Source organism: Ochotona princeps, chromosome 16, assembly GCF_030435755.1.
Source record: "Ochotona princeps isolate mOchPri1 chromosome 16, mOchPri1.hap1, whole genome shotgun sequence".
Lineage (NCBI taxonomy): Eukaryota > Metazoa > Chordata > Mammalia > Lagomorpha > Ochotonidae > Ochotona > Ochotona princeps.
Window position 1 is genome coordinate 7,883,654 of NC_080847.1, and position 1,153,433 is coordinate 9,037,086.

General features: G+C 41.4%; 9 protein-coding genes and 1 long non-coding RNA gene across 20 annotated transcripts in view; 6 read left to right on the forward strand and 4 right to left on the reverse strand.

Annotated features, from left to right (window-relative positions):
- Positions 1-112,867: 112,867 nt before the first annotated feature.
- LOC131482242 (uncharacterized) lies at positions 112,868-117,478 on the reverse strand. 2 transcript variants are annotated; one of them, XR_009246831.1, is made up of 3 exons: positions 117,035-117,478; positions 113,750-113,845; positions 112,868-113,075 (listed from the first exon to the last, which is right to left on the reverse strand). It is a non-coding gene; the product is annotated as an uncharacterized LOC131482242 (long non-coding RNA). The 2 variants fall into 2 exon arrangements; XR_009246830.1 differs by having other exon boundaries at positions 113,750-113,848.
- A 219,538-nt stretch (positions 117,479-337,016) lies between these two features.
- On the reverse strand, positions 337,017-894,017 carry CNTNAP4 (contactin associated protein family member 4). Of its 3 annotated transcripts, XM_058674664.1 has the most exons (26): positions 893,970-894,017; positions 764,139-764,218; positions 687,160-687,203; positions 550,888-550,998; positions 515,394-515,587; positions 458,734-458,881; positions 440,417-440,620; positions 439,688-439,872; positions 438,784-438,927; positions 436,214-436,475; positions 428,458-428,607; positions 423,223-423,394; positions 416,357-416,463; positions 413,658-413,777; positions 404,668-404,865; positions 397,597-397,753; positions 394,379-394,506; positions 377,766-377,936; positions 376,337-376,555; positions 363,572-363,811; positions 361,502-361,726; positions 359,939-360,072; positions 358,688-358,775; positions 344,223-344,441; positions 343,542-343,613; positions 340,184-340,599 (listed from the first exon to the last, which is right to left on the reverse strand). In XM_058674664.1, exons 3-26 carry the CDS (start codon positions 687,173-687,175, stop codon positions 340,406-340,408), a joined length of 3,858 nt encoding a protein of 1,285 aa, XP_058530647.1. In that variant the 5' UTR covers positions 687,176-687,203; positions 764,139-764,218; positions 893,970-894,017; the 3' UTR covers positions 340,184-340,405. The 3 variants fall into 3 exon arrangements, with proteins under 3 accessions (XP_058530646.1, XP_058530647.1, XP_058530645.1); XM_058674663.1 differs by lacking the exons at positions 687,160-687,203; positions 764,139-764,218; positions 893,970-894,017 and adding exons at positions 337,017-337,084; positions 593,378-593,542 and having other exon boundaries at positions 340,500-340,599; XM_058674662.1 differs by lacking the exons at positions 687,160-687,203; positions 764,139-764,218; positions 893,970-894,017 and adding an exon at positions 593,378-593,542.
- LOC101523276 (small ribosomal subunit protein eS10-like) lies at positions 825,328-825,831 on the forward strand. The gene has a single exon (XM_036492770.2). It carries the CDS (start codon positions 825,328-825,330, stop codon positions 825,829-825,831), a length of 504 nt encoding a protein of 167 aa, XP_036348663.2.
- A 138,321-nt stretch (positions 894,018-1,032,338) lies between the features above and the next one.
- TERF2IP (TERF2 interacting protein) lies at positions 1,032,339-1,041,752 on the reverse strand. Its single transcript, XM_012926574.2, has 3 exons — positions 1,041,020-1,041,752; positions 1,037,204-1,037,328; positions 1,032,339-1,032,921 (listed from the first exon to the last, which is right to left on the reverse strand). The coding sequence occupies exons 1-3, from the start codon at positions 1,041,690-1,041,692 to the stop codon at positions 1,032,526-1,032,528; spliced, it is 1,194 nt and encodes a 397-aa protein (XP_012782028.2). The 5' UTR covers positions 1,041,693-1,041,752; the 3' UTR covers positions 1,032,339-1,032,525.
- A 68-nt stretch (positions 1,041,753-1,041,820) lies between these two features.
- KARS1 (lysyl-tRNA synthetase 1) lies at positions 1,041,821-1,057,658 on the forward strand. 2 transcript variants are annotated; one of them, XM_058674076.1, is made up of 15 exons: positions 1,041,855-1,041,974; positions 1,044,424-1,044,603; positions 1,046,130-1,046,289; positions 1,047,269-1,047,434; positions 1,049,925-1,050,018; positions 1,050,377-1,050,563; positions 1,050,663-1,050,788; positions 1,051,691-1,051,810; positions 1,053,750-1,053,912; positions 1,054,007-1,054,180; positions 1,054,335-1,054,420; positions 1,054,707-1,054,792; positions 1,055,622-1,055,748; positions 1,056,693-1,056,836; positions 1,057,385-1,057,658. In XM_058674076.1, the coding sequence occupies exons 2-15, from the start codon at positions 1,044,458-1,044,460 to the stop codon at positions 1,057,481-1,057,483; spliced, it is 1,878 nt and encodes a 625-aa protein (XP_058530059.1). In that variant the 5' UTR covers positions 1,041,855-1,041,974; positions 1,044,424-1,044,457; the 3' UTR covers positions 1,057,484-1,057,658. The 2 variants fall into 2 exon arrangements, with proteins under 2 accessions (XP_058530060.1, XP_058530059.1); XM_058674077.1 differs by lacking the exon at positions 1,044,424-1,044,603 and having other exon boundaries at positions 1,041,821-1,041,974.
- Positions 1,057,659-1,062,347: 4,689 nt separating this feature from the next.
- ADAT1 (adenosine deaminase tRNA specific 1) lies at positions 1,062,348-1,077,670 on the forward strand. 3 transcript variants are annotated; one of them, XM_004584041.2, is made up of 10 exons: positions 1,062,348-1,062,405; positions 1,063,691-1,063,873; positions 1,064,081-1,064,149; positions 1,065,111-1,065,165; positions 1,065,560-1,065,690; positions 1,068,336-1,068,933; positions 1,071,382-1,071,527; positions 1,071,973-1,072,072; positions 1,074,686-1,074,772; positions 1,076,907-1,077,670. In XM_004584041.2, the coding sequence occupies exons 2-10, from the start codon at positions 1,063,726-1,063,728 to the stop codon at positions 1,077,037-1,077,039; spliced, it is 1,467 nt and encodes a 488-aa protein (XP_004584098.2). In that variant the 5' UTR covers positions 1,062,348-1,062,405; positions 1,063,691-1,063,725; the 3' UTR covers positions 1,077,040-1,077,670. The 3 variants fall into 3 exon arrangements, with proteins under 3 accessions (XP_004584098.2, XP_058530775.1, XP_058530776.1); XM_058674792.1 differs by lacking the exons at positions 1,062,348-1,062,405; positions 1,076,907-1,077,670 and adding an exon at positions 1,075,824-1,076,001 and having other exon boundaries at positions 1,063,544-1,063,873; XM_058674793.1 differs by lacking the exons at positions 1,062,348-1,062,405; positions 1,063,691-1,063,873; positions 1,065,560-1,065,690 and having other exon boundaries at positions 1,064,078-1,064,149.
- A 10,361-nt stretch (positions 1,077,671-1,088,031) lies between these two features.
- On the reverse strand, positions 1,088,032-1,098,491 carry GABARAPL2 (GABA type A receptor associated protein like 2). The gene is made up of 4 exons (XM_004584040.3): positions 1,098,336-1,098,491; positions 1,097,943-1,097,998; positions 1,096,816-1,096,988; positions 1,088,032-1,088,639 (listed from the first exon to the last, which is right to left on the reverse strand). The coding sequence occupies exons 1-4, from the start codon at positions 1,098,367-1,098,369 to the stop codon at positions 1,088,549-1,088,551; spliced, it is 354 nt and encodes a 117-aa protein (XP_004584097.1). The 5' UTR covers positions 1,098,370-1,098,491; the 3' UTR covers positions 1,088,032-1,088,548.
- Positions 1,098,492-1,103,938: 5,447 nt separating this feature from the next.
- On the forward strand, positions 1,103,939-1,118,624 carry TMEM231 (transmembrane protein 231). 3 transcript variants are annotated; one of them, XM_058674673.1, is made up of 7 exons: positions 1,103,941-1,104,227; positions 1,104,308-1,104,477; positions 1,111,474-1,111,602; positions 1,111,892-1,112,035; positions 1,113,468-1,113,549; positions 1,114,464-1,114,568; positions 1,114,908-1,115,392. In XM_058674673.1, the coding sequence occupies exons 1-7, from the start codon at positions 1,104,089-1,104,091 to the stop codon at positions 1,115,087-1,115,089; spliced, it is 951 nt and encodes a 316-aa protein (XP_058530656.1). In that variant the 5' UTR covers positions 1,103,941-1,104,088; the 3' UTR covers positions 1,115,090-1,115,392. The 3 variants fall into 3 exon arrangements, with proteins under 3 accessions (XP_004584096.2, XP_058530657.1, XP_058530656.1); XM_004584039.2 differs by lacking the exon at positions 1,114,908-1,115,392 and having other exon boundaries at positions 1,103,939-1,104,227; positions 1,114,464-1,114,873; XM_058674674.1 differs by lacking the exons at positions 1,114,464-1,114,568; positions 1,114,908-1,115,392 and adding an exon at positions 1,118,378-1,118,624 and having other exon boundaries at positions 1,103,940-1,104,227.
- Positions 1,118,511-1,131,580, forward strand: CHST6 (carbohydrate sulfotransferase 6). 2 transcript variants are annotated; one of them, XM_058674672.1, is made up of 2 exons: positions 1,118,511-1,118,623; positions 1,129,972-1,131,580. In XM_058674672.1, exon 2 carries the CDS (start codon positions 1,129,995-1,129,997, stop codon positions 1,131,186-1,131,188), a length of 1,194 nt encoding a protein of 397 aa, XP_058530655.1. In that variant the 5' UTR covers positions 1,118,511-1,118,623; positions 1,129,972-1,129,994; the 3' UTR covers positions 1,131,189-1,131,580. The 2 variants fall into 2 exon arrangements, with proteins under 2 accessions (XP_058530655.1, XP_004584255.2); XM_004584198.2 differs by having other exon boundaries at positions 1,118,574-1,118,667.
- A 9,760-nt stretch (positions 1,131,581-1,141,340) lies between these two features.
- The window catches only part of TMEM170A (transmembrane protein 170A), a 13,958-nt gene continuing 1,865 nt past the window's right edge, over positions 1,141,341-1,153,433 (forward strand). The window contains exons 1-2 of one of the 2 annotated variants that reach the window (XM_004584037.4): positions 1,141,341-1,141,613; positions 1,151,545-1,151,715. In XM_004584037.4, coding sequence (XP_004584094.1) covers positions 1,141,478-1,141,613; positions 1,151,545-1,151,715 — 307 coding nt within the window. In that variant the 5' untranslated portion in view covers positions 1,141,341-1,141,477. The remainder of the gene's footprint in view (positions 1,141,614-1,151,544; positions 1,151,716-1,153,433) is intronic. The other variant, XM_004584038.4, reaches the window with a different exon arrangement.

The window sequence follows — 1,153,433 nt, forward strand, 5'->3', positions numbered from 1 at the left end:
AACTTGACAAACCAGGGGTGGTCATAATTCATAGAATATCAATGAGATTACCTACGTCCTGAGACTAGGATAGATGAGGTACATGATGGCATGTCATCATGTCCCTTCTGACTTTATTAAAATATGGTTTATGTGGTTTTAATTATATTCACTAGCCACTTGCTGAGCATGCAACATGAAGAGCCAGCCGAGTTCTGCAACCTGGAATATTGACATTTGTTCTATGGATGGCACCACCCGGAGTACAACTGTGTGAATGAGGTTGCTTTGAAGCGACAGCAGAGGATTACCAGTGCTGTGCACTTGGCTCTGTACTTGAAACACAAATTAATAAAACATATCTTCTTACTACAAAGCGTTGATCAAAGTGAGAGGATCATTTTGCTGAAAGAGAAGATAGAAGAGAATAACAAAGGGGCATAATCATGGCTCCAAGTTTGTATTCAGCCACTGATATGATTAATTCTAAGGTGGTAGAAAATGATATTTTTAGCTAAAGAAGATGAGCATGCTTGGCAGTTGAAAATAATGAGGGAAGATATACAGTAGGGGTAGCACAGCACAGAGTGAATGAAGTAGGATGATGTGGCTTCCACTCAGCCTGTCTGAAGCATCAATGAATAACAAAGTTAATTTGAAATCAGAATTTGATTTGTAAGAGAGTAAATGACTTGCTAACTAGAAATCATGGCTTTCTGGCAATGATACTGAGAATTTTATTATTTGGGGTGAAATTGGATATTACCATCATTGTGATTTTTAGAGGGGCAAATTAGTCACTGTGAAATACATACTGGAGAGGTGAGAGTTTGCACGAAGAATGATGAAGTAGGAGGTTTCTAAAAGCATGCTGGCAAGAGAAATGGAACAGACTATAATGTCAGGAATATAATGGAATTGAGGGAGAAAGGCTCTCCTTTTTAAATCAGGAAAATGAAAAAAAAATAAAGAAAGATTGTATGGGAAGGCCTATATTCATTCAACAAATATCCTATGAATTCCTACTGTGTTCAAGGTATTATGTAATTAGCCATAAAAACGGGGTCCATCTATCATTGCTTCACGGGAGAATTGGGAATGAAAAGCCTACGAATGACTGCTAGCAATGGTAAAGTAGCTTGCATTAGACTCACCCTCCAGCAGATAGCAATTATAACTCTGAACCAACACAAGAAAGTAATATTTGAATGTGCTGGAAAATGACCAAAAGCAGCCGGTAACTGCAGAGTAAATGATCTTTGAAAAAAAAGAGAAGTGCCCTGGGTATGATTTGCTCTACCTATTACATTTTGCATGGAATCAAGACACTTCAAGCAGGAAACCATAGTCTTTCTAGCCTATAAATCAGAAAAATGAAGTTGAGGGTTTTCTGAGGGGCTAGAATGTAAGGTAAGAAAACCTAGGGAAAACAAAAAGAAAATAAGAAGACACAAAATCTGTGTCAGATCTCCACACCCCTGACTGGCCCTTGAACACTGTTGTTCAGGCAAGGGAGAATTCAAAGTTGTGAAAAAAAAAAAAGAAAGAAAAGAAAAGAAAGAAACCCAGATGGAAAAAATGAGTAGATTTTAACTCAGGAGAACTCAGATTCAAATTTAAGACCTCCCATCCCCACACAAATTATGTATTTGCTAAGACAAAAATGTAACGCTTCAGGAAAAGATAAGACATTTGAGAATCTCTGTAATCACATGCTAGATAAGAGAAAACTGGCAAAATGTAATCATACAGCAAGGGGAAGACCAGGGCACACAGACCCATCCTAAAATGATGCAGATACTTCAATCAGCAAATTAAAACGTTATAATACTGATTATCATGAGTACATTCTGAAGAACATAAAGGAAATTGGGACCACAGCGAAGGACTGGATGAACTGAAGCAGAGCATCATAAACCATGTTACGTGGTAATCCCATAGCATGGAAAACAGAGACAGGTAAGATGAAAAACTCAGCTGACTGAGTTAGCTGACCAGAGGGGCACAACAACAGGTCACCAAATTGGGAGTCCTCACAGCAAAGAGCAGCAAGATTAGATGCACAAGGAGAAATATGACATGCCTGTAATTTGAGAGCTTGGGAGGGAAGAAAAAGTGGAACAAAAATCACATGTTGGTGAAAAACACAAAAGAATAAATCTATTCTGCCCAGCAGAACCCACAGCAGGTGAATGGAAGGAGAACCTCAACTAAGCACAAAAGGGTAACGACCAAGAGGAAGAGGAAATGGCGCAGACAGTGAAAGCGCAGTGACACGTCACACGAGAGGAACAACTTCTCACCCAAATAGCCAGAGCTCCAAGTGACATTTTAAAACTGTTTCACTACACCTTGATCGCATATACCCTTAAGTTCTTTAAAAAAAAAAATCAAGGTGAAAGGAAGACATTTTCAGACAAGCTAAAAACGCAAAGTATTTGTTGCAGTTAGATTGGCGGCATAAGGAATACCAAAATTCTTCTGGGTAAATGAATCTAACAGCAGATGGGAGATAATAACCCCAGGAAGGAAAGAAAAGCATGAGACATTGTAAATAAGGGCAAATATTCCTATAAAATATTCTCTTCCTCTTAATTTACAAAAGAAACATAAATGTTGAAACAAGTAATGACATCTTTTGAGGAGGCAACACATTTGGAGTGAAATACGTGTCACTGACACCAATGACGGCGTAAAGGCAATGCTCTCGGCGCGTGTCGGCACTCCACACGAGGAGCACACTGTGACCAGTTAAGGAGAAATACGGCAACTCCAAAGGGAGCCTCTGCTAACCAAATTTCCACGCGGGAAGGGAACACTGCATAAAATGAATGCCAGGACTATTTTCTCAATTGCCTCATTGCTCCAAGACCTCATATCATTAGAATGCTTGATGATAAGTCAATTTATTATATTCAAGGAGTATCCCAATGCCTCAATTTGCTAATGGAAATGGAATGTATGACAGGATCGAGGATAAAAGAAGAGACTGCTACAGACTGAAAAAGATAACAAGGAACCACTATGAATATTTCAATGCCAATAAATTTGATTACCTTACTTAAATAAACACATTGATAAACCAAAGCTTATCTAACTAATACAAAAAGAGATGGAAACCCTGAGCAAATGGGCACATACAGTAAGTGAAGAAGCACACATGTATTCTAAAACCAGACAGTCTTACCAATTCAATATGATCAGATTTGCAAGAGGCATGACAATTATGCAAATTATCTTTAAGAAAGCAGAGGCGGAATTATTTTCTAACTTGATTATCAGACCAGTACTAACCAACAATCAAAGACATCACACCAAAATTGCAGACTTCTACCTTTTTTTTTTATTATTGGAAAGGCGGATATAGAGAGGAGGAGAGACAGAGAGGAAGATCTTCTGTCCGATGGTTCACTCTCCAAGCAGCCACAATGGCTGGAGCTGAACCAATCCGAAGCCAGGAGCCAGGAGCTCTTCCAGGTCTCCCAAGCGGGTGCAGGGTCCCAAGGCTTTGGGCCGTCCTCAACTGCTTTCCCAGGCCACACGTAGGGAGCTGGAGGGGAAACATGGCTGCCAGGATTAGAACCGGTGCCCATATGAGATCCTGGCCCATGCAAGGCTAGGACTTTAACCACTACGCTATTATGCCAGGAGACTTCTACCTCTCAAAAACATAGCTGCAAAAAGGTTTGATAAGAAATTAATCTTTGAATCCAGGACTATATCAAAATGATGATGCATGACAAAGAGAAGGGCAGATCCCTGGAACATAAGCCTGACTTGACACTTAATGAATGCACCATTTACCACTTGAGCAGACTGGAAAGGATTTTTTTCAAGTCACCCATCCTGTCTTGGGACAAGTAAGAATCTTCAAAGAACAGTTCCTAACCTGTTCACAGCTAGGTAGGAATCCTTCTGAAGACGGCTGTGTTGAATTCAGGCAGCATGTGCGGGGTCTGCTGTGCTTTCTCAGTCGAGGCTGAGAACTAGACACCCAAGACAGCTGCTGAGTCTATTGGAAGTCAAAGACCACAGCTTGTGATTTGAAGAAACAACTTCATTAAACAGGCTTTCTGAAAATATTCCACGAGATTTCAGCTTTGTTACAGGCCTGTCACCAACTGTCCCTAACCCCTCTGCATCTCATCTTGGTCTTCCACTGTCAGCACACACATGAATTTCAGTGTTAGTCAACACTGTTTTCCAAATGACTCCAACACTTTGCTTGTATGTTTCCTGTGCCAGGAAAAGCCTTTCCTTGCCCATTTAATATTGTTTACCAGTTCCTCAACATATCACTCAATTTCTCCTTTTCTACAATCTCAGGGGGCTAATATTCCAGCCATTTATAATCCCACTTGTAGGATTTATGTCTGAATTATATAATCATATTTATATAATTTTTATTACAAATACATAACTATGTATTGTAAAGTGAAAGAATTATGAAAATATTTTTATGTAATTGATCATTTCACTTGACCAGGAATTAGCAAAATAAATTGGCCTTTAACCTGCTTTTGTAAATAAAGTTTCATGGACAAACAACCATGCCCAATTATCCCTGTCCATTTAGTTCTATATTGTCTCTGGTAATTTCACACCATAAATGCAACAAAATTAGTAGCAAACAAGATTGTATTGGACCATAAAAGACTGTCTTCAATCTCAAAGCCTGAAATACTGTATGGGCCTTGAAAGTAAAAGTTAGCTTAACTGTATGACCTTCAGGAGAACAAAAACAGAGACAACTGACACTACCACCAGTTCTAGATTTGTTTAACCAACCATGACTAGGTATGTTACATCATTAAGAATACATTCTCTGACCCCAGTTGTAGGCAACTGCCTAGGTTGCCTTGTACTAGGCTGAAATTATACTAATGGGAGAAAAGCAGCCAACAGTTGACAGGCATTCTAGGTTTGGTTAATACCAAATCTGTGTTGATTAAATCAGTGTGCCAGCATAGGTGCTTATTCTAATTTTTTTAAGATATGTGAGAAATGTGGGGAGCACCAGGCTGGCACATGCCACTCTGGCCCCAGGCCCTGTGTGCTGCAAACTGCAGGTGGAAGGGCATCTGGGGACATGTTGGTGAGGGCACGCTTGACAGGGGAGTAATAACTTTTGGGGCCTTCCACGGACCACACTATTGCACTCATAGGCAGGCAAAGGAGCTGAGATAAAGCTGAGATGAAGTGGTTTAGAGAGGGGAAACCAGAGAGTGTGTCTGAGGGGACCTTCCCACTTGGGAGATTTGGGCTGGGCTAAGTAGCATCACTTGCCACACACTGTCACATGCAAAGGCTGAGGTTGAGGATCATACCTGACCAGGCTGACTTTAATACCTCCCTGTGTGTGTTGGAGCAAGGGGTGGGTTACATCAAGCTGGGCAACAGTACCCACCAGAATGCACAAGAACTGGATCTGGGGCAGATTCTATAGGGGACTTATGGGTTCACCTTTGTGGGATTGCAGCACCTACAATTTGGCACGAGAACCTAGGGTGGTGACAGGCTGAGTCAGGCTGCACCATTGAACTCACTTGACACAGGAGCTAGGTTTTGGAGGAGGCTAGACTGGGCCAGGCTATAGCACCTGCCAGTACACTAAAAGGCTAGGACTGAGAAGACCATGCCAAGTAGAGCCATGGTACCTTCTGGCATAAATGAGATGGGCTCGGAGCCCATGAGCTGCATAGCTGAACTTGGAAGAACTCTCCTGCTAGGCCCCAGCTCCTGCTGGAAAGCACAATAGTTGCGGTTGGAGGCAAGCCACAGGTAAAACCAGAGGATGTGTGGTCAGATCTTGGAATATAAGTATTGGTACTGGGCCTCCTCAGTTGCCTGTGCAGTGATAAGCACACACAGATGTGCATGGGGGACATGACAGCAGCTCACATAGGCCAGCAGAGGAGGCCAAGTGTCTCATCAGACTATGGAAAGCAGAACAGGTTTGACAATCCTCCTGGCCAAGCCTTGTACCATGTTTGTGGGTGCATGGGTGCACTAAGGTGGACTTAGTCAACCAACAGACATTGGAAATATTTCTCTTAACCCTGATGCAATGAACCAATGATGTCTCAGAATGATCAAATCCACTCTCACAACACCCTCAGAACACTCTTCTCCACATTGGGGTTTCTAAGGTAGCATCAAATGACCACTCTATCCCCAGGTGCTGATGTAGTTTGACAATATGGAACAGCCCCCTCCCTTTACCCTGCTGGGGATACAGAAGAAAAAAAAATTGAAACATTTGTCCCACCCACCTTCAGAAAGCACACACACACACACACACAGATATCAGACATAAGTTCTTATCTTTCTGTGTTCTAGGTGGTGATTACACTATTCATTTGTGTCTCAGTCATTTTTGTGGAAAATAAGAATGGTAATAAAGCCTGTTTCTCATGACTAATGTGAGAGTTGTGTCGTCACATCCATAAGTTAGTGACATGTTTATCAAATTCCCAATACCTACCATTGTTATTAATATGCAGAGTGTTGACCTGCTGTAACGATTTCATAATCGATTTAAGAACTGCAGGCTCCATTTTTTTCTTTGTTTTCCCCATTAAAGAGTTAACTAATCAGGCTCCCCTAAACCACTACAACTTTATGGTTATGTGGTTCCATATATGAGTCTCAGGGCTGCCCTGAGCTTCAACAGAATTTCATGTGGAGCAAATGAGAGTAAGAAATAGATCAACACATAGCAGTTGACTGCTCTACCAGGACTCATTAGGAAGTCTGTGGATGATGTATATTATGAAACCTCTACTAATGAATTTTAGAACCTTTCTGCACTAAAATTAATTTATCTTTTTAAAAATCTTTTTAAAAATTTTATTTCTTGAAAGGCAGAAAGACAATGACAGAAACAGAAATCGTCCATTTACTGATTGGTTCTCTAAAAGTTCATGGCAGCCAAGCCTGGGCTAAGCCAAAGATACTACTCAGCCAGTAAGCAGAGTGCCAGTGTACCATCCGCAACCAAATGGTCCCAGCTAGGGACCACCATGCTCAGTGAAACAAGTCAATCCAAAAGGAAAAATATTGTATGTTTCTTCTAATGTGAGGCAATCTTCCTGCAAAACATGAGATCAATAGCCTTTTCAATACTGTTTTTGCTGCATACATGGGTTTTGATCATTTGTTTTTATTTTCATTTCTACAAAACAGTCTTTCACTTTTTAATTCTTTACAAGCTTGTAGGTTATACAGTAACATCATTTTTTCCCAAGAAAGTTTAACTTTTTTCATTTCTTCAGCAACACATTGGTCATTCAATAGCATATTGTCTAACTTCATGGCTTTGTAAATTTTTAACTTTCTTCTTATTGCTGATTTTGTTTTATAGTTTTTCATTTAAGGGAATGTTTGTAACTGCATAACAGAGATTACCATATTGAGATGTGAAGATACAATTCAATGTGCATCTCTACTTCCAGATTAAAGATGGAATTCCAATGAAACTGTTAAATATATCTTGACAATACGCTGGACTCTCTGCCATTGTCCATACCTACAATGTCAGGATACACTTAAATAGCAGAATGATGGACTTATGATTGCTTATGAAGGGCTACTGCAACAATACAGGGGAAATCAGTGAGGGGGTGGGTATTTCGGGAGGGAGTAACGAAAATTCCAGAGCTTATAGAATTATATAAAATAAAATTTTAAAAAAGTATTTAATAAAACCAGGAAAATGGGTCTGAATTCAGGTCTCCCACATGCATGTCAATGACACAATGTGCCATGATCTGCTCTCTCCCAGGGAGAGCATTAGCAGGAAGTTGATATATGAAGTGGAGTCATGACTTAAACCAAACACCTTAACCACAACTGCCTGTCCCAAACTTATCCTTTACTTCCATTTTTCTTTATCTTTTTGAAATGCCTTAATACTTGACATGCAAATATAGACTTCTTGGCTATTGCTCATTAAAGCAGGATTGAAGAGTCAGCCACAACACTGGAAAGATTCCAACCAGACAGAAATGGCCTTGCTGAAGTTTTCTCAAGAAATCCAAGAAATGTCTAGATGAGTCATTCTGATGTGATTATAACCCTAAGGCCAGCTTTATTTGATTATTGCTGAGCATGATAATTTTGTTAATTCCAGTTTAAAGCAACTATTCTGAACCACTTGATGGGTTATACACAGGAAGGCTTTCATTTAAGACTATACACGTAAAACTTAAACATCAACAAGTGACATAATTATATCTTACTACATTTCTGAAAAGTTTCATTTCCAGCTTTTAGTTATCAAAGAAGACACATAACCCAGCTCCAGGGCCTTTCAAACAATGGACTAAATCTGTCTGAGGTGCAAGGAGCAAGAAAAGCAAATATGCTCTGAGACCTTGGAGAAATTGGGTTGTCAATCAAAATCAGTGACCTGATATTTAACTCAAACCAGAAGTGGACTCCTTTCTCTTGGTAACAAAGAGGATATTGCATGCCAAACATGGCAGGGAGCCCTGAAAATAGATTTCTGAAGGGTTATCTCATATACAAAGACAATTGATATCTATGATAAGGACCAACAAGGACAACTGGCTTAAATACAGACCCTTCACAGCAAGAGGAGGGCTGAATAAAAAGCAACATTGGAAAATACACTGGGGTAGATGGACTGGTAAGCCTGAGACTGTCTACCTAAAATACACTGGGGTAGATGGACTGGTAAGCCTGAGACTGTCTACCTAAAATACACTGGGGTAGATGGACTGGTAAGCCTGAGACTGTCTACCTAAAATACACTGGGGTAGATGGACTGGTAAGCCTGAGACTGTCTACCTAAAATACACTGGGGTAGATGGACTGGTAAGCCTGAGACTGTCTACCTAAAATACACTGGGGTAGATGGACTGGTAAGCCTGAGACTGTCTACCTAAAATACACTGGGGTAGATGGACTGGTAAGCCTGAGACTGTCTACCTAAAATACACTGGGGTAGATGGACTGGTAAGCCTGAGACTGTCTACCTAAAATACACTGGGGTAGATGGACTGGTAAGCCTGAGACTGTCTACCTAAAATACACTGGGGTAGATGGACTGGTAAGCCTGAGACTGTCTACCTAAAATACACTGGGGTAGATGGACTGGTAAGCCTGAGACTGTCTACCTAAAATACACTGGGGTAGATGGACTGGTAAGCCTGAGACTGTCTACCTAAAATACACTGGGGTAGATGGACTGGTAAGCCTGAGACTGTCTACCTAAAATACACTGGGGTAGATGGACTGGTAAGCCTGAGACTGTCTACCTAAAATGCTCGTCGTGATGAGTGACCCTTTGTGGACCACTGGCCACAAGATATCCACCACCTTTTGTTTCTCGACCATGAGGTTATCCATGCTCACCTTTCCCAATCAATAAGGTTAGTTTTAAAAGCAGACATTATGCTCTTACTTTATATCTCAATATAATAACTTTGTATTTCTTTGAGATTTATTCATCACATACTACTTAGATAGAAAAAGCCATACCTAAAAAGCCTTTAATTTTAATTTTTGTAAGTGCATTTGCAGAAAAGGGCACTTATCCATGCTTCTAGAAAAAGAACATACAGGCATTATAAGATTTACAAGAATTTTCTGAATGCTTTAATTAAGCAGAAATAAATGGGTTGGATAATTTGAAAAACCCGAAGAACTTTATAAATTACAAACAGACAAACACCAATACATCATTTTACTCTCCTCTGCTGGCAGATAATAATTACATGTTTTGTCTGTTCTTTTTTTTTTTTTTTTAGGGCTGTGAATTTTAAACGATAACACTCCTCTCACCTCAGTGTGAGAAATTGAGTCTCTATAATCAGCTCAAGTTATTCCTGCTTTACTTGTATCCCATTATTTAAGGCACACTCTTTTTTAGTAGTTAATTATTATATATTATCTTCCCTATAATTATTTTTTTCTTTTTCTGCATCACTTATTTTTAGATGTCACAATTGCACTTAGTTGAATACCAGATAAAAATACACTTAGTCATTGCAATCTGCCCTCATTACTCTGCCCTTCCACTGCTCTGAATCCTTTATTTTGTTTAACTTCTTGGAACTCCTTTCCATCTGTCTCCTTCTCGGTGTCATTTCATTGAGCTACACTCAGACAGGGGCGGCCTCTGCAAGCGAAGGCAGGAACTTCCCTGCCTGAGAAGGGAGATCTCAGTTGTAGCAGGAGTCACTGGTGGCACCCACTTCCTGGCTGACGCCTTCTCTTACACAAAAGTGCGCGGAAAATGGAAGTCAAAGACCAGTTTATTCCACTGCACACATTTTTAATTTCATGGGTTTGTAAGGTAAGTTCATGGAAAATTCATACCATGGAAAAACTATGCATGGATTTCTCAATTTGTGTACCCTTCCATCAACCTGGGCTTACCTTCATGATCCGCACAAGTTTTGTCAAGTACTTTCACATCTTTAAAGTCTCAGAGGCAGAATTCATGAATTTGTCAGCCTGGTTTCCTTATGCACTAACAAGCTCACTTTCTGCAGCTTTAACTATGATTGTTCCAGTCAGGAGTTGAAAACAAAACGCCCTCTGTGTTTCTAGATCTTACTTGACACCCACTGTCATGAAACCAAACTTTCTTCTACAACCTAATCTTTTATTATTTTCGATCAGCATGTTGTGTGCCACTGCCTAAGACAATACCTGACATGGAGAGAATTCCCTGGCTAGCAATAAATGAGTGAATGACATCTTTTTGCAGGGTTTGATGTAGACATTAGCATTGGGTCAAGCAGGGTCCAAATAGAAGTCAGAAGTTCAAATAGAAGAAAACTTGATTTTAAGAATGAGTTCTTTTCTAAAAAATATTTAAGGAATCCCTGAATAGGTGTTACAAATTATTTACTAGCTAACTCATGAACTGATCTGGAATGCCAAGCTATCACAGGCAATAATGTAAGCCAGCAGTTGTCACCACTGGATTGAGTTCGGCATTACTTTCTTGGAAGCCAGGAGGACCAAGGAGTGCTGCTGACACTTGTTCCAAAGATGCTGATGTTTTTGCTATCACAGGAGTCACAAATGCTATGAACTTTGAGGCCAGGTATCACCTGTTCATGCAGGTGTTTCTGTTGGAATGGCTGTGAAGAAACTGGTCCTGGAACACTGGAACAACTCTGAACTGATGAAGTCAGTGCTGTAGGCATGGACTGTTGCTTCCAGAGTGTAGAAGCAAGGGTGGGGTAGGGTTCATGGGCACAAGAAGGAGAAAGGCTTGTCTGGAGAAACAAAAGGAAATAAGCAGAAATGTGTAGATGTCTCCTTCCTCTGGTTGTGCAGTCTCCTCCAGAATCTGCTATTGGCAAAGTCTTAACAGCTTAAGGGAAATGTGGCTCACAGACACGGCTCTACAGGACAGAGTATGGCTGCTCTTATTTAGATATAAGATGCTGACCAGAGAAGGTACATAACATAGCCATCCTTTTCCATATCCACAGAATTCTTAGAGAAGGAGGATAAGAGCCTGGATGAGTGTTGTTCCCAGCAAGCCAATTAAATTGGTCTGGAGGTTCTGGTAAACAGGCAAGAATTACTTTTGTTGTATTATAAACACAGAGGTGCTTAAAAAACCTTGAGAAGTAGAAAGAAAAGATATATTTTCATACAAAAGTTTTCATAGGGTTTTATAATATATATTTTTCATAACATGCATTCATGAAGACCATACATCTGCATGGATTTCAAAAGTTTTTCATCAATAAGCTTATCTTAATTCCATTTTCCATGAACTTTTTCAAGTATACTCACATTTTACTGAAATAAAATATAAGAAGTAATTTCATGTTTCATCATAAAGCTCAAAAGAAAACATATCAGAAAAATATTTTCTTTTCAGCTTTATGTAAAAAACATTTCCCAAATAAGGAACACTCCTAGGAAGAAATAGCACTCAATTTTGTTAATAAAATAACTACTTATTTTATGTTTACATTATGGTATCTTCAGACAACATGTTTTCTCATGTGAGTCTGCATTTTATTTTAGGGCTATGTTTTTAAACAGTTGTAATTACTTCACTTAAGAAAAACTATTAAACTCAAGAACAGAACAGTTATTCTGCAGCATCTGCCATCACTGAGTTACAAATCTGTCAACAGGTGTTTATAATTGTAAAATATCCTCCTTTGTGTAAAACACAGCATACAAGGTAATTGCACAGAAGCAATGTTCTGCTACTAAATACTTTTTGTTTATATCAGTGTGGCCATTTTTAGCCCAGACTCTCATTAGTCTATTCTGTTGTGTAGCATCTTCCTTTGGGAAATATTTGCTAAAGTGGAAACAAGAGAGCAGTGTTCAATGGCATTTGTACGAACACATAGGGAGACACTTGTGCCCATCATTTGTGAGTCAGGATGTATATATTTTACCAACTTAGTATCAATCATGATGTTTCTCATTGGCACAGAGGCTGCAACGACACAACAGTCTCAGGGAGAAACTGGCTCTCTCAGAGTCTCCACCATGCAAAAGACTATTGCTGGTAGGTTTGGATGATGATCTAGAGTTATGTGTCTTCGATGATAGCAATAATTCAAATGTGTCTAAAGAAACATTAAAATGATAAATGAGCCTAGCAAGCAATATGCAAGTAACGCCCATTTCCACAGATCCTCTTGTGTCAGGATAAAGCAGTAGTCGACATTTCCAAAATATTAACAAACATTATTTTTAAAAAATGATCCAATCACTCATATAATGAAAATTTATTAATTAATTTCCTGCTCCATAGTATTGTAAAACACAGAGGAGGTGCGAAAAAAAATGACCAAGACCATCACTATTCCCCTGGAGATAATCATTCATCACAGAAACAACACTTCTACCCAGAAAGCAAGTTGGGAACAGTTTAGGGCACTAATTAATTATAGCTAACTTTTCACAGTGACCAGAGAAATCAAACACCTTGGGACTGGATCTGAATGCTTACTTCTCTATGTTTTTTTGGAGGTCGGGGGTGGCAGTGGAGGTAGGAGACTAACTGGGATGGAGTGGCTCTCAATCTTCACCTTGGAAATAACTCTTCTTTCAGAGTGACTTTCCTCACTCTGCCTTCCTTTCCACTTGCCCACTCCCCTGAGATGTATATACAGTGTCCTTCTTTTGATCTTCTATACAGTTCCCATTATGCCCTCACACAGACTTTCTGACACAGCAAGCACACTTGTGTTTTGTATTCTGTCTTTGCAACCACAGAGTCTATTTGGTTCTCTGGGCCTCCCTGTGCCTCATTTAGTTCCGACTCAGAGAAGAGTCAGCTGACTCAGCAGGACTGGTTCTGCTTCTTTTGTCTACTCCATGTCCTCTGTAGATGCTATTCTGGCTGCTCAGTTTTCAGCAGCATCCTGATTTTTGACAAGAGAACTTGCTCCTCCGGCAATTTCGTGAGAAACAATGGTATATATCACTTAAAGGTCGACACTTCTCAGGAGAGGAAATTGGACTGCCATACACTGTCAGCAAAGTCTCCTTCTAGACTCTAGTAGAGGTTATGCCATGAAGTAAATTAAAATCATGCATTTGGAAGGATGGGTGAGGTCAGGAAAAGTGCATTTATTGACCAGACTTTCAACTTCCACACTACCGCACGGATATGCGGATGGACAGCAGTAAACACTGGCTTACTCAATGGGTAGGGAAAGTTCAAGACCTGGGCCAGGGTCAGTGAGCCTTCCACAAGCCCATGGTGCAGTCCTCAGAGTCATTTGCACTCTCCTGAATGCTCAAGACCTTTACCCCAAAATTCGAAGGCATCTGGTGCCCCCTTCAGAGACTCACTTGGCTCCCACATTGGTCATTCCACAAGAGATATTCTAGAAGATACTTGAATCATCAAGAAGCCTACTTATGGCTTCTGAACATTGCTCATAGTGATCTCCTTCCTACTGTTCCACAACTTTTAAATGTTTAAGTATTATACATGAGGCACAAAGTGCTAACCATAAGAGTAACATATAATTCTAATTAGTGAGGAAGAAGAAATGCCATTGTACAAGTACAAATAGTAAAATTAAAATACATGGTATGATATCAAACTGAAAAGCTATAACCAGCAACTTAAACAATTGACAGAGTGAAGTGAGAAGACAGAATGTGCCAAATAATACTCACAAGGGGTTAATATCCAAAATATGTAAGGAACTCCTATAACTAGCAAAACAAATAATCAACAGCAAAAAACAAACTAATAAACCAGTTAAAATGGGCTAGGGGTTTGAACAGACATATCTCCAAATCAGACAAGCTTCTACTGCATTTATGGAAAAACAGTCAATGTCCCTCACCATTAAAGATATGCAAGTCGAAACCATGAAATTCTCACCTGAAATCTGTTAGGATGACTATTTTAAAAGAAAGAAAGTAAGCAAGTTTCAGTGAAGATCTGAAGAATTTTACACACTAACCCACTGGATAGACTGTGAAATAGTGCAACAGCTCTGGAAAAGTTCACAGAGTATTATAAAAAGCAGGGGTACCATCGGTTCCAACAATCCTATTTCCCATGGTTTACCCAAAATAACTACAATCAGGACCTCAAAGAGATATTAGCATGCTTACACTCATTATTCATAATGGCCAAGATGTGAAAACAACCAACTATCCATCAATAGACAAATGGATACAGAAAATGTGCTATAAACATACAACGGAACGCTATTAATAGCCTTAAAATGAAAGAATGTGACAATATGGATGAAACTTGAAGATACCATGACAAGTGAAGTGAACCAATCAAATTTGAAATAGTCAAATCAATAGAACAAAAAAAATGTAACAGTGCTGTCCAGGGCTGGAGAAGGTACAAATGGGAGAGTCATAAGTTGACAACATCAAGTATCGGTTAGGCAAGATGAGCAAGCCCCAGTTCTTCAAAGCATAGTGGATCTCAGCCAATAAGAAAGTTCTGTATATTTGAACATTTGTTTACAGGGTAGATCCTACATTAAACATTCTTATCAATGAAAAATAAAATTTATAAGTTATTACAGGATATAAGGAACTGGAACCCTAGGATATTTGGACTCTACAATATGAATATGCATTTGGAACCCAAGGAATAAAAGGATCTTCCAGAGTAACCTCTTAAACACAGGTGTTATTCTAAATCTTACCATTTACTTTGTCTATGGAATATGGGATTAATAATACATAGTGCATATATTCATTAAAAATCAGAGTATAGTTTTATACAATACGCTCTTAAGAGCTTTTTGCATTGGCACAAGCTAAACATGAGCGACTAAAGATGTTTATTATTTGACTAGGAAAAAAGTAGGAAACTATCTATTTATATGCATTACCCATTATCCATTCACTGAAATGTATATATAATAAACTTCCTGAAATGTTGGGAAAACTGTTGAAGAGTACTGCTTACCTTTAATGTCTGACAAATGAATCCATAAGTAGTAATTTTGAGTAAAAAAATACCAAAATATAACACACTTTTATTGTAACTTTGAATCTTGTCAATTTGTATCAATGGACATCTTGCATTTTCAGAAATAAGAAGACAAAACCAAAGTGGAAATAAACCGGAAATCGCTGGTTTATATTAACTGAACAGTTGTAAAGAAAAGTGTAAAAGGTTTAAATAAACCACAATATTTTGTATGTCTGTATCCTTAATCTTGATTTGCGTGGAATTCTTATATTAGTGCTACAAAACAGTCAAAACACATTTTTAATGGAGAGACTCAGAGGCCCTTTGATGCAGGATAAAGTGAGTGTGGTTCAAACCTAGCTTTATATGTCTTGTGAGTATTTTGGAAAGTTTTCTCCTAACTGTTCTAATGTACTGATAGCTCTTTCGGCATCAAATCTGATTTAAGCAGTGCCTTATCAAAGTGTTATTGCACATACAGGGTGGAAATAGTTGGTCTGTATATTTCCTCAGAAAAAAAACCTGCATACTGCCCGCCATAATGGATTATCCATAAATTCCCACCAACAGTATATTAGGGTAACTTTTCCTGCACATCTTCACCTGCATTTATTATTTTTGATGTTTGAATACTAGCCAATCTACATGGGACAAGGTGAAAGTTCCTTGTGGTTCTTATTTGCATTTTCCTGACGGCTGGTTAATCCTGAGGACTTATTCGTGTGCATGTTGACCACGTGTATTTCATCCTTTGAAAAATGTCTGTTCATATAGGATTGGGAAAAGTTGGAAGTATTTCTGCTAAGATCTGGATTCCAACAAGGATGCTGACTTTCACCTGCACCGTTCAATGTAATTCTGCAAAAATTAAGGCAGAGCCATTACGCAAGAGAAAGAAATCAAAGGGAAGCAAAATGGAAACGACAAAGTCAAATTATCCCTGTTTGTAGATGACATGATTCTTTATATAGGAGAACCAAAAGACTCCACTAAGAGACTACTGGAACTCACAAGAATTTGGCAAAGTTGCAGACAATAAGATCAATATAGAAAATCAATTGTCTCTTATGTTCTCATATATAAACAAAGAAAGGGCTAAGAACATGTAAGATCAATACTATTTACAATAGCTACACAAAATATTAAACAACCTGGGAATCATTTAACCAAGGGTGTGAAAGATCTCAACAATGAAAATTATGAAACATTAAAGAACACACAAAAATGAAAAAACCTCCATGTTTGTAGACTAAATAATTAAAATAATCAAAAATTCCATATTACTGACAACAATGTAGAGACTCACTGTGATCCCTGTGAAACTATAAGAATATTTTTCTGTTATCTAGAAAAAATAAAGATGCTAGAATTCACATGGAAACATGAGAGACTCCGAATAGCTAAAGCAATCTTGAATCACAAAATCAAAGACAGAGGCATAACAATGCCAGATTTCAAGATGCAATTCAGGGAAGTAATAGTCAAAACAGTCTGGGACTGGCACAGAATTGGTTTTCCAGTGGCCATTATCACTGCTGTGTGAGAACAGAGATGTGTACAGGTAAATTCCTAAATTCCAGATGCAGCTAGCCTTGCCTGTTTTCAGCAACCCCCAAACGGTAGTCTGAATCAATCACTCCAGCCAGTGATGTAATCTCCTCTTACGCCTATATGCTCAGTTACTTGAGGAGCCTAAAGTGTACAGGTAGCAACGTCACTTTTCTGATTTCATGGACTCACGGTTGAGTTGTTTGAGGAATTATTTTTCTTTTGCTCTCCCCCCTCCACATCTCCACTTCTCCAGTCATTCATAGCTCATATTTTGGGGGGTAAGAAACAAAAGGTCCACATCAGAGGGTGACTGGTCTAAGAGTGAGATTCCATATTCCTATGTAAACTCTTTGTTCCCACCCTGTAAATTTGTTTTAAAATGAGTTTACATCCTATAGGACAACCACTTACCCTAGTAGGTTATTGTCATTTATTGCACTGAGGCTGAGTCTTCAATAGTCATTACATTATTTTATTGCTACAACTGTCTCAAGCTGATGAAACACAAAGTAAGACGAATGTATGCCACAGGGTTGTACCCACTGCTTCATTTCTATAAGTATAAGACAAGTTCCTTAGGCAAAGGCATTATCACTTGGGATACTGTGGTGCTAAATAAGGCACATTCTGGTTGTAGCAGATGTTTTGTGAACGGGGAGGAAAACCCTATGTCTAGACTACATACGTAGTCTCTTGAGAAGAAAGTTGCATTTTCTCATGATTAAAAAAGCCCCGTATAATCAACCTGCCACTGAGCAAATGGCTAGCACATTTGGAGAACGATGCCACATCAGGCTTTAATGTTGGCTTTTGCTGTTGGAAGATTGGCACTCAGCATCAGCAATAGCCTGAGCAGATGTGGAGAGCAATTCATGCGACTAAACAGATGTACAGCCTCCATTTGTGCTATTATGGCCATTTTATATCCGGGATCATTGAGCATGGGAGTAGCCTGTATTTACAGAGGTCACCTGTTTACGTGATTTCTCAGGATATCCTCAGAGGAACTCTTAATGCATAGTGCAATCTACCTCAATAGGGAATACTGTGAAAATTATAGCCTCTACTTCCAGAATTACAACCAGGGGTGCTGAATGATGCTCCAGGGTTCCTAAGCATTTGGGCTCACACATTCATAATGTACCTTGAGACTTCCTCATTGCAATCTTAAAAAAAATAAAACAGTGGGTGCCCAATCACAAGGGAATTAATCCATCACGAATATTGTTCTTTCCCAGTTACCTAAGTCAGCTCAACAAACTCCAAATCTAAAGGGAGTATGCTTATACATATAGATTCAACCCTGATATACTATGTACCTCCAATCAAATGTTTCTCATGGAAATGGAAAGAGATGGAGACTCTGGGCTCTCAAGTCTGCTTCACTTCATTCCCTATATCAAGAGTTAGGATTGCACATCTTCTTGAGCAAGATTTCCTGTGGGCATGGGAGATCTGCAAGTTACATACTCACTAAGGATGAACATAGTTCTGTCAGACTATAAGGCTTTCAAGGTTACTAACATCAATACACTACATGCTTTAGATACATCTTTCCTTTTCCAAAACATTATGTATTTTATTGGAAAAGCACCAATATATGGAGAGAAACACACACACAATCTCCCTTCTGTTAGTTCACTACTACAATGCCACAACAGTCATGGCAGGGCTGAGCCAAGCTGACGCTCAGAACTGAAAACTCAGTCTATGTCTGTCTTGTGACATGGACCCAACTGTTTGGATCATCACCTGATCCTTCTCACAATGAACATGAATAGGAGGCTGGAATTAGTGTACTGGCCATACAACCCAGGAGCAGGAGGCCCAAGTAATGTCTTCAAGGTGCTGCTCAATGCCTGGTTCCCGACACATCCTTCCTCTTAGAGACATTCTCCAAGGCACTCAGGAACTACTGTTCCGCCATGTAATGCTGGAGAACACCATAGTTGCTTTGCTATCAGTCAATCTTGACTTCTACCTGACCTTCACCCCACACTACCAACAGTGGAGATTGAAGCACTAGTGAAGCCACTGTTGGCTGCATATTCCCAAGGTCCATTTTCCCCTTCAACTCTGCACTAATGAAACATGTGAGCAACCCTACCCTGCTATCCTATGTGGAGGGTGTGCTTTGGGACCATGGCTGATACCCATTACTTCAGAAGCCAGGGGTTCCTGCAGGAGACAGTTGTCACAATCAGAGAGCCATCTGAAGGGAGTTTAATGATGTGCTGTTGAATCACCAAGGGACTGGTAACTGCAGAAAGCTGTTACCTCCGTCAAGCCTGAAGGACTGTGGAGAGGAAGCTGTTTGTGGAATGAGAGAGAAACTGTAGGCGAGGGAGAGCAGCCCCATGACAGGAGCTGTAGATAAAAGAGCGCAGCCACTGTAAGGCCGTAATCTGGTGGGCGAGGAGCAGCAATAAAGATGGCTCGACTTCTTCCACTTCCTACACGTCACGTGCCTGTGCTTCTCACCGCCTACATCTAACCGGTAGCCAGAGGATCAAAAGGTGGGAAATGGAAGCCTGGAGATTTTAGCCCTGCAGGGCACAGCACAGAGCAGAAGGAAGGAGAGAAAAAAGTGTAATTTAACCAGAATGCTGTATTTATTCTTTCAGAAAGCAGAAGAAGGTTGGCCATTCTGGCGCAGCAGGATAAGCCACCTCCTGGGATTCTTTTTTCCCAGACTGGAGCAAGCGCTGAGTTGAGTCCCAACCACACTGCTTCTGATCCAGCCCCTGGCACAGGCAGCTAGGTGGTAGCAGAAGATAGCTCAGATGCTTGAGTTCCTGCCACCCATTTGGGAGATCCGCCTGGAGTGCCTAGTCACTGCCTTCTAGATTCCGGAGTGCGACAAGGGAGTCTGTCTCTGGCCCTTTTCCTTGGCACTCTGCCTTTCAAACAAGCAAATGCATAAATCCTTAAACATGAGAAAATTATTTTACATATTCCTGACACAAGATCTTTGTAAAATGAGACAACTACTGTAGAATTAAGATTCTCTGATTTTTTGTCATTATTTTTCTGAGTTCTATAAAGAACTGAAATCAGGGCATTAAAACCATTGTGCTTTGGTTTTTTTCTTAAGTATTCATGACGTTTTCTCTCCTGATACTGTGGGGATAGCTGGGTTATAAAACACAAAACATAGAAGTCACTGTTCAAAACACGCTGTGTCAAACAGATTTCAGTGCGTCACTTATGCTAAAGAGTCAGCTCTGTAGAAAGAGATCTCTGGGTCTTCAACCAGTCTCCTGGCAGACCAGGCGCTGAGGACTAACAGCAAAGCACAGAGCACTAATCCATAGGGGCCAGTTCTTTGAGCGCTGGCTTTGCCAATTGCTATGTGAATTGGGGAAGTGATTTAAATTTCAAAACATAGTCAGCTTACCCATGAAATGACAATAAAATGACAATCCTCTTACTGATAGGGAATATGCAGGAAAGAAACCACTTTGCAAAGTGTCTAGCTTAGCACCTGGAATGCGGTGGTATGTGAGCTATAGTGGTTTATTTTTTTTCTTCCCTCCCATTTGTATTCTTATTTTCAGAGCTGCCTCAGAAGCTTGTGGGAGCTGGAAGGGGTATCTTTCTGGTAACTAAATGAAGCATAACATAAGCAGGACATATTTAGTGTTTCAATGCAGTGTCCTCCAGAGTGGAATGGAAAGGAAAAGAACGGCAGAGAACAGCCTGCCTCTCCTAAGAAGATATTTAGGGCAAGAGGACACAGTGCCTTATTATTTCCCACTCCTATTGCATGACTGGCAACCAGAGATTCAGAATCAATAATCAAGAAATATCTCTTACGTGCGAGGGCTTTGGAATGCACTATAAAGGAGACACGGTCAATTTTTCATGCAGATAGGCATGTAATGTTCCCTTGCTAGCAGTTACATTTAAAGTTAGTACGAACCAAATGAGAACATAGAATTTTGATGTCAGATTACAAAGGACTAGAGAGGCAACTTAAATTCCCCCTTTTTTTTTTGCTGCATTTTTTTGAGACCACATTCCAAGGTGCTGAGATGAGTGAAAGGGTGCGGGGGAAGGGAGAGGGAGGGAAGAGAGAATGAGGGAAAATTCTGTAAATGTTAGTGTTTAGCTCATGAAACACTTCATAAGTTTTGGTAGACTGATAAATCTTGCTTCCTGAATGGGCTTTTCTCCAGATCTTACATGGATTAAAACTATCATGTAGACATTTCTGTCATATCACCAAGGAACTCTATAGAATTCCATCTAATTACTTACTAGAAGGTTAAATAAATTCACCCTAAGACCTCTAGCTCAGTTTCTATAATGATATTTTCCAAAGTGTATATTATTGAAAAATTTATTTTTTCAGGTTCAGACTAGTGGATTTTTTCTGATCACACTGTACTACTCTGGGGGTTCTGTGTAACACAGAAAAGATAAGGTAATGTTTCAGGGTAGTAACTTATTCCTGACCAAACTATATAATGAATGTGTGTCTTACACCAGGAGAGTGAAAGTTTCATGCATATGATACAGATTTATATATAATATATATATAAAATATAACAGAAATATGATAGACAACTATAGTGTTGTTACACTCCAGTATAAATCTGCCACCCCTTTTAGAATTTATTAAGTAAAAATATACTGATTGCTTACAAGTTTGTATGTAAAGCTGCCTAAACACAGTTCAATAAACTAATACCCTTCTTCATAAAAGAGACTCATTCGAACATTTTTGATTAGTATGAATTTGAACCTGTTTAATAACCCTGTTAAATAATTTATTTCAGAATGTAAACAAAGTTTAAAGTGGATAACTATTCTTTGGGAGTACAAAATTTTGTTATTGTTTTTGCAAGCATGAGTTATAAACTCAGCCTCAACATAAACTCAAAAATTAATGTAGATATCATGAAACATACATGGATATTCCTTTGATATCCCAGATGTGGTACAGGTTTTATCTGGCCTGGCAACGTAGGCTGAATAGCAGTCTTCAATACCCTGAAATGTTAGTGCAGCAAAAGCTAAAATCAACTTTAAGGTGCATCCAAAAGCAGAGTCACACTTAGTATAGAATTTCATGTTGGGAATAAATCTTCTTTCAGCTCTCACAAGTCATTTCTAGAGCAACTTCTTCCTCGGTTGTTTCGAGAAGCCTGATGTCATGTTGATGTTCAATCTTCTCAAAGATTAAAGTTCTGACCTGCTGGACACTGGAAATATTTGTGTGTGACTGCCTGTCTGGTGTGGTTAATACTTTGTGCTGGGTGGTGGGGAGTCATTTCATTGTGAAAGTTTATGTCCATTCTGGACAAACTTACTCAGTGCATCTTTTATATTAAAATGTATATTTACAGTGGTTCAAAATATTTTCAAACGTGTAGATTTTCATGTTTTACACTTTTGCTGATTTTTTGAGATTAATGTATTATTAATAGAACAGATTCAATATAGCTCATAGATAGAAGTCTAATATAATGATATTCCCGTACTCCTTCTCACCCCTACCCCCCCTTTCACCTTACCTCCACCCCTTGCTCATTTTTCCTTCCTTCCTCCATTCCTCTCTGCCTCCCCCCTGCTCCCTCCTTTCCTTCCTTGTTCCTTTAAACAATTTCCTTTTCCCTTGCTTTGGGTTTGTCTGTGTTTTTGGTTGTAAGGATTTTCTGGATGCTGCTGGCCGTGCCTATCATAATTGTAGAAGCTCAAGAGGGGGACTGGCCTGAAACTGTCTTCTTAATGACCCACAAAGCTACCTCACCAGGGACCCCAACTGTCTGCTTCTTGGCTTGGTGCATCTGCCTACGCAGCTGCTAATTCCTTCAACTTGGTTGATGCAAAGCTCCCCTCTTCCGGAGGGAGGTTTCTCACCCATTCCCTTTGTTTCTGGTGTGAGACTTGCAGCCTGCATTTCTAGCTCCTGCCCGTATCTAACAAGTGGCCAGATGCATGGTGTCATGGAGGGAATATGGGCCTCTGGCTGTCATTCCTCGTTACAATGCTGTTTCAACACTTTTAATCTCAGGTGTTCCTGGTGCTTCCCTTAGCTAGAAAGCTAAGGCAGTTATGTACACTAGGACCAAAGCCCACGATTCTCTGAGCAGGCTGGGAGCCCTTCTGCTGCAAGTACTTCCTGGAAGGTGGACTGGCTGAGTTGTGTGCCTTTCCCTCTGTCCCCATCTGGTCGTTCATGTCCCAAGAGTCTGAACTTGTCTCATGCGGTGAGAACCTCATCCCCACAGGGCCTGGGAGACCAGCACTTCCTGAGCTTTTGTTCATTTCACTTGATGATGACCCAGTGGCCAAGACAGACCCATGACCACACTGAGAGTAACTGGGAGCCAGGAGGGCAACAGTGTCCAAGCTCGGCTGCACAAACCTAGATCAGAGGGTCAGGAGCAGAGTTTTCTTGTTGTTCCATAACTTCCTTGTTTTATACTTCTCACTTTCAGTGATCACCGTTTTTAGCAAGATGTGCATGGCTATATCATTTCCCCATGGTGATTCAATTTTAGTTCAATACCAACATTAGCTTTATTGTTTTTCTATTGAGATAAATAAATACACATATATTTGTGTATGTGTGATATATATCTGACAGTTCTGAAGGTCAGAATCTCTAAACATCAAGGTGTTGGCAGCACTGTGTCATATCTGGAAGCCCCAGGATAAATCTGTTTGTCTTTTCCAGTTTCAAGTGGTGGCTCTTGGCTTACACCTTCACCATCAAAGCCAACAGCCCAGAATTTTCTAGTCACTACCTTTTTGAACTCTGTTGCCACCATCATCATCATCATTTTACTTTCTCTCATTCTGTGTCTTTCTACTTCTTAAAGACTCTTGTATTGGGCAGGGGAGTGAAGCAGGTGACGGGAAATTTCTCTCCATCTGCCTACCTGCCTGCCTGTATCTCTCTCATTCTGGCTGCCCGTGAAATAAAAATTAATGAACAGAAATAAAATTAAACTATTTTCATGAACCCTTGTGATCACAGGCCTGAGCAGAAAATCCTGCCTGATGTTCCTATCTTAAGGCTCCTTCCTTAATCATTTCCATAAATTCTCTTTACTACATATAAGACTCTACACCTGGGTGATGAGGATCAGGGTTCAGTCACCTTTTTCAAACACTACACTGACGGTCGTTTTGAAATCCTCATTCATGAATGATGTTGGATTTGTCTGTTTAAATTAATAAAAGTTACTTTGAAAATGTTTGCACAGGCCACATATTTTAATACAAAATGTTAATATATTTTTTACCATGTCCATGTAGAATCAAAAATTTAATCTCAACCTTGGGATGACAGCAGTGTCAGGAAAAGGAAATTTCAATGACAAAATGAGTTACTTAAAGTCTTTACTGAAGACGTTGAGCCAGCTTGCCAGCACTTTCTCTATGACTTTCCTCCTAAAATAGCCTGAACGTGTAGATAGTGGAACTGCTCGTATCACTCATTCATCAGTGCATACGTTCGTTTTCCCCAGCAGAAATAAAATACACACGTAAGGAAGAAAGATGGAATGACCTGGATCTGTCTTAGCCGCTCTTCCTGGAGAAGAGGATCAATGATTACTTGCTGACTGAATGGATGAATGGCTAAAAATATTGGTGCTATTTTCTGCTTCAACACCTGGCTATCTTTCGTGTGGTTTGGTTTTTAAAATTCAGTCTCTTCTTTCTCAGATGAAGGGAAGGATTCCTCTGTTTTAACTATGTCTTACCAATCCATGTCTAGGTCGATCTGTAACTCTGATTTCTGGTCATATAGATTCTCATCACATATAAGCTTAATTTTTAAGAGTTCAGATATATATTCTCAAAACCAAATTCAAGGACATTGGAATGTATTCCTCACCCTTGGACGGGAGATATCGAGAGCACTGCAGAACTATCAAAACCACAAGGGCTGAATCCTCAGAGCGTGTGCCACACTGGGACCCTGGGTTGAGATCAGATGGCCGTTCCCCACCCCGGCCACTGGGGCGGTTGGAAGGCTGGCTTCCCCCTTCTCTCCCCATTCCCCCCAGAAACAAGTACAACAGACAACTCGGGAGCAATGATCACACGCACTTTTCCATTACCCTTGACTTTGCTCCTTCCCACATTGATCCACTACCTAAAATCAAAAATAAAAAGATTAATAATTTTAAGTATCTTGGAAAGTGGATTTCTAACTGTTTTGCATACTGTACTACCCTTAATTACATCCTTGTTCATTTGTTAGAAGCAACATTTGTTGCACGTATATATTTGTGTCCATCCATGCAAACATCCATTTCGCCTTCCTTCTTCCATTTTATTCTCTTTCTGTCCTTGCAGGAATGATGTATTTCTGCTGTATCCAACTTTTAAAAAATTACTTTTATAACAAGAAAAAGCTGATTCTAAGATCATCCATTTTTGATAATTTCTTGGAAAATCTTTCATGACAGTTTTAGTGGTGAGCTGAGCCAAAGGATAGGGGCTTGGGGTTGCACTCCTTTTGACATAAATTCTACTGTAGGCAGGCATCAACGACTGTGGGCAGAGTGTCCTAAGTGCTGCCACTGCATCATTTGCATTAATGTATGAAAATCCTCTAATGATCACATTTGTATCAAGCTGCTTGGGATTTGTGGGAAACTATACGACAGAGCGGGAGGAAGCAATGACAGCTGGGCAGAGAGGCTCTGTTATTGGAAAGGAACATCTTTTCTCATAGATGTCACTTTCTATTGAATTTCATGTTGTCATTCAAAGACCCCAATGTATTCATTGAAAGAAAAGCCTTGTAGGGAATGACATCTGGTAGAGATCCAACGTGGGACACAACCTGAGGCTGCAAATGCAGGTCTAGTTGGCAGCTGCTCTGAGAACAACTGTTTGGCAACCGATTACTTGGTGGAAAGCCTCTAGAATCAGCAGAGGATTAAAAATAGAAAGAGCCAGTGATTTCTTTGTGTGTGTATCTTCTGAGAGGGAAAATGCAATTCTCCGTGCTGCAGGGACAGATCCACAATACCAGAACCTTCCCTGGAGTTTATATGCTACAGTGTGAGATGGCAACCAGGGATGGTCACAGTCAAAGATGGAGTTAATTCTGCTCTAAATCACTCTGCCAGTCATGCTCCATGACCTTGCATATTACTTAATTAAACCATATCTGAATTGGCTCATTGCATAATAATGCTGTTCCTCCCTCACTGGACACATTTCAAGGCTGTTTAACTCTAAGATGTGGGACTGGTACTCTCAACTTGATTTTCTCGAAATCCAAGGGTGATCTTATTTAAACATTTTTGGTTGGCTTGCTATCTTCTTGGCACATTTCTGCAGCTAGTGCTTCAGGGTGTCCTCCTTTGTGAGCAGACATGTATTCTACTATCAGAGAGCCAAGCTGACGATCCTCTTCACCTTGTTCTTCTGAGTGCTCAACAGGAAATTGCCAATGAATCATAGAGTCATGCTTCCCAAAATTTAATTTGCAGGTGAACCATCTGTGATCTTGTTAAAAGGCAGGCTCAGATTCCACAGGCCTGGTGTGAGAGGCTCCTTCATGGTTTGTTTTTTTAAAAAGATCAAGGAGTGTCAATCGTCAGCTTCCCAGACTTCTCAATGTGGGGTCTCTCAGTACACAGACTCAGGAATAGCAGAGTCTACAAGAGGGCTTCCTTGTGCATTTTGGTTTCCCTACATTCTGGTGGCCAACCTGTTAGATGATCCATTTGGGCCTGAGAACACAGTAGAGGCTTGAGTCAAATTCGAAGCAGTTCATTATTCAGGAGGATGTGACATGTAGTATGCCTGGCATAGGACCCAGCTTTATTAACATGACAATGCTATTCTCTTCCTGTAAATCAACAGCAAAGCCAACTTCTCCCTAGCTCCCAATTCCATTACACCTTGTTTATTTCCAAATAATCATTAGAAACAGGAACCTGTGTCCTGTGGGCTGCACTGCTGACCTAACTTAATGAGGGAACATTTTGTGATTTCATGACAGAAATTACTTTGGTAGCCCCAGATTCATGATCAACACATGCTGAGTTCATATTAAGGCTTTCTCAGGATAATGTTTATATTATAAAATTACAGGTCATAATTTGCTGTCTCCTCTCACCATTCAAAGTTTAATGTTCACATGCAGAATTATAAAGCAATTCAGTACATAGGTTAGCACTTTTTACACGTGCTATTCAAGTTTTGCAGACATACTTTCATTCAATAATCATCAATAAATGAGGGTACTTCAAAAGGCCCATGAAATTAAAAGATGGACTTATGCTGGTGCAAAAACTTTGGAAATGCATGTGTATTATTCACAGTATGTATTTCCATGTGTTTTTTGAATGCCCCTCTTATCATGGATTTCAATGTTTTCTGCACCAATAAAAACTGAACTCTTAACTCCATTTTCCCATGAATATTTGAGGTTACATTTTATGATATGAGAATCCAAATCCAGAATAAAGTAGGCTTCTATAGATGTCTTTCTTTGAAAACAACATTAAAATCTGGTACAATGCACCAATCTTCTTTATCCAGATAACATGACTTATTTGGGCAGCCAAAATTTTTTTTCCCATTAAAACACATTTAATGCATTGAGATTGAAACACAAATGTCTGTTTTCACTTTATGTGAGGCACACAATGGAGAGTACTTAATTCAGTAGCATGTGTGCCACTTCAGTTATCTGCACCAGAAAGGGAGTTATCCAAGATCTGACATTGAAAACACTGGGAAGGCTGCTGATGACATAAGGGGTGAAGTCCGCTTTTAAGCTTATCCCTTCAAATCTGCTCCAGAGAGGGAGGAACGCATTGGTCCTCCCCAGATAAGGGAACCACAGGAAGGCCCCACTAATGACCCTTCAACTCAATGGACGAGGGCACCAAGCCTTTGAATGCCAACCCTCATATCTGCCACAGCAAGCCTGTTGCTCATCACATCTAAAGGAAGAATCATATGACATCTGTCAGCACTGCATTTTCAAAATCCTAGGGGAGTAAATCTCACTGGAATAAAATGAACTGGATATACACACTTGGAACCAAGGGACTCTGAGAAATAGAGTTCTCAGACGACACAGCCAAGAGCAAAATAATAGAGTCAAATAGACACGAGTTGTCAAAGCAGCATTCATTACACTGAGGATGATAAGTTTACTTGTAGAAGGGCCTACAATTGTAGGATACTTTGTGTGATGGTTCACGGGTCCTAAGAAATTACAGCTATTTTCTGATTATGTAAGCTAATCTGTTTTCATGGAAGTAAATCTTGGTTAGTAAGTGCTTAGAAATTCTACATTAAGTCTTTAGAAAAAAAAAGCTTGCTTCTCATGAGGGCCTATACAGTACAGGTTGGTTTTTGAGAGTTTCGGGTATGGGGCATTGCTTACTGATGCTGTCTGCTGGTTCAGGATACCCTCCCTCACACACACACTACTACAATTACTACTACTACTACTACTACTACTGGTGCTGCTGCTACTACTACTACATCATCATCATCTTAGGGGAAATGCTGCAAGTATGTCTGCCCCCTGGCCAGAATAACTGCTCTCCAATGGCAGAAGGCTTCTGAGATGAGTTCATTGCTGCTGCTGCTGCTCAAATTTTTTTTCCTCCAGGCCATGGGGTTCATGAATTTTTTCTTTATCAGTTTGATAAAACAGAACTCTTAATCACAGCCACCAGAAATAGCAGGAGAGAAAGGATAATACAGTTCAGACACTATCAGTAGAGAAAGCTGGCAACAGCATGGGCTGACTTGATATTAACTTCTTATCATCTACCACTCTTCCTTCATTTTCTTCTCTCTCCACCCCATGTCTAGTTAATAACAGGAAAAAAATGACCTTGCTTATTATACCAGGTCAAATTCCTTCAGGAAAGGATATTCAGATGTTGGCACCCATTGGCAGCAACATAAATGTTCATGCTCCCTGAACACAATGATTCTATTACTTATTTATTTATTATCTGTTGGATGGAGAATAACAGTTAAATATTTTCTTCTGCTCTAGAGGACTTAATTAGGTAATAAACTTATGTTCCAGATAAGTTAGGGGAATCAGATATTGGCCAAATCTCATGCAGGACTAACTCTGCCATTATGTCCAAGGTCTTTTTCAAATTGGGCACAACAAGACGGTCCAGGAGGCTACAAAGTAAGAATAAATAGCCATTCTGGATGTACTAGGGGTGTTTTCTACATATTGCTGAGATTTTTCAGGAGTGTCTCTTCCTCTTAAGAACCAAGGGTATTGCCCTTGATCAAAGGTAGATCAGAAGTGACATCCAGGTCCTTGGCAAGAGGAGACCCAAGGTTTTCTTTTCATGTTGTCTGTGTACGTATGAACGCCAAGTGCTTCTGCAGACTGTGTAAAACATGGGTTTTAAGTAACTGCAGTGTTTCTGTCTCTCAGCTAGTTTGGGTTAACCAGCAGTACTTAGAACACTACTTTCATTTAAGAAGAAGCTCAAATCCAAGGTTGCAACTCTTTCCATTTGAACAGCCACAAACTGTAGGGTTCAGAGACACATGAAAGTGTGAGTGAAAGGCTTGGCCCTGCTGGGAGCAAGTGTTTGTGAAATCTGCCTCCTCGTTTCTTTACAAAATTATAAACAACTCATGAACTGATACCATGGACATCTCCTGTACACAAGAATGATATTTTTTAAGAAAATCATTAAGTTTTGGCATCTGGCCAAAGATATTATCTGGAGAGCTCTTAAAGGTAAACACTAATTTCCAGTTGCTGAACTCTACATGGCTTTGTGTTTTATACACTTTATTCTAAACGTGTTGGTGAAATAGGAAGAAAGGGAGTGAGAGAGGAGGAGGAGGCAAAGGAAATGAATGATGAAAGGCACGGAAGGAGAGGCAAGACAGGGAAAGTGATTGTAAGAGAAGGAAGGAGGAAAAGGGGAGAGGAAAAGGAGGAATGATGGGAAAAATCTTGTATTCTGGGTACCAAACGAAGACTTGTTTGGTAAGCAATGAGGTTACCATGTAGACCATGAAGTAGTTCTGGAATGACCCAATTTTATGATTGCATTCAGCTATTCTGAGTGACGGAAGGACAGAAGGATGGGAGAATGGGAGAATGTAACTTTTGTAACTTTGTAACCAAGCAAAGCAGGTTCTGAAAGGTAGCCTGAGCTGAGCTCTTGTAAAGGAACTGCAAAAGAGGGGTGATCAAAATGTCAGCGTAAATTTGAGAAGTAGTGGAGTTCAGTTACTACATTACCTCACACTATAACATGTATGTTAGTGGAGTATTTTTAGACATGAAGATCTCATTAACTTCTTAAAATCACACTGTGAAACAGTGAGCTGCAGCAGAGACCTTGAGATTTCCCTTGTCACAGGATAAATTCTAAGAGAAACTGCAGCGACACAGGTCCTTCCATGATCCACTTCTTGGACTGTGAAAGGACCCTACAAACAGGGGGACACAGCACTCCATGATTAGACTATGCTTTAGAGTATGGTGGACTTGCAGAAAGGCCCAGATCCAGACAAGTGAGCCCTTCAGAGGGACTAGGCTTGTCTCAAGGACAGAGTTTCAAGACCTAAGAAGGACTCAGCACAAGGAACTGTCTCCTTGTTGGCGTTAGGTGCCATGGGACAAGAAACCAGGCACTTCTGAGAGTGGTGGGTGACACATGCCGACAGCCAGCACAGAAAATGTTCAGTCTACCTCACTATAGTTGCATTAGGTTCACAGAGCATTTCTTGCAAAAGGCCTGCTAATAAACTTTTCAGGCTTTGTAGTCACATCTGGTCTGTCTCCTTGACATAGTCTCTGTCTTTGTCTCCTCTCCCTGCCCAGCTCCATTTTCTTTTGCTTGCTTTCAAAAATGCCTTAATTAAAAAAAAATACATTACTCAGGATTGAACCCAGCCATATTCCAGAATGGTTTGCCAGCTCCTAGCCTAGACAACTAAACAATAAAGCAAGCCCTGCCTAGCACCCTGTCGAATTTTGTGATGCCAGTACACAGACCATAACTGACTCAAAGCTATCAACACAAAATGTCTTTACTGTCACAGACATTCAATATAATACAGTTATAGAGTGTTTCTGTGGATCTGCAACAGAATGTGTGCAAGAGTCACAGAAGTTATTGGTATCTGCAACAGAAATATAGGCACGCAAGGACAACGACAGGCACAGTGATCTAATCGGGAAGGATGGAGAATGGAGGATGTGGATACCTCTACAGCTAACCTTTCCCAGCATTACATGGCTGTCTTATGCTTAGCACTTTAATGTTATTTATTTGCTTTCATTTCACTTGAGAAATGCAGAACAAGATCTTCTATCCACTTGCTCAGCCCCTAAAGGCTGGCTCAGGCTGAGGTAGAAGCCCAGAACCACATCCGAGTCTCCCACACTGGGGGGTAGAGACTCAGTATTTCAAGTCACCACTGTCAGCAGGCTACACACTGTCATGCCTAGCGCTTTAAACCACAGCTTCTAACCCCCAACCCAATATGTTTTCCGTTCCATCATGTGCAATATCAAAACAATCCTTCATCCACTCCTTCTTGAATTCAGGCTTCTAGTTTGGGGGCTCAGCATGGAGCTAAGCCTGCTGTTGACCAACAATGGTTCTATATATCAAGATGTTCTATGATTATGTTGTTCTTAATTATACTATAATCATTGAATTAATTTTTCTGTAAGTGTTAAAAATAATCTGGGTAAGGCAAGTCCTTGAGGGGTAAGGGGAAGCAGAGGTCCTTCCTGGAGAGGGAGAGAAGGTGACAGAGGCTGCCATAGGACAACCTCCTATCCAAAACGGTGCTTAACCCAGAGGACTCTTAGCTGTGTGAGATGCCACAAGTATTACAGAAATGCAGATGGCAAAGCAATCAGATACGTTCGCCAACACCACATGTATTAACTTTAATTTTCTCCAGTTAAAATGCTTTGGGACTGTTTTGGATGATAAGTCATGCAAGATCATGGGAGCCCAAGGGACCTGACTCATTCCCAACCCAGAGTTTAACACATGACATGTTTTGTAATCACTGTTGACTCAAAATGCTCTGGGTTCCTGTAAAATGAATATATATATTAATTGAAATAACAACATTAGTGTTTTCTTCTACAGTTAGTACTTCTTGCTCACACCATCATTGCCTTCTCAATGAAAACAAACACAGCTAAAAACCGTGTGGTTTCTCATTCAGCAGGGCTTTGGCTTGTATTAGCACTCTTTCTTTGTTCTGTGTGCAGAAAGTTATTTATACATCAAAAGCAATATTGACTGTTTCCTTCAAAATGATTGCTTTTAGGCATAAAACCATGTTTTATGTTTTCTTTATATTTTTAGTGCTACCTAGCCTAACTCAAATCCTTATTTCAGGGAGCAGATTTTCACTATTGTTCCTCTATACCCACACTGGGGACCACGGTTGGGGTGGGGTTGGGGTTACCATTATTAAATGCCATGACTATTCTGCTCACCCTTTTGGGAGAAGAGATGGCTGCTTATTCCAATAACATAAATTTTGTGACATGCAAGCGTCCCTTCCTACTTTTGATAGAATTTATGCATTTGTGTATTCTTTCCAACTCGCTTTATTGCATTTGCCACTGCCTTCCCTTGTTCAACTGGGACACGTTTCTTGGCCTCACTATTGCTTGGGCATTGGGTTACTTGTTCATAGAGACAGGCTCAGCTTTCACTGTGGGCCCCAAACTGCTGCTGCTATCACATCATCTAAAGGTAATATGGGCTGCCTGGTGCCTCCGCCTGTGAGAAATGGCATCTGTAGACCTTCCTTATAAGGGAGGGGTGGAACACAGACCCACTGGGAGTATGAACCCTCCTATCATTTCTGAGCAAGAATTAGTATCAAGCCATAGTCTGTGCTACATGACATCTCCAGTGGATGCCTGGAAGGCTCAGAGCATGACCAGCAAGAGGAAGAAAGAGAAGTGGGATCTTAGTGGTACAAGTCTTTCACTCATTCATCACCACCACCACCTGCCACACAGACACGTTGAGTTCTGTGTCCTGATCTCAAATAGGGAGTTCTGGACAGATTCCAGGGACGGCCCATGTGGCTGAGGGACTCCTTGCTTTTCTTGGTGAAGCCACCCACACAGCACTTCGCTTCAGCCTCCCTCTAGGCATCCGTTGTTTACTTCTCCTTCTCTCCACTCCCTTCCCCTGGGATTGTTCATTTTCTTTTAATATGCTGCCACTTCTTGCTTATTTACTTTAAAGCTTCTATATGTACACTGTAAATAATCTAGGCAATGCCAAGAGAGGAACTCTCTGGGAAAAAAGAAATCCTGAGTTTTCCTTTTGCAAGACACAAACCAAAACAGGAGGCAGTTATTCTGATTTGCATTTGGTTTTTGTCCCTGAACCCACTCCTGAGTGAAACCCCCCAAATCATAAGTTAATGATACTAGAGGGGTTAGATCTCAATCCAATTATGATGTTTATAGGTGAAGACTTTGGGAAATGGTAAAGATTGGATAGGAAGAGAGAGGAAGAGTAGGATAGGAAGAAGATGGGGGGAAGACAGAGAGAAAAGGAGAAAGGGAGATGCACAGGGAAACTGACTATAGATTGCAAACACACGTTATGTGTTCCCTGTTCCTGGCCGTGTTATACTCCGTGCTAGGTCAGGATTCTGCCAGCAAGAGCACCACCAACAGAGGCCAAACAGGTGCACAACTTCTGATCTTGACCTGTGAAGCTCTCGAGCCATTAGACAAAGAGGATTTTTGTTTTGTTTTTCTTTATAGCTAGCGGCTGGAGGCTTTCCTTTATAGTAATAAAATATTAAAGCAGAAATCAATCATCACATGATTGCTATTCATAGCACACTGGTAGCTGTGCTAAGTTGGTCACCATGTGTGTGAAACACTTCAAGGCACTGACATTGCCCTGAGACCCCAAAAGTATAGTCAGCAAAAGCCAAGTTAGACAAATGAGATTGTCTCAAAATAAGAAGGTTCTGATGCGCAAAGGAAGCATTCAACAGGGTCAAGAGACAAGGAACAGAATGGGGAAAATATCTGCAAACTGTTCAACTGGCAAAGAAATACTATCCAGAATATACAAGAAACTCAAATTTAACAGCAAAAAACAAACAACAAAAAACCCCCAAAACACCAAATTAAATTAAGAAATGAGAAAAGGATCTGAGTGGACATTTCTCAAAGAAAAAAAGAAATATAAATAGGTAATAAATACATAAAAAATGCTCTGTATCACACACTAGCCATCAGGAAATGAGAATCAAACCACAATGAGGTATCATTTCACTGCGGTTAGGATGGTTATTACCCAGAAGATTGAAAAAAAAAAGTCAACTGTTGGTAAAGGCAGGGAATCCTTACACATTTTTGGTGAGAATGTAAGTAACCAGTCATTATGGAGAACAGAATAGATGTTCCTCAAAACACTAAGCATCCATTTCCCAACCAAACCAGCTGTGCCTCATCTGGTAACACATCCAAAGGAAAGGAATTCAGTATATGTAAGCTATACTTTACACCCATGCTCATTGCAACCCATGCTCATTGCAGCACTAATAACCAAGAGCCAAGACAGGACTCCAACCTACGTGTCTACTGAAAGATGGAATTTTTTTAAAGGGATACATTTACACAATGGGATATTATCATGCCATAAAAGGAATGAGATTTGGGCATGTGCAGCAGAATGGACGACGTTCACATTAAGCAAAGTAAGCCAAATCAATATCCTTCGCCCTCTCTCCTGAGGCTATGATACACAGAAATAATTACAGACATACATACTCATTCTGAAGCTGGAAACATTCATGGAGGGGGATGAAAGAAGATAGGATACTGAGGACCACAATGCAAAGAGGTGAGCATAATGGGTCTCGGTGTTCCACAGCAAGGGTGGTGATTACAGTTCAAGATTGCATGTTTTTTTTTTTCTGCATTAAGAACTGGAGGCAAGGAACAGGCAAGTTCCAAACACAAAGAAAAGTTAAGGAAATGGAAAAGTTCATAGCACAAACTGGTCATATCAGGCAGCGTAGATGTATTGAAATACTGCACTCTACTCCATTAAAATGTACACATACTATATTTTAACCAATTTTATTATTTTTAAGCCATATTTTTAAGTGCTGTTGAAGAAGAAACCACTGTAGAAGTAAATGAGTATTATTCTATGAGAACAACTAGCACAATCTAGCTGTTTAGAGCTTGGGAGTAAGCCACTATTGTTTGTATTTAGCCAGGATTCAAGAGCAGGCAGGAGGCAGAGTGAAGTGTTATAGTCCTATGCACACGGGGAATTTATCTAGCCTATCTAGACCACGGGCACAGCCCACCTTGTATAACTTCTTGGGGCTTTTTCTGATGACACAGAATAAGCTTTTCCTCATAAGTTCATAAGAATGTGGAAACTAAGGGAATCTGAATTATTCTTGAAGTCCTGGCCTTCTAAGGGTGTCACTTGGGTTCCTGGACTGTATCCTACAACGTGTGGATGGTCAGTTACTGCAGATGGTAGCCCAGAGTTCTCTGGTCACGCATGTTCTGGCTGTGGTCCATTTCCATGTTTACCAACTGTCCATCCCAAACACAACAAAGTGATTAGAAAGAACTGAACTTAAGTACTACACAAATGAACTTGAATTTCAATCACAACCTATTCTTAATTATTATTTCTCTGGAGAGGTATGTCCTAGATTTTTGTAAGAAGTTAGTTTCAGAAAAAAAGTAATCGTGATATTATTTTAAATAAAAAAAGGCAGGGGGAGTGATTTTGAGAGGTTAAATAATAAATTAGAAGATTGCCAGGGATAAATTCCATCTTTTCATACTATACTAGCTATATGACAAGCTCAAATCAAAAACGTTTAAGTCATGGGGTGGTTTAAGCTGACAGCAGTGGCATTATATTCAATATTTTAGATTTTAAATAAGTTACTGTTATTTTTCTCTTTCACAGCTCTAGAAAAGGTTCTCTTCCTAGTTATACGAGGCTCAAAAAATTAATGCAGTAAGTCAAATAATAATCACTTCAGGTGTATGCTTTGTTGTAAAGATATTAAATGGTATCTCAAAGACTCAATTCAACAGGTAACTGTTTACAGTCATGTACCTAATAATGAAATTTCCATCAAGCAGGGGTCAAATGGTTCATACACAGAAGCGTCGCCTTAAAAGATTATGCTAGGACTGAAAGATCCCTCTCACCTAGCAATGTCACCGCCACCTGAGCATTGTGAAGTAGCCCATTATTCCTGCGCTAGTGATCACGTGGCTCTGAACCAGCCCACTGCTGTACCAGTCATGGAAAGTATGAGCTAGCAGCCAGTGATGTGATATGGTAAGTTAAGCCACTGCCTCCCACGCTGACGCCTCATATCAGAGTGCTGGCCCTCGTACCAAAAGCTCAGCACCCCATGCAGCTCCCTGCGGATGTGCCTGGGACAACGATGGAGGGTAATTCAAGTCCATGGACCTCTAGCACCCAGGTGAGAGGCCCAGTTAAAATTCCAAGTTCCTGGCTTTGGTGTGAACCAGACCTGACCATTCTGGTCATTTGAGGGAGTGTTCCAGTGGACAAAAAAAAAAAATCTTTCCGTCTCCACTTGTCACTCTTTCAAATAATTAATTAAAATTATAACCCATATAATTATATACAGTACATACTTTATGGTAATGATTATGTATTTATACACTATACTTAGTTTGTACAGTATTCACCTAATAGCAAATTTTGTTTTTACTCTAAAACAGTGTGGCATGTCACACTGCCAGCAGCTTCACACAGCTGTTGACTACATCAGGGGTCAAGTCAGGTAAGTGATGTGTACTACACAGGGTCATGGATCTGCACTCTCATGATGTCTGCACAGCGCCAAAAGCGCCTAATGATGTATTTCTCAGAAGGTACATGAAAGCACACAGCCATGATGCTGCATTCAGTGCATCTATAATTCCACCACTTTGACAATGGAAAGCACTTAGATAAAAATTACAAGACAACCAATTGAAGTCTGGGGAAAAATTAAGAACTCCTGTACTTCAAATAAAAGCAAACACAACAGTCCTATCATTTCAAACTGAAAATGAGAAGTGATGATTTAAGTCTGTGAGTTTTCAGAAATTCCATATTTCATCATAAAAATGTCTACATTACATACTTGAAGAGAAACGCCAGCTCAAGGGTGGCTTTGGCTTCAAGAAGAAAATGCCTTGCATTAGTGGAAAGCCTTTTGTACCTGTAATGGGCATTCATTTTCTCTGGGTGTTCTAACAAAGCAGCCCAAATCAGAATGCTTAAAACAACAGAAATTCATTGTATCATGGTTCTGGAGATTCAAAGAGTATGGTCCGATGTCAACAGGGTTGCTAGGTACTCCGTGGAAGAAGTTACCTCAAGCAACGCTAATACCTTCAGGCGGCTGTAGACAGACATCAATACATTATTTTTTCAAATATATGCATCGGTGCATCCCCTGCTTTCAAACTATGTGTCCTTCCTCTCCGTATTTCTGAGTCCTGGGCTCCTTCTCATAAGGCTCATCTAACGGGACTTAGAGCTCATTCTAATCTAGGTCAGTCTCACATTAATCCTTAACTAATCACATATGAAAACACCTGGTCTTCAAATCAGGCCACAATTCCAAGGCTCTTTGCAGATCTGATTTTTGGGGAGATGCAACTGAATGTCCCACTGATGGAATCTGATAATTAATGATCATTACATGGATACCCAACAAGACACATCAAGCTTCCAGTTTTCTCAATTCTTAAGAATATGATCCTAACAAAGCAATATTGCAAAACTCTGTCTCAGTTTATCTATCTGTAAAATATATATAGCATTAATTTGCTTATCCAAAAAAGTGTGGTCATGAACTTCAAGTGATATATTAATTATAAAAATTTTTCTGATCACCTAGAATGCAATTCAAAGGAACAATGAATTTAATTACACTATTACCATTGTTAATTTTATTCTTTCCTTCTCGGAGCTATAAAATACAGTCTCAAAAAACTACTGGATATACTAACTAGAGAAATATTTTATAAGAAGAACATGTGCATATAAAACTTTTTGCTATTCAGAAGTTGTCTTCTAGTTTGTTACCTGCCAAATTTCAAATATCATCAGTACTCTCTACTCTAAGGAACAATCTGTAGCATACCCAGGAGAGACAACGGTAATCCCCTTTTAGGAACTGGGGTAGAGGGTTTAGAAAACCCCTATGTGGACTAAATGATATTTCCCTGTTCGTTTTAGATGCATCACTAATGTTGTGTTCACCAGCAGACATAGGTGTAACCTAACTGCATCTGTACCTACACCCCTCCTTATCTCTGTGGCTCCTGTACACACATGTGGCTATCAAAGCTCTCTATCTAGCCCACTGAGCAGCAGACACAAACACAGCCAACCATCCACTTAGCACTTTGTGTTTGATATCTCAAAAATACCTCAAGCACATCTTGTCTGCACCAGGATCCCATTTGGACACCGATTCTAATCCTGACAGCTTCACTTTTCATCTAGCCTCCTGCTTGTGACCTGGGAAAGCAGTCAAGGACGGCCCAAAGCCTTGGGGCCCTGCACCCGCATGGGAGACCTGGAGGAGGCACCTGGCTCGTGGCTTCAACTCAGCTCCGCTCTAGCCATTGTGCCCAATTGTGGAGTGAACCAGCAGACGGAAGATTTCTCTGTCTCTGTAAATCTGATTTTCCAATAAAAATATATAAATCTTTAAAACAAAAGAAAATGTTTTTAATGTTTGTATGCTATCAACTCTGCATTTTGCGTACCAATAAATGCAAGGATTCTTCAAATTGTACCTGCAATTCTATCATCAAAACTGAAATATTAGTGGCAGTTCCTTAATGTTGTCAAACATTCAGTAAGTATTTAAATTCACCAATGATTTCCTTTTGACTCATAAACTTTGATGTGTTTGTGTTAGGATATGCCCCAGTCAATGATCCCATCGACCACTGGATTGATGTTCACCATTCATGATGTCTCACTGGGCTCAGGGGTGGGCTATCATCGCCTTGGGCCGCAGGACCATGGGTATTTAGACCAGTGCAAACCTGCATCCTTACCCTGGTCTCTCTTTCTGCTTCATACAGACTCCAATGATGTCAGCACAACATTTGCCTAGTGCTTATTTCCACAAAAAGGTTTGAACTATTCCTGGACTGCAGAACCACCTTTGCTCCATTGATATGCACCAGTGAGCTTTCAACTATCACACTACATACCACTCCTTTGTCCTGTTGATCACAAGCTGTGCAAAGAACAATACACCTGTCAAATTTCATTGTGTCCTTTCAACCCGTTCTACTTTTAAGATGGTTTGTCATTTCAGAACAGGGTGTTTTCTCAAAAGTTTAAACTTATCCTGAAATTTATATAGCTGTGTTGGGAATTGCCAATGGTCACTGAATAAGTAAAAAATTATTTTTAAAAAAACTACTGTAAAGACTAAAATACCAACAAGTTTCACAAATCCTCTTGATGATATTAGGTCAAAGTTTTATTTGGGGACAACGAAATACAGTCATCTACCCTCCAGATTAAAAAAAATATGTATGTATGCTAACAAAATCAGCAGCTCTTATCTAGCGTGTAGTATTATGCTATGTCAAGATTACCCATAGTTCATAACATTCCAGATACCATAAGTGAGGAACTAAATTAATTGGGCATTTTTATCTTTGAATCATTCAAAAGTTTTCTATAGAATAAAACAATAAAGAAAAATTTATACTAAAATAGCAAAATGACAGACATTTTGCAGCAACAATCCATTAGCTCTGCGTTTATAATAAAACACCACCAAGACATCAGAATTGTCCTAACAGAATTTGGTTTGTATAGAAATAAACCCACAGGCAAGCAAATAACTTGGGGAAAGTTTTGTTTCATACCAAGCAAGGCAAAATGAATACATAAATATTATTGTCAAGGAAAACACCTTAGTTCCTTTTTTTAAAAAGTAAAACAAATTTTTTTTTACATAATACTATCACAAGGGAATTGAAGGGGTGCTGATAGGTGTTTTGAGCCACACATAAACACTATCTCCTGTACACACATTTGCTTTCCATGTGGCAAGACACACTGACTGGGAAAACAGGCAGTTACAATCTCAGCCTGAAAGTAAGTACATCGCAGATCCACAAGCCTGCATTTTTTAGAGCCTTAACATTCACTTTCACTTTAAGATTTACTTATTTTTACTGGAAAGGCAGATCAGAATTACAGAGAAAAGGAGATACAGACAGGAAGATCTTCCATCCACTGGATCACTCCCAAATGGCTGCAAAGGCCAGAGCCAAGCTGATTCGAAGTCAGGAGCCAAGGGCTTCATCCGGGTCTACCACACGGGTGCAGGGTCCCAAGGCTTTGGGCCGTCCTCGACTGCTTTCCCAGTCCACAAGCAGGGAGCTGGATGGGAAGCGGAGCTGCCAGAACATAAACCAGCATCTATATGGGATCCTGGCTCCTGCAAGGCAAGGATTTAACCAGGCTGGGCTCCATATTCACTTTTCAAAGATCATTTATTTGAATAGAAGGGTTGCGGAGCGAGGGTGAGACAAAAAGAGACACAAAGACAGAGAGAGCCACACCAAAGCAAGGGGCCTACCTTCCAGCTAACTGCCCCATGTAGGTGGCACGGTCCCAAGCACTTGGGCCACCTTCCATTGCTTTCTATGGAACTTAATCAAAACTGGAAGAGCCAGGACCCAAACTGGCACTCATATGGACTACCCATGTCAGCAGTTTACTCCACGGGGTGACAGGACCAGTCCTACATTCATTGCTTTAAAGTAAAAACTGCAGGCCATAAAAAAAATACACTGTAATAAGAAATAATGCTAAGTATTAAGAAAAACAGAGCTTAGAAAATATCTCTTCCTAGAACATAGCCTCATCAATGGTAACCAACTGCCATGCACATCATCACAGTAGCTCTGCAGCCACCAAATGAGCCAAGCACAGTAGCACCTGCTCAGTCCTAACGTTAGTATTTTGGAGTGTGTCTCTTCATATCTTGGACAATTTCTTCAATTTTTTCATTGGAAACAGTCTGAACCCTTTGTTTGCTCTGGAAGCAAACCACGGACACTCAAAAGAGATGACAATGGTTAAACATTTCTCTGTGACAACAGAGCATCTTCTATGGAGGTGAGTGGGACAGAGATAGCATAAAAGGGTGACGAAGGACGCTAGCCAAGATAAGATGCATAGCTGTGTCATCAGCTCCTAGCACAGTGCCCGCCACGGAGCGAGCGCATTTCAGTTACAACTAGAATAAATGCCTGATTAAAACAGGACTTTATTCCAGAGAACACCCGTGACCAAGGATGACGATAAATGGAGACTCGGCAGCCAGATGGCTGGCCAGATGAGTGCCACTGCCTTCAAATGTACTGTGAAGATTCTCAGGAACAAAACCTTCAGAAATTCTGAAATTTATTTTAGGATCTGACAGTCATTGTTTAAAATATTCCCAATTATGGCATCATCGTTGCTTTTTTCCTCTTAAAATGGAAGTCTGATGTTTTGCAAGAAGCTGAAGAATCACTTAACGACTAAAAAGGGGGAAAATTGACTATATTACTCCAAAGTAGGACTACAGTGCAATGAATCATTTATATCTCTGAATGAAAGTAGAAAAAAGAGTATGAAATGCATTGATTCACAAAAATAAGGGTCTGGTCTTTACAAGCTTCTTAGGAAGTTCTGCTCAGAGTCCTTTTCCTTCAATGGAGTAATTGCTCGCAATATTCTGTGGAGAGGTCTTACGTGATTTTATAATCCATGGATGACTATATTTTCATGTATTATGATTCTGTAAATACCTACATCTTATTATTTATTTTCACTGCATTTAGATAGAAATAAACTGTTTCCTTTTTTCTTCATTCAAATGAATTTGCTAAATTCAGATATCCATTTAATACCTTACATTTGCTTTTTGGGGGATATTTTATATACTTTACCAATTCATTTAGCAATGAGGCCCTCTTTCTTCATTTGTAGTTTGCCTTATGGCAACAGTTAGGACTTTGAGTAAATTTCAGACAGAATTGGGGATAGCAGTCATTTTTTTTCTTAATCTCCAGGGAAAGTTTTCAACTCTTCACAAGGAAGTGTGAGATATCCTGGAAGACTTTCATAGATTTTCTTTATCAGATTAATGAAGTTCCCTTTTATTACAAGTTCACCAAGACAATTTTCATTAGCAGAGACTGGATTTTATAAATTACTTTTTCTGCATCAATGGTGATGATTTTATTTTCTCTATTGTTTTTTTAATGTGATGAATATAATTGATTGTTTTCCTTCTCTTTTGGAATTTGTTATGGAAGTACAACATGCATTTTGAAAAGTGTAAAATGTTAACTGCATAGCCTACTGAATTTTGATGAACTGAGAGCCTTCATCTCTCAGCTTAAGAAACGACAATTATCAGATTTCTTTACTCTCGCTGCTAGATGTCCTACACTTGATCTTAGCCAAAAGGCCGAGAAGCGATAGAAGATGTCCTGTTAGAATACTTGTGCGCTCTCTTCTCTTGAGTTTGCATATTTACTTTTGTTCTTATGATTAGTTCCTTTGAACACATAAACCCATACACACACATAACTCACCCGAAAGAACAAAATTTCTGGATTAGAGGTTATGGATACATTGAGATTGAACAGATACTGTCTGACAGTTTCCCAAAGTGATTATGCCAATTAACATTTGTACAGTACTATGTGAGAATTCCCATTAAATTTTCACTAAAAATTGGCTGTTATTTTTTATAGAGATTATCCTGTACTCTTACAGAGATGACAAAGGACACTGAAATGGAGTAGGCTATGTGGTGTGTGGTACCTTTGTTTTCCTTCTACAATGTTGAACAGATGGCCTTGCACACAAAGTAGCGATGAAATAAACCTCAAGCCATGGCTAGGGTGTTACTAAAACCTTCACGAGATGTGGCTTGTGCGCTGGCCAGCGCTGTCCATCAGTGCTCAGTGAAAGCCTGCAGGCATCATCACGGACATAAGTCACAGAAAATTGAGAGAGAAGACTAGAAAAGCAGACTCTGTGAGGATCTCAAATGGGTGTTTCCTACCTCAGATATTCCCTTAGAAGTAAACATCTTCACGGAGAATAGTCAGTGCCCATTCATTCCATATTATCTTTATCTAGGAACACTGTCTTTACACTAGAATCATTGTGTGAAAAACTTGATTGTGTTGATTTACAAGCAGAGACCCAGAGAGGAAAGTGATTTTCTACATACCACTGCCAGGGATGGCTCAGGCAGAATCCATGAGCCTGCCAGGCCCCCAGGGTGGCAGGGATCCAAGCACACTTGAGCCTTCATCTGCTGCCTCCCACAGGTACACTAGCAGGATGACAGAATCAGGAGTGGAGCCAAAACCCAGGTCCAGGAAGTCCTACAGAGGACTGCTGGTGCCTCCAGCTGCATCCTAACTGCTAACCCAAATGTTTGCCCCAGGCCCTGTTTAAAACACATAAACTCTCATAAAATTTCCAGGAATCAGTTCTAAGTGGTACACATGGGTTCACGAGCACTTTGCCAAAAACAATTCTAATAACTGGAGGTGAGAATAACTCATTGAAAAGTTATTTGTATTTTAAACATATGGGAAAAAATCAAATACAGTCATGGACCATTTCCCTCAAGTTATATTTTTCTACTCAACAGTGTCTTTTAACTCATATTAAATAATAATGGTATAATAACTTCACATAATTTATCATTTTTAACTTGCATACAAACATCTATAAAATTTCCTACCTTGCAATTCTTTTCCCTTTTTTTTAAGATTTATTTGTTTTTATTGCAAAGTCAGATATACAGAGAGAAGCAGAGACAGAGAGGAAGATCTTCCATCTGATGATTCACTCCCCCAAGTGACCACAATGGCTGGTGCTGTGCCGATCTGAAGCCAGGAACCAGGAACTTCCTCCAGGTCTCCCATGCGGGTTCAGGGTCCCAAGGCTTTGGACCATCCTCGAGTGCCTTCCCAGGCCACAAGCAGGGAGCTGGATGGGAAGTGAAGCCTCCGGGACCAGAACCGGCGCCATATGGGATCCCGGCTTGCCCAAGGCTAGGACTTTAGCTGCTAGGCCGCTGCGCTGGGCCCTCCTACCTTACAATTCTTATGGATATTTTCTTTGCCCAGTACAGCACATACTTTCATAACATTGGGAAGAGCCTTCTTATGCTTAAAATGAAGGGACCAGCAGGCAGGTGTTCCTGGATACTCAAACACTGACACCAAGATCCCAGCAGTCATTTGGCAGCCATGTGATTGAAAAGTTGAACCATGTTTTCAAATCATCAGCCATTTTCTTCTGCAGCAGCATGGTATTTGTACATTTTTTTCCAGAAAAGAGATGGATACTATCTACACACATGCAGTAGTTTCTGAATGATTGTTTTCTTATTCACTCACTGTAGAGGAAGCCCACACCGCATGTCATGAAGGGCTGAGTTCTTAGGGTCTGGAGCAGTTTGTCTCCTGATCAGGAGAGCTGTTGGTGCAGTCATGAAAATGTGAGTGCATGCTCATCCCAGTCAGCATGCAGGGATGGCTAAGATACCGTGGTGTCCCAGGCATCTGGCCAGATGATGACAGGTGGGGAGGGCCTTCAGAACACTGAGATGATGGAGAAGATAAGGGGGTGAGGGAGGGCGAGGATAGCAACTTAGTCTAGCGATTGGAGAGCCTGGGTTTGATTCTCAGCTCTGGCTGCTGACTCAGTGGTGATGGCTTGAGTCATTAGGTTCTGCTCATCCAGCTAAGAGACCTAGATTGAGCTCTTAACTCTCAGTTTTAAAGTTTAGAAATTTTGTTTAAAAACGAACACCATTTGTACACAGAACCCACAACACAAAACACAAAAAACAGTGTATAGCCCAGCATTTTGCTTCCATAGTTCTTCCCACACTGTGTTCACCAAAAAACTATTTGGAATCACTTTTATAAATTTTGACTTCCTATTTGGCTTTCTACTTTTGTTGAGTTTGGCGTTGTGATCTCCGGATGCTTTCTGATTCATTTTATTTAATAGACTTCTGTTGAGTAATGCACAGGCCCCGGAACCTTCAAATGTATCAAAATGGAGTTTCCTTCGGACATCCTTAAGGTATTTTAACAAATTCAGTATTTTTCCTTTCATGGAGATGCTCAAATTTTTACTCTACCACCTCCTTGAAAATACTTATTTGACTTCATTACATCTTTTTGCACATCATTAATTGATTGCACATTTTAGTAATTGATTTAGTGATTTTCTGTGCACCACTTAAGCATGCCATTTATTTGTTTATTTTAAATATGCTTATTTTTATTTTAAAACCAGTTGTTTGCGGGAGAGAAGGAGTGAAGGAAAGGTCTCCCACCCACTGCTTCACTACCCACCCAAACAGTCGTAACAGCCGGAGCTGACCCGATCTGAAGCCAAGAGCATGAGCTATTTCCGAGTCCCCCACATGGGTGCAGAGGCCCAAGAACTTGAGCCATCCTCTGCTGCTTTCCAAGGGCACAAACAGGTGGCTGGTTTGGAAGTGCAGCAGTGAGGAAATGAACTGGAGCCTGTTTGAGATGCCAGCATCTCAGGCAGAGGATTAACTTGCTGCATCACCACACCAGTCCCATAGGCATGTCATTTTTAAGATGAGTTTGCCACAGCAGGTGTTGTGTCCAGCAGGTTAGACCATTCCCTGGATGCAGCATAAATCATTCCACATGCCAGTTTGAGTCTCAGGGCTCTGTTTCCAACCCAGCTCCCTGCCCGTGTGCCCAGGAAGCAGCAGATAACAGCTCAAGTCATTGAATTTCTATCACCCATGCGGGATACCCAAAGGGATTTCCTGGATCTTCGCTTTGGCATGGTCCAGCCCTGGCTACTGTGGCCATTTGTTGAATGTACCGGCAGACGGAGGATGCCTTTATCTGCCCTCCCCCCATTTATATCTGTATCTATATTTGAAAAGTGATTTTGTCATCAGCATAGTATTCCATTTAATGTTTGTAAGATGTTCCTGTCTTACAAAAATCTTGTATTCATCTTGTCTCAGAGAGAACATTGCCAAAGCAGACCCTAGGTTTGTATTTCAAATGGCACAGCTTGCCATCCAGTCCCTCTGGCCACCTCTCGGTATTTCCACTCACCCCTAGAGTACCTGTCCTCCATTAACACTGTCCCACTCAGGCATCTGCTCTCCAGGGACACCGAGCTCCTTTCACAGTCAACACTCCCCTCCTGTGAGCACTCTTCTCTGTACACAGTGTAGACCCCACTGCCCGAGGTTATTCTTAGTGCCCATACGAATGCTCCTGCATCTCTCTAAACTCTACCCTTTCCACCTTCATTGTTGTTACTGGGAACATCCTTTCTTGCTGACGGCAAATGTTCTACCTGTCCTGAGTCTGTAACTCAGAAACTCCTTATGACAGAGGGCAAAGATCAGGACCATAGCATGTGGTGTTTCTTTAATGAATGGCCACCGTCCTCAAGTAGAGTACTACTACTCTTTAGAGACACAACTGCATTTCCCTTTCACTTGATTGATCAAAGTTTCCCTGATCATGATATTCACAGAAAACTCAAGTAGAGCTGTAACGTTGCTCGCCAGTGAGAAGAGACCAGACAGCAATTTTAATAGACTATTTTTTTTATCAAAGAATGAAAGATTCCCCAAGTAATTTATAACCAGTAAGAATTCACATAATGCTACCACTATGGCCTGTGCCTTCAACTTCCATTATTGATTATTTCAGTGGAGCTTCAAAATTAAAACAAATAGACATTAATTAAAAATGACTCAAAGGTTTAAAAATATATGACTTGCCGTTTCAACTATCTAAAATTAACATCTAGGCCATTACACTCAGGAACAATTATGAATGTGAGAGTGTGGAGTGCACACAAGGCAGTCTGGATTTATTTTTAAATCAACTTAATTGTTGCCAATAAAACAAAGTGAGAAGGGAAGGCGTTTATCTTCCACACATACAGTAATGTTAGCGTTTTGGGTCCCTCCTGTTGCAGCAAATAATTATAGCTTCATCTCAAGGCGGAAGGTATCACCCGCCTCCTACCTAGCCAGCACTTGTCTACTCCATTGGATCAGTTGTGCCCAGAACTAGTAGGAAACAGAGAAATGTTAATTACTTAGAAGACGCTGGAGCGTATGAAAATGGACACACCTATAATGGTGTCACAGACCTCTGACACACTGGCTAGTCACCTCTTGGGAGGCGAGGGCCTAGTTCAAGCCCCTTGACACTCTGGCTCTGATTCCGGTGGTTACTAATGTATGCCCTGGGAGGTGGCACATAAAGGTTCAAGTCCATGGGCCCTGGTGACCCACCCAGAGGAAAGCCCCAGATGGAATTCCAGAGTCTTGGCTTCAACCTGGCCCAGTCCGAGCATCTGAATGAACTCATGGATCTCTTTTGCTCGCCCCCCGTCTTTCAAATTAAATAAAAAGTAAATTTTAAAAATTGAAATTAAATAAAAGCACTAAAAACATTTCCAGCTATTTCTTAGAATCCAGGGCTCTGTCAGAGACTACCGCAGATCTGAGGACACGGAAACCAGTAATTTAGTTTCATTTGTACAGCGTAGTTCTCTAAAGATTTAGATGACAGAACTTTAAACTTAGTAATTTTCTGGGATATAACACCAAATGTGAAAGCAGAAACTGGTAGGTGAAGCAAAAGAAAGAAAATCCAGATGAAGAAAAAATCACAGGATCAGGAGAGAAAATGAAGAGATGTGAGACCATTAACCCCACAACTTCATTGTCAACATCCAAGTGCACTCAGATGAATAAACTACATCAATGATTTCACTGCAGAGTATTTTGGGTTCATCCAATGCCTAGCACGGTCCTGTTATTTCCTGTGGGCTAGCACACTGAGCTCCGGCTAAGACCCTCTGAGGTAATTGCAATAATTATCCCTATTACCAATATTTGATAAAAACAAAGCAAAAAAACATGATTAGAGGGGGCATGGGGCCTCTGTAACTGATCATGGAAAGCATAACAAATATTTTGGAAGGCACATCAGCATGGGTAAGAAGAAGATTAATAGTTGACCCACCAATTTCTAGTTAAATCAACTCTCCTGAGGAAGCAATTTTGTCTATAATAGAGTTTTCAGAATTTTAAAATGTTTAAATTAGTACAGTAAGCTAGAATGTTATGGATTTTAAGAATCATAGTGCTCAAGAAAAAAGGGAGCTTGCGATACATGTGTAGTCTAACAAGTGAAAAAATGGAAATACACAGAATTATAGAAAAATACAGAAAAAATAGAGCAGGATGCTTTTTTTTTTCCTAGAAACCAAAACATGCTGAATATACACCTTTCAGAATATTCGAAGTTCCACAATTCAGCATTAAACAAACAAACAAACAAACAAACACCCCAAAAACAAAACAGGTGTAGTACACTGCTTGCCTCAGTGGTCTCAATTAGTCATATTTCTATGTACACAAATCTCCCTTTATAATTTCCTATACTTTCTTTGGCTTCAAATGACTGCCTTCAGCCAGTGAGGCAGTAAGTACATTGGATGCAGGCAGAGACTTGAGAATTTCAAGTGCAGTTTTGTACGCTCTTAGGCTCATCTGTGACTGCCAGGAAAACATTTTACAAGAAAGGAGGAGCAGAGGGCCCCGTATGTTAGCCTAGTGGCTGGCGTCCTAGCTTCACATGTGCCAGAATCAATTATGGGCGCTGGTTCATGTCCTGGCTGCTCCACTTCTCATCCAGCTCCTGTCACCCGCTGTCTCACTCCAGGGAGCTGGCACCTGCACCTCAGGGGAATCTCAACCTCAGGACTGACATTTTTCTTAGCCCCTGCTACTGCCCCTGCCCACTGGGTGGCTTTTTAAAACACGGCCCGGTTCTGAGACTCCATTCCCAGCTGTCCTCACTGTGGCTCCTATTGAATCCTACATCAAGCTTCTATCTCACCTTCTCGACTATTTTTGGACTTCTGCAATTCTGGCCAACTACCTGCTTTAATATTCAATTCCACACCATTCATTTATTTGTCATACACATAAGAAATATTCCTATTGGTGTTGCATGTGCTGAACATTTCCTCATTCTAAAATAACTGTAAAACTTTTGAATAGCAACAGGAACATGAGCATCTTATTTTGGAGCAACGTGTTAGGAATGCTCAAGTCAAAGACATGGATAAAATGCTATTTGTGTCTTTCAGCTCTATTGTCTGTCCACCCCTCACTCCACTGACTCTGTGTGTGTGTGTAAGGCATGCATATACGGTGGCAGATTACTTCTGCTGCGGCAAAGAGCCTCACCACTCTGCTGTCTTTTGCTGTGTACCAAGGCTATCTGGTCTTGGGCTGAGACAGGTGTGCCACTGCAACAAGGCTATTTGCAGAGGTGGAAGCAGTGGTGGATATAGATATCAAAGCCCAAGCAACTAGGCCAAAGAACAATCAGTATGCAGCTGTGAGAAGAGAGAACGGGCTCAACAAACACATGCAGACATACTGGAGGATGCACACAAGTGAGAGCGTAAGAAGGCTGCATCGCCTCGCTCTACCACCTCAGTCTCCAAGCCCAGAGCACACTGCAGAACCACTGAGCATCCTGCTTATGCCAGAATGATTATCAACTCTGTGCAGGAAAAAAAAGTTGCTCAAGTTAAATAAGTCTCCCCCACAAAGCACTGTTTAGAACAACCATGAGGCACCCTGGGTCTAAGAGGAGAAAACAGCTCCCAAGGACATTTAAAAAAAAAAAAAAGCTTTCATAGGAGAATAATGCTCCTCGTTACCACCCCATCAACAAGAGAATCTCCAGCTGTTCAGGACCCCCTCTGTTCAGATCAGTTGGCACCCTGAATTTTGTGTGCTTGCAGACCCATCCTGGAGCACACTGAGGTGTGCAGGGTAGAGTCTGGTCTCTTCCCACAGAACTGCCTTCACGTGCTGAGCGGTGACTGTCTTCCAGTGGACTTTTATGCTCAACATGCTCCCAGGGATATGTGGGAATGCTGGAATGTTCCTCACTACTCAGAACTCTCTGAGAATTAACGCAGTCATCAGCTTGCACAACGCAGGTTCTCAAAGATTAGAGCTTAACTATACACTTAGTACCCTATGCCAGTTCAAATAAGATTCAGATATCCTTAAAATGGACATAAATGTAAAAATATCAAGAATTGCAGTAGTTCTAAGTGCAAGACCCCAGTAGCAGCATCAGGGTCGACACAGAAGACATGAAAAATGCACATCCAAGTCCCAGTTCCCTGAGAACCAAAACCTATGAGAACTGCAGTTTTGTAAGCTTCTCAAATTTGAGCCTCCCCCATTTGATTGATTAGAATCTATTCTCAACAGTTACAAAATTACTTTAACATTAGCTTTTGTCACTTTTCAAACAGAGAATGCATAATCAGTCAAAATTGTACTAGAAATGGAAAAAAAAAGTAGCTGTAATTCTCAGATCCTGTATCCATGACTTACTTGTTCAAATATGTTAGGATATATTTTTCACATCTCAACACAGTTAAAACCCAGTTTTAAAAGATGTATCGGGTCAAATATGCCTAGTTCCGCTTGGTTTCGATTAGTTACTAGAGAATATGAAAGTATGATTGCTCTTATTTGTGATAAAGGTAGCACAGATGAAGAGATGTGTTCGGACAATACAAACATTTTCATAACTACCATAAATACTATACTATATACTACAAATACTCTCAAATTGGACAAAACACAAACAACTTCATAGACTTTAAATGTAATACAAAAACAGAGGCATAGGAGCGAATCTAGGGCACAGTAGCCATGACACCACATTGGATGCTCCAACAGCACAGGTGAGTGTCTGCATCTGAGTCCCTACTCCTGGGTAGCCTAGCAAGCAGCAGGCCATGGTTCAAGTAGTTCAGGTTGCTACAACTCTCGCAGGAGTCACCGACTGAGTGCTTGACTCCCAGCCTTGGCTCAATACAGACCTGTCAATTTGAGGACTGAATCAGTAAACTGAAAGTCTCTCTTTAAGGTAAATAAACATTCAAAAATTAAAGTTAAGAAAGAAGATAAAATTTTTAAATAGTGCCAGAAATACAATTTTCAAACAGTATATTTCACACAAATAGTGCAAATCAAATTATAGCAATCCTTTAGGGTCCTAGAGCAGACTTTAAGAGTACCAAATTAGAAGTCAGGGTGATGATTCAATTGGTGAATCCTCCACCTGCATCCCATATGGGTGTGGTTTGTGTCCTGTTGCCTCCCTTCTGGCCCAGCTACCTGTTTACAGCATGGAAGAGCAGCACAGAGTGGCCCAAAGGCTTGGGACACTGTACCCATGTGGGAAACCAAGAAGAGCCACTGTGGCTGTCTAAGGAGTGAACCAGCAGATGGAAGAGCTTTCTTTTTGTCTTTCTCTTTGGAAATCTGCTTTCCCAACAAAAATAAATTAGCCCTAAAAAAAGAGTACCAAATTAAAATACAAAAAGGATATAAGTAAATGTTAAATACTATATTCAGGTACAGTACTAATAGCATTCACTAATGTCTGTCTACCAAATACTATTCTCAACTTCACTTTGGAATATGCACCTGATCTTCCTCTTATTTTTGAGATAACCATGGATAGAATTTATAATGACTCAATTGGCTAATCCTCTTCCTACAAGTGCTGGCATCCCATATGGGTACAGGTGCGTGTTCCAGCTGCTCCACTTTCCACCCAGCTCCATGCCTATGGCGTGGGGAATAGGGGAGAATGGCCAAAGCCTTGGAACCCTGCAACTGCACAGGAGACCCAGAAGCAGCTCCAGCTTCCTGGATCTGAATCAGCTCAGCTCCACCAGTTGTGGTTATTTGGGGAATGAACCAGCAGACAGAAAATCTTAAGTCTCTCCTTCTGTCTATAAATCTGCCTTTCCAATAAAAATAAATATATTTTAAGAAAGTAATTTGCAACTACTAGACTTCATATATGGTAAGAAAGATGCACAGTGCAAGACACTTGTTCAAAATCTTCTGTCCAGGGCTCAGTGCATTAGCCTAGTGGCTAAAGTCCTCACCTTGCACATGCTGAGATCCCATATAGGCATCTGTTCTAATCCCAGTAGCCCTGCTTCCCATCCAGCAACCTGCTTATGGCCTGGGACAGCAGTCGAGGACAACCCAAAGCCTTGGGACCCTTCACCCATGTGGGAGACCCAGAAGAGGCTCTGGGCTCCTGGCTTTGGATCAGTTCAGCTCTGGACGTTGCAGCCATTTGGGGAGTGAATCATCCAACAGAAGATCTTCCCCTCTGTCTCTCCTCCTCTCTGTAGATCTTCCTTTCCAATGAAAATAACTAAAAATCTTTTTAAAAAATCTTCTGCCCAATAAGGAATTTTCTTCATTCCAAACATGTCTTCTAAACATTTTCTTAGTCATTCCCCTCTCTTGAGATTTCAGAATAACAATCATAGGCAGCAGATTCCTTCTACCTACCAGGCTTGTCAGAGCAGCTGCTTTATGATCTGAAGTCACACTGCTGTTAAGAGCTATTGTGGATACACAAACGTACACATGCACACACAGTTTACAAGGCTGGTGCTGGCAGAAGAATTGGGGAAGATGCAGAACAAGTCCTCATGAATATGAGATCTAAACTGCCACAGAACGAGCGGACACTAACACAGAATCTGGCCACAATTACCATTGGGAAAATGCTACACAGTTTGCAAAGTGACCATCTTTGTCCACTTCTGTTTTTTGTTTGTTTGTTTGTTTGTTTGGGTCTTTTTTTTTTTTTTTTTGTAACTGCATGCCATCAGCTAGATAATTGAACAGGAAAACAGGTTTATTTCTGCTTGTGGTTAGGAAGTCAGGCACCAGGATCCACTGAGTTCCTAAGGAGGGTCCATGCTGTGTCCCCTCCTGTCAGAGAAGCAGAAAGGAAGAAAGTGGCCCTACTGGGAAGAAGCCACATTGGGAGAGAGGAAGCAGAGATGAGCGGGAATCCTTGCTTAGTAACAAACTCACGTTAGTGGGGACTCCGTTCTTCTCCTCATGAGCATGCTGCCACCCGGCCTCACTCCCCTGGAAGCACCTCACTGGAGCTCAGAGCCATTTGCATTGGCAATTAAATTTCAACCTGAGTTTTGGTGGGACAAATCAAGGACAAACTATATCATCAAAACCTTAACAACGGGGCAGATACTTTTCCCAATAAACAGGGAATTATTTTTTTCTATCATATGCTACTGAGTGTAGTAGAAAATTTTCTGCCAGTGAAGACAAAAAGGGAAATAAAATGAATCATATATTTCGTAATTAGTCAATAAAAGGAAGCATACCATTTTATAAATACAGAGAATTTTTTTCTGCTGCTAAACTAATGAATTACAAAAATCTTTATGTGAGGGTTGTTAAACTACATAGCAGACAATGTTTTGTACCACAGCTCCAACAAAAAAAAAAAGGCAAAAGCATGTTCATTCAGCTGCCTGCTTAATCGACCTTCCACAGCCAAGTTTTGTACTTGCCTTTGTGTGATAGACAAAGGCTTCCCAATACACAAATATGCTTATGCAACATATCAGCAACATAGCTTAGAAATATAAAGCAGATCTTAAAATACGATTTGACTTGTCCAAATAATATTTGCATATGAAATATGAGGGTTGATTAAATGGGCTATCTCTCCAGAATTTACGTACATCTAAACAGAACCTCACAATGTAATATTAATTGGAAATAAGGTCTTTGAACTTACAGTTCATTAGGATCAAGTTGGACAGAGGGTGAGCTCTAAACTCAACATGACCTGTGATTGCGCGCGCGCGCGCACACACACACACACACACACACACACACACACACACAGAGCGAGAGGCATGGTTTGCAGAGTGCTATGGATTGCAGTGACACCCTCAGGGCGGAGGACAGCGAGCACAGAGCACTGAGAGCTGCAGTACCACAGGACAGGCAGGCAACACATGCGGCCTCAGAACCTCTAAGACCTCACAGTTTGCCAGCACTTGCCTTTTGTTGTCTGCCCTCACAAAGAACATTTCTATCATTTGGGCCACATGGCTTGTGGTGATGGACTAGGGCAGCCCTGGAAAATGAACGCAATGACACAACAGAAACCCCAGAAGACTGGAGGAACTGCTCCCCTCCTCTCCAGGTCCTCAGACGGACACCATCTTCATGTCTTTGTTTCCAGATACAACAGCCATTCTAAACGTGCCTGTGAGCAGATTTTGAGCACCCAACCATGTAAGATGAGGACATTGGTGTTCCCGGGACTCCCTCTACAGCTCCTCCCACCTATTTCCATCCTCTCTTGATAAGAATTCTGTGGTGGACAATATTTCAAATTTGGCAACATCAATATTTCATTCTATATTTCATCCATCAGCATACTCTAAACATTATAAACCAGTAAGCATCATCAACACTATTAAGACTGCGCAAATATTCAAGACAAGCTAATTAAAGTCCACACAGCTACTCTTCCTCTCCAAGAACCCAATTCATGACCCCTGGACACGGACAGTGAACCCTGAAGATCAATCAGATGTTCTATCAGTTCTAAACATTCACAATGCACTTTGTCAGCTGTGTATTTGAACATGCTTGAAACCTTGCTATCTCCCTTCACAGCAATTCTGACTTTTCTTTGCATTCTTCTGTCTTCTCATCCCTCTGTCTACTGGACCAACATGTTCCCTTGTTCTCACACTCGTTACTTTCCTCTGCCTCTCTGTTGTGCTGTATTGAGGGGAATGTCTTGTTCTAACGTCCCTTCAATGAAATTTGAGGGCAACTTCCTGGCTTCTTAGTGGCAACACTTTTCTCCTGTGTGTGTATTTAGCCACACAATGTCTAAGGGTGGGGATAAGAAGGTCAATTTTCTGAGTTCTTATGTGTCTAAAAATACCTTCTTCTATTTCACCGCCTGGGTGCCCTGTTGTCAGGGTACAGAATTCCATTTCTGAAAAGCACTTTGCTTGACAGCATTAAAGCAATACATCCATTGTCTTTTAATAGCCAGGAGTCTAACATCACTGTGATGTCCAGCTCCTTGGGCACGTGCTGGTTTGACTGTGACAGCTTTTTCTTTCTTTCTTTCTTTCTTTCTTTTTTAAGCACCTTTGCTTTCTGTCTGAACTTTGACAAGATGCTGTCAACACAGAGATGCTTTTTCATTTTTAATAGGCCCTTTCAATCTGAATATTCATTTCTCTCCATCTGATATACTGTGATAATCTTTATAACCTTTATTTCCTCACTGTCTTTGTTCTATCTTTCTAGAACTTTCTAGAACTATTAGTAGATATTTGAACCATTTGAAATAATTTTCCAGGTTTCTCATGATTTCCCTCACATTGTTTTACATGAAAACTCTTCTTTGAATTGTATAATTTTTCTATGCAATTTTTTTTCTAAACTCATTTTTATTTCCTTTTTTAAATGAGGTCTTTAATTTGAGAGGATTCTCTCTTTACAATAGTGCTTTATTTCACTATCTTTTTTTTCTAAACATAAAGACGATTTTTTTAATATGGCATTTTTATTCTCTGTATTTAACCTGCTTAAATTCAAGATTGGGTTGTGTATTCATTTATATTAGTTTCTTTCATTTACATAATTTTACTCATTTTTCATGGAAGTTGGTATTTTTTTTTTTTACTTAATCTAACAATCTGGTAAGAGCCGCATGCCATTGTGCTTGGGGCTTTGAAGTTGAGTTCTCACTTTATTGAGCCTAAACTGCCTCCTTACGTGAAAAGCCTAGATTAAAATTTATGTTTCCATAATTGTGGTAGGATGAAACATTATAATGACTGGATATTGTCTATGGTTTGAACATGAGACAATGACATAATCTCTTCATGTTTTTTTCCTCTGTTCATAATTGTCTTTTGTCTTTTATAATGCCCTCGTGTTTTAATTTTCCAGTGAACAGAATTCAGTGACTAACATGCTCTAATTAATTCTAATAACCTTCCAGGGTTATCACTAATAATCCACTAAACATTCTCCAACTGTATCCTACAGACTTCTTGTCGAATTTGCTAATAGGTACTTCATATAAAAGTGTTTGGTGTTTAAATAATTTTCGGAAAGGGCTGTATGTTGCAAACCACTCTTGGCAGACAGCTGTTTCCTAAAGGCTCTGAAAAACACCAGAGTAAAGAAACTGTTTAAAATGTTTTTCAAATACCCTTTTATCATGACAACCAGCCTCCCCCACCCCTAACAAATCCCAAGTATTTTTTATTGTCTTCAGTTTGGGGCATGTAATACTTGGATCAACTAGACAGCCCCTGGCTACGAGAAGCTGCACAGAACTATTCAAACCTCATGTTTTTCCCCCTAGGGATATGGAAGGTTGTGTTTCTTCTGCCACACATGCCAAACAGTTCATTTCTCTTTTGTTCATTATAGGTGGATTATTTATTATGAAAACCTTGGAAACCATATCAAAGTCAGGTGACTAGATAACTGAGGTTCTGGAAACAGTCATCTTCAGAGTTGTTATCTCAGTTCCGATTCGGCTTGACATTCACAATGTAAAGGTTCAAGTTCTGCGTCAAGCACCTGCAATTCTGATTCCTTATCTCATGGATTACGGAAAGGATTAACAAGCCAGATGAGCTGCTGAGCTGCTGTCCCAGTCAGTCTGCTTCAGCACCCCTTGAGGACTCTGAAGGGTGTATTGTGAGAAGACAAAGTGTCCACTCTTGAATCAAGCAGACAAGTGTGGAGTACCCTTGCGTATGGTGCTGGCACATTCCAGAAATGTGATTTGTTAAACATCCAAAGAAAACATGCACATGGTCTTCCTAAAATGCATACTTAGGCCTCCAAATACGCATTAAGCCAGAATAAAATTGTATTTCTTAGGGTATCAAACAGATTTGAACTGAAGTTTAAAATTTGAGCTATTCCAAACTGCAAGTGTATAACTTGTCAATTTTGGATGATGTTTATGCCACTGGAACTATCACAATAATAAAGATGAGAAATTAGTCATCTCCCTTTCAGTGTCCATACACCCCTTTACATTCCCCCCACATCTTCCCTCAACTCCCCCAAACATCTGTCTCTGGGAAAATTTCAACTCGAGCCATGTAAGCATAAACCACATTTTCCAGAACTTTATGTAAGAGGACTCACACAGTGTGTTCTATTTGGTTGTGCCTAAATTCCAGGAGTCTCTGGCTCTCTCAGCTCAACACGGTTATTTTGGGATTCATCCATGTTTTTGTGTATGTCAATAGCTCATTTTATTTATTGCTGAGTAATAACCTTTGTGCAGATATTCTGAATTAGCTGATCCTATGGCCATGTGAAAAAAGCTGGAATCAACACCAGGTAGTCTATTTCACTTGAATATTTTGAATATTCATGTACAAGTATTGGTGTGAAATTACACTTTCACTTCTGGGGGATAAATCCATGAAGCTAGAATGTTTAGGTGCACATTTACCTTTTCTAGAAGGTTCCTGTTTCTCCGAGTAATGCAGTCTTGGACATGATCACAAGCTGTATGACAGAGTTCCTGGGGCTCCACACCAGTGCTTGTCATGCCTGATGTTTTTAAGACGCTACATACTCTAACAAATGTACTGGAGGATATACTAATTTTAATTTGCAACTAATGTATTGTTTTTCAATTTTATTCTCATTTTTATGTGATTATAAGTGTTATTTATGGTTTCTTAATTTCTCCATGTTAGCTCCCTTGTAAGTACCTAGAAATACATTTTGACATTATACATTGATCTTTGCCAGCTTTGTTGAACCCACCTGCAGTTTTTGAAACTGTGCTGTGATTTCACGCAACTTTGTATATGAACAAGTGTCTCTGTGACTAAAGTGTACTTTCTGCTGCATTTGGGGCTGTGTTCTGCAAATGTCTGCTAGGTAAAGTTGGTTGATAATGTTGTTTGGATCTTCTATGTTCTTTTTCTGTCCCTTTAAATCATTTCTATCAATCCTGAGAGAAGAATACTTCAGTTTCACTGTATTGGTGCATTTCTCGGTTTCTCTTGGATTTCTGTTAGTGCTGTTTTAATACAGTTAAAAGATCTGCTGGCCTCTGCAGAGTCTTAGGGTTTGTGTGCTCCTGGTGAGCTTTTCATGATTACATTATCAGCATAAAATGACTCTCTTCAAATATTCTTTTCGCTGAAATCTACTTTCTGTAATAACTTTTCCTAAATGTTATCTTAGCTGTATCTTTATATTTACTGGGCACAGGCTGCACGCACCCTAAAGTCACACTCTGCCTTCTCTGTACTGTTTAGTGATCTCTGTCTTCAGCAGCATGTTACACGACCAACAGTTTAGTGATTATTCTTGTGGCTGCACATAAATACGTCTACTTATTCTAGGTTTTTTTAAATTCATCCACTCTATTGTTAATTTTTGCCTCTTTTGTGAATTCTCTTGGATTGATTGCATACTTATTTATCTTTATTGCCAGTTTATTATTTACTTGTTATTTTTAGGGGTTGCTTAGATAAATAAGGCATGTTTTTAAATCACTGCAATCTATTTGATGGTGCTTTACGTACTTTATCTTGCTTTATATCACAGACATACTTTAATCACTCTGTTCAAGTCACAAGTCACAAAGCTGAGTGTCGGGGTTGTGAAGTAACCAATTATCCTGGCTGAGAGCTAAAACAGCAATACTAGTCTACTGACTCAAGATCAGGTGCTTTCCTCATGGGAGATGAATACTGCCAAGTATAAATGTCTGACCTGTCTTTGGAGAATATCAAGATGCCATACTTGCAGATTATAATCACCAGCAGGGAAATCGTTGCTGCTTCTTTTTTTAAGGAAAATGTGTGAAGCACTCAATCAAAACGTCCTAAAGCTGGTCGGCAGGCCACTTGAACAGGCATCACACTTGACACCTGTTAGATTAACAGTGAGAGAGAAATCTGTGGGCCAGCACTGCAGTCGAGACCCTGGAGCAGCATGTGGATTCCTTTGGCTCTTCACATTAGTCACTCTAGAAGAGTAATTCACATCCCATAAATCACATTCAGACTGTGACTCATAGTGTTGTCTGAAAGTGTAGTTACTCATCTCATTGTATGTGCCAGAATTAAAGAAAATGTGACAGTTTTAGCAAAATGAGGTATGTCTATCTGGACCTGGTCATGTAAACATTGAATGCAAAATGCAGATTTGTCTCTTGCATTTTTAACACCAGGATTGTGCCATTAATCTATTAACATGCTCCATTTAGGCTGATCGGACTTTTGTCATAGAGACCACAGATCAAATAAAGAGCCTATTAATAATAAAAAAGGAATATGTCTGTGTTACCCTTAAACACAGGCATGACATAAATAAGAAACAATGCTTAAGATTCAAAATAAATTTTTGAATTCTTTCAGTTTTTTAGAGGCATTTTTCTACAGTATAATTGCATTTACGTCTAGTATTGCTGCAAGTGTTACATATTTATATAAGATTAAAATGAAATGTCCTTCTGGCTATTTACACACTTATCATTTTTGTCATTATTATCCATGAGCTCCCAGTAGTAAATATTTAATCTTGGAGCCTGAAAGACGGGTCATAAATACAATCAGTTTTTACACTCATCTGTTTTTCTCTGCCCAGAGGAAATCAAAGGTTGGCTTTTCAGATGAAAACAAGTTTTACTAGACCTATAATTAATTAACTGTTAAATTTTCCTGATAACACTTTCTAAAGAATATCAATGATACCAGAATCCTTGGATTTCTTTCTTGCATTTACACAACATTTTGTGCAATGAAACTACACCATAGCTTCCAAATATCACTCTTTGTGTATTTTAGGTAATCAGGAGAACTATTTCACTTAGGTCTACTGCCCGGGACAGTAGCCAAATGTATTCTCTCAGGAGATTACAGTGTATTGGGAGAAAGAAAATGGAACAACTGCTGTTCATGGTTTTTCAACCTATATGCTCATTACTGGTTGTGTGCGTATGCAGGCAAGCTATTTCACAAACTTAATCCACCAAAGACACTGGCAAAAAGAGTTTTGGTGATGAGTATAGGATAAAAGAAAGAGGGAAGGTAAGGAGTGAAAATAAGGACAGGAAACAAGGACACTTAGCCTAGTCCAATCACTTCTACTATAGAGCTGTGTAAACTCTTCCTGACTTACGGTTCTTTACAGCCTTCTCCATATGGTTTAATAAAAACAAGAAATATCTTGAGCACTCCAGCAGCAGTTGTCTATTGAAATAGATGTTTAGCTGGCAGTTTCACTCTTTGATTTCTCTAAAAGAGAGATAAATTTTTGTGCTTTTTGCATTTCGATTTCAGGAAATTGCTTTACAAGTATTTCAGCGCAGCGGCTGCTTGCCATGCCAGGCCTGATGATGACATGTTATTTTGCTGTGTGTCCTCTGAAGGTAAATACAATGAATTCATCCTGGAGACTGACTGCATTTCCCAAGATGTGCTTTGGACGTGCTGATCACATATTTAAGTTTAAAGTCTCTACTCTGAAAAGTGAGGATGGAGGATAGAGTTTTTTAGGGGAATGTAGTAAAGTCCTGGTGTTCATTAATGAGGTGTTCACTTATTTACTGAAAATATTTCTAACTGCCCCATATTCTGGGTATTTTTGCTGGGTTATAAATTGGGGAATGAAGTAGATAGAACCGTTGCTCCCAGAACACAAAATACAACCTGAGTCAGTCAGTGATCAGGTATACAAATAAAATTTTGAATTATTACTCATGGTATGGCTTTAATTTGTTGAGTGCTATGATAGAGAATAACTTAGCTGGATTCTTATTCAACACACAGCCATGAAGGTCCCTGAAGGAACCGGCCTCTAAGCTAAGATTCAGTGACAGGATTAGGCTACCACATGGAAATCTAACAGTATCATTCCAGGCAAAGAAAATTCTATAAGCAAAAGTTTAGAGACACCACAATTTAGCACACGTAAGAAGTGCAAAAGGCATGCTATGCAAAACTGAAGTTGGAAAAGCTATAATCTCAGCTATTTAGGGGCTTATAAGTCATAGCAAGGTATCTGGAATTTCTACAAGAACTTCATGAATATGAAAATTCCCTTATTTTCTTTACTAAGTGATACTGCCTCTATTACTCAATGTAAATTATTGGATAACATATCTTCCTTGCCCCAATACAAACTAATAGGGGTCTACTTTCATACTGAAAAAGAGTAATTTTGGCACAAACAATGGAAAAGAATAGGCACGGACCCATGGCTAAAATGCTGAAGGAATGGGCAATGACTCTGAAATGACATAGACTAAGATTAAGGGGGCAGAAACAGAGTTAGATCTCAATTTGTGTTTACCCTTTAACATTATTCTGTTGAACTCCAATGGGCAAATTCTGGATTTATTGATGTCTCATGATATAATGTGACATTGTTTGCTGTAGGATAAAACAGTGTGACAAGCAGGATTCAGGAATGGATAGTGTAATGGACATGAAAGACTTTTCCAATTTGATTCTCTAGACTTTCAAAGGAAGATGGAAATGAGCAGAAACTTAAAATATTATGAAGTATAGAGTACAACCCACACGTGTCCAGATGGTTCAAATTAAGAGCTATCTCCTGAAACGATTCCAATGATGCAAAGCATTTGCTTTACTAGAGTAAGTGGGGATTAAGGACTGTAGAACAAGTCAAAACCACAGATAAATAAGAGCTGCAATCAAAAGCATTTTTCGTATTTGTTTGCCCTACTTTCTATCTTAAATATATATTTCTCTTTACCAGTTATCCTTCACATCTGCTCATCCCTCAGGCGCTGCTTTGCCTCTGAGTTCTTCCAACGCCGCTCTGCCTAACACGTTCCCCTCCACACAGTGATTGTTTGTGCTTAGATTGCAAGAACACTCACATACACATACACAAGAAAGACACAACTTTCACTCGGAAAACACTTAAACTTGATCAAGATGAAAAACTATTTAAAATCAAAAACTATGACGCAGGAAAGAAAATTCTATAATTTGTTTGACAGATTAAAGGCATGTGGGGGTGCAATCCAGATGAGAGTGACAATGGTTGGTCATCCCAAAGGGAGGATGAACACCTGTACTGGAGCTGTAACCTCGTACCCGAGGCTTGCGGAGTATGTGGCATTTTGCAGGTTGGATCAGAAGACCAGGTGACAGAATCTTAGCAACAAAAGAGAGGTGCTGACACCTCCACATTAAAGACTCTACATTGATGGCTGTAAACTGACAGCCCTGACACCAACTAGTATCTCCCAGTTAGCTTATTCACTCTACTCATCCTACTTGGCAGTAGAGGATTACTGGATATCGCCAGAAATAGTTCCACCTAGTAGGACAAGCTATTCTGTCTGACATGGCTCATTTATTTTACTGTGATACACAGTCTCTGAGTAACAATGTCAGGTAGTCTACTCCTGTGTTATCCCAAGGCTGATCTCTGAGGCCAATAAGGATGGTGTATCACTTCTGACACTGGTCCAACTGCAGCTTCTGTCTTGGTTGTCTGCCTGCCCCTTTCTGGTATCCACCACTTAGTCTGTCGCACGGATAGTCCCTCGTTGGAGGTGATGTAGTGAGGAAGTGATAGTGCCAGCCAGATCACAAGAGCGACCTTGTCAGGAGGTTGCCAACTCTCAATAAAACCTTTAGATGGCCACCATTCTGATCACCATCGTGATGGTCACCTTATGCACAACACTGAGTCACAATAATCTGGATAAACTGTTACTAGATTCTTGACTCTCAGAAACTGCATTAATGTTGAATGTTTCAAATTGTTAATCTGGAATACTTTTAAAAAATTTATTTATTTGTGGGGCGCAGTAGCTTAGTGGCTAAAGTCCTTGCTTTACACCCGCCAGGATCCCGTATGGGCGACTGCTCATGTCCCCATGGCCCAGCTTCCCTTCCAGCTCCCTGCCTGAGGCCTGGAAATGGCCCAAAGCCTTGGGACCCTGCACCCACGTGGGAGACCCAGAAGAAGCTCCTGGCTCCTAGCTTCAGATCAGCTCAGCTCTGGCTGTTGCAGTCACTTGGGGAGTAAATCAGCAGATGGAAGATCTTCCACTCTATCTCTCCTCCTCTCTGTATAACTATCTTTCCAATAAAAATAAGTAAACCTCTTAAAATTTGTATTTATTTTTATTGGAAGCAAAGATCAGATTTACAGAGAGGAGACACAGACAAAAAAAACCCTTAAGCATTCAGTTTCTGTAAGTTTAGGTTAACAGAAATCTTAATTTGCCATCATTCAATCAATAACCTATTATTCATTTTCTAGGGATGTTGATCGTGCAATAATTAGGCTTCTGATCAAGTCTAGCTCTGTGACATGAAGAAGAATATCACATTCTTTTGATTTATCACATGTGGTTTTATTTTATTCTCCAGAAGGATGCCAGAAAAAAAATGGGTCATGAAAATATTGACTCTTAAATAGAAACAGTTTAAGTAAATATGGAAATGTAATTGCAAACTGAAGGTTGTTTTGTTTTTAATCTCTCTCTTTACCTTCCATTATATTAAAAGTTCCCTGCAAAAGAGCTCATATGACTTGAGCCCTTGAATGACATGTGTACATAGTGTTAATAGATTCTCCATGTGTTCTTCATTAATCCTTTTTTAGTATTAAATATCAGCATGTACAAATGCATGTCTACAATTTATTTGCATAACTCTAAGTTGATCTTTATGATATCCACCCCTGGATGTTTGTGCCCGTGTTTAACCTCCTCTGCTTACAGGCAGCCAGGATCTGTAAGGTGTTTCTACTAGCAGCAGAGAGGCAGTGTGTAGGGCTGCAGTTTGTGGGGTGACTTGCACATGGCCAGGGCTAGAGTCACCCTGTGTGGCACTGGTGAGCTAAGACGCCGCGTGAGAGGACCCTGAGGACACCGCTCACACATTCACTCTCAGAGCCGCCAGGCACGGAACTCCACTAGCAACCGATGTGAGCATAGAGGGAAATTCTTCCTCAGTCAAGCCTCTGATCAGAACACAGCCCAGCAGATACCTCAATTGCAGCTTTGTGACACAAAGACCGAGGGTTGGTTAAGCTGAGACTGCTGAGAGGAACAAGTACTCCTGGAAGCTTCTGGGTATGCAGCAATTTGGTATACAGGATAGAAAATTAAAGATGCATTACAATTGGAATCTGTTGTTATTTAAGGTACTTAACCCTTTTCAATCTTTTTGTCTTTGGTGATTAAGTATGGTGTATTTATAGTTTTGTTTTTTTCTGCCATTTCAAAATACAACCATCTGTCTTTGAATCTATATGGAAAGGTAGACAGCATAATCTATTATGCTTATTTGAAGGGCAGAGTGAGACTGAGGGTGTTAGAGTGAGAGAGGGAGGGACAGTTAAGGCACAAACAAGATGGAGGGAGGAAGAGTGGGAGAGAGAGGGAGAAAGAGGGAGAGAGAGAGGGAGGGAGGAGGGAGGGGGGAGGGAGGGGAGAGGGAGAGAGAGAGGAAGAGAGAGAGAAAGAGAGAGAGAGAGGGAGAGAGAGAGGGGGGAGAGAGAGAGAGAGGGAGAGAGAGAGGGAGGGGAGAGGGAGGGGAGAGGGAGAGAGAGAGGAAGAGAGAGAGAAAGAGAGAGAGAGAGGGAGAGAGAGAGGGGGGAGAGAGAGAGAGAGGGAGAGAGAGAGGGAGGGGAGAGGGAGGGGAGAGGGAGGGAGATCTTTGTTCTGCTGGGTCAGTTCCCAAACAGCTGCAGCAGCCAGGGCTGGATCAGGCCTCGCCCGTGGGGGGCAGAGGCCTAGGTATGGTCCTATATCATCTGAGCTCTCCCAGAAACAAGAGCAGAGAGCTAGATGGAAGCAGAGTGACTGCGATGAGGACTGAACTCTGATGTGGGACAAAGCCATTCCAAACAGCAGGTTAACCTTCTCCACCACACACTCCCTCCCCCTGCATTCTCTATTTTTATGACATTATCTGCACGAACGATTCCTCTTGACACTGATAGCTAATGCTGCAACACATGGACACCTGCTCAACTGATTTATGCAGAGGAAAAAAAGAAAGAAATCAAAGGAAAGGCAGGATCGTCTACTGTTGGTGGATGCACATGCATCTTACAAAAGGATGCCATCCCAGGGACGGTAAGTCAACCCTGAAATGAATAACTGGATTCCATCTCCACGTGGTACGGCCAACTCACATCTGTTTGGCAGAAATGATCCACTTTTATCCATTCATCAGCTCTCCTCCCATTTCAGCTTCGTCCTCAATAGATGCAACCAGAAGACAGCTGCCTTGAACAGAGTCCTCATGTAGGACCCATCTTCCTCAGTAAGAGTCATACTGTTATCTGAACCTCAATCTTTTTATTCTACTTTCCTGAGTATTTCTTTTTAAGATTATAAAAAGATTTCATTCACTGATTGGCTATGGCAAAAGTAAAGCAGAAATAGTTTCAGATGCTGAAACATCCAACTAGAATTTATCTCTAATTTAAAGACTGTTTCAACTTACCACATTTCTCTCATAATGTTTTCTGTGTTTTATTATTTTCTGGCTACCAATTTCTCTGCTCTAACACAATAATATCTTTGAAGGCAGAAATTTATTTACCTTTATATTCCTTGCCTAGGGCTTCCTTTTTTTTTTTTAAATTTTCTTTCCTTATCAGCTACTCAGGCACAACTGCCAATTATTCAAGTTTTCAATGTATTATTTAATTTCCGCCCCCCCAAATAATCATCTTCAATATACAGAAGAAGAAACTGAGACTTAGTAGATTAAATGTTGTAAGCATTTGTTATTAGAAAGTGTATTAGAAAGCTATTTTCAAAAGGATAAAAAAGAAAAGAAATGAAAGACAGGTTGGTCATAAAAAATATATATCTAGAGAGACATAACTCCAGAGAGTTTTGAGGGGGAAATATTGATAGAGAACACAGTTTTAGAATTGAGGCTCTGAAAAGATTGCAAATATACTGAATGTGGTCTAACTGTAAAGCAAACGCATTGCTTTCCAAAATACCGCTTAGCAACAGACATACAGAGAGAACATGCAGAGTTATGGGACCTCACAGAGCAGAACCATCATTTTACAGAGGGAAGGATCACATGCTGAGCTTTGATTGGGTTTATGTGACAACATTTTAACAGGTTGGGACAGGCAGAGAGGAAGAATCAACCCATAGTGTGGAAGTGAAATTATATATTGGGTAGAAATCTGAATAATAAAAAAGCAAAGCAGAAGTAAAGGCAGGATAGAGGAGAAGATGTTGCCATGAGTTTCTGAAGTGCTGAGATTGGCATCATGACCCTAAACTCACTCAGTAGCATTTTCACATCAACAATGCTGTCTGTCTCAGTTGTGGAGAAGGCTAAATAGCTGAGCCATGCTTCTAAACAGTTAAGAGAACATCCCCTAAGTTTCATGCATTTTTCTGAGCTATTTTATTTTAAAAAGGTAGGAACACAGCTTACCTAATTACTATTCAACATCTGCTACTCAAAAGCTGGATCAGTAGCTTATGTTTATGTTCAGCAAAGTACCTGCACAAACCCACTACCCATGGCAAATGCTAAGTCTATGTTGAATAGTCTTGGGGATAGAACAGGGTGGGAAATTACCTGGAAATGGTTAAAATAGAAGTTCTCTTTTAATGGGAGAATGCCGGAAGTGTTGGGACCACAGATGGGGACCAACCACATGTCACGACTATAAAGCACAGAGCAGTAGAGTGGGAACGAATGGGAGCACTCTGAGAAATTGGATGCCTTGCTTGGTTCCAACTTTGGGTCCGCATCCTCTCTGGCAATGGCCATCAGGATCACTCCGGAAACCCCTCAAAACAAACAAACAAACAAACAAAATCTAGAATAGATAGACAGAAAACAACAAGGAAAGCTTAGAATCAGACAGGAAATGGACAGCGTGGATTCACTTATACCTTACTAGTGGGACACAAAGATTAGTTACTCCTCAATAGGGTATTGAAGATTTCTCTGCACAACCCTCCTAAAATGGTTCTGCACCTAAACTGTTGACATATGTCTTGTTAGAGTTATAAGCCAGTCTAGACTACCTGAAAAAAAAAAAGCCAGGTTCAGTAAAATTATGCTTCAATGCTATAAAATGCTAAATACTATAATGAAAATAGACACGAGACAGCTGAATAGTAATCTGTAGCCATTTTAAGGTGTATAGAACCCAGTTGTATATAAATTAAAATTGAAATGTCAATGAAGAAGTCACAGGATGTGGTTAAGAACTTGCATTTTTTAAAAACATAATGGTTACTCAATACTATGTCCACTAATCCCATAACGTTATAAATTGTTGCTGATGTTATGTTGGGGCTTTTAATTGATCGGGATGATACTCTGCTGGCTCTACCTTCAGACCAGAGATGGTCTCCCCAACAAGCAGCTGAACTTATCTGGACAATAAGATGCTGGACTCTATGCTTGGTATATGCTCGCAATGAAAGAATCTCAACTGAACTTGAACGGTGGTAATGCAACAAGGTGGAGGAATCCACCATGGGGTGAGGGTTTGGGGAGGGGTGGAGAAATCCCAGTACTTATAAAACTGTCACATAATGCAATGCAATTAATAATAAATAAATAAATAAATAAATAAATAAATAAATAAATAAAACCTACTGCAAATTAAAAAAAAAAATTGGATGGAACAGAAGGTTAAGGCTGGAAAGGTGATACAATGGCTTAGAAGCTAGACCAGGTAGTGGAATCGGTAGAAAAACACAATATTGATAATGTGAAGAACTGAAAGGAAGTAGGAAGCTATGTCCTTCCTGAGCAGCTTTCCAGCATGAGGAGCTGTTTTCACTGTTGATGATCAGAAAGGAGCATCAGATTGCTCTGCTTATTGTTTTTGTTTTTGTTTGTTTGTTAAGCGGAAAACACGTTGAGTTACAATCCATTGATGAATAGTATTGATTATATCTGGTTTTTCAAAGTCTCTGATATCTACTCTACCAGAGTAGTGAACAACACGGAAAAATGCTCAAGTTCCAGCCAGACATTCTAAGTGGAAATCTAGCTTTTCCCCTGTGTGACTTGGTGTTAACCAGCTATTGCTGCTGGCCAATGACGACTTGCAAGAACATAAACTTGGTACATATTCTGAGTAACTATAATCACTGTGAAGATAAAGGGTTATCCGTAAAGCACTGAGTTTGTGCCCACTAAATACTATACAAGCTGTTACCAAGATTTATTTTCTAAATCTCCAAGCATCACATTCTGGGACAAACCCAGAACACAATCACCTGCTTGTATGTGTCAGCTTCTTAAGTATTAGACTTGCAATTACTTTTACAATGGGATGGATAACATTTATTTTCCTGAGAACCAAAATGGCATGTATTGCTCATTTTTTTGGCGATCCAAATTAAAGATTCATTTTCGAACTTTCTTTTGAATAAGAGAAAATTTCCACACAATAGAACTATAAATTTAAGTGAAAGAATACTTTAGAATTCACAATAGATGGCAGACTGCATTCTTAGTCTTCCTGAAGGTGTGAAATTGTAGTTAATTGCTTTGTTCTCAATTTGAAAGAGCAAAGAGTTCATAAATAATAAGCTCCAGTGGCAGTTTGCAAAGACTCCAAACCTCTCAATGTATTTTCCATTGCCAAAGATGTAATTCTTCTGGGTGCTGACTATTCCCATGAATTTTAAAATATTTTAAAATTGCTCAACAGAGACTGAACTGCAGACAAAAATTATCTCCAAATTCTACTTTAATAGAGCTCTGCGTGTCAACGCGTTCCCCTTACATTTCTGACACATGCATCCTTGAACTAGGTATACCATTACTACATCGAGTCCTAAAAGGAAATATACACTAGAGAACTGCTGTTTCCTACAGAAGGGTCAACAATCATAAAAAAAAATTAATGGTTAGGTGTTCACACTATCTTTATTTGTATATACAAATATGTCTATGTTTTAAAGTCTTTTGGTACCCAAATTATAATTTCATTTTCCATGAGATTTCTGAAGCCTGCTTCAATATGTCCATATATAGATTTTCTATTGTGTCCATGTGTGTATAAGTATTTGGCAACTACTTTTGCCCTGAAAATACCAACCATTAAGTGTCAGAGTGTTCTTCTCATTGTGAATTACAGATTTTACTAAGAAATGCGAAGCACATGTTCTTTGGCTATATACCCATGGGTGGGATAGCCAGGCCACATGATAGATCTATTTTAAGTGCTTTAAGGAGCGCTTTTCTGTTCTTCATAATAGCTGTACTAATTTGCACTCCCATCAACAGTGTACAAGGATTCTCTTTTCTCTATATCCCCACCAGAATTTGTTGCTGCCTGAGTTAAAAAAAAAAAAACTGTAATTTTTAACTGGAATGGCATGATATCTCACAGTGGCTTTGATTGCATTTCCGTGGAAAGCAGTGATATCAAGCATTTTTTCATGTTATTTGTTGGCCATTTAATTTCTTTTGAGGAATATCTGCTCAGATCCTTTATCCATTTCTTAACGGGGGACTGTCAGATAGAAGTAACCAGCTATGATATTCCACAGCACAGTAGGGTGAGCATGGTTCACAATAAAGGATTGTATTCTACAAAAAAGATCTGAAAAGAGGAATTCATAGGCTCCAAACACAAGGAAAAGAAGAAAATACAAAGCCTGTTGCCTGGTTTGATAGATTTACTCTGTGTATACGTGTTGAAATACTATGCTGGATCCCATAAAAATGGACAATCATTTTTTAAAATGTTGCATGTATGCTTAATATTACATTATCCTTAATATACTGATGTAATAAATTTGCATATTTGGCCTGGTCCCACCAAAAATGAGTACAACTTCATAAAAAAACAGACCCATCAGAATTACTTAAGGCAAATAATAATTCTTTGGGCAAACCCCAGCATCCTAAGATTAATTAACTTCCCAGAGCATTAACTCTTCCTGAACATCATGTATCTCTGTTTTTCTTTTGTTTGGTTGTCTGGGAAGGTTTTGTTCACAGGGAACTCCCATATCCAAGGCCAACAGAACCCTCTTGCCAGTGGTCCCCTGAAAAGCAGACAGAGTAGCAGCAGCAAGTAAACACGGTAGCAAAGTAACCGAACCAAGGCATGGGCAGGGCAGCTACTCTACAAACAACACCTCGCTCCCTGAGTCTCCAGGGGGTATTAACATCCGTTATTCCTTAACATTGAAATTACTAACAATCTCATTTTCCACTGGGTTCTTCACAACAGTTCAAAATCAGACCAGAAAACATGGTTTCAAAAGATTGAACAAATCATAAATTCCTTAACTGGTTTCCAAAGATAATTTAATCCTAGTATCTGTCTTCTGGGAACCACACAAGGAGAAAAATCAATATTAGATATTATGAAACATAGCATTGCCTGTGCTGTGGCAATCAGGATTTTGTACTGGAAAGTGGTCAACACTGGGATTCTAAATGTGACCTGTGACTCCACTTACAAATCCATGCAATGGAACACACTGCCTTCTTCTGCTTCCAGTGCCTGCATAAATTCCCATGAACTGGGACCTTTTCACTTTTCATAAGCTGAAATCCCTTTTATTTTTATTTCTGGTGGAGCATAAGTCCTTGACTGTAACGTGAATTAAATACGTGCTTTTCAAAAGCCAGAAAGAGAAGTATAGGGAGGGAAGGAGGAAGGGAGAGAGAGAGAAGGAGGAAGCAAGAAAAAAGGAAAGACAGGGAGTTGAACAGGGAGAATCAGAAGGAGGCAGACAGGGAAGAATGAGGGAGAGAAGCGAAGGAAATATCAAAACAGAAAAAATTAAATCCCTCTCTTTTAAAATGTTTATTTATTTTATTATTGAAATGCGGGAACAACAGAGAGAAACAGTGAACGGGAGAACAACCTTTTATCTACCTCTTCACTCCCTAACTAAATATAGGGGCCAAGAACATCCAGGCTTCCCTCATGGGTGAAAACTATAGGGGCACAAGTACTTGAACCATCTTCTGCTACCTGTCAGGACCCATTATCAGGAAGCTGAATCAGAAGTGGAGTCGACTGGGTCTTGAACGGGCACTCCAATACGGAGATGCAGATATCCCAGGAGGTAGCTTAAACCCGCCATCCCACAAAGTCCAGCCCAGTATCTTCCTTTAGTAAGCTCATTATTTTTTTTTTTCTGGCAAGTAGAATGTTTGAGAAAACAGTTTGCAAATTTAGAACGCTAGGCAAAGACACAATCACTATTATTAATTCCCTCATTTCAAATATTTTAAAGAGCTATCTTGTAAGCTCAAACCAAGTATGATACATCCTCATTCAAGATTTAAACACTGGGACAATTTAAAATGTATTAATAACGCCATGGTGTAGTGTTAAAAATAGCACTCATGTCAAGAGCAGCAAGCGTGTTTAAAATTACAGTGATGAGTCATCACAGTCTCATCAGCTCCTTTGTAGAAACCAGGCTGAAAAACAGCTAATTTTCTTTTCATTCCCATCACTTCTTTCGCGTGGTGTAGTTTAAATGACTACTTGCAAGGAGCGCTGTGGAGTGTACTGGAAAATTCCAAGAAGCTGGTACCATGGAATCACTCAAGCGTTCATGAAACAGCATGCTCCCAATTCATGGGAGGTTCTCTAACGGCAACTGGCTGTGGAGACGCTACGCGAATTAATTTTAGAGAACATGACCATGTCATTTAAGTCCTTTCGGGGGGGGGGGGGAGGGATTTGCATCATCTGACATTTTGCCTTCAAAACCATCGATGTACTTGCAGGAAAGGAATGAACAAAATGAGATCCATCCTCCTCTGATTTTCATCAGATTCTCATGCACACATTTTGATTTTTCTTCCTTTCCAAATTAGCTCCTTTCAGTCACCATTCATCAAATACGACTTAAATGAGAACCACACTCAATGTTTTATGTTTGGGCAAATGTTGTGATGCAGTGGGTTAAGTGAAACTTGGGGTTTCTCACACCCCATCTTGGTGTTGCAGGTTCATATTCCAGACATTTCGCTTTTGAATCAGCTTTCTGATAATGCATCCTGGGAAGCAGCAGGTAATAGCTGAAGAGTGAGTCCCTACAATTCACAGGGGAGACCTGAATGAGTGTCTGTGCTTATAGCTTTGGGCTGGCCCAGCCCTGGCTTTTGTGAATATTTCAGAAGTGAACCAGCAGATCTCTCTCACCACCCCTGCCCTGTTGCTCTGCCTCTCAAGATGGAAAAAAACACATTAAAATTATAACTTAGAGGGACAGAATTCAACTCAGGCCTTCCACATGATCAACAAGGGCCCAAGTACTGAGCATCCCCCCCAGCTCTGTACACTAATAGGAACCTGTGATGGCAAAGGGAGCAAGATTCCAACCAGCTACTGTGATGTGAAGCGTGAATGGCCGACAACCTAACCACTCCACCAGAGGCCTTGGCTGTGCTTATACGGCTTTCCCTCTTTTACTGAAAACCACATCATTTTCCCAAATCATAACATACGGTACAAATGAAACTTAAGGTCTAGAAGAGAGAAAACATGTGTGCAGTGAATAGGACATCCCCCAGTTTCCCTGGAACCAGAGAAACCATTTGACATTCTGATTGACACAGGTGGACTTGTTCTGGCTCAGCCTTCTACTCTGTGCAGGAGTAGCTGCTTAGAATGATTCTTCCAAGGAAAAAGAATCGGGGCACACTGTGGGATTCAGTATAAAAAGAAGCTTTACCTATACTTTCAACAAGACCAGGATAATTAGTGGCATGTGGACTTGCCCCCTCCTGCTGTGTACGCCATTATGTGTAACCTTGTAAGCACAAAGGAAATTGTAATTTTAAAGGTGAAGTAGAGTTTAATGCACGTTTCATATACAGCCACCTATTCATAAACTTGTAACGTAAAAAAAATGAGAGAACTCAGCATTATTTGTTGGCATTTCCCTATTTTAGTCAAGTATTTTTTCTCACTCAAAATATCTGGTTAGCTATTAGTGTGTGTGTGTGCGCGCACATGTGTTCACACACACAATTGTGTGCTCTGGCTTGTAAAAGTACATAGAATACATTCAACCTGAGAGCTAGGCGATCTGGCCCAGACACTGGCGAGGGGCATGCTAACATATACTTGGTGTATAGCTTCATTCGAATCACCTCCAATCTTCTTCCCCAATTAGGACCATTCCAGCTGGAAGTAAGACAGTAAACACCTTGACTCTGACGCCCACTGCAGCGGGGAGAATACATATTTTTTGTGTAAAGTTCAGTCCAGCTGTTGCTTGGCTCTGGGCCTGGGTGGTGTAGCCTGCCACTAACCTTCTCAAAGACTCCAGGGCTTTGCTTCAGACCTCTCCGTCCTCCACTTTCCAACAAAGCCTCTCCTCACGTTAGGCGGTAGTGACGGAGACCCTGTAACAATTAGCACAATGGCAAGTCTTTCCTTAAATCTTACATCTGAACGTTGAAATGACCTCCAAGTTGGCCTGTGCAGCTCCTGGCCTGGCAGCCTGCACTGCCTCCTCGGACACCTGAGAGATTACATTTCCACCTGTACTGTTCAGCACCTGCCTCCTTCTCCTGAGCACAGAGTCGCCTGAGTTCCCAACAACTGTTAATATCTTCTGTGGCCACCTCAGACTGTCTGCCTGCGTAAGCTTGAAAGCGTACAGCTACAGGAGGCCAGTGCATTTGTGTGGGGCTCTGGCAACAGGGTTATAGCCATATGGGAACCTTCTTTCTCCCAGAAGCTCTAAGTTTTGTAACTTAACTTAAAAATCATAAAGATTATGGTAATGATTATTATAAACAATAACCTTTGCTGTAGGCAAAATTGATTGAATTATTAAAATTAGTGGGTAAAAGTTCAAGGACAAATAGGCTACTTGCAAAATTTCAAAATCTCTCTCTCCTGGGCCTGGCACAGTAGCCTAGTGGTAAAAGTCCTTATCTTACAGGCGCCGGGATCCCATATGGGTGCTGGTTTTAATCCCAGCTGCCCTGCTTCCCATCCAGCTCCCTGCTTGTGGCCTGGGGAAGCAGTTGAGGACGGCCTGAGGCCTTGGGACCCTGCACCCGTGTGGGAGACCTGGAGGAAGTTCCTGGTTCCTGGCTTCAGATTGGTGCAGCTTCAGCCATTGCAGTCACTTCAGGAGTGAATCAATGGACAAAAGATCTTTCCACCTGTCCTCTCTGTATATCTGACTTTCCAATAATAAAATAAAATAAAATAAATTTTAAAAAAAGAAAAATCTCTCTTCCAAGTTATTTCTTTACTCTATAACTGCAAAACTGACAACTTTCCTTGTAGAAGAATTCACCTTAAGGCAATGAGCCAAGTTGGCATTTTTAGGCTTCGAAGGGGCTATATTCCCACTCAGTCCCCACTGCTGACATGAATACACAACTATACTGTATTCCTGCCAAATATGTTTAACTGCAATCTAATCACGTGAAATCATCATGCTGATTCAATTGAGATTACAGCCCACTAAATACTGGCCAGAAATCTTCAAATATGCCAAGGTCATGGAAGATAATGAAAGAATGAGAAAATGTCACACATCAGAGAACTTAACAACTATATTGGCCATGGAATCAAAAATTAGATCCTAGAACAAAAAAAAAGTATACTAGTGGAAAAGCTGGTGAAATTTAAATAAGAGTTGTTGTTTAATTCTACTGTAAAATTCGAAGAAATTATACAGTGAATACTGTTGTGCTGATATTGTCTGATACGGCTCATACTGCTTATAGTAAAATATCAATAAGGGGGGAAATGGGTGGAAGGTGGACAGTCTGTTCATTTCAGCGCTTGTGAGTTCTAGAAAACATATTCCATTAGGTCCACCAACTTTAGCCTGTATATCAAATCCTCAGACTTAACCTGAAATTCAGCTTGGCTGGAATACAGCTGAGTGCCTTGTGTGCTTACTGTCTGAGGCTGCTTCTGTGTCATAACCACAGAGCTGAATATTTGCAACAAGGGCTGAATGTGGTAGACCCCAAAATATTTAATATTTAGAGAGCAATTTGGGTAACCCCTGTACCCCACCCGGCACAATGCCTGTGCTTTTTCCCTGGCCGTGCTTAAGTGAGAGGCGGCCAAGGTCACAGGGGAGATGCAGATGACTACCAAGTGTGACCTGCAAGGCCCTACTCATGTTCCTTAAGCCTGATGCTCCTTATGGCTGAGCCGCTCCGAGTGCAGCTCAAGGTCACAGGCCTGCCCCTGACCTTGCAGTTGCTCTTCCCAGGATTCCTGGCAGCATTTTCTCCCGGTGCATGCTCTTCAAGGTCAGGCCCTCTCCGGTCTCTCGTCAAGGCCCTGTACTTGATTCCAGCCTGCATGTGACTTCTTACAGGGAGCGTTATCATAACCAGGGCCAGAGTCTGCCACGGCTATCTACAAATCCCCAGCAGACCTCAAGCCTGTATCCCATTTCCCCACCCTCAATGACTCAACTCCGCAGCTACCCATTGTGTCTTAAATCAACACATTAAGCACGCAGTTTATCAGCAACCTTAGACACTTGCTTTCCTTCGTGTGTCCCCTTCCACAACAGTACCTTTAAGAACCCGCTAAGTGCCCCAAGTCTGGCATTCATTCTCTAATCCAGTACACACAGCCTCTCCGCTCCCAATTACCCTGGCTGTCAATTTATTCCAGGCCACTCTCGTCTCTTTTTCAGTTCTGCAAAAGTCTCTGCAAGTGTTCTCCTGGTTTCCAATTTATGTTTTACGTGGGTTTCATGGAAAACTTTTTTGTTTTAATTTCTATCGCATGTGTGACCCCTCTGTCCATGACCTTGTGTGGAGTACAGTCCAGGAGCCTGAAAGCAGTTCCGAGTGGTCTGGAAGCTGGCAAGGGCCGGTTAACCAGCCCCTGCTCCCCTCTCCCGGCTCTTCCCTGCCCTCCCTTCCTCTCCCAAGAGTCTAAACCTCACACAGGCGCCATGCACATTCAGCTGTGCTCACTCTCCAGCGCGCAATGGATCATTTCCTCCCTGAGTCTTTATCCCTTTCACTTGTTCTGATTCCTCAGTTCCGGCTAGGATGCCCTGCTCTCGGAGGTTCTCCCTCACCCCTGCAGGGAGCACCCTTCACTCCTCACTCTGCAGCAGAGTCTCGTGCTCCATCGTATCTATTCCCCGCTTCCCATAAGCTCCATGCAGGCCTCCCTTCAGCATCTGTACGCCAAAGGGAGATAAGAAAGCAATGGAAAGGCTCTGTTCTTCATCACTCTCTCTCTGTGCACTGCTTATTCTCAGCTCCACTTCCAGTACTTTTTAATAAGCACCTTCTGTTCAGTCCCATCAAGGAACTTACATTTCTATCAGCTACACTTGAGGGCCAAAAGCTGTTGAGTAACATCCTGACGGACCTCCCAGTGAAACCCAGGCCTTGATCAATTACCTATTAACACAGGAAATCTTGATCCATTTCCCTCAGAATGTAATCCCCAGTTAGCCACCTGTTTGTAAGGCCATATCTGAAACAGTGCTTATTCTTTTTTTTTCTAAAATATAAATAATACAGTTTGGGAAATATTATTTAATGCTATCAAACAATTTAATAATTCCCTATTTGCAATCAATTTACTCTGTGTTACACATTTGATGGTTGTATACTAGCAGAATCAGACTTCGGCCTGAAGAAGTTAACAAGGTACTGAAATGATGAATACACGAAGAAAAATTCCAATACAGCCCAATAATTGCTACAATGGATCACTGCTCAAAGCACAGGGGGAGCATATGGTGGCTGCATCTGGGAGAGGTCCAGGAAGAGAACAGAACTCCATGCATATTAAATCGTGGAACTATCAATTGTTGAGGCTGGGTAAGTATTTGAGGTCATCTACTTTATCCTTTGTACATCAGATTCACACTTTTCTTAATTAGCGAAAAACATGTGACTAGGGAGACTATGTGGCTTGCCCAACATTGCCAAGAAGTGTCAAAATGATAATTACAACCTAGGTTACCTACAAAGAAATCAAACTTTAAATAAAAAAAAGAAGAAAACCTTCAAACTTCATGATCTTTAATTTGTCTTGGGACTCATGTCTTTGCAAACTGTCAAACTTAAAAAATCTTCCATTTGTGCTCATAAAAAAAAGTGCCAGGAGTATTTGTATAGTCAAGGGCAATTTACTCTTCCATTCTACAAGCTAGTTAACAGGTCAGATGAACTGGCAGTATGACCTGGGCAAAAAGAAGAAAATGTTAGAATTTCAGGCCAGTGTACCAGAGATGTAAAACACACTCACACGGGGAGAGAGAGAGAGAGAGAGAGAGAGAGAGACAGAGAGAGACAGAGACAGAGAGAGAGAGATTGGATACTTTGGTTACATGTATCAGAATGATGTCCATGTAGCCAAGAGGCTGGTTTGAAAACCGTATTTCTTACATAGAATCTGTAATTGCCAGTAATTACATATTATGTGTAATTATGTGTCACATTAATATACAACTAAGATGGGTCTTTTTTTGCTAATTAAAGTGTAGCAGTTAATCTTAATCCAGATCCCTTTTGTAGTGACTCAATGTATGGTATCTGAAGAAAACACAGAATGAAAAAGCAACACAGCACAACCACACATTTTGTATAGGTCAGGACACTAGCACTTGGGAAGAAATTGCACAGAGTCCATTTGTCACTTTAGGACCGAGTGTCCTGCACATATTAATGTGACCTCCCTCCATATATCTGAAGTGCTGACTTGCTCCATGAAGGACTTCTAACAAGAAAAGTCATTCATTTTTCTTACATCAATTTTCAATTTTGCACCAAGTAAAGTGAGAACCAGCATATATCTTGAGAACATAAATATCTACAGTATTATTTCACAGAATTCAGAAATTCTGGCATCTCAGTAGAAAGGTCCCAGGGTTCAGGGAGCGCTAGCCTTTGATTTGGAATGAGGGTTCTTCTGACAGTCATGGGCAATGTGCATCACGGAAAAACTCACGCATAGATTTCCAAAGGGATGTGCATCCAAATAAACGTATGTTTACATTTCATTTTGCATTAACTCTCTGAAGTCCTCTTATCCATTTAAACCTTCTAGAGCTTGCCACCTCATTCATTCACAGTTTAAATGTCTGGAACATTTCAGAGATCTGGCCTTCTCCTGCCATCTTCCCTCCCACAAGTCCAAGAAGGAGAAAAAGTGGGACCTCCATGGCTGATCTCAGGCAGAGGTGGCACACGGTGAGAAGAGGGTCGCCAGGAGATCTCCCCTCCATGGTCCCCTTCCCCTGGCAGAGTTCTGCTATTAGCTGCAGTTGCTGCATGTGATGGTTTTGCCTTTTCTGGTCTCACCATGCTTGGGGACAGAGACTCTGCCACATCCCCTCTGAAAACTCTCCTTCATTGTGACTCACTCAGGGGACTGTGAGAGGCTGAGACCAGGAAGCCCTCTGTGGAGAAGATGTAGCTGGTGCGGAGCTGGTCTGCGGAAGTAGTTCTGGCAGAAACAGAGAAGGGGATGTGGAAGGAAGGCTAAATGTACAAAATGGAGTTGGCTTGTGTCACAGCATTTCCCAGAACTGCCACTCACTGCAGTTACGTCAAAAGCCGCTCAAATGATTTCTCTGAGTCACGGTATGATTAGTTCCTACAATTCGGTAAACATCCAGTGTGAGCTCTTTTGAAAGAGCATCTGTCCCTTGAATGGAAAGCCCTCTATGTATAAAGGAAGCGATGCCAATTCCTCTTTTGCATTTCTCACTGCATTCAGAGTGTTTGTACTCTTAGCTTTGGAAAGCTGACCAAGAGACCCAGAGAAGCAAAACGAGAATTTTCTCTTGGGCAATCATGGAGTCAGATGTCACCTTTGCCACCTACCGGAACTACATCCAAGGGTGGGCTCATTGAGCCTGTGGGTTCTCTATTCTAACAGTTCTATTGATGTGTAATTCCTCCATCATGAATTTTATCCATTTAATAATCCGAAGGTTGCATATGATTGTGCTAATTTGGGTCTTACAATCACCCAGCACAATGGTACTGGCCTTTGACAGTGCACCAAGCTTGCATCCTGAAGAGAACTTGAAAGACTGGTCCTCCTGACCTTTCTTAGCTGGACTCATTAGTATTCTACCTCCTGTATGGTTTATTAGTCCCTGCTCCCAGTAAAGTCACCTCACCAAATTTCACATAGACAAAGGGAACATGAAGTACAATAAGAGATTCTTGTCAAGTCTGTTAAACCTTCACACAAAAACATTCAAGTTACATGAAGTGAGGCTGTCCCATATATGCAATACATTCTGATGCAGCATATCAATTGGTATAGGTCCCTGGCCAACCTAAAGAAACTGCTAATCAAATTTCATCTGATAGGACTGACACAGCCACCCAAATGGGGTAAGGATGGGGGTTCAACTCTGCGTCTACCACACAAGAATCCACTCATCTCTCTACATCAGAAACTTCCACCTAGTTAGAGAGGATGGGAAAGAGGAAAGGAAACAGCCCCTGGAGGAGGGATGTTGCAAGGAGGCCAAGCCACCAATACACAAGGCATCGAAGCATAGGTGTCGTCACTGCGTCGGTCACAAGGAGAAGAGCAGGTGAGTCCTGGGCAACTCCCAAGAGGAGCACGGGCAAGCACAAGGTGCAGAGTCTACTGTACAACAGATGCAGATCACGTGTCAGCACCACTGTGTAAAGATGACTTGTCATTCATATGGTGCTCTTCTATTGGTGCTGTGCTTTACTTGTGAGCCTTGTCATGTTCTCAGGCAAGGCAGACTCCCTTCAGGATGATCAAAGATTTCACGCATGGCAACAAAAGCTAATGCTCCCAAAAGCCCTTGAAAGAAAAAGTTTTGATGTGCGAGTTAAGAACAGGTGCATCTTTCCCTTTATTCAATAAAAAAAAAAGAAGTGGCAGCAAAAGAAAAGCTTTCAGCTTGTTGGCATTTAAAAATGACTGAAATTGTTTTATTCTACTAGAGAGGGGTGTGTGTGTGTGTGTGTGTGTGTGCACGCGCGCATCCATACGAAGTACTGCAATATAATTACATAAGCAAGTACTTCAAAAACTTAATGGAAATGGAAGGAAGGTAGGTTTACTTTACTATAAAAGAAAATGCTGAAATTCACACATAGTTTTTCATAATGTGTATTTTCCATGAACTTTCTGAAGACTAGTTCTTGGGGTATGACCCCATATAGATATGCTGTTCTACACATAGGATATTATTTGATATGTGATGTTACATATAAATATATGTATGATGTGAGGGATGTTATTTACAACTCTCTCAGAGACAATTATGCTGAGGGGCTTTTGAAGAATGTCTTTCTTCTTCACACCATCAGAAAGAGAAAAGGCACAAACTTGAATCAAGCCATTGTGTTTAAAAAGAGAAAAAAAATTATTCTCCCCAAGCATTATGTTGTACATAATAGAGCAACTACGTTGCCAGGAAAGCAAAACTAAATACCTATAAAAATTCTACTAGTAACCAAAAATTAGAAAGTTTGTGCAGATTTCATTCATTGAGCAAGCTTTATCCACAGATAAAAGAGATTCAGTAAAATAGTAATACAGTTAAAGTTCTCAGTGCTTCTGAGTACTTTAAATGTGTGCTGAGTGCTCACGTTTTTGGTGGCGTGTGTGTGTGTGTGTATGTGCGTGTGTAAACGTGAGCTGAGCATATGGTGCAGTGCAAGGTTTATGGTGTCTGTGAGGGATCCTGGGCAGGACTGAAACCACCTCCCTCAGGGGGTCTCCAGGATCACCCCAGGGCCTGGGACTCGGAACACGTGGAGCAAGGCAGGCAGCTTCTTTGAGCAGATTTGTAGAATCAGTCTACTTGGCTGCCCTCCTCAACCTTGCCTGTCTCTCGCGGGGAAGGTGTTTCTGAGGAAGGAGGCAGCTGTCCATGGCAGCACAATTTCTGAGTTTCAACGACTCTTCAGCTGGTGGCAGAATTCCACCAAAAAGCGACAACACACCCAGCAACCTTGGCTCTTATTTAAGATTAGGCAGCGATCATCAAGGCGCTGCTCTCCTGCACACAGTGAAACTGCAGAAAATTAGCGATTATTCATCAGGGCACGCCGGTTTCTGGACACCTCCTGGTGCACGCTCCGTCCATGTTGCGGGTTGTGTGTCTGACGAGGCCCTAGGAGGAGCTTCCTAAGGACACTGTGGCTTGGCTTGTGCTTCCCAGAGCTCCCAGCCTTGCTTTTGACTCCCTCACGCTATTGACAAAGCACAGGCTCTGTGATGAATTTCTTCCTTCAGCATTTATCAATATTAATGAGTACTGTGTGTGTTTATTGGCTCAGCACCTGCATAAGTTGAAACAGTACACGTGGTACCTGACTTAGTAGCAAGGTGGGGTAGACCTTGATGAGAGAGAGATCTGCTTCAATCAACTTAATGAGATAACGGACACAGAAAGTGATCTGCTTCCCACATACACAGCCTTCTTGACATCAGGAAATAGGGTAGTTCACACAGTACTATCAGGATTTATTTTTTATTGTTATCTGATTATAAAGTATGTACTCACTAATCATTTTAAGCCATGCAAAACTGCACTGTCCATCTTGGAGTCCCTGACCTTTGACATGTGCCTGATCCAACTGCACAGAAGTGTAAAATACACAATAAAGTTCAAATTTTGAGGGAGCGGGGTGGAAACCATGTGCAATGTCTGAACATAATGGGATATTGATTCTGTGTTCAGGTGATAATATTGTTGCTACATTAAGTTAATTAATATGCTTTATTTACATAAAAAGAGAGAGAATGCCCATTTGCTAGCTCACGCCCAGAAAACTTAAAAAGCTGGAGCTGGGATGGAACTAGGAATTCAGCTCGGACCTCCGAAGTGCGTGGCAGAAACCCCACGTCCTGAGCCATCAGCTAGCTCCCTGCTTCTGCACAGCTGGGACTGCAGCTCAGACACTCGGCGAGGAAAAGAACATAAAAAATAATACACATTTGAAAGGCAAATTGTACATTTTTTTCAATGTGATTGCTACAAAGGTTAAATCACAGTTGTGGCTCATACATGGTTCACATGATGTCTCTGTTCTGGAATGTTTTCGATCATTGCATTAAATCAGTAATAAGACATAAAAAAATAATGTGGAAAAAAAGATTTCATTTCCTCATCTCCCTTCAACCCATAGCCCTCTTCTGCAAGTAAGGATAGTTCTTCTGCATTTAAGCATGCAAACATATATGTCACTATCTTATTTTTTGATACACAATGAAATAAAAATATAGAAGTCTGCAACTTGCCTTTTATATTTAAGTAAATGGAAATCTTGTCACAAATAAATAATTAAATTTTTAAGCAAACATATTAAGAAATCAGCAGATTCGAAAAAAAAAAAAAAAAAAAAAAAGATGACTATTCAGAGCTTCCCAGTGGCCCCTTAGATAGCTAGCTGTAGACTAGTGCGCTGTGGGTCCACTTTGTACTGTACTGCTCAGCCCCTCAGGTTTCTCGGGAGCCTGGCCTGCTCCACACTCCTGCAGTTCCCAAGGCTCCTTCTACCCCATCAGTCCTCGCTTCTGATGAGCAGCTGCGTGTATGAAGCCGCTGTGTGCAGCACAGGTTGTGTGTGGAGCAGGGCTCAGGCCTCCACAGGATCCTGCTGTACCCCCCCAAGGAGGAGTCCAGGAAGTGATTATATTTACTCTCTGCATCTCAGCATCCATGTGGACGAAACCCAATAGACCGTAGTGCAGGAGTCACTGGGGAAGTGGTTGCAAACACCACGGTGCCCGGCACAGGCTCCATCAGCTCCCCCGTGAACGCCTCCTGACTGCATAATTTTTATAGCATCTAGAGAATGCATAGATTCACTAATATCACACAAATGGATCTGAGGAGTAGCGATTTTAATAAGCACAGAATTTCTCAAAACTTGCTAACTGCATGTGAAGGGACCTTGGCTCTCACCTCCTGCTTAGCAGGCAGGGTGTCAGATTCGTGCCCCCCTCTGCCTGCCCACCTCCTGCCAGGGATTACTATGTGAGAAATTAAGCATTATTTAACAAATGGGAAGAGGATTCAAAGTAATGCAAGGGTGGCATTCTGAAACCTCAGAGGTTAATAACCCCTGCATCCTGGGGCTTCAATTCACATTGACAATATGATACCACATGGTGAATTTAGGACAATGCTTGATCTCAATCGATTAAAAAAAATAATAGTAATGGTTCTGTTAGAGAGGTGAGACCTAGTGATGAAAACATTTCCTTGTGATGACACCGGCTGAAGACTCGAACCCGTGTCTTGGCTTTGGACTCGCCCTCGCTGATGTGGGTTTTGTCTAAGATAAAACATGTCAGAGTGTTTGCTTCAGTCCCCAAGGCAAATATTCAAGGGCATTAAGTAATAAAACTTAATATAGGAACAATTAAAATATGGAATATAATTTATGAAATACTGGAAACCAAGTTGAATGTTTATTATCACAAACGTTAATAAAAAGTTAATTGTGCCCTTTAGCAATTAATTTATGCACAATTATCTCAAAGTGTTACTGGGCCTTCTGAACTAATTATAATTATATTGCAGTATTAAAAAAAAACTCTCAAGTATCTACAAAATAGCTTCATAAAAATCTGTATGCTTGGCCTGACATGGAAGCCCTTAGCTATGTAAGTAATATTAAGTGAGTTAAGACTATATCCCAATTACTCAGTGAGAGTTGATCATTTAAGATTAGTGTGCTGTGGTTGGAGCATTTAAGGAGCTCTCAAGGCACGCAAGGCATTCCCAACAGTTACTATCCATTGTTCCCTCCTTCAAAGTCTCAGTCTTCTGAGTTCAGTTTAATGGATGTTAACCTGATACACTAGAACAATGTAAAATTCTGCAGTATTGTCTTCATAGCTGATAGGCAATTAGGCAGGTGCTTTCAATTGAATTCATTGTAATATTACAGAACACAACGTCATTAGACTCTATCAGCTTCTTATATTTTTGGAATAAAAAGATAAACAAAAATGAACATTTAAAAAAATTATTTCAAAGATGGAGTAAGAACTTCCATCCACTGGTTCACTTCTCAAGAGCCTGAAACAGCCAGGCCTAGGTCCAGCCAGGAGTTCCAGCCAGGTCTCTCCTTTCCATGACAGGGACCTAATCACTACACCTTTAGGATGTACAATTTATAGCAAGCTCGAGTTGAGAAGCAGAGCTGCTACTTAAACTAGACATGCCAGTGTGGGATGCAAGTCCCATACAGCTTCCCAGCTTCTGTATCAAACACCTGCCCCGAGAACTGCTTATGTATGGGTGTGTGTGTAAAGCGGTATTTACTTCTCATCAATCTCACTTCCATTTTACTGATGAGCATGATTGCCTCTGTCCATGTGGTGGCCTAAGCAAGTAGGAGCCGCAGCTGGGACCTTGGGGGCAGGATAGGCCCTGTGGCCCTTCCAAGGGAGGTGCCAAGGAGACAGAAGGCATCACCTTGCGGCCAGAGTGTGACCTCAGGCTGGGTAGCAGCTGGAGCCAGCCATTCTCTGAAAGTCTCCTTGGCTGTAGCAGGAGCCTGTTCTTCCCTCGCAGTTCCCTTGGGAGCTCTGCACAGGTAGAAATCACACATGGCTTCCCACAGGTGTCACAGAAAATTATGCCCACAGCAGATCAGCATCATCTACACTGCCAGACCCCCTGGGAGGATTCCTCCCCCACACCCGCCAAAGAACAGCAGCCAGAAGAGTCACCTTAAGACATCTCTGAGTGTGGCTGGTGCTCACCTCTGGGATCAGTAACCACCCAAGGCTGCCTGCATCCTGCATTCTGAATCTGGAGGATCAAAGTTACAGGCATTCAACAGGCAGCAGGTGCCAGGGCTCCAGCAGCAGGAGCTGGCCAGAGTTCCTGCAGGATCAGACCCTGAGCCAGCAGGGTTTCCAATGATAACGCCGACATGGGCTGCCAGCAGAAGCAGTTCCTGGGCACATCTCATTCGGAAGCCAAGGTTGGTATCACTTAATTGGGTTCCTGCTGCAAGGAATTTGAGTTCACTGTCCTCCTTCCTTTGGAGGATGTGATGTACTCCAGACATTGGAAAGGTTTCCCTTTAGATTATGGCCAGAATCAGAAACAGCACCACGTGGACTGCTCTCTGGGCCGCTGACCACAGGAGCCTCTTCGGCACATCACCTTATATGGTCTAAGAGCTTATTTTAAGTCTACTTTTCTTACCTTTCATTCTCTTTCCCTATCCTCACAGCACATATTCATCTTTTTTTCCTGCAGCATTTGGCTGTTTAGAGAGTAAATTGGAGAGATTGCATTCTTTTATCTGTAAATACCTCCATGTCTATTTCCTAACTATAAGCATACCCAGCCAAAATAAGCTGAGTGTACTTATCACAATCAGAAATTTAATATTGCTTTGGTATTATTATTCACATCTCAGTCCATAATCAAATTTCACCAATTGCCCTCAAGATGTCCTCTATGACTATTTTTATTTTCAGCCTAGGATCTAATTCAGGCTCACACATTTCATTTAGTTGTCATGTCTATTTATTATCCTTTAATCTGCAACAATTGCTCAGCTGCTCTTTGTTTTTCATGACTTTGAAATTTTGCAAGTGCATAGGCCAGTTATTTTGAATGTGTCTGATCATGTCTTGATTGGATTCCTATCATGCATTCTGGCAGTCACGTCACAGATGTGACACTTTTTCTGTGGCTTCTGTAAGAACGGAATGATATCCATGTTTCCTTGTTGGTGACATTCCCTTTGACCACCTGGCTAGAGCATTGTCCGCCAAGTACCCCCAACACAGTGCTACTATTTTCCCTTCTGTAATCTATATGGAACCCCTTTTGAGACTGTAGGACGAGATAATGCCTCCCTAAATCTCTTTTATGAAGCAGTACATATTTCAAAGCTCTATTTATAAACAGACAAATGAATAAGTATGAAGGCAAAACAGGTCTGTTATGCCTAGTTTATCTAACATTAATGTAATATTCAAGACTTCTATATACAAAAAACATGCCTACTACATATATGGCGATGTGTGATGGATTGCAGGGCATAATTACAATTTTCACCTGCGGACAGGTTAAGAAAAGTAAGACTGGGAAAAATGGACAGGGAAAGAGAATTTTCCAATGGAGCTACCCTAGTTGAACACGAGGGAGAGGACACCAGGGCTGTTCGACTATGCACCCCTTCTGCTATATTTTCATTTGCTCATTTTTTGGTATGTTTCAATTCATGTGTAAAAGAAACTATTCTGTATATTCCATGTGCTGAAGACTCCTGCAGTGCTGTACGCATGTAGGCTCAGGTCGCTATGAGAGCCTATACGGAGAGTAAAGATGATGCCATCAGCAACCTTATCTTATGGATGCAAAAATCAAGACTCAGAAATGAGCTGAGACAGTTGGCCACAGAATATTGAGAACTGTAACTGTGGTTTGGGACTCCTGAGCTGGTGTTTCAAATATGAGACGACCTTGGTTCTTAAAGACATTCTGCTTTATTACAACTGAAGATTAAAAAGAAAAAAATTCCCAGGCTGAATTTATGGTGGTGGTAAAGTATTCCTTCAAGTGCATATTTTAAATAGTATGTGACCTTGCCCTTCCACTATAATAGCTTCTCTACTGGGATTAAGGGGCACAGGTGAGACTCTTGTGACAGATTCTTAATGCTTGTATTAACTGTATTGTTTTCCTTTTCTGTAGCGTACTGCATGATGCTGGGAATACACACACACACACACACACACACACATATATATAAAAATCAATTGCCCCGTCCTTTTACCCCCTTCGCCTGTCACATGTAATCCTAATAAATGTCTCACTATACACATAGGTTATCTTAACTTGTAATGTTGGGGAAATCTCTAATATAATATTAATTTTAAAAATATTGTTTGGCTCATAACCAGAGAGTTTGAGAATCCGTTTGGAGTACGAGTTTCTCCAGGCTCCCCAAGTCGCCACAGAGCATCCTTTCTTCCTGGCATTGTACCAACAAATCCATTTAAATTCTATCTTCTATTAAAGCAGCATTATTCCTATCACCTGTCTTATACTAAATCTATTTGGAAAATGGAGAGCCCAGAACACAGTCTGGTTGTAGCTTCTAGCTCTTCTACTTTTCATGTTGGCTGAGACACCTATAAATGCCCAAGCACCATTACCAGTAAGGATTTGTCATCCACTGTCGTAGTAGTCATGCATAATTTTTATACGGAAGTTGAGCTTTAGATTTACTTCCATGTCCCCCACCCCCTCAACTGCCTTTGGCTTCACTCGCTTAATGTTCTAACCTCTATGGTTATTATACTATACCTTCAAGTACCCTTTCTAAAGCCATCAATAATGTTGCAATCTTATTCTGCAAAAGAGATGATTAGTCAATGCCTGTGTATTAACCATTCAAAAACAATAAAAAATAAAATCGAGGGCAGAAAACTAGTTGCCTTGAAATACTGAATCAGTAGACTCAGAGATTTATCATCAGGATTTACAATTATTTTTGCTGAAGATATTGAGCTTTGTCTTTTAGAATTAAAATGAAGATCACCTTTCCTGAGCCCTAGATTCATGAAAACACAGTTTTGGTGAGCATATATGGAATGGAACAGGAACTACCTTTTTAGTGGGATTTTTTTTTTTTTTGGCTTGCTTGGTCAGTAAGATAGACCATATATTCTTTATAAATAAAGTTGCACAAATAATTTAAGTTGACTATAGTCTGGAAAACTCAGATGTGCTGCATCATGAAAATCATCCTACAAAGAATTTCACTGAGATAATAATTATTTCAACGCTACAAATCATATCCTTTTTTAAAGGTACAGGCCGTCCTACTTACAGATAGCAGGTGTGCAGGTTTCTATAGACAAAAGAAACCAGATTAATGTGGACCAGGAGTGGAGAAAAGGTAGTTTCTGGTTCACATCACTGATGGACAGATCTGGCTTTAGCAATATTGGGATCCAGGAGTTCAGACCCCGTAAGTCTGTCTTCATGTCTTTAATTGCACAATTAATCTTTGCTTCTAGATTGTTGCCTGAATCCTTGAGGGAGCTCCAGGCTTACATGTTTATTGGTCTCAGGGAGTTTAGAAGAGGCACCTCCTCATAAAATCTCTCAAAGTTTCATAAGTGTTCTGGTTGGTCTCATGTTCATCCTTCCAGTTAGTAACTGTGTGGCTCAGAAGTTGAGAAAGCATAGTGGATCAGTTTCAGATTAGAGGCCAGGCTTACGCAGCGTACAGAATATGACTGTGTTTGACAATTTCACCTGAATCACACAAGATAAAGAAGCATCTAGGGGAAAGAGACACTGAACAGAAAATATCAAGGTGCCTATTGTATCATGCACATGAACCCTCAAACAAAGCTGTAGAAGAATTATATCTTGTCTACCTCTCAAGGTCTCTAGTAGATGCTCCTACAATGAGACACTGTAATAACACGGCATGAGAAGGAGCCACCCCTTGCTGAAGCAGCTAGAATAAAGCTCTTCATTATAATTGTGCTAAACCACAGAAAGGAAGCAGAGGGCAGCTCCTCCTGTAAGTACACAGATCACCAGAAGCAGCAGGGGTCTCTCTTCCTTGGAACAACATAACTGAATATGTCTACCGTCCTTGCTTTAGAGTCCCTGCCTTCCGAATGCATGAGGGTGAGGCATGGGCTGTCTACTGCTTTTGACAGCTGTTCCTCCTCAGGGTTTTAAACTATCCTTCATAAGAGTTAAGAAATAAAAACAGTTCAAAGCTCAGGAATGGCTAATTGGATGAAGACTACATATTTTCCTTTCTTTCTTGCCTTTTATCTTCTAGTTGATAGGTTCTAACTGGTTTCGTGTGTGAGTACAAGGAGTCAGCATCCCACTCCGTAAACTATAGTGAGTGCTCCACTCCAAAGCTGGCATCTGAAAATAAGGTTGGGGCAACTAGACCACTAAATGAAAAGCAAATAACTTTTCTTATTTTATTATATATTACATACTTAAATTTTCTTCAGCATTAAATATCTGAACTATGTTGCAAATTAAATTCTATATACACATAAGCATATATCTCTATCAGAAAGTGTAAATACTAAATAACATTTTATAATATTGAGAAAATGCCCTTTCTAGTATGACCCAGAGTTCAGAAGCCATATAAGAAACACTTGATGATTTGTTTATTTGGTTATATAAAACAATTAACCTTTCCAAATAGCCAAAAATAGCTCAGAGGGAAATTACATGAACCACAGCTAAAACTTAACAATATGGGAAAAAATAACTGGTTACCCTCTACAGTAAGTAGGCAAGATGAGTGATTAGGTAGACAAATCAATGAAAATGATCAACAAAAGAGTTCTTGAGGAATACAAATGGAAAGTGGACATGGCTTTGTTTAAACCACTGCTTCTTGCTTTGTGGGAATGAAGCTGTGTATTTAGGAGCAGAAAACTTGGTTAAGAAATTTTGAATATATGTATGTGTGTGTTTATATATATTATACGTCTTTTCCTCTTATTTTTCAATAAGAGCAAATAGTGTAGAAATAGCACCTATTTCAATTAGTTTTATACTGCATACTGTGAGTGAAAGAAAAATGGCAAAATGATATATATTGAAATATCAACAGTGGTTGCTTCTTAATACTTGGAATATAGCCGGTTCTGCTTCTTTCATTATTTTAATTTTATTCATTTTTTAACATTCAATATAGCTTGTAAGTACAATTCTAAGGATATAAAGCAGTTAAAAGCTCAGGAATGGTTGACTGAGCCAAGACACCATTTGTTCCCTTCTTTCTCCTAGTTCAGAGAAGTTCTGTACCACTGCATCTCATGTGTATGCTCACACAGACCAAGAAACGTTCAAAACGCCTGTCCACTCTACCTCACTTAGCACAATATCTACCAGTTCCATTCACATCATCACAAGCTGACCAAAAATTCCTCCCAATTATAAAAGGGGAGGATGCAGATCTAAATGGTCACAGGGAACTGAGAAATGACCGAAGGATGCTCAATTTTCTTTCTTAGTAGCAAACCCACCATACAAACCCCATGAGTCTGTGATTTCACAGCTGTGAAACAATATGTAAGTTATCATCTCAAGAGTACTTGAACTATCCAGGTATATGACAGAAATAAAATAACTCACAAAAAATAAAAACTTTAGTCTTGCAAAATTTTCATCCTAGTGTGGGAGACTAGCAGTAATTAACAAGCAAACAAATAAGATAATTTCAGTACTCTTAAGTGCTATGAAGAAAATGAAACAGTAATGTGAGAACAAATGACTGACAAGGGAGTAGTGAGGACTACTTAAACGGGATAGTGAGAAAGGTCTCTTGAACATAAATTAGAGCAAAGACCTCACTGATGAACATTAAGTGGTCACATGAATTTTGAGAAAGAGGATATTCTAATCCAAATGAAAGAAAATGTAAACCCACCAGGTTGAGGAGCAGTTGAGCTTTTTCAAGCATTAGTGGGAAAGCCCACCTGTCAAAAGCATCGTGAACACAAAGGAAGAGCTGGGAGGGAGTTTTGGGATGCTGATGGCAGCCAGTATGGCAGCAGAGAACTCAAAAAATAGCTTTTTGGCATGGGGATGGTATGATCCAACTTACACTTTCAAAACATCTTTAGAGCTAACTTATTTGGGGAATGGAAATGGATATGATGTGACACATTAAAGAGATAGGATGTGCTGGTGGCTTGACAGAGGTAGGCTCTTTGGGGTGAAGCTGGTAATAAATGGGTATATCTAAGAAACTCGTTCCCAGGGTTTCACCCAGAGCTCTTAGATTTAGAGTCTGTGTTAAATGATGTGAGGGAAACTGAAGGAGGCAATTCTAGGATTTGTCCTCGTAGATACAAAGGGCCATGATTCTGAAACTCATTTGGAACTTGCAATGTGTTCTGTGCAACTATGGGCAGGCTCACCTAGGCCAGCTCTCCCTCACGTCACTCCAGAAACAATGAGATGAAATCAATATCCGCCAGCCTTCAAGAGCACTCAGAGGCCAGTGCACTGGAGAAGCTTTTTGAAGACATTACAACAAATATGTGAGTAGCAGATATTCTTTTTGGTTTACTGCCAAATTTTTTTTTAAATTCCTGTCTTTGATTGCTTCTGTTCCCAAATTTGTACGCAGTCGCGAAGTTGGCAGTTGCTATAGAAATGGGAAAATGGTAAGACATGCTGAACTGCTCAATGACTAGATTTATCTTTGAAATGTATTTCCTCTACATTCTTTCCTCCTAATTAATTACAACTTCGAACATTTGGATAGCAGATAAATTGACAGAAGGCTTTGCCCCCTCTGGCTGAAATGATCATAATATGGAGAATAGTTCTTCAAAATTATGTGACCTCAGACTGTGATAAGTAGTACTAAGCTTTTTATAGTGGAATAGTAAAAGCATTTTCAAATGCTGGTAATATTTGAGACTGTAAGGGTTGCATGACGTTAATGAAGATAATTAACAGCAAAGATTTCTGTTGGGTAGAAAACATACAGAAGTATCTTGACAAAGTTAGAAGTTGGTCTTCTGGAGAGCTTATAATTGATCACCTTAGGCAATATTGAGTTTCATGTTGTTTTTGCAATTAAGCCCTTAGGACTGGAAAATTCAGGTGTAAGGTAGAAGAGATGAATTCTCTGAAGCATTAAAATAGTTAGTGCACCAGTGGATGCCTTCCTTCATCTATGTCTCTGTCTACATGCAGGTTCCTGAGAGCAACACACGAAATTGAGCATTGGGAGGTAGATAGCAAAGAAAACAATGAATCCTGCCATTCAATTTGTTTTGACCTTTGGGAATTTATTTTATGCACAGAAAAACTGATTCAAAGCTTTTAGGGATTATAATAAGCAATGTCTTGGCAGTGGAGTGGACTTTCTAAACTTGAGTTTTAAAGACGTTTGGCAGTAAGAGCACACAGTTAAGACAGTGGGACGAACTGAGATGAATGCCATCCAGGGATGCGGGGCATTACCTGTTCTTCAGTGGATCAGTCCAAGGAGCCTAAATCTGCATCACAATTGTCTCATTCCCAAGCCCTGCTTGCCATTCAAACTCAATATATTCCCAGGTTTATGAACATTTTAAGTTTATTTTTCAAATTAAGGCTTCACGTACTTGACCCTGCTTTTTACTCACTCTTCATAAGTTCAAGACCCTTTAATACTTGAAAATATTTGTCACTTGTCTAATTCAAGTCACCAACACCTTTCAGCTTCATAGTGATTATTTTCATGTATTTTCAGTTTTTGCAAAGTCAAAGAGCTCAATCTTTCTCCTACATTTTTCCCCTCAAGTGTACACATGTTTATCTGAAGGAGTGACAAAGACATATAAAGAGGCAGAAAGAGGCCTTCTAACTACAGCTTCACTCCCCGAGTGAGTGCAGGAGCTACATCAAGCCCAGGCCGAAGCCTGGAGCCCATAACTGCGCCCAAGTCTCACACGTGGGTGCAAGGGGTCAAAGTTATGGGCCATCCTCTGCTGCCTTCCAGGCACAAGAGCAGGACGCTGGACGAGAAGCTGGGCTTCCAGCACTGTAATCAGAGACAACATGACATGTGGGATTCATAAGCCACGAATCAACCTGCTGTACCACAGTGCTTGTCCCAGTCCCAGTTTTAAATTTGAGTCACATTTTGAAAGCCTACCACCAGTCTGGATTCAAAAAACAGTCAACTTACTGCAGTCTACATCAATTTTTGCTTTCAGAAAATTATTTCAGTATTTCATGATTGATCTTAATGCAAGGAAGCAGATACTAATTAGAGCTTATGTATGAGTATTTTTTTAAAACCTCATGAAAAATTAAATTATCAGGTAAGTTTATCTGTGTATAAAAATAATTAACTCTGTGCAAGGTTTTTGGTAACTTGAACTTTGTATTTTTCCACATAATTTAATGGCACAATGTACAAGCAGACTGTGTCTAAAGCATAAGAAGTATGAATTTTATAGTCCCCTTTTTAGATTATTTTTATTGGAAAGGCAGATCAGATTTAGAGAGGAGAGACAAATATCTTCTATCTGCTGGTTCAATCACAAACGTCTGCAACAGCCGGAGTCTGGAGTTTCTTCCCGGTCTCCCACACGGGTGCAGGCTCCCAGTGCTTTGGGCCGTCCTCCACTGCTTTCCCAGGCCACCCGCAGGGAGCTGAAAGGCAAGTGGAGCAGCCAGGATAGGAAACAATGCCCATGTGGGATCCTGGTACTTGCCAAGTGAGGATTTAATTAGTTGAGTCATGGTGCCAGGCCCAGTCCTTTTTTCTTTTTCTTTTCTTTACTTTTTTTTTTTAAGAAACACTATGACCATTGTAACCAAATGAGAGAAAGCATGGAAATGTGAAAAACTTGCAAATTAGAATCAAATTTGACTTTGACATAATTCCTTGTCTTGTGATCCAGGCTTTGTTATCAATCTTGCAGACACTTTTTAAAAAATGTTTAATGTAATAATAAAGATTGTCGGTGAGAAACATTAGAATCAGAGCGTTAACAGGGAACTGCATCTAACCCAGTGCTGACCAGGTCACACACTGTACTGGGGCTGTCATGTGGTATAAGAGGTAAGACACCATTCAGGATATTTGCATTGGTTGTTAATGGGAGTACTTTTTAAAAATTAATGATATCTCTTTTTTATGAGAGTTGATTAGGGTGACAAGGGTCAAGGGCTACAGGAAGGTGGGTGAGATCACCATTTCCACATTCTCTTTTTTTCCTTCCTGTATCTGTGGGAAGGCGGGGGGACAAGTATTTGGGAGGTTGGGTGTGACAAAATTTTTTAATTCTGCATGTGCTTTTCTTTCTGGCTTCCTAGGAAGGCACATACCTGCAGGTGGCAGGTAACAGCTCAGGGAGTTGGGTCCCTGTCTCCAAAGTCGGGGAGCTAGCTTCAGCTTCTCCAAGTCTCAGCAACTGCAAGCATTTAGGGAATGTCCTGGTGAGTGAGGAATCTATTGCGTTCAAATGAGTAATTTTTTAAAAAATCAAATATGCATCATAATAATTCTACTTGTCCTTTCCAATCTGCCTCTTTGGATATATCCTTCATTCTCTGCAGTGCTCAGGATCTGACAGCTCTGGCCTTGTATGTCAGCCTGTAAGTTTCAAAACCTGTGTTTTTTGGCTACACTTTGATCTGTACATCATCTTCTATCAACGTGTTTACTACCATCTAATCCGGATGTCATGCATAGTTTCAAATGAAACACAATTTTCAGAGTGTCAGGTGATCCACAATTAAACGCATGTTTTTTTAAATGGCCACATGACAGATGCTGCACCTCACCGTCCTGCTCCAGACACCGAAATACGTAAGAGGATGCCCCAATTCCCGGATGTCTGGGTAGCAAATTAGGGCATTTAGCTATGATTAAACCTGGCTTGTGAACTGTCTTTTTTTCTTCTTCAATGAGGCAGTTACATGTTCACATGTTCACATAAACTGAATTAAAGGGCTCACATGATATTCTATTGCCCAGGGAGAAAGCCAAGTGAATTGCTTAATGATCCAAAGTCTAACAAAAATCAAGAGAAACCAATCACGCGTCTGCTGGAGAGCAGTGATGCGGTCGCTGCTGAGCGCACGAGCCAAAGAAGTAAATCACACACTCCAGGCATTTCTCTTGCTGCATGCCACAGACAGACGGACCGGTTTATATCCTCCTATAAAAAGCATATTGTGATGGGAGCCAACAATATTCTCACATACTCTCCCTAAAAGGCTCAGCATGGCTCTTCTTTCTATAAAACAGATTCCTCTCCAGCAAGCTAATGAAATATGGTGAAAAGAGATGAATAACAGGAGTAAAATAAATGCTGAGTGAATTTCTGTCACTCTGACTGCTTGTACATGTCCAATGTGCAATTCTCAAAAGGAAACTTGACAAGATTAAATACTGCCAGAAATAATTCAGGCCAGCCAATCTGGGCTTCTGCACATCTCACCAAAACATACACTCCCAAGTATAATGCTGAGCCGGAGTGGGCTCACCTCTGCCACTTCCTTCCTTGCAACAATACTGCTGGCCTTTCCTCACAAAGGCATTGCCTTTGCCTGGTTCCTTTGCTTACACGTCATAATTTATTCTGCTTGGCATTAAAATAAACACTTCCACCAAAAAGCTTCATGAATTTGTCTTTTCTTTTTAATTAAAAATATTTTCAACTTATCTTAAAGACTAACCCCAACTGCTAGAAAACTAATAATGAAGAAGTTGAATATATTTTTTGTTATTTCTTATTTCCACTGGAAGGAAATAACAGAAAATTCTAAAAATATCCTTTATTTGAAACATACTAACTTTACTCATTATTAAGGACTACGATTTTGTTTTTAATAGTCCTAATTATATGAACAAATTAAAATATGAATTGTGACATGAAAATAAATATATATTTATTTGCCATATGTATTCACAGATTTTCTTTCTGTTTCAATTATTTAGTTCATAGTCACTTTAAGATTCAACTACCTATTTAACTGGGATGATATTTTTGGTCTCAAGTTAAAGTACTACAAGTTTCCAACTGTATTAGCTGCAGGGAATGATTGCACATAATTGGAAGAATGCTTAAAGAAGGTACCCTATAAGTTAACGGTGTTCATAGCGTGAGATCATACTATAGTCCTTGGAGTCTTTGCATTAGCATAGAACTAAAGTTTATGTGCAGAATTTCTAGACAGAGAATTTGTTTTTTAACTTTGCATTTGCATCTCTTACAATTATCAGCATCTTACACATAACAGGGCAGCTATAAATGACTTACTGGATGAGGAAACATCACAGACCTCGTCAGTCCAATGCTTGTTGCTCCAAGATAACTTATGTGATGTTCAATAATGGTCTATTATCCTATCCTTTATCATTTGATAACTTTATATTTACCGGTGTAGCCAATTTGCCAATCAGGTTCAACTGCCAGCATGTAATCTAATATTCATATAAGTAATATAAAAATTTTTTCATTAAAAATTATTGGGCCCGGCGCAGTGGCTTAGCGGCTAAAGTCCTCACCTTGAATCCGCCAGGATCCCATACAGGCACCGGCTCTAATCCCGGCCGCCCTGCTTCCCATCCAGCTCCCTTCTTGTGGCCTGGGAAAGCAGTCAAGGGTGGCCCAAAGCCTTGGGACCCTGCACCCGCATGGGAGACCTGGAGGAAGTTCCTTGCTCCTGGCTTCAGATCAGCTTGGCTCTGGCCTTTGTAGCCATTTGGGGAGTAATCCAGTGGATGGAAGATCTTCCTCTCTGTCTCTGCTCCTCTGTGTATATCTGACTTTCCAATTAAAAATAAATGAATCTTTAAAAAAATTACTAACAAAAATCCTCTCTGCCTCTCCTCCTCTCTGTATATCCGGCTTTCCAAGAACAATAAAATATTTAAAAAAAAATTACTAACAAAAAGTCACAACTATGAGTGAAACCAACATTTTGAGATTTGATTAGTATTTTTAGCCCTTGCCTAGACCCCTGAAGCATAAGGCTTTCTCTACTTGGTGCTTGTCAAATTTTTAAATCAGTGGAATCAGTCATTACAAATTGAAAGTATATCATTGCAAAAATTACAAGTAAAATAGGAAAGAAGAAGGAGGACAGTGAGAGGGAGGAAGGGAGGAAAAGCAGGGAAGAAAGTATCATGTTCTTAAAACTGTATTTATAAGATGCAGAAGAACTGCTTCCTTTAAAATTCTTAGATTGTAATTTAGCTAAAATTACTACATGTAACATTCTTCCAACACTAATTCGGCTTTTGTTGTGCCCAACCTTTTAAGCCTAAACCCAACTTTTGAAAATTCTTTCTTTATAGTCATTTGGCATAGAGATGAACACACTTAAATCCATGTTCCAGTTTGGAAAAAAAAAGTGGGTTTGCATCCCGGGTCCAGTTACCTACTGCGGTATCCTGCCAAAACACACTGCACCCCGGAGGCAGGGGAGACAAAGCAGGCCAATGGATTTCTACTGCCAATAGAAGAGACTGGTATAGAGCTCCTGGCTGCAGTTTAACCCCAGCCCAACCCCAGCCACTGCAGAAATTTGGGAGGAGAGTCAGCAAATGTGCATTGTCTTTGTCTCTCAAATGATTTAAGTTTATTCGCTTCTGCAATAGAGTAAAAACTGAGGTGTAACTAATGAAATGAACATCCATTTCCATTTGAAGAGTTAGTAAAATAAAAGAGAAATATTAGTGACTAAAATTAAAGCATGCTTGTCTACACTGTAGGCAGACATGGCCATAAGCATTACTTCCGAGTCAAAGGTTCTCACCAAATCCAGTAAAGTACACTTGCATTGAGACATTGCATCCCTTGTTGTTTTCTTCACCAGGAGTCTGTAAGAATTACGAGATGTCTGTTGCTGGCATTATGGAGCAATGGGCTAAAATGATGCCTGTGATGCTGGCATCCCATTTCAGAGCATCATTTCAGGTCCCAACTGCTCCATTTCTGATTGAGTTCCCCACTAATGCAGCGGGTTGGCAGTGGAAGATGGCCCAGATTCTTGGCAATTGCCACTCATGTGAGAAATCTAGATGGAGCTCTGAGCTCTTAGCTTCACCCTGGATTAGGCCTGGCCATGCAGCTACTGGGGAATACATCAGCAGACGGGAGATTCTCTCTCCCCCTCCCTTCTGTTCTTTTTCTTTCCTTTCCCACTCCCTCTCTGTCTCCTATTCAGTCTTTCCCTCTTCTTCTCTTCACTATTTCAATTAATAAACAAACCTTTCCTTAAAAAAAAAAGGAAGGAAGAAAGAAGCAACAATTGCCCTGCCTTTGGCTCCCTATGTGCAATAGCAGAGGAGCTTGGGGGGAAGCCGGTACTGAAGCTCCAAGAGGCAGCACGAGGTTCCTGGGAGTTCTACGGTTCACGCAGACTGTGACTTGTGATCTGCACAACATGGAGTCGGGCGTCTCTGGTCTCAGCTGCCTTCCTCCACTGTTTTAGTTCTTACTGTGCTAAGCACAACATGGATGGCATCTGTGGTTTTGATAGCACAGCAGCTTCCAGCAAAAATGTCCTTCCCTGTCACTGGATTCTTTAGAACCTTCACAGCAGCAGTCATGTGTGTTGTAACTCTAGTAGTTCAAGGCCAAATAGACAGCCACCCACTCTCTCCAGACAGGAACCTTTTCTCATCTTTGATCCACCCATTTATACACAATCAAGCACACTGAAAATCAGGACAGAAACTTGCAAATGGAAATGTCCCTTTAAAACAATAAAATGCAAATTTTATTTGAATGTCAACTACAGTTAAGCATGTGCCATTTGTTTTTCTTACTCAGGTTTTGTAATTTGATGGAATGTTTTTATCACAATTTAATAAATGTTTGCTTTATTTAAAAAAAATAAAGGTAACTCTTGTTAAAAAAAAAACAATAAAATGATTTACGAACTCAATCACCTCCACCCCTCAACAACTGACCTGGTCCCACCAAGCCTTGATGCTGCAAATTTATTGGAAACACATATGATGTGGATTCTTATGCCCTTGGATAGGAAGTCCTCGGATGTGGCTTCTGGAGGGTTCTTTCTTTGTCCTCACAGGTAGACTCTATAAACACAGTTGCTCATGACAGAGTCCACGATGATGGTCTAAGAGGTTCTAGTCCTGGGACTGCCAAAGAGAAATGGGCAGAGTACAAACCTGTTTGAAAACTCAGAGGCGCTCTGCTCAGCAATAAGAAGGACTTGCTTCCTTCAGAGGGGCAACTATGCTTCTGAATCTGCTCTGCGGACTGAAGGCCATCCCTGCAACAACAGGGAGCCAGAAACTGGAATACCTTCAGTTATCAAGTTACCTTGAGGAAGATACCTCCTTCAAGGCCAACTTGGTCTAAATTCAAACTCACTTTGGGAAGAATCTATAGAACTGTAAGACTTTGTCACTTCTGTGTGCTGCCTGAAAAGTTCTTAGAACTGAAAGCCAGGTCTGATGCCCTTCTTGTTCCTGCTCTAGGACCGACCAACCCAAATGAGGGATGGAACCTACAGGGGAGGTGGGACAATTCTGAGATCCTTGTAGCCAGGATCAGGCTTCGAAGTAGCAGAAGACAACTTTAAGCCAAAAGAAGGTGCCTCAGCCAGGATAAACACCTGGGGTTCTGTGTTGCAATCTATCCATGATTTTTCTCAGACACACTCAGATATGGATAGCAGATAATGGTTTTGTCTTGATCCATTATGATTCTTGGAAAGCCAGGTAAGACTTAGAGTGGTTTAAAGTTACAGATAGGTCTCCACCTGTAGTTAGCGGGCCCTATTTCCACAGTCCAGCGATCATTTGGCCAATGATCAACCAAGGCAAAGTTAAAGAATTGCTGCTTGACTGAACCTGACCTTCCAGCTGTTAGCTGAGGCTCTTCCTGAGCATCACTCCTGGTTTAAAAGAGTTGTCCTATCCAAAGTGACGCACCCCTCTGAGGGCATCCAACAACTGCTCTGTGAATTCACACAAAGGCCGAGTCCACAACCCCAGGCAGCAACACACAGAACAAGGTTCCTGTCATCTTCCAACATGATCCATTTTTGTAAGTGGAACTCAGATCTTCCCTTACCCTGCCCACCTCCTTGTCCTTACCCACAGAGACTGTGAGCAAGATCCCACCCCAATAAATGTTACACTGGCATAGCTCAGTCTCACACATGCATTGTAGGGGATGACTAAGATACGCAGGAAACAGAGAAGGAAGGAAGCAGGGGTTGAAATGCAGCAGCTGACATCCAGACTATGTGATTTATCACACCTTGCAAAATTCAGTTGAAAAAAAAAAGTTCTGATGGCCTTGTCAGTTAGTAGCTGTGTAATTTTTAGCCAGGTTACTTAACCTTCATGAACCTCAATTTCCACGGTTGTAAATAATAAGCATCCATGATGTCAACATGTAAGGAAGGTTATATGAATTTACTTTAAAGGAATCTGTAGATTTCCTGGCCCATGGCAAGAAGTACAATTGCTTGTTTCAGTAAATTAATGAAATAGAGTGGAAGGAATCTGATTGTCGTGTCCGACGTTGTCCCATTTACCATCTCTTTCTGCCTCGGGAGAATTAATTTTTCTATTTATACTTTGTTGTGACTGGCCCTTGATATTCAGCTAACATCTTCAGGTGATACTTCCTTTGATTAGCAGGAAAGTGAAACAATAGGGAAAGCAGCCTGCTATTGAACTACTCCTATTCACAAACACAATAGAAAACACTCAATTTTGCTGAGTTGAGAATACCAGGGTTTACACATTATTCCTTTATAATTTCCTTCTTCCGTAGATACATAGACACTGTCTCTGTGCTAAGGAGAAAAATCAACATATATCTTTTGTCTGCTCTTGAAAGTACCTCTACAATATGTCACTGCTGTGGCCCAGTACCTCCGGGGGTTCTTTGTGCTGGACGCCTGATCCCCAGTGTGATGACGTGAGAGGCAGTGAAACCTCCAAGGCATAAAATCTAGCAGAGGATGCTGGAGTTCTCACACAAGAGCAAGGCTGCTCTCTGAGTCACTCTCTGGCTGCCTGTCACACATGCTTATACCGTACCCCTCCCACAGTCAGGGGGCCGTTGTTATGCTGTTTGGACCTTGAGCCTCAAAAGTGTAGTGCTAAATGAACCTCTCTCTACCAAATTCTCCCTCTCACATATTTCCATGTTAGCCATGAAAAACTGGCTCCTAGCAACTCAGCGAGAAAACATCCATGTCTTCCCTGTGCTTTACTAATTCTCTAAAGCAACTTGGCCACCCATGCTGCCCAATGAAATGCGGCAATGCCTGGAGAATTGTGTGGTTGCCCTGACTAGTGAAAAGAAGTTATCAGCATCTAAATGTATATAGGCCAGTCATGCTAAATATGCTATAGCGCACAGGACAACCCCCTCACGAGACAGAACAATCCTCTCCCCATTGTAATAGCACCAACAGCAGCAAATTGACCTACATGTAGGGTTTATATAACTTATGTTGCCTCCTGTAAATTGTGAACAGATTTACCCATTTCTGATAATCATGTTGATGGCTCTGGTCTGGACACTGGTGTTGTGCTACCTTTCGTGCAGTGCAACTTAACAGCTGGAGTTTTGTGCAGGTGGAGAAGTGAGTTGCTTTGAATCCTAGGGATACACATGGTCAAGTGGACCTGTTTGAGTTGGTGGTGTTGTGTGTGCAGTCTGAAACACTGTCAACAAATCTGAATCAGCAAGATGGTGCAGGTGTTAGCAACACAAGCATCCACAGTCTCCTCACTCTTTCACTAATCACTCCTTGTTACATTTGAGTTGTTCTGAAGTCAGGTGGATGAACAGAAGGTCAACCTGGTCAGAGGTCATCTGGAAAATCTCACTGGTCCTTATAGAATCAGACTTAACACAGAAGCATCCTGCTTCCATGGTGACCTCAGACATTAAGATCTACTCAATTATGCTAAGATTCAATAGCCCTATTGATCTGTTATAACCCAGACATCAAGGATTCAGGAAGTATTTCCTAGTAGAGAGTTAGAGCATTCTAGTGTCCGGAGCACAAGGTACCATTGATAGTAGAATTTGTGTAGATTAAATAGTTCTTAGAACTTATCTCATGGAACCCTACTTCTTTTTTGTCAAGTGGGGGGAGGTTGAGGTCCACTTATCCTCTTATTTTAATCAAAGTTTGATCTTGAAATATTTTCGAAGCCTATTAGAAGCCAAAGAACTTAGGCCAAAAATGGAGATAGGTAATATAACAAGATTTTTGTTTTTACATGATTACAAATCATATACAAATTGGAAGGGGTGATGACTGAAAGCAGAGCAATACCTTATAAGTACCTGAGAGCTGAGCTATCTAGAGATGAAGTAATAGAACCCCAAACTCAAGCAAGTGCAATGAAAATTTTAAAAAAAGAAGTAGACTGAAAAACGAATACAAAATTAGAATGCACAGATCTTGGCTGTCAAGCAAATGTAGAAAGGGGAACATAGGGCTGGAGATGGAAAGTGAGAAGGGGATAAACTGAGCATTTCAACAGGCTGAGATTTGCTGAAGAAGTAAATGATTATCTCACTCATTAAACACTTGCCACTCGGGTCAGTCTAAGGACCTATGGGACAAGGACAAGCTGAATGGAGGGTTGCTTGTAGAGCTGATTATGGAACTCCCAGGAAAGATACTGGGGAAATCAGCTCTATAAACAGCAAACCTGAAGCCTAAATGTCTGGCATGGAAAATCATCAAATCATGAGAATATATAGCGGGGAGTAAAACTACAAGATTTTAATGGACTTTGTCAAGTTCCCAAAGCTTGTATGATTAGGACTTCATGTTTTAGACTAGACTGTTGCCCTGCATAGAAGGTAGCTACCATGATACATTCTTAAAATTATTTTACTTAAGCTTATCATTGCGGTAATTCATTATTGTACAGAAACAATATTAGAGAAAGCTGCTCAATAGAAATGAACAGGAACATTGTTGAGTGTAAACTTCAGTCACTGACAAGAATGGAAATTAATGGGACTGATCTTTTAGGGACTTGCTCCTTCAATGCCATTTCAGAACTCAATACCAAGTAATGTTCTAGAATTAGGTCATTATCAAGATTCATCAGAATAAAAGTTTTACTAGATGTAAGGAGATTATGCATTTCTAAAATTTAATTATTTAAACTTTCAGTGAAATTTGAAGTCTTTTTTTAAATTTAGTTACCTGAAATACTTACAGAAAGAGGCTTAAAGATAGACACAGATCAGATACACACACAAGGCGGCGGGGAGGCAGGGAGGTAGGGAGAGAGGGAGGAAGAGAGAGACAGACAGACAGACCAACCAACCAACTGACCAACTGACCACTGGTTCACTCCCCAAATGATTACAAGTTAGGGCTGGGACTGAAGCCTGGAGCTTCGTGCATGTCTCCCATGCAGGTGCAGAAACCCAAGCAAGTGGGCTATCCTCTGCTGCTTTCCAGGGAGAAGTAGCAGAGAGCTGGATTAGAAGTGAAGCAGCTGGGATTCAAAACACATCTGGGATGCCAGTGATGCAAGCAGAAGCTTAACACACTCTTCTATGACAGCAGCCCCCAAAGGTTCAATATAAAGGCAAATCAATAACATGCAAGCAGTCTTGTGCTTTCAGTGCTGTGAAACCTATGCTTGCCCCGACGGATGGAGGTCTGCAGTGGCCGGCAGCTCAGAACCCCGGTGGGTGGGTGCTGCCTTCCTCACGCCTCAGCAGTGCACATTGGTGTTTAGCCACAAGGCTGAGGAGTGCTATGGAGGACATTTAAGAATTAGATATTAAAATTCTACTAAATCGTGATGCCAACAGGATACAAAGTCTGCAGTATACATACTCCCTGAATAATGAGCAACAATACAACATTTTAAACTAAAAGGAAAAACCAGCAACTCAAATTTGTATGTAGAGTTTTCATAAGTTTCTTTTTTCATAAGCAATGGCATTTTTAAGTCAGTTAACATTCATTACGTGGTACTTGTAACAATCTCAGGCTTATGTTATTTTTAGATACAATTGTTTTATGATTTATACATTTGTATACTATAAATATATAAACATGTATATGTATATGTTCAGTTAACAAAAATTAAAAAGTAAATAAAGAAGTTTTATTCAAAATCTGGCATAGTAGGTTAAGTTTTCGCTGGTGGTGCTGGCATCCCATATGAGTGCCAGTTTGCATGCCCAACTGCTCCATTTCCAACCCAGTTCCCTGGTAATGGACTAAGAAATCAGAGGAAACTGAACTGAGTAACTGGGCCCCTGCCACCCCATGGGAGATCCAGAAGAAACTCCTGGCTCCTGCCCTCAGCCTGGCCAGCCCTGGCATCTGCAACCAGGTCGGACATAAAGCAGGAGCTGGAAAATCTCTTCCTCTTCCTCTTACTCTGCCCTTCCTATACATAATAAATAGTTCTTAAAAAGAATTATCACCCGACCATTTCTACATAGAACAGCAACACCGATTTCACGTCAGGATAAATTCAAACACCCAAGGACAGACTCATACAAAAGGATATTGTCATTTATAACTCTATAGGAATATATCCCCTTCAAATTTCCCTGGAATACCGACTTCAAGTCACCTCTGTGGAAAATACAGTTCGTGGCTCCAAAGCTACCACTGCTGGGCTGGACAGTGCAAAAGCCAGATGTGTAGAAGAGCAGACTGACACACGGCCTGGCACTACGGCCCTTCACGGAGACACAATCCTTCCGCAGCTTCAAGCCTCTCTGCAAATCAACATCTGGATAAAGTTCACTCACTAAATCACAAGGGTGGTATAACTGACCCCAAGGGTCCCTCATCCCAAGATCCATGAAGTTATCCATTGCTTTTGTAGGAAGCATCTTCGTGCCTTGGGACTTGAAGAAGGCTTCTAGAACACTGAGTTCTGAGAAAGAATAACTACCAACTGCTTTGCTACTTCCCAGTGCTGGCCCCCATCTCAGAGCTTACAATATGACTGCTGCATGACCCACTCTTACTATTGCTCCAGGATGAAGAATCGGGTCCCTTGTCTTTCCCGTTCTTGCTTAAGAACATGCTCTCTTCCTGAGAAAGATGCGATTCTCCTCTTCATCAGACAACCTTCAAGGAAGCTGGCCAGCACATCCCCGGCTAGCAGGACGTACCGCTTTTTCTCATTTCTAGAGTTCGATCTATTCATCTAATACCTGTTTCCTTCCACCAAAGCAGGACTGAGAAGTACAGTAAGGGAAGGAAGAGAAACATATCAAAAATACTAAAAAAAAATCCTAGATGGGGAGCCAGCAGTGTGCAAGTGTACAACCCATTAATCTTCATAAAATTTTAGTGACATGAGCATCGTTTCCACTTTATACCTGATAAAAACCATCAAAGTAAAGTGGCATATCCTGTCTGGATAGCTCAGACCAGAGTCAGGAGAAATGCAAACCCTAGGCCATAGGCCCATTTTACTTTGGATTTTAGAATTACATTTATTATAACTCAGTTGTATCAAGAGTAACTTAAAACAGATTAGAGATGTGTCTGTACATTGTTACAGATATTGTTGGTTTTTAATGTTTTGATTTCTCAGTATTTGGGGAAACATTTTTCTTTTTAGTCCCAAAGCTGTTACAGAGATATATGACCAAAACTTGCCAGGCTGAGCTTAAAGCTCTAATTTCCCCAAGCATGAAGCCACAGCGTCGCTAATAAGTGATTAGCATGGCAGACAGTTCCACCTGTCAGCAGTGAGTGGCTTAAGATAAACCACTCATTTTCGTCTTAGGACATCCTCATCTTTGAGGGAAGTTCCTTCCATCTCTTAGCCAGAGATTCTGACTTTCGACTTCCAAGTCATTTGCATTGATTTTTGCCTCTTTTGTCAGTTTACACAGGACTTGGACCTAAGCTTTGCTCTTGATGAACTCTATAATGACAGCAACAAGCCTTTGACGCTGCCCTTTCTTTGGGTTTATCGGGGAATCTTTTTCTCTGATTGCCTCTAAGACTCTTGAGGGTTGTTTCAAGGCAGGCTATGGGTGAGGGCATCCTGATGCCCACTGCACTGTAATACTTACTTGCTACATGAAATGCATGCCTTCTCCTATTGTCTGCCACCTGAAATTCTACATGGAATTTTTCTTTCATTAATCTACTGATATTTATGAACCCTGATTATGTTCAAATGACAATTTTAAGCTGGTCTAATCCTCAATTTCTAGATTGTCATTAATCATTATGTATCTTAGATGACTTGGAGATAATTTGCTTTTAATAGGGGAGAAATGGCAACATCAAAAACAAAAACAGCTGTTTACCTAAAAACCAAGATATACCTTGAGTTATTTTACCAAAAGCAAGAACTTGTGAACAATCCTACCAGAACAGAACCCCTAAGGAACAGCTTACATAGGCAGGCATCCTATGGAGGGAATCATACTACAATAATTTTAACTCAGAGGTCTGAGATATATGCCACAACAGTTTTCTTTTTTTTTTTTAAAGATTTATTCATTTTATTACAGCCAGATATACACAGAGGAGGAGAGACAGAGAGGAAGATCTTCCATCCGATGATTCACTCCCCAAGTGAGCCGCAACGGGCCAATGCGCGCTGATCCGATGCCGGGAACCTGGAACCTCTTCCGGGTCTCCCACGCGGGTGCAGGGTCCCAATGCATTGGGCCATCCTCGACTGCTTTCCCAGGCCACAAGCAGGGAGCTGGATGGGAAGTGGAGCTGCCGGGATTAGAACCAGCGCCCATATGGGATCCCGGGGCTTTCAAGGCGAGGACTTTAGCCGCTAGGCCATGCCGCAGGGCCCCACAACAGTTTTCTAAGAAAAATGTATTATTGACTTCCTGCAGGAAAAACAATTTTATGAAACTTGTGTATCAGAACATTGTAAGCCAGCGGTTTAAGCCTGGTATGAGGAGGTCTGTATCCTTTGAGGACTTGTGAATGCAACAGGAGAAAGGTCGTCGTGTGAATCAAATGAAGTATCAGATGTTCGTGTCTGAGCACCAAAGTGAGAAATGACAAAGACATCAGTTACAGGGACACAATTGCGACAGACAGAAAGAGCAGCGGGAGCCCCGCACTGCAGGCAATCTCCAGACAGAAAAGCAGTGCCGCCTCTTCTCAACTTGTTGCTATCAGACTGCCCAACAAACTGCATTCTCAGGAAACATGGTGACGCCATGTCGACCTGGCTGATTCCAAGCCCTCCCATCAGCACTCCGCCTGCCAGTGTTCCTGCCTGCCAGCTCCCGCCTACCTAATCTGCAGGAGCCTCTCCAACTCCCTCCAACAGCCCCATGAAGGGAGTCTGGTTTGAGCCTGACCCTTTCCAGACCACCTTGCAATAGTCTTGCTTTCCTAGAGGAGACCTCCTTCCCTGTGTTTCAGTGACTGGCCCTCTGACGCGTGCTCCCTGGACTCACTGTTCATTTCCGTGACTCTGGGAGGTTTTTCACCGCCTGCAGAGGCAGCACAGTTCAGGGACTGCAGTTTAGTGGCCCTTGTTTCAGACTCCCAATCTCTACCACTGTGGGACAATTCATGTTTGGTGCTGAAGTAACTAAGTTTATGCAGAAAGGAACCTAGGGTATTTCCCTGAATTGTAGAAAATCCATCCCATCCTTAAGGGTTAGATAACTGAACCCTCCTAGATTTTTCTTTGTCCTCCTCTTATCCCATCTTCTTGTGAGATTTTCTTATAAGGGAGTGATTTATTGTTGATCTCCAAAAGAATTTAATTTAGACTGGTATTTTTAGCATTGTTGCAAACACAGCCTTGCAACTCCTAGCTTGTTGTATGATTTCTTAAAGCAGGACTCTGCCTTCTTTTCTTTCTGTAAGGCGCCCTCCAGGTGGGCCAGGCAGCAAAGCAGCCATTCCCCATCCCCCACATCCCAGCATCTGCTGCAAAACTGTGCTGGAAAACACAGGTGTGGAAAAAAGGGGTTGGGGGTGGGAGCCTTTGTTAGGATTAACCAGATACAAAGCGAGGCCTATTAGTCACTTAATAAAACTTGATGTCACAGCACTTTTGTGCACATATTGAAGTCCTACCGAACACACTGCTGGAGACACTCTGTTCTCAATATGCAAACAACATGGATATCTGCAAATTGTCTTGTGATTTGCATGACTCAGACGCCAGGCACTATTTCTACAAAAGGTTCCACCAGTTATGACATAACTTCATTACCCAAATTATGTGAACAAAGCAATTTTGTATCTTCCCCAAAGATTTGGGAGATAGATTCTGTGTACTGAAGAATTTTTCTTTTCTTTCTTCAGTAACATGTTAAAATAAATCATTCCATTGAGTTCTGCTGCATTATGTGTGTCTTACTTAGCTTTTTACTTTTCTCCCCTCAAGCTATGGCTAGACAGATGCTTACTGGAGATTTTATCAGTTGAAAAGGGTACAGAGTGGAACTGCAAAGGAGCGCTTGCTCTCCTCTGTGAAGCTGCCAACATGACGCTGGGCTATGTGAGGAGCAAAGCAAAACAAAAACCTTTATTAAGTAGGCAACCAATTCCCTTCTTTCTCTGCCTGTTTGTTTTTTTACTCAAGATTATGCTCAATATTTTAGTGCAACAGTTGCAAATGTGGGTCTTGAGTTCATACTACCAAGATGATGATTAAGAAAGACCAATGACTAATATTTCTGACTGGATTGGCCACTCAGAAAGCAAAATTTACCTTGCTAACCCAGCAGTGAAAGATGTTGTGGGAGAGCTTTATTCGATTTTAATGTTGGGCGTACATTTCTCTCTGTTCTTACGGTCCTTTTGTGCATGAGTTATCAGTAAGTAATAAGATCAATTTTTAAAATTTTATTATTTTCTGAATAAGGCAAAGCTTGCACAGTACTTTAAGATAATCTGACAACTGCCTTAACCTATCCTACTTTCCTGAGTGCTCTCCATATAATTATAGCTTTTTATTTTCTGCAATTAGAAAGTATTGAACCCTTTTAATAAATACTGGAGAATATCTAATGAAAATTCATAAAAGAGTTGTGAGAAACATTAGAATATATCTTTTATAATTTCCAATAAATAGCCACATCATCAAATCAGGTCCTAAGAGTATTTTTTCAGAGTTTTAATTAGATTTAATAAGTTTCTTGCTCCTGGAATTCCACATATCATGTAAAACATAAATTCTTTGAAAAAAACAATTCAGTATTAACATGAAACACACACCAGAAGAGAGATTTAGAACTGTTGGGATTTTACAAAGCCTCTGACCTCAGCTCATTATACACATAGGGCAGAAATTCAGAGTGGAAAAGAACATTCCTGCTGGTTTCTCCCTCCAGCCTTGGTGCGCCTGTCCTGCCACGGCAGAGCAGCGAGCGACTGATCTCTGTAGGCACTGACTGGCCAGGGAGGAGCAATGGGATGCAGTGTGTGTCCATTTCCCAGTCCAGAGGAACTACTGTGTGCCCACACTCGTGTGTGGCCTTAACAACTGACACAAAAACCAAGAGAAAGAGAATGTCTTGTTCTAAGGTCTCAATCTGCATTGACAGAATGGAAACTGAAATCCATCCTTCTAGTCTGAATGTTGGTCCCCCACCAAGATCTGTCTGCTGAGGCTACAACCCCCCATGTGATGACACTGGACAATCAGGCCACTGGGAAGTCATCAGAGTCTCATCAGGTCACGGAAGCATGCCCTGGTCTCTCTGATTCTCATAAAGGTCTCTTTCAACTCCCACTTATCTCTACAAAGCAGGAGCAGCATGGAAGTCTGCCATTCCTGCCCAGAACCCAAACATGCCGGCGCTTCCCCGGGGACTTCCGGCTCCCAGGACTCTGAGCAAATGCATTTTTGTTGAGGAAGTTACCCAGTTTATGCTATTTTGTTATGGTAGCTAGAGCTGATGGATACATCTGTCAAATTTAAGTTTCCCAGAGCTACAAAGCTAATAAGTGCCGAGCTGAGCTCTCAAGACAGAGGATTTCTGTACAATATGCCAGTGGGTGCCTCGGGACCTAGAGGTCATGCTGTGTAAGGCTGCTTAACACGGGCTGTGGCTCCCTCGGCAACCGAAACTATTAGCATGTCACTACAAAAATAACAAATAAGGAGGGCTCCCATGCATGGAATATTTACTACTGCCAGACGCTGCTTAATATTTTATAAAAATGGTCTCATTTAAGCTAATGTCCTGCTTTTCTTGCTTAAAATCTCTGTTTTCCTCATCCTGAAATACAGCACCTTACTCCTATCTTTTTTAATAATGTGGACTGTCTAACTCAAGGGGGAGGGGAGGGGCAGGTCCACAGGAAAGAAAACGATTTATTCGAAGGCTATAACTAAGTATCTTTATGATTTCCTTATAAAAACACCCTGTGTAGGTTATATAATTGGCTCCATATTAAAAAATAATATATACACTCTCCTCTCTGGAACATTTTGGTGTTTACTAAGAGCCCTAACCAAGGGAAATGAGACAGGTTCACATGACTATAGAGTAATCACTATTTCTATGTACAATCTTGAGTCAGTAATTTCATTTCTTGATCGTCCCCAATTCTGCCATCCATCCATGACTGCTCCTTATGAGAGATGACATACAGGAGTAAAATAATGCATAAAAATGTTTAGTTAGGTTCCTTAAATGGGTGTAAAATTGCCTCTAGGAATTCATCAGTGAAGGAAGTTCTCCCATGCAAAAGAGCTGAGTCCCATGCTAAGCCACCCCCCTTCTCTTCTCTCTCCTCTGCCGGTGCTCCAGCTTAGCAGAGATACCTTAGGGCAGCCCTAGGCAGCTCAGAAAATAGAACTTGCCTGGCAAAGCAGCCGTTCAACAAGTTCCCAACGAGTGCCTACGGAGATATGAGGCTGATTAATGAAAATGAGACGGTAGAAGAAATTTGACTAGGGTTCCTAAGCAAAGGAACTGTAATCCATGGAGGAGATTACAGATTTCATCCATATATTCAGCAAACACGCAGGAGTGCTGTGAGAGGAGCTTTGCAGGTGGGTAATCGAAGCAGCAGGGAAAACAGACCTTCCCATGTGGGACCCAAGCAGGCTACCAACACTCTGGAACCCATTGTGTTCTCAGTGTAGACTCATGTGCTATCTCTTAATATGGTTCCTGTGGACTGCACTGCACTCAAGCCTACACACTGAGAGGGCAGCTGCAAAGCAGCCCTTGGTGCACCAAGGAGAGCATGGGTTTTAGATTCAAGAGAACTCTTGAGAAAGATTTGTAACATCTCTAAAATCCCGGCTTTCTTGTCCACACCGTTGGGGCAATCCAATCCTAACTTGTTTTATTCAAAAATGTTTATCTCAATTCAGATGATTTAAAATGCTTTTGACACTGAAGGTAGGTCATGCCTTCTTGAAAAAAAAATGTTGTCACTATATATATTCTTATAGCTAGCAGTTGATTTATTCCTCCAAAATAGGTAAGATCAGGCCACTCTGGAAATAAACCCCGAGACTCTAAGTTAACTGCAAGGGGGTTGTTTGGAAATTGATTCCAAGCAATAACAAGAGTTCAAGGTGATGAGAGGCAGACAGAAAGGAAGCCAAGGCCATGGTAGTTATCAGGCCAGTGCAGCTGAGCTCTGGCAGAAAACACTGGGCAAACTTGAAAAACACATGCCTCGAGGTTCCATCGCGGACAGGACAAGGGAACTGGGGCGTCTACCCACCACCTCTCCTAAACCGTCAATTCCACTGCACTTCTGGCATTCAGCCTCTTTTTTTTAATTTCTTTTATTATTATTATTATATTTTTGACATTCTTTACATAGCTAATTACGGTAAAAAAGTTCAAGGGCTATAGGGAAGTGGGTAAGACTATTATTTCCATATTGTTTCCTTCATGTATCTGAGGTAAAGGGGGTTATTGAGGGAGAAGCCCCACTTAGGACAGAGTGGAATTTGGAAGCCTGAGAAAGCCTTTCAGAAAATAAACATTCTACCACCAAATGGAGGTAGCCAAGTGCATGACATAAGTCCTTGGAAAATGAGAAAATCCAAAAAAGTTTACATCCATGCAAAACATTTTGAAACTCATGCCCAGGAGGGGACCTTTGGGAAGTTCACGGAAACACACACTTCATGGGTTTCAATTTTTCCAACCTAAAGCAATAGCTTTCCATCGCATTTTTTCATGAACTTCACGTAGCACCCTCATATTATCTTCCTAAGAGAAATCATCACCAATGCCATAGTGGGAAACCACAGTATCTTATCTCACAGTTTTGTGAGCCTATTCGGGGGACAGTGTAGCTCAGCTGATCTTTCACTGAGACACTCTCAAAGCCAAAATCAATTCTTCCGTTTGGTAGCACTGCTTCCTGCAAGCTCCAGGGATAAATCTGTCTCCGTGTTCACTCAAATTGTCGACTACGTCACTTCCTTGTATTACCGGCCTGAGGGTCGCATTTGTTCCTGTTCACATTTCTTCCCAGGCTTCACTTATAGCTCCCCACCAGACTTGGGAGGCTACCTTTCTTTCGTGCTTTAAAGCACTGTTTTTAAAGGCCCCTGTGATTAGACTGAGACCACTCAGACAACCCAGAATAGTCCTGCTAGTTTAAGGTCTTTAACCTCAGTTACCCATGCAAAATTCTTTTTTTCCCTGTAACAATATATTCACTGCTTCTATGAATAAACATGTGGGCATGTGCAAGCCCCACACAGTGTGGCACACACTGCAAGGATAAGGCCTGGGCATTCCCGGATGTGCAACCCACAGATAGCACCTATCAGTGTTCTCCATAATATTGTTGAATCATCTGTTGGTGCCCAAGTTTTGAAGTATCAAGGAAGAGTCTAAACCTGCATTTTGACAGGGACAATGCATGACAAAATGTGGCCCTTCATTCTAATGGAAACAACATGAAGACGAGAACCTGTATCATAACCGTCTCTTTAACATAAGAGGGCAAGAGCCTAGAAAATATAGACACATACTTTATGCATTGTTTGTGGCCAGGAAGCAGCTATTGAAATGTCAAAACTGATATGGGAATGAAGAGAATTGATTTCAAGATATTTTCATTATGGAATCTTGGATGTGATTTATTGAAAAGCACTTTTGTGACTTCTGACAGATATTTCCAGAATAGATGTCTACCAAATGCTCTTCCAAGCAGAAAATAGCAGAAACACTTGTGTCAACTCTGGTTTATATTGTCTCCATGAATGTGTATGTCATCAGCTGAAGGTAACTCATCCAAAGTCATCAGTGATAAGAATAAGGCACAATAAAGCTCCATCCCTCACTGTGGAGGAGAAATGAGTACAAATTTTCCATTTGATCTTTAAAGTTTGCTCATATCTTACATTCAAACAGTGAGTTAAGCATTTCTTATGATTTCCCCCCACTTGTCATGTTAAGAGGGTAGTTTAAAATGTTCATAGGCTGGGGAGTTGGTAACCTGGTGCTTACGACGCTGGTTAGGACATGCTCCCCATCCATGCAGCACCTGAGTTTAGTTCTCTGTTTTACTGCTGATCTGAGCCTTGCAACCCACATGAAGCAGTAAATGTTGGCTCAAGTGTTTGGATCCTGGCACTCACAGGAACTTCTGGATTGGCTGCTTGGCTCCTGGCTTCAACCCGGTCATTGTGGATATCTACGGAGGGAACAGTACATGGGAGTTTCCTTTATCTGTCTCTGCTTCCTTTTTCTCTCCAATAAATTTTTAAGACTTATTTTTATTTGAGATGCAGAGGAAGAATGAGAGAGAGAGAGAGACAGTTTCTATCTGCTTCATTCACCAACTGATTCTACCATCACGGAGCCCAGGCAGAAGCCAGAAGCCTGGAATTCCACCCAAGAATGCTGGGTGAGGGCCAGGGTCCAAGGACTTGGGCCGTCAGCCCCTGCTGTCCTTCACAATTCTGGAGGGAACTGGATCCAAAGAGAAGCAGCCAAGTCTTCAGCCAGTGCTCATAGGAGATGCCAGTATTACAAGTGGCAGAATAACCTATTTCCCTACAAAACCAGCCCCTCAAATAAAATTTAAAAGTTTGTGGGAAAATGCTAATAAGATTAGATTTATTTTTGGTGCACATTCTGAAATTTACGCTTATTTGTTACATAATATGTATTCCCCCATGAGCTTTTTGAAGACCTCCGATACTCTGCTCAAAACAATACTGAAACACCACATAGTCCCAAGGACATCAGAGTTCTAGCATTTAAACTGAATATTGATCATTCAAAAGGGTGAAAAACAAGCTTTGAGGGCTACAGGAATACCTCCTGATATGCTCTCTCTTGCCCTAGACCCTCTGGGTTACTCACGTCATCTGAAACGGAGTCCATGCAAAGCTGCCTTCATATTCTCTAGGGCATGGTTTTCACCACTGTGCTGGCTCACATTCCATTCTTCAGCATCAACTACTAGCAAGAAAAGGTAAAGCTGTGGCTTTAATTGCCTGCTTGAACTTTTTTTTCATTGCATAGCATCAATTCTGTCAATCTTGTATTTGCTTCCAGGAGTATACCACGGAAGATGTCAATCATTTTTAACAGGGGCCCCCTATGGTTTACGTTCACTGGAAACTCAGTCTCATCATAATGAGTGTGCTCCACGTGCTCCCTGATCCTTAATTATGTCTCTGATGCCTACTTATTGACCAGCTTGCTTAGTTCCCTGTCTCATATCCCCCAATAGGAGAAAGGTTTGCAATGACCCACCACCACATTAGCAAGCGCAAACACTAAACAGAGCTAAAGCTTTAAACCACAAAAACAATGCCCCATTCCCAGCTGGATTGATCCCAAAGAGGGGATATAAAAACAAAACAAGGTTATCCTTAGTCAGAATTTACTCCAATGCTAGAATGAACTGGAGTCTGTTTAAATATTTGCTTACTGTCCCACAAGCTTTGAGCTCACGTTTGTGAAAGAATGTTAGTAGGCAACAACTCTATTGGAAAATATCTATCCTCTAGTACAATGAATCTTTTTTTTAATTATTCTTTATTATTTTAATTCATTAATTACATTGTATTATGTGACACAGTTTCATAGGTGCTTGGGTTCTCCCTACCCCTCCCCAAACCCTCCCACCATGGTGGATTCCTCCACCTTGTTGCATAACCACAGTTCAAGTTCAGTTGAGATTCCCCCATTGCAAGCATATACCAAACATAGAGTCCAGCATCTTGTTGTCCAGTCAAGTTCAACGGCTTCTTAGGTATCCCAGTCAATTAAAAGCTCCAACATACCATCAGCAAAAATTTACATCATTATGGAATTAAGTACAATGAATCTTAAATTTCTTTTGGGGTAGCAGTGGCTGACCCAAGATGGATATGAAATATCTTACGCTGGGATTTTTTTGGTTCTTATTTTTTTATATACTATCATAAGTAGGTATGTCTTAGACCCTCAGACAATGTCTAACCTACAATAATATATTGCCTATATTACAAGCAGACTTCTGGGAAAATAATGAAAATACTCATTCCAATTACCTAGGCTGTCTTAAGGAAGTGAACTTAGTTTAGAGAATATGCAAACTGATTACAGGGGGCCAAACTACATGGACGAAGTCTACAACATCATGCATATGCCCTCCTGTGGTGTGCTTCTCTTTCATTACACAACTTTCCTGGGCAGCCTTATCGTGTCTATTAGAAGTTAATGGGAAGACTACAAGCAACAGTACTTACACATATGTTCGTACACTGTGACCCATTCAAAGGAGTATCCCTAGACATGAACTTGAAGAAGTTAAGAACTTGCTGTATTTTTATGTCACTAACTGTACAGTAGTGATTAGTCTATACGTCTTGCTTTCATGTTTTGTGATTGATTTTTTTGTATTACCAAGTTTTCAATCATTCATGATCCCTTAAGGGGGAAAAAAAAGGACATTCTACAGGGGTTCCTTAGTGAGGAGTAAAAGTAAAATCACAAAACCCTCTGGCTATACTTGTTCTTTTTAACTTTTTGAGTTACTCAGAACCAAACTTTCTCATATGCATATTATTGTAGATTCATCATGGCATATTTGTGTGCAAGTCGATGCTGAAGGAGCACTGTTTGAATAATACAATGAGCCCTCCATCACTGGAGAACTATGGTCTTGGGGTCAGTGTTGTGGTGTAGCTGCTGCTTGAAGTGCCAGCATCCCATATGGATGCCAACTGAAGTCCTGGCTGTGTCACTTCTGATTTAGCTGCTTGCTTATGGTCTGGGAAAGCAGGCAGCACGGCATGAGTCCTTGGACCTCTGCATCCATGTGGAAGATAGGAAGAAACTCCTGGCCCCTGGCTTCAGATTAGCTCAGTTCCAGTCACTGTGGCTATGTGGAAAGTGGGCCTGTGGATGGAAGACCTCTCTCTCCCTCCCTGCCTCTGTTACCCCCTCTCTCTCGTCCCCTCTATCGGTAATTCCTTCAACTAAATAAATCTAAAAAAGAAAGTAACTAAGGTCTCCCTCTCTCCGAGGTTCCCGTTATCAGCTGTCTTCTCTCCTCTGTAATTGTACATACAAGAAGCTGAGGTCACTGCAGGACTTCTACATGGGATTAGCCTAAAGTTTAGTAACAGACAATGTGTCCTTCCTCAAGAGCTGCCGTGATTTATCCCATTACACAGGATTAGGCCTCCTGAGAGAATGCATGTATTTATTTATTTATTTATTGGTGGAGACAAGCAGAGACTCTTCTATCCACTCTTTCACTCCTGCAATGGCTGCAGCAGCTGAGCTTAGCACAGGCCAAAGCCAGGAGCCTGATACTCCTCCCTGAGCCCCACACTGATGACAGGGTCCCAAATACCTGGGCTACCCTCCGCTGTTCTCACAGGCACATTAGCAGGGCACTAGACTGGAAACAGAGCAGCCGGGACTTGAATCCCTGTTCTGATACGGGATGCTGACATAACAAGCAGTAGCTTAATGTGTTAGGGTGCAACACTGGCCCTGAAGAAATTTACTTATTCATGAATATTATTATATGGTTTTTAGATTCACCAATTCTAACAGTTGTGGCCACTTGGGGAGTGAACGAGGGGACAGAAGATCTTTGTCTCTTCTTCTCTATGTATAATCTGACTTCCCAATAAAATAAACAAATCTTTTAAAATTATATGAGACCAGAATTTTCTGTTTTTATTCTCATACTTATGTAAGACACTGCAACTACTTAAAGTTAAGTCTTCTGTCGTGTTTCTCTTTTCTGCTTCCCATCCAACAGTGCTTTACAGGGAGTCAGGAATCTCCCTAAGCTGAGCCTGCACTGAGCTCCTGAACCCAGAGGGCAAAATCCAATGAGAAATTGTGTGCATCCACGTGCATTCCCAGTGGACCCTTGTGCAATTTCAGACATGAGACAGTATAAACGCATGGTGTGGTGTGGAACACTGCCTGTTTTCATTCAGTCATTCACACTCTGGCCAGCCTCTGTCGAGGAAACATGGACATCAAGGGGATTCTGATACCTGGGCAAACAAGAAGGCAGTGCCAGCACACTGGGAACCACTGCTTATGGCCACCAACTAGAGGAAAATCTGTATGACCTTCAGAAGACCTTCAACAGCATCGTAATTTCATTCCCATGCTATATGACACACTCACTGGGATCAGGACAGCTGACAATCACCATGGCAACCAGCAGAAGAGACAATGAAAGGACAAAACGGTGGTGACTCCCTGATGCTGGGTAACTACGAATACCTCCTCAGCTCCCTGTATCATACTCCCTTTCATTTCTGTTGTCTGATGTCTACGCGTGCCCAGGAGGCTGAGAAGGTGACTGAGAGCCAGGCTCCTGTTTCTCCATTTTCCAATCACTGAATAAAGCCTGTGTAGTTCATGCGCAGCTTCCACGTCCTTAGTGGCTTCTGTGGCCATGAACACACCAAGGCCCCTATTTTGAGAGCTGTCCTAAAAGGAGGGACATTACAACCAAACATTGTTGGGTCTTCTCTGCCCCTATTTGTCTGAAATTTTTAATTACTTTAGCTGGAAAATTCATCAGCTATCTAGTGATGATATAATCTCCCTTTTCTTCAAAGCAACAACCTTAAAGGACTCTCAGGTGCTTCCTTGAGTCTTCTGTGATAATGCTAACTGTGACATAGCAGCTCCTGCTGACAAGGATTCTAGAATAATCATCAGGGTGATGAAGCCCTCAGAAACTGCTCATGAGATCCACTCGCATGGTTTTCACTAAGGGAATACATTTAAAATAAGTTAAACATGACTTTCAAGGTTGATGAAATAGTTTGCCCAAGGCTATCACATCAGACTTACAAGAAACTGACAGAATCTAGTAGATTCGTATTTTTTCATCGCATGTCTACATTGTCCTAGAATAAAATTACATAGCATCAAACCTTCCCCATGTGTTACCAGACAAAATTCTACTTTCTGTGTTCTTCAAAATTCTGAAAAGTCTGCTAGGACTCAAGAGAGCCAGTCTGTGCACATGGCTTCCCTTTATCTCTCCCAGAACTGCCACTCGGATTTCCATGTTAAATTATGTGGGGTACACAGATTCTGTTCTTTCTGCACTATCATTTCTTAGAGACGTAAAATAGCTCTCATCACAGTTCCAAAAATAGAACTCCAGAAACAGAACTAATAAAACCATGGGCATTTTTAAATTAGGGAAAAGAGACAAGATGGCTTATTTTCTTCTTAAAATAAGAAGGGTTATTTAGAATGTTTCCTAAGAGACTGGGAACAGTTAGTTAAGTAGCTTTACCCTGTGTGCTTTTCCTGATTTTTTAAAAATTTTGGTACATATGAATATAAAGATTTGGCTTTCATTTTCTCAAATATTCATCATCATTTATTTTTTCACATTTCAGTTGAAGAAATCAGATTATTTTTCAATAATAAATGATTGTCATATACTGCTCAGAAGCATTTTTGTGATTCATAACGTGGTGAGTAAAAGAGATCATAGATATCAGACTTTCAAAACAAATGATGACACATTCTATCTATATTCTAAGCAAGAATCTGCAAGGAGAGGAAACATTAAAATCTATGAACATAGGCAGGTTTGTGGATTTAACCATTTAGAGAAAAATGCACCTGCACTGGCGTCCGATCCAGAAAGCTCCTTTAGGCACTTACTCTACAGCTTCCCTTCGTTCCCCATTTGTCACCAGCCCTGAAGACTCAAGGAGAGGAGAAGAAAAAGAAAGTAATATGGAGGGATTATGGAGATACTTAAAAGTAGGAGCCTGTATTTTAACTTGGGTGCAAGGAGGTTTAAGCGGAGGGCTAAGAAAATTAAATCCATCGAGTAAATGAAAAGGGATTTTCACCCGTCCTATCTAACGTCAAACGCTAAGGAAGGAAGCTCACTGTACGTGCAAGGTCCACGAACATACTTCGTGGAACTTGATGGACAATGAATTATTTGGGAATAAACTAACATTGCAGCAATGAGATGCACATCCTGGCACAGCAGGTCAAGCTGCCAAATCTCATTTCACAGTGTGACAGTTGGATGGGCTAACAGGTAGTTAGGGTCACATCCTTGCGGCAGTGAGAAAAGGAGGATGCTTCTTTACAAGTGTACAGAATGTTTCCTTCTGCTCAGAAGGCAGAAGAGCAAGACCAAAGCGCCTTCCCACCCTTCTAAGTCTTTAGCTTATTAGGAGAAATCACCAGTCACACCCTTCAAGTGGCTTTTTGCTTTATCCTGAGCAAGCTAGACAGGATTAGTTTGGGTCTTTTGTTAGGCTCTGTCCCCGCCCTCTTGCTGACTGTTAGCTGCTGTGCTTACCAGAATTGTGCTTAAAGCACACCATTTCCATCACTCCCTTGAATCTGTCTCTCTGCAAAACCCCCTTCTGCTGCTGTGGATTTCTACCTTTAATAAATCTTGCTTTGCTCGTTCAAATTGTCCACATGAAAAATCTTTCCTTCATGCGTCATGAACAAAGGTTACTTTTGTCTTTCCTGTTGAATACCTGGCAACAACAGCGCAGGTTCAAGTCCCAGCTGCTCCACTTGTGATCCAGCTCCCTGCCAAAGTGCCTGGAAAAGCAGCAGGAGATAGCCTCAATTCTCAGACCTTGTCACCCAGGAGGCAAGGCTCCTGGCTTCTGTCTGTTGTGAACTAGCAGATGAAAGATCACTTTCTCTTCTACACGCCATTCAAATAACAAGTAAATCTTACAGAATACTAATGTTAAAGTGGTTGGACAAATTTGTTCAGACCTCACTGGAGCTTGAATCTGCTTTTCACAGAAATATCAACACAGTTCAATGTGTATGAGAGGACAGAAGTTTCCAGCAGGAAAATGCTTGACATAAAAGGTTTCTTTTTAAGTTGCATAATGGAAAAAAGGATTAGCAAAGTAAATTTGCATTTTAATAGTGCTTGGTTTGCCAGGAAGTAAGTTAAGGACAAGATCTGATACTTCCCTTTCTGATGCAAGCACCCAACACCTCTAATGTCAGGGGCTGCTTTGACCAGAGACAAGAGGGAGATGATTGAGGCTTTGCAGAGAGCAAGCTCTCAAAATAGGAACTTTACTCTTGGTATCACTGTTCATGTTAGTGATTTTAAATAAAGTGTCACTTCTTGCTAAGTATCTTTTACATCTCATTTTCATAATAAAATGAAATACATCTTTGTGTGTGATAAAGTTCTTATTTTAGAGAATATGCTTTTTAAGTCACCAGAAGCTCCTGCAGTCCAAGCCAAAATAAACAAATGGACTTACATCGAACTAAGAAGCTTTATACAGCCAAGGAAATGTCAACAAAGTGAAGAGGCCAACAGAATGGGAGAAGATCTTTGCACACTACACAACAGATAGGGGATAGGGGACTAACAGCCAGGATTAACAAAGAACTACAGAAATACAATAGCAGGAAAACAAACGAACTACTTAAAAATGGATGAAGGAAATAAGGAAAAACTTTACAAAATAATAAATTCAAATGGTTAATAGACATATGAAAAAGTGCTCAGGCCCCCCAGCAACAAGGGAAATACAAATAAAAACCACATTGAGGTTCCACTTAACTCTAGTGAGTGGTCTATAAACAGGAATCTTAAAACAATCCCTACTGGTGAGGATGTGGGGGGAAAAGATATCCTACACCACTGCTGGTGGAACTGTAGGCTTGTACAGCCACTATGCAAGTCAACCTGGAGGGTGCTCACACAACTGGAAATTGATCTACCATATGACCCAGAAATCTCACTCCTGGGAATATATCCAAAAGAAGTGAAACTGACATATGAGAAAGCAACATGTATTCCTACATTCATAGCACCACCATGCATAATAGCAAATACATGGAAACCTCCCAAATGCCCATCAGTAGAAAAGTGGATAAAATATTGTGGTATATCTACTCCATGGAATACTTCTCATCCATTAAAAAGAATGAAATTCTACTATTTGCAACAAAGTGGTCCCAACTAGAGATATTATGCTTCTGAAATAAACCAAACCCAAAAGGACAAATATCATGTTTTCTCTGTTTATAAGGCAACTTTCATGCAATATATATATATGTAAGTCTATACCTACAATGTCATGGCAGACATAAATAGCAAACTGCTGGAGCCCTGACTACTGCTTCAGGACTCTATTATTGTAAAACACTGGGAGGAAAGGGGAGATGCTTAAGGGGAGGAAGGAAAAGAAAGGATCGGGGAAGCCATATATCTACAAGCTGTATAATGGAAAATAGTAATAGTAATAATAGAATTTACTTTGTCTAGTGGAAAAAAAGCATTATCGGTCTGAAGGTCAAATAGTTAAATGTTCAGAGTTGTGAGGCCCTGAACACATTTCTTGATACAGAGTATTGGAATGGATACATTCCTTATCCTGTGTACTCATGGGTTTTCATACAGTGATAACAGATTGCGCATATCACCATTTGATCTAGTGCCTGCTCATCTGTAGGAGTAAGAGCATTAAGAGTTGATGGATTACAGATAGGGCCAGTTCTTTGGTGAAATGAGAGAAAGGGTGGTCCCTTAAAAATGTGTAAGATCTTGCTTCTCCTCTATTTTGCTCTTTGGACTGACAAAATACCAAATTCCTCCTTGTTGCTTGTTTTATTGTAAGAATGTCAACTGTTAGGTGGAGCCCTTCTTGGAATATGAAACCCATTGCTGAGTTTCTAGCATTGTAAGAATGACAAGGAGGCAGTGGGATTCCACTCTTCCAAGATTCAAGCTTAGAAGAATTAAAAGAATTCACCAATCATAGCCTTCCGACAGCTTCTTGTTCTCAACAAGCCACAAAAGATGACCAATTCCAGCCTTTTAATGAGTTTTCCCCTCACCTTCTAATTAATCCATTTTTTTCTTCCCAAAATTATGTTTTAAAAACTTGACCCTCACAAACATTTGGGTTTTCTTCTCTGGCAGCACACCAGCCTTAATGTTGCAACAGGAGATTTCTTTGATGCATCTCTGTTCAATGGAATTGTCCACATGAAAGTTCTTTCACGTCAGACAAGGACCAAGATTACTTCAATTCCTTGTATCAATTTCCCCTTAACAAAAGCATTACCAAACTATGTGAAAGGAAAAATCTTACACCAAAAATGAAAATCCATCAATCCCACAATGGGAGTGAACCACCATGCCAAGCATCAAAGATAAAACTTGTAAGATGTATCTGAAAGTTATTCTTTGAAAGAAAAAAATTGTTTAGTTATTTAAGAGTATGAGTTTCAGAAATAAAGGGAAAGACAGAAAAAATTTCCATCTCTGGTTCACTCCTCTGGTAATGTCAACAACCAGCACTGGGGCAGGCTGAAATCCACAGCTGCACCCAAGCTTCCCACATGGGTGGCAGGGGTCCAAACACCTGCGGCCATCCTCTGCTACTTTTTCCTGGGCCACTGCAGGAGAGTTGGACGGGAAGTAGAGCAGCTGGAGCATGAACCAGCTCCCGTGTGGCATGCTGGCATTTTAAGTGGCAGCTTTATCCATTTGCAACCTCACTGGGCTTTCCAAAGCTGCTCTTACCAGAACACATTACAGTTAGGAGAACAATAGGAAGGGGCAACCTGGGGACTTTAATTGTGTCACACTCTGAAAGTGGCTCTATTTCTTTTTTTTTTAATAAATTGCTTTGTGTGTGTGATAGCAACAACCAGAGAACTTTGAATAACTATTTACAATGTGCTCAGTTTTACTCCTTTTGCCCGACAGCTACACGTGTTAATGTTTTCCCAAATCGTAACTGGTCTTTATTAGAAGAGTGTTCCAAACTAAGAGTATTCTGGAACAAATGATGTTGTTTCTCTAGTTACTTCAAAAAATATCTCTGATCCTCCATGCCAGGATTCCTCTAACTGAAATCTCAAGCATATTTTGAGTCCCTGTGTTATGGATTTCCTGGGAACCTTTCTGAGAAAAAGCATGGGCTATGCCTGTGGTCAGTTGGTGGGTGTGACTTTGAGACAAAATCTGAAATGGCAATGTTACATAGCATTAGCCCAGCTCCTACAGTGTTAAAATACGTATTTAATATAGAAATCATGGTACTCACAATCTATTTCTCCCTTCATTGAATGTTTATTATCATGTTCAGAAAAGTGCTGAGCCAGAAGATGTATGCATAGTTACATTCATTCACAAACCCATCTCATTACAACTCAAATGTGTTGCCACAGGTGAAGCCATCATTAAAAAATTCACCCAAAGGTTACTGTCTAGGAAACCAACTAGCTTGAACAATGACCTATACAATCTGGTGTTCAACTCAGGCACACGCACCTATCACACTTTCTTGGTTTTCTGCATACTGGATCGTATTCAGGGTGTTTACATATGACTTGCAGACATAAGAACAGGTGAAAGGAAATTCTTACAGGTAGATGACGGTGCCTCCAGTGTGGAAGATTCAATAAGGGGACTGAAGAGGTAAAATATGTATCTCCATGGATAAGGCAGGTGTCTGCCACATTTCACAGCACCTGGCACTCTTCTTTGCTTCTGGTAGAAATGCAAACCAACAGCACATATATCCTCGACAGCAAGGAGCCAGATTTGAGTGTTGGCATCATAGGATGGAGTTTCTAGATTAGAAAGGCAGAACGTACACAAAGCACTCCAAAGTTGTGCTTCTCTCCCTCAGGGACTTCCTCCTGCCATTTTCTGGGTGCTCTTCCCAAGAATGAACCCCAACAGTGGGAATTCCAGATGGCCAATAGTCAATGCAACCTAAGCTCACCTGGGGAGCCTGAATCCTCAAATGTCTGCAGTGTTTGTGCACTCTCTTCCAACAGTGAGTTAGGACAGGATAAGATAGGGCAAGATACTAGGCCACTGCATGAATATCCACTTTGGAGACCTTGCACATTGAGATCAAGTGATCTAAAAACAAACAAATGTAGCTGACTCTGTAAAAAGTTAGTAAATATACTTAAGCAAAGAATAGTGGAAGAGATTAAATTAGGCATTTAACATAATTCCTAGGAACACACTAAGTGCTCATTAAACAAGAGCAATGCCTAGCTATTTAAGAGATCATTCGGGCTGTTAGGAAAGTCACATTGGTGCTCAATTGAATTAGGAATTACCTGGCTAGTGTAGCACTGTGTTGAATAATTAAAATTACATAAATTTTCTATAGGACTTTAGAGACTCAGCATAAATGAGTTTTGCCAATTAGTTTCAGTAAAGAACACTATGAATACATCATCAATGCAAACATTTACTCTTTAAAATAATGGCACATCTTGCAAAGATATTTGATTTGTATTTTATGATATACATTTACTGCAGGAAAGGGTGATAAATTGTGAAGGGAAAAACACACAGGAAATAGGATGTAATGAAGACATGGAACTCGTTTTCAGCATCAAGGTGAAAGGGGGATTATTAAGCTCTTTAATTACATTCTGTCAAAAATGATATATTATCCTGTATCAAAGCATCAGACTCCTAAACTTTGTGCAAGCAAACACTATAAAATATCAAATAAATAGTCCTTCAAATTGTCTTACACTATTTGCCTTCAATGGGAAACTTATCTTCTGTGGTTACATGTAGTTTGAAAGATATTCTTGTCTTCATTGTCATCCAAAGAAAATAAGAACTCCAAAATCAAGAAGTATTTTTTATCCAGTGGGTTTATTCTTTGTGCAGCTATTTCTGATTCACATGTTAGAATAGAAATTAATCAGGATTCATTAACCATATATGATATTAAATGACCTTAATTCAAATTCAAGCCAATACCTACCTTTAAATATAATGCAATGCTCATCAGTTAATTCATTAACTAGCCACTGTTAATACTATTAACTGCTACCTCTTCAGACAATTTACTGAGGTAAAGGTGTGCTTGTTATGAGAAATCAGGATAGCTAATGTGAGCACAATGTTGTGTACCTCACTTTTTAAGATAAGATCACCTAATTTTTAAAGGACAGTTCTGAGTTACTGTATAATCATTTCATGCAACATTTTCCTCTGATTGACCTAGTATCCTACAGTTCTGTACTCCCCAGAAGCTCATGGAACCTATTCAGGGTCCATATTCTCCCACAGTTAGGTTTTATTTTGTACTACTGCTGTGTGATTTTTGACACATAACTATACGCATTTACAGGATTCAACATGACCTTTTAATAAATGTATACAGGGCATAATGATCACATTTGGGTAATTGGCTGCTTCAAGTATAGAGTCTTTTTCTTTGTGAAATGATTAATCCCACACACCTATAATGTGTGTGCCATGACTCTCCGGTGATTGAATAGCTATGGCTTCATAGCAGCGACATGAGTTTGTTTTCATTTAATTTGATCAGCAAATATCACCAGTCAGGAAAGATTAAGCTGACCTGCTGTGTTGAAAAGCAACTGTCCTGCATGTGACCCGGTCATTTCTAATTTCTGTTCCTTGTTTATTATCATGGCTCTATTCTCCTAAACTCAGGAGGAATATAATGTCATAGGACATGCATATTTCTTTTGTGAATTGATCGTATCAATTACAACTCAGTTATTTGAAATTCACAAACTGATAATGACTGGGGCTAGGTAAGTATACAACTATACAGGGAAATGGTCAACTTGCACCTAGGTGGGATGTAACACATTAGTTACTTTTAGATAATAGCTTGGTAGTTCCTGACCAGATTAAATGTAGTTATACACATCAGAAATTCTGCTCATAACAATCATAGTGTAAATGAAAAGGTATTCCTCGTAAACTTATATGTAAATGTTTGTAGTAGCATAATTATTCATACCTAAACAGAAATAGTCTATCCATCAACTGAATGGAAAATTAAATTTATACAATAGGGCACTACTACGTAAAGAAAAGGAATATGCTACAATATGAATGAGCCACAGAAACACTATATTAAAACAATGAGATGCAAAAGAAAAAAACATAATTTTTTTTGGGGGGGGTGATTCCAGAAATATATTCCAGCTAGAAAGATGATACATTAGATACAACAGAATGCAGAAAGTAAGAATTGTGGCTAGCTTCTGAAATGCGGCTGGTAGGAAGGAGGTAGCCATTGCATGCATGCATTGACAGGGAGAAGGCTGTGAGGGGTGGGGGTGCACATGGCAGTGCGGGCTGAGCCAGCAACCACAAACGCAACTGGATGTAAGCGTCTCCAGCTGTGAGCAGTGCCCAAGGTTCACCATGTGCGCACTGTACGGAAACCTGGGACCTGATTAATTTTTAAAGGAAATGTGCCAACGGAGAGGCAAAACGATTTCAGAACCTCAGGACAGATGAGCATACCGAAGTCCTAGAAAGAGAAGTCCCTGAAATGAATGGGCAGGAAGGCAAAAACAGGAAGCCATGGTGAGTTAAAAACAAAACATTGAATACCACAATAAAAGATACTGCTACGTTAATTGATTAAGCTGTATTTATTTTCTACTAGTAGATATATTCTGCTAATTAAGCTTTGCATCTCGATGTCTTTTAATTGAACAGAAGCATGTTCTCTGCATTCATAATGATGCTGCCATGAAGTTTCATCTTCAGGAAATTAATTATATAGTGGGACATGCTGGAGATGAGTACATTTCCAGACAAATAGCCCCTGTTTCAGAAATATATCATCATATGCAATGATCATTACTGCCAGAATTTGAAAATTCCTGGTGGCTATATTCAAACATTTTCACCCATGTAAACTTCCACAACAAATTATCCGCCTCCTTATTTACATAATATATTCAAGAGAAGGTGCTAGCCATTCCTAGAGAGAGGGCAAAGAACAGGTGAGAGTTTTAAATCAATTGTGAAGTTTCTTATTGGAAAATTTTTTTATCTTGAATGCTCATTAACTTTGGCTGTATTAAACTTGGTTCAAAAGTGAAATCACTGGAATTTGTGTCTTTCCAAGCGTGGCTTTCCCATTAGCTACAGTCTGATCATGTGATCCAATTTTTAGCATGGGTCAAACAAGCCTGTAAGCCAACGACAGTCCTTCTCCTCCGGTCCTTTACTTAGCACTGGGACCAAGAAGCACCCGGGCCTTTCTTAAGCCCCTTCAGAGACAAGGACTGGTCTCTGCGTATCAGGGATGAGCCACCTGATGTCCAGCCCACCCCATCTCCCTTGTCAGTTCCTCAAGTGCAAACCACTTGGTTTCCTATTGAATGATCCTGATGACGGTATTACATCCTTCTCAATTTTAACTTCCTGAACTGCTACCAAAACTGGTAGCAAGAGGGGAGCAAAATTAATTATGATACCAGCTTAGAAACTAATCGCCTGTATTTGGAAGATAAAAGCACTCCTGAATATGTCTATGTCACCACTGAGAACAAGCACAAAGAGGGCTGAGAAAGAACATTGTGCACCAGAAAGTGTTATTTTCTTAAGCATTGTGTATTTCAGAAACTCATTGCAAATAAGCTTATTCTATTTCAATTTCTAGGATACATTTAAAACTGACCCTTACACCTTCCTGGAGAAATGTCTGCTTTAGGTCAGGAAGAGGATATGTAAGTCAGCCCACAGCATTAATATTGCCAGATAATAAGGAATTGTTAAAGAAAAAAAAAAATCGAAGCTCATCAAAAAGACAGAGGCATCAACTCAAGCAAGTTCCCTGCAATCAAAGCTAGGTAGTTTTAAGAAAAAGCCAATAACAGTATCTTTTTATAACTCAAAGAGTAAAATAAAACATTAGAGTTAATAGTGATGTAAATTAATGATTAAAAATAAATGTGAAAGAAGAGATGAGAAAATCTGACTCTTCTTTAAGAGAAGAATTCTAAATAATATATGTAGTTATTGAGGATTACCTACCCCACAGGTGTAATATTGCAATATAATATTACAATAATATATGTAGATAATATCCTCAGGGAAGAGTAACTTAATTCCCTCACTGATCAATGTGGCATGGATTTAATCACTAGCTTTCAGAAAAGAGAATATGGAAAAGAAAAAAAAAAGGACATGAAAGCAAAGAAGCAAAGACAGGTGGCAGAGATTCACACGGCTGATGAGAAGTCACACTGACGCCAGGTACTCCCGAGACGATGCAGGGAGGCGGCCACTTCTCTTCTGTCATATTTTCCCTTCAAACCTGTAGCTTCAGACAATGCGGGGCAAAATGCCAGAAAGTTTAAACCAAAGCTATCCTAGAAATTGTTGCCCAACAGTTTTTTAAGTTATGAAGTCATGGAAAACAAGGAGAATCTGGGAATCGGGGAGAGCCATTATAGAGGAGGGCATTGGGTACAATGCAGAGGCCCATGTCCCGTATTGGGGTGGCCAGTTTAGAGGTGGCCATCTGGTACAATGCGGAGGACCATGTCCCATATTGGGGTGCCCAGTTCAAGTCCCAGCTACACTCCCAATGCCAGCTTCCTGCTTAGGTACACCCTGGGAAGCAGCAGGGAATGGCTCCAGTGCATCTGTCGCTGCCTTCCAGAGGGGAAACGCAGGCTGAGTTCTCAGCCGAGCTCTGACTTGGCCTAGACCTAGGCGACAAGGGGCATTTGGAGAGTGAACCAGAGAATGGGCTACATCTCTGCCTCTCAAATGGAGTTACCATCAATAACTGTTCTTTAAAAGGACAGTAGAATACTACACAGCCATTAAAAGGAATGAAGTTCTATCAACTGCAACAAAATGGTCCCAATTAGAGAGCATTACTTGCAGTGAAATAAATCAACCTCTTAAAGGGCAAATATCTTATGTTCTCTCTAAAATAAGGCAAAACTTTGTCATGGAGACTAGTGTACCAGGAAGTGAAGATACATTGCAGGAGGCAGCTACTCCTGAATAGAAGCAGGATTCCTGCTGAAACAGTTAAACATACGTTGACAATATTAGATTTTCTACCTTGTCTATACCCGCAATGCCATGATACACTTAAATAGCAGTATGTTGGACTTACAACTGTTACCAATATGAGGGAAAATGGTGGGAGGGGAAAATGAGAAGGGAGAAATCAGAGGAGAATTAAGGAATCCCTGTACCTACAAGACTGTATCATGAAAAATAATAAAAATAATTCTAAAATAGACTGTAAAGGATTGACCCGACTTTCAAAGGCACTTTTTTTTTTAAAGAGACAGAGACGCAGAGAGGGAGAGGGTGAGAATGAGACCATGGTAAATAGATATAGTGCCATATTTGGGTGAAATCCTAAAATAGAAAAAGGATATTTAATTAGAAAAACTGTAAAATCCAACTAAGATGCATTGTCTAGCTAAAGGACTGTACCAAGGGTAATTTCTAAGACTTAACAAAAGTACTATGACTATGTGTTGTCATATAATTCCAGGAAAATGGATAAAGACTTTATGGCAACTTTTTATACTCTATTGGCAACTTTTATGTAAATTTAAGCTTTCTCCAAATTTTTACAGAAAACCTTATTGAAAGAATTAACCCTTACAAATTTATATTATCAAAAATAGGTACTTGTTGAGAAAAGCATACCCAACATACCTGATTTTTTAATTTCCTCAACATGAAGCTGAGTGCAGTGACAACAGCAGAAGGGGAACTTACAAATAGCCAAGCAATGCAAACTCACTGCTCTAGTCACATAGCTCACAAGCCTGAATCATCCCCACATCACTGTCCCTGCTTGAAGATTAGAGATCTGTCCTCTCATTCATCTCCTATGAGATGAGCAGCCATTGGCTACTGGCCCACCTGTCGCCAAGGTGATGAGGGAGCTCAGCCCTCCACCAGCTCCCTCCATCAGTGGCCTGCACCTCTGCGCTCCTAGCTGGCCGCAATGCTTGTGGCATGCACACTCACAAGAGTTGTGCAGACAAAATGGCTCCCGTTGCTAGAGGTGACTGTGAAGCCTCAACTGATCCTCATCACCTTCCCACATCAGGTAGCTTTTCCTCACTCCACTAGCATTGCTGCTGGTGTAGGTAGTTTGTGCACTCGAGTGAGCCAAGTCACAACCCTGGAGAGGACTGAATCCTCAGTGGCAGTTCCTTGGAAGCCACTTGTTCTGGTGATATCCACTTAGGATTAAAACCAGATATAGGAAATAGGTTCTCAGCAGTTTATTTTGTTCAACAGATGAAGATGACACCCTAAACGGGCCAGAGCGATGTTGGGCAGAATATCCTTGACAAGACTGCATTGTATGCAGAGCAAGATGATTAACCACATGACAGAGTCAGCGTCCAGGAACTGATGGCCATTGGCAAACTGTGGGCGGGCACCAAGGAGGCTTGGGTGGCCACAGTCTAGAGTGTTGGGAGGGGTGTGTGCATGGGGATTCAGTGGAACACCAATTAAACCTACAATGGATACCACACCACATCACCAACAAAGAGACACAGGAGCAAAAACAATCAATCACCCATGAACTAAAACAGAGAAGATACTTTTAGGCAAATGACAGACAATTAATTTGTTATAATACCAAGAACGAAGCCACTTACTTATGGTTCAATGAGCCATGATAACTTTCATGAGACTTCATTTTTGTTTACACTTGTAGAACGTGTATTGCATTTGACACCGTTTTCATGCAAATAACTAAACATAAAAACTCAGAGCTGGGACACAAAGTCAATCTGTGAAGGCAGCTCAGTTTTCTCACTGCAGGTGCTTCCTCTTTTGAGAATCTTTTTTCAAAGATAAATACACGGTCAGACCACATCTTAAAGACCCTAATGCTCAAATAAAAAAAAGTTTTAAATAATTATATAGCAAATACAAGGCTGAAAATTCTGGATAACTTACATTGTTGTTTTGCACGCTCTTTTGGAAACCTCAGTGATTGAACAAAAAGGCTCAGCTCTATTTGTTCTAAATACTCATTAATGAGGATACCAGACTAATTGACAGTAGAACTGAAGATTTATGCAATACTTTGCAGGCTATGTTAGTGAGCCTCATTTGATAATAAAAAAGTACCTCAAAATGTTCATAGGAAAGTGAAATTAAAGGCTTATTTTGGAGCCACAAGTTTAAATTCACACACATGAAGGATTTTCAAAAAGTTGATTCAAAATGAATATCCCGAAAAAGTAATTCATGGATGTTCAAAGTTTTCTCCATTATAATAAACTTAGCTTTTCGTTGCATTTTCCACAAATTTTGAAGTATCCTTATATGTAGATGCTCTGGTGAAACAGCTGGGCTTTTCACTCAAAGATTTAGATGGGCAGGCAGTGGCTTGGTGGTTGATGTGCCAGGTAAGATGCCTGTTTGCCATACCTGAGAGTGTGGGTCCCTACTCCGATCCATCCCGACTCCAACGCCCTTCCACTGCAGACCCCGAGAAGCAGTGCTAATGGTTCGAGACATTGGGCCCCCGTCACCCCTGTGGGACACCCGGGTTGATTTCTCAGCTCGTAGTTACAGCCCTGAATAAGGTGTCTGGGAAGTGAACCAGCAATTACAAGTTTAACTCAGTCTGTTTGTCCCCCATCCTTTCTTTCAGCCTCTTCCTCTTAAATAGCTGGAAAAAATAAAATAAATCAAAATTTTGTGCAGGAGCTGGGCTCAAGTTAATGCTTTGGTTTAACGCATGTTGGCAGAATGAGACTGTAACTCAAGTTCAGGGCTGAAGGACTCTCCTGTATTTCAACCTGTCCCTTTTGGTGACTGCCTTGGCCAGAACAGAAATGCATGCAGGTTATTGTCATAAAGAAGGAGGGAGGAAATATGGAGCGGAGCCATGCCTGTCATAGCCGGCATCAGAGCTGCTGACCCGGACCTAGCCAGGATCAGCTAAAGCCCACCCGACCTCCCGATCCATGTTTATCCTGATGTGACCCTGAGTTACAGCGCTCGTTTTTCACATTAGGAACACTAAAGACAGTTGATTTTTCCTGTGTCTTTTCTCAACCCAGGTTTCTGCTATGGGGTATAGATTTCCTTGGTCATTTCTGTCCCTAGGTTGCGTCTGCTTAGCTTGCAGGGATACAGTTGGGAACCCCACCCTCTCAGATCATCATCTTTTCTGACCACCTAAGGCATGGACCTCAAACTTCTATACACTACATCTGTAAGTCTCCACAGGTATCACAGATTGAGCAACTGATCCAACTAAAATGAGGCTAACTAACAATTTTCCTGTCCCTTTTGTGTGTTTAGACGGAGAAACACATAAGTTCCTGCTATGTATGTGTCAAACACTTTCCTGTGGGTTACAGTATCTATCACCTCACTTAGGTTTTATAATAAATGTTCTCAGTACTCTTACCAGCCTCCAAAGAGGTGTGGATATCTTGTTACTTTCTGTTGTCTAGCCTGTCTGTGAACAGGTAGCGGCAGAGTAACAGACCCGGGATAAACTGTTGCTCAAGTCCGAACTTTCTCCAGTGTCTCAGTGTGCAATTGCCAATGACACTGCAATGACTCCACTGACTTGACAAACTCTCATGAGACATAGGGCTAAAGGTATTCATACTTCTTTTTCCTCTAAAGTGCTATAATTGTTAATTCTAACATGTAATCGCTAACTGGTAGCTACAATAAGGGTTGGCCCTGCTCACCACAGCAATAAACATGTTTCGTACAAGTGAGAACATGTCAGCCCCAGGTCATCTATCTTGGCTGTTACTTGCCTGGACATGAATCCTTTACTACATGCTAAGTGCATGTCCTAGTGACTCTACCTGACATTCTGCTGGAAGGAATTACATTTTGTTCACAAAATAGTCAACATACCCCCTGGGAAGGAAGAAGAGAACCGAAGAGCTAGTTGTCAACAGACTAGCAAGTATGCATGGTAAGCATTAAATGACACAGAAACAGCATACACCAGCAACTGACACCAGCACTGTCCAAGCTCCAGAAGATAAACTGTGTGTGTAATGTGTTAGTAGCTCATTAAATACTCAAGTGGCTGATGCACTATACCCACTTGTACTAGCTCACGACTCAATGTAAGACAACTAGGCATGGGAGTTCATATAACTCAGTTACCCACAGCTACAAGTGGTGGAATTAGGTATGAGGGACCACCAGCTTCAGGGTCTACTACTTTATTAACTGTTCTTTAATGCTTCCCTCTTCATTGTCACTTTCTGCAAAATACTAGTGAAAAGAATAGAGATTGGTTGAAACTGTTTTCAAAACTGAGTTTTTTTCACAGAAAAAAAATATCAGAGTATCACTAGAAGAAAAGTCAGTAGGAAAAATGTAGCGGTTGAATGGATTTTATAAAGTAAAATACAAGGCCCCATTGATGGCTCAACTGTTTAACTCTCCACCTCCAAGTGCCGGGATCCCATATGAGCACTGGTTTCTGTCCCAGCTGCTCCACTTCCCATCCAGCTCCCTGCTTGTGGCCTGGGAAAGCAGTGGAGGACAGCCCAAAGCCTTGGGACCCTGCACCCACATGGGAGACACGGAAGAGGCTCCTGTCTCCTAGGTTCAGATCAGCTCAGCTCTGGCCATTGCGGCCATTTGGGAAAGTGGACCAGCAACTGGAAAATCTTTCTGCCTCTCCTTCTCTCCATAAATCTGCCTTTCAATAAAAATAGATAATTTTTTTAAAAAAGAAAGTAAAATGGGGCCCCGCGGCGTGGCTTAGCGGCTAAAGTCCTCGCCTTGGATCCCATATGGGCGCCGGTTCTAATCCTGACAGCTCCACTTCCCATCCAGCTCCCTGCTTGTGGCCTGGGAAAGCAGTCGAGGACGGCCCAAAGCTTTGGGACCCTGCACCTGCGTGGGAGACCTGGAAGAGGTTCCTGGTTCCTGGCTTCGGATTGGCACAGCACCGGCCGTTGCAGTTACTTGGGGAGTGAATCATCGGACAGAAGATCTTCCTCTCTGTCTCTCCTCCTCTCTGTATATCTGACTTTGTAATATAAATAAATAAATCTTTAAAAAAAAAGAGTGAAATGGAGAAAAAACTATATCTTGACACTAAAATGCTGGACGCTCTACCATTCTCTATACCTACAATGTCAAGACACACTTAATTAGCAGAATGAGGGACTTTGACTGCTCATGAGGAACTAAACTATTATTACAATACAGGAGAAAACAGTGTGGAGTGGGGAGAGAAAATCTCGGAGCCTAAGGAATTATATGAAAAACAAAGAATTTTTTAAAAAAAACTATACAATGGAAATCAATGACTAATATCGTGTATTTGCTCTGAAACATGATACCTAAAACCTTGGCACATCTGACTGTCCACACAGCTGCTGCTTTGAAAAAGGGTTGTGCTTATGAAGAAAGTTACTGGGAAGATGCTCAATTTCCACAGAGGTCACACAGCGCATGTATGTAGGTCTATTCCCTCCATGCCATCAGACACCTTCATAAAATCACATGAGGTGAAGGAGAGGTGGAACAGCAGGCTAAGTCACTGATGGGGCAACTCACATTCCACACTGGAGTGTCTGGTTCAAGTCCCAGCTACTCAGACCTCTGCTAACGCTACTGAGAGGCAGTGGGCGTGACACCCATAGGGCAGTTCCAGATGGAATTCCTGGTTCCTGACTTCAGCCAGGCCTACCCTTTCTATTGTGGGCATTTGGGGAGTGAGTCAGTACATGACAACTCTCTCCTTATCTTCCATTCTGCCTTTCAAATAAATAAATCTAGTAGTCAGCATGGTGGCTCAATTGGCTAATTCTTCACCTGCAAGTGCCAGTTCATGTACTGCCTGCTCCACTTCCCATCCAGCACCCTGCTGTGGCCTGGGAAAGCAGTAGAGCATTGCCCAGGGCCTTGGGACCCTGCACCCACAAGGGATAGATGAAAGAAGTTCCTGGCTCCTGGCTTTGGATTGGCTCAGCTCCAATAAGTGTAGACATATGGGGAGTGAATCAAGGGATGGAAGATCTTTCTGTCTCTCCTTCTCTCTGTAAATCTGCCTTTCCAATAAAAATAGACACATCTTCAAAATAATAAATAAATCCTTTAAAAATAATAGGAAACTAGCAAAAATTCTGGTATTAAAAGAGGAACTTTACATGAAATGTATGCAAACCCAATGAAACACTTCTCAGTATCATCTCACAAATCTCCTATATAACAGATTATTAGTTGAAATAGTTTTCCTATTTGAAACGTAAGCATGTTTTAGGAAATGGCTGTTTTCTATCCTCACAGAGATAGATGAAGTTACTACCCAAAGGGATTTTCCTAAAACTGGAGAAGAAAAGAAGGGGTAAAAAAGGATACTACTAGGAATTCCCGCCAGACGGTGCGCAGTGCAGCGGCAGGAAGCCGCACGGCACACGCCGGGGCTCAAGGGTCTGCTTGGTATTCTCCACCAGCCATCCTCCACTTCTCAAGGAAGAATCTCTGCTAACAAGGAGTTTCAAAGTTGCTGCAGCTTTCACAGAGATTGGCAGTGGCAAAGGCTATCAATTATTCTTTCTCAGAACTTTAGGAAGGGCTGGCACAATTCTACTTTGTGTGTGAGACAGCCTTTCCCAGGGCACGTCTGTGACCAGAGGAGGGGAGAAAGTTCAGCTCTGCTGCCACATCAAAACACACAGCTGCTTCACCGGGAGAAACCCCTCACTAAACGGTCACAGAGGAAGGCCAGAAGAGCGTAACTCCATGGAGCTGGCTCATTCCTTCCTGAGTTCAAGAGAGCCAAGTGAGAACTCTGCCCAAGCTGCACCTTACGCCTCATTCCAAGATGAAAGGAGCAGACTCACCTCAAGTGAGATTTCCCATTTTTGGATTCCTAACGCTTCAGTTTACCCAATTTTGCTAATATGGTTACTCATTAGAGACAAAGCTTATCCTGCTATTAAGAGAGCAAAATAAATGAAATCCTCACCATCAAGTGTTGCTCTGTATTTTGATAATGTTGTTACAATCGGCCATTCATTAAAATTGGATTCCATATAGAAAGCAAACAGAATAATCCAAAGCCTTTATATAATTCCATTATTGTGGGAACATAAAAATTTCTATCGCTTTTACTCTACAGCAAGTCAAGAGGCTTATGCTTGATTTCAAGTTTTCTCTTTTGTCAGCTCTGCTATAAAACTCTACTTGAATAAATGAAAAGGACAATGCCACACACAGAGAAAACAAGGGGCAACTGGAACTCTCATATGCTGCTGATTTCAATGATGTCGAGCGATGCGGCTGCTTTGAAACGACTTTGGTTTACAGTCAACATAACACCCATCAATGCTAGGTATTTACTCAGGGAGAAAGAAAAATAAGTTGTATTACCATACCAGAATCTTGTAGGAACTCCCACCTCAGTTTAATTCATAGGCTGAAAACAATCCCCAAATTGGAAACATGTAACTCCACTAAACACTAGAGTGCAGTACATAGAACTGCTTGGATACACACAACCAGTTTAGGTCAATCTCAACATTTTGGTGCAACAAGCCAGACTTTATCCCGGATGGTTTGTACTATGTAATGTCCCAGAAAAGGGAAAATTACAGAGACAGAGATCAGACAGGTATCAGCCAGAGCCTGGGGAATATGGAAAAACCTCCAGGGCAGTCTAGTCTACATCTTGACTGTCATGATGCTGCAAAACTACAAGCATCTGTCAAATTCATAGAACTGTATGTGTAAATTTTATTATATATCCATCATGCTATCAAACATAATAAACAAAGCAATCTGTAATTCCTAGATAAATTGCCACCGTAAATGTTTTTTCTTTCCATAGGGGAAGATGTTTGAGGTCTTTTAAGCTTTAGTTTCTTCCTCAGTTTACTCACGGATCTTATGGGGTGTCACAGCAAGCACTGCAACTAACCAGTAAACTCCACACAGAATCCACTGCGCGGGCATCCAGGCTCAAGGAGCATCGGTCCTTCCCCAGATGCTGTTCTTTACTCGCCCATCACATCTTAGAGCTAAACTCTCTGTTTAAACCAAGCAACAACTGTGTCAAGGAAGTATTTTTTTTTATTCCTGTGTCTTTTTTCTCTATCCTATGCAGTAAAAAACAAAACAAAACAAACAAAAAAAAAAAAACACACAAAACTGTGTATGCTTAGTTGTAAATGTTTCTACATCAAAAACAAACTCTCATTTAAAGTCTAGTTCCAATCACTACAGGCGTTCTCATGCACCCTTGTGTCATCCCATACGTGCAGAAATTCTCACCTCTGATAAGAACACCCTTCTTCAGTTTTATGTGAGGATGTTTCCCCTCACCTCTGTGCAAAGAACACATATCATCAATTGCTTCCTCTTGCTACATTTCTAAGGGCTCAACATAGTGTTGTAAACTGTAAGTACGGGGTTGTACGGCATAATTCTAGAACTTACATGTACGTTTATTATGTCCGACAGCATGATGGATACATAACATGCTTAATTCAAGCTACATACCCCTTGAAAGGCAATTCCCACTTCTCCTTCCTATAGATTCTAAAACGTAACACCCTACTTTCCATTTCTGAAAGTTTGGCTGTTTTACATATTTCATCAATGTTTGTCATTTTAGGACTGGCTTACTTTACTGAGCATAGTATCAAACAGGTTCATTCTATCATACTACATCAAGGATTTTCTTCTTTTCTCAAAGCTAAACAACACTCCAGTCTGTGTGCCCACCAATCTGCCGATGGTCATTAATGCTTCTGCTGTTATTTATTGTGAGTAGTGCCACTATCAACATGGAGATTGGGTACTTCTTCAAGACACCAGCCTCAGTGCAAGAAGAATTACTGAGTAACGCAGTAACTCTGGCTTACAACCTGAAAAATCACCAGGCTCTCTTTGTTCAAGGTAGCTCAGCCAGTATATACTCCCACCAGAGTACAAAGGTTTTGCAATGATTTCTTGGATATGACAATAAACACAACAAAAGCAAAATTTGACAAGTAGGACTACACCCAAGTTAAAAAAAAAACTCCTTCAAAGGATTTAGCCAATAGATGGAAATATGATCTGCAGAGTAAAATATTTTAAATTTTATAACCTGATGATTCCCTAAATAAAAACCGTAAAGTACTCTAAGAAGTCAGCAACAAAACAAAAAAGCCTGATTATCTTTATTATGGACTAAAGACTAGCTGTTTCTCAAAGACGACATACAAATGATCAACAAACTCAGAAAGATACTCAACCTCAATACAAACAGGAAAACACACATCACAATCAATGAGACATGTTTCTGGGGAAGACGTCTAAGCTGGTGGTTAAGCCACCTGCATGGCACTCCGGAATGTTCCACCTCTCCACTGTGGCTTCCTGTCAACGTAGACCCCAGGAGGCACTGACAGGTGGCATAAACAGTTGAGTCACTGCCATTCAGATCAAAGACCTAGTTTGAGTCTCATATCCTGACTTCTGCCCCAGCTGTCACATCACAACAAATCACATCTAATCTCTTCTTTCAGTTTCAATTAAATATTAGTTACTGGGTTCCAGCACAGTAGCCTAGTGGTAAAGTCCTCGCCTTGCATGTACAGGGATCCCATATGGGCACAGGTTTGTGCCCCAGCTGCTCCACTCTCCATCCAGCTTGTGGCCTGGGAAAGCAGTAGAGGACGGCCCAAAGCCTTGGGACCCTACACCCACGTGGAAGACCCAGAAGAAGCTCCTGGCTCCTGGCTTTGGATTGGCTCATCTCTGGCTGTTGTGGCCACTTGGGGAGTGAATCAGTGGATGGAAGATCTTTCTCTCTGTAAAATCTAACTTTTCACTATAAATAAACAAACAAATAAATAAATAAATAAATAAAATGTTGGTTAGGACGCAAAGAATTTGGGAGGCTTTGCTCTTAGTTTTCCAGTAGATTGGCTCAAAGAATGATCTGCTGCTCCATGATGTTCTATTTAGAAGCGAAAAGAATTTCTGCGCTGAGGCCTAGAACATGTATTCCAGAACCTGCATGAAACAAAGCCCTCTGTCTCAGGGAAAAAGGCAGGGGAGGGAAGGAAAGCAGTTAGAGTTGCCAATGGCGATGTGAATCCTGTGGATCCCAGTTCTGCCCTCACTGTCCTGCTCTTAGCGGGGCTGAAGCACCAGTGGGCACCACCAGTGGGCACCCTCTCCAGCACAGTTCCAGTTTATCATGTAAGTTTTGAAGTGAGGTTGTTTTTTTTCCTTAAATAAATGAGCCTTGACTAATAGTCCATAGATCCATATTAACAAACACAGACAAGTCAGTCAAGAACACTTATGCTGAAAGATATTTTATGCAATGCCTTTACAATGATTTTAAGGAACTGAGGTCTACAGAGTTAGGCTGGACTCCCATCATCACATGATGTAAATGTCATAACCGTGATTTAAATCAATGGCTTTTCCCTACAATCCCTCTGGTGCCCGTATGCAAGGAGCAACACATCATATTACCTCTGAGGCCTCAACAGCAGGTGACAACATCAGTCTGGGCTTAATGTCTTGTCTCTTGTCACCAATAAAGTTGTTTTCTTACTTAAGAACGGGAAATAGAGTTCCACATAATCTGGCTACCCTGTACTGCATGACTCCCATTCTACTTCTCTCCCCTCGAGCCAGGCTATCTTTTCACTTAGGAAGCTTTTCTTCACCTAGGATCCTTTGCCTTTCTTTCCCTTCCTGAGTTCTCTCGCTCAACTCCTTAGTGCGACTTCATCACATTAAATCCTCCAAATATCACAGGTGCCTCTCCTCTCTACTCTCTCCAGCCCTGCACCTTGTTTTACTTCTAATCTTTAGAAAATATTAGCACCCTTTACTCCTCATTCTCATTTATCACCCGGTGCCTCCTTACAGGCGTGGAAATTTTGTGATAAGGCTATTTAGCCATTCTGTTCATCACTTTATATGCAGACCCTCAAAAAAAATGCCTAGAACATATGAATGATTCATCAAAATACATCAAGTGAAGTGATGAATTGAAGGTTTTCTTTCATAATTGATTGTTGTGCACCAAACATGGAATCCTACTGTAAATAATTTGAGGATTTCATTTTAGTTCTAGTAAAATGACCACAATACCAAAATTCTATGCAGTGAAGAAATTACGCATAGTAAGGAGCCCCGTGGCAGCGAAGGACAGGCTGCTGAGCTTCTTGCCAGCCTTGGGTGGTCTGCCTGGGGCGCCAGAACTACACTGGGGGCTGAGGCAGCTCTGTTCCCAGGCCTGATCACCTGAGCACCAGTGTTCATCCTCCACGGCCCTGTGTGCTCCACTCTCAGCTCCGCTGCAAGAGGGCTTGCTCTGGTCCCTCTGCAGCAAGTTCACAGAGCCCTCCCACCCCCCAAAAAAGGCACAGAGCTGGCAGAGGACACATTCTAATATGTCTTATGGCTCCAAAGACTCGGAGTAACTCACATTCTCTACAAATGATGCTGGGCAAGTCTGACAAGGCAAATTTCAAGGTGCAGGTAGTCACCGATACAGTTATGTGATTGACAGAAGTAGAAGACACAACACCAGAGGACCCATATGCTTTCCTGCTTCATTTTACATCCTAGAGGATTCTAACCCAGTGGGGCTGTGAGCTTAATCAGCTTTCTCACGTTACCTGACTTGGGCATCCAATCAAATCCACCTAAGAACTCTTGGGTCTCAGTTTTATTAGTGAAATAGTATCAGCTATACATGTTTGAATGATGGTATTTGACTTGAAATAAAAATTCGCCAATAATTTTCTTTACTATGTTTCTGCTATTCCTCTCTGTTGAACATGGCTTTTTTTCTTTTTCTCCATAATTTAAATGAGTCTTAGCTTCTTAATTGGGGAAGAATCTAAGGAACAGAAGAAAAATAATTCCCCAAAGGTAATTCTTAATCGGGAGACGGCAGGCACGACAACTTCACACAAATGAAACGCAAGTTTGTGAACAGCATGTGTATAATCAGCATGGAGACACAGATATATTCATACCACAACATCATTCTTGGCAAAGAAAACGCTTTGAATATCTACAAACCTTCATTTTGATTTATTTACAAAGAACGGAAAATAAATGTTTTGTGTAATCCTTGAGAGGTATCTATTTATTTTCATTCATATTTGCATACTTTGCTATGTTTAATTCCCTTTTTGGCAGATATTTAGTCTTACACACATCTTAGCAATCTCAGCAAGGAAAAAGATACTAAAATAATGTGTAATGCATAGTCTTTAACAAAACTAAACTTTCAAGAATAATATAATGGAAAGAGAATAAAGACAAAAAAAAAAACCCTGGAAATGAATGTCACAGCTCTATCTGAAGACTGATTTGTCTGAAAAAAACACAGAAGCTAAAATAAGTCCTACAGCCACTGCTGCAATTGTAGATATCTTTGTGAAATCACCAGGGTATTTCTTTGCCAAATGGAATTATATTTCTGGGAACTATAACATGTTACTGAACACTGAGATTATAAACAAACATTTTATTTTATAGAGTTTGCAACCCAGAAACAGATGCATGTTGACATCTTAAATACATGGGTTAATATCATTAAGAAGGATAAAATGTGACTACATAATTTCATGTATTTGTCAACTATCTAAAAGGTTACATATGTGAAAATTTGTTTTTTTTGAGTGATGTTGCATATGTTAACTTAGCTCCATGAACCCCAAGTAACTCACTTGCAAAAAAAAAAATCATAATTTAAAGACTTACTGAAAGACATCAGTACATTCCTGACTTAAGAGGAATGAGCTCATAGACTGGCAGTTAGTAAAGCCATCCATGTTATTTTCTATTAATACTATGTTTACTGCAGCATGTGGTTATTACCATTCAATCAAATGGTCTCCAGCAGTCCATATTTCAGAAGAATATCATTTCAGAATATATTTCAAAAACTTATAAAAAGATCTTGTTTTTGTACTTGGCATTAAGAACATATATATATATATACATATATTCATTTATTTTATATAAATATATCTATATAAATAATGCAATGTACTTTTATAAATAATATATAATATATAAGTAAATCTTTATGTGCATCTTGGGGTTACAAAGACGCTGCCACATTCCGTGTCTGAGAAGCACGCCCTGTGAGTAATGCTGCAGGGACACCCCGGAGACGACAAGGCTGAATTTCTGCCAAGTGACTAAACATGTCCACAGCCAGTGATCTGTACACTGTCTGAGACACAGCCTGGATGAACTCCCTTTGGTAAAGTGGTAGTTCACATCACTTAAGAAACTTGACCGTGGAAGATACTCTTCCTATAGCTCATTTCATTCTTGTAATAGACAAAACTCTGAGTGCACACCTCTAAAATGTAACCTTTTGCTTGTTCTGCATTCTGTAAGGAGCTTAGGATGTGCATAGTTAGAAGAGAAAAATAATGTCAAAATAAGGTACTACATAATCTCTTCCTTCCCATCTATTTTCTCATCACATCTTTGACATGAGTAGTAATTTCCTTCAAACCTTCATCAAAATAGAGTGGCCAACTGAGCGTCAGCGAGGGGGCAGGGTCTATGTTCATTATACAAGTTAACAGGCACCTCCATGGACTGCAATAGGATTTGTTCATTTCTGGACCATCCATGCCCCTTCTCAATCACTATTTTTATACCACATATATACAGTATGATCTATTAAGATATCAGATAAGGATGGCTAATATAGACATGAATTCTACACAATGGAACTTTCATCTTTGGGGAAAATGAGAAAAAGGAAACCAGAAAAAAAATCTAACTAAAAATTATCCGATGATTGCAGAAAAATATCTTTATTTACCTTTGTTGATAGAACCAAACTGAACTCAGATGGTGATTTAAAAAACAAAAAGATAAATTACCTTTATACCCCACATGGTAAGGTGATACCACATAGTGGGGTTACATTTTGGCAAGATGTGCTATTTTTAATTCTCATCCCAGTTTTATAATATATGAGAAGTACTTCCTCCAAGCAAAATAAATGCAGCACATTCCATTAAGTTGAGACTTTATACCAACATGAGTGTCTCCACATAAGAATGTCTAGCTTTAACGTTAAAAGGAAAATTCCTTAGTCCCATTGAGTTTAGCAGAGCTAACTTCAGGAAGTAAAACAAAATCAATTTCAAAACGGTTTAGCTGCTCAGAATCAGAAAAGCTTTGAGTGTATCAGCCACAGACACAGTCAGCCAGCATTTGAAAAAGAGATGAGACAGAAAACAACTTGACTAACTGCAGCTTAGTCCACGAACCAGTCAATGGCTCATGGGTTAGCTTGCCACTTGTTCACAGCTTGATTAGTTAATTGGCTACAGAATCTTCTGTAGGCAACTAGCTTTCAGTTGTTACCGTGATAAAATTGATGCCACCTGATGAATCCTATCCAGGTGCCCAGCCCAAATCCAGACTTCTGACAAAACATAATATACCGAGGGGTGGGGGAGGAGGCAACTAATGTAATCATGTATGATATGTAATCATTTCATTGTCATGAAAATTTTATAAAACTGGAAAATTTCAAAGCATTGTAAATCAAAGCATTTAAAAGATATGCACAGATTTTAAACATTTTGCGGATGAACATTCAAAATACAGTTACTGGACCAAGCTGGAAAAAGAAATCTGGTGGCTCACTGGCTGAGAAAAGGTGTCATCTTTTCTGAGTAGCCTCCAACATGACCAGAGACATGAAAGCATGTTTCCACCACAGCACACAGACTAAGATTTCCCTGCTCCTTGGCATGTCTGGCCTATTATTACCCCATCACACAAATAACTTAAGAGCTGACATGCACTGAAGCCCATGTGACAATCACATGTGTACCTAGAAACAGGAAAGATTCTGTAGCAACAAACACTCAAGTAAACTGTGCTTGGCACAGACTCTTGTGCCAAACTTCCCATATAAACTAGCATCAAATACAATGGGTGTTTGACTAACAAAAACACTGCTCGCCACTTCGTGCAAAATGGTTCTTTCACGCACTCTCACAATTTCATACCAACCAATCAGTGGGAGGAGAGGAAAGTTTGTTCTTTGACTAGAATGTCATTTCCAACAACACAGAAGGAATATAGAAAAACCACCAATTTAAAACCAGCATAAACACAAGTAGCTGCAGTCTTGAAATCTCTCACCACAGCGCACCCTTAATGACAAAGAAACCTAACCTGTTCACACAAGAAATTTGGTCGACACCAGCTTAACCAAGTGATGGAGGTTAGCATTACCGTTAACGAGCCAAGGTGTTGCCAGGTGTCTCCTGAGTAATACACCTAGACAAAACATCACAAGCATAGAATTCTACCACAAAATGACTAACATGAATTGAAACACAAAGGAAAACTCAGCTAAACTCTGATAGACTACCATGCAGCCAGCCAATTCTTTAACATTTTCAACGTCTTAAAAAAAAAATCTACAGCATTCTTTTGAAAATAGCAGCCGAGAAAGCATAGCAATAAAATGTAAGGCCTGACCTGGGTGGGCTCTTGGGTTAGAGACAAACAACTGTTCTATAAGATAACATGGGATCACTGACAACAGTGTAACATGGAATTCTACTGATAACAGTGCTGAATCAATATTAAACTGAAACCTTGATAATTTTACTGTGATTATGTAAAAAACTATTCCCGTTCTTCACAGAAATCCAACTGCATTATCTACTGGTCAAATATGATCTCAGTAAGGATTAAAACACAAGAGTAACACTAAGACACAACGGAAAACACAAACATGACAAAATGCTCAACTTGCATGATCTGGATATTGGGGGATTTGCAAGTCGAAAAAAAAGAACCCTTGTGAAATTTTCTCCAGGTCTGATTTATTTCTAAAACAAAATATTCTTTATAGCAAAACAAGCAATAAAAAGCAGCAGAAAAGGGTTGAAATGATGAAACCACTTGAACATAAATGCAAACATCTCTTTCTATACTCTGCCAATGGGAGGACTCTGAATAGAAGTTCCCCACACACCAAAAATAGTACTAACCTGTCACGGTTATTCTGAAATGGGTCACACAATTTCAACCTCAACAGTAATTTCTGGGGCTGGTGAGTGTGAATGAGTGAAACACAGAAACCAAAGTAAGAATCTATTTCTCAGAATCTGCTTCAGACGGACAGACAACAGGCCGACTGCCAGAACTGTACAAACGCGGGGTGGGGAGGCGGCTTACCTTGGGGCAGTTTTCTGTACCAGCCAGCTCGGAGAAGGGGCAGGGACATGTGTGGTAGGCGTCTTCCGGAGCGGCTTGTCTGCAATGGAACGTCACTGTCAATTCTCCACTCCGCTCGGCACCGCTTCCCTCCCGCCCAGGCCAGGTGTGACTCAGGGTCCTAACTGTCTGCCAATAATCGTTTCAAGAAACCAGTCTGCAGACCAGCGGAATGAGTATCACCTGGGAACTTGGACCTTGTCCCAAGAGCCCATTTTCAGGCTGCCCTGGGCTTTCCGAGTAACTGGGAGCATCACCCACAAACCTGTGCTACAACTCTTCATGGATTCAGGCACAAATTTGACTTGTCTCATGTCCAGGGCTGTTATACACTGTTCTACAACTGATTAAAAAAAAAAAAGACCCAATCTAGAATCTAAAACCTAAAAACTCCTCTGCTGAACTTGCAAACTTCACAAAATTCCTGTACTGCATCTATTTTGTGCGCAGTGTTTCAGAAAATCAATCAATGAATCAAACATGTTACCACTCTGCTCAGAGCAACTGTGTGAAGTCAACACCATCAAGGAGTTTCATAGCAATGACTTGGAATTTGCTGAACATGTCAGTGTAAGCCTGGACTTGATTGACAGCCTAATGTCTTAAAATTTTAACTTAGTTGATCAAAAGCCTAGAGAGCACTGTTAAACCTTTGTGTCTTCAACTTGAATTTATGCCCAATCATCTTAGAAACTAACACACAGCGGAGGTAGACTGAAGGGTAAGAATACATCAGACGAATACACAGAACGATCCAGGGAAAGCACTGTGCCTGAGCTCCGGCAGGTCCTCACTTAGCTGGGTTCACCGCAAAGACTACTAAGAGAGTATGGGAACAACAGAAGACAATCTAGTACCTGACATCCAAAGTGGGTAAATATTTCTCTCATGACTGCATATTCCTAGAAGTAATCTGTCTTTTCATAAGCAAAATACATTGTGAATATATTAAAGAACCATTACTTTGAGCCTGGCACTGTAACCTTGCGGCTAAAGTCCTCCTCACCTTGCATGTGCCAGGATCCCAAATGGGCACCAGTTTGTGTCCTGACTACTCCACTTCCCATCCAGCTCCCTGCTTGTGGCCTGGGAAAGCAGCTGAGGACAGCTCAAAACCTTGGGACCCTGCACCTGCATGGGAGACCTGAAGATGCTCCTGACTCCTGGTTTCAGATTGGCTCAGCTCTAGCTGTTGAATTATTACTTTTTCTTTCAAAAATATTTTTATTGGAAAGTCAGACATATAGAGGAGATGCAGAGAGAAAATCTTCCGTCCACTGATTCACTCCCCAAGTGGCCACAACAGCTGGAGCTGCACAATCCAAAACCAGGAGCAGGAGCCTCTTTCGGGTCTCCCACATGGGTGCAGAGTCCCAAGGCTTTGGGCCATCCTCGACTGCTTCCCAGGCCATTAGCAGGCAGCTGGAGGGGAAACATGGCTGCCAGGATTATAACTATCACCAAAATGGAATCCCAGCGCATGCAAGGCGAGGAGGACTTTAGCCACTAGGCTATCACGTTGGGCCCATTTTCCTACTTTATGCTCTAACACTTTCTAAAAAAAAAAAAGCAACAAACTAATATAACTGAGAGTGGTGCTACTGCTGTGGTCTAGGTCTGGGCCTACTATTTATTTTCTAGGTTCTTGCCTCTTAAAAAGCATTTAAGCACAAGCACCAAACAGCTCAAGTGGGAAGGTTTATTCAGAAAGTGAGGAAACAGACACGCGTGTGCAGGAAGAGTGAAGCAGGAAGTGAAAGAGAGACTGCTACCTTCCATCTTTGGATCGCTCCACTGGAAGCAAGCAAGCAAGCTGGTACCCTAGGGGCCAAGAGTGAGTGTGTGAGGGAAGGCAGGAAGCACGGGACGAGGAGCAGGGACAGGAGCGAGGCAGACAGAGAAGCCAAGCCCCAGTGAACATGGGCTTTTGAAGGGGCCGGAGAAGGGCATGATTGTGCAACAGCATCCCCTTCAGTTCCAGGTGATGCCAGGTAAGCATCCTTTGACGCCCGGTAGGTAGAGGAGGAGTGGCCTCCGAACTTGGGCCTTTGAAGTGGCTGCCTGCCTAAAGGCCATATCGCTACAGTTACTCTGGGATTACTTTCAATTGTTTTCCACAAATTATCTCTCAGTATCCTTTAAAAACATCCATTGCTAAAATATTGGAAAATGAAAAATATGTGTATGAGGTGAAATGCAGAATTCTAAAACTTGCTAAAAGTGCTTTTCTGGAACAATAAGCCAGAAAGAAAGACGGGAACTGAAACTTGTTCACTTAGACCAGCGAGCACTCTCTGGAAAGGGTAGTGCATGCTTTTCAAGTCCTTACACACCCCCACTCTTCTGCCTCTTCAAAAGAGCCTGACACAAACTGGAGGCAGACACTAGCAATGGAGTGACTCAATACTTCACGAGTTAACACATTAACAGCTGAAGTGAGCTCAGCAGAGTACAGAGTATTACAAGGAACTCCTCGAATGTTTTCTGGTCATCGGGGTAATGTGTGCCATCTTTGGCTACATTCAGCCCAGCCTCTGTGGTTTCCAGTACGCAGTCCCATGAGTCTTTGCTTAGCATGGGCCAGAAGAGACTCTTCACATTCATTCTAGAAGGCCTTCCATGGGCACAGTCCGTGTAAATGATGGCAGACAATGATATAATAAACCTCAGCACACATGTTCTGACCTTGAATCCAAACACTTCCCTGGAAGGGCAGGAGAAAAGCGGAGGTCCTTCTATCTGCTGTGTGTTCCCACATATCAGCCTGATTTCAATTCTTCCATTAATTAGGTATATCACAGTGTGGGTCCTCTCCTGCAGACAACTCATTTGTATTGCAAATTGCTCATAACATCCTAAAGTCCAACAATATGATCATCACCGGGGCCTCCACCGCCTTCACAGTCACTTCCATGTTATTGCACTAATGATACACAGCCAGTTGCTGCTCCCGGGGAAGCTTATGTCATCAGGGCCGACTTTCCCAGTGCGGCCTCCAACAAATCAGAGATTCTCACAGATCAGGAGATTCTGAGGAGTAGAGGTGAAAGCACTTGCTTGCTTGTCAGTTTTCTTGGTGTTTCCATGTGTCAGGGACATTAGTGTTTCCATGTGGCTTGGGTACACAGGAACACTCCGAGTATATTTACTGACATATTTGAGTTTACACCCATGCACGGTATTTTCTCTGCAGTGCTACCTTAGGCTGTTTTTATTGACTAGTATTATGAACAGCAGACATACCTCTGAGCTTTGGAATCAAATACACTTGAATTGGAATTTGACTTCTCTGGTTGCCACAGTGTGCCTTAAACAAGCATTGTCTCCCCCTTTGCTGGTTTCCTCATCTCAAGAAAAATATAGAAATAGCAGGAACCCTTTTGTGTATTTAATGAGTTGCATTTAAAGAGAATCGGATTACAGCGCTTGTGTACAATAAATGCCAGCTGTTTCTGGAGCAGACCGCGAAGGCACTTTCTGTGATTTAAAAAAAAAGTGCCGTTTTTTTAAATTGTCATTGAAATTAAAATATCATGCATTTAATTGTATTAAATATATACTAATTCCTTCCAAATGACATCTTACACATTAGAATCTTGGAAAGCCAAATGAGTGTCACTCCATGAATCATTTGAGTTATCAAATCATGGAGTAATTTCATTTGAAAAATGATCATGCATTTACTTAAATATTTTAGATTGATGGCTATTCCTTTTTATCCATCTTGGCTTTTCATTTTTAGGGCTGTGTTTTCAGAGACAAAAGCACGGTAATGGAGGATTTCTGTTTGTGGCTATGATGGATTAGCGTGCAGGAGATTAAAGTCTATGCCAAGAACACTGGAAGTGGTAAACACAATAAAAAACAGCACGCCTGTGTGAAGGTATCGGAGAGTGAGCATTACAGTCAGAACTCAGGGAGCCGAGATCCCAGGGAGAAGGCACACACCCGGGAGGTGAGCCGAATGCTGCACATTTGCAGATTGTTAAACAGTGTGGGGTGCAATGTAGCAAAGCAGAGGCATAAAACAGCAGCTAAGTGGTGTTTCTGACAGTATCCCAGGTAAGAGAACCAAAGACTGGGGATCAAGTCTGTTCAAGCATGCAGGACCTGATGTGCCAAAGCCTGCAGGTAGGCGCCAAGAACAAATGAAGCTGACTGATCCAATTTTCATCGCAAAGAAGTCTGTCGGTGGCAAAGGGTCTTTGGATGATAGGCTAAGTAAAAAACTGGTTCTTAAGTGTCTAAGTTAACAATCAGATTTTTTTTCCAGTTGCAAACTACAGGAAAGTAAAAAGGCAGAATCTAGTTTCCAGAAAGAAAAGAAGAGATTCTGATAAAGTTGGAGAACCCAGAAAATAGACTAGGTCTCTGAGAAACCTAGATCCACCCCTGCGTCTGAGCAGCACCCGCTTGCATAGGGCAACACTCTGCATCGCCTTATATATTTCTGCATGCAGAAATTTAAAAACTTCTTTCCCTAGACGAATAAAACATCATCTAGAGCCTATAAATTTTTATGCACAATGGACAGCATTTAGTTTAAAAAGAGGTAAATAAATAGGTGTAAGAAAACAACAGCTTCAGTTGTAGAAACATCTATGTATTAGAATGAGCAGAAAAGAAGTTTAAGATTAATTTGCATCAAGAGGATAGATGGTGAGAGGAATTCCTCAGAGACCTGGAATCCATAAAACATTTCTTTGTGATTGTAGAACAGGCAAAGCTTTCTTAAACCACATACAAAATGCAGTAATCCTATTGGAAAAAAAAACTTAGAATTTCATGAACCTAAAGAATGTGTTTTCATTAAAACACACCCAGAATGTCTGGTGCGGCAGCCTAGTGCTAAAGTCCTCGCCTTGCATGCGCCACTGATCTCAGCAGTCCCGCTTCCCATCCAGCTCCCTGCTTGTGCCCTGGTTAAGCAGTAGAGGACATCCCAAAGCTTTGGGACCCTGAATCCACATGGGAGACCCAGAAGAGGCTCTGGGCTCCTGGCTTTGGATTGGCTCATTTCTGTCTGTTGCAGTCACTTGGGGAGTGAACCAGCAGACAGAAGATCTTCCTGTCTGTCTCTCCTCCTCTCTGTGTATCTGACTTTCCAATAAAAATAAATAAATCTTGAAAAAAAAAGACACCCAGAAAATATTATGAAGCCAAAGTAGAGGCAGAGAGAAGTGTGCAATATAGTAAAGAGCTGATATCCAGCAGAAATCAACAACTTCAACAAATCTCTCTTCAAGAATAAGAACACCCTTGGGCCCGGCGGCGTGGCCTAGCGGCTAAAGTCCTCGCCTTGAACGCCCCGGGATCCCATATGGGCGCCGGTTCTAATCCCGGCAGCTCCGCTTCCCATCCAGCTCCCTGCTTGTGGCCTGGGAAAGCAGTTGAGGACGGCCCAATGCATTGGGACCCTGCACCCGCGTGGGAGACCTGGAAGAAGAGGTTCCAGGTTCCCGGCACCGGATCGGCGCGCACCGGCCTGTTGCGGCTCACTTGGGGAGTGAATCATCGGAGGGAAGATCTTCCTCTCTGTCTCTCCTCCTCTGTGTATATCTGGCTGTAATAAAATGAATAAATCTTTAAAAAAAAAAAAAAGAATAAGAACACCCAAATAAAGCAATCAGCAAATAGAAAGAAACTACTCCACGTTACATGGCAGAGTGTGTAACATTGAAAAGACAGTGGCATGTTGGGAAGGAGGTGAATAAAATTTACTGGTATTTTCCTGGATTAAGAGAAACGGTTACTAAATCATGGGTAGTCCTTTGGCCTATATGCTTAGTGTAAACCTAAGAATATTACGTAACCCAGAAATCCAACTACCGATGCACATTCAATACCACTGCAAGGATCTGGTACATTGAAAGACATACAAAAGCTCCCATGGGGGTAGTATTTGCATGATTTGAAATTTCAAACGCCCACAAATTGTAGAATGGACATGTAACATACAGTATATTCACACAGTGGGGTGGTATGCACAAACAGAAGTCATTTAGCAAACACTTCCATACACAAGCATCAGTAATCTCATGAACGTAACCATGAGCAGCAGAAATTAGAGTCAACTATGAGTAGGAAGTGTTGGTACCTTGACAAAAAGTTCAGGTCAAGTGAAAGCAAATTCATGGGCTGGGAAGTCGGAATAATGATGACCACAAGGAGCCAAGCTGGGATTTCTCCAACACTGGCAATAGTCTAACATTTCTTAAGAAAAAGAATCATTAAAATGGTATACCCATTTTATACACACCAGCTTATACCGATGCTTTTAACATTCAACAAAAGAATTCATTTCTTGGGAGTCCCCAAAATTTGCATTTTATACTGGTTAAGTTATAATCAATCAAATTGACCCGCCAGTGTTTGCAGCCTGTCTTTGCATATGAAATGCATTTGAATTCTATCTGTTTGAGAGTTATCTTTCTCAGCCTCCATAAAAACTGCTTTATCATCTTCATGAACAGAACACAATGGAAGTTACTATTTCACCACTTCTTAAGTGTTTCAGTTATCTGTTTCTATTAAATGAAACAATTAGTGCATAACATAGGCTTGTAGATGTGATATGAGTTGGATTGTGGCATCCTGTCTGGTTGCCTTTTTGTCTTCATTTGCTAGTCTGGTTAGTCCTCTGACTATGGACACCTAGGGGAGGGGCCAGCCCTGTGGTGGAGCAGGTAAAGCCACCGCCTGCAACAGTGGCACTCCATGTGGGGTGAGGCTCTGGTTGCAGCTGTTCTATTTCCGATCCACAGCCTGGGAAAGCAGTTGAAGTTGGTATAACTGTCTGGGCACCTGCCAGCCACATGGGAGAGCCTGGTTCCTGGGTTTAACCGGGCTCAGCCTAGACCATGGAGGCCATTTAGGGACTGAATCAGTGGATGGACAGGTTTCTTTATCTTCCTCCCACCCTTCCTTCCTCTGACAACAAAATAAATACATCTTTCTTTAAAAAATAGGAAATAAAGCCTAGGGAAGAGAAATACAGGTGGAGGAGTATACAATGGTGTCAGACTATTCATTAACTCTGCAACCTGCCACCACAATTTAAGCAAAGGAGATCTTCTGGAATTTTAGTTATTGCTTTTTCCCATTAAAGATTCGCTATCACTCATTAACAAAGTTGATCTGTGCCAAAACATCATCACATCACATCAGTGTGGCTTTGGTTTGGTTTTGCTGTGTTTTTCACTTATTTATCTATTTGTCTAGACATTAGGATTGGCAACTTTAGTTCTATGCACTAATGCTATTCCCAAATAAAAGCCAATGTGCTCTATGAAAATATTACTCTTACTATATTTACCCCTTTTCAGCTCTTTCAATAATCTCATAATGTTTTATTTTGTAGCTTCATGAGTTCTTATTGTAAATTGTTGCTATCTTATCATCCACATTTCCTCTAACATTTGGAAGAAAAATGCTTTCTCTCTACACAAACAATGTTTAATTGTCAGCAAACAATACCTGCCAAATAGAAGATCTTGTCATGGGGCTGATCAGTGAGTCAATATCCCTAGGCCTTTCAGTCCCAGTCCAGGGAGCGGCAGCCAGGTGCTCTGCCTTCAGGGAGCTGCTGAAGCCTGCCCCTGACCTGTCCCTCTCACACTTCTTCCAGCCTTTAAGGCCTGAGCAGGGCAGTTCAGTTTTTGATGACAACACATCAGATCATGTCAGACCTAACTTCTACCTGGAGAACTACTGGAGGACTCGAAGAAAGTGGGTCAAAAAAACCCCACTAACCATCCAGTCAGTAGCACTGTATACACTAGAAATCTACTTTAAAGGGTAAGTGCTGGGCAAAGGGAAGAGCAAGGAGATAGGATTCTGACTTTTGGCCCCATTCTCCATTTGAGGAAAAGCCAGTTCTCAAAGTAACTGTGAAAAGTAAGATGATCAGAAATTTTCACGTCACTGTGAGATGGGGAAAGCAGGTGAAACCAACATTTCTATTCACTCAGGAGGGAGGATTTTAGTCAACTAAACAGGAGCCAACGACAAAAAAGTTAAATTTTAAAAAAAGAGTTAATGGACATAACATGTGTAAACACAATGCCAGGTAAAAAGAGAAAAAAATTCAAAATTAATGAAATACATTAAACTATAAACTTAACCCAAAACCATAAAGTATAAACCAAACCCAACGACTAGAAGCCCACAACTAAACACTAGAAAAAGCCAAAAGAAATGGAAAACTTAAACAGCCAGAAGAAAATAATCTATATTACTTTCACAGTAAAATAAAAAATAACTGGTTTTTCAAATTAAAGCTATGAGAGCCAAATGCAAATACTAAATAAGATAATCAATATAGCATTTTACACCTAATAAAAACAGTCAAAGGCAAATGGGGACAAAGCATTGAAAACAAAAACTTAAGAGTATTTGTCATCACAGTCCTTGGCAGAGAGGAATACTAAAAAGCATTTTCATCATAAGGAAAATAATTTTAAGAGTAGAAGATCAGTAAGTAAAACTAAACAGGTAGATGTGAGGACTGGTAAGTGGTTGATGATTACACACAATATAACCCAGTTTATTGTTATGGACAGAGAGAGAGGTCATGCCAGACACAAGTGTAGAATGTATGATGGAGCCATTACTAGCCAAGCTTGGCAATGGCCATGCCCACTACACTCTAAGAACCACCACCATGCTTGGAGTCCACACCTCCTAGCTGCACCTTCTAGCAACCATTCATCTGGTAATAACAGAAATCAGCAAATGATCAAAACCTTGAGACAAGCAAAGGTCATCAGCATGAAATCTGTTAAACTGAAGATCTATGTTCCAGCTTCCCCTAAGAGATGCAGAACAAATGACCTGGACACGCTCATCAAAAACCGCAAACATTCAAAAATTAATTCATTTTTTCTTTGCTTCTCTGCCCACAGTCCATCAATGCTAGTAGTAGCATAGGCCTCATCTCTCCTGAAATTCTTGAAATTAGAAATACAAAACATCTTAGCATTTGCATCTTCACTGACTGGCCCAAGCAGTGAACAGAAGGTGAGGAATACAGATATACCTGGGCCATGTTCGGGGTCTACCTCCGTCCTCAGAACCAAGAGCCTGAGCAGTGAAGCATGCATCCGGGCATGAAAGTGAGAGAGCAAGTGAGGTTCGCATTCTTTGACGCACAGGTGAGCTAAAAGCATTACACAGAAGAGGGAGATGTGCCTTCCAAACGCATGATCCTGAACCAGCTGCCTAACAGCATATCATTGTGGGATTTAAAATGAGAAATCTTGAATATCTTCATGGGACATGTATGTTATGAAAAGAAAATTTCTTTGTACCAAAATAAAATTATCTTTTAATTCCATTTTTCAAAAAATGCTTTGGAAATATGAGATTATTCAACATCAACCGGCCATGAGCTGGGAAGAAAGACAGTTCTTTAAGGCTGATGCACTAACTGGGATGTGGTAAAAGCAGCAACCAATTACATTTTGATGAATCCAGAACGCATCCTGCAGTCTCTAGAGAGGAACTTGCAAAAATAATAAGAGAATTCACAAACCTGCCAGCTAACACTCATAGAATGGTAAGTGGAAAAGGAAATAGTACATTGAGTAATTTCATCATCTGTCCTACCAAAAGAAAAGAAAAGGAAGAAAGACTGATCAGCTGGCAGATTGGGGTTAGGGGACAGGAAGTCAAAGAGCAAGGGGGACAAGCTGGGGTTTAAAATCAGAAGAAAAAGTTAGCTAAAAGCATGATATGTACTCACTAACCTATGCGAGGGCTACGATGGCTAATTCCTACCAGGACTATCTAGAGAATTTTTATGAAAATGAGTACCAGCTACGGATCTGTACACGGAATGGAAGAGTACTGCTCCAACCTCTGCCAGTGGCCAAGCGTGGCTCCTAACCCTGAGCTCACCTGCACTACGGGGTTCCTGAAACTGTGCCAACCTGCAGCCTCAGGGAAGCTACTTCTCTGGCCCTGAGAGGCAGTCTGTGCAAGAAGCTCAAGGCCAGTCCACAGGCTGACAGCACCTGCAGAAGGCTGGCCACATTCTTCACTGAACTGTCCCTGGAGGCACTGCTCAGAAAGGGCAGCAGGGCCAATCAGGCTGTGATCAGAAAAGCACAAGCTTTGCTTTAAGACTCAAGTGGTATGCCCAAAGTGCCCCTAAAGCACTGCTCTTAAGGCTGTGGATATTCCATAAGCTACTCAATTTTTAAAATATTCCTTATTTTTCTTAAACAATCCAAAGTAGGTGCATTCTTACGTGCAAGTCAAAATCTGGGAGGACAGGAATGAGAACACTATGAATATTCAGGCACAGCCTTGACATCAAAGAACCAAATATTTGAAGGCATATCTCCAAGAAATAATTAAGATTCCCTAGAAGAGATTTACAACAGAATGTAGCTTTAGAAGTGATGCTTGGATCTCACGTTGAGCGTCTGGAGAATTACAAGTACTTGGAGTATGGTAAGAATAAATTCTGGCGCAAGTAGTGTTTCAAATCAGAGAGCCAGACATTAAAAGAGCAGCCTGTAGCTGCGGAAACGAACACACAGTAAAGCATTACTAAAGGAAGGTATTTCCAACTATAGCAACAATATCTCAGAACTTCCAGCAGGACATAACTGGACTTACACATCAAATCTAAATTTTTTTTAAAAAAAAGTTTAAAGCTGTTCCACAGAAGAAAATCAACATGAAAAATAAAGTCTTGATTCAGGCTTAGAGGTAAGAGAAAATTCATGAAATTATATAACCTTATTTGGATTTTCCTCTACATTAACTATAAATACACTTTGAAAGGAAAAAAATGAAAATATTTAAGCAGAACTGGGAAGCATAGCAGATATGTAACAATCCCCTTGTTATTGAATGATAATTTAAATTTCCAGATTCATAAAATAGCAATCCTTGGTGCTATCCTGAAACAACGATCAACATCATAATCATGGCACAGGGGGAGACTGTTTTCTGGCAGAAAGACTTTGTCTAGCATCTCCTAGAAGTGACCGTTCATGCAGGACCACAAGTAAGATGTAAAATTAAAAATTTTAAGGAGCAACTGGGAGAACTGGCCAAGTTCAGGTGACACATACAGGCCAGAGAGCAGGAAACACTTGCTAGCCACCTTGAACCACGTGCAGGATTGCCAGGTTGCAGAACAAAGTGTTCATCCTTTACCACTATGTGACAGAAGTCTCAGTTTTCTCTAGGTTTCTCAGTTATTTTAGTGTCTGTCTCATATATTTGTATACTCTTCTATCTCATACCTAAACATCTACTATTCATAGAAAACACACCATGCTCAAAAATTTCTTCCAATATTCTCAGAGCGTTGATATTGACAAGGGGCAAGGCCTCCATGTATGATCCTTGAGAATGCTTCTGAACTTGCCTTCACACAATGACCCTGAAGTTTATGACATCCTGTGTACCTGCTCCCAAAGAAAAATCTTGGAAACATTTTGTAACTGATTAGACCCTCACGTCTTGGAGACACTTCAACCCACCACTCCCATTCACTCTTCTCTTTGGCATGCACTGCCAAATACACACATGCCCTCTAAGTCTTCGACCCAGAAGGCAAGCTGAGTGTGAGAACTGGGCACCTTGCATGGGCCTCCTGTGGTTTTCTCAGCTGTGCTGTTCTGGAATCCTGTGTCACATATACTGTGCTGGGTGCTCCCCTGTAATGATCCCATCAGCTTCTGATTCATGCACCATGCTAATTTACTGAACTGCATGCAGAGCTCACTGTAGGAATCTGTCAATGGATGGTTTAGTTTAATTATCCAGAGAACTGAATCCATGACAAGGGACTAATCCCTCTAACCTAATCATAAGAAGAACAATTCCACTCCTGTGAAATTGTCATTCCTACCACTCTGAGTCGAGCTGTTTGGGCAATTGTGAATGGTTTTGATCTCTAGATGATTGATTTTATAAACAGTTGAGCTCACTTTGCTCCAGAAATAACTTAAAGCAGAAATATATGAGTTAACAAACTATATAGAATATTTGCTTTCTTTTAACTAAATTATTTATGTACATTTGTTCACTTAATACAATGGATGGGTGACTTCTGGGTGTCACTGTTTCTTCTTTTATAACATTAAAAATATATTAACAATAATTATACATATTATGGAAAAAAGTATGACTATTTTTTCCCTTGTGCTCCCAAATGCATTTTAAATTTTAAGATTTATCAATTGAGCCCATCAGAATGACTCAATTAGCTTATCCTTCTTCTCCTTCAAGCACTGGGATCCCTTCTTGGCACTGGTTCATGTGCCAGCTGCTCCACTTCCCATCCAGCTTCCTGCTAATATCCTAGGAAAGCAGTGGAGGATGGTCCAAAGCCTAAAGACCCTGTACCAGCACAGAAGACTGATGAGGCTCCTGGCTTTGGATCAGCTCCAGCTCTTGTAGCCACTTGGGGACAGAAACAGCAGATGGAAGATCTTTTCTCTGTCTCTCCTCTCTATAGATTAGCCTTTCCAGAAATAAGTTTAAAAATATGTCATATACATTTCATATGTGCATATATACATATAAACATCTATTACTTTTCTTGAAAACATGGATGTCAATTCAACATAGTATGTAATTAATGAAAATTATCATGAAGCAAGGAAAGCATGGCCTTATAGTCACATAAAAGGCATAATTCAGTGAAGATAATATTTATTCTGTGTCTAAACCAAATAACACAACATATGTATCATTTTACACTCTCCTTTTTCTCTACAGTTGAAGTGTAATTATGTTCATGAATTTCTTAGAGTAAATTATTCTACTTCTGGGTATGTGTTCACCAAAATTAAAAGAACCTGGACAGGTATTTATATACCCATATTCATAGTACCATCATGCATACCAGATGGCTAACAGATGGAAACACTGCCCATTGACAAATGAATCAACAAAATTAATATAAAGAGATCTTTAAAGATTCATGGAAATGCAAACTATGAAAAAACTATGCATGGACTTCAGAAATCTTTAGCATTAAAAATACAGTTATTTTTAAATTTAATTTTCCCAAAAGATTTCTGGCTCACTCTCATATACTCACAGTGGAATATTTCTCCATGTTTAAGAGAAATGAAATTCAGCTGCACTCCACAACATGTAGGTGAGCACTTGAGGACAACAGAGTGATGAATTCTATGGCAAGAGAGGGGAAAAAATGGACAGGTATTGATGAGTGTGTATGGAATTTCGATGTCTTGAATGAAAAATTCTGTACAGGGATAGTTGTGGAGGCTTCATAACCATGCCAAGGCAGCCAATTTTGCTGAGATATACACTCAGAATCAGCTACAATGGGAAACTCTGAAGTATAGGTATACATATTTTACCAAAACTTAAAAAAAATGCTTATAAACAATGCTGAGAGCAGTGGTCCTCAATATGGCATTTAAACTGTGGATTTGGGGGTGCAAGGCTGGGTGGCAGGGATTTACTCTTACCAACAACAGTGATAAGGGAGTCTCTTAACTGTTAGCATAACCGCTACGTTTGGCTTCTGTAATCCTTGCTTGGCTTTGCTGCATAAAGAACAGGACCGACACCATGATGCGCCTAAGGTCAGAGAGCAGGCCTCAGTCTCACTTAGTTGGAGTTGGCAGGGGTGATCGACCTTGGAGATGGGCAAATCAGAGGCATCTACGTGTCCGCAAATGGAACGTGGCCTACACCAGTACCAAGATAAGAACTGCTTGCTGGAGACGTGTTGTACATGACTAGGAGGGAATAAAAACAGTCTCAAGAGACGAGCGGGATCCTTATCAAGACTCCACTGTGACGGATGAGACATAGACACTAGCTCGAGCTAGCAATAAAGTTGCTTTTGCATTGTTGTATGTGGAACCTGTCTGTCCGTGGTTTGGGGATCTTTTGGACCTAACAAAACCAGCAGCATCACTATCACTTGAGACTTATTAAGAAAGGAAATCCACACACCCCATCACTGCAGATACGCTCATGTGCAGCCTGAGCAGTGGTTGCAGCCTGCTGTTTTATGTTCCCCAAGTGATGGAAACACAAGAAAGCTAAAACTAAAATCGCAAGAAGTGAAGCACAAGTGAAGCAGGTGCTTGCTGGATAAGTAAAACGGCCCGAGGGCTCCAGCTCCTGACTGCACCTTCCTGCAAGAGCAGACCTGGGAAGCGGCAGAGCTGACTCAGAGAATTAGGGACACTGCCACCCTTACAGGAGATATGGATCAAGTGCCTGGCTCCTGGCTCCGCTTGCAACCCACACTTGGGTAATGAGCCCAAGGATGGAGGGTCTCCTTTTCTTGGTTTTGTCTTTCTCTCCACTTCCCAGATAAACAAATAAACAAATAACTTTTTACAATTAGCACAGGAAGACACTATAAGTGATCCGGAAATGCTAGCTACAATGAGCTGTGATTCGTTTCCTTTTCTATGTTACTATTTCGGTTCTCTGTTCCGCTTTCCAGAAACTGCGTTTTCCCTTAATCCTTTGTTTGCCACCTTTTCAACACCCACTCTAAATTTCTCACTGCCAAAATGCAGAAGAGAGGAAGAAAATACCTGAGAACAAAGACTAGGGCAAGTTATTGCTGGTGGAGGTGTATCCCACACTGCTCTCTCACGCGCTTGATTCAAAGAGCAAAGGCTGTTTCCACAGGAGCACACATTCCACAATTTATAAATTGCAAAGTAGAGGAAAAGAAATTTATGGAAAAAGCCTAGGGAAACTGTGAAGTTTTTTAGAAGAATGTTTGTAAAACCTAAAATTGGCAGGTTCCTCTCTTGATAAACATAGAGGTTATGGGTTATTTAAATGGCCCCGTAAGCATCTGGGGGCCATTGTAATCCTCATTAAACTTCCACTAACCATAAAGACCTCTTTATTCTTAAAATGAACATGCTGTGAAGGAAGTCATTGCAGAACACCCAGACTGTGACAGACATTAACCTCCTACATCAAAAGCATCTACTTTCACTGAACTCCAATAAAACCTGGGAATTCTCTACTGGAAGCACTTTTTCCTCTTGCAATAAAGTATGCTTTTTGTGAAACTATAAATCAAATCACCTTCCCCTTCCAGAACACAACAAAACAAGATTTCTTCCTTTCATTTTGATCGGACCCGCCCAAATTGAGTAAATTTTTTACTCCTTTCTTGATAACTGATAATTGTTTCCTTGGGGAGTCAAGTACTCAGAAAATGTGGCTAACTCTGCTCAAAATATATATTTTTTTCTGTAGGGTGCTTAGTGTTTGTAATGACTCTAGAACAGCTGTGGCTATCAAAGAAGGGCTGGCCTCACCCGGTAGGGGGTCTGTCTTGGTGCATTTTTAGACCTCTTCCATTAAAGTCTATGAGGGTACTTCAAAAAATTCAAGGGGAAAATGAGATTACAAAGATGAGTCTCAGATATACATTTCACATTGTGATTAAGGCAAGGCTTGTAATGCCAACACATCATATCAAAGTGTTTGAGTCACAGTCTGGCTTGGCTTCCAATGCCAGCTTCCTGGAATTGGGCACTCCAGGACAATGGCTCAAGTAGTGGAGTCCTTGATAGGCACATGGGATCCTGGCTTCTGTCTGGTTCCTCCCTGGCTATTGCGGGAATTTTGAGAGTGAACCAGCTGATGGGAGTTTGAGTGTGTACATGCCCCCTCTCACACATACTGTCTCTCTCTGCTGCTACCTCTCAATTTTTTTTTTTAAATAAACAATTGCATATTTAGGGTCCAGCACAATGGCTCAGTGGCTAAATCCTCCCCTTACAAGCTCTGAGATCCTATATGGGTGCTGATTTGTGACCCAGCTGCCCTACTTCCCATCCAGCAAAGCAGTCAAGGATGGCTCAAAGCCTTGGGACCCTACACCCGTGTGGGAGACCCATAAGAAGCTCCTTTCTCCTGGCTTCACATAGGCTCAGCTCCAGTCACTGCAGTCACTTGAGGGGTGAACCAGCAGATGGCAGATCTTTCTGTCTCTCCTTCTCTCTGTCAATCTGCCTTTCCAATAAAAATTATCTTTTAAAAAAATCTTTAGAAAAATTCCATTTTTGAAGATAAATATATCATTCTACAAAATGACTTTTGAAATCCATGCATAGCTTTTCACAAGATAAAATTCCACAAATTCCTTGACGTACCTGTATATATCAACATAACAGCATATGAGGGAGTGTATCCACACATGTATGTGTTTGTGTAGTAAAGGATTAAGTGTTTACTCAGGTATTCTCATGCCTTTAAAGAGACCTCCATTACAAGCTTGCGTGATAAGCCAAACAGAAGCTGCTTGGGTTGAACTGGGAAAGAATGAAGTGACGTTTGGGATGTCCAGAGGAAAAGGAGAGGAAAGCTTGGTCCAATATACATCCTCTGAGCAACTCTACTAAACTAAAAATTTTCACAGAAGTCAGTTCAAAACTCCTTTCCCCGTGGGGAGCCTCCTTGTTAGGGAAACATCCTCCAGAATGTTTCTGCCGAAATCAGGCTCCCGGACTCATCTGGGTCACAAACCATCCACGCCGTCCGGCTTCGGGTGAAGAGCCTGGTTGTGAACACTCGAGAAGCGGGCTGCCTTCTCATTCCACTTGACTCCCCCACTCCCTCAGGGGACTTTTGAAAACAGAGTTCCAAGTAGATGGCAATGGCCTCTTTCTCCCAGGGCCGCTGTGTTAGCCAGCTGTGATGAGCGTATTATGTTGTAACAGGAAGTGTTTTTCAAGTCACCATAGATTAAATCCCTTTTCCCCATGAAATTTATGACGCCTGAGAGCCTTTCTGTGCCTGTTCTTGAACTGTATTACCTCTCTGATCAGCCTGAAATGAAAACCGGGCTGTCATGCCTGATACTTTCAGCCACAAGTCTGTGAGGGCAGTGGCTGTCTTCCTCATCAAGCTGTCTCCGGCACTTTGTACATTCCCTGAGACTTAGCAAACACTCAGCCCAAGTTTCCTTATGTTATTCAGTAATTCCTGGCACAAGCTTAGGCTCTTATCAATGGAGTCACATGCCAGTACATTCATGTACATATGAAGAAACAGATGTGATCTTCCCAGCTTAACTTCTAAGAAGAAACTTAATGATTACTACAGATTTTGTTTCCATGTCATAAGAAAAACCATGGATATTGTATGAGTTGGTCAACTCTGGGACTATTTGTTCTGCCCATTGTCAAGTACTCTCTCTGTTGTCCAGTTGGTTCAACACACATTTGGCAGCTCTGACAATATATGCTACATTTTATATAACAGATCGGGGCAGGCATTGAGGCTCAGCGGGTTAGAATTTTGCTCAGGATGCCCACAAGCCATCCTGGAGCACCTGACTGAGTCCTGGCTGCTCTGCCTCCAGTCGAGCTTGGGACACCTGTTGACGGCTCGAATAATTGGGCTTCTGCCAACCACATGAGAGACCTGGATGTTACAAATTCTCTCTTTCTCTCTTCCTTTAAATTAAAAAAAAAAAGCAGGGTAACTCATCTTCAATTATAAACAAGGGACTTAAAACCATTCAGGCTGATAGTAGAAATTTAACACACTTAGAATATGTATCCCAACCATACAAACAACTTCAAAGCTAATTTATGCCTTTGGAATTATTCAAGTTTTCCATGCTTAACAACATAGTTCCCTACTTTGTTGTCTGTTATTATAATCACTAGTGATATTATGACAAGCTTTTGCTAGACCCAGTGGAAAATGTGGAGATTCTCATTAAACTCACACAACCAGGTACAGTTCTCTTCAAAGAAAAAATGTAAGTATTCTATTATTTGTATGGTGACTAGTTATTTAAAAAACAAGTTTGTGACTTAAACAATCTTTTTTTTTTCTAAGAGAAAAAGCACTCAACCTCATCATAATATGGATGTCATCTCAGCGCTCAAGTGACTTCAAAAGACCAAAATGCTAAAGGCAAGAAACCAAGTTATGAGTTTGAAACCATGTTCAATTTTCCTATACCCTAATCTATAACTTGTCTTATCATCTGCACTGTATCTGGATCAATGTTTTCAAGAACAATTAAGGGCATTAAAACAATGGGACATCTGCTCCTCATCATTGTTTTCGTGGCAGCCTTACCCCAAGTAGAAACATCACTCTGAGCGGAAACACCATCTCTTTCATGACAATATCTCTATGACACAATGATCATGTCATGGCTTGCTTCCTACTTTTTAATGCAATTTGTCCAACAATATTCAGTTGTTGAATAACAACCAGGTGCTAGCCACAGCAACTCAATGCAATGTTCCCCCAAACTGGTCAGGTCAAAGAGCAAGCAGAAGGCCAGGCAAGAGTCAAAATCATACTGTTTAGATCCCAATGCCCACGTTTGTTTCTCTTTGCCACTTTGCTTCAACACGCAAATTGCTAAGTCACTGCTTGTTGTAATCATGTCACAGGTAGGCTGCACGTTGTATAAACACTAGATAGATTCCTCAATTTACCACACAGATCATTCTACACTCTGTATATCACTAATTCCCTATTGTGTTAATTTTTTTCTGCAGTCATTTAATTACCACCCTTGAGAAAGACACAATCTTGTATATGAACACCATGGAATCGGGGATGTCCTTGCTCTCCAAAATAAATTTCCATTAGGAAAAAAAATAGAAGATTGACCACCAAAAAAACTCATCACCTGTTTTCGGTTAGCTTAATCTCTTCACGAAAAATGCTAGGAATCCTCATTTGCAATTTAAAACATCTTTCCAAAAGGCCACAATTCATTGAAATGCCACACGTTCAGAGATGCTGGCTTTCTTTCATCCTGAGGACCTTTAATAAGCAAACCCAGACACTGCCACAGTTCTAAATGTGCATGGAGATGCCAACAAATAATCTGCCTGAATGGGTGTGTAGGTGTCAGGGATACTCTGAGGTCTGACCTCTGCGAGGAGGCAAATGTCCCTACCACACTCACTCCACCTCACTCCACACTCACTCCACCTCTCAGAGAGCAGGGTCACATTTCTCAGTTTTACACCATTAATTGTATTCATCAGCAACTGTCATCATTAGCTTCTTCACAGAGCCTTACCTAAGCCAAGAACTTAGACACGACACCAATACTTACAATACATGGTAAACAGAACTCTCCCTACCTAGAGAGCAGCTGCCATATAATGGAAAGATATCACATTTTTCTCCACTGACAGCAAGCAAGCTCCTTGCAGGAAGCTCATGCCCATACATCCCCTTCACCGCAGGCATTCTAATGTCCCGCCTCCTCTAGGTCTTTCTCCGTTCTTGTCTAGATCCTCTGCTGTGCTGTGAGCCATGCGAAGAGTGCTGCCCTGCCCATGTTCCTCTGGCTTCTCCAACATCATCATGTCACAGCAACAGACCCATAAGGAATGAAACAAACTTGAACTCCATCCCATTATTTAGATCTAATTTTTGTAAAGATTTACTTATCTTTTTTTTTTGTTTGTTTGTTTGTTTTGGAAAGGCAGATCTATAGAGAGAAGGAGAAACAGATGGAAAGATCTTCCATCTGCTGGTTCACTCCCTGAGTGGTAGCAATGAACATAGCTCAGCTAATCTGAAGCCAGGAGCCAAGAGCCTCTTCCATGTCTTCACGTGGGTACAGGGTCCCAAGGTCTTCTATTGCTTTCCCAGGCCAGAAGCAGAGATCTAGATGAGAAGTGGAGGACCTGGGACATGAACCAGCAAACACATGGGATCCTGGTGATTGCAAGGCAAGGATCCAGTCATCACATCAGGCCCCATAGTTCAGATCTTAATGAGGATGTATTTGACTACTGCAGGAGTCCCCAACCTCTGCACACTTACATTCACACATAAATACCCCCTGGGAGTGTATAAATACATGTGTATGTGTGTGGACAGACGGGGGTATTACATTCATCATAGGATGTTTAACAGCATCTCTTCACATCAGCGAAACGTCTTCCCACGCCTGATGGTCAAAACTGTTTCTAGATGCTGCTGAATGTGTCTTGGGTATTAATGCTGTTCCTCTGAGAACTTGGAGACTAAGCCAATAATATATTTATCTTCCTCCTCTCAGTACCTGTCACATTGCCAGTGACGAAATCCTTCTAGAATAAAAATTCCAGTGGTATCTCCACCCTGTCTACCTTCTACTGAGTTACCATGTCTGCAGAATTTGTAATCTCAACAGTAAATAATGACATTGGTGAACACAGACAGCTCCGAGATACTAGCTCTGTGCTGTCTCCAAAGTGACCTGCCACGCTAACCTTCGCCAGGGTTCACTGACCTCCCTGGAATCCAGTGGCCTCGTTTCAAAGCCAGGCTAAATGATTTATCACATTCTTCTCGCTCGAAGATTCCTCAGCTTCTTCATGTAATTTATCCACCCAGGCAAACTGGCAAACACCTTCTTATTTATTTAGCATTATATTCAGAAAAAAAGCCCATTTTAAAGGAATTTAAACAATCACATCCATGTGGGCTGGGATGCTTTCTCAGAACCTAAGAGTTTTATTTAAATGTCCTTGTCTTGCAGTACCAAGAAATCCTATGCAAAGCTTTACACATCCTATTCTATTGAAAATAAAGTTTGCTTTTTTTCTAATACACACTAAGTAGTAGAGTGCTGTGTTGTTAAAAGATGAATCTCCCAATGTTAGCAACTTACTGCTGCATGAATTTAAAGGAGTGATCTAACTTCTTTAAACCTAATATACAAAATTTGTGGATTCTGAATCGTATATGTTATAGTGTCAGGCTTAGAGTTTGGCACAATGCCAGATGCAAGGCAGGTTTTCAATACATATCAGTAATTTCTCTAATTTTTTCTTGGTATTACATTTTTTAAAATTATGTTTCATTTACTTCAGACTCAGTTACAGATGGAGAGAGGGAGACAGAGAGAGAGAGATCTTTGATCTGTTTGCTCACTCCCAACACAGTCTAAATAGGGCTGGGCCACACTGAAGCCAGGAGCTTTTTCTGGGTCTCCCACATGGCTGCAGGAACTTAAGAACTTGCACCATCACCACCACTTTCTCAGGTGTGTTAGCAGGGAGCTAGACACAAAGTAGAGAAGCCAGGATATGAATTGGCACCGATGTGGAGCGCTGGCACCACAGGTAGAGGATAAACATGCTAAACCCTAGCACTTTCCCTGTATTCTCTAATTCTAACCACTTTTTTTTTTAAAGATTTTATTATTATTGGAAAGCCGGATATACAGAGAAGAGGAGAGACAGAGAGGAAGATCTTCCATCCGATGATTCACTCCCCAAGTGAGCCGCAACGGCCGGTGCGCACCAATTCGATGCCGGGAACCAGGAACCTCTTCCAGGTCTCCCACACAGGTGCAGGGTCCCAAAGTTTTGGGCCGTCCTCAACTGCTTTCCCAGGCCACAAGCAGGGAGCTGGATGGGAAGTGAAGCTGCTGGGATTAGAACCAGCACCCATATGGGATCCCGGGGCGTTCAAGGCGAGGATTTTTAGCCGCTAGGCAACACCGCCAGGCCCTCTAACCACTTTTTATCAATGTCAAGTGTAATTAAATCAGCTGATTTCTCCCCCTATTAATCGCATATGCAAAACTGTATGCTCTGCACTGGCACCCTAAATCAGAGGAATTGTAGAATTAATGAAATTCTCAGTGCACATACCACATGAGCTCATAGTGCCACTGAATAAAGGATTCATCTAAGTCACTGGTGAGTGACTTAGAATTGGTGTCATGTGTGTTTCAGCAATCTGTGGACACATTTCAATAAAAAGCACAGATTGACTGACCTACATGGAAATAATCCCAAATTCCCTCCTGTTTATCAGCAAAATGACAGGCTAAAAATTATATCATACTTCCCCTAATTTGCATAGGAAGTCCTTTAGTTGTAGCATTCAATTAATATTGTAATTCACCAAAGGTGCTGAATAATAATATATGTCAATATCCAATTTGGCCAATCCCAAAGGTACATACATTTTTTTCAGATTTCCCAAATAAGACTAATTAAAGTCTACAGATGCTACATTAGAACCCAGAGCTATCTTTGTTTATTTCCCCTCCAGTTTGCTAATTAGTGTCTGAAGCCATGAGGGGCTGCAGCAACCTGGATGTGGACATACACTATCATATACGGTCTTCATGTCTCGGTCATAGGGCTGCTCACCTCAAGTAACCTCTTAGTCCATTAACACCAGAGGAAACCTGCACACACACACGACAGTGAAGGGAATGTTGATTCAGAATATGCCACTGCCTTCAGCATCAAAATTAATGTTATTAAAAAGTTACGTACAATTTAAGCAGAGTATTATTCATTGCAAGATGAGTAGTACTTCCACAGTCACGTCAAACAACAGAATCAGCCAAAGATCACAGCAAAACAAAGCAACGGTCTCACCTTACACCAATTAAGTCACAATATCTAAAAGAAAATCCCAGCATCCACAGACACCCCAGTGATGCTAACATGGAGCCAGGATTCCAAACTAATGAGCTACAATTGTTGGAACAGCATTTTCAAGGATCTTCTAAAAAAATGCATATCAAAATGTGTAAAATGGCTCAATTTCTAAAGTACCTCTGAGGGGTCAGACATCGAGACAGACAAGTTGGAGTCATGTTTGTATAGCACGGTTGTGTATAAGTCAATTTTGGACAATCTTGAAAGAGATGAAGTCTTGTTTCCCCCAAGATGATGCAACTGAAAGCTTTGTCTGATGAATCCTTTGTAGCTATATTCCCAATAGCTTTTTACATTAATAAAGATATCACATTCACGCCAATACCCAAAATACAAGTAGGATCGCAAAGCGGGATGTGGCCAGTAGAAAGATCTAAAAAAAAAGGCAGCATGAGGAGACAGCTGAAGAAGTGATGAGGAAAGTGGAAGCCAGAGTGGGGTGACAGCAGTGGTGGTAAAAACATGGTTGGCAAAACTGAGAAAAGGGCTGCCAAAAGTTTATCGGATGCTGGAAAATCGGAGAAGGGCATTTTAGACTTACAAAGCCACCACCAAAATTGTCACTGGAGGTAAGCAGAAAATAGGAACAAGAAACTCAATGAAATGTTGGTCTTGGAGAAATACTGTGCACTAGAAAATTTATGAAGTCTGCTGTTTTTGTTGAATATAATAAGGTGCCAAGAGAAGGAATGACACTGAGGGTATATTACACACATGCGAATGAAAAATCAAGCCCTATGGATAGATCTAGCACTGACCAATCACAGCTAACACACTTCGTGAGGGCGTCCAATCATCACACTGACTGCACCTGCTTTCATGTCAGTGTCTCATCAATCAGTTGTCAACCGAAAAATGAAAGCAATCACTTCAGCTTACATCCAAGCATTTTAATCGTCATCCATAAACAGGCACATTTGTTTCGTGTGCTTTTTTTATTTTTACACACACTTGTTACCCTTTAATGTTTATCCCCTAAAAGTTAATTTATCAATTTATATCAGTTTATTTCATGTGGTTTCTTTATTCCACAATGTTTGGTGGTTTTGTTTGGTTGTTAATGTTTTATATATTTAATAAGTGATTTCAATTTCTGGATGAAAGCTGTACTATACAAAGCAAATGAACTTTTACTTTGGTGTAAATCTATGCCAAATTCAGGGCTGGTGCAAATGGCTCAACTGGCTAATCCTCCACCTGCAAGTGCCGGGATCCCATATGGGAATCCCATGATTCGTGTCCCAGCTGCTCCGCTTCCCTTCCAACTTCCTGCTTGTGGCCTAGGAAGGCAGTAGAGGATATTCCAAAGCTTCAGAACCCTGCACCCATGTGGGAGAACCAAAAAGGCTGCTAGTTCCTGGCTTCGGATCAGCCTGTTCCGGATGTTGTGGCCACTTGGAGAGTGAACCAATGGATAAAAGATCTTTTTTCTTTATCTCTTCTTTTTTAAAATTTATTTATATTTATTGCAAAGTCAGATATATGTATAGAAGGAAAGACAGAAAGGAGTTTCTTCCAGGTCTTCCACGCGGATGAAGTCCCAGGCTCCCAGTTGTGGTCTGTCTCAGCTCCCAACACGGGTGGGAAGTTCCCAGGTACATGAGCCAACTTCTACTATTCTCAAGCAAATTGGCAAGGGAGCTGGTCCAGACAGAAGTGAAGCAGTCAGGACTAGAATCACGCCAGTGTTGCAAGCAGCGAGCTAACCCACTGCAGCATAATGCTAGTCCCAGGTTCCAGATTTTAATTATGCAATCTTCAAACTCAACTCATTTTCAAAGTATTCAGGTTCCTCTCCTGAGCATCAGTTTTCTTAGCTAATTTTAACATGAAAGTATTTTATTCTACAAGCAACAATTTTTAACATGAAACTATTATTTTTGATATAATGCACCTCCTTATAAACATGACTTCAAGATTTGATGTTAAACTTCAGCAATCCTAATGATGTGTTTCCTTTTCTTTTTTCTATTTACTTCCTTCACTAGTGCAGTCTTTGGTTTATTGGGAAGATTCTGAGCGGAGAGCAGTGCTTTTCATATAACATCATGATCGTTATTTATGTCTGGAAGAAATCATGCAGTTAACACTCCATCTATCTGATTTACATCAGAGCGGCAACTCTGACACATAGCGTGTATTTCTCAAGGGTTGACATGGGAAAGTCAATATTCCTGGTATCCTAATTTGCCACAAAGGGTGAACTGTTTCCATTCCTCTCTACTGGATCAACAAACCTAAATTTGTGATTTAGGATTTAATTCACACCATGTCTTCTTCGGTCTCATCATTGGCAGTTATCTTTTGCAACGGCCACATGCAATGCCCTTTAGTCAGCAATTACCAACTGAGCCGGCAGAGTAAAACTCAAAAGCAGGGACGGTTAACAAGGTTCTGCTTGGTGAAAAAATATTTCAAAAACTTAAAGCAGTGATCACCAAGAGAGGATTCTCACTAGGTAAAAACAAAACAAAACAACTTTTTCAGCATCTGAACTTTACCACCCAAGTGGTATTAAGATGGCCTTAGCCTAACCAAAACACATTACTAAATTATTCATTTGGGGATAATAGACATGAAGGAAAGCAAATAGAAAAATAAAGGTTTCTCACGAGCTCTCTCTGGACCACACAAATCTGACTGTTCCATAGCGATACGGATCCAAGTCCAAGCAATGCATCTGCTTAATGTATCATATTCGGTGCATCTGTCACCAGGACAGAAAGAGCTGGCTGTTTCAAACCTAGAATCTTAGCAGTGGTGTTTATTTTTGTGAATTCACATCTCATCATGATGGGGAATTCTACTTTATTCTCTAATTATGAGCTGATTCTGTCAAAGAAAATGATGAGCAGCAGTTGGTAGGAGATGTTCTTTGCCACACTTGGTAGATCTTTCTACATGCTACTTTCTGATTACAAGTGGAGACACACACAATTACGGGGCCAGCAACAGGAATTCCAGCAGAATAAATAGCCAGAACCCATCTACAATATGGGAACATTCAAAAACCCATCTCATTTTCCAACTAGAAATGTCCTATTCTCATTGGAATCAGATTGGAAGTAAACAATAACTGAAATATTATGAGTTTTGTGCTTGAAAATAATTTTGACTTAAAATAACCCCTGTGTTTTGCTATTAAATGAGAAGTCCCACATTTATATACTTCAGTTCAATAAGAAGCAATAAGCCATTCACCAATTTGATCATAAGTGATTCACATTTGCATCACTGTTACCACACAAAGTAGAAGATAATGGTGAATACCAGTTAAAAGTGGATATTCAGATCAAAGTTTGGTTTTGCTGATAAACCCAATCACTAACTAACTTAACTAACTTATGATCACCTGAAATCTTTAGTTACATGTCTTGGATCATTTCCTCCCCCTCTTGCTTGAGCTGACATTATTCTCTGCGCTCTGACAGTAACTGCACTCAGTGCTTTGGCTGCTAATTATGCAAGGCCATTAGCAGGACAGACTGCTAGTACCTGAAGGACTCTTTCCACTCTTCTAATGTAACATCCTTGACTAAGAGGAATATGTCCCAGAAACAGTGGTTATTGCAATGCCATGCATCCAGTGTACAGTAACCTGAACCCAGGGTCCAAGTTCACTGCTTGGATGCCCAGGAGTCTGTCGTCTTTCACAGTGTGGTCCTCTTGTCTCCCTGAAGCACACTGTAAGATCCTTGAGGAGCTGAGAGAAAACTGCACCTAAATCACGTATCCAATGAAAACTTTGTCTAAAAAGATGTGAAACTTGAGAACAGGTAGAAATGGCCACTTCAAAAAAATTCACTCTTGCAATAAAATCCTGTTGTAATAGGTTGTTATAATACTTAAATAAGAATTCTAAGCATGATTTTAACTGATAATAAATAATTATATATATTTATGAGTCCTCACGGAACGCATCAAAAGATGAATTCATTGAGTAATGTCCAGTCAAAATAACCTTTAATGTCTACACTTAATGTTAATACTGGGTTATCATTATTTATTCATGGTCGCCCTGCTGGGCAACAGAACACCAGAACTCCTTTCTGATATCTGCCTACAGCTTGGAGGTTATTGTTAATCAATGTTTTCCCAATCATCTCTCCTCTAGTGACGCCCAGAACATTCTTAACTTTATGATTCTTTAGATCCTACACGTGGTTGCAACCATACGATACTTGTTTGTCTCTTCTTGGCTTATTTCCCTTAACACTGTAACTTCTGGTACCATCTAGGATGCTGCAACTGACAAGTGTAATTCCTTTAATAAGGTTTAGCCCAAGTCATCACATATAATTCATCCCATATTAAAACAAAAGCAACAACTTAACAAAGAGATGAATTCGGTTATCATGCTTTCAAAAATGATTTTATGAAGAACATTTGCTAGATCCACTTCAAAGTTCATAAGGATTCCCAAGTGTCTACATTTCCTTAGCTCCTCTTTTAATGTATGTAGAATACTTCCAAAAGTTCACTAAAAATGTATAAAAAGGTATGTTAATCTTTTTGGATAAAATTGAAATGCATGTAGAAAAATGTCTTCAAAAATCTCATAGCAGAGCCTGGCACAGTAACACAGTGGTTAAATCCTTGCCTTGCATGCCTGGGATCTCATATGGGAACTGGTTCATGTCCCAGCTGCTCCACTTCCTTCCTGGCTTCTTGCTTATGTCCTGGGAAAGCAGCAGAAGATCACCCAGAACTTTTGGACCCTGCACCTGTGTGGGAGACCTGGAAGAAGCTCCAGGCTCCTGGCTTCAGATTGGCTGAGGTCCGGCTATTGCAGCCACTTAGGGAGTTAATCTTTGGATGGAAGATCTTCCTCTCTGTCTCTCCTTCTCTCTGTATATCTGCCTTTCCAATAAAAATTTTTTTTAAAAAAATCTTAAAAAGAATTTTACATCTCATAGATTATGGGAAAAAAGACACATGCATTTTGAAATTTTTGTACCAAAATAATAATACATTTAAACGTCACTTCCCACAAGCTTTTTGAAATCTCACTGTACACTTCAAAATCATTTTATCTATAGTTAAGCAGAATCCACATTCAAGCCTTTCTCAGCCAGAAGAAAAGCATGTCAGAAATCATGGACTTCACTTACTAATTAATTAAATATTCACTTAGATGCTAAATAGGAATTTAGAAACTGTTTTCACTTTCATGGCATGGAACAAGTTGCCAGATCCATGGATTCTTCAAAACTAATAAATCAAAGTCATTTTCCCTTTGGTACTTAGCTCTAATAATTATTGCTTCTGAAACTAACCATCTGCTTTCCTTGAAAATTTCTCACAAGAAAGGATAAAGCAAAAATCTTCTTGCAAATCTTGCAATTAAGAAGACAATCTTATGGGCCCAGCACTGTGAGTTAGTGGTTGCAACCTCGCTTAGCATGCTAGGGATCCCATATGGGCACTGGTTGGTGTCCCAGCTGCTCCACTTCCCATCCAGCTCCCTGCTGTGGCCTGGGAAAGCAGCGGATGACAGCCCAAAGCCTTGGGACCATGCACCCATGTGGGGGACCCAGAAAAAACTCCTGGCTCCTGACTTCAGATCAGCTCAGCTCCAGCCATTGTGGCCACTTGGGGAGTGAACTAGAGATCTTTCTCTGTTTCTGCTTCTCTCTTTTAATTTGTGTTTCCAATAAAAAAGTAAAAATAAATAAATAAAAACTTTTTTTTAAAAAAGGCAATCTTTTACTTCTGTGTCTGAGAAACCTGGAATCATCTTTCTCTTGAGATGCACTGGTGAAGCCAGAGAGAATAAAAAATGATTTTGAGTGGCATCGAAGGAGAGTGAGGACAGCCAGGGTCTCAGTAGTGGGAGCTGAAGAGATGGAAGGCCAAGAGATGAATGCTACACTCCCCATGCTGTGGGACTCCATGGTCTCATTTTCTCATTCCCAGGTGAGAGAATGTAGGCCCAACAGCAACCAGTGGGCCGGGACCTGTTGTACTGCCTTGGGTTCAGAAGAAGAGGTGACAGTTTTCCACTTCCTCTGTGGCTATACCCTGAGGGAATATGGCCTAGAGTTAAGAAACCATCTGCATGGCAAGCGATGGACTCTTGGAAAACATTTACTGACACCAAAGCTGGGCATATTTAACATGAATATCAAGTAAAATCTAGGGTATAATGAGCAAGAATCCAAAGAGCAGGAAAACCCAGTGGTGTCAAGCACACAGAGTATAAACTTTTAGGCTTGCCAGAAGGGAAAGGCCCTTGGAATTAGCATAGTCTGGAAAAAAAGAGAAAAGCACCCAGATCAGGTGTTAGCAGTAGTGTTTAAGATGTCATGTGCACTCAGTGTCAAGATGTCTGGGATCAAATAGAAGGTACACTCCTGTATTCTAGCTTCCCGCTAATGTGCACCTGCTACATAACAGGTGGTGGCTCCAATGGTTGGATTCAGGCCACCCAGGTGGGAGACCTAGATAGAAGAACTGGCTCCGAGCTTCCCTGACCCAGTCCTGGCTATTTCAGGCATCTAGGGGAATGATCCAGAGGAAGGGAACTCGGTTCCTCTGTCTCTCAGGTAAATCCAAATAAGTACAACATCTACTCTATAATGTTGAACAAATAATATACAGCATTCTATTAAACTTAGTACAGATGCCAGATATGACAACATCAACACAAAGAAAACTTCTCACATAATATCAGTTATAAAAGGAAGTAAAAGTAGCTTTGTATGTACATATTTACATTTCTAATGTAACGTATTATGTATCATACACCTTTACATAATTATATAGTAGGAGTGATATCAATAAATTATTATACAATATGTATCTTTTCTCTGTTCATGTATATATGTATAAATGTGTATATACATGTAAATATGTAATATATACACATGAGTAGAGAAAAAGTTAAGAATTTTAGCATAGAAGTGAAACTGAAAAGCCTAAAAGTTAAATATATTTTATGAAATTGAAGAATAAAAAAATTGCATTAAATTGTTATTTCAACAAATTTGTTGTATAATATATTAGGCATGACTCAAAAGGAGGGACTATAATAAGATGTACAAATCAAAAACCAAGTCACCGAACATAAAGCAAGAGAAAATGTGAAATACGCTGTAGTAGCCACAGAACGCTATTCAAGACCTAACATGCACACAGTTGGAGTCCCTCAAAAGAAACTGCAATACATAAGCAATGTGCTCGGGTGGATAATAAGTTAGTTCCCAAGCCACTGCCACTGCATGCTGGGACTGATGAATTAAACAAGTGGCGAACAGATGATGAAAGTCAGATTTCCCCAATTGACTGGAGGCTTCAAAACAGGCTAAAAAGTTCTTTGTGTCAACGAGTTAAGAGTTAAGAGATATTAGTAGGAATCCCTGTTTAGCTTAAGAGCAATATAGATGGTTGTATACAGAAATGTATGGATATACATGGTCTGTTATTATGAATATATCTGGATTTTCATCTTTTTTCAGCTCACAGGGCCAAATGCTTACCACCAAGCACATAGGATGTGTCCAAATCCTGGTTTCCAACTCCATTCTTCAATCTAAGGACATAAGGGTCTCTGGAGAAAAGAAAATTACAGGACTGAGCAAAAAACAAATAAATAACATATAAAACACATCGAAACATGCATATTTTATATATTATATATAAGTATATTGCTACATAGAACATATATTACAATATATATCATACTGATGCAAATATAATATATCTATATATGTGTGCATATATGTAAATATAAGGCACGCCTGGTATAACTTGCTGTGGCAGAGATTAAGGCAGCTCTGGCTGGATGCATGTACATAGCATGCATCTGGTTTCCTGGACGTAGTAGTCAGCATTCAAGAAATTAAATTCCCAGCATGCACATGGTAACACAGATTGTACTTCTAGTTCTGGCACAAACTTTAGCAATTGTTTCGGGGTTATGAAAAGTTAAGCACTGAACAGGGTAACTCTCTCTCACTCTCAAAATTATATATGGAGAAATCGGCAAACTATTTGAACAGGTAGCTTAACAAATGAAATACACACTTTAATTCAAAGACATGCTCAATCCCGTTCGTCATCAAGGATTTGCAAACTAATAGCACCCTGCCATACAACCGCACCTGACAACAGACACACATTGTGTCTGCTCCAATTAGAATGCAAAAGTGCAAAGCCACTCAGAAAAACATCTTAAAAATTTCTTAAGAAACTTGCTCTTCCTGTGACCCAGCAACTCAACTCCTTGATGTTCACACACAGAGACATACAGATGCTTACGGCAGCTTTGCTTGCAAGAACCCTACTGTAGGCGTCACAAAGACGTTTCTTGTGAATAAATAGTGTTTGATAATGAAATGATTATTCCATATTTTCCAGTAATTTTTCTATATGTAATGTCTCTTGAATAGCAAGATCAATGCTATATAAACACAAAGATGATAGCCTCATGTTTTATTTAGGCTTGTTATCATTTATTCATACATGTTCAAGGATAACCAGTCTAGTTCCAAATCATTTCTGCTTGTAGATTTCCACTCCAGGTCTAATTACCCAGTCATGCTCAATCCCAGCCAGGTGACTTCATCCAAATCACAGAACGTACGACTCCTTCCCAGTGAGCTCTTCCAGCTGGAGGTGGCTCGCATCAGATCGACTTCAAAGGGAAGGCTTGTGATTTTTCTTTCATGTGGGACATTTGGACGACTTTCAAAGTCAGAGACTCCTCTGCACTAATGGAAAATGGTTAGATGCCTGGTGGTACATTATTTGTATTTATCATCTTCTGAATAAGATCAAACATTTCTGATTCCTTTGATATACTTTAAACCAGAGTGCAAAATTAACATCTTATATTTAATGTCTACTAATGATATAATATGTTCTAATTGTGGCTGTTTTAGAATAGCACATATTTACATGACAGCATTTCAAAACCTCATGGGAGGATAGAAATGAAAGGTAAGTTTATTTTGACATTTTGAAGATTCTTTATATACATGAATTTCAAAATATTTTTGTACCAAAATAGACACATTTTTAATTCCAATTTCGGCAATTTTGGTGAGGCATGTTTGTATAGAAAGTAGAAACAATTACAACTATTCAGATATTTTGGACCTGTTTAATGAAAAAATCTGAGTAATAATTTCACAATTCAAATCAGATTGTTGCCTTATACACATGTGTTGTCATGTTTGAATAAGACATAATGATTATAGTCAAACTCATTAGCAATTTTTAATTTATTTTTTAAAGATTTATTTATTTTTATTACAAAGTCAGATATACAGAGAGAAGGAGAGACAGAGAGGAAGATCTTCCATCCGAAGATTCACTCCCCAAGTGAGTGCAACGGCCAGTGCTTCACTGATCTGAAGCCGGGAACCTGGAACCTCTTCCCTGTCTCCCATGCGGGTGCAGGGTCCCAAAGTTTTGGGCCGTCCTTGACTGCTTTCCCAGGACAAAGGAAGCAGGGAGCTGGATGGGAAGTGGAGCTGCTGGGATTAGAACTAGCGCCCATATGGGATCCTGGCGCATTCAAGGTGAGGACCTTAGCTGCTAGGCCACGCCACCGGGCCCAGCAATTTTTAATTTAAAATACATTTATTGACTTGAAAGCTAAGAAACAGAGAGAAAACAGGAGTCACAGAAGGAAATCTTCCATCTACTGGCTCACTTCCCAGAGGGACACCGTGGCTGATGCTGGGCTACTCTGAAACCAGAAGCCAGGAACTTCTTCCAGGTCTCCAGGTGGTTGCCAGGGCACCCATGGCACCATCCTCTGCTGCTTTCACAGTTGCATTAGCAGGGAGCTGGATTGGAAGTGGAACAGATGGGAATGGAACCAGCACCCATATGGGTTGCTGGTGTTTCAGGCAGCAGCTTTACCCACCATACCACAGTGCTAGTGCCATATACATACATATATATATACATATAATTTTTAATTAAATAGGATGCTTTACTGAGTTTCTTGTTCTCATTTCTTTAAACACACGGATGGACGCTTAAAATGGGATGGAGGCTTAAAATGAGCCCAAGGATTTCAGTCTCAAGTAGCCTCTATGAAATTAAATGCCGAGGCATCCCCAAGTTTCTTCTACTGATCCAATATTTCCAAGGCTACACTTTCACTTCTGATTCAGGGCTCTGGTTATTGACAATGTAGATAATCCTTGAGACATACTTCTTTTAGAAAACTGTTCCTAGAAGACTCATCACTTTATTACTCACACATTATTTATTGTATATTTCAACCTTCAGATTGTTTGCAGACAAGAATCGCTTTTTAAAATATCTTTTGGTTCACACTCTCCCACCTTGTCCTGCAGCAAGCACAACTAAATCACTGCCGAGCAGCAGGCAGAGGGAAAACAGAGGTCGGAGGGACGTGAAGGCGCCTGCCAGGCACTGGGCTACGGCGCAGCTATAGGCCCTCACACCAACGAACATCGTCTTCATACGAGCAGCTTCCGTATTTACGTAGTACTCTTAGGTTGGAGGTCAAGGTAGCCTTATGGAAAATAACCAATTTCTAATCAGGAAAAATCAAGGGAAAAGCATTTGAATCCCAAGTCATGAATTCTCATCTTCTTTCTTCTCTCCACATCAGGCAATAAAACCACTCTGCTCACATTTGATAACTCAGCCATCCGATCCACTTGCTTCAAACTGCACTAACTGCCCGATTGACCAACGGACAGTAAACACATTTTTTGTCAAGGTCTGCATGGCTTTTCATGATTGCTTCATAATCCCAGACTTGACTGCTTTCCCATTTCTGTGCTCGATGCACACAGTAGGCTTTATTAGTCACATGACCAGGTCTTGCTCTCTTGCCCCAGGGCCTTTGCAGTTGATGCACAACCTGAAATGCTCATCCCATAGAACTTCTTGCATAGATACGCACACACAGTCCCCCTGAGTAGACCAAGGCTTTGTGTATACAGTCCTTCTTTTTAATATCAATCTACCTGTTTCCTATTACATGTTTTTTTGATTTGTCAAATGCATGTACATCTGGCTAAGCAGTTTAGTCCAAGCAAAAAACATAGTGAAACCGTAATTGCCAGTGAATGAGCACTACAGAGACTGCAGAAAGCACCCCCTTGGTTCCTGGCAGTGAGAGGACGTCTGTGGGAACAGCCACAAGTTGTGTGGAGAAAAGACTTAATAGATACCTAGCATGGAATGTCAGGTATTTGTAGATATACCACTGTGAACAGTACCATGGGCAAGACTAAAGCACATTAAAACAGCTGGAGAGAGAGCAAGCAGGTGGACACGGTGTAGGTTGTTGCCCTGGGTAGAAAAAGACTCTCCGAAGCACTGACACGGGAGAAAAGTCTAAACAACCTAAGCTCGCACAGGTGGCTCCCTGGAGTAGATTTCACTATGGAAAAGGCAGATGTGTGCACACCAGCAGGCAGTGTACTGCAAATGTGTAAGAAGGAGATGCTTGGGTACTGGTATATCCTGAAGGCACAGCTTCCAGGGTGTGCTGCAGGAGTCCACAGGATTTGTGGGGGACAAAAAGGGGACGGAGGCTTAAAATGAGTCCAAGGATTTCAGTCTCAGATATTCTAAGAGGAGAGCAGGCATTTACTTGAGATGTGAACCAGGTTTGGGGTGGGTAGGTTTGATGAAGAATCAAGAATTAGAAGTTCTGGGAAGAAAAGTTAGTTTTCTTCATGTATGAAAGCTTTTTCAACTTACAGCCTTAGGAATTCATAACCTAGAAATCAATGCTCAGGAAATCTTGACAGGTTGCTGTGAAGAAATTTTTAAAAATATTTATAAAGTGGTGATTCATTTTTAAGACATTTTAGAATTGACTTATAAAAACCTGGTAAGAATCCCTCCGTATGCCTTACAAGTTACGATGTGAAGTGGCTATAACCAAAGCAATGTGCAATTCACTAACTCCAGATTGCAGATTCATCCTTACTAGTGGCTGTTTCCTGACAGTATCGCCACATTATATCTTAACTAAATTATTATAATGCATCCACGGTGCTCTCTCCGCTTCACTCCTGTTAGCTGCTCTTTCTTATCACATGTAATAAAATGGTAAGTTTACCTATCTGATGATTTTGCTATAAAAAAGAGTCCACACTTTTAAGTCACTAATGACCCAACACCATGAGATTCATTTTTTTTCGTAGTGGTTCAATTGTTTTGTTTTGTTTTACTTCTCTCTCTTAGAGTTGCACAGACGATGGTCCCAGCATGCCAGGCACAATAACCCCAGGAGGTTCTGCCAGCATCACCCGCGGCCCGTGCCTCCGGAGTATCATCTTTTACTTTGCATCTGTATAACCACAGCCTAACCTTCAAACTTCAGGCCCTGATTCTCAATGAGGCCTTCTCAACTCTGTAGCACTGTTGTTCTATGACATACACACAGTACAAGCTAGCTCCAGGGAAAAGACAGGGAGCTCACATTTACACATGTTGAATTTGAAATGCTTGGGGATGTACAAGCAAGTATTTCCAATTATTACCCTTTTAGTACAGGAGGAACCAGGGGACTTTGCCATTTTAGTCTGGGCTGCAGATGGAAAAAATAATCTCCTAAATATTTATAAGCAGAGGCATATCCTCATATGTCCTAGGGGTTTCAATTCACAACACTGTTGTAATTGGGAAAAAACAGACTAAGAAATGAATTTAAAATTGCCCATAGTTGATATTACACCTGCTTTCTGGCAGAAGTTAATAGTATATTTATAAAAGAAGCACCCTATCATTCCAAGAAGTTGATTTTTATAGACAGATCCACTAAGAATGACCGTAAACTTCAGAATTAAAAAATAAAATGGTGACTGGGTGGGGGTTGGGGGTTTGCATTAGCAAGAATTTCCAGGGAAACAAATAAATGACAAAACTAGAATCTAAGGTTTATAAATTATGATATTATTGGAAACAGAGAATATGTCATTTTTAACCAACTAACGAGTAGATCAACACAGGAGAAAAGAACACAGGAAGATAAAACAGCCACACGTAGGTTTATGTGGCTAAGGTAAGGAGCCATCTCAAAATCTTGAGCCACAAAAACACAGAGAATCACAATGAACCCTAAATGGAAAAGGCCCCTTAAGCTATAAACTAGTCTGCTCTAATGTCAAATAAATGCACAGAAATGCAAAAAGAGAAGGCAACATAAACAGACACGACAACCCTAAGAGACAAAGAGAAATGCTAGGAGACCAAATCACTAAGGTAAATGAAGAAGGCCTTTGATGATTTCATGGGTTGTGTGGATGCAACCAAAGAAAGTAATCAGTGACTTTGACTCCCAAAATGAAAAAGAAAAAAAGAATACTACACTCCCAACAAGAGAAGATTCAAAAACAGGGAATGGGGGGAGCATTTTCAGGGTCTCATTCGAGCTATAGGGATAACAAAGAAGAGAGAACGAGACAGAATAAATTCCTGATATAAACCTACCCAAGGCATTTCCAAAGTAAATGAGACAACACACCAACAACTCAGGATACAATGCTTACAAAAAGTATCAATCTAGAACCAGGCATGTCAGGGTCTAGCTGCAGCAGATCAAAGGCAAAATAATTTCAAAATAAGCTTCGGAGACAGAAGAAATAATTTTGCATCTAGAGAAACAAGGACAGGAATTGCAATGGACTTTCATCATAAACCAAGCAGCCAAGGAAAGAATAGATCATAAAACGTTTAGTGTTGAGAGAAAAATGACAACAACACACACCAATACAGCGTTTTATATCTGGTAACATTATCCCCCAGGTGTGAAAGAAAAAAGGACTTACTAAGACAAACCAAAAGAGACAAATGCATTGCTTGCAAATATATCTTGCCAAGAGAGCTTAAAAGAAAATTTCCTGAAAGAAGAAACACAAACCTATGTCTAAATAAAACAAAAGCATTGGAGAAAAAAAAGGGAATGAGTGAACATATCATATTCTTGTTTGACCAAAGACATCAATAGGGACAAGTGAAATAAACAATCTTTTTATTAGTCACATGGTCATTCTGTTCCTTCAGAGGAGAAAACAGGTTGAAAAGACAGACCTAGTCATTCGCAGAACTTTGGAGATCCTAATGATATGGACAAATTACCTTTGCTAGTTAGCTTATTTTGCTACCTTTTAAAATGCTTTTAATTTTATTTATTTGAAAGGGATGCAGGGTCTAATGGTGGGGAACACAGAGAGATAAAAAGAGATCGTCTACCTGCTGGTTCACTCTCCAAATACCTGCAAGAGCCCGGGTTTATATTTAGTCAGCAGAAATTGGGAGCTGAGGCGGACTGAACCCAGACGCCTCAAGGTAGGACGCGGTTGACCAAGTATTGTGGTCAACCGAGCCGAATGGCCACCCTCCCTTTCTTTCTTTTTCTTCTTTTATTTTTTAACATACCACTTATAATTACATTTGAATATTTAAAGAAATTATATTCCCCCCAAATAATACTAGAAATCTACATCATATAGACTATGGAAAACATATCCTGGTTATTGCATAATTTCTATCATAATACTCTATAGCCGGCAGAATTAAACATTATTTTGTGTCTGATTTTTAAAGTACGCGTTCACTTAAAGGAAATACTACAAGAGTGAATGCTGATTTCAAACAAATATTTCCTCCATGAAATTTCTGTAAAGCTATTCCTTATTAAAAGGAATAGTGACTGTTTTCACGGACACCTTGGTTACCTAAAAAATGTCTAGGAGATACTGATGGAAAAAAATTAAAACAGCTATTTTAATTATGTTTTTTAGTAAATATATATGCACTTCTGATTTCTACAGTTTTATCAACTGTAGTAGATTGTGAATCTAACATATAGACAGGTAAGACATATCAAGGTAATCCAAGAATGCACAGTCAATGAAAACAACATACTAAAATCAGGTTGGGAAGATTGAGTCTGGAAATAGTATGGGATACAATTGGCATATAAGTGGTAAATCATCGGCACAGTGGATTGCATTTTTGGAAAAGAAATATTCTTTTGAAAATTTTTTTCTGAGATAGCTTTTTGTATTATAAGACCAAAAAGGATATACGACTAATGACAATTGGAGAAAAAAAAATTACATGTTGAGGCAGTGAAGCATACATATTTTTGAAATCATGTGTTGAAAAATATCTTTCTGAATTTATCCTTCTGAATTTAATTCCATTTTTTTTCATTGACCAATTAGATCGAAAGTTCTAAAGATGAAATGAGGTTCATGACTGATAAGTACATGGATATTGGAAAAGCAAACATCCAGGTTACACTGCTCTCCTGCAACCCCACACCTGGCTGAGTCATGACAGACTGAAGATGAATCCTCAAACAAAAGCCAGCACTGTTTTAACAGATTTGGTTCAGTGTGTTCAGGAAACATTGTGGGGTCATACTCTGTCCCTAAAGGACACAGATTCCCCTTACTGGTGTTAATCCATATTAAATAAGTAAAAATAAATGCAGTGAAATCTAGAGTCTGTGTCTATGAGAGAGACCCCACCCCCTCAAAACAGGCTCGAATGCAAATAAAACCTGTTCAAAGTTACTAAGAGTTTTACAAGCAGAACTAGCATGATCTAGACTACAAGTCTCTGATTTTAATTCTTTTTTTCTACCCCTAGATGTGTATACAAAGAAATGCTGGTAATTGCGGGAAGGAATAACTCAAAGGCAACAGTCTATAAAGTTGTTGATTGGGTCACTCAGCCTTTGCTATCTTTCTAACCTGTTTCCTAAGCTTGTGAACCCTAAGAACAATTTGTGAAGCTTTCACTGACTCAGTAAATTTAATGCAATAGCCTTGTCATGAATTGGAAATCAATAAAGCATTATACATGCAAATATATTCTTGTTAATATGATATAATTGTGAAGAACTTTTAGACATTCAATTACCATTTAACACAAAAGCCTGTAACGATTTAATTAGGAATCCTTCACCTAATTGAGGTCAAGATTGTTAGCAGTGGATGTCTAATTAGCTTGCTTACAGCAGCTATCTTCTTTGAAAACTTCTTCAAGAAAATACTTCTTCAACAGACATCCTTCCACCATCACCACAAAGCACACATGTGAACACACACACACACACACACACACACACAGAGTGCACGAAAAACTTGGAGAAATCCAAATACAGTCTTCATTAGAGTAAATACGGTTGACAATGTATTAATGGATGTATGTTATCACATACATGCATGAAGGACTTTTTAAAACTCTACTTTTGTGATTTATGTTAGAGATTTTCTTTTTCAATTTTTATCCATATAAAGGGTACAGATCTCATATATTTCATAGGTCCAGTTATCAGGTTATCAAAAATGCAGCCATGTATTTCAGAACTACAATAGAACTATCCACTTTTTCTCTTGTGGATATCGTGATTATTCTAGACAATAATTGGTCCCATGAAATCAGGCCAAATTAATATGACATTTGATAAAGTTCAAGTAAATACCAGGTTGGTCAATCCAAAATTAATTAAGATGACCTCAGATCACGCCAACACTTTCAATGGTTGTTGAGGAAGATTTTTGTAACGAGTTGCATTCCAAATTTGTTTTTGACCGTATTACAGCCTTTCACCATCTAGGTGTGAAACATTTCAGAAATAAAATCATCTCGTTAGTCTTCTTTGCCTAGGGGGATAAACAGCCCATTTCTATGTTCTTTAAGAGAAGGGCTTTCATAACTCTCTCATCAGAAAATATATTAGAAGGAATAGTATTTCATAATATACTGTCATGAATCAAGGAAGATTTACTGTTTTAAAGGATCATACAATAGTAATGAAAAAATTTTGGTCCCAGCAACTCTAATGCTTCAAGATAGTTTGGGAAAAGTAGGGGAAAATGGCCCTATTCATTATATAATTGCTAATGTACCATGCATATTTTCATGTTTAAAGACTTCAGGATGTTTTAAGTTTACATTCAGTAAATTCAGGAAACATTTCAGTCTTGAAGTCGTTTCCAGAATTTTCAATTAACAGCACTTAACATCTGTGATCTACATAGGACAGGTTGGGAATGATAAGCAAGGAGCAAAGGTATATTTCCTAAGTAAATCCAGTAACCACAGCCCAAATCACAAGTGCACATCTCAGAAAGCCAGGAGTAGTCCTCCAAAACCCAAGAACTGGTCATTCACTTGAATGACCCCCAAGACTTGCAATTTTTGCTAAAGTTAGCTCTCTCACCTTACATGCTGCTGAATGGTTTTTAGCTTAAAACTGCATCATTTTAAAAGCAGATTTTTAGGCACCAGCATTTTACCATAGTGGGTAAAACTACTACCTATGCCGCCTGCATCCCAGGTGGGTGTCAGTTTATATCCTAGCTGTTCCATTCCTGCTCTAGCTCCCTACTAATGGCCTGGGGAAAGCACTGGAGGATGGCCCAGGTGTTCAGACTCTGGCTACCAACTGGGATACTGAGATGAAGCTTCCGGTCCTTGGATTCAGCTTGGCCCAGCCCTTGTCATGGCAACAATCTGGGGCATGAACCAGTGACGGAGGACCTTTAAAAATAGAAAATACAAGTAGGTTTTAGATATCTATTTATTGGCATTTTATTTGAATAACACAGAGCAATAGGATCTCCATCCTGGTCTCCCCTGCGTTGACATTTTACCTAAAGGCTGGATTACAGGTAGAGTAGCAGAGGGGCTAGCATGGTGGAATAGCACATAAAGCTGCACCTGCAATACTAGCATCCCAAAGGGCCTCAATTTGAGTCCCAGCTGCTCCATTTCTAATCCACTTCCCTGTAATGACTGGGGAAAGTACTGGAAGATAGCATAAAGGTGTGGACCCCTGTCTCCTGTGTGGGTATCCCATAAGCAACCTTCAGCTCTTGGCTTCACTTTGGCCTAACTCCAACTGTTGTCAATATCTAGGGAACAAGCCAGTGGATGGAGGACATCTGTCTCCCTGCCTCTCTGTAGCTATGATTTTCAAATGAACGAATGAGTAAATAAAGCCAAAAAGAGTGCAGTACGAGCAGAGAAGCAGACTCTCACACAGCATTCAAAAGCAGTGTGCACACTGCCAACAACAATGTCACTGCTACACCAAATGCCTGCCTCTAAAATTGCATCTTTCTTAAACAGCACGGAAAAATATTTTTAAGACTTATTTAAAAACTTTTTTTGAAAGGCAGAGATACGAACAGGAGAGAGAGAAAAAAGAGAGAGAGCTTTAATCCAGCACTTCCCAAATGACTGCAACTGCCACAACTAGGCCAAATCAAATCCAGGAGCCTGAAACTCCATCTGAGTCACCCACACTGATATCAGGGGCCCGAGCACTTGGTCCCCCCTCCACTGCGTCACCAGGACCATTAGCAGGAAGTTGGTACTTAAGTGCCAGAGGCAACACTTTTATTGGAAGCAGTGCAACCAGGTCTTGAACTGCTGCCCAGATAGGATTCTGGCATCATAGGCAGTGGCTTAACACACTGTGCCATAGTGCCAACTAAAATATTTATTTCTACCCTATTTGCAAATTGTGACAGACATGGTCTTACCTAACACGCCTGAACTATGTCCATTTCCTTGGAGCCAGTACTTGTTGCCTACACTGACTGTCATCTGGTGGTTTCATCTGTTCAAACAGACCAAGCCTTTCAAGCCACAGAGCGTTGTCGTGTTTCCAGTTAGGATGTATCTCCCACTTATCTACACAGGGCTGACTTTCTCAGCCTTTCAGTCCGCACATCAACACCACTTCAAATAACACTTGAAGATCTAGATGCTACGTAACACTGGCTTCACCAACAAGCAGTGAGCATTTCCAGATTTGGGAGGAAACACCGTCCAGAATCAGCCAAGTTAGGATGGCCATTTGTACCCAGGGCATATGCAGAGCCATTCTCACAAATGCAGCAGGAATGGCTACCTTGAGTCATCCCCGAAAAGCGGATCACAGTCAAGGCAAATTTTATCAAGTTATTCCAATGTGCTCATCCCTGGCCCTCTGGGCAGCAGCATGGGACCCACCCTGGGAAAACGTTCAAGAAAAATGTGAAATGTTGTGGCATTGGGTATTGGCAGCTCATTCACAATCTGTACCATCTATTATGTTAGAATCAGATGCCTTTCAATAACGGACTCATACTTGGTCCATTTCACACTCCAACCACCAGCTTATACTTAAATTTATTGCAAGAGATATAAAGGAGTATTTTACTCATTCTATGCCTACAACTGTAGTTCCTCCTTCTTCTATTTTCCTTGGCTCAAAAAGTCTCCAGTGAAGTCTACTGTTTACATTTTATATAAAGTCAGGAAGTTGAAAGAGTTTGTAAAAACGGAAAAAGCTGAAACTTTGCTGGAGAAACAAATGTAAGTATCTTTATTATTGAATTATTCATTTACCAAATACTCATTGCTAGCTAACATTGTGCAACAAAAATGTGCCAGCAGCTATGCCATGGACTTTGAGTCTCAAGGTGAATATTTAGCTTTGCTACCCTTTCATCAAGAATTGTGCTCCCCTGATAATGGAGGTGATTTATAGCCACTCCCCACCTCGTGGCCTCTCAACCTGTTTTCCAAGACTCTCAATCAGTAGCCACTACATGGATCATATATTTTTAGATATACAGATAAAAAAGAGAAGTGCTCTGTACTATATATCTTAAAATAACATTACCACTGACCTTGTAGTTTTTATGAATAGATTTGACCTTGAATCCTCCTCTTCAACTTCATTTTTTTAAGTTTGATTTAAACTATATACATATATATATATATATATATATATATATATACACATATATATAGGTAGGATGACAAGTTATAAGTAAAATCACAAAATTGAGACATGAGTTATTAAGACAACAACACTTACCTTGAAAATTTGTGTAAAATCACCCTTGAAACTGCAAGAGTAAATTAAAGCCTTCTTCCCCAAAGCAGACAGAGCATGTTTTTATAAAATGCCAAAATTATGCTAATAAAAGAGGCAGGTACTTCTCACATATTAGACATTTTTCTTACAGGTCACTTGTTTACATGCAGCAATTCTATGCTAATCAGCTTCATTAGGGATTTGTCTTTTCAGACAAAGATGGTGGAGCTATTGTACGGAATGTGAAGAGTGAGCCAGAATCATAAAACAGGTAAAAAAAAAAAACAACATTTCTGTGTTGTGAAAAAAATCAGTTTCGAATAAGAACCTTTCTCCTAAATTTTGGCCTCTACCAGACAACATACTTGATGCCACAGTTCTCTGACCACTTGATAAGAAGCTGGAAAAGTTCAGTAGCTAATTCTTCAATTATCTGAAGAGGCAACACGGGTTCTCAAATTCCTTACAAAGAACATCAATGTTAGGTAAAATGAGTTAAATTGCTCTTGTAAATAATCTTAAATTCTAGCAAGCATCATTTTCTGTGTGTGCAAAATACATGTATACAACTTGAAATATTTCAAATTTATAAAAATACAAGTTTATTTTGTAACTAATAGAATATCTTCCAGCTTTAAACTTCAATTGAAAAGGCAATGAGAACTTATTTATTATTTTGTTGTATCAACAAATTATAGTGTATTACCTCTGTGTTTATTCTTTCATCTACCCACCCACTTATTACTAATTATTTGTCTTTCAAAAAATACATTTATTTTCATTTTATTTGAAAAGAAGAAAGAGAAAGGAGAGTCACAGAGAAACTGAAACCTTCCATGTGCTGTGTGGTGGCCCATGCCCACACCACGCAGGGCCAGGCCGAGCAGCAGCCAGGACCCAGGAGCTCGGGCCAGGTTTCCTGGATAGCAACATCAGCTCCCGCCTTCCAGGGTGCACTTCAGCAGAGACAGACTGCAAACAGTGCAGGAACTTGCAACAGGGCACTGAGTGTTCTGAACCTCAGTGCCAAACACTCAGCATGCATAGATTTTTCCATATACAAGTTAAAGCTAACGTTATGATTCGGGTTATGTGGCATGTTTTTGTAGTCCTCCTCACTTTTTCTAAAATTCTGATGGCTCCACACCACTCTGTCAACGAACTATCAACTGCTTACATTTAAGCAAGCTGTAGAGCATTTGGCAAATCCTGACATTTTCTTGAACTCTCTACCCAGGATGAATTTTCGTAGGCCCAAGACTGAAGGGACACCAGCTCCCCAAGGATAGTAGGCAGAGGACTAGATTTTCTCTGGACTCTTGTGGACTGATGTTTATTCGGTTTCACTTTCTCAAATACAAAGACACAGATCCTCGAAATCACCCAGTCCTGTGAGGCTTCATGAGCTCCGGGTTAGTCCCGTGTGGCTGCCAGCATCTCTTGACCAAACCAAGACTCTTCTGTACATTTACGTAACTGACACAATTCATGTGTACCATAGCACCTTGCTTATTCTACTTACTATTGACCATTCTCCTCCCTACTGATACAATGTTTAATCTGTATTCTTCAAGTCTTTAAATGTAGGATAATGCCATTTTTGTATCAAATCCAAGATTGGCTTAAATACTTCCTGACTTTAACATGAAGCCATACACTCTCTCTGTTTCCATTTTCTGGACTAGCCTTATATTCTAGCACATAAAATGTACCTCAATCAGTTAAAAAATTTAGGCATTGGGTATTGGCAGCTCATTCACAATCTGTACCATCTATTATGTTAGAATCAGATGCCTTTCAATAACGGACTCATACTTGGTCCATTTCACACTCCAACCACCAGCTTATACTTAAATTTATTGCAAGAGATATAAAGGAGTATTTTACTCATTCTATGCCTACAACTGTAGTTCCTCCTTCTTCTATTTTCCTTGGCTCAAAAAGTCTCCAGTGAAGTCTACTGTTTACATTTTATATAAAGTCAGGAAGTTGAAAGAGTTTGTAAAAACGGAAAAAGCTGAAACTTTGCTGGAGAAACAAATGTAAGTATCTTTATTATTGAATTATTCATTTACCAAATACTCATTGCTAGCTAACATTGTGCAATGAAAATGTGCAAATATTTGGATATGATGCAGTACTTTTGAACATAACTCATTAGTCAAAGAGCCATCAAGTGACATCAAAATGATTTTGAACTGCTAATGACAATGGAAATATGACAATTTTTAGATTGCAGCAAAAGCAGTATTTAACGATGAATCTGGAACAGTAAATGCACGTATCAAAGGGAAGATTAAATCAACAGGCTTGTGCTTAGGGCACATGCAGAAGAGGACAAGGTAGGCCCTACAGCAACCGAGGGAGGCACCACGCAGAAAGCACAGCGGAAGTCAGATGTTTAAAAAACACAACAGAACTAACACTTTGTTTTTGGAAATGAGCAATAAAATTCATAATCTTTCAGGCAGGGTAATCAAAAATGAGAGTGAGACAGATGGGCGAGAGAGAGAAGGAGAGGAGAGAGAGAGAGAAAAGGAGAAAGAAGTGAAAGAGAACAAGGAAGGGAAAGAAGAAAGTGAGGAAACAAAGAAAGAACCAGAAAAATCTGTAAAAGTTGCCAATGTCCCAAGGCAGAAATAATCACTACTGATATTATAGATATTAAAAGTACAGAAAAGAGATAGCATGCATGTACAATTCTGTGACACAAACTCCATAATTTAGATGAAATTGGATCAATTCCTTAAAAATGAAAAAATATATAGTTTAACAAATCAGAGAGAGTGAAAAATTGATCAGTATCTCCTAAATAAATTGAATCAGCAATTGATTCTATGAAGGAATGCCAATCAGTTCATGGAAGAGTTGAATTAAAAGGTAATGCCCATTTTCCACAAACTTTCTGGAGTCTCTTCATAGTTTGAAAAAGAATCCAGCAGCCTCAGATGAGCCTTTCCCCGTGAATTCTCCCAAAACTTTAATTTCTGAATAGTCAACATTAAGGAACCAACAACCTTGTTTTAAAATAGGTCACAAGTCTGAAGAGACACTTAACCAAATAATACTCAGGAATGGCAAATAAATACATTAAAAAACTCAACATTGTTTGACATCAGGGAATCACAAGTTAAAACCTCTGTGTCTCTTCACCATTGATCCATTCTAATGACTAACATCCAAAAACATTGGCAAACCCTGGCCTGGGTGCAGTGTTTTGCTGGCAGAAATGCAAAATGGCACAGCAGTTTGAAAGTCTGGGAGACTTGCCATCTGACACAGCCACCACACTCAACTGATGCAAAGAGTCACCTCCACACAAAACTCTCCCCAGGATCATACCACAGATCTTGAAAAGATTCGCGGATGATTCATCTTAAATCTCTTGATCTGATTTTCCTTGAGCTCTTTGAAGTTCCCTTGTGTGCAGCATTTGTTCATAATAGCTACAAATGGAAGGTAGCTAGGACATCCTACTGCAGCTGTAGTCCATCCATTCAGGTGGAATACTACTCAGCAATGAAAATTAACAAGCTCCTTATTCATGCAAAAACAGATGAATCCAAAATGTATTTTTGCCATAGGAAATAAGTCATATTTAAAAGGTTACAAACTATGTAATGACATTCATATGCCATTCAGGAAAAGGCAAACTCATAGATCAGAAAAACCAATGAAGGACTGTAAAAGGTTTGGACAGCACCAGGGCCTGACTGAAACAGGCAGCAGGAATTTGATGAGGGGTAGAGCTAACCTTTCGGACTTGGCTATGGTGACTGCATGAGCTTATGTATTTTTTCCATCTGTGATCTGTAAATCACAGTGACCTTTAATGTATGCAAACAAAAAATAAATCAACCAAGATACTCCAGATCCCAGAATGGAATGCAGACTGTGACAAATGACTCTCTTGGTATTACAAAATTTTGAAATAATCTCACTAAAATCAATATCAGGAAAAAATTATGTGACCTTCAGAACACCGTGAAATGAAGTTTTCACTAAAAATTGCCAGGCTAATAAAACAGGAACTGCATTTTTAGCTACTAAATGTCTTTCTCACAGGATTTTATGTTAATTATGAAAATACATTATGTGTACCAGAGCTGGACAAATATGTAAATGGATGAAGAATCATAGGGCCAGGTATTTTTGTGGGAAACTGAAACTACAGACTCACAAGAACCAAACACCAGGTTTGGTTCTAACATCAGTGGGAAATCATTTTAGTTTTAGATAGATGAATATTACAGAAACTGTAATTACATACAAGACGATGAGAACATTTGGACTGCCAATTAAGATGCCAGCTGACATCTGTACTCCCCCCTGCAGTTCCCAACTCCTGCTCCCGGGCAGCACCCAGCTAATGTGGTAGACAGCTCAAGCAACTGGGCTCTTGCATCACACTCTGGAGACCTGGGCTGAATTCGCGACTCCAGACTCCACTCCAGGCCCAGCTGTGGTGGCATCTGGGGAATGAACCCACAGAGGGAGTACACGCCATCTCTCAGGCCCTGTATCTCTGTCTCTCTCCTTGCCTTCCTCTCAAATAAATAAATACACACACTTACGTAGGTCACTATGCACATTACCTAGCCTCCTCTTCTGAGATGGGCCACAAGTAAGGACAACCACACAAGAGGCCCAACGAAGGGCTCAAAACACTTTTTTCCATAGTAGGAAACAGAGTTCCTGGGAGAAATAAGCAATTTGAGACATGAGGAAGAGAAAACACAGGATGGAGCTAAAGGATCTGGAAGTACCAGACAGTGAGAGCCCAATCTAAAAGGACACGGGAATCAATTTGAAATTAAACTGAAATTCAAATGCTTTTTAAATATTCATCTAACTCTGCGTTTCTTCATCTGAAAGGTAGAAGTATGGAGGAAAAAACACACACAGAGAGAAAGAGAGATCTGCTACCCACTGGTTCACTCCCCAGATGACAGCAATGGCCAGGGCTAGACCCAGGAACTTCATTCATGTCTCCTGGGTTCGTATAGGGACCCAAGTGCCAGGCCCACCTTCCGCATTTCCAAGAACATTAGCAGGAAGCTGGATAAGAAGTGGAGCAGGGACTTAAACTAGCATTCTTATGGGGTGCTGGCTTGGCAGGTAGTGGTTTAACCCACTGTGCCATAATGTCAGCCCCCTGAATGAAACCACCAAGGCTATAAAATTAATGGGATTGTATTAGATTATAATACAAAGAATAAAACACTATGCATGTGTCATACAAATACAAATAAGTAATTGAATAAGTCAATAAATGAACAAGAATTAACGTATTTACTGAAAAAGACTGCCAAATAATGATTTTTATGGTTACTCTCCCTCTCTGGAGGTAGAATTCACCTTCTGCACCACCCAGCTCCACTGAAAGTGAACTGGAATCCCTCAAATGCTGCCCAACAATAGTGTTGCGAAAGGTAAAACACTAACTTTAGAGTGGGAAAAAGTGGCAAGGCCTAAGTCAGTCAAGTAACAACGAGGAAGCATCCTCACTGAGTTAATATCATGCACTCACCACAGGAGGTGATGAGATGCTTATCTGTGCAATTGTCTTTCCCCAAATCCAGGCTCCCACTCTGATCATGAGAAGCACACCAGCTCAGGGGCCGCTGCTTGCTGTATCACAGTTCTGAGACTGGCTGCCCACATTTGAATGCTGCTCTGAGCCCTGGCGGCTGGCTTCACTTTAATGCACCATGAAAGCAGTCAAAGACAGCCCTAGTGCTTGACTCCTCGTTCCCCACGTGGCGACCCTGAAGGGCTCCTCGGCTGTTGGCTTCCTCCTGGCCTAGCCCCAGTCTCTTGCAGTTATTTGGAGAATGAAGCCACAGACAGAAGATCTTTCCGTCACTCCTCGCTTTGTGTCTTTCAAATAAATACATCTTTTTGAGAAGAAAAAGGAAAGTGCCAGACCAGCCCAGGCTATCATGCCTTCTACAGAGTGGCCAGCAGCAATCTGTAAGACCATGAGAGTGAGGAACTGGAAACTAACTGTAGCCAGAGGCGTCTGGGAGATGTACTAACTAAATCAAATGTGATAGCCCAGAATGGATTCTGGAGGAAAAAACAGGTACTAATGGAAAAAAAAAAAAAATGGAATGCTAGTAAAGTCAAGACTTCCATTAATACTAATGTTCTAATATTATTTCTTAGCTTTAACAAACAAGCTATGGAAACAGGATATTAATAATGTTGGAAAAAAGTTGGGTAGAATATGAGTTGTACATTTATCACAACTATTCTGCACATCAAATAGAATTCCCATATAAGAAATTCCTTCTAAAGAAGAAACTTATGTCTCCACATTTAAATTAAATCATTTCTAAAAGGGGATATTCAGCATATGAAAGTCAAACAAATATGGTGTAAGTGGAATGACTTATGTTTCACTTAATGAACCATGTTAAGTTATAGGAAGCAGAAATATTTCTGACCTTCAAATCTAAGGAAATCGTAAAAGAAGATTCAAGATCTCATCACATTTATATGAACCAGGTTATCAGGCAGAATTTCTCTTATTTAGAGCATATGGAGCTGCACATTTCTTCTGTGAAATTCATAACTTTACAACTCAGGCTCCTTTTAACACAAGTGGAAACTACTAGACCCACCAAATATTAGCAGTGCCCATTCACACTGCAAGGCAGACAATGGCCATGTTGACCACTCAAGGCGGCTGACACTGAAGACAATGAAGTTCAACAGAAGCACTATCAGAGATAGCTATAAAGCATGTCACTGTAGAAGCACAGAAAATACATTATAGTATACCAAACGTACGGATATCTGATTTGTATTTTAAGGAAATTATCATGTTCACATGTTTCTAATCTGATAGATAACGAACCGTTCTAATGATTGGGTGACAGAACATGTAATTTTGATCTTACCAATATTATTCAGTAGACTGATAAAATCAGTTGATCACACACATTTCTTAATTTCATAAAAATAATTATAGTGGTTTGCTTTGAAAACAAGAAGTTATTTTTTAGTTTTTGAATTTCTCATATCAATATTCTGGCATTTGGCATAGATTGCATCTAATTAACAGACTCCTAAAATTGAAAGTAGAACAGCTGAAGTGTTGAATCAAGATACCACCATAGAAAAAAATATCAAAGCCTTGTATTTAATTATTTAATACAGCCTACTAATTCTTACAGAAACTACTTGGTACTGAAAAGTATGAATTATGTTTGATTTTACCTTGTACGCCACTCAGAGGAAGGAACCGACACAGAGAAACAGAGTGACGCATATTCATTTTCCCAGGACTGCTTAAAAGCTCTGTTTTGGAGGAGAATGGAGAAGCAAGTGCATTTCAGGGTGAGTCTGGGAACAGAGAAAACATCATTAGTCTGGCCTCTTGCTTCTAATATATTCTACTAAAGGCTAAATTTGACATTCTTCCAACCACCACTAAAACTGTCAGAAAATCCTTGAAAATAGCATTTAAAAAAATCAATAGTGTCCCTTCACATCTCTTAAATTGGTCAGTTTTGATTGCCTAGTTCCCTGAAACACTTTGGAATTCACTTGAGTATAGATGGCCTTACCAGTCATTATGAAAGTCATTAGAGAGAAACACGGAATCTGAAGACGAAGATAAGGTAGGAACATATTAAAATGTGTCCCTAGGAGCTTCTGCAGATGAATGCCATGATCTTTCAGATGCTTCTGTCTCCTGGATTAGTGCCAATTAAAGTCATTGACATATGCAAGGGTACATCAAAAGATTCACAGGGAAATGGAAATAAAACTTAAGTTCATTTGGGAGCCAAACTATTTTGAAAACCATAGTCCATTTTTCCATACCATATATCTCCTACAACCCTTCAAAGGATTATGTGTGTGTACATGTGTCCTTAAGTGTGCATACACACACACATATTTATGAAAAATGAATGTTTTTACATAAAACTGCACATGTATTTCAAAAATGCACTTAATAAACATCTTTAAAGTCTATTGTTCCATGTAGCTCTCAGAAGCAACCTGACAGATAATGTATATTAAATTACAATCTGCCTTTGCCAGTATCAATTTCCTTAAGAAGCAGATATGAAACAAACTGAGAAAGCAGCACTGAGTTCCAGCTGAAGGTGACAGGAAAACACTGGGACTCGAAGCTTTGGGGAACTGTGTGTGGTGGTTCATTACCATCTCAGCATTCAGGAATTAAAAGGGTCCTCGCTGGGACCACCACGTTGGTCTTATGAGGCACACGTGGATTTTCCGTCGGAAGCAGCACCACTCAACAGTATAATGGTTGCATGAAGATGATGGATACTCCAGTAAGTTGAACTTATCACAAGGAACTTCTCAACAGTTAAAATTCCAGTTACTTTTCTCCTAAGCTATGACTGAGAATAATATTTCCAACGTTCATAAGCTGTAAAAATGAGTGAAACTGACATTTTACAATTTTATTATTGTTCACAGCCTTTGTACTCTTGAGGAATGGTGGTTTTTCTACTCATTACTTGTCATGAGCTCCTTGTTTAGTGATTATAAAGTAAACTGTGATTATAAAGTAAATTGGAAGGATGTCATTGTAAAAATTAAAAGGACGAAAAGAGTGGGAGCAAGGGAGAGGAGGAGGAAGATTAAGTATCATTGTTAGAGCTGTATGTATGAGATACAGGAAAACTTCCCTTTATATAAATTTAAAAAGCAATAAAAGAAAAAGAAGTGGCAATCAAGAATTTAACAAACATGATTACTTTGTCACAAATAGTGTACTGAAATAGAAAACGACCATCAAGACGAAAAAAATTCATTATGGAAAAACCCCAATTCCTATGCAAGTATATACTTCTATTTCTATAAAGCTCCAATTTATAGTAAGGGATGGAACAAACAATATATGATCAATAGGTACCTTTCTCTTTTCATATTTATTTGTTTTTCTTAGACAGATTTACAGAGAGAAGGGGAGAAATAAAGAAAGATTTTCTGTCCTTTGGTTCACTCCCCAGGTGGCCGCAATGGCTGGAGCTAAGCTAATCCAAAGCCAGCAACCATGATCTTATTCCAGGTCTTCCACACAGGTGCAGAGTCCCAAGGACTTGGGCCATTCTCTATTGCTCTCCCAGGCCACAAGCAGGGAGCTGGATAGGCAGCAGAGTGGTAGGGACACCAACCAGTGCCCACATGGGAGCCTGGCACATGCAAAGCAAGGATTTATCCACTAGGCTATTGCACTGGACCCAATATGTACCTTTCTAAAAGTGTACTTTTCCCAAGCTGTTCTAGTTGCCCTTAAACTATCCTTCTATCCTAATTGTAGAATATTACTTCTCCTACATCTCCCATGTAAGAATCATGGTAAGGAAGAACAAAGGTCAGATGTCTTCTAACGCAGTCTCAACCCACAGATTCTGCTGGGTACTGGGAGGCGACCTGTGGCAGAGGCCAGGAGCCTATCATTTGAAATATTGCAGTAAAGATGGAGCTGGTGAAGCTCCCATAGTTCCGCATGACAATTTATGCAAAGGCCCTTCCTGGGTAAGTGCCTGGGGATCCCTACCTCCTGACGGTGACAGGCACTCTGCTATGTGAACCAGGATTCCACAGGCCTTGGCACAGTCCTGGTCTCCTCCTCTCCCACGCTCCTGCACGCACCCTTCATGCAGGGCTGTTGTGGGTGGGAGAGAACCCTTTTGCACCTCACTGACACTGAGGACTTCCACATGCACTGTGTGCAGGGGCGTTGCTGGACCACCACGGCAGCCCTTGCCAGGAACTCACACGCAGGAACCCCAGATAAAGCATGAGCCTCATTCTCTCTACTTCTTCAACTCCACCTTGCTCTCTTTCAGCAAGGAAAGTAAGCACAGTACAGTAAGGTACAGGAATCTTTTTTTCAAAGAAATATAATAATTTGAAAAGCAGAATGACAGAGCACTGGGTACAAGGGAGAGAGAGAGAGAGAGAGAGAGAGAGAGAGAGAGAGAGACCTTCCATCTACTAGTTAACTTTCAGAATGGCCCTATCAGCTAAGACTGGGCCAGGCTGAAAGCAGGAGCCAGGAATTCCATCTGGGTCTCTCACCTGGGTGACAAGGGCTCAAATACTTGGTCATCATCTGTGGCCCTCTCGGGTGCATTAGCAGGAAGCTATATTGGAAGCAGAACAGCTGGAACTCAAACTGGCACTCCAATAGAAAATGCAGGTGGCACAGCAGTGGCTTCCCCTACTAAGTCAGAAGGCCTGTTCCACCCCATTTCTTGAGTTGACCTGCAAAATGACTCCTAAAACACTTTCTAGTACTATGATGCTTCCTTAGACAATAGATTTCAGGATAGAGGTTTGCAAGGTAAAGGGTCTTCACAAAATAAGTGACTCATTTACATGGAAACAGCCACCAATTGACACCATTGACTGACAATGGACTCAAGTGCTCAGGGATTTTCTACAAACATTTAAGTGATTCAAAGTAGATATCAAATGTTGTGATGATAAAAGCATGGAATATTAAAGGTGCCAAATACATTATCTTCATTTCCTCATTCCATACCACATTCAAAAATCATAACACGTTTTATGTTGCAAATATTCAATTATTATCTTGCAAAGTAAACCAAAACAGGGCCACAAACATGCTTTGTGCACAGATCTGAATCCAGAAGCAGTCCCAGATCATGTCCTCTTCCTTCCTCTCTTCCCAGGACAGGGAACTTGTATATCCCCCTAGCAATCATGAGCCACGCCTGCTTCACTCTGTGGCACTTCACAGACAGTATCACTGCAGAGACGGCAGAGTTTGATTCACTTAGATCAAGGGTCTTTCCTTATTTCTTTGCATCTATCACAATTTAAGAAGCTGGGCATCGTTTTGAACCATCTAAGGAGGCAATTCTAAAATTCAACCTTTCCTGCCTCCATGGGTTATTGTTTGTTGCAGCTGCTTTGCAATTTGAGTAACTGTGTAGACACTGCCATCCCTGATCAGTTAGCTTAGTGATGACTTTTCACAGAACTGTCCTTAAATACCAGGGACCAGTCCATTTCCCAACCTTCACTGTGCAGCTTGTCCCTTGTAATTGCGGCACTGGCTCCAGAGTCCCAGAGGACCCAAAATCTAAGGATGTTCTGGTGCTTTGTACCAAATGGCATAATGTTTTCTGTAATGATGCACATGCACCAATAGAGGTTTTTCCTAAGTTTTGTTTATTTGAGAATGGGGGTGGAGGGGAAGTAAGGGAGAGAGAGAGAGGAAGAAAAACAGAGAGAGAGAGAGAGCGCAGCAAGATGACAGCTTTGCCAAAGCTCCCTTTGCCCATATCAGTCATCACTGTCCTGGACACTTGTCATCCTTACTGACTGCTGGTTTTCATTGCTGTAGTTGTTACATGCTCCCATGCAAGAGACTGTTTAAACCAGGTAAGCTGAATCTGAAATAACGAGAAACACAGCGATGGTTCTCAGAAAACAGCACTTTTCAAGGGTTCTGAACTCTCCTGCCCCTAGCGGCATCTGTTACGTTGCTCCTTCTCACTGCTGCTTTGACTGCTGATTTTTAAGGTCACCATGAAATCTGCAAGAGGCTGATGGGATCAAGAAAAGCCAAAAAGGGATAGGGAATGCTGCTACCAAGATTCAACAGTCGTTTTCTTGAGTGGATGATTCCCGTGTTAACACCTTTGGTGAATTTTCAGTTTCTCAAAAACGTGGTTTGGGCACTTACTGCCAATGTTATTTTAGGGAGGAGATGTACTCACCATGATACCTCCCAAGGTCACCTCCTATCACTTAATGATGTTTTGTTTAAAACAAGGTTGGGGAGCTTCCTCTGCGCTTTCTGGTTATTAGTTTTTCAACCAGAGGTTACAATAGGCCACACTACTCTAGTTTATTGGATAAAGTGACGGATGGTTTTGTTTGGGAAATGAAAGTTCATAGGGTATCGCTCTTAACAGTAGTACACTCCCAACTCTTCAATATCTGTCACATTTGATGAAAGATCTTCAACAGTGGAGTTGGACTTTCTGTATCTGCACGTGGACACAGCAGCTCCCTTTCTACAGGTGTTCTTTCTGTAATTAAGTATGTAACAAAATACTCCTAATAACCAAGTCTGTCCAGCTTTCATATTTTACCCAGGGACTAGTGAAAAAAGAACAAGAAGAACAAGAAGAAAAGAAAAAAGAAAAAGAATCAATTCTGAAACGAGTTCCATGATTCTAATGCCATTTCTGTTATTTCAAGAATGCCTTCTGCCAGAGCCACCTCTAACAGGAAACTTGTTTTGGGTGCAGTGAATCTTCGGCATTTCCGAATGATGCTGAGTGTGTCCTCTTAGCCTGACTCCAAAGGCCCCAGTCTGCTCTGTGGGTGCTGACTCATTTATGTGTAAGCCAAGTAGATGCAGCCATTTCTAGTGGACGGGCTCCTCAAGACTGTGTCAGCCAGTAGACTTAGAATCCACTTGACAGGATTTGTCTCTTCATAAACAATTGTCACACAAAGCATTACTGGGAACCGGTAGTTCTGAAATACACTATTTAGAAACTTCTAACAATGGAAATTTTCAGAAATATTTTTCACAAAAAAAATGCTTCTGTTACCCATTGCATGTTCTCTTGATTGTCTATAAATAACAGAAAAAACATTTATGGAACAGTGCTGACTCAATCCTATATTTTCCTATGATTTGCCTTCAACTGTCCTTTTTGTAATTTCCTATGGTTGATAACGTTGAAAAATATCGATATTCACTCAGAAGTTAACAAAATCTAAAACTGTCTCTAGTATCTTCAAAGAGGGTAAGAGAGAGGAAATTAACCTGCAGAAGAAATGGGTCTTAAGGAATTGTGGGGTTTCATATATTTTGTAGAAATAGGTGACAATTTCAACATTCCCCAAGATTTTTAAAGCTGCCAGTGTGACTAGGGCACCCAGATACTTGAATACATTTGATTCCTCACCAAATACTCTTCTCCTCGTTGGTAAACAGAAATCCCTGCCTTTCCCTGAAGATGTAGGTGTGGTGCCAATCCAGTCAGAAGCCTCCATCAGCCAGCCACACCGCCTGGACTGTGACACGGAGAGCAGGGAGCAGCAGCTGCTCCCGGTGGCATCCATACACTTCAGGCAAATCTCTGCCGCTCAAGCCAAACAGCAGGAGGACAGGAGAGGCAAGGAGGCGCCAGGCAGGCAGGGCGCCAGGAGACTTGGTAGAAGAGTTCTTATTTAGCTGGCACTGCTGTAAACTAGCTTCCCTTTCTCTAGAGCCGGAAGACACTCCGAGCTTACTCTCACTGCTTCAGGGGTGCTTCTGTGACTCTCTCAGAGCTCGCTGCCCACTCACTCTACTTCCATGCTACTGCAGGCCAACGCTGGCTTTGGCTATAGTGTTTGTCATCTCCTCTCGTCTCCTACTCTGTGAGAAGTTAAGGCCACACAGATGCTCTACTGGACACTCATCTTCTTCCCCAGGCTGACTCATCTGCCCAGGTGTCAAAATGGACAGAGGCCGACCCTACTACCTCAGCCACCACATCTTGTTCAGGAAGAGCATCTTCATGTCCTTTGTCTCTTCTCAGAGAAACTGCAGGCAATGGCCATGCAGTCCTTCCTACTTTTTCTTTTTGCTCTGCCTTTACAATGGGTATCTAATTTTGCTTTATTTTCTAGATTTTTCTAGTTTAAGTTGCAGGAGTCAAGATTCTATCCCATCATTTTCCTGCCTTCCAAGGAGCCTGAAGACACCTCTTCATGGAACTCCACTAAGACCTCATCTTTTACCATTACAGTGAAGGAAATACCTGAACGGTTCTCCCTGCTACACATGCAAACACATACCCCTACATTTACATATTGCTCACACTCGTGTGCTGGTGGGTACAGAATATACTACAGATTTGTCTGAAAACATCACTTTCATACAACTCTTTTATTTATGACCAAAAGCGTAGCCATTTTCTAGCTTCTGACTAAGTCAGGCACTGCCTTTTGACCTACACCTGTTGATCTGATTCATATAACTTACTTATCATGCAATGCCTTTAAATATGGGTATCTCAGGCAAAACTCAGAATTATACCATTTACTTTTGGGAGACAATGAAGAAACACATCCAGAAAATCTACTAAATTACACATTTGGGTTGGAATTGTATCAGTAGAGTTTGCAAACATTTCAGAAAATGTAGGCCTTAGTAGACCAAATCCAGACTTATACGAATTATTAAATTTGAAAACATTTATGATGTTGAGGTCATTAAATCCATCAACTAACCAAAGACTCCTTTCTAGAGTTGTACTTTATAAACATAAGCAAAAATAAGTTCTACAACTCAAAACAGTGTAACGTCAGGGACTAACTCAACTGTTAACTTTTTTCTATGTTTGAACAGGACTTTCCTCCCACCCTTCCCCCATTCCCTTTTTCTATTACCACACACATCAACAGGGACTCTGGCTTCTTCTCGCGCTGTTCCAAACATAGAGACTCTTAATTATTTGGATAAGATTCAGAGCAAGACTGAAACTAAATGATCTGCAATCTCTACATACCCTTGACAATCAGCTTTCTCCACACTGCCTTCATGCTTTATAGCAAAAGCAGATTTAATTAGCAAAAGTCACGAACAACACTGAGCAAAATTGTCATTTTCATCCTTTTGCGAATCCTTAAAAGATTAAGTTTAAAAGCCAGTCTTGTCTATAATAACTTAAGCCAGAAAGGCTTTGTTATTGATACAATATTTTCCTATTTTCTCCACAAAATAAGCTAATTTATCTTAATTAATCTTAATTACACTGTCACCAATGGTTCTCAGTTATGCTTAAGGTAAACACAATAATTCAAATGCCTAAGCTCTGGTTGCTACAACAAAATATCTCTGCATTTTGCAAATCCAGACACATGAAACATTTCTGCAACCTCCATGTCTAGTCCTAATTTGGTGAGATTTCTCGTTTTTGCTCTCTCTCTCTTTTCTCATCTCCAAAACAATCTTCTTGATTTAATGCTTCTCCTTTTTAAACCTTATTTTTGCCAAGAGTGGTATTCAAATGCAATTCTAAGAAACAGGAGAGGACAGGCCATTGGCAGAAGGACACCTGGAGACCCTGGAAAGGGGAAAGCAGCAGAGACAGCAAAATGGTGCTGCAGTGGCCAGATGCCCCAGCAGCAGTAGCCGCCAGGCGATCGGAGCACCAGCTTCCAGCTGAGAAGGAGCGCTTGCCAGGAGCGCAGGAGGTGAACACGGTCCTGCTGCCCATCCTGCTGATTTGCTTGATTCAATCATGAGCAGAAGCAGAGTGGCAGAGCCCACGCAGGTGGGTACAGGAACAGGGTAGATTTCATGGCTAAGACCCCTACAAGTGCCACATGTGCCACATCAGGCACCATTTTGTGTTCTGAGGAAGAGTATGAAGGGCGGACTGGAAGACCTGCAGCAAGCTGTGCATGCACTAAGCCAGAAGCAAACTTATTTCTGGCTCAATGCATTGCACTGGTCCCAAAGGGAAAACAGTATTGACGTGGCATCGTACAGGCTCCACCCAAAATAGGTCCAGGTGGTCCCATATCTCACATTCAGCAAGTTCAGATCCCCACCAGTGCCACATCGGGTGCCATTTTGTGTGCTGACAAAAAGGTTATAGGGCTGGAGGAATAGCAGTGAATTCCACATATGCTAAACAGGGAGAGAACTAACTTCACACTCAGTGCATTGCTCTGGTCTTACAGGGAAAGCAGCACCGACTTAGCGTCCTACAGGTTCCATCCAAGGTAGATCCAAGCGGCCCCCAGACCTAACAGCCAGCAGGCCCAGACACCCAGTGATGGCACGTCAGGCGATATTTTGTGTACTGAGGAAAAGGCTGTAGGGTGGCAGGAAAAACAGTGAGCTCCACGTGTTAAGCAGGGAGAGAAATCACTTGAAGCTCAATGCATTGATCTGGTCTCAGGGGAAATAATACCAACTTGGCAACCTACGGGTTCCAACCAAAATAGGTTTGAGTGATACTCAGACCTAACAGCCAGCATGTTCCAGCAAGACCAGCACTGCTGACAACCTAGTGATTTAGGACAACTGGTGTCTTCCTAATCCCAGGCACTGCTCAAACCAGGAGTGGGAGAAATGCTGTGAAGGCAACGGTGGGCCCACAGCACAGAACCAGAGAGGGTGGAGAGTGGTGAGCCAGGAGCTGGGACTACAGAGACCATGGTGAAAACCTAGCACAAGAGCCCAGAACTGAAACTCACTGGAGGGAATGGCACAAGTAACTGCAAATAATGAACCAGGTGCAGAACACAATCAGTAATTCTAACTGTAGACCAGTAGGCAACACAGCTTAGAAACTGGCCCCACCTTCTCAGTGGAAAATACGAAGTAGTGGACAGCATGTCCAGATACACATGGAGGATATGGCAGCCTGCTGGGGGTATGCAGAGGACATCTGGTGACACAGCAGAGGAAGGAGGGCAGAACAAATTGGATACCTATCCCAACCAAGCACTGACAGCACATATCTGGGTGAATGGAGGCTCTTAAGTTGGACTACGTCAGCCAGTGGACCTTGGAGGGATCTCCTCATTGCTGGATTAGTAAGATCTCCAGTATCTCAGAACCATCAAAAACACTTAAGCAGAACCCTTGGAGCACGCTCCATATCTGGGATCCTGCGTTGGTATTGGGTAGCCCTTCCCCATCCCGTTATTGGAGTGGTTGGGAGGCCCAAAATAACATACCCAACAATGCTTTCCATTGCCTTGAAAATGAAATAAAATTCTTCCACAGTAAAGTTCAAAGAATATGCCTCCTCCAGACCTGCCCTACAAATGATATTTTAAGATGTTCTCTTGACAGAGGAAAGTAATAGTAGCTACCCAAACCAAAAGCAAATGCAAGAACAACCCAATATAATGATAGCAGAAAACTAAATCAAACAAAATGACAGGACCATATTGCTATCTGTCGATAGTAACACTGAGTGTAAATGGTTTAAACTCATCAGTCAAGCATCACAGATTAGTGGACTAGATCAAAAAAAACCCCATCTATCAGTTGTCTAAAGAAGACACATCTTGCCATCAGAGATATACAGAAACTGAAAGGGAAAGGATGGAAATAAATATTCCAGGCATGGAAAAACAAGCTGTTGTAGCCATTCTTACATCAGATAATATAGACTTTGATGTGAAAAATATTAAAATAGATGAAGAGGAACACCACATAATGATCAAAGTATCCATTCAGCAAGAAGAGATCATCTTAGTAGTTTCTTGGGATGTTTTCTTTTTCATCTCTAATTTTACTTAGTTTTTCTCTCTTGACTTTCTTTCCTGGTCTGGCTGAAAGTTTGTTTTGCTCATCTTTTAAAAAATGGCTCTTTCTTGTCATGATTTGTAGTTTTTTAGTTTGAATTCCATTTATTTTTGCTGTGATTATGATTTCTAGTTTCCTGCTCATTTTTTAGTAAGTCTTTAAGATGTATTACTTGATCATTTGAGATATTTTCATTTTGTAAGCACCCGATGTTATAAATGTCCCTCTCAATACTGTTTTTCCTACATCTCACAGGCTTTGACATTTTCGTTTTATTTTCATTTCTTCAAAAAAGTTTTTTCTTATTAATTTCTTCAGCAACACATTGGTTATTCAGTAGCATGTTATTTAACTTTATGGCATTGTAAATTTTCTATTTTTCTTCCTGTTGTTGATTTTGCTATGTGGCTTTTCATTTAAGGGGATGTATAGTAGCTGTGCAATAGAGACTATCATATCCAGATGTGAGGATACAATTTAGTATGCATTTTTATTTCTTCCAGATCAAATATGGACTCCCAATGAAACTGCTAAATATATTTTGACAGGAAGATACTGGACTATGTGGCACTGCTCATATCTACAATATCAGGATCCACTTAAATAGCAGAATGATGGACTTATGACTGTTTTGAAGGTCTATATTATTATAATAATATACAGGAAATCAGTGAGAGGAGAGAATTTGGTGAGGGGATAGGGGAAATCACAGAGTCTATGGATATGTACGATAAAATCCTTTTAAAAAACCCAGACATATAAAAAAAAAGAGATTGAATTAGATTTTCACAGATGACATGGTATTGTTAGAAAATTTTCAAATTTTTTTAGCTTAGTGCTGAGCGTAATGACGAGGAATCTATCTTGGTTGCTGACAGGCTTAGTGAATATAACAAATTTTCAAGATAATGAATATAAATATCTGTATGTGTCAGAAGAGAGAAACCTATAGAAGCTAGAAAGAAGGATCTTGCAGTAGATTATTTTATGTGTCAACCAACCTGAGCTAAGGGTACCTACATAAGTAGTGAAACATTACGCGTGGTTGTTTCTATGGGGGTAGCACCAAAGCAGAACAGCATTTGAACCAGCAAACCTGAAAACAAAAGAACCCGTGCTCACCAGTGTTGGGTGTACATCATCCATACATGTGTGTGCTTGTGTGTGTTTAACACATACGAGAACAATGCATTTTTTTCTCTCTTCCACCAGAGTGTCCCCTTTTGCCACTGCACACTGAAGATCCTTGACCTCGGGACTTGGGCTCTAAGTCTTATGTTATCACCTCTCCTGGTTCTCCAATTCACGACCACGTGCATCATGGGCTTTGTCAGCCTAAGTCATTAAATAAACCAACAGATAATTATGGACCAAAACATCACTTTCCAGAGTAAAATACATTTTATGAGTTTGATAATGATGGATTCTAGGTAAACTGCTAACTTCCTTTGGCGTTTCATAAAGTTATCTTAGGTGAGAAGGCTGGCCTATTTTCTAATTTTGAAAGCAGTAAATACCTAGATTCCAGATGATCCTGTGTACTGTGGTACCTACTGAAACACTATAATAATTAAAATGTGATACCTTGAAGATCTAGCAGAGATACTATTTAAACTGTACTACAGCTACAGCCATCGTTCACATTTAAGTTTTCAAAGACATTTAATAACATGGGAATGCTCAATCTCAATTTAGCTTCCCCAAGTGGGTATCAGGAACCAATTTCTTAAGTTATCACCTGCTGTTTCTAAGGCTCTGTATTAGTAGGAAGCTGGAGTCAGGAGCCAGGAACAAGAGTCAAATTCATTTCCTCTCACAGAGGACACAAACAACTTAATCACCATATTAAATGCTCAAATTATTTTTGTATAACAAAAGCATAATCACACTTCAAAATAATGTTCTGATTGTTTACTGGATTTTATATTAGTCAGCTGTTTAGAAACAATGAAAGTCAAGAGCTGTACTCCACCAAAGCACCACTGTCACTCATCTACAACAGCCTCTTTCCCTCTGTTCTTGATGGTATTGCATCCTGTTCTGCAAGCAGTGGCTGTGGTCATATTTTCAAATACACATCTTGGGCCTGGCGCAGTAGCGTAGCAGCTGAAGTCCTAACTTTGCCCATACCAGGATCCCATTATGGGTGCCAGTTCTAATCCTGGCAGCCCTGCTTCCCATTCAGCTCCCTATTTGTGGCCTGGGAAAGCAGTCAAGGATGACCCAAAGCCTTGGGACCCTGCACCCGCGTCTCTGTCTCTCCTTTCTGTCTCTCCTCCTCTCTATATATCTGACTTTCCAACAAAAATAAATAAATCTTTAAAAACATATGTGACTCATAATGCCATTACTCATTTTCAAGCATTGAGAATTTTCCCACTTTACTTTGAATGCAAACAAAACTCTTCCTGGCAGGATGCTGGGCTCTTCTGGAGAAGCAAGCCTAGGGCTGCTGTTCATGCAGCAGGTTGAACTACCAGCTGCAGAATCAACATCGCACTTCAGTACACTCGATGGAATCCTGGATGCTCTGCCTCAGATCCAGCTCCCTGCCAAGCCATCTGTGAAAGCAGGGGAAGATGGCCCAAGTTACTTGAGCCCCTGCTACCCATGTGAACAACTTGTTTGGAGTTCCAGGTTCCTGGTTTGTTCGTTGTTTGTTTTTGCAGCCATTTAGGAAGTGAAACAATGCATGGAAGATCTGTCTCTTTCTCTCTCCTAACTCTGCCTTTGCAATAAAAATAAAACTTTTTTTTAAGAGAGCAAATCAGAAATATAGCACATAGTTGTCTGGCCTTGGAGGCCTGATGGACTTGGATTTACTGCACTTTGGGGAAAGTCCACAGAACTCGGGTTACTCAAGAAGCTTAGGCCTGTAACGGTGGCCGAGAACATCACGGATCCTTATCATTGAAGGATGTCAGTCACCTAGATGACCCGACATGGGTCACTGCCCACATAACTCATTAGTCTCAAAGTAACAAATATCGTAAGAGGTATCTAACAAAGAAAATACTTGCTGTTTGATGTGTTACTAATGGCCTATGCATTCCCACTTTTAAATGCAAGCCTCCAGAAGACAGTGGTGTGTCCCAGGTGATCAGTGTCCTTCATCTTCCATCAGTGGGTGGGGCTGACAGGATTTGAAACAGAAGATGCGTGGGCCCACCAAGTGTTATCCGCCCTCTTAAAGGGTGTCAGAACTCTGTGAGGAGATTCTTAGAGCCTCAAACCGCTCATTTCCTTTGACCTTTTAGTTATTCTGCCAGGAATTCATTCTTTTACGTTCATCAGAGATGAAGAAAATTATTTATTAGAATATACAACACTGCAGTTTTATTTATAGAAACTGGCAAGTAGAGATCTCATTTCACAAACTCAGGTGCACAATTTAACTGCCTTCATTTTTCAGAAATTGAACTTTATTTCTCTTTTAAGTTTCTATTCTTCCAGACATTGCAATGTTAATTTAATTTAATCCCAGCTTCTCCTAGCTCTTACTTCTGCAACATTCTTAGTGACATAGCTAAGTTCTATGCACTGAGACTTATTTTTTTTTAAGATATATTTACTTTTATTGGAAAGGCAGATACACAGAGAGGAAGAGTGAGAGAGAGGAAGATCTTCTATCCAAAGGTTCACTCCACAAGCGGCCACAATGGCTGTCTGAGCCAATCCAAAGCCAGGTGCCAGGAGCTTCTTCCAGGTCTCCCACATGGGTACAGGGTCCTAAGGCTATCAGCCATTCTCAAAAGCTTTCCCAGGCCACAAGGAGGGAGCTGGATGGGAAGCGGGGCTGTTGGGATTAGAACTGGCCCCCATATGGGATCCTGGTGTGTGCAAGGTAAGGACTGTAGCCATTAGGCTATCGAGCTGGACCCTATGCACTGAGACTCTGAAAAGAGAATTCATGCGGTGGGGTCATCATCATCTTTCCTTCCTGTACCTTTGGAAACACTCTCATTCCATGCTGGTCGACAGTTATCGGACTAGAGCACTGCCATTATCCTTAAGTCCCGGAAGGGTCATTCCAGGGTCATCTCTACTCCGCCTTTGCCTCTGAGGGCATACGGAAACGATTCTTGCTTCTTATCCCGCCAGGCTGTTATGGCATCTATAAAACCCAGGAAAGCTGTGACAACACTGACACAACTGTACCATTGTACTGTTTGGTTCTAGAAATTACATCATCACTGATTGCTATAGAGTTTCAAGACCAAAATTTCCTGTTTTGCTCTTTAAAAAAATGTTTTGCTTTTTTAATTATTTTAATTATTTTTTTTTTTTTTGCAATCTTACTTAGTTGATTAGGGTCAAGGGCTACAGGAAAGTGGGTAAGACCATTGTTTCCACACTAATATCATCATTTTTTGCTGTGTCTGGGGTCAGGGAACAAACAAAGGGGAAAACAAATGGAAGGCTGGGTGGGGCTTCTCCCTTTGTTTTGTTTTTTTTTTGTTGTTCTTGTTTTGGGACAACAGGCAGATCCAGAGCTGAGACAGGGGTGGAAGGACCACCAGCACCAGGGAAAGGTCCCGCTTGACTCAGCAGAGCCTGTCTCCCCACCTCTGTACATTCTCTGGGTGCCTTGAAATTGACCCTAGTGGGATTATTTTCACATGGAAACTGCCAAATGCTACAAAGGAGGACTGTGCCATTTCTTTTGAAAGATAATTTATCTTCACTCCAGTGATCACAGAAAACTACAGGACAGACACATGCATCCATTAAAAGAGCAAAGCGGTACATAATCATACAGGTAAAATAATAAGTAAACTGAATAACTATGAAAACATTGTAATTGTATTCTTTTATAATGGGATATCACACAGCCTTAAAAATCTTATTTTGGAATATTAATTAGATGGTGAAATGTTTTATTGTATTTACCAAGAAACACAAACTTGAATTATAAAGCACATCTACATATACCTAAAAAGGATCATGAAAAATATGTGGAAAAAATCTTGATCACAGCTTTAATACGCATGGTAAGAACATTCATGCATCTTTTCTGTTTTCTCTTGCTAAAATGTTGAAAGTTTCTACAATGGAACATTTAATAGAAATAATGCTTTGGTGGAAACACACGCAACAAGTAACTCCAAGAATAAATATAAGTTCTATAGCAACTTCAAGCGAAATGAGGCTTGGCAAGATTTTTCTTGGCTTTGACATTTGGAAAGCAAGTAAAGAACTTATCCAGAATTCGCCCAGTGAAGCTGATGGTGGCAGAAGTTAGTTTGTTATAGATTAAAACTGAAAATAGTAGTGAACTTAAACCCTCCACCTAAATAGCGTGGCTGTAAAAGGCAGCAGAGAGATAAGGCAGAAGCTAAGAAGGGACTTTTGGATAAAAGACAGGTATATCTGTTTGTTTTTGAACAGATACCAGAGTGTACTTCGGGCTGGATGGAGCCAGTAGGAAAGGAAACATTTTAAATCTGGGTTAAAAGCCTCAGTTTTCTTCATGATGCAGTAGAAATTATCTGCAGAGCAAAGTTTCTGGTGACAGGATGGGTGACCAAAAGATGTCAACCTATCGCTGAGCAGCGAGCAGTAGGGTCCAGCTCTCCTTGGCTTTCCAGAAAGTGTGATGACACCAATCTTCTTGCACGTGTGATTTTAATCTAACAGCCTGCAGGAGCATGGAGCAGAGGAGGTGGGGCACAGAATTGGTTCAGGCTTGAGAGAGCAGAAATGTTGATGGGAAAACAGGACAAATATTCTAAATCTGGCCCAACTCTCATGACACGAGAGTCAAGAGAGTTCAGGCTGCAAGTTCTAAGTCAAGGGAGTGGGCATTGGGCCTTGCTGTAAACATGCCTGTTTCACCTCAGAGCACCTGGGTTCAATTCCAGGTCCTGGCTGCTGACTCCAGGATCCTGTTACTGTTGGTGCTAGAAGGCAATGGGGAAGGCTCACTGTCACTCAGGTGGGAGGCCTGGGCTGCATCTCCAGCTCCTAGCTTTGCCATGGCCCAACCCCAGGAAGTGAACTAGCATCTGAAAGCTCTCTTCATTATCCCCCTTCTCTTCACCTCTCAACTGAATTAAAAAATAAAATAAAGGAGAATGGCTATAGCACACAGGTTAGATGATAGGACACCCTCGAGAGGTCTGATGAAAGCAGCTGTTTTGGACATTCTTGGGTCTCTCCATGGCTAAGCAGCTGAGTTCATTATCACTCAGGTGACAGGGTTTTGTTATAACTATTACATAACTAGAGAAGAATTTCCAGCCTCACATTGCTACACTTCTATTTCTTTCCTTTCACTCTCGCTGTCTTTGTTGTTGTTTTTAAGTCAGAGAAGCAACAGACAACAGAATCACAAAGATGAAAAGCTAGCACCCACTGAGAAGCAGGTGCACAGAAGGAGGCAACAGATGAAAATCTCCCAGAAGGAGAGCAGACTCCACACTCAGCCTCCTGACACATCCCAGGGAGGTGATCGCCTGTGACCAAGCTTTAGCATCAGAATTAAGCTCTGGATGAACCATGAACAATCCATTATATGGCAGGACTGAAACTTGATCTCTCTCTCTCTCTGATTAGAGGAAATAAGACAGAAGGATAGTCTTTTAAAAATATGCATATAAACATAAATTTTCTCATTATTATGACACAGCAAATCACACAAATTGCCATCTCCTACTTTTCAATTACATTAAAAATCAATCATGAATTTATGTCTTGTCATCAAGAAAATTACTAATAATCACCGCTTCCACAGCATCTCTGAGGCTGTCTGGTTCTCTGTCATGACACTGTCAAAGGGACATCGCAGATGCAGCAGAAGCAGTTACACAATAGTTAATGATGAGCTGGCAGGCCAGCAGCTTTGAAGCAAATCTGGGATGCACTATGGAATAAAGCAAGGCCCCCAAGTATGACAGAGGCCACTCTAGTATTTTCCAAACAACAAAAATCCATTCTTAGTTCTCTGCTTACAGAATCCTCTGTATCCATCCAGGGATACAGACTAATAATGCACTCCTTCAGTTTTAAAGATCAATCATGCCCAGTGAACTCCTTACGTGAATACTTCATAGCTACTGGGGAGAAAAAGGAAACACTGAACATTTCTATAAAATGTGCACAATTAGTTAGGATTTGGCTTGTAAAAAAAATGTCCCCTAAAACTAGCACTTCTTGATACCATCTGATAACAGTAAGATTTACTGAACACGCACACACAGACCTAGCACTAGAACAAATGCTCTACATGCACTACCACATTTAATCTTTTCCTCACAGAGAAGCAGAATCATTTTCCTGCCTTTAAAAGATAATAAACAACAAAGAATCAACTCATTCTAATGCCCACGCCCCGCCACCACTGCTCCAGGTAGGACTGTAGATGTCATTGCTTTTCCCACCCTCGGTAAGGTAAGGTTGTTACATTTTATGTTTTCCAAGAATGATCAGATTTCTATTCATGTATCCAGTGGGAATCATTATTTTTGTTTTCCAACATTGTGTTATTACATTGCACCTCCTATATATGAGCAGACATGCTGTTTTGAAAGCTGAATTGGCACTGGCAGGGAAATATTTTGCTTTAAGCTTCCAACAGCTATGTGTCAGTGTCAGCGACTGAGTGGTCAAGTGAACCTGACCCGTTGCTTGGCGTGCAACAAGAGTCAATGTGACACAATGATGCTAAAGATTAAAAATATGACCAGTCACACCTTTCCATGTCAACCATACAGATGATACGATATTAGACTTTGTTCCCATTTGCCCTAATTGGAGTCTTCTTATCTATGTTGTTTCACTGGATTCTAATATACAGAATTATAATGAAACACACATTTTCTAAGTAATGTTGAACAAAGCCACAGGATCTTTAAAGACATATTTCAAAAGAGAAACTTAAAGTAGCATGTGTTTGGCACTTTTTTTCAACTCTGCATGTCAGACTTACATTACTCTCCTGAAGAGCATGTGGCAAATACACAGCATTCAGGCTTTGAAGTTGTTTCAAGTACAAATTAAACATCTTACACCAGCCAAAGTAGTTTTTATCAACATTCTCCATGGGAGACAATAAGCCCCGTCTAGACTGGTGAAAAGGGATCTGATTACACCTCAAAAAATTGGAACTTAGGAAGCAAGAATAATTTCTCCATCCAATATCATGAAGCAAGTCTTCACAGTTTTCCAACCCATCTTACTCATCTGGCCACATCACAGGTCCCCTGCAGAAGACTCAGCCGAAATCCTCCAAAACAACTCATCCGTGCACTTATTCCAACAGGGAAAGAAGTGTCTAAAACGGAAACTATCCTTCAAAGCTCCTTTTAGTAAGGTTCTTGTCTGGTCACATATTTTTATCTGTGTACAAGGTCCCACTAGCAATAAATGAGGCCAAGCATCTACGGATTCCTGTGGCCACTCAAACGGAGCAGTCCAAAGACCTCCTAGCAGAGTTTTGTTTCTCCTGGGACAAAGGAATGCCAATGCTCCCCCATCAGACTGCAGTGTCAAAACCTGTGTCTGCTTCTCTGTGCTTCCTGAGCTAAGGCCACACTCCCCTGCTCTCACTAGACCTAGCATCTGCTCTGACCATGCAATGACCTTGGCTTTACTGACCAGAGTTTTGTTTCTAGATGTCACTACCACTTGAGTGATTTGGTGCAAATTACCTAACTTCTGTAAATCTCAGAATCCATATAAAAACATGTACTTAATTCAGAAGGATAACTCAGAAGATTAAAATAGATATGTGAGTACACCTGATTTGTTACTATATATCATTGGAGAGGCTATATAATAAATTCAAAACTTAGCAGACAAAGTTACAGTATGCATCCTACATTGAAAGAACAAGAAAACGCTCGACAATTGGGGTAAAAGTGAAAAACAATGAGGAAAAGTATCAGGCTGTTGTAAATTGTATTTTTTGAAAAGAGGATGTTACAGTTCGCTCTCATCTGCAGAGTAATAATTAAACATTAAGACATTCTGCTCTAAAGCTTTGGAAAACTAAAATTGATATGTATTTTACCTTGAAGTCACTGACAATTCATTTTTTAAGAGCAACCAGTGATTAACAGAAATAAAATTATAGGCACACTTCAAGAGAAAACATAAAAAAATGTAATAGCTATAATTCTCATGATAATAAATGGAGCCTTACATATACGGGCAATAAATGGGCAATAAATACTACTTGTTAAGAACTTTCTGTCTGCTAGACATTCTTCTGAATGTTTTACATGCATCACCTCATTTAATCATTATGCCATCTTCACGATGTTAGTGATGTCATCGGTGCCATTTCACAGGTAACACAATGGAAGCTCAGTGAAATTGCAAAACCTGTCCAAATCTGCCAGGCAAAAAGTTGGTAAAGCAGGATGAGAACTTTACTCCTGTATTGAAAAATGCACACCATGCATCACTAGAACTGTTCCCTTCCATACCCTTTCTAGCCAGCACCATGCTGGACAGAGCTGGGATTGAGCAGTTTGCAAGAGATGATTGGTAATTCGTTAGAAATTTGCAACGTGATCATTAACACAACAACCAAGTGTAAAATCAGCCTTAGCAGCAATGTTTACACACCAGAAACTGGCAACTGTTACAAATCAAGAGCTCTACACCCTGTCCCCAAAGCCACTTGTTAAACGTTCCCAGCACAACACTGAATTACAGCTTTGTGTGCTCAATGCCTTAGTCAGCTTTGTAGATTTTCCTTATATGTCTGTTCATGTTTTGATCCATATTTTGTGTTAGTTCATCAATCAGTCCCATTGGGTGTGTCACCGTTTCTCCAGCTGCTAACATATTTAACTGGTACTTGGGCTAACAGTAACTTATTCTAGATTTCCATAGTTTAAATGATGCTTAAGGAAATGAAACACTGGGTAAAATTTTTAAAATCACTGAATGCATAACGTTGATCATTAATATATGAATATGCTCCCTCTGCTCCTGTTTTAGAGGGGATTCCCCTAGAGCAGGTTTCTCTGAAGTTGAGACCCTACTTTCTAGCAGATCACATATATCAGTTTGATTTTAACTGAAATTCTTGAGGTGACCATCAGGCTTAAAAATACTGTCTTAATAATCTGTGATACCACTGCTTTTCAAATTTGTGTATGTTGCTCATCACATCTGTACAGCTGTGTACAGAGATCCTGGTGCAAAAGATGGAGAAGTCATTACTGGACTTAATTTATCCAAGATATAAATTGATTTTATTCTTTCAAGAAGAACTTCCTGGTATTCAGTTGGCCCATTAAATTAAGAGAGAAAGAGAGAGACATAGAGAGAGAGAGAGAGACATAGAGAGAGAGAGAGAGAGAGAGAGAGAGAGAGAATGACAAACTTAATGATTTCCATTCAATGTTTGGAAGACTCCTGAGAGTTCAGCAAACACCAGAAGGGGTTTGCAAAGCAACTTATAAACTTGATGCAGATCCACACCTGTTACTAGAATCTCATGTGAACTCCTTGACACCTAAGAAGCAAAGGCAGGCTCCAAAGGGTTAGGTTTCTTCTTTTAATCCAGCATAAGCCAGTTTCAAGTAAATAACTCTGTCATGTTCTTTTAAGTATGCAAGTACAAATTGATAGAGTTTTCTGTAATCATCTAATGAACAAATTAAAAATATTTTAAGTTGCACACCTGTGTACTAGTCAGAAAAGATATTTCATATTGATGTGGTTTATTTATGTGAAGGAACAAATAGGGTTTGCTGAATTCACTGACTTATAAACTCCATCTTTAAGCTGCTTTCATTTCAAGACTGCCTTGATTAAGATGCAGGAGGGAATTAAGTTTATTCAAGTTGGATTAATGAAACTCTGATTTTAATAGAGAGCTACGCCACAATGTTGAGTATTTCTTTGCTTCACCTTTCCTCTTAAAAACTCTTTTTCTCTTATTTCTTGTGTTCAATATGTGTTTGTAGCAAGTACTCAAATGAAGCATTTCTCAACCACACTTGTGGCCATTTAAAATCAGTTACAATATTTTGAAATTATGGTTTCATTATCTCTTGGCCTGTTTTTAGAAAGGAGATATATGTATCGTCTTCATTAAAATCTTTGGAGGCTTTGAAAAACTACTGAGGTTGAAGTGCTCTGTTTGCAATAAAAAAAAAGAGTCTAACAAATAACCTGCTTTGAATTTTCCTTTCTACATGATTTTTATTTTTTATTCTCACATACTATTCTGAAGTAGTTATGATGAATCATGGTGCTGAATTCAGCTTTTCAAATAAATTTTAAGAAATTTGCAAGCACTTACTTGTCTAGAAACATCACTCAGGGAAAGAGAAATAAGCTTTTGCTAGCTGCTGTTGTGAGAAGAGCAGGAAGAATGGAGTTTGTATTACCAGTTTCATCCAACTAGCACAAAGTTGAACCAAGAGCAAGTATTTGTAAACCTCTTTGAGAATTGCTACCTGTGTATTCATGGCTTATCTGCAACGTATGTCTCAGTAATACTGCGTGAACACTGCTGTGCTAGAACCCAAATCATGTGCCTTGTTTTAAACTCTTCTATATCAGTTATTGATGATGTTTTTTAAAGATTTGCAGGGGAAGATGGGACGGCCTGGGAGGGCCTTTATTGATTTCCAAAGGTAATGGAAACTTCTACTTGATCCTGTGAAGTGTCTGCATGGATCACATTGACAGAACCCAACGTGATGGCTTCCAAGGTCTTGCTTTGTGGGTGGCAGTTACTCATGGCTTCTCACGTGCTGATACAAATTAAAAATGCCATGCACTGACTAAGAAGAGCTTTTAACAGGCTCTTCCCAACAACATGTTCTACATTAATAGCGACTAATATCAAGACATCAAGGGACTGAATTTTCTGTACAGCTATTACACAGGATAACTTACTAATATTCATTTTCCTACAAATCATCACACTGAATTTAATTTTCAAATCAAATACTGAGAAGGTAAAAAGAGAGTAGAAATTAAGTAGGACAGGTTCGTGCTTTGGCTTCAGCGCTGAGCAAATTTATAAGATAATAGTTAAACCGATGGCTCCGTAAATGTCATGGGTTATTTACCAACTCAACTAACTATATTTTACATTATTATAAATTGTAAGAAACATTTCTCTTTCTATTATGATATAGATTTTAAAATCTTCTAAATCTGAGTTACAATGGTATCTGGCTATAGCCTAAATATTTACTTAGTACCTTGGTGTGGGTTTTCCAGAATTTTCTTTGTATACACAGTCATATATTGCCTAGTTAGAAGGCCAAGTTCTGATAAATGCACCATAGGGCAATTTTATCTCTGAGCAAAACTCCCAGAATGTGCTGACACAAAGTTACGATGTCACCAACCAAAAAAGACTAGTGGAACCACCATCATCCATGCAGCCGACTATTGACTGGGACATTGTTAAACATGACTGCATACTACTGATACGTTATGCAGATTTAGAAACAATACCTATGTAAGTAAATTTAAAGGAGTTTTCTGCACATCTGGTTTCCTTTCTAATGAGTGTTTTTATTATGTTTCTATTAGTAAGTCCAAATTTCAGTATAACTGTGAGAATACTGCATGAATTAATTTCCTTTTATATGCAAAAAAGAAGCCAGTTTCTATCTATTCATGCCAAAAAACCCTGAACAAATTGGTAAAGGAGAAAGCTATCTCAGGATAACAGAAGCTACCTATAACAATTCAGGCAAAAAGCGTAATGAATAGAGAAAATGTAAAAGGACTTTCACTAAGTTCTGGAAGCAAGCAGCCAACTATGTCTACTGTCACAGGTCTTACACAATATAACAGTGGACAGGTTAGCCAGAGTACTTTGGAAAGAGAGAAATCAAAGGCATATTAACAGGGAAGAGAGAAAATGAAATTATATCTTTCTGCCAATGACATGACAAACAAAACTAAAGAACGCCAAAAGACTATCACAACTGATAAACTAATTCAGAAAAGGTGCAGAACACAAAATAAATGCATAAAAATCAGTAGCACTTTTATATCTTAAAAACAAAGTCACTGATAAGAAAATTATAACAGCAATCTCATTTATCAAGGACACAACAAATGCCTTGGGAATAATTAAGGACATGAAAGTCTTTTCCAATGAAAATCACAAAACACTAATGCAAGAAATATAAGCAGAAAAATCAAACCAGAAGCCTCCCATGTTCATATGTTGGAAGAATTAATATTTTAAAAAAGCTACACTTCTAAGAAATTTATGAATTCAATACAATTCCCATCAAAATACCAATGGAACTCTTTGTTGAGCTAAAAAAAAATTTTCAAATTCATATTCAGGCACAAAAGGATCCCAGATACCCAAAATAATTTTGAACAAATGGAATAAAGGTGGGGGTATCACAATACTTGCATTGAAAGCATACTGTAGAGATACTGTAATCAAAATGGTATGGTATAAGCATGAAAACAAATACATGTAGCAATGAAATGGAGCCTTCATCATTTAAACACTCCATTAACAGTCAACCAATGCCAGAGAAAATATACCTCCCATATGTACCATAGAAAGGAATACTCTTCATTGAGCAGTACTTGAAATGAGAAATCCATGTGCAAAAGATTGAAACTAGCCTAAGCACTTCTCCTGTACAAAACTCAACTCACTCAAAATAAGACCTGAAACTCTGAAAACAGAGGGGGAACACTGAGACACATAAGAGCACAGGCAGCAAAAACTAAACCAGGTAAATAGGACTGTATCAAAAAGCATCTGCCCAACAAAAAAAAACCATCAATGGAGTGAAGAGACAGTCAACAGAACAGAAGAGAATATTTGGAAACTACACTCTTGACAAAGGAATAGCAGGTAGAGCCTGGAAGGAGCTTAAGAAGCTCAAAATCAAAAGCAAATAATTCAAGGAAGAAACAGGTAATATATCTGAATGGAGATTCTCAAAAGAACAAAAAAGTCCTATACATAGATGAAAATGTGTCCAGTACCAGTAGCCATCAGTAAAACAACAGTCCTCTCCGATTAGAACGGTTAAAATTAAAAAAAAAAAAAAAAAGGACAAAGGATTCTAGTGATTACACAGAGATGAGAGAATGCTGAGTCATTGTTGGTGGAAAGGCAAACTGCTATAGGCATTATGCAGAGCAGTAGAGCGACTCCTCAAAAAACGAAAAATATTCGCTTATGTGACTCTTATGTGACATTCTTCCTCATGTGTGGGAGTTGAAATTGCAACTACTAGAGGCTGTTTAAGGGTGGTGGCTGGGGGTTAAAAAGAGATTGGATAAACTAAGGTTTCACATTGTGTTTATATGTTGAAATCTTTCACCATATTTTTTAAAAAATGTATAAGTACTATGGCTTAATTAAAAAATTTTTTTAAGTTTTTAAAAAAAATCCTATAGTTTCAAATAGCATTGTTTAAATATACAGATATGATGTCATCTGAAACAGAATAATTGCATTAGCTGATAATCCAAGTTACAAGGTTTATTTCTAGAATACTGCAATGAAACCACCTACATATTTAGAGCTGCCACATTTCATCCAACAAAGTCCCCTTACACAAATATAAAGTATAACTGAAAAGCATGTAGAAAAATAGGATTTTAAACTGATTACTTGCTTCAGCCTATTAAATGAACCTCACTAAAATAAAATAATGGATTACAGATGAAGACACAGAGCCAGGCACTAAAGTATACACACAGATCGAGTGACCTATGGTTAGGGTCAAGCAGTTTAGGCTTCAATATCTGTTAGTCACATTTTATGGGGTCATTCTTCCTCAGATTTCAAACCTGATGAGTAGAAACATATTCTCCATGAACCCAGGATGGGATTCCTTTGTGCCCAGGACAAGGTTGCTATAACTATGATAGGACTACAGGTACAAAATGCTCTTCAATATCTTGAAAGAAGTGAGGACGTTAAATTAAAAATGACAATTAACACCAAGTTGTCAAATCAAAGGCACAATATGATACCCTTTACTATACAAATGGTGTGATTTTTTTTGGTAACAATAAAGCCCAGGTCAGAGCTGGCATGATGGTTCAACTGGCTAATCCTCCACCTATAAGCACCTACATCTCATATAGGTGCCAGTTCAACTCCCAGCTGCTCCACTTCCCAGCCAGCTCCCTGCTTGTGGTCTGGGAAAGCAGTGGAGGACGGCTCAAAGCCTTGGGACCCTGCATCTATCCATTTAGGAGACATGGAAGAGGCTCCTGGTTCCTGACTTCAGGATTAGCTCAGTTCTGGCCATTGCAACCACTTGGGGAGTAAACCAGCAGATGGAAGATCTTTCTGTCTCTCCTTCTCTCTGTAAATCTGCCTCAAAAATAAAAATAAATCTTAAAAAAATAAAGTAAAATTCATTACAAAATGTTTTTTAGACTTATTTCTTATCAGAAAGACATATTTTCATAAAGGAGAGACAGACAGAAAGATCTTCCATCTACTGGCTCACTCCTCAAATGGCTGCCAACAGCTGGAAGTGAGTTGATCCAAGGCCAGGAGCCAGGAGCTTCTTCCGGATTTCCCTCAAACCAGTGCCCATATGGGATACGGAACCTTCAAGCGGAGGACTTAGTCATTTAGCCTCATGCTGGATCCTACAAAATGCTCTTTAAATGTTTTCATGGTATTAAAAAATCATTTATTTCATTACATCACTAATAGCATTCACAACAGAATACACTGTTATCTGTACTCATAAAGCACAATGTTCCCTGTTGAATAAAATCAAATTCTGCAGCTTGATTTTGAGCATTTGAAAGTACTGTGCTCCAAAATATTGGGGGAACACTAGTCACATTTTCAATAAAATAGCAGATTATGAATATTTTAAGGATTGCTTTCTGATCATATTTCATGAACTGAGGCAAACTTTGCTCTAGTATTCAGTCCCCTTCCAGGCTTTTGTCTTAACAGGATGCAAAGTAAATGGTTAAAGGTCTGCAAAATAAACAGCATGATACAGAAATCTTCATTAATACGGTGAGTTGTATTTCTCTTGTTTAGTAAATCCCAAATCAAAACAATTTCTGTGTTTATTTTTCCAAAAAAGGTTACATAGTTTCTAAGATCAACAGAGAGAATGCCGCCATTTTCCTCAGCAGCCAAGTTTTATTCTGGCATATTATAGGCCTCCTGTCTTCCTCAGTTAACAGCCCATTCACGAGATTATTGCCAGGCAGCTGATGTAATCACCTTCTAAATTATTTAAACACTTCGTTTAGGAAATATTAGAGAGTTTTCTTTGAAATTACCTATCAAAGAGTGTTGTTCTATCAAATTAAACATGTGGATTTAAAAATAAATTGTAGACTATTTAATGGTTCGGATAAAATGAGCATTTCTTACAAAATTGGAGCTGCCAGATGTAATGCAAAGCAAAGGTCAGTGAACTTGGAGACATGAAAACAGAATCTGTTCAAAGCCAGCCACAGAGACAGCGACTCCAGAAGCAAACAGGCAGAGCCAGGCCGACTGGCAAACCCCTTTCTATCCCTTCAACTACTGCCTTCCTACCCAATAAAGGCAATGTGCTCTTTTCAAATGTAATAAAACCATGAACTTAGAAGTGGAGCAATGAACTTTGGTGTAAAATGAGCACCAAAGAGGACAACTGTAATGAAAATCATGGCAACACTCAAAGTATCAAGCTGCTGAAAAAACTAGACAAGATGATGATCATAAAATTAGTCAAAACTAAAAGGTGTCTTTCACACAGAAAAACTACACCAAAAAAAAAAAAAAAAAAAAAAACGAAAAAGAAAAAGAGAAAACTGGAGATTTCTCAGTAGAAGCTCTTTACTTTCTGGGAGGAAGTCAGCTAGAAAAGCAGAAGCCAAATTTATACAGGTACACACACGTACAGATGGTGAAATACAGAAACAATTGAGGCAATGTGTGAATACAGTTATACATATATTTACTACTTATATAAAAGTATCTCTATTTAAACATATTTGTATACAAATATGTGTACGTTTAAATATATATGTATACACACAGTGTAATTCTCTTGATAGAGAATGTCGAGTCAAGGACATGAAAACTAGCAACACCCCCATGCTGGACTTTGAAATATTATTCTGTGATAAAAAGGAACCACCATTCCTCGGAGAAATAATGATTCCAAGGCCAGGTCAGGAAGTATGAAATATAAACCTAGATCATTCCAATGAAAATGTAGGGTAATGCTCGAAAAAGTTAAAGAATGGACCATGTCAAAGTGATATATAAGAAGTGACCCAAAAAGACCCCCATGGCTAAACCAGAGCCAGCTGATCCTATACCCCAAAGTATGAAATAAATAAATATGAATTGTTATGGTTGTAAACAAATGTTTGAATAAATAAATGAGGTAGAAGCAAATTTTCTTTAGAAGAACCCCAAAACAATGTATGTACAAGTATACACACTATTCTCTATGGTTTTGTAATTGTTAGGCATTTTTATGATTCAAACTACAAACAATCGCAGCCTTCCCTTCTTCCCATTCTTTCATGCTCTGCCAACAGATTTGCTGGCTGAGAGAGCAGAACATTTCAGACTAAGGAGTGTTAGGCACTACCTGCACAGCACAGGAAAAGAAGTTTATCTTCTTTAGAGCACATTTAGAATGTTTAAATTGTTTTATCAGCACTTTCTTCCCAATTTGTTGCAGGGTGGATCCAGAGAAAATGAAATGAAAATGATTTATATCTTTATAATAGCACAAGCAGCAGAGAAGGCTCCATCTGACACACTATTCAGAGTTCATGGTTTCTGGACCCAGACAAATTTAAGTAGATTTTATGTGCAACACTGGCCATGTTCCTTCATCTCAGGAAGGGTGAACTTCCTCACACCTGCAATTTCAGTAATTACGCATCCAGCACTGGGCTGCCTTCACACGCGCTTCAGATCACTGATGCAACAACGCCTAGTACATGTTTGGCACTCACTCATGGTACTTATTGCATATTTTATACAAGGCACACAAGTACTCTGATTACTCAATCATGTACATTATTTGACTAAATGATATTTTACTAGTAAATATATCACTGACAGCTCTGAAATTCGCAAATTTTATTATCTATTACCACATAGATGACTTTCCCCAGGTAGATGCTTTGAATTCCAATTTTTTAACAGGCTATAATTTAATCCTGCAGCATTTTGATGATTTCCTGACCCGGGGTACTTAAATTATTACATGACTATTCATACTACCATTCAATGTCACACACCAGTTAGCAATTTAAAAATATAAAACTGAGTTTTTTCTATTTCTTGTCTATGCTGTGGTTACCTAGAAAGTCAGCTTTTTAATAAAATTAGATCATATTGGCTGAAAAGAATACTAGAAGATTTTTCTCCAGTACAAGAAAAATGCTTCGCATTCACCTATTTGAGAATAGTGAGGGCCAGAAAATCAAATAGTAGACTGGTGCTTGCAAGGGTGTGGGTTTGGGGGAACAGATTACTAGGGAAAGGGAATTAAGCTTCAGTTAAGCAGGATTAATAAGCTCTAGAGACCTGCAGTGTACAACATGAGGTACACAGTCAACAATACTGTGTGGCATACTTAAAATAATATATTGTACCCTTAAAGTTTTGTTAAGAGAGTAAAACTCACGCAAAGTGTTCTCAGCAGGATAAGCTAAAATTAAAGGGAAAAGAATGGAATGTGCAATTTCTGTTTCGAATCCTTAGAGACAAACCCCAACCACAGAGAGCTGCATGCAGGAGCAAACTCTAGGGTCTGTGCAGCCCGGCCTCAGTCCTTTGCTGTCTTCAGGCAGCACCGAGGGGAAGGCACATGAACCCAGGAACAACCAGTCCCACTGCTCCCCGACACTGAGGAGGGGCCGTCGGGTCTGGGAAACAAGCAGCAGGCGGAGCGTCCACTACAACCAGGATGGGTGTCTTCCACTTCTGAGACACACTCCCGAGCAAGTCATAATCAAACAAGGCCATGGTCCTTCAGAGTCATTCTGAGTGCAGCCCCCAGACCACCGCCCCCACCATCCACAGAAAACTTTTTGACGCTCACTAAATGAAAGCGGGAGTGTGTGGCTGGACTGTTCGTCTTCATTAACACACCTATGCATCCCTGGCAGGAGAAAACTGCCCCATAAAGCCTGGGCTGGAGGCCATCCTGAAATCTATCTCCCTGGCCGTGGTGTGATTTGAGCTTCCTCTCACTCCCCCTGGCTGGACCCGTCATGTCAGGGATGATGGCCTTAACATTTTTAGCTAAAGCCTCCTCTTTGCGCATCGCGGGTGATTTATGAGGGCAGACTTTTTCATATGGATATATTGAAGAGCTGTCAGCTGGTGCTGATGAAGTGCTCAGGCTCTGGCGGCAATCTGCCGAGGGTGAAGCCGGTAAAGCTGAGTGTGTTGGGTCTGTCCACGATTTACCAACTTCTCTGTTGCTTGTTTCCCGCTACATGAAAAAGAAATGGCAACAGCAGTGCTTGCAACGATCACTCTCTTCATTGCAGTGCTGTTTGAAATGTGTGTGAAATCAGTTCATCGAGTAATACTTTCAGAAACCTACAACATGGTAAACACAGAGCAAACAGAAGCCACCAGAGCCCTCCAGGTAACTAGTTTAGGTCGATAGATAAATATGTGTATGCGTTACAGTTGACTTGTATTCTAAAAATACTGTATGGGCTCTGCAAAGAATTCAAAGAAATGTATCCTGTGGCACAGTGGGCTAAGCTGGTAATAGAAACACTTGCATCCTCTTTCCTGCTGACCCAAAGGCAGATGACAGCGGCCCAAGTGGCTTCTGTCACTCACATGGCAGCATGGGAGACCTGGTGGGGATTTCAAGGCTCCTGACTCTGGCCTGACCCAGCCCCTCCGTGGACACTCAGCAGGCGACTCAACACATGGAAGAGTTCTGTGTGTATCTCTTTCTCTCTCTCCCCCCCTTCTCTTCCTCTGCTTTTGAAACAAACATTTTGAAAAGAAATGCACCTTATGAAACAAAAATACATGGATTTGGACATTTCTGGCAGCCAAGAAACTAAGCATTTAACCCTATTTTCCCCCAAAGTTTTTGAGTCCCTTATATTTACACGCAGTAATCAACAGTCTTGGTCTGGGCACGTTATAGCACCTTAAACTGGAGCAGGTACCACAGGGCATGATTGCTAAAGCCTCAAATGAAAGAAGTAATCTTTAACTGCTCTCAACTCACTACAGCAAGAAAGAACTCAACACGTCTAGGAGTAAGTGTCGGAGAACTCAAAGACGACGTTGCCAACCAGCTTGACCAGACCGGGACTTGGGAGGACGGCGTGGGCACACGGCCGTAGGGGCACTGATCCTATCACAGACCTAACAGGTGTTTACAAACTCAGTGGCTCACCAGAACTGGCTGTCTTGTAGTTGTGGAAGTCGGAAATTCAAAATCGGCCTCAGAAGACTAAAAGCAAGAGGTCAGCAGGGCAGGGATCAAGGCACTCTACGACACGGATTGTGCGTGTGTCCTGCTGCTAGGTCAGAACGATGCAAGCGAGCTGGGAAGCATTTCCATGCTTCACAACAGTCCACGTACGGGCTCGGGAGGAAGATGGGTTTGTCTGTTTTAGAAACTGTTCTATAAACCTTAGTTGCACACAGCCATCTTAGATACCCTAGTGATGACGAGAGAGGATGAAGCTTCCCACACAGGCAGGAGACCTGCATAGGTTAGACTTGCTCTCGGTGTACAGTATTTCCCCCTTTTAGTTTTCACCAATCATCCCAGAGAAGAGCGAGCCCAGGGAGTCCAGGCCAGCACCCACGCTGGCCTTAGGGGAAGCCTCTGACTCAGTCACGCTGCTCCCTCCATCCGTGGCCTCTTGCTCTCACATCACACACGTCACTTCACCCATAGTTCTCATGGATTTTCTTCACCCGCAGAGATTCCGGAAAGTTCATCCTGCTTTACCTTGAATACTTTGTGGAATTTGTTTCTACCCATGGCTTACGGGATCATCCCCAGCAAAGCTAACACACAAATTTCAGTCCAGGCATAGCTACCAGTTTTACAAGCATTGACAAACCAGTAACCTCCTTTGACCATTGTTTTCCTGTCTATAAAAAGGTTCCATGGACAGACACTGGTTTTCAACCCCCTGACCTTGTATATAGCATCCCTAAAGTGTAACTTGGGGTAGAAAAAAAGAAACAGATAAAAGGTGGCATAATTTAGCTTCCTATGGGGCTAAATAAATGAAGCTAAAAATAATGTTTCTGTCCTATAATAGAGTTTGGTGAAAATAACAAAAATTTCTAAAAATCGGTGGACTAAATAACCTCTAGGAGTTTTATAATTCTAAAAATCTACATCAGCATTTCTGATAGTCTAGAAAGTTCCTGTTTTGTAAAGTAGCTTTTAAAAATCTTTAGAATTTACCCTAAAACTAAATTAAATTGCCTTAATTTATATTCATTTTACTGCAGAAAAAATTTTTACAAATCTCCCTGACTTCCTGTTTCAGTAGATAAAACTGCTTTTAATCGGATAGTTATACTATCAAAAAAAAAAAACAAGCTGTGTGAAAGGATTTTACAACTAGAACACGTTTTCATCACTGTAGAAATTCGTACCTCTTTGGGGAACTCCATGTTCTTTTCTCTACCAACTATTTTCCAACCCACTCTACTTTCCTAAATAAGATTAATTTCTCCCAGTTGTGGAAGCCTACTGGCTCAAAATCCCCATAGCTAACTTTCTATATTTAGCTTATAATTATGTTTAGTTTCACTATAACTAGAAATGGTGGCAAAAAATCATAAAGAGAGAGCACAACGTGTACAAAAAGCTAGATCCTTTGGCTGTGTGTGTGTGTTCACCCCTTATCCTGCTGCACCCACAGCTTAGGTTAGTCAAGTAACCCTTTTGTGCCTCCCTTTTTTCAGAATCTCTAAAATGTTTTGCTAAGAGTTAGATATTATAGTATGTAGGTGAATCACTTGGCAAGTCCATGATACTATAAAATGACATTTGCTAATAACATTGAATTCTGTGCTTTCACTATGCATCACCAAAACAAAAAACTTACCCTCCAACTCCAAATTTTCTACACACACACATACACTCAAACACACCTGCTTTTATGTATGGTTTACAAATGTTATCACATTTGGGCCCGCGGCGTGGCCTAGCAGCTAAAGTCCTCACCTTGAACGCGCCCTGGGATCCCATATGGGCGCCGGTTCTAATCCCGGCAGCTCCACTTCCCATCCAGCTCCCTGCTTGTGGCCTGGGAAAGCAGTCGAGGACGGCCCAAAGCCTTGGGACCCTGCACCCGCGTGGGAGACCTGGAAGAGGTTCCTGGTTCCCGGCTTCGGATCGGCGCGCACCGGCCTGTTGCGGCTCACTTGGGGAGTGAATCATCGGACGGAAGATCTTCCTCTCTGTCTCTCCTCCTCTCTGTATATCCAGCTTTCCAATAATAATAAAAAATCTTTAAAAAAAAAAACAAATTTTATCACATTTATTGAACAAAGGAATCTTTAGATAGTCTTACTTCCTATAGTGCTTAATCAGAGGTTCAAAAATTCATGAAAATGTATCGTTCTCATTGTTGAATCAGGGAATAAAATAAATCCAAATCAAATCATAAGAACACAGAATGCTATGAAGCGGAGGGTGCACAGAAGGCGCAAGGGTAGGCACTGACGCTTCCTGTGCACTGCCCACAGCAGACAGTGCTGCCTGACAGCACTCTCATCTTCCGAGCAGCTGGATTACCCTGTTAGGCCAGCACACCACCAGGCCATCCCCACTGCAACAACAAGAAACGTGGCCGGAAGCGATCCTGCTGCCAGCGCTTCTCTAACACAGTGTTACCAAGACAAGCTCAATGATGTCGGGAAATGGATCTCCCCCGAACAAAAACAGTAACGCCTAAAAGCAACAAGTAATAGCTTTTAAAAGTCCATACAGTCATAATATGCTTCAGAGACTACTACTATAATGAATAATCAACGTAATGCAGGGGAAAAGATGAAAAATAAATGAGATATTACACATATTTTTTAAATCCATGCTTTAAAGGAATAATTTTCTCCAAAACAGGGAATAATTATGAAGCAATGAAAACGCAGTAAAACACATATTAATCAAATACAGAATCTGAATGTGCATGAGCATTTATAACCAGCATGGAACAAACACTTAATATTCAGAGATGCAAAATAAATTCCTAAATATTACATTTTATTTAATTTTCCTCTAGTCTTGAAAACAATCCTAGTAAAATATATTCTGATTTAAATAAATTCAGAATATCATTTCCCCTAAAGATGCATTTTTACAGTATATTAATCTAGTCTCTAGATGCTGCACAAGGAATTCATGAAAGCAGCCAGTAACATGGAAACGAAGTAAATTATAAATTTTCCTTTTCAAAATGGAACCCCACACTATGGAAACAAACAGTTTACAGATTAACTCTTTCACTCCTCCTCAGCTTTGCCCTTATTGTTTCTTTTTGTATTAATATTTCCCTTCATATAGCTAACATTTTTCTTATGTGTAAGAAATGCATGCTGATTCTATTTCTAAAAGGCTTACTTATTTATTTGAAAGTCACAGTAAGAGACAGAAGGAGAAAAGAGAGAGACAGAAAGAGAGAGAGAAAGATCTTGCATCCACAGGTTCATGCCCCAAATGGCAGCAATGAGCCAGACTGGGTCAGGCTGATGCCAGGAGACAGGAGCTCTGTGACATCTCCGACAAGGGTGACCGGGCCCAAACACTTGGGCCATCCTAGCAGCTTACATAGGCTCCTGGAAGGGAACTGGCTCAGAAACAGAGCAGATGGGACATGCTGGTGTCACAATACTGGACCCTAAAAAATGCACATTATTCTGAAACATGTTACAGAAAAAGAGTATCTCTGGAAGTCCCCTGAGATTTTTTTTTAAAGCAGGATAGGGTCTACGTTAATTTGCTGTTCTTTCTGCTCTGTATGTTAAAATGAGGCTTAGAAAGATCAACTGGTTCAGCTAGGAACATTGACTACAAAGTCAGTCAATTAGAGGAGGCCCCTGAGGCTGCAGCTCATTGTGCAGTTTGCTGTCTGTCCCTTTCCACCTGTCGGTCAATAAGAAAACGTCAAACAATTAACAACACAGGGTGACTTTTCATCTAGAAAACAGAATATTACATTTTTACACAGGATACAGTTTTCTACATGCATGACCATACACATGTGCATATACTCACATATACGCACACAATAATGTGATTTTTTCAAAGAGACGCAACAGAGTATTATTGTACTGGAGTCTATTTTGACTAACTGTATGGAGAACGGTGTCACTGAATCATCCTACACACTTAGAAAAATGGGGCTGTTGTATCAATTGTGTCAAGTAAATCTGAATGGACTAGGAAGAATGATGCAGTAACATGGAGAGCAGATGCCATGGGTCTATAATTGTCCTCACAGCGCATGCTTTAGACCACAAGTGTGGGAGTCGGTTAGTGTTTAGATGGAAAAGAGTACCATGCTCAAACACATGTGCAGATAGGCTAGTGAGCCAACATTATCCAAGTTCTACTCCCAGAGACGAGTCCTGAACCTACAGAGTGCAGACACACTCGGCAGAACCCCCATGGGGAAGGCCAAGCTTTTCCCATCCTACTGGACCCTGGGACTGCTCTGTCACAGAAATCAAAGACTGCATTTCTTAGGTTGGTGTAAATGCAGCTTCACATTCTAGTATCCATGCCTCTTATTTATGATAGGTTGATGTGATGTGTGCATTTAATTCCACAGAGTAACAACCAAAACACTTCAACAGACATGAAATACATAATGTGAGTACAATAAATAAATGTGCCACTCAGAAAATTATTGAAAAAGGAGAAAATAAAGTAAGTTTATTTGAGTGCAAAAAAGTCTGAAATTATGTATTTGAGGGATCTGTAAAACATTCATGGAAACACTCATTCTGAGAAAACTCTGCCTAGATTTTAAATTCTTTTTTTTTTTTAAGATTTTATTGTTATTAGAAAACTGGATGTACAGAGAGGAGGAGAGACAGAGAGGAAGATCTTCCATCCGATGTTTCACTCCCCAAGTGAGCTGCAACGGGCCGGTGCGCGCCAATCCGAAGCCGGGAACCTGGAACCTCTTCCGGGTCTCCCACGAGGGTGCAGGGTCCCAAAGCTTTGGGCCGTCCTCGACTGCTTTCCCAGGCCACAAGCAGGGAGCTGGATGGGAAGTGGAGCTACCGGGATTAGAACCGGTGCCCATATGGGATCCCGGGGCGCGTTCAAGGTGAGGACTTTAGCCGCTAGGCCACGCCGCCGGGCCCTAGATTTTACATTCTTAACACTAAAGTAAATTTCTTTCAATTCCACTTGTCCACACACATTTGTTTTCAAGTGCCATGTAGTAAATGCAGATTCCATACAGAACCTTTATTTTCCTCTATAGTAAAAAATATCTTGAGGCCAGACTGACTTTGACAATAGGAGTGTAATATGAATGGCTCTTGAGAATCATCCACATCACAGATGACAGAGCATTCTGGGTTATTCTAGAAAGGATTTAAACACTGTGTACAAGGAATACATCTGTTAGGGGGAAAAAACTTTGAACCAATTTTCAGGAATAAGTAAATTTAAAAGAATTGTCAAAAGCCCTGCTACCAAGTTAAATGAGTGGTACTGTCCAAATTCAAGTAGTTATATATATATAACTATATATAGTTATATAACTATAGCTATATATAATATATATAATTTATTATATAAAAATATATATTAATATATAATATATAAATACATTTAAATACGTAAATACATTAAGATAGATTTATATATTTTTATATATATTTTTTAATGAAAAGAATTTAATTCCATTGTTCTTGTTGACTTGCATTGACCAGAATTTAAAATAAATTCAGGAGATTGGTATTGTGATATAGTAGGTAAAACTACCACCTGCAGTGCTGGCGAACCCACATGGGCAATTGTTATTTTCCTGGCTGCTCCACTTCTGATCAGGTCCCTTGCTAATGTGCCTGCAAAAACAGAAGACAGCCCAAGTGTTTGGTCCTCTGAAACCCACAGAAAAGATTCAGATGAAGGTCCCTATCTCTTGGCTTTGACTCCAGGACTCTGCCCTGATTATCTGGGCATTTGGGGAGAAAACCAACAGATGAAAACTCACCCTCACACACACACATACTCTCTCTTTTCTCTCTCTCTCTCTCTGTCTCTCTCTGTGTCTATGTGTAACTCTGACTTTCAAATAAATAAATGTATCTTCAAATAAAGTACAATACATTTAAGCAATTTTTATTCCATCTCACATAGCTCACTCTTGGCCAAACTGATCCACTCAGCAGGTTACATGTAGGTGATGTATCTAAGAAAGCAAACACGTACCAATTAGAAGAGCTTACTGAAAACAAATAGGTTTGCAATCTGTCTTTTCAGTTGCATCCTGTGACTCGCGTGGTATCACAGACTGCTACCTCCGGCTATCTATGGTAAGAACTGGAGTCACTTATTAAGGAGTAGAGTATCTATTACTGGTCATAGCTATAGACTATAGAATAGTAGATTTGTTTTTTATACATAGCTATAAAACAGTAGAATCCAATGAAAAGCGCTTTATTTTAGACTGGTAGAATTATAGCCAGCCATATGACCATTTAGACATATTAAAATTGACTAATGATAACGGTCAACAGTGCAGCTGCACTGGGCACCTTTTAAGTAGACAAAAGGCAAGTGCTACGTGCATCTAGTGCTGGGCCGCCCCGGCCCAGCCGCGTGAGCACAGATGGTCCCACTGCACTGTGCTGGACATGCCTCCCTCCCTCGATGAGAGCCCCAGCAACAGAGATAAAACAGCTAAACTTTTTGAAAACTGAACTCTTTTTTCAAAGACATTAAATGATCCATTCAAGGTCATATCACTTTAAAAACTCAATTTAAAGAAATTTGGCTGTGTGGGCAACTTTGCCAGCATGTGCATTCTTGTGACCCTTGCCAATCAAACCCATACCAAGGCCCAACCTCAGGCAGCCATTAATCTGCTCTGTCAGGTTGGACTGCAGTTCTATTTTCTAGAGTTCAAAGGAGTCATATATATTTAATGCACCTTCATGCCTTGTTTAGATCTTGTACCCTGTTAAAGTCATTTATTCCTATAGCTTTATATAGAGCTATCCTAGGAATTTCTACATAGATGAGCACGCCATTTTTAATTACAGATGCCTTTACATCATAATCTCTAATAGCCCCCCCTTTAAAAGATTCATTTATTTTCACTGGAAAAGCAGATGTACAGAGAGGAGGAGAGACAGAGAAAATCTTCAATATGAAGAGTCACTCCCCATGTGGCTGCAACAGGTGGAGGTAAGCCAACCCAAAGACAGGAGCCAGGGGTCTCTTCCAGGTCTCCCACAGGGGTGCAAGGCCCCAAGGCCCCAAGGCCCCAAGGCCTTGGGCTGTCCTCGACTGCCTTCCCAGGCCACAGCAGGGAGCTGGATGGAAAGTGCAACTGCCAAGATTAGAACTGGCGCCCGTCTGGGATCCCAAAGCATTCAAGGTGAGGATTTTAGCCACTAGGTTACTGCATTGGGCCCCCCCTTTTTTCTTTATCTATGCTTATCAACTTGACTAGAAACTCCAGGACAAGATTAAATGAAAAGTTGTAAGACTGAAGTCTTATCTTGTTCTTGAATTTGTGGAGAAATGTTTGCTCTTCCATTATTAATCACTAACTTACCCATGGGTTCTGTGTATTTGTGTACGTGTGTCTATCTTTCATCATCCATCTGTCCACTAACATAAAGTACAACAAGCAACTGGCCAAAGTGTTTCTCCACAGCTCTTGTCTTCATACTTAAATTGGGACAGTTAAAGAAGGAAGCTAATTACAAAATATGTATTTGTGGACAAAACAAACTGTAAGCATGAACTGGCATGAGAAAAGATGGAACATGTGTAGGTTATATTGCTTCCATTTTAATGTTGGTAGTATCTTACAGGAGCATCTGCAACCCCTCGTGACAGAGTTCACCACACCTCTGGCCCAGGAGCCACTGAATCTAAGGAGGGCTCAATGGAAAACACAGCAATTGCAGGTTTGGCTGCTCCCCACTCTAAGGATGTGAATCAACTCAGAAACAAGTTGTGTGCTCTGTGAAAAGTGTCTACCTCTATCTTTCTAGCATGAACAAAATGCAGCATATATTTCACCACTGATCCCAAAATCTCACGCATGTCTCCTGATGACCAAGTGTAACTAGAAACAGAGAAAAGAGAATTTGTAGAACCATTATTGGATATAGTCAGGGTGATGCATTACAAAGGCATCATTGTTTTTTCTTCTAAGTTTACTCAGACATTTTATCAGCAACACCTGTTGAATGTTGTGAGCTGAGTTTTTTCCTATCTTTAGAGACCAGCATATGGATTTCTTTCATTTTTCTATTTGTGACATAAATCACAGTGAATGGCTCTCAGCTGTTAAACCAACCTTGGATTTCGGATGTGTACTGCACATTGCAATTGCATATTGTCCTTCACACTACATTGAAGGATTTGCTTTGTTTACACTCTACTAGGGACTTTTGCCTAGCCAAGATTTATATTTTTCTTTAATACCTTTAACAAGTTTCAGCATAAAGGTAATTTTGGCTTTATAACATTGAATTAAAAATGTTTCTGCCTCTCTTTTATCTTCTGAAAGTGTTATTATAAATTTAATAGCCTTTTTTCTTAAGTTTTGTAAAATTCCCAAGTAAATACAGCTGGTCTAGAATTGTTTCTGTGTGGAGGTTTTTAATTGAAAGCTTAATGTTTTCACTTTGACAGAGAAATTTGTGGCTAATTTGAAGAATCTTTAAGACTTTGAAGAGTCATTTTGGTATTCTTCTGTTTTACAGGAATAATAAAAATATTTTGGAAGCAATTAGTGTTTTAAGCAGGATACAAAATTATCAAACAAAAATCCATATTTTAATTATATCCTAGTGATAAACGTGATTACCAGGATTTTTAAAATACCATTATTAATCACTCATAAATGAAATACTTACATGTACTTTTTTTAAAAATGGGATTATAGTCCTCGCGTGCTAAAACTATAAAATACTGCTGCAAAACCACAGGGTAGGATCTCAACACACAGAGAAACATACCAGGTCCCTGGACGGGAAGACCAGATACAGTAGACAGAAACTCATCCCAACATGAAACACAGGTAAAAGGCAATTGCTATCAAGACTCCATCAAGATAGGTCTTGTAGATATAAATCAGATATTTACAATCTATGTGTAAATTCAGAACTAACAGAGGGACAAGTTTGCAAATCAAAAACCTAGGGAGAGGAATCAGTCCAGAAACAGTGCCCAGTTACAGTCACCACAAATTAAATCCCACTGACATTTCACAAAGATGCAAATGAAATGCAGGGGAGGGAAGCGAGCCTTTTGACGAATGGTGCCAGAATAATTGGATATCCTTAGGCCAAAACATCAACACTGACATAAGTTCACATCTAATACCAAAAAAAATAATTTAAAATTGATCACAGACTTCAATATAAGATGTGAAACTATAATGTTTTGGGGGTAAAAGTAGAAGAAAAATCTTAAGGCAAAGCAAAGAGTTCTACCTGACTCCAAATGAGGTACCCAGAAAAGGAAAAGTTTATAAACTTAGCTTTCTCAAGATTCAAAATCCTTGCTGTAAAAAAAGATGGTCCAGTAGATAAAAAGAAATAGGAACTGCAAAGTTGGAAGAAATATTTGCAGACTGTATATCCAACACATGTATCTAAAATACGTAAAGAACTCTCAAACCTTAACAATAAAAATAAATCTAAATTTAAAAATTGGCAAAAAAAGAGAAACATTTCACCAAAGAGAATATACAAAAAACGAATGAGCAAATGAAAATATGAGCTGTGTCTCAGTCAGTTTCTTTTAGAAAATGTTTTCATACGGAATTCACTGTACTAGAAGGTCAGTGTTAGAATTTAGGGGCACTATTTTTTTAACCTAAGTCAATATGCCCCAAAATAACACTATTACCACTATGAATACCATTAAGATTCATCAGAAAATTATTCCTGTACATATAACATCATTTCATAAACTCTGAAGGTTAGATGAACTTTCAATGGCTTGCAGTAGGATTAAGAGCACGCCCTTGACTTTCTGCAATCTCTTCAATGTGTTTGATGATTCAGCCTAAAGTTGTCGCGAGAACTATATACAAATTTAGCCTTTGGCAGAAGGAATCATACCATTAATTCAATGAATTATAATTGATGCTGCATAGTCCACTGAATTGCAAATTTTGTGAATGACTCTTCAAATAAAAGTAAAAAGTATGCCATGGCCTTGACGCTGAGGGGAAATGAAGTGCTAAGCCAATTACTCAGACGATTCATGTGAGAATTGAACCTGAGCTATTTGTTTTACCATGGCACAGAGCAGTGGGAAATTATGGCAAATATTCACTTCAATTAATTTATAAAGCTTTGCTCTTATCTCTGTGTGACGTAAAAATATACTGACTTATTTATTTTTAACACTGTGATCTATGTCACAGTCAGATACCAATGTAAACCTACAACAGCATCTAAAATAAAAAAATGATAACAGTGCCAAATTTTGATTAAGAAGTAGAGTGGATCCCTCCCTTGTTACTAGTAGGATACAAAGTGCTAAAACAGTTCAGGATTTTCTTCAAAAACTATAAAAAAGTGACTATTATACAATTATAATAAGTGACTATTATACAGTAAATGTAGTCATGGCTATTTATCCCATAGAAGTAAAAAGTTCCCTTCCCATTAAAATGTGCACATGAATGTTTCCATGAGCCTAATTTGTAACAGCCAAAAATGAAAAACAGCACCACAAACGTCTTTCCATGAGTAAGTGATTAAAAATATGAAGATACACTCAAATCGTTCACTTCTACTCCAAGTAGGAACAAAGAGAAAGTTTTTGGCTATGTAGCCCTGCAGATCTCCAGAGAACCACAGAATGAACAATGCCAAGTCCCACACTCCAGATAATCGTAGCGTTAGGGTACTGCACAAGATACAAAACCACAGGACAGGGAAACACAAGCTACAGTCGGGTTAAAAGGTACATGAGCATGGGCAAAGCTATGAAAGGACAACAGGGGAGCCCTCTGACATGATGGAGAAGTTGTCTATACAATTACACAATCAGTGTCAGTATCCTTGACATAACAATATACTATGATTTTACAGTAAGTCACCATGGAAGAAACTGGTAAAGTGTATATGGGACTTCTCTGTGTTATTTCTTACAATTGCATGAGATGCTATAAATACTGTAAATATCGTGTGTGTGTGTGTCTGTGTGTGTGTGTGTGTTAAAGCCAGATGGGCAGAGAGAGCTGCCCTGTATTAGTACAGTCCCTATGCACCAACAAAGGCTCCAGATCAAGGCATCGGCTGTTGTTGGGAGCAGGGGCCTCAACCCAGGCCCAAATGCTACTGACTCCAGCCATCATTTGCTGATTCCCAGGGAATACCATAATAGGAAGCATAAACCAAGAGCAAATCCAGGTCTCAAACCAAGGCACTCCAACATATGATATGGATTTTGGAGAGCAATCTAATTCTCCATTTCTTTATCTGTCTCATACAAGCCTTTTCCTTCGTAAACCAAAGAGCCTTTAAAGTGTTGACCTCTACAATGCAATGGAATTCTATGAAGCCTCATTGTGTTTTTAGTATGAACAAATGGACACAGGGAGCCTTTTAAAGAGATTATTTTCCTTACACCATAACCACAAGCAACAAACAAGAGAAAAAATTCATACTAATCTCAATTATAATTATCCTAAAAAACTAATCATGGAATGGGTTTGGTTAGGCCAAATATTATACTTGTTTTCTCAAAAGAAGATTTCTTGACTTGATATAAACATTTTGATTTAAAAATAATTGCAGGTAAAATTAAAATAATATTCAAGGGAATGCAACAAAACATTCAAGGGTACGTCATGAAATTTTTTATGGCTATATGAGGATGCCTCTGTCCCCCAGCCCTGAATCACAGCATGCTATAAAGCACAATTTTCAAATTTCACTTTCCTTATCAAAGAGGGAATCATGAAGAACATAAGGAATTCGCCTAAAATACAACTGGGAAGCAAAGAAATGTGCCTGGTTAGGCAAGAAGAGTGACCTACATATGTCTAAATAAGATTACTAAATTATGTATAATATTGGCTATCCAAAAGGTGATAAATTATATTATCAATATTTGCTGGTTAACCTCTAAATCTGAAGAGTGAGAAAATATTGCCCATTTACCAGTTGTGGATTATTAGTCAAATAGACCATGACCACAATGTTACACCTCTAAGGTGATCAGATGAGAATCAAGCCAAATTTCAACGCAAAGCTCTTATGTTCTACAAAAAGCACTCATGACCTCATCTCTTCCACATGAAGCTTCTTGAGTCACCTTGCCTTCGATACCAATGTTTTTCTTTTCTTTTCGTTCAGAGAAATGGAATAATAACTCCCATTCTGTACACAACCCCACCAAAGGTTTGCTTACAATGTACAATATAGACAGAACAGGTACAGCATTCTAAAAGTATTTCTTAGGGAGAAAAAAAAAAGTCCATTCACAGCATCCCCAGAAGAGCCTTACTTACCATCCAGCTAGTAAATTCCATCAGTATGTTTAAAGGAAGCCCAAACGGCCTAATGTGTCCACAGGGAGGATGAAACAGAGCTGCAGCCCTACTCCAAGTCCTGTCTAACTACCAATATGGTACCATCTGGCTAGAGTGAAAAATGGCAAAAAGGGAAAAGCATGACCTCCCTACAAATATAAAAAGAGCAGATGACAGAGATTTGCATGGCTTGTCAATTAGCAAATCAGCAAAATGTTGAAAAGCTTTCAAGGAGATTTCCACCAAGGAAGCCATGTAGGCTATCATTCAGGGCTGCTGATGGATGTCAGGGCCGTCCCACATCCTGCAGGGGAGCGAACCGTTTCATCTCTGAAGCCTAATACTAACCCGGGTGGTAATGTTAAACTGAACAGTGCTATACCCAGTTAGTGCCATACAATTAGAGTTCAAGCAGGGCACCACCTCAGTAGAAAAGAGAACTCCACTATTAATTTTTAATTCAATATCTAAATTATGAAGACACAAAATTAAATATAAGGAAGTTGTTAGATAGAAATTAATTATCTGAGCTTTCATGCAAAAACATGACAGACGCATTGCAGAGACCAAAGCCAGGGAGGGTTATACAGAAAACAAAGGAACACAAGAAAGGGCATTTTTTGTGACTACATGGGAGACTTTTAACTGTCACTCAGAATAAAACAGAAAACTACCTTACAACCCAAAAGTGGAAGCTATACTAAATTATTACAATGAAACTAAATTGAAAAATACCATGGTACAAGGCAGAAGCCGCTAAATTAATATTATGTTTCAATTCTGTGTACTATTTGACACGAATTATTATTCTAGAATGTGTTCAATTTTCATCATTTAACATCACAAAAATATTAGTCACCAAAATTAATCTAAAAAAATATATTGGAAAAATAATTTCCAAATAAACACATATACAGAAAATTAAGCAATTGTGAAGTTTAACATTCATTCCTCCCCAAAGATCTGTAAGAAATCGATGTTAAATGTTTATTTCTAGCAATTATGGAATTTACCTCACTTATTGACTTTCTTCCATCACAACAAAATTTCTGAGATACTTCAGTGTTTAAGTTAGCCTAAATTTTCTTCAAAAAAAAAAAAAAAAGGTTTGATTTATTTATTTGAAGGGCAGAGTTATACATAAAGTAGGAGAGACAGAAAGAAAAATCTTTCATCTGGATCACTCCCAAGGTAGCCGTAATGGCCAGGCTGAAGCCAGGAGCCAGGAGCTTCTTTCTGGTCTCTTACAAGGATTGCAGGAGCCCATGCACTGGGACCATCTACTATTTTTCCCAGGGCCTAAGCAGGAAGCTGGATCAGAGGCAGGGAACCCAGGGTGTAGACCCTTAGGGGACACTGGCACTGCAGGCTGTGGCTTTACCCTCTATGCCATAATGCCACCCAGTCCAAATTTTCTTTTACAAATAATACTTACTTATGTGCTAGCGGTCTTTTATCAGCTCAATGCCGGCATTAATGGCATTCATATTTCTTATTGTAAAACCTCTTGGAAACTTTTTGCTGTAAGTAGATGTAATAAACAGCAAACAAATCAATAAAGGTCAGAATAATTCTTTTTAAGAGTAAAAATATTCAAGATTTCCAACGGCAGAAACACACAAACCAAGTAGAAAGAGAAAAGAGTAGATGAAAAGTTAGCAGCAAAGTTTCAAATGCACAAGACATATTGTTATGACCTGAGATATAGTCCCTGCGTGTTGATTTTTGTTTTTAGAAATTCAGAGCTCAAAGAATGCATCCTGCCACGTGGCAATCTCTCTTGCCCCTGCCAGACGTGATCAGCATTTTCTGACTGATCATAAGCCAGTGTCACACTTGCCAAGCACTTAGGTCTGTTTTTTTATTCCCACTGAGAAATCCTGTTATCAAATAAAACCTTCTATATTTCTAACCATAAAATGCTTAACACACCATACTTTCTTGTAAAACACAAACATATGGCTTAAAATGCCTGAGATTAAACCAAATATTTAAAAAATAATCTTGCTGTCAAAAGCACAGTATTTCTGAAAAGTGTCAACTTAAAGGCTATGGTCTGTATTCTCACATACTTGTTTCCTTGAAACTGAGAGAGACTGCCTCTGCATATTGGGAACACAAAACCATGTTTGGCACATGCCAAGTACATAAAAACTCATTTGTTGAGTGAGTGCACTGATCCTGAGTGTCACATTTCACTTCTTTTCAAAGATTTATTTTGTTTTATTTGAAAGGCAAAGTTACATAGAGAGGGAGAGATATAGAGAGAGAAAGAGGCAGAGAGATAAAGAGGGAGAGAGAGACAGAGAGAGATCCTCCAGTGACCTCTCACTGCCAACAGGCCACCATGGCCAGGACTTACTCAGGCCATAGTCAGGGGTGAGGAGATTCTTCCAGGTCTCCCACAGGGCCACAGGGACCTAAACTCCTGGGCCGTCTTCCACTACTTTCCCAGGCACATCAGCAAGATTCTGGATTGGAACCATCTGGGACTCACAACGACACCTGGGTAAGACGCCAGTGTTGTAGGCACAGACTTCACTCACTAAGGAATGAAACCTGTCCCCACATTTCACTCTTGAATAAAGATCTCATCCTATGAGCAGCAATGGTGGGCTTGGTGGATATACTCTAAGTCCTGACCCAATAGGGATAACATCATTGTATGTTGCAGGGTTCTAACTTATACATAAATCTCATCTCCTAGCACCGTAATTTCTAGTTTCAAAGTAGACAAAGACAATTCACCCAGCCAGTTTGTTATCTGAACAATGGAAATTAACTGCTTTTATATTATTCATGAAAGGAGAGTTCAAAAAGTAGCAGCTTCAAGTGTGATTTGTATCTCATTACCTCAAAATATGAGAAGGGATAGAGCCCCCAAGTTTTAAATATTTACCCCGTGAGATTTAAGCACAGTGGAGAACACACCCCCAATGTTTAGCCCAAAAGGAAGAAAAGCAAGTCCACAGAAACTGATACTAAGCATTCATCAGTGAGCATTCAGAAACAAAAAGTCATATTTTCCAATATCAAAATGACACATCAGCCAACACTGCTTAAAATCATGTAATAGAAAATATAATTAACATAAAACTTGGTTGTACTTTGGGTATCTGACTAAAGCACTTGGCACTTGGTTCTCACCCTTGTTCACATGGAACAGTCAAGAATGTCTGACCCGCCTGGGCATTTGTTACAGCAGTTAAGGTGCAGATTGGAATGCCCACATCCCATATTTGAATGTCTGAGTGCAAGTCCTGGCTCCACTTCTAACACTTCCAATTCCAGCTTCCTGCTAGCGTGCACCCCGGAGGCAGCACGGAATGGCGTTCATACCTGGGCCCCTGCCACCGACACAGAAGCCTAGAATGATCTTCAGACTTCCTTCTGTGTTTGGCCCAAACATCACTACTAGGACACTTAGGGAATAAAACATTCAAATGGCTGCACCCTTCCTTCTGCTGTCATTCTCGCCCTCTTTCTCTTCCCTATTTTTCCTCTCTCCCCCATAAAAAAAAAATAACTTTCCATATGAACCTTAATCAATAGAATATGAAGAAAATGGCAGAAGGAAATTGATTGAACGATAACTAGAGTAAGGGCTGCTACTGTGGCTGTTATGCCATATTGGAGTGTAAGCTGAAGGCGCAGCTGCCCGCCTTCTGATCCAGCTCCCTGCCAATGTGCTTGAAAAGGCAGATAAGGGCTTGAGCTCCTGCCACCCACACAGGAGACTGGGATGGAGCTCCAGGCTCCTGGCTGTAATTGGAACCAGCTTTAGCCATTGAGGTCACTTAGGAATTCAACCAGTGAATGGGTAATCTCTTCCTTTCTCCCCTCCTCTTTCCCACTGTCACTCTATTTTCCAAATAAATATATATTTTAAAAATATACAATAACCACAGTGAACTGAGGAAGGTGGAGCAAAGAGACAGAATTGACATTCATTGTGTAGGACTACTTCCTCTAGGTCAAACATTTCTTTTACTCTTGGAATTACAATATTTACTTCTTTCAAGTGCAGTTGTATTTACATTTTCTTTTTAATAAGAAAGTTCATGTTAAACTTTAAACCAGTATAGCATTTCTGAATAATTAAAGAAATGTGAATATATCATAGAAACTTCATTGTTTGAGGATTCAGGGCAACTATTAACAATCTTGATCTGAAACTCGGAAAAGAGGAGCTTCTGTTTGTCAAAGCAAAAATAGCACCCAGCAAGTCGAACAAGCCAAAAAAAAAAAAAAAATGCTCTTAAAGGCTACTGCCAAAGGAGAAGGCAGAACTCAGTCTGAGCTCGATTTTCAAGAAAAGAAAAAGACATCATGCCTGGGTAACGGGCAAGCAGAGCAACATGTGCATTTGCTAATCAACTTTACTCCAAGGGAAGCTACACTTCCTTCTGCCTGTGTGACAGGCACGATTTTCACAGCGCAGAGCCCTGTTGGTGAGGCTCCCGCTTTCTCCAAGATCGTGGGAGCTCAAGGTGCCATCGTCCCTGACATGTACCCTGAAGGAGAGCAGGGTTTTTCCAACTGACAAGAAGTCTTTTGAAAGACTTAGATTTCAAAAAGCAGCTAGACTTATTTACAATCATCAATTACATAAAATAAATTCTAGCCCTAATGTCAGTGAAGGCTCTTTCATCAAGGAGAAACTGAGCACTATTGGCCAATATATTTAAGTTTCTTAAAAGACACTGAGGCAACCATATAAAGAAGGCAATCTTAGAATTCTCCAGAAAAACAGAACCTGTAGGATGCAAACACCTGCACAGGTGTCTCTATAGCTGCTTATCTGTCTGGATCCACCCACGTAACAAATTTAAATAGATCAGTGAGTAGAGATTGAGACTGAAGGTGATTTGCAATCCTGTGGACTAGCCAGCTTGGAACCTGCATGACAGGCCAGCAGACTAGAGGAGTGGGCAAGAACTGCAGCTGCAGCCTGGGGATGAAGGAGCCCGTGGACAGAATCCCCCACTGCCCAGGCACTTGGTCTGAGGTCTCCAACTGACCGCACAGGATCCACCCACATCAATGCAAAGGAAACCTCTGAGTCACCAAAACAAATAAGGTGACAGAGCACTTTCACAGTAACAGCTGTCTGGTGGTTGGCCAGGCATCTGGGTGCCATGGCCTAGACAAGCTGACACATGCAATTAACTCTTCTGGGTGACGAGTCCAAGTGATCCAAGAACCCTCTACCTAACAGGCTTTATGGGATTCTAATGGTGTCTTTGTAGAAAATGAACCTCTCTGAGATACATCCCTGTACTAGCCCATCAAACACAACAGTCACTCCACCGGGGAAAAGTCAGAGAACTTGACATAGATGAGGTTTTTTTTATAAATTTTTGTAATTTCAAAGAAGCAGAAACAATCATAATTTTTTTTGGCTGGATAATGAAGCTTGCTTTGAAATATGTGAATATCAGAAGAGGATCCTGAGGCAGAGACAATCTTGCTTTTAAAGAAACAGATCCAACTTGGGAAGTGGGAAACTGTGCTTGCCACAGCCGTGTATGTCAGATTCCGACCTGCTGACGATAACACTGCATTATTTCTCTAGCTTCGGGGGGTTCCCAGCACATTCACAGAGGTTAGCAGATCTGCAATTTACATCTGTACCCAGCTAGGGGACAAAATAAGATGTGGAAAGATAGCTTCCCTTGGAGTTATTCTACATAGAAAAAATACAACCCATGGAAAGAAATGCAGTTAGCCTTAGAAACGATAACTGTAGATATTGTATAATGCTCAGTACTTTGGGAGAGTGGGAGAGTGGGAGAGGGGAATATAACAGAAAGATGCATTCAAGCACTACATAGAGGCGTTAACAGAACTTGCAGCTGGTGAAGTTATTATTCACCTGAGGTGTTGCTATCACTCAGATCAGTGGGTACACCTTAAGAACGCAAATTGTTCCTTTCCAGATATGGGAAGGGTTTTTGTTGTCTTGTTTTGGTTTGTTTCCTGATTCAGGGGACTGAAGATAATTTTGGCTGTCTACCCAGGGCCCTGATTTTTCAACTCCCGCAGTCCTATTCAGGTGAAGTTCTTTTAATTTGTTCCCACGGTGTCCTGCCCTTCCTGGAAGTCTTTTTAATGGTGTGTTGTTGAGTTTTCAAGAGAATTATAATGAATGGCAACCTCCAACGCCAAGGAAACAAAATTCAACTAGCACACAGATCTACACAAACATAGTTGCTAGCGATTCAATCTTTTTTCAAATATCAATAACTTGCATAATAACATAATGAGAACCTCAGCAGCCAGACCCCCTATACTACTTTCATTTTGTCTTCCTAGACTTGCTTCTAAGTTTCTTTCTTTCTTTTTTTTTTTTTTTGATTCATGCTTAATACTAAAGCTGACTTTAATAGGGAAGGAAATATGACCTCTCTTCAGTCTCTGTAGGACTGCAGTTGGGACAAGTCCATATAATAAAAGACAGGTTAACAGGAGAAAAACGAGCAGGGTTATAAAACACCTGTAGTACACATCTTGTGAGGGAGACTCAGAGTGCCAGAATCCCACTCAAGCTTGTACAACATCTTCAACAAAAAGCATGGAGGCTTTGGGAGCGACAAGACCAAAGGGAGCAGTCTGAGGCTCTCAGAGGGAGGAAGCTGCGAACAGAGATGATAAGAAGCTAACAGCTAGCTTCCGCTTGTAGAACCCTATTGTATCACATCCGGGCCTTGGATAAACAAGAGTGTACAGGTGCTCATCTCCTGTCTTCAAATGCACAGGGCGGAAACAGACTCTGTTTACTGCTTCTTAATTGCCTTTACCTAAAAAATAAAATTACATCAGAGACGTATTTTGGGGGTGACATATTCCGATTTCTCACACTCATGCAAATATTGCATGATTCTTTTTCCTCCTCACATTCAGAATATCAAATACGCAGTTCTTTGAAAATGGCCTATTTGTCCTGTTTACTAGATTTTATTACCTTATCAATGGAGTGTCACTACATAGATTTAGTAGCATCGCAGAAAAAAAAAAAATGAACTGTCATCTAAGAACAGACTGACGTATTAAAACTGATGATAGAGGCATGAAACTCAGGGGATATACCAAGCTTCTAAGTGCAAACCTTTTGCTATAAAGCAGGAAATTTCACAGAAAGCCAGCCTCCTAGCTTTTGTAAGTATAATGACAAGATGTGGCCGATCTGGTCAGCAGGCAACTCTAACCTTGACCTCTTGATGGCCCCTGCTCCAGCTGAAGGGATGTCTGCCTTGTCTCTCATCTTGTACCCAGCCCATCTCAATCTGCTTCATGACCTGCCTTAGTCAAGTGAATTCTGAGTGTGTCAACTCAGGACTACTGCAACCCAAGTTCAATATTCAAAGCAATTTTTAAACGACTTTGAATTAATTAATTTTGAAATGCTATTTTCCTCACTTCTTTTACTACTACTGTGGAGCATGATGTATTGGTTTCCTGAGGTTGTTCTAACCACTTTCCACAAACTTACAAACAACATAAACTATTCTCTATGAGGTTTGGGGGCCAGAGGCCCCAAAGCCCAAAATCGGTCCTGTGTTCACTCCAACCTCCCCTCGAGGAGTCTATCCGCTGTAGCCTGTGCGGCTCCTAGAAAGTTGCATGTTGGAAAAGGAGTGCATGAGGAAACGGGGCTGAAGGCAGGACTCCCCTGATGCTGTGAGCGCTTTCACGAGAAGGGAGACATGATCTGCTTCACAACAGGATGGCCTCCACGGGAGGGCTGGGGGTGCAGCGAGCAACGGGATCCTCCCTGGAAGCTGAGCACGTCTGTGCCTATGCATTTGGATTTGCTGGCCCCCAGCACCACGCAGCCAAGGAAACTTCTTTGTAAAATATCCAGACTCAGGAAGTTTGTGTAGCAACAAGAAACAGACCAAGACAAGTTCCTGATCCCTTCCAACTTCTGCTAGCTCCGGGAGTTACTGGGCTTGGGGCTACAGGAATATCTGTTCACTCCTAATTCCTAATTCCTGTCTCTCTCCTATGTACGTCCTACAAGTCATTCCCTTCAGGGCCCTCCTAGCCAGTCCAGAATGATCTCATCTTAATGACAACTGAAAGATTCATTTGCCCAGTAAGGCCACGTTTGCAGGACCCAGGGCGCAGCATGGGGACACATGTTCTTGAGGCAGCTACTTCCAACCCACTACAGAACTGATTGATGCTTGCTGCTTTCATCGGTTCCCCTCTCACTTGAGCTTCAAAAAAATCAAGTTTCTCAAGAAATTTCAAATCTTCAATGTATCAGATTCTCAAACAAAACCAACTTCTACCTGTTAAGGTCTGTTACACGACCCTAAAGACATTCCTAAGAATTACTTAGACATCAACATCTGGAATCACACTTTTAAAAATGCTCAAAACAGCAATGTCAGCCTAGCAAATGCAGGACACAATTCAAATACCAATCATCAGAAGACTGGAAAAGTAAACACAAACACTGCGCACGAGGGAAAATGAGAGTTTTGCACTGCAACGAGGAAAACTAGCGTAAAATAAGTCCAACCCGAAGGCCACACACAAAAAATATACATATACATTGTGATTTATTTCTATGAATTTCTAACCACACAAAACTAGATGTAATACAATTTGTGCATCTGTATCTGTCTGATAAAACTGTGAGGTGGGTAAAGCAAAGCAAGTCAATGAGCAACAAACAAATGGCGAAAATGAACTTCAAAGTCACCAACGTTGTGTAATTTTTATTTAACTATTAAGTTGGGACTTAAAAACTAACTGCATTCATATCTATCTGTCTACTGACATATATAATATGGTTTATTCATACATATATGTCTATGTGCATATCATATGTACTATGTATATATATATTTCATGAACACATAAATTTTTGACAGCCCATTTATACTGATCACAGTTACCTCAACTGAAAGTTACATACTCATGGAAGGAACTGTTTTTGAAATGGACTTTTTGTGACTTACTCTTGTTGAGAATAAACACTGTGGGTAATTACATGACCTTACCCCTTCAACATCAATGTACTAGAAATCTTTCTTTCAATTGTAATTATATAAGAGGAAAATTTCTCCTACAACAGCACTTGCTTAGAAAATATTCAATGAAAACACTTTGGACTAAAATGATTCTAATCAGCTAGCATTGTTAAGATCCCAAGCTTTGAATGACTCCTTGTGTCATAATAAGACTATACAAGAAGTCTTCAGAAAGTTCACAGAAAATATGTATTATGAAAAAGTTATGCATGGACTTCAGTAGTCGCTCGCATAAAAAATGAGCTTATCTAGTAATTCCAATTTTGTGCTTTCTGAGGCAGAGTCTCTGCTTCTGCTTCCTGGCACAGAGCTCCCTAGGATCGCTTTCTGTGAAAAATGAGGAGGCTGGCAGCTTGGAGCGTCATGGGGACCCACTCATGGGAACAGGGTTGGAGGTTTCAACCTTCCAGCTCTCCTCCCCAGAAGGGAGAAGCTGACTGTTGAGTCCAAGCACAGGGTCCAGGGTTTAATCACTCATGGCCCCACTTAGCTTTCACGTACCTCACAATACAGATTGAGCAGCATAGGGATACTTCCAATTAAATGAAAGCAAAAAAATTTTTAAATAAATAAATTTTAAATAACCACAGTAGATGGGCAAGAGCACATTAAATTCCCAAAGCCATCCTAGTAAATGGCTGAACCCAAAAAGGGAATCCTGAGAGACCCCAATTGATAGGGGAGCATTCTGAAATTGGCACTGGGACACGGGGAGGAAATGTGTGTGACTTAGGCCTTCACCTGTGAGCAAAAAAGTACAAGCAATGAATCGGACCACAGGACACACAACTATGTGTAAGAACTGGTGTGGGGGGTGTTGTTTCTTAAGAAGACAGCAGGAGAAACGAGTTGCTTCCTCTGCCACACACCCCAAACCCCACGAGGTAGAAAGGCACTGGAACTGAGACTCCTAAGATGGGAACTCAGCACATTCTCGAGGAGCCCACCCCCAGGGTGCTGGCCCGGGTGCTGGCCAGTCCTGACCCAGGAAGCCCCCGGGAAACGCCCCTCCGCTCACGGAGCCTGGAATGTCCCCTGAGACGGCGCAAGCCCGCTCAAACCTTCCTTGCTCACACCTTCGAGTGGTGGCCCGAGAACTGCACGGCCGTTTCCTCCCCGGGTGACGGACCAGCTTGGGAGAACACCTTCCCCGCAGGCTCCTGCCGACAAGCAGGGGTCAGGGAGACCCTTCCTCAAACCTGCGGCGTCTCCCTCCCTCCTTTCAGACCCGCTCCCGGGAGGCGCTTTCCCCTTCCCTTTCCTCTATGTTCACCTGCTCACTTTGCAAATAAAACTTCTCTGCAACCGTTGCTGGGCTGTTCAGCTCTCTACTAAGCTGAGGCGAGAACCCACCGAACATGTTCTGGTAACACCCCGTACCCCTTTTAACCACTCAGTGACATGCCTCTGAAGTAAGCTTGCTTCATTACAAACGTATCAAATGGTCTGAGCTTTAAGGAAATACTTCCTGGGCTTCCTACTGGCCTAACATGTGTTAGGATACGCAGTTAATTCAAACTTCATTTATATCTAAAAATAAACTTACTGTTAGGGTGGGAAGAACAGAAGTAACTCCACAGCGCCCACTTTCCCTCCTGAGGTGACCGCCTTCTCCGAGGGGACACTCCACACACGCCAGAATACCTCACACGCATGCGTAAACTCTCACGCATGCGCAAACCCTCACGCATGCGCAAACCGAGGAGCTGCTGCTTTCTCCCTCCCCCTACGTCTAAGATGTATGAAACTGCAGAGCTGCACAGCTGAGTAGCCGTTTTCCTCACACAGTCACCCTGTCATGTGGAAGTGGTCTTGGCCCACCTCCTGTGAGGGACCGTTCCTTCAGACTCAAGTGAGTCCCAGCACCTTGGGACCTAACACTCACTGTAGTTGAAGCCGAGCCTCCTAGCCCTTTCCCTCAGCCCCGACTTAAGGAAGTAATTTCCAGGAGTCATTTGCTTCTCCAATAGATAAGAACATGAATGGCCAAGTAACCACCTCTCTCCCCAGGGGCAGGAGCCTACCAGACCTTTGTAAATTCTCTAAAGATCCCGGCATCCTGACCAATCAGGAACCTTCATGTATACACCTCTCAGCCCCAACAATCTGTAAGAATCTTCACCCTTACCCCCTTGGGAAGCCCAGGAATTAAACAATAGCTGCTTGGTCCTTGCCCTGCGCATTGTAATAAAGACCTTCTTCCTTCCACCACCCCATTGTCAGTGATTGGCTTTCTGTGCCTTGGATGAGTGAACTCAGTTTGGGGGTTCTACAACAATGCCTCCAAAAGTTTAGGATGTTGGTCGGCAACATGGTGATGCTGAAGTTTATGTTACCAAATATTTTAACATTAACCATACTGATTTCATAATCATTGTTGGCTCCTCCAGCCACACAATTCCTAAAGAAACGTATCCCAACTCTGATACGTTATAGTTTGTGCTCATAACAAAAGCAGTCTGAGCTTTCCAAACCCTTGTCTCTCTGTAACATACAGAATACCGGTGCAATGATGACCGCAGAACTCGACTGCATCTAACGACACCAGTGTGGGAGTGTGCCTTCCTCTCTACTCGCCTCTTCCTCAAAAAGGAAAGAAACTGGAGCTAGCCCTCCTCCAGTCTGAGTGTGAGCGCGGTCAGGACTATGGGAGGAATTGAAGCCAAGTACCTAACTTAAATTTTTCTAACGAATTTGTAATCCATCCTCAATCCAAATTGGTTGAACACTACAGCCACCATTGTTTCCATTTCATTGAATGCCCATAAAAGAGAATTCTCAAGAATCCAATAGCTTCAGGTTCACAATATTTACAATGTCATTTTACTGGTCTATAAATCTGATTCTTTCCACTTTTGGGTATTCACACTTTATCAGAAAACATTCACACAGGAGTGAAGAAACTCACTCAGAATTATATCCCATCTTATTTTCAAATTTCCTGCAAAACGTGTTCCCACAGTAATTTTTTGCATTTATCATCAGTGCTTCTAAATTGCTAACAAGTATTTTTTAAATTACCATATATTTCATAGTGACAGTAAATTCATAATAGTAAACCAACTTGATTAAACAGTTTCCTTAGCTATTTGTTCAACATAGGACATCTGAGCTAGTTCAACTTAAATATCAAAGTTAACCTGATGTTTGATTATAACACAAATGGCTCTGTCTCATTTCTATTATAATTTAGAACAGATAAACTTTATAGCAGTTCTTGTGCTATATGCTTTCCTAATAACTCTTTCAGGAATTTCTAAGGACATGAATGCAAATGTGTGTGCACACATGTGTGTACACATTTCTGAATGACTTGAGCATAATTTGTAGTCATCACATCCCTTCTGCACAAGTTAATTCAGTATCTCTTGTCTAAGAATTTGGATTTTCTCTTTTGTAACCAGCGTGTATTTATCAAGATCAAGATGCTTAACATTAACCCAAGTAGTGTCTACTCTACAGTGCATGTTTAGATTTTGCCAATATCCTAATAATGTTTTTCATAATTATTTTTTTCTCTTGGTCATAGCCCAATTGAGAGTCATATTTATTTGTCATGCATCTTTGTTCTCCTGCAGTGTGAAACAATTTTCAGACCTTTTGCTTCTCATGACCTCCAGATCTTTTGGGGCAAGCAAAAGCCAATTATCTTTTCAGAATTCTTTCAGTGTATATTTAACTCACACCAAAACTTGGACCTGGTAATTAGGTCCAAGGTTTGCATTTTTAACAGGAGTATTACAGACTTGCTGCTGGTTCTTTCTGTGGTGTTAGTTTAGGAGATACAAAAATATCAGTCCCTTTTTTGCCAATATTTAGTTGATCACTAGATATCGCCAAGTTCCTTCTCTATCTGGTTACTATGCTTTTTTGTGATTAATAAATCATTTCAAAGAGATACTTGGAAATTATGCAAATGTTCTCTTCCTTATTAAAATTTCAGTCACTATTTTTAGTAGTTATTATGAACCCTGCCTGAATTAATCATTACTGTTATGGTTACAGGAAGCTGATTTTATGAGAAATCATTTGTTGTGTATTTACTAGTATATTCACCAGCATGAAGTCTGTTATGTTGTTTTATGCACATTCTTTCAGTATTTAAAGTAAAGTAATTTAGGTTTTTATAGAAACATGGAAACTCTGGCATTTGAACCATGACCTACCCTTACCTATCCCCTATGAACAAAAGCTCTTTCTTTTTTTCTATCTGCTACTATTAACCTACTTATATTGTACCTACATATTTTTCTCTTTTTTTCTATTTTATTGATATTATTATATTTCAAGACATGGTTCTATAGATATATAGTATATAAAACTATATGCTTTCCTCATTTTATTGTGTCAACACATTGTCACTGTTGTTACTTTGATGTTCATGTTGCCCCATATGGTACCAGAGGGATCTCTTCTTTTTTTATTTATTATTTTTAATGCATTAATTACATTGTATTATGTGACATAGTTTCATAGGTACTTGGATTCTCCCCACCCCTCCCCAAATCCTCCCACCATGGTGGATTCCTCCACCTTGTTGCATAACCACAGTTCAAGTTCAGTTGAGATTCCCCCATTGCAAGCATACACCAAACATAGAGTCCAGCATCTTATTGTCCAGTCAAGTTCAACGGCTTCTTAGGTATACCCTCTCTGGTCTGAAGACAGAGCCAGCAGAGTATCATCTAGAGGGATCTCTTCTACTCTGACATGTTCTCATAGTATTTTGAGCATGGTTTTATTATTTGGCACAACAAGAAGTTCCAGGTTTAGCTTGTATATTTCCTACATCAACACTGAAATTTTTTGCTTTACAAGCATATGAGTGCTTTAATGGGGCTTTTTGTATACAAAAATAAAGGTATGAGTGCTAGCATAATGGTACAAGTTAAGCCACCATTTTGCACCAGATTGAGTCCCAGCTCCTTCGCTTACACTCCAGCTCCCTGCTAATGTGATCAGAAAGCAATGGAAGATGGCCCAAGTGCATAGACTCTTGACACCCACATCAGAGGCCCTGTTGGCACTCAAGACTCCTGGCTTCCATGTGGCCCAGCCATGGTCATTTCTGGCCATTCGGGGAGTGAACCAGTAGGTGGAAGATCTCTCTCTGTCTCTCTGTTCTAATACATTTCAAACACATAAATCAATCTTAAAAAATAAAGAGACCACAGTCTAAGTACTAAATGTGTTTTTCACAGGATTCCAATGCTTCTAGCTTCTACCAATGGAATCAAAGAGCTATAAATATATACATAATCATCAATCATATTAGATCTACCATCTATGTACTGAGAATCAGAAATCCACATTAATTCAATTTTAACACATCATAGCAAGCTATGCTACTATAGTCTAGTTATTTAATAAAATCATATTAGAATATATATTTTATATGTCATAGTTAATTCCTTAACATGTATTTATCTTCTTAGACAAATAACAAATCCAGGAAACACCTGCTTCAAAAATCCATATCCTCTTCCTCTGATTCTACTTTTAGTTTCTTGACTATCTGTCACAGTGTTTAGATCTACTTCTGAACATGTTAATACTTCTTTAATGCCAAAGTACTTAAAATTCACACTTTGTTACGAATTCTTCATATATCTTAAGTATAATAAGGTCAAGTTACATTTTTTTACTAGAAACTGGATCACAGATTAGTAACAGAACATTTGCAGAATAAATATTAGCTTATTATGAATACAGAAAGTAATAGGAGGAGTCTACTTCTGCAATAGCAGGGTCCAGGAGATTCTCTCCATTAAGACATTCATTTAACTGAAAGACATGAATAACAATTCCCTCAGGGTCTCAGACTTTCCTAAGGGCATCCAGCAAATGGAGAAAGACCTATTCGAGAAAATCTGCTAGATCCACCTTATGTGAATCATGAGCTAGTCTCTCCCTGACTCCCTCACTCTGTGCAACACGTGTGACACAGCTCTGCAGAAAGTGGTGCAGCTAAACGTATAGGGTCTCCACTTCCCCAAGCTCAGGGGCTAGGACTGAAGTCCATGCCCAAAGGGACAAGTCTGCAGCATTTCTCAGTTGCTTTATCTCTTTGTTGTAAAAGTTCTACCTTAAGCCAACAGGACAAGAACGCTTGGCATCAATTGTCCTGTTTGTTCGTATGGTTCAAGTTCCACACTTGAAGGAGAAAGTGAGACTTCCACCACCAACCTTTTAAGCCAAGGAGTACTGTTGGGTGCTTCCTGTGCAAGGAGGTTTCCTACCTCTCTTCGCACTGTCCAGGGTTGGAGCTCTGCAGTCCATGTGATCAAAATGCCTGTGGTACAGTGCAAGCCTGAAGACATGACCGAGGCATGGCTGCAGACTCTCCAGGACAGATACCAAAAGCCTGAGAAGAATGAAACAGGCCTGCACTGAACAGTCTGAGGAAAAAAATTCTGCTCGGATGTTGGGCATGCAAAACATCTGTTGGCCCGAGACAGAAGCCCTCAGATGCAGGTGTTTTTCCTAAGATAAGGAGTCTAAGGAATTTGTGTACTCAGTGACTGAGTCCTGTTTTCTCCTCTCTGGCCATAGGATGGTCTCCTGACTGTTCTCAGGAGCTGCTGAGCAGTGGTAATGAAGATGTGGACTTAGAATATTGCCACATCAGTAGAGAAATCTGAGACGTGAAGAAAATAAAAACACTGGGAAGAGCTCGACAGGATTCCGTCCCTTTTGAAATCCCTGCCTCCCCTTACCCCTCCTCACTTTATAATCTTTACTTTGTGTCTCTGACTTTTCTCTTTCTAATCGTCAGTCATTGTATTTTCCCTGCTCATCCCGTGACAGGTATTCTGAAGAATGAGTAAGAGGGTTACTTAGCTCTGTGAAAACTGTAGCATTAAATGAAAAAGCACCAGGTAGTCACCCCAGTTTCACCATCAACAAGAGAAGGGCTGTGCACATGGGCTGGGATGCAACCAGAACATGAGGTAAAGCAGACTTACAAACTCAGCGAGCCCCAAGCACAGATCTGTCAACAGAGAACAGAAGCGCCGTAGTAGCTAGGGGATGAAGTACATGCTGTGACCCAAACAGGGGCTTGAACAGTAAACAACACTGACCCAGAAGCAGCCCTGAGGAAGCTGAGCCTACCAATAAACTCAGAATCCCTGCTAGTCTGACACATGCATACCCAAAGCTGTCTCCTTCCAGAAGGAACTGGAGAGGAAATTCCAAGTTCCTAATTCCTGGCAGAAAAGGGAGCAAAAAGTATGAAATTCTTGAGCTTTTAAACGACAGCTTCCCAGTCATTAATTCATCCAATGGTGGTCATTAAAACCAATCATGTACCCCTGGAGAAGTGAATAACCAATCTCCAAAATTACTACAATGTGCTATCTAAACTGACCCTGTCTGGGGACTGGCAGTGAGTACAGCAGTTAAGACAGCCCTTGGGATGTGCGCAACCACATCAAAGACCCAAGGGTTCAGTCTCACTTCTGATTCTTCTTCCTGCTAATGTGCCTCCTAGGAGGCAGCTGGGAATGTTCAAGCTGTGGGGTTGCTGTGACCCAAAGGGGCAATTCTGGCGTAGTTCCTAACTGCTAGTTTCAGCCTGGCCTCCACTTGGCTACTGGGGGGCATTTTGACGGCAAATCAGCACATAAGGGCGGTCTTCCAATATCTCTGCCTTTCAAGCCAAATAACTACACATGTGAATCAAACTTAAATGCCTTATTTTAGATCATCAGAAGACATCCCCCTCCCAAAAATATCCAGGAAAATATGACCCATTCTTGGGCTCCTGCATCCGTGTGAGAGATCTGGAAGAAGCTCCAGGCTCCTGGCTTCTGATCGGCTCAGATTCACCCATGGTGGCCATCTGAGGAGTGAACCAACTGAAGAGTTTTCTCTCTGTAAATATTCCTTTCCAATAAAAATAAATAAAATCTAAAAAAAGAGTTAAAGGAAAATACAATGACAGTGTCTCATGAAAAAGAAAATAAAACAGAAGTTACAAAAAAGAAATACATGGAAATTCTGTATTCCAATTATGTAACAACTGAAATTCAAAATTCAAAGACATGCAGTGTCATTACCTGCACCCATAGAAACATGATAGGGGTAGAAAGTGCTAGAAAACATATTTAAAGAAATAATGGTCAACATATGTCCAGATACTGTTAGATACACATATTTATGTATTCAAGATACTGAGTAAATTCCAAGTATGCTAAAACATAAGACTATTCATAGTCAAAATGTAGAAACCAAAGATTAAGAGGAAGTACCAGAAGCAGTAAGAGACAAGGAACTCATCACACAGAAGGGGGTCATAAGACTGGCCTTCAGCTGCTCATTGGAAAGAGTGAAGTGTTACAGAAGGCAGTGATACAACATGCAAAAAACAATAAGGAAAGAAAATGATCATCCAAACATTTAAGTTAGAGCAAAATTATTTTCCAAAATTGAAGGAAAGATTATGTCTTTCACAGTCAACCAAAGGCTAAGAGGTTCTACTAATTGATTTGACATGTAAAATAATGTGTGTTATGTGTATGTTGCATAGAGCAAATTTCAAAGCTCTCGTCACCAAATAAATGCTGCATGGAGGAGCTAGATTTGTTAGTAATCTTGATTTACCCATTCAGCACTACCAGGAGTTCATGAGGACACAGTGGCAACAGAGATGAAAACGAATCTATCCAAAATTCAGAGGACTAATCAAAGCAAGTATGTGTGTAACTGCAAAAATGAGCGCATCAGCTGACTTGGACCTTAATGCCAGCCTCAAAGTTACAAAAACTATATCAATCAGCTAGAATCAAATTACAGGAGCTGGCCACACTCCACAGGTGGAAATAATATAGTTCAGAGATTTTAAGTGCACAAGCTATTGGATGTCAAAGGTCTGACTTCCACAGTAAAGACAACAACAAAAATTGAAATTGAGTGAGTTTTCAGATATACTCTTGTCCCTGAGCCTTCTTGTGATGAATTTTTAGATAGAGAAGGTGATAAAATACTTCACCCAAGTACGAAGAGAAATTGCAATATCTAATATGAGTAGCCCTCAGGCTTAGGATGCAGCAAAAACACCTGTTTAAATATGGATTTTGTTATTAAGATGATGCAAGAGTCTCTGAAAACCAGTGTCCCCTGTGTGAAAAATTCTGGGAAACTACTGCAAGAAATCAATTTGTGGCCAGAAGGAATCCCACAAGTTTGGAAAGAAAATTAATGGAATTGCTTACAACAATAAAGAAAGAGAGATGGTTGTTTAAGAGTAAAGATATCTAATAAATTAACCATACAAAAGATGTTTTCTGTGTCTTTTAGAACTCTGTTTCATCCAGGAACCTGTGTTGAAGTGATGTATTACAGATGAGGCTGTGTTAGTTTTTTTTATGTATTTATTTTTATTGGAACGGCTTATTTAGAGAGAGAAAGATCTTCCATCCACTTGTTCAGTACCATAGTGGCCTAAATGGCCAGAGTTGAACCATTTTGTACCCAGGAGCCAGAAGCTTCCTCTGGGTCTCCTATGTGGGTGTAGGGTGCCAAGGCTTTGGGCCGTCCTCTGTTCTTTCCCAGGCCACAAGCAGGGAGCTGGATGGGAAGTGAAGCAGGCGGGACACCAACCATCATCCAAATGGGATTCTGGTGCTTGCAAGGTGAGGATTTAGCCATTGAGCCATCATCCTGGGCCCAAGATGAGGTTTTGTTAGTTTGGGGTCAAAAAAAAAATTACTTACTTAAAAACCATGCCCTTTTGAAAATAGCATACGCAAGGATGCATTTGGTGATGCACACACACACACACATACATACCATAAAGACATTCGCAAGTTGCCTTGTTCTTGGCTAGACCCTGCTGCATGGCATCAGGTGCCCTGGAAGCTTACCAAGCTGTTTCTTCCATCAGTGATAATACAATCCGCGGCCTCCCTCCCTATACGTCCTATCTGTTCTCTGTGCTCTTTTGCCTCTCTGTTATTTCAGGCCATAGCTTCCCCAAGTATTTTCATCACAGAACAAGATGAATAGACATCATTACAGCCTTCAATATCAGCTTACTTCCAGTCGGCCAATTAACAATTATCCAATGCTGCCTATATTCGTTTCCAGTATGATAGCCCCCTTCGTCCAGGCATCATTACTTATAGCACTCAGGATGGCCAGGTGTGGTAATAAATAATCCCAAATCTCAGTGGTTTAGGACACCAGGATTACATTTTTCCCTATCACAGGCAGCAGGTGGCTCTGCACTTCACAGCCACCCAGGGAGTCAGCTGATGGGGCAGCCATCATTTCAAGTATTATCAGAAAGAAAAAACCCTCTCAAGGGTCTCAAACCAACAATTAAACACTCTGACCACCGAGACACAAGTCACTTCTGCTTAGGGGTCATCATGAGTCATACAAGTTGAGCAAACCCGGAGAATTTCAGGAAATGTAATCTTTCTCTGTGCCCTGAAGGCAAAGAGCCAGAACTAGCTTGCGGACAGTCTTAATGATGATCATAGAAAGTCATCAAGATTGCAGGAACAATGACTATTTTCAGGAAACTTAAAACAAAAGTACAAGCAAAGGGTACAAGGCAAAAATATGCACAGATGCACACAGCATGAAAAAAATGTTCCATTGAACATGCTGACATTAGAGTGAAGCCTAAGCGGCACAGCACAGTTGAACGAATGCATTTCAACTTCTATTTAAAGGCACTATTACTCCAAGACCCTCTGCTGGACAAATCACAATGTAAAAATACCTTAGATCATCTAGAAAAATTCTCTTTGAAGTGTCACAATTAATCATAACATTTTCATTGCATTTAACTGAAATGCTTGCTGCCTCATTTGCAACATCTGCCATGCAAAGAATTAGCAAATAATATAGTTAAAAGAACTTTAAAGTCATTTATCAATAAAGCCCTATACATGATTGCTTTTATTAACTTGACCTCAGATGGCATAAGGTAGAAACTGAGAGTTTGAAGTCACTACCAGGTATTTGTGTCATGGTTAAAAATCAGGCAGTCAAGCCTCAGTGTCAATTATTTTAGGAATAGGTATATGTACTCTTTCCTTTGACAAAGTCAAGAGCAATGATTAGTTGAAAAATTTAACTTTGAAAAATGTCCTGAATGCTTCCATTTGCAATAGCAAAAGAAAAATTGCTCTGAGATAACTAAAAGCAAGATGTAAAATATTCCTTTACAATAGAAGATGTGATTAATGCAGAGATAGTCAGATGAAATGGAAGAGCACTAACCTCACACGCCTCCCCGGTGTGGGTGGGAGCTGGTCTGCAAACCAAAGGATATGACAACTCACTGGGAAGTGATGGCTTTTTTATTAAATGCTAATAGGAAAATTGAGCAACCATACAAAAATATATCCCTTACTCATATTATATACCATAAGGCAAGTCCGAATTCACTAAACACCTCAATGAGTATAGCTAATCTAAAATGTCCAGAAAATATATAGGTGATTATCCCTAGGATATCAGGGTAAAGAAGATTTTCTTACAGCAGTACGATCATAAATGAAATACTATTACATTTATGCAGTAAAATAAATCACACACAGATTTAAAACGCAAGACGCAGAGAAGAGGTATCTTAACACCTTATTCAGGCAACTAGTATAAAGAAATCTTAAAAATCAAGAATATACAAAATACATATGAGCAATCCACCTGCACAGCGGTAAACGCATGGAAAAAAAACCGGTGGACCTCACTGGTAATCAGGAACAATGCAGATTACAGCCCCTGCTTCAGTCTGACATGGGAGAAACAATAGCATATTTTGAGAAAATTGATCTTAAGAACGCATCAACAGATTGTGTTGGCAATGTCTAATATGACAGGGGAGATAAATACATATGCTGCTTTGATAGTATGTGTAGGCTCCTTTTTGGCTTCCTCCACTACATCATTTTTTACTATAAATAGTTCAGGGACAGACAACAAAGAGGATATAATCAAAGCATACCAGGAAGTAACGTGTGCAGTCACCTCACAGGAATGTACAGGCTCGCAGCATTTGTGAGCTGACAGTGCTACAGAGAACTCACACCTACACAAGGAATGCAACCTCCAGGAAAGACACTCGGGTGTATCATTTAGCGGGATGCTAATTAGAACAACAGCAACAAGGAACATTCCAAGAGGCTTTTGGAGATTTTTTTAAATGCTGAATGGAAGAGATAAGATGCTAAATAGTCCCTTTTGGAACCTAGATGCTTGGTTATCCATCCCAGCACAACCCACCACCCTCAAAGCAGGAGCACAACACACTTACTATTCTTAGTCCCAGCTACATGGGTTAATCAGGCTGAGGTGCAGTGTTTGTGCCCCTTTGCAGCCCAGGACTTTGACAGCCTGCAGTTGCCATTAGATGGTGGCTGCAGCTTACAATTCACCTGTCAAGCATCTCCCCTGTAGCTATCGCAGCTAAGGATGGACTAGTCATCTCAAATTCTCCATCTCCCCCTCACTCTCCCTGCTCCTCTCCCTTGGCAGGATTTCCACGAAGCTCACTTGGAGCTCTTCAAAGCGGCACGATCTCAGGGTTATTGGACTTCATATTTGACTTTTCCCCGGTTCAGGCAAGAATGAGGTGAATCTGCCAACTTCTTGTCTTCCAGACCCCAATCAATTCCGTTACTCTTCACCAGCCAAACAAATCATTAAGGCCAGTCCAAATCCAAGAGGTCAGCGGCACATTAGACTTCACCTCTTGATGGGAGAAGAAGCAAGGGGAAGCCCCGGAGAAACGGCAGGTGGCTGTGTTCAAAGAGCTGCCACACTGGCTAACTTCTCCATTCCTTCACTCCCCACAGTGTGCTGTCAAAATGATTTTGAAATGTTCTCATGCATCAGCGCTATGTAAGGGTATTTCAAAACACTCATGGAAAATGAATAAGGTACATTTATTTTTGGTCTACAAAATACTCTGAAATTCATTTAAAAATCTTAAAAAAATACAAATTATGGAAAAGTATGCATGGAGTCCAATTTATTTTGTAAGCAAATAAACTTATATCCTTTAGTTCTATTTTTCACAAGCTTTATGAAGAACTCTTGTATGCACATGAATCTCTGCTTTCTGCTTTCCATCCCAAGGCATGTCACAAACCAAGCAGAGAACCAAGAGAAGTCCTGATGATCAAGTGTGTCTGCAGGACCAACATGCTGTAGCTTTCCACTCCTAAACTTACTCCTCCTATGGCAAATCCAGTCTGTGGCCCTGACAGCAGATTGTTGTAATCACGGAACACCAATCAAACCAGTCATAGGGCCACAAGTCAATGCTGTGGCATCACATTGATTGGATCATCTTCTAACAATAATACATGCCAAAGAAATATGACCCTGCTGCTTTTGTTTAACCTTTTCCTTTCCTTAAGTCAGATAAAATATTTATTCATTTCACCTAGAGACAATTTGTTCGCAGTTCAATCTAATATTTAACATGATTATTTCTGTTTCTCACATGGCCATCCAGGTGAATAGCAAAGATTTCCAACTAATATTAGGTGATGTTAGGTCTCAATAGCAATAATTAATTTTTGTTGATTTTCTGGGTCATAGACTATGAAATTTACTTAAACTTCAACAAATCCTCAGGAATTTTTGTTCAAAATCTTTCAGATTTTTGTTTGTTTAGGAAAAATCTATCTTAGCAGCCATTGGATACATTCATTTTTTAAATTATTTTCTAAACACTTGAGTAGCCACACTTAAGAGACAAGTAAGTATTCATAGCGTCAATAGTCGATTGTTCCCTCAGAATGTTTATTTTTGTTGCAAATTTCAAGTACTGTTTACTAAAGATCAGCCACACAATTGAGCTTTTCTACCTATCTTCCATCAGTGACTTCAGGACACGTTTTATCATTCGTGTTTTGTTGTTAGTCAAGTACCTCTTTGAACTTCACAAAAGACTGTGTTCAGACTCTTCCCTGAGATCACTTGATTTCTAATTCTTTATTCCAGCTTCTCCCTCTTTTGTCTAAACCTTTATACCTCAAAGACTAAAATAAACTCCTAGTGCCCCAGAGTAACGGGATACTCTGTTCTCCTTATCCTCATCCTCAATAAAGAAAATTCAAGTGACCACATCAATCTCTGTACTATAGAACCCAAAAACTACTTCTCAAGGCCAAATAAGGAATTCAAAGAAAACCTCAATTCAACATCAAGTGTATTTTCTCAAAATATAATTTTGGCACTTGTACCTGCCAGTTCTGACTAACCCTAAGGTGTGAGACGCGCCCTGATGTCCATCATGGCCATGCGGGTGATCCACACATTTGGACTCTGTATGCAAGTGGCTATGAAAGAGGCTTTTCCAGTGGTTGAGTCCTCACTTTCTCAGAAATGTTAACCATGAAACAGGTAGTCTGAAGTGGGTTCTGGCAAGCGGAGTCCTTGCCCATAGGGAGGAGGGTTTTGCGGCCATTCCCTAGCTGTCCATGCCCATCTACCAGCAAATCTACCTTTTTTCCCCTCTAATTTTATGGTTTCCAAAGTGGTTCTGTGAATAAGCACTCCATGAGCAGTGGATAAGAGAACTAAAATGACAAAAAGTTTAAAAAACAAGTATTATAAGTATTATAGTAATTCCAAGATTAATTATAAAGAGGGGCAACTTAGACCTGTAGCTCACATGCATCTAGAAACTCAAATGAGCTTTTTAAAAAAGATTTATTTATTTTTCTTGGAAAGTCAGATATACAGAGAGGAGGAGAGACAGAGAGGAAGATCTTCCATCCTTTGTTTCACTCTCCAAGTGGCCGCAACAGCTGGAGCTGAGCTGACCCAAAGCCAGAAGCCAGAAGCCAGAAGCCAGAAGCCTCCTTTGGGTCTCCCACCTGATGCAGGGTCCCAAGATTCTGTGCCATCTCCCATTGCTTTCCCAGGCTATACTCAGGGATCTAGATAAGAAGTGAACCAGCTAGGACTCAAACTGGGACTCATATGTGACCCAGGTGCTTTCAGTAAGAAGTCAACCAAATAAGCCATCGTGCCAATCCAAAATGTGGCCAATCTTTAAAATGTTATGGGAGCATTATCTGCATTGAATAGAAATTCTCCATCCAGGGTAGTTAAATTTACTAGCCATTTTCCCTTACTAGCCAAGTTGCCTTTTACATTTTTACTTTTTATCAGGCGAGGAAATCTTTCTGCATTTTAATGAGATATTAAAAAAATATCTAAAATATTAAGGTTTTCACTTTTTTTAAAAAAAGTATATTTATTTTTATTGGAAAGACATATCAGATTTACAGAGAGAAGGAGAGATCTTCTATATGCTGGTTCTCTCCCCAAATGGACACAATAGCCAGAGCTGAGCTGAGCTGAAGCCAGGAGCCAGGAGCCAGGAGCCAGGAGCCAGGAGCTTTTTCTGGGTCTCCCACATGGATGCAGGGTCCCAAGGCTTTGGGCTGTCCTCGACTGCTTTCCCAGGCCACAAGCAGGGAGCTGAATGGTAAGTGGAGCAGCCAGGACACAAACAGGTGCCCTCGTGGGATCCTAGCACTTTCAAGGTGAGGATTTAGCCATTGAGCCATTGTGCCAACCTGCACTGTTGATTTTACAAGTGCCTTTCAATATATGAACTTAAATGCTGCTTACAAGCCAATCCTATGGCTCTACCTATGGCACTGGCATCCTGTATCAGCTCTGGTGTCCTGAGAAGGATGACCCAGTCATTGGTCCTTGCACCTCTGTGGGATCCTGGAAGAAACTCATGGCTCTTGGCTTTGGATTGGTTCAGCTCTGGCCATTGTGGCCACTGTGGCCATTTGGAGAGTGAACTAATTTCTCTCTGTCTCTCTTTTCTCTTTGTGTAACTCTATTTGCAAATAAAAATGTTTTTTTAAATGCTACTTAACATATTATTCACACATTTGATATTCTATGGCAGCAAAAGAAATCTAATCTCCGAGGATCAACCCAACTAGCTCCAATCCTTCAACCTGCCCCTGTCGTATCAGCAAAGGGAAGCAGCCGAGGAGTGGATTCACAGGTGGACTCCCTTGATAAAAGCAAGGTCATCAAACTACACAGGGCAACTGATTTACCTTTTCATGACAATATGTCCAAGTGGGAATGTGTTTTTTGTTTGTGTTTTTGTGTCAGAGGAAAGTGCAGCAGCTTTACTTTTTATAATCTACATTTAGGGACTTTCTTGTTCTCAGGAGTGATGGAAGTTGTCATAGAAACAACCATAATGGCAAGAGATTCATTTGTTGGGATGGAAAATATTTCTCTTAGAACTCCATCCACTTCTTGCGGCACAGGAGCAAGCCTTCTATTTTGGGAACCTGCAGACGACAGTGACCTTCGCAGCTTTCCGCTCTCAGAAGTCATTTTTTTTCCCAGGGAACATTATGAAGTTTAATTTACATTAGTGTCCTACATTCTAAACTTGTTTCTGAAGGCTGGGATGTCTCCTCACAAGATTCTGAATCACTCGGGAGAAATGTCAGAATGAAATTTTTAAAATTAGGTGACACAGAAGAACAAGCTGCACTGTTTGTTTTTCAGGGTGGGGGTGGGGGGCCTTCTGCTGCGATATTTCCCCAGGCAAGTAATTATCCGCAATAATACACAGCCCGAGTCTGCAGAGTTAACGGAACAAACCAGGAGCACACGCGGAAAAGACATCTGCAAACATCTCACTTATTTTTTCTGCCTGAAATTGTTACCTGTTATTTCTGTAACGAAATTATATCTCTTTCTTCGCTGCTCGTACTTTATTTTCCTAGTCTTCCAAATCTTTACTTTCTATATAAACTTGTCTCTACGGTCTCTTCTGAAATATGTAGAGTCTGGCCAATACTTTGAATATCTACACATACATTTGTTTCTTTTAAACCATACTTATGATGAAATAAAGTCCGATCATATATACAAGTACTATAATACACTCACACATTCTTTACAAAACAAATTCATATTTTAACTGGACATGCATGTTTCTATTTATATTTACTTTACATGAAAGAGAGGAGGACAGCCAGCTGGAGAGAGATTTTACACCTGCTGGACTCAATGCTCAAATGCCGGTAACAGAATCGGCCAAGGCCAGAAAGCTCAGCCTGCCGTGCGAGCAGCAGGACAACTTCCTGGGCCACGACCTGTTGCCTCCCAGTGGGAAAGCCCGCCAGACTGGTGACTGAGCAACCAGGACTTGAAGTCAGCACTCCAACAGGAGAGGTGGGGCTCCCAAAAGATTACTGAAGCATGACAAGAAATGCCCAGCAGAGCACATATTTTTTAAAGTATTGAACACACTGTGTATGTGTGTGTGTGTTTAAAACCTAGTAATTTTTCTAGTTGTTCTAAAAATGATCTAAAATAGATTTCCAAAGTAGCAATAATAAAAAATGATATAGACCGTTTATATAGTGAGGATATGAGACTAATGAGGTAATATATCTTATAATATATGATGTATATAAAATATTCTCCCTAGTATATATCATAATATAGAGCTATCCTCCCTAGTATATATCATAATATAGAGCTAAATATTTTATAGCATGATATATAAGTATATATTATATTATTATTACCTTTACTATGAACTATAGATACATATACTGTGAATTGTACATTTTATTGTGAATTACATATATATACATTTTTATAAATATGCCAATCACTGAGCACCCAGTGAGTTATAGATGCTTCTCACACACAATAACAGAATCCCAAATCGAGTGTTTATTTGGCTCACTGGTCCCTGACTTCGAGGAAGTGAACTTGGGTGCTTTTTTCCCTTCATGGAATCTCTTAGAGTAAGTACACTCCACAGTTACCACACGCAAAAGGTTAAAGGTACGCAGTACTGTTGACAGGTTACCCTCACGTTCCCACTTTGAAATAATGTTGTCTATTATTTCTCACTGAAAATCCTCAAAAATAACTTTTGCCACATTTGATGAGTAAAGAAACACAAATTTTATGATCCTATGCTTTTTATGAGTCAGGAATCAGCTCAGTCTAACTCGATGCCTTGTTAAAGATTTCTTATAAGACTACAAACAAGTTGTCAGCTACAAATGTGGTCTTTTTTTCTCTAATTATTTTTACTTAAATGGGCGTGAGGGAGGGAAAGAGAGAGAGCTCTTTCATCCCCTGGATCGCTCCCCAAAGAGCTGTCATGGCTAGGACCAGACCACGTGAAAGCGGAGTGCTGCGCAGGTTTCCCCGTGGGTGGCAGGGCCTAAGTACTTGGAGAATCTTCTGGTAGTTTCCAAGTCACATTAACAGAGAACTGGCTGGGAAGCGGAGCAGCCAGGACTCCAGTTGGCACCCATGGGCTGCCTGCAGACGTGGCACTTGCACCCACCTGTGCCACACTCCGGGCTCTGACTGCGCTTTCATCCCCGGGCTGGGCTCTGGAAGGCCCTGCTTCCAAAGCTACTGATGCAGTCCCCGGCAGCATTCAGTTCCTCCTGGGCACTAAGGTCGGGGGTCCCCGTTCCCAGCTCCCTGAGAGCAGGCCCTCACCTTCCGTTCCCTGTGATGCAGCCACCCCATCAAAGCAACTAGTTTTGCTAAAGCCAGCCACGCATCAGCCACCAAGCTGGAAGTTAGTGTGACTGTAGAAAGGACAACCCACCCCTGAAGGTGGCTACACTAGTCACACCCCAGAGGAGAGGACCACGCGAGGCGGAGGGTGGGCTGCCAGGGGACTGTGTCATTGTAGTAAGAAAAACAGAAGACTGAAACATCTGTATGTACTACCAGCTCGTGGAAGACGTGTCTACGGGCAAGAGGCTACCTTTGTGAAGAAAAACATCAGCTTTGGTAGAGGCCACAGGCACAGCCTGGGTCTCCCGGAAGCTGCGAGCTTCCAAGAGTGTGGGCAGCACACAGAGCTGGCTACTGCCACTCCAGATTCCCAAATCGACTTGGCTGAGGCAAGTGGTAGATCTCAGCGAACACTTCACATGGTGGGCTTTTAGATATTCTATGAAAAGATAATCATGTCATGTTCACTCCTCCCTTCTCAGGCATTCCTGAAGAAGTTTTAACCCTGTTCAGAGTTCTCTGCAAATGCTGATAGAGGGAATATCCTAACTAATACAGAAATAAATGAGGGTCCTGAAAAGGTTTGCTGTGTGCTAATTACTGATCTACAGGTGATTTCAGCCTTGTATCCTGGTTCACTGAGATAGTTAGTATTAAATCACCCTGCAAATGACAGGCTACATTGAAGTGTGCACGTTATACACATACCCAAAACATAGTCAGGTCTCTAGCGACTCAACTCCAGAACTCATTAACCTTCCTAGCCAAGTGGGGCCCGGGACTCGGTATATTCCAAAAGTGAAACGTGTGATACGGAGAAGGCAGCCCGGAAGCTACAGAGGCTCCGATGGGCTGTGCGTTCAGTTACCCCGTCTCCACTCCATTCCTAGCTGGGCCCTAGCTGGGCACCGGCTAAGCCTGAGCCGTCTTCCCAAGGCAGAAGGAAAGGTACGGGCGAAAGCGAATCTAGGTTGACAAAAGGGCAACTGGAGTGCTGCTACCGTTTTCGCTGTTGCTGTCTTCTGATAGCTCTGACAAATCATTGCATAACTACATTGCATCTACAGGATTCAGGATTTAGGCTTTTGAAGCTGATGATAGTTCAGGGACTTTTGGGTCCCTGTCCCCATGGGGAGGATTTTCATGGAGATCCAGGCTCTCGTCTTCTCCTAGTCCAGCCCTGACTGTTGCAGCCGAAGGATGTAAGCCAAAGTAAGCAGCTCTCTCTCCCTCTCTCTCTCTCTCTCTCTCTCTCTCTTTAAAAACTTACACAAGCCTTTAAAAATGGTTGGGCCTATGTAGATACCTTTAGACTGTTACACAATCAAGAAAATGGGTCCATCTATTTTGATAGTCCTGAGCCATGAGTCATGATTCAGGGTCTCCCTGGATGAGAGGACCTCATGTTTCCTGCTGCCGCCTAGGGATCAAGACAGTACTCGAGGGGCATCAACTGAAGCAAAGGGCTAGCTGGCAGAAAAAAATGCCCACAGTAGCCCACAGGAAGCAGGATTAAGGAGGTAAAGTATGAGAAAGAAGGGGCTGATAAGTGACTTTGCGGCATTGGTTTCATTGTCGAAGATGAGATGAAAAGAGGTAGGTGGGTAGGACCCTTACTGACATGTTGGCTGTATAAGCCTGAGGCTTGGAGCTTTAAAAAATAGTCAGTGTCTGACTGTGGCTCCCACAAACCTTATAGCCCACTCTCATTCACGGCATGTCAGTGGGCAGGGATGAGTACAAATCCAATTATAAGGCTCCTGATTTCAAATGGAAAATATTTACACAAGAGCTGCTTTCAATCAATTCCTCAAAAATGATAATGTGTCTTCAATTTGTTAAGTAAGGATTGGGGTTTCTATTCATGCAACCTTCAGGTGGGAATTCCTAGGGAGCCAAGAGGTGCAACCCTCAGGGCTAGAATAGGAAAAGATAGGAGCCTGGAACTCCATGCAAATCCTCCCCTTGGTGGCAGGGACCCAAAGTCAGTGGGGAATTCCTAGGATCTGGAAAATGTGCCAGGTGCAACAGCCTAGGGACAGTAACTGAAACACTGGATTGGATGAAGCGCTGGAGGCTGGTCTAGCACGGTGCACACAGAGCGGAGGGCAGGCCCAAAAGTGAACATGGAGGACACTGGGAGGCCACGACAGACAAAATCAGCATCAAGTGAGACTTGTGCGGAAAATGTGATGAGTAGGGATGCTCTGGCTGCATCCTTCCGTCACTGGAACGGGCACCAGGTGTGAATGAGGCATTGTGGGTGCGTGTTTCCTGTTCCATAGCCAGCTTCCACTTGCTTCAGGTGAAATGGGGAGCTCTATAATTGCCTAATCCCTCCTTTAGAGAGAATATAAAGTCCTATAGAATATCAAGAGGACAAGCAGAGATTAATGCTCTAATTAAAATCAATGGTTGAAGCAGTGGGGTATGAATGCTGTTAATCTTTCTTTTAACTAAGGAAAACTGTATATGGTTGTGGGATACAATGTGATGTTTTGATGTTTGTATATATTGAGAAGTAAATTAGCATAACCATTATGGCAAATGGTATATGGGTTGTTCTCCTTATTTTTACCCAAAAAAAGTAGAAATAGAACTTGATATGATCCATGCATGTCACTACTGAGTACATAGATACAGGAAATGAAGTACATGGGAAAAATGTTCATTGTCGCATTTTCACAATATCCAAGAGTGGGTGTCAACATGAGCGTCCACCAAAGAACAAACAGTTCAAGGAAATGTGGGCTACATCCGTGCCGGAATGCCCCTAGCCTTTCTGTCGTTCTCTTCTGAGCAGCCCTTAAATGACAAGAAGTAGAGAAGGTAATGTACAGATACCAATATTGCGCTAATGGGAATTCCAGTGGCTAGATGCATCAGGTGTCCTGGGCGTGCTGCAGAAAGGATTGAACACAAAACCGATGACACTCCAGGGCACTGGGCCAAAGGACGGTGGAGACCAGGCTCTTACTTCGGAAGTCAAGAGAAGGTGAAGCTGTTTAAAGCTTGTAACTTAATAGTAGGTACAGAACAACGTTTCAATGGACCGGTCTGCTGTCGCTTGGTCTTGAGAACCGGTAAGAGCAAAGGTTGAGATCATCATTGATACCACAACTGTTTTCCTCCAAGGAGGAAGCTCTGGAGGATTCCCAAATGTGGTGACTCATCGGCCGGGGCAGCATGGCAGAAAAGCCCAGTTAGCATTCAAGACCTGCCCTGGCCTCTGAGATCTGGGGAAGGAACACGAGCCGGAACCATGCGAGGCTTTCTTAATGCTTCAAGAAAATAATTTACAATCTGATTGTGACCCTGCTTCTAAACAGCCTAGAGACTGGAGAAACTGTTTGAGTTATGACAAAAAAAATCACATCTCCCATTTGGGGATGTTGTTAGTCCTATTCACACAGTCACCAGAAAGAAATCTGAGATTGAATTGTGCCCTGACAGAAACAAGCAAATAAAAGATTTATAAAGGGCTGTCAATCAGGCGGTGCCTCCCGAGCCTATGACCCGAATGCGCAAATGATTGCAGAACTGTCAGCAACTGGAACACACACAGACCAGAGCCTGTGGCAGAAATCGATAACGCCGCTCGTGGAGACAGCAGACATCTTGGACTTGAAAGTAGTCAGACGCAGCTGCTCGATGCAGCCCTTTAGACACGTAATTGCGAGCTTGTTGGCCGGTGCCGGCAGAGACTGGTCCTACGTTAGGAGGAGATGACTCTGAAACTACAAACACCTTCCATGGCTTGGATGATGTCTGGAAAACATTCAGATGGAGGAAGCATCTGTGAAGCTAGCGGGTCAATGGAAACAGCACACTCAGGAATACACTCCAGCTGGGGGGCTCCCAAGCCCACTGCACGCAGCTCTTCAGGACATTGGAGCCAAGGGTAGAGACCAACTCTCACCCTTGCTGTCACTTCTGGATCGTCTGAGTCTCTTAAATTCTCCTCTGTTCATGCAAATGTCTGCTAACTTTACTCCTAAACTAGTTTTACAAGTTGAATTTCACAAAGTTCTTTGCAAATCAGCTGCTACCTGTTCCACAGTGGAAGAAGGCCGGAGCGGCATCTGGCCTCATATTATCACGAAGAAGACTTGCTAACCCAAGAAGAGACACTAGAGGGAGCTATCTCTCAGGAGACCATGGCCATAAGCAATTTAGAGAGAAGGCATAGTCTGTATTGCTATGCTGATCAAACATTGAGCTTGCCAGCAATTCTGGGAAACAGCATCTGTCCCTACTCGGGGGACATTTTCATAATAATGAAATCAGATGCATTTAGCAGATATTGGTACTAGAGGCAGTATGTCTTGAGAACTGTGCATTCAGCGAGGTCGCTGCAAGCTACTTATGGCCATAGAGCATTTTAAGTGTGGCTGGTCCATGGGAGACACGACACACATAGAAAATACATGCAGAATTTCCAATATGAGACCAAAAAAGTAAAATGTCTCATTCATAACGTGATGTTGATTACATGTTGAGTTAATGCTATTTTGCATATATTCAGTTTAGTAAAATACACTGCTAAAACCAATTCAGTCATTTTACCTGTTTCTTGTTACATTTTTTTGATGTGCTTCCAGAGGATTGAAAATGACACACATACTTTGCCTGCTATCTCTCCTGAGGAGTGATTCTGCAGAGTGTCTACTGCAAATAACTGTAATTTGTGGGCTTGAGCTGGACTGAGGATTGGAACACAGAGATACAACATAACCTGGCTAAATAAATAAGGTGGCGTATTTGATCCAACAGTTGAGGTGCCATATTGCAGTGGCTGGTTTAATTTCCAGCTGCAGGTCTTGGCTCCGGACTCTAGGAGGCAGTGCTCATGGTTACAGTGATTGGGCTCCTGCCACCCACATAAAGGACCTGGAAGGCGCTCTTGGTTCCTGGCTTTAGCCCCAAGCCAGCTCTAATCATAGGTGAGCTAACAGATGAGAACACAACCCTCTCCATCTCTGCTTCTCAAAGAAATGTCACTTTTTAAAAAATCAAGACATGTAAACTCATAGATGGACAAATGTAGCCATTTCCTTCTGGTAACTCTTCCTCCATATGCTTGATCTGTGTTACTATAGCACACACACACACACACACACATTTCCAGTGACAAAAGGAGGATTGGGAGAGACACATCTGCCACGCCCAGGGCCCCTGGATAATCACATAGAAAATGCACATCCTACTGCCTGTCTCCTTTGTTAACCGCGAACAAAGCTTCATGCTAAATAAAACATGGTTCATGTAAATACAACTGGCAAAATTGGAACCCTGCATTTGCATAAGAGTTAGAATGGCATTTGTTGTTTTACACCTTTTAAAGACATTTCCTTGTTATTTTTAAAAAGATTTATTTATTTGAAAGTCAGAGTTACAAGGGGAGAAAAGGAGAGAGAGAGGGAAAGAGAGAAAGAAGAAAGAGAGAGCAAGAGCAAGGGAGATCTTCGGTCTGCTGTTCCACTCCCCCGATGGTCGGCCGGGCTAAACCAGGAGCCAGGAGTTTCTTCCAGGTCTCCCACATGCACAGCAGCGACCCAAGGACCTGGGCCATCTTCTACTGCCCTCCCAGGTGCACCAGAAGGGACCTGGATCGGAAGTGGAGCAGCCTGGATTCCAATTAGCACCCATACCACTTGCCAGCAATGCAGACAACGTGTCGGTATGTTATGCCAAAACACCTGCACCTTCCTTGTTCCTTCACTAACATCTTTAAGATGTTATCATGGCTGTGTCGTGGGAAGCAGCATTGCCAGGCCAACTGAAGCCTGTTTCTCTTCAACAGTATTCAAATTGTCCACAGCAGCACAAAACAATCTACCAAGAGACTCACCTTGAATTCACTTTGCCAGGTGACAGCCACCTCCCACCTCCCACAGAAATGGAGAAAGACTTATAATTCAGCAAGGAAAAACTGAAGAAAAAAAAACCCAGAACATTTCAAAATTAGATTTGAAAGTCAAGGAATTATCTTGAAAGTATTTGTATGTGGGTTTGTCAGAAGCCAAGAGGAAAGGACTCAGCCTTCTTAGAAAAAGAGAGACTTCAATCTGTCTTCTCATGGCTTTCAAGATGAAGAAGTGGACATTTGGAAAGGTGCAAACACAAAACAGCTACTTTTAAGACTGTGAGAGCAAGTTAGATGAAGAATGATATATCTTAGTGACTTTCTATCTGCCAAGAAAGGGTTCTGTTGGATTTGCATTGTTTTCAAAGCAAGATATTATCTAAGGAAGACATGTACCATTGTTCAAAGTCAAACACAGCCATGTGGACACAACCAAAAATTAGCAGATAAGGAAAGGCTGTGTCTCTAATATCATGCTGGATGAATACGTCTTCCATTATCAGGAAGCCCATAAAAAGAAGCAAAGGGACGGTCCCTGTAAGGGCTTGCCCAACTGAGACAGATGTCAGAGGCTTCATGCACCAGCATCATCAGGGACCTTCAGCCCACATTTTTAATGACAGGATTTACTCATTATTTATTATACTTCACAAAATAAATTAGAACTGTGAAAGTAAATGCGCAAAGATGAAATCATCCAAAGCAATACTAAAAACATCCAGTGAAGTGTTGGGTTGATGTTGGCCCAGCGAACTTTTCCAAGGTGAGACATCCACAAGTGGACAAAGATGGTATGGATTTAAGGGAATTCATGCGAATTTTAGAAATTGGAGGGCAGTACTGGAATTTCATGCTTTCATGTCTTTTGCAAGAACATATCGAAAGAAAAATGACAGGGAAAAATCCGGCCCGGAAAGCCAGACTAAAGGGAAAAAAAGGGACTGAGTTCCAGAAACAGCAAAATTGGAAGAGAGCAAACTCAAAGACTCCCTAAAAAATAACAAGAACTGAAGGTAGTTTGAACTGTTATGATCACAACTGAACATTCGAGAAAGCATTCTTGGCAAGAGGAAAGAGTGAGGGAAAAAAATATCCAGCCAGGGATGTTGAAAATGGCTCCCGAGCAGAAAAGAAAGTTACTCTTTTTACATGAAAACCAGTTGCATAATGCACAAATATAACATTTGTGCTATTAAAGGAGTACTGTAAATCTCTATTTTTTTCGATCATACTTTTATTTTTCTAGAGCTTTCTATTTTAAAGGACTTAAGTCAGGTTGCTATCCAGTGTTACCTGTCATGAGTAGAATTAGGAGAAATATTAAAGATGACTCAAACTGAATATTTGGCTGCTTTTTTTGCAATGATCCCATTTATATTACAATGTAATAAGCAAAAAGTTGGTTTTAAAGATTCAAAGGCTCTGTCCGGAAAACACACATGCATTTGTCTTAAAAAGCATCCATTTCACTTGCACACACATGTAATTTAGAGCTTCTGAATCAAATCAATGAATCCATTTGTGGTGGGGAAAAAAATCAATGAAGACTTTCCTATTTGAAGCAAGAGATTCTTCAAAGAAAAGGAAAAACCCAAGACACATTGCTATCAAATGAGGTGGTATTTAAGGAGACATTGTCAGATATAATAAATTTTAAAAGCATCATCAAATTAAGTTTTACAGATGAAACCAAACTCCAGTCTGATGGGCTCACACAGAGAGAATCTTGAGAAACTACCTTGAAAAATACGAAGTAAAATCTTAGGGAAGTTGATATAAAAGCAAACACTTTCAGGTAGCATTTTAATAAACAAATTTATAACCCCAGTGGCCATGTATTTAACCATAAAATAATGCATACGGTCTTCTCTTAAACATATTATCAGGTAGCTTTAAAACTCAGGGAAGTATTGGATATCACACAGACTTTGTATGGACCAAGGATTGAAATTAAAACAATAATACAATTTACAAGGGTATACAAAGCTTAAAATCATTACAAATAAATTCAAAAAAGGTGTAAGATACAGAGAAACTAAAAAGTAAATGGAGAGACACAACATCCTTTTAAAATCAATCTTTATATTCAATTGCTTCCCATGCAAGTGCACCGCAGACTTTTTCTTAGAAACTTGCAAACGAATTCTAAAACTTGAGAGTACTCACAAGACTCAGAAGAGCCAAAACACTTTTAAAACATGAGTAAAGTAGGAGGACTCACCGTGCCTTCCTGCTTCAGACTCACTGAAAGATCATTATGATTCTGTGGTGTTAGTATAAAGATAGGAAAGTAGATCCAAAATAAATTTTCTAGAAACAAATTCACATATACAATGAGAACAGTTGCCAACTTGTTTTTTTCAATCCAGTCAGAACAATTAGATACTAAAATTTAAGAGAACGTTGATCCTTATTTTAAATTTTGTACGAAATTAAATAAAAACTGATGTAATTGCTTAAGCCATAAAAATTAAAGGACTTCTTGGGGCCAGCATTGCAGTACAAAGGGCTAAGCCGCTGCCTACAACTTCCACATCCCATATGGGCACTGGGTTGAATCTCTGCTCCTCTGTTTCCAATCCAGCTTCCTGCTAATGCTCCTGGGAAAGCAGTGGGATGTGGTCTGAGTGCCTAGTACCCCGTACCCAAGTGGGAGATCTGGACGAAGCTACTGGCTCCTGACTTTAGCCTGGCCCAAACTTCTCCATTGCTATTTGAAGGGAATACCAGGAGATGGAAGATCTCTCTCTCTGTTCTCCCCTTTCCTCCCCTATCCTGTATTCTGTCTTTCAAATGACTACAATAAATATTTTTAAAAGTTACAGAATTTGTAGCAAAAACACACATCTTCTTGACCACAAATAATTGAAAATAAAGACATGAATTAATAAAACTTATCATAAAATTAAAAATTAGATTTTATCATAAATGTAGAAATCTAGTCTTCAATAAGAATGTAAATATAAGTAAGCTTGTGTAAGGAAAAGACAGATAATCCTGACAACTCCAACTCAACAACCATGTAAATATCTCAACGTTAAAATGCACAAATTATTTGAAAAATTCATTTGCCAGACATAAAGGGTTAATAAGCACACTAAAAGGATCAATGTCTTTCATTATCAAGGAAACTCATTAATAAATACAATTTTTCAAAGATACCTACAATTTAGGAAACTTGCAGTATTAAGTGTTCACAATGGATCACAATAGAAACTTTACACATTCCTTATGAGGCTAGGAAGTGGACAATTGCTTTGGAAAATGGTTTATTTCTTTCTTAGTTTTAGTAGTAATTATCTGGATAACTATTTACCTGAAAAGTTTTCTCTCCAAGATTATACCGCCCAAAAAGTGAAAACTTACATCCACAAAAAGACTTCTATGTAAGTGTTCACAGGAGACTTAAGACAGCAAACGAACACTTGCATGAAGTTGAGAGGAGGTGACTTTAGAATAAAGAAATGTTTTTGGGAGCTAGAATTGTTCTATATTTTGATCATGATAATGGTTGTAAGAATAGTAAAACATTAAAGTTTGGCAAAAATTGCCTATCTGTAAAAAAAAAAGTGGTTTATTTTCGTTTACATGCAAATGACATCTCAATCAACTTGGGTTTAAAAGTGTGGATGGCAATGGTAGGGAGCCTTCATCAGAAGGAATGGATAGAGTGAACAAGTTCTTCCAATCTGGGAAGCATAAGAGGAAAAGGGACCTATTTTAACGCCTAACCCGGCTCCTCCCATCGTTGCAGTACCCGAGAAGAGGCTGGTAGTCAAGCAGGTGTTTTTTGCTTTCGAGATTTGGAACCCTATTGGATATTCAAAGCAAGCGGGAGCAGCTTAACCAGAATGTACGACATGAGGATATTGCTATCACAGCTTTTTTTTTCTCTCCTCTCTCTCTCACTTATTAATAGTAAGTTCATGTACAAAAAAAAAAAAGAATAATGCATCAACTTAGAAGAAATGATGTTGTTCCGCATTTCAAGTTCTATCGTGTGGTTTTCAGGTCAGGTTAATTGGCATTCTCGGGCGAAGCCTCCTGTCTTTCCCTCAATTATGCCAAGTTATTTCACGCCTCAGCTCCTTCCACTCATGTTGCTCTCTGATCCTGAAATTTTGTTCCCTCATCTCTGCTTGGTCAACTCCCCATCCATTCTTCCAGCTCCAATCTAAAAATTGCTTCTTCAGAATCATCATTCTGTTTTGGTGAGTGTTTCTTGTTAGTTGTACATATTGCCCCCACATTATACTTCTGCAGAACATCTGAAACATTCAGATCTTTATGTATTTATAAATGAGTTTTCTTGCCAACTATCTGTTCTCTAACTTCTATGAGCCCATTCTTTTCTATTGCACACAAATTCCACTGACTACCGGAATTGTCCGACTTTCTGCATCCCAGGGCTGTGTAAAAGTGGGTTATGTTTTCAAACTGGGAGCGGAGCCTCACTTTTCGCATCTTCTGTTTCTAATGGCTTCATAATGTGGCTTAATCTGGATAGAGTGAAGGGATTCCAAAAAATTAGAGACTCTAATTTTGTCTAATGTTATATTTCCCATTCCTCTGAGCACTGAGACATAAGAGCAAGCAAGCTGTCAAGCAAAAAAAAAAAAAAAAAAAAAAAAAGAATACGAAAACAGAAGAAAGGAAGAGGAGGAGGGGGCACGGAAGGGCAGGGGAGGAGAAAGAAGAATTTCCTTGGTTGTCCTTCAAGGGGCACGCATTAGAAATTTGGTCCAGGGCCCAGCGTGGTGGCCTAGCAGCCGAAGTCCTCAGCTTGAATGTGCCAGGATCCCATATGGTCGTTGGTTCTAATCCTGACAGCCCTGCTTCCCATCCAGCTCCCTGCTTGTGGCCTGAGAAAGCAGTCAAGGATGGCTCAGGGCCTTGGGAACCTGCACCTGCGTAGGAGATCTGGAAGAGTTTCCTGGTTCCTGGTTTCGGATCAGCGCAGCTCTAGCTGTTGCGATCTCTTGGGGAGTGAATCACTGGATGGAAGATCTTCCTCTCTGTCTCTCCTCCTCTCTGTATATCTTTCCAATAAAAATAATCTTTAAAAAAAAAGAAAGAAAGAAATTTGGTTCAGCAGGTGGCAGTCCTGGGAGGTGGGCGACCCTTCCAGAGGAAGGGCTTACTAGAGAATTAGGACAGTTTCCCCAGAAAGGGCTACTAGAAAAGGAGTGCTTAGGCCCCACGCAGCTCTTCACTTCCTGGTTGGAGATGTGGTCGTCCTCCCACACCTGCCTCCTGCCATCTGCCATGGGACAGTTGCCAGATAGAATGCTCTGCTATCTGGACCTGCAGCCTGTTTACAGGTAGCCTGTGTCAGGTACAACAGCATCAAGGTACAAAGTGGACTAAGCCAGTCATCTTTGAAGGACGGGGCAATGAGTCATTATCTTGGAAAACAATAAAGAGAAAGAAACAAGACTTTCCCTCATGTCTATATGACATCACACCGACGAGTAGAAAGCATCTCTTCCTAAAGGTACCCAGAGGGACGGGCGTTGTGGCAAAGTGAGTTAATCTGCAAGCTGAATGCCACCTTGATAAAGCTTAGGGCAGAGAAGTCCATGAGTTGTAAGCATATAGAACTTAGCACAACCATAATAGGAAGTTACATGAAGTAAATTAATATTAAGCTGAATGAGATTTGACCTAAGTAGGAAGGAATGCGCAAAAAAAATCTCAAAGCTAAGTGGAATTAATGGAAGCAGAGCAGAAGAGCTGTCCTATGACTCAGCAGTTCTCCCGAGTTATATTCTTAAGAAAATTGAAAACATATGTCCTTGCAAACTTCTACATGAATATTCATAGTAGAGCTGTTTCTAAGAGCCAAGCAGTGAAAAATTCCAAATGTCCATCAACTAATGCATATGTAAAATTTGATGTATCTGTAAATTAAGTATCATTCAGCTGTAAAACCTGAAGCGCTGGTTCATGGAAGGATGAACCTTGAAAATCGGAAACCAAAGCAAGCCCCCACAAAAGGCTACGTATCTGCTCATGTTAAATATCAGGAACACATGAGGTCGCTGAGGCAGAAAGTAGATTAGTGCTTTCCAGGAGCTGGTATTTGGAGAATGGGGAGTGACTACTGATGGGTAGTTCTATGGACATTTTTAAAAAAAGATTTATTTTATTTTTGTTAGAAAATCAGCTATACAGAGAGGAGAAGAGACAGAGAAAGATCTTATGTCTGTTGATTCACTCCCCAAGTGACTGCAATGGCCGAGTTGAGCTGATCTGAAGCCAGGAGCCAGGAGCCAGGAGCCTCCTTTGGGTTTCCCATGTGGGTGCAGGGTCCCAAGGCTTTGGGCCGTCCTCGACTGCTTTCCCAGGACACAAGTAGGGAGCTGGATTATAACTGGTATCCATATGGGATCCCAGGCATGCAGGGAAGGACTTTGGCTGCTAGGCTACCACGCTGGGCCCTGCAATAGAAATTTTTAGTAACAGTTGACAAAGTTATATAAATAAGAGCTGGATAGTATAAATAGTAACTTTTATGGTTTACAAACTATATATTTCCATAAAATCAAAGCCACTAAAATTTAGATCGTTATAATGCTGCTATTATTTTAACTTCAAATCCATAAATAAACATGTATTTACTCCCTGATATGTGGTGAGAAAAACAAGGCCTTTCTGTAAAGGAAGTCCAGTGAACATTTCCCTTGCTAATTTCCTCCCAATCCACACCATAAATGCATTCTTTTAGAATCTCAGTTTTATGTTATTTCAAACTGAGTGAGAAATTAAAGACATATTTTGGATCATTCTGAGGGCAGAATCTGTCTAAATATTTCCGCGGTCTTTTTCAGTTACCTTATCAACACCTAATTTGACAGCTATTTTAAAGCGACTCTTCTTTCCTGAGGCTCTCTAAAGCTTTTAATTTAGTTTAAATGGAACCACCAACTTTGGCTACTTTAAACTCATAATTAATCATAGTTTTTGGTATTTAATTAAAACATGTAATGAGAGTAGCAACCAGAAGTAGCATAAGTAGTTGGGAAAGGAACATAATTGAATTTTGAAAAGGCAAATGCAGGAAGGGGACACGGGTCAACAGGTGACAGGCAGGAGACTGCGCGGAGCGTCTTGTTCCAGGACCCTGGCAGGTGCAAGTCAACCTCAGGTCTGGAACTGCAGTGCAGCTGACTCTGGGTGTGGGAAAGGGCGGCTCCCACCGGTGGGACAGCACCGACAACAGAACAGATCCTGCGAGGGCACAGAGACCTTTGGCTAGTGTTTCTGCACTCCTGCATAAACCTGTGATCTTGTCTGAGGCTGGAGGAGTCTGTGATTCAGTTTCTAGCACTTTCCCACTCAAGAAAGGATGATCACTAAAAAGCGGTGATTGCAAACCCCCTCCCCTCTCCCCAGTCCCACCTCTGTGTCTCCACCCTTCTTAGGATGGAGTCTTCACAAACTGGGGGCAAGCCCTGTCTCACCATCCAGCTTTGAAATCACTTTCCTGATCATTCAAAGGGCTTGTGATGGGTGATTTAGGGCAGAGCATCGGATGCCAGCGGGGTAGGTACACGCCACAATGTCCTGAGGCTTTCTACCCTTGAATCACAAAAGGACACACATACACAGGAGATTCAGGGCGAAACCTCTTAGATCAGAGGGCATCCTGCAGCAGCCAGGTAGACCCCATCTAATGTCAGGTCCCAAACCAGCACCAAACAGAGGCATGTGCCAAGACATGCAGCACGAGAGGGCCTTGGGCAGCTCTGCGGAAGGAGGCCAGGCGTCAGAGCCTCTGGTCAGTGGCTCCAAGCTGAGACGGACCCTCCACCAGCAGTCAGGAAGGAAATTGCGGTCCAGGTCCCACGCTCCAGGCAATGAGATTCCACCAAGAATCTGAACAAATGAAGAACTGCAGGGCCCTCCTTAGGCTTGCGAGAGAAATTCAACCCTGCTCAACATCCTGATTTTAACTCCATGAAACCCGCACCAGGCCTGCAATCTATAGAACCAGGAACTAACGAATTTGCTCTGTTTTAAGCCACTAAGGCTTATGTTAAAAAGTTGCCACAGTAGTAATTAAAATAAGCAACATTATGAACTCATCCTAACAGAACTGAGACTTCTTCTAAAAGCTAAACCTGCCTAAAGAGCTTGTCTAACTGCCTGGCACCTCAGTGTTCTGGTTGTCCCATTGTTCTTTTTGTTAATCATTATTTTTGCAGCACTTAACAACATGAGGAATTGTTCCATAGGTCCGTTTTTTAGAGTGGATTTTGTGCCCGTTGGTGGTAATAGGCATGTCTAATTAATCTTGGAATGCTCAGGCTAGCAAGAGGTGGCCCTGCTGGTAGGCTGGTACATCCTTAAATTTTTGCATGTGGAGGGGAAGAATGACAATGCATTTTCCTGTATTTTTTATTCCAAGGTAAATAATGATTGAAACAATTTGACTGTTGATGTGTCTACTTAACCAATCTAAGGGAAATTCTGACTCTCTGCAGGAATTAGATCTCATGAGTTAATGATTCCACAAGACTAAAAAGGTTGTCCCATTTACTAGCTGGGCTTCAACACTGTGATTAGAATAAAATGTGTGGAACAAAAACACATATTCTACACCCATTGCTGTTGCAAATGTGTCATTCGAAATATTAGGGGCTATTATTTTCCCCTCATTCAGCTCCAGCAGGCTTTGTAAAAAAAAAGAAAAAAAACCAAGCATGGAGCGGTAAGAACGCTCTGTGATCCTCTCCATAAACTTCTTACTAGTCACTATTCAAATTGTTCTAAATGGAAGCCTGTGTGTGTTACCACAGACACAGCATACTCTGCAGGGATTACGCCGAGGGACATTAGACCAGAAAGAGGCATCTCCAACCAGAATTGAATTACTAGACACCCTGCTCCTAAGACACCTTTTTTTTCCCTACCTCCTATTTTGTTACTCGCAATGACATCCCAAGAGCTTACCAGCGCACACTTTCCATTGCTTTAGAAAATGGTGCTGTATTTTCTGTGCGTCAACTAGGATTGGATGGTAACTTAGTTGAAATTTACAAACAAAACTTTTGATATATTGAAAAACAAACATGTAAGACAGCTAAAGCTAAAAACACGTATTTGTAAAACACCATTGTTTCATTTCAGGTATTACTTTATCCTTAACTGTTTGAGAGTAGATAGGAAAACCACAATGTAGGGGGACATGGGAGGGCGCTCGTTATTGTGTGACCGAGTCCCTAATGCTTGGGCTCTTGTAGCACCTCCTCCCCTTGCGTGTGGATCGCATCTATAGGACTTCCTGCCAGCCTGCGGAGTCCGAGAGCAGCGACATGCCCTCGGTGACGACTGCTACACAATCACAGCCCTGCCTTGATGGGAGCACCAGTTACCCCAGCTGGCTCTGAAGGTGCCAGCTACCAAGCTGTTATATAGCTTCTGGAGAGGAGTGCATGCCAGCCAGCAAAAACAAAACAAAGCAAGCAAACAAAAAAAACAAAAGACCTCACTGCAACTGCCTGTGAGGGAGTTGAATTTTGCCAACAAGAGGCTCATATGGGTTCCTTCTCTTATCGTGCCTCAAATGGGAGTGATATCTTGGCAGACAGACTGTCAAACCACTAAACAGAGGATGCAATGAACCAGGCCTGGACTCATGATAGAAAATGCGGGATGGGAGCCAATGTTGTGGCACAGCACGTTAAGCTGCTGCCTGTGTCATCCTGTGTGAATGCCAGTTCTAGTCCAGGTGGCTACACTTTCCATCCAGCTCCACGCTGGTGCATAGCAAGACAGCCCTAGTACTTACCTGCCACCCATACAGGAGACCTGGATGGGGTTTCTGGCTGTTGGCTTCCACCTTGTCTAATGTCAGCCATTGCAGCCATCTGAGGAGTGAGCCAGTACATGGTCCTCCAGAAGGTGAAAAGATACTAAATATCTTGTTTTAAGCTATATCCAACTAACGTCACAGGTTTTAAGATCAACCAGTATACAACTTGAGACGAGAGTCTTAGCATAAACCGTTGTATCATTTTCTCACAACACAGCACTATCAGGTGAGTCATTTTGATGTTCTATATCAGAACTGCTGGCTGACAAGTGTAAATTCCCCTCACGAGGAGGTTTCCCAGGTGTTCAACCTGGGTACCCAAGCTATCTAATGTGCTCTAAGTAGTTACTGTTCCTTCTTTCGTATCTATTGTATTCAATCATCACAGACAGTGAGTCTACATCACAACCGTTTCTAAAATCCTCTAGTTTTCCTGACTTATAATCCTAAGCTCCGGTTCCCGCAGTCGGACCTCCGTTTTTGATTTGGTCAACGTCCTTCCTTCCCGGCCTTGACCTCCCCTTTGCTGTTCTTGCGCACCTGGCTTCAGAGCGACCTTCCCTAGGGAAATGTGCTTGCGTCAGTCCAACTCTGTAAATAATTTCCAAGTTCTTTGTGCAGAGGCTGAATCCTTCACTCCCATTTTCCCATAGTGACAACAAGCTTATCTTAAGCTTCTTGAGAGTCGGGAGTGCGCGTGTCTCCAGCTTTTACTCAGCACCATGCTTATTTGATTCAAGTCAGCAATTTATTTGTTAGTATTTGTAGAACACAAGTGATGACAATATATTATGAACACTTATTAAAAACGTATCTCACATAGTTTTTGTGCCTTTACTTGCTGAAATTCCTACCTAAGTCACCATTAAAACCTTCTCTTGCAGTGTCTGAAAGTTGTCCGTAAAGGCAGTGGAAGCAGAGATTTCTGTAAACACCTTTCCTATGACACATCAGTTTTGGTTACTACCTGTGGAAGTTTGCACTTTGTGATAATCTGGGGTTCAGTCAGGCGGTATAGACACTGCTAGTTCAGAAAAATCCAACAACACACCCTTCAAAGGGTACAAACACTTTCACTTCACCTATAGCACGCCTTCCACGCACCAGGATGGCAAAGTACCCACAGAGTGTGCCGTACCCCCAGGGAGAAAGTAAGCGCATGGTGAGTGAGCCCCAAGGTGCCCCAGCAGTGGGGAGCACTCAAGAAGCCCACTTCTTCCTAACCCGACCCAGGCTATTGACCTCATCTGCAAGGCTGAGCTGTTTAAAAAAAATAAACAAAAAGCTGGGAGCTGAGATAAAGGTTGCATACTCCATGGCTCCCTCAGGAAGGCCACCATGCCTCTAGATTTCCCTCCAACCAACTCAGATCCTCCCCGACAAACACAACTTCCCACCCAAGCCAGCTCTGCAACGCTACCCCTGGACGTGGGCGGTGAGGGAGGCGTTTCACAGTCGGAGCAACTGCAAAGGGTTGCGAGAAGGCACACAAACAGGGCATTTCACAGCTAACCTGACTCTGTGAGATGAAGTGAAGACACACAACCTTAGGAAACCCCCCTTAGGGTGCAAGAGTTGTAGCATGTATGTATCTGTGGGAAAGATGTGAGGGAGTTTCCAAAGTCACTAACCGAGCAAGGAACGGAAGATGTTCTCCTGAAGCCTGTCGGTGAAGACTGTAGGAGCTGCTTCTTCAGGTGGGAACGAAGAAAGAAGACTGGGAGGAACACAAAAAATCAAGAAACGACACATCAGAGAAACACGAAAATGGCCCCTGAATCAATCCCAGAGAAACAGAACTCTACGAATTGCTGGGCAAAGAATTACAATTAGTTGTTTCAAGGACACAAGAACAAAAACAGGAAAATAATACATTTTAAAAGCTTGATTATTATCGATATCATATAAAACAACCAAACAAAAATGTGAAGGTGAAAAATACAGCCAGAAAAATTAAGAATTCCTTAGAGAGCAGCAACATCTGTAAGGCTCAAAAGTGCCTCCAAGGTCAAAGAATAAACTTGCAGGTGGCAAGGCAGACCCTTGTCCGCCAGCAGGTCTCACAACCTGGGGACTACTGAAAATTGAAAAAGCTGTTTAGATTCTAGGGAAGTCATATTCTAAATAACAAATATCCATTGAAAGTCCTCTGGAAATATCACCTCTACAGTATATAATGATAGTACATAGTAAGTTGAGAGCTGAATTTCTACAGAAATTAAAATGCATATTTTAGTGAAAACATATAAAGGCTAAAACATTAAATACAGTAGCAGGGTTCAAAATACATCAACTTATTAAAAGAAAATCTGTGATTCAACAAATGTTTCCTGTGCTTTCCAAAATTAACGTGGCCCTCTCAATGAGTCCCTAATGAGGATTGAATCTTAGTGTCAGAACCTTTCGATTTTTTCAATCAACAGACATTTATTGACCCATTAGTTCTAGTTCAGCTTCTAAGAATAAAAGATCAAAGAGCAGCAGATAATTACATATAGACATTTCCATTAAAGTGGGTCTTTTTTGCTGTTGTTAATGGCCTGTTGACACTTTGAGAATACCTCATTATATTCCTGACTTTATAAAGTCATGAGTATAATTAGCTATTCATAACTTCAAGCACATATTTCACTGACAAAACAAAATTTAAAAGAATTTTCCTTTTATTTACTTAAAAATATTTATCTATGAAAGCCATTCCTATATGTATGAAAATAAATACTGCCCAAGGTCTACAGAGTAAAACACAACTCCTCTGGTCCTAATGTCTTGCCATCAGCCCCACCAATTTTAACTGTTGCTGTATTGGAATTGTTCTGGCTTATATGCAAATTTAAATAATGTGCCCATGCTGCAGTTTTTAAAATCTCTTGTCCATGCTCAAGAGTGATTGACAACACTTGGAACTCAGGAGCATCACAAACAACCATCGTCAGTGGAGAAAAACAACAACATTTCAGGAATCACAGCGGGAGAAGAAAGCAGGCTGAGCTGGAGGCTTCTGGATGACACTATGTGATTCAGAGGTGGCTTTCTTCTCCATCTCGATGCCAGGGAGCAGTCTGGGGTAGACTGTCAAAACGCCCGGGTGCTCGTTAGTTGCTTATTTGAGCAAACTGACATGCTCCCTCTCCGTGAGTGGGGAACAGCCTTTAAGCTCTGCATGGCCTGGACAGTTGGATCATCCCTGCACAGCCACTGGAGCAGGAATCAGCTCTGCTCAAGCTGGGCTTTGTTTATCTTCGGTCTGTTGACATCTCAGCAGCCATGATGTAGCTCATGTTTGCGGCTTAGTTCTTTTCTTTTACAAAACTCAAGCCAAGAAAAAAAATGGGAAGGAAGAAAAATATTTATTTTGGAGAACTTGTTTGTTTATGTAAGAATTTAACACAATGAGTTAGGCAAATCTGAATGCTAGTTTGATCCAAGGACCAAGTTCCCGAGAGCAAAAGTCAGGCTGTGGAAGACTCGTCCATTATTTACAATCAACATTAGCACCTTTTCATCCAAAATGCTTCTGTTGGTGTTATACACATGCATTTTATTTGTGTGCATGGATGTGCTATGGGTAAAGATAGTCTTCTGAGAATCAAGATGGCAGAATAGCGTAAGGACACATTTAAGTAAACAGAGAAAACATTAGTCAGTGTGAAGCAGAGAAGGCACATTCTGGGAGACAGGAGAGCACAAAAGGACAGCAGAGAAGTACCTGGAGACTGACAGACACAGGAAAGCAGCAGACACAACGGTGTGGTATTGCAGTGGCTGATACCCCAGCGTCATTCAGCGAGGGCAATCTGAATTGCACCAGGAGCCGGAACCCCACCAGTAAGAAGGTGGGAGGGGGCATTCACCAGGAGTTCAGGAGGTGAATCCAGACAAAGAAATGCCCATCCTGCTCGTCTGTTTGATTTGATGGGGAACAGAGACAGAGTGGCGGGTACTAGAATGGGCAGTGTAGGAACAGGGCGGATTTCACAGCCCAGTCCACCCCCTAGAGCCAAATCAGGTGTCATTTTGTGTAGGGAGGCAAAGGCTATATGGGACAGGACTGCACATGCACTGGGCTGGGAGTGTACTAATTTCTGGCTCAGTGAACTGCAACAACGTGGTATCCTACAGGTTCCATCCAAGATGGGTCCGAGTAGCCCTCAGACCTGATGGTCAGCAGATTAAGAACTAATAGTAGCTCTATTTTGTACAGTATGGAAAAGCTTTAAGACTGCAGGGACAATAGTGTGCTGTGCATGCACTGAGCTGGGAGTGAACTCACTGAGCTCAGTGCATTGCACTGGTCCCACAGGGGAAGTAATACTGACTTTGGCATTGTACAGTTCAAAATATGTCCATGTGGACCTCAGACCTAACAACCAACAGGTTCCTGCAAGATCAGCACCACAACCTAGCTGTATAGGACATCTGCTGTCTCCCTAATCTTGGGACCTGCTCTAACAGGAAGTGGGAGAAAGGTTGTACAGACAACGGTGCAGCCTCAGCATAGTATCATAAGGAGGTGGAGAGTGGTGAGCCAGGAGCTGGGGCTACAGAGATCAAGGTGGAAATCTAACATAAGAACCCAGACCTGGAACTTACTAGAGGGAGTGGCACAAGTGACTACAAGCAAAGAGCCATGTACCAGCTGCACTAAATAAAATCGAACTGTAGACCTGTGGGTGACACAGCTTAGAAACCTGCCCCAAGGAGAAGACTCTGCTAACCAGAAGTACAATGACCAAGAGCAAAAGAAGAGACAGAGGCACAATGAATATTACTGAAGACTCCCCTGCAAAGGAGCAAAACCCTGTGCCAACCTCAGAGTTAATTCAGGAATACATCAAGAAAATGGGAGATGCAGAATTTAAAATACTCATATAAACAATGAGAAGCACGTAAAGCAGGCATTCAAGAAATTTAAGGAATATGTCACACAGGAAATAAGTTAAATGAAAGCTGATATATCAGAAATGAAGAATACAGTGGAGCACATTAAAAGTGCAGTGAACAGTCTTTAAAATAAAATGAAGGAGGCAGAAGAAAGAATCTCAACATTAGAAGATATTTCCTGTCACCAGGGGAAAGCAAACAAAAATCTGGAAGCAGAGCTGGATCAGGCCAAAAAAAGCATTCAAGAATTGAAAGACACTATTAAAAGGCCAAATATAAGAGTTATGGGAGTCCCAGAAGGTGCAGAAAGAGAAGCTGAGTTTGCAAATGTATTTAAAGAAATAATAAAGGAAAATTTCCCTAATCTGGAGAAAGAATTGGAAAACAACATGCAGGAGGGGCACAGAACTCTCAACAGGGTTGACCAAAAGCAATCTTCACCACAACACATGATAATCAAGCTCTCTTCAATCCATAAGGAAAAGATCCTTAAATGTGCACGTAAAAAAAAAAAAAAATCACCTAACATATAAAGGAACGCCAATTAAACTCACAGGAGATCTCTCGCGGGAAACCCTACAGGCAAGAAGAGAATGGGGTGACATATTCCAGATTCTAAAAGCAAAAAATTGTCGGTCCAGGATAATGTACCCAGCAAAACTTTCTTCTGTTTTTGAAAATGAAATAAATTTCCTCCACAGTAAAAAAAAGTTGAAAGAACATGCCTCTTCCAAACCTGCCCTACAAATGATACCTAAAGATGTTCTCTTGACAGAGAAGAGGAATCACACTCACCAAAACCAAAGGCAAATGGGAAGAACATCCCAGTAAAATAACAACAAAAGACTAAATCAATTAGCAACCCATTGCTAAAATGACAGGACCAAATTACCAGCCATTCATATTAACCATGAATGTAAATGGCTTAAACTCATCAATCAAACATAGAGTAGTAGACTGGATTTAAAAAAAAATCTATTTGTTACCTACAGAAGACATATCTCGCCAACAAAGATCAGCAGAAACAATATATCCTGAATTTTGGTGGGGTTTTTTTTATGCAGTTTCATCTCTTCAAAACACTTTCTTCCTCTTTAAATTCTTCACGGACTCATAGATCATACATCATCAGCATCATTTTCTTCAAGAAAGTTCTTAATTTTCTTTTTCATTTCTTCACTGACACATTAGTCGGTCAGTAGAATGTTATTTAACTTCATGGTATTTTTAATTTCTTATTTTCTTCCTGTTGCTGATTCGATTTTGTGGCTTTTCATTTAAGGGGATGTACAGTAAGTGTATAATGGAGACTGTCATATCCAGTACCATATTATTTAACTGCATGGTGATGTAAATTTTTATTTTTCTTCCTGTTGTTGATTTGTTTTGTGACTTTTCATTTAAGGGGATGTATAGCAACTGTGTAATGGAGACTATCATATCCAGATGTGAGGATGCAATGCAGTATGCACCTCTACTTCCAGATCAAAGATGGACTCCCTATGAAACTGTTAACTGTATCTTGACAATGGGATGCTGACTCTGCCATTGTCCAGGTCTGCAGTGATGAACATATGACTGCTTTGAAGAACTATACGATAGTAATAACATAGGGGAACTCAGTGGAAGGGGCAGGGAGGGTGCTTGGGGAGCAAGTAAAGGAAATCCCAGGGCCCATGGAACTGTACCACAAAATGATAATAATAATAAAAGCTTTTTTTAAAAGATAGTCTTCTAAGAAATACGTTTTGAAATATTATTTGAGGCAATACATAAGTGAATACAATTTCCAAATTTTATATGACTGATTTAGTCATCTAGGCGATAAAGCGTACACACTGGCAAAAACTTCATCCATAAGATAAAAGCTGAGTTTTGTTATTTACTAAATGATATTTCCATCTTTTCCATCTGTTTGTTGTTTTAACAAAAAACCCTTTAGATTTATTGTGGTTTTATTTTGTCACAAGTTACTAACAATCCATCAACAACACTTCTCAGCTATACCTTCAAAATATTTTCAGGATCTAACCACTTCCTGGCACTTGGAGAGTTACTTTCTGAATCTAACACTAACTGCTCAAAATCTGTGGTGGGCTGTTCACCACGCATCCTCCCCCAGTCTTCATCCCCTTACATTTGTATCACTGTACAGTATGTACAGTGACTTTTCTTTATTACACTGAAGAGCATCTCAGCAAAAGCAACAGAAATTTCTACCAGGGCCCAGAGGTCCTATGTCATCTTGTCACCTGCTGCTTTGTGTAAGCACAGCCCACCTTGCTTGTTCCACCACACCCTGTCTGCAGGGACTGCCCGGCAGGTGGGCTGCCCGGCAGGTGGACTGCCCATGTGCCTGCTCCTGCCTGCTTACACTTGCTTCGCCTTGGCCTGGGGGTTCCTCTGCTGGCCTATCCACAGAGCCAATTTCTTCACATTCACTACCACTTGATTAGCATGGTCTTTCTCTGACAATAACAAATAAAAAAACAATTCCCAGCCTGTGATCTCGGGCCATAAGCTCCACGAGGACCAACATTTGTGTACTAGGGTTTGTGTACTGTAGTTTCTCTGGCGTTCGCTCCTTGGTTCATATGCAGTCAGCCTTCACACATACACACTCTATGTATGAATAAATATGTAAATTCATAGTGGAAGAGAATTTGGTGCTCTCTAGGCAACATAAAGACATTCATTAAATGGAAGCCAGAGATCGAGCCATAGACTTTGGAATCTTAGAATCCCTATTAACTTATGGAGTATTAATGGAGTTGAATACTTACTGAGTTCTGCTTTTATATTCCCATCTCAGCCCCACTATAGCTACAAATGTGAGATGAGTTCTTTGGGGCTAGTCCAAGGCAGATTAAGATAAGCTCCTGCCTGTAGCACCCGTTCTTGTCTCAGATGCTCCACTTTCAATTCAGCTCCCTGCTTATGGCCTAGGAAAGCAGTAGAAAATGTTTCAAGTCCTTGAACCCCTGCACCCAATTGGGAGACCCAAAAAACTCCTGGCTCCAAGCTCTTGGCTTCTGGCTACTGATCAACCCAGCTCCAGCCCAAGCAGCCATTTGAAGAGTGGACCAGTGCATGGAAGATTTCTCTATGTGTCTCCCCTTCTCTGTGTAACTTTGCCTTTCAAATATATATATATGTATACATATATATATATATATATACATATTTCATGTTCAAGGTCTTCTATAAATGTGAAGCTAATATTTGAAATTCTTCTCCATGTTACAAGCAGAACAGATGAGAGGCAGGCCACTTTAGGAACTCTCCAACCATCATGCATGATGGTTCTGTACCCTCCTGGAAAATGAAGGCCATGCTACAATCAAGCAGAAGATAATAATGACAGGATGGGTAGCAAGGGCCAATGCAAATCCAGTTTGGCTAACATCCATCCCTTATGGGTCTCAGACAGAGAAGTACAACAAGTCTCATGTATTCTCTTTTAGCTGAACTCACCATGTTAAAAAATATACTTAACACTAGATTACGCCAATGGTTATGGGTCCTTGGTCAGTGTTTCACCAAATTACTGTTTGTGTATTGATATTGGGTAGACTTCACATGCTTATTTTGCATTAACTTATTTAACAAAAAGAATACCTCTCAGTGCAGAACAAAAGCCACTGCAGATAACAGAAAATATGAACTGAACATGGCTTATGTTCTCAAACTACTGGCAATGGAAGTAAAGTGAGGGAAAATATTTTACTGTACAACCAACACTCTCATCCACTGGATTTGCTTCTTAGATTGTCCAAGACTTGGAGAGCGCTGTATTGTAATTTCTCAGAAACTTTGAAATGCTTCTGAGACTGTTTTTTGCTTGTTCAAGTTTCCTCTGTTCAATCCTTTAACTACTGAATTTCTTTCAAGCTCCCAACTAGTGCCTTAATTTTTAAAAAATTCTTCACTCCCTTTCTGGATAAGTAACCATCCCCACAATTTCTAACCTCATTCCTATATCAGCAGTTTCCCATTTCATATACTTTTATACTTCTATTTGAATTTTATTTTATTCTTTATTTGAAAGGCAGAAAGGAAAGGGGTGAGGCAGAGAGAGAGATGAGGCACTTGCGTTTGCTCTTTCACTCTCCAAATGCCCGCAAGGAGTAAGGTTGGATCTGTGCCGAACTAAGGAGTCAGGAAGTCGATGCAGGTCTCCTGTGTGAGAGGCAGAAACCCAAACACTTCAATCAACAGCAGGGTCTTCTCTGCTCTGCATTAACAGGAAGCTGTAGTCAGATACCAGGGGCAGGAATGAAACCCACACTCTACACTAGACTGTAGAATGTGAGTGTCTGAACCACTAGGCTAAATGCCCACTTCCTAATTTTCTATTTAAGCCCCAAGTTCATTAGAGAAATGCCTCATCAACAATTAGGTATGACACCTTACAGGCAGCTGTGTTTTTGCCTTTAGAAGCTCAAATCCTATTATGAACCCTGTATTCCATCAATGGTAGAATCAATAACTTTCATACAGTGCAGTTCTATAGATCAAAGATGGTGAGTTAACTAATGTCATATGCGGCGTTATGGATAAACCTCATAAAATTTATCACAATAAAATGTTTAGGATAGAGAAAAATAAAGTTAAATGAAAGAAGATGAAAACCAGAGTTCTTGCTTTATGACTTTATTTATACGCTAATGAAAGAAGAAAAACTAATCAATGGTAGGAGATGTGTGCAATGAAATTACACTTGGATATCATTATTGCAAAGAACTGTGACAGCTACCTGGATACATTCACTTTGTGACAAAGCACTGAACTGGAGAAGTGTTATTTGTGCATTTTTCTATGTGTTGGTCATGCCTCAATACAACATTTACTTTAAGAGCCACAAAAAGAGTATTTCCACCTTTTTTTTTTTTAACTAACCACTCTGGGCATGTTAAAACTATGAAACGGAAATGGTAGCATTTTCTGCTGGGTAATTATTGTGCATTTAGAAAAACGCCTAATTATATATTCAACTGACACACTAGAATGATTTTAGAAAGCCTTGGATAATACAAAAACTATGTGTTCTGAATAAATAATATCCCGTTGTCAGAAGAGTAAACACACAGGCCTATGATTAAATAATGTTAATACAATATGGTAAAGAAACTAGATTAAAAACTTACACAAAGTTTAGAAATACAATATTACAAATACTATTCTAGTTGTACGGTTGACAAGAACAGAAACACAATTCTGTTTGAACACGAAACGTCACAGAGGTGCCATGGTGGAGCCAAGTTTTGCAGGTGCAAGCTGAAAATATGAATCCTGCCCCCACAGCTGGGGTGTTTATCACCTCAAGTGTCCAGACCTGGAGAGTGGTGATGCCGACTCCACAGCCACTCAACACACATCGCTCATGCTTCTTATTTTTGGCCTTTTCTTGAGAAATACTAATAAGATGCAAGTATGGCTGAAAACTATCAAAGCCAGTAACTAGAACAAATTATTTTAGTAGTAACACTTTATATTAAATTGGTTTTGAATTTGCAAGTCTAAATGGTATTAATTTTCAGGACAAATGCTATCTCTTGCAGCTTCTCAGTCATAAAATACGAGGTAGAAGATAAGACATAAATATAAACTTAACAAATGATGTAAATCATAGTATTAATTGTGTTCTTTCAATTAAGGAGTCATATTTACCTGAACTGAACCAGAGAAATCTCATGTTCGCATATGTGATGATTATTAATATGCTTAAACAGTTCATTTAAAACAGAAATTAATAGATGCCCTTGAAAACTCCGTTGTTTTAAGTAATTAGAAGCACCTACATTCAAGTTAGGAATAAAAGTACAAGTATAGGTCCTGGCGCAGTGGCCTAGTGGCTGGAGTCCTCGCCTTGAAAGCGTCCAGGATCCCATATGGGCACCGGTTCTAACCCTGGCAGCCCCGCTTCCCATCCAACTCCCTGCTTGTGGCCTGGGAAAGCAATTGAGCACAGCCCAGGGCCTTGGGACCCTGCACCTGCGTGGGAGACCGGGAAGAGCTCCTGGCTCCTGGCTTTGGATCAGCGCAGCTCAGCTGTTGCAGTCATTTGGGGATGGAAGTCACTTGCGGTCACTTGAGTCACATTGGATGGAAGATCTTCCTCTCTGTCTCTCCTCTTCCCTCTCTATATATGACTTTGCAATAAAAATGAATAAATCTTTTTTAAAAAGTACAAATATATCTATAATAGAGGTTTTCTATTTTGTAATACATATTATTGGGATAAAAGATGTTAAATTTTTCTGCTAATGTTGCTTCCTTCTTGTTCCTTTTTTATTATTTTTCATAAACATTTATGACAAGTTGAGTATAGCGTCAGGATTTTTACCGACTCCACAGATGGAGACATTCACACATATTCCTAAGATACATTTGCATGCAGCTTTTAATAGGTAAGATTTTGTAATATTTTCGTGTTCCCAGTAGGGGCAAAGTCTCTAAAACAGAAAGGAGTTTCATTACCAGCCTAAAAACAACTTCATTTTTCTATTCTCCAATGATTAACTCCATTTTACAGCAGCTGATAAACATCAGCTTGAATGACGTGCCGGCGAGGGGACGGGGCCTGAGCAGTTCTGGGCAGATGGACGCTGCCGTCAGGCAGGAGCACGGAGCACGACCCCTTCAAATTCCATTTCACGACTCGCTTCATGTTCAGAGCTGAATTTGCATGAAAATCAAATTCATAAATTCAGTCACGGCTTTGATCAGGAATTTTGTGGTTATTATTGTTCTTTTTGAATTGTTGTAAAAGTCATGGCAGATGGTGATGTTTCTTGAATTGTCTGTCAATACTCAACTCCTTTCTCCTCTTTCCATGGTGCTGTACTAGGAAATCGTAGCACCTTCACAAGGCCAACCGGTGGGGAGTGTGAACCGTCTTTAGATGTAACTCCATTATTTCACATGGGAGGAAGCAAAGTTGCAGTGTGTTCTTTCAGTGACCTTTCAAAACACCTGTGTGTGCACTCAAGAAATGGCACTGGATTCTGAGCCACACTGGGTTATAATCTCCACCATAGAAACGACCAAAGGAACACACACATACATATGCATATATTGCATGTATGCAATTGCTACCTTACGTATTTATATATCTGTTTACATGTATGTGTATGGCAAGAAAGTGGCACAAGCAGGCAGTTTGCATATTCAACTGCTGTGTATTTTTTATATCATATCTGTATATCTACATGTGCCCTTAGAGATGATATTTATAATGATTAACTAAAAGGGCATATTGGCTGAGAGCATAGAGTTAGAAAATGCATAAAGACGTCAGTACCCCAGCTCTGCCATCTAACAGCCGTGTAGCTGTGTGTGCTCAACATGGCAGCATCTTAGAGACTGTTGTTGCTTTTAATATTACACTGCTGTATGGATAAGATACTGCTTATGATTTTCCAGGCCTGACGCATGGCAATACAAATTTCAAAGAAATTTCCCATGCGGACATGCAAGTGTGAGAGCCCACACCAGCTGTCAGCATGTGACCTTCCAGAAAGCATCTTACTCCCACACTCACCAGGAAGGCTGTCACGGCTGATATCACGGCCACTAGTGAGGAGCCCAGTGGCAACTCACAGCAGTGGGCACAGCTCTGACCCACAGCCCTGCCCCGACCACGGAAAGGCATATCCAGCGTCAGCCACACACACAAAAGCTCAAATCAAGGCCTGCAAATGAATCTTCAACAGCTCAGTTTCTAAAATTAACATTGCTCTTACAATAATTCCCATTTTTCTGAATTCTTAGAAGGCATTGATACAGGGCATTAACATTTCTGCTCTGATATCTTTGACCCTATCTGAATAATACAGTCATGAAATGACACGAAGATTCTTACTTTCAGATTTTTTTTTTGCCTGATCAATGTCATAACCCATGGACAGATTCTTTTAAAGTAACAGTCATTGCACAGCAGAGAAATTAGGCATCTGGTATTTGGAATTTTAGCCACATTCTACTGCGGTCTGATATCTCAATAGCCATTAATAAATTTCTAGGCCAGAACCCAAGATTCCACTTAGTACTATAATTTAAAAAGCATCTCTTCTGCATTCAACACATAGGCAATGTGCCAAAAAAAGAAACAAAAAATGTTTGACTTGCCTGCCAGCTGGCACTTTGGACTGAACGGCCAGCTCTCCAAGAACTGCCATTCCTTAGTCACACAGGAAAATAACATGAATTTCTTGCTAAGTGTACATTCTTCTTACTGTTGCAAAATTATCCTAAGAATAAACTAATTGCCACTGTAAAACACAATTTCATCGTACCCAGCATCCATCTGGAAACTCTGAGAGAGACAAATATGTAACTGCTGGCAGAAGAGATTTGGGATTTAATACAACCATGATAGAAAGAACTGCTAATAGTCTTTGCTGCTGAAACTATTTCTGTGGGGTTATACTCCATTCTCTGGGTAAATGGTTTGCTTTTATTTGGGATCACTGCTTATTTAGTGTGAAAAATATTATAAAGTCATGTTTTGCATATATATGCATATATAAATAGCATAGAGCTATTTTATACATACACAGTAATTGAGGGGTATACGTGCATGTACGTGTGTGTGTAGGCAGGTGTTTGACACCTACATCCTCAGTTTAGACAGGGCACCTGCACTTGAATCTCCCTCTACTCCCAGGTCCAGCTTCCTATTGATTCCTGCCCTGGGAAGCAAAGGTGATGGTTCAGAAGTTGGCTTCCGTCTCTGAGCTCACTCCTCAGGTGCCTACCACAGCTAGGGTTGGGAGCAGGGAACACCCACAGCCTCTACATAGGTGGCAGAATGCGCCATCCCTGCTGCACTCCAAGGTCTGCATCTGTGGGAGGAGTCAGGAACCGAAGGAGGGACAGGAATCCAGCAGGAATTGCTCAGCTCAATGGCTGCTCCGCACATAAAAAACTTTCTGGGAAGGAGTGCAGGTGACTCGATGGTCGTTTCAAGCATTTAGCACGTTTTCTTTGCAGGATGTGCCCATTTGAAATTTCTCAACCCTTCCTACTCTCTACATCATTAAAACTGCAGCTTGAAACGGCCAAGAACAGAGAGAGGAATTTCTGTAATGGTGCCTTTTTCTTAATAAGCAAAACTGGGTGTGATAACATTAATACTTCTCAAGTGAAATAGCAGTGATTCCAGAACGTGTTATCATGACATCCATCTGCCTTGTTGAGAATGTCATGTGAATCTTAATTACTTGAGTTGTAAAGAAATACACTCTTTTTTTTAAAAATTTTATTGTATTGTTGTTGACAATCTTTACATAGTTAATTGTGGTTAAAAAAAAAAAGGTTCAGGGGGGATAGGGAAGTGGGTAATACTATTATGTCCATATTGTTTCCATCTTGTATCTGAGGTAAAGGGGGATATTGAGGGAGAAGCCCCACCTGGTTTCGCGCCCACCCCAAGTCCCGGATGTGGGGCACACTCTGAGATATTTGCTCAAGTGGTTTTAATAGTTCCCCAGTTATGAATTGCTGCCAGTTTCGCTCAATGAGGTTGTCCACTGAATGATATGGTCCATCATAAAGTCTCCATTTGCCCCATATTTCGCTGCCAACATATAGCTGAGATGAATGATTGACCTGTTCTGTCTTCTGTCTTTTCTTGGTTACAGTTCTGAGTCCAGCAGTTCGATTGGGGAGATCTCCAAAGAAGCCTTGAGGTATTCCCAGACCAGATTCTTGTATGTTCTAGCAAGCACAGGGCCCGGCACAGTCCATCACCACGATCAGCTGGTGGTTGCAATTGCTGGGTTGGTTCTGTTTTCAGTCCCGAGTTGCACTGGAACCAATGGGTGTTGCAGTCCAGACTGGTTCTGCCCAGCACATACTCGGCCCTTACATCACCCAGTGGGAGCTGCAGCCTAGTTGGGACGACCCACAATAACCCCCATCAGGCCCACCCCCTACCCTGGTTTGCCAGTATGTGTAGCAGTAGACCAGTCTGTCCCCCATCCCATTTGGCTCTTGTACTTGTCAATGGGTATTAAAGCTTAGTTCCATCTAACCAACTCAACCATCCAGCCCTCACGGATGTTGTTGAGTGCCTCTCTGTCTAGCCACCCCAGCCCCCGTCCTAGTTTTCATGCCCTCCTGCGGGACTAGTGACCCAGGAAGGGGGAACCCACTTATTCCCTTCCAGGTCTTTCTCAGTCCTTGGGGGCCTCTTTGGCAGTGATGGGCACCATTACCCAACTGTTTGGTGGAGTGGTGGAGTGGTCACATTTGGCAGGGTCAAGACTGTATCCAGCACACGAGAGAACTTGGTCTGGGGGTAGACTCTATGGGGTTGTGTGGGCCCAACCCTGTGGAAATACAAGTTCCCCTAGTTGAAATACACTCTTAAAACCCCACTTCTTGCTAATTCCTGGACTTAAAAAAGCCAATTTATGAATGTCTTTTTTTTTAAATTTTTAAGATGTGTTTGAAAAACAGAGTTACGCAAAGAGGGAGAGAGAACGAGATGTTTTCATCTGTTGTTCCACTCAGTGACCAGGGCTGGGCGCGGCCAAAGCCAAGAGCCTGAACTCCACCTGTGTCTCCCCGTGGGAGCCAGGGGCTCCTACATTGGGCCATTTTCTGCTGCTTTCTCTGGCACGCTAGCAGGGACCAGGCCAGGAGTGAAGTCCAAACTGCAGCCAGATTTTACCCGGCATGCCAGTATCACAGGAGGCCGTCTAGCCCAAATGTCTACTTCAGAATTTTCTAAGGAAAGAATACAAACATCTATGCATATCTGTGTATATAGACATAATTCATGTGTAGGCTTCTCTTCAACTGGTTTTTACGTAATCATGTTTAGTTTGTAAGGACCTGGTGGAAATCAGGGGCAAAGCTTTCCACTTGACCCTAGCAAAACTTTCCAACCAGTATGATGTGTAGTTGAGATAAATGGAAAGGTACAAAATTAACACTGACTATAATTAACTCTGACAAGTTATACTGACCTATGGAAATCAAAGTGGAAAATTTCCATTTGATTCCTTCCAAGGAAATTGAAATCATAATCTGAAGAAATGCTCGGTTTGCATTTACCTGAAGATTTATGATTTGTGTGACAGTGAGAGCTTGCAGCTAAGCTAGAAAGTTGACTCTCTGGGTGTTATTATATAGTGGAAATGAAATTTTCTAACCTATTTAGATGGACCAGGTGTGTATTATCTTTCACACTGATATCTCACTGCCTTCATTTCAATAACTACTGCTGTTATTCTCGACTTACTGAGAAGATAAAATACATATATATGCTATTCCATGAAAATGGAAAAATACGTCGTATTTGTTATATTCAGATTAAAATCTGACAAAGAGTAATTTAAACTATATGCAATGATGATGCTCTTCAGAATAATCTTGTGTTTTGTCACAATAAATAGAGGTGCAGGCAGTGCAGCACTTGACTGTGTGTGCCTCTGTCCCGGACACAACGCTTGAGGCAGAAGCAAAGGGAGCACTCTGAACGTTCCAGAATGAAGATCCAATATGACGAAGGTTTATAAGGTTCCACAATAATCCCGTTCAGTAAGGACGAAGTCCTCCCACTTGTCTAGTAGCCTACCGGGTTTACAGGAATTCTCATAATGGTTAAACTATTTCACCAATGCACCCACAATTCTGTGATTTTCATTTACTTTTTAAAGATTTTCTTACTTAAAATACAGAATGACAGAGGAAGACAGGGACACAGAGAGAATCTTTCATCTGCCGTTTCAGTTCCGCAGATGGCCTTAACTGGGAAGGCTGGGCTGAGTGACAGCCAGGGACTCCAGTCCGCGCTTCCCCAGGGACCCAGGAGCCCGAGGTGGGCCAGCCGCTGCCTTCCAGGGGCCTCAGCAGGGCGCTGGATGAGGAGGGAGAGTGGGTGGAGCTTAAATTGGCCCTGTCCTACGGGATGTCGGTTTCCAAAGCAGAGGCTTCATCTGCCACACCACCAGTTATGCCCCTGATCTTTTTTTCTACATTCTCCCTTCTGGGGAGTTAATGGATTATAATGGAATTACAACAAAAGAGAAGTGAACTAATATTTTAAATAAGAAAATTTTGGTAATGTTGTCTTACATTACTATTTCTTATAAAATAAGTTTTGATTAATTTTCCCTTTTTATTTCTAAGTTCCTGTTGAGATTGGAAAATGAAAAATCACTCATGTAGCAAAACTTTCTTAGTTGAAAACTCTGTCTTAAGTCATACGGCTGCGTGTAGATGCAAATGGAGCATTTCTTCAAATTAGGATTGCAATTCCTTTCACATTATAGCACTTGCCCATGCATGAGCTTCAGAGACAGTTCTTTTTAAGAATGTCCAAACTTGACAGGCAGTGTAATATCAAGGAGATGCTGTGTGTGTGTGTGTTCTATAGGAACGTGTCATTCAACAAAGTGCTTGTGATCATCAAGTCTTAAGGTTAGAGGAGAATTTAAAACTCGCTCGGTTCAGCCATGTGCTGGGATGCGTAAAGCCCCTCCGGGGAGACGCCTACTCGGTAGCCTGTGGCACAGGTTTTCATCCCAGCTCCTGGGCTTTGGCATGGAGCCAGTCACGCTGTGTTTTATTTTCCTCATGGATAAAACAGGCATGGCAGTAACCAGGCCTCTCTTTAGCACCATTATAAGGACGAGAAGCGCTGCTAATACACACAGCGTTTAGAATTGTGTCCTATATGCATGCACACTGCCCCTCCTCCTCTCCCCTAATGTCTCCCCTCAGCTGGGTTCGTTCAGTGGGGTCTCCTAGCCCAGCACAGAGCTTAGAGAGTCGCTCCTCTTCTTTTGAGCCCAAGTCTATTGTCTGGCAGTTTCTTCTTTTCATCTCAGGTGGCAAACATGCTTCACCACAACTTTGCCCGAGTTGCATTGCAAATATTTGGATTCAGTGTGTGCTACAAAACCAAAGGGATTCAGTGGGGATTAGGAAAACAGGATGATGTCCTAACAGAGACACACAAAAGACAGAGAGGGGAGGGAGTGAGCGAGCGCATGGAGGGTGAGTGGGAAGGAGAGACAGAACCGAATACTTAGAGGTGCAGCAGACTGTAGAGCTGAGTCTGGATGTGCCTGGAAGTTGTTCCACAGTGAGGACATCCATGAGGCTGGTGATGGGAGGCAGGCTGATCTTCCAGCACAATCGATTCAGGACATCACCAGGGCATCACCAGTACGTCACCAGAACGTCACGAGGGCGTCACCAGGACGTCACCAGGGCGTCACCAGGGCGTCACCAGGGCGTCACCAGGGCATCACCAGGGCTTCCCTGGGGCTCACAGACCTCGCAGTGCAGGCCCGCTCAAGGGTGTAGTCCTACAGCCTGCTTTCCAGCAGCTCTGTGCTCCCGACAAAGAAATCGTCATAATCATGTATTCCACCCACCTCATTGACAAGAAATGTCTTTGTGAGTGTGGACGTTTTAGCATTTCCTTGGGACAGAGACCCTACAGCCAATTACTAGAAATTCTGGACACTTTTGCAGTTGCAATTGCTGAGGTGCGTTCACGTTATAGCGCTTCTTTATTTTTCTTTCTGAAAACACACATCTGTTCAGCACAAACTTCCTTTATTAAAATGACATTTTTGGTATTTTTTTTAAGGAATTTAAAAAATAATTCAGTTCCCTGTTTTGCCGCAAAAGTAATTATATATTAAGAAATACTATGGATGTTGATAGAATAAAAGATTGCATTACCATTTACTAAGAGAAATATTATAGCCTTATAACTTATAGCCTTATAACTGCATTTTGCTTCCACCATTCATCTCCTATCCTATTCTTTTTCTACACTATTCATGCTTTCTTCATTAAAATGTTCTGTCTTGCCCACGCACATATCACTGCTGATCTTTAAAGTTATTCCTTGTTGTTTCACAGCTCAATTTCCTTGAGGTACTTCTTTTAAAAACATATTCATTTTTATTAGAAAGGCAGATTTTAAATGCAGAGGGTTTTTTTAAAGATTTATTATTATTGGAAAGTCAGATACACAGAGAGGAGGAGAGACAGAGAGGAGGATCTTCCTTGCATTGATTCACTTCCCAAGCAGCTGTAATGGCTAGAGCTGTGCCAATCTGAAGTCAGAAGCCAGAAGCCAGAAGCCAGAAACCTCCTCCAGGTCTCCCACACGGGTGCAGAGTCCCAAGGTTTTGGCCCATCCTCAACTGCCTTTCCAGGCGACAGCAGGGAGCTGGATGGGAAGCAGGGCCACCAGGACACAAACTGGTGCCCATGTGGCACTCTGGCACCTGCAAGGTGAGGACTTTAGCCACTAGGCTACCATGCCAGGCCCTGGAAAGGCAGATTTTACACAGAGAGAAAGATCTTCCATCTGCTGGTTCACTCCCCAGATGGCTGCAATAGCTAGAGATGAACCGATCCAAAGCCAGGAAGTGTTTCTACATCCCACCATGCTTCGTTGGTGATAAGGTTATAGACCACATAGAGTAAAAGTTATAGATCATTTATGTATATCAGTTTTCAATATGGAATGAGACTTACTATTTGAGTTCATTTGTTTTCTAGTCAGCTATATCCAGGTTTATGTGTGTGTGCTTCCAAAATAAGCTTCATCAAACATAAATAATGACTATTTTGGATGGTGAGATTGAGGTAAATGGGAAATTCTTACATGGATTCTGTTTACTACTTTGATTTTGTGCATTTTTCATTAAAATAGTATTCCTTAGATTAATTCTTTAACTTTCACCATTTGAAAATAGGTATTTACAATCAATAAGCAGATGAATCAGAACGAATCTGTGAATTATACTTCAAGCCCTTCAACAGGAGCACATCCCTGTATCAATTTGGCATATATTATAAAAATACAGATGGCATTGAAGAGGAATTTTCTACATTGTTTAGTGCCATCATGATCTTCCCACCATATAATTAAACCAAGAAATAAAACTATTCATTGTGTAGCAAAAGAATTATAATATGTATATATTTATATATAACTATGAAGACTATGGAAATTGCTGGGTAATCAAATTTTAAAAATTGCTAGGCTTGCACGCCTGAAAACAATCACTGGACTGTACAAGCTTTGGCATTCTTTGAACATCTCCATAGGCAAAAACAATTATGATAATCCTTTTTATTGGCTTTTCCAGTAAAAACTACATTTTTTTCAAAAGGAAATCGGTTCAACACTCCAGCGGCAGAGAGTGTGTGAGCGACGCCAAGTGTGTGTCACTAAAGCAACAGCTCAGAGCCCAGATTATTTGGGCTTTTAATAGCTGGGTAACATGTGGCCTCATCTCTGGTGACGACATCTGACTGCAGGCAAGGGCGAGAGGCCTGCTGAGTCAGCACCTCACCGCTGCTGCTTCTGCGATATTAAACCATAAGCATCTTCTCGCTCGCAGATGCGTTTCCATTTCAGCCTCCCTGACTAAAGCCTCCCTGTCCTTTCTCCGTCTTCTTCCCTCGACGACTAATACACAGCAGAAGCATCTGCTCACTCACACAACAGAGCAAAGGAACAAAAAGAAAAAGAAAAGAAAAGAAAACCTGGGTTGCCCTTTGCTTTAATAATCAGCCAAACAAAAACATACAAGCGAAGAGCAAACAAAACAGAGAAATAAGAAATTTGCTTAAAATATCCCACTATCTGCAGGATCTCCTCCACCCAGTGATTTCTTTCCTTTTGTCATGAGTGTGTAACTCCTAACCAAAAACTGTCCAACAGCCTCCGTTAGTAGATTCAGAGTGAAAGTAGAAGAGGGAAAGCTAATACATTTCAGATGCTCTCAGTGATCCGCGTGAACATATATATGTATTCAGTACCAAAGATAGTAAAACATTATTAGCCTTTTAGGTATCTCAAATAATTGAGTTCAAGTCACTTTCAAGCTACAAATCCCTGGGCACAAAACATGATCATTCTAAAAGTGAATTTTTCCCCCTCCAATTACAGTGTAATGGTACCTGTCTTACTGTGATGCTGACGCCTGAAAAGCACAATGAATTCTGATTTCTAGGCAAAGCGTCCGGAAATGCGAGTGTGCTGTAAGTGATCACTCGTCTTTTGGAATATGCTACATGTATGTGTTCTTTTTCAAGGTGCTGGGCCCTTTAACACCTAAAATTGATCCCTTAAAGAAGGTTGGAAGTTCTTAAGAGTATTGACGAACAAATTCCTACAATTCAGAGTTTTAGGAACTGGGTCACCTCCTTTGGTTGGCTGAGCTGAGTCTCTACAGTAAATTTTTAGGCATCACAACTCCCAGGATTTGCACAGCTAAATAGTATCTCTTCAAGATTAAGAAAGAGCATGATGACACCTCCATATGAAAGAGAAAGTGAACTCACAAAAGCAACATGAAAGAGTGCTAACCAAGGGATGGCAGTTTGGGAAGCAGGGATGGGTCAAAGTCAGAGTACATAGTTGCTGTTGTATGAGCAAGTTCTGAAAACCTAATTAGAGCATCGTAGCTATGGTTATAATCAGCATGTTATAAGAGAGAATATTAAAAGTTTCATAGAAATAAAAATATTTAAGGAGCTCAAGAAACTCAAAAACAACCCAGTTAAGAAATGAGCTAAGTGCATGAACAGGCATTTTTCAAAGGATGAAATCAAACGGCCAATCCACACATGAAAAGATGCCCAGGACTAGTAGCTAGCCAGCAAGAAAATGCAAATAAAAACCACAAGCAAGTTTCACCTCACCTCAGTTAGAATGACTATCATCTGGAAATAACAAATACTAGTGAGGCTGTAGGGGAAGAGGCACTCCACAGCAATGTAGAAGGAATGTAAAATAGTACAAATATGAAGGAGGACAGTGTGGTGATTCCTTAGAAACAAATGAAGTGCTCCGGCCCAGTGCTTGAGGTCCAGGAACCACACGGGAAGCTCAGGAGCTTCCCAGACTCTGGCTTCAGAGCAGCTCAGAGCTGCCGCAGCCATCTGAGCAGCGAACTAGCACATCAAAGAGTTTGCTGTCCCCTACTCCTCCCATAATGGTAATGGTAATAATGGCAATAATTCATCATACTTTTTTATCACGACATCATTAACATACAACTTTTAGCTATCAATCATACCTCGATGCAGCTAGGGTTGGGGAAAAACAGATGATGACAGAACAGAAGTCAATATTTCCAATGTTCCCTTTGGATGTTAAAGATTAAATGGGAGCTGATATGTTTACATGGAGAATAGGAACAGCACAACTGTCCTCCAGGTCTCATGACAGCCAGATCTCCTTCCAAGGCCATCTGAGCTGTTGCCATGCACTGCACCAACTCGCTGGACTAACTTCAAACTGGAGCCTCAGCCAACAGTTGTCATGGCTTCTCCTGGCACAGAGCTCTGCAGACTGTGCCCCCATCTCCCCACAGGCTCACTAACTGTCCATGAGCCTTTCAATACCATCTCCAAGGGGAGGTGTGTGTTTTCAAGGAAATGCTTGCTAGCCACCTATTGATGTCAAGGAAACCAACAGGAGGCATTGTGAGAGCAATGTAGCCATTCAAGCCGACCACCCATTCTTCTCTGCCTTTTGATTGACGCAGGTTTCCTGCTCAGGCCAGGCAGGAGCAGTCTCTGTCGCCACTACATCACTGGCCGCAGAAATGGGCAATTCATAGTTGCCTGATCAGAGTTCTGTGGCTGACCTTTTGATATTTTGTTGCGGAACCTTCCCCTTCCGCTCTGGCTGCCTCCTACATTCCCATAGTTCCTTTGGAATACCTGTTTGGACTACAGGGAATTTCAGAAAACTTGTTAAAAATGGATTTAAAAAGATAAATGGGTTGAAGAGCGGAGCTGGCCGAAGGACCTGCTGGAATGCATGAAGCCCGACACCAGGAAGGAGTCGGAGGGAGGAACCTGAACAGTTCCTCTGACAGGAAGCTGACTCTACAAATAAACGCAGGAAGCATGGAGGTAAATAACCCAGAAGAGGCTTTGGAATGTGACCCACTGGCATACACTTGGCTCGGGTTGGGGCAGACCAGGCTGAGTCGGTTCACGTCATCCACTGGCAAGCCCAAGTGCTGAAACTGTGTGGGGGCCTGGCCGGGTTTGGTTGCGATAAAAAAAAAAAAAAAAAAAAAAAAACAGTACAAAACACAAAATGCCAAGGTGAAATGGCCTGTGCTAGTAGGGAATGCAACACCCAACCAGCACTCCTCCCACTGGTTTAGGTGAGGGACGAGAGTGTGATGGGCAGAGCCGGGGAGAGATGCGATACTCATTGGTTCCAATAGAGGTCAGGGCTCAGAAGAGAGCCAACCCAGGGGTTAAAACCATCAGCTGATCGGAGTGATGGAAGGGGGCGAGCACTGTGCTTACTAGTAGTACATGTAGGAGCCTGGACTGGGAAAGCCTCAAAGTTTTTTTTTAGGGGGATTCCCCTGAACAAAATGGAGGAATCAAAGCATTAACCAAGAAAAGATGGAAAATGGAGTAGATGAATCAACCACCTCAGCTTTATGCTTGCAGCGGAAAACTGGACAAGGGGAAACCCTAAGACGGACTATGTCAATCAGTGGACTCTGCACCAGCCTCATCATACCTGGACTGTTGCTGATGACATGTTGGAGCTTCTAATTGATCGAGGTGACGCTCTGCTGGCTCTGCCTACAAACCTGAGAGGGCCTCCCTAAGAGGCCGTTGAACTTGAACTGGACAAGTGGGATGCTGGACTCTGTATGGTGTAAACTTTTAATTAGGGAATCTCAACGGAACTTGAGCTGTGGTTATGCATCAAGGTGAAGGAATTCATGATGGGGGAAGGGTTTGGGGTGAAGGGGGGGGAATCCCAGTACCTATGAAATTGTGTCATGTAATGCAATGTAATTAATGAATAAATGAATATATATAAAAAAAGATAAATAATCTTTGATAGCAAAGACTTGAAATTCATGCAAATAAAAGGTCTATAACAAAGTTCTTGGAAAATGTCTAACAGAATAAAAGCTATGTACAGATCTGAAAAAAATGTGTGTGCCAAAATAAATTTGTCTTTTAAACCCATTTTTTCCAAAAACTTTTGGAGAAACCTCATAGGCATTAATGAAATTTACAAAAGCAAAGAAGATAATAGTTAAGTGGTAGCTCAGGAAAATATATACAAATGGCAAGGCTTTGGTTTTTTCACCACTGAGATATTACCATCAAAGAGGGAAAATCAATCTTTTGAATGCCTATCAAGGAGGGAAAAGTTAGATTTAGGAGAAATAATGGTAACATTTAAGGATAGTCCGATTAATGCCAACTTGGAGCTAAACTGGATCTCTATGCTTACTGTTCATAGAAATAATAACAGCTGATAGTTATATGCTGTTTTGCTATTTCTAATTAAAAATTTTATAATAGAAAAGCCATTATTGCTTGCTAATGTGTTAATCTATTGCTCCGATATCCCCCCACATAGAAGTAGTCTTTGCCAAGTGATGAATAGCTGCTATGGTCACGGCTGACCGTAACTGAAGCCATGGAACTCCGGAGGAAATGCACCATCCCTAAGACACAGCCCACAGGGAGACACTAACCAAACAGGTGGTCAGTCCACTTAGACGCCTCGCAAGTGTCCAGAGACACATTTTGTGGTCACCATTAAGAATACAAGGCCACAGGCATTCACTTCCTTCTCTTGCCAAGGCTTAAAGGCAGAGCCCTGCTGGAGCCAGTTTGCAGCAGTCCACTGCAGCTGGGTCTCTCCGCTGCCTTTCACTGCCCATTCAGGGACATCAAGTACTACCATGAACTTGACCAAAGTGGTAGTGTCGCAATCAGAAAAGTTACACATAGGAGTTGTTTTTTTGTTTGTTTGTTTTTTCCCCCTGTATTCTTAATCCCCCTTTTCAAAGAATCTCTACCCACCCAGGGGCTACTTCCAGGATACAATCTAAGTGTTCCTGGATCAGGATTAGTTCTAGAAAGATATTTGAGATTTCTAAAAAAAGTCTAAATAAAATACAAAAAACACTAAAACACAGCCTCTGGCTCATTCTTATCTGACTTGAATCATTTCATGAACAAATAATACTTTTTGAACAGTGTGTTTTCACTCTGACTTTTAAACTTTTTATGTCTGACAAATTCTATACATTATCACTCTTTTTCTGCCATCAACTTTTTCTGACATGTACTTTTTCCTTTTGTTCACAACTCCTCACCATCTACACAAACATTACAAATAAGACTACTCTACAAAATGGAAAACAGGCGTCCTCTTGAGAGTCTGTCAGGAAAAAAGCTGCACATTGCAGGGACTGGTATTGTGGACAAGCAGGTAAAGCCACCACCTTGAGCCCCAGCTTTCCATCTGGGCTCGGGCTCTGTTTCATTGCTCTGTTTCCAATCCAGCTCCCTGCCAATGGTCTGGGGAAAGTGGAGCAGGATTGCCCAAGTGTTTGTGCCCTGTTGCCCATTCCTGGTTTCAGCCTGGCTTAGTCCTGGCACTGCAGGCATCTGAGCAGTGAACCAGCAGAGGGGTCTGTTTCTCCCTGTCTCTCGGTAACACTGGCTTCCAAACAAAACAACACATTTTAAGAGAAAGAAAACTGCACATTGTGAATGAGTGAATTAGTCATTGTAGAAGAAACCAAGAGGGGTCCCAAGTAGAGTCTTACCTATCCTCTGCCCTGTTGTTAATCCAGAAAATTTTACTTTTTTAAAACCAATTCTGTTAAGCGCAACTTTTATGCCTATTATGCTTTCACATCTAATCAGATATATGCCTTCTGACGATGTCAGGCAGTAAACATGTGACCAGAGATTTGAGCTCAGTTATTAAGAGCAGAAGTGTGCTGGTAAAGTAAAATGCAACAAAACAGATGCTAAGCTACCCAGAGGAGAGGGAAAAAACTGAAAGAGAAGATCTTGAAGCTGCATAAGCATTTGCATTTTCTGATGATTCCTGATGATTTTTCAGGGTTCAGAATGACTTTATTGAACTTTGCAGCACAATTATCAATCTCATTAAAAACTAGGCTCATTGGCTGTAAAGAGATGCACTTGAAAGCGCACAGGCAGAGTGTGCTGGCTCAAAGTTTGGGTTCCCACTGTAAATAATACATCCAAAATCATACTTCCATGCAGTTGGCTGTGTTTCAGAAAGCGCTGATACAACCCGAGAGCAGGATGAACCCACAGAACTCTGTCAATGGTGTGAGACAGGAAGTCTCTCTGGCAGGCCAGCCTCCATTTCTTACTGTTACAGGTTAGAACGACCTCCTCGAATGGGGCTGACTCCCCACATGAATTTAGCCCGCTCTTGCCCATCCCACTCAAGTTTTTTTTCCAAAAGATTTCTTCTTTTTTTTTTTTTCAAAGATTGCAACAGACAAAACAACTGATGGAAAAGCAGTTCTCCATCCACTGGCTCATCCCCTACATGGCCTCAAAGCCAGAGTTGGTCCAGGCTAAAAATCAAGAGCCAGGAACTCCATTCAGGTCTCCTACATGGCCAGTAGGGCCCAAGCCTTTGTTCCATGATCCTCTGCCATAGAGGTCCTTAGAAGAGAGCTAAGTCAGAAGCAGAAAAGCTAAGACTCAAATCAACACTCCATTCTGGGGTGCCGGCCTCCCAAGTGATGGCCTAGCATGCTCTACCACAATGCTGGCCCCTTCCTCAATTTTAAGATCCATGAAAGGAAAAGAGATACTGGATTTGCAGATAAGTACATCCCCATGACCAAGATAAGTACATCCCAATGACCAAGTGCTGGAAACATGGGTGACTGAGTCCTTGAGAAACTGGGGTGACCACAAAGGTAGTATTATTCATTCTGTGCAAGCCCGGTCTGGTGAGTGAAACCCCTTTACATCTAGAACTATAATCCTGCCTATCGTGCCAGCCCGAGCGTGCGTGTCTCTCTTCCTAATTCAGAGGCTGAGATCTAAACCCCAATTCCATCTTACTCACAAGAGGGGACTTGTGGAGCCTGATTGGGTTATGAGGATTTTCACCCTAATGGAAGAGGTTAGCACCTTTATGAAGAAGGGTCTGGGGCGCTGCCCTGTGTCCTCAGCTGGGAGGAAACAGCAAGGAGGCCCTGCCTGGAAAGCAGACAGCCACAGTGAACCTCTGACACCTCCATCTTGAATTTCACAGACTCTAGACTCTGGCAATCAATTTCTGTTGTGTAAACATTACAGTGTGGGCTCTTTTGTTAGAGCAGCCCAAATGAATGAAGACGCCTACTGAGCACACCATTCTGATAAAGAGAAATTCAAAAAAAGTTTCAAAAGTTAGGTAGCTACCCTGTGCATTCACAACTACAATGTATTTTCCCAGAGATAATGATATCAGTGATTGCCAGCTGCTCAGTGCATTCCAGTCAGATTTGAAAAAAAACAGATCAATTGTTCAAAAATTATTTACGATGTTAGAACGAGACTTTCTCTTGTTTCCATTTTATTTGGTCTGACTCCAAAGCTGACCTCATTAGGTTTATCTGGACACCAAGAATCACATTAGGCAGTGGAGTGGGATCCTATGAGTTATAAGCTTCTCCTACCGAAGGTAACATAATTATTACTGTAATTAAAAGCAGTCATTGAAACGTTTGTAGATCAGTTAATGTAACTGCATCTTACTGCAAATTCCTACTTCTCTTCAATCAGCAGGTTTGAAGTGAAAACCTTAAGGGGCCAAAGAGTGCACAAAACCATAGAATGCAGATGTGCACACCAACTCGGAAATATCAAGCAAAATTTTTTCCAAGAAACTTGACTTGCATTATAGGAACCACAATGAAACATATAAGACCAGTATTGGTAATCAATAAAATGGATGCACATAAAAATTCTCCATTAAGAATCAAATTCATTATGTGGTTACACAGCAAAGAATGGGTTTTTGGGAAAGCACATTCAGTAAAATTTTAAAAGAAAAACGCTGGAATAATTTCATGATCATGTAGAGAATGTCAATCATTGGAATAAGTTGCATTCAGCTACAGAGCCTTAGGAAATACTTTTTGGCAAATTCTGCCAATGCTGGTGTACATTTAATTATGATTGTATTTATAAATATGAAAGCAAAACTCAGGAACTAACTGATCATTTCATGCAGGGATGCATATTAACTGTAATGCTATTCTTAGAGACAATAAGAATTTCATTTGTCATGTTAGCTGATGACAGCAATATTCTAAATTATTCCAAGCAGCAGCTGTATAAATTAAGTCAACATACCTGGCTGGTAAGTATCAGGCTATTTAAAACTATTAGAATGTAACAGTGCCCAGTATATTACATAATTTATGGAACAGTTGCTTAAATGTAAATCTAACATTTCAAAAACATATTTCAAAAGTTGAATTTCTAAAAGTGTTTAACGAATCACACTGTCTTAGCTCTCCTCATATATCTTAGAATCATTTGGTTCTGTAACATGCGCCTCAAAACCCAGTTTACTAGTGACTACTGCCAACATTCTCAACCCACACAAATAGTTTCAGCATGAGTGATAGTTTAAACGTGCAGTGCTATGTAAAACCTTTCCAAAAGTTTATTAACTAGCTTAATCATAATTGAAGTGATTTTCTTCAAACGACTTAAATTTTCAATGACAAAGTCAACACTAGAAATGAGACAGAGTGAGTTTAAGTCATGAACTCACTTCTTATAAACTAATTACTTAGATATTCTTATTTTTAAATTTTTCCTTACATTGTTATTTAGTTCTTTTTATTTGAAAAGCAGATGGACAGTGGGGAGGGGATCCCATCTGCTGATCTGTTCTTCAAACGCGTGCAACAGCCAGAGCTGGGTGAGGGTGAAGCCAGGAGCCTGGAGCTCCAGCCAAGTCTCCCACGTGGGTGGCAGGTACTGGAGTCATCATCAAGTACCTCATAGGAGGTACAACAGCAGGAAGTTGGATCAGAAGCAAAAGGGCTGGGATTCAAACCAGGCACTCTGCTAAGAGATGTGGGGTTCCCATGCACCAATTCATGCCACCATGCCAAATGCCCATGCCCACACATATTAATTTTCTAACTTGTTTTTCCATTTTCAGTACATTTGCCAAGCACTGCTAAAGGACATAGAAGTTAGTCCTGATGATCACCATTTCCTGTTTGTCAAAGCACATCCCCAGATGACATGGCCAGAGAAATCAGAACACAAACTTGCAAGATCGAAATGATGGAATAAAAGCACCCCGAGATCATTTAATGTGCTTACTATAACGCTGCACGGCCAGCCGCCACATCACACTACCATTTGCATGTTAGAAGAAACTGGCTGATGATCTTTTATTTCTTTCAGTTTTCTAATCTTTCAGAGGGAGCTCCTGGGCGGGAGGCAGGTCAGCGCTGCCGGGCTGAGTCTCAGACTGCGCATCATAAATCAACTCGATGCACCTGCCTCCCCGAGTCTTCCAATCCCTCTCTCTCTCTGCCGAGGTATTTTTGCTTCATTTGTTTGGCAGACCATGGTCTGATCTAGGCTTCACGGGGCCATCCAAGAAAATCATCATGATCAGCTCCAGGTGTTTTTACTAACATATTAGCGCTTGAGTTACAGCACAATGAATTTATCAATGATTCCCAAAATGCATCTGTCAGTTTCTCTCTCTCTCTCTCCCTCCTTCCCTCCCTCTTTTTTCTCTCACACACACATACACAATTAGCCTACAATCCTAGAAATTTTCTGTACTTGTGTATGCCTGGCCTTTATGCACAATGCATCATGTCAGAGCAGATAGGTCCTAAATCCATTTTGTCATGTTAGCTGCTGCTGCTTCTCACCGGAACAGGCCCTGCAGGGGCCTGCGAACCCCGATTTTGACTTGGAAGCTCTGAGAGGCAGTGAGGGCAGAACAAGTTTATCCTGCCAGGTACCTGATTTCGGCAAAGCTTTTGTTTGGTCTCCAGGTAATGGAACGCTACACTCCACTACCAAGGAGGGACACAAAGGGACTTTACCCAGGCAAGACTGAGGGGCCCAATTTAGGGACCTGGTTTTGACACAGGAAATCCTTGAGGCTTCGTTTTCACTTTGCTTGCAGTTTTGCCATCATTACAAACAGAGTTCAAACCCGATTTTCAGCACAACAGTCTTTGAAGCCCCCAGGAGAGTCAATTTCAAAGCTGAAACTGAGGCCTTCCTGCTTTCAGAACTTAAAACGGCAGTTGACTGAAACGGTCATCGCCTTTGTGTAAGCTCTGTCAGAACCCTCCTACCCCATTATCCTGGTGGATAGCAAACTCTGTTCCATCTCCCAGGACATCTTCGGAAGCCGGTTTGTGGGACCAAGGCAATTCAGCTATCGCCCACCAGGGCTTCCACCAGCACACTCCACTGGCCGCAAGGGTTAGCAACTGCATCACCATGACTGACTCAACTGAGCAAGTTCTGTAACTAAAAGCTGAAGATGGGCATTTTAAGAGCCCTTCCAGAAAAACAGCAGTTTTTGAAGATTGAGGCGATAAAATTTGACTTGGGTGGTAGGAGTCCAGACAAGAGAACCTGAGGGACAACAAAGCGAAGCAGAGGCAGACCCTGGGCAACGTCAGGGCCTCCGTACCGTGCGGACTGATGATGTAACACAACAGGGTGCAGGGATGCTCACTGAGCAGGCAGGAACCTTCCAGAATGCCGGAATCTCATTCTAGAAAGGAGGGGAAGGGGAATTTTTCTTCTTGCCTGCCTCCCACCTCCCTAAATCACACTCTCTCACCAGCAGATCCAAACCATGAAATGTGGATCCTTGAGTTTTCTCCACGAAGTAGATAGATGTTCAATACATACAATTCATATCTGTGCATCTTGGGGACAAAAATGCACGTGGGAATAAAAGGACTCACATGACTGTTGATTCGAAATGATCTATAAAACAGAGAATGGCTGTAGAGTAACAGGAAGAGAGGAATAGGTTAAATTACAAAGTTTCACAAAGATCTGACATGTTTTGGGATATGATGTTTCTAAAGCAAAACTTACATAACTTCTCCTTCCTGTTTATTTTGGTCTATTTCCATTACACTGTATATGACCTAATTCTCATTCTTTGTCAAATGTATTCAATCTCAACTCAGCCAGTTAATATAGCAGAATCCGGCCTTTCAAAACCCTCACTCCACGCCTTGAAGAGCTATGGGAGCGGCAGAGCTAAACACACCTAACTTTATTCTTCTGACCATTTAAATACCACATCTATGATAAACTAGCCTTGTAGTCCTAAGGACAAAGAAAAACTTTGCTTAGTAGGAGGAAATGATCCTACCATTTAATTCCGTTTTGATCACATCCTTAATCCAGTAGCAACGGACAGTGGACACAATCCATATAAGTGATTTTATATGAAGTCATAATGCTTTAATACACAAACTGCTTCCCAAATGTGTGAAGTACATAAAGGTGAATATCTGGGCCTGGTACGATGGTTCCGTGGCTAAATCCTCGCCTTGCACGTGCCCGGATTCCATATGGGTGGTGGTTCGTGTCCTAGTTGCTCTGCTTCCCTTCCTGCTTCCTGCCTGTGGCCTGGAAGAGGCTCCTGGGAAAGCAGTCGAGGACAGCCCAAACCCTTGGGACCCTGCATCTGTGTGAGAGATATGGAAGAGGCTCCTGGCTCCTGGCTTCGGTTGGCTCAGCTCCAGCCATTGTGGAGCTAAACCATTGGGAAGTGAACCAGCACAGGGAAGAAATTTGTCTCTGTCTTTCCTTCTCTCTGCAAATCTGCCTTTCCAATAAATAAATATTTTCAAAAGAAAGAAAAATGTGTATCTTCCAAAAGCAAATTCATAAAGAATGAAGCAACAATTCCTAGTGCACTGCTTCTTTTTAATTTTTCTCAATAAATGGGCTTTATTAATATTTTCAATACAAAACATTGAAAACGCCCAACAAACCATATCTGAAGAATATCACCTACTAGAAGGATGTATCTTTCTTTTATGGATGTAAGTATGATTGTAGATGATTTCAAACAGAATATATACAGGGCTTCAATTTCATATGATTACCACTCCCCCATACACACAACACCTCTCTATATAGGTTGTAAATTTTAGAATGTTGCTATTTAATGAGAATAATAGGATATGCTGTTTGGAGTCAATTACTTTTCCTTCTATAAAATCAGTGTCAGTAGAAAAATGCTGTGTTTGATTTAACATCAAGTGAATGGCACAGACTGGATTTCTGTGTGTTTACTGGATAGACCCACATGGTGATCAGTGTCTATGGCACATTCCAGCACATTCCGTTACATGAGTCTCCATTCTGCTGTGTGAGCTTTTCCTTTACTTTCTAACTTAGTTTTAACTTAGTTTCAATCAGGTAGTGATAACCTTTGCCACTCTGCAATAATGACTTCATGAATAATTTAGCCACTTGTTACTGGAAATAATTAGGTTTTCACCTCAAATAAGGATTCTTTTAAGCTTTACTGAGATTTAGGCATCTACTACAGAAGTTTCTGTGTACAGGTTAAACATTTCTATTTTTACATCTTAATTCTATCTGCTGTGAAATTTGAATTGTGATGACTAACTCTCCCACACTGGCTCAATAAAGATAACATAAATTTTGTCAAGTTGTGGTTTTCTGGAGAACCCTGGATCAAGAACAAAACATCCTGGAAAATTCACCTAGAATGTGTGCTGCAAAAAGCATTCTGAGCCAGCAGATCTCTGCAAATGTCTGATCAAGTCTGTTTATCTTAGGATAATTTTGATATGCAATACTATGTCTTTATTATGTTAAACAAGTAATGGCATCATGATACTTTGGTCAACAACAGACTGCATTTATGATGAGGATCCTGGGACACCTGGGTGTGTGGCAGTAGACGTATTACCTAGGTATAACAGGGCATGCTCTGTGACATCCATGCAATGCCAAACTTTTCCCTCTGACCCATTCCTCAGAGCATATCCCTGTTGGTGAATGGCACAACTGTATTGTAATTTCTGTAGATGAATGTCGACTTTGAGCCATCTCTAGCCAGGATGTGCCATGAACACTATCTGATTTTCATTGGCAGAAATCACAGGAACTGTTACTACTCAACAGTGGTCTTTTGCTGACAATCATAACTAAAGGAAAAGTGGCATTTTGGTTATTAACCCAGGTTTTTAAAAATAAAGTTAATGGATCTAAAGTGAGAGGAAATCCTGAATTAAGACTTTGTGCAGTGTAGTGGCACAGATAGCTATGATTTCAATTACCTCTGTTCTAATACAGCTTCCTTTTCGTATCTCTATATACCTTGAGAGTTCAGTAAAATGTTTCCTGAAACTAAATGCCTTTTAATTGCAGATTTGATTTCTAATCCTGCACAGAAAGTTTCAAGGAATGTAAGGTATCCTCCTTCTGCTACCCACCTTTTTCATGTCTGTATACTGTAAAGGAGTTGCAATCTTCTAGAAAACTGGAGTTTTCAAGGGTTAAATTCTTTAGGACAAATATATGTGACACAAAACTTAAGCTTTATGGAAAGTACAGTAACCATGATACTTGGCAAATTGGGTAAACAATATTTCATATACTACATTCCTACTACAAAAATCAATGTATTCTTCCCTATTAACATGGCTACACCACAAAATTACAGGTGCATCTGATATTGCCATACAGCACTTAATAAACACAATTTGATCTGGCAGGGCTATTTGTCTTTTAAGATAAACATCTCTATAGTCTCAATTCTATGCTTTTCACACTGTTTGTCCCTAAGTAATTTGCTGACATCACAAAACTAATCTAATTTACATTAAATGACTCCATCTTACCAGCTAGTCTATCAGTGTTACCCAGGCTTTGAATCACGGCGACATATTTGATTTGAACATGCATCCATCAAATTAGCTCCATATGTCAACTCAAAGAGCATTAACTTTAGCTTTCCCATGAACAGAAGATTCTATAAAACCAGGACTGACAGGTAGTTTCACAGCTCTTGTTTTCATGGGAAACTGAAAATTTAATCTCAATGCGTAGTGGAGGAGCTTAGCTTTGTCCAAGCTGTGGAGCATCCACACCATTTTAACCTAACACCTGCAGGGTTTCCATGCGTAGATTCATGCACACTGCACACGGGCTTCTCTTGGCCTCCACACGGATTACCTTAGCCCAGTGCGAGAGAGAATAACTATCAAGATAAATACAGAGGAGACCGATGGAAGAGACACCGGGATCCAATGTGAGTACTGAAGAGAATTTCAACCTGTTCCCAACACTCAGCAAAGATACCGCCTTGCGTTTACAGCTTTGTTTTAGCATCGGCACAATCAGCTGTCCCTCAGTGTAAAATCATGCAATCTTTGAGGTTCAAGAGATTCTTATTGTAGTTTACATTATTCCTTTCCCTTCATTCTGGCAGTTGCATAGACAAAGTTCAGCAAAGATTTCATTTATTGCTGAAAATTGCTTCCCCTTTAGAACACAGAACAGGTTCTTACTGTGTGAGCGTAATGAAAAAACACCAAACACAAGATCTTCAGGAACAAGAATGTGTGTGTGCAGAAAGAACAACTCTGGAACATGACAGGCCCCAGGAGCGAGTGGGAGAAACAGGAGCTTATCTACCTTCAGATCCAGCAGGGCCACAGATGAAAGGCAGAGCCGTGGCCTCGGCTGGCAGGGCCACAAGGCCCTCTGGGATTTTTAGAGAACTCCCTAAGCACACCAGCTCCTTTGAATCACCTTCCTTGCCCCCCTCCAAATTCGACAATCTTGAATTTTCATCCTACAGGTCATTCTTGAGATGATATAACCGACCTCTGACTAACCACTTCACAATGTCTCTAAGGGAGATGTTAGCTTTTTTTTTTTTAAAAACTGTTTTCAGTGTTTTAAGTCTTTATATTTTTCAATCATTGCATTTACCAAAAGGAAAAAAAAAACTGTTCATTTTCTGAGCAATTGTGTGGCTTAGTCATAAACAAAAGAAACGACTTCCAGGCTCAACCTCAGACTTCTCACTCCTTCCAGCTGTTTCTCCCAGGAAGTCTTCCCCAGGCTTCCGTGAGCTCTTTTGGCAACACCCTCATGCATTGTGGTAGGCCGAGTTTTGTCAGTCCTACCCTTTAATTATCTTGCTTTTTAATAAAGAGAACACATCAATTTCGACAGCATGCATGACTAGGTTATTAGAATTCCAAGTTTAATTTTGCTAGCTCAGTCTTTGCTGGCCTTGATGTAGCAACACCAAAGAAAAGCTATGTGGGAGACAGAGAGCCATCTGCAGCCAGTGGGTGAGGAGGACATGAGACCTTCAGCCCAACAACCTGTGTGAAGGTGAATTCCGCCAACAAGCATGGTAGTGAACTTGGAAGCAGATCTTTCCCCAGTCGAGCCTCAATTCGGAGTCCAGGTCTGGCTGGCACTGTAACTGTGGGCCCCTCCAAAGGCCAGTAGCTATCTATGTGCACATCCCTGACCCATAGCAACGATCAGAAAACAATTGTCTGCTGTATTTGTAGTTGCTAGGTGAGGGCATGATTCACTACACAACAGTTGATATGCGTTTGTACATTTTCTGCGTGAACTTGAGCATAGGGTATGAACTGTTCCATGCCCCTACTCTTACTTAACACACGAATTTACTGAGGATTAAGCAGATGAATCGATTCAACTCGATATTGAATGCACAGTGACTGTTACTTTGTTAGTAGCTGGACTGCTTTGCTGAGCGCTCTATCACACCAAAGCTGATGGCAGTTACCATTCTGACTACCGTGGCTACGGCTACAATGCAACTTCCACGTGACTGCGCCCAATGCCTCTTGCCCCAGGTTCTTCACACTTCCTGTTCCATTGCTGGAGTTGTCATATGACAAATGTCTGCTAGACTTGGCACTCTGACTCACTGTACTTTAACTTTCAGCTCACACATCATTTTTTTTTTCAGGAAAGCGTTTCCTGTCCACCTTGTCTCAAATGAGCAACCATTACTCTCATGCCCCAACCCTGCCTTTCATTTCAGTTTCTGCCACTGTTCAGAACAAGATCCGCCCCGCTCTCGAGGAGATGGCCTATCAGAACAAGATCCACCTCGCTCTCGATCAACTGGCCAATCAGAACAAGATCCGCCCCACCTCAAAGCGCTCGCAGCTGAGCCTGTGGCTTTTCACAAGTACCACAGTGAATTCGGCAGAACACCACAGCCACCCTGTGAACACAGGAAATGAGACCAAAGGGCGGGGGTGGGGGAAATCAATTTGTAATGGTTCCTTAACACAGACTGAAAGCTTGGTGCAAACCAGAAATATCTCAGATTTTCTTCTCATCCCAATGAAATGTACAACCGCTGCATCTCCACTGCCCCAGGCTGCCCTCACCTTGCTCTTCGCTCATAGATACGGTTAAAATGCAGAATCACAGAATTGCTCCACTTAGTGACAACCTACGTTCCAAAGGCAAGCATTCCTTCCCTGAACCCTGCCCTGTCACCCAATTGTCTAACACTCAGTTCTAAAAGTCTTCTTAAAACACATTGATCCTAAGATAACCCAGACTTCCCATTCGCAGTGTTACACTCTGCTGTGATGAGTGATAATAGAATCAGTTTTATTTAACCCAATGCTGGCTGGGTGCTTTGACATGACCTACCATAGCTATTGGTGTCTTCATTGATTCATTTTGAGACTTGAGAAGTCAATGCTACATTTTGCAGTCTGTATTCACTAAGTGTGTGTAGTGGCTGAAGCCGAGATCAGTCCTTCCCTGTTGAGTCATTCAAAGAGGCATCCATCCCCTACCACGTCTATCTTTCTCCCAGTGCCAAGGCTGTGCTCTAATCAAATGGGCTGCATCCTAACTAGAAAGAGTGTAGAGGCCCTTAGTAGAGGGGTTTCCAAGTGACTTCACACCCTACAAATCAGAAACTGAAAATTTAGGATGAATTTTTCTCTTAGGTATCAATCAATTTCCAGGATAGGTATGTAGAAACTTCTGTTCTTCCTTAACAGCTCATTGACTGTCGGCAGAATGAAAAAATATCAATGTAAAGAAGTTTTTGAAAACAAATAATTATACCCCTTGGCAAAACAGGGACAATTAGCTTCCCAGCTCAAACTAAAAGTCGTGGCATTCTGCCATTGATCATGGCCTCCTTTCTAACAGGAACATACAGGTTGTAATTATCCTGAGACGACAAGTTTCAAACAGCTTCCCCTGCCAATATCAGCAATTGTGTTGATAGATAGTTTCATGACCCTGAAGGGCTTAGACGTCTCAATAATTCTTTTCCCCGAGTCTGTGTCTGTGCATCTGCCTCCTCGAGACCTTGATTTAAGCACCAACCGTGCAATCGTCAGAGCTTTCCACTCATACGGCCATTAGTACAAGGTATGTATTTGCAGCTCATAGATGCCTGTGCAGTTCCAGCTGATATCCTCTGCTAAGCTCATCTCTTTGTTCTGAAATTTGTAAGTCATTCTATAGGAAATGGAAGTGTAGTTTTTGGTAAATTGCAGCAACTTCTCCAAGATAAAAGGTTATCAAAGACGGATTTGTTTAAGAGAAGAGTCAATTATAGTATAAACATCTTCCACCACTTTGCCATTACTAACCACATTGTCCCCTATGCTTGTATGGAAATGACAAGTGTCAGAAAACACCATGCAAATAAGTTAGACACCCATCAAGAACACTACCAAGCTGTTTGAATGTTTTCTTGGTACCAAAGTCCAATTTGCTGACCAAAAGACTTGAAAGACGAGTGAACGAAATTTCTTGAAAGCTCATTTCTTTTCCATTTCATTTGGGGGATCTGAAGCAGATTTCTGATATTCATTTGGAGAGAAGATATGCACAGGCATACTCTTGTATCTTTGTTCACTTTTCAAGGCACCACCAGCAGACACGCCCTCTCTCTTGCACATGGATGGAATCTCTCGGGTAGTGTACCATGTTCCTCAGCTCCACCTCAGTAAATGCTAGCACACTGAAATTCTAGTTACACACTACACGCAGTAGCTAGAAGATGCTAGGCTAGAGGGCTTTTAGCTCCACGACTGTTGTCTTGGATTCCACCATGAGCGCCAGACCATCTGTCAGGGAACTGCTGCCAGGAACGGATATTTATCTGGCTTCTCTGTCAATTTAAGAGGACTTAGCAACTTGGCCACCTGCCAGCCGCCACAGATCCAACCTTCAGAAAAATGACTGCTGAGGAAATGGCTGAAATTGCACAATTTTCATCTCTCTTTTCATTTGTTCAATTTCTCCACATCTGCACGTAATCAAAAGGGAACTGACCCAAACCCCTCCTGGACCTCCACACATGACCGTTCCCTCTCTCCCTTTGGATGGACCTTTTCCTTTTAAAATCCCATTCCTCTTGAGGATCCAGTGAGGCTACAGACACTGCTAGAACCACAACACTGCATTTACATTCTGAGTTCCCCTTGACCACACTGGCTTAACACATTTTTCGAGCATGTACCACACATTATACTACTAACAGCAGATACCTGATAGACTGTACAATAGCTTCCTCACCAGGAATGCAAAAGTTTTTGTAACTCACACAAATCTTCCAGCAAGCTTATCTAGCTCATGAAAGCTAGTAAGTAATTATTGTAAAAAGTTGGAAAGAAAAAAAATAACCATTTGTGGTTGGTGAAAAGGCCCATGAAAATTACTTATTGGGTTTACCCTGGGACTGAAAGTTGGAAGTACAAAGACAAGCCAGACACAAGAATCAGAAAGATCTCATTTCAGCATGCCTGTTACATTTGCAGTAAAAGATAAAGGGTAAACCTTCAAAATGAATGATTAAGATGATTTACTATATATAATACTAGAATTAATGGGCAAAGAAAGATTTAGCTGTGGAAAACAAAACCAAACCAAAACCTTCAGTTTCCAAGGACAGGTGTGTAAGTCAAATGGTTTTTTGGTGTGAGCCAAACATTTTAGTAGAAGATGGAAGCTCAGAGGCATCAGATTTTATTAACTTGCCAAAAGATTAAAAAAAAAAAACACAACTTTCCAAAGGTCCCCAGAACACAAGAATTTCCACAGTGGACTTGCAGCCTCTTTCCAGGTTTAGAGTAAGGACTTTGAAGAGCAACCCAGGGGGGAGCCGATCAATCAGGAGTGGTCAGAAGTCATGAGTGAATCACAGCGGGCACTTACAAGCCAAAACAGCCTACAGGCCTGGTGCTCAGAAGGAAGCCCAGGCTGTCAGACATGCTGTGGTGCAAACGCTTAGAAGAACAGTGACACCGTGTGCATATAATGGCGCAGAGCTGCTCAGCACACTGGCTCTGACACTCGCCTGATGCCAGAGTCCCTCAGCATGATTCCAAAATATTGGGGCATTGGTCCCAGCCCAGGCAAGCTGACCACATTGGTCTAGAATACAGTGTTGCCTTTTGGGTTCTTAAAAGGCCTCCAAGGGCCTGGGAACCACTGATGTAGAAGAGAAGGTGGTTCAAGACAGATGTTAGCCTAAAGAGGGGAAGTTAGTCTGAAAGATTGTGAAAATTAACACAGGACACAGCAGCACAAACCCAGAAAATCCAGGGTATCTGTGTGGAAAACTGAGATACAAACGTCATGGTGAAGAAGAAACGTCACAGGACTTAGAAGAGACACGTGATGAACGTGCATGGAGCAAGTGCAGATGTCAAAGTTCATGTGCCAGCAGTGAGGATCAGAACAGGAATATCCGGAAACGCACCGAGACAAATACAGAAGTCACTGCAAAGCAGTACCAGGGAGGTGGCTCTGTGTCGCTGCCCAGCAGCAACACTAAATAACGAGGCACACTCTTGAGGGTCTGGGAAAAGCCAGAACCACAACTGGACCCCTGACTGCCAAAAGCAGCCGTGTTTAAACCCTTCTCTCTGCTGCTCCTTTCCCCATTGGTCTTAGCTTTCCTCCCCGCTTCTCCAGCCCTCTCTCCGCTACTTTTCTCCCCATATGCCTTAGTTTTTCCACCCAAAGATCTTAGCCTCTCTGCTGCCCCGTTCTTCCCATCCCATCCGTCGTTCTCCCAGTCTTTCTCCTGGTCGTCCCCCTCCTTAGCTTTTACCAGCTGCTTTTATACCATTCTCCACCAATCACTTCTCCCCGTGGGTCCACTTGGCGCTACCTGATAGGCCAGTAGCAATGACATAATCGCAGCGAGGGCATCAGCCTATCCCTGTGACTTCCTGTTTGCCTGCTGGCGAGACCAACCCGCCTCCTGGCCCTGGGCCAGCTGCCATTCTACGACGGCCTTTCCTATTCCAGGGAGCGGCTTCAGCACCCCACTCCCCACAGCTCTGTACTGTAACAGCCTAAGCCTCCACCTGCAACCCTCCCATCCCATATGTGCACCTATCTATCACTCAGTTGTTCCACTTCCCAACTGTTTCCCTGCTACTGTCCTTGGGAAAGTAGCAGAATATGGTCTGCAGGCTTTGGCCTCTGCACTCCTATGGGAAACTTGCAAGAAGCTCCTGGCTCTTGACTTTGGTTGGCCGAACCTCTGGCCTTGCAGTCATCTGGGGAGTGAACGAGCATATAGATTTCTCCGTCTCTCTTCCTGTCTGCAATGCTGTTCTTTCAAGCAAAAATAAATAAATAAATAAATAAATAAATAAATAAATAAATAAATAAATAAAATAAAAAAATAAAAAAAAAACAAAGAAAACTGGCAGTACCAGGCACTCACACTCAGCCCCTCTCTCATAATACAAAATTGCTCAATTTATCAGACTTAAGAAGATAAATGAATTACACAGCTTCCCTCCCCCCAAATATGCCAGTGTACAGCCAATCACTAACATCTAGTATTTTTTCAGATACTTGTTAGCCTGTAAAGTCGTAAAGGACGTCATTCCTTAAGTATCTTCCATCATATCTACTTGAAGCATATATGGCCAAGTTTCTGAGGATCACAGGGAAACCAATGCCCACTCAAGGATTATTGGACCAGTTCTGTTGGTTTGGAAAATACTGCACAAATGCAGGCACATGAGCACAAAGATGTGGGGACCAAGATCACTTCCAGCTCACACTCTATTTTAACTGCTTCATCCTAGCTAATCCAACCTTCCCCATCAACTCTGCATTATACTTGTCAAGTTTGCACACACTGTAATAACGAGTGAATATTTGTTCAGGTGTCCAGCAATGATGGAGAAAAACTTGCACCTGCAGCTGAAGGAGTCTGGAGCTCTGTCATTGACATCTGGGTTCAGCTTTGGCAGAAAATACTGAAATAAGTGTTTCAAAAATTAAACATTCGGGGAAACCATTTTCCTGGGTAGGACACTGGTTAGGGCATGCAAGCGCCTGGGTAGCAGTCCCCAGCTTTGGCTCCTGATGCCAGCACATTAGGTCTTGAGTAATTAGATCCCTGCGACAGACCTAGGAGGCCACGTTGGGTTCCCAGCTCTTGGCTCCTGGGTCCACCCTCGGCCCATTCATTGCAGGCATTTAGGAAGTGCATCTGTGGGCGGGAGTTCTGTCTGTCTGGGACTCCTCTCCTTCTCTCTCTGCCTCTCAAATAATTTTCTTTAAAATGTTCAAATATCACAAAATGACAAGGCTTTTACACCCACTTCAGCCTTAACACGCAATTTGCTAATGAGATGCACAGTGTTCTGCCTGAAACAGAGCAAGTGTATGGCAAGAGCAGAAAAATAAAGCTGTAACAGAAACTGCCAACTATGAAAAATGACACACACCTCCGCTCCCCGACTCCTTCCACGCAGGAATTCCCACAGTCTGACGCGCCCCAGAATGTACTAGCCCGTCCAACAGTTTCCCTTGGCTCAATTCTGCCTTGTTTCCTGCCTGGCTCTACCCGACCAGCTCCACTTCCTAAGTCAGCTTCTGGGTGCACCAGCAGCAGGATCTGTCATGGCCACGCCATCTCAAGGAGGAGCCAACTGGAGCTCTGCGTCCTCTCCTACCAGAATTAATTTCCAGAAAACTCTTTTGCTGAGGAATAATATGGGCATACGTTTGATTTTCTTTCTTTCTGTCATCCCGTCCCATTCTGCTCAGACCACAGTGGCCAACAGATAAGGGCACGCTCCATGTAAAATCTCACAGCTCATCATCAGAATCTCCCAGGGCCAAGTCCAAGAGGTCTGACTCAGACACATCCTCACAAGCTCCCTCCGGGTGGGTGTAGCTGTTAGAGTTGATTGTTGCAGTTTCAGCTAATTGGCCCTTGAGGTTGCTCTGGATGGTATTTGTACTTCATACAGTTAAATCTTTGTATTCATTTTTAAATCTTAATTTCACAAGCAGTTCTCCCCCTACACACACACACACACACACACACACACACACACACACACACAATCATAGTAGGCAAAGCAAACAAACAAGTGAATAAATGATTTCCCTTCTGTTTGGATCTTATCTTCTGAGGATCTCATATTCTCCAATGGTCTTAACTGTAATTCTTATGCAAATTATTTCCCTTTTTACACCTTACTCACACCTCTCTTGACATCTAGCTTCAGATTTAAAACAGGCTTATTGGACACTTCCATTTTGACGGGCCCATGGCCATTTAAAAACAGCTTGTCTAAAATCTAATCATCCTCTGCCTTCAACATGCCTTGGTTTTTCTATTACAAATGATAATAATAATTACAACACCACAAGAGATTCCCGGATAATTCTGATGATTAGACAGTTTGATAAATTCAGTTCTAAGAGCACATTAGCTACTTCCCTCTTTGAAAGCAGCTTCCAGCCTTTTGAAGCAAGATTATCATTAACCTCAACGTGTATTCTGTCCCACATCAACATATTTCATTGTAATTACATTTCTTACCTTTCTAGTTATTTGAAAGAGAGAAAGTGAGTGCCACGATCTACTAGTCTACTTCCCAAAAGGCCTCAAGTCAGAGCTGAGCTAGGCTGAAGCCAGGAGCCTACAACTCAATCCAGATCTCCCACTGGACACTCAAACAAACAAGCAAACAAACAACAACCAGGTAAGCCATTGTCTGCAGTCTCCCAGAGTACTAACTAGCAGCAAGCTGGAGTAGAGAGCAAATCCAGGAATGGAACCGAGGCACCTTACCACAGGATTCGGGTGTCCCCAGGAGGCAACTTAATGGCTGTGTTAAATGCCTGAAAGTGCATTTTAAATTCTGAGTTTTTGTGGTATTTGGGGAGGGAGTGGTAAGGGATCTGACCATGTGTGGCAGTATAACAAGTATATAGGTTTACCAATGAATTAAAAAGTCAGAAAAATATTATCCATTCCAAGGTATATTATTGGGAATTCCAATTTTCCAAATGATCTGGAAGAAATAATTTGAACTTGGGTCCTGACCTCTTAATTACAGAAAAAAAAAAGAAAAAGAAAAGGAAAAGTGCCATGCCACTATACAAGTTTGAGAGCATGTTCAAACTTTAGGTGAGGATGTGTTTGCATTCACATTAGTATCTCTTGCGTTTGAGTCTCAGGAGTCAGAGTCACGTGATACCTTTCACATTTCCTAGCATACTCAACTCCATTGAGCACCAGCCGACTCAGCGTACTGAGTTCCATTATGCATGAAGCAAAGCTGAACATTGCATTATCACTTTTATTCGTGTTTGAGAACAAATAGAAATGCAGTGAAAAAATAATGCGTGCAAATTATTCCAAACAAGACATATATTATCTCTATCTACATTGCAAGCCAGGACTGACAAACTGAAAAAGTAAGTTGGAAGTTGTCATCCATCAAACACACACACACACACAATTTCAGTGTTGGTGTTCTAGCTTTTTAAGTGGTGTCATACTGCTCTGGAGTGTGTGCATATTTTGCAAACACAGATGTAAAACGTATTCCTCTTTCTGAGATCAATAGTGAGATGACTTACTGGTCAATAACTGTAACACAGAACCAGACAGGTTAAATGCTAAGGTTGCTTGGTTTTTGTTTTTGTTTTTTTCCTTTGGTTCACAGAGATGAGAACCGGGACTCCAACCAGGCTTTCCAGTAGCGATTTGGCCTCTCTGCCTCTCTTGGACAGCTCACTACACAGGATGCAGACCCTCAGGAAGGCCTCCAGAGCCAGCTTCTGCAGCCCTCCTCCTGGCCTTGACCTAGGCAAGAAGCCAATTCTGAAACCTGCCGTCCGGCCACCAACTTGTTGCGTCTTCTACCAGCATGCGGACGCTGACTACAAATGAAAAGTGCCTGTTGCTCACACTTCAATCAATACCTCTTGCATTTCGGTCTGGAGGTACACACCTAAAATTAATTCCACTTTCACCAGATTCTGAGAACTACTTCATTCAATACACCTGGAAAAGGCTAATCAAATGACGCATCCCTCCAGCCTTTGCCTTGGGCCGACCCTGTCCTATGAAATGATTGAGTTGCAAACTGTTTTAGAAAAGGTACTTGATGTATAAGATTTGATTGCAGAAGGGCCTTGTATATGTTCTCCTGTATATGCTAAAAAATCTTGTGGAAATTATTATTACCTATGTATTGCCAAGGAGTTCATTATTTAGAATGGAGTGGAACACATACTCCTAGACACTACCACTTGCACATGAACACAACTGCACTCCGTGTCTGTTCAATCTCCAGATGTACTCCCTCTTCTGAGGGAGCCAGGGCACGGCTGAGCACATTCATGCGGGTGTTGGAATGATAAAACGCACCTGGGCAGGAGGCTGTGCTAAGAAAGCTGGAGACAATGTGTTGTTACACAGATAAAGCTAATTAAGAAGAAAGAGGCACATCAAAAACAGGTGGCCAAAGGAACCAGCAAACCTTTCTACAGTGTAGGCTTTAACCAGTAACTCAAAAGTACTATCTTTATCGGTGGCCAGCAGAGTAGAATGCTAAAATGCTTTTGATGATTCAGATAAGTCTGTAAAAGGAACACACAGTGTGTATGTGTATGTTTTTGTGTGTGCAATGATCTTTCAGGAAGTTAACGGAAGCTGGAATTAAAAGTTTATAACGGTGAAAAACTAGAACTCATGCAGTTGTCTCAAAATATGCATTTTTCATGAACTTTTTTGGAGAACTTATATGTTTGTCAGTTATATAAATCTCACAGGAATAAATTCATATATAAACCATTATATATAGTTTTACAGAAATGTGATGTATAACATCCAGAGGAAAAATATTTCTGTCCCTTAAAAAATTCAAGTTCACATACAACACTTCTGCAAACACTGCTTGAAGTAGTTTAGAGGCGTACTGGTACATTCTCTGATATAAATGACACAATGTGTACCACAGACTAGTCAATTTTAAAGAAAAGACATTTGTTTTGGCTCACGGTTCTGGAAGTCCAAGACTGAAGGTTCGCTTGCGGTGATGACCTTCCTGCTGGGGGAATTTTGGCACCGCGAGGGCACTGCGCGGTCAAGGACCAGGAACAGGAACGCGTTTCTTCCGTGTTCTTCTGCTTACTATGGAGCCACCCGTTTCAAATCATGAAGTCTCAGGCTCCACCCCGAAGATCTCGCGTAATCCCCACCACTTCCCCGGGACCCTGCCCCTAAGCACCGTGATTGGGTGAGGTTTTTCATTCTGCTGTTGGAGCGCACGCTCCACCTGTGTTTCAGCGGACACAAGCCAGACAAGACAAGTGGACTGCAGAGAGCAAGGTGTGGGACTCAGGGCGTGCAAGAAACCGGCAGCTAGGTGTTCGAGCATCTGTTCTTGACAGCAGCTCCAGAAACTCTCCAGAGCACGCACGCAGCAGCTATAATTGTGTTTCTATGATAACTAAAATGAAAGAATGAGCACCGACTCAAGAACGATGAGTGAGAGGCACACGGCAACACGGACTAACCTTGCTCCTCAGGAGCCAGAATGCTCAGAGATTTTTCTTCTAGAAATGTAAAGAGATTTAGTGTCTTTCAATAAATATCACATCCACACTTACTCATCAAAAGCACATTGGGTTTGCTCACATGGTGTTCTGTGTCCATCCAACAGCTGTCATCAGAACAAGCAGAACCCACCTGAGCAGCCAGGTAAGTCATGGTTCTGGATGGTAACTCAGGGACTCAAGCGAATATGCATTTTCCATACTGAGATTAGATAAGGGAATCAGTAACTCAATGATGGAGAAGGAACAGCCATTCCATACAGAAAAATTCAAATTAATAATGGGAAAAGCAGCGAGCGGACACACAGCATCACCAGGGATCCACGGTAACACATAAACCTAGTAGGATCACTGATGAGAGTGAAAGCCCCTGGAGTGAAAAAATGAGGAAAAACAGGTTTTCAGGGACGAATCTGACAGGCACCATGTTATCCAAGAGTTCAGGGACACGTCACAAGGAATAGGCTGCACTGACAAAGGGACCATGGGTAACTTGGGCATTCAGTTCTGAGGTGCACACAGCATTAAGGTGGTGTTCTTGCCGCAACTCTGATCTGATCTGGCGAAGGGTACAGGATGGTCCACAAAACGACTGATATGCTGTTTAAAAACTCCAGAGTGTCAGGGCCCGGCGACGTGGCCCAGCGGCTAAAGTCCTCGCCTTGAACACACCGGGATCCCATATGGGCACCAGTTCTAATCCTGGCAGCTCCACTTCCCATCCAGCTCCCTGCTTGTGGCCTGGGAAGGCAGTCGAGGACGGCCCAAAGCTTTGGGACCCTGCACCCGCGTGGGAGACCTGGAAGAGGTTTCTGGCTCCCGGCTTCGGATCGGCGGTGCAGCACCGGCCGTTGCGCTCACTTCGGGAGTGAATCATCGGACGGAAGATCTTCCTCTCTGTCTCTCCTCCTCTCTGTATATCTGACTTTGTAATAAAATAAATCTTAAAAAAAAAAAAAAAAAACCTCCAGAGTGTCAAGTTCATGAGAGACGAGGATAAGGAATTGACACAAATGGAAGGATGTTAAAGAGACAAGTATAACCAAGAAAACGGAAACGGATTCTGATGCGACAACATTAGGGGGAAACTGGAGAAACTTGCACCAGGTTTGTAGGTTATTTACTGATGTTAATTTCCTGGCTTTCACAATTCACTTCTCAATGTATAAGTTATTGAAATGAGAGCATTTGAGTGCAGGGTAAATGTGGACTTTCTGAACCAGTTTTGCAACTTCTTCCAAATTTACAATGATCTCAAATAATTTTTTATTCAAAAGACAGACAAGGCATTGTCCTCTGGAGCCACCCTTCCTTGTACTATTCACAAACGGAACGTGACATGCTGCGGACGCGTTTTACTTCCTTCCTGGTACACTCTGACTGTATCCCTCATTCACGAAGGGGCACATCTTCTCGAGTAAACTGTCAGCTTTGGTGACGAGTGCATAACCAGCCAGATTGGTCCTAAAACACATTGACTACAAATGTGGTTCCATTCTTTAGATACTGCAATAAGGAAAAGAAAATTTCTGATAAATCTAGCATGCAAAATGGAATGCTAATTGCCCATAAGTATTAGTGTAGGTAAATTTATTTGGCACAGGGCAATATTTTCAGCACTGTAACGTATGACTAATTGAAAGCACATTTAAATAACCCCAAAAATAAAATTTGGTGAATTTACAGCAATGTGTAATTGGCTTTCATTAAGTTTTCCTTAATTAGATACTTGGTAAACAGGTTTATTAGTGATCACAAAATGAGTCTGTCAAATTATAAAAAATCTGGAATTTATGGTTTAACAAATATTCTTTTCAAATGATTACTACCAAGAGCTGGGCATCTGAGGGATACGCCACGTTTAGCTTAATGTTTGCTTTGTGGTATATACTATCTAAATAGGTAGCAAATGTCCCTTTAAAAAGAAAAACAAATAGTCAGAAAACAGCATAAAAATTAATTGGAAGGCTGTCTGTGTTTCCACCAGCTTTGACTACGTAACAAAAGCTCTCAGCTCCAACCATTCTGCCTGCCAAACTCACTTACAAATGGAGCCAGGGTAACTCCTACATAAACCACGGAGGGGCAGCGCCATTCCAGGTCCAGAGAGCCAACGCGGTGGACAGCATCGAGCTCACTGAGAAGTCTCTCTCATCAGTTTAAGCATGTTGCTGTCAAATTATGTTGAAATCAAACAGAACTAGATGAGAGAAAATAATAACCCCTCCAAATTATGTAAGCCATGTAAATCAGAGAAGGGTACTTTTTTTTTTGGAAAAAAAAATTAGACACATAGCATGAATATGATTAACCTTCAATGATCTGGTTGGTGGACTGCAGTGGGCCATTGAACCCCAACCAAAAGAAACTGTCCTGAAAGAAGAGCCCACCTACTTAGGATATGCAAGCCTCTGCTCTGGTCACTAGAAATAGCCTAAAGTGGGCCAGTTAGCTGAGATAAAAGAACCAAGACAGTGTGGTAGAACAGCATTCCCCAAGAGGCTCTCCCTCAGAACAGCAGAGGGAAGTTTCCATTTCAGAGACATAAGTTCCTGCAGCCCCCAGGGAGGAACTCAAGCTGTTCTCAGTGGGGATGCAGTCTGTGGAAGCTCTGTGAGTTAGCCGGAGATCTGCCAAGGTTTCCCTGAACTTTTTGGGAGTCAGAGGGACAGTCTATACTTTTTCCTCACCTTTTTTCTCAAGACTCATAGAAAAAGCATTTACATGGCAAAATAGCATTTCCATGTGTGCAGTTTTGATTCATTGTGGTACTTTAGTAGCACTTTTATGTACACAAAATTACTTATATCTCAGAAAATATTTTTCTTCATATTATGAATTTCAAAAATAAGACTAATTCTAAGTTTGCATTATGCTTTATGGCTTAACTTCTGCACCTACAGCTTCAATTCTGTTATAGAAGCCAATAGAAAAGTAGAAATTGCTACAAAGAAATTTGAGAGGCATTTCAGTACCATATCAATTTCATACATGATGAAATTTCATCTGTGATAAAGGCAAACTGTGCTAACTTTTCACTAAGAAAATAATCAGAAAAGATGGGGCATTTTCTTTTCATTATACAAATCACAAGTAGAAAAGGGGATATGTGGGCAGAAAATGTGACGCCATTCAAAACTATCATCACATTTTCTTTATCTATTCATCCACCGATAGACAGATTGAGTCCATGTCCTGGCCAGTGTGAATTACACTGCCGTGAACACGGGAGTGAAGTGTCTCTCTGACATAATGGTTTCATTTCCTCTGAATGCATACCTAGGAGGGAGATGGCTGGCTGATATGGCAGCTCTATCTTTAAATTTTTGAGAATCACCATACTATATTCCATAATAGATATTTTAATTTACATTCCCACCAAGAGTATAGCAGTTAATGGTTAAAGCTGGAGACCATTATGTTGAATGAAATAAGTCGGGGATATAGAGACAAACACTATATAATCACTCATGTGTGGAATCTAAAAATGTTTAAGTTGTAAAAGTTGAGATTACAATAGTAGATACCAGGGTCAGGGAAGAATAAAGAGACAGAAGTTGAGAAAATGTTGGTCAAACATTACAAAATTTCAGCTAGATAAGAAGGATAAATTCAAGATACTATTATATAGGGACAGTTGACATAATTACAGTTAGTAGCAATTGCTCGTTACAGTAATAACTGTATAGTTACTAACGTTACATTCTTGAGAAATTTGACAAGTCTCAGTGTAGTATGTTCTCACCACAAAAAGGATAACTAAGGAGAGTAATTCGTATGTCCATTAGTCATTCCACAATTTACATGTGCTTAAAAATTTTGGTTGTACATGACAGTTTCAGCTGTTAATTTAAATAAGTATTAAATAGCACCAGCATTACCACCAAATAGCTCATACTACCCAGATTCTGAATCTGAAATTATTTGGGTGATTTGTTTTCTGAGTTTCCTATAAGACAAAATATGGTGCTTTTGTTATATTTGGCTTGCTTTCTTTCATATAACTGCAATCTCATTCCAGAAAATGCTGTTGCTCAATAATTTATTTGGTATTATAAATTTCTACTAGAAATTTTGTCAAATGTCTTCACATACGGAAAGACATATTGCAAAGTCTCTCGTCCCTTAGTCATTTGTAACCATCTTCTTTTAATATTTCTTTTAAAAGAACAAATCATTTCACAGTTCAATTAAAAAATTAGCTTGATCCTGTTGAAAACATAGAGAAACATGAATCATTTATAACAGCTCACTTTTCAGTGAAAAAACATGAGTTCATTTAACAGAAACACGATCTACCAGAAAGTTTATCATGTGGACAGCTCGAAAGCAGGCTTATTAGTTCAATGAGCATGAAGTCCTATCTAGTATCTGCACATGAAATAAGGAAATCATTTTATTAACAGCAAATACAAATTAGTCTGGTATGACACAGAGAATGATGAGAAGCACTGGTCTTGCTATTTCCTGCCTTGATAAAATAGATATTAATAATGCAATGACTTCTTGAAAACTAAGAATCAGAGTCTCTAATCTCCAGAGAGGCGGTATGAAGTTACTGAGCAAGCCATGCAGTGGGCATTTCCAATCCTTTCTCGGGAGAAGGAATAAAGGGTTCACAAGAAACCACAACCATGGAAGAAACCCAAGCTTCACTCTGGCTGGATCACTATTTGTGTCTTCTCCAGAGAGAAAGAGAAAGAGAAAGAGAGAGAGAGACTCACGTAAAGGAAGGGGTTGCAGAGTGTATACCCCCCCGGAGAAGCACAGAAGCAGCTCACACGCATTTTACATGTAGAAGCATGAAGAAACACCTGAACACCGAGTGTACTCCCGAAAAGCCCAAGCAACAAGTAACTGGAGCGAAGGTTCTCAGGCCCAGCTGGATGAGGCCAATTTCAGTAATGGGGAATGCAGCAAGCAGAGTAGTGGCCCCTCCCCTACGACGCTGCCTACATGCTGATCTCAACACCCCGTGGATATGCCGCACTACATGGCGAGCAGAAGGCAGACTGTGGCTGGAATCAAGGATACCAATCATCAGGACGAGCAGACGATCCTGTGTGTTTACCTGGCCTGGGGGTCCGACATCAGCACAAGGGGCCTTAAACGTGTGCAAGGTGGGGTAGAAGAGCATGCCAGAGCAGTGCAGTCAGAGGACTAAATCTGCCACTGCTGAGTTTCATAATGAAGCGAGGGACCATGAGCCAAGGACTATGAATATGGGCAATGAATAGAAGCTGAAACGCAAGAAAACCTCTCCTGGAGTTTCCAGAAAGGAACGCAATCACTTCCTTGATTTTAGCCCAGAGAGACTTGTTTGGAAATTCTAATCTATGCAATTGTCAGATGATGAATGTGTGCAGTGTTAAGTCACTGTCTTGTCATAATAATCTGTAATAAAAGCAATAGAAAATTAATAAGAAGCATTGAATAAAAGTTAATAAACAGAATTATGCAAATTTCTTGGCCTCTGAAATAGAGAGGATAAAAATTTCTCCCTAATACAGTCAGTTTCCAAAATTTCTAAAATGCAACTTCCAGTCCATTCATAAAAGATGGTCAAGGGTAATCTGATATTTGAGGGGTCTCATCCATGAAAAATGTGTACAAAATTGTATCAAAGGACACTGGGAGAAAAAGACATGTTCAAGAGTTAGTAAATAATATGATCAAAGAGATGAAAGAAGTTGGTGCAGAGATTAAATAAAGCAGGAGACTGTGGTGAGAGCACCATCATAGAGCCTGGAACTATGGGGAAAGAAACCAATGTATGCTGAGATTAAAAGTTGCCAACAGAAGGGCAAGCCCTTGGTGCAGTAGTGAAGTGGCCACTCAATGTCCACACTGCCATGTCCTGAGAATTTGAGTTCCAGATCCACTTCCAACTTTGGCTTCCTGATGAAACACACACTGGAGGCAGCGCATAATTTTTAAAAATTGCTTGGTCCTTGCAATCCACAAGGGAGACCCACACTGCAGTTCTTAGCTCCCAGTTTAGGCTTGGCCCAACCTTGGCAGCTGAGGAAATTGGAGAAGCAGATGGGAAATAGAAATCTCTCTCTCTCTCTCTCTCTCTCTCTCTTTCTCTCTCTCTCTCTCTCTCTCTCTCATATCTGTTCCTCTACCCTAATCTTTTAAACATAATACATAAATAAAGATGGACCCAGCACGATAGTCTAGTGGCTAAATCCTTGCCTTGCAACTGCCAGGAGCCCATATGGGCACCGATTTGTGTCCTGGTGGCCCTACTTTCTATCCAAATCCCTGCTTGTGGCCTGAGAAGACAGTAGAAGATGGTCCAAAGCCTTGGGACCTTGCACCCACATGGGAGACCAGGAAGACACTCCTGGCTCCTGGCTTCGGATCAGCTTTGCTCTGGCCGTTGCAGCTACTTAGGGAGTAAACCAGAGGATGTAAGATCTTCCTCTCTGCCCCTCCTTCACTGTGTAAATCTGCCTTTCCAAGAAAAACAAACAAATCTTTAAAAATAAATGAATAAATGAAGATAACTAATTCTAACAATTATACCATCAACAGATATAGAACAAAATCAAAGATCCTCCTCCCAAAAGAAAACAGATGAAGGCAGAAGAGAAACTGAGAGCATAAAATAAGGGAATAAAATAAAACTTCCAGGCATAATAAATAATAAAACAGTGTTTGGTAAAAGGTTTTTTCCCCCAAAGTGCAGTCTGGCGTTTGCCTTTAGCTCCTGGGAAGTGGGCCTCTGGATGTCCTGGGCTGCCTGCCTACCTTTGGGATCTATCAGCCTCACCAAGGATCCTGGCCGCGTGAGTCAGGAATGCGTGAGGAAGGGTTTTAGACTAAGCAAAGTGAAGGCATGACCGCTCAATGCAGCACCTGACTCTGAATACTTTTACTCTGAAAAAGAACACTGAGATCAACTGGTAAATGTATGAGCTATGGAGGCTGATGGTAACAACACATGAAACTGTCAGACTTTCAATAACTTTTGGAGTATTTTTATATTTAAAAAAATCGCTATCTCTGCTTTTTGGATAAGTGTTTCAGCCAAGAATGCACTGACTTCAGGAGAGCCCGGGGCTGTAGGAAGAGCTCCACTTCAAGCCAGTTTACACTGAGTGATTCCTGGAGCCTTCCCAAAGGAAACGACGGTAGCTAGAAACCGGGTGAGAAAGGGAAAATGGTCACACACTCAAAAGACGTGGAGCACTGGACGCGAGCTAACATTAACGACTCATCTACCTCCCCTCCTCAAGTGTATAGCCATACTGGAGTCTCAGAGGCCCTGTTCCACCTCTGGCCCATGGACCTAGTAGTTGTAATTTCCCTGGTTTCCAAATATACAAATGAACAGGATGTTCCTTGTATTTGTACTTCCCCCACTTCAGTGACACAGCCAGCGAGGTCAGGTAGGAAGTGAGGGCTCTCAAAGTGATACAGGACAAGTGGAATTCTCGGAAACCAAGTTTCCTCCTGCCCCACTGAACAAAATGGCAAATCCGAAAATCAGTGCTATCATGAAGGGTGGCAGGCATGCAGAAGATCCCCATAGTATTTCATGTTGAGTCACTCTCTTTTCTCCCGAGGGAACCAGAGGATGCTGACAACAGCAGCAGACTCCACAAATTAAAATATGCAGAAGTTTCCATCACAGGCTCTGCAGTTGCAGTAGTACTCTGGCTATAGGATATTGACAAGGCCTCAGCCTTTAATTAGTCTCTGGCTAATGATTTAGACAGGTGGTAGTTTTCAAACCTATCCATCAGAACATCATATTGCAGAAGTCTGAGGTTCTGAAAATATATTGCATCATTTGCAACAGAGAAATATACAACTTCCTAAAACAGCCCCTGATGTGCTAACGAGCCCAGCTAGAGATGAAGTGCCATAAATGGGACACTAAATGTGAGCAGAATTGCCCATAGCAAGCTTGATGCTATCAGACCTACCAGGTAATAAAGGTGTCTGGGCCCAGCAGAAAGTCATCATACATTGGAAATGGCACATCTGGGATCAGGCATGAGCAGGTGCAAGCACTCCAAGCAAGCCAGGAGCACAGACACCTGTGTCATTCACCCCTGTTTAACAGAACCTTCTCAGATCTTATACTAGTGACTGTGTGAAATGTCCTTTGTTGCCAACTGTGGGAGAAGGGAAATACCTTAATCTGATATGGGTGGACTGAGTGCAAGCTGAAGATGAACGTTAACACCGTCCAAATGCTGCTGGGATTGCAGGAGAGTGATAAGGGAAAACTGTCCCAACAAGCAGAGCTTTTGCATGGTGCCCTGCATCATTTGTGTTGTAGGAGGTAAGACCACAACAAAAATGCATATGGACAGGAAGGCCGAAGGCTGGCTGGTTTGTCGGGGGCTTAGAAGACTTGGATGATCAGAGAGTAGAGGTCTGAGGTAGAGGAATATGGCTGCACTTGTGAAAATGGACATAAAATGTAAACATCTTTCCCCACTAGAGAATGGAGAACACCATGGAAAAACCACCGAACAAGCAAAGCAGACAGAATAACTTTGCTACCTGGTATTAACCACCCTCAATTATTGGTCACCAAGGTGCTGGTCACAATGGGGCCAACACTGTAGTGTAGTAGGTGAAGCAGCCATCTGTGATGCCAGTATCCCATAAGGGAACCGGTTCGTGTTCTGGCTGCTCTGCTTCTGAGCAGCTCCCTTCTAACATGCCTAGGAAAAGTCATTAAAGATGATCCATGTAAGAGACCTGAGTGAAGCTCCTGGGTCCTGGCTTCGGCCTGGCCTAGCACTGCCCATTTGGAGCCATCTGAGAATACCATCACTATGGAGACAGGGATGGAAGCTGTGCCTGCACAAGCAGCATGAGCCCCCACACATGCAGACTGATTTGGCCACCAACACTCCTGAATGACCAAAGCCTCAGCCCCAGAGGCCAGCATTCATTCTCCAGAACAATTCCCTTTCACAAGGAGACCAACTTGACATCAGACTGACCAAACACAAGCAGACTCCTTACATCGCGAGGATAGAGCTGCGCTTCAAATTAGAATCTTTACATCTCTTGGGGATGGGATGCCCTTCCTGCCCCTAAGACATCTGTCAGTGCCACCTGTTGAGGGTCTGCAGGGGCCCTTTGGTAGCGGGTATGTGACAGAACCAGCTTATCTCATGGCAGTGTGCCCCACTCCCATCAACCTCTTCTGAAACATGAAACTTCAGCTGATGCTCTATGCTTGAACACATAAGCTCACAGGTAATTGTTGAGAATCAGTGAGCCAAAGTCTGACGCAATGCCATAGAGCAGTGGGGGAGTATGTGTGGCACGCAGACACACCAATGATCAATTTTAATGATAAGTGCAGACATGAAGCAGCTATCGCAAGCCATGGTCACAGAAGAGAAGAGTTTAAACTGCCAGCAGTGTCATCTGCTAGGAAAATATGATGTGGGGAGTAGGATGGGTAGAAAAGCCAAGAGAACACCTGCAGTGGTTCCTGTCTTACTCCATCATCTTGCCTAGCTTTCCTATGAAAGGTTCCTCAGGAGGGCCTGCAGGAGCTGTTCCCAGAACTCATACGTACGTCTGAGTAGCTTGGTGAGCATGAGACCCCAGAGGAGTCTGGACTTGCCACTCAGATCCTTGTCTCTAATTTAACACTATTTTCCCAGATGGTGGGAGGAACTATCTAAGTGGAAAAGATTCACAGGTCCAAGTTGATGCCCATTTCATCAGCCAGATGCCCTCCATCGCCTATGGATGGGGTTTCCGCAAAGCAGTCAAGACACTGCTTGGGATGCCCATGCCACACATCAGAGACAACTGAGTCCAAGCTCCACTCTAAATCCCAGGCTCCTGCTGGTGCAAACCCGGGAGTTCGCATGGGATGGGTTCCTGTCACCCATGACTGAGTACTGAATGGAGTTCCTATCTCCTGGCTTAGCCTGGCCCAGCTCTGTCATCTCTTGTGGATATTTGGGGAGTGAACCATAAGAGTGGAGAGTTCTCTTGGTCTGTGTCTCTCTCTCTGACTTTTAAACAAATAAGTTTGCAATTTTTAAAATCCATTGTCTGGTCAATACAAATGCCCAGCACCAACTCAGGAAATCTCATCCACAGGGTCTACCCATCACTCGTGGTGACAGCATCACGATTCTGCTTCTCCAACAGCCCCAGCCCACAATCACCCATTCTCCTACAGATGTTGGTTTCTACAGCACCTTCCAGTTAATGTCTTGCATGGTAATTCCTATCTCCAAGTTTTCTTCCAAAGGAACCTAACTTGTGTTGGGTGATTGTAGGATAGAGCTGCAGACAAGTTTTGACACATCAAAAAGCTGGCTTTCTCACCATGCTACATGCAAACTACACTATATCACCTATACCTTCATTTCATATTCATTTTTGCACATATGAATATGCTCATGCTCACAGAACCCCAATGCAGGCATTGGATTCGGAACTTTTTCTTCCTTGTCACGGTACTCTAACATGCAGACTGGAAAGGTGAGACAAACACACAAGAAAGGACATGATGGACGCAATGCTGAGTTGATACATGGATCTGAAAGTCAATCAGCAGAATATACTTTGATTCAGGATGTGTCTAATTCATCCTACTGAAGGAAAAAAACAATAATGCGATCAGTCAGAACTAACTCACCTGTACATTTCTCAAAGTCTGTATTAAATGTTCCAGGTATAATTGTCTTTTTAGAACCAAGGATCACAAATTCACTCCATTTTTTAAGGAAAGCCAAATCTATCAATGGCAAAGTATACCCAATAACAGTTGATTTTTCAAAGGACAGCAGATAAAATCTAGAACCATCGGTCACTATGGACAAGGAAGATAATAAAATTCTTCAGACTTTTCCACACTCTTAAAGAATTTTAAAATTCCAGGTCTAAGAAGCACTATGACCAACATCATGTGCACAAAAAAGGCTGTTCTATTCATGGCACCACCACTTACATGATTATAAGTCCCCTTGGGAGCACCGGCTCATATGTTTGCTTCTTGGATTTTTTCCTCTGTAAAACTGAATCATTCACACACAAAACATCAGTGCTCTCCAAGTCCATGGCTGATTTATCCTGAAAGACAATGTCATATGATACAACCTAATTTTACATGACTGAATTTCACTTGGCGGGTTGTTCTGTTTTGTGTTTTGCTTCTTGTTGTGAGTTTTTTTTTGTTAGTGGAGGTAGTAGTACTACATTTTGTTTTAACTTATTTATTTAGGGGTGGGAATCGGCACAACAGTCAGGACACTGTTTCGGACACCCGTATGCCATATCACTGGCTTCGAGCCTTCCTATCCAGCTTCCTTACAGTGCTCACCTGGGGGCAGGAGGAGCGGCAGACGATGGCTCAGCCACCTGAGTCCTCACAAGGGAGCCTGGATGGAGTTGTGTGCTCCTAGGTTTGACCTGGCTCAGCCCTATCTATTGCAGACATTTGGGGAATGAACCAGTGCATGGAAGACATTATTTCTTTCTTTCGCCTCTCTCCCTTCCCCCTTCCCACTCTTTCTCTTCCTCTCCGTGCCTTTCAAATAAAATAAAAATAAATTCATTAATTTTTAAAAATAAGAATATATTAGATCATGTTTAGACAGTAAAACTTGGGCACTTTTTTAAAATGGCGTTGCTTCCTAGGTTGCATAAGGACCATGTGAGTGTCACAGCTTCTATAACATTAAGATATCATTTCTCAGTGATGACCCCCATGTCACACAGGCAGACCTTCAACGCCACACTTACCCCACTTTATTTTTATGACGGACATTCAAACTTAATGAGATTTGAAATGCTTAGTCTTTTCACAATGGAATGGATCTTGCAATTTATTTCTCATTCTGTTCATTTGAAGAGGTTTTTTTTTTTTTTTTAAGTTTTAAATCAAAGAAATGAATTCTAAAATCTTCTGTATCCCAGTTGTGTGTGTACGCAGCCAAGTTCCCTGGAGAACAGGGGAAAGGATACCATCCAGTATAAACACATAGTAACATTTCCCCAAACAATTTCTGACAGCTAAATCATTGTTTCTTGGCCAATGCTTAAATCGAGTGTAACCTGACCTCTCTTGTTAGAATCGACAAGCATTTTTCTACTTTTCTTTTCTTGTTTGGGTCCTATTTCAAAAGAATAGGAAAAAAAAACCCACAAGAACCTCAGCATTGTTTTAACAGTTTGTAATACAGAATCTACCACAAGATTTCACCCTCCAGCCCCTGCCCCGAACACATACACACCAGGGACGCAGGTGTACGTCTACACATCTTTACTGTATTAAGACAAAGAAATATCATTTCCTAATTTTAAACTTTAATACAACATCTCTTAAAATATATTCTGCATTTCATTTCAAAAATGCATTTCATTAAGAAAAAGAACAGATTACAAATCAGGGAATCAAAGTCATGGCATATGATGCATTGGCGAGCTTTGAGACCAGGATGTCGCGGCCTCCCACGGTGCAGAGTGCAGCGGGCCGGGAGGCATCAGCATCCATAAGCCTGTCTACATCCCAGCTACCCAGGAGGTTAGCACTGCTACTAAATAAAGCACACACCTGCAAAAGGTTCAAAGCCATGATGATATTTGCCTTAAGCTTAGCTTCCAATAAACGCTGGCAATTCCCTGTCAAATCCCTCCCTTACCACCACAGGTCTTCCAATTAAAACGAAATTAAAGTATGCCATTTACCGACACACTCTTTCATAAACTGCTATGTTAATAGGTCCTTAAGACTTAGTCAGGCATTTATAGCAACATCAATATGGACAGAGTGCTAGGAGAGGAGACAGGCAGGTTTTTACAAGGAAAGTTAATAAGGAAAACACAGAAAATAAGAGGATAATAATGCAGAATTAACATACTTCCACATTCTCTGGTGGACACAGAGGAAAGAATCCAGTATTCACTTGGGAGGCACTTGAAGGTATGAGTATGAACAGCAAAGTGCCTTGGTAACAGAACTGGCTCACAGGATTCAAGGTAGTTCCATGCAAGCATCTTATTTACATGCCCTCAGAATTCATTATGGTGATAGTTCCATAAGGCTACCGACAACGCCTTGACCTCCAAGTGGATATATACAGCCTAATCAGAACATGCCAGTTAGTGGGTCCTATTGATTTTCGGTACATTTTTAAGAAACAAATCCCATCAGCCTTGAGAGAAGTAAGCGGGATGACAGATTCAGTCCAGGTCATAGGATAGGCTGTGTCTCCCTAGAGTTAGCATCCTTCAATTACTCTCCTGGTTGTGCAAGACAGGGGACATGGCTGCAGCTCGTATTTCAAAAAAAAAAAAAAATGTACTGCAGGTCAACGCACAGCACGAGTCATGCCAGAAGAGATCTATGTTTTAGATCAGAGAATGGAGCTCCACACTTCATGTATGACTACACTCCAGAGAACATAGTCACAGCGGATGAGACAAAATCAGGTGACGAGCTTTAGAAAAACAGAAACATTAAACTACTGAAAACTGCATAAAATTGGGGGGGGGAGTATTCTCAAAAGTATACAGCATTTGAGGTATTACAGTTGTCATTAAAAACAAGTTTTGCTGTATTAAGAACTTTTTAGTGTGTTAACAAGTTTAATTGAAAACATGTACCTTCTTTGGGAAACTGGCATTATTCGGGGCCCTAGCCACTGTCACTGGTGAACAAAAGCAGCCGACTTCCCAAAGGTAGGACATCACATGCTGACAAGTGCTGCACTTTCCAAGACTTGTGCAAAATGTATGTTACCAGTTGTAAGTCTGACATCCAAAACCAAATGTATGCAAGATCATAATGAAGAGTCAAATAGCTTAAAAGAGCAATCATTACAGACAAACCAAAGACAACAGAAAACATTTTTGAGACTAGTGATGTATTAAATATAATACAGAGAAAGGCAGAGGGGGCTTCACAGACTTTTGGCCACCAAGATGCAAACACCAGCCAAACGGGATCTGAGAAGCACTTCCAGGTGTGTGAGTACAGCATGGGAAGACGAAGGCAGACACAGAGTAGGTTCCCAAAGAAAGCAAGGTCAGCATAGAACAGTTGTGACTTTTACCTCTAATGAAACTTATGTGTTACCACTGTAAAGGGACCAGGGCTACAGTTTTCACACTCAGAAACTGCAGTTGCTAAGCAAGTTGTTTTAGACCCTATCAGAACAGGTGGAAATTAACAGCAACATCTTGTTTATTGTTACCTAAAACAATTGCTATGAGAAATATGTCACTGGATGAGGCCCTCAGGGAGCCCCGAAGCCTGGACATGCCAAGGTGGTGGTGCTGCAAATCCATTGCCTCTACATTCAGCGTTAAAAAATATTTTTTTTTGTCCATTAAGAGCCCCTGGCTATTAAAATGAACCATCATAAGTAGCATTTAAATCATAGCTGCCCATCAGAAGAAGTACTCTTTCTGGTTTTCACTGGCCGTGTTTTGTATATTGAGCTCACTTTTCAAAACAGCCTGAGCACCATCTACATTCTCTGACCTTTTTGCCTCATTTCTTTTGTATAACCTTTTCTGCTGATAAATACGCAGAGCGATGGCAGTGATGCAGAGCAAGATAAAGATTACAACAGCAATCAGACCTGGGGAGAGAAACGACACAGAAAGTCAGAATTTCTGCCCAAACATAAGCTCTGTTGATTTCACTGCCTAATAAGTCTCAGTAAACTTATTTTTCACTTAAATCAACACTCTATTGAATGTGAACTGGAAGTGTGAAGTGCCAGAGATATCTGGTTCAAGCAGAATTGTAATACGTTGAATGTTCTTTGGAGTTCTTCGACCCTGCAGATTCACCTCTGTTTATTCTGAATGCACAGTTATCCTGAATTGATGCAGTGCATCACGAGGGTCCTGGCAAGAGTCCATGGAAAACAGAAATAGCTCATTTTATTTTGGCAAAAAAAAAAAATCCATTTTAACTCCAGGCATAGATTTTTTTTTTCCTCAACATACACGTTTCCCATGAACATACTGGTTATCTTTTGGAATAATACAAAAAGACTGCACATACAAATAATCCTTATTAATAAAACAGAGATCAGATACTCAGACATGAGGGAATTTTTTTTCTTTAGAAGCTCTGGTTATAAAGAAAAATTGTCATTCTTAGAATTCTTAGTTGTTCCTATGAATGTCAACCCTGGTGTTCTATCAGCGTGAAGCACCCTAAGGGGTGATCTGTGAAGACCAAGGGGACCTTAAGGCTCCCTAGGGGTTTACAGGCCCAACTGCTTTCACATCATGCCAAGAAAATTTTTTCAGGGTTTGACATTTTCATTCCTGGTCTAAAAGGAGGTTAGGTAAAATTCCGGTACTTCATAACAAATGAAGGCGTCATTAAATTCACGAAGTAGAAGATGGCGCCCTTCCAGGCAACAGCAACAACAAGAAAAGCCAGATTGCTGAAGAAGGTCCCTGATGAAGCAGTAGACGGGGTTCATTTTATTAAAACTTAACCCTTAATTCCCAGCCTCTTCACTCTTTGTGTTGAAGGGATGAATGCTCTCGTATGTAAAGCACGTCCGGTGCACTTGGCTACATGGCGGCCATGCCCAGGGTAAGTCCTGCGAACTGCTCCGGACTCAGGCCGCATGGAACGCCACTTGTGTCTGACAGCATGACTAATGTGGACCCAGTCTCCTAATTCCATTACAGTGTGAGGCAGGTAGGTACATCTGCGATGGTGTGCAACTCCATCAACATGTGAAAGCTCTTGCCAGCCTCAGGAGATTCCTGGATGTATGAATCGCTAAGGCAGGTTCACTATAGCCAGTCATAACACTGCCAATGGCCAAGCTAATGTTTGATTAGATTAGTCTTACCTGATAAAGGTAGTCATACCTTGATGTTGATCTAATATTACCGTGGCTGCTAGGATAACCTATTAACATCTGTTTTCCTTAACTCTTTCGATTTCGCCAGTAGCATTGGCTTCACAATATGACATAGTATTTGTAGTATCTGTGTGTCTATATTCACCTATATGAATACTTGGTGTATGCAGGGGAACAAAACTATTATGAGACTAAGACAATTTGATAGGGAATCTTAGTTTAGAATGTTGAGTACATTGTAAATACTATAGCTTTAAATTAGTTTTTACTATATAATTCATTTCTTTTAGACATAGAGTTAATAACTATTCTTCAAACACAGCTTTCTGTTTGGGGATTTTTTTCTTATTAGTTGATTAGACATGGATCCCATTTTGTGTATCTTTAGTTTACACATCATTAATTTGAGAAAATGAAATAGGAATGATGATGTTAATATTCTCAGGAAGATTTGCCTAGTATCATTTGCTGCCTAAAGAAAATCCCAACTATATGAAGAAAGTTTGTGGCTAGATGACTAAGGTACAAAAATAAAATAAAATTGGATATCATATAAACATACATATTGTCTCAGTAGATGAATAATCATGCTATCGGGCAATGCCATTGAATAACTATTTACTTCTTTATGTCCATTTCATATCCAGAGCGTGGAGAAAAGGTGAACCACTTAACATTTTAATAATCTGATTAATAACATTCTTAAGAGCATTAATTAGGAAGAGAAAGGCTTATTTTTAGAGACAGCATTGAATAAATTATATCTCAAAGAAGATGATGCCACACTGCCAAGGTGGCAGAGTTTCAACGTTTCTGTGTTGGGGCTGGCAGGTGAAGTCCTGCATGCTATATTAGAGTCTCGGTTCAACTGTTGGCAGCCTGGCTCCCCATCCAGCTCCCTGTTGAAGTACCTGGGGAAACACAGGAACGTGACTCAAATACTAGAGCCCTTGTACCACATGGGAGATGTAGGTGGAAATCCAGGGCACAGCTGTGCTGTTTGTGGCCATGGTGAGGAGGCATGGCGAGGAGTTAACCAGCACATGGAAGATCTCTTACTCTGTATGAGTCCCTTTGATACTCTGCAGTTTAAATAAATACATCTTTAAAATGTTTTTGTGTTAATTCTGCAATTCAAAATTAATACTAACTGTTTTTAGTCCACTAGACTAATATTTGATTTGAAAAATCTAGGTGAAAATACACCATCCACTGATGAGAGTGCCTAAGCCCTGTAATATTTATTTTGCTCAGTGTTATGGAAATACTAGGGCAAATGCTTTCAATGTTGAGCTCATGTTTTTCCTACATTTTACATGTCCCCTTGGAAAGCAGTGACAGAAACATCAGAGAAGTCAAGAGAAATGACACATCAAATATATTCAGAATTCCTTAGGAATTGGAGGTAGCCATTTTCAAAATAAAATAGTACCCAACATTACAATTTAGGTGCCATTACTTGAGTGTAATATTTCAGAGATCAGTTGGCTATGTATACTGAAATTTCTAAGGAGTCACAGAATTGAGGAAGATTCTCTAAGACAATCCAGCACAAATGGCAAACCACCCCTCTATACCACAATCAGGGCCTAGCATTTGGAATAGGTACAGATCATTTGTGGATATTTGCACATTGCTAAGTCACCACTATTGGTAGTGATACCAAGATGCAGAGCAGAGGTCATTACCTCCAATGACTGCAGAGTCACTTCTGATCGCATTAGCCAAAGGCTGTCTGTCATCTAACGCTCCAGAATGATCTGCAGTTAAGACACAAAACAGGGAGAAAGGTAAGAGCAGTAAAGGAAATGGACATCTGAAAAAGAAACTATAAATGGTTTAAACCAAAACAGGATGATGGAGGTGAATGTGGAATCTGTAATTTTCAGTTTAAGCAACATAAACTCCAACGGCCCATGTCAACGACAAACTGAGGGTGCAGAGAAGAAATAAAAATTAGAAATGGTAGCCATACTACAAGAGTATTTTGAGGACATAGCAGAGCAAAACTGTCAGAGGTTTTCAACATTCACTGGATAAACTGTCTTTGTGACTGGGCACAGCAAGTGTCAAAATTCACCTGCAGGAACTGGCACTGTGGCAAAGTGGGTGAAGACATAACCCGCAGTGTTAGTATCCCATATGGGTTAGAGTACTGGCACCTACACCTCCAGTTCTGCTCCCTGTTAATGTGCCTGGGAAAGCAGTGGGGAATGGTCCAAGTACTTGAGTCCCTGCTCCCATGGGGAGGGCCTGGAAGAAATGTCCAGCCGGCCCAGTCATTTGGAGAATGCAGTGGATAGTACGCCTCTCGCTCTTTAACTCTGCCTTTCAAATACATAACATAAATGTTAAGAAAAAATATTCACCTGCAAATGAGTGTGTCCTTTCCCGTGATGTGGCATCAGTGCCAGCCTGGGCCACACAACTGGACTCGGTCACAGGTCCTGTAAGCGTGACAGGGGCGAAATATGTGGGGCGCAGAGCAGCCTTTAGAGGAGCCACATGGCCGAGCTGCACAGCAGAGAGGCAGCCGGTAAAGCCCTGAGCACCAGCCAGGGCTGTCTCCCGGTCCACATCACTGAGCTCTGAAAATCCAGAGAAAACAAGTGTTAGTGACAATGCAAACTATGTGGGATGTTGATGTGACTGATCTCCCTTGGGGGTCAGGATGGTCCCAGGGAGTCCACAGGAAGAGACAGTGGTGTGACATTGAAGATAGGATCTAGCAGGGACTCTTCAGTAATTTGGGGCCCTGTCCTCAGAAAAGATTAATGGAGTTCATGGCGGGGTCTGTGTTGGCCTTTTGGAGAGTTGTCCCGCACTCTGGTTTCATCTCCTCTTTGATCTTCTTTTCACTCCTGCCCACCAGCCATGCCCTGGCAGATTCTCTCCAGAGACTGAACCAACAGAGCTACTCAATCTCACAGTTTCAGGATATAAAGCTCAACCAACTTCCTTTCTTTGTAAGCACCCACATGCAGAGATGTTGTCATCACAATGGAAAACTGACTCCAAACAGTACAAATGGGGAATGATACAGAAAATGAGTATTCGGATCTGTTCCTGCAAACAGCGATAAATACACAGCGACCAGATTCCTTTTGCTGCTGTCTTTATTAAAAGTGTTAGAATTGCTAAGTCTTTTCCACAGCTACTGCTGAGACTTCTCAGGCTAAGGAAGACAAGTTTTTAAACAGGATTAATTAAAAGTGATATGCTGAACTCTCGAGAAAATACTAAGGCCTTCAAGAGGACGGGTCGGGTGCCAAGCTGGCGGGGCGGGAGGTGGGAGGGGTCATAGTACTTTAAATTTAAAAACTGATATTTAAAATGTATTAAGGACAGAACTTACAGTCAATATTAAGAGGTATGTGTCCTGGATTTCAAAATGAGGCTTGCTGATTTACAGATTTAAATCATAACACCAGCAAACCTTAGAGGACACATGGAAGCTGTGGAGCTCCCTTATTGGCCCAACCACACCACGTGACTTGGCTGAGCGCTGTCTCGTGCTTTATGATTCCAGCCACGCATGTCCAGTTTCCTGCAGCAAAGGTTAGACTTCCTCTGTCACCACACACGCACAGCACTGCAACGCTTCCCTAAATCAGTGGTTAGTATCAGGCTCTTGTGTAATCTAGATTAGTTTGAACCCCAAAAGATTAATTCAGACACTTGCAGTATCATATGCATCTGTTGCTTTGCAAGCATGAAATCTGAACAAGGGAAATTCACTGCCGCGTCCGAAGGCTCAGCTGTTCTCAGCCAGCAGACCTGTGGAGGCATACAGTTCCCCACCCTGCACAGCACCTGTGAAAGCACAAACAGCATTTGCAATTTCCCTTCTCTTTTCACAAAATTATAATAACAGGTATTAAGCCTGGATTGAGGGTCCCTTACACACCAGGCCCTGTTATAACAGATTTTCCTGTTCCTGTTTAAACATCACAAGAGCTAGGGAAGTATCTCATTCCGGTTATACAGATGTGACATGCAGGCTCAGACTGTCAAGGATCAGCCTGAGGCCACAGTTACTGGAATTACATACTGGAGCTTGTGCCTTTTGGATGCGGGCTGTGCTCCTCCTGTTTGTGAACTGCTTTCTTGGTTTTGATGTTCGCTCCCTTGCCGTGTTTACGTCTCAGGCAGAGAGGGACAAAAGGCTGGGGGCCTGTCCTTCCAGTAACCCTGGGCAGCCTTTCTCAGAATAACCTACCTTGTCGGCTTCCATCTTAGTTTCTGAAGATGGTTTCCTGTTGGCTCCCTTTGCATTCACCTGTTGTATCTAGTAATAAAGGTAAGAGGCAGCCTTCAGCGCTGGGAGGCCCATTCTCCGGAGAAAGAAAAAAAGAATGCTGCCAGTTGGAGTGCTCACCTCACCGTCCTGGTATTCAGGACCAGGCATTTTAACTCTGCGGGTCCTGTCCTGCCTCACTACAGGAACCTAGTGCTGAAAGAAAGTCACCCAGGCTCACGAGTGAGACTGACAGCTCCAGGATCACGCCCTTGGCTCTCAGCCTGTCGCTGAGCTGATGCATGGGCGACCGTGAATCACTTCAACTAGAGCCAAAGGACTGAGTCTATCACGAAAGTTGTCACTCACTTAAGCAGATGCACATGCGGACACACACACAGGCACACACGCACACACGTGAACACACAAGGACACACGCACACACATGGACACATGCACACACACACGCACTTAGGAAGCAACACAGCAGTCACACTTTGGAGTTCTTCCTTTTGTGTTTTGCCTTCATGAGAAGTACAAAAGAGCTGTTCTTCAATGGCAACACTATCAGGGATGCGTTTTTCACATTTCTTCTACAAGGATGAAATACTAAATACAATTTCTAAAGGTTTTGTAAAATATCTTCCCTTATGAATTCAGCAGTTAAGTCAGGAGTCTGTTAAAAATCAGCTATGAAATAGAATTTTAAAACATTACACTTCTTCCATCTGAATTTTTGGAGAAACCATGTTACCTATTTAGAAATCACCGTGCCAAATAAATTTAGCACTTACAACTAAAAATGCAAAATGAAGCGATTAATATTTATTGTTTCAGGAGCTAAGGATGGCAGAAACAAGTCCTCTGAAGTTTAAGCACCTTAGCAGAAAGGAGAGATGATGGACACAGAAATCGTGGGAACTAAACTGGGAATTTGGAAGAGGAAAATGAACGAGACAAGGTGAAAGGGTGTCTCTGGAGCGGGAAGCCTTCTGACGGGTCAGGTGCTTGGCTGTGACTATCCGAGGACGACTTGGCTCGACCCTGGTGGCTCAGTCCTTCGGGGACAACACACCCACACTTGCCGGCTCCATTACTTCTCTTTCAAAGTGTGTAAGATTATTTCTGCTCCGAGGATTTTTACCAGGTGGTTCCTAGGTGTATATGATTGCTACATTTTTCTGCATAGAACCTGGTGAGCCTTTTCAATCTGCAGTCTTTCTTCAGCTTAGACATATTTAATGGACTCTGGACATGAACTACCGCTTCCCTTCGTCTGCTCCTCCCCCTGAACGTGATTCACTTTGTCTTTCACACAAACATTCTTTTTTAAACCTCCTTCATTTTTGATTCCTGTAAATTGGGATGCACTTCTGGGTGAAAATGTCCCATTCACGTAATCTAGCCATGTCATTAGTTACCAAAAAGGACCTTTCTTTTGCATTTTTTTTAAGTCTGGCAAAAATAGTGTTGGTCCTTCAAATTTTTCTGTTGCTTTATTAAAATTTCCTTAAAGCACTCCTATGAAGTGTTATTTATATTGTTGTGTCTCTTATGAACAGCTTTATTCTGGTAGGAAATCATTCTGGACCTTTTTTTTCCTCCCTCTATAATCAATGTCACATGCTTTTAAGCATTTGGGTGTTTTGTTGTTGTTTTTGGCTTTGGTTTGGTTTGGGTTAGCTTATTTATCTGCTGGTAGGTGATTGGTTACTTTCTAACGTATGGTTGTCTGACACCAGAATATAGACAGTGAGGGGAGGGGGAACTGTGTCCCCAAAAACATGAAGGTAGCTTTAGGCCAAAGAACCGAGAGGAAAGCTTTCCCCCTCATCCAGCCACAAGTCTAGAAAGGATTTGTTCCAAATCCCAGGTGAGCCTGAGCCTCTTGGGGGACAGACAATACCCACATGGGTGGTTCTTAACACTGATCTCCCCTCAAGGCGTGCGGGGGCAAGCACTCCCAGAATCCATATATTTCAAATTTTTCCTCTAAGATTCTTCTACGCTGAATCTGGAATATTTCTACCCTAAAATGTTTCTGGAGGGGACATCAAGAAATTCACAGGAAATGAGCATCACGGAAGAAGTCATTTTATTTTACTGGCATCAAAAAGAACTTACTCTTTTGATGATATTTCCATAAATGTTTTTATGTGCCCTTCCTATCTTTCCTGGTATCTGATGTATGAAATATCAGTGTAGCATAAAGGATTAAAAGAAACGGTCAAGGAAGGAAATGAAGACAAAGCTCCCTTGCTTCACAGAAATCCTCATGAGACAATCATACTTGGGTTGTTTCTGGTCATAAAAAGACTTAGTTGATTCAGATTTTTGTTGATATTATCTGTCCAGACATAAATCTCAGAGCAGGTGGTTGGCATAGTAGTTAGGATGCTGTTTGGCATGCTGACACCCCATATTGGAGTTCAAGTGCTGGCTCACTTAACTGGCACCTCCGTTTCCAATCCAGCTTGTTGCTATTGGGCATCCCAAATGGCAGAAGGTGATGGTTCAAGCCCCTAAGTTCCTGTAACTCAGACTGGAAACTTCGATGGAGTTCCAGGACCTTTGCTTCAGCTTGAGCCTACAGCATTTGGAAAGTGAATCAACAGAAAGAACTAACACCCAAACAAAGAAAATGCGAAGCAGCAAACAAAGAAAACATTTAAATCAACCTAAATTTTATTTCCCAACAAGGGAAATGACTTTCATTTGTAAGAAGAAACCATTTCATAAAAGATGTACAAGAAACAAACAGAGGGACAAAAAATAGGAATAAGAAATAAGGGCCAGAGAAAGTGCAGGACAGGCTAGGATAGGCCATGGCAACCCCCGGTCCACATGAGAACCAGGTACGGTGGTAGGCCAGGAAGGGTTAGACTGCTGCATCTACCAGCAAGAGCTGCAATAGGTGTACACTGGTCAGGCAGGGTCCCAGTATCCACCAGTGAGTGATGGGACCGTGGAAAGCTTTGTCAGGTGAGTTGAGCATCTAACAGCATGCATCCAAGATTCCTGGTCGGGAGTGAGAACTTGGGGAACTCTCATGCCTCAGCTGGCACTGCTGAGCATGAGAGTGGGGTTGGGGGAAGTCCGGGCTAGGCTAGGGAGTAGTGCCCATCAGTGTATGTGTGGGCTGGGTCAAGGGAAGGGCTGAGCTGGGCCAGTCTGCAGAACCCACTGGCATGTGCGAGAGCTAGGATGGGGTACAGATCAGGCTTGGTTGGGCCTCAACATCCACCAGATCACATGAGGGTTGGGGACAGGCGAGGCAGAAGTGGGCTGGGGACAAGCCAGGCAGAGGTAGGCTGCAGCACCTGCCAGCAAATGCCAAGATGGGACAGCCCAGGCCAGAGGGCAGCAGTCCCCACTAGCACATGTAAGACCTAGGGCTGGGAGCTTCAGGGACTCCCCTGCTAGGCTGCTGCTTCCACTGGTGAACATGAAAGCTTGGTCTTGGGGCAGATCAGGCCAAGTAGGGCTACAACACCAATCAGCTGGCATGTGCGCTGGACCAGGGGAAAGACCAGGCTGGGTTAAGCCACCACACTAGCTGGTGGACACAAGAATGAGAATAGCTATAGGTCAGCTAAGCTTTATCACAGAGTTCACTGACAAGAACTGGGACTGAGTGCAAGCATGTGGTTCTGGTTTGGGAACTGTGGGCACTCCCCCATTAGACCGCAGCTCTCATTGGTGAGGATGATAGCAAGGGCTAGGGGTGGACCAAGCTGGAAAGGGCATATAAGTGCGCCAGGTCCTGAGACAGAACAGACTAAACCCATGGATGTGTGTAAGAGCCAGATGGGATGTGGGATAGACAGGGCTAATTGTGGCAAATACTGGCACATGTGAAAAACTGCAGCTGTGGGTAGGCCTGGTGGGTTACTGGGGGTTGCCCCAAAAAGGCTATCGTACCCACTGGTGGGCTGGGCTGGGCTAGGTTGCAGCCCTGGTTGGTTCTTGTGAGAGATGGGACTGAGGGTTTATCTGCCTGGGCAGATTCACCCACTGGTATGTACATTGGCTGATGCAGGTAACAGACCTAACCTAACCCTGCAGTGACTGGCATACAACTAGAGTCAAGTCTGGGACCAGCATGATGACTCAATTGGCTAATCCTCTGCCTGCAAGTGTCTGCATTCCACATAGGCATTGGTTTGTGTCCCGGCTACTCCACTTCCCATCCAACACTTCCTGCTTATGGCTTGGCAAAGCAGTAGATGGCCCAAAGTCTTGGGACTCTGGACCCATGTGGGAGACATGGAGGAGGCTCCTGGCTCCTGGCTTTGGATCAGCTCAGCTCTGGTCATTGCAGTTATTTGGGAAGTGAATCACTTGGTGGAAGATCTTTCTCTCTGTCCCTCTTTTTCTTTGTAAACCTGTCTTTCCAATACAAATAAATCTTTTAAAAAAAATTAGAGTCAAGTGTAAGGTTAACCCTGGCGAGGTTTCTTGATGGACTCCCCAGCAAGACCACTGGACTCAGACCCTGGCTACAGGGAAATTCTCAATCTATGTGGTCCAACCTTGGACTGTGTATATCATGTCATGATTCCCATGCAGTAGAAAAACATACACAGAGACACACAAGAGACATGGCAGCCAAACTCATCTAGGCCAGTAGTGGATATCGAGCGCCTCATCAGAGGATGGAAAGTGGAGCAGGATGGATGGCTCTCCTGACCAAAGTTTGCAGCAAGTGTCCGGGTTTGTGGAGGCATTAAAGTGGATGTTGCCAACCAATAAACCTTGAAACGATTTTCTCAGCCCTGGAGCAATGAATCCAGTAACTTCTCAGAACTATCAAATCCATTTAAGTAACACTCTTAGAACATGCTTCCCCACATCGGGGTCTTGAAGGCATCATCAAGAAATAATCCCCAATTCCAGATGCTGATGCAGTTTGACAGCAAGGGCAAGCCCGCTCTTCACTCCTCTCCCTTCCCCAGGAGATATGAGAGAAAAAGAAAAAAATGAAACATTTATCCCACCACCTTCCTCCACACCCTGACCTTCTCATCTGAATCTGAGGCTCACATGGGCATGCATCGCTCTCAACTAGGTAAACAATATTAAAAAATAAAATAAAATAGTCAGTGAAGCACCTATAGCAAAGGAATAACTTCTGGTAGGATAGTCAATGTAAGAATGAACACAAGGAGTGCTTCTATGGCCTTTGTAACCAAATTTCTGTGGCCCTTATAGCCAAAAAATCATAATAATATGAACAAAGAAAATTAATGTGAGTCATTTGCAATGCCATAAATATAATAGGGGATCATATCATGAAAGAGTATCTCGCGACAAAGGGATTTTATCATTATGGATTAAAGGTGCCGTCAGAAAACCATGAAGTGAGTCAAACAAAGAGCCAGTGCTAGAACCAGTTACCTCCTCATACCCTAGGGACTCATAGAAACAGGTACTGGAAGAGAAAAATGGCAACTCGGACAATGAATGAACGAAACAGCAACAGGGCTCACAGGATGTATTTATCTGGCAACTGAATCAGCTTTCTCACTGTCTTACAGTGATCTCATCTTCAGTGCCATTTGCTAAGATTCTTGCAAAATTCCCTGTGTCCTTATACCATCTAATTAAATTTACTCTCTCTCTCTCACACACACATACACACACACACACACAAACACCCTTGACCCTTCCATGGAGACAGGGTTGAGGGTAGACAGGTTCTTCCCTCAGACCACACACTTTTTTTTTTTTACATCTGGCTTAATTCACCACTCCAGAGACCTGCATGTACTGGCTGACTCTGCAGGCTCAGGCAAGATAAATGAGCCAGAAAGGCCATGGCCGGTAAGCGTACCAAAGTGACTGCTCAGAACAAGTAAAAACCTTCCTTAGGCTTTCAGAACTCTTCTAACCTCAAAACAATGCATGAACAGAACTCAGAGCTTAATGTGTCCATGAGTCTTGGACGTAAAGAACAAACACAGTAGCTTATAATTAGGAAAGACATGAGTCCCATCTTACAACATAACCTGGTTTCTCCCACTATTACCACAAAGTAACAGCAAATTCTTGTTAATCCTGTGTTTATGACATTGCTTACTTGACATAAAAGCAACAAATAGTAACTGCAAGTCTCCTTCAGTCTTTGCATAGTGGGTGGTTTTTTTTTAACCATTTTTATAGCAGGTTAAATCATATTATTCACAATGTGGACATATTTTTCCCAGAGAGGTTTTATGCAATTTTAAGATTACCTAATTATTCTAATTGACATTCTTCATGTGGTAGAATTATGATCCAATGAAAGCTTTGTAAATTAAAAAAGCAACTTTATACTTGCAATTTCTTTTGATTAATTACATCTTAGAGAGAGATTCTTTTATATAGTTTTCCATTAAATATTTATCTTAAGGGAGTTGAATGACAAGCCATTCACTTTGTCATTGGAACTCACGTTCATTGTTAGCAAGACACATTAAAAAAAAGAAGTAACATCAGCTTTTCTGTCTTTTCATAACACAAACTGGACAGAAAAGAACTGCATTATCTGTGCCCTCCAAAACAGGAGGGACCATGAGTGCCAGTTTTATATTCCAATTACGACTAACTGAGAAGGTGGAGAAAGGACTGTAACCTGAAGGTAACAATAGCCAATAATATTCTGATGACATGGCACCCATCTCCAACACTCTAGTGCCCTTCACAAGCACCAGCAGACTAAAAAAAAAAAAAAAAAAGGATGAAAAGGCAGGCACATTTACAGAGAGGAGAGCAAAGAGAAAGATCTTCCACCCACTGGTTCACTCCCCAAGTGGCAGCAACGGCTGGAGCTGAGCCAATCTGAAGCCAAGAGCTTCCTCCAGGTCTCCCACGTGGGTACAGGGTCCCACATGGGTGTGTTGGGCCATCATCCACTGTTTTCCCAAGCCATAAGCAGGGAGCTGGATGGGAAGGTGAACAGTGAGGACAGAAACAGCACCTTCTGGTATCCCAGCAAAGATTTAGTCAGTAGGCCATCTTGCCAAGCCAGCTTTCACATGTCACTGTTGTTACCCTGACTCATGCCAGGGGACGTCATCAGGCTGGATCAGCCAGGATCTCCCTGCTCTGACTGTCCTCCTGCTTTACCACACTCCAAGTTAACTTTTCCACTCTCTCTGTCTCCCCTCATGTTCAACAACTCCCTCATACATTAGCCTAAGTGCCTGATGATGGCCTTACATATTCCTTATCTCTGGTGTAGGCATACTGTAAGCAAGCTAGCAATGAAACAAGCAAACAAACCCCTGTATTTTCTTTATTTTAAAAATTATTTTGCTTTAATGTTATGCAAAGATTTCTGGATTGGACACCTGGAGATGTGATTTTGGACTGATGGATTTTGCTTTAACGATCTGGTATTTTTTGGAGTGTAAGTAGAGTGTTGTGTTTCATTACCCTTGACTATCAAATGAAAGCTATGAGTGTGACATCCTTGTCAGAGGAGCACACTTGTTCATCTAAAAGGAACCATGTGCACATGACTATATATATATATATATCTCTGACAGAAACCCAAACTTTAACCACATCATTTTGCTCTATAATGTAAATCAGGTCATTTTCTTTCAGTATCATGAGTGTTGTTTGCCTTTGGAGTGTGACAGTTCTGTATCATGAGTGGGAGAAAAGGTATTTATACATATCAAGCTATTGACACATCAGAATGATGTGAAAAACAAGTGACTAAAGGCTTCACTAAGGTGAAATCCTGCTATGTCTTAAAGATAGTCCACAATGTAGGTGCCCAACATGTTGGTTCAACCAGCTAATCTTCCACCTCCACGCACCAGTGTCGCATATGGGTGCTAGTTCAGGTCCCAACTGCTCTACTTTCCATCCACACCCCTGCTTGTGGCCTGGGAACAAAACAAAGGATAGTCCAATGCCTTGGGACCCTGCACCCACATGTGAGACCGGGAAGAAGCTCCTGGCTCCTGGCTTCAGATCGACTCAGCTCTAGCCTTTGTGGTCATCTGGGTAGTCAACCGGGGGACAGAAGATCTTTGTCTCTCCTCTCTGTAAATCTGCCTTTCCAATAAAACATAAATAAATAAACCTTTAAAAAAGATAATCCACAATATTTCAGCCATTTACAACATCAAAACCCAATATATCTAAAGAATAAACCGTATTTCAGATAGATTTCTTTTTCACTCTAGTATTTTTTTGTACTCTACACATAGTTTTTTAAATAACCAGGCTATTATCATGAGAGCCATGCCACCATAATTTTACAAACTCACCATTCCCTGAAGTCACTGTGACCAACTGTTTTGCTCAGGTCTGGCTGTTGAGCCAACTTTTACGTGTAGGATTCCCGGACTCTTTGGAAGTTGCCCTTAAAGCCCTTCAAAGGAAACTGAATGGGCTTTCCTGTGGACTATACACTTCACACCTATACTAAAACTCTGCTGAGTGTACTCAGTGAAGGATTACCACAGGTCAGCGTACCCACTGTGCGAAAGCTACAGATCAGGATGAGTCCATGTCCAGACTCATCCTTACACACTGTAGCATCCAGATGCAGAACTCCAAGCTGTACTTAACAGTGACTTGCGAACATAAAGAGCAAAGGGAATTTATCGTATTGATTTGGGGAGGATCTGAACTCAGCTGTTTGGCTAAAACCTTGATCCTGTCACCACAGTTCTGAACCATCAATATTCTATTACTGCCAAGTGATCGAGTCAGTCAATATTGTAAGAGAAACAGGAAATCAGAAACTTACCATGTCATTATGGTACAGCTTAATTATGATTTCTTAAAATTCACGCACTTTGCTCAAATATCTGTTAGTAATGTTTGTCAAGCAGTGAAAGCAATCCAGAATGACCCCCGCTGTTCTTACCTTTAAGATCTGAGTACTAGAAAAGTCAACACAGAGAAAGCATTTTCTTTATTTCTGGGCTCCCACCAGCAAAAGCAGTGGATGCTTATATCCTTGAGCCATTGTTGAAAAACAATCAGAGCTACAAAGCAAAGGCCAGTGTTCACCCTTTTCTCCTTCAAATACAATATCCATAAATCATAATGCAATGGAAGTATTTTAACATAGAAGGTGGCTGTGAACTCTTTTATCTCAAGCATTATGCCTGCTACAGATGAACGTACTGTTTTAATGATTTTCTGAAAGCTCAATATCCTGGAGTACATCCTCAGAGTATGTTGGAGGTTATCACAAAGACTATGCTAATTTAATAGATGATCTTCAAGTCCAATGAATGTGTGTGTGTGTGTGTGAGTGTGTGAGTGTGTGTGTGTGTGTGTGTGTGTGTTTGACCAAGGTGGGGGCATAAGAAAGTACCTTAAAAACCTCCAACTGTCTTCAGACCAGAGAGGGTATACCTAAGAAGACGTTGAACTTGACTGGACAATAAGATGCTGGACTCTATGTTTGGTGTATGCTTGCAATGGGGGAATCTCAACTGAACTTGAGCTGTGGTTATGCAACAAGGTGGAGGAATCCACCATGGTGGGAGGGTTTGGGGAGGGGTGGGAGAACCCAAGTATCTATGTAACTGTGTCACATAATACAATGTAATTAATGAAGTTAAATAATAATAAAAAAAGAAAAGTTTAAACGATCCAAGTCTGAATGCTTGCATTTGGCCAATAAAAGATTAATTATTAATGTAAAAAAAAAAAAAAACCTCCAACCAGAGGGAGACTGACCAGCAAAGGTTTCAATTGCCAACCTGTGGAATTCACCCTTAAATTGTGGTAGAATGGCTCTTCCACACTCCCTACCAGAAGCTAATCCCAGCAGGCTTTCTCATTCTTAGAAAACAAGGGGCTCCACTGACTGCTGATTTTAACTAACCCAAGATTTCCTATAGACTTTGACAAACCTTAGGCTGTGCAGTATTCTGGGGCACTTCTTTCCAACTTAACCTCCCTCATGCCCTGACTGACAGGCACTGCAGCACAGCCAGCTGACGACTTGGCTGGCATCAGCCAGCTCCTTCTCCATTTTTTTCTTACATTGAAAAAAAAAAACCCTCTTCATGTTTAATCCTCTTTGAGCAGCTGCTTCATGGAGGATCCAGACTAATCTAATAAGCAACTTCAAGACAGAGCATCTCTCCGTGGAAAATTAATAGCTCTGCTTTCCAACATCCTGTTCATCTGCTGCACTATAAATTAATATACTATATTAAAATATAACAATATACCACAGTACATTTGATAATAAATTCAGATAAGACACGTGGTCTGACAGTAAGCTATGAGTGTCCTTTTAATTGCAAATGATCAGTCCTCCATGAAGATCTATACACAAGGCACATGCCAAATAAATGAACACATATTTTCTAGTGACTCAGTATATAAGGTTCATTGCTCAATTTGATCTTTAATCTTATTTTTAAGCCTATTTGAATAGTATGCTACTCAGATAAAAACAGTACCATCTTTAATTCCACACTAATCTTGGATATTCATTTGTAAAAAGAAAAAAAAACACATGAATGCTATTTCACTTGTCTAATTAATACAATGCTCTTTGTAGGACGCAAATTGGTTTTCCAATTATTTCCTAATATATTTAATACATTTCTAATTATGAAAATGTTTTCATCAGTGACTCTGACATTAAATTTTAAGAGAAAAAAAGTGATTTTGTTTAAGAATATCTGAATTCCTCACTTTGAAGTATACACCGCATCTCAGACCCTGCAAGCAAAGGAGCTCTTGGAATCAAAAATTTACCTGATTTTTAACAACTCTCACGCACAGTTTGTGGCATAACACATGTTGTGCAGAAAGTCTACTGCATTAATGCAATCATGTCTTGCTGATATTTGTGAATGCAACGTAATCTCATGTTTCCATTCGCTGACAGCAGCTACTGTGCTGATGTGAAGTCTGAGATGGGAACTCCCCTGACTACCTTAGCTGCACTTACTTTCACTTTTGTGACTTGGAACAAGGGTTGGGTGCTGGCGGAGGCTGAAGGGAGGGTGGGAAAGGGAGTAGAGTCTTCCCTGGACCTCAGGCTCAGAAAAGAAGCTTTCAAGCAGCAGATGCCATTGTGGAGATGTACTTCTACATTCTGGGTCTTTTCTCTTCCCAAGGAACCTGCACACTGATGTAACTGACAACCACAGGGAGGTGGCTAAGGCCCGCAGTCGGGCCAGCTGCAGTTCTGATGCCAGGACTGCTTCCTTACCCCCTTGATGTTTTAAGTTCTGTTTGGAATCCTATGCTGTGCCATTGTTACTTCTACAGTGGCCTGAAACAGCTATAAGTATTTCCCAATATAGAATATATCCAAGTATCTTTGGATTTTGGCACAGGACTTAGTCCTTTTTAATATACATTCAAAATAAAGCACGTTCACTCTAAGAATTATGGCCTAATCTGTTACCTAGACACTAGGGGTGAGGATTCCACTTCAAAGCTACATTTATAGAACAGAATCTGCACCTCAAGTCTATGCAGCATTACAGTTGATGGCACAAGCCTCAGCCCATGAGTGGCTGGATTAATACAAACAACACCGTGAAAACTGCTTGGGATTTTTTTTTTCAGTTATGCTTCCAAATACCTAAGCAGTGCTTTGCACACATCTTTATGTCCACGAAAGCATAACGGAAGAACATTACAATTCATGACATTTTCCCTCATTCTTCAGAGAATAAGCACACACGATCCTGGTGCATCACAGTACTTAAAGGCCTATAAATATTTATAGATTTAACTATTAACCTTCTCAAGGGACAATATTTTCATCATTCACCCATAAATTCAATGAAAAAACTCTTAAGGTTCTGAGACTATGTACAGGGAACACAGGAATGATTAATTGAGGTACAAATAATGGAAAAGGTCAAAAAGAAAATATTCCGCCCACTACCTTGAACAAGATGCTCCAGGACAGCATCAAAAATAAGACCAGGAATGAAAATACAATTACAAGAAGCTAACTCACCACCACCAAATAATAGATCATATCAATACTGTTTTTTTTTTAAGTTTAAAAATCTTACAAATTTATTTCCTTTTCTCTTTAGATCTTGTTGAAAAGTATTTTCATTGCACACATATCTTGATGGTCAAATGGCAGTAGTGTGCTTCTACTGTAGTGCTGTTATTGGAAGTATTTGATGGGAATACATAATAATTAGAAGGTCTTTAAAGTGAGTTTAAACAACTCCAACATTGTGGCAAGGCAAGAGGATCCAAGCCACAACCTAGAGGACACTGGGCTGCGCATAGAAGAAAAGCTACTGCTCTTCCTTCACGTCTTTCACACCCAATCTTACTGTTAGGTACTTTGTAGCTGCTCTCTTTAGGATGGGATATGCTATAAGTGCAAGAAGAGCACAATGTTACATCATGATGGACTTGACAGACGACAGAGATCAGAAAGACATGTGTTCATCCCACACAAAGTTTGTACACAGGCTTCTGTTTTGGCCGTCAATCATCACACAGTGAAAATAAGGCAAGAGACTTGTTTTGGCGTAATGAAGTAGGCGTGGGTACGTGCACAGCCATGAACACACAAATACACATGGAATATGACTTCATGTTCATGTTTCTGGCTCATGGTTGGGGGAAGGGTCTCTGACTCACCTGCAAGCCTGCCCAGTACCAGAGATTTGACTGCACTGAACTCGGTGCCTGACGACAGGTACACTTGTCTTCTTGTTTCCTCATCAATCTACACCATCATCAGATGAGATCCAAGCCATAACATCCAAGCAGTTAGATGTCATTTGGTTGAGAAATGGACAGAATGCAAGAAATATAAAAGAAAATATAAAATAAGCAATTATTAGTATTGACCCCACCACACCCAGTGACTGAGCCATTTAGAAAGGTGAATATTGGGCCCAGTGCAAAAGCCTTAAGGCTAGGGTCCTTGCCCTGCACGTGCCCTGATCCCATATGGGTGCTGGTTCTAATCACAGCTGCCCCACTTCCCATCTAGCTTCCTGCTTGTGGCCTGGGAGAGCAACCGAGGACAGCTCAAAGCCTTGGGACCCTGCACCTGCGTAAGAGACCCAGAAGACGCTCCTGGTTCCTGGCTTCAGATCAGCTCAGCTCCAGCCATTGCGGCCACTTGGGGAGTGAACCAGTGGATGGAAGATCTTTCTCTCTGTCTCTCCTCTTCTCTGTATATCTGACTTTCCAATAAAAGATAATAATTATAAAAGAAAGGTGAATATTATTTTATATACCATTTCCTTACCACCCTTAGGTCACCAAGCTTCTATCTGCATACATTACTATGTTTTTGCCTTGTGTACAAGGAATACAAACTTGGTAAAGCCAAGGGGAAGATCTAGTGAATTATTTTTCATGTCGACACATTCTATTAGCTTGGCATTCTATCTTGAGTCACACAGCTAAGGAAGAGTTTCTTCACAGTACAGAAACATTAGTACCTGTTTATCAAACACTGCTAGAGTGAATAATTTGACTTTCTCTGCTATGACTAAAATCATTTTCAAAAGCTGATTCTGATGTTGTAATCATTATTTTCTTGGTAGAACTACTACTGCGTTTATATCCATCTGCAGGAAACCAACCAGTTCTGTTGCAGTAGTGACGATCCTACTATTAGTAAACTGTGAGAAATTAGGCATTTCCCAATTCATAAAAGGAAAGGAGTGAGGAAACTTAGGCATACAAACCATTAGGTATTATTAATAAGATCTTGGGCAGTCTTGTTGCTTAAAAAAAAAAAACAAAAAAACCCTGACTACATTTTATGGGCATAGACCCTTGAGAGACCACCGTTGAGTACCAGGTCTCCATGCAGCTCTTTGTGCTGGGGAAGCCGCCCTGCCACCGCTGCTGCTTCTGAAACCAGTACCTTACCTCTACCGAGGCCACTCCTTCCTCTCTGGTGACCCTTAGGTGGTGAAGTTGGCCATCAGCCATGTTCTTAAAATCAAAATTAACAACGTCAGGTTCTTGATACCTGTTTAGCTTGTACCTGATCTGTAAACTTCCTAAAGAAAGGAGAGGAAAAGTTACTTTTTATTGGTAAATAGATTTATATTTTGTAAGTTTTCGACTTAGGAAAGTTCAGGCTCCTCTTAGTCACTATGCATTTATTTCTAAAATAATCACAGCATTCCATTTCAATGTGCCCTCTAATAGTTTAGTAATCACTCACTGAAATCAGTTTCTAAGTGACATTTTGCAATATTTTCAAAATCAAGAATAAGGACATCACTGATACACAAACTTTTTCCTTTGACTTTTTTTTCCTTTTGGGGTAATGCAAAGATTAAACATGCGAAAAATCTCAGCAGCAGCTTCTTCTTAGAAAAAGACTAAGTATTTCGAAAGTGCCTCACTATTATGGAATACCGCAATTACATTCAATTTATATCATCTTTTTAAAATTACATCTCACAGTCTTTAAATTACATTGGCTAATGGAATTATTACAAGCAAATACTCAAGATGAACTGTATTTCCAAGTGGTGTGGGTCATAAACTTTGGATTAATGTTAAGATGAAATGAATGGGTTTAAGCCAAATTTACCATTAAAATTAATACTACTCGCTGAATTTTCTAAGGAAGTGTCAACTAATATCTCATAGGATCCCTTTTTCAGTCTGACAAAGAAAACATTCTAGTTGTAGATAAACCTGAAGTTCAAAATGTACAGTGAAAGTCAACATACTTGCTGAACCATATTTCTATGTTGGTGGCTGGTGCCCTCAATCCATATTGGATATAGCTGAAGACACATCCCTGAGTCCATGTTTGCTTCCTTACCTAGAGATTTATTTCTAAAACCTTTATTTTAATCCAAATAAAGGGACGGTAAAAATAGCAGTAAAGGGATTTGCTGCAACACAGTTCTTTTAGCAAGCCCATTTCCTAATCCATACACCAAATAATGCATTTCTACCTCCTTATTTCCTTGCATGGCTACACCAGTATCTCCCATGACTATTTAGTTACTTCTAACTAGAACCAACTGGCCATCCTGGGGATATTCTCTCACAAACCTGATGGTTTGTGAACATTCTCTTGATACTTCTTTACTTTGACTTGGAAAAAAGTATTTGGTACCTACAAACAGACATATTTCAAAAAGATTCACAAAACTAGCATTGATGTCTGTAGGGGATTGTAAGTGGCTTCTACCAATAATGTATCATAAATATTTTATAAGAGCTAATTAACAATTCACAAGACATGTAGAAAAGTATCAAAATGAGAAAGAGGTAAAGGTGCCATCATTACTTCAAACAACCCTTTGGGTTTTCGCTTTGGGGATAGTACTCAAAAAGCAAAATGAATACAAAAACAGATACTCCTTTTTTTTCTGTTTGTAGTTTACCAAGTGACTACAAAAATGATCCACAGTATTATAGCCCTAATGTTCTAAATCAATTTTCTCTTGTCCAGAAAGCACTCACCGTTTTTGGCAATAATAACCGAAAGGTACTCCTTGTAAAAAGAGGTCATATAGAGCAGCAAGCTCGGTGCTCGTGTCGTTCGGAAGCCGAAGCTCAGCACTTCCCGGCTCAACTTTCTGTCACCATGAAACGGAGCAGCGTGTGAGCTGGAGTTTTTACTTAAGGAATAATTTTCTTGAAAGTTGTAGACCACGGATGAGCCAGACCCAAAATATGCAGAAATCTCTGAAATGACATTCACATTGTGCTTTAAAATATGAAAAGTACAAGGATCTCATTTTAGTTATACTCACTGAAATGAAATCTCTTAAAAATATACAAATTGCGTAGATGGAAGAAACAGCTTCAACCTTAGAGTAACACGGCGGATCAAGCGGGCTTTCATGGTGGCATGAAACGACTTCATGTTTGGGTGACCTAGAATCAATCCACCAGTTTACAACCAGATGCTCAAGGCTCTGCAAGTGCAGGCGTAAATTAGGCTTCTTGTCTTTTGCTCCCTTGACCATTTTAACTCCAATTTAGGATGTGCTAGTCTCACAGTAACAGTTACAAAACAAGGAAGTTTGACTAGTCTCTCTTCCAGGATAAACAAGCAAAAAGAAAACACAACTATCATTCTAAACACTTTTTCATCTTACGGTACACTACAAACATTAAATATTTTAGAATGAGGGACTAGAAAATGCATTTGCTTAGCAAAGAACAAGTAAAGGAACCATCTGCTCTTTAAATCATTTTATAAAAATGTAGGGTTTTACATGTTGGAGATTAATAGCCCAAATTCACTTTGCACATGCACACACAAACATAACAAAAATGCACCAAGTCTAGATGTTTAAGAAGAAGATGGTAGGAAAAAGCAGCAGTGTGGAATTCCTGTAGTTCCATAAAGGACTGGGTTTTGAATTAGAATCACTGACACCGACTGGGTCATGCAGCAACATGACAAAACCAACTCTCAGTGATTGGTCATGTTTTTGGTTTGGCTTGGTTTATTACTTTTATATTCCATAATATACTCTTACAGCCAGTGTAGCGTGTTCGTGAGCAGTGATGTTACTGGCTGCACTTAGTAAGATGCACTGGAAACCACGGACATCCGGGAAGCAAAGGCCTGGTCTGAGTGAGAAGTGCTCTTAATTCTAGCTTTAACCCTGATGTCCCTTAGGATGGTACCAGCAATGTGCGATTATTACCCCAAGTTGATTTTTAAATTATAGCTTGTTCCTCATAATAGCAAATGATTTGAAGAACACATTTTTTGCCAACTTCTCATTAACTGCTCCCAGTGTTTTCTTTGCAAACCACAAGTTGCTTCCTTTTGTAGCCAATTTTGGTTTGCCTTCTTCAGACAAAAAAGGTTCTGAAGTGGCCCAGAGACATTTAAATAAAATAACTGAATTTAAATTGGATGTCAATTTTCTATGAGAAACGATGATACTAAAATAAACATTTCAATATTCAAAAACAGTGTTTCTGGAACAGAATTACGATTTTCAGCTTTTTCTTCTTCCATGACATAGGTCAGCGAAGAAGAAAATAACAACAGCAAAACATCTTTCCCTATTTTCTTTCACTAGCAGATATTCAACATATCATATAGTAAAATATCTGAGTATTGCATTATGCATTGATTTTTATTAGAAAGTTATTTACATCTGTGACCAATATTTGCTTAACAAAAATTGCAATAACAAGTTTTCTAGATTCCCTTGAATTGCTGAACATCTTCATCAAAAATAACAACACCTTTAATGACTTTGAAATTGACAACTGTCCCATGGGGCAAGTCTTTGACAGTCATGTGAGAACATCAACATTAGATAGGAAAACAGCAGATGGTGCAACTAACACTCAAAGACACCTGGAGGCGACTATTAGTGAATTTATAATCAATAGACACTCATTTTTCACGAATGAAGTCAAATATATGGAGTGAAATGTATTGGGCATTCAGTAGAGTTAAAGAAAAAAAAAAAAAAAACACAGGTAGGAAAATAATCTTTGTTTCAAATGGAGGCCCAGATAAGACCAGCCAGGCAGTGGGGCATCTCCCAGCGCACTTACCATGGGAGCAGAACGGCCCTGTGTAGGCGGAGGATGTGCAGTCACAGAAGAACCCGCTGGGCTTCTCCCTGCACTTGCCACCATTGCGGCACAGCTTCCCGTAGCTGCCACAGTGCCCTCGGCAGCCCGGCTGCACGCCCGGAGTCACCAGGGCGCGTTCCTCCAGATCCAGCGCCATGCCATTCAGCTGCAGAGACCGGATACAGCCCAGAAATCCCCTCTGTCGGGTCGCGGTCCCGCCTAAAAGGGAAATACTGCAAATGGAAACACGTTCCTGGGTGTTTTATCAAAGTTTTAAAGACTACAGAAAATGGAAGCCTTACCCGGGATGGGGCCTATGGCGAGCAGCAAACATTGGCTAAACCATTACAATATTGGAAACACAATTCATGACCAAATGTAGATTCCCAAAGGACGCAACATTAATCCAATCATGTTAGTGTATTTCAAAGATCAAAATAGAGGCTATACCTTGGATTCAAAATATTAGTGAAATGTGTTGATTGCTATTGTTACATAAAAAAATACATTTCTTGCAGTTTTAAGTAAACATATATTGGTGAAATCTAGACACTTGCTCCATGGGCCAGTGGTTTTAGTTTTGTAAGAACTATGAAGGAATCCTTGCATTTTTCTAAATTGACCATTCACCGATATGAAATCTTGTTGCTTGTTCATTCATCAAAACAGTAACTGAATGCCAGGCCTTTTGCTTTTATCCTGGCATATTTCTCATTGTTTTAGTGATCCCCGCTTTCTGCTGAGAGTGATTCTTAACAAAATTGGGTATGGGCAGGATCCCTGAGCGGTCCACAGAAACAGAAGAACAGTAAACTTCCTTTGGGACTAGGGAGAGGAGCTTTCTCTGGTCCTTGCCTGCTTCCAACTTTGGGTTCTCACCCCCTCCCGTAATAACCATCAGGAGCGCTCCAGAAACCCCTCAAAACAAACAAACAAACAAACAAACAAAACGAGAATAGATAGAGAACAACAAGGAAAGCTTAGAACCAGACAGGAAACGGTCAGCGGGGATGCACTTATACATCACTGGGTGGGACACAAAGATTAGTTACTCCTCACTGGGTATGGAAGATTTCTCTGCACACCCCTCCTAAACATGCTCACCTAAACTGTTGACATATATCCTGTTAGAATTATAGAGTTAGACCACCCGAAAAACAGCCAGGTTCAGCGAAATCATGCTTCAATGCTATAAACTGCTAAAGACTAAAATTAAAATAGGCATGAGACAGCTGAATAGCAATCTAAGCCATTTTAAGGTGTATAGAATATGGTTGAATGTAAACCAAAATTGAAATGTCTATGAAGAAGTCACAGGTTGTGGTTGAGAACTTGCATTTTCCTATTAACATATTGGTTAATCAATACCATCTCAATTAATGCCATAATGTTGTAAATGGTTGGAAATATTATGTTGGGACTTTTAATTGATTGGAATGATACTCTGCCGGCTCTACCTTCAGACCAGAGATGGTCTCACCAAGAAACTATTGAACTTACCAGGACAATAAGATGCTGGACTTTATGCTTGGTAAATACCTCCAATGAAAGAATGTCAACTGAATTTGAACTATGGAAATGCAATAAGGTGGAGCAATCCATCATGGGGGGAGGGTTTTGGGAGGGGCAGGGGGAATCCCAGTGCATAAAAAAATGTATCACATAATGCAATGTAATTAGTTTTTTTAAAAAAAGGAAATGCAATAAAAATAAATGTTTAAAAAAAAACAAAATTGGGTATGGGGCTGGTGAAGAAACAAGTGGCATGATATTGGGCGTGTTTAACTATGTATTCACCCTCATCAAGTCACTCTGGATGAGCTTCATGGAGTTTGGGGGGTTCTCCGACCTCAGGACACGGACGCTGAGGTTCCCGGGAAGGGTTTCTAAGAAACAGAGGGCTCCCTCCAGAAAATACTGATTAGCAATCCAAAAAGACGCTGTGAAGGTCAGCAAGCCTGGTAGGGGATTCTTGAACAAATGATCACTTGACTATCATTTTCTAAGCCTTCTCTGATAGGTTTATAAGCCCTAGGTGGGTAGATTTATAATCTGGCTACAGGAAAATGCTGCTCTAGGGCAAATGCAGGGAGTGACTTCTCTGAGAATCAGCTCCTTCGGGAGCAGATGGTATCATTTCCACTTCCTGTTCTCTTTTCTTTGAACATGTCCATTGTCTCCTCTTTCGATCCATATAGCTGGCTTTACATCTAGGCTTGATTACTTAGGATTTCCTCATCTTCAGAGATGATAGGTTTTAAACACTCTTTTACCCAAAAAATTCCATAAATAGCCCAAATAAACAGATCCTTCTCATCACATACTAAACCTTACATTTTACTAATTCACCTGTATCAGTATTGTTCTAGGAGACACATTCTCTGTTACTACTGCTTCTCAGCACATGTCACAGCATAACGGCTGCACAATGACCATCTGTGTAGCCACTAAACCCCAACGTATCCCAAGAGCTGGCATTCTTGCTGGAGTTTGCACTGCATGTAGGAAAGGATGGAAGCTTGGGGCTTCAAGGCTTGAAGAGGGGGACACAGACTGATCTCCAGAAATGTATGGGTTCCTGGAACTGAGGACCAAACCCAACAAACATGGATGAATATATTAGCTGCACTGTTTCTAGCTACTGAAATAGAATGAAGGAATATCTGAAACAAAGAAATACTGAAAATTTGGACTCATGGACATTCATCCCCTTTAGAATTCACATTCATAGATGCAATGGTTTTTATGCAGATTGCCATGTTTTGGTTTGTTTACTCATCTGTTCAGTTCCCACCGTTTCTGTCTGTTCAATGAGGGATCTGTAAGGTCGCAAGGGTGTTTGCATATCACATCCCATCTTCATCAATCCAAGACTAAGGCAAGGAGACAAACATCCCAATTTCAGCTCATGTGGGCACACCCAGGAAGTGGTCGATTTTTCTCCCAAAGTTCAAGAAGAGCAGGCAGTCTTGTTTAATTACTCTTTCATTTGCTCAATCTCCTCCTATTCTCACAGTCTCACTTCTGTCCTAACCCTTAAAACTCCTCTCAGTTGCTTTCCACGTCAGAGCTGCCACTCACCGTGGCTTCACACCTCCCTATTTTCCCACTGCTAATTCAACTCAATGAGCACTTACCAGCTTCAAGTCTTCAGCTAAGATTCTTTCAGCCACCCTTGCTGGAGTTTTCTTTGTAAGGCTGTCTGTAGCCCAGCTTTGGCTTTGGCCTAAGAACTTTTTGGAGGGGACAGGTACTATGGCATTAGAACTAGAAGTTTATTCCTGGTGGATTTTATTTACTTGCTGATAGAATATGTATAATCGTGAGACATATTCCACAATAGACACAGCGCTGAGCCATTTTGTTATACCTTCAATACTGTGAAACAGGCTCAGCGCATTGACATAACAGGCTAATCCTCCACCTCCAAGCACTGGGATCCCACATGGGTTCCAGTTCAAGTTCCAACTGCTCCACTTCCCATTCTGCTCCCTACTTGTGCCCTGAAAAAGCAGTATAAGATGGTCCAAACCCTTAGGACTTTGCATGGGAGACCTGGAAGAAGCTCCTGGCTTCAGAATGGCTCGGCTCTGGCCATTGTGAACCAGCACATGAAACATCTTTCTCTCTGCCTCTCCTTCTTTCTCTGAAAATCTGAATTTCCAATAAAAATAAATAAATACATATTTTTAAATACTGTGAGACAAGCATATTTGAAGTCCCAGTCTGCCAGTACCATAAAAATAGTGAACTCCTTTGCGGTCTGATGACTAGATACACTTCACTTTCACCTGTTGTAGCTGTGCTTCTTATGCGTTTGGTTTGGATGATGACGGATTAGAGAGAAGAGAATTAAGAGACTGGCCCACAGGTTAATTAGGAACAAAGGCTGATCAGGATCCACAGATCACCTTGCACTCCAGGGAACACACCAAAATGTGTTCCAAAAAACAGCATTCCTCCGTTTACCCCTGAACCTCTCACGACCTTTCATTTGCACAGCGTTTCCTCTCTTTGAGCTTTATTCAGCTCTCTCTGTGGGCACTGGATCTAACACCAGAGGCATACAGTTATGGGCAACTGATGGTGCTCTCAAAGAGGATACAGTCCAGTACTGTATTTAGACACAAAAATAGGTGATTATCACAATTTGAATGATAGAAGTAGATACACAAGGTGGAGAAGCAGCGAATGGGATTGCTAACATGAATATATTTATGAATGTGTGAAATACGAAGGGAACTGAAAAATTACATGGAACTGAAGATAAAATCAGTTATATGTTAAATATTAAAAATTAAAATACATTGAAAAATAAATTTTAAATCCATCAAAATACATGCAAAAATTGTCCAGAAAACTATGAAAAAGAGTACAGAAAGAAAGAAAACAAAACATAAATAGCTGTACAAATAGTTTTTAAAAAGTTCTTCATGATACGCATTTCCTGAGAACCTCTGGAAGGTTTTGATAAACATATTGGCTAAAGAATGGAAAAAAATCAATATCTAGAATTAACATTTGCCAAATCAAATAGGTTTAAATTACGCTTTTAAATGATTTGAAAACATCATGTCTAATTAGACATAAACACTTGTATCATGTATATATTGAGGACTTTTAATTGGCTGTTAGGTTGAGTTAATAACTATTTTCAGGTATAACTATTTCAAAACAAACAAACAAAGAAACAAACAAAATGCCACATGGCTAATGTAAATAGGACCGGGCTTGAGAAGTTAATTAGAGATTCCAAAGCTTTTTCAGGGTTAGAATACTTCCAATTAAAATGAGCTGCAGTTTGATTAATTGATTCTGCATGTTTCTGCTGAGCTATTATGTTTGGAACTGTCTTCCAATTAATTTTCTATCAATTTACCTGCCATGCTATATCAGCTATAATGAATTCCGGAACTTCACAGACACCTGAGAAACCTGTGAAACAAATTTCTAACCTTTCTATGTGATCGAGTACCGCTGGCTCTGTTCACTCACATAATGACGTGGAGGTCCTGGACCAAAGCTAGTTGGCTAGGCGCTGAGTAGAGACTCACTGGCCCCATCCTTTCATCACATTCATTATTCTCAGGAAGTTAGCCTAAGTGGCAGCTGTTATTGTCACAGATAGTAGGAGCTGGCTCTTTCCTATGCCAATTTTCCACTATTTTTGCGGCAGGAAGACCTTTGAGACTATAACTTGATTGTTTAATGGCAAATTATTCATGTGCTGTGCTTGGATATTGTTGAGGATTAATTGAGAACAGCTCTATAATTGGCCCAGTAGCCCTACAGGAGGAAAGAAATCAAGATCCCCACATGTCTCTTTGAAGTTCAGAGTTACGGAAACTTTGCTGGCAGAATAGAGGAGCTCTTCCTGACCTAGACACTGCATCAGAGAAACACAGGTAAGATCCCTAAATCAACTGAGGAAAGTGACTGGGCGTGTGGGCTCTAGAGGGGCCCAAGTCAAGACAGCAAAGGGCAAAAGCGGTGCTCTGTACATCACAGGTCAGACCGTAAATCCTGTTCCGGAACAGCTAGCCAAGGGAAGACTTCAGCTTCCGGAAATGATGCTGGTAAAGAAGGTTATGCGATGAGAAGCCCCGCTCTACTACCTCCCTGCCACTTTCTTTCTTGAGCAAAGGCTGAGTGGAGGGCACCGTGGAAGACTATCAATGCCACATGTAAAGAACTATGTGAATTAAAAGGGATCATGACAGAGACCATTGTCAAAGGCCAAAAATTCAGTCTTGTTCCCGAAAAAAATTTTTTTTGCCATGGATATAGAGAGAGCAGACAAGACTGGGGCCATGTGTATTTATTAGACATCATTGCTTCAGTGCTATCTTGTTTGAACACGCCCAGGCCTATTTTTAAAAGATGAATATTAGCAGCATTGGTTATATTCTCCTGTCTCAAATCTCATCCGGGTTCGGTCAACAGTCACCAGGATTTACCTGCTGGTCACTGGAGACTCCTGAGGCTACTCATGACAAATACACTTCAAGGATGGAATAAGAACATAATTAAAATAAATGATATTATTCCCTTAAAGAGAAATGTGGCTTTTATTGTACTGAATTGATAATGGGGGACCACATTAACTACAAAAGAAAATTAGAGTGAAACAGAAATTATTCAAACAGAAGGTTTTTGATATTCTCTTCCCATAGCTTACTTTAGCATATCAAAACCAGAAAGTGTTAAAAAAAAAAAGGAAAACTCTGGAATATATTATCATTAGGAACTTCCGTTCATCAAAAGATACCATTAGCAATACGAAAACAATTAATTCACAGAGAGGCAGAAGATTAATGAGATAAATTTCTAGGATAAAACTCGACCAATACATGTAAGGAATTCCTCAGAACAGATTTAAGACCACCTGGGCGGAAGATTAGCAACAATTTTGAATAGCTACTTCATAAGAAGGAAATCCAAACGGTCCACGGTCCACAGAACTACGGCAGTCTAGGATGCCCTTTTGCTGAAATCCTAGAAGCCAGGAGTTCTAATATTAGGTGTGCTTCCAAAAGAAATGCAAATGTTTGTTGACCAAAATGAACACAAGGATGCAGCTGTAATACCTAATATTTAAGGGGTCCAGCATGGCAGCCTAGTGGCTAAATGTCCTCGCCTTGCAGGTGCCCTGATCTCATACAGGCACTGGTTCTAATCCCAGTTGCTCCTCTTCCCATCCAGCTCCCTGCTTGTGGCCTGGCAAAGTAGACAAGGACAGCCCAAACCTTTGGGACTCTGCACTCTCGTGGCAGACCTAGAAGAGGCCCCAGGTTCCTGGCTTCAGATCAGTGCAGCTTCAGCCGTTGCAGCCACTTGGGGAGTGAATCAGATCTTTCTCTCTGTCTCTCCTCCTCTTTGTATATGTAACTTTCCAATAAGAAGTAAAAAATAAATCTTTAAAAAAATACCTAATATTTGAGACTACTCAAATTTCTACTCACAGCAGGTAAATATATCATGGACTGGTAGGACCAATATGCTTAGAGTTTAACATTAAACTTTAGATACAGCATTCAGAAATTGTTCATGCTGGATACGCAATAAATATTTGTTGATGATCTGATGCCATTGAAATGACCAGCGAATGACTTCTGACTGTGTCGCAGGCCCTTTTATATCTCCTTCAACTCCTAGCCACCAGATATTGAAATGGAGTTTGCCTCATTTAAAAACTTGTCAGTAAAAGAATTTAGACTGGAAACAAAAATTGCAGAGCTGGGTGAATGAAAATCAATTCAAGGCTAATTTAAGAAGCTTCTAGGGAAAACGCTGAGTTTACAAACCAAAATAGAAAATGACCACTGTCACATTTCAGCTCAGAAGTGATTGATTCTTTTCTCTCCATCGTTTCCGCAGTTGGAAGAAGTCAGGAGCCCGTGAGAGCAGCAGTGACTCTGGACTGAGAGTTCTTCGTGGTAACAAGGTCAAGGTTAGATGTGCAAGTCACTGATAAGCACCATGCCTGTCGCTGAACTTATTTTTTTCAAGGTGACGAATCCCAATTCTGCATGCAGATATTTAGCATGTGTATTGAAACATACACACCAAGAGAAACGAAAGGGTGTGAAGATGATGACAGGTGGTACAGTAAGACAGCAAGGCGAGGGATGGGCTCCAGCAGGTGGACTGTCCTTGCATAAAGCAAGCAACGTGATGCGACAGACAGACAGGAGACAGTCGCTTACAATCTGCTACCACATTGGATCCATCCTTTTTTCACTTACTCGTACAAATCATTTTGTTCCTTCTTTCCTTTGCATGACGTCCTACAGCTCAGATTAATTGAAGGTAATTGTTCTGATACTTGGAACTATGGGGGATGATTACAAAAAGCCTTTTCTTTTCTGTTTCTCAGGCAGAGACCAATGCTATGTGGAGCTCTGAACCTCCATTTATCATCTGCTTATTCCTAATTCCAATTGTCATATATAACTTTGCCCAATTGGGTCACATTTTTTAAAGTTTTATTTATTTTTTTGCTCAGAAATTAAAGCATTAATCTTGCCTTGGAGTGTCACCCCAGGTGGGAACACACACTTTGTGTGGGGACTCTGGTGCAGAGGATGAAGCAGCGAGCCATGGACAAAATGCAGTCCATCCTTCGTGTTAGCTCATTGTGTGAGCCTCTTCTGAGCAATTACCAAGAACTCCTCTCAAAGAAACATAATGGAAACAACTACGTGATATTAATAGGTGATATCAATACAGACCTGACCAATGATACAGAGAATACATTGCAAATCACACTTAACCTGTAGTCAAATATTACATTTTATTGTAGGTCTCACTGTTCAAGATAATATATCAGGAAAATCTATTTTTATATGTTACTGAAATTTCTAATGTCTCATATCTGGGGTATGATCACATAACTTCTGAGACACTCCACAAGAGAACTGTCTGCCAACTTTGTTTATAAACAAGTGTTTCATTTTTGGCAAAAAGCCACTGAATGTTAGGATAGTAACACCATCTGTCCTAGACTAAAGCTAACTTAGCCTTGCAGTTCTGTTGCACATTTATAAAGAAGTAATTTAAAATATTAATATCATCTGTCTCTGGATTTAAAACATTTTAATTAGAATAAAGTCATGCTGAACACTACAAACTTACTTTTCACAATCACATTTACCTTGTTCATTTGTCCCAAAATGCAAATATAAATGATAGTCGTTACGCACACTTGAAAACACTAATGAGTTATAATTATTGCTAAGATGGACGGATGAGCTACAAAATTTACTCCCTGAACTTGTAAGTAAGGGAAAATAAATTGTCCTTTAAAATTTTAACCAGAAAATTAATCACATTGCATCAAAGCAGAGATTCTCTTTCACCCATAAAATCCCTGGTTCTGAGGCCGGAGACAACTAAACCAGAACGTAGTTGAAGATATTAAGATATGAGGAGGGGCCAGCATTGTGGTACACGAGGTTAAGCCACTGCACATGACGCTGGCACTCCATGTGAGTATCCATCCTGGCTCTTCCACTTCTGTCTAGTTTCCTAGAAATATGCCATGGAAAGTAGTGGAAGATGACCCCAGACTTCAGGTCCCTGCCACTCACATGGAGACCAGGATGAAGTTCCAGGTTCCTGGTTTGGTCTGGCCCAGCACCATTGTGACTGTTGAGGAAGCAAACCAGGAGATGCAAGATAAATTCCCCACCCTACACCTCCACCCTATCTCCCTTTCCAAATAAATTAAAACAATTTTTTAAAAGATGTGAGCAGATGGCCCCAGCATGGTAACTTAGTGGCTGAAATCCTCACCTTGCATGTGCCAGGATACCATACGGGTGATGGTTTATGTCCTGGCTACTCTGCTTCCCATCCAGCTTCCTGCTTGTGGTCTGAGAAAGCAGTTGAGGATGGCCCAAAGCCTTGGAACCCTGCACCTGCATGGGAGATCCAGAAGAAGCTCCTGGCTCCTGGCTCCTGGCTTTGGATCAGCTCAGTTCTGACAACTGTGGCCACTCGTAAAGTGAACCAGTGAAAGGAAGATCTTTTTCTTTGTCTTTCCTTCTCTCTGTAAGTTGGCCTTTCTAATCAATCAACAACTAATCAATTAAAAAAAAAAAGCAAATGTGAGGAGGCAGCTTCCAAGAGAAGGGCCTTTCTACATAGGGCCTGTGTTCACACACCATTAATGAACAGAGGAGTCAAATCTGGTTTGAGTAACGTTTGCGGGGGAAGGTGACATCCTGTTGAAGGAGGTGACATAGTTTCCTTGGGTGATGAAGAAGAGTTTTCCTCGGTAGCTGTGTGATTTATGGTATATAACCTGGGTTACAGAACCACTGCTACATATTAGAATAAAGGAAGGAAATAAGAATATCTAATTTCAGATGAAATTAAACCCAGGAAATGATGCGAAGAAACCAAGAGTCTACAAGAAAGCAACTTGCCCCCAAGAGCATATTGCCACAGATGAGTAGTGGGACACAAACAGCAACAGACCTGTCAGTAAGGTGTGCAGGTGCATGCGCACTTGTCAGAGCTCTGTCTTTCTGTGTCTCTGCTTGAGCCTCTCCAGGAGGACCACCTCGCTGCTCCCCCCGTCCTCCTCCAGGTAGTAAGGGAAAACTTCAAAAACGTAAGTTAGATGACGTCACTTGCTTGCTCTCTTAAACTGTAATCGCATGCTATGGCCTAACAAACCTGACTACATAGCTGAGCATTGTTCCCCATAAGGCGACACCGATTTTCTCCTTAATCCTTGAATCCTAGAGCTTCTCCCCCATCACCTTAAATGTGATGCCAGGAATTCTCATTTCTGATATTCCCCTTGCTTCCCTCTTCCCTGTCATTCTGCCTGTGCTCAAGCTTCAAGACCCTCAGAGGGAATATCCTCAGCCCACAACTCAAATAACCACCTGATTCCTCACTCTGCTTTTTCCTTTACTGCACTTGTCATTTTCTGAAAATGTACATCCATATGTGTGGGCTTATTTGCTTCTATATGGATAACATACACACAGAGCTAACTTTTCTCTCATTGTTCCTATTGACAGCCACTTGCTTCTTGCACTGAAATACACTCAGAAAGGCAGAGGACTTCTCGGTCATAGTAAGTGCTTCATTAAATTAGCCCTAATTACTGTCATTTTTAAATAGTTTTTCACCCACTGTGCTGCAATTCAGTGTAACTTTTTAATTATAATTTGCCTTTCATTGAGTTTTCTACAGGGGTAAATATCTGTATCTTGCAATGTTGTAAATAGATAAATTAGTATTTTGTTTGCTAAGCGTTGCTTTACTCACTTGGTTGAAGCCCCTTCCTAAGGGAGCATTCTGTTCTGTGATAGAGGGAATGATGAAAACGAGCCTCTTCCACAGCCTCTCACCAGCCAACAGCCTGATCTACCCAAGCCCGTAAGCCTACTTGCTGTGGGTCCTGTCAAGTCTCACCACGTTAAGCCATGCCTGCTTACCTGCAGTTCACTGTCAGCAGGAAGTGGGACATTCTGATGATCAGATTTTACTAAGAGGAGATACAACTTTTTGCTGACAACTTTCTCTTTACTTTTTCTTTTTTAAAAATTTGCAGTGACTTTGACTTAGAAGTAATCAAAATTTCCATTTTTAAGACATTCAAGTCCCATAGCCACCCTTCAACCCAAGCACAGATGTGGATGTCGGAGGCCTAACCAATTGCCTCCATAAAGATGAAATCTCTTAGATACTCATTAAACTCACATTACATGAGTGATGCCAAAAGATTCGAACGTATTCTAAAACAGTTTTCTGATGTCATATTAGTACTTCATTACAACTGTCTGAAACCAAATTAAGGCCAGGATTCCTATCAGAGGTAAAATGCAGCGGCTCCATCTCCCTTGAGTTGAAATTCATACCAAGGATGAAAGGTCATCTACAGGCAAAATGCAGCATATTTCACTGAAAAATTCAAGGACTATTTCAGCCCTCTCAATTTCCAAGAATAGTAAGGCTATTTCCCAGTTCCTGACAGATTTTAAATTGCCATACCTTTTGTTGTGGCTATCTCTCATTTTTTGTAATTCAAGAAATATCTGTGTCAATTTCCTTACTCTGCTTCTAGCATGTTATTAAAAGAAAAGTTATATATTTCTTCTCATGTATTTTTTATTATTTCCATAGCCTTAAATAACTCAGTCGAGTGGTCACAAAATCATGATTAGGTTGTCTACCCTAGTGCCTGACTCATAGAGGCTCTTCATTAAATATTTATAGGATGAAAGAAAGAATAAATGATACAAAATAATGAATACATAAATTCATTGGGAATCTTAAATATGTCTTAGTCAAATATGTCACAAATAAGCTTCCTTCTTTATGCTGAGACAGTGCTAACAAGATGAGGTTGTTAAGCGACAATATATGTAATAGGGGTATAATAAATTTTGTTCCAAATGTAACTCTTGAAAATGCTTAAAATAAGATTTCTGATAATTCACCATTTATCCTGCTTTATGGTATCACTAAATTCTTATTACTGTTGTAGTGGATGAGAATGGACCAAGGAAGAGATAATTCCTTGAACTTCATAGCCCATAAGTTCTGGAGAATAACTAGGGAAAAAAAAAAAACAAAATAAACATACCCACAAGGGTTTCATGGGCAAGTCTAAGATGTGAAGAATGCAGAGAACACAGGGACAGCATTTAGATACAGTTACAAAGCAGTGATCAGAACGGGTCAGAAAAGTGCTCCAGATGAGCAGAAACGGCAGAGCATGTCTGTAAAACAAGGAGGGACACTGGCTTTGTCATGCTTTCCTTCTGTTGGTCTGTTTCTGATGCAGCATCAGGGAAGAAATGCCAGGATAGCCTCAGATGGAGTTACAAGAAGCCGGCCTTAACAATTCTGCAAGCCTTTCACCATACACCTTTCCAGTATAATACACACTGGAATATGTTCTACATACAGTCAGTAATGATCTGTAATATTAAATAAACACAGATATGCAAGTTCAGGAATCAATCCAGCACAGATCTCAGTCTCACTCGTTAGTAGGATTTCTGAATGCAAGCCAGGTATGTCACCTGTGTAACTGGGGAAATCCACAGCCACGGGACGGCTATGGGGAAGAAGCAGAGCAGCAGGCAGTCTCCAGCATGGATCCCAGAGAAACATTGCTTGTTGTCATGATGCTTTCTATAGTTGGTGTTATTTCATTTTTCCCCACCCCCCAGTTACATGATATAATGAGATGATCCCCTGCCAAAAATTGGAACGTACCCACAAAAAGCTGACTGTTGAGCTGTAAGAGCATGTGACCGTCCGCTGGGGCTGGCTGTGTCTTCGGGGAGAGCTGGTCCACTTGGATGGAAGCCTCTTTCATGTTCCTTTCAACTCTCACATGGTGCCACTGGTTGTCATTGAACTGGCTGGGTGACTGCACAGAGATTTCGAAAGGGCCATTCCCCACGTCAAACGAGAAGGTGACAACTGTGGGAGCTAGGAAAATTAGATATAAGGATTGTTCACGTGGCTCAGAGCTGAGTCCATGGTACAATCAGCAGCAGTACCATGGCCTAAGAACCACCACAGGTAAAGACCAGGGTTCAAGAGACAGAGCAATAGTCTAGTGACTAAAGTCTCGCCTTGCATGCACCAGCATCCCATATGGGCACCAGTTCGTGTCCCGTCTGCTTCACTTCCCATCCAGCTTTCTGCTGTGGCTGGGGAAGGCAGTAGAGGAGAGCCCACAGCCTTGTGACCCTACACCCTCCCGCATGGGAGACCTGGAAGAGACTCCTGGCTCTTGCTTTGGATGGGCTCAGCTCTGGCCATTGCGGCCACACCTATGGAGTAGACCAGTGGTTGGAAGATCTTTCTCTCTGGCTCTCCTTTTCTCTGCATATCTGCATTTCCAATAAAAATAAATAAACATTAAGAAAAAGTTAATAAATATTAAGAAAAAGAAATATTAAGGGTCTGATAGAGAAATGGTGAACGCAGAAGACGCAGGTTTGCTTGAATTTGAACACTGCTCAGTTTATGCATGTGCTGAAATATCTTTGACACCTCATACATTCAATTTTTAATGTATCAGTTTAAATTTTTTTCAAATATACTGGTTTGTATTTTGTGAAATGCCACAATATCAGTAAATAAACATGCGTTCTTACATGTGAGATGTTAAAATTTACATTAATTTCTGGAAAAAAGACACATTTTTAAAGAAATCCACCCTCCAAATAAATTTCATATTGATAAAGAGTAGAACTATTTAACTAAGGCAAGAAAAATAAGTAGCACTTGGTATTTTATATAAAAATAGTTATTATAGACATTTGTGTAAAGACATAAAGACATAAAATCCACATTTGACAGTAAGCTCTTAGCAGAAGCCTGAGTGAATCAAAATGAGTGGATGATTTAATTCAGTAATTTTGTAATTAACTGGAATTTTAAAAATTTAATTATTTAAATTTAAAATTCTTTCTAATTGGGTTCTGGAAAACACCAATAACTTCTCTAAATTATCGCATAGCAAATGTCCTAATTTTCTACCAAAAAGACAAGGTAATATATAAATGGACTGAAAGGACATAATAAAGCCATGCAACTGACAAAGTAGAAAAACACATACTTTAAAAACTAGTTGACGAATTGACTGCTAGGTAACAGAACCCCATAGACTTCTCCTGGAGAAGACACTTACAGCGTAGCTCAATTCGAATGAAATCGCTGATGCCCAGGTTCTCCAGAAACACCCCTGAGGAAGAAGTCGTCTTAAAAAAGAACGAGACATCGGCACTGAGCTCGCCATGGAAGGTAGGGAAATGAAGGTAGGACGCCTCCGTGTTGAAGGAAGCTGAATTCCAAAACGACCCTGTTTATATACACACAAAAACATTTTAAGTAGACAGGAAAAATAAAATTCATAAAGTAGCATCAATGACATCACCACCTTTTTCCCCCTCTTTTGTAATTTTTACCATTTAAAGTGCTACTCATTTTTATATGTTTGCTTTTCTTTGTTCTATGAACTCCATAGTGGACAAACATGCGATTAGTGGTTTCACAGGGGCTGACAGCCTGGATTCCTTCTTGCATGATAGCAGTGGTGGCCTGACTGTTAGATTTTAAATTAGAAAAACATCCTCGAACTAGCTACAATACTGTATTAATGTGATCTTTAAAAAGAACTGCCAAAATTTGATTAATGGCTTAATTTTTTATAACTTGAATTTTTAAACACCCACTTGCTTTGAATAACAAAATCCTAACTTTAAGAAGCTCACTGGCTTTCTCGCTCTGACACTTTAACATGCATAACTCATGGAGTTCTGTTCCCAGCTAACTCTTTTCATTAATGTGTGCTGCGCTTTCCTAAGCTGATCTGGCATTTAAATATTCTCATCTAATTAAAGACCAAGACATAACATGAAAATGTTTATTCATTCAAAACCATCCCTCACTCCATCTTAGAAAACCAAAGTAGATGAACAGTGGATGAAGAGAGTTCCCAACAAGGTTACCATTCCTCCAAGCACACAGTGTTTACCGGTTTGAGACATAACATCAAAGACCTGACAGAAGCTAGGTGAATGAGGGTGTTCATGCTGTAGGTTAAGCCTCCAGTTGCATTGCCCGCATTCCATAGAAGAGGGCCAGATGGAATCTGGGATGCTCTGCTTCCAATGCAACTTCCTGCAAATGTGCCCTGGGAGACAGCAGATGATGGCCAAGTCTGTGGCCCCTTGGCACTCGTGTGAAAACCGGACTGGAGTCAGAGGCTCCTAACTGCCAGCAGACTCAGCCCTGCCAGTTGTGAGCGGTGAACCAGCAGATGAAGATCCCTCTTACTTTCTCCCTTTCTCACTCTCTCTCTCTACGCTTAATGTTTATTAAAATAGATCAATTTTTAAAAATTTAGAGTCAAATAAAGCCATTTTTAAAATGACAGAAGTCAAAAACTTATATATAATTTCTTTGCAAATACATCTTACCGTCTCTTTCCATTTTTAAAAATTGTTTGTCACTTTCCTTTTGGAAAAAAAAAAGTACCAAGGATCTTCCACAACGGGAAGTATGAAAAATGAAATGTGAATTCAAGAGCATGAGCTGACAGGGGTGAAATCCACCTGGCTACTTGAGCTTGATGAGGGGATTATCAGAGGCATGGACTGCACACAGCTGCCACCATCAGCACGTCCTTAGCCCATCAAACACAAACACACATCCTGAGTTTTAAGCAGCTGCTTCCATGCACACACCCAACACCAGATAACATTCCCCTGTCTGAATTATCTTCCTGGTGGAAAGATGTATTGATCTTCTGCAGTTGTAAACAATTTCAAAACAACAGTTCATTATGATAGCCAAGAACAGATAGCTAGCTGGTTAAAAATCACCCAAGTGGACTCTGCTTCCACATGTTCCTTAGATTTTTAATTCATCTTCCTTAATTTGAACCAATCAGCACCTAAATAGATTCTGGGGTGGGCTTTCTCTTTCTGTTCAACCTGACTGAAAAGTTAATTTTCAGCTAGGATATACACAATATTGGCAAGGAATTCATTCTGCTGAGAATCTACTTTGAGGTGGCTTTTTGCTTTTTTTTCCCCAGACTGAGACGAAAGCCTATATAGGCACATCAAGCCCATGCCTGATGCTTATTTTACAGCAATTTCTAAGCGCCGACATCTCACTCTTTAAGAACGAGACATGAAAACACAGAACATCAAGTCCACAATGAATACATTTGTTTTCTTCAAATTTTATTACCTGGTCTATTTTTAGAAAGGGTTAGATATCTTTCTGTTGAAACTTTATATATGAAAATTAAAGCTGTAAATTACAGGATATTATTAAATTATGGTTTGCTTCATTACAACAGGAATCAGCAGAACTATGCTAATATTTAAATTAGATACTATTCTTTTCAAGATGCAATGTTTCGTTTCTTTCATATGGAAAACAAACTCATTGAAGCATCATACAGAAGACTTCAGGCACCTGACTGAAACAGGGAAACCACTCTGAAATGCTACCCTCTGTACAATGAATGTTTCTACTGTAACGAACACTGTTTATTAGTTTGAGTTGCTGAAACACTCTCACACATATAATATCTATTATATTTAGTTAGTCAACTTTATCTTAGAGTTTCACAACAGATAGAAAATGAGGCAATGATCTATGACTGCAACAAAAATAAACCATGGAGGATTATCCTAACTAATGAATGATTAATTAAATCATAATCAACAGATCTTTTTCAGTTACACACAAGGTGGGGTACTAGAAGTTTGAAATTCCTTTGGGACTGCCTCCTTTTATGCTTCCATAATAAAGAAATTATATAACAAAATCTGCAAAGTTACAATAGTAGAGGAGGATGTATTGTTAAATTCCAAATATAATGTAAAAAAAAGCAAATTTGGGAAAGCTAATTTACGTGATCATTTAAAAATAATTGTTTTTTTTAACTCATATTTGAATTATGAATAGAACAGCTATCTTCACTGCCTTGCAGAGACATAGCAGAGTTTAGTAGTGCCCTAGGGCTGAGCAAATATTGCAGCTGAGGCAGGGCAGTTACTGTAGTCTTTCCACAAGTACAAAATAATATATTGAAATGCCGATGTGAGGAATAATAGAGCAGAAAATGCTTCTGCCAATTGTTGAAAATCATTTAAAAATGACTGGATAACTGGATGATTGCAACTTTAGCTGATATAAGAATTTTTTTAAATTTCATTTATGTAAATGGAACAAATTTGGTGCTTTATATATGCAGTCTTAAGAAATGATGACATATCCTACCCTGACTTCCTCTATCACTCACTCCCAATCTTTCTTCTCCTTCTTTTCTTATTTTTCTTTTAATTTTTGCAATGGCATACTTTGAATCTACAGTAACTAGCTTAACATTTCACTAAATAAAGAATTCAACAAGAAGTAAGTAGAAAAGCTCACTGTTCCTCAGGAGTATCAACAAGGGCTATGCACAGTAATCAAATCTCAAAATGTCAAGTTCATACACATACATGATTTCTTTGTACTCTATATATTAGTTGCCACAAATCAGAGCAAACATATAATAGCTGCCTTTTGAGAACTGGCTTAGAAAGATCAAATACATGTCATATTACCAGAATGTGAAAGCTGAAGTATTGGTTTCACAATTCACTGTTGTTTTAGCATTTCGATTCTTGTTTTCAACCATTTATGAGCCTCAGGAGGAATCAATATCAGCAAAATAAAAATGAAGAAAATGAAATCTGGTGGGAGATACTTAGATTTTACATTGCATATCATTATAAAAGAGAACAAACTTGTTCATAGCTTGTTTCATAGCGTCAACTATCCCCTACCCAAAAGATAAAAACACTCAGTAAGGTTGGATGCTGCAAGCAGAAAGTGAAAAACCCATCTTCTGAAGACAGAACAACAGCTGTCATTATATTCAAAGAATTTTGCAATCCATGAAGGGGCTCTTTCTTGCCAATATTCTTTTATTAGTTTTGTGCAAAACTGCTTTTACAGTAACAACAAATACACAGATTAGGTATATACAAATTTACATACTCAAAACATACAAGTTTATTTTGGAAGAAGGTAGAAACACAGATTTTTGGGACAGATACCTGATCATATTTAGCCTAGATGTAAGGTGATAATGAAGATGTCATAGCTGACGAGTAAAATTTATTCTAATTTTCTGTTGTATTATCCATGCAGAACAGAGTACAGCTGAAAAGAGTGTGAAATCAGGTTGGGTATCTTTCAAATGGAACACCCCTATCTTCTTTAAACCAAACTATTTTTACCTAGTAAATGGCAATGTTGTTATAAACAAAGGAGAATATATTATGAACAACAGAATATATCATAGGACCCGGCACAGTGACCTAGCAGCTTGTGGCCTGGGAAAGCAGTAGAGGATGGCGCAAAGCCTTGGGATCCTGCACCCATGTGGGAGACCCAGAAGAAGCTCCTGGCTCCTGGCTTTGGATCAGCTCAGCTCCAGCCATTACAATTACTTGGGGAGTGAACCAGTGTATGGCAGATCTTTCCTTCTGCCTCTCTGCAAATCTGCCTTTCCAATAAAAATGAAGTTCCTGGTTCCTGGTTCCTGGCTCCAGATTGGCACAGCACCAGCCGTTGCAGTCACTTGGGGAGTGAATCATCAGACAGAAGATCTTCCTCTCTGTCTCTCCTCCTTTCTGTATATTTGACTTTGTAATAAAAATAAATAAATCTTTAAAAAATATTTTTTAAAAGAAAATGTTATAAAGCTGGTCTCACCAGATCATATAATAGAATTTCGGTTTAGGTATCCAACTGAAAAGAGGTGTAACCATCAAAACAGTTTTGAAACGAACCATCTGAGAAATTATAGTTTATTCAAATGACATCAAGTTGACATTCTTGGTTTGAGGAAAACAAGCAAGCGCTGAATTGGAATTAAGCAGGAGCTTTTCACTGAATGCACACTGATGAAACCATGACTCTATTATTTACATAAGTTGAAGGGACTTGCCATTCAGATTACTGCCTTCAAAAACAAGTTAGACATTACATGGACTATGGGAGGGCATTTGGAAAGTCAACTAGCAAATGGAAGGCTGATCTTGCCCTTGTTCTCACTCACTCTCTGCATTTCAAATAAAATACATTTTTGAAAAGATGAGAGCCAGCCTTTAAGAAATTTTTTTAATTTAATGAGAAATATAAATTGTAAAAAAATTATGCATGGATTCAAAAACTTTTTGAACCAAAACAAACTTATGTTTTAATTTATTTGCATGAATTCTTGAAGTGATCCTATATTAGTTATGTAAAGTACTTCACTAAACCATAATAATTAAAAATAAAAACTAGTGGATTATTCATAATCATATACTCATTGCCTAATCATTTCTATATATATATGACTTAATTACAAATTCACACATGTTACTGAGTACAGATACACTATTCATACATGTAAATGGATATAACACAATGCCTACTATAAGCACTAAACACAGTTATGCCATCACACTATGCGCATGTTCTCTGAAAGACTTCACTGTCCCACACTCTAAGATTCATACCCTCCCTCTGTCCACACACACAGCATCCCATGTGTTTGTAAATTTCCCTCACAATCTTCTTTAAAGAAAAAGCGGGAGTGATTCCATAAGCTCCCCTCACCACATCTGCTTACTTTACCACCCATGTTCTACAAGCTCTCTTGCCACAACAGATCAGCTACCCCGACTCCACAACTTTGTTAATCGCATCTCACCTCTCAGCTTGATGTGTTATTCATTCTCCCAATCTTAGAATCCTTTCTTCCCACTCACCACTAAACTCCTCCATTTATAAATCCTCTCCTTGTTTCTTAAACCTGTATTGCAGACTTTCACTCCTCAGCCCTTACCAAAACATCCCACGACCAAGGGCAGTATTGATCTCCACTCAAGTGGCTAAGTTCAACAATCGGTCCTCACGTTACTTGAATGATTGACATCTAACATAGCTAATGTCTTCTCCCAGAAACATTTTCTGTTTCACTAGAGTCCAAAATACCCACACTCCTTTGTTTTTCTTATTGATGGTGTAATTCTGTGTCTTCCTGTATTTTGCTTCCACCCTCAGCCTTAGAGTGCTAGACTGTCTCAGAGCCTCATCAATACATAGCTCCATCTGCAGTGTGGCTGGGCTGCAGCATCCTGTAGTAAGAACAGGAATGGGTGTGGGCCAGTTGGGTAAGGCCACTGTTCCTGCCAGGACAGGAAGTGGACTAACTCAGGTTGGGCCAAGGACCCACCAGTATGCGCAAGATCTGTCACTGGGAGGAGACCTGATAGAGGAGTTTGGAGAACTCCTCTATCAGGATGCAGTCCCTGCAGGTGAGCGCCAAAACCAAGGCTAGACCAGGCCAGATTATGACACCCGCCTGCATACATGTGGCTCAAGTCTGGAGGCAGGCCAGATTGGACCAGTTCATAATATCCATTGGCAGATTCAAGAACCAAAACAGGGTATAGCGCAGGCCAGGTTGGGCCACAACACCAGCCAGTCCATATTAGAGCTGGAACTGGGGGCTGGCTGTGCTGGGGTAGGGAGGGTGGTGTGAGTTCAGAAAAGGGCCTGGAGGATCTCCTCTGCTGGGCCACTGCTCCCAGTGGTGAGCATGAGATCTGGAAGTGGGGAAAGACCAGGCTGGGAAGGGCCACAATATCTATTGGCTTACATATGAGCTGGGTTGGGGAGAGAGCCAGGCTGAGTTAACCTACCATACCCACTGGTGCATGTATGAGCCAGAGTAAGTGCAGGCTGGTTGGGCTTTACCACAACATCATCTGGCAAGTGCTAGGACTAGGGGCAAATCCTGTCAAGCCAGAATACAGAACCACCTGCAGTGTGAAAAATCTGGGGCTGGGAGTAGTCCCAGCAGGGAAGCTGTGGGCATCTCTCTGATGGGCTGTAAGTCCCACTGGTGTGTGTGAGAATCAGGGCTGGGGGCAGGCCTTTCTAGATAGGTGGTGGCACCCTCTGACATGAGTGTGGGTTGGATAGTGGAGTTGTTGGGTTGAGTTAGGCATCAATACCCATTGACATGTATGAGAGCTGAATGGGACAGCCTGGACCAGTCTGCTGCACACTGGCAAGCACAAGAAAGTGAGCCGAGGGCAGACCTAGTGGGGGTTTTTGGGTGTTGCTAGAATTAGGCTGCAGCTCCCACTGGTGCACATGAGGCTCGACTGTGTGGTAGGCAGGGCTGGGCTCTGCCACAGCATCCATTGGTTTATGTAAGACACCAAGCTGGAGACAAAACTGATCAAACAACTGGAACTACCAGTGTGAGCGTAGGCTGAGGTGAGTGATGGACAGACCTGGACTCTGTATTGGCAAGCACACAGAAAAGTCAGGTATGGGATCACTTCAGATGAGGTTTCTTTGGGGATCCAGCCCACAACTGAATTGCTAGACTCAGAACTCCATCCATGGGGAAAATTGCAGGATCTGTGGTCTGACCGTGGAGTGCTGGTGTCAGAACTAGGCCTCCTCGGTGGCCTAAGTGGAGCAGTGGACAGCATACTCAGATGCACATGGAGGATACAGCAGTCCATTGGGGCCTCAGAAGACATCATGTACCATAGCAGAGTGCCTACCCTAGCCAGGCACTGACAACAAAAATTTGGGCAAATGGAGACTCTAAGATGGACGTTGTCAGTTAATGGACCTTAGAAGAATTCCCTCATCCTTGAAACAGCAAGATTATCAAAACCACTTAAGCAGAACCCTCGGAGCATGCTCCAAATCTGAGACCCTGTGATGACATTGGTTGGTTGTTCCCCACCCCTAGGTAGTAAGGCTGTTGTAGGCTGGGTGTGGCTTCTCCCCTTATATCCGTCCTTCCCTCAGATATAAGCAAAAAGCAAAAGAAAATTTGGAAACAATGGCATACCCACTTTCCCCTAATCCTCAACCCTTCCCACTCTAATGAACTATGTAAACTTCATCAAAACTAATTTAAAGAAAGAAAGAAAGCAAGTTTAGAGTAACTCCAGTTTGATGACATTATACTGATCAGGGTAACTTGGCTCACATGCATTGTTAAGTAAGTGGAAGGAAAGAAAACAGTGAAGGGCAGAGCAGAAGAGAGACAAAAAGTAAAAAAGAGGAAGAGATGAAAAGGCAAAAAAAGTTTAGGAAAATTAAAGAAAGGAAATCCAGTAAGGTAAAACAAAACCATGCATAAAAAATAAATAAAGATTTCCTAGTACTGGAGAATTATCAGGCATGATAGAGTTCACAAAATTGTATTATCTTATTATCTGCTAAAATGCAATTGATTCTCACTTTCTAAAAGTAGTTTATATGCAGCCTGCCAAATCGAAGACAACACTGTCAAATGGAAGAGAAAAGAACCAAATCACCAGTCAATATCTTTTTCCAGACTAGGAGTCTCATTTCTGTAGTTATTTATTGCCTACATGCACCTTTGATTGTTTAATGCATGCCGGGCAGCAGTGATTTCTCAAACATTGTTGTTAGTCAATATTGGCAAAAATGAAGAAACTTGAGTTCAGTGACTCAAGAATTTCTTAGAATAAGAAATTCTTATAGGTTTGAGGGGTGTTTTGACAAAACAACATTTCAATGCAGCAAATTGAGAAAAATGCATTTAATAAAGTAGATGGAAGCATTCAAATGTCAAAGATAGAACCCTTGTTTTGTTCACGTAATGGTGCTGAGAACTTTAGACTACAATGCTGAACAATTAATACAGAGCTCAACTTATACATATATTGAAAATGTATACATAGTTCTTTCCACATGACATCTATTCCAGGAAAAGCTATTGCTAAAGGCACAACACTCGACATATCCTTATTTAATTACTGGCCTTTAAGGATAATTGTTCCTTCAAGCACTCAGCAAAAGCAAGTCACCCACAAGGTGGAAAATCACTTTGGTCTCAGATTTCGCTACAGCAGTCAGTGCTCCCAGATAAAGCAGCAACGCCTGTGAACTTCAGAGAGAAGAAAAACATTTCCAGCCTACTTTATTTTCTAAGTGCTAAAAGGCAACAAGCAGGCGATCTCAAGCTGGAAAGAATTCTGAGAATAAATTGTGCAAAAGCCCTTTTGGGGGAAAAAAATTAAAAAGTGAAACCTACTTCAGAATGCACTACCATCATCCCCAAAGACATCTAGAAAAGCTGGGAAAGAGCAGATGGCTGCATCCCTCAGCACAGGCAAAAATGGGACAATATGTGCACACTGGCAAAGGTCACAGAATGTGACCCAAAAATGTCAGCAACGAGACAAAATACAGAGTTCCTATGGAACCCAGAAATTCCACTCCCAATAATGCACACCATAGTCGACCCACAAATTCACACGTGGATGTCAATATCCCCAAGGTGGGACCAGTCTAGACGTTTTCAACTTCAGGGGAACAAGCAATGGAGTATTATTCATTTATAGGGAGATGAAATATTCATATTCACATCAACATGGAAGAAGCTCAGTGATATTATGCCAAGTGACAAGAGCCAATTGCAAAAGGCCACACATTTTATGCTTTCACCTACATGAATAATCCAAAGAGATGAAAAGTAGGTGGTGATCTCTTCCACCTGGAGTGGGGGGGTCACAAAATGGAGAGCAACGCTGGTACTGCAGGTTAGGAAACTACGAGGGCAATCATCAGCTCCATATAATAATATACTAAAATGATGAAATTTACCAAGATAGGATTAAACCACAAATATGAAAGATTTAATTGTAAGGCATGTGAACTCTATCTTAACAAAGATGTTATCCAAAACCAAAACCAACATAATGATAACTCATCCAAGTTTGTTTTAGAATCCTAAAACTACCATTTTTTCTCAAGTACATGCAAACTCAGGAAATGACCATCACCGACCTTTTTAGAGGGGCAAATATTAGAAAATATTAACTACCTGACAGCAAAAACAAGAATGAATCAAACTTAAAGCATTCAAGGAGCAGTCACTATTAACAGAACTAACTAGTAGTTGATTTTTATAAATAAACAACTATATGAACAAAATCATTAAACTGGGAGAGGAGAAGAAACGAGAGAGAACACAGGATGCTAATTAGCCCATTTTTCAGCATAGATGAATACAATCTAAAAGCTAGAATTAATGAACTATTAAATTCAGTCGCTCTATAATCTTAAAATTTTCATAAGTTTTTTTTCTATTCAGCAGGATATTCCATTTGAGAATAAATATATATACATATTATATATTTGATAGGCATAGAAATAATATAAAGCCAATCCAGTGGCTTTTATTTCGTTTCTTTGTTCTCTCACTTTCAATGAAGTTTTTCGGATTCTTTTCTTTTACTCCTCTGTCTAGAGCAGTGGGATTCTCAATCTGGGACAATTCTGCACCCGAGAAATACAAGGGGGCTTTGAATATTGAGCTTCCCGCTGACTTTTAATTCCATTTTCCATTAAAGCCCGTCATATTATGCAACAGTTAGAGACACTTTCGGTTTTCCTGATTAGAGGAAGGTGTTACTGGTACCTAGTGGGTAAAAAACAGTGACAATTCCCAACATTCACAATGGGACAGCCCCCAGCTATAACAGGAAATTATTCACCCAAGAGTAAAGAGGCCAGGACACCCTCTAGCAGAGACTGGTGGCAATATCTAAAAGAAAACCTACTCTGAATTGACCATTATTTCTGAGTCATGTGATTCCTGCTGATTTCCACACTCTTTTCTTTGACATTTTTCTATAGCTTGAAAAATAATGTGTGCCAATATGTCACTAAATTGCTAATATTTGATAGTTAAAACAAGGTGGGCATGCAATGCTTAAAAATTGTCACAAGTTACTCATAATAAATATTTCAAAGAAATGAATTCAAGCTTTGTATGCCTATGTGTACAGAATTAGCAGAAATTAATAGTGTGGTCCTGGAAACTATCAGAGTTTCTAGTCTTAAAGTGGACATATTTGGTCTTGAAATAATTTTTTCTTCCTATTGATAAAATTATTCAAATATAATCTATCAGTTATTTTTTAAAAAGACAAAAGAGTGTGCTGTTGCACAGGGGGTTAAGCCACCACCCTAGTAACACTGGCTTCCCACACAGGCACTGGTCTGAATTCCAGCTTCTCTGTTACAAATCCAGCTCCCTGCTAACATGGTTGAGAAAGCCCATGTGGAAGATCAAGATGGTGTTACAGTTACTGGTTTGGGCCTGGTCCAAACCCTACTGATGGGGCCATTTGGGTTGTATCCCAGTGGCTAAAAGACTCTCCTTTCTCTGTCTCTGACTCTTCCTCCCTCTCTTCAACTCTGCTTTTCAAACAAATAAATATTTAAAATACAAAAACAAAATAAAAAACTTGCAAGAAACTGAAAGTATATCAGTTTTATGATAGATCTGTACTATTATAAATGCAATGCAAATGGCATTAACATTGGGCAAAATTGTGCTTTTATTTGAGAGCACTTTCCCTACTGAAAGCTCTGGTATATTAATGAAAAAGGGATCAGATAGAAATAGATATTCTTTGAATCATTTGGTTTTCCAAAAAATCAACATCACTTTAATATGAACTATAAATCACTATAAAATGAGCTGCTTTCACTAAAAAGTATATATGTTGGCTTATCATTTAATTACTCACACAGTCAAAAACTTAGTCTAGTCTCTTACCAATAATTCACAAGCTATAGGTTATTCAGATGTATGTGATAAACTATTCCCACTTTTTTATAAACTGCTACTTGTTGACTATCATGTACTAGGTAATGTATGAGGTGTTAGGATTGCAAGAATGAATGAGCAAGCAGTAAAACCTGCTTTTGAAGGGTTCAAAAATAATTAAGAGTGAGTATGCAAAACACATCTTTGTGAAATGAGAGGTCTTCAAAATTTCATGGGAAATGCGTATTATGAAAACGCTATTATGCATGGATTTCTATTTTTTGTGCCAAAAATAGACTTTTCTTTTGATCCTGTTTTCTGTGAAATTGCCTAAGTCCCCTTGTCCGGTGAACACTCTGCAAGTGCAGAATTTTATAGAAAGCCTTGTAGAGGAAGAATTTTAAAGTGTGAAGGGATTCAATTTGGGAATTAATTGACTCAATTGAAGGGGAATGAGTGAAGGACTGAAACTGGATGCTACTGTGGTCCAGGACCTCTCTCCCCTCCATGCTGTAAGACCCGTGGAAGTGGAGAAGACCCCCAAGATGGGCCAAAAAGCAAAACCACACAAGACACTTGGTCCTCTATTTTTACACTGCCGATCTCTTCTTGGCAGTTGGGAGGGTTTCCAAAGCCATCCCAACTACAGTTGGTTCTCTTTGGGTTGGTCCAGTGGTCTACTTCAGATCCAAATCAACAGCTCACCTAGAAGCTCTGATTCTAACTATTTGTAGAAAAGGGCATGTTTTTCTTTCTCTCCCTAATTTCCCACCAAGTGATGCTTTTGTAAAAATATAATAAAAATAAATCGTTGGAACAATAGAGAAGAAAAACAAAGGCATATTGAATACCATTCCCCAGTCTAGTTTTTATGACCACCTGTGGTCAACACGCATAAACTGCTGTACCCGGCTGACATAAATCACTCTGAAGAAGTCCACTGGGATTCCGTACTGACCTCGTCACTGGCAGCGACAAAGACTTTGCACACTGTCTGGGGACGGTGCTGATAAAGTGGACCTGGACAGCAGCGCCAGTGGCAGCGGCAGCGGCAGCTGAAAGCCTGTTATTATCCTTCCCTCCACACACAACTCCTGAAGCAGAATCCCTGGGGAAGGGGAGCAAAATCTGTGCTATCACAAACTCCCCAGGAGACTGCAGGGATGTTGAAGCAACAACACCTCCGGTCTAGGAGCCCTCTGATGGCACTTCAAAACAGCGATGTTCCCACTGCCCTGGGAGACTGAGGATGGGAAAGTGCGTGTGTGTGTGCGTGCGCATGAACCGTCCTAGTCATGACCTTCCTCCTAATTGTAGTACTCCCTTGATGCTTTCTATTGACCCCTTTACGTCTGAAGTTAGAATAAATCAGAAATACATTCAGGTGGACTCCAGAGGTGTCCTGTAGAATTGGACAGTTCCCATGTGAGTGAAGCCACTACCATTTTATGAATTTACTTCTGGGATTGTTTTTATAACCCAATAATTTAAATTAAGCAACCATAGCTATTCATACCAGCACTTTCTTATATGCCTTTAAAAATTAATTTTATTTTATTTTGGTTTTTAGACAGGTGGGTTGAAGGATGTAACAAGTAGACAGAGCATCTTCCTAGAGTGATCTTAGCTCTAGGAATTTTGACAAATGCGTAAAGCCACAAAACCACCAATACATTCAAAATGTAGAACATTTCCTTCATCTATCAAAAGCTCCCTTGGGCCTCCTTGGAGCATTCCTCTCACCCTTTCAGTTCTGGTAACAGACATCCTTCTGCTCCTATGCTTCTGACTTTTCCAGAATGCCTTAGAAACTGAATCATTCAAAGGACATAGTGTTTGAGTTTGGCTTTTTTTCAGTTAGCATGATATGCAATTGAAATTCATCTATATGGTTTGCATACGTCAACACATGTCGTAGCACTTACTGAGTGAGCCACAGTGAAATGGGAAGAATAGCCACTCACTACTGGCAGACAGTATGTGCTTGTCAGCTTCAAGAGACGAAAGCCAATTTAAACATTTGCAAGAGGTTTTTGGTTTCTCCCAAGTAGCATTCTCAGGTACTGGGTTACATGGTAAGCCAGATGCATTTAATAAAAGAAGCAACTGCCAAATGGTCTCCCAAAGTGTTGTACTATTTTGATTTGCAGGTGAAATGTCCTGCGGGTGCCCACTTGCCCTGTCTCTCCATCAGCCCCTGGCATACAGAGGTTTTTAACCTTCTGGTTTCAGCCACTCTAACAGCTCAATGTTGGTATTATTTCACATTCCCCTAGTGACTCATGCTGTTGAAAATTTTTTGAGGCACTTTTTGAAATACATGCTTTCTCTGAAAAAGTGTATGTGCAAATATTTTGTCCATCTGCTAATCTGGTTATTTTATTATTGCACTATGAGAGAGCTATTTACATACCCTACATACTGGACTTTATAAAGCAAGTACTTTTCAAATGTTTTCTCCCAATGAGTATCTTTTTTTTCTTTTCATTTTCTTCATAATATCTTTTTAAAAGTGGAAGCTTTTGATTTTGGTGAAGGCCAGTTTATTCCTTTTCAACTGAACTGTCCTTTTCTTATTGATTCCGAGCATTTTATGCTCAATCCCAGGTTGCTTTCTCCTGCAATTTCTGAAAAGTTTGACAGTTTCTGATTTTACATGTAAGGGTTAATCTCACTAGGTCTTCTGTTGGCCTTGCTTCTTTTCAAAGCCTTCTTTTCCCTGGGGTGGGGAAGGGGGAGTGGAATGACATAGGTAGAGAGAAATTTTCCAATATTACTAATCTCTATGAAAAAATTTAAAAATATTTGTATTCTCATTGTTTGTAGTTTTTTAATTCAAAAAATGGTTTTTAATTCTTTTCTTTATAAAGAGTGCTGATGGTTTTTATCCCAATAAGCTGATGACCACCCGCAAACCTTTGTACCCACAGGTACTCTCTCTCTTGTGATCCCCTTCGCTAAGTCCTGTACCAACTATTATCCCAGTTTAAGCACTCATCATTTCCTTTTATCTATAACAAAGATCTCCTTATCGGTCTTTAGGTTTGTAATTGGTCGTCAGCCTTTGAACTGAATCATGAGAGTTATCTCTCAGACTTAAATTACTGAATGTTCAGTGCTGATGCCTGCAGGATCATGTCCCCATACCACTTCTCCACTTATAAGGCCCTTTGTGCAAGGCCTCATACCTTCTTCCCTTTGTCTGCCCAATGTGCGGGACTTGGGGGATAAAATAAAAGTAAGCCTAGGACACTGCACCTAATAGTACACAGACTTCTCATTCATAGATAAGGCATGTTTGTTCTAAAGTATTGATCTTCTGGCTAAATAGATAAATAAATAAAAAGAGCCCATCATGGAAAAAAAAAGTAGCCCTTATGATCTCATGTGCAGATGAACCCCAACTCTCAGAGTATATGCTAGATACAGGAAGGTCAATTTCTCAATTACAATTTCATTAATAAGTCAGAGGTTAATTATCAGATCTCTAAATAATGGATAGTGTTTGTAAATTCCTACTGCTAATTTGGCTGGCTTCTGACACCCCATGGTCACAAAATGACCTTTTGTGCTATAGCTTCCTAACTGCAGGACCATTGCCACATTGAATTAGTTTACTCTGCACTGTGCAGTGCTGTCTCATGCATTGCAACATGTTAAACTGCATCCAAGGATTCTCACCCTTGATGTGGGTAGCAACCCACTCTCCACAATTGTGTAAATCAAAAACATCCCCTGGCAGTACCAGAGTCGGGGTCAGGGGAAGGGAGACAAGAACCACTGCTTCCAAGCGAAATGACAGAGAAGGCAGGGAGTTTGGGACAAAGAAACATCTTAGGAAGAGCCTGGGCAGTGACTTCAGTCCGAGTGGCCCAATTCCCAAGAACTGTGATATGCTAAATCAAGAAGACACAAGAAGGCAGCCTGAGTGTCTGTACGGTTAACTGCAGGACAGGCCCCACAAGGTATATGAGATGCACAGAATGTCTCCAGAGCAATGGAAACCCACTACATTCCTCTCTGTGCAGCCTGAATTTACAGCCTTGCTTCTCTGCACTGATGTTTTTCTCTCCATGAAACATCCGATGTCATCTTCCTGCAGCTGTGGAAGGCTCACTGGCGTAGGAGGAAGCAGAGATGATGTGCATCAGAGATGGTGACCATTAATTCCCGACAGCTTTTTACGATGCGCATGATTTTTTTATAGGCCAGTACCATCTTTGCTTTTTAACTAAGCAACTTCTGCTATGTATCTTGCTAAACCAACTGAATTATCAGACCCCTTTTTTCTTCTACTGAGATTGTAGAATAAAATTTTATTTCAAGGGATGCTTTTAATGGAAACACATATTTCTTCTATTTTCATTTCCATGTTATGTTCTAGAAATACCAAAAGCATGCAGAATGAACACAACTGCATCTAACAGAACTAATCCCAGAGAAGTTAACAATCCATGAGTGCATACATATGCTCATTTCACCCCTTGATGAAAACATACAAACGCACCATATATTGTCTCTGAACTTATCTATATGATGGAATTACACCTGAATTTTAAAATGTCAGAGTGCTACTATATTAAACAGACAAGGCAGCATGTCCCATAAGTTTAAAGCAACACATACATAAACTCACACAAGCTTAAAAAAAAAAAGCCGTTGAAAGTTGAAAACGTCTGGTTCAATTGACATTTCATACCATTGATACTCTAATTTCACCTCAGTTCTAGCAGTGGGAAGTTCACCTGAATTCTTAATGATTTTTTTTTGCAGTATTCAGGCTTTGCTGTGTGAATAAGAGAAACTCTAGAATCCAGGAATACACTTACGAAAGAATCAAACTGAGATATTCAGCAGTTTCCTTCTAGAATCTTAATGGGGTTTATCATTGTGGCATCTGGCAAGGGCTTTGCGCTTCACGGAGACACTTGTTTGCTAACTGACTAAAAGAACATTTCAAGCCTTACCTATGAATTCTCACAGAAGGAGTCTCACCCATTACGCCTGACATCAACCTTGGTGCTCCCATGACATGAATACCCTGAAGTCAGGGCAGAGAGACCACACCTGCCCAGTGCCATGGCTCCCCTGAGATACCTCCACAGCACACTGTGACTACTTACTGTCTCCTCTGCAGAGCAGGGGCCCCAGCTTGTAAGCTGCTTCTGACTGCGGCCGGCCTGTGTCTGTAACCACTATCTTAGTCACCGGTAGATGCTCTTTGTAAGAAAGGAACCCAGTGTCATTGGTCCTAAAAAACAGTAGCAACAACAACAAATTCTTAAAATTACTTGATCAATGCAATCATAAAATAAACAATAAGTTTGATGTGCATTTCAAAACCAAAATATCTAACTTCAACTTGTACAAAGGATAGACTTCCAACTGTTCATCTGGTCCAATGAAAATATGCTAACATTTTCATCTCTCTTAGATACATTAAATTATAAAATATGAGTCATTGCCCATGCTAAAATGGAATAGTTGAGGATTTTTAATTAAGTCAGCCATTTTCTACCTTTTGGCTGGAATAGTTAATCCATTAACATGTAGCATAATTACTGATATTGTGTTTTAGCACCAGCATTTTGCCATTTGTTTATTTTTTCCTCACGTTGCTATCTGCTCCCCCTATGATGTCTCCTTTTGACTAAATTTTTTAAATTCAATTTTATTTTGTCTAGTCAGGTTTTAGAAATATCTCTTTTTAACATCTTCAAGTGTCCACTGACATGAAAATGTACGCATTTATGGAGTACTACATTATGTCTCACTCCAAGTATGCACTGGTCCAATCAGGGTAAAGATAGTCTCTTCAAAACAATTAACGTTTTAAATGTCTTATGCATTTTAATGGTTACTTTGAGAAATAAAATGCATCCTTAATTTAACATGGTCTTTTTTATGGTATAACTATAAAATGCCAAAGGATATCTTACTTAACATCCCATGTACATACACTCACATACTTGTTATTTGTGCTACAGTTCTATTTTACACCCATTTCTATAAATTCACAGTACAGTTAAAAAGTAAATTTTATTTTATAAAATAAGACAAGAATATAAAAACTGGCTTTGATATTTACTGACATCTTTAAAAGATGTGTAGTACTCATGAATTTTTTTCCTTGAGGTCTGAGCTCTTATACAACGTTGCAATTCTTCAGCCATAAGAATTCCTACTAGAAATTTTCATTTCTGATATACTCTACAATTAAAATTTGGTTCTTTAATTTAGTTCTTGCTTTTGCTTAGTTTCAGTTCCCTTAGTGCGATTATACTTATTTTAAAATCTTCAAACATATTCATAACAGTTGTTCTAAATATTAGCCTACTAATTCAAACATCAATGCCCCCGAGGTTGTAACACCTGCTCTTGTTATTTTAATTGGAGTTCATTTATTTTTGACACATGTTTTCTCATCTTTCATGCTGATATAACAGCATTTTAATATATATGTTCACTTCAGTATTCCTTTTGACAGCCATCGTAAAATTATTTTTCATATACTACTAATTTCTAACTTCCTTATCTATTGAATTTCAAATTATTTTAAGTGGTTGATTAACATGTAATATTTGTATTACATTTCTCTTACATTTCTTCTGAATTTGTAATCTTATGGGATACACGAAATCCTTAACACAAAAGTGAAAACCTATGAAACCAGGCAAGTAGCTTTCTCACTTCCTTATCTACCCATTAAGTTTGGAGCTGGTCAGTTTCTGTCTTCCCGTTCTTTATACAGACTGTGATGCACCGTTTTGGATTATAGTTCTCCCCCACGCCCACCTTGAACACTGTATGTGTGGAACACTGGAACTTATCACTCTGCCCTGCATTTTGGTCCCTGTTATGCAACCTATCTGTCCTTTCTCTCCCTGTCCTTCTCATTCTCTAATCATCACTATTTTAAGTTCAATTTGCACTTCTGCTTTTACTTCCACATCCAGGAAAGTATACATTGCTTTCTGTGCCAGGCTCATATTTAGCATACTGACTTCCAGTTACGTCCATTTTGCTGAAGTTACCAGAATTTTGGCCTTCCTTATGACAGAGACTCCATTGTACATATAAACTCCATTTCCCGGAACCTTCACATGTCAGTGGGTACCTCGGTAAATTCCCTCCTCCTACTACAGTGAATAGGTTGGCAGTGAATATGGCCGGTCAGGTACTGCCTCCAAATGCCGATTCACACACCGAGAAGGAGGACAGTTACGTCGTATGGTATATGGCCTATCAACTTTCGGATCTGAGGATTCTCCATAGTTTTCTTCATGATGGTTTTACAGTTTTAACTTCTAAAACCATTTTATCTACATTTCAAAATGCAATATTACCATGTAGGCAATGTTTTATGAGAGTAATAAGAAAAATAAAAAGTGTTTTTCTAAAGGGAGAAGAAACCTCAAAATTACAGTCAGAGCCAATATTCTTTATGCCAAGCATGTCACATTATAATTTCAATCATGACTCCAGATAGGCTTAGCACAATCTAATCATAAAACATATGTATTACATAATTTGGATGTTTGCCCCAGTAAATAAATGGCATATAATAACGCAAACTGTGAACTTATTAACAGTCGACTGATCACTGGAGTTAAGGTTTGCTGTGTAACCAAACCAATCAGATTAATAGCCAGATTAACTTAATATTTTTTAAAAAAAAAACACAGTTCTGTGAAGGCCTGAATGTTCAGCAATGTAAGATATGCCTATGACACGCTAAAACATGGATAACATTTTCGTATATTTTCTAGCTTACAAATAGTAAGAGCAGCAAATATGCCAATTCTCGTTCTAAATACTAAACATTTACACATCAAGATCTTACGCAGAACACTTCTGCATCAAAGATTATCTTCAGTTTTCAAATCTGAAATATTACTGATTTCCACTATAAAATATGATTCTTTAAGAAAAAGAGCAATTTGTTCACATAATTGTGGAAAATTCTAAGTTGATATGTTTAAAGTTTCTAAAGGCAGATTATTGAACCGATGCTTTGGTGATTAACTGTGAACACATCTGGAAATATTAGAATTTTAAAGGTAATAATAACTGACTTCCCATATAATTGGTCCCACAATTTAATCATACAATAAAGGTAAAATTTACATAAATTTTGGTCCATTAGAAGGAAAAGTAATTTCAGAACATTGGTCATACTGTTCAAGATCAGACTGGCTGATGTATACATTATTAAAATATAACTCATCTGGTTGTTTTCTTTGTACTAATTGGTTCAGCAAATGCCTCACTCCATACACTTTGATTCATTAATTTAAAAAAATAAGCTTTATCTACAAGCAAGAAATCATACGGAAATCACCATTCGTTGCGGTCGGCGTCACAGTTGCAGTAGTACTGGGGGTCGATGCAGTTTCCCTCTACACCACAGGTGCATTTTCGAGGGTCAGGCATAGACCCGCCCCAGTATGTCTGTGTCTCGTTGGTTCTACCAACCCACCAGCTCAGAGGGGCTCCATCTGCAAGGCAAAGGTGAGAAATGTGACGCCTGCCAGATACACTTAGCTGCCTTTTATTACAGGATAATTCCTTTTCTTGCTAAATCACTAAAAAAGAATAAAAGAAGAAAGGAGAGGAAGGTTGATTTCATATAATGATAGGCTAAAATACTGGAACTGATGACATTTCTTTGAGAAATCTTTTTCAAAAGAAATTATTATTTAGGCTTATGTGATTCACACATTTTTCTTATATTAGAAAAAAGAAATGTATACTTTGTATTTAATTCAAGCATGATAGTAACAAAAAGGCAATGTAGTAGTTCATGCAATTTCTTGAAAACAATTTTTAAAAATAAGCTTGTTTGGCATAAAAATGCAAACTATTAATTAGAACAACAAAGCAAATTTGATTCAAAATTCTTTTTAGCTAAAACGTATTGCCTGACTTTAGACATTAAAATGATGTTGTGTTCCTTTGTCATGCTTCCAGATTCATTTGTAAGTTTGTATTTTCTCTTCCATATATCTTTGCCATTTATTTGGAGAATACAAAAATAACACAAAAGATTTTATTGGAAGTAAATATTTCTGGCTGCCGCAGACAGCTGCTTGCTTCTGCTGACACCACCACCATGGCCAGGCTCATAGTGGCCTGAGGGTGTGGGTGTCTAGGGGGATGGGGGAATGGGGATGGAGCCAGCAGCGGTGGGGTGTGCTCCACCTGTGGGACCTGTGGGCTCACTCCCAGGCAAGTGAAGGGAGCCCGGGGATTTTCCCACCTGCCTGTTCCTGTGCAGAGGGGGCCAAGAGGATCTGGCTAGCATGCTGGTGTGGTGTGCCAGCGGACTGAGCTGGGGAACCCATGAACTCCTCAGCACAGGGACTGTGTTTTGGTTAGGGAAATGGGCAAGGAGATGTAGGGGAGGCAGGACCACTGAGGGAGTATGTTGCAGGAATGACTACTGAGGGACTACAGTTGACAGGCCACTGTACTTGCAGGTAAGCAAGAGGTGCTAACACTGAGCGGTTTGGAGGGGGAAGCTGCAGGAATTTTATGGGTCAGATGGGTGCACCAGCCCACGTGGAGGATCTCAGCTGGGCCAGTTAGCATGGATTACAGCCTAAAACCATTCACTGGCACACACTAAAGATAGGGCTGCATGCCTACCTGACAGGGCTAGATCACAGTATCCACCAGGGAGAGTCAGAACAGTGGATGGGTCATATGAAGCTGAGTCATGACACTAACCAGCATGCAAGAGAACCAGGTCCAGGGGATGATTCTGTGGGGGGTATATGGGCCCACTCCATTTATATGTGGAACTGCAATTTGCACTGTTTTGCTTAAGAGCTGTGGGTAGTGACAGGCTGAACTAGGCATCACCATGGAACTCTCTGAAATTCATGGATACTAGTGTTGGCTCCACACTGGTCCAGACTGCAGCACCTACAAGCACACCAAAGAATATGGTGTGAGGTAGCCTGGGATGCAACATCTATCAGCTCATACAAAGGCCAGGATGGAGAGGGCAGATTATACCAGGTAAGGGCTTAACACCAGCTAGCACATGTCAAATCTAGTCTGGGAGTAGGACTGATGGGGGAACCTGAAAACTCCCCTGCTGGGCTATACCTCCCACTGCTGAGCATGTGATTCAGGTCTGGGTGTTGGTCAGTCTGGGTAAGGAGGCTCCACCTGTTGGCAAGTGTGTAGGTTGATTCTGGAGGGGGATGGACCGAGCAGGACCAGGCCAACCTTAACCCAATGGCATGCGCAGCAGCCAGGCTGGAGTGTGGGTCTGGCCAGGCTAGACTATTACACCTACCAGTTTGCATGAGCCAAAGATGAGAGCAGATTGGACATGGCTAAGCCGCAGCAAGCACCAGTGAATGGATCTGCCAGTGGGTGTTACAAACTGGCCCAACCTGGTCTGCCTCAGACCTGACCTTCACGTGTGTTGGACTGGGGGCAGGCTAGGACAGGTAAGACTGTAGCATCCTATGTCAAAGACCAAGACGAGGGATGGGCTATGCCGAACTGAATCAGAGCAACTACTGGCACTCACAAGATCTGTGGCTGACAACAGGCCAGGTTAGAGAGCTCAGGAAATGCCCTGGCTGGGTTGTGGTTCCCAACACAAGAGCACAAGAGTCAGAATGGAGGTGTCAATCTGGGCTGGACATGACTGCAGTGTACCTTGGCACGACTGTGGACTGGGTCTGGGGTGTGCCAGACTGGGCTAGACTCCAGGTCATGAGAGCGAGGGAGGGTATAGGATAGGTTGGACTAGGTCTTGCTCCTGTTGAACCATGTGAGAGCTGGGTCTGGGAGTGGACCAGGCAGGGCTGAGCTGTAGCAACCAAAAGTAAGAACCAGAACAATGTCTGCCAGATGGGCAAGGCCACTGTTCCTGCTAGGACCACTGTTCCTGCTAGGACCACTGTTCCTGCTAAGTATGCTGAGCCAAGGACCCACTGGTGTGCACAAAATCTCCTACTGGAAGGAAACCAGATGGAGGAGTTTTGGGATGCACTCAGGATGCAGTCCCTGCAGGTGAGTGCAAGAACCAAGGCTGGGAGTGGCCCAGAAAGGTCAGGTCATGGTACCCGCTGGCACATGTGGGGGTCAGGTTTGGATGTGGGCCAGATTGGGCCAGTTCATAACACCCACTAGCAGATCCAAGAACCAAAACAGGGTGTAGGACAGACGGGGTCGGGCCACAACACCAGCCAGTTCATACTAGGGTAGGGACTGGGGGCTGGTTGTGCTGGGGTAATGTGTAGCACCCACCACTGGGGGCAGACTGGGCCATGCAAGGCTACAGCACTTGCCAGGAAATGCTGAGGTGAGGCAGCCCATGCCAGACTAGGCCGTAGTGTTCAATCAGTACACGTGAGACCCAGGCTGGGGGTGTGAGCCAGGAAGGAGAGCTGTCAGAGGTGGGTGTAGGGCCCTACTGGGCCACTGCTCCCACTGGAAAGCATGAGAACTGGGATCAGGCGCAGACTAAGCTGGGCAGGGCCACAACACCTGTTGGCCTGCATGTGAGCTGGGTTAGGGAGAGAGCCAGGCTGGACTAACCAACTGCATCCACTGGTACATACATGAGCCAGAGTAAGTGCAGGCTGCTTGGGCTCTGCCACAGAATCAGCTGGCAAATGCAGGGGCTGGGGGCAAATTCTTAAGTTAGACTGCAGAACTGCCTGGAGAGCACAAGATCCAGGGCTGGGAGTGGGTGCAGCAGGACTGGTTTATGTAAGACACCGGGCTGCAAAAGAACAGCAATTGCAACTACTGTGTGTAGACTGATGTGGCTGACAGACAGACCCGGACCCCATACTAGCAAGCACACAGAAAAGTCAGGTATGGGATCACTTCAGATGAGGTTTCTTTGGGGATCCAGCCCACAACTGAATTGCTAGACTCAGAACTCCATCCATGGAGAAAATTGCAGGATCTGTGGTCTGACCGTGGAGTGCTGGTGTCAGAACTAGGCCTCCTCGGTGGCCTAAGTGGAGCAGTGGACAGCATACTCAGATGCACATGGAGGATACAGCAGTCCATTGGGGCCTCAGAAGACATCATGTACCATAGCAGAGGAAGGAAGGCAGAACAAATTGGTCAACTACCCACCCTAGCCAGGCACTGACAGCAAAAATTTGGGCAAATGGAGACTCTAAGATGGACCTTAGAATTTCCTCATCCTTGGAGTAGCAAGATCAACAACATTTCAGAAGTATCAGAAGTATTGCAATCACTTGAGCAGAACCCTCGGAGCATGCTCCACGTCTGTGACCCTGAGATGACATCAGGTGACAGTTCTCCATCCCTGAGTAGTAAGGCTGTTAGGAGGCTGGGTGTAGCTTATCTACCCCCTCCCCCATACTCCTTTTCAAAACACTGGTCTCACCCACTTTTCCCTAATCCTTCCCACTAATAAATGATGTAAACATTATGAAAAATAATTTTTTTAAAAAGTGAACATGTCCCTCAAGAAGAAAAAAGAGAAATATACATCTTTCCAAGGTGAATGTGTAGCAAGCAGCTCCTTCACAGAGTGCAACTAAACAAGATGCCAAGAAATCAGACCAAAGAATACCCAGGTGCTTAGGTAAAGCTTTTCAAATGGGGGACTAGGCTTATAGACAATCTGTCTTGGGGATGAGAGGGAAGAACAGAAGGAAAATCATAGTCCTTGGAGGACAGAGGCGTGAAAAGAATGCAAGTGACATCAAATCCATCAACTCCTCCAAGGGGCAGGATTGTTTCCCGTTGCCTTTCACATCTTTGTTAGCACTATGAGACTCCCTGAGATTCTAGGATTTTCATTAATTTTTCCTTATTTCCAAATGTCATCACACATTTTATCTTGCTGTCACATATTCTGCGGATGCTGCCAACCTCTCTTGCAGCATTACCACACATGCCAGTCCAACCACATCAAAAAGAAAGCGAAGTTATCGGAAGTGTACGTTGTACATACAGGTACTAATAGCAAGGATCTTCATTCTCTTTTCTACTTGCTCAATTATCAGTAGAAGGCAAAACCTACTAGAAACATTTAATAATAGATTTATTTCACTGTAATGCTTAACACATTATGTATTCAGAAATAGGAGAGTAAAATATTGGTCCTGGATACCAAACCACATTTTCAAATCTAAGTTTCCCCTCTTCATTTTAAAATAAGAATCACTGAATGTGGTAAAGATTCAAAACACTTTCAGTTCATCTTAGACTATTCAAAAATATAGTGAAGAGTTTAAGTAGAGGTGGGCATTTAACACAATGATTAAAGTGCCCGTATCCCATATTACAGAACTGGGGTTCAGTACTTGGTTCTGATGGTGGATTCCACCTTCCTGCTAATGCAGACTTTGGGAGGTAGCAGTGATGACGCAAGTAATAGGCTTCTGGCCACCCACGTGGGAGACCCAGTTTGCATTCCCGCCTCCAGTCTGCAGCACAGCACAGCACAGCCAATGCAAACATCTGGAGAACCAGTCGACAGAAGCTGCTTCTTGCTTTGTCTAGCTGAACCACCATTTCTTTGTCTTTCAGGTTAAAAAAAAATCAAATTTAAAGTGACATGCCATGATTTTCCCAAGACTTTGAGAACCCTCTCCGGATGAGTGAGGTCACACAGTATTTGCCTCTGTCTGTCTGATAATGTCCTCTGCTCTCTCCAACAGATAGCTGCATTCTCTTTCATGGCAGCATTATTCATAGTAGCTACCATATAGAAATAACCTATAACTGCTGACAGATGAGAGGATAAAGAAAATGGATATTTACAAACAACAGACTATCACTCAACCTTTAAAAAAGAAGGAAACCCTGCCTTCGTGATGATACACTAACCGGAGAGGACGTGAGGGCAATGAAAGAAGCCCAGATATCACAGGAGGTCCCTGGCTAAACAACCCAGTTCATTCACTGCATTCCACGGCTTTCCTCTGGGCTTGCATAACTGCCATTCTTGTTTCCCCTAGATATGCTTGATCTTTTCATGTTTTGTTTTTCTTTTCTTTTTTTTTTTTTTTTTAGATTCCAGGACAACTGCAGCAACAACGAATGATCAATTACATTCCAGATCTGGTACGTTGATTACAACAACTGTGCCAGGGACACCGTGCAGTGAGAAAGGTTCACTTTGTGCACTTGACACGCATGATGTTCCCCAACATTACTGCACTCCTGGGAGGCTGATACTATTGGTTCCACTGTAGAGAAGAGACAAGAGATCCAATGTTCATCTGAACAAATCCTATACCTATGAACTAAGAGACCTGGAATTTGAATTCAGCCCCTCCCTCTGTAAATGCTATGTTCTCAGTACGACAGGCATCTGGTTAGGGCTCAAAGATGCAACTGGCATTTTGGGGTCATGGGATAGGCGCATAGAGTTCCATGACCAAAAGAGAACATTCTGAAAAGAAAGAAGAAAAAGAGCTGAATGAAAAAGAAGAGGAGAATGACCAGCAGGCAGATAGAGGACAGGGGAGAAAGCAATGGCCCTGCTGAGCAGGTGGAGTGTAAGGCAGGAGGAACAAGCCATTGTTTCTCACTGTTTCTCCCAGGAGACTCACAGCTCAACAGTTTGGACGTGAAACATTTCTTTTTTAATTCTCTCTGAGTTGTCATCCTACCTGACACTCCAGCCCCCTGCTAGGACAACAAGCAAGAGTGAGCGCCGATGAAATGGTTTCTTGTACCAATGCCTTTGAATCTCTCTGATCTAAAGGAAAAATAAATCTTCACCTCGCAGTTAGAAGGCAGTGTGGGGGATGTGTGAGGGCTGCACAAGCTAGCTGCGTTCAGAAGCTGTGGTTCCAGGACCAGGCCGAGGAACCTGCATTCACAGACATGCAGCAGGAAGTCACTGGGAGAAAACATAAACCCAAAGGCAGAGTCCAGCAGCGTCCTGGGTATCAATGGCATAACAGCGGAATGATTTCTCTGAGTCCACTTGAGCAACTGGCTAGCAGCCCTTCTAATTTTCAACTCTTTCCAGAGGCTACCTGTCAACCACTCATGCAAATGAGCCACAGAGGATAGTCCCTTTCAACAAAGTCAGTCATATTTTTTATTAGCTCTTCTCTGTGATAAAAATAAACCCTATATGTCACTTGCCCTTTAACGGGATAAATACTGTACATTCTTCAAGTACCAGAATGAAGCCCTCACTGTCAACTTGCCGATGAAGGTCAGGAGGGGAATCTGAAAGCAATCAAGTCTTTGAACAAAGCTTGCTCAGTGCACACTGACCTTGTTCTTTTCTTTAGGCAAAAGCATCCCTGTGATTTCCACACTGTGATACCTTTGCTAAGGATGCAGGCACTGAGCAGTCCCAGTCCCTTCACAAAATGAAACCCTCAGGAGCTGGCGGAGCGGGAAGGCCAGGTGATGGGTGCGCCCTCAGTTTACTCACCTTGCTTGTTCACCAGCCGTGACTTTTTGCAATAGTAAGTCAGCTCCTGCTCGCAGTGCTCCGCACGGTTAATTGTGGCCTGCAGTTGCTCCATGCTGGCCACATACTTGAACAGCCCAGCGTGGGGGTTCTCTGGGTCCGTGTGCCTGACCCTGGTTAAGTCCGAGCCGTTGTGCTGGATGACGGTCCAGGCCGTTTCTTGTATGCAGAAATGGGGAAGAAAGAGAGGAGACCGTCACTAGTCTGCAAAAGTTAAAATAAATAAAGAAAATCAAAATCACCTTTTCTCTGAGTCAGAGCCTGCTAGTCATCAAAGCTCTCTGAGAAACACAATCAACGCAAATGGATTTTTCAGACTTGGAAATGGCAGTCAATGGATTCTTCTCCCAGAAATGTATACTATCCCCAAGTATTTGTGCTGATTTTATTTGACCTTTCCATATAATTTAGCGAGACAATATTTAGGATGAAAAGTGTTAGGAAATGTGATTATTGAAGGTTTCATGTCATGGAATCAGATATCCAATCTTTTAAAGCGGCATAATTATTTTTATTTTCCTTCCAAAAGGAACAAAAATGCTCCCTATTACAATTCCAAAACACTATGGCTGGTTGATATACTAGGAATTCACTGAAGCTACAACGTGCAAGAAAAAGTGCATATTATAGTCAGTAAAATACTTTATATTATACAATCTGAGCAATCATGTTTTTCTTCCTAAAAACATCTCTTTTAAAAAAATTGATTTGAAAGTCACAGTTAAAGAGAGAGAGAAAGAGACAGATCTTCCACCTGCTGGCCACTCTCCGGATGTTCACAATGGACAGGGCCGGGCAGTAGTCAGGAGCTTTACCTGGGTGTCCCACAGGGGTGGTGGGGCCCAAGTACTTGGGTCATTCTGCACGGCTGTTCCCAGGCCATCAGCGGGGAGCTGAGCTCAAAGTGAAGTCATCCGTACATAAGCCCAGGGGCTGCAGTTGTGGTAGAGCAGGTTAAGCTGTCACCTATGATGCCAAGTATGAGCACAAGTACAAGTTCAAGCGTCACCTGTTCTGCTTCCTACCCAGTGCCTAACGTGCCTGGGAAAGCAGCAGAAGATGGCCCTGGTTCTTGGGCCTCTGCTGCCTACGTGGGAGACTGAGATGGAGTTTCAGGCTCCTGGTTGGGGCCTGGCACAGCCCAGGCTATTGCAGATATTTGGAGAGGGAACCAGCAAATGAAAGATCTCTTTGTCTCTCCTGCACTCTCTGTAACACTGCCCTTCAAATAAATAAATAAACGGACATTTACAACATGTTATCAGTAAAGAAGAAGGCAAAAATTTTGTGACATTCATTAGCAACATTTAATTATGAATATATAACTAATTCTTTTTAGATTAAATTTGCCAATATTTATTTTGGCATGCAATCTGCATATTTGGTAAAATGATTAGAAGTTATTCTTTTGACCTCAACACTTCTGTCAAAGGTTCAGCAACTCAACTAACACAAAAAATATCTACCACAGATATCACTACCAGAATCTGAATTCCATAAACATTTCCATTATGCTGACAAATAAAATAAAGAAAAGCTCCACAATGTTTGTAACAGGAGACAGACATATTGAATCTTTCCTTCAACTTTTCCAGCAACAGACTTTGAACTATATTTGCCATGATATATGCAGGCACAAGAGCAAATTAATCAAAATACCTCTGATGGAATATGTAAGAAACAGATTGTAAGTAGTCAAAACTCTACTAAATATTTGCTGTTGTCACATTACTCTTGTGTATTGCAGAGGAATATTCCAAATTGGAGAAAAACAGTAACAGTTGGTAGAATCCTCCCCCTCGCCTCCCCCCTTTTTTTAGCTAATACTTGAAAATGGATCAACATTGAAAACAAGACAAGGAGTTACACATTAAAATTTATCACTCCCACCTCTCTCCCACCATCAGAGTTTTGAAGAGAGAGGCTGGTTAAATGAGACAGGACAAATTGATAGTCTTATTGCTTTCCGTTATTTTTCTGCATTATTTTTTTTGGTGAAGCAAGAAGCATGATTTTGCCTTTTCCTCCCTGTATGTGAGTTCACCCTCGTGCTGTGTCAATAGAGTGCTCCTGTCAGAAACAACACACTCTGTACACTAATGAACCCGGTGGGGGCCAACAGGACAGGGCAGGAGACGCGGAGGGAGACGAGTGTGGGAGTCAGGAGATCAGGGTCCTAGCTCTGGCCTCAATCTGCATTCCTGGGAAAGTCAGAAAATCTGAGCCTGCTTCCAAATTCAGAAAACAAAATGGCAGCAGTAGGCCATACACAGGTCTAAAACTCAGTATTTCTAGCCACCTCAACCAGGCTGTTTGAAGTGTGGGGTTGTTATTAACCAGGCAAATCTGTCAGCTTAGCCTTTGCTGGACTGTGCTTTATTTGTTTGGCAAAACTATTAACCTTATCATGGAGTGAACCCGTGGCATGCAAGAAGCAGCTCGGGACAATTAACCTGCCGGAAGCCTCTTGGTCCCAGTGCCTTCTGTCACACTAAGATGAAGTAGACTACAGTCTAGTGTTCTTTGGGTCTCCATTCACATATGGCCATTAAGGTTTGCAAGGGGTTGTAAAGACATTCAGGCTGTTCAGGGCATTCATTAAAGGGCAGCTCTTATAAGTGTTCCCCCTGTGAAATTCTAGCATATTCCAATATTATAGGAGAATCTATGAGAGACTGCAATTTGCTGACAAAATGAGAGATGACATGTTCCATCAGACCATCTCAACTTGTGCAGCAAAGCAGATGCAATGGAGTCTTCATCACTGACTGAGCAATGGAAATGGGACCAAATTTCATGTGTTTGCTTAAGGGGAATATCTGAACTTGCTCAACCTAGAGCCTGTTTACTGTTCTTACAGAAATGACTGTGGCACCTGACGTTTTTACCTGTATGTATTTAGAAAGAAAAACCATGAAAGATACAGATCCTGTCTCAATCTTTGATTCAATATTTTGTGATGCATTTTGTCTTTTCCACTGTAAGAACAGGGACAGCTTGTGACATGCGAGCCATAATGTCTACATCTCCTGCACATGTAGAAGATATGGGTTGAAGAAATGATGGGGTAAATAGATGAATGAATGAATTAGGACAACACACCATCTAGATTAGGGTGCAATTTCAGGTTATCTTATTCTGACTTGATCATGACTGAAATTTACATTGCTTTTGAGCTATTTAATGATTCCATACTTTGCAAACAACTATTATTATTACAAAAATAATGTCAGGTCTGCAAGTGCAGGGAAGTCTAAGATCTTACCCATTTACAAATAAGCATGGTATGAGCAGGCATTTGGCTCAGCAGTTAAGATGCTGCACAGTACACGCACACTCCCTATCAGAGAGCCTGGCTTGAGTCTCCACCACTCTGCTTCTGGGGCCACTTCCTGCTAATGCACACACTGCGAGGTAGTAGGTGCAGGCTTACATCCTTGGATACCTGGCTCCATGTTGGAAGCCTGAATTGACCTCTGGGCTCCTAGCTACAGCCAGCTCACAGGACTCTCCCAGAAGATGGAAGATCTCACCCTCACTGTCTCTTTCTGCTTCTTTCTTTTCGAACAAAATGAAAACAATTTTTTTAAATAAAGAAGCTATTTAGCCACACATACATATTATATCTACATCTACATCTATTTATCCATCTGTTACCCTTCTATTAGGGTGATTCAAATAATTGAAGAAAGCTAATTAAATGATCAATTTATTAGTACAAATTTTTTACAACTCTGCATTTAAAGGCATAATAAAAGTTCATGAAAGATGTATATTCTGAAAAAGTGCAAATATTTCAAAAATTTTGCATGTTTTTACTTATCACTCTTGGAGAACGGACAATCAGTATGATGTTAGCCCTTCCTGTCTCTTGAGGAATTCAGTAACCCTAACCTGCAGACAGGAGAAGTTCTCAATATGTGCCTGACACAACTGTCCAGTCTAAGCAGACAGCGGTTTTTGATTGTTTATTTTAGAGAGCAAGGCATAGTTTCCTTCCAGCAAGTATTTCCTCTATACAAAGCTGCTACCTGGCAGAAGTTCCGTGCACTTTGTTCCTCCAAAGCGTAAGAAGCCAGTGTGCATTCCTTAACATGTTCATTTCAATATCCCTGATGTGTCAATGGGTCTGTTCTTCTGATTTTCTTTTGAACTTGTTGTAACAGTTTTATTATGAATGCATTCAACAGCACATATTATGCTAAAATAACACATTCAACAAAATTTCTAAAATGCATTTTTTAGCTTTTAGTGTTTTATCCACGTGAAAGTCATGATTTTATTTGTTGAAAAAAAGAATGATCCTTTACGTAATGTCAAAAATAGTTATTAAGCAAGGAGACGCAGGGAAATGAATCAGAAGAGATAGCTAAAATAGGTAGAAAAATCTATGGAGTTTAGAAAATGGAATGGTAGTTAGGGCCTACCAGGGTCTCTCTCTGAAGAGATTTCTAATATGAATTGTAAATAAAGCAACTGAGTAATTAAGAACTTGATTTACCTTTGGTTGCCTGCTATTTTTTAGTGTGATAACAGTGTAAAGAAAAAGAAAACATGCTGTTTAAGCAACACAGCTGCAAACCTGTGTTGCTTCGCACGTATAGCTGAGGGCGATAGAAGTGATGAAGACGGTAGTGCTCACACACTGTGCCAAGGCAGCAGGGCAGAGTGGTGAGCACTGGGGGCCAAAGCAGACATGAGCAAGGCTGCCTTTGAGTAATGGCCAGTAGTGAGTAAATTCTTACTGCAATCTCTGAAGTAAAAATAATTCTGCTATTAGAAGTTCTATATGCCACAGCCTTCTCATTCAATGGCTTGGGGAATTCCTCTCTCGGAATTCTGCGGGAAACTATCTAATCATTCTAGATGCAGGTTTTGCTCCGGGAGCACAAAGGCACAACCAGGAACACCAACAACAATGGTGCCGTGGGAGGGATGAGTTGAAGGCTCAGAATTTCCATGTTTGCAGAAGCTGGACAGCTGTCTTCAGCTTCCCCCCACTGATATCCCCCTGACAGCATGGTGTCTGATGACGAGAAATTTCTAGAACACAAAACTATCTCATTCTACAAAACCTGGTGAATTTGGTATAGAGAAAAAGCAGCCCAGGGTATCTCAACAGGGACTGCCACAGGGATTGATTTTATTCTAATTCTTCTTAAATTATATTTGGATGTTCTGCTTACAAAGAAATTTCAGCCTCCTATACCTTGGAGCAAATTATTCAACCAAAATGGGGATTTTTTTGTTTGTTTGATTGATTCCCTTAGTTCAGAATGCTTAAGGTGTTTTAATATATGTTCACTAATTTGACGCAAGTCCTAACATAATTGGGTTTTTGTTCTAAGCTCCATATTTGTAGGTTACAGATTCAGCATTTTGTCTGGTTTTCACAGAGGTTACACTTGATTTTTATAATTAGAAGACAAGCTACTGGCCATGAGCAATGAGACACTGATAGAAGATAGTGATTCTAAGGCTATAAAAAAAGTGGGAGACAGAGATTTCAGTTCTTGATCTAGCCCTGCTGATATTCTTCAACCTATTCCATTCTCCCTGCTTCGAGTCATGGATTCCTCATTTGCAAGGGCAGATCGGTGAAGAGAGTTTCTGGCTGCATGCTGCACGCATTCCTCTCCGGGACTGTTATGCTCTGGGGCTGTCACTTTCGTTCACATCTGTTAAAGTTTTACAGAGCTCCTGGAGACTCTTAGCTGTCTCTGGTTATCTGGTCTCGTCCCTCAACATCTTGCAAATACAATTCAATGATTTACACATGGCCTATTGATTTATACGTGACCTATATATTACTGCATTATCATCCATAATAAAGACATATATGAGAAATAGACAAAGAGGAAGTCAATCCTTGTTTGCAAATATTCACATTTGCTAAAAATGTGTTTACTACCCCAAGGCCTTTTCAGTCACTTGTGCACATACGCAGAGAGTGAAGCCTGTGGTATCTAACACATGCATATCCCGGCTAAGGTCTGTTTTAACTCTCAGATGATAAACAGATGCCCTATCTGCTTTGGGCCACATTTTTGCATCTGTGTGTTTCCAGTTGGTGACTTTGCTGCTGACAATGGCCTGTCTGAATGGAAATGAAGTGCTGTCTTATGACCCTAAATACAGAGGGCTGTGATGTGCTTTGAAGAGAAACCATATGTTAGGTAAGCTTTGTTCAGCCATGAGTTCCACTGCCGTTGGACCAAAGCTCAATGTTAATTAATCAACAATATGCATTAAGTAAAATATCTCTAACCCAACGCACTCAGAAAATACAGCTATGCATTGATCAGCTGATGAGAATATCACAGCTACAAGTTCGCAGTAACGTAATCTTTTTCTATTTCCCCAGGAGGGGTGTTTCAGTATTTGCTATTGCAATGTTTTGTAGACGCTTTACAGACACTTTACAGTGTGTGTGTGTGTGTTCATAAGACTTCAAAGACTAGCAATGTGCATGAACTTAGAGATACGTCATTTTAAGAATCAAAACTTTATAGAAGAGGTGTGTGAGAAGCTCAGGATGCATCTGTGGGACACAGGTTTCACAGGTTTCTAGAAACAAACAGTAAAATGTCACTCATATTCTGATCTACATAATCTGTAAAAAAAGACTTTTACTCTTGCATTCCCACTCATATTTGCAACAATTCCTTTTTTCTATGTGAAGTCTTTCTGCACTTAAAATGGTAATTCTCTCACAATGCGGTGTCCTAAGCTCCCTGTAGTCTGAGAACCCTAAGTCAAACATCCTAGGTTAAGGTGTACATGGAGGACATGGATTCCATTGCCCCAGCCCAACCACTGAGTCAAGCCTGTCTTAGGAGCTGTCTGGGAGTCTGCACTGCACAGACAGGGTGCTGTCCCTAAGGAGACAAGCACGAGAGACCATCATTCAGTTTGGGTTACTCTGGCATACAGAGTAGAGTTCTCAATGTATGTGAAAGCAAATGGAATCTACCATTCCATGCACCACGAAAAACGGCAAGAGTAACTTCACCCTAAATGTCAGTCACCTAGATTTTATCACTTGACCTTCTCTTCTGTCATGATTCCACTTACTGTCATACTCCAGTACCCAGGAGTTGGGATTTGGTGTATTTCCAGAAGTATCAGGTTAGACTCTACAACTGATGACTTCACACTCGTTGTATTCATCTATAAGCTTCTTTTCCCAAATATTCACAGCCCCATTGTAAGCAGCAAATTCTCCTCTGAGACACCTCTGGCTTCCATTTAATGTCGTCCTTTGCCTTTTGCATCCTCCCATAAAATACTGACCTGCTGCACTCATGGGCAGATTCTATATCAGTGTGATAAAAACATTTCCTGCCAGCTGCAGGAGGGCTTGGAACAGTCAAACTATGGCCAAGCAGACTTGGTAATTCAGCATTAATTTCTTGTTCTTTCAATGCCATTATTTAAATTTACAATTGAAAATGGGGTAAATGTATTTGATTTTATTTGTAACTTAAATTAAATCAGGATGTAGATAATCACTTGTTGCTGGTGGATATCAATATTGGACAAACCAGTTGATCTGGAACCCATTTTTTTATTATTATTATGAAGTGGAAGAAATCAATGTTTTTTTTCTGGGGGGAGCAGTATTTCTAGACAATTTCTCTCAGCATCACTACTTGAAAAAAATTCTGTTCACTGCACACTAACATCACCTTGGAAGTTAATTAGTTATTGCCTTTGAACGAGTCTAAACGAAGAATCTCAGTTTCATTCATCTATGTGTCTATGTTGTGCCAATCACATTGTTTCACTCAGGCTAATATTACAATGTCATCATTTCTAGTGGAGTTGAATCCTTCAGTTTGTTCTCCAGTATTAGTGTGGCTTTCCTTCCATTCCTTTCTCTTTGCTCACAGTGTTCAGAATCTGCTTGCGCATTTTCAACCAATCACACCTGCAACACACATTCTGAGGAATTCTGACTTAGAGTTTCACTGAATCAATTTCTTGGTTGGAAACACTGACGTTGTACGATGCTATTTCTTCTACTCAATGACAGTTTATACTGCTTTATTTGCAACTTTTTGTCTAAAACACATTTTGTACTTAATCATGTAGAAGCTTCACATATCTTTCATTAGATTTATTACTATGTGTTTGAGATCCCTGATGCTACTGAAAATGTAACCTTCCAAAAAGTCATTCTCTAATGCTCATTACTGGTAAACACAAATATAATTAATTGTGTATTAATTTCATATTAAGTGAAAACCCTAATAATTTAGAATAATTGATCATTTAGAAGTTGTTAAGCATATTCCTAATATATAACCTGGCCATGTCTAAGTTATGAGACAGTAGCTTTTATAATACTTACATTTTCCCTTTCTTTCTCTTGCTTTACTGCACTGGCTAGAATCTCCAATTCAGAAGTGAAGAGAGTGATGTTAATGTTAACAACAGAGGAAAATTTTCTTCAGTTTACCAAACACTGATATATGCTACTGAGTTGTTCTATGTTTACCTGCTACCAAATTTTAAAAATACCGTGTAGCTAATTATTTTGGGAATTTTTCTGGTTTTTTTTAGATTAAAACTTTCTCTATGACAATTTCTATGTAAAGTTACAATTTCTATGTAAAGTTATAAGCGTTATGCTTGCATATATTTCAAAAGTATCTCTTTCAAAGCTGTTATTGTTATCAATATTTTCCAAAAAACAATAATACCTACATCTTTTATTGTGGGATATATTAGAAAACTTCAATTTTCACATTTTCTACAAATACCACATACATAGAGAAATGACAGTATTTTAAATAATTACCATTTAACTATTTTTAAAGATATTTTCAGCTCTATTGAACAGCATAGATCTTAATCAAGTGGCAAATGAAGTCAACTTTCCTTTTAATTTTGTCTAAGTAAAGCATTGATGAAAAATGCTGCTGTCAAATGAGAGTTGATTTACTCACCAGTCATATTGCAGTAGAGAAGGAACGGTCTCAGGGGCCCGCTTCCATCCGAATCTATGTAGTAAAAGCCTGAAGTGTTGCCTTGGTGTCTGTAGGCTTCACAGGACTGCTCATAGATGGCTGTGGAAAAACCACACTGGCATAAATGGAAGAGCAGGAAACAAACATCTCAGATCTTAATTTGGATCCAGATCTCTAATTCTTACGATCTTAGATTATACATTAGTGATCAAGAGAAAAAAGTTACAAAAATGTTTTAGAATAACACTCAGCCTTTTAATTAATATGAACTGAAGTGACCATATGAGAAAAAGAATGAAACTGTATTTTACTGCTTTTTATCACCAAAGAAAAATGAGAAAACTTTGTTAAAAAATGGAAATTTAGCATATTTTTACATTGCAAAAAACAACGGAAGAGAAGACTGGTGTTTAAATTTAGACCTTATAAGAATGATATGATTTCTAGTCTTACGACATTTACTTTCAAAGTTCAGATTCTAGAATCACCTTGTGGTAACCCAATAGTTAAAGTACAAGTGTAGAACTTCCTTAGACAATCTGCTGTCATCCAATAATTAAACAATAAAAAAAATTTAGCTGGCATTGTAATTGTATTCCTTCTTACATGAAATTAGCTATAAAATGCTGTTTTCATAAAGCAAAATAAGATTCACAAAGTTCCTCATCAATGACTTTTTAAGTTATTTACAAAGAAAAGAAAATAAAAATTCATGAAATTTAAAATTCAAAGCAAAAGAAATACTTCTATGAAACATGTTCCTGCAGTAGTCTCCATGTGTTTGGAACTGAAGCTGGGTGCTTGTCACATAATTGCACCAGGTTGGATATCAAAGCCCACCTGTCATGCACACTTTTGGACACCTAGCCAAAGGTAGAAAGAGTTTCCTTCGAGCATCAGAAAAAAAAAAAAAAAGACTCAAGATACTCTTCCTTGAATATTTTTCAAATTTTGTAATCTCATTAATGAGTATTTGAGACAACCTGAAATAATGTGGCCAATGTGTCAATATCACAGCAATTTCAAATAACGATGTCAATATACGTTCCATTCCTCTACAGTCTGATCACTTTGTTTTGTTCCTATTACCGATTACAAGTAACTTAACCCCTGATTATGGGTGAAATGTGGTTTTATCACCAGCAAACGTTATTCGTAAAATCTTCAGAGGCACTCAAATACATTTATATAATTGATACAACTTAGGAAAGACTGTGGCCATAGCAGGTGGGCCACCAGAGTCTCCTGCTCACGCCCTGCTTAGCCTTGGAGCCCAGGCTTCCTTCTCAACTCTGCGGGCGTACAAAGCAATGTGCGATGTAACAGACCCAGGGCGGAAGGCTGATGACTGTGCACCTAATATTCTTGCCTGAAGTCAAGGCTATAAGGGAGGTAAATTGTTCATAAATGACAGGAATAACATGAGAAACAATGGGCACAAGGGTTTTCTCACTATATAGATCACCCAAGTGGGCAACAAAATGGTTGAGCTTCATAATACATGCAATAACTTCACTAGAAAAACGCATAGTCATAATAGAGGAAAAGGTTCTTGGTTTTAATCCCTGGTGCCACAGCAGGTTTTCCAGGCTCAATCACTTAAGTAGCCTTGGACAGATTGATTAATATTTCTGTATTACCTCACTATTTATTAGGGAAACTAGTACCCTCCTATTAGAGTGTTATCCAAATCAAAGAACATAGGGTGTATGATGCTAAGTCAACAATGGGCATTGGAAAATAGTGAACCATTATGATCAAGAAAACAATTATTTACACTCATCCTGATTGAAGTGGGTTATGCCCCTAGCCCCAGGCTTAATATGTTAAAACCCAATTCCCATTGGGCTGCTATCTGGAGCAGGGCAGGGCTTGGATGGTGACCAGGTCATGAGAATAAGATCTCATGACTGGAGCCTTGGCGGGATGGCTCTATGGGTAAATCCTCATGTTGCAAGCACCACATTCCCATATAGACACCGGTTTGTGTCCCAGCTGCTCCATTTCCCACCCAGCTCCCTGCTTATGGCCTGGGAAAGCAGTGGACCCTGAACCTACATGGGAGACCCGGAAGAAGCTCCTGCCTCCTGGCTTCAAATCAGCTCAGCTCGAGCCATTGTGGCCATTTGGGAAATGAACCAGTAGATGAAAGATCTTTTTGTCTCTCCTTCTCTCTGCAAATATGATTTGCCTTTTTTGTTAAAAGAGAGAGAGAGAGAGAGAGAGAGAGAGAGAGAGATTTATTTTCATTAGAATAAGCTAACCCTCCCACAATATGTTCAGCACTGCTTCTGAGAATTTCTGGGGTTTAATTGTATCATGAATAATGCCTTGCCAGCTGATCATATCTGTTCATTTCATGACTTCCAGAAAGTTCAGAGCCATGTCAGGTAACAGGATTAAATGACCATGTACTCTACATTTTATTTCTTTTCCTTAGACATATTTGCTTTCTCTACCTTCTTTCTCTTTTTCCAGCTATCTTACTCCTGTACTTTTTGTATTATGCTTGTGTCATACACAAGAAGTGCCCTGGAGACCAACTGGATGCTAAAACTCAGAGTTGCCTGTTCCAGCACAGGAGTGCACCTAGCTGGAAACATCAACCAGCAACTGGAAAGGGAAAAGAAGCAAGGAAGTCATCACAGGGACCGAACAAACAGGTGTGTCTGGCTTACAGTTATGGCAGGTGGCTCCTCTGTACCCCGTGTTGGTGCAGTTACAGTGGAAGGTGTTCCAGGATTGGGAGCACTCACCACCATGTTCACAGTAGTTGGGCAAACACCTGCAAGAAGGTACAGAGGCAATCATCATGTTTCTTTGTTAGATGTCATAAAGTACTAATCATTCATGCACAGTCATGTGGAAGAAAGACATCAGCCATAACATAGAGTGAGTTTCACATGACAAATGGTTATTCAGTCATTTGTGAAGGTACTTTAATCACAGAACCGAACCCTAGATCAATAAATGCATCAGATTTCAAACAATTCTCAGGTGGTTGTGACTGCTTAATTTTCAACATATCTCACTAATATCAGAGCCCTTTATTTTCCCTAAGTGACAGAACACAAATTCTGTATGTTGCAAAGAGTACCATCAGCTTACATAAAATAATATTTTATCATACTGAATTATTATAGTGTTTTGATATTTAAAGGAAGAAGGAATTAAAAGGAGTGGGCAACGTGGAACCCACCATGGCAGGTGAGACCTCTGTTTTAAATGCCTGTTTTCCATATTAAAGTGCTTGAGACAATTCCAACTTGTTTCCTACCCAGCTTCCTGCTAACGTGAGAGGGAAGCCAACACATGATGCCCCCAACAGTTAGGTCTTGGACATTCAAGTAGGAGGTGTGGATGGAGACCCAGGCTCTTGGCTACATCTCAGCTGTTTCAGGCATTTGAGGAGTAAACCAACAACTTAAAGACTGTCTCTCTCTTCCCATACACATCTTCTCTGTCTTTCACATAAAGAAATAAAACTTTAAAACAGAAGAGGGAATAAAGAGAAGGAAGGCAAAAATCAGGAACAAAGGTGTCTGTATCAGCTGGTAGACGCCACCAGTGATGTGGAAAGCTTTAGGGTTCAGACTCATGGCCTCTAGGCAATGAGCTGGGTTCTCTAGGGAGCAAAGCGGATCTCTATGGGCTCCAAAGATCCCGAATGTCCAAGAGAAGTGAGGGCCACATCTGTCAGGCACTTTGTGATTGACTAGCTCACAAAGCTCAGCTTCAACATGAGCTCATAAAGTATTCCTTTTAATCACATCTCATCTCAAATAAGCTGGGTTAATAATTAATAGGGAGTCAACAAGTATAATGTCGAATCAACAACTGATTCCAAGCTCTTAATATTTGTACAGAGGCCAACAGGTACACACAGCAAAATCACTCAATAATTGTATGCAATTAAAAATAAAGAATATTCAAACTATGTGTATAACTTTGTTTTTAATAAAATGCTATATATATTTATGGCAGAAAACATGATATTATATATAAAGTGAAGTGAAGCAAATAAATATATCTATCACACCTCACATAGCTCTTTGATTTGTTGCTGTTTTGTAGCAAGAGTAGATAAAATCCACTCATTTAGTATTGTGTGAGGAGATAGAGGGTAAGGTAGGCAGTTAGAATTTTTCTGGTCCCCAAGTTATTTTTGTTTTAAATATAAACTTGTATTTCTCCCCCATTTCTTAACTTCCCAAAATACGTTTTTCAAGGACTCTGTCTCTCTGAGGAAGGACAGAAGGGCAGATTTAACATAGGAATTCATCATCTCAGAGTAGTAACAAAAGCAAGAAGTGCCCCACCTAATCTCATCTCTGGGCCACTGTCAGATGATACCTGAGTGATCAGCTTATCATTAGAACGGGATGAGAAATTAACCGGTCCTACCCTCCTGAGTCTGTTTATTCTAGAGCCAGGTGCCACTGAGAACAAGTTCTTTCCTTTGTCCTTTGGCTAACTCCCCTGAGATGATGCATAAAACATACCATCTTCACCATTATTACCTTGAGATTTTTTTTTCTCTCCATCCTCCTGCCACTATGGCAGGAGGTCTGGAGTTTTTCCTCAGGACACATGGAACTCCCTCCGGCCACCATGGCAGGAACCCTTTTGTAGTGAGTTCAGGGTCACAAGCTTGGAAGCCACTCCACCCCACCACCTAGGTGTTCCTTCCTACCCACCTGTGACTCTCACCTATCACCTGAGAGGGGGGCGGTATTACATTGTTGTGTAACCACTCCCCTCACAAGCCCCTATAAAGGCTCAAGGAGGGGCTTGCTCTCTAGGTCACGTGCTTCTGTTGCTCTGGTACTCTGACTCTTGGCCTCCCCAATACCTCTGAGGACAGGTATCCCCTGAGCATGGCCCCTGTGTGTCTCTATTCCTCACCCTCTGTTCACTGCTTGGGCAGCACAATGAAGATAGCAATGCTAAGACGCTTTGTATTTCTAATTTGTGTACTATCAGGAGTTCCAGGAGAGGTGAGGCCTAGCAGAAGTGGAATGTGGGCAGAGAAGCCAGGGAAAGGTGAATGTCTGCAGCTTTGTAAGTGTGTCCAGGTTATTCGTTGCATGTCTCTTAGGATAACTTTTATCGTTGGGAAAGCTGGGACATAGGTCTTCAGCTTAATGGATGGACTTGAGGGTAATGACTATTTGTTCCTCTCGGGGTTTGATTGACTGGAATGCTATATGGACTTGTGATTTGCTATTTCCAGTGGGTCCTGTTATCCCAAGCTTGGTTAATAAAGACTCCTTAATAAACCTTAGACGTGTCTGACGTGATCTCGCTCGAACCCTATAACACCTTTTCCCTTTTTTCCTAAATTAATCCTGCTTTGCAAACTTGAGTTCGTCCGCATGAAAATTCTTCTTTCATGTGAGACAAGAAGCGAGGTTGCTGTCCTGTTTTTGCATCCAATATCCTACAACAGTATGAATTCCAAATGCAATCAATTTTTTTTGTCTTCCCATTGTACAGTAAATGTCTAGATTCAAACCAGTTTTTGAAAAGAATAAGTAAGTTGCTAGGACATAAATACTTATTAAATTGTTGGGACCTAAATCGGTTAGGTTTATCTGTTGGCACAGGAGCAGGATACAAATGACTTGGGATGCAAAGGACACCAGAGACTCTAATCTGACCTCAACCAGCCCTGACAGACTCCTGTAGCTTTAACACTTGCTGCCCTCCGCTGGGCCAGAGTCCACACTTGGCCACCCTCACTTAACCTGCAGTATTTATTTTTTTAAAATTCTTTAGGGCTCAGACGTGCAACCTCCAGGCAATGAGCTGGTTCTCTAGAGGGCAAAATGGAACTGTGACTTCTTTGTTCCTTTGAGATGTAAATCTTCTGGTGGTTAGCCAGTTCTACAGTCCAGAAACCTTTTCCTGAAGGGTCTGGAATCATTCCCTTTCAAATGTAATCAAGAAAGATGAAGTCCCTGTCTCTCCAAGTCCCTAGGAGGAGGAGAGCCTAAAGCACCAATTAGCAGATGAGCAAGCTCTAATCACCTAAGTGGCATTGTTAGCCAGTTGTTAGCAAGTAAATACTGAATTCATTTGAATCTAAACCACATTGGAAAGTGCTAAGAATGTCTTCTGGCTTGGAGACAAGGTAAAGTACAAGCAAAAGCCCACTAAGAGGATGGGTAACCCTATGTGGGGAACTGGGCCCCAAATAGCACTAATCAGATTATTGATGCCTTTCAGGATGGAGACCGAAAGATTCAACAGACCACAGTCTCAACACTCCCATTCATCCCAGGTTTAAAATCACTTGAACCACAGAACCAGCCAAGAATAGATCCATGATGAGGTTTCTGCCACCTCCTTTACCCACACTAAGGATGGGAACTTCCTATCTCGTTTATGGGATTTTTCCAATCTTAACCAGAAATATTGTTATTGATTTTTCTTGATTACAAAAAATAGATGTCCACTGCACAGAAATCAAGCAAAGAAGACATGTCATACACAACCTCCTTAGGTAGAAGTTATCCCCACAAATAAATACATATGTATGTGCTCACATGCATAGATATAATCATAAAGTCAATGCTACTTTACAACCTGTGTGTTTGTTCAGTTTTCAAAACTAAATCATTATATATTTTATTTAGCATTTTTATAGATTTGTAAGCAATCATTTAAAGAGAATGTATCATGACTTATTTAATTTTTAATCACTTCAAATCAATGGCAATCTAGAAAAAAAATAACCTTAGAAATGTCAGGTATTTGGAGCATGCCCTACATCCAGGATCTGGGGAGGATGGGAAATTGGGTGGGCCTTCTCCCTTAATACCCCCCTTTAAACATGAAGGAAACAATATGGAAATAATAGTCTTATCCATTTTCCTATAGCCCTTGAACCTTTTCACCCTAATTAACTATGTAAAGATTGTCAAAAATATAATTTAAAAATTATTAAAATTTAAAAAAAGAAATGTCTGGTGTGATCTCACTCGCACCCCGTAACAATCTCACAGACCCCAAACCACATTTGTAGAAAGGTAGGTGAAAGGGGTTTGCCTAAGCTCTAGAAGGCATTCTTACTTACTCTGCTATTTCCATTTGGTCTGCTTCTGGAAGTCCAAATGAAGCCTTTTATTTCTGATTACGATTAGGTTTTTTTCACATTTTAGATAAAGTCTAAATTATGAGCTTTATTTAAACTCATTATATGATAATGTTAGACAGCTAGTAACCTACGACAATTTATATCATATAGTGATGCATTCGTTCTCACTTGAAGGCTCCACACAATTGTATTTTGCACTTTCTCCCTTGCTAGTCAATCCAATTCAAGGTAAGATAATCCATCAACCCATTTTCTCTGGCCTCTAAAGCTTTTCCCGCAGACATTTCCATCATTGTTCTCATTGCTTGCAAACGTGAACGAATGCAGACATCAACATGCCGTAACTTGACATGATGTGTAAGTGTTTGATTTATCTTGATTGCCTGTCCATTCCAATTGACATTTTGGAAGACTTTCACACCACGTAAATGTTGGCTAGAATTAATGATGCTCGAGTAAAAGCTCTGCACTACCATCAAATTTAGGAAAAATAAACAACGTTGGGTACCTGTGGGTCCTAGGATAAGGATGTTCAGGGAATCTGAATGTCTTATCTCGTTGGTCTATGGCAGAAACCATTACCCTGTCTGAGCTCCAGATGCAACAAGGTGGAGCAATCGACCGTGGAGGGAGGGTTTGGGGAGGGGCGGGGGGGAATCCCAGTGCATATAATAATGTGTCACATAATGCAATGTAATTAATAAAATTTTTTAAAAATGCAAAAAAAAAAAAAAAGAAGCAACGTCTTTAGAATTACAGGAGGCAGAATGACACAACTGAAAGAGACAAACTACATGTGAGCATGGAGGAGGAAGGGCTGTGCCAACAGCAGGAGAAGACGTGGGCTGCAGACAGCATCAGCTGGGAGGAGGGACATGGCCCGATGGGGAAAAGGATGCAGTGGAGGCCCAAGACAGGACACAAGGACTGAGGGCCAGAGTGACTCAAGCGGACAGCATGATGCAGGTCTAGAGGCTGGGACTGGGGCGGCCAGCAGCTCCCAGTGATCACCACTGTCACACAGTAGCCACTCCGTTCTCCACAGGCATCTGGAAACCAGATGCACAGCACACCTACCTCCTCGCTGCCCTCAGGGAATGGCAAACACTATCTGTGGCCAAGACAGTGACCTTCGCCCATCCAAGCATGTGCTTGGAAAGCTGAGGTCACGATATGTATGCTATTGCACTGTTTGCAGCTCAGGGGTCTGGCTGTGTGAGTGAGAGCTTACGTATGTCTATATGGATAGCTTTGTGTGTCAGTTTGATTCTCTTCAAGTTAGTTACAGTTTAAAAAAAAAAAGAAAAAGATGCTACTATGTGTTTAATGTTATTATTTGTTTTAAATTATAATTTATTAAGCCACCTGATGATATATTTATTATTCATGAATTAATATTAACTACCACAAAGCCTAACCAGATGCCCAGGAGGCTGCCTAGCAAGGCAGGAGCACATTGTGAGGGGACTTTGCTGGCTCAGCGTGTTTGTTGGGCTTTGAGGCTGGGCGATACCTCTCCTCAGCTCAATGATCTGGGCCAACTTTACCTCTCAGCTTATCTACTTCCATATTTATAGGAATTGAATTCAACCAAAAGCAACATCTATGGACTGTTTCAAGGGTTGATGTAAGTTTGAATCCACATACATTATTTTTGCAGAGGGCTTGGTGTACAGATTTTTAGAAATATGCAAATGCTGTGGCTTGCCTGGGAATCCCATCAGTAAAATGCTGTCTTGATATTAAAAAATAAATAAATAAAGCATGCCTGGCAAGGTGATTTTCCTATAGCTGCCCATGCCCAAACATGATTTTTACTTATTAATGAGTTGTTATTTTAAAAGTCTCTTATCCTCTAGAACCGGCTCTCAGATCCCGATTTATACCCTGGATCCACCTGCGGAAGCCATGGGGTCAACACTGCACCTTGATCAACATCACGGCACCTCTAGAACACAGGAAGGGTTCTTTGCCACTTTCCAAGCAGAGAAGTTGCCACCGGCTGCTAAAGGTGCTAATTAGCAGAATAGCTACTAGTGGCGTTCCTGGCCACAGAAAAACCTCAAAGGAATCTGATTTACGAATGTCTGATGATCCATTTGTCTATTCTGAGGCCCTATTCTATTGGTTTAATGACACACTTTCGCTACATTTATATTCATTTAAAATTACAGCAGCATCGGCATTAGCTTTTGTGAATTGGTAGCATGTGTGTCCTCACATAAATAACAGGGCCACATGGCCTGTATCTAAATTTTATCATTTGATATATTATATAGAAAACAAAAGGTACATTTCTCTTACAAACAGAGTATGATCCATTTTCTGTGGAGCAGGTGACAAGCGGTAAAGAGCAGACAGAAGTGCTATTTCTCTATAAAAGATTTTAATCGGCTGCCAGAAGTCTGAAAACAGGTCAAAATGAAGAAGTGAGACTGTCCTTACCTATCTGAGATGCCACACGAGTCTATCTGAAGGTCACTGAAGTTTCCGAGGGACCCCTGCTGAACTGCAATCAGATCCACCACCTTGTCGCTGATGGAGATGAGCCGCATACACCCCTGAAAGCCACCCAGCGGACTCTTACACTGGGATCCGAAGCTTTTGTCAGGGCAGCCTGATAAAGACAAAGCAAGACCAAGATGGAACCTAACGCAACAGGGGCCAGTACTACAGAATATTGCATTAGAAAAGGCAAACAGCGTGGCATTCGATAATCTTCTGGATTAAAAATGGGAAATAAACTCAAGGCAGCCATCATTAATTTGATTCAAATTAACAACAACCACAATTCTTACATAGTATTTATCTTTGCCTACACATGATTCACTGGAAATCATCACTGTTATCAAAATAATGGGTCAGGATCCTAGCTTAATGCAACTTTTAAAAATGTATATATTAGCTCTAGAATCCCAAACATGTCAGTCAGAAATATTAAATTGATAAAAAAAAAAAAACCCAAATCAATAGCAGTGAAATGTCTTCATCTATAAAGCTATTCAGAAAAGGAGTAATATTGACTTGTAATTAAATTATCAACTACTTTCTGAGTCAAATATTTGATTTCCTAGTGTCAGTGTCGTGACATAGCAAGTTAAGACGTGACCTGCCACTCAGGCAGCTCACAGGAGCTTCGGTTCAAGTCCTGGTTGTTGCACTTCCAGTCTGGCTCCCTACGAATACCACTGGAGAAGCAGTGTGTGGTCCCAGTATTGGGCTCCTGCCACCCTTGGGGAAGACCAGACGGCGCTACAGGCTGGCCCGAACCCAGCTCTTGCAGCTATCTGGGGGGTGGAACAATGAATGGAAGAACTAACTCCTTTTATTTCTTTTCCTCTCCCTCACATCCTCCTCCCCACCCTTGCCTCCCTATCCCTACTCTCTAATTGCTTCTCAGATGAATAAGACAATTTTTTTCAAATAAAAATTTTATTTCCCTAGACAACAGTTCCATACACACAGATTTTTAATAAATTCTAGTATTTTAGTGTCAAAACATTTCACTATCTAACTTTATTTATTCTTCGCCTCATGAAAGAATGTCCCATTCATATCGCTTTTTTCTAACATTTACTTAAGACTTGTGTCTAATTTTTTAATAATAAAGAAATACAATATTAACTATTATTGTCTGGGATTTAATGATATTCTCAATGTTTCTCTGTCCAAGTGAAATGAAATGTTTCATAGAATATGAACACATTACTGATATATTTTCATTAATCTTTTCATGTTACTATGGTTGTCAACCACTGTTACAATTCCAAAAACTAAGAAATGAATCAGCAATTTACTTGTTCCTGTATAAGCCATGCTGGTTTGGGATCCAGAGACTTCCATTATATTTAAATACATTGACTAAGGATATTTCTCCTAATGCTCTGTTTTTCTGAACAAAATATATTTACCTGGTAAGACCAGACCAGCATATTGAAGCATTACATTTTAACATAATTTTGAACTTTCAAATTTAACATATCAAGAAAAAATTATCAAAGCTTTTTTGAACATTAATTATTGTGCATGATTCTGCCCACATTTCCAGAACTTAGCATTCTTCAGTACTGAAGGTCTGGTTACTCTAATCTTGATGTTTCCTAGGTGACTTAATCAATTATGAACATCAGGGATTGGGGTTGGCACTGTGGTGTAGCAGGTTAGGCCTGCAATTCCAGTTCAGGTTTGGGTTGCTCTACCTGCAAACCAACTTCCTGCTAGCATGCCTGAGAAAGCATGGGGCCAACATGGGAGACTCCTGGCTCCTGGCTCCTGGCTTTAGACCAGCACAGCTCCAGCTGATGTGGCCATCTGGGGTGTGACCTTCTCATGGAGGATCTCTGTCTCCTCTCTTTGTGATTGCTTTTCAAATAGAAAGAAATAAATTTTCTTTCTTTTCTTTCTTTCTTTCTTTCTTTCAAGAACATCAAGGTAAGAACTGAAATTATAATAGCTCAATAATACCGGGGGCCAAATATAATACAGCAAAAAAACAAACAGCTCACTCATCTCATTTTTTTCCTGGTGGTCCTTCTTGACGCATTTTAGCTATTTCTGCAGTATGCCTATAGGTGGGCTAAACCGAACAAGTGCAAAAGCACAACGGAGAGTCCCAGAACTCTGCACTGAGCACACTGTCATATTGCAAGGTACTTCATGTTCCTAACAACCATATTCTAGAAGCAACACAGAAAGGTTCAGCCAGGTTCGTCTCAGTAGTCTATGACAAGATGTGGTCATGAGTGAATACAATGCAATACCAGAGAAAATTTCAGTGAAGAACCCATCTGAAATAAAAGTTCTAAAATAGGAGCTTTCTGAAGAATACTTAATGCTGAACTAATGGATGGATCCATTACCAGAGGCAGTCAGCATGTCAAACACCTTGGAGGATGACAGATAAATTATCACTGTATGTCACTGTACCAGAAGTGAGACTTGAGCTAGACTCCATGGTGAAGCAGCCGGTTCTCTGGGTGGATAACGTTCCCGTTGCACCAGGGAGGGAGGAGGTGAGGATGGTGCCCATGGTTTAGGGCCCCCCAGATTGTGCTGCACAGCATGTTACATATGGCACAGGGTACCAAGAGGAGAGTCTAGAAATGAAAGCCCTCGATCCAGAGAGCCCAGACTCAAAATGTGTGATTTGCAAATGATAAAAGCTAAGCACAATGCACTACACACAGCCTGCTTAAAAAGCTCTCATCTGAGGACAGAAAAAAATAGGTGGTGGGTGAGCAGAGGAAGTTGGGGCTGACCTGCATGGGGCTTTTTTGGTTCAGGAGTGAGGCACACCCAAGCTGGCATAGAATGGAGATTCAAAACGTGGGCCGTGGGAGAGATTGATCCCTTGAAAAGGACAACCCACTCAGGTTAGACTGACACTGTTCTGGATCTGGAAGTCTGCAGGTAAATTTAGAAGAAGTGAAGGGATGAAACATTTTCCACAACATGGATCTCCTTTGTTTTCTAATTGAACACAGGTTTGCTATGATGACTCACTGTCAAAGTGGGCTCAGGATTTGGGACAGAAAGCAATATTTTGGGCTAAAATCAGGAAGAGTCAACCATCCCAAAACTCTATCCAGCACTGATCACTAAGGAGGGCCCTTGTGCCAGTGCCGCATGTTATGCAATCCCATGCACTCCAGTTCTTCATCAGCTGTACTTTTGCTCAGAATATCCAGAGGCCTCACATGCAAAGATGAGTGCCTGCTTGGAAACTTCTCCCCTTCAGAACCATCCCTGGAATCCCAGGCAGGCATCCAGGAGGGTGGACCTCCTCAACCAGGCCCGGGAGGCACAGGCTGGGCCCACGAGAGAGAAGGAGATACAAAGTCCCTTCCTGTCACTCAGCCTCTTGTTCTCTACCCTGGAAATGTAAAGACTGCCTCAATTTCAAAAGTCACGTGTTCAAGTGATCATCAGATTCCTGTGCCAAGGTCAAGCATGTTCTGGGACTGTTATCTCCCCAGCAGAGATGACGAATAAGAGATATCTAACTGGAGCCTCAGAGTTGGAACTTTATTGTGTATTATGGAAGTTCCCCTGGTATTTTGGTGAGGAACACCTTTAACAGAGGTGAAATTATGAAGGACACAAAAGGCAGAATAATTTAAAATCAAGCAGAGTGTTTATCTGGGGGAGGGCAAAGGATGTTAGCCCAAAGGGACAAACGTACTGAAAACTTTACTCTTTCTAAAGCTAAGGGATGCCTGCATAGTCGTGTGCTTCCAAATTTATTAGTATTATCTAAAATGTATTTATAAGATGGGTACAATATAGGAAAATGGTTGACACATATATAGGAACCCTCTGTAACTTTTCCATAAATCCATAATTATCCAAAATATCTTAATATATGAATAACATGTACCATATGTATCACAATGCAAACAAGCAAAATTAAAATGTACATGTTATATGTTTCACTATAAAACAATACTACAGCATGAATAAAAGCAATCACTGGAGAAAAAAATTCTCTGTAACAAAATAGCTAAGCATTGCCGAATCTGAACAGGAAGGATGTAAAACACTTTAAAAATGATGATTCCACTTTCATGATTTACAAACACATTTATCCAGTCTTTTATTTTGCATCATTTAGCAATGCGTCTACTATTTCTTATCTCTTTTAGTGCTTCTAAATCCTTTCCTTTGAAGTTAGAGCTCTTGGTTAAGTTGTTCTATATATCTTACTATTGATTAAAAGAATGTGTACACAGAGGTTGCCATAAAATCAATCTTCTATTCCAAAACAACCTGGTTCAGAAATGAACAAAACTCAGTAAAGCAAGCAATTATACTTTTAAAACTATTAGCACTATGTAGTCTTTAACAGGAATAAAATACGCTGGGTTTTGCTTGCTTATTGTTTAGCTGGGCTACTGACACCAAATTAAAAAATAACACCACCACCAGCAACTATTTGAATGCAATGTATTGATAACAAAACAAACATCATGTAAGAAACACTGCAAGTCACAATTAGAAATGTCACTATTAGCAATTTTATAACTTTGCCTTTTCAATGGAAAATAATATGTAATAAAAATATTTCTGATAAAAGATTCATTCCTATTGCCCAGGGTTCCTTTGTCCAGATCTACTCGGCATGTAAACATTCCCTGTGTTCTTGTTCTTCAGAGGAGATGGCCTGGTGTGAAAGGTGGCAGCCCTCGCTTCATCACATGTATCCATGCATTATTACTTTAAGAGAAGTGGTTACTATGGCTAATTAAGTTGGATCATTTGCCTATTGGCATATTATTGCCCTTCTGGATTGGGCAGTGAGGAAAGCAATAGGATGCTCTTGAGGAGCTAACCGGCAACAATCAGGAAAACACTGCAATAAAATCAACCATAAAATCAGAAGAAGACATAATAAGGACCATTTAACACTGGAAAAACACAGCAATCTTTGGAGGTAAGAACTAAAGAGGGTGACCTACTTAAAGCCAGTCTCATTACAGAAATTGTAAACATAAGTAAGTCCGCCTTCTAGAAATGCATTTCAGGTCATAATTTGTCATCTTGATGCATTCAACATTTCCATGTTCCAAGAAAGTGAGAAATGACTCCTTAGTATTAACCCTGATGAAAGTGTAATGACTTCCCCCAGACACAGGCATACTAAATGCAAATAGGCTTGAAAACTGCCATGTGGCCTTTTCTTACCTCCAAAGTAGTGGGTGCCACCCAAATAAATCTGCTCAGGTCCCAGCATAAGAGCTGAGGAGGCTATGTGGCCATCCACTGCCACACTCAAGTGACTCCTCTTAGCAGATAAGGAGATGGAATGCCACTGCCCATCATTCAATCCAACACCTGGGGCAGGGGCAGGGAGGAGAGAGGAGGCAGTTGGTTAAAACAGAGTGCTGTCAACAGTGAACTCTACAGGCAGTTGGCTAGGATGAGCAATGGATATAACATTCAACTGCTGCTAGTATTTACATTTAGTTATCCTCTGGTCCCTATAGGATCTGTTCCAAAACTCCCACTAGATCCCTGAAATGCAGCTAGTACCAAATCCTTCAGATATCATAATACACACACACACACACACACACACACACACACACACACACACACACACACACACACATATATTGTACTATACACATATATCTATAAAAGGCTTAACTTACAGATAGGACACTGTACAAATTAACAATTAGCTATTGACAGAATAATTTTGATAGTATACTACACTTAAAGTCAGCTGAAACTTGTTTATTTGGGAGGGATTTTTTCCATTTAATAATTTTGGACTCTAGATGACGGCAACTAACTGAAAACACAGAAAAATGAAGATAAAGCAGGATGCGGGGGCTACTGTGTTAGCAGTAAGAAACAAGCAGGAAGAGGGCCGAAGAAGACCATCACAAACTCAGCATGTGCAGTGTGGAAAGTGGTCCTTTCTCATCTTCCCTTTGGAGGCCCTCAGTGGAAAGCACAAAAACTCTACACAATCCTGAACATTAAGTCTTTCAATCACGTGGCACAGGGTTTGGGATGAGTACCGCCAATTTCCCACATATTATGTTTAAATAATGGTTTATCTGTATTTTTTAAAACATGTTTGAACAGTCACCTTTTATGATATGATAACAAAATGCAGAGCAATCCACATCAGCAGTAAAGAATCTAAACTGCAGGGTGGGGCTTGAGGGCAGTTGTTGGGACAGCCACATTTCATACTGAAACTCCTGGTTCTAATCCCAGATTCCTTGTGATCCAGCTTTCTGACCTTGTGTGCCCTGGGGGACAGCAAATGGTGGCTCAGTTACCTTGGACCCTGATGGAACTCCAAGCTGCTGGCTTCCACCTGGTCCAACATGGCTATTTTGGACATTTCGGGAGTGAACCAGTGAGCGAAAAATCTCATATCTCCTCTCTCTTTTTCCCCCTTTCTCTCTGCGTCTCTCCCTCTCTCTGTCTTACCCTGTCTCTTTCCCCCTCTTTCTCCCTCCTTCCTTTCAAAATAAAATTTAAATAAATAAATATTAACAACAAAGAATTCAATTGTTCTGCCTTCATCCTTAGAGCACCTTTGGGGGATTTAGGGGAGTTTATTAGTAACTTTGCTCTCTCTAAAGGCATTCACAGCGGCACCATAGCCGTGACTTTTTTGCCTAGTGTTTCTGAGCACAAGCAGGCTATGATGTGTCTCTTGGAGCAAATACATATACTAAGAAAGCTTCATTCACACCAAGGTTATTCATTGCTAAACGATTTAATAAATATGCCAAATAAAGTCTATAAATAGAAACACATATAACACACAGTTCTATAGTTCTATAAAAATGGAATTAAAAAATTCATTTTGGGGCAAAATTTATGAAATTCAAGCTTGTTTTTTTTTTCATTTGCATTGTTTTATATATTTCTCAGGAACTTTCAGAAGGTCCCTCACATTGACTGGTGGAGAACAATGTAGCGGCTAGAAGCCCTCAGGAACCTGCCCCTGCTTTTCTTTCAGTAGCAATGGTTGTGTGCTGCTAAATCCGTCTGCCCAGGAATTTTAAAAAATCACAATATCACAAGTGATGAAAATTTATTCTGAATTTTTATATAAATATGGGAACATATTTAATGGACAGATGCCTACACAGAAACTACTTTTTTACAAAATAGGAATTTTGTTGGTCTCCGTTTTTATGTTTTTTTTTTCTATATTTTCCAAGTTGCTAAAAAGAAAATTCAAGGTCTTTTTCACCACTTCCAAAAGCAATCTCTGAGTGAGTCCTTCCTACAGTATTTCTAACACCATGAATACAAAAGACAACACAGCCCTCTCCTCTTCAAGGAGATTCAGTCTACAGGAGGCTCTGGCCTGAACACTGGGCAGAAGTGTGGAGCCTCAGAATCTCAAATGTGGGTTTAGCAGCCAGATTTACACCCAATAAATATTCAATTTTATACAATTTCACAGGTCAAATTATGACACAAAATTTCAAAACTATTAACCCCAAAGAACCTCGTTTTTTAAAAAATATATTACATGTGATTTCTTTTCTGATGTTAGTTGCAATTGGTTTTATTCCCCGAAGCTATTTTTCCACCACACACTTGCAGACTGAAAATGTTGCAACTCTCTTAAGGTGATTTTAATTTTTGGTTCTGGACACATTCAAGTAAACACAAATTCTAGCCAGGTCACAGAAATTAACTTTTCCATCCATGAAGCAAGAGAGATTGTCCAAGACTCAACCTTTGTTTGGTTTGTGAAAGATAATGGGAAAGACATGAAGACAGAAATGGGAAGAATTTGGGTTACACACATTGAGATATGTTTTCCAGGAGTGGACTGTGAAACAGGCAACTGGAAAAAGCTATGCAATATCTGACAATATGAGATTGGTCAAAAATAAATCAAACATCCCAATATTGTCATTCAGTGCTTCCTCTAGGACACATTTAGAAATTAAAGTGTGTGACGTATACCACATGGGCTTTCCATTACACCCCCTGTCCTTTCCTTGGGGTTTCCTACCATCTTGTAAGCATGACTGTGCCTGAAACATACAACTCCACTTGTGCTATTTAATCTTGTTCTTTCCATTGATCATAAGAATGTTTCTCCAACTGTTTGGAAGAGGATAATCTTGTTTTCCAATCTACTACAGATAGACATGCCTTTAGAAAGAAACACACACACACACACACGCACATTTAAAGTATTGGTAAATTAAATAAAACGTACATCTAAAATACGGGCCTACTGATCATGTGCTTAGGTTTTATATCAATATCTTATTGCTACAATAGTTTCTACATGCTGAATATCCGCTTTTACACTTGGTATGGATTGGGAACAAGTGGCTCACAGAGCCAGTGTTGGTACAGGGGCCACACTTCCAGTCTCAAATTCTGGGCAAAAGCATTATGTCAATGGCTTGGAAAAGACTTTGGAGTAATACTGTCCACATAGCAGCCAAGTTAGATTAAGAACCAAAGACTGCCAGGGGACAGCCCATTCTGTAATCTGACACAGATAAATGTACCCATCTCACCAGCTGCTGCATTATGAACTTGTGCCACCCCAGTAAGGGAACTTTTTAAAATGATGTTGCTTGGCCTCATTTGTAATAGATGCCACTTACCCACAATGAGGGGACTCATTAGCTGTCAATGGGATTTATTACTCAAATTAAATCATGATGGTCTCTTTAATTCACTTAAACTACATAACTTAAAATCTGATTCTATTGTTTTAAGCATATAATTCCTTTCCACTTGTAGGCCTATGGAGAGGTAAGCCTCTTTGTAAAGCCACAGTACTGTAAAAGAGGGGAAGAAAAATAAGACTCTTACAATTTTCATTTTTATTTGGTTTCCCATCATAGGCAACAAAGTGTTAGGTAACTTAGTTTCACTCATACAGTGTGAACCAACGGAGGGAACATACTTAATAATGACATAAAAACCATAATTTTCTAGAACTATTCATCAGAGGTGCTAGGTGTTTTCTCTACATAGTATCATCTCATTTTCACCATATCATTATTCTCATTTTAAATACAAAGGAAAATGAGGCTCAGGGGAAGTAAACAAATGACCCGAAGTTATGTCCAACTGGTAAGTAGGAGAACCTGAACGGAGACCCACATTCTTCTCTGTCTGATCATGTCCTACCATGAACTTGGATAAAAAGCAAAGCAACCCCTGACAGCCAACAGTCATCCTGGCACCACCAGGGAGGCTCAAGCTGAGAGAAACTGGCTGGCATCTAGAGAAAGGCCTTGGCATCCTCCCGTGGCACATAAACAATCTTGCAGGGAACCATCATCAGACAAGGTCATTCTGTCACCACAAGGAAACTGGACTGGCAAACCAATGCTATTGTACAATCTTGTTCAACCACAAAATACAGCAGAGCTATTGTATTAAACAATAAAAATATCCAATTTCTGCTACATCTGAGGATTATCAACAACTAGTGATTTTTAAAAACCAATTACAACTTCAGTCTTATATCTTTCCTCCGTCCTTCCAGATAATATTTACAAAGAAATATCCCCTCTTCCTGACAGCAGCATTTCATCTACTGCTTCCTTGAAACTTCTCCCAAATCAGCAAACACAACCAGAAATCCTACACTAAACCAGCCTGAGCACCTCTGCATTGAGACAATCCCACAGTTTCCAGGGTGGATTCCTTTTGCAGTGAGGAATAATAACCCTCAGTTATTCAAATCCAAATAGGTTCACTGTACTCTTGTGCTGGAAAATGCCGACATTTCCAAATGAAAGAATGGAAGAGTGGTTTAATAAATGGAAATGTTTGCAGCTGTTGGCAGTAGGAAAGGGCATGATCGTATACCAGAGTCTCTCTGTCTCTGTCATTGTCTCATCTCCCTCCCTCTCCTCTGCCTCAACCATGTAAATTACACAAAACATAACGGGTGAAAGCATTTTTACTGGCCGCCATATATATAATCTTTAGGTGCCCATTCTAAATTGTTACAGAAACACTGTAACAGCGTAGCTGCCCTCATCTTCTCATAAGACCATCACAAGCATTTCTAGAGCAAACTGTATAGGTATATTTGTACAGACAGGCCATTACTCAAGTGGCAAATGGAGAGTTTTACCTGTTTCTAAAGATATTTCAGTCCTCCAGAGTGTCAAGAATCTTGACATTCACTAGCTACAGTCACTAATGACATTGAAGGGTCCAGAACACTAGATAGATCTTGTCAAGATGAAGGCGTGGCATCACTGTTGTCCATCACTTCCGCAGGCAGCAGAAGTACAGAGTGTGGTCATTTAGGCTCTGCAGTCTGGGCAGGGCGAGTAGAAAGGTTGCTCCCTTGCCAGAGGCACCAGGCCCACGAATGCCTGGGAAGTGACAAGGCAGAAGCGTCTCACACACCCATGAACGTGCCTCGGCCAGGGTCTGCCCATGGGGGCGCAAGGCTTGTTTATGACTCTCTAGCAAAAGCTCCAGCAGAAATACTCAAATCATTTAAAAAAAATCTCAAATTGGACAAGCATGAATTTGCTCTCAATAAAGCCATAATTGTTGGTCTCTGGGCCTTGGATGTTGGCTGAAGGATTTATGCCATGACATCTATCAAGGTGACAAAAACTGAAAATAGTCTGTGTTCTGAGCATTTTCTACTACGGTTAAAACGTTTCATGATCTAAGCTGATACAAAATCTTTCATATTTCAAAAGCTATTTAGGCTGACACAGTATTTTTTAATAATTCCAAGTGACTCAAACACATGCACACATGTACTTTCTCCACACGATTTAATTTTCATCCCATTGTAAAGTATATAAAAAGCTTGAGTTTTTCAAACTGTTAACGTTAGTCATTTATGTATCTGGTACCTTAGAAAAATTTAGTCATTCTCAAAACAGAAGGAGTTATTGTGATTTGATGATAATTTATCCGTAACCATCTAGTGTCCTCGTCAAGTGACCATGCTACATTCTCAGCTGATGTAATTATTGGGCTCTGGACAAGTGTTTCAGAAATAGTGGAATACTTTTTCCTATAGGAAAATGAATTGACCATCTACCCAACTACTCCTTTAGTGGTCTATTTTCAAATGTGAAAGAACTTTCTTCACTAAAATTAGTAGAAGAAAATACAGCATTTTAAAAAAAACTGGAAAAACAGGACTATAGTTGGTAGGTACAAGTGTCTTATTTGAAGCATAACAGCTTGGTTATACTGACATGTGTATTTGGTCTTCTTAAGCTATGGAAATAATCACAAAAAGTCATGTGATGCCATACGGATTACATTATGCATGGGCCCAAACATTCATTTAGAGATTTTCAAGTCACTCAAGATATTCTACTCAGACTTACACCTAGCAATTTATTAACTATACATGCCTGTAAAGTGTTTAGAAATGAACTAGCTTCATGGGGCTCACTATGGTAGCATTGTACTCTAGCAGCTTCTCTAAGATGTTGAAAATTAGGCTATGAATATAACTACTTCAGAAGATGTCAAATACATCACAATAAAGTCCACAGTATTGACAAGCCTATGGTTTTAGACCCTCATTTTTGGAGCCAGTTAATTATTAAATAATGATACTCATTAATTTATTTCATTTTGTGATGCCTGCAAATCTACCACATTTTGAACATTACATAAACTCCCAGCACAATACAACTGAAAATTGTAATTAATATTGAACTTCAACAGCACATTTAAGCAGCAGTGATACCTGAACAATAACAGGAAGACTACCAGGGGAAGCATTCATGGTGCCATTTTTAATGCCTGTTTTTCTTATATGTGTAGTTCCAATCATATTTTTTTTAAGATTTATTTTTTTTATTGGAAAGGCGGATATACAGAGAGGAGGAGAGACAGGGTGGAAGATCTTCCACCCGACGGTTCTCTCCCCAAGTGGCTGCAACGGCTGGAGCTGAGCCACTCCAAAGCCAGGAGCCAGGAGCTCTTCCGGGTCTCCCATGCGGGTGCAGGGTCCTAAGGCCTTGGGCCGTCTTCGACTGCTTTCCCAGGCGACAAGCAGGGAGCTGGATGGGAAGCAGGGCTGCTGGGATTAGAACCGGCACCCATATGGGATTCTGGCACATGCAAGGTAAGGACTTTAACCACTACACTATCTCACCGGGCTCTCCAATCATATTCTAAAGTTCTGTGAATTCTTTTTTTGTTTGTTTGTTTTAGATTTATTTATTTTTACTGGAAAATCAGATTTCCAGAGAGAAGCAGAGACAGAGAGAAAGATCTTCCATCTGCTGGTTCACTCCCCAAGTAGCCACAATGGCTGGAGCTGAGCCTATTCAAAGCCAGGAGCCAGGAGCTTCTTCCACAGCTTTCCTGGGCTCATGAGCAGGGAACTGATTGGAAGGAGCACAGCCAGGGCTTGAACTGGCACTCATTTGGGATGCTGGCCTTGCGGATGGCGAGCTAACCTACTAGATCATGACACTGGCTCCTCATGCTGCATATTAACACAGAGACCCAAAGATTTCTCTCCTTCTCCCACCCAAGACCTCCCAACCTTCTCCCAACCTTGTTACCCGAGGTAGCAAGAGTGTTTCACAAAATCCATTCAAGGACACCCAGTTAACTCTTCAGTGTTTTCCAAAAGACTCTGATACTTTTTCCAAAATGAATTTCCTCATTTATAATATAAAATGATATTTATATTGATTTATCTGAAATGGGACTAAGAATCATGTAAGGAAATTTCTATTGCTGCATAACCATCATTTGGATTAATACAAACTGCTAATGTTGGAGTCATATTTAAAAGGAAATTGGAAATTGGAATCAAATTCCCCTAAGGAAGACTACTGATAATCTTATTAACTCAGGGACTCATTCTTTAAACAAATATTAATTTGGGGGGGTTATGCATAACATTTTCAGGATACAAGACCACAAAATCGTTCAATCCCCTATGCTTAGCCTGCAGGACTCCATATATTACCTGCTGTGATGGCACCAGGTGATTTTCCTGGCTGGTAGAGATCCACCTTAACTTTCCCGTCACTGAGAAAGAGCCCGAGAGCCCCGGATGGGGGCTGCAGTTCACTGTAGAGCAGAAGCCCGGCCTGGTTCCAGGTTCGAAACTGGAGAGTCACGGAAAGCTCCTCCTCTCTGGAAGAGCCTGGCAGGGCCAAGTAACTTCGGGAGCTCGGGAAAGTCACAGGCACAGGCTGTGGTTGTGAACAAGAAAAGGACACATTCCCCTGGAAGTAAAACGGAAGAAAGAACCGGCAGGAAGTTACTGCCATCGCAGCAGCTATAGAATAGGAAATGCAGTCTCCTTATCCTACTTTGTCATCCCCTCTTGACACAACAACACGTTCCTCTCAACCTGGAAATCAAGACTCTTGCTCTCTGCCCTAAAGATCCCTTCACCTTCTCCCCTGGTCTTCTACTCAACTCTCACTTGAAGTACAGACTTGAAGTCAACGGACTCAACCGAATTTGTGAGAATACACATTAGAAAATACAACATATTTGGCTGTGTTCCAAGACTGCTAGAAATGAATTTGCTGTTGTTGCTAAGTGAATATCTTGCTCCAATGAGTGACACACACATATAAGAGAAAAGTGATTCTCAGATAAGCAAGCCTAATGCTCTAGTCCTTTTAATGTTATTAAGACTGAATGCCACAGAAGAGCACTAGTTTATTTAGCTCATAGTTCGGGAGACTGGAAAGTTTAAGGGCATGGCATTGGCCACTGGGGAGGGACTTCTTGCCACACTGTGATGTGGCAGAGGGCATTCCAGGGCCAAGATAGTGCGAGGGTGCCAGCCTGGGTCTCTCTTCTTCTTCATGTGAAGTCACTAATGTGGCCACCATCATGGGTTCTCCACTCACCAGGTCTCCTAATTTTTCAAAAATTGCCTTTCAGAGGCCCTACTTGCAATCACCACAAACATATTAATTTGTGGATTAACTTTCAGTTAGCAAAAATGAAAACAGCAGTTTTTTTTGAGCTTCCTTGAGATAGCTGCCTGTGACCCTTCAAGCATCAGATAATAACGCATACATGTTCCTTGCACTAATAGCTTCTAGACATGCATTTTGTTGATGAAACCAACACACATCCACTTGTCCATAATATCTTTACTCTCCTTTAAAATTATTTATCCTTCTTACTAAAGCAAAACCATTTAAAAGTCATGCTGGATATTATAATAACACCACCAATTTTCAGAAGGCAAAGCTGTAAACCGCCTTCCCCTGATTGCCCTTTCTTATTTCCCCTGGGATAAACAGCTAAAAAGAAGCGTGGGTGAGATTTGACCATGAGAAGTCAGAAATCAGCCATTTGCTTCAAGATTTTCATGGGATCTCATGCAACGAGGACGGTCCGAAGAGCGCTGGCATGTTCCTGTTTGTCCTTATCCTCCATGCTCAGCACCTCTCGCTTTCCAACAGCTCACCTACCAACCCAGACCAAGCCAAGCTCATGGTCAGACTCTTAGCTTGAGGCCTGTAGGTACAATGATTCCCAAATTCCCCCTCCAGGGCTTCTTCCACAGACTGGGAACAGTCCACATCCTGTGACATGCCCACGCACACCACTGGTGACTGCACTCATCTTCTGGTTTCTCCTGCCAGGTCTTCAGTGCCAGCTCCCCACATGATGGCTGAGATCTAAGCCGTAAAACATATCCTTCATCCAGGACACTCATACACACGGCACTTCCCAAGTGGACCCTGGCCAAAGTAGTCATGATCAAGTTCTGCTGCATTTGCAAGGACTGCAACCCAGTCTGACCAACCTTATGATGTGTAGATTGGCAGAGGCACCATTTCAACAGCCTATTAATTTCCCTTATTTGTCATGAATGACCATGGCATAATACAACTTTTTCAAATGTCGGCCTAATGTACACAGATGTTATTTGATTCCAGAAATTCTGTATGCTCATTTAGTGAGTTTGTCAGGAGAAAATCTTATTAAGGAAATTATAGAGCAAAAGAAATTGGTCTCCTGGGAGTAATACCATCACAACAAAATTAAAATATCAGCTGCAAAAAAATTCACATAAAAATAAGAAACTCTGACCTATGAAGGAGAATTCCTTTAGAGAACAAACCCATTATCTGACTATTGTCAATCAGATAAAACACTTAAATCTTAATAACCTCTAAAATCATTTCAAATGAGAAGCTAACACGTTAAAACAATGCTATTGTGTGAAAATGGTGTACAGTTTTTTGCTTTGATTCAGTTTCTTAAACATTAAAAATCTCTTGATTAAAAATCTCTGTTTTTATGGAGTCAGGTGAGCCACCCCAATTTATATACCTAGAAGGTACGTTGCTGAAGTTAGAGTGACCAAACATCTGTCTCGTTACTGTATTGTTGCAGCCTTGGAATTCCTCTCCTACTTGCTCAGACACTAGATCACAGGCTGTTAAGAACTACATGTATCCCACCATGTTCCCTGACATTGGGAACTGATTCCTTCTCACTGACCCCTGAACCACCGTAAGAGGCTCAGCTTAACGCATTCCCTTACAGAAAGACTCTTACCATCGTGAGGATCTGTCGGTTTGGCTGCTTGGCCAAGTTGATGATATCCACTCCATTGTAATAGAGATTTTCTAAACACCCATTGAAATTTCTATGTGGAAATGACACTGATTTGCCAGGTGCTGGAATCCCTCCAAAGCTGATCTTAGAAAGAAAAATGGCATCAATAATATTGTTTAGTGATTTTCTACTAATCTGCTCAAATAATTATGATTAGCGATTGTGGCTGTAAACAACACAGAGAGATCAATTTTCATCACCCTGTACTGGAAGAAAATGAATACATGGATGTTAAAGCAAATGTAAGCATTCAGTTTTCATTTACACTAGAGCCTGATTATTCTTGTGAGTTGTTAATCACACCTGATTTTGATATCTATAGGCTGAGAAAAGAAAATAAACACATTTTTCCATGGTAAAAACAGGATCTGTTCAGTAATATACAACAATCATAATGACTTTTTAATTTTACATGTATTTCTTGCACATGATAACCTGTGCATTTGGACTAGTGGTTAATGAATTAATTAACGGATCTGTCTTTTGTGATTTTCTATTGTCTGCACTGTTCACAGATATGTTACAGCACAGGGAATTTTCATATTTGTGTGCAGTGAAGTGATCCCTTTGTGAAGATTTCCTTATATGCAATACTCTGTGACTACATATTTCAGGTTAAAAAAATCATCTCCAGAACATCGTTAATAATAACACAGTGGGAGCAAGATGAAACCTTAAATATTCTCTGCTGCTTCCTGCTCCTGAGGCTTGCACACCATTGAAATGCTCCACCAGCTTGGTGATTTACTGCAAGAGGCAGGTTACCTACAGAAGACCGTATCCAGGAAGGCTAAACTGCACACACATCCTAAAAGCCATGTTAATCGGAACAAAACCATCACACCTCATGATCAAGATGCAGGTGGGCGTACTCTCCCTGTGCGTGGAAGCGGTGCCTGTGCTCGTCCACGGTGAAGTTGACCTGCTTGCCCAGACGCTGGACGAGCACAGAGTGCCAGTGCTGATCATCCAGCAGGCTGCCCAGGGTGAGACTGACCGGGCTGTGAGCAGCGGGCACTTTAGCTTCACCTTAGAAGAGAAAAAAGTAACAGCATCATTAGGCCCAGAATGAAAAAAAAAAGTTTCTCTTTATTGCATCAGAGTCTGGTAATCATTGCAACCTCCCTCCTTGTGCTCCACAACACCGCAATGGATTTACCTGAAGTCTGAACATAATAGTCTCTCAACCTTGCCAGGATGTTTCCACTGTTAATTTTTTTTATTATTATTGCCCATTGTCTGCTCATCCTCTATGTAAATTTTATCTTTGCTACAATCTCATTATTTTTACTACCTCAATATTTTTCAATGACCCATCTCTCTCTTTATGACATTAGGAAATAGCTAGAGTTCTATCAGCATTGTGGGGGGAAATAAAACACTAAATAAGAGGCTTGTGGGATTTGTAAAATAGGAAACATTCTTACATATGGGAGTGATATTGACACACATACAAGTCCTCAAATCAGTAGGTGAGTCATTATAAGTGTTAAAAGTGAAGTTGTAAAAGCATCAAGTTTCCCAAGTGATTTAAGGAAGATAGAATTTTCAGCACTGCACAGGAGAGTTTTACCTGAATGAATCAGGAAGAAGAGCTTTCCTCCCCTCAGTTCCAGGGTGATGTGATCTCCGCTCGGCCCTTCCCTGTGGAGTAGAACCCCATCACTCTGCATGGTTTTAAATTTCAAAGAAATGATATCTTTTATGGGACTCAGGGATTTCTGATCAAATCTGTAGAGAAGCAAACTCTTCCCATCAAGTTCAATGACCTCTGATCCTAGAGACAAAGACACCAAAAGTCATTCTGAGGATGAGTGCATCTTCCATGAAAGCATTTATTATGTACACAGATATTGAGAGCACATGATTCTACATAATCAGACACACACATGTATAGTTCAGCTCTGGGCTGGTCATAATAGGGGAGGCACGACCAGCGCAACGTCTAATGATACCAGGGAAGAATGCTATTTTAGCTTTCGCTAAGCTGGCTACAAATACATGTTCTAGAAACATATTTGAAAATGTATTCCTCATTCTTTTAGGTTATTAATGGCTATTTTTTGGCTCTTTGAAGTGCCTTGATTTATTTTAAGAAACCCAAAAGCAAGGAATACATCAACACAAAGATTTTAAGAACAGAAGAAAAAAGCCTTAAAAATAGAGACTTCACAAGAGCAGGAGAACTGAGCAAGCCTTTCATCCTCACATAATAAACACCTGAGCTGCCTTTAGACCGTTTTCTTTTTCCCTAGAGATGTGTTATCAACAGACTCTCACAGCTTGGTAGTTGTGCAGGCATACATCAAATGTTCTTCAATTATCGACTAATACAAATTAGTATTGATGAGTCATCTACCAGTTACCCACACCTATATCTGTAAATATTTTTTTACATTCCAAGGAGAAAAAAATCAAAGTAATAATTACATCATATATCTACATATAGATAAAGATATATAGATATATATGAGTCATCACACATGTTCATGGTCAATTTGTCAATGAAAACTTGACATGCTGGAGTTAAATTTTTGTTGGATTCAGAAGTGTCTGCATTTAAAGATTAATCATTTGAAAAGTGGAGAGGGAGGGAGGGGGATATAGGAGACAGAGACAGGAGAGTAATGGAGCAAGAAAGAGCAGAGGGAAGAGGGAAGAAGAGAAGGAGAGAGCAAGAGAAACAAAGGAGAGAGAGCAAGAGAAACAAGAGAGAGAGAGAAAGAGAGAGAGAGAGAGAAACCTTCCATCATGTGGTACACTTCCCAAATTGCTGCGGTAGCCAGAACTGGACCAGGCTGAAGTCAGGAGCCTGAAACTCCATGCAGGTCTCCACTGAGGTTGGCAGAGATACAAGCATTTAGGACATTTCCTGCTGTTTTTCCAAGAGAATCAGCAGGGAGCTGGATCAGAAGTGGAACCGCTGAGTCTCAATATGGAATTCCCACATTTCAGCCAGCAGCTTAACTCACTGTACCACAATGCTAACGCTAATAACTTAAAAATTTTTTACACACATGTTATAAGAGATCCATACACAATTAGACACACCACAGTTTCATAAAAATGTCATTTCAAACACTCATGGCTAAGAAATAGTATTTAAGAAGAATGTTATTTTTTGCCTTCTCAAAGAAAGGCATTGTTGGAAAGATACTGGCTAAAAGCTACTAAACAGTCTATGCTATCGTATTTATGACCCAACAGTGACACGGACATGTTTTTCAGCTTTCTGACAATGCCCTATCCACTCATTGTCAAGATCACTCTTATTCAGCTCATCTGAAAACGATGTCATGTCTCACCAGTAATGTTCACAGTACATCTGTCAAAATCAGTTGCACCCTGAATGAGACACACAAAAGAACTGATAATACTTAGAAATCCTGACAGTATTTTCTGTATTTCACAAATCAAAAAAGTTTTTAAGGCTATTATTCTTGAGAGTACATTTATATAATAAATAAAGAGGTTAGGAGAAACCAATAACATATAAAGTGATTTTTCAACTGGAAAGCTGACTTCTTCCAGTGAACAAAATGACATTACAGCTTACTCATCTTGTTCCACTTGACAAAATTGTTACAGCTACTTGTATGCAAAAATGTGCATTTCATTCAGATTATCCATCACATTTTGTGAACCATTTATATCCACCACCCCTCAAAAATTTCTTTCAGTTATTTTGCAGAGCTAACTTTTGAAAATTCAAAGGTTTGATTTTTTTTCACATCCTGCTAATGTGCTCATAAAGAATTCATTCACCAAGTGCACATGAATAAACATTGCATTCTGTAGAAAGAATAATGTTAAGTGAACAATTATTCCTTGTTATATAGCTGGATGAATGTGCCTGGCACAAACATAACTCTGTGTCAAATACAAATAATGTGCTCTATGATTATTAGATTATAATAAATTAAGAAAAATTCCAATGAGACAGATTTTCAATGCTGACATATTTGGAGCAATGCAGTTATCTCTGAGTTAATGTATCGCTTAAAGGCAACCATCTTAGTAATGATTTTATTTTAGATAAAGACTATTTTTGGAATTAGCTACCAAGAGAATTTTTCCCATAAAAGGTTTAGCCTGTGTTATGTATCCTTTTATTTTTTTTTTCCTCTCTTTTTTTCACACTGATGCTATTATTGCTCTGTAATGGACATATTCATCTTCTATGGCATCTAAAGCTGTTGGGTTTGGGATATTTCCACCAGCAAAAGGGGTAGTGAGGAACATATCCAACAGCAGATGCCTCAAGCGATGGCGTCCGGTTTCATCTCTTAAACTGAAGTTACTTTCCATCATCTCTCACTCTTAGCTACTACCCGCTGATGTCAAGGCACACATGCAATCCAATGTATTTTGCCTTTTTTTAATACAATTTATCCAGCCCGTCCTAGATGCTAGGATAAAAGAGTGTTCAAACCAAACATGAATAAACTCCTCACTGTACTTATATGCAGGGTAGACAGACAGTATTTAGTAAGTGAACAAGTAAGTCCAAAATGCAGTAAAGACTGCAAAAAGTGTCCTCACCAAGAGTACTGGAAGCCCATTGTCATGTAAGGCACTAGGAAGGGTCTCTCTCGTGTCCAGACCTTGAGACCAAGACAGATCTGAGTGGATAATTTTGTCCCTCTCGGCAGTCTTTAAGTGCTAGAACTTGTCCGCTCAAAATAGGAAAATCTTAGAATGATTAACTTCAAGAAACCTGGACATTTTCCCAACACCATACCATTCAATTGTTATGAAAGAAAGCTCTGAGAAATGACAAGAATAGAGAATAAAAAGGAGGACTGAGGATGGCTCACTTTGAAAAACTGGGCCTGAAAGGAAGAAAGCGTGGAAAAGAGAAGATCAACCAATCAGCTGTAATCACATCGTGGAGCTCAGGTGCTCTTAGACAATATCCTTCAGCAGACAAACGCTAAGTCAGAATGTGAGCCTATTATCAGACCTGGAGAACTTCAAGCAATATATATGTAACACATAAAGATGAAGTCTCTTTGAATGAAAACATTCAGGAGGATTATTAGTGCTATTTAGATGGAATAATCATTTACTATAATGTCACATTTCAAATGCCACTTTAAAGTTATCTAGAAAAAAATGCATCTAATATTACATTTACAATTTTAAACCATAATCACAAAATGTTGAGTTATGTAAAGTAACTATTATAGAAATATGACACTATGCAGCTCCATTCATGAATAAAAGGAGGACTCCCATTGAAATTGTTCATTATGTCTTGACAATAGGATACTGGATTTTCTACCACTGTCTGTACCTATAATGTTATGGTACACTTAAGTAGCAGAATGATGTGATTGTTGCTGAAGAACTACATATTGTAAAAAAATATGAGGGAAAACTGTATGGGCAGGGGAATGAATGGGGGAGGATGGGGAAATCCCTGTACTTATGGAATCATATCATGAAAAAAAAAAGAAAGAAAAACATAATATTTTGAGAAAGACAGACAGACAAAGGGTATTTAAGTTATATTATGTTGTAACGATACTTTGCTCTCCATGAATGCTGACGACACGGGTATGTCCTTTGCCATTAATACTGAAAAACTGGAATAAACAAAGGAGTCAAACATACCACTGTCCTACTTGAGCATTTTCTAACCCACTTGCCTACGGCTCATCCAGATCGAGGTGACAGAATGAATGCTTTATTTTACTATTTGTCACCGATGAAAGCTGGATTCTGTAAAGTTACAACTTAATTTTTTTTTTTAGATTGTTGCCAGTAGACATACAAATGACTTCTGTTTGGTGGGGGAAAAAATGAAATTCTTAAAAAAGAACATGGTGAACCAATGGATGGGAGATCTGTTTCTGTCTCTTTCTCCATATATCTCTCAAGTAAAATAAGTAGATAGAAAGTTTGGGGCAGGCACTGAGGTGTAACGTTAAGCTTGGAACACTCACATCCCATTCTACAGGGCTTTTTACTGAGCCCTACCTCCACACCCCATCACTCCTCCTGTTAACATGCACCCTGGGAGGCAGCAGAGGGTGCCTCAAGGAACTGGTCTCTGCTTCCTACATGGGGGACTCCTAGCTTCAGCTGGGTCCATCCCTGGTGTGGTGGGCACTTGGGATGTGAACCAGCAGATGGAAGCTCTCTCTTCCTTTCCCCCTCTCTCTTCTCATTCTCCCACCACCTCTACCTTTCAAATAAAGAAACTTCAAAAAGCATGGAAAGTGTGTATTATGGAAAAAAGCATATTCATGAATTTCAAAACTTTTGCACCCACAACAAATTATCTTTTTTTTTTTAATTATTTATTATTTAACTTCAGTAATTACATTGTATTATGTGACACAGTTACATAGATACTAGGGTTCTCCCCACCCCTCCCCAAACCCTCTGTTTTCCAACGAATATTTGAAATATTCTTGTGGATCTCTAAAGTCGACGATTTTATTGTACTGTTGGAAATTAACCACTTGTATGCTTGCCTAACAATATCATTCCACTATTCTCCTTAGATCTCTACAGATAGTCCCTCTCTTGAACTTTCTTTTAACTACATTCTTTACCATTCTTTTGATTCATTATTCAATAAATCAAATAATTTTGATATTTGTTTATTCTGTATTTGAATAGTGTTCATGTTTCAAAAATTTTACTTTAGCGTTATAACATAAAAAGCGCAGTTGGGCTATGTGTCATTGATCATGAAAGTAATATTTTAAGTTCTAGCCATCACTGGTAATGTTCAGGGTAAATTTAATTTTGCTGTTCCACATGGGTTTTCCAAATTTGCAAACTACTAAAAGAACACTGACAATGCAGATAAATTCTCATAAAAGAAACATTTCAGGATTATTCAATAATAGTTTTTCTTTATACTAAAATCAATCTGCAAGCATTTCTAGAATCATTTTTACAAAATTAATCTACCCCAATATTAATTTGTTTACAAACACCAAATGCCTAAATAATAATTTTTAATTAATGGTCAACTTATTTATTCATTTCTATTATTCTAAAATTTTATGCAGTCAGTTTGCATAAAGAGTAAAAGTAAAGATATTGCGAAAATAAGTATAGAAAAGCAAAACTCTAAAGTTAACAAAACTGGTAATAGTAAAAGACCTAGAGTCCAAAAGGGTAGAGGAAGACTTTCACTTGATTGAAAGGCAGAATATTTTTCATAATTATTAATTAAATTTGTTCATTAGTATGCTTATGAATTGGAGTTTTATGATGATGGGGCTACTTTCTGATATGAATGATGTGGTTGAATCCAGCACTGGCTTACAACGAGAAGAACTTAAATTCTTTTTTTCCAAGACCAAGTTGCATATCATTCTGACATGTTCACCCTCATTTTAGCCAACGGCACTAGTGTATATTACAGTTCAGTCTGGTAACTACGGTAACTAGTCTTCACAGATTTAAACCCTCACTGTACCCTGAGCAACAGTACTCATTTCCTCTTGTTGCTATAACAAGTAACAACAAACAACCCTGTGGCTTATAGTGTCACCAACTGCTACGTTGTAATTCTAGACTTGAGAAGTCCTAAGGGGCACCAAGGGGTGGGCAAGGGCTTCTTCACTCTCAACTTCTTTAGGAAATGATCCTTTTCTTTGCCTTGTTACTTTCTCAAGACCACTGCATTTCTTGGCTCTTTGCCCCCTTTCCCATGGATAACATGAGTGTCCCAGCATCTTCAAATCTCTTTCCCACGTCTCATTTCAGCTTTCACACGCCCTCTGGCCTATGCTCACCCTTTTTTCTCACAGGATCCCTATAATGACATTTTGGTTAGCCAAAACCATCTCCCATCACAGGATCCTTGCCTCAGTCACATTTGCCAAGTGCATATTTACAAATTATTCCCTGCATGATAAGCACTTCATCCAGGTTTCCTCTTCTTCTAAAGGAGAGTGCTGGCAGCATGCTCCACACAGTGATTCTACGACTGTTTATCCACACAGCTTCTAGAAGCTGGCACATCACCAACGATCAACAAATGTTAGCAACTAGTAATATTCATTACTAGAAAATTGGGCAAGCAAAGGAGAACAGCAAAAATAGCACGATCAATACAGTTGCTATATTAGTGAATCTTTAAAAGATAATCAGTTTCTGGGGCACACAAGAATCCCTTCATGATCCAATGTCATGGTCAGGTGCAGCAAGCATCATTTCCAGACATCTGGGGGTTCTGTGGGTTTTCTCTATCAGCTCCCAACTCAGCTGACGACCAGTGCAGTCATTGGTTGCCTGAATCCTTCTCCGTGAATGCTTTCAGCTCAAATCTCATTTAGAACAAAGCTTTCTGTGAACATAGTGCAAGACACAGCACAAGCTGAAAAACAAAGAACATTTCTTTTTTATTTTGAAGAGCTTGCTGTCCTCTGAGGTGTGACTGCTCCTGTCCAGGTTCAGAGGTTTGGTATCAGGGCCAGGCCTCCAACGATTCCTAAGATGCACAGAAGCGTCCATATGCTTTGTCCTCTGAAAAAAATGCCACCTGAAATGCAGAAATGCTTTACCTCCTCGAGCAGCAAAACCTCTTTTGTGCCACTGTAAATGACATGTACAAATTCCCCATTGCCATAGATCCTACTGGTTCTCCTCACCTCTATATCCTTGCTATAGAACTTGCTGCTTGTAGAAGAGGTCTTCAAAAAGTTTAGGGAAAACGCAGATAATAACAAGAATGTATGGACTTCAAAAATTATTTGATCCAAAATAAATACCTTTTGATTTTATTTTTCATAAACTCTGAAGTATCCTCAAAAACACAACATCCTTCCCCACTCCTCAAGTGGATTTCTAAAAAAATACATTAAATATATCCAAGAACATGGCTTTTTAAAAGATTTATTTAGTTATTTGAAAATCAGAGTTACACATGGGCAGGAAGACATGGAAAGCGAGAGAGATTTTCCTTCTACTGGTTCACTCTAAAGAGCCCCAAGAGATGGACTGAGCCAGGCTGAAGCCAGGAGTCTGGAGCTTCTTCCAGGTCTCCCACATGTGTGCAGTAGCACAGCAGCTTGGGACATCTTCTGCTGCCTTCTGAGGTGTATTAACAGGAAACTGGATCAGTAAGATGCTGGCATTGCAGGTGGCGGCTTCACCTGTTACCCCACAACGCCAACCCCCAGCATGGCTTTTCAAACTGAGCTTCGTGTTCGAGCCATGTTAGACACAACTGGGAAGAATCCTTCGGGTCTCCATGAACTCTCAATAACCTTTGTCTGGGTGTTCACCAAATTAAAATCTTGACGATTCTAACCTGAAACCTAGGCACACAGATTTCTGAGTAATACTGAGGCGATGACAGCATGAGGGATATTCAACAAGTAGGTTATAGAAACCTATTCCCTAAAAAATAATAATCTCACTGCATAGTGAACTGGACCATGGAAAATGAGTGTGTCTTATTTATTTATATGGTACGTGAATGCTGAATGTTGTGGAGGTACTGATTTTTCCTAAAAATTGTTTCCACCATAAATTGATTGAGTGGCTTACACTATGAATCATAACATTACTGATGGGGTCACATGACTAAAAAACTTAAAAAAGAAAAACTGGAATCCAAAATGCATAAATGGTTAAACTAGTCATAGAACAATACAAAACAAACATTATTTGAAAGTCATGAATAAGTTCTTCATTTCCTTTTAATTCTTTGAAAATCTCCCCCTAAATAGAACAAAAGAATGACCTCCAATGATAAATAAAAAATAATATAGATAATTTATCAGCTGGAGAAAAGGTCTACAGACCAAACTCTTCTTGGCTGAACATAAAATAAGCCTTAAACACTGATCATTCTATTTTTTATTTGAAAATTATTACATATGAATTACTAAACACAGGTCCAATTCTGACTTCTAAGAAACATAAATCAGATGAGTACTGTTAAACTATTGTATAATGAAATATTGAAGAACCAGCATGATGTATAGGCACTTGAGATCTGAATTACTGAACTGGGTTTTTAAAGCAAAGGAGAGGCGAGACCAAGCACTCAAGAAATCAACAGGAAATGGGTTGTACTATTTTTGCATGGTAACATAAATGAACCCAGAATGATTTAAGGGTCTCTTAAGTTTAAAACAACTTAAATGCACACAATGAAAAGGAAGAAGGCAGAGAATCAAGTGCTGCATATAACCACAGGGAAAAGGTGACTTCAATACTATGGTTTTAAATAGGCCGGATTAAGGGCAGTATCAACATGCAAGGAGGTTACGGGAACAAACATGATCACTACCACTTAAATATCAATCTAAATTAACCTTTAAGTAGACTCAAGATTAATTATATCTACTACATCAAGGACACTTGAATGCATCACTAGAGGCTGTGTTATTTCTGTCTCTGGTATTTATTTCTAACTTTTGTAATGTCACCAAAGTCACTTAAACGCTGATTCTCTGTTCCCTTAATTGTAATCTGTGAAAAATAGTTTCAGACTCTCACATGAATTGGTGAAAGTTTTCACATGTCTATAGGTCTATTATTTTGCATACTGTTGGTATCATTTTATTGAGGACATTTGAAATCTCACATGTACATCTCCATTAGTTGTTATATGACTGCAATAAATTTGTGATTTTTATGTTTTTAATTATTTTTCAGTTTCCATTACGGCTAATCATAATTGCTTCCTTAAGTCATCCAAGGAATAATACTTATTGACATTGGTTGTACCAAGTGCAACCAGAGGAGCAGGCATTGCAACAGTCAAGAATTCTATCCTCATTGCTCCTCCAATCTAAAGGAAAAGACACCAGCATATAATCCCATTTTTACAGACACAGTTACAAATGCTAAGTGATGTGTGAAAGAAAAGAGCAGGGTTATAGGAAAGCCTTGAGAAGAGAAATCAGACCATCTCCATGGAGGTAATACTGATGCTGAATAAGTGAACTGAAGGTGAGTAGCTAAGCCTGCATTTGTGAACAAGGGCCAGGAAAGGAGGGAGTTAGGAGAGATGGGAACTGGAGAAGATGGGGATGGTGGGGAGAGATGCAAGGAGATGGCAGGAGTCAAACAGAATTGGTCTGCAGGAGCCTCAGTCGAGGGTGGACCTCCTTGACCAGAGGGAGGTTTGGTTCCAGGCCTTGTGAAGACAGGTCTACTTTGATTTGGTCCTTAGTCCTACGATGTAACAACTGGATCACAGGTGTGGTTTTGAACTCTTAAGACGATATCCTTGTGGTGTGTCACTTGTAAACACAGGGAGTTTAACAAAATGCTCTAATTTGAACCACAAAGAACATCTGTTCAGCACCAGACAGATGCTGAAACCTAACCTCTCAGCTATTGTTCTCTCCTGGGCCTGTCGCTGTCTCATCTTGAGCACATGGGGTTCAGAAGTCAGCGGAGGATTTGAGGGGGATGCCTATGCAGGGACCACCTTCTTCTCTAAGTAACCTCCTCAACCCACAGCTACTCTGGCAACTCTCTTCTCCTCTGCTAATAAAATTGGCCTGTTTTTCTTTGTAAACAGAGATTGCTTCTCTTCTTCCAAAAATCAAGCACTCTCAAATTTTCTGTCTGCTTGGACTGAATCTCAGAGCTCGGATGTAGTTTATTTTTTAAATAGATTTCACCCAGAACTTGCGGACAGTAGGCTGCTTCAATAAAAGCCCTACTAATGTTGCTGATGCTGAAAAGAAAATCATCTCTCTTTTTGTGAATTTTTATAGTCATTTTGACCTGTTCATTTATTTAGGATTACAAAATGAACATTTTCTATTGCCATTTTATATTTATTATTAATTATTACATACCATTCTTTATAAAGAAGTTTTTTCTCTTATTTGGTTATCCTGAGACACACATTACATAGGAAAAGTGGGGTGAATGATATCTTCCCTCCATTAATTAGTCATAAAAATTGTATCCTTAATGTCTTTCATAGGTGGAGTATTTTTTTGTTATCATGACTTGAGATGTTTAATTTGTTTAAAACCTTGGTACTTAGTTTCCATGTTGATTGTTGTTCTTTGGTCATTAAAACCCTCTTCCACAGTTGCTGAATTCATTTGACATGACCTTGTTAGATTTTCATAGTTTCCTTATTTTCTAGTATTATAATAGCTAACCTGATTTTAATAGAACTCCACCTACCATTGAATTAAAATCTTAAGACTATAAGCTTTGCAAATAATCAGAAAATTTATCCTCTTTGATTTTAGACTGGCAAGAATCTCCTTTTAAACTATAACATGAAATAGGGTTCCTCTGTGTCAGGATCAGTTAATGAATAACATGAGAGCAGGAATATGTCGGTTACCTTGCTCAAGCCTGTAGCAGTTATCTGGTGGCAGTTCCCCAATAAATACACTTTGAACTCAATTATAACTATTCTTTATAGTAAATCCTATAAATATACTGCTTTCATTTTCCCCCTACCAAACAGGTGGCATGAGAGATCAGCACCCTGAAGACCCAGAAAGCTATCATCTGCCCATCAGAGCTTCCCCTTCCTGAGGATTGACCATGGTTCTCAAGTTACTTTCTTCTACTGCCTATTTACATGCTTATAGAAGAAATCTGATAATATGTATAATTTCAGCTTCCATTGCCTTCACATTATAAAATTGATGTGCATTCCCATTTTTGAATCAATTAATTTTAAAAGCACTTGAAAGGCAGAAAAAAAAAGAGCGAGAGATACATAGAAAGAGGTATCTTGCATCTGCTGATTCACTCCCTAAATGTCTGAATCAGCCAGGGCTGGGCCAGACACCAGAAACTACAAACTCCATCAGGGATCCACTTACTGTGTCACTCAGCCGCTGCCTCCCAGAGCGCATAGTGACAGAGAGCTGGGTTAGGAGGGGAGGCAGGTCTTTACCCCAGCACTGGGATGCCGGATATTGGCAACCCAAATTGGTAATTTAGCTACTGCAGCACCACACCCGCCCCTACATTCTAATCTTTAAATACCTGATATGAGTTTTATAATTCTTGACTTATGTTTCATTTGCTAAATATAGCAAACCATTTTGTCTTTAAGGAGTCTGCATTTAAGCAATTAACCATAATAGTTTAACCCTTACAACATTTCTCCGTTCTCTCTCTGCCTTATTTCTGATCTTTAACTCACTGACTATGCCACTGGTATAATGGAGAAAGCCACCCAGTGGTTCACCAAGCCTTCTTATATTCATTCATTCATCTGTCTAAAAGACAAATAATAGAAATAGAATAGGGAAGCAGATGATAAGAAGAAAGGCTGTTCTCTGACTGGATGGAAACACCTTTCGAGGTGAACACGAGGTGGCTGGTTACCAGAGAACTGATTTCTATGCTTAGGACAGAGAATGAGTGAGAGGAGAGTCTATGAATAACCTGTACAGACTAATGAAGGGTGGATTTGTCATAATTGCTAAAGACATCATGCAAAGACATCAAGTTCAGGAAAATCATGAAATCGTGGCGCACTGAAATTAGTAGAGGAAGGCAGGACAGCTGGTTGCTCTTCATGTTCTGACGAGTATGAGGGAGAGAAGATCACTGATTGCAAAATGAAGATGTTTACATAGGCACTAAAGAAAAGGAATTCAGCATTTGTTCTAAAGAATGATTGCCTCAGCAATCCACCCACAATGAGAGGGAGTGTTCTCCGGTGGTTTACCCGCCAGCCCCTAGAGGCCTCTCAGACACATACACATCCCCTACTGGTCCTTCCTCTGCCTCACCATACCAGTCTTCACTTGGGGAAGTACAGTAAAGTGGTACTCCTTTATCATCAAAGATTTTTCTTTGCTTTTCCTTCTTCTTTATTCCACAAGTTGTTTCCTCCCACACATCTCCTCTCTAGGTCTATAAACATGTTCACAGCAGTGATGGTCAAGATATCTGAAATTTATACTTTCCCTTTGATCCCATAAAATTTAGCTTCTACTTCTCTCATTACTCAGAAAACAACTTCAGGTTTACTGACATAAAAGTAGAACATGCTCTTTGATATGGATTTTCCATTCACTTGATGTTCTTTCATGACAAGTTATTGCTCCAACTTGTTGGGGTTCGGGGCAGTAAAATTATGTGTGGGTCTCACAGTAGCCATTTTCCCTGAAATAATTACAGGACAAGTCTACATCACCAACTTTAGCTAACACATGGATTAGGCACAAGGGGCCCCGGGACAAAAAATGTTTAGACTACCTGAAACTCTAAAAAGGATCTGTTGTAATTATAATAGGCCTGCATTACGATTTTCTAAGATATAAAGTGATTTTTCAAAGACATCAGCAATACCACAAGTAAAACACGCCATGATTTATTAAGTATAACATTTCTATAGATTTTAATTCTATACCTTCAACCAAAAGCCTTAAAGATCCAACATTCCATATTTCACAGGCAGTTGTACTCAACGAGTCAACAATGATATTAAATCTACTTGCTCTCCATGACACTTCCCAGGATATGATTCAGCCTTCCACAGAGTTCTTCCAGGCTGGTATCTCGGTGTCTGCTCAGCTACAGTGACCAACATCTCTTGATTCAGACTCCTTGGTGTATTTGAAACTGCCTGCTCTCTTCTTTTTTCCTGTACCTTGGGGGTCCTTTGTCACTGTCTCAGAGTAGAAGGTCCTGATTGCAGGACTGCCTCCAGATTTAATCCTCCAACTCCCACTCCTCATTATAGTCTAAATGACCACATTCCAACATAAGCACCTCATCTCAGAGACCTTGTTACTGTGCCTGACTGGGACATACCATCTTTCCTATCCCGCTGTCCTAACCTGCCATGTCAAAAGAGCTGAACTGCTTTTAAAACAATCTATTGCAATAAATGCTTGCATCTTAATATTACTTTATTCACTACACCCAATGCTTGTGCTATGATACCTTACATTCAGCTTGTATTTCTGCCATTTTCTTTGCCCATGTTTCTTAATCTATATTACTTTAGAATTCCTCCCTATGACCAATATCTGGAAGAAATTTCTTTCAGAAAGTGTCAATAAATATCTAAAAGGTTAATATATGCTTGACTCATACACGTGTCAAGAGGCCTGGCTTTGGAAAGTGGGAAATCTGAATTAAATCCTACATCTGCCTGTGTAACTTGGACAAGGTGCCCAATGTCTACAGTTAATTTTCTCCCATGTCAGGAGCTGTGAAGCACTCTAATGTGTGCCATTCCTGAGCAAATAGCTCTGGCAAAGTGTACCCAACAGTTGCACTGACTTGGTGCAGGTGGGTAGGCACTGTCAGAAGATGCTGGCAGGCTCTGTGTAATCCTCCAGCTTTCCTTAACCTCAAGAGAAATCCCCTTGGATGAACATGGAGGGGTCATCCATGGCTTTAATCTGACATAACGACCCCCTCCCTGACAAGCCACTTTTCCCTGTTTAAAAGTTCACGGGAGAATGGCCTTGTATGTCTGGAAAAAAAACCAACCTGATCTTGGATTGGTGCTGCCCAGTACAGTTGCAGACAAAAATCCTGCAGCAGAAAGCATTTGTTAGCAGCAAATTCAGCCTTTCCTTTGGAGGGTGGAAAATGCCTCACTCCAAGCTCTTTCTCTGCCAGGCAGCCCAGAGCAAGCACTATGATTCCTTCTGCAGACAATTCTGCCTGTCTCCTCTTGCTCCTGCTGTAAATGATTTCCCTATGTCTTACCCTCCGTGTTGTTGGAACTAAATCAGAAACTTCTTATAACAAATAGCTTCTGGGATCAGCACTGTAGTGAGGCTGCCCCCCTGGAACAGTGACACCCCAAGAACATGGGCATCAGCTGCTCCACTTGGGGTCCAGCTCCCTGCTATTGCACCTAGGAGAGCAACGGATGAAGCAATTACTTGGGCCCCTTTCCCTCACATGGGACACCAGTCTGGAGGTCCTGACTCTTGACTTTGGCCTGGTTTGCAGACAGTAAATCAGCAGAGGGAAGAGGTCTCTGTCTCTCCCTCCAGCTCTGTAACTCTCACTCTTTAAGAAAAGAGAGATTTCTCATACATGGAGCAGCATGTGTACAGTAAGTATGGCTAACATAACATCTAACACTGCTATTTTAAACATTTATTTATTCATTTAAAAGTCAGAGTTACACAGAGAGTGGAGACCAAGAGAAAAACCTTCCATGTGATGGGTGATTTCCCAGATGGTTACAACGGCCAGTGTGGGGCCAGGCCTGATAGGTGTGAGACTGGGCCTCTTATGTGGGTGGCAGGGGCTCAGGCACTTGGGCCATCTTCTACAGTGTTTCCTAGGCTATTAGCAAGGAGCAGATGGAACACAAACCACCACCCATAGGGGGAGTCAGTGTCTCAAAGCAGTACCTTTATCTGTTATGCCATTACACCAGGTCCTGTAATGTGGCCTTAACATACTAATATTTTACAAGACTGATACAGCGAGTAGGTGTGGAATAGGTGAATGTGGCTACAGTTTAATTGGGGGATTAAAGTCAATTTGATAAAGCACATTCCCCCAAGGAAGTCACATCCAACTCATTTGGAGTTGTTTTCTGCGTATCAATGAGAATATATTTTGCATTAAGGTTGTTACTTTCCCTTTTTAACAATAATTTAAAACTCTACCACCTCATTTCACATTGATTTCTGTCCTGCAATTTATCATATGCATTAAAGTATTAGCTTAAAATCATACTGACCTCTAGTATTGCTACTTTAGCCACAGGTACCAGTGAGAACTATCTATCTATCTATCTATCTATCTATCTATCTATCTATCTATCTATCTATATTAAATACCGGCACTACAAAGACATCAAATGAAGTACAGCAAATAGAACATTCTATGTAGTTAAAGATGAGGAAAAGTAGGGCATGTATAGGTTACTTGAGTTTTAACTAGTAGTCATAGCCACTAACAGTCAAAACATGCTCCCTGGGGCTGCTGTCTGGACACAGCAGGTTAAGCTTCTAGCAGCAGCACAAGCATCTCATGCAGGTGCCAGTTTGAGTCTTGGTGCTCCACCACCTCCCATCCAGCTCCCTGCATCTGTGCCTGAAAAAGTCATGGAAGATGATCCTAGTGCTTGGACCCCTGCTGCTGCTACTTAGCTGGAGTTTCAGCCTCCTGGCTTCAGCCTCTCTCCCCTCTCCTCCCCCTCTCTCTTTCTGCCTCTCTCTGTAAATCTGCCTTCCAAATGCTTGCCAATGAATGGCCACATCTGCATAGTATTTGAAAGAAATAGTACCTTAGTGATCACCACCACATGGATAGTGTGAGAGGTACCAAGCTTCAGCCAAAACAGCACCAATGCCTTTATTGAACTAATGTTGAATTTCTACCATAGAATGAATATATGAAGTCTATAATACTGTAAAAATCACTTAATTTTTCCAAGACTTGGATTTCTATTAAAGGATGTATTTAAGGATTAAATGAAAATGAGAATACACCCATGGAAACTGTAAATGACACATACGACTTACATGATGACTTTTGCCGTCATTCTACTGCATTAGATTTCAATAAGGGGATATCCAAATAAAAAGAGAATGTATGAAGCATTTTGAAATTTGTGGTGCTGACATACATTGTGTGGCATATGCTTTGCTAAACTCTGATCCAAAGAGAAATAAGAGAGTCTTACCTAGCGTAATACTTTAAGAGAACGATTTTCTTAATTTTTTTTTGTAAGATTTATTTTTATTGGAAAGGCAGATTTAGAGAGAAGGAGAAACAGAGAGAAAGATCTTCTGCCTGCTGGTTCACTTCCAGGTGGCCACAATGGTCAGAGCTGAGCCAATCTGAAGCCAAGAGTCAGGAGCTTCTTCCAGGTCTCCCACGTGGATGTAGGTTCCAAGGCTTTGGGCCATGCTCGACTGCTTTCCCAGGCCACAAGCAGGGAGTTGGATGGTAAGTGGAGTAGATGGGACATGAACCGGAGCCCATATGGGAATCCTGGCACATGCAAAGTGAGAACTTTATCCACTAGGGCTACCACGCTGGGCCTGAGGATGATTTTCTTGACATTGTTATGCAGGAAATGATGAACTAAAGCAAAAATCAGAGCAGATAACTGTATTGCTGAAGCCAAGTTCGCGAGCTGGGCAGATGGTGACAAGTGGGCTGCCTGTGACTCATCTCCTAGCCAGCAGCTGGAGGGAGTGTGAGCCACAGCTCCAGTGTCTGATAGATCTGGCTGCGCACTCAACTCTGCCACCTCTAATCCATGAGGTTTGAGGAACGCGATCTCTCTTGTGTTAACTTTATCATTTGCAAAGCAGAGAAATGGAAGAGTTGTTGGTGCTGTTTTTAAATCATTATCAACTATTTATGACACACAAGGAGCTTGCACATGCAAATAAAAACTATGCCAATCTTTTCTAGAATTTGCCCTTTCTGGAATTATAAAGACTAAGCTATTATTATGAGCACTCTAGCCATGATTATTATGAACACTATCATTCTGTAAGCTCTGGAAGGCCCCGAAGCGTTGCTGATTGTCTGGTGGTAGAGAAAATCCCCTCATCCCATGGCAGACCTGTCCTTTCTGCACAACGTGGCCCAGTGTAGACAGATTCAACAAGTCACACACCTCACTAAACCAAAGCCCGACTCAACTTGTATCACAAAGTGATGAGATTTGTGTGTAACGTGCTTTAGCACATTTATAAAAAATAACTGTTTACTAAAGGAACAAAGATTGGATGAAAATGAACAGTCCTGGACCCAGCATGATAGCCTAGTGGCTAAATCCTCGCCTTGCATGTGTCAAAATCCCATATGAGCACTGGTTTTTGTCCCGACTGCTCCATTTCCCATCCAGCTTTCTGCCTATAGCTTTGGAAAGCAGTAGAGGATGGCCCAAACCTCCAGATCCTGCACCTACGTGGAAGACCTGGAGGAGGCTCCTGGCTCCTGGCCTCAGACTGGCTCAGCTCTGACCACTGTGGCCACTTGCAGAGTAAACCAGTGAATGAAAGATCTCTCTGTTTCTCCTTTTCTCTCTAAATCTGCCTTTCCAATAAAAATAAAATAAATCTTAAAAGAAAGAAAACTACTTTTAGAAAAAATAAAGAAAGAAAAGAAAATGAATAGTCCTGGATTCTTTTACAGGGTCTTTGAGTTGCTGGCATAATTACCCAAACCTCTCCAAACCTCAGACTACTCTCTCACTAAGTGCAGATCCTATTAGCTTTGTTCTATTATAAAAGAACATTAACAGGATGATGTGGCTTGGGGTAGACTATCAATAACTCTTAGGTCCCTTCCCCGTAAAAAAATATAATAAAATACTTTATTAAAAGGAGACTAAGTAAAATCTGTGGTTTCTATCTTTTTTATGTGAAAATATCTCAAACATATATTTTTATTCTGGTACAAGTCTTTACTTTTTCTATTAATTTATGCTGAGCGCTTAGTGCATTTACAAGTGAATTATGTGACATGCTATGTTTTAGGCTAGACAGAAAAACATTGCTTCATAACAGATGACTGAATATCCTAAATGGAACACAGTCTGTTTGATTAAGTTCAGGATACCTAAATGAAAGATAACCCAGGATCATCCATGAGGATAATGCTCAAACAGGGTATAATAAATGACATAAAATTCAGATAAATGGATTTCTGTATTAATATATATATATATATACACATATACACATATACACACATTCATATACATGGCATACATGGTATATGTGTAAATATAGCATGGGCATGTTTGCGTGTGTGCATATGAAATGTTATTGTCTCTAAATTAAAATGTTAAAATTGAGCACTAAAGACGATATTGGCATGCATGGATGCCAGCAAAGCGTTCCACAAAAATTATTGCTGTTTTTATATCTCTTTACACAGCTAAAAAGTCCATGTTTGTGTGCAGCTTGCCTCTTGTAACATTTCCTTTGATATTCACTTCAGTGTGTTGGATATGTAAACACTTACTATAGGCACATCCAAACACTTCGATTCGCATTCCAATTCTGCCCTTGGGGTTCCATTCTACAGGGATGAAGCGCAGAAATCTGGCCTGGATGGAAGGCTGCAGCCTAGCGTACACCACACTGTCTGCATTTGCATTTCCTGAAAAGCCCTAGAAGAGAAAGGGAGGAAGGAGATCAATGGGTCTGGAGAGTCCACCACCACCTCAAATGTCAAGGAGTAACGTACAACGCAAGTTTTTATTATGAAAATGCTTCCTGCTTAAAAAAAGAATCTCATATTCACAGTTTCTTTTTTTTTTTATAAAAGTTATTGTCACCTAAACTTTTCTTCTTCTTAAGAGTACTTTAAATTCTACCAATTCCATTAAACTGTGATACCCTTGGTAAAAATGGCTTCTATAAAGGGCAGAATAAACTTTAAAATGTGCCATGCCTGGGGCTATTAACACTGGGACTAGAAGAGAGAGAGAGAGAGAGAGAGAGAGAGAGAGAGAGAGAGAGAGAGAAAGAGAGAGAACATGCTTCTAGAATAGTAGAAAACTATGATCTGATTTAGCAAAGTTGCAATGAGTCAGGTTATGACTAATCACAGATGTTTCACCTTCTCATATTACCCATTAACATAAACAAAAATATCACCCAACATTTAAGCTACATTCTTATAACAACTTGTTATATTTCATTTGTACATGGCTGAATGAAAAAATATTGTGACATGAAACTGGAAACAGTAAGAATTCAGAAAGATCTATAATTAGAGACTGAAGAATCTGAAAGCTTGAGACCTGGGGACAGATGCTAAGGCAGCAGAAATTGCAGATGAGGAAATTTAAGGTCAGAAAGGTGAAAAAAGAAACTTGTGGTGTTTGCAAAACCATTATACAGTAAGACAAGAGCCATGTCCTTGCACAATATCAAGATGCGTCTACCTAACATGTGACTCACCTGCAAAACCCACAAACGACAGCATCTAACACTTGAGCCAAAAAGTTCATGTTACTTCTCAGAGCATGTTGACTAATACGCACACTTGCATTCTATCACCAGTGACGAATGTAATTGTTCAGGTTGTCTCAGAGACATTCGGTCACAACAGAACTCATTTACTGTCACTTTTGATACCTGTTGTCATGGTGCGCACAGCACATTTCTATTCTGATGTTTGCTAGCACAGAAACAGAATCATCGCACACACAAATTTGGACTATGATAACCCCAAACCTTCTAAAGACCTATATCTTGTTCCACTGTTTTTGTTAAGGGCTTTGTAAGAAAGATCAGCTGTTCTCTATATGACACAATTCCACTAATTGAAATCCATCTCTATATACCACCCTTTCCATGTCTCCATCATGGAAATCAGAAATATTAACCTAAATATTGGATGTTTCATGAAGCCCAATGCTTCCTTTTAAATGGCTGATGTGGGGCACTGTTTCCCAAATGTGGACTGCACCTACACATGAAACATCAAGTGCTCAGATCCTAGGCAAGTGGGTATGTGCACATGTGTGTGGCACTTGAATGCATATGAGTGTGTTTGTAGAAGTCCATACAAACGCTTCACACCAAGGTGATGTGCACTGGGACCCACCTGAAGATGTTTAGTTCCAATCCATAGCAACAGGCTGTCTAATCAATCTCTTACATGAGAATGTTTCAGGGCTTGATGGAAATGACGGAGTTAAGAGATAAGTCAATCTTTCAGGAAAAATCAAAATCATGTATGTAAGCATTTTCAAAAAATCATGGAAAGTGTATTTTAAGAAACTAAAGATAGATTTCAATTTTTTGGCAACAAAATACACTCATGTTTTAATTCCATTTTCTGGACTTTTAAAATATTCTTATATTTTTCATTCCATCTCACTGTCAGGCCAATATAATCTCTAATTAGAATTTCTTGCAGAGGGAACAGCGAGACGATTAATGAGATAATCCTCTGAAACATTGCAAACATTTCAAAATTAACATAAGCCCGTAGTGTTGGATAGATGCCTCTAAATCTTTTCAGCATTAAAGGAAGCAGGGGAAAAATAAAAACAGTGACAACAGATCAACAGAATGGGAAAGTCTGTAAGCAGCAATGTTTCATTACACACTGATCCATTCACGAGTTACTTGACTTTGGGAAACACGAGGAAGAAATTTAAGGTACGTAGTTTGGGACTGGCATGGTAGTTTCGGGGTTCAGATCACCCACTTCGGGAGCTGGTGTCCCAGTGCACAGTGCCAATTCAAGGAAGGCCTGGCTACTTCACTTCTGATCCTCCTTCCTGCTCATGTACTTGGGAAGACAGCAGATGATCTACTCAGCTATATGGAGTTTCTGGCTACTGGCTTCAAACCTGTTCCAGCCCTATCTATTACAATCATTTGGACAGTAGATCAGCAAATGGAAGACACCTCTCTCTTTTTCTCTCTCACTTCCTTGCTCTTGTTCTCACTCTCATTCTCTTCACTCTGATGTCTGCATTTTAGATACACAGATTTTGAAGATACATAGTTTATATAAGTCATCAAACTGTTTACTCACACAATCAAAATGATAAAAATGATCTCTGATGGGTTTGTGGAAATAGGGTGGGAGGAGTGCAGTGTTTAAAAAAAGGACAAAAGTACTACTTACTATCAACTTGAGTAACTTAAACATGTCAGTACTTCAAAAATCTCTTGGAGAATGAAATCAAAGGACAAGGTAGTTTTTGTTTTTGGTGCAAATGAATTCAAAAAATATGCATATGAGATATCTTCAAAAAGATCATGTAAAAGATACATTATCAAAATCGTCTTCGACATGGATTTCAGGTATTTTTGCACCAATTTTATTTATTTATTTATTCATTTATGTATGTATTTAAAAAAAGGCACAGAAGAGAGTTTTGCCTTCCACCTGCTGGTTTCCTTTCCAGATGTCCACAACTGGGGTTGGGCCAGACTGAAGCCAGGAACCTGGAACTCAGCTTGGGCTTCCTACGTGGGCAGCACAAACCCAAAGACTTCAACTATCACCCATCACCTGCTGCCCCCATCCTGTTCCACTGTCCATTCTTTTTTCCACTAAGGATTTGGTAAGAAAAGTCTATTCTATATTAGCAGGAATTTATTATTAAAGGAGGAGCTAGCAGATGAATTCAGGCCTTTTAACATGGGATGTGGATGTTCCCAGCACCTGTTCTTACTTCATTCTCCATGAGCTTACTGAAATTCTCTTGTAGGTTTCTAATGTCAATGTCACTTTGGAAAATATGCATCATTACACTTATTATACTAAACTGAACTGATCGATAATACTTGCATTATTATATTTGACTTGTGCTAAATGTTAACACACAAGATAATCAAACTTTTTCTTTGGATTTCAATATGTAGTGGAAATTTCCTCAGAATGTTTATAAATGAGGCTTGAGGTGGATAATGCTTTAATTTATGAATGAAAAGCCTATATTTGTTATCAAGTTCCAAATGTATTTTCTTCGCCTAAGAGGCTATTCTCAGAGTGACACGGGTATGTTTCTGGATTATTGTGCACACCTTTTTGAATGCAGATTTCTGGGTTCTACACTTGACCAAACAGATCCTTTGGTAGGTCCCTAAAATCTGCATTTCTGAGGCATTTCAGTTTGACCCTGTATTTTAGATCTCTGGCTCACTCTTGGAACACTGTTTTGGTTTGTGGATACAGCCTACTCTTTTTCTCCTTGTTACCTACAAAACTTTCTAGAGAGAGAAAAGATGTGGGAAAAAACTATTTCAAGGATAGAAGTACACCATCCTTTTTGTCTGTTTGGGTTCCCATAACAGAATCCTGAACTTTATCCACATTTGAAATATGGGCGGCTTAAGATCAAGGTGCCAGAAAATGTGATGTCTGCTTAGGGCCCGTTTGCTAGTTGAATGTCATCTACCTTCTTTTGTGTCCTCACAGGATGGAAGGGGCAAAGGGTCAACCTAATCCCATTTCTGAAGACCCCTCTTGACCAATGTCCTATCCACACTTTGCACTTGGAACCTCAAAACCTGAAGCTTGGTGTCAGGCATGCAGAGCCTAACGAGAGGCAAACATGTTTGATGTTAGCAAGCACCCTGCCTTCAATTTAAAAGTTTCTGGTTCAGCAAGCACTAGATACAACTGAGACATAGGATATGGCTTTAATATTTATACCAACCATCTAAAGTCACTATTTTTGTACCCACTTTACAAGATAGGAAAATGAAAATTACAGAGGTGACATGCCAGAAGGTGGAAAGTAAGGGTTTAATTCCAGGCCCTTCTGAATCCATAGTCTCTAATTTATCTAAGCCTTCAAAGGACCTCACTCTAACAGACTATGAAAGCAAACAACCTACCCCAGAGGAAACTTGATGTGTCTGAAGTTTTTTGTCTTTTTTTCTATAATTTATATTTAAAATATTTTATACGTTGGAGAATAATATAACTTAGACGATTGCTAAACTTGGACTCAGCTCCACCAGTTGACTTTGTACCTAAAAATATTATTTGCTCAAATCACATTTCCTCAAGCTTGACGGAAAGTAAACATAGAAAACAAGGGTTCAACAATTAATGAAACTCTTGCATATAAATAGCAACCTAGTAATAAATAAAGAATATAAAGAAATTCATTATTATGCCATAAAATATATGAAATATCTAGAAGTAAAGTTAAGGTTATGTCTTGTTAAAATTTTTATTAAAGAGAGCAGATTTCATGTATTTCATCTTAGAATTTTTGAAGGTTATGTGTCCTACATGATAAAAATCAAAGACTTAATGATTTGTTTGTTAGATTTGATCATTCCGAAATCCAATGAAGTGCTCATAGATGGTATAGAAATGTAGCTTAACCAAGATAATTTAGAATTAATGAATTAAAATTTCTCACAGGATTTTAAGTATTTCTAAAGTGAGTCTGAAGTTTATGAAGAGGTATAATAGCACTAATTTCTCCTTCAAATATTAATTGAGCAGCTCACGTATAAAAGCCAAGATGTATAGAAGAAAATGCCCATATGGCAATGCCTAAGGAGCTGTAATAAATCTGAAAATGGGATTGTTACACGCAGTTACACAGCAAACTCTGTAATTACATATAAATCAGTCTTTCTCCAGCCAAATAAACAGTGGCATCAGTAGAAAGTCAGCCCACCAAACGACAAACATAAAAATCCCTTTGACACTACTGACATCTCTAATTGGAATTCTGATGAACTGTGTGTCACCTACACATGACTGACAGCCAAGGACTACTCATGTTGACATTGTCAGCTGACCTGTAGGATAATAAGTAAGTCACAGACACACACTGGCTAATGGAAACCACTCCTTCACTTTATGATGTCAGCTACAAATCTTTACAGTGACAGAAAGGGGAAACAGAAAAATAAGAACTGTTGAAATAAGGCTAATTTACTAACATTATCCCTCCTTAGAACAACTTTTGAGCATTTGCTATCTACAAAAGTTAACTCATTCTTGAATGTGAATATAATTCATTTATTGTAATGGAGAAACAGCAACAATAGTTCTATAATCAAATCAGAAAGCTTTGATCTGCATATATAATAAATCTCAATTTTCAAAATGAGAATAAAATTTTATTAATGTTCAATCAGTTTCTATAATAACTTCACAAAAAGATTCAGTGTCTTCAATATATGTTTTACAGGGGCACTAAATCACTAACAACAGTTCAGTGAGTTTTCATATGCCATTTATACTAGAGTACACGAGATATAAGTTGTGAAATATGCCATTTGGACCCTTTGATAGGAGTTTGGAATTTTAAAGGCAGGAAGATGACACAGCAACAGGCAAAAAGCATGTAAAAGATAACCATCTAAAGGCTGCAAATATTGTACAAATAAGCAATAAATTCTCATATGAAAGATACATGGGCAGGTAATAAAGTCTGCATTTCTATTAGAGAATTATATGTTCAATTCTGTGGAAGACTTCGCTTTTATCGAGCTAGAAAACACTTTTAACTATTAAAAATTCTATTATGGTAGTGCTAAACTAGGAAATTCTAAACAATCCACCTATAGGAATGAAAATAAAATAGATTGGAGAACTAAAAAGACACTAAAACAGCCGAGATTCTGACAGCAGCAAACCCAGAGCCCTCCGCTGCTTCTTCTCTGTCCTTGGTGAGAACTAAAGGGAGCTGGAAAGGGAGGAACAGAAGGTGAGCAGAATTCTAGATAACCCCACAGGATTATGGGAGGAATAAAGGTCTGGATCAGAATTCTGAGCGGCATCAACAGGTATGTGTAACAGTTGAGAAGGTCTCCAGGCTCAGAAAAGGCTAAGTAAGAGAAAACCTGTCACGGGTTAGAGCTCAGCTTCCCGCGTCTCCATCTGTGAAACTGTGGTGAGGCAGTCAGGGAAGGCTAGCACCCTCCGTCATCCACAGAACGAAATGAAACCGCACCCTACAAACCTATCCTTCCAGGTCACAAGTCACCTATTAAATTTTTTTCTTATTTATCATTCCATATACGATGGAAAATAATAAAACACAAGGGGAAATATATGTATATTTGTGTACAGACATATCTGTGTGTATAAAAGAAGTTTTCAAAAAGCTTCTAGAAAAGGTATTATAGGAAAAAAACTATGTATATATTTCAAAAGATCTTTCTACCATAAGAAACTGATGTTTTTTTCTTTAAATATGGAACACTTTGTGAATTACCATGAAGTTTTACAGTATCCATAAATGTTCACACATGTTACCCTGTACAAGAAAAATCTGGACAAAGTGAAAGCCAATGATTTTTTGCTGATCCCGTTGGAAAAATGCAATTGTACAGTGCTGTGAAATGGATTATGTCCCCTCAAAATTCATGAGATGGTCTTTGAAAAAGAAGCCTTTGGGAGGTAATTAGGCTTCCATGGATCATAAGGGTGGCGCCTTCAGGAGGGCATTGGTGCCCCTGGAACCAAAGAAGGCCCAATATCTTCTTTGTGCCATGTGAAGATTCAGCAGAAAGGTAGTCATCTGCAAACTACCAAGCAAAGCCTAACCAGCAACCAAATCAACCATTAGCTTGAGCCAGGAACTTCTGGCCCCCAGAACTTGAAGTCACGAATCTCTCCTGTGTGATCTGCCCAGTTAGAGTCCTTTATTACAACAGCCCAAATGATTCATCATCAAGACAAGCTACTACGCTAGGAATCATGAGAGCTGACACGGTGGTAGTCTGAGCTGAGACCTATCTATATGAAACAGCATTGTGCCAAGCAAAGCAAGACAGATCACTTGCGAGAATGAGTTTTGAGATGAAGGTTCAATGAAATGCTCAAGTTTAACTGTACTACCAAAAAATGTGCTCACTTCCTCATGTCACACAGCAACAATGAGACAATTACAGAAAGTGTGATATTCCAGTAAAATGGAGTATCAGAAAAAAAGAGAAATAAAGCTAAAGAAATACCTGAAGTAATTAAAGTCAGTGTGTCTCTAAAATGAATGATAAACACAAAGCATGGTCTTCTTAATAGGTCTGGAAAGAGTCATGATTAAATTCAATATTGACAAATGGTTAAAACTCAGCCAAATAGGAAAGTTCTAAATCTGAAAATCCTACCTACAGAAATCTCACAGCAAGTGTCAGACATGATAGGAAGTACCGACAGCGGCTGTGAGGCTGCACTGCAGACAAGGGTGTTCTGCACAGATGTTTTCACTGAACGTGTAGTTAATATTCCAATTAGTATGATCAGGTAAGAAAAATGTTTGTCTGTAATGGCAGGATTGGAAACGAAGAAATAATACTGCCTTATTCATAGGTTGCGTGATTGTACCTAGAGCAGAGTCAGGAAAATTTATAGAGAGTTGAATGTGTAAATTGATACAATCTCCATAAAAATGATCACGCATTTTCTACTCAAATTAAACATATACCTCCTTTATGAGCTGAGAATTCTATTCCAATGAAAACAGCTGACAGAAACAAGAGCAGTGTTGCAGGTACTCAAAGACATGCACATGGAGTGTTATTTGTAACAGTCTCAAGGTAAAATTCACAGGTCCACTTACAGAAGGGGCAAACACACTGGGATATATTTATACAATACCATTTTCTAAAGTGATGAAAATAAATCAATTGTGCCCATATAAACAACAGGGATGTACTTCACCAAACAATGTTAACCCAAACGTCAAGCATCCAATAATCTTACAGTATAATTCCTTTTGTATCTAATTGAAAGCAGGCAGAACTGATCTTATAGCATTAGCAGTCATCAGCACAACCCTGTGGGGAATGGGGAGAGGTGGTAGCCAACAGAAAAGACATAGAAGAAAGGATTGAAATCCTACAATATCTTGGCCCAGGTAATATTTACTAGGCATGTCTACTCTGATAATTCAATGAGCTGCACACAGATATGTCTTTCATCTTTTTCAACAGAAAAAGTTAGGTGAAAATAATTGTGCCCACTGTGCAAAAGAATCACATCCCCACTGTTTCAAAAAAACAAAACAAAAAAACCACACACATTCACTGAAGATTTAACTTTGCATGTACATGTCCAAAAGCAACAAGAAACAAATTTAAAGAAGACCTCATTAAAATTGTATTTTTTACTTTTGTGCTTTTCTATAGATCATTAAGCATACCACAAGAAGTACCTTTCAACTCAGGTTTTAGATACCATATAATTTATCATGCATTATGCCATAAAGTTAGCACATCTTTCATTTTACCATAAATATTACAAAGGATAATGGCATTCTTACGGCCACTACCATTAAAATAAAACTATTGTTCAGGGCCAAAATAAGATTTCTGAATTCCCAAGTAGGAACATCATGAAATTTAAAGTAAATTATTTGACACTCACCTCTATATTCTATCAATATTTTAATACAATCACTCTAATACATTAGTTTTCAGAATGTTTTAAAATGTCATTCACTTATTCCACAACTCTCTAAGTATTTTCCTAAGTTGAAACTTTAACATGTAAGAGATTCAAAATTAATCAATATTTCCAAGCAGACAAGATGGAAATACATATTTTACTACATTTTAGTTGCAAATTTGGAACATATGAAATGTTCTGATAGGGGTGCAGCAAGTTAAGCCACCGTCAGCCTTGCTAGCATCCAACATCGGTGCCAGTTTTAGTCTAGCAGCTCCACTTCCCATCCAGTTCCCTGCAAACTTCTGGGAAAGCAGTGCAAGACTGCCTAAGTCCTCGAACCCACCACCCACACAGGAGGCCCGGACAGAGTTAATGGCTCCTGGCTTCAGTCTCATACAGCCCAAGCTGGATCACTACCTACAGGAGTGGATGGAAGCTCTCCCTCTCTCCTTGCCTCTCTTCCTCTCACGCTAACTCTGACTTTCAAATAAATATATATATATATATTTTTAAAACAACCATGAATAGAGTTCAGTCAACTCTGACTGTTCCTTGGAGTTTTAGCGTCAAACATCTCTGATTTCCACCACTGACGCCATCTATTGTCAGAGACTTAATTACACTATCAAAGCACATTCAGTGTACCTGATAGTACATTTCCTATTGTAGTGTATATGGTGGTTTTGTAAATATTATGCACACTGTGTTGCTGCTGACCCCTGTATACGCCTATACATCCTAAGGACACTTTCCCAGAAGCCAGTAAGAGAAACGGGGTAATCCCCAAGGTGTCGCTAACAGTAACAAGGAGAGTGAGTTCACAGGTGCAAAGAAACTCCACAGCATTGTTTTAAAAGTTGCTACTGACTTCAAAATTTTACCAACCACTTTTAGAACACATAGACAAAAAAATATAACATTGACATTGAAATTCTGTACAATTCGGTCACACAATTAAAGTTTCATTACATAAAAAGCCAAAATTGAGTCTGCTTGATTTAGAAATCATATAATCAAGCAGCAGAAATGTGCAGGCTTTCTTAACTTATTCCTCGCCACACAGAAAGATGCATAAATGGACGCAGCAGACCCCAGGTGACAGGGGCTGGTGCCCAATTTTTATTTCAATCAATAATAACACCTGCCTACTTGCATTGCCTTTTGAAATACTGCTGGGTATTACAAAGCAACAAAACAACCCAATAAATGTCTCATAGACCCAGGAGTATCCTGATACAGATAAACAGAACAAAAACAAAATAAAGAAAACTACACATTCGCTTCATTTCTAATGCTCATATGTTTGAGGCTGGGACATCTCTTCAACCCAGATGACACAAACTCATTCATCCAATGTTCAGACAACTATCTCTTTTATCTTTGGAGCCAAACTTGTTTTCCAGCACTAGTCATCATTATTCCAACAATGTGTGAAGCATGGATCCTACCTTTTCCCAGTTTCTCTGAAGAAAGTAGATACCTGTCCAAACCTTGGAACTGACCTTTACTTTGACCTGGAATTTAAAAAAGATAATCCTGTTCTCCATAGATGGGAATCTACCACTCAACTGCCAAGGAACCAGAGAGATCCCTAAACTTCAGTTTCTCTATCTAGAATTCAAGATTAGAAACACTTAGTTTGAAGGGTGAATTCCATAAGCTGGAGATTAACAAGTGCCTGTTTTATATTAAGGAGCAAGTGCACCTGTTTCTGTGGTGTGTGTGGTGACTGTATCAGCCACAGAGAATTGGCCAGTCTGATTTTTAAAGATTTAATTTTTTTCAAACATTTAATTTTTTTTTAATTTTAACAGACCAAAAAAAGTGCATCAAATGGGATACTATGTGGTGACTGGTATATGTATATGTATATGTATATGTATATGTATATGTATATGTATAAGTACATGTTTTTCAGCATTATATCAGAGTAAATATATGTGTTTCATCTTTAAAGAAAATTAAAACAAATTGCAACTCCTCTAAATACACCTTGACTGAAGTAACAACTTCATTTGAGATACAAAACCAAATACTTACTTGGTTTTATTTGACCATATTTTTAACCTAAAGGCAAAAGACATCAAGAAAATACTTCCTAGATAAGTTACTTAAATAAAAAACAGCTTTAATTTCTCTAATGCAGTTTTATTTCCTTTTAAACTAGTTTGCCTTTGCATACAAATTTTGGAAATTATACTTCAGTCGGTGTAATTATAGCTCCATGCAGCAACTAGCAGTTCCTAAAGATCCACATTGTTTCTGTTTCAATACAACTGAGATTAGCTGATTAACATTTGAAAAGGGTTTTAAAGGTGTGGAATCAATTTAGACACAGATAACTTTTACAGATATTTGTGTGCAATCTCTGAAGTCAGGTTATTAAACATTTTTCATGTGGTTTTAATGATACTGGATGCATATTTTAATTTAAAATCTGCTTATTTGAACTTTGAGAAACTGCATTATTCATAATACATGAAATAACCATAAGTATTTTAGTAAGGAACCAGATAATAAGTCTGGCTGCTCTCAACAGAAAAATTTAAACAGAATGAATGTGAGGACAAACTGTACTAGCATTCCAAAAACACGGTACCCAGGCTTATTATTTTATGCTTAAATGACATTTATCTTAATGTCACATCAAATGTAGAGTTTATTGTTCCATGCACTCAAGTTTTCCTTTGATTCTTTCAGAACGGTCACAAATTCTTGGACCACAAGTGGAACCATAATGAATAAAGGGATAATTGACACAATGACCTATTCTGGCTTTGTTCCCTCAGGTTCGAAAAGCATGGCTCTGTAAGGGTAGGAATAAATATCTTCTCTCAGCATGTGAGCCTTTACTGTATCTCAGGGACTCCAGTCTTGATTGAGCAGAAGACTGGACTCTGTTCTGTACATGCTCAGAGAACAGGCTCAACAGTTCAACTATTTCTTTCCTGAGGTCTTTGGAAAGTTCCAGTCTTTGTTTAGGAATAATAAAATCCAACTTTCCAGTTCATTAATGGAAATTCACCTATCAGAAACATGCACAGAAACATTTAAGGATGAAACAGTAGGAATTTTACAGTTCCTTCAAAATAATTCAGAGTGCGCTGGGGAGAGGAAATGCCTCGGGACAACTGATCATGGGTTCATGGTCATCGGGCTGACGAATGCACGCACGGGATTCACTCTGCTACTCCCTCACGTGTTGTGTTTACAACACATGCAGATAATAGACACTGTGAAGATTAACTAAAATAATACATGTAAGGAATTTAGCATATTTATAAAATAATAATCTCCTTTATAACATTTCTTTACTCGTGACAGGTATTTATCTTGAGCATTTCCTGTAGACAGGTAAGAAGGTTACTTATTTTGATGCAACTAGTTAATTTAATAGCTCTCAACACCAACTCCCCAACACACATACAAAAACCCATAAAAATAACAACAAAAAAACCCAACTACTTTCATTTAGTTATATGCTAAATGTTTGATAGAATTTTCAGTTTCAATAAGACACATTCTCTTTAAATTTTCTTTCACTTTCATTTAATTTTAAAATGCTTATTACAAAGATGAGGGGCTCGCAGACCCGTGTGTGCCACTGATTGGGATGGCAAGAGCCAGGGTTGGGGCTGGAGGTAGAGGAGAGAAATGTTTCCACCTTCCCTCTTGTGTCCACAGAGGTCAGGAAAGGGTTGGGCGGGCTGCTCCTGGCTGTCAGACTCCATTAATGCCAGGGGCTGAAGATGGTACCGTGGTGTTGCCTTAGGGACACCTGTGGGGGAAGAATGTCCTATGATGTTACTAGAATGGTCTTGATTGCTCTGAGAAGTTGTTGCCTTCCTGGTACCAGATATGCCATCTAAAGCCTGTTGGCTGTCTACCTCAGTGTATCCCTACACTCAGGTGCTCGCTGCAGAACTAGGCCAAAAGTGTTGTTCATCTTGCTTCTCTTTTCTCTCTCCGAGGAGGTACTTGAATTCTTTTGTCAGATTAGAGGAGCAGGCTGTCTTGTTCATGTGCAACTGGGTATGTGCTTATCCTTGCTTGGGTGTCAGCAACAAAGGAGGTCCAGTTTTGCAATATGTACTCCATGGCTGGACCATGTGTCCATGGGATTTTCCCTGAGACCAGGGATCGGGTGCAGCAATTTAGTTGGGGAGACCTCCAAGAACCCCAACCAAGATGGTCCTTAGACCTGGCTCTCATATCTGCTGGCAGATAACAGCAGTATGGCTTGGCCTGCCTCCAGCTCCAGTTCTTGAGCAAGTCTGTGGGTGCAGTGCCCTAGTGAGGGAGACCCCTAAGAATGCTACCAGATGCCACTCTCTCAAGTGTGCTGGTGGGTGCAGTGTCCCAGTCTCAGTTCTAGAGCTCACGTACAGATGCAATGGCCCCCAGACAAGGAATAAGTCACATTCTTTAACCACAAAAAAAAATATTTACTTTGGGGACAATTTACATGCTCTGCATGGATCAAACTAGCATATTTATAAATTAGTTGCAACTCACTATTTTATTTTGTTTGACAGTTTTGGTCAGATATGAACTACCATGGGGAAAAAGCAATTACAACTGTTAATGTAGCTTTATCATGACCTCCAGAATAGACTAACGTTATGTTTGAAATGAGCTTTAAACATTACAGCATCATTCTGAAAAGCACAGCAATGCTAATGAAAGTTCATTAATAACAGCTACATTTGGGTTATCTCTGAATTCTAAGACTTTCTATTCAGTTCAAAAAATTATAATTATTTTCCTTATTTGGTATATATGTATTTTACTATATAATTATAGTAGGTTCTTTAAATGCATTTATTTCTAATTGACAAAACGATTATGTGTATTTATGTGGTGCCACGTGATGTGATCTATGACACACAGTACAAAGAGTCCATCGAGCTAATGAACACATTCATCATCATGTTACCAATTATTATCTTTTGTGCTGAGGACATTAAAAATGAATTCTTTCAGCATCCTGGCAGTATATGTGGCATTATTAGTAACTGTACTCAGTATGAAATCCTTTAGCACAGTGACTTTCTTGTAAGTTCTACAGATTTCTATAGATCAAAGGATGACGGCTTATATATAGTCATCCTCGATTTTTGTATCAGTATTAAATCTTAAGTTGCAAACGGATCTAATTATTATGCCACATAACTTCACATGTTATTCTTTAAGGTGGATAAAAATTTTGAGAAAGTCTTAGGGAAAGAAACCAAATATTTGTGTGTCATTTTAAGGGTCATTAATCATATTTATTTATTAATTTTGCCTTCATGGGTGAATTCCACCAATATTTTTTTGTAAACTAATTTTACTGTTTCCCATGACACATTTTTGTAGGTATAGGGATTTCCCTCTCTCCCTCCCCTTTCCTCTCCCCATTTCCCCCCGCTTCTTATTTCCTCTCTATAAAGCAGTACAGTCCTTTAGTAAGAGTTACAAGATTAGATACGCTGCTATTTAAATTCATCATGGCATTGTAGGCCTAGGCAAAGATAGGAAATGTAGCAACATATAGGTATATTTAACTGTTTCTCTGGGAGTCCTCCTTAAATTTGGGAGTAGAGAAACCTACGGTACTGTATCTTCACTTCCTAACATGCTGGTCTCCAATCTATAGCTCAACTATAAGAGCATATAAATATGCCTGTTCACCTATATATCTGTTTGTTTTGTATTTTATATGAATGTTGCTTTACGTCAAAGAGATCAAATTATATTTGTCCCTTTGGAATTGACTTGTTTCACCAGGCATAATGGTCTCTAGTTGGGACCATTTTTGTTGCAAACAGGAGACTAAAAGAACAATAGGTAAGTTCAATGAATCAAAGAGCAAGAATCAAATCAAATCAAAGAGCTAGATGAATCAAAGAATCAGAAAAATTGACACCACACTAGCCTAACTAATAAAAAACAAAAAAGGGAAAAGACACGAATCAATAATCACATTTTTTAAACACATGCATTTTCCGAGAGATTCAAATCCAGCCCTTCAGCCTTAATTTAAGCTATTTCATTTCAGGAGAATACACTGTGTTTAAAAGTGTACTGCAGAATGAAGACTCACTACTGATTTTTTAATGAATCACATTCCTTTATTGGTCTTTGAGTTAAAGAGGTCAACCAAGAAGAGTACACTAAAGGTGGGGTGGTTATAATTTATCTTCAGTGTATAATTTATCTTCAGTGAAACGCATATTTTAAAGTTACTCTCTTGGCCATTTTGACATGCTCTTGTAGCGAGTGATACAACTTTTGCTCTTTTAGATTTAATTTCATTTTTAACTGACAAATAATAATTGCATACATTTGTGAGGTACAATTTATAATATGTTTCCGAATTGCTAAATGGGTGGATTTTAAATGTTTCCATCCCAAAGAAATAATATTTGAGGAGAAGAACACATTAATCAGCCTGACTTGATCATTGCATAGCATATGCACACAGGGAAACTTCAGGAAATCTCCCGTATTAACTCACACAAAGATCAGAACGAAGGTGAATTCTTGAACACACAGCCTTGGTCATTCTGTAGAACACAGTGACATCAAGGTCGTTGAGCTCACAAGACTGTTTGAAGATAATGCCTGGGATGTTTACTGCCTACGGGGCTGGTCAAATACCATATACGAGATTATTAAGCACACTGGCTTATGCTAAGATATATTAGCACGTCTGAACTCATTTGATTAAAATAATTTGTAATTAATGCTATACATTTTTAATGACACTGAATTACTTTCAAGTCCAGAGCACTAAAACATAATTACTCTGGCACATGTACTTGATGGAATATTATGAAGCAATTAAAATGGTGATTTTTGCAGAGTATTGAAAAATTAGCATGCATTCTTCATCACTTAAGTATGAAACATGACTGTGTGATCAGCATACTTCTAAGCTTATTTGAAGTTAAATACAATAAGAAAGGAAAATGATTCAGTATCAAAGTTTTAACAATGGTTTTGTTAAACGATAAAATTAGTTTGCCTTTTTCTAAAAAAGTTTCCTCCATTGAGTAACGTATAAATTATGTGATTATATAACTTATACACACAACTGAAAATACAAAAGGAAAACAAAATATATTCCTTTCCCATCTAATGTTGATCTCTTTTCTTAATGAAACTCCCTTTGTCCTGGACAGTATCAATTTCCTGGAGACCATCAGCTGGGCAGGCTTTCAATCTCAACCCCCCATGGGTCCCAGGGGCCTCACAAGAACACCGCCAATCCTGATTATGGGCCATTTTTTTTACCATGCAATGTTGTAACCACTGTCTAAACATACCCTTGTGAGGAATCATATTTTAAAATCAAATCCAGGAAGAAAAAAAAAAAACAAATACAGGTAACTCCTTTTGAAAGTTCATAACTTTTCAGACCTAATACGAATCACTATGTAGACTTGACTGATTCTCTGACCTTTCTAAGCAAGATATTTAACTTTTCCTCAATTTAGACATAGGAGATGAAATTTAGAATGGTGAGACAGCATATCCTAGGCCACATAGTTGCAAAATGAGACAGGAAAAACAAACAAGCACAAAATGGACCCAATATATTACACAAAAAGATAATGTATAACTCTGTGCATAAAAGGCCAGTCAGCAAGCTGTATGTTACCATGAATGTGGGATAGAGAAGCATTTAGATACTGCACATTAGAGTGTAGACTAGTATTACTCTAGGGGAACACCTTGCGTTACTCATACAGTCACCAGCTATGATAACCATCCAGCTAATCTGTCAATAGTCAAATATTCCAGTCATTCTGAACAGGGGTATAAAGGACACACATGTGGGTATCCTTGGAAGTATGGCAGCTGGAGTTGAGAGCCGCCTCAGTGTCTGTGCCTAACAGGGTGCAGTGCCATGCAACACTGCACGGACTGGCCTTCGGCATTCTCTGACGCACGCCCGACAAGGTTTCTACACTCCGGTTCCATGTTAAAGTGTCTTATATAACAAAACCTCAGCCTCTCCTCCCAGCATACATACATACATGCATATCTGTGTGTATAAAATGCAGCAATTATAACCACAACACTTCTTCATGAAATGACAGCTTTAGGGCTAGACAATAACACTCATATTTTCTTGCCAGGTCTTACTATTTCTGGTTGTTTACTGCTATCATTAGGTAGGTAGCATTTACTATAAATTCTGCTCCCAGAAATTCGCAATAGTAGACATGAATGTCCTTATTCCAATTACTTGGTGTGCCACATCCACATTCCAAAGCTTCATTTCCTTTCTCACACACCCTCTGTCCTGTATCCTTGCAAAGGGGGAAATGGCCACTGCTTCTGCTCATCGCATCTTCACTAATCTAACTTCCTGTGATTGAAATCCCCAGTTGCACAGTTCTCCTGACTTCGGCACCTCAGCGATCACTAATATTCTACTGTCACATCCAACCATCTTTCTCTGTCTTCATCTTTCATGTCTTCATCTTCTATACCCCTCACCCTGACATCATCCATTGATTTTTCTACTTGGAAACTGCATTCCTGGCTCAAGTATCACCTATCACATAAAGCCATGCCATTTGCCCATGAAGGGGTTACTGTACCTTTTGTTGTGGGCCCAGGGGACTCCATTCTCAGGTTTCCTGAGACAGGTTGGAGGGTTATGAGGCCCTGCTTGCAGGTCAAGCTGTAAGACTGACATTTTCCATAAAAGGTAAAGGGACCTACTGATGCTGGAGCCCCCTGCATATATCAACTGCTGTGTTACAACACTCAATAAGAGTTTGCAGTATAAATAAATGAATATTTGATGCGGAAAGCTTTATATACACTCACTGTCATTACATACACCTCTCTGCTTGGAATGATTCCTGGATCAAGTCAAGTATACCTATCCCCTACATCTTGTGTCCTCCCACCCTGGTCTGGCACCCTCAGTCTTGCCTCCTGACTTTTAAAAGTTCCTTATCCCTGTGCTCTTGTTCCAATTACACTGATGGTTTTACTCTCCCCGTTTCACTGTTCACTGCTTCTACTTGCTGTGGGCTGCAAATGCCTCCTAGATCCCACTCGCCCCAAGGAAACCCAGCCCTGGCATTCCTATCCTTTGCTTAAGTTACGTCCCAAATGCCTCAGATACACAAATCTTTCTGGTTGTCCTCAACCATTTCCATCTTAGCTTCATGCACAAAAATTGTCATTTTTTTGTGTGTTTGTTTAATCGCCTAATTATCTCTGCAATAAATAACCTCCATTCTTCACTGTGAGGCCACAGGCAAGTTACTGGACTTCTAACAGATGCAAGTATTTTATGTGTAAAGGGAAGCCGGCTGCTGCCTGTGTTTGCAAGGTAACTGTGAAAAAATAGTCAGGGATGCGTGTTCAAGCCTAGGAGCAGTGACTGATACATAGCAAGCATGAAGTAAAGGACAGTGAGGAACATGAAGTAGCTTCCAGCTGCTCTCAGCTGAGAGCCAGAATGGTTTTACTATTCAGGATAAACAGTCTCACAGCATCACACAAGGTCATTCTGAGTCGGTGATGGATTGAGACCAAAAACAAGACCACAGTGTAAACCTGCCTGCAGAACACCAAAGCTAAAATGATGTCTCAACTGCTAAGTCAGCAGATCCCCACCTCTGCAGGGAGACAGTGACCAGTTGCAGCTTGGTCCTGTCTCATTTCAGGACTCTTTCACAGGGTACCCCTCCTCCTCTGCTGCATCAGACAGAATGCCGAATGTGGCTGGACGTTTGTGTCTTGCTGCTGTATCTGCTGGGCAGCAACAGCACCTGTTGTGAGTTTGCTACCACATATTGAATTAATTTGGCCAGTTACCATGTGCCTGTCCCATGAAGTTAGCCCTTTGGCTATCTTTGAATTCTGTTAGGAATTTTCACAAAGCAAAAATTTTAAGTGAATTCTGCATCACAAAGTCATTTTTAGAAACACTTTTTAGTTGATGGTGAGAACTTCCCTTATTTATTCTTTTGTATTCCTAGAATACAAAATATCTGGAGTCCTTTCCTGCACCAGTAGTAATATCGGTGTCTGCTGCCCATGTCTGAGATCCAACAATAATGACAAAAATTTCTTCTGGTACACTGAATTTTTTTTTTCACTGAAGATGCTTTTAAAATACAATTCCTCTTAGTAATTTATTATGCTTTATTTTAAGAACGTATGGCCTGGATAAAGAAATAACAAGATAGAAAAATAATGTAAAGCCCCCCCGACTCCTTGATCCTACTATTATCACTATAGTCATTCCTCTAGAGGGTTGTGCATTGCTATCAGAAGTAAATCTCTCTGACTTGGCTGTTAATATAGAGTAAAAAAGGACCCCACTGTGTATAAGAATGAAACTGACATCCCATGACTTGATTATTTCTCATAGCTCTTGTCTACTTGCCTGTGAAACAGTGGTCTTCTTGCTTTTTTTAAACTGAACATTATGGTTAGTGGTGCATGAATCCCATGATTACAAGTATAAATCGAAGGTATATTATTGTAAAAATTAAAGGGAGAATAAAAAGGAAAGAACAAAAGAGGAAAAGTTAAGGAGGAGAGAGAATGGTGATCTTAGAACAGTATCTATGAAATCTAACCATATTGATTTTTTTTTTTTTTTGTAAAAGAAGTAAAGTACTTTTTACAATCAGCTTTCTGGGGCAGAGTGTTGTGCAAAAGCAGGAAAAGCCTGGTTAGGATGTCTGCATTCCATATTAGAGTGTTGATTTAAGGCCTGGCTTCTGTGAATCTGATCCAGCTTCCTGCTAACACCCCCAGGAAAGCAGTGGATCCTGACTTAATCACCTGCGTCCCTGCCACACACATGGGCTACCAGATGAAGTTTAGGGCTTTGGGTTTTGTTTTCTGGGTTTGTACCTGTGTTTGAGTTAACATTGCCTAGGGCTTCTTTTGATAATCAAAAAACATCTTAATGAAACTAAACAAACATTTAAATAGATACCCAAAATCTTTACATTTAATTTATCAGGACTCTCGCTTCCAAGTACAATTTACATTTCAATAAGCAAAAATTTACATTATAAATATCACTTAAATATCTAGAATATGGAAGAAAAGGAGACTGGCTGGAACAAAAGTCTATTCTATGATTCCATCACTCCAGAAATTAGCAATCAGGGCATTTCCTCTTGCTGTTTGTTTAAAGTTATACCCTGATCTATAAACTCACTTTTTAAATGTAACTTAATGGCAGTAAATGCAATATCTTCCATTTTTATTACGCTTAATTAGCATTTGGAGCACTTATTTGCTCTTTCAGACTTTCCACACGCCAGGAGGTATGTACCTGTATGTACTCACAAATCCAACCTTTCCAATTTCAATGAAAGTAAAGGACACAGCATCTGTGATTTACAGAATAAACCCCATCCAAATAGACATTACTTAAATAACTTGCTCAAGGTCAACTTGCAAAATAAGTAAACATTCCTGACCCACTCTCTTCTACCACCAAGATCAGAGTCTCCCTTGATGAATGTCAAGCCGTAAGATGAATTTTAAGAGGCATATTTTCTCATGAAGTTTTGGATGTAGAAACCAGGGCTAGCCACAATAAATACGCATAACTTTTTCTCCCTGCTTCATTTGATTTTTTTTCCCTTTGGCATCCCTGTTCATCTCCATGAAAAAGTGTATCCAGAAGAAAAACAATCAGGGAAAATATTAGACACACTAAAGTACTCACAGTCTAATAGAGTTTGTTTCTGCTGGGAAGAATGAAATAAAGCAATTGTATCTTATATATTTTTCTATGAAACTCATTTAGGCTCCTAATGTTTGAGTTATTTTATAGCTACTTGATAGGCCCAATCGTTCTCTGAAGAGGCAGTGAAGCCTTCAAGACTGTGGCAGACATCTGCACTGCACAGTTAGCTTAACTCATCTCCAGGATCTGGGCACCTGGTTGAGGGAAGCCTCTGCCCCAGCAGCACCTGCCCCCACTTCCAAGGGGAGCCTGAATGATTGACTGACTTTGTCCCCACCCTCCTCTTGTCACCTGTTCTCTGCAGGTACGTCAAGCTAGGAGCATTTCAGGGAGAAGTGCCGTCTCATTGGTGTTTATGTGTTTGCTACATCCTATCTGGATAGACAGATTCACAAATGACAGCCTTAGGTGATAAGGGGGTACTATCACTGTCACTTGATAAATACAAGTGTGAAGTAAGGAATATCAGGTCCAGGAGGGTTGATTGGGTGATTCTTCTACATATCAATTCATGATATAGGTAATACATTCTCTGAGTTTTATTGATCAGATCACTTCAATTTCTATCTGGGGCATATCCTGGAGTTTCTTAGTGGATATTAACATTGTTTTCCGTTGTTGAGAATACATATAGCATTGACAGAGTAGCAATTTACAGGAAACTTTTTGTTTGGTTAGGTTTGCTTTTGTTTTTGTTTTGTTTGTTTATTTAACAGAAAAAAAGTTACCAGGCAGATGCTGGAGAAGGCGTATTTAGCAGAACACCTATGAATGTCCGGTGTTAGGGACTAAAGGGAAATAAATAATTTGATGTCACACTGAGACATGAAGTCATTGAAGCCATGTCCTGGGCTTACAGAGATTAAAATCTGTGTGATAGATCTGTTTGCCAAGAGGCTATTTCTCAGGTGAGGTAAGAAAGCAAAGAAGACCAGGAGCAGCCCAGGTGTAAGGCAGAGATTCAGCCGAACTTCCCTGTTTTCCAACTCCTTTCTCCTCCTGCTGAAGCTGTGGCAGCCCACCCTTCTCAGCAACAGCTGTGTTTAAGCTGCGACACCCAGGGAGTGTGGACATATGAAACGAATCTGCGCCCAGGTAGCTGTGTGCATGCACTGGCTTTAAAAACTCAAATTCCATGTCCATTTGTTTTTTTCAAATAAGAGTTATTCCCTAAGGACTCAACACTTCAAAAACATTATTATTTTCTTTGTGTCTGAGGCACATTTCCCGAATGACAATATGTGCTTGAGCAGAGCTGACAGAGTTTGCTAGAAAATAAATCCCCACACTATGCTGTGAGAAGACAACTTGTCCCCCTATTTCCTCAAGGATATGTTCCAATCATTCTGAGTAGTCTTATGGTGTCTTCAGGAAAAAAATAATAATGTAGAAAGTAGGCCTGCAATGTACCTTACTCTACCCTTATTTCTCTAGTAGCTATCTCTTTAAATGACTCATTATAGATGCTTAATTGAGTGCTAAAGGATTTTCTGACAAGATCTTTGATTTTAGGGTTAATTCTGGTGCTTCTTTTGGATGTGATGTTAAAGGACATTTTCTTAACATAACCTTCCATTTAAAATACATTAGAATCTTTTCTGAATGCTAATTTTATTGAATAATTTGACACATCTTATTATTTATTGACACTGAAAATACAAGCCAAAGCCTGTGGAATAGCACTGTTCATACTTTCATGTGTACATGAATTACCTGGGGAGCTCGTTAAGATGTGTTTCCTGACTTGGGAGGTATGCAGTAGTGACTGAGATCTTGTATTTCTAACAAGCTCCCCTTCTCTGGTGCTGGTAATGTTACCAGTCCCACAGCCACACCAATGAGCAGCAAAGCTGCAGGACTGTGCTATGCCAGCGTGGGCTGTAGACTGAACATCACATGGAGAGCTTGTTAGAAGACTGCTCCTGGGTAGATCTGGAATGGGGCTTATACTCTGGAGTTGTAACCAATGCTGATACTGCACATTAGTAGATCAAATCTGAAATAGCATTCAAGGTAATCTGCTTGATTTATAAAATACTAGCATAGCATGTTTTGGTATATTCCAAAGAAAGAGTGGTTTCTATAAGCAAGATACAAACTGCAAAGACCACCTCTGGAGGGAAATAAATGGCAGTCAGCTGATTCTTCCAGAAGCAAGTATGAACTGGGCAATAATACAGTGAATTAAGTTGTATGAGATGGTGTTTACAATACTCAGCTCTGTATCATATATACAAGGGAGAAATGACAGGCTTCACTTTCTGGCCTCTGGTGGATGTGACTTACTATCCACGTCAATGGACAAAAGCAATGAATATAAATTCAAAGAAAGACCAAACTTCAGCTATGTCCAAGAATTGGTTGGAAGAATCCAAGTTTACTAAGAGAAAACAAAGAGGAAGTAAGGATGGCATAAAAGTCTTAGTCATGAGGCAGGCGTTGGTCAAGCAGTTAAGTCCCCAGTTAGGATGTCAGCTTCCCATATTGGGGGTACTTGGGTCAATTCCCAGCTTTGGTTCCTGTCCAACCTCTTACCAACACGCACCCCAGGGAGCAATAGTTATTGGGCACCCACCACCCACATAGGAGATACGGATTGGGTCCATGGGGAATGAGTGCAGATGTTTTACTCTTTCTCATTTTCACAGTCTCTCAAATAAAGTAAATTTTTAAAAGTGCTACTTGCTTTATAATGATAAGATCAGGGACAACTTGGGTTTGTAAATTGTCAAGCAGCATCCCAGACTTTTTCATTGGACTGCCTTTGGTAGTACAGTGATGAGAAGAAATAATGCCTGCTCGGAGTCAGTAGAACTGTTGTATCCATTATTCATGCAAGTGGAAGACAGAGTGTAGAGCTGCAGTTCACGAGCAGAACCCTTAACCTAATGATCCAAGAAATAGTACCTCCCTCGCCAGATCATTTTGAAGCAAGTGCATACTAGAGGCAAGAGTCTTGGCACAGGAACATAGGCCACATCCTGGCCTTACAAGCCTCAAGTACGAAATAGAAACAGAACTTGAAGAGCTCAATAGACTGGCTCCAACTGATGAATTAGGACCACTCTAGCAAGACACACTCTTCACCATCTACCTGAAGATTTTTCCACACATATACATGTGTGGTTTGCTTAATTCCAATTTTGATTACTATACAGGTTTACCTGACGGCTTTGCCTTTTCAGCAGGAAAGAGAAGCCCCCACTTAATGACTACTAGAGATGGTCATTAAACACCCCAGCTCCCTTGCCCTTCAAGTGGACGTTGGTGTGACAAGAGAAGTCCACTGCCTCCCTGAATTCCCAGACCAATCTTCAGTTGCTAATTTGTACCTTTTATTAGCTGCTTCCCATGGCTCCTCGAGATCACCTTCCCAATAAAGAACTTGCACTCAAATTCTTGCCTGAAATTCTGCTTCTAGGGGAACACAAATTAAAACACATTGTTGAGCCTCAGTGATGCATGAGGATAGAATGGCTCACCCTTCTGAGGTCATGGAAGAAGAGCTATATAAGCAATGCTGTCAAAAGAATTCCATGATATGAATTTGAGTTTTATTTCGGAGGAAGACACAAACATGTAACAGACTAAGGGACTGGAGGTAATATGCATAGATGCATATATGCACGAGTCTACATGGCCTGCATGGCACTACTCACCTTGCCTAAGCACACACACCAAGGAAACTTGTCTGTTCATTAAGAGTGGGTACCAACTTTCTCCATTTGAATTACTGTAATGTCTAGCAATATCCATTTTGTTTATTTCCTTTTGTGACAGTATGCATACATATACATATATTCTATCATATATACTAGACATTATGCTCTACTATGTTAAAATAATACATTGGTTTATATATGCATTTGTAATGCTAATTGTGAATGTACATGCAAATCTTTTCTGTTTCTTAGAATTATGCTCCATTTTTCTAGAAATATTGCAAAGACACAAAAAATACTTATTATATGTTATGATTTGAAGCAGAAAAGAATGATTTCACTCTAGAAGCACAGCCATGTTGGGCCACAATTATATTTTGGAGTCAGACAATGTTCAAGGTGTATGAGTATTAAAAATTTCTGATTTTCATTTCCTTTTGTGTAAAATGTCAGCAAACACATTTGCTTCATTTAACTTTAAATGTATACATATAAAATGTTTATGGTATACCCTGACACAGACAGGCAATAAATCAACAGATAAATGCTTGCTTATCACAGGAAGCAACATTAGGTATGTGGTTGTTTCCCATGAGATACTATTACAAGTCACAATATTACACATGAAATCACTTTCTGATGTATTATGTTTTTCCTGTTTGTGTTCATCTTAGGCTATATGAATAAACTAACATATTCATGGAAACATTGGATATTTACATTGTTTCCTTCATTCATTTCAAATTCACTTAATCAACAGTCTATTCAACACACATTTCTAAAGGTTTCAGAACCACTTCATCTTTGCCCCTCAGGAAATATTAGTATTCGTTCTACGGAGGAAAACTGTTTCCTATTCTCTCCCTCCCACCCATTTTGATTATTACACCAATGTAAAAAATGCTGACTCCTTAGGGTGGATTCCTGGCAGGCCGCGACACAGCTGCCCTTCTGAGGGTGGATAATATGAACAGCAAAGCTGTAAGAAACTCTCTAGGTCAATGTCTCAGTAGTGTTTCTGACACTGCAAGTTGTGGTGAGCCCTCAGAGTGGGAACTGGTGGAGTAACTGCCACCCACGCCCATTTAGGAGAGATGTTCAGATATCTGCTCAAGTTAGTGACTGATGCTAACATACAAAACCCTTGACTTTGGGGCAAAATAGATTGCAAATTCCTTGTAATCATGTACAGAGTATTGAGTTTCAGAAAAAGTAATACTTACAGAAAACCCCAAATACAAGTGTTTTCACTTGTCTATGAAACAAAAGAAAAAGATAGATCTCTGTTGTGTTTATTTAGAGATAACAATGGCATTTTTCAACAGCAATGAGAATTGCTTTCCATGTATGGAGAGCAGCCTATCTAGTAGACAGTGGACTCTATATCATCTTAGTTCATTCTTACGACAATATAATTGTCCATATCTAAACCAATACTAAATCACATTGGCTGACATCATGCAATTAAGATTTTGTCCAAGTACAATAGTTTTTAAATCATTAATTTTCATTACTTCTTTGCTAGATTATTTCATGAACATTAATTCTGGAATTTCAGAGTTTTCTTTTTTTAGTACTACAAAATTGATTACACCATGTTTTATCACAAAGCCTGATTATAAAACTTTTAGTACATGATTTATAAATATATAAAATATTAATTTATCTCACACTCGAACATGACAAAATAGGGAGATAGATTCAATTATTTTAGCCCTACAGCACGATAGACTATTGGTTCCAAAGGCTTTACAAAATCAATCAATCAATTTTATGAGGCTCTGCCAAGTCATATAGTGAGACTTAAAGACTTGGAATGAGCTTCTTTCAAAATATCAGTTCTGGTCCTCGCCAGGGTGCTGCATGTTGACACATCATTATTCAGTTCTCAAATCTGTGATATCACCTATTAGATTATAAATGCCATTTGGTAGGTTATGAATTTTCTATGGCATGGATGCATACCAAATTATCCAAAATGATTTACTGAAAACAACACATATGTGTTATATTGCAATTCTGCAAGCCAAATCAGACACAGGTCGGCTTCAGCTATAACCAAGATGTCAGCACAGTCGATTGTCTTTCGGATGCAGAAAGAACTGACCTGTTCCCTCCCCTTTCCCACCTGTAAAAGCTACATACATTCCTTGGCTCCAGCCAGCAAGAGCAAGTGGAGTCTTGCTCAGACTTCTCAACTCTCACCCCCATCTCCAGCCCCATCAACACCTCAGTCTCAATCCACCCTCCTTTGTCTTTCAAAGCTCCTGGTGACTGACCTGAGCCTTCTGCACAACACAGGGCAATCTCCCTGATCCAGCTAATGAACAGACTGAATGTCATCTGCAGTCTTATGGTCCTTGGATACATAGAGGCTCCTAAGATTCATCCAAACCACCTGGTCAGAACCCTCAGAACATTTATTACAGCGGGTCCCTGGGTTGATATTGGGTGTACTGGGACAACTGGGAAGATGGGTGTGGTTTCCCCCATTATCTCTCTTTCCCCCCCAGGAAAAAGAAGAAATGGAGAATTTGGAAACAATAATTTCACCCACTTTCCCCTAGCCCTCAATCCTTCCCACACTGGTCAGCCATGTGATCATCATTAAAAATTAAAAAAAAAAAAAGAGGAAATTGACAACTTCAAAGTGTCATTCTGCTCACCACAGTGGGATGTGTATAGCTGACATGGATTCATGTGCTTTATCTTTGTATTTCCTGAACATCTACTATGTTCCAGTACAACGTAAGGCTATGCAAAAGTTAATACAGGGCCCGGGGTGGTAGCTAGCAGCTAAAGTCCTCACCTTGAATGCACCAGGATCCCATATGGTCACTGGTTCTAATCCTGGAAGCCCTGCTTCCCATCCAGCTCTCTGTCTGTGGCCTGGGAAAGCAGTCAAGGATGGCCCAATACCTTGGGACTTTGCACCCACATGGAGATCTAGAAGAAGCTCCTGGCTTCAGTTCAGCTCAGCTTTGGCCGTTAAGGCCGCTTGGGGAGTGAATCATTGGACGGAAAATCTTCCTCTCTGTCTCTCCTCCTCTATATATATCTGACTTTCCAAAATAAATACATAAATCTTTAAAAAAAGTTAGAGCAAGCAAGGAAAACATGATCCTTAGCTTGGAAGCTTGCATCTCAAATGCAGGTCTTATTAACTTAGAGAACACAAATCAATTTTTTTTTTTACAACTAGCTTATTACTAAGAAGGCAAAACGCAGTCTCCAAGAAGAAAATTCTGTTCACTTTGCTGTTTTGCCCAAGGCTAATTCTGTAAACAGATTATAAAAATTGTGGAAAAAACTATAAGAGGGCTAGTGCCCCATCTGGTATTTTCTTAGGCAAATTGTAAATTATAGCTAATTCTCATTATTCACAAATCCTGTATTTATGAATCTGCCTACTAGCTAGAATTTCTGTGTAAGTCAAAAGCTGATGCTCAGGTGCCTTTGTGGGCATCTGCGGACATGCTCGGGTTGGTGAAGACTGAGTTGCCTGAGGTGTGTGTTCAAACAAGGGGACGCTCAGCACTCATTTCGGAAACAAGAATCCCTTTGGTGCTCTGTTCCTTGTCCTGGCTTTAGCACATTTTTTTCCCTTCTGCTGGTGATTTCCCTGTGTACAACAGCCCCCTGAGCACAGGGCTGAAAGGGTTGGCTGGTGTTTCTGAGAACAGCAAGGATGTGAGATGCCTTCTGGAGAAAATATGTATGTTAGAGAAACTTCATTGAGGCACGAGTTGAGTGCCTGCGGGCTGAGCCCAATGTTAATGAACCAACATGATACCTAGATGTACACTAAGCACAGTTTCTTTAAACAGAAGCACACATAAGGCAAGGCTGAGTACTGATGGGCTAACACACAGGCTGTTATCAGAGCCCCCAGGGACCTCACTGTTCAGAGATGCCCGGTTCAGTGCTCACAGGAGCTTCACAGACATCACCATCACATATAATGAGAATCGACCCCTTCTTCTCTGACACAGGATTCTAATTGCATTTCTTTTAAGAAGAGATTAAATTACATTCTTAACAATTAAATAAATAAGAAAGACTAAGACTTCTGCATATTGACAGTAATTCTTGCACGAGAGCAAACTGGTTGTTTGTATTTGCTTTTGTATTTTTCCTGTCTTTGCCAACCCTATATGAATAATCAAAATCAGCTACATTCAAAAATCAAGGTTTTCCTATCACCTCTAAAAGACAACCTCTGGGTCCACCTAGGGCAGTTCCAGTGCCAAGAGCCCCTGGGACGGCACAGCATAACAATGATTCAGTGTTTCATAACTCAGTGGACTCATAGACTCCACAAAACATAGTGATCAAGGATAATAAAAATAAGCTTTATTTACCTTATAAACCTTCATACTGCAAATAAATATGAAAAAATCTGCAGTAAGCATCCAAAGTAACAAAAAGTATTATAACGTGATTAAGAATAAAGGAATCTTTTAAGATGTATAATTATTCTCCTAACAGATAAGCTCTTTCATTGCTTGTAAGTTGCACCTGCCAGGTGTCAGAGTAAATCACATGCATACACTCACTGTGTTTATGCTTGAGAATACTTTTCTTTAAGAATATTTGTAGCTCATTGAGTAGTGATTGTAAGTAGAACCAATGAGTTTTAAAATGAATTCTTTATTTAGGGGAAGGTTCAGCTTGTGAATATAAAGTAAATTGAAACTATGTCAATGTGAAAAATTAAGATAGGAAGGAAGAGGGATGGCAAGAGCCAGGAGTGGACAGAGGGTACAGCAGGAAGTACTACCATGCTGTTAAAACCATGTGTATAAAATTTTACCCATATGATTTTTTAAAATATTTACTGTATACTTCAAATGTAGCTCAAACACTGAAACATGTTCCCAGTCGTGGCGGTGGGGAGAGACAGGGTACTGGGAATGGTAGAGGGGGAAATCCCTGAACATAGAAATTATATCATGACCCCAAAAAAACCCAAGTCATTTATATCATGAAAAAGATGTTGTTCCCATTATCCTTGTATTTTAATTTTACCTTATTTTTGGCTTCTTCCTCTACCATTGCAAAGAATCGTTCTTATGACTTTCCATGGAGAGAGATGTCCACCTCAGAATCTTTCTGGCAAAATACCTGGGTGGTGGAGAGTGAATGAGGAAGCTACTCTAGTATGGGGACCTCAGGGATCGCCAAGACATGCAAGTAGCCTCAATATTATTATCTTTAAGAGTTGCTGTGTACAGAAAAAAGGGTGTCCTCCACTGGAGTTGTGATGAAATGCATGGGGAGCGGAGTGAAGACTGTGAAAAGACTGATAACATCCTGAAAAAGCTTTTCTTGAAAAGCTATTGTGAATAAATGGCAAGGAGAATTAGAGGAAGAATATTCTATGGTACAGCGAAAAACTCAGGTAAGCTCCCAAGCACAGGGTCAAAGGGTATGAATATAAAACAGGGTCAATAAGGGGAGATGGCAGATGTCTGACTTACAAGAAAGTAACTGTGTTCACAATGGGTCATAATTTGTTCTTAGTGTTCTACATTGCACATACTGATGCTTGTGGTGTGCAAGGAGCTTCCTGAGTACACACTGGCTCCATCCTTGGCAGCTGCTGACATCATCACAACTCTTAAATATTTATGGATGATTCAAGTACGTGGTGCTCTGTTCCGAGCATTGCCTAATGGTAGGCACACAGCTCTTCAGTGACATAGAAGCAGTGCGTCTACGTACAAGTAAGAAACTGATGCTTTAAAAGAAAAAAAAAAGCACAACCCAGCTATTCATATTGTTTCAAGGTTCTATCTTAGTTATATTCTATTTGGCATGCTTTGTTAGAGTCTATTCCCATAACTGTGAAGATCTTTAATTAACTTAGCAAGTTAGATGCCCATGTGCCATCTCAGAGTACCTGGGTTCAATACCCAGCTCCAGCTCCTGACAGTAACTTCCTGCTAACGCAGATGCTGGGAGGTAGCAATGATGGCCCAGGAATTAGGTGAGTGCCACCCTCATGGGAGATGTGCACGAACCTAGCTGCTCTGGCTGTAGCCTGAGCTAGTCCCAGCTACTGTGAGCGTTTAGGGTGTAAACCAGCAGGAGGGAGTGCGCTCATGTCTCTCTCTCAAATAAAATACAAATGAGTAAATAAAATGCAAATGGGGGTAAATGTGGAAAATGCAAGAATAAAATGTGTCTACCATTTCTCTTTGTAAAGCATAGAAACACCGATTTCAAAGTAATCTTGGAATTTGAAGGAAAACCTGAAAAATTAATTTCCAATGTTCACATCCTCCAGTAAGATCAAGACCAATCATGATACAAAGAATCTTACACATAAAAATCCTATTCCTATATGTACATTCTAAAGTACAGCTCCTTTGGTATTCACAGGTATCTGTCCCCATCTTAATCTCATTTAATTTGCATATTAGAGTATGTAACACTCTATTATAAGACAGATGTACATATACTTCAAGTAAAATAACTTAAGCTACATTTCCTCTAATCCTAAATACATACAGCCATCCTATGGCCAGTTTTATAGTATAAGATAACAAACCTACAATTTCTTGAGTACTACAGCAGATCTGTTTCATATGATGAAATAGATTTCTCAAAAAAAAACACATAAAGCATTCACTATCTAATTCTGACTTCTGCCATCAGGCACTTAACATCATGAAGCTGAATGGACAAATAGACTTACATCAAGGACTTCACACCTTCTAGACATGCACCATTATCAAGTTCAGCCTATCTTTTAAAAATGTGAACTTCGGGCAGAGAAATCCTTCACATGCCATTAACCTAAGTACTGAAGAGGAAGCCAGCAGATCACACATTTCTGAATCAATTTCAGGAAAAGATGAGGAACATTGTCCTGGTCAGAACCAGCTCAGATCAGTCAGCCCTGATTGAAACTGATGGGAGCACATCACCACTAAATCAGAAGTAGAAACAGAGGAAGTCTCTCACACGACAGGGCCCCAGGTTGGTTCATCGCCAGCTTCACCGGCAGGAAAAGCATGATTAATAGATGCATCTCAGAAGAATGATCAAATATCGTTTGAGTAATTGGGGTGTGGCCTTTGGCTGTGATGTGCAAAGTAGCATGGCAGTAATAAGATACAATGAGTAAGAAAACCAGCAGCATGCTTTAGAATTGAATCAGCTATACCCAAAAAGAGAAAAAAAATGATAGCAAAATCCATGCCAGCTCCAAGCCTCTAAGAAAGTTCAAGTGAGAAAATAAATTTCACAAATTAAATATTTTGATGGAAAATAAAATTACAAAAAGAGCGAAAAGCAGTAGGGAGATTAACCTCCGGATTATGCCTGGATGAGGTAAGATCGGGGTCTCTTGAGGATGTCTGAATTTTCCTGGGATGCCTCCACAGCCTCTGCCAGCAGCCTCTGCCAGCAGCCTCTGCCAGCAGCCACGATCCTCTAACACGCTCTTGCTCCTATTTTCATCATAGTTCTGGGAGCTGGGATGATTTACTAAGAAGCCAAAAGTGAGTCTCGGATTTACCTGGGTCCTATAATATTGGAGGAATGACAGAGTGAAAGTTGCCCTACTTGTGAACCTTAGAGAAGCCTGTATTGGAAGCACCTGCCACCTCTTGGCTGATTTTCAGTAAGCACAGTTCTTCCTGGTTGCTCTTCTCTGTCCTGCATTTCAGACAGAACACTGAGGAAAGTGCATGAGAAATGCTTGATGGCAGGGCCACGGTCAGGGCCGAGACCACAGCAACGTCTGTAGCAGAGGCCACTTGTGAGTGCCTCTGTGACACACTTAGTGCTGCACACTGAAGGTCCACTCAGGTAACATGTCCTTTTCCAGATCCAGTCCTTGCATGTTCCAAGCCTACTTCCCCACTACTGTGTTCCCTTCCTTCCAACATTTAACATACTCTCTGGAGTCCCTCCTTGCAAACAGGACTCTCAGTGCTGTCACAAAGTGAGAATGGATTAAGAGTTTAGTCTCTGGATTTGAGAAGCCTGGGAGTGCAGCCACAAGGTGGTAACCACAAGAGTGGTTAACTTTTAGAAACCCCAGTTTCTTGTACAAAATGGAGATATGAGACAACGTACACAGAAGCTTTCAAATGATGCTGCAAGCAACATTTATTCCATCTCACCCGAAATCCAAGTTAACCTTTTGAGATCTCAAGTGCAATTTGCCAATTTTCCCCAAATGCAATATTTCCACGGCATAAGTGTGCAATTTTTTTTTTGTACCTCTTCTGTCATGGACAGAGAAATTTTTCTTTTTTACTTAGGAAAATAAGAGAACAAAAAAAAAAAAATGAAAAAGAGAAAGCGTAGCTCCTCTGTTTTACAAACATCAGCTGGTTACCCCTGCAGGCTGGTGTCCTCACCCTCATCGTGTGTCCTCGGTAACTCTGCTTCCACAACTTGGTGGATGACCGCGAAACCCCCTGGATCCAAATGAACATCATGCTCTCCTCTTCAACATGTCCCTGCCCCCGTCTTGTTTCCATATCATTTCCTGGTATTGCACCATCTTTGACATTGTAGATTTTTACCTTCTACTTGTCAACTGCCAATCATTTGATCTTTCCAGTTCTCTCACTGCTAATTCATGATTCTCCTTCACTTTCTTATTGCTAATAACTACATTATTTCCTTGATACCTTCTGCACTGTGTCGGCTAATTTTACATATGAAGAGGCTATGCGACCCACACATTCAGTAAAACATTATTTTTAATGCTCCTGTAAAGGTATTTATAGTTGATATCTGTATATAAATCAGTGGCCCATTCGCATTGTAACACGGGTCGGCCTTCTCCATTGATGGCCTTAATAGCAGAAGCAACCAGCAGACCACTTTCACACTTTCCTGTTTCCAGCCGGCCAGCCTCACATGCAGAGTTTGGATTTACCAAGATACCACCATCACACATGCCAATTTCACTTTCCTTCCCTACATGGCGAAATGTTTGGGAATAACATTGGCCATTTCCTCTCTTCTATTCCTTACTCTGTTTCCCTTCTAACTTTAACGACTGCGGTCAGGGAGGCATTTGCTGTCACTTTTTAGCTGAATCACTGGTAACTTCAGCTTTATTATTAATTTTGCATGAGGCTCTTGAGAAGTATTTAATTGTACAAATCTCTATTCCTTTGGCTCTTTCTCCACTTTTCTTTGCCTTCTCCCCTCCCCCCTTCTCTCCTTCTCCTTCCATTTTACATTTATTTTTCAGACAAAAATTGTCACCTGGGAGTAGCTGCCATTTTTACAGAGGGTACCTGCAGCTTGCCCCAGATCACACAGCCTGTATGGAATGGGGCCTGCCTTTGATACATGCAAATGCAGAATGAAGATGACATCCAACACTGCTCCCCACAAGCTCTGTCCCTTCTTCCTTTTCAGTGTGTGGCTCTAGTTCTCCGATCTCACCTCGAATGACACTCCAACAATTACACAAGTCACCCTAGAGTCAAACAACAGAAATAAGCTCCCCATCCCTAGGAGATCACCATAAGCACACAGACAAGCATGACTATGCTCCCAGATCCAGTCGTGTGTGTTACACTTCCAATCCAACAGCCTGAGGATGATGAGTGCAATGGAGGAGGACACAAGTGACTACGACTTTCCCTGAAGTGCAAGTGATGAGCCTGCCCTGTGGCACTGTCAAACACAACACACTGCCCATGCATCCCACGTGACAACTGGACCACAGTGCACAGGTGGAAGGAGCATTGAAAGCACCATGACATCCAAGGAATGTACCTCGTGAGTATGTGCCTATTCACATCACACAAAGCAAGGCTCTTTGCTGCTGAAACATTTCTTTAAAAATATTGTGCCATGGGCCCGGCGGTGTGGCCTAGCGGCTAAAGTCCTCGCCTTGAAAGCCCCGGGATCCCATGTGGGCGCCGGTTCTAATCCCGGCAGCTCCACTTCCCATCCAGCTCCCTGCTTGTGGCCTGGGAAAGCAGGAGAGGACGGCCCAATGCATTGGGACCCTGCACCCACGTGGGAGACCTGGAAGAGGTTCCTGGTTCCTGGCATCGGATCGGCGCGCACTGGCCCGTTGCGGCTCACTTGGGGAGTGAATCATCGGACGGAAGATCTTCCTCTCTGTCTCTCCTCCTCTGTGTATATCTGGCTGTAATAAAAATGAATAAATCTTTAAAAAAATATATATTGTGCCATAGCTGAGCGTATACTGCACACAGTTCAACTGGACTAAGTACTCAAAGGCTCAAGATTTTTGAAAGTGCAAAATAAAAAGTGACACTAGCCCATAAGGAAATTCAGTGTCTGTGCATTCATGTATCCAAAGGGTTTGATTTTATGAGAACAGGGAGACTGAAGCAACCAATTTCTTTCCAATTTGGAGAAATTTCAATATTTACCTGTCATCTTTGACATGAAGATTTTTAAAGAGAGCACAAATATCACTGTGAGCTTAATTAATTCACATATTTACTCTGATCTAAGGATCAAAAAATCTATTTCCAAAGTGACATCCTGAATTTTTCTACCTTTTATTATTTCAGAGTGTAAAGACAAAACTGCCATTTCCATAATAGCTTTGTAACTCTTGAGATAATTTCCCTGCAACTTTCCACAAACTTGCTAAAATAAATACAAGTTTCTCCTCCTGAAACTGGCATTCCCCAGCCCGCCCCCAACCCATGATGACTCTGACGCATTGTAATAAAGCGATCGCTCCCTGAGGATGCCTTTTCACTGCTCTGGCAATTTTTCTCTTCTATCTCTCTTATTGAAAAAGAATCCTATTATTAAGTACTTAAAATATTCAAGGCTCCGAAAGGGAGACAACCTTTCAGTATGAGAGATTAATAATAACAATAAAAAATATAAAATGGAAGATGGAGGCTCAAAGCCAAATAAAAATTTCATTTGCAGAATACAAGTCAAGTATGATTTCTTCTGAAGTGCATCTCTCTGATTTGAAGCCCAAGCTCTCCAGGCTGCCACCTATCTCCGCTTCCTAGTTTCCTCTTTTCATACTCACAGCCACTTCTGGACAAATACCCTAACACTTGTGTATTTTCTAAAGAATGGTTTCTCCAAATTACTCTCAGGATTATTCTTTGTGAAAACTTCTGAAAGGAGTAAGATACAGATACCTGCATAAAGAGAAAAATTTAGACAATGTCAACTGAGAGGCATTTCTCACAAAAGCACCTGGCATAACAGATGGATAAAGACATGAAGTTCAAGTGTTATGTATTGATACAAAACATCAAATGGATGTCCTTGTCTCAATACACTGGCAGGTATTTGAAAACCATTCGTGGAAAACGGAATTACACAGTAACTTAAAATTCATGCATACTTTTTTCAAAATATGTGGTTTCTAAAAATGTTTTGGATAACCTGCATACAGATTTTCAACTTTTTGTATCCAAACAGACATAACTTTAAACTCTTTCCATGAATTTACTGAAGTTCACAGAGTTGCATTGTAAACCAGCAGGCATCATATTATTGCAGTTTGGATTTGAAGTAATCACAAAAGTGTTTCAATACACAATGGCTAATTGTAGCACTAATATCTACTCTAAACTACAGTAGCAACAAGCATGGAGTTTCTATCTCCCAGAAATCTACAGCCATAATTAGGATATGAATATACATTTTAATAAAGATGTTGCACATATTATGTGCTTTAGTCAGTAGCATTTGGGTATTTATTGATGTCAAGGGTATACTTTGAAACAAAGGCCACCATACACATGGACTGAAACAGAACAAAATACACGGACATATTTGAAATTCAGTTGATTAAGGTGATACAAACCATGCAAAGCAGTCCAGAGAGACTCTGGGAATAACGCTATCACAGATGTCATTGGGAATAAATAAGACCCCTGAGGCAGTTTAGCGGATTTTAGAGAAGTGATGGGGTAAGGTCTTGACAGGTGAGTGGCTCAATTGTAGTTGGAAGGCCCTGAGTTGGAAGAAATGAATTGAAACCTGCTTGGCTAGCCTGCTTTAGAAAAATGTAGAGAATGACTCACAAGAGAAATATTGAAATAGAACAAACTTCGGTGAATGTCCTAGGAGTAACAGTTAAGCATCTGAGATTGGGATTGTGGTGTATCAGGGAATCATCAACAGAAGATGCCAGATTCAGAGTTGGAAGGAAACATCAAATGTAACAGCCAAGCAAAGCATTTCCATAAACACTAGTACCATGCTCCTCTTCCTTATACCATGTGTGTAACAGCCCCATCCCAGAAGTGACAACACATGTGTATTAACCCACACATACATTCCTCTACACCTTAATGTGTGCCTACGAAATGTTAGATGAGGAACACAACAATGCCATTTTCCCACAAAGAAAGCAAATCAATGCTCTGAGTGACAATATATATTTTGGTAAATAAAAAAGAACTGAATCAAATATGCACTTATTTTCACCTGATTTAAAAGTCACAAAGCAGAGACAGAGAACTTCCATCTGTTGGTTCATTCCCCAGCTGCCTACAATAGCCATGGTTGGGTCAGACTGAGGTCAAGAGTTCAGAGTCTCCCTCAGCCCTCCTATGGGGGTGACAGAGACCCCGAGCACATGAGCCCTGCACCTCCAGGATAGGCATTACCTGGAAGCTGGATCAGAAACAGATGAGCCAGGATTCGAACTAGGCGCTTCCATATGGGATGTGGCATCCAAAAAATGACATAAATCTTTGTGCCAAGTGCCCACCGCAGACTGCATACTTTATTAAACAGAGCTCCCCATGGGTATCTGTTGTTTCCATGATGCTCTGTTGCACATCCCTTTCTGTCATTCTAACTCCAGCAGGACAGTGCGTGCCCCTGAGTTCCGGCGGCATCACCTTCTCATTGCCGCTCGTGTTCCAGGCACTGCAACTTCCTAGTGTTGGTAAATTCTGAGTTGCTTCACTATCTCACAGTTGGCTGGCTGTCTTTTGCACCACGTACGGCCAATTTCCCATGATGACCTTCAAGCTAAGATTCCTGAGTTAATACCTACTTTCATGAGTGGACACTGGCTCAATGGACAATGCGCTCCAGAAGTAGGGGTTTTTTTTTCTGCCCTGTCATAACATGGCAGGATTAGATGACATGCTGCATGAGTAAGTGTCACACAGTCATTATATAAATAAAAACACTTATGTTTAGACTACTACTGAAAGTTTCGAGTAACAATGTTCAATGCTTCCTGTTGGAAACTTCCATGTGCTTTATACCACCAATAAACTGTCACGTAACAGAGAGGAGATATTTAACACCTAGGAGCTGGTTAAATTTACGTGTCCGTTTGACTGGGCTTGGGGATACCCAGAGGGCTGATAAGATATCATTTCTGGGTACCTGTGAAAGCATATTCAGATGAGATTACAGTTTGAATTTTAAGAAGAATCAAGATCTATCTTCTTCACTGTGAGCGGTCATCATCCATCCCACTGAGGTCTAGAATCAACCAAAGATATGAAGCTGGGGCGAGCCCTCTCCTGCTTGCTTGAACTGAGCCCGCACATCTTTGATGACTTTGGACACCCAAGCGCCTGCCTCCTGGGCCTTCCAGCTCTGACTGAACCACGCGTGACTCTCCTGCTTCTCTAGTTTCCAGATGCAGAATGGCGAGATCTCTCAGCCTCTAGGATCATGCAAGTCACTTCCATTATGCACATACATACACACATCCCCTCTTTCACTTCATCCCCTAACTAAAAAGTAAACTGAATTTTTTGAAGTTAGGCTACATTTTATTAATTTTTAAAAGAATATCCTGTGCTGAGGCTGAATAACAGAATTTTGCTTGATGATGAAAATGTTCATATTCTAACCACCAGTCTAACACAGCTATTAAACATTTCAAATGTGCCTAGCATGACCTGAGGAATTTCATTTAAACATTATATCATTTTAATTAAATTTTAAATTTTTAAAGATTTCATTTATTTGAAAGGCAGAATGATACACAGAAAGATGTTTCATCTGCTCCTTCACTATTCAAATGGCTATGATAGGTAGGGGTGGGGCAGGCCAAAAGTCAGATGGCAGAAACACCATCTGGTTCGCCCATGTGGACGGCATGGGCCAAGAAATTGGGCCACGTTCCACTGCTTTCCAAGGCACATTAACACGGAACTGGATTGGAAGTAGAGCAACCAGGACTCAAACTAGTGCTCCAACATGAGATTCGGGCATCACGAGCAGCAGCTTAATCTAATTTTAAATTTAAATAATGCTAGATGGCTAGTGCCTATGTACTGAACTGCGTAGATTGATGTCTTAATGAAACTGAGTCTCTGTGCTATTGGAAGGATAGAGTTAACATCTGATCCACTGCTTTATTATCCCCCCCATCCTTGATCTTTAGCCAAATTCTCCTTGCAACATTAACTTAAGGGATGTAAAGGAGCACACTGGATCTAAAATAAATGGACATCCTGCTGCTATGTTTTGTACCAAACTAAGAATCTATACCTGGTTGTCAGGTTTATTGAGTAACTCAGCATTTCCAATACTTGGCAGCAAGTTGGCATTGCCTGGGAATATGTTTAAGCTCTGAATGCCTGAGCTCTCCCTCCTAGACAGTCTTGAATTCAAATGTGCAAGAAAATTAAAAAACACACAGACACAGAGGGAACCTGTGGTCAGTGAGTAAACCTGCATTGATGAGACTCAGCTACACTGGCGAACAGAGCTGGCAGGTTCCCAGGGGGTTATGTCACCACCACGGTCTAAAAGCTAAAAGGGCCACTGGAGCTGATGTGCTTTCCTGATCTGTGCTGTGTCATCCAGCCAACCTTGTCGGCTGGGACCTGTTTATCCCAGTTGAATTTACTGGGATGTTTAAAAGCTGTGCAGCACAGCTGAACGTCTATTATGCTGTTGCTAAGTGTGTGCCATGTTGTTACCTGTTCACTATCCTTTTAAAAATCTAAGTAAATTTACAGCTGAGTGAAGCCTGTTCAGTCACATCCAAGCTGAATGTCAATCTCAACCCAAGATGCTGCTTCAGGTGAACCAAAGGGAGCATTTCTATCATTCAGACTAAAAGCATGTCCTGATTTATGCTTTCTTTTCATGCTTATGCACTTTCTAAATATTATCTATTTTTTATCTTTTCCTCTGTACCATCTGAGTATAATTCTTTCCCCACAAAAGATAAGTCCCTTCCAATAGTAAATCTTCAAATTATCCTATATTTTATCTTAGCACTTTTCTTTTAGATCTGTATTGTTAACACACAATGTATTTTGGCATAAAAGGTTTATCTGTTATTCTGTAAGATTAAAGTTTACCAAGGTCCACGATGACTAACTCCCATTTCCTCACATATTTTTAAGTTTCTGCATCCATTCTGCCCAAATTCTTATGTGCATTTTGACTTAGTGATGGATTTTCTATTTGTTCTTCTGGGATGCAATCTAATTAGTTAGATTGTTTTTGTCAGAGAGAGAGGGATGGACAAAGAGGGAGATAAAGACAGAGAGACAGAGAAGTACAGACCTATCTCCCACTCCTTGGTTCACTCCCAGAATGGTGGCAAGAGGTAGGGCTGAGCCAGGCTGCAGCAGGGAGCCCAGAACTCAGTGTGCTGCTCCCACTTGGATGGTGAGACCCATCCATGTGAGCCACCACCTGCCACCTCTGAGGGTGGCAAGAATAAGCAAGAAGTTAGAATGCAAGGTGGAGTCAGGGTTCAAATTCAGACACTCTGTCGTGAGATGCAGGCATTTCAACTGACAGTTTTCCTACTGAGCCAAGCACCAGTCATCTTCTATTTATTTACAACTGCTCCAATGTACCAAAAGCACATTTTAATTTAAACAGAATACATTCTAAAATGTAGAATCACTAATATTTTTCTCTTTGCTGATTAACTCAGTTATTTTCTCATATATTTTTTCTACACGACATTTGGAATGATCTTATTGATTCAGTTATTTTAGGTATAATAAGTGGTGTTATTACACTGCCTTCTATTCAGAAATAGATCTGTCTTTTCATTTAATCAAGTCTTCTTTGTCATTTAGTTACATGTGAAATATTTCTTTTACATTACCAATTTATTTTACATTTCCACGTAAACTTTTTTTTCCTATTTAATTAATTTTCCATTCTATTATCAATGGCATGATAACCCTTCTATAGCACAGTGCTTGGAAAAGTTTGTGGAAGATAGAATTAAAGTTAACTTTTTGAGCTCTTCAATATTTAGTTAGCATACTCTTGCCATAATAAAGGGCATCCAAATAGAGAGGAAGAAGGCAAGTTGTCACTGTTGGCAAATGATACAATCTTACATCTAGAAAAATCCCTAATGACCCCACCCCAAAACTCACTGGACTAACAAATCCAGCAAGGCTGCAAGCTACAAAGTCAATGCACAGAACCCAACCAGTAGTAGCATTTCTATGAACCAATGAAGAATCATTTGGGAAAGAAATTAAGAAAGCAGCCCCATGCCCAATAACTACATCAAAGAAAAAGAAAACCTCTGAGAATAGAATTAACCAAAGAAATAAAAGACATCTACAATGAAAACTAGACTGCACTGATGAAATAAACTGAAGAGTATTCTTAAATTTGGGATTAGCCACTTGCAGTGGGCTACAGTACAGTATGTCAACACATATGCCAGCATATACTGATCATCCCAGAGATTTTATTTCTTTACAGCTTTGGATTTCTGTCCAGTGTCCTGTGGTTTAGCCTGAAATATTCTGCATGCATGCCATATCTGTGGTGACAGATGTTTGGGCTCTCTGAAGATCAAGTTCAATGCCACAGCATGCAGGGGCTAGGAATCTAGGAGGAGATAAGGCAGTCAGGGCTCCACTCTTTTGGAAAGCATGAGTGATTTCCTAACTAACTCACTCACTCTGTCTCTCTCTCTCTCTCTCTCTCTCTCTCTCTCTATATATATATATATATATATATATATATATATATATATATATATATAAAAGACTTATATATATATAAAGACTGGCTGCTTGATAAATTGATAAGGCAGAGTGAGGTGTGAGTGAGAGATTTCCATCTGCTGCTTCACTTTCCAAATAATCACACAGTTAGAGCTGGGCCAGACCCAAAACAGGATCCTAGAGCCCCATTTGTATCTCCTTCATGGATGGCAGAGACCCATGTACTTTGCTGCTATTTCAGTTGCATTAGCAGGGATCTGGATTGGAAGTTGGACAGCTAGGACTCCAACTGGCACTCCTAAGGCATACCAGTGCCACGGTGCGGCTTAGCCCACTGACCATAACACTTGCCCCAGCACACAGGACTGCATAAGAGACTGAAGGGGGGTGAGTGCTTTCCTTCTATCATTTGAGAACATCTCAAAAAGCACTATTGTTTCTAAAAAAATTATTTTTGTGTTCTGAAGGAGGGATGGTAGGAACAAGGGAGGGGACGGTGGAGTGGCATTACACTGTTAAAACTTCATATAGGAAATATATGAAATTTGTTCCTTTTGTATAAATAAACAAGCTTTTCATGTAGCATTTGAACATTCTTACAGATTACACTGCAACTTTTTAAACACATATACATAGCTTCAGTTGACCCTGTCAGGCCACTAGCCTCTCTATATCCATACTTTCCCTGTGATGAAGGTGCCGTCTGAGAAGCAGGAGTAAGGTCTTCTCAGACACCAGGTGGGCTATGGCCTTGATCTCAGACGCCTCAGCTTCCAGAACACTAAGGAATGGAGTTCTGAACTTTTTTAATTACCAAGGTCAAGGTATTTTGCTTTGGTTTGTTATGGTAAACACACACACACACACACACACACACACACACACACACTAAAGCTTCTGGAAATGTTTCAATTTCTCCCTACCATTCAAAGGACAAATTTGGAGAATAAAGCTGATTTTTCCATACCTCAACTGTATCAACTCCACTTCTCCTGGTTCTGTAACGGTTTCTGATGAGAAATTTGTTTCTTGGTCTATTTTGCTATTGTTTTCTGTAGTTATGATTTTTCCACATTTTTTGTCTACCTCTTTTTTTTTTTTGCAGTTTACTTTCATTTTTCTTGCGCCCCACCCCATTATAATCAAATAGCACAATTACACTATTATTAGTGTAGTTACTGTGGGTTTTTTTTTTTTTTGGTAATTTTCCATTTTGTTTTCAGTTTTATTTAGACAGCACTTAGTCTTTCCGCTTCGTATCGTTAGTATAATGAGTACAGCTGGTATTGTACATTAGCCACATTAGCAGTAAGTACCCTAGTTGTCCATAGGTTTTGTAGTCAGGTAGTTGATTAGTTAGTGCTTGTTGGTAGAGTAATTTGAGCAGTCTGGGTAGAGTAGGTAGGTGAATGCTCCAGATGAGACCACTTCGCATGCATTATGGGGCAGCCTCAGCCAGGCGCAGCTCACCTGCCAAGTGCCAAATGGGAAGCTTGGAGCTGTGAAAAGCCTCCTGCAAAGCCACAGCATGCCCTCCAGCTTGCAGAAGCCAAAGGAAGAAGACTGTGATGAACAGCCTGTACCATGAGCTCATCCAGCTCCCAGATGCAAGGCACATGTGCGGGCAAGGCAGCATACTTGTTGTGGACAGCACCTCCAGCATCACGTGAAGACACAGGGTGGCCTGCAGGAGGACGAGGCCAGGTTCACGTTTAGCCAGACCCTGTCAGCCCTGTATGAGTGTCATGTGACTGACAAGCAACGTGGGGACCTGCTGTTGGACTCCCAGACAGACATCAAACTGGCTGACTTTGGCACCAGGTACCAGCAGGCTGAGGGATAACTGGTGAGAACATTATAATACTGCACTCAGGAGGTGTTTCTGCAAGAGGATATGCTACTTCCTAGGGTCCCATTTAGAGTCTGGGGGTGATTCTGTTCGCCATGATGGCAGCAGCTCTGCCCTTCTGTGGGAGAAACCAGGATGAGCTGCACAGCCGGTGTCTTGTGCTCTTGCCACCTGCTTGCACATCCTGTCAGTCCAGAAGCCCTGAAGGACCACCAGGGATGGTTGCTAGCCATGTCCACCTGGGACTCAGGAGGAACCCCTGAAGGTTCCACCCTGTTGATAAGAAGCCCTGGACAATGAGGTCACGAGTGTGCAGTTCCTGTGTTTTCCCGTGGATCCAAAATGCAGAGCACCTGGAGGAGGTGGAATTGCTGCCAGGCACTGGAGCAGCAAGGCAGTGAGGGCTGGCAGCCATAGTCCCTCATCCATGCTGGCCTCACAGGCACTGCAGCAGATCTGCACCAGGGTGAATACAGTATCTTGAGTCAGGGCCTCCCATCACGGCCTCACCGTTCTGTGGACTGCATCTGTTCATGTTGACTTTGGGAGGTCCAGAGTGAGCCTGACATTCCCTCCCAGCCCTGCTGCTGTGGTGCCACCATTAGCCAGAGTCCAAAGCTACTGGTGGAACTCCTCTGTTTGGCTGTGGCCAACTGCAGGAGGAAAGGAGCCCCTGTCCCAGTCTAACCTCCTCTTCCCACCACCAACCCACCCAGCTAGTCCCTCTCTGCCCCCAGTACCAGGAGTGTTGGGGAATCAAAGAGAGCCACAAGCTGACTCAGCAGGTGAATCTGAGCAAGCTGAGAACTCAGGCACTGCCCCAGAGGAGAGCCAGGTGCAGGAGGGGCTCTGCAGGAGGAACGCCACTCTCTTCACTGCATCCTGGTGACCATCCCTGGCACCTACTGCTGAAAAGGAGCTTCCCCACAGCCCTAACTCAGGACAAGCCAAGAGGAGGGGTCCTCAAGCTGAACTGAACTTTGGCGAGTGCTTCTCATGAATAAAAAGCGTAACTGTATTTTGTTTGATGCGTGGATCCCTGTGTGTACTTTGGCAAGGTTTGCACGAGTTGGCTGGCACAGTGATCACCACGGAAAGCCAAATGCTGTTGCATATCACTGCTGGGGAAAGATTCTGGAAGGGCGGATCCTATAGAAACAGAGAATAGAGTAATAGTTCCCAGAAGCTAGAGTGGAGGAGGGAGGAGGCAGATGGAGGCTCAAATCACAGTTTCTCAAGCACAAGATGGATGGACAGGCCCAGGGATGCCTGGCATAGCTGTATAGCAGAGCTGAAAGTGTTCATATCCAGAGATCCACTGCATTCTCAATGGAGAACAAGCCCCCCCCCATCCCATTGAAGGCCATGGATCCTGACATCACAATGTGTCAGATCAGTCAGGTGTGCTCCCAAACAGCTACAGGTGTGAGCAAGAAGCAGGGAGTCCAAGCTGCTGTGTTTCTGGCACATGCATTATGAGGTCTGGACATTGCACAGACACAGACCTGGGAATTGTCTCTGAGGTGCTCATGACAGCAGCACCCCTGGGAGCACCCTGACTCTTGTAAAGCACAACTGAGCTGAAAGGAGAGCTGTGGGCTGCCTGAAGAAGACAGTGGCCAACTGGTGCCTGCCTGGGGAAGCTGTGAAGATAGGGCTCTTCCCTGCCTCTTGCTCATTTTCTCTTCCACGATTCTGGGAAGTAAGGGGATAGTTCCTAGCAAATGCCTTTTCTTCCACATCTGAAGGTAAAATGGATGTTCCCTAAGACAGAGCACAGCTGTTTTGATGTCCTGTATCCTCTTGGCACACAATCAGGGCTGCGCCTACACCAGCTTGAACAGGTGCTCATGTTGCACTTGGAGTGCCTCTGAAAAGTTACATGGGAAAGTGATTTCAGAGAATTAGTAAGGTCTCTCTCATGAGTGACAGATGACTCAAGCTGGTCCTGAAGGAATAAGACTTTGAGCTGTGTGCAGGGCAGATATGCAGTCACTGTGCAAAATTTCCTGCCATGTACCACCTGAGTGGCATCGCCCGAATGTCCAATGGGAACTCAAGGTCCTTCTGCTGCTTGTGTGTCCTGCCCCAAGTCCACAACACAATGACTAAGTCCCAGGAGTGGGGTCCCCAGGAGCATTGGGTGGTTTGGCTGTGCAGCTGAGTTTTCCAACTGGATTGGGGCTACTATCTTGAGCTTCCAAAACTTTTGTTGTCTCCTTTTCAGTACTGGGCCCTCAGAAAAGTTGAACCCAAGTGTTTCAGCTTACCTAACTGCTCACAAGTTTAGTGCACACACTGGAACACGTCTTGGGGCTGTTCTGTATCTATAGGGCATCATCCATGCCACCATGTGATGGCACCATCCAAGACACTTTGTGATGGCACCACGCACAACAAGAATGACTCCAGGACTGGAAGGCCATCCATCATGGAGTTGCAGCCCCATCCAGACACCAGATGGGGTTCCAGACCCAACAGCATAATCTCTTAAGGCTTGTACAGGCAGGCCACACACGTACTGGGATAGAAAAAATTCCATGCATCCAAGCAGAATTTACAAAATTCATGGAGAGTGTGCTATGTAAAGCCATTCACAAATTTCAAAATGCTTTGAAGCAAAGCAATTTTTAAAATTTCATCTTCCACAATTTTTTTGAATTACCCTCATATCATCTAGCTACTCATCTGCATGTATGAGAAGACAGGTGTGGCAAATAAACTGTTTTGGTTAAACATGGTACTGAAATAAATTGCATTGGCTCCAAGTATTAGCTTCTGCTTTCTCATTTTATATATTTTTCCATTGTCTAATTTAAAAATGTTTGCTAAACTTAAAAATAAAAATGAAGGGGTTGATGAAATGGCATATTTTGCTAATCCTCTGCCTGCTAATGCCAGTATCCCATGTGGGCACTGGTTCATGTCCTGGCTGCTCCACTTCTGATCCAACTCTCCACTTAAGGCCTGGGAAAGCAGTGGAGGATGGCCCAAGTGTTTGGACCCCTGCACCCATGTGGGAGACCAGAAGAAGCTCCTGGCTCCAAGCTTTGGATCAGCTTAGCTCTGGCCATCTGGGGAATGAAGCAGTGGATGGAAGACCTCTACCTCTGTCTCTGTTTCTCTTTTTTAAATCTGCCTTTTAAATAAAATAAACAAATCTTTAAAAAAATAAGAATGAATGAAAAATGAGAAAATTGAACCTAGTGTTCTTGCTTTGTCCGAGATATTTATTTTGCCATCAGAAGCAACAAAGAAATATTCTAAAATGACAGATTAGATAGTGGCCCATACAGACATCAAAGAGATACATAGATAGGTAGGTAGATAGATAGATAGATAGAAATGCTATTCATCCTCTTAAAATGGAAGTGAATATTGCCAATATGGGACACACTTAGAGATATTATATTCATTGAAGGGCAGATGAACAAATACTGTATTATTTCTCTCATGTTAAACTGCAGGGCAAACATTTCCCTTCTACATTACTGCCATTGTATATTATTCTTCCCATGTTATATGTAACTTCTATGCATATATATGATGTATATAAAGAATGTATACTCCAAGTATGATACAATATAAAAAAAATATATAATGTGCATATATATAATTACATTATTCCTCTCATGTTAAATATCTGAAACAGTCAAACATATAGAATTAGAGTTTAATGTGAACTGTCAGTCACTGCGTGAGGGGGCAGTGAAATTTGAAGTTCTCATTTAACAGGTTCAATGTCCAGCTACACAGTTAAGTCTTTGAAAACTACTATATTGTATTATGCCTTATTATTAACAAATTCTGTATTGTGTACCTACAAATGTGCTAACAAAATAGGTTTAAAGTTAAATATTCTTGGGCTCGGCAGCGTGGCCTAGTGGCTAAGGTCCTCGCCTTGATCCCATATGGCCGCTGGTTCTAATCCCGGTAGCTCCACTTCCTCTCTATCTCTCCTCCTCTCAGTATATCTGACTTTGTAATAAAAATAAAATAAATCTTTAAAAAAAAAGTTAAATATTCTTACTATGAGTTAAAAAAAATTGGAGGTATCCTATAACTGTTTGCTGTTAGGTTAATTCTTTTTTTAAAAAGTAGGAAAATCATAGCTAAGTAGAAACATGAACCTTCCTGAGGAAATAGATTAATAATGCAGATTTTAATTAAAAACACCTTTTTGGGATTGGTGTCTTGAAATGCAGAAATGATTTCAGGCATTTGCCAAGTACTGAGGCGAGTATTGCGATGTATTAAGCTGGACAGTTTGACATGCTGACACACATGGCATTAGTATTGCTGTACTTTATATCATCACAATGGATTTTGGTAGGCTTAGGTCACCAGAACAAGGGCTCAACCTGGAGACAAGTCTAAAATGGCACTCACATGGAGAGAACACCTCCCTGTCATTCAGGTTCTATCATGATTTTTTGGTGCACTGACTTAAGGTTGACTCTAACATTCGGTTATGTATCACATTCCTTTACATCTACCAACAAATATTTATTTGGGTGGAAACAAACACACATTAAAAACATGTGCTTGCAGTGGTGTTGTGTTCTCTCTGATCTACAAAGTTGGCCACTTAGTAACAGTCTGTTTTGTAGCAGGTGGTCATTCTGTGTAACTGTGCTAAATCTCAGAACCTCTGTATCTTTCATCAGCCAAACTCAGGACCATGACGTGAGACAACTGTACTTGAAACAATGAAGACAACAAAACAGAGATGCAACAATTCCAGAAATATAATAAAGGTTTCTGTTTGAATAATCAAGGATACATTAATTCCATAAAAATGTAGTGTTAAACTATCAAATCTACTTAAAAGACTAGCACCCTCTCATTCTTTAACCTTGCAATGTGTGGTATAAAAGAAGTATGGGCATTTATGAAAGAGAATTTGCAGAATTGGACTGTGAAGTGCCAACACATGTTGATCTGCTCAAACTAATTTCTAAAATGTTGAATTCATGATATTTTGGCAATTGCTTTTAAATGAGTGAAAATTATACTCACACTTACTTTTCAATCACTCACAATACACTGGCTGAGTCTTTGTCACAACTGTGAAAGGATCCTGTGTTCCATTTCAGAGCAGCAACATGAATGACCTGCATTTTCTAAATTTTTATCAAATATTCATTTGTCAGCCAACAGAATCATCTGTATAAATCACATTTTTTGGACACTGGACCATAAATGCTATTCTAAGGAAATGTTTTAATCTGTGATATTAAAAAAAATCCTATATCTATCAAATTACATTTCTATTAAATTAGCTATGTAGATAACAATCACCTTCTAGATATTACTTAAGAGAAGTAACAGAGTATTAGGTGATTCGAGGAACTGAGGAGTCATCGCCATGTCTGGTGCTTGAAGTGAGAAGGAGCCTTCCCGGCAGGATATCATTGCGCCTGCTTCTCCAGCAGCACTGGCCTTCTCTCTCTGTATTACACACACACAGCCACTCATGTTTCCTAGGTCTCCCCACAGATTCATTAGTATTATATAGCCAGAGTGAAACTCTCCTAAAAGAAAGTTGGCTTGTTACATATGTGTGGTGTGCATCCTATAATATCCAAAAACTACATTAAAGACAGCCCCCCAAAGGGGAGGAATGCTAGGAAATACATATTTGCAAAATAGGACAAAGCATTAAATTCCTTGCTATGTGCCTCAATTTAAAAAAAAATCTAGTTCAGGCCAAAATAAAATGTGTTTTCCCTGGTGGAAGGTCAGAGTGCAGAGCACAAGTGACCATGATTTGTTTTTCCCGCTTTGGCAATTACAGATGGACAGAGAGCAAGCCTCCCCAGAATGAGAACCAAGTGACCATCAAGTAGGACCTCACAGCCTATCGGGGCTAAAAGGTTTTCTGCAAAGGTAGGTACAGCTTAGGAAACCAACATTTTCAAATCTATGCACTGATTATTAATTCTCTTACTAATTTGTTCAACATAGGTCATGTGTACACTGCATGTTGGATGCCAGAAATATTTAGATAGACAAAAAAAAGCCTCTCCTAGACAAATGCAGGATGTGTAGGTGAAGGAGAGCAACAGATGGTGACTGCGCTACATACTCCCGTGGTCATCTCTCCACAAAGACATGCATTTAAACAGCTCCATATGCACCACACCATCTCCACAAGTGCTACAAACTCTTTTCATCCAGACAACCAAGTGAATCACTCCATCAGTATGGGTCTTAGTGAGGGCTTGCTGTGCAAAGGCCCTGCATGATAGAAACCCAAACCCCTTGTCCCCAGAACAGTGCTCATAGACAGCACCTGTAAACTGTGAGGTGGACTCACATTTAGGTCGGCATCATCATCATCCACGCACTGGCTGCACGTGTGCCCACAGACTGCGCAGATGAAGCTCTTGGTTCCTGGCTTTGCCCTGGCCCAGTGCTGGCTATGGTGATTAGCTGGGGAGTAAGCCAGTAGATAAAAGATCTTTAAAGATTTTTTTCACCACCAAATCCAACACAATCAAGGCAACACATGACAAACCCAGAACCAGCGTCTCTGGAAGAGGAAAAAGCTGAAGGCATTTCCACTAAGATTCAGAACCAGACGAGGATGCCCATTCTCAGCATGATTATCCAATGTAGTTCTGGAAGCTTAAGCCACAGCCATTAAGCAAGAAAACAAATCAGAGGGATGCATAATTGGAAAGGAAGAAGTCAAATTCTCCCTGTCTACACAGGACGTGATCCTGTATATCGGGGAACCAAAAGATTCCTCTAACAGATTGCTAGAACTCTTAAGAAAATTTGGCAATACTGCAGGTTATAAAATCAACACAGAGAAGTCAGCAGTATTCTTAGAAACCAATTCTGAGCTCTGGCTGAGAAAGAAATTGTAAGATCAGCCCTATTCACAATAGCTACAGAAGTACTTCAATATCTTGAGGGAAATTTAACCAAGAATGTGAAAGACATCTACCACCAAAATTGCAAAGCATCAGTGAAACAAATATAAGAAGACACAAACGAAATGGAAGAAAATCCACCATGTTTATGGATCAGAGGAACTAACACCATTCAAGGCTCACACTACCTAAAGCAGGTCACAGACTCAATTCAATCCCAATCAAAATTTCAAAGACATTTGCCACAGAAAAGGAAAAAAAGACCCTAAAATCCATAAGAAAACACAACATATCCAAAGTACCAAAAGCAATATTACAATCAAAACAGCCTGTCTCTGGCACAAAAATAAACCTGTGGACCAATGGAACAGAACAGAAACCTTAGAAATGATGCCATGCATCTGTAACCAACTGATCCTTAACAACTGGGCTAAAAATCATTGCATGGAGAAAGAACAATCTCTTCAACAAATGGTATTAGGAAAATTGGATTTCCCCATGCAGAAGTTCCATCCCATATAAAACCAACTCACAGTGCCTCAAAGATCCAAATTTAAGGCTGGAAAGCATCATCCTACTAGAGCAAAACGGGAGAAATGTTGCAAGAGAATGGGCTTGGCAAAGACTTCTTGGATAAGACTCCAGAATAACAGGCAATAAAAGAAAGAAAGAAAAAAAAAAGAATACGTTAAGCCAGAAGCCTTCTGCACAGCAAAAATCAGCAAAGAGAAGTAACCAACAGAATGGGCAAAAGTAGGTGCAAGCTATGCATCTGATAAAGGGCTAATTTCCAAAATACGTAAGGAACTCAAGAAATTCAAGCACAACAAAATAAACAACCCCTTTAAGAAAATACCAACCCAATGAATGAACATTTTTTTTCCAAGGATGAACTACCAATGACAAACAGGCTCATGAATAGATGCTGAATGTTACTAGTCACTATGGACATGTGAAAAACAAGCCACAATGGCGTATTTCCTCAGCCCAGCAAGGATAGCTAGTATTCAAAAATGTAAAAATAGCAAATGGTGGTTAGGATGGGCAGAAAAAGGAATCCTAACATATTGTTGGTAAGAGTGTAAGTGGTACAACCAAAACGGAAAACAATATGGACATTGTTGAGAAAATTAAAAATACGGGTATCCTATGATCTAGTTAGCCCACTCCTGGGGATGAAAGCAGCATCTGAGTCACCTTGCACTCCCATATTGAAAGCAGCTCAGCTCACAACAGCAGGTACATGGAACCAACTTCCATGTTCCTCAATTGATGATCCTGGATTTTTAAAATTTTATACATATATACACACAGATAAACATATATATGTATATATGTATACATATATATAACATATATATTACATTCATATAATATACATATATGATGATTTATTACTCCACCATAAAAAAGAATGAAATCCTGACATTTGCAACAAAATGGAAGAAAATAGAAATCAGTACGTGAAGTGAAATAAGCCAGACCCAGAAAGACAAACACCGTGCTTTTTCTTATTTGTGGGATATATCACATAAAAATTGTGTGAATAAGGGGTCGGCCCCACGGCATAGTAGGCTAATCTCTGTTTGCAGTGCCAACCTCCCAATGGGTGAAGGTGCCAGTCTCAGCTGTTTCACTTCTGATCTGGTTCTCCGCATAATTTGGCCTGGGAGACCAGTGAAGGATAGTTCAAGTCCTTGGGCCCCTGCAATCATTTCAGGAGACCCAAAAGAAGCTCCTAGCTTCTGATCAGCTTGGGGAAGTGAGCCAGCAGCTGGAACATATCTACCTCCCTTTCTCCCCTTATAACTCTGTCATTCAAATAAATAGATAAGTTCTTCTACTACATTGAATACTACCCAGCCATTAAAAAGAATGAAATTCTATCATTTACAACCAAATGGTCCCAAATAGAGGCCACTATGCTCAGTGAAATAAGTCAATCCTAAAAGGACACATATCATATGCTCTCTCTGATATAAGACAATCTTCATGCAAAATGTAAGATCAACAGCCTGTTCAATAGTGTTTTTACTACATCTCAGGGGTTTTGATATTTTTGTTTCTATTTTCATTCATTTTTTTTTCTTTTTAATTTCTTCACTGACACATAGATCCCACAGTAGCATCCTTTGCTTCAGGCTTTTGATTTTCATTTCTTTAGCAACACATTGGTCATTTAGTAGCATGTTATTTAATTTCATGTTGTTGTTAATTTTCTATTTTTCTCCCTGTTTTTGATTTTGTTTTATGGTTTTTCATTTAAGGAAATGTATTTTAACTGTGTAATAGACACTAGCTTATTCAGATATGAAAATACAATGCAGTATGTATCTCTACTTCCAAATAAAAATTGGACATCCAATGAAACTGTTAAGTATATCTTGACAATAGGATGCTGACTCTGTCATTGTCCATACCTACAATGTCAAAATACACATAAAAAGCAGAATGGTGGACTTAGGACTGTTTATGAAGGACTATACTATTGTAATGGTTTAGGGGAAATCTGTAGGGGGTGGAGTGTTAGGGAGGTGGTAAGGGAAATCCCAGAGCCTATGGAACTGTATCATAAAATAAATAAATTAATAAAATAAATACATTTAATATTTAAAAATCACTAGCATTACTATACACTAATGGTGACTTATCTGAAAGAGAAATCAACAGAGAAACCCAATTTCCTATAGCTACTAAAAAATAAATATCTAGATGTAAATTTAACCAAAGAATTGAAAGATCTCTACAATGAATACTACCAAACTGAGACAAAGAAAACTGAGGAAGACACACTGAATTGGAAACATAACCCGAGTTCATGGAGTAGAAAAATTGATGCTGCTAAAATGTGCATACCGTACAAGACAGTCTACAAATTATTAGTGCAATCACTGTCAAGACATGAATGGCAGTCTTCACAGAACCAAGAAAGCAATCCTGAAATCCACATGGAATCAGAAACCCCAAATAATCAAAGAAATCTTGAGTAAAATGAATAAGGAAGAGGCATTACACTGCCTAACTTAGAACTTTTTAAAATTTTACTTCTTTTTATTATTAACATTTTATGATACAGTTCCATAGGCCTTGGATTTTTCCTTATTCTACCCACCCCCGCCAGTTCCCTCCCCCTTCACTGAGTTCCCCTATATCATTACTATAGTATAGTCTTTATCATAGTCACATGTCCATTGCGGGCATGGACAATGGCAGAGAGTCCAGCATCTTATTGTCAAGACATAGTAAACAGTTTCATTGGGAGTCCATCTTTGTCTGGAAGTAGAGATGCATACTGTATTGCACCCTTACATTTGCATATGATAGTCTCCATTACACAGTTACTATACATTCCCTTAAATGAAAAGCCACAATACAAGATCAACAGTAGGAAAAAAAATAGAAATTTACAATGCCATAAAGTTAAATAACATGCTGCTAGATTTAAATAGCAATAGTGATGGCTTCAAAGGGACACACAGAAAAACAGAACAGAATGGATAGCATAGAAGTAAATCCACACCTCAACAGCCAGCTAAAAGCACGCATTAAGGAGGAGACAGTCTTCAATAAATGGTTCTGGGGACAGTGGGCATTCACAAGCAGAAAAATGAAATTAAACCCATATTTCTCACTATGCACAAAAATCAACTCAGAATTGATTTTGAGTTGACCTGAAAGTAGGAAACTAGTAGAAGAAAATACCTAGGGGAAATACTCAGGACATTACAGTGGGCAAGGAATTTTTGGATAGGGCCCCCAAAGCACAAGAAACAACAGCACAACAAGACAACTGAAATTTTATCAAAGTAAAAAGTCTCTGCACAGCAAAGAGAGCAATCAATAGAGGGGAGAATCAACCCATAGCCTGGGGCGAATATCTGAGAACCACGCATCAGAAGGGGTTGATAACCAGTATAAATAGGGAATTCCAACAGAAAAACAAACAACAGACAAACAAAAACTGCCCCAGATAACTGGATTTTAAAATGCATAATATATGTAAATATTTTCAAGAAAAATATATAAAGAGCTAACAGGTCCACGGGAAAAAAATGCTAAACATCACAAGTGAACAGGAAAATTCAAATCAAAATTACAATATAACCTCACACCAGTTAGACTGGCTATTAACCCAAAACACAAACGACAGCAAGTGCTGGTAAGGATATGGAGGAGCGAGAACCCCTGTGCAGTGCAGGTGGGAATATAAACCAGAACACAAAATAGTAACAAAGTTCCTCAAAAAATTACAACTATCCTATGACCCAGCAACTCCACCATGGGGTACATAGTCAAAGGAAGTGAAATCTGCTTGCAGAACAACTCCATTCACATGCTCCTTGCTCAATTATTCAGAATTGACAAGACAGGAAGCAAATTACATGTGTGTCACCTGCTGAACATGCAAAGAAGATGCAGCACACGTACAAAATGGACAAAATCCTCGCAGATGCTGGATAACGGATGGGACTGAAGGCTATGATGTCAGAGGAAATAAACCCAACACAGGAAGAGAAGTATTCCATTACTGCATTCATGTGAAATCTAAAAATGTTTAAGTCAAAGTAGCTGAGAGTACAAATGACAGTGGGGCAGGAGAGACAAGACAGTAGGAAGAAGATGTGCTGGTGTTCTCTGGCAGTAGGGTCATTACAGATAACTGCTTTCCTTACCAAAATACTCCCAAGTTTTCATCATAAACAGATGATAGGTTTACCCTGATTGGAACATTACACCATATATATATATATATATATATATATATATATATATATATATATATATATATATATATATATATAAATCAAAGTACATACTTTGTACATAGGAATTTTTACATAGAAGCTAAAAGTTCTAATTTTGTAAATCTTTAAAAAATACAAGTGAGACAAAAGAATTCTCTCAAAATATTAAATCAGTATGTCAGAAATAAGCCAAAAAATGACCTTATAAGGGCTAAAGGGAGTCATTTTTATTTAGTGAGATTGGAAGAGTGTGTTACCAAAAGGATGTGTTTCCTTCTTTCATTTTTTTTTCATCCACTCATTCAAAACAAAGATGTGTTTGCAATGTACCAGGAACCATTCCACTCTGGAGATGCTGGGACAGAAGTTGGGAAGGCGGAGTGTGCATTAATAGGGAACACTCACTCCAGAGATGGTGACAGTAAATTAACCAGCAAATGGAAGCACTATCTGAAAACCAGTGTGACAAGTGCTCCCTTTATTTATGACTTGCTGTTTGGGATTAACAACACTATCATTCATGCCACCCTGACACCTCATCACAACAGGAGTCAGCCAATGGCAGTGACTGGGTCTGAGGCTTCCCCAAACCTGACACCTGGAAAACCAGTCTTTGTCATGATGGACATACCATTTTTTTAAAATGTCAGAAACATGCATTTTTAATGAACACAGCTAAATATTAGCATGTACTAGTCACTTCTCTCATTTAAAATCTATTAGTTTATAAAAAGAATAAGAATAATCCAAACACCCAGTGAAAATAAACACTTCCTTAAGCTTTGTCATTGTTTCTAATTATTGTTTATTTTGTCCCTACCTGCAGTGGTTTTCTCAGAATTAACTGATGCATAACTAGGAGTCCCTCTCCTTCAATGCTTACACCACAGGTTCAGCTTGCTTTGGATTTTTAGCCACTTTTCTCACAAGTGTTTGTAGGCAACTACTGCCTCCAACCCACCATCTTCATTACAGAACAAACTAAGCTATTTCTCAACTCAATTCATGTCAAGAAACTTGAACAGAATGATCACCAAGAGTTTTAAAAATACAAAGGTGAGTAAACCACAGCCTATTTCTTCCACGAGTTTATAATGTGTCACAGAGTTCCGGGAAGTTTTTAAAAAGAGGCAATTGACTGGTCAGAGAAAATTATCATTATGTGGCCAAACAAGCTTCCAAATTATCTGTGTGGTAAGCACGATGCTTCATTAAGTTACTCATCTCTCTGGTTCTGGAAACTTAACCAGAGGGGGCGAAAAATAGTTCTCTGATTGCAGTATACTGCCCATGAACCATGTAAAATCCAAACAAATGCTTTTCCATATGAGCAAAGAAGTCTTTTCTTCATCAACAAGAAATTCCCTTTAGCTTCTGTGTTCCATCGGGTGTTGGAAAGCTGTCAGTCCATTACACCCACGTTATCCCCTGATTACAGCCCACCTCTTTCAGGCTCTCTTGTGGGGATTTCACCCCTTTAAACAACAGAGTTTTCAACCCACTTTCACAAGACTATAAATAAATCATATGTGTGCTAGGAGTATGTAATATAATCACATATGCATATAGAAACACACATATGTTAACTCCAATTATCATATATAAAATGTACTACATAGTAAAGACGGTTTCAAAAATCTCAGACCCATCAAAAGAAATCACTGGAAATAAAGCCAATGTAGAACTACCAAGTCTCTCAACCAAGCTTAGCATTATTTTTATACAAGTTTTGTTTATTTACCAGATGTTGGCAGTGGTTAATGGGGCTACCAATATTTTGTCTTTAATTTGTGAAGACCCAGTGAAATACATTTACTTTTGAAATTTTCATACATTTGTCATGGAGTATGGTAAGAGATGAAGATGTATCATGTTTTCTTTTAAAAGATATTTTCAAAGTATTTAGAAAGATTTTACAGCTTGGCTTCCTGGAAGCAGCTGATCAGTAGCAGGCAGCAGGAACTGCACCTCTCACCCCAGAAGAGTGCCATTGGCTGCAGAGACTTACCCAGATGCTGTCCTCTTGCCGATACTGTTTCCAGTTCCTGCCGCTGTCGCTGAACATCAGGAGGTAGCTGGTCACCCAGTTGGAGCTCCCATAGCCCCCCTGGGTGGCCACAGAGGTGATCTCCATTCTCTCTCCAAGGTCAATCTGCAGCCACTGGTATTTGTTCGACACCAGTGGAGACCAGCCTCCAGCTCCTTTTGTGAAAACAAGGGGAGGAGGAAAGGGAGAAAGAATTATTAGCGAAAGTCAATTTAAGAGTCAAAATGCCACAAAAAAACACAATTCCTTTTCCTGGTACTTGAGAAAGCCAAATTTTCAAAGAAAAGGAAAGAAAGAGAAGGTGAGGGGAGGGCAAGTTGGGAGAGGAGAGAAGTTTCCCTGAACTTTCTAAGTGCTTAGCTAAGTACTTGCACAATCCCATCAACCCTGGGATTAGAATGCTTTGTACACACACATGAAGGCATAATGGTTTGGACTTCAATCCCTTTGCCCAGGGTTGTTACAGGGAATAACTTCTAATTCTGGTGACACTAGACGATTATCTCTGACCCTGCTGAGAATTCTTGGAGAAGGGAGTGGGATGTGTGGTTAAACTGTGGAAATGACTGACAGTTTAAAGAGATCTTGCCCTCAAAGTGTTTATAATCTTATGAAGGTATCAGGCATTAAGAAAAAGCTGTCTAAAACACAAGCAGAGTCCTGATTTGCTGCCACCTGCCATGCCAGTACACGTCCCAGCTGAATTAATTCTGATCCAGCTCCCAGCAAACGGCCTAGGAGACAGCAGAAGTTGGTCCCCGTGTCCAGATTCCTGCTTCCCCCACACATGGGAGTCCTGGGTGAAGCTCCTGACTCCTGGCTTCAGTCTAAGCCAGCACTAACCAGTTAGCCATTTGAAGAATGAACCAGCAGATACAAGATCAAGGTTTCTCTCTTTGTAATTCTGGCTTTTTTTCCTGATATTTTTATTGCTATTGTTATTTTTCCATGATATGGTTTTGTAGGTATAGGGATTCCTTCTTACCCTTCTTCTTCCTCCCTCCTCATTCTCTGCCCTCCCCCATCATTTTCCCCCCTATTATTACAATAGTATAGTCCTTCAGCAACAGTTACAAGTCCAACATTCTGCTATTTAAGTGTAACTCTGGTTTTCAAAATAAATAAACACATCTTTAAAAAATACATAAAACACATTAACAATGACAACAAAGATGTGCAGAGAGCTGTAACACAACAAAAGTTGTAGAGTTCTATTCCATGGTGGGTTGGAGCCGACTTACAGCAGTATATGAGAGATAACAGTTCATGTTTCAGTTTTCTAAGCCAGTTATGAAAAATTCATATCTGCAATGGGCCAGGGTGGAAGTCTTCAGCAATAGAAACTGTATAAAGAAGCCCCTGTCCCCATCCCAAGCTGGTTTATCAACACACTATTGGCTCCATCCTGCCTGGAGAGGGATAGTAGCAAGAGAAGGGAGAGGGGAGAGAGAGCCATGGAAAGCATCATGCAGCAAGTTGTATTTGACCTCCTGCAAGTAGAAAAGAACAGTCTGGTGTGTGTTCAAAGCCGTATGATAAAATAGACGACACTGTTTCCATGTTACTCAGCACACTAGAATATTACAGATGTTCCTCCTACAGACCTTAGCATGTTTGATTCATTGTGACAAATACATAATTCTAATATGATACGTTAATAATAGGGAAAGCTGGAGGAGTTTATAGATTGTGAAAAATACACTAATGCAACTAATGTTAACAGTGCGGTGTGAGAACTCTACTACTGCACAATTTTTTATTTGTAAGTCTAAATTTCTTTGTAATGAGATGCTTTCTTTTTCCAAAGATCTATTTATTTACTTGAAAGTCAGAGACAGAGACAGAGAAAGACACAGAGAGATCTCTTCCATCTGCATAAAAAAATTACATAAGAAAGTTCATGGAAAATGAAATTGAAAGGTAGATTCTCTTGGTGCAATATTTTGAGATCATAGTTTTTTTTTCACAAGCACATGTTCAAACATTTTTTGTACCAAAATAAATGTATCTTTTATTTCCATTTTCATCAAACAATTTGAAATCCACTAAGAAAAAAAGGTTCATTATTCCAGTTCAACATAATTTTGAAAAATTTTGAGGAATTTAATATTGACATTGGTATTTATGTAAGTAAAACATAATCATCGAAAAGTCATGAAATGAGGCTTGACATCCTCTTGAATCTGTCTTTATCTGACATCCGCAATCTGTTAAAACGCAGCGTTTAAGGTTGGCATTTGGCATAAGGACTAAGACATTGAGATGCCTGTGTTTCCTATCAGAATGTTTGAGTTCAGGCTCTGCTTCCAATTCCACCCGCTGATGCACTCCTTGGGGCAGCAAGTGATAGCTCAAGTAGCTGCGTCCCTTCCAGCCATGTTGAGACCTGCAGAGTCTTAGACTCCAGGCATTGGCCTGTTCCAGGTACAGCTGTTCGTGGGTATTTGGGGAGTAAACCAATGGATGGATAGGAGATTCTCTCTCTCTTGCTCTCGCCCTCTGTCTACAACCTGCCCCCTCTCTCTTCCTCTTTATTTCTTTCTCTGCTTTTTAAATAAATAGATGAGTAAATAATTTACAATGAAGCATCTACTACATAACAGCCTCCCCTCCTCCAAAGAACATTGGGTTTCTTTTCCCTATTCCTTGACAGGTTTTAATACTAATCACTAGAATTTTAGAGGAAGATGATTATTAATTTCTGTGCAGTTTTTAACTCAGTCATTGTTTTGGAATCATTACCTTGTTTTAGGAAGCCTTGTGTACAGGCCCTAGTTCAAAGACATGCTCAATGAATGTTTTCTGTTTTGCTGGCTGGCATGCCGCTGTGAAACCTGAGGGGACACACCTGTGTGGACAACTGATTCATGAGGTTTAAAGATTCTTCTGATGGTGGAACACAGCCCAGGAGCCCTGGGATGGATGAAAAGTAGAACTCATTTTGACATGCATCTCCCAACAACAGAAGGCCACCAGGCCAGCCACACACATGGCGTTGCATTGAGAAATCAGATAATAAGGTGAGCTGTAGGACATTGCTCACCTGTGGCATGTGGGTGGCTTAGAGAGGTCCCCTGTGGATCAGCTAATTTGAATGGCATCTCCAGAAGGTTCTGGGACACAAGGAGCTAACCTGAGTTGTCTATTAGCTGGTCCTATCAACCCTGAGAGTGAGAATTTAAAAAGGATGTGATGATGTATTGATATTGTAAACTCCTCCAAATCTAGCCAGGGCTTCAAAACGGAGTCAAAATGACATCTTTTTAGAAGTTACACAACAGAGTTCTCTCTCTAGCATGTCATACTGCAGTGAGCATGAGGACTTAATTCCCAAGGTTCCTGACCGTACTGTCTTGAGAATTAGATACTTTCTTCAAACGTCCTTCTCACTTCAACCGAATCACTGCTCCACAGTGTCTTCCATTCCAAATATAGAAGACTTACACCCTACCTCTCATTTGAATTCAAACTGCAGCATTACTTGGCTTATTTTTAATTTTAATTTTTCCAATATTGCTTGCATCTCTGCTGGATTCTCTGTTAGATCATTTTAAAATCTGTGGCTCATTTCTTAGAATCTGTTGGAACAACAACCACCTTCTTCTGGGCACTTTGCTACATTAATGCTTAGCGTTGATTGAGTCTGTGAGTATGAGGTGTCAGGCACTCCTGCAAGACATTGCTCATTCTCAAAGCTACTACTAGGAGATGATGAGTCAGAAGAATCTGAACACCTTGTCTTTGTGCATGAAGTAGGTGAGAGGCTCACCTCAGTGCCTCTCAGAAGGACACGATGGATGTCCATGGTTCCCTGTAGATGCGGGAAAGGTGGCGCTAATGGGGTTCAGGGAGCCTCAGGAGTTGGCACCAGGCAGTAGGATTAATGGCCTCATGTGGCTAAAACTGCAGCACGCCAGAAACGTGATGGGAATGGTGAACAGGTGCTTGTTCTTTCCAGGGTCCTATCCAAGCCCACTGTTGTATCATGTGATCTAAACATATCAAAAGTCTGGGGTCTGACACTAACCAAGCACCCTCAATTCTCTGATGGCTCCAGCTGCCCCTCTTGTTTTCCTCGTTTCCTTTTTTATTTCTTCAGAAAGGAAAATGAGGAAATAATGAAAGAAGTGCCCCCAACCAGTCATTTCAACCTCTAAGTTTAATCTTTGCACATTTGGACCTCTGAGAAAATGATTTTATTCCTTGTTCTTTGTAGTTAATTTTAAGAGTCAAACTTTCGTAATGAGGGTACTTTTCGTAGTTGGAAATTTCACATTTCTCAGGCATTTCCGCACACAGATAAAGACAGGTATTTTTTAAAGCGAACCAACGAGAGAAGCACAGCAAGGTACAAAGAATCAGCGGGGCTCCGGTGAGTGCCAGTCGGACTATCAGTTCTCATCAGGACCAAGAGTTGATGGGTGACCATTCCCTCTTCCCAGCTCAGCCCACTGCTGCAGGGACTCTCAGCAACGGGAAATATTGGCAGTTAATTGACCTTGAACGTTTCAATTTCCTACCTGTGGTGAAAAGGTACTACTGGTATGCAAATTAAGCTAGATCATTAGTGAGGTACACTGATGAAGTAATAGAAATTCAGATGTTCTAAGCTCTACCGAGTAATTTTGGTCAGATAAAGTCAATCCCAGAGAATGTAAAAATCTTCTTCCGGTTTTAAGCTGAGCTTTACTGCAAACATACATGTCAGAACAGTGTGATGCGGTGTTACATTTGTTTTAATTTTCACACAAATGCTAAGAATATGGAAAAGGTAAGATAAATAGATACACACACACACACACACACACACACACACACACACACACACACACATGCATGCTTGGAGAAAGACACACAGATCTAAAGATGGCAGCAGACCTTGGCATGCCAGCTATGGTGACAGGTGAAGGACAACAGTGACAGGAACTACAAGTACAATTGCAGACAAAATCATCAGCAAGTGGCTATCACCCATGCATCTTGCCTTCTGGAGGCGTATTTTCAGTTACCCCTTGTGATACAGAAAATTGTAAGTTGAATTACTATAAGGCAAAACCTTATCAATAAATCTTTATTTTGTTTATTAGCTAAACATTTCAGCTACCAGTCAAGGGTAATTTGTCCTTGATGTACTTTTAATATACCAATAGATTTAACATCACTGTAAACCCATGCCTCTGACACTATGAAGCCCATCCTTTCGTAGCCCTATATATTCTGGGGTTACTTGTCTTCCCTGTCCATTTGCTTCCACCCCTCAACCCTCCCTGCTTCATCCCACCTTCCTCTTTGTCTTACCTCAGATTTCTTGCTGAGACTTGGACATATTCAGATGTCATGAATTTATTCAAACTGAAATATTTCTTAATGCTTTATCTGATAACCTAAAAGCTCACTGGTAAAAATAAAATTTCTCCCTTTTCGTAAGACCCTTAAACACTGCAGCTCTGCTATGACGATTGAATTTTAAAAGCATATTGATTTCACCAACATTCAGCAAGCATGAGAGACTATGGCATCATAACATGGTGAGTTCTAAAACAATCATTTTTGTTACTGCCTCCAAAGAGTCATGATCATAGCAAAGCTGAGCTTAAAAAAATGCAGTGTCTGAATGGAGATTCTGGTGTGTCCTATCTGTTGTCTACTAGTTTCCAACCTCAGATTCTTGAGAAACTTGCTTTTTAATACAGGATGCTCTGAATTGTAAGGAAAAAATAAACTGTAGTATTTCCAATGCTTACAGTATGCCAAGGCCTGTACCAAAAATTATTTATGCAGGCCTAAAAATTAAAATTGTCTGGTGAGATGAAATATGCTTGAACAACTCTGCTTTCAAATCAAACAAAAATATTTCAAGAGGGTAGATAATGCTTCCCAATATTATGCTAATTATTTTAGTGTAGGTGAGAAACTGCATATAGTTCAAACTCTCAAACTTTGTAGAAGATATCAGTTTAAAAATCATGCCATTTTTCATTCTTCTAGAATCATCGCAGCGATCACTGTTCATAGCAATATATATTTTGTCCCAGGAATATATTCAAGAAATGCATTCAGTGTTACCGACTACTCAATCCTTTGGATAGATAAATTACATGTAAGCCTCAGATACCCTGTCTGCTACACACGGACACTGGTCAGGGAAACAAATCTTACAGTTTTAAGCAAGAAAAAGCAGAGAGAGCAGAAACCTCCCAGTTGGAAACTTAAAATCGAGATAACAATCAACTCTATCTCCGGGTAATATTAAAAATGGCCCGCCAGCCTTTCTGTCTAGTCCTGGCTGAAGGTGACTTCTCACGGCAGGAACTACACAGAAAGTGGGGGTACATGTCTTCCTGAAGGGCACAGATGTTTCAAAGACACAAACTGCAAGTGAGCACAGTTGAGTGATGATCTTAGCCACTATGAAGACACTTAGCTCTCTGGAAGAACCTCAGCTTAATTAGAACTGTCCTGGAAAGTCTCCCTCACAGATATTTTTCTCCCCAAATGTGATTTCATCTAGACTTCCCTGAGAGTCTATGGATGCCCAGATCGTTTCGATGGTGACATTAAATTAAAAGAAACGGAGAGAACATGGTGTCGATATTTGTTTGGCTCTATTCAATGGTATATGTTGTCCCTGGGTGACCATTTAGAGCCTGTTCACAAGTTTGTATTTTTGCCAATGCCGTTCTTTGTGCTGGAGGAAAATAAGACTCTTGGTGTTGGGCAGCGTGCTGCTTGCTGCTTGCCGCAAGCTCGCTCTTGAATCTCGGCACTGCCCCCATCCATCACGTGGACTGTTGCCGGGCCAGGCAGGTGGCCAGGCCATGAAGCAACCCCAGGGTTTGGCTGGGACTGTTGGCAAAGAGACTCCTTGCTTGGCTGTGCATGTGGAGAGGAGGAAGGCTGCCTGCGTGCAGCCAGCGTGGAGCCCAGCAGGCAGACGGGGCACTGAGGACACTGTCGGGGGCTCTGGGTCCAGCCCCACCTCCATGCCTTCGCTGAGCTTTGTGGTCACATGACCCACCTCTTCCACATGCTCGACACACCCAGGGTCTCAGCGGCAGGAAGTGCCCCCTCTGCACGCCTCCTTACTGCTTTTTCTCTTCACTGGATCATTCCCATTAGTAGACCCAGTCACCAAATAAGCTGTCACTTTCCCCATTTGAACAGGGAAAAAGGATTCTTGTGACTTCATTATATATATATATATATATATACACACATACATCTATATATCATATATACATTCACATACATACATGCATATACATATTGCTTCATTTCAGATTCATTTTCTTCAAATCAGCCTTCCATATCACACTCTCAGGACATCTCCAGCCAGCCAGACCATCTCTCTGCCGCACAGCTGAAAGTGTTTCTGCCAGAGCCACTGAAGCACTCTAGGCTGCTCAACCCAATGCCCAGGCCCCAGGCTTCCCGTCATACGACCTGCCTATGAGCTTCGAGACTTTGAAGCACTCCGTATGCCTGGATATACTTTGCTCACTCAGCTTGCATGAAAGAATCTTCTCAATTTCCTTCCTAACTCACCGGTTGCTCCCTGTCAGTCCCATGGCTGGTTCTTTCTCCCAGTTTTAGGCACACAGACTCCAGGCCTCAGTTCTCTGCTGCTTTTGTCTCTTCTTTCACCCCTTGAGTATTTACCTATGTGTTACAGAATGTAAACATTTGCCCACACCTCTTGCTTGATTCTCAGACTTAGACTCCACTGTCTGTTACATGGCACTAATGTCTCCAGAGCTGAACATCGAGGCAGTTCTCCAGTGCTGCTCTGTGCACCCCATCCTCAGCCTCATTTATGGCAATTCTTTCTCAGGCTAAAACTGTGGAATTGTTCTTGACTCTCCTCTCTTTCACATCATCCTACCAAGTCACCATAACATTCTGACTGCTTCTCTACTCTCAGCAATCCTGCTACTTCTCCATGGTGCTCTACTGCTTCAAGCCACATAGTGCCTGCCTAGACTCCTGTCAATTTCACAATCTGACAAAGTAGAAGGGAAGTTGTCATCATGATCATGCTGCCTATAAACTCCTATGCAACTGGCCTCCTCTCCCACCACACCCTCTTACCTCTGCCTGCCCTTGAATTCTTTTTCCTGGATGCTCTGATTTGAACATGCCCCCTCAAAGTTCATGTGTTGGAAACAGAATCCCCAAGTTCATGTGTTGTAGAAGGACATTCAGAATCTTTGCTATTGTGGGAGACATAGCCAGTTGACTCTCCCCTGAAGGCACCAGGAGCAGTTGATATGGAGATGAATGAGCAGGAGGCCTCCTGGTTCACAGGGTTAGATAAAGGACCTGCTGGAGGATTGGGAGACTGTCCCTTGCTGTGGAGATGTAAATGGCTCAAGCCCCTCCTCCCTGGATGCCTACCTGACAACCTTCTTTTAAAAGCCTGATGCTGTTGATAAACTTTGGCTACTGACCATCAGTCAGTAGTCCACACGTGCTATCCTCTCTGTGCACCAAGTCGCTTGCTGCAGGACAGCGAACAGTATGTTAAAGATATTTGAAAGTGAGGCATTTGGAAGAGAATTAGCATTAGGCAGAGTCATCTGAGTAGGCTCCACAGTAGGACTTAAAGGGCTTAATAAGGCAAGAAAGAGAGACCCAGGCTAATGCACTTGCTCTGTCACCATGAGATGCCTTCCACCACAATAGGATGGAAAATGCCCTTCCCAGCTGCTGAGCAAATGCCCATCCAGGCTTAAACTTCTCAGCCTCTACAACATGCCAGCTAACTAAATCCTTTCTCTACAAATTCTGTGGCATTTTGTTCTAGCAACAGAAAATAGACGGAAATAGAAAAAGAAACAGAAAATAGAAGAAGACCTCAGCTCATTCTCCTCCATCAACAGTGACTTCCTGGCCATTCCTTGGACCAAATAAACACTGGTCCTTTACCCACTGAGGAGCTTTGATAAGCTCTTCTTCCTGCCTGGAATTTTCTTCTCTGAGATTTACTGGGTTAATATCTTTGCCACTGCCAAGTCTTTACTTAAATCTCACCTTCTTATAGAAGACTTCCCTGATTAAAATTTATTCAACCCAATAATCCTTGCAACTGCATCGCCCTAAACCACTTTTTCAGGTTTTTTTTTTGAGAAATTGCCAACTTTTAACACAGCATGTGATTCTCCCACTTATTGTATTTATTGTTGATCATTTACCTTTCCCCCAGTAGAGTACAAACTGCACAGGACGATGGGTCTTCGCTGGTTTGTCACAGACTAAAATCAAATGTCTAGCACATTGCCTGGCATGCAGCAGCTATGAAATAAGTACAGCCATGTTTACTGAATGTGGGGGCAGTACATTGTGTCCATGTGTGAGTACCATGAAGTGTACTGATGTACCACCCAAACACAATGTGGTAGAACCCGTCACACACATAGTTCCTGTGGTGACTTGCACCTCACTAATACTACATAAAAGCAAGAACGTTGCTCTCTGCAGCTCAGTATTCTGATGCTATTCACAAAAAGGAAGTCTAGATCCTTAGCTGAGATGTCCACACAAGCGCACCAGTACACACAGACACAGTTCAATCACTTGTAAACTACATTTTCTAGATATATTTATTGCTTTGTTTTGGGAACTTTTGATAACAGCAAAAGGAAATGCATTTTCACTTCAGCATCCCAGCAAGGTTCTATATTAGTAATACCTGACTAAATTCTCTTTGGTTCAACTTCTTTGCTGTCAATCAATTTTCCCTCCTGGCACACTGCCAGACTGACGTGCAGGCTTACTTCATGTGTTGCCAGATCAAACATCTCTGAGATTTTTAATAATTCAGTAAATAGAAAAATAAATATTTACATCTTTCCTCTGTTCAGGCATTTTGATTTGTAAATTGCGTTTGCACACCTTATGATAGTCAGATTTCCTCTGGAAGATTGGAAGAAAGTTACAAAACACCAAATTCCATGACGTTAAGTTTGTGTTTTACCATAGTGAGCTTTACAGAATTCAGAGTAGCAGTCTTGAAATACCAGCTTTTAGCACGTGATGCTAGAAACCCCAGTGATCATCCACACTTGCCCATGCATTTCTTTCTAAACCTACGGTAATACTTTTCTAAAACTCTCAATGCAGATCTGTTACAGCAAGGCAGGTCATTTCAGTAAATGACATCATGCATCTGGGAGAGCATACTGGCAACATCTCAGAAGTTTAAAAACCATTTTTTTTTGCTTCTGCACCTTTTTTTTTTTTTATTTTCCCTGGCCGGACTGAAATGATAAGCTGTCATGAGTCAAATATCCTTGTATCATTCCTTCTGGGTCAACAAACTGAAGCCATTCTGCTGTGCTCAACAGACATCATTTCCGCAGGATGGTTAGAAAAGCTAGCATTACTCGGGCACAACATATCCTAAAAAAGCACAATGTGCAAAAAAAACCTCACTTAATATTTTCTCAATTTAGAAAAATGCTAAAACACACAAAGGATTTTTAAAAAATATACAGAAAATGTGTTATCAAAGATACTTTACATGGATGTCTAAATTTTTCAACAAATGAATTTATCTTTTAATTTCATGTTCCATGTGTGTTTTGAAGTATTCTTATATAAATGTAGCATCAGGTTTCCAGTTAATATGATGTATTTACTTCTGGGCTCAGGTGTTCATTGAATTTAATCTTGGCAATACAGACTTTGTAATTCTATGATGTTTCTTTTGAAGTATTATTTCACTACGATCATTTATATTTCACAGAAAATGAGAAGATGTATTAGTGATGAGGAAGAGCAAGGCACAAGGCCCTAATATTCTCTCCAGCTCAATTAAATTTGAACAACATTTCTTTCTTACTATAGATCCCTGACCTTCCTTTTCTTAGAAAATTTCTTTGATCAAAACTTGCAATTGTAAATCCTCGCTCTGTCCCCTTGAGACATAAATCTTCATCCCTCCTCTTGCCAGTTTTACAGCCCAGGAATGTCTTTCTCAAGGTCCTGAGGACCATGCCTTTGAAATGTCAGTAACAAGAAAGAAAGAACCCTTATTCTTCAGTCTTGGGGATGTGGGGGTTGGATTTCAAAAGCCCAGTTTCCAAAATCTCCAAACGCCAAATCAGCCATCTTCCTCTTAAGCATTCTCCAGTATATTTTCACTAGCTCAAGCCAGTGCTTCCGTGGAATTGTCCATGGAATTGAGTTCAATTTCTTTCCATGGCTGAAGTCTTCTTCACTACTACCTCAACACTCTTGAGTAAAAGCTTTCTGGTCTATTTAACTCAATCAAGTATGGTTTTTCTTTGACACATTGTTTTGTTTTTCTTGGAACAACATGTATTTTTTCCACTCCCTATCTAATGAATCATATTCCCCAGCAAACCAATCATTTCACCATCCAAAAGAAACAAAGGACAAATAATGCCTAGAAGTGAATGAGGAGTCTGGCTAGCATGATTCATCATGGTAATGGCAATACTACAAGGCTGCTACACATCTGCTCCATCCAGTGGCCAGAAGACAGTCACAATCAGTGTCACAGAGTCTGAACAGCATCAAGACGCATCAAGGTGTCTTGTCTGCAAAAGGTGCTGATGTTCTTTGTTAAGAGAACAAAAGGCCACATGGGCCACTAAACTTGGAGGTACACATCAAAATGGCTGCAGTATTAGGACCAACCCAATCACACGGGGCAGATCTCATTGATTTGAGGTAAAAGGACCCAACTAAAGATCTTATAGGGGTCAATGACATGACAGTCAACATCTAGAGGGAAAGCCCACACCCAATCGTGCTGTGGCATCATCTGAATTCCTCCTATGCCAGCCACCATTTGGGAAGGTCTGGGAGAACAGCTAAGAACTCTGGAAATGGGAGCATTTACCTGGAACAGACAGGCAGTAATAGGTGGGATTCTGAGGTGACTGACACATGGTCTTTTACATAAAACAGTCTCTAGACTGAATTGTAAATAGGATTGCTCCCATCTAAAAACAATATTCAAGGCCTTTTGACAATATCAAACTATATTGTACTTTCATGTCATCCTCCACTACCAACCTGACATTCAGACTCAGCAATATAGAACTTGCCTGAGAAAATAAAATTGACCACTATGTCAGATCTGAATGACGAATATGCTGTAGCAGCATTACCCATGGTATGTGTGTGAGTATTTGAACCTAACAACCCCAAGAGTTGCTGATTATACATTTTATAAACTTAAGTTTTATGAAACTATGTGGAACCTGGCATTCATCCTAACAGTTAGGACATGAGCATCCCACATGCAAGTGTCTGAGTCTGATTTCTGATTCTAGTTCCTGACTTCAGCTTCCTACTGTTGTAAACCACAGGAAGCAATGGAACCGGTTCAAACAACTGGGTCCCTGTCACCTATCCGTGAGATCTAGATTGTACTCCTGATTCGCAACTCCAGGCAAGCCAACTTCAGCCACTGCAGGCATCTGGAGCTAAATCACTGGATCAGAGCTTTATGTGTATGCCTTGACACACACAAATAACTGAATATAAGCTTTGGATTGCCAAGAATAATACTACTGGTATGCATACACAGGTGGTCTTTTAGAATTGATGCATTTATCCAATTTAAAAAGCTTTTGCCATATGTATAAAACTGACACAGTTGTGTTCACATTTTAAAGCAGACTCACTCAATTTATTTGATATATATATTCCATTGGCTTTAATAGAGATAATGCAGTGCAATAGCATGGTGGAGTGGTATGCAAATAGAATTTAGAGTTTGAAGCCAGAAGGTACTCTATTTCCCCATGCATACATTCCAATTCTAGAAATGCTTTCAATTGCAGTCCTTTGCTACACAATGAATTGCTTCCTCTAACATTCACGCACCCAAGCCAGCTCCATCTGGCCTATGAACAAATGATAGAAGCATGCAAGGGTTATGATTTGATGAAAAATATAGGGAAAAATATGAACATGAAATTAATGTCAAAATTAAGATACATTGCCAGGAATTTTGCCAAAGACAACATCAAATTCAATTATAGTATTATTTTTGATTATTCCATGTATTCATTACTTTAATAAAGAAGACAAGTTTCAACACATTTTTATTAGATTATACTAAAATAGTAAAAAGCACAAAGAGAAGGAAATGCAATGAACCACTACCACTACTGGGTGAGTTTTCCAATCTCGGTACTTTCATTTCTTAACCTATAGTTAAACATTTTAAATCACACCTATCATTGCTAGCTCTTAAACTGAAACGTAAATACATTTTTAAATTCTGTGCAACTAATCATTCTGTATTAGAAAAACAACAACAACAACAGACATACACTTCCCTGCTTTCACCAAGACAAAGATTAGCCAGTGTTTTGAACTAGTATGATCAAGTGTGTCAGGATGTGACAGATGAAGAAATGCAGGCAGGAAACAGAAAAAACACATCCTTTTGCTCTGTTTATCTCCATCTTCTTTCTATTTGTAACACATAATGGGAAGTTCTGAATTGTCCTTTTTGATAAAAAGAGAGTCTCACAAGGGAACCTCATTTCCACTCAAACCAATGAGGCCTTTCGTGCAATTGTCAGGCCACCTATCACAGCTCATGGTTCTCTGTGTATATTGATCCACCGAGTCAGTGAAGAAATGCTTCCAGCTGGGAATGAAACTTAATGCAAACATTTTTTTGGATCAGAAAAGATGGGTAAAAAAAAAAGGCTGTGCTTCTGCCTAGCCAATTTCAAATTGCTTCTGGGCAATACTATGAATCTCTATGAATCTCATCCACACCTTTGCCAGTGCCTGCAAATTTTGTTACTACACAGGAGGACATGGCCACTGACAAACAGTCTCCCCTCAGATACAGTCCAAAACATGTTCATGACAACTAAAATAACTAGAAAGCAAACACTTTGGATAAACAAAGTGGAGAATCAATGACCAGTGTGCATTATGACATTGCAATTGCTATTATTTTGATTATATATCTTATGAAAAGTTGAAACCCACAATTACTTTATAATAGAACACTTAAGATCAGTTGGTTCTTGTTGGAAATGTACTTTCAGAGTTCAGAACTTTGCTCTTTCTGGAATAAAAAAATTAGGTAGTTATAAATTTGGAAAATATGAACATGATATGTCTAGCATCAGCCAAGTTCAATGGTTAACCATGAATGTCAAGAACTTATATATCTAATAGTACCAATGTTTACTTCAACTGATGCATAATGGAAAATAATATTGTGCTGTATAATTGCCCTTATGAAAATTTTAAATCTGTCATTTCTACAAAATTACATGCAAGCCTGGATGCAATCTTTCCAGCATTTTATGCTCCTTTCTATAAAAGCTGAAGAAATAATGTGGCAATAGGAACAAGATATTAAGGGGGATTTCCAGATGATCTCACAGAGCTTCAATAATACATTCATAATTTACATGATTCTGGAGGGATGAGGCTTTCAAAACAATACAACAGTAAGTTTTTTGCTTTTGCTAATAAGCTCACATCTTGCATCATTAGTATATTCATCTAGGTCAATAAATGACCCAGGAAGAAACACTGGGAAATACATCTAGGTCAGAAGCCACAGCCAGATGTCTTATCACCAAGCAAGATTTGTTTGGCTTCATGTTGCACTGCAACTGGTTTTTTTCTTGACTTGTCTGTTCACCAATACTGGGCATTTTTCATAGATCTCCTTTGCTATGCTTGTGCTTAAAATTAAAACAACTTTCTTCCCCTCCTCCTTTACATTTTCTGGGAAATACATATCTCATACATGCAGCTATAATAATGTTTTGGGGAAGATGAAGCTGAAATCATTTTTGCTAGTTCTGGTTGTCCTTTGAAATCAGTTCCTCAAATCCTGACTGTTACCTATGTGTATGCATGGTAACAACATTCCAAAAACAGAACTTCACCTCCTATCAGAGCCAGTTGGCTAGAAAATTCCATCCATCTCATCATTCAGACTAAAATCTAAAAATCATTTTCTAATCATCACCTTTCAGTAAGTCCATACACAAGTTTCTAAATCTGGTCCATGTTACCTTCAAAGCAATTATTGTTGCAGGTATTTCCTTTTCTTTGTCCCTGGTTTAGTTTGAGTTCTCCCTGTATTAATTCCTCAGTTAAAAGAAGCGTTTTTCCTTTTTTACTAGCTTATCATTGGGAGTGTACATTACAATAGGACACCAACTCAAAATAAAGCATATTGAGATCATCTGAGGAAAAATGGGCTTATGAGAAGTGAAACAAGAGATCTCAATATGGGAGACACACGACTCACACTGGAAAGTTCAGGGCAGACTTTCAGGGAGAGTGGTGTTGGTGTTTGTTGTTGAAGGACTGAGAACAACCACTCAACCAGAGGAGGGGGGATAACAGCTTTCCCCAAGAAAGAGTAGAGGTGGTCTTCCAAAAGGAAAGAACATGTCAGGGACTTCACATTCTCCCAAATTGTGGGAGTATGAAGTATAAAGTGGTAGGAAATGGTAGACAGAGAAAGACGTGGTTGAACGTTTGAGCAGGCTACAATGTCTCTCTCTCTCTCTCTCTCTCTAAAAATTTATTTCTTTTTATGGGGATGGCACATCAGATTTATAGAGAAAAGGGAAGACAGAAAGAAAGATCTTCCACCCGCTGGTTCACTCCCCAAATGGTTGCAATGGAAAGAGCTGAGCTGATCCAAAGCCAGGATCTAGGAGCCCCCTCTGGGTCTCCAATATGGATGCAGGGTCCCAAGATGTTGGGCCATCCTCTCCTGCTTTCCCAGGCTCCAAGCAGGGTGCTGGATGGGAAATGGAGCAGCTGGGACACAAACTGGTGCCTCTGTGGGACCCTGGCACATGAAAAGTGAGGATTTAGCCATTGAGCCATTGAGCCATTGAGCCATTGAGCCATTGAGCCATTGAGCCATTGAGCCATTGCACTGGGCACAAGCAGGCAACAATCTTAAATGGCCAAAAAGAATATACCAACACCTGGAGGAAAGGGAATTGGGAGCACTAGACAGTCTAAGAAGCCAGATCAGTACCAACTAGCAGATGAGAAATGTAATCTCACTCAAATTGCAGGAAAAAAAGGAAAAATGAAAGGAAAAAGGAAAGAACAAATCTATGGTTTTTTGAAACTGTGTAATGTAAAAGAACATGACTGTTAAACTAAAAACCAAATCCTGTACAACAATATCAGGATAATATGGGAATCCAACTTTATCAAAAGTTCTGTGAAGTGGCCAAACATTTTCATTAGTTGAACTGTTATTTTTCTAACATGACAAAACTGAGAGAAACGGAAATAATAAATTACAAAGACTCTGAGATGAATTCAGAAGGTCAAAGGGCTTTACGAGCTTTGCTTTTCCAGTAACAAAGTAAATGACAGACCTTTGTAATGAGCAAAGCTGACATTTCAAAGGATATTATGCTCACTTTCTGTCATTTCTTTTCTAAGAAATACTTTTGATTAATTCCCATCAGTCTCTTTGAGTACTTGAAACATGTTTTGAATTCTAATGCATAAATGAATAGTTGCATAATGCTGATGTAGTTAAGTATAAACACAATTTAAGTATCTTAAAATTAATATAGCTTGAGTATAGTATGGTTTAAGTCTATATTTTTAAAAAATATAAACAATGAAACTATTCTTATACCTTTTAGTAAGTGAAAAGAAATTGGCAATGAGATCATATATTGAATAAGGGCATAGATAAAACACGTAGAGCACTTTTAATTCTTAAAAAAAGAACTGTGATGATTTCTGGGTATAGAAGACACTAGAAGGATATGAAAGATTATCTTTTTAAAAAATTTTTTAAATGCCATCTCTCATAGCAAAGAATACAGAATTCATCTCCCTAATTACAGGAGCTGATTCCAATTTTCAGTGCTAGATAACATGCAAGGATTTTTACAAATTCTGCTGGAGAATTATCAATATAATTCTAACCACCAATACTGTTTGCAATTTACATCCTAAAAACTGGAACCAATACATGATTAAAATACCGATCATCACTAACATCACATACATAACCAAAACTGGAGTCTGGAAAGACTCGGTTTGCTGTCTATAAACAGAAATCACTTATGTGTTGCTTGGTGTATTAAGCACTGCCCTGTTCTAATTTATGGCATTCTTACACCAGACCTGTGTGATGGAAGCTATTGTTCCATTTTAGGCACAGAGACCAAGGCCAGGAAATAGAAAGTATGGAAGGTGAAGCATCTGTGATGGAATCTGGCCAACCACGAGCACAAACTCAGAGCTGCTCTTCCTCACATAGGGTGTGGCTTCCAACTCCAAGAAGCTGGCTGTTTGGGAAAGAATGAGAAGGCACAAGGTGACGTTTGCTAAGTGAGGGACTGGAACAGAATCCGAAGTCCCTAAGTTTAGGACCTGGAGAGTACCGCTGGAAGAGTGATTAAGCACTTTATCTGTATTCTAAGAGCAGGGATTTGAAAGGACAGAACAAAAAGTTGAAGCCTCCCAAGCAGAAGAGTGACATGAGGGCACACCGATGTGAAGCACATTTTTCAGAAAGGCAATAATTGGACTGAAGGGAGAAGAGCCTGCGTGGAGAGGGCAATGGTCATGAAGGCAGAAGGGAGAGCACATTAGGTCGTACAACATCTCTCATGCAAAACCAAGGGCACCCACCTACCTAACTCTCACATTCAGAGCACCCAGGGTCCCCCGGGTGTGCATCTGGTGAAACACATATAGCACAGTAACTTTAGAGAGACTAATAATAATAAAACATGATGGCAGTTTAAAATTTATAGGATAAATAATATTTTTAAGTGACTAAACTCTGTGATTATTTTATATCGTTCTACAAGAAGATAGTATCTGCTATATTTTACCAAGGATACATCCATCTGGATGAGAGGAACTGAGACCTGTGGCTTCCTCATGAAAACTGTATCAATTATACTACTGAAATGCATAGAATTAAAAATCCTAATTCACATTTGAATACCACTGGAAAAATAAGTAGGTCTATCTGAAATAAAATCTTTCCGAGTTAATTTTATTTGAAATGCAGAGTAAAAACATACAAGAGAGAGGAAGGAGGATGAGAGTGAGGGAAGCAGGGTGGGAGGAACAGAGAGAGATCTCCCATCTGCTGGTTTTTCTCCGCAAATATTTGAATCAACAAGGCCAAAAGCGGGAGCCTGTAACCCAAACAGGGTCTCCCCTACAAGCAACAGAGACTTAGCTACTCGAACCAACATCTGCTGTCTCTCAAGGTGCACAGTGTCCTGAAGCTGGAGTTGAAGGCAAAGCCGAGATTTGATCCCAAGCAATATTTTAACTGTTCTATCAAACGCCCACCATGATTTACAAATATGGTCATGAATTGTAGGCATGAAGGGCCCAGCGCAATAGTGTAGTGGTTAAAGTCCTCGCCTTGCACGCGCCGGGATCCCATATGGGTGCCGGTTCTAATCCAGGCAGCCCTGCTTCCCATCCAGCTCCCTGCTTGTAGCCTGGGAAGGCAGTCCAGGACTGCCCAAAGCTTTGAGACCCTGCACCCGTGTGGGAGACCTGGAAGAAACTCCTGACTCGTAGCTTCGGAGTAGCTCAGCTCTAGCCATTGCGGCCACTTGGGGAGTGAACCGTCAGATGGAAGATCTTCCTCTCTGTCTCTTCTCCTCTCTGTATATCTGCCTTTCCAAAAGTAAGTAAGTAAATAAATAAATCAATCTATCTTTAAAAAAAAAAAAGAAACGTAGGCATGAAATGCAAAGACAGCCTCCTCTTAGCATAAACCCAAGTGTGGGTTCAACCAACACACTCATTAACCCTGAAGGTGTGAATGCTTTGGACAACGCATGAGGGTCTTCAAAAAGTTTCTGGAAAATGTGTAAAACATGAAAAAACTACACATGGATTTCTTTTCTTGCACCAAATAAATCTACCTTTTAATTCAATTTTCCATGATCTTTTAAATTACTCTCGTAATTTACCATACCTACTTCCTGTATGTGCTCTAGAAACAAGATATTGGAGCTATGGTAGGTGATTATGCTTGGGTATGCATTATAAATTTAAAAAAACATACTTATGGGATTGTTTTCTAAACAACCCATAACGAAGCACAAGAAGAACATCAAATTTTGTTGGTTTGGGTCTTTTAAATAACTTTCCATTTTTAAAAAAAAACCTACTGCATTTTTGCCAATCTCAGCTCATGAGTGATAAGTCTAGGTTAGTGGTACGCTGGTGTTTTTATGTGTTCTCTGAATGGGAAAAGTTCTGCTTTGCAGCATTCACCAATTCCTTTGGTGCAAATGCTACCTCTATGACAGATTTCAACTCCCAACTTGTTCACACGGAGCTGGGAAAAGGAGTTTGTTCACAGTAGGCTTTCACAAGCCAGCAGGTTACTGACTGTAACTCTGAGATAAAGTTGTTTTACTAGAGTAGCTCCAGTCATACTGAATTTAGGAGTTTCAAAGTTATAGCCCTGAGTATGAAAAAATGCATTTATTTTCGAACTCAATTTAATTTTCTCTCTTAAGCTCTTATTCTGTCTCATGTGGAAAATCTCATGCTTGTGAAGGAACACAGTCCAATTTACACATTACTCAGTCAACGAAGAATCACATTTTGGGCATTTCAGCTTCAAACTCCTCAATGGCATTTCTCTTTATTTCCAACAATCCTGAAGTAGTGAAGAGGTAGCCCACTTGTTGGTCTTCTGCATGGGTGGCAACTGATCCCTTTAGTCAAGCACCTTCCACGTCGCTCTGTGTTGAATTTCTGTAGCTCATTCTGGATGGACCTGGTAATATCTTTTGGATGTTCTGTGCCCACTGGACCTTGTCCACCATCTCCACCTCGTGCCTTGAGCTTCTGTACTCATTCTTTGTGCCCACAGCAGCTCCTGGATTTCTTCATATGCCATCTGGGGCTGAAATGGGGTCCTGGCCACCTGACCGGGTCCGTGCTACAGCATCTGGAAGGCTCGGAAACGGCCCTTACAGACAGGACGTCTTTTCTCCGAGCCCTATTTGACACATGCACTTCACATTCAGATTTAGAAATATAAAAGAGAGGTTCTGAAAAGCCCCCTACAGTGGACTTCAGTTGAGAACAGGGCATCAAGGAAAATGATTCTTCACATACATTTACATCTTACCTTATTCCTACTGTCTTCACTCATTCTCTCTTCTCTTTAGAAGAACTGAGACAGAAAGGAATTCTTTCAGCCTACTCATTTCCTTTTTCATATCTTTTATTTTTTACTTTGAGGGTATGTGCTGAACTTTGTTCCCAAGCTGTGCAGTGATCCACTTCCCCTTGAGCACTGAGTGACTCATGCATGCCTGAAGAAGGGTCGCAAGGAGACCATGTCCATTTCTACTCCATACATCACCCTACATCCGGAAAAAACCTCAGAGGGAATTCTCACTGTCATGAAGATGTGCTGTTTAATTCTTCATCACAGGAGTTTGGGCTTTCACCCTTAATGACCTCAACTAGGATACTGTTCTGCAGACTGCTTTGCCCAATACAATGTCAAAAGCCCACTCCCTTTAGCCCCAGTGACCTCAGCCTGGTACAACAAACAACACAATCATATTACTGACTGCCAAGTCACCTGTGTGAACAAAGCTTGCAGCCCAATTCACAACATGATGTGGCAAATGACCCAGAAATTAAGAGAAAGTGTTCTCCCTACACTCTGGATCTCCAGTACAGCCAAACTGAAAGGTTGAGCAGTGTTTTCCCTATGGTAGGCAGGAGCACCACTAACACTCAGAGAGCAAGGTCGTTTTTCTATTGTGTAGTGCAGAAGTAGACTATACTGACTCATAACATTTACTCCTCCAGATTCAGAGCCACTAAAAAATATGGTTTTGACAGTATCTTTTGATAGAGGAATGTTGCCAACAGTTCATTCTACTTTCTTCTCTAGACATAACATTAACAATGTGCTCAAGGAGTGTAGCCTTGATGTATGTATAGCTTCATCCTTCTCTGTCATGGAAAAAATTTCATAACCTCACACTGGAAAACATTATTTGTGCACTGTCCAAGAAAATTCAATGGTATCATAAGTTTTGTCTGAAACATAATTGAAAGTTGGGGCATACTTATTCTGCTGTTTTATAAGATACGTCCTTTAAGGCATTAAGACTAAATGTAATCTAAATATTGAGGATTATGTCTGTGAGCAGGAAGTGAAAGGCAAGGCAGAGATCTATGTGCCCTGGCTGAGGAGCACCCTCACACAGAGCCATTATGCAAAACTAGGGGAAATTTTCATCTTGCTTCATTGTGGTCTTTCCAGCATACATTTGAGAAGAACTCTCAAAACACAAACTGGAGTCGAGGAGCACTTGCTCTGTCAGCCATGATACCTATATCCTACATCAGAATACATAAGTTTGATACTAGTCCTAGTTCCTGACTCCAGATTCAAGCTGTTGCTACCCTGAGAGATAGCCACCGAGGGTCAAATAATTGGGTTCCTGTCACCCAAATAGGAGGCCTGAACTGAGTTCCTGGCATTAGGAAGTGGAGTAGAAAATAAAAACTTTATCTGTCTTGCTGCCTTTCAAGTATAATTTAAAAAAAACCTAATTGTTAAAAACTCCAGCTGGTCAAAATCTAAAAGAATACAGGCCTCAGAGATTACGCTCGTCAAAAAATTGTCTTTTAAAAAAAAAGAGTACGAAGTCACTAAACAAACAGATGCATATAAGCAACAAAAGCAAATCCTTGTGGAAAAGAAGTCATTTAATCTCCAGGGTTGCCACATTATAATATTCAAATTATCCAACTTCCAACAACTATAAAAAATGATGCCTGAAAAGAAATAAGAACACACAGTCAGTCCATGGAGAGCAGAAATTAATAGAAAATATCTCTTCAAGGAAAAGACATTGGATGTACTGGACAAGGAATTGAAATCAACTCTCTTGGATATACTCTAAGAGTTAAGAGAGTACAGAGCATGATATCTCCACAAAGGTATAATATCAACAGAGAGATGCAAGCAAGTAAGAAAAGGAATAACACAGGCATTGTTGATCTGCAAAGTACAACAGATTGAAAGAAGGGCTTCAATTCATTCAAGGGTTTCAATAGCAGATTTTATGAGACAGAGAATCAGTGAACGTGAAGAGACGGCACTTGAGATTATTTGTTATGAGCAAAAGAAGAAAACCCCATGAGAAAAACTGAACAGTCTAAGAGATATGTGGGAGGCCACCATGCAGATCAACGGATACATGATGAAAATCTTGGACAGGACAGGCAGCAGGGCATAAAGTGTACGTACAGAAACAACGATCAAAAGTTTTAAAAAAATTTATAAAGGATATGAATTTGCTCATTTAAGATGCTCAATAAATATCCAGTGAGATAAAAACAAGGATTCCCACACTAAGACAGACTTGTTAAAATCAAACTCTTGAAAGATAAACACAGAGAAAGAAATGTTAAAGGCAGAAGAGGAGACTTGTCACATGCAGGGAATCCTCAACAAGATTAACAGCCAATTATACAGTAGAGATCATGATGACCTTAAGGCAGTGGAAGATTTCTGAAACACTGAAAAATGGGGGAAATCCTGTCAGCCAAGAATTTTATAACTAAAACATGTATCCTTTTAGAATTAAAGAGCAATTACAACATTCTCAGACAAACAAAGCACAGGGAGTTTGTCATTAGAAGTCCTGCCTTAACAATAAAAGCTTTAAGTGAAGTCTTTGTGTGGCAAAGACAAAACACTAGACAGCACCACAAAGTCATAAGAAAAACAAAACACAATGATGAGGGAACTACCTGGATAAACACACACAAAAAAACATTACTGCATTTTGGATTTGTAATTCCTCATTTTTTCATTCCGTGACTTAAAAGACAAATGCATAAAACAATAATTATAAATATTTCAGGGCACACAGTGGATGGAGATTTAATTTGCGAAAATGAAACATGAAAGAGGAGAAACATGTGTGCTAGCATAGATTTTTTTGACTGTCAGTACATCTGAAGTATATTAATTTAAAATAGATCATTTCTACTTTAGTAGGTTGATTATAATCCCCAATAGTAATCACAAAGAAAAAAAAACTTAAAACTTATATGGAAAAAATGACAAGGAAATCAACATGATAAACAAAAAAATCTGTGAAACACATTTCCAATGTATTTTGGGATTTGAAAAATGCAGTGGCTACACAACATTGTGAGTGTAGCAAATACCACTGAATTACCTTTTACAGTAATTCTTTTTGTGTTATGTAAGTTTCACCTCAATTCTAAAATAATTTGAAATTTTAATAGAATCATTTATCTAATAAGGTGCAATTTTTACAACTCTATCCAGCAATTTTCTCATTTAGATACTTGTACAGAATCACCACATTTAAATATTCACATCGCCCAGCTCACAGACGTTTTATTTTTATTTGCTCCAAAATTATAGCCAATCTTTATATTTATGACATTGTTCTGAATTCATAATTCTTACATTTTATTTCATTTATGAGTTTCTGCATCAATGAGCTCTTTATGTGTTTGCACTAATCACAGAACTCATGTCAAGCAGTACTAACAGTGAAAGAAAATCCAATAAATATAAGTAACAACATGCAAATCAAGCAGCGATGGGTTATCTATTGTAAAGTGAATGCTGCTAATGAGTAACAGCCAATGCGTAAAATACCTCATTTAATTTCTTAAGGGTTTGTGAATATTTTAAATTTCCTTTTCCTTGAATCTACTGCATTATTTGCTCAACCACTGCAGAATAGTACTAGGATTTTGGAATGCACACTCATAAACAGATGGGGTTGAAAATCTTGAGCAGGCACACAGTCATAACAGTGCTTTAAAATTTATTTCTATTGAACAAAGTGTCAAACTGCATGATCAGTTGTAGTAGTATTAAAATAACCTTGATTAGAAACCAAAGAACTGCATTAAAGTGGTAGCAATAGAATCTGAAAAGAAGCATAAGAGATCCCAACACCGCAAGCCTCAAATACAATTAATTTAACATTGTTTTGTTTGCCTGTTTGTTTGTTTTTTAAGAAAAAGGAACCAAGGGAAAACTGAACTATTATCACAATAATTTTAAGCTAGGGTGATTAAGAAACAAACCAGGACAGAAAAATATTTCCAAGAAGCTGCTGCTATGGCCATGATGTATTTAACTGAAGGAGAATTGTAAATTGGGCATTAGCATGTACACAAAAGATCTGGATGGCAGTTGGTAATCTCCAGAATGCAGTTGAAAACACAGGAAGGCAGCAGTCAGACATATTTCTTCACTGCCCCAAATGTGCGTCGTGTCTGCACAGGCCTATCTGCAGACCTGGTACAGGACCAGAGAATCAAGAGGGGCATGTACAAAGACAGGGACAAGGATAGAACTTTGGAAAACCTAACACAGGTATTGTCTCTTGTGATATAGAGTCACTGGTGGTATTTCTTGATTCCATATAGTTGGATATTAGTATATGTTATGTACAGTCCAACCTCTATGCTCAATTACATAAACAATTGTATGTCTCTCGCATTTTATATTACCAAATTTAAAGGTACAAAAAAAATAACAATTATAAACACATAATATACAATAAGTGATATTTAAGCTATTTTCCTACTCAAACTATTAAACGTTTAAAACTTATGATTGAACTTCAATGGAGGGAGGAAATCTCTGATATGATGTCCCAGTTAAAGAGGAACAAATGGAAGTCCTTCAAAAATTACTACTACTACTACTATTATTATGCTTTCTTTCCAGTAGATTATAGCTTTATGACAGCCTTCAAAAGGATTTCAGTAACTATGAATAGTAAAATCATAAATATATGTAAGATTATCAGTGCTAAAGCAAACCGCGCTTCCAATGGTGCCATCATCTTAGAATCTCACTGGGAGATAGTAAGAGTGAAGACATCCAACAGAATGGGAGCAAACGATATTTGCAAGGTTCTCACTCAACAATGAATTCACATCCAGATGTAATCAACAACTTAGAAATCTCAACAACAATCCAGCTAAGAAACGAGCAAAGGCTCTCAATGGACAGTTCTCAAAAGGAGAAATACAAATGGTCAACGAACATATGAAAAGATGCTCTGGGGCCCGGCGGCGTGGTCTAGCGGCTAAAGTCCTCGCCTTGAAAGCCCCGGGATCCCATATGGGCGCCGGTTCTAATCCCGGCAGCTCCACTTCCCATCCAGCTCCCTGCTTGTGGCCTGGGAAAGCAGTCGAGGACAGCCCAATGCTTTGGGACACTGCACCCGCGTGGGAGACCCGGAAGAGGTTCCAGGTTCCCGGCATCGGATCGGCGCGCACCGGCCCGTTGCGGCTCACTTGGGGAGTGAATCATCGGACGGAAGATCTTCCTCTCTGTCTCTCCTCCTCTGTGTATATCTGGCTGTAATAAAATGAATAAATCTTTAAAAAAAAAGAAAAGATGCTCTGTATCACTGCCCATCAGGGAACTGCAAATCAAAAACCACAATGGTGTATTACCTCAATCCTGCCAGCACAGCTTGAATCCAAAAGACAGAATCACAGAAGCTGATGAGGATACGGAGAAAGTGAGGTGCTTATACCCTGCTGGTGGGAATGGGAGTGAGTGCAGCCTCCGTGGAAAACAGTAGGAGACTTCAAGAATTAGAAATAGACTTGCCACATGATCCAGCAATCCCACCTTGGGGTTTATATCCAAAAGACATGAGTACATTATTAAAAAGAAATATCCTGGGGCCCGGAGGCATGGCCTAGTGGCTAAAATCCTCGCCTTGAACGCCCCGGGATCCCATATGGGCACCGGTTCTAATCCCGGCAGCTCCACTTCCCATCCAGCTCCCTGCTTGTGGCCTGGGAAAGCAGTTGAGGACGGCCCAATGCATTGGGACCCTGCACCCACGTGGGAGACCTGGAAGAGGTTCCTGGTTCCCGGCTTCGGATCGGCGTGCACCGGCCGTTGTGACTCACTTGGGGAGTGAATCATCGGATGGAAGATCTTCCTCTCTGTCTCTCCTCCTCTCTGTATATCTGACTTTGTAATGAAAATAAATAAATCTTTAAAAAAAAAAAAAAAGAAATATCTACAGCACTGTTCCCAATAGCCAAAATATGGATACAATCAAAGTGTGCACTGTCCGATGAATGGATAAACAAAATGTGGCATGTATACAAAGTTAAAATTTATTCAACAATAAAAAATAAGTGAAATTCTACCATTTATAACAAAGTGAGAGCAACTGAAGGATAATGTTGAGTGAAATAAGCTGAACACAGAAAGACAATACCACACATTCTCCTTTACATGTGGGGGGCTTAAACTAAACAAAAAAACAAGTCAAAAAAATTTTTAAAAAATACCTGTATTAATATGACTAAAACAATCTATTGTTCATCTTTGTTTTATACTTTTATCAAACCAATGATTAAGAGCGTTAATTTATGATAGCTTGAATGATCTAGAATTACTTTTAAAATCTGTATGTAAGACAAATGACCATCATCCTAGTGGATTTCTGTTTATAGCTCTTGCCTATTTTCTGATTACCTAGGGAATTTTGTGTTATACTTGGCAAACATTTTACTTGGTGGAGCATTAACTCCCTTACTGTAATGTAGATTAAAACATTTCATATGCCACAGGACCAGTCTCTGTAGTTATTTTTACAATCTTCTTATTTTAGACTCTTTTAGAGTTACAGAAAAATTATAAGATTATCAAAGACTTCAGTGCCCAGTTTCCTCTACTGTTAATATTTTATGTGAGTATGGAACTTTGTATCTGTCATCATAACTAATGAGTCAACATCAGGATACTATTATTAACTGAAGGCCATACTTTACTTAATCATTCTTGTTTACACCTAACATCTTTATTCTGTTTTAGGATTCTGATGTGGTAACCATCCTAACTTAGTCATCTTGTCTCCTTAGGCTTGCTTTGCTGACGAAAACTTTCAGACTTTCCTCACTTTTTGGATAAGCTTGACAATTTCAAGGATAACAATTCAGGTGCCTTGTAAAATTTCTTCAACTTCAGGTACACCTGATGTTTTCCACGGAGGTTTTTGATAGGAGAACTACAGAGGAAAAACACCATTTTCATCACATCACTTCAAAGGCACAGTCCTGGTGTCTTTTCTGCTGCAGTGACAAATTACTCAGGGCTGGGTATCACTCCAAGAGAGCTTCATCTAGCTCTCAGTGCTGGAGGTGGAAGAGCATGTTGCTGGCACACACTGTAATCTCATGGAAAATGGCATCACAACACTGGGAACATGTGCCAGAGTGAGAGGTGGAATTTGTGAAAGAGGGACGCATGACAAGCCATTCTCATGGGAACTAAATCACTGTCTGTGGCCAGTAATAATCCATCCCAAGGCTATAGCCCCCATGACCTGATTATCTTCCTCCTGCCATGCCCCCTCATCAAAGGTATCATTGCTTCTATCTAGCACATGAACTTTTGGGGGGACTCACTCAAACCACACCCAAACGGTAGCAGCACACATTTATCAATACGTATGATTGCTGATGTCCACCTTCTTCATCTGAATTAGATTGTGTTAGTCCCATTCGTCCACCAACAAGTTCTTCATGTCATCTACTATTTGGAAGGAAGTCACTATATACATTTGATTCTTAAGGGAGGGGTTATGAAGGCAGAAAATGTACATAAATCATCTGAAATTCTTCTCAGCAAGAGCCAGTATTTTGCCCAACCTCATCGAGGGATGAGAACCGTGACTTTGAGGCCAATCTTTAAGTGCTAGATGAAAGTAATCCCACAAGGTAGCATGGGGTATACAAGGGAACATAAAGCAAGGCAGAAAGGCCAAACGCAGTTATGCTGTTTGTATTAGAAAGCACTACAGCCACTGGCATTGCATCAGAATTTCCCATCTGTGGGGCTCAGAGGCAAAGAGGTCACTAAGATGGTGACTAACAGTCCAGGTCACTGGTGGGCAAGATGGTGGCCAAGGAAGAACCCTGGGCGTGAACCAGGGCAGCAGTCACATAGCTCCAAGGAAATACTGATTGACCAAGGCCATCTCACCCACCTACCCCTGGCCTATGGGAGGTGGCTTCCACAGTCATTCTCGTAGCAATTGGCTCCTAGTTTCTCCCCTCCTGGAATTTCCAAAATTCCTGGCCTGGAGCTATCCTTTATCCTATATAAGAAATTGATTTTCCCCAATAAATCGGAACTGCTTAGACAGAACCCCTGTCCGTCTGTTTGTCTCTTGCAGGCCAGGAGGCTGGGTGGCGGGCAGCAGGCTCATCCCCTCTGGCAACGGGGTGCTAAAGGAATCTGTGGGGGAGACCCCATATCCATCCTAAATACAAGAGGGGTGAGATTTTGTCACTTGGGTCTCATCCTCTTGCACAGGCAAGAGGCAACAGTTCCCACTTCTCACCACCAGAAATAACGATGTCCAGCGGATACCAAGAGGACACCATTCCTCAGCGTCCAGGCAGAAAACCACAGGTAAATGACACAGCCAAGAAGAGGACCCTGCTGCACACTGAGGGAACTTGGACTTGGTGTCTCTGAAGAGGCCTCTGACACAAAACAGTGCATGTTTAGACAGTCTGGGATAGGAATGATGAACACAAAACAGAAGCGGGTCTTCCACTGTGGGATATCCCCATCCCTCTCCTCCCATGCTGGGGATATTGTTTAGGATCCCCCGCTAAGGGCAGGCAGCCCCACTCTCTTGGTGTCTGTGGTCCCACTTCCCCTGAGCTCCAGCCCAAAGGGAACCTTATTCCAAGGCAGAGCCTTGAGTCCGTTCACCCTGGCATGCTGATATCTTGTTTGAAGAATTTTGCATTTATGTTCGTGAGATAGAGTGACTTTTAATTTTCCTTTCTTTTGTGTCCTTGACAAGGTTTGGTCTCAACATTGTCCTGGCCTCTTGGAGTGACTTAGGAAGTAATTTAACTTTTTTTTTCCTGTCCTCTAGGAGAGAAAGTGTAAGATTGCAGTGGTATCTTCTTTAATGTGTTTGGAAGAATTCCCATTTGAAGCCATATTTGCCTGGAGGTTTCTTTGTTGAAACATTTAAATTACGGATTTATTATCAGTTAGAGAGGGGAATACTTGAATTTTTCTATTTTATTCCTTGAGGCTGCATTTTCCCCAAAATTTTTTAGGGAAGCTTGCTTGTTGAAATATCTTGCTATATTTTTTACTAACTTATCTGTATTGCATATTTTTTCCAGCCCATTAATTGCCCCTTTTGGATTTTTTCCCTTTCTTTCACTTATTTCTACTTCAATGTATTATTCTTTTTCTAAATTCTCCCAATGGATGCTGGTATAGATTATCCAGGTTTGATGTGTATATGTGTTTTTTTCTTTCTTTCTTTTTTTTTTTTTACAGTATTTGCAATTGAAGCTATCAATTTTGGTCTAAGTCGTATAGCAAAACTGTTATTTATAGTAACTTTGTTATCGCAAAACTGTTATTTATAGTAACTTTGTTATCAATGTGTTAAAATATTTCCTGAATGTCCTTTTGAGATTTCTTCCTGAGGAGGGTAGTAATTAAATCCCACACCTTTCTAGATTTTAAGTGGCTTTTAATTAACAATTTTCAGCTTAATTCCTGTAGCCACAGCACTTGCCTTGTGTGATCTCAATCCTTTGAGATTTGTTAAAACAGGTCTATCACTTAGCATAAATTTTGGTAAGCTAGATATGCTTGATTGGAATATATATTCTCAGTTGTTAGGAACAATTTTCTTCAAAAACAAAAAAAAAATCTTGGTAAAAATAAAAACATTATTTGTGGTGCAAAAATGAAATCCATGCCTAGTTTCTTCATTATATAAATTTTCCATGAACTTTCCAAGATTGTTAGATGCTCTGCATCATGGAGATATAAATTACATATTGACCTATGTGGTCGAATTTGTTCAATCTGCTGTTTAAATCTTCTCTATTTCAACTAATCTTTTTGTCTATTCAGTCAAGAAGCTACTGAGAGCAATGTACTAACAATAAACCCACAGTGTTCAATGTTGCTGTTTCGTGTTTTCCGCTTCCCCTACCGTATCTGTCCATTTTTCCTTACAGAATTTGAAGCTCTGTTATTTGGTGCAGAAAATGTCGGTCCCAAAGAATATTCCTTTTCTCTCCAAGATGTCAGCCTCTGCAGGCCAAATGTTTTGATTCCTCTTGGATATGGCAAGTGGTTAATTCTTTCTGGTTGATTTACTAGCTTCTAAAAATGCAGCTAACTTATATGGGCTGAAGGTATGCCACTCCAGAAAGTTGCTGTGCCTAAGCTCCATGCTCCAGTGTGATGGCATTTGGAGGTGGGACCTTCGAGAAGTTTAGATGAAATCATGGCTGTGGAATTAATATCCTTAAGGAAGAGGAATGCAGACAAATAGTTCCTCCATCAGAAACATATTCAGCAAAGGCCACAGGAACACAAGTGTAAAAGACCACATCCAGGGAACCAGCAAGGCAATCCCCAGCAGAGAACAAATTGACCATCATTGTGACCTTGGACTCAAGGTCTCCAGAACTGTGACAAATAAATACCTGTTGTATTTTACCAGTTGGGTAAAATCTAGCATGCAAAAGCTGGTGTCATGATCCAGGGGTGGTGACAGCACTGCCTGCAATGCCAGCATCCCACATGGGAGCTTGAAATCTTTAAAAGGAAAGAAATCTGTAAATCTTTACTTTAAAATCTATTATGTAGGGTCTCCTGGGAGGTTAACCTCTGCCTGAGGTTTCTGAAACTGTTTGTCTTCTTTCAGTCCTTCTCCTGTTTCCTGATTACCATCAATGTCTTCTCCTGGCAGTTACATCTTAATAAGTCACTTGCTCCTCAATCATTGGTTCCCGATCTGTTAGAGCTCAATGTAAGGTACCCCTTGGCTTCTTAACTCACCATGTATTGCACCTAAGCAAATGTTTCCTACTCATCGTTGTGAAAAAATATTAGTTATGTACTAAAAGAAATGTAAGCTATATTGTGGTAATTTTTCTCTTTAGGAACATGTTTTGCTTGGCCAGATTCATGTCATCATATCCTTTTCAGTACAATCATAGAAATTCAATTCCTAGCCTTAAGACAATTCCTAAGGCAAGAGGATCCCATGTCTTCAAGTTTGTGGGAGCTTAGAAGGACAGTCTGCCTTAAGCCTTTACCTCGTTATGGAAGTGCACCCATTTCTGCTCACTCATATACTTTGGAGATTCTTTTTTTATTAGTGTGAGTTAGAAAGAAGACATATATTGTCCATACATTGGTAGAATTAAGAGGTCTTCAAATCCAACTTCATATATTTACAGAAAATGGAAAAAAAGACAAAAGCATATTTCCAGTGTTACCCAAAAATATGAAACACTCATCTAAAACATCGTTTTATCACAGTAAATTACTTAGAACTGAGTACTTGCATATATACTCAGATGACATTACCAGATTGACTTGGGGTGAGGAATGTGTGACACCAGGGCAGGCAAGGATAATCAAGGAGTAGAGGAGTGTGCTGAGAAGGTGGTTGAAATGAGACTGCAACACACCCCCTGTGGGAGGGGCGCTGGAAGGGACAGCAGTAGCCAATGGTGGTTAGCTGAATGTCAAGTGGACACCCAGCCCCTCATACTGGGGTTAAATTGAAAGACTCGACACAACCACAGAAGGGATTGTATATTGATCTCAGAAGTTTCAGCCCAGCCCTCTCTGCGTTAATGAATACAGGATCTAGACATACTGAACAATAAAAGATGTATATCGTCACTCATGTTTATTTCCCCATCTGAAGGCCAATGTATGAAACATAATCTGTAAGCACAAGTGGCACTCTACTGGCCATAAAATTGATCTGGAATTTCATTTTCCAAACCTTTATCAACATGTTAATCTCTCAGTATGGGTTTTGTAACTTCATAAACCTATTTCCAGTTGCCAAAAAAAAAGTAAAAAATATTTTAAATAAAACTATCCCATATCATTTCAGCTCACAAACTTTGACCAAGGATATAATAAGGACAATAATGTTTTATCTTTACTTAAGTATGATAATGAACATATACAACCTAAGTCTGACTCTGATGTGCTTTATAATTGATAGAGTAAATGATTTTTCTAGCATAATTAGGTAGAAACATTAACTCCTTGCGATTACCTTTGAAGAAATTAGCATATTTGTTCTTCTGAGGTTTGCTAAAATGGGGTCCAACTAACCCTTTGTTCACATTGCACATCTTTGCTTTGGACTGTGTTTTTAAAATACGTGTAGCCTTACCACAGTGTGATGATCCTTGTCAATAGATCAGTACCACGCTACAATTATCCCTATTATTCCTACAGGAAATCAAAGCATAGAATTTAAATAAATTTAAAACTAAAGCAGCTACTATTCTAAAATTTTGTGACTCACAGTGGAGCATCCATAAGAGAGCAGCAATAGGGCCCAGAGCAATAGTGTAGTAGTTAAAGTCCTCGCCTTGAAAGTGCCAGAATCCCATATGGGTGCCGGTTCTAATCCCGGCAGCCCTGCTTCCCATCCAGCTCCCTGCTTGTGGCCTGGGAAAGCAGACGAGGACAGCCCAAGGATTTGGGACCCTGTACCCATGTGGGAGACCTGGAAGAAGCTCCTGGCTCCTGGCTTCAGATTGGCTCAGCTCCAGCCGTTGCGGCCACTTGGGGAGTGAATCATCTGATGGAAGATCTTCCTTTCTGTCTCTCCTTCTCTCTGTATATCTGGCTTTCCAATAAAAATAAATAAATCTTAAAAAAAATCTGTGGCACATCTATACTGTGGAATACTACTCAGCCATTAACAAGAATGAAATTCTACCATTTGCAATAAAATGGTCTCAACTAGAGATCATGCTCAATGAAATAATCCAATTCCAACTGTACAAATATTATATATTTCTCTGAAATAAATAACCTTCACGCAAAATACAAAATAAATAGATACATAGGCAAACATGTATGCACACATATTCACACAGATCAACTGTATAGTGGAGACTTGTATACCAAGAAGTAAAGATACATTGTAAGATGCATCTCTATTCCCAAATAAAAGACTCATGATGAAACTGTTAAATATGCCTTCACAATAGGCTACTGGATTTTCTACCATTGTCTATACCTACAATCCCATGAAACACTTAAATAGAAGAATGTTCAACCTGTGAGTGTTGCTGAAGGACTACACTACTGTAATAATATGGAAGGAAACAGTGGGGTGGGGGGAAATGAGAGAGTGGAGGGAGGAATCCTTGGGTCTATAGAACCATATTGTGAAAAATAATGATAAAAAAGTATATCATCACACCAAAAAAGAATTCACACTCAGTAGAACCAACTCATCCCATGAGTCTAGCATAAATCCCTTCTAGAAATGATGCTCCACTGACCTAATGACCTCTCACTTTGACCCACCTCTTAAGGAGTCTCCCACCTTACAGTATTTTGTCACACGGGCACCAAGTTTCCACTACATGAAGATTTAAGGGGCAAACCACACTCACACTAGAGCATTGGAATGTTTATTTTCTCGATTTACACATGATCTGATGACTTGACTGAACTTGTTTACCCTGCCTGCTGCTAACGAGACACAGAATGTTTCAATACTAGAAATAACATATAGTTTTCATAAATCACTCAAAATCTGACATTCCTTAATGAACACTTCGTGTAATTAATAGGGAAAAAAGGAAAACTAAAGAAAGGGAAAAAATGTAATCAACTAGGTTGACAACCAGCAAAAGATAATTAAAATCATCCTGTTTTGTTTCTCAGTTTCATTAACATGCAAATGAGATTCATGAAGTCTGATATTGTGTTTCACCAAGAGCCACAGAAATAAATTAAGAATGAAAATGAGTCCCACTGATGGAGACTCTTGATGAGTATATAACTTAATGAAAAAAAATTGGATTCAATTAATAGCATATATTTTTGTGATTTATTGAGCCTCAGCAAATGAAATAAAGATATAGAGATAAAGTGAAGATATTGTGTCTCTTTCAGTAGGCCCCATTCTGTGAAAGCTTTTAGTCCTCCATAGTAGGGTGCTAAATGTGGAAGTGTAAAGCACCCGGCAGAGACCTTATTATAAGATTGATGTGGGAATAATAGCATTTCCACTGGTTGGGCCATGGATGCAGGATCCATGAGGGCTAGGAGAGGATGCTTGCCAAGTCAGTCAGGGATTCAGAATTGAAAATAGGGACCAATAACTCTCACTGTAAAACACTGAAGAAGAGCAGACAGCCATTATCTACCCATGGAGATCAAGACTCTCTGCCAGATTACCCATCTGATACAAAGATCTGTTTCTGCTTGTCACATGCAGATGTATGCCTAAGTATCTCAGATAACCTGACATGGAAGTTCAGAATAAACCAGCTTAAAACAATCTATCAAAGTGTCATACAAATATCCACTTCATAATATATAGCTACGTATGATATAAATAATGTATACCAGATGGCAAAACATAAAGATATATACTCACACATGTGATTAAATGACATCAAATATTATAAAAGAAGTACATTACAAGAAGTAGCCAAGCGATTTTGGAATGAAAAAAAGAGATAATAAATGGTTGAAGTATAGTTTTAACAGTATGCGATTCTGGCACCTCTTTTCTTCTGGTTATTTAAAATGTTTTCTGTTTTACTAGAAGGGTACTTGAAACAGTGTATGGCAAATGGAGATAGAAGATGTTTATTTGTGCCCTCAAACTTTTTTGAAAGGCACAAATAGTGTTTTTATAATTCACGTTTTTCACAAACTTTCTGAAGTACCCTCACATCGCCCAGGCCTCTTTTATGTTTCCCATGTGTGAAGATGACTTTTACCTTACATAGAGACCACAATGGTACTCTAAATACATGGTGTTTTGAAGTTCTCTCTTAGTTCTACAAGTGCCATTTAATTATCTTCACTTTCCTTTAAACATATTCAGGTAATCAAATACCACCTAGCTAAGAGATAGTAAACAATATGAACTGAGTATTCCTTAAGGAGCATGAAAGATTTATTAAGTTCCTGTTCCTCAACAGGAAAAACAAATCTTGTCAACCATAGTGAGAATTAAAGAAACTGAGGGATTACTATTTTTTAATAACTAGCAACTTTTAAAATTACTTCTTACCAACTTTGTTGTTTAACTTGAAATACAAAGCCAATTAAATTTCCATCAATACTTTATCCATATGATTGGATAGGGTTGTAGAAAAATTTATAAACTATATTAAAATTTCTGCCACATTAAGAGATTTCCATTCTTTAAATGTCGAGAGGAGGATCTAGGATTTTCCAGTAGAAGCCAATTGGGTTTTAACCATTTGCTTATTTGGAAGTGTGTTATTTTGTACAATATATCATATATAATGATTTCATTCAGCGTCTATGGAAATGTCATGAAATTGCCCGTGAACCATACAGAGGAGAAAGTGAACTTACCATCCCTTCGATTCAGCCTTGCGAACCCAGGACCATGACTGCTAGAGAGCTCTGAGGAGCTGCTGAACGATGCCTGAGGCAGGGCAGACACGAGTGGGTTGTCACAGTCATCTGCCAGGAGAAAAAGTGGGATGCCTGGATCAGCAGTGTGTGGATAGCATGCTCACACTAACAGACACAGCAAGCAACTTACAAAAACAACATCAACACCCAGGATCTAGGACCTCCAAGAATCCGCAGTGTGATTCTAAAGGTCTAGAGTTTTGTGAGACAAAGAATTCAAAGGCAGGAGACTATGGAAAGAGAGAGGTACAGTATCACAGAAACTTTAACATGAAGTCTTGAGGAAGTAAAGGTTGCTGTAAACCAGAGACAAAAAAATGTGTCATCATAAAAGGAATATTTATCAATTGGAAGTATACTAAAATTAAAAATCTATGGTTTCCAAAAGACCTTGACGAGAGTAAACAACAACAAAACTCCTACAAACTGTAGAGATATGAAACTTAATAAAAAATATATGAAAGCAACACCAGAACCAGTATACAATTAGTATTCCAAATAGAGGAAATAAAAAAGTTCCTTTGTATCAAAAAAATGCACTAAGAAAAAATGGCGCAAGGCAGCACCAGAGTGTCCAAAGGACAGTATCTACATAATCCAACGCCTAACCCTATCTGTAAAAAGGAATGTAAATCAGGACTGCGCTCAGTTCCTATTTTACAGACAGTGAATTAGCCAGAAGTCGCACCATGCCAGGTCACCCAGAGAACACATGTCAGAAGAAGTGCTAACACAATGCTAGCAGGAGCATGACCTTGAGCATCGCTTTTAAAAAGCAATTTGTCATCAGCCTGTGTGTGTGAACCTTGACCTATCCTGTTTCCCCCAAGTTCACCTGATGAGCAGGTCTTAGTGTGAACCTGGTCTAAAGGAGCAGTGTCTTCCTGCTCAATGTGCTACATAAATACTAGAACTCATTGTATTTCATGATAAGAAAAAAAATTGAAAAGAAAGCCCCAAGCTAGAGAAACCTGTGTTTGTACATCAAGAAACATACATGATTTTTGACAATATTCTTTAAAACAGCAAAATATCATGAGCAAAGTCACATATCCCCTTGCCAAAGGAGAGATAAACAAATTGCGGTGCCCTTCACAATGGAATCATATGTAATACTAAAAATCAACTACAGAAACACAAAATGCAATAGTTGGATCTAAGAAACAAAATTTTAGTAAAAAATAGTTATGTAAAGTCATACACTATTGGATCATATATCACATAAGATGAAAGTTTTCCAAATACTAAATAAAACATGCTTTTAGTACTGTGACTTCTAAAAATTACTTTTCAAATAAGAAACAAGAAAAAAGCACAAAATTTGGATCAGTTACCTCTGTCAGAAGGCAAAATTGGGAAAACAGAAAAGCTTACCCTCAAGTGTAATAGAATTAATAATGCTTTTATCTTAGCATAGGCAATACACTCAGAGATTTCCATTTTATTAGATAGGTGATAGACATATATATGTAAAACATATAAGACTATATATGCTATTGATTTTACCTATCCAGGAGCATGGGATGTTACTCCATCTTTTGAGGTCTTGTTCAATTTCTTTTTTAAGTAGTTTGTAGTTTTCTTCAAATAAATCTGCTACATTTTTGGTTAGATTTATTCCCAGATATTTCATACTTTTCTCTGTTATTTTGAATGGTATCTTGCTGGTTAAGTCTTTTTCCATCTTGGGGCTGTTCGCATGCACTATGGCTGTTGATTTTTGTTCATTAATTTTGTACCCTGCCACTCTACCAAACTCTCGTACAAGTTCTAGCAGTCTCTGTATTGAGTCTCTTGGCTCTTCTACATAAAGAATCATATCATCTGCATATAGTGAGAGTTTGACTTCTTCGTTTCCCATTTGGATTCCTCTGATTTCTTTTTCTTGTCTTATGGCCTCAGCGAGTACCTCTAGGACTATGTTGAATAGTAGTGGAGAAAGTGGACATCCCTGTCTTGTTCCAGATCTCAGTGGGAAGGGTTCCAGCTTTTCTCCATTCAGTATGATGCTGGCGTTGGGTTTCTCATATATGGCTTTAATTATGTTGTGGATTTTTCCATCTATGCCTACCTTGGTTAGGGTTTTTAGTAGGAAGTGGTGTTGGATTTTGTCGAAAGCTTTTTCTGCATCTATTGATACTATCGTGTGATTCTTGTTTTTCAGTTTTTGGATGTGGTGTATCACATTTATGGATTTCCGAATGTTGAACCATCCCTGCATTCCAGGGATGAATCCTACTTGATCTGGATGAATGATCTGTCTGATGTGTTTTTGAATTCTGTTGGCTAGGATTTTGTTGAGAATCTTAGCATCAATGTTCATCAAAGAGATAGGTCTGTAGTTTTCCTTCTCTGTTAGTTCTCTGTCTGGTTTTGGGATTAAGGTAATGTTGGCTTCATAGAATGAGTTTGGAAGGGTTGCCTCTTTTTCTATTGTTTTGAAGAGTTTGTAGAGGATTGGGGTCAGTTCTGTTCGGAATGTTTTGTAGAATTCTGTAGTGAAGCCATCTGGGCCTGGGCTTTTCTTTGTTGGGAGGTCTTTAATCACTGATTCAATCTCTACTTCAGTTATGGGTTTGTTCAGGTCGTTTGTTGCCTCTGGGCTAAGTTTTGGCAGGTGGTAGAAGTCTAAGAACTTTTCCATTTCTTGGTGATCTTCTGATTTGTTGGAGTACAGTGCTTTGTAGTAATTTCTAATTATGGCCTTAATGGATGCGGTGTCTGTTGTTATGTTGCCTTTTTCATCTTTGATGCTGTTAATTCTTGCCTTCTCTTGTTTTTTCTTTGTCAGTCGGGCCAGTGGGGTGTCTATCTTGTTTATCTTCTCAAAAAAACCAGCCTTTTGATTCATTGATTTTGTGTATGGTTTTTTTTTTTTATTTCTATCTGGTTGATTTCCTCCCTTGTTTTGATGATTTCTTGTTTCCTACTGTGTGTGGGGCTCTTCTGCTGTTGTTTTTCCAATTCCTGGAGGTGTGTGTTTAGTTCCTATATTTGGCGCCTCTCTTGGGCCTTGACATGAGCTCCAACTGCGATGAGTTTACCCCGTAGCACTGCTTTGGCAGTGTCCCACAAATTTTGGAATGTTGTGTCAGAGTTTTCATTGGTTTCCATAAATTTTTTGATCTCATCTTTAATTTCTTCTCTGATCCATTGTTTGTTTAGTAGCATATTGTTCAGCCTCCAAGAGTTTCTGTATTTCCTGGGGCATTTTGAATTGCTGATTTCCAGCTTCATTCCGTGGTGGTCTGAGAGGGTACATGGTATGATTCCTATCTTTTTGAAGTTATTTAGGTTTGCTTTGTGTCCTATCATGTGGTCGATCCTGGAGAAGGTGCCATGCACTGCTGAAAAAAATGTATAATCTGTGGCCTTAGGGTAAAAAATTCTATAAATATCTATCATGTCCAGTTGTTCTATTGTTTGTATGAGCTCTGTTGTTTCTTTGTTGAGTTTTTGTTTTATTGATCTGTCTATTGTTGTTAGTGGGGTGTTAAGATCACCCACTATTATTGTGTGTATATCTATGTCTCCCCTTAAGTCCGTGAGTAATTGCTTCATGTAGCTAGGTGCGTTTGAATTTGGTGCATATATGTTCACAATGGTAATTACTTCCTGATGGATCAGTCCCTTCACCAATATATAATGTCCTTCCCTGTCCTTTTTGATGTGTGTCAGATTGAAGTCCACATCATCTGAAATTAAGACAGCTACCCCAGCCTTTTTTTCTCGTCCATTGGCATGAAATATCTGTTTCCAACCTTTCACTTTCAGCTTCTTAGAATCTCTTCTGGTTAGATGTGTCTCTTGTAGGCAACAGATAGTTGGGTGCTGTTTGATAATCCATTCTGTTAATCTATGCCTTTTAATATCATTAAAATGTGTATACTGCCAAAAGCAATATATACATTCAACGCAATCCCAATCAAATTGCCCAAAACATTCTTCATGGAAGTGGAAACAATGATCCAAAGGTTCATCTGGAAACACAAAAAACCACGGATAGCTAGAACCATCCTGAAGAACAGGAAGTTAGCAGGGGGAATCACAGTTCCGGACCTCTGGACATACTATAGGGCAGTGGTTACCAAAACAGCGTGGTACTGGCACAAAGATAGAGAGGAAGATCAATGGAGCAGAATAGAAACACCAGAAGGGAACCCACACAGATACAGCCAAATAATCTTTGACAAAAAGACAAACGACAATCCAGGGAAATGGGAAGGTCTGTTCAATAAATGCTGTTGGGACAACTGGTTAATAGCCTGCAGAAACAAAAAAATAGATCCACATCTCTCACCATACACTAAGATCAGATCTAAATGGATAACAGATCTAAACGTACATCCAGAAACCTTCAAACTTTTGGAAGAAAATATTGGAAACACACTGCAACACTTAGGGGTAGGCCCTCACTTCCTAAAAAAGACTCCAAATGCAGTAGAAATCAAGACCAAAATAAACAATTGGGACCTCATCAAACTAAGAAGCTTCTGTACAGCTAGAGAAACAATCAACAAAGTAAAAAGGCAACCCACAGAATGGGAGAAGATCTTTGCACACGAGATAGGTGATAGAGGGCTGATCTCCAGAATATACAAAGAGCTACAAAACAACCAAAATGTCAAAACAAACAAGCCACTCAAGAAATGGGCACAGGAAATGGGCAAACACTTCACAAAAGAACAAACCCAAATGGCAAATAAACATATGAAAAAATGCTCAAGTTCCCTGGCAATAAGGGAAATCCAAATTAAAACATCAATGAGGTACCACCTAACGCCAGTAAGACTGGCCCACATGAATAAAAGCACCAACAACACTTGTTGGCGAGGTTGTGGGGAAAAGGGATCCCTACTCCACTGCTGGTGGGGCTGCAGGCTGGTACAGCCTCTAGGGAAATCAGTATGGAGAATATTCAAACAACTCAAATTCAACATACTGTATGATCCAGCAATAGCACTCCTAGGAATATATCCAGAACAATTGTTTTATGAGAAACCAACATGCACTCCTATGCTCATAGCAGCACAATCAGTAATTGCAAAAACATGGAAGCAACCAAAATGCCCATCAACAGAGGATTGGATAAGAAAGCTATGGTTCATCTACTCCATGGAATACTACTCAGCTATTAAAAAAAACAAAATGCAGTTCTTTGTGGCTGAATGGGCCCAACTGGAAACCATAATGCTAAGGGAAATGAGCCAATCACAAAAGGTTAAATACCACATGTTTGCCTTAATTTAAGGTGATATGATGTTATGTATAACATGTTATGTTATGAATGTTATATGTTGTGTATAAACTAAAATTGAAGTGTAGGTGAGGTGGTCACAGAAGGTGGCTGGGAACTCGCATTTACTTTTAACATATTGGTTACTCATTACTATGTCAATTAATTCCATAATGATGTAAATTTTTGCTGATGGTATGTTGGAGCTTTCAACTGACTGGGATGATACTCTGCTGGCTCTGTCTTCAGACCACAGAGGGTATACCTAAGAAGACGTTGAACTTGACTGGACAATAAGATGCTGGACTCTATGTTTGGTATATGCTTGCAATGGGGGAATCTCAACTGAACTTGAGCTATGGTTATGCAACAAGGTGGAGGAATCCACCATGGTGGGAGGGTTTGGGGAGGGGTGGGGAGAACCCAAGTACCTATGTAACTGTGTCACATAATACAATGTAATTAATGAAGTAAAATAATAAATAATTAAAAGAAAAAAAATAAATAAAATGAGGTGTTAGACAAAAAAAAAAGACTATATGTGCATACATATACATGGGAAGACACGCTGAATCTTTTACAAAAAAAAAAACTAAATCTCTTGAAGGCCCAGGAGCAGTTAATATGGAGATGAATGGACAGGAAACTTCCTGGTCCACAGGTTTAGATAAAGGATTTGCTAGAACTGATCCTGTATTGGCGAGCTGTCTCTTGCTGTTGAAATGTAAATGGATTGGGCCCCCCTCCCCTGGTGCCTATGTAACAACCTTCTTTGAAAGTCTGATGCTGGCAATAAAATTCTGGCTATCTGACCATCATGGTAGTTCACGTGTGTTATTACTGGCTTCGTGCACCAAGTTCATCGCTGCAGGACAACAAATACATATACAGTAACAAACATGTGGATATCAATCTATCTATGTATAGGCACATACTAAAGCATATATATATGCTACCTATCCTTTCATGAACATCACATGAGTGTTGCTTTTAATGTTAAAAAATTAAATATCAGAAAAGCATTAGAATAATATCATGTTTACAATGCTGTCCATATATGCTTAATTTATTCAAATGTTTCCTCATCCTACATAATCATTCAAGTATTCCTTTCATTTTATGCAATTATTACATTGTTCCCATTCTTGCTCTAATCAGAAAAATAGTTCCCTCATAATTAATATACATCAATAATTAAAATCATACAAGATTATCTCAAATGTTTTCATTGATAGTAATCAATTTAATTTAAATTAAATTAAGTCACAAATTATCTAGATTCACCTGAAATTTTTTGACACTCATTCTGCTTGAATATAGTTTCTCCTCAAAGTGTCTTTTACAAAAATGTGCCTGAGGCAGAGTTTGATTTTTTAATATGGTCACATTTTCATTTAAAATGCACTTTTTCTCCTTTTTACACTTGAAATTCCTTAGCTAACTCTTAAGATAGACAGTTTCTGCCTGTATATTGATTGGCTTAAGTACTAACACCAGCGAATCCAGTTGTAATTCAAGCATTAGGCAGAGTATACATAAAAAGTCTTTCAATCCATGGAGTGTTGAAGGAAATTCTGATTATGCCCACGATGTTTTGTAAGTTCTGGGAAGCACGAAGTGTGTTTGCACACACAGATGCATACACCACACTCACAAAAGGAGAGTCCACACAGGAGTATGCATTATCGGAACTGCAGCGAATTTGGAATCATTCTCAGTATGCAGATGTGTAGTGAAAACGGGTATTTAACTGCAATTCACAATCAATTATGCAGATTCAGATCAATACCCTGAATGTAAAATGCCTCTATTGTACAATCACTCTCTCTAGAGGGCATATATTTATTGCCCATTTGTTTTTGCCAACGATAAAGTGAGAATCAATACCGGTCTACTTTTTGCTGTAAAAGAATGGAATTAAAATCAGAAAAGGGGTGTCTTTTCCTTTTGTCAGTAGTGGAACATGTGAAATGAGACACTGATCAGGGGAGGGCTGCTGGGGGTCTTCCAATAGTTGGTCAAGTTCCAGTTGTTGGTTGGTAGTGGTCACACGGACTAACTCTCCTTCACCAAGACCACATCCTATATGCTCCCACAGAATTTTTTTTAGCAGCAATATAATTTATTCTTTAGTAACTAAAGATAACTAACACAAGTTAGAAGCTCATAGGAAACAGCATTGAAAGAGAGGCCTACTGTAGTACAAAATATTTCAAAGTTCATGCCCAGTTTTTTAATAGTGTACCCATTCCATGAACTTTCTGAAGACCATTCATACTTGGAGGGCACCCAGTGCCAAGAACTCCTGCCTCAGATAGTAATTGTGTAATCCTACAGAGGGGATAACAGAGGCAGAGTTTGGCGAATCTGCTCATCTGAATGTGGTAGAACTGTGATATTTACAAAGCGAGTAGATGTCAGGAAATCAGTGTGTAACAACACTATCATAATTATGATTTCTTCAGGTTGGGGAGTAGGAATTCCATTAGATACCATGATGGCTTGAATAAAACATCTCTCAAGGAGTTGTGTGCTCCAATTCCAGTTTTGTCACATTATTTATTACCCAGTTAATTTTCGATCGTCTTGACACCACAGGAAGGAAAAAAAAAGATTTCAGGCAGTAATAAGCCTGGAATAGCTACAAGGCATATTTCCCTCTAGATATGAAATGCAATCCTGGATTAAGTATCAGTCTCTAGTGAATTTAATTCCAGAAAACCCAATTTCTCAGACTGTACCAGTAAATGCAGGTTCTGGACTTGGAAAGCTGAGGACTATAAACCAGATCAAAGATTCTTAACTGAAGACGACTGTCCCCCACTCTTGGGGACATGAAGCTCTGTCTGGAGGCGCCCGAGTGTTCCCACCTGTGAGGGGGTACTCCTGCAACTAGCTGGGTGGTGCCAGCAATACTTCTGAACATTCAGGAACACACAGGGAAGGCCTCATGATGAAGGGCTATAGTCCTGAGCTTGAAAAATGCTATTCCATATTCCAGTAAAAGCCAGGGACCAGTCTTTTCCTGGGTTACTTGCAGCTAAAACTCTTACCACACAGCAAGTATTAGCTCCAGCTTATTGTTTATCAGATGCAAATGCAAGCTTGTAAGTACACACGAATTTAAGAGTTTTTCAAAGCTGAAGGGATATATTAACTCAAAAATTAATTGCATTGTTTCAGTACACTATTTTTAAAGGATTTACTAATTATTTCAAAATCAGTTATGGAAAAACAGGCAGGAGAGATAGCAAGACAGAGTGATTCAGAGAGAGATTCTCTATCCAGTTGCTCACTCCCCACATGGCCACAATGGCCAGGGCTGGGCCAGGCCAAAACTGGAAGCCAGGAGCTTCTTCTGGGTCCCACATGAGTGACAGGGGTCCAAGCACTTGGATCTCCCTTTGCTGCCTTCCCAGGCACAAAAACAGCAAGACAGATTGGAAATGAATCAGCTCAGACTCAAATCGGCATTCAGTGGGTCGCTAGTGTCATAAGCTGCAATACTATCCACTACAATACAATACTTGCATTAGGTGTTTTATGCAGTTTAGTTAAATACTATATCAGATCATCACGTTTCCCCGGTCCCTTCACTAATAGGCCTCTGGCAACATTCTTTGTGGGTATAGATGGGCATGAAAATCCTACTCCTCCCGGAATTTAGTAATATGGCCCCAAACATCTCATAGAAGCATGGAAAATTCAGGCATGCTGTATGGGCTAATTCTGATTGTCTTACATTACAGCCCAAAATGAGCATTACTTTCAGTACTTCAGGCTTTTCCAAGTTTATATTACATTTTATTTTAACTTCTTCACAATCATATTAGAATTTCCATTTTAACCTTGCTGTACATTAGAAACAATAAACTACCATTTCTATAGTCTTTTGGTTAAAAAAATTATAAACACTGACTATATTTGAGATTTTAAGTAAATTCTATTAGGACAACCATATTAGAAATAGTTAACTAACATGTAGAGATCTTTTCATACACACACACACACACACATACACACAGAGTCATACAGCTGTATGGAGTTCAGGTGCATATTTCATAAAAGTCAGCACTTACTCTTCAAATGGAGGGAAAACTTAGCAGTGTTGTTAGAAAGACAATGATAAATGAGACTTCTGGCAAACTGTATATATGAACACACACAGAAGTCTCTTACAAATAAAGATGAGTGCTGTATTCAAAGTGTCTTAATATAACAAGCTAGAAAGTAATTTTAATTATGCTTTACAAAGGATTTTAATGCCTGATTCTCATAAGTAAGTAAGAGCTATTCAGTTTTTAATAAAAGCAATTCAATTTTCTTAAGCTTTGTGCAATATTGTCTTTGCTAAGATAATAGCAGATATACGATTGGGTACTTAATTTCTTTATGCCTTACATACATTAACTCATTTGATATTGACAAGTTCCAGGTACAACTGGATACTATAAACTCTTGGACAAAAGAAGAAGAGAGGAAACAATAGCTCAACAATTTAGTATTCATTTATTTAATAAATGTAAATGATTTAAATAATTTATTTTTTAGCCACAATACACAAGGACCTAGGATGCACAAGGACTTAGGATGCACAGGTAGTAGAAATATTTATCTCAACACAGGGTTTGATTGGGTCAGATCTCCCCTTCTAGACCAGTATATTGTCGAAACAAGTTTTGGTCAACTAAAATGTACTTCACCAAAACAAAACACCTGTTAGAACTGATCTCTGCAGCGTCCACCTTGATTACTACAGAGTAACTACTCCACTGCGGTTTCAATGATCTGCTGGAACAAGCTATATGTCTGTGAATGAGTCTTACATCCCACAAAAATATACCTTGAAGAACAGGACACAATAGGACAAGATAGGACAGGGAAAGAGCAAAGATGATTAAAATCCTCCGAAGTGCCAGAGCACAAGAAGCCCCTAGGGGCAGCATGGCTGACAGGGAGCTTTGGAAGCACCAGAATTTTGTTCTTTAAAAATAAATAAATAAGTAAATAAATAAATAATCTTAGATCTAAACAAAACATTTCAGTGACAGATTTAGGACTGAGAAATAATTTTCCCTTAAAGAAATGATTTCCCTAAGTAAAGTGCTTTATTGTGATCCATATTGTTCAAACAGCCATCCAGTTGGAATTGGACATCATTAGCCAATCTAAGAAAGGTGTGGACTTGTGGTGACATATTTCCAAAGCATTGTGTACAAGGCAAGATTTCAGCTGGAAATTCAGACAACAGTCTGAATCAGTTACTCACACTGTCCAAGTCTTGTTCAATGATTCCATGTGAGATCTCACCTCCTTGAAGCAACATGACACAAAACCCAGTGACTTATGTTTCACTCTTTCCTAGCCAGTGAGAGGCCCAACATACAGACGGACATCTGTCTGCCTATACAGAAAAACAGAACCTGTGGCAACCTACCAGTACCCATCCATCCAATTACATGTAGCAAGCAGTGTAGGAATCCAAGGAGTGACTCCATAGCAACTGGCAAAAGGAAAAGCCAGGATACTGCCAGTAATGTACGCCTTCCCTAATCTATGTTTCTTGTCCTTGTTTCTGATTTGCATATGGCTGAATGTATTTGGTACAGATTAAGGGATGGCAGGAAAAATGAAGCACACACTCCTGACAGATCACACAGGCTGCCTAGCCTCTTGTTAACCCACCTACAACTCTTACACCAACAGTCTCCCATCAAAGCACACCTAACTCTTTGGTGTTAGTCTACAATCAAGCTTTCCCCTCTTGTGCTGCTGCTGAGTCTCTGTTAAATGCCAATGGTGAGGGCCAACTCCCCTGCTGCAGCCACCTCTGAATTCGCAGCCTTCCCCTGTTCTCATTTAGCTGCTCTTCATTTTTCACACCTCCATGTTCCTGCCAGCTCTGCCTTCTCATCCCATTCACTGTAGTCACACAAGCATTCCCTCAGCATGCCTCAGAGAAGCCACCACGTCTACCAGGGGGACTGGCAGTAGACCCAGCCAACCCCCTGATAGAAGAGATTACAGACCAGCTCCAGGGTGTCTTTTCTGAAATGTGCACCTCCGTAATCCACTCTAGCAGCACTCAGAATCCCACGGAGGAGATAAAAACTTACCAAAACTGCACCCCAGAGCCAAGATGGTGCTGGTGGGAAATTAATTCCCAGCTGTGGAGTTCTGCTCCTTTCTACAATGCTTTCCATCATGTCTCATGGCGCTTTTTAAAGATTGAAGAAACAAGATATCACACCCTACCTTCATCTCCCTATACAGCCTTGCCCATGGACAGCAATTGGAGGCAGCTTCTTGATACAGTAAAATTCTTTTGAGAAAGAAGGGAAAAATATTTTCTAGAAGGAATCGATGATGCAGCGAGGCTTGCATAAAATTAAATTTTTCATGAAAGCAGGTGACAAGAGACTCCATACTCTTGTCATTACCTAAAATAACATTTCAACTCAATTAGATACCACTGAGCATAGAGTACTGCTAAATTATTGAGCTTCTTTGAGTATTAATTTGACTTTGACCTGAAAATTAACATCGACCGGAGGATACTAGTGCTAGATATATTGAACAAGACACACAGGAGCTCCCACCTGTCAATCAGTGGTTTGTATCCAAAAAGCAATATATTGTTGCAACCTAAAGCAAGTAAATAATAGTATATTTTCCTACAGCCAAACAAAGACAGGGATGACTTTCTAGTTCCCAAATAATTCATGCAGGCAGCAGACTGCATAAGTGAAGTGTTTAGGCATTTTATCCCACATAAGCAATAAGTAAATTATATGTATATTTACACACACACACACATATATATATGATTGTTAATACCCTGATGCTAATGAAGTAAGCTTTCATTTAGAGACAAACATTGGCTTATGTGTTCCAAGTTACAGCCCTACTTTAAATAGTTTTTCCAATTAATCTTCACAAATTAATGGATTAATGGGAATGCAGTTAACTTTTAATGACAGCACAGCCAGAGGCTGATTGATTTGGGAGGTTTAATAGCAACTATTTAAAGTTCAGATATTAGGACAAAGAGACCTGCAAAGCCATCAAACAAAGCCAACTAAAGGTGAAGGGGTAGAAGAAATCATTTTCTCAAGGGAAAGAGCATCGGAACTCTAGGGAGCTGCCCACACTCCAGACATCACGACTGACAGATACTGTGCCCATGTGTGACAATGCATTGCCTAATTTGGCAACAGAAATATTGGAAACAACATCCCTGAGGACAAAGCTTTTCTGTGGTTTAGTATCTATGTATTTAAGGTAGATGCTCAGGAGAATTAATGGACCAAAACTTGATGAGTTTGATCAATCTAGAAGTGCTGCAACATTACCATTTTTCTCACAATGTTTACAACCTGTTTTTATGCTATCTGTTCCATGACATGCAGTTGGCCAGGTCTGATAGTTAAGCAAAATTAAAACTACTGTGAATCCTTACTGTTTATCAGTGTGATCAATCAACATTTTCCCTATTTTTTATCCATCCATCCTCAGATGCCTGCAAAGTGTCATTATCCTCTACTCTTTTCATTCAGTAACAATTTACATTTATTTGAATATTGTGATGAGGATATATCATTGGTCAAACGTATTTGTTTAAATGCCTTTTGTGGTTAATGTTCATTTTTCAGTTTGTCCGGGCCTTTTGAATTATTCAATGAAGTCTTTCTCTTGTTGATGTCAGGTTACAGATATGTGTGTACCTACTGTAATAAAACAGAGTCCTTTATAAATGATCTGTTTAAGCAAAGATGGTATAGGAGATAGGATGAACTGTCAACACGGGATTTGGATTCTGAGAAACCTGTCTTCAAATGCCTGCTCTGGGATTACCCAGAGTCTGATACTTATTGCTTCAACTTAATGTGCCTCCACCTACAGAGTGAAGATAAAAATATCCCCTTTACAACAGAACTGTAAGAACTTATCATGTAAAATATATAACATTGGAGGAGTATCGAGTAAGCACTAAAAATAATTTATCCCCTATCTTCTTCTACTTTCGCCATACTATAGAGCAAAGAAAAAATTTCTCATAAGGGGTCACTCATATACCTCCCTCGAAAACTGGTGTGATGAACTGATGTGCCAGCCCTGGAGGCACGGGAATCGTCTTGATTCCTACCCTCTTACTTCTCACATTCAAACGTTCTGACCTGAGCACCAATTACATTTCTTATTGCATGCTTTTGATCTTTTTTGTGGTATTATACAGCCATTGCCACTAGATACTTCACACTTTTCATTGGTCTGGAAGACTTTGTGTTTTACTGAGTTATTTAGGAGTGTTTTCTTGCCTAACAGTCAGGAAGATCAAGCTGAATCTTAAGGAATCACATGTTTGCACATAGTGGGAAACAATTATTTCAAAAAAAGACTGAGGCCCAATCAGAGGAGAGGGACTGATGACTGCCTCATGAGAAAAACCTGAAAACCGCTTGAAAAACAAATGGGTTTTGCCTGGTGGCCAGTTGTGGACACCACCATTCAACCCCACTGCCATGTCACATAAATAAACCAACTTTTGATGGCAAACCTTTCCAAGGGTGTATTAATTGGTAATAAAGCTCAATGAAGGACAAGTGATTTAAAACTCTTAGATTAAAAGCCTTAAACATTTTATTTAAAAGAGGCAACAAAAACAAATGATTTTGTACTCAACTTAAACAATGAGATAAAAGTAAGGAAGACATAAGAAGAATTAGTAAAAATGGAAGCTAGCCATAAGAAACATAATCAGAGCAAAATACACCCAAGATCTGGCTCTTGGGAGAAGTATGAGCACAACAAATGAAACCCAAAAAATTCAATTGTATATTCACAGGGAGGAAAATATAAAGGACTAATACATAAAATGAGAATAAACCAGGAAATCACCCCCAAAAGAGAGAACATAACACATTTTTTTTCTTCTTAAATAGGTTCATGTAAAAAAAATCTTGAGTTATTCCATATGTTTTTCACTCAAAGCCTTTTACTTGCTTCATGTTAACTGTCATCCCACACAGACTCCAGATCACAGCTGAGCAGTTTCTGCAAGCGTAACTCCTGGAGCCAACTCAAGTCTTGCCTCTGTCAATTACTACCTCAATTTGGACACTTTACTTAAATGCCTCCTCCAATCTTCAAACGGTAATAAGAGAAAGATAACATTGAAGAAAGTAGAAATTTCCAAGAATTAAATGTCAGCAGACAGTGTACTGTGTCTGTGATGACCATGGGAAAGGTCTAGTATTATCAAGTCAACGAATTCGCGAGTTGAAACAGAATGAACTTCAAGTGAATATCTCTCAGTAAATCTTAGAAGAATTCTTCCTGGAGGAGGAAAAAGAGAGGCAACACCCAAACTTCCTAACAGCTCACTTCAGAAAAGGGGGACTTGACAGAATTATGAACTCCCCTCAACAAGTTGTTCTCCTGGTCCGCTGTTTTCCTGTTAGCAAATGATTTCTAATGTTTCAAAAGTCCATAATTTCCTTCAGCTCTCTTGAGCTTTACAGTAACTTGTTTCATTTACTCCAAACTATTTAAGACTGCATATGGTACTAAGATCAAGTGGCTTCAATTCACGGGCAGAGTGGAAAGGAAGTTGGAGTACATATCTTTGGGTGGACTCCTTCGATGATGAAGTTAGGATTTTTTAGAGCATCCATGCTGTGCTGAGTGAAGCACAGGTGCATGAAGTTACAGTCACGATGTCTTCCTAAGTATGTGCTATTCCCATTAAATGATATTTTCAACCTGAAATTGCCATGTTTTAGACTCTGACTCCTGCAGGGAAAATTGGTCAAAGCTCCATTCAATTCTTATTCTAGTCATATTAGATATTTCAACATCACTGAACAAATATTCCATTTTATTACTAAATTATTTTGAGGGTTGTTATTTGTATCTCCAAATATCGCACTTCACGGCTTCATAGTGGTAAGGAACACATCTGCAGATAAAACACATTTTAATAGTGAAGTCCAGACAGCTACTTCAGTAAACCACTATTTCTCAGCACGAAGAAAAGCATCAAGCCAAGCAGAAACAGTATCTGAGCACCAACATACAAGATTAGATGGAGGATATTTCCATTTCTTTGGCTCAGATTATTGCATTTGATTTCATAATCAAGCCAGGGACAAACTTGGCTGGCCTTAAAAGTTCATTCCTACTGTTTTGGCAGCTTAGTTAAAAGCTGGCTGAGCAGGTGCGAATTACTCAAGGTCAGAGCAGGCTGAGCTGTGGAATATTTCTGAGCTCTGGGGCGTCCCTGTTTCCAGCAACGTCACCTTCCCTACCACGGAACCTCACCATTCCATCGGATGTTCTCAGCCCCTGGTTTTTCTAAAGAGACAGCATCTCGGGAAGAATTTGTCTACTACAAAGCTACCCAGGTAAGTGATCCATTCAGTAGGCAAAATTTTAAGACAGCTCCAAGATCCCAGCCCCTTATTCTATGTTCCTGGTCCAATTCTCTCCCCTTACATTGAGACAGAACTCGGAAAGAGAAGGCATGTCATATCTGTGTCTAGTTGAAGGTACTTCAGAAAGTCCATGGAAAATAAAATTAAAAGGTAAGTTTAATTTGGTACAAGTAATATTTTAAAGCCAACATACAGACTTTTAAAATATGCATTTCCACGAATATTTTGAAGTCTCCTACAAGCCATTTTGCTTTTCAAGATGACAAATACGTTTAAAAAACAGTAACTCCCATAGAAAAAATAAAATTTAGAAAGTTTAGTAAAAATCATCTTTTTTTTGTCTACTCACACATCACTGGAATTTAGAGGAATTTTATGTAATGTTTACTCTGTTTTCATGACTACAAGTTATTTTCATGGCAGTTCCTACACAATGTTGTGAGATGGCAACATCTAGACACTTCAGTATAAAATACATTCTGTCTTTGATCCTAAGCCCAGACTTCTTTGACATATGTCACTGTGTCTAATACATTGCAAATTGACATCATGTTTAGCAATGAAAGCATTAACAGGGTGAACTGATGCATGCCAATGTGCGGGCGATACTTTAACTGGAGCCCACTAGAGAAAAGTATTAATAACCATAAGAGTTAAATATATCACAAGGTATATCCCAGCCACATTAAATTTTTTCCAACAATCCTGTAAGGGCAATATTATTATCTCTACTGATTAGATTGGAGATTGAGGTCAAAGAATTCTGATTTCTTACTGAAGAATTTGCCTCTCCCCCATTCAACACCTCTACTTTTAATGACTGTTTCTCTCGCTGTATACAAGTGAGAATTTGAGGACATTATTCCATGGGGCCATGATATGACACAAGCAAAACAAAACAAAACAAAAAACTTGAAAAGCAACAAGAGAGCACACTCTACAGTAAGATTTCTTCAATTTTGCATCATTGGTATTCTATACATCACCTGTTGGAAATTGGCTTAACTTTTAGAAGGCAAGACTTTGTAATAAATTCTGCTACACATCTCTACCAGGTTCTGGAGAGAACTCACAATCAGCAAGAACAAACTGGTGGAGTGCAAACATTGCCAGAATATCATTTCTATCCTGTTTGCCCCTTTTCAACAGTGTGATGAGAGTGTCACAAAATGCCCTTATTGATAAGGGTTGGTCCAAAGATACTTCCTTGTCCACGAGGTCACTACCCAGGCAGGAAATGGGGGAATGGGGCTTGAATGGCTGCAACCACCCCTCATTACTTCCAACATGTGATGCCTCACTGATGGCTGTTGCCTTAATTTCAGATTCCAATGCATTTCCCCACTTGATTGGAGGCTGGGATCGAGGTTCCTGCTGTTTCTTAGACCCATCTGCCCCATCACAAGAAATGAGGTAATCTAAACAATTGAATTGCCATACACAAAACCTGGAGTATTAATTCTAAATCAATCTTCAATTGTACATCCTCAAATCCTACAAACCCTTCCTGTGGCTGCTCCAGAACATCCTGCTGAGTACACACTGGTGAAGCTTGGCTATTCTATTTTGATTAGACTAACAGTCTCACTCAGGTTTACTACTACGTCACTGATAAGATTACCATTTTGGGAACATCCTTTGAATGAAGAACCACAGACTGGCTTTCTTGGTTTTGGCCGCCTCTTTATCCTGAAAGAATACTGCATGAGATGGCTGCACAGAAATGAAGATGATGGTTCAGATATGTAGGTCCCAGCCACATGTAAGAGACTTGGATTGAGTTTCTGGTTCCCAACTCTTGGCCTTGTCCAGACCTGGCAACAGGCGATTGAGCCAGGGTGTGGGAAATTCTCTCTCTCTCTCTCTCTCTCTCTCTCTCTCTCTCCATATATGTATGGGAGTGGTATATGGGGGAAGAGTAGGCTAAGCCTCCACCTCTGAAACCAGCACCCCATATGGGCACCTGTTCCTGTCCTGGCTGCTCCACTTCAGCTCCCTGTTTATAGTATGGGAAAACAGTGGCAGATAGTTCAAGTTCTTAGACCCCTGCACCTACATGGGAAACCCAAAAGAAGCTCCTGGCTCCTGGCTCCTGGCTACTGGCTTTGGACTGGCTGAACTCTGGCCATTATACCCATTTGGGGAGTGAACCAGAAGAAGTACACTTTTGCTGTCTATTTCTCCCTTCCTCTTTCTTTTCCATCCTCCCTCCATCTTCCCTCCTTCTCTCTGTATCTCCTTTTTTCTCTCTGTAAAATCTGCCTTTTGCACTTATCTTTTTAAAAATATTATTTCTTGGTGCCAGCACCATGGCGCACCAGGATAAGCTACCACCCGTAGCACCAACATCATATATGGGCAACAGTTCAAGTCCCAGTTGTTCCATTTCCAGTCCAGCCTCTGCCAATATATCTGGAAAAGCAGTGGCAGATGGGCAAAGCACTCTGGCCCAAGCACCCACATGGGGGACTCTGATGAAGCTCTTGGTTCCTGGCTTCCACCTGGCTTAGCAGCACCCACTGCATCAGCCATATGTCTGGCTATCAATTAAGAAACTTTATAGGGCCCGGCGGCATGGCCTAGCAGCTAAAGTCCTCACCTTGAACGCCCCGGGATCCCATATGGGCGCTGGTTCTAATCCCGCAGCTCCACTTCCCATCCAGCTCCCTGCTTGTGGCCTGGGAATGCAGTCGAGGACGGCCCAAAGCTTTGGGACCCTGCACCCTTGTGGGAAGACCCGGAAGAGGTTCCAGGTTCCCGGCATTGGATCGGCGCCCACCGGCCCGTTGCGGCTCACTTGGGGAGTGAATCATCGGATGGAAGATCTTCCTCTCTGTCTCTCCTCCTCTCTGTATATCTGACTTTGTAATAAATAAATAAATCTTTAAAAAAAAGAAACTTTATATATATATATACATAATGCATTGTGTCTTTAATTAAGAGGCAAAGAAAGTGACAGAGAGAGATGGGGGATCTAGACAGAGAGAGAAAGAGAGAGAGAACTGAGATCTTCCATCTAGTGGTTCACTCTCAAATGGCTACAAATACCAGGGCTAGTCCTGACCAAAGCCAGGAGCCCAGAAATTTCATTTAGGTCTCCCATACATGTGACAGGGGTCCAAGGACTTGAACCATCTTCCACTACTTTTTCAAGAACAAGAGAGGGGAGCTGGATTGGAAGCAGAGCAGATAGGAGTCAAACTCAACCATGTGATATGAAAAGCCAGTGTCACAGATATGGCATAAGTCACTGCTCCACAACACCAGGATTTTGAATGCGTGGTTATAGGTTTTAAGCAATATTTAAATTAAATTATAGCACTTTCCAAATAAATCTAAATGGAGAAGAAAAATTAGTATTCTCAGTAGTTAAAATATATTTCTAGGAGCCAGCATTGTGACACAGTGAGTTAAACTGACACTTGCAATGCCAGCATTTCGTATGAGTACTAGTTCAAGTCCCAATTACTACACTTCTGACCCAGCTCCCTACCGATGCACCTGGGAAAGCAGTGAGGTCTGACCAACTACACATGGCCCTGCCACTCATGTGTAGACAGATAGAGTTCCAGGTCTTTGGTTTTCCCTGGCCTAGATTTGGCCATTGAAGCCATTTGGAGAGTGAACCAGCAGATGAAAAATTCTGTTTCCCTCTCTTCCTTTCTCTAACTCTGCCTTTCAAATAAATAAGTAGTAAACCCTACAAATAAAATAACACTCTAAAACCCATTTCTGGAGCTGTCATGTGTTCTAGATATTGTTATAAAACCCGGTTTAATTTTTTAAAGAGCTGTTTCTTTTATTTTTTGTAAGTCTTCGGCATTCACTTACAAATTAGTAAAGGTTATTTCTTCATAACTTAGCTGGGAGTAAAACCTATCGAGTTTTTCCTCATAGCTGGATGTGTCCAGAGGCTCATTTTAAAAATGTAACAGTTGCCACTGGAGAGCAACTAGAAGCCTCAAATATTTCTTGCCGCAGATTTTTAAATCTTGCAAACATGGGTACCACTACAGAACACACAGGAGAATTAAAGCTCTCTGGAGGGTCAATTACTCAGCTCTTCTCAATGCTTGAGGTACCAAATGCAATCCACAATTCATTAACACCGTCTACTGTGGCTGAATCCCCAGATACAACCAAAGAAATGGCTTCAGAATATGGTGTATTTCCAAAATTGGTGAATTAGTAACATCGTTATCAACTGCCATTTCTACTCTTCCTCTCCTCTCTCCTTTCCATCTTGGGAGGAAGGTCTATTCATCTTTACAGAGCTGCTTTTTAGAACATACTTCAACTTGGCAGGCACTTGGTAAATGTGCATTCAATTAGACTGAACATAACTTGAAGAGCACATTTTAAAATTTCAATCAACTTTTTCTTGTCCATTTGTCTCTTTTTTTACGTAGTCAGTGAAGCATTTAAGCAGCACAACTATACGAATTCAGACTTTTATTATAGGGGCAATTACTTAATCTGAACCATCTAAGCCACATGAATGGGGTAAGGTAGGGATTTGTGTGGGAGACAGAAAAACATCACATGGATAGGGAAGAAGGTTCCGTGAAGCTTGCCATTCACAACACATTTGTATTCCTGTCAATCGAGATGCCATTAACATGCAACAACATCATTCTCTGAGTATTCTGCACTAGTCTTATTTCAGACAAAGTTTTACTAAATCCATAACTACTGCATGATTCTTTCTTGAAGTACTGCATCATACTTACACACAACTTCATTCCCTCAAAATGAAAGCTTTTAAATATTATCATTTGTAAAGAAGTTTGGAAAGAAAGTTGAAAGAAAAACAACATAAATGCACTTAAAGGCTCATATTTTGAAGGGAAATCAGCAACACACAAAATGTATATTGTGTTTGTGAAGATACAAACGCATTTATAATCCACCGGAAGGAAAACCACTGAGTTCTTTTGGCTTTCATGCATTTCTGGTCAGCCAATGGCATCCTGGCCTTCCCGCCCCTTCATCAGAAGCAGGTCTGGCTGCTGCAGTCCATCGTCACTGTGCCTGCTTGGTCATGCTGTGCCTCTCATTACTTCTCACAAGGGTTCATTTAGCAGCTAAGGATCTGGACGCAACAATCTCAGCTTAGACCACATTCCCTTTTCTCACTGGTCCTCTCACTTTCATTGCCAAGCAGGAGAACATTGCAACATGCAAACCTAATCAACATGGCACATACGTGCACACAAAACATGTGTAATAGGAAAATGACCCAATGAGCCTCTAAGGTTCTTCTCTAGCTTTATCTACCACCTCCTGGCAATTTAGCCACCTCTGCATGTCCTGCCTCTGCTCACTTGGACTCATCCTCTGAAATCCTTGTGGTGCATTCAAACACTCCATGCTTCAGAGGATCTAATTCTGACTGGCATGTGCTCCCCTCTTCTCTCTCCCCTCCGGCTTTCCTATTCATCCTGCAAGAAAGAGCTTTAGCTGACTCCTGCGGCTCACACCTGATGCTCTGCCTGTGGCCACCCCCTTGAAAACTTTGTATTTCTCTCTCACACCATGCATATCACACTGCTGTGCTTTTTCTACTGAGCCAGGAAGCAGAAGAACTGAGTGTCAAACCCGAGGTGAGCTGGTTAAGAGACCACCTGCCCAGTACTGACTGCAGTACCTGTACTGACACCTGCCAGGACCCTGGAAGCACTCTGAACAATACCACACACCGTGCTTTAAACAGAAACAAAAAATGGATCGCAGAAACAGTACACATCTGAGAGTCAGCTCCATGCTCAAATGCTAGCAAGAAGTTACTGACTCAAGACATTACAATATTCCAAACCACTGATGCTGAAGACCTGTGCAATGGTAAGCTTCACATTGTGGAGGTTTATCAAATATCAGTTGAGTGAATACATGAAGAACACAAGCAAGCAGAGTAAGGTGAAACCCCAACAAGGCTCAGAAATTACAAGAGTCGAACACTTAAACAGACTGAATGAACAATAGCCCACCTTGGTGAATAGCAACTATAGGAAGCTGAATTTATCCAGAAAATGCTAATGCATAGCTCACTGAGAATTTTTATAACACACTTAGCTGGCATTTCTCTCTTTCTTGGTATAATTCTCTGAATCAACAATGCCAAGAGAGAAACAACCAGAATCCCAATGTGTGCAATCATATGGTTCATTTAACATGGAGCATATTCACCTGGTATAATTCCTCAGGATAAATTTGCCAAGTATCAATTCACAGTCAGGTGAAAAATACAAGAATTCCTCTGATTGTTGGTCATCAGTCTGTCACTGGAGGAAACAGGAGGAACCACCTAGGCTGCCTCATCCATCAGAATGGGGTTGCTCCAGGATCCCACAGTGACTGCAGGATTCCATCACACACAGGGCCTCTTCTAGAGTTATTTTAAGACAAGTGTGTTTCCGACTTTCCCTTTTGCTTTTGGGTTTCTGAATGGCATGGGCTAAAACACAACTATAAGCCTTTCCTGCTACCATGACGAAAAGAAGAAACCCACATTTAGTTTGGAGGTTGAGAAGATGGTAGCAAGTTTGTCCACCCACCCCACTCATGCTCCCAAATCTCTAGTGTTTGTTTTCTTGTATATGACAGAAGCTCAGTTAGAAAAGAAGAGACCATGAAATGGCAACTGGATTGACAGATAAAGACCTACCTTATGCAGATTTCTTGTGTTAAGAAGAATGCCAGGCTTTAAAATCACAGCATGGATAGGCATTGGGCATAGCAGCTAAGATGGTGCTTGGGACACCCAGAGCCCATATTGGAGTGCTTGGTTCCAGTCCCAGCTCTGCTTCTAAACAAGCTTCCTGCTAATGAAGCAACAGGCAATGACACAGGTGTTTGGGACCCAGTAACCCATGTGGAACTATGAGCCTGGCCCAGCGCCAGTTGCTCTAGGCATTTGGGGAATAAACTAGCAGATGGAAGTTTCTCTCTCTCTCTCTCTCTCTCAAAATGAGGCTTCCTTTTCTTTTTAAGTGATGCAGGGGTAGGCATTGGAGCACAGAACGTTGGGGTACCACCTAGAATACCTATACCCCCATATTAGAACGCTGGTGAGTCCTGGAGGCTTGCTGCTAATCCCTCCTAGGAGGTCTAAGTTTTTTTGGGCTCTGACGTCCATCTGATGTGTGCAATGGTAAGCTGGGATGGAATTTCAGGCACCGAGCTCAGACTCAGCCCAGCCTGACACAGCAGCCATTTGCATAATGAATTAGTAAATGGAAGATTTTTCTCTGTCTCTCTCTCTCATTCTCAATCTTGCTCTTACTCTGCGTTTCAAGCAGATGAATATCAACAAACAACTAAACATTTAAAAATGTTCACAAAATAATATTTTAGATACAGTTTCTAAAAACTGATTGCAGGATATAATGCAAAAAGAGTAAACATAACTCTCACTTCAAACCATACCATTAAAGTGCCACTTTTAGTTCTAGACATCAAATATATCTTATAATTATATGTAAAACATTTGTTTTCTTCTTAAAGATACAATGATTTGCAAGCCTAGGACCAACCATATACTTGCACAATTTCACTTGGAATTTTCCCAAATGAAATGTGTGATTAAATACATTTATTTTCAACAATGTCCAATTAGTTCTAAACCAACAGCTATAGGATGATGAAGGGACAGTTTGTAAAGTAGTATCTTAGGTGCAAAATCATAGACATTCACCTAAAAATATTATAGAAATTAAGAAAAAAATAATTTTAGAACCAATTAACTATTACCCTGTGGACTCACTTTTACTTAATTTTTCACTCGTGTGAGAGGTACACAAATAAAAAGATATGAAGAAAACTAGAAAGCAGCTCATAAATAGTGTAAACCAATGTATTATTAAAGTAGAAATCTTATTGTTTGATCAAGTTAATATTTAAAGGTGCAGTGCACTGCCTATGAATTACAAGAAAGAATTATTAAGAGCCTCAGGCATAGCTATGAAGAGAGCTGGGCTAGATGCACAGGGGTCAACAGTCAAACAAAGGGTGAGGCACAAGGTGCCCTCAAAGTCTATGATATTTTTTTTCCCAGAAAGAGTTTGGAATTAATGAGGAAAGCACTCAAAGACCCTATTAGAGATCACAGAGAACTGCGTGTGCTCTCCGGCAGTCCAGCTCAAGCAGGATTGCGCAGTGGAAACGATCCTCATCAAAAACTAGTTTTCCCTGTTTAGTCTGATATGAAATACAGGTTTCTCTTCCTGAGTAAGAAGGGAGAAACAGTCTTGAGAAATACCAGTGTGGCTTTTTTTAAATATTGGATTTTTTCCCAAAAAGTTAAAGGGAAAATATTTTATAAAAGAAAGAAAATTCTAAGACGCCAGAAGAAAATGAAATCTGGGGTGACAAGACTGTGAGCAGGAACCTCCCATAAATAGTAACCCGAGTCTCCTGCAGCAGATGCTGGTCAAGGGCTACGCAGGAAACCTGTGCCCCCAGCAGCCACCAGAGGCCACAGGCACAGGTCTCCAAGAACACGTGGGAGGAAGATTGGTGATGCTTCTGAGGGCTGTAGAGATGGCTGGGGCATGTAAGTGACAAGATCAGGGATGAGTGAGGGGGTCTCCTGAGGGGTGACAGATTTGCTTGTAAGATCTGTCAAATATGACAGCCCCTACCCTCCACCACTGATTCATGATGGAACAGATGACACTGCTCGCAGAGACACAGAACTCTCTTCAAGTGTTATAAATTTCTGAACAAGAAGAGGAAGGGTTGAAGGAGACAGCTGTGGCTTTACAGTCTTCCTTGCACAAGAAATGTGGAGGTTGGCAAGACAAAGTGGGACAACAAAGTCACTGAACAGTGCATGCTACTGATGTTGCTAAATGGCTTAAATTGCTATAATATTAGAGAATGACAAGAAAATTCAGGGAGTCATGTACTACCAGAAAAGGCATTATTGGGAGACAAAGAATTCATAAATAAATCAGCAAACAGCCAACTGGTTCAAAATCAAGTAATGTCTGGGTAACAGCGCATCCACTTGATACAACCCTTTTAAAAAGATAAGTGTCGGGACAACATAACTTAAATGCACTGGGAAGGATAGGAAAATGCGCATCTGAAAAGCACCCAGGCAGCAACAGATGCTGTGTGAAGACCAAGTGAAATAATCTAAGGCAAACATCTGTCCTAGTTCTCCATAGTTGGAGGACATTCTCCAAATTTAAATTTAGGCAAAGTGTAAATGGACTTTCAAAAAGTTAGGAAAGTCATTGCTTGTTTTATATAGTTGGCTTGTTTGAGGTAAGGCACAGACCATACAGAAAGAAGAAAGGAAAGCCATGTACTATGAGATGTATGGATAAGGAGTTTAAAAAGTGACAGAAAACAAACTGAGCCATCAACACTTGGGGAGGAGTTCTAAGAAACACAACAAATCGCAACACAACTGGAGCCCAGTGACGTGAAGAAGAAAGTGATTTGGCTGGAGACAAAATAATACTTGTAATAATAGCTGTGAGAATGGTAGTGATAAATAAAGGTGTGAGCTTAATAAAAAGGCTGTAAATTACCATCTCACATATCTCCAAGACCTATTGGAAGGAGGATTTGGACAAGAATAACGTACTCAAAGGAAATAACTTGCCTCAAAGGTAGAAACGGTTGGAAAATAATGAAAGGGTATGTTGGGATTGTTAAGACACATACCTCTGGGGGTTATCAGAGAATCTTGGTTAAGGATCAACCAGAGAGTGCTAGGTGTAGATAAAAGAAAAAAAGAGGAGGAAAATGACAGTGGAACCAACCTTGTCACCAGGCAGCAGTAGAGAACAGATGAGCTCATCGCAAGTGACCCCAGCAAGGCAACTGAGAAGGGATTCAACTGGAGGAGGACTTAACTGAGCTGTTAAGTTGCAATGTTAAGCTTCTCCCAAAAGTCAACAGGAAAGTCATTTTCTTTGGGAAGTCACAATAGCGAGACCATCTTTCCTGTGCTAAGATTCCTATGTTGAAATCCTAATCCCCAATGTGACTATATTTAGGGAAGACCTTTGGAAAGGTAAATATGGTTAAACAAGGTTCTACAAGCAGGACCCTAACTAGGTAGGACAAGCGTCCTTGTAAGAAGAGGACAACACATGGGTCCAGAGTGATATCCAGTAGCTAAAGTTCTCGCCTTGCATGCGCTGGGATCCCATGTGGGCACAGTTCATATCCCAGCTGCTACACTTACCATCCAGCTCCCTATACTTGTGACTTGGGGAAGGCAGTCAAGGATGGTCCAAAGCCTTGGGATCCTGCACCTGTTTGGGAGAACAAGAAGAGGTTCCTGGCTCCTGGCTTCAGTTTGGCTCAGCTCTGGCCACTGCGGACACTTAGGGAGTAAATCAGCAGATGGAAGATCTTTGTATATCTTTCTGTATATCTGCCTTTCTAACAAAAATAAATAAATCCTTAAAAAAGAAGAAAAAACATAACAGGTTGGTCTCTCTCTTTCTCTCTCCACTAAGTGCACAAAGGAAAGGCCACAGAAGGATAGAATGGGTAAGTGGCCACCTGCAAGCTAGGAAGACAGGCTCCAGTGAAACTAACCCTGACAGCAGCCAGCCTGGTCTTGAACTTCCAACTTTCAGAACCGTGAAAACACCTATGTACTGTTTCAGGCACCGGGCCTGGAGTATTCTGCCATGTCAGGTGGAGCAGACAGAGGAAGTACTAGCAAAGCACCTTGGCCAGAAAGTGCTGCCATCTTGCAGAAAGCTGTGGTCTTCTCTTTGTGACACTGCCTGCTCGCCCCCTACATCCTGCGCTTGGAAGTCATGGCTCACAGAAGGGACATACAGGGAGTGACCACGTCCTCGGGTCCACGAAAACAAGTGGATCAGCATACCCCCAAGGGAGAAAACGGCAGTTATCTACACAGAGGGTCTGACACTTCACTCTTGTCAGCAAGAAGGGACCTATTGTTTAATGCCATGTGAAGGAATTCTTAGAAGAAAGCAGAGTTCCTTGATTTACCATGCTTGGAGTTCACCCAGAGAACAGGCATCTGTGGGTTGTAATACTCAGCAGAGATGGTTGCAAAGATTGCTGGAGAAGCCTGGTGCATTCCACTTCAGGCAGCGACCGTCACAGAGGTGCTGGCTTGGATTTCAGTCTCAGCTCTGTTCTTCCCTACTCAGTAGCTCTGGAGGAACCGTCTACATTTCAGTCTTCTGGTTTGTAAAACAGTCATAATAACATCTGCCTTACAGGGCTGTGTGAGAATGAAATGAAAGAAGGCATACTTCACCACCAGAGAGTCCCCAGAGTCCAATGCAAACAGAATATCTGTCATTATTAATGATAGCATATGTCAACATGTGTGAAAAGCTATGAACTATAAAATTCTGGCAATAAAAATCACAAATGTGTTCCATGAGGTGGGAGAAACGTGAGTGGAATCTCAAAACAATGGCAAAGTTTTACAGGAAAATCATAAAAGGGAATGTGTATGCAATTGAAAGAGGAAAATAACGAGTTCAGGAGTCAGGATGCTGGCAAAGATGACTAAACTCAGTGAAATGCTGTGTGCACGTTTGTAGGCAAAATAAGAACAAGGAAGCTGTGGTGTAATCTTCATAAAGTTAATGATGAAAAGCGAAAACAGACAGTAAGTTTGTTTTTTCTCCTACTCTCTACAAAGGACAAGCATCTCAGAGGAGACAATGGAAAGCACAGGTCAAAGCAGAGGAATTGAAGTCCTAGACAGAAGAACGAGCTGAACCTCTCTTCCCAGGACATGAATGGCACTTCACATTGCTGTGAGTAGGTTTCGGAAAAATCTGTGGAAGGTGAAAAGCTGTGTGTGAATGGCAATGCTTTTTATCACTGTGCCTACACATCGTTTAATATCATGAACTTTTTGAACTGCCTTTGTACTTCCAAATTGGAGGACCTAACCAGGGAGGTGCTACAGAGATTGAGAGACACGGGGTCAGCCTGCAAGAGGACAGATGCTATTTCAACTTTATTTCGTGCTTATGATGTATTTTACTTGCCTGTATACCAAGAACCTGCCATACAAAAATATTTGAAATCGTGACCTGTAAAACTGTATTAACTGTAAATAAAAAAGGTAAGGAGGGAGGGAAAGAAAGGAGTGAGGAGAAACAATAATATGCAGGGGCAATTATACTTAATATGATTTTGCTGTGACAAAAGAATTCAAATTTACAATGGTCTCATCACAAAGAAATGACAAATGTTTGATAAGACAGATAACTATCCTGAGTTACCAATACACAATGTGTAAATGCACCAAAACATTACCCTGTGCCATGTGAAGATGTGCAATTGTTGCCTGTCAATAATAATCATAACCATAATAATAACAACAGTACAGTTTTGCCAAAAGACTATGCATCACAATGGATTATAAACTGGAATGAAATACTCATCCTCAGAAATAAAATGCAACAGAGATGATGCCTGAAGCTGCCCCTTAAGATCCCCGCATCCCATTACAGGATATGGGTTTGAATCCCAGTTCCTGCCAATGTGCCTGGAAAGGTAGCAGACACATCCATGTAGAAAACCTGGGTGGATTTCCAAGCTCCTGGCTCAGGTCTGTCCAGCTCTGATTGTTGTGGGTAATTACAGAGTGAAGCAACAAATGGAATCTCTTTCTCTCTGTTCCACTTCCTCCTCTGAAACTATGCCTTTTAAATAAATGAATGTTTAAGAAAAAAAAAGAGATGAACATAGAATCAAACTTAGTAAGGATAACAAAAATAAAACTTTTGAATAAAAATTATTTTTAAAACATTGGTACATAACATTGCAATTCTCCAAGCCAGATTCTTTTCTTCTCCAAAGTTTTGTGTTTGTTTTCTACTCGTTAAGATTTTTTTTCTTATTTATTTGAAAAGCAGAGAATGAAGAGAGAGAGAGATCTTCTGTCTTCTGGTCCACTTTCCCAACTGGCTGCAACAGCCTGGAGCTGGACCAGGCCAAAGCCTGTAGCCTAGTTCTCCACCCGGATCTCTCAGGTGAGTGTACGGGCCTAAGGACTTGGGCCTGCTTCAGCTCATTCCCAGGTGCATTCCCAGGGAGCTGGATCAGAAACAGAGCCAGTGGAGACAAGTCTCGGTGCCCATATGGGATGCTAGAGTTGCGGTGGCAGCTTCATCCTGCTCAGAGCACGATGCAACCCCACACGTGCTCCCACACTATTCAGCCATGTGTTTCTCCTTGTTACTAAACGTCTGCTTTCTTACAGGCACTGTGACAGCTGGTGCTGATATCAAAGTCACTCAAATAATATCTTTCCCTTTCAAAGACATCACAGTTTCATAAGGAGATTTTTTTTTACAAATCAGTTTTAATACTCTATGATCAGAGCAGTAAAGGACTTGAGGTGTGATGGGATTTTGAGAGGGAGAAAGCAGTAACAGTGGCCAGGCATCCTGTAGCTTGGGCCACCACCTGCAATGTCGGCATCCCATACGGTATCCAGTTCAAGGCCCAGCTGCTCAATTTCTGATTCAGCTCCCTGCTAAGGCAACTGAGAAAGCAGCAGAAGATGGCCCAACTGTTTGGACTTATGTCACCCCCTTGGCAAACCCTTACAGAGGTCCAGATTCCTGGCTTCAAAACTGATCAGCCCTGGCCTTGGTAGCAACGTGGGGAGTCAACCACTGAAGGGAAGACAAATCTCTCTCTTGCTTATTCATTTATTTGGAAGGTAGATTTACAGAGAGAAAAGGAAAGGGAAAGCGATGGAACTTGCTGGTTCACTCCTCAAATGACTGCTAAGTCACAGCTGACCAGGGCAAAGTCAGGGGCAGGAGTTTCTTCTAGGTCTCCCACATTGCTTCAGAAGACCAGGTACTAAGGCCATCCTTAACTGCTTTTCCTGGTGCACTATCAGGGAGCTGGATCCAAAGCAGAGCAACCAGTAGAGGATCCTAGCACTATAGACTATGGTAAGCCATAATCTACACCCACTACCCACTACACCTCAGTACCAGCCCCGTCAAGTAAATCTGAAAGAAAAGAAAATAATAACAGACAGAAACAGAAAAGTCAGCAAACATAAATTGGGAGCTACTTGTTTGTGATGCTAAAAAGCACCTATCAACAGCCACAAGGCAAGATTTGTGTTTTTAAAACAAAACAAATGACAACAACAAAAACCCTTAGCTTTAATTTCACAATGTATTATGTCAGGCTTACCTAAAAGTAAAATAGCATGTTTAGTATTGAAAAATATTGCAGGCTATGGAATGGAGGGCATGAGGCTCTCCCTGAGTAGCGACAAAGGTAGAGGGACAGCTGCCTTGCCAGCCAGGGCAGCCAAACCGACTCTGGCAATGGCTACCATGACAGATGTCACAGCCAGATCACCCACAAAGCCAGGAAAACGAAAGAGGAAAATGATCACAGGAGGTTTGATTTTGCTAACTCAGAAAGACAGGGAACTTCCTGGCAGAGTCTGTAAATAATATCTCTGTGATTGTGACCCGCACGGACTCTTTTCATGCTAATCCATATCATGCTGCAATTATACCCATGCATATATGTATTCATATATGTTAATGTACATACACCTATTTTTTAAATCCACCACAGGGGCAAGAATATTGCAAAGCATCCAATGAATGTGGACATTTACAAAGAGAGCCAATAAACAATGAGTTTAGCTCAGAGTTTTGTATGTGAAGCATAGCAAATTATAGTGAGCATAGTTTTATTTTTAGTACCTAAAATTGTACATCGCATCTTTATTAGTCTACTTTTTCCCATTCCTCTATGAGACATTATCTTTGACCATGAACTGTTTTGTTTCACCAAGTTCCATTTTATGGTAAAGGGTGTTATGAGTTCAAGAAATCAAATGCAACGGCTGTGTTGGCTCTTTGCCTTCTTACAGCCTCTAGGTCCTTTCTGAACATTATCTCTATTTCTCTGTTGATTTTAGAGAAGATGAGACCTATTCTGCCACTTAACAGTTGCAGTAGGCTTTCAGGACTGTAGGAAGTTTTCTTATCAGGACTGCAATACAGTCTCTGCACTAAAGGACCACAGTTCACACAGGCAACAGAAATCATTGACACCGTGGAACAAAAGAACCTAACTGTGCAGCTTCATAACCTTGCTCAGAACTCCCTCACCACCAATTTAGATAGAACTGCTTTTATTTTAGCAATGCTCTTTTAATTAAGTTCTAAATGTCTAAAACATGGCGAATGCAAATGTGTATTATAAACCCTCGATCACAAAATTCACTAAGACTTCAGCAGCTTTCAGCCTTGCAGATAGATCCTTTCTGCTTAAAGTCAATCAAAACAGAGAGATGAAAGTGAGTGATGTGAAAAATGTTCAACGTCATTCCCAATGCCCTTCCCTTGGTGCCAGCCTCACACCATGGCGTTATCTTGCAGAGTTAAACCATGTCTCAATGTATCTAGTGGCTGTTAAGCCATACTCTGTTTTGCTATTTTCTACCTCCACTTCCAAGTTCAGAGAGACCAGCAGACAAAGCTATGATCCTGGGGTCTTCCCGCCAAGTCCCAGAAAAGACTCAACTTTAAGATCACAAAAGGACAGTGCTGTTTCTGTGTTTACAAATTTAAATTGGACACAAAAGATTTCTTGTTAATTCTTAACCCCATGCACTGTTTTAAAAGCATCTTTAAGATTTTTTAACATGAATAACGAATCAGAAACAACCCTATTCTATATTATAGCACTGGTGTAAATGTGTCACCTAGGAGCAGTATTATCCATTTCCCCATCAACACAGCCTCTTCCTCAACCCACAAAATCTTCCAGTACACAAAGATACATACACACGCACACCATGATAATTTCAATTCAGCAACTCAATGCCCTTAAAGATTATTTTCAATTTAGTCCCTTCTCTGTGACCATCTGCTAATCAGCAGAGCAAAGGACAAACCACACGGTGACACTTTTGGAAATCAAAGAAAAGCCATGCAGGTTGGAACATGTGCACCATTTGGACAAAGTAATTAGCCCAGAAATTTTAAATCTGCTCAGACTTTGTAAGAAATCTTTGTACTGGTTCTTTATTTTTTTTTCCTTTGGTGACCAATAGCGAAAGTTTATTAATACCATTAAAAATTTTAAAGACGGAGGGGTCACGTAGGCAAGGAAGAAGGGTCTGAAACATGACGTAGTTTACGTCTAGTAATCAAGGGGGCGCCAATTAGTAAAAAAACGTGTTCTAGCAGGCTACTAATAATTACATAGCATTGGAGAGAAGCACCTTCCTTTGGTCTGTTATCTAAGCTTGAGGATTAGGCAATTCCTGGCTCATGTATTTCTATATCAACTGCCTCAAGTTATTTGTTCTGAGTTTCTAAAGCTTTCTCATAGGTTTACATCTGGTTAATGGTTTTAAACAGGCAAGGAATCCCATCCTCTGATTTTCTGCTGTTCCTCAATCTACCCCTTTGCCATCACTGGGGATGCTTAATTTCCTTTTCTTCTGTCATCGGTGTGCATTTGAATCATATTTGTAGGGCTGACCTAGTGGCAGCAAAATCTTTTAATTTCTGTTTGCTGTGGGAGTACTTTATTTCATTTTCAAACACAGATGAAATCCTCGCTGGATCCAGTATTCTGGGTTGATAGTTTTTCTGTTTTAGGATCTGGAAAATGTCACACCATTCTCTTCTGGCCTGAAGGGTCTCCACTGAGAAGTCAGCCGTGAATCTGATGGGTGTTTCCCTGTATGTTATCTGACTCTTCTTGTGTGCCTGTTTCAATATCTTTTCTTTAAGTTCAGAAGAAGGGAGCTTGACAATGATATGCCTAAGGTGAGGACCTTTTTGGGTCAAATCTGTTTGGGATCCACTGTGCTTCCTGTATTTGGCTTACATTCCCAATGTTTGGGAAGTTCTCTTTTATGATTTCATTGAATGTACCCTGTAATTCTGCCTCTCTTTCTTTCAGGAACCCCTATAACTCTTTCATTTGATTTTTAAAGGTGTCATTCAAATCTTGGAGAGTTTTCTTAGCTTTATTCAGTTTCTCTTCCATGTTTCTGATTACTTGTGTGTCCTCGAATAAAGCATCTTCTAATTCTGAAATTCTTTCTTTTGCCTTGTTCGTTCTAATGGTTAAGCTTTTTCATTTTGCTGTCTTGTATTTTTCAGTCCAAGGTTTTCCATTTGCTTCTGTTTTCTAGCTGGTATCTCTGTTTTGTTACATTCCTTAACTTGCTTAACTCTTGCCTTTGTTTCTGTCTCTGAAGGAATCTGTGGTTTCTGTTCCGCCTGTGGTCTTCGGTTCCCCTGTCCATGGCCTTCTAATCTGCAGGTCTTCTCTTCAAATGCTGTCTTTATGTTGTGTTTGTCACTCACAAATTTGTGGTATATTTTATAAGTCCCATACTTTCAATTCTCTGATTTCCTCCCATGGTACCCTGGACTATTCATGCACCTGCAGACTGTTCCTGCTGCTGGCGTGTAAGCTGTCACGGCCTGCCTGTTGCTCACAGTCCTCTGATTTCCTCCCTCAATGCTTTGGACTGATTAAGCACTCCTCTTGACTGTCCTGGTTCTTATGTAATACTTGGTTAATACAGAAAGAAAAATAAGAATCTCTGTTATGGAAATCAAATACAGGTTCAAGTTCCAGCTTCACTTTTGATTCTACCTTCTTGCTAATGTACACCCTGGACAGCAGTGAGTAATGGCTCTGTCAGTCAGTCAACTGCCATCCACCCTGGAGACCTGGAGTGATTCGAGGCTCCTTGCTTCAGCCTGGTACAGCCAGTACTGTTCCAGGCATTTGCTGAGTGAACCAACAGAAGATCTTTCCTCCCTCTCACTGTGTTCTTGTGCTCTCTCACATGCTGTCTTTCAAATAAATAAAAGCATATATATTTTTTTCAAGGTCATCCAAAGAACTATCAATTCTAATTCTTACGACTAATTTCCTTGAAAGTTTATTGGTGTCCTCTACAAAAGATAAAAAAAAAACCTTTGTAGGTTATAACTACAGACAAAGTGAAATAATTAACTGATAGGTTATGGTTTGAAAACTGCACAATGAATGTCATTTATAAAGTCAGGTGCATTGATGTATTTACATGCTGCTTCTAAACTAGTATCAACCTACAACTCTATCTGAGGAACCATAATTGTCCCTGGGGAAAAAAAACTGTTAGAGAAACAAATATGTCTTTTGCGATTTAGAAGCATGCCCTGTCTGATTCTAGAGCACTGCAAACTAGGAAAGATGCTTAATAAAAAAAGTAATTAAAGCCATAGACCAACTGATACATATCGTGCTATTTTTCCTTTGTGATTTAAAACCCTGAGAGCAATTTCATCACTGCTCTGTTAAATACTTATGGAATTAAAAATTTTTATAGTTCCTAATTTTGAACTACTTAAATTGTCAAATGTTTTCAGGACTCACTCACTTTTCCAATTATTACACTGGAATGACTCATTAACTGTAACACAAACAGGTTCATTTTTACCTCCTGTTAGGCTATTTTCCCAAGTTTATCACTACGGTACTACTTTGTGACAAACCATGACAAAAATTCATTGGAAAGAAAAACAAACATCAGGCACACAAGTTGTCTTCCAAAAACAGGTGGGCAAACTGAAGCAATGATATAAAATGTAGTGAATTTTACATATACATCCTTTATCATTATGTGATACAGTAGTTTCAGACATCAAGTATGTGAATAGACTGGCAAAAGGTACTTTGGCAAAACTTTTATCCTCCAAGCTAAGTCAGAAACAAACACGTTTCTTTCTGCAGAATATATCCATTTTTTTTTTCTGATCAACACAGAACTGTCAGACTCTTGCATTCATGAACACACTGGAGATCCAAACTCATAAAAAAACAAAAACAAAAAACCAAGAGTGGACGTTATGACCCAGGAAGTGAAGCTGCTGCTCAGGACACCTGAGCCCCAAACCTAAATGCGCACAGTGGAAGTCTTTCCTGACTTCTGACCCAGCTCCCTGCCCATGTACACCCCGGGAGGCAGCAGAAGATGGTTCAAGCACTTGGGTTCCTGCCACCCGCAAGGCAGATCTTAGATGGAGTGCCTGCTCTTCTTGGTTCAAACTTGACCAAGCCCCAAGTGTCACAGCATTTTGGGGAAGTGAACTAGCACATGGAAAATATCAGACTGAAAACAAGAAAGGTCTCTTTCAGAATATACAACATAGGCAGGCCTAACACATGTGTGCATTCTTTCATGCATACTGAATGAAACAGTCAGAACATCACAGTGTTAGAACTCACTGAAGAAGTTTCATGTTGAAACCACAGATACCAGAGACTGACACATTAAACCACTGCCTGCAATACCAGAATCCCATATCAGAGTGTCAATTAATCAGTTCAAGCTCTGGCTGATCCACTTCTAATCCAGTTCTCTGATAGTGTGCCTCGGAAAGCAGCAAAAGATGGCCCAAGTACTTGGGACTCTGCCTCACATTTGGGAGACACAGATAGAGTTCCAGGATCCTAACTTTAACCTGGTCCAGCCCCAGCCATTGCCACTAATTGGGGAGGGAACTAGTAGCTGGAAGACTTCTTTTTCATTGCCTCTCCGTCTCTCTGTGTTACTCTGCTTTCCAAATAAATAAATAAAAATGGGTGCTTTATTTTAAATTCTTGTATATCAAAGTTTTTGAAAAATTTAATACAACAATGGAACAGCCAATGCCATTGCTATTTAAAAATATAATTTGTTGTAACTAAGAATAAAGGGTAAACTATTGTTTCTCTAGACATTTTCAATCTTCAGGTATTTTTACTCTTATGAGTATCAAATTATAGTGTTAATCTGAAGAGTGAACTATTATATTTCAATAGGTTCAGTTAATTGGCCTTTTGGGTGAGTTCACCCTTTCTTTGAGAAAGACTTTCACTGCCAAACACAAGAACTGATAATACTCCATAACTTCTGTCAAAGTGAAATTTGGGGCATTTGTTTCTCTTTTTGAGACTCCTTTTTTTTTTTTTAAGATGATCAAAATCAACCACATCTTAGTACTTGATGCTACAAGTGAAGAGCTTGGTTTTTTTTTTTTAAAGTCCAGCAAAATAGTATTGCACACATGCTATAAGAACTAATCCGTCCACTGCCACTCACAACACAGTTAATTTTACATCACATAAAAATAAAATCATTAAACATCATTTTTAAAGGCTACACTCTGTGATGACTCATCATCCCTTTCATACTAGTTAACTGGAAAAACAACAAATGATTCCAGATAAATACTGAGAAAGCTTTGAGATCAAAATTTTCAAATCTGTAACCACTGAAGTACTAGGTCCCTGGGGGTGGGGGGACAGGCTGCTATCTGCACTGTTAATCATATCGCCAGTAATATTCAACTACCAACTCAAATATGCATGTATGGCATGTATAGACTATGTTTTTCTTTTCTTCCTACTGTTTCAGGGACTGAACCATTCTATTAAAATGTCAACCACTAAGAAGGAAAGGAAATTATTAAAAGAATCATAGTAAGGGATGTCTTAGATACCCTAGGAATAATTAGCACTCTTTGATTTATTAGCTGACAACAAGAAGGTTCCAACGGACTAATTTGAGGTAAAAGGAATCCAAATGCTAACACAGTACGAAATAGAGAAAGATGGGTTTTATAAACAAGTGTAAAAAAGAAAAAAAGACCTTCAAAACCACACAATACTAATGGCACCATTCCTCATTATCTAAATCATCCACTTAGAATGGATGGTCAGGAATCCTATCGCGGTTTCTGTCTGACACTCGAGAAATCCACATTCCAGTAGTGGCTATGAGACTGTCCTAGTTCACTTGCTTGGCTGGAAATCCACTCTTTTGATGATGCTTAGAAATCTTTCTTTTCCTTTAGAACTGAACAATTATAAACAACACTATGAAAAAGAGATTATTTTGATGACAAATGACCAGCTATTTGGAAAAAATATCGTTGGGACCATTGTTGTGGCATGGCACGCAGAAGCGGCATACCAGGATCCAACCTACGTGCTGATTTGAGTCTTGGCTGCTCCACTTCTGATACAGCTCCCTGCCAACACCCCTAGGGAGGCAGAGCAAGGCAGCTCAAGTGCTTGGGACCCTGCACCGATATGGAAGACCCGGAGGAAGCTCCATGAACAGTTGTAACACTTGCAGCCATTTGGGAAGTGAAGCAGTAGATGGAAGATCAACCTCTCTCTGTCTCTTCCTGTCCCCACTATAACTCTACCTTCTAAACAAATAAAATATATCTTTAAAAAATATATACTGATGCAATGGAATTTCAATGAAAATCATTGTTTAGAGATTATAGCCTATAATATTTCAATTTCATTCTTTTTTGTTTCTGTGTGTGTGTTTTTTAAGGCCATCCATAATAGGGCCTGATGTGGTAGCCTAGTACCCTTGCATGCACTGGAATCCCTCACGGGTACCAGTTCACGTCCCAGCTGCTCCACTTCCCATCCAGCTCCCTGCTTGTGGCCTGGGAAAACAGAGAAGGATAGCCCAAGGTCTTGGGAGACCCAGAGGAAGCTCCTGGTCCTGGCTTCGGATTGGCTCAGCTCCAGCCATCACAGCTACTTGGGGAGTGAACCAGTGGATGGAAGATCTTTCTCTCTATATCTCCTTTTCTCTGTATATCTGCCTTTCCAACAAAAATACATAAATCTTTTTTTTAAAAAAAAAAAAGCTATAATAAGTAGTGTAATATAAACTAATGAGCTCAAGGATCAGTTCTTGGAAACCAAAAGTAACTACAATTCCAAATGGACAAGGCATTTACATACAAATTAATTATACTGCCATGAATAGGTGAAAGGCACTTGGTTAATTATTGTGAATCCTCAGTGGATAGGGCTTAAGCGAAAATCTATTTTTCAACTTACTCTAGAAAGTTTGCCAATTTCAGAATTTTTAGGAAGCTGCCATTTTTTTAATATGTATAATTCATATTAGGAAAAGATTTCAACTAGGATACAATTTAAAAATAGTCATGCTATACATTACAGCATTGTACATCAATGCTCTTGCATTTTACATAATAAATATGCCATAATCCTTAGCATGAGAATAGAAAAACACAAGACATTACCTATAAATTATAAAAGAATTTCTCCAGTTTATCGCTATATCTATAAGGGACTTTTAAATTTATCAATGCTATTATTATTGTCATTTTCCATGATACAGTTTTGTAGGTATAGAGATTCCTACATCCCCCTTCCCATCCTCCTTTTTTCCTCAGCCACTTTCCCCATATTATCACAGAAACATAGTATTTTAGTAATGGTTATAAGTTTAACTTTATGCTATTTAAATGTTTCATGGTATTGTAAGTATAGGCAAAGGCAGAACATCCAGTATAATGGAAGTTTCTGATTTAGAATCCATAGACAAAGGTACTCTTCTCACAAGAACAGTTTCCTCAATGTAAATTTCTGATTGGTATGGAGTGAGACATTTTATACTCACGAAAACATAAAGCAACATTAGAATTTTTGCTCAAAATATTGAAGATGAAATTACTTACTTATACAGTTTACTGAATAACCTATACCAATTACTTGGGATTATATATACACTTTTGAGTACCCAAAACCACTAAAACTATCCATATAATTACATAAAATTCATACTCATGGAATAATAAAATTTCTGAAGAAACGGGACTGAAATATTTACTTGAAGGTTTGCCAGCATTTGTATTGTTACCTTCAGTACCCCAAGTCTACAAGTACAGAGTGGCGTCAAACTTTGTCATAGTAGCACAGTTTACACATCATCCGTGTGTCGTGTATTATTTAAATACAGAAATGATACATGCATGAGGGCACATCAAAAAGTTTGTTGAAAATGGAATTAAAGGTAAGTATACTTTGGTGATGAAATATTTTACAACCTCTTTATGTGAAAATTCTTCAAAGAATTTGTGAAAATGGATTTTAAAAACCCCACAATTTCAAATTTTTCACACTAAATAAGCTTTTTATTTTACTTTCCATGAACTTTTTGAAGCACCTATGTATGGCACAAATTCCCAATTTAATTTTCCAAATTAATTTCATAATACCATAATGTTTACTCCCTTTGAATAAGCACAAAATGCACATTAAAGACATAGTTGAGCTTTGTGTTAGTTTAAGAGACATGTTTCCTGCACAGTTAGAAACTGCCCTTATCAAAAATGGTTTGGGGTGCATGCACTAAGAAGCACGAAGAAGGAACCAAATGAATAAAACCAATCGCCATTCCTGTGAGAAGAGCCAACGTGTCAACTGATGCTCATCAAGTGTTAGCTATGGACTGTATTGTATACTGCATATAGTCCACCATAGATTGTGTTGTATCAATACTTTACTATTGTATTCCTGCTACTTTTTCCATATACTTGGATGTGGGGAAAGATAAGAAGTCTTTAGGAAGAATGAAAGGCTGAGAATGAACAATTTGAGCATTTTTCTGTTGCATCTCAGAGTGCACAGTGATCACTGATTCAGGCAATTACCTTTTGGTTACTGATTGTTTCACATATTCTTCAGTGCTTCTTTTAGGATAGTCAGCAGACACATCTTTTACTTCAAATGAAGAAAGTAAGAACACAGTGAGAAGCTCTAATTAAGTTGTTGGCCAGTTCTGTAATGAGCATTAATCATTCTCAGAGTAACACTGGGTATACCCAAAGCTAGACAGCCTCCATCACATGGCCTACAAGAACTAAGGGAGCACAAAACTCTCACCACTTCTTACTACTGCACACTTCTGCTTACCTGTGCTAAGTTGATCTCTCCCAGAGCTAGAAATGCCTCAACATCTAGGAGTTGTGAATTTCTCAGAGAAATTACAAAATGGCTCTCTCTCCTTTGTGTATGCCTCTTAGCATGTGCAGAAGGCGCAGTGAAGCTTTTCATATAACAAATCCTCCAAGGAGCTGCTCCAAACTTTCATGAAAGAGGTGCTTCAATATCACAAGAAACTCATCTTGACCAGTACAAAGACACAAGACTTTAAGCTAGTGTGCTGCTTCCGAAAGTGAGAGAGATGAGAAAATCCATGGGCAAACACTGTGGGCCACTCGACACATTCCAACTTCCAACAACTGAGCACTTATCATGGCCGTCAAAGATGTGCAAGCAAAAGGGTCTAGTAGGCTATACATTATATATTTATATGCATATATATAAAATACACACACAAGTGCATGTACATATATGTGCATTCATCTGAACAGAATGCTTGTAATGTGAAGTTTTCCTGCTGATTAACTGGAACAATTAATGTTCAATTCAAAGTGTGCCTAACGTCTGATTTGCCAAGGGCCATGAAAGCTTTCTTGTGGGAAGCCTTTGGCTGACTCAGGGGATAACAGATTTGCTCCTGGTGAATCAGCTGTAAATAAAAAGAAAAGGTCTTTGTGTTCACCTGAGAGAGTTTAATTTTCTTTATTTATATTCAGTTCTCCCTAGCTTCAATATGGGTATTCAAGATTGATTCACCTTTTCTTAATATAAAGTCTTGTCTAGAAGAATTACTGAAGTTCTTATAACATTTCTAAATGCTTTGCTGGCTGAAGGCTGCTTATTCTTCATACTAAATTCCAGTCTCACTGGTAAACATATATACTTGTCCATCTGAAATATTCTCTACCATGACTTTTCCAAAAACAAAATCCCTTACAAATACTGGATAATAAATTTTGAATTTATGAAATAAAGCATTTGCTTTTGTATGCATTGCTGCAAATTACACCGCCAAAATATCAACTAGAAATTACTAAATGAGACCTTAATTAGATGCTCTGACATTGCAAGCACAGTCAACCCCTCAGAGGCATCATAACCAATAACCCCAACTTCAGTATTTAAAGGTTTCCAACAACTTAAAATGTTTGGGGCTCCTCGTTTCATCAAAGGTTAGAAAAGCCCTGAGCTACTTTCTGAACACATCAAAGCTGTTAGACACAGAACCAGGACTGATCTTTATAACATCAACAAGAGGCCCACCCACAGCCCACCAGACATGCACATTATTATGCTTTCGGCAGATCTCAGGAGCTCCAGGAAGGTGACACATTACTCAGGAAAGCTATTTAACGCTAGTCTGCAATGGACTCTATCTAGAAAACAAACAAGCATAAACAACTATTGCCCAAATTGGTCATGTGCATGCATTTGTAATCCCAACTATGAGCAGACTATTGGAAAGCCACAGACAGGGCTGAGTCTGGGTGAGTTACATTGTGTTTTTCTTGCGGGAAGAAGCTCCAGGTGCTGTGCTTTATATTGTAAGAGTGACCTCTAGTGCCTTCCTTTTCACTGAACTTCAGTAGTTGCGAGACCAAGTACCCCCTTCCTGCAAAACTTCACTGGTATGTGGGTGTCTGTGATGCTGAGGCTGTTGCTGCTATTTATTTGTTACAGCGTTTACAAATGCTGCCATTACAGCATTCTGAGATTCCAACCAGGTGAAGTTATACACACCTTACTGACTTGCAAGATTCCCCCACACCCACATTTCAAACTGAATCTGAAACACAGTGCAGCACCAGGAGTGAGAAGACGTTCTCTCAGAGTGATAGGTCCGATGAGCCCGTGCTGCTGGGGACTGGAGACCACAGTGGTCATGCGGGGAGAATGGACACCAGGCCTGTGATGGGAAGTCCCTGATGCTAGTGCAACCAAGGAATACACTGGCATAAACGCCCGATTACTGGCTTCCATCCCCCATGCCTAAACCTGGTGATGCAGCAGCAACACACATTCCTGAGCAGACCTCATTGTCCCTTCATGAAAAGCAAATGAGCTTTCCCTTCAAAATCCAAGACAGAATCCAAAGTTGGGCTCACTGAGTGTGCCCGTCCTTTACTGAAGGGGAAGGGGGATTTCTCCCATTTGGAGACTGGAAGCCAAAGGCAACTTTTAAAACTTTTTCTATCTCTGGTTAAAAAAAAAAAAGTGCATGAAAAAGGCAGCCAAATTCTTTGGGATGGTATTTAAATTAGCAGTAGGGTTGTGATAAATTATCCCTAAACTGATGGGCCCAGGATCAGGAGGTTCCATGACAAGGATGTGCAGTCAAAAATTCAACCACTGAAGCATCCCACTTTTGACAAATCACCAGAATGTTTTTCCTTTCAGCAAAATGTAGCCATCAGTGCCTCGCCCGACCTTCCCCAAGTGCTCCAAGTGGCCTGCTTTTAGCACTGAGCACCCAGATCGGAACACTGAGGTCTGCCTGCTCCTGGAGTCTGCAGTGCGTTCGCTTATTAGTCTGCATCATTTTGGAGATGCAGCCAGCTGCCAGTGTGCCAAATCGCAAACTTCAGAAACGTAATCAAATGCAGCATGATATGAAGTCTGCCAGTTGCTTTCCTGTTAGACATAATTCCAATAAAAGCCTGTAGTCCTAAAAGGGGGAACAAAATCAAGACATTCCTAGGCTCTTCCCTGGTTAAGATGCTAATTTAATGTTTTACTAGAACTTGAGCAAGCTCAATGAATATTCAAAGACAAGAGGGTAAAATGGGTAAGATGCTGCTCAGACAAGAAAAAAAAAAAAAGACAGAGATACAGCACTTTGCCTCTCGTGCCCAGACCAAAAAGAGAGACGAGTACGCATCACAGTAGCAGGCTTTTAAAGACATGCTTCATCTACAGCCACATGCCTTGTGGCAATTCCAGAGGCAAACAAAAATCATAAACACGGCAGAATTAAAGTTTTTTGCAGAGAGCTCCCTGCAAGTTTTTTCATCATTTGCCGTATACTTACAGGAATTCTCAGCTTCCACTCGGTTCCAATTCTGAGTAGATAACAGAAGCAGTGCCTTGAGGATAGCTCCGATAGCAGACCCCATGTTCACATCTGCCGGGTTCCCGCAAAAGAGCTTGCTGGCTTTCCTGGGGCTCCAGCCCTGCTCTCAGTGCCTCTCCCAGCTCCGCCTGAGTCTTCAGCACCTGAGTCTTTCTCTGTATCCCTCCCTCCCTTTCTCCTCCTTCCCTCCTCTCTCTCTCTCTCTCTCTCTCTCTCTCTCTCTCTCTCTCTCTCTCTCTCTCTCTCTCTCTCTCTCTCTCTCCCTCTCTCTCCCTCTCTCTCTCTCTCTCTCTCTCTCTCTTGCTCTCACGCGCTCTCTCTCTCAGACACACAGCCCTGACACTTCACTGAAAAGCACCCAGCATCTCCTCTAACAAGCATCCACACTGCGAGGCCACGCCCACTCCTCGCAGCAGGTCCCAGAAATTGGCAGCCGCATCCTCCTCCAGATACACAGCCGCGCTCTGAGCTCAGTCACTCGTGCACCACCGGTGATGAAAGCTGGACCCAGAGGCGCGGTCTCCCGCTCCTCCTGGGCTTTCTCGGGGCTCCCCGCTCCCTGCTCTATTCTCCAATAATCCTTAACCCTTTTCCCTCCGTTGGCGGTGAAGGTAGGGGGGAAGGGGAAGGTACTGGAGCCTTCTGATTTTTCCCGAGGTCTTGAGTCTGGCAGAGCAGAACGTCACACTGAGCTATTCCTGGGCTCCCGGGAGTGCGTCCAGGTAAAAAAAAATGTGTGATGTTTCCCAACAAAAGCATTGAAATGAGACAGAAATAACTAGGCAGCCTAGGTTAAATTGAGCTAAAATTGCCCTTAGGGTAAATACTTGCTGTTGTTTGTTTCCATAAAACTATTCTCTTCAGCCATGGGGAGGATTTTAAGATGGAAATTCCTCGCCGGTGGACCAACATCCCTGCTTGGCAAATATTTAAACGCATCTGATAACGGCCTGCGACAGATTAGCATTACTTATTTTGGTTCCTGCTTCAGGAACACAAATCCATGATGAAGTGCTCTGGATGGGTTTATTTTGATGAACGCACCATGCTGTGAATACGCAGCAGCGGCATTTGACAGTCAAATTCTTTAATAACAATTCTCAAAAGGCCTAAAAGGAAAAATGATGGAATAGCGAAGGAAGAGATTCACCCCCACCCAGTACACACACACACACACACACACACACACACACACACACACACCCTAGGAAGGTGAAAACGAAATTCAAGTGATCTGGAGGACAGAGAAGTAAAAGTTGAATTCAATGGCTCAGAAAAAAAAAATGACTCTTTAGATGACTGATCCATGGACACTATTATGTGTCGGATGGACTATGAAAAAACTGAAATGGAATTAACACCCCCTAAGAAGAAGAATATCCCATGGTGTCACAAAAGATAAATCTCTCGAACACAGATGTCAAGATTTGGTATTGAAGATGCGCTAGATTCTGTCAAGGTGGGCATCTTGGGGACTGCAGCCTTCAGCTCTCACAACCTTGTCGTGGCTAGGGGAACATCAGACACATCCCGCTAAGAACACAAAGTGGACATTTCTGCACTTTCTATTTTACAGATGAGAAAACAGCAATCGGGAATGATTGGAAGAGGTAAGAACGTGAGCGAGGAAAGTGCTGAGGACTGAACTGGACTTCTGTGAGTTTAGTTCCTCTGCTGTCATCCTAGGACTTAAGATTACAGTATCCAACCTTCCGAACTCTTGTCAGTGGCGGTGAAAATCCCGAGGCCCTACCACACAAAACAGCAGGGGAAGTGACAGACCATCGTGTAAGTGCTTTCTGTATTTCTACAACAAGACTTAAGATTTTTTTTTCAAGCACAATACTGTTAAGTGAAAGCAATATGTAACCTGACAATTGATTAAGTGACTACTGAAAGAGATTAGATTTTATTGAGCACCTACTATATGCCACATCTTATTTAGCTCTATTTAAATACCAGTGCTCAGAGGATAGCATCCTTGTGCCTGGTGAACAAACAGAAGGAAACTGAGCCTCAGCCAAGCTGAGCACAATGCCCCAAGTGCTCCTCAAAGTAGGGTTCTGGCCTGCAAAACTCTGAAAGGGGTGGCTGTCACTAACTGCACGCTGAGACGCAGAATCCCAGGCTCTTGTTGATTTCCTACTATTTATTATCCCTATTTAATTGTTCTCATAAAAGAAACATGGGAGCATGTATAATAGAGCCAGCACACATGTCAAAAATAAAAAGCAACTGACTGAACATGTCCTGACAATAAAAATTTCTTTAGGACAAAGTGGAAATCATCCTAACAGTCATTAAGATGGATTTTTTCGTCATCGGGGGCTGTCATATGGGATGAATTGAAGACCTGCACCAACTAGAAGACCTAACTGTTCCCAGTCCCTGCTAATTCTCCCCCGCCTCACAGATGGGGAAGACAGATGCACAAACCCAGCAGGGCAGAGGACATGGATATGGAGAGCAGAGTTGTGGATAGGAATTCTCCGGGGTTTCAAAAGACAGCATTGATTGATGATGCTGGTGCTTGGTTTCCTCATTTTTAACCAATGAGAAAAATGAGCAAAAATCATCAGGATGTAGTGTGTGATGACCACCTATTGGCCAAGCTTTCAGTGGGTTCTCAGTCCCTCCCTAACCTTAGTTCTCTGTGTTGGAACTGGACAGGAAATGGCCCACACCTGCAATGTCAGTTCCTGGCAGCCCCAGGGCCATGTCAGTCCCACCTGTCACATGCCAGCTGCATGCTCTCAGGCTCACTCCCTGATCACCTCATGATCCTTGCTTTCCTCATCTACACATGAAGGATAAATGGAGAAGCCTCCTTGCAGTTGAACTGATGACCTGTGAATTGAGTCTTCCTTTGGCAGCATGCAGTCAATGCTGCTATCGTAATCACTGCATTATCTCCACTCACTCTGCCCAGCTTACCCCTTGCCAGTGGAACAGGACTCATTGGTGGCAGGACACAATGGGTCACCAAGACCTACTCTTTTGTGCTGCTTTTCTCCATCCCCACAGGGTGATGTTCAATATCAGGAAGAGTTAGAGGGAACACCAGAAAAGTGTAGAGACCTAATTTTGCACATTTCTGTACTGTTGATTCAGACTCTTTGAGTCACACTTCTCCTTGCGTAGGAATATGTGGTTGTATTTTCCACCAACCAAGGAGGGAAAACACAACTACTAGTGCTTTGACTTTGGCATATACATGCTGTGGGTCAGACAGTGCCTGAGAAAGCAGCATAAATGAGATCAAGATATTAGAATTCGTGCTAACACTGTTTTATGTTCTTCTTAATATACCTGGCTGAGAACTGTATGCCTCTCCAGTGTTCACGGAGACTCCTACAGTGAAGTTTATATGAGAAAGGACATCAGGCCATGATGGAACAATGTCACATCAAAAGACTAGAATAACTGGAGGAGACATTTGATTAAGGTAACATTTAGAATACCCTCATCCTGTGTCCCAGCTCTCCATTCCGTCTCCCTGATAATGAACATAGCAAACAGCAGTCTCAGTACTTGGATCCCTGCCACCCTCGCAGGAGATCTGAATGGACTTCCTGGTTCCTGGCTTCAGCCTGGTCAACCTCTGGTTATTGGAAGTAAAGCAACACAGAGATCTCACTCTATCCTTTCTCCCCAACACCCTTTCAAGTCTCTAGTAATCCCGGTGAATGAATAAATAAAATATGACATATGTGATAGAATAATAGTCATAAAATAGTGTTTAATTACACTGGATATTTCAGACTGGAATCATACAGTATTTATCCCTTTGGGACTTGTTTATCTTGTCCAGTGTAATAACCTTAAGATTGAGTCACACTGCAGCAAATCCTTTGCTCCCTTTATTAACCTGCATAATATTCCACCCATTGTATAGCAATCACATTACCTAATTCATTCGTATTTAAAGTAATTTCTGATAGGAAACGAGTTACTATTTTCATCATACTGTTTTTATATTAAATTGATTTCTTGTCCATCTATTTCTTCTTGTTGCCTTCTTTAATGTTTCACTGAAATTTTTGAAATGATATCCTTTTGCATATATTCTATGCATTTTTTGTAGTTACTACAATTACATAAAACATTTCAGTGTTATAACAAATTTAACTTGATTGCAACTTATTGTCAATCACCTACAAAAACTCTACTCCCTCTCTGTCTTCCCCATTTGCTCTACTTCCCATCCAGATCCCTGCTTATGACCTGGGAAAGCAACAGAGGACGGCCCAAAGCCTTGGGACCCTGCACCTGTGTGGGAGACCAGAAGAATCTCCTGACTCCTGGCTTTGGATAGGCTCAGCTCCAGCCGTTGCCAAAGGGTGGAAGATCTTTCTGTCTCTCCTTCTCTCTGTAAATCTGATCTACCTTTTCAATAAAAATCTTGAAAAAAAAAAGACTAAAATGCAGAGGCCAGCATTGTGGTTCAGTGTACTGAGCTGCTGTTTGCATTACTAGCATCCCATATCAGAGCACCAGTTCAAGCCCCAGCTGATCTACTTCTGACCCAGTTTTTTTGTTAATGTACCTGGGGAAGCAACAGATCTTAACTCAAGTGCTTCAGCTCGTGACAGCCATGTGAGAGATGCAAATGGATCCTGGCTCCTGGCATCAGTGCTACCTATCCCCAGCCATTGGAACCATTTAGGGAGCTAATCAGTTACACAATCTCTCTCTCTCTCTTTTTCTGATTTCCCTACTCCAATCTTTCTGCATTTCAAATAAAGTGTACTTTAAAATTAATGTAAAGAAGAAGCAATGCAATCTTTTCCCAAAGTCTCATCACATAGTTACATTATATATAAGCAATGTTTTATGGGTATAAAACAATTAACTCACAAAAACGATTGTCATCATCATGGCTGGATTTCATTAATCTCTTACAGAGTCAAATTTTATCAATATTATTTGCTTACAGTTTGTGCTGTCTTTTTAGTTAAGACACAATAAATTCCGTACTATAAATGCATTTTTCATTTGTGCTTTTTGTGTTACTCTGTGTATTCGTTTTTCTATTCAATCATTATGTTACCAACAGTGAAAGTGACGATTTTGATACTAACACATAGATTGAGTTTGCCACTATAAACACCCTGAGATCTAACAGCTCACATAACACAACCCTTCTATTTGAACATTTAAATATAAAATTAACATACAATTTTATGCAATGCCATATGCTCTCCTCAGAAATAATAATAAAATATATTCATGTTTCCTCTATTATATTGCAATTTTACTTTTCTCTTAAGATTAAAATCTTTGGAATTCTCCCTTACATAAATTACGCCCATAAGTATATATGTATATATAAGAATATGTGTAAATATTTGATATATATGCATATGTATGTGCATATGTAATTTAGCAACTCATAGAGCATATAAATACATATACAATTATTTCTAATAAAAACTATTTAGAATTTTAGATATTCTGATTAAATGTTAGGTATAGAACAAGTATTTATAGTATCTTTAATGACTTGAAACTTAGCATTTTTAAATAAACTTCTGATTTCTAAGTAATTTGGCTTAGGAAACAAGAAGCAAGTTCAAAAAAATTCTCATTTTTCTTGCCACTCAGTTTTGTCTATTATTATTCTTTTTACAATGGTTTGATACATTTGCTATAATTGATCAATGTGGATACTATTAACTAAAACCCATACAACATTCAGATGTCCTTCATTTTTTCCTCCAAGCAATTTTTTCTGTTCTAGGATCTCATCCAGGATATTACACTATGTTTAATATTCATGTCTCCTTAGAATTCTCTTGGTGGTGACAGTTTCTCAGAGTTTCGTTAATCTTGATCATTTTGACAGTTTTCGAGCTGTCCTGGCGGGCTGTTTTGTTCAGTGTTTCCCTGTTGTGATTTGTCTGTTGATTTCCTATGATAAGTGTGTGATTAAGAGTTTGGAGGAGGAAAGTCAAAGAGGTAGGTTCCATTTTCTTGCAGTAAGGGGACACAGGTTTATCCCTGATGATGCTGACCTTGACATCTGAGGGAGGTCAGGTTTATCCACTAGGAAGCTCCTTTTCCTTCCTTTTTTCCTCCCTTGTTGGGAGGAAATCACCACACAGCCCATACTTAAAAATGAGAGATCCTACTCTACCTGCTTGAGGGTGAACAATGTATCTAAATTATTGAGGATTAGTTTGCACTGCATGATTCTCTAATCTTCTATATTATGTTTCCTCACCCAGTTCTACAATCAGCTACTTATTTATGAATCTCTGGTTCCTCTTAATAGAAACCAAAACTGAAGCTCTAGGTATGCTTTGGCACTATGGCATATCATTATTTCTAGGATCTTTCAGCTGAAAAATGAAAATACATGTATCAGTAGTTTTCATAAAGTTCATAGAAATGCATATTATGAAAAACTGCATGGCTTTCAATTTCTGTGCTAAAATCAATATATTTTTAATTAATTTTCCATGTGTTAATTTTTTTTTATTTATTTGAAAGGCAAAGTTAAAGAGAGACAGAGAGAGAATATGATTCTTCTATCTAGTGATTCACTTCCTAAATGGCTGCAACAGCCAGGGCTGGGCCAGGGCAAAGCCATGAACCTCAGATGGGTCTCCCACATAGGTATAAAGGCCCAAAGACTTGCACTATCTTCTGCTGCTTTCCTAGGCACTTTAGCATGGAGCTGGATCAGAAGAGGAATGATTTGGATTCGCATCAGGCATGCAAACAGAAGGGCAACATTGCAGGCAGCAGCTTAATTTGCTATGCTACCAGGCTAGCCCTGTGTGGAAACCGATATCTACAGGTGTTTGTGTGTGTATCAATCTGCATCTACATAGAATTAAGTATGGCTTCACACTGAGTTCCCAAATCTAACCTGTCACCACATGGCTCATACACGTCTTCATCCCTTGATGTTCCAGGAGCTGCCATTCCAACGGTAAGTAAAGATTCCCATGAATTGCCATCACTTACTTAACTGTTCAGCTTCAATATACTTTTGGAGCGGTGGTACACTTTTTAAACAGTAAGTACTCCCTTGGGAAATACGCTTACAGCCCAAAGTACATAGCTACAGGATTACTCCTTTTGCCTTTAGTTCCACAGATTTGACTCATTTCCAAAGTTACTTAATTCAGAATTGCTTTTACCCTATCCCTTGAAAGGCATAGCTTCACACATTTCTAACTCGAGCAATTGTTTTCTCACATTCTACATTTCATCCTGGCATTCCTGCCCTCCTAACGTTTTAATGTTCACACAACAGGCTTATTTTCATGCTGTAAGGTTCTATACATTGGATCCTGAAAAATACAAAGGAACATCTATCCCTCATTACAGAATAATATAATAACACTTAATATATAATTTTCCCTGCCATAAAAATATACACTGTTTTCTCTCTCTCCCATGCTACTACCAACCCCCAGAATCCACTGATCTCTTTACTGCTCCTATACTTTCTGTTTTTTTTTTCTTTGCTCCTGAACTCTCAACTTCTCTAGGATGTTATATATTGGGAATTAATTAGCATTCCTTTTCCACCTAGATTCTTTCATTTGATATTATGCATTTAATATGCATCCCATTCTTTTGATAGCTTAATAGAGACTTCCATTTAATTGCTGCATGATATCACACTATAGAGATACGCTGCTGTCTCTTCGTGCATTCACTGTTGGAGGCCTTTTTTGTTGCTTCCAGTTTGGAGCATTATTAACAAATTTGTTACGAACATTCATATTCAATATTTTGTGTAAATACAAGTTTTGAACCCATTGGAGTTAACACTGAGGAGCATGACTGCTGAGTCAGGTGATAACATTGCATTTAACTTTATAAGAAATGCTGAAATCAATCATTCAGCATTCCCACCAGCAATGAGTGAGTTCTTGCTGTTTTATGTCCTTGAAAGCAATTTTATTAGTTATCAATGTTCTGAATTTTAGTCATTCTAATGAACATTCAATTGTTCATTAAGTATTATTATACATTATTGTTAAACAAAATTAGTAAACATTATTAAATAATGTTTCATAATTTAACTTAAAATTCATAAATGAATGATAAGCAACCTTGGGCACCTTCTCATCTATCTGCATCTGAATGCTGCCTTTGAGGTATCTGTTTAGATATTATGCCCATTTTCTAATTGAATATTTTTATTTTCTTATTTAGTTTAACAGTTTCTTATGTATTTTGGACACATTTCCTCTATCAGATACATGTTTTACAACTTTCTTTACAAATATATTTTGTCTACAGCACATTCATTCATTTCAAAATATTCTTATTAATAAAGATAAACAAGTTTTATATATTTCATATGTACATATTAAAAGCATAATGATACTTTCCAATTTATTCTCCCTTCTGCCTGCACTACCACCATATTTCCTCCTTCCTTTCTTATTATTAAATTTTAAAATTAAATATTTTCAGTTTATATTATAATCACAAGCTTAGCCTTCCACTAAATAAAGAATCCAACATGTAAAGCTTCCTTCAGAGCGGAACATGTTTTAACTTCAGCATAGTTTCTCATGTCTACCTTTCATGGATCGTTTTCGTGTTTTAACTATGAATCCATCACCAAACAGCTTTCCCCAAAACGTTTCTTTCAGTTCTATATTTCTGCATCTGAAACTTAGTTTTAGGATCTATACTGAAGTACATTTTTCATGTAGACATCTAATTATTTAACCACTTTGTGCTGAAAAGACTATCGTGTTTCCATTGAATTTGTTTTCTTCCTCAAGGTTAGTTGGTCATGTTTATGTGGGCCCTTTCCATGTTCTTTCCTCCATTCCATTGATCAATGTGTCTGTTCTTCCAACAGAAGCATGCTGTCTAGATAACTGTAGACTGCTGGGTAAGTTTTGAGGTTAGGCAGTAGAACTTCAAATTGTTCTTGACTGTTCTGTACTCTTTATCTTTCCATTTAAACTTTAAAAATTAGCTTCCCAATATCCTCAAAGTAGCATATCTGAAAATTATTTAGGATTGTGTTGCATTTAACAGATGAAATTAGGAAGAAATGACATCTTAACTATATTGCGACTTCATCCAACCCATGAACATGGGCTCTTTGGTTCTGCATATCATTGTTTTTCATCAGTTTGGCCAACACTGTGGTCTGGGTAGTTGTGTTTCAAAGAACTCATTTATTCAAATCCTAACACTTGAGGTTATGGCATTACGAAGTGGGAGCTTTGGCAGGCAACTGGGTTACAGGGAGCCCTCATGAAGGATATTGGTTTCTTCATAAGAGACCCACAGAGGTCTTTTGCTCCTTCCATCATGAAGGGACAAAGCAAAAAATCTGCCAGCTCCAAGAAAAAGGAACAGTGTTCAGAACTGAGTGAAAGTAATGTTTGTGTTTACAAGCCATCTATTCTGTTATTTTATTGTTACATCAGGTTAAGAGAAAAAATTGTCATTATTTCTTCAAAAGTGTGTATCCTCATTTCCTTTGTATATATTATTTCACTGCCAATTTTCCTACAAAGATGATCTTTCAACTTTACATTTGTTTCAGTGTGGGGCAGTTTATATTTATATGAGATAAAGCTCACTAATGTCTTGTCCTTCCATATTGATTGTGCTGTTGAATCCAGAGTATTTTTTATATCAAGGATTATAACTTAGCTCTAGAACTTTAGCTTGCATCATTTTTATTTTTCCCATGACACAACAATATTTTGACAACAGAAGCAATTATATTGAGGGTTTCATATCCCTTCTGCTCTTTCCAGCATCAATCCTGTAATGGCAACATTAGCCATCATGGGTTATTTTCCTATAAATCATCTTTCCTATTTCTACATGTATCTAATAATCTTTGGTTAGATAAGAGACATTCTGTGAATTTTCTATGGTTGCTTGGTATATATTTTTGTGCACCTGTAAGTCCTGAGTTTTGTTCTGAGATGTAGTTGTTATTTACAAATAAATTGAACAATTCAGGTCTTGATTTTATGGTTTTGTTAGGTAAGTCTGCAGTAGTAGTGAAACTAGGACTAATGATTCCCCACTACTAAATAATGATTTTCCTAGTATAGTCAATGCTCCATGAATTAAAAAGTTTATTTTTTCTGGTTCGTCAGAATGCTTAAGTGGATACTCAGGTGGGAACCTCCCTCCAAGTCCCACTTTCCCTCTTGCACGTTCCTCTTCTCCTTTCAACCTGTGCTGTGAATCACAGCTACTTTGAACCTCCCGAGCTCTCCAATCCATCTGCTCTGTTCCCAGAGCCTGCCAGACTCTGCATTTTCCCTCTCCATACCACCACCTGGAACCTTTCTACAGGCAACAAAGTCAGATCACTTTATTTATCTTTGATCTTTCACGAATCATTGTCCTTTGTCAGCTGATATCTAGTTCATGAAACCTTTCATATAATATGTCACTCCATTTATTTTCACTTATAAAAATTAAGGGTTAAGTATGATCCCTGATCATCTCTCTGTGGAGGAAGCACAAGAAGTATAAAAAGAGCATTCCTCACTTGGGTCACCCATGAGATGAATAAATTACATGAAAAATTCTTCCTAAAAGTTTGTCTCTGAACAAAACTTAGATACATCTCTAGAAGAAATTAAAAGATTATCAGAGGAGGAAACCAGATTTTAGAGAAATCTACCTTCTAAAATAATGTGCTCTGATATTTCTTGAAGGGAAATGCTGTGTGGATGCTCTCACCTATAACACCAAAGGCATCACAACAGGAATAGTTGATACAAAGGTTTCCTTATATTCTCATTTTTTATTTAGGTACCACTCAACACAGAAAAAGAAGTCTGATTCTAAAGTATGTTAGACTTTACACATAAGAATAATTTATTCAGGGCCTGGCGGCGTGGCCTAGTGGCTAAAGTGCTCACCCTGAAAGCGCCGGGTTCCCATATGGGTGCCAGTTCTAATCTCGGCAGCTCCACTTGGGGAATGAATGATCGGACGGAAGATCTTTCTGTCTGTCTCTCCTCCTCTGTGTATATTCGCCTTTCCAATAAAAATAAATAAATCTTAAAAAAAATTTATTCATAAAATTAGAATTAGATTGGGCCCAGTGCAATAGCTCAAAGGCTAAATCCTTGCCTTGCATACACCAGGATCCCATACGGATGCCAGTTGCACTTCCCATCCAGCTCCACTTCCCATCCAGCTGCTCCACTTCCCATCCAGCTCCCTGCTCATGGCCTGGGAAAGTAGTGGAGGATGGCCCAAAGCCTTGGGACCCTGCACCCATGTTGAAGACCAGAAGCTCTGGCTCCTGGATTTGGATTGGCTCAGCTCTATTTGTTGTGGCCATTTGGGGAGTGAACCAGCAGATGGGAGATCTTCTGTATGTCTCTCTTTATCTATGTATTCTGATCTGTCTTTCCAATAAAAACAAATAAATTTTTAAAATTATGATGAGATTTTGTGCATGAGAAAATAAATATAGGATTTGTTCAAATTATTTTAAGTTTATCAGCATAAGACCAGAGCACAAAATTCCTCAACCATAAATAGCATTATCTTGAAAACCCAAGTACACTAAAAATGTGAGCTTGCCTTAAATCACCCTCACCTAGACTTCATTAATTTCAGCCATTTTTCTAGAGATTGATCACAATTATGGAATTATTCACTATTCAATAAGGCTGTATAGAAGGACAGGGAAAAATGAGCATATAGGGTAGACAATGGTGAGGGAAGAAGACTGAAGAAATGTATAATTAGGGTATCAAACATGGATTTGCCTAGTGTACACTTTTGTCTCACTGAAATCCTGTGAATACAGCATTCAGAGCTTCTTTTTCCTGATACAAAAAGACTATCCCAGTAGGAATGCATAGTGTTGGAAAATATCATGCTTAGATTTGTGATGTCTTTATAGTGACTGATTTAAGCATACATGAACACAGTTGCTGAATTAAACAAAGAATTCAGCAGATAAAGACTTTCAAAAAATTTTTTGTCTACCAGCGTTTATGTTTTAGAACTTTAGACAGTTGCATGGAAAGTTTCCATTTATCAGAATAATGAAGCGGAAACAATGTTGGCCCCAGGCAGGTCCAGAGAAATCAAATCCACCTACCACCTAGATCTTCAGATTCACAACACACAGCAAGCTTCCTGCCCAGCAGCTCATGGGTCTTCAGGGAACAATTTTCCAACTCTCAGGTAAAAAACTATGGTTACAGAACAGTGAGGATGACTGGGGTTAATCTCTGGCAAGTAAAACTGGCTGATACTTTTGCAAACATTGTAATGGTGCCATCTTTCCAGCAGCAGGAAAAGGCAGAATGCACCTACTGGGTTCACGTCTTTCTTAAAGAGACTTTCTTTGTGCTAAGAATTCCCCCGTTATCCACAGGGGAGTCAGCACTGTCAGGCAGATTTATGCAAGAAGTTATTCCATTTTGGCTTGTTAATTAATATGACAGTCACTAGCTAGTGGCTACTCTACTGGACAAAGCAGATACAGAAAGTTTCCATCAAAGGGCTGTGTTGGAAAATTGCAAAGCCATGTAAAGTTGTTATAATATATCACTGCTTCAGTATCTACTTATTTTTTAATGAAAGGCATTTAACAGCTGTTTTTTCTTTCCAATATTACTAAAACTACATACAACAAAACTTTAGATTGTACTGTCTTAAAGAAGAAAACAAAAAGTCGCCTTGCTCTTTATAGGTGACTCAGGTGGATAAAACAATCTAGATAGCTCAAACATGTTTTCATGCAGTGTATGTAGTATCCTTATCAAAGTCACAAATAAAGGTGGAGGATTACATGTAAATTAACTTCCTATGAGTATACAATGAGAGGACCTTTGACATAAATAAACATGCCTTCCCCTATTTCTACCGCTGCATAATTCACAAGAGCCACAATACAGATTCAGCCCAACAGTCCATCAAGAGACCAGTAGACCCAGGAGAGGTCCAAACACAGTGGAATACTATTTCCACCTGAGTAAAGGACATCCTTTCATTTGTAATCACAGGTATGGACATGAAGGTCATTAAGATAAGTGTGATGTATCAGAAACAAAGCCAACTACCACATGATCTCACTTAGACGTGGACTCTAACATAATGAAAGTCATAGAAAAAGAGTACAGGCGGCCACCAAGGATACAAAGAGCACACAATTTGTGAAACATAATAAGTCCAAGAGATGACTTTCACAACATGGTGATTACAGTTAACAAATGTGTATTGTAGTCTTCAAAATTACTGACAGTATTTTTTTGTGTTCTCACAACAGAAGTATGTGGAACAATGTACATGTTAATTAGCTCAGTTTAGCCATTCAACAATGTCTCCATATCTCAAATCATCGTGTCTTACATGATAAATATATATAATCTTGTCAACAAATGTCAATAAACAAATGCAAAAAGCTGAAATTGGTATGTATACTGTGGTTCAAATCTGAAAATTACTTGGACATGCACGATGAAAGAACAAAATCTAACCCAAAAGTTCCAAAAAAAAAAAAAATAGAACAAAAATGACTACAGTTAAGATTTATAGAGCACTGTGGCCCAGTCACATAAAACCATAAAGGGAGTGAGACCAACAGTAAGAGCTTCTGAATTTCAACTCCCTTCCTCTGCTGGAGGCAAATCAACTTTCTCAAAACTGTAATATTCACACTTCCCTTTTAGGTTGGTTGTGAATGTTACATGAAAATAGCCAACGCTAGAAATCTATTCCAGCTCCTAGAACACTGGGAGGTTGTCACAAATCGACCCCTATGTTACTAACCAAATAAGTAAATATGGTAAAAACAAACTTTCAAAGCAGTGAGAAGTGTGTGTGTGTGTGTGTGTATGTATGATGTCATAAATACTGAGTCCAAACCAAATGTTTAATACAAATTTTGGATGCTGTTACTGTAGGCCAATTTTTGTAACAAAATAATATTATTTAGTCTATTTTATCTGGATCTCTTGACTGATGAAACTTCCCACAAAATGATGAGAGCCTTTTTCAATTTTTCAGGGAGCTGTATCAGAAATGAAGCAATCAGACTCAAACTGGCACTCTAACATGGGTTGCAGGCATCATAGAGGTTAACCTGCTACACCACAACACCAGCCCTGACTTTGCTAACTGCATTAAATATGTAAAGAGAAATTTTAAGAAACTCGTGGATTCTCTTAGAAAATTTCATGGTATCATATATTATCAAAATGATTGGTCTGTTTATTAAGTTTTTCTTTCTTTTTAGATGTAAACCCATACTAGAGCTCATAAAAAATTCACAAAAACTTGCCTATCCCCCTTGCCTTTCAGAAAAATGAAGCTCATGATACTAGCAAAAATCTATTCATTCGTGAAATAGGCCCAAATAAAACAGAAAATTGGCTATACAATTTCATATTGGTAAAACATCCAATTATTTATGGTTTTGTAGAAGAAAATTGTTTAAAAATAGAAATAACAAGAAAATACTATGATTCCTTGCTAATTATTAAAATAAAGCAAAAGCAAGTATTGTGACTCTGTCCAATTTTGCTGTATTAAAACCACATCAAAACTTAGTTGCGGGCCCGACGGCGTGGCCTAGAGGCTAAAGTCCTCGCCTTGAAAGCCCTGGGATCCCATATGGGCACCGGTTCTAATCCCGGCAGCTCCACTTCCCATCCAGCTCCCTGCTTGTGGCCTGGGAAAGCAGTTGAGGACAGCCCAATGCATTGGGACCCTGCACCCGCGCGGGAGACCCAGAAGAGGTTCCAGGTTCCCGGTTCCCGGCTTCGGATCAGTGCGCATTGGCCCGTTGCGGCTCACTTGAGGAGTGAATCATCTGACGGAAGATCTTCCTCTCTGTCTCTCCTCCTCTCTGTATATCTGGCTGTAATAAAATGAATAAATCTTTTAAAAAAAAAAACTTAGTTGCTATCTCTAATGGTGAGGTGGGCTGGGAAATCCAAGAGGGATTCTCTTATATATTTGGAGATCAGGTGCCAGACGGAGTGCTTCGTCCTTCAAGAGAGATTTGTGGGCAGTGGACAAACAGAACAAGTTCAAGCTGCAGGGTCTCTTGAGAACTAATTTCTGAAGTCAGACCAAGTCACTTCAGCATATTCTAACCATCAAAGCAAGCCACACACTCAGCCCAGAAAGACAGGATGAGCAAACAGATTCTACTTCGGTATGGGAAGATTAGCTATGTCACAGTGCAACAAGGGGCAGAGACAGGCGGAAGGGATCTTAGCCACTAGGCAATCTTGTCGCGCTCAGTGTTCCTTGCATGTCTGCCTGGCATCTCTGACAAAAACATAAGACAGCTGGAGACAGCATTGTCGGTCTCTGTTCTGACTTGAACAACATAACATTTGTGCAAAAGGTAAATTCTCAAACATTTGTGGTCTTCATCAGTTCTTCCTGCTTTCTTAACATTTTAGTAAATCATTATCTTTTGAAGTCGAAAATAATTGTATTTAACTTGTGAGACACTTACAAAGCCTTAACATTTTATACTTACCAGTGAACTCACATACAGATGCACTAACACAAAAATGAGGTCTTTGTTAGTGTTAGACAGGAGAGTTGAAAGGAACCCAAATTTATAAATTATCAATGTTTTGATGACTATTTTGCTATTAAGAATTGTGTGTCCCTGCAAATACATACAATTAAAGACCTGGGAACATATTTACATAGCAAAGACTCTGTCTTATCCAAATGATAATTTTTCTCTTCAATTTGTATTCAACATTGCATTTTGGTACTAGGTCCAAAAGTGAGTCAACAGAACCATTCTATGATTCCAAGCAGAGGGAATTTAATGCACAACTTTCTTAGATGAATTGCAAAAAAGTTATAAGGATATAGGATCATCTAAAGATTAGTAACTACAAGAAAACATGATCATCCTTGGCTTGGAAAAGTAAAGGATCACTAACACTACACGGAACCCCTCATACATTGACCACTGCTCATCTCAGCATTTCTGCTGTTACAGAAACCCCACTAGCTGCTGGCATGGCCCCCCACCTGCTACTCCTATCAGAAACCCAACAGAAAGGAATAACTTCTTGGGGCTTTCTATCTTCCATTAGTTAAAGACACATAGGAACTACAGGGCTTCAAGAGTCTTGTAATTGTAGCCTAAGGACCCTCAGGCTCCTACAACAAAGGCAGCATGACTGAGAGGCCAGAACCAGGCTCTGAAGCACATGGCAAGTGATGCAACCAGTGAACCAGGCATAGCAACTGCCTTCACATGAGACAGCAGCAAGGGTGGATGCAGAGAGAAAGGAGGGGGTAGAAGAAGAACGCTAATGTTCTTTTGGCTTATCAATACTGCAGCTTTCTGTTAATATTTTCATCTGTTTGGCTGTATCGTGATCACACTCAATTAGATTCTTGAAACTCAAAGTGGAGAACTGCATGACAGGTATTTTAAACCCAGGGAATACAGAGAACATAATCAGGAACCACAGACACTATGCAATGGCTTAGTCACCGTTAACTAGGTTTCTAAAGAAATCGAACATAATAAGACTGTTTAAGCTTCCTTCTCTAGAGAAAAAATGATGCATAATTTTATAATTTTCATTCAAGTAAGTTCTACTGTAAGTGAAGGCTATGACAAAGTAAAAATGAGGTGGATCCAGACCAATGCTAGGAAAGACGTGTAATAAACTAGCAGACAAGAGGAGATAAAATATAAACTGGAATTTTAATGTTAGGTAGGAGGCTGGTAAGTTGCTCATGGGGAAAAAGGGATTTTCGGGAGAAGGAATGACATTTGTTTTGTTTACAGGCAAGTCTAAAATGAGAATTTTAAAGACAATAATTTTTTTGGATTGGATGGCATTTAAAGAGCTTAGTGTTTTTAAAAAGGAGTAAGAATTATTTTGACAACAAGTTGAGGTTAGATTTAATTTGGGTTTCTTGAAAAGTGACATCTCCTGAAATACAACAACAAAGCATTTTAATCTTTTCTGTTTTGGGGGTGAGCAAGAACTAAACACAGTTCTCATGTGATCACATCAATTTTAGCCCTTTATACTTAGAGTGGTCAGTAATTCACTTCTCCATCCTTCCTAAGTGTTCATAAATTTTTACCAAAAGCATCAGGGAGATTGGCTTCATTGGGGAAGGGAGGGGACAACTACCAAATTCCACTGAGGTTGCACTTTGTTGGAGAATAATAAATTTGTGTTGCAGCAGTCTTCCTGGCGAGGAATACACTAGAATATTTGGCATGCACTTTCTCTTTCTCAGATTGCTTCTAAAAGCATTATTCTGTCCAGAATGACAGAAATCCCTCAGGTCACTGGATCAGGGCTGGGAACTGCCATGGGATTTAGATGCCAGGAGAGGTGACCTTGAGGCAAGGGTTGGCTGTGCAAGCTGTAACCTTGGGAGTTTTCTTTGTAAAAGAAGGTTTGAATAGATGACCTTAAACACTCCTTTTAGCTCTGATAAGAAAAGATGTTATGAAAAAGGCTTTACTAGATAGATGTCTGAATCAAAGTGTATGAAGGAATATATTACCAGATTTGCTTTCAGTTTATTCCAAATATTTTAAATGGCAGTATTTTGCACTTTCTTATTTCTCTTATTTTATTTTGTTATTTTCAAATGGAAACCTTAAAAATGCTAAGGGAAATAGAGTATTGTGATACACACAGATTAGACTGCTGGATCCTAGAGAATTGTTTTTGTTAAATACTTGCCAGGAATGTACATCTTCCACAAAATTTCATGAAAAATGTAATTAAATAATGTAGCAGTGAGCACTGAGCCCCCATCACAGTGTTGAGTCTGAGTTCCACTCTGCTCTCAAACCCCGCCTGCTGCTTCTGCAGGTCCTGAAGGGCAGCAGGTGATGGCTCAAATCGGTGAGTCCCTGCCACCCGCCCTCTTCAACCCAGCCCAGATCCTAACTGCTGTGGGCATCTGGGAAGTGAAGGGAGATGGGGACTGGAAACATTCTCCCTCCCTCCATCTCAAATAAATAATTATTTTAAGCTACTAAAGATTTTCCATAAACTCTTGGAAGAACACTTAGATAGGTTTGAAATTTGCATAGAAACAGATCCAAAGAAATGAGCGGTTTTTGGTACACTGAAATGATGGGAGGCTATTGAATTTAAACATGCTACCTGTAGTCATTATACCTGTGCATTTGTGTGACATTGGGCACATAAATCAATTTATCTAATGTTTATTTTCTTTTCTTTTATCAGATTCATGGAATAGGATCACTCATAATATTTGGTTCACAATTCCCTATTACCATGACTTCTTGACTCTTTCATTTCATTTCTAATACATATTATTTTAAAAAGTATAATGGCTATAAAACATTTGGGATTACCTTTTCTTGCTATATTTGAAAGTTATAAAAGAAGCCATACCACATGTTGTATGGTTTTATTTTTGTACTCAATATGTTGTTACAAAGAATAATTTATGCTGCCCTGCTGTCATTGGTAGTAGAGCCTGTTCATTTTCATTGCCACTTATTTTGTGAATATACTACAATTTGTTTAAAATTAATTAGGTCATCTCTGGATTTCTAAAATTACAAACACTGCTACTATCAATTATCTTCTTTATGTCTCCTGGTGCAGGATGTAAATTTTAACTAGATACATAACTAGGGACAGAATTGCTGACTTTATGAATGTTCAAATTTAAAAGCTAATGTGAAACTGGTTACGAACATGATTATGCCAATTTAAATTTCTGCCAGCAATGAACAGTAAACTCCATGGATCCACAGCCTCTCAAGTGCAGGCATTTTCCTGCTGCTTAGGTTCCAGTCACATGACTGCAATGTAGGTCTTTACATCTGTGTCCCATGAGTAGGCTTAAGCTTTTCTTCAAGTACGTATTATACTTAACATACATGACTCACAAAGGGAAATATCAGTTTGCTTTATCATAATTTATCAACACCATCTTGAGGCTTTCCGTGTTATTTGTTGACCTCTACACAGACATCTACACTACTGGCCCACTGTATTATTAATTGCTATGGCTGTTAAGATTTTCATTTTTGGGTAGGACAAATTTCCTGTCACTATCCATATTCTCATTCAGACACATTGTGTCCTTCTACATAAACTTGAGAATCAGTTTGTCAAGTTTCATGGGTAACTGTTAGATTTTTATTGGAAAAGTTTCAAGTCCATGTATCAATTAAGGGAGAATGACATTCTTGGAAAAATAGCTAGTTCCATCAGGAGCATCGAATGTATCCTCATTTTTAATGTTTTATTCTAATTTTGTACATCAGAGTAGAATATATGTGATTTAAAACAATTCAATTATTTATTTATATGAAAGGCAGAGTTACTGAGAGAGGGGAGAGACAGAAAGAGATCTTCCATCCACTAGCTCATTCCCCATAAGGCCTGGACTAGGCTAGGCCAAAGCCAGAAGCCAGAGGCTTCATTCAAGCTTCCCATGTATGTGCAGGAACCCAAGCACTTGAGCCATCTTTCCCTTCTTGCTCATGCCATTAGCAGAGAGCTGGATCAGAAGTGAAGCAGCCTGGACTTGAACAAGTGCCCATATGGGATGCTGGTGTCATTGTGTTTCATCTGAAACACAATGCCAGCCCAACAATTTCAGAATGACCAGTAGTTAAGATTTTTAATGGCTCAATACAAATAAATGCAAAAATGTCTGAGGTGACAGATATGCCAATTACCCTCATCTGATCATTACCCATGGCATACATGTATTGAAATGTGACACTGTCCTCCATGAATCAATACAACTGTGTTAATTAAAAAGTTTTATTTACACTTTTTCAGAAAAATTGTAAAAATACCCATGCACAGAGCTTACAAAATGTGAGACTTATTTCTAGATCAACTGAGGTTAAGTAGCATATTGTATATTTAAAATATATACATATTCACATGTGTATGTTCTGTTTACCAATGGTGCACAGAGAAGCCACTTACTGTTGTACATTGATCCTGTATCCAGCCTCATTACTAAGTTCTTCATATTATTATTTCTCTGTCTACACAATTCCTGTTGCATATGTTTTCAATGGAGATCGAATGGAGGAATATGACTGACAACATGCGAAACTTTTACAGCCCTGTACCAACTATAAGCATACCACCTCCCATTCTCTTCCTTTGTCAGGAAAATATTAAATGCCAGAGAAAAGCAGAGGGGAAGCAGGTGCTATGAAAGAGCACCAGTGTCATTTTAACTCTCCAACTGTCTGATTCTTTGTTGTTGTTGCTACATTGGCATGTATTTGGTTGTTTAATGATAGTATCCCACTGGATTAGTGAAATGAAGAATATATCATTGCCAGGCATTTATTTTAAAGCCAGGATAAATGGGGGACATATTCAAGAATGGTATTCACGAGTGATATAATGGCTTAATTACCACTAAGCACATACATATCAAAATAAAACACAAGAAATTATTTAGGTTTATTTCTTTTTAGAAAACAAAAGATATGTTGTTTTATATGTCTGATCATACATCCATTACATATGCTAAAAACCATGGCACATTGTGGGCCTTCTCTTCCTTCCTGTCTCCCTTCCCAATGGCTTTTCTCCCACCTTCCTTGCTCTTTCTCCCAGTTTCTACCCTTCCTGTGTTCTCCCACTTCTTTGCCCCTTCCTCTCATCTACTTATTCATGAAAACCTTCAGACTCGTTGAGTCCTGAATTAAACCTGAGGGATAATGTCTGGATGGTTCCAGACACTGACTTGGAACATTAACCAGTCATTCACCTTGACTCGGAGGGTTAAAACAGCAATTGATGGAGCTGTCACCTTGAATGAGTATGTTCACTTCTTACTCTCTCACATGGACAGACGTAATACATGCACAATTTTAGCATCAGTTGTACTGGAAGTATTTCCCACACTAATATCAAAGAAAATTTTTGATGTCATAAATGCTGTTCACACTTTCGAAACCCAATGTCCTGAAATGCTGTTTGTGAATTGCTCATTAAGGAAACTTCTGCAATCTATGCCTGAAGACTCTGTTTCATACTCTCTAAGCTTCACAGGAACACCTACACAGAAGCAGCCAAATGACCTCTCATTAGGACAGCTTTGCTGCAGTGAGCCGGGAATGACTCCTCCCTCTGCAATGGCCGATACATATGCATGGGAGGTAAAGCTCTGCCAAGACTCATGATAGGCTCAGGCCTGCCTCATCTTTCATAAAGTTATAAATATCCCAAAGAGGGAACTTAAAGGTGAGACAGGAAAAAAAATCTGGCTACGGCTATTGTTCACATATTGACTCTTTCCTATCATTCATTTTCTTTTTTCTTTTTTTTTTTTTTTTAAATTATTTATTATTTAACTTCAGTAATTACATTGTATTATGTGACACAGTTACATAGATACTTGGGTTCTCCCCACCCCTCCCCAAACCCTCCCACCATGGTGGATTCCTCCACCTTATTGCATAACCACAGCTCAAGTTCAGTTGAGATTTCCCCATTGCAAGCGTATACCAAACATAGAGTCCAGCACCTATCATTCATTTTCAATCCCTGTCCTCAACTATGAGCTATATTTAGAAAAAAAAAAAAGGAAACACAACTCTTGGTCAATAAAGCCTCATACACAAATATTAAAATGACATTGCTGACAGTAGGGGAATATCATCAGACTACATCTGACAAGAATTCAACTGTTTGAAAAACAAATGTGAATATAGAATCCACCTTAATAGCCAGATGCTGTCTTTCCTTCTGAAGTTCCATTCCAACTACCAAGGTTAATGTTTTCTAAAAATCTATGTTTGTATAAAAATCCACAGAAGTCCATGCTTTCCTACATATAAACAGCTGTTTTGAAAAGCTTGATATGTTATTTTTGTAACATATCCAACTTTCAAGATCTATGTCTTCCTCTTCCTCTGACTTCTCCTGCGTTCATAAAAAGTAGAACAAGTGATCACATCGCACACAGTCAGGGATGGTAAAGACGTGTTCATGAATGAAGTTCCTTGTGTGATTGCTTCATCTTTTTAAAAGATTTTGTATCTTAAGGACTAATAGGAATTATGCAGTACTTCATGCAGGAAGCAAGTATAAACATGATCCTTATCTGCTTAATCATTTTTACTTGAGAAGTAGAGAGACGGAAAGAGCTACACAGGGAGCTACCATTTCCACCTTCCTCTCCAAGTGTCCACACTGGTCAGGGCTGAGTCCGCACAGAGAGTTGTAGAACTAACATAACATGGATTAGCGACTCCTCCAAGTCTTCTTTCCACTCACTGTTATTGGATATGATTACAAGTGCATCCTTCTCTGGATTTGTGTTTTTGATGACTTTCGAAGAAAATGATGAGAAATGATCTGAAACAACACTAGTTTCTCTGGGATAAGAGTTAAAAGGAAATGAATTCATTTTGCACAGTTCCCAGTTTTACCTGATCTCATTTAAAATCAACTCAGTCTATTTGACTATGTGGTGCCCAATTAAAGAGAAATAACTCCTCAAGTCATGAGCAAACATAAGATTTGCCAAAATCATACCTGTCAGGATGCCTAATGTTTCTGGGTAGTGTTTACGAAGCATAATTCCCAACAACATGAAGCCCACCCAACAGAACATCGCCTGTTACCACCAGCACCAACCTACAGCATTGCGTAGCTTCTACAGACACAACATCATCTCTGCTGAACATCAAGAACTCAAAATTGCAGCATTGCTCTTCAGGGACATCCAAATTTCTCAAACAAACAACTTTTTCAGATGAAAATAAATATTTAGTAGTTGTAAAGCTTCAGATGACTTTTAAATTCATTGCATTAATAAAATTCTTCAGTTAAAAAGTGAAATTTCATTAAAAGTGTACAATGGGCCACTGCAGTCTCCTACTGCAGCCATCTCCCTGGGCTGTTATTATCTACTCCTTTCAAATACTGTTCAATAGAATTATTGAAAAGACTGACACAGTACTTGGAATAGGCCAAGTGCAGAATGTGACTCTCTTACTAGCACTCTGCCTTCCTTCCCCCCTGCTGCTACTCCCAATACTTCCCCCCTGTCATTTACTTCCATACCTTTAAAAGTGCTGTATCAACGTGGGCTCTGTCTGCTTTTGTCTATGAAGTGCACTACCTGTGTGCATTCACCTCTTCCAATGCCTCTGAAACTACTCATACAAAGTTGATTGACTTTTAATTAAACAAGGAATCATCAATGTTTGGGTTTCCATTACCTCAATTGGACATTTCAGAGAGGAGTCACGGGAAAGCCATAGGCCATGATTTCTAGAGGCAGAGGCTCTATTTTTATCTAACAAGGATTCTGGAGGTGGACGGTTGCTGCTCTTTCCAGCTTTCCTCAGTGTTTTGCCTTTTATTCTTACAGTTGTCACATCGCTTTGCCTGATGGCTCATTCAGCTCCAAGCAACAGGACCACCTTCAAAAGCAGGAAACAGGCACCGGCCGGGTTCAGAATCCTTTCATCTCTTACAGGCTGTTCTTATTGGGAAGAAGAATAACTAAGAAGTTGCCCAGTACAATTTTGCCTACATCTCATTGATGAACACTTAATTCCAAAAGCTGGCTGGGGTAGGGAGGACACTGCATGGAAGAATGGCATCCCCTTGGTTGGCTCGGACCAGGGAGTCCCAAGCTCCTCAGTGCACAGCTCCACTGGTACCTGTCTGATTGTTTCCACTGTGGCCCCAGCCCAAAAAAAAAAAAAAAAATACCAAGCAATCCCTTCTTATAAATTGTTATGACGAAAGAATGGAACAAAAGGTTCTTTGAAAACTTCATGGAAATACATATTAGGGAAAAAAATCTACCCAAGAATTTCAAATATTTTCCATCAAAGTAAATTTCTATATCCATTTTCCATAAGCATTTTGAAGCCCTATTTTATGTATTTATAACCTTAGAAACTTAGGAAGCATTTGAGCAAATATGATGTGTATTATCATATTTATATATATATATGTATATATACTCATACATACTGGTAAATTCTCAAAATACCTTTTTTAAGTAACTACAACTACTTAGCAGAGGGAAATATACACTTTTTCAGCATTGCACATTTTCTCAAATTTGAAAATCAAGTTGGCCACCAACACCCTCATTTCCTATTCCACACTGATTTCCATGCACTACTTTTTCCCCTGTCACATCAGCTACTTAAAATCCTGCTTCACAAAGATAAGACATGCAAGAAAGCAAGGCAGAAGGAACTAAGGGTGAAACCAGGAAAAGCCTTATGCATGCTCTAGGGGTTAAATCTTCCAATCTCCTGCAAGATTTGCTATCCTTACAAGTGAATAAGGATTCCTTTAGGACACAGGCCCCAACAGACTTTCAGGTGTCTTTTCCGCGCTCAGAAAAGAGTGTGTGCCTACCAACACCAGGCAGGCTGGGAACCCCTGATCTGTGAGAGTCAGGACCCACCTGGGGTCACTGGCTTGATTGCTCCCAACCTTAAGTTCTCTTTCACAGTTACTCAGCTTTTCTAAGTAACTGACTACTCCCCCATTTCTGATCCCCAAGAAATTTGCTGATAATTTTAATCAGTAGTGGATTCCCATAACTCTTGTTTGTTTTGTTTCCATGTGAGTTTATGTTACATAAAATTCCATCCTGCTCCTTCCATGGAATTGAAGAGATAAATCAAAGTAACCAATGCAACTTTTCAAGTGAAGTCTCAGGTAGATTCTGAAAATACTCAGTCTCACCAGGGAAAAGGATAAAAGTAAAGAATCCCAGTTTTCACCTATATGAAACACAAACTATTATAAGGTCATAATAAGTGGTCATTGATCAGCCTTACAAAGGAAAGGGAAATTGGGCATTTTGGACCTCACAAATCTTCCTTGATGATCCAAACACCCAGGATTTTAAGTATTCTAATGTTCACCTGAACACCAGCCTTCTCTACATCAAAGCTATCCCAACCAATGTAGGAAAGAGGAACCAGAGACAGAAATGCAAGGGCCCAGGCATCAAAACATAAGAAAATTTAAATGTTGATTACCTAATTTCATCAACTCATTCTGTACACATATGTGCTGGAATATTACACTCTACACAATAAAAATGTACACATATTATACATTTATAATATATAATATGTATATTTTAAAAATAGTATCTCTAAAGTCAGTCGCAGCTGATATGAAATACCAGTCGTTCATTGTATCACAGTGACTTAGTCTCTACATGGGCATAGAGTGCAAATTGGTTTCACTCTACATACTAATTCCAGGTGACTGATAGTGGCCAATAATTTTACATTTGAGTTTTAGCAACCTTTAATTAAATAAAAATTTCTCATTATAAAGATAATCATTTTAAAACAGTTTTACCCCTCCATCCATTTTTGTCTATAACTACATACATCTTTTAAAACAAAGACAGATTTGTACTCACAGTATGGACTAAGGCATCACATATTATCCTGGGGAAGAATACAGTAAACTTGTAGATTTAGCTATAGATTAAACATTAACAGATTTGAAAGGTTCAGATGTTGTTCATGCAACTTAGCTCCTTCAAAAACTATAAAACAGTTGGTTCTTTGATTTGACTGCAATTTCTTTAGCAAAAATTTTCATTTTTGTAAACATATAAGCAGGACTCTTTATCGAACCTGGATACAAAATTGGTAATTATTACATTCATTCTGGGTGAAATCAGATTCACAAATATGTCCCTTTCTGTAGTCACACAGACCTGTTTCGTTGAGAGATATTAAAAAATAAAACTATTCAGAAAGACCAGTTTCTTTTCACCTAACAGGGGGGTAAACCTCCACTAACAGGAATATAGATTATATAAATGAGACTTTGCTCTTGGTCATCAGCACATTTGGAAAGTCAACGTGGCACTATGCCAGCAGCTTCCAAAATGGGAACTGTTAGTGCTAGAAGTGAGGACTTGTCTTCAGAAACGAACAGCAGGAAGAAAGATTGTGTTTATTTTTATTGGGAAAATCTATCACTGAATGTTAATCTTGAAGCTTCTCTTCAAATTGTATTTGAAGTTCATGTATTTTTTACAAAGCACTCTCAACCTCTTATTACACAGAGCCCTTCAGCCTTGTCTTCAATAACTGCTTCAATATACAGAAAGTTTGAGCACCCCAAAAGATTCATCCACGTTCAAATATTAGTGTTAAATATAAAAACAAAAACAGTCTGTGTTGAGTAGCTTTGAGAAAGTCATGCTTGTACTTTTGTACAATGTGAAACATCCTACACACCTACAAATCAGAGCACACCATACAGTCATTCCACAAAGTCTTCTAGAAAGGACACATGTATCAAACCTGAAAGATTCCTTGGTACATAACCGAAATGCCTTAAAATTCTGAACAATCTTTGGGTTTTATGATATGCATATTGACACTGAAATGATTTTATTGCTAGTATGTACCACTTTCCATACTGTTTCACCTCCTGCTGGATGTTGTGAATTTTTGGAGGCATAAGCCATGATTTTCTCTAAATAAAACTGCAACATCTGCACATTAGTAAAAAACACAAGCAAAGTTGTTTTTTATTTGTTTGCTTTTTGTTTTTGTTTTTCAAAAGCAGAGGTAATGGTTGCAAGCAAAAGAAACTCATTCTGATCACTATCCACGATGGAGAAATAGCAGAGGAATAACACCACTGAGATTCTTAAGGACATTGGTTGGAAAATGCACAGAATGCAAGGTAGCCACAGGCATAAAGAGCTACCTACATTCAAGTATCCCTTGGTCTTTGGCTCAATAGCCCCAAGATTGAAAGAGGACCAAGCAATCGGCCAAGAGCAGATGTGGGTCCAGAAAGTCAAGGAGTGAGGTGTGGCCAACATACTGATTGGCCGTTAACCCACTGTAGAATGTCTTGTAATTAGGATGATGTAATTTTGCATAGGCAAAACACCAAATGTGACAGTTCATTAACCCCAATCCTAATCTATATTACATTTCCAACTACAAATCTTGGAATATATTTCTCACCAACAAAAATTGTGCAAATTTGTCCTCCAAAGAAGTGAAAGCTTCATCAGTCTATGCTCGCTGGATCTTTTAACTTCTAGAGTCATTATGTCTTGGCCGCATTTTTGTTATTGGGAAGTTACTAAAGTTCACAAATTAGTTAAATTGTTTATAAAGGGTGTTATCATATGTGTTATGTCTTAAGGGTCTTTTTTCTTGCACTGTTCTCTAACTGGTTATAAAAACCCAGATTCTTCCATTTGCTTGGATTTAAACAACCTCAATTCTTGCATTCAAAAAGTTTAGCATTTGATATACGAAGTACCATCATCTATTCAACTGTGTTTTGCTAAGCGTGTCTTCTAGTAAAGCTTCAACTTAGTTACTCTTTTGCCAATGAGAAAAGAAGTACTTCAAATACATTGGCATTGCTTTTTGAGTAGTAGAAACTCCACAGCAAATGTAAATGTAGTTCAGTGTTAAATTTCATTCTAAAAGACTTGCTCATGAAGTAGCAATAAGCAAGCACTATGCTCCTGCATTATTCTGAAATTTTGATTAGCTTTAATGGGACCCAAGTGAATTCATTTTTGGAAGAATGAACTCCATTTTTGTATTCTTGATTGTTCTTTCAATAAAATACTTTCTTCGAAACCATAAATTGATAGTCCATCAACATTTTTTTAATAAAATGAGTTGGACTGAAGTGCTTTAAAGAAGGAGAAATTCCATGAACTCTCCAAAAAGAAAATCTCTAGCCTAGAAAAGGCTCAAATTCACAATACCATACTTACCAGTCCTTTGAGAAATCTTCACAAGTAATTGCTTACATACAAAGTTGGCATTGTGAACTATTTTAAAATAAAAAAAGGTCCTGTTGAAGAAATCTCATTTTCTATGGCACAACACTAGACCACATGGGAATCTTCTCTAAATTAAACATGAAAACTATTCAGTAACATTTTACTTCACTGAAATCTTTGTTATTCTCAATTCTTGGAAACCGGTTGTGGCACGTCTATTTTAACTAGCTACAATTACACAAATTATAAATTTTGAGTTGGTTACTGATCCTGTTTTGTAGTGTATACTCATAGCAGAGTTATGTGTGGAACATGAATCACAGAAGGTCCTCTCTCGCTGAATACATTGAAATAAATACTTGTAGAGATGCTAATAATAATACTTGTAGAGTGGTGTTGGTCGTAAGAGTAGTAGCTGTGTTAGTGCCCTTATCTCTACTATCTTTAGAAATACATATGCTGTACTTTGAAATTTATAATCTAAAATCTTGACATATACCTTGAATACTACAATGACATCTAGTGGGTAAGATTTCTATATTTTAGTAAAGCATGTTCAAAAACCTGTGCCAAAACAAAAACAGAAAAGTTTTCCGAAAATTATGCCATATTGAGTAATATGCTTTTTGCTTGCATCATGGTAATCAGAACAAACATTTTATGAGTTTGAACATATGGGGAAATTTTAGCAAATGAACTTTTATCTTAAAAGTTAATAGGTTCTCCACATGTGGCTACGCATTAGTAAAGCTATTATCTGGGAAAGATTTAAGGATAAAAAACAAATACATGGCATTTGTGCAAGAGATGGAGGGAGAAAGAGAAAGAAGGAGATGTAGAAAGAGGTCTCAACAGAAATGGGTTATGTAAGGAATATTCAGAAAGCTCTCAGAGAGTCTGTATTATGAAAAAATTGCATACAGACTTCAAAACTTCTTGCCTATAAATAAACTGATCTTTCAGTTCAATTTGCTATGTACTTTCTGAATCACCCTTGCAGGAACCTCTCTCATGAGATTCGTCACTGTTGGGCTAACTCAATGGCAAAGCATCAATGTGGCACATTAAAATCATTTGGAAGGCTTGTGAACAGACAGATTGCTAAACCCTGTCCTCAGATGCTGAGTCACAGTTTGGACAGAACCCCCAAATATGCGTTTATAGCATAAACCCCAGAGAGATGATGCTCTGGTTGGGGAACCTCCACTTTGACAACCTCACGTCTATTATATCATATTGATGGCATATTGCTTTGTTCTCCTGCTGCATAAAGAAACATAAAACAGTGTTTTGATGAATAATATATAAGATTGATTCAAGTCATGTTTTTTCAAATTTTACCAACTGTCATGAAGAATAAACTACATGATCAGTAATTGTATTTATGCTACTCAATAAGAATACTGGAAAATATAAATTCAATACAATAAGCATATTTTATCATGACCAATAAATAAGAATTAGAAACATCAATTAAACTGACACTAATTAAAACAACAATGAAACAGCATCTTCTCTAATTCAGAAAAGATTTCTGAAAATGTTTTATAACATTCGACCCCCTATTGGTGGTCCAAAGTGACATCACCTTTGAGGGTAGCGCCAGAGTTCATAGGTGGTGAGATGTGGAGTCATTAATTATACTGAATTCAGTTATGTCGTGTTGCATAGTTTCATTCTATGAAGCATTTCATACGGGAAAATGCACTGTGTGTCTGAAAACTCAGTCTTACTTCACAGAAACTAGGAATGCAAGTAACATGTATCTTAAAGTTGTTTGTCTCTCATGAATTCAAAAATGTTCCCTAGCGTATAGTCACATTTGGTCACTTTATAAACAATGCATTCAAAAAATGGCTGGCAGATACGTAGCAAAGTGGAGGAGAAAAGGCTCATGCAGACACAGAGACAGGCACTGTATTCCAGAGTAGATGAATCACGAAGCTGTCCACATGGACTCACGTGTCACTGCGGGGCACTTCCCCCTACAGAGGCAGCCATCAGCTGAGTAACTGCCCCCCCAAAATGTCTGCAGCTGCTGTGGCCACCCAGGGCAGTAGCGCCACTTTTGGGCTGGTTGAGGTTGCTAAATTCTCCTATTTTTAAGAAACTGTATACAGGCACAGTCCAAATAAAGCACACAGATCCCTTAATGGGACACACCAAATGAAAACCCTGCCAGAGTCATAGCTGTGATTTCCTTGAGCAAATATCATTTACTGAGACTTTTCCATGGCAACATGAAATGTTTCCTAAATGTCGTCAGCAATTATACAAACAGCAATACATCTATCAAAACGTATTTGTAGATAAAAGAGACAAAAAGGAAAAGGCCATGACAAATATCACCATCACAACCTCAACTACAGTAGTTCCAAAAATATATCAAAGGTATTAGCATTTTTCTGAAAGTTAATTTCCTAGTATTGAAATCAAATAAAAATATTAGATGAATTAATCACATTATGCACCAAACGAGACTGGAAAATGGCAAAGAAATTAATCCATATTCAGGACAAAGTTAACCTGTTTTGTAAGCCTCTGGGAACCTCTTAACAGAAATTGCATAATCTTGCATAATAGCAGATCGACTGAATACTGTAGAAGTTTGCTGATGTAGCATTTAATTCTCACAGAGCAATTATTGAGAAAAGAAGTTCTGTCAGATAATAAAATTAACATTGCCACAGTGTTTGGATTTTTAAAAACTGGTGAGAAGAAGAATTGGGTGGAGACAGATGAAAACCACGCCTGTACGTACATTACCTCCTGCAGAACAATCAAGCCTCATCCCCCATATGCCTCATGATTCCAGCCAACCCAGCCATGGAGTCAGGGTTGACTCATGACTGAACTGCATGGCTGTTTCTCCCCGCTGCCCCCACATATCTACAGATTGCAAAAACAACATTTAATAAATCATAACTCTCTCATTTAGAAACCAGCGTGGCATGTTCTTTAGTTACCTACTTCACTGACTGCCACTGCCCTCTCTCCCTAATGCCTGGAAGGAGCCCAGTGTGAGCAGCCTTTCCTGCACGGCCCCTCCTTAGAACTGCCCTGTAAACACAGGGCCATCCCTCCTCCTCCTTCTTGGCATTCCCTTTGTCCTCTGCAGCTGCCAGCCCTGAGGCCATCTCTCCGCAGCTCCACCTTGGCCTTGACTTGCCTCAACCTAGAGCTCCAGAATCACCAGAACTTACCGAGATGCACAAGGTGTCCTCACTGTGCAACCTTGTTCACAATTCCTCAGACTTCCTCTGGAGAAAGACAGCATGGGGAAGAGACATGACTCAGGGCTTGAGAAGTACAAAAGAAATTATAATACAGTAAATGCAACTTGAAACCCCACCTGCATGTGGCTACAGAGGTGAGTAGGTGATCAAAAGCCCAAGCTCCTCCCATGACATTGCCCACGAGGATGTCACTGCTAAGTACAATGACTTAACTCTACATCATGTGTTATCCCCCAACCTATTGATTAAAACCACGATTTTGATGTTTCGTGGTCTATATTTCCATGTTCCTCTCAGACAAATCCAACTCCTACCTTCAAGAGATGATGGAATCATACTATTTTCCCTATCTCCACCCCCAATCAGCCCAGCCTGGAAGACAAAATAGTCCAGTAGCAGCTAGCAGGAGTTGGGCAGGACCACGTAGAGTTTGTCTTCACCCTTCATGTCAGCATAGATGATATCACACAGAGCTCTGCCTGAGTTCTCTTCACTTGACAGGGGAAGATAGGACTCTTCACTCTTTCTACAGTACCACTTTCTACAGTACCTCATCTTGCAGTCTGCTCTGGGGAAAATGCACAGAAGTGTGTGGACACACACACACATTTATTCATTAGTTTAGTAGATCTCTTCTGATATCCCCTGTATCTTGGTCCCTGGGGTCGAAGATGTGTTTACAACAGTTACAAAGATGTGAGAAAAGCAGCTTGGGCATTTACAGACAAATCACATGACACACAAAACACTAACTTGATGGTGTGATAACCACCCAAGAGTAACTGTCATAAGTATTAAGTATGCTGTAATTGCCCAAGCATGGGACCTGACCCAGCCTTGTGCTCAGAGCAGGTGCCCCAGAGGGGATCACTCTAAACCTATTGGAAGTCTCAGTATTGATTCAGTGGCAGAGGAAAATTTGGGACCAAGGGAATTATCTCTTAAGGTTTAGCAATGCTCCACAGGGCACCACACACAGGACCAACCCATCACTCCTGCAAAAACACAATTCCAAGAATACATCTCTGTGCCCCACATTAGAAGAATCCCACTCACACAGAAAGGAATATGTAGGTTGTTTTTTTCTTTTAGTTCTGACCTGGCTAGATATGAAAGTTAAAATAATACATTTCTTTTCTATTTGAAAAACTTTCTCTTTCAACATTTTCACACCAGCCAGTGCCAGAGATATCTTTGGAATTGCTTTCCTTTGATCACACAAGCCTCAATGGCACTTTATCTTCTAACAAATAATGGACTGATTACATACATTTGCTTTAACCTTCTGAAATTGCTGGGAAAGAGTATTATCTATAAATACACAGTGATAATTGATGGTCAAAATGCCAGTCGGGGTTGGAACTCATTGAACAATTTTTGGCTCAAGAAAAGAACAAGTTAAAATAGCTCTAAACTTGGATTTCTAAAGATTCTGTCCTTGCCATATGCACTCCAATTGTGAGTGGACTCTGTTCACATTGTTATACATTCTTAATGTCTCTCTCGTGCCACGTCCAACAACCACCATTATGTTTTCTTAGTCTATTAACACAGTTAATACATAATTAAATGTTACGTACAAATGACAGTCCAGAAAGTAACCCAAAGGCTACCAAATGAAAAACAAATAAAAAGTCTTTTTCTTGGTCCTTTACCCCCCACCCTACTAGAGGTTTCATACCATAAAAGTTGTTATATATCTCAGTTCTTGTCCTTTACAAAATATGTTTTAGCAATATCCATAAACACACTAGGATCTTGCTCATAGGGCTCTATTCAATGGTTGCAACTAACCTGGCCATATTAAAGACTTAGGATCTTCCGTTTTGTTCTTATCACAGATGCTGTTATACTAGACACAGATGCTGTTATAATGTATACATAAGGATAGATTATGACTAAGAAGAAGCACACTGATAGCCTCCAAATATTTAATTTCCACTTGCCCCACATTTGTGGGCCAACCCATAAGATTATTGTATCCAATAGAAAAGCACAGTTTGATCCTCCTGGCTTTCCCCATCTGGCCATGGTGCCCTGGGCATGAGGAAGTCATGAGGTTCAGCTACAGAATTACAGTTTCCATCTAACTGGCAATGAGAACCACAACTATCCTCCAAGGAGACAAGCTGAAGGGCACTGGACTCGAATCAGTGTAGTGTGGCTCCTGGGGCTCCCTTCCAAGGGTCTGAGCACTCACTGTGTAGACAACCTGTAAACACAATTGTGCTCCTGTGACTTCTGTTTATGTATTTCTCTGTATCTGGCCTAACAGGAAAATTTATAGCCCCAAATTAAAAGTCTCCAAATAAAACAAAACCATTAGTTAAACCTTGCAAGTAGTCCTTAGGGGAGTGTCCTTAGCATGCTGTTTGCCTTGGGCAGCTGAGGCATCCTTGTGAATCTCATGCCGGTCTGCATTGCTATGTGACCACTATGTGAGTTTCCCAAACCTTAGAAGGGAGGGGTCCATCTCCTCCCCCCACCCACTTCTCTACTATAGCTCAAACCCTTGGAAATACATCTGGCTCCTCCAAGGCGCTCAACACACATTTTCAGAATACTGTTTTTGTTTAATTATAATGATGGGTGCTTTTATAATTAACATAATGATATTTGAAGCAATTCTTTTCAAAAAAACAACTTGAAGTTTGAATACATAATTTGAAAAGACCATTATCATCCCTGTGATCTTCCTGGATGCTGATTGCATCAAAGTTCTATTTCATGTATCTGCTTTGTAAAGTAGATGTGATTTTTAGGAGTATATGCACCTGTACACTTTAATAAGGATTAAATGTGTGTGTAAACATAGATGCATACACATATATGCACAGAAGTAAATGCATGCTCAAAAATACTAATTTAAAACATTGCTTCTAGCCGGAAATCTTGGCTCTTCCTCCTCAGGTATGTCTGGAAAAGTCTAGGAACAGTTCTGGTTGTTTAGGCCTGAAGGTAGAGACTACTTGATTCTTGTCATTACAGGTCAGGTGTGGTGCTAAACATACAACAATGCACAGGGCAGCACCTTTAGTCACCCCAAAAAGAATTATTTGACCCCAAATGTTAAGCTACTTTTGAGAAATCCTATCCTCAATCATGGCCTTCAAACTTTAAATACTACAACAACAACAATAAGGTGTTTTTTCTGGGTTGACATGTGTATTACACATCATCACTTAGAGCAAGCGGAGAATTGCTTACCTTTGGTGAAATTAAAATGTTTAACTTCATCAAAATGCCATGATCCATATAGGCTCTGGGTCATCCTTGAAACTGGAGAAAGTGAAACATGTTTACTTCATGTGTCTCTGGGCCTGGTGCCCTCCCAGCAGAGACTCTCTGGGATTCATGGGTCAGCTGTGGGAAGCTGTGAATGTGAGCTGCTGCCTAATCCCAAAGCCTTTGTCAAATAAAACTCTGCCTATTTAAACCCTGGTTCAGGGGGTGTTTATGGAAGCGCTTATCTTCAACATTAGCACCAAGTACAATTCCCTGGTGTGTTCAGAATGGATAATGTGCAAGGTAAGACAGGGCTTCCGTTCCCAGAGGGGAGTGAGCATCCTTGTCACATGCTAAGCTTCCCAAATGGCCTTTCACAAGGGAACAAAGTGAGCCAGTCCATGCGGGCCTCGAGCAGCAACTCTTTTAAAAAATATTTACCCAAAACCCTTTGAAAACAGTTTTGCTGCCCCTTCACAGCCTTAGAGAATTTAATAATTTATAGGTCTGCCTGTTGACCACAGAAATATTTTGCTATTGATGTTTCCACCCAATTGTACTTGCTTGAAGTCAGTATGGGGCTGAAATTGTTTCCAGTGAATATTCTTATTTCTTCCACTCATCTATCAAGAATGCTTATTGATTATTTACATAAATAGAATTCTGCCTTTAGACTTCATCTGTGCAAGAATGGAGAAACCATTCTATTGTATAAGATTCTCAGCAAAGGAAAAAGTAAACCTGGGCATCAATAAAGCATCCATCTTTCATTTCCTTTCTTTAGACATTACTAAATTTTTCCACTCAATGTGTGTTTGAAGCAGGTATAAGCACCATCAGAAAAACAAGATTCCAGAGCCCATGTGGCTCTGATTGAAGCCAAGATAGAAAGAAGCATGGCTGGGCTTTTATAGACTGACATCTCCCTGAAAGGTCTTATTTACATTTCCCTTTCTCAAATTAAACAATTGTAATTGTTATGATAAATGAAAGACAGTGTGGGTTTTTTTAGAGATGGTTGATCAAAATTTAGAATATGAAATAGATATTGAGATGTACTGTATGTTTGATTAAAAAAAAACTTCATGGGAGTAGATTTAAGAAGGAACATGCTTAAGAGGGAGAAATAAGATGATACACATGTAGTCGTTACAAATGACAAATTAATGTCAAATAATTTGATGCTATTGGGAGGAGTTGGCATTTCACATAGTATCTGAACACCAAGAGAGGCAGGGAGAAATGCAAGGAATATTTCTTACAATCAGAGCTAAAGACAGAGAGCAGAGGGAAGCCTGGCTCCCAGAAGGTTTGCTGCCCCATAGGAAAACTCCTATATGGAATCTACATTTTTTCTGGTAGCCATCTTATAAAAGATGAAACAGTTGAAATCAGGTTTACTAACTGATGCATTTGGGCTGCTGGGAGTGCCTTCTCCCCTCCTCCTCCCACTTTCTCCAGATACAGGAAGAAAAAAGGAGGCTGGAACAGTTGTGTCATCCACTTTTCCCCATTCCTCAACCCTCCCAACCCTAATCAGTGGTCTGCATAGTATGCATCCTTCTTAACTGTGTAAACATCATCAAAAATTTTTATTACATTAAAAAAAGAAATTAGGTTTATTATTCAACTCAACAGATCAAAGCTGTTATCCTTTTTAGCAAGCAATAAACACAACAGCATTTCACAAAATTCACAGAAATGGAATTAAAGGTAAGTCTATTTTAGTGTAAAAATTTTGAAATTCGTTCATGCAAATGCTCTTCCAAAAGCTTGGGGAAAATACAAATTATTTGTAAATTGCATGAATCTCAAAATTTTAGCAACCCAAATATTCCTTACTTTTAATTCCACTTTCCCACAAATGTCTTGGAGCATTTTTATATCATGAGATATTCTTACATTATTTTTAGCCTTGTGAAGGTCCAAAAATCTGATGTTTTGTCTGTCATACAAGTGCTTCTCAGCTTGGACTGTCAAGTGGTACATGTCAAGTGGTCAGTAGTCACATGGGAACGTTGACTCCCATGGTGAGCAATGCAGCTCTGGAGTCTTTAGCTAGGATCCCCAGGCAGTGTAGAGCTGGAGACAAGCTCGAGCAACACAGAAGAACAATATGCCTATCACCCTGGATGCTTTCTGGAGTGCAACACACACAACTGGAAAATGGAGACATCACTACATTGTATGCTCTAGACTGAAAGCAATGTGCAACTTGCAGGAATGCTGTTGCCCTCTTATGCCTGAAGGCTCCCTTAAGGGATAAAGGTCTAATGCTGCTGTAGGGGCTTCTGAAAGAGAGGCCATGTCTTAACTGGCTTGGAATTAGTACAAAAGGGCACAATAAATAAAGGTAGGAGTCTGCAAGTAGGAAGCAGAATTCAATTAAGACCACAAGACTAAAGATCAGCCAAAATATGTACACCTATTCGTGTGTGTGAATTTATTTTTATTTAAATTCGTGTGCAGAATTTATATGCAAATATGAAATGTACAACTGATATGCTCTAGAAGTAATAAACATTAATATTTGAAAATTAACACACATTTGACCAGGACAAACCTTTACTCCCAGCTCAGGTTAGCTAAATGTTAGGTTGCCCCTTGACTAGATGTCCCAGGCCTCCCTATTCTTTCAGCATCCACTAGAGGTTTCTCACTAAAAATCACTTCCTGCCCCTTTGGTATGTATGTAAATCTCCTTCCAGCCTCTGGCCAGTTTCACAACCTAGGAAATATCTTTCTGAAGGATCAAAGAATCATGTCTTTGAAATATAAACATTGAAGGAAATAGCAGCATCTTTCACTCTGTGGGAATGCAGGAGCCTAACTCTTTTGGGTGCCAATTAGCAGGCCCTGATGTCCCAATCACAGAGGAAAACATTTGCAAACTCAAGAACAGCAGAGTGTTGAACACAATGCATTGATCCACTTCCCTCTTCACTTTCTCCAAGTTTTTCTGCTGGTGCGCCTCATCTTTCAACAACTCTCCAGCCTTGCTTCAAGGGAGTTGAATCTCTACCCTTCTTCCATAGCTGGAATGAAATCTTCCTGTTAACTCTGTCAGGTGCAATTTCTGCTTTGAAAACCTTTATTAGTGCATCACTCCTTTATTCCAAAAATAGTGTAGAAAATAATGCTCAGTAATAAACATGAGATACAGGGGAAATTTTAAAAAGCAGGAGAAAAATAAAGATAGTAACCTAAGCAGCAACTTCAAAAGGTTGTGGAAATGTAATTAAAAAGTAAGCTTATCTGGGTGTAAAAATTCTGAGATCCATGCATGGGTTTTTCACAGCCCACATCCATGAACCCTTTATAACAAACTCAGCTCAACTGCTTTGGAAAAGCTTGAAAGCAGTGGCCAGGAGGGACAAGGGGATGGAGGAGAAGGAATTAGCTATTCTGTTAACAAAACAGGAGTTAAAATTTTACAAGTTAGTCAACAGCAAGAGCATTTGCGTGTGTGGTGTTGGGGCAGGGGGGAAGTGAATTTATAAACATTCTCCTGAAGTGCATCACCCTAGCCATAAATTTTGACAGCCCAGGCATATCACTCATTTTTATCTGCCTAGGATGTCTTCTGATTCCTCATGAATGTCCTACTCATGCTCCACACTCCATCACCTTGTGAGGGACGCCCTTGCTGTGGCTCCTTTCACTCGGGGTGCACTGCAGGTGAACATGCCAATGCAGTCCTTGGAGGTTAACTCTAGCCTTGCTGCCGGGTACTGAGTCACAGATTACTGTCCTTCATGAGCCTGTCCTCCTCAGTCCTAATTCTCCAGGGGTATTACTCATGTAATAGGTAATTCCTGCGCATGAAGACAAAAAGGGCACTTCCAATATATAGACTAAAAATGTATACCTATCACCACATCAGATGGGTAGGTCATTAGCCTCAGAGAGTGGCATTTAGAAATGTTATATGGTCAGACACCTGACTGGAGCATTTATGAGCAGTGCTCCATAAATTCCTTAGCAAATTATATCTATAAATACAAATAAAAACATCTTGGAAGCATATTTTCCACCTTTAATTGTAAATATGTTGCTCTTCATAGTTATGAATCCAGACAAGCAGGCAGAGCTTTATATAATGACAGCTCCTAAAACACTGGTAGGTGAAAAACAAGATATGTAAATTAAGATATTTAGCTTAGTCAAACAATACAGTCATCAGAGAAAGCAACAGTACAGATAGACACTGTGAAAAATTCATCTTTTCCAAGTTGCTAGAGCAGAAGCGTAAGATTATTCATATGAACCAACAATCACAATATGTGGGTTTCAAGAGTCAGGACACACAGACTAAGCTGTGTACCTGAGCATCCATCTGAGTCTTTGAAAAGTTGGTCTATTAGCTCTCTTACTTGCTTTCCTATTAAAATAGGCAGTAACATTTGTGAGGTCAAGAATCCTTAAATTACTCCTAAAATTGATGATGGCGCGTGGTTACTAGATTCCAAAAACTGAAAGTGGGCTAGAATCCTTTCAACTTTTCATAGAGCTTTCATATTCCTTTCCTCCAATGAGTTAAGAACTATTCAGTTTTGCAGAAAACCCTAGAATTCTTGGAGCCACAAGAATAATGGACTCTGTCTGACATTTCATGAAGAGAGAGGTGCATTTCACAGCTTTTCAAAAAGAGAAAATCGGGCCCAGCGGCATGGCCTAGCAGCTAAAGTCCTCGCCTTGAAAGCCCCGGGATCCCATACGGGCGCCGGTTCTAATCCCGGCAGCTCCACTTCCCATCCAGCTCCCTGCTTGTGGCCTGGGAGAGCAGTTGAGGACGGCCCAATGCAATGGGACACTGCACCCGCGTGGGAGACCCGGAAGAGGTTCCAGGTTCCTGGCTTCGGATCGGCGCGCACCAGCCCATTGCGGCTCACTTGGGGAGTGAAACATCGGACGGAAGATCTTCCTCTCTGTCTCTCCTCCTCTGTGTATATCTGGCTGTAATAAAATGAATAAATCTTAAAAAAAAAAAAAAAGAGAAAATGCTCTTTCTCCAGAACGTATCATTGGAACTTTATTTAGAAAGCAAAAGATGAGAGAACAAGAGATGTTTTTCCATTAGCATACATCAACTCTGAGAGAACATACGTATTATTAGTAAATGCTACCAATTAGCAGAATAGTTTTTGGGTATATCCTTCCTGACTCCCAAAAAATACTTTCCCTAAGTTTTTGGACATTGTTTCTATTTCAACTAGGTGTTCATGCAATTAAACTATCATATTTAAATGTAAAGATATAATACATTTAAGTACACCTAATCAGTGACATATTTTTTTCAAGATTTATTTTTATTTTTATTGGAAAAGAAGATTTCCAGAGAGAAGAGACAAAGAGAAAGATCTTCTACCCACTGGTTCACTCCCCAAGTGGCCGCAATGGCTGGAGCTGAGCCAGCCTGCCAGGAGCTTCTTCCAGGTTTCCCATGCAGGAGCAAGGAACCAAGGCTTTGAGCCATCCTCTACTGGTTTCCCAGGCCACAAGCAGGGAGCTGGATGAGAAGTGAAGCAGTTGGAACATGAACCAGCGCCCATATGGGATCCCAGTAGTTGCAAGGCGAGGATTGAGCCACTAAGCTGTCGTGCTGGGCCCAATCAATGAACTATTATGTCCATAATAAGGTATTTTTTCTGAACTTACCAAATCATGAAAACTAATCAAATCAATATAGTAACTGCCAATAGCTACAAGCACAAGATAGCTTAAAGAATGTTGAAGTTTTAAGTCATATCACTTTAAATGGAAAGAATCTGTACCAAAATATATTATGAAAAAAGTCAATCCAAAAAGAAAAAAATAAATGGGACAGAAACTATTAATGAGAGCTTGGAGATAAACACGTTTCCTGAATCGACCTCACATTTCAGCTGGGGCTTTTGTTTTCCTGTGTTGCTTGCTTTGCTTAGTTTTGCCTTTTATTTCTTCCAATATTTAATACCCCAGTGCTTCAGGTTCTTTCAAAAGTGTGAAACATCTAAAGCTGGGTGGGAGTAGGTGACAGAGAGTATATTGATCGGTTATCATCTGCTTCCCGCCTGGTTTGTTGTATCTGTTTATAGAAAAATTAGTTACATTATTGCAAAGCCAGAAAGAGTTGATGAAAAGCCAGAGACCCAAACAAATGCTCAGAGACAATGGCTTGTTGACTTCATGGTCTGTCTTACTGAGCTGTGGAAAGACCCTCTGTTGAGAAGGCCGCTTTACCTCATTTCACATTGGGGTCTCCTTTCAAGTGTCAAACATTGAAGTCCTACAGTAAAATGAATCCATATTGATTGTGGTCTCCTAGAGCTGGCTCCCAAGGCCCGGCTTGAGAGTGGTGTAAGATGTTTTTATTTCATTGTTTGCATAACAAAATAGAGGTATCCATTAAATATGAGCTGTGCTTTATGTTCCCTCAAGTGAAAAAAATAATCACAGAATTTGCTTCACAAAAATGTCAGATGTGTTTTTCATTTCCAGCTAAGAATTAAAAACACAATCTGCAGCACCCACATTTCTCCTTAGTTTCCCATGTATCAGAGTGGTTTTTTCTTTTTTTTCCCATGAAGAACTCTGCACCCAGAACCGTGTACTTCCTTAAAAAAAAAATTAGATCCCTCTTCTCAATATGGATCATATCTTGTCCTTTCAAAGAATTATAATCCAGGATGACTTTGAAGCTAACCACTTAAAATCTGCCTGGAATAAAATGATGGATGGTACTCTGGACTAAATAAATTATAATGACAACCTGATTGATTCCAACCCAATTATCCCTTCAAAGTCAATGCTGAGCAGTTTTTGCTCATCCTGCAATATATTGCCCCCCTGTTATTTTCTTGACTCTGGATGGGGCTAAAATGTCTGTTCTTTTAAGTAACACGGAAACTCCAAATGCACACATGTCCCCACAGCTAAGTGGGGTACAAAGAAGCTATTTTACAACTAAAGTGTTCAAACTTGTAAGTATTGTCCCTGAACAATCACATGATACTACAATACTTCATCAACTAGTCGTCAAAATGTTTGTTGTCACAGGATGGGGTGTGATCACATAGCTATGATTGTGGACACATATTAAATATTTACTACAATGACACCACTTTTAAATTTGATGGAATGTTTCGATTAAGAAAGCTTAAATTTTTTTTAAACATTTTATCAACCATATTCTGTAAACAGTGAAGTGTACGTATAATCACTTTACAGTCCAGTGAATTCTTGAACACGAAAATGTGAGTGCTAAAGCTCCACAATTCTGAGTAAAACTCTTCCGTCCCATTTATTCTAATTCTTTTTATCTTTATATAGTCTAAAACCCGAGCAACATAGGGTTTTAGTCCCTACACATTGACCTGATCCTTTTGTTCACAAAGCGATACAAATGCAACCATTATCCTCAATTGGGTATTATCTATTAAAAATAGCATTTTTTTTCTCTTTGTGTAGGCTCAGGAAGTGAGTAGGATCCAAAAAGGGAATTAAATATTATTTATTGAGTATCAATAAAGCACCAGGTCATACACAGTCATACATATTTTTCTATAGTAATGAATATTAGAACCTCAGAACAGAGCAATAAATAGAATTTTTAATTGGAAAATTTTAAATGGAAACCAAAAATCACACATAGATGTGTTGTGCAAGATAGCTCATCTTGCTGACTCTATTTGTATTGTAGACTGAGCAAAATTTCCACTGATGAAAACGAATCTGTTGTCCATCATGGTGACTATAGCCAATAACAATGTATTACATGCTTTAAAATGACAGCATTTTAAAGCGTTTTCTTTCAAAAGTGATTCTAACTTATTCTTACTGATGAGGATCAACTATCTTATCAGTAACACCCCAGGCTGTGAACAAAGCACAGGATGATAACTGATCCCAACACAAGCCATCGTCTTCTTTCCATCTCAGCTTGCCACCTGTGTTGAGTCTCCTCTATGATCAAGTCATCTGATTTCCTTGTCAAAAATTGCTACTAATGTGTTTTGCCAGTACAAACACTATCACTCTCTTCCATCACAGGCTTCTAAAAGTATTGTTTCTAGTGACCAACTTGACAAAAATATTGTTCCTAGTGACTCTCAAAGCCAAGAGTGCACAGCAGGAAAGCCACGGCCCGTTGTTCTCAGAGTTCAGTCTTGTATGTCCCTGGCTCGCACCACTGGTCACTGTTGGAGAGAGTGAGAGAGCGAGGGATTCCAATGCCTCAGCTAGAGCAGAACACAGCACTGATCAATGCCCTTCCAGGGGCCTCAGTGGGAAAAGTCAGAATTCTGATTTCCCGTTCTGTTCCATTTCTACATCACTAACCACAGAATATTTCTCTGGGAATCCATATCCAGTGTCTTACACCCTGCGTCATCTTGCCATCATAACTGCTCTTTGCCTTTCCTTTTTTCCCCCTAGATCATCTACTTTTAAAATCCTGGAGAAATGAATGGCTTTTCATCTTTCATCCTCCTTTATCCAAAAGGACAACAAACTCTATGGACTCTTCCACTGAATTGCTCTCTCTCTGTCTCTCTCTCTCTCATCAAATAAAATAGCCTGAGTTCATATTGATCACTTCTTTCATTAACCTTACATCTTCTGATCTTGTATTTCTCACCTGCCCTAAGCTATTGCAGTTAATGATCCTGTTGTTGTGTCCTTCTGCTGGCTTAACTGCTAAGGTTAGTTTGTTTCCGAATCCCTGTTGTTAAAGTTTCATATCGGCCATTCACATTCTCCTACAGTCAGATCAGCCAGTCTTTAGGGCACAGAATTCTCCTTCTCCTCCATTGATCATCTTCTCATCATAAACACCCCATGGATTCTTTCCGTTTATGTGACTGTACTGGATCATTTCGAGAGAGGTCATGAGACAATACTCCAAACAACTTTACTTATCACAAAAGCATTTTACTGAAGCAAGAACAACACAACAAGGTATGTGAAAATCAAGCAAATAAGTGAAATATACTGAAACTCATTAAATAGCACTCAGAATTTTTTCTTCCTTCAAAGAGCCAAAGTGATATTATTTGTGCAGATATGCGTCTCTTTCAAAATAACTGTACTTGCATGAAGACCCACGTACCTTACCATTACTATCACCTAGAGGTTATTAATGATTTTCAATTTGAATGACAAACCATTTGCTTTAATAATACACCTGTTTCTCCGCTTTTACAAATGTACTCTACATCAACATACTTTCACTCAAGCGGACTTCAAAAAGCTCATGGAAAATTGAACGAAAAGACAGGTTTATCTTATAGCAAAAAAAAAAAATGAGATCCATTTGATAGAGAATCTTTAAAAATTCATGGAAAATATATATGATGAATAAACTGTGTGTGCATTTCAATTTTTTACACCACAGTCCATCTGCCTTTCAATTTCATTTTTTCCAGACTTTTAAAGTACCCATGTATCTATAAAGTTCAGCATTTCATTATCAACAATCTCAACATTTTTTTCTTTCATTTTCTCTTTAGGATCTCTTTATTCTCATTATTGATTTCCTACTTCAGGTACCAGGCACTGCTTTATTTCCAAAGAATTTCTATCCAGCACTGTAGGATTTTCCTGTGGCTGCCAACAATAAAAAGAAATTTTCTTTTCTCCTTTACAGGTGCTGTGCCCTGTGCCTTCAAGAGTTGCCTAAGGTTCCCAATTAATACTTACCAAATAAATGAATAGAATCAAGATTGCTTGATTTTTACCCAATAGCATGCATTTTTTTTTCTTAAGGAACTGTGACTGGGCAGTCACCAAAAATATTATCTTGAAGGCAGCAAGCTCACTGCCCATAAAGGATCTTATATAAAAGCTTGATGATCAACTAAGAGAAGGGTTATTACTGAGACATCTGACATTGGGAATCAACGTGATTCCAATGAGTTACAAACTCACCTACAAACCTGACCCTGTGCTTCATGCACCAAGGAAACTGTCCTCGTTCACACTGACACAAGAACCAATGAATGGAGAATTTATGCTTTTGTTTTCTCCCAGCCCACTTTTGTTGTTAAGATTTACTCTGGTTATTTCAAAGGCAGAGTTACTAAGAGAAGGGGAAGAGAAAAAGATCTTCCATGTGCTGGTTCATTCTCCAAATGGCTACAATGACCAGGGCTGAGTCAGGCCAAAGCCAGGGGCCCAGAACTTCACTTAGGTCTCTGACATGAATGGCAGGAGACTGAGCACTCGGGAAATCCCCTGCTCTCTTCAGGATACATTAGCAGGGAGCTGGATCTGAAGGGGAGCAGCTCATACCACATTCCAGCGTCATTCATAGAAGCATAATCCGCAATACTGCAACACTGACCTCTCCCCCCTCTATTTGAGAAGCTATGTCTAGATACCCTGTGGTAAAATTTAAGTGTTAGTTTTCTGCAGGTCCTATAACAAATGACCATCAAAGAAGGTAATTAAATAATAGAAGGGTATTTTTCCCTGGTTCTAGAGCCTGGAAGTCTGAATTCATTATCACTAGGCCAAAATCAAGACTAGAGAGCCATGTCCACTGGAGGGCTCTCTAGTGGAGACTGTCCAGCTGGAGACTGTCCTTCCAGCCAGCCCTGTGTGACCCAGCCTCTTGGGTCACACTGCTCTCCTTTGCACCTCACCCTCCTCTGTCCATACCCCTTGGTCTCCCTCAGTCTCTTACACATCATTTGTGGCTGCACAATGAGAACACAGGGAGTCTCATCTCAAGATCTTTCACTCCACCACAGCTGTATCGATTCCTTTTCCATAACAGGCAAGATTTACAGGTTCCAGGGATTAGGACTTAGTATCTTCAGGCAGCCTTTAATCAACCCACCACAGATACACAGGAGTTCACTCTAAGTCACTGTGTCTGAACTCCAGTCACGTACAAATGTGGGGTTAGAATTTTCCATGTAGTTGCAGATGATAATCAATAAGTATCATTCAGCGTCAATGTCTCCAAAAGTCTTTTATACCAAAAAGCTCAGAAAACATTTTGCTTGCACAGTTCAGTGTTAATGAAAATGGCAATTTACATCATGACAATGTTTTTTAAACGTTTTTCAAAACATGGTTTTAGACACTATAAAAGCTGTTTGTGTTTTGGAGGGAAAGCACAGAAAGAGATCAATTTAAAGACTGTTCATATGTAAAAACATGGCAGAGTATGTTTGATGTTAAATAATGTTTTTAAAGATTGAGGAGGGAGAGCAAAAATGCATTATGGAAACTTGAAAAGTTGAAGAGGGGAAAAACTTTGAATTCTACAATGTGATGCAATGGAAGTACAGCAGGTAAATGACTTTCCTAATTAATTATGAGCCAGAATGGGGAATTCTTGTTGTACTTCAGCTCACCTTTTAAGTAAAATGTGCTCTTATAAAAAGTTTAAGTGTCAATGATTTTCAACTAAAATAATGTGGGGTGAGGGTGTCCCAAATTCTGGGTCGCAGTGATTTCTTCAGTCTTCTCCTACTATGAGATTTCCAGTCTTTCAGGCTGAAGATTTATTTTAAAAACTTGGAAATCTTTCAAGAATTGTTTTTGGTAGTAATTCAATGCTTTCCTGCCTGATATTGATTGAAATAATACACTTTAGAAAGGCATGAAATTTTAAAGAACTGTTTTAAACTTCAAAACTGTTTCCATTTGATTTCAGTTTGACAGTTGGAACTACCTCTGATTTTAAAGAACTTCACCTACCACAACTAATCTCACAAAAAGTAAGCATTTGCTTACATAGAATTTATACCTAGAAGTTCTGAAAGAGGGATAAAGGCTGAGGCAGCACCTTAAGTAATCAATAATAAAAGTCCAAGTGACAGAATGCCATGAAATAATGTAGGGTTAAAATGTAAATAATGTACACTAACTTCAGTTTCATAAAAGGAAAAAATAATTTTGTTTTATTATAATAACAAGTGGTTAATCCTGATAATAAGAAACATTATTCAAAATAATTTCTTCCTGCATTAAAGCATTTAAATTATTAACAATGTCACAGTATGGAAGACTTTGTGGCATGGTGGCTAAGACGCTGCTTGGCACACCTAGCTCTCCCTCACGCAGGGTTTGGGCTTGAGTCCCCAATCCACTTCCAACTCTATTTCCTGCTGATACACACTCTGGGAGGCAACAGTGGTTAACTCCGGTGACTGGGTCCCTGCGACCCACTAATAGAACCCTGGGCTCCTGACTCTGAGCTGTGCCAGTACTGGTTGTAACAGGGATTCGAGGGAGTGACCCAGTGGATGGGAGGTATCTCTTTCTCACTCTCTTTCTCCCTCACTCTATCACTATAACTCTTCCTATGTAACTTCCAAAATAAATAAAAATAAATAAATATGACACTTTAAAAACCTATCGTACAAGAATACTTCAAAAAGTTTGTGGGAAAACAGTATAAAAATAATTTGGGGGGAGAGGGTATCTTATGACACAACTGATGAAAGCGTCAGCAGGATGCTTGCTCCCCATGTCAAGCGTTTGTAATGAAGTTCCGTTTCTACTTCCAATCCAGTTTCCTGCTAATGTGTGTGGGAGCCAGAAGGTCTTGGGTTCCTGCCACCTTTGCAGGAGATCTGACTGAGTTCCAGGTTCCTGGCTTCACTGTATACAAACCCCAACTATTGGGAATTTGGGGAGTGAACTAGCAGATGGAAGATCTCTCTCCACCTCTTTCTTGGTCACTCTTTCTTTCAAATAAATAAATTATAGGAGAAAAGGCAAATTTATTTTGTTGCCGAATTTTTTGAAATCCATGCAGTTTTTCACAATACCCATTTTTAAAACTTCTTGAGGCTATCTCACTTGCACTGATTTCAACTTTTTTGCATCAAAAGCACGTTCCTGTTTAAGATTTGTTTATTTTAAAAGCAGAGTTAAAATGTGCATATGTGTGCATGAGAGAGATGTTTCACCCACTGGTTCTCTCCTCCTCAAATGTGCTCCACCATGGTTAGAGCTTTCTCCCAGATGTTAGCAGTAAACCATCACTTGAAGCGACACCAGCCGTCTTCTAGGATTTGCCTGTATGGGAATCTAGAATCCGGGGCCAGAGCCACAACCTGAACCAAGGTTCCCAAATGTGCGTCGTGGATCCCTTCATCTCTAAGCTAACTGCCATTCCTAAACTTGCCTTTCGATTCTATTTTGTGTGAACATTTTGAAGTCTCCTCATAAAGGCAAGTCTGTTATTTTCTTTTAATTTTCCTGTCTTAGCTTTAGAACTTGAATCCATAAAACCCATGATTCCTCTGTATGCTATCTCAATGGCAGATACCCCTCTCATCCCACTCCCAAAGCTTATCCCTAGGTTGGGAAGCACTGCTGTGGTTTCAGATTCAGTCTATCTCTTTGTTAGGAATAACTAGAAAACTCTAGTTATTCATATAATTATGCACATTTTACTTCTCTCATTTATTCATAAAATATCAATGAAGCACGTTGCAGGCACTGGATTTCATGCAGAGAACATAAAGACATGTGAGACTGAGCTTCTATCCAAGGAAAAGTTATAACTCGGTGATCAAGGCAGGTGCATCACCATGAGGCTTCCGATTCCAGGGCAACTGCCTGTGACAGCAGGGAGTTGTCATTAAGAAGGCTGTACAGTGCCCTGCAGGACGGCTGGTGGCCTCCTTGGCCAGTGCCAGTGGTGTCATCCCACTTGCCCCACTCCTCGGGAGTAGAATCACCACCAGAGATAACAACTGTTACAAACCCATGGCTGGATTCAGCAGACATACAAAGTCTAGGTTCAGAAGATCAGATCAGAGATGACTTTGTTGAAAAGATGGGATACGAGCCAAACCTCAAAGGACATGCAGCAATCAGCCAGTCTTACTCTGTTGCTATAGAATTCCAAATAAGGGAAACAGTATACACAAAGGCATTATTCATTTGTAGCTAGACAGGAGACTTACAAAATGTGGGTACTTTGAAAGCTAAAAATTACAAGTGGCAATAGAAATCAGTGGGACTGAGGCGGTAAGAAATGTCAGACCCCAGAACCGTAGCAGGGAATACAACAGTGCCAGGGCACTTCGACTTTACTTAAAATAAATGGGTAAATATGATAAGGAGAACAGAATTTTGATTAGTTGATGATTCTAATCTCCTTAGAGTTTAAGGCCTGGAAGGAGAGAAATCATGCCTACATATCATATGTGTTTTGCTTTTCAAAATCCTGCAGCAGAGTAACTGTTGGTGTTCAAGCACATTTGTTAAATGAGTAGCCGTGCCTTGGGGCTGATGCTACAAAGCACCGTGCCATGCTGTTGCCGACAATGCTGTGAACTACAGAGCAGCTGGCTGCTCTGCTTCCAATCCATCTCCCAGCTCATGTGCTTGGAAAGGCAGAAGACCATGGTTTAAATGCTTGTCCCCTGGTATGTTCTCTCTCTGTCTTTCAAAAAAATAAATCCTCAGAAAATCAACAAGAAATGAGTATTAATGTAACAACACCACTAATATCTAGGATTTCTTACCCTTTTGTTAAGTGTGTGGTACTGCTAGTATTTACATGAATGACAGAACTGGGAAGGCTTGTGAGATGACAAGCACTAGGGAGGCAAGGGAATGGTTACAATGTGCTGACTTACACTAATTTTAATACTCACTGGTAGGTAAGAGTCCAACTAACAAAGTCTGAGATGCAAGGATACCGGGGGGGATCTATCCTTCTAGTTAATGTCAAAATTCATGCAAGACACCACCCTAATCAGTCATCTAGATGTGTTTTTTAACACTGGTCTGTTTTTCATATTTTACAGTTTCCCTCTGTTAAGCTCCAAATTTATTTTGAAGTAAACATCATTCTCTACCTTACCTCCCTTACTTGAATTCTACAAGGAACAAATGAAATAATGTCTCGATGCTGTTTAGGGAACATAAATGATCACTGACACTTGTGGTTAAATGTACAGAGACGGGCAGACATTGCGCCAGCATCACACATGAGAACCAGTGCCTGCTCACATGCCTGGGAAAGTAGAAGGTGGGGGCCCTAGTACTTTGATCCATGCACCCTGTGGAACAAGTGGATGAAGTTCCCAGCTCCTCACTTTGGCCTGGCCTACCCCTAGCAATGGCAGCTATTTGGAGAGTGAACCAGTGTATGACAATCTCCCTCTCTCCCTCTTTTTTTCTCTTCCTCTGCCTTTCAAATAAATAAATAACGTTCGCTGAAACATCTGTTCAGCCCCAATATGGCACATATTTATATACTCAGTTCCATAAAAACATTACCAATAGCCCTGCATAAATTAGCGTATTGATTGGATTTTGGCATAAATAGTTGGAATTGAGATCTCATTGGAGTAAATACATAGAATTCTCTGAATGCATGAAAAAGCAAGGGTTTCCTGTCAGATACTTGAAATCTGGACGCTGTTTTTCTTTCACATACGCACAAATTTATGTCAGAAATGCTAACTGGCGTGACCCTTGTGGCACAGTGTGTCAGGCCACTGCTTTAGGGCGCCTGCCTTCCATACCAGAGTGCTAGTTTCTGGTCAGTATCTCTGCTTCCAATCTACCTTCTTGCTAACATGCCCTAGGAACAATAGATGACTCAACTGCTGGGGCCCACAACTACCTAGGAGACTCAGATGGAGTTCCAAGCTCCTTGTTTCACCTGGAACTCTGGCTATTGTTGGGATTTGAGGAGTTAACCCAGTGGATGAAAGATTTTCTCTCTCTTTCTGCCTTTCAAGTAGATGAAAATAAAAATAAATTTTAAAACAAATGATAATTATCTTCAACATTTTAAAAATATAGAGCTCTTTATCCTCAGCAAAAATGAAGCAGATGAAATTTGAGTTAAGGAATTTTAAAGAAAATAGATTGCACACGGTATTTAAAGTCAAGAATTAAGAATTTCTACCAAAATTTCAACATTACTAGTAACTGTGGCAATCAGGGACTTTTGTCCTTTGTTTACAAGACTTTTAGTTCTACTGTAATGTTATAAACGTGCGGTCAATGAGCCAATGATGTCCCTCTACAGTTTCATTCTATTTTGATGGTTCATTTCTCCAATTTACAAAGGAAATTGTGAATATTTCTTTACTGCAGATTCTTAAAGTCTGCTCACCCCACATGGCACCATTTGTGGGTTTAACCGGAAACTCCTGCAATATCTTCCTGTAAGTCACTACATCCATTTTTTAAACAATACCAGTTCCTCACAGAACAGCAGCAGGATTTTTTTCTTTTTTGTTAACGTCATTGACAAATATCCGAATGAAATAATACAGCTGATCGAAAAGTTGTCTCCTAGTGACATGGCTGCACAGTGCAACAAACTGACCAGTCACTGCTGCAGGACACACTAGCTTTGGTTTCTGCTCCTTCCCTACCTCTGTATACAATTAGCTCCCAGAGTCTCAATCACCTAGGCATTTATTTTAGCAAATGAAAAAAGAAAAACTTGCTCAGAGGAAATGCAATTATTTATGTCTGGACAGAGACCTTCTCCTGCCGACTTAAACATTCCTTCCCTTTGTCTTTAACTTTCTTTTTTTCTTGCCTAGAATCTAAATTTCCTTCTATCCCTGAGGCCAGGAGCCAGATTTTCACACCGCCCAGGTTCCAATTACATGCAAATTCTATGAGCCTGAAATTTCTGTGGGTACCAGCAGGAAAATACATCCGTTTTAGTAGTTCTTTCGGTAGATTTTGTTATGGAAATGATTTACTCTTATTTTTTGTTCCATTGTTTGAAATACAAATTTTCAGAGTATGCGTTGCTAACATTCTGCCTTGATAAAGAAAAAAATTTAACAGAAAATTCTTTAAATATTAAATTTTAAGAAAAAAATTTCTTTTATAATACTACCATATGAAATTATCAAAAATACAGTCCTCTGTAACTCTATGATCTGATAAAAAATTAGTTGTAATAAAGTTTAATCAAATAAATATTACGTTCTGTATAAAAATAATTTTAGAATATCCTGGCAAACACTTTTGGACTATAAACCATGATCTAATAATACTACACACTCTCTTACTATGAACTGTATTAATTGTTTTCTAAAAATTTTTCTCTATTTCATAGTGTTTTGACATCTAAGACTTTGCTCACCCTGGGAGACACTGCCCTACCCAGGGTTAGCTAAATCCTTGAGAGCTAGCACTTTCTAGAAACATCCTTCACATGCAAACTAAGCAATTCAGGATCTAAACGCCTAGGGCCTCCTTCGAAGAGCTTGTACAGGGCTCACCATCTCAGGCCTGCTCTGGACTAGAAAGGATGCCAGTAGCTATTGTTCCCTCAGGGCGGAATCCTTATGCTCCAGCGCTGAAATCATTGAAATCACACACTCCTAAGTCTCCACCCAGCCTTCTCTGTCCCTCCCCACAGAAACCACAACAAAGACTTGTGCTCACATTGTCCCCTGCTCCATGGGCTTCCCGGCCAAACCCAGGACGCCTCAGTATGGGCCTCTCTGCATCAGCTAGCCCTTCCTATTACAAACTATCAGGAACCAGCTCTCCAATGCTGTCCTCTCTCAGCATACCTGCATAACAGTAATCCCTACATTTCAAAACAATACCAATAAAATCTGTCACTAACATATTTTTCACTGGTATAAGATATGCCTTTTCACAGTACAAACTCAAGACCAGACATGCCTTGCCCATGGCAAAAAGTGAAGGTCTTGGTTTAGAGGGAAAAGGTGCTCAACTTTACATCTGAGGATTGCTTTGGAATATTTATCTATATACTGATTTCATGCCTGCAATACAGCAAGTCTTCCACTCCTTATACTTTTTGGTACATCAATATAATCTTTTCTTCAAATATCTTTATCTTGGGCCTGGCACGGTAATCTAGTGGCTAAAGTCTTCACTTTGTATGTGCTGGGATCACATATGGGCGCCAGTTTGTATCCCAATTACTCCATTTCCCATCCAGCTCTCTGCTTGTGGCCTGGAACAGCAGTGCAGGATGGTCCACTGCTTGGGACCTTGCACCTGCATGGGAGACCCGGGAGAAGCTCCTGGCTCCTGGCTTTGGATTAGCTCAGCTCTGGTTGTTCTAGCCACTTAGGAAGTGAACCAGTGGATGGAAGATCTTTCTTTCTGTCTCTCCTTCTCTCTGTATATCTGTCCTTCCAATAAAAATAAAAAATTAATTAATTTAAAGATCTTTTTATCTCTTCTTGTTGGGGAGATTTCATATATGTATTTATTTAGGGAAGCTCTCCCTCACCTTCCCTGGGTTGATTATTTATGTGGTAGTTCCTCTCTTCCCTGTATTTTAATTTCTTCTCTTTTGGGATTGGTGAGGTTGAGCTAATTACAGTTTGATCTTATGTGGCTCTCTTCTGATTACTATTTACCAGATCGTTTCTCACCACAAATTTTGATATGTGGCAAGGCTATATCAAGACCAGTCTCATCAAAACTGTTATTTCCTCTGTAGTGGAGTACGTCTCTTTTCGGGGTTAGCACTCAGGACACCCATGTGTTTTGCACAAATGCACAGTAATTTTTCACTGGCAATTGTCAACTACCTTCCTACCATTTTAGGTTAGCTAGCTCTGCCCCTTCTGCCCTGGATGGTAGGCTAAATCATGGATCATGAATGCATGGTGGCATAGACTTCTCCTCGTCCAGCAGCTCTTCTGCCTGTCTGAGTTGCTGATCTCCACAAATATCTGCCATCAGTTACATTACTGGTTCTCATCTCTTTAAGTTACACTAACAATGGTTATCTTAGATGCAGTCCAGACCACAATCAGGAAGCTATCTCACACATTATCTGAAAAGGAGGATTTGACTCCTCACCTTCCATATGTCCCATATCCATCACATTCCACATGTCTTCTCCATTGATAGTGTTGAGATACATTCATTTACTTCCCTCCATAAAAGTTGTTCTTTGAAGATTCATTCATTTATTTGGAAGTCAGAATTCCAGGAAAAGAGAAAAAGGGAGAGAAATAGATGAAGAGAGGGAGGGAGAGAGAGGAGGAGAGAGACAAATATTCCATTTGCTGGCCCACTCAATGGCCAGGGCTGGGCCAGACCAAAGGCAGGAGCCAAGAGCTTCATCCACTGTTTTGGGCAGGAGACAAACACCTGAGTCAACTTCCACTCCTTTTCCTAGGCCATTAGCAAGGAGCTGCACTGGAAGAGGACCAGCCAGGACATTAACCAGTACTCACACGGGACGCCAGTGCTGCCTATGGCACATTTACCCATTAACCACAAAGGTGACCCAAAGTTACCTCTTCTCTTTATTTTTTCTTGTTTCGCTTTTTTTTCTACAAGCTTTTGAAACAGAGGCAGAATTGACAATTCTCTATTTTCTTAAACCTGAGGGCATCTGCACATCTTTTTCTTTAATTAGTCAAAAAGAATATGTAAAAGCAATTATACAAGATCAGGGCTCAGAAGCTACAGTTACTATTGGTGAGTGAAGGACTAATTATTCCACAGGAATTCACTAACATGAGATAATAAGAGTATTTTCTATATGCATGCTATACAAATTTAGTGGTTTTCCTGTCATTTGATTTTCATAATAACCTTGTAAGTCAGGCAAATCAGAATTTATCTGACATTACAAATAAATAAATAAAGGTTGAAAAATACATAACTTTAAAAAGATTAAAATATAAATAATTCAAATCCCAGTGCTATTGGCTTTTCTCCTTAAAATACTAAATGCAAGAGGAGATATTTTATTCAATCCCTAATAAAAATTAAAGTACAGAATCATTGTCTTAATCAAGAACCTCCTAAGCAAATGTTATAAAATCCCAACAAAACCAGCTCAGAATAAAGATGTTAGAATTAAGAATGCCTCTCCTAAGTATGATCATGATCCAAACCCTGGAACCTGCCAATATATTCTCTTCCATGGCAAAGGGAGGTTTGTAAACCTGATTAAGAACATTAAAGTGTGGGGCCGGCACTGTGGCATTGCAGTCTAAGCTTCTATCTGTGGCACCAGTATTTCACATGGGTGCCAGTTCTCTGCTTATGGCTTGGGAAAGTAGCAGAGGAAAGCTCAAAGACTTGGGTCCTGTACCCATGTGAGAGACCCAGAGGAGGCTCCTAGGTCAGCTCCAGCCATTGAGGCCATTTGGGCAGTAAAGCAGTGGATGGAAGATTCTCTTTCTCCTCTCTCTCTCTCTCAATCATCTCTCCTTTCTTTAACTCTGCCTTTCACATAAAAACAGAAGGAATCCTTTTCTAAAAAGAATATCAAAGCAAGAAATTATTTTGAATTAAATTGTGAGATTGATATAATCACAAATATCCTTAGTAGAAGGTTGAATGGTGTCAGAGTTAGCAAGGATGGTAAAAAATGTGAAGATGCTGCACAGCTAACTTTGACGATAAAAGGGGCCACAAGACCAGGAATGCAGGCAGTATCCAGAAGTTAGAAAAGCAAGAAAACAAATGCAGCTAGAGTTATTCATAGGAGATCAACTTCAGACCTGAGTCCACCAGAACTGTAAGAAAATAGATTTGGATTGTGTTAAGCCACTAAGATTGTGGTAAGTTGCTACAGTAGCTACTATCGGTAGAGCAGGTAATCCACACTCCACAAGAGGCCCAAGTGCTAGCCAAGGCTTGGGATTCAGATCCCATTGCATGCTCAGTTCTCAAAGAGTCTACTCCACCTCAGGCTAATGACCAGCTCCACACAAGTAAGGGCTGCCCCTGTTAGCCGCAAGTTCCCAGACTCCCAAAGCACTCTTCTTAATGGCTGTGGGTCACACTCATGCCCACATAGGTATGGTATGTGTATCCCAAGATGGCAGGCTCTAATTTGCCCACCTGATATCAAGGGTCCACAAACTGGTCCACATGATGCAATCAAAAACGTAACTACATCTTAACCCTACCTTGTTCTCCCTCTCCCTCTCTGTCCAGTCTATTCCCCCATCCCTTCCATCTGTAATACAGAAAAAATTCATCCTTAATAATGTAGTGTAAATTTTCCTCTTGCCCAGGTCTGGCCATAAGGCATTCCTGTTCTCTGACTGCTGTATAGTGTATGAATAATCTTATGGAATGTCTAAGACATACTATGTGACAACTGATCAACTACAACAGGCACTCCCAAGTCTAACAGAAAATATGAAGAAACAGGGTCAGGGTTCACTGCTTCATTGCTTATGACTTCTCTAGTGACAGAGAGCAGGGTGAGCAGAGAGACGGGGAAATCTGGATCCCAAGACTAGGTTTGGCTTAATGCACTAAGAATCTAAAGTACTGCAAATCAGCTAGCAGAATTACTATTATTTAAAAAGATCATTTCAGAAACATACCAGTCTGGCATCAGTGACTTAGTGCCCTGTGTGCCGCCTTTTATGCAATTTTAACATGGAGTAAGAGACAAAAATGACGGAGAGCAATTCCTCTTGCCTGTGATCAAGTAGGACAGTGGTCCAAAGCCATGATGCTCCCTGGAAGGAGGAACCAAGTAGGGTTGCCGACTGGTACTCATAACCACACTTCACTTCCCTCCAAGTTGAATCTAGTAGCTGTCCTAGATAAAATACAGGTCTGTTACTTCTGTTGTACAGTAAGTACCATCCTGGGTATTTCAGAGGAGGCCAGGGAATCAGCTATCTTAAAGTTGTGCTATCTTAAGAGGTTATGTGCAACCCCTTTCTATTGTTTGAGGATATTACTCATGCCTTGGTGTCAGTAACAAGTGTTTGTTTGTTTGTTTGTTTGTTTGTTTAACAGACAGAGACACAGAGACAATTCCCAATCATTGGTTCGTTCACTCCTCAAATATCCTCACTGGCCAGGGTCTGACCCGGGAACTCAATGCAAGTCTCCCAGGTGTCTGCACAAACTCAATTACTTGGAGCCACCACCACTGCCTCCCAGGGTCTGTTTAACCAGGAAGTTGGAGTTTGAAGCTGCAACTAGAAATCAAACCCAGGCATTCAGATATGGGAGGCAGATGCCTTAACTAGGATAATGACTATTCCTACAAACAAGCATTTGCTCTGAAAAAAAAAAGGCATTTTACTAAATTCTAAATATGCTCTTTTAACTGAAGATAGAATCTTTCCAAAGCTCTATAGTTTTATTAACGTATATAATAATGGCGTCTTTAGATAGTTATGTAATTCTCAGACTGGGACCGTATCAAATTTTAATGCACATTTGTTTTGCTGTAATATAATTTTTTTCTTTCTTGGATTTGTGACAAAGCAGCACCATTAAGGGTGGATGGGCACATTTATAACCACACACACTAAGATCAGCAACATCATAGCAGCCAACATCATAGCAACCTGCTGTGTGCCTTTTTTTTTTTTATCAATTGACTTTAAAGTGGAGTCTGCTAACAGAATTTGCAAGACAGAAATAATGGAACCTAACAAAGCGTTCCTTATTTGGAAGGAACTTTGGTTGAATTCACATAGGGGGCTCTTTCTATCCCTTTCAAGCAATGCTGGTGAGTTAGTCCATTATCGAATGTCTGGAAATAATGAGAAACATGTTCTAGCAAATGACAGTTACTTCATTGGAAGACAAACTACGACATATTAGAAGTGCTTGGGGATTGCGTTTCATATATCAACATAGACAGCTGAATATATGTCTATCCTAATGGTATGAATGTATTACAATTCTCTGCAAGCGAATCTCATGAACTTCCATGATGCCTTGCAAGGTTTATATAAGAAAAATGCATGATTTACAATGATAACATCAGACTCACTCACTTTTAAAAACTCTTGAAAAAGAACGAGAATTATTTTTTCAGCTCTGCACATTTCAGCTGTCTGTTTTAGGCCTGCATCTCTGCTATTCTTGCATTGTGTGTTTGAATCAGCTTCAGATCCAAAAAGAAATTGAACACTAGACAGGACTATTTTGCATTCATTAGGAATCTGTACTATCTATGCTCATGACAATACTGTCTTTCATATTTACCACAAAACGTCTTTCACTTTTGAGTACTTATTTGTCCTTCCTAGCTTGAATAGAAGACAGTAGAAACTAACGCAAAGCGGCCATTGCAATAAGATGATAGAAACAACCCTGGGATGTCTCTGCATATGCATATGTTCTCGTGTGCACTGGGCAATCAGAACGTGTGTTTCAGTTGTGCTGAAACCAAAGCACCTCTTCTTTAACTGTTCACACTCGTAACCACAGTGCTGTAGAATGCAGAGCATACTGTAATAAAATGACCGGACGACAGATCTCACAAGCTCCTCTCATGTCACCAAACATTCCATCCACTGCGTGCTGTGGGTGAGGAGTAATCGGGCCTGCTTTCTGAACTGCTATGAAAACTGTTCTGGCCACCAACCAGGTAAAATGTCTCCAAAGTGCACTAGCAAAAGCAGATTTCTGAATTTCAAGCTGTTAATCACTTAAGTCCTAACCAAAGACACAAACCTAATAACCTCAGATAGGGATGCTAACCTAAATTACGTCATTAAATTCAGACAGATGAGGAAAATAGTGCCTGTATTTACAAAAGGGTGGGTTTTGTTTTTGCTGTTATTGCTGTTGTCTTGGTTTGACTTTGGTTTTGATTTTTATTTTCATGCTACTGACACCTAAATACACTTTGAGCTTATGTGGGACATCCCTATAGGATACATCCTTGATTCTCCAGACTTTTTTTCCTACTACCATCATCAACATGTAGCTCAGAGAAAAATGTAAATAACTCAGTTCAAAGGCACCACTGTAGAGAAAAAAATAAACATATTTGGCAGTAAATACATTTTGTGTGTTATCTTTGCATGAAACAATCATTCATATTTTCGTATTTAGGATTTGGACCTTAGGAATTTCATGATTTGCCCCATAAAGGACTGTAGTGATCATTGTATGATGTGGCACAATCCTCCCCTAGCCCAGGAATAAACAGAACAAATCCATATGCAACCGTAAGAATACAAACCTGAGTTTTTTTTCTTGCTGCAACAAACAAGAAAGAGCACAGAAAAGTGGAAGATGTTTAAAGAACAGCAGCATTTTGTATCCAGGCAGACTGCACTTTGTTTTCACACGAGTCTCCTGGAAATGCAGAAGGCTGTGCTTACCTGAAACAGCACACACACTTTGTGAGTCTCTGCTGTTGAATGGCGGTGCAAAAGGCTCGCACCACTTCCACAGGCCATCAGTTCCTCCTGAGCTCTTCTGTCTGCGAGGAAAGAATACGGAAGGCAGCCTTGCTCCCTTTCCCCATACATGGCTCCTTCCCTGCCAAAAAAGTCAAACACATTCTATACCTATTGGTCTTCGTGGAAGGAACATGTTTGCTGCTAGGATATCAAGATTCAGTTGAGAAAGCGCTTGTTGCATCATCCAGCCCTTCGTTACTATAATGAAATGCATGAGGCAGGCCACTTTTTACAGATGTTTATTTTGGCTTCTGGTTCCAGAAGGTCAAAGACCAAACAGCATGACACAGGTTCTATGCAACCCTTCCTCCCTCTGGGCTGCATCACAACATGGTGGAAGGGCACCCACCTGTCTCTGAATGCATCACTTCTCTTCCCATCCTATAAAGACACCAGAATCCAATCATGGGAACTCTACCCTCAAGGCCAACTCTAACAACTTCCTCCAAGGCCCCATGTCTAAATACATCAGATTCGATTTCCAATCTCTTAATGCCATTAATGTACAACTTTGGAATTCAAACTCCTGCATGAATTCAGGAGAACAGATTGTACCCAAATCATAGCATTCACCCCAAATCCATGGGGAGGCAGAGTCGATTTCCTAAGTGGCTCTTGAGACAAGAATGGATATGGGAGCCGCAGCACCTAACCTAGGCCTAGGAGAGGAGGAGATCTCAGTTCACCCTCACAGAACACTAACTCCAAGCACCAACCACACTAGCTTGCCCGCTTTGTGTACTGTGATAACTAAACACCCTAGGTGAGGGCACGTAGAATCCAAGATGTATGTCTCATGATTCTGGCAGCTATACATCACCAAGGTGCTGGAAGACGGCACATCTGGTGAGAACCTGCTCTCCGCTTCAGAGCAAGCTCTTTCTTGTTGTATCTTCAAATGATGAACAGCAGGAAGGGCAAGCTCCCTCCCTTAGGCCTTTGTGTAAGGACACAGATCCTCCCCTAAGATCCTGGCTCCTAACTCCATTGTCTTGGGGACTGAGTTTCAGGATGAATTTCACAATGACACAAACTTTCAAACCATTGTGTATGTTCAAAACCATTTAAATCTCAAAACTCCCAGAGGTGTTAGATTTTTTTCTCTTTATCCTTCCTTAGACAGATGAGGAAATCAGAGAGAAAAGTGCTCAGGCATTTACCTAACCAAGGTCACACAGACAATTACGGTAAAAGCCACATATGGCTTCAGGTGACCTGAATTTGGAGTCTACAATTTGAACTTCTGCAGTAATTCTACAGTAGGGAACAGCACTGGTCCTGCCACCATAGCTTGAGAGATAGAGAGCTCCTTTTCATCCTCAAGTAATTAGATAGTGACTGGTATAGTTAAATATGATGACTAAGCAGAAGAAGAGGCGGGCCCAACACACCTGAAGGAGTCTCCAATGCCACTTCCGATCAGCAAGAAATAGTGGTAAATAGTAAAGAGAGGGACAGCACTGTTGCCCTGCTGGTTGAGATGCCAATTAGAACATCTGTATCATGTGTCAGAGCCCAGGATCAACTCCGTGCTCCTGATCCCAGCGTCTGGCTAATGTAAGGGAGCAGTGATGGCTCAACCAGGATGGGGTGCAGGACAGGCCAGGTATGGCCACAATACCAGGCAGTTCACATTGGGGCCAAGACTGGGAGCTGGCTGAGATCTCCCCTTATCTCCCCCCATACTCCAGATACAGAAAAAAAATTTTTTTGGAAACAATGGTCTCACCTACTTTTCCCTAATCCTCAATCCTTCCCACTGTACTAAACTATGTAAACATCGTCAAAAATAAAATTTAAGAAAAATTTTTAATTCTTTCTGAAAACATTCAACAGTATTAAAATTGACATCTAGAACATGTTTTCTGTTATACATTTTGAAAAAAGGAAGCATTTCAAACTATATGAAAAATATTTTGCCCTGCCCAAAAATCTGGAAAACATCATCCTTCCTAGCATCTAAACATTTCTATTTAAGCAGACCCCAAAGCTACACTAAGTCTTCACATTTCTCACCTCCGTTCATACAAGGTCACTTACATTTGACCTCTCTAATAGTATTCTTAAACACAATGACTCTTCCCTTCCTGTTTTACACTTTTAGATCTAGAAAAAAAGAAGCTACTTAATAAACATTTAATAAGTCAGTTATACTGAGTACTGTGAACCAACTCTGTGATTAATGTTAAGCCACAGATGCTCTACATAAACTCATAAAAATACTGCTCAGGATGTACAGGCTACGGTGAAGGATAGCACTGATAGATTCCCCTTAGAATAGGAAGAAATCAAATTTATTTTGGTACCATCTGAATAGGCTCTTTTATGTGTACCTCCTAGAGAATCCTTTAGTAAAGGAGGAGAGTAATATATCTCCATTGCTAGTCCTGTCGCAGCTACAGGTAACATATTAGCTATGATTTCTGCAGAAATGTTACTCAACATACCGACAATAAAGCTCATATTTTGAAGGTAGATCACAATGACTGTGGCTAGCAGACACATACTTATTGCACCAGTTTTCTAGCCATATCCCAAACACACCAGTTTTAAGCAAAAACTATTTCTGTTAGAGGCCCCGGCATGCAGGCTGACTTGGAGGGGGCAATCACCCTATCTAGAACAGGCTGTGCTCTGCTCATGAATTGGTGGCTCAGCTGAAGGGGTGACATGGAGGGTGGTCAGTCTGGTTTTTCACTTTTTTCTTGATGCCAATGCCCCAACCAGAATACAGTCCCTTCGTGGTAGTGTCAGGGGCACAAGAAGACAGACAGAAAGATACAAGACCTACTGAACATGTTTTCCCAAGTTAGGGCAGGTATAGTGATTTCCAGTTGATTCCTTTGGCCACATGGTAGAACCCTGAATCAATGGAGATAAAAAAACAAAAACAGAAACATATTCAAGTCCTTACATGAGAGACACTTGAAATCCCCTTGATGAACACTGTGGACATGGGCACAAGCGAGGAAGTGGACTCATGGACACAGTCCTCACTCTGGGTGCTCATACCCCATCAGAATACACACTCATTTCCACCACTTCAGTCTAAACCAGCAAATTAAGGGGGAAAAAAGTAATTTTCCTATCAACTGGATGGGTGGATTCAGCAAATTTTATGGATAATTAAGTCTTTAAATGAAGATTTAGGAAATTAAGTTTGTTTGGCTTTGCTTCTTGCTACTGGACAAATAAAAAAGACATCCACCTTAAACTTTACTCAAAAAATGATTTCCAAATCCTCCTCTTTCTTTAAGTTAATGTAAGATGTATTTTTCATGGGAAAAATCTAAGTTAATGTGAAATGTGTTTTGCAAAAGAGCACAAAAAAACCAACTAAAAGGTGTTATTATCAGATTTGAGAAAGAATAATTTGCTTGAATTTTACTGGAAGGAGATGCAAATCATTTAGCTGTACCATGATGTAGAATACAGATTAATATTTTATAGCAATACAGATGTGATTATGTCTCAAAAATCTCAACAGCTAAACATTTGCTAAGATTCTGGATACATATGATCTAGCTATCTTTCACAAAGCAAAGCAAGCAAAATATTTAGCAACAAGAACCCAAATTAAAAAAACCAATAAATTTGTCCCAATGTTAATGATAACCTACCTGATTACCTTTAACCTTCTATTTACCAATAGTACCTTTATGTACTTAGTTAACTATTTTAGATAGCATTTCCTAAGGCAGCATAAAAGCAAAAGAAAAAAAGAAGCATATAAGGGACTATTATTTGAGCTGCCAAAAGTACCTTCACACTCACACGTATAACACATCTTCACATCTAGGAGTTTGGGGCTTTAACAGACCAGGCTCATCAACCAAAGCAGACTCGAGGACTCCAAACTGAAAATAACAATTACCAAGAGTAGATGTCATAAGTGACCGTAGCATGTCACCCACTGAACTTCCAATTTGCAATAATAATTCTATATCAAGGGATATCACAAAAGTACATTGAAATTATGAATGTCCACATTTATAAGTTACAGTATTAAAAAGGAATCTGTGCATTTTCACAGTTATTATAGGTCCTAATGAGCATCTGCTCTGTTGTAAGCCTTAGGTTTTACATGGGGTATACAGGAAAAAAAAATCATGTATGATATACCTCTCCTGGCTGTTCAGAGAGGACATAGAAATCTTTCAGACCATGTGAGAGATGATTGTTTAGCCTAGTGGTTAAGATGCTTGTGACCTGTACTGGAACAACAACCTCCTCATGGAGGAGTTTCCTGGTTGCACAGATCCTGCCAGGAAGCTCAGTTCCTGACATTCAAGCATTCAAGTGGGAGAGCAGGACTGAATTCCTGGCTCCAGGCACAGCCTTAGCCTAACTTAGCCATCACAGGCAGGCATTTAGAGAGTCAATCAATACACGGGAGTGCTCGCTCTCTCTCTCTCTCTCTGTCTCTCTCTCACACACACACACAGACACACACACACACACACACTGCTTCCCAGATAAGAAAGCAGTGTTCCCAGACCATGTTTTGCAGTTTCCCTGAGCTTCTGCATAGACCAGCATTATACAGGAAGCCCTGCAGGAGCAGCTACACCTGGGGTACCAGCCACAGACCTTATGTCTTCTTTCCCAGATGCCATTGTTACAGCTGGTTCCATGTGAACCCTGCTGGTTTGCTGTCAGTCCCTCCCCTGACATACACATAGCACCTCTCCTATTGCCTGGGCCTTTCCTGTTCACTCTCCTACAAGAATCCTAGGTTGCCCATGTCCACACATACCTCAGAAACGCAAGCCTCATAAAGTGAACACTTGAAAAAGCATAGATGGGAGTCAGTGAATATGCTTGCCCTTGTCACCCTGAAGTTGGTTGTAAGGCAGTTTATTCAGCTTTGTAGGTGCTGGTTAACCGCAGACATAGCAACCGGTCACATGCAACAAACTCAGCAGCATAAGCACGGAACCCACCCTCACCTTAAAGCGTTCTCCTTCCCTGCTTCCTCTCTTCTTGGTCTCCCATGCTTACCCCGGCAATACCCCATGTGCCCTCTGCCCCGGGCACTCCTTTCAGGGAAACTCAGAATGGGACCCCATGAAATTTGTCATGGGGTCTTGTGCAGAGGAAGTTAGACACGAAAGAGAAGAAAAGGAACAAGAAATGAAATTCTGCGATGCATTGCAAAAGAAAATTTTACAAAGAGAAAACTGAACACCTAGCTAGAGAACCAGAAAGGAAATTTTTTTTGTCAGGCTAAGCAAGGATAATCAGCTAAAGACCCAGTTAGCATACTTGGGAAGTTTCCTCTGTTATAAATCTTCCCCCCTGAAAAGCTCTTGAAAAACAAAACTCATTAGAGAGTTAAGGTAATGGTTCTCCTCCCAGAAGTCGCTCCTCGCTTTTACAGCTGTGTTACTGCAGCCACCCCAGAGCGCTGCATCACCCCCTCGGCAAACGGGGAAGCAGTCTCTCCCCAGAGATAAATGAAGCCATGACATGGTAAAAAGCTCTTGGTTTCAGGAGGTGAACAGTTGGATCTTTAATTACAAAGGACTGAAATCCATTACAACACAGCAGGGAGTGTGTTTAATTTGCAGTGAGAGAGAGAAATAGCTAGGTTTTAGTGACTTAAATGACCTTAACACAAAAACCCCCACAGTCCCCCACTTCTGAAGGGCAATGACTAACCCCCACCCGACACAGGGAGCACAGCAGCAGCCCAGCCCTACTTCCTGCCCCAGGACTGAAGAGAGATGGACACAAGCCCCTTCTTACTCCGGTAGGCCTGATGGAATACTGCATGTCCAGCTTCAGAAGTGGGTAAGGCAGTCAAACTTTGGACTTGTGTGTAAGGAAACCGCTGGCCTGGAAAGCAAGCGGGGACTGTGTGGAACATATGTTTTCTGAACTTTTTTTTTTTTCAAAATATTCCACATCTCTGGTTTTTTTGTTTTTTGGGTTTTTTAAGAACAATGTTTTTCGATCATGTTGAAGCCGTTTTCAGAGTCTTATTAACATCACACAAATGCTCAGAAAGCATGGAGAATTTCCTGTGCTCCAAGACCTAAATGTGTCACTTTCGCTGTTAAGTGCAGGATAAACACTGTTAATGCTTTTTCCTTGGCAAGGTCTTGCACCTTTGCTGAACAAACAGAAGCGAATTCTTCATGAGCTCCATACTCCTCAAAGTCATCATTAACCAATTCAAAAGGGGTCGAAAATGGCATTTGTTTTGCATTATATTTGGTTTATCACTTCTAATCCATGTGGGAGGTAGAGGGACATCGACTTATTTAACACTCTTCCTTGGATCAACCCCTCACTGGCTTTGCTCCAGAAAAACCAGTGAGGCTGATCAGGTGACCCTGCCTGAATTACTGGTGTCCCAGGGTTGACACGGCCTTGCTGCATTTCCTGGTTCCAGACTGCAGTGGCCTTCCCTGTGCAGTCTCACTGGGAATTTCCTTCTAAACCGATTCAAAGAAAAACTCAGACCTTTCTAATTTTCTTTCTCTCTCTGCAGAACTTTCTGCCTAAAGTTACCACTTTATTCTTCCAAGAAAACTTTGCTTTTTAATACACTCAATTTTGCTTTTGAAAAAAAAAAATCTAGAAACTACTTTTAAGTGGAGATTCCAAAACACATTTTGGGTCAGTCAGCACCATCAAGGAAATGGCTGATACTTGCCTATGCTATTTGCTCTACAATTTCAGAAAATAAAATCAGAATAGCAAAAGTCCATAGAAATTTGAATTTGTATTTCTAAAAATAAATAACACCCACAAAGCAAAACAAAACAAAACAAAAAACCTAGAAGGATGTTCACAGCAGCTTCACTCATAACAGACTGGAAACAAACCAGATGCTACCAGTGAGTCCAATAAACCATGGACTGCTTCCCAGAAATTAAAAAAAAAAGAATGAATTATTGATACACAGAAAAACTTGGATAAACAGTAGAAACAGGCCAACCACCAACCACAATGGTTTCATTTATATCACCTTCTTGAAACAGTAAAACTACAGAGATGAAGGATCTTATAGGGATGGCTCGAGGTTAGAAACTGGGATACAGAGTGGGAGTCAGGAAAACTAGCATCTTGAAGGAGAATACACAGGATCCTAATATCCTGCAATATTCAGTATTCTGACTGCAAAGGGACATATACCAACCTACACATCTGACAGAATTGGAAAAAAAACTACACACACACACACACACAGTTGAAACAGGATTTGTCTCCACAGAGTTCATTGACACATTTAAACTCCAAAGCCTTATGCTAGTAGATTAATATGACTGAGACTAGAGACATACCATACCACAATGTCAGCAACAGAATGATGGAAACAAAGAGTGGAGACATAATGTCTGGCAATTAGGCCTAGGGAGAGATGCTCTCTGGGGGACCAGCCCTCAGCAGGTGGCACTGGATCCAGAAGGAGTAGTGTGTATAAGACAAGTAAACTACCTGCTTATCTGCCTCCAACTTGCAATAGGACCCTCTGCCTGTGGTCCACTAGCAGACACAAACCAAATGGGGCCACTTGATCTTGGGCTATGAACTTCCCAACTACATACCAAAATAAACTTTCTGCTTCTTAAGTGAGTCCTGGTCAGGTGTGTAGTTAAAGTAAGAAAAGACAGACAAGTACAACGGGAGAATGAGAATAAAATGGGTCTATCCTATCAATGCCATTTCCTTAACTGTGGAAACCAACAGCAAAATGGGGTAAAGCACACATAACCTCTATCATATTACTTACGATAACTGTATGTGAATCTATAATTCTCTAGAAATAAGGAGTCCTATCACAAAGAAAACAAACAAAAATAATGCCTTTTGTCATCAGGTTGACTCATGTCTGAATCAGAAACCAATTTCCTACCCACAGCAAGATAGGTTTGTAAAGGAAGGGACAGTTCTACAAATAAACCACTCAAAGCTACCCAATATATTATACACATATTCAGCTGTTTATTATAGGCCCCAAGGGAAAATAGCCTAGCTTCTTAAAAATGTTTCATTGAGCAGCTGATACCTCTGATTGCCTATTTGTCTTATTCTTTTATTTGAAATCAGTTAAAGAAAATAACTTTCATGATTTTACCATGAGAACAATGAAAGCTTTTCTGTTTTCACCTATTTCTCATGTTTGGAGTTCAAATGTCATAAGAAAAGGAAAGATTCTTTCCTTCCCCACCACACCAGCGTTTCATTCAGATGATCAAGGCAGAGATAATGGCAGCCCACGTGAAGCTACAAAGAGGCATGCACTTTTCTTTTAACCCAATAAATGCTAAAACAGGAACAATCAGTCCTTCCAGTGCCATGATTTACCTCCTGAATCAGAATGTAAGTTGATTTTAAGGAAATTTATCTTAACTTTGAATGTTCCTGAATCCTGTTTCTTAAAGCAAAATTAGCTCATTTTAGGTAATCCATGATGATGTCCTGAGGCTCTAATATTCAAAATCATCCTTCAGTTCATTCTTCCTTTTCCTTTTATCTGCTTGTGATGAACACATCACCAATTAACTGGAAGGAGGAACTGAACTCAGCTCTGGTCAATTACCAGGATTTATGTACCTTGATTAATGCGAATAATCAAGGAACAGAAACTTTGCTAACAGCACTTACTACCATCTTGTTTCAGATAATAACAGAGCCAAACAAGAGATAATCTAGACAACATTCCAAACAGAAAAATAGACCAATTAAAATTTAGGAGTAAGTTTCTGCTTTAATTTCAACGGGCAATGTTAAGCATTCAACATTTTTAAAGAAGTCCAATTCTACTTTTCTACTTAGCTCTAATTGAAATTACCATTTATATGAAAATAAAGTATTAGGAAACAAGAACAGAAATGTGAGGGAAAGACTGCTCATATCACTTGAGGATGTGAAAAAAAAGAAAATGTCAGTCTTTGCCCACCAATGCTGATCATCTAGACAATACTATCACCATCGTGCTGAGTTCTTCCCATACAATTTGTCGAAAAGTCCTTTGTGGGCTCGGTAGCGTGGACTAGTGGCTAAGGTCCTCGCCTTGATCCCATGTGGCCGCTGGTTCTAATTCCGGCAGCTCCACTTCCTCTCTATCTCTCCTCCTCTCAGTATATCTGACTTTGTAATAAAAATAAAATAAATCTTAAAAAAAAAAAAAAGAAAAGTCCTTTGCTTATTTCATTACTAGATTCCCTCTGAGACTGGTCTGGCTTTGACTACATCCTAAACTTCTCCTCCATCAGCCCAACAGTTTCTACCTTACTGATCTTTGACTATACCCTTCTGGCTGTTGACTGTTTTATCCACTGGGTAATCCAAACCAAATCCTAACCAATACGATCTATCCCCCTCTTTGTCAGCTGACGTGATGATCTGCAATTCTCATTTAACAATCTGATGCACAACTGACGTAGAAGCAAAGATGAATACTTCAAAATCATGAACTGATTTGCCATTTCTTTCAGTCAGGTTGGTAGTGACAAGGTTAGCCAGGGTTCCTCTAGGTACATTTGTACATCTACAGAAGACAAATGGTTCTTAAAGACTTGGAACGTGTCTAGTCCAAATTAACATATGTTACAAAAATATAAAAGTGTGCTAGAATTCAAAGACTCCGTATGAAATTTTTTTCTGACATGTCTCATCCGTATCATCAATTCCTTAAGGGATTATAATTTAAAATAATAATACCTACATCTGAGTCGGTTCACGTCATCCACTGGCAAGCCCAAGTGCTGAAACTGTGTGGGGGCCTGGCCGTGTTTGGTTGCGATAAAAAAAAAAAAAAAAAAAAAAAAAAACAGTATAAAACACAAAATGCCAAGGTGAAATGGCCTGTGCTAGCAGGGAATGCAACACCCGACCAGCACTCCTCCCACTGGTTTAGGTGAGGGACAAGAGTGTGATGGGCAGAGCCGGGGAGAGATGCGATACTCATTGGTTCCAATAGAGGTCGGGGCTCAGAAGAGAACCAACCCAGGGGTTAAAACCATCAGCTGATCGGAGTGATGGACGGTGGCGGGCACTGTGCTTACTAGTAGTACATGTAGGAGCCTGGACTGGGAATGCCTCAAAGTTTTTTTTAGGGGGATTCCCCTGAACAAAATGGAGGAATCAAAGCATTAATCAAAAAAAGATGGAAAATGGAGTAGATGAATCAACCACCTCAGCTTTATGCTTGCAGCGGAAAACTGGACAAGGGGAAACCCTAAGACGGACTATGTCAATCAGTGGACTCTGCACCAGCCTCATCATACCTGGACTGTTGCTGATGATATGTTGGAGCTTCTAATTGATCGGGGTGACGCTCTGCTGGCTCTGCCTACAAACCTGAGAGGGCCTCCCTAAGAGGCGGTTGAACTTGAACTGGACAAGTGGGATGCTGGACTCTGTATGGTGTAAACTTTTAATTAGGGAATCTCAACGGAACTTGAGCTGTGGTTATGCATCAAGGTGAAGGAATTCATGATGGGGGAAGGGTTTGGGGTGAAGGGGGGGGAATCCCAGTACCTATGAAATTGTGTCATGTAATGCAATGTAATTAATGAATAAATGAATATTAAAAAAAAAAAAAAATAAAATAAAATAAAATAAAATAATAATACCTACATCAAATCTACATTATCAGAATAGTTGAACAAAGTTCCAGCCTACCTTCCTCCAACCAAGCATCTTTCTTTGAGGTTCAGCTTCCAGGGTTCTTGACAATTTACCTTGTTTCCTTTATTCCATTCATGGTGATGGCCTCACTTGAGATCATATACACCAAATGTTTACAGGAAGGAAGACAACATGTCCAAAGTCACAGAATTCATATCCCTTTTAGTGATAAGCTATCCATCCAGCAATACAGCTCTTCAATCCAGCTGAGAACACCTGTTTATGTTGCTAAATACGACAGTGAATGATTCAAAGCTTACATTTTAACATTTTAGTAATAGATTGGAAGAGTAGACAAATTTGTATTTTACTTTTACACATGATTTCAGAATTTTTGTACCACAATAAACTTATCTTTTAATGCCGTTTTTGAGTAAACCTTTTGAAGATCTTCATATTTGTGTGTTTAAAAAAATAGAAGTTGAATGGTACAATTCCTGTTATTCAAACATTTCTTTTTTACTTCAATGTCAAGAAAGGACATATCATGTAAGTGGAAGACATGAGAGTGAAAAGAACTGACCACACATGACCACACAACATAATCCAAGTAGAATCTTCACGTTGCCACTTTATCCACTATGAGTTCTCTCTTTGTCTTAACTGTAATTCCCCGTCGAGGAATTCACGGCTATGAATTTCATGGCTATGAAATTCATGGCTATGAATTTCAGGGTTACAGTCCTCCTGAATTATTTTCTAAGCACATTTTTCACACGTGTGATTGCATTTACATAGTATCTTGTTCAGTTCTATTACATGGTTTTCAGCTTTCTGATCCCAAACAACCTCCTGTGACTCTTCAGAGTTGATCAATTTTTGAATGTTGAAACAGCCTTGCACGCCTTCGAATGTAGCCCTCTTGGCCACGGTTTAGCATCTGCTTTATTACACTGCAAGATTAAATTTGCTAATGTTTTTGTCATGAACATTTGCATTTGTGTTCACAGGGAACACTGGAGTTTAAGTTTCATTTTTGTACATGTTTATTTGGTTCTGATATCCAGGCTATGATGTTATGATATCTATACAAAGTTGACAAATATTTCTTTCTACAAGCTGAAAAAGTTCTCTCTCACATGTCTAATAAAACTCTTCAGTGAAATCATACCTCATGAATTTTTCTTTGAGATTGTGAGAGAGGTTTTCCAGAGAGATTCATTTTGAGACAGTTTTCTTTGAGATAATGCATTCAACTTATCAAAATAAGTATATTATAATCTTCTAATTTTCACCAGTTTGGATAGGTATTCCTTTATATTAATATAGAGAGAACATCTTTTATGAGTTCCACAGATGCAGTGGCAGAGACACGTTCTTCACTCCTGTGCTTCCTCATCGAGTCATGCCCCTCCCTCTCTGTGTTCCCTCTCTTCAAAAGTATTTTTACAGATAAAATTTTAGTCCACTCAGTATTCACAGGCTTAATTTGACACTGATCATAATACTCCACAAATAAATCTAATAAGATCACAAGACCATATTTCTATAAGAGTACAATCATGAGCTAAAAATGGCAACAGACTCCAAAGTGACCACTTCACTCCCACACCTTTTTGTGTGTGTTCTATGTTAGCTGCCACGTATCAGAGAAAACTTATGGTAATTGCCTTTGTGAGACTGGCTTCTCTCACTAGCCGTAAAGGATTCCAGCTGCATCCATTCTGTTGCAAAAGAAAAGACTGTATTCTTTGTTTGGCTGAGCAGTACTCCATAGTGTATAAATACCATATTTTCTATATCCATTCATCAGTTGGTAAACCTCTGGGTTGATACTGTATCTTAAGTATTGTGAACTGAGCTGCAGTAAATGGGGCAGTACAATACATCTCTTGTATGCTGATTTCACTTCATTTGGGCAAATTCCCAGGGATGGATCATATGGTAGATCAATTTTGAGATCATTGGGGAATTCCCATACTGTCTTCCAAAATGTTTATACTAGTCTACATTCCCACCAACAGTGAGTTAGAGAACCTTACTCGTTACATCTTTTCCAGAATTTTTTTTTATTCTCAGATGATATCCATTCTGAGATCAGAGTAAACCTCATTGTGATTTTTATCTTCATTTACCTGAAGGCTAGTGATCCTGAGAATTTTTCATGTGTCTGTTGATCATTTGTTATTTAATCCTTTGAAATTTGCCAGTTCATATCCTTTGACCATTTTTAAAGTGATTGTTTAAAATATATATAGATCCTGAGTATTAGTCCTCTATCAGCTGCATAATTTGCAAGTTTTTTTCCTGTTCTGCTGATTGCCTCTTCACCTTGTTGACATTTTCCTTAACATAGCAGAAGCTTCTGAGCTTGATGCAATCCTAGTTATTTTCGCTTTAATTGTGTGGACTTCTGAGATCTTTTTCAAGAAGTTTTTGCCTACACCTAATGTCTTTTAGCATTGCCGTGATGTTTTTTTCTAGTAACCTGATAGTATCAGGTCATAGATTTAAATCCTTGATCCATTTTGAGTTGATACTTGTATTAGGGGTGAAGTAGGAGTCTTGTTTCATAATTCTACATAGGTAGATCCAATTTTCCCAGTACCATTGGTTGAAAGCTCTTTTGTAAAATTTATCTTTCCCTGTGTTGTAGTTTTGTACGTTTTTACTTGATTAATAAAATTCAAACATCTGGCACATTACAGCAATTCAGTTTAAATATGTACAGCCACAAAACAAAATCAGATGCTAAGCAGTCTTCTGCTTAGAAAAATTCTTGTCATACTATCCATGAACAAAGTCATATATATATATATATATGCATATATGTTTATATGTGTATATACATATACAATGTATTCTGCTAGGAAAATTTGACCTGTGAAGTATAACAAATTTTTGTAATATCAGAAGCATAACTCATAGATATTACTGAATTACTTTTGTATTTTTGCTTTAAGAGGCATTGCATTTTATCTCTGGGATTAGAAGACTGTGTTGCGGTGTCTCTTAAACAAAACATTCACCACAAAGGGTAATGGACTTTTACTCCTCCTGTTTTTTAAGGAATAGCATTTGACTTCATTTTCCCTATTGTTTGCTCTTCCGGCTACTGCATTTGTTTATGTTAAAGTTTAATGTTCTCCAGGTTACACAGATGGAAACTGAGATTACTGGTTTCAGATCACTCTTCTTTAATCATATATCCATACAAGCTATAATTTTCTTGTAGACACAGCTCTATATGTATCCTGCAAAATCTGATATGTTTCCATATGTGTTACATGCTTCCTGTTAATTCCTTAGTAAGGAACCATATTAAAGGGTGAATGGAATATTTCCTACTGCAGAATCATCATCCTAAATATGGAAGTTCTTAGTTGTACTTTGCTTGGCTTTTAGTAAAAGTATAATAACATAAAATTAATTCTATGTCATGCCCTTTCTCTTCTTATTAGGGAACAAAATACTGTAAGAATTTCATTGAGGTGAATAAATAGTCTATGGAATCAGAGAAAATTGTTTGCAAACAATACATGTGATAAGGGTTAATATCAGATAAATAAGGAGTCTTGAAAAATCAATAGCACCAAAATGAACACCCAGTTTAAAATTGGGCAAAGGATTTGTACAGATGCTTTTCAAAAGAAGACATATAAATGACCAAAAGATGAATGAAAAAAAGTTCAGTGTCATGAATAATTTAACAAAGCGAAATTAAAGCCACAATGAGATATTAATTCATACTTTTTAGAATGGCTATAATAAAATCTGTGAAACACAGGTGTTAAAATATGGCAATGCAACAAAGGAAAACAATGACCACAGGTGCTTGAAGTTGAAATAAATACAACTATTATGGAAACTATGGAGACTTCTTTAAAAATTAAAAATAGATCTACATATGACCCAGCTATTTCACTCTGAGGTATATTTCTACAGGTAAACAAAATGGTTTCTGCATTCCCACTTCAGTTGCAGCATTATTCACAATAACCAAGGCAAAGAATCAAACTCAGTGCCCAGCCACAGATGAAGAGATAAGGAAAATGAGACAAAGAGGCACACTGCATATTGTTGTGCCTTAACAAAGAGGAAGAGGTCGTGATGGTTGTAGTCACATGGACCAACCTGGAGGACATGTTGCTGAATGAAATGAGCCCGTTCCAGAAAGGCATTTACCTTTCATGATCTCGATGACATTTGAAATAAAAACAAATAAAAAACAGAACCCACAGAAGCAGAGATGAGAGGTTCAACGACAAAGAGCTGGCAGGGTGGAGGGTGGAGGCGGGGAAGGGGCGGGGGCGGCTGCTCAGAGGGGCCAGAGCCTTTGTTCGCGCAGGTGGAATAGGTTCTAGAGATCTATCACAAGGAAGACTGACAAAGACATTCACATGGCTTCGCAGTTGTGGCAAACACACCTGAAACTGCTAAGGGAGTAGATCTTAAATGCTCTTGTCACAAAAAAGCAAGTGGGAGTGGCGATCTATGTTAATTGATCTGATTTAATCATTACTTTGTAAACATGTATCAAGACATAGCACTGTACATCCAAACAACAGAAAACATGTTATCAATTAAACTTAATAAAGCTGAATAATCAAAATTAGAACTTCATTGAAATAAAAATTAATAGCAGTGGATATATTCCATCTGATGCATCACACAAGAGATTTTATTAAATTAACTTCTTTCACTTTCCTTTCATTTTAGGGTAGTACTTTCATAAATAAACAGATTTTCTATAATACAGTTTTACAAAATAATTATTAAATAGAACTGTCACTTTGGAAGATTCTGTAAGTATACAATATTTCTGTTAGAACTATTTTTATTCAAATGATCCTAAAATAAAAGAGCCTATGTATTCTATTAGTACAATAATTTTTGTTATAGAAAATAAACTTCAACAGATGTTTTGCTTTTAGTTTCAGATACTAATGGTTTTACATATAACTATACATTCAGAATCTGAAAAACAAGCCCTGAATTCCTGCCTGTAACCATAGAGCAATTTTTTTGTTTTTAGCTTCTTTGTTGCAGTATTTATGTTGTGGCTTCTCTTTCAGTTGTAATCAAAATTCCATTAATAGCTTAATATTGATATTTTCTTACACGTCCCTAAAATACATAGCACAGCTATCTTTATTATAGTCACCTGGACTTTATAAAAGACAAGAATATTAAAGAAAAGGACATAGAATAACATGTATTGGCTACTATTCTCTAGGACTTTGTAAAGTATTTTTTATGGAGTGACTCAAAGTTCCACTAAAAATTACTATTTTCATTGTTTTTCCTATAGAGAATCAAGAAGATATTAGAAGATGGGCTTAAGATTCTATGGTTAACAAATGGCATGGCTGAAAAGATTAAACCAATTTTTTAATGTTTTTTTAGTTTTACTAATAAAAAACTTATTATACCAAACTTTTAAAACCCTTGCATCCTAACATTGCTTTCTCTATCCTGTGTATCCTTATAAATTGAAACAAGTGATATTTGTTTTCAGTTCTCACAAATACCGTAATGCATAAAATGTGTGATTGTCAAAAAATATCAAGAACACAAATCCCTTGCCCTGGATGCTAATACCCACACTCTCCTTCCATCCATTACTCTTGTACGTGCCTTCATTCATGTTACTAAGACTCCCAAACTCAAGTTTAGCTCATCTCTCATTTCTCTATTAGCATCATCCACCAAATGAACACTCTCCCCTTGGAAGGGTTCAGAGATCCATGGTCTTCAGTAAGGATCCCACTATTCCAACAGCCAGGAAAGTCCATTCTCCTGAATCTCTCCAACCTTAACATCTGCTCCCAACCTGTCCTCCAGATGCCCTGGGCAGTGAAAGAAGCACCTCCCTTCTGGGTAGGCAGTGGGTGCCAAAATGGAAATGATGCCAATTAAGATTTTAAAACTACTCAGATAGATACATTTTTAGAAAAGGACAGAAGCAGATATAAACAACTAACCATGCAAGTAGGAAAACCATTACAGATACTGAGGTAACACCACTTAATATACATTGATTTCCTAATGGGTACTAAGCTCTTCATCTCTGTATTTCACATCACAATAAATTTAATTTCACAAATGCACATGTGCTATATATAACTGAATGAATGTACTTTATATATGTATATATTTCATATTATATGTACTAACACTTCCCTTATATAAAAAAATGAGCTGAAGAACAGAAGTTTTCAGTCAGCTAAGACTCAAGAGGTCTAGCAATTTTATCCAAATCCTGAATGGTGAAGAAAGGTGTCCTTTCATGAAAGTCATGGTGTTTACTACATACCATGTGGCAAGAGACTGCTTAATTTCTGAGTAAACAGATTAGGAAACTTTCTTGAAATACATGATTATCTGGGAAAATGTAAGTATAAACATATATATTTAATAGTATAACACACCCATAATTGACCTAATCAAAACAAGCTACAAAGTGATAAATTTAAAAAGTTACCAAACCACTCCACAAAAACAAAAACAAAGCCAGACTAAGAGACTACATGAGCTCTGTGACTCACACAGTTTGCTTCGCATCCCTGTAGGCTCCACATATCAAAAGCATGGAAAACGTTAGTAATGGTGAATGGAAAAAATTTAGCATTAAGTATGAAATTACACTACACTTAAATGTGATAAAGACAATCAAACTCAAGAGTAAGAAAAGATGATACAGTTTCCTTGACTTCATTAGTAATACTAGTACCATAGTCACATATGACCCAAGACCAGCATTTCCGGCTCCCCTCCCAGTTGGATGTGCACTCACTGGCTGTCCCCTCCCACAAGGAGTCTCAGAAGTACAGGCTTCCTTTATCTGGTACACGCCTTGCAGGACAGGGACAGAAAGGCAAAAGAAAAAAGGGGATTGCACAGACTTAGAAAAAATAGGCCAGAGCCAATGGTTAGAAGAGATACGTATTTTCCCCCGCCACCCTCCCCTCTCCAGAAGCAACCCCATGCTCCAGCCTTCCTATAAAGGAGCCCGTGATGTGTGGCTGTTCCCAAGAGTCTTAAACTAGGCAATGTGATTCAGGAGTATCTTGCCAGTTTCTGCAACAGCCCACAATTTCTCCATACAAATACCCACTTGGCTATTCCTCACAAACAGTTGAAAGCATTCATGTTCTCCCCAAACAGGTCAACACAAAGGCCACCCAGTCGACGAATCCAGGTTCTATCCACATGCTACCCAATCTTTTCCTGCAAATAATACAGCCGCTCCTTCCCTGAGCTCTCATTTTGCTTGTAATACTAGGCCAAGCTGCATTACCAAGGTTCCTTTGTGCCAATCCCTTCCCCTGGAGCACATTAAACACAGTCTGCCTTCCAAGTGTTCCCCAGAACCAATTATTCTACCTAACAACTTCTTGGTACTATGCCATCCCTTGACTGAGTAATGCTGTAACAAATAAAAAGAAAAGAAAATCATGACACTTTCAGTATTCACGGATAAGGATGTTACTGATAATATGATTCACTGCATAACACAATGGTCTCCTCTTGATAAATTTCTTTCCAGTGGCAGCATTAAAAATTGTGTTTTTCCTATCATCTGGTTGTTTTTGTCACAAAGACAGCATGAATCATTTCCATTCTTGCCTTTGCTAGTACAAAATCCCTTAAGTTTGTGGCAAACTTTCGAAAATACAATTTGAAAAGCTGAGATTAGAAACAATGAGTTTCAGAGAATAAATTTAGCAATTAACCTTCTTGGTTTCTTTGTTTTTGTCTGGTTACATTTTGTATTGTTTCTCATTGTTAAACTTTGCATTTGGTTATATTTTTATCATTTTCTTGTTCTGTTAGTATAAAGTCAAAAGTAGAAAACTAGACAAGAAAGTAAATACAAGAAAATGAAGAACCAAAGTGTATGATGATTTAATGGATCTCATACTTCTCCCTAAATATTTCCATTCTAGAAAATGAAAAAAAAAACCAGAGGGTAAAATCTCTGAAATCTTGATTGGTTTTAAAAGTAATGTGTATCTATTATCTAGGCTAACAGTCTTCTTAAAACATGACCTGCAATACAGAAGATGCCAGTTAAGTTGTTTTTAATTTGCTGATGATTGACAAGGTAGGCCAAGAGGTCTCTCAGTGTTTCTCCAAAAGGGACATTAGAACAGCTGCTCACATACAGATTAATGGTCCATATATTCTAGTCTCTTGTTGCTGACCAGCTGATAAGCCACATAATTGTCCTTAACAATTGTGCATAATTTATTCTTCCGTTAGGTGGCTGTTACCTTCAGCAATTAAAGCATGGTGACTGATGGGGCCTTGTTATGTTATCTGAGCAATTTAGCTGAATCTGCTCTTCCTGCTCATAGCACGCAGTGTTATCCATACTTTGCCAGAAAACTGTACGCCACAGAGTTTCAAATCAGGAAAGTGCTTCTATTTCCAGAGAATTCTAGAAAAGGTCTTAGGATAAATATTCCATGCAATTTGATGAAGCTCGTTTTAACTACAGAGTTAGGCAAGCTTAACAGGCCATCTTTTCAAGGAACACACATGGTGGGATTGTAAAGTCACCCATGCATGCAAGCTGGACGAGCAAGTCCCTCAACATTAAAATGTGTTATCAGGGACACACAGAAGTGCAGAGTGCACCTCCTGGAACACAGCCCTGGAAGCATTTCTTTCTTTTTTTTTTTTATTAATTACATTGCATTATGTGACACAGTTTCATAGGTTCTCGGATTCCCCCAACCCCTCCCCATGGTGGATTCCTCCACCTTGTTGCAGTATTACAGTTCAAATTCAGTCAAGATTCTTTCTTTGCGAACATATACCAAGCACAGAGTCCAGCATCTTCTTGTCCAGATAAATCCAGCGGTTTCTTGGGCAGACCATCTCTGGTCTGAAGGTAGAGTTGGCAGAATATCATCCCAATCAATTAAAAGCCCCAACATAACATCAACAAGAATTTACAACATTATGGAATTAATTGACATGGTATTGAGTAACCAATATGTTAAAAAAAATGCAAGTTCTTAACCACATCCTGTGACTACTTCATTGACATTTCAATTTTAGTTTATATATAGAACTGGCTGCTATACACCTTAAAATGGCTATAGGGTACTATTCAGCTGTCTGTTAGCTAGAAGCATTTCAATGGGTCATGAATTTCCAGAGCTTAACCTTGACTGGATTTTGTTACACAAGAGAACTATGGGAACTCTTCTCCCCTCAAAAACACAATTTCTTGCTAGGTTCCATTACTTCTACATTTTGAAAAATTAGGTAAGCTCAGAGAGAACGGCGCCTAAAAGGAAGACATGGTTTGTGAGTGAGCCTATACCACATGCTTCTTCCATAGTCTTCTAACCCAGAGGTGCAACCACCATTGCTGGGGGTTTTCTCGATGGGTTGAGATGGAACACATTACTTTCTTGCCACCTTGAGAATGACTTCAAAAGTCTTCCCAAGCTCTCTCAGGTCTCAGAAAAATTACCAAGAGTATCTATTTTTAAATTTAAAATTTTACACATTTATTTCAGTTTTATATTAATAAGTATTTATCTTTCTGTATGTGAAAGGCAGAGCCATAGAGAGACAGACAGACTAACTTCTCACCCTCTTGTTCACCCTTAACATGTGGCACAACCAAAGCCAAGGGCTTAAAACTATGTCCAGGTTTCCCACATGGATGGCAGGAGCCCAATCACACAAACCACAACCTGCTGCACATCAACTGTCTCCCATGACACATTAGCAGGCAGCCGTATGAGAAACGGAGGTGTGACCACTTAAACCAGCAGCCCCATAGGGGATACAGACATCCCAGCCACATTTTACTCACTGCACCACAACATCTGCCCAACAAGCTCCTAGCTCTCAGCTTTTATCATCTCATGGAATTAATTCTGTAAGTAAAATATAATTCAGAAAAAAGGATACTTAATTTTGAGTGCATTATCTTTCAAGTTTTCTGTTCCTCTTACCAACAGCAATGAACAACAAATAAAAGGAACAGAGTGTTTTCTTTATCGTAAACATTGTTTAATTGTTAACCTTGAAGAGAATTCCAGGAGGACAACAGTCCTTTGTTAAGTCATAAATCAAAGGGAGTAAGTGGCCTATGCCACCATACAGCATCCCCTAATCTCAATCTCATCTCCTCAAACAGAACCCTTCTGGTTTTTCATGATACTTGAGACTTTTTTCCCATTATTTAACCTGCAGTACCACTGCATTAAACAAGTATTGCATATTATTTCTCTCTTTCCTCCCCTCCTGCCCCCAACAGAGAAGGTATAGAGAGACACTGCAGTCCCATTTTATCTTTTTTTAAAGACCTATAAAAGTATAGCTTTAACGACTTTCCTGATAAATATTCTAAATAATTCATCCAAACTTCTTTTACTTCATTGAGCTTTTTAAAGTGTCTTTTTGGGGAATGTCATTCATGCATCATTACATTTTATTCACTTATAAATTTGTAGAACTGTGTAACTACTCTTCACTTCTAGGACATGTCTCTCACCTCCAAATCAACTCTCACATCCAAATCAACTCTCACATCCAAATCAACTCTCACATCCATTTGCATTTGATCCTTGTCTCTGTTCAGGCCCTAAGCAGCTGCTAAGCCTTCAATCCATTTAGATTTCCCTCTTCCCTTTTCTAGACATTTCAAATCAATGCAATTATGTAACACATAATCTCTTGGACCTGCTTTTTTTTTTCACTTGGCTTGTGTTTTGAGATCCGTGAATACATCAGTAGTCACTTCACTTTGATAACTAAGAAGTTTCTCATTACACAGATACACCATATCCACTGCATCCAATCATCAACTGATGGAATCCTTCTTGCTGCCTCCCTTTTGTGTGTTATTAATAATGCTTTCATTCCCACACAAGTTTTTATTGAACACAGGTTTTCATTTCTTCTGTAAAGACACCTAGAAGATGTTGTTGGGTTGTGTGAAATATTTATATCTAACTTTCCATAAGTTGCTAAAATATTTTAGAAAGTAGATGTTTCACTTCCACCTCTGAGAGCTGCATTTCTCCTGCATGTTTGCCAACACTTCCCACCTTTTGGATTCTAGCCATGTCAGTGGGTGTGATGTGTCATTTTGCTGTGGTTTTAATCTGCAATTTCATGATGACTAATAATGTTGTACATCTTTTCACATTTGTCAGAAACTCACATTTCTCTACTTTGTTAAAAATATCTGGTAAAATAGTTCCCTATTTTAAGTTCATTACAATATTATTTGCCTCAGATACAGTTCATCTATTAAGTATGCAACTTGGTGGCGTTTAAGCATACTTAGAGTTGTGCAATCACCACCAGTCTACAGTTAGACTATCACATTATACTCAAAGGTGCTTATTAACAGCCATTCTCCATTCAAATTAATAAAAAGAGGGGGTGTTGGGCCGTGGGCTTGGATGCAGGGAGCCTTCAGCAGCGTGGTGGCTATGGATGGTATGTGAGTCAGGTCGGACCCAATGCTTGGAACTCTGACCATAGCCACCGCTGCCATGTGATGAGCGAGTCCTGGGCAGTGGAAGAATGGTCTTACCCACTTTCTTGTAGCCCTCAACCCTTTGAGTCCCAACCAACCATGTAAAGATCATCAAAATAAATTTTTAAAAATAAACAAAGAATTCTTTGGGCTTCTTTAAATATTCTTGATACTAGTAAACTTTTAGATGTGTGATTATTAAGCATCTTATCCAAGTCTGCTACTTGTTTTTTTTAATTACTTAAACTCTGAATTCAGAGTGATTCTCCCCCAATTTACTGTGCTTTTGGTGTTATAGCTGAGAACACTTTGTCTATTACAAAGTCACATAGATTGTTAAGATGTTTAACAATCTATGAAAAACTACTGTGTTATTCTTATGAAGAAAAATGAATCTCGTAGAGTTAACTTTTTCAGAGTTTACAAATGAACAACTGAGCTGAAATACTATGCCCTTTCATTTATAGAACAATATTAATAAGGTCTTCCTTACATTAAAATTGTTTCAAATAAATACATGTTGAACACTGAATACTTAAAACCGAGGAATCAAAGAAAAAAAAAAAAACTCTGAAATCCATAAAGCTGATTCAGTTGGAGACAAGTAATACATATAATTAGCCCACCACTTTCATTGGGAAGGAATTCTTTATGGATACGTGTAGAACTGTATGACTGACCTGCTAAACCGAAATCTAGTAATGTGAATAGAAAATCATATGATTTCATATAATGTATTAGGTAGAGAACAAGAAGTTTGTGGCTTGTATAATGGTGTTAGTTAGGCTCTTCTGAATGAGGATTTTTATATCATATGTAAATTTGCAATGCTTTATTAGAGAAAAGTTTAACACATTGTCAGTGTAACCAAAAAAAATCACAAAATTAAATTGTTTACTGTTGGAGAGAAAGAAAGAGAGAATCTCTATCATTTTCTTTTTCTAGGCTCTGAAGTAAGTGATAATACTGGCTCCTTTTCTCTATGAAACTGAAATATAATAAAACAAAAGTAGAAAACATAGCACCAGAAAAGACTTGCCAAAATGTTTTAATGGGCTTTTTTACATCCTTCAAGAAATTTGCTATTAATGATTTTTTTCATTACACCATTGTCATTTTACATTAGAAAAAAAATTCTGCTTGTATTCTATCACTCTCATCTATTGAAATTTTATGCTGAGAAGTCAGACAGCAAGAGCATTTGAAATTAACATAGCAGTAAAAAAGAAAAAAATAATGCCAATGACATCATAGATGCTTACACTCATCCTAAGTTTATGGCACTTGGAAACAGCCAAAACAGAGACACCCTGGGTATGATTCTTCATAACCTCTGGCACCTTGATTTCATAATTTTCAGCAACCATCTGTGCCCTCACCTAGACTCACACATTGTTTCCATCACTCTTCACAGTTCAGCATCTTTACCTGTCAAAGCCAAGACTTACAATCTGAATAGATGTGATCAACAAAGCGATTTGAATTGTGCCACCAAGCTCTCCTGGGAGAATTAAATATCCATGTAATATTGTTCCAGGAAAGGCTATGATCTTAGTATTAGTGAACAGAAATTTAAGTCCCATCAATATTAGTTATCCTGGGTTGACTATTAGAGGGGGAAAAAATCACTCTCAGTTTCAGTTATTTCAACTGTAAAATGAAAATGACAATATTAGACTCTCCTTCTCCAATATAGTATATGTGTAAACCAAAGTCTATGTATGTCGGGGGGAGGGGAAGGACTCTCAAATAAAATTAAATGTTTTAAAAAGTGTATGTAGTAAGTCTCCTAGGTGGAGGCTAAAGAGAAGCATTCAAGCACATCCACGCAAGTAGAATATGGGTTTGAAAACCTCAGGGAGACAAAACAAGAGAGTTCAGCTCCAGCACATTACAGCCTTTGAGTGGTCTGAGAAGATGAAGAACATTACGCAGGTAGACCAGAAGGACATAGAAGACAGGCTCCAGAACAGGTTACTCTGACATGGTCTCATGACCCTAAATCTTTTGGTTTGGGCCTAGCCCCTTCAAACTCTTCCTCATGAGTTACAGTAAAAACTGGTGTGGCAGGCATGATTTTATCATTTTATATTTAAGAGTACTTGAAAAAGTTTAGGAAAAATAAAGTTAAAATGTAAGTTGGAATCCATGCACAGTGTTTTCCATACTAATATTTTCAATCAATTTCTGGAGACTTCTAATATGCGTAGATTAAAGAAAAATGCATCAACATAAGTTTATCTTGTAAGTCTATGCTTACAAACATTTTGAAGCACCCTTGTGCCTGTCACCATGAAAAACACCTGTGGAACTGATTTAAACCAATTTCTTATAAAGAGCCCATCCAATTACAAAGATCTGGTCACCAAGTTTTAAGCAAGTATAACCACAAAAAGTATAAACAAAAAGATTTGTTTCTTTGAAAGGCAGAATACAGAGGAGAGACAGAGGGAGTAAGAGAGATCTTCCCATCTGCTGCTTCCCTCCCCAAACAGCTGCAATAGCCAGGGCCGGACCAGATAGAAAACAAGAATCTAGAATTCCATCAGGGTCTCCCACATGGACAGCAGTGGCCTGGCTACTTGGACCATCTTCAGGTGCTTTCCCAGGCACATTCGCAGGAAGCTTGATCAGAAGTGGAACATCGGTTTGGAACTCGAGTTGGTGCTCATACGAGATGCAAGCGTTGCAGAAGATAGCTCAACCTGCCCCCAAATTAAGCATTTTTTAATTTTTTTATTACACCTGCCTTTGTGGTCCAGTCCAGCTGTGCCTTGGACTGTGACACACAATGAAAACAAAACCAGTTACATCCCTACTTGGTCCCACATTTTACACAGTAAGTGAGGGAACACTCTAAGCCATCTTGACTAAGAGCAGGGCCATTTATACTCAAATTGTAGTTTACACTCTGGCTGCCAGACTCCTGGCAATGCAACAGGAGTGAAACCAAAGGTTTGTGGTGAAAATTAAATGGATATTATGCTTCTAAAATACTTGGCAGAGTGTTTGCTAAGTGGTCAGCATTTTTAAATTGCTAGCTGTTATTTAAATGTTCTAGCAATTGATCAAATTCCTCAAAGTGTTGCGTTTGATTAACAACAATTGAATAGGCAAGTACTTGATTGTTTCACAGTCTACGGAAACCACACCTTATGTAGGTTCAGAGAAACATATTCAAGCCACCAGCTGCTCTCTATTGGTGCTACATATGGATGTACCTGGAGCACATGAGATCCCAAGCAGACACTGCACTTCTGGTAAAGCGGTTGCCCTTATGCTAGATGCTGACTCTGTCATCTGTTCTCCCTGTCTCAAACAGCATTGTCCAACTTATCAATAAACATGGCTTTACCAGTTGTGCCTTCTCTGCATGCCCAAATATTTTCCTTTCATGGACTTCGCACTTCAACATCAGGATATCTTGAGTATTCTCCAAATGAAAAATTGCACTGCCCCCGCAACTCTCACTCCATCTTAGTCCTTGTGCCCAAGGGCATATCCTTCAGATGCACCTGAGTCGGGCCTGTATGCTGAGGCTGAACACTGAGGACTGGGGCATCAGCGAAGCCCACAAAGAGGGGCCCGTGTGCCTCCAAGTGACAGCCAAGGAAGCTGCTCCACCTCCAGCACCTTCAAAAACCAAGTGTTATTTAGAAGAACCTGTAAGTAGATGTACTAGATTTCCTTTCCCTAATTCACAGGTGCCAAAGACCTTAAGCCGATTAGGATTCCATCTTCCACTTCACTTTGGTCCCTTTCCTTTACCTGCCAGGACTCTGGACTGCAGCTCTGGACCCAAAACAAATATAAAGAAACTGCTTTTGCTAACGTCACCGATGTGTGCTTTATCCCAAGGGCCCTGCGCCCTTACTTTATCTCATGTCTCCATAGAATGAGGACACGCTCCTCCTCCTTCACCCAACATTGTGTTCCAGCTCCATTACAATTATCTTCAGTCCCTGAGCGACCCAGACACATGGGTGAAGCTCCTGTCCCTGCACTTGGCAGCACTGCTTCCAAGGCCCCTTCTCAAACCTATCACAGAAAACAGCAGCTACTCAGGTGAGGCGGATGAAAAGCCTCAATCGGATTACCTAGAGGACCCATTAGATCCCATACCACAGCAGACTTGGGGCCATAATTCATATCTCCCTTTTTGCCCCCAGAGTCTCTGCAATTTCTGATTTTCTTGTCTCAACTCAGTGTACTGGGAACGTTTTTAGGTCAAAAATCACTTGGACATAGAAAAACTGATTGTGTCTATATACACTTAAAAATGAACAGCCAGAAAAGGAAATTAGGAGAACAATCCCGTTTATAACTACATGGAAAAGAATAAAAGACTTAGTTATAAACTTAACTGAGAGGTGAGAGTGTGATACACTGAGAGCCATAAAACACTGATTAAATAAATTAATACAAAATAAATGAGATCACCCATACTCATGGATTAAAATGCTAAATACTATTAACATATCTATCTCCTCTCTTCCCACCACCTATCACTCTTTCAAATACATACATACATACATACATACATACATACATACATACATACATAGTTTTAAAAGGGCTAATCATGGCTGGCATGTGGCACAGCAGATTAAGTCACCATATGCAACACTGGAATTCTGCATAAGCACTAGTTCTTGTCCTTCTTGGTCCACTTCTGATCTAGCTCCCAGCAAATGTGCTTGGAAGATCAGAAAGTTCCTGGTTTCCTTCCACTCGTGCGGGACACACAGTTGGAGCTCTGGGTGCCTGGCTTTGCCCAGGTCCATCCCAAGCCATTACAGTCATTTAGGGAGTGAACTAGCTGATGAAAGAGCTCACTCTCTCTCTCTCTTGATTTCTTCTTCTCCCTCCTCTCTCTTGCTCTTTTTCCTGTCACTTTTCAAATAAATATATAAATAGAATTTTTAAAATGTCTGACCAAAGTAATTTACATACTCAATGCAATCCCTATCAGAATCCCAACAGAAGTTTGCACAGAAATTCAGAGTAATTCCAAATCTCATATGGAACCACAGAAGATGCCAAGTAGCCAAAACAAATTTTAGAAAAGTGAATAAAGCTAGGGACATTGTGCATTCTTATTTTGAAACATATCACAAATATGCAATGATGAAAATAGTATGGTACTGGCGTAAGGACTAACATGCATGACAACACAGCAGATTAAAGAATTAACCCTGAAACTGTAAACTGACAGAAACAAACACAGGTAGAAGTTTCCTATAATATTGATCTTGGTAATCAGTTCTTGGCTACAGCACTAAAACCACAAGTAATAAACTAGCACTAAACAAGTGAGACTGTATCAACTAAAATCTCTCTGGTAACAAAGTGAAAAAGCAACTTGAAGAATGGGAGAAAATATTAGTAAACGCTATGTCTGGAAAGAGTTTATGTTCCAAAATACTTAAGAAACTCTCACAACTTTACAGCCATCTCTCTATCTACCCAGGTAACTAACTTTAAAATTGGCAGAAGATTTTACCAGACATTTATATAAAGGTGACAAACAAAAGACTGATAGGTTTATGAAAAGATGTTCAACATGACTAGCTATGAGGGAAATTCAAATAAAAGTACATGAAACCACTTCTCCCCTATTAGGATACCATTATCAAAGTAATAATAATAAAAACCCAGGAAGTAACAAATATTGGCAAGGATGTGAAAAATCTCTGGTTCACTATCTGCAGGAATGACAATAGGTATAACAGCTATAGAAAACAATACGGAGTTTCCTAAAAAAACTAGAAATAGGACGACTACATGATTTGTACATAAATCCCGTTTCTGAGTACATAGCCAAAAGGGTCAGAAGACATATTTTTTATTTATGCTCATTTCAGCATTACTTATAAGAACCAAGAGGTAGAAATGTCACAAACATACACATCAACAAATGGATTGTGGGGGGGCGGTGTTTAAGAAAGAAAACTGCCAACTTACAACATGGGTGCCTACAGAAGAGATCTTACTCAGTGAAATCAGTCAGTCACCGAAAGACAAACACTGCAGGATTCCTCTAATGTGAGGGGTGTAAGGAAGTCAACCATTTCGAAGTAGAGTACCAGGGTGTTTTCAGGGAAGAGTAAGAGGGAATGAGGAGTATTGCCATTTTAATGGGTTCAAGTTCAGCCAGGCGGCTGCGTTGGTGGTATAGTGGTGAGCATAGCTGCCTTCCAAGTTCAGCCAGGCAAGGTGGCAAGTGTGCAGCAAACAGCTGCATCGTACTGGGGATACAGTTAAAACTACCGTACTGAACAATTTTGAAATTTGGGAGTGTAGATCTTACAAACATTCGGTTTTTTTTTTTTAAAAAAAGATTTATTCATTTTATTACAGCCAGATATACACAGAGGAGGAGAGACAGAGAGGAAGATCTTCCATCCGATGATTCACTCCCCAAGTGAGCCGCAACAGGCCGATGCGCACTGATCCAATGCCGGGAACCTGGAACCTCTTCCGGGTCTCCCACGCAGGTGCAGGGTCCCAAAGCTTTGGGCTGTCCTCGACTGCTTTCCCAGGCCACAAGCAGGGAGCTGGATGGGAAGTGGAGCTGCCGGGATTAGAACCGGCGCCCATATGGGATCCCGGGGCTTTCAAGGCAAGGACTTTAGCCGCTAGGCCACGCCACTGGGCCCAAACATTCTTGCCACAATTAAAAAAAAACTATATAGAAAAATATTAGTACAAACACATGCTCTAACTGGCCCTCGTTCTCTACTCCTATAACTCTTCTTATTGGCTCATTTTATATTCTCTAGAGTACTCAAGAAACACTCTCAAATCATCTTTTTTATATGTTCGTCTGTAACCTGAAGTCCTCAAAAGGGCTACCTGCTTTTTTACTTTGAAAGACAGAGGCACACACTACACCTTACCTTCCTCTCCATCCACCTTGACCTTCTCAACAACCTTCTGCTCCTTCCTGTTCACATCATTGACCTAGGCCACATTCCACCACTCTGAGCAACGCCTCTGCAACAACTGCACCTTCTTCTACACGCACGGAGTCTCCCTGTTTGGCCCTCTCCTTCATCTTCATGGACACAGAGGACTTCCTTTCTTGAAAAGTCAGCAGATGTTCAGCCGCTAACTCTTCCCCATTGATTTTCCCATTTCTCACCTTAGATAGCTGTCAGTCTTTAAGAGAATATGGCCTTCATTTTTATTCTGACCCCTCCCCCCCATACAGTTCTTCCTAAATTCCCTGGAGATTGGCTTGCAATAATATATATATTAAGATAAATAAATAAAGTTATGTTCTTGATGGACACTAGTAACACCTTCTTTGAATGACCCTTTGCCATTGTCTTGCTTTTATTTCTTCAGTTAACCTATAATTGATCTTGGTGCGTAACTATCTGGGCCTAGGATTGCAAAGCAATGGTTTGTCTCTTTGGAAGGAATGAACAGTAATTTGGACATAATCCACAGCCAGTATCAAGAAATATTTCCAGAAATTCCCAGAGAGACTTAAAAGTAGAAGCAAATCACTGATGCGTGTAAATGGAAACTCATTTAATGAGCAGGCTAATAATATGAATGACAAATTTGGATAATTCAAGACAGAGAAACATGTTGCTGACACCTAAATTATGGCAATGAGTAAACACAGAAGACAAACATAAAAATCACCAGATGGATTTAAATACATCAGAGAATTGGGCTGCCCATTAACAGAGGAAATCTGACTTGGAAGACTATAAGCAAAATGCTTATAGTCTTTATATATTTCTAGCCTTTTTCTGGTGATAGAATCCCAGCAGGAGATCCACAGGAGGTAAAGCAAGCTGGAAGTAAATCAAGGACTATCAGTATCATCACTGTTATATGTCTTCCGGGGTCACACTGCATTCAAGTCTTTCACAATGAGCGAAAGGAAAAGAGAACAAGCCAGTGAATGAAGCTCCATGGTGGTCTACTTTTAAATATGAGATACGCAAAATAACTCACTCTTTGACAAAGCAACTGAGATTTTTTTTGAAAAATAATTTTACAAGTGAGAATAATACAAGAGAAGGAAGAAGAACTAGGTATAGCCTAACCCATTCCTACTTAATCAAATCTATTGTTGCAAGAACAACTAGTTTTTAGAAAATAATTAAAGCATTGATATTAAAGCGTTACTGGGAGAATAGCTGGTTCCTCATTCCCCATTAGTTTCAGTGTCAATCAATCAAAGAAAGCATAATGTCACAAAGATAAAATTGTATTGCTTTTCAGCATAGTAGGCAACTGCAGTTGATGCTTATTACATATTTTATTACAAACTAAAAGACAGGACTTCAAAGTTTTCTAACATAAGGCAATAACGAATGTTTAACGAGATGGAAACAACTAAACTAACTTGATATTACCATTCCATGCTGTATTCAGGTATTGAATTATCACATTGTACCATAAAAATTTGGGTAGTTATTGCAGTTTTGTTTCTAAAACAGAATAAAAAAGTGGAAAGCCACTGAACACAGTGGCCTGGAACATCTGTCTCCCACACAGAGTTCCAGTTTTGCTTCCCATTCTAGTTTCCTGCCACTGCATACCTTGGGAGGTAGCAGATGATGGTTCAAGTAGTTGGGTCCCTGCCATCCACACTACAGACCTGGCATGAGCTCCTGGCTTTCAGCTTTAGCTTGGCCAAGCCCCAGCTCTTGTTGGTATTTGGGGAATGAATCAGAAAACGGCAGATACCTTGGTATCTCTCTCCCACTTCCCCACTCTGCCCCCTGAAAAGCCATTTTACTGCTAAAGCAACATAATTTCTGAAAACGTTATCAAATGATCAATAATATGCTACAAAATCTCCAAGGCATTTTCTTGGATATGTTACAAAAGGCTAAACCTCACATCAACACTCTGTACAAGCATTGCTGTCCCATACTAATGAAAAGAACTGGACATGAAAATTCCTGCAAGAAATATCATCTTCAATCTTCTCATTCCATTTGAGTGACTCCTCCTGCTCCTCACATAAACTGTTCTTTTTGCCACTAATTCTTTGCAGCCCATCTGATGCCAGGTTCCACTTTGCCTAATGTTGACCCCATTTCCTGGAAGTCCTCTCACTCTACCTCTGGTTCATTCAAATTCTCCTCATTCCTCAACATTTCTATTAATTTCCTGTCTCTTATGAACCTTTTCCATTAGTCTGTGGAAAAGTATTCCAACAGTCTATCTTACTTTTTTAAAAACATAAAACTGTTTATTTCTTATTTTCTGTCCTAGTTATTGGATGTTGAATCAATACTTATATCCCTTCAGCATTCTTTAAAAGCAGGCATATGCCATGTATCCTGTTTTAATTCTCCTATGTCTCTAGTAAGTTATACAAGAAACATTCAATACTCATTGGAAAGCAAAAGTATTAACGTGTGAATGAGTAAAGATAAATTGAAGCTGATATGTTGATTTTTCTTGGGAGATGGCAAATTAATATTTACTTTTAGTTTTATTTGGTTACCCATGAAAAAAGAAGAATTACTGAAGAATGTCCAATAAGGCAATTCTAGCAGGAGAAGGAGAAGGAGAAGGAGAAGGAGAAGGAGAAGGAGAAGGAGAAGGAGAAGAAGAAGAAGAAGAAGAAGAAGAAGAAACATACACACAAGCCCCAGCATGAATTTTAGAAACTAATTACAAAGGAAAAGGTCATCTGAAGATCAGACAGAAAGCATTTAATGTATATAAATAAATTTAATGTATATAAATAAATAAATAGGGGTAAAAAAAACCCCACATATCCGTTTGGATGAGCCATGGCTGGGCTGAAACATCCAACAACAAGAACGTGAAAGCCAGCCAGGAAAAGCCACTGTTCCTGCTAGGACAGGAGGTGAACTGAGTAGGGTTGGCTCAAGGACCCCCTAGTATGCGCAAAATCTGGCATTGGGAGGGGTTCTGATGGAGGAGCCTGGGCAACTCCTCTGGCAGGACACAGTCCCTGCAGGTTAGCGCAAGAAGCATGATAGGAAACAGCCCAGAATAGGCCATGGAAAGTTTCCCACTGGCACACTTTTGGCATGGGTCAGGGGCAGACCAGGCTGAATCAGTTCATGTCATCCACTGGCAAATCTGAAAACCAGAACAGAGTGTGGGTTGAGCCGGGTTTGGTTGCGACATAACCAGTACACATTATGGAATGCCAGGGTGAGGTTGCCTGTACTGGATTTGACTGCAGCACCCAACCAGCACACGTGAGATCCAGGAAGGGAGGGACAGAGCTGGCAGGGGGATTAAGGGGCTGGTCCCCTCGCCAGACAGCTACTCCCACTGGAGAGCGTGGGCTGGGATGGGTACAGAACAGACTAAGCAAGGCTGCAACACCTGTGCACTGCATGTGGACTAGGTCAGGGAAAAGCCAGGCTGGGCTGATTATTCCTGTGGGTGCAAGCATAAATTAGAGCGGGTGAGGGATGTTTGGGCTTGGCCGCAGCATCAGCTGGCAGAAGCTGGCACTGGAGACTAATTCTGTCAAGTCAAATCACAGAACCACCTAAAGAGTGCATAAACCGGGACTGAGAGAGACCTGGGAGGGAAAAAGTGGGTTCCCCCTTCCTGGGTCACTAGTCCCGCAGGAGGGCATGAAAACTAGGAAGGGGGCTGAGGTGGCTAGACAGAGAGGCACTCAACAACATCCGTGAGGGCTGGATGGTTGAGTTGGTTAGATGGAACTAAGCTTTAATACCCATTGACAAGTACAAGAGCCAAATGGGATGGGGGACAGACTGGTCTACTGCTACACATACTGGCAAACCAGGGTAGGGGGTGGGCCTAATGGGGGTTATTGTGGGTCGTCCCGACTAGGCTGCAGCTCCCACTGGTTGAAGGGCCGAGTATGTGCTGGGCCGAACCAGACTGGACTGCAACACCCATTGGTTCCAGTGCAACTTGGGACTGAAAACAGAACCAACCCAGCAATTGCAACCACCAGCTGATCGTGGTGATGGACTGTGCCGGGCCCTGTGCTTGCTAGAACATACAAGAATCTGGTCTGGGAATACCTCAAAGTTTGTTTGGAGATCTTCCCAATCAAACTGCTGGACTCAGAACTGTAACCAAGAAAAGACAGAAGACAGAACAGGTCAATCATTCATCTCAGCTGTATGTTGTTGGCAGCGAAATATGGGGCAAAGGGAGACTTTATGATGGACCATATCAATCAGTGGACGACCTCATCGAGCGAAACTGGCAGCGATTCATAACTGGAGAACTATTAAAACCACTTGAGCAAATATCTCAGAGCATGCCCCACATCCGGGACTTGGGGTGGGCAGGAAACCGGGTGGGGCTTCTCCCTCAATATCCCCCTTTACCTCAGATACATGATGGAAACAATATGGACATAATAGTATTACCCACTTCCCTATAACCCCGAACCTTTTTTTTAACCGCAATTAACTATGTAAAGATTGTCAACAATACAATACAATAAAATAAAATAAAATAAAATAAAAAACCCACATATCCAATTACGAATATAAGTATCTCTTGCTTTCCTGTGATATAAAATGCAAGTGTTCTTTAAAATGCACATATTGCAACTTTTTTTTCATACAGTCAGGACAGCGTATTTAGTGCCACTGAACAGTAAGTGGTCAGTGCATAATTGCAAGTGCCACTCAACTTCAGAAGCTTCACAATTTCACTGCTGCCAGGGAATAAAACAAAAAGGACTCTTAGACCCCATTCAAAACACACCTGAATATTACCATTGATTTGAATATAATTAGAATTACAATTAAATGTTATACCATTTTTAAAAGAATTATTTCCCCATCAAGTTTTACAATGGCCTGTGGCATAGCACAGTGAAACTGGAACTTAAAATCTCAGTTAAATAAAAAGCTCATTAAGTGACAATTTTCATACGTTACAATTTCCCTATATATATTTCTCCAGTGACCTTTCTAATGACACAGCCTGAAATGATAGTCAATTAAATTTATATCCCAAGGCACACTATAAATTTGTCAGACCCAAAACAAATGCACTGTGAAGCTCATAAAATCAGGGAGTGGGTATCAGAGAGTGGATAAAGAAGACATGTTAGGTCAGTCCTCACTCCCTACATAGATACTTGCTAATCATGATGGTTGGATCTGCAGGAAGAGTTAGGACCCAGAAAGTCCTCCAGCTCCCTAAAAATACACACGTAATTATCCCAACTTATTCAGCCTGAGTGTCCACAAGCAGCATGTGGCTCCATGTCACCTCTTGAAATCACAAGCTCACATATGTGCATCCCTTCCCAATAAAACACAAGGAAAGGCACAGGAATTGATAAAATTGCTCACAACCCTTCTGACACAGTGACACAGGCAAATGTCAATGGGACAGAGGATCTCCATATCTTTTTTTTTTCTTGGACATTGCCTCCAAGTTTTGGTCAGTTTGAACTCAACTTTAAGGAGACTTTTGCTCTTCCCTCCGAATTAGTAAAATGATAAATACACAAAAAGTTCTCAGTTGATTTCTAACCTTGCTCCTTGAGTAATGTCCAAAGATGCCCTCTATGCTACAAGCCAGCTGGGAGCTGGACTCCCTCATCATATTACTGTTACAGAAGGAACATCGGATCATATTCTTCAAGGATAAATAGGTGATCAGTCTTTGGGGGACAAGTTTGATGTCATTAGAGTCCTTAGGTTTCTTTGTAACAAATTTAAAGGAACTCTCTAATGGATGTCCAGGTCTTCTGTGTTCACTGATACCCTATATCCAACATGTGAATTGTTGAGGAGGCAGATCAGCTACAGAGAACAACTGAAATCAGAAACTGTCTTCCCCGAGACCCGCATGTCTCCAAAGCAGGTGCTGACTCCAAGTCCCGCTCCCTGTGTTAAACACACAGTCCTCAGCAATTGTTTTCAAAGAGGCCTTAAAACAGATTCACAGATTGGAGGGAAACATCATGAGACTTAAAATACTTTAAGCTTATATTTCTCCTTTTCCTATTTTAAAAAAGATTTCCCCCACATTTATGTTCAAAATATGTGCCTGCTTTCCATTAACATTAAATATTTATCAAGATGTGAAAACATGATGGTGTATTAGAATATCTAAGTTCAACTTTAAAACCAGTATAAACAGCAAAAGTGTGTGGTTGTTCTTTTCATGTAATCAGAAATATAGGAAAGCTCTGTGAAAATTGCTAAACTGTTTCAAATGTAGCATTTTCAAATGCAGCAGTACAGAAAGAGTTTAGATTCAATGTGAGGCCATGTTTCAATTATATTCCCTGAATAAAATAATTGACACTTGTGTAAACTTTTCTTTTAATACTATCTTGGCCCATTTGCAGCAACTCACCTGCTAGCAGCAGCATGAAACTCTCAGCCAGTCTCCATCTCCATCTAGAAAAAAATATATGACAAACCAATCAGGATCATCAAGTATACATAAAAGATGATTTCTGGGATTCAATCTGAGGTGAATACAAAAATATTTATTCAGGTGGGAACTAATTTAAACCTGTCTCTTTGCTTTCCAGGAAGGTATTTATTCAACATCCCATTACCAAGCATTCACTAAGGGTTCACAAAGTACTACTAACAAAGCAGAGAGGACTCAGTTCCAGTCTGCTCTCTTCCTAGACATTCCCTCGGAGAGATGACGACTTGATACTCCACTGCAGTGTCAATCGTCAGAGTGTTATCACTTAGGCAGTAATTACGACAGAAATAAGGAAGAGAGGGATGCATACAAACAAGACTGGAACGGTTCATTCAGAAACAAGCGTTGTCATGGGAGCATTTAGTGCTGATGGACGGCCACAGAGAGACAGGCAGAAACAAGACATTTAAAGAGACTTAAAAGGCAGCCTTACCAATAATAATAATAATAATAATAATAATAATAATAATACGGCTAAATAAAGGGTAGGAGACATTGGCTCTCAGGGTGCATTAACCATTAAAGAGACATCATTGAATCTCTTTTGGAAATATAACCTTGGTAGCATCTTAGCGATGATCTCCAAAGCAAAATGGACACATTCTGGTCAAGGCTGCCAGAAGGCAAGTCAATCAGGTAGAGTCCACTTGTTTTCACTGGACATACGTAGCACCAATGTGTTGTTTTTATAAAGCACATACTATTTTCATGTACATGCAGGAAGCAAAGAAGGGAGGGGGAAAAAGCAAGAAACTGTTCTCCCAAACACCTCAAATGATACTAAAGAAAATATGAACACCAACAAGAGTAGCCATATTTTTGAATTGGTTAATATTGGAGATGACTGCTATACACGAAGTCTTAAAAAAGAACAGATGAGATCATGCTGAGTTAAAGAAATACCACTGTTTTTTTTTAAAGATTTATTCATTTTATTACAGCCAGATATACACAGAGGAGGAGAGACAGAGAGGAAGATCTTCCATCCGATGATTCACTCCCCAAGTGAGCCGCAACAGGCCGGTGCTGCGCTGATCTGTAGCCGGGAACCTGGAACCTCTTCTGGGTCTCCCACGCAAGTGCAGTGTCCCAATGCATTGGGCCGTCCTCAACTGCTTTCCCAGGCCACAAGCAGGGAGCTGGATGGGAAGTGGAGCTGCCGGGATTAGAACCGGCACCCAATTGGGATCCCGGTGTGTTCAAGGCGAGGACTTTAGCTGCTAGGCCACGCCGCCAGGCCCAGAAATACCACTGTTAATCTTAAGCTTTTATTACTTTGAAGTAGAAGTATAACATATAGTAAATAATTAAATCTCAAATAGGTAGAGACTTCGAGATGATTTTAAGTGTCAGACATGAGCCAAAAAAGTTGTTACATAAATCAATAAACAAAATGCAAAGTAAGAAGAAGATAAAGGGAACAAGTATAAATTACCAAGTTAAGCAACTAAAAATAAAAAATCCGCTTGCTCTCTTTAGTCTTTTCACGGCAGTGATGTGTAGGACAATGTATAATCAACTCTGGGAATGGTATTAGGTTCCTATCCATGATCCAAGGTGTTCTACTTAAGTAACATGGCTGGATGAAGACTGACAATGCTTAGGACTAGCTATGTTCCCAGGGTCTAACTCTTCCTACTACAGTTAATGTATCAAGCTGACAAGTAGCCATTTTCTATCAGCAATGAAGCTAGCACCAAAACCTACCTTAGTTTCTTGTGAGAAACAAATGATTTAACATTTCTACATTTAAGTGAACCGGTAAATTCACTGAGTGTAGATATGTGAGAATAAGTATAATTCAGAATTATCCATATCTATGCTCTCCCTCCGCCCCTCCTTACAGAGAGTTCTATCTGGTTAGGCTTAGGTTGTATTTTCTTTCTTGAGGCTCAATTTTCCTACTGCACAAAGCGTAGCATTAAAATTTGGAAGACAAGATGAGTTGGCATCATTTATTCTCATCTGGAAATACCATGTCTTCACAAAATATTGATGACTGAGCCTAAAGAGGATCATATACCTTTGTGTTACTTCATATTTGTTATTCAGATAAGTTCTACAGAGCTGCATGTCAACTTGCAGATTTTGTTAACTGGAGTTGCCATTCGTCTGTCCAGTAGATAAGACAGCCCCCAGAAACTAAGGTTTTGTCTCACTAATTTAGTGATGTTGTGACAACATTCTTATTTCTACATTTATACATACTTCATCCCTTCAATTCCTCTTAGCCATCTTGACTAAATAATTTTTTCCTTCACAAATAAACTAACTTCTTGGCATGTGTTCATTATACACTTTGTAAGGGAGTCATATTTAAACATTTTTCAAAACTATCTTAAAATAGCCCAAACTTATTGTGTAATAATTACATATGGTATATAATATTTTACTTAACGTATGCATGTATTTTAAGGTATAGAGACAGAGATCTTCCATCTTCAGGTTCATCCCAAAATGCCTTCAACAGTCAGGCACAGACCCAGACAAAGCCAGTGTCCAAGAATTCAATCCTGGTCTCCCACCTGGGTAGTAGGGCTCTAAGTCTCAGGGTTAAACCTGCCAGAAGGCCCTGAGGTCATGGAAGGTGAGGTGATGGTGTTCTTCGACCACAAGAACCACTGGAGACAGACTGGTGAGGAACGCCCGCTTTATTATACATAAGTTACCAGTTTTAAAGGTTAAGAAAGGGGAGGACAGGAGGGCATCATTCGGCAGTTTTCCCACCTCCCCACACCCAGCCCAATAATCACACTATAATTGGCTAAAGGGCACAGCTATTCCCCTTGACCTTCCAGTCATGTCAGAGGTCACGGTCTGCATGCAGGGAAGGGGTGGAAGCTCAGAGAATGATGCCCCAAATGTGTTTTCCTGTGCTTTTATTTGCTTTATCATGCAGAGCAATTTGCTCTCAAAAGGCTTTCCAAGCAGGCCCCAAATCCAATATTCTAAGCTTGTCTTGCTTTTCCTTATTGCTCAAAAGCAGGGAGAAACTTTCTATAACATTTCCTGTTGGGCCTGGAGAAACAGCAGACCCTTCTGCTCCCTGCCTGAAGTGTTTATTGTCTCCACTCACAGCACAGGAAGAGGGACTGGACTCTGTCCACAAACCTGGTCAGACCTCTCTGAGACACCGGCCTCTCTCTGCCTCAGTCTCACGGAGAACCATTTACCACCCCCTGTCTGTCCTGCAGGCCACGGATGCACCGTCCAGGCCACCACACATTCTGCAAGCCGAGGGCTCTATCAGCACTGTTAGGCCCTGGAGGGTTCCCGTTTTCCCCCACAGTCACAGAACAAAGGGGCTCCATGTTTCTGAACCGGGTCAGGCTAGGAGGTGAGCGCACTCCTGTGATTTCTCCACATGCTGTGATTTTTTCCCCTTTTGCACATTAGTTAATTTGTATGTCTTTTGTCCTGTTTAATCTGTCCATTGTCAGTTCATACCAGTGACTCTTCAGAGAAAAGAATGGAAATTTTCCTTCACTCCTCCTACACCTCAGAAACTCCCTGGTTAGCTGATTAAGGAGAATATATGACACATTTATTCTCTGAGATTCCTACTTAAGGATTCATTGTTTTCTCCCTTGATTTCTTCTTTATTCTGTAGTCTGTGGCTTCATTTAGATTTTACTGTCAGTCACTAAGGTCTAATAGTTTGCAGTTTTGTCTCAAGATCCACATTCCCTAGGCAGATAATCCCCAAAATTACATTCTGTTATTCATAGGCTTCTATGCTTTTACCTTGTGAGGCTGTTAAAGACATAAAATAGCATTTCTGACTCTGTCTCGTCTAAGTTTCTGACTCCCATTCATTTCTTCCCAATAAAAGACTATCCTGAACTGCCGCCTCCAACACTACTAGGTCAAACCTTGCTATTATTGCTGTTGGCATTTGTATGTTCAATATTATGTCACTCCTGTTTTTGCTACATGCAAATCTCTGTTCTTTATAGAATATCATTTTAAACTGAAATGAATGTGGAAAAAAATTCACAATTATCTTTCTTCAAGCCCAGGTGACTGACCGATGTTCCCGGGGTCCCAACAGGACATCGCTTTTGAATATATTACTCACACAGCAAAAGGGGCTTGCTACATGTGACCAAGGATCATAAAACAGGGAAATCACCCTGGATTGTCTTTGTGGGCTCGATGTAGCCATGGAGGCCACAGTTAGAGAACGAGACGTGAAGTCAGAGGTTAAACAGAAGGTATGCTGCTAACTTAGGAGAAGATAACAGGGCCACGAGCCGAGGAATACAGAAGCAAACAGAACTCTTCACTGGGACTTGAAGGACACAGTCTTGTGGAGTCATTTCATACTTTCACATCTAGAATTTCCTGATTGCTTTAAATAATCATCTTGTTTTAAGCCATTAAGGTTTTTAGGTGGATTTTATAGCATCATTAGGAAATGAATATATCTTTTTAAACTCTATTTATTTCACTTATTTAAAAGGCAATGAGAAGACAGAGACAAAGAGAGAGAGGGATCTTCTACCAGCTGATCCACTCTCTCCAAATGACTACAGCAACTGGGACTGGGCCATGCTGAAGCCAGGATCCCAGCACTCAGTCTTGGTGTCCCACACAGGAAGCAGAAGCTCGAGTACTTGAGCCATCACCAGTTGCCTTCCGGAGTGTATATTACCAGGAATCAGAGCACGAGCCAGGACTCAAACCCAGGCACTCCAAGACGGGATATGGGCAAACCAGCTAGCATCTTGACTACAAAAGTCTTTTAGCCACTCCTGTACACCTCTTATATTAATGTAACTGACACCTGCCCCTCTATAGACGTTCCAGGATGACAGGATAATGTTTTATCTCCTTTATTCTCCAGAGGCATCTTCAGAAAAACAATTAATATTTACAGGAGAATGGATGGCTCTGTTTGATAACAAATGAGAGTTTCATCAATCGCCACCTGAGTAAGATAGTAATTGTCAGTTCAGTTAGTCTAAAGACATAGTATGACTATACAAGTTAAAATAGTTTCCTACATTTTTGTGGGACGGAGATGATGATTGCCAAATTCATTTCTCTCTTAGGCAGTGTTAAGTTTATTTATGGGCCATGGCATTTAGATGTCAAATGGAAAAAGAAAAACTCCACATGCCTACTTATATTATTTTTTTCAGAAAATAAAATCAAGACATATGTCCATAGTAAATCAAAATGTCTTCTATATCACCAGGTTTTAAAAGGTTATGTACATTAGATATTACATCATTGTTTGAAGTACATTAGTGCTCTTGAAAACAGCTGCCTTCAATCTCTAGTCTCATAAAAAGAGCAACCACACAGTCTGTGCTTTTTCTAATGGCTTTAAAATGTATATTAACTTAGACATTCAGATCCACACTAATGTTTGTGTACCATAATAGAGAATATTAATGGAAGACATTAAAGAAGGGAAAGTCTACTAAACGGGGCAGAAGAAACGTGGGTTTTTCAAAGTGTTTTTCGTCTCAAAATGCTTTCCCTTTGGCAACAGGTATATTTTATAAAAGCTTTAAGAGGTAAAATTATCAATAAATACATGTATTTAGCACCAGGTGAGAGTTGGAGAAGGTTACTGTTTTTAAGAAACTTTTCAGGATGAGAGAAGCTGAGGTCTTTGCTAGTAGGTACGGCTGATTGCCTCGATTTCACTCCCCAGAAAGATGCTTCTATGGGCGGGCAATCTGGCAGTGATGAAGTCACCACCAGGCTGTCCACATTCCACACAGGACAGCCAGGCTGGAGTCTTGGCTCCTTGGCTTTTTGATGAGGTACAAACTGGGAAACAGCAGGTGCTAGCTTAAATCCTTGGGTCTCTGCTACCCATGTGGGAGACCCAGACTGAGTTCTGGGATCCTGGCTTCAAGCCTATTCCAGCCCTTGCCTTTGCAGGCATTCAGAGAGTGAACCAGCAAAGGGAAACTCTTTCTCTCTCCCTCTTTCTTTCAAGCTCTCAAACAAAATGAAAACAGTTTTTAACAGGCAGTGTGGGTTAAATGTTGTCAAGTTATCTAAACACCATATAGAAGGACTCCCATGAACTCTAAACGCTTTTCCCTAGCAGAACATGATCTCCATCATTATGGTTCTAACCAGAAATCCTTGTCTGGTTTCAGACCGGGGAAAATGGGAAACCCATATTCACTGCCACTGCACCTAGGATCATCACACTTCCCTTCCTGACTCGGACAGCGCAGAAATGCGATGACTTCGTGCAAATACACAAGAGAACCTGGTCTTTCAGACAAAAGGACCGAGTGTCCAACAACAGCAGCAGGAATCTTCCAGAAAAAAGAAACTTATGTCACTAGATGTTGCTGCATTTGCCCACAATGAAGAATCAAGGACCATTCTTCACTGGCTTTGTGCACCTGGCCCGGATGACTGAGAATGGGGTGCAGTGCTGCACTTGACTTTCTCAAGACTGAAGAAAACTTGGATAATTGATCAAAGCAAAACATGGTGTTTGAGAAGCCTGAGGCTTTCTTGGCTAGTGGCAGAACTGAGTAACACAATCTCAGTGGTTGTGGGAACACCCACGCCCTCATTTAGCCACCTGCTCGTAATGCTGAGTAACACTGCGGGCATTTGTTTTGCATTTCATACATTCATTACTTACCTTAGCATGTAAACTGCAGCAGCAGCTTTTAGGGGGTTTGTACACAGAGAGGGCACCAAGGAAAAACACTAACCAGAAATTTTAACCCATGGAAATTGTTAGAATTTGTTACTAAAATTCTGGTGTAGAGCATAAAATATGACAGTTACATAGAGAGCAATGTCTTATATTTGGACACCAAGGAGGTAGGATTTTTACCTGTCAAAGTGATTTTCTTTCTTTTAATTGGTATTTCTTTGTTCAATGCTTCTGGCAATTCCCTTCACACCTGCCTCTTAAAACTTCCCCCAAATATCTCCAATATTGATCTCGCTCTCTCCTGCAATGCTCCCTTTACACCTCTCAGTCACCGCATCTGCGCTGATTGTCGGGCAATAATATACACAAATATTTAAAACATTTTGCTGCATTAGTGATTACCAACTGATACAAACAGTTCGATTTAATTACTGATTTTTATTTTTTATTTTTGAACAAAGGCCTTTTTAAAGAGAGTGCTTAATACAAGCCTTTAATACTCTGTAGAGATAAATTTGGACTAGGTCTAGGGATCAAGCTTGCTTTAGCCCTTGGCTACAGCAGTAAATGAACTTGCTGAAGTAAAATCATGAAGTTTTTTTTTTTTTTTAAGATTTATTTTTATTGGAAAGTCAGATATACAGAGAGGAGAATCGACAAAGAAGGAAGATCTTCCATCCACTGATTCACTCCCCAAGCGGCTGCTATGACTGGAGCTGAGCCAACCATAAGCCAGGAGCCTAGACCTTCTTCCAGGTCTCCCACGCAGGTGCAGGGTCCCAAGTCTTTGGGCCATCCTCAACTGTTTTCCCAGGCCACAAGAAGAGGGCTGGATGGGAAGCGGGGCCACTGGGATTAGAATCGGAGCCCATATGGGATCCCAGCACATGCGAAGCGAGGACTTTAGCTGCTAGGCTATCGCGCGGGGCCCTGTCAGGAAGTTTAAACACCATACAAAAGAGCGTCCAGCCTTAAGTCACTCATAATATGCAGAATGGTAAGGCAAGATTCCCGAAAACAGTTCCTACATGCAAATCAAAATGACTGATGCTCCTAAAAAGAAAGCCCCAGAGTGGTTAAAATGTCCTGTGTTCGGGCCCGGCGTGGTGGTCTAGCGGCTAAAGTCCTCGCCTTGAAAGCCCCGGGATCCCATATGGGCGCCGGTTCTAATCCCAGCAGTTCCACTTCCCATCCAGTTCCCCGCTTGTGGCCTGGGAGAGCAGTTGAGGACGGCCCAAAGCTTTGGGACCCTGCACCCGCGTGGGAGACCCAGAAGAGGTTCCTGGTTTCCAGCTTCGGATCAGCGCAGCACCGGCCGTTGCTCTCACCTGGGGAGTGATTCATTGGACGGAAGATATTCCTGTCTGTCTCTCCTCCTCTCTGTATATCCAGCTTTCCAATAATAATAAATAAATCTTTAAAAAAAAAAAAGTCCTATGTTCATGAGAACATTCTGGCTTATTACAATTGTACCACTTTAAATTTTATCAGACTAGTAGGTTTTGGGTTCCTCTGCCTGTGTGCTCCAAGTGGAAGTATCTCTTTGCTATGTGAGGATGACAGCAGCACCGCAGAAGGATGGGTGGGGCCCTTGGGAATAATCCTGAGCTGTGACACTGAAACCTCACAAGGCCTGGATGGGAGTCATCCTCCAGCACAGCCTGAAAGGTGTTCAATCTGTGACTTGGGATGTTTTAGTTCATATTTTTAGATGTTTGATTTTTAAACAATTCTTATTCTCTTGTGGCCAAAGCCCTACACTAGACATGGAGGATAAAACAGGACATGACCATGACCATGACCATGACCATGTTGAGAGCTACGGGCAAGAGAGATGCTCAGTGCATCAGCACACATGAGGACTGGGAATCACCCTGCATGTTCAGCTCCAGGGACATCAATCTCTGGTGGCTGACATGGGCAACAAGGAAATACCACGGAAGAAAATGATGACATTAGCAGGACCCACACCAGACAAGGAACAGTTCAGGCACAGGGAACAACTGTGATGGCCAAGGAACTAATAACTCCAGTGACTTTGTGAAAGGTCGTCTTACATAGAATGACAAAAATACAATAGAGCTCTGGTACGCCTTCTCCAATTTCAACTCTTTGGCCATTTACCTGGCTCACGATTTTAAGAAAATAATAGGATCAAAAACACAAATTTCCAGTGAGATTCTTATTGACTTTACTTCCTTACTGATGCTTAGTAATTAATAACAGAAAACATAAGGTCATACCCACACCAAACAGTTAATAGTGGCCTTGTATTTGTACCATAGGTAAACTTCTAAGTTTATCTCCTATAATTTCTGGCATCTTCACGAAATCTTCTTTCCTCAAAATTTTAATGAGAAAGAATGCTATTTTTCTGCAAATAGGGTTTGCTTTTCTATAGCTTATAACCATAATTTCAGCCTAACAGTTGTTTTGGGAATACAATTACAAAACTCATATATAAATACTATAGAAATTCTCAAAATACTTTTAAAAATCATTGCCAATCCCTCCCCACATGGAGCTATGCATGTGTGTGAGTGTTGGTCCTACCTCATTATTGGATCAAAGGGTACGTTCATGTTAGGCATTCGTTACAGAAGAGGCAGGGCCTCCTGCAATGGTCATCAGCATTAGCCAAGGGGTGCTCATTTCCATCTTTTCCAAAACACCCCTGAAATCACTAGATGGAAATCACATGAGGGCAAATTTTTAAAATTACTTTTTTTTAAATTGTGGTAGTTCTTTGAATACTGGTTTATTATTTTTTTTAAGGTTTGGTGGGCATTTTGTGCTATCTTTTGATCAAACATGTTTTACATATTTTTGTTAGTTATGTTGGAAATTTGTTTTGAAATTTTAATAATTTAAGTTTTTCAAGAAAAAACACTGACAATATTCATTAAAATGTACCTATATTGTTTTGCAAAGAATATCTTGAAAAACTAATAATATTCTTTATTTTTTATTATATCTCAAATTAAGATTCAGCTCTATATTATACAAGGGATTTTAACACCAAATTTTTAAATATTAAAGAGTAGTACTTAAATTTAATGTATCTTTATGAGATAACTTCGGAATTTTGTACCAAATTTAAAAACAGAAAGCTTTAGGACAATGAAAAGACTTTGTAAATGTTTATGCTCTGCAAATTAGGCTAAATTTCAGCTCCATGTTTAGGGCAGCACAAAGTATCCCATATTATTATTTTGTTTAATTGAATCGAGTAAATTAAATAATTTTAAAATTTCAAGCAATTTAAACACAGAGTACTACTATATGGATGTTGCAAATACAGTTTTAATCCAAATAGGACATTTTGAAATTGTACATAAACAAAAAGTCTATTATCATAAGAAGATGAAATGCCAGTGTTTACAAGTAATCAAAAATAATCACACACAATATTATAATTATTTATGTACTAGGTTTTATAAATTATTCACCATTGATTATATCACTTTTTTTTTGCAAAGTCTGTGAATGTGCTGACTTGATGAAAGAGGAAAACAACCTAATCTATTTCTAAATTGTATTCCATTTGCAAGCTCAATTTGAATTGAAGACTTGATCCCTCATGCCCACTAAATCCATAGGGTAGATCACTAGCAAAAATCCATTTCAGTCTTCAGGGCTTTAGCCAACTGACCCAACCCATCCAGCCTGGTTCTCTGTGAGATGAGAGCTCAGATTGCTCAGCCAGTAGATGCTTTGGCTGACCTGAGGTGCCTAAGACAGAGAGTCTCCAGGAGGCATGTCTTTGTCTTTTCTGGTACCAAAAACTAGTTTGGACCTAAAGGAACATGCAGCGATGTTTGAAACTAAAACAGGGGGGTGTGGAAAAAAATGCAATGCCTCTTAAGAGCAAAAGGGACCCAAACGGCACCTACCAGGATGGAATCTAACATTTGATATTCATGAAAAGCACTCAGCTTACATAACTCTTAATAAAGGTTCACATTAGCTAGGTATGATACACTCTCCCTTTGCTAAAGGAACTTTATGTCTATTACATTTCCAGGAGTAATGCTGACAGGCTTTTAAAGAGGTTTCTGAAACATGGTTTCCCACCATCAATCTCCATGATAGAAAGACATCAGAGAAAACCACATGGAAATATTTAGTGTGTCTTAATATTAGATACCCACTCAGTTTCACACACTGTGGAGGGGAAACAGGGTCATCAATATTTATACAAATGTGGAGAGTCATTTGCAGCGTTTCATTTCTCCTAATATCAATTGTGCCAAGTCCAGGGCTCAGCTGGCAACCCTTGACTTCTGGGTTTTCCTGGGGGCCTGGCAGCCAGCGACCTGCTCAGGAGAATGAGCTAATTGCTTACCACAATGCCACCCATCAAGACAGGAGGCCTGCTGGGCGGGCGGTTACTAGACATCAAGGCTACCTGGTGCTGTTCCAACACTACTGCAGTACCCCCGGCCTCCTCTGGAGAAGCTGTGCCATTCGCAAACCGGGGAACCTGCACAAGGGTCCACCAGGGAAAGGCCAAGAATGAACACAGAAGAAGCCTCACCAATCACCGAGAGGAAGGATTAATATTCATTCTTCTTAGGGAAACGGATTCTTGCTTTAAGACAGATGTGTACAGAGTGGATTTGGGCTCCAAAGTCCTATCAAGCAGGATGTACCTAATCACTGAAGGGGTTGCAGTGCTTCTCAGCAGTCCTGAATTGTCCTAAGCAGTTACAGTGCCATATGGAAAGGGTCTTTACAATCGACAAGTATGCATGCCACGCTAGAGACAAGGGAACAATTGAGCAACCTCTTTACATAATCCTAACACGGGGTCCCTGCCTGTGCCACAAGGAGCGTCGCTGGACAATGTCAAGGTAAAGAACAGTTATGAGACCAAGACTTGTTGGAACATGGCTGGGGAATAAAAGAAAAGAAGAGTTAACTCCTTGGTTGGTCTTTTTAAAAAAGAAAATTAGCCACTAAATAAGATTTGGCTTCATTTGATTAATGATTTATATTTACCCTAAAAATGATTGTAGTAGGAAAATGCGAAGAATTGATTTTAACAAACGGAAAGTGATACCTTTCAATTTCTTAACAAATTACTAGCTATCACTTGCAGAACAGGACCACCAGGCCATATAGATCAAATAGGTCACACATTCTCTAACTTGGGGAGAGTGGGGTAAGAAGACACACACAAAGCCCTACACTGACGATAGCCCCTGGAGCTCTGTGGCGCCCCCTGGAGCTCTGTGGCGCCCCCTGCAGGTGAACAGAGACAATGGCACTGCAATACCTTGGGGTGGCCACTGGGAACCAGAATCCAGAGGGCCAGCCATGCCCTAAAGGCAACAGCTTGCTGTGTGTTACTTTTTATTTGTCCCCCTGTGACACTGAAAAATCTCAACATGATTTTACTTTAAAATGTATATTCTTTCAGAAATTTAAAATGAATCAAGATTGAATTGCAACTGCAGGGAAGAAGAGAAGGGAATAAGAGAAACAGGCTCGAGCCCAGCTGGAACAATGGCAAGTGCCACAAACAGGACTTACTGCAGCAGAGGGGAGAGGGCGTCCTGGTGAACAATACACTCTTCCAAACTGCATTTTCATTGGTCTAGTTAAAGGATGTTACACAGCGGTTAAAAAGAAAACAGTATTCTAGTAGCCCAACTTCAGTGCTGAATACAAGCATGCTGCACATCAGACAAACCAGTACACAGAGATGTAATGTGTGCTTTTCCCTGAATGAACTGTGTGGTAGACACTGGCTTAAAGCCTGCATTCCTTATCAGATAGCCCGAGTCCCAAGCCTTGCCTCTATTGCTGAGTTCAGCTCCCTGGAATCCTGCTGAATTCTGTCATAACCGATGGCTCTGGCCTGTGGGCTCTACCGCCCAGATGGGAGACCTCCACCAAGAAGCAGCTCCACGGGGAACCAGGGTCGGGGTGCGCTCTGCCTCTTCCCAAGAAAATTAGTCACTCAGAAAGTAAATAATAAATCGATGAATTGGTGAACTTGCTATTTCTATGTCAGCTCTTGTGGATTACAGTACGCATAACCATTGTTTTCTAAGTTAATGGTTTCCAACATATTTGAATTTTAATAATACTTGATATTTTCTGTGACTGAGGGGATTTTGAGAAGTTCATAGAAAATGGATATAAAAGGATATTGATTTTAAGTACCAAAAAAGTTGAAAATCCATTTTTCCATGAATTATTTGTGGATGCTTCATATTTAGGAATGGTGTTATTTCATAACAGCCCACCATTTTACATGTGAACCCAGACAAAATTCTTATTTGCCAAAGGAAAATCTGAGATTGTTTTATGTAAGCTGTTCTTGAAGTCCCCTTTGAGAGTTTTCTGTAAACCTTGTCTTTCCCTTTGTAATCTTTTCAACACTAATTGAATTAGTTCCTTATTTCCTCTGGTATAAAAACAAGCTGAAAAAGTTTGAAAAGGAATAACATATTCCTGACGAGTTTTTCCATTTTTCCAATGGGGAAATTCTAAGATATAAGTATATCTTATCACCATAACCACTATAGTTTTAAACAACATCTGTCAGTTATCTACAGTTTGTGGACACTAACCCTCACTCATTTGAATTTTTTCTTCCCAAAACCATATAGAAACACTCTAAGTCTATGAAAATTAGTATTATTTTTGAAACTGTGGTTGCTGTGAACTTTCTTTTGGAATTGTTTTGGAATGTATTGTCACCTTCTAGTTTATGTTTGCCTAATTGTTTAGCAGAACATTAATTAGCAGAAATCTCTTTAATATTAATATCTTAAAATCCCAAGAAGCTTTCAGATTGATTGTTTGCAGATAAAACCTGCTCTATCTTCTTTTTAGCCATGCCACGTTTCTCTAGTTTCAAGATGTGTTAAGACAATATTATACAAAATGAAGGAAACCTATCTGAATTAGTTTTCTGTTGCTAGGTAGCAATGTAGCACAAATTCACAGCTCCACAAACACAAATGTATTATCTCATGTATTATCTCTCGGCTTATGAGTCTGTTCAGCTGGATACTCTGTCCCTTGGGATGTACAAGATAGGAATCCGGGACTGGCTAGGCTGCATCTCAGATGGAAGCTGGAATGGAAAAGGATCGACTTCATGGCTTCACTCAGATTGTAGCACAATTAATTTCCCTGAGTCACTGGAATGAAGCCTAGGGCTTCTTGCTGATTGTCAGCTGGACACGACCCTCATCTTGTAGACAAGCCACTCCCAATCCTAGGGCTGCCTCGAGTTTGTGGAAGCTGCCTACCAGTCTTGCCATGTGGACCTGGCCAACATGCTGGCTAACTCCACCAATCCAGCATGGAGAGCCCCCAGGGCAAGCTGGCCAGCGACTAATGCAACATAATGGCACTGCAAGAGTGGCACCCACATGCCATCACATCCCTTGTCTTTGCTGCCAGGAACAACTCACTGGCCCTACTCAACAGCAATGCTGGCCACACAGAAGCACGACGTTTGGAGCAAGCAGTTACGCGGAGTGACCTCAGAATGGTGTGTCACGGGCCTCCTTGTAAGCCAGTTGTGCCTGCTGGAGTTTGCTTTCACTCAGCTAAGAGTCAGTTGACTCTCAATGTTATTTTTTTAAAGATTTATTTATTTTTATTGCAAAGTCAGATACATATATATAGTGAGAGAGGAGAGTCAAGGAGGAAGATCTGTCCAATGATTCGCTCAAGTGACCACAACGGCTGGAGCTGAGCAGATCCAAAGCCAGGAGCCAGGAGCTCTTACAGGTCTCCCACATGGGTGCAGGGTCCAAAGGCTATGGGCCATCCTTGACTGCCTTTCCAGGACACAAGCAGAGAGCTGGATGGGAAGTGGGGCTGCTGGGATTAGAACCAGTGCCCATGTGGGATCCCAGCGCATTCAAGGTTTGGACTTCAGCCACTACGCCACAATGCTGGGCCTGGCTCTCAATTTTAAACCTGAAGCATAATTGTGTTTTTAACAGGTAACTTAAATAAAGGCTTTGGAACTATTTTGAATGGAAGTTAATGCATTACCTTATGGAGAAAGAATATGTTTGTGAAATGATGTGCGAGGCGGGTGTTTGGCACAGAGGTTAAGTTGTCTCCCATCCGGTCCTAAAGTGCACAGCTCTCTGCGTCTTTCCCAGCCTCCTTTGCTTGCACTCTGAGAGGCAGCAGATGACCGAAGTACCTGCAGCCCTCCACGCTTGTGGGAGGCCCATATGAGCTGGGGCTGCAGGTTTCATTACAGCTTGGCCCTGGCTATTGCAGGTATTTGGGGTATGAATCCAGCAGATGCAAAATTCGGCTTCTCTGTCTGTACCTCTCTTTCTCTCTCCCTCCCTCTCTCTCTGTCTTTCATATAAAAAAATGGAAAAAATAGACATTGAGAATATGCATTTACAAATTTGCATAGGGCATGGCATGATGGCTCAATGGCTAAACCATCACCTTGCAAGAGCCAGGATCCCATATGGGCACCAGTTCATGTCCCGGCTGCCCCACTTCCCTTCCAGCTCCCTGCTTATGGCCTGGGAAAGCAGTACAGGGCGGCTCAAAACCTTGGGACTATGTACTCACATGGGAGACCTGGAAGAGGCTCCTGGCTTCGGATTGGCTCAGCTCCAGCCATTGCAACCACTGGGGAGTGAACCAGCAGAGGGAAGATTTTGTTCTCAGTCTCTCCTCTCTGTAAATGTGATTTGCCTTTCCAATAAAAATATTTAAAAGAAAATAAATTTGCATAGATATTTTATATGTAGGCATACTTAAATATAAGTGGAAAAAGTATGTGTCATCATCTTTTGGATTTAAAATGCACTATTAATTACATCTGCTAATATTTCATGTTTACAAAGGCAAAGCCATCATCCAAATTAATGGTAGTAATTAGCAGATTGGGTTTCTCACCACAGGCAAATGTCTGTCTTTTAGAGTTATAAATGAGCATTTAAGGGTTGAAACAGCAGGTGGTGTATTCTCAGAGAACCAAATGATTATTTAAGATAATATTTTAAAGAACAAGATATCCGTATCCATTTCCACTTAGCTATAGATTATATAAATAAATTCTTACTATCCCATTTTACTAAAATTTCTTTAATATTAGTATAATGAGCCTGTGAAAGCACTTGTAAAAGTCCTTACTTGGTAATTCTGCTTGGTTCCTATTCTGTTGACAGAGAGTTTATAAATCTTACATTCCAATGAAGTTAGATGGAAGAGTCTGTTAATTATTAGAGTTACATATCCAGAGATTCATTTTGTTTAACTTGAAAGATAGCTCTTAAGGTTAATACTTAATTTGTTAATTGACACAAATAACAATATAGTGAGAGTTTAATAATTGTCTGTGGGCTACTACTTACCTAGGTGAAAGAGCAGGGAAAAATCCATAGCAACATCATTGATGTTTGATTTATTATATTGAGAAGATGACCTCTGATACTATACTGTGTGGATCTTGCTAAGCCACAATATCTTAGACAATTAATTAGCCTTACAGACCTTGACTATACTAGATATGGTAATTATTGCTAAAGCATTATACAAGCATAGCTTCTCCTTGGAAACGTAAAAAAAAAAAATCCTGTCTTCTTCCTTTCTGCCCCTCCCCCTTCCAAACACATGAACTCTTGGCATTTGAGGAGAGATCCCCACTCCCAGCTCGTCACACCACCCCTAAAGGAGTAGAACAGACAGATCATCCAAATGATGGTCATGATTCTAGTTCATCAACAAACATTCAGAAGAAACTACAATCGAAACTTCACTAAAAACCAGGGAAATAGAAACCAAAACCACAATGAGACATGACCTCACTCCAATTCATTTTCTTCTGTTTAAAGATGGTTCTCTCAAGGGGAATTTTCTTCAACTCATCTATGTTGACTTAGCCTTTTTATTGTTTGTCTTTTCTGTATTAAAGTAGTTTTACAAAATTCCTAGTAGGCCAGCTTTTCTTTATCTACCAGGAATGTGAAGCTCAGATGTTTAGTATCTTACTTGCATCTGTATGGCTGATGAAAACAGACAGCACAGGAACATTATGGAGTGCCCTCCCTTTTCTATGGGGCTGACTAACACGACTTTCACAGGACAATGTCAAGTTCCTGTTGTGACAGGAAAGAAATGATCACCTGCCCCTCTTCTGTCATGTGAACTCACAGCGTTTGACCCTTCACCCTTGTGCCTTCCCCCAGGTGGAGGGTACAGCAAGAAGGCTCCCAGCAGACAGCCTGGAATTACTCTCCATGTTAAAGGCAAGGAAGCAAACTTCTGTTCTCAAATGACACAATGGGACTTACTGTGATAACAGCACAATTGGGCTAAGATAATAAGCATTTACAAGAAATCACTCAAATTTCACTTTTGTTAACGAATCAAGCAAGGTTAAGGTCACCTCAGTGGACTGCCTGGCTTTCTTGGTCTGTTCAATAATGCTTCAGGCTTAGTCCACTGTAACTTACCTTAACATTTATATAGCCACTTAATCAAATAGGTTTTTGAAGAATCTATTCCTTTTTCAGTTTATTATATGCATCACATCAGAATCTCTTTAATGACTATGTAAATTACTTCCTTGATCTATTTATGCCAGAATCACATTATTTCAATTATCTGAGATTTAACATTTTTGCTTCTAATATGGCAAGCTACTCTGCTCAGGTTCCCAGTTTTTTTTAAACTAGATCCTTCATTTGATTCCTTCAATCACTTTCCAACTCATATGAAAGAAACCAAAACAGACACTGTATTGAGAGATCTGAGGTGTCGTACAGGAAAAAGAATAACAGTTGGCAAAACCCTTTAAGAACCCTGCAAAATTTACCTTCTATCGTGTGGCAGCAGGCATCCCATCTCCTACTACATGTAAGCAAATTTAGCTAAGGTGACCAAATCACCCATAAACCTCTTTGAATTTTCATGAAAGTAGAATATAAAATGGCTTTATCCTATTAGAAAATGTTTATGAATAAGTGGTATGATGCCTGTATGTTTCTAATCAATACAATACAGTAGTTAATTGGGAATTAAAGGTAACTCAAATCAGAAAGGAAAATTATTACCCAGCTTCAGCTCCAATTCGGGTTAGAATTGTTTCCATACTTTTGAAAATAAATGCCACCCGTGTCCAGAAGCCATGCCTGGCTCTGCTGACAACATGTCTTTGTGTTGCACCTTGGGGAACAGGGCTTGTGAAAGCACAATGTGCATCCCCATGCCATTCTCTGGGCCACCTGCTAATTTGCCATCAGCCACAGAATTGGTGATATTATTTTTGTGTCTTCACCCACTAAATTAACTTCATGCCCCAGATGATCTAATTGATATTCTGCTCATCAAAGCATCCAAAGCTGATTTTCGAAAGGAAATGCAATGATAAGTGGGGTTCTCGGCTGGAGCCATCACTGGTGGACAGGTCTGCTGACCTGCTCACTGCCTGTGGCTGCTGTGGGAAGCAGAGGCCTTCCCAGGATCGCCCAGTGAGCTGTTTAACTTGATTAGCTTCTCTTCTGACACACATTTTTAGCAGTTTCTGTCTTCATCCCTTCACAGATCTTTCATGGACAATATAGTGAATAAATAAACCTGATCACTTCATTCGCATATGTATCTTTCGTTCCAATGTTTCTGTCATCGTGTGTCACAGAGACCTTAGGGCTCTATACAACTCTTGAAGTCACTAGTGTAAAAAACAAGCACTCTGAACATCAACTGGTGTGACTTCCAGCCACAAAGACCAGCTGTATGAACCAAGCCAAGTCCCCTCAGCAGCCCCTGTGCTGCAGGGCTAGGAACTGGTTGTGCAAACTGCAGGGAATTTTTTCAACACAAAAACCTTTTTGGTACATCAGCCTCAAAATGATACAGCATGTGCATCCTCCAGAGAAATAAAATGTTAACATCTTTCACTGTGATGAATCTGGAGACAACACCAGTTAGTAGGAGCACATCCATTCCCCATTCCCTGACGGCCTCCAGGCCTAAAGGTCCTCCTTTGGTACATCACCTGTAATAAGCTTCTGTCCCACTTCCACACTTTGCTTCTTCTATTGACTCATCCAACTATTTTATGATCCATGATGAATCTGATTTGCTAAATGAGTCACTTCCCCAAATGTTTATGAGCATTTGTATATAACAGGGACGTTTTAGATGCCAGAAAACAGAACTGAAAGAGAAACAAGATATTCATCTCCTGGCCTTCTCAAGAGAGACAGGTGGTTTAAACAGGAAATTACAAAAGCTGTTGATGCGTTTTGTCATAGAACTTACATGTATGCAGCAAGGTCACCAAACTCAGTCAAATGGGACCAGATAACTTGTTTGATATTTACTGGGTATAAGATGACATATATATTCATGCCTGAAAGATTTTGTGGTCCCTTGGAAAGATGACAATGTAGGGAAAGGAGTAGGCAGAAGAAAGAGCATGGGGAAAAAAGCAGAAGCCTATGAGAGTAAGGCATTTTGGGGTGTGAAATTAAGTCAGGGAACTGTCAGGAGGATGTGCCCAGAGGCTGCACAATGGGCATCGGGAAGAGGAGGTCTCAGGGCGACTTCTAAATCAAGTTAAAGAATCTGAACTAGACTGGCTAGCATACTTACAACCTGCCTACCAAGAGTAGAGGGTTTTTTTAAATTATTAATAACAACATCAAATATATACATTTTTGGACACTAATTGAAGGTGTCATGCAAAAAAATGTAGTGCCCAGAAGGTACTCCAGAAATGTTTAATGATTCTGAAAACGAATGACTTATCCAAGTAGAAGTTATAACTTCATCCATTTGCAGTGACTTTGTAATACAAATATGTGCAACTTTCCTTATCGATCACCTTAGCAAATAGTATTTTATTTTTAAAAACAGTGCTTTTAACCTTTAGCAACAGCTCAATTTAAAAAAATACTTACAGGCACTGAAATAGTTGATTGCAAATTTCCAATGCACCAAAATATAATTATAAGCACATTGAATAGAAGCACTATAAATAAAAATAACTCATCAGGTTGCTTTTATAACCTGAGCATTACAGACTAATTAAGCCCCCAAAATTAAATTCTGTAAAATTAAAAATGCAATTCTATACATCAGATTTAGCTTCAGCTTTTAAGGAACTGACTGATCTCATAATTTCAAAACAGCCTTATTTGGTCAAATTGTAGTCAATACCTTATGTGTTTGTTTATCTCAAAGCTTGTCTTCCAATAGCAAACTCACAGTGTAGATTTTTCTGGCATCTTGAACTAAGTAAACCATTCAGTTTAAAAATGTGTGTACGTTTCTAGCAAAGAACTTCACAGGAGTGAGTTAATTTCCATTAAACATGATATACAGTTTGTATTATGAAATGCTCATGGTTACAAAAATATAGCTACTGCTGATGACAAATTATTAATGCTATTCTGCTTAAAATGCTTTGGTTGAGCAATTATAAGCTAGTGACATACATACAGGGTACATTTTCTATGTGTACATGTAGAACAGAGTCCAAAAACAGATCTTAATATAGAATCAGAGAGCCACAAACTAATTAACTGTGAGAAAGCTACGAAACCCTTCAAAGTACTGTACCTATTTTTATGAAATATTTTTCTAACACATATCAGTAATCAACCTCTAGTTTTCCATATGTGAATAACTTCATTGATTTTAGCCTTTACTCAGTGTCTACTTCTTAAAGCATGCATGTGTTTTTGTTTCTGTATTTACAGGTAGAACTGAACATGTTTTTGAAAACAAATGTACCTGCCCATCAACAGAGGATTGGATAAGAAAGCTATGGTTCATCTACTCCATGGAATACTACTCAGCTATTAAAAAAAACAAAATGCAGTTCTTTGTGGCCAAATGGGCCAAACTGGAAACCATAATGCTAAGGGAAATGAGCCAATCCCAAAAGGTTAAATACCACATGTTTGCCTTAATTTAAGATGATATGATGTTATGTATAACATGTTATGTTTTGAATGTTATATGTTGTGTATAAACTAAAATTGAAGTATAGGTGAGGTGGTCACAGAAGGTGGCTGGGAACCCGCATTTACTTTTAACATATTGGTTACTCATTACTATGTCAATTAATTCCATAATGATGTAAATTTTTGCTGATGGTATGTTGGAGCTTTCAATTGACTGGGATGATACTCTGCTGGCTCTGTCATCAGACCAGAGAGGGTATACCTAAGAAACCGTTGAACTTGACGGGACAATAAGATGCTGGACTCTATGTTTGGTATACGCTTGCAATGGGGAAATCTCAACTGAACTTGAGCTGTGGTTATGCAATAAGGTGGAGGAATCCACCATGGTGGGAGGGTTTGGGGAGGGGTGGGGAGAACCCAAGTATCTATGTAACTGTGTCACATAATACAATGTAATTACTGAAGTTAAATAATAAATAATTAAAAAAAAAAAATAAGTTTTGGAGGTGACAACTCCTACTCAACCAAAAAAAAAAAAAAAAAAAAAAAAAAAAAGAAAACAAATGTACCTATTAATGCAGACACAGACAAGTTAAACAGCTTACTTCCATGGGTGAGGACAAAGGGACAACACTCTCCTTCCTCTTTTATTCCCCTTCTGATGAAAGGAGACGGGCCTCTGACACACAGGAAATGACTCTTCTCAAGAGTACATGGTGGAAAAGTTAGAGTTTCCTGCAGCTGTTTGCCCTGTATCATATGCTTCCCATGCTTGCTGTCATCAAATCCTATCTACACTTCTGTAGAACCACTACAACTATCAAATCTTCCAGCCTATCTGGAGTGTTCTTTGACTATTCATCCTTTGACTTAGAATGTGAGTAACCCATTACTATGCTCTCCCGTACCACGCTGCCTCTCACTAGGTGGATGCCTTTCACAGCAAATAGTTCTTCAACGGGCTCGCTTCCCTGTCAATCACAGTTTTTGCACAGGCTCCAGCTTCAAAAGCTAGTTGGGAGACTAAACTGAAAGATCTGATTAAGTCCAGCAGAATAAACTCAGACTTAAGCTAACAATCAACATACTGTGCTTAATCCTACAGGTTTAAAGACCGAGAGGTGATGGCTGGAGTGTCCCCTTTACTATCATACCAAGAAACATGCATGTCATCTTTTGCTTTGTTTCTTGGTCTGACAATACTGTGCATGAAAGGAAAGCAAATTCCAAGTGTTCAAAGGAGCAATGTTGTCATCAAAGAATACAGTCAAGTGTTAATTGGAACTGAATTCACTGTGTACTGGACCAGCAGCTTGAGAAATGAGTCAAGAATACAGACTGCATTACTGAGGGTATATTGAGTTCCCCAACTCGATGGTGAGGGAGGGTATGCAGTAGGAGAACTATATCTGCAACCCAGAGCATTCAATAGGATGCTCCTTGATACACCATGGACCCTGGTCCTGGTCAGTGACAAACCTGGGTAACACCACAAGGAATAGGATCAGCAAAAATTCAGGGACTTTGCTTGGTTGGTTTTGGAAACAAATATAGGGTTCGTTGTGGCTGGAAAAGAAACATTAATAACTAGACGATGAGGGACAACAGTAAAGTGATAACCGCCAAGAGTAACAAATATCAATGCTCACATTATTGATTTGGACTTTATGATATACCTATATGAAAGTGGATTGTACCAATAATGTCATGTTGCTGTGGCTGTCATTGAATGTTCACCCTTCTATTGCTCCTTCTGCCTTATTTGAACAGCAATGGAACCATGTATTTGGAATCTATGAATAACAATATATTTAATTAATATTTTTCTCAAGTTGCTACATCATCAGATTTTGTAATCCATCATGGTGAGTGCTTAAATGTTTCTGACCATATTAAAAGTCAAAAGTGAATATGTGAGTCAAAGGTGAGAGAATATTAACTTCTTTAATGATGGTCATTCACGGGAGATGAGAGACAGGAGCAAAGAAAGTCAGAGGTTTAATTTTTTGACATCTCACTGCATGACATTCCACCGAAAGGCACATCTCCTTTCCGTAGGGCAGTGGTCCTCAGGTGAGCGGAACAAACATCTACAGCATGCGTAATTCTCCACTGAAACCCCTAACCTCCGCCCACTCCGCAGAAACATTTCCTGCATTAACTTTTTCTCCCATTCTCTCTTTGCCTAATTGAAAAAGTGCACAGGGGTAAAAGCATAAAATAGTCACGTATTTTAAAAATTTTTATCTTACCTTTAAAAACAAAAAATATTTTTCTAGTCCTTTCGAATAAATTTCCTATTTTTTTTGTTTTGTTTTCCATTACCTTTCACTTACAAACTTAACTTGAAATGCACTATTTAATTGTCCCTTGCATCAGGTTTGTAAAGTGGAGTGAGAACATAAAAACACTTGTGAAAAATATCTCACTACAGAACTCAAGATTTGTATTATTCTTTATTGCACTTTAAATCTATTGTTAACATTTTAAGTGACTTCTTGTACCAAATCTTTCTAATGCTTTAAACTTGGCTTTTATACAATTTCATGCTTCTAAAAATCTGTTTTCAATAGATGCAATATTGAACTAAAATGCAAAAACAAATAACATGCCTAGCTGGACTAAACAGGTTGGAAACTGTAAAACACTGGCCAACATGAACATCAGTTCTACTAGACGAAGCAAACACACTAAACAAAACCACCAAGCACAATGGTTCAACATGCTGTGGGAATCAACCAACAACATTCACTTGAAGAAGGGTGAAAATCAATGAGTTGGTGACACAGAGTCTAATGAAGACAATGATTAGAAATGCATCCATGGGAGGAATGAGCATGTCCAGGAGCAGTGTGCAAAGGTTCATCTTAAAGGGTCCAGGAAAGAAGAACACAAGCGATTTGGAGAGTTGGGAAAAGAGGGAGCGGGGGGCAGAGAGACAGGATCAGGAAGATCGGAGACTTACCAAGAATTACTTGATACATAAAGGAACATATTTCATACCCTAAGGCAGTTAAATTAAATTATTTTTCAGTTCTATCTCAGCTTGCCTGCTTCCTGCTGACATGCAGGGGAGTGCTGGTTTCTCTGAGAACAGAGTGAGATGAGCACAGGATTGTAAATTAAAGAGCCCTGGCTAGGCATCCTGCCTCCAACTTGGATATGTCACTGTTACTTAGTGTCTCTGAGCCTCCTCTGCCTTAACTTTAAGTGTGAATAATTACAATTCAGAGGGAGACCATGATCACGTATGGTATCTTGCACAAAACCTACTCCTCCAAAGCACTGAATAGACATGTATTTCTTTCCCCTTCACTTTACTGTCTCAGAGATGCTTTGCAAAATGGTCACATTGTCTCTCTCTCTCTCTCTCTCTCTCTCTCTCTCTCTCTCTCTCTCTCTCTCTCTGTGTGTGTGTGTGTGTTGGAGTAGGGGAATACCAGCCACCCATTCCTGTGTGTGAACTGCTGGCTCTTGTTCACTTTGTTCTCAACCTGAGCCTCTGATGGACAATTTCTCTACAATGGAGGGGAAATGTTCTGCTTCACAGCCCAGAATACATGCTTTGTGAACTCCTGATTGACTTTATTGATTTTATTTCACACCACTTTGGTCATATTTCTCAATTTAGGTGTTCTGCCATGCCACGCCATTTCAGTGGTTTAGTGGGGTCCCTGGAGCTGTGCAGAGAGTGCAGCTGCCTTGTCAAGATCCAGTTCTCTTCACTGTGACTTCTCCCTGTTGGGAGTCAGTGAGCCGGCCTGGGTGGCCAGAAAACATACCTGAAACAGCACCTGCTACACAGGCACATCATCCACATGAGAAATTGGAGGGGTCACTACACCGGGCAAGCACAGTGCTTCAACACTTAGCTATTCTTCTTCTTCAAGAGAAACTGGTGGATGGCAATAAGCAGACTGTGACTATTAACAGACTTCAAACTGTTTTGAAGCTTTTATTCCTTAAAATGTCTCCAAAATGACTATTCAAATTCAAAGGCTTACTTTTGAAATAACAAATGGGATTATTATGTTCCATGCCCCATAACCACTCTCCTCAAAGTAAAGGGGGGGGATGGCAGCTGTTTTATCCAGAGATGTATTCTTGCCTAGGCTGACTTTAACTTTCCTTGATGGAAAAAAAACACTATTTTTATGTAATACATTTCTTTTCTCATGTATATCAATTAAAATTTTTGCCATGAGACTAAATAACTGAAACAAAACATCAGTACTATGGAGTGAGCCATCTTAGACTCTCCACGCAGAAAATAAAGAACAAACATAAAATTATTGGGCAGTTTTTCTCCCACTTCTCCCTGATGTACCTAGAAAGCACAACAATGAAGACATAACACTACAGTAGGGGTAGAAATAAAAAGGCATATCACTGTGGATGACCAGCTTTTGGGTAACATTGAACTCTGCTAAGTTTTTAAATGATGCAGACCCTATGCTGAGTACTCCATGTAACTACCCAGTGACATTCATTGCAAGACGTGAGCATCGTTTTGATGACACCATGGGAGGAGCAGACTTAGGGAGGCTTACCTGCTACTTCAAGGTCATACAACTGAACTAACAGAGCCAAGTAGACTAACACCAAAGTTCTTCTCTTCTTAATCTCAGCAGCCTGAGCTATGACTCCAGCTAGTATAGAATGAAAAATGAAAGGCCCCTCCAATTGTGTTTAAAATAAATAAATCTATAGTACACATAATGTGACAAGACTTGGAAACTGCACACGACTGTGTCCAACCCACTGCTTTTACTCCTGTAGACTCTACATACAGGACGCTAATGCATGCATAGATTCTGTTCTACTTAAAAGTTCTGACTGTAATCTCCAAAATTTTAGTACAAGCTTCAATCTTCAGGAATACCAGAACATTAGGTCTTAGAATAAATGCAATAAGCTATTTACATCTTTCTTCATTCATTTGTGAAACATGAAAACAAAATCTTACAGAGGACTGTAAGGAATTCTAAACAGATCATAATCTCTTTTACAGAAAGAGTATTTTAGCACCAAATATGTGGCTCTGTTATTTAATTTGGCTGTTAACTGGCGCAGGCAAATGCAACATCAGCAAAAGGAAAAAAAGTCACCTAAGCATTAAAAATAATTTCTGTGTTATTACTTACAACAAATTAAGACTATAAGGAATTTCACGTAGTAAGAAGTAAGTATTCAGAAGGAGTTTCATGCAATATAGTTTTGAGCCATCATTAAGATAAATCTTATAGTATGCTCATTTATTTGCCAAAATTCTATAACATGAATAAGATGAGTTAATTCAATTTACACAAAATCAATGACATCTTAATAGAATGTATCTCAGAAAATGAGGATGGCATTATTACTTACAAAATATCATTATCAAGAAATAATTATTTGACCATATTGTCGCTGAGAAACTGCTATCCCTTTCTCTAATGGGCCTCAGAGTTTTGTACTGGTAATGAAAGACCATTCACTCATTGTATCACTGAGATTGCAAGACTTTAAGCAGAATTTGGAAAAAAAAACTAAAATATTTCTTTTCCATCAGCCAAAGAATTACTTTCAATGTTGTCTTTTAGATTGTAAAATATTTTGAAAGTAAAAAAAAAAAGTGTTTATGAGTGCACCCATGCAAAAACTTGTATTACTAGTCTTTTTAGCTTGAAACGTCAAGGAGACTAAAAAACAAGAAAAAGATGTATATGAGAAAAATTTCTGCTTTGAAATAAAAGAATCTTCTATATCTCACTGCTCCTCCCATGGGCACAGACTATATGCCGTGCGATTATTTTCTCCAACCCAAAGACCAGATTCAATTCCTACCCAGCTCTCTGCTTACGGCCTGGAAAAGCACAGAAGGACAACCTAAAACCTTGAGACCCTGCGCCCATGTGGGGTAGCCGGGAAAGGCTTCTGGATCCTGGCTTTGGATCAACTCAGCCCTGGCTACTGTGGCCATTTGGGGTGTGAACCAGCAGATGGAAGACCATGTCTATCTCTCTTCTCTCTCTGTAAAATGCCTTTCAAATAAATATTTTTAAAAACAAAATAAAAGGGTTTGCCCCACTCAGCCATGTTTGCTTACACCACATACTTGAATAAGAAAGCTTCAAGTGCAACTCTAAACAAAGATCCTTTACTAAAGTATCGCTTAATGATTCTCTGAGCAGATTTCCAAATAAATGCTCTGAGTAATTAAAAGAAGATACCAATTTACAGACAAATGACACTGGTGAGATTTCAATTTTGAAATTGCAAAGGCTCAAGTTAGCTGGGTCAGCATTCTTGTTCAGTGTTGCCTTCATGGGTAGCTCCACTTGCTATTACACGAAGGTCAATTCTTGGGCTTCAGCCTTGATCTAATCGGGGCGAGCTCTTTCCTGTAACGTCCTCTTTACCCTCACTGTCTTCATTCTCTCTGGTGGGCTTTGTCTGTAGCTCAGCTCGAGAAAGCTAACATGAAGATTTTATGTAGCAGACCTTGCCTGTTCCAAGGGTTTTTTGTGTTGAGGTCTCACCAACATGAATTTCATCATGCTTTTTTTTCCTGATTACTTGCAAATTAAAGTGCGGGCTTCTAGAAAGGCTGGTGACCTTCATTTTGTCCCTAACTAACAGCTTTTTTGCATGATGAAAAGAAATCACATTCTTTGGTATAATACGCGTTTGTAGCAGAAAACGTTGAGTAGGGTCATGCAACTTCTACTCTTCAAAGGAAAGAAGCTTACAAAACATCCTTGTTGCTAGGGTGCATTCATTTCCCTTTGAGTTTAAACAAGATCTCCTGGCAAAAGTAGCATGTCAGAGGGGAGAATGGCCTGGCAGACGGGCTGCATTGGTCCTCGAAAAAGGTCAGCCCCAAAATGTGTGAGTATTTGAGTTTCACTGAGACATTTCAAAAAATCTTTCATTTTGAACTGACAAGGTGATGAAATGTGGACTCAATACTCCCTCCTGGCTTTGCATTTCCATTTACTGCCTTTCCCTCATGCAACGTTGATTTCCACCATAAGTGACATTTATATGGTAGATAGGGGGCTCTACCTGTCCTGTCCTGTATGGTATTTTTACTAATGATTTAAAGCAGGATAAAGAAAGAAGACTCACATTATTCCAGGAAAAAAAATCCTAAAATTTACTTTGATGAAGAAAGTTCACTAAAATAAACCTTGAGACAGATTTATGTAAGTGGGAACTTAGCTACTGGGCCATTTTTATTGATTTCCAGTGTTCTTTAAAGTTTTAAAAATCAATTCTTATTGGTAATACTTATTGAGAAATGGAATTTATTGCTCAAGGGTTTTGTGAATTGATTATGCCCCCTGAAGTCTCAAGTTTAGATTCTGGACTTCATTCTCAACTGCTGTGTGACTTTCAAAAAATTATCTCACTTGTCTGTGCCTTTGCAGACAGTACAAGTATCCATCTCATAACAATGTTGAAGGAAATAAATAAAATTCACCCAGCTATTTTGAGTAATAGTTGATGGTATGAGCTTGGTAAGTCCTATAATAATATCTCTTCCTAGTATTTTTCTAAATATCTTTCCCTACAAGATAAAATTATATTCTACATATGGGTTTAAATTTATCCTCAATGAAAATAATGTAGTAGAGATGTTTTCTACTAAGTACAACGCCTTTGTAATATTTGTTTGAATGGAGGATTGCATATTCACGCAGCACTGAAGAATCAGGAAGTTTCCTTAAAAGAGACAGGTCCACACTTTGGCATTGTGCAAAGAAACAAATAACTTGGGTGGGAAGTCAAATTGCTAAAAATAAATTCTACACTTTAAAAAATGAAGAAAGATGTATAGGCCTGGTTTGCCACTAGAATCTAGTATTTTCCCAACTGAGTAGTAATAAGGGTTGGAGAGATATACCTTATGCATTCTCACAAAAAAAACTTGGATAAACAGCTTAAATAGTGTGATCAAGGCCTTCTCAATAACATCAAAAATCACCTCCAACTTAATTCTTCTCATTCAAGGAAAGAAATTACTTCATTTCTAAGTTAATACGCTATTTCTTTGTAATGTAATAATTGGCAGACAATATTATTTGTCTTTGATGTGCAATAATCCAAAATGTACTTTGAGGGTTATTAAACCTGTGGCATTTTCAAGGTCAAGGAGGATGGGAAAACACAATTGCTTTATTGTTCTTATTTTTTTCTCTGCAACCTGAAACATTGGAATCTCATTTACAATGTGATTTTGTTATGGAGAAGTAATTTTTTTTAGAAAGATTGTGATTTTTAAAGAAGTGGAAATTACAATAACTATAGTAAAAGGAAAAAATAAACCAGAATAAGATGTTCTACTTCCATGTCACCCACTTCTTACCCCTTAAAAAAGTGAAGAAAAGTTGTACTTTGTATTGAATTTTCCAGAACTTGAAATGTTCCTACCTAGATACATCTTCAGGAGAACATTCTTAAAATTCACTTATTAACATCTCTCCTTGAGTGTTTTCACAAGAACAGATCTATGTTAACTAAATTTGCAAGCTGTGCTAGAGGGAGATGCTTTGCAAGAACACTTCCAATTTGGCAGTCATAAAATCCCTTCTCCCAAGTAAGCAAGCCATACTCCTGAGAAACTTTACCAAAGTTATACAAAGGGCTCGGCACACTTGAGGAGCACCCAATGTGGACAGCTACAAAATGATAACAGTACTCTAGAACCTCTAATTGGCCTCTAATTCTAAACAAAATAAGCCTAAGTCTTTGAATTATGCCCATGGTACATCTCTTTGTTAAATGACTCCGTGTTCCAGTTCATCATCGAATGCACTAACTAGTTCACCCCCCTCCATTTCTCTACATTACCACCAACTGAACTTATGGCTGATGTGATTCTCATCACTCTCAGGAAAGCAGTATCAAATATTGCTTCTCCACTCCACATCCTACTACTCTCTTCTCTTTATTGCTCTCTCACTCATAACACAGAGGATTACTGGGGCTCCCTTGGATACTCTTGCCTCCTGTCTTCCCAAGCCTCTTTCACTTTAGTTTCCAGACTTTCTTCTTGCAGGTGCTTCGAACACATTCCTTTTCCTAGATATTCATTTTCCTTATTTTCATCCCATTTGTAGGTGAACATCACTTTTTGCTTAAATTTTTCAACAGTTCTGTATTACTTGAGAATATGTATAATGCAACCTATCTTGAGACTGCTTTCTGAAATTAAAGAGATATTTTAAACTATGGGAACAATCTAGTTGGTTAGGCATGAGTCAGTAAACTCAGTATCTCAACATCTTTTCCTATCCAATGCATTCATGTCTATCTTGACTCATAAAACTACCACTTGCATCAAGTTAGAAAGCTGTCTACCACCAGTGATGATCACCGTTATTTCATCATTATGAAATACCTACAAATTCCATAATCCTTTCAAAATTATTTCAATTCTGATGCTTTCTTTATATCTCCACCAGTATTCTCATTCACTGTCCTCCAGTGGACCTGAACCTATGAGGGAAACTTCCTGACTATTTCCATGACCTCAATAATTTTCAAGGCTGATAACCCTTCTTAAAACTGCCTTTCTTCTCTTCCGGGAACACCTCTCACGTAAGTTCAGTGGTGCTTTCTTTGTTTTAACTAAGTAATAAAATATCCTTAAAACCTTTTTCTAGGATGCATTGATAGTAATTTCAAGTAATTGTAAATATTTCATTATGTTATTATTTTATTAACAGTTTAAATGCATTTCTTGTTAATTGTGTGAAATGGTGATAAAAACAGTACCAAACTTTACCCCCTTTGACTGCAGTTACTACTTGATCTAGTAATTAAGTGCAAAGCAGATGAATTATTAAGCAGATGAATTTCATTTCTAACATTGAAAATCCCACTTCTAAATGCTAGACACATCGATCTAGTTTTTAAAAAGAAATGTTGGCCAGGACATTGAAAGTTGACCAGCTGCAGTCAAATGTGCTGTCACAAACTTCCCCTCTCCCACCATAATCATCATAATCCACAAATCATGCCAAACAGGGGGACATCTAAGCTGAGAGAGGAAGGTTTGAAAACCAGCCTTTGAGATGGAGATTAAGAAGCACATGGGAAGTCCCTTCCCACTTGAAACAGTCTGAGGAAGACTTAAGGAAATTACACCAGGATTTGGAATGATTATGGAAATATAGGACTGGTAACAACTTCATCTCTAGGTAATTTGTAGGTTAATGTAGAGAGAGCACAGAAATGATCAAATAAGTGAAATCTGAAATGAGATGAGAGAAGTGAATGGCTATGGCTTGTCAGGATCTCCAGCCAAAGTGAAAGAAATTGGGGGAGCTTTTTGTTACTACAAAGTAGGGTCAATAGTGGTAAACACAGACAAAGGTCAGCACAAGGATGACACACCACACATGCGTGTTGCCACTCTAAGAACGGAGCCTCTGAACTGGTAGGATGAGAAGTCAACTGTGCAGCAGCATGGACAGCAACACAGAGCACACATGGCAGCACCATGGACAGGAGTCATCATCAGGAGTGCCTTTTCCCATTGCCTGGCATTGTGCTTGTATGTATCTGTGTTCCTGGTAGAGAACAAGAGAGATGGGCAGGGGAGAGGGGTAGGCAATGTCATGGCTAAACTTCAATCTGTGGTGCCAGCATCCCATAGCTCCACTTCCAATTCAGCTCCCTGCTCAAGGGCTGGGAGAGTGGCGGAGGATGGCTCAGGTCCTTGCAACCCTGCACTCACGTGGGAGACACAGAAAAGGTTCCAGACTCCTGGCTTCAGACAGGTACAACTATGGCTTTTGCAACCATCTGGGGAGTGAACCAGCAAGGGAAGATATCTCACTGTTTCTCCTCTCTCAAATAAAAATAAGTAAAGAGAGAGAGGGAGGGAGAGAGAGAGAGAGAGAGAGAGAGAGAGAGAGAGAGAGAGAGAGAGAGAAAGAGAGAGAGAGAGAGAGAGAGAAGAGAGAGAGAGAGAGAGAGAGAGAGAGAGAGAGAGAGAGAGAGAGAGGAAAGTAAGGAAGACACAGAGACCCACCAATAGTCCCCTGTCTGGTATGAGGGACACAGAGGAGTGCAGTAGACAAGCACTGATTCAAGTCCGGACCAAAAGAGCTGATTTTGAATTGGTAAAATGTTCTGAAACAGGCATGCCTTCATAAGGATATAACTAGGCTATTTGGACAAAAATAGAGATTTTTTTTTCCTTAGCCCTTGGGAATTTTTCAAGAGTAATAATAACTTAAAAAGCTATTTTAAATGAGTAATGCATTCTACCAAGGGCTAAGTTCCCTTATATACACACCAATAACACATCAGCCATGACTCAGTGCTCCTGTACCACATTGCTCCCCTCCTCCCTGACTGTCACAGGAGACTTGACTAGCAGCCAGTTACCTGCTGCCCTTACTACTGACACCTAGAATAGAGCTGTTTTCTCTTTTTGGCCTTTGCACTAAGAAGTCTCTCTACACCTTCTGCTGATTCTCTCCTCCTGAGGCCTGAAGATTCAGGTATTTGGCCTTTCCTGGACAGCTTCCCTGGCCAGCCCCAGGTTTAGCCATGCTTCTCCCCAGAGCTCCACCGAGCCTCATGCATACTGTGATCATTCTCCTCAGCACACCTGACCAAAGTCCCCAGGTTCCATGTTGGTTTCCCTTGGTGCTTTTCAGAGAGCTGGACAAACCTTAGTGTTACCACAATAAAGCTAATATTGTACATGACTGGCAGAGATGGAATGAAGTATTCAAATTAAAGACAACATATATTTTTATTCAACTAAACCCAAAATTTCAACAACATATTCTGCTGTGTAAACAGAGGTATCATTGCAGAAAGAAGAGTTGCTGTTGAAAAACAAACAAAAAAGTAAAGTTGCATTTTCTTTGAATTCAGCATAGGAACTGGTACAGACTAACCCAGCTTATCTCCACAATTTTAGTAAATGAGCCTCTGGCTACTTTGTAATGGTAAATAATAAAGTTGATTGAATCTACACACTAGACCAAAAAGCTGAGATGCACACACAATCTTCCTCAATATCACAGCTCATGACTTTGATGGGATGTTAGTATCTTGCTAAAACTTCTGAGTCCTGGGTGTATTTGGAAAACATGTTAAATATTTTACCAATTGGAAATATAAGCAGGAATGTGAAAGAAAGATGGGAAACTAGTGACTGCACTCTTAAGATTAAATTCCTCTTTCAGATGTCTTACTTCTCCCCCTCCTTAACTACATCTCACAAAACTTGTTTTTTCAAGTAGCCAAGAAAAAGGCCAGGTTGGTCAATGTGGTCAGTGTTGATATTTTTAAAGTGTGCTAGTTGCACAGTTATCAGGTCAACCCATGTCTCAATTATCAGCTCTATTTCTATTTGCCAAGACACCTGGACAGAGCCTGTATGTCCGGAGGTGACGCTGCAGGCCATGTGTACCCAGGGCACCGTGGAACCTGAAGAAGTGACTGGAACCAAACAGAACTAGACAGGAGGAAGAGGGTAGGACACAGGGCTCCAATCAGCATGACCTAGGGACCAACTTGAGTCTGTTTTAGTTTACAATAGCTGGATTGAGCTGTCTTCCCAAACTCTTTTCCTAATAAATTAATCAGGGCTGCCTAACCATAAATCATGTTTGCTTAGCACCAGTGACGCATAGGTGAAATATAGCCTTCCCGGGATTTCCCTTTGAGTCCCACAAATACATTATTTTACGACAATGAACTTTAGCTCATGATTACATCCTATAAAAGGAGACAGACTTCAGACGGATAATGGAATGGAAAAAAAAAAAGAAGGATTGATTGGATATAAGATTTGTTGTGACTACATTTGCAGTGATTTGAACGTGTCTGTTAAATACAATCACGGCACAATTTGTTTCTTAATGAAGTAATAAAGGCATGCACTGATAAGAGAATAACAAGTAAGATGAGAAAGGGGCTGGTATTTTAGTCTTATCTGCATAATTCGGCAGACAGATTTCCTCTATGCATGAAGAAATGCCAGCTCTGGAACAGAATCAAGCACAAAATTGCCAGAAGGGTCACCAAGATTCTATTTGGGGATTTTTTGGATATTTGTAAAATATGACTGATTTGCTTCCTTTCAGCAAAGCAACCGTTTGTAAGGTTTGTATTCCTCTTCGGGAAGGCAGAAGAGTGATAGGACATAACTCAGCAAAACAATTGGAATGAATCAAAAAGTACATAAATGTTGTTCAAAATGAAAAAGTGCTGCATCCAAGCAAAGAATAGACAGGCTGAATGACCCAGGGCAGTTTCACTGGCAAGCATCAGCCTCATTGGAAGGGTAATTAACTTCTTAGTTAACTAAAAGCAAAACAGAAAGCTCAGGGATTGTATCTACCAAACTATTTCCATGATATCCTGAAATCATGAAAGTTCTTATGAAACAGGTGCCTATCTGCTTTAAAACTTAGTGCCGGCGATTGGCATGTACCTCAGCAATTAAGACACCCACTCGAGCACCCATCTCTTCTCTTGGAGTGCTGCATTTGAGTCCTGGCTCCACTTCTGGCTACGGTCTCCTACCAATGTGCACTCTGGGAGGTGGCAGTGACGACTGAAGCAGCGAGGTCCCTGCCACACACGGGGAAACCTGGATACCTGCATTGGGCTCCCAGCTCCTGGCTTCAGTTTAGCCCTGCTCCAGCTGTTGCTAGAGTTTAAGGAATTAACCATGGCAGAACCTCCCGCCTTACTTAATGTCTCAATTCCTCCTTTTCTTTTTTTTTTAAGTTTTTAGTTTTTAATGGATACAAAATGCTTTGTTAATAAAAATTATAAAACAAGAAATTTCAAAATGTACAAGTCATCCCAAACTCTCAGTCCCTAGATTCTATCATCAAGATACATATCTTGGATAAATCGATACACTCTAAGTGCATTTGTAAAGAAGGTATCATAACAATGCATAATAATGTCTTGCAACTTTCGTCAGTTGTTACTATTATGACCTTTCTTTGGAATCCATACAAATAGAGCTACCCAATGTTTTTCACATTGCTACAGGGATATCAATCATGATTTATTTTACTATTCTCCTCTTAATGGAACATTTAGATGAGTTCAGCACATTGTCATTGCTAAAAACATTCTGATAGGTATCTTTCTGTGGTCCCACATCATATGTGCATTTTAAGCTGTCAGTCAGGTCAGCAGCATGTCTGAGGGTATGCATCTCCTCACATTTTGTACAGGACCTTTAACTGCCTTAACCTGCCCAACTTGATAGGTGAAAACAGTCTCCTGGTTTTCATCAATGTTTATCACTAAGGACATCAATAATCTTTACAGATAACTCTAGGAATCCCTTTGACAAACTCTCTGTTGACATAATCATCATTTTCCTTACATTAGAAGGGTTTTGCTCGATACTGTAGAATTTTGTATTATAGACTATTATGGAGTACATAGGCTACTGCGAGGAAAGGTATTGCTAGGGACTAAATACATATGCCTCCCCCAAATTCAAATGCTGATACCTCAAACCCCAGTGTGGCTGCATTTGGAGGAATAGCAGATGGCAATTATGTGAGGTCACATGGGCAGAGTCCTGAGCCAACAGGGCTAATATCCTGACACGAAGGAATGCCAGGGAATGCTTTCTCTCCCCCTACACACACAGAGGCCAGGCCAGATGACAGTGTAACAGGGAGGTGGCTCTCTGCGGGTTCTCACAAGAGACAGACCAGTTGCAATCTTCATCTCAGACTTGCAGCTTTTCAGCTATGTGGGGTCGTGACCTCCCCATCTATGTGGGGTCGAGACCTCCCCATCCATGGCAGCCTAGGCAGATGAAGACAGGTGCCACCTAAAGCCCTCTCTTTACAGCTAATGCAACTGAAGGCAGAAAGACTGAATAGTTCTTCAAGGTCACTCAGGAATGTGTATTTGAGGCAAACCTAACTGGAGTCTCTGAGTACAGAAGTCACTGGCATCACACCACCAGCGATGGCTGCAGATTACTGCATGGCAGCCCAGTCCAGGTCTGCTTTACCTGTGCAATGTACTGTGGACCACACTTGCAAAACATACCACTAGCTCCAAACCACACTTGCGCACTATCCAGCCAGCCATCCTAAGTCTGGTCGAGGCATACAGGCTTTTCAGAGAGGCCACAGCTTCAGCACCGGGCTACCATTCACAGCTGAGCTCCTCCAAGGCCTGATCGGAGTAGCAGTGTGGATGAGTAAAAGTCTGCTCACAAGCATACTCAGGATGCGGGCATGATTCACCTTCAATCAGCTTGCTCCAGCTTCACTTGAGGTATAATTGAAAAAGCTATCTATTTAAGGTATACGACAACACATCTTACACAGGAAAGGCATATATGAGTAAACAAAGAGATCATTTTGGTTACAAAAAATTAAAATAGCTTTTCATAATCCACACTTCCAGAAACTTTCAGCAGGCCCCTTGCAGGCACAAGTTTGAAAATTTTTACATCAAAATAAACCTATCTTCAAGTCCATTTTCCATGAATTTTTGAAAGTGTCCCCATGGGTGTGTCTCCATCACATGATCCATCCACGTAATGGAAATTTAGGTTGTTTCCATTCCTTAGATGTTGCAACTAAGGCTGCAGTGAACTGCACGGTACAGCTGTCTCTTTGAGATACCAAATTTATATTTACAAAAGAAAGATGGCTGGATCATATGCTAGTTGTATTTTTTGAGGCAACCTTATACTGTTTAACTGATGTGAAACCAATTGCTGTCCCACCAACAGCATGTAAGTTTTCCCTTTTCTTCAAATCCTACCCAAAGAAAGATGCAGACTCACTGCTGTTAGTTTTCTGGAAATCAATGATCACACTAAGCATCTAGAGGTTACCATGACTCCCTGTCATGCAGTCCTCTGCCTAGCCCTTTAATGCTTTAATTGTGAATGAAGAACTTCTTACCCCAGGGAGAACTCAACTCTGCCTTCAAAGCCCTTCATCTGATTTCACTGAATTAATTAAATCAGTCCCACCCAGAACATCTTCTTTATTAACTCAAAATCAGCTGATCTGGGATCTTGGCTACATTCACAAAAATGCCTTGGGCCCAGCTCAGTAACCTAGGGGCTAAAGTCCTCGTCCTGCATGCACCAGGATTCCATATAGGCACCAGTTCTAATCCCAGTGGCCCTGCTTCCCATCCAGATCCCTGCTTGTGGCCTGGGAATGCAGCAGAGAATGGCCCAAAGCCTTGGGACCGGGCACCTGCATGGGAGACCCAGAAGAGGCTCTGGGCTCCTGGCTTCAGATCAGCTCAGTTCTGGTCATTGTGGCCACTTGGGGAGTGAATCTGTGGATGGAAGATCTTCTTTCTCTGTTTTTACTCCTCTCTGTATATCTGACTTTCTAATAAAAAATAAAATATTTCTTTAAATGCCTTCATTTTTTCCAAATTCCATTGAGTAGCACATGTCTCATCTGTAAGGGAAAAGTACATAAAGTGAGAACAAAAAGTGGACATTGTGGAGATTACACTGGAGTGTGCAAACTACAGTAAATATTTTATGTTTGTCCTGAACTCAAGCATCAATGGGTTTCCATCAACTTTTAACAATTTATATTTTGAAACTTTAGGACGCAGGGAAGTGGTGAGCAACCAGGGAAGACAGAATAGAAAAGAGTCTCCAGACCCAAGGAAAAGTGGTTGGAACAGAGTCACATGCTCGTAGCAAGGGCTATAACAGTAATGCAGAGAAAACTATTTTAAGTAGAATGAAAGTAAAAGCTAAATCTTATCTCCACCTTGATCTTAGTATGTGAAAAAATTACACATTTTTTTTAGTTTCATTTTTCTTCTGTGCTATAAGGGTTTCCTGTTTTTCTTGTATATGACAGAGCCATCAGGGTACCACCTACTCATGCCCTATACTTCAGTTGCAGTGACAAATAATATTCTCCCACACCAGTTTGTTCCTTCTTCCCTTATTATTTAAAGAAAAGCTCCCATAACTCCCCATAAATGGGGTCTCCCCATTCCTTGATGTCACTGCAAGTCCGTGGAACCACGTCTTGGGTGAGAGGAGCCAATTCCCCAGCCTGCACAATCCTGAGGGCTCCCCGCTGCAGTCTCCTCAGCCAGAATCATCTGCATTCCCCCAGATTCTATTTCCTTGCTCATCACGCCTTGCCAGGGCCTTTCCACAAATCATGTTGCAGTGACCAAATTTGAGGTAACTTTACAGAGAGGAAAAGTTATAAGTATGGAGATGAAGCATATATTTATATGACAGAAAAAATACACCATTTTATTTCAGCGTGAAGAACCTCTGGCAATTTTGGCCAGCCACCACCACAAGCCATAACAAAATACAATTTCACTGGGTCCTTTTTCTCCACGTCTCTTCTCTGATTTATCTTCGCCCCTCCTGTTTTAATCAGAGAGAAAATAATTTTTTCAAGAAATCAGCTGGTTTCCCTTGGTAAGAATTACAGTGGTGATTGGGATGTTGTAGACACTCACTCCCTGGTGAGTGCTCCTGCTAGATCCAGAAGTCTATCGGGACATTTTCTTCAAGTATTTCCTTCCCTGCATGGAAAGCTTGTGCTTACTGTCAAATTGTAACAGTCACATGCTGATAGAATATTTATACTTTCTCTAAATCAGAGTTCCTAAAAAATGCCTGTCAATTTCCCTGATGCCTCTTACAAATATCCGACCTTCAGACTTGAGTCTAACAACCCTGCTATATGCACAAACTGTTGTAATCAGAACAGCGAAAATATACTAAAATTTAACTGACAGACTATACTGTATGTATGTGTAACAATTGTTCCTTATTCATTTGTGGTAAGTTATATTTTCTGCAATGTTTAAAGGACTCCAGAAACTTGAGATTTCAAAAACGTACCTTAAAAAACACAGTATCGTGTGACATCCTACCCTTCCAGCCCTACCAAGCCCAGGCCTTGTGCGTGATGTAGCACACCTCAGAGAAGGCCGTTTGTTCACAACATTTACCATTTCCACTATATTGTAAACACAACATACAGTATGCACACACTTCACACCAACCACCCACAACAGACTCTGTTACCCAAATCCAATAATACAACATGCTATATACACAATGCGTGGTCCAGCATGTACATCATTCCAAACCTACCATCAACACATGCCACATTAACACATACAAATCCAAACTAAGTGAAAACAGATAATGTTTAAACCCCAAGATGCCTCATTTTCTATCTTTTAATAGATACAGAATTCTGATCTATAAAAAAAAAGGACTACAATCAGAGAAAGATTGTTATGTTCACGCTTATAAAACACATGGGCACCTTGTATCAGATAGAACATACAATACTATCCTTTGGGGATTGGCTTATTTCTCTGAGCATAATGATCTTCATGCAAAACACAAGATAAAAAGATATACAGGTAAACATGCATATAAATATATTCTCACAGATGATCTGTATAATGGAGACTAGCATACCATCAGAAAGAGAAGGTATGTTGTAATATACATCTCTACTCCTGAATAAAAGGATTCCCAGTGAAACTGTTAAACATATATTGACAATAGGACATTAGACTATCTGCCATTGTCTATACCTACAGTGCCATGATACACTAAACAGAATGCTGGACTTGTAACTGCTGCTGCGGGACTACAGTATTGTAATAATATGGGGGAAAACAGTGGGGGAATGGAGAGAGGAATCCCTGTGCCTATGAACTTTATCATGAAAAATAATGATAATGCTAAAAAGAAAAAAACATATAAGTGCTTTTAAGGAAAATTATGTGTGTGTGTATACACACACACACACACACACATATATATATGTGTATATATATATATATATATATATATATATATATATATATATGAAATTTGGTGTAGGAAAGAGAGAAGTCATTGAATTCTGATCTTTAAGAATGATCTCGAGTGATTTTTAAAATTTACACATTGGTCGTTCCCGGTTCACTCCTTTCTAACCAGGCAGTCTTGGCCACGAGAACGTGTAAATATCAGTGTGTCTGTCTGCTTTTCTAGCCTGCTCTTTAGTTTCTGTGTGCTCAAATTTTGTTCCAGGACTTGACACACAGTAGGAATTCAAATCATTTTTACTGAGTCACTCCCTTGAAGAAGGAGATTAATTTGCAACTATATAAGTTACACAAATATAATATCAAGGTGCACCAACCTAGTGTAAGGAGGTTTATAAAATTAAATCATATTGTTAGGGGGATTTTCCAAGCACTTGCTCCCTCGTTCATTTTCATTCCCTCTCAAATTTCATGGGAAATTTTAGGGCACTCAGTTTCCAACATGTTGTATAATAGATTTGAAATTAAATAAAAGTAGATTTCCCAGTGATTTAAAAGTGGAGTGAGTTTCTAATCAATTACGCATGTTGTTCACTTGGCTATCCTTCCCAGCATACAATTTCTACCAGTGTACAAACTTGAGAAAACCGTAAACAGACTCTAGACCATATGCTATCATTTTCTTTAATTACAGCCCTATTTGGCTTCTTAATGAAGTAAAAATAAAATCTGATATATAAATGTTATGACATTTAGGGATATCTAATTCATGTACTCGTCCTGTGATTGATTTTCCTTGGTGAAGAATTAAAGTGGGTTAAAGCCTTTAAAAACAAATATATTCAAGGCCTCTCAGCATATCAGTTTGCAAACAATTGTGTTTCATTTTTTCCCAAAGCCATGCGGGGATGGCACTTTATAATTCCTGTGAGGCCATCCTTCTCAACATAGGTGTCTTCAAGAATGTGTAACACCTGTCATTTGTCATGCACTTGGAACTGAACCACACCAGTCCAAACCTCACACAGAATCCAAAAGCAACCACATCAACTCTCACTTACAAAGAGACCTTTTTTCTGTGAACTCATTATGTTCATCCCTACCATGTAAGTTGACTAAGTAAAATGAGATAGCAAACAGTAAATATAAAGGTACATAATGTGGATTATGTTCGACATAATTCAAGTCCAACATTTGACATTCTGCTTAACACTAAATGGTGATTGTAACTATTTTAGTTGGAGCAATAAGACAATATGACATGCTGTTGAGGAAACTGTGGGACAAGATGGCAGAGGAGGACTCCCCATAGAAAAATTGATCTAAATAGCCATGCACACACAGAAAAACACTTACAAATGCTAAGAGAACCAAATGAGAGATCACAGCACCTACACACAGCACAGAAGTCGGAAAAGATGCACTGAACAGTACACAAAGGACAGTTTTGCACTTTTTGGGTCACTTCTCTCCCAACCAAAGATGGCATAGCATGAAAGAAATAACCTCTACCTAAGGAAACCAGAGGACGTATACTCTGTGCTTTGCCAGGGATCCCAACACCAAGACCATCACAGTAAAACCCAACACTGAACAAGTCTACAAAACCCTAGATTCCTGGATGTTACCTGTAAACTGAGTCCCCAGATGCACCTGTCCAGGCTCTAGGTCTGTGTGATGCACTCAGTCTCTGGTCTACACCAACCATGAGACCTCAGCAGCATCAGGCTGCAGGCCTATAGCATACCAAGATGATCCATCAGCAGCTTGTACCTGCCTTTTGTGGCCTTGGGCTCTCAGCTTTCGTAACTCCCAGGCTGGCTACTGTAGCCCCAGGCTTCAAGCCTACTCCAAAGCCAACCATAGTGTCTCCAATTAGATTCAGTCCTAACAAGATTCTATCAAGACAGTATAATTAAGCCATCAAAAATAAAAAAAAAGAAGGGGGCCAGCATTGTAGCCCAGCATGTAAAGTACTGCCTGCAAAATGGTGTCCTATACAGGTGCTAGTTTGTGTCCCAGCCTTCTGCTTCTGAGCCTTCTCCCTACAAATGGCCAGATGCTTGGGACCCTGTAATCCACATGGGAGACCCAAGAGCAGCTCTGGACTTTGGCCTGGAAACAGCCCAGGACATTGTAGCCATTTGAGGAATGATTCAGCAGATGGAAGTTGTGTGTGTGTGTGAGAGAGAGAGAGAGAGAGAGTGAGAGAGGCGGGGGGGGGGGGGGGCGGTGGGAAGCCAGCACACCCTTTTTTCTTTTTCTCTGTAAATTGACTTTAAAATAAATAAATCAAATATTTTTTTAAGAATAAAGGATCAGGGCCAGTGCAGTAGCCTAGTGGCTAAAGTCCTCGCATTACATCCTTTGGTATCCCATACAAGCACCAGTTTGTATCCCAAATGCTCCACTTCCCTTTTAGTTACCTGCTTATGGCCTGGGAAAGCAGTCAAGGATGGCCCGAAGTCTTGGAACCCAGCACCCATGTAGTAGAAACAAAAGAAGCTCCTGGCTTCAGACTGGCTCAGCCCCAGCCATTGCAGACACTTGGGGAGTGAACCAGCAGACAAAAAATCTTTCTATCTTTCTCTCTCTGTTTATCTGATGTTCCAATAAAAATAAATAAATCCTTAAAAAAGAATAAAGGATCAAAAAGTAAGACACAAAAACACATAACTTACAATGTAGTTGCAATAATGATACCAGTGGATTTCCCAACAGAAACTTTACAGATCAGGAAAGTAAATGATACATTCAAGGTACTTAATGAGAACATTTTCAAGCCACGATTACTATACCTAGCAAAGTTGCCCTTGAGAAAGGAAGCACAGATAAAGTCTTTCCTAATCAACAGAACCTGAGGGAGTTCATCATCCAGATCTGGCCTACCAGAAATCCTAAAGAGAGTTCTGCACATTGAGAGAAAACTCACAGATAAAGGAAATGTACAAGTCCTGGATATGTTAATGCAGTAACCGTGGCATGTAAGTAACTTACATTTTTGTTACAAAGGTTAAAGAACAAAATTATTAGAAATAATAATAGCTACTATAACTTCTTTATTAAACACAGAAAAGCATTTCTATTGTGACAATTAGAACTTAAAGTAACTGTAAGATTTACACATGCTTCATGATAACCACAAACACAAAACCGTAGGGGGCAGTACTGTGGCACACTGGATGAGGCCCTAGTCCCAGTGCTGACATCCCAGAAGGATACTTGTTTATGTCCTGGCTGCTCCACACCCGATCTGGCTCCCTCGTGATGTCCTGGGAAAACAGCAGAAGATGGCCCAAGTGCTGTGGACCCTGCCACCCATGTAGGAGACGCAAATGAGGCTCCTGGCTCCAGTCTGACTCAACCATGGCAACTACAGCCATCTGGGGAGTAAACCACAGGATGGAACATTCTCTGTCTCCCTCCTTCCCTCCTCTCTCTTTCTTTCTGTCTCTGTAACTCATTCAAATAAATACATATTTTTTAAAAGCTTAAAAATAAGGAAACAAGGTATAACTCTAAAGAAGATCACTTACTTACATAAAGACAACTGAAGAAGAATCAAGGAATAAATTGTCTACAAAAAGACCAAAAACAACTAAAATTTTAAGTAGTAAAAAGTTTAAAAATAAGGAATCAAAGCATACCTCTAAAAAAATCACTTAATCCCATAAATGACATCTGAAGAGGAAGCCAGGAATAAAATATCTATAAAACAGACTAAAGCCAACTAAAATAATAAGTAATAAATTCTTATCTACTAACAATTACCTTGAATGTAAATGAGCTAAACTCTGCAATTAAAAGAGGGAGGTTGGATAAATGGATTTTTAAAAAAGACTCAATAACATGATATCTCCCTGTAAGAACACAGACTGTAAGTGAAGGGATAAGATACTCCCAGCAAAATGAAAATCAACAGAGTAGGAATAGTCATACCTGCATCAGATAAAATAGATTTTAAGTCAAAACTATAAAAAAAGGAAAAAAAGGACATTTTATAAGGATAAGGGGGTCAACTTATCAAGAGGATGTAACAATTAAAAATAGATATAGGAGCCCGGCAGCGTGGCCTAGCGGCTAAAAGTTCTCGCCTTGAAAGCCCCGGGATCCCACATGGGCTCCGGTTCTAATCCCGGCAGCTCCACTTCCCATCCAGCTCCCTGCTTGTGGCCTGGGAAAGCAGTCGAGGACGGCCCAAGGCTTTGGGACCCTGCACCAGCGTGGAAGACCCGGAAGAGGTTCCTGGTTCCCGGCTTCGGATTGGCGCGTACCGGCCCGTTGCGGCTCACTTGGGGAGTGAAACATCGGATGGAAGATCTTCCTCTCTGTCTCTCCTCCTCTCTGTATATCCGGCTTTCCAATAATAATAAAATCTTGAAAAAAAATAGATATATACACATTCGACATTGGAGTACTTAATATATAAAGCAAATATTAATAAATTAAGAAGAGAGAAAACTGTAATACAGTAATGGTAAAGGGCTTCAAAAACCTTATTTTCAGCAATGGAAGGACAGAAAATCAATAAAGAAACATTGATTTCAACTTCATTCTTTAGACCCAAAGGACCTAACAGACATAAATACAATATTCCATCCAACAGCAAAAGGAAACACATTCTTGTTAAGTTCACATGGAACATTATCCGGGATAGATGGCATTTTGGGTCACAAAACAAGTGTTAATAAATTAAAGAAGACTGAAATTGTATTGAGATTCCTTCTGACCATAATAGTGTAAAACTAGAAACCACTAGTAAGAATTTCAAAAAAAAAATTCACAAATATATGACATCAAACAATATCCCAAACAATTGATTGGAGAAGACATGTTCAAACAAACAAAAATGGAAACATAACATGCTGAAACTGATATACAGAAAAAGCAGTCCCAACAGGGTATAAATGGATTACTGCGTAAGTTAAGAAAAAGAGAAATATCTCAAATAAACAACTTAATTTTCTACCATAAAGGACAAACTAAGTTCAGTTAGTAGAAAGAATTTATCCAAAATATATAGGAACCCCACCCAATCACATAACAAATAATCGGACAAAAGGGCAAAGGAGCTGACTAGGCACTTCTCAAGCTCACAAATGGTCAACACATATGAGAACATTTACAATATCGGTCACTGATAAAATGCAAATCAAAGTCACAACTGCATATCAATTGCTATGGTTTGAATAAGACATAGGTCCCAAAATCAGCTAGCTGCTTCAGTTTCAAAGTTGTAAGCTGAATAGTACTTCAAAGTTGAAAACTTAATTCAGTTACCACTTTTAGGAGGCTTACTAATGGGAGTTCCTTAGTTCACTAGGTTAATACCCTCAGAAGATAGTTCTTGTGATGGGATGAGTTATAAATCCCAAGTTACACCTTATAGATTGTTCCTGCCTGTTAGACCATCACCATTCTCTAGCCCTATCACGCCTCCCAACACAGAGTGTCGCCCAGTCTTGGACTGTGAACTTCCAAGATCACGCAATGAAACATACATTTCTTTTGGAAGTAATTCTCCTTAAGTATTTTTATAGTAGCAAAAAGCTGATGGAGATATCACTACACACCCACTCAAATGGGTGTCGTCAAAAAAGTAGAAGCTAAGTTTCGGCAAGGATATACAGCAAAGGGAACCTTTCTACACAGCTGATGGGAATGTCCAGGACTATAACCATTCATAAAACAGTATGGAAATTCCTCAAAAAGTTAAAAACAGGTAACGATCAACATGTACAAAGTTAGAGTTGGGTGACAGAAATAAGTGGGTATTCTATAGCTTGCCAGGGTGATTATGGTTTATGTTATTGCTCTGCACATTTCAAACTTAGCTAGGGAGGATTATGAATGCTCTCTCCACAGAGAAACAATAAACCTGTGAGATGATGGATGTGCAAAAAACTCTAAGTTGATTTTATAATGTACACATGTATCAAACCACACTGGGGCTCACAGATATGCACAAACAACACAAGTCAATTACAACAAAAGTTTTAAAGTAGTTTAAATGTAAGAAAAAAACGCCTTTGTGATTCAGCAATCCCACTACTCAGTATACACCCAATCAGCACAGCGAATAGGAATCAAACCTCCATTTTGGACTTTACCAAAATTAAAAACATTTGTGATCCAACAAACGCTGCCAACAAATTAAGAGGCAAGCTTCAGACTAGAGAAATTATTTATTATACCTCATAAAAATTCATGTCAAGAAACTGCAAATTATTTCTATAACTAAGAAATAAGAAAATAACCTAATTAAAGGTGGAAAGGATAAATATTTTATCAGAAAAGATACATGAAAGTTTAATGAGCATGTCCAAGACTGTCAACATCATTAGGGAAATCTAAGTTACCATAACGAATTGAAAACGTCATGGTCATTGCTATGTGACATCACTTTATATCAGAGTTTAAAAAAAGCAGAGATTTACAAATTTTAGAAAAGAATGTGGAGAAAGTTGAGTACCCATATGATTCTGGTAGAAAGTAAAGTGGCATTTCTACTTTGGTTTCTTTAAAATGCAAGCATAAATTTCTTATACAACCCATCAATTCCACATCCAGGGATCTACTTGAAATATATAAAAACATATCCACACAAAGATTAGTGAAAGAGTGCTTCCAGCAACATTATTTGTAATAGTGGGAAAATGAAAACAACTCAAAAGTGCATTTACTGATGAATGAATACATAAAGTGGAATACTCATGCAGCAGAATACTGTTTAGCAATAAAAATTAATGAACTATTTATACCTGGCAAAGGATGGGAGAACTTCAAAAATATTATGCTATGTGAAAAAAAAAGAAACAAAGGGATTTACATTATATATTTTCCCTTACAGAAAATGCCTAGAAAAGGAAAATCTATACAGAAATAAAACATTATTGTTTTTTCTTTGTTTGTTTGTTTGTTTTTTGCCTGGGGCTCTGAGTAGGAACTGTACCGAATCCAAGAAGCATGAAGAATATTTTTGAGAAGATGGAAATAATAGAATTGTGTAGCTATTTGTAAAACTCAGTAAAATTTTTTTTTCAAAAATTATTGCATATTTAAATGGATAAAGTGTGCTGTTTGTCATTTTTAGCAATGTTACTTTTTTTAAAAAATATCACAAAGATAATAAGTTTTACAAATGGGGTGAATTGTGAATCTAGAAATTTCTGTCTGCACAATTCCTAAATATACCAAGATTCCTAAAATGTATTTTTGGTCTTGGAGTACTTAAGGGTGTGATTCATATGCTTTAAGACTGATTCCTGGATGGCACACAGAACTAGGTAATAATTAGATATTGAGTCAAACTTACAGGGAAAATTTCTATCTCCAGCACAGGCCCTGACCTCCATTGAGAAATAATGCCAGTGAGGGAAAAAGCTGGCCGAGACAGTCACTGATCTGAAGCACAGTATGTGATTTTTGTACACATAGTTAGAGCCATTAGAAGCCCTTCTTTTCATTCAGGAATGCTAACAGTCATGGTCAGTCTTTTATCAATAGAAGTATCAATTAGGCATACAGCAGAGACTTTCATTGCCTTGGACATTCACCAGACAAAGTCTGACTAAGCGCTTCCAGCTTATGCTGAAAATGTAAATTAGGTCTGATTGAATAACACTAAATTAGAAAGCATAGTTTATAGCTTTCAAAATCATATTTTGCCTCCTTAATGTGCCCCTAGGAGCAAATTCCCTTCAGGGCATATTAAATTTATATGGTATTATATAATGGCTTGTGAACTGCAAGCAATGCATATTAGTAATAGATAAAAAATAGATGTAATGTTGAAATCAACTTACATGAGATATGTTTCTCTCATTTTCAAGCCCTAGGATTATTTTTGCTGATTCAAAGAGTACTAAAACTGGTTTCATGCATGTATACCAACTGCCTATGTTTGTGTGAAAACCTCTTTAAAAATAGAAGCTCAACATGGCAAATGTTTCTTAGATTTTTCACTTTAATATTTTTACACCAATTCCTATCTAAGAATAAATAAAACGTCTTTATAAAAAGAACTTGCTCTAGCTCAAAGGATTTACAGATAAATAATGCACATTCGTGTGGTTTTGAGTCAACTTACAGCATTCATTTCACAGGTATAATTATATTTATGATTCTCAACTTTGACCAAATCAGTGGTGTTCAGTAAGTTGGTGGTGAAATTTATTGCTCATTATGCTTGCAGTTGCTGAATCTGAAGATGCTACTTTTTTCAACTTTGCTGTTGAAACGTTCAAGTTGTGTTTCTGGAATGGAGCCCTAGGGAACTGAGTTTATAGGGCTGCCATGGGGGAGGGGTTGTGGGGTAAGGCTACGAGATGGGATTGAATGAATAGTTGAGAATCAGGTCAATGGCAAATTCCTGGACTCCAGATTTCTCTTCAACTAAAAGCGCTTTCATTTTATCTGTGACACACTGGAAGCCAGGTCGCAGTTCACTAGAAAATAAAAGTCTCTGGGTCTAAAACATTTGAGAAACAAGGTTTCAAATGGCAGAACACAAGCAAAGGCCATTAACTTTGTGTGCCAGGAACTATGCTAGACCATTTTGAAACGTAAACACTGTTTTTGTTTCATTTTAACAATAAATGTAACAGAAAATCATGATTTAGTTTTACTGCAAAACAATTATGCCTCAAATATATCAATAAATTCAGGCAAAATCACAATGTTTCTAACAAAAGTCAGATATTTGTCACATAATTCAGTTTCCATACTGACCTACTTAATTTTATAGTTTTTCTATGCATTACCCTGGGTAAGTTACATTAAGCTTAATGTAACTTCACTAGTTTTCTTCACTAGTCCATTCTGACTTCTCAATCACTGGTTTCAAAGAAAATTACATTTATTTTTCAAATCCATTTTGTTTTAGCTTTTCTTAGTAGCTCCTTGTATTACACACACATTAACTATGTATTCATGTCAAAAGTACTGGTCAGCTACTTGTTACTATAACAAAGTATCAGAAGCACATCTCTTTTTGTAGAAAAGAGGTTCTTTTTAGCTCATTGTTCTTAAAGTACAAGGTTTAGGGACTTAATCTGGTGACAGCATTCTAAACCGCCAAGTCCCGAAACAACACAGTGTATATCACAGGACAAGATACGGTTAACATTCATGTATCTGCATTCCTTATCTGTCTCCCTCTCCCTCTTTCTCTAAACATCACAGTCAGATTTAATTTTTAACCTCTTACTCACACTGGACATTAAATTTCAACAAATGAAGCCTTGTTTTAATACCTACACCATATCTAAATCAGACCCTTATGACAGTATAATTTATATACACATAAATATATTTTCTTAGCGTACTATATGTTATTTACTTTTTTTCTCCCAAAGCATGTATCCAAGTTGGGAATAGCAGCAATCCAATTAAACCTTTAAATAAACGTGAAAGTAATATTCTGAGCAGGTTGTGCAATGTGTCCACAGAAATATTTTAATTAACAGCAGAGAAATTCTGCTTAGAAAAAGAATTACAGGTTGATGATACGGGCTTGGATTTACAACTAAATCTCATTGCAATATGTTTTCCATTCTTAGACTTATAAAATAAAGGGAATTGATATGAAGAAAAACATTGAATAATTTGAGTTATAGCACTTTGACTCCCCCTCTTGAAAGATGTAAACCAAAATGGACTTTGAACCATGTATACTTCTGCACAGTTCATTGTTCTGAAACAAATCATCCTAAATGAAAAAGCTCACAGCACAGCCTGGAGAAGGCATGTATGTTTCCAGTGAGGAAATTGATTATTTCAGCTAAAGAAAACGAAGGTATTCATGTCACTGAACAGATTTACATAAAACAAAAACACAAAATATTTCTTTACAACTTGGATGTTTGCTGAGAAAGTGAATCACCTTCTTTTAACCATGTGGGGTGAAAATCTGAGTGGAAGAAAACCTTACTGAAACTCCTGGGACAAATTCCAGGACACTCAATGTGCTGGTTTAATTTCAGGTTTGTGCAGATTATATTAGGGGACTTCAAGAGCTTGGTGGAAAATGGGATTAAGAGATAAGATATTGTTGGTACAAAAATATTTTGAAAAGTGTACTTGTTTATCAAATGCATTGTCCATAAATGATTTTGAAGACTCCTCCACTTTATGGAAAAAAAACTGTTCAGAGATGTAATCCTTAGAATTTAACAGGTTTATGAATTTCCCCCTTGGATGGGTTACAGAATCATACCTGTATTCAACTTAACTCCACTTTCCTGCTAGTTGATATTTTTCAACTCCTGAATAAACTTTGAAGTTGCAGAAATATAAAGGATGTCACACAACAAAAATAGTCAAATCAACCTTGACCTCCCTTTATTACATCATTGTGCAATCAAAAGCAGAGGTTTTCTTTGTTCTGGTACTTGTTGCATAGTGACTCAGATATGGATCTTTATGACCATTAGAAAAAGAAGAGAGGGAAAGGGCAATTCCCAATCAATTTCACATTAAAGCAGAGAATTCGCAAACTATTGCTTTTTCTTGTGATCTCATAGAGGTACCAACAAAGGCACAATTTGTGGCGAGGATTGGGGGGAGGTGTGTTCAGGGGGAAGAAAAGAAAAATGTCTTTTTCAAAGGCTGTTTATTGCCTTAAATGTTGTATAAAAGCTTTTTTTAAGCGCAAGGGTTTTTTTTCTCCTTAGACATCAACAGGAGATAATTGCCTTAGCATGCTTTTAAATCATCCTGTTAAGACACACACAAGTACCGAAAGCCTGCGCTTAGCCAACTTTTTACTTAACCAGATTGTGAGCTTGTAGATCTGGGGTCAGGCACAGAGTCCATCTAAAAGTGATGATACTTTGAATTCTCTCTCAGGATGATTTTTTTTTTAATTTTAGTTGTCGTACAGTAAATGTTTTTTAAAAATGTATACATCTACAAATTTCATTTATCACTATTAGCTGGAGTAATAGGCACAGGGACACAAAGACACAGAGACAGACACAGAGCAATTTCCCATTTGCTGGTTCACTCCCTGAATGCCAAGAAATTGAGTCCAGTTCACACGTGGGGGCAGCTGGAATCCAACTACTTGAGCCATCCTTACTGCCTCCCAAGGAATGCACAAACAGGAAGCTAGAATCAGAAGCTACAGCCAAGATCCAAACTCAGGCACTCCTACATGGGATGCCAGAATCCTAATCACATTTTAACCTATGTACAGATTCCTGCAACCAACCTCATGATCAAGATACCAAACAGTTCAATCACCCCCGAGAAAATATCCCTGCCATATCCCTCCAGGCTCACACCTTCCTGACCTCGGACTCTGGGAACCACAGAAGCGTCCATCAAGGCACCATTCTGTCTTCAAGTGTGCCACACACGCTCTGTCCAGGACTCAGAAGATGACTGAACTGAGACAGAGGTGTGGCTGTGACTTCTGCTCAGAGCTGACCTGAGGCGGGGAAATCAGCTGTGACATACAGTATCCCTGAGCCATCTGTGACAGCTGCTTACCTAGTGTGCTTTAAACTCCTCACATCAAGCTCTGCACTTCCCAGGAGCACACATCGGAACCTGCACAAATCACAGGCCTGCAAATCAGGCAGGGCGGGACCGTTGCAATTCAGCTGTGCCTGTCCTAGTCCTCTCCTTTTCAATAACTGTAGCACCCACGAGCAGAAAAAGAAAATCTAGGAATTATCTGACACCCAAAAGTGAACTGGATCTTCCCCTGTCTCCATCAAACCTGGACATGATATAGCAAGTGGTTTCATCTGAAATACAAGACCTAAATTTCGAACTCATTTAAATAATTCAACACTAGGGCTTATTTTTTTAAAGATTTATTTATTTTTGTTGGAAAGTCAGATATACAAAAAGGAGGATCCTCCATGCATTGATTCACTCCCCAAGTGGCTGCAATGGCCAGAGCTGAGCCAATCTGAAGCCAGGAGCCTCCTTTGGGTCTCCCACGCAGGTGTAGGGTCCCAAAACTTTGGGCTGTCCTGACTGTTTTCCCAGGCCACAAGCATGGATCTAGATGGGAATCGGGGCTGTCAGGATTAGAACTGGCACCCCTATGGGATCCCAGCACATTTAAGGCAAGGACTTTAGCTGCTAGACTACCGTGCTGGGCTCATAGGGCTTATTAATTTTATTTTTATTCTGGGAAAAAAGTTAAGAAATTATACAAAATGAAATTTTAGAAGAGATATTAAACTACTTTCACTGTAATAAGAGTTTGGTTGGGTCAAATTAATAGTATCTTATGACTTCAAAGAAAAAATGCTTTGGAGACTATTAAAAATATGCTTCCAAAATATTCCATTCAATAGTGTAATAATTCTAACTTGATTGTATGAATTTTAGCATTGCACTCTGTTATGCATTCCCTGTTTTAAATTTTGCTAGGGTGAGCAGATGTTCAACAATTTCAAGTCTGTTTAGAATCTTCCTACCTGCTGGGTTTAATTTCAGCAGCAAGCACCATTCTTGAAAATAGACAAAATGTTATTTGTTCTTTAACTCATACACCACATTGCACCAATTTTCATCATTTCCAGCTCTGTTTATGGCAGGTCATTTCTAGAAAATGTAAAATCTAATTGTGATTTTTAGAAGGAATGGGTAAATTTTGCTTCTGTGTCTAAGTATTGTGAGATGATTGGAGGATTATACAGAATATATCCTAATGCATACTTTTGACTAAAAATAAATACCCATAGACGTTCTAACAAAGGTGTTAGGAAAAGTGTCAAGCAGATTCTTAAAAATTTCTAAATATCAAAGTTATTACAAATTAACCTGAACAGAAGTGAATATGAGTTTTTTCTAATTTTTTGTACTTATATTTAACAATAATTTCCATGTACTCATATTTGTCAGAAATAATGACAGTTTTCCTTTTTCTTGTCACTATTCTGTTCCTTTCACTGTCCCCATTTTTAAATGGGCCCTGTACAACTCTGTTGCATTTAAGTAATGGTAGCTCATTTTATTATTGTTCTCAGAATAAAAGCATCTGGACATTATAGTTGGTTAGGATTCTGAGGCCTCGATCTTATTAAGGAAGTTTCCTTCCATTGATAACATATAAAATATTATAAACATAAATGAGTAAGGAATCGTTAAATATTTTTATTTGTCCATGAAAATGAGAATTTGACACTTCTCATTTATTCTGTTAATGGTTGAATTAGTATATATTGATTTAAGGAAGTTCAATTAACTTTGATTTCCCAAAATGAACTATACTTGCGTATATAAACACAAAAAACACAGGATGTTTAGAAAGTCATATACACATACTTCTATAACTATATTTGATTCATATATTATTTAGAATTTTGAATACATGTTCATTTCTACATTAATCTATAACTTGCCCTCTATGTTCTGTTCAGCTGATTATCAAAAATATCATTAGGCTAATGAGATGTCTTGGGAGAAATTCCTCCTTTTAATAAAATAACTAGCATAAGAATTATAATATAACTTTATTACATGCTTATAAAAACTCTCTTCTCCAAGTATACAAGATGAGGCTTTTTGTCAGTTTTTATTTATAATTTCCATTTCCCTAAAATTATGGTGTGTTTCTATTTCCCTTTGGTCCTAGATTTGACTTTATACATGTTATTTTTCTAGAAAATAATTTGTATCATTCATTTCATTTGTATTTTAAGATGTAGTACCTGTAAGCTATTGATAATATCTACTACTAATGAAGAAAACTTTCATGATTGGTGAAAAGTTGTCTCACAGTAAACTTCTCATTTCAAGGAGAATGAAGAACTAAAACTTGTTAAAATAAATAAAAGGGAAACAGCAAGCTTGTTTCAATATATATTAACAACATTCTTGAATAACCAAAGGATTGACAAGAGTTTCTTTTTTAAAGAAAAATCCACCCAGTAATTGAGCAAGGAATAGTAGGATTAGATTGTAACATTTTGCTTATGGTTGCTATTATAAAACAAAGAACAGGTACAATCTAATGCAGTACACAAATTCCTTTATCAAGTGATTATCCCCATAATTCTAACTGGTAACAACTATAGATCCAACTTTCAGTTTAAAGGAAATGCAGACAAAAGAGAAATATGGTACTGTCACTAGAAAGACAAACTACTTAACATAAAGCTGGGAACATTCCACAGACAAGTGACAGATTCCTTCTGGTTTCTGAACAGGGACCAAGGGCAATGAAATGGAGAAAAGATCATCTTTTTAACAAATGGGGCTGGAAAACTTCATTGATGTGCAAAAACATTACTGTAGACAAAACTTTACATCTGTTAAAATGCAATTCAAACATATCACAAACATAAATGTAAAACTCCAAAATTATAAAACACCCAGAAATAATTTTCAAGAAAGGCTAGTTGACCTTTGGTATGGGCATGACATTTTTAGATACAAAATTGAGGGTGTAATTCATTAAAATTTAAAATTCTGTTTTGCAAAAGATTGTATCTGTGAAACTTAAAAGATAAGCCACACACAGGAAAAAAACATTTCCAAGGATGTATGATAAAGGACTGTAATTCCATGCAAAGAGCATTTAAAACGCAGTATTAAGGAGGTGGCTATTTGACTCAGCTGATCAACCATGGCATGGGATGCCCAATTCTGCATCAGAGGGCCTGGCCTCTGTTCCCTGTTCTGCTCTCCATTCCAGCTTTCTGCTAATGTGCACCCTCAGATTCAGTGGGTAGGTGGCTCAAGTGGCAGAAGTCCTGCCACATGTGGAACACCAGAACTGAGTTCCCTTGGCTGGGCTCAGCCCTGGTTGTTGCAAGTAGCTGCTCACTCGGTGATTTCCTTTCTCTCCCCCTTTCAAATACATAAATGAAATTTTTTTTAAAAAGCAGGGGGATGTTATAGCATAACAGGTTAACTTGGTTCATGTCCTGACTGCTCCATTCTAACCTAATTTTCTGTTAATACACCTGGGAAAGGAGCAAAAATGGTTCAAGTAACTGTGCCCCTGCCAGCCATATGGGAGACCAAGATGCAGCTCCTGGATTTGGCCTGGCTCAGCCCTGACCTTTGTGACTGTGGGGAGTGAATCAGTGGATGGAAGAACTCTCTCTCTCTCTCTTCTTCTATCTCCATAACTCTTTCAAATAAATAAATCTATAAAAATAAATATAAGAAAATAAACTCAGTGATACAAAAATAAACTATGTAATTAAAAAATGGACAAAAATCCTGAACATATACCGCATCAACAAAGAAAAAGGTCAATCATGTGAAAAGATGTTCTACATCATATGTCATTAAGACAATGCAAATTAAAACAACTTGTTACTACAAACCCTTAGAATGTCCAAAATCAAAAGCACTAAAATATCAAATGCTATCATAGATGTGGCACAGGCATTCTCACTCACTATAGGTTTGAATGGAAAATGGTATGGCTAAATCAAAGATTTCTTCTGTTTTTCATTTTTTCTCTTATTTGAAAAGCAGAGCCACAGAGGGAAAAGGAGAGACAGAGAGGTCTCCCACCCACTGGTTCACTCGCCGAACAGCTGTACCACTAGAAGTGGGACAATCTGAAACCAGGAGAAAGGATCATCCTCCCAGTCTCTCACATAGGCACAGAGTCCCAACAACTTGGGGCATCCTCCACATCATTCCCAGGCCACAATTAGGGAGCTGGATTGGGAGTGGAGGTGGAACAGCTGGGACATGGACTGGTGCCCATATGGGATGCTGGAGCTACAGACGGAGGCCTAGCCCACTACACCATGGCACTGTCCCCAGAAATAGTTTCTTACAAAACAAAACAAAACATACTCTTGCCATGTGATCACATTGTTTGGTATTTACCCAAGGGAACTGAACATCTATTCCAACACAAAAATGTACACAAGAATGTTTACTGAAGCTTTATCTGTAATTACTAATACAAGCAAGATTTCTTTTAGCAAGTGAATAGATAAATTAATTGTGCTGCACCTAGACAACAGATTATTCAGGGCTAAAAAGAAATGAGAAATGAACCATTAAATCAAGACAAGTCATGAAATAACTTCAAATGTATGCTAGCATGTCAATAAAACCAATTTAAAAGGGCCACTCAGTACACCCCTTGCCAAACCCAGGATACTCTGGAAAAGGCAAAACCAAGGAGAGTAGAAATATCACTGGTTGCCAGGGGGGGGCAGAGGGATGGATCAATAGATAGAACACAGATGATTTTTACAGCAGTGCACTATACATGATCACGTAACAATGGATAGTATGATATATTTGTCAAATAGCCACAGAAGATAAACACCAAGAGTGAATCCTCATGGCCAACAATGATCTGTGAGTAATAATGATGTGCCAGTGGAAGTGCCTCAACTGGGGCAAATGCACCACTCTAACACAGGATCTTCACGAAGGGGCAGATCATTTCCATGTGTGGGTGTTGCTTCTTTCAGTAGTTTCTGCTTGGTTTTGCTGCAAATTGAAGACTGCTCTTTTAAAAAAAAAAATCTGATTTAAAAGAAAAAAATGAAGCTTTGGAGTAATTAGAGTGCATTTCATGATATTAACAGATTGCTAATTTTTTCAGACTTTGGTTATTGTGGTGATTATAAAACATACAATTCTTAAGACTTATATATTTTATTATTTATTTTAAAGGTAAAGTAAGAGATACAGAGGGAAAGATGTTTTCCATCTGTTGGTCCACTCCCCTCATGCCCACAACACCCAAGGCTGGATTCAGATGCCTACCTCTGCTGGAATGGGGACAGGCAAAAGCCAGGAACGGAAACTCCAGCTGAGTCTCCTAATCTGGGCTATGAGTACTCAAGTACTTAGAGCCATCACTGGCTGCTTCTGAGGTGAATTGCAAGGAAATGGGATCAGAAGCATAATAGCCAAGACTAAAACCCTGAGCGCTCTGATAAGGGACACAGGGACCAAGTAGTGTCTTCATCCACTGTGCCTCATCCCCCAACCCTGGAAGTCATTTTTTAAATTAAGAAATACAAAATTTCCCTAGTAGTGGCCCTGTAAAATGCTCTGAAATAGCTCCATTCATACTAAATCTCTTTTACTTACGTAATTCCCAGAATATACATATGTTGAGTATATAAAGACAGGAGTATCTTTTTATATGTCACTATTGTTTGAAATGGGCACTTAATTCACTTCCTAATAAGATGAAAACACTACTACTGGTTGTATGCAGCACAAACGAGGGGGTGAATGGTGGAAAACACAGACTTCAGGAGTATCCTTTTATCTACTAATTACGTCTTCATTTGTTGTTAAATGTGTATTTATTTCCCTGAGAAATCTTTTCACCTCTCCCATGCTTCAGGTTACGTTCTTTCCTTGGAAGATGAATACTGATTTTATTTCAGCTCTCTGCAGCACTGGGCAGTGTGTGTTCATCCTTTGAAAAACAATCACCCATATTCCAGGAGGAGTCTACTTCTATGTCCTCCTAAGTATCTACACATTTTGATGTCAAAATTACAATGCTTCTTAGGAAGTGAAACGCACAGGGAAATCTGTGTAGGACAGATCACTTCCCCAGCTCTCCTCTAGCTGTCACGGACGCTGTCCAAGATTCTGACACCTTGTACGAAGGCCATTGTTGGCATCAACTGCTGATATTGAGACTAAGCAGCAACTCATTATCTGCATTCTTGCTTGCATATTTATTTTTCACATCTGAAAAGAAAATGCTGCTTTCCTTTTAATGTTCATTTAAAATTAAAGTCAGATTAGGACTCTGTGATTCGCTGCAATTGACCTACACTGTCACAGCCATGTCCCATGGCTGGTGTTCAGCCCTGAAAAAAACTGGTTTGGAAGAGAAAGGATATTCCCTGATTGGATTTTAATTCATAAAACTGCAATGTATACACCAATAAGGCATAAAAGAGGAGCAAAAAATTGATCTCAGTTTATATATTTTGCAAGAATTTAAGTAGCATTCTAAAGTATAGGACATTTCAGAATGATATTACAATCTCTAAAGCAGTCTTAAAAAGTTACTCAAAAATAGAGCAAAAATATCCAACAAAGGATCTAAAATTGTAAAGAAAATATAAAATCAACTGATGAATACATGAAACATATAGAAACCAAATAACCAAAACCAAATCGTAAATTACATTAAATGTGCATGTAATGCATTTGAAATCCTCCAAAGAACAGAAACAGTTAAAATGGTTTGAAATCAATAGAATTATATGCTTTTTTTAAAAAGAAGTTATATTATTTCCTACTTGAGATCCAAAAAATATATAAAAGAATATAAAATGATGGAAACGGTATATCATACAACAAGCAATCACAAGATAACTGAAGAAGTTATAATAATAGAAAAAATACTCTAAGGCATAAATAGTACAGATATTAATATAAGACAAAAATATCATAAATATGAAGAGGCACATCCCATAACAATAAAAGATTCAATTATAAAATGCTATAACTAAAAATGTTTAAGTACTTCACAGCAGAAACCCAAAATATATGAGACAAAGAATAAGGAGATATAAAAGAAAAAATAAACACTTTAACAATAATAGCTGAAACTTCAATACTTTACTGTCAACAATAGACAGAACTACACTAAAAGTAAAAAAAAAACATTTTGGGGAATTCAACATTTTGAAAGAATGCCCTGACAACTCTAGAACACTTAACTCAAAAACAGCACAAAGCATATTGTTTATAGAATAGGATCAATGTGGTCAGGACAGACACATGCCATCTAGATCAAGAAGTACTTCAAAAACCTTAAAATTTTAAGTTTGCACAAGTATGCTTTCTGACAGCAACTAAATAAAATAATCTTGAGAAAATATCAAATATTCTTTCAGAAAATATATCTAAATGTTCTACAGGTCAAATAAGAAATCACAATGGTTGCCAAAATATTCTGAAATACATGAAATGAGATAAAACAAAATATATGCCAATCAGCTAAAGCAACAGTTTAGAAGGAAATTTTTTTTTAATGACTTAGTTATTTTGAAAGTCAGAGCAACAGACAGAGAGAGCACCTGCATCTGCTGGTTCACTCCTCAGAAAGCCACAACAGGATGAGGTCAGGAACCTAGAGTGTCATCAGGGTCTCCTGTGTGGATGGCAGGCACCCCAAAACTTGGGCCATCTTCTGCTCCTTTTCCCAGGCCATTAACAGAGAGCTACTTCAAAGAGGAGTAGCTGGGAAACAAACTGATACCAGCAGCCTTCCCTATTATACCACAACGTCAGCCCCCAAAAGCTGATTCTTCAAAAACATCATATTTGATACTTCTTTAGCTAAATGAAGCATTCTTAAAGTTGCTTCTTGAAAAAATAATAATAAATTGAGCTATTAAAACATTCTCTGATCTTTTGAAGGCCACTCTACATAAATTATGTACACTACAACTTTAACATTTCCAAGCGTGACAGTGATGTTTCATTTAGAAAGTCTGGGGGAGAAAACACATACTGAGAATTGCTGAATTTACATAACAGAAGCAATAGGTTAGGTTAGAAGGTGCAACTTACCAAATTAGAAATGAAAGAAGAGACACTACCAACAATTCTACACAAATGTAAAAGAATGAACCTGACATAATGGCTCCACTTTGGAAGCACCAGCATCCCATATAGGCGCTGGTTCAAGTCCCAGCTGTTTACCCTCCCATCCCTACTTTTTGGCCTGGGAAAGCTCCCTACTTTTGGCCTGGGAAAGCAATAGAGGATGGCCCAAAGCCTTGGGTCCCTGCACCTATATGCAAATCCTGAAAGAAACTCCTGGATCCTAGCTTCAGATCAGCTCAGTTCCGGCCATTGCACTCACTTGGAGGGTAAATCAGCAGGAAGGAAAATTTTTCTGTCTCTCCTTTTCTCTATAAATGTCTACCTTACCAAGAAAAATAAATAAATCTTTATAAAATAGTAAAAGATTACAAGTAAATACTAGGAGTAGCTTTAAGCAACAAATTTATAGTGAATGCATAATTCCTAGGCAAACAAAATTTTTTAAAAAGTAATTCAAGAATAAAAAAAATTGAATAGACCTATGACAACAGCTCATGTTAGTCACTGAAAACCTTCTCACAGTGACAATCTCAGGCTCTGAGGCTCTGCCATTCTCCCTTCACCACAAAGAGATGACACACAACCTGTAATCTCAACATCAGACCATGTTATGGAGCTCAGATGACACAGCTACACAAGCATTGCAAAGTAACACTCTTCACCAGTGCCATTCATGAGTGTGGATATGAAAATCCACAACAAAAATAGCAAACCAAACCTAACAGCATATAAAATGGATTATCCAATATTACAAAGTGGATAAATCCCAGGAATTCAAAATCCAAAAGTCAGTCAATGTAACACACTGCACTAGGAGAATAAAGGACAAAACCCACATGACATTATTCATAAAATGAAAAATAAAAAGACTTAGGAATGGAGTTAGGAATACCTCCTCGGGGCCCATGTTGTAGTATAGCACGTTAAATATATGCCTGCAACAGCAGCACCCCCTATGGGCATCATTTCAACTCCTGACTGCTTCACTTTTCATCCAACTCTGTGCTAATGCAACTGAAGAAAGCAGAGGATGGCCTCATTGCTTGTGCCCAACTGTCACCCATGGGGAAACCCCAGAGGAAGTTCCTGGCTCTTGGCTCTTGGCTCTGTGCAAGGCTAGCCCCAGCCAGTGCGGCCATTTGGAGAGTGAACCAGCAGAAAGAAGATCTCTTTCTCTCTCTCTGTTCCTCTCTCTGTATACCTGTACCTTTCAAACACATAAATAAGTCTTATTTAAAAAAAAAGAAGTACCCCGCCCACTCCCCTATTTAAAAACTCAACACACTGGGAACAAAACTGACTCAACTGGAGAAAGGATAGCCGTGAAAAAGCTATTATTAACATCTTACTCACTGAAGAAATCTGAACAGCTTCCCCCCGACCCCTAAGATCAAGAATAAAACAAGGATATCTGCCCTTAGCCCTTCCACACCGACTCAAAAGACTCATCAGGGAAAAAAACAAAACACCAATACGATAAATGAAACATCATATTTGACAGAGAGACGTTAAATTGTCTTTAATAACAGGTGAAATATTTGTCAATAGAAAATAGAAAATGACTTAAAAAAATAGCTGATTCTAATGACATATACAAGATCAATATTTTCAAAATCACATTTCTGTGAAATAGCACCAAACAATTGCAAGTTGAAATTAGAACATTAATTAAACATGAAAAACTTGGACACAACATGAGAGGAGATATATATGTTGGAAACCACAAAACATCATGGAAAGAAATGACTGAGGGGGGCCCCTTTCTCCTGGGTCAGCAGCATCGGTGTTTTGAATAGGCCAGTTCCCTCCACACTCACCTACACATCTCACACAGTCCCACTGAGCTTTTGTGTGTGTGTGTGTGTGTGTGTGTGTGTGTGTGTGTGTGCCTGTCTGTCTGTGTAGGGGAGAGGGCACAACCTGACAAGATAATTCCAAAATTCATATGGAAATTCTAAGAACATAGGATAGCTGAAATCATGTTTTAGGACTGCAAAATTGCAAGATTAACACTACCTGCCTCAGAGAATATTGAATAAGTGTGGTTTCAGCATCAGGACTGACAGAGGCTGCAACCCAGCAGACCAGATTCAAACATAGACAAAAAAACTGCCTTCTGACTAAAGTGAAAAAGCAGTTTGGTAGGAAAAGATAGTCTTTTGTAACAGAGCCAGCCCAACGTAATATCCACATGCAAAACCAAAAAACATATTACATGCCTCACATTGTATACAAAATTAATGAAAACTGAATCACATAAATAAAAAAGTTTAATTTTAAAACATCTAGAAGAAAACATGGAAGAAACTGTTTTTGACTTTGAATTAGGTGATACTGAAAGAATGATCCCCAAAAGAACAAAAACTCAGATACTGAAACTTAGGAAGATAAATTGAGTGATACAATTAATGTCATGAAGAAACAAAAAAACATTTACAAACTGCATTTTGAATAAATTATTTTTAGCCAGATTATGTCAAGAATCTTCAAAAGTCAGAAAAAAAAAACCTTAAAAAGACAAAAGCTTTAGGATACTTCATCAGAGGAAACACGTAATTGCTTGAAAACATTGTCAGCATTGTTAACCACTGGGATAATCCAAATTAAACGACAAGATATCATTAGATACCCAATGAGAACAGCTGAAAATCTAGAAGATGAAGAAGTAAGGGCAGTTATATGGCCTAGCACTTAAGACATCGTGTTCCAAATCAGAGTTCCTGAGTTTAATATGCAACTCTGCTCCCCTGTAGACCCAGGGAGTCAGCCATGGTGGGAATGCCAAGTGGTACAGTCTGAAAAACAACGTGACAGTTTCTTGAAAGGTTAAATATATCTTCACCACATGATTCAGTCATTCTAAGCTTGCATGTTGTTTTTCCCTGCCAGAGAAACCAAACTCTAGTCTACATTAACATTTGGACTCAGGTCTCATGCTGTAGCATAATGGGTAAGGTTGCTACTTACGGTGGCATCATTTCAAGTGAGTGCTGGTTCAAGACTAGGCCGCTCCAACTTTGGTATGGAAAAGGATAAAAATAATGAAGGGTGAGGTTGGGGAGTGAAACAAATTTCCTTCTCATAAAGCCCTTAGAAAGGAGGCCGACTTTTTTTTTACCTGTAAAGGGAAAGATGGCAAGTCTTTCAGACTCTGTAAGCCACAAACTCTCTGTCAAAAGCGCACTTTGCAATTTGGGGGTGGACACAACCAGAGAAAATGGGTACAGGAGTGGTGAGTAAGTCTACATCCTAATGAAATTCTACTTACAGAAACAGGCGTGTGGGCTAGGCTTGGCCATTGTTAGCTCATCATTGCTCTAAAAACTGGAAACTAATCTACTGTGACATAAAGCAAGTAACTGAGGGAATGTAAAGAGGGTAGAAGGGAAGATTTCAGCAGAGCATGAGGAAACTTTTGGAGAAGACAGAAACAGTAATTATCTTGATTACGGCAATTGTTTCACAGGTGCACACATGTATTAAAACCTAATAAATTGTGAATTTTAAATATGTGCAGTTAATTATGTCAATTATACCCAAATAAAGCTATTAAAAGTCAATTAATGCATTGTGCCACATCAACAAATTCCACCAACCATGTGACTGTATTAACAGATATATAAAAGACTTTTTTTGAAATTTGACATCCCCTCATGATACGTGACATCCAACGTAACGCTTGACAGATGGTATATATTCAATTAAAGTTACTGTTGACATGGGAAGCAGAGGGAAAATGGAAAAATGTAATGGGATAATGCTGAATTTCGAAGTAAACAGGCTAATGATCAAGTCTGCATTCAGTTATTTCCTAACTGTAAATTAAGGCCAAGAGAGTCACCTTGCTACGGCTGTGTTCTGGCCATTAGGATGGCGTCTCTGAAGTGTACTGTAGGCTTCCAGACCTTCGACTGGTAGCCTTCATAAGTGCTGTGGTTTTCCAAATCTGATATTTTTCAATCCATACAGATCTCGACATTCAGTGCCCAGTAAACTTACTACTAATTAATAATAATGACTTGTTTACATTTTAAACTATTAAGTCAATTCTCAAAATCATTCACTAAAGTCAAAAAATAACAATAATGAATTTTCACACACTCAAAGCACAGTTTCCATGGTAATTATTTTCCCATTCTTTATCACCTATCCCTCAGTTTCAGCCAGAGTGTATCAAAATAAAGTCCACACATTACAGCACTTTACCTATAAATGCTTGGATGCATCTCAGATGACTATTTTTTTAAACTAAAAACTTATCAATGTTACATTCCTGTGTCAGGTTGCTAGGACTTTCTCCCTTTGCCTGGTCCTCAGCAGCCAGAGAGCCATCATGTTGATGGTTAAACATGCACCCTGGTCTTAATGAGATGAAGGCAACATGTGGCTCTTCCTAAAACTGCACAACCCTACCCAATCTACCCACTCGACACACAACAGGATAATCCCAAATGAGGGCCTTCTACCAAAGGCCTACGTGGCACTCCTAAAAGTTGTCAAGGTCACCAAAAATAAGTCAAGTTTGAGACACTGCAAGAACCTGAGGAAACATAGGAAATGAATGGAATCCTGGAGGGTTCCGCAATGGAAGAACAATGTCACATAAAGACTAAGGAAATTTGCATAAAGTAAGAACTTGAAATCAAGGGGGAACATCTTTTCCTAACTGTAGTAATTGTACCACACCAGTAAAAAGCATTCATCAGATGGAAAACTAGGGTTAGGATATGTCAAAACTCTTGGTAGTATTTCACAATTTTCCTATCAATATAAAACTGTTCCATAATTAAAAGTTCATTTAAAACAAAAAGTCTATAAGTCAAAATGCCACGTGGATGATTACAACAACTAATATTTATTTAGCACTTTCCAGTCTACAAAGCACTTTCTACTACATTAACTCATTGAATGATAAATCCATTACCTTCCAGGATTTTATGATGAGATCATACTATAAAGCCTGCCTAAAAAGCACATTAATAAAACATGTAACTGTCATTATTTCAATAAAATCATGTTCAACTCAGGGAAAAAATGAATCATAAAGGACCTGAATTTACCAGCACAGCTTTTAATTTCTGGCAAATTTCACATCTTTGCTCTGTATGTCAAACCTGTTCTGGGCATGTTGGGTTTCTATTTTGCAGATCTCCAGTGATGTTAACAGCAGTTGTGAATAGTTAATGAAATTCACCATGCATTTGCAACAAATTGCTCACCTCTCCCCCACCCCAGAGAGCAACATGGAGTTAGAAGAGAAAGGAGCTGGCAGTGAAGTCTCTCCCTCCTCACCAGAGCAGGAGGAGGTTACTGACAGATGGGCCCTGCCAGGATCCGACAGGCACTCTGGTGCCTCCACACTGCTCCACTCCACGGAGCCCCCTCCCCTCCACTCCCTTCAGTCCCCTTCTCCCTGTCTTGTCCCTTCTCCACTCCTTCCCTTCTATTCTCCCTCCTCCCAGCATGCCACATTCCTTTTTCCTCGTCATTGCGTTAAGCTAATCAGGAAAATTAAGAAGAAGAAGAATTTAAAAAAAAAAAATCCCAGTCTTACTGATGCCTGCATGTGGTACTCAGGATAAAAGCAGGTGGCTAACTGCAGATTAGAGTATTAGAATATACTCCTCTGCTCATACAAACATCCTCAAGCAAAGACTAGCATTCAGCAACCTGACTTTCCTTGGTTTTTCCTTGGACACATAAGAATCAGACAGGAATCAAATGTAGGGATAGTACGAATTGTGAGATGCCTTCCCACTCAAAACACCATTGAGCATTTTGATGGGACCTAGGGGAAAGGATGGCATGCCTATCGATTCTAAATCAATGCAAAGCTGTTAACTGAGAAGAAAATACTCATGGCATTCCCTGATGCTTTTGGCTGTGAGACCCCAGAGGAGTCAAGGCCCAGGGGTCACAGAAAGCCTCGGCCAGATGCTCTCGCCATGTGGCCTTGGGCTCTCACAGCCTCATAACAGCAATACCCTGAAGGATTCTGAAATTTAAAGACAATTTGTAAGTATACTATGAGTATTTTTGAAAGCTTGTCTATGTAAAGACTATTAGAGAAGGCAGAATTCTATTTGGGGATGAGACTCACACACTATGTTGTCTCTTGGCTCACAGGGCCACAAAAACAATCAAAATTTATTTCAACACAGGATAGTGCACATCGGATTTTCTGTTTTGGCACTCTCCTGAAATAAATATTGAAAATTACTATGCATAAATTGTAGTAACATGGTATTCATAAATAGAGTCATAGACAAGTACCATATCACAATTATCTAGAGTTCCATCTGGCACTTAATTTTGGAAAGGCAAACCCTAATGAAATATGTATGTGACTTATTGGCGTTAACTCAGTTCTTGAAGAGTAAATCATTTACTTTTTAATGTTTCTAAATCAACCTCTTCATACTTCCACCATGTAATGTTTCTATATATTTATAATGAGCAAATCAATATTAAATATATCAAAATTTTATATGATATATAAGGAATATATGGTACAGTTAAGTTATCTCACTTAACATGTAAATGGCATTATACCAAATCTTATGGTCCCTATTTGGGGGGATTTTTAAAATTCTGTTCTAACCAAAGCATTTTCCTGGAGAGTTCTAGCCACAACTGCTTGACTAGCCCATCACCAAGAAAGACTTGGAAATGATCATTGCCACAACTCGGCCCATTTCTTTTGAACTCTGTTTCAAGTACAAAATTGCTTCAAGTAAGCACACATAAATCAGGTGTGTATAAGAACTATAACTAAAATAGCTGAGCAAATTTTCTTAGGGAATTACAAAGATTACTAACCCCAGGGGGTTTGATGCTGGCCAAAACATAAGACATAGAAAGAAAACACAGAATCTAAGACAACGAACTTTTTCTATCCTGCTTTTACATAGTAGATATTCATCTAGTAGTATTTAAGATTGTAAGTATAAACAGTATTTGAACATTTAAAATACTCCACCTGGCAGGAATTAATGCAATATTTTTATACTCTCTTGATCTATATTTAATTGAATTATTTCCTTATATTTAATTGACATCATAATAAAATCAAGGCAATTATTTTCTTTTGTGTATTTGATACTATGGGATACTCAGATTCTCACTCGTCCTTGTGATGAAACAGCCTTTAGTTAACCCACCCATCTTCTTTGCCCAGAATGCAAGCAGTTCCTTTCTCCGATAAACAATATGACAGCAGAGCAGAACCCAGTCCTTAATAAAGGAACAAAAAAGTCATTACACAGAATCTGTCAGTCTTCAAGAAAAATTCAACTTCACGACATTCACTAAATGACAAGTCACATGGTACAACATCTCTTCAACTCTGCTCACAGGCATAGAGCCTCAAAGTAAGGAATTGAAAGCTACAAGGGAAACCAACTGGTTCATGGAAAAGCCTTAAAGCAAGCCAATAAATGGAAAGCTACAAAGTAGGTCGCAGGAAAAGTCACTGCAAAGCAGAGTCCCAAATTAAGTGGGGAAATGACTTTTGACCTGCTACCGACAAAGATTGAAACGCTATTCATATTCCCCCATGTTTTTATGTGAATTTAATTTTCATGAAATTGTTGACTTGCTAACCCTGGAGACTGGTGATGTCTCTATTAATCTACAGAATGAGTCTTAATGGTGAACTCTTCAAACAAGCACTTTTTCATTCCCTTGATGCCTCTTTTCCTGGAAAACACTATGCCATGCCCCCTCTTGAACTACATTTGCTGGATAGAAAAATGAGGGAAATACGAATGTTTCACACTTGCTCCCTTCTCCCCAAAGGAATGAATGAATGATTGCTGAAAGCCAGATAATTACTCCCCAAACACATAAAAAAAAATAAAAAAATAAAAAATCTACAAATCCATCCCATTGTACAAAATAAGTAAAAACAAGCTTTCCAAAAATATTTTGAGCTTGGCAGAAAACAAGAAATCAAAAGTAATCAAAGAGTTATAATATAAGTTATAACAAGAAAGCCTAGAGCTTGACTTGGCTATTTTCCACTTCTACAAAATCAGACGTTACATTTTTTAAAATGCTTTCTCAAAATTTCAAAATGTCATGGGAAAGGCAGTAACTACTTTTAGTTTTCATTCACGTTTTTTAATTCACATAAGAATTTGAGAAAGAAATTGATTTTTTGCTATCAGTTATGTTGGACCAACATCCCACTGAGAACAACTGCAATAGCTAGCTACATTTTTAAAAGTCTGTTTAAAGGTATCAGAGAGCTATCAAATCCATAAGGACTTGATGGGTCACGGACCCAGGGAGAAAGAAAACGTAGAGATTTGAGCCCGATATTTAAAAACAGTTTTACTCTTAAGGCATTTCTTAATTCCCAAGTAGTAGCCATGGGGTGAAAGGCTTGTAAAAGGTGGTAGTTGTAAATCTGTCTTAGTTTCAATCTTTACCACCTCAGCAGCCTGACAGAAGGGACCCTATTGCAAGCAGTTCATTTGGGAAATGCAAGGGACATCTAAAGGGAAGTGGGAATGGGCCTAATGGCAGGAGCCTTCCAAGAAAGGATGTTCTTTGGAGTTGGTTTTGTGGCCTAGTAGACTAATCTTTTGCTTGCAGCACCAGCATCCCATATGGGTGTCAGCTCATGTTCCAGCTGCTCCCCTTCCAATTCAGTTCCCTGCTTATGGCCAAGGAAAGCAGCAGAGGATGGTTCAAAGCCCTAGGCCCCTGCACCCATGTGGGAGACCCAGAAGCTTCTAGCTCCTAGCTTCAGACAAGCCCAGCTCTAGTCACTGTGGCAATTTGGAGAGTGAACCAGCAGATGGAAGATCTTTCCCTCTGTCTCTGTTGTAAACCTGTCTTTTAAATAAAAATAAATAAATCTTTTTTTAAAAAAAAAAGATGATGTTTGATTACACAAGATGCAAAGGACAGCAACAATCAAACCCTGGAGAAATTCTGAAAAGTGATATCATGATTGTACTTCGGTTAAATCCCAACCCTGGGATGAGGTGTGGGAGTCTCTGACTGCTTGCTGACACCGATGTGCTCTAATGGAACCTGCTGCATTCAGCCTTTTATAGCACTTAAAACCATTCATACCTCAACTGTGCAAGCTTCCTCCAGCCACCACCACCTCAAGGTACAGTGTGTATTTTTACATCAGCATACGAAACAGGTGTTTTAGTGGAACCACACACACAGCTCCTTGCAGCATCACCTGCAAGCTGCAGCTGATGCATCTCTGCTGTGGTTCCCCCAAGATTCTCCCTGCAGTCTGGCCATCCTGTTGAAGAACTGAGGTCTGCAGGCTCTTCATCCTGAAGCTCTCTGAACCACTGGCCCCCACCCTCTCAACAGCTCATGCTTTCTGCTGCTGCTCAATTCTGTATCATCACTGCATCGGAAGCTAAGTGAACCTCCCAGTCTTTGTTACACAGCAGCCACTCTACATGTGAATAATGACCAATTAATTTCCACTAACGGGGTAGTAACTTTGCAAAATGCCTCTGAATTCCTCTTTGAGAACCAAGAATGACTAAGAGTAAGCTATAATGCCAGATCTGAAGAATCCCTGCACATGGCCTGATACAAACATCTCTTTCTCGGGATCAGAGGCACAACTTCTTTAAGAAGAGCATAGAGAAAAACAGCAGGAAGAACCACTCCTTTCCTATTTTCCAATCTTGGGTCCTGGAGGTTCTGGTGACAATTTTGGGTGGTCTGTGAGGGTCACCGCCATGTGTCACTGTGACACAACTGTACTGTTTTTCCCTTATCACTATGTTGGAGATTGTACAACTGCAACAGTGATTGCTTCTGTTCTTTAGTTGAATGCATGTTAACTCCTGTTTTTTTTATGATCCAGACCAGTTAATTCAACGGCTACTGTATCAGGACCATGCTTGAAGTCTACGGGCTAACACTAAATCTGACATTTCCTTCAAATGCATTATGGCTTCTTATTTAGTCTCTTGATGAAGGAGTAATTTTAGGGGCATTCTTTTGTCTTTTCTGTTCATTTAACATTGTAACCAAATGGATACATTTTCTGTTCATTTACCATCATAACCAAATCTTGCTTATGGAATGCAGAATTGGAGGATTTCCCAGGATTTATGCAACTGTGGATTCTCTGTGAGATAGACAGAGGACAGGGCTACACTGATTATATAACCTCCATATCCCCTTTTTAGCAACAGAATTTTTCTTATCTTCCCGATATTAAGATAAACCTTGGGAAAAGGACTGGAGTACAAGTGGTTTATTCTGCAATGAAAGGAAACACTATCATGGAAGAAGTGACACAGAAAATGGAAGGTACTTAATTAAACTAGCTCATAACATGGAGAAAATAAGGGCAAAATTTCAGGGAAAATATAACTCAGAATTATCCCATGAGAGTAGGTGTGACTGTTACATTTATATGTCTATGATGTCACTTACAGAGTTACAGCATACATAGAGCTTCTTTAGCACTACTTTAGCACTACCATAAAAACAGGTAGGATGCCCTCCAGAAAAGTCAACCGGGCATATGTATCAGAAAGTGAACAGATAAATGAGACTAAAAGAGACCTTTAACAGTAAAGGAAGCAGCCAACATAGTAAAGGGATACCCTATAGAATTAAGGAAAATATTTATAAGCCATGCATCTGATAAAGTTCTAGTAGTATGTAGGGAGCTCAACCAACAACAACAATAACAAAAAAAGAAAATAAATCCAAGGTTAAAAGTGATAATAGATCCAATAAGGGAAGATGTACAAATGGCCAATGGATACTTAAAAGGTGTATAATAACCCAGGTCATCAGGGAAAAGCACATCAAAATCCCATTGAGATATCACCTTATACCAGGTAGACTGACTTTTGTCAAAGCACAAAAGACTAGAAGTGCTGCCCATGATGCAGAAAATAGGAAACCTTGAACATTGTTGGGAAGAGTGTAAACCATTACAGCCACTGCGGCAAACAGGATGCAAGATCTTCAATTAACAGAGCAGAACTACCAGATGTTGCAGCAATTCCACTACTGAACATGTATCTAAGGGAAACAAAAATAGTCTCTTGAACATCTACACCCAGGTTTATTTCAGCAGTATTCACAGAGACAAGAAGTGGAAATAACCCAAACATGCATCAACCAATGAACGATACATATGTTATGTATATACAGCAAAATACTCTTGAAATCATGACACTTGAAAAATCAAATAAATAAAAAGATGCAACAGATGGACATCTACCTTACATCAAATGGTCAAAGCTCAGAAAAGCAAGTACTACAGGACCTCACATGGCATCTGCATAAAGCAAAACCAAACAAAGCACTCTCACAGAAGCTAAGAGTATAATCAATACCTAGGAGAAAACACCCTTCCAAAAGGAAGCAAAACGAATTATTTCCAGATGAGCAAAACTGAGACTTTCATCAGCAGACAGAAAAACAAATCACTGAATCCATTATGAGTTCAAGAAACATTAGTCAGACATCAGGTGTATGCTAAACTATAATAATTCAATCAAATACAAATATATGAAATTTTGCCAAAAGGAATGTTTGCGAGATTGGTTAAAACAAAACCCAATGATAAAATATACCTTAGTAAAAGGACAATGAGGATTTCACAGTAAAAGAATTAATGATACTTGATAAAAAACACGTACCCCAGGTATATATATAGCTATACCAACAGAAGAAAGAGTAGGCTTCAAGGCAACATTAGAGGAAAAAGATGAGAAGTTCCATTGTGATTAAATAACCCATCCGTCAGAAAGATTTATGCACTTCATAAAATAACATACAAAACCCATAAATAAAATAATGGATTTTAACATAGTGCTCTTGGTATATAATAAAACAAGAAGTCAGAAACATCAGCAAAGAACAAGAAGTTGTGAAGAACAGAATCTTAAAATTGTGGCTCCATCAATATATATAACACCATTCTCAACAACTGGAGGACACTCTGATGTAGACAACTTTTCAAAACTGATAATATACCAGGCCATAGGCCAGCCTCAACAAAGTACCAAGGACTGGAACAGTTGTGCTTGTGTTCTCTGACCAAGTAGAATTGCTAGAAACACACACACACACACACACACACACATATATATATAACTAGAAAATCCTCTTACATTTTTGTCAAAGTTACTGTTATAATATAACCTCCTTGAAAATCAACTGATGGGAAAGATAATTAACACCAATAATAGCCTTCTAGGACACATTATTAACAAGGTGCCAAGATGGAAATGGACATCCCTGAAGGCATATTTAGAAAAAAAACATGATGACACTCATAAGACTAGGAGCTATCTCAGAAAGTCAGAACCTATGAGACCACTGAGGCCAAAACCCCAAGCTCAATGAAACTGGGTGCAGACTCTCTTACTGCAGGGTAGTGGAAGGCGCACTGCTCAAGAAAGCCCCAAACATGGTACACTGCAAACTGCAAAGACAATGCGCTGTAAGCTCTGCTAAGGCAAGTACTTCTGCACACCTCCCAACCACCTCATCAGAGCTCGCCTGACGTTCCGCAGCTCCTCCAACAAGCAGCTGAAGAAGGAACTCAGCCAATGTTTTCTCAGACTTAACAAATTTGTATGACTTTACAAACCTTCCTGGCTATAAAGTCAATATAAACTCAATTATATTTTCATTGAAAGGCAACAAAAAGAAAAATATTTTATCAATATAATTTCTAATAGCATCAAACATGTCAAATATATAGATACAGATATAAGATTTATAAAAAATTATCACAACAAAATAGATATAGAGGGTGCTAAAGGGTTATGGCTTTTTCATAGAATAATGTTATACTATAAAGGTTTATTTTTTCTTCAATTGATCTATAGATTTCATGTGCACACAATCAAAATCCAGAATATTTTTTAACTGAGAAGCTTTCTCTAAAATCTATTTAAAAGTACAAATTGCAGAAGAGAACTAAAATCATCACTAAAAAGCACAAAATTGGAGGACTTACACAAATAGTTATTAAAATTTGTCACAAGGAAGGAATAACTCAGTGTGCTGTAGTGAGTCAAGCAAAGACAAATGGATGGAGGACAACGAACATTCACTGTTTAAAACATGCACTAAATCTACATGGGCAATAATTAAACTTGGAAACCCACCTTACATAATAAAATTAATAATAATGTGTGAAAAAATAAAAACAGAACAATAACAAGACATGTCGAACTGGGCCCGGCGGCGTGGCCTAGCGGCTAAAGTCCTCGCCTTGAACGCCCCGGGATCCCATATGGGCGCCGGTTCTAATCCCGGCAGCTCCACTTCCCATCCAGCTCCCTGCTTGTGGCCTGGGAAAGCAGTTGAGGACAGCCCAATGCATTGGGACCCTGCACCCGCGTGGGAGACCCGGAAGAGGTTCCAGGTTCCTGGCTTCGGATCGGCGCAGCATCGGCCCGTTGAGGCTCACTTGGGGAGTGAAACATCGGACGGAAGATCTTCCTCTCTGTCTCTCCTCCTCTCTGTATATCTGACTTTGTAATAAAATAAATACATCTTTAAAAAAAAAAAAAAAGACATGTCGAACTTAACACAGGAGATTATTTTCATGATACAGAAATATGTAAAGTGGACTGGACACTTAGCCTAACAGTTAAAACCCTGGCACCTGGGTTTGATTCCTGACACTAGTTCCCTTTGCCAGCTTGCTGCCAGTGAAGACCTTGGAAGGCAGCAGCTGGTGGTTCAAGTGGGTCCCTGACCAGAATTTTCACAGGAAACCCAGATTGAGTCTCTGGTTCACCACTTCAGCTTGCCCCAGCCCATCTGCCCAGCCATGGCAGGCATGTGGGGAATGAACCAGATAATGGAAGCTTGCTCACTAGCTTGCTCTCCCTCTTTCTTTCTCTCTATATCCCTACTCTTAAATAAATAAAAGAATGCTTACTTGGGGCCAAGCTAATCCTCCACCTATGGTATTGTCATCCCATATGGATGCCAGTTCAAGTTCCAGTTCAAGTCCCATCTAGTTCCTTGCTAGTAGGCTGGGAAAGCAGCAGAGGATGGCTTAAGGCCTTGGGAAGCTCCTGGCTTCTGGCAGTTGGCTCCCAGCTCTGGACCAGACCAGCTCTAACCCTTGTAGGGGAGTAAACCATTGGGTGAACTATCTCTTTCTTTCCTTCTTTCTTTAACTCTGACTTTAATGCAAATAAGTAAAACTAAAAATGAAGAATGTTTAAAAATAAATTCGAATTTTCTAACAGAACAACAATTAACAAAAACGTCAGTATCTCAACACTGTGTTTAAGTATTTTCAAAATACTATCAAAAGAACTTAAAGTGTGTCATAAAGCTGGAGAATATATTCATCATAACATATTTCAAAAGCAAAAGGCCCTTAATCATAAGACATGATGAACTTACACCAAGAAGTAAGTGAAAGGCAAACAGTCAAAAGACTCTTTTACCACCTGCTCTCATGAGGCGACATGTGGTGGTCAGCAAACCTAGGAGAAAGTATTCAATCTCATTCACTACCAGAAATCTGTCAACTGATTCCACAAAGATTCACCACTGCATATACATCAGTATGGCAGAAATGTAAAAGACCAAGGGGAACAAGGCACTAGTAAGCATGAAACAAAACTGAAACCCATTGTTTCCACTTGGGGAAATTGTTTGGTTCTATTTGCAAAAAGGGAAATTGTTTGGTCCTAGTCCCAAAAAGTGGATGTGCACTTGCCTTATGTTCCCCTCCCCCCTACAATTACAAATCTAAGTAGAAACCCAGTAAAACTGTATACGTGCCCTGAGAGGTTTGCATAACATTGGAACAGCATTATTTTAATAGCTGCAAATCAGCAACAATACAAATGTCAATAAAGATTAGTAGAATTCACAGAAATAAATGACTATTTCTAACACAATAGAATGGAACAGCAGCAGTGAAAGGAGCCAGACACAAAATTGTGCTGCTGTATCATTCCATTCAGGCAAAACTAATCTACAGTGAAAGGATTCACTTCCTCTGGGAGGCAGTGCGCACTGACTTGGAGAGGACACAAAGCAGACATCTGTGAGACTTCTGCACAGTCTATACTTACAACTGGTACACTGCTCTCCATGTACACTGCGATTTGATAAAAATCCATTTCAAAATACAAATTAAGAATAATGAGGATTATAATGTTAAAACATAACATCAAAATTAGCCATAAAAGAAAGCAGATGACGATAAGGGTGAGGACTTTGCACTAGAAAGTTATTCTAACTCTTGACTCATTTTTAAAGAGGATTCATATAAAATCCCCAAAACTCTTAAGGGATCAAATTTTCATGAAATGAAATTACATGTTAAATGCAAATAAATTAGAATAATAATTCAACATATCCATAGGGTATTTTGGATTAAATGAGAAAACTATCAAGAGAGAAATTTTGCTACTAAAATTAGGAACTGTGAGTGCCTGATAGACAGGCATTTGTGTAAATGAACTTAGACAGGTTTTACTTATCACCAATTGCAAGTACCACCAGCTCCTCAAATTATTTTAATGACAAATGCTTCAGCACTTACCCCAAACTGCTCATCCTCACTGTCCCTAGCTGCTACACAAACAGCAACCTGGTCACCTTATCATTTGCATTTAAAACCTCAGGGTTCCCCTTGACACTGCCCTCTCACTACTATTGATCTCCCTGCTTTATCAGTCTCCACACCTATCACAACCTTTATATTCCAGAAGCCAGTCCCACAATCACTCTCCTCTATCATATGACAAAGTCTTTTCGCTTCTGGTCTCTCGGTATCAGTTAGATTAGTCTTTTCTTGTGGATGGCACTAATCATGTTATTCTTACTATCAAAAACTGAAATTGGCTTTCAATTGTCCAGACAATGAGCCTTGCTATCCTTAGTTTAACCTCCAAGGCCACTCATACTCTAGCCCAAAACTAATTTCCAATGAGCACGCTGTATTCCGGGAACGTAGTCGTGACTGCCCCTCACTTTTCTCTCTCTCTCTCTGTCATCTGTTTCCATTATCCAGGATGATTTTTGTCCATTTTTCTACAATTCTAAATCCTCTATCATCTTTAAAATTCAATTTGCCATGAAGTGTTTTGCTACCAAGTGAGGTCATGGAAAACTGTAGAGTAAGAACTTGTGCAGGTGGTTTTTTGAAATTGATCAGCCTTGGAATCACCCAAGAAACTTTCAAAATTAGCTGATTCTTGGGTCATGTCTGCAACACAGCTAAACTTACTGAAGCTCAGGAATCTTAAAGGAAACCTGTGGCCACCAGACCAGTGTGGAGGCATAGACTACACTAAAGTTTGAGGGCACAGAGGGTGGCAGGACCAAGTGGGACTCTTGGGTTACATCAGACCAAACTTCCCACATATACAGATACCTCACAATCACAAAGAAAAACCGACATAAAAGCAAATTGCTAACAGCCTGCTTCTACTGCACTTGTGAATGTCCCAATTAAACTGGCAGTCCTGTGGACAGATTTGTAAATCTGGGAAAAGCTACTGAACACCAACTCTGGGTGGGAGAACAGAAAAACCTGGAGACTAAAAGTGAATTCAACATGTGCAATAAGGGATGAGCACAAATTCAAGCGCATTGTTATCAAATGGACAGAGAATAAAAATTCAAGAAAAAATATTGAAGGCACTCAGGGGGAAAAAAGCAACGAGCACAAATAAAGACAGTTTACAGCTGGCAATACCCATGCGAACTTCTCGTCAGGAGCCCCTGGAGACGAAGACAACCTGGAATATCTTTAACAAGCTGAAGTGAGTTGGGCTGTGTGGCACAGCGCGTACCCATATCCCAGGTCTAAACACCTGAGATCTAGTCTTACTCCTGTCTGCAGTACAGCTTTCTGCTGACACACACGCTGGGAGGCAGCAGGTGTTGGCCCAAGCGCTTGGGCCTCTGCCACCAACAAGGGAGACTCAGAGCTCAGAGCTCAGAGCTCCAGGCTGTGGTTCAGCTCAGCCTGAGCTATTGTGGCTACTTGGGGAGTTGACCCAGTGGATGGAAGATCTTTCTCTGTGTGTCTCTCCCTCTCTTCCTGTCACTGTACCTTTGAAATAAATTTTAAAAATAAACAAAACCAACTTAGAAATAAAAAACTGAAACAAAATTAAAAATAACAAAAGCCCAGCAACCAAGAACTCTATGTCCCATGAAAGATTCATTTTCTTAAAATGTGAACAGATTTCTAGCTTCCAGAATGTCCTTCTTGCTGTAATAACCAAGAGGGACAAGATAATATACAGATGTGTGTTCCTTGAACACATCAAAATGTAGAGGTAAAAAGAAAAATCAATTAACTGCTCTGAAGACAAAAAACCGATAAGGGCCCTGGTTTAGCTGCTGCAGCCAGAGGAAGGCTAAAGATGAGCTTTTCTTTGAAGAGGATAGAGAGAATTCAGGTAAATTTCAATGAATCAAGAAAGGCCAGCATGCGCCAGAGTGCTAAGCCAGAAACTAAATGTCCTGGAGGCAGAGGACCCTGGCTCACATATGGCTTCTTCCCCAGCAGACTCGGCCCACACACACACCAAGGGTGATGACAAAAGTGAAGACCGCAGCACAGCTCCCTCGGCATGGCAGCCCAAGGGGAACCAAGCAAACACCTAACACCCTCAACTCACACCCCCCATCCCCTTGGAGCCCAACTGATGTGCTGGGGAAGACACTGCGGAAATGCAAGCAGATCCTACATGACATGACACCGAGGATGACTCAGGAGAACTGGTCCAAGTGAAGAAAGGGAGAAAGAAGAACATGTCATGTCCTTGAGGAAGGAGCACGGAGCCCTCCTGCACCCAGCAGGGAGCCCCGGGACCATACAGAAAATGGTGGGCACCGACAGCCAGGGCACAGGAGCTGCATAATACAAAGATTAGACCTGGATAAAAGAGAATCCTCTTACTTCCCAAACCAAGCTGGCACTTGACTGACCCCAAGTAATAACCAAAAGCAATGGACAAGCGAGAGGAGGCACAGAGAAATCCCTTTCTTACCTGATGGATCCAAGGCAGGCTCAGAAATCACGTGAGAACCACTACTTCGACAGTCACTGCTCCAATAACCAATCAGGTAACTGTAAGGAAAAACAATGCTACATTATTGCAGATAGATGAAAAGGTAGGTTAGCCCAGTTACACCTGAAGCAGCTCCAAGGAAAAGCTCGCAGAAAATTCATATTTATAAACTTTGCATGGATTTCAAATTGACTCAGCACCAAAAATAAACTCATCTGCTAATTCCAACTTCCATGAACTTTCTGAAGTTCTTAGTAGACTAGAGAGATGATAAATCCTTACAAATTTGTATTGCAGACAATGTCTTAGAAGCAAACACAAGAACCTGAACATTGCTTGAGGGAGTGGGTTTGAGGGAGATGGGGATGGAATGCTTTAACTCACTATTTTACACCTGATTACCAAAGCTTAGTTATTAGTTAAGTGTATTTCTATTCCAAGTGAGTTTCAGAAGCTAAAAGTACCAAACTGATGTTAATAAACGTATGGGGAAGCTGCCACACAATTACTAGAAAACTTTTAGACCAGTATAATCTTTTCAGAAAATAGACTGTCAATATGCAACAGGGATGTTGGAAAAGTCCATTTTATAGTGTAAATATATCCTAAGAAAACAATCCAAAACACTAAAAAGATTCTATGTTCAAATATATTTAGCAAAATACTCCCCTGAATTTTTAAAATGTGATTATAGTTTTCACTGCTAGAATAATTCCTTTTTTTCCCCTATGGCATCTGAATCTAGTGAACGTGATCCAAGCATCGGAAATCACCAGTCTCAAAGAACTATATAGAACTATATAGAAACATGGACATAACATAAAATTAATTGTGAAAAGAATATTAAAATAGAGAATGCTGCAGAACTACACATAATCAAAACATCCAAACTATTAATTTGTACCTTAGAAATTCTACCAGAGAAAGCACTTTGGTACAGTGGGTCAAGCTGCTCCCTGCAATGCTTTCGTACAATCTGGGATCCACTTCCAACCCAGGTCCTAGCTGGGAAAGCAGCAGAGGATACCCCAGGACTTGGGCTCATGTCCCCCACATACCAGACCTGGAAGAAGCTCTTGGCTCCTGACTGACCTGGCCCAGTGCTGGTTACTGTAGCATCTAGGGAGTGAACCAACAAAAGGATGACCTTGTTCTCTTCCTCTCTCTCTTTCAGATTTTTTTTTTTTAGTCTGCAAATTTAAGTTGCAATTTTCATGCTCCTAAATTGAATTAAGTAATACATATATTGTAGCTTTTTTTTCACTATAATCCAATGAAAAAATAACCAGAATGCATGCTTCAGCCAAGGGCTTAGTACTATTAGCATTGTAATTAGAATATAGCTTGCATATGGAATTTTACAGATAAATGATATCAGGAGAACAGTCACACTAGTAAATATGGGAAGGTTCTTTGCTTATACTAGAATTCTTTTCTGATCTCATATTTTCCAGTATTTTCATAGTGCAGGTCATTGTATTACCTTAATAATTTAAGATACATTTTAAAAATGTGACTTTCAGGGCTGGTATTGTGGCAAAGCAGTTAAACTTGTCTACACTGCCAGCATCCCACAGATGCAACCTGTTTAATGCACCTGATAAAGCCGCTGAAGATGGCCCAACTACCAGGGCCTCTGTACCAACACGGCTGACCTGGATGAGACTCTGGCTTCGGCCTGCTCTATCCAGGGATTGTGGCCATTTGGAGAACACACTAATGCGTGAAAGATCTCTCTCTCTCTCTCTCTCTCTCTCTCTTTCTGTCTCTGTGTGTGTGTGTGTGTGCATGTGTGTATACAGTTTTGCCTTTCAGAGAACGTGATTCTTAAAAAAAAGAAGAAGAAAGAGAAATCCGCCTGGCACAGAAGCCTAGTGGCTAAAGTCCTCACCTTGAATACACCAGGATCCTATATCGGCAACAGTTCTAATCCCAGTGGCCCCACTTCCCATCCAGCTTCCTGCTTGTGGCCTTGGAACACAGTCAAGGACAGCCCAAGGCCTTGGGACCCTGCACCCACCTGGAAGATCCAGGAGAGGCTCCTGGCTCCTGGCTTTGGATTGGCTCAGCTTTAGCCATGGCAACCACTTGGGGAGTGAATCAATGGACGGAAGATCTTCCTCTCTGTCTCTCCTCCTCTCTGTATATCTGACTTTCCAATAAAAATAAAATAAATCTTAAAAAAAAAAGTGACTTTCTTAGTACCTCAAGTATTTCTATTTAGGATAAATCAACTCCATCCACAACCCTTGTCTGTAGTTGTTGCATTTCCTTCACTATTCTTTCAAATGCCCAACATCAGGAGGAATAAAAATTCTTCCTGTATACTTTTTATGCCGGAACTTCAGCTGCCTGCAAATGTAGCTCTCCAAACAAAATTCTCTTTTACTGGAATATTTCAGGCTGTTGGAAAAGAGGCTTTACCTTCGGTAGATGCATTTGCACGTACAAATTTCATCTGGGGAAAAAAAAATCATGCTCCAGTCATCTGGAAATTGAAAAGACTCCATCCAGCCAGCTGCGGCTCATGTTCTTCGGAGAGGGACTGAGCTCATTTTGGAGCCAAAGATTTGTGGGGCCACGGGACAAATCCGTGGCACACGCAAGACGAATGACACTGCCCTGGATCTGGAGACTTTGACTTTATTCAAATGTATCCCTGACTGCTGACCACGCCCAAATCTACACCGTTCCAAGTGAAGGCCTGAAAAGCAATTTTCAGGTGAACTGAAGAAGAAAATCATATGTTTGCACCAAGGGAGGTAGCAAATTTATGAAAACAATATGGGTAAAATGACAGGTTTGTAGGATGGTTTTGCTCTGTCTGCTCTCGTGAACTCTCACTTGGCAGGAACCAAGGGGACAAAATGAAGAGAGGGAAATAAAAACTCAGTTCTGACCCATAAACTTGAAACTGTTGTAAATAATTAGAAATTCAGAGGAAGAGAGAGAGAAAGTGTGCGCGTGTGTGTGAGTGTGTGTGTGTGTACGTTTCCTCCCACTGTCTAGGAACAAATTAAGGGAAAACAGACTTTCAGCTCAATACTGACAATAAAGTGTTACTAACAACATGTGATTGCAACTTTGCAAAAAAGTGCCTCCAAATGTCTTATTTGATAAAAATAAACTTTACATGTTACCTACTAAAATACCAAAATTTTAATCAGATGGATGAATTACTAGTTTTTCTGAAAGTGATTTCAGCTCATATTTTGCTCCAATATGTCTGTCTTTGGGGGTCTATCTCCTTATACCTGAGCAGTCAAAGAAGTTCAGGGGGGAAAGAAAGCTACCTCTCTGTAATTTTCTAATCCATTACCACCCTCACCTTCCTCCCTTAAAAGATACTCTACAAGGGCTGGCATTTACCACAGCAGTTAAGATGCCATTTAGAATGCCCATGTCCCTTGTCAGGGTCCCTGACTTAAAACTCTCAGCTCAAGCTTCTGCCCACATCTTTCGGCAGGCACAGAATCTGGAAGGCAGGAGTGATGGCCCTGCTAATTGGCTTCCTGCAGCCTGTGTGGGAGATCCAGATTTTGGCTCCTCCAGCTCCAACCCAATCCCAGCCCAGCTCTACTCACTGCATACATTTGGGGAGTGAACCGGTCCCACTCCTGTGTGTGTATGCATGCAAGCATGTGTGTGTATGAGCGTATGTGTGCCTTGCCACTCAGATTTTTTAAAAAAGCAAAATACACACATCTCATGGTATGGACATGCTATATCTGCTAAACTGTCTGCTGGTACCATAGCATTCTTATGACTGGATGTTTGCAATTATAGTTCCATTTGACAGCAAGAAGTTTGTCTTTCTATACACACATCCCAACCAGAAAAACTACATTACTGAAAAGGATTTTGTTTAAAAACCTTCCTTTGCAAGTCATAGGTCAGTCAAGTGCATAATCTTCAATAGGAAAAGCAGTCTACAATCTGTTATGCCATTTGAATGGGAAATTAGCAGTAACTTAAAAACTGGCACTCAACATGAATCACAAGGCCAACTAAACTCATTTTTATTTACTTACCCCTCACCCCAGCAAAAAAAAATCCCACATATTGTTATAACAATGAGTTTTAGGAGGAAAAATCTATTCACTGTAGTGAACCACGGCAGGCATTCACAACTAACGCAGGAGTAAATGAACACGCTATTACTCAACCATATATGAAACACTCTGCAGCCGCTGGAAAAAGAGAGGCATGAGCCTGAAACAGAAAACCCAACATGAGTTGAGGAAAGCAAATAGTGAGGCAAAATATGTGCATTGATATAGCTGTGTAAAATAATTGTAATGCTGTGAATTTATTTGTAAGTTTAAAAGCACAGGAAAAAAAATCCAATGAGAGTATATACCAAAGTTCATGGTAGGAAAGGTTACTCCCAAGAACTGAGCAGAAATTGCCAATCATGGACATGTGTGTGTGTGTGCCTGTGTGAGAATCCATTATTCTGTATTTTTCCAAGTTGTTGTGTGCTTTAATGCCTTCTGTCAACATTTCAGTAAGTAGCAGGCTTTTACACTCAATAACACATTTTCAGAAAATAAAGAGGTCCTTCCACAGAAGACTTACACATCGTAAGGTCAAAACCATGAGGAAATTAGAAAGAATTTAAAACAAAACAGAAATGGTAAAAATACCGAATCTCTAGGGTAACACCTGGCACACAGAGCTGTTCTGCATTGATTTGCTGCCTACCAGTAGTTGTCAGAAGACCTGAAGAAAGTGAAATCTCTGAAGTTGAGATTTTTTGTTTGTCCAAATGATTTTCATAGATTTTAAAGTTTCCATTAAGATTAAAAAAAAAAAATCTTGTAATTGATTACATCACGTCTTATGGCAGCATTCTCCCCCTTATGGTAAAAGATTTTTTCATAAAACCCATGCCATGATATACAGAAAATAAAGTTGTTGACTTTTTTGTACTATTTAATTTAGAAAATATACCCAGACAAGGTGTGCCTCCGACTGGTATAACTGGCTGATGAAGGCATTCATTTCATGCCCACAGACTTGGAGAACAAGTCTCACTGCTGTCACTACAAGTCCAAGAGTTGTCACTTGACAACTAATTGTAGGGCAGTTTTGGTTTTTTAAAATATATTTGCTTATTTATTTTCATAGTCAGAATGAGACACAAGAAGGGAAAAAACAGAGAGAGCTTTTTCCATATATTGATAGCTGTAACCGACAGTGAGTGCAGTGCTAGGCTAGGACAGGAGCTGCAGCTCAATCTCCCACGAGGGTGGCAGGGACCCCGAGGCCTGGCCCATGTTCTGCTTTTCTCAGGCCAAGAGTGAGTGCGGGATTAGAAGTGGAGCAGCTGGAACATGAACTGGTGCCTGTATGGGGGTGCTGGAGTCACAAGTAGCAGCCTTGTTCTAGTTTTAATTCTAGTTTTAATAAGGCAAACATTGACAGTAACCTAGTAAAAATAAATATATAAACTTCAAAATCAATTAATTTTCTTAAATTTTTGAAAGAAGGGGTGGAGGTTTGGTGCAACAATTCGGTAGCCACCTGGGGTGCTCACATCCAAACTAGAGGAGCCCAGTTCAAGTTCTAGTTCTCCCCTTCCCAATCTAGCTTTCACCTAGTATGCACTCTGAGAGGAGGCAGGGGATGGCTCAAGTCCATGGGTCCCTACCAGCCTCATGGGAGACCAGATGGAGTTCCTGGCCCCTGGCTTCTGCCTACCCCAGTCCTGGTTGTTGCAGGCACTTGTGAGGTGACCCAGCGATGCAACAGCTCTCTCTCTCTCCCTGTGTTAGCCTCTCTGTGTGTCTATCTTTCAAGCAAAATGAAAATAATCCTTTAAAAATGATTTTGAAAAACTATGAGAATGAAGAAAGCTCCCCAATAGAAAATTTTCCTTTAAAACCTGATAGATAAAAAGAACAATAAAAATGATAGATGATGCATGAGATTATATTGGAGGATAATAAATGAGTACTATGAAAACAAACTGTATACAAAGCAATGGCTAAATTTGTATAATTGATTCTTTTCAAAAATAGAAACAATTTGTTACTGCATGAAAGCAACAGTGCATTACTTTTTTAAAAAAATAATATCTCTGAAAAGAATATGCCCATGAAAATAAATTCCACACATAAAACTCATTACCCTACTGGCTTTAGTCTGAGTTATCTAGGTTCTGGCCAAATTCATATCCTGGCGTAGACATTTAGCCTACCAGTTTAGATAAGCACATCCCATACCTCAGGCCAGCTTCTGGTGTTTAACACGCTGCTCCAGTTCCTGGTAACATCAACCTGGTGATGGCCCAAGTAAATGGGTTCCTGACATCTACTTGGGAGACCTGACAGGCACTTGGGAAATTAACCAGTGGACATAATCTCTCTCTCTCTCTCACTCTTACCTTCTCCCAGTCCCCACCTGTCACCCACCATCACTCTCTACCTATCAAGATCAACAGTTTTTTTTTTTTTTTAATTCATATGTCAAACCCCGAACCTCAAAGAACTGGTGTTCGGCTGCGAGGCCTCTGGGAGGTAACTGGGTCATGACAGTGGAACCCTCATGAAGGGGATTAGCACTCTGACGAAAGAGGCAACAAGGGGCCTCTGTCACGTGCAGACACAGCAAGAAGATGCTATAACATAGATGCTGAGAGATCAGGCCTTCTCCGGACACCAAATTCACCATGCTCTCATCTCGGACTTCCCAACCTCCACAAATCAGAAACAAGCTTAGAGGCTGTGGCTCTTCTGTTAGGCAGCCTCAGTGGCCCAACACGCTGCTACTCACAGGTACCTACTGCTAACATTTGGTTCCTTAGCCCTCTTGTTCTATATTCTTCTACTCGTTTTTATTCACTGGAGTATCCACACACACTTTACAGGATTGAATTCATAGTAACTTATTTCTTTTTCTTCTTGTTTCCCCCAAGAGATTAGGAGAGACACAGGGTTTCCATCCATCTGTTCACACCCCACATGCCTGTAAAGGTGGGGGCTGCAGCCAAAGCCAGGAGTTCAGATCTCAGCCCAGGTCTCCAACATAAGTGGCAAGAACACTTGCACTTGAGTCACTGTCTGCTGCCTCCAGTGTCGGCCTGGCAGAAAGGTAGGTCAGGAGCCCAAGCCATGTATCAGATCCAAGTATTCCGATGCGCGATGGGACCATCACAACTAGACGAGATGCCCACCCTCATATTTTATTGCCTGTTCTTGCACCGTTAAATATAGAAACAAACATATCATAATGTATATCATGAACGATTGTTTTTCTACTAGTTAATGCTTAAAATCTTTCCAGTCTTTCACCAGTGAAAAATATAAGAATCAAATCTAGCAGACTTGTTTTCACAATCACTCACATTTTCTAGTTGAGATTCTGAAAAGTAAAATTTGCTTCTCTGAGTATGAGGTCATTGAAATCATCTGTGGGAAGCAGAAAAGAGACAAACAGGGAGGCATCGCGCAGGACTCTAGCCAGTTCAGGGAGGAGAACATGGGCCTCCAGAGGCGGCCTGCGGGCAGAGGCCAGCACATAAGCCCTTGTTTGCAGAACCCTGCCCTAGTGGGAAAAAAGGCGGGGGAGGGTGCAGGACTAGGATGCTAACAATGGGGTCACTTTCTTAAACTGATAGATAGCCTCAGTGCCCGGTTGTGGGTCCTGCCCAGTGGGGGTCAGCCCTGGGCATCTCAGGTGAAGGAAAAGTCAATACACCACAGCACAGGAGACAGGGATAGATAGATAGATAGATAGATAGATAGATAGATAGATAGATAGATAGATAATCTAGACTTACGGATCCTGGATAAGGGAGGACAGTCCTGGGACCCAGGTCATACGTAGCAGACACAGAGAGTCAGCAGAAAGAGAGGAGCGAGTTGGTAGTCAGTTCCCCCTTCCTCCAGCTCCACATTAGCAGACTCAACCATGAACGTCATTAGGCCCACGATGTCGGACCTACAGTGGTTATTTCCATCGGGAACACAGACTTTTTTCCTTGTCATTATTCCCTAAATAATACGACAACAACATGCACAGCATTCACACTGTGTCAAATATGATAAGCAACCTAGAGGTGATTTGAGTGTGAGGAGTGACGTGAATCCACCATTTTAGACTTGCCGCAGCTTTAAATAGTTGCTTCCCTTAGGTTTCAGCTCCCCCAAATTTCTATTTTGGTTTCATTTCTGTAAGTCTCGGGCTCTGTAGTTCCACGCCCCATTTTGTTTCCTGACCAATCTTTCGAGGCCCCATATCCCTGGTTCCACCTACTACCACATCTACCATGACCCTGTACTCCCTATGCTATAAAAGTATGCTCCCTTCCATTCTCATCCTCTCTCTCTCTCTCTCTCTCTCTCTCTCTCTCTCTCTCTCTCTCTCTCCTCTTGGTTCTTCTGGCTATCTCTCAACTCTTGGCTCTCCCACTTCTCTCAGCTCTCAGCTCCCCTGGCTATCTCCATTCTTGGCTCTGCTTTCCTATCTCCCTCCTGTCACTGCGGGAGGAGGCCTCTCTTCTTCCCTCTCTTTCCTCTCTTCCTTCTTCCCTTCCCATTGCCATCTTCCTCTGTTCTTCTGTCTCTCACTTCCTCATAGCTGCCTCTCCCACTGGAATCAAGACCTCCTGTGTGACTCCCTGCATCTGGAATCTTGGGTTAATGGCAAAATTTCCTAACATTGGGGATACATTAGGATGTGCACAGGTTATATGCAAATACAACAGCATCTTATATTAAAAAAAAAAAACACTTGATTGTCTCTGAATCCTGGTATCTGCAAGAAGTCCTGGAACCAATTCCCTCTGGATGCCAAAAGACAGCTACATAAGAGCTGAGAAGGACCCTGCTTGAAATGGGAGACTGCAGTCTGTTGGGTGGAAGAGAGGCACCCACGCTCTCATTGGAACCATTGAGAAACGGCGTGCAACTGCAGGTTGCATCCAGCTGACTCTGCCCTGCTTCAGTGAATGCTGCATTCAAAGCGGATGCCGAGGCAACCTCAAGCCCTAACAACTCATCATGCCCTTTACTGCCTTACACGTTTGCAACCAATTAATTAACACAGATCTGGAGGAGGCTTACCAGGAAGCAGGAAGAGAAGAATAGTGGGCAGAAGAGATAGGCAAGTCTATGATTAATTGAATTTTTAGATCAAATTGGGCCATAAATAACATATATAAAATATTCACGTTTCTTGTGTACATGCTGATGAGTTTAGACAGGCAAGGATTTTCATGGTACTATCACAACAATAGAGGTGCTAAACATATTCATCACCTTGCATATTTTCCTCGTTTTTTTAATGAGTGTTTGTTTTGTTTCTGTGGCAAAAACATGAAATCTTTCTTAACATATTTTGAAGTACACAATACCATATCATTAAGCACAGACACTACACTGTACAGCAGATCTCCACGACTTCCTTCTTTTGCATAACACTCCTCAAGCAAAAGCTCCCTGTTTCCTGCCCCCAGCTCTCGGCAACCACCATGTGACTACTTGAGACATCGTGTGTAAGTGGAATCAGGCAGTGCTTGTCCTGCTGTGATCAGATTATTTCACTTAGTTTAATTCCTTCTAGGTTCGTGGCTATTGTTGCGAATGTTAGAGTTTACTTCTTTCCTGAGGATGAGTACTATTTCGTTGTCATATGAAGGAATTTCAGAAAGTTTGGGATGGGGCTGAGTATCTAGCCTAGAACTAAAGACTCCAGTTCAGGGGACTGCACTATGGCACCGCAAGTTAAGCTGCCACATCCAGTGCCGGGATGCCATGTCAGAGTGTCCTAGATTCCCTCCTGTTCCACTTGGGATCCTAGCTTCCTACTAATGTTTGGAGGAAAGCAGCAGGGGATGGCCCAAGCACCCATGTGGGAGATCGGATGGAGTCCTTGCCTCCTGGTTTCAGCCTAGTCCAGTCTGACTGTTGTAGGCATCTGAAAAGTGAACCAGCAGATGGAAAAAAATCTCTCCATCTCCCACTCTGTAATTCTGCCTTTGCAGTACATAACTTTTAAAAAGACAAAAGAAAAAAAGACTCCAATTAGGATACCCACATCCCACCTTGGAGTACCTGAGTTCAATACCCAGCTCAGATTCTTGAATCAGGCTTTCTGCTACTTGAGACCCTTGTAGGCAACAGTGACCTTTAATGAGACCACAGATCTCAGGCTGCTTTCCAGCCCAGCCCAGTCCCAGACACTGCAGACGTTTGGGGAATGGAATGTAGATGAGAGCTTTCTACATCTCTGCCTTGCAAATAAAAAAAAAAGAAGAAGAAAATACAGAGAGCTCACAGAAAATAGAAGGAAGGATGTGTTTATTTCTGAGCTAAACTATTTTTAGATGCATGCATAACTTTTTTTCATGATACTCATGCCTTGATCTTTGTAAAGACCAATCATATGCATGGATTTCAAGCTTTTTTGGATTTAAAACAAGCTGATCTCTTCATTCCACTTGGCATGAACTTTTTCAAGAGCCTGCGTACCTATCACATTTTCTTTATTCACTCATCTATTAGTGAAGAATGCTGCTGTGAACGTAGGGGTTAAGCTATTTCCTCAAGATCCGGCTGTCTATTATACTGGAGATACAGCCAGAAGTGGCATCGCTGGATCCTCTGGTAATTCTATTTTTAATTTTATAAAACAGAAACAATAAAGAACAAATGATTCTCATCACTGAGGGGGAAAAATAGCAAGGGTGTCTGAACAAGAACACTCATGAAAGAATCGATGAGACACACTCTCTAATTGGCTAAACCACATCATGTAACAGAGAAATCAAGCAGTGAAAGGGGAGAGGAATGAAACTCTCAAAGTGCCGAACACATGGAAAATTGATTTGGAGTGTGTAAAGACATACTTTGTTTTATTTGGTGAATAAAGGAGATTAAAAACCATAGCTATACAATCACGTTCTGTAATTAAAAACTCACTTTATGTCACATGAATTTAGACAAAGGGATCTTCAGAATGCTGATAATAAACATATCCCGTTTCCCTTGTTTCTATTAAAACTAGCATAGAGCCTTAGGGCCTTCTTTCTGGGAAAAAAAAAAAAAGACAGGACTAGAGAAAAGGGGGAAAAACAAGGAAAAAAACTTGTGTCTCAATGAAAATAAAAACAAAAACAGGGAAAAAAGAATATATAAACTTTAGACAGCCTTGAACATTTTTTTTAAACATCCAGTCATTTTCAAACTGACCAAAGTACAGCCTGTATATTATGAACCTCTGCAAAGGAAACGTCCCCACCCAAAATCATTGATACCAGGCAGAGAAAACACACAATAAAGAGTAGAAAAAAAAAAACCTTCCAGCATCTTTCATGGCATCGTGCTTCCGAGGACTTTCACGTTTGGAGAATGACAACTTCTAGAACAATGATGGCTCAGAACACGTCTCTGAATTGTCTGTCTCCTGCCAACTCCACTTATCACTTAGACAGGTGGACACAATGGCTCTGACGAGTGGTGATGGAACATAAATCAAAGCACCTTCTACAAGGAGGACTTCTCAAGTATGTTCCAGCAATTTTGAGAAACAACGCTTCAATTGTTCTCATGTCCAGAAATAATCTTATTGAAAGTGAGGCTTCCCTGTGTCCAACAGCTCTTCACAAAAATGAAATACTTTCTCTTTGAGAATGTCCAAAACAAGATGTGAGATTCAGGCTGGGACTGCGAACATTAACTATAAGAGACCTTGAAGAGAAAGCTTCTATTACAGCTCTCTTTTATCCAGATCCTGATTATCCCAAATATGCTCTAAAGGATTTTCCTGAGACTCTTACAGTTTCAGTAGCAACCAAACTTCCACGCCACAGAAGAAACTTGGACAGTTATATGAAAATTATGAGGAACAAACCAAGCCACTCGCAATGTTCTGACGCGTTGAAACCATTTTTGAGCTATTAGCCTCATCCTCCTGTTACTTCATTTGGCCCTCTCATGTCAGTTGGTGGGAGGAAACTTCAGAGAGATTTTGTTTCTTTCTTTCTCTCTATTTTCAATTTTTTTCTTGTGCAAATTGCAACAAAAATGTTTCAGGAAGGTATGCAAATGGACTAAAACTCTTAAAATTAATCAGAATCATACACAGCTAGTCATCATGTTTACTTCTCCACCTTGTATGTAGATCAAATATATTTTAAAAATGCACATGGTGGGACAGAGAATTATCCTCATTTCCTTCCCTGGAGTCAAACAGATCTGCCCTCCATTTTAAAGAACCCTTGTTATTATAATCTGGGATAATCTAGTCTAAGATTAGCTGATTCAACACCTTAATTCCATCTACAAACATAATTCCCCTTGCCATGTAACTTGACATGGAAGTTACAAAAAGTAGAAAACTATTTTAGATAAAATTGTCTTTCTGCATACTGTTAATCCTATCACCTGAGCAGGGGAGCTTTATCTCCAAGCCTGCATGCAACTAGACCTGCAAATGCACTAAGTAGCAGAAGAGTCCCTGACATCTTTGTGACTTCACAAGCCCCCACTCCTCCTAAGGAGAACAGATAATGAGTAAGGCACAGATACTCTGACGTGAAAGTCTGGGGTCTGCTAACATTCATGCACTGTGGTGAGCAGACTGGAGTCAGCTCTCCCACACAATTAAGGTTTAAAAACTTTGAATCCTCTTGTTCAGTGGAGAAATCAATATTCCTGGAAACAAAGAGGAACACAGCAGGCCAGCACTGCTTGAGTGTTTATGACAAGTTGGGAATCACCATCAGCTACAGCAGAGAGGAGAAACCAGGAAGAAAACCTATAATCAATAGGGATTGAGCAAACCTGGAACACTTACAAGGATATGGCTGTTCAATGAAGATCTCTTGCTTCAGTAAATGTACAGGGTTCCCAGGGGAAAGTCACACATTACTTTCCCTACAGAATCAGCTTCTGTTCCACTCAGTAAAGTTATGAGAAGGCCTCTTGATGTTTTATTTCTCACTTGTATGCACCTCTACTCTGTTTTCTACCTTAGCACTCAGGATTTTTAGTCCCATTCTGGAAGACATGTGAACGGCAGGCTCAGCCCTAGTGCTCAACCTCCTCTCAGTGTAAGAAATACCAGTGTCAGGTTCCATAGAAGCGCAACCACTAGCCATGGGGGCTGGGCATCACAATTCACCTCTACAAGCTACTCACGTGTCTGTGTGCGCAGGGGCGACAAGGCCTGGACACACAGGTCAGCAGCCAAGTCCTTCCTGCGCCTCTTGGGAAGGGTGCCAGCTCTCTCCAGCTTTCCAAAGCAGAAACACCAAAGAACAAGATGCTCCTGGTGATCATGTCTCATAAATAACTAAGTTTTTCAGTTCCTTCTCTTTTCATAAAGATTAGAGAAGGAAAGTCAGGAGGAAAGTCAAGGAGGAGGTGAGATAAAGACAGCTATTCTTATACCCTAGGCCCTGATTGAAGAAGTGTCCCCAACGGGAAAGGACAGATGTGCTGGAGACCACCCATGTGCCCTACACTGAAAGATAAATCTGACTTCTCTTGGGGATGATACTAAGACTGCCAGAAACTGGATGACTGCCTTGTGTCCTCACATCCCAGATACCCCACCTTCTGTTATATTTGCATCTTGTAGTGCAAGTGCATCTTTGCATCTTTTAAGTGTCCTCGCTCACTCCCAGCTCACAGTCTCTAAGACAATCAACAGTGTTCCAGGGGTTGTCTCAACATGCCCCGAGGCTGGCCAGTCAAGAAGGAAGAAGGAAAGAAAAAGAATGTCCCACTTTCTAACCACACTTGCATTTCAACTTTTGATTTCTGGATTTGAATCCTGGTTTACACATGTGTGTATTCCCTGTTGGTAATATATGGTGCCTCCCCACCAGCCCCACACAGGACACATCATTCCATCAAATATTTACTCCAAGTCCTGGTATTTGATTTACAAATATTTTCAATTTGGTTAGAAGAGTCTGACCTCTGATTTTCAAAAAGATTTTTGACATTCACAGTAGTCAAGAATCAGGAAATCAGTTACAATGGTGAGTCTATGCAATCACAGCACAGGAAACTGGATCCATCTCCATGTAGAAACTACAGATTCAAGACGCAGCATGGATCTGTGGCAACAAGGTAATAACCTTGAGCAATTCTTAGGATAGACCCAGAGTTGCTATGACTATCTGAAGAAACCAAGGCTATCAGGTTTCCAAACTCAATAAAAATGTGAACTTTCATATCTGACCTCTCATCACCCACACAATCGATTAACTATGCACAGGCATCCCATAAGCCAATGGCTTACCATCGGTGATGGCAAGAATTTGTTAACATTAGCAACAGGGGTTGTGCCCAAGGAGAGTATATGAAAATCTGGTGGATGCAGCCTAGCTAGAAGATGGTGAGAGCCAAGTTTGGAAGAAACCTGTTGTAACCTCTGTCTTGGTCCCCATCCACCCCCACACAGGATATTTTGCCCAACCTCACTGTCCAACAGCCTGACATTGTCAGAACCCTGTAAGAGCACAAATCCAGCTGTACTGAGACATTGTTGAAAATGGATATGAACTATTCTGTTGCTGTCTTATTCACTCTGAAATTGTGTAGTCCAGTATCTCAAACTCAAGCATAAATAAATCCCTACTTAATAATTTGAGAGTTCACCTGGTTGAGTTTGGGACAATGGTTTCATGGTACCAATGTATACCTGCTTAAAATAAAGGAATGCTAGGAAACGTGACAATCATAAATGGAATATGGATCTCTTAATAACTGATAGAAGCTAACAAAAATAATCAATAAAAACGTAGAAAATTTAAAGACCACGACCCACTGAATTGCCCTACTTAAAAGACATGGAATGTTCTAGCTGTCAACTACAGAAAACACATTCCTTTTAAGTGTGCCTAAAACACTTACTAAAATAGATCATATGCTGGACCTAACAGCAGGTTTCTACAAATTTCATAGGATTCAGATCACATGGAGTGTGTTCTCCCATCAAAGAGAGAATGAAATAGAAGAAACAGGTAGCAGAAAGATATCAAGAAAAAGGGCTTTTGAGAATTGAACCATGAATTTTTTGAGGTGTGACTTATGTACAGTGACATCAAACACAAACATCCTATGTGCTATTAATTACCAAGAATACAACTGTTCACTCAGATCAAAATATTGAATGTGTTCATGCCTTCTTGCTACTTGCAAGTCAACACCTCACCACAGATTTAAAGATTACCATGACTTCAGTTACAATGTTTTGAGTTCTTTTTTGTTCACCTTCATATAAACAAAATTGTAAAGTATCATTTTGTCTTTTTCTGTACAAATTCTCTGAGTTTATCTCATTTGGTTGTTTACATGTATCCAACATCTGCTTTTTAAAAACATTTCTATATAATATCCCTCTACATGACAATATCACCTCTATATTTCCAATCTTTTTGAGGGAGATTTGCATTGTTTCCAGTTTGAAGATACTATAAATAAAATGACTACAAATATTTCATGAATGTTCTTTGGAGTGCATAAAAAAAAGGTTTCTCTTGAGCTTATGCTTAGGAACGGAACTGGTGATTTAAAGTTGGTACTTGTGCCTGCTTAGCTTTAACAGCTAATGTCAAACAGTTTTTCCAAATGGTTAAACCATTTTACATCTCATCAAGCAATAGGAAAGTCTCAGCTATTCTAAAGCTTTGTTAACATTTGATATCTTCAGTCTGTTATTAGTCACATTTTGAAATTAAATCCTCTCAGAGTTTCAACTTGCATTCCCCTGATGAATAATTTCACTAAATGTGTTTCCTATGCTTAACTATTCAGATGTTTGCATCCTCCTACCTTTTTTTTTTTCTCATAATGTGAGGAGTCAGATGGGCTAATGGGTGGTCACGGTCTCAGGTCTCTGATGAAAATATAAAATCTTGCTTCCCCCTTATCTTTGCCTTCTCTGGAAAGAGGAATTCCTCCAGACTTCTGATTTTACCACAAGGATACCAATTGGGCTGTTGGGTGGAGTGGAGCTTCTGTTGGGATGTGAAGCCTACCTCCCTTTTCTCCAAGACTGAAGTGTCACCTTGCACCTCTTTGGATTTTTATCTGGATGAAACAAAGAGATGGAACCTGAGATCTCAGTTGATCATGAGAATTGGAAGAGGCTGCCAGGCTCATCCTTCTGCTAGACTTTTGGTTCTGAGCAAGTCAGACAAGATTACAATTCCAGACTCTGATTGTAACTGTTGTTTTAATTTTTTTGTTTTGGGTTTTCTTTCCCTCTCAAACAGTGCTTAAAAGACTCAACTTCCATCATTTTCTTGGGTCTTTTCTCCCTTGCATCCCCTCCTATCATTATAGCAGGAGACCTCTTTCTCTCTTAAAGAAATCTTGCTTTACATATTGAAATTATCTGCATGAAAATTCCTTTGTGAGACACAAGAATCAAGTTCACAACAAATTCCCCACAACAATGGTTTTGTAGGGGTTAACCAATTTATCGCCTGGTGCTAGGTTCCTTTAACTTCTGAATATGTACAAAATGCCTACCCCATTTTCATTTTGGGGCAGTATTTTCCCTGATGTTGGCATCCCATCTTGAGAGGTTTCACTATTTCAAACCTTCTATTTTGAAATGTTATTTTGAAAGTGCTTCTTCAGTCCTTTGGGTTGTTTCCAGTGAGAAATCTATTGTTAAATTTTCCTTTGTTCCTCTGTGCTTCCTTAGCATTTCTTCTGACGCTAATGCTAACAAATTCCTCCAATCACTGATGGTAAGCTATTGGTCTTAAGGGATGTCTGTGCATAGTTCATCAAGTGTGTGGGTGATGAGAGGTTAGATAATGGAAGTTCACAGTTTTCACTGAGTTTGGAAACCTAATAGCCATGCTTTCTTCAAACAGTTTTTCTTGTCATCAATTCTCTTGTCCAGGTATTCCAGTGAGATTTCTGAAAGTTGGCCCACAGCTCATTCATGTTATTTTCCATTTTCTGTTTTAATTCTTTTCCTGTGTGTTTCAGCTTAGTTAGTTCCAAATTCAATCACCTTGTGTTCCACAGTCTGCTCTGCCATCAATCCAAACCATCACATTTTACCCCAGACATTGTGACTCTCGTCCCTGGAATTCACCTGATTCTCTGTATTGTGAAATGTGTCTTCTTTTTCTTAGCCTATGGAACATACAGATATCAACCATTACAGCACCCTTGTCTTCTAGCCCTAATATCTGTATCACTTTTGGTTCAGTTTCAACTGGTAATTATTCTCTTGACTATTGTCCTACTTTTATGCAACTGGGATTCGTTTGATTAGATGTCAGACAATAGGAGCTTAATCATAATGGGCAGTGTATCCTTTCATGATCCTATAAATCTCGAGTTTTGTTTTGGGGATGAAATGAAGTTATTTCAAAATATTGTGACTGCCTGCATCCTCCTTTGAGGATGTGTCTGGAAGATCTGGAGCAATATTCAGCCTGGTGCAAGTTATCTGCCCTAGCCAAGTGCTGCTCAGGGTGAGGGAAGCTTTTCTGAGTCACAGATCAAATCCTTGAGAATTATGAATTTTCTAATCTGCTGATGATGGGCACAATTCTCAATTCTGCATAAGAAACTAACATTGGCAGGCCCAGCACGGTAGCCTAGTAGCCAAAGTCCTCACCTGCACACACCAGGATCCCATATGGGTGCCAGTTCTAATCCCAGTGGCCCCACTCCCCATCCAGCTCCCTGCTTGTGGCCTGGGAAAGCAATCAAGGATGGCCCAAAGCCTTGGGAACCTGCACCTGTGTGGGAGACCTGAAAGAGGCTCCTGGCTCCTGGCTTTGGGTTGGCTCAGTTTGGCCATTGCGGTCACGTGGGGATTGAGTCATCGGAGGGAAGATCTTCCTCTCTGTCTTTCCTCCTTTCTTTATATCTGACTTCCCAATAAAAATAAAACCTTAAAAACAAAAGGAATTCTAACTTGGTCTCTAAAAAAATCCAAAAAAAAAAAAAAGAAGAGAAATGAACACTGGTTCCTCTGGTGGTTTTCTATCTAAATGCTTTTCTCAAGAATACAGACTAACAAGTCATTTACTCAATACTGAACGGGACTGACTGCTGATTCTCTACCCACCCTCTTCCCTGTAATTTCTAAATACTCTCAGAATATGCAATACACACACAACCATATGAGAAACTAGACTGCACAGATGGTTAAAGATATACAGATATCTAGTCAGTTAGCCTGGCTTCACAGCAACATAAGCAGAGAGGTTTGTAGGAGTCATTTATGGGATGTTATCAAAGAGCACCGGGATAATAAACAAAAGCTTACATTGAGCTCCATCGGCATGCTTGCCATGGCACTGCATGTCACATGTGTTACTCTACATGGTGGGGGAGAACACTGCTCTTCAGAACCAAAATTTGAAACTCAGTTGAGTTTTGCACTCTATTTCTAATAAAATATTGCTCCACTTTTTATCCATGGATCCTGAAGAAGCTAAATGCAGCTTTGCTTTTCCCTTAAAATGCTCAGGCATTAAAGTTATACATCAAGCCATTTACAGTGCTAGACAGCAATAAAACAATAAAATATAGTGGTTCGGAGGCCAGTGTTGCGGCACTGTGGGTTAGCCACCATTTGGGACACTCACACCCCAGTTCTGATTGAAGTCCCAGCTACTCTGCTCTGGCCCACTTCCCTGTGAGACACCTGGTGGTGGCTCAGGGACTGGAGGCCCTTCTACCCACTACTGAGAACCAAATGGACTGAAACTTCTGGTTTCAGCCTAGTACAACCCTGGCTGCGACAGTCATTTAGAGAGTAAACAAGCAGATAAAATCATTTCTCTCTCTCTCTCAAAAAAATGCATGAATAACAAGTATTAGTGCAGAAATAAAGCAAAATGAACTCCAGCATAATGTAAATTAGTAGAACCAGGGTGCAAAACAGCATGGGGCCAGGGGAGGGAGACAGGGGAGGAATCACTGAAAACCTTAAAACAGAGTTTCCACATGATCTAGCAACCCCACTGTGAGGCCAGGATCCAAAGGGAAGGAAATCAAAATGTCCAGGAGATGCCTGCACTCCCCTATGCCATGCAGCTTCATGTACAACAGCTAGGATATGTATTCAACCTAAGTGTTCATCAACAGACAAGAGAAGAAAATATGACACATAACACAATAGGATACTATTGAAACATAAAAAGAAGGAAAGTCCATCACTCCTGACAACATGAGTGAACCTGAGAGGCATTTATTTAAAGTGAAATAAGCCAGGCAGAGGAACAAATACCACATCATGTCCTTCACATGGGGACTCGGAAAATTCTGGCCCCATACAATTAGAAAGTGAAATATTGGATCCAAGAGGCTACAAACAAGATTGGAGGTGGCCTGGGGAGAGGTTTGATCAATGGATCCAGCAGTGCAGTTAGGAGAAGCAAGTCCTGGTACTCTGCTCCAAAGAGCCGAAACAGAGGATTTTGATAATCTCACCATAAAAAAATGGTAAATGTTTTAGGTGATAGAAATACCAATTACTCTGAACTGGTCATTACAGAAGTCTATCTATATCAAAACATCATATCACATTCTATATTATATACAATTTTTGAGACAATCAAGAAAATCCTAAAAATTCATGAAATGGGGGGAAAATTAATACTCTAACCTGAAAGTTTATTTCAAAGATCTTTTTAAAAATAAAAACAAAAGGGCCTGGCACAGTAGCCTAGTGGCTCAAGTCCTCACCTTGCATGTTCCAGGATCCCATATAGGCGCCAGTTTGTGTCCTGGCTGCTCCACAACCCATCCAGTTTCCTGCTTGTGGCCTGGGAAAGCAGCAGAATGGCACAGGGCCTTGGGACCCTGCACCTGTGTGGGAGACCCAGAAGAAGCTTATCGCTTCTGGCTTGGGATCCACTCTGCTCTGGCCGTTGCCGCCAGTTGGGGAGTGAACCAGTTGACAGAGATATTTCTCTCTGTCTCTTCACTCTGCAAATCTGACCTTCCAATAAAAATAAATAAATCTTTTTTTAAAAGATTAAAATCTATTTTAAAAATTCAAGAAAAATAGCCATTTTTAAGTCTTTTGAAAAATAAACATTTAAATTAGTGGCTCTTGTACCTGAGAGTTCATTCGAATCTCCTGGTAGGCCTATGAAAACGCAGCCTGCTGGACCTCACCCCACAGTTTTCAAATCGGTAGTCTGGGACTGGGGTTCAGTAATTTACATCTCTGACACATGTTTCCAGGTGTTGCTGATGCTGCTCATTCCAGGAGCACATCTTCAAAGCGACTGCATTAGACAAACAGATCCACGTGGGAGCTTTCTCCTCTCTGGTATCTAATTCTTTTTTTTCTAGTCTGAAACACTGAATTAGTTTAATGTGAATGAGATTTCTTCTGAACGAAAAGCTTGCAAACACTTAATTGGGTATTTTCCATAAAGTGTTGGTCCTGACCCAGTATGCCCCAAATCCTCACGTGTCTACGCTCATGGCTGTCCAGGGACCTGCCATGCTTAAATATTACAGTGGTCCACAATCTCCCTCCAACACTATAGAGGGTCCCTGAAGGAGAATTTTATTGTGGTGTTTGGCCCTTCAAATCTGTTCACATCATTGCATTTCATTCTGTTCCCTATTCCCACAAACACCCAGTCTCATTAAAACAAGAAAACATTGCAATTGAAACCACTCAAAGAAGCCAAGGGTATCCATGAGACACTAATACTTGTATTCTTCCTTTTATCTGCTGCTTGGTATGCCTCACAATAAGGAACTGATGCAAGAAAATAATCTTAAGAGAAGTTAGGAAGAAAATCAAGTGGGACATGGGACGTGGGACCCAGGACCAGGAGTTGGGTTCACAGCAGGATGTGAACAGAAGGAACAGAGAGGCCGTGAGCTATGCAAGTAAATGCAGAACCAGATCAGCAATCAAAGAGAATGGCCAACAAGGTGTTCCTATCACAACAGGACCAGGACAAACGCGTGAAGTTCTAGAGATCTGCTATACAACAGGGTAGCTACAGTCAACAACACCACTCCTGACACCTTAAAATGTGTTACGTGGGTTGCTCTCACAGTAAGTGTTCTTACCAAAACAAAGTTAGTATGCATACATTAAAAAAAAAAGATGAAAACATCAGAAGGTGACATCACTAACTGTTTTGTATGTGGGCTCTTGACAGATCAAAAATAATCGCTTCACACAAGTCTTGCATTTGGCAGGTCCACGGTCAGGAGGGGAAATGAGGAAATGGGGATTAGATCGCTTTGGGGTGTCTTTGAGGTGGATGCCTACGGCTAAACCTTTGTATTATCATATGGATCCTTTACATATGATTGTGCCTGTCACTCTGTCATATCTAAGGTGTCTTGTAAATGATGCAGATCCTTAAATATTATTATCCCAGTTCCCAATTTCAATGCAGCATTTTTCTAAATGCTTCACTAAATACAAATACATCTGATATCACTGTTTAAAAAGCACTGATAACAGGAACAGTTCTGAAACCAATTAAATGTAGTGGAGTTTATTTGAACAACTAGAAATAAAACATTACACATTAAAGCAAAAATGATTCATGAATTGAGTAGCCCCCAGAGCAGATTATGAGATCGCCCACCAACACAAACTGATAGCACTCACAAAGATTCACGTGAAGTATGAAGACAATTTCATTGGTTACAAGGCTTTCTGAAGCTAAAAACTTAGCTATCGCGATTAACTGCATATTGTTTTGGCAGTTGTATCCAATGCAGTAGCCTAGTCTAAGTCAATGGCATTTATATGCTTTGCTTGAAGTAAAGTACTATCAAATCATGAATGCAGAAAGTATTAGAAATAAGTAGAGAATCTTATTTTGACAATATTAAAGCCATCAGAGTAAAAAAAAAAAAAAAAACCTCTTGATCTGATTAAACTAACAGAACCACCATCAGTTATATGGTTTTGAAACAGCATCAGCAGCATGATATTTATCTCAGAGATAGGCTTAATTCAGAGGGAGAAATGTATGAAACGGACTTATTAAAATGGAAATTGAGCACATCAACATATTTCCTGTGACTATCTTTAAGTGGTATCTAAGAACTTTATATCAACTCTGAAAATGCCCAAAGTTGATCTGATGATGACACTGTGTCTGCAAGTCTATAGAAAAGAGGCTCTTCCACTGATCTCCATCAAGAGATTTTTGGAATTATCTCTCATGGAATGCTGACAATCCCCCCCTTCATTATACATATTTTCTAATGTACTATAAATACACAGAACCTTCTAATCAGCCTTCATACACTCATCACTCAACTTTTCTATGTGTATACACATGGCCAACCTCAACTCTTCTACCAACCCATGTATTTCAGCCAGATTATTTTAAAGCAAATCCCATAGATAATGGGATTTCAACTGTGACTACTTCAGTATGCTCCCCTGAAAACACTACTTCCAATAACCACCATACTTTAAAAGTCAGTAATTCCTTAATACTACAGAAATATTTACTGACATGGATCCATATTCCTATGAGCACACATCTTAGAATAAGCTCTATTTTTTATCTCAATTGCTTTATTACAGGTGCTGTTTTATTTATTCCATTGATGCATGCCATCAAATGGCCACATTCTGCATCTGATTACTTCCTCACAGTGTGAATAGCAAATTATTTCCATTCTCTGTATGATCTACAAAGTAGCATATCTGGGGGACTTATTCAAGTCAGGATCAAGTATCCTGATAAACATACTTCCTTCCATTCCTGTGGCTTCACATCATTGGAACCCCACATTTCCTGCTCGCATCCATATTTAATGTTGTTAAGACTTATCAGTGGCCTCATATGATGCTAACCTGAACCTCATCAAAAGCTTTTCAAGAAAGCTTGCTCCTAATGATTTTAGGATTCAATGTGATCATTGCCTAGATTTATTATTATAACCACAGTGACAGAATTCTGTCAGTTTTCATCTATGTACTAGTTAGCTGAATTCTTGCAAAGAACTTTCTTTCCCCTAAATACTTATTTTGTTTCTTTTTAAGACTGCTCCTATTATTCTAATTTGAAGAATACTGTCCTACTGATAGAATCAAAACTATATTCCTGTCTTGTTTGGAGATGCGTAGTTATGCTCTACTTGACTGCCTGGGGAATATTAAATAAGGCCAATAATGAGCCAAACCCTCCTACTGCATAAATTATCCTCAGGCTCACAGCCCTTGCTTTAGAAGCTTCATTAATTGCATTAACAGCATTAACTTTTAGAGGCCATTGGGGTCCCATTATGTTACAGTTATCTTATGTCCCCATTTGAATTGCTTATCCCCTTGGAGTCATTTGGGTGCTAAGAGATCTTGGGGTGACAAAAAAGAGAAAGCATCACTTTTAGTTACAAGTTAAGTCAGAAAGAATAGGTTTCACAAGAAAAGTCATAAAATCCATTTGTTGTAAAGCTTCATTAAATTCAACTGTAGTACTCTTAATAGAGTAGCTATACTCTTAAAAAAAATAAATATCCTTTTTTGTTGCAGCTTGATGAAGCACACCAGTGACGGAGCTTAGGGTGCTCTCAAGGGACATGCTAGTCAACAACAGTTAAAGAAGAGACATTTCTAGAATGTCTGTATCTTCATCCTACTGGTTGCCCTGGAAAATGCATGTTATTGAAACAATAGAGAAAGACTGGATACAAGGATACTTTGCATTTTCATGGGAAATGGAATTAAAAGGTGGATTTATGAAATTGCAAAAAAAAATGGAGAAAACCAAGCACAGTTATTTCATAACATGTATTTCTTTTAACTTTTTACAACATTCTCATAGTTCCAATAATATGTCTACTTGAAACAGACCTGTCTTTCAAACAAAAGAAATGTGTATATCTGAATAACTACAGTGGTAAAAATCAGAAGGCAAAAGATGTTTACCGGAAATGAAAGTCATTTGCTACCACAGAACATAACATGAGTGCTACTCCTCTGGTGGACCCACGATTTTTTTTTTCAAATGTGTTAACATACCTCTTCTATCCTTAGAAAGTCTACTTATCCTAAATTCACAAACTAACCTTAACATCACAGCACCTTAAAGGGCAATTCTTAAAACAATGTTTTCATTCATCAATCAATCTTCTGAAAGAAATAATCAGGCTTCTGCTTAGAAATGACAGAAAGAGGAAAAGGTTTGAGAGAAATGGAGTCAAAGCACAAAGGCATGACGATGGAGCAAGATGGGAAAGACGACCTCAGCCAGCAGAGCACCCAGAATCAGAGACCTCCCACCTAACATCTCCCCTGAACAGCTGTGTTGGAGGAGGGTCCTGGTATGGCCAGGGTGGCTTCTCCAGACAGCAACGCCTCCATCGAAAATTTGTGCACAAAGCAATGGAACAAGAAGGTTTTCTCCAGCTTACTTTGCCTTCAGTCCACCATAGATGGAGATTTATTTTCATGGGAAGTCAATCCTGAGAGGTCCCAGGGGCTGTGATAGCATTCACTAGGGAAGAGAGAAGATGGAGGTTACCAGCTCTCTCAGCATCATGGTACACCTAGGCCTGGCCCTAACCGAAGGCGGATGAAGTCTCCTCAGCAACAGGATGAATGCAAAGGCTGACCAGCTCATTTCACGGCCAGCTGGCCCCGCCTGGGTGGTGCCATACTCTACCAGGATTTGATCTGTTTCTATGTATTGGAAGTAAAATTCAGAACTCTTTATGTCTAGCATACTAGTTTTTGCTAAGAACCCACTGCCACATTTTCTCTATATGCAGCTGTCTTCTTGTTTGATTATCCTATTTAAAGAAGTCTTTTGTTTCAATGGTGGCATGAAACTTTCCAACAGTTTTGTGTTACACCACAAAGCTGATCATGAAGTCTGCATTATAATACAGCACATTTATTCTTCAACAACAATCTCTGTGTTAAGATTTCTACTGAGAAAGACAATGTTGCTTAGCTTGGTCAGCAGGAAATTTCAAGGGGAACACCCAGCAGCAGCAGATAAGGATGGTCCTCATGTGTTCAGGTCTCTATTCCAGGAATTACAAAGTCTAAGTTTTTTTTTTTCCTGTGTGTACACATTCAGGAAACCCATCATCAGTCAGCATTACACAAATGCATAATAAAGGGAGTGCGAGCAAGCTCTACAGAGATGCAAAGAACTCTCAATAGTAAGAAAAAAACAAGACAGTAAACCAGTATTTGAAAATATCTATTATTTCTAGTAGAAACTCCTAAGAATCCCTGCTCGAGCATGAGTTCAGAGCAGGAGACATTTCCCTAGGGACCCTGATAAGATCAGCAGTGGGCTTTTGTTACAGCGTTGTGCAGATCTCAAGCAAAACACTGGGAATGCCACCAGAACCCTAACACTTCCAACCTCTGCATTACCCATGTCCCAACATCCTGGATACCTTCATGAAGACAAGATCAAGTATCACAGACAACGAGTATCTTCCAACAAACTAGTATCTTCAAACGCTTCCACTGGCTTCTTTCTGAGGCATTGGATTTAGGTTATTACCAGAAATGAAAGTGAGTTGACCCAGTGCAACACAACATTAATTAAAATTTCCAGAACATGTGATCAACCTAACCTACAGAATCTGAGTGTAAGTTGCTCCCTTTGTACTAGGGATCTTCAAAGAGCTCATGGAAACCGTCCATTAAAGGCAACATCCAAAGAACTCTGTCTTCATGCATCCCTTTGCAACCCTCCTTTCAGCTTTAACCTGCCCATGTAACAGGCCCCAGCACCATCTCCCAAATCAAAATTCTACTATGCCAGCAATTGGCAATCCCAAATTTGGCTGTTTCTGTGATCATTTGGGGAGTGAAGCTTGTGTAAGCACGTGGCATTGTTACCCAACAGAAACCCTAAACTTCTTTCTTTGATAATGTAGGTTATTGTCACCTTGTCATCTTATCTGCTCTGCCTGTGAACAATTATGCTCCTCTCTCTCTCTGGCTGCCTTGAACGTATTTATAGAACGAGACTATGTTTCCCCTGGGTTTCTTCTTTGTACGAGATGATTGCCCTGATAGGAGGAAGTGATGGGACGAAACCATGCATTCTTCCCCCTTTAAAAAGTAAAGCAACTCAGATTTAAGATGCCACACTGTTTTATTGGGAAGTATAAAAAGAACTGTTTTACGGTGTCATTACAATGACATGGTGCAGGGGCTGGCTCTAAAATATACTTCTGCCTTGGGAGACCAAATAGCTTAAGACAGAAGCTATCAAATGATCTCATGCTAAACTGTTTATCCGTAGATAGAGAATTTCCTCTAATGGACAGTCCTGTCATACATTTATTGAATACTGCAATTACTACTGTAGAAACTTACAAAGGGGAGAAACTAACTGATAATTCAGTTAAGGACACATGTTCCAGATTGAGCAAAATGTAATCTCAATAATCAGATAAAGATATAAACATTAAAGATTTTATCTCTATCATGAGGATTTAAATGCCTGAAAAATACATAAAATTAACAAAATGTCTTACTTAGTTTTCTTTTACTCAATAATTACTCTCATGAATTAACCAATAAATAAATCCAAGCACCTAAAAATTTTTAATTCCTAGCATCACTGATCCACATAAAAGATACGTGGAGCAATGCCTATAAGAGATTTCCTTTTTAAAGAAAAAAGTTCTTATATCAATAGCCAGAAATGTGATCCTAACTAGATCAAAACTGAACCACTGTTGCAAACTCCTCAATAAGTTTTATTGCATCTAGAACAAAATTCATCTTTTCTTAATTCATCTTTTTATTGTGTTGTTTCTTGTGAGAACCCATATCAAATTCTCCCACCATACAACCCTTGCACAAGCTGTTCCTGGTGACTGGAATGCTTCCCCTCCCAATCCTTCATTCAGACTGGAATCCTTTCTGTCTGTATTCCATTCAGAAGGCCTTCATTAAGCTATTCACAGCTTTTACAGTTTATTATTTTATTAAAATTCATGTATCTGTCTTCATTTGGAATAGAAAAGAAGAGAAACAGAGATGTTCCGTTTGCTGTTTCACTCCCGAAATGCCAGCAACAGCCAGGCATAGACCCTGAGGAGCCAAGAGCCTGGAACTCAAGCCAAGTGTCCTGCGTGGGTGGCAGGGAGCCAAGCACCTGAGCCATCATCTGCTGCCTGCCAGGGAGTTGCTTAGCAGAAAGCAGGAAGCCCAGGTACTGCTCCAGCGGATGTTCAAGCAGCATCTTAACCACTGCACAGAACACCCACCCACACCTGCAGCTGTCTCTCTAAGTCATGTTTCACTTTACGTTTATGTTCTGCATCAGCTGCGACTCGGGCTTTGTCCTCCACTGGAACAGGAGGCCTGCCAGTGTCTTGGACTATTCCAGCAGTGCCTCCGCGAAGGGACCCAGAGCCTTTCCAATGAAATGAATGGATAATTTGGTGAGAACCTTTATAAGACATATCTCATTTTTTTTCTCTATGTATGAACTCTGGATTTTTATTTTTTTAAAAAATCAGTGTTTGAATAATTATTCAGCCTCTACTCATAAAGACCAACAGTTCTTTTCCACAAAATAAAGGGTGCAAATTCATTCACTCACCTCCCTCTATCCCTTCATTTCCCTCTTCCTCCATCATGAATGAAGAAAAGCAATGACCACCTCATGAGCATATCGTGGGTACTCTTTTGAATATATTTCACCCCACACATCATAAGCTCTTTTCTATCACCCCGCCCAGAATAGGCTGTGTCTCATGTCAGCTGTTCGAATCAAGATACACCATAGCAGGGAATAGAGAGAAGACTGGGGGAGTTTCTGCAGCTCAACCCTCACTAATAATGACACAAAGAAACCATGTTTCCTCAGTGATGTGACCAGGAGCCGAGACTCAACGCAAGACATGGCAGGTCTGTAATTAGCAATGTTCTCTGCAGAAATTATTCAATTCCATCTGCACTTACAGTGGCATTATACTTCAGCCTGCTACTTCACTGATGTCAAAGAATCTCTATGTTTTTCTAGAAAGATTTACTCTGCTTTATAGTATCTCTAAAGCTGGATACTTCAAACTCTGGACCACATATTTTAGTAGAATTACCTTAATCGTGACCACACAGCTGAACTCTTATTAAAGTGTGGTGGCAACATGGAGATTAAATCAATCAAATTAGTTGTTTCTCCATGTATCTTCTCTGCCTACATGACCACAATTAACCCTATACTATATGTTCTTTGGGATATTTATGCATTCTTGAGTATTTAGAAAGGCACACATTTGTAGCCGGCCTTGTGGTATAGCAGGTAGAGCTGATGCCAGCATCCAATCTGGGTCCAGTTTGTGTTGCAGCTTCTCTATTTTCTATCCAGCTCCCTGGGGTGATAGACTGCAAAAAGCAGCAGAACTTGGTCCAAGTATTTGGATCTCTGACACCCATGTGGGAGACCCAGAAAGGAGCTCCAGGCTTTGAATTGGCCCAACCCTGGCCACTGCAACCATTTGAAGGCAACAAGCAGATGAAAAATCCCACTCTTTCTTTCTCTCTTCCTCTCTCTAACTCTTTCAAAATAGATAAATAAATCTTTTTTTAAAAAAGCAAAGAGTAAAAAAGGCACATATCATCCTATGCTGATATTTTAAAGCCATACTTTTATGTGTTCTTAGCTTGCATTTTTCTTATCCTAATTTACCTTACAAATCACTGTGACAGAATGTCATGTTTTATGACTCTTCCTAACATAACATTAAACTGTTATTATATGTCTGTTCCTTAGTCACTTTCTCATTCCCTACTCCTGGGCACACAGAGTAATATCATAAAGAAGAGGGCATGTAGGGTAGTCTCATAAGGAGGGATGGCAGTGCCATAAAACATGCACATTTCAAATTTAATAACCCCTCCGTGTGGCAATACCATTTAACACCCCCCACACACAGGATGCCAAATATCTAATATACACCTTTACCCACACTTGATGTTTTAAAAAAATTATCATTCTGTTTGATGAAAAAGTATTTCCATTATGTTTTTTATGATAAAATAGATGTGATGCTGTCCTATCTGTATGTCAATTTGGCTTGGCTACAGGACACCCACATATCCGGCTCACTGTTATGTCTGGATATGTCTGCCAGGACATTTCTGAAAGCCACAAGCATTTCAGTCGGTAGACTGAGTAAAGTGGATTGCCTTCTCCAAAGGGGGTGTGCCCAAAAAGAACACAGCCGCAGAAGAGAGTGTGGATCTCATCCTCTGTCTCTCCCTCTCCCTGGCTGGGTGACGCCAGATCAGGCTTCTCCTCCCCTTGTACTGCATCCCACACCACTGCTGGTTCTCACATGGTCGACGTAATACGGGTTTCCCTTCCAGCCCGCCAGTCCTTGTCTGTCTCCACACTCACCGAGCCAATCCCTGACCATCAAACTCATCATACATATATATACACATATATATGGAGTGCACTTCAAAAAGCTAATAAAAAATAGAATTAAAAAGATTTTGACGTAGATGTGAAAGATGCTTGTAATCCATGTATCTGGAGGCTCTTCATAAAGCTTAGGAAAATATGTACCATTGAAAAAAACATGCCTAAGCATGCACATGGGTTTCCACATATGTGCATGAATGTGCTTCCTGTTAAAATATCATGTCTGTTCTGCTGCTCAGAACTGACATGTAACTCACATGGGAATGTATATTTACTGGACTGCCATGCTGCACGTTGAACTGTTTTTCTTAGTCTTTGTCCATTTACATTATTAATGTTCTTAAATATTTCAACTGTGTCTCGTTAGAAATCCTGGGCATCATCCCTTCACCTACTCCATGTGGTAACAAATCTTTGCTCCCGTCCTGTCTCTTCTGGATAGCTCTGTTAGACTGCATTTGCATCTATCGTGTTCCTCACTGGAATTAAATTTACTTATGGCTCTTCTCAGAAATAAATAGCAAGTAAAATTCTATTTGAAATCTATTAGTTCTTTTATTAGAATGATATTGAATTTATGCTTTAACTTACAGAGACAGAATATATTTCCAGAATACCAGGCCTTCCATCTGGGAAAACTGGCATGTTTTATATTTGCTTGGTCTATTTCTATGTCCTTAAAATGTTTACAATCATGAAAACATTTACATGGCTTTGCACAATGCAAAAAAAAGTCACAGAAACACAATGTATGAATACATTTAAGAGCAGGCTGGTTACCTGTTTTTCTCCTAGCAAAAATAGACATAGATTTCACACAAAGAAAAATTATTTCATCATAAACTTCACAATGTTAACCAAAAACAGCTTGTAGTCACATTTTTTCTCTCATCTTTCACAACACACACACACACACACACACACAATGCAAGTAGTAGAAACTTTTAATCTCTGGCTCCTGGCACTTAAAAGATATCACAGTGTATTGCAGCAGCACAAATACATGAAAAGATACCTGTGTTAGACATTTTTTTAAAAAATAAAACAATAGTGAGAAGCTGCTGCTTAAAGATGCTGTTATATGAGAAGAATACATTCTTCAGAAATTCAAAAAGATTCCTAAAATTGTTAGGTGACTTTTATGCACGTAAGTTTTCGTTTTAGAAAATACATTTTTAAATCCATACAAGCCTCAAAAACAGAAGCAACTGCTTCGGACTAAATTACATTACTGTATATATTGCACTGAGTGGCACATTTGAATTATAATTATGTTACTCAATGTCAAGACTGTGTAAAAGTAGGCAAATGCACCCTAAATTAAAATATTTTTGATACGTTTTGTTTGGGAATGTCATGTGAGTAACAAAGCCACCGAAACATAACTGAAAAGCAGCAGACTTGAAGAACAGGCGTTGGACATTAAATTGGAAGATACTTGTTTAGCTAAAGCGTAGAGGACTTAGAGTAAAGGCATAGGCTGTCACTTCTTACTGCCACAGCCTTGGGAAATTCAAGCCATCTTCACCTCCCTAAGAATAACAAAAGAAATACTAATTACGTCAGCCAGCCAATCAAATTCATCAATATTCTTGCACCTGCTGCAAATTGCTAAAAGTGATCTCATATACAAGGTGGCATATGGGCACTTAATAGATTACTTTGGCCAACAATGCGCTTTCAAGATCTTCTATTTCTTTGTGTGGCTATTTTGGGAGTTGTTAAATAAGCTGCTCAGCTGAGCCCGCCATTCCTTCCCGCCCTTTCCCTCTGTTTACTTTCTTGCTCTCATGCCAGTGATGTGTTTCTTTCAATTCTCCATGTTATCTATGCAGCCAATTATTTTTGCATTACTCATGAGGATTGCTGAACTCAGCCCCAGTCCCCCCTTCATCTCACGACGATCTCACTCCTTACTCATTCTCTTTTTCTATCCATTTCCTTCTGTTTGCTGCCCTATTTGCCAGAAGGCTTTTAACAATATGCTACTTACTCTTGTTGATCTTATCATCATTTTATTTGAGAAGTGTCTGTTTTCTCTTGCTCTCGGTGCTATAACTTAGCAGTGACAATCCTCCAGTCCTGCCTGTTGTGGTCATAGCAACAGATATTACGGTTGCAAAATCTCTCAAGACAATTTTCAACCTCAGCAAAACTTCCAGAAGGCTGCCCTTCCTGGGACCATTTGTCATCAAGCTCAATTGCAATACCATGTGCAAATGGTAGATGTCTTGAAATGGTGAGATGAAACCATGAGAAAATAGCTGTGGGCTTTCTTGGACAGCCTTAGCCAGGGGAGCCACAGCACTTGCACTGATCCTAACAGTGTCTCTGTTTCTGGAACTTGACAGTTGGATTGCTTTCCCAGGCCACAAGCAAGGAGCTGGATGGCAAGTGAAGCAGCCAGGACATGAACCGGTGCCCATACGGGATCCTGGTGCATGCAAGGTGACAATTAAGCCACTAGGCTATCACACCAGAAACATTTTTATTTGTTGATTTTTCTTTTTAGTGTACCCATCAAACCTTTGGTTATAATTTACATTTAAAAATATTATATAATATTATATATCCCTAAAAAGTTTTAAAAAACGAACAGAGTTTCTGCCTAATGAAAGAATAGTAGAATGTGTATCACACATCTCAGTTTAGAGGGGACTCTCCATGGGACTGGTTTCTGATTCACCTCCAGAAGAGAACAGGTTTGTCTCAGCACTAGACATCCTACAATACTACAGACAGACACCAGAGGGAGCAAGAGAGTAAACAAAACTAAAGAAAAAATCAGAAAAGACACATTGCAGGAAAGATTTACAAAACCCTCAAAATCCAGCTGGACGCTGAATGATGGTCTTAACCTGAAGAAAGCCAGTCCGTAAAGACTGGGGGAAATGCACAAACAACAGCAAAGAACAAAAAGAATATCATATCAAAACACAAAACAAGGCACGGGAAACAAGACCCAGTCAAAGCAAACAACCAATCAGAACAAGACTGCAACCTATCCGTTGCCTCACAAAGAATTTGCAGGAATGGCTTGAAAAATTCTCAGTGTGAACACAAAAAAGCAGCTAAGTGAGGAAAAGTTTTATGCACAGAATGAGAGCAGAAACCAAGGAAAAGAAATTATAAGAAAATATCAAATAGAAAATCTGGCAATGAAAATTAAACAACTCAATTGAAATTTTCACTAGAGGATTTTGATAGCCAACTTCACAAGCAACAGAAGCCGCAAACTTGAAGACAGGTCATTCCAAAATTATGAGAACAAGCAAAGGAAAGAGCAATGAGCAACACTGAAAAAGGCCTGTGGGACCTATGGGACACCATGCAGCGAGTCAGTAAGAATGCTTCCAAAATGGAAAATGGGCAGTTTGTAACCCCACTTTTCCATATTTTTTTAAAGAAAGTCTTCTGTCCACTGTTTCACTCCCCGAATGCCTGAACGCCCAGGGCTGCGTCAGCCTGAAGCCAGGAACCCGGAACTCAGTCCACATCCTGCACCTTGCTGACAGGGACCCAGTTATGTGAGCCTCTCAAGGTGTGCATTAGCAAGTCACTAGAGAGAAAGCAGAGGAGCTGGGCCTCCATCCCAGATGCTCTGATATGACATGTGGCCATCCCCGTCTTCATTGCTGTGCTAAATCCCTCTGAAAACATCCTCTGAAACTCAATGCAGACTGTAGATCTCTTCCTCTCCTCTTACTGTTTCTAAGGACCTCTCCTGGGTGCCATAATGTGTATGTGTTGCTTGCTTATACAACTGTCTCTTGCTTCTCTAACAGGACTGATCCAGACTTGGTCCCTTGGTGTGTGCGCTTAGCCCCTAAACATTTTATCTGTGGCTCAGGAAGTTGATTTCAGCTTCTGCTTTCTTCCTGGGGCACAAAGCTTGATAAAGAAAAGTCAGGATCCAGGAGCCTCCTCTGGGTCTCCCATGTGGGTGCAGGGGACAAGGCTTTGGGCTATCCTATACTGCTTTCCCAGCCCACAAACAGGGTACTGGATGGGAAGAGGAGAAGCCAGGACACAAACTGACATCCACACGGGATCCTGGTGCTTGGAGGTGGAGGATGAGCCAATTAAGCCATCATGATGAGCCCAACATATATATATATATATATATATATATATATATATATGTATATATATATATATATATATATATGCCTATATATTAGGCCTAGCACAGTAGTCTAGCAGCTAAAGTGCTCACCTTGCACGTGCTGGAATCCCATTTGGGCGCCAGTTCTAATCCCAGCAGCCCGTTTCTCCAGCTCCCCGCTGTGGCCTGGGAAAGAAGTCAAGGATGGCCCAAAGCCTTGGGAACCTGCACCCATGTGGGAGACCCAAAAGAGGCTCCTGGCTTGGCATCACCTCAGCTCTGGCTATTGAGGCCAATTGGGGAGTGAACCACTAGACAGAAGATCTTCCTCTCTGTTTCTCCTCTTCTCTGTGTATCTGACTTTCCAATAAAAATAAAACCTTCTTTTTTTAATTGTGAAGATATTATCATCTCAACTCAAGTTATCACAGATTAAGACATTTACATCAAGGGCTGGGCTAAGATCATGTAATATGTTAAGGTCAAAACTGGGTTCTAAATCCAGGCCCTTAGACACCTTAGAGGACAGTGAGTTAGAGGGTACAATGGAAACCAAAACCCAACGTGTTAAGCAACGATAGGGCACAGCCTTCCCCTTGGGGGTCGCATGCAAGCTGATCTGTCTCAGGAGGGAGAACCACAGGAAGAGACTTCTGGGTGATTTTCTTACCACAACCCAGATTAGTAGCACTGCTCCAGAGAATCATGTGTTGGCCACGCCTTCTTCCCCTTTAAACGCCACAGAAGCAAACTCTCAATATGTTACTTGACCATGTGGAATTTATTACACAAGCAGTGGGCAAAAGACCATAGGTGGGCCCTGTCTGGAAGCCTAGCGGCTAAATCCTCTCCTTGTGTCTGCCAGGATCCCATATGGGCACCAGTTCATGTCCCAGCTGCTCCACTTCCCATCCAGCTCCCTGCCTGTGGCCTGGGAAAGCAGTAAAGATGGTCCAAGCTCTTGGGACCCTGCACCCACGTGGGAGACCCGGAAAAAGCTCCTGTTTCCTGCACTGGGATTGGTTCAGCTCTGCCCATTGCAGTCACTTGGGAAATGAACCAGCAGATAGAAGATCTTTCTCTCTGTCTCCCCTTCTCTCTGTAAATCTGCCTTTCCAATAAAAATAAAGAAGTCTTTAAAATAAAATAGGAAACATATTTATTTTTAAAAAACTATACAAGGATTTCTCTTTTTTTCTTTAACCAAAATAATGTCATTCCATTTGTCCATGAATGTTGTAAAGACCCCCACCCACCCAGACAGGGAAATGAGTGAGAAAGAACTCATGGGAGACAGCTCACAATCACCGTGGGTCTTTCTCCATATCCCCTCGATCTCTCAGGCTTCCATGAGCTGTCTCCTCTCTCCTCGCTCCTCCTGAGTCCAGCCCCATCACCCTTAGCTTTTTTTGCCTGAAAACCACTGACTTCTTCCCCATGGTTTACAGAGACGGCTGCCTCTTGGTCTGGAGGACCTGGATGTAGGCGGATCTGTGTCCTATAGATACAGCCTCTGCTTCCTGGGATCCTGTCAGAGCCACCTTGCACCCAGGAAGAGCTGTCCCCAAAGGAACTCTCATTTACACAGGCAAGAAAAGCTAACTGGCTCCACAATGTTGCCTTATTTCTATATTCTCTTAAGAGAGAACTCTTATCTATATGGTGTGAATGTGTGTGTGACCTTAAGCTGGGGGAAAATTGAATGTGAGGGAGGAGTACAATTACTGTAAACCAATCCACTCTCCTAGACCATAATAGAGACATAAAAATAAAACTCAACATCTTAAAGTCCCGTGTGAGACAGAAAAGTTAAGCCTTCCACCAGGGAACTATTAAAATTCGTTCATTATTTTGCCCAAGATACATGTTACTGTTGAAGTATTTCACTCAGTGATTCAGCTTTTCCCACTAGATTATCTCAAGCATCATCTATAGAAAACTTATTAAATGTAAGACTTCAACGTGTGAGTGCAACAACTCATCAAGTGAAAGTTGTAATCCAGAGTTAGTAGTAACTTGGACTCAGTGGAGATAATGCCAAATGGATGGTGAGCGTATAAACACTCAATAAACAGACTTATAGTTCCAGTCATGCTTGACATACAAGGTTATAGAGAACAATGCATAAGTATTAAGTATTATAATCACTGCCATGAAGTAATTCTGAGAATCTTTGAGTATTCCACAAATAAATGGCAAATAAATGTCTGTACAAGTGGTATATCCTGGGGCCAGTGCCATAGCTCAATTGGCTAATGCTCCTCCTGCAAGCACAGGAATTTAATATGGAAGCTGGTCTGTGTCCCAGCTGCTCTGCTTCATATCCATCTCCCTGCTTATGGCCTGGGAAAGCAGGACAGAAGGGCAGCCAAGGAGGACCCAAAGCCTTGGAATCCTGCACCTGTGTAGGAGACCTGAAAGAGGCTCCTGGTCTCAGATAAGCTCTGCTCCAGCCACTGTGGCCATTTGGAGAGTGAACCAGTGGATGGAAGATCTTTCTCTGTCTCTCCTCTCTATAATCTCTTTCCAATAGAAATAAATGTTTTTTTTTTAAAGAAGCAGTATATACTTTCTGTGGAGATAAAATTGCAACTTAACCTTGTCCCAAATTTTGCATTTTAAATGACTAGGAATTAAGCATGGCAGACAGACTTCAGACCAAAACAAAATTTTCAACACTTTCATATGTAAAATAAATTTTCCCCATTCTTAGGGAAGAAACTGGTTCTCATAACTAACCATGAATTCTGACCCTATTCATATCACAATGTATGTTTTAATTCAGAACTTTGACAATAAGTACATAACCCAAAAGTTACCAAACCTCATCCAAACTCCATTTTCTTCCAATGGAAAAGGAAGGCTCTAGAATTCTCAGGTTCAATAGTATTTTGTTTGACAACAGACCTAGATATGGAGTCTTCAACCTTCTGTGAACGTGAAAGAAGAAAATTTAGAATCCAAACAGAAGTGGCCTCTTGTCAAGTCTTCCTTCCATGAAGTAAGAAGATAACTTAAAATTTACACTCTTGAGTACCAAGGAACAGAAAGAAAACCATTGTATTTGGAGAACAGAATAAGGGCAAGAGTAAAAAGAAGAAGAGATATAGAGGAGAGGTTACCTAAAATATTAGCAGGATTAGAAGTGAAGCAGTCAGGACTTGAACCAACACTCCGATTTATATGTCGCATTGTAAGTGGCAACTTAACCCATGAACCAAAGTGCTGGCCCTACTTGTATTTGAAAAACGTTTTGAAAATTGGGATGTTGAGCTTCCTTTTGAATAATCACAGATGATGACTAATGTTTGTTCCACGCAAGAAATAAGGTGTTACTTTCTGAAACAGGGAAGACATTAAAATTAGAACATCAATTTGAAAGAAAGGAACACAAGAGTTCATTATGAGCCTCCTGAAATATGGCATGCCTAGAGACTCACTGATCTAGTTGTGACATGGATTAGATTACACACACAAAATGAGCAAATGAAAAGGAACCCTGAAGATAGAAACCATGGCACTCTCATATTCAAAATACTGGATGAACATGAATAGGAAATTAACAGACAGGAAGCAAGGGAAGTAAACAGAAAATTACTAAGTGAATGTGTGAAGTTATGGAATCATTTTGAATAATGTTCCAAGAAGAAAGATAAATCAGCAACATAGAACCTTAAACAGATTAGTCACAATGAGAACTCAAAAGCAACTACACATTTCATTAACACTTAAGCCACTAATGACCTTAAAGATTATTTCATCAGGTTTGTGGCAGTTAAAGAGTGAGTTATCCTTCAACACACAATCAGTGCCCACTGGATCCAAATTTTTTTTTTAGATTTGTTTATTTATTTTATTGGAAAGGCAGAAATAGAGAGAGAAGGAGAGACAGACAGAAAGATCTTCTGTCCAGTAGTTCACTCCCCAAGAGGCTGCAACAGCCAGAGCTGGACTGATTCTAAGCCAGAAGCTAGGAGCTTCTTCTGGATCTTCCACATGGTTGTGGGGTCCCAACACTTTGGGCCATGCTCTGTTGCTTTCCCAACAAGCAGGGAGCTGGATGGAAAATGGAGCAGCTGGTGCCCATATAGGATCCTGGCACATGTAATGCGAGGAGTTAACACTAGGCTACCATGCCAGGGCTGATCCAATTTTGTTGTTGTTCTTCTGAAAAGTTATATTTCACATTTCATTATTTTAGCTATTTCTTAGAGGTCATCCTCATTATTGATAGAATAAATCGAGTCACTATTTCATTCTGTAAGAATTGATCTTATGTTTCCTGTACCTTGACACATTTTGCTATCTCATAATTGTAGGATTTATTTCCTCACCATGTACAAATTATTCCCAATGATGCTTTTGGGAAGACCAAAAAGATATACTGTAGTCCAAATGTTTGCCTCTGCCTGTAGACGCCTATGTTGAAACCTAGCCCACATTCTAAAGTATTGAGTAGTGGGACCTTCAGGGGCAATCAGATCATGAGAGATGAGCCCTCATGAGATGGAATGTTGACATTATACAAAAAGCCCAAGGGAGCTGTTGCCTTCATCTGCCACATGAGGCCACAACAAGGAGGTGCCATCCAGACTGAAGCAGAGAGCAAGCCCTCACCACCTGCCATCTGCTCAAGCCTTGAGTTTAATCTCCCCAGCCTGCACACGGTAACCCATCAACTTATGATCTTTCAAGATAACTTAACCTAAGGTGCTTTGCTACTGCAGTCCAAGGGGACTAAAACAAAGTGGGAAAATCTTAGACTCCTCTAAAATAACAATAGAGAAAGCATTGTTATTCAATTTTCTTATTCTGCTAATCCAAAGTATCATATCATCTTCCCAAAAAATATCTTTTCAGGCAGAAAAGACCACCTTTAAGCACTGTTCCATGAGTTGGGGAAAGCTCATCTCATGATAACCTAAGCATCTGTGTGTTCAGCGCCTCTTTCACTTCTTGTTGTATCACTCACCATATTGTTTTGTAATTTATTTAGTCTTTTCCCATTAGATCTCAATGCTTTCCTTGGCAGAGATCGCAGCTGTCAAATAGGATGTGTGGATTCAATATTTGGTGCTTGAGTATCAAGTTCAAAGAAAAGTGAGGGAAGGAAGTCGGATAAAGCAATTACACGAATAAATATCTGGTCCTGATTCTGCCCATAGACTAGTTTATTACTGGGGATATATCATAAAAGTTGAATGTTCTATATTAGCACAACATTGGTTCAACTTTTTTCCATGCAACTTCCTTTAAACAATACCTTATTCAGACTGTAAACAAATTTGTACAAGCTGTTGTGGCAGATGGGGCATAAAGAAAGTCCCATCATGTACCTCAGCTCGCAGCTTACCAGAGTGGTTGTGGAGCCAACATCCCCTAGAACTCCAACAAAAACATCAGGGAATTGCTCAACAGAGTACCCATGGTTGAAACTGGTCAACAGGAATAGCCACTTGGCACAGAGTTGAAGTGACACTTGGCATGTTCACACTCCAAGTTGAAGTGCCTGGAACCAAGTTCTGGCTCTGCTCCTAATGTCAGCTTCCTGCTAATGCACATCCTGGCGGGTAGCATGGATGGCTCAAGCAGTTGAACTTCTGCCACCCACATGGAGGAACTATGCTGAGTTCCTGGCTCCTGACTTTGGCCTGTCCTATCGTGGCTAGTGTGAGTATTTGGAGAATGAACCCAGCTGATGGGATATGGAAAGAGAGAAAGAGAGAGAGAGAGAGAGAGAGAGAGATTTCTAATAAATAATTGCTTTAAAAATACTAGAGGTGGGTATTATGGAGTGGCAGATTAAGCCACCACTTGGGATGCCACCTGTATTCCTTATCAGAATGATGGTTCAAGTCCCAGCTCTTCTGTTTCTGATTCAACTTCCTGTCAATGAGCCCAGAAAGGCAGCAGGTGGTGACCCAAGTCCTGGGGTCCCTGCCACTAACACTGGAGACTAGGATGAAGTTCTGGACTGCCGACTTTGGACTAGCCCAGCCCCAACTGTTTGTTGCAGGCATTAGGGAATGAATGGAGGGAAGACCTCTCCCCCTAACCTTCTCCTTGTATGTGTGTGTCTGTGTGTGTGTGCCCCCCCCACATATATGTCACTCTGGCTTTCAACTAAATGTTTGTAAATACTGGTCAACAACCTGAGATGAGTTAGTCAAACGTCAGAGGTGAGAGGAGAGAGTGATTCTTCTTCCATGAAGATCACCACACGCTTTTATCTGAGTTAAACATTACCTGAAAGAATCAAAAGAAAGTTTGCTCTACATGGCTTCAAAAACAGTTCTATCAGTGTAAAAGCCATGCATTGCATTACAGATGCTCATAAATAAATATCTATCTGATCCACTTCATACAAGGTACAGTTTGAGCAATTGTTAAAACGGCAAGTATAAGTATAAATAAAACTACTTTTCAAGTCTCTTAAATCATAAGATTACATCTTTCATAGCATATAAAATACTGTTATACTGGTTATTTCCTTTTTGTTTTGATATTACCATTTGTATTCTATGAACAAATACCTCATAACTAAAATGTATTACTTTTTTTTTACTCCTTAAAAATGAGAAAATATTGAGGCCATCCTTGTCACACAATGAGTTAAGCTGCTATCTGTCAAGCCAACATCAGTAGTAGTTCAAGCCTGGCTGCACCCTTCTGATTCATCTCCTTGCTAATGTACACTGGAAGGCAGTGGGAGATGGTCCAAGCTTGACCTATCTGGGAGATCCAGATGAGTGTGCGGCCCCTTACTTTGAGCTGGCACATCCAGCAGTCACTGCAGTCATTTGGGAGCTGCACAAGAAGATGAAATATCTCCCTCTCTCTCTCTCTCTCTCTATCTCTGTGTGTGTGTGTGTGTGTCTTTGAGACACTCTGCTTTTCAAAAAAAATCTTTAAAAAAGCTACCAATTACAGTGCCAGCATCCCACTGGGTTCTAGTCCTGAGTCCTAGCTGCTGTACTTTCTGTCCAACTCCTTGCGAACGTGCCTGAAAAGGCAGCAGAAGATGGCTCAAGTGTTTCGGCCCCTGTACCCACACAGGAGACAGAGAAGAACCTCCTGTCCAGGCTTCAGACCATACCAGCTCCAGCCATTGTGATCATTTGGGGAGTGAGTGAGCCGATGAAGATCTCTCTCTCTTTCGCTCTCTCTCTCTCTCTCTCTCTCCCTTTTAAATAAGTAAAAAATCATTTAAAATATATATATATAATATAATATATATTACATATTATATTATATATATTATATAATATGTTATATATATTATATATAATACATATTATATTATATATATTATATAATATGTATTATATATATATTATATATATACACACATACATATATATACTGGGCCTGGCACGGTAGCCTAGCAGCGAAAGTATTCATCTTGCACATGCTGAGATCCCCTGTGGGCGCCAGTTCAAGTCCCATCAGCCCCACTTCCCATCTAGCTCCCTGCTTGTGGCCTGGGAAAGCAGTTGAGCACAGCCCATAGCCTTGGGACCCTGAACCCACATAGGAGACCTGGAAGAGGCTCTGGGCTCCTAGTTTCAGATTGGCGCAGCTGTGGCCATTGTGGCTGCTTGGGGAGTGAGTCCACGTATGGAAGATCTTCCTCTTTGTCTCTCCTCCTCTCTGTATATCTGACTTTGCAATAAAAATCAAATAAATATTTAATTATATATACATGCTACAGACTTGGGAAAAGGTTTTAAAAATAGAAAATGAACAATTTTTCAATACTTTCCTTCTTTCCTGTTATCAGGATTTCCTCTATCAAGAGTTTTGGGGATTGTTTTCTGTTAAAGTATAAAAACAAGCTAATTACTCTGTGTCAATGTCAAGTTCAAGATAAACTGAACAATTCCAAAGGTTAAAAAAAAAAAACACCCCCACATTCTCTTGAGGCCTCTGCCGCTCAGATTTGGACCGACTCCTGACAGTAACAAAACATGGTCTTGAAATAGCACTGGCAAACAGCACAATGACAACAGTCACTCTGGGAGGGGTCTTGGAGACGGCTCTAATGGACTTCCGAGGGTGCAGGTGACAATACACTTCTCTTTCTCGCCATATTTGCAGCCCCATGATACTAGGATAGTGTCATGGCTATAAATTATTTTCACTGAAGAGCTCTGGCTTAGCTCTGAGGCAGGACACCACTGTGGATGTAAGCCTCAGCTCTTGATTCTCCTTTATAAAATCAATGTGTCACAGTCCAAGGTCTTCTCCAGGACTTGTTGGCTATACAGTCACAAAATTTTCCTCTGTCCACCCTTTTCACCTCTGGGGAAGGTTTAGCTAAAAAGCAGCAATACCTGGAAATTAATGAATTTAAGATTTACGATAACCACTACTTAAGGGTGAGCAACACAGAGGTCAGAACTTGGATTCTGTTGAGTTGCATGTATTTGAACAGGAAGAAATGCATCATTTTCTGTCAGGCTCTTAAGATGGCATCTGAGATGATTAAAAAGTCATTGCTTCACTTGAAAAACAAATGATCATTAGGGATCAAGGAGAACTGAATTCAACATTTTGAAGACTTAACTCATTCATCATGTACGATTAGGATCACAAATTTCTTTTTCCAGGATTCAGGCTACAACCACGATTTTGTATACTTCTTTTTACATCTGTAAGGTCATTAAAAGTCCAATTCTGTATTCATCATAAATATAAAATTTTGATTCCATGCATATGTTTTATTTGTGTAGCAGATAAGAAATTATAGTGATTTCTCCCACATATTTTCATACAGTAAAAGCCTCTTGACCTTGCACTGTTATCAGAATCTAATGATTTGTGATAATATGGTTTTACTTACAGACTAATGAAAAATGCTATGCCCAACCAAGCTTTATGTAAATTCTTGTGTTTTTATTTTTTTAAGACTTATTTTATTTTTTATTGGAAAGGCAACTATACAGAGAAGGAGAGACAAAGAGGAAGATCTTCCGTCCGATGATACACACTCCTTAAGTGACCTCAACAACCAGAGCTGAGCCGATCCAAAGCCAGGAGCTTCTTCTAGGTCTCCCACATGGGTGCAGGGTCCCAAGGGCCGTCCCCAACTATTTTCCCAGGCCGCAAGCAGGAAGCTAGATGGGAAGCAGGGCTGCCAAGATTGGACCCGGCGCCCATACAGGATTCTGGTGCATGCGAGGCGAGGACTTTTAGCCTCTAGGCTACTGCGCCAGGCCCATTCTTATGTTTTTAATAATGACCATTCCCGTAACAAATATTGAGCTTGTTTTACCATTTGCATGTCAAGGCACAATGGAGCTCTGTGTGTGCATATAGATGGGACCTCGACTACCTGCTGTTAATGTAACAAGTACAGGATGAACAAGCAGTGTTCACCCACCTGCAGGAGGACAGCTCCCATCAAAGAAATTATATTCAAGACCCACAGGACCTGGCAGTGAACTTGGAAGCTGTCTCCAGTGAGCAGAAAACTCTCCCGTCCTCCCCAACACTCACTCTCTCTCTCTCTCTCTCTCTCTCTCTCTCTCTCTCTCTCTCTCTAAGCAGGACGTACAGCATCAACACCCAGGCTGGACAATTCTGTGGTCTGTGTGGACACACACTCTGTTGTGATAGGAGATGAGCACACCTCCAGCAGACAGGCCTAGTGAAATCCCAACTCTCTAACTTCTGCATTGCGACTGACTTCTCAGTTGTGACTGTAAGCCTACAAAGCGTTACAGTCCTTACTGTCAGAGAGAGGGAAGCATCAGGTGCCCTGATTCCATCCTTACACACTGCACATGTGGTGAAATATCAAACCACACTTCATAGACATGTACACTTACCATTAATTGCAACCAATTTAAATTTTTTTAAGATAAATGCAAAATGTTAAAAGACTGGAGGGACTTTATTGTATTTGGGGAGGAAGTTGAGTGAAACAAAGACTCAAAATCTTGAACTCACACATCTTCTAAAATGCCTGTCAACCAATCTGTGGTGAACGTGAGCTGTTTTCTTTAAATCCCTTGGACAAGCGGCTTTTTCTAATGAAGTAAGCAGGTTTGGAGTGAAAGATATCAGTTGCTTTAAGTGCATCTCCCCACTTCACACACAAATCTGTTGATTTCACTCACATGCCAAGGTTATCAGCATTAATTTCCTCTCTTGAGTTACTTCAGAAAGCTTTAGGAAAAAAGTGTTGAAAGTAAACTTAACTGATACTTTTAGTTTATTATCCCTCTCTCAAAGCTAAAATTCATTTCAGAAACATAATAAGAATCTTTTCAAAAATGTATTTAATTATAGAAAATAAAAACTGAGATTTTACTGCCTTGTTCATTAAAAAAAAAATCTGGAGGTAGGCATTTGGTACAGTGGTTAAGACACTCCCATGTGGCAGATCTGAAGTCCAGGCTCCTGGCTTCAGCCTGGTCCTGCTCCCAGCAGCTGCAGACATCTGAGTGGCAAACTAGCTCTCTAGATGGACGTTCTCTCTCTGTCCTTCTTTTAAATAAAATAAAATTATAAGAAATCTTAAAATGCATTTTTATGGCAAGTGTGACAACCTGAAACTACTATGTCACAGTGCCAGCATGGTCAGTTCTGGCAAGGGTCCTCTTCCGGGCTGTACACAGCCATCTTCTCACTGTATCTGGGAGAAAAAGCAGTAACGAGCTCTCTGGCCCTTACAACAGTACCCATCTTAATCCTGAAGGAGCCAATCCCATTACCTAACCACCTCAGGAAAGCCCCATACTTGACACTATAAAGTTTTGTTTTTCATTTTGTTTTGTTTTGGGGGAGGGGGCTGATAGCAAGGTCACAAACATTCAGTCCATTGCAGTTTCTCTGCCCCCTATCATTTTCTGAAGTATTTATCCACGAGCACCTCAATGGATCCTTTGTGTTTGTATAAGCCCTGTGATTGAGGACAAGGATTTCAGGCTTGAATCCACTCTGATTATAGGGAAACTGAAGCAACAGGAAGAGTTGAGGACGGGTTTGTTTCGGATGATCATTCAGAATCACTTCAGCAAAGCACGGTGTTGATGCAGTTGACGATTTAGTGTACGAGGACAGCTGTTCTGAGCTCAGTTTCCAGGAGGTATTATAAGCACCAGACAGCACCACCCAGTTCTCTGCAAAGGAGCCAGAATCTAGCCTAGCCAAGTGCTGTCCTTAATAACCATGCAAACAGTTAAGTGAGCACACAGTATTTAGTCCATAACATGATGAACATGCCAGGTTGAGAAACAATTCAATCCTCAGGTCAGCTTTCCCAATAACATTTTCCACTCCACCTCCACTCTGAGATGCACAATCTCTCTTTAATCCCAATGCCTTTCTGAAATATTTTCCTCCATGGGACCTCCCTGCTGCACTCTCTACCAGGAATCCATGTTTCTCACACAGTCTGCATACCTCAGTCAAGGAGTTTTAAGTGGCCACCCACAGCCACCCAGGGATTTTCCACACTGCACCCCCTTTTCTTATGATCCCCTGTGACTCGAGATGTTTCTTTTCAGTGAAATCCTAGAAACACTCTCAAAGACCAAAAAATCATGTTTTTTTTTGGGGGGGGGATCATATTTTTTCCAGCCTTTCAGCATCACTAAACCCACCTAAGTGACATATCCAATTAACAATCACCACTGCCATGTGGATGTGGAAGAAAAGCTTGACTACCAGGCTCTGCACAGGCATCGACATCACTCATCTCTACCTGCAACATGTATGGCCATGCATAACGGAATCATCAGGGTTGAAAAAAAACGAAGAGTCAACATCCTCAGGAGTAAATGATCCAGCTTCAAGTTGACAAGTAACCAACATTGCAGGAAACCTTCTCATGCTCTAGATGCCAAGTGAACCATCCACAGTAATCCTCCAAAGGATGGGGGCTGAGTGAGGGAACAGACTCCTAGGCCACCCTGCAGCACTGATGAGACAGGGGTGGCTCAGAGCCAGCTAAGAAGTTAGGAGGGAATAAACACCAAGTGAATGCCAATTTTAAAAAGCCCAAATCAAAGGCAGAGAAAGAATCACGAAGACAGAAAAACTGGGCCAGAGAAAGCAGCTTTTGCAATAACAAAAGTGAAACCCATTCACTCTCTCTCCAGCATTCCCGGCGCCTTGTATACGAACGCTGAAGTCACTGGCATTGATGATACACACACACATGCGCGACAGGATTTCATAACATTCCTGGAAAAACGGAACTTTTAGCAAGGTTTGTTGCAATACTTCAAATGATTTTTTAACCTAAGACAAACTCATCATTTTCACCATCTTTTTGAAGTTTCCACTTGGGTATATGTGTATGTGTTTGTATGTGTATATACATATATGTAGCGACCCTGTGAAAGGGTACAATGTTCTAGGAATTTATCACCTGTTCTATAAAGATTATCACACATATAGCTCATATTCTATGCATTCTATTTTTATAGCAATATTTATTTCCAAATACTCAAACAATCTGTGCTTTTGTAAGCATAGCACTGAAAAATGAACTTGGGTAAACCTGTCTCTCTACATACAAATGAGACATTATGGATAAATAAGTTCTATCTACTGTCTTTTTTTTAATGAGACATTCTCTACATTGGTGCTGTTCTGTTTCACGTGAAACCCATCTGTTGCAATTATCCAAACATCTATTTTTATTATTCAATTTCCCAATAACATGTGTCTGCCTTCCTAGTCCCATTAACTCTATTCTTTCATGAGCTTCCTATAGGATAGTCAGCTCTACCAGCCACATCGCACTATGGGAAAAGGTTTCAGGAAAAGAAAGGATGTCTTGACACAGAACAACTTGATACACCTGCTGCTGATTACTGAGGTCCTCGGGACACAATTGCTATTTCCCCTCTAAACAAGATCTACTTAGGCAGAAGCTTCCTTGCTAAATTTCTGCACAGCAGTATAGTAGGAATACCAAATGTAGTAGTATTAACAAATGCATCTAAGTTGGTTAAAGTACATGGTACAATCTAATCTTTAAAGATTAAACACAAATGGAAAGAAAGACTTTTAGTAAAATGAGGATTCTTTGCTCTCATTAAAGCTCATGTTTCTTCTTGCTTATGTAATAGAGTCCCCTCTCTAAGTGATGGGTGACGCACATAGTATCCTGGAGACATATTCACTCTCAGATGACAGACACACCATTGCATTCACCATCAGGCACTGACTGCCTGGTCTGCTCGGTCAAGTTTCTGATCTAGTGTTGTAAAAACTCGTAACTGGGTCTAGCTCCAAATAAAATCCTAAATTTTAGAGTAGGTGTTTAGCCTCAGTTAAGACAGCTTCTGACCACCTCAGAGTTCCTAGTCTCAATGCTCAGTTCTTAACTTCAACTTCCCACTAACGCATACCCTGGGAAGCAGCGCCGCTGGCTCCAGTAACTGAGTGCCTACCACCTGTATGAGAGAGGCGGGCTCAGCTGGCTCCTTGCCCCTGTCAGCCTGGCCCTTGTCTGTCACTCCACTTCAACTTAATAATAGCAAGAGGAGTTATCTCAAAAAGTGCGACCTTTGGCAATCCTATTTGCTTTTCAGGTCCTATTCCCAGAACATGATTTGACCCACAAAGTACAACAAAAGAACACCAAGGGACCAATGACCACTTCAAAATAATTTCAGTAAAGAGCAATTTTCCTTCTTACCTCTGGGTGTGCATCACAAAAAAATTAAATCACTGTGTTGAAGGGGTACCTGCACTCACATATTCAATGTAGCAATATTCACAGTTGCCAAAATAGACAATCAAATCGAGCAAAGCATGCACCAGTGCATGAATGGATAAAGTGAAATACTATTTGGCGATAAAAAGGAAGAAAGGAGGGAAATCTGCTCATTTGCACTACGGATGAACCTGGAGAATGCGTTAGGTGAGATACGCTGGATGCAGGAGCTAAATACTGCACAACCCCACTCATGGGTGAAAGAAGGAAGGCTGATCTCGTGCAGGTGGAAAGTAAAGCAGCAGCTAGGATTCTCTGGATTGAAGGCTGGGAAAATGTCGGTCAGAGAATACAGTGTATCAGGTCCAAAGGAAGGACAGTTTCAAAAAAGCTATCTGTACCACATGGTAATTACAGTTAATAACAATGCATCTTATTCTTGAAAACTGCCAAGAGAGTGACTGTTAAGTATTCTCACCTCAAATGATAACTATTTATAGAAATGCATGTGTTAATTAGCTATGCTTAGTCTTTCTACAATATGGAAGTAATACAAAAACTGTACTCCATAAATAAACCATTTTATCTGTCAATTTTTTAAGTAAAAAAAAAACAAATATTACTGAAAACACATATAACAAAATATACTTCAAAATGTTCACAGAAGAAAAATAGAATGAAAAGGTACATTTACTTTGGTACAAAATGTTTTGGATTTCATAAACGTGTCTTCTGGTATTTTTTTAAGATATTTCTTTCTCTTGAAACACTTCCTTCTGAAGTCAAAGAGTTGGCACACAACAGTGTAATGTCCTAGAAAACTAGATTTGGCATTTACTGCTACTTTAGAGACTAACTAGTACTTTTGTCTGTAGGGAAGAAATCCAATTTCTGTTCATTGTGACTGTATTTTGCAACCATGTATATTTGACTTTATTCCCTGGCTGGAGAAAAACATTGGGGTTTTGCCAAGTTGTAAAACCCTCTGTGGTTTTGTCCTAGGTTGTAAGACCCTGAGCTAAGGCACAGTCTAGTGTGCGCACAGGGTTCAGCAAGCTGAGAACACCTTCTGCGCCCCCTTTTAGCCAAGTATCTACCACAAGCAACGTTCCTTAGGCCAAAAGAGCAACACCACTTGAGCCGCCTGCTATTTTTCTAATAAAACAGAAATAGCTGTATTTTCCACAGGAACAAATGTAGTGTTAGCAGCCTTTAGCACTTGTTTTCGAAAGCCTTGGCAAAGGTTTTCCTCAAAGTTCATTGAAAAGATGTCATAATGTCCCTCTTCGGGGCAGGCTACCCTCAAGCAGGGGTCAAGGCCTTTTCTCTACCAATACAGAAATACTTTCACAGGAGAAAACTTCTCTCAAAATAAATCGAAGAGTTTACCACTGGAGCACACCAGGAAACTGTAATGAGGATATTAACTACTAATACATGGGTTTTCTGGTAACAACATATTCTCCCTCAACACACGTTTATAAACTACCCTCTTTGGTTAATTATCCTGCCTTAGGAATCAAAGACAATCTGGGAGGCGGGAGATTTCTTTAGCATCTTTTCATGTATTTATTTTCATTTAACTTGAAAGGCAGAGTTGGACATAGGAAGAGATAGAGACTTTCCACCTTCTGGTTCTCCCCTCAAATGCCATCAAAATGCCCGGCTAGTGCCAGAAATCAGAAACTCAAAATGCTACCTATTTTTTCACATGTGTAGGAGGCACTCATGACCTTGAGCCACCAGCTGCTGCTTCCCAAAGTTTGGACTAGCAGAGAGCTGCATCAGAAGCAGAGGAGCCAGGCCTCAGACTAAGTGCTATAATAGGGGATGTGGGGGGTCTAGAAAGGTATTTTAACCCTTACACCAACTGTCTATTACAGAAGTCTTGATTCTCAGTCCATGCAACACAATTTTGAAAACCACTGGTTCCTGGAGCTTGGCTATCTCCTCATCTCTGGTCTTTAAGTGCAGCTAAGGATTGAAAGCACCAACACCTTCCCCACTGAGGTATCTTGTTGTCACTTATTTATTTGCAAAGGAACATGAGAAGTCCATTAATTGTGCTCCTTGAATTAGCAAATAGTAAATACATTTTCAAAGTGAAATATAAAGCCCCCAGATGATCTGGTGCTGTAGCTCCTACACAGAGAACAAGGTCTCCTCCAGGCTGAACATGCTCATGGTACATGGATGGAGACCTAAACCGTACACCAAGAACAACTGTAACAAGACAGTTCAATAGCAAGGTTGGAAGGCAAAGTTTCCCCAACAATGCGTTTATGGGATTTATGTAACTTTCTGCTTAGAAAAATGTTCATCCTTTTCCCCAGATGGAGAGAGTACTGACAGGTCTGATATGCTACAATGCACTTTTCAGTCCATTTCACAGTTCATGAGCATGTGCTGCTAAAAAAAAAAAAAAAAAAAAAAAAAAAAAAATAGGTTTATGTCTTTTACTTGAAAGAGCTACAAAGAGATGGAGAGACAGAAAGAGAGAGATCTTCCATTCTCTGGTGTACTCCAGGGCTGAGCTAAGTAAAAGACCAGAAGTATATCCAGGTCTCTCACATGAGAGGCTGGGGCCCAAACACCTGGGCCATCTCCCACTATTTTTCCCAGACCTTTAGCAGGGAGGTGGATCAGAAATGGAACAGCCAGGACTTTAACCAGTGCCCATATGAGATGCCAGCATCATCTACAACAGTCTGACCCACTATACTACCATGCTGGTCCCCAAGCACCTGCTCTTAATCATGCACCTGTGTATCTGCACAGAAGTTTATTTGATACATACGTGCAAACATTTTATCTAAATGGCAAGCTAACAGTGAGATTTTTAGGTAGCTAGGTAAGCAAATAGCAAAAATCATTTTCCAGAGCAGTGGCACTGACATGCATGCCCACACAAAGTAAGGCTTAAATTTCTTCACATCATCTTAAACATTTAGTATTTTCATGTCTTTTAACCATTATGGTGGGGGCACAGCATTCTTCCATGTGGATTAAATTTGCAGTTTTCTGGTGGCTAATAAGGCTGGGATTTTACCCATGTCCATTAAAACATCTTTTCATTGGAACACTTGCTCAAATCTCTTATCTGTTTTTGTTGTTGTGCTATTTGTCTTTTATTGATTTTCAGAAATCCTTTCCAAGACATTTTAAAAATTTATGTGTGTATAAATCTCCCCCTCTCTTGCGCCTTGACTTTCATTATTTACAGTGGTATCACTGACTAAACAAAATTCTTTATTTTTAATGTACTGCAATATGTCTTTTCTTGTTAGTGCTTTTTTACCATCATGACGAACATTTTTTCCAACATGTTCACAGGTATTTTCCTGCTAGCTGTCTAAAAGACAGCATCATTTGTGCTCTCAAATTAAGATCCATGATTCAACTGAAACTAATTATGGGATTATGAGATGACACAGGGATCAAGTTTTTCCACTGTACCCAGAGCCATCTCTCAGACAGACTTTCCTTTGTTGCTGCCAAGTGCATACCTCATCATTAGTCTAATATTCACATAAGCATAATTCCATGTTTGGACTGTTTTAACCCAGGGGTGTAACTATCATTTACAGAAACTACAACTGATTAGAATATTCCTCCAGCTTTTTTCTTCAAAACTGTTGACCATGAACTATTTAGAAATCATTGCAATTCCGGCAAAATTGTTTAATTGGCTTGTCAAATTCCACCAATAATTTTGAGTCTTATGAAGCTTTTAATAATTTTTAAAACATACCCTTTTATAATATTCAAACTTCCAACCTCTCTTTATATCCCGTCAATCATTTTGTTTCTTTCACAGATGTTATATAATTTTCTCTTAAAGTTTTTTTGTGTGCTTTAATAGATTTACTCCACTGCTTGGCATGTTTTCATTTTATTTTCAATGATGCTTTCACATTTTGATCTACTCATGAAGTGGTGCTGATATATATACTAGTAAAAATACAAATTTTAAAAAATTGGTTTACATTTTACCCAGAAACCTTACCAAATTAAAATTTCTGATAAGTTAATTGAAATTTTTCTTGTGCTAAATGATATTATCTATAAATGGTAATTTTATTTCTTTTATTCTTTTTTTTTTTTTTTTGAGGTGTCAAACCGAGACCATCCAGAATCTGGAACAAAAACAACCACCCAAATTCTTCATGCCCCATTCCAATGTTAGCAAATTTTTCATGAACTGTATGTTATATTATTTCTTAGATATACTTTATCAAGTCAAGTCCATTCATTTTTTCCATTAGTGGGTGCTGGGTCATATCCTGGCTGCTCCCATCCAGCTCCACTTCCCATCCAGCTCCCTGCTTGTGGCCCGGAAAGCAATAAAGGTTGACCCAGAGCCTTGGGATCCTCTCCTGGCATGGGAGACATGGAAGCTCCTGGCTCCTGGCTTGAGATCTACCTGGCTCCAACCATTGCAGCCATATGGGGAGTGAACCAGTGGATGGGGTCTCTCTATCTCTCTCTCTAATTGGCTTTCCAATGAAAATAAATCAATCTTTTAAATTTTTTTATGCTTTCTGTTTAATTAGCTGTGATGAATACTAAAATCTCACACATGGTGGTCCCTCCTCCTATGAACTCTCAGCCGCTCACAGTCAGACTACATCATTAGCATTAAGATACAAAAGCCATCTTTCATCTTTACTAATTTACATAGCGCATGTATCTCTTCAAAATTTAATTTATTTCCTATTTTTAACACAGTACTCATATTTTCTATGCAAAAGTAGGAAGACTTTTAGTTCCTCTGGTGTTTTCTTAGCAATATGTGGGAGAACATGTTTCCCATTCCTCTATATCCTAAGCAGAACTCTCTCCATGGTGACATTTTGAATGTAAAATTAACTTTCCATTATTTACTGAAGGTGCAAAGTTAATCATGACATTCTGATAAGTTTGCATGTCCTTCCATTTATTTAGAAAAGTGAGAAGATAAGTAAGAATAATTAGTATCATTCTCTGTGATTTACTGAAGATAAATACGTCTCAGGACACTATGGAACTGTCTCGTATTATAACAAAGTGAATAATTACCCCTGGTGATTGATAATATTTTTGCAACCAATGACACCACGCATGCACTCAGTCAGTTCCAAGGGGTACAGCTATGCAACCTTGACCAAGAGCCTGGTGCTCTTTTCTGACCACATTTCACAAACTCACTGGGCTGTGATAGACTTTGAGAAATTACCTTGCCAAATTTCTAACCTACAGTGTCCAAAAGAGTTATCTCAAGCAGTGAGATATTTTCAGCATCCCTTTTAAAATTCCACTTTTGTTTTCAACTTGTTGGTAAAGTTTTTGTCTTTATTATATTTTATTTTAAATATATTACTTCATGTTCTTTAATTTCCAATTATAATTCAGTATATTAATCAGGCTACTGTAGTTGCTTAAATTAAATTACACCCTCTAACATATAAGCAAACCAATCACATCTCTGTGCACAAATTCAAATTTATCTCAAATACACTATTTCGTAGAATAGGTTTCCAACCAAAAAGTCTGCTACTCTAAATTTTTCTAGGTTGCTAAGCAAATGGAGTTAGCCACTACTCTAAATGATACCTGACCTGTACTGTATCTTTTCATTCGAAAAAAACACGGCATACTGTCATCAGGGGTCATTTATTAATTCCAACAGCCTCAAGCCATCAATATCTCGTTCCTTGCCACACAATCACCATCTTATAGTTTTATCAGCTGGCCTGGTATTTATGATAATTCTAAGCAAAGTAATATAAATCTAAGTTCCTTCATCTGCTTTTCCCTACTTATTCTTATATTTTATGAATGGTGTTTTTCTTTAGCTTCGTTTCATTTCTGATGCTTTCTTAAGTGAGGAGGAAATGCAGGAACACAATTCAACAACGTAGTGCTTCAAGGCTCACCTTGCTCCGTATAGTCTTAACAGCCAGCCTTACTCATCCTGCATTCAACCTCCCCAGTCGGCCACTCCTGCGACTCCTTGCCAGGACCGCAGCTCAGTCAGGTTGCATGGCTACTGAACATACAACTGTTCTTCCTTACCAATACACAAAACAATTCACACTGAGCCACAAATTGTGACTGAGATTTTAAAAATGACTTTAAAACCCTTTACATCATATATGTAAGAATCATTAATGCTCTAGGTGTAAAAATCCATTTCTTCATTCTTTTTTGATAGCTGGTCCTAATAATTGCGAAACAAGTAAGAAGAAAAACAAAATCCATGATGTGAGACTGCTCAGAACCAACTAAGCTTCAGTAACAATGCTATTTTTCATAGTAGTATCTATTTTCCCCTCGTAGCCCACCCTCTGTAGAGTCACAGTTACCCCACATCAGCCCCCTCCGGTAAACTCTGTCATTGGATTTTCCTTCTACTTCACAGACTAAGGTGTTCTGACCCTCATTCACGAGCAACCGTTCAAAATCCAGGGTTTTGTGGGTAGCTAGAGTTCTATTTCCAATTTTAGAGCTCAGAATTGAGAAACTGGCTTACTTATCAATTATGATTTCAAACAGCATTATTATTTTGTCAAAAAAAGACACTATGTAGGGTTCCACTTGTTTTTTTCTTATTTTTGAAAATGCTGATACTGTGCATAGCAAGGAGGCCTGCTATAACTCAGATCTGTAAAATCTCAACAGTAACAAACTCCTCTTCTCTGGCTTCCACGTTTTCAGTGTCTTCTTAAGGCAGACCTCTAAGAACTTACTTCATCTGGCTCTGCCATCTCTGTCAAAGTCATCCTGTGCAGTGCAACATAGTCAAACTCATTTTCTTCTCTTACTGAACATGGTCAAGACCTGCATGCTTTAGAAGATTAATCTAAAAATCTGACCCCAGATTTTAACAGGCTAAGCTTCCTGAAATCATTTATTTGACCACCTCTTCTAAATTAAATCAGCCTTCCACCTTTAGGAACCCTCTTCAATCTTATTTTATTTTTGGTTTTAATTGCTTTTGTTTGCTTTCTGCGCCCTCACTCACAAAGGCATCTAGAAACAACAACTTTGGCAAGCTTGGTCACTCCTGTATTCTGATTAGCTAGAAAATTGTTCAACACACGTACATACCAATATTGTTGTCTGGAACACTGAACAGTCAAACAAAAATATCAGTTATTGGCACATTTACTAAGCAACTGCTATCAGGGAGTTTGTGGGATGTTTGCAGTGTTCTAAAGGGCTTTGTTGTGAGTCACATGCCCTAAAGTTCAAAGCACTTGCTGGTAGAACTAAAGGTATGCTACCAGCACCACAATTTAATTATAAAAGATTTTCATCTCAAAAGTCAGCTTTGCCCCTAATCCTGTCAACTCTACCTGTCCCAGCAGATACTGTCACAGTACGCCATTTTCACAGCTCCAACAAGGGTTAGAAAAGAGGAAGTCTGAGACACTTCAGACAAATGCTTAATAAACAAAGGCAGAAAGTGTAAAGAGTATGAACAAATCATGTTAGTTCTACTTTTTCTTGTTCCCTCCACTAAGCCTTTTTATCCTTACCCTTAGTAAATTACTTTTTATTTCTTTTAGCTGTTTATTTCTTTTCTTTTTCTTTTTTTTTTTTTTTTTAATTGGAAAAGCAGATTTGCAGAGAGAAGGAGAGACAAAGATCTTCCATTCGCTGGTTCACTCCCCAAGTGGCCTCAGCAGTGGGAGCTGAGCCAGTCTGCATCCAGGAGCATCCTCTGGGTCTGCAGAGCCTCAAAGCTTTGGGCCACCCTCTACTGCTTTCCCAGGCCACAAAAGACAGCCTGATGGGAAGTGGAGCATCTGGGACACAAACCAGTACTTATATGGGATCTCAGCGCGTGTAAGTTGAGGATTTAGCCACTAAACCATTGCACTAGTCCCAGCAAATCATTCTTAATATGAGCTATAAGCAAACAGTGGCTTTGGCCTTTTGTGCATGTCAAATGTGCCATATCTCTATTTCACTGCATCAATCTGCAAATAATCAATTGGATTCTTCTGAAATTACTTCATGCTCAGAGTATCCTCTATGAATAATCATCCAAGAGTAGAAACTGTCACTTCCTAAGAAATGCACTTTCTATTGGTACAATTACTTCAGGCATTTTGAAGGGCAAAAAACAAATTACACTTAAAATGAGGAAAAAAGAGCAAATGAATTATTAAACAACATTTACAGTATTTTCAATCTAGTTTTTATTCATTTGCTGCAGACTAAATGCAGTTCTGAGTATTGGGGCAGCTCTTGGGACTATGGGAGTAGAGCCAAAACACCTGCAAACACATGAAAATTCAGATGACAACCTTGCAAGGAATTAAATAAAATTTCTGTTTGCTCTGTTTCTACGTCAGGAAACTAGCTGGCCCAGAATAAAAAGTCCAGATAGTCGGACTCTGTAACAGCAACATCAGATTTAAGAAATTCTTCGCATCACTGCATGTCACCATCTCTTTTACAGCAGCCCCTTCTTATCTGGAGTCCACGCAGGAAAAAGGCGTGCCACCATCCAGACTATCACACAAATCCCCTGGCTGGCTCCACTTCCACACTGTGTACTGACTAAAGTCCCTTGGAAAAGGAAAGTGCCGCAAGAATAGCCAGAGATTGAAAATTAATGCACCAGAGAACACGTTGTTTTGGCCTTTTGTCTAAAGGGCAGAGGCAGACAAATGAGAGTGCAGAGCTGTGTGCCATATATAGGGATTTGCTTCTCACACAAAACCCCAAAGAAAACAGTGTATTCAAATGGTAATGAAGAGAAGGCCTGGGTGCAGATAATGGTGTATTAAACTTGGATGAGCTAATTGTGCATTTTCATGTGAATCAGCCTCCTGCTAAGACTCATTAGGAATGCACATTAAAGATATAGACAAGTGCACCGCCTTTTAATCAAGTGTCTTATTTCTAACAACACCATTAGTATTGTGAGCATTTTGGTAAGTGGAATTTTTGACTGAAATTTAATTGTGCAACCTGGAAATTTGATTCCATTTCAAAGCTGTATGAGTGTCTTCATGGGAAAAAAGAATGGGAAAGAAGCAGGGGTAGGGGCGTGGACGCCTGGAATAGGAAGTGATCAATGATTTTCTTTCCTCTTAAAAACTAAATACTACAGCCTGTTGGGCTGATTTCTGACTTGGAATCCATATAAATTCTCACAGAATATCGATCTACAGATGGTGCTGAGGAAACGGCAGCTGAGACCCCAGCAACGATCCTGAGTTAGAGTGAGAAGCTTTTCTGCGAAAAGATGGGGGAACGCAAGCGGCGGCCAGGGCCCCTAGCGCTGCTTCCAAGGCTGGGACGTTCCATCCGGGGCAACTGGCATCAAGAAGAGCAGAAAAACTACTCCTATGATTATGATTAGATGCTCAGCAGGACAGCAAAACATGATTTAGCTTATTAAGAAACTGAACTCCAAGTGGGTCAGCCTGTAAATTACAAAATTACTCGCATAAAAATGTTCTCTCTTTTTCTATTTTATGTTGCATTTCATTTGTAAGAAGCAGACACATAATATTTGGTTGCATTTTATTCCAAAGTGTGTTAAAGAGAGACAAAGGTTTTTTAAAAGACTACCACAAGGGGGTCTTTACCTTAACAAGCTGCGCTTAATTATGGAAGCCAGTTCTGTGCAACCAGGGCATACTAATCACCTGTGAGTTCTTGCTCTCAGCACCCTGTGTGGGACCAGAGATCCACCCAGGCAAGGAGGCTGCTAGCGCGCCAGGGATGCAAGGTCACAAATCCTACAGGGTCTTCAAGAGATGTTCCTGAGCAGTCCCAAGTCTTGGAGTCTCTGGAGGGTGAATGGCACTTTCCTATTTACTCAGCTGTATAAACAGTTGTGGCCCCTGAAGGAAGGAAAGTAGCACAAAGACCAGGGCATGGCAGTCAACCCAAACCCTAGGAAGAAAATCACAGAGAAGCTCTTTCCCACCACTTTGGCAGAAGGGTTGAAGTCACCAAATTCCTTGCCACAAGAGGACTGTCCTGCCTCCTAAAACTTGCTGACTCACCTCCGCAAAAGAGTCTGTATAGTGATAGAGCAATAGAGACTACCAAATCCAGATGTGAAGATACAACACGCGTTCCTACTTCCAAGTCAAAGGTGCACTCCCAATGAAAGTGTCTGGACATATTTAGACAATGGGAAGCTGGACTGTCTGATGTTGTCTGTACCAGCAATGTTAGGGCACACTTAAATACCAGACTGATGAAATTATAACCTGTTATGAAGCACTGTTGTAATAATATGGGGAAAATCCATCAAGAGGTGGGAATTGGGGGGGGGCAGGAATCTCAGACCCTACGTAAATGTACCATAAAATCCCCCCCCAAAAAAAAGGCAAAAAAAAAAAAAAAAAAAAAGAGGGAGAGGGAGAAAGAGTTCACAGAGCTGACACCGACAGGTGAGTCACTCTCCAAATGCCCTCAAAGACTCAGAAAGACCAAAGCCAAGGGCCCAGCACTCAATCCAAGTCTCCCAAATGGGTAACGGGTTTCTACTAGAACCTGCAGCTGCTGCCTCCCAGGGCTGTACTGCAGGAAGCCGCAATCAGGAACCAGGATGGGAAAGCACACGTAGGTACTCCGACTTGGCATGTAAACATCTTATCTAGAATACTGGTCTCTAAGTAGTCTAATCATTATTGTAAGTTTTACTTACTTATTCATGTGAAAGGTAGAGTAACAGAAGAGAGGGAGAAACAGAGAAAGATCATCTGGTTCACTTCCCAGTGGCAACAATAGCTGGGCCTGTGCTGGGCCAAAGCCAGGAACCAGGAATGCCATCCAAGTCTCCTAAGCGGGTAGCAGGAACCCATCACCTTCTGTCTCCCAGGCACATCAGTAGGAAGCTGGACTGAAAGCACAGAGTAGCCTGGACTCCAATCAGGCACTCCTATATGGAATGGATTAACCTACTGTACCACAACAATCAGTACACACACACACACACTTCATTTACTATTTCCAGGCTCTAGGAAAGAATTTCAATTCATCATTTAAGACCAGCAATTTTTTTGGCTAATGTTTTAAGTGAAAACCTCCATCTCAAAAAAAAAAAATCAAAAAACTTTATATTAAGGAGATCCTAACATCTCTATCTAATAATACCAAATAATAATTTGCCTTCTATGAATAAAAGCAAAAGATAAACAATAGATTTTAGAAAAGCACTGAGAATGAGCACAACAAACAAAAAAGATAAGATATATTGTTAATACACACACAGTTAATCTAATTAATCAGAGCAAATAAAAGAGGCCAACAGAAAATTGAGCAAGATATTAGCAAGCAAGCTACAAGGAAGTCCAAACATAGAGCTATTAAAGACAAAAAGGTTTGACATTGCTAGGTTTCCAGATGATGCAGCCACAATGAAGCATACTTTTCAACTCATCAGATTACCCAACATTTTAAAAATCACAGCACACTGTTACGAGATTAACAGAATTTTTGTAGAAACAGCAAGTTCCACCATCACTTCAATTCTAGGAATTTCAGACTTAAAATGCACTGTTTAAGAAGAGAATGAAATATAGAAAACATATGAGAGCTCAGAGAAGGGCTGTATAAATATATCCCAAACCATTGAAAGACTCTGGAGGGGAGGTATACTGAGAAGACAATTTTCTTGAATTAATTTATTTGAAAGGCAAAATTAGAGAGAGAGGGAGAGACAATGACAGAAAGAGATTTTTTTTTGTCTTCTAGTTTACTCACCAAATGATCACAACATTGGAGAGGACCCAGGCCAGGTCAAGCCGGGAGCCGAGAACTAGATACAGGCCTCCCACATGGGTACAGGGGCACAAGGACTTGGCTCATCCTCTGGTGCTTTCCCAAGCCATAAGCAGGGAGCTGGAGCAGAAATGGAGCAGCCGTGACTAGGAATGGTGCCCATATGGGAAGCTGGTGCCGCACGAGAAGGATTAGCTTGCTATGCCACCATGTCAGCTCCCCCACATTAATATTTAAGCATTTCTATTGTCTTAACTTGCAACTATTAATTTGTACTTTTTTCTGCTTGGTATGTTTCTGTATATATCATATCTCATCTATCATATATATGTCATTGTATACTACAAAATATACATGTATGATATGCACTGATTTTTACCATTAATTTATTAGCTTGTGCTCCTTGAATCTCTAATTACTCCTTACCCTCAACTGAAGATCTGAGTCATGTGAGGATGCCTTGGGTATATCTGTCTGGCACCTTTTTCCTGAAAACTGACAAAGCAGGCAGCTTCTCACTGCAGTCTGTGCTGCATGAGGCTGCAAGAAGGGCCTGCCTCATCTAACCACCTGCCTCTTCATCTTCATGTAAGACAGAGTCTCCAAAGCCACTCTGCACGGAGGATCCTAATGGGTGTTTCCGCAGCATAACTATTAGCTTTAAAGAATAGTGGAATGTACCCAGACTAACATAGTTAAGAAAAAGGCACATGCTTGTGGTTTACACAAAGGGATGTAGAATTTTTAAAGACAGACTTCACGATCAAACCACGTGGAGGCTCTCGAGTGCGGTCCAAAGCTGCGGTCCAAAACCTGCATCAACTAACTGCCTGCGTGGGAAATAGGAGTAATCATCTTGTTGGTGGAACACACGCCATTTACCTAATTAGCTACACGTACACACTGCAATCAAAGTCCACCATCAGGTAATGGTAGGTATTCAACTCATGGTGGTCTCTATTATGACAATTTAGACAGAAACTGGTCCCATCCAGCATTATGTGATAAACACTCTCCACTGGAGACTAAAACCAGATACCATTTAATGTGGCTTTGTTATATTTATATGAAACCTTTAAAGAAATGATGGGCAGAAGTAAGATTAGACATGCCCCCTGACGGCTTTGGAGGTAGACCCAGGGTCATTGTTGGTGCTTCCCAATCTGATTCTTGATAAAAGGGAAATTTTATACTTACATGAGAATAGAATGAGTGGTTCCAAAACTTGTGGGTTTTCCTTAATGGGAGGCATACGACCAGCAGACACAAGCTGCAATTTGGACTCTCTGCCTTGTGTTCTGCCAGCAGCTTGCCTGGGAGACAGCTGAGGACAGGGCATGGACGAGAGAGACAGAAGACATGCCTCTTGGCTATTGAGCAACGATCAGCGAGGCTGGATGACAATCAAGCACAATTAGCTCTTGCCTACCATGTTATGTAAACTGCTTTCTTGTTTTTGGACCTCACTAAACCCCATGGTTTCAAACACATCCTACAGTTTAACAGATTTCTGCTTATACTGTCTTGAGCAGTGTCATCATTTTCAACAGGATTCATTAAGAGCAGTTCAGCCATTTGTTTTTCCAAATCCTTGCTTGTTAGTCCCGACATTTATGGGCCTTTATCTCACAACACTTACAGCCACGAAAACTAAAATTCTGATATATTGTCCATGTAAGATCCAGAATGACCTGCACATTTTCAGATGTATTTTCACATTTACTTTTATGCTTTGAAAAGCTCCACATTTGCTTTGCTGATTCTGCCCAGGGGGCACTCGGTGCTCTAAGAAAAAATATGAACAACAAAAATGGGATTGGAATGCTCATTGTTCTAGTTAATGAACTTCATTCCCCAAGCGCTTGTTCAAGCTGCGGTCTGCGCACTGAAGGCAAGGTGAAGTTATCATCTTTGGTTCTTCCACATGCGGCCAGTTTCTGCAGCATGTAGAGACTCAAGTTAGTAGAGACTAAGAAATGAGAAATCTCCAGTTAATCGTAGGAGGACGTGTTAAAACAGAAGTTCTTTATGCGAAGGAGCTAAGAGAATGGGACCTTCACACAATATGATCAACTAAATAAAAGATAATTAGGGCTGCTAACTGAGAAAGCAAATACAAAGGTCATCATTTGTCATCAAAATTGTTTCTGGCCTTCTTTGAAGTTAAGATAAAAGTTTCAATTTTAAAACTGGGAAACCACAGAAACTTGCTAATGAGACTTTTATCTTGGTACTAAATTTTAACGGAAATGTTCATATAGGAATGTTTTTTTAAAAACTGTTTGCCTCAGCAACTGCTATGCTGATGCCCAAGAACCAGATTGTTATCTATGATCTCCTCTTCAAGGAGGGAGTGATGGTGGCCAAGAAGGGTGTCCACATGCCCAAGGACCCGGAGCTGTCAGACAAGAACATGCCCAGCCTGCACGTCATGAAGGCCATGCAGTCCCTCAAGTCCCAAGGCTACAAGAAGGACCGGTTCGCCTGGAGACACTTCATCCGGTACCTCACCAATGAGGTTATCCAGTATCTCCACGATTACCTGCACCTGCCGCCCGAGATTGTGCCCACCCTGTGCCGCAGCCAGCCAGAGAAAGGCCTGGAGGGGGAGCCACCTGAAGGGCTCACACAAGGAGAAGCCAGCAGAGACACTTACAGATGGAGTGCTGTGCCTCCTGGTGCTGACAAGAAAGCTGAGGATGGGGCTGGGTCAGCAACTGAATTCCAATTTAGAGGTGGATTTGGTCATGGACGTGGACAGCCAACTCAGTATATTTGGAGGAGATTATTTTGTGTTAAATAAATGTATAGCCACAAAAAAAAAGCCTGAACTTAGATAATGATTATTACAGGCAGAGAGCACAGGGATGGCAACAGAGAGAGGGTGCCTAAAGACTACTGAAACACAGAAAAATGGGCTCACATTGTAGCCCAGCAGGTAACAGGTTAAGCCACTTTGTGCAACACCAGCACCCAATCCAGTCCAAGCCCCTGCTATTCATACTTGGGAAGCCAGGAGATGGTTCCATTCCTGGGTCCCCTGCCATCCACACGGCTCATTTGGATGTGTTTCAGGCTCCCATCCTCAGCGGATGTAGCCATTTGAGGCGTGAACAAGCAGAAAACAAGCTCTCTGTTTCCATCTCTGAGTCTCTAAAAATCTACTTCTCAAATAAATAAGTTCTTAAAAAAAATCAGATACAAATAACAGGTCCTAGTGTTACACAACTCAGTGGGGCAAAACGGATCACAATCATGCTTACACGCTACACTAAGAACTGGAAAAAAGTAGATAGGCTCTGAACACTCAGGAAGTGTGGAAGGGTGGGGATGCTTATGCTGCATGCTTTGTGTAAATGTTGTTGTGCTCCAGGAAGGTGTCTGAGCACTGCATGTCAATCATACATTGTTAGGGAGTGGATGCTGCACACGACGGCTAAGGAGTCACCTGTAACACATCCCATCTGTAACTACCTGGGTATGGGTCCTGGCTCCATTTCAGATTCTAGCTTCCTGCTAATGCTTCTTGTGGAGGAAGAGGGTGATAGCACAAGTAATAGGGTCCCTGCATCCTGTGTGGAAAACTCAGATTGAGTCCAGACTCCCAGAATGAACTTGGCCCAGACTTGGCTATCGTGGGCATTTAAAGAGACCCTCAGTTCATCAGAGTTCACTCTCTATCCCCACCCTCCTTTCCAAAAAAAAATCCTGAAGAAAATATTTTAATAAAGAAAAAAGAAACACTTATTACCCAGGGTATATGTTGGAGAAACATTCCTGAACCATCTTTGATAAGCTGACTTTTAACAATCATTTTGACTTTTTAAAAATTGCACTGCTTTCATTTCAACTCCTATTCACTTACATTACTTTCATATGAGCTCCAGCTGTAGGTTTGCTCTTTTGTGAACTTAGGGAAATTCACCCAGGCATGCCCAAGTAGGATCTTCTTCAGTGAATAACACAATATAGACGAAGCAGATAAAATGTATTAGTTATGCAGCTACAATCACAACCGACTAAGTGGGAAAATCTGTTTATTTGTGTTTATACTCCATGGAAGAATTATAAAAAATTTCATCAAAGCAGTCTTTAGTACGGATTGGGATAGAAGACTCAAACAGCTTTTATTTTTTTTAAATGTCTATTTATTTTCATTTTATTTGGAAAACAGACAGAAATCTTCCACCATTGGTTCACTACGGAAATGCCTGCCTGGCTTGAGCTCAATCTAGGTGCCCACGGCATTTCAGCGACCCTAGTACTTCAGCCATCACCTGCTGCCTGGTACATGCCAGCAGGAAGTTGGAAGCCGAAGTAGAAATGAAACTCCTCCTAGACACATGGATGTGGGATAACAGAGTCCCAGACAGCATCCTAATGAACACCTGCCCCAAACAACCGCTTTTAAAGTTCGCTGGACGAAGGCAGCAAGGTTAGAAGTGAGTGAACATGGTGTGACCCATCAGTGAGATGCAGTTGTTACCGTGATCAAGAACAGGAGCTGGCAGATGGCAATCACTATCTTAGGTTCTGACTTAAAATATCTGCTGTGGACAGCTGTCTGGCGAAGTCATCATCACTTGAGACAGACACTCATTTTCTATACTGGAGTGCCAGGGTTTGAGTCCTGGATCCACTTCCAATCCAACTTTCTGTTCATGTGCACCTTGGGAGGCACAAAAAGTTGACTGAAGTAATAGAGTTCTTGCCATCTCTTCGGAGCCCCGAGCCTGGCCCAGCGTTAGGAGAGTAAACAACTCAGACCGACCTCTGTCTCTTACCCACTCTCACCCTCTCGCCTGTATCTCTCTCTCCCTTTCAACTAAATGAAATGAATTAACACCTAAAAAACCAAAGTATCTGTTAATCTTCTAATGATAAAACACATCCCAAACTTAATCTACAAGTATAAAATTTCATTTGTGCTGGTATTAACTGCTTCTCCAAGCACATAAAATTGTGCTATAGGACTTTCTATCAAGCATATCATTGAAGAATTTTCCTTGATATCATTTTTCTTTACTGGGAATTCACAGGATTTGTGTTCATTTACTTAATGCTTGATTCCCCATGACAGAGTTAGTGGTTATGTCTATTTTTGTTCATCTAGGAGGTACATGGTGGCTACAGTAATTAGTTTCAATGAGAGAATTAATGAATCCTGTGAACTCATCACTTTCTTCTGATTCTATTTAATTTTGCTCATTACCTTTCACTTTTTTAAAGAAAATCTTAAATTCACATCTCTCAAGCTATCCTGAACATAGTTGTCACTTAAGTTATCCTAAAACATAATTATATCATGTCACACTTCCACTTAAATGTTTTGCACACATCTTCATTATCTAGAGACAAGGCCAGAACGTTGGAGTTCTCGGATTAAATTAAACCCAAAATCCCTGAACATTGTGTATAATAACTGATTTGCTCTTGTATGCGTTCAGACTGATAATAGCTATCTACCAAATGTGTGAGGATTAAGAAAATCACTCAAGTAATTTGTGGACTGCTGTGCTCTCAGGTATAATCTCAGTTGAGAAAGACCAGTGTGTGCTCCTCCAACTCCTTCACATTCCCAACAGGCTGTTTTGCTGGCACCCCTGGGTGCTTCTGCTGCCACCTGCTAGTATTCCCATGTCCGTGTGTAGCCACTGCCTTCACTATGAATCCCAAATACTCCATTGAAACAACCCACTGAAGATTATATTTTTTCTTCAGGCTCTCTGAATATTGTTGCATGAGGCTGCATTTAGTTTACTATTCCAGGTATTTTGTGTTTTTAAACTTCTGTCTGTACCTTGATGCCTGACCCTTGGTACACAGAGTAGAGTTCTGTCTCCTGCAGAGTGGATGCCAAGTTCAGAAGGTAGACCATAATGCCATTTCAGAAAAAGAGCTAAGCAGAGCTGTAACTTCATGGACAGATGCAAGATAAAGTGCAACTGCCCTCTGATACAGAATGGCACCTCCCCTACCCCGGCCTGGCACAGGGAACTCCCGTTCATAGCAAACAGCTTCGTGGCGGGGAGTTAAGCACCAGGAGAAAACATCAAGGGCTGATTATTTATCTTCTGCTTTCAGACTTGTGCTCTTCATTAGAACACAAAGATCACACAAAGAGGGAGAGAAACTTTGTATGACACAGAGAAAATCACACTTTATACTTATCATTTCTACTGCAGGAAGACGGGTTGACATAATTGAACAGAGAGTGAGACACTTCCTTTCAAAATTGTCACGTAACACTGTCCTTCAAAATCCAAGATGCTTCCTTTGACTTTGCTTGAGGCTCACTTTTCGAATTTACATCTGTTCTATGCAAAAGTCATGAGAATTTTGAGCAGTTGTTTACACACACATTTTCACTCTGAATACAGCTCAGAGGGTGATGCTGGAAGCCCATATCAGAGAGCCAGTTTGAGCCCTAGCTGCTCTGCTTCTGATCTAGGTCCCTGTTGATGCAGCACGGAAAGCATTGGATGACAGCCCAAATGCTTGGGCCCTGCCACCCAGTGGGAGACCCAAATGGAGTTCCTGGTCCCTGGCTTCCGCCTGGCCCAGCCCTGGTTTTGGTGGGCACTGGAAGAGTGAACAAGCAGATGGAAGAACTTTCTATCTGTGCCTGTTGCATTGCCTTCCAAATAAGTAACTAAATTAAACTCTTCTTGATGAAATACAATGTGTGTACACTCATATGCAAGCATCTGCAAGTAACAGGCATAAGATTACACACACATGCTGATATACTTTGGGATTTCCAGACAGTTTCAGGTTCTATATTCAATTGCTAACTTTATGAAACTCACTGTAATACATGTCTCATTGTCTGCAAAGTGACTGTGACATTATTTTATTATACAAATTTGCCTGGCACATTCTCACTTGCAGTATTTGATTCTCACTGGCTACAATGTGTGAAAGGTAAACATGTATTTTTAAATACTTAAAGATTCAAATGGTAAATCAATCACCTGAAGTATTTAACAGTCAATGCTTTCATATGAAATCATTACTGTTTATTTCAGAGGTTGCTTACCAATTGCATTAGAAGAGTGTCTCTTTTTGGAAAATTAATTCATTTGAAACTGCTTGCCTTTGAACAAGAGAAGAGTTAAAATCAAAATGTCCCGAAAAATCATGAAAATTAATATTGTTGATGTTGGCCAAGTTCTGGAGAGTTCCTGGTAGGCCTTAGTTTGACTCATGGCCTACCTATCACAAATCTGTTACAATAGAGACCTGCATGCCACCTCTGCACTACTTCTTTCCATTTAAATTTCAAAGAAACATACATAAAGAAAGATACAGACTTTTAGGTATTTAAGTATGAACGGTTTTACTGTAACAGTTCACATTGAAATAACTAAATGAAATAACTAAAGAAATAACTAAAAATGTCTTCCTTGGGCTTTAACCTGTTTTGTATGAAAACAAAGAAAAAAATGATGTATGATAGAAAAGGAAACATTGAAACAAACTACATAAAATAACATGAAACTAAAGGCACAGTACGTGACAGATCACACTAAGTGAAATAAGAAATGCCAATCAAGCCTCTGACTGCAAAACAAAAGGCATAGTTAGCCCTGCAATCACCCAACCTACGTCTTGCTCAGGTTCTTCACTGATACAAATTCCTGAACACCATACCAAGAGTAAATCCTTCTTTCGATGGGAATTTGTGCTCCATTAAAAAACTGGCAATGATCTGTAATTGAAGTTTTGAAACTATTAGACCACCTAGTTTAAAAAAAAAATGGATGTGGTGGCATAGTAGGATAATTTTACTCCTGTGGCACTAGCATTCCATATGGACGCTGGTTTGAGTCCTGACTGTTCTACTTCTCAGCCAGCTCCCTGCTTATGGCCTGGGAAAGCAGCAAAGGATGGCCTAAGGCCTTAGAACTCTACACCCACATAAGAAACCCAAAAGAAGTTCCTGTCTCACAGCTTCAGATCAGCCCAGCTCTTGGCTGCTGCGACCATTAGGAGAGTGATTCAGCAAATGAAAGACCTCCCTCTGTCTGTTTTTCTCTCTTTCTATAACTCCTTCAAGTAAAAGGTTTTTAAATACATACTTTCTAAAATAAGAACCCAACAAACTACTTGAAGAAAGCTTATCATGTGACATTATTTTACAATTTGCAACGGCAGCATCAAATTACAGCTCATGAAAAAGTTGGAAGCCCAGAGAGTCAATCATGCAGACCAATTAGGAAGAAGAATCCCTTTCCTACAATGCAGCAGCAATGATATGCTTCAAATCGTTAATTTGAAGTAGCTTAATGACTGGGAAAACTTTACCAATCATCTAATCTTTAGTCAATTATAAGTAGAAAGAAACAAATCTTACTCAACTATCAGCTAATTGTGTATGTGTGTTTGAGAGACATACATAGGGAGAGACACAGACAGACAAAGCAACACAGACAGACAAAGCAAAAGACAGAGCTCTCACATACTAGCTCACTTTCTGAATGCCCATGAATGTTGCAGCTGGGGCCAGGCCAAGGCCAGGATTGGCACCAGGAGCCGTGAACACAACCCAGATCATCTACCTTATGTACGGCTGGAACCCAATCACTGGAGCCAACCCCAGAGCCTCCTAGGGTTTACATTGGCAGTGAGCTAGAATCAAGAGCCAGAGCCAGCACTCAAACCCACGCACTCCAAGGTGAAATGTGGATGACTTAACTATCGGACAAAAGGCACTCCTATGGCTCTTCAAACTCTCACATCTTGGGATGAGCATTTGACCTCGCAGTTAGTACGTGGGTGCAATGTGCCCACATCCTGGATCAGAACATGGGGTTGATTGTTGGAGACCTGGCTCTACTCCCTATTCCAGCTTCCTGCTATTGTGCACGCTGGGAGAGACACGACTCGAGTTCTCTGCAACCCACCCGGGAAGCTTGGACTGTCATCCAGACTCCTGGTTCTAGGCTAGCCCACTGTCAAATTCTGTGCATTTGGAGGGTGAATCAGTATATAGCAAATAGATTCTTCCTTCTCTTTCCCTCACTCTCTTCATTCTCATATATTAAAATTTTTAAGGGTATATTCATAACCCAGTATGCATAGAAGACACAAACTACAAAAAATGCACAAATAAAGAGACTTAGAAGTAGAGATGTGTTACCTTTTTTCTTATTTTTTTCTGAAGATTGAAAGATTTTTCAAAATTATTTATATATATGTGTATATATTTATACATGTGTGTGTATATATATATTCTGAGGGGGCATGGTAAGAATAACTTCAAGCTCATACAATTTTTGAGCAAATTAAGTGGAATCCTTACATACATCCTATAGTAGTACTATATCTTGCACACTTAGTAAAAATTCAGTTAACACTGGTCAGCATTACTTACTACCATCAATTCCAGATACCATGGATGGACATACAAAATGTTAACAGGAGGGACTAAGCCATGCACTACAACCAGATATGTCATTTGTGCTTTGACTGACAAACTCTGCTGCAGGTGCTTGAGGAAGAGAACAAAAGGAAAGGACTGGCAGTGCGTTGCCCATGTCTGCCAGAGGAGAAGTGCCACAGAGCTAGTGGGACCGAGACTGTGAGTATCTCAGCTGGCTGAGCACTGTTCTGGGGTTAAACATACACTTTTTTTTCAAGCAGCATAAAACGTACACAAGCAGAACTTCACCTGACACGTGAAGATATGATTTGATCAATGCTACAGGATAAACCATTGGACTTTGTTGGTCTTTTTAAGGTAATTTATGTTCATATACTGTGTCTTAGGAGGGATTTGTGGCAATGTTCAGGAGAAATGTTTTGCTATAATCCAGTTCCACTTTCCAGGCAGACACTGGACGCCTCCCTTGCACAGGCTGCAGCTTTACATGGCATGCAGGCAAGAGAAAAACACCCACAAGGAAAAAGCAAGAAATATTTTGTTCATGGTTCTACTAGATGTGAGATTGCTACAGAATTCAAAGCCGATTCTGACACACAAACACTGAAGGTAGTTTGACGGAGTGAGCGGATGAAAGCTTAGCTGGTTAACTGCTCTATTTTTAAGAGCAGGAGCAAAGACGTGGCAGACAGCCACAGCAAATTTCATTGCTGACTAGAAAAGTGCCTCTGGGCTGAGGGTCTTCAGATTAGGCAAATGCCATCAACCCCAAAACTGGAGACAGACGTGGTTGGAAACCCTCACACGTGGGACTAGAAAGTCAAGGGGTTACCTAGCAGGCTAATTCATCTCTGGGGAGAGCGTGGAGGGAGGAGGGAGACAGAAGAGATACAGGGAGGGTCAGAAAGACAGGAAGCTCAGGGGCGGTAGAGACAAGAGCAGACCATCAGAGCCACTGCCAGGATGACATGGCACCGTGCACTTAGGGTTCTGCTATCTGAGGAATGACAGCTTGGGCTCTGTGGTTCCCTGGGTAGGAAAAGAATGTTGCACATCTGCCTGTCTAGAATTCCCCCATTCTTGGCTGGCAGCAGGTGGAAGGGTACTGGATGATTATTGCAGGCACTTACAGGAAACACTACATTGTCAGGAACTGAATGGGAAGAAACCAAATCACTCCCTCTTTCTCCAGTTACCATGTTCAATTCTGCCCTGCTCTCAATTTAGGAGCAACCGAGCAATCCTGAACATCAGGGCTGGGGGCTTCTTTTTGTTTGTTTTGTTCATTCGTTTGTTTGTTTGGCAGAGATCTATAAAACTTGCCAGTCCTGAGCTTTAGCATCTTCTAAATCACCAGTCCCAGAACATTTTCCTGCCTGATGACAGTTGCTGGACAATCGATCAAGCCAGAGGGTTGGTGGGTAGTGGATATGAGGTGCTGCACCAATGCTCTCTGTATGGGCTCTCAGTGGGAGGACGAGGTGCTGGCATGGAGACAGACACATCTAGCCAAACTCCACTGGGTTTCCTTATAAGGTTTTCCTTCAAGCTGAGATCCAGAAGCAAACGGTTCAAAATCCATTGGGTGAAAGCTGCCACATCCCCTTCTACAGGGCTCATTCTCCGTATGTGCTCAGGACTTTTTTCTCATATTTAATTAAAAAAAAATACACAGGTAGTCAACACTGCCGTAGGCCTGGGACGCTGTTAAAGTGTAGCAGATATATCACAACAAAAAACGCATTGTCTGTCCTTAGCTCATATTGTCTACTTGCTTGCCACTGCTGGGGTAAAAAAAAAAAAAGATACAGCAGAAAACACTCAGTAAGACAGAATTGCTAAGCAGCTGGCTAATCATGGACGGTGCAATTATATATTTTCATTCTGGCTCTGAAAAAGGAAACACTTAAAATGAATGAAATATGCATCAGCGCCTCCAGCAATGAAATTAAGCCACCTTATTAACTGTGCAATTTTTTTTTTACAAAGGTTCCAAGAAAGACTCATTAGGTCTTTTGTTTGAATTGAACTTCATTGCCTATTCCATCTTAATTCCAGAATATAAACCAACTCTCACTTAAACACCTTATTTTTTAGTGACATATAATGAAAGAAGTATTTGGATATTTTAGAAAATGAACACATATTTGAAATAAAACAAAGTCAACATTAGCTGTCACCTACTGTGTTAGGCTTGTTCTTGATAGTGGTTATGTATTTGTTACGATCATTACTTACCAGTATCATGACACTAAAATCACCATGCTAGGTATATTCACAGCATATCATTAATATTGTTTTAAAAGCCAAGGAAGACAGGAATTACCACTGTCACTTACTAAATAAGATAGACATTTCAGAGTACAAATTCCTGACACTCTCACTGCTAGTAAGTCATAAGACTCTATTAAATCCCACGTTGGAATAGTCCCCAAAGTCCACAAGCATTCATCTCCTCCTATTTCCATATAAAAACTTGTCAAAGATCAATGAGAAAATACATAATTTATGTCTTATTCTTATATGGGTCAATCTAATTATACTAATGTAATGTTAGACGTTTTCATTAAATGCTAGCTATATTGCTCATAAATGTTTTATAAATATTAATCTCAAAATTATTCAAGACTCTAAATACTTAATATTAAAATTCCACACATTATTATTGCTTCTTCACCTTTCGGATCTCACCCAAAGAAATAGTCACAAAATGAGAATGTTATTGGAAAAATTTTTTATTGCCAGGTTTTTAATCACTTTGAAATGATATTTGGCATCCTCACCAAGTAGAAAGAAATTATATATCCCACTGGAAAGGTTCTGTCAAGAAGATTAAGTGTAAACTCATAATAAAGGAGCAAGCACATACCTAGAAACAACGCTTGCTTCACCAGAAAGTTGTCTCCATCCTTCCCAAATTTTATAACACACCAGTCAAAAATACAAAAGACACAAAACTGTTATCTGTATGAGTTAAAATCAAAACTCCCAATGCAAGTATTACGAATGTACTTCACATTAAGCATATATTTATAAGATTCTTCTTAAACCACCAGATATTGTCTGTATGTATAAGCCAAGAGTCTGTGATTCGAATAGTAAAACCAAGGCTACTTTAAAAGCTCTACCACTAACCCAGCACGACTCCAGTCTGCCAGCGGGTTAATGACATCCTTATTGTGGACACCATCAACAGCCCAATGATCTCTCTGGCTTTAAAGTTTTAAGAAAATATAATTCAAGAAAACTACTTATGGAAGCCAAGCATACACTCTCTTCTGAATGTCAAGCAGGTTCTTAGCTCACAGTTATTTAGGAGTCAGCATTATCATTTGCATCCTTTCACAACTAGAAGAGCCTTTTAATGTCTACAACTGAAAACATGATCATGGAAGAACTTCTGGATAAGATTACAAGGGCAACTGTTCAATGAAAGTCACGTCGCCAATAATTGCAAATAATAGTTCTCCGGTAGGTATTCCTCCCTTCAGGTCAGGATACTGACAAATCCTCACCACCAGACAAAGCTAATAAACTTGAAACAAGAGCTTAGATAGAAGCAATTAACCCTATCTAGATACTCCTAAATAAAGTCATGAAAAGCATCAGGAGCTTCCCTCAGAAAATGGGCAATCAGAAATCCTTAAGGACTAACGGGTGGCACCCTGGATTAGGAATCAAATGAGTACCCTAGTTTATATTTTCGGTTTAAGCTCAAACTAGTTGTATGACTTGGATTTCCATTTTCCCAACTCAAAGAATTATAGAAGACAAAGAAAGACTGCTGAATTAAATACAAAGTATTCTGAAGCTGAAATGCTAAAATTCCTAAATGGAGACACAAAAGAGTTGGTTTTGGGGATCTCATTTCTGTATCTAAAATTCCAGTGGCTTGGAGAATCCTCCACACACCATTCCTTTCCACAGTATGCTGGCTCTTTTGAGAGCTCTCCTTAACAAGAACCAAGATTAGACTCATATTATTTGTACAGGTGCCCTCTTACCTGCGGACTGTTCTCAAAGTAAAGATGGGAGGGCAGGGTCACAATGGCATAAACATTGAAGACAGTTGTCCAAGTGGCAACCTGTATAGCTGTTCAGTTTTTCTGGGCTACATGGGATTGGAACATGCAGGAGATCTGTCTAGATTCGAAGTGGGGTGAATGTTCACGAAATAAAAATCTACTACATTGGGAAAACTCATATAAATAAAGTCATGGGGCCCAGCACGGTAGCCTAGCAGATAAAGTCCTTGTCTTGAATGCACCAGGATCCCATATGGGCACCGGTTCTAATCCCGGCAGCCCCACTTTCCATCCAGCTCCCTGCTTATGGCCTGGGAAAGCAGTAGAGGACGGCCCAACGTGTTGGGAACTCTGCACCCGTGTGGGAGACCTGGAAGAAGCTCCTGGCTCCTGGTTTTGGATTGGTGCAACTCCAGCAACTGTGATCACTTGGAGAGTGAATCACTGGAAGGAAGATCTTCCTCTCTGTCTCTCCTCCTCTCTGTATAACTGATTTTGCAATAAAAAATGAATAAGCCTTAAAAAAAAAGAAATAAAGGCATAAAGAACTAGGCATATAGTTTAGACAGGTGAAATCACTGTGCATTTAGCTATAAATTCTAATGGGAGATAGATTTAACTGATGACTATCTACTCTCATTTGGGGAAATTTATGATTGACCATACCTTGAAGGAAAAATTAATATGATAGCCTTTTATGTACATTTCTGCCCCAGATGCTTTTAAGATTAATCAATACCTAAAGAAAAAATTAAAGGTTGAAATCTCACAGAAGCATTTAGTACATTTCAAAATGAAATGCATAAATGTTTCAGTTCATTCACATCTAAACTGAAAAGTAGCCTAATCCCAGGAGGTTTACCCCTGGCAATGTTAGCGAAAATAACACATCACCAAAAAGGGGTCTGCATATTCCAAATCAAATGGAGAATTTCACAGATCATTTTAAGTAGCTTTGCAGCTGCATAGGATGCGTGTGTGTGACCACTATGGACGTGTGAATGTGTAGTTGAGTATACATGTGTATGCTTATAGACCAGTGTCTGTGTATGCGTGCACGAAACACAGAATCTACATGCAGGAAATGTGGAATATGGGCATCTGTGCAGGAATCTGTGTGTACATACCTAGCTCCTGGTGTGTTTTTACAAAATGAGGAAATCACTCAAAGATCAAATACACTTCTCTTACCAGAAATACAAAAAAAAAAAAAAAAAGTCTTCAGCTACACAGACATTCTTTTCACTAAATAGTGAATTACACCTATGTACACAGTGAAACTTGACTATTGCAATTTGCAGAAACAATAAACAAGGCATGGTTTTGGCATTTTACTTTAGTAAATGTAGATTATAATCATTTTTTAAAGCTTTGCTATGAACCAAGATACATAAAGGGCAAATATACATTAACCTCATAAGGGAAAAATACCCTGAATATTACGGAATATAACTATTAATTTATTTTTGCATTCAAGAATAACTATGTGATTTTTTCTTTTGTACAGAGATATAATTAACAAATAAATCATATCAATACAGGCCAAAAGTCAAAATACAAAAAAAATGGTTTGAAGCATTTTGCAAAGATTAAATGCTTCTAGAAATAACAAAATTATTATGGTAAGAACTGGGGTGGCAATGATGCAGCTCTAATTTTTCAATGGTTATTGGGAAATTAGGCAGTTAGATGTTAATGGTCATACTAAATCCATAATGAGAAAGCAAACTATCACATTAACACACACCATATGTTTACAATCACTTTGCTATGGTTACTCTGCCATTTCTAAGGGGAGAGGAAAAGTTCAATTTAAATTGGGAGGAGAAATAAGAGTACATTCTAAGCCAAAGCCAGAAATAGGAATTTTTCTCCAATTTCCTCTCTAGCAAGGATCTTGAAGTCTCCACACTTTGCCAATGATTTTTTTAAAAGCTCATCAATTTTCTTGCCTCCATCCTCAGACATACAAGCTTATATGCTTTGTTCTTCCTTGTCCTCAGTTCCCCTATTATGTATCTGATGTTTTCCTTAAGGTATGCCTTAGTCATGGTAAAGAATGGTCCCTACCTCATTTCCCAAACTCTAGGATGCATGGGCTCATTTGCAGTGTCACCCTCAACTCACGCCAACTCCCTCATCTATCACACAGTCACACTTTTTGGCCCATTCACAAAATCTACTATTTGGCCCAGCACAATAGCCTAATGGCTAAATCCTCACCTGCTTGTGGCCTGGGAAAAGCAGGAAAGGATGGGCCAAAGCCTTAGGAACCTGCACCTGCTGGGGTCGGTGATGTGGGTGTGGAAGACATGAAGGTGTGTAGAGTATTGTTCCACTGCAGGCAGGGCCGCAAGAAATTTTCTGCTGCATGGCAGGGCCCGGCAGATATCTCTACGACCACCTGAAGGCATTTCCACCTCCCTTTGCATGGACACCTCTGCTGAATCTATTTAGGCATTGTCTGCCTCTGCGGAGTTAATGTTTACTACCAATGTGAGCTTGGAAGTTGATGTTGCTGATACCGTTTTACAAAAACGGCCTTTTATTATTGCTGTCTCTGCCCCCATTGACCATATACTAATCAAGGGTGTTATGTCCCCCAGTGAGGTGGGAATCTATTCTTTCCCTCTACCTGCTGGGATGCTCCGTTTTAAGTTTTCAAAAATACTTTTAAATTTTTATTGGAAAGCCATATATAGAGAGAGGAGGAGAGACAGAGAGGAAGATCACCTGTCTGCTGATTAACATCATACAAAGCTATTGCGTAAACATCCTCAGTACAGAAACTGCAACCTGCACACCTTCTAGGGAATACAAGATGGAGGAGCTCCTCTTACCCATCTCCTACTAGCACTCTTAAAATGTTTTTAATATTTCCATCTCATTTTGATCAAGATAAGAATTCAAAAAGGCCAGTCCAAAGCCAGGAGCTACTTCTGGGTTTTACATGTGGGTGCAGGTGCCCAAGGATTCGGGCCATCCTTCACTGCTTTCCCAAATGCCTTAGCAGGGAACTGGAGTAAAAGTAGTGCAGCCAAGACTTTCAAAGCAGTGCCCAAAAGGAATGACAGCACAGTAGACTTAGGCTTAATCTGCTATGACACAGCACTGTCCCCTGTTCATAACTCTTGAATTAGCCAAACTTTGCAGTAATCCACAATTTATCTATTTAAGAGAAACCATTAACTCCCAGGAAAAACAGAATGCTCCAAGGTAGATTATTATTTATTTTAACCTTGCCCTAGTCCCATTTTCCTGAGGTGACTAGGTGACATCCAGGAGGACAACACCTTCATTTACATCACAAAAAAGCAGCTGAGAGGCACACCCTGAAGGAAAAAGAAGATAACTGAGAGAATTGGAAAGGACTCTCAGGTCACCAGGAAACTCCACTTGGGAAACCATCTTCACTTCAACTGGCACAGAACTGGTTCACTACAGACAGACTGCTTGGGGGACAGGGTGGCAACTTGTGGAAAACAGAGGCAGTTAAACTTCATGGATGCTTGACATTTGGTGGCAGTTGACGTCAGATTTTAAACACACTTAAAGTTTCTTATGTTCTTAGTTGTTATGCACAGCTAATTTCGGGAGCCAAGTTCTCTTTTCACGATTAGTTTACCACGAGCTGAAATGACAGACGCGATGCGATATTAGGAGGTCCTTTATTTCAGCAGGGTAGGAACGGAGTGGGGGTGGAGGGGGAGAAAACTGGAAGGGTCACATCTCCTGCCATGGTGGCAGGATGGGGGCTGCCAGGGCAAGAAAAAGGGGCAGGATGGATGGGATGGGGGAGAGCCAGGAAAGAAGGGAAAAGGAGAGGGGGAGGAGAAGGGAGGGGCTGTGTGGGCTGTGTGCTGGCCCCAGGGACTGTGACTGAGATTATCTGAGCCACAGGTAGGTGGGTGGGGATTAGGGGAGGGGCCGGAGAATTGGGGGTGGGATTCTCAGGTGAGGCGCCAGGTTACATCTGATTGGTGGATACCCCGTCAGGTGGGAATTTCGGGAGCTGTAGGGAAGAGGAAGCAGGAAACAGCACAGGGTCCTGGATGGGATGTTGGAATCATTCCTCACAGTTGAAGCAAAAAACAAGTTAGTCATGCAGTTTAAAAGGGATAGCTGGGGAAAGAAAATGAATGAAAAGCTCCCAGACATCCATGGGAATCTAGATGTGCAGATCCACACAGCTCCGTGCAGGCACAGGAAACACCTGAGAGGACCCTAGATGCCCACCCTGGGTTAAACTGGGGCCTTGGCCAGCAGGAAGGCAGGGCAGTGTTATAAAGTCATGCCTTAGACATCTCCTGATTTAAAAAAAAAAAAAAAAAAAGCCCAGAAAACAGGTTTCAAGCACACCTGCCTGGTAGATAAGCTAAAGGATCCCCCTCTGGGTTGATATGAAAGGATCTTAGACAGTGTCTGGAATCCACACAAAACAAATTAAAAGTCTGGCAAAAATATTTACTAGAGACGCTCTGATTTTACACAGAGTTAGTCATTGGTTGGCACTTGCTGCCTCAGGGCTGAGACAAAGATTTTTATAAAAATAAACTCAAATGCACATTCTCTTTAATTTCTATACACATAATTTTACTACTTTGACAATACTTGCTACACACACATGCCAAGTTTTCTCAAGAAAACTAAATATAGCTATAAAATATTATAATTTGTTAAAAATGTTCTGTACCAGCTTTAGCAAATCATACACATGCATGTACAATTATACTTATGTGTCCCTCCAGCAGGACAGTCAACGGGGATCGCAACCAACCTAGGAGAGAATGAAGGGACAAGAGACACAAAGAATGAACAGCAAAACAGTAGGTCTGATCAGCTGTCACTTTATTGATTTCAACTGAGGGTTTTTATATTTTTCAGTAACTAAGGCTCTGGGAGGGAAGGAGAAACTGGGATGTAAGCCATGATCTCAAGACCGATTGTTTTTGAGCAACCATCATATCAACAATAGTATAGGTAACAAGTAACAAGATGTCGGCAGGTACAGCATAAATCACATTCTGAAACAATTGCTAGAAATAATTGAAACTAAGCGTGTGATTAGTTTCATAACCTCTTTCCCAAGCATCTAGCCAACCGGGGGTTTTCCACTGGCCTGTAGTTCTATATTCAAAATGGCCTCAGTGTGGCTATAGTACGCGGCTCCTGACACTTCTGCAGGTGAGTATATGTCTGTCTATGCATGTATATTCTTTATAATAGCAGAGAAGAGCAGGCATTATGGCGTAGCAGGTTCAGTGGCCACTGCAATGCCAGGATTCTGTGTTAAAGTGCTGTTCTCTGGCTTCTGTTTCCAGTGCAGCTTCCTGTTGATGCACCTCAAAAAACAACCGATGCTTGTCTCTAACTGGGTCCCTGCCACCCACTTAGGTAACCTAGATGGAGGACCTGGCTCCTGGCTCCTGGCTTCAGCCTGCCACAGCTCCAACTGTTCTAAATACTTAGTAAGTGAACCAGTACATGAAAAACACCTCTCTCCCTTTTTCAAATTAAATACTTCTTAGGAAACAACTTAATGATACATATGCAGATGAAAGGATTTTAGATAAAATTGATTTTCTTTCTAATCTTCATCTGATGGCAAGAAATGAATTCCCATTTTGCAAACAGAGCCCAGTAATGAACTATCAGGCATTTTAGAACATTCCCTTATGTAATGATACATTGTCCTCAGAGAACTTAGAAGTAAGCTGACTTATAGCCTCTATTTTTTGAGGATAGAAGAATTGCACAATATGCTTTATCTCTTATACTTCCCTTAGTAAACAGATATTTTGAAGATTGCTTCCTACTCCACGTACATTATAAGATACACTACAAATTTAAAAAGAAAATACATTCTTGCTTGGTTTTTGATAAATTCAAAAGTTGGAAACCTGGGAGCTATAAGGCAGGGGAGAGGCAACTACCCTGGTTGGAGGTTGTTCTAGACAGAAACTATGGTCCAGGGATCTTTCAGTGTAAAGCTTGACTCCAATACAAGGTGGACATCACAAATCAAGAATCTTCATTTTTATCAAATGTCCTGCCATCCTGGTATGATTTTCATCAACGTATCACCTGGAATCATCTGTATGCAGCTTTACGCCACAAGGGCGTATACAATCCCTGTCATTGTCTTCAGAAGGAATATCATAACACATTATTATGCTCAGACACCCCACCTGCCAAGGCCTCCGGTGTGCGCCCATTGGGCTAGTTCAACATTCTTTCAGAGAAAGTGCTTCTGATGTAGGTATTGTTACCATGCAAATTTCATATGTGAGGCATGGGTTAAGGAAAACAAGTATTTCTACAGGTATCACTGAGGAACATGATCATTTGTTTTTGCTTTCGATGATATAATTCCATAGGCTCAGGGATTCCTCCTTCCACCCTCCCAAATATAAGCATTTATATATGAGAAAAGAAATAGAAATATAAAACACATCTGGCTAAATAAAAATCTTGTCATCCTGAATTGGAATGAAATTATCTGTGTGGCCTTGGGATATGTAAGTTACTTCAAAAATGTTACAGAAATAGAATTAAAATCTAAGTTTATTTCAGTACCAAAAAAAAATGGAAATCCATGCATGGTTTTCAAAATTTTTACTCCAAAATAAAACTGCCTTTCTGTTTTCCATCCTTCCCCTCTGCTTTTCTACTCCTTGAAGTATCCTGAGAGATAATCAGGATACTTATGGTTGTACTATGAGGGCTGGCACTGCGACACAGCAGATTAAGCAGCAGCTACGATGTTGGCATCCCATTTGGCCACAAGTTTGAGTCCCAACTGCTCCACTTTTGATCTAGTTCCCTAGAATATGTGCCTAGGAAAGCAAGAGAGGATGGCCCAAGGTCTGGGGACCCTGCAAACATGTGGGAGACCCGGAAGAAGCTCCTGGCGCCTGGCTTCAGGTCAGCTCAACTCAGGCCACTGTGACTACTTGGGGAGTGAACCAGTGGGTGGAAGATCTTTCTCTTTGTCTCTCTTTTCTCTTCCCACCTTCCACCTCCTTCCTTCACTCCCTATGTAATTCTAAATTAAAACAAAATAAATATTTCTGAAAAAAAAAAAGAAAAGGGATAGAAATTATCATCAACATAGTACCAAATAAACACCACTTCCACTAAGATTGTGGGATGGTGAAAGAAACAAAAAATTCATCAAAAAATGCTAATTTCAAACAGGAAACAGGAAAGGCATAAAATGCATCTATAATACAAAAAGTATGAAGTACATAAAATAATGCTAGAATTACACCAGAAATAAATAAGCCAAACCTAACTGGTTCCCCTGACCAATTTCAAATTAAGCAAGGAGATTAACTTTCATTTTTAAAAAGATTTTATTTATTTTTATTGGAAAGGCATATTTTCAGAGAGAAGGAGAGACAGACAGAAAGATTTGTTTGCTGGCTCACTCCCCAAGTGGCCACAATGTCCAGAGGTGGGTTGAGCTAAGCCAGGGGTCAGCAGCTAGGAGCTTCTTCCAGGTCTCCCACATGGGTGCAGGATCCCAAGGCTTTGGGCCGTCCTCAACTGCTTTCCCGGGCCACAAGCAAGGACCTAGATGGGACGTGGAGCAGCCAGGACATGAGCCAATGCCCACATGGGATCCAAGCATTTGCAAGGCGAGGATTTAGCCACTAGGCTATCGTGCCGGGTCCAAGGAGCTTAACTTCTGTTGTCCTGATTTCAAATTTGCAGATTCTTTCCACACCTAATATGTCAACTAATGAGACTGCTGGAAGGATTCCCAGTCTTTGCCATCATAGTTTTACTTCTAGTTTTGTCATTTGATATCTCCCTATGCCTCCCTATTTCTACACAGAACCCTGGTCTAATCAGGAATATCATAATCTCCACCAACCAGTTAACGTTGAACAGATTAAAATCCCTTGTAACAACAAAACCAACATATCTGAACCATACTTGCATAGATTCTGATCGCAATGCCTCTGTACAAGGGGTTGTTTTTCCTTGTTTCCTCTTTTTTAACATCTTATAATTTAGTGTTAATTGTCAGATATCAACAATGGGATGCCAGAGACCGGCATATATAGAATCCATACCTGAAAATGCCAGAGTCTCAGCAGAAGCTGAGTCATGTTTTCTTTTTTTAATTTTTTTTTTTTAGTTTTTAGTGTTGCTTTAGGTGGACCTTAAGTTTCACATCAAATAAAGAAAGCATTATAGGTCCTGGCGTAGTAGCCTAAGTGGCTGAAGTCCTCACCTTATATGTGCCAGGATCCCATATGGGTACCAGTTCATACCCCAGCTCCACTTCCCATCCAGCTCCCTGCTTGTGGCCTGGGAAAGCAGTAGAGGACGGCCCAATGCATTGGGACACTGCACCCTCGTGGGAGACCCGGAAAGAGCTCCTGGCTCCTGGCCTTGGATCAGCTCAACTCTGGCAGTTACAGTCACTTGGAGAACGAACCAGCGGATGAAAGATCTTTCTCTTTGCTTTCTCTATTTCTTCTTCTCTCTGTAAAACTGCCTTTTTGATAAAAAAAAATAAGTAAATCTTTTTAAAATTTTTTAGAAGGCATTATAAGCGTATCAGATAAGGAAATGGAGAAAAGGTGAGTTTGTTAAAATGAGGCAATAATTGGAACCTAAGAATATTTTAGTAAGGAACACAGATATATAAAATGTAACTGGAGGGCTTGGTACTAAGCAGTGTATTTATAACAGAGCCAAAGAAGTTTCACTGGATCTGAAGCGGAATAGCAGACTGCAATAGAGGAGAATGTGAAGACGCAAAGATGCAGCATCAGTGGACTTCTGCTACAAAGAAAGGTGGGGCATGACTACAGATGAGAGTGGGTTAAAGGGGCACAAATGCCAAGGAAGAGGAGTCAGGAGAGAGAGAAAAATCAAGATACAGAAATAACAGAAGTCTGATAAGTCCAGGTCACTTAGAAAACTAGAAGGGACAGGTTCTGAGCATAGATACAGGGTTCAACTTTAAAATCAAAGAGGTGGGACAGGCACTATTGCATGACAGGTTAAACCACTACCTGGAGTATGTACTTCCCCTATCAGAAACCTAGTTTGGGCACCAGGTATTCTGCTTCCAATCTAGCTTCTTGCCAATTCTCCTGGGAAGGCAGCAGATAGCAGCCCAAGTACTCAGGTCCCTGCCAGCCTCACGGGAGACTTAGATGGAGTTACAATTCCTTACTTTGTCTTGGTCTTACCCTCATTGTTATGGGAATTGGGGGAACCAATCAGCAGATGGAAGATCAATTCTTCTCTCTCTCTCTCCTTCTCCCTCTCCTTCTCTCCCTCTCCCTCCCTCTCTCTCCCCCTTTCCTGTCACTCCATCTTGCAAAGAAATATTTTTTAAAATACTTTAAAAATTAAATGAAAGAGGGATGTTTCTTTTATGGACTAAGATGGGAAGCTTCTAGATGGCTGTCCCTGTTCAGCCTCTGAGTCAGTAAGAACTAGAGGAGTCAGATAACAGATCCCAATCTCCACTCTGGCATCAGCGGTGGCCAAGGAAGGAAGGATGCTGTGGAGCAGGAAGTCTGTGAATGAGGAAAGCACTAAATGGTTGCTGATTGGGAGATTAAAACACTTGGATGTAGGGTTGACATATAGTCCATTGCTTTGGGAAGGAATAAAATGACAACCTGACAGAAACCTCTGTGTCTTGCATGGTTGAACACTAAGGTATAGCTTTCAGTAAGGTGACAATTACTTTGGACTATGGATGGGAACTTGTCCAGCAACTATGATGAAAGAACAACTTGATTTTAAAAAAACAGTATTTTTTTTTAGCACAGAAATGAAACTAAGAGCAAACAGAAGTCAGTTATGGAAGGAAGATAGAGGGACCTGAATGAAATAACATTTCCATACTTAATCACTTTAGAGATGATACCTTATCTATATTATTGAAGAAAGCACAATATTCCACACACTTTGCATCCTAACTCCCAAAGCAATTGCTCAGAGCTCCCAGGGCTGCTATCCCATAGATGTATTTTCTCACAAATCATTAAGTAAGGACAATCATCCTCAGGGTTGTGCCTACATGAAAACATCCCATAAACCATCACTGCAACAGCTCCAAAGGAACATACCAAAATGTATGACAACTTTATGAAGATACTAAACCACGTAATTCCTTTCCCAAGGTAGGAGCAAGATGAGACAAGAACAGCTTTAGGAGTTACAAACCTCTCCACAGAATTTAAGATCAAGCTGCATGGACTTCAGTGATATAAGGCACAAATAAACTCTACTGCTTGTCAAACGCTCATTATAAACTGCTTCTCAGGCTATCAAATATTGAAGCTCAGTATTTATTTTTCCTTTAATCAACTGAAAATATATGTATTGGTTTATATGCTTTTCTCGCCTGACACATTTCTTAAATAATAAATAACATTTTGAATCATCTCCAACCACCACATAGGGAAATGGAGCATTGTGATAAGTGTAATAGAGCAATTCAGATAATTTCATCTGTCATAATTCAAGGCTTAAGTTACACATTCAAGGATATTTCAACAGAACAAAGCTTATCTGTCTGTAGAAGTAGGTAAGAATAAATGCACAGGTGATAAATCAAAATCCAAACACATAATTTCACTTAAGATATGACAGCAATCAATGGACTAAAATTGTACACCTTATAGCTTATTCATTTTGCCTAGGTTATTTTTATTTCTTGCTTCAGAGGAAAAACACAATGATCTAATGGATGTGTGTCTTACAATATCAAAATGAAGTTTCTTAAAAGACTTCTACATACTTCATTCTTGCTTGAAAGTGAAGTCAGATTCTAGCTTAAGAAGCAGAAACAATTTAAATAAAATCTTTTTAATTCAGGAACTCAGTAGCCTCATAACATTAACATAATACTAAGATATTACAACATGTAAATAAAACTGCAGAGAGTGGTACAGTGAAAAAGTGTTGAAGACATTAGGCACTTACAACTCCTGCTTACCAGCCAAGTCCAAACCCTGAGGGCATGGCCAGTTCTATCAAGGCCAAACCTGCTGCAAGGAAGTCTGTGCCCACTTCATTCAAAGAACCTAGTCTAGCACTAGATGGTTTGTTCATTTTTATAAATGGGAAACTATAGGAAAAGTGAGGAAAATACTTTTTTAAATTTTTCATGAAACAGTTCCACAGGCTCAGGGATCTCCCCTTCACCCATCTCCTTCCCATCCCCTCACTGTTTTCCCCCGTATTGTTACAGTGCTACACTCCTTCAGCAATAATAAGTCACAAGTCCATAATTCTGCTATTTGAGTGTATTGTGACATTGTAGGTATACACAGTGGTAGAAAATTCACCATCCTATCATCAAGATACATTTATTTAACAGTTTCATTGGGGGCCTTTCTTCTATTCAAGAGTAGAGATGTATACTGCACTGTATCTTCACTTCTCAGTGTGCTGGTCTCCATTCTATAGTTCCTCTAGATGAATACACATATATGTATGTTTACCTATATACCTTCTGATCTTGTATTTTGCATGAAGGTTGCTTTATATCAGAGAGAAAACATGATATTTAGCCTTTTGGGATCGGCTTATGGTTCCAACTAGAGACCATTACGCCTCAGTGAAATAAGCCAATCCCAAAAGGAAAATTACTTTCAATACACCAAAACAGCAAATGTTTTTGAAAAACAGACAACTCCCATTGGGTCACTCCTGAAACTGCTACCACAGAACCCAGCTGGGGCCAAAACCAGATGTTGTGACTGTAACCCAGGTCTTTCATGCTCACTTAAGCCGTCACCCCTGCCACCCAGGGTCTGCACTAGCCAGAATGCAAGTTAGGAGCAGGGCGTGGTATAGAACCCAGTCTCAGGTGTGGGATGTGGGCATGTGGACCACCAAGCCAAAATCAACTCCCAAAATGGTTTCTAAGTATCAACACTCAACGCTAGGCATTATTGTTGACATCTCTTCTGCCAAGTCTCACACAAAGACCCTGGGCTTTGACTATGCAGACTTCCATCATTTCCAAATCCACTGCTCACCTGCTACTACCATCACTATTTCCAATTATTTCCCAGGAGCTACAAGACTAAAACACTGATTTTTGTACTGAAGAAACAGAACATTCATATGTTGTGGTTGTTGAGGTTCCCACAACAAAATTCAACATCCCTTCATGCATTTCCATGGATAATCCAGCAACATAATGAAATGTATTCCTATCAAAGTGAAATACATTTCCACTAGTTCAATAGTGAAAACAGTCTGAAAATCTGATTGCTAACTGCCTCACGAGGGTAAGTTTTAAAAGCAAAGTCGCCATTAAGGATGCGAGTGTTTGATCTTCTTTCTTGCTGGTGCAATAAAAGTCACAGGAGAGTCACTTGTGCATGCAGTGTTGGTACAGAAAAAGACACACACACTTTGCTTCTGTTAGGTGAATTCCTCCTTGATGTATCAAGCTAGACATTTACTCTCAGTGCTATGTTATAAACAACTCCCTTTTATTGCTGAAAAAAAGAGTTCTGCTTGAAAGATGGAAGTGTGTGAAGATGAGGTGAGACCCTGGTACTAGGAAAAAAGCTGTGTGACCTAAATCTAAGGGATTGGGGTAGAATGCTTGTAATATGAACAAAAATGATAGGGAAACACACATGCTCACAATACTGCAATAAGTAAGAAGTTATCAGTAAATATAAGGAATATATTTTCTTAAATTGCTTGTTTCTGAGGATTTATCATATTATTCAATATGCTGCTTCTGATCACCGTATGCATTTATTTTTTCATACTTCTCATAATCAAACATGTCACTTTTTATAATTGCCCATGCTCTGGGGTTATTTATGCTTTTAACAGCATACATTTCTTGTTTCTTTAATTTTATCTTTCACTTCTACTAACAATTTCTGCCTTCATTTTTTTTGGTATGTTATACCTTGCTTTTCCTTTCCTAGGTTCAATAGCTGGTACTTCTATCTCTGAATAGAACAATGGCCATGTAAGCCATAATGTAAGCCGATCTTTCGACATTTGCTCATCCAGAAAATGTGATTTTTTAAAAAAATATTTTTACTGCAAAGTCAGATATACAGAGAGGAGGAGAGACAGAGAAAAAGATTTTCCGTCCAATGATTCACTCCCCAATTGACCACAAGGGCTGGAGCTGAGCCAATCCGATGCCAGGAGCCAGATGCTTCTTCCAGGTCTCCCACACGAGTGCAGGGTCACAAAGCAGGGAGCTGGATGGGAAGCAGGGCTGCCAGGGCGTGCACATGGGATTCTGCCACATTCAAAGTGAGGACCTTAGCTGCTAGGCTACCGCACCAGGCCCAAAAATGTGACAGTTTAGATCTCTTCTGTAATTAGGTGTTTGTATTTTTAAATCACAATTAATATTTTTATAAGAGTACATTCTTGATTTTTATTTTCATTGGTTATAATTAGACATGTGAACTAAAAAAATCTTTAAATTTTAATGCCCCTAAACTTTAATAAATCTTTGAAAAAAAATCATAGCTTGGGCTGAGTGCAATGACTCACTGTGTAAATCCTTGCCTTACATGCACCTGGATCCCATGTGGGCCCTGGTTCATGTCCTGGCTGCTCCATGTCCCTTCCAGCTCCCTGCTTGTGGCCTGGGAAATCAGTCTAGGATGGCCCAAAGCTTTGGGACCCTGCACCCACATGGGAGACCTGGAAGAAACTCTAGGCGCCTAGCTTCAGATCGACTCAGCTCTGGCCATTGTGGCCACCTGGGGAGTGAACCAGCAGACAGAAGATCTTTCTCTATGTCTCTTGTTCTCTTTGTAAATCTGCCTTTCCAATAAAAATAAACGAATCCTCGCTTGGCAACACGGCACTCTGTAGAGCTACAGCTGTTACCTCTCATGGCTGTGTGACAGACTGTGAACGCCCAACAGCATGAGAGAGAACTGTCTGCCTAATGCCAGCCCAGCAAAATATCAAAAGTCAGACATGGCTTCCACTGAATACCTATCATTTTCACACCACCATAAAATCAAAATTAAATCCCAGTTCAAACTGTTAAGTAGAGGGATCATCACTGCATGTATAATTCTACACTAAGAGCTCCAAATCATGGTACTCTAACCATTTTGGAGGTCTGAATCTTTATTCATGATACTTGGTCAGTTTTTTTTAAAGATTTATTTGTTTTTATTGAAAAGACAGATTTACAAAGAGAAGGAAAGACAGAGAGGAAAGATTTCCCATCTGCTGACTCACTCCCCGAGGCCTGGGCTGAGCTGATCTGAAGTCAGGAGCCAGAAGCTTCTGCCAGGTCTCCTACAGAGGTGTAGGGTCCCAAAGCTTCGGGCCATCCTCGACTGCTTTCCCAGCCCACAAGCAGGCAGCTGGATGGGAAGTGGAGCTGCCAGGATATAAGCTGCCACCCATATGGGATCCCAGCACATGCAAGGCAAGAATTTAGCCACTAGGCTACCGCACTGGGCTCTTAGCTAATTTCTTACATGGGACATACGGAGCAACAACTGAATGCTACAGTCTCCAAGTATTCCTTTTTTTTTTTCTTTTTCTTCTTTTGTTTTGTAAGAGAATAATGATCCCTTGACTATATATGGGACCCTTAGAGCTCTGCGCTAAGCAGAATAATCAATTACATCTCTTCTCATACTTTCTTCTTGGTATTCGGGACCTTTAACCCCATTCTATTTGGGACTCAGTAAGCCTTTGTAAATTTTAGATTCAAGTATTTTCCTCCACTGGGAGAATCATTCTGTCATTTCTTTCATTATTATCTATTCTCTGTTTATTCCCTTTTCCTTGTAGTCATCAGTCAAGCACTTTTTACTTCTAATTTCCATTTCTTTATATTTGTCTTTGTGATGTTGATACTTATTCCACTTGGTCTTCCAAAGTAATAATTAGGTTCTCACAAGTGATTTTGTTAAAATTCCTTTAATGAACTGTGAAATCAGAAATCTTTCTTTCAGAAAGTAGTTTTTTGTTATTATTGTCCTATTCCATTTACTTAGATGTCCTTTTTTTTCCCCCTGTGTTAATGCTGTATGTTACCTCTCCATTGATTTTCCCTCTTTTAACTATGCACTGTGGCCATCCCAAGTCACATCCAATTAGTAGCTTGCAACCCTGGGTGTACATCTGAAAGACAGGGGAAGGTTTTAGCTCTTTAACTGATCTTCACTGCATTCAGGCAAATCTTACTTTACAACTTTTCACATGCATCCCAAGGCGGGGATTCACTGTCACACAGGAATGACAGCAACCCTTGCATGTGCCTTGCTGCTTAGCCCCACAACACTCACACAGGTTTTAGAGGTCTCTGAGCCACCAGCATGAATGCCAAGACAGCTGCTGCTGTCGCCTCAGCAGTGGGTGCTGGCCCACAAAGACTCCAGCAGGGCCATCAAAGGAACTCTGCGCTGCAGGCAGATGCTTTGCAGCTCTGGGGAGATTTGTGTGGCGAGGAAGCCCAGCCCAAGACTGAGCAGCCACAGTGCCAGGTCTCCTCTAAAACCTGTCCACAACCACTAGTGGAAAACAAGCCTGATTCATGACCCCAGATAATGCAGCCCTCTGTACCTGCTCACTTTTAAAAACATCTTAGGAAATTTTATAACCAAAGACATAGTTCCCAGACTCCGTGTGCACTGATGGGTCCCAAACAGAAGTTCTGACAAAAATCATGGAAAGTAACTCAACTCCAAGGTTCTCTGTCCTGGAATCCCCCTCCTTGAGTGTGCCTGTGCACGCCACAAGTCAAGGCACAGAGCCAGGTCCAAACAGGAAGAGGACATAATCGATAAATCTTTTGATGGGGAATTATAGCTTTGTTCGTTCTGTTTTAGTTGACAAGTGAAGACTGTAGGATTTATTTATGATATACCATCTGATATTTTGTTCGTGTACACTGTAGAAATGCTAAACCAAGCAAATTAACATAAACTGTGGGCCCGGCGCGATAGCGTAATGGTTAAGGTCCTCGCCTTGAATGCACCAGGATCCCATACGGGTGCCGGTTCTAATCCCGGCAGCTCCACTTCCCATCCAGCTCCCTGCTTGTGGCCTGGGAAAGCAGTAGAGGACGGCCCAAAGCCTTGGGACCCTGCACCCATATGGGAGATCTGGAGGAAGTTCCTGGCTTCTGGCTCCTGGCTCCTGGCTTCAGATCGGCGCAGCACTGGCCGTTGCAGCCACTTGGGGAGTGAACCATTGGATAGAAGATCTTCCTCTCTGTCACTCCTCCTCTCAGTATATCTGCTTTACCAATAAAATAAATAAATCTTTAAAAAAAATAAACTGCACCTCATGTAACTATCATTTGTTTGTGATGAGAACATTTAAATGATCCTTCATAGAAATCATCAACAAATCTTTTAATGTGAATGAGGTGTGAGTACTCCCTGCCCTGTAATCCTGGAATGAGGGGCAAATTTCCAGTTCCAAAGAAACATAGTGGCTTGTATAAGAGCTGATGTTGTAGTATGGCCCGTTAAGCCACCACTTTCAATGCCAGCATGCCATTTTCTCTATCGGCTGTTCCATCTCTGATCTTGCTTCCTGCTAATATGTCTGAAAAAGTAGTGGAAGATGGAGACCTGAACAAGACTCAGACTCCTGGCTTAAGCCTGGTTCATCACAGGCCTTTATAGCCATTTAGGGAATGAATCAGCAGATCGAAGATTTCTCTTCCTCTTCCTCATTTTCTATCACTCTGCCTTTCAAATAAATAAAATATTTTTAAAAGGTTGCTTATCTATAAATCAGCTTTAATTAGGAACCAATAGTGGATTTTCTTTGTATATTTTCATGTTCTCTAGTAACTTTTCCCTTTCTATGCTGCTCTCTACCCTCTGAGATTCTATAGAACAAGAACCATACCTTAATTATGACTGAATTTCTGATGCCTTTCCTGATGCCCAGCATATAATAAGTCAATGTTAAATGCATATTTGTTGATTAAATGCATTTTATTTTCCATTATATACCATTTTCCAGGGGCACCAAAGGATTATGTAATAAATGTAAAGTATTTAACATATTTTAAATGCTTTGATAACAAATTGGACTCTCATTTCACTGGAAATAAATGCTTGCTACTTTCAAACAGATCTAAGAATTTCATACCATTGTCTTTTTTTCTTTCCATCTTTTCTGTCACTGATAATGAAGAATCAATATTCATATATTAATCATTTTTTATTTGATATTACTCCCTCCCACTTTCATCCCAATTCCTTCTCAATACACTTTGCCTAAGTGTAATGTTGTTATTTAGGAAAAGAAACACTTTGCATTACCATGCCAATTGTTTTTACAGTGGTTCCCGAATTACCCAGACATTAAAAAAGAACGAATGTCAGATTAAACTATAGCGTACACATGCCACACATGAACTATTCCACGGTGATTATGTGGAATGCCAATGGCACCAAGGTTGAATATAATTAGCTAATTCTCAAAGTTGCTCTTATTCTAAACACTAATAAACTGCTTTAAGACTCTCTTATAGACATGTCATCCTGAGCTAAGCATTGCAGGATTTTAAAAAGTTAAAATGAAAATAAATTTCATCCAGTATTTTTTTTTACTGATTTTCTGTCTGTTAATATCTTAGTAGAAATCTTGAAGAGAAGAAAATAGCTGACTCAATTTGTTGCTTTTCAAAATCTCTCTCTGGCACTTCACGATCATTATGTAAAGTACTAATGGTATTTAAATTTTATTTAGTCATTATACTCTTTAGAGCTTTTACTCTAAAATCCGAAGTGCTTTATGAAGAATTGATAAGCCCCATTATTCAGAGCGTAAGGACTAAAAGAACTCATTTTACTGTGCATAACTGTGACCTGGTGTTTTAGTTCCTATTTATGTAGAGAGGGAGGTCAGAATTCTAAACTTTATGTCAGCAACAGCAGTATATTTTTCATTGTAACTGTTGTATTACTAGTTATCATTAGTTCCTTACTGTGCCTAATTTATGAATTGAATATCATCACAGGTATATAAATGTAGGGAAAGGACACAGTCCCTACAGAATTTGGCACTTCGTGTGGTTTTAGGCAATAGCAGTATTATCCTAATACCAGCATCACTTATCAAGCCCCTACAACGTGCCTGACATCATTCTCAACTATATCACAGCAACTTTATGGGCCAATCACTATTAATTATGTTTTACAGATAGGAAAATTGAGGCATAGGGAGTTAGGTTAACTTATCCAACATTGCACACTCACTGAGTGCCAGAACCACTGTCAAAACTCAAGTGTGACTCCAACACCTCCCACTGGCTGCAGTCACACATGTCTAGGTACATGAGATTGACCTGATGCCCCTATAGCTGTGCTAAACATAGAAAATCATGACACGTGACTACCCTCCCATCCAAAGTGCACATGCAGGGCTGCCGGATCTTGCCTGGGTTACCAACAAGACACTTCCCACCTCCGCTGAGAGCTGCAGGTCTGGAGTAAGAGGCAGGAGACCAGGAAAGGGCATTTATATATATATATACACATATATATATTTATATGTATATATATATTTATATACATTTATATTCATATATTTATAATATATTATTATATGTTATTATAATATAATGTATTTATATATTTATATTTATATAAAGAAAAACCCTTCTGGGCCCAGCTTAGTAGCCTAGCGGTTAAAGTCCTCACCTTGCACACGCCAGGATCCCATATCAGATCCAGTTCATATCCTGGCAGCTCCACTTCTCATCCAGCTCCCTGCTTGTGGCCGGGGAAAGCAGTAGAGGATGGCCCAAAGCCTTGGGACCCTGCACCCACATGGAAGACCTGGAAGAGGTTTCCTCGCTCCTAGCTTCAGATCAGCTCAGCTCTGGCCATTATGGCCACTTAAGGAGTGAGTCAGTAGACAGATGAGCTTCCTCTCTGTCTCTCCTGTCTTTAAATCCGGTTTCCAATAAAAATAAACAAATCTTTCCAAAATCTTTCAAAAAAATAAATCTTAAATCTTAAAAAGAAAAAGAAAAACCTTTCCAAGCTCACAGTAGCCTCCACCAGCCCCAAAGTTTTGCACACCAAGGGCCACACTTTCAAGATGAATCAGCCTATCAGCTTGCAGTAATTGCTCCTCAAGCGTTCAAAATAATTTGCATAGTGACATCATTGCAAGTGACATTCCATGGTGACATCATGTCAAGACTGACTCAGTGAGGAAGTTGGTCAAGAACGATCAATGGTTGACAAGCTCCTACCCAAAGGATAACACACATTTTGAGGCACCAGATTGGGAAATAATGCATTCTGAGGGGAAATGTTCTACCCTTTCTAATGTGAGGAACATTTGAAAGCTGCTAGGAATGCTGACTGGAAAACCAAGGTCCTCTGACATACACTGTTCCTAAGTTGGTGCTGCTGGCAAAGCCTGTCTCTGGAAGCCCACCACTCAATTATTCTGACTTGGACTTAACGTTCATTTGCCTATGTCAGTGAGAAGCTGCCTGCATGTAAAATGCTCCCTGGGCCTTTCTTGGGCAATCTCTTCCACCCCAAGAGTGGAAAATTAGTCTAACTCATCTGCCTTTGGCCATCCTCAATTCACATTTCATCTACATGCACTTCACATAAACAGAATTTTTCAGTATAACCAGACTCATGAATGGATTGCTGAGCTTGTCACTCCTGCTGATGGGCGTTTACATGCTCACTAGGTTTGGGGTATTGTGAATTACATCAGGGCTGACAAGCTTCTATTCACCCTAGAGTAGATTCAGCTCTCTGTGGTACATACCCACGAAGCAGATTGCTAATGCACAGGGTAGACAAAAGCTGAGCTTTCACAAAAACTTCAGAACAGTTCTACAACCCAAACATATCAATTCATATTTCCTGAGGTGTGTTTTACATCTAATCCTAAAATTGATCCTAAAAGTTCCACATAACTTGAAAAGCATGTGTATTCTAGTTATAACATGTTGAATTTTATAGATGTCAACTAGATCAAGAAGACTAAGAGTGTGGCAGGGACCCCTGTGGACTCCTCCCTTCAAGGTAGAAAAAAATGACAAAAGGCAAAAACGGTAGCGGCTTTCAAGCAAGGGCATCCTGGAGACAGGGTGGAGGAGAGTTTCTGAGAAGTACCACAAAGGTAATTGTAGCAGTTCAGGTGCCCAAGGTGTAACTTTATGTAACAAGAAGTGTGAGCCATGCTAGCACATTAAACTATCCAATATGTAGCAAAAAACCCAAAGTTGCTCCTGCTGGAGAATGTAAGATAACATCCTGTTTTGTCTAGAGAAAGCACATTCCTCTGAATGTTTAGGGCATACAAACCATGAAGCTATGTCTTCTGTTAGGAGCCTTCATGCATCTGCTCTTCTGTCCAAGTGACCCTCTACAGGAACCTGTTCCTATCTTCTATCTTCACTGACTTTGGGGTCTAATTGTTGTAAGCAATTACTGAGAGAACACAGTACTATCTCCAACTGCGCATAGTTGTTTCTGTTCCCTTCTTGCTGTATGTAATTTCAAGCTCTATTATTATGAACATACATGTGAATAATCCTTGTGTCTTGTAATGAATTGAATCTTTCTGCATGATAAATTGTCACTCGGTATCTCTAGCACTATTCTTTGTCTTGAGTTCTATCTTGTCATATTAATATAGCCATTCCATCTCTCATGTTTGCTTTTTCTCTTAGCATATCTGTTCTATCCTTTCACTATCAGCTGTTCTTAGTTTTATTATAAAGTATGTCTCTCTAGATAGCATTTAATTGGATCTTACAATCTCTGTCATTTAACTGGCATATTCATTCCATTTACACTGAATGTAGCTTTAGTATAGCTTGATTTCAGTTTACCATTTTATTATTTGATTTCTAATAGTCCCATCTGCTTCTCTTTTCTCTGTCCCTTCTTTCCTTCCTTATTTAGAGCTGATTAAATATCCAAATATGTAATTTCATTTCCTTTATTAGCTTTTTAGCTGTATGGCTGCATCTTTTTCATATTATAACTTAGGTTACAATATGAATAACAAAATGATCACCATCAACGTTCATGTTGTACCATTTCATATAAATTTAGTATAAATTTTATTAACCTCACTCCTCCTCATTCTTCACACAATTGTGATACACATGCTAACTTGTTACAAACCAACACTGTAGATTGTAATTTTAGCTTCCCACTGTCAATGCTGAAGAACACTCTCTCCCGGTCCCCAAGGACAGGATAGTAGCCCTTCCGTTCACTTCTCATTTGTATTCTTGCCCCATTTTTAGTCACTTTTTACACAACAGACAGAGATGTTGCTTTCAAATGTAAATTGAGAGGCCACCTGTCCCAAGCTTAATTTGCATCAGTGCCTTCCAATGCTAAAAGATTCCTCAAAGTGTCTTTGTATCTCTCTGCTTGGACTGTCATAACAAAATAGTACATTTCAGGCTGCCTGGCTCAAGTAATCGAAACGTATCTTCTCATCATGCTGGAGGCAGAACTCCACAGCCAGCAAGCCCAGCATGCTGGTAGGCTCTCTTTCCGGTTGAGGCTTTTTCTCCTGCCTTGCCCAGAGCCAGCTCCTCTCAGTTCCCTCCTATGGCCTTTCTCCACACAGAGACCTCTGAGGTCTCTTCCTCTTTAAAGTCATCAGTCCTACTGTATTAGGACTACACCCTTTCCGTGTCATTTATGATGTCTGTTACCTCCTTAAAGACCTGATTTCCAACTACAATCCTATTGCAATTATGAGTTGCAGGGGAATATAATCCAGTCCTTAACCTCAAATGCTTTGCATAGGCCTGGGGAGGAGAAGATCTGGCTGATTTTATGCAATGTAACTTAACACTCAAGCACAGACACAACAGGTTGTGCCTATTAAGCTGTCTCTGTGAATACAGGCTGGACCTACGGGCCACACGTGCATAGTTTAATTGGAGACTCTCAGATCTTGCCTCTCAGTGTTTTACATGGAGTAGAGGTCAGGCACAAATCCTACTTTAATAAGTGACATTATACAATTGAATTCACAGCACAGCCCCTCAGAATGGCACATTCTTCACTGCTGGGCAAGTGCTGGGTATCCCGGATGCCATTTGTCCAGGAAGGCTCCAAGTTCAGGGACTCGAGGAACACCTGGGAAATACTCAGGAGCACCAAGATGACTGGGGGTTGGGTGGGGGAGAGTACACTACAAGTAAGTGAGCTCAATGGACTATACTCCAGCACTAACTGTGTACAAGATTCAATTAACCATGGAAGAAAAAGCAAAGCAGTGGTACAAACTTGACCTAACTGCTGGGCACTTCATTTTTCAGCAATGCATGATTGACTGTTCTAAGAAGTTTGAGTGATGGCTATTGATGTATTTACGTATGACATTTTCCCAGAAACGAGAGGAGTAATTCCCCTAGCAATATTTGAAGATTATTTTTTAAATACCTCAACAAAAAGCCTATGTCTCGCACCTTGTAAGTCTGTCTCAGAGTGAAAAGCAGTATTCTAGGATCAAAAATGACAATTCTGCCTCCTGCGTACATGTGCCCTTTCCACTCATTATTTTGAGTCACACGGATGTTTGCCTGAATTGTCAGTAAGACGCATTTTCAAGATGTTAAGCACAAATAAAACATTGCCTTAGTTCACAGGCCAGCACATGCCAAGCACTCTACTGACCTACCTCAGTGAGGCACCTCTTTACTCCAAAAACATTTGTATTCCAGGCCCTTCTCTAAAGAACTATCCCAAGCATGGTGACTTACAATTCCATAGAGTAGAAATCAGAAGTGAATCTTGCCAGGTGGTAAGAAAAGTATTGGAGGCCACAGGAAAGGACAGTTGGCCTGCTCATGAACGCTGGTGGTGGACCTCGTTTCCTTCTGGTGGAGACCTTAGCTCCCTTCCTGCAAGCAAGCTGGGAGCTGTTGCCAACCTCTATGGGGGCTGCCTGCCCTTGGCTGATCTCCCTCACCGGCGCTTTAGAGCAGCAGGGGTGACTCTTCCTCACACTGCGAATCTCTCCCTCTGCAAGCAAGCCTGGGGCAAGTTTTCCCACACCCCCCCCCCCCCCCCCCGTCCAAAACTGGATGTGATTCCACAGGCTAAGTCTGAACTGAATGACCCCTGCTACTGGCCTCAGCTCAAGGGAAGTGCCCTTAATTACACCTTCCAGGTTGTATCTGCCCTAGGATAGGAGGGACTCACAGGTTCAAGGCATTAGGGTGTGGACCTCATTAGTCCAAGACAAAGTGTCTACATCCAGAATTTGGGCACCTCCTTGCTATAACATTGTCAGACTCTCTCCTTTCTTTCCCCATTATTGTATGCAGGAAATTCATGTAAAATACACCAGAGCTGTCCTGCCCTCTTGCCCTGGATTGCTGCCTCTGGGCTTCGGGGGCCCTCTGTGTGGTGAGAATTGGTCTCTACTAAAGCTCAGCCTTGCCTAGCAGAGCCTTTACCAGCGGCCAGGTGTTGTACTTCCATTTTCCAACAGTTATACTCAGTATCTGTAGAATCATTACTAAGAAAAATCAGCAGAAACTATATATCATGAATTATAATGTTTTTTTCCTTTAGTTTCATCTCTTCAAAATACTTTCTTCCTCATTAAATTCTTCACTGACCCAGATCACATAGTAGCATCATTTTCTTCAAGAAGGTTCTTGATTTTCTTTTTCATTTCTTCAGTGACATATTATAGTCATTCAGTAACATGTTATTTAACTTTATGGTGTTTTTAATTTCTTTTTTTTTTTCTTCCTTTTGTTGATTTTGTTTTGTGGCTTTTCATTTAAGGGGATGTATAGTAACTGTGTAATGGAGAATATCATATCCAGATGTGAGGATATAATGCAGTATGCATCTCTACTTCCAGACAAAGATGGACTCCCAATGAAACTGTTTACTATATCTTGACAATAGGATACTGGACTCTGCCATTGTCTATGTCTACAATGATGGACATATGACTATTCATGAAGAACTATACTATAATAATAATATAGGGGAACTATGTTGGGGGAGGAAGTTGAGGGGGCGAGGGAAGTCCTAGAACCTATGGAACTGTATCATAAAATGATAATAATAATAATAAGTATTTAAAAAAAAGAATCTAGTCCCTCATGAACTGTTAAATTTATTGTGGAGTCAAAGATGTTACAAAACAGAACAATAATTCTTGGTATTGTTTGCTTTCCAGAAGGTATTTCAAAAACAACTTCAATTAAGGCCAAAACAACGTGTTGTTTGTAATGAGTGAAGAAATGAATGGGTAAAGTTGCAAATGAGGACAGATGGAAAAATTTCTACTCAAAGTTAAACAGATTTTAACTCAACACTTGTTCATTGATCTACCACTTTAATTGCTATTAAAATCACGGTCTAAGACTTGACTTACGGATTAAGGAAAAAGCTAACAGATATCCTTGCTTATCACTGAATTTGTTCTAGAAGCAAACAGAAACAAACATTGACACTCAGTAAAAGGAAATGAGCCCCGGGAGTATCTGAGTACTTTCAGTGATCTGCACAGGACCAAGGGCAAGTTCAAGGGCGAATGTCTCATCCCTGACAGTGATCTCACTCTCCGAGTGCTTGTGGCTTTACCCACACCTGCTCACACACTGCGCTTTAGTATAGCACTTGGAAACTGTGTTTAAGAGAAGACGTCCCTGTGGTCATCTGAGGTTGCCCACTTCTCACCAGCACTGCCTTTTCCCTTCTTCGTTTTTCTCCCCAGTGTTTTTCATTTAACGTACTATGTAATAAGCCCACGGACTTTTTATAAATAAAAATGCTCTTGGGTTCACTGTGGTCACAGAAACGCCGGAGGAAAGAGAGGTCTGGAGACAGTGTCAGCACAATCTGGGGTGGAAACACTATTAGGACGTTCCAAAGCCAAGGGCTATGACATTCACTTTGAAGAAATAAGTGATGGGAAATTTTCTCTTTAATTTTGAAGCAGGGGTTTGGCGAAGAGTTCAGATATTTTTGCTGTTGCAGCTGCGTTGTCTACACAACTCCTATTCTGTTCAATGTTCGCCCATTCTAGTGTACTGGATGTAATAGCCAACTTGCGCACTGACAGGACATTTCTTTGTAACACAAGGCTCCTAAGAAGGCAGTTGTGCTTTTCAAAACTATACTCAGAGACTCACATCTCTGCTCAACTAGCTACAGTGGGAACATCAAGCAGCCTTGGTTGATTTGCTATGGATGGCCAGGGTATGGAGTCAACCCAGGCACCCTACTTCAAGGAAGCAGTATTCATCCATAAAGAATGAAATCTTGCCACTTGTAGCAACATGGACAAAACTGGGAAACAAAGTCAAATAATCCAATCATCCACAAACACACACACACACACACACAAATACTACATATTCTTTCTGATATGCTGAAGTATAATAATAATAATAAGAAGAAATAGGGCCCGGCACTGTAGCCTAGCAGCTAAAGTCCTCGCCTTGCACATGCCAGGATCCCATATGGGCACCAGTTTGTGTCCTGGCAGCCCTCCTTCCCATCTAGCTCTCTGCTTGTGACCTGAGAAAGCAGTCGAGGATGGCCCAAAGTCATGGGACTCTGCACCCGTGTGGGAGACCTAGTCCTCCTGGCTCCTGGCTTCAAATCAGCTGAGCCCCGGCCATTGCAGCCACTTGGGGAGTGAACTAGCAGACAAAAGATCTTCTCTGTCTCTCGTCCTCTCTGCATATCTGACTTTCCAATATAAATAAATATTTTTTAAAAATAATAAAGATAAAAAATGTTTTAATGTAGAGCAGTAGTTCCCAGAGATAGGAAATGGGAAGGGCTGGAGGGTGGCAGATAATGGGTAACAAACCAGAGTCAGCTAGAAGGAATATGCCCAACTAACCCACAGCAATGGAAGGAGTATAAATCACAAAATCTATTATATATTTGATGAAACTACAAAAAGGAGTTCAAAACCTGCAAGCACACAGAAACGGTAGGGAGATGGAAATGTGATTTCTATGATTTGATCATGAATGAGAAATGTCTTAAAATATCATACTACGTTCCACTAACACGTACAGTTATTATTTGTAAATGAAAAACAAACAATATATTAGTGTGATGTAAAAATTGTTTGCATTTCTTTTTTGCAAAGTCAGATACACAGAGAGGAAGAGAGACTGAGAGAAAAATCTTCTGTCCAATGATTCACTCCCCAAGTGACCACAACGGCCAGTGCTGAGCCGATCTGAAGCCAGGAGCCAGGAGCCAGGAACTTCCTCCAAATCTCCCATATGGGTGTAGGGTCCCAAGGCTTTGGGCTGTCCCCTACTGCTTTCCCAGGCCACAAGCAGGGAGCTGGATGGGAAGTAGAGCAGCCGGGATTAAAACCAGTGCCTATAAGAGATCCCGGAGAGTTCAAGGCAAGGACTCTAGTCATTAGGCTGACACATTGGGTCCATTTTTTGAGTTATTTTTAAATAAATGAATAAGTGCCCAGGAAATCAGGAAATCAAGCAACAGCCTTCAAATCATGGTCAAATATCATGCTGGAACGCAGCGGACGTGGCTCTCCTTTCCAGGTAACAAGCAGCTCTGTGACTGTGACCTTCCCAGTCCCCACTACGCATTCTCTAGTGGAACAATTATGCTTACATCCAGGTAAGCATTCTATAATTTCTGCATTTCTAATCTACATTGGAAATGCAGTTTTCAATTAATTTCCTAAATTTTAGAATGCAAATTCTCAAATTATTTTGGCACATAGCGACGATTCTCTGATAATCCAAACATTCTAGGAAATCAAAACCACAATGATCGATGCCAAACCCAATCCAGAAACAAGTTATTTTTTTCCAAGTGGCATCTTGAAGTTCACTTCACCCCTATATTTCAAGAACAAAGAGAATAGCTGAAGAGGAAAGTCCTATTTCAGCCCATCACTCATTCTATAGATGAAAGGGAAAACTGAGAGCAGCTGCCCATCAGTGCCCCTTCCCATTGAGCCTTGGGAATGAATATTTAACTCACTTCAACCAAGTGCTGAGCTCCAACCACGTGCTGTGATGGCTGCTGTGTCACAAGGCGAAACTGGACAACCGTCCTAATGCTAAGATCAATCCGACTGGCAAAATTCGAAAACATTTTTAAGGTACTGCTTGCAATGCAATATTCTAAGGATGACCCTTAACAAGGGCTGGCAGAAGTAATAGAAAGATTCAATGTACTTTGTTTGGATGATGCCTGCATGTCCAAGGATATAGTGCCTGTGTACTAAGACCGTGCAGAGAGAAGATAAAATTAACTGCCTCTGAAAAGCTGACATTGAAACAGCACCGAAGCTTTCGGACTAAATAAAGACATCAATTTGTTCAGTCTTCATACGTATGGTAAAATCATGATGGAATGTAAAGGGAAATAAAACTTAATGATTTTGGAACAAAACGGCATGATGAAAGTGCTCCACTGGGAATAAACAGACAAGGAGCAAGGGAGAGGGTTCTGGGAGATGAAGGTCAGGCTCCAGCCCAGGCTGCAGAATCAATACGGTGCCTTGGAGCTCCGATGGGTCTCATAAGTCATAGATTGACTAGGCCATGTATCAACTTCCACCCCACATAGCCTTCAATGGTTCTCATCGACAAGCATTGCTGAGGCCAAATCTGTGATCAGAATCTGCAATTAAGGGGGAGGACTGCCCACAGGTAGACTGGCAGGCAAACGGAGTAGACAGCCAGAGTAAAGAAGGTGCCATCACTTTCAGAAGACCCTGTGTCGATCCCAGAATTAATTTCCAGCAGCAAAACTGAAACTGTCTTGGGAAGCTCCCTCCAAATGTCCTTCTCGTAGATGAAGGCTGCCTCAAGGAAAATGGACAGGAGGCACAAATCCGAAAGGCCCACAGTATCAACCTTGTATCCAACCATCTTTTTTCATCTGGTTTTTTCTCAGGGAAAAATATTTGAAGAAAAAAAATGAAAAACGGAAAAAAAGGGAACAATAAATGCTAGGAAATAGCATTCATTCCTCATGGACTGAGCTGGGCATTCTACCAGGCGCTGCATCCCTCACTTGCTAGAGCTACCTACGAAGAAAGTCCAACAGTGAGAAGGACACTCCTTCACTGACAGGCACGGAGGACAGAACAAAGCTGACATGACACACGTGGAGCTGGGAGAGCAAAGCTCCAGGGGCCTTCCTGGCTCCAAAGCACCCACTACCCAGGCAGGTTCAGCCTCACTTCTTCCCCATCTGTTGTCCCTCTACTTGAAGCTAACAACCCAAAGACAGGCAGAAGAGGCCCACTAAGACCCTTAGGCTCAGTCTAGCAATTGATTCCACAGGCCAGAAAAAAAAATGTTTCTTAAAACTGAGCTTCAATTATAATCAGAGAACAGTTACATGACACTTAATGCAATTCACCCAACATTCTTGTGCTTACACATGGTAACTAATGTAGTCCTCATGCCAGCTCAACAAGGTATACTTATTATTATCTTCACCTTTCAGAGAAGATAATCAAGGCCACCAAGTTCACTCTGTGCAAGGCAGAACCCAGATGTTCTGGCTCCAGAGACTTCTCTGACCCCCACCGCCTCACTGCACAATCTCTGCCAGGTGATGCTGATCTAACTGCTATCTCCATTTGGACAGTTAATGGCAGACACAAAACAAAAGCATTCCCAACAAAACTTCATGTCTCTGTTGAGACATCCCTCCCTTCCCTTCTTTCCCACCTCTGTATACCTGCTCCATACACTGCAGCTCCCGGCACTGTCTTTTCAACAGAATGTCACTCATAGAGCTATTCAAAACCAAACGTAAGCCTTGACTTTCCTGCCTCTTTCCTCTCCCACGATCCGATCGGTCTGAAAATCCTCCAGAACATTCCTCAGAGCCACCACCCTCTGATCACAGCCAGGCTTCTGTCAGATTCACCTACAGGCCTGGAGCGACCTTGAAGCTTGCTTCTCTCCTTCCTCTTCCCTCTTGCCACCAACTCCATGCTCCCAAGTGGCATTTTGGGTGGTTTTTCACATCATATCGTATCCCTGCTTGACACAGTATGATGGCAATTCTGTTAGCCAGGATCCCTCAATACGACAGAATTAAAGAGAGAGAGTGTGTGTGTGTGCATCTTGGGAAAGAAGAAACATGTATAAGGAAACAGACTTATTTTTAAGGAATTGACTTATGTAACTGTGAGACCTGGCAAGCCCAAAGTCTGCAAGACAGGCCAACAGACAGGAAGTGCTGGCAGCTGTTGTAGCCAAGCATGCAGACTGCAGACCAGGCCAATTTCTGAGCTGTAGCTTGCAGGCAGAATCCCCTCTTTGAGAGACCTCGATCCTTTGTCAAATGGCTTCCAAAGATGGGGTAAAGGCCATACATATCATGGAAAGTAGTCTGCTCTCCTCAAAGTCTACTGATGCGAATGCTAATCACATCCAGGAATTAGCCTCCCCGCAACTTCTTGACTGTGTTAGAGTGTTAGTATAATGTTAGAGTGTTAGAATAGTAGAATGCTAGGCCAGGCTGTCAGGCCCCTTGGTGCTAAGAAGCTGCCATTTTGCTTAGTTAGGATAAGCCAGGGCCATTGGGAGATTCCACCCTAGTCAGGATGAGTCAAGGCTATTGACCAGTGTCACAAGCCCTATCTATAGTGACCAGTGCCACAAGCCCTGTCTATAGAATCCACCCAGGTAGTAGGGCATTTGTCCGGTTCCAGGAAACAGGATGAGCTATTGATATCCAGATCCCATGGCCATGATGTGTTCGAAGTGTATTACTTTGATTGGATAATGTGTTACTCTTTAAATTGATTCGCTGTGCTTGGATTTGCGCGGGTTATGATGTACGTAATACCCGAGAGAGGCCTACATAATCAGTGGCCTTTCTCTGGTTTGGGGTCCGACCCCTCTTTGGCTGGCCTGCGTGCCCCAAGAACGGTCTGACCCCAGCCTGCTGGCGCAATAAACTCTGTCATTTCTGCAGGGGGGCAGACAAAACCGGACCCTAACAACTGCTGTTTGACCACAAAACTGGACACCATGGCCTAGTCAAGCTGACACATGAAAAATCAAGCTTCGTGTCGACCCATTACACTCCACAGACCATGGCCCTGGGCTTTTCTGCGGCTGCTATCAGCCTTGCCATTCTTTCGGCCAGCTGGCTTTCTGACAGTTCTGAGCAATCCTCGTAGCTGCAGAAGAAGGCTTTTGTAACTAAATACTCTTCCTCTGTCTTCTGGCTTGTTGCAGCTGCCCAGTGAACAAGGCTGAGGGAAAGAAGGCCAATGCGGAAACACTGCATTTTATTCATCCACAACAGAAACGATTTGCAGTGTTTTTTAAAATGAGAAATAGGTTTCAAACACAAATGAAATTGTAATGATATTACCTACTTGCTGTCATTTGTAATCAAGGCAACTTTCCTCTTTTGTCTTTGTCTAGGGTTTTTACTAATCTTTCCTTATTTGTGGTTTTTTTTTTTATCGGAACCCACAGCTCTAAGTATTCTTTTCCTACTAAAGCATTACTCCTTGATGAACACCTTTAATCAGAATACTTGTGTGAAATAATAACCTTTTAAAACATCAGTAGGATCCTCCTCCCCAGGAAATTTGTACTTGCAGTTCTGCCCACTCACCACGCTCATCTCTCTCTGTCAGGGACTTGCTGCAACCCCTTACATATAGCCAATACAGTATGCAAGCTTGAGCTAATATTTAAATAGAAGAATAGCAAAATTAACAGAGCCAGGAATGAAAACCTATTTCTATTGTGAATAATGGTTTCTTTTTCTTTACAGGAAATTGGCCATCACTCATGATATCTGAGTATCCCATGAGAATCTTGAATGCTCTTAATTCCCAAATAGCAAGTTAGGTAAGCAAGAAAAAAAATCGATACTATCAGATTCTGCCCTTTGTTGGAGAACTATCTTCAGGAACTTGAGCAAAATGAATGTAAATGTGCTGTTGTCCATGTTTGGCAGGGAAGGCCATTGCTGGGCACTTCATACGTCTGATGTCATTCTCTCCTCACAATAAAACAAGATTTGAGAGGCCAGTGGCTGCTGCAGCCAAAGGTCCATCCTAATGGAGGCGAGATCCAGGAGGTTCTGGCTCCAAGCCTGCTTTTGTCCCAGCATTGGTTAAACTGGGGCAGAATCTCCAAGATACCAGGAATGCAACCTAAGTTTCAGAGGAAGACACTGGACAGGGAGCCAGGCAATCCACATCACAAGAATTTCCTCTCCCAGACCACACTATGGGAATCAACAACATCCTGGCAAGACTCTTGGATTCTCCCCCTGGCACAGGCTGATAAGGGACACAGTGGTGATCTATGGGGAAGCAGCAGTTTCACTGTTCTGCAACCAAAGCTGCAACCACAGGTCAGAAGCCCCAGCTCAGTGGCCCAGCTTAGGGCTCAGCACTCACTCCAGAATCCCCGTGACTTCAGCAAGCCACTGATGCAACAAATCACTGGCATCCTGTGCATCCCATTGTTTCATCTCTCCTTCAGGAATGAAAAGCTACATAAATGCATGAATGAAGTAGGCATTTTATTCATCAAGTGGGCATTCTGCTTACAGGGCAAAGGATCTTCCCAGAGAGAATTCTCTCAGACATTAGTAGAATGCTTTGCCTCTGCCACCGGGCAAGCTCCCCAGGAGCCTCTCTTCCGTTGGCTGCACAAATATAGCATTGGGATTCTATAACATCCATTTGAGTTCAGGGTCTGTGAGTGGAAATCCATCAAACCCTTTCTGTTTTCCTCTCAAATTTCACTTCACCTTACTCCTTTTGCTTTTTTTCCTCAAATAGATAAAACAATGTTCTATTTCAAACCTGCCCTACCCCACCGCCCAGCCTCATCCAGCAAACCCTGAAGCCAGCCTGTCTTTCCCTTATGGGTCTCCTCTTTGCTCTGCCCCGCAGTTCCCTCAAACTTGGCCCTGTCTGAGCTGAGTTTTATCTCCACCAGCTTTCCTCCTTCTCTGAGCAGCAGGTACAAGAATAACAAGGCAGTGTGAAGTTACAGAAACAATGCACTTGTACGGTGAACTAATTTCTCCATGATTAGAATGTTCTTCTACTCAGAGTCAGATGTCTCACCATACGCTCCAAGGCACAAAAACCATTGTGCAAGTCAAAGAACTCATCTTTGCAATAGAAATGGAGGTCCAGAATTACATGGCCAAAGCACAAAGAATTCTACAAATTAATCTACTGGCTCTGGCATTAATGAAACAAAAACCCCTCTACAAATGAAATTATTCCCTTTTTATTGATGGATATTTATGAAGGCCCTAATCAAGTTGGAATTTAGCTTTGGAAAGCAGCCACCAAAAACAAATGAAACAGTAGACTGTACAAGGCATCAATTACAGTACGCTTACTAAGTGGCAGGGAAGGCCATTGCTTCGTGTGTTGCTGCAACTCCACACAAGGCACCCAAGTGAATATCACAGGAACACTTTGAAAAGACATACTTCTTGTCCTCAGTGAGTTTACTACGAGTTTAAGAGCCCAGAACTCCATCTGTTTCAAGACATTCCACCAACCAGCAACCAAGCGTTCTTTGGGGAGGAGGCACTGAAGCCCACACCTGCAGCACAATCTCACCACGACATGAGAGAGCCTCAGGAGTGAAACCCAGCAAGATGGACCCTCAACAAACCCAGGATTCTCTGACCCGCTGACCTTGAATCCTGAAGATGATCAGAGCCAATCACGAGGTGCTTTATCACAGCCACGGGCTTACCGTGGAGCTCAGGAATCTGAGTTTTCAGTCAGATCTGAAAGCTAAAACTCAAGTTTGTTCTCTCATTTTCTCTTCTTTGCTTTCCTCTCTCCTCTATCCACCTCCTTGTCCTCCTGTCTGCTTCACCTCCTGTTGCATCTCCTCCACCTCCTCTTTTTCTCTCTCCTTCAGATAAATAAATAGCATAAGTAAAATGGGATAAAAATGGTATTCCCCTAAATTATGGCACAGGTAAAGACTCTGACAGCCATAAGTATAGTACATCTGTTTTCACGCCTGTCTTACTTACTAGGAATATTGAAATTGCTTTTGTGCAATACCAAAGAAAAGCCTGGTACCTTTCCAAGCATAACCCTTGATTGTTTTTATAGGGAGAACACTTTATCCAGTCAGAAACACAAGGATCTTGGCATGCTTAGGAGGACTTGCACGTGGGAACTTTGAAGTACTTGCAATGTTTGCAATACTGGCTATGTTTGCAATTCACCAGTCACAGCCCTTTAAATGTTTTCTCAGTTATTTGAGACACGCTTCAGTTACACATGCGGATTCCTAAAAGAGCTAAGGGAATTCTTAAGCGCTCTTTTTAAAATATCTGCATAATTCTTTCAGCCATTGCTTAGTTTTAAACAACATTTCTTAAGCCTCATTTTACAAATGTTTATGACCTTGCACCTGAATTTTAAGATTTTAAGACTTGAGTTTATGCTATATGAAGATATTTGGGGCTTTATTTTGTTTTGAATTGTCTCTCTAGAAAGCAATATGTGCAGGTTATTATTTTAGGAAACACTCTTCTGTCGTTTATTTTATTGCTTGTCTGTCTTAGCTTTGTCGCATTTCTCCCTTATCTTCAAGTCTAATTGCTAATTATCCTTCCCTCAAATTTCTGAGGATTAATTTAAAGCAAAGTTGATATCTCTTTCTCTTTGATTTGATTGCTTTAATTTGCATGGCAAATATTTATTCCATTGATAAGTATTATAAACAATATAAATCAAACTGTTATTACAAACTAAAGGTAGGCATCACCTATTGCCTTAAGGCTGCTCTAGATTGCTTGCTTTTCTTCTGTCTTTTGAAAAAAGCATGTTACTCATCTCCAAAACTTGTCAAAGTTTTGAATTATTTGTAAACATTTTGATGGGTATTGCTTTGTTTTTTTGGTAGACATTATCTCTTTTAGCATAAATAGACTGCACTCTTGATCTGGGAATATTCTTTTTTTTTAATTATTTATTATTTAACTTCATTAATTACATTGTATTATGTGACACAGTTACATAGATACTTGGGTTCTCCCACCCCTCCCCAAACCCTCCCACCATGGTGGATTCCTCCACCTTGTTGCATAACCACAGCTCAAGTTCAGTTGAGATTCCCCCATTGCAAGCGTATACCAAACATAGAGTCCAGCATCTTATTGTCCAGTCAAGTTCAACGGCTTCTTAGGTATACTCTCTCTGGTCTGGGAATATTCTTAACCAATTGCTTGGATTAAAAGGTAGTTTAACCTAGAGCAGCATTTAGCCTACTGGTTAAGATGCTCACATTCTATATCAGAGTATCCCAGTTCAACAGCCTGCTCTGGCCCCCAGCTCCAGCCTCCTGGGAGACAATGATGGTAACTCCAGTGCTTGGTTTCAGGGAGTTCTGAAATGCCACCAGCCCCAAGCTTCAGCCGCAATTCAGCCATTCTGGTCACATTTTCAGTGTAAAATCGCAGTCAAGAGCAGGCTGTCTCTACTTCCCACAATTATCTAGGTTTTTAAAGGGTGATTGAATCAAGCTGTTTTGGGTTTTGCCCTCTCAACGCTTTCAAATGTTTCCTCTCATCCTTTTAATTACTATAAGTAATGCAAACCACATAAAAAGTAAACAATTTTATTCAATGCATTAGCATTATTAAGTAAATGATCTGGATTCCAATAATATGCAAAAGTCAATGAGTGTTAAAGTCCTTGCCTTGCACATGCCAGAATCCCAAATGGTCACCGGTTCTAATCCCAGTGGCCCTGCTTCCCATTCAGCTCCCTGCTTGTGTCCTAGGAAAGCAGTCGAGGATGGCCCAAAGCCTTGGGACCCTGCACCCATGTGGGAGACCTGGAAGAAGCTCCTGGCTCCTGGTTTTGGATTGGCTCAGCTACAGCTGTTGTGGTCACTTGGGGAGTGAATCATTGGAAGGAAGATCTTCCTCTCTGTCTCTCCTCCTCTCTGCATATCTGACTTTGCATTAAAAATAAATAAATTTTTATTTTTTTAAAAAAAAGCACATTAAGAGGCAAATAAACTCTTTTAACCAAATGGTCTTTCTCCAGATGCAGGACTTGTCAGGGCGAAGAGCAAAAAAGCAAGCCCATCCACTTCTGTTGCTCTTAGAATGTCTCCTAATGTCCTTCAGTGAGGGGAAGATACAGTACTACCATGAGGACAGGCTTTCTCAGAATGAGAGAGTTTGCACATGTTCAGAGTGCTCTTCAGATCACTCCATAGAGGTGTGAGTTAAGTCTCAGTCTAACTATATGCCCTGAAGTTTCCAACTAGGAAGGCAAAGAGGCTGACAGCTCAACACCCAGCATGGGCAGCGACATAGCGAAATGCAGAAAAGCCAGCTCCATTTTTTCTCAGCTTTCAACTTTCTATTGTAAGGGATTAAATTTCTCCAGAAATCTGGGGACATGTTGTTAGGCAACACATCTGAATTATTAATAAGTACAAAGAAAAAGTCACAATCAGAGATGAAAAAAGTAAAGCTAGCACTCTAGGTCTTGGGGATGGTACATGCGAACGGCACAGCTATGTCAAAGCAAAGAAAATTACTTAGACACAGACAGTTGAATGCACTGCTTGTCTCTCAAACTGCCCTAAAGAACTGCTGTTTTTACAAGTCTGTCATAGCGAATACCTTCTCCGTTCACCTATATATGATAATTTATAATGCAACTACATACAAGGTGACTATTAGCTATATTCTTCTCTCCTTGCTCATACCTCAACCCCCCACGTTCCGGAGACCATGGAAGCTAGTAACTTGCCTGGAAGTCCCTCCTGTAAATCCATGGTTCAAGAATACAGCTGCGGCTCGGCATGGCAGCCTAACGGCCAAAGTCCTCACCTTGCATGCACTGGGATCCCATATGGGCATCACAGTTTGTGTTCCGCAGCCCCACTTCCCATCCAGTTCCCTGCTTGTGGCCTGGTAAGGCAGTCAAGGATGGCCCAAAGCCTTGAGATCCTGCACCTGCGCGGGAGACCTGGAAGAAGCTCCTGGCTCCTGGCTTTGGATCTGCTCAGCTTTGGCTATTGCTGCCATTTGGGAAATGACTCAGCAGGTGTAAGATCTTTCTGACTGTATCTCCTTCTCTCTATATCTGATTTTCCAATAAAAATAAATAAGTAAACAAATCTTTAAAAGCAAATACAGCTCCTTCTCTCCCTCATCTTGGTCCATTACACATCTAGAGGAAAAGGGAAAAAAGCACAATTTGAACATTTCTCAGGTCAGACATAACTTCTTCCTTAATATATGCTGTTAAACATAATGCGAAGTAGCCAATAAGGTCCTCATTAAATATGAGCAATCCCCTGCCTTCTGTCTAGTCCGCATGTTTCCTCAGAGATTTATATTGAAAAATATGGAAATTTTTTTTTCACTTAGGATATCCGTGTGCACACACTGAAAACGTGAAAGAGCCTTTTTTTTTTAAAGTTAGACCCTTTTTTTAAAGTAAAGACCCTTTTGTACAGCTCCTGACTATAAGAGACAATAGCTGTTAGGGCTGGAGTGCAGGTCTTTAATCTTGTGCACAAGTCCCTCCTGAAATTCAGTTGAGTTCAATAGAAATGGTAGTGGAGTACCTACTAGAAATCAAGTCTCATGTTGAGTGGTTGCAATACGCTTCTGTTGAGAACCTTTGGCTTCAGGGAAACTCCAAAGCACTAGAGAGATACTCCATGGCAGATGTAGAGTAACTCACGGGGCTCCGGGGACAAGGAGCACTCACCCTTGCCTGGAGAAATAGGGAAGTATTTGCTGGTGTGGGGAACAGAGGGGGATTTGCACGTAATTTTTACACACAAGTATTGCAATTCACAGTGTCATCAGCCTTACCTACCATAATTCCTTCAGGCTGTAGCCTCACTACCTGCCTCATCTAAATATAATGGATCTCCAGATGGGTTAGTCCAGATTCTTCTCACTAATTGAACACCCTAATTAGCATTTGGCACAGTTCTCTTGACCTTCCCTTTAATCAGCACTATTTCTCACTCCTCCTGCTTATTCTCCACTCTATGCAGCCGCTTAAAAAGTATTCCTTTCCAGTCACCACTTAGTCAAATCCCCTATTTTTTCTTCCCAGTCCAGCTCAGGGTTTACTTCCTCCCCAGAAGCATCTGTCTACACATATAAACATTTCCTTCACTATAATTTCCTCTTCTATTGCACTGTCATAGGCTTGTTCAGATGTTATCTTGAAACAGTCTCTGCTGTTTAAAAGTCCCTGCAAGAATAAAATACCAATGGAGAATAAAGTCAGGATCCTCGTGGATCGTCCAAAAAGCAGACAGTTGTGCAAGGCAGTACCTCTCCTCTCTCCCTCATCTCTTGACCAAGGCTGCCCTCTGAACAACACAGCTGCTCCTGTTCTAGTTCCTGTGAGGCTGCTCTTTGCCCGTCCCCAGAATGCCCCCGGCACAGTGCTAGGAAAAAGCACTTGGAAGGGAACACCAAGAAGCCCACAGCTTGACTTCACCCCTCAGACTTCTCAGACACAAGCTGTGCGAGCTCTAAGAGGACTTTCCCAGAGCCACAGTTTCCCAGGATTGATGTAATAAAGTTTAACACACTTCGTGACACTGTAGAAATTTATTTTCATACAGCTCAAAACCAAGAAATCATCAGAGTTACCCTCTCGTCAGAGACTCTAGGACACAATCCATACAACATCCTCTTGCAGTTTCTGGTGGCTGCCGGCCATCGCTGGTAGACTCTAGCCCATGCTGCATCCACCCAATCCCTGTCTCCACAGCTGCATGGCTGTCTTCTCATCTCTCTGTCAAGTCTCCCTTATATATCTCTAAGGAGGAAACTTATCATTGGACTTAGGGTCCATCGAGATAATCCAAAACGATCTCTTCATTGAATAATTCTTCGTTTGATCATCTCTACAAAGGCCCTTTTCCCAAATAAAGTCTTTATCACAACAATCTGGAATTCAGGACATAAACCTATCTATAGGACACCAATCAATCCACCCAAGATTTCTAAGAGTCTCATAGTAACCTGATTTCCTGGAGTTTTCCCTAAAAATGATGATTTACAAGGCACTCATCATTGAGCAAATTATAATGTTGCCTCTTGCTTCTGAGTTATTGAGAGAAATCTGCACAAAGAACATTGCTAAGTGCTTTGTAGAAGGGGGAAGTGATGAACTAAGTATGCTCTCAAAGATATTATGATCTATAAGGAGTAGTAAACATGGACACAAATACAGGAAAGTTGAATGAAGGTGAAAATACAACACAGGGTGGGTAAAGGAAAGGAGGGGAATAAGCTGCTAGCTTCTTTGCCCTCTAATTCTCCTTCCACATCACTCTTACAGGCATTCACTAAAATGCTTCATGTATATAACAACTGCCCCATTAGCTGACATTTCATTTTATTTCTTTCATGAACACTAAAGACAAGTTGATAACCTTTGCTAAGTGTGACCTTAAAGAGTTTGCATGAGCTCCTAATCTGAACCTGTCTTTTTAAAAAATGGAGATTACACTGAAACTGTAGTAACTGCCCAAAAACTTTCAAAGTGAAGCAAAAATATGGGAGCAATTATATTATTTCAAATCTATCCCCTTTAGTAATGTGGGTCTACAGAAAATTATACATAAAAGAGATACATAATATATAAAACACCAACATAAAACATAAAATGCATAACTAATATATAAAGGAGACATAGATAACATCCACTTTTATAGAGCTCAAGTTGACTTTAGTTTATATAGGGCTGGAAATAAACACAACTGCATTATCTCTCACTGAAAACTTTAACACTTTTAACTTCTGCTCTGTGGGAGCCTTCAGATTTTCAATTCTTTGTCTATTACCATGATTTTGTGCCTTTATCCATGCAGAAGTAACATTAAATCACTTTCACATAAAGACTTAACTTCTACTGCCAGCTCAGGGTCAGCAGTCAGGGTTGAGATGGAAAGAAGTGCTGATTAATAGGGCTTTAAAGACTGGCTCAGGTGCCTTAAAAACAATGGCAACTATCTGAAATGGTTCCACATCTTTCCAACAATTCAAAATTTCCCTTACAATTACGACTTCAGATGCAATCATATTGCAATACAGCTTCCCAGTAACAAAAGATTATTTCCTTTATCTTTTTGGAATTTGTTTGTTGTTTTGGCACATCAAGGGCAATGCAAGGATGTAGTCTTATTTTTGTGGATATGTAGTTACAGAAATAAAAAAAGAAGAAAATGGATACAAGAGCTACCTTTTCAGGGAACCACAGCTAATGCACTATAGGACATGCTGAAGTGAACAGACACAAGATGAAGCAGAATGGAATGCTTTCAAAAGAAGGGCTATAGGGCCCGGCAGCGTGGCCTAGCGGCTAAAGTCCTCGCCTTGAAAGCCCCGGGATCCCATGTGGGCGCCGGTTCTAATCCCGGCAGCTCCACTTCCCATCCAGCTCCCTGCTTGTGGCCTGGGAAAGCAGTCAAGGACGGCCCAATGCATTGGGACCCTGCACCCGCGTGGGAGACCCGGAAGAGGTTCCAGGTTCCCGGCTTCGGATGGGCGAGCACCGGCCCGTTGTGGCTCACTTGGGGAGTGAATCATCGGACGGAAGATCTTCTTCTCTGTCTCTCCTCCTCTGTGTATATCTGGCTGTAATAAAATGAATAAATCTTTCAAAAAAAAAAAGAAGGGCTATAACATGGGTTCAGAACTTTACACAAGGGCTTCTGTTCTGAAAGCATTTCTTTCTAACTTTCAAAAGTTGGCATAGGTTACACACAAAAAATCTTGTTCATCCAATGTAAATAGAGAATACCCAATGACCCCACAATATGGCTCTGTGGGCACCCCCACACTTACACTTCCCCATGGGGAAAGGTCCTGAGTTGGTGGCAGAATTTCTTTTATGGATTGTTCTCATCCTCTTATGAATTACATGACATCATGCTGTCAATTAATCAAACCATCATCTTGGGTTGAGTTGCACTCCTCACACACCTGCAAGACTGACAGCTCCAAGCTGACCGTCCAGCGACTTCTCAGCCAAAGCAGAGCCCAGAGGCTACAGAATCCAGGAATCCAACCTTCCAAAGAGGTCAGCAAGCAGCATAACCTCATAAACTGACCGTGCTTCCCCAGCCACCCTTCTCAGAGTAAAGTGCAGAATGGCAGCTCGCCCTGAACTGTCAACCAGTAGTATGAAGAGTGTGTTCATTTGTGTTTTCAAACTTCAAGCTACTGGCTCCCAATGGAATTCTCCTAGAGGAAGATTTTCATGTGCAAGGAAAGACCATCCACTTTAGCAAAAATACCAATAATACACCAGTCTCAAGTCCCCAGAGTTACTTTCAAAATAAAGCAATTCACACAAAATTTTTGTTTCTCAAGAGTGCCCATCAGTTTCATCATTCTCTGAACCAGAGATGTGAAAGGTGGAAGTGAAACCAAGATAATAATTTTCATGTGGCACTAACAGGCAGAAAGAGGGCTTCAGAAAAAGGCAAGCATGATGGCCTGCTAGGCCTTGCACACCACTGACCCATTCATCATCAACTCCAGGGATGCAGGCAGATAGATTTATGAGCATGAGTGTCTTCAACACTCTGGATCTTAGTAGAGACATTTCTACCTTGACCTTTTCATTTGTTTTGAAAATTTCTAATTCCCTGTATTAATTTCCATTTCATTTGGAATACCTAAAGTGACTTGCATTCTCCTGATCAACATAAAAAAGAGTAAAAAATAGAAGGCTAGCATTGCGGCATGGTGGATAAACCATTGCTTAAAATGCCAGCATCAGCTTTTCATCTAGCTCCCTGATAATTTACCTGGAAAAGCAGATGAAGAGCGTGGCTTTGACCATTGCAGCCAGTGGGGAGTGAACCACCAGCAAATCAACTGATCTCCGTATTTCTCTCTCTCTCTCTTTCTCTCTCTCTCTCTCTCTGACTCTTTCTTTCAAATAAGTAAATCCTTTTTCAAAAAAGGAGTAAAACAGATATTCTTGGCTGCTTCAAGTGTGAACCATCCATTTGAATGCAAACAATCAAAGTTATTCCAAATTACATCAGGTAACAGTGGTCATCCTCAAGCACACTCCATCCTCTGGCCCATGCAAAACTCTATCGTTGAGGACATCACAGCTTAGAGATGCACAAGAATTTCTCCTAGTCAATGAGTTACCAACGAGAAGAATCTGAAGTTAAACATGACACTGTCTCTGATCTCAAATACTTTTACCACAGCTGGCTTTTCCCCACAGTTAGTCACTAACATTGGGGAGTGGTCATTATAACCACTTCAGTAATCATATAAGGTGATCAACACTATACAATGTTTTATGACGGGATTAGTGTCCTTCTGTCTTTCCCTTCCTGCCAGACATTGTAGAAATTGCCCACCCAGCAGCGGGTAGTAGTCCTGTGGTGTTTATAATGTCATAAGAACCTTCTATGACAGGTGCCATAAGAACGAACTCCCAAGGATGAGAAATTCCCTAACCAAAGGGCTGATTAAACAAGCTGGATTTAAATCAAGAGCCACGGGAACAATGTATCATGTCTCCAGGAAAGAGGGCTGCTGGAGGCTACTGTGTCTTCTCTGAACAGCACAGGTGGACATGTTTCTTCAAGGCCCATTGTTCCCATCAGCTTCCTTTACCCAACTCTGGAGACGGAAGCTCTCACAGGAAATGCATGTCCCAAAGGAAAAGCCAAAGCTGGGAACAACACAACAGCAGGGTACTCTCTTGGCAGACAGCCTACTGGAAATAAACCCCCTGGATTTCACAGCGAGGAGCTCGGCTTCACCTGGAGGCAAGAAATTGTACCTCCAGCAATTTCTCCTGCCAATCCTTCTACATGACAAAGCACATATGAATGCAAATAAGCTAATCCTTCTCTGAAAGAGTAAGCTGCACCTGGAAGTCAGCTTATAGGAGTGCCAGACAGAGAAGATGTGATTGTGAGGTACCTGGGGGACTGCCACAAAGCAGGATGGGAAAATCCCCACCTGGGATGCCCGAGATAACACCTAATCATCTGCTGGGATAATTGGCCTCTGAAAGGGATACATGTTAATAATAGAATCAAGCCATAAGGTTAGTAAAGTGCTGAAATGTTAGGAATTTTATGTATTGGTTAGAGAATTCCTGAGGATGGAAAGCCATTAAAGTTCAAATAAATTGATGAAATATAAGTCCACAAAAATTATCATTATTTCTGTTGGTAAATAGGGAATATATACATTCAGGAAAACACATATATGTTCAGGAAAACATTATGCCCTCAATGGGACAAGGCAAATTTTCACAAAGAATCAGATGGATCTCTAAAAAATTGGGACCCACCCCTCACTAACCGCAAACCACCAAGAGAATGATATTAGTACAAAGATACAATTATAAACACAAAGAAATGTTTTAAATAATTTGTACAAAGATACAATTATAAACACAAAAAATGTTTTAAATAGTTTTAAATAGTTTCTAAATGTTTTAAATAGCCTAACTTCTTTCCCAAAATATTCCCCTTTTTGTTTGTCTCTAACATGAATTTCTGATGATAAAGGTGGTAATCAAAGCATGTCTGCAATATCACTGGCACTTCTCCCGTCAAGAGCTGGCATTGGGGAGCTCCATCCCTCATCCCTCATACAGTAAGTGGCTCGCTTGTAACTAATTAACAGGGGGCAGAGAAAGTGATCTAGAGGAGGTTCCCACACTACATAAGGACAGAAGACACAGCTTTCACTCAGTTCCCCGTGGGCTGCTCACTCTAATACAGCTATCATAAATAGCTGGAAGTGAGACAGAAGCTCTTGCCAACAGTACCAGAATCAGTCACAGCTTATCACCAGGTCCAACTTATCCAACCACATGGATCAGCCACCCTGGACAACCCCCTTAGATGACAATGTCTGATCACTCCTACCTAAGGGAACCCAGATCAGTGCTGCTGGGGCAGGCCATGTCCACCTTCCCAGATCATAGACATGGGCACAAATAAAACAATGGTCATTGTGTGCCACTGGGTGTTGGAATAGGTTATTAGTCATCACTAGTAATGACAATAATCTAGAAAGGGGTTTTTTTGGTGTTTTTTTTTTTTTTTTTTTTTGCCATTTCCTCAAACTCCTCAAACTTCCAAGTAATAATAGCTTAGCCTTCTAATGCTTTTCAGCTGACAGTGTGCAATCACATACAAATTGCCTCATATGATTTTTTTTAAATATCGTGTGAAGAGGCACAATGGTCACACATCCCTGAGACTGAGACAAATGCTCATTATCCCAGGTAGGACTCAGAGCCGTGTCATTTTATTCCAACACAATAGCCTTTGCCACTACGCTGCCTCTCAAATGTGGTGAAATATTTTAAGTGGCTGGAAATTTTATCTATTCAAAATCACTATTTGATGATGGAAAAAACTAGTCACACTGGTCCTTTGCTCATTGTTTCTGGATTGACTGCCTTTTCATACATTTATATGCTCTTATAAAATTTTTAAAAGACATAATAAAGCAATTCCTGGAGAACTGAGATGGAAGTCAATTTTTGCTTTTCTTTATATTTGTAAATAACAGAGTAATTTCTTCATAATTTTGTTTTCAACACTACATGGATCAGATTGGATTTCAGAAATTGAAATAAATTTTTTAACCAGGCATGGAGAGACTTCGTTTTATAACAACTCTCTCTGAATTTTGCATCTTTAAGCACACACTGGGAATTGATTGATTGGGTTTCTTAAAATTTAGAATTTGCTTAATCCTAAAAGAGATTGCTAAGTCTGGCACGCTGTCTGGGTATTTTGAGTTCCCCTGTATTAAATTTTCACAATGGATAAATCAACAAAAACACATTTAGTTTTTTCTATTAAGGGCACTGATGTGATACAAAGAAGCACACAATGTGCTTCCATCCTTACAAAAGCTTACAGTCTGGTTGGGGCTATTCAGAGATAAATTGGCATGATGTGGAAGGAAACATGCTGAATAGAAATATATTTCCCTATGGACCTGAAAAGGCTGTTACAAAGATTAAGAACAAAACGTTTATAGGACACAAAACACTAAGCAAGTGTAATATAAAATATACGTGTAAATTAAAAACAGAAGGATTTTATCCAAAATGGCGGATAAATCCCACAGTGCTGCTGCTCAGCTTTTGAAAGGAGTTATATTGTATCTTACCAGAAGACTCCACCATGGAGGTGGAAAATTCTGTGTTACTGGAAGACACCACTACAAGCTACCAACGCATAGAAGTTACATACATCACACAGGAAGGGGAATTTTTCAATCAAGATGGATACTAATAAGATTCCAGAAAGAACTGACCATAAAGTAAAACTAAAATTAAAAAAAAAAAAACAAGTAATGTTGAGATGCATATCCCATTGCCATAGATTTCTTAGAGAGGTGCTTCTGCAGTCTAAGAATAAACACTACAAGAACTATAGTTTCTACACTGCATTAATGTTCCTGCAGTTACCTTTTTACTACTGCCACTGAGAGGACACAACACGTTCCAGAAAAATAAACTGGAGTACTGAGCACAGTGTCTCTGCATCAGACACCTAACCTAATGCTATCAAGTAAATATTGCCAAGAAATAAGAGGGTCAGGCCAGGGATTTGGAACAGCAGTTGAAACACCACTTGGGATTCCCTCATCCCATATCAAAGTGCCTGGGTTCAAGTCCCAGCTCCACGTCTGACTCCAGAATCCAGTCCATGACCCTGGAAGGCAGTATGTGATGACTGTAGTTTCTGGATCCCTGGCTCCACCTGAGAGACAGGGATTGAGTTCCGGGCTCCTGGGCTCAACCCAGCACACCTCTGGCCCCTGTGGGAGTTCGGTCAGTGAATGTAGGGATGGAAGAGTTCCCTCTGTCTCTGTTTTCCTGTCTTTCACTTGATCTTAGCCAAAAGACCAAAAAACAATTGCTTTCCTGTCTTTCAATTTAAATAGAGACTACCATATCCAGATGAGAAGATACGATGATTATGCATCCCTACTTCCAAATCAAAGATGGACTCCCGATAGAACTGTTGGACTGACTTTAAAAATAGGATGCTGGGAGACTCGCAAGATGGCCGACATAGGAGGAAGACTGTGAGAGAGCTCACAGACAGAGAGGGCTAGAACGCGACAAAAGCGTAAGTGGAGCAGCATAGAACTACAGGGAGAAGAACGTGAAGTTCCCTGGACAGTGTGGAGCCAAAAAAATCCACACAACTCGGAAGAGCAACCAGGGAAAAACAAAGCAAAGGACAGGGAAGACGACTTTCCGCTCCTGACCTGCTGAGTCACCTCTGAGTGCAGACGCTGAAAGCCGCCGAACCCACCCAAAGACCGACCTGAAGACGCTGTGGCCGTGAGGACCGGAGGAGATTGGGACCCGCTGGCATCTGCTCACCCTGGTCACCAGGACTCGCCAGGACCTGCCCCGCTGCGGACACCAGGACCCTGAATCACCGGGACCCGCCGGCATCTGCCCACCCTGGTCGCCAACCCCCGGGACCTGCACCAGCCGCAGCCTCCAGGCTCCATCGCGACCCGCGCGGAGACCAGCAACGGACGCAGCAGTCGGGAGACGCACTGGCGGCCAGGATTCCCACCAGAGGAAGAGGCAGACTGCAAGAACCTGAGGTTTGAGTGAGTTGGGTGGGGACAGTGGTGGGTTGGAGGCTTCGGGAGTTGGCCCCCCAGGGGCACGGACAGAGCCTGAACACAATTGGCCTCCCCGCCCCTCCCCCCCCCCAGGCTCCAGCCTCTAGAGACACAGGGCGAGTGCCTTGAGACTGCCAAAACTGTGTCTGGGAGAAAGGCAAAAGGCACACTGGATACTCCCCTGTGCCTTTGCGGTGTGGCACTCAGCTGGGCGGTGCTATCCCACAGGAACCCAAGCACGCCTCTGGGCTGGGCAGTTCCCTGCTAGCGCAGGGGCGGTCGGTCCCCTGCAAGTGCTGGGGTGGGCGGACCTGCGCAGGAGGCGTTTCCAGAGAGCACCTGGAGCACGCCCTATAGTCCCTTGCTCCGAGCCCTGTGATCCAGTAAACAGGGTGCGCGCACAGAGAGTGCCTTCACTCCCCCACGCCCTGTGGTAGCATACCTGTAGGGGACGAGCTGAGAGTGCGCTTTGAATCCTCTGGGCCCTGGAAGAGGCGCCCTGAGGTCCAGTGTTCTGGAGACGCACCAAAAGTGCCTTGAAAATTCCCACACCCTGCTACTCCACGCCTGCAGACTCCGATCTCTACAGGATAGTGCTTGGAGACCCCTCAGCACACTGGTGCCTAGGTCTCTCAAAAAAGAAACACTAACACAATGGGAAGAAATACCAGAAAAGGTAATGATCCAGATGAGAGTGCCAACACCCTACCAATAAAGGATCGAAAGCCAATGTCTATTTCGGAGATGCGAGATGAAGACATAGAAGATCTACCAGACAAGGAATTCAAAAAAATAATGTTAAAATATGTCAGAGACAATGAGAAGAATTGGGAGGACTTCAAGGAATTCAAGAACCACATAGCCTCAGAAATACAACAAATGAAAAGTAAAATCCTTGACTTAGAGCACAAAATTGAGAGCCTAACCAACAGAACAAATACAGCAGAAGAGAGGATCTCTGAAACGGAAGACACACAAAACGAACACACCCAGTTCATGAAACAGCTGGAGACAAGTCTGAACAAAGCCAATAAGACCATACAAGAAATGAAAGACAACCTCAGAAAATCAAATATTAGGATTATTGGCCTTCCTGAAGGAGCGGAAAAAGAATCAGGAATGCAAATGGTGCTCGACGAAATTATACAGGAAAACTTTCAAAACACTTGGAACATGAATCCAGCTCAAATCCAGGACGGTCAGAGGACTCCCAGCAGATATGACCCAAAGCGATCTTCACCCAGACATATGGTGCTCAAGTTCCACTCCAACGAAGACAAAGAAAGAATCCTGAGACAAGTACGAAGCAGAGAAAAGATCACATACCGGGGAAAACCAATCAGGATCACGGCTGACTTTTCTGAAGAGACCTTACAAGCAAGAAGAGAATGGACAAAGATCTTCCAAATCCTGAATCAGAACAACTGTCAACCAAGAATATTGTACCCAGCAAAGATCTCATTCGTATTTGAGAACGAAATCAAATACTTCCACAGCAAAGAGAAATTAGAAGAATATGCCAGCACAAAACCAGCTCTACAAAATCTCCTTAGAAATGCACTAATTCCAGAAAAAAAGGAGGTGAATCATAAGCAAAGATGGCAAACAGGAAGGTCTCCCCACTAAAGTCCACACAAGGAAGGGCAATAACACAGATATCAACACCCACAAAAACAAGTATGGCAGGGCAAAATCACAACCTCTCAATTTTAACTCTCAACACAAATGGCCTGAACTCACCAATCAAAAGGCATAGATTAACAGAATGGATTATCAAACAGCACCCAACTATCTGTTGCCTACAAGAGACACATCTAACCAGAAGAGATTCAAAGAAGCTGAAAGTGAAAGGTTGGAAACAGATATTTCATGCCAATGGACGAGAAAAAAAGGCTGGGGTAGCTGTCTTAATTTCAGATGATGTGGACTTCAATCTGACACACATCAAAAAGGACAGGGAAGGACATTATATATTGGTGAAGGGACTGATCCATCAGGAAGTAATTACCATTGTGAACATATATGCACCAAATTCAAACGCACCTAGCTACGTGAAGCAATTACTCACGGACTTAAGGGGAGACATAGATATGCACACAATAATAGTGGGTGATCTTAACACCCCACTAACAACTATAGACAGATCAACAAAACAAAAACTCAACAAAGAAACAACAGAACTCATACAAACAATAGAACAACTGGACTTGGTTGACATTTATAGAATTTTTTACCCTAAGGCCACAGATTATACATTTTTTTCAGCAGTGCATGGCACCTGCTCCAGGATCGACCACATGATAGGACACAAAGCAAACCTAAATAACTTCAAAAAGATAGGAATCATACCATGTACCCTCTCAGACCACCACGGAATGAAGCTGGAAATCAGCAATTCAAAATGCCCCAGGAAATACAGAAACTCTTGGAGGCTGAACAATATGCTACTAAACGAACAATGGATCAGAGAAGAAATTAAAGATGAGATCAAAAAATTTATGGAAACCAATGAAAACTCTGACACAACATTCCAAAATTTGTGGGACACTGCCAAAGCAGTGCTACGGGGTAAACTCATCGCAGTTGGAGCTCATGTCAAGGCCCAAGAGAGGCGCCAAATACAGGAACTAAACACACACCTCCAGGAACTGGAAAAACAACAGCAGAAGAGCCCCACACACAATAGGAAACAAGAAATCATCAAAACAAGGGAGGAAATCAACCAGATAGAAATAAAAAAAACCATACACAAAATCAATGAATCAAAAAGCTGGTTTTTTGAGAAGATAAACAAGATAGACACTCCACTGGCCCGACTGACAAAGAAAAAACAAGTGAAGGCAAGAATTAACAGCATCAAAGATGAAAAAGGCAACATAACAACAGACACCGCATCCATTAAGGCCATAATCAGAAATTACTACAAAGCACTGTACTCCAACAAATCAGAAGATCACCAAGAAATGGAAAAGTTCTTAGACTTCTACCACTTGCCAAAACTTAGCCCAGAGGCAACAAACGACCTGAACAAACCCATAACTGAAGTAGAGATTGAATCAGTGATTAAAGACCTCCCAACAAGGAAAAGCCCAGGCCCAGACGGCTTCACTCCAGAATTCTACAAAACATTCCGAACAGAGCTGACCCCAATCCTCTACAAACTCTTCAAAACAATAGAAAAAGAGGCAACCCTTCCAAACTCATTCTATGAAGCCAACATTACCTTAATCCCAAAACCAGACAGAGAACTAACAGAGAAGGAAAACTACAGACCTATCTCTTTGATGAACATTGATGCTAAGATTCTCAACAAAATCCTAGCCAACAGAATTCAAAAACACATCAGACAGATCATTCATCCAGATCAAGTAGGATTCATCCCTGGAATGCAGGGATGGTTCAACATTCGAAAATCTATAAATGTGATACACCACATCCAAAAACTGAAAAACAAGAATCACATGATAGTATCAATAGATGCGGAAAAAGCTTTCGACAAAATCCAACATCACTTCCTACTAAAAACCCTAACCAAGGTAGGCATAGATGGAAAAATCCACAACATAATTAAAGCAATATATGAAAAACCCAACGCCAGCATCATACTGAATGGAGAAAAGCTGGAACCCTTCCCACTGAGATCTGGAACAAGACAGGGATGTCCACTTTCTCCACTACTATTCAACATAGTCCTAGAGGTACTCGCTGAGGCCATAAGACAAGAAAAAGAAATCAGAGGAATCCAAATGGGAAACGAAGAAGTCAAGCTCTCACTATACGCAGATGATATGATTCTTTATGTAGAAGAGCCAAGAGACTCAATACAGAGACTGCTAGAACTTGTACGAGAGTTTGGTAGAGTGGCAGGGTACAAAATTAATGAACAAAAATCAACAGCCATAGTGTATGCGAACAGCCCCAAGATGGAAAAAGACTTAACCAGCAAGATACCATTCAAAATAACAGAGAAAAGTATGAAATATCTGGGAATAAATCTAACCAAAAATGTAGAAGACTTATTTGAAGAAAACTACAATCTGCTTAAAAAAGAAATTGAACAAGACCTCAAAAGATGGAGTAATATCCCATGCTCCTGGATAGGTAAAATCAATATCATTAAAATGTCTATACTGCCAAAAGCAATATATACATTCAACGCAATCCCAATAAAATTGCCCAAAATATTCTTCATGGAACTGGAAACAATGATCCAAAGGTTCATCTGGAAGCACAAAAAACCACGGATAGCTAGAACTATCCTGAAGAACAGGAAGTTAGCAGGGGGAATCACAGTTCCGGACCTCTGGACATACTATAGGGCAGTGGTTATCAAAACAGCGTGGTACTGGCACAAAGATAGAGAGGAAGATCAATGGAGCAGAATAGAAACACCAGAAGGAAACCCACACAGATACAGCCAAATAATCTTTGACAAAAAGACAAACGACAACCCAGGCAAATGGGAAGGTCTGTTCAATAAATGCTGCTGGGACAACTGGTTGATAGCCTGCAGAAACAAAAAAATAGATCCACATCTCTCACCATACACTAAGATCAGATCTAAATGGATAACAGATCTAAACCTACATCCAGAAACCTTCAAACTTTTGGAAGAAAATGTTGGAAACACACTGGAACACTTAAGGGTAGGCCCTCACTTCCTAAAAAAGACTCCAGATGCAGTAGAAATCAAGACCAAAATAAACAATTGGGACCTCATCAAACTAAGAAGCTTCTGTACAGCTAGAGAAACAATCAACAAAGTAAAAAGGCAACCCACAGAATGGGAGAAGATCTTCGCACACGACATAGGTGATAGAGGGCTAATATCCAGAATATACAAAGAGCTACAAAACAACCAAAATGTCAAAACAAACAAGCCACTCAAGAAATGCGCACGGGAAATGGGCAGACACTTCACAAAGGAACAAACCCAAATGGCAAATAAACATATGAAAAAATGCTCAAGTTCCCTGGCAACAAGGGAAATCCAAATTAAAACATCAATGAGGTACCACCTAACGCCAGTAAGACTGGCCCACATGAATAAAAGCACCAACGACACTTGTTGGCGAGGTTGCGGGGAAAAGGGAACCCTACTCCACTGCTGGTGGGGCTGCAGGCTGGTACAGCCTCTATGGAAATCAGTATGGAGAATATTCAAACAACTCAAATTCAACATACCGTATGATCCAGCAATAGCACTCCTAGGAATATATCCAGAACACTTGTTCTATGAAAAACCAACATGTACTCCTATGTTCATAGCAGCACAATCAGTAATTGCAAAAACATGGAAGCAACCAAAATGCCCATCAAAAGAGGATTGGATAAGAAAGCTATGGTTCATCTACTCCATGGAATACTACTCAGCTATTAAAAAAAACAAAATGCAGTTCTTTGTGGCCAAATGGGCCAAACTGGAAACCATAATGCTAAGGGAAATGAGCCAATCCCAAAAGGTTAAATACCACATGTTTGCCTTAATTTAAGATGATATGATGTTATGTATAACATGTTATGTTTTGAATGTTATATGTTGTGTATAAACTAAAATTGAAGTATAGGTGAGGTGGTCACAGAAGGTGGCTGGGAACCCGCATTTACTTTTAACATATTGGTTACTCATTACTATGTCAATTAATTCCATAATGATGTAAATTTTTGCTGATGGTATGTTGGAGCTTTCAATTGACTGGGATGATACTCTGCTGGCTCTGTCATCAGACCAGAGAGGGTATACCTAAGAAACCGTTGAACTTGACGGGACAATAAGATGCTGGACTCTATGTTTGGTATACGCTTGCAATGGGGAAATCTCAACTGAACTTGAGCTGTGGTTATGCAATAAGGTGGAGGAATCCACCATGGTGGGAGGGTTTGGGGAGGGGTGGGGAGAACCCAAGTATCTATGTAACTGTGTCACATAATACAATGTAATTACTGAAGTTAAATAATAAATAATTAAAAAAAAAAAAAAAATAGGATGCTGGACTGTCTGACACTGCCTGCAGCAGCAATGTCAGGGTACACTTAAATAACAGACTGATGGGATCATGACTCCTTATGATAACCTATACTATTGTAACAACATGGGGTAAATCAGTCAAGGGGTAGGAATTTGGGGGTGGGGGGTAGGAATCCCAGACCCTACAGAATTGTACCATAAAATTCAAAATTCAAAATAAAAATTTTAAAAATGGGGAAAAACTGACTCTAAAAGCCCAAAATAAAATCTATTTTCAAAGCAAAATAAATATGAGCACCTCTGAGAACATAATAAAAACAGAAAAGAAGATGCCTGGTTCACTAGACAATCAAAAATAAGCCAGACTGATACAGTGGGGCGCAGCATTCTGGTACAGCAGGTTAAACCCCCACTTGTAACACAGGCTAACATATGAGCAACTATTCAAGCACTAGCTGCTGCACTTTTGACTCAGCTGCCTGCTGATGTACATCCAAGTGCTTGTGCCCCTGCATCCTGGAATCATGCACTGCTGGTTTTGGCTTGGCCCATTCCCAGATCTTACAATCATGTGGAAGCGAATCAGCAGATGAAAGATCTCTCACACACACACACACACACTGCTACTTTGACTTTCAAAGAAATATATAAATCTTCTTTAAATAAATAAACAACATTTTCCAAATTTCCCTGCCTAAAGTGACTCAAAACATGAGCAGGACGGGACCCTGATCTGTGTGTCAGGACCCCAGGGTTCTGGTACTCGCTGCCACCGCACTCATACTCTAACCTTTTGACTCACTTCCGGCTTCAATTCTCACTCTGACTTAAAAGAAACAGCAACAGTGGAATTATTTTTACTGAGCACATTGTGCCATGTGATAAAGAGATAGAGGTGACCAGCAAAGAAGGTAGGGAATATATAAAGAAAAACAGAAGTAACAGACACTAAAAAGTACAGGAAAATTATTACTTACAATATAATAAAGTAGCAGTACTGAAATAGAGTTGGCCTTCAGAGTCCCTCAACCTTGGGTCTAGCAACATTTCAGACTGGATAACTCTCCATCATTTTCTGTGTCCTTAGCCTCTACCCACCAGGTGTCAGTGGTATGTCCCCTCTGGATATGACAGTTGAAAATGTCTCCAGATACTTCCAAATGTCCCTTGAAACATTCATCACTTACATTTACTATTTCCAAATATCATATTCCCCCTCACCTCCCAAAAAGGCTCACTCCCAAACACTACATTTTGCAGTTCAGCCCAATTTTTTTTTAGCATTGTGATACCAGAATATGACAAGACTACTGATCTGCCCCATCCTTCTTTTGCAACCAACTTGTGTGATCACAATGTCACCATTGTCTGTACTCAACTGTGTATCTTGCTGAGCTATTCACCTTCATAACAATCCTTACCCGCATGGCAGGAATTGGAAACACCATCAGACCCTATAAAACAAATGACCAAAGTGTCCCAAACCATCATCATAGGTGAGAAAACTCAATGAATGGGGCTTCTACGCTGCTGTACAGAGGCCTGGAGGAATGGTCTAGAATTTCCCCAAATGAAAGAATTCATCTGCATAGTCATAAAAGATAACTGTCACCAAGGCAAGAAATCAAACCTGCAATAAATTTTAAACTAGAAGAATGACAAGAAGGAGGCATAAAAGAAGGATAGAAACATCTCCTGTCAGGGCACGTTCAGCACACAAAAGGGGAGAGGGTTGCTGTGTAGGCCATTAACAGCTTCATGTGGAGAGCATGAAGAATAACCTTGACCTGACACGGCAGCTGAACATGGGGACAGTTAGAAAGCAGGTGCAAGTACTGCCAGAGAGGTACCAGGCAGCAGGGTTGGGATCAGACCTTCTCTCCTTCACCAAAACCATTTTCAAGTTAGGTTGAAACCATGACAAAGATCTTCCTCTCTTAAGCTGACTGCAGAAAGATTTCATTTGAAATACATTAAATAGCTCATGAAATTAAAACTCACACCTGAACTGAGAGTCCCTATCTTTTATTTGTGTTGAAATGACATGCCATATCCCATAGGATATTTCTAAGCAAGAAACTTCAAAAACTCTAAGATATATGTCCAGTGAATATAATAAGAAATAATTGCATCCTTAGATGTGTAAAACAAACAAAAATGAGTTATTGTGCACTGTCTTTTTAAAATAACACTTCTGTAGACTCATTAGACTCATTTTAACAGGGAATTGACCTGTCTGCCTCTTGTCTTCCAAAGTAAATACCTACTTCACTATTTACTAATTTACCAATTTATTCTATTAAGTTAAAGAAACCAAATAAAGAATTCAGAATAACAAAACATAATGATAGATCAATTGTACCCTTTTCATTTTTCAGAATAATTTATCAGAGGTTCCTGCTCAATAAGAATTACAGGTTGGAAAGGACACAGAAGTCCAATGCCCTGAAACACCTCCTCTGCGATTCATCCACCTGTTAACTCATCCAGCATTTCTGAGGATCACATGTCTATGCCTACTCTGGGTGTGATTACAGAGTATTCACTGGGTAACTGCGAGGATAAAAAGAAATGGATCATGGGAGATGCTCCACAAGCTGTAGAGTTCTATCTAGGGCTGTTGACGTTACTATATTACTGAATTAATATAAAATGTAACCACAGTGTGGTTTACATAGATTTTCAAGCAGGCATAGGACCAAGAAGGCCCAAGGTTGCTCTCAGCTTGATTGAACTTCACACCAGCTTCTTCATGATGCCAGGCCCTGACCTCCCCTTTCTTAGAGGACTTCCTTTAGAAAATTTGCAATTATAAATTTTTTCTCTGCCTCTTTGACATGTAAATTCTTTCAAAATCCTCTTGCCTGTTTTTATAACCCAGGAATGTCTTCCTCAGGGACCTGGGAGCCATCTCTTTGAAATGTGAGCATCAAAGGAAGGCAGCATCCCATCTCCAGTTCCTGCAGGTGGCTAGGTGCCTAACCTCCACATTGTAGAAGTGCCTCCTATCATGAAGATAAGAGAAAATTTACTTTTCCCTTGGGTAAGGCCAATTAGCAGAACTTAATGCCCTAAGATCCCCCTACACCTCAGCTGTTCAAAGCTCTCCCACTCTTTGTTCCAGGGAGTTAGGCTTACTCTTCCATCTGGGCCTCTCCTAATGCAATAGTCTCAAATGAAGTTGCCTATAAATGATTTGATTCTGTACAAGTTTGGCTTTCATAAGCATATATAAATGAACAATGATGCTAAAATGCATGTATACAAGGGGTTTTCAAAAAAGTCCACGGAACATGCATATCATGAAAAAGCTAGATTTTAAGTATTTTTGCAACAAAAAAACAAACTTATGTTTTAATTCTATTGCTCATGAACATTGTGAAGTGCCTTTGGATAGTGGGATTCAATTACAGCAGAATTTCATGGTCCCTAGGATACTCTTATGAGCTACCTTTGCTTCATCCCATCAGACTCTAATAGATTATAACTTTCAGAGGAGAACAAATCTAAAAACCTGACAACATGCAACAAAGGCCTCTCTGTAGAAGCAGTTTGGGATGTGTGGATCAACATGTAGACATTACTGTCTTTGACTATTTTAATACATGTTTCAGAGTTTGACTTCTCAGAAACTGGAGGACATGAAGTACTTCCTTAGGTAATCAGCACAGTAAGTGGTTGCCCATCCATTTTTTCCTATAATGTTATACCATAACACAGAGCGAAGCAGATTGAAAGATGAATGCATGTCAAGGCAATTTTAGAAGATGATGACTTTTAGAGATGTATTATACTAGATGAGTGAATGTACAAATGTCAAGAAATAAAAATGTCAAAATTTTCTCAATATTAAATATAATTTAAATGTAGTTAATTTAATTGTATAAGTTTTAGATTGAAAGATGCACAAAACTAGACAAGGTACAGAAGCAAGACAAATAAGACGAATATTTGTGTCTTAGGTGATAAAACTAGAAAACAAAACTGCACACTCTAGGTGCCTCAGTAGGGGTGAGCAGTTCGGATGTCACTTGGAATGCCCACAATCCATACCGGAGTCCCTGGATTCAAGTACCACTTCTACTTCTGACCCAGCTTCCTGCTTATGCACACTCTGGAAAGCACAGGAATGGTCCAAGTACTTGAGTTCCCTGCACCAATGCGTGGTGAGTTCCAGGCCTCTGGTTTTGGCCTCCATCGGGTATGGCTGTTTCAGGCACATGGAAAGTCAATCAGTGAATGAAGGTCTCTCACTCTCTCATTCTCTTTCTTTTTCTCTCCCTCTCTTCCCCATCCCCACTTGCTTCTTCAAATAAGCGTTTAAATATCTAGAAATAATTAAACTAAACCCTTCAATAGTTTCGTATTACTTACAGTGTAAGTGAATTATTTCTAGCACACCAAAAATTTTGGCCATTTCTGGATCAGATCAAATTTCTCCTCTTTGTTTCTTTGCCTTTATTTCTACATTTTTTTATTTCAGTGTTTCTCAAAAATGAAGAAAAAGAGTGGCTAAATCCTCTCCTTGCATCCCCTAGGAAACCATATGGGCAGCAGTTCATGTCCTGGCTGCTCCACTTGCTATCCAGCTGCCTGCTTGTGGCCTGGGAAAGCAATAGAGGATGGCCGAAAGTCTTGGGACCCTGCACCCACATGGGAGACCCCTGGAGGAAGCTCCTGGCTTCAGATCAGTTTAGCTCCAGCCATTGTGGCCACTTGGGGAATGAACCAGCAGACAGAGGATCATTCTCTCTTTCTCTCCTTTCTCCGTAAATCTGCCTTTCCAAAAAAAAAAAAAAAAAAAAAAAAAAAAACTTTTTTAAAAATGAAAAAAAAAAATCCCCTTAAATCCAATGACCTGAAACAGCCAAATCTTTCACTACAATTATCTAAAGCCTTTATTTGCTTAGCAGTGTTTCCACATGGGTAATTCAATCACTGGATCACAACAAAATTCAAAAGCCCTAAGAGATCTTAAATCTCAGTATGAATAGCTGCCCACATTTTTCAAAGTTCACACCTTTGCTAGCAACAAGTATTATGATTATGACTGAATCAACTTCACTTGTGAGAAACTGGATGTCAAGAGAGCTGAAGAGTCTTACGTGTTGAGTCAAGAGTTCAGAAAGGCCTAAGCACATTTCTCTGTGGGTAACCAGATCCCAGGCATGACTGAGGTGACTTTCCATTTGTTAGATCCTCACTGTATGTTCCTGAGGGTGGATACTAGAATTCAAGCGCTTTCAAAATAAGAATTTAACAGTCAAAAAACAAATGGCAGAGTTCCTTTAAGTTTTAACTTGTCTTTTCCAGAGGCTGGAAACAGGTAGGATGACATGTGTCTCTCCACACATTCACAGGAACATCAAGGCCATAGGGGCAAATGGTCTCCTTCTTGGGTCCTGGTTAAACATCCTGAAGAACCTGTCCCATGCGATCCTCTTCCCATGGGCTGAGTAACAGAGAAGCATCATGCAAATACTTAAAGGCCATGGAAGCTGTCCCTCCAGCTGCAAGAAACACTGTGGAGTTGCCAGCTGGCTTAGGCATCCATGTAATCCAGTGCTTTATCCTTGGTTACTTACCAGGATTTGTGAACCTGGCCTGTCAATCTCTTTCTCCTTTGCAGAAAATCACAAAATTAATAAGGAAACCTAGTACACCAAAAATTCTAATTGCATAGCCAATATCCTACTACTCTGCTTAATATTTAAAGGAATTCCACAATACAAGCCTTATAAAATCACACAGCCTATTCCAGCCAAAATTCATAACTGGAGAAGAATAAATGCTTTACAAATTTGTTGAGGGAGTTCTCTTCCGGGGCAGGATATAGAATAATGCACCGACTGTGGATGCAAAGAGTTAATGAGATAAATTTCAGACAGAGATGAGCAAATTGCTGCAGATACTCACAGCCTTAGCAGCAAATGCCTGGTCTGAGGTGATATGGAAGAGTAAACCTGCCAGAGATGCAAGAGGGAGGGATGAGGAGAAGCGAGCCAGGCAATGACAAGAGTCAAGTCCAGCAAAAGAACGTAGAATCTGTAATGGAGCCAACACAAAAACAATTGCTCAGGCCACCACCAATCCACTCACGCTAGCAACCACTCTGAGGAGGTCTCCAAAGTTGCTACGGAGGCAGGCAAGAAAACAGAAGGTTCCCTGCAAAAGTTGAATTCATCCATGAATGATAACAAACTAACCTACAAATAAAACTCCTCCAGGTTCAGATATGGAGATGATAAAGTGGCATTTATTTTTCCTCAGTTGCACACCAACAGTAAAGAGAGTTTTGGAGGGAGCTGAACAAAAAGAGGGAGTTTTGCATAAGCAAATAGACATAAGCTACAACTAACTGCAGCTGCAGCCGGGTCTCCAGCCCAAAGCAAGGCAGAGTCTAAGGCGCAGTGCGATAGTCCTCGGCCTGCAGAGATGCCATCCATCATGGGCACCAACTGGTGTCCTGGCTGCTCCACTTTCAATCCAGTTCCCCGCTTGATGGTCTAGGGAAGCAACAGAGGATAGACAAGTGCTTGGACCCCTACACCCAAGTGGCAGACCCAGAAGAAGATCCTGGCTCCCAGTTACAAATTATCCCAGCACTGGCCATTGTGAACAACTGGGGAGAGAATCAGTGGATGCAAGATCTCTTTCTCTTTCTTTCTCTCTCTCACTCTCTCTCTGTAATTCTGGTGTTCAAGTAAAATAAATAAATCTTAAAAATATATTCATAATAAGTGCTCCCTCCAAAACTCTCTTTACTGTTGGTGTGCAACTGAGGAAAAATAAATGCCACTTTATCATCTCCATATGGCCGCTGGTTCTAATCCCGGCAGCTCCACTTCCTCTCTATCTCTCCTCCTCTCAGTATATCTGACTTTGTAATAAAAATAAGTGCAATCTTACAGACCTTCATCAGCTGACAGAAAAGATTCCTTTACCTCCTGAGGAAGAGGAGAAAATAATCAACTATGTAAATATTATCAAAAACAAAATTTTTTTAAAAGAAGAAAAAAGGAAAAATAACAGATCCTTCTCCCCTGGCCTTTTTTTTTTTTTTTTTCTGAAACACCATAGCTGGCATGCAATAAGTATCTACGAGATTCGTAAATAAGCAAACTGGACCCACAATCAATGGAAGAAAGTGCGATAAAAAACAGACTTACTAGTGATTCACTGTTGAACTTTGCTCACAAAATCTCTAAAACAGCTGCTACAAATATGTTCAAGAATTCAAAGAATATGGATTGAATGCATCAAGACATGATGAGGATTCTAAAAAATATATCAATTTAAAGACAGAATTCAAAGTAGCAAAATGAGAAAAAACAAATTTTCAAGTAAGTGAGCACTGTTAGAGGCTGCGGTTCCTGTCCTCCCTTCTCTCTCCACAGCCTCTTGCACAAACCTCCTCGCAGTGTAGTGTCCTCTGAGACAGGAAGCAGGTCCCACCCAGTTTATCTTGTCAAGTACTCACTGAACCTGGATCTGAGGGATGTAATTCTAAACATCACCTCTCAGTAGGAGGAATATGAGAAAGTTGGGGTGCAATGTTTCAGCAGAGTGTGTAAACAGATCCTGGTCTATTAGCATCATGTGTTCCTATACAGCAATAAGAAGGAACTGAGTGCTCATACACACAAAAACATGGATGTATTTCAAAAGCATTATATTTTAGTGAAAGAAGCAGAATCATTTTATTTACACCAAGTTCAAAAACTGATAGTTTTGACGAATCCCTCTAGGGGTGTAATGGACTGAATTAGGTTAAGCAAAAATGGTAGTGAAGGTGACAAAATTTTCTGCATGTGTCAAAATTCACTCAACTGTAAACCTAAGACCTTTGGATATTTCCAAACATCAATTAGATCAAAACAGAACTTCTCAAAAACAAAAATGATTGAACAAGCACCTGTGTGTTTCTGAGCTATATATTGACTTGGACCACCTCACTATGCAACACATAATTAGGTGTTCAGGAATACACTGCTGTGGTGACATATGAGCTGATAATGTACTGATTGCCAAAAACAACAACAATAACAGCAGCATATTCTAAAACTATACAGAGTATGATTCTGTTTTGTTGTTTTTGGCAATAAGCAAGCAGATTTACTTTAAATCAGTTTGGTACATGATACCGACTGACTGTAGTTTCTACGGAGCTAAAATAGAAATATCTAAATACAGCAGGATCTGTGTAATAAATATGTGAAAGGGATGAAAAAGTATTTGATAGAGCTACATCTGCATGAACAAATCAGATGAAAAATCTTAGGAGGTTTCTAAATGCCTTCTAGATTAAAAAGACAAACAAAAACTATTGGAACCAGTACTGTGCAGCAATGCCATCTTACACTGGTACTGGTTCGAATCCTGGCTGCTACGCTTCTGATTCAGTTTTCTGCTAAAGCATTTCAGAAAGCAGTGGCTCCTGGCTTTGATCTGGCCCAGCCCCAGCCATTGTAGTCATTTGGGGAACAAACCAGAGAAAAGAAGAGCTCTCTCTCTCTCCTTCTCTCTCTATAGCTCTGTAATTATGCTTTTCAAGTAAATAAAAAATTAAATCTTTAGAAAAAAGTATTGGTGGCTCAAGATGCCACATTGCAAAGAGAAGCAGATGGGAGGAAGAGTCAGCAAAGGCTGTGAGTGGAGTTACAGGAGTTCATTTGAAGATCTAATTTCATAATAAGCCTTTGTTATCAGAGCCTTAAATCAAGTGATGCTTTCATAAAATTTGCTACATGTGTTGGCATTAATGTGTGGCAAGGAATTCATACAGGTAAGTGACACTTATATTGTAGCTAATTTTTGCCACTTGGGAAGACTGTAAAATCTGCATATTTTCAAATGAATCTATAGTGCTCACTAAAAACTAATAGCTATGGCACCCTAGTAAACTTTGTGGTACCTAGAATATAACTACTAATGGAAATATAACATTATTACATTTGCGGAGCAAAAACATAGGTTTATATGCTCTGAAGTGTTGCTATAGTAATCTCTGCGCCCTGAGAATGCCATGGTTTTTTTTTCTAAAGATTTAGTTATTTTTATTGGAAAGTCAAATATACAGAGAGAAGGAGAACAGACAGAAAGATCTTCCATCTGCTGAGTCATTCCCCAAGTGGCTGCAACAAGCCAGAAGTGAGCAGATCCAAACCCAGGAGCCACAAACCAGGAGCTTCTTCTGGGTCTCCCATGCAGGTACAGGGTCCCAAGGTTTTGGGCTGTCCTTGACTGCTTTTCCAGGCTACAGGAAGAGAGCTGGAAGGGAAGTGGGGCGACCGGGATTAGAATCGATGCCCTTACGGGATTCTGGTGTGTGCAAGGTGAGGACTTTTAACCACTAGGCTACCAAGCCGGGCCTGAGAATGTCATGCTTTTCTTTTATACTTTTGCTTGCATCCATTTCCTGATCTCATACAATGCACAGGTTCTGGTTCTATAATTATAAAAGTCTGTAGGAATGTTTCCCAAAAATCTGTCCCCAGAGTGAGGCATTTTTATCCAAGCATAAATCCAGTTCAAATTTAAATATTAAATTAGATTAGAAGATTACATAAAGCATGATAATAGGTAACCCACAGAAAAAACTTAGCACATGTCAGTTACCATGTTAGTGACTGCATTTAATTCTATTAAAGTTTTATTTATTTATTTATTTATTTATTTTAAAGGAACTGTTACAGGGAGCAAAAGGGAAAAACAGAAAGAGATCTTCCATCCACTGATTCACTCCCCATAAGACTGCAACAGCCAAGGATGGCAAGACTGAAGCCAGGAACATGGACTTCCATCCAAGTCTGTGGCCTGGATGGCAGGGAATCACAGGTTGGATCATCTTCTGCAGCTTTCCCAGAAGCATTAGCAGTGAATTGGATCATAAGTGAAGCAACCAGGACTTGAAATGGTGCTCATGGGATGCTGGCATTGCAGGCAGATTAATGCTCTGTGCCACAATGCTAACCTGCACTGGATTCTTGAAGCAATCAATCTCAGGGAAAGGGCACCAATGCCACCCCCGTCTGCAGAAGGGAAGCCTATAGCACAAGAGCCACCAAATGAGCAAAAGGCTGAGTCACCGTTCCCATCACTACTATGGTAACCCCTCACCCTCTCACCGGGCTAATGTTACACACTCAGTTCATCCTTCACTCTGAAAGCACCTGAATAAGACTAAAGATGCTCGGGTGGAGAAGCAAGCATCTGAATCAGTGGAATCACTTTCTCTGTGTGCCAGGCATGGCCAGGATATGACAGCAGGTGTCTGCCACTGGCCAGCACATGCTCCACTGCCTCTGTGGCTTCAGCAGCAGGATGCAGCATGCTGGGCTACACCAGCAGAGACTACATAACTCCATACTTCCACTGCACAGCTTCTAAACACTCAGATAAGAGAACTGATATTTATGAAGGGTTATTGGAAGGAAATGAGCCCATCCATTTCTTTATAATCTACAGCTCAAACCCAATCATCAGAACATTGCGGGTTCTGAACATATTATCTTGTCCTGCTGCAAAATTACTTTCCCAGAGTTCAGCATTTTGTCCTCAGTGCTTATTGAGGGATAAGTCAAGAAAACATTCCATGAATCCCATAAATGTGTTTATGATAGAGAAGTCATCAGAGAACATTTTTACCTTACCTCTCCCTGTCCTATAAATAAGATGAAGTTTCTAATGTGAAACTATCGTTTTCAATTAGGTACTCAGTAAAACTGTGCCATTTCTTGAGAAATTTCCTTAGCACTTACTTAATATTTTTATTTTAAAAACACTTAAAAAGTGCTTTTTTGTGCCCACCACTGATCTAAATGTCTTAATAATAATGGTACTTTTGATCCTCATAGTATGCCTACAATAAAGCTAAGTCTATCATTGTCACTTAATCGATGAGGAATTGTGACACATTATGTAATAAGTTCAAGGTCATACAGGATTTTTTCCTAAAGTATTCTTATGGCAAAACTAATTTTTATTTTTTGAAAGGTTTTTTATTATTATCAACTTGGAAGGCTGAGTTACAAAGAGTTACGCCCCAAATGGCCACAATCACTGGGTCTGGCCCAGGCCACAGCCAAGAGCCAGGAGCTTCATTTGTCTCGCACAGAATGGCAGGGTCCCAAGGACTTGAACCATCCTCTGCCGTTTTCCCAAGCACATTAGAAGAAAGCTGGATTGGAAGTGAAACAGCTGGGACTCAAACCTACGGTGATACTACAGGCAGCAGCTTAACCCTTTAGACAACAATGCTGGCCCCATAAAATGTCCTTTCTTATCATGATGGCTAGGAGGTTCCAAGTTTGCACTTTTACTTGACCCTCACCCTTCTGCTTTTACAAATGCACTTTGCTTTCTACCGTAGTTCTGACATAGCATTTTTTTGTTGTTGTTGTTCTGGATGAACAGACACAGGCATAATAAGAAGGATGCAGGTGGCGATTGTAATCTAAATAACAGTACAATTATGTATGCAATTCCTGTAGGCCAAGCCAAGTACTTTGTAACATGGATCGTTTTTAAAAACGATTTATGTATTTCATTGAAAGTTTTACAAAAGTTTAAAACAAGTCAAATTTTGAGACACAGATGTGAGTGGAATTAATTTAAATAAGATTCTGTTTAGATTTCAGGGAGGAGGATGGTTTTCTTTTAAATCTGCTAAGCAAATTCCATGGGCTCCAGAAAAAAAAAAGACAAAAATGTGTATATACAAGAGTTTGTCATTGTACCGCCCAAAGCTTATCTTTTTGAAGTGATTTTTCTCTCTACAGAGGCCAGAAAAGCAATAAATTCAACCAGGCACAGGAAGGCCTTCAGAAATCCAACTATGTAAACCACTTGTGAGAACACAGTAACACTGAGAAACACCTGTCTTTGTCTTGCGTTGCAAATAAAATAGATACTTCAGCAACGACGAGTTTTGTGTTAAGATTTATTTATAGATTTGAAAGGCAGAATCACCAAGAGAGAGAAGGGGGCAAAAACAAAAGAGGGAGTTTCAATCTGCTGGTTCATTCCCCCTCCCCGCCCTTTCCCTCAGAGCCACAACAGCTGAGACTGGGTCAGGCACAAGCCAGGAGCTTGGAGTTCCATCTGGTCTCCAACATGGGTGGCAGGCACAACACCTAGGCTGGTGTCTGCTGCCTTCCCAGCAAGATGTTGGCATAGAAGCAGATTAGCCAGGATTTGAACCAACACTCTGATGTGCAACGTCTGGTTGTAAGCAGCAGCTGGCTGCCTTGGTGGAAATGCACAGTTTCCTGTGCCTACTCTTTATGAAGCGACTCATTCGCTGGAATGAGATCCTGGAGGTTGAACTCTGCCCAGGCATGGAGGGCTCAAGAGCACCTGAGCCCGCAGCGCTACATCTGGCCGTTCACTCTGACGGCTACCATGTTCAGTAGCTTCTGAGAAATGCGGCTTGCTGTGGTTGGTGACTCAGCGACATGAGTGATGTGAAAAGTGGGTGATTCTCCACCTGAAGCCATCTCGAAAAACTTCAGGAAAGCAGAACTTCAAATACAAAATAAATTAGATTCACACTTTTCCACGCTCCATGTTTTTTTTAAAGATTTATTTATTTTTATTACAAAGTTAGACATACAGAGAGGAGAGACAGAGAGGAAGATCTCCCGTCTGATGATTCACTCCCCAAGTGACCGCAATGGCTGGTGCTGGACCGATCCGGAGCCAGGAGCCAGAACCCTCCTTCAGGTCTCCCACGCGGGTGCAGGAACCCAAGGCTTTGGGCCGTCCTTGACTGCTTTCCCAGGCCACAAGCAGGGAGCTGGATAGGAAGTGGGGCAGCCAGTGCGTTCTAGGTGAGGACTTTAGCCTCTAGGCCACAGTGCCAGGCCCTCTGGCTCCATGTTATAATAATAATAATAATAATAATAATAGAAAAACTTAAAAAAAAACAGACAGGAATCCTGGTAACAGGAATAAATGTGACATGACTTCTGCAGCCTCTGTGAGGCATTTAAAAAGAACTGGGGCGGGAGGGGGTGCAGGGGGAGGATGGTGGATGGGGAACTGGACATGCTTGGAATGCCTGCATCGCATCTCGGAGTCCATCTCCACCTCCTGTCCAGCTTCCTGCTAATGCATATCCTGGGAGACAGCAGGTGATGGCTGACCTGCATCAATCCTGCCAGCCACATGGGAGATTTGGAGGAAGGGCATGACTCCTGCAATGGCAGCTGCGGGCATCTGGGGAAGGAATCGGCAGACAGGAGGTACTTTCTCTCTCCCGCACTCCCAAATATACATTAAGTAAATAAAAATCATTTTTTTAAAAAAAAAAAAAGGAGCCCAAAAGAGAACACAACAGTGGCTGAGACTGAAGAGTCACTATGACCAAAGAAAGTCCTGATTCTAATCGAGCACAAAAATGTCAAAACATTTACATCTGCCATCTTAAACCCCCCAAAATGTGCTCCTAATAGAAACATATTGCTGCTGTCTACCTTTTGTCTCTAATTGTTACAGACTCTGAAGGTCAATATGCAACATATTTCCAAAACATGCAGGACCCCAAGTAAAATTTTGTTTTCTATACGCCTAAATTAACCTTTCAGGCTTTTTTTCCATTAAAAAGAGGGAGAGAGATGTTTTTCTTCCAATACCTTATTCCTTTATCTGCTTGCAGATGACTCTTAATTTATATCTACCAATCATTCTCCAGCATGAAGCAAACACTTCCTATCTGTTTTTTCAAATACTTCCAAAAGCCCACCACCTCTTTCAGTAGAGCCAGTATGATAGTTAGGTAACCCAAATGCAAGCACAGGACACATGACTCTGAAATGTTTGCATCCACAGATGCTTAAGTCGACTGCCACCACCTTCTCTGTGGTCCTTCACTCACAATGCATTTGATGGACACGTCCCCTCTAATCAACTGTGACCATTACTGTTTCATAGTCAGCTTGTCACTACTGCAGTATAAGAACAATTCCAAAGGCTGAGCCTGTTGCCTTTACAGCATCGCAGAAAATATCTTTAAAACTCTAATGTCATGAAAACAACAAAAATGATCCGGGCTAATTGTGTTTCTTTCTACTCCAGTACTTAGAGCAGCTCTGAAGGAGCCCTGATTTCTTTTCATGCTACAGAATAACTCTCCTCTGAGGGTTTTCGATAGGACTCTGCCCATGAGATTGTTTCACTTGAATAGTGAGTGGAGTGAGGGTGATGAGAACAGCTGGAACCTGACCTTTACAAAGTCATGAGGTCAGATGTGTATTCTCAATTCATCTCCAACAACACCATCGCTTCTCCTACCTGCCCTACTATCAGATCTAAAACTCAATCTCTCTCCCTTTTGAGCCATCTCTATTTTTTTTTTTGTCTCATCCTAGAGATGATGCTGTCCTGTGCCTTATGTTGTCATACAAAACACACATTTAAAAACACATGAGAAGCTTGGGAACTATAATTTCTGATGTTTTGTTATACAATTGCCATACATTTTCTTTCAAGTGGATTGCTTCCAGACTGGGCTTGAATGATCCTCTTTGTTGGCATAACAGAACTGTAACACCAAACTGCTACAAAAGAAAGATATTTTATCCTTACCTCAAAGGAAAAATTGAGGGTCTAAGGATATATCTCACTCCTACTGCAAATAAAGTCTTCCTGTACTTAGTGCTGATCATGAAAGGAAAAGTAATGCTACATTGGAATATCCTGATGAGATCAAGAAGGACAGGTATTTACTGAGGTAAAAAGTTATATTGGAAGATAGAGACCTAGAAAATGCACACTGACAAATACTGGCACTCACTCCTACATATCTAGGCCCATTGCGTCTGCATGTTTGTTTTGCAGAAACAGGCATACTGGGGAGGTCAGAGGGGACCCAGATGCAGCTACATCACAAAAGTCCATATGTGAGCCAGAGGAGAAGAACCTGCAGTTTTGGGACTGCTGAGACCCACAGAGGAGGAAGGAGAGGTGGTGAGGCTCTGGAGGGCTTTGTGTAAATGACAATGCCTGTGGGGAAGGCTCTGACTCGTGGTCAGGCCAGAGGACCTGAGCATGTCTCAGCCTCAGTGCCAGCCTGTAGCTTCTCCTGCAAATAGGATTTCAGCCAGCACTGATTAAAGTGTGCTGCCTCGCCCAGCATCTATTAGCCAGCACTGCCGTGAAAGGGCAAAGACGAGCCCTCTCCCAACAGCCTCCAACCAACATGAGCTCGGGCTGCTTTCTGCCAGGGCAGGCCCCTGAACAAACTATTCTCCCCACCCCTACCCAGCCAGAGGGATGAGAGCAACTGCATGAGGATGAGCAATAGTCAAAGGATATCACCAAGGAAATGGAAAGACAGTGCAAGTGTATCCCTTCTTCTGGAGGTAGACTCCTCAAATACGGATATACTTATTAACTATTTGATTTTCTGCCTTCTGGGATGAGTAAAGACACGAAATTTGTAGATATTAGTGAATTGTCTCATTTAAGATGATCCTTGGAGCCTCAATCAGAAAACAGCAAGTTCCAAGCACTACAAGCTGTACCCTGAGAGTTAGCCACAAGCACAAACTCAAAGCCATGGTGCAGGGTTCCATGGCTATCTTCATCAAGAAGCAGACCTTAAGACCCTGGCAAGATAATTCACTATTGCCACACATTAGGGACCTGGGATGAGTGGGAGACTGGGTGGGGCTTCTCCCTTTATCTTCCCCTTTACCCCAGACACATGACAAAAACAATGTGGAAATAATAGTCTTACCCCCTTTCCTGTAGCCCTTGAACATTTTTGCCCTAATTAACTATGTAAAGAATGTCAAAAATAAAGAAAAAAAATCATGCAACCATAAAAAAAGATAATTCACTATTTGCTAATTTAATTCTCTTGCTGCTTTCTTGAGATGAAAAGTCAAAGACCCAGCACAGGCCAACTGCGTGTAGGGATGGTCTCTGCCCATCTCTGACAATTTGATTCCTCCCTAAAAGCACACGCAGACTCAGAATCAGGCCCTTGGAAGCTTCACTGGGAGAAATGCCTGGTTCAGACAGAGATGCAGCAGAGAAGCAAGGGAGAGCCTCAGCCTGTGATGCAGGTGCAGGGTGATGGCAGTGAGAGAAAGGAGAGAAGGAAGGAACGACTGGGTAGGAAGAGCCTGAGTCATAGCACAGGTTTGCAGAAACTTCCAGCAGGCCAGTGCAGTGCCCCTGACCTAAAGCTTCTAGGTAAAGCAGAGCAAAAATAGGCCAATACTGGTAGCATCTGCTGTGCTCAGTCACTGACAGACAAAAGCCCTGGTGATCCCTGGTCTCAGCAGGCAGGGCAGGGGGAGCCCAGGTTGTGGCAGCAGGTGCTGTCAGCCAGGCACTGGGCAGTGGACTCTAGCAGGGCACTTGCCTAGTTCCTACACTGTGGCAGGCATATGCCAAAATGGGATGGGGATGCGGCATCAAAACACGTTGTCTGCTGAGACATCTCCGGTGATACACGATGCTAATGGGGACTTTTAAAAATATATTAACTGAGCTGCTTCTTTTTGAAATGGGTTATGCAAAATATAATGTTGCATTCACTAGATTATTCAGTGTTTTGTGAGATCAATTATTACACCTGTAGGTAACACAGTAATGACCTCAGGGACTACCGTTATGTGCTGGCTCGTCTGCTAAATGGTGTAAGTCTAATAACTCTGCTGGTAACGTTTTTGTCATTTTGTACTTTCATAATCCCCTCTAACTATCAGATGACCATCTGTCACTGCCATCCGCTGTGAAATCTTTCTACCTTTGCAAGACCCATCTGTGGTGAAGTTTTTTCTTGTGGAAACTCATAATTGAATCAAAAGCAGAAAAAAAAACATTACAAATGAATGAATAAATTTCCATATAAACACAATTTCTGCAATCTCGGTTCATTTATATTACATCTTCTCCACTAAAACATTCAGAAGCAAATCTGGAGGTACCTGATTAACTGGTCAGTCCAGGTTTCACACATTTTTGAAACCTAACAATGTTATTTTAAGAGACCCACAATGTCATTATTAAAATGTGTTTCAGTAACCTATAATAAAATACCCAATCAATACTCGTTCTATCTAATAGCTTACGTTTTACATTTGCTTTATCAACAAAGAACCACATCAGATGCACACACTGCAGTTGACCTGCTTCTTAGGTCTCCCCTCAGCCCAGGTTTCCGCTTCATTTCATTCTTTCTCGCTGGCAACTTCCTCGTTGACTAGATCAGCTCATTCTTTCACCTGAGCTCCTACCTCATGGATTTTGCTGATTTTATTTCTATGAAGTTACCTTAATACACTGAATAATTCCCTACGGTTTGTGAGAAAGTGACTGTTAACTTTAAATCCCTGGACAGATATTCCAGTAGATTCATTAGGATGTATTTTGGCAGGGGTGGGGGGACATTACCAGAATTCTCAAAAGTTTGATCACAGATTTTATATTTGAATGTCACTCAGTTAAATATGACACACTTTTCTAAGTTTTTGCCTTGAGAGCCTTAATTATGTTACTGTGATGTTCTAACTACCTTACTATCAAAAATTCTGGGAGGAGTTTTCGGCACAGCAGTTAAGACACTGCTGGGCATGCCTGCATCCCCTATGGGAATGCCTGGGGTCAGGCTCCAGCTCTGCTCCCATTTTGCCTTCCTGCTGACTTTTGTACCTGATGATAGGAGGTGATGACTCAAGTGGAAGCGGCCTAAGTGGGAGATCTGGATTGACTGCCCAGGTTCCAGTTTCAGTCCAGCCCAACTTCCACCAGTGCAGGCCCTTAGGAAGTGAACCCAGGACGGGTAATCCGTTTTTCTCTCCTGCTCATTTTCACTGTCTTTCAAATAAACAATGCTATGAAAGTTTCTGATACTAAACTCATTTTCTTACCCTAATATATGACTGGGTGCTATTGTCTGGATGATGAAAGGAATTTTCCTTGCTATTAAACTCTTATTATTCTGGCTTATACCTCAGTGCTGAACATTCTAGGCCATATTCCAGTAACTGACCTTTCAATTTGTAAGTCCATACACACATCCTTTTATTTCAGGAGCCTTCTCTTTTAAATTGTTTTTTGACTGTTTGTTATGCTGCATTGTGTTTATGATCTCAAGGATCCTGAAGTTTCTCTGCCCATGTTCAATGTCAAACATTTTTCAGGATGATATTTACACTGACTCTTGGAATGTGAGGAAGGCAGTGAGGCAAGGAAACAGGATTATTCCAGGAAGACAGAGTCACACGTGTGCAAGGGTAGAGGGGCTGAATTTGAGGAACACAGCTTTTGAGAAGGCTGGATATGTGGTGAGAATAAAGGACACAGAAGAGAAGTCTGACTACAGACAGTTATAGGGTGTCATTCAGAAAGTGCTTTGATGTCAGACAAATGTGTCTGAGTTTCCTTTGAAAACTAATGAGAATTTTAAAGTGTAGAGAAATATTTCAAACATGCTGGTGTCAGTGAAGAGAATGACCTGAAATAAAAGTAGTAAGCAAAAAGTGACAGGAAAAAAAAAAAGAAAAGAAAAGGAAATGTAAGTACCTGCTTTGTGCCTGGAAAACACAAGTGATTTATAAGAGCATTTGTATTTACCTATTTATCTACTTATTTGAAAGGCAAAGCGACAGAGACAGAGGAGAAACAGAGACTTCCCATCCCCTGCTTAACTCCCCAAATGGTTACAATAGCCTGGGCTGGGTCAGACTAAATCCAAAAGTCAAGAGCACCATCTGGGACCCAGCTCAGTAGCCTAGTAGCTGAATTCTCACCTTGCATCCACCAGGATCCCATATGGGTGCTGGTTCATGTCCCAGCTGCCCCACTTCCTACCCAACTCCCTGCTTGTGACCTGAGAAAATAGTAGAGGACAACCCAAAGCCTTGGAACCCTGCACCAGCATGGGAGACCTAGAGGAAGCTCCTGGCTCCTGGCTTCAGATCAACTCAGCTACAGTCGTTGAGGCCGTTTAGGAATGAACCAGCAGATGGAAGATCTTTCTGTCTGTCTCTCCTCTATCTGGAAATCTGCTTTTCCAAGAAAAATTAATAAATCCTTAAAATAAAATAAAATAAAATGATTAATTAATTAATCAATTAAAGACTAGGGCCGGGCATGATAGCTTAGTGACTAAAGTCCTCCCCTTACATACACCAGCAGTTTACGACCCAGCTGTTCCACTTCCTTTCCAGCTCCCTGCTGGTGGCCTGGAAAGGCAACAGCAGATGGTCCAAAGCCTTGGGACCCTGCACCCATGTGGAAACCTGGAAGAAACTCCTGGCTCCTGGCTTTGGATTGGCTCAGCTCCCACTGTTGCGGCCATATGGGAAGTGAACCAGCGAATGATCTTTCTCTCTATCTCTCCCTCTCTGTAAACCTCACATTCAATTTTTAAAAATATAAATAAATACATCTTTTTTTAAAAGACCAAATAAATGGCAGAATTTAAAAAGTAATAGCTAACAGATAATAATACATCCAAGTCATTTTTATCATTCAGAACTTGCTAAAGATCTATTCTATTTTATCTGGAAAATTTAGCATTTAAATCTGCTGAAATGCCTTTTCCCTCTGAAAATATTATTGTGTTAAAAATCTGAGTTAACATTTCAGAATTACTTGTGTGTGTGCCTTGCTGCATGACTTAACACTTACCCAGATTTGACCCATATAAATTCCTCCACAGCATGCTTATGAGAGATGCCCTCAAAGTTAAAATAAGCGTTTTTTAATAATGAGACCAAGGAGAACATGCTTCTTAACTTCTCTGAAACTTCTAAAACAACTAAACCTGGTATGTGCCAAGAAGCAGAAACCTCTGCAGATGAACATCATCTAAAGCAAATCTTAAAAGATGAGGTAAGGGCAGCAGATGGCTAATGAACCATGCAGAACTTGCTGGAGAGGCACCCAGTTTGAAAAGAGCATTGTCAAACTGACAGAGCATTTGTCTCAGTAAATATTCTTCTTCATTCCTAAGCCATCCAGGCATGAGGAGGTGAATACAGACAGCACTCTAAAAGTCTCTAATGAATACTTGCAGCACACAACTGAGAAATTTCTGATCTAAAAGCCCCTTTTGGAAAGTAATAATAATAATAACAAAACCTGCAAAGATGGGGTTAAAATGGGAGAAATATTTCCATTTCCAACAATGATGGACCAATCTATAGCAAAATTAATCTTTCATCAAAAAAATCTTGAGAAGCATAATAAAACAGAAAACATCATGTTGAAAATACCAAGGTGCCAGCACAATAGGTCAGCTGGCTAATTCTCCACCTCCAAGCTCCAGCATCCCATATGGGTGTGGGTTGGTGTCCCATCTGCTCCACTTCCATACAGCTCCCTGTCTGAGACCTGGGAAAGCAGCAGAGAATGACCCACAGCCTGGGGACCCTGCACCTATGTGGGAGATCTAGAAGAAAGTCCTGGCTCCTAGCTCCTGGCTCCTGGCTCCTGGCTCCTGACTTCTGGTTTCAGATCAGTTCAGCTCCAGCCACTGGAAACATTTGGGGAGTGAACCAGCAGATAGAAGATATTTGGCTCTTTACTTCTCTCTGTAAATTTGACTTTTCAGTGAAATCAAATAAATCTTTTTCTAAAAAGATATGAAGGAACTGCCAAGGCAACTAAGACCCAAGCATTTAATTTGTTGTAGAAACATGCAAGCCAGAAAAGCAAATTCAATATACAAGGTCATATTTTCCTCATGAAATACACAGGATAAAAAAAAAGATTTCTAAAACTGTCCAACACAAAGAAGAAACACACCTCAGTTTATAAAAGACGTACTGACCTTCCTATTAAAGCCTGGAAATGGCACTGCCAGGAAAGTAAATTTGATACTAATTCATAACAGCAAAACTGACGACAATCATATGTGTTAAAAAAGATAGACCACAATCAAGTTGAATTTATTCCAAGAATGCAATGTTGTTATTATATTTTTTTAAAAAGACAATATAATTTATCACAGATATCTTCCCAATGGCTGCCAGAAATGAACTTGAAACTCATTACAAAATCTTTCGGAAATCACAAATAGAAGCACATGACACAAATTTGAGGCTGAGGACCTAGCAGGTATCCACAGTAAACTTCACACTCTGCAGCAACATATGGAACCCTTACTTCCTGAGAGTGGGACCTTCACTACTTCACATCGGAATTTAGGCCCCATGCTTTGCATGAGATAAGTCAAGGAGCTAGCAAAGCATAGAAAAGTACAAGTACCTCAAATCAGTCGTAGAAGAGACATGTGACCCACCTAAAAAATATTTCACAGAAAAGCTCTTAAAACCAATAAGTAAGTCCAGCTCCTGGTCCTGGCTTTGGATCTGCTCAGCTCTAGCTGCTGCAGTCGCTTGGGGAATGAACCAGAAAACTGAAGATCTTTCTCTCTTTCCATATCTGCCTTTCCAATAAAAATAAATAAGTCTTAAAATAAAAAAAACTCCAGATGGATTTGTGTACAGTTGATATTAAAATACACTTTTATCATGTAGAGGTTCACAAACACTCAAGACAATTTAGAAGGTAAATAAAGCAGAAGGATTACCACTTGCAGTTACTAAGAATTACTGCAAAATTAAAGTAATTAAAACAATAGGACATGACACAATGCTATTAAAAATGAACTCCAATTTAATTGAATTCAAAGACTGAAAGCAGAGCTGCTCCAAGATGGATAAGTAAATTTCAACAAAGGTGACACTTTAGGGGAGTGCACAAAAGACTGGTCTTTTCAATGAAGGATACTGTGTCATGAATTCCAATGTGGAAAAACATTCCTGATACATCCTCAGAACATAAACAAATAGCATCTGGAGATTCTGAAGATATAAATAATGAAGGAAAAGGTGACAAAACTTTCACAGTGAAACCAAGGAGAAAATATTATTAAGCTTAGGAGACCAAAGAGAATGAGCTAATACTTTCACAGAAGCCCATAAATGACTCATCTATAATATTTATGCATAAGTACATACACAACCGATCCAAAAGCACAAATACAATGGAAAAAATGCAGAAGTGTTTTACCAACAAAAAAAAAAGTAAAAATGTCAGTATGCAACTTCATCAATCATCAAGAGCATACAAAAACACCACTGGTATGCCACTATACAGACAGGAATGCTTATGTTTCTAAACTCTGACATTGCTAACATGTCAGGGAGGATGTAGAACAACTGGAAATAACAGACTGTTGGAGGGAATGTTAATAGTACAGCCACACCAGAAAACTCCTTGATAGCATCAAGCTAAACTATTCTGCGTGCACTGTAGGATAAAACCATTGATTACTGCAAGTAAATAGATATCATGAGTCATGTTTTTATCTAAACAAATAAGAAATGAGAGCTGAAAATATTTAATCATGAATAACTGGGCTGGAATTATTTAAAAAAGAAAAATCCTACGCTTTCAGGAGTTTCTACTGGAAAGGTCTAGAAGCAGTGACATCTCAAGAGAATATATCCAAGATCCTAGGCCTCTAATCAGCAGTCTCTTCTGAAAGGACATGGGCTTCCTTTGGAAAACAATGGGGAAACCAGCACTGGAGCCTGGAATCGCTTGTACTAATAGGATATCAGGAAGAGCTCAAAAAGTATGCAGATACATTAACAAATGATAATAATAATAACACATGTAGAAACTTGAAGTATCTGCCACTGACCAAACCTTAAATCACTTCAGCATCAAAATGCCAAAAAAAAAAAAAAAATACAGCCTATAAACTAAAATATGAATCCACAAATCCATTCTGAGAGCAAATAGATGCAAACTAATTGGGAGAAAAAAAAAAAAACTCTTGCACACAAGAAGAGTTTCAACAACATATACAGGTCCAGCACGGTAGCCTAGCAGCTAAAGTCCTCGCCTAGAACACACCAGGATCCTATATGGGTACCAGTTCTAATCCCGGAGGCCCCACTTACCATTCCAGCTCCCTGCCTGTGTCCTGGGAAAGCAGTCGAGGACAGCCCAAAGCACTGGGATCCTGCACCCACATGGGAGACCTGGAAGTAGCTCCTGGCTCCTGGTTTTGGACTGGCATGGCTCCAGCCGTTGTGGTCACTTGAGGAGTGAATCATTGGAAGGAAGATCTTCCTCTTGGCTCTCCTTCTCTCTATATATCTGATTTTGCAACAAAAATAAACAAATCTTTAAAAGAAATACAGAATCATGGATGGAATTAGATATCATCATTTTATAACTTTCATAGTAAAAAATTCACTCAGAGTGAAATCATTCACGAATCGCTTTCAAACATAAAGTAACAAAAGGTTTAGAACTAGAACTAGAAAAATCCTTGGGCATTTCCCCATGCCTTTTAATTAGAAAATAAAATGAACTTATAGTAGAGAAAATAGATAACTAAGTCATCAAAATTAACCTCCCCAAAAGAGGCAAAGCATCAACAAATAGAGACACAATGAACTTCCCAGAATAACTATTTGATAAGGACACAACACTTGCATAGGATTCAAATTCAAACTGCATCAATTAAATTCATGCATGACTTAAACATCAAAGAAACACAAAGCAAGGTATATTCCACAAGACATCTGGCCAGTATTTCCTGAAAGACACAGGAGCCTTTTATCACAAAGACCAGGGAGACAGGACAATCAATTTCAGGATATAATCCTTAACTGGCTCCTGAAGCAGAAAAATACAGCTAAAAAGGATCTGATGGGAGCAGGTGATGCACTCGGAATATCATCTACACAATAGGTAACCATATTGTTTCACATTAAATTCTCTCAATTTTGTAACTCATACTTAAGCTTATTTGTGTAAGTCAACATCTTTATTCACAACAAATGCATGCATACGTATTATGGAGTAAATACAATCTACTCTCAGAGTTAAAAGGTACAATGTGTGAAGACAGATAAATGATAGAAGACAGACAGGAGAGAGAGGAAAATATGTGAGATGCCTTTGATTTCAGCCACTCATTCCTCTGACCTAGTTTACTTCTTCCTTTATCTAATTTCAGTTATCTCTCTTCTGACATTAATGCCTGTTGTTAAATTTTCATTCCAATTTATTCTCCCTTGGGACCATTATTATTTATTAGACATCTCAGACAGTTAGGTCTTTTACTTCAATTTCTTTCCTGAGTTCAGCCAACTCTGAAGGCATTTCTTTTTATCTATTTTTTATCTTGGCTTTTTGAATATCTGGGTTTAGGTGTTCTCCTTATAAACTCCTCCTGTATGAGTCTGGAATGGTGGGCTTTACATTCTGCCTCGGGCAGAGTTTTTACGAGAATTTTCATCAACAGACATGTGTTGTTTTCCAATTTCTGTCTTCTCTTTCATTTTGAAAGGAGTTGGTCTCCTTTTCACTGACACGTATGTCCCTCAGGTGAAAAGTTCCTGTAGAGTCCCTCAGATGTCACAGTAATGAGTCACACTTTCTTTAATGGGTAACATATTTTTGATGGTCATGGTTGAGAAAGGGAACAATTCACATCATTAGATTTCTCCATGTCCCAGTAACTCTTCAGTTTATTCCAAGGAACCCAACTTACACTGTCATTTATTTATTTATTTTTTATTGCAAAGTCAGATATATACAGAGACAAGGAGAGACAGAGAGAAATATCCTGGTTCCGATGATTCACTCCCCAAGTGACCACCACAGCCGGTGCTGCGCGGATCCCAAACCAGGAGGTCAGATCCCCTTCCAGGTCTCCCATGTGGGTGCAGGAACCCAAGGCTCCGGGTGTCCTCAACTGCTTTCCCAGGCCACAAGCAGGGAGCTGGATGGGAAGTGGGGCAGCCAGGATTAGAACCGGCGCCCATATGGAATCCCGGTGTGTTCTAGGTGAAGGCTTTAGCTGCTAGATCACTGTGCCAGGCCCTAATTTCAAAGTCTTCTTATAAAGAAGTTAATATCAGAGATGCTTTTAAGGAATGACCTCAGTGTTGCAGAAAGTCAAACAACTCAGCACATGGCACAGTCCCTAACAACAGGTGCCCATCTGTGCAAAGCAGGTAAAGACTGAATGCATTAGGGAAAAAACACCATAAATGCATTGTTGATCACTTCTCCTTAGTAATACATAATGCAAGGTGTTTATATTCTAATACATATTTAACAACTTCGTTCAGTTCTCTGAAGTCTCTAAATCCAGCTAAAACATTGTTTTGTTGCTAGCAAAATGCTAAAATATAAATAACATTCAGTATCAAAAGAAATAAATTGAATGCTAGAGCCCAGTAATCCATATAAAGCCAAATAATTCATGTATTCCTAGATAATTATCTCATTCCAGACAGAAAAATGATTTTTGTATAGCATCACCTCTTCCCTAAGCATATATTGGCTTTACTGTCTGACTTGCAAGGGTCTTGAAACAATTTGTGTCTTTCAGATTCAACTCATTCATATATAAACAGAAAATAACATTTCGACCCAGGATTTTAGGCCTCAGCTATGCCTTGTAATAGCTAGATGATTAGAAAATGGAAAATGTTGTCCTATGGGGTAATAATCTCCCTACTCATTCATTGATCCATGTACTTTTATCAATAATTGATGAAGGTCTATAGTATGCTTACACTTAGTTATCGAACATGCAAAGTACACAAAAGGAGACCCGATTCCTCTGTGCCCCTAGAGACTGCAGCCTGACAGAAAGATGAACTTAATCAGATAATTACAAAAAGCAAAGTACATAAATAAACCTCAGTATGTGTACTGAAGCAGAGGTGTACAATGGTGTGAGATCATAAACTTAGAGATCACAAATCGAACCTGCTCCACAAGTGACACAGGGCTTCTGCGACTGTGGCCAGAGTGCAAGGTGAAAGTAGCTATGTAAAGAATTCCTGCATTGAAGTCTGATTCTGTGACACAGTGGGTTAAGTCCCACCTGTGATTCCATAATCCCATACGGGTGCCAGTTCAAGTCCTGGCTGCTCCACTTTCCATCCAGCTCCCTAATAATGTACCTGAGAAAGCAGAGAAGGATGGTCACAATCTTTGGGTCCCCACACCCACATGAGAGATCCAGACGGAGTTCCAGGCTCCTTGGTTCAGTCTGAGCACTGGTACGGCAACCATCTGGGACAGTGAATCCATAGAGGACAGGTCTGTCTCTGTCTCTCCTCGTTTCTCCTTCTCTCACTGTAATTCTTTCAAATAATGCTTAAAAAAAGAAAGAAAGGGAAAGAATGTCTTTATTAACTTGCAGGTTGGACTAGTTGAGCCTTACATTTCCTTATGAATGAAAAATTATATGTTTGTTTACCTGAGGGACTAAAATAATTTCATGAAAGTGAAGTTGATTTCCACTGTACAGAGAATCCACATTTGCAAATCACCTACTTGTTTAAATTTACTTGTAACCGTACACCTACTCTTCTGGGTATTATCACAGATCTTATTGTAGACATGCACAGAACCTGAAAAATGTTAGTAGCTCAAAGGGTGTGTTCTCAGCTGGGACCACACCCTGCCTGTGCACTTCCCTTCTCACACCGAGATAACCCAAGGATGGAACCAACAGGTAGCCTGCTGTAAATTCACAGAGCTCTGCATCTGTGCCAAACAGGATCAGGCTTCTATCCCAGTGTTGACACAAGCAAGCATGGTGGTCTCAGGCAACTGACCTAAACATTTCAGAACCTTCTGTAGTATCTCTTTTATATAACAAAGAAAAGAGAAACTACAAGGATTAACTGCTAACAGGGTTAAAAATTAAATTCTTAGGGGTTGGTATTGTGATATAGAGGATAAAGCAGCCACGTGCTACGCCTGTCCCCATATGTGTACCAATTCATGTCCCGGCTGCTGCACTTCTGATCCAGCTCGCTGCAAATGGCATGGGAAATGGAGAAGATGGCCCAACGGGCTGGTGCCCTGCCACCTGTCTGGGAAAGCCAGCTGAAACTCCTGCCTGCAGCTTGGCCTAGCCCAGGCACTGTAGCCCTCGGGAGAGTGAACCAACCGAAGTAAGATCTCTCAACGCTTCTCCCTATCCTTCTGGAACTCTTTCAAAGAAATATTCTTTTAATTCAGTCTATGATCTTACATATATTTCTTTTTTCCCTAAGTACTATGGTTTGATATTTTCTAATTTAGCATTTATAGCAGCTTAATAGCAAATCTACTATAAAAAGTTGACAAATTATAATTCAAAATACAAAATAATAAACATGTTAATGCTAACTTAATTCAACAAATCAATAAATGAAGAACTTCTTCAACAGACAAATTTCCTGTACAGAATTCCTAATGACTTATATACTCTGCCCTCAAGGAAGAGGAATCACTTATTAAATATGATAAACATTGACTTCTTTTTTTTAAAGATTTGTTTATTTTTATTGGAAAGTCAGATTTACAGAGAGAGAGAAAGAGAAAGATCTTCCATTTGCTGGTTCAATCACCAATGGCTACAATGCCGATCCACAAGGTTCTTCCAGGTCTCTCACACAGGTGCAGGGTCCCAAGGCTTTGCGCTATCATCTACTGCCTTCCCAGGCCACAAGCATGGAGCTAGAAGGTAAGTGGAGCAAATGGGATATGAACCAGTGCCCATATAGGATCCCAGCACATGCAAGGCAAGTACTTCAGCTACCAGGTTATCTTGCTGGACCCATAAACACTGACTTCTTACCAAAGAGTTTAGTATGGGAAAGGAGAAGGAATGGAAGGGGAAAATTGACCAACATTACATTCTCCAGGGTATCAAAGCCAACAACCTCAGAGACGTCATGTCACAGGATACACTCAGGGAGAAGTGATCTTTGTTCCAGAGAAGAAATGCACACTACATCCTTCACCATGCCCACAGCAAAGGCTGCCACGACGAAGTACCAGCTGCAGAAAGAGGTCACTGAGGGACCCACACTGGTCTTTTGGGCAGAAGCCCCTGCATGCACTGACCCTGCAGTATCCACCAAAGTACACCAAAAGCAAAAAGGCTGCATCTGGGTCAGGCATAGTACCCTAGTAATTAGAGTTCTCACCTTGCACCTGCCAGAATCTCATATGGGCACCAGTTTGGGTCCCAATGCTACACTTCCCACTTTCCATTCAGCTCCGTGCTTGTTACCTGGGAAAGCAGCAAAGGATGGCCACGTTGAGATCCTGTACCCAAGCGTGGGAGACCCAGCAGAAGCTCCTGGCTCCTGGCTTTGGACTGGCTCAGCTCTGATCATTGCAGCCACCTGGAGAGTGAACCAGTACATGGAAGATCTTCTCTCCTCTCTGGAAATTTGCCTTTCCAATAATAAATAAATAAATACATCTAAAAAAAAAAGTCTACAGCTTTGCAAATCCAACTAGACCTAGCATATCAATGCTGACCCTGAACCCAACATCTTCACCACACAGTGCTCTGCACCAGAGGGAATATAGAGCGGCAGGCTAATCCGGCACCCAGGACCCTGGAAGTAAAGACAAGTGGCCTTTTGAACTTAGACCTGTTCTTCCACCTTAGACCTTACCTCTACCACTTGAGGCATTGTTTGCTCTCACTGGGACCCATGCACAGTAGGATTTTGTGGCAAAGTTTCCAGTGCCCTCCGGCCTGGTATTTTTACTGCTACTCAGAACTGCACACGTGGATCAGGACCATGCACACACCTGACCTGCTAACAGAGTCAGTGCTGGTCCTCTGGTTTTGGGTCTTTGCACATACAGTGGCCAGGGGGCTGTACACCCTGCCCACCCTAGTGGCAATGCCAGTCCCACAGCTCTGCACTCTTGCATTGGCAGTGCTCTGACCACCCCAGTGCCATTGTCTGCCCCAAGGCTCTGGGCACTCATACGGAAGTAGCAAGGGAAACCAAGCATTCCACCCAGCTAAGTGCCAACAACAGTGCTGCGATTTTGATGTCTCATAAGGACAGCAGCTAGGGGTCAACATGCCAGTGATATGAGTGACCCACTGGGCCCAGAAATCTCCCAGGCCCCTGCCACTACTATCATCTACTGTGATAAAAGACGCTCTAGGAAGACTATACTTCAATGTCCAGCGGGAACTGAAGTCAAATATCAAACCAACAACAGAAGACATGTCTTCAGAAGAAAGCCTTCCATCCATGAAAGTTACCCTTTAAAAGTGATAGAAGTGACTGATCTTCCAGATGTGCAAAAATCAACATAGGGACACACAAAGTACAAAAACCTAAGGTAACATACTGCCCCCAAAAAGAACACAGTAATTCTTTAGTATTAGATTATAAAGTAAAGATGATCGACAAGATGCTTACTAATGAGTTCAAAAGAATGAGTATAAGCATATTTGAAGAGATTAACGGGAATATGGTAAACAATTTTTAAAAACTAGAAAACCAGTGCATAATATGAATGAGGAATTCAGCATGCATGGAAATCCTGAAAAAAAACCAAACAGAAATCTTATAGGTGAGAAACATAGTAAGTCAAATAAAAAATATAGTTGAAAGCAACAGTAACAGACTAGATCAAGGAGAAGAAAGAATACATAAACTTGAAAACCAGTCTTACATAACATTCCAGTTAGAATAAAAAACAGAATAAATCCTTGGGACACCATTAAATTAGCTAATATATACATCCTGGGAATTCCTGAGGAAGAGAAGGATAAAGGCACATAAAACCTATACAACGAAATAATTACTGAAAACTTTCCCAAATGGAGAAAGATGTGGACATCTGAGTACACGAGATCTTTAAGAATCCGAAAGGACAAGACCAGAAAAGATTTTCCTGATAACAGGTTAAGGCTAAATTCTCAAAAATACAACAAAGAGCTTTCTAAACTTTGCAAAAGGAAAGTGCCATGTTACTCCAAATAGAACTTGTATTTAAGAGAAAGGTTTTCAACACAAATCTTATAGACCAGGAAGGAATGGAATGATACATTCCCAGTTCCAAAAGAAAAGAACCACCACCCACAGATACTTTACCCAGAGAAGTTTTATTTTTGAGTTAATTTTTCAAACGTATTTTAAAAGAAAAGAGAGCACTCCCATCTACTGGGTCTATCCACAACAGCCATGGGCTGAGTGAAGCCAAAACCAGAAGCCAGGAAAGCAATGCGGCTTTCCAGTGTAGATGACAGAAATCCTACTGTTTGAGCCATCCCGGGCTTAAAAAGAAGGTGGAAGTTGAAGCAGAGCCAGGACTCAATCTCAGGCACACCACACAGCACCTTAATCACTGGATAAAACCACAAATTTATCTTCCATCAGTGAACAGAAAATAAACATTTTCCAAGATAAGCAAAAGCTATACAAACATATCACCATCACAACAGTCTTAACAAAAGATATTGAAGAATGTCCTAAACACGAAAGCAAATACAGACAACAATGGCCACCATGAAAACATGTCAAAATACAGAACTCAATAGGGAGAGAAGAAAGAGGATTCAAAATAAGGAGGAAAACTATTAAAGAAAAATATGACAGAACTCCGAAATTATTTGTCATTAATAAATATGGATGTGAATGAACTAAATTTCCCCCAAACTAAAAGATACAAATTGGGTCCAGAGTGATGACTCAATTGGCTAATCCTCCCCTTGCAAGCACCAGAATCCCATATGGGCACCAGCTCTTGTCGCTGCTGCTCCACTTCCCATCCAGCAAACAGGGAGCAGCCACTCTGGTCAGTACTCCCTCATTCTTTTCCTGGCGACTTCTTCTGGCTCTCAGAGCTAGCTTTTTCAACCCTGGGCAAGAAGGTGATTCTCCAGATGGTCACAAGGCAGGCCAATACACTCATCCAAGCTGAGGGTCTTCACATCCTCAAAGGAGAGGGCACCATCTATGTTACATGTGTTCCAGTGCAAATTTTAAAGAAACCTATTCTCCATTATTCCATTTACATAAAAATGGAGAAAATTAATATGTAATGGCAGAAACTAGATTAGTTGTCATCTAGGTCCACTGCTAGGGGAAGTGGGAGATACAAAGGGGGTACAATTATGCTTTGGGGTAATAAAAATGTCCAACTGTTGTGGGTACTGGGGATGAAACAGCAGATGGTAAATCTCTGTCTCTTTACCTCTGTCTCTCTCTCTCTCTCTCTCTCTCTCTCTCTCAGTCTTTCACATAAAATGAAAATAACTTTTTCAAATTTAAGAATATAAGCTCCAGAAAAAGTAATTGTTTAAGGCAAGGTAATCTGAGTTTCTAAAATGGTATTTAATACAAAATTGCTGAATGAGTAAAAGAAGAGATTAAAAAAAAATAATATTGGTGGCAAACTGAGTCAAAGCTGAGAAGTTAGGGAGATGTCATGTAACTAAGGCTTGCAAAACAGGTTATAAGATTTAGATCTTGTTCTAAATGCACTGACAGGGCTCAGGCCCGGCGGCATGGCCTAGTGGCTAAAGTCCTCGCCTTGAACACACCGGGATCCCATATGGGCGCCGGTTCTAATCCCGGAAGCTCCACTTCCCATCCAGCTCCCTGCTTGTGGCCTGGGAATGCAGTCGAGGACGACCCAAAGCTTTGGGACACTGCACCCGCGTGGGAGACCTGGAAGAGGTTCCTGGTTCCTGGCTTCAGATCGGCACGCACCGGCCGCTGCGGCTCACTTGGGGAGTGAATCATCAGACGGAAGATCTTCCTCTCTGTCTCTCCTCCTCTCTGTATATCTGACTTTGTAATAAAATAAATAAATCTTTAAAAACAAAATCAATGCACTGACAGGTCATCAAAAGGTTTAATGGGGGGATGGAATGCTCTAATTTATCCTACAAACTCAAAATTTATAGCAAAAGATATAACTGGGGGGAAGTCAAAGTGACTGGTGGTAGCAGGGTAACAGTTGGGGGGAAAAACAATAAAGACAGAGATGCTGTTGAACTGGTCCCTAATGATAGCAATAGGGATGAAGCAATCCTTCCCACTGAGGTCCTTTCAGAACAAGTAAAGCATGGGGATGGTATGGCGGCACAGGGGTTAAGCTGCTGCCTGCATGCCAGGATCCTATATGAGCACCAGATTGAGTCCTGACTGCTCCACTTCTGATACAGCTCCTTGCTAATGTACCCAGGAAGACACTAGAAGATAAGTGAGGCACACGGAGTTCCTGATTTCAGCCTGGCCCAACCCGTTACTGTGGCCATCTGGTGAGCTAACCAATGGATGGAGACTATCTCCATCTCTGTCTTTCTCCCTCCTCCTCTTCTTTCTCTCCCTCTCCCTCTTCCTATAACTCTGGGTTTCAAATAAATAAATCTTTAAAAAGGAAAAGAAAGAGGAAATGGGTCAAATACTGCCTGAAGATGGAGATGGGTGGGCACAGACTGAAGTCTATTACCCTGAGTAACATGAAGTCACTGCTAACCTTAGCTGACAGGGAAAAACAATCAGGCCACTCACAGAACACGGGATCTCAGGAAACCAACCTGAGAATATGCAGGGAATCAATGATGTGGATAACTCCGCTTTGAGAATAAATGGTACTGGTTTTTAAATCAAAGGTATATTGATCTCACAAGGAGGGTGGAGAAAAATAGCTGGTATTTCCAACCTGGCTCCCTTCCTTCACCATCTTACAAACAACCCTCAATCCAATTCCACTCTTAGTCTAGGCAAAATGCCCTTGAGAAATAGGAAACAAGTTAACCTTCCCTAAGTAACTCATTCTTTTGTTTAACCCTAGCTTTCTGAACTAATGCCCTCAAATCCTGGGTAAATCCTCCATACCACAGGCTATTTTGGGACCATAATCTCTTCTCACTGCAGGATCAAACCAACTAACTCTTCCGATAGAGTCAAGTTCTGTTTTGCCTTTTTAGTACATTGAATATAAAAGTTGAAATAGGAGCCTGAAAGGGTAATTGTATATGATTATATTTCTTTATCACTGATTTCTAAAGCCCAGAAAAACCATAATTTGCCATGTCTTTGCAAATGTTACCTTGGATTGCTTACAATCTGTTAATTGTTATGTTTCTCAAATATTCTTACAATTTTGTCTCTGCCTACTTCATCTGAAGATTAGTCTCAGCTATGCTTTCTCACATGAGCTTCAAATCATGTCCTCCAAGTTTTGATGTTATCAAAATTATAGTATTTCAGAAAATGAGAAAAGCAGATCTGCCATAAGCAGTGGCAGAAGTGCCTGACATCACAGATCCCTTTGTCCCTGGATTTTACTCTCCTCCTCTCCTCTCCCAAATGTTGCACTGTATTTGCTGCTTCTAGATGTTATTATGTTAGAAAGCTCAACAAATTAATTTACCTCCCAATTAGAAGGCTCAATCATGCACAGAGGAGCAACTTTCAGTGCCAGCAATACTTAAATTATTGGGATCAAATAAGAATAGAACACATGTCCCTTTTCCAATCGTGTTTACTCCATGTCCAGCACAATGGAAGTACGTAATGAATTATGTATTGAAGGAATGAAGGAGTGAATGAATGAACAAAGACATTCCACACGCATATGGAAGAGGATGTGATGATGTAAACATTCCAGGGGCAGCCTAATGGTTCAGACTCTTAAAGACACTTGCATCCCACCTTAGGGTAACTGGGTCCAATATCTCAGAACCCAACTTCCTGCTAATGCACACGCTGGGAGGCTGTAAGTGATGGCTCAAGTAACTGAGCCACTGCCACCCATGTGGAAGACCCAAACTGAGTTCCTGGCTTCCACTTCAGTTCTGCTCAGCCCATCATTGTAGGCAATCGGGATGTACACCAGCAGATGGGAGCACCTGACATCGCTTCAATTCTTCATCTCTGTCCCTCAAATAAAACAGATAAGTAAAAAAAATTGTTCTCATTTTCTGGTTTTAAAGGGGGAATGTTGGTGGAAGGAAATCAGGATGCGTGTTTTACTTACAGGTGTGTGGTTTGTTTAAATCAGTGCTAACCTGTCAAAATTTCTATGATGGAACTATACTACACACTTTGTTCAGTATAATATCCTTCTGATGCATGTTAACCACTGAGACTTGATGTGTGGCTAGTACACCTGAGAAACTGTACTTATCATTTCGTGTGATTTTGATTTAAACAGCACATGTGTCTATCAGGGTGAAAAATGTAACTCCATACAAATCTGAACATGTTTTAGGCCCTGTAGTAGTCTGATCATGGTTATGCATTTTCCTGATAAGCCCATACAGTGTCCAAGAATAAGCATTCAAATCTCACTTCAAAGTGTTCAGACCAGTTTTAAACACGAGGGCCAAAACCGAGATAGGAAGCGAATAGAGTGGGCTGGAGACTCCCAGCCCTCCACAGTCTCTTGCCAGGTCCGCTCCTCTACCCTGGGTTGTACCACATTTAGTGCCGCAGTAATGCTATCTGCAAGCTCTGGAGCTGAGCCCTACTTATCTCAGCGCATGTGTCTTCTTTTGCACCCGGCAGAGAAGCCAATAAATGTCCAGTGAGGGTTTCTGGCCTTTGCACTAGGAACAAGTAAGTCTATCCAACACCACACCTACGGAGGCAGATCCGTCACACCCAGGTAGATTTAGAAACTTTCTACCTCACTGGCCCCAGGTGGCTCACACTCCCATTCATTATCAAAGACATCACCTTTTGGACTCTATCAAAACCTTTCTCCTGGGGTAGGTGATCGACAGAGCAGTTCAACAGTTTCTCAGAAGGCCTGTATCCCCTATCTGAGCGCCGCAGCTCGGGTCTCAGCATCACTGCCCATCCAGCTTCTGCTAATGGGGACCCTGGCAGTGCACCTGGTGTCCCTGCTAGCTCTGTGGGACATTCCCAACTGTTGCAGGCTTTGAGGAAGTAAACCAGTGGATGAAAGATCCAAATCTGTCTCTACCTCTGTTTGTTTCTCTGCCTTTTAAATAAATAAACAAACAATTTTTTAACCAACCTCCTCCCCTGCATCCACATTGCATTTATTTGGATTACCACACTTAGCAGCAATCAACTTATTGTTATTAATTTTATTATTTCATTATTCTTGAATGCTCCTTCTTAGTTTGATCAATGTAAAAGCACATTAGAGGAACTGATTAACTACTTTATATTCCTATTCTAGTATAATATTTAATGTTATCAAATAATGAAATATGCTTTATAATCTAAAAATAAATATTAAGTCATATAATAAAATAATGTTCAAATATAAAAGCTAATTTGATTTGAGCAAAAATTAAGGACCTTGATTCAAGTCATCATTTAAAAGGAATTTTGCACAACATTCAGGCTGATCGTGAAGTTAAGCCCTCAATTACAACCCATGACTTGCAAAGAATTCCAAAACAAAGCTGAGAACTGAAGCTAGGATCAGTAACAGGGCGAAGATGACCCTCCATCTACTCATTCCAAGTTACTTGGCATACCAGACCACAATCAGGAGTCTCAAACATTGCTGAAAATAATTTGAAACATAATTGCACAGTCACATCAATATAATCAAAGAAACGTGTTTGTTACATACAAGGTATAGTCATTTTCTAATTACCAATTAAGAATCCTCCATGGCTTATTAGAAAATAAAACCTTAGAACTGTTTGAATTACAGGGAGTGAATAAAACCAATTATCTTCTGGGAGGCCTCAGGTAACAGAAATATAAATAATTAACGGTGAACCCCTGAAGCTTCTGGGCTACAAAAACAAAGCGAAAGGTGCTGGAGGTATCTACAGGGTAGCTTTTGGCAGGGACTTCCGACTCCTGTCCATGACTTAATGCTTGGTTGTCTGACTTGTGACAATCACAGGGGAAGATGATTTTCCCCAGCAAATGTCCAAGTGGCTCTTGTCAATCGTGTCAACTTGGAGCACCCTAATCATAGTTCTGGCCCTGAAAACCTGAACTTGCCTTCTCCCCACGACACAGGGAAACCCCAGGTAGGAGCAGCTCAGGTCTTTAGAGGGAAGGTAAACTGCATGCCCCACTGAGCTAGGAGATGGACCTAAAAGTTTTCACTTTACAAAGCCCAGGCAGGGAGAGTGCAGTGCATCAGGGCAGTGCTTGTCACAGCAGAGTGGAAAGCTGGGCAAGGGATGAAGACTTGGAACACATGGGCTCCAGCTCATTTCTCTCAATGAGCCCTTTCTTAGGCGTCTGGGTTGCAGTTTCCCCATATCCAAAGTGAAATGATTACCCTGTAGCAACATATCACACAAGGATACAAGGACAAACAAGTGAAATGGAAGTGCTCTACAAATGAGTCGTATGGTGCTCATGTATTTAAATATTGTTTGGCTTTTTTCTGACTAGAATTGCTTTGCAATGTTAGAAATCCTTCCTCCTGGCCCAGCGCGATAGCATAATGATTAAAGTTCTCGCCTTGAATGTGCCAGGATCCCATATGGGTGCCACTTCTAATCCGGCAGCCCTGCTTCCCATCCAGCTCCCTGCTTGTGGCCTGGGAAAGCAGTCGAAAATGGCCCAAAGCCTTGGGACCCTGCACCAATATGGGAGACCTGGAAGAGGCTCCTGGCTTCGGACTGGCTCAGCTCCAGCTGTTGCAGCTACTTGGGGAATGAACCATCAGACAGAAGATGTTCCTCTCTGTCTCTCTTCCTCTCTGTATATTTGCCTTTCCAATAAAAATAAATAAATCTTTAAAAAAAGAAAATGATCCTTCATCCAGAAGTCAGAATGCTCAGGGGGAACTGACATGTATTCATTGTCATCTTTCTATGTGCAAAATTTGGATTCCAGATGCACAGGATAACACAGACATACTTGATTTGTTACCTAGGCCTCTAAAAGGAAGTTCAAACTTTAGCACCAAGTTCTCACCCAGCCTCTGTTATGTCAAAAATTTCCTCTTCTCCGTTGAAAGGAACTCTATGTATCACACATACACCCCATTCAAAAAATAATTTGGTTCCAAAAAAATTCATTTTGAAGAATGTTTTCATGTATTCAAATAAATTAAAAATAACTACTTTCTCCAAAATGCTTCACACCTTCACATACAGACCACAGTTTAGAAGTGCTATGCTGTAGTATTAATTTAGCCCATAAATGCTTTTTTTTTAAGATTTATTCATTTTTTATTACAGCCAGATATACACAGAGGAGGAGAGACAGAGAGGAAGATCTTCCGTCCGATGATTCACTTCCCAAGTGAGCCGCAACGGGCCGGTGCTCGCCCATCCGAAGCCGGGAACCTGGAACCTGGAACCTCTTCCGGGTCTCCCACGCGGGTGCAGGGTCCCAATGCATTGGGCCATCCTCAACTGCTTTCCCAGGCCACAAGCAGGAAGCTGGATGGGAAGTGGAGCTGCTGGGACCAGAACCGGCGCCCATATGGGATCCCGGGGCTCTCAAGGCGAGGACTCTAGCTGCTAGGCCACGCCGCCGGGCCTGAGCCCATAAATGCTTTGTATAATTACTGATACAGTTGGGATTTACAGTTGTCATCTTAATACTCCTTTTTTATTTTTCCTTTTGTTGCATTCCTTTTTTATTAAGTAGTTTCTTTCAAATTAATTAAGCTGTTTTATTACTTCATTCTTTATTTCTACTCCGAGAAAACATTCTGGTATGATTTTAGGCAGTTGGGCGGAAGATTTAAACTTTCATCACACTTCCTTAGTAGAAGGTAACGTAAATGAGGACTTTCTTACTGGTACTTTAGAATGCTGTAACTTTTTCTGTAGTCGTTCACTGTCGACTTTCTGCTATATTCATCCAGGGCTCTGGCCTTTCTGCAGCTCTTCTTCTTCCCTTCCCAGATTCCTGTGTACCCAGCTGGGATCACATTGGCTCTTCCTGGAAAACTTCCTGTGATATTTTATTGACAACCTCCTGGTATAAATTCTCCAGACCTCCTCCATCTGAAAACATCTTCATTATATCTTCATCTTTTAAAATATGTATTTGTTATTTATGTGAAAAAATAACAGAGACAGACAGAAAGGAGAGATTATTCTATCAACTGATTCATTCCCCAAGTAGCTACAACAGCTGGTGCTGGCCCAGGCTAAAGCTAGAATGCTGGAATTGATCCAAGTCTCTAACATTTAGGGGTCCAAGCATTAAGGCCATCTTCGGCTAATTTTGAGATGCTTAGCAGAAAGCAAAATCAGAGTAGGACATAAACTGGTCCTCTAATTTGCAATGTTGGCGTCACAGGCAGCAGTTTAATCCACTGTGCCACAAGACCAGCCCTGTGCATTCATTCTTTCAGGAAAATTTCTCAAAGTACACAGATTCTAAGTTGGCAGTTTTCTTTTGCCTCTTTGAAGCTATCATTACATTATCTCTTGATTTTCATCATTTCTATTGAGAAGTTGTCAATATATCTTATCACTATGTCTTTCAGATTTTCAGAAGGAGAGACAAAGCAATAAAGATCTTGCATCCAGTGAATCACTCCCCAAACAGCTGCAACAGCCAGAGCTGAGCTGTTCCAAAGCCAGGAGCTTCTTCCAGGTCTCCCACATGGGTGCAGAGGCCCAGGATTTGGCCCATCCCCCACTGCTTTTCCAGGCCATTAGAAGGGAGCCAGAGTTGAAATGAAATAGCTGGAACACAAACTGGCACCCCTATGGGATTCCAGCACTGTGCCAGCCCCCCAATTTAATTTATTTTGTGAAGTAGTCTGGTCTTTCATCTGTTTGTCCATAGTTCCCTAATTCCTTCAACATATTTTAAATTTAATTTGGGCCTGGCGTGGTTGGCTAGTGGCTAAAGTGCTTACCTTACATGTGCAAGGATCCCATGTGGGCACAGTTCATATCCCAGCTGCTCCACTTCCCATCCAGCCCCTGCTTGTGGCCTGGGAAAGTAGTCGAGGACATCCCAAAGCCTTGTGATCCTAAGCCCATATGGGAGACATGGAAGAGGCTCCTGGCTTTGGGTAGGCTCTGCTCTGTCCATTTTGGCCACTTGGGGAGTGATTTTTCTCTCTGTCTCCTCTCTCTCTCTCTCTCTGCGTGGATCTGATTTTCTAATAAAAATAAAATAAATCTTTAAAAAAATTTTTTTTAAGATTTATTCATTTTATTACAGCCAGATATACACAGAGGAAGAGAGACAGAGAGGAAGATCTTCTGTTCAATGGTTCACTCCCCAAGTGGCTGCAACGGCCGGTGCTCACCGATCCGAAGCCGGGAACCTGGAACCTGGAACCTCTTCCGGGTCTCCCACGCGGGTGCAGGGTCCCAATGCATTCGGCCGTCCTCTACTGCTTTCCCAGGCCACAGGCAGGGAGCTGGATGGGAAGTGGAGCTGCCGGGATTAGAACTGGTGCCCATATGGGATCCCGGGGCTTTCAAGGCGAGGACTTTAGCCGCTAGGCCATGTCGCCGGGCCCATCTTTAAAAAATTTTAATGTAATTTATGCTCACTCTGCATCTGAAAGATTTGAATCTAAGCTTCTCACCAATATTTTTGCCTCATAATAGGTCATATTTGATTATATTTTGTATGTGTGTGTGAGAGACAGTGCTTTTCTTTTTAATATTATTTACACAGTTGAGATGCATGCCCATGTGAGCCTCTGACTGGATAATGGAATAAAGAAAAAGTTAGGATGGGGAGGTTCAGGGACCAGCAAGGTGGTGGAACAAATATTTCAATTTTTTTCTCTCTTGTCCACAGGGAATTAGAGGGAGGAGGCCATTCCTTGATGTCAAACCACATCAGCACTGGAGAATGGGAGATGGCCCTTTGATGAAATCCCAATAAGAAGAAGAGTATTCTGAGGATGCTACTTGAGTGGCTTTGATAGTTTTGAGAAGTTGTTGGTTTTGTTGCTCCAGGATCAGAAAATCTTTCCAAGGTCTATTGGTTGACAAATCCCACCTTAGTGCATTCACAGACCCAAGAACATGCTGCAAAGCCTGGTCAAGAGAACTGTCTAAACTGTTCCATTTTCCATGTTCCCAGCTGGCCTAGATGAGCTGGCTGTCATGCCCTTCCTTGTACATCTGGACATGCTGTCCACTGACAAGTATCGGCAACTGAGGAGACCTAGGCCTGATACACGTACTCCAAGGTCAGCCTACACATCCTCTGATTTTCCCTGTGGCCAGGGTCTGAGTCTAACAGTCTAGTTGGGGAGTCCCCCAAGAAACCTCACCTGGGGTGATCCCAGACCCGACTCTCGTGTGCGCCAGTCAGTGCATGGTCAGATTCAGCCTGTTACCTGCACCAGCCAATGCACATACTGGTAGATGCAAGCTGCCTAGTCAGTTTGCCCTAGCCCCATATCTCACACAAACCAACAGGTTCTGTGGTCTAGCCCAGCCAGCTGCCACAGACCTGATTCACATGCATCCCAGTGGTGCCACAGTCTTATCAGGGTAATCCCCAATAACTCCCACCAGACCTTCCTCAACCCCAATTTTTGCACATGCCAGCCTCTACTGAGGCCTAGCTCAGCCCAGTCTGTATTCCATCTGGTTCTTGTGCATACTCATGGGTGCTGCTGCTTAGCTCAGCCCAACTTGCCCCCAGATCGAGCCTTCACATATGCCAACAGATATTGTCCATTCCCAGTCCTAGTTCTTGTGCTCACTACAGATAAGGGAGTGCCCACAGTTCCTCTGCCAGACATGTTTCCAGTTCCAGATATTGCACCTACCAGGGGGTATAGCAATCTAGCCTGCTTGAATTACACTCAGTCCTGGCACTTGCCAGCTGATGCAATGGTCTAGTCTGGCTTGCCCACACCTATTCTACTTCTTGTGTGTGTCACTGATTATGGTAGCCTAGCCCAGCCTGGTCCACCCCAGACCATCCCATCCTCAGTCCCAGTTCTAATTCTCACCAGTGAAAGCAGAAGCCCAGCAAGGGAGTCTCCAAAGTTCCCCTACCAGGCCTACTCCTGGCCCTAGATTTTGTGTGTGCCAGCAGGTATTGTGGCCCAGTGTGAGATGGTCCACCTCCTAGTCTCAGCATTTGTCAACAGGTGTTATAGCCTGGCTCAGCCTAGTCCATCACCATTCTCAGCTCTCACTAGTGAGTGCAGCAGCCCAGCCCGGCATGACCTACTTCCAGCCCATTTGTGAACTGGTGGGTATTGTGAATCAACCTGCTCTGCCCTGCACCCTGTCCTGGCTATCACTCACGCCAGTGTGTGCTCTGGACTGATCCTACTCAGCCTGCCTCCAGACCCAGTTCACACATATGCCAATGGATGCTGCAGCACAGCCTGGTCTAGCCTGCTCCCAGCTCCAGCTCTTGTGCTTCCAATGGGAGCTGTGGCCTAGCAGAGGAGTCTCCAAAGTTCCCCTACCAGGCCCACTCCCAGCAATAGATCTCATGTGTGCTGAAGGGTGCTTCTATCCAGACTTACAAGGTCAGCTCCCAGTCCCGGCATTCACCAGTGGGTATTACAGTCTAACCCAACTGGCCTGCACTCATTCCAGCTCCCACTATGGGTACTACAGCCTAGTTCATCCTGGCCCATCCCTAGACCCGGCTTTCATGTGAACCAGCAGGTATCACAGCCTAGCCCAGCCTAGCCCACTACTATCCTGGCTCTCACTAGCTGGGGCCTAGCCCAATCTGGCCCACTCCCAGACCCAGCCCATATGGCTGCCAATGGGTGCTGCAGCTTTGCCCAGCCTGGCACATGCACAGCCCAGATCTCGCAGTCACCAGTAGGAGTTGCAACCCAGCAGGGGTGTCCCCAGAGTTCTCCTACCAAGCCTGTTCCCAGCCCCAAGTCTTATGTGTGCTGGAAGGTGTTTAGACCCTGGCCTGGTTCACCTACAGTCTCAGTTCTCACTGGTGGGTGCTGTATTCTAGCCCAACTAGGCACAGCCCACAACCTGTCCTGGCTTCTCTGCATGTCAGCAGGTGCTGAGTTCTAACCTAGCCCCTTATCCTCAGGCATGGCCCCCACAAACACTAATGAGTAATGCAGATTTGCCTGGTCTGGCCTGTTCCCAGGTCCAGCTCTTGTACTCCCAAGCAGCAGCTGTAGCCTAGCAAGGGATTGGGAGTGGGAGTGTGTGTATGTGTGTTTAACTGAACATCAGACATTACTCACAAAAAGATCATTAACAATGTAAAAATTATATCTTCTGCTGGAAACAGACTTCCATTTTTTGATGAGTTAAGTAACTCAAACCAATCATCAACTGATTCGAGTTAGATGGGTTGCAGCCACAGTAAAGGCTTTTTGCCTTTGACGCCCCATTTTCATAAGGTATGAATCCCTGAGGTTTTTTATGGATAGCCTGCTGGATCTATTTCCTTAGTCCTGAAAGATTGGGTGCAAGATCTAACTTGCCTCAGAGTTTCCAACTTGGCCTAATCTGCCAATCCTGCTAATTCCAAAATCTACCCTAAAAAATGTAGCTGGGAAGACCAACTTTCTGTTTCCTCTCAGATGGATCCTCACTCCCTATGCATCTCAAGGCTGTAGGACACTGCACTCTCCCTCATATGATTCTGTGACTTAGAGCCTCAGCCTATACTACACACCAGGATGGTGCACACTTTCCTTCAGGAGAAAATTTGTACTTCCATGATTATCCCAACCCTGCATGATCAGGAAAAACTTTGCTGATTACGCCCTTCCCCAAAATAGGATTTCTGCCTAGGCAGGCTCCCAGTTCACACCAAAATTAGCAAATGTGCCTCCTCCAAATAAAAATAGAAAACACATTTAGAAATCAATACCTCACTTCTGGTATGTCTTCTCTCTGAAATTGTGCTCTCTCTAATCTGTATTGCCTTCATAACTCTGTGATATCATTTTAAATTGTTTCATTTTATTAAAATTTTTATTCTGCAGTGGACATATCTGCCTGCCTTGGCCCACTGCACCACACCAGGGGTGGAAGTGACACTAACTTTCTTCTAATTCAGATCCAACATAGTCTGCACTTGTCCTGTAAATACAGTTTAAAATTAAACTTGATTTTATTTAGACTTTGGAGATCAATTTTCTAATAAATGTTGTATTTAGCCACAAACTCGAATGGATGTTTTAGAGTTTGATATTTCAGCTGGTTCTCTAGTACTGAGAACTGATACCAAAAGTATTTGATTTTGCTCTTAAAGAATGGCCACTCAGACGCTGAAAGCCGCCGACCGACCCGCAGACGCTGTGGCCGTGAGGACCGGCGGTGATCGGGACCTACTGGCATCTGCTCACCCTGGTCACCAGGACCCGCCAGGACCTGCGCCCGCTGCGGACACCAGGACCCTGAGTCACCGGGACCCGCCGGCATCTGCCCACCCTGGTCGCCAACCCCCGCCGGGACCGCCGCAGCCTCCAAGTTCCACCCGCCTACACCCGCCGGGACCAGCAACGGACGCAGTAGCCGGGAGACGCATCCGCAGCGAGGGTTCCCACCAGAGGAAGAGGCAGACTGCAAGAACCTGAGGTTTGAGTGAGTTGGGTGGGGACAGTGGTGGGTTGGAGGCTTCGGGAGTTGGCCCCCCAGGGGCATGCACAGAGCCTGAACACAATTGGTGCTCGTCTCCCCGCCCCTCCCCCCCACCCGAGACTCCAGCGTCTAGAGACACCGGGAGAGTGCCTTGAAACTGCCAAAGCTGTGTCTGGGAGAAAGGCAAAAGGCACACTGAATACTCCCTCCTGCCTTTGCGGTCTGGCACTCAGCTGGGCGGTGCTATCCCACAGGAACCCAAGCACGCCTCTGGGCTGGGCAGTCCTGTACTAGCGCTGGGGCAGTCGGTCCCCCGCAAGCGCTGGGGTGGGCGGGCCCACGCAAGAGGCGCTTCCAGAGAGCACCTGGAACACCCCACGCCCTATAGTCCCGTGCTTGGGAGACGAACCAGGAGAGCACTGCGGACCTGCGTGCAGGAGGCGTTCCCAGAGAGCACCTGGAACCTCCACGCCCTGCAGTCCCTGGCACTGGGGACACACCGAGAAAGCACCTAGAACCCTCTGAGCCCTGTGATCGCGCGCACAGGGGGCGCGCACAGAGAGTGCGTTCACTCCCCCACGCCCTGTGGTAGCATACCTGTAGGGGACGAGCTGAGAGTGCGCTTTGAATCCGCTGGGCCCTGGAATTGGCGCCCTGAGGTCCAGTGTTCTGGAGACGCACCAAAAGTGCCTTGAAAATTCCCACACCCTGCTACTCCACGCCTGCAGACTCCGATCTCTACAGGATAGTGCTTGGAGACCCCTCAGCACACTGGTGCCTAGGTCTCTCAAAAAAGAAACACTAACACAATGGGAAGAAATACCAGAAAAGGTAATGATCCAGATGAGAGTGCCAACACCCTACCAATAAAGGATCAAAAGCCAATGTCTATTTCGGAGATGCGAGATGAAGACATAGAAGATCTACCAGACAAGGAATTCAAAAAAATAATGTTAAAATATGTCAGAGACAATGAGAAGAATTGGGAGGACTTCAAGGAATTCAAGAACCACATAGCCTCAGAAATACAACAAATGAAAAGTAAAATCCTTGACTTAGAGCACAAAATTGAGAGCCTAACCAACAGAACAAATACAGCAGAAGAGAGGATCTCTGAAACGGAAGACACACAAAACGAACATACCCAGTTCATTAAACAGCTGGAGACAAGTCTGAACAAAGCCAATAAGACCATACAAGAAATGAAAGACAACCTCAGAAAATCAAATATTAGGATTATTGGCCTTCCTGAAGGAGCGGAAAAAGAGTCAGGAATGCAAATGGTGCTCGACGAAATTATACAGGAAAATTTCCAAAACACTTGGAACATGAACCCAGCCCAAATCCAGGACGGTCAGAGGACTCCCAGCAGATATGACCCAAAGCGATCTTCACCCAGACATATGGTGCTCAAGTTCCACTCCAAAGAAGACAAAGAAAGAATCCTGAGACAAGTACGAAGCAGAGAAAAGATCACATACCGGGGAAAACAAATCAGGATCACTGCTGACTTCTCTGAAGAGACTTTACAAGCAAGAAGAGAATGGACAAAGATCTTCCAAATCCTGAATCAGAACAACTGTCAACCAAGAATACTGTACCCAGCAAAGATCTCATTCGTATTTGAGAACGAAATCAAATACTTTCACAGCAAAGAGAAATTAGAAGAATATGCCAGCACAAAACCAGCTCTACAAAATCTCCTTAGAAATGCACTAAATCCAGAAAAAAAGGAGGTGAATCATAAGCAAAGATGGCAAACAGGAAGATCTCCCCACTAAAGTCCACACAAGGAAGGGCAATTACACAGATATCAACACCCACAAAAACAAGTATGGCAGGGCAAAATCACAACCTCTCAATTTTAACTCTTAACACAAATGGCCTGAACTCACCAATCAAAAGGCATAGATTAACAGAATGGATTATCAAACAGCACCCAACTATCTGTTGCCTACAAGAGACACATCTAACCAGAAGAGATTCGAAGAAGCTGAAAGTGAAAGGTTGGAAACAGATATTTCATGCCAATGGACGAGAAAAAAAGGCTGGGGTAGCTGTCTTAATTTCAGATGATGTGGACTTCAATCTGACACACATCAAAAAGGACAGGGAAGGACATTATATATTGGTGAAGGGACTGATCCATCAGGAAGTAATTACCATTGTGAACATATATGCACCAAATTCAAACGCACCTAGCTACGTGAAGCAATTACTCACGGACTTAAGGGGAGACATAGATATGCACACAATAATAGTGGGTGATCTTAACACCCCACTAACAACAATAGACAGATCAACAAAACAAAAACTCAACAAAGAAACAACAGAGCTCATACAAACAATAGAGCAACTGGACTTGGTTGACATTTATAGAATTTTTTACCCTAAGGCCACAGATTATACATTTTTTTCAGCAGTGCATGGCACCTGCTCCAGGATCGACCACATGATAGGACACAAAGCAAACCTAAATAACTTCAAAAAGATAGGAATCATACCATGTACCCTCTCAGACCACCATGGAATGAAGCTGGAAATCAGCAATTCAAAATGCCCCAGGAAATACAGAAACTCTTGGAGGCTGAACAATATGCTATTAAACGAACAATGGATCAGAGAAGAAATTAAAGATGAGATCAAAAAATTTATGGAAACCAATGAAAACTCTGACACAACATTCCAAAATTTGTGGGACACTGCCAAAGCAGTGCTACGGGGTAAACTCATCGCAATTGGAGCTCATGTCAAGGCCCAAGAGAGGCGCCAAATACAAGAACTAAACACACACCTCCAGGAATTGGAAAAACAACAGCAGAAGTGCCCCACACACAATAGGAAACAAGAAATCATCAAAACAAGGGAGGAAATCAACCAGATAGAAATAAAAAAAACCATACACAAAATCAATGAATCAAAAAGCTGGTTTTTTGAGAAGATAAACAAGATAGACACCCCACTGGCCCGACTGACAAAGAAAAAACAAGAGAAGACAAGAATTAACAGCATCAAAGATGAAAAAGGCAACATAACAACAGACACCACATCCATTAAGGCCATAACTAGAAATTACTACAAAGCACTGTACTCCAACAAATCAGAAGATCACCAAGAAATGGAAAAGTTCTTAGCCTTCTACCACCTGCCAAAACTTAGCCCAGAGGCAACAAATGACCTGAACAAACCCATAACTGAAGTAGAGATTGAATCAGTGATTAAAGACCTCCCAACAAAGAAAAGCCCAGGCCCAGACGGCTTCACTACAGAATTCTACAAAACATTCCGAACAGAACTGACCCCAATCCTCTACAAACTCTTCAAAACAATAGAAAAAGAGGCAACCCTTCCAAACTCATTCTATGAAGCCAACATTACCTTAATCCCAAAACCAGACAGAGAACTAACAGAGAAGGAAAACTACAGACCTATCTCTTTGATGAACATTGATGCTACGATTCTCAACAAAATCCTAGCCAACAGAATTCAAAAACACATCAGACAGATCGTTCATCCAGATCAAGTAGGATTCATCCCTGGAATGCAGGGATGGTTCAACATTCACAAATCCATAAATGTGATACACTACATCCAAAAACTGAAAAACAAGAACCACATGATAGTATCAATAGATGCAGAAAAAGCTTTCGACAAAATCCAACACCACTTCCTACTAAAAACCCTAACCAAGGTAGGCATAGATGGAAAAATCCACAACATAATTAAAGCCATATATGAAAAACCCAATGCCAGCATCATACTGAATGGAGAAAAGCTGGAACCCTTCCCACTGAGATCTGGAACAAGACAGGGATGCCCACTTTCTCCACTACTATTCAACATAGTCCTAGAGGTACTCGCTGAGGCCATAAGACAAGAAAAAGAAATCAGAGGAATCCAAATGGGAAACGAAGAAGTCAAACTCTCACTATGCAGATGATATGATTCTTTATGTAGAAGAGCCAAGAGACTCAATACAGAGACTGCTAGAACTTGTACGAGAGTTTGGTAGAGTGGCAGGGTACAAAATTAATGAACAAAAATCAACAGCCATAGTGTATGCGAACAGCCCCAAGATGGAAAAAGACTTAACCAGCAAGATACCATTCAAAATAACAGAGAAAAGTATGAAATATCTGGGAATATATCTAACCAAAAATGTAGGAGACTTATTTGAAGAAAACTACAAACTACTTAAAAAAGAAATTGAACAAGACCTCAAAAGATGGAGTAACATCCCATGCTCCTGGATAGGTAAAATCAATATCATTAAAATGTCTATACTGCCAAAAGCAATATATACATTCAACGCAATCCCAATCAAATTGCCCAAAACATTCTTCATGGAACTGGAAACAATGATCCAAAGGTTCATCTGGAAGCACAAAAAATCACGGATAGCTAGAACCATCCTGAAGAACAGGAAGTCAGCAGGGGGAATCACAGTTCCGGACCTCTGGACATACTATAGGGCAGTGGTTACCAAAACAGCGTGGTACTGGCACAAAGATAGAGAGGAAGATCAATGGAGCAGAATAGAAACACCAGAAGGGAACCCACACAGATACAGCCAAGTAATCTTTGACAAAAAGACAAACGACAATCCAAGCAAATGGGAAGGTCTGTTCAATAAATGCTGTTGGGACAACTGGTTAATAGCCTGCAGAAACAAAAAAATAGATCCACATCTCTCACCATACACTAAGATCAGATCTAAATGGATAACAGATCTAAACCTACATCCAGAAACCTTCAAACTTTTGGAAGAAAATGTTGGAAACACACTGGAACACTTAGGGGTAGGCCCTCACTTCCTAAAAAAGACTCCAAATGCAGTAGAAATCAAGACCAAAATAAACAATTGGGACCTCATCAAACTAAGAAGCTTCTGTACAGCTAGAGAAACAATCAACAAAGTAAAAAGGCAACCCACAGAATGGGAGAAGATCTTCGCACACGACACAGGTGATAGAGGGCTGATATCCAGAATATACAAAGAGCTACAAAACAACCAAAATGTCAAAACAAACAAGCCACTCAAGAAATGGGCACGGGAAATGGGCAAACACTTCACAAAGGAACAAACCCAAATGGCAAATAAACATATGAAAAAATGCTCAAGTTCCCTGGCAATAAGGGAAATCCAAATTAAAACATCAATGAGGTACCACCTAACGCCAGTAAGACTGGCCCACATGAATAAAAGCACCAACAACACTTGTTGGCGAGGTTGCGGGGAAAAGGGAACCCTACTCCACTGCTTGTGGGGCTGCAGGCTGGTACAGCCTCTATGGAAATCAGTATGGAGAATATTCAAACAACTCAAATTCAACATACCGTATGATCCAGCAATAGCACTCCTAGGAATATATCCAGAACACTTGTTTTATGAGAAACCAACATGCACTCCTATGCTCATAGCAGCACAATCAGTAATTGCAAAAACATGGAAGCAACCAAAATGCCCATCAACAGAGGATTGGATAAGAAAGCTATGGTACATCTACTCCATGGAATACTACTCAGCTATTAAAAAAAACAAAATGCAGTTCTTTGTGGCCAAATGGGCCAAACTGGAAACCATAATGCTAAGGGAAATGAGCCAATCCCAAAAGGTTAAATACCACATGTTTGCCTTAATTTAAGATGATATGATGTTATGTATGACATGTTATGTTTTGAATGTTATGAATGTTGTGTATAAACTAAAATTGAAGTGTAGGTGAGGTGGTCACAGAAGGTGGCTGGGAACTTGCATTTACTTTTAACATATTGGTTACTCATTACTATGTCAATTAATTCCATAATGATGTAAATTTTTGCTGATGGTATGTTGGAGCTTTCAATTGACTGGGATGATACTCTGCTAGCTCTGTCTTCAGACCAGAGAGGGTATACCTAAGAAGCCATTGAACTTGACTGGACAATAAGATGCTGGACTCTATGTTTGGTATATGCTTGCAATGGGGGAATCTCAACTGAACTTGAGCTGTGGTTATGCAACAAGGTGGAGGAATCCACCATGGTGGGAGGGTTTGGGGAGGGGTGGGAGAACCCAAGTATCTATGTAACTGTGTCACATAATACAATGTAATTAATGAAGTTAAATAATAAATAATTTAAAAAAAAACACAACTGTCTACCCTAGGAAAAAAGAAAGATAAGAAAGAAACTGATCATTAAATATAAATTTCTGTTTCAAAAAAAAAAAAAAAAGAATGGCCACTCATGAGAATATCTAAACAGCTCTTTTTGAAATAGCTTTAGACAAAATGTATGTCATGGGATTGTTCTAAGAAGTCTTTTCCATTGAAATTAAGATTAAAACGAACATATCACTTATTCATCATTAAAAACCATGTAGCGGGCCCGGCGGCGTGGTCTAGCGGCTAAAGTCCTCGCCTTGAAAGCCCCGGGATCCTATATGGGCGCCGGTTCTAATCCCAGCAGCTCCACTTCCCATCCAGCTCCCTGCTTGTGGCCTGGGAAAGCAGTCGAGGACGGCCCAATGCATTGGGACACTGCACCCACGTTGGAGACCCGGAAGAGGTTCCAGGTTCCCGGCTTCGGATCGGCGCAGCATCGGCCCGTTGCGGCTCACTTGGGAAATCAATCATCGGACGGAAGATCTTCCTCTCTGTCTCTCCTCCTCTGTGTATATCTGGCTGTAATAAAATGAATAAATCTTTTAAAAAAAATAAATAAAAACCATGCAGCAATATCCCACATGCATCTGAGAAAGAAATCCAAGTACAGAAAGGTGGACTAAATTTACTAAGAGTACAAAATTACCTGATGGAAATGCTGAAAAAGTTAGTTAGCAAATTAATCAATTTTTCACGGAATATCCTTTTTAAAGGACTGATTCTATCTTCTATTTGACTCAATAAATGGCCTTCTTCCAAAAAAATAATTATTGCTTCAGTCTTCTAAGGGAAAAATTAATGTTTTTAGTCCAGTGCCACAAATTGTTCATTTCAAAATTCCAGTTATAAGGGCCGGGCACAATGGCTCAGTCGCTAAACCCTTAACTTGCAGGAGCTGGGATCCCATATGAACACTGGTTCATGTCCTGGCTATTCCTCTTCCCTTCCAGTGCCCTGCTCGTGGCCTGGGAAAGCAGTGGAGAATGGCCCAAAGCCTTGGGACCCTGCACCCATGTGGGAGACCCTGGAAAAGCTCCTGGTTCCTGGCTTCGGATTGGCCCAGCTCTGACCATTGCAGCAACTTGGACAGTGAACCAGCAGACAGAAGATCTTTCTCTATATATTTCCTTCTCTCTTTAAATCTGCCTTTCTAATGAAAATAGGTAAATCTTTAAAGTGATAACAAAAGGAAACGATAAAAGAGAAGCAAATGTTGAATTCTGAAACAAGCGAGGTAAAGAAAATCCCGAAGCAATAAGAACACTGTTCCGAAAGGATGCCAGCGCTTCTCCAGAAACTGAAAGCAATTAAAAATGTGCTCACTCATGAAGAGTATGCCCGTCTTTGGTGACAGAAGTATGTTTGAAGATTCCAGAAGTGAATCACTATCAAATTCTCTGTGGGCAGGTTCACGAAAGGAACTTTAAATAGCAGAAGACACACAAGTAACCAAGGCACTGCTTCAGCAGCCTCATATCCTCTTCTCAGTGCAACTATTTGTTTAATGAGATAAAATAAAGTTCAATTCATGAGGTTAAAAAAAAAACTCCTCACTAGAAAATTGCTTGTGAAAACAGCACAAAAGAAAACCAGATAACACAGATTCTAATTCCAGCTTTGTCAATAACTGGGCAAATGTTAGCAAATCTGGATATTTTTTTGGAGCCTCTATTTACTTGTTTGTAAAACAGAAAATCATATTCTTATGGCCTATTTACTGTGGAAGATGAAATGAGAGTATATCAATTGAACTTGTGAATTACGTATTACCATTCGTAGATAACCAGCTAATATAGAAAAAATTGTTATTTTCATAGTCACTTTTATTTGCATTGATTTCTCCCCATCCATGAAGCTGCCCACCCTTGCCAGTTCATCCTTGCCATGTTTATACTTTCACCCATGCCTCCCAAAATTTGTGTAGCAAAATCCTAGCCTTCAATGTGATGAGATTCGCAGTGGGGTCCTGAGGAGGTAATTAGGTCATGAGATTGGGACCTTCAAGAATAGAATCAATGTCCTCAGAAACAGAAGCCTGGAGAGGTCTCACACATGCTTCTAACCATGCCGGCACAGGATGAGAAGTCAGCAACCTGCAAACAGGAAGAGGCCCAGCAACCAGCCGTGTGTCCACCTGATTACCAACTGCCCACCCCTAGGGCTCTGTGCAATAAACTGCTGCTTTCTAAGCCATGCACCTTCATAAGGTGCTTTGTTATCTACCCCAAAGAAACTAACACGCTCTTTCTGAGTTTCTTTAACCAACACTAAGATGCAAGCATTTCACTAACAGCAATATAATGTGTCCAACTGCAGATAAATATGTTAAGATAGAAGATGAAATGGCTGCTTCTGACAGCATGAGTTGTAACTCAAAAACCTGACAGAAACCACAAACTAGGCTTTGGTTGAAAAAGAAAAAAGATGACAAATTACTGGGGGAAAGACAGGTGACATCACCAGCAGGTGAGAAATCAGTGTGTGAATGCAGGCTTAAGAGAAATAAAGAACAAGCAACAGAGGATGGGCCTGGGAAAGAATTGTAACCCAACAGGGCAGAGTCTGGGTGATCGCTGGATGTCATTTTACTGTTAGGTCTTCCAGCAAGTGGCATGAAAAACTTTAAGGCAGAGTTCAAACCATCCAAACATAGTACATTTGCTCCCTCAAAAAGTAAGATTGAAGTTTTACTGAAATCTGTACCAGTTCATACTACACTAGCCCTTTTGTCATTAGAGTCTTAGGTATGTCCAGAAGGAAGGCACAAATTTTCTTCAGGGGAATGGCTTTGGAATGACATCACAATGTACAGAGTAGATTCTTACGGCTTTACATGGACTTGGAATTGCGAAGATGAAGACTATTTCTGAGGCAGACTTTACTCTGGGATACCTTCTTCTCCATCTTCCTCTTCTCTTTGTCCAGATCATGGAGACTGGGATAATTCTTCCAGTTTTGCTTTGGGCAGGCACTCCTGGTGGGAGGACGTAGCTGCTGGAGCTCAATTTCCATTCCCTGAGAGCTTACAGCACTACCAGGTGGTGAATCACACCTAGGAACCTCACCCAGAGCCTACCAACCCTGTTGCCGATGGTTTACTGAGTGAAAAAATAAATACCAGCGGGCCCGGCGGCGTGGCCTAGCGGCTAAAGTCCTCGCCTTGAAAGCCCCGGGATCCTATATGGGCGCCGGTTCTAATCCCAGCAGTTCCACTTCCCATCCAGCTCCCTGCTTGTGGCCTGGAAAAGCAGTTGAGGACGGCCCAATGCCTTGGGACACTGCACCCGCGTGGGAGACCCGGAAGAGGTTCCAGGTTCCCGGCTTCAGATCGGCGCGCATCGGCCCGTTGCGGCTCACTTGGGGAGTCAATCATCGGACGGAAGATCTTCCTCTCTGTCTCTCCTCCTCTCTGTATATCTGGCTGTAATAAAATGAATAAATCTTTAAAAAAATAAATAAATAAATAAATACCAGCTCTTTTAGGCCACTGGAATTGAGGCGCTTCATGGCATTCAGTTCTCAAGGAGTCATAAATAACAAAATCTTAAAATCTAAGCCTTAGTGGAGCATTGGACAGTAAAGAAAATTAGAATACAAGCCAATGAGATGGCGAGCCACATTAGGAAATTGCTACATATTTGGGATACAATCATACCTAGACCCAAACAAACGGCTGTGATATGCAATGGAACTGGAAAACAGACTTTTTAGCATGAGTTGTTTAATATTGGGTGGATCTGACAAAGTACTTTCAGGGACTGCAGCCCAGAGAAAGACCTGTGTTTGAAGATAGGAGAAAATGCAGAAGAGTCCTACAGTTAGTTACAGGATTTGCAGAGTCAAAAAAGACCAAAGCATCTCCTCCCCAGCTAGTTCTAGATTAAACTGTGAAGCCTTTTGCCACCTCAATCCTATCTTTTTTTTTTTTTTGAAAGATTTATTTTATTACAAAGTCAGACATACAGAGAGGAGAGACAGAGAGGAAGATCTTTCGTCCGATGATTCACTCCCCAAGTGAGCCACAACGGTTGGTGCTCGCCGATCCGAAGCCGGGAACCTGGAACTTCTTCCGGGTCTCTCACGCGGGTGCAGGGTCCCAAAGCATTGGGCTGTCCTCGACTGCCTTTCCAGGCCACAAGCAGGGAGCTGGATGGGAAGTGGAGCTGCCGGGATTAGAACCGGCGCCCATATAGGATCCCGGTGTGTTCAAGGTGAGGACTTTAGCCACTAGGCCACGCCACCCGGCCCTCAATCCTATCTTAATCAGTTTTACCCACACTGGCTTAACAGCAGCCTCTTTTCTACATTTAACTTCCAGGTCACCCACTTTCTTCTTTTTCCTCACTGATCACTCATAAGTTTAATTTCTGGTTCTTCTCCACCTCCCAGACCTCTTCACACTGTGGGACACTAGATTCTGATCAGTGATTCTTCTGAATCTATATATACTCCAACTCTTGAGAGCTCTCATGACTTTAAATACCATGAATGGGCTGACAACTCCCAACTTCTGCCCAAAATTTTAGCTCTGCTTGATGCTTCTACTTGAATTGCAAGTAAGTTTTCAAATCTTCTGTGTCCAGAATTGAATGCTCCCAACTAAAACAAACATTTCATCTCCTACACCTGCTCTGCCAACAGGCATTCAAATTTGCTTTTAAGGGACACCACTTTCCATTTTTAATCTACTGAATTTGCTTGAAAGAGACATAGTACTTTCCATCTGCTAGTTCATTCCACGAAATGCCCACAACAGCTAGGCCTGAGGCAGGCTGAAGTCAGAAGTTAGGAACTCAATCTTAGTCTCTAACAAGGGTGGCTGGAACTCAATCAATTGAACCAATACCCCTACCTTCTAGGGTGTGCATTAACAGGAAGCTGGATCTGGAGGTAGAGCTGGAACTCAAACCCAGGAGTCCTAAGTGGAATCTTAACCATTATACCAAATGATAACGTCAGACATCTGGATTTTTTTTTTTTTTAAGATTTACTTGCTTACCTGCTTACTTATTCAAAAGCCAGAGCAACAGAAAGAGAAAGACAAAAAGAAGTGTCTTCCATGTATTGATTAACTGTCCAAATGGCTACATCAGCCAGGTGTCTTATCCAGGCCAGGAGCCAGGAATCCCATCAAGCTCTCCCACACAGGGGATACAGGCTCAAGTTCCACAGCTTTCCCAGGCACATAAATAGGGTGCTGGACCAGAAGCAGAGTATCTGGGGTTAAAGCCAGCACAGTGATATGACAGTCTGGCGTTGCAAATGCAACTTACACCACAACACTGGCCCCCAGCTTCTGGATTTTAATAACTAGAAATCCCATCCTCCTAGTTCCAATGCACTAACATAAAATTTGGTGTCCTGCTTATCTCCTCTCCTGCTATAGCCAAGATACAATCCATTAACAACCTAATTAGTTCTATTTTTCAAAATCTGTCAACTTAGAGCTGTTCTCATTACCTCTTCCATGAACACATCAATTAGCACTACCATCTCTTTCCAGAATTACCAGCACAGACTCCTAACTTTTCTCCCTACTTCATTCCTTGCCAGCCACCTGGGATCTATTCTCAAAACAACTGTTAATATTTGATGGAAAACACAGGTCAGGTTACACTGCCTTCTCAGGCTCCCCAGTCTACCTTGATTCTCTACTGACCCAAAGAAAATCCTGTTTTCTCTTTGTTTTTCCTTCTCCCTGCAGATTCCCTTAATCTCTAATTTTACCACTTATTCTCAACCCTTACCTGTCTCTATTTGAGCCAGAGTGGCTTCCTTGCGTTTTCTCAAACAGACAGAGCATGCTTCCACCCCAGGGCCTTTGCAACTGATTTTCTCTTTACCTAGATACCCTCTCTTCTTTCCCTCTCCTCCATGTTGTACTGTCATCGTTTGTCCATTCTCTGTGCTGGCCCTGGCACGTAGGAGAACCAGGCACATAATTGACTTACGCTAGATATCTGAAGCCCACACACAGAAGGAAAACAGACTTCGCATCAACCATTATTCTCAATGTAATCAAAATATGTCTGCCCAGGAATATGACAGAGATGGAGCAGAGCGGCCTCGTGACTAGTAAGATAACCTGTATGGTCTACAGCAGGGACACTGGCCTTGAATCCATGGTTCTGTGGCCCTTTGCAATCTAAATAAAGTATCACACACACTCATATATACACATATACCTGAATGCATACATGTGTATATCTGCAAGCATGCTTCAAAAAAGTTTATGGAAAATGGAATTAAACCATAAGCTTATTTTGGCAGTGAATTCTTTTGAAATCCTTTTTTTACTTTTATTATTATTATTATTATTATTATTATTTTATGATACAGTTCTATAGGTCCTGAGATTTCCCATTCTCAACTCTTCCCCCTGACTGAATTCCCCTATATTATTACTATAGTATAGTTATTCATAAACAGTCATATGTCCACCATTGCAGGCATGGACAATGGCAGAGCAATGGCACAGAGTCCAGCATATAAGTAACAGTTTCATTGGGAGTCCATCTTTAATCTGGAAGTAGAGATGATACTGCAGTATATCCTCACATCTGGATATGATAGTCTCCATTACACAGTTACTATATATTCCCTTAAATGAAACGCCACAAAACAAAATCAACATCAGGAAGAAAAAAAGAAATTAAAGACGCCATGAAGTTAAATAATATGCTGTGGGATATGATATGTACAGTTACTATACATCCCCTTAAATTCTCCTGTGAATTTATTTGGCATTCCTTTATATGTCAATTGATTTTTTTCAACATGCACATTTAAAGATCTTTTCCTTATGTTCAACTAAAGAGATCTTGATGATCATGTGGAGTGGTGAAGATCACTTTTGATCAAGCCTGTTGGGAGTTCTACGCCCCTCCTTTCTCTAGGTTAGGGAAATTTTCCCTTATTATTTCATTAAATACACTTTAAAGCACAACTTCTCTTTCTGCACCTTCTGGGACTCCCACACCTCTTATATTTAGCCTTTTAATAGTGTCAATTCTTGAATACTTTTTTTAGCCTGATCCAGCTCTGCTTCCAGCTTTTTGCTTGTTTTCCCCTAGTGACAGGAAATATCTTCCAATTCTGAGATTCTTTCCTCTGCCTCCTTCATTCTATTTTGGAGACTCTCCACTATACTTCTAATGTGCTCCACTGTATTCTTCATTTCTGATATATCAGTTTTCACTTGATTCATTTCCTGTGTGACCTATTCCTTAAATTCCTTGAATTTCTGCATTACCCACTTCTCATTGTTGATAAGAAGCTTTTTAACAAGTGTTTTGAATTCTGTATCCCCCATTTTCTCGATGTCTTCCTCAGTTAACTCTGAGGCTGGCAAAGGCTTTTTGCTCTTTTGCAGGGGAGTCTTCAGTAATATTCATTGTGCCTTTGTCTCTTCTTTTGTTCTAGGTCATTGTACTTCTAGTTAGCAGATTCTTCTCCTTAGGGCAGGTTTCTATGCTGTGTCACCCACAGGTGTGCAATTCAATTTTACTTACTGCAGTTGGTACAGGGCTCTTTGTTTGCAGTTATCTGTGCCACTCCCTCCAGCAAGTTCCATGTCTGGGTTCTTATGTTAGACTTCCACCATGGTCTCCGTAGTGCCAGCTCCTGGGTCATCACTCTCCACTGCATGTGGTACCACGTTGAGACTGCACCGTTGTCTGTACAACCTTTCTCCCACTTCCAGTTCGAGCAATTCCCAGGATTAGAGAAACACCAGGTTGTTGGTGGTGCTGCTGCTCTTGCCCAGAACTGTTGGCCATTAGGTCTGAGGGCCATATGAACCTATTTTGATCTGTACAATGTCAAAGTCAGTATTCTTTTCCCTGTGGGACCAGTACAATGCTCCCAGCTCAGCGCATGCACAGCTCACTGTTGTCCCTGCAGTCCTAAAGCCTTTGCACTCTGTACAAAATGGTGCCTGATGTGCCACTACTAGATTTCTTGATCTGCTAGCCGTCAGTTCTGAGGGCTACCTGGACCTATCTTGGGTGGAACCTGTAGGATGCCACATTGTTCCAGTTCACTGAGCCAGAAATGAGTTCACTCCAAGCTCAGTGCATGTGCAATCCTGTCCCATCATAGCCTTTGCCTCCCTGCACAAAATGGTGCCCAATTCGGCTCTAGGGGGCAGACTTGGTTGTGAAATCTACCCTGTTCCTGCACTGCCCATCTGGAACCTGCTGCTTTGTCTCTGTTCCTGGTCAAATCAAACATATCAACAAGATCAAATCAAACACAACCCAGGAATTCTTTGCCTGGGTTCACCTCCTGAGCTCCTGGTGAACACTCCTTCCCACCTTGTTGCTGTTGAAATTCCGGCTGCTGGTGCAATTCAGATTGCTGCTCAGCATTCAGCCACACCATTGTGTCTGCTGCTTTATCATGTCTGTCAGTCTCCAGGTACCCCTCTGCTGTCATTCTGTCCCCTCCAATTTCCTGGAATGTGTCCCCTCTGCTTCACATCGGCTAATGTTTCTCCATCTGTTTAAACATGTCCTTACCCTATTCTGCCATTTTGATTCTCCTGGTTTTTGTCCTTATGCACATTTTCATGAACTTTTGAAGACTTCTCAAATGTATGGATTTTAATTTTTTGCACCAAAATAAATTTATCTTTTCTGAAATAACAAACCATTTATTTTAAGTTTTTGTGTATTTATTTTTATTTACTTAAAAGACAGAAACAGATATCAACAAATACAGAGAGATCTTCCTTTCATTGGCTGTCTCCCTTAAAACTTGCAAAAACAAGGTTGAACCAAATTGAAGTCAGGATCCAAGAAGAGGCAGGGCTCAGGCCTGGGAAACCTGAAGTAGGCCTCCCACACGACAGGCAGGAATGCAGTTCTTGAGCCATCACCTACTGCCTTCCAAGGTATGCCCTCACAGCACTCTTGACATGGAATGTGGGTGTTGCAGCAGTTTCTTAACCATTGTACCTAACAATCTGTGAACTTATCTTCTAATATACTTTCTATGTAATTCTTTGGTTTTTTTATTATATATATATATATATTTTTTTAATAATTATTTTGCATTATGTGACAGTTTCATAGGCTCTGGGAGTTCTCCCACCCCTTCCTCTCCCCTCCCCCCTGGTGGATTCCTCCACCTTGATGCAGTATTACAGTTTAAATTCAATCAAGATTCTTTCCTTGCAAACATATACCAAGCATAGAGTCCAGCTACTTATTGTCCAGAAGGGTTGAACAGTTTCTTGGGGAGACCATTTCTGGTCCAAAGTTAGAGCTGGTAGAATATAATCACAGTCAGTTAAGAGTCCCAATATAACACAACAGCAATTTGCAATATTATGGAATTGACATGGTTTTGAGTAACCAGTATGTTAAAAAAAAAAAAAAAGCAAGTCCTAACCACAACCTATGATTAGCTCATTGACATTTCAATTTTAGTTTATATACAGAACCGGCTGCTATATACCTTAAAATGGCTATAAGGTACCATTTCAGCTGTCTCGTGTCTATTTCATTTTAGTATTTATATGCAATTCTTTGTTAAATTGAACATCAGAGCTAAAGATAGCGTGGTTTCTCATCCACTGGTTCACTCTCCAAGATGGCTAAAATGCCCAGAGCTGGGACATGCTGAAGCCAGGGTACAGGAGCTTCTTCAGGGTCTCCCATGTGGGAAGCAGGGGCCAGACCATTTGGGCTATCTTCCACTGCTTTTTCCCAGATCATTAGCAGGGAGTTGAACTGGAAATGGAGCACGTGAGACTAAAATCGGTGCCCATCTGGGATGCCAGTGTTGCAGGCAGTGACTTTACTTGCTTCACCATGACACCAGTCCCTCTGTGAATTGTTAGATGTATCCTCCGATATATGCACACATGTGTTTGCATATGTGAATGTGTGTGTATATAATTTGTTTGCAAATGTATTAGGAACCAACCTGCCCCATGTGACTGTGGGACAAAAGACAGGAGCCCCTCAGGCCCTTTGTTTCTTTAGAAACTCAATATAGAAGCTAGAATCAATAATACCTAAAATACCTAATTTTCCTCCCAGGAATTAAAAAAAAAAAGATATCTATTTTATATTCTAGCAGTGCTTCCAGACTTCAGTACAGAGATAGACATTTGCACCCTTAAGCAAATATCACTCTCAGGATCGGCTTCAACATGTCACCAGGCCTGCATCTGGCTCAGCAGATCAGCTGCTAATGACCCTGCTCTTCCTATCAGTTTTCTCCTGATACCAGAGAAATTATCCTCTCTAACATTTCAAGATTCCCTGCATTCATGTTTTAAGATGATTTTGCAAATTGGCCTGCATTCGTTTTTAAGATTAGATTTTCATTTCAGAGTTCATATTGCAGTTTAAAGCAAACTAAATCCTCTTACAAATCATGTGTCAACAGCCTGAATACCATCACGGCTGGATGTAACCAACCCAGACAGATAAGTAACTATATGCTCCCAGAACTTAGTAAAACTGCTAACAGGATCTCTCAGATGACATGCTCCCGTAGACAGGCACTTAACATTACTTGGAGTAACTTGATCTTAAATCTCATCTTTTCTGCTACTAGATTCCCTCACAATAAAATAGGATACCGAATTCAGGACTAAAGGGGTCACTTCAGTTGCTCTTTCTCTTGCTGCTCGTATTAATGTTTTTCATCTGTCAGCAGCTCAGTGTATGTTTCACTGTCATATATCTGGACATGGGAAAATCCAAATTCATTTCTCATTAAGTAGGATGCTACCTGGAGGCATCTGAGGCTTCCTTTATTGTTAGCCACCCAAGCAAATCCAGCCAGAGTCCGTTCAGTTACACCAGACATCCTACATATAAATCCCCTTCTATACACTGGCTGGAGACACTGTTTACCATGAACACTGCAGCACTGGAACCAGTGACCTAGAAAGGCACATCCATTGCAAGTAGGCTGCAATAAGCAATCTTTAGTTGCACCCTGTAGTTGTGATGTGGTGTGTGCACAATTGCTCAGGGCCTCCGAAGAAAATGGGACGTGAATACCCATTTGTCCCAATTTGGAGTTGTATCAGGGTAATTACCAATCAGCACCCCTGGTGCGGGTAGAAAACATGCTGCTCAAAATGACACTCATTTGGAGAGGGGGAGTGTCATTTTACAGCCACCCAGTCCACATATGGAAACATCCTTTCCTTAGACTGGGAGGAAAACTCATCAACTTCTGTAGCAGATAACCTAGTGGCAACATTTTATTCTATTTCCCTTTCTTGGTGCTTCCACCTTCAACAGCACAAAGATTTTCCTTGTGTACCTCTCTGTTGCATCAGGGTTGAGGAGGCCAACCTCTTTAACTCTGTATAAAGATTCAGCAAACGGGCCTGGCGGCCTGGCCTAGCGGCTAAAGTCCTCGCCTTGAATGCACCAGGATCCCATATGGGTGCCGGTTCTAATCCCGGCAGCTCCACTTCCCATCCAGCTCCCTGCTTGTGGCCTGGGAAAGCAGTAGAGGACGGCCCAAGGCTTTGGGACCCTGCACCCGCGTGGGAGACCCGGAGGAGGTTCCAGGTTCCTGGCATCAGATCGGTGCGTACCGGCCCGTTTCCTCTCTGTCTCTCCTCCTCTCTGTATATCCAGCTTTCCAATAATAATAAAATCTTTAAAAAAAAAAAAGGAAAAAAAAAGATTCAGCAAACTTGCAGAGGGAAGCTGATGTTGCCAGTAAAGAGGAATTGAGGAGTTCATTTTCTGCTAGTGAGAGAAATCCTTGTAATCCCATATTTCCTTTTTACTGTTCTCAATCATTCATTTTATGGATCAAACCCAAACTGGGGTTTGCTGCACATCTCCGGCAGCTGGGAGAAAGTTAATAGGCAAGTTACGGCTTTACTCAGTGCCTCCCCTATCTCTAGTGATTGATTTCCGGAAACTCAATCCCAGGAATTTCACAAGATGTGTTTCTAAGAGGAACCATCACCCAACTGTTCACCTAAGTAAGACAATCCTCCAAGAATCATTCCTTTTGTAAGGAGGGGGCTTTTCACAAACTCAGTAGTAGATGACAACAGTTTTCAGACAGTAAACCCTTGCCTTTTTCATTATAATTTCATTTTATACATACATGACTATTAACATAAATTAGGACAAGTTTCTTAAAAACTATTTGTCTGTTTTTTTTTTTCTTTAGCCCTATAATATCTTCTTAAGTACAGAGCACTGGGTATAGATTAAATATAGAGACAACAAAGTAACATGATTAAATGAATGAAGAAATGTGAATCATTACTGACTTGTGGGATGTTTCATTTTCTGCGACGAATATTCAGCTCTTGTGCTCATTGGTTCTGTGTGCTGACCCATACACAGATGTAAATTACTTCATACTTGTGCTTCCTACCATAATCTAGGCCTAATCTACAAGGCCTTTGCATCTCATTTTGAGTGATAGCTAGCCAGCCGCCTCACCCCCAACTCCTTCTAGAACCTCTATCAGCTTGCTCACAGCTCCAAAAACAAAATAACCCTTTCAGCAAGCCCTGGGCAACTTGTCATCCAAGTGAAGTCTGACATGAACGCAGTAGATAAGAGGATGAGAACAGGGAAGATGACTATTAAAAATAATCCATAGAGGGCCTGGCGGCGTGGCCTAGCGGCTAAAGTCCTCGCCTTAAACACACCGGGTTCCCATATGGGTGCCGGTTCTAATCCCGGAAGCTCCACTTCCCATCCAGCTCCCTGCTTGTGGCCTGGGAAAGCAGTAGAGGACGGCCCAATGCCTTGGGACCCTGCACCCGCGTGGGAGACCCGGAAGAGGTTCCAGGTTCCCGGCTTCGGATCGGTGCGCATCGGCCCGTTGCGGCTCACTTGGGGAGTGAATCATCGGATGGAAGATCTTCCTCTCTGTCTCTCCTCCTCTCTGTATATCTGACTTTGTAATAAACTGAATAAATCTTTAAAAAAAAATAATCCATAGAAAACACACATTATGGGGCTGATGTCATGGCACAGCACATTAAGCTGCCACCTGCAATGCCAACATCACTCATGCATGCTTAGCCCAACTCTTGGCTTGTTCCCCTTCCCTCTAATGCAGGTCCCTGGGAAAAGCAACCAAAGATAGCCCAAGTGTTTGGGTCCCTACCACCCCCATGGAAGAGCCAGATGGTATTCAAGACTCTTAGCTTCATCCTGACCCAATTCCAGCCACTACAGCCATGTGAGGAGTGGACCAGTGGGTGGAGGATCTCTCTCTGTCTCAAACTTTGTGTTACATGTAGTTATAACTATAACATGTTTCTATGGTATTGCTGTTTCCTCCCAGAGTTATTTTTGCAGGCATCAGTTAACTAATAATGTGTTAATCCGATTCCCAGACTCACTGTGTGCTGACACTCCTGAAAACTATCAACAAGTCCCAAACACAGGAGTTTTACTACTCCTATCTCTGGGAAGTAACATGAGCCAAGGCTCAGTTTCCCTCTTCCAGAATGGTGTCCTTTAATAAAAGGCATTGTATTACAGGAGTAGAATGAGAAGAGAAAGCACACTTATATTCTGCATGTGTCAAAACAAGATTCAAAGTCCTTTAAAGCAATAAGAAAATACAAAGTGCTCTGTCAACCAGGTATGAAAACCTAAAGCATCATTATTCTCAAACAAATCTGGAAGGCTGTCTTCCTTAAAACGTAAAGAAAGGAATATGTAATAAATTGCTGATTTTACTGCACAGATAACCATGCCATAAGAGCTATTATAATAAACTTCCAAATGCCATATCTCTCCCACCATGCAATAACCCCATTTAAAGCGGCTGTCTTTGATTTTTAAAAATTTTCCCCCAGAAATAGAAACATGAATTCAACAAACACTTAGCCAAATTAGAATGAATGGAATGTGTTTGGAATGTTGAGAATCTATTTACATTTTAATAAGGTACTTCCTCAGTGCAGGTCTTAGATAAATCTTCGTGGCGATGAGGCTAGGACACAGCATTAGGAAGAAAGAGGCGCCCTTGACAATTTGGAGGAAAGGAAAGATAAGCAGAGGGGTGTTTAATAGAAACAGATGTGAATGTAATCCCTTTAGAAAGAAAAAAGCTGTACAAATATAACATAAGAAGAGGGGAAATAGCTTTAGACAAGTATATAATGGAAAAACCTGGGGTGCTTTGAGAACTCAAGCTAAGAATGAGTTCATGATTCAGCCCCTTCTAATTCAAAGCCCAACAACTGGTGCGTTATGTGGATAACTGGAAGAAAGGCATGGTGTTAAGCACAGTGTGTTATTTATAACAAAGACTGGCAAGAGTTTCTGAAGGTGGCAATGGAGGGTTGAAAAAGGAAGATTTATCAGCCTAAGCATGTGTAAAGAATATGGACCATCGTGGCTCTAGGGCTAATCGGCACATCTCTAATTCTCCAGCCCAGATGATTCTTTTCCATTCTAGCAGGAAGAAGATGAGCCAATCTTAAGGAAGCCTATTGACTAAAGGTCAAACATTAAAATATGTTCATGGAAGTCACAGACTTCTGTGACCTCCGTTGTTTTACATGATCACTTACATGTCTGCAGTGCTTGATGTCACTTGCAAGAATAGGAAATGGACCTGTGGTTCTAATTGCCACCATCAGCAGCAGCTGATAAAGGGAGAATAGTTAAGTGTCAAGGAGCAAGGAGGTTAAAGTGGCATTGGCGAGACTGGTTCCCAGGACACATCAACTCAGAGCATCTTGTTACTCTTCAAGGGTTTCCTCTCTACGCCTGGGAGAACACTTCCCTACCATATGTGTTATACTCTCCTCAATTTAAAGGAATCCAGAAGAGGTAACTCAAGTTTTCCTTGATCTTAAAAGAAAAAAAAAAGATGGGCAAGAAAGCTAAATTCCTAAAAAAAAAAAAAATGCCCAGGATAAATGGAGGTGGGGAGAGGGAAAGAGAAGAGGACTCAAATATTTAAATATTTCCTTTAAAAAAATAAATATGACAAAGCAGTGATTCTGACTTTGCTTAACGCAACACCCTAGCCCTACATCTCGGGCTAGACCTTGGGCAGAACTCCAAGTACATCTCTCCAAGCCTAAGCCACATCTCTGACAGTTACTACAAAAAAAGTGAGTTCACTAATCCCCATGAATCATCTAATCCAAGGCGTGATGGTTTTAAATAACTCTTATAAAGGTTAAACTAAATTTCTCCATCAGTAAATGTGTTCTACAAAGCTATGGTTATAATGTGGAACAAAAGAAGCATCCTCCAGCTAGCACAGCTGTGAGGAGGGCGGCAAAGCTGTTTAATGTGACATGGATCCTCCACCCGAAGTCACCAGCAAGCCACGCTTTCTGCCTCTTACTGCAGGAACAGCAAGAAATGATTCCTGCTGTAATTAGCTTATTTGAGAACAGAAAGAAACACAGAGCTCCTACTCACTGGTTTGCTCCCAATCACCAATGTATTTCTCAAATGTCCACAATGGCCAGGGTTGGACCAGGGCCAAATCCAGGAGCTGAGAACTCAATCCAGGTCTCCCAGATGGATGACAAGTTTCAGCATGACCTGCTGCTTCCCAAATTGCATCTGATCGGGGCACTGGACTTGGGAGAGCAGCCAGAACTTGCACCCATGTGCTCCAATTTGAGTACTCCCAGTTGTGCCTAATCACTCTGCAAACACCCATCCCAGGGGAAGATTCTTTAGAGGAGAAAGGCAATTTAAAATTCAAATGATCTGAACCCTAAACTTTTGTGAAAGATATGAAAGGTGAGAAAACTTTAGTATACACTTGAATTCAATTTAACTTCAAGAAGTTACAGATTGAGTAATTCTTTTCATGTGATGAGTATTACCATTATTATTACAAGAAGATTCAGAAACTTGGAAAAACATGATTTCCACATCATAAAACCTTGAGATAAAAATTTCACCCATGCCTTTAAAAAAATGCAGTGTGTTATATAAAATTAAGTGGGATATAGGTATCCACAGTGGGATAAACCTGGCAAAGAATACTGAATCCAGAACCTGCATCAACAGGAAGCAATAAGAAAACAAGCTACATCCATGCCTACATTGTGGAAAACACTTCAATAACAACATGATGGACTTGTGACTGTTCATGAAGGACATCATTGTAAAACTAGAGCAGAAATTAACTGGAGGGGGAGGAACCTTGGGGAACTGCACAGGCAATCCCAAAGCCTATGGAACTACATCATAAAACAAAATAAAATATTTTTAAATGCAAAAAAAAGAAGAAGAAGAAAATAAGCTAGGGTCCAGCAAAGTAGCCTAGTGGCTAAAGTCCTCACCTTGAACACATCAGGATCCCACATGGGCACTGGTTCATGTCCCAGCAGTCCCACTTCCCATCCAGCTCCCTGCTTGTGGCCTGGGAAAGCTGTCGAGGATGGCCCAAAGCCTTGGGACCCTGTACCCACGTGGGAGACCCAGAAGAAGCTCCTGGTTCCTGGCTTCATATCAAATCAGCTCTGGCAATTTCTGTTTGGATAGTAAATCAACAGACTGAAGATCTTACTCTCTGTTTCTCCTCCTCTTTGTATATCTGACTTTCCAATAAAAATAAAATGAATCTTTAAAACAAACAAAAAATAAGCTAATGCTTCTCTTTAACAAGTTAAACGAGACTCTTATTCCTGCATGTTGTTTCTCTTAAAGATTTCAAGTTGTTTTCAGCAGGAATTTATATATCCATACTAGTTTATTAGTAGTATTAGTAGTATTACATATCTACCACGTCTAGCACTTTCCTAGTTATCAAATACACACAACATTTAAAATAAGACCTTAGAGGCAGATACAGAGGCAAAATAGGTTAAGTCACCACTTGTCACACTCACATTCCATATCATAGATCGAGTCCTGCCCCCGGGTCCAATCTAGCTTCCTGATAATACACATGGAGGCAGAAAAAGATGGCCCAAGCACTTGGGTTTCTGTCACTCACGTGGGAGACACAGACGGAGTGCCTAGCTTTGGCCTAGCCCAATCTTGACTATTGAGGGCCTTTAAGGAGCAACACGGTAGCTCTTCTCTCTCTGTCCATAGTGGAAGTCTATCACTATGACTTTCAAATAAATAAAACATTTTTTAAAATGATAAGAGCTTAGAGGTTGGTATTGTGACTTAGCTGCCCCTTGCGATACCAGCAACACACATCAGAGAACCAATTTGATCATGATTGCTCTGCTTCTGATCCAGTTCCCTGCTAACATGCCTGACAAAACAGCTGCTAAGGGTCCAAGTGCCCAAAACTCTCCCACCAGGTGGGAATAAAATGGAGTTCCAAGCTGCTGGCTCTTGTCTGAACCAGACCCTATCATTGTTACCATGTGTACAGTGAACTAGTGGATGGATAGTCAGTCAGTCAGTCTTTCTATCTTTCACTCCCTCTCTCTCCCTCCTCCCCTCTCCTTGTCATTCTGCCTTTTAAATAAACAAAAAATTTTAATGGTAAGAGTTGTGCCTAGTGGCTAAAGTCCTTGCCTTGTATGCACCAGGATACAATATGGGTGTTGGCTCATATCCTGGCTGCTCCACTTCCCTTCCAGCTCCATGCTTGTGGCCTGGAAAAGCAGTGGAGGACAGTCCAAAGCCTTGAGACCCTCTACCCACATGGGAGACCCTGGGGAGGCTCCTGGCTCCTGGCTTCAGATCGGCTCAGCTCTAGTTGTTGCAGCCACTTAGGGGGCTAGGTAAATCAACAGATGGAAGATCTCTGTCTCTCCTTCTGTCTATAAATATGACTTTGCAATAAAAATAAATCTTTAAAAAAAGTGGTAAGAGCTCAGAGCTTAGTTAAGGAGACCACACACACACACACACACACACACACACACACACCCTGCTGTATGCATATAGGAAATGACTCTGGTAGGATGCCATTAGGTTTGGCCTAGGGTGGTAGAAGTGGGTGTTGGAAAGGTTTCTTCAGCAAGATGCACTGGGAACAAGGAGCAGGGCATGCGGTGAACCAGAGTGAGATCAAAGAAAACTTTGTGACATCTATGATGGCAAGCAAAGACTGTTCCACTGAGAAGGAGAGGTGACAAGGCTGGTGTGGGACACGCTCAGTTGGTGGCTGGGCAACTGAACCTGCCGTTCTTTGATCAATAAAGAGCTCTGAGCTGGTGAGCCCAGAGGTTCCATCAAAGTTGGCTTGAGACTCCAACAGCATCATTGCCATCACAAACAAAAACAAAAAAATGAGAGGCGGACATGTTTCCTTCGGGTTTACATAGTTCAGGGAACTCTAAACATTTAACACTTGATAGACAGCATGCCTGCATCCCAGATTTGCTTATTCAAGGAAATTGTTTTCATTTGCACCTCTTTTTCTGCTCCTACCTCTCCTTTCCACTTATCCCAGAACCAGCGCAATGTCTGATAGCCTTAGCTGACTTGTATTCTGTCTGCACCTTGTGGGCAAGGGGCCAGAATGATTAATATTTGCTAAATAAATATTGCGGGGGAGGGCATTGGATCTAAAGACCCCGGTAAAGATATTCCTGCCCCAGGGGCTAACAAGCATCAACTGCCTAATCCTCCACCTGCAAGCAGCAGCAGCAACCCATATGGGCAACAGTTTGTGTCCTGCCTATTCCACTCCTTACTTGAAGCCTTGGAAGGCAGCAGAGCACGGCCCAAGTGCTTAGGCCATGCACCTGCACGTTACAGGGTCCAGAAGAAGCTCCTGGCTCTTGGCTTCACATCAGCTCAGCTCCAGCTATTGCAGCCATTTGGGGAATGAACCAGTGGGTGGATCTGTCTCACTCTTTCTCCCTCCCTCTCTCTCTCTCTCTGTCTTTCCTTCTCTCTCTAAATCTGCCTTTCCGATAAAAATAAATAAATCTTAAAAAAAAAATGCTCACGTCCCCTATTCGAGTACCTGAGTTCACTTCCCAGCTCTAGCGCTTATTCCAGCTTCCTACTGCAGATTCTGGGAAGCAGCACAGATGGCTCAGAACCCAACCGGGTTCCTTCTGCCCACGTGGAAGACCTGGATTGCATTGCCAGATCCCAGTGTCAGCCCCAGCCCAACGCCAGACATTGAGGGCATTTGTGGGTATGAACCTGTGGATGAAAGATCTTCCGCCCTTCTCTGCCTCTGCCTCTCAACTAAATAAAAACACTCTTTAAAACACTCTAGTCCAAACTGATGGTAATACATACATACATACATACATACATATTGGGTGGTCTGTGGAAGCTGTCAAGGAAAATGTCACATACTGTAAAGAACTAAAACCAAATATTTCAGTTTGTTAACTACAGTCCTTATCAAAATAATTGTTCTTATCCGAGAGAAAATTTTTTAAGATTTAGTCATTTTTATTACAAAGTCAGATTTACAAAGAGAAGAAGATACAGATCTTCCATCAACTGGTTCACTCCCCAAGTAGCCTCAAAGGCTGCAGCGGAGCTGATCTGAAGCCAGGATCCAGTAGCCAGGAGCTTCTTCTAGGTCTCCCATGTGGGTGCAGGGTCCCAAGACTTTGGGCCAGCCTTTGGTCCCAAGGCTTTTGGCTTTCCCAGGCCAAAAGCAGGGAGATGGAAGGGAAGTGGAGCAGCCAGGACACAGACTGGCATGCATGTCGATTCGAGCACATGCAAGGTGAGGATTTAGCCACTCAGTCATCGTGCCAGGCCCCTTAGGAAAATTCTTCTTAAGTCAGGACTCCCCATTTATATCCAGCTTTCCTCAATGATGAGCTGCTCTGAAGGCACAATGCTCAGAGAGAGAAAAGACACTGGACAGCACTGTGCAGTTTCACATTGCCAGGCCCGGCTCATTTCCCCCTACCCTGGTTCAGAGAAGACCTGAGCGAGCACCTTGTTGCTAAGCAACTATGAAGGGCACTGGGACAACAGGGGTCCAGCCTGTCACCGAGGCCAGGGAACCGCTCGCCCAGAGAAGCAGGACACAATCTGCAGACCAGTCCAGACATTGCTGGAGAGATACTACCGACACCGGCAAGAAAATAATTATAATAATAATAAATTTTAAAAGCTGGTTTCCTGTAGGTGCAGTGTCAAGGAAGATATCTGAGCACAGCTGAGTGAGTGCTTCCCAGCAGGCGTCCTGTGTGTGTGGGGGTGGGGAGCTACTCTCAGGAGGACGTCATCCTCCCCAGAGAGGGTCGTGCTGTAAGAACTCAAATACTCAAAGACACCCTTGGCTTTCAACCAACACCTTCCCGCAGCACCGGTGTTTGAATGTTGTGAACGTACACTTGTCCTTTCTGCTGTTGTCCATTGTATTTTATTGCAATATTTATTTTGTGCTTCATTTAATAAAGCAAATTTACAACATGTTGCTGATTAAAAGAAAAAAAAAAAAAAAACACATTGGCTTAACTTCTGCTTCTGTCGCCAGCAGTGAGCCAGCACCATCTTTTCTTTGCCCCCTTGCTCATTTGGGGTTGCTTTTCTTCCCTGTGTGCGGATCTTGTTTTTCATCTGCTGTCATTTACACCGGCCTGGGAGGAGCAGCCTTTTGCCTACGAAAGGCCAGCCACGCAGCTCTTATGGGCCTGAGAAGTCTATTTTACTTGTCTGGAAGCCTTTATTTTGCCTTCACTTTTGAATGACATTTTTGGCAGATTTAAAATCCTAAGTTTACAGGACTGTTTTTATTTTCCTTCAGTGGTTAAAAAAATCTAATTCCATTGTCTTCCTGCTTGCATAGTTCTGGAGGAGACATCTGATATTATTCTTATCTTTATGGCCCAATAGGTAATGTACCTTTTATCTCTGATTGCCTTTGAGACATTTTTCCTTATCACTGATTTTCAGAAATTTGATTATGATGGGATTCTATTTGTTTCCATTTCTGTATTTATCTGGCTTGGATTCCCTGGAACTTTCCTTTCTAGTCATGTAGAGTCCCTTCATTCTGGAAAATTTCCAGCCATTAGTACTTTAGAAATTCTTGCAGAGTCTGCATTTTTTTTTTTTAAAGATTTACTTTTCCTTGGAAAGTCAGATATACAGAGAGAAAGAGAGACAGAAGGATCTTCCATCCACTGGTTCACTCCCCCAGTGGCTACAATGGCTGGAGCTGAGCAGAGCTGATCCAAAGCCAGAAGCCCAGAACTTCCTTGAGGCCTCCCACGCGGATGTAGGGTTCCAAGGCTTTGGGTCGTCTGCCACTGCTTTCCCAAGCTACAACCAGGGAGCTGGAAGGGAAGCAGGGCCGTCAAGATCAGAACTGGCATCCATATGGGATCCCAGCACAAACAAGGCAAGGACTTTAGCCACTACACTACTGCACTGGACCCTAATTCATTGGATTTAATGTTAAATGGTCAGATTTAATCTTTTTTTTAAAGAGTATTAAAATGTATTTTTGACAGGAAGGTAAGTGACTTCTATATCAACTCATTTTTTAAGCTTTTTTTTTTTTTTTCAAAAACGCTGAATTAGGTTGGTCCTTACTCTAGGACAAATTGAGTCTTCCTCCTAATCCTAATCTTTCAGCTGTCTCCATCGCGCTCCCAGGCCAGGTGTAAGTGAGATCGCTGGGCTCCAACTGAATGAAACTTCTCAGGCTGATGAATTCAAGACCTTGTTGAGACTGCAACTCTTCCAATGGTATTCTAAACAACATAGGAGAATACAAATTCCCACTGCTTGAGCTGTTTTCTGCCTACTTCCCTCTTCTCCAGTACAACACTTGGTGAATTTCACATACCTCATCCTCTCCGATTTTAAATCACTGTGTTCTCAACGCAAAGAGAATGCTGTACTCTGCTTGGGTAATCCTGTGCCACTGTCTACACAAGGCCAGAGCAACTATAGGGCTCACACCATTTATTTTTCTTTTCCCTGGATCATAGCTCTTTACTCTCTATTGCCCAATTTTTCTAAATAGTAGTTTCATGTTTTTCTTATCATCTAATTTTTACAGCAAGGGGACAAATCTTATAACTGCTTCATCAACATAGCAACAGACAGAAAACCTACAGTTATGGTAGATAAGGAACTTAGGACAGTTAGAATAGACACTTCTTTTTAAAGATTTATTTATTTTTATTATAAAGTCAGATATACAGAGAGGAGGACAGACAGAGAGGAAGATCTGTCTGATGATTCACTCCCCAAGTGGCCACAACCACCTCAGCTGAGCCGATGCTAAGCCAGGAGCCAGGAGTTTCCTCTGAGTCTCCCACGCAGGTGCAGGGTCCCAAGGCTTTGGGCCATTCTCCACTGCTTTCCCAGGCCACAAGCAGGAAGCTGCATGGGCAGCAGGGCCATCAGGACAAGAACTACCGCCCACAAGGAATCCTGGCGATGCAAAGCAAAGACTTTGGCCCCTAGGCTACCTGATTCTAGGTCTCCCATGAGTTTGCAACTGACATGTCTGTCATGACTAAAAGAATGTGAAGACTTAAAGGGAACAGAGAGTCAATTCCATGGTGACTCAATAATATGGGCACCACACTGGTACTGGTTGTTGAAAAGAAGCCACCAATACACATAAAACTCATAGAAAATCACCTTAAATTCTTAATAAACCAATTGCCGACATCTCTTTAATACAAGCCACTCCGAATCCTGCACACTGAAGAGACCATGTCCTCCAAATTCTTCAATGAATGACTTACTGTTTAAAGAAATTCACCAAAGTTGAATTTAATGAAAATACCCCTCAAGGAAACCTGAGCAGCATCTCAATGGTCCTTCCACAAGAGGAATAATATTTCAGGGATTCTGGGGGAGAATGTTACTCCAAGAGTCTCAGGAAATTCTAAGAGAATTTTGTTGGGACAGAACTAGAGTCCTTCTACAAAACTTCATTTGCATACCTCAATGTACTTGGCTACCCTTGCTGCTCATTTACACAAGTCTGCCAAGCCATACCATTACCTCAGAAAATATTTTTTAAAAGACTCTCTTTCCTCAACCTTGGAGCAACAAAATCAACAGCATCAGAGAATCATCAAAACTTAAGCAGTACCCTCAGAGCATGCTCCACATCAGAGACCCTGGAAAGACATCGAGTGGCTATCCCCCATTCCTGGGTACTGATGTGGCTGGGTGCTGGAAGCAGCCCTCTTCCCTTCTCTCCCCACTTTCCCCAGATACGGGAAGAAAAAGGGAGATGGGAAACAGCTGTCTCATAGACTTTACCCATTCCTTAACTCCCCCCATCCCCACTGGTGGTCCACTTGTGCATGTATCCCTTTTAACTACATGAACGTCATCAAAAATAAAATATATTTGCTTTAAAAAATAATAAAATATTGTTTTACTTTTTAACAAATTCTCTCATAAAGAGTATACTAAGAAAAAGATGGCCAAGCAGAGGTGGGGGTCTCCATTGCCACACAGTCAGTGCAGTGAAGAACAGCCTGCTTCAGCTTCTTACAAGTTACCATGTGCAACTTGTAAGCCACATAACGGTTTTAAGCACATGCATTTTCTTCAACTTTTTATATATTCATTACAGAACACTCGCTTCTCTTCCAAGTGCAGAAGACTCATAGCTCTTGGCAATAAATTCAGCATTTAACATGTTGAGTGCTGCACAAGGAAATCAACAGAGGAGAGCAAGTCACACTGAACTTTCCTGGCTTGTGCAAAACTAGACGCAATGACTTTAGCACAGCAATTCGGACACCACTTGGGATGCCTGCTTCAAGTCTGGCTCTTCCACTTCCTATCCAGCTTCCTGCTAATACCCAGGAAGGCATCAGGTAACGGCTCAAGTATGTTAGCTATCCACAGGATGACCTAGATTGAGTTTGGGTTCCTAGCTTGACTTGGCCCAACCCTGGCAGCTGTAGCCATTTGGAGAGTGAACCAATAAAGATCTCTGTATTTTAAATAAAATGAAAATAAATAACTCATGTTTTAAAATTTACTTTGTTTATCTGAAAGGCAAAGTTACAGAGTGACAGAGAGGGAGAGAAAAAAGATCTTCCATCTGCTGATCCCAGATGGCACAATAGCTAGGACTGGATCAGACCAAAGCTGGGATCCAATACTGGCCCCATAACTTCCTTTTTAAAAGTGCAAATACACACACACACACACGTATATTTAAAAGTTCAAGTCCCAGGATCCCATATGGGTGCTGATTCATGTCCCAGCTACTCTACTTAGAATTCCGCTCCCTGCTTGCGATCTGAGAAAGAAGAAGATGTTCCAAAGCGTTGGGACCCTGCACCCATGTTAGAGACCTAGAAGATGCTCCTCACTCCTGGTTTTGGATTAGCTCAGCTTCAGTCATTGTGGCCATTTGTAGAGTGAACCAGCAGATGAAAAAATCTTTCCCTCTCTGTCTCTCCTCTCTATAAATCTGTCAAATAAAAATTTTAAAAATTTTTAATTCATGGAAAATGGAATTAAAATACTTCTGATGCAAAAAAAATAGTTTTGAAACTCATGCATAGTTTTTTATAATATATATTTCCATGAGCTATTTGACGATCCTTCACATATACATATACTTAATGCAGATATTAAATATTCTGTATAAATGTTCACAGATACTAGGTATGCAATACAGATATTGAACTGACTGCCTTCAGCACCAAGGACTAGGCAATGTCCCAGCAGCTTACATGTTTTCTACTATTTAGTCTATGCATATATCTAATTATACCCACCATGTGGGAGGCTCTCTCTGTTAGACACTGAGAATTCAAAGAACAATTTAAAAAGCCTGGAATTACCATGATCTCAACAGAGTAAGTAAAAAAGTGGTAAGGTTATATTGGGAGATGAGATGAAAACATTTGTACAATCATCTAGCGTGAGTTTCTTGCTTGATGGTCTGAGAACTGCTCCATTATGAATGGTTACCAATTTGAAAAAACGATTAATTTTATTTTTAATTGCAAAGTCAGATATAAAGAGAGGAGACGACAGAGGGGAAGATCTTCAGTCTGCTGATTCACTCCCCAAATGAGTGCAACGGCCACTGCTGCGCCGATCCGAAGCCAGGAGCATCTTACAGGTCTCCCATCCTCGACTGCTTTCCCAGACCACAAGCAGGAAGCTGAATGGGAAGTGGAGCTGCTGGGATACAAACCATTGCCCATATGGGATCCTGGCACATGCAAAGCAAGGACTTTAGCCACTAGGCTACCCCACCAGGCCCTATCAACTCTTAAAAGATACTTTACAGGGAAAACAGAATGTCACTATGTGTCAGCCTTATTTCTGCTCCCATTACTGCACTCTGGCATTTATGGTGACCATTTGTAACAACTTGGGAGTCTAAGCATTTTTTAATAAAGATTTATTATTTATTTTTATTGAAAGGTGGATATACAGAGAGGAGGAAAGACAGAGAGAAAGATCTTCCATCTGATAATTCACTCCCCAAGTGACCGCAACAGCTGGAGCTGAGCCAATCCAAAGCCAGGAGCTCTTCTGAGTCTCCCACACAGGTGCAGGGTCCCAAGGCTTTGGGCTGTCCTCTACTGCTTTCCCAGGCCACAAGCAGGGAGCTGGATGGGAAGCAGGGCGGCCTGGATTAGAACCGGCGACCATATGGGATCCTGGGGCGTGCAAGGCAAGGACTTTAACCACTACGCTATCGCGCCAGGCCCGAGTCTAAGCATATAATTATCAGAAACTCTTTTCAGTGTCTCAGCACTAAGACCTAATACAGCTGATGCTCTGCTGTTTCACATGGAAGCCATGTGTGCCTATTTCTATTAATTAAAAGTAAGATATTGAATTCGCTGCTCGAGTCTTACTAGTTTCATTTCAAGTGCTCCATAGCCACAGAGTTATATTTCCATTATTACAACAAGTCTTATTGGACAGAACTAGTTTATCCAATTTTAACACAGGAAAAAAATCTTTCAACACAAGCCACACTGTTGTCAAACATGTTTCTCTAACATTTCATTTATTTTGTATCAAAAGTAAATATTTTTGCACTGTTGATTAAGAAGTTCAATATTATATCTCTTACAATTATTTTAACTCATTAGTTAACTTGTTCTCTGTGCAAATCTATTATCTGCCAAGAGCACCAATATATTTGAGAACACAAAATGAAGAAAGTACTTTCGGGGCAAGTATCATAGTACAAAGGGTAAGCTGCTGCTTGGATCATCCATATCCCATTTCAAGGTGCCAGTCCCAGTCTCAGCTACTCTGCTTCCAATAAATCTTCCTGCCAATGCATGAGAGACAGCAGAAGATGGTTCAAGTGCTTGGGACACCCCAATATAGGTCTGGGCTCCTGGTTTTGACCTGGTCCAGGCTGGCTGTTGTGACCATGTAAGAAATGAACCAGAGGGGCCCGGCGGCGTGGCCTAGTGGTTAAAGTCCTCCCCTTGAACACTCTGGGATCCCATATGGGCACCGGTTCTAATCCCAGCAGCTCCACTTCCCATCCAGCTCCCTGCTTGTGGCCTGGGAAGGCAGTCGAGGACAACCCAAAGCTTTGGGACCCTGCACCCACGTGGGAGACCTGGAAGAGGTTCCTGGTTCCCGGCTTCAGATCGGCGCAGCACGGGCCGTTGCACTCACTTGGGGAGTGAATTATTGGACGGAAGATCTTCCTCTCTGTCTCTCCTCCTCTCTGTATATCTGACTTTGTAATAAAAATAAATAAATCTTAAAAAAAAGAAAAAGAATTAAGATAGCCTCATTTAATGTCCTTAAATGATTTTCTTCCATTCTTGTGTTTGATTTGATTCCCTGATACTCTTTTTGAATGCTTCCCAAAATCCAGTGAATATTATCATCTAAGTCGGCTTCCTGAGCATCATCACAGGAGGGTGACTGGTTGTTGTTCAGACAGCATTTCAAAACTAGCAAGTCAGCAAGTCAAGCTTTCAAGTCTTGAAAATCTTCGACCAGGGGCCCACTCCTTGGCATATCAGGCTAAACCTCTTCCTACAGTGCCATCCCATATGGGCACCGGTTTGAGTTCCATTGTTTTCATTTCCAATCCAGCTCCCTACTAGTAGCCTGGGAAAGCAGCAGAGGATGGCCCAAATCCTTGGGACTATGTACCCATGTGGGAGACCAGGGAAAAGCTCCCGGCCCCTGGCTTCCTATTGACCCCGTTCTGGCCCTTGCGGCCATTTCAGGAATAAATCAATGAACAGAGGTTATCTCTCTCTCTCGCTTGCTCACTCTCTGCTTTCAAATAAAAATGAATAAATCTTTTTAAAAACCTTTGACCAAGGCAGACAGCAGTTTTCTGTTTGTATGTTGAAAACTGGTACTATTCTTGGATCTCCTTGGAAGATTTTACTGGGAAGAAATTGGTTGACTTTCAAGGTGAAATATGAGGAAGCAGAAGTTGATTATGATTAAGATTATGTAAAAAAAAAAGCTAATGTAGAAAATATCACTTGAGAACCTTGGCTTTTTTTTTGCCTGGTTTGGTGTTTTGTTTTGTTTTGTTTCTTGGGTTTTTTTTTTTAATTTGTTTTAATTTGAGAGACAAATAGAGAACTCTCATCCACTAGTTTACTTCCCAAACAACAACTGGACCTGGACCAAGGCCAAAGCCAGGAGCCAGAAACTCAATCCAGGATTCCCCCATGTAGTAAGACCCAGGTTACTTGTGCAACCTCTGCTGACTCCCAGGGCGGGCATTAGCAGGTAGCTCGAGTCAAGAGCCAGAGGCACACAGATACAGATTGCGGACATCTGAAATTCCCAGGCCAAAGGCCACCCTTCACCGCAGTTTAACCAAACAGTGCAATCACGTGCTTTTAAATGATCTTCTGTTACCCCTCCTTACTACTCCCCTAAATTTGTAAATATAAATTACTGTCTGTTACAAGTCTGTGGGCGATCATCCTTGGATCTTTGCCTGCCTAGCCCATATGGGAGGCCATGAGCACATGGTACACTATCCCTGTGAGAACCTCTGACAAGAGTCTTCATTAACAGAGACCCCAACATGGCCTATATACTGGGCATGCAGCAAGAGTGATGGGGTGCACCCCAGTCTCTCTTCTCTGCCTCTTTAACTGTGCTAGGACTTTCTTAGTAAACAACTCTAAGAAGTCAAAAGTTACATTCATCCTGCTTTTCAGCAGCTAACCAGTTTGACCTGAGACACAGCTTCCTGTGCTTCCTGGCCTTTAACTTCATTGGATGTATCTGTTAGCCAGTAACAATGTTGTTGTTGGCTGGAAGTACTGTCGGGACCACTGTTCTGCCTGCCCCCTTTCCCTAACGTATATATGCTTGTGACTTCTCTAAAATGAACTGACATCTTTCACCACCAGTTTGTCTCCAATTTTTCTGCTGCAGAGGAACACTGTCACCACACCCTCCATCAGGCCCCAGAGACAAGTCTAAGGTGTTCAATGAGATCTGAAGCTATCTTAAAATACCATTCAGATATCTAGCCCATAGTTTAATGATTAGTCACTTGAGGGATGAGCATTTGGCGCTCCTAGCTTTCGCTTCACCTAGTCTTGGCTGCCACAGCACTTGGAAAGTGAACTAACTAGCAAATGGAAGACCTTTTTCATGCCTGCGCACGCACTTTTTTTTTCAGCCTCTGTTGGGTTTTCTTTCTTTTTTTATTTTAATTTTTATTCTTCATGATAAACTTAATTTCATAGGTTCAGGGATTTCCCCCTTCAGCCCTCCCCATTCCCCAACCCCCCAAACACACACTGTTTTCCCTCATATTCTTACAGTAGCATAGTCCTTCAGCACTGGTATACCAAGAAGTAAAGATATGTTGCAATATGCATCTCTATTCCTGGATAAAAAATGGACTCCCAATGAAACAGTTCAATGTATCTTGACAATAAAATGCTGGATTTTCTACCATTGACTTTAGCTACAATCTCATGATACACTAAAAAAAAATGACAAACTTGGGGCCCGGCGGCGTGGCCTAGCGGCTAAAGTCCTCGCCTTGAAAGCCCCGGGATCCCATATGGGCGCCGGTTCTAATCCCGGCAGCTCCACTTCCCATCCAGCTCCCTGCTTGTGGCCTGGGAAAGCAGTTGAGGACGGCCCAATGCATTGGGACCCTGCACCCGCGTGGGAGACCCGGAAGAGGTTCCAGGTTCCCGGCTTCGGATCGGCGCAGCATCGGCCCGCTGCAGCTCACTTGGGGAGTGAACAATTGGATGGAAGATCTTCCTCTCTGTCTCTCCTCCTCTGTGTATATCTGGCTGTAATAAAATGAATAAATCTTTAAAAAAAAAAATGACAAACTTGTAACTGTTGCATGCACTTTCAAATATGCAAATACAATCTTTATAAGTGCATACTTCTTACTGTTGTCTATTGAATATTATTTCTTTGTCAAGAAAAATACTCCCCCCATTTTTTTGTTGATTTTTTTTTCCTGGTCTCTATGTTTTAAATGAAAACTCAACTGAAAACCCATATGCCATGAAAGTATCTTCCAGAAATCAATGGGAAAATCAAGCTATTTTCAATTGATAGGAAACTAAGAGAATTTGCCATCAATTTAGGCCTGACCTAAAGCAATGACCAACAAAAGTTCTCTAAAGAGAATATAAATGGTAAAAGAAAAAAATCTTAAATCATCAAAAAGGAAGAAGGAACAAAATAAGCAAAATAAGGGATAGATACAATTGACTCAGTTTCTCTTAATCACTTCACAATCATCATTTCTTTTTAATACATATGTAGATTTAAAACACACAACCAAAATAATGATAAAGCAGCGGAATATAAACAGCAACAGAATGTTCTAGTGTTCCATCTTATTGAGTTAGAAATAAAAGAAATTGGGCCCAGAGCGATAGCCTCGTGGCTAAATTCTCGCCTTGCATGCATATGGATGCCAGTTCATGTTCCAGCTGCTCCACTTCCCTTTCAGCTCCCTGCTGGGCCTGGCAAAAGTAGTAGAGAGTAGCCCAAGTTCTCAGGACCCTACACCTCTGTGGGAGACCCAGAGGAAGCTCCTGGCTCCTGGTTTGGACTGACTCAGCTCCAGCCATTGTGGCCACTTGGGGAGAGAACCAGCAAACAGAAAATCTTTTTCTCTGTCTCTCCTTCTCTCTGTAAATCTGGCTTTCCAATAAAAACAAATAAATCTTTTAAAGAAATAAAAGAATATGGGTTAGACTGTGGCACATTAGGATCCCTAAGATATACCCTATAAAAAGTATAACTAATATATTAACAGAGGGAAGCTAAATAACAGATAATAAGAGTTCTATCTTATATAAGAGTTCTATCCTAAAACAAAAGATCAAATCACAATTGTGCTTTGGTGACTTAAGAAATTATTCTAATTAAGTTTTACCTAACAGTAGCAGCTAAATGCCTTTTTTAAAGATTTATTTATTATTTTTATTGGAAAGATAGATTTACAGAGAGAAGGAGAGACAGAGAACAAGAATTTCCATCCACTGGTTCACTCCCTAGATGGCCCGAGCTGAGCCAATCAGAAGCCAGGAACCAGGAGTTTTTTTGACGTGTCCCACACAGGTGCAAGGACCCAAGGCTTTGGGTCATTCTCTGCTGTTTTCCCAGGTCACAAGCAGGGAGCTGAATAGAAAGTGGAACAGTCAGGACAGGAACCAAACCCATATAAGTGGCCGGTGCTGGCAGGTAGAGGATTAACCAATAGAGGCATCATGCCGGCCCCACTGAATGCTTTTAAGTCCAAGATTCTTAACTGTGAATTTCAGTCTCTGATTTGGGAATTAGGCTAACAAATAAAAATCTATTGCATGTGTTGACAAACCAGGTTTTTAAAACATTCCAAAAAATTCCAAAGATTATCAATTCCTGCTGAAGCAACAAGAAGTAATGACAGTCAGGGACAAACAAGAAGTGATGATAGTGTCAGTGCAGTGGCACAGCACACTAAACCTCCATCCTATGGCATTGGCATCCCATGTGGGCACCAGTTCATGTCCCAGCTGTTCCACTTCCCATCCAGCTCCCTGCTTGTGGCCTGGGAAGAAAGTAGAAGATGACCCAAGAGTTTGGGCCCCTACCATCCCACATGGTGGACAGAAGAAACTCCTGGCTCCTGGCTTTAGATCAGCTCAGCTCTCTGACTGTTGCAGCTATTTGGGGAGTGAACCAGCGGATGGAAATTCTCACTCTGTCTCTCATTCTCTCTGCAAATCAGTCTTTTAATAAACATAAATCTTTAAAAGAAAAAAAAGGATGGTAGCCAGCAATGTTCCCTAGCCATAGGCCCCACACAAGTGACTAGACCCTCAGGTGACACGGGCATATTCATGTGCATTTGCCTTCCTTCTCCTTGAAGACACTCTCTAAGGTCCAGGAAGTTAATCTTGGAATGATTGCTTCTGCCCCATCCACTGCTGATTTTCCTATTTCTACATAAATCTCAATGTTGTTCTCATGGCATTCAAAAAGCAAAGCAATTAGTGACTGTTAATCTTTTTTTATACTTCGGTAGTAAAAATTCTATCATCTTCAGTGTGAGCTGTTTTGATATTCAAATTAATTAATAATTTCAAGGAGACACACACCCATAGCAGTGCATAAACACAGGCTGCAGGTGTCATCCTACAAGGCAATGCTCCTGGAAAGTAAGACGTGTGAGGCAAAAATCAGACTTTTAAGTGTATGATCAACATTTCTCATTATAAGAGGAGAAGAGCTTCACTCTTCAATCCTGCACAGCAGAAGTTAACTATGGCTCAGCTGGACACAATTCTAACTGTCAGTAAGCATTGGTTACTAATAATTTGAGAGATCCATCTACAGTCCTGGGACCTTTGTGTTCTTCTCTGTGCCATCCCAGACTTTCTCCTCTTTGGAGTCAAGCAGATCTAGGCAGAGATCAAACACAGAAGCCCTGGATCAGAATGCCTGCCGTTTCCAGCCAGAATAACTTTTCCTCCCTGTCTACCAAAAGGGCTGATATGATTTCGCTGTCCAGTATGTCAGGTAAGACTTTGAAGTTGCCCATCAATCAGCAACATGAGGCCTGCCCTGCAAGATGCTGCCTTTGGAAGGGACACAGCAGCTTCCAGAGTGGCGACATAAAAGGCAGTGAGACCCCAAGCTACCTCTCTGAATTCTGCCCAGAGGTGAAGTCTGGATTGTCCCAAGATGTAGAAATAAAGGGACACAGGTCCTACAAAAGCTTTGATAGGAGGAGATTCTCCTGTATCTACAAATGAAGACTAAAGGCACTGTAAACCCAGAAAAATGCAGGAGAGGTTTCCCAAACATTTAAAGTATTCCTTATACAGTTTTAGAGAATTCCTACCATAATATTTTGATAACCTATTCAAAGTAAAACCTATGAGACCCTCTGTTTTCTTGACTCATCGGAATAGAAGGCAAGCCTTAGTCGGCATGAGTCACTCAATATAAGCATGAGGTACTAAAATAGCCTGGAGACTTCTCAACAGGGAGACGTCTCTTCCTACCACTTCTTCAGAGGGAAGATAATGAACAGCAGACTCGGCTCAGCTTCTGAGTCACGGGATGTGTTTCTTGCTGGGTGCACGGGCTTGCTGTCTGGCACAATGCAGTTTGGCTTCGTCACCAAAGTTTAGATCATTATGTTTCTCACCTTGCAGCTCTCCTAAGCTCCTGCACTAAACAGACCAACTCTGCCTGCTGTTTCTTTCTAGCAAAAACTGGAGAGATGCATAACAGAGATCTGAAGCAACTCTATAAACCATAATCAGCCATATAAACAATTGAGAAAAAGAATTATAATGAATGTAATGTTAAAATTACAAGGGCGGGGCCAGTGGGGCAGCATAGCATGGTAATCCTCTACCTATGTTGCCAGTTTGAGTCCTGGCTGCTCCCCCTCTGATCTAGTACCTGCTAATGGTCTGGAAAAGAAGCAGAAGATGGATGGCTCGTGTCCTTGGGCCCCTGCATGCATGGGGGATTCTCAAAAGAGGCTTCCTGGCTTTGGATAGACTAAGTTATAGTCACTGAAACCATCAGGAAAGTGAACCAGTAGATGGAAGACCCTCATGTCTCCTTTTTCTAAATATTTATTTACTTACTTATTTGAAAGTCAGAGTCACAGAGAGAGGTTCACTCTGCAGATGGCTGCAACAGGGATGGCTGAAGCCAGGAGCCAGGAACTTCATCCAGGTCCCCGACATGGATAACAGGAGCCCAAGTATTTGGGCCCTATTCTGCTGCTTTCTCAGGCCGTCAGTAGGGAAACAGACTGGAAGAGGAGCACCCTGAATGAGGATGGATGCCCACATGGGACACCTGCACTGCAGGGGGCTTCACTTGCTGTGTGACAACACTGGTCCTGCCCTCATGCTTTTGGGGAAGGTCATTAACAGAATTTACTCAAAGAGGGCAATGTGTTCTGTTTCCACATTCTTCAAGTCAACAGACTTCTTACTCAGAAATCAAAACACATTATACTTATGATTACAAATACATCCAAAGGAGGCTGGCATCATGGCATAGTAGCCTGAGCTTTCGCCTACAGTGCTGGCATCCCATATACTTACCAGGTTTGAGTCCTAGCTGCTTCACTTCCAATCTATTTCCCTATTATCACCTAGGAAAGCAGAGAAGGATGGCTCAAGTCCTTGGACCCCTGCATCCACATGGGAGACTCAGGAAAAACTCATGGTTTCCGGCTTTGGATTGGCTCAGCTCTGATCCTTGAGGACATTAGGGGAGTAAATCAGTGCATAGAAGATCTCAATCTTTTACTCACTCTGTCTCTCTCTCTCTCCCCTTCTCTATGTAAATCTCTCTTTCAAATAAAAAAACAAATCAATAAACCTTTCAAAAAAATACATCCAGAGACAGTGATGTTCTAGGTTAGGGTTCTAGGTTAAGTTAGGTAACCCTAACCCCCTAGTGTGCATGAAAGCTCTTCCAAGCTAAATCTTTTCATTAAATATGCTCATTTATTTTTTGTCCACACTGCTCATGTATTCCTGAATGCCATGGTTCAGTTCCCCAGTGATGAACAGAGAATATAAAAATCATGCAACACACAGAAACACTAAGGAAAACGAAGAGTGAATTAATAAGTATGTGTGACAGTGGCATGGCGTCACCCTGTCAGTTTGGCTGAAGTCAGCTATTTCTTTTTCAACAACTGGACATGAATTGTGTTTTATCAGAGAAAAATGGAAACCCCTGCATGCTTTTCCAGCTAGCCAATACCACACACATTTACCGAACAACCTCTATGTGTGTGCCAGCCACTGTTGCTGGTGCAGTAACTTATGGTAAATTATTCTATCTCTGCAACATGTTATTTGGAGGCAAACTGGCACTATTCACAAAGAACTTTGGGTTTAATTAGCATCTAAAAAATTTAAATACCCATAATTGTATATGGTCAGGAACATTACTTATGACTAATTTGCATGTTGCTCCTATTGTCCCTAAAATGTGAGGACATTTCACAATGACTACTTTATGCCACATGATGCTGCATGCTCAACTGAGAGCAAAGATCACTCAGAGCTGAGGAAACATGGCGTGGGGGATTTTGGGGATCACAGTGAACTGCTGGGCAGTTTACTGCCTTTTCATTTTCTATCCACTGAATTTCCTCTCCCAGCCTGCCTCCTGCCCAGGCTCTTGCAGCTTCCTCCCAGAGTTCTTTGGCTTCATTATCTTGGCCCTTGGTGGCTGTTAGTAGAATCATACTTGAGATGCTCAAAGGACGCCTGGGTTATGCATCAGGCCAATTTCATTTCAAATATAAAAAAGTCGGGTGCACCCTGGTCAAACTGATATTTTCTCCCTGACTACATATCATTCACAAAAGCTGAGGCTCCTTCTATGTTAAGTTTCTGCTCCATTTTGTCTTTTAATATAGCAATATTTTCACTAATCCTTTCTCTGGGCTCTTCTATTAAAATACATAATTTTCGGGCCTGGCAGCGTGGCCTAGCAGCTAAAGTCCTCGCCTTGAACACACCGGGTTCCCATATGGGCGCCGGTTCTAATCCCGGCAGCTCCACTTCCCATCCAGCTCCCTGCTTGTGGCCTGGGAAAGCAGTCGAGGACGGCCCAAAGCTTTGGGACCCTGCACCCACATGGGAGACCCGGAAGAGGTTTCTGGCTCCTGGTTGCGGATCGGCACAGCACCGGCCGTTGCACTCACTTGGGGAGTGAATCATGGGACAAAAGATCTTCCTCTCTCTCTCTCTCTCTCTCTCTCTCTCCTCCCTCTGTAAAACTGACTTTGTACTAAAATAAATAAATCTTTAAAAAATATATATATAGATAGATATAATTTTCCTTCTTTAAAAAAAACATGAATAAAATAGTTACCCACATCCTAACCTGAAAGAATTTCAATAGTTCTACAGCACTTTACTCCTGCAGCTCTGTGTCATATATTTTTAAATAAATCAAAAATCTGTTGGGGGAAAATTGTGCCCCTAAGGAAAATTGTGCATTGTCTACACGTTAACAGAATGATGGGTCTTTGGGAGACATTTAACATATCTGACAGCAATACAAAATCCTTCTTGTCCATAGGAAAGTCAAAGATGCTGAGAGCCCAGTGACCTGCTCCACTGTAGAAAGGTCAGGATTCAAGTTCTGAAGCTATTGAACATCTACTTGATCTCATCATTGGCTAATGAGTTGAATAAAATTGTTAACATCTATTCATTCTATATTTCTAGGGGAGTCATAGCTTCATTCTTTTTTGGAAAATGCTCATTTAACACCTGAAAATGAGGCAAAAATAAGCATAACTGCTACAATGATCGGGAAGGTTAAGAAAATGAGATTTTGAGAAAGGATTCACCATGAGATCAAGAGTCCTACTCTCTCACATTCTCCCAAGCATAACCACAACACAGCTTCAGAAGAATGAAGTGTGAAAAGTCATTCAACAACTTGCTCTAAAAATCGTATCACTTTCATGTTCTAAGAGTCTTGACTGATATGGTTGAAAAGCGGTGGTTACCACACAAAATAATTACCAAGGCAGCACGGCCCCCAGACAAGGTTAAACAGGTAAGGAACACGTTATTCACAGCTATTGCAGTTGGGAAGTGAGGTCAGTCTTAACTCCACCTAAGCAATGTGCTGAGTTGGGAGGGTTTTTAAAACTGGGGTGGAGGTTGTCATAAGTCCACCTGCACCTTACCCAGAGGAAAAGTTGAGATTTCTCTCATCTTCTAGGTAGGATATAGTTTTATAACTTGGAACAAGAGTTTGAATAAGCTGGCTCCTCGACCTCCCATGGAAGCTGGGAGATAGGGCCATTATCTTCCTTAATAATTGCCTTTAAAAACCAAATAAAAATTCAAAAAAACTATACACAAAATCAACAAATCAAAAGTTGGTTTTTTGAGAAGATAAACAAAATAGACACTCCACTGGCCCGACTGACAAAGAAAAAACAAGAGAAAACGAGAATTAATAGCATCAAAGATGAAAAAGGCAACATAGTGACAGACACTGCAACCATTAAGAAAATAATTAGAAATTACTACAAACAACTATACTCCAACAAATCAGAAGACCACCAGAAAATTGAAAGGTTCTTGGACTCCCACCACCTATCAAAACTTAGCCCAGAGGCAACAGAAGACCTGAACAAACCTATAACCAAGGCAGAGACTGATTTAGTGATTAAAGATCTCCCAACGCAGAAAAGCCCAGGCCCAGACAGTTTCACTGCAGAATTCTACAAAACATCCCAAGCAGAGCTAATTATCTTTAAAACGGAACGCTTCTTGGTCCTTAAGAAGGACTGTCCTTGGTAGCGATACTGCCAAGAAGATTCACATCTCAAAGAGATAGAGAAAAAACTTACAATTCTCAAAAAAAATGCTCTCAGAAAAGGGAAGGAAGGGTCTCAATACAGGAAGAAAGTTGTCTAAAATGTAGTGGGGTTGTGGGGACGGATAAGGCCATTTTGACCAATATCCACATCATCATTTTCTTCGTATTTGTTATAAGATGAACCGTTAAGCTAACAAAGATGTCTGTTCTTGAATGCCACCTCATTTTGATCTCCCTAAGCAGTAATATTCATTTTACAGATGAGTTAAGCAGGAGTTAAAAAGGTCAAATAATTGGCTTTAGGTCTTAAATTCATAAAACTAATAGCCAATATTTAAACTTGGCTTTCCTGACTTTTAGTTCAACACATTTAAAATCCTAGTGTAAGTTGTTGATGCAACCCTAAAAAAAAATTGGCCCCTCAAAAGATAGCCAGGCCCTAATCCCTAACTTTGATAAGAACAACATTAAATGTCTAAAAAGGTGGGGGAGAAGGGGTGATGGCAGATGTGCCAATTCATTTTTTTTTAAGATTTATTTATTTTTATTACAAAGATATACAGAGAGGAGGAGAGACAGAGAGGAAGATCTTCCGTCCGATGATTCACTCCCCAAGTGAGCCGCAACAGGCCGATGCGCGCCAATCCGAAGCCAGGAACCTGGAACCTCTTCCGGGTCTCCCACGCGGGTGCAGGGTCCCAATGCATTGGGCCGTCCTCAACTGCTTTCCCAGGCCACAAGCAGGGAGCTGGATGGGAAGTGGAGCTGCCGGGATTAGAACCGGCACCCAATTGGGATCCCGGTGTGTTCAAGGCGAGGACTTTAGCTGCTAGGCCACGCTGCCGGGCCCAGATGTGCCAATTTAAGGATTTTTAATTGGGGAGCAGCTGATTTTGGTCTAGGCCTGAATGTAGTCATGTGAACAGGTGTATCAGGAAGCAGAGGCAAGCTTTTACACACAGAGGAGAAGGTGACATAAGCAAGGAAAAGAGATACTTGAAGACCCTGGACATCAGAATGGTAAATACGTAGCCACAAGCCAAGGAGTGACAGGAGCCCCCAGAAGATAGAACAGCCAAGACAATCACTCACCCAGGGCCTCCAGGGTCATGGCAGCCTTCCTGACCCCTTAAATGGGATCCAGTGACAATGATCACTAACCTGCAGACACAAGAACCGTGACAGAATGAATTTCTGTAGTGTGGTGAACTTTTATAGTAGCCACAGGGGATTAGTACTGATTTCAGTAACAGAACAGAGGTGAAAGCTTTCAACAGACTGTTCATAGAAATATGAACTTTAAAGACATTCTGGGTAAAATCTTAGAAAGAAGTGAGAAGCACAATAATGAACCATCATTGCAAATGTGCACATTGCCATGACCACAAGAAAGGTGTGACCCCGAGGGTTCAGAAGGAAAGAAGAAACATGTAATTAGCAAGAGGAAGCATAGTAACAGCGAGCTTCACTGAATTGCGACCCATCACGGTACAGAGTAGAATCTGTAAGTGATAAACTTGAACACTGTGCTGAGGCAATCTCTGGGTTAAGTATTGAAGATGCAATCTAGTTTCTTCTTGGTACTTCTACTAAAATTCTAGAGGAGGGCCCAGCGCAGTAGCCTAGCAGCTAAAGTTCTAGCCTTGCACATGCCGAGATCCCATATGGGTAACGAACGGTTTGTATACCAGCTGCCCCGCCTCCTATCCAGCTCCCTGCTTGTGGCCTGGGAAAGCAGTCAAGGATGGTCCAAAGCCTTGGGACCGTGCATCCTTGTGGGAGACCCAGAGGGGGCTCTAGGCTCTGGCTTCAGATCGGCACAGCTCTGGCCGTTGTGGCCACTTGGGGAGTGACTCATCGGAGAGAAGATCTTTCTCTCTCTCCTCCTCTCTGTATAACTGACTTTGTAATAAAAATAAAATAAATCTTTAAAAATAAATAAATAAAATGCTAGAGGCAACAAATAGACAAATAGAAAGAAGAAAAAAAAGAAAGAAAGGAAGGAAGAAAGAAAGAAAGAGAGGAGGGGGAAGGGGTGTGACTGGAAATGCTTTTGTTACTGCTGATGACATAGGGTCTGAGGAAAGGAGAGCGCAGGTGGGAGGGACACTGTTGGGGCAACCCCATAACAAATGATGGTGTCTTCGCCTAGAATCTGGTGCTACAGCTCTGCACGTGATGCAAAGCTCTGGATGTGTGACGGACATGGAACTGTCAATACTTTCTGACCGACTGTATTATTTATGAGACAGGAGAGCTGAGGACCATCTCAGAATGTTGGGTCTGAAGAACTAGAAAAATGAGATATGCATACAGGAAAAGCCAGGGGCTTGGTCCCCAGCTGGGAGTCAGAGATTTCACCTACTAACTCACTTTTAGGGTTCAGGGTGACAGGAAGGGTAGCCTGCAAGTCTCAGCTGTTCCCCTTCCTATCCAGCTCCCTGCTAATGGCCATGGAAAGCAGCTGGGGATGGTCCAAGTCCTTGTGCCCCTGATCCTTTATGGGAGACCCAGGTAAAGTTCCTGGATCCTGGTGCCAGCCCAGAATGAACCAGAGGATAGAACCCTCTCTGTGTGTCTTTCCCTGACCTCTTTCTGTAACTCTTTATTTTCAAATAAATTAAAATTTTTTTAAAAAAATTGGATGATGAGCCTGGCGGTGTAGCCTAGCAGCTAAAGTCCTCTCCTTGAAGGCCCCGGGATCCCATACGGGCGCCGGTTCTAATCCCGGCAGCTCCACTTCCCATCCAGCTCCCTGCTTGTGGCCTGGGAAAGCAGTCGAGGACAGCCCAATGCATTGGGACCCTGCACCTGTGTGGGAGACCTGGAAGAGGTTCCTGGATCCTGGCTTCAGATCGGCATAGCATCGGCCCTTGCACTCACTTGGGGAGTGAATCATCGGACGGAAGATCTTTCTCACTGTCTCTCCTCCTCTCTATATATCTGACTTTCCAATAAAAATAAAATAAATCTTTTTTAAAAATTGGATGAGGATTGAAAACTGTGCACAGATATATCAAACTAGAAGGCATCACGGATACTAAGGAAGCTGTGTTTTACTGTTTGAGAAAAAAGTTGGATGTGATGACCTCAGTGGCAAATAGGAGAGAATCTGGAGGCAGGGTTTATAGGAAATGAAATTAATTTGACACTGAAATTAATTTTGTTTTTATAAAATCCAGAACATCTGGCCCAAGCAGGCTCATCACTAATCTAAAAGATCAGTGATCTTTTTAGAGACAGCAGACTGCTAGAGGTATGCAGGGAATGAGTCACCAACACGGATCATTCAATTAGAGAGTTTGTAATTAAAGGGGTAATTTGCAAAATCTAAAGGGAAAGTAAATGTGATTGTTTTCATCTGTTTTGTCTGCAAGGTAAAAGGAGGAGAGCAGAGAAAGAAGCGTGTCCGTGGAGAGCTGGAGGTGAGTGCACAAGAGCCCAGGGACAGGAATCAGCTTCAGGAAAGTGGGCTGAGTGATGAGAAGGCTTTGCACCAGCAGGAGGTCCAGCTTGGCAGCGGGAGGTGCTTTGTTGCCAGGAGCATCCCTGACTTCTACCTGCTGAACGCCAGTAGCCTACCTCCACCATGACGGGTCCAATGTCTCCAGACAGGGCACATGGTCCCCTGGGGTACAAAACCACCTCAGATGACAACTGCTCATACAGAGACACAGAAACGGTGAGAACTTGACCACAAATGGTCTGAGTTTTTATGAGGGATTTGAATACAACATACCATATACCAAGGCACAAGAATGTGCTGGGTGATTTAAAAGAAAAAAACTTGCTGAAGGGATTTGTAAGCAAAGCACGTCTTTGTTCTAACTCAAGTCAGTTCTGTTAAGTTGATAAACTGGAACTGTATAGATGCATCTTTAGCTCTGGAAGGAAGGGTGCCAAGGCCCCCATCATCCACCTCACTGAAGCCGGAGACTTGGGAGCAGTGAAAGACCCATGCAGCTCTGGCTTCATTCCCAAGAGCTGCAGCCCATCCTTGCAGGTTCCAGCCTGTACTTTGCTCCCTCTCCTGGTTCCTGTCCATCTTTCCTCCTGACAGCAAACCCCAAGCAGCAGCATCCAGCCCCGCCGCCATAATTGTGCATGAACTCTTTAACCCGATCCCTCAATGGTATATGGTCAAACCCCTTTCAAAAACATTCCTTATTCTAGCCCATTTATTGACTTCTGCCCCTATATCCAGAATAACAACCAGGACACATACACAATAGGAAATGAATAGTGTAGGATTATAGTTACAAGTAATTTATGCCTTACTATTCCTATCTAGTAGATGATGAAGCTAAGTTTTAAGAGGCTAGTGAATTCTGACAATGGCCCTCATTTAGAAAGTGGCAGACAGACTAAACCATATTTGGCTTCCCTCAAAAATCTCCTGATTCGCTGACTTGATCACTTTACAGCATATACATATGTTGAAATATTGTGGAATATTGCCCTGTGTTGTGTCCCATAAAACTGTGCAAAAACTATGTGTTAATCAATACAAAAGTGGGAGAAGGAAAATCCTCTCTCCTTCAACCACTCCATGCTTGAGGAAAGGAGAAGCAGGATAGTTTCAATGTGTCAATAAATGACTCCGTATTTTATTAAAATAATAGTGACAAGTGAATAAAAGCCCTTGCCAAGGCAACACTGCATGTTTGAGAAGTAGAGGGCACAAAATCAGAAGCTGAGATGTCCCCACTCCTCACAAGTGTAAAATAGGACGGGTCTCAGTTTCCTAGCTTGCATTACTGCATGGTGCTCACGAGCTGCCAGCATTTGGTGGCAGCAGATATTCTCCAAGTTCAGAAGTGACTTTAATCAGCCCATCAGCATTCAGTCTAATCAGGAATGGTTGAGAGTGAGCAAGGGTTTCATCCCCAGTACTTGTGCCACAGTCAACATCCCAGCTCCCCTTCCTGCCTCTTATCATCACAGGTAAAGTTTCTACTTCTTTCTTGTACTATATGATGCTCAGGATCAGCTAACAGCAGAAGCCCTGTTCATGGGACATGATAGAGTGTGTCTTGCTTTCCACTTGATGATACTAAAAGCAACATAACCACCATTATTATTGACTTGAATGGAGTTTACTTTTAAAGTCACAGTGAGTGGAGGTATGATGCAGTGGGTAAGCCACCATGTGGAATCTGCACACCATTGTCAGAGTATTTGTGTTCAAGTCCAGGCTCCATTGCCCATTGCAGCTTCCTGCTAATGCACACCCTGGGATGCAAAGGGTGATGTTTCAAGTGGCTGTGTTGCTACTTCCCACATGAAATATCTGGATTACATTCTGTCTTCCTGCTTTGGCCTGGGCTCAGTCTTGCCTGTTGCAACCATTTGGGATGGAAAGGCAGATCAGAAATCCCCTCTTTCTCTCTCCCTATCTCTCTCTCTCCTTCCCTCCCTTGCAACTAAACTAAATAAATTAAAATTAAACATTAAAAATACATTAAGTTAGGGCCTGGCGGCGTGGCCTAGCAGCTAAAGTCCTCGCCTTGAACGCCCTGGGATCCCATATGGGCGCCTGTTCTAATCCCGGCAGCTCCACTTCCCATCCAGCTCCCTGCTTGTGGCCTGGGAAAGCAGTTGAGGACAGCCCAATGCATTGGGACTCTGTACCCGCGTGGGCGACCTGGAAGAGGTTCCTGGTTCCCGGCTTCGGATCTTCCTCTCTGTCTCTCCTCCTCTGTGTATATCTGGCTTTCCAATAAAAATGAATAAATCTTCAAAAAAAATACATTAAGTTATAGTACATGCATGATATTTGGTTTTTTCTTATAAGATAACCTGAATATTAAAGAAGACGGCATAAAACTTTAAAATATCAAAAATTAGAAATGACTTCTATAGATGTTATCAAATCAATTAAAGTATTACCTACAAGTTTCTGTAAATGCAAGATGGATTCTGACACACATTATACCTGTTTAAGGAGCTAGAAAAATCAAGTCACAAATCCCACCACTTGCGAGACCCTGTCCAAAGCAGAAAGGAGAGCTTGTGTTGGGCTTCAGCTTGCCACCGGGCTGTTCTCTCTGTGCCTGACATTGTGCCTCATCGGAATCTGAGTCCCCTAAGAAAAAAATACAGATATGGACAACACAAGTGCCAAACACAGTCAAGATGTGCTAAAATGGAGTTTCAGGATTAAAACCTGATTCACTTATTCAGTTTCTCAATTACTGGAGTATTATCTGTCTTCTAAATAAATCTGCCTCTAGGATGACTGCGCTATGATCAGCTATAGATAAAATATGTTTAATAAAAAAATTGGAAAGGATTGCCTCCTTCAGATATAAAAATGGCAAGTCCTAAAGGAAAAAAGCCAGAAGCAACAGGAAGCAAAGTTGATAATTCAAACGTATATGCCAATACTCTATGGGAAAAATACAATTTAGTGGGATTCAATACATAGTTATTTTAAATTAAATTATTTGTTAAAATTAAGCTGTGCTCTGGGTTTTTAAATCAAAGTGAATATACTGTGGCAATTGAGGATATGAGAAAAAATAAATTAAGACTACTTGGAACATAGTAAATGTGTCTGAGTTGGTGCCAATACCTGTTTGTGAGAGGGAACGATATTCCAGCAGATGAAAGTTGCAAATTATGTTTTAATAGGATCATATCCAATTACAGAGAAATTGCAATACTGATTTTCCTCTGAATTCCCCAATTTATACTATTTTCCCCTATAATTTCTGTTTCCATGATTGCATGTTGATATTTACCATGTATTATTTTTTCCTTCAATTAAATTATCTATTTGTAAGTTAGGGAAAAGGGACATTCAAACAAAGACTAATCCAAATTCTTATAAAACCATCTGATCTTCCATCAGCATGCCATTTCATCATCAAAACAGCTCCTATGGGCTTTTTGGTTTGTGTTTTGGCTTTGCACACCCAGGAACTGGCTATACAATGTGCTGCTATTTATTCTCCTTGCTTTCCTTCATATTTAATCTTTGCTTCTGCCTTGAGTCATTTCATAGCTAATTAATTTCTCTACCTCCAAATGCAGGAAAAAAGACAAAATAACGTAAGCTGTTTCAGAATTGTCAAAGGAGGGAAAAATGGAAGAGGACTGAACTGTTGCTCTGAATGTCAATGCCAGCTGACCCACATCCATCTATTGCCTCCTGCACTCCCCTGGTATGAAAAACCTTTCACCTGCAGTTCTACCTCTGCCCCACTCAGGGATGGATCCAATTCCGCCAAGCCTAGCTGTGCAAGTGGGACTAAAGGCACCAGCACCATGCCTGTGTGGCTGCCAGCAGTCTTGCTTTCCCAGTCCCGGAACGTCTTGGCTGAAGCCTGCTTACTGAGCATTTCCTCCATTCCTTCCAAATCAGCGCTTCTTCTGAAGCATGCAGCTCTGCCTTCTTGTCCTGCTGATGCACTGTCTTCCCTAGAAGGTCTAGAGTCCTCCTTGACCTTGCTCTCATGTGGATAGATTTCTAACAATGAACCCAGACGGCTTCTCCTCCCATCCCTGCCTCCCTCCTCCTCCCATGGGTCAGACTCTACATCTCTAACATCACACAACGCATCAGAGAAGACATGCTTAGTAACTCTGGACCATCCATTAACTGCCAATGTTTCCATCACTGCAGATCCCAGCAAAGCAGCTGGAAGACTAACCTCTCCAGCCCTCATGTTATGGAGAAGTGACCACCTGATTTGAAGTCAATTCAGACTTTGCATGTCCTATTAACTAGTCCCCCACCCCGACCTTCCCTGCTTCTTTCTCCAATCCTCACCATTCAACACTCAATATCATCATTTATATTTCATGTTGATTTCATTTCATCTCCTTGTCACCAGTTCTTACTCCAGATAATCAAAATTTGTCATCCATTTGAGTGATGGCTGAGAACTGAGGTTAGGTTTCTCTACAGTAATTTTCTTTTAGCAAGGTTGATAGAACATGTAATAAAACTGGATACAAAATATTGAGCCAGCCACTCTGTGGTGCTATGAATGCATTGACAAATTTGAAGTAGGCCTAGAGGGAGAACCAACAAAATTAGCCAAGCATTGATGTTTTCCTTAGCCCTGTGTTAAGAAAATTGAAGATAGCTTTTTAAAAAAAAATTTGTAAGATCACTTTGTCTTCATCATTGTGGATCCCCAATACCTATCATAACAGATTTCTGCAATAGTTTCTATACACATTAATCAAGGAAATAAATGAGAAGATGATTATAAGATCTTACACTTGAATTTACAGTATGGAAATTAAGTGAATTAGGAGTGGGTGTTTGACACAGCAGCTAAGTCACTTCTTGGAACATCCCACACACCCACACCCCACACACACCCATACTGCCTTCCTAGGTTTGAGTCTGTCTCCAATTCCAGCTGCTGGGTAATGCACACCGGGGAGACAGCAGGTGAAAACAAGTACTCAAGTTTCTGCATCCTACTTAGGAAATCTTTAAAGTGTTTTTGGTTCATGACTTCATCCTAGACTAGCTGTGGTTGTTGCAGACATTTGCAAAATGGACCAGCACATGGAAGAACTCTCTGCCTCTCTCTTCCTCTGCCTCTGCACTTCCAGTAATTGCTTAATCAACTAATTAATTAATCTAAATTAGCTGAATAAACATATTACGGGATAATAATGCCAGAAGTAGTAAAATTACTTGGTTTTTGTTTTAAAGAAAAAAAAGCTACTATACAACTTAAACAAAGAGAGACTGTAATGCAGAAAACAAGCTAGAGAAGACTTCTACAGAGAATTTAGAAATAATTTGACCTTGGAGTGGGCACAGTAGCATAGCAACCTAATCTTCCATCTGCAGTGCTGGCATACCATATGGATATCAGTTCATGTCTTGGTTGCCCCACTTTTGGTCCAGCTCCCTGATTGTGACCTAGGGAGGCAACAGAGGATGGCCAAAGTTCTTGGACCCGTGGACCCAGGTAGGAGATCTAGAAACATGCTCCTGACTCTTGGCTTCAGATTGGCTCAGCTCCAGCTACTGTGATCATCTGGGGAGTGAATCAATGGAACAAAAACACCTTTCTCTGTCTCTCTCTGTAAAGTCTGTCTTTGGGGTCTGGCAAAATAGCCTAGTGGCTGAAATCCTCGCCTTGCATGTGCCAGGATTCTATGTGGGCGCCGGTTCATGTCCTGATGGCCCTGCTTTCCATCCCTCTCCCTACTTGTGGCCTGGGAAAACAGTCAAGGACGGTCCAAAGCCTTGGAATCCTGCACCCATGTGGGAGACCCAGAAGAATCTCCTAGTTAATGGCTTCAGATCGAATCAGCTCCGGCCATTTCCTCTTGGAAAGTAAATCATCAGACAGAAGATCTTCTTCTCTGTCTCTCCTCCTCTCTGTATTTCTGACTTTCCAATAAAAATTCAAAATAAATTTTTTTTAAAGATTTATTCATTTTATTACAGCCAGATATACACAGAGGAGAGACAGAGAGGAAGATCTTCCGTCCGATGATTCACTCCCCAAGTGAGCCACAACGGGCCGATGCTGTGCCGATCCGAAGCCGGGAACCTGGAACCTCCTCCGGGTCTCCCACGCGGGTGCAGTGTCCCAATGCATTGGGCCATCCTCAACTGCTTTCCCAGGCCACAAGCAGGGAGCTGGATGGGAAGTGGAGCTGCCGGGATTAGAACCGGCGCCCATATGGGATCCCGGGGCTTTCAAGGCGAGGACTCTAGCCGCTAGGCCACGCCGCCGGGCCCCAAAATAAATTTTTTTAAAAATATATCTTAAAAAATAATTTTAGCTCAAATTTCATGCAAAATTATCATCGGGAAATGGGAAATACATTTAGATGGCTGGGTTGGGGCCAGAATGTTTACTGATAAAACTCAGGCTGACGGTCCTGTATATAAACTAATATTGAAACGTCAATGAGCTAATCATAGGATGTGGTTAAGAACTTGCATTTTTTTTTTAACATACTGGCTACTCAAAACCATGTCAATTCCATAATGTTGTCAATTGCTGTTGATGTTATATTGGGACTCTTAATTGATTGGGATGATATTCTACCAGCTCTAACTTCAGACCAGAAATAGTCTCCCCAAGAAACTGTTCAATCCATCTGGACAATAAGTAGCTGGACTCTATGCTTGGTACAGGTTTGCAAAGAAAGAATCTTGATTGAATTTGAACTGTAATGCTGCATCAGGGTGGAGGGGGGGAAGGGCGTGGGGAGGGGTGAGGGGATTCCCAGAGCCTATGAAACTGTCACATAATGCAAAACAATTAATAAAAAAAAACTCAGGCTGAGAGGCTGGCATTGTGACATGGTAGGTAAAGTTACCACCTGCATTGCCAGCAAGCCATGTGCATGCTGGTTCGAGCCCTGGCTCCTGTACTTCCAATCCAGTTCCCAGCTAATGGCCTGGGAAAAGCAACAGAAGATGGTCCAAGTGCATGTGTCCCTGCCACTCGGCCTGGCTAGGCACTGGCCATGTGGCCATCTGGGCTAATAATAACAGTAATAAACCTCAGGTTGAAGAGGACTTGGCAGAGCAGTGTACATGTTTGAGTCTAATCAAAGAAGGTGTTTTTCTGTGTGTATTGGGACATCAGCTTCCTCTACATTTCACTGTCCGTTTTTACAAAAAAATGTATATTTTTCACACGCTATGTTAGACTGAGATGCCAAGTTATACAGGAGGGTAAAGAAAAAATTCTTATTCTCAAATGTTCATGGTAAACTGAGAAGAGACACAGAGCCAAGTGTGACAAAGTAACATCAGATATGATATTATCAAATACCTGTTCCACTAAGCTACCACCAAATCAAACACTGATCAGAGTTGAATAAAACTAAGGTAAAGGAGAATCCTAGATCAATACTGGTTATGTTATGAGATATTTGTGGAGGTGCGCAAGTGTAGTTGAAGGCAAGTCTTCCAAAGTATGAACTTGGTTATAATTTACAAGGAAACACAGCACAATAATTTACATGTGTTGGACACAGCAATGCAAGAATTTTGAGGCAATTGCCAGGGTTCAAAGTGCCTTATATGCACGGTCCACTTTCTATTAATGAGTTGTTTTCTATTAGTGAGCTGATACGATTTTCTGTAAATCCTTGACATGAAAAAGAAAGCTTTTAAAACTTGTACTTCCTGGGACAAATCTCATGAAATAGTAAAGTTGTGTTAAAGGCAATGAAAGAATAAAATTGTGTTCATGTAGATGGAAAGCTATACAGATGATTTTGATTCTCCATGGACATGCATGCAGAGAGCAGACAAAACAGAACAGAAGAAAAAAAGGACTTTGATCTGTTAGGTGGAACCAGAAAAGCTCTCAAAGAACAGGACGCCTCTGTGTCAAGACCTTAAAAATGGGCAGGAGTTCGCCCAGTAGAGAAAAACAAGGTTTGGGGGCTGGTATTACAGTGCATGTGTTAATTCACTGCCTGTAACACCAACATCCCATGTGAGCATGAGTTCAAGCACCAGTTGCTCTGCTTCCAATCCAGCTCCCTACTAACATGCCTGGGAAAGCAACAACAACAACAACAAAAAGGTCCAAATGCTTGGGTCCCACCGCCACATAACAGACCCAGATGGAGTTCCAGGTCCTGGCTTTCACTTGGCCCAACCCCAACTGTTACAGACAGTTAGAGAGTAAAACAACAAATTGAAGATTCTCTCTCCTTTCCCTCCTTCTTTCTTTGAAATACATCAATCAATCTTAAAAAAAAAAAAAAAGATTCAGGGAAAGGGCACAATGGTATGAAAGAAAAGGTATAAAATAATGCATTTAATATGAGGGTCTATAAGTACTTTCCATAAGCAGAAGATTCTCACTATAGTTCTAAAATAGAAATTGATGTACCTCTACTTTATTCCTTTCAGAGTATATTGTTACGAATGAACTTTTCACGCAGTTAAGGATAATTCTCAGCAGGGAGGTTGCATAACAAGTATCAAAATACAGTTACACAGGAGGAATAAGCTCTAGTGTTCTACAGCACAGTAGGGTGACTATAATTGACAACCTATTATATTTTATAAAGAACAGGAAAAAGGGAATTTGTAGGTTATAAACCAAAAGAAACGAGAAATGTTTAAAGTAATCTAATTGCCCTGGCTTGATCATTATATATGTATCAAATGAGAACACTCTATCCCACAAAAGCGTACAATTATTATGCGTTAATTAAAATAATCTTTTTGATTTATTCCTTCAAACGTCTTTAAAAATTAATACAAAAATAAGCGTGATTTGGGCACAAAATCTTAAGATCATGTGCTTTTTTTGTGGACATGTTATTTTGGCTTTGGGGTTTTGGTTTTGGTTTCTTTTTTTTTTAAGATTTTTTTTTCTTAATTTGAAAGGCAGATTCCACAGAGTGGACACATGGAGAAGGTTTTCCATCCACTGGTTCACTTCCCTAAATGGCCGCAACAATGGGAGCTGTGCTGATGATCCAAAGCCAGGAGCTTCTTCCAGGTCTCCCACAAGAGTGCAGGGGCCCAAGGACTTGAGTCATTCTCCACTGCTTTTCCAGGCCATAAGCATGAAGCTAAATTGGAAGTGGAGCAACCAGAATTAGAACCTGCACCCATATAGGATGCTGGCATGGAGTTAGCCTGTTGCATCACCTCACTAGCTCCAGGGGGTGTGTGCTTGTTCGTTTGTTTGTTTGTTTGTTTGTGTAAAGAGTTATTTTATATGTTTGAAAAGTAGCATTACATGCAAGTGTTGGGGGAAAGGTGATGAGAGGAGAGACAGAGATCTTCCATCTGTTGGTTCACATCCTCATGTGCCACAACAGTGGGGAACCGCCCAGGCTGAAGCAAGGAGCCAGGAGCTTCACCTGGGTTCCCACATAGGTTCAGGGACCCAAACACCTGGGTTACCTTCTGTTGCTTTACCTTCTGTTGCTTTCCCAGTTTAGCAAGAAACTGCTCTGTACATGAATCAGCCCATATGGGATGCCAGTATTGCAGGTGACAGCTTTACCTGCTAGGCACCAATGCTGGTCACTCTACATATGGTTTTAAAGAACAGTTAAAACTCAGAAATCACTCCCACAAGAGGCTTCTGGCAGCATTCCTGGTATCTTTGAAGTAGCGCAATGGCATCCAAATCCTCCAAGAAAGGAAAGGAAATAGCCTATACTACAGAAAGCCAGAGTAGAGACCATTTGGATCTCCCCTCAGTGTGTCAGGGGATTTCTGGCACACTCACTTGGAGACAAATCCCAATGGCTTATGATTCAGTGCAGTGTAATGGAAGAGCTGGCCTTGAAGGACACATAGAAAATAAATTTCAAAATCAACAGCATGATTTGGTGTTAGAACACCAGGAAACCAAACAGCACTTGAGTCTCTAAATAGCCGTCACCAAAGCCCTGTACCCTCATCCCTACAGGGCCCTTTCCGAAGGGTCAAGGCATTCCCAGATGCCTCTTCTGATCTGGTCAGTCAGGTCTTTCAGCCCGTGATGAACACAGCTCAGATTCGACAAGCTGCAAGCCTGCTAACCCCACACCTGAGAGCCTAGACAGATTCAAAACAACCAGCTAATTAAACCTGGAGCACTAAGCTATCATCATCCGAGATTCATGGGCATCCAACAAGCAGAAGAACTAGCAACACGGCATTCGGCAACAGCTGTCACCTGCTATAATGTTCTTTAATTATCTTAAAATCTGTAAGAACTGACAAATGGGTGACAAAATGCAATTTTCTGTGTCAGGAAGCGAGAGACAAGCCTGCGTTACTTTGATGAGAGGAAATACTGTAAAAATCATCTCTCTCAGCTCTTCTTATTTGAAAGGGAGACCATTGTCACTCAGTTCTAGTCTGTAAACATACTCGTTATGGGACTCCTGGAGGGACATGCTTCCTTCTTTACGAAGATTGAGTGAAGAAGTTAGCAGAAGCACAGCGTTGTGCCAGTCTTGTAACCTCATAACCTCAGAGCACTTCTTCCACATTTTCACCAGCTCCACCACACAGCGTATTTCCCAAAGAAATGCCTTCTCCAGCTGGGATGTTAACCAAGCCCCACTTAAGGAATCCCAGGACCACACTGTGCTTGCAGGTGCCCCTGCAAAATGTGGCCTAACCCTTCACGGCTGTTGTGGTGTTTGTGATCTCCCTAAGGAGTTCCGGCGGCCCTTGCTTGCCATGGGTCACTACATTGTACTAACAGTGTCTAACCACATCCTTCATTCCCATGGGGCTAGTTGACTTCCATCATTTGTGCAGTTTTGCCAGCCTTTATGGGCCAAAAATGTCCACTGGAACACAGAACAAATTGCAGAAAACAAGGTCACTATGTAGTAAATAGCTCTTAAAAACATCAGCTAGAAAACCACATCCTCTACACAGTACAATAGAGCACGCGTAAGCCAAGAGCATTGCGCCACTCCTGGTCCCAGAACATAAAACAGAGAAATATATAGGCTACCTCACAGGGCCTGAGTGCACAGCAGAGCCCTGAGAGTCTGAGGAAGACAGGCACAATAACGCACTGTTGTGCAACAGATGGTTGCATAATATGAAAATGTGTGTGTATAGCTTTGTTTTTTGGGGGGTAGGGGTTGTTCTGTTTTTTAGAGGTAAATAACATACTCATTCCGCTCACTCTCATGAATCATCAGAGATATGCCTCTCAGGACAAGGTATTTGTAATTTGTTCTTAAAATATACATGAAGGGCCTGGCAGCGTGGCCTAGCAGCTAAAGTCCTCGCCTTGAACACGCTGGGATCTCATATGGGCGCTGGTTCTGGTCCCGGCAGCTCCACTTCCCATCCAGCTCCCTGCTTGTGGCCTGGGAAGGCAGCTGAGGATGACCCAATGCTGTGGGACCCTGCACCCGTGTGGGAGACCTGGAAGAGGTTCCTGGCTTTGGATTGGTGCTGCACCGGCCGTTGCAGTCACTTGGAGAGTGAATCAATGGATGGAAGATCTTCCTCTCTGTCTCTCCTTCTCTTTCTATATATCTGCCTTTCCAATAACAATAAATGAATCTTTAAAATATATATCTATATACATGAAAATATCAATGTATGCTGAAACAATTACATTTTTGAGCTATCATAATAATTTTTATATTAAGACTTAAACTGAAGTGACAATATGCGCTTGGTGCATATTTCTGCATATTGATTATGGTATAAGCGCTTAAGTTTCAGATCTAAAGTTTTTTTAAGTGATTAACACATTGTTTTTATAGTGGATGTTACAAGTCAATCTGTTTTGTGAACTCAAAGATGTAAACTGTCTGGAGACAAAGAGGGCTGTGAGCTCACCAGTGGCTGTTGTGTGGTTTCACTGTTTGTAGTTCAGTCTTTCACAGACCTCAGTTTCTCATTCCAGCCATCACTGAGCTCTGCCTGAAGCCCGGGTCCATAATCGTGTGATGCCCATTCACACCTGTTCTCCTCTCTCCTATCCCAGTGTGTTCCCCAGTTCTACCTCCAGCTTCTAGACATGTCTTGATTCTCTACACTTGAGTGCTTCCTTGGAGTTCTCCTTTTTGTGAAATGCTTCTACCCTATTCATTTGGTATTTATTAGTTTATATTTATTTATTATTATTTTATTTATCTATTATTTATTATTTGTTATTTATTTGGTTATTATTTGGTTACTCTTCATTTGGTTATCATTATTTTGTATTTATTTATTATGTATGAACAAGTATTTGAGATATATCTCTGTCTCTCTCTTCCTTTCCCCACTTCTTTCCCTCTCTCCTCTCTTCCTCTCTCTCTGTTAGTTTCAAATAAATCTTTTTTTAAAAAGATGCATTGCTTGAGGCCCAGCACAATGGCTTAATGGCTAAGTCCTCACCTTGCATGTGCTGGATTCCAAATGGACACCAGTTCATGTTCCAGATGCTCCACTTCCCATCCAGCTCCCTGCTTGTGGCCTGGGAAAGCAGTCGAGGATGGCCCAAAGTCTTGGGACCCTGCACCCACATGGGAGCCCCAGAAGAAGCTTCTGGCCTCTGGTTTTGGATGACCTCAGTTTTAGTCATTGCATCCATTTGGGGAGTGAACCAACAGACAGAAGATTTCTCGTTCTCTCATTCTTTCTGTAAATTTGTCTATCAAATAAAATAATAATACTTCTTTTTTTAAGTGCACTGTACCGAAAAGAAAGCTTTAAATTTCTTAAAGACATCAGTATTCCCATCTGTGAAATGAAGCTGCACTAAAGGTCTGTAGGTTTCTTGCTCTAAAATCCTCATGATTTCCTCTGCTCACTGTTGGTGAGGCCCAAAGCACTCAGTACAAAGGGGGGTACATCTTTGCTTGGCAACAAGAAAGAATTACAGGAGCTAAACCATCTTTACCGCAACTATCATGGTCATCACACAAGACTAAGCTTTTGTGTACAACGTCCATCAAGGTTCTCTCCCTACAGGCTGGGAACTATAACTCATGATACATTTTCTTCCTTTTGTCCCTCTGAAACTGATGGGCACAGAGAGCCCAGCAACATGGTGAACCCTCCATGACTCCTGCAAGAGGCAGCACTCTTCATCTTCCTGGGCTCCTCCAGCGTCCCCACCATTTTCAGCCCTAAAGCCTGACTCAAGGCAGAACCCCGTGTTCTTCACTGTGCTCACCCAGAGTTAACATGGTCCCTTATTTCAGGAAGCACTAGCAATACGTCCACACAGCTGATCCTGCACAATTTGCAAATGGAAGATACAGCACTAGTAACTAAAGATACTACTGTTCCCTTCTCATCCTACATGCCCTCCTTCTACTCTCTTTGCTCAAATAGCAGCAGAGTGGCCATGGGCACCACTGAAGTCCAAATTAAAGGCTGCAAGGTGGTAGCTCGTGGTAGCTCTTGTTCACTGGGTCATTCTGTGCGGTTTACCACCACTTACACAGAGTGAAGCTATTGCCCCAAAAGTAGAAAAGCTAAGATTCAAACACAGGTTGATCTGATCCTAATGCTATCACATGGCATCATCTACTGTCCATCATCTTTGTTGTGAATCATTAGCCAGTCTGTGACTCCCTAATTTAAGATAGAATGCTCTGTGTGTAGCAATCTGGCTGCATTTGGCACTCCTTCCAACCTCCCCTTCTGGTCTCAACATTCTCCTATACTTAGCAACCACCACCCACCACATTCTACCAGTATACACAGCTCTACCCACAGTGGATTTCTTGCCTTCATCCGATTGTGCTTTATTCACACTCTATCCTCAAGCTAAAAATGGTCCTGTCCAATACACTTATGCACAACATTATTAATTTCTTGCTGAATGGACACATAGCACTGTCCTCAAAAGAGATAAAATACAGCTCAAATCCAGTGCCATAGTGTAGTGGGTAAAGCTATCACTTGCAGTACCAACATTACATGCATGTTGACTCAAGTCCCAGCTGTCCCATTTCTGAAAATCTAGCTCCCTGCTAACACACCTGGGAAAATAGTGAAGGATGGCCCATGGTTGGGCCCTTGCACCCCTGTTGGAAACTTAGAAATCCAACTCTAGCTATTGTTGCAATTTGGGGAGTGAAGCCACAGACAGAAGTCTCTCTTTCTCTCTCTCTCTCTCCCTTTCAAATAAATAAATCTTTAAATAATAACAATAGTCTATGCTCATTTTACATCACTATAGCAAGGGCATCAGTGAAAAATGAGCAAATGGTGACTGCCAAACCAACTTAAGAGTTGTCCAGGAGCAGGTGGCAGTGGTGTAGCAAGCTAATACCCCACCTGCAGCACTGGCATCCCCTATGGGAGCCAGTTAAAGTCCCAGCTGCTCCACTTCCAATCCAGCTTCCTGCTATTGGCATGGAAAAGCAGTGGAAGATGGACCAAGGCCTTGGGGCCCCCATGGGGGAGACCCAGAGGAAGTTCCTGGCTTCCACCTTCAGATCAGATCAGCACTAGACATTGTAGCTATTTGCAGAGTGAACCAGCAGATGAAAGATATTTCTCTTTCTGTAACTTTTACTTTCAAGTAAAAAAACAAATATTTAAAAAAAAATCTGTCCACCAAAAAAGTATAGGAACAAACACAAGCCTGACAGTACAAAACACCATAAACACCAGATTTTACTCCATAAATGTAAGCAAATATTAGACATTCATTTAAAATTAAGCATCTTGAGAAAGTAGCTAATTATAGATCTGAGGCAGAAAATACACCAAACTAGATGATCTAAGGCCAGCATGTTAAGCTGGCATGTTAAGCTGTGACGCAGCATGTTAAGCTGCTGCCTGTGATGCTAGCAGTCAGCAGAGGTGCCACTTGGTGTCCTGGCTGCTACACTTCTGATCCACCTCCCCTCTAATGCAACAGAGAAAGCAGCAGAAGATGGCCCCATTTTTGCGGTCTCTGCTCCCACATGGGAGATCCAGATGGAGTCCCAGAGCTCCTGGTTTTGGTCTGGCTGACCCAGGCATTGTGGCCATTTGAGGAGAAAACCCACAGATGAGATTCATTCTCTCTCTCTTCTTCTTTTCTTCTTTCTCTTAACTGTACTTTTCACATAATTAAATAAGTTTTTTTTTTAAATCCCTAGATGATCTCTTTTTTTTTTTTTAAAAGATTTATTTTATTTTTATTACAAAGTCAGATATACTGAGAGGAGGAGAGATAGAGAGGAAGTGGAGCTGCCGGGATTAGAACCAGCGGCCATATGGGATCAAGGCGAGAACCTTAGCCACTAGGCCACGCTGCCGAGCCCCCTAGATGATCTCTTGTCATATTTGCACACTTGAAAGTAAGGAAGATCTTTGCCATTATTGGAGAACTAGCACAGGTAAGTTCAAATGTTACTAACACAGCAAAATAAAACCTTCATGAGACACCTCTAACTAGGAAATTAATGCTTTTTTCTGAAAACTTGTTAAAAAATAAACACATTATTTTATTGGCTTTATTCAGATCAGCTATATATACTACAGGGTACCCAACTTTTTCTCTTTAAGATTCATTTATTGTTATTGGAAAGGCAGATATATAGAAAGAGAAGGAGAGACAGAGAGGAAGATCTTCCATCCGTTGATTCACTCTCCAAGTGACTGCAACGGCCGGTGCAGCACCAATCCAAAGCCAGGAACCTCTTCCAGGTCTCCCATACGGGGGCAGGGTCCCACAGCATTGGGTCATCCTCAACTGCTTTCCCAGGCCACAAGCAGGGAGCTGGATGGGAAGTGGAGCTGCCAGGATTAGAACCGGTGCCCATATGGGATCCTGGTGCATTCAAGGCGAGGACTTTAGCTGCTAGGCCACTACGCCGGGCCCTACCCAACTTTTTCTTAAATTTATTTGCTTGAAAGGCAAACATACAGAGAAACAGAGGAAGAAACAGAGAAAGATATTCCATCTGCTATCTTACTCCCTAAATGGAACAGCAGCCTGGGCTACGCCAGGACAAAGCCAGGAGCTTCATCTAGGTGTCCTGTGTGGGTGGCGGGGAAGCAAGTATGTAGGCCATCCTCTGCTGCTTTCCCAAGCAAGTTAGCAGGGGGCTGGATCAGACACAGAGCAGCTGGGACTTCATGGGATGCTGGCATTCAAGCAGCATCTTGATGTGATATAGCATAGTGCTGGCCCAAGGTAACCAAATATTAGATGAAGAAAAACTCTTTTTAATAGATCTATTCTGAGAAACATACAAAGAAGGAATGACTGAAAAATAACATTTTGCACACTCCTAAAGAAGACAGGGAGTAGTCAGAAATGGCCACTAGCAATACCAAAAAGATAAAAGGCACTTGGGGCAGCAGATAAGAGGACAGCTGGGGTGTCCACATCCCATGTCAGGATCCCTCACTGGAGTCCCAGTTTCTCCACTTCCAGTTTGGTTCTGCACCCTGGGAAGCAGCGGTGCTGGCTGAGTAAGTAGGTGCTGTCACCTATAAGGAAATCCAGATTGAGTTCTGGGCTCGTGGCTTCTGCCTGGCTAATAGTTGTAGGCATTTAGAGGGGGATAAGCAGATGGAAAAATCAATTTCTTCCTCTAACACTTCCCCTCCCATTCTCTCCCTCTCCCCTTCTTCTTCTCTCTCAAATAGAAGAGAAAAAAATAAATTTTCAAATTCTCAACATTATTTATGAATTATTTTTACCAATAAAATTGAACCTAATTCAGATCAGGCTTCTGGGAATAAATATCAACATTGTAGAAACCCAGTAGCTAGGTGGACATACTGCATCACATCATTTAAAAAAAAAACATAAAATTCAAAGTATGGGCAACTGTACAGGGCAATTGGTCTGGTTTCTCCAGGATTTGCTGGATCCATAACATATCTTTGTTATCTCTCAGAGAATTCAGAGGTGTGCTTGGTCCTGGTGCTCCAAGACTCCTCACAGAATCAGGCTTCAGTGACTGACTATGTCGCTGGCCTGAGAGCCCCTCCTTTGTCACCTGCTTTCCACCTTCCTCTTACTTTTAGAATTTCTGTACTCTTCCTGCCAGGGTCCCCTTGGCTTGCCAAGGACTGACCTTAGGTTATACTTTGGGAAGTATTCAAATACAAAACATATAAATAAATACAAGCAGTGAAAATGTTATTTAAATAAATGCATTTTTAAATGTTTTGATGGTAAAATACTGATAAGAAACAAAATAAGGGGCCTGGCACAGTAGCCTAGCAGCCACACAAGTCCTTGCCTTGCATGTGCCAGGATTTTATATGGGTGCCAGAGCCAGTTCTAATCCCAGCAGCCCATTTCCATCCAACTCCCTGCCTGTGGCCTGGGATGGCAGTTGAGGATGGCCCAGGGCCTTGGGACCCTGCACCCAGGTGGGAGACCCGGAAGAAGCTCCTGGCTCCAGATCAGCTCACCTCTGGCCGTTGCAGCCACTTGGGGAGTAAAACAGAAGGTCTTCCTCTCTGTCTCTCCTCCTTTCTGTATGTCTGACTTTCAATGAAAATAAATAAATATTAAAACAAACAAAATAAGAACACAGTCATGAGACTGAGAGCAATGGCTCAATTGGCTAATCCTTCCCGTTCAACTGCCATGATCTCTGGCTCAGGTCCCTGCTGCTCCACTTCCCATCCAGCTCCCTGCCTGTGGCCTAAAGAAACAGAAGATGGGCCAAAGCCTTGGGACCCTGCACCCAGGTGGGAAACCCAGAAGAAGCTCCTGACTCCTGGCTTCAAATTGGCTCAGCTCTGGCCGTTGCAACCGCTTGGAGAGTGAACCAGAAGACGGAAGATCATTTTCTTTGTATCTCCTTCTCACTGTAAATCTGTTTTTTCAATGAAAATACAAAAATCTTTAAAGAAAAAAGACCATACTCATAAATAATGCACCAAGCATTAAATCTATCTATCCTACTTGATGCTTATAATTACCCTGTCTTACTCACTGCTGAAAAGATAAATAAAGAACTTGATCAAGATCACAAAGCTAGTAAATAATGGGGCTGCTAATAATATTTTTATTACCTTGTTGTTTAAAGTTATGCTAATAATGGTAGTCGCCTTGGGGACTGTGCCTGTATGTATACTGTGATAGCCTCACCTGACCAAAAAAGAGGTCTAGTTTAAGTCCTACCTACCCATCTTAAAACATACACAACTTAGTAGGAAATACAACTTCATCATATCTTCTGAAAAAACAAGAGCAGAGGAATAATTCCAACCCTTTTATCCAAATACCCAATGCCAACTTATCCGTCTGGGGTTAAAAATATTTTGAGAGCAGACTCAAGAGGAACGTGTACAGGCGGATAACTGCACCACTGTCCTCTTCCTTCCTACGGAGAAGAAAGCTGCCTGGAAAGTGAAGCTGCCACCCTCATGGGGCACCACAGGTGGCTCACATCAGAAACCTCAAGCCACTGGGTCCTCAGAACTGGAGTGCAATCCAAACAGGTTGCTACAAGATCTTCCGAGGGCATACCCAGTCAAAGGGGATCTCAGCTAACAAGGAAAGGGCAGATATTCAAACAATGCAGGTCCCTGGGGCAGTAACTGCAGAACATTTACAAAAGCAGTAACTGTTACTGCAGATGCTGCCTGGCCCCGGGACATCTCTGGACAGCACTGGACCAAAATGATACATTTCTTAGAGGCAGTAACTCTGTTTTTAAAAAACAAACAAAAACCCACAGCAATGTGCATGTGAGTTCTTATGTTTGTAAAACTTATCAGACATTATGTTTGCACTTAAACTTGAAATTTCAATTCTGGAATTAATTGAAGAGAGATAATAACACAGATACATAAGGACATATTTACAAGGCTTTTTATTAAATCAATACTCTTAGTGGCAAAAGCAAAATAACTAAATTAAATTGCATACACAGAGTATTGACTAAGTAAGGGCTAATATATCCATTAAAATAGAACTGTAGCCATCCAGTGTGAAGAAGTGATATTATAAGGGACAGACCTTCCTCATGAGGCATTATTAAAGAACACAGTTAATATATAACTTTTATACTCATCACTGAGGTATGGCAAGCAAAGCTGCCGCCTATGACACCAGCACTTTATATGCACATCTGTTTGAGTCCTGGCTGCTCCAGTTCTGAGCCAGCTCCCTGCTGATGCACCTGGGAAAGCAGTCTCCACTGTGCTTAGGCCCTGCATCCATGTAAGAGACTCTGATGAGGGTTCTGTCTCCTGGTTTCAACCTGGCCCAGCCTTGGCTATTGTGGCCATTTGGGAAGCGAACCAGCAGATGGAAGTTGTCTCTCTCTCTTTCTCTCTCTCTCTCTAAGTGTCTCTGACTTTCAAACAAATAAAATAATCTTAAATACATATGTGTAAATATATATCTTAAAAACATATATATGTAAACCAAGTATGCTCAAAAATATATGTAAATATTCATATACGGACCTTCTATGCAAAATTGTATAAATCAATAAAAATGTGTGTACACTTAAAATTTTAAGATGATAGGTAGTGCTGGGATCACAAATAACTTGATAAAGTGTAGTTAAGCCACCCCTTCGGACACTGGAATTCTGTACCGGAGAGCCACTTTGCGTTCCAGCTGCAAAACTTCCAGTCAGCATTCTGCTAACACATCTGGCAAGGCAACAGATAACAACTCACTGTGCTTAGACCCCTGTTACAAGAGACAGTGATGGAGTTTTGGACTCCTGGTTACAGCCTGGCACAGCCCTGGTTGTTTCAGCAGTGGTTGTTCCCAAAGTGAACTAGCAGATGGAAGATACTCTAAAACACCACCCATAAACTCCCCCTCTGACTTTGAAACAGATGAAAAATAAATTATTTATTTAATTGGGGGAAGGAGGGAGGAGGTAACCAGGGAGGAAGACAGACAGAGAAGAACACAATATATTCAGTCAACTGTCCTTCACCCTAGATGCCAAGAACACAGCACGGAGAAAGGACAAACAGGAGCAGTGGAGAAACTCCATATCCACATGCAAATGAATCAAGTCAGGCCCTTGGGGGGGCTTGCACTATGCCATTGCTAGTGAAGCTGCCACCTGCTATGCCAGCATCCCATAGAGGTACCAGTTTGAGTCCCAGCTGTTCCACTTCTGATTCAGCTCCCTACCAATGGCCCAAGAGAAGTAACAGAATATGGCTCAATCATTTGGACCCCTACCAACCTCATCACAGACCTGCTAGAAGTTCCTGACTCCTGGTTTCAGTCTGACCCAGCTCTGACCACTGTGGTCACCTAGAGAGTGAACCAGCAGATGGAAGATATCTCTCTTTCTCTTTGCCTCTCTCTATAGCCCGTCTCTCCCTTTCTCTGTGTAACTCTAATAAAGTATCTTTTAAAAAAAAATAAAGTGGAGGGCCCATCATGATATCCTAGTCACTAAATCCTTGCCTTGCATGCACTGGGATCCCATATGGGTGTCACTTCGTGTTCAAGCTGCTCCACTTCCCTTCCAGCTTCTTGCTTGTGGCCTGAAGAAACAGAAGATGGGCCAAAGCCTTAGGATCCTGTACCCACGTGGGAAACCTAGACAAAGCTCCTGGCTTCAAATTGGCTCAGCTCTGGCCGTTGCAGCCACTTGGGAAGTGAGCCAGCAAAAAGGAAGATCTTTCTCTTTATCTCCTTCTCATTGTAAATTTGCTTTCCCAATAAAAATAAATTTTTTAAAAAGTTGAATGCTTTTTAACACCATTTCTAAAAATTGATTCCAAATTGATTAAAGATCTACCATAAGAACAGCAACTGTAAAACTACAAGAATACCTAAGGGTACTGGTATGTAGTATGACATTGATTTAGACAAGGACTTCTTGGATATGACACCAAAAGCACAGGCAACAAAAGTGAAAATAGATCAATGGGATTAACTGCAAGATTTTGCACTGCCCAGTACATAATCAACAGAATGAAGAGAAAACATCCAAAATATACAGAAAGAATTCAAATTGCTCAGTTTCAAGGAAGCGAATAAGTTGATTTAAAGATGGCCAAGAAATTGAACAAACTTTTCTCAAAAGAAAGCAAATTGCCAATAGGTATATTTTAAAATGCTCAACATCGCTCATTATTTGGGAACTGTAAATTAACACCACAATGAGACAGTGCCTAAGCCTTGTTAGAATGGCTATGGTCAAAAAAGAGTTGGCAAAGATGCTGGAAAAATGGAAACCCTATCCATTGTTGATGGGGATATAAACCAGTATGGAAAACAGTATGGAGATTCCTAAAAAAAAAAAAAAGAATAGAATCAACACATAGTCCACCAATCCCACTGCCGGATAGTCACACGATATTTTTTTTTTTAATTATGGGAAAGGCATATGAAGAAACAAGGTATGAACTTCAATTTTTACAACAAAATAAACTTACAGTTACATTTCCCAAGACCCTTTCCAGGTACCCTTAGGTGCCAAAATATATTGCATCAGTTTGTTTAAAAGCTGTCTTCCACAAAAGACCCATACTAATAACAAAAATTATCTCTAGATTTCCATCACTGAAGACATATTCATGTGTAAAAAAAAATCATAATCGTAATGATCCATTTGCACGCTCCCATTTAAGTTCAGCTTTTACAAGTCAGCCTCTGTAATTGCTTACGATGTGGTCCAGGTGTGTTTGTGCTGGCTCAGCTCCCTGCAGGTATCTTTGGAGCCCGACTAACTCTTAGCCTTGTGTCATGGGGTCACTCACAGCCTGCCTACACGGCACAGCTGTAGCATCAGAGGGCAAAGACAGCGGATATGATCCCTAAGGAAGGACAGAAGGCACCAGCAAGGTGTAGGCATGTTGTGAACATGGATGTATTAGGGCCTTCCAGGTTTTAATTCTGTTAACACTATTTGTATTTAAATTCTTTTTGCAGAACCAAAGAAGATGCCTATGTAAGTCTTTGGCACCCTCTTTTGGACAACCTGATTATTTTCAAACTGACATTTGTTTTAATTCAATGTATTTTTTAGTATGTCATAGCTGAATTTAAAATCAGGCATGCGTTATTATTTTTACTTTTTACGAGTAAACTTTATTTTTTTAGAAAACTTTGAGACTTGCATAAAAATTGAGCAGTCAGCACAAAGTTTCCCCTCTGTGTTTACTTGCATTCCACATATCCTCAAAACTTCTACTATTAGCACCTTGCATCATGATGGTACATTAAAGATAATGAAATAATTAACACATTATTATTTACCAAAATCCATGGTTTACAATAAAGTTGATCATTTCTTTTTTTTTTTTTTTAGATTTATTTTTATTGGAAAGGCAGATTTACAGAGAGTAGGAGAGATACAGAGAAAGGTCTTCTTTCCATTGGTTCATTCCCCAAAGGGGTCTCAACAGCCAGAGAAGAGTCGATCTGAAGGCAGGAGTCACGAGCTTTTTCCAGGTCTCCCACATGGGTGTAGGGTACCAAGGCCTTGGGTCATCCCTACGGCTTTCCCAGGCCACAAGCAACAAGCTGGATGGGAAGTGGAGCAACTCACAAATCAGCACCCAAATGGGTTCCTGGGCATTCAAGGCAAAGATTTAGCAACTAGGCCATTGCACTGGGTCCAAGGTTGTACATTTCTATGACTATGTCACTATCACAGTGTCCTAAGGATAATTTCACGGCCCTGATACTCCATAATATTTCCCCTCCACTTTCCTGCTAACCCATGGCCATCACTCATGTTTTTTGCTGTCACCACAGTTTCCTTTTTCCAGAATGACATGTAGTCAGATTAATAAAGTATGTATTTCAGATCAGCTGCTTCCACTTCGTAATGTGCACTCAAGAGTGATTTCTATCTTTCTGTGCTTTGATAGGTCATTTATTTTTGTCACTGAATAGTACTGTTATATAGATGAATCAAAGCTGACTGACCCATTGTTGAAAGGCGTTTTGATTGAGTGTGGATTTTTGGCAATTATGAAGAATGCTGCTATGAATACCTGTGCAGGTGTGTGTGCCTGTGTGTTCATCAACTTTCAACTCATTTGGGTAAAAACTGAGGTGCATTATTTCTTTATAATATATGTACATATATATATATACATGTATGTATATGTACATATATATCTAGTATATATAATACAACTAATATTTGCCATACTTGTGAGAAATCGCCAGAATGTAACTGTGCCATTTTCCATTTTCACCAGCAACTAATGAGATCCTATTCCAAATCTTCACCAGATTTTGATACTGTGATTATTTTTTTTGCAGGGGGGGGGGATTTTATCCATTCCAGTTGGTACATATTGGTACTTGATTGTTGCTTGAATTTGCAGTTTCCTTATCATGCATGATGGTCAGTGTATTTCACATGTTTACTTCTCATCAGTGTATCTTCTTTGGTGAAATTTTCAGGTCTGAATCTACTTTTAATTGAATTGGTTTTGTTCTTACACTGAATTTTCAAGACTTCTTTGTGGACTTGGATACGATCCCTTTATCATATTTCCTCTCAACACATGGCTTTTCTTTAATTCTCTTAGGTGTTTCTAACAAAGCTGATTTTAATCAAGACTAGTTTGTTTTTTCTTTCATGAATTGTACTTCTGATGTTGTATTTAAAGGTTCAACATCAAACCCCAGCTCACTTAGATTTCCTCTCACAAATCTTCTAGAACTTCCATAGTTTTGTATTTCACATTTTAGGCCTATGATCTAGGTTAGGTTGATCCACTTAGAATTTTTTTACTAACAACATCAGGTACATTTTCTTCTTTTTTTGTAAGGGGGCATATGGATATTCAGTTGTTCTAGCATTGTCTATTGAAAAGTCTATACTTTTTCCATCGACTTGCTTTTGTTCCTTTATCAAACACCAATTGATTTAATTTCTGTATCTATTTCTGGATTCTTTATGGACTCTGTTTAGATTTGACTAATCTGTCTATTCATTCACCACACTTTGTTGACAGCTATAGCTTCATTAATAAGTCTTGAGTCACATAATTTAACTCTTTTAGTTCTTCAATACTATATTGGCTGTACTGGGGTCTTCTGTCTTTAAAAAACAACCAATTTGACTGTATCCACAAAATAATTTGTTAGGATTCTTATTGGAATCACATTGACTCTAACAATTAAGATAAGAAGGAGTGACATCTTAATATCAAGGATTCCTATCCATGAACATGAATATACCTCCACTTATTTTAAATCTTCTTGAGTTATTTTATCATAAATCTTTAGCTTTTATTACATGCCGGGTATTTTTACTATTCATTTTATATGTTTTTAATGTCAAATTCTAATTTTCATGGCAAGAACACAATAGAATGTTTGTATTAAACCTGTATCTTCTAATATAACCATTTATTAGTTCTTTCTTGCCTATTCTTTTGAATTTCTTACAATTATGTCATCTACAAATGATAGTAATATTTCTTTTTTATTTTTTAAACATTTATTCATTTTATTACAGCCAGATATACACAGAGGAGGAGAGACAGAGAGGAAGATCTTCCATCCGATGATTCTCTCCCCAAGTGAGCCACAACGGGCCAATGCACGCCCATCCAATGCCAGGAACCTGGAACCTCTTCCGGGTCTCCCACACGGGTGCAGGGTCCCAATGCATTGGGTGGTCCTCGACTGCCTTCCCAGGCCACAAGCAGGGAGCTGGATGGGAAGTGGAGCTGCCGGGATTAGAACCGGCGCCCATGTGGGATCCTGGGACTTTCAAGGCGAGGACTTTAGCCGCTAGGCCACGCCGCTGGGCCCGATAGTAATATTTCTTCCTTTCTAGTGTCTATACCTTTTAACTTACTTTTCTTATCTTTCTGTACTGCCCAGGACTTCAGCACAAAACTCAACAGGAATGGTGAAAGGTGACGTGCATGTCTTATTCCCAAATTTAGAGTATATCATCTATTCTTCTTCACCATTATGTACATAGTGAGATATAGGTTCTTTAGATTCCTTTTATCAAGTTTAAACTCTTTCCTAGTTTCATAATTAATCTGAGAAGTTTTGTAATAAATGAGTGTACAGTTTTGTTAAAATCCTTTTTCTGTATATGTTAAGTTTTTTTCTTCTTTCATCTGTATGGCAGATTGTGTTCAATGACTTTTAAATATTGATCATGCTTATATGATTATACAAAACAAACCTTAATTGATTATGGTGTATAGTTTTTTATTCAGTTTTAGGTTCCATTTCCTATTGTTTTGTTACGTATTTTTGTATGCTCAAAATATTTGGTCTATTGCTTTTGTTAGGATTTATTTATCTATTTTTATTTATAATGCAGAGTTACAAATAGAGAGAGAGCTTCCAACTAATGGTTTATTCCCCAAATATCTGTTAAGAGCTGGGGCTGGGCCAGGCCAAACCTCTGGAACTTCATCCAGGCCTCCCATGTGGGTGACAGGGCCAAAGCACTGCTTTCACTGCTTTCCCAGGTGCATTAGCAGAAAGCTGCGGGTCAGACGTAGAGCATCCCAGAGTTGCAGGCATGAGCTTAATCCCCTGTACTACAACACTGCCCTGCTCTGCTTTCTTACACCTTTACCTGGTTTGGGGGTTAGTGCAATGCTGGTCAATGGGATGTTTGAAAGTATTTCATCTGATTCTCTACTCTGTAGAGAGTTCGTGTCGATTCTTAAATGTTTAACAAAACCCACTAACCCATCTGGAATTATTTTGGAAATGTTATTTTAGAAATGTTATCAAGTATTGACTCAGAAACCTTTTTTTTTTTTAAAGCTATTTCTTTTCATTGGAAAGGCAGATTAGATTTATGGAGAGAAGGAGACAGAGAGCAAGATCTTCCATCTGCTGGTTCACTCCCCAAATGGTCACAATGGCTGAAAATGAGACAATCCAAAGCCGGGAGCCAGGAGCTTCTTCCTCTGGGTCTCCCACTCGGGTGCAGGGCCCCAAAGCTTTGGTGTTTGCATGAAGTTACTTTTTCCATTCTCTTACTCTTCATCAATCTTTCATGTTTAAAGCAGGTCACATGTAGCCAACATACAATTCATTTTGTATATTTTAATCCACTATGACACTATATATTTCTAATTGGCATGCTTAAGAATATTCACAGTTCAAGTCAGTATTTATATAAAATTTACATCTTTGGGCCCGGCGGCGTGGCCTAGCGGCTAAAGTCCTCGCCTTGAAAGCCCCGGGATCCCATATGGGTGCCTGTTCTAATCCCGGCAGCTCCACTTCCCATCCAGCTCCCTGCTTGTGGCCTGGGAAAGCAGTTGAGGACGGCCCAAGGCTTTGGGACACTGCACCCGTGCGGGAGACCTGGGAGAGGTTCCAGGTTCCCGGCTTCGGATCGGCGCGCATCGGCCCACTGTGGCTCACTTGGGGAGTAAATCATCGGACGGAAGATCTTCCCCTCTGTCTCTCCTCCTCTGTGTATATCTGGCTGTAATAAAATGAATAAATCTTTAAAAAAAATTTACATCTTTACAACTATTTTCTGTGCATTGTAATTTTTCTCTTTCCTTTTATGTTTCTCTTTTCTTTGCATTTTTTTCCACTGGAAAGTCAGATTTACAGAGAGAAGGAGATACAGAGAGGAAGATCTTCTATCTGCTGGTTCATTGCCCAAGTGGCTGCAACAACTGATGCTAAGTCAATCCAAAGCCAAAATCCAGGAGTTTCTTCCCAGGTCTCCCAAGCGGGTACAAGATCCCGAGGCTTTGAGCCATCCTAGACTGCTTTCCCAGGCCACAAGCAGGGAGTTTAATGGATAGAAGAGCAGCCGGGATATGAACCAGACCCCAGTATGGGATCCCAGCAGACACAAGGTGAGCATTTAGCCACCAGCCTATCATGCCAGGCCCTGCACTCATTTTCACTGAACATTTTATAAGATTCCTTTTCCTCAGCCCTACTAACATATCAGCTATGATTTCTTCTTAACTTGCTTTCTTAAGAGCCCTAAAGTTTAATTTACAACTAACCCAATCCACTTTTAAACAATCATGAAGTACTGCTGGGGTCAGAGACTATAGTACTCCCTATTTTCCCCTCCCATTCCTTACCATATTATTATCACACATTTCACCCAATACACCATTGTTAATACTTAGACAATTGACTGTTAGATCAATTAATAAAATAACAATCTTATTTCACTTCATGTATTCTTCCTTGGCTCTTCTTCCTTAACATGAGTAGTCTGGGGGCTCTGGCTTTCTTCATTTCCCTATCCTTCTCTCCACATTTCTTGTAAGGCAGGTCTGCTGTCAACAATTTTCCTCCCTTTTGTTATTCTGGAAAAGGCTTTATCTCTTTTGAAGGATGATTTCATTGGTTACAGAACACTAGGTTAGTGCATACTTTTTTCTTTCAACACTTAAAACATTTCACTACACCCTTTGTTTGGATGGTTTCTGACAAGCAGTCCCATGTAATTCTTCTCCTGCTCCTCTAGAGATATCGTACCCTCAGTCCCTGACTTCTTTCTCTTTTGTCTTTGACTTTGCCAGTTTGAATATGACGTGCACAAGTGTTGTTTGGTACTTACTCTACTTGATCTTTTTTGAGCTTCTTGGTTCTCCTGCTTGATGCCTGTTATAAATGTGGAAAATTCTCAGACATCATTTTTATCGCATTTTTAATTGCAAGTGAAGAGAAGTAAAACACCAGGCAGGGTAGGCAGATTGGGGTGGAGGGTGTGGGCAGAGGAGGAGATCTTTCATATCCCTGATGTTCACAACAGCCAGGACTGGGCCAGGCTGAAGCCAGAAGCCCAGGATGTAATCTGCTTCTCCCACATGGCTGCCAGGGACTCCACACTTGAACCATCAGCTGTTGTCTCCCAGGATGTACATTAGTGGGAAGCTAGATCCGAAGAGGCAGAACTCTAGCCCAGACGACCTGAAGTGAGATACAGGTATCCCAAGGAGCTGTCCCTCAGCACCTACTCCTTCAGCCATTATTGTCTTCATATGTTTCTACTGACCACCTATTATTCTTTGCTTTTCAATCTGTTCCCATGTGGATATGACAGCATTTGCAAATGCCTCAGCATTCTTGAATACCCTGCTTTTTTATTTTTGCATTATTTCTTCCCTTTGCATAGCAGTTTGCAAAGTTTCTACTGAGTCACCTTCATGTTCATGGAATTTTTTCCCTCAGCCTCAGTTGTGATCAGAGTAGATGAGCTCTTCAAAGGCATTATTGATTTCTGTTACATTTTTTTTTTAATTATTTATTATTTAACTTCAGTAATTACATTGTATTATGTGACACAGTTACATAGATACTTGGGTTCTCCCCACCCCTCCCCAAACCCTCCCACCATGGTGGATTCCTCCACCTTATTGCATAACCACAGCTCAAGTTCAGTTGAGATTTCCTTATTCCTAGAATTTCTTTTATTTTTCTTCTTAGTTTTTCATCTGTCTGCAGACACATATTCCATTGCATATGTTGTTGCTTCTTCCCTTAGTTGTTTTTCATTCTTTACCTAAAAATTATGAAATCTGTATCATATCTAACACTTACTATCTCCCCAAAGAATTCATGGGCTGAAATCCTACATCCACTAGATTACTCCCCCAGTGGCTGTAACAGCTGGAGCTGAGCTAATCCAAAGCCAGAAGCTAGGAGCTTTTCCCAGGTCTCCCACATGGGTGCAGGGTCCCAAGGCTTTGGGCTATCCTCCACGGCTTTCCCAGGCCACAGTCAGGGAGTCAGATGGGAAGTGAAGCAGCCCAGACATGAATCGGCACTCTTATGTGATCCTGGCACTTGAAAGGGGAGGATTAGTCAACTGAACCATTGCACCTGGGTTCACCAAGTGTTTACTTTAAACTGTCAGTTTCCTCTGCCTAGACCAAAGCTATTCTTGGGACCACCTGGCCAAACAGCATGTAGTGATGAGCTGGAAATATTACACAAAAATGGTCTGTTGCCATAGCTCCTAGCTGCTTCCAGTGGACTATGAATTTTTATCATCCCCAAATCCCACCACTGGTAAAAGCAAGTCCATAGCTGTGGGGCTATGGAGGAGCCTGTTAGCATCTCATCATTTTAAAGTCTCATGGAGGCTGGCCCACACGCCCTCACAGAAAGAGAAACAACAAAGGCTGGATGAGGAGACTTGAGACCAGGTACTTTGGTCTGAGCTCCCGTCTGCAGTCAGGAAACCCCAAATCTCTTTGGGACTCAATCACCAACTGTAGGAAGGAAGAAGGCAATTTCATGTCATGCTGCAAGGGGTGCGTTTTCTCTTACAAAGCCAAAAGAGACAAACCCCAAGGCTGTTATCAACTCACAAAACATAAATTGGAAGGGACGGTATCCAATGACACACTCTCTGTGTTGAGGGACATAAAAGAAGCTTGAGTGCAGGCATTTGGTGCATCTGTAAGACCCAATTTGGGAGGTCCACACCCCATGCCAGAGTACCTGGTTCAAGTCCTAGCTCTATTTCAGTTCCACCCCCCTGCTAAGACATACTCTGGAAGGCAGTCGGTTCAAGTGGTAGAGTCCACCGCATGAGAAACTTACACTGAATTCTTGGCTCCTGAAATAGGAGAGTGAACCACTAGATGGAATATATTCTCTTTCTCCCTCTTCTCTCCATCCCCTTCCTCTCTCCTAACCATTCCTCTTTCCCTCCATTTCTCTTTCATTGTCTGCTTTTCAAGTAATATGAAAATAAATTTAAACATAAACCAAGATGAAAATAAGTTTAAATAAATTCAAATTTAAAAACCAGTTTGGGACAATCTTTCTATGGTGCAACAAAGCTGTATGAAAGATCAAACCAGTGATCCCACTGTGGTCTCAGACAGATGATTCAGCTGGCATTAGTAGTGAGAATATCAGAACATAAACCTCTACACTCATTTCTACAGTGGTCAGGATCAACTTTTAAAGAATTTGGGATGTCTAGCATGATAACCTAATGGCTAAAGAACTCACCTTGCATGCACCAGGATCTCATATGGGCACTAGTCCAGTCCCCTTCCAGCTCCCTGTGGACTAGGAAAGCATTCGAGGAAGGCCCAAAGCTTTGGGACCCTGCACCTATGTGGGAGACCTGGAAGAAGCTCCTGGCTCCTGGTTTCAGATTGGCTCCAGCCACTGTAGCCACTGGGGGAGTAAACCAGCGGACGGAAGTGCTTTCTCTCTCTCTCTTTCTCTCTATAAATTTGACTTTCCAATGAAAATAAATAAATTTTTTTAAAAGGGTGTTTGGAAATTAACCAAAAGAGAGAAATTTAATGACCACGTGTCAGAAGTCAGTTCTGTAGTCATAATTAAAAACTGGAAGACTTGTGGCACTTTAACTTAGCATAATGCCAACCTCCACTGTCCTTCTCACCAGAGCTATCCTTGGAAGACAGCACTGGGCATCCTGAGGCCAGAGATAACAAAGGACACTGGCAAGAAATACAACCCTCACAAGGGGGGAATGCATGTGCAAGCCATACGTCTAGAAAGGGAATGGTATCCAGATATATAAAGAACTCTTGCAAATCAATAATACAAAGACAAATGACCCAAATAGAAATAGGAATGAATTCAAGGAGATATTTCTCTAGAGAGTTATTTAGATAGACAAGCAGGCAGGTAGGTGGTAGGTGAATACATCAATTGATAAATGGAAAATATGCATATGGGAAAGTACTCAATATCATTCCTAAGTCATTATATTAACATCAAAACCACAATGAGATACACATTTATATTCACTAGAACAACTATAATGTTTAAAAATGGAAAATAACTACTGGCAATGATGTGAAATAAATGGAACCACGTTCTTAGTGGTTAAAATTGCACAGTTTCCGGGCCCGGCGGCGTGGCCTAGCGGCTAAACTCCTCGCCTTAAAAGCCCCGGGATCCCATATGGGCGCCGGTTCTAATCCCGGCAGCTCCACTTCCCATCCAGCTCCCTGCTTGTGGCCTGGGAAGGCAGTCCAGGACGGCCCAATGCATTGGGAACCTGCACCCGCATGGGAGACCCGGAAGAGGTTCCTGGTTCTCGGCTTCGGATTGGCGTGCATCAGCCCATTGCGGCTCACTTTGGGAGTGAATCATCGGACGGAAGATCTTCCTCTCTGTCTCTCCTCCTCTGTGTATATCTGGCTGTAATAAAATGAATAAATCTTTAAAAAAAAAATTGCACAGTTTCCATATTTGACTATTCTTCAAAAGAAACAGTTACCACACAATTCACTCCTAGGTATACCCAAGAAAACCAGAAACACATGTCCACACACACACACAAAAAAAAAAACTACACAAATACTCAAAACAAATGCTCATCCACTTGAAAACGGATAAATAAAATGTGGCACATCCACTTAGCAAAATGTTTATTCTATTCAGCCATAAAAGGGAACAAAGTAATTACACATAATAAAAAATGACTGAGCCTTGAAAATATACTGAGAGTAATCAAACATAAAGGGGCATATATTATGTGACTCAGTTTATATGAAATGAGCAGCATAGTCTGTTTGTAAAATACATTTGTTAGGAAGAAAGAAAGAAAGAAAGAGAGAGAGGAAGGAAGGAAGGAAGGAAGGAAGGAAGGAAGGAAGGAAGGAAGGAAGGAAGGAAGGAAGAAAGAAAGAAAGAAAGAAAGAAAGAAAGAAAGAAAGAAAGAAAGAAAGAGAAAGAAAGAAAGAAAGAAAGAAAGAAAGAAAGAAAGAAAGAAAGAAAGAAAGAAAGAAGCATGGGCCAACTGATACAAATGGAAAAGAGTACAGGTTGCATCTTTTAGAGTGGGTAAAAATATTCTGGAATGAGATAGTCTTGATGACTGCACAACCTGGTGAATATGCTCAAAAGTACTGATCCATACTTTTAAGATTTATTTATTTTTATTGGAAAGTCAGATATATAGAGAGAAGGAGAGACACAGAGAAGCTCTTCTGTCCTCTGGTTCACTCCCCAAGTGGCTACAATGACCAGAACTCAGCCGATGTGAAGCCAGGAGCTAGGAGCTTCCTCCAGGCCTCCCACATGGGTACAGAGTCCCAAAGCTTTGGACTGTCCTAGACTGCTTTCCCGGGCCACAAGCAGAGAGCTGGAAGGGAAGGGAAGCAGCCGGGATATGAACTGACGTCCATATGGGATCCCAGTGTACACAAAGTGAGGACTTCAGCCGCTAGGCTACCACACCAGCCCCTGATTCATACATTTTTAAAAGGCTGACATTGGGGCTGGCATTAGTATAGCAGGTAGGGTCACCACTTGTGCTGCCAGCTCCCTCTGTGGCCACCAGTTTGTGTCCTGGACCCTGGAAAAAGCAACGAAAGGTGATTCAAGTTCTTGGGCTCCAGCCACCCACATGACAGACCTGGAAGAAGCTCTTCAGCTCTTCAACCTGACCCAACCACAACAATCACAGCCATCTGGGCCATGAACCAGCAGAAGTGGAAGATAAATATCTCTCTCTCTCCTTCTCTCCCTCTCTAACTCTTTGAAATAAATAAACAAATCTTTAAGATGCATACATAAAATATATAAGGGTAACATTTGCAGAACGTGAATCACAACTCAATAAAAAGACACACAATTAAACAAAACATAGCCAGTGATTCTAAAAGCTTCGCCTTCAGCATGCGGCAAACAAGCCACATGAGTAAAGATGGGAAAAATACAGGCACTGTAGCCCCTGTTATTTTGACACATATTCTCAATCTTTCCAAAGTCCAATGGCGCCGCCAATAAACTATTTTCATTTTAAGCTTCATAATAAGCTGATCTATTGTCGTCATCATTCCTCGTCTGACATGTGATTTTATTTTATTGCCACAACAGAGTGAATTTTGATAGATCACAGTAATTTCAATCCATGAGGATCTTTCAACTGTAGGAGTGAATTAGAAAGATATTTTTATATTGCCTATTTGAGATAACAGGTCCTCGCACCCTGCTTCAGGCAAAATACATCAAAAGAATGAACTGAAGGTTAAGCCTCCTTTTAGATCTCAATTTTTACAACACCACGGAAATTCTTGCCTAAAAGCAGTCGAATTATTCAACTGCAAGACACTCTATATTCCCCTCATTTGGCCTGAGGGAAAGAGCCAAGCCAGTAGCTGCAGACCTTTGGGAGGGATGGGCACATTCGTCTTCTCCTGGCGCCCTCCTCAGTCTCCAATCCCGCAGACGACGCCAATGCCCTCCCAGGGAGAACGCAAGCGGAAGCCTTCTGAAAGGCTTTCTATTATGTCATGTTTGCAAAGGTAATTCTCAGGCAGAAAGCAGTGATAGAAACCCAAGTAATCAAGTTTAAATACCATGTCAACCAATTATTACCATTTTATCCCACTCAAATCACTCAATTAAATGTAACTGTCTCCCTAAATTAGCTTTAGAGAGCATTTAATCCCAATTTGATTTTTTTAAACTGACTTTGCATATGTCATGTATTCTACACAAAAATCTCTTGCTGTGATTCTGAGTCTCTGAGGACATGGGTCACGGAGGGACCCTTCACACCCAAGGCCGTTCTTTGGGCCAGTTTAAGGTGGCTCCCGGGGTCCCCGCCCAAAAGGCACTCTTTGCTGCACTACCCAGAGATGCTCACTGTAAGATGATTTCAAGTATGAGGGGAAGCCTATGATATATCTGGCTAGGAGCAACTCTAGTGACAAATTTACACCTCATTGGGTCCTTCTGGGTGTCTTTTGAGGAGCCTGGCCTAGTGACATGCAGTTAGAGCCCAGTATGAAAATCGTGCATGTGCACCACCGATCGGTGATGATGATGGCAGTGACCATGGTGCTGGGTACAACGTTGCACATTCACTGATTTATGTCATCAGAGCTTTTGGACTGGTCACTTGACTTGTGCCAAGTCCTATCTGAGCCCTGGTGACACAATGGTGAACAAAGATGAGGCACCTGACTTTGAGCAGTTCTACTCTTTGGTAAACAGAGATAGAAAAGGGACATAAAATAAGTGACTGTGATCATTACAGATACTGGTTACAGCAGTCAAATAATGAGATAGAAAGGGGTGGGTGGGACTATTTCCACAGGTGCTTGGAGAGAGGATCCTGCCCCACCATCAGCGCTGCCCCTCCAAAGACCTGGGGTACTCCTTGTTCTTAGGACCCTGGGAGAGCAGGAAGCACACCAGAAACACCTGTTTGAAGGCCACATAAGTAGCCAATGCATGTTAGGAACATTCAACTCACACCAGGTTTACTCTGATATCAGCTTTAAGAAGTCCCCCATGAAAAAACTGGTCTTCAAAGAGTTCCCAGAAAATGAGTAAAACTGTTTTTAAAAGCAAAAATGGATTTTCAGATGTTTTACACCAAAATAAATTTGTCTTTAATTCGTTTTCTCCACAAACTTTTTGAAGTTCCTTAATGCTTGATGTGTGCTCCTTTAAACACATGACAGCTGTATGACACTTCAGCTTTATGCTTCTAAATCTGCTTGCACTTTCAGTGTGTTTCTATGTCACAAGGCTTGCGGTTCTAGGAAGATGCCACGGCTCACCTATAGAATGGCAATCAAAAGTCACTCTGGTGAGATCTTGAGTTGACACTGTGAGGTCCTTGGAAAGGCTAGGAAGCCCTCCAGGGGTCCCATGCGTGCAGAGAAGCTGATCTAGACCATCACCATGCTTTTCCCAGCCACTCATGAGGGCTGCGTGGTTTGTGACTGTCCTCACAGAGTCACTGAAAAAATCTCTACAATGATGTCTTCTTTTCCTCTCTTAGGCTGAGGCCTTGGAGTCAGCTGCAGAGTTGTCTCCTTGAGATAATTCTAACCAAAGCTCAGGACACCAGAGCTTTTTGCAGAATTGTTGGTTTTGTTTCTTCGTTTTGTGAATATGTAAGAAGTTGAAGTGAAATATATTTCATTCTCTTCAACTTGGCAGCAGTTATTTGTCTCATTCCTGTTGGTCTCTGCTCTTATCCTTTAGCAACAGATAAGAGCCTTATATTTAGCCTCCGGGTGCGAGGCTCCAGCAGTCTCCCTGCTGTCTTCCGAGTAGATACATTCATGCCACATGCACAGGATGACCCAGGGTGAGGACAAAACACTGTATCTTGGATTGGCATTTGTGGGGGCTTTTTTATGGTTGATAAATAAGAAAAGAAGTGGGCATTTAAACTGGTGAGTAAAGCATGGGTTGACACGGACATCCCACATCAGAGTACCTGGGTTCGATTCCCAGCTCCAGCTCCTGAACCCAGCTACCCACTAATGCAGATCCTGGGAGGCAGTAGCGTTGGCCTACGTAACCAGGTTCCTTCCTGAGCACACTGAAGGCCTGGACAGTGTGCACAGCTCCCAGTTTCAGTCCTGCTCAACTCCAGTCATTGCAGGCATGTGGGGCATGACCCAAACATGAGAGACCTCTCATAAGCAAATAAATAAGAAATGAGGCCAATATTTACTCTGAAGTCAACACTGGCAGTCTTGGTTAACGTGTGAAGCAGTCAGGCAGCAGGTGCAGGACACCAGGCATGGTGGAAGAGAGGAAGCTCACTGACAAGTTTGTATTTCTTGAAACAAACGCGAGAAGAGCAAGACTGAATGTTTCCTGCTCCACGATAAGCTCTTGAATGAGCTCTGTCAGGACATAAAAGGGGATCTAATCATGCCTGGTATCCACCCTACCTAAAAACCCAAAACTGTCACCACTAGGGTCATGACTACCACGAAGTTCACAGTTTTGTACACAGTTTGCAATCTACATATTTTCAGAGTACTACCTAAAATATCATTTGCATGTCACTAAGCATAGATAAACTGAGTGTGTCCTATGACGGTTTTATTTATAGAGGGTACGCAGTCGCAGAAGTACAGACTGTAGTCTAAAACATCACGTCAACCAGACTAGTCACTGAAGTGAAATGGCATTTAATCTCCACTGGCCATTCATCAACCTCATTTGCAAGCGTGGCCCTTCACAAGGTCACCCAGCCACTTTCCTGTGTACACTGCCCACCTCTCTCCTCACTCCTGTTCACCCTGTGGACTCCCACATCCTGGCCCATTTTTTGGAGTTCCTGTCTCCTGTGCAAAATTCACACTGTTGGGCACGGACTGTTTCCTGCCCCTTTCTCAGGTGCAAAGTTTCTTTCCAACCCTGCTCAAGGGTTATCCACTCTAAACTGCTGCCAGACTAACAAGGCAGAGCTACAGATCACATTACCTGGGACTGTCACTGTGAGTGCAACATGTCTGCCCAGGTGGGACAGGAGCCTCTTGTAATGCCAGGAACGCCTCTCAGAATTCTTCTCGGTGCTGAACTTGCAGAACAGACACAACAAATGTTAAGTAATGTTCTTATGAATGTACTTAAATGTCTGCAGAGGTGGGAAATTGCCCTAGCAATTGTATTGTTTTTGCTACTGAAGTCTAATGAGGAGCATGACATAAGTCATTTCAAAATCTTCAGCGTGTACTATTTCAGGCAAAAATACCTATAGATTTTACACTGAAATAAAAACTGCACACATATAAATAAAATTGAGCTCAATAAAACATACTGGTGTACCCAAACCACTATCAAAAATGTAATTTCACGTACAGCTTAAAAGAACCTGAAAATACTTGGCAGTGGACCTGTCCTAGGGAAAACAGCAGCTGTGTCACACTGCCACCTTGTGGCAGACTTCGATACAGAGTAACAAAGTGTTTCAGTTACTTCAAGGTTTGAGGACCAGATTTCCATTCTACAAAAAAAAATTAAAGCCAGACAAAATATATAACACAAGGGCTTTCAACACAGTAGACATCAGGCAATCAGATGTCAGTGAACAGGAAACAAAAAAAGGCAAGTCCTACCACCAGCCCCAGATTACTGCCTTGAAAGAGACCAGGCCAGAGTGCAGAGAAAAACCCAGGGGGAGTCTGAGAACAGAAGTGGCTTCTAGGGAAACACATGGCGGGTACAGCAGGCAGGACAGAGCAGGGCCCCCAAGAGGTAGCGAGCCTGGGGGGCCTGCCTCCTCAGCTGGTTGTGGTCAGGATGTGTGTGTATGTGTGCAAAGCGTCAAAGCAGGGAATGCACCAGCTGAAGAGACGCCAGGCAGTGCGAGTCTCTGCACCCTCACAACCCTGGAGGCACTAGGGACAGTGCCCACAAGGATCCCGCATGAGCAGGGAGAGACTGTAACCCCAAACCTGAGAGCTGCTTCAGTCCCGCCCAGTGCAAAGCCAGCAGCAAAACAAAAATCAAAACAATTTCAGCTGTTTCAGAGACGTTCAACCGCTGCCCAGAGCAAAGGACATTTTGCCAATACCAAAATAGCCAATATCAGCAAAGGTACCAGAAGTCCCAATGTCTGGTACCTAAATACAAGTTACCAGAATGTAAAGAAAAAGAAAAATACAAAATTTACGCACCATAAGCCAAGATACTGCAAACAGCAGAGGAGAGAGGAAAAGACAATTAAAACAACTATCCCATTCTGTGCATTCAAAAAGTTAACCGGAAATACAGAAGAGTTAAAAAAATATCCAGTTGAGCTCGTACAAATTAAAATCACAGTATGAAATTAATACCAGAGGGTTGGCATTGTGGCTCAGTGTGTTACGCTGCCGTGGTTCGAGTCTCAATTGTTCCACTAGCAGTCAAGCTCCCCAGTGATGTGTTCAGGAAAGCAATGGAGGATGACCTAAGCACTTGAGCCCTGTCACCCATTTGGGAGAGCCAGATGAAGCTCCTGGACTCCACCTGGCTTAGCCACAGCCATTGTTGCCATTTAGGGTGTGAACCAGCAGACAGATCTCCCTGTCTCTCTGTCTCTGCCTCCCTATTGCACGTTCTCTCTCTCTCGCTCGCTCGCTCGCTCGCTCCAACTTTGCCTTTCAAATAAATCATTTTCTAAAAGATCTGGGATCAGGGCCCAACAATATGGCTCAACTAGCTAATCCTCCACTGACTAGTGCCAGCATTCCAAATGGACACTCGTTCCTGTCCCAGCTGTTCTATTTCCCATCCAGCTCCCTGCTTATGGCCTGGGTAAAGCAGTAGAGGACGGCTCAATTCCTTGGGACCCTGCACTCATATGGAAGACCGGAGGAAGTTCCTGGCTCCTGGCTCCTGGCTCCTGGCTTTGGGTCAGCTCAGCTCCAGACATTGCGGCCATTTGGGGAGTGAATCAGCAGATGGAAGATTTTTCTGTCTCTCCTTCTCTTTATAAATTTGCCTTTCCAATGAAAATAAACAAATCCTTTAAAAAAATCTAATACAATAGACTCTTTTCATCCCCTCCACAGATTTTTCAAAATTCTAGTTTGCTTTTTTATAACAATTTTATCATATTCACTTCAAATGTAAACCTATGTATACACATTTATATACTCTTTTGAGAACAAGGATATTAACCTCACAATGTGAGAAATTACTCTAAAACTTAATTAAATGAGCCCCTTTTGTGTTGGAGTTGCCTAACTTTTCTAATTGGGGATAGGGTGAAGAAAGCACAGACCTTCATTAACTCATTACTAAAATATTTCATATTCTCTTTCCTTCAATTTCTTTAGGGTCTTTCTATCTAGTTGGAGTAGAGCAAATACATTTGGACAACAAAACGGAGTGTTGTGGTTAGCAGTGCACACTTTGTTTTAACAGTGATGCTGGCAAACTTGGAGGAATCAGCAGTCAAGTAAACCAGATATCAAATTGCGTAAAACCTGACTCGTAGGAATATTAATTTTTAAAAACTGGATATATTTAGCCTGGAGAAAGCAAGATTTAAAAAGAGTTAGGTGTCTGTCTACAAACCTCAGAAAGTGTGCTATTTTAAGCATAGATTATACTCTCTTGCATAACTTCACAGGGTTGGAGGAAGGAACAATTTTGAGCATTTAAGGCAGCTCTCCTCCTCCGGAAGCTCTCCTTTTGTAACAATAGCTCTAACAGTGAGAATTGCATTTCTTATCACTGCTTGCTTTGGGGCGGTGTCCCTTTTCCCATGGGTCTGCAATATACTATAGGATTGATACTTCAGGTGGAACTTGGAATTAACATCTTCCTGTTCTGTGAATCCAAACAGATCTCCATTAGACACACACACACACACACACACACACACACACACACACACACGACTGACTGTAGAATGTTAAATGCACATGTGGATAGTGTTCACTGAATGCACAACTGACTGCTGATTTCATCCCGTAAGAGCTATGCATTCCATATCTCCATCTCTCTGGCCTCCAACTAGACCCATATGGGGAAAACTACCTTACTGAGGAAATCAGCTCATCTCAGGGTCAAAATGGGAAGAGGAGAGAGGCTTAAAACACTTTTGTTTCGGCTCTGGTGAGAGGGAAAACAACTGGCTCATGCAAAATGTGATCATTACATGTGGTGTCTCCACTTGGCAGCTGCCATTATGCCCCTGTATGTTGAGCTGTCATCGACTCTGAGTCTTCTTTACTAATATTTGAAACTGACATGTGAACATGACAGCACTTAATGGGGAGCTATTTGGTACCCCCACCCCGGTATTTCAGCAGAAACCTCTGTTCCATATGCAACAGTAATTTCTTCATGTAGTCATGAATTATTCATTTATAGAGCAGCATACTGTATTTTGTCCAATAATTATATAGCTGAGAATTTTATAAGTGGTATGTTTTGTGGGATTGTGAACTGCACACTTATCAACACCAACAGAACTATGTGCCTACGCACAAAAGGCAGCAAAATTTAGAGAATTTCACAGTTTAAACATTTTGGTGGCTAATTTACAATTCTATTTGTTCATGACTTCCCAGTGGGAAACAACACTTGCTTTAACCCATTCCAAATAATTAAAATAGATTAAACACCAAAAAAATCATCCTAATAGTAAAATAAAGGGGCTGGCACTGTGGTGTAGCATGTACCACCACCGCCTGAGATGCTGGCATCCCATTTGGGCTGGTTCACGTCCCAGCTGCTCGACCTCAATCCAGCTCCCTGCTAATGGCCTGAGAAAAGCAGTGGTAGATGGTCCAAATGTTTGGGCCAGATGAAGTTCCTGGCTTCAGGCTGATCCTGCACCAGCCATTACAGTCACCTGGGGAGTGAATCAGTGGGTGAAAGATCTCTGTGTGTGTGTGTGTGTGTGTGTGTGTGTGAGATTCTAAGTTTCAAAATGAATAAATAAATCTTTAAATGTCTATGTATATAAACATACTACATATTAATGCACACATATATATTGAAAAGACTACAACAGTTGAGCTAAGTGCTGCAGATCTTAGGAATGCCATAGCAGGCAAACAGATCACTTTATACTAACAACACAAATTTTCACATATAACATTTCTTCCATTTTCACATTCTTCATTTTCAGTGACTAGACCTATACATATGTGAAACCTTTTACTGTCTACTTGCTCTTTTATCATCCACTTTATTTCCTCTTCCTTCTAAGGGTATAATTCTTGGCTCTGTCTTCCAAACTGCTAATTTTCTCATTTCTGCTGTATCTAATCTGTTGTTAAATTCATCTGTTGAATTTTTAATGCTCAGTTAACCATGTATTTCAGCTCCAGACTTTATATCAACCCTTTTTATTGGACTGAACAAAAATTACAGTGACTGGGAGAAAAAAAATCACAATTTCTTGGCCATTTAATTTCTAAAGCTTTAGTCCTAGCAATCGGAGGTTCCCGCCCAGCTCTGGACTTCAGCCCTTGTCCCCCCAGCTTTGGAAGACTGACAGATGTTATTCTCAGGCCTTAGATTCTGGCTCTGGCTCTCAGCCTCCCCAGCTCTGCCTCTGCAATCAGCCAATGCCCTCAGGATGTAAACTGTGCCAAGTATCGGGCTCCATGCCTGAGGACTGCTTTCATCCCAAGGACTGATTCCAATAAATCTTGCTGCTTCTGGAAGTTCTTCTGTGCCATTAAAAACATTTCACAGTTCATCCTTCCTGTACTGTTGCTCTCAGTGAATGAGTTGCTCTGACACTACTCAGCCTTACTGCTTTCCTTCCCCCTATGAAAAACAAATAAAGGGGACCAGCATTGTGGAGTAGCAGATAGAGGTGCTGCTGCTGCTGCTGATAAACCAGAATCCTACATGTGCACCAGTTCAAGCCCTGGCTGCTTCACTTCCACTCCGGCTCTCTGCTAGCGCACCTGGGAAAGCAATAGCAGATGGCTCAGGTACGTGCTCCCCATCTCTCCGAAGAAAATGTCTGGTTCAGCCTGGCCCCAGCCCCAGGCTTTATGCCCATCACCCTGTCTCTCTGTAACTCTGCCTTTTAAATAAGCAAGATAAATCTTTTAAAAGAAAAAAAAATAGTCATAGTGATAACAAACACAAATCCTGGGAACAAAGTTCACACACTAGAAGAAAAAAATGTATGCAAAACCATAAAATGGAATTACATTCTTCTCCTGTTATTTTACTTCTCTTTTTTCCACTATAGAACCCCATACTAGCATGTTGTCTTGTACATTCTAACCTCTAGAAATCTAATGATTAATGCACACCGAGAACCAGGAAGGGGATGGTGTCAGATACCAAAATAATATATCTATATCACCCACGTTTAAGCATCAGAAAAAAGCTTATTAAGGAAACTTAAAAAAAAATTCTTGGGCCTGGCATAATAATCTAGTGGCTAAATCATCACCTTGCATCTGCCAGGATCCCATACGGGCACCCATTCATGTCCCAGCGGCCCCATTTCCCATCCAGCTCCCTGCTTGTGGCCTGGGAAAACAGTGGAAGACAGCCCAAAGCCTCGGGACCCTGCACCAGCATGGGAGACCTGGAGGAAGTTCCTGGCTCCTGGCTCCTGGCTTCGACTCAGCTCTGGCCGTTGTGGCCACTTGGGGAATGCGCCAGTGGGCAGATCTTTCTTTCTGTATCCCCTTCCCTTTTTAAATCTGCCTTTTCAGTTAAAAATATATATATAAATAAATAAAATCTTAATTTAAAAAAAGTTTAAATGATAAAACTATTTTAAAAAGAGCATCTTCAGGCTTTTCTTAACACTCATAATCATCATAATACCTGACAAACAACTAACAATGGGCAGATAAGATACAGGGATTCTCTCAGAACACAGCACATTTTCTCACCCTGCATTCCATCTTTACTAATATTACATAAGATTATTTTTTGCACCACTGACATAGAAATTATCCAGATTCTGCATTTGCTTGTTACTCTGGTGGCCCTCCCTCAGAAGGCGTGTCATCCACAGTGAACTCCAGTCACAGCTCCTCTGCTGTGTTCTTCAATGTAAACTCTTGCTCTAGGCCATGGGAAAGCCCTCTCTCACTTTCCTCTTCCTGTTCAGCAGCCTACTTCCTTTGGTTTCCTGTTTCTTGTTTGTTCTGGTTTTTTGTTTTTATTTTTGTTTTTTTACACTACTATATAGTTTATATAAATAAGACCAGGTTCTACATGCTAAGATAAATAGCAACCTAGCAGCTAAAGTCCCTCACCTTGCATGTACTGGAACCCATATGGGCAACAGTTCTAATCCCAGTGGCCCCACTTCCCATCCAGCTCCCTGTTTGTGGCCTGGGAAAGTGGTAGAGAACAGCCCAAAGCCTTGGGACCCTGCACCCACATGGGAAACCTGGAAGAGGCTCCTGGTTCCTGGCTTGGGATCGGCACAACTTCAGCCACTGTGACCACTTCAATCAATGGATAGAAGATCTGCCTCTCTGTCTCTCCTCCTGTCTATATATCTGATTTTACAATAAAATTAAATAAATCATTTTAAAAAGATAAATAAAATCAACTAAAACTAAATTGATATATTCTTGCTCCCTCTGAAACCTAATATACATGCTGGACCCTAGATGGCAACAAACCTATTTATTTTTCGACTTGATTTTCTGGTCAAAGTAGTAAAACAAATTCACCAATAAAAATAAATTTTACAAATGAGAGAGAAAAGGTGGAGAGTTGAATGACTTTTCAATTATTTAAACATCCTAGTATATCTCAGTTAAAAAAAACAAAATCATCTTACTTATCTATCTGAAAGGCATAGTTACAGAGCAAGAGAAAGAGAAAGATCTTTCATCTGCTGATTCCCTCCTCAAGTGACGGCAGCAGCCAGGACTGGGCCAGGCAGAAGCCAGGGACCAGGCATTATACCCAAGTTTCCCAGAGAGATGACAGAGGCACAAGGACTTGGGCCATCCTCCTCTGTTATACCAGGCTCATTGGGAAGCAGTTGGATCAGAAGTGGGGCAGTAGGGACTTAACAAATAGTGCCCAAAGCAATGCTATGTCATAGCAATGGCTTAACCTGCTGTGCCATGCCAGACCCGGGAAAGTGAATTCTATGTAGATTAGAAAAAGATGACTAAAGAGAGGAATGGTCTGGAATTAGGAGGTTATTTTACACTTTCAGAAGACAAATTAGCAAAATGAGGTCCTTCGGTCTAATCAAATCTGTGACATTTCATAGCCTTGCCATTGGCTTGAATAGGACGGTAGCATCTGTGTTACAATGGCAACACAAGACCTAAAACCTTTGCCATTGGGTCCTTTCCAGGAAATGCTTGCTGACCCTACTCTAGATATTTGTGATGATAACATCAGCCAAAAAATGACACACTAACAGCCTTCATGTGGCCAGTATTGTATTGCAATGGGATTAGCCACCAGTTGCAATGCCACCATTCCACAGGGAATTGCCAGCTCAACTCCTGGCGACTCCATTTCCAACCCAGCTTCTTGCAAAAGTGTCTGAGATGACAGAGGAAGATGAGCCAAATGTTTGGGCCTCTGCTACTCGCATGGAATAACTGGAGAGTCTGTAGTCCTGCAGCAGCCGAGACCAGACCTAGCTTTTGAAGCCATTTGTGGAGTGAACCAGTGGATAAAAGAGCTCTCTCTCTCTAAGTCACTCTGCCTTCCAAACAAATACATATATTCACAAATAAATGCATAGAAAATAATATATTTAAAATTTGTTTTTAATAAAGTTTAGGAAATTAATATTATAATGAGAGAAATAAGTCTAGTGAGCATTTATATCAAATGTAATAAACTGTAATTTTAAAGGGATTAAAATTAATTTTTAAATCAAATAACTACATAATTTATTTCAGAAAAACCTGCTATTTAAGAACTGATGGGCAAAAGTGGGAGACACAGAGAAATAAGAGAAAGAGTCAGACAAACCCAAGATTGCACATAGTGTAACTTACTGTGGGACTTGTAGACAGCCACAGGACACATAGGGCAAGTCAAAAAAACAGGTGGAAAATGTAACTTAAAAATAAGATTATTTTGTTTGAGAAAAAAAATTTAAGACCATAAACAGTTTTTCATTAAAAACTTCCTAGAAGTACATATTAAATATATATATATACATAAATTTCTAAAAATGCACCAAAATACTTATATTTTAATTCCAGTTCTTGTGAACTTTTTGCAGAATCTTCTATGGATTTTTACATCACAAGGCAAGAGAAATAGGATTTTCATAGACAGAGTGGCCCAGTGGTCACCTGGCTGGCACTGGATTTTAAGGAATATTAATATTCCTAGGAGACATTCTAAGATATCAGATAAGACATCAAATAAGAAAACCGGGTTATCTTCACCACAGGGCTCAAGGTGGTCTCCAGGGACAGCGAGGGCAGTGTGCCAAGCTGCACCCCTTCAGCTGTTTCCAGGCTCACTTCAACTCTAACACACAGACAGGCAGGGCACGGAAGGCTGAAAACAGGTACCAGGTGAGCAGCAAGCAGAACAGCAAGCCCGGCTGGCCACTGGCAGACAAGCCCCGGCCCTGGAAGCCGAGCAGATCCCCCCGACAAAGGGCAGGGGAATATTTTATAATTACAAAGCATCAATCAAAAAATTATGTATGTTCCTAGTGAACAGTGGATGGACACAAAGCAAAATGAGCAGAAATGAAGGCAGCAACGGGAATTCCAACTCACCGGCTGGACTCCTCAGTATGTGAAGCAAGGAACAGGAAGAAGCTCTCTGCATGGTGCAGCAGTCAGTCCCCAAACGTGGGTCTAATGCAAGACAGAAAGGACGTGTGACCTGTCACGACACAGTCAGCGAAGCCACCGTGTCCCCGAAGGAGCCCGAGGAGCCCTGGTCCAGCCCACTCGGGCCACTAGGTCCCAGCCCACCTCCTCGGGGCCGCTCGGTCTCAGGGACCCTCGGTCTCAGGGCCACTCGGTCCTCAGGGACCCTCGGTCTCAGGGCCACTCGGTCCTCAGGGACCCTCGGTCTCAGGGCCACTCGGTCTCAGGGTCACTCCGTCCGGCCCAGCCTCCTCAGGGCCACTCGGTCCCAGCTCACCTCCTCGGGGCCGCTCGGTCTCAGGGCCACTCAGTCCTCAGGGACCCTCGGTCTCAGGGTCACTCGGTCCCGGCCCAGCCTCCTCAGGGCCACTCGGTCCTCAGGGCCACTCGGTCCTCAGGGACCCTCGGTCTCAGGGTCACTCGGTCCCGGCCCAGCCTCCTCAGGGACCCTCGGTCTCAGGGCCACTCGGTCCTCAGGGACTCTCGGTCTCAGGGCCACTCGGTCCCGGCCTAACCTCCTCAGGGCCACTCGGTCCTCAGGGACCTTCGGTCTCAGGGCCACTCGGTCTCAGGGTCACTCCGTCCGGCCCAGCCTCCTCAGGGCCACTCGGTCCTCAGGGCCACTCAGTCCTCAGGGACCCTCGGTCTCAGGGCCACTCGGTCCCGGCCCAACCTCCTCAGGGACCCTCGGTCCTCAGGGAGCCTCGGTCTCAGGGCCACTCAGTCCCAGCCCAGCCCCCTCGGTCCCAGCCCGCCTCCTCAGGGACCCTCGGTCTCAGGGTCACTCGGTCCCAGCCCACCTCCTCAGGGCCACTCGGTCCTCAGGGAGCCTCGGTCTCAGGGTCACTCGGTCCCGGCCCAGCCTCCTCAGGGACCCTCGGTCTCAGGGTCACTCGGTCCCGGCCCAGCCTCCTCAGGGACCCTCGGTCCTCAGGGAGCCTCGGTCTCAGGGCCACTCAGTCCCAGCCTCCTCAGGCACCCTCGGTCCCGCGGCGTCCTGGGGTGTCTGCCAGCCCGCCTCTCCCTCCTGCCCCTCTCGCCTCCACCCGTCGCCGTCTTCTCCCACTTGCACCTCAACCAACTTCGGTCCCTGGCGGACTGTGACTCTCCTCACCTGTCCACTCTTCTGTGGAAGAAAGTTCTCGAGGGTGTACAGCGCGGCCTCAGGAAACTACTTACTAGTCTAGTTTTGGGAACTAAACTTTTCCTCATCCAGGAGAGCTCACCATGTTTCCATTTATCTGATTTTTTTTTTCCTGCCTCGTTAATAATGATGATCCCTGGGAACAGGAGCCTTAGGGTGCAGGATAATCCTCCACTAGAATCCCATTTGGGTGCCAGTTCCAGTTCCGGCTACTCCACTTCCGGTCTAGCGCCCCGCTAATGCACCTGGGAAAGCAGCGGAAGACCCGCCTGGGAGACCCGGATGACGCTCCCGGCCTCGGATCCCTTCGGCTTCTGGAGGTCACAACCATTTCAGGGTGAACCAGTGGATGGACCATCTGTCTGTGTGTGTCTCTGCTTCTCTCTTCCTTACTCTGTCTTTCAAATAAAAAATAAATAACAAATTTACAAAAAAAAGAGGAGGAGGAAGAAGAGGAGAATGATGGGCTCAGCTCCTGGCTTGGGATCGGCGCAGCTCCAGCCTTTGCAGCCACTTGGGGAGTCAATCAGCAGATGGAAGATGTTCCTTTCTGTCTCTTCTTCTCTCTGTAGATCTGACTTTGCAAAATAAAACAAATCTTAAAGAAAAAAAAATGATGATCCCAAAAAGATTTTCACAGTTACTAAATACTGGTATATACTACCACTAGCATAATGCTGGAACAGGAAACTAATTTATGTCATTTTAACTGAGTTATGAAATTTTAAAATACCTCAAAAACTGATTTTAAAATTGCATTGTATCGGGGCTGGCTGTATGGCATAGCAAGCTAATCCTCCTCGTACTAGTGCCAGCATTGCATGTGGGCGCCAGTTTGTGTCCTGGCTGCTCCACTTGCAATCCAGCTCTCTGCTTATGGCCTGGAGGAAGCAGCCAAGGCCGGCTCAAGTCCTTGGGTCCCTGCACCCACAAAGGAGACCTGGAAGAAGCACCTGGTTCCCAGTTTGGATCAGCTCAGCTCTGGAGTCTGGCCTGTTGGACAGTGAACTAACATGGAAGATTTCTCTCTCCCTCTCTCTCTTTCTCTCTCGCTTTGCCTGTCAGAGATAAATAAATACATACCTACATAGATAAAAATATCTCAGGGCTGGTGCTTGTGGTGCGACAGGTTAAGCTGCTGCTTGCGATGCCAGCATCCCACATGACAGTGACAGTACCTGCTACTCTGGGCTTCTGTTCCAGTTCCCTGCTCGTGTACCTGAGAAGGCGGAAGATGGTCCAGGTGCTGGAACCATCACCACAGTGGAAGACTCAGATGGAGGGGTGTTTGTTTCTGCTCCTGACCTCACCCTAACTGAATCCTGGCTGTTGCGGCCATCTGGGGAATGAGCCAGAGCACTGAAGATGTGTTTGTGTTTGTGTGTGTGTGTGTGTGACTTTCCCTTTGAAATAATGAAACTTTTAAAATTTATATCTCACTCCTTAGAGAACCAGGGAAGAAGAGCTAAATAGTAAGTGTGCTTCTTCATCCTCACAGCTCCATGTCCCGATGTGTGGTTCATACACGCAAGGTACACAAAGAAACTAAGCCTGCGTGCTGCAGCCCCAAGGCAGGGTCTGCAGGCCAGGGCCTCACGCTGCGCCCGTTCAGGCATTACAGAATGATGACTCCTCATTTCAGAGTCAAGCTTTATCTAGATCAAACAGATTAATCAAATGATATGTCGCCTCCTTCAATAAAATAGTGACAAGAAATGGAGGGTGGTAGGACACTATTGTAGCCACTACAATACTATGTTAACCACCGGCAACTTTTCTGATTAAAAAAAAAAAAACATTAAAACCAATTGGTTATCTCTTTCACAAAAATCTCTTTTTTGAAAGATACATTCTGTGTAACAGCACTTTGGAATGGAGACACTGGTTTATCACTTCCATTAATAAAATAACACTGTATGTTGATTTCATTAAAATGTATTAAGCCTGGGCCCAGCACAATAGCCTAGTGACTAAATCCTCACCTTGCATACACCAGGATCCCATATGCATGCCAGTTCATGTCCCAGCAGTTCTACTTCCCATCCATTTCCCTACTTGTGGCCTGGGAAAACAGCAGAGGACAGCCTTGGAACCTTGTGCTCACATGGGAGACAAGGAAAAAGCTCCTGGCTTCTGGCTTCAGATCAGCTCAGTTCTGGTTGCTGCAGCCACTTGGAAGTGAACCAGTGGGTGGAGGATCTTTCTGTCCTTCTCTCCGTAAAATCTGACTTTCCAATAAAAACAAATCTGTATTTTATATATCATAGATGCAGATATAGATCTAAATATATCTCAAGCCTGTACAATTGGCATTTACATTCACAGACAAAGCTCTAAATAAGATAACTGCCAGGAACTGGGGGGCTTTTTTAAAATGGTGTGGTTGGCTTAATACTGCTGCTATGGTTGTCCCCACTCTTACCAGAACAGAGACGCAACACATCTGTGGCCACAAGGGGGCAGCAGTGCTCTGTGACTTCCTCACTGAAAAGCCCAATCAGAACCACAAAACCTAGGGACTGGTACCACAGGGTCTGGTACCAGAGGACTGGCTGGTCCTGCACACGGGACCAAGAAAAGCATATAACACAATCCAGAAGGAAGAAATGGCACGGGAAAGCTGACTTCCCACCTATCCCTTTTACAGAAACACCCCTTGAGCAAAAATGCTCAACAAAACATAATAATCCCAAAGGGTCTGGGTACAATCGTCAAACATCATTAGTGCACTGATCACTCCAATTTCACTTCCACTCCATCAGCTGTAATCCTCAAGAATAAACTGTCTGCCTGGATATAAAATTTGGAGTCCGCCTACACTTTGCTACAAATACTAGATCAGTATGGAATGGCAAAATTGTGTCACACCAAAAAAATGTGAAGAACATTGACTGGCCCTTCCCATTGATAACCAGAAAGAACTTAAAAGCATTTTTATGCTTTATGCTCTCACAGTAAGATGATCTGAATCATTTACCTCCTTCTAATAACATCAGCATCACCTCAACTGTTCTAATCAGAGAAATGTCTCCATGGAATCTAGTATTAGGTTATTATTGTTGTCCCTTCAAAGGGGGTGGGGGCAGGCCCGTTGCAGTAGCCTACTGACTAAATCCTCACCTTGCATGCACCAGGATCCCATATGGGCGCTGGTTCTAATCCCAGCAACTCCACCTCCCATCTGGCTCCCTGCTTGTGGCCTGGGAAAGCAGTCAAGGATGGCCCAGAGCCTTGGGATCCTGCATCCCACATGGGAGACCCGTAAGAAGGTCCTGTTCCCTGGCTTTGGATCGGCTCAGCTCCGGCCATTTCAGCTACTTGGGGAGTGAACCAGTGGACAGAAGATCTTCCTCTCTGTCTCTCTTTCTCTATATAGATCTGCCTTTCCAATAAAAAAATTAATTAAATAAATCTTTAAAATAAAAAATACATAAATAAAAGGGATGGTGTGTCCTTTGCTCAGTCTTTGCAACTTTAATCCTAAAATCATTTTTTAAAATTGTTTCAATTCCTTAAACAATAAATCATCTTTTCCTTGAGCTACATGTAAGTGAAAGGCCTACTGAAAGTTGATTCTTTCATGGAATAAGGGATAATATCATCCTTATTTAAATAAGGTTAGCCCCCAAGCAATGGGAACTGTAAGTGGGCTACTACTAGGCAGAGTTCAGAATCTCAGACACCGGAAGAAAACAGCCAGGTCTCCAACGTGGGAGCAGGGGCCCAAGCATTTCGGCCACCTTCCACTGCTTTTCCAGGCACATTAGCAAAGATTTGGATCAGAAGTGAAGCCACTGGACTTGAACTGGCACCCACATGGGATTCCAGGGCTGCTGGCAACAATATTACTCACCTTGCCATAGTACCAGCCCTAGACAGGTGATTTAAACACCTATGGAGGTAGTCAGAGGCCTCCCTGACCTGTCAGATATATTTTCTTTCTTCTTTTTTTTTTTTAAGATTTATTTACTATTGGAAAGGCAGATTACAGAGACAAAGGAGAGACAAAGGAGAGAGGTTTTCCATCTCTTGGTTCACTCCCCAAATAGCCGCAATGGCCGGAGCTAAGCTGATCCAAAGCCAGGAGCCAGGAGGTTCTTTGGGGTCTCCCATGCAGATACAGGGTCCCAAAGCTTTGACCAGCCTCTATTGCTTTCCCAGGCCACAAGCAGGGAGCTGGATGGGAAGTGGAGCAACCATGGCTAGAACTGATGCCCATATGGGATGTTGGCACTGCAGGCAGGAAGATTAGCCCGTTGAGCCACCCTGCCAGCCCCTGCTCCCTTTCATTTCCTTCTCGCCTATGAAGAGGGTATTTAAGCTTCAGTCAGTTCCCCTTCTTTGAGATTTCTACTTTAGATGTGACCGTCCTACTATAACTGCCCCCACTCCTGTGCTCACTGATCAATTGCTATAAACTTTGTTTCCTGCTAATCCATCTATTTTTGTCATTTCATTGCAAACCTCCAAAGGTGAATGATAAGGAGATAGCAGCAAAGTAAATTCTCACAGTGTAGTACTCACCTCTGCAACTGGTTACATGTTCGTAGCTGGTATTGCTGCTGGCTCGGCTGGAAGTTAAAGCTTAGCCCGTCTCAAACCAGCGTCTGTTCCTTAAGCATGAAGCAAGCCATGGCTTTGTCACCAAGGGGGGCTAACAGAGAATTTTCCTGGGACAAACAGGCCCAGGGAGCTGCTGGGATGATGGCTCATCTCTCCCTGGGAAGCCGACCGCCTGCCGAGAACATGCAATTCTTAGTTAGGTTGAAGCCTTGGTCTGCATCTCCTGCTGAGAACTCAGATGAGATGCCAGGAGTAAGCAAGCCAGCAACACTAAGTGAGGAAGGACACCTCACAGGCCGGGTGGGTGCAGCTCAGCAGGAACCAAGGGCCCGTTTTCCTTTGTGTTCAGAGGGGTATTTGCGGGGAAGGGGAGGCTTTGCACAATTTTTCTCCTGAACCCACCTCCTTCTTCTGAAATGTTTCATGACAGAAAAGTGTCTAGGGTGCAAGATTCCTTGAGAGGTTAACACAGAAAAATACCAGGCAGAAAGATCTCTGACATCTTTCTTACAGTGGCATCAGGCAAGACCTTCCACCTGGAAACTTCCCGTTGCTTTCAAGACATGTTTCTGAGACGTCCTAGGTCTTTCCTCCTTTTAACAACTTTTGTTTTCTTTCTTTTCTCATATTTTTAGGCTAATGTTTCCCTCCTAACAATATTTTTCAGCATTTTCCATAACAAATAACTATTTTCTTTGTCGTCAGCAAGCATGTCAGCTGGTTCTGGTTCTTTGCCTGGTGGGATGAGACAAACCTCTCCTCTCAGAGGTCAACAGAAGCAGTCCGACCTGAACTGGAATGTTGCCATGTTCCAGGCATGTTATCACAGGGCTGCCCTGCGGAGTCCTTCACAATCCAGACATACACTTCCGTAGCTTCATCGTGTAGTAGCAACCCAATTCCTCCTTAATGGCCAATCAGTATCCAGCATCCTTCCCTTTTGAAGCAAAACCTCTACATCAGAAGGGCCTAAGATCACAGGGAAGGGAAGCTAAGATTCTGCTGGTGGATAACCAGGAAGAGTAGCATGTGCAGCCACTGTTTCTACCTCCTCAGCCCCTGTGCCAGTGAATCCTGGCTATGAGAGACGAGGGCATCTAACGTGGAGAATGTAGTCCCTGCCCATCAACATATTACCACTTAGATGGTGATTGAATGAGTCATTCAACAACCCATTCTACTGGTGTCAGCACAATTGTTTTAGGATGCTGGGAAAATGGTTAACAGTAATTGAGTTCCATAGGCATGGATCAACTGTCATGCTTCATGTGATAAGGGGTAGGTTCCTAAACTAAAAGCAATGCTTTGTGAGATACCATTACACTGGATAAGACATCCTAGAAGCATTGTATACAAGGAGGGTAAATCTATATCCAGAGAATGTATTCCACTAAGAAGAAGACACTTCCACAATGGAAGTGTCATGTAACTGTCACCAGGTGATCACCCAAGGAATTGTTCCATATTACAAACCCAATGTTGGTCTCTACTAGCATCAAACGGGCACTCAGGCAGAGCCTGGCACAATGGCTCAATTGGCTAATCCTCCCTTTGCAAAGTACCAGAGTTCAGGAACCCATATGGACACTGATTCATTTCCTGGCTGCTCCACTTCCAATCCAGTTCCCTGCTTGTGGCTTGGGAAAGTAGCAGAGGACGACCCAAAGCCTTAGGATCCTGCAGCTGCGTGAGAGATCCTGAAGGGGCTCCTGGCTCCTGGGTTTGAACCAGCTCTTGTTTCCCCCTCCTCTTCCTCTCTCTGTAAATCTGCCTTCCCAATAAAAATAAAATTTTTTAAAGACTTGTTTTTTATTTTTATTGCAAAGTCAAATATACAGAGAGGAGAAAAGACAGAAAGATCTTCCATCCGATGGTTCACTCCCCAAGTGACCGCAATGGCAGGTGCTGCACTGATCCAAAGCCAGGAGCCAGGAACAACTTCTGGGTCTCCCACGTGGGTGCAGGGTCCCAAGGCTTTGGGCTGTCCTCGACTGCTTTCCCAGGCCACAGGCAGGGAGCTGGATAAGAAGCGGGGCCGCTGGGATTAGAGCTGGAGTCCATATGGAATCCTGGTATGTTCAAGGCGAGGACCTTAGCCGCTAGGCCACCGTGCTGGGCCCAAAATAAAAAAAAATCTTTAAAAAAAATAGGCATTCAATTGCTTCTCAGCTTTTTGGCTAAGATCAAGTGTAAAAAAAAAATAGGCATGCAACTAGGGCTCTCCAAATGGCAATGCCAGCCACATCACACCTTGGGACACCAGTTCCAGAAGTGCAATCATTACCACCTTAAAGACACTAATTATATTAATGCGTGACTTATATAATTAATAATTATATATGTATACCTTTCCCACTTTCCTGTAGCCCTTAACCCTTCGTGCTTTAATCAACTAGGTAAAGATTACCAAAATAATTACCAAAAAAAAAAAAAAAAAAAAGAATTGCTAGTGTAGGGCCCAGCACGGTGGCCTAGCGAATAAAGCCTCACCTTGCACACACTAGGATCCCATATGGGTGTCAGTTCATGTCCTGGCTGCTCTACTTCCCACCCAGCTCCCTGCTTGTGGCCTGGGAAAGCAGTCGAGAACGGCCCAAAGCCTTGGGAGCCTGCACCCACATGGGACACCCAAAGGAGGCTCAAGGCTCCTGGCTCCTGGCTCCTAGCTTAAGATCCGCTCAGCTCTGGCCATTGAGGCTCCCTGGGGAGTGAACCAGTGGCTGGAAGATCTTTGCATCTCTTCTTTGTAAACCTAACTTAATAATGAAGAAATAAATACACCCTTTTTAAAAAAAAAAAAACAACTGCTAGTCTAAGATCTTGGCTTCTGTGTTCATGAGTGACACTGCCCTCAATCATTCCTTTATTAAATGTTTACAATTTGAAGTGACTCAGGGTCTGATGGTTCCTTTAGGGGAAGACTGATGACTACTGATTCCATAGTTTCAATGATTGTAGGACAGACATTTCTCTCTTATTCATGCTTAGGGAAGTGAAATTTTTCTAAGTATATGTTAAACTAGATTTGCAAGTTTATTGCCATGAAATTATTCTCAAATATCCTTTTTTCAATCCTAGAGCATATAGGACTGTACTTCTTACATGGGTATATTCGTATTTTGTTCTTTATTTCTGTGCCATTTGTCTTTTCAAAGAACCAGTACTTGTAGCAGACAGGGGTAGCCTGGCAGCCCTAAGGCTCCTGAGGCAGCAGGAGGGGTTGAGAACCAGAGATTCCACCAACTGCAAAGAGGCTCAGGTGCCCACTGGCTGATTTGTCTCCATCCTGCAAAGCTCCTTTGAAGAATCAGTCTGTGCCATCTCAGAAGCAATTTCTGGAGCTCTGACGCTTAGCCTCTCAAAAGCAGCAGCTTCACCTAGAGCTGGCTGCAGGCTGGAAAACGGCAGCCACAAGGTCACCGCATGACACCTGCTGCAACACATGCCCTTCGTGATCGTCTTCTGTCCGTAGTTCTGCAGATCTTGTCTTGGCTCCATCCACAGGAACTAGTCTCTTTCTAATGGCCTACTAGCTTTAAAATGAGACTCTGCTAGTTCTAACTAACAGCAGCTAAAATTGTTAGTCCCTTTATGGTTCTGATACCCGAACGGCTTCATGTATACAACAAAACAAAACACTGGTTGACAAGATTCAAAGTTATATTTATTTTCAATAACAAAAACAACGCAACAAAGTGAAACTGACCCACTAATTTTTAAGTCTAATGCAGTAATTATAGCACAAAATAAATTTAAAAAAAACATTACTATTCACACAGTAAGGTTGTTCTGAAGACTTTTTAGGACTTCATGTCAGTTTTAACCAAAACTTGAGTGGTAGGTAAAGAAACATACTTGAGACATGACATGACTGGGAAGGGACTGAAGAAAAGGACAGCAAAGCAAAAATGGAATTCTCAAGGCAGTAAAGTCAAAGCTCACGGGGGTGGGGGTGATAATCAAAGCTTTGTAATTAAATCTTTCCACAATTCTACACAACTGACTTGGAGTATTTCACAAGCTACAGGAGCATCTGCCAAAAGGCAAGAGGCTCTTCACACATGCCTCCTAACTTTCCTCCTCTGACTTTGTCCCTAGCGTGTCACCAAAGATCACTACTATGTAAACCAACCCCTCAATGGTTTAGATTTTCCTTTCATAGACACTGATATTTGCCAGGAACAATTCTAAAAACACATATTCAATTTTGATTTTTCTTTTTTTTAATCTTCCTACACAGCTCTGCTTGGTTAAAAATTCTGCAGCTCACAGAGCAATGGCAATACCATGCAGAAGACAAGTGTCTGTTCCAATGTAAGAACTCTGTAAATCCAAATATCAAAATTTTCTTTAACAGTCTCATCTGCCACATTTTCCCTTTTCTCCTTATCTTGCCAGTTACTTCTTTCGGAATTCAATCCTCCGAGCTACATTTTGAGCACCAAATTTTTTAACCAGTGCTTTCCTGGTATCTTCATCATCTTTTTGCAAATCTAGGTCATCTTGTCGGGACCAAATAGGGCATCCATCAGCTCTCCGACCAGACTCTAAAAAGGAGGAAGTAGCTTCCAGCTCACCACTATTTTTCAGAAAGGCCTGTGTAACCGTTGACAGATCTAAGTTAAACTTTTCCATTAATTGCCGGATGATCTTAATGGCAGCTCCCACTTCTGGCGCAGAAACTTTCTCTTCTTCCTCTTCCTCATCAGGCTGCACCTCTGAGTCTTCTTCAGGTGTGGAAGGATCATCATCACACATTGTGATATGTATTTCAAAATCAGGGCTCTCGTCCACCTAGAGAAAATGATGAATAAGACTAGTTCCTAATTACCAAGTCTTGAGCTCTTTCAATACCTGGTCTCTCCTAACTCCCACTCCCTCACCCTCTGTATTCCACACAAACTAGACTTCCTTCAGCTGCTCCAATATGCTGCGCTCCTTCTTGCCTTTTGAATGTGTGTGTATACTCATGTGAGTACACAGGTGATAATGTACAGCCTTGTATTTGTGTTTCTATGACTATAATTTTCCAAGAGAACATTAGATGTCATGCTGAATAGGGAAAATGTATGAATAAACATACGTATGAGGGTACTTCAGAAACTTCATGGAAAAACCATATTACGAGCAGGTGCTTGGTCCGGTGGTTAAACCAGAGCCTGGAACATCTACACACCATTTCAGGGACCCTGGTTGGACTCCCAGCTACTCTACTTCCACTCCAGCTTACTACTAAAACCCAGAAGGCAGCAGCTCAGGATTCAAGTATCTGGTTCCTGCCAAAAATGTGAGAATCCAGACCAATTCCAGGTGCTTGCCTTCACCATAACCCAGCCCTGGCTGCTGCAAGCATATGGGGAATTAACCAGTGATGGGAAGATCTATGTCCCTCTATGCCTTTCGAAAAAATTAAAATAATAACCTTTAAAAAAGTTTTAACTGATTAAAGTATGAGTTTGCTTTGTAAGACACAGCAACAAGCATTCTAACTTAGGATGTAGTGATATTAACCACTGGATTACCCCTACAAAAACATTTTAAAAAGTTAAACTCTGGGGCCCGGCGGCATGGCCTAGCGGCTAAAGTCCTCGTCTTGAAAGCCCCGGGATCCCATATGGGTGCTGGTTCTAATCCCGGCAGCTCCACTTCCCATCCAGCTCCCTGCTTGTGGCCTGGGAAAGCAGTAGAGGACGGCCCAATGCATTGGGACACTGCACCCGCGGTGGGAGACCCGGAAGAGGTTCCAGGTTCCCGGCTTGGGATCGGTGCGCATCGGCCCGTTGTGGCTCACTTGGGGAGTGAATCATCGGACGGAAGATCTTCCTCTCTGTCTCTCCTCCTCTCTGTATATCTGACTGTAATAAAATGAATAAATCTTTAAAAAAAAAAAAAAGTTTCCCAGTACCTATGAAACTGTGTCACGTAATACAATGTAATTAATGAATAAATTAAAAAAAATTAAACTCGGGCCCGGTGTGGTAGCCTAGCAGCTAAAGTCTTCGCCTTGAACACGCCGGGATCCCATAAGGGTGCCAGTTCTTTTTTTTTTTTTTAAAGATTTATTTATTTTATTGGAAAGGCAGATGTACAGAGAGAAGGAGAGACAGAGAGGAAGATCTTCCATCCAATAATTCACTCCCCAAGTGAGCACAACAGCCGGTGCTGCGCCAATCCCAAGCCAGGAGCCAGGAGCCAGGAACCTCCTCCAGGTCTCCCACGCGGGTGCAGGGTCCCAAGGCCTTGGGCCATCCTCGACTGCTTTCCCAGGCCACAAGCAGGGAGCTGGATGGGAAGTGGAGCTGCTGAGATTAGAACCTGCACCCATATGGGATCCTGGTGCGTTCAAGGTGAGGACCTTAACCATTAAGCTATCGTGCCAGGCTCCATGGGTGCCAGTTCTAATCCTGGCAGCCCCGTTTCCCATCCAGCTCCTTGCCTGGGGCCTGTGAAAGCAGTTGAGGACAGCCCAGAGACTTGGGAGCCTGCACCCATTTGGGAAACCCAGAGGAGGCTCCAGGCTCCTGGCTTCAGATTGGCACAGCCACGGCTATTGCAGCTGTTTGGGGAATGAATCAACAGATGAAAGATCTTCCTCTCTGTCTCTCCTTCTCTCTGTATATCTGACTTTGCAATAAAAATAAAATAAACCTTTAAAAAAAAAAGTTAAACTCAAGTACTGGTACTCTGGTGTAATGGGTAATAGACCATCAACCACAATGCTGGCATTTCATATGGGTGCTGGTAAAAGTACTGGCTGTTCTGCTCAACTCTGGTCCAGCTCCTGCTAATGGTCTTAGAATATAGTGCAGGATGGCCTAAGTCCTTGAGCCCTTGCATCCATTTAGGAGACTTGAAAGAAGCTCCCAACACCTGGCTTTGGACTAGCTCACCTCCAGCCATTGCAGCCATTTGGGAGAGTTAAACAGCGAATGGGAAATCTCTTTCTCTGCTTCTTTCTTTAACTGTCTTTCGAACAAATAAATCTTAGGGGAAAAATATATACAAACCCGTCTTAACTTTGAAAATTTTATATTGAATCAAAGTATTCAAACTAACTCCTCTGTCAGGATGCAATCCCTGCAGATGAGCACAAGAACCAAGGCTGGGGGCAGCCCAGAGCAGGCCAGGTTATGGTACCCACAGCCAGCATACATATTGGTCAGGTCTGGGGGCGGCCCGGCTGGACCAGTTCATAGCACCACTGGCAGATCCAAGAACCAGGACAGGGTGCAGGGTGGCCCGGGTTGGGCTGCAACACCAGCCAGTTTACATTAGGGCTGTGGACTGAGGGCTGCCTGAGCTGGGATAAGCTATTAGCACCCGTCAGCATAAACTGGAACTGGGGGAGACCAGGCCAGGCCAGACTACAGCACCCGTTGGCAAGTGCCAAGGTAAGGTGGGCCATGCCAGACTGAGCTGCAGCACCCACCAGCACACGTGAGACTGGGGGTGTAGTGAGGGAGCAAGTCCGGTAAGGGGACTGTGGAGACCTCCCCTGCAGGCAACTGTTCCCACTGGCAAGCATGAGAACTGGGATTATCGCAGACCAGGTCAGGCTAAGCGACTATACCCACTGCTGCACGCACAAAACAGAGTAAGAGCAGGCTGGTTGGGCATTGCCACAGCATCAGCTGGCAAGTGCTGGCACTGGGGGGAAAATCCTGTCAAGCTAGACTGCAGAACCAACTGGAAAGTGCAAGATCTCGGGCAGGGCATGGGCACCTCTCTGATGGGCTGTAGCTCTTACCAGTGAACATAAAAGCCAGGGCTTGGAGAAGGCCTGCCTAGACAGGTGGTGGTGCCCACTGCATGAGTGTGGGCTAGATAGAGGGGTTGGTTGGGTTGAGCTAGGCTTCAATGCCCACTGATGTGTACAAGAACTGAATGCAATGGGGAACAGACTGGGCCAGTCTGCTGCACATTGGCAACCACAGGAACCACGTCTAGGGGCAGGTCTAGTGAGGGTTATTGGGGGGCTCTGACTAGGCCACAGCTCCTGCTGGCATATGTCAGAGCAGAGTGTGTGGTAGGAAGAGTTGGCCTGGCCGCAGTATCCATTGGTTTATGTAAAACATGGGGCTGGAAATAGAACTGGCCCAGCAATTGCAACTACCAGTGTGTGTCACAGACAAAGCTGGACCCCATACTGGCAAGCACACACAAGAGTCAGGTCTTGGATCACCTCAGATGAGGTTTCTTTGGGGATCTCCCAAACTGAACCAGTGGACTCAGAACTCCAACCATTGGGAGAATCGTAGGATCTGTGGCCTGACCATGGAGTGCATGTGTCAGAACCGGGCCTTCTCAGTAACTGAGAAGGAGCAGTGGACGACATGCCCAGATGCACATGGTATGGCAGTTCATTGGAGCCTATGGATGACCTCTGGTACAACAGCAGAGGAAGAAGGGTAGAACAGATTGGTCAACTATCTCAGCCAAGCGTTGACAGCAAATATCTGGCCAAAGAGGGACTCTAAGGCAGACTATGTCAGCCAATGGACCTTAGAAGGATTTCCTCATCCTTGGAGCAGCAAAATCAACAGCATTTCAGAACTTCCAAAATTACTTGAGCACTCAGAGCATGCTCCACACTAGGGACCATGGGATAACATTGGGTGGCCGTTCCACATCCTCCAATACTGAGGTGGCTGGGAGGCTGGGTGCAGCTTCCACTTCCCCTGGATACAGGAAGAAGAAAAAGAAAATTTGGAAACCATTGTCTCACCTTTTTTCCCCTAATCCTGGACCCTTCCCACCCTAATCAACTATGTAAACATCATCAAAAATAAAAACTTTTTTAAAAGGATAGAAAAAAAGTTTTCAACATATACTATTTAAATTTTACCATCATTCTTGTTTCTTCTCCTCAAATCGTCCTGCTAAATCCAAAGCCTTTGCACAACAAAGCTTCAGAACATACCCGAGGCACAGATGACTCCTCCTTCCCATTTTTTCCTCCTGTCTTGAATTTCTCTTACCCTCCTTGGCCTTAGATGATGAAAAGAGTAGATGGAATAAACAGTTTCAAATAATGGAAGTAGAGAAAAGATACATAAATAAATCTCCATCAACATACCACAGCCTCCTCAAACTCCCGTGTAGTCTCCATAAGCATTGTTTTGACTGTTCCTTCATTCTCTTTTACCTCTTTCTTCACATACTCTCCTTCGGGCAAGTCTGGAGTTCTTTTATTCTGCGGTTCTATTTAAGAGAACAGCATAAATTAGTGTTTTTGCATAAACCAAAAATATTTTGAGATCTGGTCCAAGACTAGGCCTACACTCAGTATTTTTTTAGAAGACATCTGTTTTTGATTCAGAATGGTAAAAACATATGACATGAATGTTTAATAATTTATTTTTTCTTAGATTTATTTTTTTTAAAGATTTATTTTTATTACAAAGTCGGATATACAGAGAGGAGGAGAGACAGAGAGGAAGATCTTCTGTCCGATGATTCACTCCCCAAGTGAGCCACAACGGGCCAGTGCGCGCCAGTCCGATGCCGGGAACCTGGAACCTCTTCCAGGTCTCCCATGCGGGTGCAGGGTCCCAACGCACTGGGCTGTCCTTGACTGCCTTCCCAGGCCACAAGCAGGGAGTTGGATGGGAAGTGGAGCTGCCGGGATTAGAACCGGCGCCCATATGGGATCCCGGGGCGTTCAAGGTGAGGATTTTAGCCACTAGGCCACGCCGCCGGGCCCTCTTAGATTTATTATGTATTTCTTCGGAAAGTCAAATTTACAGAAAGATCTTAATAAGCCACTATGTTAATCAAGTAAACTTCAGAACAAACTGATGCCCAGTAGTGTAACAGTACTACTGTGACCAAAAGGAATGCATAGCAGACAAGGGGTTAAGAGTGGTTGTCTCCAGGAGAGGAGCAGAGGAAGGCTCCGGTAACAGGAGGACTCAACACTTCTCCAGTACTCGAACATTCCTGCAGGACAAATTCCTGGAAGTAGGCCTACAGTGCTCCAAGAGAATACCCATGCTGTCAGGCTGCCCAAATGTCCACCAAAGAACCGTACCAACTTGCTGTTCCTGACAAGGGAGAAGTTTAGTTGTTTTCCTATGCCTCGTCATCTTATCCATTTTGTTAATCTTGCCAGTTTTATAGATAAAATATGACATTTCCTTATTCTGAATTACTTTTCTTACAAATAAATCCAGTACTCTGCTAAGAGTCTGATATACTTTTGTTTGCTAAAATATGCATATGCTGATTGATCCTTTATTTCCTTTTCTGGGAACTTTCCATCCCATCTTATTTGCTAATTTTTCTATTAGTTTTCCTTTTACCTACAGACTTCTGAGAGCTCTCTGGACAGTAAGGAAACCAAGTCTATCACAATTTAACAGGAGTATTTTTTGTTTGCCTTCTGGCTTTGCCACCAGAAATTTTAATTTTTAAATAATCAAATATATAAGACTTTCTCTAGTCTGTGTCTTCAATGTCATGACTATCATCACACTAACATTAAAAAGTGTCTATATATATGATAATGTACTTTGCATTTCTTTCCATAATTCTTAATTTCAACTGTTAAATATCATAGTACAGCACTATTTAGCAAACTCTTCTCAAATTGCATTTTAAATCTTTGCCACAGTAATAACAAAAAAAAATCTCTGCAAAAAAAAAAAAACTGACAGGAATTGCAGTATTAGTATTAGTGATTAAAAAGATCTGAGCCCAGCACGGTGGCCTAGCGGCTAAAGTCCTCACCTTGAATGTGCCAGGATCCCATATGGGCACCGGTTCTAATCCCGGGATTAGAACCGGTGCCCCTGCTTCCCATCCAGCTCCCTGCTTGTGGCCTGGGAAAGCAGTCAAGGACGGCCCAATGCTTTGGGATCCTGCACCCGCGTGGGAGACCTGGAGGGGGTTCCTGGCTCCTGACTTTGGATTGGCTCAGCTCCAGCCATTGCAGCCACTTGGGGAGTGAATCATTGGACGGAAGACCTTCCTCTCTGTCTCCCCTCCTCTCTGTATATCTGAGTTTGCAACAAAAATAAATCTTCTAACAAAAAAATCTTATGAGACTTAATAACTTTTAATTGTCTATGGCCCTTGCTGTTTTGCTTGCTGAACTGTGGCCCACTAACTTTTTACGTGTTGAGATCTTTATGTAGTATAGCCATAAAGCCTTTGCTTATAATGCAAATTACAATCGGCAGTTCAGAGGATTTCAGTTCTGGCCCTCTGCTGGGTTTAGCCCCCACCTTCTGCTTGTTCCCTGAGTTGTAATTAGAAGACCTTAGTTTGACAAGTTCTTGGGTCTTCCACTCTTGGAGTCCTGCTCCCCACACTGTGGCAGGAGGTTTCTGGTAAATAAATCTTGTTTTGCTCAAAAAAAAAAAATACATCTGAAAAATATTAACAATTAACTTGAAAAAACTACACATGCACAAATTTCTAAATAAAAATGTTCATTTCTTTTTAACAAACATTTTGTTAGATAAGTTGAACCTAGCTTAATTCTATTCTAAATTCCAGACAGCTTGCCAGTGGCCCAGACTTCAGTGACTTAAGTGCAAGGGCTTCCCCACGTGATGACCAGCTTCCTGCACACAACTAGCCCTGACCTCACCTGCTCGAACTCTCCACAACCACCATACCTCCCTTCCCTTGTCGTCCCTCCACAGAGAAAACTCTTTCCCAGATAACCCTCTGGGCAGTCCTCTGACAGCCTTGAATTAACTCTGCTTAAAAATCCATTTATTGCAAATAATGTGGAAACAATAGTCTTACCCACTTTCCTGTAGCCCTTGACCCTTTGTGCCCTAATCAACTATGTAAAGATTATCAAAATTGAGCAATTTAAAAAAAATCCATTTATTACAATGTTCTCTAGAAAGCAATGGATGTCTCTGTTAGATCCCCAAAGCCCAAGTGTCTGGCACTCAAGCACCTGTGAATGGGACAATCTCAAATGTCACTTTTCCAAACTTCCTAACAAGCATGCTGGATAAGAGAAACACACCATACTTCCCCAAACTTCTTGAATGAAGAGTGAGGAAAGGGAGGGGGGAGGGGCAGCCTGCCTCAGTATATAAAAGGATCTGTCACAAGCTGTCAACACCAGGTGCAACCCAAGCCTAGCTGGGCGCCTGGTGCTAACCACACCAGCCTTCCAACTTTAAATTCAACTGCTTACAGAGCAGAAACTCCCAGATCAGAAACAAGCAGGGCCAGGAGGAGACCTTCCCAAACCGACCATAGCCCAAGTAAAAACTGGCCTGGCACACTTTCAAATCAACTTCAAAGCAGGAGAAAATCGGCCCTCTTCCCCAAAGAAACCTCTGTGAGAAGTCAGTTACCCCATTGCTGATGAGGAGAAAACTGGGTAGCTGGTAAGGGGCAAGGCTGGGAGGTTTCTCTGTACACAACCCTAGTCAAACCCTAGTTCCTAGGAAAAGAGATGAAAAGGAGGGAGAGGAGAAAATGGTGCGAATGCACCCCAAAATCCCAGGCAGGAGTGGCAGCGAAAGGTAGCCTAAGTGTCAAAATGGACTTCTGACAGCGTCGAGAAGAGTATGCAGCCGCATCCTCACTCCCATGCACCCACCCGCACCCCGCAGCCACGCCCCCTCCCACGCACCCACTCGGACCCCACACTCGCGCACCCACTCTGAGGCACCCACCTGGACCCCTCAGTCGCGCCCTCTCCCAGGCACCCACCTGGACCCCACAGATGTGCCCTCTCCCAGGTACAAACCCGGACCCCCAGCCATGCCCCCTGCCAAGGCACACATTGAGACTTCTCAACCACCCCCTCCGAGGCACCCATCCGCACCTCGCAGCCGCGCCCCCTCCCAGGCACACATCTGTAACCCGCACTCCCCACTCCCACCCACCCACCCGCACCCCGCGCCGCCGCAGCCCTCACCCCCACTATCCGCGGCCTCCGGGTCCTGCTCAGCCTTCCGCTTGAGCGTCTGTGAGGAGGGGCTCACGGGGGCGTCTCCCAGCAGGTACTTGTGCTCCTGGCCCCGCAGGTGCTTCAGGTAGCGGTCCTTGAGCGCCTGCCACGAGTGCTGCGTGAGCGAGCTCTTCTCCATCGCTTTCCACAGCGCGTTGCCGGTCACCGAGCTGGGAGAGCGGGCGTTTTCCTTCACGTAGGTCAGGATGGCCACGTCGTCCGCGTCCGTGAAGGCGATCCGGCCGGCGAGAGGCTGCGGCTCGGGCTCCGCCGCCGCGCCCTCAACCGAAGCCCCGGGCTTGGCGTCTGTGCCCTGGCCGGCTCCGGAGGCCAGGCCCAGCCGATAGGCCTCCAGCCCCAGCCTCTCGTTGCGCTCCACGCAGTCCAGGATGTACTGCGTGGAGATGAAGTCGCCCGAGGCCTCAGCTAACGCTTCCCCGGGCTGGGCCAGCAGCACGGCCCCGGGCTCCTGCACTCGGCACAGGGTGCCGCCGCCGTGCAGGATGAGCGTGGACAACCGGCGCTTGGCCGGGCTAGGCCGCACGTAGAACGACATGGAGCTGCCGTCCTCTCGGACGAACAGAGTCGAGGAATGGGTAGGCCCGTTGGGGTCTTTGCCCAAATCCATCGCCTCCGCCATGTCTGTCACCGCCGGGGTGACAGGGAAGCCAGCTGCTGCCACCGCAGACTACCGCCACCACAGACAGCGATCGCCAAACCCAGCAGCACGTCTGCGCAGGCCCCGCCTCGGCACGCCGGCCCCCTCTCACACCCGGAAGAGGCGGGGCTTCACGCCCTGACCTGGAAATCGTCAGGCAGCCTCCCTCCTGTTCGTCACTTTTGGGTCAGGCCCTCGGGGAAAGATGGCCGCTGTGCAAGCGGCGGAGGTGAACGTGGATGGCGAGCCTAAACTGAGCAAAAAGTAAGTGTGGCTGTGGATCGTGAAAGCTCTGGTGGTCCAGGAGTGTAGGCTGAGAAGCGTCCGGAGGGTCTGGTCCAGGAGGCTGTGCCGGGAGCCGAACTGCGGGCTGTGGTGGGGACGCACATGTTGGGGGACGCAGCGGCTGCTTCCGGAGAAACTACATTCCCCTTGATGCCCTGGGGCCGGAGGCTGGAGATCGGGGGTTGGCCTTGGAGACGGGATGGGGTCAGGGCTGGGGGTCCCCCCTGCTACTGTGCTGCTGGAGCGAGAGACGGCCAGGAGCTGCTAGCCTGGGGGAACCGCGAGGTGACAGGGAAGAAAGTTGAATTTCGTACCCGCGTTCGTTTCCTCCCGCCTTCCCCAAAGCGCGTTCTTTTAACACTGAGCCACTCCCTCTCGAGCAAGTTGGAGAAAAATGTTCAGTAGCCTCACGTGTGTGTGTGAGTGGCCCTCAACGTGTCCTCGGCCACCTCGCCCAGGGCGTTCTGAGCCGTGCGTGTTCAGAAAGGGGTTCATGCTAGAACGATGGAGTGCGTCTGTCCCTCTGGGTTCTTTTGGAAGGACGTATGTTGACTGAAGTGAATTATCAGATGCGTGGGTGTTAACCATCCCGGTTTTCCCAGTGTGTCCACAATGTTTTAGAAATCAGGATTAGCCGCAGTGTCTCCCAAGTCCCGCGCACCCTGGGGTCCTCGTGTGAGTCACAAAACAGGGACAGTAATTTGAGTGTTTTCTTCGAGGTCAGAAGAAGGCATCATAGTACCTTGGCAGTGGTGCAGGACAGAACTTACCAGCTTTGGGGTTGTAATCTTGCTGAATGCTGAGGAACTGCTGTGAGCAGTCCTTGGATAGGAATTCACTGCAGGTTCCTTTGGTGTCCCTGTGTTTATGTTTCACGTATTTTAGGGGGAAAAAAATCCAGTTTTGTGGTCTAATCATAGTCTGCTTTTTGATACATCAGAGTGATCGGATAGATCTCCAGAAGGTTTGGAACTGGGGAAGACTGACTGGACTTGGGCTGTTTCATCAGTAACTGAATATTGTTGTTTATTCATTCATTCACTCAAAAGGCAGTTACAGAGAGAGGGAAATCCCATGCATTGGCTCATTCTGGGAAGTTACCATGATGGCCCAGGCCAAACCAGGAGCCCAGAATTCCATCCAGGTGTCTTATGCGGTTGGCAGGGGCCCAAGGCTTGGGTGGGCTTCCACTGCCTGCCCTGGCACATTGGCAGGAAGCTTGGGTGCAAGTGGAGCAGCCAGTATTTGAGGCAGGGCGCAGGAGGCAGCTTGACCTCCTGTACCTCAACCCTGGCTCTAGTAAGGGAATTTTATGACTGTGTGTCACAGGTGCCTTGAAAGCATTGTTTCCATTTTAGAGTAAAGTCTTAAAGTACTTTGCAAAAACTACTCTGTTACTTTTTTAACTTTGCTGAGATTACACACCCTGTCACTTTTTTGGGCAGGTTTTGTGTGCTAGACCTGTATAATCTTTCTGTGCAATCTCACCTTGTATAAGCAGTGTTAATGTCTGTTTTTCGATTAATAACCCGAGTTTCTGGCTAATTAAGTACATGGCTAATGTGTGCATACCTAAAGCAAAGTCCAGCACTGATCCAGAGTACTGGAGCTTCGATCTCAAGTCGCCTGTAACCGTATATATAGCTGGGTGTCCCCGGGCTGGATGTGTCCACCAGCCTGGGCTACAGCACCTGGTCTGCAAGAATCTGTTGTTGATGTTCCTCTAGTGGCCGGAGACTGAAATATTTTTATGGTTCACATTTCCTTTTTTTTTAAATTGTTATTAAAACTCCTTTGATCTGAAATCTCTAGTGAGCACAATTTTATACTGGGTGTTGTCCCCAATTAAAAAAAAAAGCAGATTAGCTGTTTCTCTAACTGACACTTTCCCAAATGAAAGGCCACCTGCCCCCCCCCCCCATAAACACAGTGAAAAGCATGGTCTTGGTAATTTTTGCTGTCTTCTGGTGTCAACAGTGTCTAAACATAAGTAGCCTGAGGGTCTTGCTGAAAGTCTCCATGCCTCCTCATCTGCAGAACTCCAGTCCTGTCTTTGATTCAGAAGTGTTTTGGTGTAGGCTGCTTTTAGCCTCAACTAGAGTTTGCATTTTCCTCATTTTATTTCTCCCATTGCCACCTGTGGGGCTTCAGGAACATTCTAGATGTGGTCATTTGTACTTGTAAGATTATTGACTGTCTTGCTGTTGACATGTGGCCTCAGATGTGCATCTTTTTTCCATAGCCTGGAGTGAGAGTCTTGTCAGTTACAGTCGCAGCACAGTGCCAGTTGCAGGGTTGCTGGGAGTTAAATGGGGGCCACTGGAGGCTAGTACAAACAAGGTCTCCCTCACCCACCCTCAAGGGTGCTGGTTGGATACACTTATTCTGCCTGTCCCATCTGACACCACATCTCTGTGTTTTCTGCTAGGTGGTGGTAATCATTAGTTCCAGGGTGTTCTGCCATGTTGGTGCACGCTGCCCTAAGGCTTATTAGGGGGTCCCTGCGCCACACCTCCGGGGCAGAGTGGGGTCAGAGGGAACTGCGGCTGTGTCAACTTGCTCCTTTCACAGCACATCACAAGGACAAGCCACTTTCTGATAAAAGAAGGTTGGTGCCTGTTACCTTCTTTATTGCTCTAGGAGCAAAATTCTTTCTTGACTTGCTTTGGTGTCTGTTAAGCCCACAGCTAAGTCTTTGGGCTTGTTGCTCAGGAAACAGCTCCACTCCTGCAAGTTCTTTCTCATTTTCTTTTGAATAAAATCGGATTTTCTCCGTAAAATTTTCACATGACTTACGTATCTTATTTTGGGGCAGTACTTAGAGTAGAATCCTTGTTTAAACAAAGAATTTCTAATGCCAGTTAGTTTCCTTTTTCAGTCTTGCTGAGGTTTTGTTAACTGTTGGAATTAATTTGATTTCTAGCCTTAGTGCTATCCTGAAATCTTCAGGATTGATTGGAAATACTGACACCTTAATTGAATGGAAAATGAGTTTGTCTGAATCCTAAATAGCTTTAAGGGCCCACTTGAACTGAATTTGTGAAATTAAGTTGCCTACTTTGAAGCCATCAGAACCAGCTCTTCTTTAAAAATGATCCACTCAAAAGGCAAAGCACTGTGACAATGTGGTACCTCCCTTATGATCGGAATAAAAGAAGAGCTCGGAGAGAAAAGGATACCCTGTTATAGAGCTCACAGATCATTCCTTCAACCACAGAACTAGAATATTCTGTAATAGTGAACCATGGCAGAAGATCTCAAGATTGCATACACCTTTCAGTTTCAAATTGCACTTAGAATAACTAAAAAAGGTGTATGCAATATGCTTTCCCTTTTGAGTTCAGATGACTAGAATCCAGAATTTGGATCATGATAAATTTAATCAGAAATGTTTCCAAAACTGTAGGGTTTCTGTCCTTGTAATAGAGAATGAAGTGGTACGGTATTGAGGGACACTCAGAACAGTGTACATTTGAGTGCCAACTATTGCCAAGGTCAGGGTCAACCCTTGTTAGCCTTATCTCAGTCCACACAACAGTAGCTGGTGAGTGCATCTATTACTTATTCCCGTTTTACAGGTAGGAAGAGAGAAGTCACTTCCCCAAGTAATTGTTAGGTGTGTCAGAATTAGTCCCAGGCACTCTGACTGCAAAGGTAGAATATTGACGCTGTGCCGTGCTGCTTCATGGGAGCTGCTCTTGCCGAAGTCAGGCTCTTACACACTCAGTGAGGCCTTGTTGGCGAGAGTGTTGTTTTGATTGTATCCCAGCGCTCTAAGAGCCACCTCATTCCTCTGAGATGCAGAGGGAGAGTGAGATGTGGCAGCCCCACCTAGGGATATTATCTCACCACGTTAGGTCTGGTACTATAAGGACTTTGTCCTCTACAACAACTCAGAATTAATCCCTGTTCCCAAGGCACTCCTGGCCAAGGAAAGCCTATCTTGCTGATTTTCCAGAAACCCTAGAAGCTGCTGTGTAGGACTTTGTCCTGGTGCATTTTCACATTAGTTGGTACCTAATACTTGAGACTCGAAAGCAGAGTGAAAATGGGCCGTCTTTCCCTCTGTCTGGTGGTTTTGATAAGTGACCCTTCAGGTAGCGGTGACAATGGTTGCTGTCATCTTCCCAACAGTGAGCTGAAGAGACGCCTCAAAGCTGAGAAGAAGCTGGCAGAGAAAGAGGCCAAGCAGAAAGAGCTCAGTGAGAAACAACAGAACCAGGCAGCCACTGCTGTCTCCAACCATGCCACGGACAACGGTGTGGGTACTGAGGAAGAGAGCCTGGACCCGAACGTGAGTCACATGGGCCACGATGTGGCTGGACGTGAGCAGAGCTGTGGATGAGGCTGTGGCAGAAGATAAACAGGAGCTGGGTGCTGGGTCATTGCCTTGGTCAGAGTGGGCTGCCGCTGGGCCCTGACTGAACTCTGAGCAGGTGCATGGGAGAATCCAGTGCTCCTAAGTGACTGGTTCATCTGATTCAGAGTTGTCCCAGAGGTGGCCTTGGGTTTACTTCGGTTGATAAAGGTCTATAAGCCAGGTCCACCTCTCTTTCTCTCCTTTGTTTCATATTCCCCCCACCCCCGGTTTTGTAAAACCAGTTACATTTAGTCACCAACACCTAAGGCTATGTTGACTGACCCCTGCTGTAGAATACTTGCTTTTATGTGTTCCGTGGGTCTGCATTGCTGCAAAATTGACATGTGGCCTAGGATAAGAGAATAGTTATGCAAATAAATAATTCCCTTTATAAATATGTATAAATCTTATATATATATTTGTTGTTGCTGTTGTTGTTGAGAAGGCAGATTTCCAGAGAAAAGGAGAGAAAGATCTTTCATCTGCTGGTTCACTCCCCAAATGGCCACATTGGCCAGAGCTGAGCCAGTACAAACCCAGGAGCCAGGAGCTTCTTCTGGGTTTCCGGTGTAGGTGCAAGGCCCCAAGGCTTTGGGCCATTCTTTGCTTTTCCCAGTCTGTAAGCAGGGAGCTGATGGGAAGCGGAACAGCCAGGAGACAAACAAGCGCCTATATGGGATTCTAGCACTTGCAGTGGGGGGATTAGCCAATTGAACCATCGTTCAAAGTGGCCACCATGCATATTTTAAGCAAAAATCTCCATATTGGACCCTGTGATTTCAGCAGTGTTGAGTGCTTGGTTAAAGGAAAATTGGACATAGTGGGGCCACTCTGAGGCAGAAGACAACGCTCTGCTAGGTAAGCTCTGGCTCTGACCAGATTCACCTTTCATGGCTTCCGTTTCCTCACACAGCAATACTACAAGATCCGCAGTCAAGCAGTTCAGCAGCTGAAGGTCAACGGGGAAGACCCCTATCCACACAAGTTCCACGTGGACATCTCACTCACTCACTTCATTCAAGAATACAGTCACCTACAGCCAGGAGACCACTTGACTGACATCACATTGAAGGTGGCAGGTAGGAAGTCCCTGCCAGGTCATGGCGCTCTCTCAGCAGGCAGGCCTCTTGGGTAGCCAGGGGAAAGTTATGTGTTCATGGAAGGCGGTAGAGCAGGCCTGAGGGCTGGCACCACACTCGGGGGAGGGCACTGAAGAGGGGTACTTGGAGTGAGCCTGCTGCCAGGGCCTGTGTTCTACAGCAAAAACCATGGCTTTAGGCTCCCAAGGATTCCAGTCTTGGGTTTAAGAAAGTTTTGCACCAAGACTATGCTAGCATATAATTGTTTTGGAATAAGAGTATTTTGGTGGAATCTTCTTTTCCTTATTTTAAAAAGTTACATCTTCTCCACCCTCACCCCAGTAACACTAAACCTGTTAGTGATTGAAAATGTAAACAGTTAAAGAGAGAAAGTTGTTTATCATAATCCTATGACCTCTGCCAACATCTGAATGCCCAAAGGTTCCTTCTTTTTAAAATACATATTGATGTATTGATGTTAGTCAATGTTATTTGAAAGGCAGAGTATGCAGCAGAAGAAGAGAGAGAGCTTTGATACTCTGGTTCACTCTCAATGCTAGCAGTGACCTGGGCTGGGCCAGGCCAAAGCCAGGAACCTGCAACTCCATCCAGGTGCGCTCCAGCCACCCAGGCCATCTTCCACGGTTTTCCCAGGAGCGTTAGCAGGGAGTTGGATTAGAAGTGGAACATATGATGCTCGTGTCCCTGCTGCATAGTTCATTCTCAAGTGCCCATAGCCGCCATGCCTGGGCCTGACCAAAGCTGGGAGCCCGGAACTCAGTGCAGATCTTCCAAGTGTGTGATAATAGCAATTCAGATACTTCAGCCATTACCTGCTGCCTCTCGGGATGTGCATTAGAAGAAAAATGGCTTCATTTTATCAGTAGGGATGCCATTTTTTCTTTTTTTAAAAAATAACAACTTTGATGCTGTTGAACTCAGTGCTTTTAAAAAGTTGCTTGCTTTTATAGAAAATTACTTTCTTGAATGTTAAGCTTGATTTTGATAATTTTATCTTTTGTTATGTTTGTGGTGTGTTCAGAAATGTTGTAACCTGCTTTTGGAAATTTCCTGACTCTCCCTTCCCACTTATTGGACCTTCTCTTTGCTTTATCTCTGTTTTCTTGTGCTGTTCAGTTTTTCAGAGCCTAGTCATAGTAGGGAACATAGAAGGATATCTGGAGAGTTCTCATGGGCCATACTGTTGCATCCATTTGTACCTTTTCATTGCAATGCTGCCTGGAACAGTCACTTCCCACCCAGTGCCAGCTGCTGTCCTCTGCCAGATGCTCCGTCCCTCCCACTGGTCTCTGCCTGCATCGGGTTCCTAAGGCTCTTGTGGGTCCCTTGTCACATTTGGGAGTTCTTGGGACTGAGTTTCCACAGAATTGTGTTGTAAATGTTGTCCATGTAAATTTTACATTTTTATCCAGTTGTATTTTCTGGGATTTGGTTTTGGTTTTTATTTTTAAGATTCATTTATTTGGGCCTGGCATGGTAGCCTAGCAGCTAAAGTCCTTCCTTACATGTGCCACGATACCATATGGGCGCTGGTTCTAATCCTGGCAGCCCCACTTCCCATCCAGCTCGCTAGCGGTGGCCTTGGGACCCAGCACCCACGTGGGAAACCCCAGGAGGCGCCTGGCTCCTGGCTTCAGATTGGCACAGCTCTGGCCATTGTGGCCACTTGGGGAGTGAATCATCTGATGGAGGACCTTCCTCTCTGTCCCTCTTCTACTGCTTTTCTGGGTGGTTTTAGCAGGGAGTTGGATCAGAAGTGGAGTAGCTGGCACGCAAACCAGCACCCATGCAGGTTGCCAGCATTGCAGGAGGCAGCTTCCTACACCACAGTGCCAGCCATGCTTGGTGTTTCTATGTGAGATCCACAAGTAGTGCTACTACTAGTGATGGGTCTGCAGAAATTCTGTAGGTATCTTTTTTTTTTTTTTTTTAAAGATTTATTCATTTTATTACAGCCAGATATACACAGAGGAGGAGAGACAGAGAGGAAGATCTTCCGTCCGATGATTCACTCCCCAAGTGAGCCGCAACAGGCCGCTGCGCGATGATCCGAAGCCGGGAACCAGGAACCTCTTCCGGGTCTCCCACGCGGGTGCAGGGTCCCAATGCATTGGGCCGTCCTCAACTGCTTTCCCAGGCCACAAGCAGGGAGCTGGATGGGAAGTGGAGCTGCCGGGATTAGAACCGGCGCCCATATGGGATCCCGGGGCTTTCAAGGCGAGGACTTTAGCCGCTAGGCCACGCCGCCGGGCCCTCTGTAGGTATCTTTAAAACCAGATCCTCACATACACCGTGAGCTGGTTTGAGCTGTTATCAGTGCCATGAAGACAAAGGCAAGACTTAGATCCCTGGCTACAGAAAGATTCGGTTTTGTGTTCTTCATTAAAAAAAAAAAAAAAAAAACACCCTGAGAGGGAGCTTCTGGGGCACTGATTGTCATTGTCAGTATTTTTGCTGTTGTTTTTATAGGTAGGATCCATGCCAAAAGAGCATCTGGAGGAAAGCTCATCTTCTATGACCTTCGAGGAGAGGGGGTCAAGTTGCAAGTCATGGCCAATTCCAGGTTTGTAGAAATCCCTGGTTATAGGCCGTACGTACTGAGCTGGGGAGAGAGGCTGCCGGGGTCTGTTTTCCCACTGGTGTTTGCACGTTAGGTTAAGAAGGAGAGGAACATGGTTGGGTCTGACTGAGAAGATGATGAAAAGGGCATCTGCCCGCCTGAAAGTAATGACTGTTCTTAACTTGCATGACGATAGAGAAAAAAAGAATTAAAAGGTGATTCTTCTGACAGTTGCCCCGGAATGGGAGATTCTTCTCTGGTTCACATTAATTAGATAGTAACAGTTGATTGAGGGTTCCAAAGAAAACCAGTGGTGATTATTAATGGGAACTGTTTTACATTACATTTTGTATCCTTTCAGGAATTATAAATCAGAAGAAGAATTTATCCATATCAATAACAAACTGCGTCGAGGAGACATAATTGGGGTACAGGGGAATCCGGGAAAGACCAAGAAGGGCGAGCTGAGCATCATCCCCTACGAGATCACACTGCTGTCTCCTTGCTTGCATATGTTACCTCATCTTCACTTTGGCCTCAAAGACAAGGTAAGCTCCTAGCTCTGGCACCAGGATGCATCCCATTTGTTTTCATCATACTGTTGAATTGGACATGTCAGTGATTTCTGTCTTCCGCTTTCGGTTTAGGAAACCAGGTACCGCCAAAGGTACTTGGACCTGATCCTGAATGACTTTGTGAGGCAGAAGTTCATCATCCGCTCGAAGATCATCACATATATAAGGAGCTTCTTGGATGAGCTGGGATTCCTAGAGGTGACACACAGTTGCTTCCTAGGCATGGCCTTGCTGCTTCTCCCTTCCTACCCATTCGCTTTTCAGAGCCACATCCTGCTTCAATATGCCTCACACTTCCTGAGAATGTCCTCTTTCTTGCCATGTCTACATTCTGCCTTTTTTCTTATTTTTGTAACATTAAAAAAAATATTTTTAGGAGCCAGGGTCATGGCATAGTGGGGAAAACCACTACCTGTGACATTGGTATTCCATATGGGTGCCAGTTGGTGTTTCATTGCTCCACTTCTGATCCAGCTCCCTGCTAATGGCCTGGGAAAAGTAGCAGGAGACAGCCCACATGTTTGGGCCCAGGCCACCCATTTGGGAGACCTGGCTGTTGTCTCCATCCGAGGAGTGAAATGGCTAATAGAAAATCTTGTTCCTTCCCTCTCAATATCGCTAACGTTGAAATAAATAAATTTTAAATACATATCAATCTTTATAGGTATTTATTTGAATCAAAATCATATACTAAAGAAATAAGTAAAAAAAGCAGAACTAAAATTACCCTTTTACTTCTCCCATCTAATTTCCCTTCTGAAACTTTGATATATATCCTTCCTTGCAATTTACTATGCATATAAGCAAGCATATTTTGCACACTGAGTAAACATCTATACATGTTTAAGTTATACTCAAAAAAAATTGAATTCATTTAGAGTCATCCCACTGTCAGCTTGTAAAAATGCATGGTAGTGTGTTAGTGGTGTTTGGGGTTAACAGGAGCTATCATTTTAGTCAGGCACTTGCACATCATTATCGAACTCAGCAACTTTTATTTTTAGGATGTAACATGATCAGACAGTGCTACCTGTAAAGCCTGTGTTGTCCCAAAGTCTTTGCTTGTCTGAGGACTAAGCATTTCTCCCTGTCTTCTTCAGATTGAAACTCCCATGATGAACATCATTCCAGGGGGAGCTGTGGCCAAGCCTTTCATCACTTACCACAATGAGCTGGACATGAACTTATATATGAGAATTGCTCCAGAACTCTACCACAAGGTAATCAGTAATAAGACATCCTGTTCTAGTAGAAAAGCAGAAGACTGGAAAACCATTGGCTAGAAAGGCATAATCAGAAATAAGAACAGTGAGACTAAAATAACTAAGAGTATTCTGAATCTTCAGGCTGGTGACTATAACACAGAATTTCTCTGCAAGATCAGTAGAGTGATACAGGGCAGTGTGCAAGGGAGTTAGCTTTCTTAGGTATAGAGGTACCTGTAACTCTGCTAGAACTTCAGGTGATATCCGTCTTTAGTCTTTTGTAGAGAAAGAATTTAAATCTCTCTGCAAATTCAAAATAAGATAATTCATATCAAATCATTGTGAAGATTTATTTTCAAATCACCAAATAGAAGACTTACTCAAGAGTCTTAGTTTCAGGCCTGGCACAATGACTCAGTTGGCTAATCCTCCACCTCCAAGCAACCAGATCTTATATGGGCACTGGTTCATGTCCTGGCTGCTCCACTTTCCATCCAGCTCTCTGTTTATGACCTGGGAAAGCAGGGGAAGATGGCTCAAAGCCTTGAGACCCTGCACTTGCATGGAAGACCTCAAGAGGGTTCCCAGTTCCTGGCTTCAAATCAGCTCAACTCCAGCCATTGTGGCTATTTGGGGAGTGAACCAGCAGATGGAAAATCTTTCTGTCTCTCCTTTTCTCTGTAAATCTGCCTTTCCAATAAATAAATAAATAATTTAAAGAATATTAGTTGCAGGAATAGACTTAATTATAAATAGTTTAATCAAGTTTCTCCAATGATATAAGGAAGTTCTCAATCTCTAGGAGAATCAAAGTGTTGGACCATTTTTTTTTTTCTTTTTTAAGATTTATTTATTTTTATTGCAAAGTCAGATGCCAGGAGTCAGGAACTTCTTTCTGGGTCTTCCACATGGGTGCAGGGTCTCAAGGCTTTGGGCCATCCTCGACTGCTTTCCCAGGCCACAAGCAGGGAGCTGGATGGGAAGCGGGGCTGCTGGGATTAGAACCAGCGCACATATGGGATCCCAGGTGTGCAAGACGAGGACTTCAACCACCACGCTAGGCCATGCCACTGGGCCCTGGACCATTTTCCATTGCTATAACAAAATGCCTATGGTTAGGATCTGTAAAAGAAAAGGGTTTTATTTAGCTCGCCGTGTAGGATACTGAAGTCTAGATCAGGTGGTCCCATTTGTTTAGTCTCTGGTGAATCCCCCTTGGTTGCATCACATTGTAGCAGATACCATGGTGAGAGCATGTGAGAGAGAGACCTGGCAAGAGTGGAAGCCAGAGAGGAAAGAGCCAGTCTTGTCCTTCTATAACAGCCCTTGACAGAACTCACTGGTCCCCCATTTAATCCCCTCTGGAGACAGCACCCTCAGTGATGAAATCACCTTCTCTGGTAGGTGATTAAAGGTCCTTCCACTTGCCAATGTTGCCACACCGATGAGCAGGCATTCCATACGTCATATCCAAACCATGATAAATAGTGTATCAGGCTTAGAGACCACATAAATGAATTAATTCTGAGTCACATCACTGGAATATTTGCATGGAGACTCCAGCATCTTTTCCATCTTTAGACAGCACAGCCCATAACCCTGGCTCTACAGACAGGGCACTGCCTGTAAAAGCTGCATAATGCCAACCCTCTTTGCCAGAGCATTTCCTGTGCAGGATTTCAACCTTCTTTCACTAGCTTCCATGCTGAAGTCTCACAGCTCTGAGACTCAAGGTGGGAAACACCCAAGACGGGGAGAGTGTCCAGCATTCCTGGACAGCCAGGCAAGGACATATTTCCACTAGAAAGGTCTAAAGGTTGTTCAGCATTTCACCATGGGCTGAGCGCATGCCTGAACTCTGAAAACTAAGGGCATCTGTAGACAGAAACTTCCCAGGGCTGCTAAAGTAAGACTGGCTGCCATAACCATAGCCATCACCATGTGTTGTTGCTAGATGCTGGTCGTTGGTGGCATTGACCGGGTATATGAAATTGGACGCCAGTTCCGAAATGAAGGAATTGATTTGACTCACAATCCTGAGTTCACCACCTGTGAGTTCTACATGGCCTACGCAGACTATCATGATCTCATGGAAATCACAGAAAAGCTGATTTCAGGTGACTTCTTTCATCTTGTTCACTTGTCTTGTGTGCTGCTTTCAGAGGAATTTCTTGTGGTCTGTCTGCATAAAATGCCTGGCTTTTCTTCTAGGCATGGTGAAGCATGTTACAGGTGGTTACAAGGTCACCTATCACCCTGAAGGCCCAGAAGGCCAAGCCTATGAGATTGACTTCACCCCACCCTTCCGGAGAATCAGCATGGTAGAGGAGCTTGAAAAAGCCCTGGGCATGAAGCTGCCAGAAACTCACCTCTTTGAAACTGAAGGTAAAGTGACACACCCCTCCATCATTTGAGCCTTCTTTCTGTTTTCTGAATTTGATTGGGTCATAACTAGAGTTGACAGGAAGTATTCTCTATATACATTTTTACTAGGCCTCATTTTATGTTTCCTGTCCTAACTTGTACTTTTGTGTCTTAGAAACTCGCAGAATTCTTGATGATATCTGTGTGGCAAAAGGTGTTGAGTGCCCCCCACCTCGAACCACAGCCAGGCTTCTTGATAAGGTGAGCAGCTCCGCCCTTAGCATGCATGTCCTCATAAAGTGCCTACCAGCCCCCGAGTCCAACTGGGAAGACTGGGTTTCTACAGCTGCATAGGAAAACCCTAAAGAGAGGAATAAAACAACTATCATAGTAAACTGAAACAACCATTTCATGTTTATTATCTCGGTTAACACTTTCCAGCTGTTGAAAAGCAGTGGTATAGCCTTCTGGGTAGGTGCCCAAGTCATCTGGGTAGGTTGGCAAGATCAGAAGTGATAATCTGCCTCTGCTGTGCTTTCTCATTAAGCTTGTAGGCGAGTTCCTGGAAGTGACCTGCATCAATCCCACGTTTATCTGTGATCACCCGCAGATCATGAGCCCTTTGGCTAAATGGTAAGATAAAGCATGGTGTCTCCTTTCCCAATTGGTTTATAGCAACACCAAAATTTAGTGGTTTAAGACCACTTCTGTTCAACAGTTTGTGGATTGGTGGGCCGCCCTTTCTGCTCTATATGCTGTTGGCTGTAGAGCAAGGTGGCTCTTGTTGTAGGAAGATAATTGATTGGATATTACAAAACAAAAAGAGCTACTTCCAGGCAAGGGTGTGGAAACAATTGATGGATCTATAGATAGGCTTATAGGAATTTCAAGTCAACTCCTTGTTGTTGATACATAAATTCCTCAAGCCCTCCTCCCTTATCCTATGTGACCCTCAGTTTGTAAAAGCCTGATGCTACGAATTAACTTTGACTATTGAGCACCAGTCAGTAGTCCATGAGTGTGATTATTGGTTCCATGTACCAAGTCCATCACTGCTGGACAGCGAATATCTTGTCACCTGGGAAGTCTGCCAGGTCACTTAGATTCCCTTGTCCTGCAGGCCTCTTTGCACGATGTCACTGGCAGCATAGCCCAGGATTCCTTTCCATGGCAGCGGATTCCTTAGCATGACAACCCAGAGAAAGCCTCTGAGTGATGCATCTTGCAGCCAGCTCAGAGGCTGAGTGGGAAGAGTGCAGAGGTGTGGCTTGGTGTGTGAGCAGTCCACCAACTGCTAGTTGGGAAGATCTATTTCAATCTCCATCCCTTGTCTCTGGCTCCTTGCCATGTGTCAATACACATAGGCTTCATGTTGGAATCAGTAAAACTTTTTAAGTCCTCTCAACTTCAGGAATCTTTACATCAGATGTTGGATAGTCAGCTTCCTCTTTGGTTTCCTCAGGCATCGTTCTAAGGAGGGTCTGACGGAGCGCTTCGAGCTGTTTGTCATGAAGAAGGAAGTGTGCAATGCCTACACAGAACTGAATGACCCAGTGCGGCAGCGACAGCTGTTTGAAGAACAGGCCAAGGTAGGTGGGAGTGTCAAGCCAAGGCATGTGATTCATCAGTGCACCTACCTACTCACCAGGAAATGCCAGCCTTAGCTCTTTTTCTGTTAACTGGATTCTCGGTGAGCTCATCAGGAGTAAAAGATGAAGCAGTGGACATCTGAGGAAGACGTGGCCTGCTTCTTTGTTGGTTTTGTTGTGTTTTTAAAAATTTGTTTATTTGAAAGAGTTACGGAGAGAGAAAGAGAAAAGAGACAGATCTTACATCTACTGAATCACTTCCCAAATGGCCACAAGGACAGAGCTGAGCTGATCTGAAGCCAGGAGCTTTTGCTGGGTCTCCCACGTGGGGCCAACCTCCACTGCTTTCCCTGGCCATAAGCAGAGAGCTGGATGGGAAGTGGAGCAGCCAGAACATGAAATAGTGCCCACATGGGATGCAGGCACCACAGAACGAAAGATTAGCCTGCTGTGCCGCTGCTCCAACCCCGTGGATGGTTTTGACTGGACAGTGCAAGAGGAACTTAGTCAAAGCTGCTTGTATGGGGAGCAGGGCACTTGCCTTGAGAGTTCATTTGCCTTAATACATTATTTTTCTTTCATGGTTCATTTATTGAGGGTGAGAGCAGATAAAAATAAATGAAGTAGACAAAACCCAAATGGCTGCCTACAGGACCCCTGCCATGCTGAGTCCTTTGAGGAAATAGAAGGATCATCACAGTGGTGAGAATATGTCTCACTGGGTCCCAGAGCCCCATGCCAGGAAGGTGTTTTACCTCAGCACAGTTGGCCTGTTCTGAGATAGATTTTTATCAGTTCCAGCTTTCTATATCTTTTAAACGTCTTGTCTCAGCAAGGCTGAAGTGTCGGGAACCCTGTGCTGATGATGTGTCTTTGAACATGTGATGTGTTCACTTGGACAAAGGTGTCCTGGAGGAATGCTTTGGTTCTCCTTCCTCTCGTAGGCCAAGGCTGCTGGTGACGATGAGGCAATGTTCATAGATGAGAACTTCTGCACCGCCCTGGAATATGGGCTGCCCCCCACAGCTGGCTGGGGCATGGGCATCGACCGCCTCACCATGTTTCTTACCGACTCCAATAACATCAAGGTGCGTAGCAGCCCTCCATGCTGCTCTGAGGTTCCATTGTGTTGCGGGTGGGGCTTAGGAGCCTGGGAAGTAAAGAAAGGGCTTTGGGTTGGCAGAGGAATGGGCAAAGGAGTTAGACACTGCTACACAGGGCAGGGGTTGGTGTCTGGCCTTCTGGGATTTGGGGTATTTCTGCCTGAGGCAGAGGGAATGCTAATGATGGCATTTCTTAAGGATCTAGAAGGTGCTAAGCTTTCCACATGCATTATCTTATTTCACTTAAGTCAGCCCCATGAGATGTGGAAACGCACAGTGCCTCGTTCTTACGGATGAGGACATCGATTTCATTGGAACTTGGACACGATGCCGCAGACATTGATGTGCACCCTTCTTTTCCTTCCTCTACCTGGGAGGGAACTGGGTCAAAGGGAAAGGACACACTGTCTTTACAACCGCTAGATACAGACCTCTGGATTTGAGTGGTATCAATAAAGGCCAAAACAGTGAGTGAATAACTATAAAGATGTATTCTGAATACTTAGCACCCAGTGCATTCTTACCTCCTGTAGGAAGTGCTTCTGTTTCCTGCCATGAAACCTGAAGACAAGAAGGAGACTGTGGCAGCCACTGATACCCCGGAAAGCACAACAGTTGGCACGTCTGTCTAGAAAACAGTAAATTGCAAGTTGAACAACTCAGGCATCTTCACATTTCCACAAGCAGTAAGGGAATTCTTGTGCGTTGTCATCCACTGTACCGTGGTTCAGCTGGCACCAGAAGAGAGAAGAGAAATGCAAAGTTTTTACTCCTTGTTACAAATAAACCAATTGTCTCTCCTCTTTACCTCTGGAAGATCAGCCTCTTTTGCCTGGTTGCTGGCCTGAGTGATATTTAGGGTTCTGTCAGTTTCATATCTACTCTGTGCAAGCATTGTTTAGGGGATTTGGGGACACAACAAAAACTAAGTCACTGCTTTCATGGGATGTACATTCTTTGGAGTTAAAGTGGAGAGGTCAAGAAAAGAAAGAAGTCTGTACTTGGTCTGTTGGTGGTACCTACTAAGACAAACAACAAGGTTGGTGGAGCAAGTCCCATTGTGAATACCATGCAGGAAGACCGCTGCCAGATGGCACTGAGTAGCAGTCTGAAGACACTGCACGCGGGACCATGTGGGAAAGGGTGATCCAGAGTATAGGACCACATTGTTGGAGAACATTAGGAACAGTACTGGGACACACACAGGAGTGATTTTTCAGGGAGAAGGAAGCCATTGGAGGGTTTTTCAAAAATGCTGTTGTTTAGGAAATGGTTAGTAAATGGAGGACAGGAGTAAGGCTGGAGACCAACTGGTCTGGGGAAATGGTGGCAGTGGAGGTGGTCAGACACTACAATCCCTCAAAGTTCTGGGCTTGTACAAGTGGAAAAGTAGAGGTAGAGAAAAAAAAGAAGCAAATACTTGAGCAGAGAAACTGAGCTGGAAATAATAGAATGCTGACTAGTAAGTCAGGTTTCTGATTAATTGCAGCTCAGTCCATCAGGGATAAAGTGCTCCTTTTATAATGGAGCCCCTACTCAGTGAGTCATGACAAAGAACTTGGCCTCTGCACTTGAGCAAAGCCTCTGCAAGCATCCCACTCTGCATTCAGGTAGTGTTTCTGAAGAAGCACTTCCCTATGGCACTCCTCAGCGAGGTGGTGTTGACTAAGGAGATCATCTCCCTAAAGCGGAGGGGAGAAGGTCCAGTGGACTTCAGGCAAGAGTGTCAGTGGAAACCACTGGGAAAGCCAAGGATTGGTGGGATCACAAATGGCAAGATCTGTTTGGTTAGAAAACCAGAGAGAGAAGGCAGCTCTGTGGCCCTAAGTAGGATGTGGATTGAGGAGCTGGGACAGCGTATCAAGAAAGAAGACTGATGAAAACTAGAAGGAGCAGGAAGTGATAAATGCATTGTCGCCTTGAAATGTTGCAAGGTTACACTTTGCTAGCTGCTGTAGTGGAATGGACAGGAACCCACATGTTCCCAAGCTTGCAGGGGACAAAAGTGCTAGGAAGCCCTTGAGTTACTTACCCAAGGGGATGACATCATCCTTGCTGACGTTTTTGTGGTTTTTTGTTTGTTTTGTTTTGTTTTTTAATTTTTGTTGGAAAGTCACATATACAGAAAGGAAGATCCATCCACTGATTCACTCCCCTAGTGGAAGTTACGGCCAGAGCTGAGCCAATCCGAAGCCAGCAGTCAAGAGGCTCTGCTGGGTCTACCACATGGGTGCAGGGTCCCAAGGCTTTGGATCATCCTTGACTAGCAGGGAGCTGGATGGGAAACAGGGGTACTAGGATTAGAACCAGTGCCCATACTGGATTCCAGCAAGTTCAAAGCAAGGACTTTAGCCACTAGGCTACTGTGCTGGGTGCCACCCTTGCTGTTTGAGAAGAGTAATCTGACTGCTGTGAGAGGAAGTAGAATTACATAAGGAAACATCCAAGTTCATAAGGTACCATAACAACTCCACATGGGGTCAAAAGTAGCTTGGACTAGCTTATTGCCATAAAATCGGATGGATTCGGGCTTGGCGGCGTGGCCTAGTGGCTAAGGACCTCGCCTTGATCCCATATGGCCGCTGGTTCTAATCCTGGCAGCTCCACTTCCTCTCTGTCTCTCCTCTCTCAGTATATCTGACTTTGTAGTAAAAATAAAATAAATCTTTAAAAAAAAAAAAAATCAGATGGATTCAAGAACTGGCAAGTAAGAGCTACAGAACTTGCTAATGAATTGCTGTGTGAGGGTTAGGGCAGAGAAGTGATGTGGAGGGTAACTCATGGTGATATCAATCCCCAGGGTAAGGAACCTGGTCTGCCTGCCCTCATCCCCACCTCACCAGGATCAGTGTTTCTTTAAACACAGAGTCAGTTGCAAATCAAGGATGTTGGAGAAGGGGCAGGTATTCCAGCAGAGCACGTTAAACCCCTGCTTGGGGATACCTGCAACTCTGAGTGCTAAGGCTGGATTCCTTCCTCCACCTCCAACTCCATGCTAATCTGCACTCTGTGGGTGGATGATGACTCAGACATGGTCCCTCCGTCCATGTGGGAAAATGGATGGAGTTCCTGGCTCCAGGCTAACCCCTCGCCAGCTATGGCAGGCATTTAGGGAGTGAGCCAGCATTTTAAAAAAATCTCTTCTTGGGCCCGGTGCAATAGCGTAGTGGTTAAAGTGCTCGCCTTGCATGCGCTGAGATCCCATATGGACACTGGTTTGTATCCTGACTGCCCCACTTCCCATCCTGGGAAAGCAGTCGAGGACAGCCCAAAGCCTTGGCACCTTGCACCCGCATGGGAGACCCAGAAGAAGCTCTGGATCAGCTCAGCTCCAGCCATTGCAGACACCTGGGGAGTGAACCAGCAGAAGGAAGATCTTTCTCCGTGTCTCCCTTAAATCTGTTTTAGATTTACTCTCCCAGTAAATCTGACTTTCCAATTAAAAATAAATAAAAAATTTAAAAACCTGTTCTGCCCTTCAGAGAGACTGTAGAAAGCGACATGAGAATATCAAGAAGAAAAATGAGTTATGTTGTCAGCAACTGAAGTGTGCAGTTATTAACGGGTGAAGTTTCTTCAACGAGCCCAGAATCTGAAGGGGTTAGGTCAGTGGAGCCCACCACAGGAGCTACGTGTGGTTAGTGAGCATTTGAAATGTAGCTTGATATGAATTGAGATGTCTTAAGAAAATTATGTGCAGGGTCCAGCGGCGTGGCCTAGCGGCTAAAGTCCTCGCCTTGAACGCCCTGGGATCCCATATGGGCGCCGGTTCTAAACCCGGCAGCTCCACTTCCCATCCAGCTCCCTGCTTGTGGCCTGGGAAAGCAGTTGAGGACGGGCCAAAGCTTTGGGACCCTGCACCCATGTGGGAGACCCGGAAGAGGTTCCAGGTTCCTGGCTTCGGATTGGCACATCACCAGCCATTGCACTCACTTGGGGAGTGAATCATCGGATGGAAGATCTTCCTCTCTGTCTCTCCCCTTCTCTGTATATCTGACTTTGTAACAAAATAAATAAATCTTTGAAAAAAAAAAAGAAATTATGTGGAAAAAACAATATAAAAGGTCTCAAAAAATTTTTTTAATATTTACATTTATTGGAAAGGCACATTTACAGAGGAGAGGCAAAGATCTTGCATCCACCGGTTCACTCCCCAAGTGGCCACAAGGGCTGGAGCTGAGCCAGCCCGAAGCCAGAAGCTTCTTCTGGGTCTCCCACATGGATGCAGTGTCCCAAGGCTCTGGGTCATCCTTCACTGCTTTGTAAGAACATGTACCGGGAAGACCTGGCGCAATAGCATTGTGGTTAAAGTCCTTGCCTTGCACGGGCCAGGATCCCATATAAGCACCAGTTCTAATCCCAGCAGTCCTGCTTCCCATCCAGCTCCCTGCTTGTGGCCTGGGAAAGCAGTCCAGGACAGGACGGCCCAAAGACTTGGGCGCTGCACCCGTGTGGGAGACCCGGAAGAGCTCCTGGCTCCTGGCTTTGGATTGGCTCAGCTCCAGCCATTGCGTCTGCCTGGGGAGTGAACCATTGGACAGAAGATCTTCCTCTCTGTATATCTGACTTTCCAATAAAAATAAATAAATCTTTAAAAAGAAAAAAAGGACACATGCAGGGAGCTGGAGGGGAAGTGGAGCAGCTGGACATGAATCACTGCCCATATGGACTGCCAGCACTTGCAGATAGTGGATTAGCCTGTAGTACCATTCTAGTGGCCCCTCAGAATTTTTTAAAATTTTGTTTGCACATCTAAATGAATATTTCAGGTATACAAATAAATGAATAACGTTATTTTCGCCCATTCTCTCTTTTTAATGTGCCATCAAAGATTTTTAAATCACAAAATAATGTATTACGTTTCGATCACACAACACTTTCAGGGAGGGGCTGGCCTTTGGCACAGTGGATTGAGCCCATGTCTGCAATGCTGGCATGCCTTATTGGAGCTGGTTGGAGTCCCAGCTGCTCCACTTGCATCCAGCTCCCTACTAGTGCACCTGAGAAAGCAGCAGAAAATGACCCAACTCCTGGCCCCTGGCTTCTGCCTGGCTTAGTCCTGCCACTGCTGCCATTCAGAGAGACCTAGTGGGTAGAAGCTCTCTTACTCCACCTTTGAATAAATACATCTTTAACAAAAAAGTTCAGAGTAGTGTTCCCAAATACATCATCTCATTTGAAGTCATCTTTAACCCGTTCAACAGCTCCCGCCAGCCAATTAGGAACATCCCACAACAAAACTAACCGGGAACAGCCAGTACTGGGATACCTCCGGAAGACTACAAGAGCCAGTGTGCACTTCGCGTGCCCGGAAGGGGTAGCCGAGACGTCATTTCCTGAATGCTCGTGCTGCTGGTTATTGTGGGCTCGTGGGGCTGTTTGAGATGTTGGTTTGTGGTCAGTGAGCGTCGTGTTTGACTTGCCGAGCCCTTTTCTGTCGGATACGGTTGTGAGGAGTGCACTCTTCCAAACAATTGTCTCGTGGGAAACTGCCCTTGTTTCCGGAAGTGTCCTCAGCCGCAGCGTGCGCGGCCAGCGCTGGCCGCCGGACCCAGTGAGTCCCGCGCTCACGTCGTCCCCAGCCTGCGGGCTCAGTGCGCCTGGCGTGTTCCCTTCTTTGGAGTTCCCTTGCTAGTTTCTAAAAGAGCCAACGAAACTCTGCTTCTGGGAGCTGCTCTAAAACCCTTCCCCCCACCCCCCGCCTAGCAGCTTACTTAACTAACCCTGGAAGAGAATGTGGCTTCTTGGGTTGGTGGGAGGTGTGGACTCTGTTCCCAAGGAATGAATGCCTGTTGAACTGAGTCCCGGGGTGGAGGCTGTCTTTCAGAAGCAGCACGCACCCAGGTTCAGCAACCCTCTGTTTTGCAGTGCTTAGCTGTGCCCATTGCCATACGACCTCATCTTGTCCCAAAAGAATTTGGATATAATTGAGTCTGGACGAGGGTAGGATGAGTCTAGTGACTTGATACCAAGCCAAAATCATCAAATGTTTTTTGTCATTTTAATCACAGTTGAGATTAATTACTCAACACACCGTAGCAGTTGCTGTTACTGTTTTAATCCTCACAAAAACCCAAATAGTTTTGTTTTTGTTTTGAGACAGCATTCCCATCCACTGGTTTATTTTAAATGCCCACTGAGAACTAAGAACTCAATCCAGGTCTTCCACATGGGTGGCTAGACCTGATGAGTTCAGGCATCACCACAAACTTCCAGAGTCTCTGGATCCAGGTGCTCAATTCTGGGGCATGGTCATCCTAACGAGCATCTCAAACAGTAGGCCAAATGCCCGCCCCATCCAAATTTACACAGATGCAGAGAGGTCAGGAACCAACCAGATAGGTAATTTGTGGAAAAACTAAAAGTAAGCCCCCACAAAGGGGGACCCGAAAGCCCACACCTTTTAACATCACAAATGAGGATTTACTAGGGGACAGAGAATACCAGTGTACGATAGGGGAAAGAGCAGGAAACATGCTTGGAAAGGAGGACAGGAAAGAAGAGCCTTGTGAGTGAGGATGTGTCCAGAGCAAGCTGAAGTCTGCATCCCACTATCTGCTGTTTCCCAATGAAAAACGAGCCATCCTTCCTTCCTCATGTGCTCTGTGTGGGGTAGCAGATTGAGATTAAAAGTCAGGGAGTCTTTTGGAGCTGGTGGGCTTTAGGGCTTGGTTCTTGGCTCTTTCATTAGAGGTGAAGTGATGGATGTGGCAGGAGAAAGTGGGCCATGAAGTTGAAGATAGAGGAGACTCCGTCTGAACAGTGAGACGCCTTTGGAGGACCATGACATGAAGTCCTGGTGTGAGACTGCTGCCATCTTCCACTCTTTCTCCTTTCAGTCCTTCGGATCGAGGCCTCAGCGCCAACTCAGACCATGTGGACGGCAGATGAGATTGCTCAGCTGTGCTATGAGCACTACGGGGCCAGGCTGCCCAAGCAGGGGAAACCTGAGCCAGATCGCGAGTGGACGTTATTGGCAGCCATCGTGAAGATACAGCGTCCACCCGAGAAGCCAGGGCCAGGTGAGGTCTCTTCTCCTTGGGCTGCTGCCGCTGCCTGTCAGTGATGCTAAAACTGGTCAAGGCTATGCACGGGTAGCTGTGGGCAGGGTGATAACAGGGTAACAGAACTGGTTTCCACCAGGCTGGAACTGCAGTCGTGTGGAGTCCATGGGAGGAATGGTCAGACCCTCTGAGAACTCACTTAATAATTTGTTTTTTTCCCTTCAGTGACAAAGGAAGTTGTCTCGATGGGAACAGGAACAAAGTGCATAGGCCAGTCCAAAATGAGGAGGAGCGGTAAGCACCAGAGGGGACCTAAACAAACTGTCTTTCTGGGAACTGTAGAAACCAGGGTCTAGGTGACCCCTTTTCCTTTGTCTGGGAAAAGAGGCCCGGTTGGTTAAAGTGGCTAACCTTTCATTGCCTACGAGTGTTGCTGCAGTTGGAAGAACAGTACTCCTTTACAGATGGAGATCCAACAGCAAAACAGAGCCCCCTGGCCCGAAGGAACAAGCCTCCTGAATGAACTGAAAGCCAACCAGTGTTGCCATGTTGGGTCTGGAAGACTTTAGGGATCTGCAGCAAGTTGGGGCCACAGCTCGAGTGACCTCAAAGCCCCAGAAAGGACTCTGAAATTAAATGGAGCTTTGGGCATCAATAAGAATATGAGAATCCCCCCCCCAAAAAAGGGACTCCTTTAGGGGTCTGAAATCTTCACCATCTACTTCCAGTGACCAAGTTCTTTCATTTGCTTAACTAGGTATCCTTTCTATGAGCGAGTTCTTTCAGGATCACTGTAGCCTAAACTTGATGGAATTGTATTCCCGTGAGCAGGCCTGTGCTAACAGGTTACAGAATATCTGGATTATTGTCCTTCACATAAGTCTTTCTATAGATCAGAACTCCTAACGAAACACAAGTCAGCACACCATGAAACATTTTGGACTGTCTAGAGACATTTTGGTCACCAACTGGGGGAGAAAGATAACACCCACATTTCATGGGTAGAGGTCAGGCATGCTGCTTAGTGTCCTGAGACACCAGGAGGACCCTCCAACAAAACATTCTGGCCTGTGATATCTGCAGGGCCGAGTTACACTCTGCTGTAAATGCAGTGCTGTTAATGGTTAACACACTTCCTGGCAGGAGCCTCCAAGAACTCGCTGGCCATCCTCAGTGCTGGGAGGACTGTTGCTTCTGGGAAGAGGGACTGTCCAGGCTCCATGTGCCTTCACCACTGTCTTGTCTTTGCCTCCAGGAGACATACTCAACGATAGCCATGCAGAAATCATAGCCAGAAGAGGTTTCCAGAGGTAATACCACATCCCTGGGAGAGTCCAGTTTGGCAGATCTGGGGTGGGCTCACTGAATCTGCATTTCTGGAAAATTCCCAAGTAATACAGATTATGTTGTCTGCAAACCTCATTTTGAATAGCCCTGTGCCCTGGGCTGGTGCTTCTTAAACCTGAGTGTGTATTGGAATCACCCGGCCGACTCCGGGCCCAGTCCCAGAGTCAGCAGATCCAGGGTGGAGCCTGAGCAGTTGCATTTCTGACACACTGCCAGGTGATGCTGAGGCTACAGGTGCAGGGACATTGAGAACCACTGATCTAATCACTTTCGTGTTTCAGATCACCACCTGACCTGCAGTAACTGACTCTTAGGAAGCAGGCAGTCCTTGGTTCTTATTGTGTTGTACATCTTTAGGTACCTTCTCCATCAGCTCCACTTGGCAGCCACAATGAAAGAGAGGAGTATCTTTGTCCCAGGAACTCAAAAAGGATGCTGGAAGCTCAGGCCAGACCTCTTTTTTGTGTTTTTCTCCAGCCACACACCGTGTAAGCATATTCAGGCTTTTGAATTAACATTGCATTGTCTGTTGTTTGTCTTACTCTATAGATAAATTTCTCAAAAAGGAGGTGGGGGAGGGAACCACCTTTGGCAGTAGTTTACTACAGCTGGTGACTGACTGGGCCTTTGGGCGTTAGCCAGTGTCCTAATCATTTCTTTGCTGAGTGAAAGAAGGCAACATTCAGGGTACTGTCACTCAGTTCTCAGAGTCAAGATTAGGAAACGTATAACCAAAACCTCACAAGACGTGAAGCCAAAACTGGGGCTTAAAATTCCAAAATCTGACTATGATGGCTTATCCTGAATCTGATTTCATTCCCTCACTCATTGGAAACATTTTCTCTTAACTTGTGACACACTGGGTATACAGCAGACAACTAGACCAGTACGTGGCTGACCCACAGAGACTATTTCAGGGAATGTGGATAGCCACAGAGTGAATTTTGATGAGTTATAAGAGGATGTTATTGTAGTTGTTTAACAACAACAGCAAAAAAACAGCAAGAGCGTCAATTCTGTCCTGTTTTTCAGTTCTGTTTTCTTATTTTCTTCTTGAAAATTAGAAATGTTGGGCCCAATGCAGTAGCCTGTGGCTAAAGTCCTCACCTTGCACTTGCTGGAATCCCATTCAAGTTCCAGTTCATGTCCCAGTGGCCTCACTTGACATCCAGCTCCCTACTTGAGGCCTGGGAAATCAGTTGAACACGGCCCAAGGCCTTGAGACCCTGTGCCTGCATGGGAGACCTGGAAAATGCTCCTGGCTTCTGGCTTTGGTTTGGCTCAGTTCCAGCTGCTCGGCCACTTGGGAAGTAAATTAATGGATGGAATATCTAATGTTTCTCCTCCTGTCTGTATATCTGACTTTACAATGAAAATAAATAAATCTTTTAAAAAAAGAGTGGGTGGGAAGTTTTCCCACTGGCACAGGGAGATACTGAAGGTTTTGAAAACGCTGGTTTAAGCCAGGCTGTGGACTTTACTGCCATCTTTTCTGCAGGGATATGCTTTCTAAAATTTCCAAAATGGGGATATTTGAGCAGTGTTTGCCGAATTTAAGCGTACATAAAGTAAAACCATGAACTGAGCTGATCCGAAACCAGGAGCCCAGAGCTTCTTCCAGGTCTGCCACACGGGTGCTTTGGGTCATCCTCAGCTGCTGCTTTCCCAGAGCCACAAGCAGGGAGCTGGATGGGAAGTGGAGCCACAAGGACATGAACCTGCGCCCATATGGGATCCTGGCACATTCATGGCAAGGGATTTTAGCTGCTAGGCTACCACACTGGGCCCAAACTTGTTTTTCAAGGCATCTTGTTGGATAGGAGTCGGTCAGTCAGTTGCACTTGGGAAATCTTGCTTATTCTACATTGATAGTTCTCGGTTAGGGACAGTTTTGCTCCTGCGAGCACATGTGGCAACATCTGAAAACACTTTTGACTATCAGACTTGGGGTGCTATAGGTATCTAGTGTTGAAAACCAAGGAAGCCGCTGAATGTGCTATGATGTACAAAAGAACCTCACAGCAATGCATTGTGTGACTCAAGTTGTCACTATGGAGATGGAAAAGTCTGTCTAATCCAGTGTCTCTAAAACTTCCTTGTAGTAAGAATTACTTGGGGGCCCAATGTGATAGCAGCTTAAGTCCTCACCCTGAACACACCGGGATCCCATATGGTCATCGATTCTAATCCCAGCAGCCCCACTTCCCATCCAGCTCCCTAGTTGCAGCCTGGGAAAACAGTCAAGGATGGCCCAAAGCCTTGGGACCCTGCACTTGCGTGAGAGACCTGGATGGAGCTCCTGGCTTCTGATTAGCTAGGCTCCTCCCATTGCAGTCACTTAGGAGTGAATTAATGGACAGATGATCTTCCTCTCTGTCTCTCCTCCTCTCTGTGTATCTGACTTTCCAATAAACATAAATAAATTTTTTAAAGGCCTATAAAAAATTAATTACTTGGGATCTTTGTTTATTCAGTTTTTCAGACCTCCACTCTCCTAGAAGGCCCAGCATGCTGGGTCCAGAAAAGGGCATGCCAGTGGAATATAGTGGGGAAGTGTGTGCATGCCTTCTTCACTCATTTTGGATCAGCTGGGAGAAAAGATTGATCTTCATTTACAGCGATTCTGAAACTTTAAAGCGTGCATCATAATCTTTTTTTTTCTTTTGTAAGATTTATTTATTTTTATTGGAAAAGTGGATATACAGAGAGAGGAGGAGAGACAGAGAGGAAGATCTTCCATCCTATGGTTCACTCCCCAAGCGACAGCAACGGCTGGAGCTGAGCCAATCCCGAGCCAGGAACTCTTCCAGGTCTCCCACGCAGGTGTAGGATCCCAAAGCATTGGGCCATCCTCGACTGCTTTCCTAGGCCACAAGCAGGGAGCTGGATGGGAGGTGGGGCCACTGGGATTAGAACCGGTGCCCATATGGGATCCTGGCGCGTTCAAGGCAACGACTTTGATCACTAAGCTATAGCGCCGGGCCTGCATCAGAATCTCTTGAACAGCTTACTGTAACACATGTCTGGGTCCTGCCTTCCAGTGGATCTGTTATGGGCCCCCAAAGTGCGTGTGTCTGACAAATTCCTGAGGGTCACGTAGAGCCATTGGCTTCAGGAGTTCTTTGTCCTACAGGTGGGGATGCCTCCATCATTCCAATGCTTGAGTTTGAAGAACAGCCCTGTTGTCCTGTCGGCAGGAGTTGGACTGATAGCTACTCAGGTGAAGCCAGTGTTCACCTGGAAGCTCCTGAAAATAAAAGGATGTGTAACAGCTCTGTCAGCCCTGCAACCAAAAAGATGAGGCTTGAGCCTAGAACTCCCGTCCAGGAAGTAGCCAATGGAGTAGCTCACCATGGGAAGCCCATCCCACCACGAGCCTGGAGCTGTGATGACGCTGTGGAGAGACCGACTGCAGTCACCAGAACAGACCTCCGTGGTGCCAAAGTGGTGGACGTTTACAGAACAGGAGCCAAGTGTGTGCCTGGAGAAGCCGAGGACCCGAGGAGGCCTGGTGCTGCCTACCACCAAGTGGGGCTGCTCCGAGTGAAGCCGGGCCGCGGGGACAGGACTTGTTCCATGTCTTGCAGTGACAAGATGGCCCGATGGAATGTCCTTGGGTGCCAAGGTGCCCTGTTGATGCATTTCCTGGAAGAGCCCATCTACCTGTCAGCTGTGGTCATTGGGAAATGCCCGTACAGCCAGGAAGCCATGGAGAGAGCGCTGGTGGGGAGGTGAGAGGACGGGGAGGGAGGGCTCGGCGGGAGGCAGGCCAGTCCAAAAGGGGCCAGGAGGTCTTGGAAGTGCTAAGTGTTTTGATCCAATTCCGCTTTCTAGGAATTGTCTACATGGAAAAGGAAATGTTCAGATATTAAGCTTTGTGTAAGATAATGTTAAAGAAGAAAAATGAAACTTGTTATACCCACAGTAGGAAATTAGGTGATTTTGGTTTTGTTTAAAATGATACTGATGAATATTTAACGTGAAGACATGTCCATCATGCTTAAGGGATGACTTAGAAGATAAAAATGAGCTCAGTTGGGTTTCAAAGTGTATGTGTGTTTAAAAAAAAACCTGTAAAAGGATGTATATCACAATATTAATTTATCTCTAAGGTGTGGCATTACAAGCAGTTTTCCTTTTTTGTTGTTACTGTATTTTCTCATACTTCTGCAGTGTACTTACATCACCATTATAGTTTAAAAATCCTTTAGTTGTAACTTTTTTTAAAGATTTTTTTTCTTTTAATTTTTATTGGAAAGTCAAATCTACAGAGTGGAGGAGAGACAGAGAGGAAGATCTTCAGTCCATTGATTCACTCCCCAAGTGACTGCAACGGCCAGAGCTGAGCTGAACCGAAGTCAGGAGCCAGAAACTTCTTCCAGGTCTCTCATGTGGGCTCAGGATCCCAAGGCTTTGGGCCATCCTCGACTGCTTTCCCAGGCCACAAGCAGGGAGCTGGATGGGAGGTGGGGCTGCTGGGATTAGAACCGATAACAATATGAGATCCTGGCGCTTGCAAGGCGAGGACATTAGCCACTAGCCTACAGCGCCAAGCCCCATTAGTTGTAACTTTTGGGAAAAATAAAATAATAGGATGACCACGTCTATGACTGCTTAAATATAGTCATCTCAGAAGAGGCAGCCCAATCTGGTTAATGCTGTGGTGGATGAGGGACAGGCAAGCTATGGCCAGGGGAAGCATTTGGGCCCATGTCCAGCATATAGCCCTGGAAGCAAACTCCAGAAAACAGTCCCAAGAGATGACGCAATGAAATAAATTATAAAAATACATAGCCAATAAAAATGAAAGCTCATATTCACACAAAATTTGCACATAGATGCTCATACAGCTTTACTCATATAGCCGAGAAGTAAAGTAACCCAAATGTCCCTTACTAGAAGAATGAAGAATTACACAATGTTGTATATCCATCCAGACAATGGAATATTTTCAAAAAGGACTGAACTGGGCCCGGCGTAGTGGCCTAGTGGCTAAAGTCCTCATCTTGAACATACCAGGATCCCATATGGGCACCAGTTCTAATCCCGGCAGCCCTGCTTCCCATCCAGCTCCCTGCTTGTGGCCTGGGAAAAAGCAGTCGAGGATGCCCCAAAGCCTTGGGACCCTGCACCCTCGTGGGAGACCCAGAAGAAACTCTGGGCTCCTGGCTTCAAATTGGCTCAACACTGGTTGTTGCAGTCGCTTGGGGAGTGAACCATCGGACGGAAGATCTTCCTCTCTGTCTATCCTCCTCTTGTACATCTGACTTTGCAATAAAAATAAACCTTTAAAAACAAAAGGACTGAACTATTGATAAGTTGTCTCACTTGAATGAACTTTAAGAACAGCATACTAATAAAATAAGTCATGTATCATACGATCTTTAATAGGTGAAATGTCTAGAAAAGTTAAATCCGTAGAGACAGAGGATGACTATTAGTGGTGCAGGAAGAAGGGCCTGGAGAGTGTCTGTCCTGTGGGGTGTGAAGGAAACAATAGAAACATAGATTTAGGTGATGGCTGCACAACTCTGTGAAAACACTGAAAACTAAAAACTGTTAAATTACACATTTTGGGTAAAATCCTTTTTACATATCTTCTGTTTTCTCCATATATGTTTGTGGTTTTTTGTTGTGTTTTCAAAACCAGCTCTCAGCGTTGTGCCCAGGACATTTTCTGTGTTTTCTCTGTTTGGGAAATTAAAGTTGACACTCGCTCAATTCTGTACCACCATCACGTTGGTACCTAGTTTATGTGAAAGATACAGAGAAAAAAAATATGATAAGATCTTTAAAAATAAGGAAAACAATAAGATAATTTTGGTTTCTGCTGTTTGAAACTTTCCCTAGGAAATAGATGACCACAGGTTTGTATTTCTGCTATGGGTTTTCAGGCTTCTCGACGCCTGTGTCAGGAATGTGTCTGGGTGTTATGGACGCTGCTGAAGGACACTGACTGTCCCCCTGAGTCCTGGGGAGGGACTTTCCCAGGCCATGAGGTCCCTGTGCTCTAGATTCTCCTACTGCTGTCTGCTCCTGGCCCTAATACCTAAGCACTGCCACACGTGTCTGAGGGCCTCTGGTGCCCTACGGCCCAGGGATGGTGATGGGGCCCACAATCCTAGATGCCGTTTCTCCGGCAATGTACATAAACTTAATTTGTTTTTCCTTACTTTTAGGTGTCAGAATGTTTCAACTCTACCCAAAGGCTTTGCAGTTCAACAGCCAAACATACAACAGTCAGATTTGCAGTTTGAACAGAGCCGCTGTGCAGTACAGGCAAGAAAGGGTGACAGTCCAGGCCGAATTGTTCCCTGTGGGGCAGGTAAAGGATCCAAGTTAGGCCTACCCTGGAGTCACATCTGTGACCAGGAGTAGCCTGCCAGCTTAGGAAGGCAGTGTGACCAGCCAAGCAGTCAGTAGTATGGACTTTAGGGGGCCAAACTTCTGTTGTGTGTGATTCAATACGAGTTACTTATTATCCTCTTGCTACCCAACTGTCTCTCAGGTTAGAAGATTGTGGTTATTGGGAAGTTTGAGAAACTCTATTTAGTGCATTTACTTTATGCCCAGCATATAATAAAGCTCAGTGATTGTTAGTGTGACAGTGGGTCAGGAACCTCTTTACCCTATTGTATGCTGGAGTCACTATCTCTGATGTCATATCTAATTGTCAAAGACCTGCAAAGTCAGAGAAATAGGTTTTTAAAATATTTGTGGTATTCAAAAAACGTGAACAGTTTTAACCTCCAAATCTTACCTTTTTGTAGCCATCAGCTGGAGCGCAGTTCCTGAACAGCCATTAGATGTTACTGCCAATGGCTTTCCCCAGGGAACTACAAAGAAGAAAATTGGAAGCCTTCAAGCCAGGTACAGCATAGTAGGCCAGAAAAATCAGAGTGAAAAATCTTCCAGCTGCTAGATCACTCCCCAAATAGCCCCAGTGGCTAGAGCTGAGCCAATCCGAAGCCAGGAGCCAGGAGCAACTTCTCGGTCTCCAACATGGGTGCAGGGTCACAAGGCTTTGGGCCCATCTAACTCTGCTTTTCCCAGGCCATCAGCAGGGAGCTGGATGGGAAGTGGAGCAGCCAGAATACAAACTGGTGCCTGTATGGGATTCCAGCACTTGCAAGAGGAGAATTAGCCAAATGAGCCACTCTGACTCTTCCCTCCACCAAAACCATATTTTTTAAAAGATGTGTTTTTATTTGAAAGGCAAATTTTACAGAGTAAGAAGGAAATATAGAGAAGGTCTTCTATCCACTGATTCACTCCCTAAATGGCTGCATTTTGGCCAGAGCTAAGCTGATCTGAAGGTAAACTCCAGGAGCATTTTCTGGATCTCTCATGTGGGTAGAGAGTCCCAAGGCTTTGAGCCATCCTCCTCTGCCTTCCCAGGCGATAAGCAGAGAGCTGGATTGGAAGTGGAGCAGCTGGGATATGAGCTGGTACCCATGTGGGATGCGAGCTCCACAGGGTAGAGGATTAATTTGCTGTACCATTGCACCAGTCTCCCTCACCATTTTTTGCAATTGGGGAGATTTTTTTTTTCCTAAAGATTTATTCTTATTACAAAGTCAGATATACAGAGGAGGAGAGACAAAGAGGAAGATCTTCTGTCCGATGATTCACTCCCCAAGTGAGCCGCAACAGGCCGGTGCTGCACCGATCTGAAGCCGGGAACCAGGAACCTCTTCCGGGTCTCCCACGCGGGTACAGGGTCCCAATGCATTGGGCCGTCCTCGACTGCTTTCCCAGGCCACAAGCAGGGAGTTGGATGGGAAGTGGAGCTGCCGGGATTAGAACCGGCGCCCATATGGGATCCCGGGGCGTTCAAGGCGAGGACTTTAGCCGCTAGGCCACGCCGCCAGGCCCAATTGGGGAGATTTTTTAAAGAATTCTTCATTGAGTTTTGCCACTAGAGATTCTGATTTACTACCTAAGCATTGGAACCTAGGAATCGTTTATGAAGCTTTGCAGTGTTCGGACAGGTGAGAAGAGCTGAAGTGTAGGTCCTGTGGCCGCTGACATAAGAGAGCATTTCACCCCCGGAGGTTCACATACCTGCATGTGTGTGCATCTTACTGAAGCCTTGGCCAAGCTCACCAACTCTGCTTTCCTGTCCAGTGGTTTTGAGGTGGTCTGAAATAGCCAGAGGGTGGAGGGGTCTTCAGGAGAGTGACCTGCCTGCCAGAGAATTTCCGCCCAGTCTGAATCGAGCTGCCACCAGCATGACTGTTGCAGGACTTCCATAGTTTACAGTTGATCTCTAATTTTTTTAAGGATTTATTTATGTTTTGGGCCCAGCACGGTGGCGTAGTCGTTAAAGTCTCACCTTGCACACGCCGGGATCCCATATGGTCGCCGGTTCTAATCCCAGCGACCCTGCTTCCTATCCAGCTCCCTGCTTGTGGCCTGGGAAAGCAGTCGAGGACGGCCCAAAGACTTGGGACCCTGCACCCACATGGGAGACCCGGAAGAGCTCCTGGCTCCTGGCTTGGGATTGGCTCAGCTCCAGCCGTTGCGCTCACTTGGGGAGTGAACCATCAGATGGAAGATCTTCCTCTGTCTCTCCTCTTCCTCCTCTCTGTATATAACTTTCCATACCCTCTTTTTTTTAAAAGATTTTTTATTTGAAATGCAGATTTACACAGAGAAAGATAGTCCATCTGCCTAGACTGAGTTGTTAACACACAGCATCTCCCATCTTCTAGAGGTGCTTTATGAATGTGTGTGTGTGAGGAAAGGAAGGCATCATGTACTCATGTGGTTAAGGTTGTGTCTGACCTGGATGAACAGAAACCAGGAAGGTGTAGGTGGGCTCATAAGCAATTAGCACTCCCTTACAGAATCCCTGGCTGTGGGCACTGGGTGAGGACAAGTTTTGATCACCTCCAGACCTCTGCCTTCCTAACTTGGTAGTGCTTTCCATTGCCTGTAAACATTATTACACATTGTTACCTTAAAAGGAAGTAGCCAGGGAGTCGGTGCAATGGCTCAGTTAGCTAATCCTCTGCCTGGAACCACCAGCATCCAATATGGAAGCCAGTTTATGTCCCAGATACTCTACTTCCCTTCCAGCTCCCTGCTTGTGACCTGGGAAAGCAGTGGAAAATGACCCAGAGTCTTGGGACCCTGAACCCCCTGGGAGACCTGGAAGAAACTCCAAGCTCCTGGCTTCAGATTGGCTAGCTCTGACCATTGCAGTAATTTGGGGACTAAACCAGCAGATGGAAGGTATCTGTCTCAATATCTCTCTTCTCTCTGTAAATCTGCCTTTCCAATAAAAATAAATAGATCTTTTAAAAAAATAGCTAGAAGAGTCTTATAGATATGTGGGAGCCAAAGTATAGTGGTTCTACCTTAGTGTTCCCCAGTTGAGCTTTTCACTCGAATGATTCCATTGCTGATGCTGGTGTTTGTTAAGGACCTGGTACATAGTAAATGTTCAATAAATTATCTTTGCTTTCTTTTTCCAAACAGATCCCGAATCAGCAAAGTGGAACTCTTCAGATCATTCCAAAACCTACTCAGCAGCATGGCGGAGGACAAGTGGCCAGACTCCCTCAGGTGACACTGCAGGCTTGGGCTTTTTCTCACTTGGAAAGCCTACTGTTTTAATTCAGTTTATGAGTGGTGGGAAGCTTTTAGCAGGATAGTGGATTAAACAAGCCCATTAGGAACTATTGTTGATTGCATGCTGTGCTGTCTTCTCAGCCCTGCTTAGCACTGGGTAGGAATTTAGAGGGTCTGCCTTGTCACCAGTGGTCAAAATGGGCCATCTTGGACTTTGATCTGAAGTCATTCCGGAAGGAGCAGTTCTTTGCACTGAGCTGTTTACCAGAACACAGGGGGAACTTTTGTGAACACAGTAGTTGTTGTTTTCCTTGTATATAAATTTCCTCTCCCCACCACACACACATACTCTTAACCAACAAAATCCTGTAGGAAATTGATCAATCAACTGAAATCAGTATTTGCTACAAGAAGCAACTTTTCTGAGCCAATGCAGTGGATCAGCTAGCTAATCTTCCACCTGCAAGTACTGACATCCCAGTAGGGTGTTAGTTCCTGTCCCAGCTGAGCCAGCTCCTTGCTTATGGCTTCAGAAATCAGTAGAGGATGGCCCAGTGCCTTGGGACTGTGTGCTCACTGGGGAGACCCAGAAGAGACTTCTGGCTGCTGGCGTCAGAATGGACCCTTGTGGCCATTTGGGAGTAAACCAGCTAATAGAAGATCTTTCTCTCTGTCTTTCTGTCTGTAATTCTGACTTTCAAATGAAAATAAGTTTTTTTTTTTAAAAAAGAACAAGCAACTTTATGTCAAGTAGGGCTAAAAAAGAACTTGGATCCCCTCAGATCTCAGTGAAAAACAAGAGAAGAAACAGGATAAAATTGAAACACTAAGACATGAATTTCTTCTCTTTATTTTATCTTATTTGTTGGAAGAGTTATTTGAAAGACAATTACAGAGACAGGAAGAGAAAGACATTTGATCCCTTGGTTTGCCTCAAATGGTCAAGGCTGGGGCAGGCAGAATTAAGGATCCTGGAACTCCAGCCAGGTCTCCCATGTGGGTGCAGAGGCCCAATCCTCCATTATTTTCCCATGTGCGTTTATAGGGAGCTAGATTGGAAGTGGAGCAGCTGGAATTCAAACTGATGCTCATGTGTAATGCTGTGGTTGCAGGCACAGCTTACCCTGCACTACAGCACTAGCATCAGACATCAGCTTCTTCAATTAGAAGACGGCAATAGTTACATTAACTATGTCACAAGTTAACTTAGAAGATTAAGTGACAAGGGGTTATATAAAGCACCTGATCCAGATCTGACTGATAGTAAAGTTTTGATAACTAGTCACTGTTACTTTTATTTGATCAACATATGCTGCATGGCTGAGATGTGTGAGCCCCAGAATGTTAAAGTATCCAGTCACTTGTTAAAGATAATAAGGAAGCAGGGTTTTATAGTAGGAAAAAGAGACTGGGCTGAACTGCAAATTCAAACACAAGTAGAAACTTGGAGCCAAGGAGCAAGGTGTGGGGGTCAGTGGATAGAAGATACTAAGGGAACATCAGAGCTAGGGGTCTTCTGCTGAAGGCAGGCCAGGATGATAAGATGCTAAGATTAAAGAGAAATTTGCTTCAGTATTGCTGGAGATTGAATAACAAGAAATTTGAGGCTGAACTGACTCAACGGGGTTGTTGATAAAACTAAGTGGGCCTAGGCTTTAGTTAAAAAGAGGACTCAGAATCTGACTCACATTTGCTCAGGGTTGTTAGAAAATCTTGTAAGTGGTTGAGTGAGCAGTCAGAGATGGCTAGTGGATTTGTGGAGGTATGTTGAACACAGTATGTTGGAAGGAGGCAAGGCATAGATAAGGTGAAAATGCCTTGTTAGAAAAAACAGAGCAGTAAGTTTCTAATCTCAAGATTCTGGTGGAAGTTGTAAATCCTTAGGAAACTTTAAACAAAAAAAAAAAGTTATTCCAGTTGACTGTGATTCTACTAGGATACAAAACTAGCATTCTACTCATTCTTGTTCTAATCCATGTTGCTTTCTAGTGAGTTCGCTAAGAAGCAGACAGGAGTGCTCTAGGAAAGCTTGCTAAAATACTTCTGCTCCTGCGGTTCTGGTTCTAACTCTGTCCCGGGGTAGGCTGCATGGTGAGAATCTGTATGCTTGGTGTGGTGTGTGCATTAGGGGGCAGAAGCTGGAGACCTACCAGGAGCACAAGCAGGCAGCAGCCACTTACCAGGAAGCCTGGAGCACACTCCGAAAGCAGGCCTTTGGATCCTGGATCAGAAACCCACCGGACTATCACCAGTTTAAATGAGAAGAAGTTGTCAGAAGGCTTGCTGGAAGCAGGACCCTTGATCTGCCTCCTTCCTTCATAGCAAGCAAACCCTAGCTTTTCTGGTGACTAAGTCAGGAAAGAAGGGTTTGGGGAAAAGCCTTCTGCTGGAGCACTGTGCCTCTCAGGTGTAATACAGATGGACTCCAGAATACAGAGTCCAGAATAGAGAGAATATCCTCAACTGATGTTAACTCTCTACAGAAGTGGCAGTTCAGTAATGACTTCAGCATCTGACTTAAAGTCTGGCTCACTGGACCTGGCTGACACCATTCTCGCTCTCTCAGGAAGCTCGTGAGCCAGCCCTGGACAACCCAAAATTATTCTCAGAGCTACCAGGAAAGAGTTTCGTTTTGCTTGGAGCTGTGAGGACCACGTTGGCAGACCACATCTGCCAGTAACCATCATTTCCTAGCATATAGACGACCAGATGCGAACAAAGCAGCAGCGAAGCAGTGAACAAAGCAGTCAAAGCTTAAGAGACACTGTCTGCATGCCTGAACCCAGTGCCCACCCTGGATTTCCTTCTGTGAGACACATCCCTGCTATTACATTGAGCAAGGTTGTTTGAAAAAGCTCCAGGACCCAGTGCAATAGCCTAGTGGGAAAAGTTCTCACCTTACACACCCCAGGATTCCATAAGGGTGCCGGTTCTAATCCCAGCGAACCCCACTTCCCGTCCAGCTTCCTGTTTGTGGCCTGGGAAAGCAGTCAGGGACGGCCCAGGGTCCCGGAACATCTGGTGTGATGGTTCATTTTGGAACAAGCAAGTCCCAATGCTATCTCTTTCAGGTCTGCCTCTAGCTATCTCCTCCTCTCTCCCTTTGTTCAGGTTGTAAATCACTGTGTTCGGCTTCCTTTTGGGTCTCTTCAAGAGGGTTAACATGGTCCTGGGCGTGGTGGCCTAGCGGCTGAAGTACTCACCTTGAACGTCCTGGGATCCCATATGGGTGCCGGTTCTAATCCCAGGAGCCCCACTTCCCATCCAGCTCCCTGCTTGTGGCCTAGGAAAACAGTCAAGGATGGCCCAAAGCCTTGGGACCCTGCACTCGCGTGGGAAACTTGGAGGAAGTTCTTGGCTCCTGGTTTCGGATTGGAGCAGCTGTGGCTGGATCGGAGCATCTGTGGCCGTTGCGGCTCACTTGAGGAGTGAATCATCGGATGGAAGATCTTCCTCTCTGTCTCTCCTCCTCTGTATATCTGACTTTGCAATAAAAATAAATAAATCTAAAAAAAAAAAAAAGAGGGTTAGCACAGGAGAACCATCCCTAGAGGCTGTTAGATCCACCCAAGACAGTAATTAACAAAAGCTTGCATGTCCTGGCCTTTGTAACAAGACCTTTGACACCCTGGATTCTGGGGATATAGAAATCTGTATGTTCTTAGACAAGGTGCCTAACCCTAAAAATGTGGATGATGGCCGCACTGTAGTTTAATAAAATAATTTCTTTGCTAAGCATCTTCTTGTCTGATCAATCCTGACATTGGATTGTTTCTACTTTTTGGCTTTTGTGTTGAACCTATTTTGGACATTCATGGAAATATTTTTATGTAAATGTGTGTTCTTAAGTCTTGTAAGTGTTTATTTTCATCTGTCTGAAAAATAAAAGTGACAGAGAGAGATACCTTTGGTGGCTAGTTCATTCTCCCATGTGGCCACAACAGCCAGCACTGCCAAGCTGAAGCGAGGAACCCAGAATTCCATCTCAGCCTCCCATGTAGGTTGTTGGGGATCCAATCAGTCGAGCCATCCTCTGCTGCATTAGCAGGAAGCTGAGTCTGGAGTGGAGCACCTGGGTTGAGGGGAGAGGGAGTGGGGGAGGCTGGAGGGGAAATCCCTGAGCCTAAGGAACTGTATCATGAAAAATAAAGAATTATTTAAATAAAGAAGTAGAGCCACTGGGACCCAAACTCAAACTGCCACTCCGATTTGGGATGTGAGCATCACAAGCAATGACAGTGACAGGTGCTGCCTGACAATACCTGTGTTAGCTTTTTTTGCCACAAACCCAAAAGCCAGGCTCAGTAAGTCACTGAAGGAGGTCTTTATTTCAGCGGGGGAAGTAGCCATGGAGCAAGCTGGAGCAGAGAGACACAGATAGAGAAGAGCAAAGCAGAGAGAGCACAAGAAGAGACAACACAGGGCAGAGGCAGCTGAATAGCCTCGCTGGGTGTGGAGAGTGTGGACTCAGGGACTGGCAGACGCTGCTGAAGGTGGACACCAGGGATAAATACCTCAGAATTGGTGGACCGCTTGGCTTGAACCTGAAGGTCAGTAAGCCTTAAGGGGGCCAAGACCTAAGGGATTTATGGTAAGCAGGCATTCAAGGGGCTCTGAGCCCAGGATGGAGGGATGTTCGAGTCACTCCTTACAGCGTAGTCCCTTAAATTTTCAAAAATATAGAATATTGGGTCAGCTGGTGGCATAATCTGCCACCTGCAGCACTAACATCCTATCATCCCATATGGATACCCATTTATGTGTGTGTGTGTGTGTGTGTGTGTGGTGTATATATTTGTTTCAATCTGATAGACACACAAAACTGCCTCTGATCCCAGTTCTGCAGAATTGTCTTTCTACAAACAAAGCACTTTCTGGAATTTGGCTCTTTCAGGGAAAGAGATTTGAGATGCTTTGAGATTGGCTGCTGCTTTGTTCTTGATTCCTAGTTGGTTCTAACACAATGACTGTAGGTATGCGTGTTTTTCTTTTCCTAGAATCTTTAAAACTTGGCTTGATTTAACTCATTTTCAGTGCTCCAGAGCCTGCAGTTAAATGCCTTGTTTTATGGATGAATGTATCAGGGCCAAGCATGAGCTCACTGTCTGGGGAAACGAAGCTCCTGTGGAGCAAATGACTTGCCCTGACCGCCAGGGGCTCTGGGCAGAAGAAACACAGGCCCTGTCGGATCCCGTTGTGTCTGTGGCTGGTGGAAAGCTGCCTGGGCCTTGGCAACATCTATTGGCTTTAAGATGATGTTCCAAGAAAACCGTAACCGAAATTTGCCAGTTAGTGAAGCCTAGTCCCCTTCCTGGCTGGTTAAATGGCAGGGTCAGTGTTACCATCTCAACTGTTCCTGCCTTCCTGTGATGGTTTCTCTCTGGGAGCTCCAGATGAACCATTAACAATTAGTCCCAGTGCAGCAGAACAGTTATGGAAACCAGAAAGCAGTGCCCAGTAGAAAAATGACGTACCTGTGCTCACTTCCAAGCGCTCAGGCAAATCTTTCCACAAACACAAAGGCAGCTCCCTGAAGGAAGGCTGGATTCAGGAGCCGGGAGAGAGGTTTTGGAGCACCTTCAGTTTCCAGGCAGAAGAGCTCTTGTTTACACCGCAGATGGAGAAATCGCAGTTAGCCTTGGCATCCTGTAAGCGGGAATCCGATCAATCTAAATGGGCCTGTGGGGCAGAGGCTGACCTCCGACAGCCTGTGCAGATGGACCCAGAACAAATCTGCAGTAGATCTGTGGTCCGACAGTGAGAGGAAGGTTATGTAGAGACGTGGCAGGGCTCTGGCAGTCGTATCAGTTTAGTTTTTATCCCTTCCACCTGGAGCCCCAGAGCAGATCCAAGTAGACAGAAATCAGAGCAGTGGTAACTGTCATGAGGGTTAGCATGGAGGGAGCAGAGGCCGGAGTGGAAGGAAGGTTTTTAACAGAGCGTTTATGGGTTACAGGTATGTGAATGTTTGTCAGAATTAAGGAGTACACTTAAGATCTATGTGTTTTATTGCATAAGTATGATTCCTTTTTTTAAGCTTTTTCTAAATTTATTTGAATGGGGCCCGGCAGCATGGCTTAGCGGCTACAGTCCTCGCCTTGCACGCTCCGGGATCCCATATGGGCGCCGGTTCTGATCCCGGCAGCTCCACTTCCCATCCAGCTCCATGCTTGTGGCCTGGGAAAGCAGTCGAGGACAGCCCAAGGCTTTGGGACCCTGCACCCGTGTGGGAGACCTGGAAGAGGTTCCTGGTTCCTGGCTTTGGATTGGCGCAGCACTGGCCATTGCGGCTCACTTGGGGAGTGAATCATCGGATGGAAGATCTTCCTTTCTGTCTCTCCTCCTCTGTATATCTGACTTTGTAATAAAAATAAATAAATTTTCAAAAAAAATTAATTTATTTGAATGGCTAAGTTAGATTTTTTTTTTTAAGATTTGTTTTTATTGGAAAGTCAGATATACAGAGAGGAGGAGAGATAGAGAGGAAGATCTTCCTTCCGTCCTATGATTCACTCCCCAAGTGACTGCAATGGCCAGTGCTGTGCCGATCCCAAGCCAGGAGCTCTTCCAGGTCTCCCATGCAGGTGCAGGGTCCCAAGGCTTTGGGCCATCCTTGACTGCTTTCCTAGGCCGCAAGCAGGGAGCTGGATGGGAAGCGGCTTTGCTGGGATACGAACCGGCGCCCAGATGGGATCCCAGCACATTCAAAGCAAGGACCTTAGCCACTAGGCCACCACGCTGGGCCCAAGAAGAAATCTTCTGTCCACAGGTTCACTCTGCAAATTGCCACAGTGGCTAGGGCTGGACCAGGCTGAAGCCAGGAGTTAGGAGCTTCATCTGGGTCTCCAACATGGCTGCAGGTGCCCAGATACTTATTTCATCCACAAATGCTTTCCTAGGTTCATTAGCAGGGAGTTAGATCAGAAATAGAATACCTGGGCCTTGGACCAGTACCCTTATGGGATGCCACCAATGCAGGTAGTGGCTTAACCGCTATACCATGATGTTGGCCCCCAATACTTCCATTTAAAATGTATAGCATCTGGCCCGGTGCCGTGGCCTAGCGGCTAAAGTCCTCGCCCTAACGCACCGGTATCCCATATGGGCGCCAGTTCTAATCCCGGCAGCTCCACTTCCCTTCCAGCTCCCTGCTTGTGGCCTGGGAAAGCAGTTGAGGACGGCCCAAAGCCTTGGGTTCCTGCACCCTTGTGGGAGACCTGGAGGAGGTTCCAGGTTCCTGGCTTCGGATCGGCGCAGCACCGGCCATTGCGGCTCACTTGGGGAGTGAATCATCGGATGGAAGATCTTCCTCTCTGTCTCTCCTCCTCTATATATATCCGCCTTTCCAATAAAAATAATAAATCTTTTAAAAAAATGTATAGCATCATATTCCTTAACAGTTACTTGGTACAGTAGAATAAACCTGCATTCTACATGTTAAATGATTATGTTCTGGTAACAACTTTCATCACTGATCTCTTACATGGTTGTGGGGAGAGTCATTCATGATGTCTAGCCTCTTATCTCTTCTACAAAATGAGGTCCCAGCCGTGAGGCTGCTCAGTTGTTTTTAACTGAAAGATGGGCTTGCTCCCAACAGTCCTTGCCTGAATGCACCATGCAGAGAGGCAGAGGAAGCTGCAGCCGTGCGTGCTGTGAGACACATATGGCTCCCGGCATGGCAGGGTCCAGAGAGCACTGGGAGCAACTTCTGTCTTCCTCTTGCAAGCTGGCCTCTGAATGTGAGTGTGGAGCTTGTGCCCCTCACCCACGTGAGCCAGCAGGGTTAGGGTGAGCCCCTAGAACTGAGCCACAACAACATAGCTCATCAGTAACCACAGGAAGGAAAATAATCGGACAAGAGAAAAAGCAGAGGCAGAGGGCCATGCAGAGCAGGGTCCCAGGCTGCCAAATGCTGGTCTGGGGAAGAGCTCACAATAGACACAGTGCTGGCCTCGGCCCCAGCAGCCCAAAGTGAAAGCACATTGAAACCCGGCCACAGCTCCACCCGCCCCTTGGTGGTGAAATGAACCTGACACAGAGCAGGATCCCAGAGCCCATGCTCAGCATCTTCCTTCAGTTCAACAAGACCTTTCTGTGCAGCCTCTCCTGAAATGTGAGAAATGATGCCTTGGGCAGCCCCAAGCTTTACCCAGCAGTGGATAAACAATTGCATTTTGCCTGTTTGCTTTGAATTTGATCTGATTCATTGAGAGAATGAAGGAGCTGCCCTTGATGTCTGTTCAGGACCTTCCTCTTCCTTCCCCGTGTTTCTGTGCATGCATCCCTCTCCCAAGGGTCCTCAGTGGCCACGCGCAGGGCACCTGTTCAGCCACCGTTCCATGCTGTGCTTTGGTTCCTCAGCCTACCTGGGGCTACCCGAAGCATCCTTCTGGGCTCCTTGTCAGTAACTGCAGGGCTGAGAAACCAGCCGGCAGGGAGAAGAGGGGGCATGGGCTAAGGCAGGCAGACTATACAGCCAGTCTGTGCCCCACTCCAGAAAGAGGAGGGCTGCTCAGTGTGACGGCCTTAGGGAAGGACTAAGCCTGGAGGGCAGAGCCCTCAGGAGTGGTGTTCTTGTTCCTGTGAAGGGGAACCCAGAAAGATTCCCCAGCCCTATGGGCGTGCGGGGAAATAGCAAGACCACTCGTTAGACACCAGATCTGCCATCACTTTGATCTTGGAATTCCCAGCCTCCAAAACTAAGAAATAAATTTGTTATTAGCTGTCAGGATATTCTGTTGCCCAAACAGATGAAGACAAGGGTCAATTCCGGGGAATTCTGTTCTAAATGTATGTTAAATGATAGTGTAAAATCCATAGTTAAATGCTCACAAACAGCATTTTCAGGAGAAGAAACTTTAGCAAAGAAAGTGGACAAAAGTGAACTGGAAAGTGTATTCCCTGTCCAAAAGGGAGACTTTTTTGTTGTTGTTTTTCCTTCTGATTATTGCCAAATCTTTTAAAAAGATTTATTTATTTATTTTTATTACAAAGTCAGATATACAGTGAGGAAGAAAGACAGAGGAAGAGCCTCCGTCCGATGATTCACTCCCCAAGTGACCACAACGACCAGAGCTGAGCCAATCCAAAGCCAGGAGCCAGGACCCTCCGCCAGGTCTCCCATGCAGGTACAGGGTCCCAAGACCTTGGGCCGTCCTCGACTGCCTTCCCAGGGCACAGGCAGGGAGCTGGATGGGAAGTGGAGCTGCTGGGACTAGGACCGGCACCCATATGGGATCCAGGCGTGTAGGCGTGTTCAAGGCGAATACTTTAGCCACTAGGCCACCACACCGGGCCGATTATTGCCAAATCTTAGGAATGTTTTGGGCCTGGCGCCGTGGCCTAACATAGCAGAGCTGGAGCTGTGGCTCCAGAATGCACTGTGTGTATGGTCTTGGATGGGTCACTGCTTTCTCAGCACACCGGGGTTCGTACCTTTGGCAGTGGGGTTGTGGAGAGGAGATGAAACTGTACAGCCCAAGTGTGAGTCCACTGCCACATATGCAGTGGCAAGCACATAGGACTGCGGCCCATTCCCACTGCAGGACTGCAGCTCAGAAGGGACTCCTTTTATGGGCAGGCACCATGATGCAGTAGGTTGCTTGGTGCTTGGGATACTTGAATGCTGGTTCGAGTTCCAACTCCCTGCTAATGCACTTGAGAAGTCACATTTGACAGCTCAGGTTCTTGAATCACTCAAACCCAACTGCCACCCACACAGGATACCCAAATGGGAGTTTCAAACTCCTGGGTTCAGTCTGGCCTCTGCCTCAACTGTCATGGAGTGACCCACAAGTGGAAGATCCATCTTTATCACTCTTCCTAATTAATTAATTAAGGAAATCATTCTCCCTAATCTGCTATTCCCAATTTGCTATGTTCTCACTGATAAATGTAGAAAGTTGTCGGCAGGAGAAACCTAGCAGGCAGAGTCTCTTCCCCCTCCACGGGTGCTTGCACATTTGCTCACACACGCTGTTCCATCCTTCTGGAACCGCAGCTTGTCTCCGGGGCTGAAGCAAGGAGGCAGAGCTGTTGATTACAGGGGAACACATACATCCTCCCACCTAACTCGTGGCTTAGCCTTCCTGGTTGTCAGCTACCTTGATTGCGTTTTTCTCCCAAACAAAGTGAGGAAAAAAGGCATTGTGCTGGGCCCGGCGGCGTGGCCTAGCAGCTGAAGTCCTCACCCTAACGCACCGGGATCCCATATGGGCGCCGGTTCTAATCCCGGCAGCTCCACTTCCCATCAGCTCCCTGCTTGTGGCCTGGGAAAAGCAGTCGAGGACGGCCCAATGCATTGGGACCCTGCACCTGCGTGGGAGACCCGGAAGAGGTTCCTGGTTCCCGGCATCGGATCGGCGCACACCGGTCGTTGCGGCTCACTTGGGGAGTGAATCATCAGACGGAAGATCTTCCCCTCTGTCTCTCCTCCTCTCTGTATATGACTTTGTAATATAGTAAATAAATCTTTTTTTAAAAAAAGGCATTGTGCTTTTTAAAGCTTCCTGCCATTCATTCTAAGGACAAGTACGTCTTTTGAGAATAAGAACATTTATCTCCTTCCAAATTCTCAAGACTCCCAGGCCACTGTGGGAGACACACCTCAGACTGAGGTGCTAGTCAAGGAGCAGCATGACTGTCCTTATCCTTTGGCCTGGGGGCAGCACAGTGCCTGGCACAGTGATGGCGCTGGAGGCTCAGTGGCTGGCTGACTACCTGGAACAGACCACAGGCTTAACAAGTGTGGATATAGCTCTTTTGTGGCTGCTGCGCCTGAGAACACGCTGTGGTCACATGAAGGGCAAGGGATACGCTTGTGTGCCAGGGTTTAGTATCTTCCATGGTGGCTGTTGATTTTCACATTTGGCTTATAAATAAAATAATAAAAACACTCCCATATTTTTCAGTTGGTTTCATATCTTTACTCTTATGAACAAGGTTATAATTCTTACGCATATTTCTATCACGTGTGGGGATATTTCTAGAATACATTCCTACAGGTGGAATCTGGGCTAGTAGGTGGCACACGCTGGAGCTGATAGAAGTGCAACACACACTGTGGCCTTTCATGAAGTGATTTTTTTTTTTTTCATTTCTGACCCTTTAAGTTCTCCCTCTTGTGGGTTTTACCTGTTAGTTTGCCTGTTTTTATACCAGGTTGTCTTTCTGATCACAGTTCTTATTCTGTATACTAGTTCATATTTGAAGCGTTTTTACCCTATGACTTTGTTTACAGTGCCATATCTGTGCAGAAGTTTCTTTTAATATACGTATTAGTCTTTGCCATGATGGTTTCTTTTCCTTTCCTGAAAGCTCCCTCCCTACTCCAGTGTCAGAAACTCTTTGTCTTAGTTTTGTTTTGCTTTTTCCACATTTACACTTTTAATTCATCTCAAATTAATCTATGACATAGGCATAAAAATATGGATATACAAAATCAGTTGTAGAATCATGGATAACTAGATGACAGTCTCTTCTGTCACGCCATTGCTGTTACCTTTTGAACGTGGATCTTTCTGTTGTGTTCCACTGTCTGCTCTCTCTGGATCACTTGACACCTGAATTGCTGTTACTTCTGGATCATTCCATACTCTGCTAAGACAAGTCTTCCAGGTTGCCTTTGTTAACGCTCTCAATTATTCTTGGTTCTTTGTTCTTTTGGTGGAGTTTAGAATCAATTGTCAGATTTTAAAATCTAGGATTTTTGCAGATTTTATCAAACTCAAATTAATGAATGTATGTTTTTATGATGCTGGGTATTCTTGGCATGTTGGTATAGCTCCTTAATGCAGGTGGTCTTCTGTGTCCTTCAGTATTTCATTGTTTTTCTCCATGAAGGTCTTAGATGTCTGTTAATTTCCATTGCTAATGAGTCTACCTCTAGAATTTTGTTATCTGTAAGTAGCCAACTGTCACATACCCTTTGCATGTGTTGACTAGTTTATTCCCTTACCCATTTGTCATGCCATTTCTGACATGTTTCACACATAGTTCTGGTTTCTGTTCATGTGTCTATCTCGTTGATATCACACTGCCTTGTTTACTGTAAAATTATACAATATGGGCCCGGCGGCCGTGGCCTAGCAGCTAAAGTCCTTGCCTTGAAAGCCCCGGGATCCCATATGGGCGCCGGTTCTAATCCCGGAAGCTCCACTTCCCATCCAGCTCCCTGCTTGTGGCCTGGGAAAGCAGGAGAGGACGGCCCAATGCATTGGGACCCTGCACCCGCGTGGGAGACCTGGAAGAGGTTCCTGGTTCCCGGCATCGGATCGGCGCGCACCGGCCCGTTGCGGCTCACTTGGGGAGTGAATCATCGGACGGAAGATCTTCCTCTCTGTCTCTCCTCCTCTGTGTATATCTGGCTGTAATAAAACGAATAAATCTTTAAAAAAAAAAAAAAAAAATTATACAATACATGTCCACTGTAGATTGCCTACTGGTTCCTTTTATCAAATGAAGGAAATAGAATTTTGTTTTTAACTTGCTAAAAGTTTTAATTATGAGTTTTCAGGAGATTTGTGTTATAAAATTATGAGTTTGAAGTAGTTTACTTAATCCATGAATGTTTTATGAACATTTTATTTAAGATTATTTCTGTTGATAAATGGAATCAATCTGTAATTTTCCCCTTATGCTGTCTTCGTAAAGCTTTGGCTTAATGAATTTGTGATTTTTTCTTTGCTTATGAAAGAATTCCCTTCCTGCCACTGTGTACAGATGAAATTACATATTTTTATAGTCTCAAAAGAGTCCGTTACATAATTGAGTAAAGTTTTTGTTCATTTAATCCTAAAATAGAAGGAGACTGGAGGGGCCTGGCGCAGTGGCCTAGTAGCTAAAGTCCTCACCTTGACCGTGCAGGGATCCCATATGGGTGCCGGTTCTAATCCTGGCAGCCCCACTTCCCATCCAGCTCCCTGCCTGTGGCCTGGGAAAGCAATCGAGGGTGGCCCAAAGCCTTGGGACCCTGCACCTGCATGGGAGACCTGGAGGAGGTTCCTGGCTCCTGGCTTTGGATCAGCGCAGTTCCAGCCATTGTGGTCACTTGGGGAGTGATTCCCACTGTATCCAGTTATACAGCCTCTTGAATCAAGAACTACATGAAGGTAGTCGTCATTTACTGCTTCCTGTCCACGGCTCTGCAGCCAGGCCACCCTCCAAAGCCCTCCTCCTGGCTTGGCAAACACAGGAGTCACTTCTCTCACCCATCCAAATGAAGGTGAACAAACGACATGGTCACACAGCAATGCCTTTATAAGAGGAAATTTTATTGTTAATTATTTACTTTCATAGTTTCAGAAAGAGGAACAGGTTTAGCTCAGTCCAACATGATTGGCAGTTGGCAAAATCTAGTGAAGCAAGTGTTCTGATTGCTAAGGATTTAATTTGGATGCTTTTAATACTTAGCCATCTAACACTTCAAACATAATCCAGAATAAATGCATCATCTCCTTTCCTTTCACTTTAATACAGCACCTACCTCACTTCAATATGGAAATATCTTTATTAAATATGATTCCCAGAGGAATAAGTTCCCTGGACAGTATAGCAATGAAGACAGTGCACACAAAAAAAACTCAAAATAAAACTCTGTATGATAATTTACTAATCTAAGGAAACAAAACCTTCCAATATATTAAGAAATAAATCCAGTTACAAACGCACTGACAGGTCTGTGTGAAGAGATTCTGGTTTAACTGAAAATGGCCAGCTATTTACAAGATACACAAGCAGGAAACGGTGCACCTAGCCCAGCACTGGCCCTCAGAAGCCGAAAGTGTTCTCTCCGCTGTAGGCCACATACAAGAATCCATCTTCGTCTTTTTCCTTCTCATAAAGCTGTCCCATAGTTAGGCTTGAGAGAGAAAAACAAAACATCATTGAAAATTGGAGTCCAGGTGTCAGAGATAACAAACATGATTCTGAGTGGTAGGTAGTAAAATGAATGTTGTGGCCCATAATCCCATTTTAAGAAAGAGATGTGGAGGGCCCAGCATGGTAGCCTAGTAGCTAAAGTACTCGCCTTGAACACACCAGGATCCCATATGGGTGCCAGTTCTAATCATGGCAGCCCTGCTTCCCATCCAGCTCCCTGCTTGTGACCTGGGAAAGCAGTCAAGGACGGCCCAAAGCCGTGGGACCCTGCACCCGCGTGGGAGACCCAATAAAGGCGCCGGGCTCCTGGCTTCAGATTGGTGCAGCTCCAGCTGTTGTAGCTACTTGGGAAGTGAATCATCGGATGGAATATCTTCCTCTATCTCTCCTCTCTGTATATCTGACTTTCCAATAAAAATAAATCAGAAAGAAAGGAAGAAAGAAAGGAATGTGAAGCCAGGTAGAAACTGGGATAATTTAGGAATCAACAGACCAAAGTCTGTAACCTCCAACCCAAAAGGAGGACCATTTCACTAAGTAAGCCAGCAATCCGCACCTATTTATTTATTTCCTTATTCTGAGAAATGCAGAGTAAGCTCCTATTAGTTCGCTCATCAGATGCCTGCAGTGTCCTGGTAGCCTGGGCCATAGCCAAAGCCAGGGACAGACACCCAGGTCCTTGAGCCATCACCACTGCCTCCCGGGATCTGCACTGACAAAGCAGCAGTCACGAACAGAACCCTTGCACGAGTAAGTTAAACGCTGTTCCCGAATGCCTTTTATTTAAACAAAGATTTAGCTGGAAAGTAGAGTTAACAGAAGGATGGGCACAGAAGGATTTCAGCTGTTTCACTCCCCAAATGCCTCCCGCAGCCCAGTCTGGACCAGACCAAAACTGGGAAACAGGAACTCCCTCTGGATTTCATGTGGAAGGAGGAATTCAAGCACTGAAGCCATCGTCTGCTGCTGGACTGGCAGTGCAGCAAGCATCCCAGGTGGCAGCTGCGGAGTGCACCACAAAGCTCACCCCTCCTGAAGGAGGGAAAGGACATGGAAAACAAACACTAAGCACAGTGAGCCCAAGAGACTCACCCCGTAGGGAAGAACCCTGGTAAAGAACACATGCGCTCTCTTCTCCTTCAGGCCAATCTACCTGAAAAGTCATAATCTGCACCTACTATGAAAGGTGGCAGTGGATTCATTTAGTCACTCAGAAATCTGTATAAGCATCACCAAAGAGAAGCTAATTCTCACATCATAGGGAAAAACTCCCATTTTATGTGAGCTCCAAAGAAGCCTTCAGAAATAGACATTCCTAAAGCTAAACATGTGGGTGGAAAGCTGGCTTTCCCTGAGCTGTGAGACTGTAGCGGAGATCTAATCCAACTCTCTGCCATGGGAGTTATCCTGGCTCCAGAGGGAGACTAGTAACACCGGAAGCCCAGGCAAGCCCTGGCACATGATTACTACTTGGGGGGAGATATAGTGAATGCAGTGTGCCCATGAGTGGTGAGATAAACTGGAACTAGCAGTGAGACGCACGGTGTGAGAGCTGACTCAAAGTGTCTCAAGTCACCCTCTGAGACAGGTCACAGCTGATGGCCAAGGCCCAGGGGCAGGACAGAGAAGGGTCCAGGGCCTGGACTAGGGGAAGTGATGGTTGTCCCATGCAGCTTTCCTCCTGGTGGGGTAGTGTGTGAGACCAACATGCCAGCAGGCTCACAGTTCACAGTGAGCAAGGGTGAGCTTTTCCTTTCCTATTCTTCCTGCCTCACTTCTAAGTTTCACTTTGCATGGCTGTGTGGGAACATGAACGATTAAGAAACAGTGTGGGGCCCGGCGGCATGGCCTAGCGGCTAAAGTCCTCGCCTTGAACGTGCCGGGATCCCATATGGGCACCGGTTCTAATCCCGGAAGCTCCACTTCCCATCCAGCTCCCTGCTTGTGGCCTGGGAAAGCAGTTGAGGACGGCCCAATGCATTGGGACCCTGCACCCATGTGGGAGACCCGGAAGAGGTTCCAGGTTCCCGGCATCGGATTGGCGCGCATCGGCCCGTTGCGGCTCACTTGGGGAGAGAATCATCGGACGGAAGATCTTCCTCTCTGTCTCTCCTCCTCTGTGTATATCTGGCTGTAATAAAAAAATGAATAAATCTTTAAAAAAAAAGAAAGAAACAGTGTGGAGGTGTGAATATGAAATGGCCCGTCATCAGCAATGTCTCTAAAAAAATACAGAGCTCCAGGAGGATTTCTTAACCTGGAGTTTGTAAAGTAACCACTCTCTAGGACAGCACAGTCTAAGAGAAGTTCCTGTTGACAGCTCAGTAGCTGCCAGCTACGTTTAGCACTTGAAACAAGGCTAATATGAACTGGGATGTTCTGTGTGAATTGCACACAAAATTTCACAATACCCGTTTTTACTTTTTTACTGTAGCTTCTAGATGCTGAAGTGACATATGGAGAGGAATCCAGGTTTGAGAGAGCCCCTGCAGTGGCAGTTTTACCACGGCTGCACATCACAACACTAGGGAACTTTAAAATTTCAGGCCTAAGCTCCACCCTCGACCAGTCAGTCACACTGGCATCTCTGGAGGTACAACCCAGGCACCAGAATGCTTCCAGTGTCTAAGTTGAATCCCTGTGCAGGAGGGTAGAGAAGAGAGATGCTTGATGCCCTTCTTTCCAGGAAGTGGCGAGATGCCAGCAATAGCAGAAACATTTGAACCATTAGTTGAGGGGTTCAAGGTCTCTACCTGCCGCTTCACAATGCCTCAACACCTCAGAATGAGGCTGGTGGGAAAACAGCTACAGCCACGGCTACCCCACCACTCGCGCTCTCCCACCATGCAACCACCAAGATGGCCCTGAAGAAGAGTATCTCACCTCTGCCATGATCAAATGATTTTAGAGGCAGTAGCAGACATTGTGTGCAATTCCAAGACAGACACTCCTTGGTGCTTATGTCTGCTCTGGTTCCATTGGACAGACTGTGTTTCTGCTCTTTTCCTGACAAGCTGGAGACCCAGGGCACTGACTCTGAGTCCCACTGCTAACACAGACATCTTTGAGGGGCGTCATAAACACCGGTGACCCTTCCCAGACTCAGTGTGGGGCCCACAGTGAACAGCAGCCATTGGGGTGACACTAAGGCAGGCTGAACCTCTGAACCCTGCTCTCTGACAGAACAGAGGACCTGAAGTCATGTGGCTTTCACTTCTACCTTTAGAGTCGACCGTCTCCTTAAGAAAAACTCAAGGATCTGGCACAGTAGCCTAGTGGCTAACCCTTGCCTTGCATCCACTGGGATCCCATATGGGTGTTGGTTTGTATCCTGGCTGCTCCACTTCCCTCCCAGCTCCTTGCTTGTGGTCTAGGAAAGCAACTGAGGAAGGCTCAAAGCCTTGGAACCCTGCACTTGCATGGGAGACCCAGAAGCTGCTCCTGACTCCCAGCTTTAGATCAGCTGAGCTCTGGCTGTTGTGACTGCTTGGGGAATGAACCAGCAGATAGAAGAAACTTCTCTATCTCTCCTCTCTGTATATTTGCCTTTCTGATTTAAAAAAAAAAAAAAAAAAAAAGGAAAAACTCAAGTGCATCAACTCATTTAAGCACTTCCGTGGCAGCTAAAGCAGCTGATAATACAAAATCTAATTATAATAGCAAACACTGATCACCAGGCACTGTTCTAAGTACACAATCTATTAACTTTATTCTTGCAACAATTTCATAAGGTGAGCACTGTCATAGTTCATAGTTCTTGGATGAGACACAAATAAGTTAAATAATTTCCCCCAAGCCACAACACTAGGAAGCTTTCTTACCACTGAATTGTGCTAGCACCACGCCCCCGCCCAGTCACAGCAAGGCATGCAGTCCTCATGACTCCTGCCATTGGTCTTCCTTGCACCAGTGCTTCTAGCACACACCAATACATGTGCAGTCACCTGGCTGTCCAGCTCCCAGCTGTGGTCACAGCTGTCCATCTCCACAGCCCTGGCTGAGTAGCAAGGTCTTAGGTCTTTCCTTCAGATCCTATCATCTACCCGCCAGACAGTGTGCCTAATGATGTAGGGAGTCCAAAACCATCCCTCCTTTTCTGTCACGAAGCTCCTATGGAAACTTAACTTAACTGACAGCAGTACTGTGGCCTTAGGTTAGGGATAGTCCTGGGCAAGGAGCTCGGGAACTCATATTGCACAACAGGAACACCTGCCACACTGAGGCCTCACTGGCTGCCATGAGACAGTTCATCTGTACCGTGCACTGGTATGAGAATAGCTTTACTGGGTCAGACCACAATAAAAGGGTCAGACTACCATGGCCTAGTGCCAAAAGCTGGGCCCACTCCAGTGTGCTTGTAGGCTTGGAGGGGGGCCAGTAAACATGACCCCAGTTAGCTGGCAGTCAGCTGGTGTGTCAGCAAAGACACATGCCTTAAACCTCTGTGAAGAGGGGCTCCCCCTGGAGTAGCAAGGTCTAGGCTGCACGGTTCTGACCAGACCACGCAAACGCTGAGGGGACACAGGTCCTGAGGCAGCGAAGCGGCTCTACAGGATCTGACATGCTGAACTGCCCAGGCCTGCTCACTGGAGCAATGCTGTGGCCAAGGCAGCCTCCCTGTGTTACCCTGAGGTGGCTGGAGAAGATGCTCAAAAATAACCTCTGATTCCTGTACTCCTGCCCACTTCCTGCTGCTGACACCAAGGACTGCCACACACACTCATTTGAAGAGGATGCTGCTCTGGGTACCAGGGCACTGCCTCCTTCCAAACTTTGAGGCTGATGAAGCAAATGAGACAAGCCAATGACAGGTTCAAACTGTGAGGCCTATCTGAGATGAGACAGATACAATACTTAGTGCAATCGCTTCTCGGCCTTTTGGCTAAGATCAAGTGTAGTACAATACTTAGTGCAGTGAGCATAAATTGCTTCCTAAAAGCCTTACTCTCCCCTCTCCATTCAAGATCACTCAGATCCAGGCAAAACCATTTCTCCAATGGAGAAACTAGCCGATAACAACACAAGTTCAAGTAGCTTTCATCTACTGTTGCTGAGGGCAAACATTAGTTTTCTGCTTCCTCAAAAGTCTATGAATTGTAGGAAGCTGACCTACATACAACCAAGTGGATTCCCCTATCCCTGCAGCATCTACTCTTGGCTTTGACTACAGACAAGTCAGTCATGCAGGCTGTGCAATCCTGCCTGAGGCGCACACCTGGAATCCACCTGCTGAGGAACCTGTGTGTTCCCATAGTCCAGCAGAGGAAGATGGGTTGGGTGAGGGAGAGGACAATGAACACTGTCGTGGATCCTGGAAAAGTTATGCTGGCCCCGAAGTCTCAAGATGCTAAAATAATTAACCAATGGTAGTTTCTTTTTACCAGATTTTTCTGATATAAACTTACTGGAGAGGTGTTTACCCAGAAATTTTCAAAAGTGCTCATTTAAGCATTTTTACATAAAGGATGAATAGAATACAAGATATCATGTTCTTTTACTTAAGCCCTCTTCTTAAAAAAAGACTAAGTACTTGAAAGAGCAACAGAGAGCTCTTCCATTTGTTGGTTTACTCCCGAGTCTCAATAGCAAGGTCTGAGCCAGGGTAAAGCTAGGGGCAAGGAACCCCACCCTGGTTTCCCTCATGACAGACAAGGGTCCAAGCACTTGGACCATATTCTTCTGCCTTCTCAAATACACTAGGAGGAAGCTGGATCGGAAGCAGAGTAGCCTTGACCTGGTAGTAGACTTGAACTCCAGTACAGGATGCCAGCATCACAAGTAGCAGCTTCATCTGCTGTGCCCCAACAGCAAACCCTATTGAATACCTAACTCTGAAAATCAAGAAGCAGCTACATACCATAATCTTAAACATCACATGTTTCCCCACACCAAAATTCAACATCCGGAAAATTTTTCTTAATAATTTTCTAAACAAGGAAGTACCATGGCACTTAAGTGCAAGCTAAACAAGGACACAGAGCCAGATCTGGGTTCCCTATAAAGCCACAACTGGGACACGTGGACATTGATGCTCTTTCTCAAGTTCTGCCTTACCAAGGTCTAGTTCCCCTTATGGTTCTCACTTGATTGTCCCACAGGAACCCAGGCAGAGAACTCAGTTATCCCATGCTGAATGGAAAAGGGCACTTGAAATTCCCCACAGTTACAGCAAAACAAGAACTTGGGACCAAGAAATGAAACTCACTGGGCCTGCCTTGGCCTCTATTTCTAAGATCAGTGTCTCACACAGACTACACAGTCATCACAACAGCTCGCATGGTGCCTGCCTGCATCCCCCTCAGGAGCGAAGTAACTGGTCCATGACTCCAGACTGGGGCATGCTGATCCTCCTGCAGACCTGTCAGAGAGGAAGGCAGGCTCCCACAGGTCTGGAGATACCCCGTCCCTACTCTACACACAGGGGGAAGGTTAGGGAAGTGCCATACATCCTGAGGAGGCTGAGAAGAGCTGCTGAACTGCCTGGGATGGAGGAGGAGGAGCTGAGTCACCCTTGGAGGAAAGCTGTGGCACTTTGTGCTGCTGTGGGGTAATTACATTTGCATAAAGCCTGATGATGTCACATGTCACTGCTGTTTACTAACAGATCTGCTTGTAAGAATAAAATCCTCAGATGGCTGCCTCAAGTGTGGGTGAGAAGTCATTAACTGGGGCCCAAAGTGCTGAGGGGCTGGGCAGAAGGGTACCAGCTCCTAACACCCTTAATTCCTTCAGGGGCCGACATTTGGGTCTTGGTGAGTTTGTCCTAAAATCCTGCCGTGGGTCTCAGGCATTCTGTTTAGGGTAGATTCTCTTCCAATAGGAAAGGCAATTGGGGAGAGCAAATGGCCAGGAAACAGCCTCTGACCTGAGAAACACAGTTCCTTTCCAATTCTATTTATAGCTCAGGGCTCAAGGGGGAGGGGCAGTTGGTAAGATCTCATAGCCATTGTAATTGCTAGATTACTGTGGAGCACACTGAGTAATCTTAATGCTTCATTTCCTTCAAGTATCAGAGGTTCAGATTTAAGGAAAATCAACTCAAGGTCATGGTCTAGTTTCCTATTCCTCCCCACCCCCACCCTGCTTCGAAGCTACCTCCAAGGAGAAAGCAGAAGTTGAGAGCAGCCAGACGGGGAGACCACAGGGAAGGTGTGCCTCCACCTAGGGTCACCGAAACCAGGGCCGTGCGGAGAAGCACCTGCAGGCACACACCGCCCAGAGGACTGTGTAGGAAGGGACCGAGGTGGCAAGCTCACCTGATGCCTGCCATTTCTTCCCTGCCCTGCTCTCCACCAAATACCAGGAAGTACAGGTAAGTGGAGATGGGGAAAGGAAATTCCAGAAAAACCTACCTTTCCACCTTAAAGAGATATAAGGTCTGGAATTTGGCTTAAGCCTCTTCAGGGTATTTTTCAAAAGGACAATGGTCAGTTCCAAGGGCTTCCCCTTTTACAAAGATTACTTCCACAGGCATCATCTGAAACCTAGTTTGGGTAAGTAAGGTAAAATGTGGCCAGGAATTCACATGCAGCAAAACGGAGGAGGCCAGAATCCGGCCCAGAGCGTAGAAGTGCCTATCAGTGACTGAGCCAGTCCTTGTGCCTCATTCCAGGGGGACTAAGGCTGGGCTGTCAGTTACACCAAAGAGGAGAACTCTAACACCCGGAGTTAGGCCTGAATTCCCATGATTGGTTCCAGACAGCATGCAGTGTGATGGGCCAAGCCCAAGGCAGCACAGTAGAGAAAGGTGCGGAGAGACCTCTGAGACTGACTGAACAGCAGCCAATTCATCAGACTTAAAGATCAGGCACCACAGCCCCACAGCAGCAGAGGGGCTGACTTCCTGGCACCGGAGACGCCTCAGCGGTCACCCTAGTTCTCCCTTGCAGCTTAAGCGGACTTGAGGTCTCCGCTACTTCCCAAGAGTGGTGGGAGTCTCAGGTAGGCCTCTTCCTATTTTCTCTCCGTCTAGGCTTTACCCTGCCTTCTTAAACCACAGTGCCATCCCGTTCTTTAAAGCCCTCTGTCTTTGTCCTTGGAACTCATGTGTCGGGTCCACAGAACCCAGCTCAGAGCCAGGGATGGGATCTTCAGGCCTCCCAAGTACTGATTGTCTTAAACCACCAAGCAGGGCCCATGCAGTAAACACCTCTCACCTGGACTGTGGGACTGTCTTATCCACAAATAGGAAGATGGCCTTCTCAGAAGGAAGCTGGATCCTTTTCCTGATGATCCACATGAACTGAGCCACGGTGATGTCAGAGGGAACCAAGTACTTCCGCTTGTCAATGTCAACGATCTGAGAGCCTGAGACTTTTTCCACAATCACCTGGGAAAACAAAGAGATGTTGCAGACTGGATTTCCTACAGGGGGAACGGTGGGCAGGAAAGTACAGAGCCTGACATGAGATGCCCCTGGCTCCAGAAGCTATGCAGGCACCCTTAGCAACTGACATAAGTGTGTTAAAATCAGTAAGCGCTCCTCTGTGGTCAGTTAAGTCTCGGGGTCCTGACCAGCATGCCTACAAGAAACAGCTCTTTCCACATTCTACCTGGGAGGATCTGACAGCAGTTGGAGCTTCATCTGTAGCTCCTTCCTTCGGGACCCCAGACCGGACCCACCCTCACACTACAGATGAATTCTGATTCCACGGAACACCATGTGGCCTACCAGACAGGCCTGGCCATCCCCGGCAGCCAGGCCCTGGCTCCTCCTCCAGCCTGTTGCTTCCCTCAGAACAGCTTTCGGCTCCGTCCCTCCGGCTGCCTCCCCAGAGGGACCGCTCATAAGCAGAGAGTGTCCATACCCGGGCGCTGATGGCCTTCACAGATCAATACCAACTACAGAAACGCTCTCCTCAGACCCAAGCTCATCCCCAAGTAATGGGAGGCATGGGGGGGGGGGGGATTTTCAGTAGCTCTGCAGGATGACGTGGTCTGGGAGAGTAAAGGGAACTGGGAGTTCGGGACATATGGAGAGGCGGTGCAGAGATGAAACTCAAGTGCCACTTCCAAGCCCAGAGTGCCCGTCTCCCTCCAGCCCCAACCCCCGATCTCCGAAGTGGCGGTGACCTGTTGTTCCTTACATAATTGGCAAGGGAGCCCTGGGGCTGCAGACGGCTCACTGGCCTAGATCAGCTCGAGAGATTTAGCACCAGCCCAGCCCCCGGCGGCCACTTGTGCCGGGGCTGGAGCCTGTAGAATGGCCCGGGGTCCGTGTCCCGGCTCTGCCACGGCCAGGGGGTGACAGCCGACTGAGGGGCGGGGAGTCCCCAACACTCACCGGAACCCGATCGGGATATTTCGCTCGAATCTTCGCGGATTCCACGCATCTGTGTTCTGGGAGGCAAACACATCGGGATGACTGCGGCCCCTGCCCGCCGGGCCGGTTCAGGGCCCCAGGCCCTCCCCGGTCCTCCTGCCCCGGGCGACCTGCGCAAGCTCGGGCCCTCGTCCGAGCGGCTCCGCCACCGCGGTTCTCTGACCCCATCCTCCCGGAGAAGGGGCCGCCCCAGGTCGGGGGACGCCTGTCCGCGCGGCCCGAGCCCAGGAGACCCGAGCCCGAAGCGCAGCACCTGCCCCGCCCGACCCGGCCCAGGGCGGCCCGAGCGGGGGGGAGGGGGCCCGCCCGCAGCCCCGGCTGCCCCGCGACTCTCCCTGCGGCCCGAGCGCTTACCCAGAGAGTGGTCCTCCTTGAACATCCACTTCATGGCGGCGGGGAGTGGATGGAGCCGGCTCTCGGAGCCGCGGAGATGACCGAAACAGACCACAACAACAACGACGGCGAGACTACACGGCAGGCGGGACTTCCGGCTGCCGGAGCCTAGCAACCAGCGGGGGGCGGGGCTTCCGGCACCGCCCGCAGAGGCGGGGCCGCACGAAAGAGGCGGGGCCGCGCCGCGCCGCGGGGGGTCTGTGACGTAGACGACAAAGGTGTCTTGTAGGGTGAGGAGATACGGGCTCCGCGGGGAAGGGCTGACAGGGTTTTTGTGTGGAGGGCGTTCGTGACAGGAAGGGTGTGTGTGATAGTACAGGAAGGGTGTGGAGGGCAGTTTGGAGGCGTGGCTGACAGGATTGGGCTCTGAGGGTTTCTCGGCGCAAATCTGAAGAGGACGGTGATAACAGGAGGCGTATTTGGGAATGTGAACGACAGAGGGGTGATCTCTAGTGGTCGGCAACGGCAAGGAGACCTTTTAGGATGCCGACAGTTTGGGGGATTTTGTTTGTATGGATGACAGGTTGCGGCCCCAACACTGGGGAGTGTTAGCGGTTTGAGGGTTGTGGCGTAGGGACGGGTAGGCTGCCGTTTAGGAGGTCCGGTATTGGGGTCAGCCAGTCACCTGAAACCCAGAAATTATATTTCAACAAATCCCTCTCCCTCCTTTATTCATAAAGAAATATTTGAGATGTCACAGATATACATTGAGGTCCCATATGGATCCCTTAACCTTGGCTGACGGAGAAGTGGGAGGCGCCTGCCAGGCTGCAGTTCCTCCAGAGCGCCCCGAGGCGGGGGAGGGAGCGGCTCCGCAGCTGCAGGCGGGGTGAGTGTGTGACCTGTCACCTTCCTGCACATAGCCTGGAGGTTCTCCACTCAGTGATGCAACGCCTCCCAAGCAGGGTTATCCGAGCAGTGTGTCCAGCCGAGTCACCTTCTGTTTATCAGCCGGTGAACATGTAGCCAGAACTTTGGTATAATTAGGCACCTGGTTCCTGCCACGTGCCTGTGATTCTGACGGGCTCTGTGCACGTGAGTATTGTCATCCACCACTTCCTACAGTCAGGATTCCTGAGGGATGCCATAAGATCTGGTATCATTCTCAAAGCATTCTTGTTATCCTTTTGTTTTTTTTGAACACGCCTCTTGTTATCTTAAGATTGTGTGTCTGTACAGCCAGAAGAGGTTTTGTTGGTTTATTTTGTTGTTCTTGTTGTTGGTTGGTTGGTTGGTTTGTTTTTAATGAAGCAGAAAAACCCTTTGAGGTTCATACTCAGAAGCTGGTGTTGTGGCACATAAGGACAATGTCCAGGGTGCAAGGGAGAAAACAGTGAACTGAGTGAACGGTATCCCAGCTCTCAGGCACATTGTGTTCCCACGAGACCAGACAAAAAGCAAATGTCAGTGCTGATAGGTGCTGGCTAGGAAAATTATATGGAGTAGTGACAAGAGAGTGCTAATTAAATCAGCAATAAGGAAAACAGTGGGAGGTGAAACCACAGACAACAGAATAAAACTGTTGAACTTTGAATTTCTTGCAAAGAACTTTGGACTTTACAATGAGATGAAATGTCAGTGGAGGGTTTCTTTTTTAAGATTTATTTATTTGTAGTGCACAGTCAGATATACAGAAAGGAAGAGAGACAGAGAGGAAGATTGTCCATCTGATGGCTCACTCCTCAAGCGGCTGCAACAGCTGGAGTTGTCCCAATGTGAAGCCAGGAGCCAGGAGCTTCTTCTGGGACTCCCATGCGGGTGCAGCGTCCCAAAGCTTTGGGCCATCCTCGACTGCTTTCCCAGGCCACAAGAAGGAAGCTGGATGGGAAGTGGAACTGCTGGGATTAGAACCAGTGCCCATATGGGGTCCCGGTGTGTTCAAGGCGAGGACTTTAACTGCTACGCTATTGTGCTGGGCCCAGTGGAGGGTTTTAAGCCGAAGCATAATACAATCTCCCTTTTCAAGTGACTAGGCTAGCTGCTGTTTCAACAGTGGACTAAAGGAGCATGGTGGTGAGAGGGAGGCAGTGCTCCAAAGGCTGCGGGGATGGTCCAGATGAGAGGTCATGTTGGAACAGAGCAAGCTGGTATCTGGGGATACAGTGGGAAGTACTTGCATTCTGGGTGAATCTGAAGGAAAAGCTGACCAATTTTCCGATAGTTTGTGACAGGTGAGGGACAAGTTAAAGTCAAGGTTTTCGGAAGGATGGAATTGCCATCTACTGGAACAGAGTGGAGCCAGTACAGAGGATTAGAATCAAGAATTTTTATTTTAAAAACGATTTATTTGAAAGAGCTATATAGAGAGGTCTTCCATCTGCTGGTTCACTCTCTAAATGGCCACAATAGCTGGAGCTGGGCCAGGCTGAAGTCAGAAGCCAGAAGCTTCTTCCAGATCTCCCATGTGGCTGGAAGGGGCCCATGTGCAAAGGCCATCTTCTGCTGCTTTTCCCAGGCTCGCAGCAGAGACTGGACTGTAAATGGAGCAGCCAGGAAGCTAACTGGCGCCCAATCAAGAAGCCTGCATTGCAGCAGCAGCTTTGCTTGCAACACACCACACTAGCCCTGACAGCTTGGTTTTAAATGTATTAAAGATGAGAAATCCAAGAAATCTATCCAAGTGTAGATGAAGAACAGATGATGGCCCTGTGCATCTGAAACTCAGGGAAGAAACATTTACAGCGATTGAACTGGATCAAATTAGCTAAAGCATAAGCAAATAAAATTGACTATTTCGCAAACACAAAATTAAGTCATGAGAAAGAGAAATGCTAGATCGACATCTTCTAGACAGTGCATCAGTAGAGGAGTTGGGAATTGGATTCCATGACTCCGTTTCCTTTTCCCAAGCTAAATGTGTGTAACCATCCAGGAGCGTGCACATCAGCTTAGTACAGTTTTCAGGGGCAAGGTCATGGCTTCTCAGCTCATGGGCATGTCACCTGTTGATCCCAATGATGACACACATTGTCTTTCAATCCTTACCTATTGTCTTGGTGTGTTTTTCTGATACAAAACTTTGATCGGCACTTCTGACGCCCCTCAGTGATAAGTCACCTTCTAGGCTGTTCTAAAGATGCTGGATGCCACAGGGCCTGGTTAGTTGAGTAGGTGAGTCAGGAGGAGAATCAGATCATGAATGGATGCAATTCCACACTCACAGACCCATCTAACACACAGGGTGAGTGCTTACAATGTTGGAAAGCCGTGCAAGCGTGGACACCTGAAGGGTAGCCAGGGCCGTGGAGTGGGCCAACCACAGAGCCACGCAGGCTTGTGGAGAAAGACTTCACAGAGATTGTTCATGTGAGGCTACAGAGGAAAAAGTGCGTTTTGCAAAGCACAACCCTTCCAGATCAAAACAAAGGCTTTGGTCAGAAGAGGAATGCAAAGTGATATCAATAAGTGCATGGTGAAAGAAATGCCGAAAAGCCTGGAAGCAAAATGTTCATGGCCTCTGACTCCAGGAATCCACAATAGGAGCTCCTATAAGGGAGAAGACCGTGCTTAACATGTGTGGCCCTGGCAGGTAAACTGTGGAAAACATGAAAAATATTGTGGAGATGGAAACCAAGTCATCAGTATTCAGTCTTGAGTGACAATGACATGCTGTACACAAAAATATGGCCTTTTACAAAATGTTATAGTCGGGCCCAGTGCAGCGGCCTAGCAGCTGAAGTCTTCACCTTGAAAGCTCCTGGATGCCATAGGAGCACCAGTTCTAATCCCGGCAGCTCCACTTCCCATCCAGCTCCCTGCTTATGGCCTGGGAAAGCAGTCGAGGACGGCCCAATGCTTTGGGCCCCTGCACCCGTGTGGGAGACCTGGAGAAAGTTCCTGGCTCCTGGCTTCAGATCGGCGCAGCACTGGCTGTTGCAGTAACTTGGGGAGTGAATCATTGTACGGAACATCTTCTTCTCTGTCTCTCATCTTCTCTGTATATCTAAGTTTGCAATAAAAATAAATCATTTTTTAAAATGTTATACTCTGTCTTAAAGAATTTAACTAAAATCCCAGTGGCTAACTTCTTTAAATCATGGAGACCCAGAGCCTCTATTTTTGGCAAAGCTCATGACACCTCCAGAGGAGACACAAGTAGTTCACATCTCTAAATCCTGAACAGACACCTTTCCTCTGGAACTCTGCAAGCAAATATCTCCTTCCTCACAAAGGACAACCCTCAGAAGTCTTCATTACATCCACCGACTCCAGAAGACCTTCATATAGTAGTCACTTAGCTAGGTGAAAGTTGTCTACTTAAAGCACAGATCCATTAGAATCATGCATCAACTCAACTCCATAGGTTGCCATATTTAAGAACTGCATTACCCAGTCAGCACCTAGGCATAGCAGGCTAATCCTCCGACTGTGGCACCAGCATCCTTTAGGGGTGCCAGTTCGAGTCTCAGTTGCTTCACTTCCCAGCCAGCTCCCTACTTATAACCTTGGAAAGCAGTAGAGGACAGCCCAAAACTTTGAGACCCTAAACCCGTGTGGGAGACCCAGAGAAAACTCTAGCCTCCTGGTTTCCAATTTATGGCCTTTGTGGCCATTTGGGGAGTGAACTAGTGGATGGAAGAGCTCTCTGTTCCCCACCCCCTTAATTATCTCAAGTAAAATAAATATTTTTTATTATTTTTTTTAAGATTTATTTATTTTTACTACAAAGTCAGATATACAGAGAGGAGGGATAGTGAGGAAGATCCTCCGTCTGATGATTCACTCCCCAAGTAAGTGCAACAGCCGGTGCTGCGCCGATCCGAAGCCAGGAGCCAGGAACCTCCTCCAGGTCTCCCACACGGGTGCAGTGTCCCAATGCATTGGGCCGTCCTCGACTGCTTTCCCAGGCCACAAGCAGGGAGCTGGATGGGAAGTGGAGCTTCCGGGATTAGAACCGGCGCCCATATGGGATCCTGGGGCGCATTCAAGGCGAGGACCTTAGCCTCTAGGCCACGCTGCCGGGCCCAATAAATATTTTTTTAAAGACAACACAGTACTAGCCTCCCACATGGGAGTGCCAAGTCCCAGCTGCTCTGCTTCCAATCTAGTCCTGCTAATAAATCCTAGGAGGTAACAGATGATGGCCCATATCTGCAGGCCCCTGCTACCCACGAGGGAAACTCGGACAGAGTTCCTGGCTCCTGAGGCCACTGGAGAAATGAACCACAGTGGTTGGAAGATTTCTGTCACTCTGTCTTCCAAATAAATCTTTATTTTAAAACTATCATGTATGCGGGGAACAGTATTCTCCTAAAACCAATAGCCAAACTTGTACCCAATATAACGTAATAGAGTATAGCCACGCATATGTAGCAATCAGCTTCTCACAGAGTCAGGGATTTACGTCCTGGTTTCTGCCCTGTGGTGGAAATGACCGAAAATCTGGAGGCACTGAACCCTGGCGTGGGTCTTAGTTGAGGACCATGTGGAGGACCGAGGCCACTCGTAGGTGGCCAGTGGGACCTCAGCACGAACTATTTGGTGTGCTAACAAAGGACGGAGGAGCTACGACTTAGTCCAAGTCAATGTTTCTGTTCTCATCCCAGTTTACGCGCTGAGCACCCTCCGCGTTAGCCCCACCCCTCCCAGAGCCTCGGCGTCCTTGCCATTGGTTCTCTTCCGGCGCCGGTTGCCGTGGAGACCAAGGCGATGGCAGCCAGGAGCAGCCAAACTTGGTAGCCTCCTCTCGGTTCGCTCGAGGGTGTCGGGTGTTGATGGCGCTCTACCACCTCTTCTCGCACCCGGTCGAGCGCGGCTACCGCGCGGGGCTCTGCTCCAAGGCCGCGCTCTTTCTGCTGCTGACCGCCACGCTCACCTACGTTCCGCCGCTGCTGGTCGCCTTCCGGAGCCACGGTGAGCCTGGCCTGCTGGAGCGTGCGACCCCAGCCTGCACACCCCCGCCCTCCGTATAACTCCCATCTCTTTCCTCGCAGGGTTTTGGCTGAAGCGGAGCAGCTACGAGGAGCAGCCGACGGTGCGCTTCCAGCACCAGGTTCTACTCGTGGCCCTGCTGGGACCCGAGCACGATGGGTTCCTCGCGTGGAGCACGTTTCCCGCCTTCAACCGGCTGCAAGGGGATCACTTGCGCGTCCCGCTGGTCTCGGTGCGTGGTTCCCTGGCCCTGGCTTAGTGGTTCCCCGGTCCTGGGCGCGAGGAGCCCACGCAAATCCTTTCACAGGTCCTTGGCCTGAGGGCGCGCGATTGAGTTCCTAAGGAGTGGATCTGTGATTTGATTTGGCTTGTCCCAGATAACTATGATACCGGCGAGCTAGCCACGCTGTATGCTGATCCAGGAAGAGCCCCCCTGCCTCCTCCCATGTCACCTTGTCGAAGTCCTCTAGGAGCTTTGCAGGCTGAGTGTCCCGAGTGTTCATAATCCCACCGTGTCGCTGGTAGCAGCGGAAAAGGCAGGCATTCTGGCAGCATTATTAACCTGTGGACGCCCCCACACCTGGGGCCGTCCAGCAGGTGCCCTGGCAGAGTTTGCCTCCTCCAGGCTGGTCTCAGATGCTACTCCATCTTGCTGCTGTCCCGGGTGAAGTTGACACTTTCTCTCTCTCTCAATCTCTCTCTCTTTCTCTCTCTCTCTCTCTCTCTCCCTCCCCTTCCCTCCCTTCCAAATTTATTTATTTTTTGTTGCAAAGTCAGAAATACAGAGAGAACAGACAGAAAGATCCTCCGTCCAATGATTGACTCGCCAAGTGGCCACAATGGCCAGAACTGAACCAATCTGAAGCCAGGAGCCAGGAACTTCTGGATCTCCCACATGAGTGCGGGTACAGGAACTCAAGGCTTTGGGCTGTCCTCGACTGCTTTCCTAGGCCACAAGCAGGGAGCTGGATGGGAAGTGGAGCTGGATGGGATTAGAACTGGTGCCCATGTGGAATCCTGGTGCTTGCAAGGCAAGGACTTTAGCCACGAGGCCACCACGCTGGGCCCTGGTTTAAAAAAAAATTAAGCTTTACTTATGTTCATTGGAAAGTCAGACCTACACAGAGGAGAAGAGACAGAGAGGAAGATCTTCCATCTGTGGGTTCACTCTCCAAGTGGCTGCAACGGCCAGTACTTAGCCAATCCAAAGCCAGGAGCCAGGAGCTTCTTCCAGGTGTCCCGCACAGGTGCAGGGTCCCAAGGCCTTGGGCCATCCTGCACTGCTTTCCCAGTTCAAAAGCAGGGAGCTGGATGGGAATTGGGACTACCAGGACTAGAAACGGCGCCCACGTGAAATCCTGGTGCATGCAAGGCGAGAACTTTAGCCGTTAGGCTGACATGCCAAACCCTAACCCAGGTTTTTTTTCTTCACATATTTATATTCCTCTATGCCATATGCTCTGGTTGTGTGGGTCTCTGATAATCATGAAAACAAGGCTGTATTGTTAGGTTTCACTCATTCTTCTTACTGGCTCTTCAACATAACTGGTTGGCTGTCTTGGTCCGTTTCCCTTCAGCCTCTTTCTTCTGTAACCCAGAGCCAGCAACTTCCTTCAGAATGCTCCCTACATCTGATGTTTTACCAATTTGAAAATGAAGCAAAAGCTGACTTAGTTTTTATGATGCCTACACCATCAAGTTTCTTTAATACTGGAAAATTTTTACACTGTTAGTAAAACAAAACCCAAACCTGTTTTCCTTAGGGTTTTTGGCTTTTGTTTTTTGTCCCTTCATCCTAGGTGATTGTCTAGAAGCCCTATATTATCTCATTACACATCATCTTTCTCAGTTAATGATTTGTTTCCTTGCTGGTTTAGTCCTTGCCTAGAGAATGGTCTGGAATCATGAGATGCAGAAAAAAAAAAAAGAAGTAATCCATACAGTAGCAGGAAAAGCCTCAACAGTAACCTAAAAGATATTAGGGCCATAGTTATCACAATTACAAGATAGGGTGCCTTTTTTTACTGTGTTAGGGTCCTGAGATTGGTGCTGGTGCCCAGGCGGCATTGAAATGCAAGAGAGTCAGCATCCACCAGGAGGTGCTACACAGTTTTGTATTGTTTTTTGTTTTGTTTTGTTTTTGAGAGTTACAGAGAGGGAGAGAGAGATTTACCTACCATTCACTGGCTCACTCCCCACATGGCCACGATGTCTGAAGCCCAGCCTTCTGAAGCCAGGAGCCAGGAGCTTTCCTGCAGGTGGTACAGAGTCATCCTCCAGTACTTTCTCAGGTACATTAGCAGGGAGCTGGATGGGAAGTGAAGCAGCCTGGACTTGAACAAGTGCCCATATGGGATGTTAGCACTGCAAGCAGCAGCTTTAAGAGCTATGCCATGGCACCAACCAGCCCCATTAATAACTGTCTTTAAAGGAAACGTTTAGAAAGTGTCTGTGTAAGACAAAAACAAATTTTTATTTATTTATTTATTTATTTATTTATTTTTTTTTTATTGGAAAGGCAGATATACAAGGAGGAAGAGAGAGAGGAAGATCTTCCATCCAATGACTCACTCCCCAAGTGGCCACAACGTCCGGTACTGTGCCGATCCAGAGCCAGGAGTCAGGAACTTCTTTCTGGGTCTCCCACGTGGGTGCAAGGTCGCAAGGCTTTGGGCTGTTCTCCACTGCTTTCCCAGGCCACAAGCAGGGAGCTGGATGGGAAGTGGAGCTGCCAGGATTAGAACTGGCGCCCATATGGGATCCTGGCACGTTCAAGGCGAGAACTTCAGCTGCTAGGCCACGCTGCCAGGCCCCCAAAACAAATTTAATAAAACTTATAAACAGAGAAGTATATAAAGTTGAGCTGTCAGTGTGGTAGTCAGTTAAATGAATGTTTGTGATGTCAACATCCCATATGGACTCCTGGCTGTTCTGCTTCCTGTTCAGCTCCCTACTAATGCACCTGGGAGAGCAGTAGAAGATGGCCCAGGATGCCTTAGCAGGGAGCTGGGTCAGAAGTGGAGCGCCTCAGGCTCAAACTCTGGCATCCCATTGTGGGATATAAATACCCCAAGCAGCAGCTTAAACCACTGTACCACCAACACCACTCCAGTCCCAACTTCTAAAACTCCAGTTACTGGGGCCAGCACAGTGGCCATATGGGTCTGGTTTGAGTCCCAACTGTTCCACTTTAGACCCAGCTCCGTGCCTGTGGCTTGAAAAACAATGTAGGATTGGGCCCGGCGGCGTGGCCTAGCGGCTAAAGTCCTCGCCTTGAAAGCCCCGGGATCCCATATGGGCGCCGGTTCTAATCCCGGCAGCTCCACTTCCCATCCAGCTCCCTGCTTGTGGCCTGGGAAAGCAGGAGAGGACGGCCCAAAGCTTTGGGACCCTGCACCCGCGTGGGAGACCCGGAAGAGGTTCCTGGTTCCCGGCTTCGGATCGGCGCATACCGGCCCGTTGCGGCTCACTTGGGGAGTGAAACATCGGATGGAAGATCTTCCTCTCTGTCTCTCCTCCTCTCTGTATATTCGGCCTTCCAATAATAATAAAATCTTAAAAAAAAAAAAAAAAAAAGAAAAACAATGTAGGATGGTCCAAAGCCTTGGGCCCCTGTACCCGCGTGGGAGACCCAGAGGAAGCTTCTGATTCTCAGTTTTGGACCAACTCAGTTATGGCCATGGCAACCATTTGGGGAGTGACCCAACAGATGGATGATCTGTCTCTCCCCTCACCCCCATAACTCTTTCAAATAAAATAAATAGATATATGTATGCATGTATATATGAAAGGCAGAGAGACCTTCCATCTTCTGAGTTACTCCCCCAATGCCATCAATCGCAAGAGCTGGGCCAGGCTAAAGCCCCGCTTCCCATCCAGCTCCCTGCTCGTGGCCTGGGAAAGCAGTTGAGGACGGCCCAAAGCCTTGGGACCCTACACTCACGTGGGAGACCTGGAGGGAGTTCCTGCCTCCTGGCTTCGGATCAGCACAGCACTGGCTGTTGCAGTCACTTGGGGAGTGAATCATCGGACAGGAGATCTTCCTCTCTGTCTCTCCTCCTCCTTGTATATCTGACTTTCCAATAAAAATAAACAACTCTTTAAAAGAAGAAGTAAGGCTCTTGTCTTGCCTGCAGCCTCGCAGGTTCCCTTTTGGTGTGCTCCTTTCGGGCAACAGCTGATAGCAATTCTTTATAGAAGTCCTAGTGTTAGCATCCTAAGGTTTATTTGTTTTTTTCTTTTTAATTTTTATATTAGCATCCTAAGGTTTCTCCTCCACGCCTCTGTAGGATCTAGTACACCCAGGCTCTTGCCTTTCTTCTCTTGCCCTAGCCTGGCAGCGGCCTTTGCATTTGCTAACTCTGCATGTCAGTTACTAATTAACTAACTCTAACAGTTAAGTTACTAATTATCCCTCCCCCCTCCACTCCATATATCAATAAGCCCTGTGTCACAGTACCCTCTCTCAAGGCCCACCTTAACCACGACAACAGGCACCTGTCCCTTACTGCTGATTAGAGTAACTTTTTCCATCTGGCAGAACAGGGCTGAAGTGCACTCTTTGGGCTGGCACATTGGCACTGATTTCAAACAATGTCTGAACATTCTATGCTTCAGTCACCAGCAGTCTCTGAAACCAGGATTCTCGTAAGCTGTTTTAGAAGGAGCGCACTCAAACTCCTAGTCTCACTTCTGTCTTTGGGCTCACTACCCTGCCTCAGCCTGTCTAACCAGCACAGGTGGTAGTACTGCCGACAGCTGCCTTGGGTCACACAGAGGCTTATGGGTGATGGTCAGTGGGCCTAAAAATTATCCCCAGACGTACAAGTTTCTCCTAAAACTGAGGTGTCAGAGTGAGGTGTGGATCCTCTTAGCAGAACACACCTGTTGGCTTTTAGATTGTGACCTAGAATCTGTGCCTCTTGGAGTACCTGCCTTTATGGATGTGGCACATATGCAGCTGCCTTTAAAGTGGAATTAAATCATTGGTTTCACCAGAGATCCAGGGGAGGCCAGAAGTATGAAGCTCCCCTTTGCCAGCCCTCTGGGGACTAGCATCTGGCTTGGTGAGGCGTCACATCACTAGGCCATTTCTGCTTTCTGGGTCCACTCCTGGCCCACTCCGGTTTCCCTGCTGACTCACTGCGCAGTCACCCTGGCCTCAGGTGCACTCCCATCACGGGAGAGCCAGGCACCCCTCCCCCAGATGCTACCATCACCCCACTCCTGTCAGGCCGTCCTGAATGCTACGTGTACACTTTTCTGTTCAATTCTACCTTCATGATTCTCTAACAGCCCGCTCCATTTTTCTTTATGGTCCGTGTCACTACCTGAGACTGTCAGGTATTTGTTTAGTGATTTATCTCACATTGTCCAGGCTGGGATTGTAGGGTCCATTGAGATGGAGACTAGCTGCCTTGTTTACTGTTATATTCCCAGTGCCTTAAACAGTGCCTGGTGTGTTGGAGTCCCCAGAAAGCGCTTGGACTTACAGTGGAAGTGTGCAAATAGTTATATAGAGTTACACTGAGGACAATGCCTTTTTGAAATAAGAAAAATATACTTTCCAGTATGTTCCTCCTTATTTTTTTCAAGCCTAGACATATTAATCCAGAAAAGGAGGATCAGGTTTGAAATTTAAAACAAAATCTCTAATTATGTCTTTATTTCATTGTGCCTCTTGATAACCTTGCAGCTTCCTCTGCCTTGGTTTTCTCATTTCTCCAATGGGGATAGTACTTGCTTGGCTTTCCCTAGACTTGCCATTTATTGCCATTTATCTAATGAACCAGGTTTCTCTTTGACACACTCTGTTGTGGAGTCTAGGTTTCTTGCACATCTTTCTCCTGACTGCTCTCCTCTTCTGCATCTCCTCTCTTCCAGTCCAACCCTGTAGCTCCAACAGCACAGCTGTTATGGAGAGTTAACCCCACGTTGCCTTCCGAGGCTTCCCAGATGCCAACTGAAGGAGAGTCCCAGGCAGATACTGCGGCCCCTTGTCCATTCTGCTCAGCATCCCTGCTACACAGAGCTTGGGCAATGTGGTGATCCACACAGTGGAGCCACTCCCTTACACCTGCCAGGCTGGTGGAAAAGGACGAGTGAGGAATGGGAGCTCACAGGGCCTGGGATCAGGACAGTATTAGCCAGCAGGAAAGTAAAGACTGACAGGTTCTGAAACCTACTCATCTCCAGGGACCTTGTTAGCCTGAAGAACAAAACTCCTTTCCTCTCCGGATGGCAGTGCTGGAAAACGCAGTGAATTGGGTACATGGGGGCTAAGAGGGGAGGGCGGGATGTCTTCGTGGGCTCCTCCTGGAGACCCATGGGGAGCAAGGACCAGTCATGGGAACCTAATGCAGAGCTGAACCAAGGAGTGTCAGCTGTGATCACCGCGCAGCACACAGTTGGGGGGTCACTATCTGGCAAGTCCAGGAGGTGTGCCTGGAGAGCGATTTCCATCAACTGAGCCCGAACGTGTCTTTTTGCCTCCTTAGATCCCTGTTTCTTTCCTGATGTCCAGAATTCATAAAATGTCTGGGGTGTTCATGTCTTGCTGATTTTATAGCTCCTTTTTCATTATATTGATGGACACTGCACAATGCTCCCAGCTGGCAAGTCTAACATGAATGGCCGGGTGCTTGCTGGTTTCCTGCTGCTTGTTTGGGAAACATAACGCAATTAGGAGTAGTGGTGTTTGTAGTCTTTGTTTTTGCCTTTTTTTTTCTCTGTACTCTAGGAGGTTGACTTCTTTCCCATCCTGGTGCTCCTCTTCTCCCATTGCCATGCTTTGCTCACTGGGAAGAAAAAAAGAAAAGAAGGAAGCAGGATTTCTGGAGAAGTAGGAGTTGGTTTTGATGTTATACTTAGGTGTTCCATACAAATTCAGACATATTTATAAAAATGGGGAAAAAAAACCAACCCACAGGTATAATGAAACAAGAAAAAAATGAGATGATGAGCAGAGATGAATGCTGCTGGGATTGCCACTCCGGGTGCCTGTTCAGGTCTCGCCCCTGAGCATCTTAGCAGCACAAGTGAGCCCATTGTGCCTCTCCTTCCCGGTACTGATCCACTGACACCTGCTTATCGGCCTTTGTTTCTCCGGGCGAGGGGCTGACGCCTATGTTCAGCAGGACAGCAGGTCCACTGTGCTTGTACCACAGTGATGTGGCTGCTTCCCAGGCTTAGTAAGGACCAGGCCACTGGCCCACTTCGGGTTTCCTAGACGAGAGAAGAAGACCGAAACCAGGATGGGAAGATGGACATGCTGCACTTCAGCCTGGAGCTTCCCCTGCAGCCCACGGAGCATGTTCTCGGGGTACAGCTCATCCTGACTTTCTCCTACCAATTGCACGTGAGTTGGTCCCAGGGGCGGGGCCCCCTCCTCTCTATTTTGCCTTTCTATGTAGTCCAGAACTCTGCAGAAGGCTTTTTGTCTGGATGACGTGGGTGATTTAACAGAGGCAAATAAGTGTTTCCCTGGTTTGGAGTGGTGTTCATCTACAGGCGCTATTAGAAAGGAGGATTGGGGCAGCGTGCGTCCTACGTGGCTAATGTAGGCAGGTGGGCCACCATGGGTGACCTTGGAGGCGGAGCCCTTCCGACCTGGTGGCAGTAGGTGGTGTGTCTCGTTCTGATTTCAGAGGATGTCGACCTTCGTGATGCAGAGCCTGGCATTCCTACAGTCGTCCTTCGCCTTGCCTGGGTCCCAGTTATATGTGAACGGAGACCTCAGACTGCAGCAGAGGCAGCCGCTGAGCTACGGGGGCCTTGATATCCGATACAACGTAAGGATGCCTCCTCCTGGTGGCCAGCTGCTTTGTTCCTACCTGGGGCCTTCAGAAAGGTCATAGAAAATAGAATTAAAAGAGAAGTGGTTTTTTTTTTTTGGTACAAAACACATTTTGAAATGCATACATAGTGTCTTTATAATATATGTTTTCTGCAAACTTTTTTAAAAACCTTATATATGCTACTACTTATAAAGTTCTTTAAAGAGAGATGGAAGAAATACTCCTTTAGTTTTTCTGAAATGGACCCTATTTGCCTGTTTCCTTTCTCATCTCTGAATGCTTTCTTTTGGCTCTTTTTAATATGGAGATGGAAACAGATAAAAATGCATATAGTCCCTAGAAGCAGGAAATTATTGTTATCTTCTATTATTTTTCCCACCAGTATAATTTTTTTTAAGATTTATTTATTTTTATTGGAAAGTCAGATTTACAGAGAGAGGAGAGACAAATGTCTTCCATCTACTGGTTCACTCCCCAAGTGGCCACAAAGGCCGGAACGGAGCTGAGCCAAAGACAGGAGCTTCTTCTGTGTCTCCCACGTGGGTGCTTGGCAATCCTTGACTGCTTTCCCAGGCCACAAGCAGGAAGCTGGATGAGAAGTGGAGCAGACGGAATACAAACCAGCACCCACGTGGGATCCTGGGTGTGCAATGCAAGGACTTTAGCCACTAGGCTACTGCACCAGGCACAGTATAATCTGATATATAAACCTTCAGATACCAAGTGCCAGGTTAAGTTCATATCTTATGTTCTTGTGCCCTTATTCACAATGATTATAGCTATAGTGACCAGAAATCCAGTTTACCTGGCATAAACTTGGTTATGCTGTAATGGCCAGTGACATGTTGCTTTTATTTTCTTTCTCTCTCTTTTTCTCTTTTTTAATTTCCTTGAGAGCCTGACATAAACAGCTCTTGTCTGCTAGCTCAGTTCCCAAAGGCCCACCAAGGCCAAAGGGGCCATAGCTAGGACCTGGGCACCCCAGCCAGGTCTCTGGGTGGGTGACAGGAGCCCAGTTGTTGGAACTATCCCTACTGCCTCCCAGGGCCTGCATCCTCAGGCTGCTGAAGTTAGGAGCTGCCGCCTGCTGTTTAATCCAGGCACTTCCATGGGCCGTGACTACATTAGCCAGAGTCTTAACCATTAGGCTAAATGTCCTCCAGAAAGCGAAATTTGTAAGTGGTTCTAAAACCTGTGAACAGTGGATTCTGACATCAGGAAGTACTAAGAGTAAGTGGACTTAAATTGTTATAAATTATTTATCCTTGAAAAAAAATTATTGAAAAAAAAATAGGCCACCAAGAATAAGAAGGGGGTCTCCAGAATCAGCCCTCCGGGGTTGGGGGGAAGGGGCAGGCGAGTAGAGGGAGAGGGGGAAGCTCTTCTTCCCCAAGGGCTCACCCCACTTCCTCCCACTGTGCCCCAGGTGTCTGTGATCAATGGCACCAGCCCTTTTGCCCGTGACTATGACCTTACCCGCATTGTGGCTGCCTACCAGGAAAGGAATGGTGAGTCTGGGGGAAGCCAGCTTCCAGTCCTGCCCCAGCACTGTGCAGGCTGGTGGGAGCTACGAACACAAATGGGATTTCAACCTGCTAATGGCCTTGTCAGACCTTGATCCCTACTGCTGGGCATGGGGGTTCCATTTTAAAAAAAATTATCCCTATAATAAACCTAAGTGATTTGTTCCTCAGACCACACCTGTAACAGGAACTGAAGGGCATCAGTCCACACCAGCAGTTCCGGGGGAACCTGGATCCCCAAGGTGCTGACTGGAGGGGTGCGGTCATTGCTTATGAGGGCAAAGTCACAGGCTGCTGGGGGGCCCACGGTTGTCTCCAGGGGCGTCTGACCTGTTCCTTGGCAACCAAACACTGTGGGACACACACTCAGACATTTCCCACACGAAAGGGTTACACTTCTGGTATATCCTCCTAAGTTTAGTTAGCACAGTAGCATTATTCCAGTAAGAAAGAAAGTGTTAAGACAAAACTGAAAGAAAAAAAAAATCACACATTGGCCTACAAGCCCCTCATTCTTTTCACTCTAAGCATTTGTGAGTCCTCACAAAATGTGTATTTACATGGATTTAACTATTATGATATGGAAACCTTGTGGGATCCACATTTCCCATTTATTTATTTGGCTGTGGTGTATAAGTATTCCCCCCACACTGCTGGGGAGTTCTAACGGATGCTGGTACTCCTCAGCCACTGTACAAGGCTTGTGTCTGTGTTTAGGCCATGGCTTTAACAGAAGTGTTTTGGCAAATAACGTGGGAGCCTCCTCACCCACACCAGGTCTCTTTGCCTTAGCATCTGTTGTGTGAGTTCTGGAGTACAGATTTGGAGGAATATTTCAGGCCCTCCCCATTCCTGTTGGAGGGCCCTCCTGGGTGAATGACTGATGACTGTGTTTTCAGTTACTACCGTCCTAATTGACCCCCACCCCATCTGGCTGGTGGGCAGGGCCGCTGAAGCTCCCTTTGTGATCAACGCTGTCATCCGGTACCCGGTGGAGGTCATTTCATATCCTTTCTGTGGGAGAGCCGGGGGTGCACAGATTCCAAAAAGTGAAGGAAGAGTCGCTCAGTTGTCCCAACTGGGACAGATGTGGGAACCGGGGGCTGGCATCGCAGCACACACAGATGCCCATCTGCTGTTTGTACAGGAAGGCAGCTTCATTTCCTGTGGGTATCTGAGCAGCTCCCCGAGGTCAGTATCACTCACATTGGTGGCTTAATAAGCAGTGATAATCTCTTTGATCTTAAGGGCATTTGAAACATTCCTGCTATTTCCTGCCAGGCCTGGACCTCCATGTAACTTCTCTCTCTGGTTTGTCCTCTGCCATTCCTTAACCCTCCGTACCTACCAGCCGGGCTTCTGGGAGATGATCAAGTTCGCCTGGGTCCAGTATGTCAGCATCCTGCTTGTCTTCCTGTGGGTGTTTGAGAGAATCAAGATATTTGTGTTTCAAAATCAGGTGGTGACCACAATTCCCATCACAGCCACACCCCGGATGGATGTATGCAAGGAGCACCTGTCTTAGGCCCAGTTCCCGGTGGCCCGCATTGAGCAGGATGGGACCACAGGCACACTGGAGGGCATGTATACTGCTGCCCCTGGACACAGGACAGCTCCTGCCCATTCTGCTCCACCCAGATGTCCCGTCTAGTGAGCAGCTGCAGAATCTCCAGGGCCCACTGGGTGTGGGGTGCCGAGGCTGCCTGAGGCTGTCAGTCTTGTTCTCCTTTTTGTTTGTTTTGCCTTATACTGAAATTTCAGAAGAAAAGTTGTAATCAGTTTGGACAACTTGGAGAGAGACCCACCTCTCATCAAGCAGACTTCCTCTATACACTAAGCATTTTTCCATCTGTTGTAAGTCTGTCTTTCTTTCTTTCTTTCTTTCCTTTTTTTTCAGTGCTCTCTTGTCACAAATGCACGTCCATAGCACAGTCCTGTCCTGGGCATCTATAGTTCCCATTCAGAGTTTTGATTTCCAGAATAGAGGCCTTTAGCCCGAGAAAGGAGGGGTTGGGTCCAAACTTACACGGGAGAGTGGGTAACCTAAGGACACCAGGGCCGTCCACCTGCCCCCAGGCTCACAGACAGCCGTGTGTCTCGGGCTCAGCTGAGTGGCCTTCATCCCCACCAGCCTGGCTGTGGCTGCTGGCCCTGCCCACTGCCCTCTGTCCCCCTGGAGCAGCAGGCTGAAGTCAGCTGTGCTAATCCATTCACAGACCCCTTGGCTAGTGAGGGGAGGCTAAGGCTCCTAACAACAGGTTCTTTTTCCCTGGCCTGCACCCAGCAGCCTGGACACTCGCCACTCCTCCTCACTGACTGCCCTTCCCCCTTCCTGCAAAGGACACGGGTGACAGAGGAGCCCTTGTTGGTCTTGGCTCCCGCAGCCTGACAACGGCAGGGTTTATTTGGAGAGCTAGCGCAAAGCCCAGATCCTTGTGTTTCCCTTGACGAAAGAGCCGGTGGGCGGCTCATCCTAGCAGGCAGCCCCCAGGGGGAGGCCACAGGAGCAGTGAAGAGGTGAGGAAGGTGCCAGCCTCTGCGGCACAGTCCAGCCTGGCTGTGAGCAGAAGGACGAGCAGTCCAGCTAGATTAGGTGCAGGGCTGGGCTAAGAGATAGGGCTGGCACTCAGGGTTCCCTCGGTCTCTACTGTCCAACGAAGATTGCTCAGTCCCAGTGGGGTCTCCCCAAAGGATGAGTGCATCTGCAGGTCACAGCGCTGGAAGGACACGCCTCCCTGGGCTCTGGACTCCATGCCCACCCAGGAACGGGCTCGCCATGTGCCTCAGTTTACCTTGGCGCTTCAGTTCTCATTTCCAAAGCTGACTAACAGCTGTTTTGAAGTATTCAAGCAGAAAAATGCCCTCATATTGGCTGCTCTTTCCTTTTCTTTTAATATTTGCAACTGTTAGTATGCCTCAAAAAATTGTTTTTCTTGATTTGAATGAAAATGATTTCTGGCTTAAATCACAGAAGCATAATAAAATGTGGAGAGACAGTAAAAGATGTGTATAGACATTGCTCTGTGTTTTGTTGAATTGTTTTAATGCAACTTTTGTATAAAAGATTCATAATCATTTATACGTTTTTAATTAAAGTTTTTCAGAAGGAAGGCTGCACGTGGTGTTTTGGGGTCGAAGGCTGGCTTGGGAGGGCTGGGGTTGCGCACCCTTTTCTCGGTTACTCACCGGCTGACTTGCTTTGCCAAGGCTCTGCCCAGAGACCTTGGAGCTTTTGTTGGCTCTTTGGCACACATCCCCCAGTCCAACCCCGAGTAAGTGTGAGTTTTTTGGTGGAATTCACATGGCAAGTGAAAGCCACAGGCTGGAAAATTACAACTGTGTCTGGCGAATAGGAAATTGTTTACAGATTGGATGTTGGGGGCCTCGGTGGCAGGAGGCAGACAGGTGAGAGCAGGGTTGTCTCAACAGCACTCCAGAGCGAGACGGAGTCATGGTTGGAGGTTGTTCAGAGGTGGGGTGGGACAGATCCCCCGCGTTGCCCAGTCAGGTGAGGCCCCTAGTAAGCTTCCTATAGCAACTCTCTGTTTATCTTCAGTGTCTGACTGGGGTTCGGGGGAAATGTGTAAATTATACAAACAATAAGCTCTTACAGGAAACAACTGTCCATAACTCGCTTGCCGGGAAAACACGGTGGTTGGCATTCTGGCATGCATCTTTTTAATTTTTGTGTCCTTCTTGTTATCTTAAGCAACTCTGTCCGAACCTTGTGTACAGATGCTTGTGGCTAGTTTTATTTTCGTAAGATAGATCCTAGAAAGAAATTACAAAGTCAGAAAACAAGCCATGACCATGGTTACCCGAGGTAATCCATCCAGCCTAGCCACATGCAGGAAACCCAGCACTGATACTCCCAGCAGTGTGGACTTCCTGTTTTAGATCCCACCATGGATTACAAGACCTCAGAAGGCGTTATCCTTCTTACATGACTGGACTCTGCCCTGTTATTTGTTAGGGGGAGAGGGAACGTTTTATTTGCTGAAATGTATCCTATGTTTATCCGGATCTGCCATCAAGGCTGCGTGTGTCTTTGGTTTGAGGCTAGAACAGGGAGGGGACAGGAGAGGACAGCTGTTAAGCCCAGATCCGGAAAGCTGCTGGCTTGGTCTCTGGGTCCCTCTGCGCAGGACTCCCTGCACCAAGGTGTCTGGGTATGAACTTAGGGCTGAGGCCGGGGAACTTGGAAGGCAATTTGGATTCCAGGACACTTGGCTTCAGGGAGGATGCTCCCGAGCTTAAGATTCCATCCTCCACAAGGGGCCTTTTGTCCTCCCAGAAGCCTTCTCATTCTGAGGACTGGATGGGGAGAAAACGTTCTTTTTTGGTCAATATATGAGGTGACTCCACAAGTTCTCTGGGACACCCAAGCGGCCAAGCGGCTTGCGCCCTGCAGCCCAGCCCACCGTACTCCAGCTCCTGGAGCGCGCCCTGGGCCCCCGCCGCCCCTCCCATCGAGGCGTGGCCCCTCGCTCGGGAGTGGAGAGGATAGCGGGCTGGGTGGGGGCAACCGGCTCCGTCCTCCTATCCGCCCGCCCCGGCTCACACTGGCCCGCCCGGGGACCGCAGCCACGTCTGAAAGCCGCTCATTGTGTGCGCCCCGGGTGGACGAGCGCTGGGCAAGGCAGCGAACGGGCAGATAGAACGGAGCGCTGGGCGCTGGGCGCTGGACGCAGAGTTTGGCGCAGAAGAGGAACTGCCTGCACCTGGTTGGAAGGGTCCCTCTCTCTTCGCTTCAGCAGCCCTTCCAGCCCTTTCAAACGACTCTTTCTTACTGGGACTGCTGTGCGCTTTCCAGGTCCATTCTGCAGTGGTAGTCCGGGCGCCTCCAAAAAACCTCGGGACCCTTGGACTCACGCCCGCACCTCTGACAGGCTCCTCTCCCGAGTCACCGGGTGTCCCAGGGACCCTAGGGAGCAGTACAGCCCCCACCGACTCCAGAAGAGGAGCTGGCCGTGAAGTGGAACTTAGAGATCGACGCCTAGGACGCTTCACCAAACGCCGCCGTGCCAGGCAGGTCCCGGTAGAGACGCTAAGCTCCGGGGTACGTTGGCGCAGCCATTAGTCACGCGTGCCCCCGACGCTTCGGTGGGCTTGGGCTGGGCTTGGGGCGGGCGGGGAGCAGCAAGAGTTGCTGTCCTGCAGACGACAAGGAACCCTGGGAATCAGGGGTCCCGGTAACTGGGTTGGAGACAGCCCTGGGGCGGCAGAGGTGCATGCACAGGTCCCAGCTAAGAGACATCTTTTCTCGCAGAACGCAGGGCCCTGGGCTTTCTCCACGCCATTGTGGAAGAACAGTAGCCTCGTGAGGGAATTGGGGACCAGATATGGATGAATTTGGGTCTTGTGGCCCCTTCCCCTTTTCTGGCTGTTTGACCTTGGGCAACAGTAAAAGACCCCTGTGCACCTCCAAATCGATGCACAGCCAGTGTTGGCTCCCTTTTTGCTTCCCTCCTGCACCTCGGAGGGGGAGACACGCCAGAGACTTAAGGAAAGCTGAGGCCTGAGGACTTGGTTGACCTGAAGCAGGAGTGAATGAGTGGATCGGTATGGAGCTAGCAACGCTGGAGCCGCTGAGTTCCTGGCTGTGCTGCCATCTAGGCTGTGACACGGCTGCTCTTGGAGCCTCATCTGAGAGGGGTGGGGGGAAGAGTGAGTCAAGTCACACACACAGCCCTGGAAGTAGGCACAATTCTTGAACCCGAACGAGGCTTCTCACCATGATCCTGAGTGCTCCTGTTGGGTGTGCACCTGTGCCATCTCTGGCTGTCCTTGCCGCCTTTGGTTGTCGGGTCCTGGAATCCCACCTGCACCTGGCAGGGCTATTGTCTTTGGGTTTCCCCAGTGAAAAGACCTTCCTTGGAGTTATAGAGCATAATGACCGAGACTTAGAAGTTTCTTGAACGAAGTGTGTTGTATGCCAGATTGTCCCTTTTTTTCTTTTATTTATTTTTATTGGAAAGGCAGATATATAGAGAGGAGCAGAGAGAGGAAGGTCTTCCGTCAATGGGTCACACCCTAAGTGGTCGCAATGGCTGGAACTGAGCTAATCCGAAACCAGGAGCCAGGAGCTTCTTCCAGGTCTCCCACTCAGGTGCAGGGTCCCAAGGCTTTGGGCCATCCTCGACTGATTTCTCAGGCCACAAACAGGGAGCTGGATTAGAACCGGCAAACGTATGGGATCCTGGCGCATTCAAGGTGAGGACTTAAACCGTACGTTATCGCGCTGGGCCCAGTGTGCCAGATTGTTCTAAGATTCCTGGCAATACATAGTAATTTTTTCAGCTTTCAAATCATGGAGTTGGATTATATTGGTTCCCTACACTGTAAAGAACAACATACAGGGACAAAGGTTGAGAAACTGCTAAGCTCACCCAGTAGGGGACCAGGCGGGGTTCTTGCTCTGAAGCAGACACAAGTCAGCTGGAAAGTGGGCTTGCAGACCGCTCCTCCCCACAGAGGAAGGGTGGTCGAGGGGCGAGGAGGCCAGCACCGCCCAGGCCTCCTTTAACCCAACAGTAGGCTCCACACCTGCTGTGGTCTGCAGGGAGACAACCAGAGGTTCGGCTTCTGGCCTCCCGGCAAGAGAGAAGTGCAGAGCAAGCATTTTCTGGGTGGTGATAGCAGTGTTAGCAATAAATTTCTCAACATCCCCGAGAACCACTCCGTCTGGAAATTTCTCTAGTTACCTCTAGGATAACTTCCTGCAGAGGGTTGGTTCTAATCAGAAGCCAAACATTGCCTTGCACCGCCTAAATATTGTTGGGTTGTTTTCTTGTTTAATATTCCTTTCCTTTTCTTTTTTTAAAATGTCATTGACTGGTAAAATTATTTGTTAAAAATAATTAAAATAGGGACTCCTGTAGCACCACAGCTTAGCAGCTAAGATCCTTACCTTGCATGCATGGGATCCCATATGACACCGGTTCTAATCCCAGCAGCCCCACTTCCCATCCAGCTCCCTGCTTGTGGCCTAGGAAACCAGTAGAAGACAGCCCAAAGCATTGGGACCCTGCACCTGAGTGGGAGACCTGGAGGAGGCTCCTGGCTCCTGGCTTTGGATCAGTGCAGCTCTGGCCATTGTGGCCACTTTGGGAGTGAATCAACAGATGGAAGATCTTCCTGTCTTTCCTCCCCTCTGTATATCTGACTTTACAATAAAGATAATAAAAATAAATTTTAAAAAAGCTCCATTGAGGTATAAATGAGTATGACATGCTGCACATCTTTTAAAAAAATAATTAAAATAGGGGCTGGCACATTGGCTCAACCAGCTAATCCTCCACCTCTAAGTATAGACATCCCATATGGATACCAGTTCGTATCCCGGCAGCTCCACTTCCCATCCAGCTCCCTGCTTGTGGCCTGGGAAAGCAGTAAAGTGTGGTTCAAAGCCTTGGGACCCTGCACCTATGTGGGAGACCCACAGGAAGCTTCTGGTTCCTGGCTTCAGATTGACTTAGTTCTAGCCATTGTAGTCATTTGGGGAATATATCAGTGGATGGAAGATCCTTCTCTCTGCATCTGCTTCTCTGTAAATCTGCCTTTCCAATTAAAATAAATGAATCTTTGAATTAAATCATTTACTTAAAATTACTGAAGAAAGCAAATAAGCCAGAGAGCATTCTAGATTCTCCCTGTAGTAAAAGGGTCCTGTCAATGCATATGATACCTTGGGAAAATGTGTGAAATGCGTAATCCCTGTTTCTTACTGTGTGTGTGTGTGTGTGTGTGTGTGTGTGTGTGTGTGTGTGTGTTGTGTTGCTGGCAAGAAGACCTTGGACAGCTAGCACTCTGCAGGCCTCCGGCTCCCATCCTAGGACAGAAACCAAACTGGGTGCTGAGCAAAGTACATAGTGGGCATGGCTAACACTTGAGACCTGAAGGACACAGTTGAAGCCTCCATAAGCTGCCCACCTGCTCTGAAATACCAGCAGTGTGCCTGAGCCGGGGAGTTCCTGAGGCGTCTTTGCCAGACTAATATGAGTTCATTTCCCAGTGACTTCTCGAAGGCACATGTGTTTCCTGTGGGCCACATCTGGGCTATGGCTGCCACACAACTGGCAGACTGACTGCCAATGTGGCCAGGGCCCCAGGCTAACTGGCCCCTGCCCTTGGCTTCTCTGGCCCACTGGCTATGTAGCTCTACTGGGAAGTAGATTTGCAGGCGCTTGTCTCCCTGTAGTGAAAAATGATGGAAGACCTACTCCACGCACAGTTCATTTTACCCACTAACTGATTTTGTAATGATCATAGTAATCCAAGTCCATGGTAGACCGTCTGGAAAATTCAGCAAAGTGCTTAGGAAAAAATGACCTGGCACCTGACACCAGTGTGTGTCATTTCTTCTGTCTCCACGTGCATTCTTATGTTTTTAATAACAGCCATAAGTTCATACATTTAAAGATGTACGCTTCAGTGGCTTAGGTCAGTCGCCATAAGGTGATCTATCTTGAACCTTTTTTTTTTAATTGGAAAGAGAAGAAGGGGCCCTATAGCTCAGGGATTAGAGCACTGGTCTTGTAATTGGAAAGAGAAGGAGACCCATCTTTCACCCACTAATTCACTTCCCAAATGGCTGCAACCAACAGGCTGTGCAAGGCAGAAGCTGGCAGCCTGGTGCTTCTTCCAGGTGTCCCCATATGAGTGCAGGGGCCCAAGGACTTGGGCCATCCTCCCTTCTGCTGCTTTCTCAGGCACATTAGCAGGGAGCTGGAGCAGCCAGGTGTCAAACTCATGTCCATATAGAATGCCAGTGTTGCAGCCGGTGGTTAAACTTGCTACGCCCCAATGCTAACCCCATTTGTTTTAAGCCTTGGATATATATTACTTCATTCCTTCTTGTTGTTGCAAAACACTCTACTGTAAGGAGATACTCTGTTGTGTTGAGTCATTTATCCCAAGTTGATAGGTATTTAGAACGTTCTTATTTGTTGGTGACTTTTGAGATTAAAAGGGCTGAGAATTGTGAACAAATGTTTGTGTGGAGGTACATTTTCAGTGTTCTTGGATGTATACCTGACCATGAAATTGTCATATTGCATGGTCTGTCCTGCTGAGCCTTTTAGGAAAATGCCAAACTGCTTTCCATGGCAACTGCCCATTTTGCATTCTTACCAGCTGTGTATAATGGTTCCAATTTCTCTTTCTCACTAGTACTTGTTTTCAATTTTTAATTTCCTATCTTTTAAAAAGATTTATTTGTTTTTATTGAATGACAGATTTTACAGAGATTGAAGGAGAGACAGACAGAGAGAGATCTTCCATCTGCTAATTCTCTCCCCAAGTGGCCACAATGGCCAGAGCCAAGCCATTCCAAAGCTAGGAGCCAAGAGTTTCTTCTGGGTCTCCCATGTGGGTTCAGTGGACTGAGTACTTAGGCCATCCTCTTCTGCTTTCCCAGGCCATAAGCAGAGAGCTGGATGGGAAGTGAAGCAGCTGGGACATGAATTTGAAAGCATGTGAGATGCTGGCACTACAGGTGGAGGATTACCCAGCTATACCACTGTGTTGACCCCTTTCCTAATATTTTTATTGCAGTCTTCCTAGTGGATGGGAAATACTATGTTGCTGTGACTTTGGTTTTCATTTCCTTCATGAATAGAAACTGCTAAAGTACTGTCCTGTACTATTGGGAATTTGTTCTCTTTGGAACAATCTCTTCTCAAGTCTTTTGTCCTTTTTGGGAAAAAAAATGTGTATAGTTGGCTGTTGTTGAGGTGTTGTTTTTTTTTTTTTTTTCTAAGATCTATTTGTTTTTATTGAAAAAGTAGATATACAGAGAGGAGGAAAGACAGAGAGGAAGATCTTCTATCCACTGATTCATTCCGCAACAGCCAGAGCTGAGCCAATCCTAAGCCAGGAGCCAGGAGCTTCCTATAAGTCTCCCACGCGGGTGCAGGGTCCCAATGCTTGGGCCTGTTCTTGACTGCTTTTCCCAGGCCACAAGCAGGGAGCTGGATGAGAAGCGGGGCTGCCAGGATTAGAACTGGTACCCATAAGGGATCTCAGTTAGTGCAAAGTGAGGATTTTAGCCACTAGGTTACCACGCTAGGCCTCTGCTGTTGTTGAATTGTAGGAGCTCTTGACATATTCAGGACATAAGTTGTTTTCCACATATGACTTACAACTAGTTTGTCCCATCTGTAGGTGTCTGTGATTAGCACAGTTAGTACAGTATCCCACATTGTGTTTGTGTCCAGTTGTGTTACTTATCTTTCCACTTAATGCTATAGAGTTGGAAGCTCTAAAGTTAGACTGCTGGTTCCAACCCAGACACACCTGCTTGGTGGACCCCTGAAGTGAGTCCCTTTATCTTTGTAAGTCTCCATCTCCTTGTCTATTAAAACAAGGTGGTCCTTGGCTCCTCCTGCGCTTGTGGTGAGGATCAAATCAGAACGGGGAAGAGGAGGACTTGGCATATAGGACCCCACAATGTGTGGTATCCTCTGGGACTCCTTGTTGGTGACCTACCATAAGCCCTCCTCCTGCTCCTTCCCTCCCTCCTTGCTGGTTTCCCCCCACACCGGCTCACTCTTCTTGCCTTGCTTTCCTCTCCTCTTCTCATGCTGGAATCCATCAGACCTGGTGTGCACACGGGGCCCTCCTGCCTGGCCAGGATTTCTGAACACAGATGGCCTCCAGCTGACACCAAACAAAGAAATCAGAGCCTAGGATCCCGGCTGCTTATTACATTTCACTGCCAAGGGCTGCGGCGGGCTGGTGACCGAGGAGCTGCCAAGTCAGGGCCAGCAGAGCTGAGCTGGCTGGCAGCGGGTGCGGCCCGGAGGACAGGGTTTTGGAGCTGCAGCTCCACCCCTGCTCTGGCAAACCAGCTCTTGCCCTGGGCCTTGCTTTTCCCACCTGCCAATCAGGCCAAACAATCCCTCCTTCCTGAAGCTCTCAGGCCAAGATGCAGGATGTGGTCAGGATGTCCCAAAGACTGTCACTCTCAGGTGCTCAGAAGAAAAAAAGTAGGCAATAAAAGAGGTTACTCACTTTTGGATTTGATCACTGAGTGTCTGACTTCAGTTATTTATTTTTATTTCAAAGGCAGAGACCAAAACAGGCAGAGAAAGAGACAGAGAGAGACAGAGACAGAGAGAGATCTCCCATCTGCTGATTCACTCCCCCTAAATGCCTATAAATACCCAAGGTTGAACCAGGTCAACCTTAGTCCAGCTACATGGGTGACCAGAACCCAAGGATGAGAGCCAACACCTCCTGCCTCCTGGGGGCAGCATTAACAGGAAACTGGAATTGAAGTGGAACCAAGGTTCAAGCTAGGCTCTGTGATATGACATGGGACATCCGAGTGGTATCCTAACCACTGTGCAAATGCCAGCCTTGAGCTAATATTTCCTAATGTCATCTCCTCATTTAATCTTCAGGAAATTTCTTGATATAATATTTATTGTCCTATTCAATCTTGTTCTTTTTTTTAGCTAAAAAAATGGAAGCACTGTGTTTCACTGCATTTTGTTTGTTTTGTTTTGGTTATTTAAGAGCGTGAGAGAGGGGTCTGGCAAAGTAGCCTAGTGGCTAAAGTCCTCACCTTGCACACACCGGGATTCCATATGGGCGCTGGTTCTAATTCTGGCAGCCCCACTTCCCATCCAGCTTCCTGCTTGTGGGCTGGAAAAGCAGTTGAGGACAGCCCAAAGCCTTGAGACCTTGCACCTGCGTGGGAGAAATGGAAGAAACTCCTAGTTTCTGGCTTCAGATCGACTCAGCTCTGGCCATCGCGGCCACTTGGGGAGTGAATCCGTGAATGGATCTTCCTCTCTATCTCTCCTCCTCTATGTGTGTCTGTCTTTCCCATAAAAAGAGAAAGAGAGAGAGAGAAATGGAGCAGACGTGGTGGCGTAGCACATTAATCCTCCACCTACAGTACTGGCATACTGTATGGATACTGGTTTGTGTACCAGCTATTCCACTTCCTATCAGCTCCCTACTTATTGCCTGGGAAAGCAGTGGAGGATGGCCCAAGTCCTTGGGACGCTGCACCTCTGTGGGAGACCTGGAGGAAGCTTCTGACTCCCAGCTTCAGTTTGGCTCGGTTACAACCATTGCAGCCATTTGGGGAATGAAACAGCAAATGGTAGACCTCTGTCTTTTGTCTCTCCTCTACCTATCAAATAAAAATGAATAAATCTTTAAAGAAAACAGCAGAGAGGTACTCCCACCCACTCGTTTACTCCCCAAATGCCTGTAACAGCTCAGACATGGTCAGCCCAAAGTCAAACGACAAAAACTTCGTCCTGGTCCCCCATTTGAATGGCAGCCACTGGACTGGCATTAGCCGGAAGCTGGAACTGCAAATTGAAGTTGGGACCTGAACCCACATACTGGGGTACAGGATATGGGACACAGGTGTTTTGATCTCTGGGCCATATACTCACTCCTCGGCCCCCAGGATTCCTCCTATTGAAATTATAACACACATCAGAAAAGAGCACAGATCTCACAAGTAGATAGTTGGTTGACTTTTCACTCACTGAACACAATGAATGCAAATTACACCCTCGCCCATTCACAGCACAACCAAGCCCTCTGATGTTTTTGTCTATGCTCCCTCCCAGTTCTACCCAGAAAGTGCCCATTATCCAATCAGAGCTCTTGGTTAGAAGTAGCTGAAACTCACTGCTCATAGGGGCGTGTCTTGGTGTGACCTGGGTGAACTTCCTTTGCCACAGGCAATTCACATGTACCTCCAAAAGGAACCCAAAGGAGAAAGAACTCTAGGGGAGAGGAGGGGAGACGCCTTTACTGGTCAAAGGCATAGCCATGGGACCTGTCCCAGAACCCTACCCAGGGAGTCCAGCCCTTTGGTTTAAACTCCTGCTCTGGTTTGCACTGTCTCTGAGCTGCTTCGCTTCCGCTGAAGCATCTGGGGGACCCGTGACCTGGGGATGTTGGGAAGATAAAGTCCCTTCATGAAGATAAAGGTGCATAATGCACTGCCTGCTCAACTCTGAAGTCTCGACTTCTTATCAGCAGCTCCCGGTCCAGATCTGGACTGCTCCCGTTTCAGGCTCTTTCCCTGTTCTTGAGTTCTCATAACCAGCTCACACAGTACTTCCTGTCATATGTGAGTCATGTCGGAAGACTGAGGCTTTCCTGGAACACAGGTAAACACCTGAGCCTGGGCTCAGAACCCTTACCACCCACAGGAAGGCCCAGCTGGCTGGGACAGCTGTGCCCTACAGCACATGCTTAGGGGTGCCAGGGACCCCCATGAGCACAGGTGCCAGGAGCTTGGAGCCACTGTGTTCCGGCTGCTCCGCTGTCTCTCCAAGCTTCAAGTCCTTTACTGAAAAGGCAGAACGCACAGAAGCCCCAGAAAGGCTTTGTTCAATCGCAGAGGGTACAGAAAGCACATAGCACTTGGTTCATTTGCATCTGCAAGTACCAGCTGCCATCCTCCTTAGCACCCTGTCATCAGAGGGAGCTCACCACCCACCACCCACCTAATGAGTATTGAGAACAGGTGCACAGCAAGGAGTTGGGGCCTCTGGCCATCTCCCAACTCCCTTAGAACCGGGTGTGGGATCTTGGGGGCAGCTCTGGAGCCAGCAGGTTAGCTAGTCGGACATGCAGAAGAGCGAGGAGGAAACTAGACCCCTCCCTGCCAAAAGTTATGCAGCCTTGAAGTCATTGTAGGAACAGCAGGTGCGTAGAGCAGGGAACTAGGGGTGGGGGCAGCCTCAGGCATGGGAGTTGGACTGTGTTCTTTCCCTGCTACAAGACAAATGCAACATTCTTAAGACCTTTGCTCCTGCGCATTCCTGTGGTCCCATATTGCACCCTCCCCTTCTCTGGTCTCTTGCATGCTCCCCCAGGCCCAGGAGGATCCTGGCTCTCCAGAGTCCAATCAGCCTTCTGCATGCCCCTCCCAGAATCTGTGTGCTTTCCATCACCTTCACTGAAATCCCTGGGAAGTGTTCCCCTGGGGAGAAAGTTGGATGGCATTTCATGGTGTGAAGTGACAGGTTCAGGAGGCCCCGTGGTCTGGCACCTGGCAGCAGCTGCTTATGGTGGGCAGTTACAGGGGCAAGCAGGAGGGGCAGAGCACCTGGGCTGCCCCTGAGCTCAAAAACACCAGCTTCTCTCAGGAGCTTCCCTCTGAGGACACAGTGCCAACAACCCACAGACCCTTCTTCAGCCCTGCCTCACGGGCACCGTTGCTAGATTAAGCATTTGCCCTTGATCTGGCCATCCTTACCCTTAAGACTCCAGAGCTTCTAAACAGCTGCCTAAGTTTTGGGAAAACAAGTCCTGCTCAACCCATGACACAGTTGATTGCTTTGTCTTTTTAAAAATTTGTATTTACTTTGACTTTATTTGAGACAAAGACAGAGAAAGCAATAGAGAGAGATAGAGACTGCCACCTGTTGGCTCACTCCCAAAATGTCCACAACAGCCAGGGCTGAGCCAGACCGAAGCTAAAGGCTCAGAACTCCAGCTGGGTATCCCACATAAGTGGCAGGGACTCAAGCACTTGGGCCACATCTGCTGCCTCTCAGGGTGTGATTACCAGGCAGGTGGATCAGGAGTGTAGAGGCCAGGACTGAAACCAGGCACGGAGTTATGGAATCCAGGATCCAAGTAACACCTCCACTGTTCCACCAAATACACACCCCTTTGGTTTTAAGATTTATATATTTATTTTGAAAGAATTACAGAGAGGGGGCCCAGCACAGTAGCCTACTGACTAAAGCCTTCGCTTTGCATGTGCCAGGATCAACTCTGAAGTCTCGACTTCTTATCAGCAGCTCCCGGTCCAGATCTGGACTGCTCCCGTTTCAGGCTCTTTCCCTGTTCTTGAGTTCTCATAACCAGCTCACACAGTACTTCCTGTCATATGTGAGTCATGTCGGAAGACTGAGGCTTTCCTGGAACACAGGTAAACACCTGAGCCTGGGCTCAGAACTGGTTCTAATCCTGACCGCTCTACTTCCTATCTAGCTCCCTGGTTGTGGCCTGGGAAAGCAGTTGAGGAAGGCCCAAGACCTTGGGACCCTGCACCCACGTGGGAGACCTGGAAGAAGAAGTTCCTGACTCCTGGCTTCGGATCAGCACAGCTCCAGCCGTTGCGGCTGCTTGGGGAGTGAATCAGCAGACCGAAGATCTTCCTCTCTGTATATCTGCCTTTCCAATAAAAGTAAATAAATCTTAAAAAAAAAAAAAAAAAAGGAACAGAAGAAAAGAATTACAGAGAGGGAGAGAGAAAGGATCTTTGATCTGCGGGTTTACCTCCCAGATGGCCACAATAGCCAGTGTTGGACCTGGTGAAAACCAGGAGTCAGAAGCTTTCTCTGGATCTTCCACACAGTTGCAGGAGCCCCTAGCATTTTACCATCTTCCGCTGCTTTCTCAAACGTGTGAGCAAGGAGCTGGAATGGAAGTGAAACAGCTGGAACATGAACCATGTCATTGTGTGATGCTGTCATTGTGGGATCCATAAGGCTTTTCCCACTATGCCTCAACACTGGCTCCTGTTTATTTTTAAAGCAAAAGTCACATCTTTTTTTTTTTAATCATACAAGAGAGGGCATTTAGCACAGGGGTTTCAGATACCACTGGGGACACCGACACTGTGTTTCAGAATGCCCGAGTCCAAGTCCCGCACCTCCATTTGCTATTAGCGTGCATCCTGGGACACGACAGGTGATGGCTCTAGTTCTGGGGACCCTGCTGCCAAATGGGAGGCCTGGACTGAACTCTCAGCTCCGGCTTCTGCCTGATCCAATTCTGGCTGTTGTGGGCATCTGGGAAAGAAACCAATGGGTGGAAAATCTTTCAAATAAATAAAGCTGCATAATAATTTAATCAAGCAACCGCACAATGCAGAAGCATACTACGGAGAGGGGGCAAGTCCTCAGGTATTTGGGTGATCCCATGCTCCCCAGTTCTGTGAGTCAACGGGCCAGGTTTCTTCCCATTTCACAGACACACAAACTGAGTCACAAAGAGGGTTTTTTTGTTTGTTTGTTTCTTATGCTTGGTCCAAGGTCATAAGCCAGCAAGTGGCAAAAGCCAAGATCCAGCCAGAGGGAACCTGGTGTTAACTCCCACATTCTTCAAATCACCCATCAAGCTGTGTAGCTGAGAGTAGCACCCGAAGATCCTTTAAACGAAAGGTGGAATTCTGCTAGCAGCTTCAGAGAGTGCCAGTAGCCATCCTTCTCTGCTTTCTGGCAAAGATCAAGTGCAGATACTGTCAGGATTAGGGAGGTAGCTGAACAGCTTCATCTCCCACAGAGGCCACGGGCTTCTGTGTTAACGTCACACCCGCCTGAGGCTGTCGCCATCTTAGGAGACCTCGTCGCCGTTTTGGTGGTCCTGCCCTGTGCTGGTCCCTGCCGCTAACCACCGCGTTCTCCTCTGCAGGTCTCCAGCTGGCCGGCGGCGGCATGTGGCTACCGCGCGTGTCCAGTACTGCAGTGATGGCGCTGCTGCTGGCTCAGACTTTCCTCCTGCTCTTTCTGGTCTCGCGGCCGGGATCAAGGTCACCTGCGGGTGGCGGTGATGAGGAGCGCGTGCATGTGCTGGTGTTGTCCTCGTGGCGCTCGGGCTCGTCTTTCGTGGGTCAGCTCTTCAGCCAGCACCCGGACGTCTTCTACCTGATGGAGCCCGCGTGGCACGTGTGGGCCGCCCTGTCACAAGGCAGCGCACCAGTGCTGCACATGGCCGTGCGCGACCTGGTGCGCTCTGTCTTCCTGTGCGACATGGACGTCTTTGATGCCTACCTGCCATGGCGCCGCAACCTGTCAGACCTCTTCCAGTGGGCGGTGAGCCGCGCGCTGTGCTCACCGCCTGCCTGCGATGCCTTCCCGCGCGGAGCCATCAGCAGCGAGGCAGTGTGCAAGCCACTGTGTGCGCGGCGGCCCTTTAACCTGGTGAGTGAGGCCTGCCGCTCCTACAGCCACGTGGTGCTCAAGGAGGTGCGCTTTTTCAACCTGCAAGTGCTCTACCCACTGCTCAACGACCCCGCACTCAACCTGCGCATTGTGCACTTGGTGCGCGATCCGCGCGCCGTGCTGCGCTCCCGCGAGCAGACGGCCAAGGCACTAGCGCGTGACAATGGCATCGTACTAGGCACCAATGGCACATGGGTGGAGGCCGACCCGGGCCTGCGCGTGGTGCGCGAGGTGTGCCGCAGCCACGTGCGCATCGCCGAGGCCGCCATGCACAAACCGCCGCCCTTCCTGCGCGGCCGCTACCGCCTAGTGCGCTATGAGGACCTGGCGCGGGAGCCTCTGGCCGAGATCCGCGCGCTCTACGCCTTCACGGGCCTGAATCTCACGCCACAGCTCGAGGCCTGGATCCACAACATCACGCACGGCTCGGGGCCCGGCGCGCGTCGCGAGGCCTTCAAAACCAGCTCCAGGGACGCGCTCAACGTCTCGCAGGCCTGGCGCCACGCACTGCCCTTCACCAAGATCCGCCGCGTGCAGGAGCTGTGCGCCGGTGCCCTGCAACTGCTGGGCTACCGGACCGTGTTCTCTGAGGAGGAGCAGCGCGACCTCGCCCTGGACCTGGTGCTGCCGCGCGGCCCGAGCAGCTTCAGCTGGGCCTCGTCCACCGCTGCGCATCCCCAGCCCTAGTGCAGGGCCCCAGCGCCGCGCTGGCCAAGGACTGGGAGACAGGTGTGAGGCGCAGAGGTGAAACTGGTCGGTGCCCAGGGGTTCATCTGTCCTGTGGTAGGAAGGGACTGAGGCCCCAAACACCACGTTTCTTTCTCCGCAACAGCGTGGCTTGGCTTTGTGCCCTGCGGGAGCTGGAGACCCAGCAGGTGCACCCTTCATGGAAAGCGAAGCACAGGAAGTGTTTTGGCTTCTACTCCATTACTTTATTTTCTCTTGCCCCTGGGGACGTGTCTTGCGCAAGCTGAGAAGAGTGGCCCTTGTGCTGTGGGGCTGGGAAGGAAAATGCTCTGTGGTGGACCGGCCGGCTCCTGAAGTTTGTAGGTCTCTCGTGTGGGCACACACACACACACACACACACACACACTGGACTGTTTCTCCTGTGCCCCTGGTACCACACGCCAGCAAGGCCACTGTACTCACCTGTGTCTTCAGTGCAAAATCAGACTCCTTTCCACCAGCCGTTCTCTTGCTTCCTTTCCTAGGAGCCCAAGCACCCCCAGCATCCCGTGCAGGGAAAGTGCACCTTTGATTTGTCCTGACTGCAAAGAGCCTAACTGTAAAAAGAAACTTAGTAACTAAACTGTGTGGTGCAAGTTAGAGTTCACAAGCTGTAAAGTTTTTTTGAAAGTATTTATTGAGAGGCAGAGAGAAAGACAAGCAGACGAATGAGGATGAAGGGTTCTCTTCCACTAGCTCACTCTCCTGTGAGGGTAGGAATGCAACTCAGGCCTCCCCTGGGGGTCGCAGGGACCCCTACTTGATCCATCCCTGCTGTCTTCAGTTAGCAGGGAACTGGAATCAGGAGCAAAGCTGGGACTCAAACCAAGGTCCTCTGATGGGCAGTGGGAGCATCTTAACCACCAGGCCAAACACCTGCTTCAGAATGTAAAGTTTAGGAAAAAAAAAAGAATGTAAAATTTAGCAAGTGGGTCCTTGGCTAATTCCCCCTTCTTCAAATGTTGGCATCCCAAATGGGCACAGGTTCCTATCCCAGATATTCCACTTCCCATCCAGCTCTCTGGGAGAGCAGTGGAGGATGGCCCAAAGCCTTGGACACCTGCACCTACATGGGAAATCTGGAAGGAGCTCCTGGCGCCTGGCTTCAGACCAACTCAGCTCCAACCATTGTGGCGCTCAGCCTCTCTCTTCTCTCTGTAAATCTGCCTTTCCAATAACATAAATCTCTCTCTCTCTCTCTGTCTTTTTTTTAAGAACCGTTTAGGGAGCAGAACTCAGAATTAAAGAGACTTTCCCAAGGTCACACAGTGAGAAAGAGGATAAGGAAGAGAGGGAGTTTGCTCTGGGGGTTACAGTGGGGAAAGGAGGGTGTTTCAGGCTTCCTGAGATATCTGGAGGAAGAATGGCAGGCTCTCCCCACTATGGGCACTCTGACCAGGAGCCCCACAAGGAGCCGCAGGACGTGTGGATGCCGACAGCATCCTGCACAGGCCTGGGGGACTGGCAGCGGAAGAAGAGGTGAACGGGGCTGGGGGACTGGCAGCAGGCACAGGGCCTGGCAGAGAGGTGGGGCAGGTCAGGGTGCGTATAACTGGTCCCACTGCTAGGATGAAAGAAGGGAAGGATGGCAGAGACTCTGTTGTGTGGGGGGTGGGAGGATAGATCTGTCGACCCTCAATTATTCTGCAAGAGGGCAGAGGAGGACTCCTGCCTACCAGTTCCTGGCTCCTAGCTCTGGCAGCCAAAGGGCAGATCAGAGAGGTGCTGACTATGTGGCAGACTGGGGCCTGAGCGTGTTCAGGGAGCGTTTGAAAGACCAGGGCTCTGGCAGGGACTGGAAGCTGATCTGAGCCAACACAGACATGACCCTAGTCACGCCGCCTAGGAGCTATGAGCATTGCCCCTGGCACAGGGCAACTGCCCTCACTGTCCCCACGTCCCCAGAAAGCATTCTGGTTGTCACTGGCTTCTGAGCCTCAGCATGAGTGTGGCCCTAGTTCTCTCCAGAGGGTGGGGAGTCAAGGAGGATGTGGCATTTTCTGCTTCTCTCTTTGGAGGGGATGGAGGCATAGTGACCTTGAAGCCAAAGCTTTGGGGTGTCTCACTTGACAACCTTCAAGCCATAGATGCTTCAGGCTGCATCAGAGCCTGGTCCGCCCCTACTGGCAACAGCAGGTGCAAGCAATTTGGGGCAGAGGTTTACTCATGGGAACAATGTGGCTTAGAAATGGCCTTTCTGTGTTTGGCAGCCTCTAACAAAATACCTTCAACTGAATACGTTGTAAACAGCAGGAATTGATTTCTTGAGTGAGGAGAACAGCTCTCTGGCCCTGTTTGATAAGGGCAAATGCTCCCCAACCTCCTCACCCGCCGATACCATTACCCAACAGAGTTAGGATTTCAGCATTTCAATTTTGGGGAGACAAACATTCAGACGATAGCAGACAGACTCGTGTCATCTAGCTCAGTGTAGACACCAGGATTCAAACTTGGACTCCAGAGCTCATGGTCCTTACAGGTGAACCCCACTGGGATTGGAGGCATGTACCCCAACAAAGGACCTCCCTCCTCTCCCAGAGCACCTTCCCCTGATAATGACACTGGTTGGGATGGGCCATGAAGTCATCCTCATTTGGTTGCAGGCATGTCAAGGACAAGAACATTGAGGGGGCATGGTGGATGGTGGACAGGGCCAATGCCTTGTAGGGGAAGCAACAGTTCCCTTGTACCCCTTTTGGGGTCTCAGCTGAGCTCGCTAGCCAAAGACTGCCCAAGAGCAGCAACCTGGTTATGTCGGCAGGGATAACATCAGTGGGGAATGGCAATGACAAGTAACTCATGGCCGAGGCTCCAAACTGCAGCTTACACATCGTCTTGGAGGAGAACCACGGGTGGACAGAGGGAGGGCGGGACAGAGGCAAGAGGTTTTTGGCTTTGAAGAATGGGTAAGCTGTGACAGGTGAATAGATGCAAGGACGTTCAAGGAAAAAGACTTGTCCACAGAGGCCTCTGCACTCCCCTCCGAACTGATGAGGTTTAGCGCCCTCTGCAGGAGGATTCATATCCTAGTACAGAGAGACAAGGCTGAGGGTGCCCAGAGCTGTTCCGGGGTTTGCTGCTGCTTTATCACCTTTAGTCCAAAATTATGTCTGTGCCAGATAGGTCTGTCTAGGGGTGACCTCATTTGTTTATCTTCAACCCCACTGTTTGTCCCTTTCTTGGGGACCCCTGCCCGTAATACAGAAACAAGCTTGGGCTAAGTGACTGGATAACAAAAACCTACTCAAAGGGAGATCCAGGTTTCCCATCAAGGTTATCCAAGACCAGCCAACCTCTCACCAGCTCATCAGCTGACCAGCATCTGCCACTTCTGGCATGTTCTCCTGGCCAAAGCAAGCCGCAGGGCTAGCCTGGACTCAGGTGTAGAGGAGGGCAATTGTGTTGTTTTTGTTTGTTTTCAAGATTTGTGTCTTACTTATTTGAACGGCAGAGTTACAGAGAGATGGAGAAAGAGAGATCTTCCTTTGGGTCTCCCATGTGGGTGCAGAGACCCTCGCACTGTGGCCATTCTTTGCTACTCTCCCAGGCACATTAGCAGGGAGCTGGATGGGAACCGGAGCAGCTAGGTCTGGAACAGGTGTCCATAAGGGTTGCTGGCATGATGGGGAGCAGCTTAACACACTATACCACAATCCCAGCCTGTCTTCACTTTTTTAAAGACTCAACTCTGCCTCTCATGTTTGATTTTGTTGTCCATTTTTGTAATAGACTTGATCTTTCCGGTTTTGCAGAGAAATCGACCAACTTTTTGCACTTAAGTAAAAATATGTGGGCACAGTACGATAGTCTAGTGTGTAGAGTCCTGACTTTGCACACGCTACAATCCCATATGGGTGCTGATTCATGTCCCAGAGGCCCCATTTCCCTTCCAGCTCCATGCTTGTGGCCCAGTTGAGGATGGCCCAAAGCCTTGGGACCCTGCATCCACATGGGGGACCTGGAAGAAACTCCTGGCTTCTGGCTTTGGATCAGCTCAGCTCTGGCCATTGTGGCCACTTGGGGGAGTGAATCATCGGATGGGACATCTTCCCTTCTATATATCAGACTTTCCAATAAAAATAAATATTTTTTAAAGATATATGTGTACCCCAGGAAAAATGCAAATAAGCAAAGACCAGTCAAGACCAGTCTTAAATGTCATGAGTCAGAGCAGGTAGAAATATTGATTGTGAGGCCTTGGGGTAGCGGACTTGGTAAGGCTCAGGATGCCTGCCCAGGTCCTTGGGCTCACCTGCAAGAACATGTCCTACTTAGTGAAAAAGGCAGAGCAATGGACACAGGCCCTGTTGTAGAAGGAGAATATGGCAGCTCATTTGGTGATGTAGTAGAAGAAGGATAACAAACTGGACAACTACCCCAGTCAAACGATGACAGCAAAAAATCTCAGTGAATGGAGACTTGAGGCTTATTATGTCAGCCAGTAGACATTGGGAGGGTGGCTTCATCCTTGGATCGGTGAAATCGGCAGCACTTCAGAACTATCCAAACCACTTGGACAGAACCCCCGGAATGTGTGCACATTGAGACTCTGGGTTGATATGAGGTGGCAGTTCCTCATCTCTGGGTACTGGGATGTTTTGAAAGTCACATGTGGCTCCCCCTTTGTCTCTCCCCTTCCCCCAGAAACAAGAAGAAATAGTAAATTTGGAATCAATGAGTTCACCCAATTTTCCCTAAACCTTGATTCTTCCCACCCTGATCAACCATGTAATCATTATAAACAATAAAATTAAAATAAAGAAATGTTGCGAAAGAAATGTTGATTTTTGTTTTCAGTCATTTTGAAGTGGGTGGTTTGGAAGCAGAGACTATAGCTGCCGCCTTCCCACCCAGGCTGCGCCCTTCTAGTGGGGCTGCACGAACCTCTCCTTTCCCTATAGTCCAGGTGTCACAGCTGGGCACAGCCGTCATGCACAGTCAGGGTGAAGCACGCCCACTGACTCAGGTGGGTTGTGGGGCCAGCAGGGCCCAGGAGGGGTTCATGAGTGCAAAGAACAAATGGTGCCTGGAAGAGTTAATAAGCCCACCAGCTAGTCAAGAAACTAGCTCCGGCTCCTGCTTCCAGCTCTCTGTCACTGCAGGGCCTCCGATAGCTACTATCCTGCCACAACGTGGGTGATCCACACTGACTTTCCAACTCCCAGCATTGTGAGTATTTGGAAGGCTGGGGGGTTGGGGAGAAGGCATATGAGACCTCTCTCTCTGGCTGTCTCTTCTCAAACAAACAAAAATTTAAGAAATAAAAAAGTAACAGGTGGGCCCAGTATGGTAGCGGCCTAGCAGCTAAAGTCCTTGCTGGGATCGCTTCTGGGAGCTGGTTTGTATCCCAGCAGCCCCACGTCCCATCCAGGTCCCTGCTTGTGGCCTGGGAAAGCAGTCGACGACAGCCCAAAGCCTTGGGAGCCTGCACCCGCGTGGGAGACCTGGAAGAGACTCCAGGCTCCTGGCTTCAGACTGGCGCAGTTAACCAATAGACGGAAGATCTTTCTGTCTCTTCTCTCTGTATATCTGACTTTCCAATAAAAATAAATCTTTTTTTAAAGGTAACACCATATCCTGTTTACCTCAATATTGTTCATTTAACCTGTAATCAATAGAAAAATATTAATGACGTGCTTTACATTTTTTCTAGTGTGTGTTTTATGCTGACAACCTGTCTCCATTTGGACACACAGTCCCATTTCTATTTCTGGCACACAGTGGCCACACATGTCTGGTGGCAATATTGGACAGTGCAGGGATGACACCCCACTCTTGTTCCAGTTTTTAATTTTTTTATTTGTGTATAGAAGAGGCAGAGAGACAGACACCCAGATAGAGAGAGAGCTGCCATCTGCTGGTACTCCCCTGTGGACCCCAGCCGGCTGAAGCTCCAGCCAGGAGCCAGAAATTCAAGCCAGGCCTCCCACATGGGAGCAGCAGCCCTGCCTTCACTGGGCTCCCCAAACAGTTAACATCAGTCCCATTGCTCCACAGCTCACTAATGATAAAAATTCTGGTTGTATAATTCAGGGCTAGTTGGTGATTAAGAAGTGATAGTTGATTATGATTTCATCCTGTGCTTCACTGATAAATAATGGGATTCAATATTTTTTATACTTTTATCAGCCAATTGTACATAGAAAGAAATACCTATGCAAGCCTTTTGTCTCTGTTGCTTTCTTATTGATTTTCAGGAGCACTTGGTGTAACTTTCGTACTATATTCCTTTAGTAGTTACTGTGCATCACAAATACCTTCTCCAAGTTGGCAGCCTGTCTTTCTACTTTCTTGGTGGTAACTCCTGAATAAAGCAAGTTGTTCATTTAAGGAAGTTGAATCTATTAATCCTGCCCTGCCGTGAAAAGATCCAGTTAAGAACTCTTTCACCATCCAGAGAGCATAAATCTATTCTATACGGCATTCGAAAAGTTTTATCGCTCAGGGCATGTGCCGTGGAGTAGTAGGTTACAACTATAGCACTCCATACAGGTACTGGTTTGAGTCTAGTTGCCGCACTTCTGATCCATCTCCCTGCTGATGGCCTGGGAAAACAGCAGAAGATGGCTCAACTGCACCCATGCGCGAGACCAGGAAGAAGTTCCAGGTTCCTGGTTTTGGACCAGCCCAGCTCCAGCCATTGCAGTCTTGTGGGCAGTGAACCAGTGAATCAAGACTTTTGTTCATTCTCTGTCTATAACTCTACCTTTGAAACAAAAAAGAAATAAATCTTTTTAAAAAAAGTTTTATACTTCTCTATCTCACTAAGTGAAGTGAGGTGGGGAGCTAGCTTCTGGAACAAAGTGCAGCTTGTGTGTGCTTTCTATGTGTTTTACGATTTTCTTACAGGATTGTCTTTTCCTTGCAGTCTGTGTTACCTTTTATTGAACTTCTTCACTATTCTGCCAGGAGCTTGAGAGCCATGTCATTGTTCTTCCTGAGGACACTTCCTCAGGTTACAGTCCAGACATGTGGCTGCCTGGCCTGTTGCACCCTTGTCAGCCCCACGCCATGGGGAATGGCCCCACTTCCTGTCTCACAACCTTCCTCTTTCTTGGTTAGAACTCTGATGCTGCTGCCATTCTTATAAGGGACTTCAGACAGCTCATGGAAAACGGAATGAAAGGGATGAATTTACTTTGGTGCAAAAACATTTTGTTAAGATTTATTAAAGGCAGAAAGAGAGAGGGAGAGAGAGAAAAAAGAGAAGAGGGGGAAAAAGAGAGAGGGTGGAGAAGAAGAGAGAGATGTTCTATCCATTGATAACACTCCTTAAGTGGCCTTAATAGCTGGACTTGGGTGAGGAACCTGAAACCCCAGGCCAAAGCCGGCAGTCAGTTCATCCGGGTCTCCTTCACAGGTGGCAGGTGCCCAAGCACTCAGGCCTCTTCTGCCACCTCGGAGACCTGTTAACGGGGAGCTGGTTTGGAAGTGAAGCGTCCAGGTCTCTAACTGGCACTGGACACGTGCTGCACCCCGGCAAGCCTCAGCTTAACTTGCTGTGCCCCCACACTGGTCCCCAGAAAACTTTTCAGTGCAAAATTCTGAGGAAATATGCATGACAAAGAGACTACATGGATTTTTTTTTAATGGCGCCAACCTGAGTCTATCCTTTCACTTTCTTTCTGAAGCTGCCTCCTCCTCAGCTTGCCAAGCGCAAAGGAAACAAATGCTTTCTGAGCCCCGTGGGCCTGAGTGGCATGCCCTGAACCCCTCAGCTCATAATTTGACAGGGGATAGAATTCAGAATTTAAAACAACGGTTCCAAATGTGACCAATGTATTGAAAAACCCTTGTTGTTAAATAGTTCCGCACTTTTTTATGTTCAGTAGTTTTTGTTAAGGTTCTTGGTTGCAGTGTTGATGGAACTAGCATTAGAAAGCTTCTATAACGAAGCTTTCAGGAGGGAGCTTGAGTCACTGAGTCCGCTGACACTTTTGAATATTCTGGGCAGGATGCTCTTGAATGGAAAATAAACATGGCTTTCCCGAAAATCACTTGGCCTGCAAGTATTGAGGGTACAGATCCATTGTCTTCCAAATTCCTCTCCTTGAAGACAAATCACCTAATGTTCTTTGCCTAGTACGTGGCCAGAAGTTTCTCTCTGAAGGTGTTACTCTTCCCTTTTTTTTCAAAAAAGATTTATTTATTTTTATTGCAAAGTCAGATATGCAGAGAGGAGGAGAGACAGAGGAAGATCTTCCGTCTTTCAGAGACAGACCTTCTGTCCGATGGTTCACTCCCCAAGCAGCTGCAATGGCTGGAGCTGAGCCAATCCAAAGCCAGAAGCCAGGAACTTCCTCCAGATCTCCCACGCAAGTGCAGGGTCCCAGGGCTTTGGGCTGTCCTTGACTGCTTTCCCAGGCCACAAGCAGGGAGCTGGATGGGAAGTGGGGCTGCCAGGATTAGAACTGGCAACCATATGGGATCCCAGCATGTGCAAGGCGAGGACTTTTACCACTACGCTGTGGTGCTGGGCTCTATTCTTCCTTTTTTTAAAAATTGAGCAGCACTCTTTATTTCCAGGGTGTGCCCTGCTATGGGTATAGCACAGTCAGTGCAGAAGAACTGTCAGCACGCTACACTCCATCAGGTGCCCAGGAGCCCTACAGAATCTGAAAAGCCGACAAGAAGTCTGGATCCCCTGGAAAATATCTGTAAATCATCAAGAATCATTTAATTTCAGCTAAAATGATGAGATGGTTCAGCTTTCCTGAGTGGCTTTACTGGGCCATTTTTCAAGTCTTGTTTTCGTTTTCCCTCTGAAGTCAAGCAATAAAACAGATTTAAAATTTATGGTTAAGGGTAGAAAGCCAAAATGACTGCTATCGTTATTAAAGGCACATTCTGGATACTCCAAATAACTTAAACAGAAATTTTAGTAGGTTACTGGCCAATTGTTTTAAGGATTTGTTTCTCTTTATTAGAAAGTCAGATTTACAGAGAACGAGATACAGAAAGATCTTCCATTTGCTAGTACATGCCCCAAGTGGCTGCAATGACTAGAGTTTAGCTGAGCCGATCCGAAGCCAGGAGCCCAGAGCTTCTTCCAGGTCTCCCATGCCGGTGCAGGGTCTCAAGGCCTTGGGCTGGCCTCCACTGCCTTCCCAGACCACAAGCAGGGAGCTGGATGGAAAGTGGAACAGCCGGGACATGAACTGGCACCCATATGGGATCCTGGCATGTTTAAGGCAAGGACTTTAGCCTCTAGGCTACTGTGCCAGGCCCTAAAGAAGGTTTTTTATATGGTAGAATTTAGGTACTGCAACATTCATTAATATGTGCTATTAACTGATTTTTAGTAAATTTTCAGATTTGTGTCACCACTATCCCAAAAAGCATCCCCAGGTAAATCCCTGACTTTCTTTTTGCCTAAGTGTCTTTTTGGGGCTTTTCATAGAATCAGAAGTTTATAGTGCTTGGTCTTTTATGTTTAGTTTTTCTCACTTGGCATTATACAGGGACAATATGTATAGGAATATATAGTTGCCCTCCCGGCCAAATCTCACACCTACGGTTGAACATAATCTCTTTACAGTTAGCTTTATTTTTTTTAAAAGCTGTGTTTATATTTATTTGAAAGGCAGAGATACAGGAAAACAGAGATCTTCCATAAGCTGTTTCACTCCTCAAACAGCTGTAACAGCCAGAAACTCCTGCCCGATCTCCCAGTGGATAGGTACTTGGGACAGTCACCTGTGCTCTCCCAGGCCCATGAGCGGGAAGCTGGATCATAAGCCTAGCAGTGGGGAGTGCTCCGGTCCCAGACTGTTTAATCTTAGCTTTAAATGAATAACTTTAGTGTTGCGTTCACGAGGCTTTCTTGAATACCGGCGTGCAGTCAACGGTGTGCAGAACAACGCTGCCAATCCGTTCAGCTCAGCCCTGCGCCCTGCAGGGCTCGTGGAGCGTGTGTAATTCCCCTACACTCTCATAGGCGGCGCCGCAGAGCACTCCCTGCCGGAACAGAGGAGGCTCGTCCACTAGGGAGCGCAGCCCGCGGGAGGGGCCGGTTCTCCGAGAGTCACACGCAACGTCAGGGGCGGGAACAGCCTTCGCCCCGCCCCTGACGGCTGCGGCGCTCTGTGATTGGAGGAAGGAACCATCCTTCGGCCTCGCCGTTGGGGTGGGAGGCAGGAAAGGGCCAGCGGCCGAAGGTGACGCTGAGGCGGCTGAGGTGCTGGGAGGCGAACCCTCCTCAGCGCTTTGGGCGGCGCTCCCCTTTCGTCTGTGCGGTGAATGGCGGCGGGATGGAGCGCGAGGGGAGCGGCGGCAGCAGCGGGGGCTCGGCCGGGCTCCTGCAGCAGATCCTCAGCCTGAAGCTCGTGCCGCGAGTGGGCAACGGGACCCTGTGCCCCAACTCCACTTCGCTCTGCTCCTTCCCAGGTACGGCCCCCGGGCTGGGGAGGAGCAGCCCCTCTGCCCCCGCCCCAGGTCCAGGCCCGGGCTCTGCCTGCCCCGCTGGCCGGCCGGATGGAGACGAGGTGGGGTCAGGAGGAAGATAGCCGCCAGTGCTCCCGGGACCTGGGCGGGTCTGGGCTTGCCGAGGTTGCTGAACTCTCCGGACCAGGCTTGCCGTCTCGCTTGGGGCGCCGGGTGGTGTCCGGCGGCCTGCGGGTGGGCGCTGGGCCGTGTTGGTCCCGGCTGGGCTTGGGAAGGGGGGTGATCAAGTCACCCCCTCTTTGTTTTTAGCCCTTCCCCCCATCCCACCACCCCAACGCCCAGCCACGGAAGCTTTCTGCCGACCCCACCGGCTGCCTCTTTGTAGGAACTGAAGCCTGTTGCCTATTCCCCCACCCACGAGTCCCGGGTCTGTAAACCCACTGCAGTTCGGCCCGGTGGAAGGGTTTTTAAAAGTTGGGGCGGGTGGGGGAGGACCAAGTAGAAAGTCAGGTGTCCAGAAAATTGGGACGTGGGGGAGAGGGATGAAGACCCCAATGTGAAGACCAAGACCAAGGATGCTGGCAGGAGAGATGGGGCCCTTGGTCCCAGCTGGGAGAACTGCGCCCGGAGCAGGTGCCCAGAGACGGCGGACGTGGGATTACCTTGCAGCCTTGAACAAGGCGCCTGTGACTACCCATCCGCTGGCAGGGACTGCCAGGCGCCAGTCCGGGGACACCAGGGACAGGCTGTGTATTACCTGCCTGGTGATTTTCCCCAGTAGGTGTGTGAAGTGCTTGGTTAGATAATAGCCAGTGTTGAGTCAGCTCCAGACCATACCTTTGTAATCATGCCTAAAATGGGAGCCTGGCAGCTAGCGCAGTTGTTTGGAATGGCACTAGGGTCACAGCGGACAGTGAGCACAAGTGTGTGGCACCGTGCACGTGGCAGCAGGATCTGAGACACCCTGGGGTGCCATTCATCTCCATTTTGTTTGCTTTGAAAGACCATTACAGCAGGACCCCAGATGCCCCTTCCTGAGGCTGGATAATATTTAGATTCTTTGACTTTTTGCAGATACAGTGTAGTGTGGGGTATGTTCTAGGTGATTTCATCTGGTGTCAGGCCTGAGGTGGAGTGGAGGGTGGGCTCCTCGTATGTGCCCTGAGCTGCTGGCCACACTTTGTTAGATGGCTTGTGACTTTGTGGTCATTTGGTTGGTACATGTGTGTTCCCATCACACTTTGTTTTCCCAGTCGTGCAAAGAGCTTTTCCTTGTGTGTGAGAGAGAAATTCCACCATTTAATCAAAGATTGCACATTGTGCTTAGAAGTCATGTCTCTGCCTCTTGACCTACAACAGTTCTTCCATCTTTGCTTCATTTTCTTGAGATTGCTTCTTCTGAATATGTGGGCTAGTTTTTTCATTTTGCAAAATGCCCTACAACCTAGGTTTGTCTCATTAGATTCAGATTAAACAGTTTGGGCTAGGGCCCGGCGGCGTGGCCTAGCGGCTAAAGTCCTCACCTTGAAAGCCCCGGGATCCCATATGGGCGCCGGTTCTAATCCCGGCAGCTCCACTTCCCATCCAGCTCCCTGCTTGTGGCCTGGGAAAGCAGTCGAGGACGGCCCAAAGCTTTGGGACCCTGCACCCGCGTGGGAGACCTGGATAAAGCTCCTGTCTCCTGGTTTTGGTCCCAGCATCGGATTGGCACGTACTGGCCCGTTGCGGCTCACTTGGGTAGTGAAACATCGGATGGAAGATCTTCCTCTCTGTCTCTTCTCCTCTCTGTATATCCGGCTTTCCAATAATAATAAAATCTTTAAAAAAAAAAAAAAAAAGAAGATAAAGAGCTCTGATGCAATGTGCTTGGCAAGCAGGCAACACCACCTTCTAGCACAAACTGGTTTTTTTTTAAAAGATTTATTTATTTTATTACAAAGTCAGATATACAGAGAGGAGGAGAGACAGATAGGAAGATCTTCCGTCCGATGATTCACTCCCCAAGAGAGCCGCAACGGCCGGTGCGCGCCGATCCGAATCCGGGAACCAGGAACCTCTTTCAGGTCTCCCACGCGGGTGCAGGGTCCCAAAGCTTTGGGCCGTCCTCGACTGCTTTCCCAGGCCACAAGCAGGGAGCTGGATGGGAAGTGGAGCTGCCGGGATCAGAACCGGCGCCCATATGGGATCCCGGGGTGTTCAAGGCGAGGACTTTAGCCGCTAGGCCACGGCGCCGGGCCCAAGCTCTTTATCTTCTTAAGATTTATTGGAGGGCCCTGCACAATGGCTGAGTGTCTAAATCCTTACCTTGCAAATGCTAGGATCCCATGTGGGTGCTGGGTCATGTTCCAGCTGCTCTGCTCCTCATCCAGCACCCTCTTGTGGCCTGGGAAGGCAGCAGAGGATGGCCCAAAACACTGGATCCCTGCACCCTCATGGGAGATCTCGAAGAAGCTCCTAGTTCTGGATCCACTGGGACCATTTGGGGAAAGGCAGATTTTACAGAGAGAGAGAACTTTGATTCACTGATTCATTCCCCAAATACATGCAGTGGCTGGAGTTGGCAGTCTAAAACTAGGAGCCAGGAGCTTCCTCCAGGTTTCCTATGTAGGGGCAGGGGCACAAAGGACTCAGGCCATCCTCCATTGCCCTCCTGGGACATGCGCAGGAAGTTGGATCGGAGGTGGAGCAGCCAGAACTCAAAATGGTGACTACCTGGGATTCTGATGGCTCGGTGCAGGTGGAGGCATAGCCTGATGGGCCAGGGCACTGGCCCCAACAGTTGCCTTTTATATTAGTAAGGCTGACTTGGATTGTTTGGTGAAGTTGATGTCTATCAGATCTCTTCATTGTATGGGTACATTAATGCTTTCATAATTTTAAAAGTCATGTGAAGCAAGGCTTTGAAACCATTCTTTTGTCTTTCATTTTTTATCTTTGAGTAAAGATAGATAAATAACTGTGTTACAGTAGCCATGGGAGTTGCTTGCTTTCAAAATTGATTCTGAAAATATTGAAGTAAAATTATTTATTTGAGTTTATGTTGACCTGTGGGGCATGTTAGTCCACTTTTGTGGTACTATGATGAACTACCAGAGACTGGTGTTTATTTGGGCTTGCAGTTTTGTGGATCCATGGTTTGAGGACTTCTCTGTGATGATGACCCAGCTGGCACAATCCCAGGGTGTCACAGGGCACACCACAGGCAGTGACAGGGAGCTTGCACCTGTGTCTGCTGGCCCAGCTGCCTCTTCTGCGAAGCTCCCAGTACTCTGCTCTGATGACCTTAATCCTGATCATCTCGCAAAGGCCCCACTTCTGAACACCGAAGTCGGATTAAGTTTTCACTCTCACAGTACCTCTCAGCAGGAATTGCATTTCTTTGTGTGTGTGTACGTTTTATTTTTTTTTTTTAATTTTTTTTTGAAAGATAGAGAAAGAAGAGATGTTCTGTTCTCTGTTTCATTCCTCAAATGGCCACAACAGCCAGAGCTGGGCTGGGCTGAAGCTGAAAGCCAGGAACTTCATCGAGGTCCTCCACATGCAGGGGCCCAAGGACTTGAGCCTTTGTACATTAGTAGGGAAGATTGAAAATGGAGCAGCCGAACTCAAACTGGCACCCATGTAGGTGCAGGCAATGACTTAACCTGTTAAACCACAACAGGTTTAACGCATGCATTTCAACACACGCACCTCAGGGGACGCACAGCCCATATCCACACTGTAGCATGTGGGTGTGAGCTTGGAGGATGTGGACACGAGGCGTAATCCACCCAGCAGGTACATCTTTAGCCAATTTTGCAGGCTCTGGCCTGGGAGTATAGCCGTGTACAGGGCATGGCCTTAGTTCAGGTTGACCACAGTAGAGAGGGTATCAGCCCTTCTGCTGTGGCTGGTGCTGTGAAAGGTGCTTGGAAATGCTTCCTCTTTCAGACACCAGAACTTATTTTATGTACATTTTGTTCTTCCTGAGCCTGGCATGGTTTCTGATTTGATCTGACAGGAAAAATTAGTAGAGTTGTGCCAATTCATTATGGCAAAATTATTACTTTGAAAGTTTCCGCAGTGTCTTTATCGGGAAACTTTGGATTGATTTTTTTTTTAACCTGCCTTTAAATCTAGCTATTCAGGTTTTGCCTAACCTTCATTTTGTGTGTGTGTGTTTTTTTGTTTGTTTGTTTGTTTTTTTTAATATACACAGAGGAGGAGAGACAGAGAGGAAGATCCTCCGTCTGATGATTCACTCCCCAAGTGAGCCGCAACGGCTGGTGCTGCGCCGATCCGAAGCCGGGAACCTGGAACCTCTTCCGGGTCTCCCACGCGGGTGCAGGGTCCCAATGCATTGGGCCGTCCTCGACTGCTTTCCCAGGCCACAAGCAGGGAGCTGATGGGAAGTGGAGCTGCCGGGATTAGAACCAGCGCCCATATGGGATCCAAGGGCATTCAAGGCGAGGACTTTAGCCGCTAGGCCATGCCGGCGGGCCCGTGTGTGTGTTTTAAAGATTTTTTTTTTTTATTGAAAAGTCAGATACACAGAGAGGAGGAGAGACAAAGATCTTCCGTCCCCAAGTAGCAGCAATGGCCGGAACTGAGCAGAGCCGAAGCCAGGAGCCTCTTCCGGATCTCCCACGTGGGTACAGGGTCCCAAGGCTTTGGGCCATCCTCAACTGCTTTCCCAGGCCACAAGCAGGGAGCTGGATGGGAAGCAGGGCTGCCAGGATTAGATCCCGGCGCGTGCAAGGCCAGGGCTTTGGCCACTAGGCAACCGTGCCAGGCCCATGTTCTTTTTTTTTGACATTTCAGAATACCAAGACAGTCTTTTTCTTGTATGAAGAATTGACATTCATTTTCTGGAGATGTGGATTTCATGAAATGACTGTCAAAGTGTATATTGTGGTAATTAAACAAAATCTGTTGATGCTTCAGTTGTGCCTTTACTGGAATCAAGAATAGCTCACACTGGGACCAGTCATTTGTCCAGTCAATATTTACTTGTCTCTTGGGTTGCCGATTGTTTTCTTGGCACCAAGATGCCACAGGGAACAAAACAAAGCCGGTTCTCATGTGGAGCTTTCCTTCTCATAAGAAAAAAACAATCAGAAGTGTGACGTGGCACTGCTGATGGGGGCTGTGGGACAGGGTGGCAGTCAGCGGCGTGTGTCTGCAGGGCCTGAGTGCGGTTTCACTTGGCAGAGCCCTAAGAGAAGGACTTTGGAGCAGAAACCCGAAGGAAGTGGGGAAGGAGCCGCAACCCCTGCAGGAGGGGCTTCCCCAGGGAGGGAGCAGCAGCTCCAGGGTCCCCCAAAGGGGGTCTAGGTACCAACACGGAGGCCCGGTGCCTGGACGGAAAATGTGGGCAAGCCAGGCAAGAGGCCGCATCATAGAGGGCTGTGATAGTTCAGACAACGGTGGGGTGATCTGACTTCAAAAAAATTTTTTTACTTGAGATGCAGAAACCGCTGTCTTCCGATGGAGCCAGGGAGGTCTGAGGCCTCGCTGGGAAGCGAGGTGGCATAGTGGTGGCCTCTGTCCCAGGCGCTCCAGTGTGACATGTAGGTGTTCCAGTGGCAGCTTACCCTGCTGCACCACAGCACCCACTCCATAAACATATTCTTGTTTTGTTTTAAGATTTATTTATTTGAAATAGATGAAGTGAGTTATAAAGAAAGGAGGAAAGACAGTGTAAATATATTCTGAAAGCCAAGAGCTCTTTGAGAGCAGGCAGGGATCCTTGTCTTATTGTGCATTAATGTACCTGACATATAAAATGAACTCAATAAATATTTGATTAATGAGCACAAATTCAGCAACTTAAAGCCACCAACCAGGCCAGCACTGTGGTGCAGCGGGTTAAGGTGCGGCTTGTGATGCCAGCATCCTGTGTGAGTCCAAGTCCTGACTGCCTCCACTGCTCTTCTGATCCAGCTCCCTGCAAATGCATCTGAGAAGACAGCAAGGCAGTAGGAGAGGGGCTAAGTATTTGGGGCCCTGTTACCCATGTGGGAGACCTGAATGGGGTTCCCGGCTCCTGGCCTTTGTAGCCATTTGGAGAGTGAACAGGTGGAAGATCTGTTTCTCTCTGTCTGTTGCTCTGCCTTTCCAATAAGCAAATCATAAATACACACAAGGCCCACACAACGTATCATCTACAGTTGTGGAGGTGGGAAATACAGTGACTCACGGGAGCTGCATCCCTGCTGGAGGATCTGTTTCCTGACTTCCTCTGTGTCTCTGGGCCGCCTGCAGTTCTCTGCTGTGGGTCCTTCCTATTCTGCAAAGCCGCAGCATAGCATCTTCCCACCTGACTTCCAGAGAGGCCTGTGGTGACATTAGGTCCACCTGGAAAATCCAGGTTAAATGTCCCTTTATAGGGTCCCTAATTTAGTCAGCCCTGCAAAGCCTCTTTTTCCAAGTAAGGTCCTGCAGGGATGAGGCTGGGAACAGCTCAGCAGGGCCCATTCAGCCACAGTCCTTGTCCTCGTAACCTTTTATTACGGAACACTTCCCTCCCTCCTACTTTACAAGAGCAAAGGGATGTGCCTTTGGATGCTCCTGTGGTTTGGAAATGTCCCCTGTGGGCAGCAGTATGGAGAGGTAGGACTTCTAACAGGAGGTTTGGGTCCTTGTTGTCCTGGCAGGAATGGGTTTGTTGAAAGCAGGTGCAACCCCTGCTTGCCTGCTCCCAGGATTTTCTCTTGCCTGGGTCATGCCTTCCACTGTGCTGTGAGCAGCAAGAAGCCCCTCACTAGGTGTGGCCTCTTCTTGGGCTCCCCGGCTTCCAGAACTGTGAGCCAGATGGATTTCTGTTACAGCAGCACAAATGAACTAACCCCTGTCTAGCTGCCAGGGTGCACAGAGCTGAGGACAACGTACCTGGTTTGAAGCAGAGGCTAAGAAGATACTGTAAGATGCATATCCTAATATTTTTGATAGTGTGTGGAGCCAGGGGAATGAAAAGTACTGTGTGATGATCGATAAATAGCTATTAAGTGGATGACAAATTAAAGTGCAGTAGATTAAAGGGGAATCTTTTTTAAGCATTTTATAGATCTGGGTTTGCCTTTGCTTTTAGAGTCCTATAATAACTCACCATCTGAAAATAGCTGTTTTTTGTGCTGGAAGTTACATCAGCGGTACTTTATGAACTAGGTAGGCACTGAAGTCATGGATGAGTGTGGCTTAAGGCTCAAGATTGCCGCCTACTTCCCTGTCTCAGAAAATCAAGGAGGTGCTGACCTGCAGTGGGAGAGCCTGTTTACAAATTGGCCTTTAAGCTTGTAGGACAGCCGAGAGAGGGTTGGTTGGTAGCTTTGCATGTCTGGGCAGGTACTGGGATCCGGGAACTGAAAGGGCTGAGTGTTGGTATCTTAGCCGGGATGGCCATAAAGAGATACCACAGACTGGATGATGCCAACAATAAATGCTTCCTTTTTAGACTTGGAGGCTGGAAGTTGGAGATTGGAGTGTCTGTGTGGTCCGATTCTTGTGAGGGACCATGTCCTGGCCTGCAGGTGGCTTCCCTGTCACTGTGACCTCACATGACAGAGATAGCAAGAGATGTAGCCACTTTGCTACATTTTCTACCTGAGTTTGGGGGTTCATAGCTCAGCATATGGCAGCCCTAACCCTATCCCTCAATGTCACCCAAAACTATATCCGCAATTTTTCCTTTATCTAGGACCATTTTTTCCTTTATACTTTTTAAAAATACTGATTTATTGGGCCTGGCGGCGTGGCCTAGCGGCTAAAGTCCTCGCCTTGAAAGCCCCGGGATCCCATATGGGCGCCGGTTCTGATCCCAGCAGCTCCACTTCCCATCCAGCTCCCTGCTTGTGGCCTGGGAAAGCAGGAGAGGATGGCCCAATGCCTTGGGACCCTGCACCGACGTGGGAGACCTGGAAGAGGTTCCTGGTTCCCAGCTTCGGATCGGCGCAGCACCGGCTGTTGTGGCTCACTTGGGGAGTGAATCATTGGACGGAAAATCTTCCTCTCTGTCTCTCCTCCTCTCTGTATATCTGACTTTGTAATAAAAATAAATAAATCTAAAAAAATATTGATTTATTTTTTATTGGGAAGGCAGATTTACAGAGAGAAGGGGAGACAGAAAGGTCCTTCATCCACTAGTTCATTCCTCAAGTGGCTGCAACGACAGGAGCTAAGCTGATCAGGAGTTTCTTCCAGGTCAGGTACAGGGTCCCAAGGCTTTGTGCTGTCCTTGACTGCTTTCCCAGCCACAAGCAGGGAGCTGGGTGGGAAGCGGAGCAGCCGGGACACGAACTGGTGCCCATATGGGAATCCCGGGTGCATGCAAGGTGAGGACTTTAGCCACTATGCTACTGTGTTGGATCCTTCTTTATAATTTTTAAAAAGCATGCTAAAACGGGTGCTTTGAGAGCCAGCAGACTAACTGCAGTTTTGCTGCCCCATGTCTGCAATGTTGACGGCTAGAACTCACTCCAGGTCACCATGTGAGTGTGAGTGGTAGGGACTCACTCCTCAAGTCAGTGTTTGCTGCACCTTAGCAGGAGGCTGGACTTGTGTAGAGATGGGATTGTGATGGGGCACGTGAGTGTCCCAGGTGCTGTAACAGCGAGCCCAAACCCTCACCTCGGGCTCATGTTTTTGGAAGTTGCCAGCTTAGTGTGTAGCACCAGTAAAGAGCCATGGCAGCCATGCCTCAGGTGACTGGGGAAAGCAGTGCAGGACAGCAGCGGCTCAGTCCCAGCCAGTGGCAGTCTGTGCTCACTGGTGGCAGGCAGTAGCCAGGTGTCAACTGGAGGCTTGCATCCCATTTGTCTGCTGTAGGGCAGTGGCTTTCCTGGCATCATCATGGAACTTGCTGCAGACCAGCTGTTAGGGTGATCATGGTCTCAGAGTGACGTGGGGAATGGCCCGTGAGGACACTGAGACTCCAAAGAATGCTCCTGCTTTGGAAGGAAGTTGCATGGTGCTGTGCTGTGCCTGGGAGATGAACTGGCCATGAGCGGTGTAGTAGAGGCACCACCCCACAGTGGCAGAGCAGGGTGCACCCAGGCAGGTGGGGGGCAGTGCCCTGGCAGGTGCCTGTTTATTAGGCAGGAGCAGGACCCAGACACGGGCATTGGAGCCTTGGGAGAGCGAGAGTCTCCTGCCCATTGCAAGGGCAAGGAGAGCCCCAGCTGAACTGGCTGGAAGAGGAGCTGCAGTGGGATGTGAGTGACTGCCCAGAGGGGTGGGGGCTGAGCTGCTGAAGGTTAGGGTCTACGTGGCACTGGGTATTAGTAGTTGGTCTGTGTGTATGTATGTAAATATCTGTACACCCATATAAATACATGTGTGTTTATGGAAGTGCTTACATATTATATATTGATTTTGCATGTTTATATTTCTAAAATTTAATCCTTTTAAATTTCATAGGCAAATAAAGAGCTCTCATTTGCTAGTTGAACTCCCCAGATGGCCACAGTGGAGGAGGGCAGAGAGGCACAAAACCAGGAACTCAGATCAGATCTGCCAAGTGGGTGACATCACCACTGCCTTCCAGGGTCTGCCTGAGCAGGAAGCTGCATTCAGAAGCTGGGGCAGGTGTCAGCCCAGTACTGTTGTGGGCTGCAGGCACCCTGATGGGCATCTGTAGGGCGAAATGACTGTGTCATTTGAAAGAGCCAGAAGTCCATCGACTTGATTTACTGCCTAAGTGCCTGCAAGGACCAGTGACTGGGGCCTGGGCCAGGAGCCAGGAGCCAGGAGTGTCATCAGGGTCTCGCATCTGGGTGGCAGCCTTCACTGCTGCCTCCCAGAGTCTGATGTGGCGAACACTGGGTTCCCAGCTCCAGCACCTTACCTGCCAGGCTGCATGCTCCCTCCACCCCGGGAGCTTTGGAAAGTGAGATGGCTGGGTGGATGAGTCCCCTCTCGGTGGTCGGTGATGTGCAGCCCTTCCTGTCCTTCCTCACAGAGATGTGGTACGGGGTGTTCCTGTGGGCACTGGTGTCTTCGCTCTTCTTCCATGTCCCTGCTGGATTACTGGCCCTCTTCACCCTCAGACGTCACAAATATGGTAGGTTCATGTCTGTAAGCATCCTGTTGATGGGCATCGTGGGACCAATTACTGCTGGAATCTTGACAAGTATGTTAGACATTCAAATACTAGTTGAAACATTTAATAATGATGAGCCAGTGAATTTCAGAGCCCATTGTAGAAGCATTATCTGAGTGGGATGAAGAAAAAAAAAGCATGCCTTTGCATCACAGGTCCTGTTTTTGAATGTGTTGGGTTTTTTCCTCACACCTGGATCCCTGTCACTGTTCTGAATCAGATTTTAGCCCTTGGCTCCGGGGAAGCTGCTTAAAGTTTGGCAAGCTCCATCTTGTGCCACTGTGAGCCTCTGTGGAAGCTGCCACTCCTCTGATCAGCTTGACTGGTGGCACTGCACGATGACCAGTCACTGTCCGCAGCTGGGATGGAAGAGCCACTCCAGTGACACCCCATGTCTAGGAAAGTACTCGATTTGTGTCCTGGTTGTTTTTCTCCCTTCAGGACTTTGTGAATAAGAATCGGGATAACACTGATGTTAGAAACAATTTTTAAGCCTGTTTTCTGTTTTAGGCTTACTTTGTATGTGTGCGTTTTTGTTTTTGTTTGTTTTTTGCTCATTCCATAGAGCATAATAACAGGAATGACAATAAGAGTAAATAATTTTTTAAGCTCATGTTTAAATAAAAACTTACGTATTTTATATGAATTAAAAGTTATAAGTAAGTAAAAGTCCAAGTCTCCACTATCCCATGCTTCAGTAAGGCCACAGGTTGCATTTTGGTATATATGCTGGCTTTTTAAGGTGTTACATGCAAGCATAAGTACATTCTTTTTTTTTTTTTTTAAAGATTTATTCATTTTATTACAGCCAGATATACAGAGAGGAGGAGAGACAGAGAGGAAGATCTTCCGTCCAATGATTCACTCCCCAAGTGAGCCGCAACGGGCCAGTACGCGCCGATCCGAAGCCAGGAACCTGGAACCTCTTCCGGGTCTCCCACGCGGGTGCAGTGTCCCAATGCACTGGGCCGTCCTCGACTGCTTTCCCAGGCCACAAGCAGGGAGCTGGATGGGAAGTGGAGCTGCCGGGATTAGAACCGGCGCCCATATGGGATCCCGGGGCTTTCAAGGCGAGGACTTTAGCCGCTAGGCCACGCCGCCAGGCCCTCCCTGTCTTCTTGATGAGTGATTTTTTTTTCGTTATTGTTTTGCTTTGGTTTATACACAGTGGCCTTGTCCCTAGGGCCTCCTCAGTTTTCTACTGAGTGAAATAGGGTTAATCCTGCCACCGACGCGCCCTGTCCTCAGGCAGGAGCTGCTGCTTCATTTCCATCTTTAGCGGGCAGGCTGCACCCTTCCTGTTTGTTGCTGGCTCTGGTGGGCCTTGTCCTTTCTGCCCTGCTTCCCCACTTTAGGGCCAACCAAGTTCAAGTTCCCCAAACTTCTTTCTTCTAAGTCACAGAGAGGTCCTGTAAACATGAGCCTTTCAGATGTTAGAGACTTGAATGCATGTACTGCAGTTTGGCAATTCATGGTAATAAAGCTTAGATTAATACCGTTCTTATTAAACTGTTGAGGTCTCTGCATATCACATCTCTGAAGTGTCTATACACTTGAAGGAGGTGCTGGGTGTTACCTTGTTTAGTTAAAAGTTCTATTTTGATGTTCTTAGCTAGATTCTAACCACCTGGAAGCTAGGAAGGATAGGCTACTATGACACATGGAAGTGTTCCAGAAATAAATATTAGAATGAATGGACACTTTGTGACCAGCAAAGAGGGTGTGTGTAGTGAGGGGCCATCTGAGAG

Bases quoted from the DNA above. Each gene is read 5' to 3' on its own strand.
- CNTNAP4 (XM_058674662.1), bottom strand. From the start codon at position 593,462: ATGGGGTCTGCTATCGGAGCTATCCTCAAGGCACTGCTTCTGTTATCT. The intron at 413,778-416,356 runs GTAAGCCAGACA...GTTTTTCCACAG, and splicing joins AGGAGCCACCTGCCATAACT to CCATCTATGAGCAGTCCTGT. The intron at 358,776-359,938 runs GTAAGGTACTGG...ATGATGGTGTAG, and splicing joins AAGGAGTGGCCTCGGTAGAG to ATTGATGAGGAAACAAGAAG.
- LOC101523276 (XM_036492770.2), top strand. From the start codon at position 825,328: ATGCTGATGCCCAAGAACCAGATTGTTATCTATGATCTCCTCTTCAAG.
- TERF2IP (XM_012926574.2), bottom strand. From the start codon at position 1,041,692: ATGGCGGAGGCGATGGATTTGGGCAAAGACCCCAACGGGCCTACCCAT. The intron at 1,037,329-1,041,019 runs GTGAGGGCTGCG...TCTCTTAAATAG, and splicing joins GGAGGCCGCGGATAGTGGGG to AACCGCAGAATAAAAGAACT. The intron at 1,032,922-1,037,203 runs GTATGTTGATGG...CATTTTCTCTAG, and splicing joins GGGAGTTTGAGGAGGCTGTG to GTGGACGAGAGCCCTGATTT.
- KARS1 (XM_058674076.1), top strand. From the start codon at position 1,044,458: ATGTTGGTGCACGCTGCCCTAAGGCTTATTAGGGGGTCCCTGCGCCAC. The intron at 1,050,019-1,050,376 runs GTTTGTAGAAAT...GTATCCTTTCAG, and splicing joins CAAGTCATGGCCAATTCCAG to GAATTATAAATCAGAAGAAG. The intron at 1,050,789-1,051,690 runs GTGACACACAGT...TGTCTTCTTCAG, and splicing joins ATGAGCTGGGATTCCTAGAG to ATTGAAACTCCCATGATGAA.
- ADAT1 (XM_004584041.2), top strand. From the start codon at position 1,063,726: ATGTGGACGGCAGATGAGATTGCTCAGCTGTGCTATGAGCACTACGGG. The intron at 1,063,874-1,064,080 runs GTGAGGTCTCTT...TTTTCCCTTCAG, and splicing joins ACCCGAGAAGCCAGGGCCAG to TGACAAAGGAAGTTGTCTCG. The intron at 1,071,528-1,071,972 runs GTAAAGGATCCA...ACCTTTTTGTAG, and splicing joins AATTGTTCCCTGTGGGGCAG to CCATCAGCTGGAGCGCAGTT.
- GABARAPL2 (XM_004584040.3), bottom strand. From the start codon at position 1,098,369: ATGAAGTGGATGTTCAAGGAGGACCACTCTCTGG. The intron at 1,096,989-1,097,942 runs GTGAGTGTTGGG...TTGTTTTCCCAG, and splicing joins AATATCCCGATCGGGTTCCG to GTGATTGTGGAAAAAGTCTC. The intron at 1,088,640-1,096,815 runs GTGAGAGGTGTT...TTCTCTCTCAAG, and splicing joins AAGACAGTCCCACAGTCCAG to CCTAACTATGGGACAGCTTT.
- TMEM231 (XM_004584039.2), top strand. From the start codon at position 1,104,089: ATGGCGCTCTACCACCTCTTCTCGCACCCGGTCGAGCGCGGCTACCGC. The intron at 1,111,603-1,111,891 runs GTGAGTTGGTCC...TTCTGATTTCAG, and splicing joins CTTTCTCCTACCAATTGCAC to AGGATGTCGACCTTCGTGAT. The intron at 1,112,036-1,113,467 runs GTAAGGATGCCT...ACTGTGCCCCAG, and splicing joins GCCTTGATATCCGATACAAC to GTGTCTGTGATCAATGGCAC.
- CHST6 (XM_058674672.1), top strand. From the start codon at position 1,129,995: ATGTGGCTACCGCGCGTGTCCAGTACTGCAGTGATGGCGCTGCTGCTG.